Source organism: Canis lupus, chromosome 30, assembly GCF_011100685.1.
Source record: "Canis lupus familiaris isolate Mischka breed German Shepherd chromosome 30, alternate assembly UU_Cfam_GSD_1.0, whole genome shotgun sequence".
NCBI classification, from domain to species: domain Eukaryota; kingdom Metazoa; phylum Chordata; class Mammalia; order Carnivora; family Canidae; genus Canis; species Canis lupus.
This window is the reverse complement of record NC_049251.1, coordinates 1,008,980-2,016,536: the sequence shown is the minus strand read 5'-3', so window position 1 is coordinate 2,016,536 and position 1,007,557 is coordinate 1,008,980. Positions and strand designations below refer to the sequence as shown.

At 42.6% G+C, this 1,007,557-nt stretch overlaps 10 protein-coding genes, 5 long non-coding RNA genes and 2 pseudogenes across 26 annotated transcripts; 7 read left to right on the top strand and 10 right to left on the bottom strand.

Annotated features, from left to right (window-relative positions):
• Nucleotides 1-47,517: 47,517 nt before the first annotated feature.
• On the top strand, nt 47,518-565,522 carry RYR3 (ryanodine receptor 3). Of its 3 annotated transcripts, XM_038579910.1 has the most exons (104): nt 47,518-47,616; nt 208,628-208,747; nt 249,216-249,323; nt 276,907-276,981; nt 279,477-279,555; nt 282,940-283,052; nt 283,957-284,056; nt 286,749-286,842; nt 291,646-291,720; nt 294,558-294,714; nt 304,708-304,881; nt 308,656-308,777; nt 319,199-319,367; nt 320,713-320,848; nt 322,877-322,972; nt 324,723-324,841; nt 331,958-332,091; nt 333,881-334,122; nt 342,143-342,335; nt 353,279-353,495; nt 358,551-358,655; nt 360,174-360,277; nt 360,544-360,627; nt 362,496-362,655; nt 364,007-364,154; nt 365,005-365,210; nt 365,798-365,972; nt 373,475-373,683; nt 375,250-375,425; nt 376,431-376,467; nt 377,938-378,101; nt 380,714-380,879; nt 387,467-387,553; nt 387,968-388,194; nt 389,818-390,613; nt 393,057-393,257; nt 398,233-398,335; nt 399,663-399,800; nt 416,248-416,521; nt 418,095-418,209; nt 419,843-419,972; nt 421,102-421,205; nt 424,804-424,939; nt 432,491-432,671; nt 433,856-433,961; nt 436,443-436,563; nt 448,107-448,276; nt 450,644-450,864; nt 453,600-453,690; nt 455,375-455,515; nt 457,048-457,211; nt 459,411-459,489; nt 463,147-463,236; nt 464,243-464,389; nt 464,597-464,659; nt 466,058-466,133; nt 466,264-466,387; nt 469,027-469,142; nt 469,690-469,757; nt 470,699-470,820; nt 474,362-474,411; nt 474,818-474,878; nt 476,811-477,049; nt 478,471-478,552; nt 486,289-486,419; nt 491,838-492,158; nt 494,503-494,743; nt 507,997-508,084; nt 508,185-508,277; nt 513,255-513,269; nt 515,851-516,021; nt 516,274-516,333; nt 517,950-518,081; nt 518,606-518,718; nt 521,492-521,588; nt 523,220-523,326; nt 524,332-524,383; nt 525,329-525,385; nt 526,302-526,401; nt 526,561-526,640; nt 528,082-528,158; nt 530,737-530,810; nt 531,056-531,073; nt 531,509-531,589; nt 532,065-532,153; nt 533,116-533,244; nt 536,231-536,335; nt 538,009-538,090; nt 538,743-540,073; nt 542,492-542,550; nt 543,607-543,778; nt 544,824-544,910; nt 546,183-546,383; nt 549,740-549,870; nt 554,497-554,539; nt 555,001-555,128; nt 555,540-555,600; nt 555,908-556,054; nt 559,092-559,226; nt 560,075-560,231; nt 561,169-561,233; nt 561,506-561,606; nt 563,657-563,708; nt 564,572-565,522. In XM_038579910.1, exons 1-104 carry the CDS (start codon nt 47,566-47,568, stop codon nt 564,665-564,667), a joined length of 14,610 nt encoding a protein of 4,869 aa, XP_038435838.1. In that variant the 5' UTR covers nt 47,518-47,565; the 3' UTR covers nt 564,668-565,522. The 3 variants fall into 3 exon arrangements, with proteins under 3 accessions (XP_038435838.1, XP_038435839.1, XP_038435840.1); XM_038579911.1 differs by lacking the exon at nt 513,255-513,269; XM_038579912.1 differs by lacking the exons at nt 513,255-513,269; nt 531,056-531,073.
• A 118-nt stretch (nt 565,523-565,640) lies between these two features.
• Nucleotides 565,641-741,653, bottom strand: AVEN (apoptosis and caspase activation inhibitor). Its single transcript, XM_038579915.1, has 6 exons — nt 741,399-741,653; nt 699,516-699,693; nt 572,596-572,666; nt 569,930-570,025; nt 566,907-567,231; nt 565,641-566,105 (listed from the first exon to the last, which is right to left on the bottom strand). Exons 1-6 carry the CDS (start codon nt 741,651-741,653, stop codon nt 565,990-565,992), a joined length of 1,041 nt encoding a protein of 346 aa, XP_038435843.1. The 3' UTR covers nt 565,641-565,989.
• LOC111093275 lies at nt 580,630-639,437 on the top strand. The gene is made up of 3 exons (XR_005381407.1): nt 580,630-581,119; nt 636,047-636,150; nt 639,212-639,437. It is a non-coding gene; the product is annotated as an uncharacterized LOC111093275 (long non-coding RNA).
• Nucleotides 668,755-671,090, bottom strand: LOC111093348 (annotated as a pseudogene).
• On the top strand, nt 670,741-756,194 carry CHRM5 (cholinergic receptor muscarinic 5). 3 transcript variants are annotated; one of them, XM_038579914.1, is made up of 4 exons: nt 670,747-670,865; nt 673,068-673,117; nt 673,402-674,131; nt 753,400-756,194. In XM_038579914.1, exon 4 carries the CDS (start codon nt 753,468-753,470, stop codon nt 755,064-755,066), a length of 1,599 nt encoding a protein of 532 aa, XP_038435842.1. In that variant the 5' UTR covers nt 670,747-670,865; nt 673,068-673,117; nt 673,402-674,131; nt 753,400-753,467; the 3' UTR covers nt 755,067-756,194. The 3 variants fall into 3 exon arrangements, 2 of the variants coding, with proteins under 2 accessions (XP_038435841.1, XP_038435842.1); XM_038579913.1 differs by lacking the exon at nt 673,068-673,117 and having other exon boundaries at nt 670,741-670,865; XR_005381403.1 differs by lacking the exon at nt 753,400-756,194 and adding an exon at nt 710,969-711,075 and having other exon boundaries at nt 673,068-674,131.
• On the bottom strand, nt 743,116-763,587 carry LOC111093276. 2 transcript variants are annotated; one of them, XR_005381404.1, is made up of 7 exons: nt 760,856-763,587; nt 758,512-758,673; nt 753,024-756,151; nt 752,797-752,934; nt 747,887-748,124; nt 747,467-747,539; nt 743,116-744,291 (listed from the first exon to the last, which is right to left on the bottom strand). It is a non-coding gene; the product is annotated as an uncharacterized LOC111093276 (long non-coding RNA). The 2 variants fall into 2 exon arrangements; XR_005381406.1 differs by lacking the exon at nt 753,024-756,151.
• A 15,766-nt stretch (nt 763,588-779,353) lies between these two features.
• Nucleotides 779,354-792,945, bottom strand: EMC7 (ER membrane protein complex subunit 7). The gene is made up of 5 exons (XM_038579909.1): nt 792,619-792,945; nt 788,655-788,774; nt 783,567-783,705; nt 782,229-782,309; nt 779,354-779,826 (listed from the first exon to the last, which is right to left on the bottom strand). The coding sequence occupies exons 1-5, from the start codon at nt 792,849-792,851 to the stop codon at nt 779,674-779,676; spliced, it is 726 nt and encodes a 241-aa protein (XP_038435837.1). The 5' UTR covers nt 792,852-792,945; the 3' UTR covers nt 779,354-779,673.
• A 5,306-nt stretch (nt 792,946-798,251) lies between these two features.
• Nucleotides 798,252-805,763, bottom strand: LOC102151917. The gene is made up of 2 exons (XR_005381401.1): nt 803,888-805,763; nt 798,252-800,249 (listed from the first exon to the last, which is right to left on the bottom strand). It is a non-coding gene; the product is annotated as an uncharacterized LOC102151917 (long non-coding RNA).
• LOC119866856 lies at nt 803,643-805,003 on the top strand. The gene is made up of 2 exons (XR_005381402.1): nt 803,643-804,433; nt 804,692-805,003. It is a non-coding gene; the product is annotated as an uncharacterized LOC119866856 (long non-coding RNA).
• A 14,849-nt stretch (nt 805,764-820,612) lies between the features above and the next one.
• KATNBL1 (katanin regulatory subunit B1 like 1) lies at nt 820,613-880,252 on the bottom strand. Of its 2 annotated transcripts, none has more exons than XM_038579906.1 (10): nt 879,969-880,252; nt 834,748-834,878; nt 833,775-833,815; nt 831,764-832,043; nt 826,885-827,003; nt 825,480-825,530; nt 825,306-825,395; nt 824,864-824,953; nt 823,135-823,228; nt 820,613-821,629 (listed from the first exon to the last, which is right to left on the bottom strand). In XM_038579906.1, the coding sequence occupies exons 2-10, from the start codon at nt 834,862-834,864 to the stop codon at nt 821,597-821,599; spliced, it is 915 nt and encodes a 304-aa protein (XP_038435834.1). In that variant the 5' UTR covers nt 834,865-834,878; nt 879,969-880,252; the 3' UTR covers nt 820,613-821,596. The 2 variants fall into 2 exon arrangements, with proteins under 2 accessions (XP_038435834.1, XP_038435833.1); XM_038579905.1 differs by lacking the exon at nt 879,969-880,252 and adding an exon at nt 863,464-863,586.
• Nucleotides 880,253-880,305: 53 nt separating this feature from the next.
• On the top strand, nt 880,306-884,756 carry EMC4 (ER membrane protein complex subunit 4). 2 transcript variants are annotated; one of them, XM_038579907.1, is made up of 5 exons: nt 880,306-880,526; nt 880,844-880,958; nt 883,547-883,700; nt 883,991-884,151; nt 884,377-884,756. In XM_038579907.1, the coding sequence occupies exons 1-5, from the start codon at nt 880,441-880,443 to the stop codon at nt 884,410-884,412; spliced, it is 552 nt and encodes a 183-aa protein (XP_038435835.1). In that variant the 5' UTR covers nt 880,306-880,440; the 3' UTR covers nt 884,413-884,756. The 2 variants fall into 2 exon arrangements, with proteins under 2 accessions (XP_038435835.1, XP_038435836.1); XM_038579908.1 differs by lacking the exon at nt 880,306-880,526 and having other exon boundaries at nt 880,844-880,966; nt 884,377-884,742.
• Nucleotides 884,589-972,722, bottom strand: SLC12A6 (solute carrier family 12 member 6). Of its 4 annotated transcripts, XM_038579902.1 has the most exons (26): nt 971,968-972,722; nt 971,298-971,580; nt 930,545-930,589; nt 914,072-914,169; nt 912,032-912,163; nt 909,673-909,819; nt 908,312-908,366; nt 907,006-907,136; nt 905,862-906,103; nt 904,556-904,770; nt 903,616-903,774; nt 903,340-903,438; nt 903,075-903,132; nt 899,471-899,645; nt 899,034-899,152; nt 897,730-897,828; nt 895,702-895,821; nt 894,808-894,912; nt 894,240-894,408; nt 891,854-892,049; nt 891,088-891,257; nt 890,219-890,350; nt 889,543-889,650; nt 889,147-889,331; nt 888,623-888,756; nt 884,589-887,728 (listed from the first exon to the last, which is right to left on the bottom strand). In XM_038579902.1, exons 2-26 carry the CDS (start codon nt 971,566-971,568, stop codon nt 887,637-887,639), a joined length of 3,456 nt encoding a protein of 1,151 aa, XP_038435830.1. In that variant the 5' UTR covers nt 971,569-971,580; nt 971,968-972,722; the 3' UTR covers nt 884,589-887,636. The 4 variants fall into 4 exon arrangements, with proteins under 4 accessions (XP_038435830.1, XP_038435829.1, XP_038435832.1 ...); XM_038579901.1 differs by having other exon boundaries at nt 971,298-972,721; XM_038579904.1 differs by lacking the exons at nt 971,298-971,580; nt 971,968-972,722 and adding an exon at nt 956,336-956,597.
• LOC119866855 lies at nt 894,130-950,051 on the top strand. The gene is made up of 3 exons (XR_005381400.1): nt 894,130-894,961; nt 910,335-910,489; nt 948,721-950,051. It is a non-coding gene; the product is annotated as an uncharacterized LOC119866855 (long non-coding RNA).
• Nucleotides 972,723-977,916: 5,194 nt separating the features above from the next.
• NOP10 (NOP10 ribonucleoprotein) lies at nt 977,917-978,725 on the bottom strand. Its single transcript, XM_038579900.1, has 2 exons — nt 978,570-978,725; nt 977,917-978,292 (listed from the first exon to the last, which is right to left on the bottom strand). Exons 1-2 carry the CDS (start codon nt 978,621-978,623, stop codon nt 978,152-978,154), a joined length of 195 nt encoding a protein of 64 aa, XP_038435828.1. The 5' UTR covers nt 978,624-978,725; the 3' UTR covers nt 977,917-978,151.
• Nucleotides 978,726-979,080: 355 nt separating this feature from the next.
• On the top strand, nt 979,081-990,055 carry NUTM1 (NUT midline carcinoma family member 1). The gene is made up of 8 exons (XM_038581100.1): nt 979,081-979,277; nt 980,777-980,872; nt 982,502-983,192; nt 985,218-985,346; nt 986,392-986,531; nt 987,027-987,298; nt 987,568-987,684; nt 988,037-990,055. Exons 1-8 carry the CDS (start codon nt 979,190-979,192, stop codon nt 990,053-990,055), a joined length of 3,552 nt encoding a protein of 1,183 aa, XP_038437028.1. The 5' UTR covers nt 979,081-979,189.
• Nucleotides 990,056-991,088: 1,033 nt separating this feature from the next.
• Nucleotides 991,089-998,318, bottom strand: LPCAT4 (lysophosphatidylcholine acyltransferase 4). Its single transcript, XM_038579898.1, has 14 exons — nt 998,161-998,318; nt 996,905-997,047; nt 996,363-996,583; nt 995,891-996,003; nt 995,722-995,782; nt 995,383-995,441; nt 995,160-995,194; nt 994,521-994,575; nt 994,322-994,404; nt 993,936-994,061; nt 993,487-993,619; nt 992,262-992,360; nt 991,657-991,813; nt 991,089-991,422 (listed from the first exon to the last, which is right to left on the bottom strand). Exons 1-14 carry the CDS (start codon nt 998,263-998,265, stop codon nt 991,268-991,270), a joined length of 1,545 nt encoding a protein of 514 aa, XP_038435826.1. The 5' UTR covers nt 998,266-998,318; the 3' UTR covers nt 991,089-991,267.
• Nucleotides 998,319-1,000,617: 2,299 nt separating this feature from the next.
• LOC606904 lies at nt 1,000,618-1,002,050 on the bottom strand (annotated as a pseudogene). Its single transcript, XR_005381904.1, has one exon. The product of XR_005381904.1 is annotated as an elongation factor 1-gamma-like (transcript).
• Between the last annotated feature and the right edge of the window lie 5,507 nt (nt 1,002,051-1,007,557).

The following is a 1,007,557-nucleotide window of genomic DNA, read 5'->3' as shown; positions in this document are numbered from 1 at the left end:
CACTGGGAAGGAAAGGTCTGATGTTTTAAAGATGGAGCATATAGAAGTGCAACAGGAAGAAGGAAAGAGGAGTGGTAGGTCCAGAAACCTGATTCTACTGCCTTCTCCTTCAAAAGTCCTCCTATTCTGAGGCCTTAAGTTACTGGAGCACTAGATGGGACTTCATATGCCAGTGGCCCTCTGCTAAGCATTCTAGATTCTCTGAGAAGATGAGGCAGTATACAGACCTGGAGAGATACCAGTGAAGGTGTGTACTTGGAGCTCAGATCTGTCCATTGCTGTCCATTATATTCAATGCACTCTCCCAAGGGGTATATGTAGCCTTTCCCAGCAGAATTGTCCTAATCTCAAGTCCCTGGAAAGGTCTTACGGAACATGCCACTGTCTCTCCAAGAAAATATCTCTCCCACACAATAATATCTGTCATAATTGTATCCATCCTTCTTAGCTCAGTTCAAATACTGCTGCTTCTACACCTTCTCAGATAACATGCCTGCAATCCCAGGAGAATGAATCCCTCCAACCTCTGTTGTCCTTTTTTGGTATTTTATGTTGTTTTTTGGAATGTGCACACATTGGTTTTTACTCCACAATTGGGCTATTAACCCCTTGAGAGAGTGTGTTTTAATGGAAGCCATTTTGATTTCCTTCCCCAGTTCTGGCACCATTTACACAGAATTCAATGGGCATGGTGCCCCCTGGAATTGTTCAAGAAGGGGGTGGCTTTTGGGGTGGCCTGGGTGGCTCAGCGGTTTAGTGCTGCCTTCAGCCCAGGGCCTGATCCTGGAGACCCGGGATTGAGTCCCACATCAGGCTCCCTCTGCCTGTGTCTCTGCCTCTCTCTCTCTCTCTCTCTCTCTGTGTGTGTGTGTGTATGTCATTAATAAATAATTTTTTTTTTTTAAAGAAGGGGGTGGCTTTGAAAATGGAGAGTGGAAATAGGCTGCGTAGGGACAGATAGCATCTGAGTGTCCTTCCATCCTGGCACTTCATACTTGTTACCTTGGGCAAGTTACTTAATCTCTCCGAGCTCAGGTCTTCTGACCTATGAGATGATCATTATTCCTACTTCACAAAGTCATGGTAGAGATTTAATGAAATTATATATGCAAAGCTCTTAACATAGCTTGTAGTACACAGAAGCACTTAATTCTCATCCATTCTCAAACACAGTACATGCTCTACTCTTCTGTCTTATATTACCTTTTTTTTCCCCTTAAGGATTTTATTTATTTATTCATGAGAGACAGACAAAGAGAGAGAGAGAGAGAGAGGCAGAGACACAGGCAGAGGGAGAAGCAGGCTCCATGCAGGGAGCCCGATGTGGGACTTGATCCTGGATCTCCAGGATCAGGCCCTGGGCTGAAGGCAGTGCTAAACCACTGAGCCACCCAGGCTGCCCCTTATATTACCTTTTGCACTAGCATTATGCTGAATGTTTTTAGAATAAGTGAATGAATAAATGACTCTTTCCACTGCTTTTATCTAGAACTGGTATTATCCTCCCTTTCCTTCTTACACTTGAGAGGCTCTCACCCCGATTAGTACACTGTCAATAGCAGTACAGTGCACCATAGCAGAATTCTCAGCAGAGGGCCACGACCCCCACGGGGTTATCAGGGATGCAATCTGAAAGCTCCTGCCAAATGTCCCAGAGGAGGAGTTACCTCTGCTTGAGTATCACTGATGAAGAACGTATTCTCTATGCCAAGCTGCCTCTCTCTTTTCCTTAAAGACACTGCACAAATTCACCCTTTCCATGAACTCTTTCATGATGAACTCTCCTTAGCTTATTGCCCCAAGTAGACAATGTATACTTTGGAAATTACCATGTTTTCCTCTTTGCTTTGACACCAGGAAGCCAAGACACCACCACAAAACCCCAATTTTTGTGACTGTGCTGGACACTGTGGCCTCTGTATCTTTCCCTTAGTCCTATTTTCCTATTCATTTTTCATGTGGTTCTGATTTTTAACTTGTTTTCCACTATTCTATATTAAATATATAGCTCCATATGATTCAGACATAGGTAAATGTAAACATGGACATAGTTAGAGGTATAAATAATAGCAAATAGATAAAGACCTGGGAGGGGGGTAGTGTGTTTGGGTGTCATTGGGTAAAAACATTGGCTATAGAATCAGACCAAACTGACATTGAATAAGCTGCTCCACCACTTCTCAGATGTGAAGTCTTTGACAAGTTATTCTATCCCTTAGACTTAGACTCTAGGTTTCTAGTTAGTAAAGTGTATTTGGGTCATCGTATAGCATATAAGATACTTTGAAAGTGTGAGTTCCCATAGATAAAAACTTTTTTCTTCCTCACCCCTAAATACAAACTCTGAAGAGTATGAACCATGTGTTCTTTTTCCGTGGTTTATCTGCATACAATATATAACCTGTGGATGTGAAGCGCTCATGTGAATACATACTGAAATACTTTCTTTCTTAATACAGTTCCATTTATGTTATCCTAGCAGATAGGAAGAATAATATCATGTGTATTAAGGCAACAAAGGCTTTTTGACACCTCTGTTTTTAAAATAAGTCTAAACATAATAGCTAATTGGATTTCCTATGGCCCTCCTTACACCTAGCACTTACACTTGTGATGACTCACTTGGGAGCTCTAAACTTCAACAGCTTAGGAAAACAAAGATTTGATGGCTCCTATTTACTGTTTTGAGTTCTGATTTTTATTCTCAACAGCTTAGTTTTGTTGAGAACAGCTCCTGTTTTGTTCCAGTACATGAGACTATAGAGGAAGCCTGTGCTAATTTGCATGGCTACATAATTCAGTTTTAACCTTTTTGTTAGAAATCCCACAAGTCAGAAGGGTTTGTGTCATTATGCTATTTTAGTTCTCTACAAATATCACATCATGGCAAGACAGTTGTTGCACTGTCAGGAATTAACTCTGTTTTCTAATTAAGAAGAATTAGTTTTCAGTCAGTGGATTTTATACCCAGAAGAAGATCAAAAATTTGATTTAGTATGTGTTTTAAGACCTTATATTCCTTGCTTTCCATACAAATATGTAAAAAAATAATCTTTTGAGATTTAGAAGAGATCTACTTATTTTGCATTTTGTTTAACTTTTCATAACATTAAGTCTAAGTTGTCAATCAAAACTAATAGAATATGATGGGATGAGCACTGGGTGTTATTCTGTATGTTGGTAAATTGAACACCAATAAAAAATAAATTTATTATAAAAAAAACCTAATAGAATAAAATAAAAATTCCCTATATCATCAGAGGGAGTTGTTTAGAAGGTTAACAGTGGAATTGTACAGTTGTTAATCAAAGTTTGTAATACCAGGATGGAAATAATAATGAATGGGATCCTCACCAAAAAAGAAAAATATCCATCTAATCAATTCATCATGATAAAATAACTTTTCTCATGATATTCTTAATATCTAGGAGGGATCTACCTCCTAAGAATTCTGGATTATTTTTAGGACACTAGGTCATTCAAGATAAATATAATGACGACAACAGATTCCTGAAAACTCTAAAATCTGGTTTCTACTCTGTAATGCAACCTATAATAGAGTGTATTGAAAATTTTGCTGGTGTTATGCCTTTCATATTAGATTGATTCATTGAAAAAAAATTAAAAATTCAGTTAGATAATGCAGTAACAAGATTTTTTAACAACGAAATACTTTATGTATAAGCAATGATGTTATACGCTGGTAGTGGGATGTAAATTGGCATAATAACCATGGAAAGCAATTTAGAGAAAACATTCACTCTGGCTAAACCACTTTTGGAAAACTGTAAATGGCAAGGTAAAACATGCACCTATTCTACTAGCCAGCAATTTCACTATACGACATACTCTAAAAAAAAATTCTTGCACATAAACCCTGGGAGAGAATGTACAATAATTTTTACACAGCACTGTCAGTAATAGCAAAGCACAGAAAACAACCCAAATCTACCTGTACATCAACAGTAGAGAAATAAGTTGTGATATCTAGCAGAAGAAATAATTTACTATTATTCTCAGTAACATGGTTAGATCCCCTAAACATAATACTGACCAAAAGAGGCAGAATGTATGCATTCTAAGTTGAGATATAAAAAGTTCAAGGTAGATTAAATGGAACAATATATTTTAGAGTTTGTATGTAGGGAATTGATCTCTTAAGAGGAGCAAGGGAATAGTTTTCACAAAATTCCCGATAGAATATTTTGGAGGAGAAAGGGACAAGATCAGGAGAGGATACAGGAGACTTTTGTGGTTTTTGCTTTCTGGCCTGAGTACGTGAGTGTTGGTTAATTGTGATTCCTTAAATGCTCCACATGTGTTTTTACACTATGCTTCTGCTCTACTTGACAATCAAACATGCAGAGGAAAGGCAGCTGGGTTTGGGTTCTTGATGTCCAAGATTCCAATACCTCCGGAGGCTGTTCAGGATGTAGAATTCACAGTTGACAGCTGAAAGAAAGAGGAATAGCCCTTCCACAAAAGGCAATCCCCAAACAGACATTTTTCCCTTAGCCCAAATCTAATGCAGGCCTATTGACACAATCACTGGGTTTGACAAAGTGGGAGGGGAGTGGCAGGCATGGCTTTAAGTGGAAGGAGGAAGGGGCCCATTTCTAGTGTAGGGGACTTGGTTCTGAGGCTCAGAATCTGCAAACTGCCAGTGAGGGAGCTTATATGGGTCATGGACATGTTAGGTCAGACCCACAGGGGTTTATGATTTTTTAGTTGCCAGCAACCGTAAAACAGGAGATTTTCTGTGAAAATCTTGAATATCAGTTCCTCATAAAAGATCAAATGTGATAGCATTGGATCCATGTTTGGACCGAATTCACTCTCCAGCTCAGCACTGTGCCCATCAAGTCCTGTTGGCTTACAGTCAGGTTGCCCATTAAATCAACCCAGCTCTGGAGGTCATGGGACACCTGCCTGTGGGTTGTCACATGCCCTGCAGCCACAGTGAAGGCCTCTGGGGGCGAGGGGGGGGGGGACCTAGAAGGGAGGGGCTGGGCTCGCGAGGCCTGGCTGCCCCTCAGGCTCACAGCCATCTGGACCCTGAGGATGTCAGTAGGGTGAGGACCAACCGCTGACACTTCTCTCCCGCTTTCTCTGGATGACAGAAGCTCAGGATCCTGGTATAACATGGGGGAGCCTGGAGTGCGAGGGGAGAAAGCCACAGAAATCAGTTGATACTGGGCATCTCATTGCTCTTGAAAAGGTGAGCTCAGAAACAGATTTAACTTGATTAAGAAAAGGAAATGTCTTTTTTTTTGCGTTTTGATTCTAGTGAAAACATTCATTCCTGCCTTTTTTTCCTTTTTTTTTCTTTTTTTAAAATTTAAATTCAATTGCCAACATATAGTACATCATTAGTTTCAGATGTAGTTTTCAGTAATTCATCAGTGGCGTATAACACACAGTGTTCATCACATCTGTGCCCTCCTTAAGGCCTGTCACCCAGTTACCCCATCTCCTCACCTTTTATGTGGTGTTTCACAGCTATTGACTTCGATGGGAATGAAAAAAAATTATATAAATACGTCCAGCCTCTTTCTCTTCTCCCATTCAAAACAGTGACTCTTGCATTTGCTAATTCTTTTTCTCACTCTTCCTCACCTTTCCTTTCTTTCCCCATACTAGCCCCTGCGCTTGCAGGTTCCAGGGCAGAATCAGAAATGGGCCAAGAAACAGCTCAAAGGACAGGGCAGCGGGGCCGGCGGGGGTGGGAGTGGTATGAGAGAAAGTAAACCAAACTGAGCTTCTTAAAAAACATCTGGGAGAGAGGAGAAGAGGAAAAATGGCTGAGGGATTGGGAAGGAGGCCAGGAAGCATCAAACGGGTGAGTCAGTTCAGCCAGGGAGGGACCTGGGTAAGCCAGAACATTGTGGAGAAGAGAAAGGCCAAGGGTAACCAGTGGCAGGGGTTGCTTGTCATCGAATAAGTAGTATGCCTGTCATATTTAAAATTTTTAATATTTGTGACACGATGAGATTGGAGTTGCTATTGGGTAGTTATGGGGGCAGGGGGTACTGTTTGAAATCTTCTTTGAACCAGACGCTAGTCCTTAGAGGGAAAAGGACAACAAGGATCTAGGACTCTAGGTTACCCTGTAGTGGGAACTCTAGAGTGAAGGGGGAACTTCAGTTAGGAGGGAGAGGCTTGTCTAGGTTTAGACTTGGGCAGATGAAGGAGCAGATGGCAATGGAATTGACAAGACTTGGGCAAAAGTCTGAATCCAAAAGGGGTCTGCAAGGATGCTCATTTCTGTACTGTGGGTAGGAGTGAGAGGCTCTCCTGGTTGGGAAAGCACTCAGATGAATGCAAGGGAAATGGCTCACGGGGTTGCTGCCAAGATCACTGAAAAGTCCTCACTATTTTAGAGAGGTTATTTGATGAAATATTTTCCATTTATTTGCCTAACCTGATCATGCCTCACTGCTGATTGGTGGGGATTTATTTATTTGTGATAAAAACAAGTGTTGATTTTTATGATTGCCATAATGTTGATCAAGCCACTCTAAGTATTGGAATTCAAATATATTCAAATTAAACTCATTTAAATTCAATGCATATTTGCACAATGTCTATTGTTTCTATAGTAGTTGAATTTTGCCATTGTGCCAACATTGTTCTTTGTAGCATTTTTCCTGGATCCAGGATCTCATCCAGGATGGCACACTGCATTTAACTGTGATAGTCCTACATGAAACAATTTTGCCGTCTTTTGTCTTTTATGACATCAGCATTCTGAAAAGTATAAGCCAGTTGTTGCATAGAATGTTCCTCACAGTAGATAATATATACTCTACATATAATCTTAAAGCTAAGAAAGATACAGAGAGAGAATCTTAGTGCTCAAGGGACCTGTGAAATTATTCCCACAATGCTTAATTATAAAATAAACTAGTCTACAAGCTAACTTAAAATTAATGTTAAAAGAGTATTTCAGACATTACATTTTCATTAGGCAGTTGGTATGTACAGAATGGTTTGGTGGAGGACATCTGGGTGGCTCAGCGGTTTAGTGCCTGCCTTTGGCCCAGGGCATGATCCTGGAGTCCCTAGACCGAGTCCCACATCGGGCTGTCTACATGGAGCCTGCTTCTCCCTCTGCCTATGTCTCTCTCTCTCTCTGTCCCTCATGAATAAATAAATAAAATATTTTATATATAAAAAAAGAATGGTTTGGTGGGCGCTGAAGTATATTCAAAAGTTTCCATGAAAGAATCAGGAGCCTGAAGGCTGGTACAATGTGGATAGAGAGAACACAGGATGTCAAGTACCTTATGAACAGGATACCTCTCAGGGGAAAATTATATTTTCCAAAGATGACCATAATAGTAGCTCTTTCTGGGATCTGGCCACCCCTTTATCAAGTGAGGAGTCCAAGTGTCCTCTTCCTTGAATTTGGCTGAACTTGTTACTCTTTCTTTAAATGGAAGCAGTGAAGGTGACACTGAGTGGTTTCCTACACTAGGATAGGAAAAGCCACAAAGTTCTGCCTAGTTCCTTGGAATTCAGCCACCATGCTTTGAAGAAGCCCAAGCATCCCATGGAAAGAAATCAGTGTTGACTCAGGCCCCTATGCCTGACTGAGCTCCTTAGCAATAGCCATTACCAACTTTCTGGCTATATGAGCAAGAAATCTTGAAGGTAAGTCCTATCCCCAAATGGAACAACCCTAGTTAGCACTACAGAAAACAAAATAGCTTCTCCCACTGGGCCCAGCCCAAGTTGTAGGTTTGTGTGGAAAAAATACATGTATATATGTAACTGTTTGAAGCATCTAAGTTTGAGGCGTAGTTTGTAGTTATATAGCTGTTGATAATCGGAATACTGTCTATCAGTTGCCCCATGAGGAAGAAGCAAGAAACTAGGAGTGAGGGGCTCAGAATCCTTTTAGATAAAAAACCAAAACAGTGTTGAAGTTCATAGATACTACAACTGAAAGGACCCAATCAGAAGAAGCTAAATGGAAGTCTCTTTACATGTGCTGGATGAACTTCATAAGCCAGAAAGAACAGTCACACTTTCTAGCTTTAAAAAGGTTCTAGCATTAAAAAGTTCATTGTAGGCTCCAAGTATGACTCCAAAAATTGCTGGATCATCCCTCAACTTCCTGTACTCCATCCTAGTCCTTTCCAGGGAGGACCATATCCCATCTTTGTCCTGCTTCTCTGCTTTATAGTAATAGTCTTCCCAACTACTCCCTGCCTCACCCTGAGGGCTTAACTTGAGGCAATTGAAACAGGGACCTTTGAAAAGTGAAATGCTGCAGGAGCTTCAACAGTATTGACCCAAAGTCAACAAAGGCATTCATAGCCATTGTACTTAAGACCAACCCAACTCCACAAGAGCCACTGCACCAAGAAACTATATCCTGAGTCTATCTCAGGAAAATAAGAGCTACTATATGATAAAGACTTCCCAAACTCGGGTTAGGATTTTCTCCCATAGGTTGATAGCAGTCCCTTGACAGCCATAGAAAGAGCCTTCAATCTTGTCTAAAATTTGCTAGCAACTCTTTTCTCAAGTACATCTAGGGTGTAGTTGGAAGACTTAATTGCAACTGATAAACTGTAATTAGGGTTTTATGCTTTCCCTAGAGTTTAGGGCCAACAGCTACAGAATCTTATTAGAAATTTAATTAATGTATTTATATTACATTTTTATTCACTAGCGGGGAAACCAGAACAGTGATGAAAGGATTTTTATAGGAATGGAAAAAAGTTAGGTAAATTACCATTTTTTAAGCTTCATTACAATGGAAAAATACTTTTAACGCAATCTTGTTCAGTTGAATGAGTAAAAATTCTTCTCTGGGGCAGCCCAGGTGGCTCAGCGGATTAGCGCCGCCTTCAGCCCAGGGCCTGATCCTGGAGATCCAGGTTCGAGTCCCATGTCCGGCTCCTTGCATGGAGCCTGCTTCTCCCTCTGCCTGTGTCTCTGCCTCTCTCTCTCTCTCTCTCTCTCTCTCTCTGTGTGTGTGTGTGTGTGTGTGTGTGTGTCTCGTGAATAAATAAATAAAATCTTAAAAAAAATTATTCTCTGCATTTTTTTCTAAAATTGCCTTTCTTCTTCCTAGGTTTAAAACAAATTAAGACTCAAAAAAGATATCCCAGCTTCCAGTGAAATCAGTCATCATGGATTGGGAAAGATAATCTCGATTATAAAGGTCGAATGGAACAAGGATTATCATGGCCAAGAGACAACATTAATGTCTGGTTACTTAAAGGAGGAAAAAATATCTCACAAATTTTGTCCATTCTATTATAATAGACATTATTATACTAAAATCTATCTCCGTCAATCTACTAAAACAACTAAAATTCCACAAATAAAGATTTATTAGTTTTCAGTAAGCCTTTTTTGCATTTAGGATCAATCTGTTAAAATATTATTATTTCTGGAGAGAGTACTATATCACTTATGATCAGTTATTAAAGCTTTATCTTAGAGTTTTTGAAATAAAGAATTGTTGCCTTGGAAAGCTGTAACAAATGTCCTGGGTGAAGGATGATGGCAGCACAGATACATTTTGATGTGAAAAGGAGTTTAATCGTTTTTCAGGAAAGCTGGTATTTATGAGATGAAATAGATACATAGTTGAAGTTGAAGTGCAATCTTCCATTATTTTCCAGGGTAGACCTTCATCTTTGGTAATAGAAGCAGGGTAAACCAGATTATAATTTTGTAATAATTAGTGAGCTTAACATAATGAAACTTCACCCCTTCCACATCTTCCCGCTCTATCTGAAAGTCTGTCTATACTTCTTTTTCTGGCAAACATCTAGTCTTATCTCAAGGTTTAGCTTCTCTGTCAAGCTTTCTACAGAGTAATCAATTACCCCATCTTCAGTCTTATAGCATTTTGTATATACCGCCTTATAAATGTATAACCCCTAATAGTACATGAGCTCCTAGAATTTTTGACAGTGCCTAAACAGAAGAGTGTCTAAAGGTTAAGAGTAAAAGAATCATCGCAACTGTAATTTCTGTGCAATGGGAGAATTATTTTCCTATTCAAATGCAACCCATATGTTATTTTTCCTACAGGGGCTTCAGGAACATTCAGAATAGAGACAGATAGAAAGCATCAGCAATATGCAAATCGAGAAATTATTCCTAGTTAATGAGTATATGTTGGCAAGCATTTTTGCTAAACTTAACAAAGCAAATCTAAGAAATAAAATTGATGGGGACCCTGTTATATAACATCTGACCTATGCATTTGCAAATCAAAAGACAGAATCTCCGAAATTGGCAAACAAGTGCCTTGATACAAGGAAGTAGCTGGTTAAGCCGACTAGCATGGAGCAAGAATAGCTCTCAATAGAATCTGAGTGAGGAAAAAAAGAGTCCAGAGCTAAAGAGGAATAATTTACTAATTTGTAGTAAGGATAGATTGAAAATTAATCCCCAAACACCATGAAAAGCATTTTAACTTTATCTCTTTACTAATCAACTACTAAACCATACTTAAATGAATGGTAAACTATTGTTCTTGTTAATCAGTATAAGTTCAGGCAGTTTCAATCTTTATTTTTACAAAATTAATTTTTCATAAAATTAGAAATAGGGGTGCCCGGGTGACTCAGTAAGCATCCAACTCTTGATTTGGGTTCAGACCATAATCTCAGGGTTGTGAGATGGATCAAGCTCCCTGCTGGGTGTGGAGCCTGCTTAAGATTTTCTCTCCTTCCCTTCACCCCTATCCCTTCTCTAAAAAAAAAAATAATAATAATAACCTCTCAAGTATTATCATATGGTTTAATAGTTGAAAGAAAAAATCTGTAAGGAAAAATGTTTGCTTGGTGGACTTGTTCTGAACACCAGAATATTGATTATCTTTGCAATTTTAAATAGGTTGAATTGACTTAGATAGCAACCTGACCCAAAGGCAGATGCTCAACCACTGGAGCCACCCAGGTGCCCCTTTTTTTGCCTTTTCTTTTGCTTGTGTCTTTCCATCAGTATATGAACCAAACAATTGATGTGAGTGCTGTCTTTTTTTTTAATAGTGACTTTAAGAGAGATGGATCTAAATGGTGTGAGCTAAATTCTGAAATACTATTTCCTTACTTCCAATTTATGTTGAAATCCAGAAAATAGATGGTAATGAAGAGAAAGGACATGGATTTTCAGTTCATGCAAAGGAGCATTCTTCTGTGGAGGTACTTCAGGTCAAGTTGGCATACCTTATTTATAAAAATTAAAATTCTGTATATCTAGACCAAAGTGAGCCATAAAAAACCTTTTTCAAACCAAATTCAGATTGATTTGGGTCGACATCTCAAAACTAGAACCTAAATGGGGGCACTTAGTCTCAGATTTTAGTTAGACTGCTTTTAGCTGTGAAGTACTACTATCTTTCTTCATGTATCCTTCCCAAACCAGAAAAGCATATATTTCCTTTTCTGATAAAGACATATGCCAAAGTCATAAGTCCTACTTGAAAGGGGGAAGATGGTAGAAAAATTATTTTAATTAATGCTTGGCAGATATGCATGGTTACATGTGTTTTTTATTAAAGTATTTGGAACTAGACTGAGTGTTCACAATCAGTAGTTGTCACCATTTGTATTGACACATTAAGATAAGACTGTAACTTTGGGATCAAGGAAAAGTAATGAATAGAGACAAAAAAGAAAACACTTTTATTAATTGGTAAATTGAGTTGTACACAGAAACCTCCTCAAATTCGAGTCTGAGAGGTGGTTCATGCAAACCTGATCGCCAAAATGCTAAATACTTCAGTTCTCTTCGCCTTGATTAAAATAGCTTCTTTCATTTTTTTTCAAAAGGTACCAGTCTCTAATGTCCATATTTGTCATTTTTATGCAATGCTTTTGGGCAGTGATGCCAATTAATTAAACATCTCTTGAGGTAGAACCAGAAGTATTGCTACCATATGGGAAGGGCCCAGAATTGGCCCGTTAGGTGTAGATGGAAATCCTACCTCCTGCCACACCATCAGACCAGCAGAGAGAGGGTTGGGTCAGATTTTAATTATACCACTGTGTTACTTTAGACTCTTTTTATTACATGGAATGAAGCCTCCACTACTGAGTTAGGAAGACTAAGGCAAATCATAAGGATACACAGAAATCAACCCTTAAAGTTCTTTGGAATCTGAGAGGAGTCTCTCGGGACACGGCCCTTGCTTTTACTCAGCTGGTGAGGGCTACCTCTCTCCAGGTGTGGCATTACCCGGCATACCTATTTCATCAGACCATCCATTGTATGAGGGAGACTAGTTCTACCAGTCTGCATAGGGCTCTTGTGCGGATTAATGAATTAATGAAAGCACTTAGAGCAGGATTGCACTGCTTTAATCTATCCCTTCTTCCTCTCTCCTCAGTGTGTTTTCCTTTCTATAAACCTCCCACACTTCCTGCCATCCTCACTCTCAGCTGGGGACTGTGAATCCAAAAGCAATCAGGAGAGAATATCCATGCACTCCTACCACCACCTCAACTCAGTAGCCAGCATCTGTGCCGCCCTTCCTGGTACCGAGGACCTCTGTGTGTGCCTTCCCCTCTCTCCTACACAAGAGTACCACAGTGGGATCGTTCCTCATCCTTTCCTGGATCATTTCTCTAATGCATCACGCCCGTTGGCATACAAACTGTAATTCCTCCTACCATGAAAAAGTGAAAAGGCCCTCTCTTGACTCCACATCCCCCTCCTCCAGCTACTACTCCATTTATCTTTTTCCCTTTAGAGCAAGACTTGAGAAAGGATAGTCTATTGTGTTTTCAGTTCCTCTTCTCCCTTACTATCTTGAAACCATTCCCATTAAGCTTCTATCCCCCCCCAGCTCTCCACCCAAGCTGCTGTCAACAGTTGTCTCAGTGCCAAACCCTCTCCCATTGCCTAGGTGCAGGATTGGGCACAGTTGACCCCTCTCTCCTCCTTCACCTTGGCATCCCGCTGCTGGGCCTGCTTTGCCCCCATGGGTTCTCATGATCAGTTTCAAGAGCAGGCTTTCCTTCACTTCCCAGATCTCTAAGTAGTGAAGTGACTCAGGGGTGGAGTTTGGCCTTTTTCCTGCTCTCCCTCCTTTCTCCTTAGGTGAGCACCTTCCATCTTAGACACTGGCACTTCTCAAATGTATGCGGGCAGGCCTGTTCCCTCCATGTTTGTATCCAGTAGACAGCTCAGACTTCATATATCCAAACTGAACTCCCAATCTTCCTCCATTACCTGCCTCTCCCACAGTCTTCCTTGCCACAGGAAATGGTGACTTTATTCAGAATATGTCTCTCTTTTATTTCCCACCACCAGAGGCTTCCCATTTCACCAGAGAGTAAAAACTACAGTCATTAGAGTGGCCTATAAAAAAGGGCCCAGCACAACTGGCCCAACCCTCTACCCGCTATCCTCTGATGTCATCTCCTCCACCCTCCTTCTTACTCCAGCACACTGATCCAGCCATTGTGGCTGCTCAGGGCCTTGGCACTTGCTACTTGCTCTGCCCAGAATGGTCCCCTCCACAAAGATATCCAGAGAGCTCACTCCCTGACCTTCCTGTGGGACTTATTCAAATGACACCTTCAGCCAAGAGGACTTCCTGGCCATTGTATTTAAAATCCTACTCTCCTCTAGGCTGGCCCCCTTTCCTACCTTGATAATTTTCCATAGTACGTATCACCATTTAGAGACTAGTAATTTTACTTGTTTAAAAAAATTGTTTGTCTCCACATAAGAATGAAAGTGTCATAAGAGCAAGTATTTTGCTTGTTCACTTTTATGTCTCCAGTGTGTAGAAAAGTGCTCGGAGCAAATTAGGCATTCAAATATTCCAACAGTGATTGATATAGGTAAATGATCCATAAGTACCAGCAGCCATTATCACCTTGCTCTCAACTGACCAGCTCTGCTACCCTGAGCAGGGGGCAGCTCATGATGAAATTTCCCTTACAAGAGAACATGGGCTAATAAGCAAACTCACAGAGTGTTTGCCACTGTGATCTTGTAGAGCACACTTTGGGCTGCTCAAACTGCTGTTGTCCTATTTAGCATGTCTAAATTCCTTCCCAAGAAAGTGCTCAACCGTGTGCTCTGCTTTCCTTCTCCACCCTGTCCCCAGTTCCTTCCCTGGAGCGGGACCTATGCCTGGTTGAGGAGGGGAGGAGGGCCGATGAGCTCAGAAAAGATAAGAACAATTGATGAAGATGGGACAATCTAGAAGAATCCCCTGGATAGAAGTTTTAATTTTGTCTTTTGCTTGCATGAATTTTCTTTTTTTTTAATATTTTATTTATTTATTCATGAGAGACAGAGAGAGAGAGAGAGAGAGAGAGAGAGAGAGAGAGGCAGAGACATAGGCAGAGGGAGAAGCAGGCTCCATGTAGGGAGCCTGATGTGGGACTTGATCCCCGGTCTCCAGGATCACACCCTGGGCTGAAGACGGCACTAAACTGCGGAGCCACCCAGGCTGCCCTGCATGAATTTCCTATATGAAGCAAATAGAAGGAAAAAGGTTGAAATTCTTTTATATAAATGAGAAAGAAAAGTTAGATTCTTACATTAGCAGTGTGTCTCCAAAATGTGCAGTGTAGAAAGTGCCCTCTTCCCCCAGGAGTGGGACCTGCTGACCTTATCCCCAGAGAGGGGCTGAGATGAATCCATCAGCATCAGTGGGCATTAGGTTTACTTGATCAGTTCCACTTGCTCTAATGACATGATTACCAAGCAATATTCTGATGATAATTTCAGCACCCCAGGAAAACTGCCCATAGGGAGAGGGTCCATGAGCATCCATCTTCCTGATACTTACATTTTCTTCATTAAAAATTAATATATTAGCTTTCTGGATTTGGTTTTGAAGATGATGAAATTTTTTTCAGATCTTAGCAGAGAATGACCTACCCTTAAAGTCATCCCATTCAGAAATCCTATTTCAGACTGGCTACTGTGTTTGTCCTCATGTGTCCTTGGGTAGACACTGGTCCTGTGTCCCACCTGGTAGTGAGAACTGGATCTAAATTTCATTTAACAACTGAAACCAATTACTGGGGTTCCTGTAGAAAATCAAATATTTTGTTGAAAGTATGGCAGGAAATAGAAGGAAGTCTCCATTGAAAGAAGCCAGCATGCCTTGTAATAACAGTGAAGTAACTAAATCTCACTTCGGTGGATGGCTGCATGTTAAACATTTATTCCATGCCTGAAGCTGCAAATTTTAATCTTCTGCTGGGAGAGTGAATGATATGATTTATGCCTGGCAATGCCTCTACAACTGCATTTGCATAAAACCCTCCTGAGGAGCTTATTTAAATTGGAATCCCAGTTCTTACTCTGAGACTCTGTATTTTGAGTATCCACAGAGAAGGGTCCTAAGGGGACCTTGCTTGGTTCTCTGCCCTTCCCCTTGCTCTGCTCTCCTCAGTACATTTCTGTTCTTTTTACCATGTGATCTCTGGCCTGTTTGTCCTGCAGCTTCCCCCAAACTCCAAGAGGCTGTACCTGTTACATCTTCTTCAGGCTACCTACCTAAGATCAGGCTACCAACTTAGGCCCAGACTTACTCCTCAGAGCCCATGGTTTGTGCTCATCCCAGCTCTCCTCTGAGGCCCCTGCCAGAATGAGAATAATGGTTGGGAGCCGCTGAAAAAGGCACCCATATTTGCTTTCAGAGTCTAAGAAAGAAATAATGGCCTGAGAATCTGCATTTTAAGATAAGAACCCCAGGAGGTTATGATACAGTGTTTGAGGAGAGAGAGGGGAGGTCTTTGGATCATATTCTTAGGAACATTTTTAAAGGTAGTGTGAGCAGGGCTGCCTGAGTGGCTCAATCAGTTAAACATCTGACTCCTGATTTTGGCTCAGGTCATGATGGTGGTGGAATTGACCCCTGTGCCTATAGTGCTCATGCTCAGCGACAAGTCTCCTCAAGATCCTCTTCCTCTCCCTTTGTCCCTCCACCCATTGCTCATGTGTGTGCACATGCTCCCTCTCTCTCAAATAAATAAATAAATCTTAAAAAAATCAAATTTAAAAATTAAAGAAAGGATAGACTACAACAAAAAAGAATAGATCAGAGTACATCACAGGAAATTCAATGTTTTTCTTATTAAGGGTTGCAGTTAAAAAAATAAAAAGGTAAGACCCTGGTTTAAAACATAGACTCAGAGGGTCACCTGGGTGGCTCAGTGGTTGAGTGTCTGCCTTTGGCTCAGGGCATGATAAATAAATAAATAAAAGATAGACTCAGAAATCAGCATGGACATTCATCATCAAATTCTGATTTTTGCCTTCCAAACTTAAAAAGTAGATGGTCCTTCCCTTTCTTATCACCATACACTCTCTTGGATATCTCAAGTTCAGTGTGTGGCTATGCTGATTTTGATTTTGGGTCTCTCCCATTGCAATTCCCCAACAAACATGCCCTTCTTTATTTTCTAGGTTTAATTTGATATTTAATTAGACAAGGTTACAGACACACATACCCCATGCTCATTTATTTTTTTTTTAAATTTTATTTATTATTTATGATAGTCACACACAGAGAGAGAGAGAGAGAGAGAGAGAGGCAAAGACATAGGCAGAGGGAGAAGCAGGCTCCATGCACCGGGAGCCCGACGTGGGATTCGATCCCGGGTCTCCAGGATCGCGCCCTGGGCCAAAGGCAGGCGCCAAACCGCTGCGCCACCCAGGGATCCCCCCCATGCTCATTTAAATAATATTTATTCATAGGTTATCTTGTAGCATTTTCAATTTAATTCATTAATGTAACAGTGGAGAGAAATAAAAATCTGTGGGACTACCTTTAACTAACTGTTCATTAAATTCTTCAGGAAGGATTTATAGGTGATCAAAAGGCCTGGATAACCTGCATTTCTTATCTTGGCAATGGTGTGCAGAGGAGGAGAGAGAATGGGCAGTGTACTCTGTCTCACTAAGTAGCTAGTATGATGACCTCTCACCCCTGAGTGTCCCCATTCATTCCCTACTATTGAGTGTGGCAATTAAATGTATATATAAATTATATATTATATAATAATACTAATATACAATGACATAATTTTATCTAGACACATAGGTATAATTGACTTATTGTTTTTTGTTTTAAATCCAATACTTCTGGGCCTCCTGCCTTTAAGCAACCTTGAGGTTCATTGTACCACACAAGGAAAAGATTAATACTGCAAAAAATAATAAAATAAGCCATTTGAACTTCAAATCTGGGGTTTTTTGCTTAAGTAATTTAGTAAGTTTGAAAATATTAAAAGCAAAGGTTTATGGAGATAGAGAAGGGATCTCTAAGTTCCACAGTGCCCTTCTTTGACCGATCAATGGCTGGTGGTCTCCATCTTAGATGGGGAAGGCCTGTGAGATAAGACAGAGAAGTGACCAGCCTGAATGTTTCAACACCTTCTTCAGGTTTGGGAAAGGAAAAAAAAGGAATCAAGGTCAGAGGCATTTTCTTCTCCTCTGGAGCCCCAAACCTTGAGAAAGTGGGAGTGTGAGAACATTGTTCAGCACTGAGGCATCCTCAATCCTGTGGCTTAGGTTTGCTTCCCAGGGAGAAGCCTGGAAGAGGCTTCTGGCTTCTTGGGGAGCCGTGCCCCACTGCTTGGCTCTATACCCACCAGGCAGCAGAGCAGTGGGGCAGAGCAAGCTGAGTATAGTCAGGTAAGCATGAGACAGTGTCCAGGGCTCCCCACTGGCCCCACCATGCCTACAGAGGTGCCCACATGCCCTGCTGAAGGGAGGGGAGGTGATGGAAGGACCAGGGCACCAGCAGGATGAAGAGATCCCAGGTGAGGGGTCTTCATGAAAGGCCTAGGACCACAGACTCCAGGAATGGATGCCAGGACGTGACTTGAGAGGGCCGTATGGGATGGGCCATCCACAGTGACTATCAGGTAATGGTGCAGACCGACAAACCATGCCATAGGAGAAACTAGCAAGCCTCCAGAGGACATCTACTGCAGGAACCCGGTAAGATGCCTCACACACCTCTTAGGAAGGAGGAGAGGTGTAGAAAATCACCCTGGAAGGCTGAGAATTCACTGAGAGAGACTGGGTCATCTGAAATGCATGATCTATGCCAGCCATCACATCTTCTTTATCCTTTCATCTGTCAAAGGACACCAAGGTTCTTTCCATAGTTTGAGCCTTGGCATTTTCTACCCTGGTAAATATTTAACAGCGAAATCATTTCATCCTATCACCAACCAGCATCCGTCAAACTGGTAAGGAGAAATCAAAACTTGAAGCTAAATTGGGCCAGGCCAGTGGAAGTTAAGAGGAGACAGCTTTGTGATATGAATCCAGACAAGGAAGCAGACACTCTTTTGGCTCAATAAGCTTCAAAAGTTAAGTGGAAGAATAGCTCCCACACAGCGAGATGCCTTTTTCTTTATTTTTAAAAGACTATGATATTGAAAGAACCATAAGAAACATGTCAAGCAGCCTGGGGTCTGATCTCAGTGGAGTTCCTCCCCTGCCCTACCCTTAGAACCAAATGCTCCTCCCTCTCTCTACTTAGCACTAGAAGCTTCAGTGGGTCCAGTGGTATGATGCTAAGAGCTGGAAAGTTTCAGAAGAGGTTAAGGGAACCCTCCTCCAAGAATACATCCAAGATAACAAGGGATAGGAAGAAACTAATCATCCATTGCTGGAGCCAGAAAGAATGAGAGAGGGGTAGTGAGTATTTGCTGTTTATTCCAAAGCACAATTTTATTGGAGGTAGTTTATCTTTGTAATTCTGTCACCATTGCCAGCATTTGGCTAGTAGTAGCCTGGTGACCAAATTCTGGGAATGCAACTTGAGAGAGTCTGCTGGAGGCTTTTGGGAAAACACAGGAAGAAATTGTCTCACTTCCTCAGGACATTGTTATGTCTGCATGTCACTCTTGGGGCTGCCTCAGCCTTCTTTACCAGTCTGAGAATTAAGACAACACTAATGATAACAGACCAAAGAGACAGGATGAAACCAGGGCCCTAGTTGTTGAACCACTGAGACAAGACTGAAGCCTCTGGAATTCTAGTTGTTGAAGATGGTACATTTCCTTATTGTATCTTCCTAAGAAGTTAGGAAAGAAAAGAAGGTGCAGAAGAGTGATTCACTGAGGGGTGTTATTCTATTCGTAGAAACGATGAATACCCACCATTTGCTTCAACGTGGATAGAACTGGAGGGTATTATGCTGAGTGAAGTAAGTCAATCGGAGAAGGACAAACATCATATGGCTTCACTCATACAGGGAATATAAGAAACAGTGCAGAGGATCATAGGGGACAGGAGGGGAAACACAATGGAAAGTAATCAGAGATGGGGACAAACCATGACAGACTCTTAACTATGGGAAAGAACTGAGGGTCATGGGACAGAGGGTGGGTGGGAGGACGGGATAACTGGGTGACAGGCATTAAGGAGGGCCTGTGATATGATGAGCACTGGGTGCGATACATAACTGATGAATTATTGAACTCTACATCTGAAATTAACAGTGCACTATATGTTGACTAATTGAATTTAAATTAAAAAAAAAAAAAAAGCCAAGGCTTAAACAATGGGCAAGAAAGAAGTGGGGCTCTGTGCAAGTGAGGACTACAGAGCTTAGCTCAGCTCAGGAAAGAGGAGACCCTGCAATCAGTGCAATTCCTAAATGACAGGCTGGGGTGGGGGGCTTGCCGGAGTTCTCATTGGTGGTTGAACCCCAGGAATCTGGAATAGAATAGAATCTGGAAATGATTTGCATTTTATTTGCAAAGAGTACAGTTCACTTTATAGCCACAAATCTCCAATTTGGTCAGCAATGGTCAACTATCATTTTAATTCCAATGACACAGGTACAAAATATTAGCCCTATGAGAAGGTACATGTATTAATGTAATGACCAAAGAAATTTTTCACAAAGAATTGTCTTTTCCAGCTAATAATGTAAAACCTGTACTTTATTGAAAAAAATTGTAAAATACAAAAACACACCAAGAATAAAATAGCAGTAATGTCAGTGCCACCAGTGCTAATAATTCAATGTGTAAAATTTCCCTAAATACATACCTACTCCCCCACAAAACATATTTGTGTGTTATGTGCATTGAGAACACACTACATACTGTTTTATAAATAAATTGTTTTTCACTTAAAAGCATATCATGAGCTTTTCCCATTTCATTAAGTATTTCTCTAAACATGTACTTTTTTTACCTCAATAACTCTCAGATGAACACATTATGTTGGGGGAGAACTGCAGGGAGCACTGAAGGGACTATCGGAGACCCTCTTGGTCACCTCACTTGCTTACAGATGAGGACATGTGACCCTGGGCAGATTCTACGATGTGGGTTAAGTACACACAGCAATTAGTGAAAAAAAAAAACAGACTAGAGCCTAGACTCGTAGGCTTCTAGTTTCCATTCTAACAGACTGTTAGGCCCAACACCTCTCAGCTTCTCAAATTTTCTGAAATTTTATACAAAATTGGAACCACTTACCTGCAGTCAGCAATGGTTGTAGGCCATTTTGTTTGCCCAAAAAAATGTCCTGTGATTGGGGATCTGAAAGAGGATCTCTCTTCACAAGCTTTTCTTTGTAGGAGGCTTTTGGCCCAGTTTTGTTTCCTAGTCCCTCTGGGGGTCGCTGTGACTCCTGTGTGCATACAGGCCCCTTTTTGCCAGGCTGCATGCACTGTCTTTATCCCTCTTTCTCCCCCAGGCCTGTCCTGCCATCCACCAGCTAGATGGGAAGTACCACCACATATGCAAATCGCCCTCCTGTGACCGGGAACATGAGTGAGAAAGACACTGTCGGAGAGCCCAAGATGGAGTCTGCGGCCTGAAGCCTTGACCTCACCTTTAAGGGCTGCCAACCATCTGACTTAAGGTAGCTCATTGTTCTTCCTGTCAGAATAATACATGATATTTTCATTTGGTTATTGTGGTCATAATGCAGATTCCCTGCTACAGATAGCTACCTGATGGGAGCATTGGTCATGTAACAAATACATATGCCAGGCACAAAGAAACCAGTGGTGCACAAGACAGACATAGCACCTCCCTTCCTGGAGCTCGAGCCAGTGATTGAGGATGGCTGTGTCTAAATCGTCATAAAGGCCCTGCATGACAGAAATGGGTGGAGGCTGCTGTGACAGCATCGAGGCTTGGGGGGAGACGCTAAAACCAAACTGGGGAAGAGGAGGCAGTGAGGGAGAGCCGCCCAGAGGACAGTTTCTAGGCTGAGATTGGAAGGACTAGAAGGAGTTGGCCAAAGAAGAAAGCATAGGTTGGAGGTGTAGGGGAACTAGGACAGTGGAAAACACTACATGTACAAACTCATGAAAGTTGATAATAAGGGGCGCCCAGGGGGCTCAGGGGATGAGTGTCTGCCTTTGACTCAGGACGTGACCCCGGGGTCCTGGAAGCAAGTCCTGCATCCAGCTCCCTGCAGGGAGCCTGCTTCTCTCTCTGCCTGTATCTTTGCCTCTATCTCTGTGTCTCTCATGAATGAATACATAAATCTTAAAAAAAAAAAAGAAAGAAAGAGAAAGAAAGAAAGAAAGAAAGAAAGAAAGAAAGAAAGAAAGAAAGAAAGTTGATAATAAACCCAAGTTTCCTGTGCTTAATGAAACCACAGAGTACTGCTTTCATGTTTGCAGATGTTTACAGCAGCCCACTGCTGTCCCCACCCTCTTACACCCTGATGGGAAACATGGAGTTCTTGTCACGTAGCAGGCATTCAACTGAACAGAATTTCACTTTTGATATGTTTTGCTGATGACATTCCTAATAAGTTTGGCTGTACGTCAACAATTAGACACCACTAATTTGAGAGCTTTTTTAAATCGAGGTCTATTTGACAAGTTAGTTTCAGGTGTACAACGTACGGTTTCAATATTTGTACATATTATGAAATGATCATCACAATGCATCTAGTTAACATCCATCACCGCATAATTTTTTAATTAATTACTTTTAAGATCTTTTTAGCAACTTTCAAATATAAAACATAGTATTATTAACTATAGTCACCATGCTGAGCATTAAACCTCTATGACTTATTTTATAATTGGAAGTTTCTATCTTTTACTGTCTTCACCGATCTCTTCCACCCCACCACCCACCACAGGCAAGCATCAGTCTCTTCTCTGTGTCTGTGAGCTATGGTGTTTGTCTGTCTTTCTTTCTCTCTTTTCTTCTTTTAAGATTTTACTTATTTATTTTAGAGAGGGAGTGTGAGCAGGGGGTGGGGGAATGGGGTAGAGGGAAAGAATCTCAAGCAGACTTCCTGTTGAGCCCAGAGCCCAGTGCAGGGCTCAATCTCATGACCCTGAGATCATGACCTGAGCTGAAATCAAGAGTCAGATGCTTAACCCAATGAGCCACCCAGGTGCTGCTCTTTCTTTCTTTCTTTTTTTTTTTTTTTCTTAAAGATTTTAAGTAATCTCTACACCCAGTGTAGGGTCTGAACTCACAACCCCAAGATTAAGAGTCACAGGCTTGGGGCACCTGGGTGGCTCAGTCAGTTAATTGTCTGCCTTTGGCTCAGGTTGTGATCCCAGGGTCCTAGGATGGAATCCTGCATCTGGCTCCCTGCTCAGCAGGGAGGCTACTTTTCCCTCTTTCTCTGCCTGTCACACCCCCTGTGCTCTCTCCTTCTCTCTCTTTCTCTCTTTCTGTCAAATAAATAAATAAAATCTTAAAAAAAAAAAGTCCCAGGCTCCACCAAGATCTTGCTCCAGCAAGATGCCTCTGTTTTTGTTTCCTTTTAATTTCACATATAAGTGAAATCATATGATATTTCCCTTTCTCTTATTTTTTAGCATAATGCTCTTGAGGTCCAGCCATTTTGCTACAAGTGGCAATATTTCCTTTTTTATGACTGAATAATTCCATTATATATATATATATATATATATATATATATATATATATATATATATGCCACATTTTTATCCATTCATGCTTTGATGGACACGTAGGCTGTTCTTTTTCTTGGCTATTGTAAACAATGCTGCAATAACTATGGGGGTGCATCTATATTTTTAAGTAACTGCTATTGTTTTATTCATATAAATATCCAGAAGTGGCATTGTAGTTCTATTTTTAATTTTCTAAGGAACCTCCATACTATTTTCAATAGTGGCTGAACCAATTTACATCCTCACCAATAGTGCACAAGGGTTCTCTTTTCTCCTCATACTCATTAACACTTGTTATCTCTAATCTTTTTTATACTAGCCATTCTAATGGGGGTAAGGTGATATCTTGTGGTTTTGATCTGCATTTTCTGGGTGATTAGTGATGTTGAGCACCTCTTTGTTTATCTGTAGGAACCTTTTTTCATAAAACAATCCTATTCAGGAGGCACTGGGGTGGCTCAGTCAGTTAAGCATCCGGTCTTAGTTAAGCATTGGTCTCGGCTCAGGTCTTGATCTTGCAGTCATGGGATCGAGCCCCACACCAGGCTCTATGCTCAGCATGGAGTCAGCTTCAGATTCTCTTTCCCTCTCCCTCTTGCTCACTCTCTCTCATGAATAAATGAAATATTTTTAAGAAACCAATTATATTCAGATAGATAACTGCAGATTTAAAAGAAAATTCCAGCAATTACTTTGACCTACTATAATACTGAAATGTCCCATGCCTACAGGGATACCTGCCACCATGCTTTTTGTTTTTTCTTATATCTTCTTTAATAGGCTTTTGTCTCCTCTCTTCCCATCAACATGTCAGCTGTTCCTTCTCACTGTTGGTGTGTCTGCATTCAGCACTCCCTTTTGCCTCCCTCCAATCAGGCGTGTTCTTGCAAACTATATATCCATATTTATTGAAAGCACATGCAAAAAAACAAAAACAAAAAAAAAAAGAAAGCACATGCAATATAAAAGCATACAGTTTTTGAATGAGGAACTGTCTCCTGAATAATGGATTTCTACTCTTGGGCATGAACTATGGGAACATTTATGATTTTCACTATTCCACATCATATTTCATTCCTTTTCAGTTGTGTTATAAAGAAGACAGCTTTATAAATAACTGGGTTTTACATAGTAAGAAACTTTGTGTTCTGAATACAGCCCACCTTGTGTCTGTTTCTTACTCTGTGGGCCTATAAACACCAGTATGGATGCAAATACCAGGGTATAGCTACTATGGGTCAGAGTTATAGGTAGGGTGCCCAGGATCCATATGATCCATGGAGGAAAGGTAGTTTATAGGGGTAGGCCAGAGAGACCAGAAAAGCCAGAGTTCAGTTCAGAAGGAGGTTTCATAAGACACAACAGGTGAGTGAAAAGCTGCAAACCAAACAGACAAGAGCTTGGTGATTTGTCTCTTTTTGTTGTGGTTATGCTGTGTAACAAACAACCTCAAAACACAGTCATTATAACAATAAAGCTCTATTTCTCTATCATGTCTCTTGGGCCAACTGTGGCTCTGCTTGGTTTGGCTGGGCTTGGTTGGGTTTGTCTAGACTCAGGTCCAGGGTTTGTGTCCACATGGAACAAGCTGAAAGAGCAGCCATTATCTAAGACATGTGGTTCTGGCAGAGGACAAGAGGACAAGAGGACAAGAAGAGAAATAGACATGTGCGATGCCTCTGCTTAGAACTACACATGCCTTTTCCTCTGCATGGCCCTGTCCAGAGTCAGTGAGCGGGGAAGTCCACTTGGTAAACAAGTGTGGAAAGGACGAATTATAAACAAATAATACTTTCTACCATAATAGTTGATAAGAGAAGAAACTTCTTGGGAAAAGCAAAGGGGATGAATGCTTAAAATTTCAGGATATGAAAATATGGACAAGAGGGCACCAGGAAGCTCTGGTCACATGTGTGGCTGGATAATGACACAGAGCTGAACAGGACTCCAGGCTTAACGAGAAGCCCGGGAGTCAGAGTGGGTAAGGCAGCCCAGCCTGGAGCATGCACTCTTCCAAAAGCCAGTCTCACCACTATGGTGAGATTTTTAGCTTTGCTTGCTTTTTACCTTTTATCATTCAGCATTCTCTTGTCTTCGTTGGGGACCAATGCAATTCTTTTCTGGCTGGTTGCACAAATAAAAATTTACCAGCTGGGCCACAATTAAACTTAATTAGGTACTTCGATGACAACAAAAAATGTTCACCTGACCCATTATGTGTTCAACAATTCAAGTCTCAGTCCATGCTTCTCCATGTATGCTTTCTTCCTGAAATTATAGTCTTTCTTTTGAAATCTCATAGGTAATTCTCTACCATGATCATTAAGCAAACATTTCCAGCTGTGAACATGATCCCATTCTCTTTGGCACTTTGACTTGAAAACTCCAAATAGTCTGAGCTCCTATATCATACCTACTGAGTTGTCAAATATAGGAACCTTTACCTATAGAATGCCTCTCGCTTCCTTCTCCTGTCTATTCGTGTCCTCACCTGGCATTTATCACCTCTTACCTGTATAATTGCACTAGACCCTTGAGAGTCTCCTAAGCAATTATAACACTATATATACTCCATCACTACGTTATGAGTTTTATTTTTTCTTTTAACTTTTATTTTGACATAATTTTAGATCTATAGAAAAGTTGCAGGAAAAGTACAATAAATTTCAGAATAACTTTCCCCTGGATTCCCCAAATACTAACATCTAATCACATTTTCTGTTTCATTCTCTCTATATTAATAGGTTGGAACATACATACATACCTGCACACTATATGTATATGCAGTGGTATATACATTATGTACACGGACATGTACGCGTGTATATATCTATATCTCTGAAGCATTTGACAGTTCAGATATATTTCCTTTTACTTCTAGATGCTTCAGTGTTCATTTTCCCAGAAGAAGAACATTCTCAAACATAATCATGATACAATTAATTATCAAAAACTGGAATTACAGGGCAGCCCGGGTGGTTCAGCGGTTTAGCACCACCTTCAGCCCAGGGTGTGATCCTGGAGACCCAGGATCGAGTCGCTCGTCAGGCTCCCTGCATGGAGCCTGCCTCTCCCTCTGCCTGTGTCTCTGCCTCTCTCTCTCTCTCTCTCTCTCTCTGTGTGTGTCTCTCATGAATAAATAAATAAAATCTTTAAAAAAAAACTGGAATTACAGTGACACAATATTATCTTCTAATGTACGGATCTTATTCAGATTTTTGCTAATAATCCTAATATGCCCCTAGAGCCAAAAACAAAAAACAAAACCCCAAATCACCTGTTGCAGTCCGTTGTCATGTTTATTTAGTTTGCTTTGGAATAATTTCTCTGTTGATCTTTCATGGCAGTAATACTTTAAAGCATACAGGCCAAGTTATTTTATAGAGTACCCCTCACTAGAAGTTTGATGCTTTCTCACTATTAACATCACTCTTAAAAAAAAAAAAAAATCACTCTTTTTAGAGCTCCACTGTAGTCAGGAAAATACCTTTAGTTACTACCCATTACATCCCCAGCAATTTCATAGTATTTGGCTTCAAAGATCTGACTCTTTCTCTCTCCAATCTATCTTTTTATACCCCAGCCAGACTGGGCTACATAGTCCAACATCATCTCCCACTGTTCTTAAAATGTTCCTTCATACTGGATCATTCTCTCCATCCCTATCCCGCCAGCTGATAACGTACTCTTCATTTTTTTCAAGAATGAATGCATATGTCACCTGAAACTGTCTATATTTTCTCCCCAGTCATGGAGCCACTCTCTCCCTTTATTGGACTCCATTTGGCTCTGTTTGGAGTTTTATGTTATCCTCAGCAAAATTAGGATGGATTACGAAACACAAGTCTATGAGCACTTAGATGAAAAAAAATGGAAAGGAAGCAGCAGTCACTGGAAGTCAGCTTCCCACAATGAGGGCCAGCTATATCAGCATAATCTCATTCCTTTTTGTGATAAGGTTGTAAGACTGAAGACTCGAGGAAAAAATAGAGGCATTCCCAACTGAGCAAGGCATGTGACCAAATTTTATAGTGTGAACTAGGTGTAGAAATATGAGCTGCTTATTACTATCGACATGCAGATTCCTGGTCTCTGGAGCTCTCCTCTCCCTAAATATTGGGCCATTGATCCCCCAACAGCAGGTTCAGCTTTACTCAGAGGCTATCAGGGGATCTAGTCTGAATCATACTTGTGGCCTGTCCAGCTCTGTATCTGCTACATTTCTAGTCTGCTTTCTTCCTTCTGAAACCAAGTCCCCATGAAGCATCCATATTCTGGTTACTAGGTCCAGTTCTTACTGGCTTTCTATGCTCTTACTGGCTTTCTATGTTCTTTTCTATGCTCTTGTATTACATTCTTGTTCCTTTATTTAACCCTGGGACCATGTATTGATCTTACTGTATCTTTCCCTGGGAATTCAAGTCTTGCTCATGAGCACTAGCAGGTGGCGTTTCACCGGATCATAGATTATTTTCCTGCTGATAAATGTCCCCCTAGATTTCCAAATATCTGTCCTATTGCTCTGCCCCACTCATCTTTTGGAATAAGACCATTACATTATGTAATTCTCATTTTCTGCCATTCCCACTTGATTACTTGTTTATTATCTGTTGCCATAATTTCCAGATACTGGCTGCTACCTGTTGGACTGGGTCCCCACCAGCATTGACATGTGGATTTGATTTCTGATGCCAAGTCTTCCCTGTGGTGGGTGTGCTTTTATATCTGGATCCTTTCCAAGTTATCCTAACCTGCCATTCCCGCCTATAAATAGTCATCCTAGCTCTCATTACTGTAGAGTGTTAGCTAATTAAACAACCATATGTGTGGGCTTTTGATTGCTGGATCAATGTCAATTTGGCAAGAGACCTCAAGAGAATACTGAAGGGCTTTGGACTTGGTGTTACACTACCCAACCTTTTATTTTTTCTCAATCAAGGACTAGGAAGAAGGGAGAGAAAGAATGTTCATCAAATTTTCCAATGATCTGTAGCCTGGGGAAACACTGAATACAAACCTTTGATACTTTAAAAATATTCTAAGATTAAGAGGGCAAAACAGGGCAGCAGGTGGCTCAGCAGATTAGCACCGCCTTCAGCCCAGAGTATGATCCTGGAGACCCGGGATCGAGTCCCCCGTCGGGCTCCCTGCATGGAGCCTGCTTCTCCCTCTGCTTTGTGTCTCTGCCTCTCTTTCTCTCTGTGTCTCTCACGAATAAATAAATAAAATCTTTAAAAAAAAAAAAGAGGGCAAAACAAATAATAAAAATATTAAAAATTGATAAATGTAAAGACCTTAATTTAGGTACTAACCATAATTTCTGAAGTACAGGAAAGGAAAAATCTGACTTACAGTGATCTATATTTGACTGTCAGCAGCACAGAACTACAAGTAGCTCCTTTTTATATGAGCTTCTTCTCATCCTCTGTGCCTTCACTTGACTTTTCTCTTGCATCTTAGAAAGTCCTTCCCGGATCCCTGGGTGGCGCAGCGGTTTGGCGCCTGCCTTTGGCCCAGGGCGCGATCCTGGAGACCCGGGATCCAATCCCACGTCGGGCTCCTGGTGCATGGAGCCTGCTTCTCCCTCTGCCTGTGTCTCTGCCTCTCTCTCTCTCTGTGACTATCATAAATAAATAAAAATTAAAAAAAAAATAAATAGAAAGTCCTTCCCCATTCCTTCCATCTGCTCAACTCCTCTGCATCCTATGAGGCAAGTGCCTCTCCCAGAGCTCTTGCTCCTCTTCAGTGGCCTTATGTAGTCTCCATCATCATACTAACCACATTATGTAGGAGGTATATGGCCTATATCTATCTCCCAAAGAAGGCTGTGAGAACTCTGAGATATAGACATAGGTCTTCTTCATCTTTTGTAGCTAGCATGATGCATCATGAATGTTGAGTAAATGAAGATGCTAGAAAAGACTTTGTCCTTTTAACAATTTCCTTTTCTTTTGGGGGCTCACCCCTGGAAGAACTAAAATTGCTTTGAGTTATCTTTCTGGATTCCACCTCTGAAATCTGCTTTTTTTATCCTCTGTTCCTTATTGAAGCCATTTCACTATGGATGTTGATTTTTTTCTTAACTTCCTTCTTAGATGTTAAATTTCTAAATTCCCCTTGTGTTCTGGCCTGCCCTCATCCAGGAATCTCTTTTTGATTTTCTCCTCAAACCCAGAACAGGAGCCAACCCTGTTTACTCCTCTGTTCACATGCCCAGATTCCCTCTAAAGACTCTGCAAGTGCAAGAAATATTTCCCTAACTAGCCCTCCCATCTCCCTCTCTTCCCACCACCACAGACCGTACTTCCCCTGGTTAGGATGATGGCCAGAGCAGCAAGATCTAGAGCTTCAGTTGACTTCAAGTATAATGCAAGCCTTCAGTGTGCCATAGATGCCATAAAAGCACATACTTTTGTATAATTCATTAGAAGTATAACAAATATCATGAGATAAAGTGGCCTTCTTCCACTCCTGAGATCCAGTTTGGGCATTACATATAAGAACAATACAAATACAATCCAAAGAGGGCAAACCAGAATGCAGAGATTTTCAGTCCCTCTCTAGAAAAACCGACAACCTAGGGGAAGATGTTTGTAATATATTACAAACATCTTCCCCTAGGTTTCTTTCTATATATATAATGTAAATACACATTGTAAGGATCTTAATATTCTTTATATATTATAGTATATATATACCAAAGTAAATACAGTATAATATATATACTAAGTATTAAGAGAAAACTAAATATTCTATTGAGTATTTATATACTATGAGAGAAGTTGGGCTGCATAATTTTCAAGATCTCTTTACTTTCTGAAATTCTAATCCCATGAATTCCCAAAGCACCTATTTCAGCCTATTTTCTATATTTATAAATGTAGTTGTCTGATTGGCCCTACTATATTGCAAACTACTTGCATACAAGGATATTATATATCTTTTTTTTTTTAAGATTTTATTTATTTATTCATGAGAGACACAGGCAGAGGGAGAAGCAGGCTCCATGCAGGGAGCCAGACTTGGGACTCTATCCTGGGGCCTCCAGGATCACACCCTGGGCTGAAGGCGGAGGCAAACCGCTAAGCCACCTGGGCTGCCTCTATTATATATCTTATTCACCTTTGCTACCCTTATGCAGTACATACATAATGTACAGATTTGCTCAATAAATATCTGATGAATAAGTGAATCGATAGATGGATGGATGGATGAATTAATCAAAAACCATGATGACTCTTTAAGGACTTTTTCTGTAATCTTGAGAAATCCTTTGATTTTTTTTCCCACCTAATTAATAAAATGGACATTAACAATCCTACCAGTTTTCACTGCTAGAGGAAATAGCTAACGTATGAATTTTAAGACACTGGAAACACAAAAATGTTAGGCAAAAACACAGTAAGAGTACTCCATCAATAATCTTTGTGCCTGTCTCAAATCTTATTAAAATTTGACTTTTTCCTCCAAATTCTAGAGGTTTATAGTAGACATTTAAGGTTCAGATGCATTTTTGTCATAGAGATTAATTTTTTTCACTATGCTATATACTTTTTAAGAAATCTTTATAGGGCCATTAAACCTTTTTTGTGGCATGGGTCAGAATATATTAACTGAATAATATAGCTTTGGTTATATTACCTAAATTCAATGAGATAAATGAAAAATACATACTTCATTAATTATCAATGACAATAGAAACAGCATAAACATATACTTACTAAGGGTAAAAGCAAGAGATCGTTCGATTTTTTAAGATTGATATGAATTTGTGGCTGCCATGGACATCTGTTGAGTTATTTGCCCCTCCCCCATCCTATTCACCCTATTCACGGCTCCAATTATATAGACCTGTCCTGTGTGAGTCCTGACCGAAGCTGGATTCATCACAGCCTCTTCCTCCAATATTTGAGCTTGAAGATTAACTGTCAGGCTTTCTCCTCATCACTATGCCCATAACATGTCAACTTCAATGCTTACTTCTGCCATATTTTCCAGTGTCTTCTATACAACCAGAGGAAAATCTCCTTGTGCATGCACTATTTTTATAATTGTCTTTATAATGTATATGTATATATTATTGGGTCTGTGCTGGAGAGAATTAATATTGAGTTAATATTAATTTGGTTAATATTTGGGTTGCAGGTGATATTGGAAGTAGTTTAAGAAAAATAATAGGAAATTTGTTTTTAAGACTACTGGAGGAGGGCAGCCCCGGTGGCGCAGTGGTTTAGCGCTGCCTGCAGCCTGGGGTGTGATCCTGGAGACCTGGGATCGAATCCCACCTCGGGCTCTCTGCATGGAGCTTGCTTCTTCCTCTGCCTGTGTCTCTGCATCTCTCTCTCTCTGTGTCTCTCATGAATAAAAAAATAAAATTAAAAAAAAAAAAGACTACTGGAGGAAATCTAAAAACACACAGCTAGATAATGATAGTATCAAGATTAGAATCATGTTTGATGATTAATCTTGTTGCTTGGACAATTATTGAAATTCAGTTATTAATTTTTTTCTTATCTTTCAGATATTTTCAATGGTTGTTGGCCCTTTTTTTCCCTTTTTCAGTTTGAGTAGGTTTATGAAGGTTGTCATGGCTGAGAATGTATCTTTATAAATCAGAATGTGTTATTTGCCATCAACAGGGAAAGCTTATTTAGCAGATATTTGATTAAGCTCAGTAACCCAGCATCCCTACTAAAGACACCTCTTTTGATACAATAGAGCAACAAATAGTCCTTAAGTTCTTCAAGGTCCCAAATTGCTTTCTGAACTCTTCATAAGAAATTAAACAGGAACTATAATTAGGTGTTTGTGGGGTTTTTTGTTCTGTAAAAGTTGTGAGATTGTGCTTGCTCTCTATGTGAAAGTGCTGAATACCAGAGCACTAAACCCCATTCAAGAGGTAATGGAGGAGACATGTGCTGTATGAAAAGCTAGTTTAGCTCTGTGCCACCAGAGGACGCCCTAACCTAATTGTGTAGAGGTGTGAATTAGAATCTGGAGTGAGTTCCAAACTGTTGAGAGCATATACTTAGAAAAAGAACATATACTTAGAAAATTAAAACAAGCGTGCCCACAATCTACTACTTTTTCCTGTTCATAATTCCTTCTTTCTAAAAATCCTATTTCATTCATAATGAATGAACTTGTAAAGTTCATAATGAACTTTACAAATAAAGTTACAAACTTTCATTTGTAACTTGATGTTATTATTTCTCGCCTTGGTTATTCTTAATCTCTGCTCTTGCCTCACCGCTCTTTGAGGTAATAATGGAAGTGTTTCTTTAGGCCAAAAGATTATGGAGAAAATGACGCACTACAGTATTTGGCACTCTAGCTTGAAATTGAAAGGTGGCCCAGTGCCACTCCTAATACACAAGGGCCACTCATCTTTTAAAGACTTACTGAGGAAAACAAATAAATAAATAAAGACTTACTGAGATGCACGCCTGGCTGGTTCGGTCAGTAGTAAAGCATGCGACTCTTGATCTCAGGGTTGTGAGTTAAGCCCCATGTTGGGTACAGATCTTACTTAAAAAACAAAGATTCGCTGAGGCATGAGTTCCACTAGCTTCCCTGTTTTCCTCCCACGATTATTACAGCAAGAGTTGTCATGGTGTTACCCAAATTCCTAACAGGCAAGCAGAAATCCATTTCCTCCTTCTCTGTCTGCTAGTAACAGACATACCCTGTTAAACAAAAAAGTTCTGTTTTACTCTTTCCTTGGCCTTTCACTCTCCTGGTGAAATCATCTGCATTTTTTTTTTTTAATTCTTGCAGACCTTACATGGCATTGCCACTTTCAACTTTTCTACTTTTTTGGCACCATCTTCTAGAATAAGTGGATCGGTCCATGTCATTTTCAGCACCCTCTTGTCTCAACTGACTGCATTAGTTCAGCTCTTGTGGTGCCAAGCACATCACTGGTGAAGTGGCAGGTGTTTTCTTGTTTACCTTGGTTTTAATTCAAGCACATGCCAGAGCCAGCCATTCAGTCTAAATTCATACTGCTCTCTATTCCTCTGCGGCACATGAAAGCAGTCCCCGGGCCTTCTTCAGACAAACAGCCTATCACTGCCCGAAATAAGCCCCTTGATTCTCAGATGCAGCCACTGGACAAGTCACAGTCCTCTTCCTGCTGAAAGATCTTTTTGGGGCCTGCGGCTGACACAGCCCCCCTTGCGGGGGCCTGAGATGGGGGAGCCTTTAAAGTGAGGTGGCTCCTGTCCTCACTCAGTGCACATCGCTCACAGCATTCATTCCTAATAATATCTTATGAAGACAATCTTTCCTGGGAAGCAAATCAGGCGGCTGCTCCAAACCATGTGATGGGCTTCCGAGCCATGTGTCACACTGCAAATATGTACGCATTAAGGGCTATGTTTTCCTGGCTCAGCCCCGAAAACCAACTCTACCCCAAGACTTAGTCAGCAGCCTAAGGACCCGCGGCAAGCAGACATGCTGCCCGCTCAACCTCATGAGCTTCTATACACTAACTTCTTGCTCCAGCAAGAGAAGCCCTGCTCAAACACAGATAGGACTGGCTGGCGTGAAGGGGATTGTTGCAAACTCACACACAGCAGCTCCAAGTGGAAGCCCGTTTTCTTTAGTAAACGAGTGGTTGTCCTCCCCTTCCTCCTTTTCCTCCACCTTTGGGCTTTTGCTGAGAATGACAAAGAAGCAAGACAAGATCTGTTTTTTTCCTTTCCCATTCTCAGCAAGGACTGTGGGAAACAATAGGCCTCCTTAGCGCTTAGCATATTAAATATTAACTACCAAATAAAAACAGAAAGTCCATTTCCCAGCCCTGCTACTCTGCCTAACACAAAGAAATATTAGATGACAATAGTAGTACTTAACATTTTTTCCAGTCTTTCGCTGTGCCAGGCACTGATGCTAAGAACTTGCTGTACCTTACTTACATCATTTAATTTTCACTGCCATCATTTCAGGTCATATTACTATTATTCTCATTATACAGATAGGGAAATTGGGACTAATAGAGTATAAGAATTTTTTCTCCAGGTCTCACAGTCTGTAAGGTAAGCTTTGACTCAGCACTTGTAACCATACTCTAATCTGGACTTAAAAACTCTACTTGAATAGAGCATGTGTATCAGTCATATATCATGGGTTTTGTTTTTTTTTTTAGATTTTATTTATTTACTCATAAGAGACACATAGAGAGAGAGGAAGCAGGGGGAGAAACAGGCTCCTCACAGGGATCCCCAGACTCCAGGATCACGCCCTGAGCTGAAGTCAGACACTCAACCACTGAGCCACCCAGGTGTTGCTACATCATGGTTTCTATATCACCAGTCACTAACTGATCATTTATCTAAGATCCCATGCCATAAAATTGCTATCATGTCCTGCCTGTTTCTCTAACCAAAGGAAAGCATCAGAACCGCCTGGATGTGGTGACTCCATAGACAAGTAAGAAAAGGCTCCAGTCTCCAGGCTGAGGAAGGGGATCTCCCAAACTGGCTTGGATTTTAGCCCTTAAGATTGACATTATGCTTCTTGAGCTGTATGGCAGAGATCTCCTTATTCTAAATTAATACTTTTTGTATTAATTGAATTGAAGATTAATAAAAATCAGTCCTTGTATTTTATTTTATTTTATATTATTTATTTTTTTAGGACAAAATGTTTTCAGAGTTTATTGTAAATAAAGCATTTGCTTTTTTTTAATAAATTAATTTTTTATTGGTGTTCAATTTACCAACATACAGAATAACACCCAGTGCTCATCCCGTCAAGTGCCCCTCCCCCCCAGTGCCCGTCACCCATTCTCCCCCACCCCCGGCCCTCCTCCCCTTCCACCACCCCTAGTTCGTTTCCCAGAGTTAGGAGTCTTTATGTTCTGTCTCCCTTTCTGATATTTCCCAAACATTTCTTCTCCCTTCCCTTCTATTCCCTTTCACTATTATTTATATTCCCCAAATGAATGAGAACATATAATGTTTGTCCTCCGATTGACTTATTTCACTCAGCATAATACCCTCCAGTTCCATCCACGTTGAAGCAAATGGTGGGTATTTGTCATTTCTAATGGCTGAGGAATATTCCACTGTATACCTAAACCACATCTTCTTTATCCATTCATCTTTCGTTGGACACCGAGGCTCCTTCCACAGTTTGGCTATTGTGGCCATTGCTGCTATAATCATCGGGGTGCAGGTGTCCCGACGTTTCATTGCATCTGCATCTTTGGGGTAAATCCCCAGCAGTGCAATTGCTGGGTCGTAGGGCAGGTCTATTTTTAACTCTTTGAGGAACCTCCACACAGTTTTCCAGAGTGGCTGCACCAGTTCACATTCCCACCAACAGTGTAAGAGGGTTCCCTTTTCTCCGCATCCTCTCCAACATTTGTGGTTTCCTGCCTTGTTAATTTGCCCCATTCTCACTGGTGTGAGGTGGTATCTCATTGTGGTTTTGATTTGTATTTCCCTGATGGCCAGTGATGCAGAGCATTTTCTCATGTGCGTGTTGGCCATGTCTATGTCTTCCTCTGTGAGATTTCTCTTCATGTCTTTTGCCCATTTCAGGATTGGATTGTTTGTTTCTTTGGTGTTGAGTTTAATAAGTTCTTTATAGATCTTGGAAACTAGCCCTTTATCTGATAGGTCATTTGCAAATATCTTCTCCCATTCTGTAGGTTGTCTTTGAGTTTTGTTGACTGTATCCTTTGCTGTGCAAAAGCTTCTTATCTTGATGAAGTCCCAATAGTTCATTTTTGCTTTTGTTTCTTTTGCCTTCGTGGATGTATCTTGCAAGAAGTTACTGTGGCCGAGTTCTTATACTCTTTGTTGAGATAGATCTGGTCCTTCTGAATTTAACCAGGGGAAAAATGTGTGACCCTTCTTCTCTCTTGGTCAAGGCCTTGGGCTCTGTATCAGGCTGTGTGGGAGGCATCCTTTAAGATGGACCCCAAGGATCCTGCCCTCTGCATTCACAGCTTCTGTATTATGCACTCTTCAGTGTGGATTGGCTCAGTGAATCACTTCTAAAGAATAGAATATGGTAGTGATGGGGTTGTCCCTTCTGCAATTAGTGATTTCCATTTTGGCAGCATTTTTGATATCTTTCTCTCTTCATGTTTACTTGCTCTAATGAAGCAAGCTATCATGTTGTAAGCTTCCCTGTGAAGAAGCTCATGTGCAAGGAACTGGAGCAGCTTCTGTCCAATAGTCAGAGAGGAGCTGAAGCCTGTCTGACAACCCACAAAGAACTGAATCCTGTCAATAAACATGTGAGAGATGTTGGAAATAGATCCTTCCCTCGTATGAGCAGCCTTGCTTACATGTTGAATGCAGCCTGTGAGAGATCTGGAATTCAGAAGACCCAGCTAAGCCAACTTCAGATTCCTGATCTGAATCTGAACTGTGAGATAATACTGTTTTAAGTCACTAAGTTTTGGGGGTAATTTGTTACACAGTAGTAGATAACTAATATAGACTGCCTGAATTTAAATCCTACCATATATTTACTATGTGACCTTGGGCAAATAACTTGAATTTTATGCCTCAGCTAACTGATTTGTAAAATATAGACAATAATCTGCAGAGGACTACTCGAAGACTAAATGATTTAATCTTACGAGCACCTAATAGTGCCTAGCACACAGTGAATGCACAGGAAATGTTAGCCTGCTGCTGCTATTGCTACTCTTACTGTCATCATCATCATCATCATTAAAAGTTTAGGGAAGAAAAAAAAAGTTTTGTTTTGTTTTGTTTTTTTTTGAAAAAAAAAAAGTTTAGAGAAGGATCACTGTGTATATTCTTCTAGAGGAACGCGCAGTGTCACCAGCAGGCAATTAAGACTAATTGCTGTCCCTTGGTAGTTGGCCTTAAATTTTCAACGTTAACTTCCCAAGCTCCTGCTGGCTTCAAGCAGTTCTAAATTTGGAGTGGCAGGGGATCCCTGGGTGGCTCAGCGGTTTAGTACCCGCCCAGGGCATTAGTACCTGCCCAGGGCATTATCCTGGAGAGCCAGGATCAAGTCCCACATCCGGGCTCCCTGCATGGAGCCTGCTTCTCCCTCTGTCTGTATCTCTGCCCCCTCCCCCTCTGTGTGTGTGTGTCTCGTGAATAAATAAATAAAATCTTTAAAAAAATAAATTAATTAAATAAAATAAATTTGGAGTGGCATGTCCACAGACACAGGTGGTCCCAGAGAGCCTAGTGCCTCGCTGAGCCCAGAATATCCTAAAAGATTTCTGAAGTATTAGGGAAATATCTTCCACAACCTTCTTCTCATACTTGATTCCTTTCATCATGATGTGATTTTACCTAAGGATCTTCAGCACCTGGTCATGGAGTCACTGCTGAAAAATGGAAAACACCTGTGGCTTCAGGGATTGGTGAGCCATCACTTACAAAGAATCCTGAGCAAAGGCTGCATCTGCTGTGATCTACTCCAGAATCTTGAAGAACCTTTTGCTCTAGAGACACTGTGGGGATGGGAGGAGCGGGGAGTCTGCAAAAGGAAAGACCAAAATTAAAGGTCAGTATTGATCATCTCCCGTTTTTGATATGTAAATGAAAGATAACATTTTACCTTCTCTGCCTTTCTAAGCTGTCTTGTTGGGAATGAATGAACAAATGAGTGAGTGAGTGAATCTTTAACACATCTGGTATAGTGAAGGGAAGCTTCAAGTAATGAGTAGTTTTTTTTTTTTTTAAAGATTCATTTATTTATTTTATGATAGACATAGTGAGAGAGAGAGAGAGAGAGAGAGGCAGAGACACAGGAGGAGGGAGAAATAGGCTCCATGCCGGGAGCCCGACAGGGGACTCGATCCCGGGACTCCAGGATAGCGCCCTGGGCCAAAGGCAGGCGCCAAACCACTGAGCCACCCAGGGATCCCCGAGTAGTTTTGATTAAAAAACAACAGCAGCAACTGCCAAAAGGTAACAGATGGAATGATAAGTACTGAACAAGCCTTGCAATTTTGCAGAAGCAGGGTTGAACTCAGATCTCAAGGAATTCTTCCACTCTAGAGATCCAAGAATGCCACAAATGTACCATCTGTTGACCAAGGTAAGAAAGCTGACTCTCAAATGAATTTCAATCTCTTTCCTTTCGTCCCATCTCAGTTTGTTTCCCATAAGCTCGTAGCAGCTGCTGGGATAGATGTAGCCTTAGAAGGAGTCCCCATAGCTGTGTTGATGCTAAGGGAGACTAAACATCCTATAACTATAAGGGCTTTGGATCAATCTGCAAGATCTAATTTGATGATCCCAAATTTAAAGTAATTAAGAGATCTTTTTCTTTGCTTGCTTGAACTGTAGGCATCAAAGCATAGTGATTTGGTCTGGCTTTTGAAATCAGATACACTGAGGTGCCACCCCAAGTTTAGTGGTGGGACTTTAGGGAGATTCCTTAACCCTTACCTCTCAATCTCCTCCTCTATAAAATGGCAACCTAAATGCCTACCTCACAGAGTTGTTAATCACTATTATTATGGTATTGGAGACAATGTTTAAAATGGAAGGTAAAAATAAATAAATAAATAAAACGGAAGGTCAGTGGTGTAGTTGAGATAGAGATTGAAAGCTGTAAAAAAAAAAAAAAAAAAAAGGAAAGCTGTACCTGCCTGGGAGTGGTGGTTTGGGGACAAGGGCCTCACCACTAGCAAAAAGCACTTTGCAATTGCAAGATAATTGAGGGATTGTGTTAAGCAGTGATCCCAGTTCCCAGGCCTTCAATATTGACAGCCAGGATCTAGAGCAGGGGAACTCTTGGATTCAATCAATGTATTGCTACCTCCTGGAAATTTTACCATCACTGTGTTCTTCTCATTGAAAACTAATCATCCTATAGGATCCTATAGGCTTAGTTTAATCCTAATTAATCCAATCATTGGAGCCTATTCTGATTGCTCCAGCCAATTGCAATCTCACCTCTCCAGATAATTCTGCCCCAATTCACTGGACACTTGGTAAGTCCTAACTGTACAGCTTACCTTACTGTACTATGCTTATAGTTTGTCTCTAAAACAAAGTTGCAGTTCCTCGAGGATAGAAGGGGAGTTTTACCTTCTTTCAATCATTCCCAGTAGTAAGTAGGCCATGAGCGGTGACCCACAAACTACTCTGTGGATCTCTGAGATTCCATAGAGTTGATTTAGGTACATCACCTGGGATGAGGAAAATTGGGCTCCCAGTGCCAAATCCTGGGCCCCAACACCCCTCTCCCTCCCATCAGCTTTAGCCAGAAGAGCCCTGGGCTTTCATAGGTTTTGCCTTTGGACTTCAGTGATGATGATGATGATAGAATATTTACTGAGCATAGACAGTCCTCCCAAACTCCTTGGGCCCTACCATTGTAGGGTACTTGCCAGCCCAGTTTCCAACTGCCTGAGGGCTTTCTCTGGCAGCTGGAGCAAGTGGAAATAACCAGAGGAGTCACATGCCTGACAGTTTTCAACCACTGACTGACTAGAGATAGTATGTAAATTCCTGTGAATACCCCAGCTTCCTTAGCCTTCTGGGGGGTGACTCCGAGGTGGGTGTTCCTCACGGACTCCCAGAGTTCCCTGATGAGATTAGGCTCCACATTCTCACAGTGACTGGCTTGATGACTTAACCCTTGCTGACTTGCTTCCCCTTCCCTGTGTCACTTCAGCATTACAATTATTTTCTGGGATCATCTTCCAAATCCTTGTTTTAGGGTCTGCTTTTGGGGAAACCAGACAGTAGTAACTCAGCTTCTGTTCATTACCAATCATTATTCTAAAAGCTTTACAGATATTGACTATTTCAATTCTCCTGCTCCCAATTAACTTTTTTTCATTTTGTTTTCATCTTTCATATAAGGAAATTGAGGCAAAGAAAGGTTAATTGTATTAACTGAGCTTACAAAGTTAATATGTGTTGGGGGCAGGACTGGAAGCATAGATTTCCCTGATGAAGAAACTGAAATTTATTGATCCAAGTAGATATGTTGCCATTGGATAAGAATCACAGTTGCCTTCCTTGGCAAAGCTCATTTTCTCTCATTGACTCCTGAATCCTGCCTTTGCTTTTAAATGTTCTAAGTGTGGATAGCTTAGAGGTGAATAGTGGAGATATTACTTGTTGCTTACGTGCCAAACTCAGTTTGGAGGGAAAAGTGTGTGTCCTCATGTTTTGATAGAGTGGCACTCATTGTTTCTGCTAGTTCCCTTGCCAGTGTCTGGTTCTAGGGATTGTTCCTCCATGGATGTGTGGAAGCTGAGAAAATTAAGGCCATTCCACCTTAAGTTCAGCGTTAGCACAAGTACAGCCATCCCAGGCTCCTTGAATAATAGCTGAACTTTACCTTACTTCAGTTACAGGAAAAAAACAGCTTACAGCTTAATGCCCTAGAAAGCCCCATAATTAGAATGAGAACAGAGCTTAATGCCCTTGAAAGCCCCATATCAGAATGTAAACAGAACTTTAGAAATTCCTCCCCCCCCTTCTGGAGGTCCCCTAGACCAGCCCATAAAACTAAGCTGGAACCCACCTCGGGGTCCAAGTCCCTGCTCCGCTGTGTCAGGTATACTTGGACCCAAGCTCGAGCTTGTAAATAAACCTTGCATCGGTGTCGGCTTGCATCGGTGTCGGCTCCTTGGTGGTTTCTGGGATACGTAATCTTGGGCACAACAGGATGGTGGTACCCATAACAGAAAGAGAGAGAGAGACAGACAAACAGACAGACATTGGGAAGAAGAAGAAGCCAGTCAGTGTGGAGAAGTGGGCTTAGTAGAGAAGGTCCTCAACACACTGTTTAAATGTATAATAAATGTTTAGTTAGGAATCTTTATGAGTGACCTCAATTTTAACTTTCTGGGTTTGTTTGTTGTTATTAGTTTTAAAGACTAGTGATAATCCCTCAGGGAACAAGTAAGTTCTCCAGTTTATCACTAGAGAATCTCCTTACATGTATTGTTGTAAATAATTCGACCATAGCACTTAACATCACAACTTTATAAAAGACAGCATAATTGTATTTGATGATTAAGAAGACACTCCAGGATCTTGCTGTACCTCTGGGCCATTACCCTGAATTCCATTACGAAGAAAATAAATACTAGATGAGGAGCCAGGAGTTCTGGGCTCTGGTCCCAGCTTTCATTAATTTAGTTCACCTCAGAGAGCCTCAGTTTCCTCATCTTAAAGTGAGGAGGTTCACTTTATTGGTAATTCCCAAACCAGTGCTGATCTCTGATGATGTTTTCATTTCCTTTGCAGTGAAGGAAGGAGGGAGGGAGGGGAGAGAGAAAGACAGAGAGAGAGAGAAATGATGGAGTGACTTATTTAAAGTTGAATTTGTTTATTTTTAATTCTAAGACTTGTCCTTCTCAGGGGCTCCTGGGTGGCTCAGCAGTTAAGCGTCCAACCCTTGATTTCAGCTCATGTCACGATCTCAGTGTTGTGAGCCTGAGCCCCTTGTCACTGGGCTCTGCATTTGGGTGGCCTGTCTGCAGGAGACTCTCTCCCCCTCTTCCTCTGTATGCGCCACCTCCAAAAGACTTCTCCTTTTCTACTGTTATGTTAAAATGGCCTTTCTTTAATAAAACAATGGTCATAGGCATTAGCAGTTGGATTTTTAACATGCTTAAACAGCAACGTAAAAAACTGGCAACCTCCTGGTACTGCTGAAAATTTTCTCTAGGTTTTACTGGTCCAAGGACTCACTGGACTTGAATGCTTATGTCCTCTTTAAATTCTAGATTGAACGTGGTGTGTAGAATTTAAAACATCTGACTTTTATTTGGATCTCAGATGAAAGTAACAGATCACCCAGCAGCACTGCTCTTAATAGAGTTTGGGAGCGTCCAGTCATACTTGTCAGCCACTGTGATATGATGCATAGGTATTTCAAAAGTAGAACTCATGTGCCAGGACCCTGGAGCTCTGAATGCCAACAGAAAATTGTGCATCCTTGTCATGTCATGAGAAAGATGCTGTGCTTTAATTCCTTGAATCACTTTAAAGGACATTTCACCAGCTCAGAGATGCTGGAAATTAGATCTGCTCCAAAGAGCCTGTAGAGATAAACTGAACCCAGGGTTGGTCATAGAAACGTACTCTAGAACCAGAAGAAAGAGTATTCATCTACATTTTTACCTACTGCAATGTGGGTCTCACCCTGGCACCTGAAGTAAATGACACTCCATTCATTAATTAAGATTCAATAAATGAATCTCCATTCATTTCCTTCCCACTGTACACCCACCTATTTCGGCAGCAACTATTAAAACGGTAGTGGGTCAGAGCAAATTGTTGCTGGCAGCAGCTTCAATAAATCTGTGCCACTGAACTGCAGGAGAAATTAAAATGCAGAAATTAGAATCAAAGGCATTGAGTTTAGTGTGAGACTTATCTGATTAAGTATAGTTTCATAAAGCACTAGATCTCAATTTCATAATGCCCTAGGGAAAACCTGAGGCAGGTAGGCACCGACAACGATTTACCTTCCAGAAGAAGGCATGAATTTCAATATACCATAGCAACAGAATACATTTCTCATTAAAGAAGCAGACATGATACAGCTCAGAATAAAGCTCCCTGGGAAACAAACACCAAAAAGTGGTATTGGTGTTAATGGTGTTCCATTAACTTGCAATGAATGCATGAGACAGGCCTAGAATGTTTTGCTTATTGGGGCAGGAAATTGTTTCCTAAAATGAGAGGCACTGTGTCTTTTTTGACGGGTGGGGGAGGAAAGGCCTCAGGAAAAGTCAAATGAGCAAGGAACTTTTAGAGAAGCAGGAATTGTTGGCAGACCTGAGGAGCAGGCTTTGGAGACCAATACCCTGGAGGGGGAAGGAAGGGGACCCATCTTCAGGAGCTACCTCAGGATTTTATGCTGAGCACTTTTACAAGACACTCTGCTAAGCATTTTCTAATCACTAAATCATTCAATTCTTAAAATAACTTGGCGAAGTAGGTATTTTCACCCCCATTTTTCAGAAGATGAAATAGGTTCTGAGAGTTGAAATCACTTGCTCAGGGGCATATAATCCCTAAATTGTAGAGTCTTATCCAGGACCCAGATCCTCAGCTTATTTTATGTCAAAGTCTATGCGATACAATGGCCAGAGGACTAGCTGAAGTAACGTTAAACAGAGTTGACCTGGAGGTAAATGGAAATGAACTATTCCAGGAGAGGATCTGCCTCCCAAGCTTCTGCAGGTGTGCCCACCTTGCCTCCACCTCCACGACAACTCAGAAGCTGCCCCCTCTTTGGGCGGTTTTGTTTCAGGATGCTTTCACCAGCATGGCTTATTCACTTTGACCTTATTATGTAATCTTCCAATCTTTAGGTGCCAGGGGAAGAAAGGGACATTTCTGTGTGTCTGGCTGCAGGAAGCGTCCATAACTGTGGATCCTTGCTGTGTTAAGCAGATGAAATGTCTGTGACTTTTATAAAAGCTCAAACAGATAACTTCAGGAAAAGAAAAAACGTTTTCCTGCACCCGTGCCCTCCCTAATGAAGAAAGGATTTTGAGCCAAGGCTTTTTTGGTGTGGCTTCCATTTCTCTGGATCAGAGAAATACATCAATTTAGTAGTTTATTGCAAAGATCTTGGGAACTAATGACTAATCATTTCTTCACATTAAAAAAAAAAGACTTCTGTAAGTGGGTATGCCATCCTTCCTATTAGCACCAAATCAAAAGCAGGTGTCCTTTTAGGAATTATTTCTGTTCATGAGCTTAACTGGTGACAATACCTTTTCACTCTATCGCCAGTAACAGTTTTACAATGTAAACACTTGAAGGAAAGGTACAGAAAGGTGGGTTTTTACCTTTGCTCATGGAAAAATAAATGAATCTTCAGTCGCTATATGGATAGTACTTCTGGATACGGTAATGCGTAAAAAAAAAAAAAAAAAAAAAAAGATGGCAGCTAGTGGGATCACCTCCCTCACCTGGACAGTCATTCCATCTTTGCTTTTTATACTTCCCTTAAGTGGAGCCCAAGTCAATGCAGACCAAAGCCATGAAAGCAATTAGCTGAAGAAATGTATTTTCAGCAAATAGATGCCTGCTGTCCTCAGGAGGTAAGGCCAAAATGGATACTGAAGACAGATTCAATGTTGTGTACAGTTTAATATGTCTCCAACAATATGGGCGAAGGTTATCTCCACATCTGTGGTCTCTAAGCGTGGTAGATCTCAGTGAGTCCCCAGGCTTGGGCCTGCATTCTGTATGGCTAAACCCACCAAGATTTGAGGCTCTTGGCCAGAGTGAAGGGGCCAGGGTCTTGGGTTACCAAACAGAGTGAAGCTAACTAGCCCTCCTGGAATTGAATCCACAACCCTGGCCTCATTAACACCACATGGATGATTGGCCTCTGGGAGAAAGCAGAGCAAATGACATGCTGAATTAGGTGACCATGGACACATTAGTATTTTTAAGCTGTAACAGTCTTGCTGGTAAAGGACATATAAGAAGCCTTGTTATGTGAGAAAATCCTCAGGACCAAATACTCCATTTGAGAATCTGCCCGGGTGGGGGTGGGGGTGTGTGGAGATAGAATTTTATTTCAATAATCAGCCTTCAGATTTTGTTAAGCCTTTGACAAATTATATATGTAAAAGGTAAGGACATGCTGAAAAGATAAAAATGAAGAACTTCTAGTTTGGCCCCATAGGCATACGGTTGTTATTATGTGCTTCTAGCTATTGTTGATATTTGCTGCATAGCACCCCAACATTTAAATGCTGCTGGTCGGCAGGGCTGGCTTTGAACAACTCGAGCATCGTCTAAGTATGTTATTGCTCTGTGGGCACCTCACTGAAGGTGATGGTGGATGGCTACTAATGGCTGATGGCTTTCTCTATCAGAGAAAGGATTTAAAACCTGGGAGGCTTGTTTTGTTTTTCCTATTAGACTATAGTAGCTGCTATACCCTCTAAAACCTAGGTCCAAGTCCTTGGCCGTCTACAAAGAATACTGGGTTTAGGGAGAGACTTAATTTAAAATGCAGGACATGGAGGAGCAAACCCGATATGTGGAGGACGTAGATAGGGTGGTGGAGAGGGGCATATGAATCGGACCTGCTGTCCTAGAAGCAAGGTAATGTAGTGTAAAAAGTACTGAAATGCATTAGTCTTGGAGTCAGGCAATCCAGTTTGGGTTGCTAGCTCTCCCACTAACCAGATGTATAAATTTAGGCAAGTAATTCGATCTTAGTTTATTCTGTCCTAGATTTGTTGGGAGAACTAATAACAAAACAAACGTCAAAGCGTAGTGTCTAAAATCTACCTACCTACCTACCTACCTACCTTCCTACCTACTTGTCCTACTTTCCTTTCTTCCCACTTTTTCAGCTATCCCTGAGGTCAAGGACTTTGGCTGACATAGTCCATCTTCTATCTGTTGACCTGGACGAATTGAACTCTAAAGTGGTGAAATAATTTGAGCACCTAAATACAGCATCATTATTGATGAATTTTGGGGACATTTTAGAGAATGAAGGAGGATTTCACATAGAAGTGAATGTCTACATTTCTCCCTACTTTAAGGTGAAACCATAACTATAGGCTGAGCTGCAGAATAAAGCCTAGACTGGGTAATTAAAAAGCCCACGTTTGAGCACACTAAAGAGATGCAAGAATCACCAGGAACCCAAGTAGATCCAAGTATAATGGTGTTATATGCTCCTTTTCCACCTCCTTTTCATGGTGGAGTTATTTGACTGATAAAACAAATAGTATCCTACTTCGTGGACTTTGATTTCAGGAAAGTATGTGAAAAAGTCTTTTGTAGTCTCTTCAAGAACAAGAAATTTGGGCTGCAAAAGACTATACTTAGGAAGGTTCTTTACCTATTAAATAATCATAAACAAAAGTATAAAATTAACCCAAGAAGGGGCCCAGGGGTATGCCAAAGGTATGCCACATCATAGTTTAGTGATAACTAACACTTTGGATGGCATAATACAGATCCAAAAATATCTTATATTTTTAAAAGGTGGTCCTTAAGTACTTAGACATGACAAAAATGGCAAAGACTTGACTTTAGTGGTTCACGTTGGAGAGAAGAAAAAAAAAAAACAATCCTAGAAATTCTAGTTAAATGTAAAACTAATAGGTACCACTGCTTCAAAGCCAATCCATTCTTAGGCAGCATACACAGGACTGTCCAAAACCAGGGAGGACTGCACTGCAATTTAGGAGGAATAAGACAAACTGGAATGCTAATAACAAAGCCGTTACCTTTAGTGATATAGGCTCTGAAAACTATGCAACAGGTAATGGTGAGGGCAAGAGGATCTTTAACCAGAAGAAAGGAAGCATGTGTGGTGGTCACGTGAGTGTGGTGGGTGCCGTCTGATATACAAAGTCCACAGTGTGCAGATGAGGTTCAGAGGAGGCACTAGGGCCAAGGTGCAGCTCTAGAGAAAGCAGTTTGGGTACAATATAAGAAAAACATTATTTTTCTTAACATTTCTGACGTCTGGTAGAAAATGTGGGACTAGAACTCAAGAAAGGTCTGGTCTTTAAGGCAGAGCCAAGAGAGAGCCCATCCACACAGCAGCTATAAAATTGGTTAGGGTCTCAGGTGTCCTCTGTTACCTTCAGCTCAGAATTGTCACCCATACGTCTTCTGGATTCCTCTTCATCATGGGTCTACATCTCTTTCTAGTGCCCCGTTCTTTGAAGTTCTTTGAATCCTTCTCTTGCCCTGGAGCTTCCTGGCCAGCAGACAGAAGGTGGCACCCTGTACCCTCAGCTTTAGCAGGGACCAATCCTACAGCTCTGAACCCTGGAAAACCACCCGAGGCTGGGTGGGGTGTCAGCAGCCCAAGGACCTGGAAGGGGTCCCACTGTATCTACTTCTCTATCCCTTTTGGAGTCCGCGGGCCGCACCCTAAAGTTTCGATGATGGGTCGGCAGAAACGAAGCGTCCTGATGCCACCTGGCCTCTGCGTGTCGAATGGCACGGGGAGCCCCAGAAGGGGCTTGCGTACTCCGTCGGGCAACAGTGGACTATCGAGGGGGTTAGTAAATGCACTCATTAGATCTGAAGAGGGGAAGGGGCTCTTTTAAGGTGAGGAAAGGGCTCTCCAGGGAGTTGCGAACTTTGTTATGAACGGACAGTCACCGCCCACCTTCACTGCACCGATTCTCCGTCCGTCCGTCGCTTTAGAGCACAGGCTCGCCCTCTCCGGCTCCCTCGGGGTGGGTCGCGCCCAGCACTGCCCCGAAACCACCACGCGGCGGCCCCGAGGGGCTCCGCGCCCAGGCTCCGCACGCCGGAGCTCGGCACCTGGCCTTTGCTGGGGAGTCGGAGCAGGGTGGGGGCGCCCGGTCGCCGCCGCAGAGGCGCGGGGCTGGAGGCGCGGCGGGGCGCGGCGGGGCGCGGGGGAGGCCCCACTGCACCCTCCCGGCTGCGCCGCCCCCGCCCCCGCCCCCGCCCGCTCGGCGCCTGGCGCTGCGCTGTCGCCGGGCCCGGGCCGCCGCGCACTAGCCGGGGCGCGAGGCGAGCGGGTGGGCGGGCGGCGTGGCTGGCGCCGGCGCTCTGCAGTGCGGGGGAGGGTGGCCCAGCTCGCGGGCGGGCGGGCGGCCGGGGGCGGCTCGGCGCTGCTGAGGCTGAGCCGGGAGCCGGAGGAGCCGGAGGAGCCGGAGGAGCCGGGAGGCGGCGGCGGGAGCGCGCAGCGGCGGCCGGGGGCGCGGGGCGCGGGGCCCCGCCGACGCCTCGGAAGCCATGGCCGAAGGGGCAGAAGGAGGCGAGGACGAGATCCAGTTCCTGCGGACTGTGAGTCTCCGCGGCGCGGGAGGGGCGGCGGGCGGCGGGCGGCGGGCGGGGGGCGGGGGGCGCAGCGCCGAGCGGGGCGCGGGGCGGCGGGGCTGCGTGGGAAGGGGCACCTCCTCGTGCCTGGCCCTTCCCCCCAACGCCGCCCCCAGCCAGGCCCCCAGGCAACTTGCTACTCGGTCAGAAGCCTGCGGCGCCCAAACTTGCAGCCAGGGCTGGCTCGCGGTGGCCCGGACCCGCAGGATCACAGGTGGAGGCTCCCGCCGCGGAGTCGCGCGCTCCCACCCCGGCGCCCCGCCGCGCCCCGCCGCGCCCCGCCGCCTCCGAGGTGGCCCCTGCCCAGGGCCCTCCGGAAGGGACCCGCCGGCCGGGCGCGGGAGCGGAGCCCAGGGCGAGAAGCGGGCGCTGGCGCTCGACCCTGGCCCGGCCCGGGATGGCGCGGGAGACGGTCCGCCCGCGCCCCCCGCGCCGAGCCCCGAGCCCCGGGCCCCGAGCCCCGAGCCCCGAGCCCCGAGCCGCCGGCCGCCGCGGGAGCGGGAGCGGGAGCGGGAGCGGGGCCCCGAGCGCCTGCCCCGAGCCCGCAGGACGGGGAAACCCCGGTCGGCGGCTCCGCGTCACTCAGGTCCCCTTCCTGGCACCGGAGGGCGCTACTCCGCCCCAGACTCCAGGGGAAGTGGCGGGGGGCGGGGGCGGGGGCGGGGGCGGGGATGTGCCGGAGCCACATCAACTTTGCCCCCCAGCAGTTCCTGGGAAGGCGTCCTGGAGGCGTGGGGGACACCCGGGGGCGTCCCAGCTCCAGTTTCAGCCAGGTGACCTTGAGCAGTCGCCTGATCCGCCCTTCCTAGCCTCAGTTTCCTCTCTGTGAAATGGAGAAGCTCTAACCGACGTTTCAGGGTGATAAGGATTAAATGAGATAGTGGGTGTCACAGTGTTTTGTAAACTGTAAATTGCTCCGTAAGTGTTAGATCATTTTATATGCGCGGCCTAGCGCCCCGGAATTATAATGAGATTCTGGCCCTCTCTCCTTCGCTTTAGGTACCCGCTGTGCCCCGTCCCCTCCCCTTCTCCCAGACTCTTGACTTTCTCTTCCAGACGTGGTTCCGCTGTCAGGGCTGGGGCTTGGGTCTCATTTAGGAGGTACAGAGGATCCCAGTGCCCTTCTGATATACTCCTCTGATATTCCACAATTATCCGTGCCTTCACCCTGGACCCAGACACCCTCCTCATTTCTCACCCTGCACTCAGCGGTCCAGCTTCACACCTGCCACTCCTCATGCCCTCAGGTTGTAAAGCTGCCCATTCTCCCAAAGCCCTGTGGAATCCCTAAGCTTTCCTTCCAACAGGTGTCCTTGCCATTGGAAGGGTGGCACCTCAGGTGCTCTCTGCCTTGTGCCCTTCTCAATCAGTTGTCCCTTTTGCTTATAAGTAATGATCTTCCAAGCATCACCGACTGAAGAAATCAGTCAATTCTGAGAGGTTGGGTGGGTGTGAACTAGACGATTCAGAGGGTTGAGGTGAAAGCCTGGTGGTTTTCTTGAGAGCCACCACCCCTTGTGTTTCTCTTGGCTTCTGTGGTCACCTTCCCTGGCTCTTCCTCTTCCATCAGGCAGTGTAAGTGTTTTTGGTATCCTTGTAACCAAGGCTTAATGTACAGCAGTGGTTCTGAAATGCTTTATGTTATGGGTGTCCCGTCCCAGAGATTAGAGTAGTTGGGCTTTCCTTAAAAGCCCATCCATGGCCCCCTGCAGGGTTCAAGGACCCAGGCTAGGAACCTCTGTTGCAGAGGTACTGCATATCAGCTATGGCTTCCAGGGACTTGGGGGCAATTATTATTGCTCCTAGTAATCACCTGGAATGTTTTCTAGGCGGGTTCTTTAGTAACTTGGCAAACATCTTCATCTGTGGTTTTATTGGGGAGACAATAGGTGGTGAAACGGAGGCACAGGAAATCAAGTCACTTGGCTGTAGTTGCCCAGCAAGTTGCTGATGATTGTCATTACGTAATGTTGACTTAAATGCCCATGGTGACCCAGTGTGGAGCACTTTGCCACAGGCTGTGGTCCTCGGGATACACTGTCATGGGCACTGCTGCTTTCTGACCCATGACACTATCTCTCGATATCCAGGAATTAGGCACAATTATTTCTGCAAACCCAGTCACCATAAATTTTGATTTGCACAGAATTTTGACTTTATCTTGCTGCTTTTAGGGGAAGTTAGGAATCACAGGGCTGTGCTCAGAGTGGGGTTTTCTCACCTTTGAAAATGCCTGGATTTGAGAAGCTTTTGCACTTTGAACTCCCCCTCCCCCCCCCCCCCCCACACACACACGTTAGGGCCTCTTGCTTCTCCCAGAACAATATCTTTTAAAGCATTTTGGCCACATGTCAGTCATATAATGCCTCCTCGCCTTCACATTTGTCCTGGACTGGAAGGTGGTTGATATTTGATGATGGAAAAGAACTTTATCTTTGCAACTGAGAACTTTAACAGATTGCCATTCTAGACAATAGAGGCTTTTAAACCTACTTAAAAAAAAAAAAAAAAAAAAAAAAAAACTGACCAAAGAATAACATTGCATTGAGGATCCTTGTCAAGTTGTTGGTGGTTACAGTATCCTGTTTATTATGATAGTAACAAAAATAAAAGGAGCTGGAACTATCTGTGACACAAAATGGGCCAGGCTTGCTGCAGTAATCACAATAGGTGTGTGTCCCTGGGCTTCAGACACTTGCCGGGAGGTGGGTCATGTTGGGTGCGTCCTCCCATATGTTTGAAGCCCATTCTCTCCTCAGTGGGGGCCGTCCCCACCCAAGGGGTTCGGAAGTGCAGGTGCATCGTGTCGACCAAATGCCCTTGTACCCCAGACCTTCAAATGGCTGTGTAAGACTACATATCCTCTCTGGCCTTCTCCAATCACTGGCAGTCATTTAAGTCAATGAGAGAGAGAGAGAGTCAGCCAGAGAGCCTAAGAATTTTCTTTAAGCAGGAAAATCTTCCCTCCCACTGCTGCTGGCAGTGGCATCATCCTGCCTTCCGAGTGATCTTGCTGACGTCATCAGTGACACTGACGTGGCTCTGAAGCTGCTCAGAAGCAGATACACCTGCCAGCCACTCATCTGGAAGCAAGAAGTTACAGTGACAGGAGTGGTAGTGACCCCATTGCCAGGCGGTCGGAGCAGCTGGCACCCGTTAGGCTCTGAGAGGGCAGGGGAGTAGCTGTCTTCTCCGCTTCCCCACCCCGGACTTCTTTCTCCGGAGCTAGGGGGTCCATTGAAAAAGGAAAGGAAGGAAGAAAGACCTCCAAACCTCAGCTTATCATTTGACAAAAAAAATACCACAGCCTTATCCTTGCTAGCTCCCTCTCCACCATAAAGTTAACTGTGACAACTCAAAGTGAGGTAGAGGTTCGTTTCTATTAGTTTTAATTAAAGATTGCTCACAGATGCCTAATCCAGCCATCCATGTGGAGAGTTGTCCTCAGTCTAAATTTGGCACTCTGGAGGGACAAGAGGAGGTGCTTGGGCTTAGGATCAGGACTGCTCCCCTGGTCCCGGTTCCTCCCTACAGGGTGACCAGGACAGATCCCTGAAGTTGTGCTGTGGCCCTCCTGTGAGCCCACACGCCTCCAGAGCACGTTGTCCCAGGGTGAGAGGACAGTGAACCTGCACTTGGTGGTTCATAGATCCCCGCCGGCTTCTCCCCTCAGCAGACTCCATTCACATACTAACAGCCGCAGGAAGCCACTGGCTTGCTTTGCGTCGCCTTTTCTCCAGAAAGGAGGTAGACTGAGTGATTTAGGCCTTCAAGCAGAGCATCTCAGGAGGACAGGGGCAGTCCTGGGAGGGGGTGCGAGAATGCAGACCCGGATACCCAGGCCCCTGTCGGTGCTGAGCTGTGCTCTCCTGCTGAACTAGGGTCGATGTTTAAAATGATGGAAGTCAGAATGTGCCAGCACGATGGGCTGGCATCACTTGCCAACTTGTCAGTGTCCTTTCCCTTGGCTCTGGAGTACTGATCTCAGTAAGGAACTGTCACAGAAGAGCTGGACACTCAGCAGCCCTCCTTCCTGGGGAAATTCTGTGGGGGGCTGTGTAAAGGAAGCCAAGTGCTTCTCCCAAAGAAATGAACTTGGGTCAGAGGGGCCGCATCTGCGTGAGGGGCTGCCCCGGGCTCTTGAGGCCCTGACTGCCGCGGAGGGGGGGTGTCCTGAGGGAGTTGAGGCTACTGAGCTCCAGGATCACAAGGCGATAGTGACTGGAACTTAGAATACTTGGAACACGCTGTGGCCCCGTGTAAGGGGAGTGAGATCAAGAACAGGTGTGCAGGTGGAGAAGGTGTACGTCTGAGGTCTGTGCATATTTTGTCTTCAGCTGATTTGACCATTAAGCAGGATGAGGCCCCTTCCATGAGATACAGTTTTAAACAATTCTTCATGCCTTTCCCCGTATTGATTTAAAGGGAAAACAGATCTATATCCCAGGCTCCTTAGGATTGATGTGAGGAGAAGAATATTGAAAAAGGGTGGGAGGAGTTTATCTGGAAAGCAAAAGACTCCGGTAGTTACTTTCAAAGGATTTGTATTACAATAGATCTTATTATGTCTCTCTGTGTTTATTTGCCTCTTCTGCTTGCTTGGTGATCCTTTGTTTTGCTCCTTCCTGGGAAGGATTTTTTTATTTCATAATGTGGGTTTTCCTTTACTATATAAAGAATTTCCAGTGTAGAAGCCACTGACTCCATCATTTTCTAATTGGCTTGAAATCCTTTTGAATGATTCTTACCAATGTCAGGTATAGGCTGGGAAGGTCCCGTGAAACCAGTATGTAAGCTCATTTTCCACGATCCCTCATCCATATAAACCCTTCTATATTAGCTTGGTCTTTAAGCTACCCTTGATACAAGATTTATCCAGTAGGAGTGAAATGTAATAAAAAATTTTTTTTTAAAAATTCAACTCAGACGCAGGAATTCTTCATTTCAGCCCTGGCTCACTGTGACCTTGAATGAGTAACTTAAGAAAATTGAGGTTTCATTTCCCCCACTGTATGAAGGTGGAATCTGCTTTCATGGCTCCACAGAAGTGTAATGAAAGACAGCAGTAACTCCAGCAGTACCCCGAGTGGGAGACAAGGGTGTGTTTGGTAGGGTAGTATCACTGTTTCCCTTGTGTGGGATGTCTGCCTACTAGTGATCCAGCTCTTGTTGCTCCCTGCCCAAGGTTCTTACACTGTCTCTGGTGTCGGTCCAGTCCCAGTGTTGGGAAATTACTTGACTAAAGCGAACACCAACTCATCTCAAGTTACTCGACTAAAAAACTTGACTGAGAAGGCAAGTTGCTGGGTGTAGGAGCCTTCAAAGGGCCAGGCGGGACCCCAGGATTGCAGCCACCAAATAGAATAGAGACTTTTCATCTCCTCAGAAGATTAGCAGGGCTACTATATCCCATAGGACCCCCTTTACTTCCTGAATCCCATGTCTCTTGCTTTTCCAGCTACCCCCCTGTTTCTTCCCTCCCACTGCCTCTAGGAGCCCATTCTTCCTTTTCCTCCAGGGCATTGGGACCAGCTTTGCAATAAAGCCAGCTCTGCTTTTCCTCCCAGGGATTTTGCTACCTCGGTCTGCATCTGTCTGGAGACTCAGGGCTTTTGCAGAGTTCCTTTGAGTCGCACCTGGATGAAGCAGATGCTTTTGTGGTGGGAAGGCAGCCAATGCTGAGGCTGCAGGCACCGCTTCTCCCCAGAGGCTGCGTCGGGTCTTCTGGGCTTCGGGCTGGTGTCCCCGCAGCCATCCTCTTGTTCAGAAGCCACTGGGGTATTTTCGGGACAAAGACATTTCCAGCTACCGCAGTTTCCTTTGCTTTGGTGTGTTTTGCCGTCATAGCACCTCTTTCAGGTCAGAGAGAGGGAGGAAGAAGTGCCAGCACCCTGGTCCTGATCCTGCTACTGGGAGGAGCCTTGGGAGGTGCCAGGATTATTTTTCACCCTCCTTCTGTCCTTTCTGATTCCTGATTGTTAGAAAACAAAGTTCAGATGGGCTCTGAGCCTGATGATGCAGTATTCAAGAATAAAAGCTGTGCTGTCTCCTCACCCATGCTTCTTGCCCCATCTAGCCCAGAGCACGTTGCTGACCTACGGGAGCACAGCGGGCTGTTGTCCCTTTAGGTGGGACACAGCCCTGTGGGAAGGAGGTGGTGAGACACAAGCCCTCCCCGTTTCTTCCTTTCCCCTCTACCTCATTTGGGCAGTGAATGCCCTTATTGAGCTCAGGTCTCCCCCTGCCCCACACAGGCTTGCCTACTTGAGGAGGCTGAGACCTCCTTTACTGGATTTGACACCCAAGAAGAAGGAAAGCAAACATTTTATCTTAAAATCAGACTACAGAGAGCTTCAGAAATTTCACTCCACATGAACCATCCCCTCTGGGGTGACAGCTGCTTGCTGCTGCTTTACTTCAGGAGTGCAAAAGAGGCAGGACAGGATACAGAACTGCTGCTGCCTGTGCAGAATCTCGCAGGCCATCAACAGCTTTTCCACTGAGTTCAGTTTGTGTGTGGTTTTATGCTACAGGAGCCAACCAGTGTGAAGAGCGAGGTGGCACAGCTTTGAACCAAGTGTAAATTTTCACTCGAAAATCTGGGTTGGTTGTGGGTGTACAGAAAGCCATTTTTCTTATTCTGCCTTTGAAATAAGGCATAGACTTAAGAACTTCCCTCTATCAAAATGCGGAAATGCAACATTGTTAGCTCAGCGGGTACCCATTAATGATGATCTTCGGCTGAGCAGAGCCGGTTCCTGAAGGAATAGGAATTGGACTGGTGAAGGATGAGAGCATTTGGGAACATTGTGGGGAGCGCCAAGCCTGAGTGATCATGCCCAGGATCTTGGGAAACCCTGAGCAGCAGGGGGAGCATCGGGGCACAGAAGTTGAGTTCTCTCATCTCGGTCTACTTAAGACCTTTGATTAGAGGAGAGGAAGCCTTGAACTATGTGGGAGAAAGTGGCCAACCTCATTTCAAGCATTGGAAGGAGTACTGTTTGCAGCCAGGACTAGTGCTGATACATACTCTGTTTTACATGGTTCAGAATCAGGAGCAACAGTTAGAATAAGAAAGTCTCAGATTTTTATAACTTAGGGCAGGGTAACTCTGTGTCAAAGTAAGAGCTAAGATGCTGCCTTCCTGAAGTAGAAAAGTGTTCAAGTGACAAAAGTCCATTATTGGTTATCATGTTTATTGATAGGTTGCTCATCATTATCACAAGCAAATGCCCCAGCATTCCTGATACCAGCATAGAGCAATTTCTACTGAAACAAACAAAAAAAGGGCAGGGTGGGGAGAGAATGCCAGGGAGAGCTGCCTGTCTCTCACCAGAGCAAATAGGAGAGGCTCTTACTGGAAGGTACATGCTTCTCAGCAGACCAGTGGTGGGGCCTCGCATTTACTCTCTGATAATTTCACAGTTGAGTTCTCTAATGGGCCTGAGCAGAGAGAGCAAGTCAGTGGGACTACAGGAAGAAATGGAAAGTTCTCCATCAGTGGCACATAAATGTCCACGCTGTAAGAGGTATTGATTGGGACTGGCTGCGCTCTATGCCATGGACCAGATCCAGACTGTAAATCATCCTAGAGCAGTACAAGAGATCCAGGAGGCCACAACTCTACGTTAAACCAAATGCTGAATCCAAAAGGTCAAGTCAAAACAGGGCAGCCACTCCTGGATCAGTGTGGGCCCCTCATGAGCCCTTCCATCTGTCCATGATCATCATCGTCGGTCATCAGGACACATAGCTGTTGTTCTGAACTATAGCAGTGATCTACCCCCAAGTCAACCAACCCCTCTTCTATCTAGACTGGCCAGAAAAGGGGAGTCCAAGAGTGAACCATAGTGATGTCTTGAACAGATCTCATTTCTTTCCAAACAGGATTTTGAGATGAAAAAACGTAACAGAGAACATACGAGCCAAGTAGGTAAACTCAGAGCTAAAGCACTTGCTCTATTTGGTGGGATTTCTATCACCAGGTATCTTTAGGATTGTCTGCCCTTCCCTGGGCTTTAATTCCTGCATTTATAGAAACGTAGTAATAATGACGATATCTCAGGGATGCTTTGAAAATAGTAGTGAAGAGACTCCAGGTGTCCTCCAGGAGAATTAGGTTTGTATACATGGAGGCAGTAGCTTGGAATAAAAGTTGTTTTGTTGCCCAATTACATAAAGAGGTTCCTGTCAACCTAAAGCATGAGCCATAGATTCTAAACTCCAGAAATACAGGGGCTTTAAATTCAATCTTCTCTGAATCTCCAGGCACCACAGGGCTCACAAACTTGAACACTTTGGTGGCCAGGCAGGTAACTAGATGTGTGAATTGGGCTTTATCTGCAAAGAAAGGTGGGCCTGGTATACACATTCAAATAAAAAATCCTTAAACACTTCCAGCCAAGCAAAACACCTTTGCAGCAGGACAGTGAGCTGCCTGCCAGTTTCCAGCCATGGATGAACCCTCACATTTTAAGTGCATAAGCTGCTTAGAATGCATGAATATTTTTACGAGAAGGATTAGGCTCATAATATACATCAAGGTCCTTGGATGAAAATGTCAACATAAAAGACAGTGTATCATTTATCACAGTATATGAGAGACAGATTGGCAGGCAGACAAATTAACAGGCTTAATAAATGAGGGACTTGATCATAAAAATGAATCAGATTGTACTAGCCTTTAAAAACCCTTTCAAATTGTCATACAGATACAGATATCATTAAACTGAAATAAGCAGGGTGTCCATTCAGCATCTGTTGACCAACTACTCTATCACTGGCCCTGATCAAGTGACTGGCGGTTACACAGATGAATAAGACATTTTAACATTCAGTGCTTCCAAGGGCTGATGGTCAAGAGGGGGCTCAGTCTTGTTTTGAGGTGGCAAGGTTATCAGTCATGTCAGATGAATTTGTAACATTTAATTTGACTTTTCCATACCTCCATGGTACAAAAAGTAATTATTTGATTTATTTATGGATTGATTTGGGAGAGAAAGAGTGTATGAGTGGGCAGGTGGGTGGGGAGGGCCAGAGGGAGAGGGAGAAGCAGGCTCCCCAATGAACAGGGAGCCCAAGGTGGGGCTCCGTCCCAGGACTCCAGGATCATGATCCAAGCCAAGGGTAGACACCTAACTGACCGAGCCACCCAGGCGCCACAAAAAAAGTAGTTCTTATTGGGATACGTGACCTTGGGGCAGTTTCTTCACTTCTGTGCCTATTTCCTCATGTGTTAAATCTGAGTGTCTGCCTTAGATGGTTATAGTGAGGATTCAGCATCTGTGTCAGGTGCTTGGAAGAGTGCCCGACATATAGTAAGTCCTCAATAAATATTAGCTACTAATACAGTTTCAATAAATAGCATAAACATGGACGTTAGGCACACTGGGTACGCTAAATGTCATTGCATATTTATTTTCTCATTGAAAAGTACAAAAGGACAATGCCCTGTGATTATTCCATGTTCTTGATTCCTGGCATTCTTCTTAACTATGATGTGACCAGGCCTTGTGATTGGAAATGAACCTGGAATGGTCATGGCCGCGGGAGCACAGATAGATGGGTCAGTTCTTAAGCGTCTCCTTTGTAAAGCCTCTTGATTCAAATACTCACTGACTTTTCCCCTAGCAATTTTTGATTACCTGTGTCAATGGATGAGCAACGCAATTCGGAGAATCCTAAACACAGACAACGTGTCCTTGGTTTGGGGAGAGTTCTCTTTCAACCTATGTTTTAAATATAGAAATGTGCCTTTCTGGGAATGCACTGTGTTTTCAGCAACACAAGGTCATCCTACTGTAAGGATCTGGCTATGTACTCTCTTGATTCCTATTCGTGACTAAGGATGCAAGGCGTGCACCTAAAGTAAAGCTTGGTTCTTGTTACATGGTTTAGTGACCTTTCCTCTGGGGGTCCTGTTATGGGCAGTGGTTCAAGCCTCTGATTCTTACCCTACCTCTCAATCCAATGTTATTCCCATCTTTCTCCTCTCTTCTTTCCATGGAATTAAATTGGATACTGTTGGCCACGTAATCTGTATTGACAATTGTCCTGTCCCTGGATGAGAGTAGCTGTTTACTTAGTTAAAATACTGTGCTCCTTGACCAGTGACAGGTGTATAGGAAGTCTAGGCACATGGGCTAACTAATGGCGCCTTGGTTTTGATAGGTTATTATCACCCTAGTTTGGCTCTTTATTTTCACTCAGAAAGCAGGTCCTAACAACAGAAAGCTTAATTGGGCTAAGCAGTTGGGAAATTTAACTAAAAGAATTAAAGCAAGATTCCCCCAAATAATAGAGAATGGTTGGGCTTTTGATTTCCTTAAAGTAAGGAGGTGATTTCTCTTGGTGTTTAACTTGGTGTTTCAGTAGCAATACATTTCACTTTTTAAGTTGTGAATGGAAACTAAACTATATGAATGATCTATTTCATATACTCCAGCCTCAGTTTTTTAATCTGTAGCATGGTAAAAATCATAACAAATTCTCAGGGAGGGGTCAGGATGAAATGACCAGACTCCAAGATTCCCCAGAGCGAGGCCATATTCTATCACTATTAGCCGCCTCTTTTCCCTGACATCCGAAAATGTGTGGTTCTTGAGGATGTCTTCAGAAAGCATACTTTCTAAAGTATAAAATGCTGCAAGATGTACACATGCATATTAGAAGCTGGGCAACAGTGAAGTCTGATTACATATGCAGAGAGCTCATCATTATAATCAAATAAATTTAAGATCGAAGTTATTCTGACTTATTCTTGTACATAAATATTATTTTACTGGTTCCTAATTAGACGTAATTGTACAAATCACAGAAATGACTATAATTAGTATAAATTTTGCCTAGCCAAACCAATCTTTTTTTTAAAAAAAAAAGTGAAAAATTAAAAAACAATTGAATAGCATTGTTCTCTCTTCTTATTGGCCTTGAACTTGATGGTTTCTCTGGTACCATGTGCCATTTCCAGCTCACTGTTACTACCATTGCCATCAGCATCAACCCCATTACCACCTGGAGTGTCTGCTAAGAGAGTGGTTAAGAGCTCAGAATAAGACCATGGTGTGAATTCTAGATTTGTCATTTCTAAGCTATGAGACCCTGACAGTTTCTTCACCTCTAAAATAGAGGTATTAATAGCTTCTTACGTGGCTGTTGAAATAATTAATTATGGTGATGTTTGTAGAACTGTAGTAAGCACAATACCTACTTCATACTGTGTGCATTTTCTCTTCTGTGCAAAATTCTGTGATATGACGTAATACATATTTTAAGGTCAGTCTTACTGCCCAGTGGCCGGGGCCTCCCTCTGCTGGGGTCCTAGCATCCATGTTCAGCCTGTGCTTCTGCAAGCTACCTGGGGTCCTGCAGCAGCTGCTCTTTCATGATACGGGAACTGTTTTGGAGGTAGAAGATGTACTTAAAACTGTTTATTTACTACAATTTCTAACTCAATTAATTTGGGGGAAACATCTAAATAGCTCTTCCACTTGCTTTTTAGAAGCCTTAGCCAAATGAAAACCTGTGGGTGTGCATGTGTTTGCACTTGATTTTCTGAACACATGAAGGTTGCAGTCCCAAGTTGTGTTCTTAGCGAAAGGCAGGAGCCTGTGCCTGATTCCCAGCTGTTTGGTAGATGATGACAAATATGTTGACTGAGCCTCAGGGTTTGCTCTGGTCTCCGGCTGTGCTAAGTACACATCACTTATGTTCATGACGAGGGCTTTAGAATACACATAGGAAGGCACTCATCTCACAAAGCAAAGAGGCTCCCAGATCTAGTCTAAGCTCCTGAAATCAAATGAAAATTCAAAAGCAGGTTTATTTGGGTTTTGGAGTAAAAGAGATTTAGGATTAATGTCTCTCTAGCCCATAGGTTAAGTATAATATGTCACTGGGGAGAATATGATCCCTTTGTTCCAGACATCTCTCTCATGTGTGATAAGGTACATGGAACTCATGGCATCGAGGATACTGCTTTAGATTGACATTATCTCCAAGGCAGGGGGTGGGGAAGGGGATTTAGATGTTGCTACACCTGCTCCTGGATGATCAGATTATCAAGGAATAAAACCTTGATCTGGGAGTACAGCATTTGAGGTTGAAAGATAAGGAATGGTCACTAGGGCATTGTCAAGTTCAGTTCTACAACAGGTTACTTTGAATCCCCTAAAGAAATAGGGGAGAGAGGGAGGATACATTAAAAAAAAAAGAAGGCGGGGCAGCCTCGGTGGCGCAGCGGTTTAGTGCCGCCTGCAGCCCTGGATGTGATCCTGGAGACCCTGGATCAAGTCCCACGTCGGGCCCTCTGCGTGGAGCCTGCTTCTCCCTCTGCCTGTGTCTCTGCCTCTCTTTCTCTCTCTCTGTGTCTCTATGAATAAATAAATAAATATTAAAAAAAAAAAAGAAGGCGGTACATATGGGGTGCCTGGGTGGCTCAGTCGTTTAAGTGCTTGACTCTTGATTTTGGCCCAGGTCATGATCTCAGGGTTGAGATTGAGCCCACATCAGGCTTCTGTGCTGTGTGTGGAGTCTCTTGGGATTCTGTTTCTCCCTCTACCCCTCTTCCCACCCTCCACCTACCACTTGTGTTTTCTCTAAAAATAAAAGATAAAGATAAGGAGCAAAGAGACCAAGCATTACTAATTTCGTAAGTTTTACCCCAGTCTTATTTTGTAGATGCCAATATCTTAGATGGAACTCAATATTTTCCATTAGTAGAGGAGAGATTCTAATGATTGGTGACACTGACCCAACAACATCATGGAATCATCCAGGCTGGGGGTATGGGGACTGACGTCTCAGTTTCTGACTTCAGTCGCTTGTATGGAGTCAGCTTGTAAAAACCAAGAAGTGAGGATGGCTCTGCCTGACTCTCAGGACTAAACATACACATGGGACGTTCCCAGGTCCTTATGGAAAGAGAAAGCAGATATGGGACAATTTCATACCAGTGAAGCGCATGTGTGTTCTGTATGTCATTGATGCCAGTTTGAAGACTATTGATATTTTTGTGGTTTTTGTGTTTCTAGATGTTTATAAAGGGATGCTTACTTGAGAAACAAAAGGTTATTTTGATGTTGGTCTTAGAAAAGATTTTTGTGTGCTTTTAACAGTTTTAATCTGTACCGGATACAAGCTAATAACTACAAGCATGTGCCCCTTTATTTCCATGAGATTCTTGAGTGCTATCAACAGCACATACAAGCCTCTTCTACTGGCATGTGAATATGAAGATTTAGAACAAAACTGGGTCATTATTAATATCTACAGATGAAAGGAAGACATTTTATTACTAGCTCAAATTTCTGGATTATTCAAGATTGATTTTTGTTTTGCATTATACTTTACCACTTTCATGTTGCTCGGCTTGTTTTTACTTTTAGATTTTTCCTACTTCTTCGTAGCCCTAATTCCTCCTTTAGAACCTCCTTTTGGACCTTATTTGGAGATTTCCTTCTGTAGGTCCTGAATAGGACTGTAATGAAGTTCCTCTTTCTTTCTTGTATAAGTCTGTTGAGGATGATTTTTTGTGGTGTTTTTCAGTGTCTGAAACCTGAGCTAAATTAGAGCTAATGCCCTTCTAAAAGAATCATGGGATATTTATAGCTAGCTAAAGACCCATGACAATCATCTTTTAATTTTTGTGTTAGGAAACTGAGATCCTATGTGTTATCCATTCATTCCTTTATCCACTGGGCATTGTTGAGCACTTAACTGTGAAAGACACATGCTAGGGACCGAAGGACATTTAAAGGTGAGCAAAATACACAATTCTATTCTCAAGGATCTTCAAGCGTGGCAGGGGAATTTGACATCTAGAGAATTGACAGTGGAGTATGACAAAGAATGTGTTAAATAAAGGTAAAAGTTACACACTTTTGAAGGGATAGTTAATTTTGACTAGTCAAGGAAAATTTGAAAATGGGGAGCACTTGAACTGGATGGATTCTATAAGGTGTTGGTAGATGGAAAATGGAGTTAAAAGTGCATTTCAGATACAAGGATCATCATGAAGTAAATAAAACCCAGGGTGTGAGAATCTGAGATGTTCTCAAGGAACTATAAAGACTGGAGCATATGGGTTACATGGGACAGACTATTGGGAGCTGAGAGTGGAAAACTATCTTGGGAGCAAATCAGATGATCTGGCCTTTTTTTCTTTCAATAATAGAGAACTAGCTAACATAAATACAATTCATTCTAAAAATTTCCAAAGGCGATGCTTATGTTAATTTAGTACAACAAGGTTTTGGTAGAGTAGAATATATAGATACAGATTATGTAAGGGTGCTTTTTATATTGTTTTTTTCAATTCACAGTTATATATCTGATGCTGTAGAATCTTGTTGGCCCTTTAAGAGGACAAACATGATCACTTGAGCAACTACATTTGTCCAGACTGGACTCCAGACAGGGAACTGGCCTTGCTCCGGAATGGAAGTCAAGAAGGGTGTCATGTTGCACCTAAATGCTTCTTCATGGAGAAACACTCTGTAGCTACAAAAGGTGATTGACTTTGGCTCAGGACAAGGGGTTTTACGTGGCAGAAGAAGCAGTATAGGTACTTCCAGAACGTCTACAAAACAGAAACTAATAAGCACTGAAGGGTTGTAGCTGAATTAAAGGCTTTATGAAGCACTGGCTGTTAAGTCTCAGTGGTGTCCCTCCTACCTCAGACTGTTGAACTTTGGTCCCTGCAGCCCTGCCAGAGGCAGGGTGGGACACAGGAGCCCTGTCAAGGCCAGTGGTAGAGTAGATTCTACAGACCTTACTACCCTGGCTCTTGCCCTTTTATGACTGACCAGTTTGTCACATCTAATACTGAAGAAAAGTAGAAGATCAGAATTGAAATCAATACATTCAGATTATTTATTTAGAATTTTAGTGAGGAATAAAAGTTTAGTGAGGAATATGACTGCTGAATAATTGATAATTATTGTTGCCTGGACTAAATAATCAGGCACTTGATCATATTGTGCAAACTTTATGGTTTCTTAGGATTCTAATCAGTGCTCATTCATGAACACAGTGACTCAGTGATTTCTTGAGTGAGTGATTTTTTTTTTTATTGTTTCTGCAAGTCCTCATTACTTAGACTAGTTATTCAGCATACCCAAATGACATGTTCTTACCTAGTTACTTAGAACGAGGGACTTCACATTCACAAATTTTAAGTTCCATTCTGAATTAGACAGTTGAACATCTAATGGGACTGATTCTTTTTCCATAAAGTTTAAAAGGTGTAATATGATTAAGTCAGAGATTTGGGGATTTTGTTGCTGTTTCTGGTGTATGCCCAATGGGCAGCATAGCACAGCCCATATTCAGCATATTCAGCATGTGCTGAATAAACATTTATAGAACAACCTAATAAAGCAAAATGAATAAAATGGGAGGAAATATAAGTTTGTTTGAAATCTGATACCTCGTGTTTTAACTAAACTCTACTTCTAGTGTCCACCTCTATAGTATCATTGGATTCTTCTTTGTGGGGTATCATCAGAGCTCTGCCCATAAACACCCTTATCTTTCTAGAGTGCTTCATCTGTCTCTTTTTTTTTTTTTTAATTTTTATTTACTTATGATAGGCGCACAGTGAGAGAGAGAGAGGCAGAGACACAGGCAGAGGGAGAAGCAGGCTCCATGCACCAGGAGCCCGACGTGGGATTCGATCCTGGGTCTCCAGGATCGCGCCCTGGGCCAAAGGCAGGCGCTAAACCGCTGCGCCACCCAGGGATCCCCTTCATCTGTCTCTTTTTGAACTTACTATTGTTCACTTGTAAATCCGTTTAGTGAAGAGGGCCATCCATCATTTACTCTTTCTGCCACCTGGTCCTCAGTTATCCCTTCTTGGAAACCTTCCTTCAGGTCTCAGGTCCTATGCTTCACTTTCAGAGGAGCCCTCTCGCTCACTAATCTACATGGGGTCATTAAAGTGAATGCCCCAGGTAACACTTTCTTTGTTTCCATCGAGGGCTTTCTTATAGTTTTGGGGACATTGCATATATGCTGTGATGGGTACACATAGCATGTTTTAGTTAAAACTGAGCTTTCCTAGATGTTATAGAGGTGTGATTGCTGTCTTGTACTTTGGCTCATGGATCTATTGTTGCCATTCCAGTGTATGAATCACTTCACAGCTTTTTATTTTATTTTATTTTATTTTATTTTATTTTATTTTATTTTATTTTATTTTATTTTTTAAAGATTTATTTATTCATAAGAGACAGAGAGAGAGAGAGAGAGAGAGAGAGGCAGAGACACAGGCAGAGAGAAAAGCAGGCTCCATTCCGGGAGCCCGATGTGGGACTAGATCCCTGGACTCCAGGATCATGCCCTGAGCCAAAGGCAGGTGCTAAACCACTGAGCCACCCAGGCGTCCCTTCACAGCTTTTTAATAACCCCAAATCTGGCATCCATTCAATTACATGTAGGGGCGCCTGGGTGGCTTAGTCAGTTAAGTGTCTGCCTTTGGCTCAGGTCTGGTCTCAGGGTCCGGGATCGAGCCCCACATTGGATTGATTCCCTGCTCAGTGGGGAGCCTGCTTCTCTCTCTTCTCCCTACTTGTGTTCTTCTCTCTCCCTCTCTCCCCTCTCTCTCAAATAAATAAAATAAAAATCTTTAAAGAAAAAAAAACCTCTGAATACATCTAAGCCTGTTAGACTACTTTCTTTCCCTCTTCCTTCTCAGGCCTCCCTATTCTCTTTTCCTTCATCCCTTGCTCACTAATTTTACATTTTTTTCCTCTCTCTCTCCCTCATTTTCAGCTTCTCCCTCTCCTCATTTCTAGCATTCTCTTTTTCTGGTCTTTTCTCTGGAATTATCTGGAATAATCATGTAGGCCAGCAGGGCTCCAGTGAAAGGTAACACAAGTTTAGGGCCATAGAAATTGTTCCTTGCATTGGCTTTTTGTACTTGCCACCAAATCTGGTCAAGCAGTTCAGGGACTGTCTCCTGCTTCCACTTCTTCACCATACCCATTCCCTCTTCCTGACTTAGAGACTTCTGGAGGATGTGTCAAGCTCATAGGATGGTGAATTTTTTTTCTCTATGGGTAAGAGTGATTATGTAGATCTAGGCTAGATTTCCATGAGTGGGTCAGCATCAAATATTTAACTTCATCCTCTAAGAAACTAAAATTTTCATGTCCCCAGGGAAGTCACTTACTGAGGGACATGAGTGATGCTAATAAAAGTTCCAAGAGATTTATATAAAAACTAGAAAGTTAGGCTTCAAATTTACCAGGAGAATATACTTGGTTCAAACCATTATGTATGTAGGGTTTTAAAACCCATTAAGCTGCTTGATGAGTGAAGAATTGATGGTGACAGAAGGAAATTGATGTTTCTGAAAGGACATTTGCATCAGGCTCTTTTGTTTTAGTTTGTGGAGAAGTATTCCACTTTGGTGCATTTTGGTCAGAAGTGGAACTTGTATTGTGTATAAGAAGCTGGAGCCACACTAGTAAATGCTTAATCTCAATATTCTCAATATTCCTTAACATCAAAATTACATTACAACATGATCTGTTTTTTACAACTTGACAAATGGTAGTTTATTTTTTTTATACTGATCTTCTGCCCATTAGATCGGTTCTTTTTTTTTTTTTTTTGAGTTGTATGGATTCTTTACATATTTTAGATATTAGCCCTTTATCAGATATGTGATTTACAAATATTTTCTCTCCTTCTGTAGGTTGCCTTTCCATTTTGTTGATGAGTTCCTTTGCTGTGTGGGAGCATTTTAGTTTGATGTAATCCTGCTTGTTTACTTTTGCTTTTATTGTTTTTACTTTTGTGTCAGATTCAGAAAATCATTGCCAAGACTTATGTAAAGTAGCTTACTGTGTATGTTTTCTTCTATGAGATATATGGCTTAAGGTATTATGTTCAAGTTGTTAAGCCATTTTGAGTTAATTTTTTGTGTATAGTATAAGAAAGGGGTCCAATTTCATTCTTTTGCAGGTGGTTGTCCAGTTTTTCCAACACCATTTGTTGAAGGCTGCCCTTTCCCCATTATATATTCTTGGCTCCTTTGTCCTAAATTAACTGAATATCTATATCTATCTATATCTATATCTATATCTATATCTATCTACATATAGTACTATAATTTATATATTTATAGTACTATAGTTCAAAATATTTGTACATTATTCTTTGTACTATAGTTTGCAATCAGAAAGCATGATGCCTCCAGTTTTGTTCCTCTTTCTCAAGATTGCTTTGGCTGTTCAGGATCTTTTCTGGCACCATTGTGTTTTAATATGTCTCCTTGGGTTTTGGCTTTATTTTGGGTAGAGGAGGGTATGTTTGAGGATTTAATGCATTCAGATTTTCCAGTCCTCTGTAAATGAAGAGACCTCACCTCCTTTCTAGGTAGCTGTTCTCCCCGAGGTAGAGCACTTAAGTGACAGAGACTTTTGAACTTTTGTGAGAAGAGTTGAGATAACTTATTTTAAAGGTTGTTCAAGGTTTTCAGCCTCTTTATCCTACTGCATTTTTTTTTAATACATTGGAGTTAACTTTTTTTCCTAGCTAGATATACTTTGGAAACTTTGGAGGAATAATCTTTTAAGATTGATTCATTCTCTTTCAAATAGTAACTTTAAAATGTTCTTGAAACTAATGGAACATTATGTGTCAACTATACTCAATAAAATAAAATATTTACTGAAAACACATAAACATGTGAAATATTCTTTTTTTTTAAAAAAGATTTTATGTATTTATTCATGAGACACACACACACACACACACACACACACACACACACACACACACAGAAAGAGAGAGGCAGAGACACAGGCAGAGGGAGAAGCAGGCTCCATGCAGGAAGCCTGACGTGGGACTCCATCCTGGGTCTCCAGGATCAGGCCCTGGGCTGAAGGTGGCGCTAAACCGCCGAGCCACAGGGGCTGCCCCAAAATATTCTTGATACCTGGGATTTTCGGGTACATTCACAGTGTTAAGGCAAAATAACCTGTCCTTAAATTCATTCCACCTATTATCTTATAGCTGTTTCAGTTTGCTGATGTTCTTATAAAGTACATCACTAGCTAATTCCACAATTAGGAAGATGTACTGAAGCATAGTCTGGTTTAATTAAGTAATTTTTGGTAGCAAATTAGAAATAGATTCTTAACTAGAAAATAAAATAGACTCTTAATAGTTTAACTATTTGGTGGCAAATTAGAAAACAGACCCTTAGTTCCCTTGATTCACCTAGTGATAATACTTCTAGCAATTTTTTGGTATGACAAAAAATATATGCAGACAATATATATTTATACATGAAATATAATAATTATGTGATTTTAAAATAAATGCTTACTAAAATAATTCTGTTGTGACAAAAAATATATGCAGTATATATTTATATGTTAAGTGCTAAAAACAAGATATCCAGTGAAATGATCTTCCAGGAGTGAAGACTAAATAAAAACCTTTACAGACAAAACAAATCTAAGAAAGTTTGCCACCAATAGGACTTAACTAATGTATAGCCATACATTAAAAAGAATAAAAATTATTCCAGAAGGAGGGTCTGAGGAAAAGGAGGAAATGGTAAGAAAAACAAACTAAAACTAAAACTAAAATGGTAAACAACTCTCTATTAAAGAGTAACATTATGTTTTGGAGTTAAAAATTGATATATGACCAAAATTTTGAACAATAGTAGCATATAAATCAGGAAGGAGGTAATTGAGGATAAATAAATTATCCTTTTATTATCTTAGGATGGTAAAGGTATTCATTTTAGACTTTCAGTTAAATATGCAAGTTAAAATTTCTAATTTAGAAATTAGCCAGTAAATAAAGGAAAGAAAACCTCTGTAAAAGAAGAAGAAAATGTAGTGGGGGAAATCAGTCAATCTAAAAGAAGACAAAATCAGAAATATAAAATCAGATGCTCAAAGTAATCCAGATATAGTGATGATTACAATAGATTAAGTGGACTTACCATCCAGTTAAAGTCAAAGATTCTAAGTGGATACCTAAACAAAAACTCAAATATATACAGTTTACAAGATATGCAATTTGGACATAGAAAAAGTTTAAAAATATTATTGGAAATGAATAGGGACACAGCTATCTTCATATGAGACATTAGCTCACTTGGTAGTTATAAAAGGTTTAATTGGCATATATCTGAAAAGATAAAGCAAAAATGGTCAGTTTACAGGAGAAACTGATAAATCTACCCTTTAGTGGAAAACTTTAACATTATTCTCAATAATTCATTGATTAAGCAATTAGTAAGGATCTAAAAAATTTGAAAGATACAAGTAATGAGATACTACATCCAACAACTACAGAACACATAATATTTTCAGACACATTTAAAAATTTAAAAAGTGATCCTATAGCTAGGAAGAAAAATTTCTAAAAATTCTAGAAAATCAGTATCATACAAATCTACTCCCTTATCACAGAACAATTTAGATTGGAAATCAGTTGCCAAAAAACATGGTTTGAAGTTTAAGGAACACACATTGTAAATGATCCACGAATCAAGGAAATCATACCAGATATGAGAAAACACTAAGGTCAGAAGAGTTAGAAAAATATAATAGCAAGATTCATGTGATATAACTCAAGCAATACTTAGAGAAAAATTTCTAGCCTTAAAGTAGAGATTCACAAACTTTCTTTCTTTTTTTTTAATTGGAGTTCAGTTTGCCAACATATAGCATAACACCCAGTGCTCATCCCACCAAGTGTCCCCCTCAGCGCCCATCACCCAGTCACCCCAACCCCCCCGTCCAACCTCTCCTTCCACTACCCCTTGTTCGTTTCTCAGAGTTAGGTGTCTCTCATGACAAACTTTCTCTATAAAGGAACAGATAGTAAAATACCACTATTTACCATCACAACACTGGTGTAACGATTCAGCTTTGCTCTTGTAGCACAAAAGCAGCCATGGACAATATGAAAATGAATGGGTGCAACTGTGCCCTAATAAAACTTTATTTACAAAACCAGTCAGTGGGCCAGTTTTGGCTCACCACTCTTAGTTTGCTGACCTCTGCCTTAATGACCCATATTAGAAAAAGAGGATGGTTGGAATAAATGGCTAATCATCTAACTTAATAACTACAAAACAAAAAAGCAGAATAAACCTAGCAAAAGGAAGAGGAAGGAAATGGTAAAGACAAGAGCAGAAATAAATTAAAAGAAAGATTCCATAAAACAATGCCAAAATCTGTTTATTTTAAAGGACTGCTTTAGGGGCACCTGGGTGGCTCACTCTGTTAAGCATCTGCCTTTTGCTCAGGTCACGATCTCGGGGTCCTGGGATGGAGCCCCACATCGGGCTCCCTGCTCAGCAGGGAACCTGCTTCTCCCTCTCCCTCTGCCCCTCTCTCCCAGCCCGTGCTGTGCTTTCTCTCATATTCTCTCTCTCTCTCAAATAAATAAATCTTAAAAAAAAATAAAAGACTGCTTTAGTCCAGGTGCTCTGGAAAGCAGCACCTTAAGTAAAGACTAAGGTCTTTTTTACTTGGGAGGTACAAGCCCAGCACCATGAGAGTGAGATAAGAAGAGTAGCAAAGCCTCAGTGAACTGTCAGAGAGCACAGCGTGTTGCCTGTCAGCACATGCATTCAGCAGTCTTCCAAGTTTGACAGAGGAGGGATGATGCAGCGTAAGTGGGCCATGTGCCAGAGCCAGAGGGAGAACCTGGTCAAGAGAATTTAAGAATGCACATAAAGTGTGTCACACAGACTAATAAGGCTTCTCAAAATCTGGAAAGACTGTTGTAAAAAAGAAGAGAAGACGTGAGTAAACAATATGAAGAATATCACTGTTCAATCTGATGCAGTGGAGATTTAAAAGATAAGATCTTATCAACCACTTTGTGCAGATAATTTTGAAAACTCAGGTGGTAGGTCAAATTCTTAACAGTATAAATTATCAAAATTGATTCAAGAAAATTGGATTGCTTCTGTAAACTATTAAATGAAAGGAATTGGTATATTAAAAAATATTTTGGGGCACCTGGGTGGCTCAGTTGGGTAAGTGTCAACTCTTGGTTTTGGCTCAGATCATGACCTCATGGGTCTTGAGATGAGTCCCCTGTTGGGCTCCACATTTAGCAGGGAGTCTGCTGGAAGATTCTCTCCCTCTGCCCCTACCCCCAACTCGCATTTGCTCTCCCTCTCTTTCTAAAATAAATAAATCTTAAAAACATACGTTTCTTCCAAAAACCCAGGGTTTGGGTAATTTCTGTAGGCAAATTCTACAACTACAGAAAATCAAACAACTGAATATTCTAATCTTGCAAAGCCTTTAAAAAGAGCATAAAGAGAAGAAACACTCGCAAATTAATATATGAGGCCAGTGCAACCTTTCCCTCAGAATCAATCGAAGAGTATTTAAGAAAGGAAAGTGACCAGGTTCGCTTTTCGATATAGATGCACAACCTTAAAATATCAGGCTGAATTCATCAGTACACAAAAAAGTCAATACATCATGACTGTCCATCGGTACAGCCACTTTGGAGAACAAGCTGGGCATTGCCCGTTAGCATGGGGCAGCAGAATGTACACAGAGCCTGGGGGGCAGTACCTCCCCTAGGTACAGCCTCTAAACTCATGCATGAGACTTGGGGGTTCAAGCATGGTCCTAATAGTGAGCAACTGGAATCAACCCACTGACAATGGAATGGAAAAAGTGTGCTTACCCTGTAGATTCATGTACATTTATAGATAGCAGTGGAACAACTTAGCCAGTTACCTGCAACAGTGTGGGCAAATGCTGTGAACATAAGGTGAAAAAAAACAAGTCCTTGAAAACTACAACATTTGGTTTCTCTCAATAACAAGCAAAACTAAACAATATATTATCTATGGTCACACACTATAAAGGACAGCAAGGGATTGGAAATCCTGCGGGGTAAGGATGGCTGCTGCCCTGGGCAGATGGAGGAGGGCAGGTCGGGGGAGAGGGCTCCCTTCCTAAGATTAACAATATTCTGTTTCAGGGGCGCCTGGGTGGCTCTGTTGGTTCAGCGGCCAACACTTGCTTTCACTCAGGTCCTGATCTCGGGGTCCTGGGCTGGAGTCCCGCATCACCCTGCTGCATGCTCCGCAGGGGGTCGGCCTCACCCTTCTCTCTCTCCCTCTCCCTGCCCCTCCTCCCACTCTCTCGTGCTCTCTCTCTCATCAATACATCTTTTAAAAAATATTCATTTCTATATTGGTAGGGGGAAGGTGAGGGTTATCATCATCTTTAGTGACATTTCACACACACACAGATGAAAATAGGCATTTTCTAGAAGGCATTAGGATTTCTGCATGCTGGGATCCAGAGAGGGCAAGGAGCAGGCTAGTTCTCCAGAGGGGCGTGCTGCTGGTCAGTCTGTAGAGCTGCTGGGGTCTGGCCAATGGCCAGGCTGGAAGGGCAGGTAAACTGAGGAAGAGCCTCAGCTGACATTTATGTTTTGAAGGGGAGACTTATGACCATGCTTTGGAGTGGATATCTTGCGAGTCAGGCCAGTGACCAGAGGACCACTTGCCGGCCTGCAGGGTTAGTGCAGCTGAGAGACAATGACTTTGCCACGAAAGTACTGGCAGCAAGGTAGAGAAGAGACAGAGGACTTGAGGGTGACCTCGGGGGCACAAGGGACAAGACTGGCTTCTGCCTGATGGATATGGGAGATCAGGGAACAAGAGAAAGTCAAAAGGCACCTCCGGGATTTCAGGCCACATAATCCGAGAAATAAGAGTGTCATTACCTGAGCCACGAGCCCCAGAGGAGAGTTTTTGTGCCTCATGGAGAAGAGAGAAGAAGGTGACAAGTTGAGCCTGACATGTGTATAAGGCCCTTTTTTTTCTGGAGTTGGCCTGTCCAAAGGGTGTTTAGTCACTGCCCTTCCTAGACACCCACCCCAGTACCATCTCCTGCTTCTTCTGGAAGGACAAACAGCGCTTAACCCTGTGTTATTCTGTCTTCCTTAGCATCTGCCAATGTAGCGGCCCCTTTGAACCTTATCATGAAGGGCCACAGCTCCCACGTGACCACAGCAAAAATGTCACTCAGGTTGCAGCCCTGGAGAACTTACGTCCTGGGCAGTGTCCGTGCATGATGTCTAGGGCTCGAGCTGACGGGACGGCCATCCTAGAGATTCATTTGTTTCCTTAGGTATTGGAGGCTTGTTTCAGAATTCCAAAATCACTTAATTAAGATAAAATATTCCTGTCCTGAGAATCACAAGATGTGTATTGGTGTGCCAGAGCTGTGAAATACCCCGGGCTGGGTGGCTTAAAGAGCAGATATTTATTTCTCACGGTTCTGGAGACGAGAAGGCCAAGAGCAGGGTGTTACCTGCTTTGATTTCTGTGACGCCTCTCTCCTTGGTTTGCAGGTGGCCATCGTCTTGCTGTGTCCTCACATACCTCCCTTTTGTGTGCACACATTGCTGGTGTGTCTTCCTCTTCTTATAAGGATGCTAGTCCTGTTGGGTTAGGGTCCCACCCTTATGATCTTATTTAAACTTAATGATCTTTTTAAGGCTCTGTCTCCAAACACAGTCACGTTGGGAGTTTGGGCTTCAGCCTATGAATTTGAAGGGAGGAAATAACTTAGCCCATGACCCTGAGCTCTAATCATGGATGAGAGATATGAGTGTAGGTGAGTGGCTTTTCCAGCACTCCTGCCTGTAGTTGTTTACTGAAAATGAAGCTGTAAGGACAAGAACAACGGTCTGCAAAAACTCACCTCTGTGGGTTTTTGAAGCAGATGCTGAGTCCCATCCTCAGACTTTCTGATTCAGAGGACTGGGGTGAGTGAGACTTGGCATTCAGACAGGTTTCTAGGTGCTGCCACTGGTGTAGGGACCACACTTTGAGAACCATTGGAAAAGCATGATGTGTTCAGTCCTTTTAGCATTTACATTCCATGGTGGTTCTGTGATACCACCTTACAGCCTCCCTCTGTAGCCTCCAAGACTGGAGGTCCTTGTCTGAACCACACAGCCTGGAAATTGATGTGGGTGGCTGTTTACTCAACTCTAAGCATGATACATCAGTAGTACCAATGTAGATGCATAGGAGGGAATTCACTTAGCACATGGAGGGGATGTCTGTAGTCATTAAAGCTCACTTCTCTCATGAAACCCCTGTTGAAAAGACTGATATTCGAAGCCCAAGCATGCTGAAAGGACTCCAGTGATGAACTACACTTCCTCAATGTGGTATCCACAGTCCGTAGGGGGGCAAAAACCCTATCATACCTGCCACTGCTTTCTGTCCAAAAAGGATTTTAAAAAATCAAAACATTAGAACTCTTAAAAAAAAAAGATGAATTCTTTGAGAGAGAGCATATGTGCGAGCATGGGGAGGTGGGGAGGGCGGGGGTGGGTGAGTGGAGCAAAGGGAGAGAGGGAGAGAGTCCCAAGCTGAATGTGTGCTAAGCCCAGAGCCTGGCGAGGGGCTCCATCTCAAGATCTTGAGATCCACAACCTGAGCTGAAACCAAGACTCAGATACTTAACCAACTGAGCCACCCAGGCGCCCCTAGAGCTCTTAACTACAGGGAACAAACTGATGGTCACCAGGGAGGAGGTGGGAGGGAGGATGGGTGACATAGATGATGGGGATTAAGGAGGACACTGTGATGAGCACCGGGTCTTGTATGGAAGTGTTGGATTATCATATTCTACATCTGAAACTAATTACACTGTATGTTAACTACCTGAAGTTTAAAATCTAAAAAAAAAAAAAAAAAAAAAAAAAAAAGACTTTAGAGCTCAAAGAGATTGTAAGTCATTTCTAGAGCAGAGTCATACTTTTTCAGATGAGGAAACTGAGGTCCCAGGATGACCTATCCAAAGCCACACAACAAATTAGTGGCAGGGCTGGAAGCAGAATTTAGGTCTGATGACTCACCTGGCCAGTGCAGGTGCTCCATACCTGTTTAGCATGATAAACAATCGATTCAGCAGAAGAAGCCAGAGAATCAGCATGGGAGCCGAAGGGCAGGATTCTCGTTTGCCAGTGGAGCAGCAGGTCCTGCCCCGCGGCTGCTCGGGGTGGATTACTTCAGCAGTTAGGAAGGTCAGCATATGCTACATAAGTGGTCCTGCCGAGAGCTTTCCCCCATTTCAGGCCCTTGCTGCCTGCAAGTTTCTCTAGTTTGAGGTTTAGAAAATTAACAGTTTGTTGCACAACCTGAAAACTCCGTTTTTCTGAGTTGGGGGAAAAATACAAAATTATGAATGTTGCGCTTATAAAGGAAATTCTTTTGCCTGTTTTAAGTTGAGACACGTTCGTTCCTCCCAGCTGAATGGGGGCTTAGCATCCATTTCTTATACTAAGATCTCAGCCCTCAAGGCAACTCACCTTCACATATCTGATGAGTTGAGAGCCACTGACTAAAGATTGAAAACCTAACAGGTGGAATTTCCATAACCTGCAGTAGTTTAACAAGTCACTTCTAAGGAGAGCAGGTCTCTAGTTTCATGCACACCGTATCACCGGTGATCTTTTTTTTTTTTTCTATTTTTTTTTAATTTTTTAAATTTTTTATTGGTGTTCAATTTACTAACATACAGAATAACCCTCAGTGCCCGTCACCCATTCACTAAACTCAAAATGGATGAAAGATCTAAATGTGAGACAAGATTCCATCAAAATCCTAGAGGAGAACACAGGCAACACCCTTTTTGAACTCAGCCACAGTAACTTCTTGCAAGATACATCCACGAAGGCAAAAGAAACAAAAGCAAAAATGAACTATTGGGACTTCATCAAGATAAGAAGCTTTTGCACAGCAAAGGATACAGTCAACAAAACTCAAAGACAACCTACAGAATGGGAGAAGATATTTGCAAATGACGTATCAGATAAAGGGCTAGGTTCCAAGATCTATAAAGAACTTTTTAAACTCAACAGCAAAGAAACAAACAATCCAATCATGAAATGGGCAAAAGACATGAACAGAAATCTCACAGAGGAAGACATAGACATGGCCAACAAGCACATGAGAAAATGCTCCGCATCACATCAGGGAAATACAAATCAAAACCACGATGAGATCCCACCTCACACCAGTGAGAATGGGGCAAATTAACAAGGCAGGAAACCACAAATGCTGGAGAGGATGCGGAGAAAAGGGAACCGTCTTACCCTGTTGGTGGGAATGTGAACTGGTGCAGCCACTCTGGAAAACTGTGTGGAGGTTCCTCAAAGAGTTAAAAATTCACCGGTGATCTTATTTACTGGAGTTAAAGGCAATTTATATCAGTCGGTTTCCTCTTTCAGAGCATTCCTTTGCTGGAATTCAAAATCAGAAGCAAAGGTGCTTGTCTTCAGAATTGTATGATTTTTATTTTATTTTTTTTACATATTTGTTCCAGCCACCTGAGTTTATGCCTCAGATTCTGGTTCACCTTGCTATTGTAATCACACTGGAAATTTCACGACCATGTTCTGGGACTTAACCTCCAAATCATTTCTAAAGGAAACAGGCATTTCTTGTTGATATTAACTCACAGCCCAGAGGTTCTGTTCAAACTCTGTTTTCTAGGCCCCTCCTCGTAGGTAATATTGGAGGACAAATTGCTGTCTGTGACAGGATACCTAGATACAGTCTGTCATCTCATGGGATTCTGAAGGGGGAGAAGTAAATATAAGGCTTTGAACAAAACAGAGTGGATCGGTTTTAATGCCTGCAGTTAATTAAGATAGACATGAACATCTACAACAATGCTCTTTTTGATCATTGAAATGGGAATTGGAATCAGGGAGCTTGATTTTCTTATCTTCTCACCACCAAAAAGCAGCCACGAGCTAATCTATGGAGCTGTTTTTGCTAGGAGTACAGTAGGAGTACCTGCAGCATCCTCACGGTTTAGATAAAGAGGATCTGTTTCCACAGGCCCCCTGAGAGTTATGGGTTCCTTAAAAGCATGGGGGTGGCTCTTTGCACCCCCCCCAAGCTCCCAGCTTCCCTCACCTGCCCTTTGCTGTCAGATGCAAAACTGTCAGATGCAAAATAAAAAACCTTTATCCTTATTCATTTTCTCTTTTACAGCCTAACAAACGCCCCTGCTTTGTGTTTCTCTTTGTACCATCTCCTTTGTGGTACCTCCAGCTGAATCACACAGGAGGATTTATTTTGGGTGTTTTGTCACTATTTTGTGCTTCCCTCAACCCCTCATTTGACTTTCCAGATGCTCTGGCTTCACCATCTTTTGAATTTTCCAGTCCTTTCCATCTTCAGAGTGATTTGTGATCATGCTTGCCTATTTTTCACTGTCTCAGAGAAAGAGATTGTTCCTATCTAGGGGGAAAGCATTTCTTTTCCTGCAATACTATTTCCTATCTGCACATCTTGATATTTTTAAAATAGTTTGCCATACATTCTTATACTCAGAATTGTTTGATTCCATTTTTCAGATGCAGTAAGTTAAGAAGAAAGTGGGAGGTGATCCTTTCCAGGAATGGAAGCAGGCTTTTGCTTTAGTCTCTGATTCTGTGGCCCAGTTACAGACAGCTTGACTACTTAGTGATTTAGAAAGATGTCTTGGGCATTGGCAGTTTTCCTCTGTAGTAGTCATTTTTTTTTTTTTAAGATTTACTTATTTATTAGAGAGACAGACAGAGAGAGCAGAGAGAGAGAGCATGAGAGGCGGGACATAGGGAGAAGGAGAGAAGCAGACCACTGAATGTGGAGCCTGATGTGGGGCTCGATCCCATGACCCCGAGATCATGATCTGATTTGAAATCAAGAGTCGGATCCTCAACTGACTGAGCCACCCAGGTATCCCTGTGCTAGGAATTCTTGATCTCTCTAGCTTTGGAGCAGTGGTTAGTAGAATGGAGAAAGGTTAAGATCTCCAAAGATGGCAGCTTCTAGCAATCTTATTTGAAGATCCAGAAAATTCTCTCCCAGAGGAGAAGTCCTGAAATGCTGTTGCAAGCTTAAGTTCGAAAATGTACATTCACTTGCTGCAGTTTTTGTTTTTGCTGTTTGCCAAGCAGTATTATTACAGAGTAATGAGAAGCTACCTGTCTGTGTGAGTCAGGGAATGAAAACTCTTTGCTCTCACTGAAGATGAGGCTTCCATCCATCATGTAACCCTGCACTGAGAAAGGAAACTCCTCTGTTGACTTCACTGAACAGCTCGTACCTATGACCAAAATCTGCCTATTGGTTGGACAGATGTGTTTTGGTAACATTGACTTATGTAATTAAGAAATGACTTATGTCATTTCTTCCCAGAAAATATTTCTCAGTATTGACTACTTGACAGTTTAAGGCTAAAATTAGGAAAATAGACCCAACCATCATTGTATCCACACAGGCAAGTGTATCCCAATAAAGCTTTCAGTTCATTTGCTTGTTTTATGTATTCTTAGCAGACAAAATAGTTTTTTTTTTTTTTTCCAAAACAGGTTTTGGAATCAGCCAGTTCATACAGGAAAATAAATGTGTTTATTTTCTTAGGGAGGGTGTTTTTTCTTTTTTAGGTGGTTCTTAAGACTACTGCCTTCAAAGTGTTTCTTAAATATTTTCACTTGGCTCTAACTTTGAAGAGTGGTTCTGGGTGAAAAAACCCTCTTTTTTTTTTTTTTTTTTTTAAGATTTATTTATTTGAGAGAGAAAGAGCAAGCAGGGGAGGAGGGGCCGAGGGAGCAGGAGAGAGAGTCTCAAGCAGACACCTCACTGAGTGCAGAGCCCGCCAACGGGCTCTATTTCATGACCCTGAGATCATGACCTGAGCCTGAGCCGAAATCAAGACTTGGATGCTTAACTTGGACTGAGCCACCCAGGTGCCTCTGGGTGAAGAAAACTCTGGATGAATATAAAAATATAAACATTTTGAAGATGGTTTCTTTTGGGTTAAAAGATCTACTTTCAGTTCATTCTATTTTTAGTGGCATTATTAAATCTGTAGCCACTAGAAAGCTGAAGTGGGGTGGAAGAACATATGACTTGATATATAAAATAAGAGACCAAAATATCAGAGTCCTATTTACTAAGTATAATTGAAAAGCCCTGGGCTTAGGCACAAATACACATACTGGATGGGAGAAGTCTTGCTGCTGTAGCTGATTTTCAGAATTTTATTGCTGCAATCTACCATCCTGTTCCTCCCCACATTTTGCTGGTAGGAAAGAGGAGTTCGAAGATGTAAAAGGATTCTCCCAAATTTGCACAGCTAGTAAATATCCTAGCCAGAAACAGGACTCATGTTTCTTGGTTTTGAATCCATTGCTTTTTTAAAGGTCAGTATGAAGCAACTGTGTGATGTAATGGCCAAAATGTGTGATGCCAATTCAGGTAAAAGGAGAATAAAGCAGATTGTTGTAACCTACCTACTAGGGACGCCTGGGTGGCTCAGCAGTTGAGTGTCTGCCTCAGCTCAGGGCATGACCCCAGGGTCCTGGGATCAAGTCCCACATCCAGCTCCCTGCATGGAGCCTGCTTCTCCCTCTGTCTCTGCCTCTCTGTCAATGTCTTTCATGAGTAAATTAATGAAATCTTTAAAAAAACAAAATCAAAACCTACCTAATAACGAAAATCAATTCAATTCACACATTCAATGAATATCAATTGAGTAGCCACCATATGACATGCATTATTGTTAGGCACAGCATTAAAATGGCTACTTTGGAAATTCATTGAGTGGCTATATTTTTAAGTGACATTTAGAATTTCTTTTGGACATGTCAAAAAACTGAAGACTATGATGGTTGTCATGAGGTGGTGTGGTCTCTGTGTCCAATTAGGCCCTGCATCACCAGTGAGGGGTGGGGGGTTGGATTCAGAAGAGCATGAATGGAGGGTTGAGTGAGATGTCTCTAAGGTTCCTTATAGCTCAGAAGTCCTATGGTTCTTGGAAAAGTAAATGTTTTCATGACACTGTTAGATATGGATTGAGCACAGGGGAAGGTAGTGTGTAACCTAAGTCAATCATGGGGCTAAAGAGAGAGTCTCGGACTTCATTTTCTGTTGTGCATGGGCCCAGGCTGGGTCCTGGAAACACTTGAAGGGAGAGGGAACACAGCTCAGCCCTGTACTGTCAGCAACTCATTGCCTCAAGCTGCATGATATTCAAGAGGAAATATACAGACACTTTTTAATATCAAAATTTTTTTAAATTACAAAATTAATATACTCTGTTTATAAAAGTCTAAACATTATAAAAAATATCTACACAGGAGAGTAAAAATCCTTTATCACACCAGCCCTCTATAGAGCAATTTGGAGTGCATTTCTCCAGAGAGTTTCCTCTGAATATGTTTACATATGACATTTCTTAATAAAAATCAAATTATGCTATAGTTGCAACTTTTTAAACTTAGATATTTTTCTATGTTAGTATATTTATTTTAAAAAGGCTATATAAAAAAAAAAAGGCTATATATTGGGCAGCCCGGGTGGCTCAGCGGTTTAGCACTGCCTTCAGCCTGGGGTGTGATCCTGGAGACCCAGGATCGAGTCCCATGTCAGGCTCCCTGCATGGAACCTGCTTCTCCCTCTCCCTCTCCCTCTCTCTCTCTCTCTCCCTCTCTCTCTCATGAATAAATAAATAAAATCTTTTTTTAAAAAAAAGGCTATATAGCATTCTATTGAAAGAGTATATCATAATTTTAAACCATTACTTTTTTTTCTATTTCTAAAGCAATGCTATACCTATCCCTAAAAGATACTGACCTTTCTGTTAAGATGAAGGTGACAGGTGATTCTTGGAATATGAGATAAAAAACTGATGGTGTGTGCATATGTGTGTGTGTGTGTGTGTGTGTGTGTGTGTGTTAGGATGAGAGAGACGTCACTGATGGAGAATTGGTCATAAAACATATTGAAAAAAGAGAGATTAGGGGCATCTGCATGACTCAGTAGGTTGAACGTCCAACTCTTGATTTTGGCTGAGGTCACAATCTCAGGGTCCTGGGATCAAGCCCCATGTCGGGCTCCATCATGCTCAATGGGGAGTCAGCTCCAGATTCTCTCTCCCCCTCTCCCTCAACCAATGGGGTTGCTCCCCCAACCAATGCTTTTTTTCCTCCCACCAACGCTTACACATCTCTCTCTCAAATAAATAAACTCTTTTAAAAAAGGGAGAGTATAATTTCTCTTAAGACAACATTATGACATTCTATTGTTCATATGTATTGACTTCAGTGGTTTCAAAGCACTGCTAGTGAAATGAAGGACAAATATCCTCTTCTCATTATTTACCTGAATCTTCATATGAAACTTGCAGCAAAAGTGTGGCAGTAACCTATGGACCATAAGACCAAGAACCCCAGAACCATTTGCAGGGGAGTCCAGTGTTTTATACTTGGCTTCACCTCTCAATTTGAACAGCTTGTAACCAGGGAAATATTTCAAATATCTATAGCCACACATAAAAATCTACTTGCTTTTAACTGCTTTGAGGTCCAGAACTCTTCACAATGCCTTGTTTGGGGTCGCATATTGCTGTAATTAGAAATCCTGTAGACATCAGAAAAACTGGTAAGTGAGGTTCTCCTACTACCTTCTCTTTGTAGGACAGAAAGAGCAAGAGGCAGCCAACATAATTATGTTGCTTTGTTTGTAAAGGCGCTGAAAAATAACACATCAGAACATACATTAGTGTTGTTGCTTTTTTTATTAGTAAGCTTTATTTTTTTTTATTTTTTTATTTTTTATTTTTAGTAAGCTTTATTTTTTAGAAGAGTTTTAGAATTACAAAACAAATTGAGCATATAGTACAGGGCTCCCATGTTGACTCCCTCTCCTGGCCACAGTTTTCCCTTTTATTAACATCTTACATTAGTGGGGCCCATTTGTTACAGTTAATAAACTGATATTGGTACATTATTAACCAATGTCCATAGTTGATTCACATTTTCTTGGTTTTAAACTGATATCCTCTTTCTGTGCCAGGGTTCCTTCTAGGGTCCCACATTAAATGTGGTTGTTATGTTTCCTTAGGCTACACTAGGCTGTGACAGTTTCTCAGACTTACTTGTTTTTTTTATGACTTTGACAACTTTGAAGAGTACTCATCAGCTTTGCTATAGAATGTCCTTCTGTTGGAATTTGGCTGATGTTTTTCTCGTGATAAGGCTGGGGTTCTGGGTTCTGGGGAGGAAAATCCCAGAGGCAAAGTAACATTTTCATCACATTATATCCCAGGTAGATACTATCAGTGTGATTTATGACTCTTGGTACTGACCTTGATTAGCTGGCTGATGGAATGTTTACCAGGTTTTTCCACAATAAACTTGCTTTCTACCTACACCCCACCCCCACTTTACACACTGTCCTCTTTGGAGGGAAGCCACTACACACAGCCTACACTGTGTTGGGGGAGGAGGGCTTATGTCCTACCTCCTTGAAGGTCGAATAGCTACATAAACTATTTGGAAGTCTTCTGCATGAGAGACTTGTCTCTTCTCCCTACTTATTAATTTATTCATTTATTTAAGACAGTATGGAATCATGGATATTTATACTTTGGATTATAATCTAATATTGCCTCATTTTGTTGCTCATATTGTTCCAGCTTTGGCCACTGGGGGCTCTTTCAGTTGGCTCCTGTATCCCTTTGACATGTTTTTCTAGCACCTTCTTATTTCATGGCACTAGCAGGTACTCCAAACTCATCTTGTATATTCCTTGCCCTAGTCCTGAAATCAGCCATTTCTCCTTTTATTAGAGCATGGTCTTAGAAACCAAGATCTAGGTGGTGGTTTTTTGCTACTGGCATTTTGCTTATTTCAGGTCCTTTTTACTGACAGAGCAAAAAAAACATATGTGTGTATACTAACCTTTGAATGTTCATAAATCTATATTCCATATCTAGCAACCTATGTTTATATTAAGTTAAACATGAGTACTTATTGATGTCTCCAAATCCATTACCACTTGGATCTTTCTAGGGTCTCCCCCTTGCTTTTCTGTACATTTCACTCCCACAGTGAGAAACCACCACCCATGGACTTAATGGTTCAGTTCCAGGCTACGTCCAGGCTTCAGTCCACTATATTGTAGAATTGGAACTGTTAACTCATACCTTACGTAACTGAATCAACCTAATGTGGGCAACGATCAAGTGGAGTACAGTGCTATGTGCAGTTCATTTTGGTTTTAGTCTGACAGACTTCATTCATTTTCAAGTTATACAATTGAGCATCTTTTTCTCACTCCCTTCAGTGAGGTTGTTTCATACATTTTGTAGGACAGTTAGATTCTCTTGTCATTGTTGTCAGTCTTTCTTGAGTTTTCTGATCTCCTAAATGATTTTTTTTAAGGTGTGTGCACTAAGGTTCACTTTTGGGGTTGTGAATTTCGGTGGGTTTTGACAGATGCATAGTGTCATATGGCCGCCATAATAGTACCATACAGCATAGGTTCATCACACTAAAAATGTCCTGTGCTTTTTCCTCTTCTCCTCCCTCTGAACTGCTGCCAGTCACTGATCTTCTCACTATGTCTATAGTTTTTCCTTTTCCAGAATGTTATATGGTTAGAATCACAAGGTAGATAGCGTTTTCATACTGGCTTCTCTCACATAGTGGTATGCACCTAATATTCTTTGATTGCTTGTTTCTTTTTTCACTGAAGAATAGTCCATTGGATGGATAAATCAGTTTGTTTATCCACTCAGCTATTGAAGGACATCTTGGTTGCTTCCAGTTTTGGCACTTATGACTAACATTGCTCTAAGTAATATTCATGTGCAGGGTTTTGTGTAGACATAAAGTTTCGACTCTATTGGGTAAATACCTAAGAGTGTGAATACTGGATTATATGGTAAGACAATGTTTACTTTGTAGGAAGCTGCCAGACTGTCTTCCAAAGTGGCCATACCATTTTGCATTCCCAGCAGCAATGAATGAGAATTCCTGTGTCTTAGCATCCATGCCAGCATTTGGTGTCTCAGTTTTCTGGACTTAGCCATCCTGATAGGTGTATGGTGACATCTCATTATTGTTTTGATTTGAAATTCTTAAAGACAAATGATGTTGGGCATCTTTTCATATGCTTTTTGCCATCTGTATATCTTCTTTGGATGACTGTTCAGATTTTTAATCCATATTTAATAGGGCTGTTCTTTTATTATTGAGTTTTTAGAGTTCTTTTCATATTTTGGATATGGTCTTTTACCAGATGTGTATTTTGCAAATATTTTCTCCCATCCTGTGGCTTGTATTTTCATCTTAATGGTGTCTTTTATGTGTTGTTAATTTTATCACCATTTTCTTTACTCTCAATGAGTAACTTCAGGGTTGAAGCCTTCTGGTGGTAGACAAGATCAGTTGTTCTGATACAGCCAATAATTTTTTCCCCCTTCCTACTTTGATAACTGTTGGTCTAGATTCTCACTGCTGGGCACCACACTTTGGAGCCTCCCCTTGTTGACTTAACTAGATTGAAGCAGTGGGGAGGTAGGTGTATAAAATCCTTGGAGATTTGGGGCTTAGTTCTGGCTCTTCTTATTACCAGTGGTGTGGTTTTAAGAATGTAGTGCTACTGTGTTCCTCTGTGCCTCAGTTACTTTGGCTCTGATACTCTTTAATAATGCATGGAATATTATTCATAAGCAAAAGCTTTAGCTTCAAACTATTTGATTACTCTCACTGAGTTCAAAGTTGGCTACTATAATTAGCTTTTAAAGCGGAAGCCTTTTCCCAATTCTGTTCACTCATGGTGGTGATTTAGAGAGTCAATGGGAAAGCAGTAACTGGACTTTTTCTAGAAAAAATATATAAGCAATTCCAGATGTCTTAACATCAGGAATTTGTGGGCCTGTTTGCTATTCTCTTAGTATATTATATTTTCTGTACTTGAAATTGAAATTTGAAATCTTCCCTAGACCTAACATGAGCTCTTCTTTTGAAAGCGCTTTCCCCAAAATGGGGAATCTACTATACAAGGTCTTCTTCTGGTGTTTGTTATATCAAGTGGAAGGATTTAGAACAGCAAAATCCAGAGTTGTTTCACCTTCTTCACTCCCCTAAGCTATATGAATGTATTTTTTATTTAGTTTGAATTTCAGTGAGAACAGCCTAAGTTAGCTGTGGGGAAATAGTAATGTAGAACCAAGTCTGATTTTTGCCTTGGTAAGATATCTACGTTATTCTGTTTGCCAAGGGAAACAACAGAAAGATTTTAAGGATGATATTGATGTAATTTGATCCTTTTTTTTTGAAAAGATTATTCTCCATGGTGTGTACAGAAGAGATTTTAGGGGGAGAAGAGTGGAAACAGGGAAATGTTATTGGGGAGTTATTGATAGGCAATGCTAGAAAATAGCTTGAACAAGGTGATAGCAGTGGAGTTGGAGAGAAGGCATCAGATTTGAAGCATATTTGGGAGGTAGAGCTAAGTGAACATGCTGGTAGATTGAATCTGATTGGGAGGATAAGACAAGGAACCACACTGGTGTGCCCAAGACTGTCTCTATTTTAGAATGGGTCAGGCTGGCAGGAGATTTCCCACTCTTTAAAATCAGGGATTGGATCCACATATCATGAAGGTTCTTCTTAGCTCTAAAGTTCAATATTGCTGTGATTGTGTGCTGTGGAGCAATTTCCCCCCAATTAATGGAAGGTCTAATGGCAATCTTGGTGTTTTTTCTACCAGGACCAGAGCAGGCACCTCAGAAGAAGGCATCCTCTAAAAGAATAAGACATCTCCTTCTTATAATGTCTATGTGGAGATTTCTTTCCCAGTCGGGGAGATTTTTAGCGCCTATAAAATAAATAATTTTCTGACTATAGCCTTGGGAAATGGAAAACTGTAACTCCTCCTTTTTTTTTTTTTTTTTTTTTTTTTGTAACTCCTCCTTTTGAAAGGCCTTTGAAGAGTAGATTGAATACCCATTCATCGGCAGGCCTCCAGAGTCCAAGGAATCGTTAATATGACCTCCTGAGGTCACTTTTATGACTCTGGCAAATGGTTTGATTTCTATAACAAAAGGAGTTGGCAATTATAAAACTTAATGAGTGTTTATTATCATTACCCAAGATAAATATTTAAAATCCAGTTTTCTCAGATACAGGTGGCATCAAGAAGAATGTCTTTGAGATGCATTTGACCTTGCAGCTGTTAAATTCAGCCTCTCTGCAGCACCTGCCAAGCAAGCATGTGCAAAGGAACCATGTAGTAAGATGCCCATTTGTTAACATTACTATCCACTCAGTTCTAATTCTCTCTTTGGAATCAGGTCTGCCCCTCCCCACCTCTGGTAGAGCATTGCCTCCTATTTGCTTTTCTTTCTGCAAACGGCACACATTAAGTGCAAACATTTTGACTAATGCCACATATAAAGCCTTGAACCTACCCATGGGGAAATATCAAGAGTCTTTTCAAATCCTGTAAATGAGAGCATTTTTACAGAAAAGAAAACCTGCTAAGTGTCAAGTATCACTTCATAATTCAGCTCTTGACTTATTATTCAAGAATGCCAGGCCTTTCATCTGCTTTGCAAACCGCTCTGGAATTGATGCAATCAGCTTTCTGTGCATGGCAGGAAATTGTGATACAGAGGGGTGAGGAGGGGTGTAGGGAGTAGTTTCCCTCTAACTCTCACACATGCTCTATAAAATAAGGAAATCTTTCTTCTAGGGAGTTGTTTTATGAAGGCTTCTCTGGCAGCATACCCTTTCCTGTGGTCCCTAAGTTCCTTGACAACTCACAAGTATAGTAAGTAGGACTTCATTGTCCAGCCTATGCCAGAACCACTCCTCAACAGCATTCACCATGCACCCCGACAGCCACAATCGTGCGATTTGCTGCTTTGGGCAGGTTTGTTATCCTTATATCTTCCACATGAAGCATGACGTTGGGGAAGATTGTGTTTTCAATATTTAATTGTGAAAGTTACTAACTAGCAACCATTTAATGGCAAGAAGAATAAAGCTCATGCTTATAATAATAGCTAATATTTGTTTAACATCACACAGGATCTCCCTGAGCAGCTTCCTACCGGTTCTGGGAGGTATATATTATTATACCTATTGAATAGATGAGGAAACTGAGATTCAGAAACTTCAGGGTGTTTGTTCAGAACTTGAAGGTGAGCAGGCTCACATTGCTGATAAGCATTGCTACTGCAGTGGGTATCATAGGACAATTAAAGTAATGATGTTTATGTTCAGGCTTCTCTTCTGGCGTATTTCCTCATGGGATTGTAAGAACTAACCTTTAATGCAGTTAGGGAACATCCAGAGGCCTCTCAGGCTGGTTGTGCTCCCCCTGCAGCTGGCCCCAGGCAGACTCTTATCACCAGAGCTGTCGGGAGGAGGTGGCTGCCTCCCACCCCTGGTCTTCTGGTCTGAGCAGCGCTGACGCCAGTGATAGTCCTCTGAATGCGGAGGAGGAGAGCTTGCTATCTCCCAGCGCCTGCACTGTCCAGGTTCCTGCTACGTCACTTAGCTCAGCTATTGTACTTTCTCTCCATTTTTTTCTTTAAAATCCTCCATTTATTCAGAAATGGTTACTAAGTGTCTACTCCATGCAGGACCCTATTGTAGGTACCATGAAGAAAACAAAAGAGTAAGACCTTCAGGTAGGATATTTAGATGAAGATGCCCAGCAGGTGGATAACAGAGTTGTATTGGTATTGGGGAGATAGATAAGGACAAGTTTAGATTTCTGAGTTATGCATTTAATGAGTCTGATGAAGTTAAGTGAAGCAACACAGTTTATCAGAAAGAGCCTGGAGTTTGAAGGGAGAAGGCCTGTTTTAGATTCTCATTTCTGCCTCCTACATAAGATGCTTGGCCTCTGGCAATCGATAATAACCTCAGCTAAACCCAAGAAACTTTATCTCTTAAAGCAGAATAACTATCTTCCTACTTCACAGTATTGTCACGAGGATAGCAGTGAAGTATTCTGACATGCTTCTTAATGTGCTATCAAAATCTCAGTTGTTATTGCTTTTACCCTTCTAAACAAGGGAGAGAAACAAAAGTAGGTGGAGGTAGATCTGTGTGGAATTGACCCCCTGGTTACTGGCTGCCACTTTGGAGATAGGCTTAGAAGTTTGCATTGGAATTTGTGGATCTTTACTATGGACAAATGCAGTGACACAGATGCAAGAAACAAATGATAGTTCCAAACATCTCAAAATTGGGGCAACTGGGTGGCTCACTCAGTTAAATGTCTGATACTCGATTTCAGTTCAGGTAATGATCTTAGGGTGGTGGGATCCAGCCCTGCATTGGACTCAGCACTCAGTGGGGCGCCTGCTTGAGATTCTCTTTCTCTCCCTCTGCCCCTCTTCCCATCTCTCCCTCTCTCAAATAAATAAACAAATCTTTTTTTTTAAAGAACATATCAAAATAAGTAAAGTTATATATAAATAAAGGTTAAGTTGCTTATTCTGAATCGTGCCTTTTTCCTCAGTAAAATGGAAATGATCGTATACACATCATATTTTTATTCTGAGGATTAAATGAGATTTAAAAAATATACACCAAGCTCCTCACCATAGTTTTTGCCACAGAATAACATGTAAGAAGGTGGTCCAATGACTACTGAGAAACAGCCTAGTATGGCTACTCAAGTTTTCTACCCTCTTCCCTCTCTTCTGTAGGTAGATGGTTTATTCTAATAGTAGTAGGCACACAGCATCCAGTACATGGTAGGTGTTATTAACAGTAAGTTGTATAATGAGTTAGTGGTGGAGTTGAAGCCATAGAAGCTAAATATTTAGACAAATGAGACCAAGTGGGAATATTCTGTCTGCTTTTTTCCCCCATTAGTCAGGACCAGTTGTCTAGACTGATGAGATGTGAGGGCCTGCTTCTCAGTGTTCAGATATTCAGCAGAGCTGGAGACAAAAGCTAGAAAAGACACATGGACCTGGAATTGCCATAGCTGAACTATTTATAGGTAATTCTGAGAAGTGGAAGCAAAAATCCGGTGAATTTACTACCCCATCTTATGTGGGGAAAAGAAGATATCAATTTATTTCATTCACTTGAAAAAAATACAGACCTACCTTAGAGATATTATAGGTTCTGTTCCAGACAACCATGTAAAGCAAATATTGCCATAAAGTGCATATTGTAATAAAATGAGTCAAATAAATGTTTTGGTTTTCTGGTGCATATAAAAGTTATATTTATACTATAGTCTATTAAGTGTCCAATAGCATTATGTCTAAAATAATAATGTAAGTTAATTAAAAATAATTTATTGCTAAAAAATGCTAACCATCACTTGTGCTTTCAGTAGGTCATAATCTTTTTTGCTGGTGACAGGTCTTGCGTTGATGTTGACGGCTGTTGAGGGATCAGGGTGATGGTTGCTGAAGGTTGGGGTGGCTGTGGCAATTTCTTACAGTAAGAATAAAATTTGCCCCAGTGACTCTTCCTTTCATGAAGGATTTCTCTCTAGCATGCAGTGCTGTTTGGTAACATTTTACCCATAGTACAACTTCTTCCAAAATTGGATTCCACCCTCCCAAACCCTGCTGCTGCTTTATCATCTAAATCCTTTATTGTCATTTCAGTGATTTTCACAGCATCTTCACCAGGAGTAGATTCCATCTCAAGAAATCACCTCCTTTGCTCATCTATAAGAAGCACCTCTTTATCCATTCAAGTTCTATTATGAGATTGCAGCAATTCACTCACGTCTTAAGGCTCTACTTCTAATTACAGGTCTCTCGCTATTTCCACCTCATCTCCAGTTACTTCTTTCACTGAAATCTTAAACCCCTGAAAGTCCCCCATGAGGGTTGGAATCAACTTCTTCCAAACTGCTGTTAATCTTAGTATTTGATCTCTTCCCATGAATCACTATGTTCTTAATAGGATCTAGGATGGTGAACTTTCCAGAAGGTTTTCAACTTACTTTGCCCAGATGCATCAGAGGACTCTATGGCAGCTATAGACTTATGAAATGTATTTGTTAAATAACAACACTTGAAGTTGAAATTACATCCCGATCCAGGGCTGTAGAATGGATGTTGGTGTCAGCAGGCATGAAAACAACATTCATCTCATTGTACATCACCATCAGAGCTCTTGGGTTAGTAGATGCATTGTCAACGAGCAGTAACATTTTGAAAGGGGTTTTTGTTTCTGAGCAGTAGATATCAACTATGTGTTTAAAATATTCAGTAAACCATGCTGTAAACAGATGTGTTATCATCCAGGCTTTATTGTTCCATTTACAGAGCACAGGGAGAGTAGATTTAGCATAATTTTTAAGAGTCCTAGGATTTTCAGAATAGTCAATGAACATTGGCTTGAACTTGAAGTCACCAGCTGCATCAGCCCCTAACAAGAAAATCTGTCCTTTGAAGCTTTGAAGCCAGGCACTGACTTCTCCTCTCTAGTTATGAGAGTCCTCAATAGCATCTTCTTTTTGTTGTTTGGTGTAGACATCCTCACAATTTTAGCTGGCTCTTCTGGATAACTTGCAGCAGCTTCTCCATCAGCACTTGCTGTTCCATCTTGCACTTTTGCGTTATGGAGATGGTTTCTTTCCTGAAACCTCATGAGCCAATCTCTGCTGGCTTCAAGATTTTCTTCTGTAGTTTCCTCACCGCCCCCCCTCAACCTTCACAGAATTGAGGAGAGTGAGGGCCTTTCTCTGGATTAGGCTTTGGCTGAAGGGAATGGCTTGATCTGCTATCCAGACCACTAAAACTCTCCTCATATCAGTGGTGTTTTGCCTTCTTGTCATTTCTGAGTTCACCGGAGGAGCACTTATAATTTCCTTTAAGAACTTTTCCTTTGCTTTCACAGCTTGGCTAACTGTTTGGCACAAGAGGCCTCACTTTTTGTCTGTCTTGGCTTTTGACATGCCTTCCTCACCAAGATTAATCATTTCTAGCTTTAGATTTAAAGTGAGAGAGATGTGACTTTCTTTTCACTTGACTATTTAGAGGCCATTGTAGGGTTATTAGTTGTCTGAATTTCAGTATTGTTGTCTCAGGAAGTAGGGAGGCCCAAAGAGAGGACGAGAGGTAAAGGAAGGCCAGTCGATGGAGAGTTAGGTTTGTAGTCTTATGTGGGCATGGTTTGTGGTGTCCAGAACAATTATAGTAGTAACATCAAAGATCATTGATCACAGATCGCCTTAATAAATGTAATAATAATGACAAAATTTAGAATACTATGAGAATCACCAAAATGTGACAGAGACACAAAGTGAGCAAATGCTGTTGGAAAAGTGGTATTGATAGACTTGCTTGACACAGAGTTGACACAAACCTTCAATTTGGGGGAAAAAAAATCCCACAATATCTGCAAAATTCAGTAAAGTGAAGCATAAGAAAACAAGGTATGCCTGCATAACCAAAATTAATATTGAATTTACAGGCTCATAGATTCATTTACTTGAATGAGCATCATAGTTAGGTTGTCAAACAACCAAAGCTGTTAACTCCAAAACAATAATTAGAATGATAGATTGTTAGAAGTCACAGTTCATCAAAAATAATTTATAAAAGCTGTTGTTGTAAGTTTATATCACGAGTCTTGTGTTGTCATTATAAAAGAAGCACTAGGATCTTTCAGGGGAGCTTACTATTAAACAAATCTGAGAATTTTTTTTTGTTAAATCTGGTAATCGATGATTTCTGAAATTTAAATGTATCCAATAGGCTGCTGGACTTAAACGGAATAAATGATTACAAACTCAGTAATCTGTAAACCTAATCTGCTTTTGTTTTTGTTTTGACAGGGAGAGGAGGGGTGGGAGGAATCTAGCTCTACCTAACCCATCCAGATTTCTAAACTTGCTGCATTTTTGCCTTTTATGTTATTTTATAATGTCTCCTTAAAACGAGCACTAATCTTATAAGTATGCCAGAAAATTTAGAATTCATTTATGAGTATTTTAACAAGTAATCTCTCCTTTCACTATCTTTTCATTACTATTTTAAAACAAACGTGTAGTGTTCTCCACATCCCCACTCCCACCTGTCACCAGTGAACCAGATCATGTTTTGGGTCACTGAGATGAGAAGTATCCACACAAATGGCAAACTTGTGTGGGACCAGAGGGGACACTTCCCTAGAGAGAGGGCCGTGTCCACGCCCTTTCAATGCCAGTGCAGCCAGTGCCTGATATTTGAGACTGCCAGGGGCAAAAGCCTGCGTGGCTGCCATCTCCCTTAGCAACAGCATCAGGAGACTCTTTGCGTCTGAATACTTCCTTTTTTGCTGGCAGATTAAAGTAATGGAAAGAGGATGGAGTCCAGTTGGGTCTAGATCCTGGCTGAATGACTATCAGCGATTTAGGAAGCTGCCCTGAGCTCTGCTTTCTTCCTTGGTACAATGCAGGTGATAATGCCAAGCACATGGACATGTCCAGGTTAACCACAGTGGGTGGAGCTAGCGGCCCCCGGAAGGTGCGGAGTGGGGTGCAGGGCCCTCCAGGGGCTGTGGTGCTGCTCCCCACCCGTGATCTCCGTCTCTGGCAGCGGCAGGAGGACAGGCCCCGAGTTTCTCCCAGGGCCAACTCTCTCTGCCTCTATGTGGTTTCTTTAAAATTTGACAGTGTGTGTAGCTGAGCCGTGAAGCTAGGGCTTCAGACAAGGTTGGGGCGCAGCAAAGTCGGTCCCCGTGCTAAGGGGAAGAGAGGCTCCACAGCAGGCGGCTGGGCTCCCTCCAGCCTGGAATGGAGCCGCGGTCTCCGTGCCGCCCCGAGGAAGGAATCTGCACGTGACATTTTACTTCGTCTCTGTCGTGACTGCTGAAGGGCAGGGGCACGTGGGGAGGAAAGAGTTGTTGTGACTTTGATACGTTTTGCGTCTGTCACAGCCCCCAGCCCCTTAGCAGTGATTAAACTCGTGAAGAGGAGACGCACTTCCATCCCTTTGGTCGGGAAAGGGAGCGCTTGCTCCTCCCGGGGGAGGGGGGGGGGGCCTGCCGCAGCCCCCAGCACGTCCCCATCGCCTTAGCGTGCTCTAAGTACTGCTTATGCTAAGCATGACGATTCCCGATGTTTAGGACACTCGCCGTGTTTTCAGGTACTTACAGTGTACAAGGGACTCGTCAGTGTTTCCTCAGAGCCGCGCTGTGCAGTCGATGCTCTTTTCTCCCCAGATCGCGTGGTCGCCTTCTTCTGCCCGCACCAGCAGCACCACCACGTCCCTGCCGCTTCCATAGGGCAGTGCCCGAGCTCCCGGTGAGCTCCTGCGTGGGACGCTCGTCATGTCCCGGCTCTTCTGCACACAGCAACCAGCTTGACGCTTTTATTTATTTGACTTATTTTATTTATTTATTTGACTTTCTGTTTATTTATTTATTTATTTTTAAGATGTTATTCATTTATCCACGAGAGACACACACAGAGAGGCAGAGACACAGGCAGAGGGAGAAGCAGGCTCCCTGCAGGGATCCCGATGCAGGACTCGATCCCAGGACCCCGGGATCATGGGATCACGCCCTGAGCCGAAAGGCAGATGCTCAACCACTGAGCCACCCAGGTGTCCCTACTTAACTTTTTAAAAGATTCATTTATTTATTTCAGTAAGAGAGCACACACAAGCCAGTGAGCAAGCACACACGGGGCTGGGGCAAAGGGAGAGGGGGAGAGAGAGAAACCCAGGAAGACTCCCCGCTGAGCATGGAGCTGGACGCAGGGCTTCATCCCAAGACCCCGAGGTCAGACCTGAGCGGAAACCAAGAGTCGTACACTTGTCGGACTGCCACCCAGGTGCCCCCAGCTTGGTGCTTTTAAAACATAAATCAGATCATATCAAATTATTTTCCTTTCAAAGAAGATGAAATAACAACAGCAAACAAAAGCATCCACTCACTCTCCAGCACACCTTACTCTGAATTCCTGGCACAGTCTCCAAAGCCCCTATGGGAGCAGGTCTTCAGTCTTCCCCTCTCAACCTTGCTCACCTGGCTTCAGCCAAAGAACCTCCCCAGACACAGCTCTCAACCATCTCAACACAGCTCTGCCTCAGGGCCTTTGCACTTCTCCTGTTCAGGTACTTGGGATGCTCTTCCCCAGATGTCCCTCCGCCCCCACTCCCTTTTTTCCTCTTCCTCCTCCTCCTCTCCTTCTCTGTCTCTATCTCATGTCACTGAAGTCTCTGCTCAAATGTCTCTTCAGAGAGACTTTCTCTGACCCTATATCTAGAATAGCATCTCTGTCCCTCTCTATCCCTTTACCCGCCTTTATTTTGCTCATGATGTACATGACAGTGAAGGGAATCTATTTTTATTGAGTAAGTGTCTTCTCTCTTTGGAAAGTGAGCTCAGTGAGGGCAGAGACTTTGTTTTGTTCTTTATTGTATCTCAGCCCCTACAACGAGGTCTGGCACATGGCAGTGCTAGAGGTGAATGAGTTCCACCGAGAGGTTAGTCAAATACAATAAAGAGTACCCGCTTAGGGTCACCTGGGTGGCTCAGTGGGTTAAGCATCTGCCTGCGGCTCAGGTCATGATCTCAGGGTCGGGGGTCGAGCCCCAAGTTGGGCTCCCTGCTCAGCAGGGAGCCTGCTTCTCCCTCTACCTCTGCCCCTGCTCATGCTCGTGCTCTCTCTCTCTCTGTGCCTCTCAGAGAAATAAATAAATAAATAAATATCTTTTTTAAAAAGTACCCATTTAAATGGACAGTTTGATGATGGATGTACGTGGGCTGTGGACAGTCATTGGCTCTGATGAATAAAGCTGTTTCGAACACTGACATACGAGTCTTCTTGAGGATATACATTTTCACTTCCCTCCTGTAAATATCTAGGAGTGGTTTCACATATATTTGAATGAATTTTACAAATGGGAATTGGAACCTTAGAGGAGACACATGACCTCCCTAAGAATGCACAGTCAGTAAGTGGTAAAGCTGGGGTTTGCACATGTTTGGTTCAACTCCTGAGTTATGAGTCTATCCTTGAAGGCTTCTATTGACCAAGGTAGCTAAGGAGTCTCATCTATGCCTCAGCGTGGCCAGCTCTCTGCTCTTGGAGACAGAACAGTAGAATAGATGGGGTCGAGCAGGGCTGGAACCCACTTTCCCCCTTGATTCCCTTCTCTCTTTCCTTCCTGCTTCTTTCCCCAGTTTCTCCTCTGAGTATAGGGCAATAGTAACTGTATTGAGGGAAAAGCTGCTGCAGAGCACCTGTTCTGATTGGAGGACATGACATGCTCCCTGTTGGTTGGAGGCTTCTTAGCCCACATTGCTCATGAACTTGGTTGCAGGTTGTCAGTTTGGGCTGGTGCAGCTTTGTTACTGTACCTTCCATGTATGTGGTGAGAAACAGACACTAGATCTGAGTTCTCCTATTGGTAAAGAAGCCTTTTTTTCCCTCACTGGGACTCTCCACCGAGTGCTTGCTAAACATGGAACATAGAAATACTAGAGAGGCTAGAATCTCTCAGCAAGCTACAGCCTAATTGGAAGGGGGATGAGCAAATACACACTAACAAAGTTTTTGCAAAAACATTGCAGGAATGAAACTACCTGCCCACACATGGCTCCCGCCATTCTGGTGGTGTGGGACTTACTTGGTGGTATCAATAGGCTAGACTTCAGAGAAGAGAGTGAGGAAGAATAAATATTAGGAATGTTCAGCATTACACCTTCTGAAGAAGAGTGGAGCCAGAATGGGGAAAGGTAACACCCCTCCCCCCCCAAAAAAACCCTGCAAAGATGCTGGTGCTCTGGCCTCAGGCAGCAGCATAAATGTAAAATGCCAGTAAATGTAAAATGTAACATGCAGCATGAAAGACTTGCTTCACTGTGAAGTCAGCATTTCTCTAGCCTTTGGGGAACTCTTTTGTTTTTGTTTTTCCCTTCTGGGGGAGGAGTGGGTTGGCCAATGGTCCCCAGTTCCTAATACATGAGCAATAATCATGTGGTATATTAAAAACACAGATTTCTAAAACATACCCCCAGTGATTTGGAGCTGGTCAGTCCGAGATGGGGCCCAGGAATCTGTGTTTTAGCATTTCCCAGATGATTGAAGCTTAGAAAGCATGAGGATGCTTAAGCCAGCATCCTCTTGTGAGCAGTGTTCAGTGGAAGCCATGGAGGAAACTAAGTGACTGGGAGCCAGCTGAGGCCCTTTGGTTCTCTGTGTGGAGCCACCTGGCCATTGGCTGTCTCTTCACAGCCAGGCCTGACCTTCTCTGGACCATCTTCATGGCACTCCAAGGGAGGTGAACCCAAGAGGTTAATGTTGTGTTACTTATAGCCAATTACTCCTGCCTTTTGAAGTGTGTCGCCTTTCATTTTTTGTACCGAATGCTCCAGAACTCTTAGAAATTTATAAGAAGTCCTTTTGGCTTGTGTTATAGGATTTATTCTTTGGTACTTTTGTCTCATGGTGTTCCAAAATGAACAGCTTGGTGTTTCCCTTCTCTTCTACATCGTAGGGTTGTTGGAGGGATTAAATGAGATAATGCCTATAAAGCATTGCAAACAGGGCCTGGCATACATAACTGCTTAAGAAACGTTAGTTGTCATCATCATTATTACTATCATCATCATTTTATCAGTGTAAGCCTGCACATTTGTATAAATGCATACATATGTCTCAATCCTGTGTTCAAATCCATATGGTTTCCAGTGTTCATCTTAATGGAGTCTAACTCTTAGCCTGGCAGCCAAGGCTGGCCTCAGCCTTCCCAGTCTATCTTAGTTCTCTCTTTCACCCATATAGTGTTTTAACTGAGTTGAATTTCTCAGCATTCCTCCCATGCTTCTCCATGTGTCTTCTTACACTGGACTTCCTGCCCTCCCTGAAACATCACACACCATGACCATCCTGTAGTGTCCAAGACCAGACACTAAAATCATCCCCTCCCCTTGAATTCCCCCAGCCTTTCTGGTCAGTATTAATATTTTCTTCCTGTGAAATATTAGGTTGTTACCTATATAGTTTATCTCACTTCCCTTGTGCCATCTACACTTTCTACCTTGTGACAGAATCAGAGGATGAAGGCCATGGCTTTAGGACAAGGCATTAATTGGCTACTTCTTTATGTCCTCACCCTGTCTTAATGGCCCCTCCCCAACACAATGATCCACATATGGTGGCCTCTCTGGGCACATTGGCTGAATGAATGAGTAAAAATATATTGAGCATTGCAAGGGTGCAGCGTTTATCATTCAGCCTGAGGCAGCAGGGAGAAACTGAGCAGCTAATAGAGCAACTTTTGTCCTTGTTCGCCTCTTCATCTGCTGCAGACAGGCTAGCTTAGCCAGGGTGGCCCCTGCTCCCAGATTTCTCTTATTCTCGCTCCCTTATTCCAATTAAAATGTCTGGGTTCTCTGTTAGATTGTTGGTTTGCTAACATTTGATAACTAATTACTGTGAGTGTGCTAAAGGTTGATAATAGCTCGAGACCGCTCTCTTGCATTTTAACCAGTACAGATTTCCAATGAAAATGTTTAAAGGAATTACTGAATATATCACTTTTTGTCAATTTGCATTTTCTAAATCATGAGATGTTAGCTTAAAAATTACTATTACATGTTGAGTCTAAGAAACTCTTGCTAAAAGAGGGGTTATTACACTTAAAAGCTCTGCACTGTGCTGTCCAGTTTGGTAGTTCAATAGCTGCATGTGGCTGTCTCAATTTAGGAATGAAAATTCCTAAATAACTAATTTAAATTTAAAACCTAATACTGGATCCAGTCATTGGGAAAAATTCTAAAGTGTGTTTGGAACAACTCAGATATAAGAATCTTACTTTTTCAACTGTAAATTTTGTGAAATCTAAATACACATCATGTATTTCTGATGAAAATGTAGCATCTGAATTGAAGTGTGTGGGAACTGTACACCAGATTTCAAATAACCAGTATAAAAATGTGTAATATCTCACAGTAACTTATCATATTGATTGTATGCTGAAATGATACTATTTTGGACATATTTGGTTAGATAAAATGCCATTGAAATTAATTTCACCTGTCTCTTTCTACCATTTTTATTATGGCTACTAGAAAATTTACATGTGTGGTTCCTGTTATGTTTTGGTTGGACACTGCAGGACTAAACCATGTCTCTCAGTGGTGAATTGATGCTACTCAGTATAAACCTGTTCCCTCTCCTTAATTCTCTGTATTTCATACAGCAAAGGGGATGTATGATTACCTGAAAACAGTGATTAAGCAAAATTAATGCCTTCTGTGCATAAGTCATAAGCACATCTTTGCAGGATCTCTGCTTTTCCCATCTGTATCGTTCCTCTAAGTCCTCATTTTAACCAGTCATAAGCATATCTTTGCAGGATCTCTGCTTTTCCCATCTGTATCGTTCTTCTAAATCCTCATTTTAACCAGATCCTGATTTTTGTTAGTGACTTCTGAAACCACAGGCATAAGACTAGGTAGGAGAAATAGCAAGATAGCATAGCCTTGGAAGGCTTCAAATATTTGGGCTTGTATAGACAGACTCATTCGTTTGAAAAACAGAGTGCCAAACAAAGTGTTGATGTACTTTGCCATAAAATTCATCTCTGAGATGAATTTTAGTCACGAGGTAGACAGAATTCTATCCAATAAGGAAGACCCAGATTGATGAGCTGGACAAGAATGCCTTCTAGAAGAAGGTGGTTCTATTCTTAAGAGTTCATTAGAACAAAATTAAAGAAGCCTACGCACAGGGACCCTAGACTTGAGCAAGGCAGGCTACAGAAAGGTCAGAAAAAGTCGGGGCACCTGGGTGGCTCACAGCTGGTTAGGCTATACTGCCTTTGGCTCAGGTCATGATCCAGGGGTCCTGGGATGGAGCCCCACATCAGGCCCCTTGCTTAGTGGGGAGCCTGATTCTCCTCCCTCTGCTCTTCTCTTTGCTCATACTTTCTCTCTCACTCATAAATAGATACAATTTTTAAAAAAGGAAGGTTGATTTGTGAAAATTAGAAAAAGTTATCAGTGATAATTAGGAGCCAGTTGATGTTTTCCCAAAATAAGTCATCTCAGAGAAATTGATTTTTCTTATTTTTTAAATATTTGGATAGTATTTTACATATATACCTACAGTTCTTGAGGCATTTACTAAGGTCACATATGAAAGTGTTGGCAAGAAGACTGGGAGATATACAGTGAATGATACCAGAATTGTGTTTATAGCTAATGCCCATAAATAAAGGATATGAGTCCAGTAGTGCAAACAATGAATGAATGAATTAGGAAAAGTTTGATCATTGAATTAGGTAAAGTTTTAAAAAGCACACCTTTCAACTTGTAGATGTCATGAAACTTTCAGGAGTAGCTAATATATTGGATGGCAAAACCAAAACAAACCAAAACAAACAAACAAAAAAACCTTGACAGCTGGAAGTAATGGTCCTCATCTGGGAAGACATATTTAAATAGGAACTAATGTGGGGTCTTGCACTTAGTTTCAACAGCCTTAAGAGAACCAGCAGCAGTAGGACATGTGAGCAAGACTTAGGGGTTTTAAGTTGACCGTGAGCTCAGTATGAGTCAACATCATGGTGTGTCTGAAGAAGAGCTAATGTGAACTTTGGCTCCACTGAGATAGACACAAAGGCAGGGGTTTCTAGGAAAATGACTGATGTTGAACAGCTTTGAATACTGTGAGCTATAAGAAACCATGGGACCCAGGGGAGCCTGGAGCCTCGTGACACATAGTAGATGGCGTGAAAGACTCAAATATGGGAGAAATTGGCTACATCAGAGAGTTGCTGTACATGGCCCAGATGGAGAACACTAGGACCAGCTGGTAGAAAAGGAGGGGATGGATTTGAGTCCCAAGAAAGGAAGCATTTTTCTCAAAGATTTTATTTGAGAGAGAGAGAGTACGTGTGCCCCCCAAGAGTGGGGTGGGTGGAGGGGCAGAGGGAAAGGAAGAAGCAGGCTGTCCACTGAGCAGGGGGCTCAGTGTGGGCCTAGATTAGGGATCCCAGGACAAAGACCTGAGCTGAGAAGGCAGATGCTTAACTGACTGAGCCACCCTGGTGCCCCAGGAAGCATTTTTCTAACAGCTAAGACGGAATATCATAGGAGGAAACAAGCCACCTATCTCTGGAGGGATGCGAGGGGTTCTGGATGACAATGGCTATTTCTGACATCAGAAAAGTCCTTCTAGCACTGGGATTGTAACATTTATTCTTTCATGCATTTAAATGCTACTGACAGCATTGCAGATGACTTCAGAGCTGTGAAAAATAAGTAACAAACATGATTGTTATTTTTGTAAGTAAATTATTTTCAGCACCCAGAGGCTATAATACCTCCTTGTGGTGATGATCGTCATCATATTGCAAAAACATGCAGTTTGTTACCAGATGTTAAATTCTGTCACATTGCATTTCTGAATAAAGTTCAGAAAGTATAAAGAAAATGAATAACCGTGAAAGAACCTTGTCTTTATCCGTCATGGAAACCTTGTCTTTATCCCCTTTGAATTCTCCCTTTTCTGATTGTCTTCCTTTTTTTCCCCTTTGTACCTCCCCATCCCTGCCCTTTTTTCCCCCTGGATAATTTTCTTTGGACTCTATTGTCACTTTCAGACCTTTTAGATACAGCTGATTTAATGTTTTAAATTTATTTATTTTGACCTCAAAGGTTACACTTTTTTTTTAAGTGTAAGGTGTGCAACATGAGTTTGATACACACGTATACTGCAAAACAACTACCACAATAAGGTCAATGAACACCTCCATTTCCTCACATAATTGCCATTTCTTTGTGTGTGTGGTGATAACATTTAAGATCCACTCTGGAGGCACCTGGGTGGCTCCATGGTTGAGCGTCTGCCTTTGGCTCAGGGCATGATCCCGGGGTCCTGGGATCAAGTCCCACATCAGGCTCGCTGCAGGGAGCTTGCTTCTCCTTCTGCTTGTGTCTCTGCCTCTCCTGGGTGTCTCTCATGAGTAAATAAATAAAACCTTTAAAAAAAGATCTACTATGTTAACAGCTTTTGAGTATATGATACAGTATTGTTAACCACAGTATGTGCTGCACATTAGATCCCCAGAACTTACTCATCTTACTTACAGCTAGCTGGAGGTTTATACTCTTTGGCTCAAATCTCCCCATTTTCCCCACCTCCTAGCCCTTGGTAGCCACTATTCTATCTATTTGTATAAGTTTTGCTTTTTTAGATTCCACATATTAGTGAAGTTCATATATATGTATATATACACCACATTTTGTTTTATCCATTCGTCCATTGGTTGACATTTAGGTTGTTACCATGTCTTGGCTGTAGTGAAAAATGCTGCAGTGAACATGGGGTTGCAGATATCTCTTTGAGATGGACACTTGGGCTGCTTCCATAGTTTGGCTATTGTAAATAATGCTGCTATAAACATAGGGATGCATATATCCCCTCAAATTAGTGTTTTTGTATTTTGGGGGTAAATACCCTGTAGTGCAAATACTGGATTATAGGGTGGTTCTATCTTTAACTTTTTAAATAAGATGTATTTATTTGAGAGAGAGAGAGAGAGAGAGAGAGCACATAAGCATGCACATTAATGGGGTTGGAGGGGCAGAGGGAAAGAGAATCTCAAGCAGACTCCTTGCTGAGCCTGGAGCCCAACATGGGGCTCCATCTCACAATCCTGAGATTATGACCTGGGATTATGACCTGATTGTGACCTGAGCCAAAACCAAGAGTTGGATACTCAACTGACCGAGCCACCCAGGCACCCCTATCTATAAGTTCTTGAGGAACCTCCATACTGTTTTCCACAGTGGCTGCACCAGTTTGCATTCTCATCATCAAGGCAAGAGGATTTCCCTTCTCCACATCCTCACCAATACTTGTTGTTTCTTGTCTTTTTGGTAATAGCCATTCTGACAGATGGGACGTGATATCTCATCGTGGTTTTGATTTGTATTTCCTTGCTGTTGAGTGATGTTAAGTACCTTTTCATGTTCCTGTTGGTTGTGTGTTTGTCTTTGGAAAAATGCCTATTCAAATTTTAAAAAATGTCCATTTTTAACCATATTATTCTTATTACTTTGCTATTGAATTGAATGAATTTCTTATATATTTTGGATATTAACTTATTAACAGGCAGACGACTTATGAATATTTTCTCCAGTCCATAGGTTTCCTTTTGTTGATTGTGTCATTTGCTGTACAGAAGCTTTTTAGTTTGATGTCATCCCATTTGTTGATTTTTACTTTTGTTGCTTGTGTTTTTGGTGTCATATCCAAAGATTATTGCCAAGATCAATATCAAGGAAACTTTTCCCTATGTTTTCCTCTAGTAGTTTTATAGTTTTGAGCCTTACATTTAAATCTTTTAATCCATTTCAAGTTAATTCTTATTAGTGGTATAAAATAGGGGCCCAATTACATTCTTTTGCCTGGTGCTGGGAAAACTGGATATTTAGTTTTGCATTCTTTTTCACACTTTTGTCCATGTATTGAAGAGACTATGCTTTCTCCTACTGAGTGCTTTCTCTCCTATAGGTCCTTTTCCAAATACTAGTTGATTGTATATACATGGTTTTTTCACCTGTGATCTTGATTATATTCCATTGGTCTATACGTCAGTTCTTATACCGGTGCTATACTATTTTGATTACTATAACTTTGTAGTATAATTTGAAATCAAGAATTGTGTTGCCTCCAGATCTGTTCTTCTTTCTCAGTATTGTTTTAGCTATTCAGGTCTTTTGTGGCTCTATAGGAATTTTGGGATTACTTTGATGTGAGAAATGCCATTAAAGTTTTGGTAGGGATTGCATTGAATCTATAGATGGCTTTTGGCTATGGATATTTTAACAATATTAATTCTTCTGATCCACAAACACAAATATCTTTTCATTTACCTGTGTCTTTGTGAATGCCTTTCATCATCGTCTTGTAATTTTCAGTGTACAGCTCTTTCACCTCCTTGGTTAAATTTATTCCTAGGAACTTTATTATTTTTGATGGTGTTGTGATGGGGCTGTTTTCTTTACCTCTTTTTCAGATAGCTCGTTGTTAGTGTATAGTAATGCACATGACTTTTGCATATTGATTTTGTATCCTACAACTCTACTGAATTCAATGATTAGTTCTAACAGTTTTTTGGTAGAGTCTTTATGATTTGGTTTATATAAAATTATATCATCTGCAGAGACAGTTTTACTTCTTCCTTTCCATCTCAAATGCCTTGCATTTCTTTTTCTTGTCTAATTGCTCTGGATAGGACTTCTAATACTATGTTGAATACAAGTGATGAAAACGGGCATTCTTGTCTTGTTCCTGATCTCAGCAGGAAAGCTTTCAGACTGTTACCAATTGAGTTTGATGTTAGCTGTGGATTTATGATATATGGCCTTTATTATGTTGGGGTACATTCTTTTATATCCAATTTTTGGAGACTTTTAATCATGAAAGGATGTTGAATTTTATCAAGTGCTTTTTTGGCATCTATTGAGATAATAATGTTTTTATTTTTTATTCCATTAATGTGGTATGTCACATTATGGATTTATGTATGTTGAATTTTCCTTGCATCCTAGGGATAAATACCACTTGATCATGGCATATGATCCTTTTAATGTATTATTAAATTTGAGTTTGTATTTTGCTGAAAATTTTTATATCTATATTCATCCAGGATATTGGCCTATAGTTTTCTTGCTCTTACCTGGCTTTAATATCAGTATAATGCTAGCCTTGTAAAATGAGTTTGGGACTGCTCTACCTCTTTAATTTTTTTAAGAGTTTGCTGGAGTCCTTGCGTAGGCAGGTCTGGTGTCTGGGCCAGGAGGTAGGGCCTGGTGCTTAGGTCCATGGGGTCAAGCCTGGAGACTGTGATCACTGGGGTGTGGCTGGCATTTGAGTTTGTGAGGATAAGCCTGGGACCTGAATCTGCATAGGCAGACCTGAATCCTGAGGGTCTAGAGTCTGGTTATATACTGGGCAGGCCAGGAGTCTGGTTTCCTAGGAGCTGCCCTGGAGGTTGGGTCTGTGGGACTAGTCTGGTACTAGAGCAGATGGGGAGACTGAGTCCATGGAATCTGCCTGGAGTCTATCTCTATGGGGGATATCTGGCAGTGGCCTTGGGCTATAGTGGTCAGTCTGGCACTGGGCCCATTTGGAAGCCCAGGTGCCCACTTGGAGCCTGGGTTTGCAGGAGCTGATTGGGAACCTGGAGCCTTAGGAGCCACCCATGAGATCAGGCCAGTGCTGGGATGTATGGGGGCCTAGGTTCAAGGAATATACTAGGAACCATTTTGGGTCTCAAGAGTCAGCTTGGCAGTGGGGTGGGCCAGGGCTGGGGTCTGCAGTGAAATCAGGAACCTATTTCACTCTTCCTCCACAGAGAAGGTGATCTTCTCAGAGGTGGGCTTCCCAGACGTGGAAGGAAGGATGTTGGGTGTAATGTGGCTATCTTTTCCTACCTTGCTCAGTGTATTCTTTCTTATTTCTATGCTTCATCCAAGTGCTGGAAGTCTTCACCTGGAATCCTTAGATCTTGTGAAGGTAATTTTGTGCTTGGATAATTGCTCAAATTAATGTTTCAGAGTTGGGAAAGACATTAGAAATGCCTATACCAACATTTTTTCTGATATTACCTTGGTTGATTTCATTTAAATGGTGGGCAAGGGATCCCTGGGTGGTGCAGCGGTTTAGCGCCTGCCTTTGGCCCAGGGCGTGATCCTGGAAACCCAGGATCGAATCCCACGTCGGGCTCCCGGTGCATGGAGCCTGCTTCTCCCTCTGCCTTTGTCTCTGCCTCTCTCTCATTCTCTCTCTCTCTCTGTGTGACTATCATAAATAAATAAAAAAATAATAAAAAAAAATAAATTCTTAAAAAAAAATGGTGGGCAAGTCTGAATTACTAAAAATTCTGAACAGGACATTCTATAGCAAACACAGGTCTTACAGTCATAAGAACATGTATGCAGAATAACCCTGTGGTGAGAAGAAAGAAAAAATGAGGCCTAGAATCCTACATAGGCTCTGGCTGCATGAGGACCATCTCTAATGAGCACAATTATTGGTTTGGTACTAAGGTTATCAGTAAAGGGATTTGCTCTTAACAAGTTAAACAATGCCTGCATACACTGTGATTTTATTTTATTTTATTTTATTTTATTTTATTTTATTTTATTTTATTTTATTTTATTTTATTTTATTTTATTTTATTTTATGATTTTATTTATTAATTTGAGAGGGGAGGAGCTAGCATAAGCAGGGGGAGGAGGAGAGGGAAGAGCAGAGGGAGAGGGAGACAAGCAGGTCTCTGTTGAGCAGAGAGCCTAACGTGAAGCTCCATCCCAGGACCCTGAGATCGTGACCAGAGCCAAAGTCAGATGCTTACCTGACTGAGCCACCTAGGAGCCCCACACTGTGATTTTAAAACAAAACAGCCCTTTTCTCGTATGTGAGTACAATATTATAAATCTCTGACTGCTTCTGTGTCTCTGACACTGTACCCAGTAATGCTGTTGGCGTATCCGAGGACAACATAGTCCTCTCAGGTCCTAGACTCTGTTATGTTGCAGAAGCCCAGGGATCACCAGTTCAGCCTCACCATTTTGCAGATGTGAAAGTCGAGGCTGCCAGATGCCTGGCTTACATAGCTGCATACTCCTCTGCAGTTAGTGATCTTCAGCATCAGAAGCTCTCCTTCACTTTGCTTATTTTCCATAATGGACGTGGACATATTGTTACATCATGCAATTTGTGCTGGTGTAGGTGGCAAAGGGGACGGATGCTTTGCTCTGTGCCAGATAAGACTTTATATGCACAAATTGCATGATGTCATTTAATCCTTAAACTGAGCTCTAGTTATATTCACATTTTGTGATTCCGCCAGTAAATTGCAGAAGAAACCCCTTGACCTTTGCTCACGCTGCCTAATCATCCCCTTTGGAGATTTGGCCTTGCTACCAATTCACAAAGGTAAATCACAAAAAGATGTGGGGACTCTGCATAAAGAACCAACTTCTACTGCATTTGAATCACCTCGGCTCATCCAAATATATAAGTCGGTCTAGATTCTGGGTCACAGGCTGGTTCTACAGCTTGAGAATGGGAACTCCTTGCTGCGAACTCTCCCTCCTGTCTTTTCTCCCAGGCTGCTCTGCACCTTCTAGCCCAGCGCCAGCACCTGTCCCCCATCGCCAGCACATGTCCCCCCAGTGCCAGCACCTGTCCTCCCCATGCCAGTGCCTCTGCTCCCAGTGCCAGCACCTGTGCTTCCAGCATCAGTGCCCTGTCCCCCCAGCGCCAGCACCTGCCCCCCTAGCACTAGCACCTGTCCCCTTCAGTGACAGCTCCTGTCCTCCCCACGCCAGCACCTGTTCCCCCCCAGTGCTAGCACCTCTGCTTCCAGCACCAGCACCTGTGCTTCCAGCATCAGTGGCCCCTGTCCTCCCAGCGCCAGCACCTGTCCCCCCAGCACCAGCACATGTCCTCCTGGCGCCAGCATCTGTCCCCTACAGCGCCAGCACCCGTGCTTCCAGCATCAGTGGCCCCTGTCCTCCCTGTGCCAGCACCTGTCCCCCCAGCGCCAGCAGCCCCTGTTCTCCCAGGGAGCAGCCCTGTGCCCTCGGTGGCCCCTACGGCTGCTCCGTGCAGCCCACATCTGCTGCCTGCTTGGCTTCTGGGGTTTTTCCAGGGCCATCTAGCTGGGACTATAGGAAGTGGGGACATGACTCCATGTGCCTCCTGAGCCCAGGTCAGGGCTGTCCAACTCAGAGATCGCATTCAATATTAAATGGCTGCACCATCCCAGAGGTACAGTGCTCCGGGGACACATGCTCCATTGTGGCCATGGTGATATCTCGGCCCCCACGTGGACAGCAGCCACGGGACGCCTCCATCTGGTGGTGGGTCTGGTGCCTGGAGACCTGACACACAGGCCTTATGGCCCAGACTCGCAGCAAGGTCCAGAAGCATGCAGTCTGACAGGGTGCGGGGTCCTGAAAGCCTCGCCTTCCTCGGCCCACCTGCTTCTAGTCATCTCGGGGACATTTCCCCACGGCTTTAGCTGGGGGCCAGACTGAGCTCTTGCTCTCCACCAGCGAGGTTGGAAGGGCCCTTCATGGGGCAGCCACTTTCTGTCAAGGCTTACCATGTGTTGCTCTGTGCCGATGGTACTTTACACATTGTGATGGTAAAATCATTTAATCTTTAAAATAATTCTGTAATCCCCAGCTTGCACAGAAGGAACTGGACCAGTGAAAACATTCAGCCACTTGTCAAAGGACGTGGCCAACCCAGGCAGGCTGGCTGCAGAACCAAGTCCTAACCCCTGTGCCTGCTGTCCCAGGATAGACTTTGTCACCTCCTCCTCCCCAGCATACCCCTGACATTCTAGGTGAACCCAGCTACTCTCGTCCATTAGTCCTCCTAGCACTCCTTTACCTGGGGCTGGCATTCAGTTCTTGCCCTTGGATACCCTTGATTCTCTCCCCGTTTGTTAAAATCTACTCACCATCCATGGCTGAGCTTACGTGCTGCCCCACCCTTCTTCCTCCAGCTGTAATACTCTTCCTACCTCTGTGCTCAGGAGCACTTTTCTCATAGAGTCCTACGTGTTACCTTCATGGCCAGCATCACTTCATGATCCCTTATCTGCCGGCTTGCCTGCCTGCCTATCATCTATCCATCTCTCCATTGATCATCTGTTGATTATCTTTCCACCTGTCGTTGTCGTCATCATCATCCTCATCCTCATCTCTCTGTGTTGCTTAGGTGTCTCTCTCTGGCCCAGTCTGTAAAGGTGAGGGGGAGGCATCCTGTTTCTTTTTCCTGTCACTGGATCCTCAACACCCATAAGACAGCTTGGACTCAAGTATTTTTTTTTAATAAACGAGTAAATCAATGAATAGATGTTTGTACCTTTCCCTTAGTAGCTGTCACATTCTGCCATTTGTGTTAGCTCTCTTTGTGAAGCGTGTCTCTGCCAGACTTGATCATAAACCCACTGGGGTCTAAGGCTTAGAGCATGGACAGTATCATCTTCATGCCGCACCCACCCCACACCTCATAGCGTGCCTCACACGTAGACAGTGGGTGTGAATGCAGGTTGGTTCCTTTGAGCTGAAGGGGCCCCCGGGCACTTTCAGCCGTCACGCTGCCATGTATTTGAATATTTCAAACAGTGCCTGAAAATGCATCTTTTTCCCCCTTGTCAGAACCTTGGTACCATGGCAACCAAATTGGTTTGACTTGGAGTGTGTCTTAGGAGCTGAAGGCTTTTCCTTCTACCTGCTGCTATAAAAACCACGCACTGAGACACTTTCCAAAAATGGCTATTGTTTCCATCTGAGCAGACTTCAGTGGGTAGACCCTTTCACTCTACACCCGCGACATGGCTTCCAACTGGTCTCTCCACCTCCATCTCTCTCATCTGAGGCCTGTAATTATGATGTCAGAAAACTGACAGTGATCACTCCCTCAGTGCTCTCATTGGCTCAGAATGCCGAAGTCCAGAACCGTCGTGGCAGGTGTGCCGGGAAAAGCAGCTGGCAAACCAGGCTGCTTGCAGATAGGACACAGCCAGCCGTCAAGAGTGGGCTCTGTTCTTGGCCGTGGTGCTCATCTGTCACTCAGGTGATCACCATTATGGCCTAGAGGCAAAATAAACTTATTGGAGTTGTTGTGGGTGCCCGGTTTTTCATTTTCCAGCGGGACATTTTATGGGACTTGCCGTACCAGGATGTTGGCAGCGTTGGCACAAGATAAGCAAGGCTGTGAGCCAGGAGGGAGAAAGTCAAGTAAAGTGAGTCAAATAAAGTGTCCAGAGGAGCCAGAGGGAAATCTGGAACCAGGGCAACTTTAGAAAGGCGGGGGAGGCTGACCACAGACCATGGAAATGGAGATAACTCATAACGAGATTAGGAGCTGGGAGAGAGAGTACTTTGCCACGCTGTCTACCAGCTGCATCCTCAGGAAAGGCCCCAGAATACAAGCGCTGAAAGGCAGGGGTTTGGTTTGGTTTTGTCTCCTATTTGGTCCCTAGCTCCAAGAACAGTTCCTGACATGTGGAAGGGCACTCAGTAAATATTTGACCAATGAACAAATGAATCCAGAACAGTTATCTTTTATTTATTTGTTTGTTTTTCTTTTATTTAATATTATTTTGTGACTTATTTTGGCCCAAATGATCACACATACTCTCCCATGTGTGACAGGACCCCGGGGACACATAGAGCTGGGCGCTAGCTAGTTGACATCTAGCAGGAGGACTCTTTTTTTTTTTTTCTGGGAACCAGTGACTGATTCAATCAGGGCAGCACAAAGCCAGAAACACAGCAAGTCCTGATGCCTCAGGGGCTGTGACCAGCGCCACCTGGACTCTAGATGGCCGCCAGTGAGTCTGCCACCTGCAGAGAGGTGGGGAGCTGGCAGGGGGCCAGTGAGTTGAGCCAGCACGATGGCTGGCTCTCTGCAGCCCTCCTGAGCAGCAGCAGCTTGATTATTGGGCATTTCTGCCAGGAAGCTGACACCCGGAGGGCTTTAGCGGAAGCTAGCTCACCCTAGCCAACCAGATGTCGGCCTTCTCAAATTTGCTCTGCCAAGGACAGCTGACACCTGTTGATGTACTCTGTGTGCCAGGCTCTGTGTTCACCGCTCCACTCAAGTGGGTCCACGCGGTCTTCACGGTGATGCAGTGAAGGGGCACTGTTGCCGTCCCCGGTCTGAAGACATCACTGCTCGCTCATGAAGCTTGGTTAGCTCTCTACTGCCCACAGTTGGAACAGCTCGAAGGTCCTCCCTTACCTTCCATGGTGGTGTCTGCTGCCGCTCCCTAGACCCTGGCAGATCCAGGAGGTACCTCAAATGCATCCTTTCATTCTCTTCATCACTAGGCCTACGCTAGCCTCCCCCCCCCCCCCCCCCCAGCAAGGCCCTCTCCTTTTGGTCTCTTCTCGTGATTTAAAGCTCTGCTGTTTCAACTCCTCACTGACCTTCTTGACCATTCCAGTCCATGTTAAATTGTGCCTTCTCCACGATCATAAGAATTTTAACTTAGCACCTTGGGGACCCGTGCATGAGTCACTGTCTCTGTGTTTATATTGCACGCAACCTGGATTATGCATCCTTTGCAGGAGGAACACTGTCTTGGTCTGCTTGGGCAGCCATAACAGAATGCCACAAATTGAGTGGCTTTAAAAATAGATGTTTCTTTCTCACAGTTCTGGAGTCTAAAAGTTGAGATCAGGGTGCCAGCACGGTTGGTTTCCAGTGAGAGCCCTCCTTCTGGCTTGCAGACAGCCATCTTATGGCTGTGTCCTCACATGATGGCAGAGGATGGGGAGACAAGGGAGAAAGAGACAGAGCTCTTGGTGTCTCTGCTCATAAGGGCTCACACCCCATCATGAGAGCCCCACCCTCACAACCACATCTAAACCTACTTGTCCCTCCAGAGTCCCACCTCTTAATACCATCACACAGGGCGTTTAGGACTTCAGCATGAATTTGGGGGGGTGCATCGCTGTCAAGAGCGGACCCTACCTCTCACTTCTCATGTGTCTCTCTGCCCTCACTCCCACCGGGGAGTGAACGATGCCCCATTCACAGCAGTCAGTTTCCCCACAGTGGTGGATTTGTGCTGATCAGGTAGGTCCTCTCCATCCTGGTCTCTCTTGACTTCACCAGTAAGCATCTGCAGGTGGCTGACCGAGGAGTCCTGTTCCCTCACTTCTGTCTTGGGACACATCTCTGTGTGGTGTCCTTTATCTCTGCTGGTTTCACTTCCTTTTTCTATAATCTCTGTGTAAAAGCCAGAGGAGATCCAGAGCACATGACATGTTTATTCCTGGTCCACTTACCAGATGATAGACTTTCAGCAAGTGATTGACCCTCTTTGAACTTCATTTCTGTGTCTGGAAAATGTACTTTGTGTCCATTTCGTAAGGTGCTGCAAAGGCCAACTGAAATGCAGCAAAGGTTCTGGTGTAGGAAATGACCCACCTTTTTTTTTTTTTTTAAGGAAAAATAACAGCATTGGTGGCACACCACTGAGCGGAGTCTCAATATTTGTTTCTAGGCATTTGTCAGATGCAGGTGCAACAGCTGCTCCATGTTTTGTTTTGTTTTGGACCAGGATGGGTTTCCAGGAGCCAACTCGCTTTTTATAGTCTTACGTGTTTTAAGTTACATGGAATCTTATTAAAAGGCATCACGATGCTCCGTTCTGCTGCAGACCCACGACAGTTAAATTGCATGCCCTTGAATAGGTGCAAAATGATTAAACGGAGGGCTGCCAGAGGCGGTGACGTGGGTTAGAGAAAGGCAGGGCACTGATTTTTCTCTTGGCTCTGTGAAGGGGTGGTTGGGCTTGGGATTGGCACAGAGATTGGGGGGGAAGGGAGCAGACTGTGTTCTCCCGGACAGCACAGCCCACCCCGGGAGCGTGGGGCGCTACCTCCACAGCAAAGGGCCCTCACTCAGAGCAGGGTGCGTCCTGATGGGCCCCAACAGCTTAATTTATAAGCATCTTAAATGGTTTGTGGGGCTGAAAACAAAATATCCTTTAAAAATAGCTAAGTGTTCTGACATAACCACCTTTAGGGTACAATACGCATCTCAGGGGGACTGAGCAAACAGCAAGGGATTTGGTGCTCCCTGCTTCTGACTCACAGCACCAATGGATTAAGACCTGACACGTGCCCCTTCCCCAACAGTTGCCAGTATTTATGGTATTTTGTAAAAGTCCAAGGCAGATCAAATAGAAGTTAAAAGCATTTTTAAAAATATGACGAGACAGGAAAAGACAGAAACTGTAAAACGTAATTAAAATTTACAGATAATTCAAGAAAAGAAATCTTCTTTTAAATTGATGGCTTAAACCACCTTCCTCACAATTCCTTGAATCAGAGATTTTGTCAGAAGACAAACTTGGCTGGTATGATCTGTTATCTTTATATTTTCTTTGTTAAGTCTCCAGTGGAGCGGCTGATCAATAGTGAAGTGTTGAAAAGAGAGGCAGCTAGAGGGAAAAAGATAAGAAAAAGAAAATAAAAGGGGCAAAAAAGAAAAAGGTTGATTTCAGATCCTGGATCCTCGGTATCTGAATAACTGGGTATCAGCCGTGGTTACCTGCGCAGCTGACGTGTAACTAGTTCTGAGCTCACCCCTCGCTCAGTGGCTTCCACGGCACCTCCCCGTCTCCATATATCGTGTGTGTATTATATCACACGCAGCCACATCCATCCTTTATCAGTCATGGTCAATGCCATCGGTCTTCTTTGCTTTGAGCAGCTCCTAATAAAGAGAAACGGGAAACGTGTACATGTAACGGCATCAAGGAAGATTTCTCAACACACCCAGATCAAACACGCCCCTTTGGGGTAGTTGGAAGATGTATCTGACGGCCTGAATTGAATTTTACTGGGATTAAAAAAAAAAAAAATCAACAGCAACTGTGTGCTCCGAATGGTAATGAAATGGAAATGGTATAATTGAGAGCACGTGAAGTATATTGCACTAAGCAGTCAATGAAGAGAAATGTAATTGTGATAGCATGTGTTTGGGGCATTTTGGAAGTCTCCCAGAGCCCTCCAGAACGTTCAGCAGCTGCAGTGTGTGTTCCATGAAAATGACCCGAGGTGGGCTTTACCCAGCCTCAATCCGAGCTTGCAATTTGGTGCCACTTGTTTCTAAATAAAACAAAAACAAAAACAAAAAACCAACCTTTTTATTTTTAAAAACTATCTTGAATATTTATTATAATTATCACATTAAAAGCACAGCTTTTTTTTTTTTTTTTTTTTTTTGGTTCAAGGAAGAATATTTGATTAAATATGTGTCAAAAGCAAATAGTGCCTTGTGGAGAGGATCCAGCCTTTGGAATTGGAGTTGGATTTAGCTCCTAGGTTTTTCGCTTATTGGCTCTATGAATACGGATGTTACAACATTTCTGTTTTCTTGTCTGTAACATGTGGATAATACGTACCTTTAAGGGATCGTTCTGCTGTTAAGTGAGATGATGTATATGCTATGGACTGAATCTTTGTGTTCACACAGGGTTCCTGTGCCCAAACTTCCAGTATGGGTGGTATTAGGAGGTGGAGCCTTTGGGAGGTGATTAGGTCAAATGGGATTGGTGCGCTTGTAAAAGATTGCAGGTCGCAGCGCCGCACGACCTCCCTGTTCCTTCCGTCCTGTGGGGTTACAGCGGGAAGAGGGCTGTCCGAACCGGGACGTGACCCTCCCGCCGGGCGCTGCACCTGTCGGCATCTTCATCTTGGACTTCCCAACCCCCAGAGCTGTGCGGGGTAGCTTCTAATTGTTTATTAGCCCCCCGGCTGATGTTACCCTGTTGTAGCATCCCGAACAGAGGCACTTAGCAAAGGGCAGTTATCGGCATCGCTGCCCTTGGTGCTATGATGTCCTCCTGGTCTGCGGGCGGGAGGGAGGTCGATTCCACAGTTGGCCAAATAGTGAGATGGGGAGTCTATGACGAAGTGAGCTCTCGAAGAACCTTGAACCTCCCTAAAGGAGGGAAATTCAGCCAGATAAAATGCAGGAGAGCATGGAGGGAGAGGAGCTGAGTTCCAGGGCAAGCCAGATAGGAAAGTTTCAAGGCTTGAAACTTGCACACCAGAGTTGTGTTAAGACCCACTCTCTAGGGCAGCCCGGGTGGCTCAGCTGTTTAGCGCTGCCTTTAGCCCAGGGTGTGATCCTGGAGGCGTGGGGTCGAGTCCCATGTCAGGCTCCCTGCATGGAGCCTGCTTCTCCCTCTGCCTGTGTCTCTGCCTCTCTCTCTCTCTCTCTCTCTCTCTCTCTCTGTCTCCCTCTCCTCTCTGTGTATTCTCATGAATAAATTAAAAAAAAATCTTAAAAAAAAAACACTCTCTAAATCCACTGCGGTGGGACTGGCCACGATGCAGAGTCCTGCACACGTGTTGGCATGAGAGAGCAAGCTCTGTCTCACATGCAAGACCAGTGTTCTTTTTCGTTGAAATAGTCTTCATAAAGTGAAACGCATGGAGCTTTGGTGTATAGTTTGATGCATTTTGATAATTGCACGTACCGGTGTAATGACCCAGTCCCAGTGGGCCATAAAACACTTCTATCAACCCAGAAAAGTCACTTTTGTCATTTTGGGGGAGATTTCCTCCTCCCCACCCCAGAGAGGACAACTTTCTAATTTCTAATACCAGTATTTTACCAGATCTGGTGTTTCATACAAATAAAATCCTACCACATGTACTTCTCCTTTGGCTCAACCTGATGTTTTTGAGATCATTTATGGCATTGGGTATATCAGTAATTTGTTGCTTTTAATTGCCGAGTAGTATTCTTTGTATGATTCCCAATTTGTTCATTCTCTGGCCGTCTGGGTTTCTGTTTTGGGGCTGTCACGAATACGTCTACTGCATTTGTGACTCAGTCTTTTTGGGAGCGTGTATTTCATTTCCCGTGGGATAACCCTTCAGAGGTGCCCCAAATGGAGGGAAAGGGGCCGGTCATCACTAGTCTCTGGGTAACAGCTGCCTCTGGGAGCAGAATGTAACTGTGAGGCCGATCTTTTTCACCGAGGGGAAACACCTGGGGAGAGACTCAGCTGTGAGCCATAATAGTCAGCATCTGTGGTTGGAGGAATGGAGGTCGTGGTCTAACGTAGGGAACCTGGGTGGCGTACCACAGCACTCACTGTCCCTATCAATTCTCTCCTACTCCAGTGTCCTGTTTTCTGCTAGAAGTTTTGTGGTTCTTTTATATTTATGTCTGATTCATCTCAGATTTATTTTTGTATATAGAGTGAGTTAGGACTTGAAGTTCTTTTCGTGCTCTCTTTTTTAAACATATAAGCAGTTCTAGCAGCATTTGTTGAAAAGACTTTCCCTACTGAATATCTTAGTGCCTTTGTTGAAAATCAATTGACCACATATGTGCAGGTCTATTTTTGGACTCTATTCTGCTTCATTGATCTATTTATCTTTACATGAGGCAGTGTTTTGAAAGAAATCTGGCAGAAACAGCATTACAGTTTTTGATCAAGAAGGTAATTTGGTTGCCTGGGGAAGCAAGGAAAGCAGCATGGCGCATGCAGGCTCATTTAGGCAGATGTTGACAATAAAGGGCCCTAGTAATTAAACCCTGATGTGAATTGCATGGTATGTGCTCAGAATTGGTGGGGCAATGCCATAGGTAAAAACCAATCTTGAAACCTTGGTAGCTTAATCCCATAAAAGTTTTTCTCCCTCATGTTACCACCTGGTGTGAATTGAGTAGGGCTTCTGAGCAGCTCTTCTCTAAGCAAAGACTGGGACACCTGAGTTGTTTCCGTCGTAACCACTATGCTGTCTGGAACTTACACCTTCCAAGGCTCCATGGACAGGGAAGAGAAAGCTGGGAGGATTGCACAGGGCGCTTAAGTGAGCCTAGATGTGCTCACATCATTTCCATGCCTAATGGTCCACACCTCATCACATGACCCAACCTAATTGCAAGGAAGGCTGAGAAATGTAGTGTTAGGTCCACATAGACCTTTTTCCCGCCCCAGGTGAACCTGGCCAGTGAAGACATGGGGCTGGTAGAGTTTGATAATTGTCATTGTGGGAGGCTTTGTAGCAGAGCTACATGCATGCGTGCTCTAGAGCTAGATTCCTCTAGGTTCCAGCCCATCCCTACCTCTTCCTACATGAGTGACCTTAAGCATGTCACATGCATTACTGGACACCTCAGGTTCTTTATCTGTAAAATGTGATGGACAATAATACTTAAGGGGTTGCCATGAGAATTTGAAGACTTAGTATACGCATAGCCTAGCATATCGTATGCATATAGCTTAGCATAGTGCTTGGTATAGCATAAGCATTTAATAAATTGTGGTTATTATCATGTACATTCCTAGAGGCCTGTAGGCATTACCTGGAAGGGTTTGGATCCGGAACCAGTCTAGCTCAGCTTCTTCACACTTCGTTCAGTACTTTGCTCCACTAATCCTAGGAACTCTTGGAAGGACCAGAATATCAGGACTGCAACAGCTCTGTGCCCCCTCTGCTGATCTCTGAGCCTCACACTGCTTTATACTCATAAGTGTTATTTCCTGAGGGAAATGTCAAGTAGTCAGAGGCCATACACAGAATTTTTAAAGGATTTCTAGTTTCAAGTCTTGTAGCTATTTTGAGATTTTCCTCCTCCTCTTTGACAGAGGCTAATGTGGTTGGTGATCGCTGGATTGCAGTGACAGCTGAGGAAACCCGTTGTGTAAATGAGAAGCAAATGAGGAGGGAAGACCTAATGTTTCTTCATGGAATAAACTAGAAAGGTGTTTTGTAACTATTTGTTTGGCTTGCCATCGGTTAGTATTAGAAAGTAGATTGAAAATATTTTAATTACATCTAATCCAAGTGAAAATCTTGTCCTGGTTGCTATAAAGGTTCTTTTTTCTTCCAAGTCACTGTGGATAAACTGCCTCCCCCCCTCCCCCCACCAGATGTCCATCTCTCCACACCTATGTAAGTTGGAGATGGTAAGAGACAGCAAATTCTAAGTCTTCTGGTCAGGAGAATAATGAGAACAAGCATTTCTGCTACTGCTTGGTAATCACATAAAACTAGAGAAATGCCTGCCCATGTCCTTGTAAAACATGATGGTTTTCAAGAATTTGAAAGATTGCTTCTATAATATTCTGAAATGAAAATGGAAGTGACACTTGACTGTACATGACTAGTCATGTGCCTATTCCTTATTACAGCCTGGAAGGAATGGAATTGAAGGGCCATGCTGGGGGTATTGGACAGAATGACACTAAAATCTGGTGTGATGTTTATTTAAAAAAAAGACTTGTTATTTGGATAGCAAAGTCCACTTGACTTTGACTTGAACTGTCCTACTGTCCTCGACTTCATCACTCTTCAGTTTGCTATTCACCCAATGGAATTTATAAATCAAGAAGACTGGGATTGAAGTGGCAGTCATTGAATTCTGCTCTGATTTACATATTGGTGACTTCTGCCCCTAAAAACCTTATGCAAGGGGCTCCCAGCACCCCAGGCAGTCTTGGTCAGAGTGTATGCTCTTGTAGGCAAGAGACAAAACTTGAGATGGGAGTACTTGAGTGCCTATCACTCGCTCCAGGGAAATCCTCATGGGATTCTATTTTTAAGGCATTTTCTGGCAGGGAACATTTAACTTTGACTTCTAAAGTTCTTTTAGTCATGGGAAGGCTGAGTTAGAGAAGGCTGAGGGATTAACTAGGGTAATAAGCACTCTAGAATTTTCTGGGGAGAGGGCTAAAAAATAGCAAATTCCACATGTTGTACATATTATCAGAATGCTGGGAGACAACTCTTGTTACTTGGCCTTCATTCATTTTACACGATGGGCCAGCCACATTCGTATGCATTGTCAAGCCATACCCTGTGTAGTGTTTCACAGCTGGTATGGGCTGCATGGTATTCCTCTGGCAAACATTCCTTTGGAGCCTCTGAAGTAGCACATGTATACTTAAGCCCAGTCTTAGAGAGTTCCAAAATTGTCTTTAGCCTAAAGCTCTCTCCAGTTCTGTTGATCTTAGCTTCAGGTCGATGAACTTTATAGCCAGCTACTCACTAGGGCCAGTATTTAGGAAGAAGTGGTTTATTCGTAGTTTATCAAATCTGTGCTTTCCCCATGATTTTGAATCTTAGGATTTATGTCTGAGCCTCCTCACTTTATAAGGATCAATTATCTCCTAAATTGTTCCCAGCCTTCAGTTTCTTTCTTCAGCCTTCAGTTTATCAGACCAACTTTCTAAAACCTTGTGAATCTTGGAAGTGTTTCCTGTACACGGATCAACCTAGGTTCTCTACTGCCCAGTTGGAGTCCAGCTTCCTCCGCTACCACGGGCAGTGAGTGGCTCTGCCAACATTTCCAATGCTTTCCTATTAATCTTAAATATTGGAGATACCAGTGATCTGAGAGATGCCCAAGGCCCATGTGTTATGGATCTAGGAGGCAGATGTATGGTAGTGATGTGATTTGGTCAGTGTTACACTGGCAATTAGCACCCAGAACCCCTGGAATAGAACCTCCATGAAGTCAGATTTTTGTTTACTATTTTGTCACCAGTGCCTAGGACAGCCTGAGATTCAATAAATATTGATTGAACTAGTTTATGAAGGAGCCAGGCCTAGACCACCAGTCACCATAATCTCTGTCCAGCCCTCCATACTTCTCCCTCTGCTCCTTTGCCAACCTCAGCCACCCCAGCCGAATTGTCCTCCAGATGTTTGCTGATAGCATTCTTTCTGCTCTGACTGTTCTTTTGGTGTCATTCCTTCTTCAAGGCTCAGTGCAGTCCTACCATTCCTCAAAATCCTTCTTGACAGCCCCAGACCTCAGCTTCTCTTGGCCAGTTGGCCTCCTGGAGTATCTGCAGTGTTCACAGATCACTTAACCCAGACTGCTGTGTGTTGATGTTTGTCTCCCATGAGCACATTCTACTGCTTGCACACTTTGGCACCCTCTGTCCTGCAGAAGCTCTTTTTATTGGCAAGCATGACCATGCCTGGGAATGTCCTTCTCCATGATTTTCATTCAGGCTCTTATATGGGCCTCCCCTCATTTTCTTTTCACAGCTCTATCATTTTGCTTTGTTATAGGCCTATCTTCATCCATCTCCTGTCTTGAGTGCTGGGGCAGTGGTAGGTATAATGATTATTTTCAGAATGCATGGAGAATGATATAGCACAGGAATCCAATGAGTTCAGAAGGAGAAGGAGGGGCATCAAAATTAAAGAATAAAATTTGAGTACCTTTAAAAGATTGGTGGGAGTTGGCCAGGCAAAGTAGGGCAGAGAGGACATTAAGGCAGATGTAACTTAGCAGGATAGTGTTTTTGTAAACTACAAGTAGCTTGGTATGGCCAGAAGGAAGACTGCATATGGGGAAGTGGAGAAGATGAAGCAAAGTATGTAGGCAGCAGCCAGTTTCCAAGGAACTTGTCTGCTGAAGTGTTTGAACTTGTTTTTGCATTCATTGCAATTTTGTTTGAGAGTAAAAGACTAAAACACAATATAGATCTTGCAGAAAGGTGCTAATTAAATTATGGTTTATACTTTCAACTGAATACCATGCAAAAGAAGTAGGTCTATATATGTTTACAGGATATAATCTTCAACATAAGTTGAAAACTGTAAAATTAGATGCGCGCGTGTGTGTGTATGTATATATACATACACACACAAAAGTTTTGTGATACATAAGAAACTATTAGGAAGTCTCAGGGTCTAGGATGAGTGAAAAACTAATACCTCATTGTATATTCTTTGGTAATATTTAAAAATTTAAGTTTGCATCTGTATCACCTTGACTTAAAAAAAAAAATCTTACTTAAAACATGAGCGGATTGTTAAACCTAGAACCACTTGCCACCCCTGAAAGGTTTTCAGTAAGGAGGTGATGTGATCACTTATCAAAAAAGATCATAGAACCATAGTGGGAAAAGGAGATGAAAAAAGTACCTGATGGGGGCAGAGGGATCAAATGGTGGTTGGAAAATACTGCAGCAATCTCGGGAGAAGTGATGCGGATGCAGCAATGGGGTCAAGATCAAGTGAGATGGAAAAGTGAAATATGAGCATGTCAGAGACTCTAGGACATGCATATGAAGAGCAGGGAGGAGGAGTATAGCTGGGCTGCCAGATTTGTATTGTAGAAACTGGCTGGCTGGTGTTGCTGTCACTCACGAGGGAACCTAGGAAGAGGACCAAAAAAAGGATGCAATTTTGAGATCTGTCTCAGTTTTGAGATATGTCACATTTGAAGTACTTCTGTTAGGCAACTAGGAGGACCTTGTCTTTGACTAGGAGGACCGATGGTCCTTTTGGAGTCTTCTAAAGATTGCCCTCTGGATTTCACACCCAATAACATGGGTTAACATGCAGCATTTTCATGGATCCGACCGTGTCTAAGTATTGCCTTTCAAACTCTGTGGATCTACCTAAGCCTCTAGTTGTGTGACCACATAGCAGGAAAACCAAAGCAGCTTTTGCGCGGTGCCCCTGTTTGGAGAAGTTTTAGCTCCTAGGTCTTGAAGCTGGGGTGCCCTTGACAATTTTGCCATTGTCCATGTGTGAGAGAGAGTTTTTGGACCCAGACTGAAGAATGATGGCTTGGCTGCTTATATTCTTTTTTAAACCTCAGAATGCTCATTAACCTTGATCATCTGCCCTTCTAGGGTAAAGCGAGGGAAGGGGCCATTAGTATACTAGATAATGCAGCCTGGGGAATCAGGGTGGGTTTTGTCTGAAATACGTGAATAAGTTCTTTGATCATTTGTATTTAAGTTTTGTGGACACAAATTAAGAACTTTGCTTTTGTCATTTTGACTAATGATTTTCTAAAGATTGGAGGAGTGTGTAATTTCCAGTAAGCATTTAAAGGATAAGGGGAACTATGGAAGAAATAGTAAAACATGACTGGAATACATTAGCCTTGATGTTTTCCTTCCACACTTAGATGATCCCCACAGAAAGGAGAAAGCTATACTGTTTCTTGAGAAATCTGATGTAAAAACTAGCTGCTCAGCTGTTTCCTTATTTCCCTTCCTTTTCCTCTGTGTTAAGGGTTTTTTATTTTCTGGATCTGTACAACACTTGCCATTTTACTCGCAGAAGTGAGCTACTACATGATTAGTTAATAAGTGTTTATTGATTACTTCTGGGCCTCTTGGCAGAATTGACTTAGAGCCAGGTGCTATCCCTTTGTGCTCAATGGTAATTTTTTTTGTTGTTGTTTCCTTGAAGATGGAGGAATATGTTCTCCTTGCTAACAACAGCGACAGTGGAAATATATATTTTTTATTCCTATAAATGCCAGCACACTTAGGCTTGGCTGCTTGTTTTTAGCTGAAGGATGTAGCTGCCTCTACTACTGCTTTTGCATATACAGGGCAGAGACCTTGATGTGAAAAAGTGCTGACCTGTTTTCCTACATCCAAAAACAAAACCACAGAGTGAGTTTAAAATTTGAATGGCAAAGCGAAATACTTCTGTCATCACTTATTTGGGGGTAGAAATGACTTGCCTTTGCATGAAGAATTTTCAGGAAATGTGGTGACAGGGCACCTGAGTGGCACAGTCAGTTAAGCATCCAACTCTTGCTTTCAGCTCAGATCTCTGATGGTGAGATTGAGCCCTACAATGGGGCTCTGTGCTGGGAGTGCAGCTAGCTTAAGCTTCTCTCCCTCTGCCCTTCCTCTTCTCTTAAAAAAAAAAAAAAGTGACACCAATGTTCTGTTTTCTTTAAAAATGTCTACTTTTGTAAAATAAAGCAATGCATTTCTTTAGGAAAAGAAAATTTATGGATTTAAGACTGAAACCCTTAGAAGAATCTTTTTACCTTCTGTTAATTTTTCTAAGTTAGTAGCATTTCATTTTATTCATATAGCCTAAAATTCTTTCCCTTGCTACACCACCCGACTTTGATGCTCTATATCTTTCTAGAAGGTATGAATGAAGAATCTGAATACGTAAGTTCTAAGCAGTTGCCGCGACTCCTTGGCTTTTCATTCCTTGATGTCTCCATTCTCTCATAATTACAAGCATTTCTGAATACAGAACGCCTTATAAGGTGTCAGAAACCCCATTCTCTTGGAGAGAATGTTTTTATGAATTCACAAGACTAATACTGTATGCCAAATTGATAATATTGTCAGGCACTGGTATACTCCAGTCTAATTGGAGCCCTACTAGCATGGGCTGAAATACTAGTTACTAGAAACATGATGGGCTGGGTGGATCCCCATGCTTCTGCTGCAGTTCCCTGTCAGGTTTTTGCTGTTGTTAATATCTCCTAATCATCTTAAATAGTACAGCCCAGTATTATTAGGTATATTCCTGGAGCTGTACAACCATATCCAGAAAGTTTTCATCATGCACAACTGAAACTCTACACCCATTAAACAAAAATCCTCATTTCTTCCTCCCCTCAGCCTCTGGCAATTAACATTCTACTTTGTTTCTATGAATTCAATTCTTCTATTTATATAAGTGGAATCCAATAGTATATGTCTTTGTGATTAGCTTATTTCGCTTGAGTAATGCATCAAGATTCATTCATGTTGTAGCATGTGTCAGAATCTTCCTTTAAGATCAAATAATCAGGCAGCCCAGGTGGCTCAGCGGTTTAGCGCCTGCCTTCAGCCCAGGGCCTGATCCTAGAGACCCAGGATTGAGTCCCACATTGGGCTCCCTGCATGGAGCCTGCTTCTCCCTCTGCCTGTGTCTCTGCCTCTCTCTCTCTCTCTCTCTGTGTCTCATTAATAAACAAAATCTTTCAAAAATAAATAATCGAATAATCTATTTTGTGTGTATATATGTATATGTTATATGTATTATATATATTGTTATTGTGAATACTGCTGCTATGAACATGAATGTACAGATAACTCTTCAAGACCCTCCTTTCGTTCTTTTGGGTATATATCCAGAAATAGAATGGTTGGACCACAAGATAACTAATTTTTGAGGAATCGCATACCGTTTTTCATGGCAGTTGCACCATTTTACATTCCTACCAGTAGTTCAGAAGCATTTCAGTTTCTCTGTATTTTTGCTCATACTTGCCATTTTCCTATTTGTTTGTTGATAGTAGCCATGCTGAAAGATATGAAGTAACTAAGCTTTTTGGGTTAATTCTTAAATGAGTAAACAAGGATAGCCAGATATTTGAAGAAAGTCTAAAGAAAAAAAGATGAATAGAGAGGAAAAATGGCTGCACAGAAAACAAAAATAAGTCCAAGAACAAGAGTAGGTGTTTGTTTTTTAAATGATTCTCAGAACCATGTCAATAGATGGTGCATCCATAAAACAAGATGCTTTAAAAAAGAAACTACAAAACATTTAAAATGATTTGAAACTAAGGAAAAAATACTTAAAGTGTTGAAAATAATGGTGAGGTGATTTCTTACAAAGTAGAACAAAGGAATACAAATGAATGTAATGAAAAATGAGAGAAGTCCTAGAGGATAAATCCAGAATAATCAGAAAGAACAGAGAGAAGAGAAAAAGACCAAATATTTTAAGAAAATTTCCTAAAATTGGAGGGCCGGATAAAAGGACTCACTAAAAGTCCAGCACAAATGAATAAAACATGATTACAGAGAAAATAACACTGTTTGAGAATTCTGAATACCTGGAATAGAGGGAAGTTTTTACGAGCCTCTTAAGGAAGAAAACAACAAAACATAAAAGCAGGCCACCCACAAAGGAACAAGAATCCTAGCAACAAGAGATGTTAATACTTTAATAGAGTAAAATTTCAAGGTTTTGAGTGAAAATTATTTTCAATTTAGATTTCTCTGTTCAACAAAACTATCAGGCAAGTGTAAATGTAGAATGCAGATCTTTTCAGATATATTTAAACAGGAAGAAAAAAAGTAGAATCTAGGAAATATCAACTTCAACCCAAGGGTGTAATAGACTCCTGGGATGGCACTTAGGTTGCTCCCACTGACTGGGAGCAATTAGTCCTTATTGGAGTAGGAGAAAATACTGCTTTAGGGAGGGAGGTATCTGAGTAGGGATAATTAGAGGAAAGATTCCACAGATATGACTTCTTTAGATTCTTTAGACAAAAAAAGTGTGATACAGGAAAACATTGTAAGAAAACAAAGACAACTAGAAAAAAGCCATACAGAAATATAATCACACTGTATCATTTCACTGAGAGTGAACAGAGTCCTCATTACATAATTTTTTTTAACTTTTAGAATTATAGACAAAGCATGGAGGACAGTAGTAGCTACAGAACCTCATGTGAAAGGTATCAATCTGACACAGAACAACAGAAGTTCAGAATCTGAAGTTGGGGAGGATAAAGGTACTAGAACTCTTCATTCTCAGAATAGGAATACTTAAAGTATCTTCTGTAGTAGATGCACAAGAGTGGAGAGACAAGTAAGGTGTCTAATTAAAAAGAGAAAAGAATAAAGAATCTAAAGTACTTGGGGCACCTGGGTGGCTCAGTGGGTTAAGAGTCTGCCTTTGGCTTAGGTCATGATTCCTGGGTCTTGGAATTGGCACAGGCGTCTGCTTCTTCCTCTCCCTCTGCCCCTTGCCCCTGTTTGTGCTCTCTCTCTGTCTCTCTCAAAAAGGTGAATAAAACCTTTTAAAGAAAATCCAAAAATACTTAATTACTTTATTAAGTATTTTAAGTATATTTTATCTATTGATAATATCTAAAATTAGAACCAATGTGTTATTTAGCGAAGTGGAGACAATCAGAAAAATTTAAAACAAACATTTAAATAAAAGTGGGTGCTATTGAGGAATAAAAACAGCTGGGATATGGTAAGGCAGAGGGCTGTATCATTTCATTATAACTCCTTGACTATTTGATTTTAAACAATGCATAGATGAGGTTTAAAATTAATAGTTTTTAATAGACCTATTAAAACTACCCTGATATAGCAAATAATTGAATGAAATAATGACATCTATAGGGAAACATGAAAAATATGTCATATGTTGAAAAACCTATGGAACAATAGGATTATAACTTGATAAAATATACATAGTCTAAACAGTGATATACAGGTAAAATATTTTGTGTGAAATTGTGAATGATTCTTTTTGTACAATTTTATTTACATTGATTTTTTTTCAAAGATATGGTTTGGTATTTATGGGTTATTATATGCAGCTGTTTTACTTTTCAGGAATATTTATAAAAATGTAATGTGACAGTGAATTATAGGAGAAAACAGCATCCTATAAATATGAGGCTAAGAAAGGTCACTTTCTCTATGAAAGAGTTACAATGAAGAGAGCCATTTATCTAGGATTTGCTGATCAGTTTCCAGTTTCTCTCATTTCGGATATGTAAATTATTGCTGAAAACAGTTTGTGGTAAATGGATTTTTATGTCACTGGATGAATTGGCTTCATTGCTGGAAATCTGTACTCCAAGCAGAGGCTGTTAGGAGACCAAAGAGATCTTAGTTTCTACTGTGCTTTTCCAATGAAAACCATCATTAAGTATAGCTGCTATGTATTGTCTGTTGGAGACTTAACAGAAGTTTTTTGGTGGGCCTGTCTTCCAGCTGGACTAGACTGGCTTCAGTTTGCAATTACGTCTCAAGTTTATCTGAGCTACCTAACACTGACTTTTCCAAACCATTCAAGGGATCAAGGGTCTACAGAAGAGAATTCCCATAAAACTTCCTACTAGGCTGCTTATCTTTGTTGATCTTATGATAGTGAAATAAAAGAGAATTTAGTCTGTTCATCTTCACAACTTCTCATATCCAGGGAGGTGGTAGGTGTTGAGAAAAGAATTAAATAGCAGACCCCAGGCCTTCTTTAGAAGGATCAGCTTGCAAGCCTGGCCTGTGGCTGGCACTTGGAATTGGCACTTGTCCCATTCTCTAAGAGGTAAGGGCGGTCCTAGACTGTTTGCAATAACAATGCAATTATACTGAGCACTTGCTTGCTTTGGGGAATGTACAGGTGTGGTATGTGCTAGGCAGTGGTGCCCATGTGACCCACCCCAGTAAAAACCTTAGGTACAGAATCTCTCTTGGGATCCCTGGGAAGCAACACTACACGTGTTGTGACTCTTAGTTACTGGAGAAAGGAGCACACTCACGTGTGTCCCCTCTGAAGAGGAAGAAGCATGAGGAGGCCCGGCATTGATTTCTCTGCATCTTTCTCCTTTATGATCCAACTGTGTATTCTTACTATGTGGCTGTAGTAAATCCTGGAGCAGAGTACAGCTCTATGCTGAGTCCCCTGAATCCTTCTAGTGCATCTCCCAGAATGGAGTGAGGGTGTGGGTGATCTTTCCAACCAGTGAATCAGTAGGAACTAGATTAATTACACCCCTCTTCTCTCATCTCTCCTTAACCACCTGTGTCTCTTCCCCACCACAAGATCGAAGATTTAAGAGTAGTTCTCAAACACAGAACTCTCCTAAGAAAGTACTAGAAGTCCAATCATTCTAAACTGGTATGTCTCCACTGAGGGTTCCCTTTTCATGCAGCAAATTAATTTGACTTTCAAATAATGTTAAGATTTCCTGTTTCTAGCTGCAGCTCAAAAGTAACCAAATTTTTGAGGGCTGGACCAAACAGATAGAATTGATAATTTGTTAGAGGAGTTAAATAAGAGTGTGGTGTTTTTTGTTTTTGTTTTTGTTTTTGTTTTTTTTAACTCCCAAATGAAATTAAATAGTTCTTTCAGTTTCCTGGAGCCCTTTGTCCAGTTGGTTTACAAGGGATTGGAAGAGGGAGCCAGGCTCCCTGACAGGGCTCCAGCCGTGTTTATTTTCTCTCTGTAGTGCTTTTTAAACCTCAAGGCTTTTATAAATGCTGTTGCTGCTGCCTGGGACATTGTTGCAACCACTCTTTACTTAGCTCACTCTTACCCTTTAGCCTTTGGCTAAAAGTTGCTCCCTAAGGAAACTCTTCTCCCAGACATAGATCTCATTCTAAACTCTGTGTTCTGTATGTTGTCTTCATAGCATCCATCAATTAAATTCTAACTTGTTTGATGTTCGTCTCCTCTGTTAGACTATAAATTCAATAAGGAAAGGGATGGTGTCTGCCTTGTTAACTGTTGCAGCTCTAGAACCTAGCACAGGGCCAGGCTCGGGGGGGGGGGGGGGGGGGAGGGGAAGAAAAAAAAACCCCAAACCCCAACGCCTCTCTGTTGAATAAAGAAATGAAGACACTCCATCTTGGCGCAACGGTGAACCTTTTTGGTCTCATTGCACCTGTCACTGTCTTAGGTTGGACTGCCCCATGAGTATATCTTGAGATAAGGTTGGGATGCAAGTCCTTTCTTTGGACAGTGATCTCAGGAAGTGTTGGCAGGGGGTGGGGAAACCAGAAATGGGAAGGAAGTTAACCCAGGGAGGGTGCATAGCAGGTCACCCCTGGGTAACTGGGACTCCATCCTGCATAGGGGCTTGCATACCACCTAGAACAGGACTTGGCATCACTGTTCTAAGAGGTGAGGAATTGGATATTTATCCACTAAATTCCCTTGTCTTGTTTGAGGGCTACTCTCTGACACTTCAGATCTTTTCCATTTAAGGCCCATGGGGTGGGGTGGGGTGTGGGTCCTGTAGCTAGAGAAGCTTCTTAGGCAAAGAACAGGAAATATTTGTAGCAGCAAGACCTTGGCCTCTACTGGAATGGTGTCGTGGGGACGTGAGTGGGCCGCCAGCAGCATCTGCTAGCATCAGAAACCTAACCGGATGAAATGCTGTAAATTGCATAGGTATGTAGCTGTGGCAGTAGGAAAACTTGTGTCTAGAGCAGGGAAACCGAAAACAGGTTCTTGGGAGGCCCCTGGGCGAGTGGCTGGGACCCCTTCACCTCTGTCACCGGGAACCAGCTCTGACTGAGGGGGGATGCTGAGGGCATTTGTCTGTGTGTTGTCTTGTAATTGCTTAAATGGCATCAGGTAAGGATTCTGCTGGGTGGATACTAGCAGGTGGAATCCAGTACCTTCCCTGACCTAAGCGAGGAACTGCCAACACTCTGGGAATGAAAGAAAACTGGAGTATTGCATCCTAATTGGTACTTGTTTTCAGAAGTTTAGCATCGATGTCAAGTGAAGTTTTTCCATACCCGCCAACCTTCCCCTCAGTGTGGGTTTTATTTCCGTGGCAGTGTTGTTCTAGAGACCACAGGAACCATGATGGGAACCTGCATAATGCACGTCCAAATGCAGCATTCTTTAAGCTATTTCTTGGCAGAAGGGAACACAAATTGAAAACGGGGAGTAAAGAGGAAGAGTCTGTTGCATATAGGGAGGAGAGCAGTCATGTATTCCGAGAACCTAGTCCTGTGTCCATTCAAACCCATTACGGTTGGGGGACAGGATGGGAAATTAACAGGGGGGTTGAGCGGTAGGACTCAGGATTAGGAATTCTCCATTATATTTTAGGGGTGGCACGTTCCCAGTTTGGCCATGCTCAGGGCCTCCGTTGGATGCTGCTGCTGGATGATAAGCTTGAATTCCAAACCAGGCAAACTCAGTCTTGGATCCTTGGACCTCACAGAGTGGCTTTTCCCGTTGGCTTTCCTGACCTATCCCAGGGAAGGAAAACGAGCAGCTGTAGGGCAAGGGTTGTGTGGCAGACATGATGTTAGGAGTTGAGCAGAGTACCTCCTAGATGATAGATGTTGCAATGCCCTTTGCAGGTGAGGAAACTGAGACCCAAAGAAATGAAGCACTTTTCTCGAATCCAGCTAGATACTGAGTGACAGGGTCAGACCCCTGTCTGGTTCTGAAATCTGTGTTGCGCTGCTTCCTATAGCACAGGTTACCTCTACTTTGCTGTGACCTTAGGAGATCAGCGGAGGTATTGTTACCCTCATTTTCTACCTTGGGGAATGTGGACAACCACACATTGACCACTGCATGGCAGCATCCACTTCCTGGAGCAAGGTAGCCCTCTGTGGGAGCAGGGTGCTGGCCCTGCGATGGGCTGAGGAGGTGGACAAGGAAGAAGGGCATTACAGGGTGCAGGCTCTTCTGTTATTGGGAGGTTGCTGGCCTGGGGTTGGCTTTTTTGAGGTCCCCAGTCTTGCCAGCCCAACATTCTGATCTTTTTGTTATAATTCAGATCTGGCTGCTTCCTGCTGATATAGGGGCATCATGGGGCATGTTGGAGGTGGGCAGGTGAACGTAGGGGTGTAAAAGGAGTTGATTGACTGACACCCGAGGCATTTCGCAAATTCGTTCCTGGATGAATCAGAGAATGCAAGGGGCTCCCATTAATAGTATGCCAATAATTAGGAGTGGGCTTAGAAAGGGGAGGAGCCATGTGGTTAGTGGGGTCTGCCACCATTGGGATGTAGTTGGGCCACCGGGGTGATACCGGTTTTGGAAGAGACTCACAAACTTTGGCGAGGGTGTGGAGATTGGTCTTGACTACACCTGTTTCATTGATGTGGTAGCAGCATTCTTCATTGAGGAACAAGCAAGTTTATCCTTTTTTGGCTGTAAGAAAGTCCAAAGCAGTTGGTTCTGAAGAGCCACCTGGGCCACCAAGGTTATTTGGCATTGTAGGGAGGCCAGACTCTGCCAAGGCCTCAATGGCCATTTGAAGCTTCTCAGATAGGTCCCTGGAGAAATCTATAGAATGGATTAAGGTCCCCCGTACCCAACCCTGTGGCCACCAGGGTTGAGGCCAGGGAGACTAGTGGGAGAAAGATTACCCTTTTTTGTTTATTCTGGAGGAGGGCCGGTAAGGAGGGCTAGTTCTGCCTGACTATAGATAGTTAATCGTGGAACTTGGGAGACAGGCAGACAAAGGAGGGAGGCAGAGGTATTAAGAGATTTAGATAGGGTGCCATTCCACCAAAAGAAACCGCCGATGAGGGGAGTGATGAGAGGTAACATTTGACAGGGTGGCGTTGCAGAGGGAAGAGTTAGGGGTGGAATAACAGGGAATTGGTGGTTGAGAGGGTGGGTGAATAAGGGAATGTCATGGAGAGAGGGAGAAGGTCCAGAGGTGTGGGTGTGAGGGTGGTGCAGTTAAATGGATTACAGAGGAGAACGGCCACCAGGAGGGCTTTGCCCAAGGCGGCACAGATAAAGCAGTGGGACAGATTGCCCATGCCAGAAAGGCTGGCGAGGCGAAGTGCTTTGTTGGATAAGTTTTATCCAGGAGAAGGGGTTTTGGTCGCGAGTTGGATTAGCCTGTAGTAGGTGGATTTGGAGAAGTTACTCCTGTGCATGTATGGTGTGAGTTTGGTTACTTAGGGTGGTTTGGAGAAGTTAAAAGGGGGGTTAAAGACCTAATAAAGGCAAAACCTAGAAACTGGTTTTTCTGGGCAGGCAAAGAGAAAACAACTCTATAGATTTTCTTATCAAGTGCAGACCAACAAATCTTAGAAGACTTTTGAACAGAAGGTAGACTTTCAGTCTTATACCCTTGTACTTTAAAATCCATTCACTTCGATCTTAGTCTGTCCTGACCAAACCTAAAATTCCTTTCCAAGGATTTCCCTTCACAAACCTTCTGCACCTTCCTTTGCATTCAGAATTTGTACCAAGCCATTTTTTCCCCAGTCTCATTTAGGGCAAAATTGCTTTCTTTTACCTTGAACAAAAATATATTCCCATTCCTTACATTTTTCTTCACATCTCCTGCTTTTCTGCATACAGAGTTGCTTCCTTTATTGCCATCAGTCTTAATTATATTTAGCAGACTTTTTCACTCTTAGAAACCTTAGTCTCCAGTGAAAACTGAGTAACCGATAAGTACAAAACATGTTCACCAATAGATTCGAATATTCTTAGTTCCTTTGCAATCAGAAGTCAAAAGCACAAACTGATGTCCATAAATCAATGTTTCAGCACTTTATCTTGTTTGGAAAAGACCTAGATGTCCAATGAATTTAATCCCATTTATCATCCAAGCATAACTTTAAGCTTTCAGGTTACCAAAGACTTTGAAAGGTATCTTCACAATTACCATAAAAACTTGGAAACAGACAATTATCATTTTAGCCATTTTTCTTAACAAATTGCAAAGAGATAACAGAGCTTTTATGACCTTCAGTAAACTTCAACAGAATAAAAGTTTCAGGCTTAGTAGTGATAATTTTCAAGACCTATCTTGTTAAACCAACAAATTTAGTTTAAGTACCTACTATGTCCCACCTGGATCCACTTAGTCAATCAATTTGTTCCCATTGTCAATTTTTACCCGAGACACTGGTGGGGGAATCTGGAGTGGGCAGTGTTAAGTAATTGGTGGTCTTCTTGCTCCTGGATGGTGAGGGGAGAAGGAGCCGCTGTGCCTGAGGCACCAGAGGATGGCCTAGAAGCCAGCTATGCAGGCCCTACTAGGGCGCAGCAGAAACAGGAGGAGGGGGAGGGAGAGGGGGAGGCGAAGAGGGGAGGTGCTGCCAGAAGGCAGAGAAAGGGTTCCTGGTTCTAGAGCTCATCAGCTCCAACAGAGGAGCAGACACCATGTTTTCCCGCCAACAAGGGGGGAAGAGAGGAGGGCAGAACAGAGTAGGTTGCCCCCGTGTCCAACAGGAAATTGATGGACTTCCCTGCTACCTGGAGCAGGACCCTGGGCTCGGCCTGGGTGAGGGGTGTCCAAGTCTGGGCCCCATCAGTCATCGTCCAATCTGAGTAGTTGGAAGGCTGGACTTGCCAGCTCAGGGTTTCCTCCGCGTGGAGGTGCTGAGGATCTTCCGAGACCTGGGCAGTTGGATTTCCAGTGGCCCATCATTCGACATTGAGGGCATGGCCATGTTGGCTCCTTGGCATTGGGACATTGATGGGCCCAGCGTCCCTCGGTTCCGCATTTGAAGCAAGCCCCAAGCAAGGTACAGTTGGTTCCTCCTTTCTGTGGGCTCCCAGAGTCTGCCGGCTGCAGGGCTGCCACCAAGGCTAGGGTTTGGAGTTGGACCTTCTGCTGGAGTCTAGCCTGCCTCTTAAGTTCAGCCGCTTCCTCTCGGGTGTTAAAGACCTTAAATGCCATTTTCACCAGGTTGAGAATGGGAGTTTGAGGACCCTCCTTGGCCTTATTTTTTACGGATATGGGGTGGCGGGGGTGGGGGGGGACTGAGAGATGAAATGGGTCACCAAGACAGTAGCCCTGGCGGGTGAGGCAGGCTCCAGGCAAGTGTACTGGATGACAGCCTCAGTGAGCCTATTAAGGAAAACTGCAGGTTTTCATCTGGGTTCTGCATTATTTCCCCGAGTTTGTCATAGTTGATGGCCCTGTGAGAGGCTGCCCACACGCCAACGATGAGACAGTGGCCATGCGGTCGCGGTGCTGGTGGCCCTCCTGGCCAGCCTGATCATCCCATCCGGGATCCACGGTGGGAACTGCCTGAGCACCAACCGCAGAGTGGCATCGGCCTTATGGACTCGGGCTGCAGCCTGAATATACTCCCTCTCCTCCAGTGTAAGGGTTGTGGTCTGGACAACATGCAAATCATGCCAAGTCAAGTCATATGCCTGGGCCAAATATTGGAATTCCTTGATATATTTTCCCAGGTTAGCAGAGTAAGAGCCCAGCCACTTTTTAATTTGGGAAAGGTCCTGGAGCGAGAAAGGAGCGTGGACCCGAACAACCCCTTCAGCTTCGGCCACCTCTTACAGGGGGCAGACCAGGTCAGGGGAGAGGAGACCTTGTGGGATCTGGTGCACATGGAGATTAGAGGGGAGGTAGGGGGTGAAGGTTGAAGAAATGGGTAAAGAGGTGTGTGGTTGGGAGGCAGGAGGAGAAGGAGAGGGGACAGGGAGTTCCAGATAGGGAGCAGGGAGGGCTGGCATCCCCAAGTAGGTGGACAGGCCAAGGTCTCAGGAGACTCCAAGGGAGGGGAAGGGAGAAAGGATTTGGGGGCTTTTGGAGCTGAAGGAATAGGTGGGAGGAGGGAGGGAGGGTGGGAGGGAGTGCCGCCCACGCCAAAAGGACCTGAGTGGTAGAGCAGTGGGAGCAGAGGTGTGGAGGCCAAGAAAAATTAAGGCCATCCCACCTAAAGTTTAGCATTAGCACAAGTACGGCCATCTTAGGCCCCTGTGAATAAGAGATGAACTTTACGGGAAAAACTGCAGAATGTCCTCCATGTCCTTGGCAGAGAATCCCATATCAGAAAGACAACAGAGCCCACCCAGTGGTAGAAAGTCCCATCTTAGAATGAGAACAGAGCTTGATATCCTTGAAAGCCCCATATCAGAATGTAAACAGAACTTGAGAAATTCCTCCACCCCTTCTGAAAATCCTCTAGACCAGCCCATAAAAAACCCAGCTGTAACCCACTTCGGGGTCCAAGTTCCTGCTCCACTGTGTGGGGTATACTTGGACCCAAGCTCGAGCTTGCTAATAAACCCTCGTGTGCTTGCATCGGTGTCGGCTCCTTGGTGGTTTCTCGGATTCGCAATCTTGGGCACAACATAGGGAGGTACGAGAGCAGAGGTCCAAGAAAGCCTGCACGTCTGGGACCTTGGTCCACTTGCCTTTGTGTCTAGAGATTGTCCGGGTCTGTGAGAATTTGGTAGTCAAAAGTACCATCAGGGGGCCATTGAGACTGATTGTCTAGGCAATATTGGGGCCAGGCCACCATACAGTAATGAAAGAGGCGGTGCCTTTTCAGGTCCTGGAAAGGCCCAGAGTTTTGAAATTGGCCAGTAGACAACCCAATGGAGTTTCAGGGTCCAATTTGGGTTGGGTAGTTCCCATGATTCCCGCCGGGTAACCCAGAGGCTGAAAACAGGCGTCCTGTTTGCAGCTCAGGGTCACAGACAGAAACGGAGGTCACTGTGAGGATGAGGGTGTCTCCCGATCCCCAAGGACCAGCGGAGCCACCCGGTGGCTCGGTGGAGGTGCCTGGCGCGGCTGCAGCTTCAGGCAGGACCGCCCGGATGGAGGCAGGGAATCAGGGGAACTTCCCCGGGGTTTCCAGGTACTGGGTTCAGTTGAGGTCCTGGTGATGAGAGGAGAGAAGCTCCCCACCAGCGTGGGGCCTCGATCTCCTGGGTTTCAGCACCAAATGTCAGGTTTATTTCAATTGGTAGTGAAACGGAATAGAGAGGCCAGGCAAAAGTTGGTCGAAACAGGCTTTTAATGGGACATGAGGTTCTGCGGCCTGCAGGGGAGGGAGAGGGGGAAGTCGGAGGCCGGGGAAGTCGCACCCAGGCAAACCGCAGGGGGGTCTATAAAGTTCTCAGCGGGGAAGATGGGGGCAGGGCGGCATTCTGATTAGGGCAAGGGTTACAGGTCTTGTAAACTAAGTTAGGGTAGGAGGGAAAGGTGTTAGTGGGAAGATGCGGGAGGGGCAGCAAGGTGGTGTTATTGGGTGGTTGCTGGCCTGGGATTGGCCGTTTTGAGGTCCCTAGGCTCGCCAGCCCAACACTTAGAAGAATCTGAGATTTCATCAAGCCTATCAATATTGAAAGACTCAGATATTCATTTCTTGTGTGTGTATGTATATATATTCATATACTAGGGATGTTAATATTTAATATTTATCAGGCATATATGTTTACTGGATAAGATCTGTTGACACAGAGTATTAATTCATCTCTGATTGCTCAGAACACCTGACATCCAACAATAGTAAAAATGTCAGCATTTCTCAGTATAGTCTTCAGAGTTAGCTTCATGGCTTTCAGCATCTGTCCTAGAGTTTAGATTTGCTTATTTTCACAAACTCAAATATTTTACTAATGTAAAGATACTGACTCTAAGTTTAAAAAACGAAAAAGCATCATCACAAAGTCATTCAATTGGCAGCCTACGCACAGTTTTATTTTTTATTTTATTTTTTAAAAGATTTTTTTTTTTTTTTATTCATGAGAGATAGAGGCAGAGATACAGGCAGAGGAAAAAGTAGGCTTCATGCAGGGAGCCCGACATGGGACTCCATCCGGGGTCTCCGGGATCATGCCCTGGGCTGAAGGTGGTGCTAAACCGCTGAGCCACCCGGGCTACCCCTACGCACAGTTTTAAAGTAAATACCAACATAAATAGTTAAGACATGCTAAAAAGCTCGTTCATTAGTTACTGGGTTTCAAACCTCTTTATAGAGTTCTGGTTCAGAGACCGTCTTTTAGATTCCTCATGTCCAAATCAGCCATCCTGGCCAGTCATTCATTTCTATACTGCTGCACAATTAAAGACATAATCAAAGATAAAGCACCAGAGTAAAAGGCCACTAAATAACTCTGTCTCTTGTCATTAATGGTGAACATGGTCACTCATGGCATGGATGCAGCTGAGGCCAGCACTGCCCACCCATATCCATCTGTGGTAGGCTCACTGACTGCCCGCATCTCTGCAGCTGACACCATGGTCAACCTAATTAGTCTCAGCCCTATCAGGCATATGATTTTATAACAACAAACAGCACCAAATCCTATCAAATTTGTGTTTTGTCATGTCTTGATATCTCATCAGTGAGTCTTCTGAGTAGTAATATGTACTTCTGTTTAACATATAAAGTTCAGGCTAGCATTAACAAAGACAACAGCCTATCTATATTTCAACATAAATCAGGCACTAAGGTAGACATCTGGATTAAGCTGGTGAATACAAGAGGTTTCCCCAAGGCAGACTGTAAAGCTACATGACAAGTATGATAAACACCATGCAGCTGGTTAACACTTTTCACGTATTTGATACAACTGGCTTGTGAAAGCCTCCCATGTACCTTCAATATTTTGGGAATGAAAATCAAATTAGGAACTAAATTCCATTTTCATTTACTAATCCTACCATTTCAGTGGTGCTATTCATTGCCCTTACTCATCTATAAAATACAAACTGAAATAGTCTCCTTGTTCTATTAGGATAACACTTGTGAATCAATCAACCACCAAGTATGAATTTATTAGTGTCTTATTATTTCTTTCCTGATATTCTGTACAGAAGTATCTATGATCAAGGAAATATTTTTGAAATTTGACATTTAAACTAATTTCTAATTTCTATTCCCCTTTTCTGAAACCAGTGTATCCTTAAATATCTTTAACTGTTTATGCAGGCTATTTTTATACATATTTTGCTCCTCCATCCATTTCTTTATAATAATCATGGGGAAGAACTTGTTCTTTCTCTATCAGGATATACTTGGGCCTTGCCTTATTTTAAAAGGGTATTGTTAAAGTTAATATTCTCTTAGAAAATTTGGAAAACACAAAGGACAGAAAAAATAAAATAGATCACTAGATGCCTCCACCCAGAGATAATCACGGTTAACATTCTGGTAGATAAACTTTAAATTATTTGGACAGATTTGAGAAAGGGGAAGAGAAATCACAATAATTAGCAACAAGGTGGTATCAAATATAATATTTGTCATCCATATAATAAATTGTCAGAGTGGGACACAAATTTTAAGATGTACCCTCATGTCAAAATGTTAAACAATAGAAAATAGATCTTAACCCTTTGGAGTTCTCAGCAACCACTGTTTGGAGCAGGGTAGCCTGTGTTACCTGCAGGTGGGTCACCTGTCCTCCAGTTTACAATGGTCCCCAGCAATCCCAGTCTCTTACACTGGCCTGTCTCACTCCTGCACCATCCTGACCTAGAGGAGAGGAGTTGAGGGCTTGGCTTGCAGAGGTTGTAACAATGTGCCACCACTTCAGAGAGCAGGTGAATTGACTCCCAGGTGGGCAGAGGCCAGAGGAAGGCCCTAGAGATGAAACCCCAACTGTCCCCGCTGAGCAGGGCTGGGCCATGCCACTCAGGGGGCCGGCCACAGAACATGAGGGGCTCCACCCCTCACCCACGTGGCTATTTTCTGACTTCCAATCTGGGGGAGTGCAGTCCCTGGAAGGCCCACGCAGGCCACTTTATGGGAGGTGTGCTGCTCTGGGCCAGAGTAAGTCTAGCTTCCAGAATTGTTCAAGGAGATCAGCAACAGAGTAGGAGAGGGCTTCAGACAACACCTGTGTCCCCTCAGGGGCCGTGAAAAGTCAAATCCTCAGCATCTGAGGCCCTGGCTGAAGACAGAGGCAGACCGAATCTCCGTTTCTGTCACTCAGGCCAGACATCCACAGGGGACAGGCCCAGCGGGGCAGCTACAAACTCTCCCCCCACCCCCACCCTGCCCCATACGCGCCAGGTCGCAGCGGGCAGCACCTTCTGGGTGGGCCACAGCCATGTGTGCTCCGCATGGGGCAGCCCAGGGGGACACCGAAGATCTCTGGCACACGCGGTGGCCCAGCGGCAGAGGTAGGGCTTAGCAGAGCACGGCCTGGGTCACGGGCCACCTGCCAGTCGCAGCGCCCACAGCCACCACCTCCGTCCCACGGCTGCTGCAAAAATAGCTTCCCTGCATTAGAAGCACCTCCCCACAGTCCGTCCACTGCTTGAGAAGGGGCTCCAGCCAGATCCTCGGGTTTGTGGCAAATATGGGAAGTCACACCTGAATATGGGCACAGCTATGAAAGTAAATGCTGGTTTCTCCCAATTGGAACTTGAAGCCATCTGCTTTGTGCATTTGAGCAAAATTTGTTTCCCCTCTAAGAAGTACCTTGATACCACAATCCTTGGAGAACACGCATCTTCTAGTCCAGTGGTTCTCAAACTCTGGGGAGTGTGTAAAATCCCGATGCCAAAGCACACCACATACTGTACCAGTGATACCAATATGGAGACCCAGACAATAGTAATTTTTTAGATACCTCCTGACTAGTGGCACACCACATACCAGTCTGGCTCAACTTCCCTTTCAAATTCCAAAATTATTTCCATTAATCTCCCTGTACTGGCTTTCAAAATCAATTTCTCTCCCTCTTGTTCTTGTCCTAACTGGTTGCTATGTTATTTGGAAATTAGCTTGACTTGGAAAAAACCATCTCAGAAGCACATCTCTGGTTGGTAGAAGCCCCAGAGATTCAAAGATGAGCTTCTCTATACAGCATCACTTCAGAATCAAATTAGTTTGTGGCATCAGCCAAGGATCTCATGCAATGAAGAAAAGAATTCTTCCAATAAAAATCACAGTTCTCTTCACAGGATAACACCCCAAAGAGACACTACAGAGAAAAATCAGCTCCACAGCCAAAGTGACAACCTGTGACTCAACACAATGGGGGGGGGGGGGGGACGACAAGGTATCTCCCATCCCCCATCCTGCCTGAGGCCTAACAACAAAGGCTCTATACCCTGGACCCGCCACATTGCACGGCAGGCAGGGTGAAAGGTAAAACGAGTTGTTTCTTACTGAGCATCAGACCCAGAGGACCATGTGTTCTGACGTTTGGATTCTCCTAGGTCTTTCCTGGAAAATATCTCCGGCAACGCCCCTCCCCCATCTTCCCACCAACGCCTTGCTGCCCTACCCTAACTTAGTTTACATGACCTGTAACCCTGGCCCTAATCGGAATGCCACCCTGCCCCCATCTTCCCGCCTGGGAACTCTATAGACCCCCCTGCGGTTTGCCTGGGCGCGACTTCCCCGGCCTGCTACTTCCCCCTCTCCCTCCCCTGCAGGCCGCAGAACCTCATGTCCCATTAAAAGCCTGTTTCGACCAACTTTTGCCTGGCCTCTCTAATCCATTTCACTACCGGATTAAACCTGACACTAGGTCAAATTGTAAATTTCACTGTAGAATAGTAATTCTGTGACAAAACTCTCGGTGAACACTGTATGATGTTTTGATCTAAATTAATGGTCTTTTAGAAAACAAAAATCCTTTTTCTTAATGAAGTAAATAGTTAAAATTTTGTATCCCATTAGCTTCAAAGCTAATAATTATATTCCAGTATTTCTGTGTATCCATGACATACACCTCTTAACTTAAATTGTTTAAGTGGAAACTATCTGTGCATAATCAAGTCCATTGTTTCTCTAATTTCTTCAAAATATCTTTACCTTTCATTGGATTTGGCTAAGTTTGTTCTTTAAATAAATTTTGGATGGTTTCCAAATTTAAAGCCAGGAGAGAGACTCTTAGGCAGCCATAATTTTAGAGGAGTTGTAAAAAATAAAAGCAATTGCCAAACAGCATATGGAATATCTTGTCAACTCAGAGATAAACAGTTGTTTTGATGGATCTTTCTCCCTTATTATAGCAGACCACATGATTCTATTTTTTTTTTTTTTTAACAAGTGTTTTTGCCTTTCCATTTCACGGGTGATGTGGTAGTAAAACAATGGTTAGCTTGCAACTGGAGTGGTGCCTTTTATTAGTAAAATTATGACAGAATGTAAAACCAGAATATTGCTTGCACTATTGCTCTTCGGATATTCCGTTGACTATAAATGATGAAACATTGGTGATCTTTAAAGGGAAAAATCTCACTGAACATTTCCGTGCTCATTTAGTCTTCACAACAATTCTAAATGGTAAATAGTTATCTTTTCTTAACCAACTAAAAAAAAAAAAATGGGCCTCAAGCTGCAAAGTAACTTGGCCAAGGTCACACAGATGGGGGTGGCTGTTATCTGAAACTATGTGTATCTGGTCTCAAAGCTCAGATTCCTTGGCTACACCCTTCTCTTCAACCAGCTGGTTATTCATGGCACAGCTATTGTCATTGAAATAGTTAATTAGCACAATCAACATACCAACAAAATGCAAACCTACTTATGATTTAAATGAAGAATGACTATTTCCTACTGTTACTTTTAAATGTCAGAAATAGAAAACATTAGGCTTCAGTCACTGTTAAAAGTCACAAGTCAAATTATCGGAAAAACAAAAGCATTAACTACTGTAACAGAAGTCTTAATGCAAATGGAAAATAATTAAAAGTTCATAATAAATCCATAACCGATGTATAAACGAGACTGAGACTAGTTTGATTTTTGAAAGCTGTAGACTTCTTTTTTCTAGATAGAGTATATATCTTTACATAAAATCTTTGTTTAAAACTTAGTTTTCTATGGGTTTGTTTTGGTTTTTTTTTTGGGTCTATAAGAGACATCAAGTATCCTAGGAGCTATCTCCTAGGAAAACTTGGAAACACAATGAAAGGAGCATGAATTTTTAAGTCAAGTGACCTGAGTTAAGTCCTGGGTCTGCCACCAGCTAGCTATGTGATCTTGGGCCAGTGGCAACCTTTCCACATGCCTGGTTGTCTCATTTGGAAGACCACAACAGGAATACTTCTAGGTTGCTTTGGAAGCCCCAATGAGATTGTTTTTATGGATATATTGTGAATATATAGTGTTCTCTGAATCAATCGTTTTCCTTTTGCATGTTTGACCAAAAAACAAACAAACACAAAAATCAAACCTTTTGGTTATATGGGTGGGTATTTTTAGGCTGGAAGGTAGCTCAGCAATCTGAGCAAGCAGCAATAGCTGGTTTTCATTCTTTAAGGCCATGGTCCTGGCATCGGAGACAGAGGCTCTAAACCATTCTCCTGATACATGAAGTATGTGCTTTGGTTTAACTGGGTAATATGTGACCTTATAAACTGTCTTGTCTCCACTCTCCAGGGATGTTCCCTAGGCCTTTTTGCTGAGTTATTTGGCTAAGATTGTAGACCAAAGAGAAGATTCTAGGACCATGTGAGGTTTATCTTGGTTTTCACCATAGAAATAGATAGGGTGGAGCAAATCTGGAGAAACATGCAATCTCTGCTGTGCAGGTATAATTTAGCATGTATAATATGTCAAATAGACAGTTTCTGTGGTAGAAAGTATAGTGGTCAGTTCATTCTATTGTGTAAGGCCTTTAAGTAGTAATGATGTATATTCATGATGTTCATTCAGTTGCAAGCACCAGAAATCCAACTCCTATAGGTTTGCGAAGAGGGAAACTTATTTGCTAAAGTAACTGAATAGTCCAGTTGACAGAATTCCCTTTAGTCCCAGTTGACCTGAGGATTTAGCTGATGTTATCAGGACTGTGCTTTCCTTGGTTGGCTGTGCTTTCCTCTACTGCATAGTTAGGTAGGCTTTTTCTTTGGGGGCAAAGAGGCCCACAAGTGACTCTCGGCCCGGCATCTTTACCACTTTACCACATAGCATCTTTACCACTGCATATCCTAGAGAAAAGAATGTGTCTCCCACTTCTCTAGTATTCATATTCTGAATACCAACTCTTTTGGCCTTGCTTAGGTCATGTGCCCACCCTTGAGCTAAGCAGTGTACGTAGAAGGATGTGTCAGTCTGGCAGTCCAGCCTAAGTTACTGGCTCACCTCTGTGACTGGAAAGGCGGTCCAATGATAGTAGGACATTGGGATGGAAAAAACATCAGTGACTCACCAGAGCACATTCTGTGTTTTGTCATGGATACATGGAAATAGTAATCCCATTGGATGCCAAAGAAATGCTTTCTTATTACTACCTTCTTTGACTGGATAGGTGATAGGGGAGGAATGAGTTTCAAAGAGTGGATCAGTTGGTGACAGGCCATCTCCCCTTGTCTAGACTATGGGACCTTGGGATGTTCCAGCTCCTTCTCAGGAATCCTGTTTTCCTCACCTCTGGCATCACCCGGCTTCCATAAAATCTCTGTGATCTGTTCATATCAGCCTGACCGTGAAAGTGTTGAGCAAATGCAATTTAATTGCCTCTCAAGAATATTGACACTGGAGATTTTTTTCAAAGATAGGCTTTTAAGAGTCAAGGAATAAAAAATTACCATGAAAATAATGGGCAGAGGTTTTCTCTATGGGGGTCGGGCAGCCCTGCTCTGGAAATCCTCAAAATAACACAGTGTAGGAAGCCACCTCATATGCTGCACACTATAGTCTCCAGCTCTGAGTTCGAAGGAATCAATTTAACACAGCTGAAAGAAAGCTCACTGTCAGATGAAGGCACTCCAGTTCGAATGGGCCAGTCCATTGATGACTTCAACAGATGTTTACTGACTTCGAACAATGTATCCAGTTCAAGTCTAGGTTCCGAGGTTACATCAATGGACAAAGCAAAGTTCTTGCCCTACTGAATATTCTAGGACAAGAGAGAGAGTGATAATAAATAAGCCAGTAAATAGGTCAGAAGAGAAGTGGAATAGAGAAATGTGAATGGGCTGCCTATGAGGTAAAGACAAGCCTCAGTGGACAAAGAGCTGCTAGAAGAGAGAGAGTGAGCCATAGAAATACCTACAGAGAGATTTCAAGGCAGAAGGAACAAGATGGACATGGTCCTGAGCTGGGTAGTGCTGGGTATGACAGGAACAGCAGATTTGGTAGTGGGCCTTAGAGGCCACCCTGGGGACCTTGGCTTGTATGTACTCTGTGGGAGATGGGAAGACCCTGGAGAGGTACATGCCGTTTCACCCGCTATGAAAACTTGAGTGCAGTAGCTTTGTGTCATTAGATGGAGTTGGGTAGGACTCACGTAGCTTCATGGTAGCTAGAGAAACCTTTATCCGTGGCAGTGGGAGAGAGTGAGTAAAATACAAATGCTGGAGTCCATCGAAAGCAGGAGCTTAACATCGGAAGAAAGACCTGTACTCCTCATGTGGCCACTGGACTTCAGACTAATTCTGCAGTTTACGTGATCCCCATCCGAGCAGTGCCTGCAGGGTGTGTATTCTTTCCCTTCTCCTTTCACTCACAAGAGTCAAATCTGGTAGCATTATTCTGTGTAGCGTTGCCTGGGAGTAGAATTGTCAGATTTAGGAAAGGGAAAAAAGAGGAGGGGAAATCAATCCTTTTGAATTTCAAATAGAAACCAAATAGTTTTTAAGTCTACCCCAGATGCTGTATACCGTCCTATATTCTATCTGGCAAGCCTGCTAAGCAGAACATAAACTTTAATCTTTCACATATGAACCTCAGTTGAAGCTTCTGTAGAATGAAGAATAGAATGAAGATAACAGAGTTATCTATGCCTGGAACAGTGCTCCTCGGAAGTTGAACAGAAATCCACTCCCTGCATGTATATCCAGATGGGGGGTTAAAAACAAAACAAAACAAAACCAACCAACCTGAACATCACTTTTTCATCATGCAACTGTGGTTCACTTTTTGGTGACTAACCAGTGGCCTTTCTGTCTGCCAGCACTGACAAGTGGAGAATTCCCAGTTATCCAGTTGACCTGGCCAGTGCCCCCAGGTACCTGCATTCTACTTAGAAATACAGGGCAGGCCTTCCTGGTCAGGACACACAGCAGCTTCCCCTCTGTGGGCAGCCCTCTCTTTTCTGGCACTCTGTTCTATGAACTGTCCCTCCATGGTCTTTCCAGGCTCCCTCTGTGTCTTTCCTGCCACTCCCCCACACACCACTGCTGCAGGCAGAAACCTGGGACAGCTGTGTGGCTCACCTTCCTTCATTAACAGTCATCCTTGGTCTTGAAAACCTTTGTTTCATACACAGTATTTTGTCTGTTGTTGTTGTTACTATTTCATATGGAAGGGTAAATCTGATTTTTTCTTTCATCCTGGCCAGAGGTGAGTGGACAAGAGACAGTATCCTAGGAGTTTCTTGCTCCTGGAATTTTAGCTATGGCTGAAAACTAGTTGAATTAAGAGCTGCTTCTGGGAGGGAGTCAAGAATTCATCTTGTAGACTGAAAAAGCTTAGATTGGAGGATTATAACCTCAGAGACTGCTGAAAGAAGCAGGGCCCAATGATCCTGGGATTCAGATCATGTCCCTGCTGCTTAGTCCAAAGTAGTTATAAACCCCCAAAATAAAGAGGTCAGGTTAAAAGAGATTCTCTTTCCTCTTTTTTTTTTTTTTCCTTGTTTGACTTTTTCATTTGACTCTGAACATGGAAAAATTGTACATCCCACTGCATAAACATGATATGGGGCTCTGTGTACAGTGGTAAATGACATGAGAGGGACTGGCTCCTATAATGCAGTCACCTGGAAAATGTGCATCATGGACCCGATTACTCAGATGTTTGGGCCTGACCTGCCAGGTCATCAGACTTGGTGGCATTATGGCTCCTCATGTAGTTTTAAATAACTGGATGTGATGCTTTGCTTCTTCAGAACACTTGAGAGGCTCAGTGCTTCCTGGTTTGGAATTATCTGAGATGAACTGAAATTAAATTATTCACCACATATCAAAATGTTGAAAATTATGTTACAAGTTTAGACAAACTTTTTGTCACTAAAGTTCATCCTCCTTATTCAAACACAAGACCAGCCATCCATAATGGGTTCAAGAGGGAAAGCTTGTCAGATGAAGAAAGCCAAGTACTCAGAAAGCAATGAGCAGTCTGTGTACTCGGCTGCCTTATTTTTCATCTAATTGTCGGAGCGAATTGAAATTGAGATGTAAACATCTCACAGAGAAGTTCTCCACTGTGAATTCTTCAACTTCAGAGTGAGGAGTGGGTATGGGCACTACACAGCATGGCAGTGGGTGGAGGCCCAGCGGGATACCATTGCCACTGTCTGTCCCTGGCTTACAAGCTGGTTCCCTGTGGGTGCCTCACTTCTCAACGCCCTGTGCCAGGTTTTTTCTTGCTTTGGCTGTTAGAAAGTCTGCTTCTCTGGGCTGAAATGGCCTAGCTGAGCCCCTGAGAAAAGTTTGGAGTTAAGAAAACTAAGCTTAATATACTGTCATTGTGCCTACATACTGCCTAGCCGTCACCTTAGCGTCTTTGAGGTATTAAGTGATGCAGGCAAATGTGCTTCCTGCCTTTAAGAATTTAAAGCAGATGTTTGTAATTACAAGTATCCAAGCATATCTAAGCAAACAAATCTGTACATTCTATTCAAATGTACATAGAGAAGTTGATGCGACCACATGGGGACATGAGCAGGAATAATAGAGAAAATATTGGTCTACGTAGGATGATATATGCAGGATCATTCCCTGGGCATGCTAGGTCTTCAAAATTATTATTTTCTAGTTATTTACCAATTGGGCAGACCTGCCAAAATCCAAATCACATCAACTGTACCTCAAGAGTTGGTTTGCCCCCACACACAGATCATGAGGGCATCAGTGGTCTTGTGCTTTCTGAGAGGCTGTGTCTTCATTAGAAAAGACCTGATTTTGTGTAGGTCTCTTCCCTTTGGTTATATGGCAAGGATTTTTCCATCGCCTTGGCAATAGGCATTGAGAAATAGGGAGAGAACTATCAGAGGCTTTGCAAATGTCTGATCTGTCCTATCTTTGGCCTGTTTTCTGTAGTAATCAGTTCCATGAAGACATTTTAGGGCCAAATTAAACCCTGAGAAAGAATTTGTCACAGTTGTCTGTCAAGAAATCTCATATTACTGTGAATGTTATATCAAATTTATGTTTCCTATGTGTCAGCTACACCTGCTGTTGCCATTCACTGGGCTCCTTAGTGGATAGTCTCTGAGTTACTTAGAATAGCCACTTAGGCAGATAGGTTATAAATATGATCATTGACATGAAATAGACTCCATTCCTTTTCAGACACAGTTATGGGCTGGTAGTAGCTTCTGTGAAGGAATAAAGTTTTTCCATTTACCAGCCCCTTTGGCTGAGGTTGGGAAAGCCATGGGTTATTCTGAGCACTGACTTGCTGATGACCTCTTCTAAGTGCCAAAGGTATATTCCCAAGTTGGATCTGGTCTTTGATGCTTCTCCTTCAAGGGGACTGAGCTGACAGCAGAACCCTTGGCTATTTTTAAGGCTTTGGGAGAGGCAGCAGGTGATGGTATGTGGATTTTCATCAAATTACTTTATTATTACCAGTAAGATCATTTGCAGCCACCCCAACCAGCTGTCCATGTTTGTTGGCAGAGGTTTCCCTGCCCTCCAGAGAAAGGAGAGGAAAGCCTTCAAGGCCTATCCCAAGAGGATAGGACTCATGGCTTTTCCTGCACTCCGGGGGTTGCATGGGTTTGGTAGTGTCTCTGAAAGCTGAGCAGTGTGGCTAAATCCAGCTCCTGCTCCACAGATGCATTTTCAGAACTGTCCTCCGGCTTGCCTGTTTCACACCCTCCCACTTTGGCAGCTTCCTGTTTGCAAACAGATTTGCTTGTTAAATGGAGAAAACCAAGTTTGTATGCATTTGTGTCAGGAAAAGGAGGAGGAAAGCCAGTCTTCCTGGAGGAAGGCAGCTGGGGTTGTCTTGATCAGGAGAACAGGATTCTGTTCAAGAAAAGAAGATTCCATAGGCTGGTTTCTCCATCTTTTAATCGCTGTGCTCTTTTGAGGATGGGAATGGTGTGCCCATCTCTGGGCCTGAAAGACAAATATACCAACGTGATAATTCTGATATTTCAATAGCAGAAAAATTTCACATTCAATTTTTCAATATATGTATATATATGTATGTAAGTGTGTGTGTGTGTGTGTGCGCGCGCATTTTGGAGGAAAAAGTGAGGCATTCTCACAACCTCTTGAATGCTGGCATTTGTACTTTAGGAGGGGTCTGGCTTTGTGCCCTTTAAGAAAAATAAGGTACCTTGCATTTCCCAGGAAACTTGGCTAAAACACATTTGGATTGTCTAATATCTCCTCTCACTGATTTAGATGATTCTCAAAAGATTTATGTCTTGGGCAAGAGTTCATCATGTTTTAGCAACCTTCCCCAAGGATGAACATTAGATACTATAGCAGGTGTGATTTCCAAAAGGACATGAAAGAACTTTGAAACCGGAGGAGAGAACTGTTAATTCTTGGTGGAGGAGCTACGCTATTTGATAGATGAGCTAGTCTTCTATTAAAAATAATTCTCACAATGCAGTATGTTAAGTGCTGTAATAGAGAAGCTTACAGATGCTTTAGGAGCACGAAAGATGCAAAGGCAGGGATGACTATTTAAGCCAGGGAGTGGAGAAGGCATTTGGACTGGACTTTGAAGGAAAAGTAGAGATAGAGCAGGTGGAGAAAATGGAAGGCCATATTCTAGTATTGAGAAAAGCATAAAGGAAGACCGCAAGACACAAAAGAGCTGGACAATGTGGGCTCTAGCTAGAGTTGAATGTGGCCAGAGGTGGGAGCAAGAACAGAAAGATGATTCTGGAAAGATAGTTGGGGGAATCTGGACTTCATCCTATAGGATATGGCCTATAGAATAAGCTAGCCTATAGGGGATACTTCATGGAAGAGTTTTGAACAGATGATGATGTCAGATTTCTGTTTTAAAACAACTGGCTTTGGAGGCAGTATAATTTGCCCGGAAATGGAAAGGCTAAAACTCCAGGAAAATCAGGATGAGGCTATTGTCAAAAGATATGAGAGCCTTAACTTCCAACACTGGGAGTTAGTGGTAAGACAAGGTGCCACATTCACCAAGTATCTAGATGGTATAGAAAACAGAATTGAAGTTGAGTTGCTTTGGGGAATTGGGGCAATCTGCTTGCATGGTGAGGGCAGAAGCCTGAATGCTATGAATTAGGGAGTGAATGAAAGTAAAGAAGAGGCAGCTGTAAGGATAGAGGGCTATTTATTTCCAGTGGCTTGAAAGCACAGGAAAAGACAGAAAGGTGAGTAGCCTTTCTGGTAGAGGAGGACATGGGGGTGGGGCACAGCCATCTGCTGTGTGTGTTTCATAGTGAGGAAGCTTAAGCTGATGGTGAGGAGGAGGGGAGGACCAAGTAGAAAGAGAGCAAGGAGAGAGAATAAGAGCAAGGAGGTAATTAGTAGGGGAGGGTTCCTGAGGAGCCTTGGGGGTGGGCTTGGGACGCCATAGCTGGGTGAAGAAAAGAAGTCAAATTTGAAAAAGCCACTGTGGAAAGATTGAGGTTGCCAATCTTCTTTTCTATCTCTTGGTAACAGAGGCACAGCAGACTTTAAATTCTTCGACTTGCAACACGCATGTTAGAATGTCTGTCATGTTTCCACTGGCCATCAACTTTCCTAGATTGGATGGTGAATCCATTTCAAGTAGGAAAGTTGATTTGGGCCATTGGAGGTGGGCTCTGTGCCACAGAGCAATCAGCTGGATGTTGGAATCTGCCATCTGTAATTATGAATATTGAGCTCCTATACTTCCCATTTTTAAAAAATCAATGTGCTTTCCTTTGGACTTTGGTTTGAAAATATTTAAGGAAATTAAAGTATTCTGATGGTGAAGCACTCTGTCAAACTTCATGGACATAGTACCTTTACCTAAGAGTGAATGGTACATAGTACTATTCAACAGGTAAAATGCACTGTCTGGCTTGATTTTCTTGATTTCTGAAAGTTAGGCATTAGAACTGGTTATTGCTAAGACTCCTTTTAATTTTAGAATTGTGGTGGTGTGATTCTAAGTTGAATTGGTGTCCACTTGATCAACAAGATGTGAGACAAGGAAAAAGTGAAACAGTGTGACCTCCTCGGTGAAGAAGCTGGTGTCGACAGACTACATACGTAGAAAGTCTCCGTGTCACTACTAGGCATCTGCAGCACAAGGACGTTTTGCCTGCATAAACAGTGATATTTTAGCTCAGAATATATGCCAAGCACACTTGAGAACTTTCGTATTTTGCAGCTGAAGTACAACACAGCTGGCCTCCTAAATGATTGAAAGTCTTCCTCTCCACCAGCAAAATCAAAACTAAAGGATTGTTATGGTGCCTCTAAGAGAACGGAGAAGCAACCTATAATTATGAATTTATCAGACAATAGGTGACTTTCCACAGCAATCCTTAATGTATTACCCTAATCACACTTTCTCCTTTGGAGAATCCAGCCCTATTTTCAGGAATTTGAGTAGCATGGAGGATGGAAGAGGAGAAATGGATGTGTTGCTCATCTGTGGAGGCTGAAGTAAAAAAAAATGTAATGGGTTTCCTCCTTACCTGCATCTGAGCAACCAAGAGATATTAGAATTAGAGAGAAGAAGATGGGTGTTCAGCAGGTGACCAGGGCATCTCAAGCTCAGGGCCATGTGCATATGTCCCCACAGAGCTTCATTCATTCCTCTGTGTAACGGTACTTATATTGGTGTTTAGGTTGGGTTCATACTTTTCTATTGACCTAGAATAGCAAGGCAGATCTGCTGGATTTATTGTGGGTCATTCTTTTCAGAGTCATGGTACCTTCACATCTCTTGTTATTGCAACATAATAAGGTGGGCCTATTGTTCTCCTATGGCTCATAAGGAAGTTAAAACACAAGTCCATTTCAGTAAAGGAAGTCAGGGTTGGGTTGAGTGCTAGGATCCAGGACTCTAAATGTACATACAGGATGTTCCTGTCCTTTAGGAAGAAAAAAGATTAAATTTAAAAAATCAAACTGATGTTTGAGCCATTTGCCTAGTTTTTTAACCTACCTTATAAGAAAGGAATCTGTTTGCTTCTGATAAGGCCCCATGATGAAGTATGCCCAGTGCTCACCATTGGCAAAATGGAATCCCACCATCTTAAGGCCTGTATGTTGCAAATGGTAAGCTGTCATTCTAGGGGCATTTTGAAGCACCTGTATTGTTCCAGCCGGAAGGCTGGAGATGGTTGATACCAGTTGAACAACATGGTGAATGACAGGTATGACCCCTGTCGTCACAGTTTGCTGTTGAGTGGGTGACAGGAGAAAGTAAAGGGAAGATTCAAATTATAAGAGAAATGTTATGATCACAGCTGTATGAGATGTCATGGAACAAAAGGGGAGCCACTAATTTCCTCTTGTGCGTAGGGCATAGGGCTTGGTTAGAATCGTCTTGAAAAGACACCTTGGGGTGCCTGGGTGGCTCCGTGGTTGACCATCTGCCTTTGGCACAGGCCGTAATCCTGGGGTTCTGGAATCGAGTCCCACGTCAGGGCCCCCCCACGGGGAGCCTGTTTCTCCCTCTGCCTGTGTCTCTGCCTCTCTCTTTGTGTGTCTCATGAATAAATAAATTAAATCTTAAGAAAAGATGGCCCTCAATGGGTTAGCCAGGGCAAAAAAGGCCAACGGGTTGGGGAGGTGGAGAGGGGGCCCCGCAGGTGCTGTTTGTTCTGTGCAGAACATAGGCCTGGCAGTAAGCAAGATCCTGGCGAACTGGAGGAGGAGACGTGTGAAAGCCGATGTTTGAGTGAGCATGGTTCCCGGGGAGGCCAGGGCAAGGCAGAGGCCAGGGAGGGCCAGGCCATGTCAGGCACGTGGAAGGGCTCATGCCTCTGGGGGTCTCTTTGAGCTGTTCTGCATCCATCACTGTGGGTCTAACAATAGGATGAAAGGAGTTGAAACAAGAGGCAGGGAGACCAACTTGGAGTTAGTTTGCATTCCAGACTAAAACTCAAGGCCTGGCCTCGGAGAATGGCAATAGGGGTGGAAGTAGTCTGGAAACCTGGATGTTTTTGGAAAGTGTTAGAGGAGCTTGGTCATGAGTGGGATGTGGAGAAGGAGGCAAAGAAAGGGAGGCTTCTAGGATGATGTCTGAGATTCTGTGCTGAGAGACAGGTAGGTAAGTATGAGAGGACACTAGAGAAGGCCGCTTTGAGAGGTGACAAGAGACGACACACTTCAAGTTCTCTGTAAGAAATTAACAGAGAGGCTGAGGGGCCAGGTGATGTGGGGATCAAAAGCCCGAGGTGCAGAAGATCTAGGCCGGAGATGAGGGTCAGAGCCCTCTGCTGAGGAAGCCAAGCCTTTGAATTGAGGGCTGAGGTTCCCTGGCCACACAGGGCAGTGGAGCCCGTGGAGGACCTAGGGGACGAGGAAGGCGAGAGGGGGCAGGGCACACAGGGGAAACTGACCAGGAGCTTCAGGACTGGTCACCTAGAACAATTGCATCAGATCCCACTCCTGTGAAATGGCCAGCGTAGGCCCAAGGACAGAAGACCAGGCAGTGGCTGCTGATGGCACGGCGTGTCCCTCATTTGATGAAGCTGTTGTGAAACTAGATGGTGGTAACTGTGGCAGTTTCTGTGAACATACTGAAGACTGCAGGGTTGTCTACTTCCCAAAGTGGCTGGTATGGCATGGGAATTACTGCTCAGTAAAGCTGCCCTGTCCTGTTAAAAGGAAAAAAAGAAGTCAATAAATGCAGCCCCGTAACTGCAGGAAGGCCAGGCCAGGCAGTGCCGTAGATGGGCATGGGCCCGAGAAACCCCTCGGTGGTTGGGCCCGTGTAGCCAGGGGCGGCCGGTGCCTGCAACTGTGTGCTGCCGATTCAGGATCTTAAAAACAGACTTATGCAAGAAGGACTTCTCATTTTGAAGCCAGGAGGCCGTGAAAAGTGTCTTCCTTGGTACAAGAAGCACAGCGGCCAAACTGTGGAAGAACTTAGAGGCCTGCGGAGGCTTTGAAGTCCCGTCACTTTTCATACTGAGCTTGAGAGAATCGTGTTACCTTTATTTTTTATTTAACTACAGAATAAACAAGAACCCATTCTGGCAAAAATGGCAATTTAAAACCTTTTAAGTCAAAAGACATTTGTTTGTTCTTTCCCATTGCTTCTGTGGGCTTGACCTCAGCCTGAAGGCTCTCTGGGACACCGCTAAGTCACACATGCATTTTTCTGTTTTGTTTTTGTTTTCCAAGTCACCAGAGCTCTCCAGGGAGCTAACAAGGATAAGTTAAAAATGGAAAGGACCCAGGAAAAATACAGTCCAGCCGGTAGTGAGAGCAGGTACCCAGGCAGCAGATTTGGGAGAACCAGGCTCATGAATCAATCTTAGTAAAGTATAAGCTTCTGGCCCTTATGTTTGTAAGGACTGGTTCTTAGTAGTACTTTTTTTTTTTTTTTTTTTGAGGGACCAACTTTGTAAATATAAAGGGTTTGTACACATGTATTACAACTGGGGACAGAGGCTCGGAGGAATGACGAGCAATCCCAGTCTCACTCATGGGAGTAAGGTGGGGAGCCCGAGTTGAAACCAAGGGCTTGAGACCTCCCGTAGGCCTCACCATCTTGTGTTTCTGAAGAGTCCAGCCTTCGGGTGTGAGTGATGGGCAGCATCTGAATGAGGACTTACAAGCTGGACTCACTGAGGGCATACAGGAACCTTACGACCAGCCAAGCCATGTCCTTCTGAAATGAGCATGTTAAAAGCCAACTTGGAGTTAGTTTGGTTGGATGAAATGTGGTGTGACCTTTATGTAAACTTCTCAGCGACGCCGCTGGGGACCTGGTCCTGGCAGAGCCCAGCTCGTTTCTTCTTGGAATGCCTCTGAAGACCAGCAAGGTGCCTGCTGTGTGTGGTGTCAGGTCATACCTTCGTGGGAGAAGACCGAGAATGCCAGTCCTTTCCACATGCTTGGCAGAGGCCTAGGCTGTCTTAATGAAGCCATAGCCTAGGCTCCACCTTGGCTTATTGATAATAAGATGCTCCAAGGTAGCAGAAGGGCGAGATATTGATATTCATGCCAAATTCTCCGTTCTTCAGTGGATCCAGCATTTCTGGGAAGCATAGTCTTGTTAACAGGACTAGAGTAGCACAGGGAAGTAGAAATTCACCAAATACATCTTGAGTAGTGATTCCTATCTAATCAGGTCAGGGGCTAGTAAGTAGACTCCAATGTACAAGTGGTCAAAAGTTTACTTTAAAGCTAGCTGCTAAGGATATGGAATGAGTTTTCCAAAAGAAATAATGATATAAATGGAAATCGTAGATAATAAAAATTGAATAGGTCTGGAATTGGCTAACTGATGAAAGGGGGAAATCTAGGGAATATACCAACCAGACAGCCTCTTGGAGGGGAGGAAGGAAGGAGGTGACTGGGAAGAGGTCTTACTTCATATAACCCCCATTCCAGCCATAAGGAGGTAAGTCTGGACAGTATCATTCCTAATGTTGGAATTCAGTCCTAAAGGGCCAAATGCTCCCTTTTAATTATGCTCATGTGGGGCTGATGAGGCCCTAATCATGCTGAACAAACTCCTGGGAGTTTATTAATCAGTATCAGTTTGCAAATTTTTTTTTTTTTTTTTAAAGAAACCTATCTTTCTTAGTGACAGGAAATACTCCATATTTATATCATATCCGTTGGTTAGGTAGAGCTTTAGAGTAACCCAATTATCACATCTATTTGGAAGCAGAACACAAAATGTAGTAGATTGAGCACCCGGTGGCTCAGTAGGTTGTGTCTGCCTTTGGCTCAGGTCATGATCCTGGGGTCAGTGGGGAGTCTGCTTCTCCCTCTGCCCCTACCCCTGATTGTGATCTCTCTCTCTCTCAAATAAAATCTTTAAAAAATTTTGTATTTTAAAGGAGTTATTTAGTCACATAAAATGTGGGAGGTCTTCTGCTTGGAAACAGGCATATTTAGTGACAAAAGTAATCAGATTACCCCCTTGGGGTTAGTAGTGTTAGATGGTTACTAACATTATTTTTCACTTTTAGATTTTGTTTCTCTTCATTGTAATGCAACTTTAGTGCATATTTATAATAAGACAATTCTATTTCACTGGAGCACATTTTCAATAAATTGATTTTCAGTTACTTTCTCAGAAAATTTCCCCAGGTTCCAAGTGGTGTGGATTTTTGATAGTCCCTCAGGTGTGGGTAGTCCTTTCCTGCCCTCCTGGCTTTGTTTTATGTTTTACATAATACATGATATTCATGCTGAAATTTGGTGTCCACTGAAGGACTCTGGAGAAGATCCAATGGGTGACTGCACCTTAGAGTTTGGGAGATCAGAGTCTTTACTCCCAAGCAAAGTGCTGAGCTGTCTTGCCCATTTATTAAGACACCACTTATGGAATACCAGTCTCTGTTGAGAACAACAAAACGGCATATTTCTGTCTTCAACAGAACAATCATCTAGAGTATAGACAAGCAAATAAGCAATTAGAATATTATAATTGCCATTGCATAGAGTTAGCTAAGTAATGAACCATGAGTAAAGGACCTCAGAAGTCTGGGGGCGGCTTCATGGAACTGAAATTTGTTGAGAGATTGATTAGACATTTGCTAGATGATGAAAGGTAGATTGGAGGAGTGAGCCCTTTCTAAGCACATGGAACAGCATGGGAAAACAGGAATGAGAATGTCTTGGGGCTGAAGAAGAAAGTTCTAGAAAGCATCAAGAATGTGGGAGATGAGCTTGACTTGGACAGATAAGTAGGAGCCAGATCAGGAAAGACCTTGTATCCTCTGTAAAATAATTTAAATACTAGCCTGTAGGTGGTAGGAAGCCACTGAATTATTTGGAATAGCACACTTCGGAGGCTTCTAGTTCTAGGTTCATTTGTATATATTGTCATTCTTACCTAGGATGGGAGTTAATTTTGACTTATCTATAGATAAGAAAGGTTGCATTTATTCCCTCTGGCAATAGTTAAGGCAGCACTGTACATTGGTGCCACCTTCACCCTATCCCCCACTTTTGGGGGTAAATTGTTTATTGTGGTTTTATATATGTGTGTATGTATATAAATCATAGAATTTACCATTTTAACTATTTTTAAGTATACAATTCTGTGGATTAAGTGCCTTTACAATGTTGTATAACCATTCCCACTTTCTATTTTCAAAATTCTTTTGCTATCTCAAATAGAAATTCTATAACCATTAAGCAAAAACTTTCCCCCTTCCCCATCCTCTAGTAAACCACTTCCTGTGTCTATGAATTTGCCTTTTATAGATATCTCACACCAGTGAAATTGAACAGTCTTTGTCCTATTGTGTATGGCTGATTTCTTTTTTCTTTTTTTTTTTTTTAAGATTTTATTTGTGAGAGCACGAGCTGGGTGGAGGGGCAGGGGTAGAGGGAGGAGCAGACTCCTTTCTGAGCAGGGAGCCAGATGGATGAATGGATGGATGGATGGATGGATGGATAGATGGATGTGGGACTCAATCCCAGGACTCTGGGGTCATGACCTGAGCTGAAGACAGACGCTTAACCTACTGAGCCCCCCAGGCAGCCCTGTGTGTGGCTAATTTCTCCTAGCAGAATTCGTCCAAGCTTGCTGAGAGCACGTATCAGTGTTGGGTGGTAGCATGTATCAGAACTTTATTCCTTTTTATAACTGAGTGATACTCTGTTGTGTTCCCTTCTGTGTCACATCCACCCATTTATCTGCTGAGATAGACACTTGGCCCGTGTCTACCTTTTGGCTATCGTGAATAGTGAAGTGAACACTGGCCTTATTTGTTTGAATCTCTGCTTTCAGTTCTTCTGATTATATACCTAGGAGTGGAATTATTGGGTCATGTGATAATCCTCTGTTTAACATTTTGAGGAACACAAACTCGTTTTATGAGGCCAACATCGCACCTTAATTCCAAAACCAGACAAAGACTCCACCAAAAAGGAGAATTATAGACCAATATCCCTGATGAACACAGATGCAAAAATTCTCAACAAGATACTAGCCAACAGGATCCAACAGTACATTAAGAAGATTATTCATCAAGACCAAGTGGGATTTATCCCCGGGATGCAAGGTTGGTTCAACACTCGTAAAGCAATCAACGTGATAGATCATATCAACAAGAGAAAAATCAAGAACCATATGATCCTCTCAATAGATGCAGAGAAAGCATTTGAGAAAATAGAGTATCCATTCCTGATCAAAACTCTTCAGAGTGTAGGGATAGAGGGAACATTCCTCAGCATCTTAAAAGCCATCTACGAAAAGCGCACAGCAAATATCATTCTCCATGGGGAAGCACTGGGAGCCTTTCTCCTAAGGTCAGGAACATGACAGGGATGTCCACTTCTATTCAACATAGTACTAGAAGTGCTATTCTCAGCAATCAGGCAACAAAAAGAAATAAAAGCCATTCAAATTGGCAAAGAAGAAGTCAAACTCTCCCTCTTTGCAGATGACATGATACTGTGCATAGAAAACCCAAAAGACTCCACCCCAAGATTGCTAGAACTCCTACAGGAACTCAGCAGTGTGGCAGGATACAAAATCAATGCCCGGAAATCAGTGGCATTTCTATACACAAACAAGAGACTGAAGAAAGAGAAATTAAGGAGTCCATCCCATTTACAATTGCACCTAAAAGCATAAGATACCTAGGAATAAACTTAACCAAAGAGGTAAAGGATCTATACCCTAAAACTACAGAACACTTCTGAAAGAAATTGAGGAAGACACAAAGAGATGGAAAGAAAAAAAAAAAAGAGATGGAAAGATATTCTATGCTCATGGATTGGAATAATTAGTATTGTGAAAATGTCTATGCTACTCAGGGCAATTTACACATTTAATGCAATCCCTATCAAAATACCATGGACTTTCTTCAGAGAGTTGGAACAAATCATCTTAAGATTTGTGTGGAACCAGAAAAGACCCCGAATAGCCAGGGGAATATTGAAAAAGAAAACCAGAGCCGGGGGCATCACAATGCCGGATTTCAGGTTGTACTACAAAGCTGTGATCATCAAGACAGTGTGGTACTGACACAAAAACAGACATATGTGTCTGTCAATGGAACAGAATAGATCAATGGAACAGAATAGAGAACCCAGAAATGGGCCCTCAACTCTATGGTCAACTAATAGTCAACAAAGCAGGAAAGACTATCCACTGGAAAAAGGACAGTCTCTTCAATAAATGGTGCTGGGAAAATTGGACAGCCATGTGCAGAAGAATGAAACTAGACCATTCTCTTACACCATACACAAAGATACACTCAAAATGAATAAAAGATCTAAATGTGAGACAAGAATACATCAAAATCCAAGAGGAGAACCCAGGCAACACCCTTTTTGAACTTGGCCACAGCAACTTCTTGCAAGATATATCTATGATGGCAAGATATATCACAAAAGCAAAAGTGAATTATTGGTACTTAATCCAGATAAAAAGCTTCTGCACAGCAAAAGAAAGTCAACAAAACTAAAAGACAACCTACAGAATGGGAGAGGATATTTGCAAATGACGTATCAGATAAAGGGCTAGTATCCAAGATCTATAAAGAACTTATTAAACTCAACACCCAGAAACAAACAATCCAATCCTGAAATGGACAAAAGACATGAAGAGAAATTTCACAGAGGAAGACAGACATGGCCAACATGCACATGAGAAAATGCTCTGCATCACTTGCCATCAGGGAAATACAATTCAAAGCCACAATGAGATCCTACCTCACACCAGTGGGAATGGTGAAAATTAAAAAGACAGGAAACAACAAATGTTGGAGAGGATGTGGAGAAAGGGGAATCCTCTTACACTATTGGTGGGAATGTGAACTGGTGCAGCCACTCTGGAAAACTGTGTGGAGGTTCCTCAAAGAGTTAAAAATAGGCCTGCCCTACGACCCAGCAATTGCACTGCTGGGGATTTACCCCAAAGATACAGATGTAGTGAAAGACTGAGACACCTGCACCCCAATGTTTATAGCAGCAGTGTCCACAATAGCATAACTGTGGAAGGAGCCTCGGTGTCCATTGACCGATGAATGAATAAAGAAGATGTGGTCTATGTATACAATGGAATATTCCTCAGCCATTAGAAATGACAAATACCCACCATTTGCTTCAACGTGGATAGAACTGGAGGGTATTATGCTGAGTGAAGTAAGTCAACCCGAGAAGGACAGACATTATATGGTCTCATTCATTTGGGGACTATAAAAAATAGTAAAAGGGAATAAAAGGGGAAAGGAGAGAAAATGAGTAGGAAATATCAGTGAGGGAGACAACATGAGAGACTCCTGATTCTGGGAAACACAAGGGGTAGTAGAAGGGGAGGTGGGTGGGGGGATGGGATGACTGGGTGACGGACACTGAGGGGGGCACTTGATGGGATGAGCACGGGTGTTATGCTATATGTTGGCAAATCGAACTCCAATTAAAAAATACAAAAAAAAAATACTTGTTCCCTAGTTTCTTCATGTTCTTGCTAACACTATTTTCCTTTTGTTGTTGTTGGTTTAGTATTCTGGCCATCCTTGTGGGTGTGAAGTAGAATCATATGGTGGTTTTATGCACACTACTTTTGGGATATGCAGAGGTGTTTTCTAGAGCATAATACGAAACATTGAAGACCCTTTTGCTCATGAAGCTGCTTGAAGAAAGAATTTGGTTTTGCCATAGAAAATGTTTGATTGTAGATTTGTATTTCCACATTGTCTTTTTTTTTTCTTTGTTCCACGTTGTCTTGTAGTTGGAGCATTCCTTCTAATTTTTTAAAGTAAGCAAATCCTTGGCTCTGCAATACTGTTTAATGCATTCAGAATCCGTTTACCGAAAGTACAGTTCCTATCTCATTGCAGCACGCTAGGCAAGTCCCGCTTTCCTTGCCCTGGTTCAGACCCTCCCTGTCTCCGGGGTAGGTGAGGACAGTTGCTGTGATCTCTTCTCCTTCCACTTCTCAGAGCACACACATTGAGATCAGACCCTGTTCTGAGTCCCAGCGTGCCACTGGGTGTAGCTGTGACATCTCAGACAAGTCATGTCATCTCACTAAACGCTGTGTCCATATCCATGAAATAGTGCATACCTGACTGGCTTGTTGTAAGATGATGTGTGTCGGGCCCTTAGTACATTGTGTGGTGCATAGAGCATACTCAGTGGTTGTTAGCTTGGGCTCCTATTACTCAGCCTACAGGCTTACCTTTCTTAAAACTGGATTATGGAAGTCTTCTGCTTGAACCACTTTGTATTTTTTAACTTTATCGAAACAAAGTTCAATGGTTTGGCAGTCCCTACAAAGCCCTGTACAGTGTAGGTTACTAGCTTTATCTGCTGCCTCACCCCTTTTCCTTGGCTTACCTGAGCCACCAGCCAGTATGGACCAGACACATTCACGTGAACGGCTTCATGCCTGCTCCTTCCCTCTGCCTGATTGAGCCTCATATAAGGACCTCGTCCATGACTTCTAAGCCTATAGGAAGATCCCTTTCCTATGAAGCCCTGCCTCGCATTCCCGGCTGGGTCATGGTCCCTCAACTCTGTTACAGTGATTGTCACAAGAGTGACAATCTGTTGGTCTCCTTCTTCTTATTTATCTCATTAGCACATCCTGTTTATATCATGCATGCTGTGGGGGCTCAATTAAGATGTGAACAGGGAATTTCTTTACCTACATAAGTCATCTACAGAAACCAGCCCTGCTTGACATGGTTGGTCAGGATCGTGAGTAGAATTTCTGCATCTTAAAACTTCCCTTTCTTTTCATGTGGTCATATAGTCTTCAAAAAAGACTCCTTAAAGGTGAATCACCCGTGATTCTTATTTGCTGCTATTGGTCTTGACAATGGTTTATTTATTCAACAACTCTATTGAATTTCCAGTTTCTGTAAGTCACTTAATAGTTCCTGCAAGGGAGATTGAGCATTGCCTAAGATGTTTCTGTTAATGAGGCTTCTCAAGATAAATATTCTTGCTTCTCCTGTGGCTTTGAGGAATGTAAACTCCAGGAGAAGGAATTGTGGTCTCTATCCTGGAAAGGCCTTGGGAATTGTGATTCTTCATAGCATCACTTTATTTCCAAAATAACTCCTCCTTGGTTGACAGATGGGGCCACTTGTAGTCCTGAGTCAGCTCCTGAATTTCTGGTGAAATCTGAAACTAGAGAGACAAGAGAAGTTCTGCTGCTTGCAAAGAAATCAAGAGGAAGACACAATAGGAAGCAGTTCAGAAGTAAACCCTCCACAAAATAACCCTTTGCTGTCTACAGTCTACAAAGAACTTTTGGACTCTGGTCTGAAGTTCTACTAAGTTGAGACATACAATGTTTTCATTTTTTTATCTTTAAAGAAAGCGTGTTGATATGTTCCTTCATTGTTTATAACCTGCCTCCCCATCTCTCTGATTATATAATGACAGCCACAAATTCAGTAGCATTCTTATGAAAGGGGGAAGAAGTGTGAGCCAGGAGAAAAGTTAAAGCCGAAAGCTTAGGCTAAGCATTCTTTTTAAAATTAGACATAAAACTTTGTTCTGAGCTTTGTGAGAGTTAAGGCCAAAGAAGATAATAAAGTAATGGGAACTGAATGAACAGTTGGGAATACTATGATTTCAAACCTTTGAAATTACTTGGTTGAAAATTTCTTTGTTTTTATGAAAATGTGGCAATTGCAGGCATCCACTGTAAAGCTTAAATGTTTCAGGTTTGCTTTGAGGTTAGAGATGATGTTGGATACAGCCTTGGAAGTAAGGATGAGCTTTTGTTCCTGAGTTTGAAAGCTAGCAGGCTCCAAGCACTATTTCATGTTTTTTAGTCATTAAAAATGTTGTCCCTGGAGGTGACACCTTGCCATCCTCTCAGTGTTAAGGGTGCAATTTTTGTGCTACATGCAGCTTTGTAGGTACAAAAACTACACAAGAGTTGCGGGGTTTATTAAATACTTTTACATGCACCTCATTGCATTCAACCCTCCCAATAAGCCTCTGCTGTCTCTTTATCATTCATGATAAACAAGGATAAAACTGAGACTCCTAGAAATTGAGTAAATTAGCAGCTGAGTGGTGGCAGAACCAGGATTGGAAACCAAGTCCTGGGATTCTCAAGTATCATTTTTTTTTTTTAACTCAGTCATGTTCAACAATTATTTGCTGGGTTCCATGGCTAGATAGTGCCTCTGATGGATGCAGGAGTCCAGAGGAGAATATGCAGCAAATTTCTGAACTGAGTGTGTTAAGTATATGATTATGAGTCAATAGGTATTCATTATAAGAGTACAGTAGTATCAAAACTTGATATTCTACTTTTTCTCAAATTTAGCCCAAATTTTATCTCATTTGATAGAGCTGATGTTGTGAAATATTTCTGATTAGAGATTTTAAAAGATTCAACTGTGATGATTAGTAGTTAGCAATAGAGAACTCTGCTCATGACTACAATCTTGTGTTTGAGTGTTTTCTTCTGTGTGTATTTATGACTCATATTCTTTCTTCCTTGAAAAATATATTTTGGGGCAATGACTTAAAAATGTTTATTTTCTGAAACTGGGTATTGCATGGCAGTGGGTCGCTGAAAGTTTATTCATGGCTCTCTGAAATGGATACTTAGCCATCTAATGCAGAGCTCCCTTCACAGCCCCAAATGGGACCAGCCAGCAATCTAGGGCATCACAATAAAAGCTAGAGGTGGGAAGGGAGCAGGTCCAGATTCACTAATCTAAAACATGAAGCTGGAGTCTGACATTAAAGAAATCTCATGGCTGCATATCCCTTCCCCTTGTTCTGCTTAGACAGTCATTCTGAGTAGGAACTCTGATCCAAGTAGGTCTCAAGTAGACGAGAACGCTGTCTTGGTGAAAACTTTCCGAAGTCCCCTGTCCTTCCAGCCAGATATCTCTTCCACACCTCCTCTGCCTTGTCTGCCTCAACCATCAGGCATAATAACTTGCCACCTATTGTCCATTAAATTTGTACAGCTAGCTCCTTGAGGGAAAGGTTCATGTCTTTGATTTGCGTAGTAGAAGGCCATCCTGATACTTGTGAATAACCTGGGATTTCTAGGTAAGCCTATTATTGTTCATCATACAGGTAGAATCATGGTATATTTCCTTCTTTCCCCATATCTATCTCCATCTCTTGGTGGCCTTAGAGTGAATAAGTTGATTGCATAACAGATGATATTTAGCCTGTGAGCCCTTGGGAGCTATCTCTGGTTGAACAAGCTCTGCTCCAAGAAAGATCTTACTTTCTTTCCCTTCGTTTCCTTTAGGAAAATTGTGTTTGTGTGTGTAGATATTTAGATATGTACTTTGAAGATTTTAATCATCCTTTCCTCAATATCTTGGATAAACAAAATCTTCTGTTGAATAAGCAACAAAAATGGAATATCTCAAATCTATGTGTCTAGTCTTCCTACATCCATTTTATGGCAAAATAGAATGCTCACATGGAAGCAAAATCTTTATCTAAATTTATGCAGGGGTTTTTCTTTCCCCTCTTTGAGAGAAAAATGAGCAGGAAAACTTCAGATCTGTTCCATTTCTAAGCTCATTGGGTTTCTTATTTTCTAGCATTCACCCAATCAGACCAAATTAAGTCAATTTTTTTCTGTGACTTGCTTTTTAAAAGCATGAGTGATAATGAGTTGTAGTTTAAAGGCAAAAGCCTAATAAAAATGTCAAGAGTTTAATTTGATTTTGTAGCATACCATGTTAGGTTTTTCACTGAAGTTTTTTTTTTTTAAATTGTAATATAATCAACATATATTACTTTCAGGTATAACATGAGTATGTGTATACTGTGTAAATCTAGTTAATATCCATTGCCACACATAGTTAGAAATTTTTTCTCTTATAACTTTTAAGAATTACTTCCAGCAACTTTCAATGAATACAGTACAGTATCATCTATAGTTAGAGTGCTGTACATCACATCCCATGACTTTTTTTAACTGTACTTTTGTACCTTTTGACCACCTTTACTCATTTTGCCCACACTCCTACAACATCAATCTGTTCTTTTTTATCTGAGTAGTTTCTTTTTAAAGGTGCCACATATAAGTGAGATCATACAATATTTTTCTCTCTGACTTATTTCAATTAGCATAATACTCTAAAAGTCTATGCATATTGTTGCAACTGGCAAGATTTCCTTTTTTTAAGGCTAAGTACTATTCCATGGTATATACAGCACCTTTTCTTTATTCATCCATTGATGCTTAGGTTGCTTCCATGTCTTGGCTGTTAAAAATAATACTGTAGTGAACTTGGGGGTGCAGATATATTCTCAAATTAGTGTATTTGTTGCCTTTGGATAAATATCCAGAATAAGGAATAGCTGGATCATATGGCGGTTCTAGTTTTAAGTTTTTGAGGAACATCCGTACTGCTTTCTATAGTGACTGCACCAATTTACATTCCCACCAACAGGGCACAGGGGTTCTCTTTTCTCAACATCCTCGCCAACACTTTTTATCTTTTGTCTTTTTGATAATAGCCATTTTAACAGGTGTGAGGCACTATCTCATTGTGGTTTTGATTTGCATTTCCTGGATGATGAATGATGTTGAGCACCTTTTCATGAACCAGTTGACTATATGTCATGTTTGGAAAAATGTCTATGTAGGTCCTCTGCCCATTTTATCACTTGGCTTATTTGGGGGTTTTGCTATTGAGTTGTCTGAGTTTTGTTTACATATTTTGTATATTGAACCCCTTCTTGAATATATGATTTGCAAATATTTTCTCCCATTCAGTAGTTGATCTTTTCATTTTGTTAATGTTGTCTTTGCTGTGCAGAAGTGTTTTAGGTTAATATAGTTCCTCTTACATGTGTTTTTTTTTTTTAATTCTGTTTTTGCTTTCGTTAGATACAAAAAATCACCAAGATAGATGACAAGAAGCTTAGCTCTTGGGGTACCTGGATGGCTCAGTTGGTTAAGCATCTGACTCTTCATTTTGGCTCAGGTTGTGATCTCAGGGTTGTGGCATTGAGCCTCATATCAGGCTCCACGCTCAGTGGGGAGTCTACTTGTCCCTTTCTCTCTGTTCCTCCCTGGCTTATGCGTTTGCTTGCTCTCTCTGTCAATTGAAATTTTTTTACTTTTTAATTATTTTTTAAAAAGATTTTATTTATTTATTCATGAGAAACACAGAGAGAGAGAGAGAGAGGCAGAGACACGGGCAGAGGGAGAAGTAGGCTCCATGGAGGGAGCCCGATGTGGGCCTTGATCTTTCTCCAGGATCATACCCTAGGCTGAAGACAGGCACTAAACTGCTGAGCCACCCAGGTCGCCCCACAAAAAAATTTTTTTTTAAAGAAACTTACCACCTATCTTTTCTTCTAGGAGTTTGATTTCATGTCTTACATGCAAGTCTTTAATTAATTTTAGGTTGGTTTTTGTGTATGGTATGAGATGTCTAATTTCATACATTTGCATATGGATGACCACTTTTCCTAGCACCATTTATTGAAGAGACTGTTCCTTCCCCCATTGTATATTCTTGGCTTTTTAGCCATAAATTAATTGAGCGTGTATGCATGAGTTTATTTCTGGACTATTCTTCTCCACTGATCTTTTTTTTAATGCCCATACCCTGCTGATTACTATAGCTTTGTAATGTAGTTTGAAGTCAGGGAACATGGTACCTCTGGTTTTGTTCTTCTTTCTCAGGATTGCTCTAGCTATTCAAGGTCTTTTGCACTTCTGTATAAATTTTAAGATTATTTCTGTGAAAATGCCATTGAAATTTTGAGCATTGCATTGAATCTGTAGATTGCCTTGATAGTATGGACATTTTAACAATATTCTTCTAATCGACTGAGTACCGTATATCTTTTATTTGTGTTGTCTTCAATATCTTAGACTTTTCAGTGTACAGATCTCTCACTTTCTTGGTGAAATTCATATGTGTTCTTTTTGATGTAATTGTAAAGGCATTTTAATTTGTTTCTCATAGTTCATTATCTGTATAGATATGTAACTGACTTTGTATATTTTATTTCCTGCAACTTTATTGAATACATTTGTTCTGATAGTTTTTTGGTGAAGTCTTGAGGCTGTCCTATGTATAATATCATGTCATCTGCAAGTAGTAATATTTCCACTTCTTTCCTTTCTCATCTGGATGTCTTTTATTTCTTTTTCTTGCATAATTTCTCTGGCTAAAACCTCCAGTACTGTGTTGAATAAAAGTGGAAAGAGTGGGCATCCTTGCCTAATTCCTGCTCTTAAAAGAGATTTCAGCTTTTGACTATTGAGTATGATGTTGGGTGTGGGTTTGTCATATATGCTTTTATTATGTTGAGAGACCTTTCCTCTGTACCCACGTTTTTGAGAGTTTTTATCATGAATGGTTGTTAAATCTTGTCAAATGCTTTTTCAGCATTAATGGAGATGATTGATTTTTATCCTTCATTTTGTTAATGCTGTGTATCACATTGATTAATTTGCAGATATTAAACCATCCTCACATTTTGGAATAAATCCCACTCCATCATGATCTTTTTAACATATGCAATTTGTTAATATTTTGTTGAGAATTTCTGCATCTGTGTTCATCAGGAATATTGGCCTGTAATTTTCTTGCAGTGCTTTGTTTGGTTTTGGTATTAGGGTAATGCTGGCTTTATATAATGAATTTGGAAATGTCTTTACTCTTCTATTTTTTTGGAAAAGATTGAGAAGAATTGGCATTAATTCTTTGAGTGGTAGAATTCACCAGGGAAGGGACGCCTGGGTGGCTCAGCGGTTGAGTGTCTGCCTTCAGCCCAGGGTATGATCCTGGGGACCCAGGATCGAGTCCCACATCGGGCTCCCTGCATGGAGCCTACTTCTTCCTCCCTCCCCTTTAAAAAAAAAAAAAGAAAAAAAGAAAGAAAAGAAAAAGAATTTACCAGGGAAGCCTTTTGGGCTAAAGTTTAAAAAAAAAAAAAACAAAAAAAAACCCTGAGGTCATGGGGTCTCCTACCTTTGTGTGATTTGAATGTCTGGTGATTTTTTTTTATCCTTTAAGCTAGACTAACCTTGACATTCTTTATTATTGAAGCCTGAGAATTTTAAGACCAGCACGTCTACAAGAATCTCAACACTTTGTTTAGGGATGGGACATTGAAGGAATTTCTCTTCTCCCACTCTGATCCTTGTTTTCTAACATTCCCCGAGATAATTGTTGAAATAGGTGATGTAGGAGGCCTACGAGGCTAATCTTTCAGTGTGTAAGTGTTTCTAAGAAATATCACCAGGGAACCCAGAGAAGTAATAATTTTATTTATGCTCAGTTATTATGGGTTGATGTGGAAATTTGCAAGGAAGCAAGAAAACATTTTTTTTTCCATCCCAGGGAGTATACCACCTTAGTGAAGTATAGGAAGTGCTAAGGGTTGTCATGTAGCTCAAAGAGATTTAAATTTTTTCTTATAAACTACCTTCCTTACAATAATAAATCTAGCCTCTTTGGGGAAATGTTTAAAAATCTGAGGTAATAAATCACAGGATGTGGTGCTACATGATTCCTCTTTCTTCCTCTTAGCTTCTGGGAGGCCAACCCAGATGATCAGATTTGAGTTTTTAATGGTGATGTCCAATTACTGGTTAAGCTGTGCCATTGATGTCACTAATGTTTTCATGCTTTAATGCTTTAATGAAGCTCTTGAAAGAAAAGAATTACTCCTCAGAACTGTGAATGCTTTCCCAACACTCTTCTGCATCCCCTTTCAAAACACTATTTTACGGGACTTCTTCCTTTGTGCATTTTGCTTAAATTGAAAACTTTTTTGAGGATGCATAACAAAATTTTAAAAAATCCAATGAATAATTTAGAAAGCTACTTATTGACTGGGTTGCTCTGACAGTTGGCTTTTGGAAGGGCAGAATTCTGTTAAATATTGCATGACATAAATAAGATGTTTTTGCAAAAGATGGTTCATTATTAGGATTTCTTTCAGGAAATAGAAATAGCAGCAATGAGATGAAGACATTTCTAGGTCTTTCTACAATACCTTCCACCAGTTCTTTGTAGCATACAGGGCTTCCTGGCTGGTGGAAAGCTGGTATGAGGTGAGAGGGGTATGTGGGCAAATAAGTGAGATTTCCTGCCAACATCAGGAAAAACAAAGAAGGAGAAGGTATAGATTTGTTTTGAGAGCTGCACCTGCTAGAAAGCTCATCGCTTGCTGGCAGCCTAAGAAGACAGCATAAACTACTTTCTTACCTCTTTATTTTCTTAAACCCATCTTCCCTATTCCTGCCTAGAAAAACGATTAAACTCAGAAACCAGAAAAGAGTAGGTCAGAGTGAACTGTCTTAAATAAAAATGTTGACAATGCCACAAGTTAGGTAGGAATGTGAATTAACTGGGCCTCTCACACATAGCTAGTAGGACTGAATTGCTACACTCTTTTGGAAGGTGAGTTGGAAGTTTCTATCCAACCAAGCATTTCTACTTGAGTGTAACTCATGGGAGGTAGGCAGCATAGGAGTGTTCATTACCAAATAACAGAAGTATTTTCATGCCATGGGGGGCTATGAAGCAGGGGAATGAGCTAGATCTGTTCCAGCTCAACACAGAAGAATCTCCAAGATGCACTTAGTCTTTGTGTATGGGGTAGGGGTGGGGGGGGGGGGAGTTGACATATATATGCCTTTTATGAGCTACTACTTAATTTGTTGCCGCATTTACACAGAATCACACATAGATATAAGTGTATGTATGTGTATAGGTGTATCTGAAAGGAAGCAAACCAATATATTTTTTTTAACTTCTTGGAAGAGCGAGCAGACAGGAATGGAGAAGGACTTAGCCTTTTTGGAAATGCCAAAGAGACTTAAATAAGTATGTGTTCACGTATTACTGACCTAATTTGAAGCTTAGAACAAAAAGCACTGCCCCTTTTGTGGTGGGACTGGGAAGTTGATGGGGCCAGGGCTGGGGAGGTTTCTGCAACATCAGGGGTATGTCAACATACTTTAGGGTAACAAACAACCTGCCTTATTGGGCATAGGAGTTCTTTGTACTGCTAAATCACTGAGTTACCCTCACTCATACTGCTTGCCCTTGCCTTCAGATCTGGCTTCTTGTAAAATGCTAATGTAACAGCTGGCTCTGGTTTAACTCCTAGATGCCTCACAAATATTAATTCCGCAGTTTCAGATGAGAAAAAGTTCATGTTCTCTTCATGGCTGAGTGAGTCTTTTAGAGAAAGCCAAGATGACTGTCACAAGGAGGTGCTTGTGAGGATCATAAAAATTGTAGGTGCTGATGTAAAAAGATGACTGGAACAGCAGGAAAAAAGCCCAGTGTTGCTCTTAAAGGAAGAACAGCTTGATATCTTGGGAGCACAAGATATTATTGAACTACATAAACGTAGTTTTCAAAACAATACACCTACATTGAACCTGCCGGCCCTCTTCCTGTAACTGTATCCTCTATTGGAGGAAAATGGCTGTTCCGAGCCTTTTTGTTCCCTCTGGAAAGCTCCCTGTCACTTAAGATTCTCAGTCCTGAGCTTTGCAGCAGTCCTTCAGTTAAGTCGGATTTTCAGGTGACTATGGAAGTAGTTTTGCGATAGTCAACTATCTCACCTGGCAATTTTTCACCATGCAAACCACTTATGTATTACTAGATGTGAAGCTCTTTGTAGTCCTGATAATTCTGCTTTGAATTCACTAGTTTTTCAGTGTCTAGCTTATATCAAGTGAGAATAGAAAAATCAATAGAATCCCAACTCTTTGGCCTAAATTAATCCGGTTTTATAACCTGGGAAATAATGCTCATTGTTTGCTGCATCAAATTAGTTTATTAATCAGCCTTTTCATTTGGTTTGTCCATTGCCCCAAACCCATATTGACGTTTTTCTTCATTAGTCTTGGACATATGCAAACATTGTGGAAGAAGAGGAACTGGGACCTTCTAAGTCCTTGCTATCTGCTGTATAGATAGGAGTTTCATGTTTTATATACTCAGGTATGTGTATTCTGTTAGTGTGTACTGAGCCTGGAACTATCCTCTGGGATTGGACCCAGGAGGCACCCCCTGCCCCCGCAACACACAGGGTGCTCAGCTTGCTGTTTTCCAGAGGACATCCATTATTATAGAAGAGCATCCTTATGCGTGTGTGTGTGTTTTTAAAGATATAAGTATCAAAGATCAAGCATGTCCTCTCAAACCCTTTATTCCATTATTAGTTAATGAGCATGCATTTGAAGCTATTTTTATCATTTATCATTTTACCTAATATATACAAGTATCTAAAGCTATTTTTATCATTTATCATTTTACCTAATATATACAAGTGCCCAAAACTTGTCAGGTACAGTGTGCTGGACATAAAAGATGTAAAAGAAGTGATGGTACTCTTAAAGAGTTTGAGGACATCAGGAAAGACTGGTATGCAGTGTTTTAAGTATATATAAGTATATTAAGTATAAGAAATATATGTAGTGGTTTAAGTATGAGCAGAGGTAAAAAAGATAAAAAGTTATCTTTATATATTCTGTAACATCTTTTGGAATAATTTTCAGATGATTATATAAAAATCCTCATATTTAAAAAATGAATATGTGTGAAAAGCAGCAAACTTCATTGCTGAGTACGTTTAAGGCTTTTGATGTATGTTGGTTTCCCCTTCTCTCAGGCTTTCAGATGTCTCATTCACACCCCTGGAGAAATTGATATATTTCATCACATTTCTTTTGAAATCTCATCCTCCAGAAGGGCAAACTCTTGTATTTTATTGTGGACAGAACCTCATCCCCTTAATCACTATACTTAATCTTTGTGAATCTTCTCCAGATGGATTATATTTAACTGCACATAATGTACTAAATGCAGAAGCACTCTTGTTGTCCAAAATCATTGAATAATACTTTGTGCCTTTTCTGATGACGGTTGACATCTTATTGGCCTTTTTTCTAGGCCATGGCATCCTGGGTCAGTGTCTTTAAAAACACCGTGTTGTCATCAAGTCCTCTTTTCTAAGCTGTGCTCGAGAAGCAGCTCATCAGACAGCTGGTAGAATATGAATCATTTCTTCAGTAGAAATATTGTCTTGTGCTTGCCAATGGTGATATTCACGCTTGTTTGTTGTCTGCCAGCCATAGCTTCAGAAGATTGTTCTGCAAATCACCTCCAGTGTATTGGTAGTTGTGGTGCTTATAGCTCATTGTAGCTGTAGGAGCTTGGTGTCATCTGCACATTTAAAGATGTCAAAGTATACCTCAAAAGGTGTTAGGACTCAGTTGAATCAACTTATTCCTCCCCATATTTCCATGTTTCTAAAACTCTATCTCCTCTGATAACAGAAGAGCATTGACCAATTTCATGGCAAGGTTTTTGAGGATAGAATTTGATGTGGAACCTTGGCAATTTTACAAAACATTTTATTCATATAAAAATACATAGTAGTATCCTGTAAGGTACAAAAATGAAACACAATAAACATATGTATTTACTCTTCACCCAAAGCAACAAGACATTATCAGTAACTGTGTGTCCCTCCCTAATTGTATTTCTCTCCCTTCTCCCTAGTGTTAACTTCTGACCAAAATACTATCCTTCTCTTGCTTCTCTTTAGAGTTCGCTACATATATCTCTAAATACTAAAAAGTATTTCTTTTTAAAAAGTTATATGTAAATGGTATCATATTGTATATATTCCTCTGGAATTTTTTTGTGTTAACATTCATTTATGTTGATATATATATATGTGTGTGTATATATATTCATGTGAGTTTCATTTATGTGTACATATGTGTGTATATACATATATGTCAGTTAATTTTTCAGCTGTTCTTTGGTATTCCAATGCATACTTTTATCACAATGCATTCTGTCAGTAGAGAGTTTTGGATTGTTCACTCATATTAAGCTGTACTACTATAAACATTCTTATACATGGGTGAGAATTTCTACAAGTTTTATACTTAGAAGTGAGATTGATGGGTCAGATGAGCTGTGTGCATCTTCATATCCTATAATGCCATTTGTATTTTAGAGTGGTGCTTATACCAGTTTACATCTGCAGCATCAGTGTCTAAATCTCCTTGTTCTATGTCCTTGCTATACTGATTTTTTTAGATATTTTCTGCAAATATGATATGGTAAAATTGTGTGGCATTGTGCCCTTACTGTTTATTACCATTGAAGTTGGGCATCTTTTTCATATATGTATATGTATGTGTGTATATATGTATATGTGTGTATATATATGTATACATATATGAAAAGGATGCCCAACTTCATACATATGTGTGTGTGTGTGTGTGTGTGTGTGTGTATATAATCAGACATCTGTGTTCCATTTTCTTGAGATGGAGATGCCTGCTCATGGATTTTTCCTATTTTTATACTGGGTTACTTTGTTTTTAATTTGTAAGATTTCTTAGAGTGTATTATCATTGTTAAGCTGTTAGTTATGTTACAAGGATCTCCCATTTTTTTTGGCTTACATTTTTATTTTATCTTTTAATGAAACTGTATTTTTAAAATTTTAATGTAATCTTATGTATTAACCTTTTAAGATGTATGATTTTTTGTTTTTTTATGTAAGTGATCCTTATCTACATGGTGGTATCTACATTAAGGGATTCCAGTTACAGAATGAATAAGTCACAGGAATAGAAGCACAGCATAAAGGATATACAGTCAATGGTATTGTAATAGCATTATATGATGACAAATGGAAGCTACAATTGGGATGTGCATAACATAACGTATAAACTTGTTGGATCACTGTGTTGTATACCTGAAACTAATAGAACATTGTGTGTCAACTATACTCAAAAATTGTTTTGAACTTTAAGAAAATATTTAATTCACTGGAATTGCTGTTGTTGAGTTGTGAAGTGAGGAATCTAGTTTTATTGTTTGTTCATGTGGTTTACCATGTGGCTTGGCATCACTGATGGATTGACTTTAATTATTTTTTTGAAGCTTGATTTGCCAACATATAGTATAACATCCAGTGCTCATCCCATCAAGTGCCCTTCTCAGTTCCCAGTTGATTAACTCACACATAAATACAATCTTGATATTGACAGAGGTCAAAGTTTTATCTGACTATAAGGCATAAACTATGTTACTACAGTGACTTGTTAAATGGGGTTTACTTATCTCATCTAGTAAGCAGTCTGGGGAAAGAGTTGCTCTGGCTGGCACCGCAGTTCAAAAGCATCATCAAGGGCATGGACTGCTTTTACATTACAACTCTGCCTTCCTTAACATTTTCCTTGTGTTTACAAGAGGGCTGCTGCACCTCCAGGCATTTATATCTATGTTCAAGTCAGGAAGAATAGGGGAAACTGTAAAGGGCACAGACATGATCTTTGCAATTCATTCCCTTTTAATTTTTAGGAAGAGAAATTTTCTCTGGTGACTTATGCCTAAATCTTACTGTATAAAACTGTTAACATATGCCACCCTTAGCTAAAAGGAGGTGAAGGCTTAGAGTGAGTAGCTTCCACTGCAGATGAAAGCTAGAGGGAACGGGGCTGAAATAAGCATTGAGTAAGCCAATTAACGGTATCTGCTGCAGTGATCTGTTCCTGAACGATCCTTTTCCATGGGTCTAGATGCTATTCTTGGACCCAGCACCACTTATTAGAACTTCAAGAATATTTTTCTGTGATAGGGCAAGTCTTCCTCCCTTAATTCCTATTATTCTTCTTTCAAATGTCTTAGCCATTTTTCTTTTATCTTCCAAAAGTAATTTTTTGAATTATCAAGTTAAACACATACATGCTTATTTTTATTGTATTGTGCTGGCCTTATAGATTAATTTGAGGATATTGACTTTTTTACAGTCTTTTTTTTTTTTAAATCTTTTTATTATGGTCCATTTATTAAGGTCATCTTTAATGTCTGTAAAGGTTAGGATTTTCTCCTGCAATTGATAGATTTAAAAACATAAAGAATGGAATCAATAGCACATTGCCCTTTATGTCAGAGAAATATACACCCATGCACATGAAACTGTAGCCTACATTTTACAAGGACTCCTACAACAAAAGGATAGAAATCAACCACATGAGAGGTTCTTTCTGTAGGTGCTGTAGAATTGAAGTTGGAATGCAAGTGAACAGGCCAAGTGTTGATTTATTATGGGTTGAGAGGTGAAACTCAAAGTTCAATACTTAAAAAAAAAAAAAAATCCCTTAATCGTTGGTTGTTATCTTTCCTTTTATGCCTCTACCACTTGCTATTCTATTTTCTTTTATTTATTTAAATATTATTTTTCAGACTTTCTTTTGTTATCCTGTATAGCTGGGTTATAGAAATGTTTTACTTTTTTGGATGTTGATCTTAGAACTAGCTACCTTGTGAAGCTCTTAGTATTTTTCTTGTTTTTGGATTCATGTATTTCTGTGCAAGGAGTTATATAGACTGCAAGTAATGACAATTTTTTTAGAGGTTTTAATTTAAATTCCAGTTAACATACAGCACAATACTAGTTTCAGGTGTATGATACAGTGATTCATCACTTATATACAACACCCGGTGCTCATCACAACAAGTGCCCTCCTTAATCCCCGTCAGCTATTTTACCCATCCCCACCTCCCACCTCCTCCCTGGTGACTATCAACTTGTTCTCTGTAGTTAAGAGTCTGTTTCTTGGCTTGCCTCTATCTCTTTCTCTCTCTTTTTTTCCACGAGCAACCAGACTTTTCACCAGCTTGTTCTTGTGGTGGTAACAATGATTTTTCAAGTCTCTTGCCCTTGTGTAGCAGTGGCAGCACAGCTGACTGGTTTCTGTCATTATCGAGCACTTTTTGCTCAGCCAGCCACATCTTCAGGGTCACTTCAGTGATGAGGATCTGCCATCATTCTAAGCAGGCTGTGAACAAAGCTGAGTGCTATGGATTAAATTTATAGCACTCTTCACCAAATTTATGTATTGCAATCCTGTTACAGTTAGGGTTAAAAATACGTAGACGAAATTGCACACCATTTTATTCTGTTTGCCATATTGTTCATTCCAGCTTCCTGACCATCCATTCCAGCAACATTAATGAATGTCATTTTGACCAAAAACCCATTTGTAGGGATCGTCTTTGTATAAAAGATAATATTTTAGCTGATATTTCTGTAGCACTTAAAAATTTCTAGGAATTATCCTGAATACTTTAAATATATCAGATGATTTAATCTGCACAACAACCTGATGAGTGGGTGCTATTACTTATCCACATTTCTTAAATTTTTTTTTTTTTTATTTTTTATTCATGATAGTCACACAGAGAGATAGAGAGAACGGGGCTGACATAAGCATTACCCAGCAGAGACATAGGCAGAGGGAGAAGCAGGCTCTGGTGAAGCATGCACCGGGAGCCTGACGTGGGATTCGATCCCGGGTCTCCAGGATCGCGCCCTGGGCCAAAGGCAGGCGCTAAACCGCTGCGCCACCCAGGGATCCCCTTATCCACATTTCTTAGGTGACTTAACTGAAGCAAAGGGAGATAAGCAATTATCCCATGTTCACATAGGTGAGTACAAAATGGAAACTCAAACTCACATGTTTCAGTTCCTGCGCCCATGTTCTCAACCAACTCTTGAGCAAATAAACTGATATATTCTCAAAACTCTGTAATTATAGAATTAAACTTATAAAATGCTCTTGCTATAGAAGTTCATTGTTTAAAGACTTCTGCTATTACACAACATATCCAAAGAAACAAGAGCCTTAAATATACACTGGACTAGATGAATTTCACAGATGTTTACAGAACTTTACATCCAAACGCAACTGAATACACATTCTCCTCAAGTGCACATGGAACTTTCTCCCGAATAGACCACATACTGGGTCACAAATCAGGTCTCAACCCATACCAAAAGATCGGTTGGGATTGTCCCCTGCATATTTTCAGACCATAATGCTTTAAAACTAGAACTAAATCACAAGAAGAAATTTGGAAGAAATTCAAACAGGCGGAGGTTAAAGATCATCCTGCTAAAAGATGAAAGGGTCAACCAGGAAATTAGAGAAGAATTAAAAAGATTCATGGAAACTAATGAAAATGAAGTTACAAATGAAGATAGAAAGAGATGGAATACTTCCATGTCTTTTGAAAGAGTTTGGAAGAGTTTGGAATGATGGAATACTTCCAAACTCATTCTATGAGGCCAGCATCACCTTAATTCTAAAACCAAAGACCCCACCAAAAAGGAGAATTATAGACCAATATCCGTGATGAACACAGATGCAAAAATTCTCATCAGGATACTAGCCGACAGGATCCAACAGTACATTAAGAAGATTATTCATCATGACCAAGTGGGATTTATCCCCGGGATGCAAGGTTGGTTCAACACTCGTAAAGCAATCAACGTGATAGATCATATCAACAAGAGAAAAATCAAGAACCATATGATCCTCTCAATAGATGCAGAGGAAGCATTTGACAAAATACAGCATCCATTCCTGATCAAAACTCTTCAGAGTGTAGGGATAGAGGGAACATTCCTCAGCATCTTAAAAGCCATCTACGAAAAGCGCACAGCAAATATCATTCTCCATGGGGAAGCACTGGGAGCCTTTCTCCTAAGGTCAGGAACATGACAGGGATGTCCACTTCTATTCAACATAGTACTAGAAGTGCTATTCTCAGCAATCAGGCAACAAAAAGAAATAAAAGCCATTCAAATTGGCAAAGAAGAAGTCAAACTCTCCCTCTTTGCAGATGACATGATACTGTGCATAGAAAACCCAAAAGACTCCACCCCAAGATTGCTAGAACTCCTACAGGAACTCAGCAGTGTGGCAGGATACAAAATCAATGCCCGGAAATCAGTGGCATTTCTATACACGAACAATGAGACTGAAGAAAGAGAAATTAAGGAGTCAATCCCATTTACAATTGCACCCAAAAGCATAAGATACCTAGGAATAAACTTAACCAAAGAGGTAAAGGATCTATACCCTAAAACTACAGAACACTTCTGAAAGAAATTGAGGAAGACACAAAGAGATGGAAAGATTCTATGCTCATGGATTGGAATAATTAATATTGTGAAAATGTCTATGCTACTCAGGGCAATTTACACATTTAATGCAATCCCTATCAAAATACCATGGACTTTCTTCAGAGAGTTGGAAAAAATCATCTTAAGATTTGTGTGGAACCAGAAAAGACCCCGAATAGCCAGGGGAATATTGAAAAAGAAAACCAGAGCCGGGGGCATCACAATGCCGGATTTCAGGTTGTACTACAAAGCTGTGGTCATCAAGACAGTGTGGTACTGACACAAAAACAGACATATGTGTCTGTCAATGGAACAGAATAGAGAACCCAGAAATGGGCCCTCAACTCTATGATCAACTAATATTCAACAAAGCAGGAAAGACTATCTACTGGAAAAAGGACAGTCTCTTCAATAAATGGTGCTGGGAAAATTGGACAGCCACGTCCAGAAGAATGAAACTAGACCACTCTCTTTCACCATACACAAAGATACACTCAAAATGAATGAAAGATCTAAATGTGAGACAAAAATACATCAAAATCCGAGAGGAGAACATAGGCAACACCCTTTTTGAACCTGGCCACAGCAACTTCTTGCAAGATACATCCACGAAGGCAAAAGAAACAAAAGCAAAAATGAACTATTGGGACTTTATCAAGATAAGAAGCTTTTGCACAGCAAAGGGTACAGTCAACAAAACTCAAAGACAACCTACAGAATGGGAGAAGATATTTGCAAATGACGTATCAGATAAAGGGCTAGTTTCCAAGATCTATAAAGAACTTATTAAACTCAACACCCAAGAAACAAACAATCCAGTCCTGAAATGAGCAAAAGACATGAACAGAAATTTCAAGAGGAAGACATAGACATGGCCAACAAGCACATGAGAAAATGCTCCGCATCACTTGCCGTCAGGGAAATACAAATCAAAGCCACAATGAGATCCTACCTCACACCAGTGGGAATGGTGAAAATTAAAAAGACAGGAAACAACAAATGTTGGAGAGGATGTGGAGAAAGGGGAACCCTCCTGCACTGTTGGTGGGAATGTGAACTGGTGCAGCCACTCTGGAAAACTGTGTGGAGGTTCCTCAAAGAGTTAAAAATAGACCTGCCCTACGACCCAGCAATTGCACTGCTGGGGATTTACCCCAAAGATACAGAGGCAATGAAACGCCGGGACACCTGCACCCCGATGTTTATAGCAACAATGTCCACAATAGCCAAACTGTGGAAGGAGCCTTGGTGTCCACTGACAGATGAATGGATAAAGAAGATGTGGTCTATGTATACAATGGAATATTCCTCAGCCATTAGAAACAACAAATACCCATCATTTGCTTCGATGTGGATGGAAATGCAGGGTATTATGCTGAGTGAAATAAGTCAGATAAAGACAAATATTATATGGTCTCATTTATTTGGAGAATATAAAAAATAGTGAAAGGGAATAAAGGGGAAAGAAGAGAAAATGAGGAAGAAATATCAGTGAAGGAGACAGAACATGAGAGACTCCTAACTCTGGAAACAAACAAGGGGTAGTGGAAAGGGAGTTGGGCAGGGGGATGGGGTGACTGGGTGATGGGCCCTGAGGAGGGCACTTGATGGGATGAGCAAGGGTGATATCCTGTTTGTTGGTAAATTGAACTCCAATTTAAAAAAAAAGACTTCTGCTTTTAATTGAGTGCTCTGCTTTTTACCTTTGGGTTTTTAATTCTGCTTTATTTCTGCAGGTATCCTTAGGACCTGAATGCTCTGAACATGCAATACCTATTCTAGATCCTTACATGGTCACCACACTTGATTACACAAGGCCTCTTGCTAGAGACTAAATTACCATTTCCTTGAGAGTTGGAGAGAACAGAAGAAAAGAGAAATTAATTATACAGGAATGAAGTAGTTTTCAGACCTATCACTGGAATATTCAAATTAATTTTTAGTTCACTTCTTGGATTATATATAGTAATTTCCAAATTTCATTGTTTTCTCCCACTCTGTTGGGTCTTAGGCTCCTGATAGTAGGATGGAACCAGAAAGAGGTTAAAGCCAGAAGCCAGGTTAGTGTTAGTGAAGCTTACTCAGTGTGTCCTAACCAGATGGAAAGTTTTAAGAATTTTCAACTTGGTATTTCATGTCCCTTATGTTTATACTTGGAAGTGGACCATAGAGTAAGCAATATAATAGGTTACCTTAGTTTTGTTTTTTTTTTTAATCAAAGAGAAGAAAATGTAGCTGAAAGAGGTTTGTTGAAAGCAATATTCAGCCAAGCAGTTGGTATTTTCCGCCATGAATTACATTGTTTCATGTCCTTTCAATTTTATTTTCTCTGGGACCGATTTAGCAGTTTTCATGCAACTCACCTTTGAACATTTGTGTTGAATTTTGGGAGTTTATTTTGCTTAAAATATTTAAATGTATTTAATACGTTCTTCTAAAACATTTTTTTTACATTTCAAAGAAGAATTAGATTTGAGGATTTCAGTGTGAAACGGTTTTCTGTGATGCTTCTGGCCGAACTAAATAGGGAAGTGAGTTTGCAAAGAAAATATATTTAGTAATAGCAATGCTGGTAAGAAAGACAATTAGCACCGTAGGTTACAACCACCTGGCTATATCAGCAGATTGCACATGGCTTGGAAATGTCATAATTTCTTTCTTTTCCTCAAGCAAGTAAATTTTAGACAGAAGTTTTAACATAGCAATACTCCATTTATCTGGAGGTCACATATCCAGTATCTGTGGATATTTAAAATACAACAGTTGATCATCTAATAATAAGCAAAGGCCTTTGAACAGCCAAAATAGAGGTCACAAAGCCAAAACACTAAGTTCGTATATTAATTCATTGAAAAAGCCATAATCAAAGTGTATTTGTTGTTTAGTCAAAATTGTCCTGATTCTTTTGGTAAGTAGACTTTCCGGACCACAGCACATTAGAAGGTGGGAGAGAGAAGAGAATTACAAACTGTGTAAATAAAAGCAAAATGTTGGGCAGCCTGGGTGGCCCAGTGGTTTAGCCCCGCCTTCGGCCCAGGGCCTGATCCTGGAGACCTGGGATTGAGTCCCATGTCAGCCTCCCTCCCTGGAGCCTGCTTCTCCCTCTGCCTCTGTGTCTTTCATGAATAAATAAATAAAATCTTTAAAACAAGTTTTTTTTTTAAGCAAAATATTTCCAGTGGATAGCTAAAAAATGAACCAAACCCTGGAAGTTAGAAAAATTCAAAGGGTGATGTCCCTGAGCTGTTAAGATTAAAATTAAAATGTGTTAATACCAGACACATTAAGGGCACAAGAAAATGATTTAACTTGATTACGATGAGCCTACGTTATTAACTGCCAAATTATGTTCAGTATAGGCTGCCTAATAAAGCAAAAGTTTATAATTCATTTAAAAAGATACCAACCCATTTTTTTCCGAGAAATTAAAGACCAGCTCCTGATGATGTGACAGTATCACATCAGCAGTGTGGCTTACCTACCATGGAAAGAAGGTGTTGGTGGTGTTTACAGGAGTCTGCTGTCAGGTCCGTTATTGTTTTTTTTTTTTTTTAATATTTTATTTATTCATGAGAGATAGAGACACAGGCAGAGAGAAGCAGGCCCCACTCAGGGAGCCCAACTTGGGACTCCAACCGGGGTCTCCAGGATCACGCCCTTGGCCGAAGGCGGTGCTAAATCGCTGAGCCCCCCGGGCCGCCCAGGTCCCTTATTGTTTAAGACCCCGGCTCTGGAATTGATGGAGCAGACACGAAACAAACGTGCCCAAGTCGCTCATTCGTTCAGGAACCCCCTGGACGTGCCTCATGCGTCTGCACCCAGCAGCGGGACGCTCTATGTTACATTTTCTTAAGATTTTTTTTTTTTTTTCTGCCTTCATACGGCTCCTGCGATCATCTGGTGATTCCAGCCGCTGTGTGGACGGTTCAGCTCGGGTTCCCTGTCCGACGCCTGAGGGTCTGTTCCCTCCTGACCCGGGGCGGTTACTGGCAGGGCAGGCGCAGGTGCCAGGGCAGGGGTCATTGCGAGAGGCCCCCGTGCCTGAAAGGAACCTCGAGGGGTTTGTGGTCACCAGTTTTTGAAACTGAGTTTTTAGCCTGGAGAACCAAGTTGAGACAATAATCAAATTATGGGGGGATTTTTGCTCTGTTTTGTGGGCTGTTACGGGGTCTGTGCTCAAAGCTGAGAGCAGGAGGCTGGTGCAGACTCGGGGGACGTTCGTGGCTGGGCCTGTGAGCCGGAAGCTTCCTTAGCGGACTCCGGATGACGCTGACCCGCAACTTCACTTGCTTTGTGAAAATCGGATTTTTAAGTTTATTTCGTGCATTGCCGTTTCAGAGCCCGCAGGAAAACGCCTCCTTGTGCGACGTTCAGTGTTAAGCCGCAGTCCTGGCTCAGCCCTGCCCGCGGAGCTCCCGTGGCCACGGGGCAGCCACACCGGAGGGCACGGCGAGGGGTACTGGCCCGGGGGCTCCGAACGCCTGGCCCGGCTGAGGGAGACCCAGGGCGAGGGCGTTGGCACCGCGGGGGGGGGGGGGGCTGCTGCGGGAGGGCGGGGTGGGGGGGGGGAACTGCGGGGGGGCGGCGCGGGGGGGGGGGGCTGCTGCGGGAGGGCGGGGTGGGGGGGGAACTGCGGAGGGGGGCTGCTGCGGGAGGGCGGGGGGGAACTGCGGGGGGGCGGCGCGGGGGGGCTGCTGCGGGAGGGCGGGGTGGGGGGGGGAACTGCGGAGGGGGGCTGCTGCGGGAGGGCGGGGGGGAACTGCGGGGGGGCGGCGCGGGGGGGGCTGCTGCGGGAGGGCGGGGTGGGGGGGGGAACTGCGGAGGGGGGCTGCTGCGGGAGGGCGGGGTGGGGGGGGAACTGCGGAGGGGGGCTGCTGCGGGAGGGCGGGGGGGAACTGCGGGGGTGCGGCGCGGGGGGGGCTGCTGCGGGAGGGCGGGGGGGGAACTGCGGGGGGGCGGCGCGGGGGGGGGCTGCTGCGGGAGGCGGGGGGGGAACTGCGGGGGTGCGGCGCGGGGGGGGCTGCTGCGGGAGGGCGGGGTGGGGGGGGGGAACTGCGGAGGGGGGCTGCTGCGGGAGGCGGGGGGGGAACTGCGGGGGGGCGGCGCGGCGGGGGGCTGCTGCGGGAGGGCGGGGTGGGGGGGGGGAACTGCGGATGGGGGGCTGCTGCGGGAGGGCGGGGGGGAACTGCGGGGGGGCGGCGCGGGGGGGGCTGCTGCGGAGGGCGGGGTGGGGGGGGGAACTGCGGAGGGGGCTGCTGCGGGAGGGGCGTGGGGGGAACTGCGGGGGGGGCGGCGCGGGGGGGGGCTGCTGCGGGAGGGGCGGGGTGGGGGGGGAACTGCGGAGGGGGGGGCTGCTGCGGGAGGGCGGGGGGAACGCGGGGGGGCGGCGCGGGGGGGGCTGCTGCGGGAGGGCGGGGTGGGGGGGGAACCTGCGGAGGGGGGCTGCTGCGGGAGGGGCGGGGGGGAACTGCGGGGGGGCGGCGGCGGGGGGGGCTGCTGCTGGAGGGCGGGGTGGGGGGGGGAACTGCGGAGGTGTGCTGTCTGCGGGAGGGCGGGGGGGGGAACTGCGGGGGGGCGGCGCGTGGGGGGCTGCTGCGGGAGGGCGGGGTGGGGGGGGAACTGCGGAGGGGGGGCTGCTGGGGGAGGCGGGGGGGAACTGCGGGGGGGCGCGCGGGGGGGGGCTGCGCGGCGAGGGCGGTGTGGGGGGGGGCGGAATGCGGCGGGGGTGCTGCGGGAGGGCGTGGGGGAACTGCGGGGGGCGGCGCGGGGGGGGTGCTGCGGGAGGGCGGGGTGGGGGGGGAACTCGGAGGGGCTGGCTGCTGGGTGAGGGCGGGGGGGAACTGCTGGGGGCGGCGCCGGGTGCGGCGCTGGGGGGGGGCTGCTGCGGGAGGGCGGTGGGGGTGGGGGGGAACTGGGAGTGGGATGTGCGGGAGGGCGGGGTGGGGGGGGAACTGCGGAGGGGGCTGCCTGCGGAGGGGGGGGGGAACTGCCGGGGCGTGCGGCGCGGGGGGGGCTTGCTTGCGGGGAGTGTGGCGGGGTGGGGGGGAACTGCGGGAGGGGGCTGCTGCGGGGAGGGGGACTGCGGGCGGGGGAGGAACTGCGGGGGGGCGGCGCGGGGGGGGCTGCTGCGGGAGGGCGGGGTGGGGGGGGGAACTGCGGAGGGGGGCTGCTGCGGGAGGGCGGGGGGGAACTGCTGGGGGGGCGGCGCGGGGGGGGCTGCTGCGGGAGGGCGGGGTGGGGGGGGAACTGCGGAGGGGGGCTGCTGCGGGAGGGCGGGGGGGGAACTGCGGGGGGGCGGCGCGGGGGGGGGCTGCTGCGGGAGGGCGGGGGGGGGAACTGCGGGGGGGGCGGCGCGGGGGGGGGCTGCTGCGGGAGGGCGGGGTGGGGGGGGGGAACTGCGGAGGGGGGCTGCTGCGGGAGGGCGGGGGGGGGAACTGCGGGGGGGGCGGCGCGGGGGGGGGGGCTGCTGCGGGAGGGCGGGGGTAGGGGCGCCGCAGGAGGGCCCGGGGAGCTGCGGGGTGGGGGTGGGGCTGCTGCGGGGGGGCGGCGAGGGGGGCTGCTGCGGGAGGGCGGGGTGGGGGGGGCTGACGTTTTCAATCATGAAAGTGGCCAAAGGCCAGTTCGAGCGGGTCACAAGGAGAGGCCGGCGGTCGGGTGGAGGTAGAGGTGATGGGCGCAGGGCGTTTGGTTCATGCCTGGATACCTGGCCGCTGAGAGGCGTCCAGCGGGGGCGGGGCTGGTCTGTCCGTGTTGAAGAGAGTCCGCTTGAGGGTCGGAGCGGTCAGCGGGGGCTGCAGAGCAGAAGGGGGGGCGCAGCGGACGGTGAGGCTGCGGGGCCGGTGCGGGGCCCGTGCGGTGCGGAAGTGGCCGTGACGGGAGGGCTGAGGGGAGGGGTGGAACCACGAATGAGTCTTGGGTAGGGGGATTAGGAGTCCACTGAGGATGAGCACCAAGTAACGTGGGGGAGGTGCGGAATGCTTAATTTTTCATTTTGTACTGGGACATTGGATTTGTACATTTTATAGCCAAAGAAAGTTGGTGTAATTTTTGTGCTTCACAAATAACAGGAGAAAGTGTTTTAAGTTCCGTAATGAGGATGAGCCTTGAGCTTCTGAAGGTTCTGGAACCCTGAGACACCTTACTTGGGAAGTGTTGTAGACTTCTCTTAAGCTGGTACATGGACTCTGAGGAGTGGCTTCAGTGTTGTCCAGAGTAGAGTTCTGAAGATGAGCCAATTTTTTAATAGTCCCATCCCTAATTATTTCCTGAGTGAGAACTTTCCAGAATGGGAACTAAGAATCTCTTTTTCCATGATCTGGAGGGAAAAAAAAATGCCTTTAATTTCTTTTGGCCTCACTTCTATTTTCCTGACTTTCTTGTTCAAATTAGTGTTCTAATGAGGACCAGGCAAAAGAGATTAGGGTTGAAGATTTTTTTAAGTTGAAGAAAACTCTGGCATTTCTCTCCCAGCTATGGAAGCTTTATGATAAACAACATCACTTGATATGGATGAAAATTGGTGTTTGTTACAGCAGCCTCAGCAAAACTAACACAAAGGACTCAGACCAAGTGGCTTAAAGTTACCTTCCCATGGTTTGGAGGCTGAGAGTCTGAGATCAAAATGTCAGTAGGGGTGGTTTCTTCTGCAGTCTCTCTCCTTGACTTGTAGATGATGGTCTTCATCTAGCGCTTATCTGCGCCCTAATCTCTTCTTCTGAGGACACCGTCATATTAGACTGGGGGCCAACCTAAGGATTGTATTCCACTGATCACTTTGAGGGTTCTATCTCAAAATACAGTCACATTCTACGGTACTGTGAGCCAGGACTTCAACACGTGAATTTGGGGGGACACAATTAAGCTCACACAATATTTCAATCTTATTAAAGTTCCTCCCCCCCTATAAAACTCATTCTAATGTAGAAGCTTCCAGCCTTTCTTTTATTACCTTAGTAGTGTTAACTATTGTTGACTCCCCTCTACCACCATGCCCTCCCCTCCCCTGCACGGGTGCACACATCTCCTGGTGCATCCCATGTCTTGCCCTCCCTCTAATCACCTCCCACACAGCATCAGAGGGATCTGACACCCAGAGATCAGTTATTTTCCTATTTGACATCCTTCCATGGTTTTCTGTTTTCTAGAAGATCAAATCTAAACTCCTTGGAATGGTCTTTTAGGTTCTAAACCCCCACTTACTTTTCCGTATTCCTCCCAGATTTGCCTCCTAAGTGTCAATCCTGAAGCATCAATCCTTCTCAAAGGCATCAGACTCTGCACATGCCTCTGCACCAGGAGCACTCTCCCTTCCCTCACACACTTTGAGAAAACAAGTTGTGCGGTGCCTTCACAGCTGGGCTTAGCTGTCTTTTCTTCTCTGTCTCTGACCAACTCAGTCCATTACAAATGCTTTAATGCACCTTATTGTACCTCCTACCTTGCACCACAGTTCTTTACTTCCATCCCTCATTTTGACTAGATTGAGGGAAATGAGGTCAAGAACTGGGTTTAACTTGATACCACAGTGTTTAGCCTAGCATGTGGTAAGTGCTTAACAAGATGAAATATGTATAGGTATTGATATTAGCTTGGAGACCGCTTACATTTCACATAGTGTCAATAAAGGTAATCTGTTCATTGCTTGGCACTTGGTATTCATTACTTTAAATTCCCATATTCTCATTAGCTTCACACAGAGAACCCCCGGGCTTCATCCAAGCAGTAGCCATTAGTGTGACTAGGTGATGATGATGGAAACAGGTACAAATGCAGAACAACTGGAACTGAACATCCTGCCGTAGGTCAGATGTACTCTGCCTATTTACAGAGGGCTTTCCTCTGAGCAATTTTGGGCTCTCAGACTCTTCAAGAGGTCAGAGTTATATTTTGCAGAGCTCCCTGGTCAGTGCAGACAATCTATATGTGTCCCTTCATGGATAAGATATTCTCGTAGGACACTAGGGTGGCTGAGCATCTGCTTTCGGCTCAGGCCATGATTCCGGGGTCCCAGGATCAAGTTCCACATCAGTCTCCCCCCAAGGAGCCTTCTGCTCCCTCTATGTCTCTGCTTCTCTCTGTGTCTCTCTCATGAATAAATAAATTAAAATCTTAAAAGATATTCTTATAAAGCTGCATTGTATAGTATGGTAGCTATTTAAATTTAAATTAACTAAAATAAAATTTAAAAATTGAATTCCTCAGGCTAAACACATTTCAAGTACTCAATAGCCACACGCAGCTAATGGTTACCATATTGAACAGCACAGATCCTAGAACACTATCATCATCAGAGAACGTTCCATTCTTCAGTATTGCTCTAAAGCTTAGATCACAACTTCCTGTTGGTTATTACTTCAGTAGATAACAATTATTAGAAGTCCCACTTAGTATGCTCTCACCATGAGGTATACTCTCTGTAAAATCCTCACTTTATGTGGAAGCAGAGGCTCAGTGAATTCAGTTATTTGCCCTAGATCCCCAAATTAGAAAGAATCAAAGGTGGGATAATAAATATATATATATATTTAGAAATGACTAATTTAATTTGTAGAAAATGCTCTGCACATAGTTTCAACTTGGGTATCTTCAATGGAAAAGCTAGTGCTGTGAGGAGGTGATATCGCCTACTCTGGTGGTTTCAGGCTGCTGCTGCCCATCTTCTCTTGGTTCCCAGTGCCTGGAGGTGGTGGAGTCTTCCACTGAGGGATTCCTTGACTCTGGGCAGCTCAGCTCCTCTCCCAGAAGCAGCTGCTAACCATGGGAGAATGTGGAGACTGTTTTCTATCCTGACATCTGTCTCAGAGGGAAAGATTTGAATTTCATGATTGCGTTTTGTTCTTCCTCCTTTTCCAGACTGAGTCGTGTTTAATGGGGACGAAGAACAGGTAAGACTCTGTAGCAGACCCTTCCCTCTGAGGTAACCTGATAGACTGTTGAAAATATGTGCTGGTTGGGCAAGAAAAGAACCTTGAAAGACTTAAGGCCAATTTTTAATTCATATTTTTATGTGACTTATAAAACATCCTGACCAGGGGAGGCTATCGTAGACTTTCTGGAGAAATAGATGAATATTTTTGAAGAAGGAAACAAAGAAAAAAGCATAGCAAGTGAGACTCGAAGGTGGCTGAACGCTAATGAAATAGGTATTTACATAAAATACCAGCCCTGGATAGTGTTTCCACAGACAATGACAAAGTAATGAGGGATCTCTTCCTGCTGGAGCAAAGGTGACGTTTACCCAGAGATCAATTTTTTTATTATTATTATTATTACTGTATTCAGTGTAGTTGGGCTGCTAAAGAAGAACAAAGAAGGGAAAGGAACCAAGGTCTTGGGAAGCTGATTCTAGGCTTCATTAGTTGATACAGGTGATAGAACTTTTCTCCTAGATCCAGAGCCTGACACCACATGGCTTTCTCCTGGTTGCCCATCCAGTTGATTGCCCGTGGCCGCCTGGAGTTTAGGGAGAGATTACAGTGAAGGATGAGCCAGACCTTCCAGAGGCCAAGTGAGTGAAGTGGTGGCGCAGATGTCAGGTAATTGTGACTCAAGGGCCTGATGAGAATGTGCTGAAGAGTGTTCTGGTGCTCAGCTCAGAACTCCTGATTCAGAGTAATGAGTTATCTGTGGATGTATAATAAAGTACCCCGAACTTCATGGTTTCAAACCTTTATGATCTTTCAGTTTCTGTGGGTCAAGAATCTGGATGCAGCTTAACTGAGTCCTCTGGTTTGGGGGTCTCTCACAGGCTGAATCAAGGGGTCACTAGGAGCTGTAGTCATTTCAGGGTTGGACTGGGGGAGGATCTACTTCCAAGCTGACTCACCTGGCTATCAGCTGCCTCTGGTCCTTGTTGGCTCTTGGCCACAGAGAGCTGTGCCTGCCTGCATGGATCTCCCTGTGGAGCAGCTGGCAGTCCCCCAAAAGAGCAAGAGAGGGTGCATAACATGGAAGCCCCAGGCTTTTTGTAACCTAGTCTTGGAAGTGACATCACACTGTTTTTTGCTGTATTCTTTTTTTTAAATTTTATTTTAGAGAGAGAGAGTGTGGAAGCACAAGTGGGGGTAGGGACCAAAGGAAAGGGAGAGCCCAACTGTGTGCTTGACCTGAGCTGAAAGCAAGTCAGACCCTTAACTGACTGAGCCACCCAGGTGCCCCTGTTTTTTTTATTGTAATCTTCTCATGAAAAGGAAGCCACCTGGCCTAGCCACTATCGGGAACAGGTGGGGGTCATACAAGGGTGTGGGTCACTAGAGGCCATTGAGGATGTGGTCTGTAGCATATTGTAGCATGGAGGAGGAAGGAAAGAAGGTTATTGAATGTGTTACAGAAGCGCATTTGTTTTCTTGGTAATATATTTTAAAATGTAGCAGTGCTATGTATAGTCCACATGTGTAAAAATAACTCCAATGCCGTAATGAAACCTGGAAGAACTCTGACAGTTCCTGATGTTTCATCAGATTGTGTTTTGTGGTAACGCTGAGAGCATCGAAGTTTTGACCATGTGTGTAGGAGTAGGTCCGTGACTTTGGAGCACAGATCTCTTTGCTCCAAAGACCAGGTGGCCGTGCTGGTGTGAAAGGTCAGCATTCAGCCAGAGGGAAGCGTAAAGTCCTGGGAGGAGAGAGACGAAAGGCAATTTCGGAGATGGAGCAGATTCTGAATGAGGCGGGAGACCATACAAAGGGAAGTTTAATCCTATTTTGAATTTTTGCTTTTGGGCAGCTCTGCCCACCCGTACTCAAGAGTAAACTATCCCCATTAGTGTTTTTCCTCCCCTCTGTCCACTTTGGTGCCCAAAACGTTGAGCCCCAGCAAGAGGATGAGGCTGCAGTGATGAGCCAGTTCTGTGGACCCCTTAGCAGGAACACTCTTCAAATAGAAGAATGCGGGGGGTGTCACTGGCCCTGCCTCCCGCCCAAGTAGAGGTTAGTGAATTCAGGTGTCTGATAAAGAATCTGAGAGTCTGAGGTGACCTCTGTATAAGGAACACATCCTGCTGAATTCGTTCTTAAGCCTTTTGGCCGTACTTGATTTGGAAAAACGAGAGCCTGATCGTGAGTTTATAATGCACGATTGATTCCTCAGGGTGGGTCAGGGGCACAGACTGGACGCCAATAAGCCCGAGCTGTGTTCGCTGTGGCTGTGCAGGCAACCAAGGCACTCTGCCTCCTGCTCTCATCTCAGGCTGCCCCATGTCACATGTTTGTGCCGAGCAGTGGACAGAGCCCAGAGTGCTGGGGACGAACCTTTTGGAGCAGAGGGACATTGTCTGTTACTAGACCTGCACTCGGGCTCCCTGGTCTTTGTTTGAACACAGTGTCCACTTATGAACTGTGTATGTAGCCTTTATACAGGCCGCTGAGCCTGCAGGATCCTTTTCTGCAGAAGCACGCAGTCGTGGCTCCCTGATTTTCCCATCAAGCAGGCTGTGGGCATGCCCAGTTTGCATGCATGTGTAGATGCCAGGAAGGAAAAGGACCCCAGAACACGTGGTCTGAACCCCAGGAAGCAACGGTGTTCTGTGTCTCCTCCAGTTGCTTCTTACCACTCCAAGGTAGGAAGCCTACTTAGTGACTTTCCAGATTGCAAGTTCCGGTGCCTAGTCCCATTCCCTCTGGGGTTTACAAGTGATCTTCAAAAGAAGCAGAAATAGGATGCCCTGTGGCCCTCACTGGAGACATATTGAGGCAACTGAAACAACCCAGCACTGGCAGAGGCAAAGTGAAGATAAGGTGACCCTTCCCTCAATCCATTCCAGCAGACCTGACTCCTCATTTTGTCTCTACCACTGCTGCATGGCTATGGGTAAACGACCTATGCTGTGAGCCTTATTACTTTCCCATCTGTGATATGCATAGGAGTTTATTGTCAGTATGGAATGAAGCGCCGAGCATACAACTGGTACATAATAGGTAATCAGTAAGTGGGAGTGTATTTTGCTTTCCCCAGCAGATAGTAATGGCTGGCAGTCAGTCCTGCACCCTATTCTCCTCTCTCTCCCTCCCCACTCCCATATACCTTTCAGAGTACTTCCCATTTGCCTAGTAGAGGCTCAAGTATATAAACTGAATGGAAGAGAGTGCCTACTGGCTGCATAGCTCTGTCACAAATTGTCAAGATGGAGGTGCCTATGTGGCTCAGTCAGTTAGGCATCTGACTCTTGATTTTGGCTCAGATCATGATCTTGGGGTCGTGGGATTGAGCCCCACATCAGGAACTGTGCTCAGTGTAGAGTCTGCTTAAGATTCTCTCCCCCCCGCCGCCCCTCCTGTACTCGCTTGCTCTCTCTAAATTAAAACCTTTAAAATAAAAAAAGTTGTTAGGAAAGAGGAACCCAAATTAAAAAATGAAAATACTAGAGAAAAATGCACTCACTGCACATTGGATTAGTTGAGGTGGACAAGTAGGTCACATTAACTCCAGGATTATTAATGTGTCCGTGGCATCTGCAGTGGCCTGCCAGAATTTGGCCAGTTGGAAGAGAGTCCAGAAGGTCTAGAAGCCAGAGGTCAAGTCTAGAGAGGATCTTGGCAGTGACACAGCAAGGCTGTTAGGGCTCCATGCAAATTGGGAGGCTAAGAAACAAAGGTTGAGTTTGGGGGTCATCAGTATTTGTTACGATCGTACTATTGCATGGTTTATAGAATGCATTGGCTTGCATGATTGTCACTTCTCACAGTAATTTTGAACTTGGACTTTGTTAACTTCATTGCGTAAATAAGGCTCATAAAAGTAAGGATTTTATGCAAAGCCATGCCACCAGCAAGGAATCTAATCGGTACTCAGACTGGGACTTTGGAATTTCATTTTGGTGCTGCTCCTGTGAAATTGTCATCACAGACTTCATCAAGTTGTCCAGGTCACTGGAGGTCAGAGTGATGGACAAGAAAGGGCCTCTTTATCCCAGCAACCAGCTAGAACTTGAGAGAGGGCAGGACTTTGTGGGCCAGTACCTGTTGATTCACCTATTTCCTGGTGGGTGTTAGAACTGGTTTCAAAGAATGGAAAAGATCCAGCCTTTATGTGGAGTAAGTAGGCAAGCTTGCTTGTGCGGTATGGGTTGGGGCAGAAGGTCAGTGGTACATGTTGTTTCCTGTGGTTTGGGCCAGTCTTCATGAGTACCCAGAGTGTTGACTGTTTCTTTGAAGGACAGAAACAAAAGACATTCTTCTTTTGACCAACACCTTCCAAAGTAGGACTGGTAGTGTGGGTTTGGGTTAGTAATCTATGGGGATTTTATATCGTTTGGGTTTAAAGTAGTGTCTTGTTTTGTCAAAAAAGCAACTGACACCTCCCTACTCCTCACCGAGTCAGCTCATCTTCTCTTTCTAAATCATGTTCTAACTTTGGAGACACCAGTGATAAATTTGTGAAGATCAAACTAATTCTATTGTGATAAGCAGACATAGGCAACTGAATGTTGATTATTCTTTTTTTTTAAGATTATATTTTAATTCAGTTTGCCAACATATAACACCCAGTGCTCATCTGATCATGTGCCCTCCTTAATGCCTGTCACCCAGCTACCTCATCCCCCCAACCCATCTCCCCTTCTGAAACCCTTTTGTTTCCCAGAGTTAGGAATGTTTCATGGTTTGTCTTCCTCTCTAATTCTTCCCCTCTTCATAAATGTTGTTGGGAAAATTGAACAGCCACATGCAGATTGAAACTGGACCATTCTCTTATACCATACATGAGGTTGATTATTCTCAAAGGGTTTCTTAAATAAAATAATGGTATTTTGTTAAGAATTATGGTTATCTAGTGAATGTAATTGCAAGTACTATTTCAGAGGTTTTATATTTACTAACTCATTTAACCTCAAGCAATGCATAAAGAAATTATTACTATTCCCATTTCACAAGCAAAAAAAAAAAATCGAGGCACAAAGTTAATAAAATTTGTCAAAGACCACATAGCTAGATTCATACACAAGATTCCAACCCAGCCCATCTGATTTTAGGGCTTTGGTACTCATTACCACTCTGCTGTAATGGATTTATATGAAAATTGAAAGAGCAGAATCAATCAATGCACAAGACAGACTTTAAAAAAGTCTTAATGCTTTAACCATAATTACATAAGAACCCACAGCAATAGGTTAGTGCCAATAGAGGTTTTATCTCTCCAGATGTGTAACTTGTCAGATAAAATGTCCATTGTAGCAAAGCCAATAGTACTCTCACTCTTTCCTCTTCCCCTTCTTCGAAGACTCCAGTGAGATTTGCTGCTATTGAGATTTTCTTCTTAGGGGCAGTGACTTGAATTGTGGGTTATAGTTTCAAACAGAATATAGTAAAGGAACAAGTTCTTTTTCTAAGCTCTAAATAGACTAAGACTTTTAATAAAACATCCATTCGTTGACTTGAACAGATTTGAGAAGGTTAAGTGTCCTCTTAAAGCAAGATTTGCAGAACAATAAGCCTTTAATTACTATCTAGAAGGCTTTTAGGCATTATTTTTTTAAAATTTTTTTTTAAAGATTTATTTATTTGTGATGGACATAGAGAGAGAGGCAGAGACAAAGGAGGAGGAAGAAGCAGGCTCCATGCCGGGAGCCTGACGTGGGACGTGGGACTTGATCCTGGGACTCCAGGATCGCGCCCTGGGCCAAAGGCAGGCGCCAAACCCTTGAGCCACCCAGGGATCCCCCGCTTTTAGGCATTCTTTATCCATTTAGCTCTGATCCTTGTCCAGATGTGGCTGATTCCATGAACTCTTTCCAGCTTTACTAGTTGTTACCTTAGCCATTTGGGGGCTTTTATACATTGCTCCTCTAGGCCAATCTCACCATGAGAAGTCTGACATTGCATGTGGTAGAAAGAAAGAACATCTGCTTCCATGATTACCTGAGTGAGAAAGATTTCTATAGCTATTGTCCATAAAGTGGGACATAGAACAACTCTGTAGGTTTTATGCAAAAAGGACCAACTAGTATAGTATAAAGTGTGGCAATTTAGCTTCCCTAAAAAATGTGTGTCTGTATGCAGATGTTTACTATGCCATTATGCCACAGACCCTGTTGTACTTGGAAAATGAGCAGGTGCCATTGCCTTGTCTTTGTATTTCTACAATAGTCAACACACAGGGTTTAGTTCATGACCTTTTTAATGGGAAGAAAAAGAAATGAAGATGTTGTTTCTGAAGGATGTATTAGCCTCAGAGGGGCAAACATGGTGAACTTATAAACAAAAGAACCCACATTGCCCAGTGAATGAGAAGAATCAGTTGGAGAAGAACAGTGAGTTCCTTTCCACTAGATCCCTTTTGAGGGAAGGGACCTAATTCATTTTGCATTAGGAGTTTCTGGGTTCTTGTCAGGCTGAGACCTGGGGTTGAATTTGTCAAATGCCCAAAATCTAAGCAGGCATAATGGGAATTTGACTTAAGGCCAGCCAGAGGACATCTCCCTGGTCTGTTCCTTCTTTCTGAGGTGTGGGGGGGAGGTCATTTGACAAAGTTCTATGAAGATTTTGGAGTACTGAAAAACATAGATTTGTATCAAGGAGCTTCCAGTAAAGAGAAGACTTGAACAATAAGAAACAAGAAGTTAGACTGTTGCTGAGAACCCTCAAATTATCCAGAGAAGGCAGTAGAGGCACTTGCTTATAAGAAATTAAGGGGTGCCTGGTGGCTCAGTTGGTTAAGCATCTGCCTTGGGCTCAGATCATGATCTCAGGGTCCTGGGATGGAGCCCCACTAAGGAGGGAGCTTGCTTCTCCCTCTCCTCTGTCCCCAATCATGTTCGTTCTCTCTCTCTCTCTCTCTCTCTCTCTCTCAAATCTTTAAAAAAAAAAAAAAAAAAAGCTTAAAAGACGTTAAGCCAGCCTGTTACTTCATTGTAAAGTTGGCCCCCCCTCTTTCCTCCTGCTTTCTCACCCATAGGCCTGACTTAACAAATAAAAGCTAGAAAACTGAGTACACTGCTGTTAACATGCTGAATTTAACTTAAGACCTTGTGCCAGCTGAGCTCAGCCATCCACTCGTGAGGCACTAACTGGGCCCCTCCTTTGTTTCAGGGCTTTGTTCTAGGCACACAGATGAATCAGACATAGTCATCATCCTTGGGAATCTTATAACCAGCTGGGGGAAGCAGACAAAACTACATTTAGGGTACAAGCTAATAAATGCAGTACTGGAAGTAGGCACGGAATACCCTGGAAGCACAGTGGGGCTGGGGGGAGTTTTGCAGATGACATGTATGATAAGTCTTAGAAAATGAGGAGCGTTATACAGACAGGCTCTGTAGGCCAAGTGAAGGTTCAGGGGTGAGCAGAAAGCACGGCCTCTCAGCAGGTAGCTCCAACGTTCCGGTGATGGTTTATGGGGAAAGAGGGACAGAGGCTGTGGAGAATAGGGCAGGAGCCAGATAAGGAGGGTGGGAAGACAGGACTTCAGTTGGGAGCCTGGTGCCTTAGAAGCTAAAAGAGATCATTTCCAGAAGAATGAAGAGATTTATAGTATCCATTGCCACACAGATTTAAAAAATCAAGGTCAGAAAATGTTCCTCAGATATGACAAGTAGGTGGTTTCTGGTGACCTAAAGTGAAAGCAGTTGGCTGCAGGAGCAGAGAAAATGTCACATGTCATCGATAAAACATAGGAGCCCTTGTCACACTGTCATAGGGACAGACCCCAAGAATCCTGGATATTGGTTCTAGAGAAAAGTAATAGGCAAAGCTATTTACCTTGGTAAGGAGCAGCAGAAATGCTTTACTGCTTCTTTATTTGCACATAATGCCATGCTAAACAGAGTAGAGGGAAAATTAAACACAGTTTATGCATTCATGGAGCTCAGCTCTTTAGTGCACAAGTATTGAGACTCTAACGTTGGGTAAATTGACCAAAAATAATCTTTTTTTAAATGGCTATTTCCATAGAGTGTGTTCTTACAGACTTCTAATCACAAGACACTTTCAACAGCCCAGAGAAGACGGTCCTGTATTGTTTGTAAAGAAGCTGTGCACCAATCTTGATAATTGATGGTTGTGGTTAACCCTCATGAGTTCTTTCTCCGAGTTCATGTCGGTCTCTTCTGCTGTATTTTTGGGCTAGCTAGTCTCATTCTGACCTCAGTGGCTAACAGATGGTTGACATCTTGCATTATCAGTCCTCCTATTCGCAGATGAATAATACATTTCCTTTCTGCTCGGAACTCCCCAGGCTCCACAAGTCCGATAAGGCCTAAAGAATTGACCATACAGAATATAATCCTCGTTAATGGACAGACTGTTGGTAGACAGAGCCGGCAAGCATGCGGCAGAGGAAATTTTTAATCAGAAATAGAAGTATGCAAAATAGTATTACATCTTTTAATTGGTTTTCATGGCTTTTTTTTTTTTTTTTTTTGGTGCTTTACATGTGAATTTCTACTTTGATAAGGATAGAGGCTTGAATGTCTGTCTTGATGTTTGTGTGGAAGAATTCCCAAGAGGTTTGGATTCAGTGACTCCTGAAGTGCTTTCTCTTTAAATTTCCTGGGATCCCATGTCGATCATTTTTCCTTCACTTATCTTGGTTTAGAGGTATATTTGCAAAGGAGAAGCTGAAATGGCAGTGCAGAAAGATTGAGATCATGAACACTTGATTAGAATTTTATTGGTAGAGATGGATGCTGCTTTTGGCTTTGGCTGGTATGATCTGCTCTGTATGGGTTTTTTTTTGGGGGGGGAGGGGTTTGTTTTTGTTATTTGTTTGGTTTAGAGAACATGTGCTTGAGTGGGGTGGGAGGGTGCAAGGGAGAGAATTCTAAGTAGACTGCACACCTAGCATGGAGCCCAGTGTGGGGCTTAATGTCATGACTCTGAAATCATGACCTGTGTAGAAATCAAGAGTCAGATGCTTAACCTGTTGAGCCGCCCATGCACCTCTGCTCTGTACTGTTTTAGCCAAGGCTGACTCAGCTCATCAGAGCCACAATTAGTTGCACCTGTAGAATAAAATGGAGGCCTTTCTGTACCCTTATCTGCTTTATATGAAAGGAATGGATATTGATGCTTCATTCTGACCTGACTCAGGGCTTACACTCTAAAGTGATAAAAGGAACACTCTCAATCCCTGAAATGATAAATGTTGCATGGTAACTCCGATTTTGCTTGTGTTCAACACATGGAGAGCTACATATGGGTGAGCTATGATTTCAGAATTTTATTTGGAATATATTTACTTGAAAGTCACGTGAATTATTTAACACTGTGGGACACCAGCCATATATATTCCCCCACATTTTGGAAAGAAGATTAAAATTGCTTTCCCTATTTGCAAGTAGAAAAAAAAATGTGCCGTAAGTAAAGTCAGGTGGACATATATTAACTTTGGGATGTGGTTTAGATATTCTGACTCCTGCTACTGAGATGGAAATGTGCTATTGTAGCGAGGGAGAGACTTGGATTTTCCACCAAGAGTTTCCACTCCACAACTACCAACAGTTCCCTTATACATTTTGAGACCTCTTATTCTTGGATGTAAAACACTTCAGTTTCCTTAGGGAATATGAAAAGTGTTACGCGTTTAAAATAGTTTTACATGCTTTCCTCTGAAGTTACCAGAAAGTCATTCACTCTTGTCATGAGAAGGGTTTGGGAGTGGGCTGGGGAAAGGAAAGGAAGGACCCACAAGTATTATAACGCAGTTACCAGGGTGCCTGGGTGGCTCAGTCCATTACTCAATGCCTTTAGCTCAGGTCTTGATCCTGGGGTCCTTGGATGGAGCCCCGCATTGTCGGGCTCCCTGCTCAGTGGGGAGTCTGCTTCTCCCTCTGCCCCTCTACCCTGCTTGTGCTCTTGCTCTCTCTCTCTTGCTCGCTCACTCTTAAATTCTTTAAAAAAAAAAAAAAGAAAAAAAAAAACGAAAAAAACACAAAACCAACATAGTGCCATGTACATTGAGAACATTCAATAACCACTTGCTAGTTGGTTGGCTAGTTTTCCAGTTTAAACTTTTCAAATTCCTTAGTTTGGAGAAGTGAGATATTAGTTTTTCTTGGTGATTCTTTTGTGGCTGACAGATTGTCATCTTAGTCCTGTACTCCAAGGAGGAAATCCCATGAGGCAGTACTACAATTGCCTAGTGAAAAAAGAAATCCTGACATGTTCTAGAGGAACACACCCACGGGGCGGGGTGGGGAGGGGGGCAAATGGTAGCCTTTGGTGATTGGAGGGTTTTGAACCGACAGTGAGCTAGCCTTTGGATCCTTGATTAAAAGAGAAAACCCCAACACCTGATCTTTCCCTCACTTACTTCCCTTCTGTCATTTCCCAAACTCATTTGTTTTTTTCTGTGAGTCCATGCCTGTGTCAGAGTATCTGGCAGCCTCCTGTGACACTCCCACGCTCTAGCCCCTCTACCTGGAGTCTGTGGAGGAGTCTTCCACCCTCAGCATGCATCAGTCACAAGGAGAGACCTTCAGTACTTGGACCCAGCGCCTGCCTTAGGCATTCCCAGCATTTGGAACAGGGTGGGACTCAGGCATCAGTAGCCCTTAAAAAGGGCTCCAGGTGATTCTCACATCGCTTGTGATTGAGCCCCACTGCTTTACAGCAGAGTCCAATTTGTTTTCCTGCAGACTCCTCAAAATGAGAGAAATCCAGGAAAAAACATGACATTAAAATGAGTTATTTCCTTCTTTTCTTTCTCACCAAGTGAAGCAGAACTTTGTGGCTTGGAGATCTGGGGCTTCCTTTTGCCCTGGGGTGATCTAAGACCAATTTCCCACAGTCTTGTGGATGTGGACATCTGGGTGGTCCTCGTGGTGGGGGATGGACTTGAGGCTTGGACAGGGCAAGGCCAAGAGACCAAACCTAGGAATGTCTCACTTTGGAGGCTGCAGAACAGGGCTTCATAGGTAGCAGAGACCTGCATCCCTGCCCATTTACTCCTACCCAGGAGACCGTAGGGTGATGAGGGCCAAGATACAAGACCTGAAACACCAAGACTTTGGGGATCACTATCTCTGTGGCTAAGGAGGGTAAAAAGTAGTGGCTACTTGCCATCAAATAGACCACACAGGCTTGGATAGTGAGTGTATTGGCAGCAGTCTTCATGGGCTGAAAACCAGCTGCTTTATTCCAGATTTTATGGTCAATATAAATCTCCTCTGATAATTATGCAGACCTGAGAAGGATAAAAGTTCTTTAAACAGGACCAAGATTGAAATTATTGAGAGTAGGGATTCAGAGCCAGACGTTACTGTATTTAGTGGAGGGAAAAAGCCAATATGGAATTTTTTTTTTTTCATCTGAGGGATATGGAGTAAATTCTAGTCTCTGTAACAGAAGGAATCAAGCAATTAGTCTCAAATAATTTGAGTTAACTCCATCTTGTATGCTTTTGATTTTATTGGGTTTTCATTAGATTTTGGTTTGGCCAAGAACTCTGAGGACTTTTGCTGCAGGACGACACTGCCTTTTTAAAACTGTTCACAGGATGACTTGTGAATTTTTATGGCTGGGCTTAGGAGCATCAAGCAGTGTGGTGGTGGTGGTTAGGGGTGGGTGGGGATGGGAGTTAAAGCAAGGTGGACAGAGAGAGTGGCCTTGGGACTTGACATTGTGTTTTGACTTGACGTGAGATCCAGAAAGAATTGGTTGTTTGTATTTTATTTAAGAAAGATGAACCTACCCCTCCAACTAAAGCCCTCCAGCTGCAATATCCAGCCCTGTTAAGGTGAGAAATTGAGAAAAGCAGCATCAGTCAGTGGGAGTGGTATCAATTATTATTATTTTTTTAAATTTTTTAACTTATTTATTCATGAGAGACACAGAGAGAGAGAGGCAGAGACACAGGCAGAGGGAGAAGCAAGCCCCATGCCGGGAGCCTGACGTGGGACTCGATCCTGGGTCTCCAGGATCAGGCCCTGGGCTGAAGGCAGCGCTAAACCGCTGAGCCACCCGGGCCGCCTAATATCAATTATTAAGCTACTGAAACGATTTCTTCACCAGAAGAGCCTTGGTACAGTGAGAAGGGCTTGGGTTTTGGAGACTTACAGAACTGGTTTTAAATGTCCACTTACTAGTTTGATGCCTTTTTGTATTCTAGGGCCTAGCAGTGCGTGGTGTGTGTAATAGGCCATAACAGTGAATACTTCATAAATGAATGAATAATGGATGAACAAGAGGAATAGCCACCCAACTCTGAGCAGTCTCTTAACGTACCTGAGCCTAGCCTCCGTGTCTTTACCCATAAAATGGGCATACTGATGACTAGAGATTTTTGAGGCTTGTATGAAATATGAAGTGCTGAAACCAGTGCCTCGTGGAGCCCCCTGATACTTGAGCTATGCCCTCTGGCACACGCATTCCCTGGGTGCTGTATTCTCACAAATTCAGAGTAGGATGAGCCTTGCCGAATTGAAATCCTCAAGTGTGGGAAATTGTTGCACATGATAACCGACTTTGAACCTCAACTAAATACTGAGTCCCAGGGAGAATTCCTGTTCAGAGACCTGGTTTTGCTTGGTTTTCACGGGTCCTCTGGCTCTTCGTGAGCTGTGTCTCAGGATCCCTAACAGTCTGGTTGTTGTTTTTTCTTTTAATTGAAGCATAATTAACATACAGTGTTATATGAGTTTCAGGTGTACCACATGATTCAACACTTCTATAATGCCCAGTGCTCCCCAGTATTACAGTATTATTGCCCATATTCTCTGTGCTGTACCTTTCATCCTCATGACTTCTAAGTGGGAGTTCATGCCTCTGGATCTCCTTTATTTCACCCAGAGCCTCCCGTCCCACCTGCCCTCGGACAAGCACCAATTTGTTCTCTGTATTTAAAAGTCTGGCTTTTTGTTCGTTTCACTGTTCACTTGCAGTTTTTTAGACTTTACATATAAGTAAAATGATTCAGGATTTGTCTTTCTCTGACTTATTTCACTTAATGTAATACCCTCTAGGTCAATCCATATTGTTTCACATGGCTGAATAATATTCTTTGTGTGTGTGTGTGTGTGTGTGTGTGTGTGTGTATCACATCTTTATTTCTCTGTCAGTGGGCACTTGGTGGCTTGAATATCTTGGCTACTATAAATAATGCTGTTTTTATAAAAAATATTATAAACCTAGGGGTACATATATTTTTCAAGTTAGTGTTTTTGATCTCCTTGGGTAAATACCCAGTAGTGGAGTAGCTGGATCACATGGTATTCTATTTTTAATTTTTTGAGGAGCCTCCATTCTGTTTTCCACAGTAGCTGCACCCATTTACATTCCCATCAACAATGCATGAGGATTCTTTTTTTTCCCACATTTTCACCAACACTTGTTATTTGTCTTTTTCATTCTAGCCATTCTGACAGGTCTAAGGTAATCTCTCATTGTGGTTTTGATTTGCATTTCCCTCATGATGAGTGATGTAGAGCACCTTTTCATGTTGGCCCTCTGGATGTCTTTGGAAAAACATCTGTTCAGGTTATCTGCCTATTTTTATTTTTATTTTTTTAAATAATAAATTTATTTTTTATTGGTGTTCAATATGCCAACATACAGAATAACACCCAGTGCTCATCCCGTCAAGTGCCCCCCTCAGTGCCCGTCACCCATTCACCCCCACCCCCCGCCCTCCTCCCCTTCCAACACCCCTAGTTCGTTTCCCAGAGTTAGGAGTCTTCATGTTCTGTCTCCCTTTCTGATTGCCTATTTTTAATTGGACTATTTGTGTTTTTGGTGTTGATTGTATAAGTTCTTAAGTATCTTGAATGTTAACCTTTTAACAGATATATTATTTGCAAATATCTTCTCCCACTCAGTAGGTTGCCTTTTTATTTTGTTGATGGATTTCTTTGCTGTACCAAAGGTTTTTGTTTTGGGGTAGTCCCAATAGTTAATTTTTGCTATTGTTTCCCTTGCCTGAAGAGACATATCTAGAAAAATGTTGCTAAGGCTGATATTAAAGAAATTACTGCCTATGTTTTCTACCAGTTTTATGGTTTCAGATCTCACTTTTAAGCCTTTAATCCACTTTGCATTTATTTTTGTATATGACATAAGAAATGGTCTAGTTTCATTCTTTTTTAAAAAATTTTATTTATTCATGAGAGACAGAAAAAGAGAGGCAGAGACACAGGCAGAGGGAGAAGCAGGCTCCATGCGGGGAGCCCAACGTGGGACTCAATCCTGGGTCTCCGGGATCATGCACTGAACTGAAAGCGGCGCCAAACTGCTAGAGCCATCCAGGGGTCCCTCTAGTTTTCATTCTTTTGCACACAGCTATCCAGTTTTCCTAGAATCATTTATGGAAAAGACTGCCTTTCCCCGTTCTGTATTCTCTCCTTTTTTGACGTAGATTAATTGACCATATAAGTGTACCTATATTTCTGATGGTGTCTGGTTTTGATTCCTGACCATCAGGTACTCCTTGGTCTACAGTTTTTTTTTTTTTTTTAAGATTTTATTTACTTATTTGAGAGAGAGTGAGAGCACACACGTGCATGTCTGTGGGTGCACGAACTGGGGGAAGGGCAAAGGGAGAGGAGATCCCAGACAGACTCTGTGCTAAGTGCAGAACCAGATGCCTGGCTCAATCCAACCACCCTGAGGTCATGACCCCAGCCAAAACCAAGACGCAGACACCCAACCAGCTTTTTACTCAGATTTGACACAACATTTTGATCCACTATTTGTCCTAACCATTATTTTCATTCAACAAATTTGTGACATGTATGCTCCATATGGTAGGTATTAGGGATATAACACAAACAAGAGGAGATGAGCAGGATGAAATTCTTGCCTTCTAAACAGAAAAGTTCTGGTAAGAGGGGATTTAGATAAATCCAGGAGTTACAATGCAAAAAAGTAAAGTTGTTTTTTTTTTTAATTTTAATTTTAATTAAAAAAAATTTTTTTAAAGTAAAGTTTCTGATTGAAACATACATAGGAGCTAATCCTAGGACTGATGAAGTGTCAGGGAGGAAAGAGAAGTAACCCAAACATCCCTGGGTTCCTGACTCTGTCTCCCTCAGATTCTTCTGGTCCTAGATTACATCCCATCTAAACTGTCACCCCAAACCCATTTGAGTCAATGTATACATACTACAGGATAGTCATCCACTTGGAATTCCAGTAGGGCAGATGTGTGGCCTGTCTTGTTTATCAGTGTACCACAGGCCATGAAAGAGTCTGGCACATCAGTGGGCACACGAATAATTCTTGAATGAATGTATGACTTAATTCTGCATAGAGCTAGAAGAAATTGAGGGGTGTGTCCTTCCTTTCTCTCTCTGTTTCTTCTTTCTTTTTCTTCCTTTTTTAAAGCTAATCCTGGATAGTTCATTGGGCATAATGCACCATTAGATTTTGAAAGCCCTTATTTTGCTTTTAAGTGACCTATTTTCAAAGACTTATCTATCTAAATATCAGCCCATAAATTTCATTACAAGCTATTAACTTCATCAAGCATACTTTCTGAAAAAGACAGTGTTCCCTAGCTATTAGATTTTGTATGGAAATTGCTAGATGCTTTGTTGTTGCTTTTGGATTTTACAACATCTGTCAGTAAATTGGATTATTTATGCACACACTCGAGTATTTGGTTGTATCCTTCATGTTGGATCTTAGAGGTTTGTTTACTTTCTCTACAAATCTTAAAGGGGAAGATTCCAGAAAGTACTCTGTCTGAGGTACCGTGTTATGCCAGTAGAAAGGATCTCAATACTTAGTTTATTCCCATGATACAAAAACAGATGGTACTGTGGCCCACTCTCCTCATTGGCGGTCCTATACAAGATCTGCCTACAAGTGGATGGGCTGTCATGGGTAAATTGCAAGGCCCGGGGAAGGTGTTATACCTCAGTTTAGAAACCAAAGGTCCAAGAATCAATGATAAAAGCAAAGGAAATTGACTTGAAAACAAAGAATGGATCTAATAGCATAAAAGTATGGCCATCATTGCACAATTCGTCATGGTCTCAGTTGTGGTGAGGTAGAATCTGAATTGGATGCTCTTTGTCCAGTTCTCAGGTCATGGTGCTTAGACTGCATCAAGATGGAGACACAGAGCAAACCCATCAGCATTTATAAGGTGAACATGGGACGTTGAAGTGTCCTGGTCAGATCCCCCTTTTAAAATCAGGTTCAGATCCGTGTTTGGATCCAGAGACCTAAATTTTCCTGCCATAGCTGTATTATTGACCCCTGCTATCCCTCTAGGTTAGACATTGAACACCACAATTTGCTTTAGTTTTCCAGCTTTTTCCCATTTGTCCTTCACCCTGGCTGATGTGCCTAAAGAAGGAAAGAAACCAAGAGAGTACATGTATGCACCAGGGTATGGTCCCTCACCTGGTACGTTCTCATTGGGTGAGAGAGTATTTGAAATACCAACACTACAAAATAAGATTTTATAGAAGACCTTCATGTGGAGCTAGAAATTCCCTTGGTAGAAACTAGGTCATTATTTTTCTATCCTATGAGAATAGGAAGAATTAATTGACATTATTTCTGGAAGAACATGTCACAGGTCACTGCATTCTTCCATGTCTAAGAGCAGCAGGATCTGAGAAGGAATTAAATGCATGTGTAAAGCTTGTCCCTCTAACCAGTGTAGGGAAAGGCTTTCCACCATGCCCTCTTCTCTGCAAGTTCCAAATGGACCAAACCATGGCTGACGCTGAATAGTTTTTATATTCTGAAGAGGATAGCAGAATATACACCTTCCAGTTGATGGAGCAGCAGGAGCCCCGGAGGCTACAGGGACTTCTCTTGCTGGTCAGTCACCAATAAACAGCTGAGCCGGAGGACTGTTTTGTCACTTCCCATAAAGCAATAGAAGAGTGTAATGAATTCATAAGTTTTTGTGGGCACTGTACCTAATAGGAAATAACATGACTAGTCATTCAGTGACCTACCATGTGCCAGGTGCTGTTTCAGGCATTGGAGGTGCAGCATTGAGAAAACCCGTATCCAGGAGAGTTATGTTGTAACAAAGGAAGAGACACCTAAGAAATATATATTCTTAGGTGACAAGTGCTAATTGGAAAAGAAAGCCGGTTAAGCAAGGTGGGAATGAAGTGGTGGTCATATATTGGGTAACAGGGAAAGGTCCCTCCACTGTGGGACACAGAGCTGATGGTAGGGAGCTGTCAGGCATTTGGAAGAAGAACATTCTAGGCAAAGGGAACAGCAAACACAAGGGGTGGAAGGGAGGGTCACACTTGAAAATTGGTACTCACAGAGAGGAGGCCAGCACAGCTGAAATGGGGCAAGCAAAAGGGTGATAGAAGAGAGGTTGTTGGGAGGTGGGGGCAAGTTTAGGACCTTACAGGCCACAGAATTCTACCTCTTTCCTGGGGCAAGAGAGCCACTGGGGCATTTTGAAGAGTGGGATGACCTATCTCAGGTCTTAAAACCCTTTGGGGAGAGAGAAGAGGTATGAGTGGGAAACAGAAGTGGTGACTGTTGTCATCATACCAGGAGATGATGCCTGAGCCTGGCAGCAACAGTGATGAGGGTGCATGGTAGGCCAGCTGGTTGCATTCTGAAAGGGCAGGATGGGTAGGATGTGTTGCTGGTGTGGATGTGAGGTGAGAGAAAGAAAGGAATCAATAAGACTGCAGTATTTATTTTATTTTATTATTTATATTTTTTATATTTTTGTCTAAGATCCTAAAGAGTTTGCCATGTCTTGAGACAGAGAAGACTCTGTGCAGATTCTCAGGGGAGGCAATTAAGAGTTGGATTTTGGAGATACTAAGGAACTGGAGATAACAGCTGGGGTTCAGAAGAGAAGCCTAAGCCGGTGATACAAACATGGGAGTCATTCATGTACATGTGGTTTTTATTTTTCTTTTATTTTTACTCTTTTTTTTTAAAGATTTTATTTGAGAGACCACCCACGAGGACGTGCACATGCGAATGCATGAGTAGGGGAAGGGGCAAGGAGAGAGGGAGCGGCAGACCACCACCATCCACCACATGTGGTTTTTAGAGCCACGAAAGCAGATAATATAAGGAAAGGAGTACTGGTAAAGAAAACTCAAAGGGACAGTCTGGGAGCGTTATAAGGGAGCAGCAGAGAGGAGAAGAGGATGGTATGCCTGCCAAGGATACTGAGAAGGAAGGATCTGCCAGTAAATAGAGGGGAAAACTAAAAGAAAGTCTACCCTATGAGCCAAACAATGAAAGTTTTTAAAGAAGGGAGGAATGATAAACTATCATTTCCCTATATCAACCTTCTGTCTCAGGATCCTGAAATTTCCATTTTACTGCATTTTGCAACCATCCATAGTAAGGAATGAGAGACAAGAACCATCCCCAATTTTTGAGAGATTGGAAAAACAGTGAGGAGTTCCTAAGGTGTAATGTTACTACATCAAAAACACAACAGCAAGAGGAAAAATCCTAGAAAACTGGTCTCTAGGGACACAGTATAACATCAGCTTCTGCAAATTGGACATTGAACTAGCTAGCCTCCTCCCTCAGTCCATAATCTTTAACTTCCAAAATTTTTAAATGGGATTAAAAACTTTGGTACGTCTCATGGAGCTATTGTGGAAGCAGGGTATCATAGTTCCTTCTATACAATACCCACCATTTCTATGTTGGCATTCCAGACCCTACAAGTAAGAAAATGCAGAAGATTTTTACACGCAATTTTTATGCATAAGCGTTTTTGTTAATGTTATCAGTTGTTTTCAAAGTATATGATTTGTTCACTAAACTCCCAAATATTTGTGCTTTTCTGTGCCAGGCACAATGCAGAACACTGAGGTTTCATAAGGAGGTGAGAGGCTCTTGCCTCCAAGGAGCTTAGAATCTAAGAAGAGCAGGTAGTCAGAATGATTGCTATTTGCAGACACCGCCAGCACCATTAATTCTTGTGAAATAATTGAGAGATGGTCTTGTCTTCTGAAGAGCTCACTTATTTTTCATTTAGAAGATGCTTTGGGGTAAAGTCGGACAATGAGCTGTCACCCAGGTCTGCACGTATTAAGCAAAGAGCTCTAACTGTATCTGTTTCCTAACATAGTTATGTCTGATGTTCACGATGAGTGGCTGGACACATCTTCCTCTTGAAAGCGATAAATGGTTGTGGATTTCCCTCTGCAATAATTCATGCACTTAAATGTGGACCATGAGATCCGCTGGACTGCACTCTGTCCCACACGCTCCCTGCTCACGAGCTTCTTGGTATCTGTGATGTGCAGATCTAACTATAGAGCTGTCATCAGATTCCCAGTGATCTACCTTAAATAGGACTGTCGGACATTTTGTTTTTGTCCCAAAGAGTCTTTTGCAAATGACCCAGGGAGAAGAGGGAGAGCCAGGGTGCCCCCAGCCATCACCACAGAATTCCAAACTTGGTTGTTATCACACGGGTCTGAAGCCAGGGTAAGAGACAGAAGCACTAGGGTTAGAATGGGCAAGCTCCATTCATTTTCAAGTTCAAGGTTCTTCAGCTGGAGGAGTCTAGAAAAAACTTTGTCAGAGATGACCTGTGATGACTTAAATCTAAGCAGAGAGAGCCAAAGGCTGTCCTTGCTCAGAGACAATCACTCAACACCACCACAAGCTGAATCTTTGACAGGAATAGCTGGTCCTTTTGAACCGCATAGCTTGGACGGATGCTGACATACAATATACCTTGGATTTTAATCCTTTCTCCCCCTCTGTTACAAGTTTGTGGATGATGTACATACCTTCCAGTGTTACAGTCATTGAGCACAGAAAAAAATTGTTTTATTTCATTTTCACTCCTCTGGTTGTTCTCTCTGGCATTTTGTTGTTGATTTGGTCACTTTCCGGTATTGTATGGCCATGTGAGGGGGCTGGGAGTTATCTATTTTTATTAGCACTATCACCACAGGTCTTAAAGTCAGGGAGATGTGAGTTCAGACCTCTTACTAAAGTCAGTCTCTTGGGGGAGACTATTGGGTGTCATGGTGAATAGGACACGCTCCTGATTCAGATAGTTCTAAGGTTCAAGGTCAGAATCTATTATTTACATGCTGTGTGGTGCTAGGCAAATTAATTAACCTCTGCACTTCAACCTCTATATCTACAGATAGAAAGGATGTTAGTATCTACCTTATAGGACGGTCGTGAGACCAGAACTGAGATGCTGTGACATGGTGGCACATAATAACTGTTCATTAAATACTTCTTTATTAAAACTGTCTGATTCCTCTGCTGGCTTCATTCTTAAAATGATTGTGTTGTTAACGTTAAACAACCTAGGGGGAAATCTCATAGTGTGTCTGGTATGGAATGAATAGTTGGTATCAATAATAATGAAGTAACAACAAAAACTTCTGAAATGGACGTCAAAGCCTCATTATTATTGCTCATTCTCCACTTTTTTATGTCAACATCTGTTCTGAGATTATTCAGTTCTGACTCATCAGTGAAAAGTGACCTTTTCTGCAGTAATTAATGTCACATGGGTGAGAGTAGACAAATCTCTTCTTAAAATCTGATTCCGTCGCCATCAGTCAGCATGCTCTTACCAAACACATTCTGTTCCCAGCTTGGATGGGGAAGCAGTTTTCTGCACTGAGTTTATAATTAACTAGGAATTGTAAGGTAAAAAAACACATGCATTCAATAAATTTTAACTGTATATTTTGTATATTGTATATGGTGTATATTGTGCACAAGGCACGATGCTAATGAATATCCTGATAGGTATAAACATGAACCAGATGTGGATCCTGCCTTCAAGGGCTGCAAAACAAGCTGAAAGGGCTGGGAGAGAATGTGGACACAGACAGCCTCACCACCATGAGACTGTAGGCAAGTTAATGAACTGCGCTGTGCGGGAGCTCCTCACTTGTCAAGTGCAGGTGACAATAGTACCTATACTGTCATGTTGGGGTGAAGCTTAGCAGGGTTATTATAAGGCACAGTGCTCGTCATGAGATCAGTAAATGTTAGCCATTTCAAAATATATAGTTGGGATAAGGCATGCATGTAAATAAACATAATGCCAAAGTGTGGTGATATTGCTATGGAAATTTGGATAGAGGAGAGATTACGTAGAATTCATAAAGGAATGTGGTATTTGAGCTAAGCTTGGAAGGATAATACATGCACACAGAAAAAGAGGGAAAATCAGGGCGGCTTTAGAATCAGTATGAGTAGGAGTGTGAAGGTAGACAAGACGAAGGAGTTATTACAGGGAAGTTAGAGTTACAGGGAAGAAGTTAAGGTAAAAGGTCAGAGAGTGAAGGTCTTCGTATGCTGGTTCAAGGACTTTGTCCATGTGGACAGTGGAGAGAGGCCATTATGGGTTTTCAACAGAAAAATGGTAAGGTCAGAGGTGTGCTCTGGTAATAGACCACAGGAAGAATGTTCTGAGTATCATAATAGTTTGTCTTGGTCTCTAGACCTCCAGTCTGTCCTTTTTCTGGTCTGCCATAGGACGGGTGGGAGAGAAGACTCAGAGACAGGATATGTTGATGTCTGGGCCTGGGCTGCCAAGAGGTTGGATGTGTCATTAACACACATGGAACATAAAAGGATAAGTAGACTGAAAAGTGCCTTTGGGTACACTGGGACACGCTGGTCTGTGGTACGTATGGATAAAGTCAAGAATAAGTTGGGGTTGGGAACCTTACAGTGCTACCAGGTTGGAGGTACAGATGGTCCAACAACTCCTCTGAATAAAACTAGAAACCTGAAGAATGGATGAGATTGCTAAAGGGAGATGACAAAGGACCACTTTTGGGTGACCTCTTAGATGCAGGGAGAGCAGGAGAAATTGAACATGGAAAGGATCCATTGGAAAGGCAGAGAACAAGGAGAACAGAGAGTTGAATAAAGGGACAGAAGAGTTGGGATCCCTGGGTGGCGCAGCGGTTTGGCGCCTGCCTTTGGCCCAGGGCATGATCCTGGAGACCCGGGATCGAATCCCATGTCGGGCTCCCTGCATGGAGCCTGCTTCTCCCTCTGTCTGTGTCTCTGCCTCTCCGTCTCTCTCTGTGTGACTATCATGAATAAATAAATAAAGTCTTTTAAAAAAAAAAAAGGACAGAAGAGTTTCAAGAAGGAGTGTTTTAGGGAGGCTGGACGAAAGACTTATCTGGGAGATGGGAAGGCAATAGGAATGGAGGAGAAGTGAGGCTGGAGGCAGAGGGAAGAACTCGCTTCCAGAGGAATGGGCAGAGACCTTTTGACGTATTTCTGTAGAAATCAGGAAATGTTTACGTGATCTTTGGTATTATTTCCTGGGAACCTAAGACCTGTGTACCCTTCATCCTTAAGGGCAGAGACTAGGTCTAAAAAGTCTTTCCATTACTGATTATGATGCTCTCTGACCTAGCACTTTGTCTTTTGTCTTATAGCTGGGGGGAGGTGGTGATTTGATGTTGACTGAGTCAGATCTGCTGAGTCCTACAAAAAAGGGGAAAGTTCCTATGGTCTTATTCCAGTGAAAGCAGAGTTAAAACAAGCTGAAAATGTACTATTGAAAAAAAAATCCCATAAATTGATGGAACAAAACTCCAGAGTTGTGTTACTTTCTCTATGAAAAAATCCTTCCCTTCCAGGAAGAGGCGGCCAGCGCCCTCTGGGAACTGGAAGTCCTGGTGAAGGAGAGTGGGAACATGGAATGTAAGAAAGCAAGAAAGAGAAGATTGGGTTCACAGAGCAAGATAGTCTGGTTCCAGATTTATAACAGGAATTGTTCTAGGTTTTGACAAGGAATGTTCACCATCATGTGTTACTAAAACTGTGTAGTAATTAGGTCAAGGTGTTTGTTTTGAAGAGACTGTCCACATGAACCTTGAAGTTAGTTGAGATGAAGCTCAAGTGGCAGGAAGGAAGCCAGATCTTGGCTTACATGACCTGGTGTGCTCTGTGGTATCTGTCCTGGCAGGATGCTTTGTCATTGGATGGTAGTCAACAAATGTGTACTGGATTCGCACAAAAATGATCAGGCTTTCTGATTGTCATTAAGAGTCAGATAAATGGTGGGAGAACTAAGTAGGATGTGGGTACATTGCCCAGGAAGATGTGGAGATTGACAATCACGTACCTCAAGGTAGAGGAATTTGGTACATGAGCAGAAAAGTGATTATCCAAACTTGGCATTGAGGATTGGGGGAGAGTGCTGGAGCTCCTGGGGAGGAGGATTGCAAGATGTGGAAGAATTTGCAGCCTCCAATCCCAGGGAGCTCCTTAGAAATGGCACTCCCTGAAAATAGTCAGATTTGATTTAAAGCAAAGGGACAAAGAAGAGAGGTAATGGGAAGAGAACATGCATCAGTCAAGAAATGAGTGACCTAGGGAGGGCCAGTGACTGGAGGTGCTTGTGTTCTGGGTCAAACCAAGTGAGAGGCCTAAGGAGATGGTTGACTTGTGGTTCTGAACGGAACTTTGGTGCAAAGATTACAGTGTCACGTGCTCAAGGGCTCGAGATGTTGGTCTGTTGAAGATGTGCGGGGGGCGGTTGGTGCTGTCTAGAGTGAAGACAGGTCCAGGCTGCCACTCCAGATGTTGTCTGCAGCCAGGTCAGCACTGGGCATACGGTGCCAGACAGCACTGGAAAAAAGAGGAAAGCATTTGAAGAACAGGAAACTTGCCTCAGAGTCCTACACCCATTTGCGTGTCACCCAGAGAGTTTGTGCTGGGCTGCCCTTCGGCAGACAGCTGTTGGGCCACGGCAGGTTCCTTGATCGCGTTAGCTGTTGGGCAGCCTAGGTTATGAAGGTGCGAGTTACAGGACAAGGAGGCAGCCAGTGCAAGGTCAAGCCAAGGTGGTTTGGGTACCTTGGAGTGGAACGGGCATGGGAAATGGGATCATGGAGAGAGGTGTCTTCAACTCAAACTGAGGAGAAAATTTTGTCAACCTTCACCCACTCATGAAAAGTCTGGTCCATAACACACTCCTGTGATTTCCAAATACCTGTTTTTTTTTTTTTAATTTTTTTTTAAATTTTTATTTATTTATGATAGTCACAGAGAGAGAGAGAGAGAGAGGGAGGCAGAGACACAGGCAGAGGGAGAAGCAGGCTCCATGCACCGGGAGCCCGATGTGGGATTCGATCCCGGGTCACCAGGATCGCGCCCTGGGCCAAAGGCAGGCGCCAAACCGCTGCGCCACCCAGGGATCCCTTTTTTTTTTTTGCTGGTGAATCATGCATAGGTGGGGGGGATACCTAAGTATTTCTCAGTAGGGGGTCCTCTTGACAATTTGGACAGAAAAATTATGTTTCGAAGACTGTCTCTTTTGGCACAGAGCACTTAACTCCCATGACCCATTGCAATTCATGTAGTGCCCCTGAGTCATTTGCCCAACCTAAGAGTACTCCCTTGTTGCCTGTGCCCTCCAGGAGGATGTGGTCACCTCTGGGCACCAGAGAATCTGGGGCAGACGCCACCTGGGGGGAAGTTTCATTCTCTCCAGAGATTTCATGGAACCCACATTTTGAGACTAGGGCTATTCTGCAGTTTTATTCTGTCTCAACCCAAAGAAGACCATGAATTGGGACTTCACTATACGCAGAGGCTTTTGAATTTATTACCGACTTGATTTTAATAATGAATGGTGACATTTCAGTGCCAGTGAAAGTGTGGGGCTTTCCCCCCTCCTCAGTCATCTTTTCATGGGCCTGTGATTTGGAGTCTTCTCATGTTTTCCTATACCCTGACCAATCTCGGGGTACCAGCAGACATCCTTTTTAAGGCTCTCTTACTATTGAATCTTGTTTATCTTCCCATCACGGGGAGGATGTTATTTTTTCCATATGCCTAGACACATGGCAGCCCCCTTTCAGGAAAAAACATTTGTTTCATCTTCGGGTCCAATACCCTGGGATGCACAGTAGCCCCAGGAGACGTGGGGCGGAGACACGAGCAAGGGAACAGTTGCTCAGGAAGAAGCCCCACCTGGCTCTCCTCTCCTCACTCCTTTAACTCAGCCACACCTGTAGGTAGACCTGCTGGATGCCCGAAGCCCAAGGTGAAAGTTAACATGGTGAGGAGGGGGACGTAGACGGGGGAAGAGCGGTCTGGAGTGGAGGGCCTGCTAAGGGGAGTGCTGTCCTCTGAGCCTCAGGCAGGGGTGAGCAAGAGGTGAGCATTGGTGTCAGTAGTGGTTGGCCTCGTTTCTGGACCATTAATGAGAGGAATGCTGTTCAGCCAAGGTCTCTGAAATTTCCGGAGGGTTGCTTCTGATGACGCATAGGGGAGAGGATCCCCCTCCTGACGAGTTCAGGGCGGCTTCTCCTTCCGACCTGAGTCTTCCAGGCTCCTTCTCAGCCTGCCTTTCACATCTTTCCAGGACCCATTTCCCACACACTCCCCAGCTTCCTTCCGGAGCCCCTGGCAAACGGGTCACCCACTATATCCGCCCCCACCCCCACAACGTGGCTCTTGCCTCCCCCGGGCCTCACCCAAGGTGGACTCTCCCTCCAGGGGTCCCCGGTTGCCTGGTCTCTGCTGGCGTGTCTGTTGCTGCAGCTGCAGCTCACTGTTCCCCTCGTGTACCTGGACATCGCTTAGATTTACGTTCCCGTCTGCTCACCTCTTGAGACGCTCTGCCCACCCGGCTTGTGTGTGGTCCTGCACCTCCGAAACCAGGCCAGGCCCCCGCTGCCTGGGGCTGTGGCCCACAAGTGCCTCGCACCTCAGCCTGCCCCCTCCCCCGGGGTTCCCAGCTCCACCCAGGCTGCCCTCTCCTGTGCCAGGGTCAGACGGGTGTGCCCCTCGGGTGGCTGCTGATGCGGCAGCACGGTGCCCGGGGCCCTGGTTCCAAGGAGCCCCTGGCGCTCACGCATGTGTGTTCTGCCGGCAGGAAGATGAGGTGGTTCTCCAGTGCATCGCAAACGTCCACAAGGAGCAACGGAAGTTCTGCCTGGCGGCCGAGGGACTTGGGAACCGCCTGTGCTTCTTGGAACCCACGTCAGAAGCCAAGGTGAGCCCTGCCCGCCCTCAGCACTCGCCTCCCAAGCTGTCAGGGGCAGGAGGGGATGGGGAAGGTGAGGGCCAAGACGGACAGGTTTGCTTTTTGGAGTGGAAACTATGACTCTGCAGCCCGGGAGCCCGGGAGCCCCTGCAGCTGGGACCCAGATCCGTGGAGAACTGGCGGTGCCCGGTTGGCCTGTGTCACCAGGGATGCCTCCCAGTCACTGTCAGCCCTTCCAGGAGAGGTCTTTCTCCTGTTCCCAGAACACCTTTTTATGTTAATTCCTAGAGGTCTGAATGCACGTTCTTTACTCTCAGCCTCAGTGCAGGGTCCAGCAGGTGCTTGCCCCAGGCACACTGCCCTTCCCCTTCCTGCTCACTGTGACCCAGGGGCAGGAAGCAGCGGCTGCTCTGGCCCCCACCTGCCTGGCGACATCTAATGTCCTGTCTCTTCAGCTAAGCTTTCCAATCGTCTGTGCTTTTCATGATGCGTATGTCAAGGGGCTCCGTGTGCTTCACATGACCGCAGCACTTTGCAGTCCTGGCCAGACCTTTACATCAGTCAAGGTCCTGCAGAGAACAGAGCCAGTGGCATCTCTCTCTCTGTCTCAATACATGGATAGATGGGTTAGGGGGATAGATGGATATGGATTGAAGATACTTCTGCTGGCAAGGCTGGAGTCTGTACTCAGATCAACAGGGTAAAAACTCAGGCAGAGGTTAATGTTGTCTTGAGGCAGAATATTTTTTCTTCAGGAAACCTCAGTTTGTTTGTTTGTTTAAAGGCCTTCAACAGATGAGGTGAGGCCCACCCACATTACCGATGGTCACTTCTACTTAAAGTCAACTGATTATAGATGTTAATCACCTCTATCAAATACCTTCACATCAAAACCTGGATGGGATTCTGATTAAATAACAGAGGACTATAGTCTAGCAGTGTTGATGTAACACTGACCATCCCACCCTCCAAACTCAGTTGTCTCAGAGAACCCTTTTTTTATATATTAATACCCTTTATTATTTTCCTTTTAATAAAATAATTTTTATTGGTGTTCAATTTACCAACATACAGAATAACACCCAGTGCTCATCCCGTCAAGTGTCCCCCTCAGTGCCCGCCACCCACTCACCCCCACCCCCGCCCTCCTCCCCTTCCACCACCCCCAGTTCGTTTCCCAGAGTTAGGAGTCTTTACGTTCTGTCTCCCTTTCTGATATTTCCCACACATTTCTTCTCCCTTCCCTTCTATTCCCTTTCACTATTATTGATATTCCCCAAATGAATGAGACCATATAATGTTTGTCCTTCTCCGATTGACTTACTTCACTCAGCATAATACCCTCCAGTCCCATCCACGTTGAAGCAAATGGTGGGTATTTGTCGTTTCTAATGGCTGAGGAATATTCCATTGTATACATAAACCACATCTTCTTTATCCATTCATCTGTCGATGGACACCGAGGCTCCTTCCACAGTTTGGCTATTGTGGACACTGCTGCTATAATCATCGGGGTGCAGGTGTCCCGGCGTTTCACTGCATCTGAATCTTTGGGGTAAATCCCCAACAGTACAATTGCTGGGTCGTAGGGCAGGTCTGTTTTTAACTCTTTGAGGAACCTCCACACAGTTTTCCAGAGTGGCTGTACAAGCTCACATTCCCACCAACAGTGAAGAGGGTTCTCCTTTCTCCACATCCTCTCCAACATTTGTGGTTTCCTGCCTTGTTAATTTTCCCCATTCTCACTGGTGTGAGGTGGTATCTCATTGTGGTTTTGATTTGAATTTCCCTGATGGCAAGTGATGCAGAGCATTTTCTCATGTGCTTGTTGGCCATGTCTATGTCTTCCTCTGTGAGATTTCTCTTCATGTCTTTTGCCCATTTCATGATTGGATTGTTTGTTTCTTTGGTGTTGAGTTTAAGAAGTTCTTTATAGATCTTGGAAACTAGCCCTTTATCTGATACGTCATTTGCAAATATCTTCTCCCATTCTGTAGGTTGTCTTTGAGTTTTGTTGACTGTATCCTTTGCTGTGCAAAAGCTTCTTATCTTGATGGAGTCCCAATAGTTCATTTTTGCTTTTGTTTCTTTTGCCTTCGTGGATGTATCTTGCAAGAAGTTACTGTGGCCGAGTTCCAAAAGGGTGTTACCTGTGTTCTCCTCTAGGATTTTTATGGAATCTTGTCTCACATTTAGATCTTTCATCCATTTTGAGTTTATCTTTGTGTCTGGTGCAAGAGAGTGGTCTAGTTTCATCCTTCTGCATGTGGATGTCCAATTTTCCCAGCACCATTTATTGAAGAGACTGTCTTTCTTCCAGTGGATAGTCTTTCCTCCTTTATCGAATATTAGTTGGCCATAAAGTTGAGGGTCCACTTATGGGTTCTCTATTCTGTTCCATTGATCTATGTGTCTGTTTTTGTGCCAGTACCACACTGTCTTGATGACCACAGCTTTGTAGTACAACCTGAAATCTGGCATTGTGACGCCCCCAGCTATGGTTTTCTTTTTTTAAAATTCCCCTGGCTATTCGGGGTCTTTTCTGATTCCACACAAATGTTAAAATAATTTGTTCTAACTCTCTGAAGAAAGTCCATGGTATTTTGATAAGGATTGCATTAAACGTGTACATTGCCCTGGGTAACATTGACATGTTCACAATATTAATTCTTCCAATCCATGAGCATGGAATATTTTTCCATCTCTTTGTGTCTTCCTCCATTTCTTTCAGAAGTGTTCTATAGTTTTTAGGGTATAGATCCTTTAGCTCTTTGTTTAGGTTTATTCCTAGGTATCTTATGCTTTTGGGTGCAATTGTAAGTGGGATTGACTCCTTAATTTCTCTTTTTCAGTCTCATTGTTAGTGTAGAGAAATGCCCCTGATTTCCGGGCATTGATTTTGTATCCTGCCACGCTACCAAATTGCTGTATGAGTTCTAGCAATCTTGGGGTGGAGGCTTTTGGGTTTTCTATGTAGAGTATCATGTCATCGGCGAAGAGGGAGAGTTTGACTTCTTCTTTGCCAATTTGAATGCCTTTAATGTCTTTTTCTTGTCTGATTGCTGAGGCTAGGACTTCCAGTACTATGTTGAATAGCAGTGGTGAGAGTGGACATCCCTGTCTTGTTCCTGATCTTAGGGGAAAGGCTCCCAGTGCTTCCCCATTGAGAATGATATTTGCTGTGGGCTTTTCGTAGATGGCTTTTAAGATGTCGAGGAATGTTCCCTCTATCCCTACACTCTGAAGAGTTTTGATCAGCAATGGATGCTGTATTTTGTCAAATGCTTTCTCTGCATCTAAAGAGAGGATCATATGGTTCTTGGTTTTTCTCTTGCTGATATGATGAATCACATTGATTGTTTTACGAGTATTGAACCAGCCTTGTGTCCCGGGGACAAATCCTACTTGGTCGTGGTGAATAATTTTCTTAATGTGCTGTTGGATCCTATTGGCTAGTATCTTGTTGAGAATTTTTGCATCCATGTTCATCAGGGATATTGGTCTCTAATTCTCCTTTTTGGTGGGCTCTTTGTCTGGTTTTGGAATTAGGGTGATGCTGGCCTCATAGAATGAATTTGGAAGTACTCCATCTCTTTCTATCTTTCCAAACAGCTTTAGTAGAATAGGTATGATTACTTCTTTAAACGTTTGATAAAATTCCCCAGTGAAGCCATCTGGCCCTGGACTTTTGTGTCTTGGGAGGTTTTTGATGACTGCTTCAATTTCCTCCCTGGTTATTGGCCTGTTCATGTTTTCTATTTCTTCCTGTTCCAGTTTTGGTAGTTTGTGGCTTTCCAGGAATGCGTCCGTTTCTTCTAGATTGCCTAATTTACTGGCGTATAGCTGTTCATAATATGTTTCTAAAATCGTTTGTATTTCCTTGGTGTTGGTAGTGATCTCTCCTTTCTCATTCATGATTTTATTAATTTGAGTCTTCTCTCTCTTCTTTTTAATAAGGCTGGCTAATGGTTTATCTATCTTATTAATTCTTTCAAAGAACCAACTCCTGGTTCTGTTGATCTGTTCCACAGTTCTTCTGGTCTCGATTTCGTTGAGTTCTGCTCGAACCTTAATTAACTCTCTTCTTCTGCTGGGTGTAAAATCTGTCTGCTGTTTTTTCTCTAGCTCCTTTATGTGTAAGGTTAGCTTTTGTATTTGAGTTCTTTCCATTTTTTGAATGGATGCTTGTATTGCGATGTATTTCCCCCTCAGGACTGCTTTTGCTGCATCCCAAAGATTTTGAACGGGTGTATCTTCATTCTCATTAGTTTCCATGAATCTTTTTATTAATTTCCTGGTTGACCCTTTCATCTTTTAGCAGGATGGTCCTTAACCTCCACGTGTTTGAGGTCCTTCCAAACTTCTTGTTGTGATTTAGTTCTAATTTCAAGGCATTATGGTCTGAGAATATGCAGGGGACGATCCCAATCTTTTGGTATCGGTTCAGACCCGATTTGTGACCCAGTATGTGGTCTATTCTGGAGAAAGTTCCATGTGCACTTGAGAAGAATGTGTATTCAGTTGAGTTTGGATGTAAAGTTCTGTAGATATCTGTGAAATCCATTTGGTCCAGTGTATCATTTAAAGCTCTCGTTTCTTTGGAGATGTTGTGCTTAGAATAACTATCAAGTATACAATGGGCTAGATTGAAGTCACCAAGTATAAGATAATTATTATCTAAGTATTTCTTCACTTTGGTTATTAATTGGTTTAAATATTTGGCAGCACTCACATTTGGGGCATATATATTGAGGATTGTTAAGTCCTCTTGTTGGATAGATCCTTTAAGTGTGATGTGTCTCTCTTCATCTCTCATTACAGTCTTCGGGGTAAATTTTAGTTTATCTGATATAAGGATGGCTACCCCTGCTTTCTTTTGAGGACCATTTGAATGGTAAATGGTTCTCCAAACTTTTATTTTCAGGCTGTAGGTGTCCTTCTGTCTAAAATGTGTCTCCTGTAGACAGCAAATAGATGGGTCCTGCTTTTTAATCCAGTCTGAAACCCTGCGCCTTTTGATGGGGTCATTAAGCCCGTTCACGTTCAGAGTTACTATCGACAGATATGAGTTTAGTGTCATCATGATATCTATTCAGTCCTTGTTTTTGTCGATTGTTCCACTGAACTTCTTAAATGGGAATTTTAAGAGTCCCCCTTAAAATTTCTTGCAGAGCTGGTTTGGAGGTCACATATTCTTTCAGTTGCTGCCTGTCTTGGAAGCTCTTTATCTCTCCTTCCATTCTGAATGAGAGCCTCGCTGGATAAAGTATTCTTGGTTGCATGTTCTTCTCATTTAGGACCCTGAATATATCCTGCCAGCCCTTTCTGGCCTGCCAGGTGTCTGTGGAGAGGTCTGCTGTTACCGTAATATTCCTCCCCATAAAAGTCAGGGCTTTCTTGTCTCTTGCTGCTTTAAGGATTTTCTCTTTGTCTTTGGAATTTGCAAGCTTCACTATTAAATGTCAAGGTGTTGAATGGTTTTTATTGATTTTAGGGGGGGATCTCTCTATTTCCTGGATCTGAATGCCTGCTTCCCTTCCCAGATTAGGAAAGTTTTCAGCTAGGATTTGTTCAAGTACATATTCTGGCCCTCTGTCTCTTTCGGCGCCCTCGGGAACCCCAATTAAACGTAGGTTTCTCTTCCTCAGGCCGTCGTTTATTTCCCTTAATCTGTCTTCATGGTCTTTTAATTGTCTGTCTCATTTTTCCTCAGTTTCCCTCTTTGCCTTGAACTTGTCTTCTATGTCACTAACCCGTTCTTCCACCTCATTAACCCTGGTCGTTAGGACTTCTAGTTTGGATTGCATCTCATTCAATTGATTTTTAATTTCTGCCTGATTAGCTCTAAATTCTGCAGTCATGAAGTCTCTCGAGTCCTTTATGCTTTTTTCTAGAGCCACCAGTAGCTGTATAATAGTGCTTCTGAATCGGCTTTGTGACATTGAATTGTAATCCAGATTTTGTAACTCTGTGGGAGAGAGGACTGTTTCTGATTCTTTCTTTTGAGGTGAAGTTTTCCTTCTAGTCATTTTGCTCAGTGCAGAGTGGCCAAAAACAAGTTGTATTAGGAAAAGGAGAAAAAGAGAGAGAGAGTAGGAAAGAAAAGAGAAAAAGAAAAAAGAAAAAAGGAAAAAAAAAAAAGGAAAAATGAGAAGAAAAAGAGAAAGAAAAAGAAAGAAAGGGGAAAAAAAGGGTGGGGGAAGCAAACAGAAATCAAAAAGAAAAGAAAAAAGAAAAAACCACGGGGGAGTATCTCCTGATTCTGTGTACTTTAAGTCCCTTGACTTCCCCTGGAACTTGTCAGTCTAGCTGCTCTTCTGGGGGAGGGGCCTGTTGTGCTGATTCTCTGGTGTTAGCACTTGGGGGAGCTGCTCTGCCCCCTGCCTGGTGCAGGGCTCAGTGGGGGTTGTTCACCCCGTGAGGCCCCAGGAGGAACAACCGCAGTGGCGGGGCCAGCTCTGGAGCCCTGGAGTCAGCCCCCGCAGTCACCCCGGAGCTCTCCGTGTGCAGGGCCTGGAGGCTCCGGGCGGGGCCGCTGATCTGCTCAGCTCGGGGCAGGAGCGTCCTCGCTGTCCTGGGCCCTCCCGGCCTCTGCCTGTCCCGGGGGAGGCCGGATCCTGGGTGTGTCCCGGCGCCCTGTGCTCCGGGGCCTGAGCTGGTGGAGTCGCGCTCCCGCCCCGCAGCCCCTTCCGAGGAGCCGCCCCCGAGCCCCCCGAGCTGCTCCCGCCCCGCAGCCCCCTCCGCGGAGCCGCCCCGAGCCCCCCGAGCTGCTCCGGGTCCCGCCGCCCGCGCTGCAGCCCTTAGGGAGCTCGGCGCATCTCCCGGGCGCAGGTGTCTGTTAGTGTCCCCGGGAGCCCGAGGGCATCCCCGCCCTCCCGGGTCCTGCTCCACCTCCCCGCGAGCCCCTTTCCGCCCGGGAAGGTTGGTGCAGCTCCTGCGTCTCCGGGACGGGGCTCTCCTGTCCTGGGGACACTCGCCCCGGCCTCAGCCCGGCTCCTCGCCGAGCCCCTCCCCCTTGGAGGCCTTTTGTTTCTTTCTTTTTCCCCCGTCTGCCTCCCTTGATAGAAGCAGGAACTCTTCTCACTCTAGCATTCCAGCTGGTCTCTCTTTAAATCTCAGGCTGAATTTGTAGATTTTCAGGATGATTTGAAGGTTTTCTAGGTAGTTGGGTGGGGACAGGTGACTTGGGGACCCTACTCTTCCACCATCTTGCCCGTCCTCCCCAGAACCCTTTTTCTTTAAGGCAGAACACGGTCACTATGTTTTCTAGTAGGCCCCCCTTGGACGTGTAGTTTCTCCACAGGAACCTGCACAACACAGACACATGCGTATTATGACCAGATCCTAGAACACCACGTGTGCCCCATGATGGCCATATCCACCAGAAGCCCCTGTCCTCTCCATTTCTTTTTTGCCCTCCCATGAAAGTCACTGATTCCTGAGTACAAGTGTCCATCTGTGACACGTATGGCCAGTGCCAGTAGGACAAATCCCATTAAAATAAGTGACAAAGGGATCCCTGGGTGGCGCAGTGGTTTAGCGCCTGCATTTGGCCCAGGGCGCGATCCTGGAGACCTGGAATCGAGTCCCATGTCAGGCTCCCGGTGCGTGGGGCCTGCTTCTCCCTCTGCCTTTGTCTCTGCCTCTCTGTCTCTCTCTCTCTGTGACTATCATAAATAAATAAAAATTTAAAAAAAACATTAAATAAAATAAAATAAAATAAAATAAAATAAAATAAAATAAGTGACAAGGACAGTGGCACCCGGGTGGCTCAGTCGGTTAAGCATCCGACTCTTGATTTCAGCTCAGGTTATGATCGCAGGGTCCCGGAATCAAGCCGCACATTGGGCTGTGAGCTCAGCAGGGACTCCACTTGAGATATTCTTTCTCTCTCTCTCTCTCTCTCTCTCTCTCTCTCACTCTGCCCCCCTCTCTCTTTCTCATAATAAATAAATAGCCCTTAAAAAATAAATGGCAAAGAGAAAAGGAAGATTTTTTTTTTTCTCTTTTTAAAGGTCTTAGACTTGATTTCCCTGGGTTCTTTTTCATTTGCTGTTGCCCTAGCTAGCCATTTTTCTTTTCATTCCCAGCAGTCTGGGATGATAGGAAGATCACTAGGTTAAAAGTCAAGAAGTTAATTCTCAACCACAAGCTACTCATGTGACTATGAGCAAATCATTCAAACTTGTTTTTGGTTTTCTTATCTGCCAGATGAGGTATGGCCTCGTGCAGTGGAAAGAGCATTGACTTAAACTGGGAACCAGTGGTACCTTTTTCTGGTCCTCTACTGAGTGGGACATGGGGCAGTGGCTTAGGGCACCAACTCTGGAGCAGACTGTCAGAGTTGGAATCCTGTCTCTTACCACTCTCCAGCTAAGCCAGGATCTTGGCCAAGGTACTCCACTCTTCTCAGCTTAGTTTCCTCATCTGCTTAATGGGAATTTAATAGTAACTACCCGAAAAGGTTGTTATTAGGATTAAATGAGTTAATACTTATGTGAAGTGGCTCGCACATTGTAAATTCCGTATAACCATTGAGTACTATGATTTCATCTTATCTAAACCAGATGAAAAACAACTATATATCCTAACCTGAGAATACTTTGTATCAATATCCCATGAATAAAAATAACCCATACCACACTTAAATGCATCTGAGGATGAGAAAATATCCTTCCTAACACTCACTTGACTAAGTGTTCTTATTTTTTTAAGAGAGAGAAAGAAACAGATTGACAGAGTGAGCAGGGTGGGGGAAGGGGCAGAGGGAAAGAGAGAGAGAATCCTAAGCAGACTCCCCGCTGAGCACAGAGCCTGATGCAGGGCTCCATCTCACGACCCTGAGATCACAACCTGAGCCAAAATCAAGTTGAATGCTTAACCACCTGAGTCCCTCAGGCATCCCTAAGTGTTCTTACTTTAATTTTTCATTTTAAATTTACAACGAAGTAATAAGACTGAAAAAGGATGTAATAGATCAAATTTTATCATCTTGTCACAACTGTTTTCATTTCTTTTCAATTCAGTCTTTGCCCACATGCACCTATATGTTTTCAAAGTTGTACTCAGAGTGGATATATAGGCATTCTGCTGGGTTTTTTTCTTTGACATTTTAGCCTGTTCCATCATGCTATGTTGTCTTCATGGTTATTAAGAACAAACAAACAAAAAACCATGTGGTTTTGCTAGTTTACTTTTGCTTCTTAGAGTAAATGTCCAGGAGAAGAATGACTGGTATGAAGAGCATGATCAGTATTCAGCTGCTTTCCCCAAAGGATATACCAGTTGTCACAGTTGACACGCCCACTATCTGTGACATGAGCATGTGTCTCGTTTATATATAGTATGAGGAAATGGCACCATGAGTGTTTCTCAAAAATAAGTAAATAAATAAAAATTAAAAGAAAGAAAGAAACAGCTAAATTCATGGGAATGATAGAAAGTTCTCAAAACCTCCCATCACCATTCCAGGGACCCACCTGTTAGCCTCCATTTGCTGAGGCTTCAGTCTCTCATGCTGCCAGCTGCAACTATGCACACACTGATTCTGGCCTGTCCCCTCCCTTGCCACTGAATATTTCCCCTCATTCCCTGCCATCAAATTTCATAAGCACCTGTGCCATTCTTAGGTTCTTGGCGGCTAGCATAAGTCGTGCAATGAAATAAGACAGTGTGTTATTTCGTTAACTGGAGGCACACGCCTCCAACACCCCTCTTGGCACTGGCCGCAAAGCCACCCGTGATCTTGGTGTTCCTAGTCAAGGGTGTTTCAAGCTAATTGAGACTCAGAGATATAGAACTGAGATAAAGTCTAAGGAAAAGACTGAGAAAGAAGAGATGAGATGAGGTTCTCAAAAGATATTCCTACTGTACAGGCCCTCAGAAAGGGAGGTCACATGGAAGCAGGCAGTGAGAAGGTAGGAGAACGAGAAGCAAAGGTATGCCAACACTTGCTGTCGACACGGAGACTGTGTGATGCTCTGGAGGGCTCTCGTGACTTCCTGTGGGCCATGGCCCGCTCTCCTTTGAAGGTCTTCTGTAACTGCAGATGTCAGCAGATAGAAGCATTGTTTCTTAGCTTCCCTTTCAACAATGCACTGACCCCGAATTTTTTTTTAATGTACATTCTTTTTTTTTTTTTTTTTTTAAGATTTTATCTATTTATTCATGAGAGAGGGAGAGAGGCAGAGACACAGGCAGAGGGAGAAGCAGGATCCATGCGGGGAGCCTGAAGTGGGACTCGATCCAGGGTCTCCAGGATCACGCCCTGGGCTGAAGGTAGCGCTAAACCACTGAGCCACCTGGGCTGCCCCAGACCCAGAAATTAAAAAGTGTCTTGTTTTATAAGAAAGACTTCAGAACTACAACCAGAGACCAGGAAACATGGAAAGGAAATGCTGCTGCCTTATTTTATCAATAATAGCAAATACTTTTTTTTTTTTTTTTGGTCATTTTTCAGTGGAAATCTTGTTCCCAGGAATTTACTACTTTTCCTCTGGCCCATATTATCTCATCTACTTTGTATCTTTGTATTTACAGTACTAGCTGGGGAAGGGGATGCAGACGGTTCTTAACTTGGTTTAACATAATATAGAAACTCCCGAGACTCTCTTAGACTGCTTGGGACTAGGCTGCACAGCAGGACAGGAACCACTGCTTGCCCACTGGAAAGGGTCAGGTACACCTGTGGGAATCCTTGCTTCTGAGTCCCCCAACCCAGATGACAGACAGCTCAGATGCAAAGGGGAGAGGTCCACACTGGGTGGGTATGAAAGTTAACATGACTTATAAGCCTCATGTACCTCGGGAGCCAGAGTTTCTTGTAACAACCCCACAGGCATAGCTTTTTGGGGGCCCCCTAAGGGAAACCTCCCCCCAGCTCTAAGAGTCTTATACTTGGGCAATTACAGAGATATGGCTTCCAACATGAGGTATCTGTGTCTTCCCAGTGTAGACTCGGGGCCAGTCAGGGATTGTCTTCACTGTAAGCAGTGTTCCCTAGTAACGTGATTCACGTGTCAGTTTTACCAGGCTGTCCTAAGAACAAAACTAGACAGTTAATGGAAGGTCCCGTTCTTGTGCAGAAGGAGAAAAGGATTTCGTAAGCCTCGTCCCACAGAAATCATTGTTGATGGTAGTCATGTAACTACTGTGGCCTCATCTGATGTGTCTGGAACTAACCCCAGCACCTTTCCAAATCCTCACTTCCTCCATCCTTAATGATAGATCATCAGAAAGTAAGAAGAGGAGTCTGGATGGGAACTTCTTGAAGATCAGTTTTAACAGACCAAGGCTGGTTTGTTTCACTGATTTTAATGAGGAAAAAACAGAAATTGGTGAAGTGAAACGACTTTCCCTTGAGCCCTCTGAAAGCCAGCGGCATGTCTGAGATCTCCGTTCCCCTGTTGGGGAATGCTTACTGATTGTGATGTGTTCAAAAGGAAAAATTCAAATTCAAGTCCCATTTCCAAACTGAAAATCTCTAGGGGAAATTGTAGTCCTGTTGTCTTCCACCTCCTCTTTGGAAAATGACAGGTAGTCTACTGTGGTTTCTGAGAAGTTGGGTAGGCTCTAAAGTCCCAGGACTAAACATCTGTGATTGTGCAGATGACATTATGTAGATAGCATAAATCAAGAGAGAATTTTAGGCTAAAAATAACTTATTTTCTATTATTTTTATTATCGTTAGTTCAGAATAGATTTACTGTTTACTTCTAGGTTTTCTAAAAACCTAATAAGTCTGTGCAAATTTGCAGAGAAAAGAGGCTCAGCCTGAGGTCGGATGCTTTTCTTTGAACTTCTGATTGATATTTTAGAGTGTAGTATTCCCTATGAACTCACGATCTTAGGAAATGCCAACCTACTATAAAACTTATTTTAGGGGATCCCTGGGTGGCGCAGCGGTTTGGCGCCTGCCTTTGGCCTACGGCACGATCCTGGAGACCCGGGATCGAATCCCACATCGGGCTCCCAGTGCATGGAGCCTGCTTCTCCCTCTGCCTATGTCTCTGCTTCTCTCTCTCTTTCTCTCTCTGTGACTATCATAAATAAATAAAAAATAAAAATTAAAAAAAAATAAATAATAAAACATATTAAAAAAAAAAACTCCCTTGAAAGAGAGAATGATATGTGGAAAATGTGAGCCCTTTTGTATGCTTGTTTTAATTTATGAGGCATCCTGTGCTACATGGCATGTTCCAATGGTGGGTGCTTATATGCTCTCATCTAATTTTTATAGCCCTGTGGAGCAAATGTTGATCTCACTTGTGGGGAAGAGGATGCAAAAGTTTAGACGAAATTAAGTAAATTCCTGAAGATGATTCACTCCAAACGTGAATAATTCCATAGTACTCAATAATAAAGAGTATCATGGATCCAACTTAAGGATAAAGAAGCCATATTTCTCCATGTGTTTAGATTTTAAGATTACCTGGGCAGATCTCCATACCCCCTCCCACAACCTTCCTGCATCTGCCCTCTGAATGCCTGACATTCCAAAGTTAGAAATATGTATTTTGCTTACATCAAATAGAAACTATTAAAATGCAAATGTTCTGAGAGAGCACATGAAGCAATGTTCAATTTTTATAGCTAATTTTTTTTTTAGTATAAATGACATAATCAAACACTTTCTTGAAACTAAGTCTATACAGAGGAATAAGGCAGATTACTAAGTGCCTCTCTGTTGTATTAGGATATAAGGCATAGAGATTCTGTGAATGTGAGATCAAACATCTACTGCATTGTGTATTAGGATAGTTAACCTGTCTTGACACCTCCCCTCCACCAGTCTGTGAGCCCTGAAGTAAAAACGCGGTTGGGAAACATGGCAGTGGACCATGGGGCAAGACTGTGAGCTGGCAATTCAAGATCCATTGCCAAATAGCCGTCTGACCATGGTTCCAATGACTCTACCTCTTTCTGCCTCAGTTTCCTTGACTTGAAAACTGTATCCGTATTATGGATTATTTTGAAGATTCAGTTACATGGGTCCCTAATTGTAAAGTACTTATAACAGTACCTGACACACACCAAAGTGCTTTTTTTTTTTTTTTTTCCCAAAGTGCTTTTTAAGCAGTAGCTTTTATGATCCCAAGTATGGAGTTAGACGCACATTAGGTCCTCAGGAACCACTGCTTGATAAGTTACCCACGTGCTAAATTAGTGATATTAGTTAAAATTTTAATCAGTTAAATATTTTACTTTTAAAATTTTAATTCTAGTATAGTTAACACATAGTGTTGTATTAGTTTTAGGTGCACAATATAGTGAGTCAACAACTCCTTGCCCATCATGATAAGTCTACTCTTATTCCCCTCCACCTATTTCATGCATCCGCCACCTACCTCCCCTCTGGTGACCATCAATTTGTTCTCTAGAGTTAAGAGTCTGGCTTTTTGGTTTGTTTCTTTTCTTTTGTTTCTCACATCCCACATATGAGTGAAACCATATGGTATTGGTCTTTCTCTGACTTATTTTGCTTAGCATTATACTCTCTAGCTCTGTCCATGCCACTGTAAATGGTAAGATTTCATTCTTTCTTATGGCTGAGTAATATTCCTTTGTGGATATACACCACATTTTCCTTATCTGTTTATCTGTTGATGGATACTTGGATTGCTTCCATGATACAGTTATAGTAAATAATGCTGCAATAAATATAGGTTTGTATATATCTTTTCAAATTAGTGTTTTCAATTTTTTGAGGAGCCTCCATACTCCTCCCCAGTGGCTGCACCAATTTACATGCCTACCATCAGCAGTGCGTGTAAGTGTTCCTATTTCTCCACATCCTCACCAACACGTTTCTTTGTTTTTTATTTTAGTCACTCTGAGAGGTGTGATGTGATATCTCATTATGGTTTTGATTTACAGTTCCCTGATGATGGGTGATGTTGAGCATCCTTTCCTGTGTCTCTTGGCCATCTGGATGTTTTTGGAGGAATGTCTGTGTCTTCTACCCATTTTATTTTTTAGTAGGCTCCCATGCTCGGTGTGGAGACCAACACAGGACTTGAACCCATGACCCTGAGATCGAGTCAGGTTGCTTAACTGACTGAGCCATCCAGGTGCCCCTCTTCTGCCCATTTTTAAATTGGATTATTGGTTTTTTGTTTTTTTGTTTTTTGTTTTTTTTGGTGTTCAGTTGTGGAAGTTCTTTATTTTTAGATGCCAGCCTTTTATCAGATATGTCATTTGCAACTATCTTCTCCCATTCGGTAGTTGTCTTTTAAGTTTTGTTGATTATTTCCTTTGTGTGCAGAAGCTTTTTATTTTGATTTAGTTCCAATTGTTTGTTTTTGCTTTTGTTTCTCTTGCCACAGGAGGCATCTCTAGAAAAATGTTTCAATGGCCAATGTCAGAGAAGTTATTGCCTATGTTCTCTTTTAGGATTTTTATGGCTTCAGGTCTCCCATTTAGGTCTTTAATCCATTTTAAGTTTCTTTTTGTGTATAGTGTGAAAATATGTATTTTAAAGGCCTGGATTTGAGCATCAGCGGGACAGTTATGACCTTTAAAGTAAGATACTAACAAGAATCAGAGTAAGTTAGATGAAAAGGATTAAGAAATGAGTGAATAGTTTTTAAAAAAAATGAGTCAATCAGTGGGTTGTACCTCTTTATTATTATTGATTTCTAATTTAATTCTGATATAACCAAAACCGTGCTCTGTAGATTTCAATTCTTGGCAATTTATTGAGACTGTTTTATTGCCTAACATGCTATCTTGCTTAATATTCCATGTGTTCTACTTTTAAAAAGTGGGTCTTTTTAAGTTGTTGGATAGTGTTTTATGAATGTTAAGATGGTTGGTTGTGGTGTTCAAATCTTCTCTTCTTACTGAGTTGAATTTATATCAATTGTTGAGATAGTGATATTTTTTTAAAAAGATTTTATTTATTTATTCATGAGAGACATGGAGAGAGGCAGAGACACAGACAGAGGGAGAAGCAGGCTCCCTGTGGGGAACCCAATGCGGGACTTAATCCCGGGACCTCTGGGATCACGACCTGAGCCAAAGGCAGATGCTCAACCACTGAGCCTGCCTAGGTGCCTACCCCTTCTGGAAATAGAGGTATTAAAAACTTTAAGGATTTGTCTATATCTCCCTTTAGTACTCAGTTTTGTTTCATGTATTTTAAAGCTCTCTCTCTCTTTTTTTTAAAGATTTTATTTATTTATTTATTTATTTGAGAGATACAGAGATAGAGCACAAGTGGGAAGGAGAGGGAGAAGCAGGTTCCCCATGGAGCAGGGAACCTGATGCAGGGCTTAATCCTAGGACCCTGGGATCATAACCTGAGCTGAATGCAGATGCCCAACCGACTGAGCCACCCAGGCGCCCCTAAAGCTCTCTCCTTAGGTGTGTGTATGTTTATAGATATAGATGCTTTTATATATATATATCTATGTGTATCTATATATACATATGCTTTTTATTTTCTTGATGAATTAATCTTTTCTCATTACCGAATGCTCCTTGATCTTACTGTATACTTTGATATTAACACAGCCGTAAATTTTCTATGCTTACTATCTTGTGGTATATCTTTTCCTTTTTGTTGTCAACTTGTTTATCCTTATATCTTTATATTTAAGGCATGTCCTTCATGCCTCCTCCCGCTTTTTACAATGTCTGCTGTTTTATTGGAGTATTAAGTCTACTTAACTTTACTGTAATAGTTGGTACTGTTAGGTTTTAGTCTACCATCTTACTATTTGTTTTTTTGTTTATTTCCTATGGTTTTTATTCTCCCATTTATCCTTTTATGCCTTTTTTGGGCTAAATCAAGTATGTTTTAGTATTTTGTTTTGTCTCCTCTGTTGGCTTTTTATCTCTACTTCTGTGTATTGTTTCTTAGTCATTACTTTTAGTGATTACAGTATAAATACCTAATTTCTCAGTCTCTCTTGAGTAGTATGATACCACTTTCTTTTTATCCTTTGTGCTATTATTGTCACATTTTATTTTTACAAGTTACATAACATGCAATACTTTTTTTTTCTTTCAAAGAGTCAGTTGTCTCTTAAGGAAATTAAGAAAAAGAAAAAATCCTCTTTTATAATACTCATGTATTTACCATTTCCAGTGCTCTGTATTCTGTCCTCTAGATCCAAACTCCCGTCTGGTAGCATTTTCCTTAAGCCTGAAGAATGTCCTTCAGCATTTCTTGTAGTGCAGGTGTACTGATGACAAACACTCCAGCTTCTGTTTCACTGACCATGTCTTTATTTTTCCCTATTTTTGAAGGATATAAAATCCTTGTTTTTCCCCCTATATCATTTTAAATATGGTATTTTACCATCTTTTGGTCTCCTCTTTTTAAAATGAAAAGTGAGCTATCATTCTTATGATTCCTCTGTATGTAGTAAGTCTTTTTTTGCTGGCAGGTATTAAGAATTTTCTTTATCTTTGATTTTAAGCATGTTGAATTCATAAGTACTGTAAGACATCCAAGAAGAAATCTTGATAGACATCTGAATACATAAAACAGAAGTTCAGCAGAGAAGTTGGGATTAATCTCTTCAAAGATTCAGGACATTTTGTTTTTCAGTTTGAACGATGACATTTGAGGGTGGTTTTCTTTACATCTGTCTTGCCTTGGTTTTGCTGGGCTTCACGAATCTTTTGATGCTTGTTGTTTTATTTGTTTTTAACCAAGTTTGGAAACTTGAGAGCCATTACTTCTTAATATATTTTTTTCTGCCACATTTGCTCTTTCTGGAATTCCATTTACTTATATATTAAACTGTTTGATGTTGTTCCATAGGTCACTAAAATGGCTTACTTTTTTCTTTACTATTTTTCTCTCTGTGCTTCAATTTGAATAATTCCTGCTGGCTTGCTTTTATGTTAGCTGATACTTTATACTATTTTTTTATGGTGAAAAAATTTATATTTAGATTTATAGCCGGCTGGACTCAGTTTAGATGATCCCAATTTTGTTGGCAACATCCAAAGCATCATAGTCAGGAGCCAGTCGAACATATGCTTTCTTCTCTCCATCAGGCCTGATCAAGGTGTTGACCTTGGCCACATCAATGTCATAGAGCTTCTTCACAGCCTGTTTGATCTGGTGCTTGTTGGCCTTGACCTCCACAATGAACACAAGTGTGTTGTTGTCTTCTATTTTCTTCATGGCTCACTCAGTAGTTAGGGGGAACTTGATGATGGCATAGTGATCAAGCTTGTTTCTCCTGGGGGCCCTCTCTTGAGGATATCTGGGCTGCTTTGGGTCGTCGGAATGTAGGTGACGTGCAGATCTTTTTTTTTGTGACTGTGCAAGCCTTTCAGCACCGCTTCCTTAGCTTTCAAAGGCTTTGCTTCGGCATCGGCTTTGGGAGGGGCAGGGGCTTCTTTCTTTGCCTTTGGCGCCATCTTTGAGAAAGGGCAATACTTTTTACTTAATATAAATGTGCCATTAACTCCCTCCAGTGAATTTTTTCCAGTTATGTATTTTTAAATTCAGACATTTCCATTAGTTCATTTCTGAGGTTTTACATAGTAACCTTGAAGTCTCTTTTGACATTATTCCTATCTTTTTCTATAAATTTATTAACATAATTATAATAGTTCTTTTAAATATTTTACTGTTAATGCCAGTATCTGGATTGTCTGTGGGTTTACCACTAACTGAGCTTTCTCTTGATTTTGAGTCACATTTTCCTATTTCTTTTGATATCTAGTAATTGTATACTAAAGATCGTAAGTGGTATTTTGTAGTTCTCATTTATTATCTTCCCCTGAAGAGTTTTGCATTTGATTCTAGCAGGCAGTTAAATTATTGGTAGACCTTCTTGATTTTTATGGAAGCTTAGTCTATTTTGGTTTTGATTTTATTCCTAGACTATAGTCCTTGGTCTTCTGAGTTTTAATGAAAATCCTAAGTGTTTCCTTCTAATAGCAAGAGTTGAACACCAAATTCTGACACTCTAAAATTGGGTACCTGCTGAAATCTTCACTCATTTTTAGTGGTCTAGCTGTAGCCCTCCCTTAGATACTTGAAATAACTGCCCTGCACGGTTCAGTTGTCCAAAACATTTGAGGGACATTTGTGTATTGATTTTTGGGTTTTCATCTGTGGTGGTTCTGTTCTTCCCAGAGTGCTCCTTTTCAATTTCCTGATATTCTGACAGCCCAGAGTCAGGTCTCTGGTTTCTCCATCAGGCCTGATCAAAGTGTTGACCTTGGCCACATCAATGTCAGTATGTCAATAGTAGCTTTTTTCCTGAGGTTTATCCTCCATGAACCCCATGAACAGGGGAAGTATAATTGAATATAGATTCAAGGGAAAATTTAATTGAATATAGATATCACTTATTGGACTTCCCATCTTTCAAGAGTTCTGTTCCTTCCAGCTTTAGGTTGTTCTCCAGTGCCTGCAAACCGTTTTTTGTTTTTTGTTTTTTTTTAATTTTTGTTAAGAATTTATAATAGTTATTGTCAAGAGAATTATTCTGGTCTAAGCTTCTCCATTTTTACCCAAATCAGAACTTCATCAGTGAGTGTTTACTACTCTCTGAAGCAGTTGAATGTTAAAAGGAAGAAGGGGGCACCTGGGTGGTTCAGTCAGTTAAGCCTCCAACTCTTGATTTTGGCTCAGGTCATGGTCTCAGGGTTGTGAGATTGAGCCCTGTGTCAGGCTCTGCACTGGGTGTGGAGTCTGCTTACGATTCTCTCTCTCCCTCTCCCCCCCCCAAAAAAAAATAAGGAAGAAGAGAAAATAGTGTTTTTTTTTTAAATAAAAAATTAAAAATTTTTAATTTTTAAAAATAAAAAGATTTTACTTTTATTTATTCATGAGAGACACAGAGTGAGAGAGAGAGAGAGGCAGAGACACGGGCAGAGGGAGAAGCAGGCTCCACGCAGGGAGCCCGACATGGGACTTGATCCCGGGTTTCCAGGATCACGCCCTGGGCTGTAGGCGGCAGCGCTAAACCGCTGCGCCACTGGGGCTGCCCAAAAAATAGTGTTAAAGCAGAATCTAGGTTATAGTGCTGTGTCCACAGTGAGAAACACAAGAATGTTTCCAGGCAAAGAAGGAGGAGGCTCTAGAGAAGGAGAGATTGAGGTTGCAAAGAATGGAGAACTAAGAGATGGCACTATTATTGAGGGGACTAAACTGAGTGCAGCTTTGGCATATGCAAAAGAAAAGGGAGAAGATGAGGGGATTTTGAAGTAGCAAGGATAGGAGCTGAATGTGAACAGGGGTTTGTTGTCAGAGGAGAACATGAACTTGTGAAAGCTATATGGATTCCTCATATTAAAGGAGGAAGTGTAGATTGCAATTGAATTGAAATCAGGTATGGCTAACAATGCATAGGATGGCTAAAGAATGAAGGTAGGAGGGGATCCCTGGGTGGCTTAGTAGTTTAGTGCCTGCCTTCGGCCCAGGGCGTGATCCTGGAGTCTCGGGATGGAGTCCCATGTCAGGCTCCCTGCATGGAGCCTGCTTCTCTCTCTGCTTGTGTCTCTGCCTCTCTCTCTCTCTCTGTCTCTCTCTCTGTCTCTCATGAATAAATAAATAAAAATTTTAAAAAATACTTTCTTAAAAAAAAAAAAAGAATAAAGATAGGAATCATCAAGTGTGACTCCAGATGTATAGGCTTCTGCCCATAAAGGGCATTTTATCAGTGAAAGGAATTTATTTGGAAAGGAGTAAGTTAGGACAGAGGGTGGTGGTGGAGCTTATGCACTGAGGTTTTGACATGTGGAATTCAAAAGGCCAGTAAGAGACGCAAGAAAAAAATTGATAGGCATCTGGACATATGGATTAGGAGTTCAGAAGATAGGTTAAGAAATATTGGCTTATCAGCGGTTTAGCACTTGCCTTCAGCCCAGGGCATGATCCTGGAGACCTGGGATCGAGTCCCACTTCGGGCTCTCTGCATGGAGCCTGCTTCTCCCTCTGCCTGTGTCTCTGCCTCTCTCCCTCTGTGTCTCTCATGAATAAATAAAATCTTAAAAAAAAAAAATATTGGAAGGCTAGTAAACCCAGCTATGAGAGTGAGTGGCAAATAATGGGTTAAGATACGAGAAGGCCTGGAAACTTTCAATATTTTAAAATGAGTGGAGGAAGAGTAGCATCACAGAGAATGAGAAGGAGCATCCTGAGAGCTCAAGGAAACACAGGCATGTGTGGTGTCATAGAAAGCAAAGGCAGAGATCAAGAAAGGGGCATAATCAGTAAGGTAGAATGCCACTTGGAGGTAATAAAAGGTCAGGTAATAAAAGGTGTAATGTGTCCATGAGATGTACTGACTTGGAGGCCAGCAGCAATCTTGGTGAGAGTTCTTCTCAATGAGGGGATGGGGTAGAAGCCAATTTATTTATTTTTTCAGAAGCCAATTTAGAGGAAGTGAAGAGTAAGAAATAAATAAGGCAAAGGCAACCCATGCAGATCATCTCTAAAAGAGAGAGAGCGATGGCTGGAGAAGGTTTGGAGGATGGAGGGACTTCTGTACTGGGAAAGACATAAGCGTGTTTAAGAGCTTATGGGAAGGTGCTGGAGGAGGAGGACAAGGAGAAAAGAGGAGATGCAGGAGAGGGAATGGATGGGTTAGTGTGAAAATTGCTGGTATAATGGAAAGGGCTGGTGTTAAGAACAGACGAGGAACTGACTTTCAAGGAAAGGAGGAACTTCTATGCCCTTGAATAGGAAGGAGGATGGCAAGGATGAGAGTAGATGGGTAGGTTCTGTCCATTTGGAGAGAGAAGAGTATAAGATTGCTAAGCAGGGTGTGGGCCCAGCATTGAGGTCTACTTGAGGTTGGTGACCATGAATTTTTAGTGCTGTCAATTTTCTGACTGTGTCCCCTTCAGTCCCAGCACAGGCATGAAGACAGTAGATGGTTAATTCAGCCAGGGTCAAAACATTGCTGGTGAGTGTGATCAGTGACAGGGGGGCAAGAGAGTCTGGGACTCTGGCCAATGAAATCTTAGAATTTAAGTTGAATGATAGCAAAGAGAAATAAGTGATAAAAACAGCAATGAGAGCAGTTGAGTGTGTAAGCAAGCAAGCTGGAAGATGAGTGGATGGTGAGACGGTGGGCTGTGTCAGAGGTTTCAGAGTGCAGTGGTTTGGTTGAAGACATGATTTTAGCCTATGACCATGAGAGAGGGTGGCTGAGCTGGAGTACAGACGAGCATTGGTAAGGAAGAAGCAAAGTGCATGAGACGTTGTAATAGGTGATGGATATTCACAGAATGCATTGACTTCCTATGGCTGCTGTAGCAAACAACCACACAATAAGTGGCTTAAGATAATGGAGCTTATTCCCTTATAGTTCTGGAGGCTAGAATCTGAACTCAAGGTTTTGGCAGTGTTATGCTACCTTGGAAGCCCCTGTAGGGGGATCCCTCCTTGCCCATTCCAGTATCTGGTGGCCCCATGTGTCCTGTGGTTTATAACGGTGTAACCTTAATTTCTGCCTTCATCTTCACATGGTGTTTTCCTCTCATTATAAGGACATTAGTCACATTGGATTTGATGACATCTCCTAAGGTCCTATTTCCAAATATGGTCATATTCACAAGTGCTGGGTGTTAGGTCTTCATATATTCTGGGAGGGCACAATTCAACCTAAATAACATTGTGAATGTTGGAGTCCCCAGCAGTAGGAATAAAAAGGAGCTGGAGATTTCAGTGAAGGGCAGGTCCAGGAAATACACAAATAGTAATGAGGGAGGGAGTGGAGGATGATGTTACCAGGAGTAGGCAACTTAAAGAAGAGGAGCTAACTTGTAGAAGAGTAATGATCTGGAGATGATCCTGGTGGGACAAGGATATAGAACCCACCTCCTGAACTTCAGCAACATGAGGTGTGAGAGAATGAGCAGCCTATAGTTGGGAGGTCCCCTCGGGAAGCAAGGTCCTTGGGGAGGAGCTGGGTCTGCCCAGCTGGTCTTCAGTGAGAAGGCAGAGGGTGAATGATAGAACATGTTGATCATGGCATAGGTGTTCTAGAAGGGGCAAGAGGCCAAGTGAGGAGATGGGAAGGTGAGAGCATTAAGGAAAGGACCCTACAGAAGAGAAAAAATCATACGGCAGAGAATTTACACAGCAGCAGTTGTCCAAGAAAACATCTTCTAGAGGATGGTGGCCATGCGGTGGCACGAGGACACGAAGGCCAGTCATTCTGTTAGACAAGACATTCCTTTTCTATTCGCTGCCACAGCACCTGTTTGCATGTTGAGTGTTTGCTGCCCATGTGTGCAGACGAACAGAAATGGCTGGGAGTATTCTGGATAGGTGTGCCCGCATGGTGAGCTGGCCCTCTGGGGGCCCTGGGGCCAGGGCAGGCTGTCTGCATCGAGCAGGTGCTCTGTAGCAGGTCATCGTTCAGGTTGGGCTGGGCGCTGTTATCACTTTGTGCAGGGAGGAGAGGAAAGGTCCTATCGGCCTACATGTGAATTCACCAGCTCCGAGGGGTAGAGTACGATTCCAGCCATGCTTAGGTTCTGAAAAACACAGCTCCAGTTCTTTTCCATTAACAGCGAAACTATTTTCTTTCAAGAAGTTTTATTCTTATTTCTCCATCCACACTGAGCCTCACACTCTGCTGTTTCTGATTGCCGGGAGAGGAGAAGGTAAACAGGCAAATAGCATAAAGATCAAGTTTAACATATGTCAGGTTTGCTTTTTTTTTTTTTTTTTTAAGATTTTATTTGGGAGAGAAAGAGAGTATGAGTGGGGAGAGGGAAAGGCAGAGGGAGAGGGAGAAGCAGGCTCCCCACTGAGCAGGAAGCCCGATGTGGGGTTCGATCCCAGGACCTGGAGATCACAATCTGAGCTGAAGGCAGATACTCAACCGCTGAGCCACCCAGGTGCCCCTCCATATGTCAGGTTTTTTGATGCATTTGTCATTTGCTGGATCTAAGAACCTTGTTTGTTTGTTTGTTTTTATTCTTTAAAATATTTTATTTATTTATTCATGAGAGACACACAGAGAGAGAGAGGCAGAGACACAGGCAGAAGGTGAAGCAGGCTCCATGCAGGGAACCCAACGTGGGACTCGATCCTGGTTCTCCAGGATCACACCCTGGGCCAAAGGTGGTGCTAAACTGCTGAGCCACCAGGGCTGCCCAAGAACCCAGTTTAAAGAAAAAAAAAAAGGTTCAATCTTTTAACCCTGAGATCTTTCCTCATCTATATTGTCCGCCTTCCTACTTGAGTTATTAATACTTTAGTGATGACTTATCTGCTTGAGGCAATACTGGTCCCCTCTTTTTATTTAAAGACAGTCTGTACCTTAGTGGTGGGAATCTTCACAAAGAATTTATTTAGTGTGTAAAGTGGCACCATGGCTCTGCTGTTCATTTGTCATTTACTTGTTCACAGCAGACAAATGGCCCCAGGTGAATTATGAGTAGGTCGTATTCATACCCGGGCTCCTCTGCAGTATTTAGTACTTTGGTCTTCAGACCTAATAGCTGCTATTTTGGTTCCAATTAGCAGTATTTTTTTTCTTCCTCCATCAACTCCTGAACTTACTAATTGTATCACAAAGACTTGCCATTTTTTTACCCTGTGATTACCTTCTTTTTCATTTGTGGCTTTTAATGGGAGAAACATGACGGGTTGCATTTGCGTTAAAATTTGAATCTTGGGCAGCCCGGGTGGCTCAGTGGTTTAGCTCCACCTTCAGCCCAGAGTGTTATCCTGGAGTCCCGGGATCGAGTCCCATGTCGGGCTCCCTGCAAGGCACCTGCTTCTCCCTCTGCCTGTGTCTGTGCCTCTCTCTGTGTCTCATGAATAAATAAATAAAATCTTTAAAAAAAAATTGAATCCTAAGGAAACAAGCCATGTCCTATGCATCTTTTTTATTACTCATGGGTATTTTAAAAGGGGGGGATGAACTTAAGTCATGATTATGGCCTTCTGTATAATCTTTTGAGGTTGTGTGCATATTCATAATTCACAGATCAAACCATTTCTAAAGAACACAGGACAGTGACTTGAGAGAACTGGGTTTGTTCTCCCTCTGGCTTGTTGTAAAATGTTACACAAGATAACCCCTTGGGTCTGATGGTGACTGTCCTATGAGGAGAGTTTGGTAAAGGAACTGTTTCTAATGGTTTTAGAGGTTAAGATTTCCAGATGTTTAAGTAGACAACTTCTCCTTTTCAAGCAGTTCATTCAATAGTTTTATTCCTTAAAGTTTTTTGTTTTTTTGTTTTTTAAGATTTAGTTATTTGGGGCAGCCCAGGTGGCTCAGCGGTTTAGCACCACCTTCAGCCCAAGGCCTGATCCTGGAGACCCGGGATCGAGTCCCACGTCGGGCTCCCTGCATGCGGCCTGCTTCTCCCTCTGCCTGTGTCTCTGCCACACTCTCTCTCTCTTTCTCTTTGTCTCTCGTCTCTCATAAATAAATAAATAAATAAATAAATAAATAAATAAATAAATAAATAAATAAATAAAATAAAATCTTTTAAAAAAAGATTTAGTTATTTATTTGATGGGGGGGGGGGGTGGGGCAGGCATGCACGAGTGGCAGGAGGAGTACAGGGAGAGATTCTCCAAGCCTGGAGCCCAGTGTGGAGGGTCCATCTCACAACTCATGAGGTCATGACCTGAGCCAAAACCAAGAGTCAGAGGCTTAACCTATGGAGCCATCCAGGCGCCCCTAAAGTTTCATTCTTTTTTATAGTGACCTAAACAAACTACATGCACTCAAAAATTTAATGAATCCTTTGTAAACAGTATTTTCTTTTCCATTTCCTGACATGCAGCAAATAGGTGCTTTTAAATAATTCCAACACATTAGAGGATTAATTTGTTATTGTTCACAGACATTGTATTTCAGGGAACAAAGAGTTCCTAATGCTATCATCCCAGAATTTAGCTGCTTTCTCTCTCTTAGGACATTTGCAAATAATTTTCCTCCCATTTCACTTAAACTCAACTGAGCCTTATCCAAAGCCTTTAGAAGATGCAAACAGCTGGTGCAAGACTGTTTGTGTAAGCCTCTCTCAAACAGTTGTTTCTTAGCTGTGGAGTGGTTGACAGAATTAAAAACCCCTTCCCCTAATGATCCATGGCACTATTGGAGCACTTTCATCAAGGACTTTTGCCTGAAGTCCTTGAGCACTTCACTATATGTCCCAAGATATTTCTACTACAGAACAGAACAGATTGTCATCTTTTTGGGCATGGTTCAGGCACACTGCTGCCTCAGGGCACAGAGGGTGAAATAATTGATCTCCCATCCACCTCTTCCATCCCAGAAGCAGTCCCTTGAGACTTGAAATTTTAATTGTTACCATGATAAGCTTCGGTATCTGAGTTGAGACCATTTCACTTCTTTTACTTAAAGATGAGGAGAGTTTTTAGAAACTAAGGCATGCTCTGAGACCGAGTCAACAAAGAAGCCATAGTGTTCTCATTCAGCAGAAGCTCTAGTAAACAGCTAGAGAGAATACTCTTGGTGGAAAATGAAGCCAAGACAGAGGACTTTTGGGCATTCATGAGAAAGTTTCCAGAGCCTCCTCTGATCACCATTCAAGTTGAAACATAAATGCTGTGTTTTTGCTCATTACCTGGTTTCCCAAGTGAAGTGATGTTAAGAATGTTTTATCTTTAAAGATGGTAAGCCTGGGGGGCTGGGTCCGTTAAGCATCGGCCTGCCTTCGGCTCCAGTCATGATCCTGGGGTCCTGGGATGGAGCCCTGCAGCTATGCCTTGTTCTGCGGGGAGTCTCCTTCTCCCCTCTGCCTCTCCCTCTACTGGTGTGCTTGCACTAGTGCGCTCTACCCCCCTCTCTCCTTCTCTCTCAAATAAATAAATAAAATCTTAAAAAAAAAAAAAAGTCTGACTAACATGTAGGGGTTTTGGCACAGAGCTTGTCTGGAAGGGCAGTGCTTCTCAAACTCGAGCAAGCATATTCTTCCTTCCCGAGCCTTGTATTGGGTGGGGTCAGGAATCTTTTTTTTTTTTTTTTTTTTAACTTCTGTATGATTCTTGTGCAAGTGGTCCTCAGACCACGCTTTCAGAAATTGTTGCGGGGCTGAATTCGCAGTCATCAGCCCTCGACACCTGTTCCCTCGTTTGACTACGTGATGGTACAGTAGCTAGCCTGCTGAGGTACACAGACGTCCTCGTGAAATGGAGCAAAGCTACGCCCTTGACTTCGTTAGCATCCCATTCACACTTACCTGCAGCCTGCCACGGAGCATCCCAATTGCTAGAGTAACAAACCAACTTGCTGCTTTCACAAGATGTACAAGTTTAGTAGGACGCCAAACACGGCTTCCATCTCCCTCTTATTCACGGCGAGCATTGGGACAAATGCCCCTGGGGAGCAAGCGGGTAATTTGGAGCATTTGTCTCCGTAGGATCTTGGCAGGCTTTGCTTAGGTCACCGTGAGCAAGGACTCGGCTTTTTGGGGTGTGCCATCACGCCGCCAGTTTCCATCACTGTGCTCATCCGCTCGCTGGGGGGTGGGGCAGGCGGCTCAGGCAGGTAAGCATCTGGCTCTGCACTTCTGCTCAGGTCGTGAGATCCAATCCTGAGCCTGGCTCCACACTGGGCTGGAGCCTCCTTAAGGCTCTCTCTCTATCCCTTAACCTCTGCCCCTCCCTGCTCTAAAAAAACCCATTCCATCCTGGAGGTGACTCCTGGTTGTCCAGGAGGGGAGGGACAGGAAATGCCACAGTCTGTCCTGCAGCATCTGTCTGCCAGCCTCAGTAGCCGGGGTCGGCTTCCCCGCAGGGCTGAGACAAAGGGAACGCTAGTGGTGGCCCAGGACGTAGGTTTCCTGGCCAGCTTCAAGGATGCTGAGCGATGGGTTGGGTTCAGGTAGGAAGAGACTAAGTCTCCTCATGGTTTCCTTATGTTGATCGGGAGCTGGTTTATGCCCTGAATGAAAGGGATCCGTGATCTCAACGAAGGAAGCTTTGGAGAGAATGGAATATAACTGATCTTCGCAGATGACTGTCCAACTCCTTACTTAGAATGTTTCCTGGTGAGGAGACATTATTGAAGCTCTAACCTGAGGAGGTCATATGCCTCTCCGCTCCCACTCCAGGGAAGCAGTGATGATTATTATCCCTGTGACTTATTCCATAACTAGACGGCTGCATCTCCCACTCTCCTTTCTGTCTATCCCTCGACACCCACCCCCATCCCCTGCTCTGGAAACCGGTAGTTCATTCTCTGTATTTATGGGTCTAGTTTTTTGTTCATTTGGTTTTAGATTCAACGTATAAGTGAAATCATATGGTTTTTGTCTTTCTCTGCCTTATTTCTCTTAGTATAATACCTTTAGGTCCATCCATGCTGCAAATGGCAAGATCTCACTCTTTTTTTTATGGCTGAGTAATTGTGTGTGTGTGTGTGTGTGTGTGTGTATTACATCTTTATCCACTCATCTATAGATGGCACTTGGGTTGCTTGCATATCTTAACTATTGTAAATAAGCTACAACAAACATAGGCACCTGTATCTTTTCAAATTAGTGTATTTGTTTTCTTTGGGTAAATACCCAGTAGTGGAATTGCTAGATCATATGGTAGTTCTGTTTTTAATTTTTTCAGGAACCTCCATATTATTTTCCATGGTAGCTGCACCAGTTTATATTCCCACCCACAGTGTGTTAGAGTCCCTTGTTCTTCACATCCTCACCAACACTTGTCAGAAAAGCCAGATTCAAAAAGATAACACGTTTAAGGCGACACCTCATTGTGGTTTTCGATTTGGATTTCCCGTAATGTTGAACGTTGTTTCATGAGTCTTCTGGCCATCTGTCTGTCTTCTTTGGAAAAAATTTCTATTCACATTTTCTGCCAGTTTTTTAATCATATTTTTTTTTCTTTGATGTTGAGTTGTAAACTCTTTTTGTGTGTTTTGGATATTAACTTTTTACTGGATATATCATTTGCAAATATATTCTCCCATTCAATAGGTTCCCTTTGTGTTTTGTTGTTTCTTTGCTGTGCAAGAGCTTTTTATTTTGGTATAGTTCCCAGAGTTTTTTATTCTGTTTTTTCAAACAGTGCTTATTGTAAGCGATTTCAGCTCCTGCAGCTGCTGACTGATGATGCTGACTCCCTGATGTATGTACATGTTTTAAAAGATCCGTGGTGAGCACTACATGCCCCCTTGCAAATGGGGGCACATCATACTGATCCTTGCATATAGTACTAACCTTTGTAAATCTAAGCATCTAGTGGTAGTAGTTTAGCTCAGACACTATGAGACAGTTTGAATGGATGGGGTCTAGTTCTTTATAAAGGTATGAAAATGCTTTTTCCATATTGGCGAGGGATATTTATGACTGTTATTTACCATCACAAAGGCTTTTTTATAACTGCAAATCTTATGAACATTTGTCCATATAGTCCTGCCAAAATATTTTTTCAATCTAGAACTTAGTTTACAGTGATAGGCTTATTTCTATCAAAGCGAAAACTCCATGTGTGGGCAAAAATAAAAACTGCATTTCCACATTGGAATTTGGATTCAATCTGGGAGTGGGAAGGAGGCATTGGGGAACGAAAAATTCAAACCATTTGGAAGCCAAGCTGTTGTCTTCTTCGTCACCATGAGCTCTGCGCCCACCTGAGATCCTGAGCCCTCCAGCGTGGCAGAGCTGGTGCTGCAGTGAAGGCAGGACCCTGAAGACATGAGTGATGCTGATGAGCAGTGTACCATGGAGAACAGCACTGCCTCTGAGCACCCAACATCTCTCTCCTGTCTGTCAGCCTGCAGTGCCAGCCCAGCATTTGTTCTGCTCTCGGTGGTGCCTCATAAGGCTTTCTTCAACCATCCCCTTCCTGTGCTGTGATGAAATAGCCACAAGACACACATTCTGTCCTGCTGCTGCTGACTGCCTCTGCCTTGGTGACAGAGAGCAGCCTCCCCAGGGTTTCTAGATTCTTTAATGCCCAGATCACCACTCAAAAGGGAGGAGCGAACAAGTGAACTAGAAGGGATACATGGGCAGTCCGATGCTGGTCCATGTTCTTCCACCAACACTAAGGCAAATCAAGCTTGAGACTAACATGCACGTTAGGTTGAGACTAGACTGCTATCAGCCCCCTTGCTTCGGCTTTTACCTCATCCCTTGGTATTTCTTTTTTTTTTTAATTTTTAAAATTTTTAAAAAATTTATAGTCACAGAGAGAGAGGGAGAGAGAGAGAGAGAGAGAGGCAGAGACACAGGCAGAGGGAGAAGCGGGCTCCACGCACCGGGAGCCCGATGTGGGATTCGATCCCGGGTCTCCAGGATCGCGCCCTGGGCCAAAGGCAGGCGCCAAACCGCTGTGCCACCCAGGGATCCCATCCCTTGGTATTTCTGCCTCTTGCACCTTGTTCTACCTCTATCACCCTGTGCCCTGTGCCCCTCCTCTGGCTGACATCTGCGCCCCTGCCACCTCCATGGAACATGGGACATGCATCCTGCTTCCACCACCTTGCTCCCCTGCTGCCTGCCCTCTTTCCTGAGCGCTGCTGTCTTTCCAATCCACAAGCTCTTCAGAGTAATAGCTGCAGCTTTTTCTTGGTCACTCCCATTGGAAACTAGGGATTTTAGGATCTTGTTACTTACCTGCAGGATTTACTGTGTTATCTCTGCCACTCGTGAAGCTAGGGTTTAATTCATGGCCATCATTTTTAAGGACCATATAAAAGAGTCATTATTTTGGTTATCTCAGCCCTGAAATACCAGGTATATTTTGCTGCTCCACTACTCGGTGCGTTTTTGTTTGTTTGTTTGTTTGTTTGTATTTACAGATGCATGGGTTGCAAGTTTTCACCTTTTGGCATCTTTCTTACGTAACATGCTGACCATGCTGGGCAGAGGGGAAACTTGGCTCTATCAAGAATCAAACCAGCCATCCAGCCTGGCACTCATGCTTCCTCCCAGCAGGCAGTTTTACAAGCCAGCTGCCCAGCGTTTTGTCCCTTTTTCCTTATTTTAAAGAACACCAGTTTCACAGTACTCATTTTTGCCAAGCTCTTAGTAATACTCTTCCTCACTGTGCCAGAAACACTGATGCTAGGCAGAAAATAGGTGTCCAGGATGCCTGGATGTTACTTTTTGGTTTGGGCCATTTCGGGCAAGATTCTAAAAACAATAGTCCTATGGATTTCAAACTATTGGGTTACTCACCTGAAAGAGAATTTTATATTTTGATGAATTGAACTCTTTACGGAAGGATCTAGAATGAGAATTGGCTACTCACCAGGATCCTGCATTTACTTGTTTGGTCTGATTATTCTGCAATGTCTCTCAAATTAGGGTCAGACACCTCCTGCTTCAGAGTCACCTGGGATATTCTTTTAAAGGACCGACCTGGAGCCAGGGTCCCAGGAATCTGAAATGTCAGCAGGCTTACCCAGGGGATTCTTGGGCCCATCATATTTCTCCATTAATTCTTCCAGATGGAGCTTTTTTTGTGTTAGCTCTTGCGAGAAATCTGAGGATCATCAAAAAGATAATTGACATTATAGGTATTGCTCTCACTTGAATTAATAAGCTTTCTCCCTAGGAGAGGCTAGACTGTGATGGGTCTGCTGGTCAGTTAAACAGCCAATATCTGGGTATTTCACAGATGGGGAACAGTGATTTTGGGTGTTTTTAGTTCTTCCTCACTTTTAATATTTTATTTTATTTTTTTTAATTTCTTATTTATTTATGATAGTCACAGAGAGAGAGAGAGAGAGAGAGGCAGAGACACAGGCAGAGGGAGAAGCAGGCTCTATGCGCCAGGAGCCCGACATGGGATTCGATCCCGGGTCTCCAGGATCGTGCCCTGGGCCAAAGGCAGGCGCCAAACCACTGCGCCACCCAGGGATCCCTCTTCCTCACTTTTAATTGACATTTCTCAAGGAGACTTTTGTCAAAGGCAAGGACTTTTGTCTTGCAATTTAGATTTCCTGCTTCTAGGTGGCAGTGGCACCTTCCTTGCATAGAAAGTTTCATTGACACTGTTGATGATGACTTGGTCAGTTGAGCATCCAGCTCTTGGTTTCAGCTCAGATCATGATCTCAGGATCTGGGATCAAGCCTCACATTGGGCTTTGTGCTCAGCGGGGGTCCCTGGCTCACTCGTTCTTTCTTTGCCCCTCCCCCCACTTGTGCAGTCTCTCTCTCTCTCTCTCTAAAATAAAATTAATTAATCAAAAAAAAAAAAAAACAACCAAAAATGTTTTAGCAAGTGTTAAGTAAATATTTAGATTCCTAGAAGGTTCCTTTTTTTTTAAAATATCAATACCTTTTAATAACTTGATAAACTTCCTCCTTTTCCTTGAACGTGGTCAACTTATTCCATGCCTTTCCTTGCTCTTGTCTTATAGTAAACTGCAGACCAGCATAGCATCAGGTGCTGCCATTGCTTGCCCATGGCTGTGAATGCTTCTGCTTAGTAAGTCTCCTTGGGCTGCAGCAGTGACTTTCCACAGCTTTCAGTTCTTCCTGGGCAAATCCCTCATCCCTGCAGCAAAGATGCACCTAGGGACACCTGGGTGGCTCAGTCAGTTAAGCGTCCAAATCTTGATTTTGACTCAGGTCATGATCTCAGCGTCCTAAGATTGAGCTTCCCACTGGACATGGAACTGCTTGAAATTCTCCCTCTGCCCTCCACCCCTCCTCACACATATCTACAGACCGGTGGATGCTGAGAGTTGTCACATTCCTATAATTGACTCCTCAGGCATCTATCAGAAGGGACCTTCTTCACTTCTTTTCAGAGGTAACTACCTCTTCCTCCTCTTCATCCTAAAAAGAATGTTTTCCAGCCATATGTTTAGATTTTGTGAGGGGCACCAGGTTGGCTCAGTCAGAAGAGCATATGGCTCTTGATCTTGGGGTTGTAGGTCTGAGCCCCATGTTGGGTATAGAGATAACTTAAACAAAACTTTAAAATATGTGTGTACCTCACCACTTTCATATAATGGCTTTTGTTGGCAAAAATGTAAGCAAAAATTGGAACTCAACTATAATGAATAGTATCTGTATATATTTTCAGAAAGATTCTCCATCCTTTATCATAGCATAATATCAAAACATAAAAAATTAAGCAAGTTTTGGGGTGCCTGGTGGCTCAGTCAACTAAGCATCTGCCTTGGGCTCGGGTCATGATCCCAGAGTCCTGGGATCAAGTTATGCATCCCGCTCCCTCTTAGTGGGGGACTCTGCTTCGGCCTTTGCCACTCCCCTCCATTTGTGCTCTCTCTGACTCTCTGTCTCTCAGATAAAATCTTTGAAAACATCGTTGTTATACATTTTAAAATTTTGTTTCATGATAACTTCTCTTAAATACAGATAGGAAAAGTCTCTGTTCTCAAAATTTTTACAATCTGGGTATGTACATTCTTAAAATCTATACATGTATACCCTTGGTGGAAACCTGTCCCATCATGCCCAGAGTTGAATACTTTTTGGAAGAGAGCACTTATATGGTAAGTCAGTCTCAGATTTTAGGACTGCATATGATTTTGCCTGCCAGGAACATCTGGATTCTGATTATCTCACTAACTGAAGTTGTAGTCTTTGCATTCTCAGTGGCCGTTCCAAAATAGAGAACTTTCTCTGAGTCAAGAATCTAATATGAAGCCCTTAACTTTTTATTAAAGTGTAAGAGTTTAGAGGAGACAGCCTAGTGGTTAGAATTCTGCAAGCTTGGTATAGGGACAGGACCTTCTCTTCAGGAGTACTGACACATGAACAGTCAGAATATTAAGTTTGAAATTCAGGATCTAAGTGCCATTTCCAGTATGCGATCGTGGGAAAGCTTTTTCAGCCTTTGAGTCTGTTTTCTCATCTGTAAAATGGCTATCATATCTTTCCTAAGGGTTGGGGTTAAATGGGAGTATTTATAAATAATTCAGCACAATACCTGGTAAAATTATAGAGATAAGCAAATATATTTAAGATGTATTTAGGGGTTCTATTCTTGTTTCTCCACTTGCCTATGTAAGTTTTACCAAATTCCTTTGTATCTCAGTTGATTTGCCTTGGAAAGGGTTGTAGAATCATCTTCTATTTTTACAGAAATCTGGAAACTAGGCAACATCTTCAGATTTAAACATTCACTATATAATTTTATTCATTATAATCCATCAAAAACTTAGAGGTGACAAAGATAGGCTTAAAAAGTACTTAACTGTGTAAATACTTAAAACCTGGCTGGGACAAGAGGTGGGTATTAGTTTAGTTAATGACTTGTTCTGCCTTTGAAGTATAAACACAATGCAAATAATTATGTATTCTTAATAAGAGAAGAAATCCACAAATGAGCTAATGTTTACTGTAGATGGATGAGATCATATCTGTGGAGTGCTTAAATCACCTGAATTTCAAGCTACACATGCCATCTCTGGCCATCCTGATGCTCTCTCATGGAGGATTGGTCTTATCCAATTCTACTCAGATATGCCAACTGGAATATCTTATGGAGGAGAAATTAGGTTTCTGTGCCAGAAGACTTGGGAAGCCTTCTCATCTATGGTCTTTGAGTTAGGATTATATCAAGCCATCATAGGGTAATGGTTATCAATCTTTTTTTTTAGGTGGTGTGGTGAAATGGAACAAATGGTGCATTTAGAAGCCAGGCCACTGGGGACTAAGTCCATCTTTGCCTGTTAGCACATGGAGTGCTCCTGGAGAAATAGACTCTCATTGTGTACACAGTTTGAAATCTAGAGCCATGAGATTAAACACCAGCCATATTTATTCATGGACTGGACTATCTCAGGCAGCATAAATAGAGCATGAAGGGAGCAATTGAGATACTGTCCTCATTAATAAAATTCAGAAGGTTTGAGGCTTCTGAATAGAGATGTCCTATTGTCAAGGGGCTTGTCAAGGACCTCAACTTTGCCCCAAGTTTTGCTTCTGTCTTGTGGTTCTCCTGTTTGATTACCCTTATTACCATCCCACTGGCCATACTGAGGCACCTTGCTTTAATGTTTTGGCTCACTTGTAGACCAAAATTCTTTCCTGAAATTATGTAATGCAACCAAAAAAAAGGCCAGAGCTTCAAAAATATTTTTTGTTAGACACTAAGGGATAACACAAGAAAAATTAAAATGGAAGTTCAAATATATTCCAACATTCTAGCTTAAAGTTTTTGATTCTTGTGCAGTTAATGTGCTTACTCTTCCTGTCTCTATTTACACGGAAGCCCAGAAGAAAGAAACACCTGACCAAGTTCCTTATTTCTTACCTTCAGTTCTGTCATTGGTTGGATGCTTCTGGAACATCTGCCCAAGAACATCCCACTGGCTACGTTGGCTCTTAATAATGTAGATCAAAGAATGTGAGATTCACTTCTCCCAGCAACCTCAGCTCTGCCTACTTAGTTTTGGCCTCTGTTCTCACAGTCACTGCTGCTCCCCAGATGACTGACACTAGAAATGACCTCACCTTGCAGGTTAGGCTCTGCAGCCTACCCACTTCAGTAGGGCTGAGTCCATGTAAATCCATCAGCACATAAGTATGATACAGTGTCAATCACATGCATCCAGCTGCTCAGTCCTGGGACTGGAATGGGAAGTGTAGATAGAAAAATTAGTAAACGGGATTTGTTCTCTACTTTCTCCTTCCTTTGCTTACTCCCTTACTGATTGATGACACTTGCAAGCGCTTGACCTTTTTCTTTGGGGAGTTGGGTGAAAAAGCAAAGGAATGTCAGGACAGATGTTCTATTAAGCTCATAACTTAAAAATGCTGCTTCAACTAACGGAATTTTAAACAGAAGGGAAGAAGACACGATAAAATGGAAAGAAGAATTCCCCCCATCTTGTTCATTCATTAAACAAAAATTTGAGTTGTTTTTATGTGCCAGGAACTTCTTATTCACATAAATCTTTTTGAAGCCACCCTCCAACCTGGGCTGGGCTTTTTCCTAATCACAACATTGCTGAGAGGGCTCTGTGTCCTACAGGGCATGTAACTCAGACCCCTCAACTTAGCATTGAATATTCTATTTTGCACTGTTTTATAAAGTCTCCTGTACAGGAGATGTCTCTTCAGGTAGGTTAAAAATTCCTTAAAGGACAGAAACCATACCTTATTTTTCTTTTGTCCCCACACAGCAGCTAGTGCAGTACTGACTGTGTATTGCTGTGCTCTCTAAATCCTGGCTGACTTCTTAATGGACTTGGGAAAGGCAAGTGAGGTTAATTGGGCTAATTATGGAGACTGGGTCTCCAGGAATACTCCTATTATGGAGAAGAATATGTGTCATCTTCTCAGATTCCCACTCTTTTCTCAGTTAAGCCTCCCTCTGCTGACATCTGTGGGGATACCCATACAGTCACAGAGACCTCCACTCTCCCATCATTATTCTGTTGGCCCAAATGGGAGGCTCTAGTAAACAATTTGCCAAGCATAACTACAATCTCTATGGTCCTTCTGATATTTGGTATGACTATTCTTGTTGAACCCCAGCCTTTTGTACTCTTTCCCATCCTGTAGAAACACCAGCCATCTTCTCCTCCATCTACATCCAACTAATTGCCAGGTCTTAGCTCTCCTACCTTCTCAAGATTTTTCAAATCCATTCTCTTATCTCCATCTTTAGCACCATTTCTTTAATTCATGCTATTGTCACCTCATAACCAGTACATGGCAACAACCTGCTGTTTGTTTCTCTGCTTTGGTCTAACTTCCTTCAGAGTGGGCCTGCCATGATCTTTCAAAGATGCAAATTTTATTAGATTAATTCCTGCATAACTTCCTTTAGTGACATTCTATTGCTCTGAAGATAAAGTCAAAACTCCTTGACAAGGGGACTCAAGACTCTCTCCGTCTGATGCCTACTTTTTCCTCAGCCTTGCTTCTCAACTCCCTTTGCTTGCTTCCCTTCTGCTTTCTTCACCATCTCCCTCATCTGTCTCCCCTCCCCATCTTTCTGCCCAGCCAGGTTCAGTTCTGTGTGCTTCCTCACTTTCTTATTCACCCTGGGCCTTTTGAAATATATTTTGGAGGGGATCCCTGGGTGGCTCAGCAGTTTAGTGCCTGCCTTTGGCCCAGGGCACGATCCTGGAGTCCTGGGATCGAGTCCCGCATCGGGCTCCCGGCATGGAGCCTGTTTCTCCCTCCTCCTGTGTCTCTGCCTCTTTCTCTCTCTCTCTCTATCATAAATAAATAAATAAATAAATAAATAAATAAATAAATAAATAAATAAATATTAAAAAAAAGAAATATATTTTGGAAATTGTCTGTTTGCTTTCCTGACACTCTACTTAACCATCCAACCTTAAAGGGTGGGGGCAATTGCCTTATCCTTATGCACAGTAAGAATTTCAAAAATACTAGATCTATATAAATGAATATATAAGTGATTTATTGATGTTTTTATTCCACTGCTCTGTGATAATATCTGATATTTGTTTCTATGTATCAGACCCTATCTTAAGGTCTTTAAACATAAAAACTGTCTACTCTGAGAAATAGATGATATCGTATCTCTATTTTACAGATAAGGAAACTGAGATAGAGGACACTAAGTTACCTACTTATCCTCATTCAACTAATAACCCATTCAACTCATTCAACCTCATTGAACAGATATAGGACCTCAGGCAGTCCTATGCTAGAGTATTCACACTTAATATACCCTCTATTGCTTTTAATTCAAAGTTATTGATACACAGAGTCCTGGCTGTGTGAGAACCAGATAGATTAATGAAGTGGAAGGAGACCCATTGCAATGAAAGAAAAGGGGCCTTTTGAATCATAAGAGGTTTGAGGAAGGGCCCAGCCAGGCAGGTGAGTGCTCAGTACAATTTATTTGCATCCACAGTCACCATCACCACATACTCTCAGATATTCTAGAACACAGAGTCCACTCAGAAAGACTGGAGTACTTGCTGTTCTTTGTACTGGGGATACCAAAAGTAGAATGACACAGATTTTTCAAGATACCCACAATCTAGTGAGACAGACTGCACTGCATGAAGAATTAGATAACCAGAACAGAGTGTGGGAAACAGTGTAGTAGAAAGATGACAGCCCCCCCCCCCCCGCCCCCTGCTTTAAATGACTCCCGTTTTCTTCCTCCAAAAGCTTGGCTAATACAAGCTAGCACAGTGCTGAGTGCATATTGCAAGGTACTAGGTGGAAAAAATGCTATGTGAATGTGATAACAAGAGTAGCAGATTCCCACCATCTTGCTTTTGGTAAACCTCAAAAAAACTTTCAGTGCAGTGAGGAAAATGTTACATAGACTTACGAAACATGTAGAGTCCACAGGCCTTCCTTTCTACTACTTTCACCTAGTTCCGGGCTTTCTCAGGGCCCTGGAATCTCAAGGTTTTCTGTAGGACATTTGGGAATGTAGTGCTTCTCTAGGCAGAGGACAGAGCTGGGGAGAGAGATGAAGAGCTATTTCAGAACAGATGTCAACAGAGTCCTTCTCTCTGTGCTGAGAATCTGTAAACACATGTGGCATGCCTGCCAGGCAGAGTGACTGAGGCACAGGCTCCAGAGCCCAGAGACAATGAGCTGACCTCCTGGGGGACTCTCACACTGCAAGCAAATTAGCTTTGATGGACAAGTGGCCTTTGCTCATTCTTGAAGAACATGGAGGTGGGTGGGAGCTCAGGCTGGTGTGAAGGATGGCAGCTGGTGTAGCAGGTCAGGTGGCTCTGTGTGCGCTCTGTACTCCATTTATGTCACAAGTTACTACTTGCGTTTTGTTTCTTTCCAGATACTCCTGTTGCCCTGTCTTCTCCCTTGCCACTGCCTACATGTCCTTCTGTGTGCTGTTCGACTGGTGGACCTCACCCCTAAGCACAGGCTCTAGGCAGGGACTGCACTCTAGAAGTGGAAAAATTCAGCTGTAAGGAGACTGTGTAGAACAGTACAGGTCTAGTGCTCTCCTTTGTGATGCTTTCTCCCTGCGCCCACTATCTCCCACTCAAATGTGCCCATTTGCACCAGTAATTAAGTCATGACCACCATGGGACTTTTAGTATCTGGAGGGAAAAGAATAATATAATTGGAGCATATCTAGTGTCTGTATTATGGGTAGGTCCTACATCAGGATGGATGATGGCAGTGCTGGCAGAGGAGTGTTCCTGTCTCCTGTCCAAGTAAACCAAACATGGGGAAAAAAGAAAAGTGATGTAGAATCACACAGTCTCATGCCAGGACAGGATCTCTAGCACTTAGGCCTGTGAATACTTACATCTAAAGGAGAATGGACTAAGCAGGGATCTTATAAAAGTGGGTGTGGATGTTGAAATCACTCAGTTGATTAGCAAAAAGTATCCTTTAGAGTACCAACTCTAATTGTAGACATTCCTGAATAGAAAATCTCCAAATCACTTGTTTTAGTAAAGTGGAAGAGGAAGAAACACTCAAACCCTGACTCTTGCTTCCTATTCTGTTGACATGAGATCCAGGTAGACTAAAAAGTGGTGGGAAAGAACCTCTGTAAAAGTTTCTGCAATGGCATCGTTTTTGGGGAAACAGAGTTAGAAGACATATGTTTATGGCATAAGGCCTTTAGGGAAATGTATTATCATATTGTATGCTACTTATAATGATGCCATGTGTACTCTAGAAACATTTTCTGGATGTGACACTCTGCCCTGCATTAACATCTGTTTGCTCACTCACATCCCATATAAATGAGGTAATTACCTACAGCAAGAACAGACTTTGAAAACAAAGCAAGAAATATATAAAAAACTGTTGTCTCTTGATTATAGTTTCTCCTGTAGTCATTTTCATAAAAAGAACTGGGCAATTGTGTGTCATACTAGAATTCTAGGAAGACTTTTTTTGGGGATTTCGGACCATGGTCACCCTGAGTAGAAATATACGTAGTAGAAGAGTCCTCAAAATTGAAGTGGCCTATAGGCTTACCCATTCTTGGCTTGAGGATCTGAAAACTTTAATAAAGGGAAATAGTAGGTCCAGCAAGTAGAACATCATTTTATTTGAGGGCATTGAGGTTAGGGGAGAATGAAGAATGTAAAAAACACTTCAAAATTAAAGGAACTGAAAGATTACCAATTTATTATCTTAGCAATGAAAATGTTGAAGTCAGTGATTATCTGTGCCTTAGCAGGCTTGCTTTAGCTTTTATTTTTTTAAAAATATTTTATTTATTGAGAGGCAGAGAGATAGAGAGCACAAGTGGGGAGAGAAGCAGAGGGAAAGAGAGAAGTAGATTCCCTGCTAGGCAGGGAGGCCGATGCGGGGCTCAATCCCAGGACCCTGGGATCATGACCTGAGGTGAAGGGAGATGCTTAACTGAATAAGCCACCCCATATCCCTTTCTTTAGCTTTTTAAATTGGAGCTCTATGGAAACAGCTTTACCTGTCTCAGAGTATTAGACATAGCTGTTGGTGACTTCTGGACCTCGTTCCTCATTCCTGTTATTCTCCTGTATCTGTGTGCTCCAGTATCCTGTAGGAAACAGAGGCTTAGTATGCAAGGGAAACTATTCCCAAGGGAAATAGTGTGTCATGAAACTAGACTATAATGTCCTATGGAGCAATGATGTTGTGTGTCACTATCAAGCACTGTGTTTTATATAAATGTAATACTTAAATATTTGCAGGTTGAAAATATTCTAGTTGTGAAAATATCTTTATTATTTCCATCAGTGGCAGGAACAGTATAAGTTGAGTGGGACTTTGGAGACTGTCTGCCTGGATTTGAATCCAATTCTGACAAATAGAAGCCATGACCTTAGGCAGATGGCCTAACTTCTCTATGCCTTAGTTTTGCTGGCTGTAAACTGGAATGTTAATAATTCCTATCTTACAGGGTGGTCGTGAGGATTAAGGGAGTTAATATGGTCAAAGCACTTAGAACAGTGCTTGGCACAGAGAATGTACTCAGTGAGCAGTAGCTATTACTGGTCAGTATGGAGCAAAGGCTGTCTTTAACTGTTGTTGAGAAATGTGCCAGAACGACCATGAATATGATATCACCTGAGCACATAGTAGAGTGATTGTCCTAGGGGTCATCAATTCCTATAGTTTTGGATATTCCTTTGTTCAGACCTATCTTTGTGTAGCTCTAAATTCTCTCTGTCACCCCTTTTTATGCTGCAGTTTCCAGGTTTTTCTTAAGTAAATAGACTCCCTGTCATGGTCACTATTGTCCAGAGCTGCATTGTGGTCTGTCCGTTGCCCTCTTACAAATTATTGTGGATGAGGTCCCAGTGTCTTTCTTCCTTTGGTACTGCTTAGGCATTAGTGTGGATCAGTGTACCTTTCCCTTCTTCAACACGGCTGTGTGTGTGCACTTCTCCTCTACATACCACAAGCCACACTTAGGTTGCTCCTGACACCTTGGTCACTGTGTCCTTGCAAATTAGGGATTTTCTTCTTTGCATCCTTTAGAATCCAGCTTGAAACCCATCCTACCTTGAATAAGGAGAAATCTACATTCCTGCTCATTCATCCATCCACCTATCACTGATTCATAGGCTCTTTGCCCTTGAGGTTGTTCTTGTTTGGTCCCCAGCTGGTGTGAGCAGGTATCCTCATTCTGGTTTTATTTCCACAGTACGTTCCTCCAGATCTCTGTGTCTGCAATTTTGTGCTGGAACAGTCCCTCTCTGTGAGAGCCCTGCAGGAGATGCTTGCCAACACAGGTGAAAATGGTGGTGAAGGGGTAAGTACCTGATTCACATTCCTGGTGGGTATTGGGACGCAGCACAGCCTGGAAGTGCATGCTTCATTTCATTCCTCCAGTTCCAAACCAGGAAACCTTCAGATCCTTGAGCTGATCCACCTAGAGATACTAAATCTTTCTGTGTTTAACTCTTAATGTTGAGCAGCCTTAATTCTGAGTCCGTTGATTAATCAGCTTCCACCAGAAAATGGAAGAGATCACCATTGATGCTGCATGAGCAGGGCATAGGACATTGAATCTACTCCCCCTTCCCTAACCTGTAACTCACCAGGAAATGTGAGGAGGGTGTTGAGAGGGAGGATGCCAGTTAGGCAGTTATTTTTCTTGGAAAAAATTCATCGGAGATTTATGACTGCCCACAATGAAGTATAACTAGGTTATTAGCAGTTTGGTGAGGATTTCTGGTAGAATTCAGTCTTTGACTCCCAGGGCTCCATGATTTCACTCATGATGAGAAAATATAGAGTGGTCTTGAGTTTCTATTGTTAGTAGAATGGTCCTAAGTATTAAACTGAGGGGTTATGCTCCATACCTCTCATGTCAGAATGGCTTTAATCATAGACTTTGGACTTATTTTGACTCTTTCTTTCCCAAATGACCTACATCTATTTATATCCATGTATTATCAGCTATTTTAATTCTGTGACCTGAATATCTCAAATCCAAATCTCTGTCTCTATCTCCCCTAGATATTGCTCTAGATGGCTAGACTCTGTCTTCTATATTATAGCAGGAGCTTAACTGCTTTGATTTCTCCTATACTTATCCACCCTCACCACCATTTTTTTATTCTATTCTATTATTATGTTTTTTCCAAAATACAGATCTAATCATTATACTTACCTGTTTTAAAACCCTTTGTCTTCCCATTACCTTGAGAAAAATTCCAAATTCCTAAGCTAGACATAAAACCCTTCAGGATTTATGAGCCCAGTCACTCACCACTTTCCCCCAGGCACTCCGTGTCCCAGTCATTCCGAATTCTTTTGACCTCCTCAAATATGACAGTGCTCTCTTGCCTCTGATCATGTGTGTCAGCTCTTCCCTTCATTTAGAACAGCTTCCCTGTTCCCTCTCTTCCCCTGTGTAATGGGAACTTCCCTCTACTGCTCATTCAAGGAGCCAGTTTCAGTAGTGGATCCACTGAGAAGTCTTTGTTGAGCCCACAAGTCTGGGATAGGTGCCCCTGCAGAGCAACAGTCAGTAAATAGTTCTCCTCTTTCTGTACTGTAATTGCAAGTCTGATTTCCTGCATCTAATACTGGGGAGTAAACTGCATGTAGGTAGAACAATTTGTAGTACGTAGCACAATTTATTCTCACTTGACTCCAATGAACTCATAAATAATAAAGAAATGTTTCAGGGATCCCTGGATGGCTCAGCAGTTTAGCACCTGCCTTGGGCCCGGGGCATGATCCTGGAGTCCTGGGATCAAGTCCCGCATCGGGCTCCCTGTGTGTAGCCTACTTCTCCCTCTGCTTTTCTTTCTCTGTGTCTCTCATGAATAAATAAATAAAATAAAAAAAAAAAAGAAAAAAGAAAGAAATGTTTCATTTATGGTAGAAGAAATGATGACCAAGGACTCAAGGGAACCAGTACATGTAGGTCATCTTCCAGCTCGTAGTGTGATCTTACACAAGAATTATCTCTTGGGCCCATTGTATTCTCACCTATATAATTAGAATGTTTCATTAGTTTTCTAGGATCCTTAACACCAGTGTTTATAATTCTTTGCTCTTTTGGTTTAAAATAATATGCTTTTGTCAGCCACCTCAGAATAGCTTTGTTTTGTACTGGAGAGTGTTAACACAGTTGAGTCTTTGTTTTTTGCATGTTCACTGAAGTCTGTGTCACTTCCCTCTTGCATTGACCTTAGTACCAACGCTTTCCTCTATAGGCATATATCTTTCAGCTCAGTGGAACAAATCTATTTTTAATTCCTGATTCTTTTTCCAAAATCAGCAACTCCTCATGTATAGACCTCTTTGGTGAGGGGGAGCTGATTGATTTGGAATATTAGCACTTTAAGTTTCAAACAAGATCAGCTAGACTCTGCCAACTTATGGCCCAATGACAGAAATTGGGAAGATAGAGAGAAGCAATGTTAACTGGAGAATTATCCCTTAGGCAGTCTCTTATCCTGTTTTGTTCGAAAAGTGTATTTAAAAGGGCTTCTTTTTCATTAAGCTTGTGTGTTTCAAGAAGTTCTGTACATGACAAAGTAAATTCAGAAATTCTGGTTATAATTCTCGCTTTTCTTAATTGCCATGCACTTAAATGATAGTCTTAACTTGGTTTGTCTTAAAGAATAAATAGCAATTCATTTTCCAAAAATAATGTAGATATCAACTTGATAAGAATGAATACTTAATTTTGGAACATACAAATAAGACCTACCTTAAATACCAGCCCTGTTGTAGAATTTTACTCAATATAATTATGTATTTCAGGGGCCATCTTTAATTTGCCCTATTTAAAAACCAGTATGTTAAATCTTTCTGGGTGATTCATTCTTTTTAAAAACTTGAGTCCACAATAAAGGATCCATGACATTTTTATTAAATATTCATTGGATAACAATAATCACCAGGTTGGGTCAGACTCTGAAATTTCCCATATATGTTGTGTTGACTTTTTGTGCTATTTTACCAGACAAAGAGAATATAATAGTTCTCATCTTGACACATTTGCTATCATCATCATCATTATCATCACTGACCAGCCATCTTAGAGTTAGAAGGAAGGGACTTGGAAGGAGAGCTGGAATACTGATAGGAAAGGGAACTCTTTTGAAATTATTAAGACGTTATTTGTTGCTAGTTGTATGAACTAGTCACCTGGCTAACAGCATTCCAAGAGGCTATGTAACCCTCTTGGAATGCTCTCACAATTCCATCCGGGCTCTGGATCTTTATTATGAGAAATAATATTTTAATATAACCTCTTAAGTCTGATTGTTTTACTTTCTTGAAGTGATTTCTGTGCACATTTACCATTAGTACTTAATTTAATTTTAGACGATATTCAGCAGGGAAGAAAAAAGGGGGGTGGGAGGAAGTGAGTTAACATGACAGACTATAATGATTCTCTGGGAAGCCTGGGGATGTTTGAGTGGGATGATGTTTCCTTTCTTTGCCAGTCCATTCTGTTTGGAAATAGGCATTTACTGCTTTTAAATAGATATTACTTTCACTAATGATTATGACTGCCACCAAATGGGATGCTTTGAAGAGTGTAATTTTTCCTTCTAGCCATAAATTGTTCCTCGTGTGGTGTGTCTGTTCACTGCTGTGCAGCAACTGAACATGTTTAAAAATGACTTTGGTTGTTTGTTTATTCATTTGATCATGTGCAGAAGTATTTTTGCAAGGATTTACAATTCTACAGCACTTCCCCTTGCCAAAAAAGAAAACAAAGGTGTCCAGTTTTGTTTAACAACAAGAGTTTCTTATTGAATCATCCTCAGCTATAGCGAGTAGCCTTTCAGCTTTATGTTGAAAAGGAGAAAAAATGAGGCAGAGAACATGCGGTGCCCCCCACAGTCCACCCTAGCTGAATTCATCTTTGGGTCAACTTGACTCTGATTAAATCCTGTCTGATTTTATTCTGGAGAAAATCACCAAGAGAGAGATATTTGACATTGTGGCCAATTAAATGGCTGGAGTTGGAAGTAAAACCCCTGCATACAAATATTAAAATATTTTCACATTTTTGTTTGATCAGGCCTACAGTATGTGAAATACCCAGCCACTTTCAGCAGGACATGGCACTAAACGAGATGTCACCATTGACCTCTGAGCCCTCAGTCCCACCGTCCCTTACAAATGACTTTGATAGAGGGCAAGCAGCATTGGTAGTGAAAAGAGCTGTCTTTAGAGCCAGATGTGTTTTCCCTCCAGGCTATGTGTATCAAGTGACCTTTGGGGCAAATTATTTTTCCTTTCTGTACCCTACTTTCCAGATCTTAAAAATGCAACCTACCTCATAGTATTGGGTGAAAATTCAATGATTGCAATCTTTACAAGTGCAGAAAATATATACTGGTTCCTCTTCATCTCTGCCCTACTCCCTCCTTTCACATTCAGATACCTCACAGGAAGAAGGCCACACTACATGACCGGGTGCACAGAACTCCACAGAACAAGTGGGTTTTGACGTGAATGGACATCATGTTTCTAAAAGTGAAAGGCCTTGATTAACACAATTACCAGCTGCACTCCTCCTGATAAGGGCTCTGGTTTTCTCTAAAACTTGACTTAATCATTGTTAGACTTCTACCACTTAAAAAAAAAAAACCCACACACAAACATAAAATGCATTAATGTTATTGCCATATTAATGTTATACTTTAGATAAGACAAAACACATAACATCATGAATGCATAAAATCATGCTTTGCTTTAGGTGCTGTATTTAGTCTAGAATGCTCATACACAATTAGCCTTTTAACCTTGACTGGGAAGTGTGACCTGGAAAGATAATATTTCTAGAAGGACTTTTCTCACAGGTATCCTCACTGGGATGTAGTTCTTTAATTTCCCATAATGCTTATGTGATAGTCCTAGTAACCCTAAAAGGAGCATCAGGTTGCTTTCATTTGCCCTGTCTCTAGAGTGGGACTACTACATGCAACACAGCTGCTAGAGAAATGTACAAATGTGGTATACACGGTTGACATGTCTGAGTGATGAGCCTGTGCCTTCTGAGAATCTAGGGGTTGTTTCCTGGCACTGTGTGACCTTATAATGGGCAGTGACACTTAATCTTACATTACACTGTCTTTGTGTAAAGGTCGTTAAAGTACATTTATGAGATACTTAGCTTGTGGTCAAGTTTAGGACGTTCATCCATTTTATAAAGTCACAGAAAGATAATATCATTTAAAAAGAATCTGTGAAAGATAAACATCTACCCTGAGATTGTTAGGTAATGAACGAATCAAAACAGGTGCTGATGAGGAGAGTTAGAAGCCCCTCAACTAAAGTTTGAACTTTAACTGTGCCCAGACTTAGAGATCTTGTATGAATTCATCTAGAATGAAGAACACCAAGAGGATTCTTACCTCTTGGTAAGGAATCCTTGACCCTGGGTTCCCACCATTTCTATATTGTAGAAGGGATATCCCATCATCCAGATTTAGCCTCTCAATCTGAGGTTTTTGCCTTTCTTTAATAGTTGCCAGAAAAGAACCAGAATGAGAATTGATTTTGGTATCTGTATGGAAAGGGAACAAGACTGATGGAGGAACTATGTACACAGTTCTAAATAAACGTCATCCCGATTGACATTTTTTTAAAGACTACGTTTTTTTTAAAGATTTTATTTATTCATGAGAGGTAGAGACACAGGCAGAGGGAGAAGCAGGCTCCCTGCAGGGACCCCAATGCAGGACTCAATCTCAGATCCCGGGATCACACTCGGAGCCAAAGGCAGACGCCCAACTGCTGAGCCACTCAGGCATTCCAAAACTACATTTAAGAGAAATTATTTAATAAATAAAATCTAGCACTAAGCATTAATTACACCTTTAGAAGGGTGCATAAGATTTCCTTTGGAGAAAACTACAAAGTCCCTTCTGCAGGTATTATGATCTGAGTCCTAGGACCTGCCTGTATGTGCCCTAAAGCCAGAGCAGGCAGGATACATCAAAATGGCCCCATTAGGCATTCAAATCTGAACTTTCTTTGCACTAATCTGTAAAAGCCACTGTCTCAGGCTCCCTGAGCCCCTCTTCAGTGCCCACACCTGGGAGTCCACTGCCGCCACAGTTCCAGTGCCTGTGAGGTGGCTCATCTTGGGGAAGTTCCTCCCCCTGCCTACTGCCTAACTAGAGTAGGATGCCTTGGCACTAATTTCTACTTAACTTGCCCCTGCTTTTTCTTTTGAAGTGGAGAAAAATAACTTTCTGATTTGGGTTCTTCCCTTTCTATTATAACTTACAGCTGGTTGTCCATCCCTGCTACAAAAATAATATTTTTGTATTTAAAAAATAATTAAACCTATTTGATGAAATAGTTCTTACATGTGAAAAAGAGCTTGGGGAAGGTTATATGTCAAAAACTACTCTTTAAAAATTTGTCCTGTGTATGGAACTGGAGGGTATTATGCTGAGTGAAATAAGTCAATCAGAGAAGGACAAACATTATATGTTCTCATTCATTTGGGGAATATAAATAATAGTGAAAGGGAATATAAGGGAAGGGAGAAGAAATGTGTGGGAAATATCAGAAAGGGAGACAGAACGTAAAGACTGCTAACTCTGGGAAACGAACTAGGGGTGGTAGAAGGGGAGGAGGGTGAGGGTGAATGGGTGACGGGCACTGAGGGGGGCACTTGACGGGATGAGCACTGGGTGTTATTCTGTATGTTGGCAAATTGAACACCAATAAAAAATAAATTTATTATTAAAAAAAATAAAAAATAAAATAAAAATCTGTCCTGTGTTAGAGTTCACTCAGGGTGGAGGTAGCCTGTTGGAGGGATGAACCTGAGAGACAGGTGAACCACCTGTACAGTACTGGCGTTGCCAACTGGAAATTCGATTGTGCCAAATCTCCGAATTCCTCTGGGCTTTCGTCTCACCCTCTCTAAATACTGACAGCATTTAGATGCAAAAGAGCTTTCTCTCCTCTCTGAAGGTCCCCGTGCACCAAGTGAAAAAGGAAAAGGATTGCTTCCTTACTTCCTCTGGTGTGTCCCGTTGACTGTAGCCTATCACTGATTAGCTGTGGAAACAGTAGCCTGTTTGTGTTACCACTGTTCCCGAGACCCTGGCTCCCATAATTTTAGGTAGAGTCGAATCGATGTGTTATTCTCTTTCTACCTTGGTGTGGACCCAGAATTTTCCAAACTCTTAGATGGCAACCGTAAAGTATGAAGTGATGACTTTATAATTTTTTTGAGACCTGAATCCTCTACAAATTTTCCTGTGGAAGAATATGGGAGGTATTCTGTACCTTTGACAGAACTTCTTTCTTCGAAGAGCCAGACATCGTTTTTAGAAATTATTATTTAATTTTTTAATTAATTATAGTTAAAATTTAATAAATTTAAATTTAATAAAATTAAATTTTTTTAAAAAATTTAATTTTCAGAAATTAATAATTTCTGAAAGGCCTCCAAACTAAGGTTTTAATATATTTTTTTCACAGACCAAATTATCATTAAACATATATCCTCTTTCTTCCTCCCTTCTTTTCCCCTTTTTACAGTTCTCTCACATTATGCCATAATTTTAGGATTTTATGCTAATACAATGGATTTTTATGTTTCTCTGATAAGCTGATACTTATGAAAATGTATCCAAAATAACTCATAATTCATTTTTGAGCTGGCCATTTGATAACCTATCCAATTAAAATATGCAATCTGGAAGACCTTAGCTTATGGTAAGAAAGTACCTCTTTGGCTTAAAAAAATCAAAATGATTGTTTGTAATATTTCTAAGAAAAAGGAAATTCCAAATTTGCCTGACATGGGTACTGACCATTTTCTTTGGGTGGATTTTCTTATATAAATGTAATTATGAAAAAGTCCTGTGCACTTAGACTATAGCATGCTGCTTGCTGTTTCTTGATGACATCAGCACTATACTGGGGGAAAACAAGTAAAAGCAAACTTCTACATCTAATACCACTGCTAACATCCAGCTGAAATCACCACACACTCACCAGGTGGGAAATCAACCCCCCACCCGTTTATTCTCCTGGGTTGTGTTTTGGTTTGGTTTTGTTTTTTTCCCCCTATAGCAAGCATCCAAAGATTCCTCAAATTACTTGAAAGCTTTTGGCAAGACCTGCATCCACTAAAATATCCATTTACTGTCTTGTTTTTGATTTTGCTAGCTCAGTGACCTATCGGAATGGGTATGTTATTCACTTTTTTAATATACATGTACTGTGCATGGACAACTGACTTTAGCTTATTTGTAATGAACTGGGCTTCTCATGTGTGAGTGTTGAGGGCAACTTCCATCCTTTGTGCCTCCCCAATTAAAAACACAGCCCTGCACCACACACTTCAAATCTCATGGAATTAGACGTGGCTGCACACTTCAAATTTCATTGCCAGGCGGCTTGTTAAACTGCTGCTCTGCAATTAGAGAATGGCTTGCCTGTGGAGTAATTTTTCCCCCCTTTAAGATATTGAAAGTGGTCTTTTGAGTCTTTTTTTTTATTCTGCATGTTGTCTGGATGGCCTGTGGCCGTAGGTTTGAACTTGGTCAAATGACACAAGTGTGCAGCCTTGCCTTCATGCCAGCTCGCTGCTCAGTGCCTCCACCCTCTCCTAGTGCCATCATGCGATTCCAGCTCTCCTGTAGGGCTGGAATTCATCATACAAATGAAGAAAGCTAGTTAGCCTTCCTTCCTCATCCAACATCCCCAAAACAAACCAGCAGAAAAATGAAATGTTCCTTTCAACGATTGAGAATAACCCCCATTAAGGTTAACTAGCTTTTTACATTTCTGCATACCCCACTAGAAGCATTTTCCAGTGAAAGAACCCATAGGATGAATTTTTAAAGCTCCTGATGATCCAGTCCTCCTCCCCCTTCCTGAATACAGAGCTTCAGCTTTAGTGGAATTGCCTTTTCTTTGGAGGAACTTTTTTCATTCTGAGTTGAGGGGGGAGGGGTTCGTTTATAGTGGATATGGCTTTGTGATTCTGGTGTTTTACAAATGTGATAACATTTAGCCTTGCTAATGTTACACAAACCCTGGAGTTCTTTCCTTTCTCTTGCTCTCTCTTGACCTTTAGCACTCTGTTAGTCTAGTCTTGTCCTAATGACCTCCATCATTTTAGAAAGCTTGAGCTTCTTCCCTATGGCTGGGCTAAAAGCCGTTCCTTGTGCTGTGTTTTGTTTTTTACATTTTAATTGCAAAAAAAAACCCCAATCATTTTTGCTAAAGTTTCTTAGAGAAATGAGAGGGATTGGGGCATCTAAGCTTTCTCTTGCCCATGCTGTGTTCAGTAAATAGTTGCATTTTTAGGGGTGAGGGTGTATTGATGAGAGTTTTGCTGAATTTCTAAAAAGTAACTGTTTAGTTGGGGGGCACAGGGGCAGAGATGGGTTGTAAAAATGGATTTTGGCAGAATATTTGGGAATGTGTTGTAATTCTAAATTATAAGATATTTGAATTTAGTGGACTCTTTTGTGTTAAAAACTCTTGCTTACCTTTGAAAATGAAGCACATTTGGAATTCAAGAAATCCTGGGAGAATAGAAACCTTTCAGTTTATTTATTAGGATTTTCCTTTGATCACATAATTTACTACTTAACAGCTACCAGTGTTTAAATTATATATTTGTAGGGAGAACTGAATGACCTAGAAAAAAACTCCAACTTCTTTCCATCTCATGAAAGTACCTGTGTGGATATTCTGGTGAACAACAATTAACTTAGTACCAAGAAATCCTGATCTCAACTGGCATTTCAATCCTCCGTGGAGTAAAAACCCTGTGGCTAGCACCCCAACCCCATGATCACTACTGTTTGGTTTTAGAACGGAAGAACCTGGACTTTTGACCAAGTGGGAAAGAAAGTAAGAAAGAATAAGAACAAGAAGATTAAGGGGAGGGGCCCTTGGGGTAAGAGACCTCATGCTCTGCAAAGGGGACTGGAATAGCATAACGATTCTGTTTTTAACTGTACTCCCTGTGCCGGTCCTTAGGCTGGTGCTGAGTGGGAGAGAGGGAGGGGCGGGCGTGTTGTTCTGGTGGGAGGGGGTATAGCACCTGCTGGAGGCCATGCTGGGAGTTCCGACCTGTGTGCGCCACTCTGGCCCACGTTGTGTCCATCTGTCAGCAAAATGTGGCCTCTGACCTACATTAGCGGCTCTTAGACATCTTCAGACACTATCCTGGGACCCGCGTCTGCAGTAGGAATCAGGATTTGAGAGTAACCAGGAAATTAATTACAATGTAGGAATTGTTTCATTAAACTAACTTCATGAATGGAAAGATTTACCTTTTAATTTTTTTTCCTTAAAAGATTTATTTGAGAGAGCAAGTGCACCTGTGTGTACGTGAGCAGGGGCAGGGGCAGAGGCGGGGGGAGGGGGGGGCGGGGAGAATCCCAAGCAGACTCCCTGCTGAGCGCAGTCCTTGCGGGGCTCAGTCTCTCCACCGGTTGAGACTTGAGACTTGAGACCTGAACCGAAACCAAGAGTCAGACGCTCAGCCAACTGAACCCCCAGGTGCCTCTACCTTTTTAAAAATTTTCTATGTTTATATCTTTTTGATAGTTTTTATAGTGTAATGGTTATCCAGTTGGTTTATTTATTGGCTTATTTATTTATGGAAATTATAGTGATAGTGTAGGTGACAGCTTTCTTCTTTATATTTAAAAAAAAAAATGCCCTTACTGGGCAAAACATAAAATTAGCAACCATGTTGATTATCACTTGGCTCCTGGTGTCGCAACTGCAGCAGCTTTGGACTTTGCAGCCCGTAAAGCCAATTCTTACAGAACTCCCTGTTCTAAGAGTTCACCCAGCACTGGACATATGTTTTTACTTAAAAGCTGTTGCTTTACAGACGTTTGATTGTGATGAACCCCAGAGAGTTGGCACCCTCGTTGGTTGCCATTCCTCACCTCATCCTTGGTGGGTTACTCCAGGTCTTACCTGTGTCACTAGGGGGAGGCATTCAGTGTTTCTGGGCACCAACCATGCATCCTTTGTCGTCATCGAGAGAAAAGAGGAGGGGGCAGGTTAGTAGAAAGGTCCTGGTCCCGCGTCCTTAATGGCAGGCACTCAAGGCTGGGCTCTCTGCCCCCATTCCTCTGTTGCTCGTCTGCCTTTGTGAGGTGGAAGGTGGGAGGCAGGGGAGGGAGGTGGTGTCCTACACAGTGAACTAAAAGCTGTTCCCATGTCACTGTGGCCTGTGCCAGACATGTTTTTGCTGAAGAACAGCCTTCGGGGATGGGCTTGGGGAGGTGCCAACTCTTCCGTGTTCCCCCCAAGTCCTGCTCTCCGGGTAGGACCAGTGGGACCCGTGAGGGAAATTCATGGCAAAGATTATTCCTGAAAATACCTGTGCTCATGTCTTTGGTGAGATATGAGAAAGGTAAGTTGAATGTAATACTTAAAAAAAAAAACAAACCTGGAAAATAACTATTTTATCTACACATTAAGTTGACGGTTCTTACGGATTTCCAGAACTATTGCTGGAGTATGGAAGTCTTCAAATGTCTCCTCAGTGGGTGCAGGTAAGGGAACCACAATTGCTGAGGCACCTTGAGTCAGCCAAGCAGAGATTTGTGGCACTGACTCTCCCCAACCTGATGTGGCACTCCCTGTTTGCAGCTCAAGTACAGCTACAGAGGAGACAGGAACAGGCGTTTTGCCCCTGTTAGTCTACAGAACTGGCTCCCCATGAGAGGACCCTGGCTACTTTACATCCTGCCCTCATGGGGTTTTCCCATGCCAGTTGTTTGCAAAGCCATATCCAATTTTAGGATTTATGCACATTTTGGAAATAACGACCTGACGTGGTATAATATCTCAAACTCCTATTCTTTTCCTTCAGCCTTGAAGTGGATCCAATAGCATGTTTCTAGAGATTTCCAATAATGGGGACAAGGGAGGGTGAATTTAACAAGGTGCATTTCAGTATCTCTTGCTCTGCTCAGGGTTGTCAATTTTGTGGTGGTGTTGATGGCCTGTTCTACTCCCACACCCCACCCAGGCCTTCCCACCGCCCACCCCCCAGGGTGGTACAGAGGGCCTGGGGGCAAGTCTAAATAGCAGAAACCACAATTCTCTGACCTCAAGCAATTGAACTGGGTTACCAGGAGGATGAACAACTGCAGTTTCCCTGCCTCATATTCCTTCCTGGCAGCCACTTGGACGTGTGAAGCAATAGTGATATAAAAATCCATGATTTATTAGCTGTGCTGTCATTCAGTGAGAGAGACAGTAGGACGGCAGTATTCCCAAGGCCTCTCAGAATGTAGCCTCAGATTGACCTATTTATATGGAACTCAACTCTACTTCCTAGTCTTTTTTTTTTCTTATTTATTCATGAGAGACACACAGAGAGGCAGAGAACACAAGCAGAGGGGGAAGCAGGCTCCCTGCGGGGAGCCCAGTGCAGGACTCAATTCCAGGACCCCAGGATCACACACTGAGCCAAAGGCAGATGCTCAACCCCTCAGCCCCCAGGCGTCCCTCTGCTTTCTAGTCTTATAAACTCAGTCTTTACCTAGAGCACAGATCTCCCCCAAACTCCTTGTTGTATCTTTCCCCAGGTGGAGCTACCTAGGACATGGTTGCTTCACCTCTAACATTCTTTGCTTCATTTGCTGTTTTTTATTAGATTGAGCTGTTCCCACAGCAACCAGGAGCAGTTAAGTTCCTCTGTTGAATTCTGGTCCTGACAGGTCCAGTTCCAACTGATCTTGTTTCACCTCATTTTTGTGCTTACAGGAATGCAAAAAAACTCCTCAGATCTGCCAGTCCTTTTCCCCCATTTGTCCCTAAGCACTCGTTAACTTGTATATTTTTAATGGTATTTATTTATTAACTTCATTTTAATTTTGTTAATGGACCTTGGTATCTTTCTTTCTTGTGGATAACAGACATCATGTGACATTTACCCACTTTTGCATTTGTCTTTCCCACCGTATCCCTCGTATAAGAGGAATCTCTTTGTATCTTTCCTTTTTTATTTATTTTCCCCTATAGTAACCTACTAAAATATTCCAACAGAAGAAAAACAGTTTAATTTCTTGCATGAAACCATGTTAAGAAGCTCCAACCTCTTCTGAAGAGTGATGTCACAACTGCTTATCATGAGAAGTGTGCCAAAACAATCAGGACACTTCCATGTTTGACATTTACCTATGTTTTATCCAGTAATAGCTACTTTGATTTATCTTCAGGTTCTAGCACAGAACACGGGTATGTCTAGCCCCAAATGATGCTGTTTTTAAGAAACATGCCTGTGTTTAGCCCTCTAAACCAAAAGACTTTCGTATCTGTAAGATCTACTCTAAATGCACTCACTTGATCTGGGAAGGGAGTCTTGGGCTGAATCCACCTTTTCCTCTCACATCCCAGTGGGTTCCAGTGCAGGGGCAGGCTGAGACAACACCCTACTTGCAATGTCCCCCAACCTCCTCGAAGCTAGGGCCACCTGGCTTCAGAAAATCTAGCCCATGAGACCTTGCCCACCTTTCTGTCCCAGATGGAACCCCTACAGTGTTTTCAGACTGGATTTTTTTTTTTAAAGGTAATCCCCATGGTAGTTCATCAGTAAGGGATCAGTAAGGGATTTCTGTTAACAAATCAGTGGCAAGAGCCAAACACATAGCCAGAGTCCTCCCGCCTCCTAAACAGCCTCTATTCTGTGTCCTTGTTTTATAATCTAGTGATTGAGGAATGACCTCAATATAGGATGATCATCATTTGAACTGAGATGACTTGAAAATGATTGGAAACCTAACCTTTTGGTGACCTTTCCCACCCTGTGTCACCCCATTCCTTGCTTTAGCATTATCTTAGTAAACTCATGTCTCTGTCCACATACCCTGCGTATTCCAAAACACAGTCACCATTTTCTCTCTGATGCCCAGATGCCTCTCTGGGGCAAAGGGAGTGGTGATAGCCTTCTGAAAATCACTGCTGATGTCTTTGAGAGCATCCTTGCTTCAGTGTGGCAACAAGGCTGCTCAGACCCATCTTAAGTCTTCTGTCACAAATGTGAACTTGGACGACTCTGGTTCCATTTCATGGAGAATAAGTCAGAGACCAAACTCTCACATTAGGGATGCATATTCCATGCATATTGTGGAGGAGATATCAGCAAGATACCAAAGGCGGGATTACTTCAAACACTTTAGTGATACTTTATTTTTATGAAGAACATAAAGATAACAATGACTTACCTAATTCCAGTTTCAGTTTTTCAATTTTTCCTGCCTTATATGAGTCCTTATTAAACTTTTTTTTTCTCTTTGAGGTAACGGATTTCCCATGGTCTGTAGCTATATTGTATCATGCCATGCTTTTTCCATTTATTCAAAAAGCACTTTTGAAATACCTACTGTATGTCATTTCCATTTTCTGGTTACAGGCACCATTTTCTAGCATGTTAAGGAAGCTCTTCCTTGATTCTTCAAGTTGCATAAGCAGTTACAGATGAATATTGATTAGCAGGTAGTAGTAGGTTACCAGGAAAGTTTATAGCTGCCTTGGCTAAAGGCAGTCCATTTGTCCCTCTGACCTTCCCTCTTGCTTGGGATTGACTCTCTTAGATAACCTGTTGGCTTTTTCTGGCTTCTGAGGGGGTGGGGAATCATTAATCAGCAGCAGTCTTTCCCAAAGTAATAAGGAAAGCAGCTACGATGTGTGTGTGTGTGTGTGTGTGTGTGTGTGTGTGTGTGTTTAAGTTCTGTTGAGATAAATGGACATTGACTACAGCACTGTGTGAGTTTAAGGTACGCAGCATAATGACTTGATGTATATATACGGTATCATTACTACAGTGAGTTTAGTTAATATCTGCCATCTCATATAGTTACAAAAAATTTTTTGGCTTTGTGATGAGAACTTTTAGGATTTACTCTCTTAGATACTTTCAAGTGTACCATACAGCAGTGTTACCTAGAGTCATGATGCTGTATGTGACATCCTCAGATCTGATTTATCACGTAACTGAAAGTCTGTCCCTTTGCCCACCTTTACCTAATTACCACTTCTGATAACCACAGATCTGATCTGTTTTTCTATGAGTTTGCCTCTTTTTAGATTCTATATAAAGTGATACTATACAGTTTTGTCTTTGTCTAATTGCCCTCCCTCAAGGTCCACCTATGTTGTCACAAATGGCAGGATTTCCTTCTTTTTGTGACTGAATAGTAAACACCACAACTCCTTGATCCATTCATCTGTCAATGACACTTAGGTTGTTTTCATGTCTGGACTATTGTAAATAATGTTGTGGTGAACGTGCAGGTGCAGATATTTCTTCAACATAGTAATTTCATTTATTTTGGTTAGATACCTAGACGTGGCATTGCTGAATCATGCAATGGTTTTATTTTGAATTTTTTGAGGAGCTTCCACAGTGGGTGTACCAACTTACATTCCTACCCATAGTACACAAGTGTTTCCTTTTCTCCATACCCTCGCTAGCATTTGTTATTCCTTGGAGTTTGTTTGTGGGGTGTGTTTGGTGGGGGGAGGGGGGGGGAGGGGGATGATAGCCATTCTGACAGGTGTGAGGTGACATCTTATTGTGGTTTTAATTTGCATTTTCCTGATTATGATGTCAAACACCTTTTCATCTATCTGTTGGCCATTTTCATGTTGTCTTTGGAAACATGCCTAATTGGGTCCTTTGCTTATTTTTTAATTAGATTATTTAAGGTTTTTTTGCTATTGAGTTGTCTGAGTTCTTTATACGTTTTGGATATTAATTCCTTATCAGTTACATGATTTACTAATATTTTCTCCATTCTTTAGGTTACCTTTTCACTTTGTTGTTGATTGTGTCTTCTGCTGTGCAAATTTTTAGTTTGATGTAGTCCCGCTTATTTTTTATTTTGCTGCTTGGGCTTTAGGTGTCATATCAAAAAAAATCCACCGACAGGACCTATGGCAAAGAGTTTCCCTTATGTTTTCTTCTAGGAGTTTTTATGGTTTCAGGTTTTACATTTAAGTCTTTAATCCATTTTGAGTTTATTTTAGTGAGTGTTGTAAGACAGAGGTCCAGTTTTGTTCTTTTACATTTAAATATCTACTTTTTCCAACATCATTTATTGAACAGACTGTGTTTTCTCCATCAAGTATGCTTGGCTCCTTGACAAGTATTAGTTGACTGTGTATGTGTGAGTTTATTTCTGAGCTTTCAATTCTGTTCCTTTGGCCTATGTATATCTGTTTTTATGCCAGTACTGTACTGTTTTGATTACTTTGTCTTTATAATAAAGCTTAAAATCATGAAGTGTTGTGCCCACTGCTTTGTTCTCTAGCAGCATTGCTTTAGCTATATAGGGTCTTTGTGGTTCCATATAAATTTTAGGTGTTTTTTTCCTACTTCTGTGAATAATGCATTGGAATCTTGATAGGGATTGCATTGACTCTATAGATGACTTCAGGTTGTAGAGACATTTTCAACATATTCTTCCAGTCCATGAACACAGGATACCTTTACATCTGTCTGTATCATCTTTGGTTTCTTGTGTCAATGTCTTATACTTCTCAGTGTAAAGAACTTTCTACCTCCTTGGTTAAATTTATTCCTATTTTTATTATTTTTGGTACTATTGTACCAAAATGAGACCTTTTTCTTTATTTTTCAGACAATTCATTGTTTGTAATATTATTTTCAGCACCAAGTCACCACATTACATTGATGGTAACTACCAACCCCACTGGGAAATGATTGATTGGTTTTCCTCCAGCCATCAAAGGAGGCAAATGTCAGCCCAACTGAAGTTTAGTTTTATTTTTTTGGTTCAGATTGTGAACCGTATTCCATGTTTCTGAGCTGCTCCCCTTGTCCTCTCACAGATCACTGTTGCTAATTTTAATATCTCTCCTTTTCCCTTGCCCAACAAAGCTGCTCTTACAGCTCAAGGAAAGTTGGGTTTTTACTGCCATTCTTAGTAGGTTATCCTTCCAGTGTCAGTGTGATGAATTTACTCTCTGGACAATGGGGAGAAAAACAGATCTGATGGTTCTTGCTCTATCTGTTTCCTGGCTTCCATTCACAGATCAACAGAGAAGAATTCTTTTTAAAAAACAAACAAAAAAACACTTTTATTTTTCTCTTCGACAGAGAGCTAATTGATGACTAGGATACTTAGACCTAAGCTAGATCTCTGCAAGGTGGGCTTTTGAAAGCCATGTAGATATCACTGCTCGAGTGTTGAATGATTCAGAGCATCTCTCAGACACACCAACCTTGCAGACATGGAAAAGTAAAACATCACAAATTATAAAAATTTTAAATTGTAAAATCATAAATTGTGAACATTGTCAATAAGAATGCAAAATGTTGAAGTGCACCCTTTGGGTCAGGGGACCCATAAAGCACAGAAGCCAGAGTGAAAACAGAGCAGAGGTGACTGACTAGGGGGAAGAATGACCCAGCAGTAAGAGAAGAAAAGAAAAAGACCTTTCTACTCACCTGTTCTGTTCTTTGCCTTAAACTCTGTTTTTTCCCAGGCCTGGTGGAGTCCAGGCTAGTGGGGATGAAAGGCTAGAATATGGATGAGGAAGTTCAGGGAGAGTGGCACTGATTTTTGCAACATGGTGAAGAGAGGCGGTCTAGGGGTGGCAGTGGTGGGACTCACCACACATATGTTGCAGTGGGGGTTTTTGTCTTTCCACCTATCACAGAGTTGGCAGCAATACTCAGAGAAGCACAGAAAGTCAGTTTTTAGTTTGACCAAAGCTATCAAGGACAAGGGGGAGCAACCATATTTGTTCTTTGCTTTAGTGGGGTTCTGGAGAAATGCTAAAAAGAAAATCAGTCACAGACCCAGAAGGACAGTTCTGAGAACAGAGAAGTACTCACTGACTGTAAATATCCTATAAATTACTTGGATGAAGGCTCCACTGTGGCTGAGGAGTCCCAGAGGGGTGATTATCAAGACTGGCTGTACATCAAAGCCACCTGAGAGCACAGCCCCCTGCACTCATTCTCATTCTCAAATGAGAATCTTAAGGAATGGCCCAGTCTTTTTGTGCTTTTGGGGTTTTGTTTGTTTCACTTGCTATGTTTTCATTTTTAATGTTTTACTGGTGATTCTAATAGTTAGCTGGGTTGAAGATTATTTGTCTGGAATCAGTCCATAAGATTTTAAAAGGTTTGTGCTCTTGTTCTCAGAGCAGAACAAATTGAAGGTATTAGGGGCACCTGTCTTCCTATCCTTACACAGGCCATATACACACGGAACTCTTAGGAATCAGCTTCTCCACCCAAGACCACTTCATATACTTCAAGGAAAGTGTGTGTGTGTGTGTGTGTGTGTGTGTGTGTGTGTGTGTGTTTTGCTCAGATATATGGCCCTGGGCATATTGTATGGATATAGAGAGAACAGGATGAATTGGTCTCTGTCCAGCAAGACCATAATTGGGGCTGGTACAGGAAATGAAAAGACATTCACAAGAGAGAAAAAAATAGGTTAAGGAGTACAGGAGAAAGAAAGGAAGGAGGATCAAAGATCAAAATAGAATTGATTTCATTTTCAGCCTCTTAGCCCACATGGGTAAAAGTGTTTGCACACAGTAGGATTCAATGGCGGTTTTATGATACAAAAACTTACTCCTATTTTATTATCCATAAAATGAACAGGTTTTTTTTCTTAGAGAAATAGATTAGATATAGTGTTTGATTATTCATGTCAAGGTAATCTAACCTTTCAGATGTTAAACGCTTGGTAGAAAATATTCAGGGTACGTTAGCTGGGATGAAAGGCCATGATTGGGCAGAGAGCTTAGTCTTGACCCTGTGTGGCCATGGGTCCTCCGTTTCATCAGAGGTCAGAGGAGTGATGAGCATGGGTGGTTCAAATAAAAACCAGAGCAGGGACTGGAAAACAAATCTGACAGTTGGGGTTCTTTTATGTAAAGAATGAAGTTGATAATGTCAGATTCTTAGAAGTCTGTTAGTCTTCTATGGGACAAAGGGGGAAATATGAGTTCAAAGGAAAAAAGATAGTTGCTTCACCTCTTTCCAAAGTATACTTGCCATCAATCTAAATGTCATTACTACCCTGACAAATATCTCCTGTCAATTTGTTCTCTTAAAAGATACCATAAAAAGAAACATGTGTTAGAGCTGCCATTCTGGCTGTCAGGTTTCCCTGGGAAATCTATGTTCAAAGACAGATGTATCTAGAATGACCCTCTGCTGAATTTGGAGGCATCCCAACAGCCAGTTCTTTCCCCTCCATGGAAAATGCTTATCCTCCTGTTTCAGACACATGTGTTTGTGAAATGCTGGCCCTGGTGGGAACCTCACAAAGCAATTGGATTTTTTCCCCAAACTGCATGGATTGGAGAGAGGGGAGAGGAAATGATTGTACACGTCTACATAGATTCTCATGGATCAAAAACTTATTTTTAGAGACTTGAAAGGAGAGATTCCTCAGTTGTCTTCAGCTAGGTGTTCAGAGTTTAAGTCTGCACCAGGCAAGGACTCTTTTCTTTCATGGGTTTCAGTGCTCACAGGAAGAAGAAATTTTGGGTCACCACAGAAGCTTCTCTGCAATCCCCAGCTCACCTGAGCCATCTTTCGGATTTTATTTACTAAAACCCATGTGAGATTTGGGCCACATCAGTGTAGGAGGGGCTTTTTCCTGGAACAGCATACCTCCCTGCTGTGCAGCTTCTAGCTATAGATGATGCTCATGACCCAGAACTTAGTTTCTCAAATCAGGCTGCGGCCTTTCATCTTTTTGTACTGAAATACTTCCACGTGGCTGGGAAAGTTATGACCTGAACAAAAATGAGATTGCCAGAGGCTTCCCACCCAGGACAAATAATTTGAGGTGCTTTTAAGAGGGCAGGTTGGCTGAATGGAATGAATTCTAGACTGTGGGAATGGTAAATTCAGCATTGGTGGTAGGTGTTGGGGATGGAGTGTTGGTTTTGATTATCCTCCCTACTTAAAAAATGAAATAACGGAGAATAGCCTGTTTTTAGGCATAGCTCTTGGAGGGTTCTGTTCTTCAGGCCTGTGATGTGAGATGAAGAGAGGGGAAAACACTGAGAGTATGGGAGATGGGGTTCCCTAGAGTCCCACCTCCCTGCTTACCTTGCTGCAAGAGCACTTAGCAGAAGAGCAGTGACTGCCATAGGCTTTCAGCCAGCCGTTTCTCTTGGGGGTCCTGTTGCACCTCACAGCTTCTGACACGCGGGCCTGTTTTTTCAAAGGCAGCTGAGGAGACTGCCATGGTCACTGAACTTGGGAAAGTGGGGCTGTCAGATGGTACCCTCTTCCTCCTCTTTCCTAAACTTCATTAAACTTCTATTTCATTATTTCCATTTTTAACAATATCCCAAGAGGCCCCCAAACAATCCCAAGAATTTGGCTTCCTTTCAAGTACATTTAAGTTGAAGGATTGCACTGCCCTGGTTGAGTTGCCCCAGACTCACTTGAAGGATTTCTTACAGGGCAAACCCCTTCAAGGGATTCTGTCCTGAACATGTGGCTTTCTGTAGCCACTGGTCTGGGCTCCCTATGTATTTTAGATCCATATTAACCATCCCAATCCAAATGGAAAATCAATGTGTCAAATTAAAAGAAATGGTCCCTTGTGCTTCTGTAGTGTCTTTGTATGCCAAGAGGGAGAAGCCCAGGAAAAGCTAGATTTGGCAGTTACCCAGCAGAGAGTAGAGTATCTGATCCACAATAGGCGGTCAAGAAAAGTGTTTGGTGGCCTTCATGGGCTCTTCAGGATGTCACACATAGTAAGGGAATTTAGATGACTAGAAAAACCAAGTGTCTAGGAACAAGGATGGGATCTAAGGTGAAGGATCCTCAAAGTGCAGTTGGAAGAACCAGCATGTTGAGGATTCAAGCAGGAGTGAATTTCTATGGCAAGAGATTTTCTTCCTCTGGAGTCTGGAGCTAGGCCCGAGGGAACTAGGAGGGGGTTAGAGGGTCTTGGAAAAAGGTTGACTCCCTGGGTTTCCACTTAATACTTGCCATCAGGAAAGAGCTAGACCCTGGATCAATGCCAAAAGGAAGGCATGCTGCTGTGCTTTGCCATCAGCCCTTCAGGCAGGGAAAGGCATTTACTGAGGAATCTGGCAAGCCAATGATACCCTTAAGCAGTGCAGTTTTAACAAATATACAAAACACTTTTAGGGCACCCCACTTCTCCAAACACATGCAACAGCGGTTGCCCGCAACACACATGAATTTTTTTTATTTAAACTATGTGATGGTAGTGTTAAAATTTTGGAAAAGTCTCCAATGCTTCTGTAACCAACCAATGGCTATTTCATTTTTATACATTTCCTTACCGTTCTTGCATATACCTAACAGCTGAAGGCATCTTGCATTCTGGTCGCCTCGGTTGTCGTCTTTAATGGCTGCAGGATACAACATCCTGAGAAAGCCCATGATGTACTAGATAACAGTTTTCTGTTGGATATTTAGGCCCTTGCCAGATGTTTCATTTGCCTTCGTTCTAATGCTCTTATCACAACAGTGTGTGTACTTTTTTGCTTTTCTTGAACTAGTTCTGGAAGTGGAACGACTATAGCACAGGTCATGGACCTCTCTATGGCTTCTTTATACGTTACCACATTGCCATGTCAGGAGGCTGTACTCAGCGTCACCTTGGACAGGATCACACCAGCTAAATTGCAGCTCTGGCACCATTGTTTTTTTCCCTTTTTTTTTTTTCCGCAAATTTGGTCGATGTAAATGTTGTATAAGAATTGCCTTAGTTGTCATTCCTTTCATTACTAGAAGAGATAAAATCCCATCCATGTGTTTTAATCTTATTCCTGATAGGAATCATTTATTCATATCCTTTGCCTCTTTCTTTACTTGAGGCTTTAGTATTTTTTTTACATCTGGACAAGATGTTTACCCATGTGTCACAGTGACACAAAGTATTCTGCAAGTCATTAAATGTTGTTTCCAGGGTTCTGAAGTTTGGTGATCTTGGTACAATCTTATCTGTTTTTTGTGTCCTTTGAGTGCATCTGTTACTTCAAAGCATAGATAAGTAGTAGGTCTGTAAAAGAATGTGGACCATTCTATTACATATCAGTTGTTCTAGAATTTAATTTTAAAATGAAATATTTAATTCTGTTTTCCATCCAGAATCTTTTATATTTCCTGTGGATCTTCCTCAATGCTTTTATAGCAATTTTGTTAGCTTCCAAAATACCCTATTGGAATATTCATTTAAACTGTGTTAAATCTGTAAGTTAAATTTAGAATAATAGAATTTAAAAATATTGGTATTCTTATTCTGTAATGAAGTATACCTTTCTATTCCACCAAATCAAATTATATATTATAGAATAAAGGCTTGTGGTTTCATTCTGAGGGTTTGACTCATCTAAGTCAATTCCTAAAACTTGAATTTTTTTTTTAACAGTCATGAATAGAATCTTTGGGTATGCTTTCTAACTAAAAATATTGAGTTACCTGCTTTTGTTCATACTGTTAGGTGTTACTGGGTTTTGTTTGTTTGTTTGTTGCACTTACATGGCATCATTATTGGTTGTCACTTGTATTGAAGGAAATGCAGTTGTCCTAGGCAATATAAAGGGCCTCTCCCATGCTCAGGGAATATTGCTCTGTGACCTTCTAGAAAGGCTTTCTTTTTTTTCTTTGATAGCCTGAAAGAGTAGGACAGAAGTGTGGTAGGGAAGGAAAGGGAAATGAAAGTATGCACAGCCACATCCAATAAGTGATTTCATGCTCTTCACGCTCTCCCCAGAAGGGGGCCCCTGAAGCCTTTCGTGGGTTATGTTACCTCCACCAAAGAGCTCTCCCTGAGTCTGGGACCCCCAAAGAGGAACTGGGGTTCCAGGTTATAAAGGAAGGTAGCTTAGAGATCTCATAGTCTTGAAATTCCTACTTGTGTCTGGGGAAAAGCACCGTTACCCAGTGTTGGTTGCCATCTCAGGTTTACCTCCCTGGGAGGCACTGTCTTCTGGTAACTAACCATCACATGGAAAGTCCGTGGTGGAATTAACTTTAACGTTACAGGCAAGATGATCGAATTAAGAAGCTAGAGGAACATTTTTTCCTCTGGACATGGCATCAGGGTGCTTTTGCCAGCCTAGCTGTGCCTACCCTGTCCTGGGAGGTGGCACCAAACAAGGTCCTCCTGCTCCTGATGACAGTGGAGGTCACTTGCGGCAACACAGGACTGCCATCCCGAAGAGGCCGCGCCGTCCTGGGGCCTGGGGTCCCCTATCACCGGGACCGCGCAGTGCTCTGTATAGCAGATCACATCTTTCCCGGCATATTATTCCATTATTGAAGTCAAATTGCGGAAAGAGTTAGTAGAACGTGTAGTTTGACCCGGGCTCAAATCCAAGCTCACTGCCTACAAGCCGATGATGGGGAAGTTTCTCTTTTTTCCATCCGTAGAAGGGAAATAAAAGAACCACTTTGTGTGATTATTATTTATCCATTCGGGAAAGATGCGCACGGGTGCCTCCTCCTTGCCAGGCACCGATAAAGGTGGTGCTGACATGGCAGGGGACACCACAGACTCCTGAAGCTTACATCCTTGGGAGTGGCAGAGGATGGGTACGTATCAAAAATAACATGGATTCACATCAGCTAATAACAAATATCTCAAGAAATGATATAGCAGCAAACTGTGATGGAGCAAGGGTGGTTTTTCTTTTAGAAGGGGTGATCAGAGAATGCTCCTCTAGTGAGATTTGGGAGCTCGGAACTGAATGCTGGGCAGAGGTCTTGAGGATGCAGGAGGAAGAGCATTCTGGGTGGGGGGAGCCTGTGTGTCAAAGCCCTGTGGCAGGAGGGAGCCTTGCAGCCTGAATTAGAGGGAGGCCTGGGAGGCCGAACAGAGGTGGGGTGGGGGAGCGCACCGGTGGTAGGTGACACCTTCGGAGGGAAGGGCACCCACCCCAGGACAGTGGGGCCCAGCAGCCGGGTCCAGTGGCCATCTCCAGGTAGGGGCTTGCTCTAAGAAAGAACAGTTTTAAAGTCTTGAAAAAGCTGTCTGGAATTAAAAAAAAAAAAAAAAGACCATATGAAGGAGACCACGCGTATCCCAGAAACCCTAAAATACTGTCTGGCCTCTTGCAGAGAGAGATTGCCGGGTCCTGAAGCCGGGTCTCAGAGGCCACGGTGAGGGCCTCGCCAAGCCGGGTGACAGCGGGGCAAGCCCAACTAGAAAGCCCTTCCGTGTGGCTGGCCGCTGTGACAGGGTGGCTACAGCTGCCATGCGGGTCCCACCACAATAGGGCGTGGGGAGCGGGGATGCCACCGGTGGCAGGGGGCCACTGAACCCCTGGGGGCAGGATGTATTCCAGAGATGGCACAGAGGTGCTCCGGCTCGACTGTGGGGCATGGCGGAGGGAGAGGGAGGGAAGGACGACACCAAGGTTTGTGGTCCATCTTCCCATGTTGTCATGGAAACTGAAAGAACCATCAGTTCTGTGCCGAGGGTTTGACACCTCTAGCTCTTCCACATTGTGCACTCAGGGTCATCTGCCAAACGTATGTTAAAAGACACGCCTTTAAAAAAGAACCTGCTTTAGGGACCCTGGGGGGTTCTGTGGTTGAGTGTCTGCCTTCAGCTCAGGCGATGACCCCAGCCGGGATCCTGGGATCGAGTCCCGCATCAGGCTCCCTGCATGGAGCCTGCTTCTCCCCCTGCCTGTGTGTCTGCCTCTCTCTCTCTCTCTCTCTCATAAATAAATAAAATCTGAAAGAAAAGAACCTGCTTCAGTAAGAAAAATCAAACCGACCAAACCTACAGCAGGGTCCCGTTCACTGGGAGCAGCCCGTTGTGCCCCTTTGTAACCAGACTGCCCTGCGCTTGTGCCCTGACTTTTCCCCAGACGTTCCCTCCCATTTCATCCGCCCTCAGCGCCAGTTGTGAAAACTCAGTGGAAAAGAAAAGAAAAGAAAAGAAAAGAAAAGAAAAGAAAAGAAAAGAAAAGAAAACTCCGCGAGTCCCCATGTGCACTTCGTGCTCTCCAGCTCCAGGCCTTTGCTCCTGTGGGCTCCTCTCTCCTACCATCATTGGTCCTCAACCCTCCCACCTGTCAGGATAACAACCTTATCCATAAAGCCGTTCCTCAACACTTTCCTGGCCTATCCCAATGCTCTTTACCTCTTTTAACAGGAAGATGGTCTCCTATTTGTAGCAAGGTTGTTGTTGTTTTATACAGAAGTCTTTGTAGACCAGACTACCAGGAGGGAGACACAGCATATGGTTAGATCCCGACTGTGCACTTGGAGCCTGTGTGACTTTGTGCACATTATGTGACGTCTTTGAGCCTCCATGTGCATTGCTGTTAAACGGAGAGAACTACTGTAGATACGTCACAGCACTAACCACAAGTATAAGACGAGATCGTTCGCATAGAGCACTTTGCCTAGTTTGGTGCCTGCTGTATGCTCGGTGCTCACTGAATCTCAGCTGTAGCAATTCACCTTCCTCTAGGAGCAGAGGAGGTAGCTCCCTGTCCTGCTGCCCTGCTTACTTTGTACACTGGTTTTGTACACAGTAGGTGAATGAATACAATACAGAAACGAGAGAGAGATGAGCTCGGTTCTGGAGTTAACTGGAAGTCTGCTTCCTCTCCTCCCGCCCAACCTCCACATCCCTCTTTGAACTTCAAATTCCTCACATTATAAATGGAGGGAATCATTCCCACTTAGTAGAGCCATGAGGATGAGTTGTAAAGTCACCTAAAGCACCTCTGTGTGGTATGTGCCCAGAAGAGCTCCCCAGGATGGTGATCACCGAAGCTTCTGCAGAGAAAGCTCCTTACTCTTCCAGGCACTGATGTCGCATCATCCCTGAGGCAGTGGCTCCCGAGGTGTCATCACTGGGCCAGCAACATTGGAGTCCTGTGCCCTGGAGTTTGACAGAAATGCCAGTTCCCAGGCTCCTCCCGAGCCCAGTGAAGCAAGTGCTACAGAGCCAGGTCCAGGGCTTTTGCTCTAGCCCGCGGGTGTGCCACCAGCACAGAGGCACTGCCCTAGTGGAGGGAAGAGGCAGGATGTGAAGCCTCTCGGGTTCTGCAGGGTTCTGCACCCCGCTGTCCCATTCAGTCCCAGTGGGGCACCTGCACGTAGCCTCTCTACTTTTCTGTCGGCACCATGACAAAGGACATGAGAGCCAGGAGACGGTTGCAGCGGTGCCAGAGAAGAGGAGGGGCACGAGCTCTCCTGTGCCACCTTGTGTGGCCAGCAACGCTTGACTCCTTTTAAGATTACTCGCTGCGTTGATGGGCACAAAGGCGAGGGTGTGACCCATGTTTCACGCTGGGACAGATGAGATGCAGGCCTGGTCTGGGAGTACACACCCGCACCTAGGCTGTCGTGCGCTGCCAGTTAACTTAGGATATCGCAGATTTGCAGGGAAAATAATCAGACTGACGCTGTAAAAGTCACTCGGTCTGGCTAATTTTAACATAGCTGTTGACATGTTTGTAAATACAGCAGCTGAAGTCAGATCGAATGATTTCAAGAAATGCAGAAAGGGGACAAAGAACATTTAACTCCTGCATCCTATTGAAGTCTCAGGAGCTCTTGAATATCTCCATCGCTGGGAGGAAAGTACAGCCACATTGATAAACGGTTATCAGCTTTTTAAAAAACATGACACCAAGTCTATCACTTTTCCTTTCTTTAGGCTCCTGGTATGACGTGAAAAATGATCTCTTTGACAAGGCAATTTTTTAAATCTAAATAGAGTTGAAATAAAATTACCCTAGGCCTTGTTATTCAGACCTGTGCCTTCTCTCCACACCGGCTTTCCCCTTCGTCGCTCATTGTTCCGAGGGACAGAGGGCGGTGGGCAGGTGCAGGAGAGAAGCAGCAGCTCAGGCCAGCCCCTGGGGCCGCTGGTCTGCAGATTGAAATAAAATGAGGTACCTAACAGGTGCCCTTGGCGTATAGAGGGAATTGTTAGAATTTCTATGATTGATTTTTCTTCTCAGACTTTGGATGCTTTTTGTGCATATTTAGGGATGGAGGCTCCTGTGCTTAAATATTTTTTTTTTTTTTCCTAAGAGGGCTGTGCGATCAATACCGTGTGACCGTCTCTGAGGGAAGGGTAGCAGGATAGAAAGAGATTCAGGTAGAAATTGAAAAAGTCGATGCCAAAAAATGCTGTGATTTCTCGTAGATCTCAGTTTTCCCGTATTACTAACTGGGGGGCAGCTACAATAGGTAACAGCCTCCTACTGTGCGCTGTTCAGTTCCGATGGTGACAGTGTGCAGACTGAGGGAGAGAGGGACAGATACGGTGGCTTTCTGTCAGGCCGCCCCTCCTGGTTGGGCCTGCCACCCGGTGAACAGCCAGGGTGGGGCTGCCTGAGGAGGCAGAGAAGGGGCCGGGATGGGCCCCCAACACCGCTTAGGAGTCTGCAGGGGCCTCACCGGTTGCCCTTTGAGAGTCCTGGGTTCTGAGCTGGAAGGTGAAACCCGGGTAGGTGGGAGCCGTGTAAGTGATGGGGCAGGAGGCCGAGCATCTTGAGGGAACAGACCGCAGGGAACAGGCTGTGACCGTGGGCCCCCACCCCCGGGCTGCTTTCTGTCACTAGGCTAGAGTCCTGTCACATTTGTTTCTCTCTCTCACTCTGAACGCTTCTGAGAAGTTTCAAAGGAAGGTAAGCGGCACCTGCGGCATCTGGGGGTGTCCCAGACGCAGTGTGGCCCCACAGCCCGCTCCCGAGGATGCTGCATGGCTGTAGTCACGAGTCTCCCCACGCCCCTAGGCTGGCCACTCGCTTCTCGAATGAATTCTTTGGGAGCTTTGCAGTGGTCTTTCCCTTGTGGCCTGTCCTCCCTAGGGCCCGCCCTGCTTTGCTGTCAGAGGGGCCACGCGCGGCCCGGCTGACAGCGTGCCCGTCCCTCCCCGCAGGCGGCCCAAGGCGGGGGCCACCGGACGCTGCTGCACGGCCACGCGGTCCTCCTGCGGCACTCCTTCAGCGGCATGGTAAGCCCCTGGGCCCGCGCGGGCGGGGACGGGAGGCGGCGGGAAGCGGGAAGCGGGAAGCCAGCCAGTGGCCAGGTTACGGGAACAGCCGGGTCACTTGGAATGTGAACCATCAGAACACATGGGCTTCCCATTTCTTTCACACGATTGCACTCTTGTATTCGCTTAACGTCTGACCGTCTTCCTCTCCACCCCGTGTCTCTTGTTTTTAATTTAACTAAACCTGAGCCTACCAAGGACAGTGCCTTGACATCCTAGATGCTCAACAAATACTTGTTGAATTGATGAAGAAATAAACCATGAAATAGCTGATTTCCTGAGCCTACAAGGATAACCAGGATAGGGGAGAAAAAATCAAACAAGATTTTTGTGAAATGTCAACTCTTTTACTAGCTATAGGAAATGGGATGGTATCCACTGCTGCTAGGCCTGGGATATAACTAGAAGGTATCCTGTTAATCCAGAGGCAGTAGGAAGATAAGGAACCAGGGCAGTCACAGAAAGCTCATCAGGCTTAAGTAATTAGGGTTCTAGAACCAAAATGGGGATAACCCAATGCAAGTTGAGGAAAATTGTTCAAGTTTTAGGCCAGTACAATTTGTGAAAATACAGATGCTGTAGATCTTTGGCAGGATGTAGTAAGGAGAATATCGTGATCCCAATCAAGCCTAAGACGTGCCAGCTCTCATCATGTTTGCTCCTGTCCCTGCATCTGTCATCGTCACTTGCTCTCAGTGTGAGGAAGGCTTGTCGTCTTTGTCTGGCCCTAGTGGAAAATGTTACATTAATTCAAGACTTCATCTTCACACGTTTACACCTGCAGCATGCTGCAAAGTTCATCTCGAAGCTTGAACTGTCACATTTGCAACTGGAGCAGCAGCTTCCTCTTAAATAATTTATTTATTGCAGCTTTTTTTTTTCCTTAGAACTGGTAAGAAGTTGACCTTTTCAGCCTGAACATTCATCTGTTGTAGTCTTTCATGGCAAAGGACACAGAACAAATGTGACCAAATGGAAGGTTACTGGAGCGGGAGATAGGGGCGTTTAGAAAGTGGGAAACTTTGTATCCTGATGTCTAGAATTGAGAAGTGATTGTGTATTTTTCAGAACCCAGTGCTTATCCATGAAGTAAATCAACCCTTAATACTTCTTTTCTCCTATCTAAATAGACCTAAACGAAACTTCAAACGGCACACTTATGCATTTGAAAACTCAGGCTAACAGCATGGTAGAGAGCTGAAGGATTATGTTATTTAATATTAGATTTACTGTCCCCCGTCTCCCAAAAATCCAACTCATGCTTAACATAAACTCTATACTAGGTAGTTCTTTCTAGGAGCAGCTCTGAGACTGAATCTGGTGAAATATGACTTTGGACAATGCAATGATTTTCCATTTTCCTGTTGCAGAGAAGTAAAAGTAGAATTCAGAAAGTACATTCTAAGTGCTTATCTACCAGCCAGTCTAATTCCAAAACCAGCCACTGTGCCTGTCAGTAAAGGAGGCAAGGAACAGGCCATGGGTTTTTTCCTCCCCCCCATTATAAATTATTTTAAATATCATTGTTAAGTTTTACATGCACATGTATTTTTTTTTTATGCACATGTATTTTTATAATTAGGGGGCAAAAAAAAAAAAAAGCCTAGACACTGAGAAGTTCTGAAGCTCATAGGAAGTTTGGAAAACAAAATAAATATAAGTGAGAGAAGTCATCATGGTCCTTCCCACTGTCCAAAGACAACTTCAGTTATCAGTTTGGTGTAATTCCTTTTAGCCTAGTGGCCAGGCATTTAAATTTTGCATACCTATTACCTGTGCAGATGTGCTATGTTGTGTATGTTCCATGCTGTGACACACTCTTGATAAACTCTTAATGGCAACTTATTTCATAAAATGAAATGCCAACATTTATCAGCCTTTCCATTATTATTGGTTGTATATATTCCATTTATCTTGTCTCCAATTTAAAAGTCCCTTGGGGGATCCCTGGGTGGCGCAGGGGTTTGGCGCCTGCCTTTGGCCCAGGGCGCGATCCTGGAGACCCGGGATCGAATCCCACATCGGGCTCCCGGTGCATGGAGCCTGCTTCTCCCTCTGCCTGTGTCTCTGCCTCTCTCTTTCTCTCTGTGACTACCATAAATAAATAAACATTTAAAAAAAAAATAAAATAAAATAAATAAAAAAAATAAAAGTCCCTTGGTATCTTTGAACTAAAGCATATTATTAAATATGCCAAGATACTAATTTCAAACTTATTTTTGTAGCATATAGTCCTAGAAGTTAAATCCCTGGGTCATCAGATAAGAACATCTTTGAGATTTTAAATATACTATAAAGGTATATTTCAAAGGTGTCATATACCACTAAATACAATGAATAAGTCCTTTATTCAATAGCTCAGTGTCGCAATTGACAACTGGAAACCAACTAGTGAATGAGGTGCCAGGACCTGATGGAAGCATGTGACTTCACTAGCATCTGTTTTTGTTTCACAGTATCTAACTTGTTTGACCACATCAAGATCCCAGACAGATAAACTTGCCTTTGATGTAGGTCTACGGGAACATGCTACAGGTAAGTCCACATTCCCAGTTCTCCTGCTAACAGGGGGTCTCGGGCGAAGGGCTTAAGGATACTGAGTATGTTCTTCATTTGGGATTCCAAGCCAACCAACCAGTGAGGTCAAGAGAGAGGTCTAGTAAAATTTAGGAGAATAAGAAACAATGTGTGATAGAGACATAGGAACTATGAGTGAAGGAGAACATAATGCTTTCACTGCAGTCATATACTTCGGGAAATGTTGGCTTTATTGCAGTTTATTTTGAGTTCAGTCAAAAATATTGACAGTTAGGAGGTGGATCCTAAGAAAGATGGTGACCAGGATGATGCAGGTTCTCCCTGGAAACCAGAAACGAAGAACAGAGACCAATATAACTACATATACTTAAGTTATGATACCAAAGGAAGGTCTGACTTGCTGTGGTCACTGCATAGACCCATGGAGCAATGAATAGAAGTTGAAAGGAGGCATAGTTCCCCTCAATGAAGAAAACCACTTTGTAATATCTGCAGTTATCCAACAGAGTAACAGCTGGTCTTGGGGTGTTGGGTGCTCTCTGTGGCTGGGACTATTCATAGGTAATCTGACCATCCATCAAGAGCAATGTATATGGAATTTGTGCTCCATTTACAGGTTAAGCTACATGTCAATCAAGATTCTTGGTTGCAAATGGCAGAAACTAATTCAGGTTCACTCAAGCAGAATGAGAATTTACTGGGAGACCGTTGGGTAGAACCTGTTTAAAGTAGAAACCCAGGCAGCCCAGATGGCTCAGCGGTATAGCGCCGCCTTCAGCCCAGGGTGTGATCCTGGAGACCCGGGATTGAGTCCCACATGAGGCTCCTTGCGTGGAGCCAGCTTCTCCCTCTGCCTGTGTTTCTGCCTCTCCCTCTGTGTCTCTCATGAATAAATAAAATCTTTAAAAAAATAGTAAAGTAGAAACCCAAGGCTTGGAAAATGGACAGTAACAAATAGAGTCTAGAGAAGAGAAAACATCCTAGATCACACTACAGGAAGAGTCTAAATTGAGTACAGTCTTTAATATCATGACATTTCTCCCAAATAGGAGGGGAGATGCCATTGTTGGCTAGTCAAAGGACAAAAGTCCATGCCATTGTCACAAAACTGTGTCAGTTCATAAGGGAATGACCCAAATTGACTGATTTTCCAGATATCTAGAGGAAAAAAAAATGAAGAGTTTAAACCAGGTGCACCTGCCGTCTCGGTATTACACACAGGGGTGTCTGAGAATTCCCGAGGAAAACCTCTATCTCTCTACTTCTCATTTTTGTACAGAGTAGGAGAGTGGGCCTGCCTCTGCCCATTGTATTTTTTCCCTTAAAATAAGATTATATTTGCATTTGAAATGAGGTTGCTTTGCTTTTAGCTAAAGTGTTATTCTTAAAATATAATTTCCTTTAAGGTGTTGTCAACTTTTGCTAACAATTACAAAATGTGTGAAGAGGCACAGTCACTGATTATAAGTTGGCCTCTAAATATAAACCAGCTGTCAGTCTTAGAGCATATAACCAGAAAAGTCCTGTATGTCCATTCTTTTTACATTGATAAAATGACTTTAGACTTTTTGAGAAAAGGGAAAAAAAATTGTTTGCTTTATTTTCTAGAACTCCATCTTTGTTCCAAGTCTCCCGAGAATGGACCCTGGTGTGGGTCTGTCTTCACTGCGCTAGGGAATCTGTGGGCCTTTTCGATCTGAATGCTTGTCTTCCAGCTTTGGGAAAAGTTCAATACTATTTCTTTGCTAATTCCTGACTTTGTTTTCTTGGTTCATGCTTTCTGGAAATCCTCTAGATTGGTTTTCTAATTTTCTCTTCACTCCTATTTTTAATCCATTTCTATTCATTCTTTTGGGGAGACATTTTTTCAACTTGATCCTATAACCCTTTTGTTTCTTTCTCTCTCTTTCAGAATCAAAGAATTTTTCTCCCAAGGGATCATTCATGGAACTTTCATTGCTACTTTATGAATGTAATTTTTTCTTACCTCTCTGAGATTATTAAATATATGACTTTTAAAAAGTTTTCTTTGGCTCTCCATAATCTTTGCTCTCTCTCTTTCACCACTGTTTTGTTCTTTGGCTCTCCATAATCTTTGTTTTCTCTCTTTCCCCACTGTTTTGTTCTTTGGCTGTCCATAATCTTTGCAACTCTCTTTCCCCACTGTTATGTTCTTGCCATTCAAGTTAGTGACTTGGCTCAGATGTTGGGCAATCCTTGGTTGCCATTCATGTTTAGATCAAGGCAGTAGAAGCTGACCAGACACCCTGAGTGTGTGTGACTGTGGCTTGCCATCTGTTAAGCCTTACTTTTGGCTAATCTGGCATGGACTAGGCATCTCACTGGAGATGCCAACACAGCAGTAGGTTTTATCTTGGGTAGCTTGGCTTCTCTAAAGAGGAATCCTTAAATTTGAGGGGAGGGGAGATTTGGCAACCCAGCTAGTGTGTGAGGAATGGAGGCAGAGGGGAACGGAGCTGGGGTTTTACTAATCAGGGCATAGAACTCTAATGATTCTCTATTTTTAGCAATACTTTTCACTTTCTTGTTTGACAGCGCTTGGTATTACAAAACCAGAACTTTGATGGTTGGTCATTCCGTCGATTTAACTCCTAATCTTCTGGAGGGTAGTAGAGGAGGAGGACTCAGCTGGCTGTGCAGGGAACAGAAAAAGGATACCAGGAGATAAAAGTTCCTAAATAGCTTTTAGTCAATTCTATTTTCAACTCCATCTTCCACTGCTACCTTTATAAGTAACTTACCTCTAGTTCCAGAGACTTTCTGGGAAAGATGTAGAGGGATGGCTTTATTTCTTGCGATCAACTTTTCCTCCATTTTCTTACTTTTGTAAAGAATTGGGTTTTAGCTTTCTCTTCACTAAAAGCATCTATCTGCTTTCCTTTTTCCAAATTGTCCATTCTCTTCTTTGGTATCAACTTTTCACCTGCTGTCCTGGTCTTTGTAGATTTAGGCCTTTTGAAAATCTCTGATTTTTTAGTAGAATCACTCTTGATTTAGTAGAGTTTCATGGAAAGCATGGCAGAGATAAAAGTGTGTAAGTAGTCAGTAGACCAGTGAAGTCAATTCTTAAAGATTTCTAGTGCCTGTGAAGAATGCATGTTTCTATATGTATTAAAAATACTCAAAGGCTTCGATAGTTTCTGGCCTCCAATACTCTCTTCCAAACACTCTTTCTGTCACTCGAGAAAACAAAAGTGATAGACATAGTCAAGTGGCTATGGGGCTAGAGATTGAAGCCTGGAGCAGTATATGTGTGTGCAAATGCTCTTAATGGATTGTTACCAGAAGAAAGGAGAACAGGGACAGAATTAGGGGCTGGATTCCATGAAACAATGACTAATTCAAGGAGCATTTATGTAGGAGAAGCCTGTTGGTGGACCATACATCCCGCTTCCAAACAGAGATCCGAGGGAGAGAAAGTTCGAATTGGTGATGACCTCATCCTTGTCAGCGTGTCCTCTGAAAGATACCTTGTAAGTACCTCCTAACAGTCATCTTTTCATTTTCAGAATATTTTCTTTTAGGAACTAATGGCCAAAGTGAACTGAGCTACAATAGGTTGGGTGGGATAAGAATCCTTTGCACAGTATACTGGAGAGGTAGGTGGTTAGTTCTCTCCCCTGCCCATGTTATCATGGGGCTGGAACTTAACTGTTAGTTGTCCTTTCAGATTAAGGCATTGTGCTCAGCAACCCTGCTAAAGTGCCACAGGCACTTCCTAAGAAAATCAGTTATACGTTAGCTACCTTTAACCACAAATTTCTCACATGGCTTTCAGCTCTTATCCAGTAAAGAACAAGCCAAAAAGAACGGGATAGAGGAAAATAAGCTTATGTTGGAAAAATGGAGAATTTAAAATGTTTTGGTGAGTGGGATATCACAAGGGTTGAAAGGTGCAGGTGAGATTTTGCACCTGGGGATTGGGTGCTGGGTGTCACTGACATCAAGCCCTCAGGTGTCCAAATATCAGAGGAGCGTCAGAGATAAGATAAGCTTTCAATCTTCTCAGCACCAATCCTGTGGGCAGATTTCACTTTGCCTAGGCCAAAAGTTGGGAGTCATTTTTGCCATTTGTGAATTCCCTTCTCCTAACAAGAGGAGACATTTTGTGACTTCCTGTTGAATTAGGGATCCAGCTAAGGGGATGAAGTCAACACTTGTCTGCCACTTCTGTAGCTGAAACGTCCTCCTCCCTGAATAAAGTGTCCCACTTTGAAGCTGCTTCTAGATGGGGTAGAGCAGCCTCCCACAGGCTATGTGGAAAGAGTCTGAGGACAGTGAGACTCTTTAATTCAATCCTTGAGATTCTAGGTGAGCTGCTTCTGTCAGGACTGGCCTGGTGATTTAAAGCATGTCTCATTTCTGTTTCTGCTGCAGCATCTCTCAGTATCAAATGGGAACATACAAGTGGACGCCTCTTTTATGCAAACACTCTGGAATGTACACCCTACGTGCTCAGGAAGTAGCATTGAAGAAGGTGTGCTCTTTTACATGCATTCAGCCCTCAGCCTTCCAGTCTGTCTTGAGCTGTATATATTGACATTTTCTGCTGCTTCCCAGCTCCTGCCTAATGTCTTGCTACACAGCTAGCATTATTTTAGTTCACCAGAATGTCATTCTCTGATGTGGGGGTGGCTTATTTTCTGCCCTGATTTCTGATTATGTGGGGGTGTTCCTGACAATACCTTTTAATCCTTTAGAGCCCACCATTGCTTTAGTGCTATATGCATGCAGGATTTGGATAGACACTCCCTCTCCCACTGACTTTTCATTTTCATTTATGATTACTCATTATAAGTGTATAGGCCTCAGCAACTTCAGCCTTACAGGAGCTTATTTTTCAAGAGGTCGATGCTGTTGCTATTTCTCCCCAGTGCATCTCTCTGTACAGGTGGAAGAAGGACTCTCTCCATGTGTTTACCTGTATTTATGGAGGGCCATTTAATAATAAAATTTTCTCAGTATTTTATTTTTCCCATAGAAATAAGATCATCAAAGTTTGTTCAACATATCCTATTTCTTGAAGCCAGGCAGAGTCAACGCACCTTTCAAGTTATAGAACAAATATACTGGCCTTACCTTACTCATGGGTAAAGTCACAGCTGAGCAGAATAATCAAATGCCATTGACCAATAGGTTAACCATATTATATTCTAGCACTTTACAGCAAGATCAGAATTTTTAAAAATACGTATACTGGGGCTTTAACCAGATTTTTAATCCTGAGCCCACTCATTTCAAACTAGGAAAGACATTCTACAAGATGTTTGAAAATAGAGGGAAAACGAAAGGTGTCAAGGCACTGCCCCAGTTTCAGAAGGCATCAGAACAAAGCTGAATAGTCAAGACATGACAGATTTTTAACTCTTTCAGCAACTTGTGGAAGGCTTTTAAAAGGCAGGCTATGTTTAGCCCTCTTCTTTTACATGAAAACTAATCCACCACCTTGAGTCTGTTGTCATTCCCTTTCTATCAGGAATCAAGAAGCTCTGGGTTTCAATCTTCCCCAAGGAAGGTTTGAATGAATCTTCTCCGTGTTAAATTTTTTATTTTCACGGTAGGAATAAAATTATTTCTCAGTTTCAACAGATGACTTGTGGAGATTAATTTAGAAGTGTTTGCAAATCATGTCAAAAAGGTTCTTATCGAAGTGGTGAGTGCCTGGGTAGCTCATCACTGGAGTCATCTGGACGGGCAGAAACTGCCCTCTCAGCATCCTCTGGTGAGACGCCCACTTCAGCCATGAGAGCATAAGTGATCCTCATCATGACCCTTCTTTCCTGAATATTGCCCTGATAGAGTTCAATTAGGAAGAGCTGTGATATACCAGCACTTGGCGGTTTTCTCTGTGTGAATAGAATATTGATTGGAAGAGGCTGAGGACTGCAAACAGTGGATCCAAGTGGGGGCATGGCCTCATCAACCTGAGATGACAGAGTTTAATCAAGAGCATGATCATGGAAGGTTTTAATTTTTCTAAATAAATTGCCTGTTAAGAAATCCCCTACAGTATATCCTGAATTATTTTAAAGCAAAAAAAAAGGATACAACTGGAACTATTAGTAAGGTAGAGGAAAATTGGGAAAAGATTTCTGAATATTTGAGCGGAGTTTAAGAAGAACTTACCTCACTGGGTTTCAAAAAAAAAAAAAAGAACTCGGAATATCACACTGTCCTTGTACAAGATGCACTGATAAACAACCCTTTCTCCTCTGGCATGATTTCTCATTCTTACTGTTAATTCAACATCCAGAATAGTTTGGTAGCCCCTAAAGTGATCTAATTGTGTGATTTTTTTTTTAAAGTCCTGATGCAGGCATGAGCATCTTAAGTCCATATGTCTCCTGAGAACAGACTAGTCTAGAGAATTTTTTATTCAAAGTGATAACAAATTCCATTTGTTTGTATAAGGTAAATTTCAGACTGGTGTCCCTCTCCTAGTATGTTAAGGCTCAGAACTTATTTGAAGACAAAAGGGGTTTTCATGTCCTTGAAGCTCACTGTTTCCCATACACCTCGGAACTCCATGGCTGTTGAGATTCCTTATGCTGAAAGCTAAGTGCTTATTGATAGAGGCTCATTCACTGTGGGATTGTGGAATGACCTTTCGCCTCCCTTCAGTGCTGTGGGATGAGCATCCAGGTTTGATCTGTGTCTGTTACCTGCATTCAAAAGCTAACTTCTCCTAAGACAGCTCTTAACAGTTTGCTGTCCTTCCCAGTATCCTCTTTCTTTATTGTGACTGCAATTTGGTTGGGATTTTGTCACAAAATATATCCATCAAGACTGTAAGAACCTATCTAAGAATTTTATGCTGGATGTATTTTCATTCCCAAGCAACTGGAAAATCCTTATCTTCCTCACAGTAGCCATGTCATTTTCCTTTTAATAATAGGAGTTGATACTATTTTCACCCTACGTTTTGATTTTGATTTTGGATTTGTCATCTCTGAAATCCTATTTAGCTTTCTATGTTAGAATTGTTTTGACTTCTTCTCTTTTCTTCCTGAGGCCAGAATTGGTGGAATCTGTCATTTTCCAAATGCTTCTTTCTTGGTGTTTTCCATAACTGACTCAGACCTGCACGAATTTATTTACCCTTTTTAAACATGGTGTTCTCATCACTAAGCTTCCCATAAATTCATAGTAGAATATAATTCTCTCACTAGGATACCTACTTGGTGGGCACGTGGTACGTCTCTTCCATGGTCATGATGAGTGTTTGACGATACCATCTACAGACCAGAATGATTCCCAGCACAGGTAAGCCAATAGCTTCCTCCTCTTCCTAGACATCTTGGGTGACTCAGACTAAGAGTTTGCATTTGGCTGTGGCCACAGATAAATTCTGTAAACATAGGTCAATGGATGGACCGCCCTCCAGTCACAGGATCAGTTTGTCAAACATGAGTGGCAGCGCCCAGGAGCTTGCTGGCAGGAATACCTGAATAGCACGTTGCTTCTTGGGCAAGCAGTTCTGTAATGCTCGCTGGTACCTTTGTTTTCCTTGATTGCTCCTCTGTCTAAGGCATTTCTGGTAGCATTTACTGTAGATTGAAGCACCCATTCTGTGATAAAGATCAGGTTAGGCTCCTCATTCTAGTGAGTTTGTACACTTACACAAATTATTCACCAGACTCTTCAAAGGCAGATCTCTCTTCTTCCCCTCTTACATGATAAGTCATTTAGGTGGAGTTTGGTGATCTCGTTTTGTTTATTACTAGATAGGATTAGAGAAACCAAGTGTCAGTATCCAAGGAGCTGGGTTTAGCAGGGACAGTGCCAAGGGCAACATTTAGAGGATACTTCTGAGGGTCATGCTTTCTGTGGCCCTCTGCTTGACTCCTCAATGAGTGCTTTTCAAAAATTCAAAACCAGGAGATGGAAGATACTAATCCAGATCTTAAACTCATATTGAAGGGTCCCTTGGTAGTCTGTTTATCATCAAAGGAACAGAGCATAAAAAAGCTTGACCCCTGTGGCTAATAGAAATGTGACAAATAGTTTTTAAAAAATTGGATTCCAATTAGGCTGAATTTGTGACAGCGATGGGTGTGATCTCCTAGATGTAATACATTCTTTGTTTTTGTGTATTGCCTAGGGGAACCTTGTTAACTGCATGTCCTTAACTTCATTAGAAACATGGGATCACATCCTCACAACTAAGCATCAAGGTCAGGCTCCTGGCACAGGTCACCTGCTGGCTGCTTTCAGATGGCAGCCGAGGAGCCATGTGGCTGACTCTCCACTCAGGCAGGGCCTGGTCGTTATCTGATAAACTAAAAAGACCCTCAGGAGCAGAGCACTGTGCTTGAACGTGTTAATGTGCATCTTAGACACCAGGCATTGGTACTATGTATCCCTCTTGTTCTGAGTCTCTTCCTACTTGTTTTGTCCTCTGAATATCTCTCCATGGGAGCCAGATGTGACCTAGGGCAGCACAGATCTGTGGCAAGTGCCTGATTAATTAACTCAGTGCCTCTCTGGCACTGGTCCAGTTCACTGACAGCTAACTCTAAAGTAGGGCATTAGGCTGACTTGGTTTCCCTTGAATTAAGGATTCCCCACCCTAAATAATGTCAATTGTGATCCTATTCAATTGTGATTTTTCTTTTCCTTTTCTTTTAAACAGTAAAATTATGCAATAGGCCACATAATGTCTCTTTAATATCTTATTGTGCATTTAGGGGAAGATTTGCAGGTAGATAAAGACCTGAAGTTCTGTGAGCTTTGCACTGTGAGTAGCACTCTAAGATGGAATACATTTGAACACACCAGTTCTTTCTTCCCATTCCAGTTCTTCTTTAAAGGGCAGGAATTTGGGGAAAAAATGCAATGATAATCTTGTGTATGATCGCTGAACTGCCTGCTCCGCACATCCACCTCCTTCCCCCCCTCCCCCATGCACACCTGTCATTAAACTTAGAACCAAATTAGAAACATCCTGGGCAGAAACTCTGCTTGAAGAAGCTTGTCATTTGGTGGTCATTCCTGTTGAATACTCGAACAAGAGCCTGAGTAAGAGGAAAGACTTCACAAATATTTGAAAGGAGGTGCTAGAGAGAAACAGATGGAGAGGAATTCCCCAAATGAGCACCCTAAAGCGGGCATGCATGCCATCATTGAAATAAGACAAAGGTGACCTTCCCTTGGTGGAGGATTCTGCAGGATCTCATTTCTATTTTAGGGGAAAAAAATTCACAGATAAAAAGGCCTCATTCCTTTCCTTTATAAGGAAGCATAAAGGAGTTGAGACTTTGTAAGAAGCATGAAGGGGTGAGTAAGCAGCTATTCATTATACTGGAAGCTGAATTTTTGTTACATCAGCTGGTCTCTCAATCAAAAGAGGATGCTTTGGCATTGGCCATCTAGGTGAGCTGAGTGATAAGCCTCCTCATTGTCTTGGGTCATCAGGTAAATCCTCAGAACTGGCCAGTGTGGCCAGGAATACTGCAATCTGGGGGAACACAGAAGAATAGGAAAGCACACCCTAAAAGATGTTAGCAGCCCTTAAGACATGCAGGTGATACCATAGGGAGGGGGCTGACTTTCCAGAGGAAATCATTCCTTATTCCTTCTAAAGCCTAAAATCCAGGCTGAGTAGAGAGGTCAACAGTCCCAGCATGCAAACCTGAAAGCAGCAATCTAGCATCCTGAGCTCTGGCTTTGTCAAGCACCCTAGGGTACATCACTTAACCTCTCGGAGCCACGGCTAAGCTGTCAGCCCAGCTTTCAAAGCACCTCAGTTCACCACCCACTCTACTCCTCTCCTCGGATGATTGTTTTTAGAGAACGGGAACAGGTTGTTTCAACCTCTGTAACCCTATAGGATTTAATGGAGCAAACCGCCCACATTTCCCAGGTGGGAGGGACCAACCTGTGAGAATTCTCCAGATGTCAGAGGGAGAGAGTTCTGCAGTCCTGTGACCTAGGGTGAGCTGTTCACCCTCTTCACCTGAGAGGCCCTTCCGGTTCTCACTGAGTAAGAAGTGTGAGTGAAAACCTCAGCCAGGTTGAGTGACTAGGAGGTCAGCGCCATGTCATTACGGTTTGAGATCTGGCACAGAGACACCTGGGCACTTAGAGCTCTCAAGTCACACAGGGTTTCTTTCTCCACATGTATTGCTTATTTCCTGATCACACATACATTTGAGAAAGGTTTAGAATGTGTTCTATGATCCCCATCACCCAGAGGTGGCCACTATTAACGTAATGTTTCATTGTGTTTCTGTGCCAGGTGATATGTTTTTCTATGCATGATATAAACAACTGAATTTAAACACAATGTGGATAAATTCACACTACACGGTATTTTTTTTTTTTTTTTTTACATCTGCGAACATGTTTGTGCACATCAAAAAACACAGGAACTTCTCACAACCATTCTGTGACCTAAGTGCTGAAATTAGGCTAATTTTACAGATGACAAAGCCAAGTATAGAAATATGAAGGTTCTTGACAAGGTCACACAGCTAACAGACTCAGGTTCAGGTCTGCCTGACTCCCAAGCTGGTATTTTTAACCAACTCATGATTATGGTACTTCTTCAGATAAAAAATAAGGATTACATATTTTCTCCTCACCTCTATTGATTACCTATTGTCTCTACCTGAGGTAGAGAAGATCAAGCTTCCTCTGAGGCTAGAGTGACTCAGTTGTGGTAAACACTAGTCTTCTGTAGTAGGAGTCTAAGTGAGTGAAATCAGTGAAATTAAATGCAGTTGAGTAATCAGTCTTGCTCTAAGGTCACAAGATTCTCACAAAGAGTCTGGATTCCATATACCGGGTAACGTGGGACCTCTCTTCATGAGATATACTCTTCAAGAAGGATCATTCACATATATAGGTAGGTCACGGGGCACCTGGGTGGCTCAGTGGTTGAGTGTCTTCGGCTCAGGTTGTGATCCTGGGTTCCTGGGATTGAGTCCCACAACAGGCTCCTCACAGGGAGCCTGCTTTTCCCTCTGCCTGTGTCTCTGCCTCTCTCTGTGTGTCTCATGAATAAATAAGTAAAATCTTTTAAAAAATTATATATGTATATATATGTATATGCATGTATATAGCTAGACCAGTCCCTATCATATGGATTGAAAAAGAGTTTACTAAACATCAGATAAACATCAGGCAAACCTGAATCAAGGGACATATTACAGAATACTGACCACTACTCCTCAAAATTGTCAGTCATGGAAAACAAGGGAAGTCTAAGAACAGACCAGATCAAACCAGGGAAGCAGGACAGCCAAATGCATTGTGGTATTCCTGGATTGGATCCTGGAAGAAAAAGAAAAATACTAATGGAAAAATTGCTGAAATCCAAGTAAAGCCTTGAATTTAGCTGGCAGTGACATACCAGTGCTGGTTTCTTAGTTTTGATAAGTGTGTCATGTATGTCTTCTGTGTGGCATAAGAACATTAGGGGATACCAAGTGAAAGTATGTGGCTCTTTGTACTGTCTTTGACTCTTCTTTGTAAACCTAAAATTATTCCAAAATAAACATTTTATTTAAAAATACATGAAAAGTTTATCCTTCATGCGGGAACGGAGACAACAGTGATAGTTATGACTGTTATAGCAGCGGAGCACGAAGCTTTATTCCAAACTTCCTGGAGTATGGAAATGAACTCATACTGTACTGCATGCATGTTTTAAAAGTACAGATACTTTAAAAAAATACATAAACATTTTTAAGAGATGTAAAACTCCTTTAAGGAGCTTAACCTAACAGAATTGGAGCATCTGCTCTGATGGTAGGGGATTAGGCTGTTTTGATTCCCGGTGTGGAAATGGAAATCATCCTTTTTGTTCTACCTCTGATGGTCCATGAGTGCCCGTGATCTGTATGTGGTGAGCATTTCCCTCCCCATTAGTGCCTTTTCTTCCTCCTCAATATTGAGCCTGGGAGTGGGAGACTGCACATCTCTTTGATTCTTGCTCTCTGTTTTGCGGACTCCGTGAGGGTTTAGAAAAGCAGCAAGGGCCCAACAGCCTCTGTGGGGAGCTGTGCCTCCCTAGTGCTGATCAATGTGGTGCTCAGAGGAGTTAATCTCCAACTCTGCTTACAGGAGGATATTCTATGAAGCTGGGGGAGCTGGGACGCGAGCCAGATCTCTGTGGAGAGTGGAACCCCTTCGGATAAGGTAATGGAGGGCCAGGGTGCTGCTCCTTCTAAGATCATCTTATTATCCTATACTGTCCACTTCCTTAAATATTTCACTTATTCTACATCACCTGGCAAACTCTCAAAAGTTCCGTGGCAGAGGTAAGTGCTGGAATTTTCTTGACTTTCTTTTTAAACAACAGCAATGCACACAAGTGTGCACACGTGAGCATGCGCGCGCGCGCGCGCGCGCGCACACACACACACACACACACACACACACACACACACGGGTTGGGTGGGGTATCTTTAAGACTTCTCTTTTGATTCTGAAACTGGAAGGCTTTCTTGCCCTGAACCCAGCCCCCAGCTCCTGGCTCCTTTGTGGTGGCCAGTCTATAAGGGGCAAGCTTGGCCATGTCTGATGAAAGCCACCAAGCTGCTTCTCCCATTTGTGTTCTTAAACAGATTCTCTGAAACCAGCTAATGTCCCTTTTCTCAGTAGTTTTGTTGACTCCAGTGGAATGTTAGCTTTAAATGACAGACTAGTGGGTGTAATGACTCGAGATAGAGAATATTAAAGCCTCATTGGAAGGTAGCTATGAGGGAAACCTTATTTACTGGACTTGTCAGGAGTCATAGTGTATCCGGGTGGAGGAAACAGGAGGCTGAGCTGTGTGCGTGAGTGAAAACACGTGATCTCCAAACATCAGACTACAAGGGGGCATCCAGTAAGCTCTGGGTCATCATTTTTCTGAGAGGGATTGCACATCAGGCTAGAGCTAAACTAACCCCTTGGGATAACGGAGGAGGACCAGCTGTTCGCTTTTCCTTCTCTGCCCTTCCTGTCAGCTCTCGCCTCAGTCTCTCTCTCTGAACATATGTTCACAGTAAATGTCTCTGGTGAGGGTGTATGTATGCCCCCAAGGTGGTCCTCAAGATAGCCTATCATAGATCAGAAGAAAACGCTAGAACTTGCACACACACATAGATGCATTTACATTTTCTGCTGACAAACTCTTTGGAAATTACTGGTTTAAAGAATAGGGGTATTAAGGAGCACCTACTTGGTACCTGGGCTAGAGCATCTCTATTCTCTTTCCAGCCCTGTTAAAATGCTTGCCCTGTCATCCTCTTGTTCTCAGGATGTTAAGCCTTGCTTAATGGACTTTTTTAAAAAGTCAAATTGGTATGTATATATAATTCCAGTTATGGTTGCTTATTTCCCCAGAGACCTAGCCATGAGATTTTTTTCTAACTTAAAATACAATGAGTTACAAATTATTCAGTAGATAATTTCTCCCTTAACTCTTACTGTAACTTGTGTTGAATACCAACATTAAGATGTAGGACCATCAAAAGGTTGCCACTCAACATGAGGTCTCCATTATCTAAATCATCTTGCGTTGCTTTACATTCTTTCCACAGAATGTATCACACTCTAATACAAAAATACACAGACACACACACACGCACACAAGCTTCTTTATTATCTGCCTCTCCCTGCCATGTGTAAGTTGCATAAATATTTCTACCATTTCCCTTGAAGATAGGCTTCTTTGTGGTAGTAAAATGTTTGAGTTGAGATAGCACAGTAGGGATGGCTTTGCTTTTCCAGAAACGAGTTTCCCTTGGAAGGTATTCTTTTTGGGGTTTTGTTTTGTTTTGTTGTCTTTTAATTTCAAGAAACTTCAGTGGAGTGAAGGAAAAATTGGAAGCTTGGGATTCTGGTTACATTAAATCGCTGACTTATCCCAGGATCATCTTCCTTACTGGTGTTTGGTTTTTTTTTTTTTCCTTTTATTTTTATTGGAGTATAAATAACATACAGCGTTATATTAGCTTCAGGTGTATAATATGATTCAACAAGTCTATACGTTATTCAGTATTCATTAAGATAAGTGTACACTTAATCCCCTTTATTTTACCCATCCCCCATCCACCTCCTCTCCAACCAACCACCTGTTGTTCTCTGCATTTAAGAGTCTTTTTTTTTTCGTCTTTTTTGTTCATTTGTTTTGCTTCTTAAATTTCACATATGAGGGGCAGCCCGGGTGGCTCAGCAGTTTAACGCCACCTTCAGCCCAGGGCTTGATCCTGGAGACCCAGATCAAGTCTCACATCAGGTTCCCTGCATGGAGCCTGCTTCTCCCTCTGCCTGTCTCTGCCTCTCTCTCTCTCTTTCTCTGTGTCTCTCATTGATAAATAAATAAAATCTTAAAAAGATTTAAATTTCACATATGAAATCATAAGGTATTTGTTTTTCTCTGACTTATTTCATTTAACATTATACCCCCTAGATCCATCCATGGCAAGATCTCATTCTTTTTTGATAGCTAAATAGTAGCCTGGTGTGTGTGTGTGTGTGTGTGTGTGTGTGTGTAGATCAGAAGAACATACTAGAAATACCTACACCCATATCTTTTTAATCCATTCATCTGTGGTTGGATGCTTAGGTTGCTTTCATATCTTGGCTATTGTAGATAATGCAGTAAACTTAGAGGTGCATTTATCTCTTTGACTTGGTATTTTTATATTCTTTGGGTAAATGCCCAGTAGTAGTATTTACTGGATCATAGGATAGTTCTGTTTTTAGTTTTTTGTGGAACCTCCATACTGTTTTCCACAGTCGCTGCACCAGTTTGCATTCCCACCCACAGGGCATGAGGGTGCCTCCTTGTTGATGTTAAGAGAAGCCACAAGAGAAGTACCATGCTGAGTTGTCAGGAGACCTGAAATCCTAGAGCAAGCCCGGAGGCTAGTATCTTGTCCCTTAGGGAAAAACCACAGAGGGATTATCAGTCTGCTGGCATACAGTAGAAAGCCCAGGATAAACACTGAAGTAGACTGAGTTTCTTGTCTGTTTTCTCTGGACAGTTGGAGTGGCAGTAACATCAGATGGGGCCAGGCTTTCCGACTCCGGCATCTCACGACAGGCCACTACCTGGCCTTGACAGAGGACCAAGGCCTTATACTGCAGGACCGGGCAAAGTCGGACACCAAGTCCACAGCCTTCTCTTTCCGGGCTTCCAAGGTAAAGTGTGAGGAAGTGAACTTTGACCTCATTTAAAAAATGAAAGCTCTGAAACCGCCAGGCAAAACTGTGCCTCAGAGAAAGTGGGACTACAAGAGATGGAATTGGAAATTAGACACTGTTGTTCAGAGGTTAATAAAAGATGATGTTCTTGTTTAGTATATTCTAAGTTTTTTTTAACACTTGTAAGCATATGCTTCAGTCCTATAAGACAACAAAAACGTGGAGGCATGAGTTCAGTGCTACAATGTGTTTGAATCAAGGAAGCGGTTTCTTCCAGAAAAATGCAGAGAAGGCAAATTCTGAACATGACCTCATCTTGCAGTTATTTATATTATACAAAGTCACCGGTACCGTCCTCATCCATTCCCTAGGTTGTCTTTTCTCTCCACTTCTCTTAGCTCTCACCCGTTCATTCCCAGCCTTGGTTAAAAGCGGGCCATGCAGTAGTTTGGTTAAACCACAAACATGTAGCTTTGCTTTTTGATGTATATATAGACAACTGGTAGGGGTTTTGTTTTTGTTTTTTTAAGATTTTATTTATTTGACAGAAAACAAGAGCACAAGCAGGAGGAGTGGCAGGGAGAGGAGGAGAAGCCAACTCCTTGCTGAGCAGGGAACCCAGTACAAGACACAATCCCAGGACCCTGGGATCATGATCTGAGCCAAAGGCAAATGGTTATCAGGCTGAGCCACCCAGGCACCCTAGACAACTGTTGTTGTTGTTTTTTTTGTTTTTTTTGTTTTTTTTTTTTTAAGACTCCTATGTTTAATGTCCAGTCAGGCTTTAAAAACTCTGCATAACTCAGAGCACAAAAGGCCTATTGCTTATCTCCCCAAGTCCCCTCATTTCTACGCACATGGAGGCAAGCAGCTGATGGCTGAGAGTCATCGAGGTACCATGGTGACAGCCAGCATAGCAGAGCTGGTTGTAAAAGTCACCCATGAGTCACATTGTCCTATGCACTTGGCAATGTTGTTACATTTCATCGGAGTCACTATGTTAGAGGATTTAAATAACTCCCAGTGCAGCAGTATTCAGCCCAGCTCTGTTCATTTCAACATGGAAGGAACTGAAATTAAAATGACCTAGGCTCCACGGCAGGCCAAGATATGGCTGTGTTCACCCAGGAAATCAGGGCTTTCTTAGGATAATGGTGTGGGTGGAGCATCTGGCATCTTAGATTGCGAAGCTGCACAAATGTATGGAGAAAGTATGGAGCAAGAATGTATGGAAAATACATCACTCTGCCATATGTAATCCAAAGAGCTCTTGGGAAAAGAATGCTAGGAATGCCTTGATCACTCTGGGGCTCCAGGTATATATGTTTACCTTGCTGGTGCAGACTCTCCTCCTAAAGGGCACACCCCAGGGTGCTAGCCCTTACTGGGAAGCAGTGAGGTTTCCCAGCAGAAAGAGACTTTGGGCTCTATTTTTCCACAGTGTGTGGGTATTGAGTCATCTTGCTAGCTAGCTCTTGCCTATTACAGGTGTTACATGATGGAGCAGATGGCAGAGAGTCGCCTGAGATACCGTTTCAGGATCTGGGTGGTGGGTGGTGGCACAGGGATTGGGGGGACTCAGCAGGAAGGCTGAGGGAGGAGATCCTGTGTCCTTTGTGCCTTTGTTCCTAGGGTTAATGGGGGTGTTCACCTGATTCTCTCTGAATGTTGGAGCATCTAGAAAACAGAGAGACTTTCTGGTGAAGCACTTCTGGGGCTCATGTGATCAGGGAAGCACTGGGTTAGCTAGGCTGTGAGTCACTTGGCACCAATGGGCTTCCTGCTCTGTGTTCCTGTGTGGCTGCGTTAGTCTGGGACTGCATGGTCCTAAGTGTGGGGCCAAGCAGCTGCAGGTGCGTATTAATATCATTAGCAGGCTGCCCTTATGAGGAAGTGGCAGGTACCATGTAAATCTTATACACACAAACAGGGACAGGGGTGTGACGGAGCCTTCAGGGGAGGTGGGTGGCACTAATGCACTACAGTCATTGGTCTAGCCTGGCTCAGATGGAATCAAACCAAGTTCTTTAAGCAAGTATGTGAGGCATGTAGCTAGTAAGCAGAATTGTCTTGGTCGATCTTTATCCCTCTCCTTCAGCAGGGCAATCCAAGTCCAACTGGAGGTCTGGGATGTATAGTTGCCTCTGAACTACAGCATCACACCTTATTTCTTTAGTCTGAGGATGGCTTCTGGGTCACCTAAATCTGGCCTTGACTCCCATCTACTCTCTGTGAAACCTTGAATATAGTCCTTAATCTGGTTGCCCCTTATTTGAAATCTGTCATAAGAGGCAAAGATCTGACCTCTGCCTTTCTTTCCATCCTATCTATGTCACTTGGTCACAGTTGCCTTGAGCTCTGGCTTACTAAATATTTATCAGCCCTTGAACATGTTCTTTTTTTTTTTTTTCCTCATTGCTAAACCTATACCTAGAATACCTTTTACCCTTCCTATACATCCCCACTCATGAACTCCTTTTCGTCCCTCCAGACAATTGTCAGATGCCCTTTATAGGAGGAGGGCTCCTCCATGGTCCTCCAAGAGGCCCCTGTTCATGCTTCCGTAATAGCCATCACTCACTGGACTGGGAGCCCCTAGATAGCAAGGACCACACAGGCCCCCCCTTGTTGTACCCCAGCACCTGGCACAGTATGTAACATGTGATAAGTATGGAAATTGCTCAAGAGATACACGAATGTGGTCACACATTAAAATAACCTCAAATCCATTTCATTTTAACCCCCATCATTTTCAGAGAAGTATCCTGTCACCATTGCGTAATCATTTTGGATCCTAATACCCTCCCTATCAACATTCTAGGAGATGGATTCATTATTTTGAACATCTAAGTCAAATATATATGAACCTGATTTCGCATCATTTTCCCATTGTCTTGACACTGCAAGGCCATTCACCAAGAGTTGTCAGATAATGTGATTTAGTATTGCCATGCCAGAGTAAATATTATCTGTTTAGATGTCATGTCTCCACATCACTTCAGAGTGCTGAATTGCCTTCAGGGAAGAATGAATTAGTAATGTTATATCAAGCCTTAGCACATGTAGCCATTTATTTTATAGCTATTTTTAATGACTATACCATAAGTCTTCAATGGTTCAGATAGGATCTCAAAGTTTGCCTATTTTGCATAAGGATGTAGGGCTACCATTGTTCCCAATTAGAGGAAATTTTTCCTCGGTGTATAAAAACATGACATTCAATTGAGTCAGCAATTATCAAATATCTAGTATGTGCTAAGCACTGTGTTCTTGGCCAAACATGACTTCCCTGTCTTTTAAAAACTGTGCACTGCTCTCACTGCTGTGCACGGAAGGCATCTTTGTAGACTGGCCTCATGTGCCCTTTAACCTTAGCAGCTCCTGGCAGCTGGAATCAAGATGGCAGCAGGGCTCGTGGGACATCCCTTAGGAAAACATTGACTCTGTGCTTGCTTGCTCTGCTTCTTCACGGAGTTCTCAGCTGGGGATGGAGAAGGGTACAGAGGAAATAGGGAAAAGGGAAAGGAGAAAACATTTACCTTGAGATTCAAACATCTAGAGACAACAGTTGTATTTCATTTCAAATAAACTATATTTTTCATCGTTTTATCTTCCAAATTTTTATTTAAATTCTAGTTGGTTAATGTATAGTGTAATACTGGTTTCACAAGTAGAATTTAGTGATTCATCACTTACATATAACATCCGGTGCTCATCATAACAAATGCTTCCTTAATATCCATCAGCCATCTAATGCATCCCCCACCCACCCCCCTCCATCAACCCTGTTTGTTCTCTGTTGTTAAGAATCTGTGATTTGCCTCCCCCCTCTCCTTTTCTTTTTTTGCCCTTCCCACACATTCATCTGTTTTGTCCTAAATGCCACATGTGAGTGAAATTATATGGTATTTGTCTTTCTCTAACTTATTCCACTTGGCACAACACGCTCTAGCTCCACCCACATCACTGCAAATGGCAAGATTTCATTCTTTTTGCTGGCTGAGCAATAATCCACTGTATATTTATACCACCTCTTTTTTACCCATTCATCAGTCGATGGACACCTGGACTCTTGCTATGTTTGGCTATTGTTGATAATGCTGCTATAAACATTGGGGTGCAGGTGCCCCTTTGAGTCTGTATGTTTGTATCCTTTGTGTAAATACCTAGTAGTACAATTACTGGATCTTAGGGTAGTTCTATTTTTTAACTTTCTGAGGAACCTCTGTACTGTTTTCCGGAGTGGTTATACCAGTTTACATTCCCTCCAACAGTGTAAGAGGTTTCCCTTTATTCCACAGCCTCATCAACCCCTGTTATTTCCTGTGTTATTAATTTTAGCTATTCTGACCGTCTACACAGCATTTTAAAATTTTAAATCAATTATTCTTAAGTCTTTATTGTTCAAAGTGGACCAAATAGAGAAGTAGTCAAGGATAACCCTGGGCTTTGAAGTAGAAGAAACCTGAATGAGAACCCTGGCCCTGCTATTTACTTTAATGTCTCTTTTTTCTAAAAAATGGGAGTGAAGAAGTATGTGTTAAAGGGTTGTTGTGAGGATTCAGTGAGACCAGAGATGCCCTGAGAGTGTGTCTCCTTATCCATGAAATGGCAGTCGCGCTTCCTCTCTTAGACGGATGCTGTAGGAATTGAAGGAGAAAGATGGAGGAAAGAGCCCACTGGAGAAGCGTGCCTTCCCTAATGCAGATGAGTCTGGTCCCCCAGCACGAATGAGCAGCAGAAAGCTTTCGTGTCTCCCCACCCCACCAGGATCCTAGAAATGTCCTGCAGTGTGTGATTTCTTTAAGACCATTCTAAGACCTCATACTCTAGATTAGAAATTTAGAAAAGAACTATATTTGTGGAGAAGTGAACCCAGTGGTTATTTCTCAAGGGTTCTCCAGAGACACCTAAGAAGGGGCAGACAAACCAGGGCTTTCTTGATGGCTTATCAGCAGCCATGAATGGGTCTTACCTTCCCATGTCTAACTTTCCCCTGAAACATTTTTGGGTTCTTAAGTCTGTTGGAAGGGTACTTTGTTGTCCTCTGTGAACACGGGCAGTTTCAGTGTGTCAAATGACAAATTTCAGTCTAATTAATAAATGTTAATTAGGAGACCCTCCATTCCAGATATGCTAGATGCTGAAGTCATAGCTTAAAAATCACCTGCCTCTAGCCTTGCTTCTTCTCAATCTGTAATTCACAATGCTGCTGGAACAATTCTAAGATGCAACCCTATGTTATCCCTCTGCTTTTAATATTCTCAGTGGCTTGCCAACACTAGCTTTTCCCAAGAGGTGTTCCAAAAAATAATCTTATGAATTTTTTTTAAAGAAATTTGGCTGTACTCGCTGCATTATGCAGAGTTCAACAGGTTTTTTTTTTTCTGTTGTTTGCTTTTTATTGTAGGACTCCCAACAACCTATATTATATAAGCCCTAATGTTCCCTTTGACTCCAGAAGAAGATAAAGAACTTGTTCAAAGTCTTCTTGTCCCAGAGAAAGTATGTTAATATTGCAAATTTGAAAAACATATGTATAGTGCAAAGTCCAGATTCCTTGTTGTTCAAGTTCCTTCCCAGACCTGAACCTCTCTCCTTGCCACACTACACCCATCTTATTAGAATGCAGTCCTCTTTCTTCTTTCCCACTTCTGACTCCTAGCCAAGCTCACATCAAGTGTCAGTCTTATATAAAATCATCCCTAACTCTTAGGCACAATGAATTCTCTCTCCCCCAAACTCCTGTTGTACCTTGAATATAGACCCTGCTATCACTATTGCTTTGTATGTAGAACTTCTAAATTTTTTATGAGCCCAGAGCCATTTTTTTCATAGACTAATGACATATGTTTTCAATCTTTCAACCTCTTCTTCTAATAGCCTTTAAACAACTGAAACATTAGTACAATTAATGTTTAACTGTGCTAATGATGACCAATCAAAAAATTATGTTCAAATGACAGTCTTTGGAACTACCCTGAATTTGGATTCTGTTCCATTATTTAGTTACAGAACTTTGAGCAAATTACTCAAATCTGCAAGCCTCAGGTTTGTCATCTATAGAGTAAGAGAAATGAAAATAAACCATTAAAAGGTTTAGAGAAAATGTTCTTAAAGTGTCATGCATAATACATATCACTTTGTGGGTCCTTGGTAAATTCATTGATGGTGTTGCTATTATAGAGTACTTAGCAAAATACTTTGCTCTAAGTAGGCACTAGACAAACACTAGTTGTAGTTCCCTTCCTTGTCCTAGAAATCGTAAATCATTCTGGAGAGCAGCAACTTAATCATCTAAAACAGATATTTATTTGACACTTGTGATGTGGTCATGACCATCTCCTAAGTAAGTTTTCCATGGAGACAGGAGATGATGATGGTGATTACCCTTCAATACCAAGTATCGTATTCCTTTTTAGAATTGGCTCATCATCTAACATAGGAAGGGTTGATGGAAATAAACAAATTGATGCCCACAGACCAACAAAACAAAAGCAAATTATTTGCAACCTATTTTAAGCAAAGACAAGCAAATCCCAGTCTTACCCTTGGAGAATATTCAATCTAGTAGGGGACAAGAAGCATGCCAGCAAAGGAATCATATCACAAAGGATGGTAAAGAGCCTTGAGAGAGGAGAAGGAAAATGCCACAAGATCAGAGAAAATGCAGACCTGGGTCTGGGTAGGGTTTGATGGATGAAATGTAAAGATGCAGAGAAGAAATAGGGGATTTCCAAGTAGAATGTGTAATATCGGTAAAGGCCCGGAGGAAGGGAACCTTGATATAGCAAAGGAACATAGTCCAATTTGGTTAAAGCATATGGTATATATGAATTTTAGAAATGAAAAATGTGTCTTTTAGGAATTGGGGAGTTAATAGAAGGGAGTCATTGGATTAGCCCTGTCATTTAGGAAGAGTCCATTTCTAGTAGTGGAGTACGTGCATATGGTGCCATATACACTTGAACACAGGGAGGGAAGCGTTTATTCATGCTCAAGTCAGAAGCTTACCAACCTGCTATCAGCTGAATCAGGCTTCTCCATATGGTCCACTCTCATTTCCTTAGTAGATCCTTGGTGGTGTTTAAGTTTGGGTTGAGTTGGCTTTAGTGTCGGTTTGTCTCCATGTCTTAATTTCTCCTGGTGTTGCTCCTGTTTTTCTCTTTAATTAGAAGTGCCACTGCAGGGCAGCCCAGGTGGCTCAGCGGTTTAGCACCGCCTTCAGCCCAGGGCCTGATCCTGGAGACCCGGGATCAAGTAAGGCTCCTACATGGAGCCTGCTTCTCTCTCTGCCACTCTCTTGCTCGCTCTCTCAATCTCTCTCTCTGTCTCTCATTAATAAATAAATAAAGTCTTAAAAAAGAAAAAGTGCCACTGCAGTGACCAACATAGAACTTTGGGGGTGCCTGCTGTTTTGTAAAAGCAAAGACATCAAGAAACGCCCCATTCTATAAACAGTAATGATCTATTGATTTCAGGCACTAGAAAAATAGATCCTAGTATTTCTCTTGTTTTAGCAAAGTCATATTTAAATAAACAAAATTGAGAAAATGAAGTGAATATAGTCATTGACAATTTGGGAACATGCACTATTTTAACTGTGAGCTCTTGGCAATCAGTGTAATTATTCATATTTAACAGTTGTAATGTGTATTCTTATGCTGCATTGTTAGTGGTTTAGAGAACAGGCTGGAGAGGAGAACTTTGGCATATATTAAGTCCTGTTACCAGCTTAAGTGTCTTCAGAACTAAGGATATTTTTGAAATGAACACTTGTGAATTGTTTTGAGAAATGAATGCAGTCTTGACCACCTGCCTATAAAGAAGTCCCAATATATAAAATTCTATTTCCCATTGGCTTTTGTCTTAAAATCAAAGATAAGTTCCTTTAGAAATGTTCATTTTGAGAAATATCATATTTAAAAATCCAGTCAGTGTTTCAACACACATTTAAAATAAGAATTTTCGGATCCCTTGGTGGCTCAGCGGTTTAGTGCCTGCCTTTGGCCCAGGGCACGATCCTGGAGTCCCAGGATCGAGTCCCTCATCGGGCTCCCGGCATGGGGCCTGCTTCTCCCTCTGCCTGTGTCTCTGCCTCTCTCAATCTCTCCATGTCTATCATGAATATATAAATAAATAAATCTTTAAAAATAAATAAATAAATAAGAATTTTCTTGTAAAGTATTAACATTGCTCAAGATGATCCTGTAAATGTGCACAAAATAATTAACTTTGCTATTTTGAAGGTTTGGAGGAAAAGAAATCAGAACTGAAATGAAAAATATATTTGAGGGACGCCTGGGTGGCTCAGTGGTTGAGCATCTGCCTTTGGCTCAGGGCATGTTCCTGGAGTCCCAAGATTGAGTCCCACATCATGCTTCCCGCATGGAGCCTGCATCTCCCTCTGCTTGTGTCTCTGCTTCTTTCTGTGTCTTTCATAAATAAATAAATAAAATCTTATTTAAAAAAAGAAAAATAAAAAAAAAGAAAAGAAAAAAGAAAAATATATTTGAAAGAGAAAATTATATATATATATACATATGTACGTATGCACATATATGTGTATATATGTATATACATACATATGTTTATTACGTGATTGAAAGGCCCTGGATTCTCTGAATCAGGAAACCAAAAGTAATTGAAATCTGGCCATGCCCTTGATTCTTTTGTAGCATGGCAAAAGGAGAATGTCCTTAAATGAACACATTTATGGTCTGATGTGTTAAGTACTCAGTGAAGGAATGAGTGTGCTGGGGTAGTACAGCAGGAGAGATTACTCTGCCCTCACAGAGAAGGTGGCCTCTGAACTGGGTGTGGAAGGTTGAGTAGGAGTTTAGAGCAGTGTGGAAGAACATGGTCTCTAGAGCTGGACTTCCTGGTTAAAATCTTAGCTCTTTCACTAGTTCTTAAGCGACCTCAGGCAAATTTCTCATCTCTCTATATCTTCATTTTTTCTCTGAGAAACTGGGATAGTATTTCAGCTACACACAAAGCTGTTTTGAAAAGTTGACACATGTAAAGAACTTAGAACGCTGCCTTGCCCATGGTAAGAGTTCAGTACGTGTGCTGCTGTTGCTCTATCATCAGGAGAGTAAAATGGTCAAAAGCAGAGGAAACAGCATGCTACATTTTTTATTCTGTAAAAAATTCAAAATGCTGTCTAGCTAATAGCACTTACAAATGAGCAACTTAATGCAAGATGTAGAGAAGAAATGGAAGTGGAGTAAAAAAATTCAGAGGCCCTGATTAATGAGGAGGGGACAGGTTACTGTGCACCCCAGGTTGGCATCCTGACTCACTCTGTGCCAAGCACCTCAGCCTCTCCCCAAGTGGACACCCCACACGCAAAGTAACTCCTTTTTACATCCTGGAGGAAAGGTGTAGCAAAACAGTAGCCATTGAAGAATGAAAACCACTGATTTCAGCACACACCTGAGGAGGCCGTGAAAGAAAGGTACACTGATTACCCCATTACATCTGTGGGACAGTGACCCTTACCTGATCCATGGGTTGGCTTTTTCTGCCGATTCCTGTAAAAGGCATTTATATGATGTTAACAGACACATTTTTAGCCTTGAGTCAGAGAATTTGTATCAGATAAGCTTTAAAATTACAGAAGATACAACTTGAGAAATAAGGTAATTGCCCAGTAAAGTGTTGATTATTATTAAGGGGCCTAAGTGAGGATGAGGAAAATAGAAAATATAATGGATACATATCAGAATTAAAAAGAAATCCTACCAGCTGCCTCCCTTCCCCATGGATTTAAGCAATTATTAAAGTGGCTGAACCTTGGAATCCATTACTTTACAGTTAACAGCAGATAAGGGAAACAAGTCTTTCCGAAATCCTGGTTTGGACGGGCACGTCATGAAGATTTTGGTAATGGGCTCTGTGGCTTACAAATTCTGCATAAGTGATTTGTTGTGTATATTGCATTTCTATTTAATCAGACATGCCTGTGTTTCATTTTCTGTGAAATAGGAAATCAAGGAGAAATTGGATTCCAGTCACAAACGAGATATAGAAGGCATGGGTGTTCCAGAAATCAAGTATGGAGATTCCATCTGCTTTGTCCAGCATATGGCCAGTGGTCTGTGGGTGACCTACAAAGCACAAGATGCCAAGAACCCCCGCCTTGGACCTCTGAAGAGAAAGGTGGGAGTCAGGAAGTGTGCCCAGAACTGTTTTATACTGAACTAGAAGCAACTAGGCAAGAAAAGTGATTATGAGAACCAGGCGAACATGATGTAGATTTACTTCTTACTATTTTTGCTATTCTGTAGAATTACTCTGTGACAGATTGTACTGCCTAATTAGTTGTTTTGACCCAGTATTCAGTACAAAAAAAAAGTTAAATACATGGCAAATCTGTGAGGAGGGGGTAGCGTTCAACACACTTTAAAATGTGAAGTGGCATACCGTTGGATTATTCACACCATTGCCTCTTTATTTAAGTGGATAATCGAGTTACTGTGTGATTTTCATAATATAGAGACTAAATAGAATTGCTACGGAGAAAATGCAGATTGCATGACAAGCCCACAGGAACCAACATGCAGAAAGAGGAGATACCGTGCATTGATGCTGTATCTACAGAGAGTATACTCCGAGTTGAGGTCCGTCACTGCAGCGGAGGTGCAGTGAGAAACTGGCTTGGATACACACAATGTCTTTTCACCATAAAGTTGCTGTAATAGAGTTTCTTTTGGCAGGAATCAGAAAATAGATGCCAGGGGCATGGTTTTTCTTGGAAAAACTCTACCAGTACCAGTATGGTAGTCAAGGCAGCCTAGAATGGGGTTCTAGAAGCCATTGTACACTGTAGCTTGGTTTATCAGCCTACTATGAAAGTGATAGAAAGTACTAGCTATTAGTAAGAATGGATGTTGGGAGCAAACAATAAGGCAATGTCTTACTTTTGTATAAAGTAAAACATACCAGGAAAGTATCCAGAAATGGGAAACTAAAATTGTGAAGAGTAGAGAGAAAATAAATAACAAGCTACACTGACTAGATTAGATGAACCCAATCCTTTCCTCTATAGGCAATAATCAAAACTGGATAAAATACCAAACAAACAAAAAACGCATTGAAAACTTCGACAACCAGGGCATCATTGACAAGGTCATTTTAGTGTGTCTCCTCCCATCCAGAGTTAGAGCCAAGATCCACAAATTTCACCTCATTAAATGTCATTATTACCTTCAAAACTATGAAAAACTGTGACACTCTAGATGATATTATTGTACTCTACAGAGGATTTAATTTTCTTTTGATATGCCAGTAGGATAGATGGGTTTTGGGCATCTATCTTCAGGTTGCCCTTATTTCCAGGAGTAGTTCATACTCCTGGAGTAGAGCCCCTTTGGGATTTAATCCCATCTTTGGGATTTAACTGAAAGCCTATTAAATTTTCAAGGGCTGTTTCAACCTGAGGGACCTTAAACCCTAACCTTGGCCTCCCTAGGACTCTCATGCTCTTGACATTGCTGCATTGCTCTCCACCAGAGAAGCATTGTAGGCTTTCTGTTTGCTATCCTGGCTTCACAGCCCACTCGTGGTCAGCTTAAGGGGAAATTGCATAGAATTTCTGGTTCATGTTTCTACAGTTTCCTCTGCTCAAGAACCTAAGCCCCATTAGTCCCGGAAACGCTGGCTGACCTTATCTCTCATCTGTCTCTCCAGCCCAATGAAGCAAACACAAAACTTTATTCCTTGGTGCTGTAACTCAGTAAATATGCTCAGGGGCAAGTGGAGACCAAGTTGTGGCTCACGTAGTACACTCACATTCTAGCTGGGATCTTTACCATTCCTGTCCTGGGAGCCCTGGTTTTTTAAGCCTTCACATGCTTTTGGTTTTGGTGTGTTTGTTTTTTTGGTATTTTATCCAGTTTCGATCATTGTTTATAGATGAAGGGATTGGGTTTATCTAATGTAGTCAGTGTAGCTTGTTATTTATTTTCTCTCTACTCTTCATAATTGTAGTTTCCCATTTCCCTGCCTTTCTCTTCCAGGACCATAGTCTGTATATTCATTTAACAACTGCAATGTACATGTGAATTTGGTAGGTCCTTTTGGAAACCCTAAATGATGTCATGATGTCTGGCCCCTGACAGGGCTGCCCTGCTCTATTTTGTGAGGAGCAGGTTAAGTTTCTTTCTAAAAATAAAAAGGATTTTCAAATCTATATTAAGGATTTTATAAAACAAAACAGGAACCTAGAAAAACCAATGGAAAATAAACACCGTGAAAAACCTAATGGTAGCTCACTTTAAAGGAAGCATCTTCTTTCCCATTCCCATCTTGGGATTCTGCTGTTTTCTCTTAAATTATGGAAATCCTCCAAAAGAAAAAGAAGTGGGCTGCAGTGATCAATAGGGCACATAATAACAGTGTTCTAACAGCTGCATTCCCCCCATTTGTCATTACTTCGTGTTTGGCTGACCAGTTTGAATGTGTTATCTGAACAAGCAAAATCTAAGGATTTTGGTCTTTAGGGACCCAAACACTGGGACTGAGGCCAAAGTAAACCTAGTGGCAATGTTCAGTGCACCGTTGTTAAACAGTTGCTGAGAAGTTCTGACACAATGGTTCTGAAACAGCTGGTGAATCCAATACGAGGAGTGTCCTTGGCTAACACTTAAGCTACAACATGCAGATGGGGTACAAGGCCTTTTGTCAAAACTGAATATAAACTTTTGCAAGCCAGTATTCTACTTCCTTTATGAATTCATTATATTAGGACACAATTTCAGAAGAATAAGTAGTAAGAGATTTTTATGTGGAAAGGAAAAGAAGTTTCTTCGAGCTAAAATCCAGAAAGACCAGAAACCCTTTTTCTAAACATATTTGCTGGAGCTACATGTTTTATGTCATTGATTCCCACCCAACACCCCAGGACCTACAGATGGTCTCTCTTCACTTAACTCACCTCAAGAGAGAATCCTATCAGGAACTTGAATAGGGATTTAACTCTGACTTAAACTAGATTCAAGCCATCCCAGTTAATATCCACATGCACTTGACCCTTTCAAGGGGGAAAAAAAAAAAAAAAAAAAAAAAAACTGACCTCCGTATCCAAAGCAGCTAGCCCTACTGAAAAATTGTATCTTGATGTCACTTTGTGATCAGTATGCATTCTTAGCTTTTAAATGACTGATTTGAGATCAGTAATATACTACCCTTTAATAACACATTCACTGAGGAGCTCCTAGATTCTGGGAAACATGCTACGTAATTTATATGTAAATCATTTAATCCTCCAAACGACCCTACAATTCCATTTGATGGTGAAGGTGAAGCAAAGAGAAGTTAAGAAACTTGCTTGAGATCACACAGCTGGGAAGTCACAGAGTAGGACTAGAACTCACATCAACTACTACCGGTGCCTTCCAAGGCCCTCCTTAGCTTCCATAAGAAGTAAATTACTACACTGAGCTGCTTCCTCAGTTCTACGGTCGACAGTAGCTGTCCTTTAGGAGAGGAATCCAAGCCTGATCCCAGTGGAGGGTTTTTCTTTAACTTGCTTTTTTCCCTCAATTTATCTCTAGAGGTAAAAGGCTCTAAACAAAGTGACTTTTCCCATTTCCAAGGGTAAAGTTTTGCATTCATTTCAAAAGAAAAATCTGTTATATGTTTTTACCTTTTCAAATTGGCCGTCTAAGCCTAAGGAATTTACTGTAACTCATACCATGGAGGCACATAAAATTTTACCTTCATCAAAGCACTGTGTCTCAGGAATGATTCATATGTCAGTAGTAAGGAGTATGGGCGAAATAACTTTGTTAATGTCCCATTTTCAAGCAGACGCAGGGAAACACAGTTGGGGAGAAGGAATACGAGGGATGAGGGAAATACTGCAAGAAATGTTGATTGTCCAGCTATGGAGTAACGTGTAACTGGGCCTGGTGTCCTTTGCTCTGTGGGTAGGTCATTCTCCATCAGGAAGGCCACATGGATGATGGGTTAACACTGCAGAGATGCCAACGTGAGGAGTCCCAGGCTGCTCGGATCATCCGGAACACGACCGCCTTATTCAGCCAGTTTGTAAGGTACAGAGCCTCCTTCCCTTTATCTGTTAGTTTCTACTCTGCAGCCATCCAATACCACCTACCCGCCCCCTTTTAATACCGTAAGTTTTCAGGAAATTATGAAAAACCGGCAAAGAGTTTTACCACAGAGAAGCTTGAGACTGAATCTTATTTCTCAGTAAATGACCTCCTACCAGCTTCACCCTTTGCCCAACAAGTGCTGAAGCCCCATTGGGGCTCAGTTTGATGTCATCAAATACCCAAGATCTCCTCCCAAAAATTAAGTGAACAGTGCCTGAAGCACTTTAAGTCCCCTTTGTACTAGTATGTGAAGAGGGGAGAACTGGATCTATACCCTTTGTGCTATTTTGTGCTCTTTAGAAAAGCTTTCTACATCATTCAGAATGGTTGCTATGGTTTTGATCCAAGTGGATTTGTGTTAAAAGCCTTGGGTGACCCACCTATGGCTGGGACTTAAATGGGAAAAGTAACTGAACTGCCTGCTTGGATCATAATCCCCTCAATGCCTAAATAATGCTGCCAAAGCAGAACCCGGTGGATTGTGTTCACCAATTACCATGAGAGATGGATTCTGTTGTAAACAGTGCAGTGTTCCAAGCCATCCTTCTTTTGTAGGAAAATATCTCTAAAGCCAGGGGGCTTAAATTGTGTGTGTGAATTTGCATGAAATGAGAAACGTTTTTTAGACCTTTACTTTTCCTGTTGGAATACTGTGATCTAAGCAATGTGTTAGTTAGGGTATAGGCTAAGTTGCTGTTGCAGTTCCAGATACATTTATTTCTCTTCTTAGTAAAAGTATAGGGTAGGCAAGGTCAGGCTGCTGAGGCTCAGGTTCCTTCTATCTTGCTGCTCTGAGATCTACAGTTTCTTAAAGGGTGTCTGTGGGCCATCACAGCAGCATCACCTGGGAACCTGTTAAAAATGCACATCCTCAGGCTTCACCTCAGACCTAATCAGACATCTGGGAAGTAAGACTGCAGGAAATTGTGTTTTGATAGGTGCTCCAGTTGATACTGAAGCATGTGAAAATTGACAAACCATTGTCCTGGAATAGAGGTCTTACCTTGGGCCATATGTTAGACTCATATGGAGAGCTTTCAACACCCTGATGCCTAAATGGCATCTCATACCAATTGCATTAGAATTTCTGTGGTTGAGGAGGTGCCTGGGTGGCTCAGTTGGTTAAGCATCCACTCTTGATTTCAGCTCAGGTCATGATCCTCAGGGTTGTGAGACTGGAGCTCAATGTGGAGTCTGCTTGAGATTCTTTCCCTCTGCACTCCCACCCCTGCTGTCACTCATACGTGCTCTCTCTCTCTCTCTCTTTCAAATAAATAAACCTTAAAAAAAGCTTTAAAAGAGAGATCTCTAGAATCCCTGTGGTAGGATTCAAACATCAGGTTTTAATTAAACCTCCCCAGGGGATTCTAATATTCAACTCACTGACACCACTGTATGTTTTCTTCATCTATATAATCAAAAGTAGCTTGTACTAGCACCATTTCTCAGGTCTTTACTGGAGAAACAAACAAAAAAATGGTGGGTAGGGGGCTGGGTTGATACAGGGAAGAAATAGGAAGTGATAGAAGGTAAGCAATTTTTTTTTTAAAGATATGACCTAGAAGTAGGTCACATGTTCTTGTACTCTATTAGCTACAACCAATCACATGACTACACCTAGCTGCAGAGATTGAGAGCTATAACCTCTGATTGGTATGCTGTGTTCCCAGTACCACTGAGGGCGTCCCATTACCAAAACAGAGAAAAGAGAAAGGAAAGTAGACAATGAGGTGTTACTACCACAGAATGGAACCAAGGCCTGTGAGTCAGCCATTCCACTGGCTTCCTGTGATCCCTAAACAAAGTACTTCCTCCTTTCTATGTCACATGATGTCCAGACCTGCTCCCCTTCTTCAGAGAAAGGATATTAGAATAAATAGCTTCGTATATGAAGAAAAGATAGCTATGTGCAAACATGAATTTTTCATGAAGTCTGGACTATTGCCAGAACCATTACCCTAGAGGTTGGATAGCTTTATTTATTTGCCTCTCAGTTCTCTAAAACCTTGCCCATGTGTCTTACTTAAAAGTCAGTGGTCCCTGCTTCATACATATACAAAAATTAATTCAAAGTGGATCAAAGACCTCATTGTAAGGCCTAAAACTTTAAAAACCAGGAGAAGGAAACATAGGCTTATATTTTTATGATGTTGGCTTAGGCAATGGTCTCTTCAATATGACACCAAAAACAGAAGCAACAAAAAGCATATAAACTGGACTTGATCGGGCAGCCTGGGTGGCTCAGCATTTTAGCGCCACCTTCAGCCCAGAGCGTGATCTTGGAGACCCGGGATCAAGTGCCATGTCAGGCTCCCTGCATGGAGCCTGCTTCTACCTCTGCCTGTGTCTCTGCCTCTCTGTGTCTCTCATGAAAAAATAAATAAAATATTTTAATAAACAAACTGGTCTAGATAAAAATTAAAAACTTTTTTTTACCACAAAGGCACCATCAAGAAATTAAAAAAAAAAAAACTACATAATGGGAAAGAATATTTCAGGTCATATATCTGATAAGGGACTTGTATCTAGAATAAAGAGTTCTTACAACTCAACCTTAAAAAGACATATGGACCAATTTACAAAATGGGCAAAGATCTGAATAGACATTTCTCCAAATATACTCAAATAGCCAATAAGCATATGAAAAGATGGTCAATGCCATTAGCCATGAGGAAAATGCAAATCTAAACTACAGTGAGGGAACACTGTACTCCCACTAGGATGGCTATAATTAAAAAGACTTAAGAAGTGTGAGACAGGATGTGAAGAAATTGGAACCCTCATACACTGTTGGTGGGAATGTAAAATGTTGCGGCCATTTTGGAATACCACCTGGAAATTCCTCAAAAAGTCAAACATAGTGTTACCATATGACCCAACAGTTTCACTCCTAGGTTATATACCTAAAAGATATGAATCAGGTCTATTCAAAAACTTGTGTACAAATGTTCAAAATGGCATTCTTCATAATAGCCAAAATGTGGTAACAACCCGAATGACCAGCTGATGATTACTAAAATGTGCCATATTCATACAATGGAGTATTACTTGTCCATAAAAAGGAATGAAATACTGATATGTGCTGTTTATGGTATGATTCTACTTATATTAAATATCCAGAATAAGTTGTTCTATAGAGACAATATGTAGATCAGTGGTTGCCTAGAGCTACAGTGGTTGTAGTGGGCAGGGGGAGTGACTGCTAATGGGTATGCGATTTTGATGGAAGCTGATGAAAAAGTTCTAAAATTAATTGAGGCGATGGTTACAAAACTATGAATATACTCAAAACCATTAAGCCACTGAATCGTACCCTTTAAATAGATGATTGTGTAATATGTGAATTATATTTTAATAAAGCTATTACTTTAGAAAGTCAGTGGGAGTTACGTACCTGACAGTAGGAAAATCATTTTTAAACAGCTTTATTGGGTTATAATTTACATATTGTAGAATTCTTCCTTTTTAAGTGTGGAACTCAGTGAATTTTAATAAGTTTACCGAGCTGTGCAACCATCACCATAATTCACTTTTAAAACATTTCTATCACCCAAAAAGATTCCTTATGCCTATGGCAGTATATATTAGTTTCCACCCCCAGCCTTAGGCAACCAATCATCTGGCTTTGGTCCCAATTTAATACATTTATAAGTTAATTTATACAATATATTGCCTTTCGATCCTGTCCTTTTCCCTTTGCATAACATTTTTGAGGTTCATCCCCCATGTAATGGGGTTCTGTTCCTTTATATTGCAGAAGAGTGTGTGTATGAATATCTCATGTACACATACACAGATGTATATATATATAATTGTATATATGTGTGTGTGTGCACATGTGCTTATAGAGAGAGATCTGTCTAGAGAGAGAGATAAGTATAGATACAACTCACATTCTGTTTGTCAGTAGAGGAACCACGGGCTTTTTCTATTTTTGCTTTTTATCAGTATTGGTTCCATAATATTTGTGTAAAAATCTCTGGATATGTATTTTTCAATTTGTCTTGGATAAATACCAGGAAGTGGGATTGCAAAGTCATACGTAATTTGTTTAACATTTTTATATTTTTATGATAAAATATACAAAGCATAGCATTTACCATTTTAACCATTTTTAAGTGTACTATTTAATGATGTTAACTAAATTCAGATTTACCACTGCCCATCTCCAGAAATTTTACATCTTTTCAAACAGAAATTCCATACCCATTAACCAATAACTCCTCATTCTTCTCCACCTCCACCCCAGCCCCTGATAAATATTATTCAACCTTTCTATGAATTTGACTAATTTAACTGGAATCATATAAAATTTGTCTTTTTGCGCCTTGCTTAGTTCACTTAACAAGGTCTTCAAGGCTCACTTATATTGTAGCATGTGTCATAATTTCATTTCTTTCTAAGGTTGAGTAACCTTACAGTGTATATAAGTACCACATTTTGTTTATCCACTCATCCACCACTGGACATTTAGGTATGCTTAATTTTTTAAGAAACTGAAAACCTGCTTTCCAAAGAAGATATGCCATTTTGCATTCCACTCAGAAATACATAAAGTTCTAATTTCTCCACATCCCTATTGTCTGACTTTTGATTGTAGACACACTAGTGGTTATGAAGTGGTATGCTGTTATGGTTTGAATTTGCATTTCCAAAATGACTAATGATTTTGAACATCTTTTCATGTGCTTATTAGCTATTCATATATCTTCTTTAGTCAAATGTAATCAAGGCTTTTGCCTGGTTGGGTTTTTTTTGTTGTTGTTTTTTTTTAGTTGGATGGTTTGTCTTCACACTGAAGTTTAACAGTTCTTTGTATCTTCCGGTTGCAAGTTTTTTATTGATTTGCAGATATTTTCTCTAAGTTCATGGCTCTTCTCATTTCCTTAATGATGTATTTTGAAGCACAGAAGTTTTCATTTTGGTGAAGTCTAATTTAATATAACTTTTGTTTCTGGATTGTGCCTTCGAGTGTCCTAGGAACTCTTGCCCAACACAGAGTCACCCAGACTTTCTCCTGTGTTTCTTCTGAAAGTTGTAGAATTCAAACTCTTGCATTGGGTCTGTGATCCATGTTGAATCAATTTTTGGATATGGTCTAATAATTGAAATTTTTTTTAATGGATCATATAGATACCTCACTGTTCCAGCACGATTTGTGGGAAGGCTGTCCTTTTCCCCATCACATTGCCCTGACACCTCTGTCAAAAGTCAAGTGACCATAAATTTAAGGGTTTATTTCTGGACCCTCAATTCTATTCTACCAGCTTATCTACCTGTCATTATACCAAACAACACTGTCCTGATGAACATAACTTTGTAAGTATTGTTATCAGATAGAGTGAATCCTCTAGTTTTGTACTTTTTCTCAATTATTTTGGCTTTTCTAGGTCCTTTGAATTCCCATATAAATTTTAGGGTGAATTTGTCAATTTTTGCAAAACAGCCTGCCAGGATATTGATAGAGAATGCATGAACCTTTAGATCAATTTGGGGGGAGAACTTTTATCTTATTATACTGAAACTTCTAATTCATGAATATGTAATATCTCTGCATTTATTTACTCTTTTTGAATTCCTTTCAGCAAGATATTACAGTTTCAGGGTTTAAGTCTTAGGCTTCTTCTGTAAAATCGATTCCTAAGTATTTTTGATGCCACTACAAATGGAATTGTTTTCTTAATTTCTTTTCAGATTGTTCACTGCATACATAATGCTGAAGGAATAGAAATTGAGCTTTTTAAATATCAATCATTTATCCTGTGATTTAACCAAAAATTTTTATTCTAGTGGATTGTTGTTGTTATTGTTTTTTTTTGGTTTTTTTGTTTTTTTTTTTTTTTTTTGGTGTAGATTCTTTATGTACATACAGGATCATATCATCTGTGAATAAACAAAGTTTTTTTTTTTTTTACCTTTCCTATATGGATGCCCTTTCTTCTCTGCCCCCCTCAGTGATTTCAGTGGCTAGAACATCCACTATAATGAGAAATCAAAGTGGAAAGAACAGACACCCTTGTCTTGTTCCTGATCTTAGTGGGAAAATATTCCTTCTTGGGTTATAAAAATGATGTTCACTCTAGGGTTTTTATAGTTGCCCTTTATTGGGTTGAGTAAGAGGTTTCTTTTATCTTGAATGTGTTAGATTTTGGCAAATTCTTTTTCTTTGTCTTTTGAGATCATCATATGATTTTGCCCTTTATTGACATAGTTACATTAGAAGACATTACATTAACTGAGAAATAGGGTGTTTAATCTCTCACCATTCGGTTGAATTACCTGTTTCTTCTTCAGTTCTCTCAACTTTTGTTTCATTTATTTTTGGTGTCTGTTGTTGGGTGGCTATATGTTCCTAATAAATCTATCTTCCTGATAAACCGACTATTTTATAATTAGAAAATGTTTCCCTTTTTTCCCTATGAACATTTTTTTATCTTCAAGTCTATTTTGTAGAGCCACTCCAGAGGTCTCACATGGCAGATTATGGTTACTGTTGGCATGGTATAAGTTCTTCACTCCTTTTATTTACAACCTGTTTGTGTCCTTGGATCTATACACTGTTTCCTATAGAGAGCATACATTGAATCTTTTATTCTAAAGAAGATTCTGATAGTCTCCTCCTTTTATTGGTGCATGTAATCCATTTATGGATAATGTAATTATTGTTGGATTTATGTCTGCCATGTTGCTATCTGATTTTTATATATCTCATGTTCTTTTTGTTTCTTCCTCTTTTATTGCCTTGTTTCTTGTTAGATATTTTCTAGTCTACCATTTTAATTCCTTTGCTGAGATATTTGGTTGTTTTTTTTTTTTTCACTACTTTTTTGAGTTATATTCTTAGTGGTTGCTCTGGGAAACTCGGTATGTATTTAACTTGTGACTCTACCTCAAATTAATACTAACTTAACAAGTAAAGCAATTTTGCTCCGATATTCTATTCTCACCTTCCTCCTTCTGATAATATTGCCATGCATATTATATCCTCCTTTGTTAAAATCCCGGCAATACAGTTTTATAATTATTTTCTTTTTCCATTTGGGTTTTTAAAATATAATCACAAAAGAGAAATGAATATATTTATACCATATTTTATATTTACCTACATAATTACCAGTATTCTTCATTCCTACATGTGGATTCTGGTTATATCTGGCATCATTTTCTGTCAGCCCAAAGGACTTCCCTTAGTATTTCTTGTCAGGCATACCTGCTTGCCTTATAAGTATTTCTTACAAGTGTTTATCCTGGATTTTGCTTTCTGCTTGCACAAAACCTCACATTCAGCCAGAGATGAGTGGATAGTTAGGTTCCTCTCCAGTCCTTCCTGAACATGTGTGTGGCCTACCTTATGGTCTGCCCCACCTTATTAAAATTTCTTTGTTCTTTGTTCTAAAGCTGGAGGAAGGCATGAGAACAGCTTTATGCTGAAACACCATGGACTCCTACTGTTTTTACCAAGGCTCATTACAAAAAAATTTTTTGAAAAAAATTATTTCTCAGTTTATTGTATGCCTTTGGTCAGTTTCCAGAGTCCTAAAACAATTGTTCTTGATGGTTTTGCCCAATTCTATCATTATTTTGTGGGAGAGAGGGTTTCCTGAGCTCCTTACTCAGCTGTTCAGGATGTTCCCCCATCAGTGAGGGAGTTCTTGATTCTCCAAGCCACAAGATGTTTTAGAAGAAAGGAGGACTATTGAAAAATAAACCTGTGCAGCATGGATGTGGGCTGCAAAATCCATAGTAGAAGTTTACAAGAGCTGGGAAGTGAAGGCTAAAAGAAAAATAATTTATAAGTAGATTCTCATCTCCTATCTTTCTTGAGGAGCCACAGAACATGCTGTGTACAATGGAAACCAGAAGGAGGGGGTTGGCCTTCTGGGAAAGCAAATTAAAGTTAAATGAATAGGGAAGGAAAAAGAAAGAACAATGAAGAAGAAAGGTTAAAGTTTGCTTGTGCTGTCTCATTGTCCTCTGGTCAGTTGCTGGGAGCTGTCCAATAGGACACATGAATGATGTGGGAGGTGAGGGAGTCTGAGAAATCCTGCTGACGAGTAGATACTCTCCAGCTGTCTTGAGTTTAACCTTAGGACGGAAACAATGCATAAATAATTGTGTTATGGTAATAGTATGGTAAATATTCAGAATCCCCTGAGATCTTACTTGAACTAAATAAAAGAAGTCCTTGCAAAGATCTGAGAACATAGTGGGGCAGTGGCTGAAGGTAGGGAATGAGAAAAGGCTGAGATGAGCTGGGTACCATTGTAGTTAGTTTTGAATCGAGACGCCATCCTGTTCCTATCTTGGGTACATCTGGGTCTCTTCCTCAAGGTTTTAGGGAGACTGAGAGCATCATCAAGCCATTCAGAGGTCATGTCTATTTCTCCACTGTCCCCATTGCCAGGCCGGTGGGCAGAATGTGTTCTGTTTGAGGAAAGGAAGGATCTGCCTTAGTCCAGTGGAAAACTCTTATATTGAGGTGTCTTGAAGGAACAAGATGAAGCAATCTAACCCTGAGAACCCACAGAACAAAATGAGACCTAGAAGGGCCCTGGCCATAATATATTGTACCTTTCCTATTTCCTAGGTGGAAAATTAAGCACATGTGGCTTAGAGGTACTCCATTGCAGTTCATGGCAATGATTATAACTTGAATTTGCAACCTCCTGCGTGGTTGCCCTTTCAAACTACAAAAATGCTAACAAACCTCTTTTATCTTTTCATCTTTTTTTTTTTTTTTTAAATCACACAAACACTCTTAACTGGTGTCATTGTTTCTAAAAAACTCAAAATGTTAAAAGTTGAGGCAGAGGGGACTCTAATTAGATCAGACTTAGGGAAACTGTATTCATTTTTTTTTTTTTTTTCACTTGAATCTAGAATCAGGAAGTCATTCTTGCCTGGGTTTTGTATTTCCAAACCTTCCCCTCATGTTCTCACAGCATTCTCTTTCCCAGTCTTTGTATCCTATAATATCTTGGATAGTCATTGGTGAGCATTTCTGGAGCATGGACCAGAACATTTCCTCCGTAGGCCAGAGCACATACTGGTGGGAAGGAGCTCCTTGCCTGGAGTCCACTGGTGTTCTGTCCTCATTGCATGGACTTGGCATTCTTGCAGACAAAATTGGAATTGTCACTTCATAACATGAGTGTTCTTAAGGCTTGTTAAGCCTTTGCTTTAGGCCTAGATAAGTCTTTTCTTAGCATGTATCCAGGTTAATATATAACCAAATACACTATAAACACAGAGGAGAATTCCTTAGAAATTGACCCAAGGAAAAACCCTCACATTATTTATACATTCAACCAATTCTTAGCCCCCTGGGCCAGTGATGCAGATTCACAGGGGCTGGGTCCATTTACCCCTTTCCTCCTCTTAGTTTTTGCTCCCCAGAAGGCTCACCAGCATACTCATCAAGGGGATGGGAAAATGAAGGCTCGTTTTGCCATCTGTGGAGGTTTGTGATGTCTCTGTATTGATAGGATTTAATTACAAGACTTTTTGAAAAATTAGTCAGAGGAACAGAAACACACATTGAGGATAGAAGGACCACAACATAGAGAGCAAGAGAGATAGAGGGGGATATGAAAACAGAGAGGAAGAGAAATGGGGAAGATTGCTGAGACAGAGGAGGAAGGGCACACAGGAAGTCAGGAGGAGACATTCCTCTTCCCAGCGGAAGAGGGAGCTGGGGTGTACACGCACACACAGAAAACCTTTAAGAGAAAAACACATGCAAAGGCATGAAAAACATGGGAGATAAAGGAAGAGAGAAAATGGAAATACAGGGGGAGGGAGAGACCCTGGGCTAGAAACCCATCCAACCTTATGTTTAACCTGTTCCAAGAGGCACCTGTGAAAGTTTGAAAGAATATGAGTTAGTTAATTTTTTTTAAGATTTTATTTATTTATTCATGAGAGACACAGAGAAAGAGAGGCAGAGACACAGGCAGAGGGAGAAGCAGGCTCCCTGCGGGGAGCCCAATGTGGGACTTGATCCCAGGACCCCAGGGTCATGCCTTGAGCCGAAGGTAGATGCTCCCCCACTGAGCCACCCAAGTGTCTCATGTTAATAAGTTTATTATTTTAAAAAATGCTCTTATTTAAAAATGAAAAAGTACGGCAGACAGCCAGGGGTCATTTCTCTTTGTGAAATGTCTTTAAAATCGAATCCAACATTTCTTTCTGTGGCTCTGTTGGCTGGCAGACATCAGTGTATGGTCAGTCACTCAACGGGTGCTGAGGGAAGCAGTGACTGTGCCCGGTGGGGGGGCAGGTAGGAACCCGGATCTGGTGGGTGCTTGTCGGGGTCCCTGCCAAAGGCCCAGGTCTGATCCGTGTCTGTCTTGTGTTTTCAGTGGAAACAATCGCACAGCTGCCCCCATCGCTCTGCCCATAGAAGAGGTCCTGCAGACCTTACAGGACTTGATTGCCTACTTTCAGCCCCCAGAGGAGGAGATGCAGCATGAAGACAAGCAGAACAAGCTCCGCTCACTCAAGAACAGACAGAACCTTTTTAAGGAAGAAGTAAGTCTAAAATATCAAAAATTGAGATTCTCTCTGTGAGAGGATCAATAGATAAATTCCCAGAGCTAAAATATCCCTATGATTACAAATCAGCTTTGTCTCCTGCATGTGCATATTTACAAAAGAACAAGGAAGAAAGGAAGCTGGGAAGGAAAGGATTATTTGGAAGCTGACCATCCTTGTCCAGCACATGTGGTCACACTACCAGGATACACTGGCACTCGAACCAAACTGCATTTGAAAGCATCACTGCCACGGTGCACCTGTAGGTCCCAAATCTATTCTCAGTAAATCTCAACAATTAAAGCATGGCTTTGGCTGTGATTCCCAAATTTTACAAGATGTTAGAACTACCTAGGAAACCTGTTTGAAAAATATAAATGCTCAGGTTCTACCATATCAGAAATCACTAAAGACCTTAGTTTTGAAAGATAACAAATAAAGCCAGGTCTTGCTTAAAACCTGAGTGTCTGCGGCACTAGAGGTGAAATCTGAATGCAAGGAAGAACTAACCTGGGACTCTGGAGGCCTGGGCTTAAGTTCTGGCTCTATCTCTGGCTCGGTGTGATCTTAGAAACGTCACATGCCTTCTTTGAACTCAGACATGGTGATTTGGCAGTAACAGGCCATGGGCACAGTCCTGCAGTGTCCCCATTCCTGGGACAGGGCTTGTCCCATGGGCGTTTCCCAAGTTAGTGGCATGTAGACCTGTCCCTGCTCTGTCTCCTGACCATGCAGACTGACCCTGGGGACATTATGCCTGGAAGGCTACTGAAACTACATCCCCTTAAGAACAGCTAGACACAGATGTTTTCTCTGGGAGGCATAGTATTGTAATTTAGAAGAAAAGCAGTTAAGACCCACTTTGGTTTTATTGCCTTTAAATCCTACCCTTTTGACAGGGGAGAGGGAGGGCACAGGCATGGTTGTCTTGTGCATCCAAATGAAATGTCTTGAACTAACTTGAGATTTAACAGTAAAATAGGGACTGCATCAAGGGCAGTTTCTGGGTGAGTCAGAATCCTGTCACACCAGACACAGAGGAAGCTTTTGTGAGACTCATTCATGCTCCTTCTTCCGATAACGTCCTTCGAGTGAGTCAGACACATGGGGGCATACCCACTATCCCACCCCGCACTCAGTGGATGCTCCTTAATGTCTCTGGGGCATAAGAATGTATATTTGTTTTGAAGAAGAAAAGCAAAACCCAAACTGGCACTGGGAAGGTCTGTTTGCACATTAGCGTGATCAGCTTTAAAAAGTGACTGACGGAGAGGGGAAAGGATAAAAGGATCCTGCTTTCTTCTTCGGGAGCTCTCACTTTTTCCCCAACTCTCCTTCACAGGGAATGTTGGCCCTTGTGTTAAACTGCATCGATCGCTTGAATATCTATAACAGCGTAGCACACTTTGCGGGGATTGCAAGGGAGGAGAGTGGCACGGCTTGGAAAGAGATCCTGAACCTTCTGTACAAACTGCTGGGTAAGTACACACGCAGCCTCTCCCTAGGAAGATTTCCAAGGGGGTGGGGGTCTCAACAGGATGGCTGATGGTCATCCAGCCTCCCTCCTTGGAAGCCTTTTGTTGACCTTTTGGGTCTCACGCAGCCACTTATTCTGTTAGCCAGCAGCTCATTATGCTTTCCACACTTCAGGCAAGAAGGCAGTGGCGAGTGGACGCAGGTGGTGATCCATTTTGCTAAAACTACCCATAAAACCCTCAACAGTCACTTGCTCTCTCTGAGCCTTGTTCCCTCTTCTTTAAAACAAGGGCACAAGACTAGAATGTGTTTGCAGCGCCATCCATGTTTAGACTGGGACACCTGCCCGTGAAGGTGGTCACTGTTTTCAGCTCTGCAACTTTTACTGACCACTTATTGGGTGGTCGTGATTCCTACTGGAGTGGCCTGCTCATTATTTCATTTTGGTGGGGGGTGGGGAGATAAAGGCAGGGAGTCAGGAAGGTCCGGCACCCAGCCTTTCTTCTCACAATGCAGAGTGGGGGGTGATGTCTCAGGGCCTGCGGTAACCAGCACCACCACACTGGCCCCCACCACCAAGCTGTGGGAGGAAGGCCTCAGAAGGTGGTGTTGGCCTGTGTGAAAATGTGGCCACTGGTGGTTGCCCAGATGTGTTGATGAAACAGCGTTTTGAGGTTTTGCTCTGAAGTATATGTCCCATTAGAGCAACTCCATAGAAAGTTGAGTGGGCCAGACAGGAGCCAGGGATGGCATATTGGACCCATTCTCGATGTCAGGGGTCATGTGGATTGCACCATTCTGTATGACCTTGTAAAATCCCTTTCAATTCTAATACTTTTTAATGGTAGGACTCAAAGTCAGCAGGAATTTTTACAATAGTTGTCAATAGTTACTGAGCTTTTTGTGCCAAACAGTGGAAAATCTCCTTTTGATCCACAGAAGAACACTTTGAGGTATAGGTGCTGCTACCCATGTAGTCATAAATCAGAAGAAACTGATGCTCAGAAATGTCATAACCTACCTAAGGCCACACATGTAGTAAATGCTGGAACTGTAGTGTAAGGCCCATGGATCCCCTGCACCCTGTGCTTAACCTTTTTGCTGCAGCTGACCTGGAAATTGGATGGAATTCCACCTTCCTCTAAAGTCCTTTTCCTATCCAGATATCTTTCAAGCATCCATAAAACCTATCTTTGAAAACCAGCAGCATGACGAGAAGCTTGGGGCCACTTTACGTGGATTTGTTGCAGAGGCCGGGCCTGTGGAGGAAAGGTTGCTTGTTCGAGCTCGGTGAAAACCTGAGAGCATATTCCATCCCTCCCTTAGCAATGTCGTCTCCCAGTGGGTCTCAAGCAGGAGCAGGCATCAGATTCATCAGGAGGGCTGGTTAAAACAGCAATGCTGGGTCCCATCCCCACAGTTTCTGATTCTGGGACAAGGCCAGAGAATTTGCATTTCTAACAAGCTCTCAGGTGACACATTCCAGTCCTGGAACCACACTTTGGGAACCATTGTCATCTGCTGATATGTTTTAGGTATTTTAGAGGTTCACATTTCCCTATTATCTGCCTGTTACTTGAACCAAACTTTCCAGCTGTTTTCACTGGGATGCATCCCTTAAACCCTGAAAAATAGCAAATCTCTATGTAGGTTTGAGAAAAACAGTGTAAAGAATGGAATTCTTAAACCAGTAGCCAGAGATTTTTTTGCCTATCGCTATGTGAAATAGTTTTGAGTTTGTGTGCCTGTTGTCTCTTTCGCCTACTTCATAGAGGCAGGGCATCTGCTGCCCTGTTACCATCACATAGGCAGCTGTTTGGTACATGGTTTCTTTGGACTACTTGAGTGAATGGTAGATTTTTACTCTTCCAGATTTAGAAATGATGGTATCAAAGCGCTTGGAAGGGGAAGGTTGTTACACTCAGTTCCTTTTAGTTGCGAAACAGGCACAGTATGTGACAGCTTCCCAAGGTCTTATGCCCATCCTCATGTCCTGTAACCTACATGTTCAATCATGTCCTTCTTTGCAGCTGCTCTCATTCGTGGAAACAGAAACAACTGCGCCCAGTTCTCTAATAACCTTGATTGGCTCATCAGCAAATTGGACAGACTAGAATCTTCCTCAGGTAAGCATTGACCGGAAACAACTGCAGAAGGTAAAGGGTTTTTTTCTTTCTATTAAAGAAGGGAAGGAGGGAAGAAGGGAGGAAAGAAGTAGTTGAATCTTCGAATAATTCTGTTTTCCATGGAGTTGTAAACAACCCTCAAATAATGACCCCAACAAGAAGAGGTCCTGAATCTTCCTGGCACCGCTATGGCTTTTTTTTTAACAACGCTAACCCAGACTTCGACGATTTCCTTTTCTGTTTTACTTTTCACTTTTGTGTGTTCATCCCCATGCCCTGGGTCCTCTAATTACTTCCCCCCACCCCGGATCCTGGTCTCCTACCTGTTCTCTGTACTCTTTTTCTCTGGGTTTCTAAATTCTCTCTGGACATGCTTCTCCTGACTGTTTTGGTTAGAAGCAGAATGAAGGGTGACCATTGGATAGGAGGATGTGCTGGTCCTCCTGCCCCACCTCAATCACCCTTGACATCATATCTATAACCCTTCTTGATGACTCACAGGGAATTTGAGCCAGACAGTGATTATCACAGGTAAGTGGCTACAGGGAGGCTCAGCAGTTGTCTTCCTCAGAGATGAATGAGCATGACAGATGCGGGCTCCTCTCTGGGATGCTTGAAAGGTTTGATGCTTTTTTCATTGTGTAGAGATGGCTGGAGCTTGGACAGGTGGACCAAAGGAAGGCTCTCTGAAGGACCATCCACCTATACATGTGTCTTCCCAAGCCTCTACTTTCTTCAGGCCTGTGGGCCAGATTACAACTCATAGTAATATATAAAAGCCTCAAGAAACACAGAATCAAGGAGAATTTTCTTGATAAAACCAATAAAGATATTGGCCAACTGCTTCCCTTCTATTTGCATCATAGTATGTTATCCTTTAGGTGCCAGCTACAGGGGCACCAGCTAGTTTTTCTTAAGCCTTCACTTAATACAGAAAACCATGCAGCATGCTGAGAGAAGGGGCAAAGACAGTCTTTATTTAGTGAGTGTATAGTTTGCTTGATACACAAATGCATCTAAAATGGGAATAATTTCTGGGATGGTTCCTAGAAAAATTCTTATTCGAGGAACATTCCAAATATTTTCTAAATTTCTCAAAGGACCGTTAGAATTTGTAGTAAACTGGGCATCTACTTTTTCCTGTATTTTTAAATTAAGTATTGCTTGGCCTGACAAAATTAAGAATTCCATTTTATAGCTGCTTCTCTATACTTTTCTTTTTAATTGAAGTATAACTGACGTACAGTATTGTATTAGTTTCAGGTATACAACATAGCAAGTCAACAATTCCAGACATTCTTCTGTGCTCATCAAGAGAAGTGTACCTCCCCATCCCCTCAGCCCCCACCAACCTCCCCATCCGTATCCCCCCTCTTTTTTTCTTTGTTTTGTTTCTTCCATTCCACAGAGGAGTGAAATCATATGGTGTTTGTCTTTCTCTGAATTATTTCATTTGCTGTGTATCTATATTTTGACATCAAAAAATCCATGTCTGTCCAGGAAGGCAGGAGGTGTGGTCAGTGCTAATAAAACTCCCCTCTGTGTTACAGACGAGTTAGGCCCAGAGGCTCCTGAAGTCTACCAGAGATGGCTGCAGTCTCTCTTCTGGCCAGAAATATTTAATAGATTCAAAGAATTGATAATATTCTGTCCCGTCAGGATGGTCTTTTCACTCATAACTTAGATTTCTAAATTATGGTCAGTTCTGCAGGTTATTTCATAGCAGGTGATTTTTGTGACACTCATGCAGGTATTTTGGAAGTTTTGCACTGCATCTTGATTGAAAGCCCAGAAGCCTTAAATCTGATAGCAGAGGGCCACATCAAGTCCATCATCTCCCTGTTGGATAAGCATGGGCGGAATCACAAGGTGGGTGTCAGAAGAACCCAAACAGTCATGGGCTTGACCTGGCTTTTCCCTCCCCACTGCTTCATAACCAGTGTGTGTTGCTGAGACCATGTTGACTGGTTGCTTTCTTGGCTTTGATTTGAGAGGGTAGAAAAAATCTTTGGGAAACTGAGGCTCTGAAAGACCCTAAGCCAGACTGTCACACTGGGTCTTGTGTGTTTTCTATTTCCTCCAGCTTCCCAACCCAGCTCATTGTCTTCAGCCTTCAGCATGTAGCCGCCAGGAGGGGTCAAGGCCCAGGGAAATGACGGGGGAGTGTGGAGGGTAGTGGGCACTGGGCTGGGGTCTGGCCGAGGCCAATGGCAGAACTGGCCTCCACCCTCGTGTCCAGGAACTCAGTAGTGAACCACTAATATCAAGCAGTATAAAGAAGATACACAAATACCAGATAAAAATAGCATAGAAACCTTGGCAACTGGCCTGTAATTAAATGAAATCAGATTTACCCTGAGAGAAACCAAGTGAAATAAGTGACTCTGCATGAGCAAGCACAAGGCCTGACACTGCCAGTCCTTTTCTTTGACCCCAAACAGCTGTGTGATGTGGGGCCTCAGTTATATTGTCTGCACAATGGAGATCATGCCACTTCATTTACTAAGGCGGAAAGCGCTATCGATTTTTTGAGGCACCTTAGAGTTCTGCATCTCTAATTTTGTGGAATTCTGTGTCTAAGACAGAACAATCTGTGGGGAAAGTCTATTAAAGTACGGTTTTTCCTGACCCTTCAGCATGTGCCTGGCAGATGGGGGGCTACTGCACTGAATGATCAGTGAAAAGGGGGGTACTCTAAGGCTGAGGGGAGTGTGTTTCAAGAGCAGATGAAGTGAGGGGCAGCAGCTGTGCTTGCACAGAGTGGAGAAGAGACCACCTGGTCAATGGCCCTATCATTGGGGGGCACTGCTCATTTGAGACACATCTCGGTGGGTCCAGGAGAACAAGCCTCTGCAGTGTTGCTTAGGTGTGTCTTCCTTAGGAAGCAGAAAAGCCATAGTCCTTAGCATCTGTGAAGCTGCTTGGCAAGGAATGGAAAGAAATATATGCAGGGCCTGTGACTGCTTTCCCAAAGGTGGTGAATCAAAAGGCATGGGGCTCGGCGTCAGGCCAGCATGAGCACCAACATGTTCTCTCCTGTCTGCGAAGATCAATAAGAGTAACTGATAAGCACCCAAGTACCACGGGTCTGAGCCATGAGCTACATGCAGATGTCAGGAGGAGCTCTCTGACCATAGAAAAGCTACTCTTGTCTCATCTCCTGGGTCTGCTTTATGATCATACCACAGATCACGCTGGGTGGGTGACCAGCTTTGTCATGGCTTCTTTCAGCCAGAAGCTGCAAAGCATTTAATGGGTGTCACTCGGTGGCAAGCCGATTGCTGCTCTGCCTCTTCCAGAGCTGGGAAATCTGAGGCTGACTGAGCGAGGGACTTTGTGACAAATCAGTACCTGGTCTGACACGTTACCTGAGTGGACGAGCAGAGCAGTCTTTAGTCTTCTAGAGCCAGGCCCTGTCTGAGAGATTCTGGCAATGTTGTGAAAGTTCAGGAGAGATGTTCTCCATGCATAAATGCCTCCTCAAGGGATGCCTGGATGGCTCAGCAGTGGAGCGTCTGCCTTCAGCTCAGGTTGTGACCCCGGGATCCCGGAATCAAGTCCCGCATCAGGCTCCCTGCAGGAAGCCTGCTTCTCCCTCTGCCTGTGTTTCTGCCTTTCTCTCTGTGTCTTATGAATAAATATATAAAACCTTTAGAAAAATAAATTTAAAAATAAAAATAAGAGCCTCCTCAAGGATATATCCCTTTTTTGCCTTTTGATAGATTTTTGGATGAAGGTTGTCTTGCCATGAATTCAGGCCTTCCCTTAGAAGTTACCTGAGTGGGTAACTTTTCTTTTCAAAGAGAGATCCGTGTCACCTCATCACCAGGGGCTATTTGTGGTAGCTTTGTAAACAAGGTGAAGGCCAGGCTTCTGTTGTAACGTTTTCTCTTTACGTGGAAAATCCCAGCGTGGTGTTCTGCTATCCTGGCTGCTCCTTTTTGTCAGTCCTGGGTTTTTGAGTGTCTCTGATCTGTTCACTTAGCTTTCCATGAAGACGGTGCCTGAGAATATATAGAATTTTAGTCCCACCAGGCACCTCACGGCTCTTCATACAGGGGCAGCAATAATGATGACAATGACAATAGCTTACATTTATTTTGCATTTGATAGATGCCAGGTACCATCCTTCATGTTGACCTGCATGTTCCTTTGTTCTCTGTATGACCCCTTGAGGTAGCATTGTTACTTCCACCTGACAGGGGCAGAAGCAAATCTGGCACATGAGCCCTGTGACGTGAAGCCATTTGCCAGAGGCCACACAGCTAATTCATGACAGATTAGGACCAGACTTTGGTGGGTCTCCTACTCACCAAAGTTAAATGTTCTTTCCAGTGTTTCTCAGAACTGTGGTTGGTGAATATGTTCTTTGGGATCCACATGTTCTGTGAGAATATTTTTAATTGTGTGTTCTTATTCTTATAGTTCTCTAAATACAGAAGTGTGCCATGAAGAATTCATAATTAGAAGGCATTTTTATACAAGTCAGTGTTTCTGAGACTGGAGTGTGAAGGCCCCTATGGGCCCAATCCAGGGTCTTTGGGGTCGTGACATTTTTCTTCTCAAAAAGTTTGTACATCTCATGGGTTTGAGGAACCCCTTTCTGTATAATTCCAACTCCAATCACAGATTGGGAACAAGGAGTGTATACAGTAGTGGTCATTATTGTGCATTCTCTTCACTAAGATTTTTCCCTTGTTATACGTCTGTCCCTGCCACGGAAAGCACTGCCACTCATCTAAAGCATGATCAAATTAAGGTCAGAAAGGTTGAGGGAGGGACACCTGGGTGGCTTCATGGTTAAGAGTCTGCCTTTGGCTCAGGGCATGACCCCAGGGTCCTGGGATGGAGTTCCCACATCGGACTGCTTCTCCCTCTGTCTAGGTCTCTGCCTCTCTCTGCGTGTCTCTCATGAATAAATAAGTAAAATCTTTTTAAAAGGGAAAGAACACAACCTCTGGAGTGAAACGGACAGGAATGGGTACGCCGGCAACATGCCATCCCCTCAGTGTACTCTGCCCCTCAACCTCTTAATGACTTTGTCTTGCCCATTCCTCCCTATCTCCTCACTTCTTAGTTTTTGAGGACCCATCAAAATTCTGTCTGTCCTTCAATACTTTGTTCAAATGCCACTCCTTCCATTAGGCTTTTTCTGATTCCAGTTGAACATGGTCTCCTCATTGCAAATCTTACACACGTAGCACACCATTCCTCAGTGGTTCACATAGATCTCCCTCACAGATTCTGAGTTCCTTCAGGGCAAGGACCAACTCCTATCCCCCACAATGCCAAGCTCATATGTTACACATGGCAGGCATTTCATACAGGGTTGTGGAAGGTGTGATACATGAATAAAAGGAAGGAACCCAGAATCCGTTCCCATCTCACCTTGGCTGGAAGCTCACCCATGTGTACAGGCCTTGTCTTATCCAACAGATGGCTTATTGATGGCAAGAAACACACTATATTAGTAGCATTGATTTTTATTGTTTGGTAAAAAGAACGATTGTTGGACATTGTAAGTTACCTTCTAATTCTCCCACAGAGGAGGCATCTCATAATAAAAATGAAATATGCCCTTTTCACTTGCCCCCAAAACTCTCTTACTTCAGATCTCGTCAATGTTGTCACAGATAAACTTTTTTTATTCTTGTAAGGATTTGGAGCCACCTGTGAGAAAACTATATGGTAAAATAGTAACATCATTGGTCCTGAGAAAGTATAAATCAGAATTGAAGGTTTAGCCTGAGTTGGGGTGAGGATAGAACATAGGTAGGCAAACCATCAACCTCTTCACAATTGCTAAATCATCTCTGAGCTCCCAGGCAGCCAAGGCAATACAGAGGTGTTTCCAGCCACCCAGTGCACATTGACAGCAAGAAAAAAATCTGTTCCTCAGGGGCTCCAAAATCCTCATTTTTCAAAGATGGGACTTGATTCTTTAAAAATCACGAAGTACAGTTAGTGTTTTTACAGCATTTACATACAGTAAGTGAATTTTAGCAGGGAGCTGTTTTTATAGATAAAAAAGCTGAAGGACAAAATGCAATAGCCAGGTGATGTTTCCATGGATATACAATAGGTATTTATTTTTAAAGGAAAATTCCCACATAAGCCTGTGTTTGGGGTAGAGCCTAGCAGAGACGAAAAAAACTGAGAGGCTCTTGAATGAACTGTGGTGTCAGTAATGAAAATGATCACAACCAGAAGCAAGTGGCCTCCACAAGGTGAACCTAGGAAATCCTGAAGTTGAGCCAGTGTATAAATTAGAGAAGTCTGACTCCTAGACCAACAACCCCAAATTCTCATAGGGAGGATTTATTTTTGCTCACACCACAGCCCCAGACCCATCCGTGGGAGGGCTCCAGTCTACACGGTTGTTCAGGAGATATGGGTTCCTTCCGTGGAGTGGCTCTAGCATCCTCTAGAGCAGAGCTTAGGGGAAGGCAATGTGCTTGCCCACTGTGTTCAAGTGAAAGCCCTCAGCTGGTGAGTCTGGCAGGGGTGGGGTGCAGGGGGCACTCCTAGGTGATGCCAGGGCTTCGGATCACACCTGTAATAAGGAGACCCAGAGCTTTGTAATCTCTCCATGGGGCTCTACGTCCAGCTAGAAAGGGTGTGAGTACAAGAAAGACCAGGCTTAAAAGCTGGATAGGTCATGTCCCCTTACTTTCCAGTGCCCACAACTCAGTCACATGACCCCACATAGCTGCAAAGGAGGCTAGGAAATGTAGTCCCTGTGGGCTCAGGACTAGAAGGAAATGGCACTTGGCAGCTGCAAGCAGGACCTGCTGCAGCTGGCCCCCTGTCCCAGAGGTCGCTAAGGTTCCCCCCACTCCCAGCAGAGGTACAGATGATCTCTAGACTCAATGCTTGTGCATCCCCTGTGGTCGACTCGCCTTGTCTACACTTCCTCCATCTTTAGGGGAACCCATTTAAACTTTACTAGAAAAAGAAGTTTGACCCGATCCCCCCCTTTTACCCTAAGAAATGCCTTCCACAACGAAGCCTAAACAACGTCAGCCCTGTTGCTTTATGGCATCGTTTATTTATAGGTGAGACAGTGTTTGGCTGGTGCTTCTCACAGAGCCATTTTTCTCCTTGCTGTTCAGTGGTGTGGGGATGAAGCTTTGCTCTCCGCCCGGTGTGACAGCCAGGCTCCCACAGCCTTCACTCCAAGGCAGGATGGATGAAAATATGTGATAGGCTGGATGATAAGTATTTAATTTCCTGGCCATCTATGGCTCTTTTCTTAGAATGAGAAATTATCCTCCGGATTTCCAGTTCCATGGTCAATATGTTTTGCTGGGTGGCAGCGTGAGAGTTCTCTGTTAAACCGCCTTTGGGATTCTTTCCTAATTGTCCCACAAATGCGCTTTGTATATATCTGGAACAGAACTGACATCCAGGGAGTCAGGTAGAAAATTGGTTTGTAGTAATTACAGATACTAATGCCAACAACCTGAGGCCATCCAACCTCACTAAGCGCTGAGTCTTCGTGGCCACTTTGAAAGACTGGCATGCAACAGCCAAGACCGAGCCTGTCATGTTCCTCCCTGTAGTAGGAAGAGCGGTGCCCAGCCCAGCACAGTTTGCTCTGTCGGTACAGGAACACTGACTCGATGCAAGAGGATGCAGCACAAGGAGACAGGGTGGGCACAAGGCCAGGGGCTCTTCCCATTGCTGACATAGCTGGAAAACAGGCACAGAAGTGGCTTGGTAGCTGGTCTCTCACCCACAGGGGCCACTTGGGCTCTCACAGGGCTGTCCTCACTCTAGGAGGGAGAAGTGGAACAGGTGGAAGGCGACTGAATACCGGTTTGCTGGAATAGAAGGGTATCTTGGTGAATTTTAATGACAACACAGGAGGAGACCCTAGAACTGAAATTTGCCCTGCTAAGCTCTCTACTGATCCACGTGAGGTTCCCAAGCCTGCTACATGACCTCGGCCAAAGGGGAACCTGAGTGCTATTACAGAACAGACGTGCAACTGAGGAAATTTTAAAAGTCTAATTGACTTTATTAATTGATTCACAAATTGGGCAGCATCCCTTCTAGTAGTAGAGGGGAGGTCCCAGGGGCCACAGAAAAGGAAAGGTTTATAAAAGCAGAGAGGGAGTGGGTGGAAAAGGGTGATGGGCACTGAGGGGGCCACTTGACGGGATGAGCACTGGGTGTTATACTACATGTTGGCAAATCAAACTCCAATGGAAAAAAATGTATATATATAAAAGGAAAAGGGAATTATTAGCAAAGAATCCATTGTCTTAGGGAAGGTCCCCCCACTAAGGGAAACAGGAGGGCTCTGGCAGTGGATGTCCTGGTGCTGAGCAGACTTCCATGTTGACTAGTTAGAGCTACATTCATTAGGTTAGGTATTAAGTCTTGGCTTCTGACGGGACCTTAACCTAAGGGACGCCTTTGGATTCTGTGGTTTTCTTTTCAACAGTGCCTTTTGTCCTTTCATGAAAAGCCGTATGAGCACGCCAACTGGTCTTAGCGCAGAGGACTCCCAAGGCTGGGTGGAGTGCAGACTTAGGCTTGAAGCCAGTGAAGGACCTTCTAGCACTTGCCCCCACTGACGCACATCTCCAAGAGGCTGTCATGCCAGGATTTCATACAGATGCCTTGCCTCAGCCTAGTCCCTGGGATATACAGCCTGTCTTTGGAGCTCGTACTCCCACCTGTTTTAGCAGAACAAGGATCATAGATGACATGCGTAGTTTGGAGGAAAGGGGCTAAGATGAAGGCAGAGAGGCTGGAAGGAATCCAGCTTCATTTTTCTAAGGCCCGGCAGGCTTCAGCATGGCTCACGGGTGCCTGGTTGGGGAGGCACGGCAGCCTTCACTCAGAATGGGTTCTCCCACTTGTCCCCAGGTGCCCTACTTCCCAAGGCTTGCTTTCTCTATGTGCCTTGGCAGTCAGGTCCTGCCCACTGTGCCCTCCTGGTGGTCCTAAGGTTTGGTGGGCTGTATCCTGCTGCAGGTTCTGGATGTGCTGTGCTCCCTCTGTCTCTGCAATGGGGTCGCAGTCAGAGCCAACCAGAATCTGATTTGTGACAACTTGCTGCCCCGGAGAAACCTGCTCCTGCAGACACGGCTGATTAATGATGTGACAAGGTAAGGCCCCAACCATCATTCTGAAACGCCAATCTTCTTTCCAGACAGGAAAGGAAGAGGGCCAATCTGACCTCCAGTGCTGCCCATCCATCATGTCTGTGGTGAAGTCAGCACATGAGAGGAGACTGGACAAACATGTACTTTTTAAGGGCCTTGTACTCCAACCCCTTCCAAGTTTGAAAGATTTGACCTGAAGGGTCTGCCATGTTTCATGTTATACCTTAATATGGATCTTATACCTTCTTTATAACATAGTCATTTTATTTTAACATATCACCTATTTTTTTCTTAAAATCTTTTAATAGAATGGATTTCCCATGTTGATGGCATGATTTCTCAAATCCTCTGGCTTGTGGCCATTTTCCTGAGAGTTACCTGTGAAGGCCAGGCTGGAGAGCATGGGCTCACAGAGTCCTAGCCTGCTGGGAGTCATGTGAACTCACTGAACTCAAATCAGGCAGGCCTGAGGTTCTTTAGCAATTTCCTACCTGGGCCTGTTCCCTAATCTACAAGGTGAGGAAAGAACTTCTCTGAAGTGTAGGGTAGACCTGAGCCATCCACACGGACTTCCTTTTGGTACCAGTCTGGTTTTCCCTTGCCCACCCAAAAGGGGTCACAGCCTTCACAGTGGACATCTGAGAATAGCATTCCAACCAGAAAAACTCTAAATGGTTTGTCCCGAGCTTTTAACCCTTGTGCTCAATACATTAAATCCTCCAGCCCTTAACAAAGTTGGCAAAGGGGGACTTCTGTTCCCCTCTCCCTTTTTTTTGCCATCTTAAGTTGAATTTTATTTTTTTCAGCTCTATTTATTGAGGTATAATTGACAAAATTGTAGGATATTTAAAGTGTAAAATATGATGATTTAATATATATGTATATATTATAATACATATTCACAATATATATATATACATTGTGAAAGGATCTGCCCCATAAGTTCATTAACACATCCTTCACCTCACATACTTACCTTTTTTGTGTACATGAGAGCATTTAAGTTCTACTCTCTTGGCAAATTTCAATTATGCAATAGTGTTATCAACTATAGTTACCATGTTATACAGTTGGTCCTCGGACCTTATGCATCTTATAGCTGAAAGTCTGTACTTTCTTACTAACCTCTCTTTATTCCATCCCCTCCTCAACCTTCAACAACCACTTTACTACTCTCTGTTTCTGGGAGTTTGATTTTTTTTTTTTTAATTTCACATAAGTAGTTCCATGCAGCATTTGTCCTTCTCTGGTTCCTTCCTTCCTTCCTTCTGTCCTTCCTTTCTCTCTCTTTTTCCCTCTCTTCCTCCCTTTCTTTTTTGTCTCCCTTATTTCTAACAGTGATTTCTTAATGCTTTCAAGAGGTCATTCCTAGTAATGCTTAGGTGACAGAGTTGCTGGTGTGAGAATAGGGGTGCTTGGACCAACTCCCCAGAGATGAAACTTGAGTTATTTCTTCTACTTACAGAATGAAACAAGGGTCTGTAGTTACACAGCTCTGTGACATTTTCAGTGTCTTTTACCTATGCTTGACACTCAGCAAATGTTGGTTGCCTTGAATGGAATAAGGAGACATTCTTTATATTTTTAAATAGAATTAATGTCCTGACACCTCCCAGTGAGAACTTGATCAAGTGTTAGAGGCTCTAAGCTTTTTCTACTTTAGAATATAAAAACCATAAACTTTCTCTTGCCTTCAGCTGACAGTGCATCCTGTGATCCTGTTCAACTTGCTCTTGGGTTTTCTCAGTGCTTGGGAGTCTGTAGATGCCACCTGTGTCATGTTTAATTTCAGCATTCGGCCCAACATCTTCCTGGGAGTTGCTGAGGGCTCTGCACAGTACAAGAAGTGGTACTTCGAGCTAATCATCGACCAGGTGGACCCTTTCCTAACAGCTGAGCCCACACACCTGCGGGTGGGCTGGGCCTCTTCCTCAGGCTATGCTCCGTACCCTGGCGGAGGAGAAGGGTGGGGAGGCAATGGTGTTGGCGATGACCTGTACTCCTATGGCTTTGATGGACTTCACCTTTGGTCAGGTGAGTACCTTGCCAAGGCTTCAGCCCCTTTCCTCTTACTGAGGGTGATCAAGGTTCGATTGTTCAAGCTGCCATGTTCATTTTCTGTTGAAATGATACAGACGCAAGAGTCTCACCTAGTGAGATAGGTGGGAAGAACATCAGGCCTGAAAGGAGACTGTCCTGCTTTTAAACCATGACTCTGGTACTTCCAGCTGGGGGATCTAGTGTGGAGCATCTAACGGTTCTCAAGCTCAGTGTCTACAATCATTATTGCATGGATATTCAGGACTATATAGTCAAACAGGGAAAGAGACTCAACATTTATTTACTGGGCAGTGAGCTGCATACCTTTTGCACATTATTTTTCCTCATTTGTACGATGATCCCTTAATGTAGATAATACTGATCTCATATTACGTATGTGGAAACAGCATAAGATATTTAAGTGATGTATTCAACGTCACATTGAGAGGGATCTAGATCTGACTATACAAGTCCATCATGTCATTGCAGCATGTTGCTTCTTGATATGCTTTATAAAATGTCTGGACCTGTGCCCCACGTGTTGTAAATGCCACTTAAAAAAAATTCAAAGCTTCATTTTTAAAAATACACTAATGCTTTTTCCCCATGCATGTCCATGGCCTATGCCTGGCAGAATGGCTTAGCTTCTGCCTGGATGAAAATGGAGGGACTAAGTTGTAGGCTTTCACTCAGAACCAGAGCCCTACCTGTTCTGTTGTCCACAGAGTGTCATATCTGTATCTTTTGCAAAACTGCAGTTGGAGTCATCGTGTCCCTTATAGAAATCCCTTATGTAAGCATGCCTCTTACATAAGAAACCATGACATATATTCTTCCCCAAACCCAGTATGAGGAAAAAATTTGTCTCTACTACACAAACCTATATATTTTCTTTTGTAACTAAGAAGTAGATAACCCATCACATTTTCCTTCATCCCTCAGCTTTCAGGTGAAAACCATCACTTGGGTTCTGATTCTGTTTCTTGCAGTTGGTCTATATTTTCAGTTGCTACATATTGGTTATTCAGAAGGTTTTTTTGTGCTGTTGTACATTCAGTAAAAACATTTAAAAACTTCTGGGAATGGTATCAACTTATTTATTTATATATTTATTTATCCTGGATCATTTGCGGGAAGAAGAAAAAAAATCTCTGTCCATGTTTTGTATGTCCTGGGGGACAGCATGGTGCAGACAAAAGCAGATACAAAATGGTAGGATGATGGGTTAGAGTGAAGTAAAAGCTTTGTCTTGTTGATCTCTTATCCTCCCAACTTACCCTTTCTTGGTTCCATCTTTGTGGGGGAATGGAGCCTTTCTTGGTTCATGGAGTCACTGTGTCTGGCTGTATGGTAGTGGTAGTAGACTGTAGTGTAGGTTATCAGCAGATCTGTGAAGGTTCTCAGAGTCTTTGGGGAAGTGATTTGAAAAGAAAGAGTTCTGGGATGCCTGGGTGGCTCAGCGGTTGAGCATCTGCTTTCAGCTCAGGTCATGATCCTGGGGTCCTGGGATTGAGTCCCACATTGGGCTCCTTGTGAGGAGCCTCCTTCTCCCTCTTTGTCTCTGCTTCTCTCTGTGTCTTTCATGAATAAATAAATAAAATCTTAAAAAAAAAAAGAAAAGAGTTCTTAGGCTTGCACACATCTACATCTTCTGAGTTTGGTAGGGTCGAATCTGTGAGGGAGTGAATGGGATTGAGAAAAATCATTCCCCTGCTGCCTGCTGCTCATCTCCTGCCATCTTGTCACAATAACCCAAGCTACACTTGAAGAGAACTCTGCCTGGGGATTGGTTAAGGAAATATGAAGGACACCTAGACTATGGGATGGAGCAGATTGGACCTTGTTTTTTTTTTTTTTTTTTAAATTTTTATTTATTTATGATAGTCACAGAGAGAGAGAGAGAGAGAGAGGCAGAGACATAGGCAGAGGGAGAAGCAGGCTCCATGCACCGGGAGCCTGACGTGGGATTCGATCCGGGGTCTCCAGGATCGCGCCCTGGGCCAAAGGCAGGCGCCAAACCGCTGCGCCACCCAGGGATCCCAGATTGGACCTTGTTTTAAAGAGAAACCATTCTCAAAGGAAAAATTTTACTCAGTCCTTCCTAGATTTTGTAGCACTGCATGGGACACCTAGTGGATCCCTTCACGAAATTTTGCATAATGAATACATCAGTGAGTCAGAAGACAGAGAACCCAGTGCATCCAGAGAAGACTACTGTTTGCATTTAAGAATCTGAATATCCATCTAGTTGTGTATCATTCCAGGAGTGGGCAGCACTCCTATCATCCCTCTTGTCTCTCCAGAAGACCAGGAAGCCGGAGGTGCCGAGCCCATACCAGTCATCACAAGCAGTAGCCCTTCTAATTGGTGATAGGGGAAATGGGTTGGTGCTCAGTGCTTTAGATGCTGCTAGTGGCTCTCTGAACATTACCTGCACTTAGTAATATAATGCCGTATGAGTGCGTTCAAAGAACTTCAGCTCCTCTGTCCTCAGTGTCTGATGAGACGTGGAGAAACCATGTCTGCAAGACTTACACCTCTCATGATCATTAAAGCACAAAGCTTCCTTGGGTCCGGCATCATTCTGAATTCCCCAGCCCACCCATGGGGAACATCTATTTGGTAGAAGGCACTGCAGGTAAATATGCCAACATGTGCTTCAGCTGAAGAAATAAGGTCTCTGCTAATGACTCCCACCAGGACAGCATTGAATTTCAGACTATCTCATGAAAGGATAATTGTGGGATGAAGAAATGAAATGGTGCTTTGGTGTCCTGCAGGAGGGAGTGGAGAGTGACGAGGGAGATTTACTGGGAACTCATCATGACAGTTTCTCTCCGTTTCCTTAAGATGTAAATGCCTAGGGCCGCTGACTTTAAACTTATCTGTATGTGGAAATTAAACTACTGCCTTGAACCGATCTTTAACATACTTCTAAAAGTGCAATAGATATTGTCATCCTTGGAGGGAATTATAGTGCTACTATCACGTTGTCACTGGAAAGAGTCAAGAAGAAACAGCATGGCTTTGGAGCTGTGCCTGGGTTTGAACTCCCAGTTCTTCTGTTTCCTGACTTTTGACATTGAGCAAATTACTTAACCTCCAGAGACTTGGCTTCTTCAAATAAAATGAAGAGGCACTGGGGGTTATTCTGTATGTTAGTAAATTGAACACCAATAAAAAATAAATTTAAAAAAATAAATAAATAAAATGAAGAGGAGGGCAGCCCTGGTAATGCAGCAGTTTAGCGCCACCTGCAGCCTGGAGTGTGATCCTGGAGACCCGGGATCGAGTCCCACATCAGGCTCCCTGCATGGAGCCTGCTTCTCCCTCTGCCTGTGTCTCTGCCTCTCTCTCTCTCTCTCTCTCTGTCTCTATGAATAAATAAATAAAAAATCTTAAAATGAAGAGGATACAGGCTCTTATGAAATTTAAATGAGGTGGGACCCATGGGTGGCTCAGTCGGTTAAGAGTCCAACTCTCGATTTTGGCTCAGGTCACGATCTGAGGGTTGTGAGATGGAGCCCTGTATCAGGTTCGTGCAGAGCCTGTTTGAAACCCTCTCTCCCCTCTTCCTGTCCTCCTCCCCCCACTGGCACTCTCGTTCTCTGTCTCTAAAATAAAATAAATTTTAAAAATAAAGTATTTTCTTAAAAAATGTCTAAATAAATAAATGAAGGAAGGAACATGAAGTTCTAGGCATGTGTTAGATACCTAGTAAATATAAAGTCCCATCCCTTATTGTCTATGGACCCCCCTGTAATCATAAAAACAATAGCCAGAGTTGTGTGTCCCTCCCTGGAGACCATGAGAGCAGCCCCATCCTAAGGGAACACCGGAGGCCAATGCTGAATGGGAAATGAAGTTTCAAGCAACATCCTAGGATTATAAATGAGCTTTTCTCTGTGTAAGGAAAAGGCCATCTTAATAGGTCTTTAGCCACTGAAGCCCATGAAGTCACTTTCAAGCATCAGCTATAGAAATAACTCCCTTCTCAATCCTGCTAGCCCACCCTCCAGGCTCCTTAATCTGCTCGGCTGCTAGGAGGTTCCTTTCAGAGGACTGGCCCTTTCTTGTCCTGACATTACTTTCCCTCTCCTGACAGAGCCTTCAAGTAGCCTCTCAGGACTGCCAGTGGGATGAACTCAGCCCCTCAGCAGCATCTAGTATGTTCCTGGGTAGGGAGGGCAGTTTCACAGGAGGAAACTGAGAGCCACCTTTCCCTTTAATAATTCTCTTCCTTGCAGGATTGGAATAAGCAGAGGAATTTCCCATCCCAAGTGATAAGTGCTGCAGGAAATGAATGGAGTAAAATTGCATTTCTTGAATTATTATGACTTCTGACTTTTTAAACTTTTAGATCATTTAGCTCCACAGTCGAATTTGTTTGAGAGGGTCTTTGTCTCCCTGCTGAAACAAGTCCTGGGGTTCGTCTCTCAAGACACAGGCCACCATGACTCAGACCTTTCTAGCCCTGGTGCTATATGGCGAGGAGCCTGAGTGGCTGTGGAACACCAGCATTTTTCCGTGTTTGGTGTTTGGATCCTCCCTCCTTCCAAATGCCTAAGTGTTTGTGTTTTACATTAGAGTGCCAAACTCTGCAGTGCCTGAGGCAGTGGAAATGCTGACCATCAGTGTTTCCATTTGCCTACATTACTCATCAGAAGAGGCTAAATCCTGAAGTAATATATCCTTGGGTTAATTTGAAGATGTGCAGCATATGATAAAGTGGGTTTTTCCTTTATCTTCAAATGCTGGTATGGAATGGCCTTTCTGAGCTTCCTGGGACCTCTAGGTAGGCCCCGGCTTCTGAGTGAGGGGCAGGTTCTTCAGACAGGGAGAGGCCGCAGGACTCCCCAGCTGTTTCAGTGGGTGGTCACTAGGATTACGGAATTCTTCTGTCTTGAAAAGTAGTTGAGAAGGCTTACGCTCTACCACTACTTTGCGTCCCTTCCTCAGAAGGTCAGCCACATTAAACATATTGGAAAGTGATTATTTTGGAGCACTGTCTTCAATAAAGGGACTTACTGATTTTAATAACTCAGTACAGCGACTTTTTCTTATTTTTTTAAAAGATTTATTTATTTATTCATGAGGCCGGGGAGAGAGACAGAGACACAGGCAGAGGGAGAAGCAGGCTCCCTATGGGGAGCCCGATGTGGGACTCGATCCCAGAACCCTGGGATCACAACCTGAGCCGAAGGCAAACACTCACCCGCTGAACCACCCAGGGGCCCCCATGCATATGTTTTAAAAAAAGGCTCAAACCCTGATTTTGTTTTTTGTGTTGATCATTTTACTGTTGTAGCAGCATCTTCTACTTGGTCCCCATTCTCTTAGAATAAAGCAGTTTCGGAAAAGGCAGTGACGTTTACCACAAGGATATGAGTGTTTAGTTGTGGTGGTGGTTTTCCACCAAAAAAGGATACCAGACAGGAGAAATTCTCCTAGCTGCCATTCCTCGGGAAGGCACTTGGCAAAGATGGCATATTAAAGGCTAAATAAAGCTTGGAAGCCAGCTCCTGATGACATCAAAGCCCTGCTATAGATGAAGAGGATCCCTCCTGAAAGCTGCTCTGAACCTTTACTGGCCCAGGCTCAGGCCAGCACAGACGCCAACAGCACAGTCTGAGTGGGTGGGAAGGGAGGGCACTAGCATGGAAATTCAACGCTGTCACTTTGTCCCAGTTTATATGAGACTCAGAACAGTAATGGCCTCCTGATTTGTATTTTTATCCAGCAAAGATCTGAATACCTTTAACATTAGTTGACCAACTGAGCATTTCACTTACTTCGTGGTTTTCTCAAATTCGCAGAAATTCTTGGACGTTTTTCAAACGACTACAGTGATAACAAGCAAAAGTTAAACTAAAGGAAAAAGAAGCATTCAAAGCAGGAAAGATTGGTTTTTAATGGGAAAATAGGAAATACTGAGAATGAGGCCAATGTAGCAAGATTTGTTGAGTTTTATTTAGTGTCCTCCATTAAGGAAGAAAAGATGTGTGGGGGATACCTACACTCTGAAAAAGGAACCACAAGTACTCAGACTCCTCAAATAGAGAAGCTGGAAAGGTATCCAACCTATGTGCTCTTCAAGTTTGGCTTAGATTCCTTTGTTTTAAACTAACTTGTTCCTCATTCTCAGGAATGAAGCAAGATATGAAGTTACAAAAGCCAAGTCCAAGGCCGTCCCAGGCCAGCGTGCATTGCATACATCATTATGTGTCACTGCACCAGTGTGGTGCAAAGAGTCCAAGTTGTATGTTAGGTCCAGCTTTGTTTCCCCTACTGCATCTCCTCCTCAGGCCCCCACCAGTCCCTACCTTCCTACGGTATCAAACCCTGGCCGTTCGGTGGGTTATGTCATACATTCCCTTTGTATAAACCATTCCTTCCATCTGGAATACTGTTATTGATCTAGTGGACCTTTGATCCTTTCAATCTTGTCCCATGCTCCTAGGCCAACTTGGCAAACCTTCTATCTTAGAAAACATTATCTTGTGAACATCTTTGTTCCAAAAATTACATGGAATTGTAATTCTTTTTTTTTTTTTAATGTTTATTTCCCCCACTAGATTATGGATCTCTTGGGGACAGGAACTGGATCTTCTGTCTTTGATACCCAACCCCACACACAGTATCTGGCACCATGTAGAGTCTCATTAATGTTTGCTGAAAGGTGGGAAGAAATATGAGATGGTTTTGTCACTTGGCTACAACAACCAAAAAGGGATACCTAATATTTTTATTTAGGAGAGTATAGTAGTTTCACTAGTTTAATATCACCTCTTGTTTTAGAATGTACCACTAGAATAGCAGTAACCCCTGGAAACATTAAATGATTCTAAGCTGAGATTAGAGATATCATATAGCATAGTTATGTACACGAAATTTGTAAACAACTCACGTACCCATCATAAGAGGGTTTTTAATGACCTTATGGCATATTATGAAGCCATTAACATGCAGTTTTTAATTAATATTCCATTATATAATCAGATATATGTGATGGGATAAGTAGAAAAAACAGGTCATAAAACCCTGCAATATCCTAGTTTGGATGAAAAGTGTATATGTGTGTATGAAAGTAGAAGCATTTTTTTATTGAGTTACATTGTTTCCTTATTTATATTTTTAATTTTTCTATATGTATGATGAACATTTGTAATGGAGATGTATTAATTCTGTAGTTAAAAAAATAAGATTTTTATAAATTTTTTTTTGCCTAAAACTCCATTTTAATACCTCCCTTCTGCTTCTCCACTGCCCTCTTGCCAATAGAATCATAAACTTGGTAGAGGGATGTGTGAGGGACTTACAATTGTTTACTTTCAGAACTTCCAGAATGAGATGCTATGACACAGAAATACTGAGGGGTGATCTTCTCATGACTCTAAGGTCAGGAAGTGACAGATCATCTTATGAAAGAGATATGCAGTAACCAGCAACAAAACCCACCCACACAGTATAGTGGACCAAGATTTTCCCTGCTCGTATGAACTATTAGAATTCTTTAAAACAAGTAAGCAACCTATGCTGCACAGTTTAACGGCTGGATGACCTTGCTTTTACTCGCTTTGATGGCTCCTGCATCCAGTGTTAAAGTGGCCCTATCTCTAAGAGGAGATAGAAGACAGCATGGTCATAGACATGGTCGTAGACCGCGCACGCACACGCATACCCCAGGACCCACACCCAAGAAAGTGATTTGTCCATTATTTCAGACACCACCAGGCCAGATTCTGAGCACATGTTGAGGGGGTTGAATTCATGTTTGTTCTCATTGCTGGCAGCATTAGGGTGTCCTCTGAGACTCCTCTTGTCTCAGGCTGCCTACTCACAAGCTCCAGAAGTCATTTCTCGTTGCTCACCTCACGGGGAAAGCCAAGTTGTGTTTCCAACACAGTAGCATATGTAGACCTCCTGTGTGCCATGATACCTCCCCACCTCCCCTAGGGGGCCTACGAGCACCTTCTTCAGAGTCCCAAATGCCTTCTTGTTCTTTGCTCACCAGGCCGCATACCCAGAGCCGTAGCCTCCATCAACCAGCACCTCCTGAGATCAGACGACGTGGTGAGCTGTTGCCTTGACCTCGGAGTGCCCAGCATCTCTTTCCGCATCAACGGGCAACCTGTGCAGGGGATGTTTGAGAACTTCAACACAGATGGGCTCTTCTTCCCTGTGGTGAGCTTCTCTGCAGGTGTCAAGTAAGTGATGGCTGTGATTTCATGAAGAGTAGCTGTTAGCCCACCTCCCCACCTCTCCTGTGAGCAGGGAAGCATGGTACTGTCTCTCAGGACTTCCATGCCATGAGCAACTTCCCTGCATACCCCCCTCCCCAAATAATAGTGAAAGCAGGAGAGCAATCCAGCATCACTAACTCAGTAGATACTTGCTGAATACATACCTACTGCCAAGGGTTTTATCATGTACTCATATAGTAAGATAAGATCTATGTGGAACCTTGCTTTAATAATTATTTAAAAATTAAATGCTCAGTATTAAAAATTTGAAAGATACAGTTATAAATACGACAATATTATCCATGATCCCAACATTTAACTCTAATGTCTGCTGATACTTTGGTGTATTTTCAAGCCTTTTATTCTACACAAATATGGGGCTTTTTTAATGGACATCACACTGAATATGAAGTTTTATGTCTTGATTATTTTTCATTTAATGATACATTAATGAGCCTTTTCCTGAGTCATTAAGTATCCTCTTTAAACAATTTTTATAGCCATATAATATCCTTTTATCTGGATGTCCCATAATATAGACATTACTTTGTTGTTAGACTTTCATGCTGATTCCATTTTTATCTTTATGGACATCCTTGAGAATAACTCTGTCTGCATTTCTGTTAAGATCCTCCTAAAAGTAGGTCAAAAGTTATTAAAATCTAAACTTATAATTACATAGCCAAGTAGATTTTCAGGAAGATTGTATGGAACAGTTCAGAAATCATGATCAACAATTTTGAAATCTCAAAAGCTCTGAAACAGTAAGTTTCTTTATAAATCATTTCACTACAGACTCTGACCTGAATTCATTTTGTGGTAAAACTGTCATCAACAGAAATGTTGAGGCTGCTGCTAGTCTTCCATTTATTCCATTTCTTATGAATATTTACATATTTAATTGTAGAAATACTACTGTGTTCAATTACGGGATATAGCCCCTCACTTGGCTGGAGGTTCTATTTAATACATACTATGTATACTTTCTTTTTTAAAATCTAAAGAACTATGAAGTCTGAAACACAACTCCTAAATTTTCAGGTAAAGGATTTGTGCCTGTAATATAACTTAAAGCAATGAATGGGAATACCCAACCAATTGGATGTTCATTAACTTTTGTTATTGGTTATTTTTAATCTTTGCCAATTTGAGAAAATTATAACTTAAGTTTTAATTTTCTATTTATTTGATTACCAGTGTCATTAAGCATTTTTCATGCTTATTATTCTCACATATTATCTCAGCCCAATATTTTTATTTTGTGTTCTCTGCCTTTCTGGTATTAATTTTGGGGGCTTTTTTTATGTTAAGACTATTTAAGGTACTGCTTATTGGTTTCAAATATTTTTCCCAGTTTGTGATTTACACTTTCACACTTAGTTTTATTTTTCTCTTGTTTTTTTTGTCTTTCCCTTTTACAAAAATAATGCAAGTCAAGGAAACACCAAGAACCCAAAATTGTACCACCCAGAGATAACTGTATTACCTTTTAATTTATCCATATCAATATTTTTACATTAGATTGGATTTATACTATACAAGCTATTTTTCTCCATACTATTGCTAAATATTGTGTTCATTGCTCTGCCCCTTCCCTTGTACCAGTTAGATGCTACATTAATTATTTTCATCTGACTATATGTTTTAATGTCTATAAGACAAGACCCCATTATAAGTCTTCTTCTCCAAGATTTCCATAGTCATTTTCATTTCCTGTTAAAGTGATCCTAGTTAACTGAGTGGGAAATCAGAGTCAACACAGTTAGAATCACATTGCGTGGGTGACAAATCGCCTGGGTGGCTCAGTGGTTGAGCATCTGTCTACCTTTGGCTCAGGTCATGATCTCGGGGTCCTGGGTTCGAGACCTGCATGGGACTCCCAACAGGGAGCCTGCTTCTCTGCCCCTCTCTCTGTGTTTCTCATGAATAAATAAAATTTAAAAAGAAAATAAGAATCACACTAGTTTCTAGGGAAGCCATTGGAAAAGGCCGTGAGAGAAGGGGTGTAGAGAACAGATGCCTGGAGCTCGGGCCATAAAGAAACCATCTCAGAGCTCTGAGCATCTCAGGGATGGATTTCCCAAGTGACAGCACCATGATAGGCCTCAGCACATCAGGTAGATTGATAAACCAAGACATGTTCATCTATCTTCCAACAGAGGAATTATCCTTTGGAAATGATATTCAGCCTTTGGCATTTGACACAAATAGGCAAATATACATAGTATAAGCTAATGTGTATTTGCAAACATACAGAGTAACACAGTGTACAGATGCATGTACATATTTATAAACCTATTCATGTAGATGGATTCAATATATTTAAATTAAATATTACCATTGTTTGAGATTCTTGTAACAAAGGGAAGACCACCATAGCAAAACCTTACTAGGGCTGCAAATCTACTCATCACTGTTTCAAGCCAGAGAGTCTTGTATCAGCCCCAGGGACTGTATTCTAGATTGCAAGTTCTTTACCCGTGTTCCTCTCTGCTGAGGATATTCCCATTAGAATTTCATTCCAATTCTCCCATTTTAAGTGTTACATCCTTAAAAGGCATGTAGAAAACAAAGAGCATCATTGAAAGAGACTCTGTAAGTACAAAGAGGAGTGATTGAAACAGAGACCCTCTTATAGTTGGGGGGAACCAGCATATGCCCCATTGTGCCTCTTCTCCACTTGATTCCCGAGGAGGAAAGAGAATGAGTAGAAACTGAAATATGAGTCAATACGATGTAATAGCATTTGGGTCATCCACCTGTTGACTCAGTACCTTCTTTGGAGAAACAAGGTCACTCTGAGCAATCCATTCCCAGGACCCTGCTTCCCCGCTTAGCTAATGGCCTTAGTCACCCAGCATCACTGCCTTTCCCTTCTTTGTTGGTTTTGACCGTATCCCACTCACTGGGTCCCACGTCTTTTCAAAGCAGGTACACCTGCTTCTTAAGCATCTCATCTGAGAGAAGTGCTTGGCTAGAAGTCTTATCTCTGGAGAAAAGGATTTTTTTTATCCTGCTACCTAATGGACTTTTCTGAGTCCATACAACAATCTTGTATGTGGTATAATGATTTTTTAAGTCTGTGAATTTATTTTTTTGTGAGGACTTATTGAAATCTCTTGGCAAAGAACTGCAGTTAGCAGGTGAAGAAATAGGCAACTCAGATGCATCCATGTGCAGAAGATGCTTCTAGCATCTCTTGTCCAGGTCAGCAGAGCATGCAGCCTTCTCATTGCACAGGAAAAAGAGAAGCAAAGTTCCAAGATAAGAAAAAGTAGTTGTCTAACCCATTTATAAGGCACAAATGGTGGGAGAATTTAGAAACTGAAGAGTCCAGATGTGTTGACCTGGAAAGTTTATACCTTAGCTATGAGAGATTCTGGCTTAGAGCACCTGAACAAGTGGTAAGCTAAAAAAATGATGCCAGGAGGCTTGATGTCTCTCATTTTCAGGAAAATGTCACCTCTGGCATGTTCCTGTCTTTGCTTCTCAGAACATGGTATGATCTGAGGAGAGATGGAATTGATTGCACATTTGGGAAACACATTTATCCAAGTCCTTCACCTCGGTCATCCTCAGTGCTGGTCTCATGTTGGAGAGTAGCCAATTGATTTATTTTTATTTGTGAGCAAATGGGATCAATATTACCAATAATTACTCTTACATCAACTGGTACACTCTAATCTGGTGCTGAAACCCAGAAGTTTCCCTCTATACTACTTGAGTTCAGTTGTACAGAAAGCTAGAGAGAGAAACTAGGATATTAACTCCAAGTTAATTAAAGTATCTTATTGAAAATAAATGTTTAATAACACAGTTGATCAGGTGACCAAGTCCTCTGATCATTGGTCCTGTGCCAAGATCCACTGTGAGTGGTTAAGGTAAGGAAGGCAGAGCAGAAATGCTGAGGCGCTGAGCTCCCAGGTAGTTCAGTTGGTTAAGCATCCCTGCTCTTGATTTCCCCTCAGGTCACTATTTCAGGGTCATGAGATTGAGCTCCACATGGGGCTCCATGCTCAGCAGGGAGTCTGAGAGTCTCTCTCCCTCTACCCATCCCCCACCACTCATGCTGCTTGTAAGTGAGCGCTCTCTCTCTCTCTCTCTCTCTCTCTCTCTCAAAAAAAAAAAAAAGTGCTGAGGCCCTCTTAAAGCATTAAGCATCCTTAAATACATTAAGGATTACACTGTTCCCAAAAATGTAAATTTGAAAGCTAAAAGAACAAAACTTTATTTTTTCATATACAAAATAATAATACAATCAAAAATAAATTTTTGTTTTCACCCCATATAGTAGAATACCTGCCTAATTCTATAGCGTCTCTCCTAGCAAGATGCAAGGTTATGCCTGTGTAGGAAGAGAGTCTTCTCCCATCATACAAGCATTCAGCATTGTTTCTCATATTTATTTTCAACTTCCATGTGGCTTTTAAGCTACATTTCTCTTTTACAGCCCCATTTCCTCCTATTGAATGGTCTTTGCTGAGGTCACAGGCTTGAATTTGTGACCCCAAGATTATTTTTATCACCACAAACTATGTTGTTAATAATCCCCGATTAAGGTGTCCCTGCCAGGACTCATGGAAGAGCAAAAATCTTTTTCAATTAGATTTACCCACAGTGAAGTCCAAGGAAATGTGAGTAATTACTAACAAAATCCACAAATCAATATGTACTCTCTCTTCCATTATGAATGTGCCTCCTTAGTTTTCTTTTTAGTGTGGTTTGTTTGTGGATACTCTTCATGCAGTAGGCCCTCAATGTAACAACACTGGTTATAGAACGGAATTTGGGATGAGGCATGTCTGCTTTGGAGACCACCCAAAAGGTTGAGTTACTTAAATGCCAACAAGCCCTTATTAAAAGGTATTCTCACCCTGTGAGATGGCATCATGGCACGAACCACATGGAGACCATTACACAGAAGACAAAGTATATGGTGAATTTGGGGTGATCCTTTTCATTTTGCAGAAAATTGATGAGCTAATTGCTGTAGTAGAATATATTTTATAGCTATAGTTAAACTCCCCATGGATCTATTTAACTGTCCCACATAACTCTTTTACCAGCCCTTTCTAATTTATAAGAACAACAATATCCAATTTGTGGTTGCTGTTTGTTTTCTGTTGGTTTCCACCAGACTTGGCTAAAATTCAGGTAACCAGCGGCTTCGCTATTTCCAGCTTACTGTGGTCAATGCTGTGGAAATTATTGCTGAGATAAATATACCTCTGTGGAGAATATGGTGAGCACTGGCTGGATTGCCCTGGGCTTTCATCAAACACTGGCCAGGAAGAAATAGAATTGTGGGAATGCATCGCTCACTTGTTCTCCCATCTTAGCAATAGGGACTGAAGATGCAATTATGAATCATGACTTATGAGTTGAATTCAGGTCAGCCAAAACGTTTTCATTCTTTCTCCTCTCAACCACAGCCTGTACCCTCTTCTTCTCTGGAACACCTTGCCCACTCTCTGAGAGAGATTCACTAGCAGATGAGAGGAAAGGAGATGTCCAGTAAGACAGACTCAAGTCATGTCACACGTTTGCTAGCAAGCTATGGATAAGGAGACTGAGTCATCCTCCTTGAGCATGAAAAAGCCTTGTCTTGATTTTTACTATATTTTTATTTCAGGGGTCAGTCTTTCAAATCCAGGGACTTGCACTAGGAAGTCTCATCTCTTCTGCCATTGGCAAGCCACAATGCCTGAATCTCAAGGGACTAAAATGAAAATGCTAGCAGGGATTTTTCAGTACCATTTGCTCTGTTTTCAAAATCAGCCAAGAATATAAAAAATTCCTGCACATATCTCCAAACTTCACTACTCCCAGGAGACGATTACTGGAGCTATTGCTCATCTCTGAGGTGGAGGTATCTAAGGTCTAAGGACAGTCACTTACTGTAATCACTTTAAGAAAAAAAAAAAAAAAACCTTGGAGAGCTGATGGAATGTCTTGAGTTATAGGAAGAACTCCCAAAGATAGGTAACAGGTACTTCAGTGGAAGAGATTAAATTGATTAATGAAATTGATTTTATTTTATTTTTATTTTTTTGTATATTTTTATTGGAGTTCGATTTGCTAATATATAGCATAATACCCAGTGCTCATCCTGTCAAGTGCCACCTGAAATTGATTTTAAAATCCATTAATGTAGAGAAAAACGCAAGGCTCAAGAAGAACTAATTTTTAAAAATATATATATTTTATTTATTTATTCATGAGAGACACAGAGAGAGAGAAGCAGAGACACAGGCAGAGAGAGAAGCAGGCTCCATGCAGGGAGCCCGACGTGGGACTCAATCCCGGGTCTCCAGGATCCTGCCCTGGGCTGAAGGCGGCGCTAAACTGCTGGGCCATCAGGGCTGCCCAAGAAGAACTAATTTTAATGAACTCAATTCTTCAATTATCTTTTTATTTTAAGTTTAATATTTTCTGTAAGGCCGGGAGATTCTGTGGAACCTGAGGAACAGGAAAGAATGCACCTGGAGAAGAGAGATTTACATTCTAATTGAAATTTCTCACGAGTAGGGCAAAAGATTTAAATGATAAACATTAAGTGCCAAGTACCAGCTTTATGGCAAGGAGACTAGGTATCTGTAACTCTGTTGTTTTTCTTGCTACCCCTTCAAATTCACACTCCGGACAAGTCCTCAGGCCAGCTCTGTAGCCTTTATGACTCCTTGTAAGAATGACAACCATCTTGTTGGTAACGTAAAAGTGCCACTTATTTGGCTATAAAAAACTCAGATTTGTATGCAGTTGATGTAAGGCCTTCACATCAAGGTGTGAGGCCTTCCCCACTTTGGCCTGCAGTCCAAGGTCCCGCTCCTCCCTGGTCAGCCCGCTCCGCTCAGGCCCTCTGGGAGTCCGGGGAGCGGCCTGTGGGGCTGAGGGGCACAGCGCCTGTGCCCCTGGCGCAGCTGCCACTGGCAGCATGCCATTGTATCAGGACATGTGGCAGTTATACAGTTGCTGCCACCTTTCCCTTGTCATTTCCTCAGAGCCTTAGGCCGGGAGCATCTCACCGCTATTCTTTCTGCGCAGGCTTGGCCACTTGTGCTGGCTACCCCCATCTGGCTCACCTCAAGGCCTACTCTGTATTGCCCTGCCTTGCGCACGGGCCTCCCGCTCCCCCCAGTCCCTAGGTTTCTGATCTCTGCTCAGTCAGTTGCCTTTCTGGCCATAATTCCTTTCGAGATGGCTGACAGCTGCTTCATTTGTGGCATCTGTCTGGCCTTCCAGGAACAGAGTCCTTGACCCTGTCCTGAGCAGAAGGGCAGCTCTTTGTCTTGAGGTCCTTGTCCCTCCATCTCCTTCTCTGTTGCTATCACCAGGCAGACATGTCCCCCACTAAGTTCCAGGGGATGTTTGCAAGCTTCTGAGTAGTTCTTAAGCACTCATCGTTTGACTTCAGATAGGAGACTACTCCCTTCCCTTTCTCCCTGATAGTTCTCTCCAAATGCCGCCTTTTCCTTTCTTACTGAGGTGGAGGTATGTGATGGGCTACGGCCACGTTGGCATCATAATTTTTTGAGGGACCCTCAAGTAGATCCAGCATCTTCAGGATGTGCAAATATTGGCATCCTCTGGCTTATCTGCTTGTGAGACCTCTGCTAAAACTCTAAGACAGAGGTGGACTCCCAGTTTGTCATCTTCAAATAATTAAAATGAATTTCAGATGTTTCTTTTGATTATTCCCTTAAAGCCTATATTTTATCACTAGTTACTTCCTTTGACTTGGTCAGTCTGGATCTCCTGGAGAGAGTTGTTAGGAGGACCACCAATATTAGTGGTGGTTTGTTGGAGCCCTTCCCAGAAACTCTGGGCAGTGAAGGGAAGGAGTAACAGATGGTAGCTGTGCCTGGCACCAGCTCTTGTCCAGTTCTACCTGCTGGGGGACAGAGCTTCTGTCTGGCAGGTCTTTCTTCTGCTCACTGAGGCCTAGTGCAATGATATTTGGAGACCAATGCTTCAGTGAGCAGTAAACACTGATTTCTAGCTATGTAAATTTTTCATTTTACAGTTTTTGTGGCCATTGGAGGAGTTGAGATGAAGATTTATAACCAAATTATCATTCTCTCTTTAATAACTGAATATGAAAACAGAAATCATGGTTTTCCCTATGTGCTGTGTGGAATTCCAGCTTTCTTGATTTGCTCTCTATCCAGAAGATGACAGCAGATTTTAAAATGTAAGGGAAATTTTAAGACTAAACAGAACTGGCAAGACACCTCATGAATAATTAAGCCCAGCTAGAAGGCCTCATAAGAAATCATTTACCTGTTCTTGGAACCTGTACACTCGTGAGTAACAAAGAATACGCTTGCTGTACAAGCTCCTGGGCATTCAGCTCCTCACAGAATGGATGCTTAAGGAGAAGAGAGGAAAAACAAAAACAACCATCCCACACTCTTCTTTTGCTCAAAAAGCTCTAGTTCTGTCCCACGGTTACAACATGTCAGTAACACAATCTGCTGCGCTGCGGCTGAATCGGGAAGTTCTCAACCAATAATTTCAAGGCTTAGTCATTATTTCCTGAAGGTTCACTAAATTAGTAACATCGAAGGCTAATGACTCAACTTTGTTTTAATGTCATTGTTCATATTCTTAAAACACATAGACCATGCCCCCTTACATAACATTTGATGTGGGAACATTCACAAGGGACTCTTGAGGTTCTAATTCTATGTCATTGTTTAGTACTTTAGAATGGGAAGTGGGAGGTTCTTATGATTTCTATAATTTTAAAACAGCATTTGGTAGAATGCTGTTTGGATAAAAGATTTGTTTGTATTGAGAAGGAAAAAAAAAAGAACTTAATGTCTCCCACTTAGAGTTTTATTTTTCCAGTTTCATAATTAGGCTACTTCCACAATCAGTTATTCCGCCAACACGGTGATGCTCTTGTGAGGCTGCCCTAGCAGAACGTTCCAGTAGAAGGAAGTGAGGCTGGTGGAGGAGAGTGTTACTGTGAGAGCTTTGCCAGGTCCTACCCCTCCTCCCTGTGCCTCAGCCCCCTGTGTGTGCACATCCACCACCCTAGCCCACCCCACCCCATCAGCAGCTCCTAACTATCCTTGTGAAACTAAACTGGGATCCAGTGACTACTTCCCACCATGTCCATCCTCACATGGGTTCAACCTATCCCTACCTCCCACTGGGACTAGTTTGGTGTCCGGGACCTCCAAATACCTGCTCATTGGGCTGCCCCTCTGTCAACATGGACCAGCTAGAAGAGTCCTGTATCTCTTCTCCTTTAGATCTTTCAGAGGCTTCTGACCTGGAATACGATCTCATCATCTTGCCATGGCTCACAGACTCTGCCTGACCTAGCACTGCGCCCTCCTACTTCCTGTTCTGTCCCTCAGGCTCTCCACCCAAACTCTGTCCTGCCTCCGGGCCTTGGCACATGTTCCTCTCCCAGATTTTAAACTCCTTAGCTCTTCTCTATCCCGCAGGGTTAATGCCGGTCTCCTCAGAGAGGCCTTCCTGGACTCCAGTCAAGGAGCCACCCTCTTTCCTGAGTTAGTTCACATCACCACCTTTAGTCCTTCCTCGGTATCTCCCAATCAGTAATCATGACTGTTTCTCTGGTTGGATGCCTGCTGTGTGACACCAGGGACGCTGGAGGCCTTGTTGCTGAGTCTCCAGGGCAGAGAAGAGCACTAGCACGTCCTATGCCTTCAGTAACTCATTGCTAAGCAGAGGGAGGGGGAGGGCATGAGTGCTGAGCACATTTGCTCTGTGTACGTATTGATTTTTTCCTGTGTGAAATTAGTGTTGACCCTACAGGGCTACATATCTTTTCCTGTAAACTGTGGTCCTATTTCCTCATCAAATTAATGTGTTTGCAGTTGATTTGCAAAAGCTCTATTTCTTGTTACAAACCTAGGAGAATATGAAGTATCATTTGGAAGTGGTTCACTTTGGTTCTGTCCTCCTTGCAAGGGGAGGTTTGAGGCGTAACCATGACCCTAACCTAACCCACAGAGATGAGGCTAAAATTGAGCCAGGATGCTTAATTAACATATTGGAAGGCTTCAGTGTACTGGAAGGCAGTGGCTGCCATCACTATGCTCCCCTGAGTGCTTGCCCCCATCCTGGGAGGTCTCTCCAGACACTGCAGGAGGGGACCAGAGTGTCAGGCCTGGATGCCAGCAGGGGGTGGTGCCCCTGAGAAAGGCACTGGTACCACATTGAGCAAACGTGTGGTGCCCATTTTGCTTCCTAAGCTATTGCCATCTGCTGATGCTTCTCCAGAGTCACCCCCATAGGGCTGCCTCGGGGAACTGCAGCCTCTGCACTGTATAGCTTCAAATAATATCACCTGGCATGTATATCATTGGTGTTTAATATTCTGGTATTACTTCATCTTTTGCTTGCTTCTGAAAGTTAGGGATAGGAAGAATTTTTTCCTATTTCCCCCAAATAGTTATGCTATGTTTACTTTAATTGATGTATAAGTAATGTCCCTCGGGTAAAAAGACTTGAAATCCTCATGCTGTAATTTCAACATGATCTTTTCAGAGAATAATATCATTATCATCATCATCATCATTAGTTACTCTTTTCAGCACTCTAGTAATAATATCTGCAATGATGATTTGTCTACTAGAGTAAGGAAAAATATGATTTTTAAAGCCTAGTGATATTCATGTATAAATTTTTAAGAATTTAGCTGACATGGTTCAACTGAAGATCACACCCGGATAGTTCTTTCCACTGCTTTATTTCACACTTTTGAATATTTGCTGTACTGTATCTAAATTCAGATGGTGGGAATCTCACTTCCCACCAAAATAACGTGGGTGTGGGATGGGGGGCTTATCTTGAACGTTCACTTTCTTGAACTGGGATTTCTTTTTTTTTTTTAACCTCTCTCTTCCTGGTCTCTCCAAATGCCACAGAGTGCGTTTCCTGATGGGTGGACGTCATGGCGAATTTAAGTTCCTGCCTCCATCTGGCTACGCACCTTGCTATGAAGCCTTACTTCCGAAAGAAAAGATGAGACTGGAGCCTGTCAAAGAATATAAACGTGACGCTGAAGGAGTCAGAGATCTGCTGGGTACCACCCAGTCCCTCTCTCAAGCCTCTTTCATCCCGTGTCCCATAGACACCAGTCAGGTAGGTTCAAGCTGCCAACAGGTAAACCACATAGACGAAGCAATAGGGCTAAATCCTTCTCTCTGTGTGGTGTTGGAGCCATTCCTATCGTATACTGTGTATCATGTAGTTGTCATGTAGTGTGAATAACTGTGTTCCTTGTGTTTCCACCATGTACTTAGATTGAGGTCTTTAAGGATTTCTCAATCAGAGAACATGTTGATCACTTGCTATATGCAAGGTTCTATGAAGTGCAGGCACAAATATGCAATATTCTTTGTGAATTCACAACCAAGTTGAAGAGGTAAAAGCAAATGTATTATTTTTTTAAGTCTGAATGTAATATATGCAAAATGAACTGTAGCACAAATAAGTGCTAGAGGCGCCTGCTACACTAGAATAGTTCTAGAAGTCTAGTTAGAGAGGATAGAATCCAACCAGGGCTTTTAATAAGCTTAAATGGGGAGGGGCATCCAGGGTTAAGTAATAGGAATGGAGTCAGTAAGGATCTAGAAGTAGTGACAGGTGGATAACCACCCTGTGATCCAGCAATCTCACTACTAGGCATTTGCCCAAAGAATACAAAAATACTAATTCAAAGAGAGACATGTAGCATGTCTGTTTCTAACAGCATTATCTACAGTAGCTGAATTATGGAAACAGCCCAAGTGTCCATTGGTTGATGGATAAAAAAGAAGGGTGTGTGTGTGTGTGTGTGTGTGTGTGTGTATGTATGTATGTAATGGAATATTACTCAGCAATAAAAAGAATGAAACCTTGACATTTGCAACAACATAGATGGAGTATTATGCTAGAGTATTATGCTAAGCAAAATAAGAGAATGACAAATATCACATGATCTCATTCATATGTAGAATTTAAGAAACAAATGAGCAAAGGGGAAAAAAGAGAGGCAAACCAAGAAGCAGACTCTTAACTCTAGAGAACAAATGGATGGTCACCAAAGGGGAGGTGGATAGGGGGTGGGGGAGATAGGTAATGGGGATGAAGAGTACACCTGCCATGACCAGCACCATACATAAAATTGCTGAGTCCCTATATGTACACCTGGAATTAATATTACACTGTATGTTAACTATACTGGAATTTAAATAAAAACTTTTTAAAAAGTAGATATGATAATAAATACTCTGATGTGGCTAGATGCTTGGAGGAGGGAGAGCATGTAGGTGAAGAGATGGAAATAAAACTAAAAGAAACGGGATTGTATATAGGAGGAAAGTGCTGATAAATGGACATTTCTTTCCCTTCCCAGGGTCTCTGTTTTGAGAGCGATACCCTCACATGCTTATGACAAGGGGTGTAAATAGCAGCTTTCAGTATTTCCTCCACACCAGTGCTCCTCAAGTCACTATTCTAAATGTTAGAGAAAATCAGTGACTAAGGGCCTTGTCTCTGAGGCACGTCAAATTAATAGTTTGTAGGAATATAGCTCTTTTGACCTGTAGAAGGTCTCCAGCATGTTACTGCCCCGTGATAGTCATGTGACCCTATTGCATTCAGTTCCGCGAGCATATTGCTGAATTTGCTTCCTACCTCCTGCAGCTAATTATCGTGAATTCGCTTAGAATGGAAAAGCAGCATTGCCCTGCCTGCTTCACGGACCCTGGTGCAGCACCTTGAAAGAAGTTGGCATTAAGAAGGTTGATAGGAAACTGGGGAGGCATTGTTGAGCCAGAGACAATCCTGGGAATCAGATCCTCTGGTTCATGTATATCCTAGACAGGAAGCTCAAGGGCCAAAAAACTAAACCAGTTTCCACATGGACGCAAGGCCACAAAGTGCCCAAGTCGGGGGAAAGCATGAGCCTGATACCTACTCCTCTGTACCATCCCTCACTAATCAGAAACGAGGGTTAGGATAGGCCTTCTAGAAGTGGGCCTCAAGAAAATGAGGGGAACTTTTGATGAAGGAGGGAAGGCAGGCTTGACCAAAGAGTGGGAAGAGCACCTAAACCTGCAGAACTGAAGACTGGAAAATCCAAGATCGCAGAGAAATCAACAAGCCAGAAAAACCTTTGAGGTCTGGACCCAAAGTCGAATCTGTGGTGGACCCTGGAACTAGGGAGCTGTCCCCAGGGAATCGAATGATAGGGAAGTTCTTGTTGGAAAGGTGCAGTTTATTTTGGATGATGCCTTCTAATTTTTTAGTGTCTACCATTCTCTGAAATTATTGTCAGAGGAGAAGTTAAACATGTTAAACATGTCAATTCCATCCTCCCCCAAGCACAGTAACCAATTTGCAGATGAAGTATTGCTGGCTGGATCCAGCAATACGTAGGCACTTCCCATTCTCAGGGCTTGAAGGACCCCAGCCCCTAGCTACGCACTGGGAAGGAGGAGCCCAGCCCCAGATACCCCACAGCAGTTAGCAAGCCAGTGTACTCTGCCCTAGGCAGTCACTGATTGAGGTCACTGAAATTATGGTTAGGGGCTCTTCATGGAGGACTCTTTAGCATATTTTCTCCTTTTAGTGAAGCATGTGGTTCCTCCTACATGCAAATCCTCTAATTTGTGATCACTTAAGAAGCACTTAGTTTAAAAATTACCTTGGTTGGGGCACCTGGGTGGTTCGGTAAGTTAAGTGCTGCCTTCAGCTCAGGTCATGGTCACGGTCCTGCGATCGAGGACCCATCAGGCTCCCTGCTCAGCAGGGAGTGTGCTTCTTCCTCTGGCTCTCCCTGTCATGCTCACTTGCAGGCACACTGTCTCCCATGCTCTCGCTCTATCTCAAATCTTTAAAAAAATTATCTTTACCAATAACACCCAGATACAGTTATAATTTGTTTGCTAATAATTTTCCCATTTTGCTCTTTACTGAAACGTCATGCCACTTACTAACTTTGACTCTTAAGTGATTAGATTAAGTTGATTTTTTTTAATGTCCCTAATTGAAGGGCAGATAGTGATTATAACACATAGTTTAAATACATTGCTGTTTTTCTCCATGATCTCCTTATATACCTCACTGAACCTCACTGACTTGATATGCCTTTTTTTCTTTTATCTTTTTTGAAAAAAAAAGTCTCCGGGAGCTACCCCCTTCAAAAAAAAAAAAAAATCAGGATTTCTGTATTAGTGGAAGCACTAATAACCTTTGTAATAGAGTGAGAAATACAGGGACCAGGCAGGTGATGCAGAAATGAAGTAGGTCAAGTGCACAGGCCCTCCAGCTGAGAGTTGCTAGGCAAAAGTGTGGATCCGGTGTTAGTGATCTTCCAAGGAATCAAAACAAACTAGAAATCTAGATTTTCTATATAGAATCTCCCATTTCCTTAAAGTTGTCAATGAATAAACATAAGAATAATTATTATTGTTATTATTGCAGTAGCAGTAGTAGTAAATTTTTTTAAAATAGGATTAAGGAAAGGAGGAGCAACTTGAGCCCCCAGGGTGTGACCTCTATGGGAGAGATACCAGCAGAGTGCCCGGGAAACACAGAGAAACTGTCCCTGAAGGTAATTGGGGAAGATTTCTCTTAGGAAAGTTGAGCTAAATTTGAGCTGAATTTAGAAGGATGGATATTGAAAGTGTTTGGATTAAAACCAGAGCTGGACAGCAGTGAAAGCAGTAAGAGCAGATTTCACTTAGGAGCTAAGTAAACAGGGGAAGAAGAACTCCTGCATAGAACCGGGCTCAGTTCAGAAGACAACAAGAATAAGTAGGGATTTAGAGCCCAGGAGAGCAAGTTGGGGAGGTGAGGGGAGTCACTGAAAGGGAAATTATGAAGAGAAGTGTTTGGGGTTGGGATGGATTCTTGCTAAATTGACCTCACAGGATTCTATCTGAAGGCAGGACAGAGTGATCTGATATCACCTGGAGGATCATGGGGGTGGAGGAAATTTGATCAGACACAGAGGTAGGCAGAGGAGTGATCAGATATCAAGGGTGGTGGATTCTCACCAAACTGATTTAGCAGGATCCTTTCTACAACTGGGGTCTTGGGAACAAGGCCCAAGGATAGAACCTAGCTGAAAAAGGGCTCAGAAGTTCCCATCTAGAGCCTGGTCTAGGAGACCATCCTTGTCATCTGCTCTATGGTATAGAGGGGTGTTATGTGTGTGTGTGTGTGTGTATGTATTATGTGTATCGGGGGATTAGTAAGGGTGAAGTTGCAAGTGCAAAGACACAGAACTGTGACAAGTGTGATCTTTTGTGAGAATTTCAAGAAGGTTGGAAAGAATGTGTTTGGGAGGACCATGGTGGAAGAACTGAAGGAGGACACTATATACTTGGTTAACATCTAGTTTTGTGTCTTAGGAGTTCAAGAGACACTTGGAAACACCCAGGAGAGTGCTTTGATGTGATTTTGTTGTAGACGCATCACTCTGGGCACAGTGTGGAGAGTAGATTGGTAGGGAGTTGAGACCAACTGTGAGGCTCTTGCCATGATCCAAGGAGAAGATAATGAGGTTGAGTGATTAGTAGAGGAGGCCCTTCAGAAAGATGCTTCGAAAATCAACATGATCAATTCTGTGATTGATTTGATGGTAGTGGATGGTGGAAGGGCAAGTAATGCCAAGAAGGAAGATACCAGGTTGACTTCAGGCTTGAAGCAACGGTGGGCCGTTCAATAAAAAGTAAAAGTAAAAACAGGAAGAGAAAAGTTTCTGAAGGAAAGAAATGAATTCAGTTTTGAATAGCATGTTGGGTTTATTTTGGTGAGAAAATCCTGCAGGCAGTTGGAATTGTAGGTCTGAATATAAGTAGAGACCGTGGCTGGTGAGATCTCCCAAGGAAAGAGCATGGACGGAGGGTAGGTCCCGGGAAGCATTCACATGTGAAGAATACACAGCACAAGTATCTACAAAGGAGCCTGAGGAGAGATGGGCAAAGAGGAAACCCAGAGAGGAAGGAGTTTCTGGAAGCATCTGGGTCAAACTGGATGGATTGGCTATCAGCCCTTCCTCGAGAGAAGGCACCCCTGGAAGCAGCCCCTCCTGGGGGATGTGTAGTGAATTCAACTGTGGCACCTTATCCATATAGGTTTTTAGGATAGATTTCAATACAATAATTCTTATACTGCTGATTTCATACTTGTTCCTTTTCCTTTTAGGTGGTTTTGCCACCTCACCTAGAAAAGATCCGAGACAGACTGGCTGAAAACATCCACGAGCTTTGGGGAATGAATAAAATAGAGCTTGGCTGGACTTTTGGCAAGGTTTGTGTTCCAGTGGCCAGGCTGGGACAGAGGGATGAATGGGTTACCTGGGAGGGTTCTTGAAAGACTCCAGTGAGTGAGGGAACCACATGAGCCCAAACTCTCTCCTCCTTACTGCCTCCTGGATAGCTATTCCTCCAAGCCTTGCTCCGTGGTCTAAGTGTGGTCAAGGGTGCTGCGGAGGCACCTCCCCTCTCACTTGGAAATGGTTTCCTTTATTCGGGGAAGATAGAGCACAGTGGCTCCTCAGCACCTCCTTCAGACGCTCACTTCTCCTTTCCCCTTCAGGAAGAGCTGTCCTCTCCACATGAGAGGCAAAAAGGCTGATTCATTGTTTTGAATCAGAATTTGTTTGAAACAGTTTTCAGATGATCACTAAGATTAATAGACGCTCTGAGGAGGTTACAGAATCTCTCGCACTAGAAAGCATTTTTCAAAAAGGATGTAAATTGACTTTGTTCTGTGATTTGTATAAAGTCACATCTGAAAGCACAAGGATAGGCGAGTTGTAGAGCTTCCTGTGACCCTGACACCCTCAAATTATGCACATTCCAGCTTAGTTACTGAAAGAGGCCCTGCACTCTAACACTTTCTGTTTTGATAGAGCTACCGTAAAAGATTCGCCTTCTATGTGACCGCCTCTATGCCTTCATGATGCCATAGACCTCTCCTTTGGGGAACTACTCACAACTGCAATATAGCATTTATTATTATGATTATTTTATTACTGGTCTCTACCCCATTCTTTATGGGCCTGGGACTGTCCCAGCTCACCATTGAACTCCTCATGCCTGAATCAATAATGACCACAGAGCAGACACTTGACAAATGTTTGTTGAGTGAATGCATTAATTAATTAATGTCTGGATGTGTACGGTCCAATACAATAGTCATGAGCCACAAGAGACTACTGAGCACTAGAAATGTAACTAGTCTGAATTGAAATGTGCTGCAATTATACAATACACTGGATTTTGAAGACCTGCTATGCAAAACTAATATAGAATGTCTCAAATTATTTTATACTCATGGCTTGTTAAAATGAAAATATTTCATATATGGGTTAAATGAAATGCATTAAAATGAATTGCACCTGTTTATTTTTGTGCTTCTCATGTGGCTACTAGAAAATTTGAAATTACAAATGTGGTCTTTGGACACATTCCATAGTACCTTTATGTCCTGAAAGAATGCTACCCCACAGTAGCATTGTGGTTTCATGAATTTGGGACAGGCAGGCACATGGCCACCATGTGGAAAGTTCTCTGCGAGAGTATGTTCTGAATGCAGACACTTGAGTAGAAACAAATCCACAGAGCACAAATCACTGGCAACTTGGGGTCTGTGTGTATCTTTTACTAGAGGGGTGATCCTCAGTTTGCCTATCAGCAAATAACTGTCTTTGTTGTGCCTGATACAGATTGCCTGGGCCATGTTTCAAAATGTGTGCTTTCTGCTTTCCAGGGCAGTGCCAGTTGCCAAAACTTAAATTATATTTGTCCTTATGTTGTCACCTAGATACGGGATGACAATAAAAGACAACACCCCTGTCTTGTGGAGTTTTCAAAGCTGCCTGAAACTGAGAAGAATTATAACCTACAAATGTCAACTGAAACCTTAAAGTGAGTGTTTAATTGAAGTGAATGTGGAATAAACACTGAGTGGGTGATTTAATTCCTTAGAACTATACTGCAAAGGTATATCTCTTGCCTTGAAAACATGATGCATTCTGATAAATGAGCGGGGGTGGTGATTATTCATGCCACAGAAGGATTTAGCAGAGTAAGTAACACGTCCACCATTGTTACTTATCAACTCAGATGCAGGTTAGGGTCTTTGCTGTCCTGTATCAAGTTGACCTTTGTCCTCTCCCTCTGTCACATTGCAGAACCCTCCTGGCCCTTGGGTGCCACATCGCTCATATTAATCCAGCTGCTGAGGAGGACCTCAAGAAGGTCAAATTGCCCAAAAAGTAAGTGATTTTTTTTCAAGACTTATTTATTTAATCATGAGAAGAGAGAGAGAGAGAGAGAGAGAGAGAGGCAGAGATACAGGCAGAGGGAGAAGCAGGCTCCGTGCAGGGAGCCCAACGTGGGACTCGATCCTGGGTCTCCAGGATCACACCCTGGGCTGAAGGCGGCAGTAAACCACTGAGCCACCTGGGCTGCCCCAATTGATTTTTTTAATGATCGAAGATTTTCATGCTTCAGTCTGAGTTTTTTTTTTTTAACTGGGACGATAGGAGGCCCCTGCACAAAGGCAGGTGATGGTCCCAGATACTTGCTAGCCGCAGTCGAGGATGGTCCTTCCAGTTAAATCCCACACAGAGGTCTGCTGAAGTACAAGTGTCTCTAGGCTTTCCCTCTTTTTGCTCCTTCAGCTAGGGACCTGTGCTACTATTGTTAGCTCTAAGCCAGGAGATGTGGCACTCAGATGGGTACACAGCCTTTGGTCTATAAGAATAGCAGTTGCCATAGGAGCATGAAAAATGGTCAGTAGCCATAGCAAAGATTTACTCCTCCAGCGTTGGGCCAGCCTGGTAAGTCCTCGGTGGAAATGATTGTCTCAGCCCCTAAACCTGCCTGCACCCTATTCTCCCTGTCACCTGTACATTCGTGGAGAGGCACATGTTCTCACACACTCAGTTGCACATTCAACTGGCACATCAACTGGCTCGCTCACTTGCTGACCCCCCCACGCACCAACCTTGGGTACACGTGCATTCACATACAGGCATGGCAATTACTTACGAGCCAAGGCAGTGCCAGCTTTAATCAAATGCTTATCTTCCTCTTCTTCCCTGTTAAACTCCCAAGCTGCCAAGTGCCACTCTCAGAGGCAACTCCAGATGCTGAGAGCGGCATGTCCAAGAAGTAGCAGGTAGGAGGGCAAACTGCTGACCAGGCTGCTGGGGTCAGTGCTCAGCAGTCAACATATGTTGTTGCCCACGTGGGGGCTGTTGGGGATGCCCAAGATCCGACATCCCAAGAAGATGGATGATAGGCAGTGTTTAATGCCTGCAGCAGACCCTGCATCTTATGCTGCTTGGCAGTTCCTGTGTAGTGAGAGCCCTGGTCTGCAAGCCATCATGTTCAGGTTCTGGCTCTCATCTGGGCACTCCTTGGCCCTGGGTCCATGGGTGCCTCCAGGTACACATTCCCACATAGCTATGATCGGCTACTTGCCTGAGAGGCACTCCGCAGTGTGGTCATCTCCATTCATGCAGTGTATCTATCCGGGCTCATACTCAGCTTTGTCCCATCTTCACATTATCTGTCAAATTATCTACCCAATTACAGACATTTGAGGCTGTGGCTCCCGAGCTGAACAGGTGAAGGTCACCTCAAGCTCACAGATTCTCTGACGTGGTGGTGATTTTCTTTTTGCACCCAAAGTAAAGGTTTAACTTTCTGAGACTGAATGCTCATTCTCTACTGACTTATAAGAAACCATTTGGCTCAAGGTCCTGTCCTTGCCATGCTGCTGGTTGGAATCTTTTCTGTTCTTTGTTTTTGTTTTTTTCTTTTCTGTTTTTGAAGTGAGTTGGAGGAGCTGTACGTAATTCCACAGCACCTAAATGTGCCCCTCATTTGTCAGGCACACAAATAGTTTTCTTAGAAATAAAGCTGGACGGCACTGACCATCCACTTTGTCCAACAGTCAGGAGGTGGATTAGGGGTTTCATCTAAGGACTTGAAAGAGAGCTGAGCTATCCATTCTGCCAGGAAGTAGAACCTGAGATGGTAGCCTAATTTTTTATGGTATTCTTACCATGTGCTAAGATCTGGAATGTGAGAGTCGTAGAGATCTGTTCAAAAATATATATATTTTTACTTATAGCTATATGATGTCCAACGGCTATAAACCAGCCCCTTTGGACTTGTCTGATGTGAAGCTGTTACCGCCTCAAGAAATTTTAGTAGATAAGCTTGCAGAAAACGCACATAACGTTTGGGCCAAAGACAGAATAAAGCAAGGATGGACCTATGGCATCCAACAGGTAAGAAGTACTGGATCAAGTGTGCTGGAAAAGCTAGGAGATGTGGTAATCCATCAAAATTCCATTTTGCGTTTTGCTTTGGTGGGTATTTGATTGGAAGATGGAAGCTGCCCTTGCACCCCTTGCACTCTATCCCTCATGCTTCAGCGCACTCGTTATTTATAGAATCTGGGGATTGCATGGAATTTGTAATGGTCACATTGACATTAACTCTAGGCATAATTCCAATTTTGCAGAAGTGGATTGGCTTACCTTTCCTTTGTTAGTTGGTTCACTGGCAATCATGTTTCCTTGTGTGTGCCCACTGGCTGCATCTTTCCTTGTTCCTTGTCTTGCTGTTTGCATTCCAGAGAGCTAAGCTTTCATGCCACTCTCCAAGGCCAGGGGAAGTCTTCTACAAGTCAACATTATAGTTCAGCAGTGTTTCTGGGATGGTCCCAGGTACCTACCACTGAAGATGAAAATGAGAGGGACAAACCAGCCTTCCAGGAAGCCTGTACCCCTTACTTTAGCCCATTGGGCCAGGATTCCTGGGCAGTTCTTGGCTTGCACAGGAGACCGCCAAGACCAGGGCTCAGCAAGGAATTAGGTGGAGTTTAGAACCAACCCATCTCTCCTCAAAATATTTCCTCATCTCCTTAAGTGCCTGAGGAAGTTCAGGGATAGTTGTGTGTACCCATGTTTGTTCATGCCTGAGCCTCTAACTCTGCCCATGTCTGGAAACCAAGAAGACCACAACTATGGAAACCATGGTGGGAAGGGGGATTCAGAACAGCATGTCAGGCATATTCCTTGATGATGACTCACCACTGAGGTCATCACCATTGTTTTCTTACTCCTCCCCAGGGAACTGAGGAGGACTCTAATACAAGTGAGTGCCTACTACAATGAAATGGACTCACTGTGGCTCTGCCACCTTTTCTGATGTGAACACAGATGTTTCTCTACATTGTTTCTCTGTTAAAAGACTGTTGTGAGGTGACTGTAACAATTGAAATCATGGCATGATCTTCCACAGGGGAATAGTTACGTAAATCCTCATCTGCCTTGCCTCAGGAATAGAGGTTTCTAACCAATTTCATGACACTTCACTTTATTCACAGGCTGGCATTATTAAAATGTGTTTTTTAATGCTAGGTTTGAACATTAGCAAAAAATCTCCATTTGTATTCATTTAATCCTGAAGAGGACTTGTAAATGAGTATATTGCTAAATATCAAGACGCTGGGGGAAGAGCTGGTAGGCTGCTATGAGGAAGCCAGGATTGTAGCTGGGAATATTTAAGTGGGACAAGCCTTTTGTAAAGATGAAATGTATTTCCTCAGAACCTCTTTTCTCTGGTTTCACATAGGATTTGAAGAACAAAAGAAATCCCCGGCTGGTGCCATATGCATTACTGGATGAGCGTACCAAGAAGTCCAACAGGGACAGCCTTCGTGAAGCTGTTCGCACGTTTATTGGTTATGGCTATAACATTGAGCCATCTGACCAAGAACTAGGTAACGAGTTGAGATTGTTTATTCTGGTCCCAGTTGACTAAATCAGTCCTCTTCTGCAGAAATGCTGACTGAATAAATCTGACATGTACTATTAGAAATGATATTGGTACCAAAGACCACTAAAGTAAATGGTGTATTTTAACAAGTGAGGGGAGGAGGGAGGAAAACCATGTTTAAACTCTATAAGTTTCTGTGGTGAGCACTTCTGTGCCCCAGTCCCATGAAGAATAAGTGATCCTCTGACATAACTGAGCTTTTTGGGATATTTGGTCATAAATCCAAGTTACCTCTTCTTTATCAAACATGTGAATATCAGCTTACTTTGGGGCCAGGGTGTCTTATCTCTAAATTCAGTTCTAGCACTGATGAAAAAATCACCAGGCCATAATTGATGAACATGTCATTGTTATCCCATACCCAAGGAGAACTATAGGCAAATTAGGGCAGTATTACAAGTGATTAAGAGGATAGATTTGGCATAAGACAGACCCGGGTTCAAATCCCTACTCCAGTTTACTGGCTCTGTGACCTTGAACAAGTAAACCTTTCTGAGCCTTAATTTTTTCATCTGTAAAGACAGTATTACTGACCTCATAGGGTTGTTACTAGATATAGTAGTTTCTAAAGGATCTACTGCAAAGTAATCGCTCAGTGAATGTTCGCTTATATTCTGATTATGATATGGTGATAATGGTGATTCTTATATTATGAACAAAATACCATGTTGGGTAGTGGGAGGACTTTGTCAGTCTTTGTTGTGAAATTCTTTTGAGGAATGCTACCTAATTATTAAAGGCCTGTGTTCTCTATTTACCTCCTGCACCCTCTGCTCTTTTCCTTTTCACAACAGCTGACCCAGCTGTGGAGAAAGTCAGCATAGACAAGATTCGATTTTTCCGGGTAGAGCGGTCTTATGCAGTAAGATCTGGAAAGTGGTATTTTGAGTTTGAGGTGGTGACAGGAGGAGACATGCGCGTCGGCTGGGCCAGGCCAGGCTGTCGGCCTGACATTGAGCTGGGGGCCGATGACCAAGCCTTTGTGTTTGAAGGCAGCAGGGTAAGTCTGGATAGTGTCCACATGTCCTCAGTCCTCAGTCCATGTTTCCCTTCTCCAGACATTTCCCTGAAATTGGAAGTACTAAATGTCTGGATCGCTAGCTTCAAAGTGAGTTGCCACCACCATTGCTAATTTAGATCATTGAATGGTTATTGCTAGTGATTATTGTTTTGTTCTTTGCTCTGATAAAGGGAGGGCTATGTGTCCCCATCCTTTATATAAGCTCCATATCTACCCTGTACTTGAGCCCATTGCCTCCATTCCAGAGGAGGTTCACAGAACAGACTGTAGCCAGTTTGTAAGGAAATCTTACCACTTTGTTCCAGAGGGAGTTTGCTTGCTGTTATAGCTGACTAGGTGTTAGGAGACTCTGGCTACTTTTTCTGATGAGCCTCTGTAAGTTGGTTTCATTTATTTGTAAGATAGTTCATTCCTTCCTGTGAATTGTCCCTGCTAGAGAGATGAGTACCTTGTAGAAATCAGGTACCAGTACCAGTTAGGAGAAATTCCTCATGCAGTCATTTATTCAACTGCATGGGGCTTTTAGGACCTCTAGTTATCTAAGCTCTTGGGGCCTTGTTTCCTAGGGCCAGCGTTGGCATCAAGGCAGTGGGTATTTTGGACGTACATGGCAGCCAGGAGATGTGGTTGGATGTATGATTAACCTGGATGATGCTTCAATGATCTTCACACTGAATGGGGAGCTGCTGATCACCAACAAAGGCTCTGAACTTGCCTTCGCTGATTATGAGATTGAGAATGGTAAATCTGCCACCTTCCCCACCCTCATTCCAGCTCTATGAGTTGAGGGAAAACCCAAGGAGAGCTGGGTGAATTCATCTACCTCCTTATTTAGGATGAACCATCTTTTGCATATTTGAAGCCCTGATGGTGAAGACTAGCCCATGTACTATCATTTTTGAAAAGTCAAGACAAATAATGGTGATGGTTGGTACGTGCAGCATAAATATAAGTTCTGAACTTCCAGATAGATTAAGAAGCTCTCCTCTGATTCCCTTACGCTGTGCCTTGGTGTATTACAGTTTCCCAGTATTACAGAAGAAATGCTAATTGTATCCGGACTTACACCTCTGGGAGAATAGAAAAGTCAGTGAATTAAAGAATTATCCTTTTATTCTCATTTGAAATGTCAGTTTGCATGTTTGTGTAATTGAACTTGATGCTTTGATGAAAACCATTGAAACAAAAGTTCGACTTAGCTGTTCCTTGAATGAAATATAATTTATTTTGAAATTCAAACATGCTATGAAACCCAAGTACAGTTGTACTCATTAAAGGTCCTGAATAGACAGACGGCAGTCAAGGCAGTGCCTTCAGCTACACAAAGGAGCAGTCAGCGCTTCTCATTTCCTGTATGCGTAACTACGTTATGTCCAAACGTGGTTGGCCGCATATAGGAGAAGGAGCACTGGCCTGTGAGTCAGCTGACTCGCTCCTGATAAGCTTTGTGGCTCCTAGACAGCCTTGGCTTGACCTCTCTGGGCTTCACTTTCTTCATCTATACCAGAAAATTGGAAGACAGACCATATAAGTTCAATGGCAATGACTTAATACCCACTGTATGCACACCCCTATTTTGATGCTGTGCCATTCTCTTTTTAATTATAGATGATGATGAGGTGAAGTAGTTAAGAAGGCAAGAGGCTGCTCTGGGTCAGGTGACCTGGGCTTTCCCCTAGCTACTGCACTCTCCATCTGTGACATCTTGGGTTGACTTTATTTAACATCTTCTCCCCCTCTGTAAATGAGGAGGGCTCCTGTTAGCTCTAGATTTCTGAAACCCTATAAGATGAAACTACTTTCACCTATAAAGATAAAACTACATAGCAAGAGCAGCAGAAATATGTGTAACTGTGTGTATAATAACATGAATATTCTTTATTTAGAGAGTTTTTTACTTTATAATAATGACTTTCATGCTTTTTATGGACACCTATTATCTGTACCTGAACATACTTGAAGAGAACTTTAAAGGTTTTCAAAGACCCACACATATGGGGAAATAGAAAGGTTGCAAGTCACCATCTTTTCCTAGAAAGACAAGATGACTAAAGCCAGATGGGGTAATATTTGAATGCCTTCTGTAAAGGTTTAAAATCAAGGATTTAAAGAATTAATCCTTGTTGCAGACACCTGTGGGAAACATGTTGCCAGCAGAATGACTTCTATGCCGTCCAGAGGCAAAGCAGAGGAAATGTGTATGTAGGTAGGAGGATAGTGTAGCAAAGCCACCTAACACTGCTCTTAGGAAACTGTCATCTGCTGAGTACCCACCACATGCATTGTTCCTCTCTTGAGGCCAGGAGGAAAAGGAAGAACTAGAAGATTTAGGCTCATCCCCAAGGAAAGTAGCTCCCAAGGAAAGTAGGAAGATTTAGGCTCATCCCCAAGGAAAGAATCTTCTAGTTCTTCCTTTTCCTCCTGGCCTCAAGAGTAAGGTAAAAAGAGTCCAAAGATCGGGGACCTTCTCCTGGCTCTACCGTCTATGAACCAGGGGGGGTTACAGGAGGTTACTTATCTCTGAGGTAAGGAAGAGATAAGAATCTTGTCTGTTGTGCAGAATTATGAGAACTTGGTAAAGTCCAAAGCCTTGCTGCTCAAAGTGTGGTCCACTTGTGAGAAATGCAGGATCTCAGGCCCCCATGCTAGACCTAGTGAGCCCCAAACTGCTGACACCACTCCAGTGGTCTGCATGCACATTAAAGCATGAGAAGCAGTGGTTCGAAGTATATATTAATGCAAACAACAGCAGTGGTCAGGGGGTCATTTTCTTGTTTTAAAATACAAGAAATACATTTAAAATACAAGAAATACATTTTCTTCTTTTAAAATACATAACCCATAAATATGCAAAGATAACTCCTAACACAAAGGAGCAGGTTAGAAGTGACAAATGACGAATACAGAATGGAAATTCTATGAATATAGGCTTGGAACTGAATGTGAAAGAGAGAATCTGAGAGGTCCACCTCTAAGGAGCAAGGTATTCCCCTCTAGAGATCTAACTACAGTAATAATTATAGTATATGAGTAGTATGAGTAATAGTGTGGACTTGGGGAAATTCAGGAAAGGGCAGAAGAGTTTGGAAGACTTTTGTATGGAATTTATGGAAGACAAAGCTGTTAAGATTAGAGAAGGTGCAGGTGACAGCCTCGAATACCAGGACTCAGTCTTTTCATTCAAGAAATTTGTGTTGTCTAACTTGGGCCAAGCACCCTTGGACTTCACTCCCCAAGGCATGGGTTTGAGCAGAGGAACACTATCAAGAAGAGGGATGTTTTACAATAACCCTGCTTTTTGAGGATCATCTGTGTTGTAATGAAAGAAATGCCTCCTAGACCTTTTGTGTACAGGGATGCTGTCTGACCTTCAGAATAACAAAGTGTATTATTAGTGAGCTGTTTTATAATAGAATTGTGCCATAGTTCATTAAATATTATGCTGTAATATTGTGTTGCACTTTAATAATACAGAGACGAGATAGTGAGATAGTTGGAAGTCCCTTTCCATTCTCTGGTGGATCAGGAGTCTGTAGAAGGACACTTGAGAGGAAGTAGGCATGCCACTCTTTGATGACAACAGTCCTGTAGCATCTCTCTGCTCTCTGCTCTCTCATAGTGTCTCTCTGGTAGAAAGAGGAAGCAGTCCTTGCCTTGAGCTGTTATGAGAAAGCATCTGTTGAAAATAGAGCATTTTATACGTGGTAGCCCCCCAGAAAACAGAATCTCCTATGTGCGTTTCTTCTGGTTGCCAGCATGCCTTGATTTGGACCATTGCCCTAGTAGGAGTTGTGCTGATGGGAAGTTTCTAGTCCTTTGAGGGAAGGAGTGGGGACAGGCATTCCAACTCATGGCTGTTTTCTTCTGAGTTATTTATAAATTGTTATCTCTATCCTCTTCTTTTTTTTTTTTTAAAGATTTTATTTATTTATGCATGAGAGACACAGAGAGAGAGAGGCAGAGGGAGAAGCAGGCTCCATGCAGGGAGTCCGATGTGGGACTTGTTCCCGGGATTCCAGGATCACGCCCTGGGCCGAAGGCAGGCGTTAAAACCGCTGAGCCACCCAGGGATCCCATCTCTATCCTCTTCTGCATCGTAGTTGATAGACTCTTACCTGCCTCATCAGTAGTGTTCTAATCCTTGTTCCTTCCTCTGATCCCTGGCTGGGACCATTACAGCTCTCGATGTTGTCACCTAATAGCGTCTGGAAGCTCAGAGGCTTCCCTGGTGAAACGTTTGCTACTATTCTTCCCTTTCCTTCTACTTTATCAGAAGATAAAATTCTGAACATCCTGTTAGACTTCCTACGTGATGTCTGAGCAAGGCTTTCCTGCCTGTGTCCCGTGCCAGGTCTCTGCCAGGCACTCCTCTGAGACACACACTGCTCCACTGCAGCTTTGGGGTCTGCAGGGACGACCTCGCAGCTTGTCCCCTCAGTGGCTTGTCAGGATTGAACAGATCCCCAGCTCTGCTGGCAGCTCTTCTGTAGGTGGCAGGAGATCGTACCTGGGGGAGGTGTCACTGCCATCTGCGTGCAAACCACACTGCAGCCGCCCCGGGGTCCCCTGGCTCTCCCTCCAGGTGAGTGTGATGGTTCAGAAAGTGGCTAGAGCAGGGGAACGTAGTCCCTCATTTCCCATGTTTGCTGTAAGGCTTGGGACAACCTCCATGCTGTCCCTAAATTCTATCTCCCTGAGGCTTAGCGAGAAAGGAGAGCAAATGGGGAACACACGTGCTACTGGGGTGAGACTCTCAGAAATGCCTGGGAAATGTCCTGGCTGCTCATCTAAACACTGCTCTCCAAGACCTCAGTTTTTCCTTTACTGGTAGTGAGTTGCTCTCGTGTCTTTCCGCAGCTTGAAAGGGATTAACAAAAGGTCCATGGTTTAGATTTTCTTGGGAACCAAGTTGTTTTTTTTTCCCCCAAGCTCCCAAATTATTAAAGATGGCCCCCGGACTATCCCTCTTCCTAACCACAGAACTAGTAAGGGGGCCTTGTGATAGAAAAGTTAACAGAACCTGGAGTCTTCTGTAGGATTTAAATGCCTGTGTTCTTGTCAGTGCTCTCCTGAACAAGAACTCTGTGCACATCTTGGTTCAAGATAATGTCATCTGTAAATTTTCTTTTCACACCTCTTTGAAAATGTCAGCATATTGAGGCTCCTGGGTGGCGCTGTCAGTTGAGTATCCAACTCTTGGTTTTAGCTCAGGTTGTGATCTCAGGGTTGTGGGGTTGAGCCCCATGTCAAGCTCCATGCTCAGCATGGAGTCCACTGGGGATTCTCTCTCATTCTTCCTCTGCCCCTCCTACTTGTGTGCGTGCGCTCTCTCTCTCTCTCTTTCAAATCAATAAATGGATTTTTAAAAAAAAAAAAAAAAAAAAAAAAAGCACATTGCATCTTTTAGGCTGCATAGAGGGAGGGGCATTTCTTTCCCCTTTATTTTTTGGCCTCTTCTCCAGTGTCCTTTGAAGCTAGGGGCTAAGTTGTGTTATGAGAGCCACTACTCATGCTAATACCACATGGCCTTACCAAATGGGTCTTCTTATCCAGATTTACTTCAGGAGGGCATGTGGCCACTTAAGAGGTAGCCCTTTTCATCTGAGGGGCCTTCAGCACTTCAAGGTTGTGGGTCTCCAGCTGCTTTATCTGGAGGCAACTGGTCAATGACATAACACTTAGGAAAAGTGAAGAAAAAGTCACAAAGCAAGTCATTGTAGATAAGGCTTAGTTCCCATTGCTTGCTCTGGACCCCCTCCCTGGCAGTGTTCTGCATGCACTGGCTCTGCATGCTTACCAGGTGACAGGCCTGGAGCCAGCTCTCCAGGCTGCTAAGGCTCCATTTCCTGTACTGTAAAATGGGCCTAGTGGGTAACTCTGCACAGCATGAAGCCCAGTGCCCAACACCTAGAAAGTACCCAATACCTATTAGCTGTTGTGGTTTCATCATCGGTGTCCCCCTTTCCCCATCAGGCAGAGTCAGAACATTACATGAGATGTTAATGCTGCAAGAAAGAAAGATCATCACGAGAGCCTCTCAGCCAGGTGATGGGAGCTGATTCGGTGTACCCAGGTACCAAGTGTTCTTCCCTGGGGGAAAGCACTGGCACCTCATGAGGATTTATCTTTGCTCCTGGTGCTCTCCTGGTTCTCTCTTTTCTGATCCAGGCCTTTACAGAGGCTGTCCCAGATGTGCCCACTCGGTCCCAGGAGATGTCCCAAGTCTCTCCCCTGCTGCTGTCACGTCCACGACGACTGTGGCCACGCCTTCTCTCAGACTCTGTTCGGCTGCCCCAGTAGAGACAGCCACTGTCGTGCAGGGATGGCACAGGACCCGGTAACACATCCAGTCCCCTGCCCTGGGACATGACTGCTGTTTAAATTATCCGCTGGAACATTCAGCCCTTCTCTTGCACAATGACTGGCAGCTGGTCTACGAGTCACAGTGTGTAGGGTCTTGTCCCCTCTTGTTACGTGCCCTTCTCATGACTTTGGTCAGGTCCATTAGCTCCTCAGGTCTTTAGTTCTGTCTTCAGTAAAGTGCCGTCTCCTTTGCTGGTAGCTTAGGAATGAGGAGGATCTGAGGTCCCTCAGAAGAAAGGCTTCCCGCCAACATGACCTGCCTTCCTCTGCGTGTGCCTCAGAGCACTGCTGGGTCTGTGACCAGGAAGTCACTCATGTGACTCAAGTCATTCAGAGGTCCTCCCCTCAGTCTCTTCCCTCCCGGGCTTCCCTAGTGTGTGTGCACCCCACCTCCCCAGCCGATAGAGAAGAAGAGAGGGGGCACCAGCTTTCCTAAGACGGCCTTTCTCTGCTCACATCAGGGTGAGGCTGCTTTGTGATCATGGCCTCAAGGTAAGACTAGATGGTGGCAGTTCTCTGGGCTGTGTTAGCCCCGTTAGCAGAGACCAAACGTGGCCTCGGGAGCGGTGGTATTTCACAGCAGGGCTTTCACACCTCACCAACTCCCTGTTTGTAGAAGCTCCTCAGGATCAGGATGCTTTTCTTCCTTCACATCTTCCCCAGTGCAGGATGGAGCCCTTTGTCCCAAGGGGGACCCAAGAAATGTCGCTAAGAAGCAATGCTCATTCCACACACAACCAGACTTCCAGGGGTCCCTTAGGGATCTAACCTGTCCCACCTGCCTTCCTGACGGCCAGACTACCAGTGTGCAACCCGTCCTCTGCATCCCTGGGCGCAGACTCTGTATAAACATCACCCTCATTCTGCTAACATTGCATTAAAGCTCTTGCATTTGAAATGATCACAGATGGCATCAAGTAGTGTCCTGAGTGAGTGGGACTCGATCCCAGGACTCCAGGATCATACTCTGGGCTGAAGGTGGCGCTAAACCACAGAGCCACCGGGGCTGCCCCAACACCAGTTTTCTTTGTGGGGGCTCCTCAGCCCCTGGCCTCAGTGCTCCTGCACCCTCCTGTGATAATTAGTGCTCTCCTAGCCCTGCGGATTTGTGGGTCTATGATTATGATTTACAAATATCCCACAAACAAGAACAGCAAACAATTGGAACCTTGGCTCTGGAATATTCTGCGTGGCAGTTTTCTAATATGATAAGATGCAGGCAGAAGCTTGGAAAGAGATTGTAATGGTAGGAGGGGAGGTTAGAAACATCCCTGAAGCTCCTACAGGGAGACCTAGCCTCCTGCTTGGATGGGGAGCAAACAGCAGGCTCAGGGCACAGCCACTTGTAAACAGTATTTTGTAAACCAGCAGCATCAGTGTTAGCCTCTAAACCCTCCCAGAATCCCACTCAAAAGGGAGAGAACCACTCATTTCACTGGGGCAGATGCTGAGACATGAGGCTATTTTGTTTGTGCCAGGTCCTTCTTTAGGCTTCTTGGGTTGTTTTGTTCTTGGCAGTGTTTAAAATTTCCCAGGGCCAAATGTCAATTTTCACAAAAGCGTAGACAAGGACTTTTATTTATCCACTTACTGGTCTTTTCCAGCTGACATTTCTTTACACCTCTTATGAATAATCTTGGTTGGATGATCGTTTCTCTCCCAAATCATCTCCAACCAAATTCAGTTATGCTCCCTGTGCACCATGGCAGCCAGAGTCCCTTTGACCTCCTGTTGGGTCTGTGCACCAGGAGGAAAGATAAGGGCTGGTGTCCTGCCTTTCCTCCTAGACTCAGAGCCGTTGGGAAGCAAAGGCCTGACTTCCTCACAGCTCCCAGGGATGGTCCTGTGGGCTGAGGCAGGCTCTTTTGCACACTCCTCAGGCTTTGTGCCCATCTGCTCCCTGGGACTGTCTCAGATCGGCCGCATGAATCTCGGGATGGATGCCAGCACCTTCAAGTTTTATACCATGTGTGGCCTTCAAGAGGGCTTTGAGCCTTTTGCTGTCAACATGAACCGCGATGTTGCAATGTGGTTCAGCAAGCGCCTCCCGACGTTTGTCAACGTGCCAAAGGATCATCCACATATAGAGGTAACATTACACGTCGTGAGTGGCCCTGGCAGAGCAGGTGACCAAGCCATTAAGCTCCTGCTAATGCTCCTGTCAACAGGCAGCTGCTTACCTAGCCAGGCCCTGCCTGCCTCCCCGCTGCCTCTTCGCTGGCCCTCAGGGCTGTAATCCTGGGGCAGCTCAGTGGCACCTTGCAGATAGCACTCACTTTGCAGACACATCCTTGCAGTTGGGTCCCCAAGCCTTTGAGCCACTCTTTCATCCAGGTGTCCCTGTATTGCTGTGGCCATATGAGTACAGTATCCAAAGGCCTTAAGCATTTTTCTGAGAAAGTTCAGTACCTATAGTCCAGATGATATGCCCCAGATGTAGTTCCATGCTCCTAACATGAAGTCTTTTAGGTCCTATTTATTTGTGCTGAGTTACTTCCAGCATTTTAAGGTGACATGTAGTAGTTATGGTACCCTCACCCTGTAGGAAGGGGCCAGGAGGGGCCAGAGATAACAGGAGCCTGATGTGGGTGCTGGCTCCATGTCTCCTGGCCCCCATGGAAACCCACCATGGCTTTATCATGCGGGGTACGGGGGGTGAGGGGATAATGGGAAGTCAAACCAGCTCCACTGAGGCATGAGATGCCGTGGTTGCTCCCACCTGACTATAACTTCCCTTCACTCCCCATCCACTGCAGATCCAGCAAGCATCACCTCCTAATCCTCCCCTTTTCCCTACAATCTTAAGTACTAGAGACTTTTATTTCTGTGACTCTTACCTGATCGGCACTTTGGAAAGCTGGCTCATAAACTTTTAGAGGTAATAAACCCCTCTGACAAACCAGTGGAATCTGGAGACCCTGTTGGAAAGATACACAAACCACACAAAAATACGCAAGCGTGCTTAGACATGCCGCGACAGGAGCTGCTCTCTAGTTGCGGGGCGGCGCTTAGACCCCAGGAAAGCTGTTATTGTTTTGAGTCTTAGTTTACTCCCTCTGCACCCTCTCCCCGCCCCCCCCCCCCCCCACGTACACACACATTTTGAAGACCCAGTTTTGCTCTCTCCTCCCCCAAGCCCGTCCCTTGCAGCGCTGTGCCCTGGCCCTGGGAACTTCCCACTGTCTCCAGGTGCCTCGGCACCTAGGCTGCGCTTGGGGTGCGGCTGGGAGATGCACCAGGTGGGAGGTGACCCCTCCCAGGGAACTGCGATGTTTCTCCTGCAGCTTTGGGCTTTCTACTGTCTTTCTCCTTACGTAGTCTCTGGCCCACCGACAAGGGAAATCTCTGGAAACGTTTTCTTCTTTAGCCCCTTGACCTGAAAGTCACCCTCGGCAGATGGCACCCTAACCCCCCACTCCCCACCCGTTACAGCGGTTCTCACACTTGATCTGACAGAAGAGCCACCGGGCACGTTCTTAAATCTGTAGTTTCCATAGCCAGAGGCGACTGTGCTATTGTAATGGTGAGAGTAATGGTTTGGTGAGCGCAGGTGACAAGGTTTGGGCTCACAGAAGCGCTGACAGAAGGACGTCACTGAGGGCAGGTGGGCCGGGTCGGCCCGCAGGCGAGTCGGTGAGGACGTGTGCTGTTCCAGGTGGTGAGGGTGGACGGCACCGTGGACAGCCCCCCCTGCCTCAAGGTGACCCACAGGACGTTCGGCGCGCAGAGCGGCGGCGCCAGCATGGTCTACTGCCGCCTGAGCATGCCCGTCGAGTGCCACTCCTCGTTCAGCCACGGCCCCTGTCCGGACGGCGACGCGGTCCACAAGAGGTGAGCGCCGGGCCTCCCGCGCCCCCAGCGGCTCGTGGCACGTGTGACGACTGCCCCCCGCCCGTCCGCCTCCATGTCTGGCTCCCCCAGACCACAGCCCGAGCTCACGGGGAGAACGTGCGTGTCTACACGCGTGCCCGCGCACGCTCGTGAGTGCTCGTGCAATGTGTACCCGGGGGCCCGTCACCCCACAGGGGGTCACGTCTAGTGGGAATGTTTCTGCTCTTCTCGAGCCCACTGGGTCCTCCACCTCCTTGCAGTCTCCAGGGCGTCTGTTCTGGAGCCCAAGGAAGACAAGTGCCTGAGAGGGCACAACCGTCGTTGCCTTTGTGGGAAACTAAAAGCCTCCAGGGGACACGCTGCCTCCCTGTGCGACTGTGGCCACGGTCCAGGTCGGCAGCTGCGCGACTGATGACTGCTGTGACCTCTTCCTGACACGGAACGTGTTCTTTGTGGTCGTCTTTCCTTTAACGTCTCCTTCTGATTGCCGGCGTGTGTCTGCCCATGGAGCTGTGTCGGCTGGGCCTCCCCCTGACCCTCGCACTCTGGGCAGTGTTAAACAGGCACGGCTGCAGGAAAGAATAGGACGGTGCTTTGGTTTCCTTTTTGTATGTTGGATTTACCAACATACAGTATGACACTCAGTGCTCAGCCCGTCCAGCGCCCCCCTCAGTGCCCGTCCCCCCACCACCCACCTCCCCTTCCCCCAGGAAAGGATGGTGCACTTAGAGCCATGTGGCTCAGCCTTCCCTACCACCCCCACCCCAAGCTCTGACCCAGTGTCTGGGCTGACAGAGTTGGAAGTCACAGCCTTGGCTTGTGGTAGCAGGTTACAGATGCCCAGGCCCCAGGACCAGCTGGGATCACTCATGTACGGGAAATAGTTTTGCAAGCTTGCTTTCATTATTAAAGGGAGAGCAATTGCCTGTCAGAGTTGTGAAATTCTCTATACAGTTGAGTAACTAAAAGGTGGATTCTCTTCCTCCCACCCCGCCCCCACTCCAGGAAACAGATGCAAGAAATACTCTCTCCTACAACAACGGTAAGTAAATGTGTTCAATTACTGTTTTAATTATTTGATTCTTTGTTGTGCCTGATAATACGCCCCTTACAGCAGAGATCTGTCTAGAGATCCCGTGTAATTGCCAATTACCCTATCCCTTAATATCCACCTTGATGCTTCCAGAATGCATCTCTGACATTTCTCAAATGGGAAAAGAAAGACAGTTACTTCGTACACAGCAGAGGCTCCACTTGAAGCTCCCGATTGGGCATCACTGTGCACTTGTGCCCCTTGGCCCCAGGGACCAGCACTGCCTTTCTGATTGAAATGAGCATGTTGGGGGGCAGGGGGCTCTTTCATTTCATCCTTTTGTTTGTTCTTTTATATAAACTTCTGAATCAACTCTCCCATCTCTCCAAGCTGCGCTAGGAATAATGTCGAAAGCAATCAAGTGAAAAGCAGGAGCAGAGAACAGTCCAGATGATGGAAGCTGATTTTGGTCCCCTTTCTAAAGTGATACAATAGTCAGAAAGCAACACTCACTAATGTCTGTCTTTGCACGTCCTGACCCCCCCCCCCAAAAAAATTTTTCTTTGGAAGAAATGCATGTCACCCCTTCTGTAAAGTTATCCTGCCATGACAGATTATCCATCATCAGGGATGAGACTGTGGCTGCAGCACGTCATGCGTGTACTACGTGCAGGGCACGGCGCTAGGAGCCTGGTGTCCCCTCGCCCACACCATCCCCACGGCCACCCCATGAGGCAGACAATACCATGCACTGTGAAGCACAGGACAAGTGAGGTGCCCCAGGACGCACAATTAATAGATGCCGGTGGCAAGATTCCAGCCCCAGTCTGGCCAGCTGACCCTTTTATCTGCTCATCAACAAGATACAACAGGCTAGCAGTAAGGGACTTCGTTACGAATAGATGTGCTCAGTTTCATAAGGAGGATGAGGAAGCTGCCCCTTAGCCCAGTGTCTCAGCTCTTGGCACAGGTAGTGGTGGCACAACCACCAAGGTTCTCAGCAGTGTCTGGCCTCCAGCCTGATGACCACACGAAGCACCTCTGGCCGCCATGGGGGCTTTTTCTTTCTCAGCATCTTTTTCAAGACTTTCAGAACAGCAGTGACAAGTACTTTGCACCGCCCTATAGAAGTGGGAGGTGTCGCAGGGTCATCAGCTATTCTGTCTCCCAGGGCTTGGGCTCGGGCTCTGTGCCAGCCGTTCTGGACGGCAGCCCCCTGATTTCATGGGCAACACCTCTGGGCCAAGGGTGGTAGATAAAGTGCTCAATTGTCTCAGTTCCAAAACACCAAGCAAAGGGAAACACAGGGAAGCCTGATGCTCTGGTCAGCCCCATCCTAAGTCTGGAGTGCAGTACAGTTCAGCTCTAGAGCAACATGTGCTTTTTAAGAAAAGAGGGCCCTGTGGGCCTTGCATTGGGGTCTGTCAGACCTGCCCCCCAACTGGGGGCCACTCACCCCACCCCATGCTCTCTCCCCAGCAGTGCTACTATGCAATCCGCATCTTTGCTGGACAGGACCCCTCCTGCGTCTGGGTCGGTTGGGTCACTCCAGACTATCACTTACACAGTGAGAAGTTTGACCTGAATAAGAACTGTACAGTGACTGTGACTCTAGGGGATGAGCGAGGCCGAGTCCATGAAAGGTAAGGGGGCTCCCGAGGGATGGGGCTGGCCATCAGACTCCTCTCTCCCACCACCCAGCTGTCATCTTTCCCCTTCTGCCCAACACCCTGAAAGAAGGAAACACCTCAATGTCTATGAGGAAGGAGATGGGAAGCACAGGCCTCAAATCCTCTGCCAAACAGGGAGTACTGTGGCAGATGTGGGATTAGTGAGGATAGAGGGCAGTTTCATCCCAAGTATACAACATGACGTGGGAATGGGAGCCACAGATGGACACTTAGGAGTGTGTGCTCCCTCACAGACTCCTCTCTGTGAGTGCTGTGTAAGCCCCAATCTCCACAACGTCTAAACAAGACAGAGAAAAACCCCTAGGTGCTTGAAAGAAGCCAATTCAGAAGACATAAAAAGATGCGCCACATCGTGTAGTAACCGATCAACTCAGAGCTCCTCATGCTAAGGATGTGAAGTGTCTGAAAGCATTAAGGAACATAAGATACAGCAAATGCCTGAATAAAGACCACAGATAGAGATTAGGGATCTTTGAGAAAGCACGTTTTAGGTACACGCATGCCTTCCCACTGTCCACTGAGTCTGGGAGTATCGGGGTTGGGGATTGCCACCAGACAAAGAGTCTCTGGCCAGCAGTGCCCCAGAGGTGACCAGGGACACCATGCCTTGAGTCCACCCAAGTGGGATTTTATTAATAGAGTCTTTCCTCAAATGGACATGTCTGGAGGTGTAGTAAACTGTTTCTCTAGCCGACCTTTAGCCCTACAAAGCCAGGAATGTTTTGTAGCCAGTGTTCTTTAGGTGCTACTAGCTCACCAGAGACTGGTGGCCAGAGAGGTCACATATAATCGCCATGTCTTGCAGGACCACTGTGGGGTAGGTGATTAACAGCCAACTCTGGAAGCAAACTGCCTGGGTTTTAGACTGGGTTCCAGAACTTAACAGAGGTGTCTTGACTTTGGACCACTTAGCCTTCCTGGGCTTCAGTTTACTCATCTATAAAATGAGGATGATAGTTCCATGCTCATAGAATGATATTAAGATTAAATGAGATAATACCTAGAAAAATGCCTACAACAATGCCTTGACCCCTTACTCTTATTACCACTACTGGATGTGGATCATGTTACAGAACCCAGAAGATATGCTGCAAACAATATCCAGTGTCTTTTTGGCTTGGGAAGGAAAGCATGTGAAAGTGGTCAAAAGACTGCTCTTCAGCCAGAAGAACAGAAGGCAGACATGTCCATCCCAGCTTGGTTTATTGCTCGAGTTTGCTGGCTGTGCCACGCCAGACAGATTACTTGATTTACCTGCGCCTCAGTGACCACATTTATTTTGAAAGCTGACATGTTAGCACTAGAACAAGACCCAGTAGACAGTAGGCACTCAGTAATTCTTAGTTCCTATCTTGCATAATAAGGAATAAGTATGGAATCAATTTTCAGATGTTTTGAGGCATTTCAAATTTGGGCCCTTTAAAATATGACCAAAGTGTGACATGTCACATTCCCACAGCTTCAATACATTAGTAGTTGAATCCTACAGTAGGCATCAATGTACTTAGCAGTCTCATCACTGAAAGGCAGTAATAGCATGGCTACTGTTGAGCCTTTATGGAAATCCTGCCCTGGCTATCACTCTTTGGGGGCCAGTTGGCACGGGCCTGGCCCAAGGGGCATTCACACTGAGAAACCAGCCAACTGGTGCCCCAAAGGGGAAGGTAGGAGAGGAAGGGAACAAATGCTTATAAAGGAAATTTTTGGTCTCAAGGGGGAAATTATATACTTCTAGAGCTTGAAAGAACCTTGGAGAATTCTAATCAAACCTTTAACTTTCCAAGGTCATCCTGACCTCAGGATGTTGAAAGGAGCTGCATTAAAGCATCAGCTATAGAGTCACTGTCTTGTGTAGCCTGAGAAAAAGCACATTGATGGTACTCCAGAAAACTGGTTCCTCAAGCAGTGTGCACCAGGACTGAGCTTAAGAGGAGACCAGATTGTCCGTCTCTCGCCCACAGTCATGGTGACGGGCTCTGAGAATCACGTCTGCCACTGTACCACCTCTCCAAAGCCCACCCAGGATTTTAAATCTTTCATTTGAGGAGACAGGCTTTCAAGCCTTCATGGCTTTTTGGCTATTAGTCTTGGCTTTCAAATATAGATGCCTGTGAATGTGCCATCCCAAGGAATGTGGGCCTGGGTTTTCAAGTATGTTACACCTTCTTCCTTCACACCGCAGATTTTTGTTTCTGCCGTCTACACCAAATCCCTATATAAATCTGCCTCTGGTGGCCACCCTCTCTATTCCCGTCTCTGAGATGGGAGTCCCACCATCCCCATGATCTCTTTCAAAAAGGTGCATTGACATTGATCCAGGAAACCATTACCAAAACAGTATGTTCTTTGGACCAAAGTATCCTGATAGATTGCCACATCTCTGAATTGAGTGATCATGCCTGAGAAAATTGGGTTGAAGCTGAATGAATTTATTTAAGGAAAAAAGTTATTGGGGGCCGACTGGAAGGCTTCCTTGGAAGATTTCTGGGGCATTTCATTCCTGGCCCTTCATGGCACACTGTCCCAGTCCAGATTTTGTGCCTCTTCCTCTCTTTGGCTTCTAGTGTAAAGCGCAGCAACTGCTACATGGTCTGGTGTGGGGATATTGTGGCCACTTCCCAAAGATCAAGTCGGAGCAACGTGGACCTGGAGATCGGCTGCCTTGTGGATCTGGCGATGGGCATGTTGTCTTTCTCCGCCAATGGGAGGGAACTTGGCACCTGCTACCAGGTAAGGGGGGGCTCTGGGTCTCAGACAGCAACATCCCCAGCTTGCGTGTCTATGGCTCTGCTCCTCCTCCTCTGCATTCAGCATCCTTACCATAGCGTGTGGGGTTGATGAGCCACAGCGTTTGCAAGCAATCCGGGAAGAGAAATAAGAACAAAATGACTTCATTTTTTACAGAGGGAAAAATAGGAGAAACTATCATTATTTATTGGTTGACTAGATACCCTGGTCATCTTTCCAGAAGATAAGAAGGCTTTTCTTTGGTGATGGTCTCTGAAAGGTTCTCCATTTATTCAATGAACATTTCTCATGTGTCTTTTATGTTACCTGCGCTATACAAGATGCAAAGTCTAAAACGTAAGCAGAGATACTCCTTGCTTTAAGAAACTTAGAAGCTCAAAGCATAGACTCGTAAAAAATGACTAATTTACCAGGCTGTATTCCTTTTGCAAAAAGGTGATTCTCTTATGCATTCCTTGCAGGATCCTTTAAAAACACATTCATATAAATGATGTGTTTCTCTACTTTATTGACTATGAACTCTGATAAAACTACTCAGGAAATCTATCAACTGCACACCTGTATGTTTACCCATCATTAACCACAAGCAGCTTTATCTCTTTTAAGTAGGATTTTCATCCTTGATGGCTAGGTAAACTTGGGAAATGTTATTTATTATATCCTCTTTCACATTGGCAATAAACATTAGTACAGGGCAACTTTAAAAAATACTTTAGAAAGAAACCCAAACATTTCTAACCAAGCATTTCTCATATTGCTTAGCCAAGGTAAGTTTTTTTGTTCGTTTGTTTTTTGTTTTTAACAATAGTAGTTTTCAGTAAGTCTGGAGTTGGACAAAGCATATCTGGAAAAGGCTGAAATAAGGAATTGAATTTCTTTTTTAAAAATTGTATGTATTATTCATGAGAGATACAGAGAGAGGCAGAGACGCAGGTGGAGGGAGAAGCAGGCTCCCTGCGAGGGAGCCTGATGTAGGACTTGATCCCAGAACCCTGAGGTCATGCCCTGAGCCAAAGGCATCACTCAATCACTGAGCCACCCAGGTGTCCCAGGAATTAAATTTGTAGATTAAACTTTCTTGATACTCCATGGGTAGAATAGAGGGTATGGAGAGTGTCATCTGGGTTCAGAGAAGGAGCTTACCTCCATCAAGCTCGGTCAGGGAAATGGTCCTTACAGAGACACCTTGATTTAGAAGCAAAACAGGAATTCCTCCATCTGAGCAAGGAAGGGAGTATACTAAAGTTGAAGGGGTGGTATGGGAGACATCCTCATGGCGACAGGGAAGCATCGGGTATATTTGCCCATGGTGGGCAGCCTAATAGGGGCCTCATCAGTTAGTGGTGAGAAATTCATGCGGAAAGATAAGGAGATAGTGATGGGAATTGAAGAGCTCTTGAAGGTTTCTGACCAGGACAGTGACATGCATCGTTTAAGGAAGCCCAGCTAACTACAGCAGATAAAGAAACATCCCACTACTGTGGAAATGGATTAAAAAAAAAAAAAAAAAAAAAAAGATCCTACACTCAGCCCCCCATTGCAGCCTCTTGGTAGCTGTTTGGCCTGTGGTTGGAGAGGTGGCATCTAGAAGGGGGAGGTAAAGCAGCTGCTCCAAATCTGAATTGTTCAGTGCCTGAGAACAGACGGAGCAGACCCCTCCTGGGGCCCGGGGTCATTGTGGTGGCATGCAGGCAGCCGCCACCTCTCCAGCACCTCCCATAGAACATACCAGTCTGTGTGCCTCCCCATTGTCTCAAGGGGACAGTGGGAGCATCGCTGACACCCCCCAGCAGACTGGCCCAGCAGCTAGGGCCCAACTGGCTGTTCTCAGGAAGAGGCCTTTGCAAAACCAGGCTTTGGGGCAGAAAGTCAAGTATTATTCTTCTGGTGCTTTCTCATGATTCCACCACCACCCCCTGCACCCCAAGCCCCTGAGGGGGGAAAAAAAAAAAAAAAAATATATATATATATATATATATATATATATATATATATATATATATATATATTCCTGCCGTCCTTCAGAATCCATTAGCTTTTTCCCATTAACTCCTGGAATGAGTTTGACTGGAGGGCTCTCCCAGAGCTGCACAGAGCTACAAAGCACCTAATAACTCTGAAGGCTGGCTGGCGTCGGAGGTCCCCATGAAAACAAATAAATAAGCCAGGCTTGGCCTTGGCAGCTGCAGAGACTTGCCTGCACCAGGGAAGAGCTTGTGCCATTGAGGAGACAGGCCCCCTGCTCCAGCCTGTGCCTCCTGAGAGACATCCCCCCGCCCCGCTCTAGCCTGTACTTCCAGAGGCCCCCCTGCTCTGGCCTGTGCCTCCTGAGAGGCCCCCCGTGCTCCGGCCTCTGCGCTCTGAGAGACCTCCCTCCTCTGGCCTGCATGTCCTGCCATCTCTGTCGGTGGCCCCAGGCCCTGCACCCCCCAACCGGGATGCCTGGTGGAGAATGGGATGGTGCCAGGTCCCTACAGGGATCCTTGGGAGGCCCACTCCGCCCCCACAGCCGGCAGCGCTTCCAGTGCCCTGGCAGCAGGATGATTGTCATTCTGCAGCTGTGGCCATTTTCATTTTTTAATTATCTCCAGAGGAGTCAGGGCAGCAATACTTCCACACTGGCTTGCTGCTCAGGAAGGACCAGGAACCAAAATAATGAGAGGAGGACTGGCTCAGACAGCGTTCCTAGACAACATTCCCCCCCACCCGCCCCCACTGTGAAAGGCCACCCTGCAATTGGAAAGCCTTTTCCTGTCGCAATGTCATCATGGGAGAAATGAGAAAGAAAATGTGTGTTCAAGAGCCGCTCCTCGGTAACTGCCACCCCAACCACACTGCTCCGAGAACAGAGCCAGCTACAATACTCAGATTTCCCAGGGGTTGAGCCTGCGATTCAGGCCAGTCCCAATGCCCTGACCTTCACACATGACCAGAAATAGAACGTCCATTGTTGCAGGAACCAAAGAGCTCAGCCAGTGAGAAGAGGTATGTCACATAGGAAAGGAAAAGAGCCCAGGTGCTGCCTGGCGCCTCAGACCCAGGCTTGCTGCTCACAGCAGACTGGGGCTCCGTACTCTGAACGGCTGCTCCTTGAGCGCAGAGGAGGCTGGGTCTCTTGTCTGTCGCTATTGCTGGTCCTGGACCGGGACCCGGCACCCAGGAGGTGCTCACTACCTTTTTGTTGTCCAACTGACCAACATGGCTGGGAACCTGCTCTTTTAGTTTTTTGCTTCTTAACATGGTGCCCATAAAATTAGCAGCTAAAAACCAAGACATTTGGGGCACCTGAGTGGCTCAGTGGTTGACTGTCTGCCTGTGGCTCAGGGTGTGATCCCCAGGTCCTGGGATCAAGTCCTGCATCAGGCTCCCCTTAGGGACTCAGGCACACTCTGCCTGTGTCTCTCATGAATAAATACATAAAATCTTTTTTAAAAAAATGAAAACATAAAACCCAAAACATTATTTCCCAGTCCTGTAGGTTTGGGTTCTCTGCTCACGTGCTCACAAAACCAGAATCAAGGCGTCAGCTGGGCCCAGTCGCCTGTCTCTGGAGGCTCTGGGGGGAATGTGCTCCAGGCTCCTTCAGGTTGCTGTCAGGACCCAGTGTGGTGGTAGGCTGAGGTTTGAGGTCTGTTCTTCCTTGCCAGTCTTTTTCCTTTCCTTTCCTTACCTCTCTGCTCCCCAAGGTGCCCACATTCCTTCTCAGGGCCCCTTCCATCTTCAAAGCCAACAAGAGCATGTCCTATTCTTCTCATGCTTCAGTCTCTCCCACTTTGCCTTCTGGCCCTAAGAAGAGAAAACCTTGCTTTTTAAGGGTTCATGTGATTAGATTAGGGCCTCAAGGATAATCTCTCTGTTTTAAGATCAGAGAGGTCCTATCTCTGTTTTGAGGTCACCTTACTTACATCTGCAGAATCCCTTTGCCATGTAATGTACACAGTCACAAGAGTAACCCCATGGGTGAGGAAGGCCACCTAGGATTCTGCTCTCCCAGTTGCCATTTTTATCCCCATATACACCCATCTTCTTCACAAGAAGAAAACTTGTGTTTTCTTCTTTCTTGAGTGGTTGAAGATAAATCTCCATTATTCATCATGATGGGAGCATACTCTCCACGGTAGACATGAACCTATCCCAGGCATCCGGAATGCTTTGAAAGCTCCTCCTCTTTGAAGTGGAGTTTGAGGAAGGCCCTGGCATTTGGCTGAGTGGTTTATGAAGTTTGCAGGGACCATTCCCGAAAGATCTGAAAACATAACCACGTTCTTCAGCCTATAGGTCCCAGTGTGACTCCGTTCAGCATAGAAAACCTTTGGGCCTCATGCATTTATCTGTCCCTGCGGGCTCAGATTCATGGGCTTCTTGCTGGTCCACATGAAGTCTCTCAGCCACCAGACCTCTCTTCACTGAAGGTCAAAGTGATTTGAGTGTGGCAAGTTGTTCTAGATTGTTCTAGATGTCACACGTCAGATATCTGAGAAATCTGAGGGCCAGCCCAGGGATGTATCTGATCAAAATTTCCCATTTGTGTCTTTCTGTGCTGCAAACTCAGGACCTGGCACAAAGCAGATATATAATAGGTAGTAAATATTTGTTAAATGTCCTTTACAAAGCTTATTTCAGACATCGCCAGGTAGTTCTAGCAGTTCCATCCCCACATTTTGGCTTTACGGGCATTTATCCCTTCACATGGTCCATGGATACCTGAAGCATTAGGCATAAACCACATGTTTACACTTAGTTTGTGAGCCCCTGCAGTGTACCAGGACGGATCCCTGGGTACTGGGTGCAAGTCCAGTCTAACCAGTCTGACCTGTTTCATCATGGGCAAGTGATAGTACAGACCATGTAGTCTTGTAAGTCACTTACAGCCATAAAGATGGGTGTTTTTATAAATCTTATGTCTAAATACATTGAAGAAATTCATTATTAAAAGGAAGCCTGTAACCAAATGTTATGACAAAAAGAAAACCTCTGTATTCATTTTCTATTACTGTATAATGAATTGCTATAGATGTAGTGACTCAAAACAGCATACATTCTTTTCTAGAGCTCAAGGCTGCATTCTTTTCCAGAGCTCAAGGTCCTTTTTCTGAGCTCATGTCGTCACTGGCAGAATTCAGTTGCTTACATTTGTAGGTTGGAGGCTCCATTTCTTGATGGCTGCAACCAGGGGCATTCTTAGTCCCATGAGATCCCCTGAAATTTCCCTCTCATGGCCTTTCACAGGCTGTTACAACAGGTCACTTCCTTCTCCAAAGCAAAGCAGAGAACTTTCTCTGTTGCATCTCGACTGAGATGCAATCTTAAGTAATGTAGCCAAACCAAGGGAGTAACAATCCTACCCCTTTGCCATATTCTATTTGCTAGAAACAAGACACAGGCTCTAGGGGAGGGAACTGTACAAGAGAATGATTCACTGAGAGCCGACTTAGGGTATATCCATGATGCTCACCATCCCCCAACTCCAAGAGAATTGCAAGAACTTCCTAATGTCCAAATTTACTTAAAGGCAAAGGACTTTGGTAAAATTAAAATCCCTTTTCTTCTTACACGGTCTTTCTAATCTGATTAAAAACCCTGTATCAAAGTGGGCAAGTGGTAAGTGGAGTCCCTGCTGTCATTAATAAATCCACACTTCATCTAAGTGGCAGCTAGAAGACAGACAGTGAATCCCACACTGTTTAATGTAAGAACTGGAATCAGAAAGAGTGAGAAGGGGGTGGTGAGAAGTCCAGAGGAACCAAGTGAAAAGAGGTTTTAAGAAAAGGAGACAGACACTGGAAGTAGCCTCTTTATGTTATTCCAGGGAAGCACCTGCTGATCAGTTCTCAACTGGGGGTGTTTTTCTATGGGCATTTGGCAATCTTCAGAGACTTTTCTAGTTGTCATGACTATGGTGGGGGTAGAGAGTACTACTGACATCTTCTGGGGAGAGGCCAGGGATGCTGCTAGATATCCTACAATACACAGGACAGCCCCTACAAAAAAAGAGTTACACAACCATAAATGTCAGTAATGGTAAGGTTGAGAAGGCCTGCTGTAATATGCCCATTGGGCTTGCCTGGTCAACATCCCTGTGCCTTCAGAAATAATATTGAAGCCCTTGCACCACCCTCAGTGATCACCTTCTGTGGGCAGGAGTAATGAATGATGGCGTTCCCTCTGAACCAGGTGTCTCCACACTCTATGAAGAGCCAGGCCATCACGTTGTTCCCTGACCAATAGCGGCCACCACCTTTGGTGGCACATTAGTAGGTCCCCGTGTGTGACAAACACCCTGAGTGCTGGAGGAAATTGTTAGCTGCAGTTAACAGAGAAAATGAAAGAACATGAGATTATTCAAGCCCAAGTAGGAGGAGAGAGAGAGTGAATGAGGCAGAGGGCAGTGACAGTCACTACCAAGAGGCACCAAATCTCAGAATTTCTGAGCAGTGGAAAGGATGCGCCAGCTAGGTGTTCTCTCTCAGCTAAGGTTAGAATGAGGGTGTTGATTCAAACAACCAACGACTTAGCCATCTGTGGTTTTATAATTCTGAGCAAACCTCTCCATTTGTCTTGGTTTCCAGGTGGAGCCCAATACCAAAGTGTTTCCAGCAGTCTTCCTGCAGCCCACGAGCACCTCCTTGTTTCAGTTTGAACTTGGGAAGCTGAAGGTATTGATCTGCCCCCTTGTCCAATGGTTATGATAAAAGAAGGCAACATTGACCACTAGGGGAAAAACACGAGGCCTCAGAAAACAAGGGACACCCTCCCCATACACTGCCCACTGATCTCCCCCCCACCACCACCCCAGCTCCCAAACTTACCTATGAAATTCATATGACAGAAGGTAGGTTCTCATTTTCCTTTCTCCCACTTCTACTGGGTGCTGAAGGAAGTAATCACTGCTAATAGAACCCACTATGCAAGGTCTTAGGCCAGTAAAGCTTCAAAGGCTCAGGATTCATTTGTCTCCTTAGTTTATACTAACCTTACTGGTCATCATGGGCCAAGTTGCATTACCTAGCAACCGAGCACCTCCTGAGAGCACATGTGTTTCCTTCTCGATGCCTTTCCACCTGCTCCAGAACGCGATGCCCCTGTCGGCGGCCATATTTAAGAGTGAAGAGAAGAACCCAGTTCCACAGTGTCCCCCTCGGCTGGACGTCCAAACCATCCAGCCCGTGCTCTGGAGCCGCATGCCCAGCAGCTTCCTGAAGGTGGAGACAGAGCGGGTGAGCGAGCGCCATGGCTGGGTGGTGCAGTGCCTGGAGCCCCTGCAGATGATGGCGCTCCACATCCCAGAGGAGAACAGGTAGTGGAGGGGGGCCCACAGTGGAGGGGGCAGGCCTGGCAGGAGCAAGGAAAGGGAAAGAGCAGCATCCTCATTGGCCGAAGGCCCTGCTCAGTCCACTGACTTTTCAAAACCTCAGTGTCTCTTTCTTTTCTTCAACTTCCATTATTCACTGAGAAATCACAGGATAGGGACGCCTGATGGCTCAGTGGTTGAGGGTCTGCCTTCGGCTCAGGTCGTGATCCCAGGGTCCTGGCAGGTCCTCAAGGGGAGTCTGCTTCTCCCTCTGCCTGTATCTCTGCCCCTCTGTGTGTGTCTCTCATGAATAAATAAATAAAATCTTAAAAAAGAAAGAAATCGCAGGATATTCTCCCCAATATGCCTGCCCCAGGGCCTTCCCTGTAGCTCCAAGTGCCTGCAGTCAAGATCATTTCCATCCCTTTAATTAAAAACTCCAGTGTGATCCTGAAACATATGTTCTTATTGACAAGAATGGGGAAAATGAAACAGGCCTAGCTTGCTTAGAGGACAAGAATGGGCTCCTGAGCAGCTCCTGTTAAGAGGTACTCTTGGATTGTAGCCTAGGTTCGATCTCAGCACTCTCTTTCTGACCTTGTGGTCTTGGGTAAATTGCTCATGTAACTTACTTCGACTTCCTTCTGATATAAATAAAATAACCACCCAAAGGATTGCATGGAGAAACAAATGACATTGTGTTGGTAGAATCTAGTAGAGTTTCCGTATGTAGTAAGAATTAAATAATTTTATTGTTAACATATTATCACCCCTCGATCTGTTGGAATAAAAACAAAGTAATGGGCTATGACACCTCTCCAGCTCCCCTTTAGGTATTCAACTGGGTCACGGACAGTGGTGGGACAAAGTAGTGGGGGGGTGGGGAGCGGGGCAGGAGCCAGAAAAAATAGGAGTCCAGCCAAGTAAGCCAATTGCAGAGGATCCTCAGATCCATGATGAAGAGCAAGGCAAAACAGAAAACCTAAGCAGGAAGCAGAGTGTGCCCTGGGCCCCCACAGATGAGGGAGGAACACGCAGACTTCTCATAGGCTAGTGAAGTGAGGAAGGAGCAAGTGAATTGATTATGCTACCTGAATTCAGGGTGGAAAGTGTTGTTTGCTCTGGGCAAGAGTGCAGGCGTGTTTGTTTTCAGGGGAGGGAAAGCCTGGATGAAGGTAGATTGGAAATGATGCAGATTGACAAGGGGCTTTGGCTTCCTCTTCTGACCTACATCTCTTACCTCAGAAAGCAGGAGACCTCCTAACACCGACAGATGAGAGGACCAAGTCACTTCTCTGACATACCTCAGTGTTTTCCAGTCCCCTTCCAGTTGGGAGGTTTTCCTTAATAGGGAGGACTTTCATATTTGGGAAACCATGTCTTCAAGTCTTTGACACTTTTGAGATTCTAGCAGGTAGAGCAGGAAGATTATCAGGAACTGCGATATGGACCAGGAATGAGAGAGGAATCACCTGTGAGGGCAAGCTGGGATAGAGACCCTTCCATCTCTCTATCCCATGTGCCCTCACAGAGACGGGTACCATCCCAGGGGATTCAGGGAAAAGCACTGCGCCGAACCCTGCCGTGCTCCCCTTCCCGTGCAGTGGTTGACTGCTTGTGTGCCCACAGGTGTGTGGATGTTCTAGAGCTCTGCGAGCAGGAGGACCTGATGTACTTCCATTACCACACGCTGCGCCTCTACAGTGCCGTGTGCGCCCTGGGAAACAGCCGAGTGGCCTACGCCCTGTGTGGCCACGTGGACCTGTCCCAGCTCTTCTATGCCATAGACAACAAGTACCTCCCTGGCCTCCTCCGCTCCGGTTTCTATGACCTGCTCATCAGCATCCACCTGGCCCATGCTAAGGAGAGGAAGCTAATGATGAAGAATGAGTACATCATTCCCATCACTAGCACCACTAGGAAAATCCGCCTGTACCCAGATGAGTCCAAGAGGCACGGGCTACCCGGAGTGGGCCTCAGAACATGCCTCAGGCCAGGATTCAGGTTCTCCACCCCTTGCTTTGTTGTGACTGGCGAGGAGCACCAGAAGCAGAGCCCTGAGATCCCCTTGGAGATTCTCAAGACAAAGGCACTGAGCATGCTGACGGAGGCAGTGCAGCACAGCGGGGCTCATATCCGGGACCCCGTCGGCGGGTCTGTAGAGTTCCAATTTGTGCCTGTGCTGAAACTCATCGGGACCCTGCTGGTCATGGGGGTGTTTGATGATGATGACGTCCGGCAGATCCTCCTCCTGATTGATTCCTCTGTGTTTGGGGAGCATGGTGCAGAGACAGAGGATGGCACAGAGAAGGAAGAGGTGACCCAGGTGGAGGAGAAGGCAGTGGAGGCTGGGGAAAAGGCCAGCAAGGAGGCTCCGGTCAAGGGCTTGTTGCAGACCCGACTGCCAGAGTCCGTCAAGCTTCAGGTAACTCAGGGCAGCAAAGTTCCTGCCCTTGAGAAGACTTGGGGAGGGTTACAGTGCAGCCTGCAGGTAAGACTAGGATTCAGCGCACAATCTAAATCTGGACTAGAGCAGAGACTCGGAGAGACAGTGTTTGCTGGTCGTGCGAATTTCTGACATGCATTGTACTCCCCAGGTCAAACAAAAAATACCCTTACTAATAAGGCATGTGCTTTATTTTATTTTTTTTTAAGATTTATGTATTTGAGAGAGAGTAAGCTAGCATTGGGGGGGAAGGGTAAAGGGAAAGGGAGTAAGAAACCCAAGTAGACTCCATGTTGAGTGTGGAGCCTGACTCAGGGTCAGTCCCAGGACTCTGAGATCACAACCTGAACCAAAACCAAGAGTCAGACGTTCAACTGACTGTGCCACCCATGTGTCCCAAGGCATGTACTTTAGAAATGTTTGTATGGAACTAGTGATGGATTGGCCCTGATCTTATGTCTTTCCCTTTGGGACTGAATGGCTCCTTTGTGAGACTCCATCTGGAGAGGAGGGAGGAGCCGTTGGCTCTGGAACAGACCAGAGGAACTGGCTCATAGGGTGGCCACACTCCTCACCTGCTCTCATTCGTTGCCAGGTTCTCATTACCAAGCCTTTGTAGACCTGTTGCACTGGCATTCAAATCAATGGCCCTCTGAGCTGAGGAGAAGACTCATGCTAACTTAGAGCTGCCCCCTTGCCATCACCTAGGAGACCTCAGCATTTCCTAAGCGTGGTCTTATCAGATGTAAGCTAGCATCAGTGATGCATAGAAGATGATAACTTTTGTCTTCTGGGCACTGAGAAAAGAGAAATGAAAGTGAACAGAGCAGAACTGTCTGTTCCACAGAGTCAGCCTGGCTCAGGCATCCCTCAGCCACTTACTAGCTGTATAAGCTTGCCAAGTCAATAACTTACCAAGGCCTTAGCTTTACAGTTTATAAAATCTGGATGATAGTATAATACAACATAGTACTCAAATTTATCATCACAAAATGGAATATGAAATGTATTTTATCATAAAATAAAATGTATTATAATAAAATAATCTTCAAATGAAGCTCTCCTAGCCAATGTGATGGGATTGGTAGGCAGCCAGTTAATCAAAATGTTGCATGTAGAGGAGAAACAACACATTTTACATATATACCTTCAACAGTTTTATTAACATGTGCTCTTCTGATGTGGACCCAAGACCTCTTGTTTAATGTGAGTCCCTGACCAGCATGTAGATGCCTCTCTTTTGTGTAAATGATACTTGTCATGCACAGTTTGATGTGCATGATGGCCAGTTTGGGGACCCAAGTTTGGACTGTGGATTTAGAGGTTATTGGAAAGCAACCTGAGCATAGAATACTTCTATATTTTAATGATTTCCTCCCAAAATTTTGTAGTTGTCTTACACCCAACTTTTAGTATTTTTTGTAAAAATGATGCCTTGGGGTGCCTGGGTGACACTAGGTAATCAGTTAAGCATCACACTTTTGGTTTCAGCTCAGGTCATGACCTCAGGGTCGTGAGATTGAGCCCCACATTGGGTACCATATTCAGCATGGAGTCTGCTTGAGATTCTCTCTCCCTCTGCCTCTGCTCCTCCCCCCATACACTCTCTGTCTCTTTATCTAAAATAAATAAATAAATATTTTTTTAAAAATTTGCCTTTTACAGATGTTTCCTAGTCATTCAGCTTGGTTTTCCTATTTCATGGCACACGTTACTTGTAATTAAATGTTATAACTAGAATCACAAGCATGATGGGCATATGCTCTGGGTCCTGGTTCACCTGGCAGAGTGGAGATGGGTTAATAGAACTTCTGCTTTAATAAAAATATCAGGAACACAGAGGATTAAAGAAGAAAGTATGGCAAGTGCCTGGTACAGAGTCTGGCAAATAGTCCACACTAAGTTATGGCTGTTGTCTTTCCTTATCAGTAGAAGTTCGAATAGTGTTAAGATTAGTAATAGTAGATAGTCTAAAAGAACGAATGACAGAAAGTGCCAACAAAGAAAAAGAAAGAAAGATGGAGAGGGGAACAGAAGTCTTTAGTTCCCTTCATCCAGAGCCAGAAGATGTCTGGAAGGACCCAGAGCTCACCTGTGCAATTCAGTTGTGGTTTCTACCTGGAGGGTAGAGCCATTGAAGAACTCTCTTAGAAATTCTGCTCTCCCTCTCTACAGGCAGGTTTAGTCTGTCTTTGGGGAGCTCATTTTCCTGTTGTCCTCCTGACCTGCAGATAAAGAGTTGGTGTCTGGATTCAGGCAGACTTGGATTCAAGTAATGGCTCTATGGTTACTGTGGACACTGGGCAAGTCGCTTAGAATGCCTGAATCTCAGTGCTACCCTCTGTAAAATGGGGATGCTAGCTGCTTCACCAGTGTGTACAAAGTATTGTCAAATTAACATAAACACACGCTTCTGTCGCAGATGTGCGAGCTCCTCAGCTACCTCTGCGACTGTGAGCTACAGCATCGAGTGGAAGCCATTGTGGCGTTCGGCGACATTTACGTCTCCAAACTCCAGGCAAATCAGAAGTTCCGCTACAATGAGCTCATGCAGGCCTTGAACATGTCTGCAGCCCTGACTGCCCGGAAGACCAGGGAGTTCCGCTCACCTCCACAGGAGCAGGTAAGAAGCTCTTCTTGAGCCTCCTTACCATTCCTCTGGAAGAACCTGAACCTCACAGAGTAGGGCACATGCAACCTCCATATGCCTGCAGGGGCTGTGAGAGCTGTGGGTGATTAAATGACCCAGCACAAGGCCAGGAGACAGGCCTAATCTTATGCTAGTGGCAACAGGAGCATCTACTAGTTATCTTAGATGGGGATAAAAATCCATCCAAAAGTTCACATGGGCATTGCTTCCTCCCCTCCCTTCCTCACTTTTACCTGTTCCCTAAAACTGAGCCAGAGACCAACTCACTGTCAGGATCCAGCGTTCACACCAACGAGGAGCTACCATTAGAAGAATGTCTGTCCAGTCTTTGCAGAGCTCACTACTTTCTAACAGAGATCCACAGAGCACGGTCAACATTTCCCAATTTCTGAGAATAGATGAACAGTCTCTCTCATCTGAGTGTTCTACACTCCTTGCCCCAGGATCAAGACCCTCATAAAGCTGCCCAGCCCCCAGAAGCTAGGAGAACAGGCCTGGGCAAGTGAAGTCCCTTCTGTGAGGTCTTGTCATTCCTTGCAGAACCCCACCCTGCAGTCAGCCTTGCCTAGATGGGAAGGCCACTTGGAGAAGACTGAGAATCCTGGTGAGTGACTTGCAGATGAGAGCAGGAGTAGTTTGTGTTTGCCCTACTGCTCAGCTGTTCACGTATATTCTGTGGGCTGTGTGGCACCAGCTCCCTAAATATTCAAAACAGAAGAGCTTTCAGTGAAGAAATACGTTTTCAGCATCTGAAACCAGATCTTTGGATCTTATCTATATTTAATAAGCAGCCTATCCAAAAATTGTTATCAGTATAATTACCACCATTTGATATTAATGATACAACTTGGTCCAATTACTTTCCTAAGCTGTTTTGTAGAACATAGATATTTATATTGGCGTAAAAATGAACTGCATATTTTGGCTTTTAAAAAATTCACTTGAATGATCCTGGCCTTGAAAAGAGTAGGCAAAGCTTATCATCTCTTTGCTGGAGGCAAAATGCGAAAACCCTTTCAAGTCAAGGGAGGAGGTAATTCGCACCAAGATGAGGGAAGTGCAGTGAGCCTGAATTTCTCTGCAAGGTTTACAAATGTCAGGCTGCTTTTAGACTGGCAACAGGTGTGAACATTTCCCATTTCGTTGGGCAAATGCTGACTCATTTTTGTGAATAACAGGATAGGAGACTGATGTGGTGCCTGGCTCCTGCTCTGGCTCCCCCATCACTTGCTATGTGGTCTTGGGCAACTGCCTTTCTGCGTCTCAGTGTTTCCAGCTGCAGCATGAGGATGTCTTCATCTCCTTGTCTCCCTTCTTGTGAGGATCCCATGAGATAATGCATTTAGGTTGCTCAGCAGGATACCTGACATATAGTAAACATTCTGTATGTGCTATGATCAGCTTCAGCGTTAGAGGTATTTGCATTTGCCTCTTGCCATGTTCTTTGACCTTTTGCCAGCAACTCACTTCTTCCAGTGGGTAGTTTATGTATGTCTCCCAAAGTATCTGCTTAACCCCCCAGCTAGGACTGCATTGTCCATCTAACACTGTCCTCACAGACACAGTTTATAATCCTGGCTCCTGGAAGGGCCACACTGGCTCCCACCTCTCTTTTTCCCCACTACCTCTTTGCCTTCTCTTCTGCTGTCCCCAGGGCCTTCCATCACTTCCTCCTTTAGTCTTCCCAGTAACCTAGTGGGCAATCATTTCAGACTTGTGTCAGACGTCTGTAATTTGAAAGATTCTTCACTCACTGTGTAAAACCAGGGATTCTTGAGCAGACCTCAGAATTACCAGAAAGGCTTAATAAAACAGATTTCTGACTCCCCTGCTCTGGGGCTTCTAATTCAGTAGCTCTAGTGAGAGGCCCAAGAATTTACATTTTTAGCAAGTTTCTAGGTGATATTGATGCTGCTGGTCTAGGAATGAAATGAAAGAAGGTACACTCATTGCTATCAAATTCAGCTGTCCCACCCACCACCCCTCTCAGTATTCATTTCTAGAAGAAACCTACCAGTCGAGCTTTCTAAATAATTCAGAATTGAATGTCAACAAAGGAGAATTTAGATCAACTTCAGGAGATCCAGTGCAAAATCACTTGGAAGATTGGATTGGTAAGAATTAGAATTTCAAAATAGTAATATGATTCTCTCATCCTTCTGTAATCTTTGAGGAAAAAAATAAAGGTTTTCAGCCTATATCTATGTAGCATAGAGAGATGAAAAAGACATATCTTGGGAGATGTTACCAAGTACAAAAGTAGGCAAAATTAAGATCAGTCCAGTGGTTGTTGGCAAATCAGCCAGGCATAGTCAGTAAACCTTTGACTTTAAAAAGGTCCTCATTAATGGGTATGCCCTGTGCAGCAGAAAATTCAGCTCACTCCCCGTTTGGTTTTCTGCCCTACAGGCTGGTGGGTCACTGCTTCCTAAGTGTTCCAAGGAAAAAGATCTTTCAGCAGAGAAATTAATTTTCTGACCCTGAAGTTAGATCCTCAGATCTCGTTTTAATTTAATAAACAACCTATCAATATATGTTGATATAGTTACCATATTTTAACAACCACAAAAAGTACTTCTCTAAACTGTTTTATGAATATTATTTTATTAACAACCATACTTCTCCCTACTGCCAAAAAACTGTTTGTGGTAGAAGCTTTAAAGAAGGAATAAAGGATCCTTTATTCCTTATTAGGAAAGGATCTTCCTAATAACATTAAATATTGTTTTTTGTGGCAAAGAAAAGAGATTGTAAAGTTTTTAACCTAGAAGTCCTAAACAAAAGGAGGAAACGCCTTTGCCTAGTGTTTGGGTTACCCTACATGAGGCAGCAAAATGGACAACATCACATCTAGCTATCGTGTCAATCTCTCTAGATAGTCACTGACGTGGGGTTGTGGGTCTTTGGGAAGAATTGAGACATCCCTGAATCTGAACAGGAAGTGAATGACTTCATTTGTACCAACTTGTCATTGATCTCTGATAGCATTTCTTTAATTATTGATTTAGGCAGCAAAGCAAATACCTGACTTTTCCAGCAACAGAAATTGCCTGTTTTGTTTTTTTTTTTTTAATATCGGTTGAAAAACCAATATAGTGGTTGTCCTACATTGAAATATCAATTTGCATTCATCACTACTTCCAGATGACAGTGGATATGAGACCTGCTAATAGATCTTTTTCTCTAATGAGTTAATAAGCAAGTACATTTGTTACTGTGTCACGGGTTTCTTTTTTATGGTCTTGATAACTAGATTTCAGTATAATTGTTTCTCTAAGTAATATGCTGTATTTTATGATACATATTCAAAATACAAATCTGAGAAGTAATTAAGGTGTTTCAATAGACTGTCAGAGTCATCCAAGGCATCAAACAGTTAGGAATCCCTAAGATGGTTTAACTACATGTTAAAACCTATATGTCAATTTAAAAAATCCTGTAAATAAAGTTAAAAGTTCACTAAAATCCAGGAAATATATTTGGAGTATATGCTACCAAGAGTGAATAGTCTAAGGATGTGCAAAATACCTGTGAATTTTTAAGAAGAAAATTACTCAACAGAAAAATGGAGGAAGAACATGAATAGGAAATTTATAAAATAAGATTGCCTGGGTGGCTCTGTTGGTTAAGTGTCAAGTGTCTCACTCTTGATCTCAGCACAGGTCATGATTTCACAGTTGTGACTTCAAGCTCCATGTTGGGCTCCATATTGGGCGTGGAGCCTTCCTAAAATAAAAAATAAATAAAAAAATAAAGAAAGAAGGATAAGAAAGAAAAATGGCCCTTAAGTGTGGAAAAACAAAATTCAACCTCACCAATTAAATGCAAATTAAAGCAACAGGGATATGACATTTTTCATCCATTAAATTGGAAAATATTTGAAAATGTGTTAACTTTCATTACTGTAATGAAAGTTGTATAAAGTTGGTAATGCAGATTGTTGTAAGCTTTCTGGAGCTTACAGTGATTTGGCAAGTCATTTCAAAAGCCATTAAAATGTGCAAACCTTTTGATCTAGTCATTTCTGTTCTAGGAGTTTATCCTTAAAAAATGATAAGAGATGTGAAAAAAAATTATGCAAAAGGAAATTCAGACAAACTTTATAAGGACAAAAAATGGAAACAATTGGAATATATCTTAACAGATCATTAATTTTACATCCGCTTTTTCATTAGTTGCTATTGATCCGTATGATAAAATGGACTGTACCTATTAAAAACCAGTAAAATAAGAAAATGCTCAAGATAAATTGTTAAGTGGAAAAACAGAAATGTTTAGAGTATGCTCTCCATCTGCATACATAAAGACAGGGAGATATTATATTAGATAAATATAGTTATCTTTGTGTGGTGGGATCAAAGTAAATTTTCTTTGGGTATTTCCAAATTTTGTACAATTAATAAATTACCATTATAATCAGAAAAAGGAGGAAAGCTGCTTTTAAATGTTGGCCATCTTTTTTTTTTTTTTTTTTAAGATTTTATTTACTCTTGAGAGACAAGAGAGAGGCCGAGACACAGGCAGAAGGAGAAGCCTGATGCAGGGCTCAATCCCAAGACCCCGGGATCACGGCCCAAGCCAAAGGCAGACACTCAACCACTGAGCCACCCAGGCGTCCCAAATGTTGGCCTTTATAAAAGAATTTGAGTTGAATAAAATTTGCAAAGAATGTTAAGTGTCTAAGCAGGATCTGAGTTTTTTTTTTTAAGACTTTATTTATTTGAGAGAGAGACATAGACTGCATGAGCCAGAGGAAGGGGTAGAGGGGAGGGGCAGAGGGAGAGGGACAAGCAGGCTCCCCACTGAGCAGGGAGCCCAACTAGGGTTTCGATCCCAGACCCCTGATCTGAAGGCAGACACAACCAACTGAGCCATCCAGGCATGCCGGATCGGAGTTCTTTTCACCAACACTGAGAACCAACTACCTATTCTTCTTTGTCCCTCAAAGATCAACATGCTTCTTAACTTTCAACTGGGAGAGAATTGCCCCTGCCCAGAGGAGATCCGGGAGGAGCTATATGACTTCCATGAGGACCTTCTCATTCACTGTGGTGAGCTTCTGTGATGAGAGCTTTATCAAAGACAAGTCTGTTCCTGATTCCCTCATTAGCAGCTAGTGGGGGTTGGGAAGAAAGTTTTCTATTTAAAAGTGCAGTTGACCTTTGAACAACATGGGTTTGAGCTACAGGGGTCCACTTAGGATGTGGAATTCTGTTTCCATAGATAGAGTATAGCACCATACATTTTTTTTTCTCCTCCTTATGATTTCCTTAATAACATTTTCTTTTCTCCAGCTTGCTTGATTATAAGAATACTGTACATATAAAATACATATAATTTTTTAAAAGATTTTACTTATTTGAGAGCTAGAGAGAGGGAGAGAGAGAAACCATGAGCAGGGGTGGGGAGGGGCAGAAGGAAAGGGAGCAGCAGACGCCCCACTGAGCAGAGAGCCCAATGAATACATATGACATTTAAAAATATGTGTTAGTTGACTATTAATTGTCACCAGTAAGGCTTCCCATCAAGAGCATGATATTTATAGTTAAGTTTTGGAGGGTCAGGGTTATATGTGAATTTTCCACTGTGCAAGTGGGTAGCACCCCAACCTTTGCATCGTTCAAGGGTTAACTGTACAATACTAATTGCTCAAGAAATGATTTCTGCCCAAACTACTTGGATCAGAGAAGCTGTAGGAAATAATTCTAGTGTAATCATATAATGGAAACTTTCTCCGAAAAAAAGATAAAAATAAATAAAAATAAAAAAAGAAACTTCCTCCAAGAAGAAATTTTGTGAGATAGAAGAAAGTGAACGAGTTTTCTATAGAAGGAAAATAACAAATGCTTCTGTAAACCTCACCCACTTTGCTTAGACAGGTGGACTCTGCTCCCAGCTGAACCAAGATTCTGATCCCCTTTGCTTCATAGATTGTACAGTGATATAAATCTAGTAACTTATGCCCTGAAGAATTCTAAGCCAGCAGTCCTTACTCTGATGCATAGCTGCTGATTTTAAATGGTTCTCAGCATTTGTGTTGCTTGTGCAAGGATGGATTGACTAATATATAAATAATAGATGGTCTTTTCACTTGAAATGATTCAATATTAAGTCTTTCTTCCTAGGTACTCTAGAGCCCTTTTGAGACATGGGTTAGAAAAAGTTAAGTGTGGAGTTTGAAATTACTCCATGTCCTTGAATACCAGAAATCATCTTTAAAAAAAAAAACAAAACTAGTAGATATATAATTATGGGGAGCTGCCTGTAGTATCTTTAGAAGGTTCCAGAAGGGTGGGAAGCATAGACTTTATGTTCTTTCAATCATATGGTGGTGTCATGTACTGTTTGAGGTTTTTGCTCTGTTCTGTGACTTGCTAGGAGTTCCACTGGAGGAGGAGGAAGAAGAGGAGGAGGACACCTCCTGGACTGGGAAACTCCGTGCCTTGGTGTATAAAATCAAAGGCCCTCCCAAGCCTGAGAAGAAACAGCCGATAGAAGAGGAGGAGAGATACCCTAGTAAGTGGCCATGCCTTTCAATCACAGTGCTCTTCTATGACCTGATGAAGGGAACTGGCTCTTTGACAGATACTTGGAAATGGACTCTCTAAGCTTCCAAGGAGGCATCTGGGTGTTCTTTCAGAATTGATGGTAGTGGTTGTGTATTTGGGGCTATGCTTCTCTGATTTAAGGAACCTACTTTCAGAGTCTTCTGAAACCTGAGGGATCTATTACCTTGGGTCTGCTCTTGTCCGTCTTGCTAAAAATGCCTATAAACATATTTCTGTTCTTTAAGATTTCCATTGTCTTCTTCCTTTAGCCATTGTCATTTCTGTCACCTCTGCTTGTGGTTCCTTAGCGTTTCAAATTGCCTCAGTGAGAAAATAAAATGATGACACAGGGGAGTAAAGGAAATAGGACATGGGTTTTGAAGGGTCATTTTTGGGATTGGCTATGATTTTCATAACAGCATCCTAGAGGACTTAGACCTTCAATTTTTCAACAACACCAAACCTTGTCCAAATTCATTTCTCTAAGCCTTATAATAGACATGACTCCTCTCATTGTTAAAAAATATCATAATTTGTTCTGTAGGGCAGTTTACTGCCTACAAACTATTAACATTTCAAGACAAGTGTGTGGGTATTATATATAATCAGTAGGCTCTTTAGTACCAAATTTTGCAAATATTTCATTTGTCTAAAGAAGGAACTTCCGAGGTTTAACACAGATGCCTTTTATCTTGTTTCCTATTCCTATCCATTTTAGAACATGCTTTCAAATCATAGAATAGAGCAATAGACTGTCAAGCTATGATTGGTTTGTCTGAAAACACTACTTTGGGGTTCATACATCTTACTGCCCTTTATATTGACCTTCCTTCCATCTTTGTCAGAATATCTCTGAAGGGAAAGAATCCTCACGATTTCTCAGCACAAGTTATGAGGTCTCTGGAAAAGGGTGGTGTGGGTACGTGGCAGCAGTTGCACTGGCAACTCTTGATCAGGCTATCCATCACCACAGAAAGGGTAGGTCTTTGATGAGAACATGCCAGCAGGATTCTGAGGGCAAAAAAGTGAGTTTAGATTCCCTTTGTGGTCATTGCCAAAGCAGAACTAAAAATAGCCTGAGCTGACCCGTATTACCTGCTGAGAGTCTATTTTGAAAGTGGATGCTTCTTCCTAACATAATATGTTATGTTACGGTCCCACAAGGTGACCCTTTCATGGTAGGTAAATGGAGTCAGGTGAAATCACTTGGCTGTGTGAAGTCTCTGTAACTCTAAGAATGGCATCCAGGCTCCAAAGATTGCAGTCTTCAGCACTACCACTTCAGGCCTCAGGAAGAAAGACCATGTTCTGTTCTGATAGAATGTACAAACAAGGCCGCTTAAGTATGAGACTCTGTGTCTCCACCTCATGCCGCTTCTCTCCCAGAAGGAGAATTATGAGACGTTCAAGCTTTGTGTTATTAGTGTCCTATCTGGATTTCCAGAAACAGAAATGAAGGTGGTAAAGTATGTCTGGTTGTCAGCAAATGGATTCAGACACATAAAGCCCCTCACTCAGGGCTGACAAATGAAGAGAAACTCTTGGGAATGGTTTCACTCCATACTCCCCAAATTGCTTTTAACCAATGGGATGGAAGCCATGTTTCTGAATACTTAGCCAGTTGCAATATAAGGCTAAAATATTTTAAAATATTAGTAGCTTTGTCCATGTGATTACTTATCTAATTTTTCTTCCCTTATGTGAGGTAAAATATTAAAAGTGCAGATAATAACATGGGATATTGAATTGACAGCTCCCCAAATACTTCACATGCATCAGTTTGCTACTGGTGGGTTTTTTTCACTCCTCTACTATATAGTTGATGAAAATAGGACTCTGAAGAATTAAGGGATACTTGCTCATTTATTCTTTCTACCACTGCCTGGTTCCAGAAGAATTTCTGGGTGACTGAATGTCACTAGCCCAAGGTAACCAGGATGATTAAGGCTGTGGCTTGTTGCACATTTTCTGACTCTGGTTCCATGTTCTTTCCATTGTCCAGGAAAGCCCCTGACCTAGCTATTACACACAGAATGGCTTTTTAAAAGCATCATCTTTTTAATCAGTCTTAGTCCACCTGTGAGGTAGCTCACAACTGTGACTCACTGTTACATGTAGGAAATCTAAATGCAACAGAAGTCAAAGTTCTAACCTGCCAGAGTCGACCAAGCCAGAGATCTGCACTCAGAGTTTTCAGGGTAGGTGGGACAGTTGGTGTTGACCAGATGATCTGCAGGAAAATGTCAGCTTTTCTAGGTAAAAGGAATCCACCAGTGTCCCAAACCTCACGAGAATCCTGTTAGCTGGCCCAGGGTTACTGGGATCTGCCTAAACTAACGCTAAGCCATACTGTCAAAAACTGTTACAATCCTATCAAAACATCGTATGGTAATGAAGAGGTAAAGAAGATCCAGCAGTAGCAGCCCGCCATACTACGTCACGTTTCTTTGGCATATCCCGATCCAGAAAATTCCTAAGAAAGCCTATTGCCTGTTAGTTCTAAGCCAAGGCTTCTCATACACTGCAGTTTAAGCACGGTTTCTAAAAAAAATAATAATTTTTAAAAAAAGCACGGTTTCTGTGAACGTAAATCTGTGGCCACTAAGTTATTCCCCCAGAAGAGACGAACCAGCTATTTCCGCTAAATTCTGAAATTAACCAAATGAAGATCACCTGTCACTTCACAGATCAAAGTTGGTGCGTTCCTGACCCCTGTCACTCAGCGAACACTCTCCCCACGGAGGTTTTTCCATCATCCTCTCCCTGCAAAGAAAGCTGCCACTTGTGTCTGCTCTTGTCCCATCACCAAAAATCTCTCCCACCTAAATGCTGCAGCTTGTTGAGTGCTAAGGAGGGGAAAGGCCTACTGGTCACCAGAGAAATAAGTCTAGAGCCCAACACAAATACTTACACGCAAAATGAGGCAACTTGGTGGTAGGTCCACCTCTGGCACTCAGGCAATATTTGTAAGCCTCTTCAGATTCTCTCCAAACAGCCTCTCCCCATGATGCACATGCACAGACACCTCCTCCACGAAGCCTTCCTTTCAACCTCTTCCTCTGTCTTTCTACCCCTGCCATTTCATGGCATTTCTAAAGGGCACGTATGACCTTACATGGAGTATCTGTGTCCCTGTTTTCTTTGCTAGGTCTTTGTGCTTGGACCATATCTTCCCTGCTTCCATATCTAACTCATTGCCACAAATCTTTCCGACCTCCAGTGTAGGTTAGTCTCGAGAGGCTCATAAAGCTGAAGAAAATGAGGATCTTCTAAACAATGGAGGAAACAGGTGTGAACAGGTAACTAATATAATCATGAGTTTGGATATGCTGTAATAAAGGTACAGGTAAAATACAGTAGGCAGCCAGATGAGGAGTTGGGCAGGTGTCCATAAAGAAAGTAGATAAGCAGGTAAAATAAGAAGAGAAAGACATTTTTGATGAGAAGAGCTGCTTTGACAAAGCACCCCCAATCAGAAAAGTTTAGGTCATATGCCAGGAGTGGCAACCAGATGACATGGGTTGGGGAAGAATCGAGGGGTAGGGTCGTGGTAGGATAGAGTGGCTTGGAAATCCAGTCATTAAATATATTCAGTCTTAGAGGGACATGCCAGTTGCCACCATGTATTTTATACTACTTGGCCTTACAGTTGCAGGGTGGGAGGGGTTAACATTTACCTGGTACCCTGTGGGTCCTGAGCACTTCTGTATTACCTCAGGTAATCCTCGCAATATGCAGTACATAAAGTACTTGATTTTATTCCTCTTTTATAGTTGAAGAAACTGAAGTAAAGACAGATTAACTTTATAGGGTCACATAGTAGTGGCATAAGCAGTCAGACCTTTGTCCTCCTGAGTCTAGTCACCATCCCTATTAGTTATATAGTATCTTGGCTCACCCGCCTGCCAGCCAGTGGCTGTGAAAGGTTCTTGAGGACTGAATCATTCATTCACTCAATACTAGTGAGGTAGTTATGAGCATAGGGCTCTAGACTTAGGCCACTTGGTCTTAAATTCTTTCTCTGCCACCTATTATCTGTGAGATTGAGCATGTGACAACTTCTCTGTACCGCAGTTTTCTCATCTGTAAAACAGGCATAGCGCTAATACCTCACTTGGTTGACATGAGGATTAAATTAGTTAAAAATTTGAAGTGCTTCTAAGTGTGCCTGGCACAGAGTATGCAGTTTTTTTGGCTTTTAGAATGTTTGCTAATCACCTGATGTATCTCAGGCACTGTATAAGGCACCAGTCAGATCTGCCTTAGCCAGACAGCAATCCAGAGGATTGCCATGCAAGAGTGGGGATGTGGAGGCCCACTGGGATGTCACTGCAACACTCCAGATGAGCACTTCCAAGGCCTCAAATAAGTCTGGGGTAGAGGCAGGATCGTGGCCCCAAGGGTGTGCACGTCCTAATCCCAGGAAACTATGAATAGGTTAAGTGGCAAAGGAAAATTCAAGGTGCAGGTGCGATTAAGGTTGTTCATGAGCTGGCCTTCGAATAGGGAGGTGTGGATTACTGGCCTAGAGGTGAACTGCGCACCACGCACTGTGCCAGGTGCTTAAGGTCACTTCCTCTGATTCTGTCCTCCCTGCCGGCGACTAGGCCCAGCGCCAGCCAGGTTCCCACTTTGCCGCCAGCAGCCGAGAAAGCAGCAAAATGGTTTGGATGCGGTTCCGTAGGAAGCTGGGAGGAGGCCCAGCCCAGGGTCGTGTTCCGCAGGCGGGGCCAGGTTCCCTCAGGGCGCCCAGAGGCCAGGGCCTGGGGTGGGGGCCGGTGGGAGGGGCAGACACCGCCCGCATGCAGGCCTGGTTCGCTTGTGTCCGGTGTGTTCTCGTAGGGCGGGCGCACATGGGGCACACGTAGGGGCCGAAACGAAGTCCCTTCCCAGCTGGATGAAGCCCGGCCCACGTGTGCCCCCTCGGCCCTCCCTGCCTCGAGGCGCGGGCGGGGCGCGGGCGGGGCGCGGGGGCTCGGCGGGGCGCGGGCGGGGCGCGGGGGCTCGGCGGGGACGCCGCCTCGGGGGACGTCAGGGCGGAGAAGCGCGTTGGCCCCGGCCCCGGCCCCGGCCCCGGCCCCGCCTTCCCGGAGACCCGCTGCGGCTGGCGCGGAGGCGGCTGGCGGCGGCGCCCTGCGGGCTCCCGGGCTCCGGCGGCTGCGGAGCGCCTGCCCCGACGAGGCACCGGCCCGGGCGGCAGCGGGCTGGGCCGGGCCCTCCTTACCCCGCGGCGCCGTGTGCGCGGGGCGGACGCGGGCAGCTCCTGGCGCACAGCGGCCGCCGCAGTCGCGGTGGGCAGGAGGAGGGCCTGGAGGGGCACCAGGGTACGCGTCCAAAGCCAACTGTGGAGCTGGGACAGTAGGCGCGGGGCGCGGCGGTGGTCCCGGGAGCGCAGGACGGGCCTGTACCACGGCCCCCCCCGCCCCCCATGGGGCCCTAGGACAGCGGTAAACAGCAGCCTCAAGAGCAGTGCTCCAGAGAGCCTGGTGATCTGGGCCTTCAGGACCCCAGTGACATCCTCGTTCCTCTAAAAGGAAGAACAAGTGGTGCCTCCTGCACCCTGCGGCCTGGCACCAGGAAAGCAAAAAGAAATTAGCCTGAGGAACTTTCCAAATCTCCTGAGTCAGTGGGTTTACCTTCCTCCCTGACCTCCACTGATCAAGAGCAGGCATCATGGCCACTTGGTGGAGCCCACCATACTGTTGGCCCAGAGGATGCTCAAAGACCCGGTGCAGAGAGTGGAAGACCTTCCTGTTAACTCTCACCACCAAATCAAGAAGCAGCTATTGTGCCATCTGACCCCAACAGGGGAAGGGTCCCTTATCTGTCAGCAATCAGGACAGTCATCAAAAAAGCCATCAAGTCACCCCTGCCCATCTCTCCCACGTGAATGTTGAGTGGCGCGGGGTGATATCTTGACAGTGGTCCCTCACTGTGGTCAGCGACCACTAGATTTTAAGATTTTGTTTCAAAAATCTGATTTTTCAAGATTTTCTTTGATCTCCAGTTTTACTATTAGTAAAAGCAACCTGGGTAGTAGCAATCTGGGTGGATAGGGCTAGTGGGCATTACAAGGTGGGGGGGGGGATTCATGGAGCTCACTACTTTAACCTGGTGAAGCATAGATGTTCATTTGCTAACTGAATAAATTGGTACAACCCTTTCCAGAGCTCCACAGGTCGGGTAGATACGGAATTCTAGAGTGTTAGGCCATCGCATCTTGGTAGAAGATGATAGAGACCCGGAGAGGGAAAGCAACTTGGCCAAGGTCACACAACGGAAACAAAGCAGTCAGCACTCTTGTCACCCCATTGTCCTTATGTTCATCTCCTTCAACATGAATTTTATTTTGCTAACTTGATTTTATTAGTGGAAAAAAATCAAGACTCTGGAAATGTAGAATTATTTTCCTAGCTCAGGGCCAGCTAGAAAAAGAGCCAAAGCTTCGTGATTTTCAGGGTTTATTTCTGAATCTGCTTTATTGTTTAAGACAGCATCCACACAGGATAATATAAATTTAAAGCATTAATAAAGATAACTTTTTCAGGATTTTGTGAAGTGGAAGAAAGTAAGCAAGTCTCAGCTGGAAAAGTAGATGAGTTTAGATTCCAGCAGATAAGGTTTGAGTCCCAACTCTACCATTTACTAATTATGATGTTAGGCCAGTTTCTTAACCTCCACATGTTTCAGTTTCCTGATCTATAAAAGGGGATAATGATATTCCTACCCATGGGGGCAGGGAGTCTAAGGATTCAATAAAATAGTGCTCAGTTTAATATTCCAGTACCTAGAAGTTTGTATACCTTCCAGCTTCTAAAATAAATATACAAAGTATAGGTCAGAAGAACTTTATCTCCACCTTTATCATTTCAGATGCTTTCAGAAAAAAAGAACAGAAAATCCAACTCAGATAGAGTGAGCCAATAAAAGACTTCACTGACGGGCATACCTGGCATTAGAGATGGAGCCAGCCACTGGGTTGAGCTGATCCCACAGCTGTGCTCAGTCTCCCCAGTCATCCACATTCTAGCTTTGCCTTCAGGCTGATGGCAGGATGGTGGCTGCAGTTCTAGGCCTCACATCTACATGCTACAGTTTCCAAGGGAAAAGTTCTCCTGCCCTGGTATTCAAGACAAGGATCCTGAGATCACCTTTGATTGAAGAACTTGGTCATAGGCCAACTCGTGAATTGTTGAAGATGACCTAGAAAATAAACTGTGCTGGTTGACTTATATCAGCAGAGCCGACCTGCGAAGTGGGGTTGGGTCGGTTTTCATGGGCCATAAGACACAGGCAGATATCGATACAAAATCAGTTCTGTTAGGAAGGAAGAAACAGCCAATGGATTTTTTTTTTAAGCCAATGGATTCTTGATATGCAGTTAGGAATGTTCCTCATGCCCTGATGGCTATCATCTTTAGCTCCTATTACTCGATGGTTACTGTTAAAATGCCAGCAGTTCTAGCTCTCTATGTCCAGAGGGAAGTACAGGCCAAAAAGCTGTGTTATGGGAACTAGCAAACAGGCTCTCTGCACTCTGGGTACACTATCCAAGGGGCCACAGCAGTTGTGCATTTGGTGCTTCCCGCATTTAATATTGTTCTGGTTTTGACACAAGCTCTGGGCCAGATCCTACCAGACATCAGAGTGTCAGCAGCCCTGTCACTCCAGTTGCCTCAACAAAAACTTAGAACTGGACGTCTTGGAGGATCTGTGAACTCTCCCATAGCAGCTTGCTAGCAGGGCCTCTCCAGTTTCACCCGCAGCCTCGAGTATCCTAAACTGGGGCTCTTCTACCTGTGATAGCATATTAGTTTTCTGTCGATGCTGCAACAAATTACCATAAACTTAGTGCCTTCAAACAATACAAATCGATTATCCCCCAGCTCTGGAGGTCACAAGTCTAAAACGGGTTTAGTAGTCTTGCCTTCCTTCTGGAGGCTCTAGGGGAGAACCAGTTTCTTGCATTTGCCAGGTTCCAAAGGCCTCCTGCATTCTGTGACCATTCTTCCAGGAATGGTACCGGTCCCACCTCTGCTTCTGTCAACACATCTCCTTCTCAGACTCTGACCTTCCTACTTCCCTCTTAGAAGAAGCCTTAGGATTATCTTGAGCTCATCTGGATAATTCAGGATAATCTTCCCATCTCAAGATCCTTAATTTAATCATAAAGGCAGAGTGCCTTTTGCTATATAAGGTAACATGTTCACAGGTTCTAAAAATTGGGAGGAGGAGAAGGGGGGTCATTATTCAGCCCACCACAGGGAGGAAGAAAGCAGAGGTCAAAACAACCGATTATTTATACTTGGAAATGATCAACCATTTGTTAATGCCTCCAGAGCATTGATAGCCTACGACAAGCTGACTTTTTAATCACCTAGAATTTAAAAATAAGTGTACATAATTTAGATGCACATAATTATTTTTCTTTTCCCATTGTAAATCTGAGCATTATAAATTGCTTTCTAAGTTTAACCTAAGTACAGTGCAGTTTTGTTTGCTCTGCTTGTCAGTGTAATTGAAAGACTTTTTCTTCCAAAACTAACCCAAATATAGGAGCACACTCACAGAACTTTAACACCAGCATTGGTTGGGAATCTGTAAGCTTCAGGGACTTGGTTTGCCAGTGGCCAACATTTGCTCTTTGGTATTAACTTGTATTTTGGTGCACGATGGCCACTTGGACTGTAATCTAAATGTAGGGATGAAAAGGAAAAATTCTTTCCAGACCCCAGCAGCCTAAAACTGTAAACCCGCACCATGAGAAGAGATGGCTTTTTTCTTATTTCGGTCACCATTGCAAAGCTGGTAATTTGACCATTTGGAAAAGAGTTTTACCAAGTATAGGGGGTCACTTTGGAGAACTTTCTTGTAAGAGTCACAGAACGTAGGCTTGGGGTCTGAGGATCAGTAGCAGGTTACAAAATGACAAGTGGAAGGAAGTAAATAACTCAATAATGAACAATACCTGAGCCCACAAACCCATGTACTAAGGCTAACTGTAAGGACACTTCTAGCGCTCTCTTCTCATCTGTGATGTCTGGCTACTCCAGAAATCAAATAGTGAAGTAGCTATTTTTCTTTTACAGTAGCTTTCAGGGATCATGTTTCCTTACACAAGACAGTACCTTAAAAATACTTTCTTTCTGAGTTAGCCTAAACAATTACTTAAAACGCAGTTTCTAGATCATGCGTTTGATATATTGCCTAAATGTGACTATCCCTAATTACACTAATTGCAAAAGTGCAGCAAGTTCAAACGTTAATAATAATTTCTTAAATGAAGCCATTTGTAATTATCAAGGGAACCACGTGTACGTGACTGGCTTCACTAAGACATTGTGTTCTTTGATTCCTTTTTCATCAGAAAACAAATGCTTGATCACACATCTTTTTGCTTTTTGAAACAAAACACTATAGTGTGGGTGCCTTGGGTGGCTCAGTTATTGAGTGTCTACTTTCGACTCAGGGCGTGACCCTGGGGTCTTGGGATGGAGTCCCACATCAGGCTCCCTACAGAGAGCCTGCTTCTCCCTCTGCCTGTGTCTCTGCCTCTCTCTGTGTGTCTCTCATGAATAAATAAATAAAATCTTAAAAAAACACAAACCAACACTACAGCTTTTTAAAAACCTCACAAGCTACACCATCTAGTGCACTTGACAGGATCTTCTTGAAACAGGCAAATCAGTGGATGGAAATCCTAGAACTGTGGCAAGGACTGAAAACAAGTTTATCATGTGTGGTGGGGGATATGAGTGGGGTTATGAGACACGTGTGCATGTATGTGGGGCGGGGGGTCACAGGGAGTAAAACAAGGCCATATATTACAGCCAACTATAGAGTTAACCTCTCCACCCCACCCTGCCTTTCTCCTGGAGTCTTTCTCCCTCCAGAGTCATGTTTCTTATGCACAGTAAAGTGTCTTTTTGGTCATTAAAGGGCAGCATTTCCAAAGAGGAACTTAGAAAAGCAGCAGAACTGAAATCAGTATTTAGCTGTAACTGCTCTTAATCTATGGTTATGAAAGAGGTTCAAATGTATCTCAAGAATTGACTCCCTTTGCTGTTTGAAAATCCTACCAAATTTGTCAGCATTCCACCAGTGATACCAGAGAAACGTAAAAGTATTTACTACTACAGGGACTGCCTGTGTGAATCAGCTCTTGAAAGAATATGGCCTTCCAAGTAGCCAGAAACAAAGAAAGGTGTCTTTCCCATCAGGCCATTTCATCCATCCCCAGGAGGGCCCCTCTTAACTTCATGAGACAGCTGCTTTTTCCCTGCTTCTTTCGTCTCTGTACAATATGGACCTCTTCAAGAAATATCAAGAGCTTTAGATGGAGGACCCATTGGGAAAATATGTAAGGCTAGAAGATCTGATCATTTCTCTAATTTCTTTTGAATTTCTGTATTACTAGAGAAGTTGTACCTTCTTGTGAATTATTTCCTAAATGTCTTGGATAGCACGGTTTTACCAGTTATCTTATATTTGCTTTCTCATTAAATGCCTCACGGGTGTGTATTTCGTTTCCCCAGCTAAGCTACGACAGATAATCATTGTGTCTTGAAATAGCTTCACAACGACTACTGACCTCAGCGCTAACCATTCAATTAGTTAGCTCAGTTCAGGGTAGACAGAACTGGAGCTAACTCAGCTACTCAGATGAGGATAGTAGGAACTTATGAATGACATTTGTCCAGGGGCCTGGATACATGGTGACTGCAAAACAAAGCCTCCTGTAGGCAACAGCCCTGGTTTCCAGCATTAATAGCATCACTGCTGAAGGATCAGCTACTGTGGGACAGAATTGAGTGCCTCCCTCTCTGTGCCCACTTCTCTGTGTGCCCAATTTCACTGGCTGCAAGCAGGCCCAACAAAGCCATTCAGCCTAGGGGTGAAAGCCACCTGCCCCCCTCTTTGCTCTGAAGGTGACTGAGCTTGTATCCAAATTGATATAAAGAGGAAAGCACCTAGAGCCCTCTAGTGTGGCAGGGAGTCCCCCTGGGTGATGAGGGAACAGTGGCTGGGGTCCTTCCTGGCAGCCAGGATCCATTTTCAAAATAATGCTTCTTTAATCCTCATTTTATTTCTCAGTGTAAGATGTCTTACTCATCTTACACTCTCGCTTTTAGTCTACCTTCCATTCAGAAACACACACAGACAGGTTCCTAAGCTGTAGCCTTCCAAGTTCAGATGTCCGCGACCTGATTGGAATCACACAGCCCCATGGAACAGGGTTCCATCTTAGGGGGAGGGAAAGCTTTGCTTCCTGGTCATGGCCATCACCTCAGCCTTTATACCCTTTTGTATAAATCAGCGCTTCTCAGACCTTTTGGTCTCAAGACCCCTTTTGCCCTCTTAAAAATAATCAAAGACCTCCAAAAACTTTAGCTTATGTGGAATATATCAATATTACTGAATTAGAATTTAAAACTGAGAAATTTTTAAAATATTGAATTCATTTAAAAATAACAAACCGGGATCCCTGGGTGGCGCAGTGGTTTGGCGCCTGCCTTTGGCCCAGGGTGCGATCCTGGAGACCCGGGATCGAATCCCACGTCAGGCTCCCGGTGCATGGAGCCTGCTTCTCCCTCTGCCTGTGTCTCTGCCTCTCTCTCTCTCACTGTTGCCTATCATAAATAAATAAGAAACTTAAAAATATATATATAAAAATAACAAACCCCATTATGTTATATGAATGATATACTTCTACTTCTGTGAGAAGTGACTAAATTTTTCAAAACAAAGCAAAAATAATGAGATGAGTGACATTGTTTTGCATTTTTATGAATTTCAAATGCCTGACTTAATAGAAAGTAGCTGGGTTCTTCTAAAAAATAGGAAGGAAACTGGTCTCAAAGAGATACATAGTTGGAAAGGGGGAGAGTGTTTTTATAACCTCTTCAGGTAATTATGCTTTTTCTTCTTTGATACTATATCAAAACTCAACCAGTAGTAGGTTTTCAAAAGTTCATTGCCAGGTAGCATCTGAAACCACATTAAGGAAGTTTTGTACCTGGTTATATAAAAACTCATTGGTCTGTCTTCCATTTGAATGGGTCTTTTTAAAAATTTTTTATTGGAGTTTGATTTGCCAGCATACAGTATAACACCCAGTGCTCATCCCGTCAAGTCCCCCCCTCAGTGCCCATCACCCAGTTACCCCAATCCCTCACCCACCTCCCCTGCCACTACCCTTGTTTGTTTCCCAGAGTCAGGAGTCTCTCATGGTTTGTCTGCCTCTCTGATTTTTCCCACTCAGTTCCCCTCCTTTCCCTTATAATCCCTTTCACTATTTTATTCCCCATATGAGCGAAACCATGTGATGATTGTCCTTCAACTGACTTACTTCATTCACTCAGCATAATACCCTCCAGTTCCATACACGTCGAACCAAATGGTGGGTATAGTCATTTCTAATGGCTGAGTAATATTCCATTGTATGTATAGACCACATCTTCTTTATCCATTCATCTGTCGATGGACACCGAGGCTCCTTCCACAGTTTGGCTATTGTGGACATTGCTGCTATGAACATTGGGGTACAGGTGTCCCAGCGTTTCACTGCATCTGTATCTTTAGGGTAAATCCCCAGCCATGCCTCCCTCTCTGTGCCCAGCAATTGCTGGGTCGTAGGGTAGCTCTATTTTTAACTCTTTGAGGAACCTCCACACAGTTTTCCAGAGTGGCTGCACCAGTTCCCATTCCCACCAACAGTACAACAGTGTTCCCCTTTCTTGAATGTTCTCGTAACATAAGGCTTTGGTCATTGGGAAAGTGTTGGCTCACCAATTAATGCAGCACTTCCAAATGTTGACATATTTCATTGTAAAATATTTTAGAAATCGCACTTGTTAACATCAACAATTTAATCAGAAAGTCTTTAAGTACTGGGAAGCTGTCAAACTCACTGTGGCCGATAAACATTTTCTAAAATTCTAATTTTTCACTTGAAAGCTCAAGTTATATTATTGGCAACAGATACTATCCGTTGTTTTCCTTGAAGTGAAGAGCTTGCTTCTTTCATTTATAAGAACATGTCTGTCATTCACCCAAGTCTGATGAAGCAGCCTGGCTTGTCTGTGTTCTTTTAACTAAAAATAGCATCCATGAAATGAGCAGCCAGTGTAGCACACGACTCCAGCCAGCATTTCTCACAAAATCCTCTGTCCTCCCATTTGCAGCAGAAGTGTTGTAGGCATACTTCCCTCTTTATCCCATATAAGATTAGAAAGAGGCATACTCAAGAGTTTATTACTAATAAAATTAATTATTTTTATATTTCATGTGGGACATTCTTATGTGAAACTGGGCACCTTGGGGATACAGTGGTACACTTGGTGTTTTGTTCTACTACCTAATTCACTCTGAGGCACCGCCAGTTTCACCCACATGTGTCTACACCATCAGGCCAGCTGTTGACACAGTGAAAAAGGCAAAGAACAATTTAGGATTATTATGGAGACATGTTTGGCCTCACAAACCACCTAAAGGACCTGGGATCCCTAAGGGTCTGGGAACCACACTTTTACAACTCCTGGTATAGACAGTAGAATAGTTAACCTTTTTAAGCTCATAATATGTGCCAGACGTGGTTATATGCATTAATTATTTTAATCCTCAGCTGTACAGGTATATGGAGAGCCTACCACATTCCAGAAAACATATTATTTTTTAAACCTCTGGACCCTGGTAAATTTATGCCACCCTGCTGCTGTTTCGTGGGGGCTAATTAAAATTTGAGGAATTTTCAAAAGCATTGCTGCCACGGGTGTGAAGCACCGTTTTCTCAGTCTCAGGGGTGTTCAGAGCATTAGAAATTCATTGATTCAGCCTAGGTTTGCTGGGTGGGTGCTAGGTCTAAGTGTATGTCAGGCCACAAAATACACTGTGCTTTCAGAGCTCTTGGGAATATTTCCTCCCCTGCCATCTCTCCCCAGTCTTCTTTCTTTTCACAGTTATTCTCTCTCTCAGTTTCTGGACCTCCATCTCGAATTTTGAGACCCTGTCCTATGAGAAAGGCCTCAAATGCCATCCCTTCCACAGAATGACATCTGTCCATCTATAACACCACCCTGACTCTTGCTTTTTTTGTCAGGGTCTTAGGGCCATGTTTTCTTTTTACCTGAGCTTCCACTTGATGACCCACACACAATTGTTTCTCCCATTCCCTCACACTTACTGGAAGGCTGGCCTGGACAGAGAACTCTGGTGCTTCCTGCTCCCCTTTCTCAGGGAAAGGAAGGGCTGTCTCCTTTCACATGTGCCTTCTCAAGACGTGTTTTGCTGTGAGTGTTCCCTTCTCTATAAATGCTGATTTGGATTATGACATCAGTGTGTGGCTAAGAGCTCACCCAAATCCTGAACTAATCTGAAAGCCAGGTCAAGGGAAAACTAATATTTAGGTGGTTTCCTTATGTCTCTGTAAACTCCCTGTTGGTGAGAGGATGGTCCTTGAGCTGGCTGACAGTTCTGGTTGTTTCTTTTCATCTGTTGCAGGAACTGTGATGTGTTATTATCTTGGCAGAGAACTTGGTTGTTAGTGGAGAAAACCATTGTTCTTTCAGGTCATGACATAGGCCTCGGGGGATTGTACGTATAGGACTAGAAAACTTAACAGTGGGTCTGGGAGTGTCTGTTGTATGGTTTTGTCATGCTTTCATTCCTCACCATGCCTGTGAACTGGGAGAAATAGGAGCTCTTACACTTTGTCAGTGAGGAAACAGGTTCCTGACAGGAGCCCAGCCTGGCCCAACAATAACAGATTTTGCCCCAAAGGATGGAGACACTACGTAACCTAACAGTCAGCAATCTCTGCTTGGCGAGGTCTCTTAGGAACATCTTCTGACATTGCCTCTCCCTTCTCTGGGGACTCTTTTGTAAGTTTTGCAGCCTCCTCCCCCACCAATCTGAACCTATGGCACCCACAGGATTGATAGACCCAGCAGTAAGTCACATTCATCTTTTCCTTCCAGATCTCCTTGAAGCTTTGGTAACCAAGTTCTATTTTCATATCCTTGTGATGAGCCAAGAGTGTATGTAGAGCAGAAATCTGCCACATATGAAATGGAGCTAGAGAACTAGACTACTGGGGTTGGCACCGGCTACCAGACGCATCCATCTGTGCCTAGTCCCCATCTCTTCACTGATGCCCTGAGTGACCGTCATTGTCCTCTAAGCTTGGCCTTTATCTCCAGGTCTGGATTAAGGATCTTGGGTCTACCATACCTTGTGGGAGTGTGATAGGCAGAGGCCAGACTTGGAGGCAGTTGTGATTTACAAGCAGCATTCCTCACGCCTACAGTGGCATTTTATGGAAGTGTGTGTTTAAGAGACATGGGGAGGGGTGAGCAGCACCCTCCCAGCCATTCTAGTGAGCCCGCTTTTACCCTGTCCTCCACCTGAGACCTGCCTCCCCTCCTGACCGTCCTCCCACACCAATGCCAGTCGGCACTTTACAGAAGCCACTTGGTCCAAACTCCGAAGGCCCCGTAGCTGATTGCATCCCACTTCGGTGACCTCTCCTCTACAGTGTGGCCAGTAGTATTTCTGTGCACCCAGCATAAGCCCCAATAACGTCTGCATTCAAAACCATCCTGGCTTTTCTGCTGATGCTTGTGAAAGTGGTCATGATGCAGTGTTAGCTGACCCCTGCCAAAGATCAAGGCAACACAGTCAGTTCAGTGGGGATGATGTCCAGCAGTCCCAGTGCAGAGTCTGCAGAGTCTGCAGACCTAATAGAACGTTCTCCATCCACGTCACTCTGTCTCCTAACATAGTTTTATGTGTATGTCATCCAAAATATCTCCTAGAATTCCTGAGTCAGTGGCATGGCTTATCCAGTTCATGGTACGTGATATATATAAAGTACTTGGAGAACAGTATCCATGGTAGAGAAAATCCAGTGCTTACTATCACTTGACTCTAGAGGGCCAGTGACCAGTGCCACCTTCTCATGCCTTTGCCCCCACCCTGACCCCAAATAATTACTACCTACTCTGTCCCGTGGCGCTTGCACATTTTAGTATTGATTATACCGTGTCATCAAATATAGACAAAATTGTTTTATAAAATCAAGTGAAAATGTAAAGAACTGGTTTGTGAGCAGCCTGAAGACAAGGACAGGTGTCTTACTTGGTCTTCTATCTCCAGTATCGGTTCAAATGTCATTTAGTCAAAATAAACTATTTTGTACCCTCAGTTCAAAACTGTGATATTCTTTCCTTGTAGTGTGGCCCACATCTATGTGCTGTGATGATGTTTCACTTCTCTGCATGCCATATTCCACCCTCAGGAAAAGAATGCTTTACCCCTGACCACTGATGTTGTGTCATTTTCAAGTGGGGTGGCTGAGGCACACAGCTCTTCCTGAGCCATGCCAGCCACAGTACTGGTCCTCCCTCTTGTCCTTCCAGCAACCTTGAAGGAGCTCATCTCACAGACCATGATCCGCTGGGCCCAAGAGGACCAGATCCAGGATGCGGAGTTGGTCCGGATGATGTTCACCCTCCTGCAGAGGCAGTACGACAGCATTGGGGAGCTGCTGCAAGCCCTGCGGAAGACCTATACCATCAGTCAGGCCTCCGTGAGCGATACCATCAATCTGCTGGCTGCCCTGGGCCAGATCCGCTGCCTCCTCAGTGTCAGGATGGGCAAGGAAGAGGAGCTGCTCATGATCAATGGGCTGGGGTAGGTCATTCTCAGTTCCTTGCAAGTCCCTCAGAAGAGCTTCAGGCAGGAAAACTGGTTTACCTTGTTATGTAGATGTTCCAGAATCCAATCATATGAAATCCCTGTGTGCTGCCAGCCTGATTTCACTCCTCAGGGGGTAAGTTCTTGGTGGATCAGTCACCTTTGATAACCTGTGAGACCAGACTGCAGGCTACGGGGCTGAAGGGACATTGCCAGAAGTAGTAGAAAGGAGTCTTAGGGAAAAGCAGTTATTTGGTTCATATCTGAAGAAAATAGCCCCAGGAAGGCAATGAAAAAAAATTCAGAGGAAGGGACCATGTGTTCAACTCAACAAGAAGAGAAATGTTTTGAGCTTTTGACTGGAATTCTTCTGAGACTTCCCTCTGAGAAACTGTCAGCTGATCCCTCCCTTTGCTCCGGACTCACCCAGAGAGTCATTTTTGTCAGTTCTGAAAGACACCTTTCCCTATTACAACAGTGCACAGCTCTCCCTGAGAAGCTGTGCTGTCAAAAAGATAGCATCCTAGACATCAGAAAGATTCCCTTTAATTAGATGGTGTATTCCATTTTGTGGATGAGAAAACCAAAGCCCAAAGACGTGAGCTGACCACCCCACAGTGTTACCTGATTACAGGCGAGAACTGGGACTGTGACCTTGCTGCTCCATGTTCCATCCCACCACCCTGGAGCACCACCTGAGCAAGGCCCAGAAGAGGGACTTTGAGGAGCCTTGGGCTGGGGCGGGGGGGATGCACCCATTCCTCAAATTCATTTCCAAGGAAGAATCATGTACTGGAAATGAAGAGACTTTTATGGGAAAAGAAAACTGCAGAATTAGCTTCTCCCCCAGCCTTTGCAGTAGACACAGCAGCAATAAAATCTTGTGGTATCTCCTCTTAACAGTTGCCACCACCCAGGGAAGAGGGTACAGGCAGAGTAACCACCCTGTGAGGGCTTACACAGCCACATCACATGCTGCTTTTGCATTTGAATTTGCCTGCAGCTTTATTATGTGTGAATTTATGTTGAATGATTTCAGAATATAATTTTTTATATTTCATTGTTAATTGCACTGGTTTTTGAGGACTGCTGTCCCAAAATATCTCAGGTACCTAATATACAATTGCCTTTAAGAAAAGGATACAGCCCTATCATTAGGAAAAATGAAGTAGAGAATTAGCTATAAGAACTAGAAATGGGCAAAAAAAAAAAAAAAAAAAAATAGAAGACCCTGAATACATAGAGGAAGAGAAGTCCAGTAATTCGGGCTGTCTCAAAACTATTATAAACACAAAGATAAAGGGACAACTGTGTAATGTGTCATTAGAAGGAAATGTCTCGAAGAAAGAAAGAACGTCATAGAAATAAAAGAGCATAAAATACTCCTATTGTCTGTAAAAAGGCACTCCGCATATATCCCGAATGCCTAGTGCCTTCTTAGAACCTTTCAGTCTGTCACGTTTGCATTCCTTAACCCTGATGTGTCTGTGCATTTGTGTGTCCTCACCCCTGAAGTTTCACAGCACTCATCTAAGCAAGCACTAAAGTCTGTGTCTGATCCTTACCGTAGAGACATTATGAACAATAAGGTGTTTTACCAGCACCCCAACCTCATGAGAGTCCTTGGCATGCACGAGACGGTGATGGAGGTGATGGTGAACGTGTTGGGTGCAGAGAAGTCCCAGGTAATGCTCCAAGGAGAACCTAGCCCTCAGGAACCAGGAACTTGGCCCCTGGGCAGGGGCATGTGAGGGCTTGCTGACAGCCACATGGCTGGCCTCTGTTGCCTCAGTTCTCCTTCCCAGGGAGAGGGAGGGATGCCCATAAAGCCAGGAAACAGCCAAGGGACGGGACAGTGCTGCTGAATGGAATCCAGCCAGCATAAGAGCTCTGGTTCCTGAAGCTTAGAGCTTTTCCCACTCGTTCCACCAGGGCTGTTCACCTGCTAGGTTTACTTCCCATACCCTTCAGCCCTGCGCCTTCCAAGATGGAATTCCTCCGGGTTGCACTGAACAGCCTGGTATATTTTGTGCTGGGTCAGGAAAACACTGCTCTAAGGGGGAGCAGGATCTTAATAATGATGCTGGCAGCTCAGGCGTCCGTGTGTTTCCTCTGCACGCACCAAGCTCCCAAGGATATTGGCTTTCCTTGCCAGGCCCCCGTAACAAGCCCACTATCAGGGGATCTCCCTGGGCACTTATCCTAACTTGTGTGAGGTCCTCCTCAGAGTTAGGGCCTGAGGCAGGAGATAAGAAGATGTTTTCCAGTTTTGGAAAGTCCAGAGTACCAGTGTCCTAGGAATGAAGGATTTGCAAAGTGGTTCCACCAGTATTGACAGGTGGATGGAACAGAAGCCAAGCTCACATTCCTTCTCACTTGCTTCCTTCATGTCCCTGGAGACAGTGGTCTCCCTGCAGAAGAGCCCTGAGCAAATGTCCGTGTGCCTCAGCAAGCAGGTAGTGTGTGACTTTCAGAGCCTTACTTTCGAGAGCACCACAGCCCCATAATTCTAAAGGGGAAATCAAGGGCTTTCTAGGATCCAGAGCAAGGTTAACACAGACACCATTTATTGAGCATCATTGGATCAAAATTAAGACGTGGCCAGGCTCTAGAGATGCTGATTACTTTGTTAAGGAGAGAAGCCAAGTGCAATCAGCAGTAACGTAAGATGGCATCTCAGTGCTAAATATTATGAATCGGGTTACAAGTGCTACAGGAGCCCACTGGAGAGCAGTCATCAAGAACGGAGGTAATCAGGGGAGAAAACACAAGTCACTGGGGGAAGGCTCGACCATGTGAGAGGGCAGTGCGCAGCAGGCTCCCACAGCTCTAGGGGCCTGCCTTTACCCAGAGGGCTCCGGTTTGATATGAGACTGGGCATTATTTGTCTCGACCACTCATCTCCCTTTCTGAACTTTCTCATCAGAGTTTACCACTCTGATGAGTGTCCACTCCCTTCCCAGATGAAAGCAGTGTTCTGATGGAGGGTCATGCAATTTCACGTGACATCAGAGGCTGTCTGGGACTCTTGTTTGACCTCTTTTTTGTTTGGAAGAGAGATCTTCCAGGAACTATAATTAGCTCTCAATATTTTTGGAAGCCTCTTCTCAGGTGTCCACTCTCTGTCTTGGAATAAGTGAATAAGTCTTAGAAAACACTGGAAGTAAGGAGAAAGTTCATTTTCCAAACTCTTCAGAGCTTACACCAGTATGGACAGGTAGAAGTCAATTGACTGTACACCCTAAGACTTTAAAGTCAGACTTTTCAGAAAGGATTTGATAGATTCTTTTCCTTGACACTTCCTCCTTCTTCCTACAGATTGCTTTTCCAAAAATGGTTGCTAGCTGCTGCCGCTTCCTTTGCTATTTCTGTCGAATCAGCCGGCAAAATCAGAAGGCCATGTTTGAGCATCTAAGTTACCTGCTGGAGAATAGCAGTGTTGGCTTAGGTATGTCATGTTATCCCTTCCACAGTTGGGCTTGGAGATGACGCTCCCTCTGCTGACCACTTAGGAGGTAAAGGTAAAGAAACTACGTACCTGCTAAGGTATTTTTAAATATAAGAAGAAATTTGCCTGATCTAAAAATAAATGAAATAACCATGTGATGTCTCTGCCGTCCAGCCTAAATGGTGATATTGCTACCAACCAGAACTGGTGACAGATTTGTGTTGGCATAGTCACCAGCTTTACCTTGTCTTCCTTGGAACCAGTGGCTCATGGCTTAGAATATCCTGCCTGAGATTGTCGATGTAGTCAGGGGACACAGCTTCCCCCACCCCAGCCCACTCTGCTGACTGGCGAGCTAATGAGGCCGAGGTTGGAGATCCAACCCCCTTCTTGGCAGGCTAGCTTGTGGGCTGCACACGTGTCCCATCAGCTGACCAGCCAGTGCTCTCCTAGGCTGCAAGATGGATTGGCCAAGAGCAACTGTGGACAAACAGTGTAAATCCATCAGCACCACCAGAAAAGCAACACAGTGCATATGCCTTACTCACTGTCCTGGATGAAAACCAAATAAGTTTGTGAAATTCACTCAAACACACATACACACACATGAAATCTGAAATCTCAGGGTGTTCTGATGCATCCTCAGACTCCCAACCTCTTGGAAAGAAGTTTTTCTGAATTCTAGACTAAGAACTAAACAAAGGGAAATCAAAGACAACATTGGTGACCTGATGTAGCTATATGAGCTACTGATGTCTGAGGCTATCTTTAAATTCTAGGTGGTGACCCTAGAAATGGCCAAGTCATTTGAGCTTAGTTGGCTAAGTGACATCACTACCTTTTCAGCGATCACTGAAGTGGGGCCCCCAAGAAGCACCATGTTACAAAAGTACTTGAAAATACATGATCCCGGCTAATTCTGTCAACTGACATTGTAACTTAGTCCATATTCACAATCAGTAATGAGTGTGGGGAAAAGCATAACAGAGCCTGTCTTAAGCTGGGCTGGTGGTCCCCTCAGAACAGTGATGGGACCCAGGCTTACTGTTTGCTGCCCTCTGTGGGCTGTGAGTGGGCACTGCAACCCCAGCGCGGCACTAAACGTGTGCCCCCATCCTTCCTTCCTCAGCATCCCCTTCAATGAGAGGATCTACCCCACTGGATGTGGCAGCTTCCTCTGTGATGGACAACAACGAGTTAGCGCTGGGCTTGGAGGAACCAGATCTTGAGAAGGTAACTGGCCCTGGGGAGGCACTGCACTTACTCTGTCTTACCTGTAGCACAGCCAAGCCAAGGAAAGGCAGACTAGAGACTGGGTCTCCACCAGAACTTCTTCAATGCTCCATGAAAATGTGGTAACAAGTGAGCAAATGGCAACAGTAGGATACTTAGGATCAGAGCATCTCCTATGGGCAGGGGGAGCCAACTTCATAGTCATGGATATCTGGATATCTGTGTTGCTTATACATGGAGGCCCAGCCTCCCTGGTCTACAGAGTACACTACCAGAGACCTGTGGATCCTAACAAAGTTCTATGTCATCAAATTTTTAAGTTCAGATACTAAAGAAAGAAACACAACAGAAAACCGTGTAATCAGTACATGGGTGAAGAAGGCCCACACATCCAGTGCGTGTACAAATAAGGCAGAACTGAGCCACCACCTGGAGATTTTGAAACATGCTCCCATTGGTGGTGATGATTGGAGGCTGATCCACCTGCATCTTTCCCCATTCATTTTGGGGCTGCGTTCTTGGCTGGGTGGCTGCCAGAATTGACCATGCACTCCCTCAGTATGAAGAAGACTGAGGTGGTAAAGGCTAGGGGGAGAGTTAAGGGGTCACCCACGGAACAGTGGGCCTGGAGGTGCATGCGAGAGGAGCCACTCACCCTGACCAGGGGACCAGGAAGGTCACCCAGTAGAGTGATGAACTGAGGGAAGAGTAGAAGCCAAGCAGCCACAGCACTGAGAAGAGTGTGCCAGGAACATTTGAGCTTCAATGAGGAGAGCATGGTGTGCTTGAGAAGTGGGAAAGTGGCTGTGATGGATCATGGGGTACTTGAGTGGGGAGCACCTGGGGAGTGAGGAGGGATGGTAGGGAATTGGGCTTGATGCTTGATGTTACCATACTTAATATACCATCCAATGATAGAAGTTCATACTCCTACATGATCGGTGTGGGCCCAGTTGCACTGTGAATTCACTCATGTGACCATGACCCTCAGAACATGCCTTTTTTGTTACTGCTCCCTGTTATAGGAGGGGAAACTGAGGCACAGAAAGGTTAGCTGATGTGCTCAGTGCCATGGGGTTGGTAAGCATCAGAGCCAGGATCCAACAGAGTCTGGCTCCAGAGGCCATGCTCTTACCTGTTCTATTTTAGGACCTCTCTGTAGAGCCAAGAGCAATGGAAACCGTCAGAGGGTTTTAAGCAGAAAAGCAAAACAACATGACTTGTATTTTAGAAAATACATCCTGCTTTCAACAAGAAGAACTGGTTGGATCAGAAACAAGACCCACCCCCTCCCAATCACACCCAGACTCATATGTCCTGCCACCCAGCAGTACACTGTGTGATAGCTTTCCCACAAATGCTGTGGACACTCTCAGTCTGCTTCTAGTGAGATGGACTTCAGCCAAACTCTGCTCCGCATACATTGAACTGCAATTAGGGAGTCTGTATTTGGGAGCGCCTGGGTGGCTCAGTCACATAAATGTCTGACTCTTGATTTCAGCTCAGGTCGTGATCCTCAGGGTCATGAGATCCAGCCCTGTATCAGGCCCTGCGTTGAGTGTGGAGCCTGCTTAAGATTCTCTCTCCCTCCCTCCACCCCCACCCCCTGCCACTCACACACACATGCCCTCTCTCAAACAAACAACTCAGTGTTTAGTTGGTGAGATACCTGATGCCTGCATTTTTAAAAAGTGGCTAATAGTTCTCTTATAACAAGATAGTGCCACCTGGTTCAGCACCCAGTGCCCATCCTCAGCTGCAGTTCAGCTTTTGAAATAACCATGTTTGACAAAGACTCTAAGCCTCCTTTGGAAGATGCAAGATAGGATCATGAGAGGCAGGGAGGCTGGATAAAGGGGAGAAATGGGGACTTAGGGAGATCTGTAAAGGGGCAGGATGAGGTCTGCAGCCCCATTCTCAGGTGGTTCCAGTGGCTCAGCATAGTGTTATAGACTTTTTTCAGCCCTGTGTCAGGAAATCACCCACATGTGGTTCCTATGAGAGAAGGGAACGACAGGTAAATGTTGCAGTTCTTCCTTTCCATTGATCACAACAGAAATTAGGCCCCTTATGATTGAACAACCACCACCCTCCACGCACACATACAGGCGGGTGCTTATTTCAGTGGCCAGTGCAATGTCCTGCACCTGTAAGCTTGAAAACACTGCCTAATTCCTGCCTTTATTGCTGTTTTCTTAACATTTTAAAGGCTAAATCAAGTCTGAGCTCCAAGCAGAATAGTATCCTTCCTGGTTTAGGAAGGAAAAGGTGCAATCATTGTTTTTCATGAGTTATGACTTAGAGTCATTATTCTCACAAAATGGCTTCAGGTATTTGACATCAGCAAATACATGATGCACTTGAAAACCATTTTTTCACCATCTGCTATGTGCCAGGCTCTGGGATTCAAAAATGAAAGATACTGTTCCAGACTTTGAGGATTCTGCAGCACAGTGGACTCTTCCCTTCTTGTACACATAAAATATCAAAGGCTAACTCAGAATAACAACTGCATTTCAAGCCAGGATCTCATTTCCAGGTTTTTTTTAGCTGACACCTTCTAAAAAGTAGGCAAGTTCTAAACTATTCTACAAGATCACAGGGCTGAGATTTGGTGACCTGGAAACAAACAGAACACTACCAATCCCATCCCCTTGACTGGCTATGGCCTCTCACTCACTATCCCAACCTTAACATCTTGGCTTTTGACTTGAAACAATGATTGTTAATATAGAACTTAGGTAGCAATCCCTGATTTGTCAAATGCCCACTTGAGTCAACTAGCGACTGAATATTTTGGTCTTGAAATACCATGGCCAAATAAACATGGCCCACCTGGACCATTATCTCCCCAGATGCCTGTGTTTATATATTTTTTTAAAGATTTATTCATTAACTTTTAGAGAGCATGCAGGTGAGTATGCACATGAGTTGGGGGAAGGGCAGAGGGAAGGAGAGAATCCCAAGCAGACTCCCCACTGAGCAAGGAGCCCAATACGGGGCTCGATCTCATGATCCTGAGATCATGACCTGAGCTGAAATCAAGAGTCGGACGCTTAACTTACTGAGCCACTGAGGTGCCCCATTGAGGCAGTGTTTATTTTTATTTTTTTTTAAAGAGTTTTATTTATCCATTCATGAGAGGCACAGAGAGAGAGAGAGAAGCAGAGACACAGGCAGAGGGAGAAGCAGGCTCCATGCAGGGAGCCCAACCTGGAACTGGATCCTGGGTCTCCACGATCACGCCCTGAGCTGAAGGCGGCGCTAAACCGCTAAACCGCTGGGCCACTGGGGCTGCCCTGAGGCTGTGTTTAAAAGGCAGTTCCCTCTTGCCAGAACTGGAAAAACCAAGGAACTTATTTCTCATGGAGTATTCCTGCATATCAGTAATAATCAGTCCTGTTGGTTACTTCGAAACAATAAACTGAAAGTTCTGGTTTCAGACCTGCTGAATTATTAACTTCAAAGTTTGGTGCTCTTTCTGGCTTCTAGGAGAATGAAAGCCCTTCTGTTCCCAAATTTTTATAAGCCTTGCAGCTATCTTGTTAAAAAAAAAAAAAAAAAACATAGACACTTACTTTTGTACTGTTGTTGGCAGGTGGTAACCTACTTGGCAGGCTGTGGCCTGCAGAGCTGCCCCATGCTTCTAGCCAAAGGATACCCTGATGTCGGCTGGAACCCCATTGAAGGGGAACGTTACCTGTCCTTCTTGAGGTTTGCCGTCTTTGTGAACAGTGAGTCCCAAATTTTTCATGCTTTTCAGATCTAAGATAGCATACACCTGGGTACATGTGAGGAAAGAGAGGGCCTTTGCATTTCTTCCTGTCTATAGGTGGCAGCTGGCAAAACAGTCTCAGGGAGAATCAGGCCAGAGAAGGATCAAGAATAGCATCCAATGGACAGAGTACTGAGCTCTAGTTCCAGATCCAGCAAGAAAATCAAGGCAGAGCCTGGGGCTTTTCACTACTTTGTACCTCTTATCTCAGTAAAAGAAGGGATTATTGATATCTTCATCTCACCTATTTCACAAATTTAAATTCAGATGTGCCTTCAGATCTTTAGAGTCTTGGATGGATGGATACATGCATGCGTAAAATTAAGAATAACTAGATAACTAGACAAGGTAACTAAACTCCCAGGAGAGAAGTATTTCTGTGACAACTCTAAATACTATTTTTCTTAACACAAATTACTTCCCATTTGTAATGGATTCCAAGTCTACAAAAATTCTTTAGTTGCCCAAGTATAATACATAGAATATTGTGTAAAATTAAGTGGTCTGCTTTCTTGGAAATGTATCCTGTGTCTCAAGATTTTGTTCCCATGCTCATTCACTTATATTCACATGAGCATTATGATCCTTCTCCCTTCTCCCAGATTGGAGTTCCAGGCAGAGTAATCCAGCTTGGCTACTTAAATGATTGCAAAAAGATATGCAACTCATGAGCAGTCATGCCAAATGTTCCAAGTGTAAGAGTTTATCTCAAAGTATGTTGCCACAATGTAGTCATTGTATTCCAGTGTACTCTTCTTGTCTGACTTCATCCCTGTCCCACCTGCTTAGTTTCCTCTACTGTAATATACTCTACTCTTAATATTGGAATGATTTCCATCATCCTGGTTTTCCTCCTTTTCTTCCTGGGTCTTATCCCGCCTGGTCTTATCCTTGATTACCTATCTCCTGCAGCACTCACTGTGTACCCTTCAGTGTCCCTATTTGTCTGTCACCAAGCATTGCTGAATTCCATTTTCTTTGAGGCCAGTGTCAGCATACCCTCTAAAAATCTGCTCCACATTCTATCCAAATGACTGCATGTCCAGAATTAATTGAGAGTCATTGTGGTAATAGGGAAATTTCTAAATGGTTTTTGAGGATTCATAAATCTCCCCTAAATTATCTAAGTAGACTATATGACACAAACCAAATCAAGCCAGGACTAACTTCTTCATTCATCTTGGCCACCTCCATAAGATCAAGAGCTTTATGAGTCATTTCAGTGGGGCTGTCTATATAGGTTATGAAGGCTAAGGAATCCACTAACTATGCCCCCATCGAAATTGCCCAAATTCCAATACTTGCTTATGCTGGTTACATATGACCATACTGAACTGAACTCTAGACCAAAATGTGTAGTCTGATCCCTTTGCTTTTAGGTTGTTTTGTGCCTTTTTCACATACTCTCTATCGTGCAATTTCATAAAGCAACAAACTAGCAAATTAGCCCATCAGTAGGAAAATATGTACATTTTAATGTTTTTAAAGATTTGTAAGAGAGAGAGCATGACTGAGGCGGGGGGGGGGGGGGCGCAGAGGGAAAGAGAATCTCAAGTGGACCGTGTGCTAAACAAAGAGCCTGATGCAGGGCTCAGAGATTCCAGGACCCTGAGATCATGACCTGAACCAAAGCCAAGAGTTGGATGCTCAACCAGCTGCATCACCCAAGCACCCCAGTATACATTAAAATGTATATTGTGTCTCTGTAATACAAAGGCCACATTTGGTTTTGGCAAAAGACAAATAGCTTCTGCTTCCCCAAAACTTATCATCTAGTAAGGGCAGTAGACATGAACAGACATCACTATAATAAGTAGAGTAAGGACGGGACAGAATGTTGTAGGATTCCTGAGGGGAAACTAATATCCCATTGAGAATTTCAGAATAGCCCTCATGGGGGAGGTGATATTAGAAATGACCTGCAAATGGTCACATTTTCAGGTGCATAGATGCTGGAAAGGTGATCCAGCTGGAGAGCCCCTTGAGCAGTCGCCTCAAGACTAAATCATGCTGTGCTCAGGAAATAGAGTGATCTGTTGGTCTGGAGGATAGACAGATGGATAACAGTGGCAAGAGATGAAGTTTAAAGGGTAGGTAGGCAACTATACCAGAGAGAACCTAAATGCTAGGCTGAAAAGTTTTCATGTCTAAAAGATGATTAAAAGGGACTTCCCAGCTAATCTTGGGGCCTCTACTCAGCAGTGAAAGATAAAGGTGTTCTAGGTGATCATGGTAGGTGGTCAGAGTGGTCATGATGGGTAATGGTAGGTGGTGGCAGGTGGCAATAATGGATGATGGTGGGGTGGTGATAGTGGGTAGTGGTTAGTGGTGATATCGATGAGGGGATAGGATGATTGAGTAGTGGTCATAGCAGGTTTAGGGGTGACTGAGGGTAGGTAGTGGTTAGTGGTGAGAGATGCAGTGGTAGTTGTGGGTAGTGATGAGTGATGATGGGGTGGTCATAGTGGGTGATGATGAGATGTGATGGGTGGTGGATTGTCATAGTGGGATGTAGAGTGACTATGGTGGGTGGTAGTGAGTAAGGATGGTGGTGGTGATGATAGCAACTAACACATATTGAGCACTTACTATGTGCCAGGCACTATTCAAAGCACCTTTAGACATATTAACTCACATAATATAAAAATCCAATGAGATAGGTCAGTTATCCTCCTCAATTTACAGAGAAAGACCCAGTTGCATAGAGGGATTAAGTACCTTTCCCAGAATCACACAGCTAGTAGGATGTAAAGCCAGGATTTGAACTGGAGTAGTTTGGCCCCACAGGCCAAACATTACTCACACCATTATGCAGTATTGTCTTGGTAGTAGTCTTTCTAATGAATGAACGAAAAGAAACAGCATTTTCCTTTTAGCTGTTCAAAAATTGCAGGATTATTTAATTACTATCTGATGTGAATGTTTTTTTTTTAATTTAAAGCCAAATCAAAAGCTCTTGCTAAAAAATAATAGAATAGGAAAATTCTTTCTAACATTATTTTACTAATCTCTCTTAATGTTTGTATTAAATCTTTTTAAACAAGATTTGTCTTTAAAAGAACTTCTTAAAGTATATAATTTTCTCCACTTTTTTTTAGCTTGCTCAGAAGCCTTGGGTTGTTTTACTCTGGGAGTAATGAAGCTGAGAAGCTTCTATTTACCCAGCAGTTGTAAACTTTATAACCAGTCTAACACAGATGTGTCTGGATGTCTGATTAATCCCTTCCTAATATAGATTCCAAGAAGGAAGATTTCTTACCAATTCACAAGAAAAAGGAAAAAGTTATTCCCTGCTTCCTTTGAGTCCTCGGAGTATTTTAGTGATATCTTCCCCAGGCTATAAACTTAATTGTGAGGAACACAATATTCCTAGCTTTGCTGAATCTGTTTTCCTAGGCAGATGTGCCATCAGTGGCCATAACTTGGGTATCCATTATGTGACATGCAAAGTGTATATGACAGACTGTGGGATGCGATAAGAGACATGCTCTAAAAGCCCTGAAGTCATAAATCAAAGCAGGAAACAGGAAACCTAAGTAGAATTATGAAACACATACATGTAATTACTAAAAACTCTATAACCTACCACACCTATCTACATGGTGACACACATGACTACTGGCATGCCAAAAATGACAGTGCTTATCAGAACCCAGTGAGTGAACCTAAGTATACCTCCGGAAAAAGGTAAATGTTGAATAATGTCTTGAAGAAACTAATGGACACAGTTGAACAGAGTAGTGTGGTAAAAACATACTGATTGGCCCTTGATCTAGGGGACATGAATCTTTTTAGGATATATTAATTTGATCTCAGTAAAGCAAGAAAAAAATTCTAGGGTCAAAAGCACAAAGTAGCACAGTACCTTTTAAGGGCACAGAGGTATAGATGCTTACAAGAATCAGAAAAGAGTCAAAGGCTGTAATAGCCACTCTTAAGTGTGATATTAGTACTGAAGACTAAGGATGGTTAGGATTAAAATGAGACATTGTTCTTATTCTCTAATTTATAATATAGCTACAAAGATCCAGCAAACTTTTGAAAAATTGACCAACAGTAAAAGATTTAAATAAGTTTAAGACAGTTATAAACAACATCACAATGTTGTACTCAGGAGACACTTCAGGCAGTCTTGGTGAGAGAAGATGGAATATGAAGTATAATTGAATTATGGTTAGTGGGGCTTAAGTACCTAATGTCTGAGCTACACCTTCTCACCAATTATAAGGCTTGGGAAATATCTTCTACCCCATCTTTCTCATTCTTCCAGTGGACCTTCTTAAATCTCTATGCCTAAGAAGGAGAAGGGAATTGGTCATTGGGGTCAGGATGGGCTTATAATGACAAAGACAAGGAAATGTGACTCCATCCGTAAAAACTCAAACTAAAACTATAAAAGCCCAGAGATGGTCAAAACAACACAAGTAATAGAAAACAGATGATTCAAATAAAGAAGCCAATGGTGAATGAATGCTCAAAGCACCAAAGTGAAGAAGTCTGACTGGGCTGAAAAGCTATGTGACCCTGTTATTTTCATGCCAATTAAACTCTTCAGCATTTCTCCTCCACCAATGCCTGTGGGATCTCAGCAGTGGTCATGGTTGAGCATTTTGGCATGGAGCCCAAATGTGCTGAATCCATACATACGTGGATTCTTTATCAATCATTTTAATGATAACAATGGTAAATGAAGCTTGGTACTACATACTCTTGTGGATTTTAACTGAAATAAGAAAGCAGGGCAAAAGCTGTTTCATCATTATTCCCACAAGGTGACAGTATTATATAAGGTCCTGATACTCATCACAAATTGATTTTCATCAACTCAGTAAGAAGTCTCCTATTTACGAGGTGGTTTCTATTCTATCAGAGCATACCTCAAATCTGACTTCAGCTGGTGAAGATCATGGCTGACCTACAAGTGTTTCCATCCTGAGAACTGAAAGAATCACAGTATGATATTTAAATAAGCTTGAATATTAAGATTGGAGGGTTTTGTCCATTTTTGACACTTAAAATTTCCAAGTTTTAGCTTCAAGCTTTAAGTCTTAGAGGCCAACAACACTTGAAAGTAGTGAACTGTGAATTATATCTGTGGCTAAGATTATTTGCTCTCAAACATGGTGATTCTCTTGGTGCTTTTTAAATCAAGTGTAAATGCTAGGTTTGACTAGTGGTTGACTAATAGGACAGCATGGCCCTAGGGCTTAGCATCATCATTTTATCTTCTACAGATTGCATAACATTACTCAACCTCTCTTCGGTGTCTCTCCTTCATTGATTCTTTCCACCATATCATCACTGTGATCATTTTACCCTTTTAGCATCTCCTGAGAATTTTCTTCATGTGGATTCTGGTTTAATAAAAACAAATTCTGTTCTATATATTAGATGAAACTTGGAGAAGAGCTTCTTTATAAAAATTTTAAAGGATTGAGCAAAGAGTGAATGCAAGCCAATGGGCTGTTTGAATTCAGTGGAATGAAAACTTTTCTGAATCTAGTTACACAGTTCTAAAACTTACATGATGTATATTTATAATCTTGAATTTTATCTGCAATGCAGGCATTTGGGTGATAAAAAAGATATCAGCAGGCCAAGCTCTAGGCCAGCTACAGCAATGATGTAGGGCAGGCTCTCCAGAGCTGTGAGTCACATCAAGTGTGTTCAGGGGTGAGTTCATGTAAGAGCTGAGTACAAGCTAATTTCAAGCACTGGAACAGCAGGCCCAGCCCCTCTGATTCTCTGGACATGAAGTTTCTCTCTTCTGCATATGGGAGTAGACTAATAGCCTCACTCTAAAAAACTACAAGATGCCTGAGTATCTCAATAGGGCAAGCAAGACCCAGTGAGATTAAGCAGCATGCATGATTACGTAGTGATTTCCTAAAAAGCTAGAGAAGCCAGGGTTTCTGGGTTTCCATTCCATGCTCTAATCACAGCACGTTGAAGTTTATTCATAAAAGTTTTCATTAAACAGAGCTTAACTCCTGTGATAGTATTAAAACATCTTTTTAAAAATATCTATTAAAAGAATATAAATTCTTTTGTGCATCTCCCTCCAAACGATGGAGGCTGACTTGTCTTCCTTTGAGCGTGAGCTGGACTCAGTGAGTCACTTCTAATGACTAGGATATAGCAGAAGTGAAAGTGTGCAACAAGGTTGTAAAAGGCATTGTAGCTTCCACCTGATTCTCTCGGATCATTTGCTCTGTGGGAAGCCAGCTGGCATGTGGTGAGGATACTCCAGCAGCCCCATGGAGAGGTCACATGGTGAGGAACAGAAGCCTCCTGCCAACAGCTTGTGTGTGTGCACGCGCGTGCACGCACGCACAGATGCACATGGCCATGCCCAGTCAAGCCTCCACAGGACTGCAGTGCTGGCCAACATTTTGACTGTATCTTCATGGGAGGTCCCTGGCCACAGAACACCTCGCCTAGTCACTCCCAAATTCCTGGTCTACAGAAACTACAAGATAACAAATAGCTATTGTTTTAGCCTACTAATATATTAAATCATTTTATGTAAGAATAACAAATTAATGCAACAATGTATCAAGATGCAGCCTCTGTTATAGAGCTCAATCCTCCAAGAATATCTGATCTTGTAGAAAAAAAAAATTTTATCGACTTTTACCCAGTACACAAGATCAAAAAAGTCTTTTCTCAGAGTCTTAGCCCAGGGATAAATTCTCAACACAAAATAAGATTTCATCTGAGACAGAAAATGTTTCATGAAGTTGTTTGAACAAGCTTTAAAACCGCTTTCAGTGACAAGTGTTCTCCGAGAGGTACTGGCTACCGCTCCCTAACGGTTCCAGTTCCACTGCTTAATCACAGCTTTAGGAAATGAGCCATGTCTTCATGGTCCATGTTCTTCCAAAGAGAAGTACCAGCAGAATACTATTCTCCAACCTTCAGCTTTCCAGAGAGATACTTCAGAATAACCAAGTAGATTATCTGGATAATTTCAGAAATGCCCTGATGTACATCCACACAAACTTGGTTGTTCTGAGGTACCCTTAAGACTCTGAGAATGCCATTCAGGGGCTAACATGTCATTTCCTCGGGTGTTAATTGAGGCACATCAGCTTGAGTTACCATTTTACCCATTGTCAGGGAAGGAAGAAGATATGCTTTAGCAGCCCCTCATGGAGTTAATAAAGATGTCAAGTTCTTTGTCCCCTAAGTCACTTGTGACTGAATCAGTAATCTGTGGAAGACTCAGTAGCGAATTTCTTGCTTTCTGAGGATCTAAATGTAGTGAAATAATCACAGCACAAAATCCTAAACTTCAAAGTAGGATTCTGTCCTAATAATGGTTCATCTTATACTTCAAAAAAGCAGATCTGGACCTAATTTATCTAAGCTTATCTTTCTCTCTACCAGTATCACCTCCTAATTTTATGAATGACTGATAAGCTCAACCCAATACTCTTTCCCCAACCTCATCAGCTAGAAATAAACTGTTGTCTTTTCCAATGAAGGGAAATAATGCCCTTTTCCTTAGGTGAAAGTGTGGAAGAAAATGCTAGTGTCGTGGTCAAGCTGCTCATCAGACGCCCAGAGTGCTTCGGGCCAGCCCTGCGAGGTGAAGGAGGAAACGGCCTATTGGCAGCTATGCAGGGCGCCATTAAGATCTCTGAGAACCCGGCTCTCGACCTCCCCTCTCAGGGATACAAGAGAGAAGTGTAAGTCTTGTGGCATTAATATAGTTGGTGAGCTCACAAAGAGTGTCAGTACCTGGATTGTGAAGGAGGTGTCAACAACATCCCCCACCCATCCATCCCCCTGTGGGGAAAATACAGGTTCTTTATAGTTAACACATTTTAAATCACTTGGTTAAGCACATTGCCATCTTGACTCTCTCAATAAACCCAGTGATCAGGATCACCTTCACCCCCTTGTATTTCTCCTATTTCCCTCCTGTTCCAAAAGGCAGATCAAGACATCTGCAAGGTTTTCAGCTGCCACCCCACCTCCCTTACAGCATCACTATGGGAGGCTGGACCAACCAAGGTTACAGCCATGGTCTCACTCCAGCCCATTCCTATTAGGATTTAAACCTCAGTGCCTCATCTCTTACCTCACTTTTAAAAAGAGGTAGTGCCTTCCACTTTCCCTTCTGAAAGTGTTTTGATTTGATTCCTTAGGTTAAAAAGAAAGAGCTGCAGAGTAATGTGAAAAATCACAGCATCAACTACCCCAGTATTGAAAGGCTCAGGATATACTTGGTGAATTGGTAGATTGTCTTGTCCTTGTACAATGTGACCAGCTCCCTTTCCTTTATCATGGCCTCTAGATTAGACCCCAGAATCTAGAGAATGGGAACAACCCAACAGGGGTAATTCCCTAGCCAGTTGGGGTTATTTTGTCTATTTGTTCTGGAAGGTGATCTGGTAAAACTAGAAAGAACCCAAAACACAAGCTGCCCTACCTTCCTCATGTAGCATGAGGAAAAACCAAGGCTGGGGTCCTAAAGCTTGTTCACAATGGAACCAAGCATGGACTGACCCTCTTTGAGTCCTCATCCAATATGCTTTCCATGGACATTCGAGAAGGAGAATAGAATGAGTGGTTGGTAGGAGCTTCGGGGATCACTGTGCCATTCTATAGGTATGTATGGTCCACAGGATCAGCTCATGTCAGTACTTGGTCCTTATAATTCAGGGCAACCTATGAATTCCACAAATACTTGGGTCCTTTGAACTTACTGAGTAAAACCACCTTGTTGGTAGAGAAGGCGCCCAGGGTGAAGGTTGCGTGATGCTCAGGATGAGCAGAGGGTTTCTGTGTCAAGCAGCTCGTGTCTACTAACGTGGCCACACCTGCCATGCTTCCTCACACCTCCCCCATGTTGGTTCTCTCTCCACAGCATGGAGGACAGTGAGGATGAAGAGATCGTGCACATGGGCAACGCAATTATGTCCTTTTATTCAGCTCTTATAGATCTCCTGGGTCGTTGTGCTCCTGAAATGCATGTGAGTTCCCAGAGGGCAGGTTCGAGGGGCTTGAGTGAGGAGCCCTGTAGACCTCCTGAATGGAATTTCTTCTTCAGTCTCTGGCATTGGTTCACACACCTCCCTCTCAGGTCCTTTCCACTAACCTCAAAAGTCATTTCCATTTCTCGTAGTTGATTCTGCCACCTTCTAAAGGAAAGACTCCCGGGCAAGTACCTGTGTTGTGGGGTTCCTCAGTGGTGCTATTTGGGCACATCACCCACATAGTATGTTTCAGAAACCTCTAAAAACTAGGTTTCTGTATCCCTCGATAGGGTTAGAATGAACAGCTTGATTCTTGACTCTGGTCAGTGGGCTACTCCACATGGAAAATCCTCTTTTCTCAGTGCCCTTGGCGTGAGGCACCAGAAAGGTGGTCTCTTCTGTGGTTTACGTTTGATTATTTCCCGGAGAGAAACTTTGCGGGCATCTGGAAAAAGAGGTCTCTGTTTTTATGGGACACCTTCTCAAGCTTCCAGGTTTGACCTCAAAAGTTGTGTTTTTCCTCTTCCTTTTTTCACCTCTGCTCAAGACAGGGAGAGAGTGACCTTATTGCACGGAAGGACTCACATCATAAGTGAGGGAGGACGTGTTTTTTTTTTTTATGCCAAAATAGAAAAGATTAAAACATTTTTCATGTAAAAATGTACTTGATCATTCTGTAAAAGAGTTGTTTGGTTTGCACACTTGAGGCTCTGCTGCCTGCCTGCCTTCTCCCCTCTGCTCTTCTCACTGCATCTGCACTAGTCCAGGGTCTCCCCCAAAAGTGCTTGCAGCATAGATCGGGTTGATATAAGCAGTGGTACCTGGTGTTGATGAGACTGTGCATTTGGTCATGGACAAGTTCATGGTGGGTATGTCGTATTTTTAAAAATACTAACAAAAGATAGAACCTGCTAAAATAGTAGCTTTCAAACTTTTTGATCAAAAATTATTTTATCTATAATAAAAGCTATTTTATTATAGAATAAGTTCCAGTGAAACCTAATATACGTATATTCCCAAAGCAAAATTTATCCTAACTACAGACACTGCACTCTAATACCTGCTATTCCATACTAATCTACTTCATGCTTTTTAATGCAAATCACAACCCACTAATTTGATTTTACACCCACTAATCAGTCACAACCTGTGGGATAGGATACTGTGCTAAAGCATCCACTCTTATCTTTCTTCCAGTATGTCATGGGCTTGCCTAAAACACCATCTAGCCCATTTGCAAATCCATGTCCAAGTGTTTAAGGAGACTATTCCAACATGGAAGAATCTAGGTTAAAAAGTACTGTGGACTAAATCTTGATAAGGGAGCCTGACCAGAATTTTTAACTGAAGACTCTGGTTCCTAGTATGTGATAAACCAGCCTTATCCACATAGGCCCACCCCTCCATTTCTATGCCTTTAAATAAATAAAGGAAGCCTGAAAGAGAGTGAGAGAAATACTAGGGTGTTCTGCAGTCTTGGGGCAGAATGGGGCAGGTGGCAGCTCCCCGTCCACCTGTCGTTACTTCAGAAGCAAGCTACACAGTTGGCTTGTTCTCAGGAAGACACCAACCATCATGGGAGAGCTAAGCCCTCAGAGCCCCATCTAAGAAGGAGTTCCTGTCTGCCTGCCCCTCTGCTTTAACACTTTCTCAAGCACCCGTCCTTTGGGCCCCTACTCTGTAAGTGGTGGTGGGAGGGTAGACGCCACCATCACTGACGGCCTCCCCTTTAACCACAGGAATGAGAGGTGACACACGGGATGAGCGCACAGGCATTTTCCCCTGCAGCCTCTGAGAGCCATATCCCAGCATACCATCCAGCTGACCAGGGCACATTCTATCCTGAATCCATGACGGTTCAGTTCTCGGCCGAGAGCCCATGTCCAGAAGCATGCACACCACCCCCCACTTTCAGGAGGATGTAACCTATACACACCAGTTGGCCTATTCATGTGTACCTCAGGTTATCCATCTTAGGATAACTCCACTGAGATGCTCACATCCTCTATGACATTCTCTAAATTCCTCTTGTCCGTCCACAGCCCCAACATTAATCAGACTTTTAGGAAACAAAATTCATCAGCCATTTCTATATTTCACTGAATTTCAAAGTCTAGACGTCACAGCATCAACACTTCTGCTATGGCTACTGAGGGCTCCTATATCCCAGTGATGCTCACAGTCCCCAGCAGCCCCCACATGTACCACAGAGACTTGCACCATCACCACATGGCTGTTGTGATTACACAAAGGAATCAAGTGACCTCCTTGGTCAGTTATTCCTTCAGTAGCACCTCTTCTAGAAAATCAAGAAAACGCTCCCTTCTCTCCCCCATGCCCACAAGTGTTGGTGGCAGTTAGGGAAGTATAGAAGCATACCTACACCTTAAGGACGCTTTCCCTGCCAGACATTTGGAGGTGGGGTGGGGAGGGGGTGTGGGAACTTCCTTAATCTCATTCTCCAACCCTGCATTGCAGCTTATCCAGACGGGAAAGGGGGAAGCCATCCGGATCAGGTCAATCCTGCGCTCCCTGGTCCCCACCGAGGACCTGGTTGGGATCATCAGCATCCCCTTAAAGCTGCCCTCTCTGAACAAAGGTAAGAGAAGCAGCTGAAGTCTGAGTCCTGCCGGTCTCCCAGGGGGCCACTTGTTCAGGGTCAGGATTGTCTACCACTGCGGTAGGTGGTCTGTCCTTCCCGGCTCCTACTTTCAGGGCACTGGGGAGGGTCTGGCTCTTTTTCTGGCAGTGAAGAGTTCTCCTGGCTCCAGCTGGCTGCTCTCTCCTCTGCTCCCCTGTATCCGAGACTCCTGTACCCTCCACCAGGCAGATACAGCCATTCTAAAGCTCACACTCCTCTGAGCACCCTAACTTTCTGGAATGAGGCTGCTGGAATGGGGCAAATGAAAGTTCTCATCTCAATCCTCCTCCTCCTTTGCTTCAGTGTCCCCAGATTATGCAGCCAGGTGTGGCAGCAGATGGACAAGGTCTGCTTAGGATGGACAAGGCCTGCTTAAGTTCCCTTCTGCCAGAGTCCCATGGACCTCATGGCCATGGATATGAAGAGTTTTCTCCCTGTGCCAGTTGGATGATTGATTTGGCATCATTCAGTGTTAGCTTTGCAAAATGTATACTTTCCCAAAAGCATTCAGTTTCTCCAGTTCCCTCCACTGCGCTATCCAGGTAGTTTCTTCCTGGAAGATGGAGGAATTAAAAAGATAACATGACTCAGACTATTTTAGTGTTTCCCAAACTGGCATTCGAAGGAAATTTTTGTAGAAAATACTAATTGATGTGTATGTGTTAAGAAATTTGGAGTCAAATAAGTTTAAGGTGCACAGTGATGATTTCATGCATATATACATACTACAAATGTTTACTGCAATAAATTTAATTAACACATCCTTGGCCTTATGTAATTACCTTTTTTGTTGTTATATTGAGAACATATAAGTTCTACTTTCACAGCAACTTTTCAAGGATACAATTCAGTATTCTTAACTGTGGTCACCATGTGTATGTTAGGTCCCCGGACTTAATTATTTTATAATTAAAAGTTTGTACCCTTTCACCAGCATCTGCCCATTGCCCCCATGTCCCCCAACCCCTGATAACCAGCAGTCTACTCTATGCTTCTATAATTTCAGTGTTTTTAAAGTATACATATGAGTGAGACCATACAGTATTTGTCTTCCTCTGACTTATGTCACTTAGCATAATGTTCTCAAGGTCCATCCATATAATTGCAAATGGCAAGATTACCTTCCCTCTTATGGCTGAATAATATTCCTCTGTGTGTGAGAATGTGTGTGTGTGTTCATTCACATTGTTTATCCATTCATCCATCAGCAGACAATCAGATTGTGTCCATGTCTTAGCTATTGTGAACAATGCCACAGTGAACATATGAATGTGGGTATCTCTTTGAGATGGTGATCTCATTTCCTTGGGGGTATATACCCAGAAGAATTGCTGGATCATATGGCAGTTCTAGTTCTTATTTTTGGGGGGCGTCTTCATACTGTTTTCCCTAGCACCTGCACCAATTTATGTTCCCACCAGCAGTGGATTCCCTTTTCTCTACATCTTTGCCAGTATCTGCTATTCCTTGTCTTTTTGATAGTAGCCATTCTGACAGGTGTGAGGTGGTGTGTCATTGTAGTTTTGATTTGCATCTCCCTGATGATGAGTGGTGTTGAGCATCTTTTCATGTGTCTGTTGGCTGTCTGGTTGTCTTCTTTGGAGAAACATCTGGATGTCTTCTGCTAATTTTTAATTGGATTATTTGGGGTCTTTTGAGTTGTATGAGTTCCTTATATATTTTGGATTTAGCTCCTTGGCATATACATGGTTTGCAGATATTTTTTCCCATTCTATAGGTTTTGGGATGACCTGTTAGCTTCATGAACTTAAATGTCAGAGATTTCTTTGGTTTTGAAAAGTTCTTAACAATAGTTTAAAAAGCTTTCTACTTCTTCTCCCTCTCTTCTCCTTGTGGGACTCCAGTGATATGTGGATTGTTTCTCTTAATGGTGTACCATTAATTCCGTAGGCTTTCTTCATCCATTTTCATTCTTTTTTTTCTTTTTGTTCCTCTTGCCTGGATAATGTCAAATGATCTTTCTTTAAGCTCAATGATCCTTCTGCTCAGTCCAGTGGTGTTGACGTGCTCTAAACAATGAATTCTTTCATTCAGTCATTGTATTCTTCAGCTGCAAAATTTGTGTTTGTTTTTTATGTTTCCTACCTCATTTTCTTGTATTTTCCTGATTTCGTTTCATTGTTTTCCTGTGTTTTCTTGTAGCTCCCTGAGCATCTGGAGAATAATTATTTTGAATTCTTTGTCAGGTAATTCGTGTATCTCCATTTCTTTGGCATCAATTACTAGGTTACTGTGTACCTTTTGTGGTATCTTGTTTCCCTTCTCTTTTGTATACCTATAGCCTCACAGAGATACACACTGGAAGAAGCAGTCACATCTTCCATACTTAATGGACTGATTTTGGTAAGGAAAGACCTTCACCTGCAGGTGAGGGCATGTTGGAGTGTGCTGTGACCCCAGGTCTAGTGGGACAGGACACTAAGTACAGGGGTGTGTGTGTTGGCTTTGGGTCTGGGGGTGAGGGGACATGATGTCTTGGCAGCTCAGGCCACTGGGGTCCACCACTTTGATAATTATGTGGTCCTTGGCAAGTACTACTGGGAATCACCAGTAGCAAGGACTGTTGGGGTCCTCAGTTGTAAGTCCACATTCTAGCCACTAGGAATGAGGTCAACCAGTGCTGGTAGCTTGAGCTTGTGGTGTATACATACTCCACTGGAGGGACCAGCTGCAGGTGCCTGTAGTGGCATAGGCCCATTACAGACACAAATAGAGTAGCCAGAGCCAGGATCAGCAGCAAGTATCAGGGTGAACTGTATGGGCACACTAGCACTTACACAGACCCTGGCTATTGATGTGTATACCCGTGGCTGCAGGGTCTCACCATAAGTGTCCAGCATTGGAAGCCAGTGACAAGATTCAGGCCAATGGGATGCAAGTTCATAGTTGTAGGTACTAGCTGCAAATGAGCCCAGCAGTGCAGGCCACTGACTGGAGGCAAGGCCAGAGTTGGGCCTACAAGCAGCGGGGTCCCACATGTCGGCATGCACCCCCATAGCTTGCAGGATGTCACTACGGGAGTGCACATGGCAATAGAGGCCAGTGATGGAAGTCTTCCCAAGGGCACACACATTGGTGGGCATCAGCTGTAAGGGTCTAGGCTGGCATCCTACACTCACACAGCTGCAGAGCCCAGGACTGCCTGCCAGTGCAGATCCTGGGTTCTGGCAAGGAGGGAATGGGGAGTGGAAAGTGACCCAGGTGGCTGGGCATTTGCAAACACAAAACCTGGGAAGGCTGCCAGGGTTTCACAGTGGATATGCTGGATGTTAGTGTCTTACATGGCGAGAGCTGCTGGGGTCCCCTGCTGGGTAGGTCACTAAGAACCAGGGGGTTCCCACTGCATGGTTGATACTGGTAGCTCTTGCCCTTCTTTCTTGTTCTGAGACATCTCCACTTCACTCGTTCCTAGGTGGGGTGAGACTGAAGGATGTCCTGTATGTAGTGCCCCAAAAGGCTGGAGGAGGTGACTATTCAGTCATTCCCCTTTCCTTGTGAAGAGAACTCTTTCTAGCTGAGGAGCTCCTGCTTGGCACTGAACAGTGCCAGTCTGGGATGATGCCAGCAAAATGTGTCCTTATATTCTAATGCAGCTCTTCTGAGTTTTTTCTCTACTGTGTTGTTCAAGTTTTTCATGTAGACTCCTGACCGCTCCCAGTGGTGTTTTTGTTCCTGGATAGCTGTCTAATTGTTGATCTTTGTGGCAGGCAAAGACTGGGGTCTCTTGCTCCTTGATCTTGGTGACATCCGTCTCGAAGAACTTTTATTATGAAGAACATTAAGATTATGGAGTCTTTGAAAAAACATGATTTTTTAAAGATTTTATTTATATATTTGAGAAAGAGAGCACAAGCAGGGGGAGTAGCAGAGGGAGAAGCAGGCTCCCCACTGAGCAGGGAGCCCCTACATGGGGCTCCATCCCAGGATCCTGGGATCATGATCTGAGCCAAAGGCAGATGCTCAACTGACTGAGCCACCCAGGCGCCTCCAAAAACATGATAAAATAAATGTTGTACTTAGTATTTCCCAAACTTTTTGAACACAAAACACTAGTATCCTATAAAAATAATGTTCCTCAGGGCGGGGTGCCTAGGTGGCTTAGTTGGTTGCATGTCAGACTCTTGATTTCAGCCCAGGTCTTGATTTCAGGTTTGTGAGTTCAAGCTCTGAAGTAGGACCTACTTAAGTGAATGAATGAGTGAATAAAATTAAAAAGGTTTTTTTTTTTAAAGTAACGTTCCTCAGAACACAAGAGTGTGGATGAGAGATTAATTCAGTCTCCGCCATTCAGATCTACCTTCCCCTGGTGCCCAGTAAAGGAGAGGCGGGCAGCATCTTGGGAGGGTCCCTTCCCTCCTGGTGCTGCCAGCGCCCTGCACTGAACCCCGGGCTGAACAAGGTTCTCAGCTGGATGGCACTAAACTTTTGCGGCTCTCACGGTAACTTATGAAGTTCAGTATGTAAATGTGCCCTGACTTAGCTTGATCACGTAGGGGCTCTTTTTCCTAGTTTTTGATGTGAACAAAACATTAGGAAGAAGACTGTTTTTCTTTTGTATCCTCTTTTAAACTCCTGTCCTTATTCTCCAAGTCAAGGAGTTTTTATTTTCTTCATGGTGTTCCTCACTTAATCTTTGAACTTTTTTATCAAAATAAGATTAGAATTGCTGGATGATCTGTTCTCAATTTCACCTAATCAAATAATAGTTTCCAAATACTAAGAGGACATTTCATCAGTTTTGTGCTATTTACGATGTCATGGCTACAGAAAAGACACATTCTCATATTTAATCTACCTTACATTTTCTCCCTTCCTTTCTTTTTTTTTATTTTTTTAATTTATTTTTTATTGGTGTTCAATTTACTAACATACAGAATAACCCCCAGTGCTGTCACCCATTCACTCCCACCCCCCGCCCTCCTCCCCTTCTACCACCCCTAGTTCATTTCCCAGAGTTAGCAGTCTTTACGTTCTGTCTCCCTTTCTGATATTTCCCACACATTTCTTCTCCCAACCCTTATATTCCCTTTCACTATTATCTATATTCCCCAAATGAATGAGAACATATAATGTTTGTCCTTCTCCGACTGACTTACTTCACTCAGCATAATACCCTCCAGTTCCATCCACGTTGAAGCAAATGGTGGGTATTTGTCATTTCTAATAGCTGAGTAATATTCCATTGTATACATAAACCACATCTTCTTTATCCACTCATCTTTCGTTGGACACCGAGGCTCCTTCCACAGTTTGGCTATCGTGGCCATTGCTGCTAGAAACATCGGGGTGCAGGTGTCCCGGTGTTTCATTGCATCTGTATCTTTGGGGTAAATCCCCAACAGTGCAATTGCTGGGTCGTAGGGCAGGTCTATTTTTAACTCTTTGAGGAACCTCCACACAGTTTTCCAGAGTGGCTGCACCAGTTCACATTCCCACCAACAGTGTAAGAGGGTTCCCTTTTCTCCGCATCCTCTCCAACATTTGTGGTTTCCTGCCTTGTTAATTTTCCCCATTCTCACTGGTGTGAGGTGGTATCTCATTGTGGTTTTGATTTGTATTTCCCTGATGGCAAGTGATGCAGAGCATTTTCTCATGTGCATGTTGGCCATGTCTATGTCTTCCTCTGTGAGATTTCTCTTCATGTCTTTTGCCCATTTCATGATTGGATTGTTTGTTTCTTTGGTGTTGAGTTTAAGAAGTTCTTTATAGATCTTGGAAACTAGCCCTTTATCTGATATGTCATTTGCAAATATCTTCTCCCATTCTGTAGGTTGTCTTTGAGTTTTGTTGACTGTATCCTTTGCTGTGCAAAAGCTTCTTATCTTGATGAAGTCCCAATAGTTCATTTTTGCTTTTGTTTCTTTTGCCTTCGTGGATGTATCTTGCAAGAAGTTACTGTGGCCGGGTTCAAAAAGGGTGTTGCCTGTGTTCTTCTCTAGGATTTTGATGGAATCTTGTCTCACATTTAGATCTTTCATCCATTTTGAGTTTATCTTTGTGTATGGTGCAAGAGAGTGGTCTAGTTTCATTCTTCTGCATGTGGATGTCCAATTTTCCCAGCACCATGTATTGAAGAGACTGTCTTTCTTCCAATGGATAGTCTTTCCTCCTTTATCGAATATTAGTTGACCATAAAGTTCAGGGTCCACTTCTGGATTCTCTATTCTGTTCCACTGATCTATGTGTCTGTTTTTGTGCCAGTACCACACTGTCTTGATGACCACAGCTTTGTAGTACAACCTGAAATCTGGCATTGTGATGCCCCCATATATGGTTTTCTTTTTTAAAATTCCCCTGGCTATTCGTGGTCTTTTCTGATTCCACACAAATCTTAAAATAATTTGTTCTAACTCTCTGAAGAAAGTCCATGGTATTTTGATAGGGATTGCATTAAACGTGTACATTGCCCTGGGTAACATTGACATTTTCACAATATTAATTCTGCCAATCCATGAGCATGGAATATTTTTCCATCTCTTTGTGTCTTCCTCAATTTCTTTCAGAAGTGTTCTATAGTTTTGAGGGTATAGATCCTTTACATCTTTGGTGAGGTTTATTCCTAGGTATCTTATGCTTTTGGGTGCAATTGTAAATGGGATTGACTCCTTAATTTCTCGTTCTTCAGTCTCATTGTTAGTGTATAGAAATGCCACTGATTTCCGGGCATTGATTTTGTATCCTGCCACGCTACCGAATTGCTGTATGAGTTCTAGCAATCTTGGGGTGGAGACTTTTGGGTTTTCTATGTAGAGTATCATGTCATCGGCGAAGAGGGAGAGTTTGACTTCTTCTTTGCCAATTTGAATGTCTTTAATGTCTTTTGTTGTCTGATTGCTGAGGCTAGGACTTCCAGTACTATGTTGAACAGCAGTGGTGAGAGTGGACATCCCTGTCTTGTTCCTGATCTTAGGGGAAAGGCTCCCAGTGCTTCCCCATTGAGAATGATATTTGCTGTGGGCTTTTCATAGATGGCTTTTAAGATGTCGAGGAATGCTCCCTCTATCCCTACACTCTGAAGAGTTTTGATCAGAAATGGATGCTGTATTTTGTCAAATGCTTTCTCTGCATCTAATGAGAGGATCATATGGTTCTTGGTTTTTCTCTTGCTGATATGATGAATCACATTGATTGTTTTACGGGTGTTGAACCAGCCTTGTGTCCCAGGGATAAATCCTACTTGGTCATGGTGAATAATTTTCTTAATGTACTGTTGGATCCTATTGGCCAGTATCTTGTTGAGAATTTTTGCATCCATGTTCGTCAGGGATATTGGTCTGTAATTCTCCTTTTTGGTGGGGTCTTTGTCTGGTTTTGGAATTAAGGTGATGCTGGCCTCATAGAACGAATTTGGAAGTACTCCATCTCTTTCTATCTTTCCAAACAGCTTTAGGAGAATAGGTATGGTTTCTTCTTTAAACGTTTGATAGAATTCCCCTGAGAAGCCATCTGGCCCTGGCTCTTGTGTCTTGGGAGGTTTTTGATGACTGCTTCAATTTCCTCCCTGGTTATTGGCCTGTTCAGGTTTTCTATTTCCTACTGTTCCAGTTTTGGTAGTTTGTGGCTTTCCAGGAATGCATCCATTTCTCCTAGATTGCCTAATTTATTGGCGTATAGCTGTTCATAATATGTTTTTAAAATCGTTTGTATTTCCTTGGTATTGGTAGTGATCTCTCCTTTCTCATTCATGATTTTATTAATTTGAGTCTTCTCTCTCTTCTTTTTAATAAGGCTGGCTAATGGTTTATCTATCTTATTAATTCTTTCAAAGAACCAACTCCTGGTTCTGTTGATCTGTTCCACAGTTCTTCTGGTCTCGATTTCGTTGAGTTCTGCTCGAATCTTTATTAACTCCCTTCTTCTCTTGGGTGTAGGATCTATCTGCTGTTTTTTCCCTAGCTCCTTTATGTGTAAGGTTAGCTTTTGTATTTGAGTTCTTTCCAGTTTTTGAATGGATGCTTGTATTGCGATGTATTTCCCCCTTAGGACTGCTTTTGCTGCATCCCAAAGATTTTGGATGGTTATCTTCATTCTCATTAGTTTCCATGAATCTTTTTAATTCTTCCTTAATTTGCTGGTTGACCCTTTCATCTTTTAGCAGGATGGTCCTTAACCTCCACGTGTTTGAGGTCCTTCCAAACTTCTTGTTGTGATTTAGTTCTAATTTCAAGGCATTATGGTCTGAGAATATGCAGGGGACGATCCCAATCTTTTGGTATCGGTTCAGACCCAATTTGTGACCCAATATGTGGTCTATTCTGGAGAAAGTTCCATGTGCACTTGAGAAGAATGTGTATTCAGTTGAGTTTGGATGTAAAGTTCTGTAGATATCTGTGAAATCCATCCGGTCCAGTGTATCATTTAAAGCTCTCATTTCTTTGGAGATGTTGTGCTTAGAAGACCTATCGAGTATAGAAAGAGCTAGATTGAAGTCACCAAGTATAAGTGTATTATTATCTAAGTATTTCTTCACTTTGGTTAATAATTGATTTATATATTTGGCAGCTCCCACATTGGGGGCATATATATTGAGGATTGTTAAGTCCTCTTGTTGAATAGATCCTTTAAGTATGATATAGTGTCCCTCTTCATCTCTCACTACAGTCTTTGGGGTAAATTTTAGTTTATCTGATATAAGGATGGCTACCCCTGCTTTCTTTTGAGGACCATTCGAATGGTAAATGGTTCTCCAACCTTTTATTTTCAGGCTGTAGGTGTCCTTCTGTCTAAGATGAGTCTCTTGTAGACAGCAAATAGATGGGTCCTGCTTTTTAATCCAGTCTGAAACCCTGCGCCTTTTGATGGGGTCATTAAGCCTGTTCACATTCAGAGTTACTATTGAGAGATATGAGTTTAGTGTCATCATGATAACTATTCAGTCCTTGTTTTTGTGGAATGTTCCACTGAACTTCTTCTTAAAGGGGAATTTTAAGAGTCCCCCTTAAAATTTCTTGCAGAGCTGGTTTGGAGGTCACATATTCTTTTAGTTGCTGCCTGTCTTGGAAGCTCTTTATCTCTCCTTCCATTTTGAATGAGAGCCTTGCTGGATAAAGTATTCTTGGTTGCATGTTCTTCTCATTTAGGACCCTGAATATATCCTGCCAGCCCTTTCTGGCCTGCCAGGTCTCTGTGGAGAGGTCTGCTGTTACCCTAATACTCCTCCCCATAAAAGTCAGGGATTTCTTGTCTCTTGCTGCTTTAAGGATCTTCTCTTTATCTTTGGAATTTGCAAGCTTCACTATTAAATGTCGAGATGTTGAACGGTTTTTATTGATTTTTGGGGGGGATCTCTCTATTTCCTGGATCTGAATGCCTGTTTCCCTTCCCAGATTAGGAAAGTTTTCAGCTAGGATTTGTTCAAATACATATTCTGGCCCTCTGTCCCTTTCGGCACCCTCGGGAACACCAATTAAACGTAGGTTTTTCTTCCTCAGGCTGTTGTTTATTTCCCTTAATCTATCTTCATGGTCTTTTAATTGTTTGTCTCTTTTTTCCTCAGTTTCCCTCTTTGCCATCAACTTGTCTTCTATGTCACTCACTCGTTCTTCCACCTCGTTAACCCTCGTCGTTAGGACTTCTAGTTTGGTTTGCATGTCATTCAATTGATTTTTAATTTCTGCCTGATTAGCTCTAAATTCTGCAGTCATGAAGTCTCTTGAGTCCTTTATGCTTTTTTCTAGAGCCACCAGTAGCTGTATAATAGTGCTTCTGAATTGGCTTTGTGACATTGAATTGTAATCCAGATTTTGTAACTCTGTGGGAGAGAGGACTGTTTCTGATTCTTTCTTTTGAGATGAGGTTTTCCTTCTCGTCATTTTGCTCAGTGCAGAGTGGCCAAAAGCAAGTTGTATTGGGAAAAGGAGAAAAAGAGAGGAGAGAAAGAAGGAAAGAAAAGAGAAAGAGAAAAAAAAAAGGAAGAAAAAAAAAGAAAATAAAAGAAGAAGAAAAAGAGAAAGAAAAAGAAAGAAAGGAGAAAAAAGGGGGGGTGGGGGAAGGAAACAAATCAAAAAGCAAAGCAAAACAAAACAAAACAAAAAAAGAACCACGGGGGAGTATCTTCTGATTCTGTGTACTTTAAGTCCCTTGGCTTCCCCTGGAAGTTGTCAGTCAGTCTAGTTGGTCTTCTGGGGGAGGGGCCTGTTGTGCTGATTTTCAGGTGTTAGCACTTGGGGGAGCTGCTCTGCCCCTGCCTGGTGCAGGGCTCAGTGGGGGTTGTTCACCCCCTGAGGCCCCAGGAGGAACAACCGCAGTGGCGGGGCCAGCTCTGGAGCCCTGGAGTCAGCTCCCGCAGGAACTCCGGAGCTCTCGGTCTGCAGGGCCTGGAGTCTCCGGGCGGGGCCGCTGATCTGCTCAGCTCGGGGCAGGAGCGTCCTTGCTGTCCTGGGCCCTCCCGGCCTCTGCCTGTCCCGGGGGAGGCCGGATCCTGGGTGTGTCCTGGCGCCCTGTGCTCCGGAGCCTGCGCTGTTGGATTCGCGCTCCCGCCCCCGAGCCCCCCCGAGCTGCTCCGGGTCCCGCCGTGCGCGCTGCAGCCCTTAGGGAGCTCCGCGCATCTCCCGGGGCGCAGGTGTCTGTTAGTGTCCCCGGGAGCCCTAGGGCATCCCCGCCCTCCTGGGTCCTGCTCCACCTCCCTGCGAGCCCCTTTCCGCCCGGGAAGGTTGGTGCAGCTCCTGCTCCTCCGGGACGGGGCTCTCCTGTCCTGGGGACACTCGCCCCGGCCTCAGCCCGGCTCCTCGCGGGCCCCTCCCCCTTGGAGGCCTTTTGTGTCTTTATTTCTTTTTCCCCGTCTTCCTACCTTGATAGAAGCGCGAACTCTTCTCACTGTAGCATTCCAGCTGGTCTCTCTTTAATTCTCAGGTCGAATTCATAGATTTTCAGGATAATTTGAAGGTTTTCTAGGTAATTTGGTGGAGACAGGTGATTTGGGGACCCTACTCTTCCGCCGTCTTGCCCCTCCCATCTCTCCCTTCCTTTCTTGTGTCTTCAATCAACAAAGCAAAAAACTCAAGCCTCAATTCCTGGCATTTGCCCATTTCTGTGGTGCAAGTCCTCTCAAGGACTTCTGGTCCTGTGGTCCATTTCAAGATATCAATATGTGTCACTAAGACGTGGGTTTGGAAAAAGAACACACATAGCACACCATCATATTGTATTTCCAACATGCAAGTAAAATAGATGTGAATAACTTTGAGTATAGTTTATAGTAATATCATTAGGAGGTGATTAGTTTTGAATACTTGTCACCTTTCTATGTATAATTTAATTGTAAATTTTAGTTCTTACAAAACTATTGTATATCTAATAACTGACTCAAAAAAATTCCTGAAATGTAAACAACCAGCTTTTCCAAGCCAGTATCAGCTGGCTCCAGCACAATGTTGTATTCCTATTGCTTATCGGGAGAACAAGGCATAGACATGCTCCATGTTGCCTTTGAGTCTGCGGAGATAGAAGAGGGGATGTGACGTTCTCTGTGTGTCTTTCAGATGGGTCCATCAGCGAGCCAGATATGGCAGCCAACTTCTGCCCTGACCACAAGGCTCCCATGGTGCTGTTCTTGGATCGTGTTTATGGCATTAAGGATCAGACTTTTCTGCTCCACTTGCTAGAGGTTGGATTTTTACCCGACTTAAGAGCTTCTGCCTCTCTAGATACAGTAAGTGGCTAAAATAGAAAAAACAGTTTTCCCATCATGGTACAATAGTAACATTGGATTTCAAAGTGAATATTTCCTATCTACTTACTGATTACATGTTAGCAGGCTGTTTTAAAGGGTGAAAGAACAGAAACATCAGGAAATGGAAGATCTTAATTTGTGCTGGAGACTTAAATGTAGGTAAACTTTACTTCAAATATTCAATCCAGGTTCCACTGTTGCAAGTTTCTCAACCTTGGTACCATCTCTTGTGGGGGTGTATCCTGTGCATTTAAGATATTTAGCACCATCCTTGGCCTTTACCCATCAGATACCAGTAGAATCACCTATGAAACCAATTCTAGATATTACCAAATGTCCTCTAGGGGACAAAATCTTCCTCAGTTGAGAACCAGGGCTTATTGCTTATGAAAAGGCTAGTTGGAAGCCTTATAGGCTGGAAATACTCTCCCCACTCTCCTTCCTTAAAGGTTCTTGCACTGGCTATCAGGAAAGATAGCATCAAGTCAAGCAATTTTGGTGTATTGGGCATGACAAGGTCAAGACCAGAGACCAATGGCAAACCCAAGTTCGAAAGTCAAGGGTGAAGTAGAGTAATATGGCATCAATAGACATCGAGACAGGAGGCCTCAGGAGTTATAAAGTATAGGTATATGATGTCCCAAGTTAGGAACAGTGCACCAGGAGTCCTGGGTTCAAGGAGAAAAGAACAATTCGATTAGCCTAAGTCTAAAGACATCTTGCCAGTGTAGGGCTGCTTTCAGCCAGGTGAAGCAGGTCTTCTTGATCAATCTCAAAGTCTCTCAAAGGCTCCACCTAGTGTCCAACAGAGATAGAAGTCTGAGCTCTGGGACAGGTGGTCAGCTAGCCAGCACCCTTAACCAGGATGAGTTCTATTTGAATGAGTTACTCACAAATGTATGGGATCACCCAGCAATGGGAAACAGTGCAACCCCCAATCTGAATGGGAGCCCTGTTCCTATCTGTGGCATGGTGATAAGAAATGGCGTATCTATGAAAGTGTTAGGAACATATGGTCCTTTTGGATAATTAAAATAATGTTTCCACAGCTACTTTTGCTTTGAATTTTTCTATAAATTCCTTGATTTAAAAAATTGTAATTATTTTTAACTTGTGGGACACTCCCAAGGTTCCTGATCAGAGCTTTTTTTTATATGTAGATCAAATAAACAGCAAATGCTATTCTACCATTTGGTGTTCAAATTGCATGCTTCCCTAAGCACCATCTGCAGCAAAAGAAGTTAAACATTCATTCCTCAGTCTATGCATTTTCATGCATGCTCTTTTGAAAACTTTTAAACCACTGGAATGAAAGCTCTGTCCTTCCCACGTTGTAACAACTTTGTCAAAATGATAAATGTGAAAGATTTGCTCTTTGTTTGATTGCTGAATCTTCTCGAAGACAAACTTTTGATAATTCATAGGAATACCCAGAAATGTGTACGGTTCAAGACAGTTTATCACATCGTATGTTACAGAAAATGTGTTACAGATCTAACGGCTGTGATAATCATAGGGTGTAATGAGATTTCATCTTTGTGGATCTCAAGGTTTCTTTTGAAGTTCTTCGCTTTTCCAAGATGGTAGCTAAGAATACTTTGATTATGTGTCACTGAAGGGGCCTTGCTTATATCTCGCCTGGCTAAATGAATGAGAAAGAACACTGTGAGTGACAATTACAGCAGAGTTTTAGAGCAGGTCCTAAGTTTCTATCACGTACCCTTTTCCCATGCAAAGTTAGTTTCCCTTTAGTGACTTCCACCCTCATGCTATCTATCAGACCGTGAATGGTTCACATTGCTCATAAATTAAGTGATGGGGTCAGAACTCCACTTTCTATCTGTAAACCTATCACAAAACCTGTGGTTGGATGGCTTGCTTAGCCAATAAGCACTTCCTAATCTCAAAATCACAAGAGGACAACTTGTGAGTCTCCCCAAGGTGAGAAAAGAGAGCTCAAACAGAATAATAATACAGTGGCTTTGGCAGCTGGGCTTTGCAAACATGAAGAATGTGGGGTTGGATGGGTCATCAGCTGGTTTCAGTAGGTTTTAGGATCCCTCTTTGAGGCAGATGGCTATGCATCATTTGGAAGGAGTTGGGGCCAGCCCGCCTTTGCTTTCTTTCTGTTTTTTTTTTTTCTTTTAACCAGACTTTTTATTTTCTCATTTAAAATGCACAAGAGAAGTAGGTCCACTGACAAGGTAGAAAGTTGTTCACTCAGTTGCCTTGAAACCCTGTCGTGTGTGAGCTTTCCTACCTGCTAGATGGGAGCTCCGTACCCAGGGTAAGCTCTGCTCTGTCTTTCCCAGGGGGGTTAACTGGTGTTTCGACCCCCTTTCGTAGGTTTCCCTAAGCACCACGGAGGCTGCGCTTGCACTCAATAGGTATTTGTGTTCTGCTGTGCTCCCGCTCCTCACAAGATGCGCCCCGCTCTTTGCCGGAACAGAACACTACACTTCTTTGATCGATTCTACACTACAGACAATATATAGGCTTTCCAAGGGACGGTCCCTCACCAAAGCTCAGAGGGACACCATAGAAGAATGTTTGCTTGCTATTTGCAAGTGAGTACTCCCCACCCATGTTTTTCACCTCCATGTATGCTTCCCTGTCAGCTGCATTTAATTGTGTGATTGAAACTGGTAAATCCGGTCTGAGGAAGCTTCCAGGCCTTAGCCATACAGCAGCCCTTTCTCAGTCATCTCCTTTTAGGATATGCTGGGTCCCCCTCCTCCCATTGCCACAAGCTTTCTGATCACCTCCTCCTTGAGTTCATCTCTCACTTATGGAGAAATGGGGGACACACAGCTCAGGCTCTTGCCCTGAGGGTTCGTGGAACAAAAGATGAGACTGTCTTTCAGGCAAGTAGTCAGTGTTCAGATTAAGAACTAATGTTTTGATTCCCAAGTTAGAGCCAGAAGCAAGCTCTTCCTCTACTAAATAAGTGGATCTTTACACAGAGACCAGCTCTGAGAGTATGAATCAAAGCAGCCCACCCCTAAGCCTCAAAGACCTGGGACAAAGGTAAGAAGGAATCTCCAGTCCCAGTGGGGAGTTAAGGGCAGTAGTTCTCACCACTGTGGAGAGGTATCAGAGCAACCCAGGACAAAGTCATCCCAAGAAACTTGGATGTCATCCTAAGAAACATCCCTTAGGAAACTACGTTAAGTCTGACAGGGTCAAAGGAAGAAGGGCTCTTCCCATAGTATATCTCAGCAGCATGGTCCAGACCCTGATCTGCTGTCCAAAGAGTGTTTTCCATCAGAATCCCATAAGGAGCTACAAAATAAATACCCCAGTGTCCTGGCCATCCCTCAAGGGCCCAAAATCAAACCTTTAGTGAGGAGACCCAGGCCTCTCACTTGAAGCTCTGCAGGTGCCTCTTTAATGCAGCCAAGGTTGAGCACCACTGCCCTAGAATGTTCTGGAGATAGGACCAGCAGGCATCCCCTGTAGCAGCCAGCTGGATGTGGTCCTGATTCTTGTTGAATGAGTTGTCTCCTAATCACATGAGAGAGGGCTATGTATTGGAGGGCTAGGGCTACCTGGAAAAAAAAGCAAGCAATAATTATAATTAATAATTGATTTTATGTTATAATTACAAGATTGAGAGACAAGGCCATTTACTTGCTATATGTTTCACTTTTTACTCCCAAGGCTTTTTATCACAAGACTGGCTCTTGGAAAAGTTGTCAGATGAGTTCTGTTGTCCATCTCCATTCACATCTGTCCTCCTCATAGGCACCTCCAAGGCTTTCTTTCCTAGCATTCCAGCATTTAATATCAGAGCCATTAACCTGGCCTCCACGGCCCCTTACCCATGTGTGGATGGATTTCGGGGGTTTTGCTAACTATGTGTATATGTACAGGTACTCTTCTGGGCAGAGAATTTGGAGGTGCCACTGGGTGTTTAAAAGGCCTGACAATGCACAACTAAAAACAATGTTGCTTATCTCTCCTTTCTCTCTCTCAGAATTTACTTGCATCAACTACCAAGGCTGTGACCTCTTTGATAATTTGATAAATTGTTCTCCAATTAGTTACTGCATTTGCCAGTTAAAGGAGTTTTTTTGAGGAGAGAACCTTAACCTAAAGAAATGATTTCAATAGTGAGGATTTTGGAATAGTAACTCAGAGGGCCTTAAATTCCCTTCCAATCACACCAGTAGGTGGCCTCAGATTCCACCTATGTACTGGTCAACTCCAGCCTCATCCTTTGCAAAGTTCAAGGGACAGTTAGCCCTTAGAGACAGTTGTAAAATCAACTGTCCCTTCTTTCTATTATACTCTTTGCACCTAATCATTGACTGTATTTTGAGTGTGCATAGGCCCTATAACACCTTGTCATTTGGTAATGAGGCTTTACCTTAGGTATCTCAATTCGTTAGCCACACATTCCTCTTTCTATATTTTAACTTATACAGTCGACCCTTGAATAACACAGGTTTGAAATGTGCGGGTCCATTTGTACATGAATTTTTTTCAATAATTACAGTACTATAAATGTATTTTCTTTATGATTTTTGTTAACATTTTCTTGAGCTTCTTTTATTGTAAGAACACAGTATATAGTAACACAAAATATATGTTAATCAGTTGTTTATGTTATTGGTAAGGCTTCCAGTCAATAGTGGGCTATTAGTAAAGTCTTGAAAGGAGTCAAGAGTCATGTGCATTTTTTTTTTTTAAGTTTTGTTTATTTGAGAGCAAGAGTGTGGAGGGAAGGGCATAGGAAGAGAGGGAATCTCAAGCAAATTCCCACTGAGTTCGGAGTCCAAAAGGGGGCTCGATCTCACAACCCTGAGATCATGACCTGAGCCAGAATCAAGAGTCGGACGCTTAGCCAACTGAGCCACCTAGGTGCCCCTAAAAGTTATACATGGATTTTGACTGGGTAGGAGAGGGATCAGCACCCCTAACTGCCCTGTTGTTCAAGAGTCAACTGTACTCACTTTTTTTTTTTTTTTTAAGATTTTATTCATTTATTTGACCGAGCACAAGCAGGGGTATGTCAGGCAGAGGGAGAAGCAGGCTCCCCACTGAGCAGAGAGCCTGACACAGGGCTCGATCCCAGGACCCTGGGATCATGACCGAGTCAAAGGCAGACACTCAACCAACTGAGGCACCCAGGGGCCCCTATACTCACTGTGATTACCCAAGATCTTATTTTAGGAGCTAAGCGTTTGGTGGCTTAGCTCCAGTATATGGTTATGGATGAGTGTTTCTTTTTTCATTCTTTCTTCCTTCAGTATTTTCTTTCTTACTGTTTAACTCTCTGTGTTTTTATTTCACACTGCAGTCACTTGAGGCCTTCCATGTTACAGCAACTCTTGCGACGTCTGGTTTTTGATGTGCCGCAGCTCAACGAATACTGCAAAATGCCTCTTAAGGTGAACCTCCTTGCTGTTACAGAAATACTGTCCCCAGCACAGAAACTTGCCTGGCAAAATGTGAGGTCTTCACAACTGGGGGAATAAAATACACATTAAATGGGCTTTACTTTTGTAAGCTGAGGGCTAACAAGATACAACCCACCATATCAAACCCCTTTTTGAGTCTAGGTTGCAGAGAGTAGATCATTAACTCCTCCAATTTTCTTTGTGATCATGGTATCTCCCCTGCCAGGTAAGTATCCTCCAATTTTCTTTAATTGCTTTCCACTGACTACATGTTATTTAGCAGAAGTTAATGAGGGGGACTTGAATTTTGCACTTTCATGCCTTAATTGGGTTTTCAGAATGTTTTCAATCTCAAAACACTGTCTTTGATTATTCATTTGATTATTCATTCAAATACAGAACCTAAATTGTCCTTTTTCTATTCTGTACTGTTTTGTGCCTTCTTTTTCTATCACAGACCCTCTGTTTTGTTTTTTTACTCTTGTCTCTATTGTCCTTTATCAATGGAAAGTACAGCCACAGAGCTATTTGCAGTCTCCTTCATGATTTTCTCATAAATTACAAAAGTTTTATCACTAGCAAAGGGAGCATCTGGGCCTGGGTGGGAGGGCACACAGTCAACTGCTCCCCACCCCACCCAGGAACAATGATTTTTATCTTTTACCTGTAAGGTACCTGTCATATTTGCATATTCATTGTGTCGGAAATGGCCAGCCACACCTGAAAATTCTGTGTGGTGATGTAACAGAACTTTTCCTTCTTTTCAGAAATAGTCTAAGAAGGATGCCAAGATGCACTTTACTGGAATAAATAGAATTCCCAGAATCCTTTAGTTCAGTCCTCCATCTCCATGCCCTGGAGAAAACAGCTGGCATGTTGTCAGAGACTCCACTTCCCTCCAAGGGTTTGTTCTCTCTAATCTTAATCCCAATAAGTATTCTAGCTGAAAACCATGATTTTCACAGTTCAGCTTGGCATGCTTCTTCAGCAGGCCTGTACGGTCAGCTGGATTCTGGGTCCTGAGGAAAAAGCATCAATAGTACTCAGTAAACTCACTTTTAGGTCTTAGGCTCTTAGGATTTTTCTTAGAGCGGATCCCAACTGCTGGGATGGGATCGTGGGCGTGGTACGTCTGCCCTCTACTGGCCGCATGCCAAACGGTTGTAATGTGGCTGGGCTATCAGAAGGCTGGAGAGAAAAGCAGGGAAAGCCATGAGCAGTAATCACTGTAGAGAAAACCTTCAGACCCACAACATGCTCCCCATCACTCCCACATCAGCATCACTCAGCATCTTCTAGATTTATAAACAAATAGCTCAGAAGAAGTTCTTCCCACCTTCGAGTGCCCAGAATGTTACACAGCAAGGATTTTCAGAGGGTAGTATTTTCTCAGTTGAGATAGAAGCAGTTCTTCTCCATTTCCCGACTGCTGGGAGCACATTACAAGGCCCTGGAATTAACCAGGTGGATTCAGCTCAGGCTAAAACATTTTAGGCAGGCGAGCAGGCCATTCCCAGTGGTGCCCAGGGGCCTCTCCATAGATCACCCAGCTGTTCTAGCTGCTGGTTTCACTCTCATATGGGCTGTCTGCTGTTCTGCTCTCCCCTACGTGTTGTGGATGCCTGTGGATCTTCTCTACCCCACTCACTGGTGCAATCTGGCTCCAACCTCCCAGCTTCTGATGAATCACTATGAACAGTGCTGGAAGTACTACTGCCTGCCTTCAGGATGGGGGAGCTATGGTCTAGCTGTGGAAGAAGAACTGCACCTGACCGAGAAGCTCTTCTGGGGGATTTTTGACTCTCTCTCCCATAAGGTAATGACAGTACCTCCTGAACAAGGAGGGAAGACCTTAATAACCAGTGAATGAATAATCAATGCCTATGAATAATAACAGCTATTAGCCTTTGACACGTGCTAGGGAAGTGCCAGTTACTTCACAAGCATATTACACCAACCATAGCCCCAAGGCTCTAAAATAGGAACGATGCTAACTGTCATTTCACAGGTGAGGAAAAGCCTCAACAGCTGGATAACCTGCCAGATTCACAAAGCTAACACATGGGAAAAAAACTTAGTAAATTATAAAAATATTTCTGAATTTCGGTCTCGATGGCTTATCTGTACCCCCAATCCTTTCCTCCTGACCCTGTGTGGCCCCTGTTAGCCAGCCTTTACCAAGTTGAGATGTAGAGGAGAAACTCCCAACTGCTGCTCTGATGTTGAGATGGGGGGTTTTCGGAAGACCACTTGCCATTCTGAGGAAGGTTCTTAGCAGCCACTCACTTGAGGAGGTTGGTAAAAGCTGAAGGCCTCTGAACCATAAGCCTCTATCCAGGCTGACTCAAGTACAGTTCAAACCTCTACACTTGCCTCCACTCCCCTTAACACAGTTTATTCAGATTTCTGAGGTCGTCAATTTTAAAGGTAGGAAATGAATAGATCTGGTCTTACTGAAGTCTGAAGCCTGTGTAGAGCTCCAGTTGGTGTTCACCTGCACTTAAACCGTCTTGATTCAAGTGCTCCTTTGTTCTGGTGTGAGTAGATCAAAAGCTGTTCCTAACCCCATGTTATTTAACTGAAATCTCTTCTGGGCCCCATTCAAGAAAGAACGGATATGATATTGAGCCGTCTGCTGATGGTAAGACCAGACCAGCTAGTGAGGGGGCTGGCAGGGCCGCTCCTGCCCAATCCACTGACATGGTGGGTCAGTTTCTATAACCATCTATGGCGGACAAGTTTAGAGACCACTGTAACCCTCAGATGGTCTTGCAATGTGATGGGATGAGCACTGGGTGTTACACTATATGTTGGCAAATTGAACTTCAATAAAAACAAAAACAAGAAAGTCTTGCAATGAACTATTTGGAAGAGGATGATCTAAACTTTGATTTAAAGTTTTTGAATTGAGGGGTAGCCTGAGTGGCTCCATCGTTTAGCACTACCTTCAGCCCAGGGTGTGATCCTGGGGACCCAGGATCAAGTCCCATGTCAGGCTCCCTGCATGGAGCCTGCTTCTCCCTCTGCCTGTGTCTCTGCCTCTCTCTCTCTCTCTCTCTCTCTGTTTCTCATGAATAAATAAATAAAATCTTAAAAAAAAATAAAAGAGAGACAGAGATTTTTCAACTCAGAGCAAATGGTGACTTGAGGGCTTTACAGGTTGTCATTTCATCCTCTAAGGATCGCTCAGTTTCCACCAGAAAGTATAAGGATTTACATGTTCCACATTTGAGTTAACTTAGACAAATGCAAGCATGTGATTTTTTCTGCCTAATCAGATGAATGTTTCTGCATGGGTAGCCCTGGTTCTGACCTCTGTACTAACATGGCCTTTGTCTTTCCTCACAGAAGTATGACCCAGACCTTTTCCGAATGGCCCTTCCTTGTCTCAGTGCTATCGCTGGGGCCCTGCCACCGGATTACTTAGATACCAGAATCTCGGCCATGTTGGAGAAACAGATCTCAGTGGATGCAGATGGCAACTTTGACCCCAAACCCATCAACACCACGAAGTGAGTCCAGAATCATCTCTAAGCTGGTCCTGTGTTTTGCCCAGTGGCCAGTGTTTCTCTTTCAGAAGGTGGCAAGAAATGTACACTTGCCTTCCTTTCCTCCTTCCAACACTGCTGATTGTTTCCCTTGACACTACAAGTCACGCCAGACTGCATTTTGTCCTCAACTTCTGAAAGTTTAGTTCATCTATATCTGATTATATACTGTATTATTAAATTCTGTGCTTTTTTTTGGGGAGGGGGGAGTTGGTTTATTTATTACAAGAGATAAATGCTCTCCACAAGTAAATGTTGCCTGAGGCATTGCAAGAACTGCCCTGATAAATGATGCAATTAATTTATTAATGAGTTTTTTGACAAAATCTTCATTCTTTGTGAATTAGACCTCTATAGTTCTAATAGCATCATACATCAGAACAACTCTATAAATAACACTCAGCTGAACTCCAGTAAGACCACAGGGTGTGATGACACAATGGTATGGGGTCCTTCTCTGAAAGACTGGACCCACTCTTTGCCATGCTGGAATTTTGCTGGAATTTTGGAATATCCTTATAATAGTGTCTGTTACTTCCTCTTCCTGGTTCTCCAACATTCCACCCTGGTGATGATTAGGCTCCAGATAAAATATTGAGCAACATAGGCTCAATTTTGTCTTGTGGTGGTTCTTACCTAGTTATGATGATGTGTTGTGGGTCATATAGCCTTCATCTCTAGGTACATTTTAAATGAAGAACTCTAAAATGCTGTAGACTGGGCAGCCCCGGTGGCACAGCGGTTTAACGCCGCCTGCAGCCCAGGGCATGGTCCTAGAGACCCTGGATCGATCCCACGTCAGGCTCTCTGCATGGAGCCTGCTTCTCCCTCTGCCTGTGTCTCTGCCTCTCTCTCTGTGTGTGTGTCTCTATGAATAAATAAATAAAATCGTTTTTAAAAAAATAAATAAATAAAATAAAATGCTGTAGACTGAGCAGTGCAAGCAAGGCCTCATGTAGGAGCCCCCTCGGACTTGAGTTTTGTGGCAGTAGTTCTTATAGGAGACGCATAGCTTGAGCCATTCCTAGGGGCTGTCAGCTTTGATAATGTATAAAATTTATCTTTGGGGAAATTAAGTACACGTTCCATTAGATGGAGCCTTGAGCTGAGTGGATAATAGGAAACAGAATAGAACCAACTGTAAAGAAGAGGTAAGGGGCATGGTAAACCACCAAGCCAGGGCCTGAGAGAAGGCAGGTATGGACTTTGGAGAACCTCACCCTGTGAAAATGTAAATGTGCTGAAGGTCGACAGAAGTTGCCTTCATCAACGCTCTGAGACTCTATATACTAGTCATTGCTTGCTGTTGATGGGTACGGCTCCATGCTGTTTTGAGAATCCTGATTTCTTTACTTATACCTCTGGCATCAGTCTGGTTCCTCGCGTAATATGAGTTACGAGAGCTATGAGCAGAAAAGTACCTTATTGCAAGGATACAGGCTTATTATCAAAACCTAGTGTGAAGCTGACAACCCAGTCCTCAGGAAGGACAGGAAGCAAGGCCGAGTGACCAAATGAATAGCCCTCGGGTAGTATCCGCATGGGATGAGTCCATTCACTACCTTAGTCCCAAACAACCCAAGACTCCAATTCCACGGAGAGTGAGTGTGATTGACCTGGTCAGATGCCCATTCTTGGTGCTTGTTCCCATAAGACTATGGCATGTGAGACTTGTTCCTCAAAGTAAAATGGAAGCACTTTGGCTACCTGAGGGGACAGAGGCTGCCAGGCTAACAGAAACAGTGTCTGCCCTCCTAACCACATCTGTTATTTAAGCATGAGTCCCTGCATCCAGAAAGGTAAATGACCACCACTCTTTGGTAACGTGTGGTCCTCTCTCTACCCATTTCCAGCATTTGCAGATTGGAGCGGTAAGGGGACAGGCAGTGTCCTTGCATAAAGGAATTCTCACTGTGTCACCCAAACAGGTCTGGCCCAGGAGCCAGGGGCACCTGGAGCAGCAGAGGCTCTTGCAGTGACATTCTCTGATTGGACAGGGCATGTGTCTATGAGCCAGCATGGACACGCCGCACCTCTGTGCAGGAAGGTCACTGTCAGGCATCTGACTCCTGACTACTGATTGCTAGTTCTGGCCATCTCTGCAGGACATCCAGCTCAAGCACTCGGGGAGGTTGTAATGTTTCTTTTTTTCTCATTTCACAGTTTCTCCTTGCCTGAAAAATGGGAATACATCGTCACCAAGTATGCTGAGCATTCACATGATAAATGGGCCTGTGACAAGGTAGGGATTATCATCCAACTGACAATTGTCAGGGTGGGGGAAAAACCAACCCAACAGCATTAAAGGGTCCAATCCTAGAAATCTGCCTGATTTGTCTAAGTGACAGACCAGCTGTGCCAAGAGCATTCATTATTTCTGAGCAGCAATTTCCCAGGGTTGGTGGAGGTCAGAGAGATAGGCGGCAGCAATGGTTGGTGCTGCTTTTTGTATTTCTCAAGAAGATGATTGATTCTGGGAGTGTTAACTCCTTTCTAAACATTGCATTTTCTGGAGTTTGCATGAAGCACATGCTTGCGTGGTTTTGACGTAAAGAGATAATGCGGGGCAGGAGGCTTTCATTTAATTCTTTCTTTGAATGTAGCCTTGGAAAGGGGGAAATAAAACTAAAAGCCTTGCCCTTGCATTTTGCCAGCAAACTGAATTTTATCCCAGCGAGGGTACACGTCTTCCTATGGCAGGCAGCAGAACTTCCAGACACTCCCTTATTAATAAGCCTGTCCATCTGGTGTTTAAAATTCCTCACCACATGAGGTCAGACTGCTTAATGAGTTTAATTGCTCTGTCAGCCCTTTAATGCTGGCAGGCAAAGTAGGAGGAATGTGCCAGAGACATACAGGATTCCTGTGGGCAGCTGGTTAAGGATGGGGCCCATTGCTCAGCTGCAGCCTACACCATGTAGCAGTGAACCCCCCACCCCCACCCTGCAAAGCCACAGAAAACCACCTCCAAGCCACAGGCCCTGGAGAGGGGACACCTTGACCACTGGCTCAGCCTCTGTATTGATCTGGGATCTGCTTTTATTTTTTGATCAGTGTCTCTTTGGGACTGCTGATAACCACAATCCTCATAACTGTAGAGTGGGCTCATACCTAGAGCAAGGGTTGGCAGACTTTTTCTGTAAAGGGACAGATAGTAAACACTTTTGGCCTTGTGGGCTAGGCAGTCTCTATTGCAACCACTTGTCTCTGCTGTTGCAACACAAAAGTAGCCAGAGGTGACACATAAATGTAAGAGTGTGCCAGTGTTCTGATAAAACTGTATTTATAAAGCACGGTTGGATGGACTCATTAAAGGGCTCCAGTTTGCTGACCCTTGCTCTAGAAGAAACAATATGCCCATTTGGCCAGCCTCTGACTTAGGGGAAGGGGACACATCCATGAATGGAGCAAGATCCAGTCTCTCACTAAGCCCTATGGATTTTACCTCCTTAGTCCATCTTGAATTGGTGTAGGTCTCTCTGTCTATGTCATGGCTTCAGTCCCAGCTACAGTCATCCCTCACCCAGATGATGGTGATAACATCCTGACTGGTCTGCCCATGTGCATTTTGTCTGTTCTGTTCTTTACGCTGCTGGCAAGTGCTGGTTTCAGTAAGCAGAATGAGTCACATTCTACCACTGTTTGCCAGACCAGCCCTTCTCCTTGTTACAATGCTTTCATAGCTTCTAACCATTTTTAATACAAAGGCCAAAATCCTAAACATGGCCCGACAGCAGATACTACCTCATCTGGCCTCTGCTGCTGTCTCCAACCTCATCTCTCCCTCTGCCTCTGCCCTCCAGCCATAACCCCTTCTTTTAGTGTCTCTGTCTCTCTGTCTCTCTCTTTCTCTTTGTCTCTGTCACTCACACACATACACACACACACTCTACATGAGCCTGAAACCTTTCTTACTCTGAGTCAGGTCCCCATCTGCATCTACACACATGCAAACACCAGTCACCAATTAATTCATCCTTTAAATATCCATCCCAGTGTGAATTCCTAGGACACCTCTTTCCCAGAAGTCTTAGATACTTAGCGCCAATGGTGGCCTGAACTAAAACCCTGGCAGGAAAGCTAGGGAGAGGTAAACAAATGAGCAGGTCTTCTTAGTGTTTTATAGCAGTTTTATATATTTATAATAATTACATGATGATACTAGTTATCAACTATACCTTTCCTCGTGTGGTATTTGGTTAATCTCTCTCTCCTCCACTAGACTTTAAGCTTCACATTTGTAAGAAAACATGCTTGCTCACCATTGCCTAGTGGGCATTGATTATCTAACAAAGGAAAGCCTATTTTCCCCTGCCCACAAAAAGTTCACAGTCTTGTGGGGTGAACAAAATAAGCCTGCCATTATACAGGCTGTTCAATGCTGCAGTGGGTTAGAGTACACAACCCATGAGATAAGTCCTTGCATCAATAGTACGGGTTCAGGAATGCTTGCTTGAGTTGGTGCCATCTATACTATGTGATAAGGGATGGGTAGTTGTTCAGGTCCAGGTCTATGGGAGCAGCAGATGTGAGCAGAGAAGTAAAGAGAGAGTCTGATGGCTCTGGAGAACCATAGTTCAATATGGTGGGATCACAGAGTGGAGCAGAGGAAGAAGGGTGAGAAATGAGTCTAGAAAATTCCAGCAAGATCCCACTCTAGCTTTAGAGGCCACAAAGAGTTTGGGTTTTACCATGATGACAGCTGGGAGTCAGAAAATCTCAAAGCTGTAGAGTACCCTGATCTGGTTGATTTTATAAATATCACCTGACAGTGGTATAGAAAATGAAGTCCATGGAGAGATGGTATGACTCGATGCAGGGAGACCCCATGGGAGCATTTGCAGTAATCTAGGTGAGAGCCGATGGTGGCCTGAACTAAAACCCTGGCAGGAAAGCTAGGGAGAGGTAGACAAATGAGCAGGTCTGGGAAGCTGAACACAGGTGAGAGGGTGCAGAGAAGGGGCTGTCAAGGAAGACTCCCACACATCTGGCATGGAAAGTGAGCATGAGCCAATACTGCTGGCTGAAATGCAGGGAACCCAGGAAGAGGGACCCCTTAGAGGAGTAAAATGCTAGGCTCTGCTTCAGGCATGTGAGGACATACCTGTGGACACCCAAATAGAGCCTAAATAAATTTGGAAATTAGGAAAGAGATCTGGGCTGGAATATGGACTTGAGTTCAGTCTACCTATGGACTGTGGGCCTGGGTTACATATACCAGGGAGGATGTGCCCTAAAAGGTACAGAAGCTTGAGAAACAGACACATTAACAAGTGGGCAGAGGCAGAGATTGAGAAAGATCAGCCCGGAGTCTTTGGGCTGTGAGGTTATGGCAATCAGGCTCATACATACTTCTGTATCTACAGTGCCTGGGACAGAGAGATGCCTACCATAGTAGGCATTCAATTGATGTTTGCTGAATGAATTTTGAAATTCTTAAGCTTCCATGACTGTAGGAGATGTGCACTGCTACAATTCTGCTCTAGGGTTGGTGGGCACACAGTGCAAATCAAGTCAGCCCACTCCAGGCAGTGGGAAGCAAGACCAGTCCTCATGTGCCTTTGGCCTTAACTTCTGTCCCTGCCTGTGGACATGACACACTGGCCTGAGAAGCATTGTTCTCAGGTCTTTTGAAACCTCCTTCTGTCTGAAACACAAGCGAGTAAGCAGCGAGGACAGCAGCTGGAACAAGAAGAAATAAGGGAGCAGAGTTCAAAATTCAGAGGGCAAAGAGCTTGATGGCCTGAAAGGATCAATTAGACATTTTGTAGGGGGTAGTTTTCAAACTCTGCCACATCTCATTATTCCATTTGTTCAGTGACAACAGAAGCTGGGATTTGGGTCATAGAGTGGGGCTCTTTGGATGCCAAGGATATTTGAACTGAGAACATTTCTACAGAGTCAGAATGGATGGAAGTACGGAATTTCCCTGGATGAAAACGTGAAGACCCATCCACTCATAAGGCCTTTTAAGACATTAACAGAAAAGGTAAGAAACTTGCCTCTGGTAGCACTGAGTGGCCATGCTGATTTTCCTTCCTTAGGAATTATATCAGATGGTCATGGGAGCTCAGGGCTCAGCTCATCCTCAGGTTTAAGTAAACTCTTCAGGAGCGCACCAGGGGGCAAGAGCCCCAGGACCAGTTTCCAAGAGCCTAGCTTCATGTTCTGTCTCTTTGGCTCTGAGAACCCACTGGATGGAAAAGCAATGTTCAGCATTTGGATGCTGAGCCAAAATACATTCATAGTTCACTTGCAACAGGACCAGGAAGGGGTTTTGCTGGACTGTTGACAGGGGGAACCTGGGGTTGGGGAATTTCCTAGAGAAAATTCAGATAGAAATGGCTTCCAGTCTCAACAAAGGGAATAGAGAGGAGGGTGCCTAGGGAAATACGGACAGGTCTTTTGGAGTTGTTGCTGCTGCTGCTGCTGTTGTTGTTGTTGTTATTATTATTATTATTATTATTATTATGAAATTTGGTTCAGCTTAACTCCAAATTCCTATTTTGGAATCAATAAGAGTTCTTTTAAGCTGTGGCTTTGGAATATGTGTCATATGTAAAGGACAGCATGCATATCACTGGATGTATGTTGGCCATCTGTAAAGTTGTGTGTAGCTCAAGAGAATTTTAAACCTAAGAAGTTGTACTTTCAAAGCTGAGAGGAGAATTTTGTGCCAATCATTTATACAAGTCCCATCTTAGCTAATAGAACGTGAGGGGTCATTCTCCTATTCTTTCTCCTCTTTATCCACAAACTGGATAATGTCTGGTACATTCCCTCCAAAGGCAGGAGACTGTGGGGTCTTGTACTTGAAAACATCAAAAAGACTGACCTGTTTCAGGTGAGATGATGCAGAGGGCATCTTGACCTTGTGAGAGGAAGCTGGAGTCAGTTGCACCCCTGTGCTCTGTGAGGGCCAACTCCACAGGGAGTCAGGCCGTTGGAGTAGGGGGCATGCTCTGCACATGTCTTCTGCTCGGATTTTCTTCCAGGAGAAGGAGATTTACCGCTGGCCTGCCAGAGAGTCTCTGAAAACCATGCTGGCTGTGGGCTGGTCTGTGGAGAGGACCAAAGAGGGAGAGGCCCTGGCTCAACAGCGGGAAAATGAGAAACTTCGGAGCGTGTCCCAGGCTAGCCAGGTATGACCACATGCCTGAGGCCAATACTGGGCCAGTAAGAGTCCCCAGAGAACCTAGGAAAACTCTCCCTGGGGCGTCAGGGGTGAGGACCACCAACAGTGAACCCTGAGGACCTGTCAAGAGTACACCTCTGGCCACCAAAGTCAGGACACCCATAAAAGCAAGGAAGATCGTGGCAAACCCACTGACTCTGTCTTGCTTTCCTAGGGCAACAGCTACAGCCCTGCCCCCCTGGATCTCTCCAACGTGGTGCTTTCCAGAGAGCTCCAGGTAAGTGTTGGTATTTCCACAACAGCATATCTTGCTTCCTTAACTCCCCTAAGTGCAGGGGCCTATTATCCTCCAAAGAGGTTTGGTTTGGTTTTGTTTTTTAAAGAGGTTGAGGAACGGGGAGAAGAATGCCTAAAACATATCACCACTGAAAGATCAGAATTGAAGAAAGTCGGGATCCCTGGGTGGCGCAGCGGTTTGGCGCCTGCCTTTGGCCCAGGGCGCGATCCTGGAGACCCAGGATCGAATCCCACGTCGGGCTCCCGGTGCATGGAGCCTGCTTCTCCCTCTGCCTGTGTCTCTGCCTCTCTCTCTCTCTCTCTCTCTCTCTCTCTCTCTGTGTGTGACTATCATAAATAAATAAAAATTAAAAAAAAAAAAGAATTGAAGAAAGTCACACTAGGCAGGGGCCCCAGGGCAAGTCTCAGAAGAATAAACCAGTTTTTTAAGAAGGCCAGGCTTTCCACATGTTCCAGGGATGTCATAACAGGTGACGCCTCAATAAAAGGAGGAGAAAACAGCAAATGACTCTGTCAACACACAGAATGAACAACTAGGAGAAAACTAATAAGGGCTAGGAGGAAACCTGAGGCGAGGTCTCTGGGTAGGGTGGGGGTACTTCCCTTATCCCAGGCATGTAGTGCCAGCCAGCACATAAGGATGCTTGTGGGGCCCACCGTGGGTTCACTCGGGTGCCCCATGATGGTGCAGAATTTAGGGGCACAGAACCCAGAGGATGAAGTGTGAAGCTAGAGGCTACTTCCTACCACCCCCAACCCCCACCCCCAAGCCCCTCCCATCACCCAGGCCCGTCCCATGCTCATCCATGGCCAGTTACTCCTCTGTCCATCAGACCAACCCTTTGGACCTTAGAGAAGGTTTCTTTCCAACACCCACCTTTCATTCCAGGTCGCTGCTTTATGCCCTTATAAAAGATTAATTCTAATTGAGGAATCTTATTTGCAGTCATTTTCTCCAAAGTGTGATTATTCTTTAGTTTACTCAGCTAGAGGCCTTTGGGGCTCCTAGATCTTTGCTGGACTCCCACTTCCATCCCCCTGTCTCAGGCCAGGGATAAAATACTGAACTCCTTTGACAAACTAAGTGCCACCAGAACGTGGTTTCAAATGGAAATGCGTGTTTATCATAAATGCCTCAAACTACCAGGATCATATGTTACAAGGGAAGGACAGAATTTGAAATTGTTTTCTGTGTGCATGGGACACTATAAAACTAACAAGGTGCATAAGCACAGACTAATCAATGACGGGAGATGCTCAACGATGTGCCCTTCGCATCGGGTGGTGCCTGGTTCCCGAGGCTGCCTGAAATAGCCAGCAGAGGGGAACCACTCTTCTTTGCTTGTTGTCTGACTGTTGTCTCCTTGGTGGGACCCAGGGGATGGTGGAAGTCGTGGCTGAAAACTATCACAACATCTGGGCCAAGAAGAAGAAGCTGGAACTGGAGAGCAAAGGTGAGCCAGGTTCATGTACCCCCTGCAGAAGGAGAGCGGGGAGGGGGGGGTGGGGGGGGGCAGGTATGTTTTCCAGAGGTGCCAAGGAAGGGCCAGATGTGCTGTCCCTCTGTCCCTCTGCTGACCCCAGGTGGCGGCAGTCACCCTCTGTTGGTGCCATATGACACCTTGACAGCCAAGGAGAAGTTCAGGGACCGGGAGAAGGCACAGGACCTGTTTAAATTCCTCCAAGTGAACGGCATCTTGGTTTCTAGGTAAGTCTTCTTCCCGGCGATGTTAGAGGACAGGGGAGGGTTTATGGGCAGGACCTCTCCCTCTCCAGGTGTGTATCCACCTGCCTGCAAAATGGAGGAGAAGGAGGATAGTGGTTAGGATTTTGAAATAAGAAGACTTTTATTTGGGAGCATGACACTGTCTTTTTCGACCCAAACAGGACCAGTCAATATCAGTTTTTAAAAACCAGTAAAGAGTCATGGCAGATTATACACACACACCTTAAATATTTAGTTTTAAATTGAAACATATAAACACGCATTCATTCACAAATCTTGGGCTGTAAGCCCTAAGACATTGTCTTCATATGTTGTTTTAGCGACTGCAGTTGTAGACCATATCCATAGAGCGGCCTCAAAGCCTGGGGGCTCGGGCTTCTTTACAGCACATACAGAGCCATGGGGTGCAGGATTCTTCTAGATGTTTTCCCAGCTTCCTCTCCTGTCTTTTACGTACCTCGTACCTGATTGAGAAGCTTCGTATTTGGAAACGCAAGCTCAGGCCTCTGTAACACATGCAACTGAGCTCCTCTTCTCACTTTAATGGTTGTTTTATAGGATATGTAATCCAATTACATAGTAGCAATAGTACACGTAACTGACATGAATAGTTTTTGAAGAAAGAACTGATATTTTTGAAGGCACAATTCCACCGAGGAGATGCAATACGTCAAGATTTCCTGAGACTTTTTTTTTTTTATCTCAAACTTTTTGGTCAGAATTATCTAAATGAGTGTTGCTGCATTGTCTTAGCTGCTTACGTCTTACAGGTAGAACCTGTTTTCTCACTGGTATAAGGTAGGTGGTGGGCTGTGCTCCGTGGTTCATGCTCGAAGAGTGAAAAACAAGCAGTGTTCTTATTCTGAGATAGCCGTTCCTCCTAAAAGAAATGTTTGCTGAGCCAGCTGCTGTTTCTTCTTTTAGTTTCCTACAGAATTTTGCCATTGAATTGGCAATAAATAAATAAATAAATAATAAAAACCTATACAAATATTTCTATTGTAGCTCATATGAAAAAATAACAAAACTTATTTGCCATATTGTCGAGCAGGAAAGGTCAGACAGCAGGAGACCGCCTCTGGGGAAGCATTTGAGAAATATTCCCTCCGTCGCTTTAATCCTGTCCTTGGCACCCAGAGGAACGTGTACTGTGATTTGCTGATAAATAACTTACTCCCAGAAATGAAAATTCTTCTTTACCATGACTAAAAAGGAAATCAAAGAAATAAGGGGAGACAGGGAAAAGATTGTTGAGTTCAGCAAACATATCCTGTGACACGTTTGCCGTGTGCCAGGCCCAGTGGAGGGCACTTGGGCATGCAGACGGGGGTGGGGGGTGAGAGTCCCATCAGCAAGGACACCTTGTACCAGCCCACTGCCCAGGCCTCCCACCTGCTCTACCCTCCGCCCCCATCTCCCTGGTGCTGGAGCCAGAATCCTTGATCCTCTTTTTCCCCCAACCCACATCTGACAGTCCTTCAGGAAGTCCTGGTGGCTCTACCTTTAAAAGATACTCAGAATCTGGCCGCTCTTACCCATTCCATGCCATCACCATCATTCCTGAGCCAGCCTCTGAGCCGGCTTCCCTGCTTCAACCCCACCCCCACCCCCTCACCATGGTCAGTTTGAGACCTAGACCTTTATAATGTAAGTCATCTCCCTGTTCAGAACTTCCAAGAGCTTCCCATCTCAGAGCAAAAGCAGAATTCCAAGGATGGCCCATGGGGCCCTCGTGCTTTTCTGACTGCCCATTCACTTCCATCCCTACCATGCCAGCATCTGCCATATCCCTTCAACTCAGCATGCATGCTCCTGCCTCAGGACCTTTGCACCCCACTCCATGTGCCTGAAAAATCCTTTCCCCAGATGTCCATGTGGCTCACCTCCTCACCTCCTTCAGGCCTTTACTCCAATGTTCCCTCCCAGCAAAACCAGCACAGATTGCTTGCCCCCGCTCCTTTAGGCACTCTTAGGCCTTTTCATACTGCTTTGATTTTTTTCTTTTTTTCACAAAGCTAAGTAGCTGCTAGCATTCCACATAATTTATGCTTTGTTTTATGTATTATCTGTGTCTATTTACAGCTAGTATATATGTTCCATAGACGCAGAGATTTTGTTTGCCTCTCTGATTTATCTCCAGCTTGAAATTGTTTGAACGAATTGTTTGAGATAAAGATATTTTGAGGGATCCCTGGGTGGCGCAGCGGTTTGGCGCCTGCCTTTGGCCCAGGGGCCATCCTGGAGACCCGGGATCGAATCCCACGTCGGGCTCCCGGTGCATGGAGCCTGCTTCTCCCTCTGCCTGTGTCTCTGCCTCTCTCTCTCTCTCTCTCTCTCTCTCTCTCTCTCTCTCTGTGTGTGTGTGACTATCATAAATAAATAAAAAAATTTTTAAAAAAGATATTTTGAAAAATCCTTTCAGACATTATTCTAGCACAGGTGTTATGTGCTCACAAAGGCAGGTTCCATGTGTGAGGGGATATCAGTCAGATGACAAACCAGGTCACTAAACCCGAAAAACCATTAACATTTGGAAAGTAAAATCAACACAGAATTGCTGATGCTCCAACGTCACATAGTCACCTCTGTTTCTTCCTGGGATTTACCCATTTCCAACCTAGAGGTATGAAGGATATGGAGCTGGATGCCTCCTCCATGGAAAAGAGGTTTGCCTATAAATTTTTGAAGAAGATCCTGAAATATGTTGATTCTGCCCAAGAGTTTATTGCCCATTTGGGTAAGTATCACTGTGACATATCCCCCCAAATGTGTGCTTCCCTTAACATTCCGTATTCTCAGAAAGAATGTGGTATTTCTCTATCAGGGGATGATGCTTTCCTACTCTCGCTGTTAGTGATTCATTTAGATGTCATATGGTTTCTGGGGGGGAAGTGGTGGCTGTGATTTTGTCCCCCTCTTTAAAAAAATCTGTTTCATCCTTGGTTTCAGGGTTTATTTGAGCCGTTTGTCATTTTTCATCCAACTCATCCTATGTTAACTTTTCCATTGTTTTGCTTTGTGGCTGTGGGCATATGACTCAACCTCTGAAGCTGCTTTCTCATCAGTAAAATGGAGGAAAGGACAGTGAAATAGCTGAGAGAATTGACAGGAAAAATAACTAGCACAGTTACGAAGTCCTTTGTAAAAATAGAAGATACTCTATAAAAATCAAATGGCCTTTCCATGGCCCTTGGGAGAGTCACTCTGTTTCTAAAATGCTGGGACTGTTTTTGTTTTTGTTTCCTTTAACTGTGGCCAACTCTGTGTTACTTTTATCTTGGTAGAAGCCATTATCAGCAGTGGGAAAACTGAAAAGTCTCCCCATGACCAGGAGATCAAATTCTTTGCCAAAGTAAGTGATTCCCTGCATTTAAACAAGTTATTTTCTTCCTAGAATCTGTACAGTTTAGGGTCCAGGTTAAGCTCATCTCACGAAGATATCCAAAGCTCCAGTGGCTTCGATGAGGTGGGCATGTGTCTCTCTGTTTTGAGGCAGTCCAGAGGCAGGTAGGTGGACTGAGGAGGCAGGCAGGCCGTTTGCTCCACACCATCCCCCAGGGACTCAGGTATTTGTTCTCCTGGCACTTCACCATCTCCTGAAGCGTGATGCGTGTCGGTGCAGTCCAGATGGGCTCACCTGTACCACACCAATGGGAAAGGGGAGAAGAGGAAAGGAGGACAAAACTCTTCTCTCTTAAAATTCTATGCCAGTGGCTAAAACTCCATCATTTGGCTCTATGTCACTGCCAGGCAGTCTGGGTAATGTGTTCTCTTGCTGGGCAACTCCCTGCCCAGCTAAAAGTACGGGTTTCTACTGCTAAGAGAAAGAAGGAAGGAATCTGAGTACCTGAGCGGGCTCTGCCATAGAACCCTGCTCACAGGACTGAATGCATGTGAGGCCTTGGGGTAATTGTGCCTGAGAAGCAGGACAGAATGCTCAAATCTGGTAGTGCTAGGCCAGGCCCAGGTGTTCCTGCTGGGGGCCGTGCCCAAAAGGCCGTGCCTGAGTACAGGTGTACCACCGACTCTCCTGAGGATGCTGACTCAGCCGTACACATACTTCTCGGGCCTCTCTGTCAGGAGCCTCTCCAGTTCCATATCCCCAAGACCTCTGGTTTGAGATGTACAAGAGGAAAATGTGTTGGAAACTTGCAATTCACCAGGTAGAATTTCCTAAAAATCTCAGGACCTATATTCAGGGACGTTTTGCTCCCTGAAAATGAACTTTTTCAAAAGAATCAAAGGAGGGGCTTTGGTTAGCTTCCTAGAAGTTAATTTATGGTGGATTTCCAGGTTCTCCTACCGCTCGTTGACCAGTACTTCACCAATCACCGCCTCTACTTCCTGTCATCCCCTCTGAAGCCCCTTAGCAGCAGCGGCTATGCCTCTCATAAGGAGAAAGAAATGGTGGCCAGGTGAGTCAACACAAGAGAAGGTCAGGGTGGCAATGTGCTTTATATAAAACCCCAGGATCCTGGAAACTGGATGGTGAGTCTTCCGGAGAAATGAACTGTGGCCTGATGGCTGGTCACACAGAGGTCGTGGCTGTCAAAGTAATTATATTCATACTCATCTGCGTATTATTTTGGCAACCAAGAGAAGCGCACTGTTTGGAGGGATCACTAGGGCTTGGAAAAAACTTGTATACTTGGATCAACTTTTATCCTGAAATAACATTTAGAAAAAGGCAAAGTCAATCCCAAAGGTTGGACAGGCAAACACACAACATTGAGAAGAAGCAGATTAATGCTGTTTTCAATCCCATTCTTATCAGGCTTTTTTAAGTTTAAATTTGTTTTAAAGAATCTGATCTTACAAGTCCTATTGTGGATGATCTGATAGTCGATATCCAGAGCAACACAATTCAATTTAAACTCCTAATAGGAAGAAAAGTGTTGGTCAGAAGCACCAACCTGTGTTCTCATCACAGTGGGTATAGCATGTGGACACCTCAAGAGAGAGGAAAGCAAGGATGCTTTCCTCATATGCTTTATGATCAGGCTAGAAGATGGAGTTCACTATGCCTCCAGTCTTGTCTGTATTTGATTTACAATAACAGGGAAAGTTAGACTCTTTTTTGTTTGTTTGTTTGTTTGTTTGTTTGTTTGTTTTGAGTTAGGCTTGTAAATAACAAAGAGTTAAGAACTATAGTGGAAGCAATCCGCTCTTCCTCTAGCAGCCATTGGTGGCGGACGGCATACGGTGCACTTTGTAAAGGCCCACCCGCTGAGTATCACCATCCTTGTGAGGATAGTCAGCCTTAACACTTAACTAATGTTTCTTAAGCACAAAGCTAAGCAGTGAGCTGCTTTTCCTCCTAACACAAGTGCACAAGAACCTTACACATCGTTGCTAAACACCACCGTGCTCTAGGGACTGCCTGTGTATTCTCTCCATTTTGCAGATGAGAACACTGAGGTTCATGCCAGTGCCTAACGTGACCCAGGTAGTACATTAGGGCGAGAGCGAAAGTCCTCTCTATCCACATGGAGTGCCATTTTTTTCTGCGGTCATAACTTAATCTCGTTAAGAGAAGGGAGGAGGAACGTATGCTATCAAAATGAGATACAATTAGCATCAATCACCAAAGATTTCCTAGACGTTTTTTCAGGATGCGCTGGTCTGTAAGAAGTTTGGGAAATGAGGGGCAAAGTGAGATATTCAGATAATCCGAAGGAGGGCAAGTGTGTCTGTCTTCTTCATCTATTTTTGTTAGCTTGTTAATTCATGGAAATGTAACATTTGTTCAGCCAGGCGCCGTTTGTCAGGGCAGGGATACAACCTGGATCTCATCAGCCTTGCAGATTAGCCTTCAGATCCGTTGGGGTGCTCACTGCCCTCCCAAAGAGGCAGTAGTGTCGGCACCAAATGTGTTCACACTTCCAGACCCTCTCACCTGCATCCTTCCCCCTCTGCCCTGCCTCTTCTGCATCTGGGGCCATTCACCAGCGCCACCACACTCTCCCCCCCTGTGGTCCCTTTAATGTCTCACTTGCAGATTCCGAGACAGGGAAACACCTGGAAACTCTGGCCTCTCTCAATGCTGGGCTGAGGACAGTGTTTCTACTTAAATTATGGGCCCCATGGGGGACAAGAAAGGGCCTTTTAAAACTTCAGGTGCCGGCCTTGGCCCACCTGTGTAATTGCTTCTGACAGTGAGCAGAGCCAGTTAGTATTAGTATCCAATAACTCAAGCCATCTGCTTTGGTCAGGAAAACGTTGCTTTGTATTTATCCAGAGCAGGTGTCCACTTGGAAGCATTTCACTAGAAATATCTGCATTGATCAGCCCCTAATTCTAAAAACTAAGGTTCTTGTGATTACTGTCTACTTAGAGATGAGAGATGAGAAAACCAACACCAAGAGCAGCTAAGTGGCTTCACCACAATAGCCCAGCTCGTCACAGCAGAGCCAGGGGCTCACGTCCCTCTAGGCTGTCTCTCTCCCCCAAGTCCATGATTTTTTTTTTTAAATCAAATACATAAGGTCTTTAAAAAGTGGACACAATGGGAAGAACAAAGAAGCAATCCCTATTTCATTTCACACTAGCTGGCTGTCAAATCTCTGTTAAACTTATTCCAAGTTCTCTGAAGCTCTAGGCCAAGGTTTCCAGCTTATTCCCACTGCAGAAATAAACTACTACCCACAGGGGACTTTAGCTACAGGATTGTCCAGTAGACAGCTCAGACTTGGGGCGTTAATTGAAAACCACATTAAGGTGAGCAAGTTTAGTGTTGTTTTTTTTTTTTTTAAGTTTTTACTTAGATTACAGTCAGTTAATGTACTGCAGTATTATATGAATTTTAGGTGACAGTATCGTGATTCAAAACTTCAGTACATAATGGTGAGCAAGTTTTCATCTCTACCAACACTCAGGGTATATTTTTTCTCCATTTGTGATGTTGCCGAAAAGACTTCTGCCCCATGGGGGTCAGGAAGCCCATGACAGGCTACAAGTGAGGGCTTGGGAGGGACTTCAGCTCAGTCTCACCTTGGGAAGCCCTTGCCCCATAGCAAGTGTTTCTAGTGTAGCGCCCCCTTGGTGTTCTCCCAGGAAGGACTGTTTCCGGAAGGGGTTGCAAAGTTCTTGCCTACCTAGGCCTGTGTCAAATAGTGTCAGGGTTCTGAGCAGCCTCCTCCAAAGAGCCAATGGCAGGACAGGTCAAGTTGCAGCCGTAGTGAGTAAGGGTCCATCAGTGGCATGTTCCAGAACATTTTTTATAAACTGCATAAGGCTCTCTACTGGACACCATGAAAGCAGAATGTTAAGATACAGCTGGACCTCCAAGGGGCTCCAGGGTGGACAAGATGGGTGAAAGCTTGGGGTAGAGTCAAAAAGCACAAAAGCATGGTAGATGGGCTTCCCTAGCTTCCAGGGAGGGGCATAGCCAAGACAGCAACTCAGGCCCACAGACTGGTAGGAAATGACAGAGAAAAGCAGTTTCCCAAAATGTTTTTGTTCCACACAGTGTCCCCTATCCCTGTTAATTTTCTTCTGTTCCCACCTGCCTGCCCGTCCCCCACCTAAAGCCTCACACCCCCAGGGAAGGCTGCAAAGGGGTTTGCAGTCCATTCCAACAGTGGAAAAGAGCATTCCTGTCCAAGTCCTCATTGATTCCCAAATGTCATATGGCAGGATGTTTCTGCACATCGTACTCTATAGCAGGCGATGGGTTGTGATAACCTGGTCACTGCAAAGTACCATAGTTGCAAAAGGATTCTTTTCTGTGAGGACGGGGCTGCCTCCAAGGTACCCTCATGATTCTCCAACAAGACAGTGGGAAGCACACGTTATCATAGTGTGGTCCAGAGGAGTCTTTGAGAGGAACACAGTACATTTTCCTAAAGGTCCATTCTGTGCTCTCTGTTTTAAAGCAGGGGTGGGCAGGGGGCAGGAGGGGACAAATCAGCCCTCAGATTTCTGAGCCCTTCCTACTCCCTTTCTTTTCTGGTGCAGCCTCTTCTGCAAACTCGCTGCTCTTGTTCGACACAGGATTTCCCTCTTTGGTGAGTGAAGAGAGGTATTGCTGAAAGCCTCACTCCTCCCTGTTACTCTCCTTTACTTGCATTTTGCCTTTATGTCTGGTGCCTGCAGCCAACCTGAGCCTTAGGATGGAGGTGTCACCTAAATTTGCCATAGAAAATTGGTCTGAAAGTATGATAAATGACCTCTCTACCCCCTTAACAACTCAAATTTTCCACACCGATGAATGCTTGAAGCTCTGCCTCTAACATCCATCAAATGGCAGATGTGTCAGGCCAGAGATAAATGCATTGTCCTGGCACATAGGTCTGGCACCTTGTATGTTGGTGGTTAATTATACCAGGCTGCAGTTTGTGCATATTGAGAAGATTGCATTTAAAAGATAGACTGAATGGTCTGAGGAGTCACCAGTGGTATTTTTGGTTCTAGGGAGCGATTCTACAACAATGGTGAGCTGTCTTCACATCTTAGCTCAGACACTTGACACAAGGTAAGTCCCGTTTTTTTCCAGTAGCTTCTCGAGACTCCCTTTCTGGCCCTCTGTTCTCACTTACCGTACAGAAAAGATGTGTCACTGCTCTGTAGTAGCTGGGGAAGGAGGGGAGGCAAGGAGGAGATGAATCTTAGCCTGATATTAGCACTCTCCATCTCTCAGTTCACATGATGGAGGGCCACTCTCATGGCATGTACTGCACACTAAAAGCTGAGCATTTGATCAATTCTTGTCTTCTCTTCCTAAGAAATTCATCTTTTGCAAGATAAAATATGTAATATAGCAAAGTACCCCTTTGTACCTTATTGCCCACAAAAAAAGGAAGAGCTGCCCGATGGGTGGCAAGGCCATGAGCATCCTGGGAGAGGGGAACCGTAACCCTCTGAATCCAAAGCAGCCAAGGATGGGAGATGCAGGGACATGTGATAAAAAGATCAGAGACAAAGACACATTTGAACCCACAGCCTGAGGGTCTTGCAGGAAAGACAGCTGAAAGGGAAAGAAGTCTTAACAGATGCATGTGTAAGTTCTGGAAATACAAACATAAATGATCTCATGAGAAAGAGCGGTAGTGGCAAGGACAGACAGGGAGCTTTCTTTAACACACTCATCAAGTAGAGCCCCTCGTAAAAGCTGGGAGGAGGACACACTTCCCAAAATGGTATGCAGGAGACGGAGACCAACTAGAGTGGCCACAAGATGGAAATCTACTACAAACTAAGAATGGTCACCAAAAAAAATGTGGATAATTAAAGGGAACTGTAGGGGTCTAAACCCCTAGAACAAGAACCAAATACAGTGAATATTAGGACAGCACAAATCCGTAGGATCAGGCCACAGGACCCCAGGAGCCTCAAATCCCTTGTAGCTGGGATAAGGAATCTTTATTCCCAGAAGCACATGAGCTGCCTTGGGAGAGAGTTCCTTGTGGGTTTTTTTTGTTTTTTTGTTTTTTTGTTTTTTTTTGTTTGTTTTTTGTTTTTTAATGCAGTTCAGTGTGTTTGATCGTTGTTCCTGATGAAACCCAAGACTAGAAAGTTACAAAGATAGCTCATGACTCCTTACAGGCTAGGAGCAAGCCTCACTGACTTCATGTCTTTGTTTTTATTTTTCTGGTTGGTTGGATAATTATCCTGAAAATGCTGTAGATAAAAAGCATCTGTCCTCGAAGCAAGCCTGTCATGATCTTGTGATTAAGATGTCGAAATATGGATAGTTGACTTTGTAAGCTTTGTTCCAAATCTAAGTTTTAGAAACTAGTTTTGAGGGAAGGCCTCAGACACCCAGAGCCAATCTCCATTCCCACAGGCCCATTTCTAGAGGTCTTAGTTCCTCTCCCCGCCCCCACCCTCCCACCCCCTGCAGTGGTTCTAATGAAGCTGTTTTTAAGGGGACTTTCTGTCTCTCCTCCCTTCCCTTCTCCAAGCTAGGGTATGCCTGCAAGCCAATAGAAATCTAAGCCTCAGTTAACTTCTTTGCTCTAAGAGGTCCTGTGTCATGGGAGAGCTAATATTTCTAGCTACTCCTGATGAAAGTAGCTCATCCCATAGTGAACTCTAAGGAAAGCACCTCTCCTTCATTTTAATTAGGTGTTTAAGAGGAAGGTGGCCCCTGTGTTGAGGGACACTGTATTGAGAACAGATGACTCAAGCCAGGCTTCATTCTAAACCGTCCTTTACATTTCCTGAATAACCGAGCACCATTTCCCTCCAGCAGAGAACACCATCCTGTTGTTAGCCCCTTTGGGACCATGAGATCTGGGTGGCTCCTTGGCTGCTAACTGTTCTCTCCCCCTCTCCTGACCCCATGTCATCAGTTGAACGGAGTGTCAAATGTCTGCCGAGGTTAAACAGCAAGTCACCAGTTTCAAGCAGGGGTTGGCCAGAGGTTTGGATTATGCTTCTGGTTTTAAACATGGTTTGCTTACAGGACTGTCATGAAGTCAGGCTCAGAGCTGGTGAAGGCTGGGTTACGAGCATTCTTTGAAAATGCTGCAGAAGACTTAGAGAAGACTTCAGAAAATCTGAAGCTCGGGAAGTTTACCCATTCCAGAACACAGATTAAAGGCGTGTCTCAAAATATTAACTATACCACGGTGGCTCTGCTCCCCATCCTGACATCCATCTTTGAGCATGTTGCTCAGCATCAGTTCGGGGTGGATTTACTCTGTGAGTCCTATTACTGTCTATCTTGGATTTATGTGTGCCTGGCCCCAGATAAGAGGTGTGTGACTCATTCATTTGAGCTGACCTTGAAAGTAGAACAGAGAGATAATTATTCCATACTACTTTCTCCTTAGGTTTGAAGTAATGAATGAAGTAATAAATATGTAGAGGAGCAGAAATCCTCCAATTTGAGTATATAATATTTCATCTTTTCCCACTACTATTCAGGACTAGAATTTTCCACCCACTGGCTTAGCTGTCAGCCATTGTGTTTCCACTTAATTTGAGAAGGTTATCTGACTAATCCAGCAGGGGATATAGGTTTGCTCCCAGGGTTTTTCAATACCAATTTTCCTGTTAAGAAGCCCTAATTTATTCATTGGATACCAGGAGGAAAGGGAAGCTGCTAACATTTCATTATCTGAGCCTTCAGAAAAAGACCATAGTCAGTTGGTTTTATTTCGGTTTGGTTTAGTACCACATATAGCCCCTAATGCAAATATTCCACCACCAAGCTCGGTTTCACACTTTAAATGTTGGCGTGATTTGATTCAATTTAACCAATTGTCGATAGCTGAGGCATGACTTCTATATCCCTGAACAATTGAAAATCAGTTATTTCCACAGAGGAGGGCAGAGGGATGGGGGAACATCCAAACTCATTATTTCATGTCATGGAAAGAATGCCCTTCCCTCGTTGAAAAAGTAAAGATTAAATTAGTTCTCATTGTGTGAAATTAGTCCCTGCCTTACTATGAGTCCCAGATATTGAAGGGCCATGTAGCCTATGGATTAAATTCTGTGATTTCCTAAGTGGAACATGCCCTTCCTTCAGGAAACGTGGCAAAATCATGATACAATTGAATTGTGTTTTGAAAAACGTCCATCAGAGCACTTGGGACAGGTGGACCTGAGAAATTTTGGTCTATCTCTAAAGAGGTAGGAACATTCTACATACCTTCCTAGAAATTCACAAAAGACTCATTCAAATTTCAGATTACTTACATTCTTCCTTTTAAAGGAAGGAAATATTACTATTACTATGCAAAAAATTGAACTACAATGTCTCCCTCTTTAGGAAAAAAAAAATCCCATATGGATCTCATAGGTCAAATGATTTCTTTCCCTGAGAAGCAATGCGATTCACATCAACAACCTGCAGAGGCACGAGATGGCTCCATGGAGGGTGTTCTCCTGGCAGTGGGTTCTCCCCCAGTTGGGTGACTAGCATCTGCATAGAAAGGAACTGTATGGTGTGTTGGGGGCAGGGGCCAGGGCGGAGTGCACATGCATGCACTGCCTCTAGCTCTTGGATGATGGATGATGCCAGCATGTTCTTTCTGTTGGTAGACCCTTGCCTTGTGCCAGAGGTGAAGAGTTGGGATTGAAGCATGGTAATAACTGCTCTGTTTTGTTCTTTTCAGTAGGTGATGTGCAAATTTCATGCTACCACATACTGTGCAGCCTCTACTCCCTTGGGACTGGAAAGAATATCTATGTTGAAAGGTAATTAGTGAACAAAAGAGGTTTACACATTCAAGACTTGGAAAAATATTACTTACAATCTTTTTTTCTTTTAAGTTTTTATTTATTTATTCATGAGAGATACAAAGAGAGAGAGGCAGAGACACAGGCAGAGGGAGAAGCAGGCTCCAGGCAGGAAGCCCAACGTGGGACTCAATCCGGGTCTCCAGGATAACGCCCTGGGCTGAAGGCAGTGCTAAACTGCTGAGCCACCTGGGCTGCCCACAGTCTTTAAATACTTAACAATATCTTTTCAATACAGCAAAATCAAAATGCTCACTGAAATGTGATGGTGATTTTTGAGTCTCTGTCATTAAATATTTATGGCAAATCAAGAAATGTAGTGAAGCTGTTGAGATTTATGGGTTTCTATGGAGATATGTAAAAATAAAAAAAAAAAATAGCACAGGCCCAGATTGGTGATACTTGGCTCAGGCCAAGTCACCAAAATGGGGCTTAATACCTAACCTAATTGCAGTTTTGTTTTAGATTTTATCTATTTATTTGAGAGAGAGAGACAGAGACAGAGAAAGAGTCCATAAGATGTTGCCAGATTCATAAATCTTCCATGAGATCTTAGAAGGAGACAATGAGATCTTCAGGCTTACTCAATTGAATTTTGTTTTTTAACAGATAGCTGGTAAATGTATGTGACTGGAGAAACAATACCACATAGCCAAGCTAAATCATGTGCTAGTGACCAAAAACCACCGAAGAAATGTCTGTTTCTTCATAGTCACAGCTTTCAGAGTTCCTGTGGTTAAAGCTTGCAGAAAAGCTCAGGGGACATGAGGCTGTTACTTGAGTGTTTAATGAGTTTCTATGTGATACAAACCTGGACATTTACCCTTCTCAATTGTCAGATTAGCTATAGTTTTAAACAAGTGCACATTTTGGTAGCAGAAATCCTGTTCAGAAATCTTAAATCTGAACAAGCTGATCCAGTTCCTAAGGGAAACGACTGTTAACTATTTGGAGTATGTCATTCCAGATGTTTTTTCTGCACCTCTACGTCCATACACATGTGAGAGCATAATATCCATATTGCTTTGCAACTTTGTCCTGTTGGGTGAAGCTAAAAACGGAATTTATCATTCAACTCCCATTTTTAAATTTATTATTTAGTTAAAATAATAATTTTCTTTCTACCTTAAAAAGGAAAGCAAATTTGGTGCACTTCTATTCCTAGCTACTTCCTATCCTTTCTACCTTTCCTTTTCTGCTATGTAATTTCTTTTTTTTTTTTTTTAAGATTTTATTTATTCATGAGAGACAGAGAGAGAGAGAGGCAGAGACACAGGCAGAGGGAGAAGCAGGCTCCATGCAGGGGGCATGACATGGGACTCGATCCTGGATCCCCAGGATCAGGCCCTGGGCCGAAGGCAGTGCTAAACCGCTGAGCCACCAGGGCTGCCCTGCTATGTAATTTCTTATAACAGGGGCACCTGGGTGGCTCAGTCAGTTAAGCATCCAACTCTTGATTTCGACTCAGGTTGTGATCTCAGGGTGGTAAGACTGAGTCCTGCATTGGGCTCTGCACTGGGTGTGGAGCCTGCTAAAGATTCTCTCTCCCTCTCCCTCTGCCCTTCCTTCCAGCTCCCCCTACTCCCACTCACTCATACTCATGCATGTGTGCACATGTGCACACACTTTTCCTCTAAAAAAATAATAGTAATAATAATTTCTTATAACATTTATATTCTATTCTAGGACAAATATTCCCAAGTTGTTTACCTTAGTTTATATTTTAATAACTCATCAAATAGCCAATCCTTTTGTTTGTTTGTTTGTTTGTTTTAAGATGTTATTTATTTATTCATGAGAGACAGAGAAGGAGAGGCAGAGACACAGGCAGAGGGAGAAGCAGGCTCCCTGCAGGGAGCCCAACGTGGGACTCGATCCCGGGTCTCCAGGGCCACGCCCTGGGCCAAAGGCGGCACTAAACTGCTGAGCCACCTGGGCTGCCCCTAGCCAATCCTTTTGAACCATGACTTTCCCATTCCTAATTTTTTGTTTCAATTTGTCTCTTGGCTGGCCAGACTTATCATTAAATACTTGTTTCTTTACCTCTTGACTCTATGAACAATTTCTTTAAGTATTTAAAGACTGTGGGCAGCCCACAGTATAAACTCCTTGGGTCATATTTTTCCCGCCTCAGAAGCATATACTCTTTGCTTCTTTGTGTCCTGACAATGTGCCCTGGGCCAGGTGATTTACTGACTTACACATGACTTTGCAGTGGGAGGGGAGAAGCTGGCTGTTCATTGGATTCTTTCTTTGGTCTTGAAGCTCATTAAGTTCCTATAATATGTTCCAAGATGTGCTTATTCTATGTCAGTCCCCTCGGCTTCTCAGAACTTAGTATGTCCCCTCACAGTTCAGAATTGAGTCTCCCATTATTTACAATCTTTCACCGTATTATGTGATTGTTGGGGTTTTTTCCCTAGCTGTTATTCAGGGAGAGATTGTATTTGCTGGCTTTTCCTTAATCTTCCACACTTCTCATTTTCTCCCAAGTAACTTTTAGCTAGGTGCTCTCTCCTGTTTGGTGTTTGTAAGGGATTTCTCGAACTCTCTCCATGTTCTTGACTCTTTTTATTTTCTGTGAATGTATAGAAAAGAATTTTTCTGTATTTTTTCTGGATAATTCTTCCTCTGTACCATGTTTCCCAACTGTTTCTAGGTCATTAGCTACATTGCTAGTTCTCAAGAATGGAAAGGAGCATCTGTGCATGTGTGTGTGTATGTGTGTGTGTTTGTGTGTGTGTGTGTGTGTGTTGAAGGAGTGTATGGGGAAGGAACATCATCCAGCTTCAAATCTGACAAACTGGCTCAGGACCTTCTCTACCCACAGTGCCTTTAGCTCTAGGGTACATCTACCTCTAGCCTTTTGTACCTCCCCCCAAAAAAGAAAGCAAGTGGCCCAGGTGAGAGATGACAGGTAAAATTTTTAGTGCATCCCAAAGACCTATACAAAGGCTTTTGTATAGTCATTTAAAGTAGGTTTATTCCATCTGGTAGAAGACGGGTCAGCAGCTACAGGACAGGTTTCCTCTCACTTTCCCTCTCTTCCAGTGGCTTCTCCAGGCTTGGAGTCCAGGTCACAGGAATGGCAGGTGGCATGTATACTTCTTCCCTACTCTGTCCTGCCTGTCTCTCTGCAAGGTGAACCTGATCCTTCATCCCCAGCAGGTCCCTCAGGGCCTGCTTCCCACGCTTCATCCTCATTGTTTCAAACCGAAGTTCATATTCTGGGCTCCTCATAGTCCCCATGTTTACTTCCAGAGATTTCTACACTCTGCTGTTAGTCCAGAAAGTATGTTTTGGTTTCAGCGTTCCCACTTGTGATCCATACTTTGTGGCTTGACATTACCACACATTTTCCAATTTCAGCACAGATCCAAATGTCTTCCCAATTTTTTTTTCCCCACTTCTTGTGCACTTTACAGAAGAAACTTCAGTCAAACACACCATTTGTCTACCACCAAAGTTTCCTTGGCTAATGAATGCCTGCAGTGTTGCAAGGGAACCACTAAATATTTGGTTTCCAGCTACAGCTTGAGTGTGCATTGTGGATGAGTGAGGTTCCAGACACCTCAATGAGAGTGTTGACTGTAAGGAGATGAAAGGGGCATTGAAACAGAATAGAGACATTTCTTTTAGAATATGTTGAATTGAGACAACACTGAGGTTACTGACAAGTAGAGTTTTCAACAAATTCTCAGCAAAGGGTCAAGGCTCTTATACATTTAATCATAGAGACTACTTGCCTTCTTTTATGTAGAGATACTTTAATCACAGAGCGTGTGAGAGGGGTTAACGGTCAAGAAACGAAACCTGGAAATTGATTTAAGCATCAAACCTTCATTTTATTTCAAATGAAAACTGTGGTTTTTCCCTTTTACACCTTTGAGATATTTATTCCTTCCTGTCCTGCCTCCTTTGACCAGTTGTTTCTGACTAAACACTGCATACATACCTTCCCTAAACCTCTGAAATGAGTCTTGCTGCTCTAGAGCCATGGCGTACCTTTCTGCCCCCTTGGGGCATATTATTTCCTCTCCTCAGCATCCTTTGGAATATACACGAAGGAACTCTCAAGATTGCAAAGCACCAGAGATGTGCAAGGCATGATTCTTATTACTGTAATGACTTTCACTCTGCCTGGATCCCTAACAGTAGACATTTGAGAAGCTAGGTCTCGATCCATGGAAATAAAATCAAGAGATGGACAATCTCTGCAACTTACCAAGTTAGAAAATAACAAAAATTGAAACACAAATTGCTCTCTCTTCAATCTGTCACCATTGACCAAGTTTTACTATGTGAGAACTACTCTACTAGGCAGTGAGAACTGAAGGGGAGAGAGAAAGAGAGCGCCACATCCAGTGAACAAACTCTTCCAGTAGATCTTTGGTTGCTCAGGAGCTGTTTCAGTAGTCCTCGTTCTGCTTGGTCCATACCTGCACTGCCACCTTGGGGAGCGCTAAGGTCCAGAGAGGCATTCTAACAGCAGGCCTTTGCTCAGTCCCTCTTGGGGCAGGGGGTGGGGGGCCAAGGTCATGAGCAGACTTCTGGGCTTTACTTTTACAGAACTTTTCACAGCTAAGCCAGGAGAACTGATTGATGTTTATCCCTATTGGCTACATGACTAATTAGCATTGCTGTGAGCCCTAGACTAGAAAATGCCCTGTTGGGAGCTTGTTGAGACTCAGAGTTGCCAGTAATTAACATCAGAGAGCACAGGGAATGCATATCCCCAAGGCAACACAACACTGGAAAACTGTCTTTTGCCCCGCGGGTTGTTGCTTTTGTATCAGAGTAATTTTCTAGAAATCCACTTTTGTGAGATCAGGACTTTAATTGATGAGAGAAAGAAAAGAGAAGTCTGGGTCCAGTTATCAGCCAGACAACTCAGAACCAGCTGTTTCCAAGATTCATCTTGCTGGGCCAAGTAGAGTTTGCACTCAGATTCAACATTCCCCCCTTGTCATCCTGGTTTTCACCCAGATTTTCTTTCATCCATGTTCTCCCTGTGGTATTTCTTTCACCTTCATGGCTTATCTCCTTCCCTTTTCCTCCTGGAAAGGCAAGACTGAGGAAATAGAGTATTTCTCCCCAGGGCCACTGTGCTTGGTAGAAAAAGTGAGGCTTGCTCAGAAGTGAAGCCATGTTGCAGAAGGTCCCCAAAGAGAAGCCCAGGTCTCACTCCCTTGCCTTCTGACAGAGATACAGCCTGCGGCTGGGGCGGGGCAACATGACGACACAGGACACAGAGGACCTGTTCTGTCTGAGGGCTGCAGCCCTGCCTCCAAAGCAGACCTGGATGGGGGGCTCTCACAGTCACACCTCCAGCAAAAGGATAAAGCTGTGTCATCACCCGAGAAGTGATTGCCTGACTGAGGACTTTCTTGCTTACTGGGGGCAGATTTTAAAGTTATCTGCTCACACACTTCACAGCAAGGCGAGCTGTCAGCTAGTCCCGTAAAAGCTGAGCTCAGAAGATAGAAGATAAGGATTAAAACCACATGTATTCATTTTCCTTTAAATTAATCAAAAAGTGACTTTTTTCATAAGTCTGGTAACATGATGGAAGATGGGATGGAGGGAGCAGATTCCAAGACAGCTTTCTACTCACCCGTCCTGTGAGGCCTCCACCCTCCTCCCTCTGTCCAGCAGATTCCTCTTGCCTCTCAGCCATTCTTAGACCCTCAGGCCTGCCCCTTGCAGGTTCTGCTGCTACCCAGCCAGCCAGCCATGACAAGTTATCTTTTTCAGGGCCAACTAAGATCACATTTTTAAGCCAATTCAAGTGTGCCTCTTTCTCTGCTATAATGAAGTTGCAAGTTGATCCTAATCCTTATAATTAGACCATAAATATATATTATTTTATCACATTGCTAAAGGGTTCTAAGGAGGAAGGATTTTTGCTATCTAGAAGAAGAAGGCTAATGTTCAGACAATGTGGCTTACTCCTAGGTGGGCAGTGGCTCTCCTAGCCACCCTCCACCCCATAGTAAACGCTTGTCATACACATCCAGAGGCCCTACACTTTTGGCATTCTGGCTTCTTAGAGCTGTTGGAGTTGTTGGCTGTTATCACAGTGAAGGGCAACTAACACAGCCTTCAGTTCAGGTATTGGTGGGAGTTGAAGGGAACCCTGAGGGCTAATTGCCTCTCTATTCCCACAGAGCTACGGTAGGGCTATAAGAATTTGCTCCGGACTCCAAGTGCATCCTCTCTCTAGCTGGCAGTTTGCCCAATGATGGATCTATAACATCCCCCACAATGTAGCCTGACACCCTCAGTTCCCAGGGATTCTGCAATGGGCTTCACAGACACAGCATCAGCACTTATTCTGATTGGCCAGACACAAGGGAAAACTAACGAGATATGTTTGAACACTTTGAGCCCCATCCACTTCTTACTTATAGACCTATCATCTGCACTAATTACATTTGTACCACAGTCTAACAGAGGACTCATAGTACTCAGTTAAAGAAATTTTGGGAACTGACCTCACGTGTGTGACTCACAAACTAGGTATGTGGTCTGACGGTGACTGAATGCCAGGAATTGACCAAAAAAGAAATATCTATGATGGAAAAACAGATGGCTCTGGTATCTTGTTTATCAGAAAGCAACAGATGTCAGCACCCATATAGGACCCTTCAAGCCAGTGCTGTCACTAGCAGAAAGGGTCTGCTGAGCTAACCAGTACAAGTCCAAGACTAAGCCCAGGTCCAGGAGGGGGAGGACTATCTCTGTATCAGCTCTGCTTTGACCAACCAGTGACTCGTTCCCATTACTTACGTTTGCTGACTTGGTTGGCAGGCAAGAAAGTACAAGGTCTTTCAGTTGGAAAACTAGAAAACCAAACAAGGAATCCTAAACATTTTGTTCTTGCTTGGTTGCTCATTTCACAAAAAGACTTGAGACTCAGCTTTATACATGATGGACACTCAAATATTTGTGTAGAATATTTGGGAGAAGTAACAGGTCTTTCTTCTAAATTGAGCAATGTGAAGCCTGTTGTTTCTTTTGCAAGGCAGGTCTTTTATTTTGTGTCTTATTGGTACTTTTGGCCCATTATCTACCATTCCCACTGGCAGACAACAGCTCCATCCAAAGCAGGGAATACACACAGATTATACAGATTTCAAAACATTTTGAGAACAGAGAGAGGATCAAATTCAATTTGGATGACAGCAAAATATGCTTTCAGAAATGCTGGAAGAGAAGAACAAAGCTACATAGTGTATTACTGTATTGCCATAACCAGTTAAGAACCAGGATCCAGGGACACCTGGGTGGCTCAGCAGTTAAGCCACTGCCTTTGGCTCAGGGCATGATCCTGGAGGCCTGGGATTGAGTTCCACATGGGGCTCCCTGCATGGAGCCTGCTTCTCCCTCTGCCTGTGTCTCTGCCTCTCTGGGTCTCTCATGAATTTAAATAAATAAAATCTTAAAAAAAAAAAAGAAAAAAAGAACCAGGATCCAGGTGGTAAGACCATTGAACGAACACCTTTCATCAGTGTCCAGAGAAAGATGGGGGAGAGAGAAGTGCTTGTAATCTTGCTGAGCCCAGGATCCAGGGATGTCCAGTGGAGTAATCTGAGGGGAGATGGCCTGAGACATCTTGGGGAAGCGCTTCTGGCTTCCATCCATGGGGCCAGGCTGTGGTAGCACCACTTCTAAATGGACTTCTTTGTTTCCAGGCAACGTCCTGCCCTTGGAGAATGTCTGGCCTCACTGGCAGCTGCCATACCAGTAGCATTCCTGGAACCCACCCTTAACCGCTACAATCCACTCTCAGTCTTCAACACCAGAACCCCCAGGGAGAGGTCTAGTAAGTATCTTCCCTCAGAGGTCTTCAACCCGTGTGTTGAGAAGAGAGCAGCCAGGAAGGAAAGACACCCAGGCAGGGAACAGCAGCCTTGAAGGACTTTTGGTTTATGTAGTCTCAGAGGGGCCAGGAGATCAAAGCTAGGATCCATGTTGCATGTCTCCATTTTACTGGAAAAAGGGACATGGGCAGGTACCTTGTTATCACCGGACTTTGGCTTCCTCTTCTGTACAGTGATACAGTATGGTTGACTTCTAAATCCCTTCCCTCCTAAAGCCTTAGGCTCTCTAGTCTGCCCTGGATCTCAAGCCCCCTTCTGTGCCTGGCCCACAAAGATAGGAGACTCAAAATGCAGCCCACGGATTGAGGCTCATAGACAGACCATTTAAAGCTAAGGAAAGGAATAGGGGTCTGGGGATTCAAAAGGAGAAGGCAATTCACAGACAGGTGAGAAGCAGAAACACTTGGTAAACGCTTGCCCTGCCCTGCGGATGAATCTCTCAGATGAAAAAGTCATCTCCCGTAAATAGCTCACTTCTTGGTGCAGGCCCCCTTTCTAATGTAAATTTCCTTTATAAAATTTAGACTTCTCTTCGACAAGGGTAACTTATTTGTTTTCAGAGCTTCTCCTATGTTTGTAGGTTCTTAAAAATAATCAGCCCAAAATAATCCTTATGCCAAAGAGGCATATCTTTAACTGGCACATTCTGCTTCAACTCAACTGCAGGGGCAGAGTTGATTCATGGTAGCAAAGACCATCTGGCCTGCAGTGTCTATTTACTATCTGGCCCTTTATAGAAAAAAGTTTTCTAGAGTACTCTAGAACTGGAATCCAAGGCAGGTTATACATCTGCTCCAAGGGAAATGGAAGGGAGAGTCCTCCTTTAGGGAGGAATTGTGACTCTACTGGAAGTCAATGGAATATAGAGCAGAGGAATTTGAATAAAGCTTGGACTCCAGTTAGAAAAAATTACTGTGACTTGATGGAACATCAAAAAACTACCACACTATCAGCCTAATCAATATTAAAGAAGAAAAAACCATAATAAACTATTTCAAATCAGGACCTATCTTATTCAGAACCAATGCTTTCTGAAAATAACAATGGACCGTCACAGTAGATGACTAGACTGTGTGGCAGTTCCATTTAGTTCAAGCCCCCTTTTCAAACTGCTGTGAGATCCTGAGAGAGTTCTAAGAGCTAGAACTCTATTCATATCACGTTCTTTTGTCATCCTCTTCTTTTCAGGTAAGAATGCAGAGTGCTAAGCCACAGCTTTATTCCCACTTGCTTCTCGTTGCTTCAGATAAAGAAGTGCATCACGCCCAGAAATGATGACCAGAACAATTTAGACAAGGACACTTAGCAAAGTTCTGGTCCTGAGCTAGGATAAATACAGTGGAGACTAGTGTCAGAGTTAGTCAAGAGAGAGACATTGCCCAGATGCTTCAGCCTGCCAAAGTCTCATGTGATTTCTCTAGATTAATGTTCCACCCCGTCAGCCTCACATCACCCTTTCTTCCCTTTCTTGGACTAGCAGAAATATGTCTCTAACCTTGTTTGTCTCCACCCTTTCCTGATACTGAATGAGTCATATCTTGCAGCTAACATGGGAGCTGAGCAACTGAGCAGGCTCTGGTTTAGAAAGGGCTGTGACATCTGTAGCCATATGCCAGCCCAGATGTTGCTCCGCAGCTCCAAAGGGACATGGACTCAGTCATGACAGTGCTAGATATTTATCCATTTGTTCTGCTCCAACTGTGATTCAGGAAACCCTGTATCTCTGACCATTATGTAGAGCTTGGGTAAGTGGGCCTCCTCTGCCCTTGAGTTCATAGACATATGGAAGCAGGCAAAATGAGAACTTGACAAAGATGAGGGAAATCATGGATAAGTTTTGAGAAGGAAGGGAATTACTCTGTCCTATTGTTCTTCTCAAGGGCTATTGGAAATATGTTCCTTCTTATTTTATATATATTACCTTTATTTAACAAGACATACCGATAAATGAAAAATAAATATCAACCATTGCATATTCCACAGGGAAGAAAAGAGAGAAAGATGTGATTTAGAGATGACAGTTTTTCATCCATCAGTGGCACACTGATGATGATGAGCCCACATTTGTCATTATTCAGTTAATCAGCAGAGGGAATGCTGACCATGTGTGTGGCTCTTGAAAAGTAGAGTGTACATGAATATATGTTCTGAGATAATCGGGTTTGCCTGGAGTTAGAGAATGATGGATGGCTTAATGGACTCTAAGAAGGGTAGACTTCATTCATTATACAAAGTGAGTGACCTCAGGGACCAAGGTGGGGGAGGGATGTATAGGGTGACAAATGATGTGAGCCTTCAATTTAGAAGAATAATATGAGCTGATATATCAAGGCTTCAGGCAATTGGACATCTCTATTAATTGACAGTTCATGTTTTGCCAGCAGTTACCCATATTAATGACTCTTCTGTACTGTAAGACCCTGGAGCATTTTCTGATTCATCCAGAAACTAAGATATGCCTAGAAAAGGCTTAATACAGGTATCTTCCAGGTATTCAAAATTAGATAAACCTTTGGTTATGTGTGTCAGTGGTCTGTTAATCAGATTATTAAACAAGATACCCTGGTCACCAGCCAGGCTGGTCCAGAGAAAGCAGGAGGTCCACTTCCCATGTCAGTGGCCTGCCTACACAAAGAGGTAGTACTCCCTGATGCTGCCTTCTTGGGGAAGGGCAGCTTGGTGAAGAAAATCTGACTTTAGAATCTTACTTGGTGGTTCTCAAACTCTAGCGTACATCAGCATCATGTGGAAGGCTTATCAAGACAGATTGCTGAGTCTACCCCTAGAGTTTCTAACTCAGTAGACCTGGGTTCAGAAGGTCTGAACAAGTTTCCAGGTGATGTTGCCACTGTTGGTGGGAGAACCCCACGTTGGGAACCACTAATGTAGAAGATGAAAAGACTGTGTATTCTAATGATAACTCCAACAGCCTTGGGTCTGATTCTAACAGGACCTAGCCGAGGCTATGTTTCATGTACTTTTCATTCTGTGGATTTATTATGTGGTATTTGAAGTATGAAACACCATCTGAATCACAAATGTTTCTTTCACTCAAAGACCAATTACATATAAATAACTTTTAAAGGTCATCATAATGATTCCAGTGCAGCACCCTCAAGCAGCTCTTTTCTTAGGGGGAATAAATGTCCTTGGTGATGTATTGTCTGTATGACATTTAAACACACACACACACACACCTGAGTGCTTTATTGAGAATTTTACAGCAAACAGTTGTAAACTTAAGTTGTATCTATGGCAGTTGCCACTGTTCTATGTGCAGTTTCAAGATAGAAGGCTTGACTTATCTATCTTTAACTTCTTGTATGTATAAAATGGTTTTGTTTGGAAGGGTCCTGCAGACCCCCATGTTGATGTCACCCCTGATGGTTGCTCTGCTGCAGGATCCAGGCCAGACATTCTCTGCACATAACCAACATTGGCAATAAACCATGTCGATGTGTAATTCCCTTCCCATGTAAATCACAAGAGTTTCACATTCTTTAGCTTTCATGCTACTAACCCTTTTGAATTGTCTGGATTTTTTTTTTTTAAGATTTATTTCTTTATTTAGGAGAGAGAACATGAGCACAGGTGCGGGGAGAGGCAGAGGGAGGGAAAGAGGGAGATTCTCAAGCACACTGCCACTGAACACAGAGCCTGATGTGGAGCCTGATTCCGGGACCCTGAGATCATGACCTGAGCCAAAATCAAGAGTCAAAGGCTTAATGGACTGAGCCATCCAGGCACCCCTTAAATTGTCTGGATTCTAAAGGATATTGGCCCCCTTGTGACTTTCAAGGAAGAGAGCTCTTTAGCCACAGTGATAGCAGCAGAAAGTCATCGTTAGGCAAAGAGTGTTCGGCCGCATGGGGCCTGCTCCGTAGCAGGGAGGCCCCTACATATCCATTGCATGCTGCTTGTTTCAGCTGCACGTTCGTTGTCTCCAAGACAGCCAGCATTGCCCTGCATCTCTGCTCCAGGAAGTACAATAAAAGAAGAAATCAGAACGGTTCCTTTCAACTGACCGATATTCCTACAGGCTGCAGAACTGGCTGTGACCTCTCTTAGTCATTAAGCCTTCCATTCCTATGTACCTAAAATCTAGAGAAGGGAGACTTCCAGCCAGCAGTAATCCCAATGGCAAAGGGCCTGCAGGTATAGCTTCATTCACAGAAGATATAATTTTATTTGAAGGCCTCTTTGTCCTTTGAAATTTGTGAGAACTTGGCATTTTTCTCCAAATATCAAAAATAAATCTCAAGTCATCTAGTGGAACTGATGTTCCAGAAAAGCGTTCCACCTTATCCTGTGGCTTCTCAGATTCCCTAGGCCCCTGTGGTGCTTGCTGCCTTGGCCCTGGTGTGGGAGGTTTAGCCTGCAGGTGGAATCCACATGTGATCCATGTCCCAGGATCCATGTCCCAGGACCAGGTGGACCCGACCCAGGCAGGTGGGTTGGTGGTTAGAGGAGACAGAGCTTTGGGCTGGTACCTCTTTCAGAGCCTTGTTATCTTCTTACCTACCAGGCCCCTCAGGCTGCTTCTAGTGTCTTCTGTCTTGTCTTGTCCTTCCACTTCACTAGAACAGGACGGCTAGCCACTGATGTTGCCGTTTGTGATGCTGATATCCGACAGCCTTCCCTGGTTTCATGTTGACCTCTGTCTGTTGCTGCATCGTCCTGTCTGTCTGTATTCAGTGAAGTGACCACAGTCTTCAGTGCGAGGAAGAGAAGGGGCTTACTCTTCTTCACAAACAAAGAGGTTTATGTGAGTGACAGGAGGCCTTGGCACAGGTCACCTCATTAGGAACTTCGGTTGTAAATGCAGAAATTAACACAAATACAGGCGTTCCACCCCCCCAACCCCGCCAAATTTCAACCAGATGGAAAGGCATGTTGTCTCTGGTCCAGCTGAAGGAATATTTGCTGAGAGGGGTTCCTTTTCTTTTCTAAACAGTACTGAGATCCAGGTAGCTGAACTAACCACAGATTAGTTGCTTTTCTCCATGTAGTGTTGCCTTTTCTGCCAAGCATCCAGTAAGGCAGAGAGGGGGAAGCCAGAGACTGGCTTCACCTAAGAGAAGTCCCTCAGCTGTCTCTGTTATGCTCCTTTGACCTTATGTTGAAGTATTTTTAACCTGAGTATGGCTTCAGGAAGCCAACCCAACCTTTGGAAGCTGTCATCTTTACACAAACACCTGGATGACAGAAGCTGCCCCACATTGAGTGCTCTCTCATCTAAGGCTCGAGGATGGTTACTTAAGGTTGGAAGAGCACAGGAAGGTGGGAACAGACAGAGAAGGTTCCATTATTTGTGCCTGTGAATTACTGTCCCTGTATTCTTTCTGCACCCTCTTGGTCAGTTCTGGGGATGCCGGACACAGTGGAAGAGATGTGCCCCGACCTCCCTCAGCTGGAAGGCCTGATGAAGGAAATCAGCGACCTGGCCGAGTCAGGGGCCCGATACACGGAGATGCCCCACGTCATCGAGGTGATCTTACCCATGCTCTGCAACTACCTGTCCTACTGGTGGGAGCGGGGGCCTGAGCACCTGCCCCCCAGCACAGGCCCCTGGTGCACCAGGGTCACCTCTGAACACCTCAGTGTCATCCTGGGAAACATTCTAAAAATCATCAACAACAATCTGGGCATCGATGAGGCATCCTGGATGAAGCGCATTGCAGGTACCACAAATGCCTCTTCTCCCCGGCCCCCCAACCCCAGGACCAGGATACCTGCATTCTATTAACTAGTCTCCCTTCCCCTTTCTGGTAGTTCCCAGTAAAAAGCTATTCCCCTGGAGAGCTTCCTGGAGTAAATGCTCCTGTGGCTCCCCAAATAATCCAGGTACCTCAAATCTCCAGAAGCCCTTCTCCATACACTCTGCCTGACTTGGATCTTCATGGCTTTATTTGCTTTTGGCACTTAAGAATCCCATTTGATTAAAAAAAAAAATCTCATTTGCTCTTACAGTGATGACTGTATTTTCCCAGTAAGTGCTCCTGTGTGTTTGGTTCATATATAAATCTCACTCCCATGTGGGCTGTACTGGAAGTTGCTAGCGTTTGTATTTCATGTTATGCTTTCTAAGACACTCCCAAATTTAGGTTCACAACAGCATCACTTTGGGTTTTGGGGATTTTGTTTCTATATTCCTCTAGAACTCCTTGCATGCAGTTGGCTCTTAATGAATTTTGTTACCCTATTTTCTATTCCTGAAGCAACCTCAAAAAAAGGGAAAGGCTTGGAAAATGAATAACCAGATTTCCCACAGTCGGGAACCCGTGAATATTTAGTGTCTTCTGTGTCAAAGCAGAGTTTGAGGAGACAGAAGCCAAGGCAAAGTCCTTGCTTTTGACCAACCAGCAGCGTGGCGGCTCCACAGTAGCAGTTTCACCCACGTCACTTCCTGGACCAGAAAACACAGTGGCTGGGCCAAAGGGAGCTATTAGCCCAACCCTAGATATTTATCTTCCTAGATAAATGAGGAGGTATCCCTTGGCAAGACCAGGGAAGAAAAGTTTCTGCCCTCTTCCCGTCTCTGAAATGAACTGAGATCAGAATTATAAATATTCTAGGTGCTCATAGCTACTCAATAGTGAAGACCTCATGAGCATACGAGTAAATAAAGTTGATGTTCCCTTTTTACCTATTTAGCCCAAGAATATTGCCAACCCCAAGGCCATTTGTTGAGAAGCTCAACTTGTAATTCATAAGGGATTCTAGGAAGGAAGAAGGTGGAAGGATGGGCTCCCTCAGCTCTCTGGAGAGATGCAGAGAGGACAACTGCCAGGAAAACTGGCAAGCCAACTCACTCTGTTACTCCCCAGGGGTCTCCAGATCTCGGGGACCACTTCATTGCCAGTGCCAAAACAAGTTGATTTTAAGTTGTAAGCCCAACTCACCCACACCTGGAATAGCCATTCTTATTCTGAGTCCAGAGCAGAGGTACAACTGGGGGCAGGGTGGGTGGGAGTGGTGAACTCTCCTAGCCTGAGTTGTGGCTTCTGGGTTCATGCATCTCAGCAGGAGGCTGCCTTCACTTCCTCCCTTTACAACAGTCTTTGCTGTGAAAGTGAAAAAAATAAGGCAGTGGGATTTAAAAGAAAAAGTGCCAGAATATAGGCTATTTCCAACTGGAATGCCCCAAGCTAAAAAGACTTTGAAATGCACAAAACATACATGGCATGTATTGGCAGTGGTTAATGGCTCTTGCTAATTTTATTTAACTTAATTGTTTTATAATTACTCTGATTCTGATATTTATTATCAAGCAGACCAAGAGGATATTCCATTAAAGAACAGAGTGAGATGTGTAGGTTTTACCTTTCTCTTTAGGAGGGCCAGAATCACAGCCCCAGATTCCACCGATGGCTTGTGTCTGCTCTTTGACTTCTGGTGACCTCCTCAGCCTCTGTCTCAGCTCATGATAGCCAGTGACAGTTTATCTGTCTTCCACAGGGCCCCAGGCAGTGAGTTAGCAGTTCTCAAGTACTGGGGACTGAGAACTGTGGTTGGGTTCATGTATTATTTTTATTTTTTTTTGGGGGGGGGGGGTCATGTATTTTTAACAACAGATTTTTCTATAAAATAACCAGAAAGCATAGTACTGAGTGCCTATTCTTGGCTCAGCATAGTGCTGGTTATTAGGCAGGGAAAGGCTCTATCCCAGGAATTTATAATCTAGCTGGTGAGCCCACACTAGGATGAACATACTAAAACTGTGTGGTGAGGAGCTAAGAGTGTGGCCAATGCCAGGCATGTATGAGGAGTTCTAGGGTGACAGGGGCTCCCTATGGCCTGGACCAGCAGAATGGGAGTAGAGACCTTACCTTCTCCGTGGCTCCCTGCCCTCACTGTGTCTTTGTGAGGGGGAAGCGCCTAGTGGACCGTGAAAGAAGGGAATAGGGCGATGGCTGTCCTGAGTCAGTGGGTTGTTGCAGCCTCACCTTTCAGGATTACTTCTTTCCTTTGATCAATTATCCTAGTGTGTGAAATGAGGTGGAGGCTTTTTGTTTGCAAACGCAGTGTACGCCCAGCCAATCATCAGCAAAGCACGGCCAGACCTGCTGAAGAGCCACTTCATCCCAACTCTGGAGAAGCTGAAGAAAAAGGCTGTCAAGACTGTGCAGGAGGAGGAGCAGCTGAAAGCCGACACCAAAGGAGACACCCAAGAGGCGGAGCTCCTCATCTTGGACGAGTTTGCAGTCCTCTGCAGAGACCTCTATGCCTTCTACCCCATGCTGATTCGCTACGTGGACAACAACAGGTATGGGGGGGGGGGGGAGGGGGGGGCAGCCTTCCACAGGATGAAAAGTTGGTGTTGGGTTGTGTTATAGGCGAGAGTGTGAGGTCACAGCTGCCACCACAAGCCACTCCTGCCCATCCAAAAAAGAATCCCCCACGTAGCACCTCCGGAAAGCGCTTTCCTTGGACAGTGATTCTATTTGGCCCATGATGTGGCCGCTCCATCCATCAACACATGCTACCGGAGGTCAGAGGGAGTGGGTCAGGCAGGGGCAGCAGTGACCTACTTCTTCCCCTCTCCACAGAGTTCTGTCACATATTCATTCAGCAGCTATTACTGTGTGTCAGGCACTGTTCCAGGCATTGGGGGGGAGGGAGGGAGGCATGAACAAAATAAAGATGTCTGGTCTAAAAATCTTGTTGTGGCAGGGAAGTGGGGCACATGGACAGTAAACCAAATAAGAACTTAAATACCTACTGCTCTACTTTCCTGATATAAGTCAATTATGCAAAGCAGGGTGAAGAGAATGAGGAATGCCAGGGTGGGGTAGGGTCGCAGCTTTAAACAGAATGTTAGCTAAGAAGGCAGTAGTTGAGCAAAGACCTGAAATAGGTGAAGTGGGGAATCATGCAGGTCTGGGAAGAGGTTTATTCCCAGGAAGAAGGACCGTGTGGAGTCAGCCCTGAGGAAGGAGTGGGTTGGGGTGCTTAGGGGATTATAAGAAGGCCGGTGTGGCTAAAGAAGAATGAGGAGGCAGCAGAATGGTGGGAGATGTCAAGAAAGCAACATGGGGCCGAGTGAGCCATGTGAAGACTCTGGCTTTTATTCCGAGTGAGATGAGAAGTTAGTGGAGGCTTTGAGCTACTCTGTGATGTGATCCAGGTTGCTTTTTGAATGCTGTGGTGAGGCATGGAGGCAAATAAGGGGTGAGGAGACCAGTTGGAGGGTTCACAATGATCCCATCAAGAGCTGATGGGGATCCCTAGAGACAGAGCCAACGGGAGATTTCCAGGGTCTAGGGGGAGGAGGGATGAGGAAGCACCTGCTAAATGGGCCTGGGGTTTCCTTTTGGAGTCATAAACATATTTGGAAACTAGACAGTGATAGCGACTGCCTGGCCTGGTGAATGGACTAAATGTCACTAACAGCAAATTTTATATGTGTTTTATCACAATAAAAAAAAAAAGAGTTTGATGGCTGAGGCCAGGGTGGTAGCAAAGAAGAGAAGATGCCAGGTGCTGGGTCTGTTTTTAAGGTAGAGCCTTTAGGACTTCCTGATTGGGAATGAGAGAAGAGAAAAGGGTCCAGGGTGATTCTGAGTAAATGGAAGGATGAAGTCTCCAGCAACTGAGTTGGGGGAAGATTGTGGGTGCACATGTTTTTTAGGGGAAGATCTGGAAATCTCTTTTGGACATGTTAAGCTTGGGTTGCCTATTCAATATAAAAATGAAAATGTTGAGTGGGTAGTTGAATATGTGAGTCCAGAGTTCGGGAGAAGGTTCTGGTGTAGACATGGGAGTTTGGAGTCAGGAGCATGCTGGAGAACCATGAGACTGGATGAGAGAAAGGATTGAGAAGAGAGAGGAGTCCAAGAACAAAAAACCAAGCCCTTGTGCTCACCAGCATCAAGAGGTCAGACAGAAGACGAGGAACCAGGGGATGAGGCTGAGCGGGAACGAGCAGTGAGACAGGAGGGAAAGTGACAGAATGTTGTGTCCTGGGTGCCCACTTCACAAGGCATAGCCAGGAAGAAAGATTGATGAAAAGGTTATCAGTGATCTCGAGGAGAACAGTTTCAATGTAACAATGAGAAAAGGCAGCCTCTTTGCAATGAGTTGGAAGAGAAAGGGTGAAAAAGGCCTGGATACAGCATGCAGACCACATGTTCAAGGAGTTTTACCACAAAGGGGAACAGAGAAATAGGATGCTAACCAGAGGCAGAAGTAGTGTCAAGAGAAGAGTCTTTAGGATGGGAGACATGTCGGCTTGTTTCTTTGTTAATGGGAATGACCTAGTTAGAGAAGAGGAGATTTACCATGTAGGAGTGAGGGAGATAATTTCTAAAGCAATGTTCTCTGAGCAGGCAACAGGTCAGCACTGGATAGTTTATCCCCAACAACAAGGAGGAGGAAAGGGAGTCTGGGTCCTAAAGCTGGTAGACACTCACATACTCACACACACACACACACACACACACACACACTATGTCCAGGGATCTGGGGGAGTCCTTTTCTGGTTGCTTCCATTTTCTCACTGATGTAGGAAGCAAGATAATCAGCTGAGAAAAAGGATGGGGAGAAGGTGCTTGGAGGTTTGAGGAGTAAAGAGAAGCTATGGGGCAGTAGCCAGGGGGAGGGGGAAAGGAGGTGGGCTGAGTGGTGACCGGGCAGCATTAGGGGCTGCCCTTGAGATCCATGGTCATGGATCCAAAGTGAAACTCATCACCAAGTTGTCTTCTTCTCTAGCCAGTTCACCCCCAAGTCCATGCTCAAAGTAGAGAAAGAGTTGGATTAAACCAAAGTTGGGGTTTTGTAAAGTGAGTATGACAAAGAAAAATAGGTGAGGAAGTTGAGGGCGTGTGTAAGAGGATAATTGTAAAGACTGACCATAGAATTTAAGCTGGTTGTTGAGGAAGGTGAGGACATGGGGGGCTAACATCTATGAATAGGCAGGGGAACAGGATTATTGGTCCTAGTGGGGAGCAAGGACCAAATAGGTATTTTTATTATACCATACCCTCTTCAACTTTAAAGGCCTAATGTATAAAGTGGAAAAAGTTTAAAATAGTAGACCTAAGGATCCAGGAATATTTGGGGCAGTATTGCTAACTTTTGAGTAGTAGGCCATTCTGTCATGGACAGGAAATAGGTCTGGATACTCCCATTTTTGCGTTTATTTTGTAAGGCAAATTGTGCTTACTATTTAAAATAATCAACTACTTTCATTATAAATAATGAAAATAAATTTATTTGAAAGTAAATACTTTATAGTAGATAATATCTCTTTCCTATCTAGGAGACTTGACCCTCTCAAAAGAAACCCTGCTGTAAGGATCATTGTTTGCGTCATTTCCAATAACGTAATTATATTAGCAGTTAGAGAGGGGATTTGTCAGGGTTTGAGGTGAAAACAAAAATGAAAGCAGAGTAAGGTTGCTCCTAGAATAGCTCTTTTTTTTTTTTTTTTTTTTTTTTTTTTTTTTTTTTATTGGTGTTCAATTTTCTAACATACAGAATAACACCCAGTGCCCGTCACCCGTTCACTCCCACCCCCCGCCCTCCTCCCCTTCTACCACCCCTAGTTCGTTTCCCAGAGTTAGCAGTCTTTATGTTCTGTCTCCCTTTCTGATATTTCCCACCCATTTCTTCTCCCTTCCCTTATTTTCCCTTTCACTATTATTTATATTCCCCAAATGAATGAGAACATATAATGTTTGTCCTTCTCCGACTGACTTACTTCACTCAGCATAATACCCTCCAGTTCCATCCACGTTGAAGCAAATGGTGGGTATTTGTCATTTCTAATAGCTGAGTAATATTCCATTGTATACATAAACCACATCTTCTTTATCCATTCATCTTTCGTTGGACACCGAGGCTCCTTCCACAGTTTGGCTATCGTGGCCATTGCTGCTAGAAACATCGGGGTGCAGGTGTCCCAGCGTTTCATTGCATTTGTATCTTTGGGGTAAATCCCCAACAGTGCAATTGCTGGGTCGTAGGGCAGGTATATTTTTAACTGTTTGAGGAACCTCCACACAGTTTTCCACAGTGGCTGCACCAGTTCACATTCCCACCAACAGTGTAAGAGGGTTCCCTTTTCTCCACATCCTCTCCAACATTTGTGGTTTCCTGCCTTGTTAATTTTTCCCATTCTCACTGGTGTGAGGTGGTATCTCATTGTGGTTTTGATTTGTATTTCCCTGATGGCAAGTGATGCAGAGCATTTTCTCATGTGCATGTTGGCCATGTCTATGTCTTCTTCTGTGAGATTTCTGTTCATGTCTTTTGCCCATTTCATGATTGGATTGTTTGTTTCTTTGGTGTTGAGTTTAATAAGTTCTTTATAGATCTTGGAAACTAGCCCTTTATCTGATATGTCATTTGCAAATATCTTCTCCCATTCTGTAGGTTGTCTTTGAGTTTTGTTGACTGTATCCTTTGCTGTGCAAAAGCTTCTTATCTTGATGAAGTCCCAATAGTTCATTTTTGCTTTTGTTTCTTTTGCCTTCGTGGATGTATCTTGCAAGAAGTTACTATGGCCGAGTTCAAAAAGGGTGTTGCCTGTGTTCTTCTCTAGGATTTTGATGGAATCTTGTCTCACATTTAGATCTTTCATCCATTTTGAGTTTATCTTTGTGTATGGTGAAAGAGAGTGGTCTAGTTTCATTCTTCTGCATGTGGATGTCCAATTTTCCCAGCACCATTTATTGAAGAGACTGTCTTTCTTCCTAATGGATAGTCTTTCCTCCTTTATCGAATATTAGTTGCCCATAAAGTTCAGGGTCCACTTCTGGATTCTCTATTCTGTTCCACTGATCTATGTGTCTGTTTTTGTGCCAGTACCACACTGTCTTGATGACCACAGCTTTGTAGTACAACCTGAAATCTGGCATTGTGATGCCCCCAGATATGGTTTTCTTTTTTAAAATTCCCCTGGCTATTCGGGGTCTTTTCTGATTCCACACAAATCTTAAAATAATTTGTTCTAACTCTCTGAAGAAAGTCCATGGTATTTTGATAGGGATTGCATTAAACGTGTATATTGCCCTGGGTAACATTGACATTTTCACAATATTAATTCTGCCAATCCATGAGCATGGAATATTTTTCCATCTCTTTGTGTCTTCCTCAATTTCTTTCAGAAGTGTTCTATAGTTTTGAGGGTATAGATCCTTTACATCTTTGGTGAGGTTTATTCCTAGGTATCTTATGCTTTTGGGTGCAATTGTAAATGGGATTGACTCCTTAATTTCTCTTTCTTCAGTCTCATTGTTAGTGTATAGAAATGCCACTGACTTCTGGGCATTGATTTTGTATCCTGCCACGCTACCGAATTGCTGTATGAGTTCTAGCAATCTTGGGGTGGAGACTTTTGGGTTTTCTATGTAGAGTATCATGTCATCGGCGAAGAGGGAGAGTTTGACTTCTTCTTTGCCAATTTGAATGCCTTTAATGTCTTTTTGTTGTCTGATTGCTGAGGCTAGGACTTCCAGTACTATGTTGAATAGCAGTGGTGAGAGTGGACATCCCTGTCTTGTTCCTGATCTTAGGGGAAAGGCTCCCAGTGCTTCCCCATTGAGAATGATATTTGCTGTGGGCTTTTCATAGATGGCTTTTAAGATGTCGAGGAATGTTCCCTCTATCCCTACACTCTGAAGAGTTTTGATCAGGAATGGATGCTGTATTTTGTCAAATGCTTTCTCTGCATCCAATGAGAGGATCATATGGTTCTTGGTTTTTCTCTTGCTGATATGATGAATCACATTGATTGTTTTACGGGTGTTGAACCAGCCTTGTGTCCCAGGGATAAATCCTACTTGGTCATGGTGAATAATTTTCTTAATGTACTGTTGAATCCTATTGGCCAGTATCTTGTTGAGAATTTTTGCATCCATGTTCATCAGGGATATTGGTCTGTAATTCTCCTTTTTGGCGGGGTCTTTGTCTGGCTTTGGAATTAAGGTGATGCTGGCTTCATAGAACGAATTTGGAAGTACTCCATCTCTTTCTATCTTTCCAAACAGCTTTAGGAGAATAGGTATGATTTCTTCTTTAAACGTTTGATAAAATTCTCCTGGGAAGCCATCTGGCCCTGGACTCTTGTGTCTTGGGAGGTTTTTGATGACTGCTTCAATTTCCTCCCTGGTTATTGGCCTGTTCAGGTTTTCTATTTCTTCCTGTTCCAGTTTTGGTAGTTTGTGGCTTTCCAGGAATGCGTCCATTTCTTCTAGATTGCCTAATTTATTGGCGTATAGCTGTTCATAATATGTTTTTAAAATCGTTTGTATTTCCTTGGTGTTGGTAGTGATCTCTCCTTTCTCATTCATGATTTTATTAATTTGAGTCTTCTCTCTCTTCTTTTTAATAAGGCTGGCTAATGGTTTATCTATCTTATTAATTCTTTCAAAGAACCAACTCCTGGTTCTGTTGATCTGTTCCACAGTTCTTCTGGTCTCGATTTCGTTGAGTTCTGCTCGAATCTTTATTAGCTCCCTTCTTCTCTTGGGTGTAGGATCTATTTGCTGTTTTTTCTCTAGCTCCTTTATGTGTAAGGTTAGCTTTTGTATTTGAGTTCTTTCCAGTTTTTGAATGGATGCTTGTATTGCGATGTATTTCCCCCTTAGGACTGCTTTTGCTGCATCCCAAAGATTTTGAACGGTTGTATCTTCATTCTCATTAGTTTCCATGAATCTTTTTAATTCTTCCTTAATTTCCTGGTTGACCCTTTTATCTTTTAGCAGGATGGTCCTTAACCTCCATGTGTTTGAGGTCCTTCCAAACTTCTTGTTGTGATTTAGTTCTAATTTCAAGGCATTATGGTCCGAGAATATGCAGGGGACAATCCCAATCTTTTGGTATCGGTTCAGACCCGATTTGTGACCCAATATGTGGTCTATTCTGGAGAAAGTTCCATGTGCGCTTGAGAAGAATGTGTATTCAGTTGAGTTTGGATGTAAAGTTCTGTAGATATCTGTGAAATCCATCTGGTCCAGTGTATCATTTAAAGCTCTCGTTTCTTTGGAGATGTTTTGCTTAGAAGACCGATCGAGTATAGAAAGAGCTAGATTGAAGTCACCAAGTATAAGTGTATTATTATCTAAGTATTTCCTCACTTTGGTTAATAATTGATTTATATATTTGGCAGCTCCCACATTCGGAGCATATATATTGAGGATTGTTAAGTCCTCTTGTTGAATAGATCCTTTAAGTATGATATAGTGTCCCTCTTCATCTCTCACTACAGTCTTTGGGGTAAATTTTAGTTTATCTGATATAAGGATGGCTACCCCTGCTTTCTTTTGAGGACCATTCGAATGGTAAATGGTTCTCCAACCTTTTATTTTCAGGCTGTAGGTGTCCTTCTGTCTAAAATGAGTCTCTTGTAGACAGCAAATAGATGGGTCCTGCTTTTTTATCCAGTCTGAAACCCTGCGCCTTTTGATGGGGTCATTAAGCCCGTTCACATTCAGAGTTACTATTGAGAGATATGAGTTTAGTGTCATCATGATATCTATTCAGTCTTTGTTTTTGTGGACTGTTCCACTGAACTTCTTCTTAAAGGGGAATTTTAAGAGGCCCCCTTAAAATTTCTTGCAGAGCTGGTTTGGAGGTCACATATTCTTTTAGTTGCTGCCTGTCTTGGAAGCTCTTTATCTCTCCTTCCATTTTGAATGAGAGCCTTGCTGGATAAAGTATTCTTGGTTGCATGTTCTTCTCATTTAGGACCCTGAATATATCCTGCCAGCCCTTTCTGGCCTGCCAGGTCTCTGTGGAGAGGTCTGCTGTTACCCTAATACTCCTCCCCATAAAAGTCAGGGATTTCTTGTCTCTTGCTGCTTTAAGGATCTTCTCCTTATCTTTGGAATTTGCAAGCTTCACAATTAAATGTCGAGGTGTTGAACGGTTTTTATTGATTTTAGGGGGGGATCTCTCTATTTCCTGGATCTGAATGCTTGTTTCCCTTCCCAGATTAGGAAAGTTTTCAGCTAGAATTTGTTCAAATACATATTCTGGCCCTCTGTCCCTTTCGGCGCCCTCGGGAACCCCAATTAAACGTAGGTTTTTCTTCCTCAGGCTGTCGTTTATTTCCCTTAATCTATCTTCATGGTCTTTTAATTGTTTGTCTCTTTTTTCCTCAGTTTCCCTCTTTGCTGTCAACTTGTCTTCTAGGTCACTCACTCGTTCTTCCACCTCGTTAACCCTCGTCGTTAGGACTTCTAGTTTGGATTGCATCTCATTCAATTGGTTTTTAATTTCTGCCTGATTAGCTCTAAATTCTGCAGTCATGAAGTCTCTTGAGTTCTTTATACTTTTTTCTAGAGCCACCAGTAGCTGTATAATAGTGCTTCTGAATTGGCTTTCTGACATTGAATTGTAATCCAGATTTTGTAACTCTGTGGGAGAGAGGACTGTTTCTGATTCTTTCTTTTGAGGTGAGGTTTTCCTTCTAGTCATTTTGCTCAGTGCAGAGTGGCCAAAAGCAAGTTGTATTGGGAAAAAGAGAAAAAGAGAGGAGAGAAAGAAGGAAAGAAAAGAGAAAGAGGAAAAAAAAGGGGAAGAAAAAGAAAAAAAAAAAACGAAAAAAAAAAAAAAAGAAGAAAAAGAGAAAGAAAAAGAAAGGAGAAAAAAAGGGGGTGGGGGAAGGAAACAAATCAAAAAGCAAAACAAAACAAAAACAAAAACAAAAACAAAAACAAACAAACAAAAAAAGAACCACCGGGGAGTATCTTCTGATTCTGTGTTCTTTAAGTCCCTTGGCTTCTCCTGGAAGTTGTCAGTCTAGCTGGTGTTCTGGGGGAGGGGCCTGTTGTGCTGATTTTCAGGTGTTAGCAGTTGGGGGAGCTGCTGTGCCCCTGCCTGGTGCAGGGCTCAGTGGGGGTTGTTTACCCCGTGAGGCCGCAGGAGGAACAGCCCCAGTGGCGGGGCAGCTCTGGAAACCTGGATTCAGCTCCGGCAGGAACTCCGTCTGCAGGGCCTGGAGGCTCCGGGCGGGGCCGCTGCTCTGCTCAGCTGGGGCAGGAGCGTCCTCGCTGTCCTGGGCCCTCCCGGCCTCTGCCTGTCCCGGGGGAGGCGGGATCCTGGGCTGTGTCCCGGCGCCCTGTGCTCCGGAGCCTGCGCTGGTGGATTCGCGCTCCCGGGCCGCGCAGCCCCCTCCGCGGAGCCGCCGCCCGAGCCCCTCCGAGCTGCTCCTGGAACCGCGCAGCCCCCTCCGCACGGAGCCTCTTCCTCTGCCCGAGCCCCTCCAGCTGCTCCGGGTCCGCCGGGTCCCGCCGTGCGCGCTGCAGCCCTTAGGGAGCTCGGCGCACTCTCCTGGGCGCGGAGTTGCTGTTACTGTCCCCGGGAGCCCGAGGGCATCCCCGCCCTCCTGGGTCCTGCTCCAACTCCCCGCGAGCCCCTTTCCGCCCGGGAAGGTCGGTGCAGCTCCTGCTCCTCCGGGACGGGGCTCTCCTGTCCTGGGGACACTCGCCCCGGCCTCAGCCCGGCTCCTCGCGGGGCCCCTCCCCCTTGGAGGCCTTTGTTCCTTTATTTCTTTTTCCCCGTCTTCCTACCTTGATAGATGCGCGAACTCTTCTCACTGTAGCATTCCAGCTGGTCTCTCTTTGAATCTCAGGCCGAATTCATAGATTTTCAGGATAATTTGAAGGTTTTCTAGGTAGTTTGGTGGAGACAGGTGATTTGGAGACCCTACTCTTCCGCCATCTTGCTCCTCTATATCTAGAATAGCTCTTTAATTGCATTTGTCACTATTGACGATCAAGACTCAAGATAGAATGTGTTCTACTAATACAGTGCTTGACAGTTGCTAAAAATGGCAATGTCAGAGAGTCTTTGAGATCATCATTAATTCATTCATCCCCTTTTCAACCTGCTCTTCCTTGAACACCAGAGAATGTCATGGCCACCCAAGCCCAACCTAGTAATACTTCCATCTTATGTGTATGCCTTTACCTTCTTGGGTACTTTCTTCACCAAAAGAATTGCTGGCTTGGAACTATGGGACTGTAAAGTTGGCAAGAAAATTAGTGGTCACTTTACTTACCTGTAACCGGATGAGCAAACACCTCTTCCTTGCTCCTGGCAGTGCATTTCTGCCTCTTGTTATCCACCACGCTTGCCAACAGCAGCGGCAGACTTGCCATGAGTGCCTCCCATTCTAGTTTCAGACAGTCCTAACAGTCCTGAGCTCGGATGGGTGGCTTCTGTCCATCAGCTCTGACTTTGCTCTTTAGATCCTCACAAAACTATTCCAATCTCTCCTGTGGCAGCTCTTTAATTATTGAAGAGAGCCATCTTGTCCTGTCCTCCTCCCTGTTCTTCCACGTCCTGTTAACCCTTTGTACCCCCTTCAGCCCAGTCATGGCACTGTTTCAGGTTCCTTTGCCCTCTGGAACACTGTTCTGAACAGAAGCTTCTATTGGTCCATTTTCAGCCCAGCATTGACCCAGAATGAGCAAGAAATCCAGGGGTAGTGTGGTCAGAGCTGAGCAGGTCAGCTCTCCATCTTCTCATGTTAAATGGATCTCTCCGCATGAGACAACAGCTTTTCAGCCTCCTTCCTGACAGCCAGGAACACTCAGATCACAGAAATGAACAGCTTTAAATGGTATGGTCTGGGGTGCAAACCCATCTCTCGGGCTGCTGAAGGGAATCGGAGCACATGCTCTGCAGTGACTGCCGCGGGCTGTGTCCTCTGCGAGAAGCTTGGAACCGGTTGAGATAAGCTCTTAACTCTAACTCAGACAACCTGACCATTAAGGTAGGAATCTGGCTTTCCTTTCTTTCAAAGCCTGATAACTGGCTTTCCTTTCTTTGAAAACCTGATAACTTGTCATTTCAAAAATGAAATCTAACTCTCTACTCTTGCAGTCATCCAGGATTTTATTTGTGCATTTCTTGTTTTCTGCTAATATGCTCAGTGATTGCATCCACTAACGTTGCTTCAGCCATCCACCTCCCTGCAGATCATTATCTCTACACCCAATCTTCTTGCTCACCTACAGCCTTGCCTTTTCCGACTGTCTTTTGGCATCATACAGTCTTGGTGATAAAAGAGACCCAAATATCCTCCCAAAGGATCAAGTGGCTGGATACTGAGAGAGATCTGGGTTCTGGGAGTCGGAGAACAGGCAGGAGACGAGCCCGGCTGCATCGTGGGGGCAGAAAAGATATGGGCAAATAGGAGAGGTGAGGTCAGGATCTTCTGTTCACCTGCAAATATCAGAGAGGTGTGAGTTTGTGTGCCTGGGGAAATATGGGGTGAGGTATCCTTCATTCATACCTACCACTCTGAACCTGAAGAAAGAACCTCACTAGAAATAAGAGGCAAAAATACGCCTCCTAGAAGAAAAAGGGTATTGAAAACAAAATTCATTCACTGAACTCTGCGTTCCTGTGGAAGGCAAAGGGATCAGAATCTCCTTCCATCTTCTGTGAGGAAATGTTCACTTCACTTGTTGTTTTCAGAGCTCCTGCTGCTCACACACCCTGTGCTGTACTTTTCCTTGGCTGGAGAGGTGACCCCTCACCTCTTCCCACTCAGGGCACAGTGCAAACTTACAAAGCTCACTTAAACCAAAATACTGAGGAATGAATAGCTGGCAGTTCTGACAAAACTTGATACTTGATCCTGAAAAATCAACATGAATGGAATAAGAAAGCATTGCCAATCTCAAGCCTCAAGTTTGGATTGCATTTGGCTGCTGATAATGGATACCTGATTGTAGTGGCTTAAAGAAACTAGAAGATAAATCTCACAAAGTCCAGAGATACTCAATCCAGAGCCAGTGCGATTGCTCCTCATTAAAGAGCCTCATTCCTCTGTCTTTCCATTCTAAACACTGGCTTCTGTCCTTGAAGTTACCTAATGGTACAGTGTGCCAATTATAGTCTGAGCCAGGGGATCCCTGGGTGGCGCAGCAGTTTGGTGCCTGTCTTTGGCCCAGGGCGCGATCCTGGAGACCCGGGATCGAGTCCCACGTCGGGCTCCCGGTGCATGGAGCCTGCTTCTCCCTCTGCCTGTGTCTCTGCCTCTCTCTCTCTGTGACTATCATAAATAAATAAAAAATTAAAAAAAAATAAGAAATATAGTCTGAGCCATCATATTTTCATTCTGGGCAGGAGGTATGAAAGCAACAGGGGGAAGGCAAAGGGCATCTTCTGCTATCTGATCCCCTTTTAGAGAGCCTTTCCAGAAGGTCCATCCAACAACTTCACTTCCATCTCATTGATCAGAACTTAGTTACATGGCTATCCCTCAAGGGAGGCTGGGTCATGTGGTCTGCAGCAGACATAATGCATCCTGGATAAAATGGACTTTTGTTCCTAAGGAAGAAGAGGAGGATAAGTATGGGGTAGACAACCTGCAGCATCTGCCATGTAAAGGAGAGGCTAGTTGAGGTAGAACACAAGAAACATAAGCATGTCCTTGAGGCTAGAACTCAAGGCAATAAGGAATGGAGGAGACAAGAGAGGGGTCCAAAGGTGGCCTTGGCCTCATGAGTCTTCCCCTTTCCTCCTTAGCCCGGTGCTCTCCACGAATGAGCAGAAGGTGCAGGTTGCCCAGGACAATTCAGTGTGGTGTCCCAAGGCTTATGGAACTGGCTTTTGATAGCTGTTACCCTGCATGCACCAAGGGACGATGGATTTTTCAGACCATTCATGAGAACTAAAGTTTTCTTTAACCTAAGAATGAAAGATGATTTAACTTCTACTGTGTTACTTTACACAGATATTTGAAAATGGCACCTCACCTAGCCCTTTCAAAATACAGTTTGATCCAATATGTAAGATACTTAGAGGCAAGACTACTTTTAGGAAATGACTGAATTCTACTGCAATTCAGCCTCCTTGCTGCCACTGTGAAATTCTTAACCTGGTCTGGATTTTAATTTAAAAAAAAGAAAGAAAAGTGAGTCATGCTATTTATAGGGAATTTCTAAACCATTTCAGAGGGCATAAGAAATGTTTGGTCTCTGCCCATATACTTAGAACAATGGTGAAAAATGTATTGTCTTCCAAATTTCATTCATAAAACTGGCTTTGAGAGGAAAAGATGTGAGGCCTGAACTGTTTTTAGAGTGCTCCATATTTCAGAAGCTACAATGACAACTGTCTTGACAAGTGTCAGTGACAAGATTAGATGTCATACTAACGGAGGCTTTTCTAGTCTTGCTAACCTCATGGCTTAGAGAAGGCCTGTCCCAAAACAGAATGTATAACCACAATCACCTCATCTGTTTAAAAAAGAAAAAAACAAAAACAACCTTTGACAAATTTGAAATGTTGTTTGCTAAAATCTATTGCAAAGATAATCCTTGAACCCTCTGGTAAAATGGAAAATGAGTATTGTAGGCCCTTCAAAAATATCTACAATTACACACCTACAAGCACATAAGGAGTACACAGATATCTATTCTATCTGAATATTACCTTCGTGTGAGAATGTAGTTTTATCTGGATAAGTGTGCATACCCAATGTTGGTTTAATTTTTAGTGTGACTATTTTAATCATTACTGAATTTTATATGCATATTTATTTACTTTTAACCTTAGATCTAACTGGCTCAAAAGTCCCAATGCTGATTCTGACCAGCTCTTCCGCATGGTGGCTGAGGTCTTCATCCTGTGGTGCAAATCTCACGTAAGGAATATGTGGGCCCTGGATTTAGAGATGGCTGTGAAAGGTACAGACCTCCAAAAACATTCTTGTAATGTTAGCTTTTTTATATCCCCCGACTTAGAACTTCAAGAGGGAAGAGCAAAATTTTGTGATTCAGAATGAAATTAATAATTTGGCATTTTTAACTGGAGACAGCAAAAGCAAGATGTCAAAAGTAAGTCCATTGAAATCATTTCCACAGACTCTTCGATCTTGACCTAAATTATGTATCTTGGATGGATGAAGGGATTAGCTCCATACTGCATTTAGGTCAAACCACGAAAACCAACAGTCTCTACTATTGTTTCTTTGAGAATGAGCCAGAAGAAACTGCTCTCAAATAAGCATGGTCATCACATTTTCTGAATAAATAGCTGTTTGTATGTCAAAAAGTTTAAGTTTCAAGACTTGCCTAAGGCATTCGAGAGGTTCCCCAAACCAAAACTGCTGTTAGTTTGAAAATAAAACTACTTCTGGTACAGTGAAGCTGCAAAACTACACACACCTAGAGCCACCTTTTGCTTAGCTATGAGGAAATTACCTTGCTTTGAAGACTTCACTAGCACATGTTCTTAAAGTAAGCTTGTTTTCCTCCTATCTGGACCATCCAGTAGCTATTTGATTTCAGTTGTGCTGACCTCTTAATGCCTTGTTTATTTTCCATGTGGGTTGCATTCAGAAACTCAAACGTCTGTCATTCCCGCAGGAAATGTTTAAAAGAGGACATAGGGGATCCCTGGGTGGCGCAGCGGTTTAGCGCCTGCCTTTGGCCCAGGGCACGATCCTGGAGTCCCGGGATCAAGTCCCACGTCAGGCTCCCAGCATGGAGCCTGCTTCTCCCTCTGCCTCTCTCTCTCTCTCTCTCTATCTCTCTCTGTCTATCATGAATAAATAAATCTTTAAATAAATAAATCTTTAAATAAATAAATAAATAAATCAATAAATAAATAAATAAGGACATAACAGATACCTGTCTGAGAAGAAGAGTAACTTACAGGGAGGGGCGTAGCAGGAATACAGGAGGGGGCCCTGGCCTCCCAGCTCCTCTTGAGTCAGCTCTGCACAGGGCAGCTTTGGAGTGTAAAGAGGTCTCAGATACACTTCAGCAGGTGCCCATAAATACATACAAGACTGACTTAAATGTGATGTTTTATTACCAGCTGTTATGGCTTACTCTTGACTGTTTTCGTGAGAGGTGTGCCTCAGTGAGGGTTGACTCCATATGTTGTCAAGTATAAGTGATATAATGCCTGAGATGTGCGTCTCTCTCATTGCTGGCACAGTGCTGCCTTTGAGGAACATGAAGGTGGAGTGTGCATGGGGACCCCTCAGGAGTGAAAGTCAGTTCTGGAAAGATGATAGTCAATGGTTGGTAGCAAAACCTTTAGAGCATCTTTCCAAATAACCGTTTGAGATGAAGACCTATGTACGTGAAACTGCAGACAAGGAGCTGGTATAACAACCAAAAATGAAAACTTCACCACATGTGCGTAGCTCTAGTTAGCTGCCACCACCCTGAACTTTCCACCCCTTCTGTCTTTTAGCTATGTTCACACTAACCCTTCTTCCAGCATCCAAAAGTTGACTCTTAGTTGAGAATCTTATATACACTGCTTAATAAAGTTTGACATATAAAATTGTGCACATACAAAGAAAAGCGATCAGAAGTATATATTCGTATTCAAGAGTAGTCTTTGCTGCAGAGGAACCTAACTTAAAGTGGATCCCTTTGTGCTTTAGGTAATTTTATTTTATTTTCCAAAATTTATTTTGCATTTAACTTCTGGCAAACAATCTGCTGCTCACGTGAGATATACAAAGATAAGATCTTGCAAAAAAAAAAAAAAAAAAAAAGATCTTTCAGACTCCAGATCCTTGGGTATTTATCTTAAGTATCCCTCCGAAGGGTCGTCTTCTTACAGCCATTGTTGGCTCTTCTTTGGCTCCATCCACCTACAGAAATTCAATAAATCCCAGAGAGATTTCCTGCTGCCTTCACCTTGGGGTGGAGCCCCTGGCTCTGGGCTGAACCAGCTAGTATCCATTGTTACTGTCAGCGGATGGCAGCAAAGCAATGGAAATGACTCTGACATAAGCATGATGAGCAGAAATGGCAAAGACATCTCAGTGCCCTGGTGATGAGTGGCTACTTAGGGTCCTTAGGTTTACACTTGGAAAGAGATGAGGTGACGGAGGATGACATTTCAAAACTAACCTACTAACAAACTAACTGGAAATTCTGTTCATTCGCATTGCTGAGTGAGGAAAAGGGTATGTTTGTCCGAGGATGGTCATATTCAGAATCTGTGCATCTTCCCTGTTGGTAAGGTTTGTCTGCAGGAGAAAACACTTTTGTTTCATTCCCAGTGACCTTGTGTCCTAGTTTTTCCTAAGTTACATGGAAAAGCGTCAATCCTACAGTCTTGAGAATGTGAGGATGGGCCCCAGATGTTAAATGATATTTGCCTTGCTCCTCAGAGAAACAGGTATTCATTCCTATTGATCCTGTGGCCTCAGTTGAGATACAAAGTATAGTAGCAAATAGGACTAGAGACTGAAAGGAAGCTATATCCTACCCTTGGCCCAGCCATTGAGTGAAGATATAGCCATCCATCATTCATTTAACTCCTCCGGGCCCCAATTTACCAATCTGTAGAATGGGCTTGAGCTTACTACCTGACTCCTCCCAGTTCTACTCGGATGCTATGTTTAAAAGTCAGTTTTGAGGGACACCTGGGCAGCTCAGCAGTTGAGCATCTGCCTTTGGCCCAGGGCGTGATCCTTGGGATCTGGGATCGAGTTCCACATCAGGCTCCTTGCAAGGGAGTCTGCTTCTCCCTCAGCCTGTGTCACTGCCTCTCTTTCTCTCTCTGTCTCTCATGAATAAATAAATAAAATCTTTTTCAAAATAATAATAAATAAATGAATAAATAAATTAATTAATTAATTAAAAAGTCAGTTTCGAACTACATCTCTAGGATAGAGATAAATGCAGCACATTCTTTCAGATGGAGGCCCCTTTACCCTGCCTCCAGTACGTAGCAACTCATAGCCCTCTCTGGTATGTTATAGAGGTAGAGCTACATATGAGACAATGGAGAGGAGGTATTCTTACCCTCAGTTGAGTCCTCATCACCTTTTCCTCCCTAAAATTAGATGCTCTCTCTACTGCCTAATCAGAATGGTCACTTGTGCTTGCTTTTATCTCCACTCTTACCTGGACTCTGGTGTTGTATAAATGAAGTTGGCCTCAGTGCATATGGCAGTAGCTGCAGAGACCTGTGTACTGGAATGCTGCATGCCTATACACACTGCACACGCCATTGCAGATGGAGAGGGAGGCAGAAACAAAATAATACAGTGGGCCACGCTATTTATACTTTGATGAACTGAAGACCAGTTCACAGATGTGTTATTTTTCTGGCAATGAAAGCAGGTATTTTTGGAGAGTTCATTGTATATTTTCTTTATATAACACCGGTTTGCAAATATATGTCAAGCTAAATGTAACTAAGCTGAGCAAGTGTTTTTTATTTTCTTTTGTTTTTAAACTTGTTTTGTTTTCTGGAAAAAATGTCAGCAGCTTCCTCGGAAGGTAATGGTAAGTTAGAACGTGTTTAGCCCAAGAAATGCCAGTCTCTTAACCAAGATTATGAGTAAAAATAGAGTTGTAAGGCAGGAGGTATCAGAGCTCCTTGTTGTTGAAAGCCTCTCCACCCTGTGAGTGTGATTTCAGTGTATTGAAAAAGGAGAAGGAAGATTTTCGAGGCTGATATTTTCAAGGGTACTCAGACCTACATGTGGGAGTTCGCTTCTTACACCCATCTCCCCAGTTGCTCACTCTCCTCTCTCTCATCCCCTCTACCACCCATCTTTGTCACTCTGTTTATATTCCTCTTGCTCTGACAATTGTGCAGCTCCCATACTCTCCCCTCCTCCCTACCTTTCCCCTTCTCCATCTCTCTCCATGTCTCTATCTCCCTCTCTCCCCCTTCCCCTCCCACTCTTCCCTTCTCTATCCTTCCCTCCTGCACCCTTCCCTCCTTTGCTTTCTCTCTTTCTGTTGCTTTCTCATTCTCAGACTGGCTTCTGGAAATTCACGTTTCTCACTAATCTAATGTTGGGTTTACTTGTCTTCACCTCACTTACCCTTTTAGTGGGGATAAGAACTTCAATGGTGCAGGCTTGCCTGCTTTTAGAAGCCTCTCCCTGTGCTGTCTCAGTGCAACACACCATCCACCATGTGTCCTTAAATTTCCTTTCCCACAAGAGTCTATGTTTTGTCCTTACATTCACACATAAAATCATCTGTTTGATCATAAACTACTGTTGATAATGTGTAGGGAAATGGAAAGATTTTGATGGTCTAGGAATTAATAAATTTCTCTTTGGAAAGTATAAAATTTTAAAGTAAAAAGAAAATATTTCCAGCATTGTGAGTATTAGAGAAATCCAAGGAGTTAACCCATCTTAGCAATATGTGAAGAAAAGAAAAGAATGGAACCTCTAGCATGAAAGAGGCTGTGACCTAAGATTTATTTAAAGATCACAGCACCAGAGGGAAAGATGCTCCATGCTTTGGGCAGTGGGCCAATCCTGAATTACCCTGGATATTCCTAGGGTACTTTTTTTTAGCAAACCTCTTTTTAGTGGAAGCGCACATTGCCCCTTAGCTCTGTTCTTCCTTCTCTTTTCACAACCACAGATCTGCTGGAGGTGATAATGTGGTGGGTGGAAGGAGGAAAGAAAGTTTTGGGGTTTTTGGTTACGTGACAGATTGTCTACAGCCCACCCAGGTGAAAAGAGGGAGGTGGGAGGGGAAAGGCTCTAGATGTAAAGGGTTGGTGTGTGCAGCCAAACCTGAAGCCCACCTGGGTCTGAGCAGCACATTCTCAGGGAGGCCAGTCTTGCCTTGGGGGTGGAGGTATATTGTTTGGTTTGGGTGTAAGTCCTTTTGGCCAAATTAACTTCCATCCTAACCTCTCACTCACTCTTCATGCCATGCTCAACTGGCTTCCAGAACTGTTGAATTTCTGTTGTGGTGGCTGAGAAATGGGATCTAAGAAGCTATGACTAACATGTGCTACTTTGTGCCTTGGACCTCTGCTTTTACTGACTCTTCTTGTTTCTTTTCTTTTGTCTTCCCACACAGGCCATGCAAGTAAAGGTACAGGTCAAATGCATGACGTGTCTTTTCTGTCCTAGTATTAGAGGTGCCAGGCTCTGGCCACCCTCTGCACTGTGCTCACCATGGGGGTGGTACAGAACGGATCTTCCCACCTGGAGGTCCCCCTCAGGCCTGCTCCAGGGAAGACACCTGCCCGTCAAAGAGTGAATGTAGGCCTACCCACCCTTGGAATGGGGAAGCCAGGAAAGCCAGTCAAGCCTCACCCTAACTGAGGTCTCCTTGCTATCTCTGCTCTCTTCCCCAGCTGTCCACTCTGCAGCCAGCACACTGACAGAGATAGGGATGCCGACAGGGCCTGAGAGCCCAGGAGGCTCACTTCTTCCTCTGCTGTACCACATAGGGTCAGGATCCTATGTGGGTCCATGGTCCCAGTCCTTTTACACTGTATCTCTGCCTCTTGTGCAAGATTCCCATGATTCAAAGAGTTTTCCAAGGATTAACCTTCAGAATTTGAAATCAGGTGACCATGTGTTTTTGCAAAAAAATAAAAACCATGCATATGGTGGAATAAACCCTAGGACAGCTTTCTAGTGACCCATACAGATTATAAGTTGGAAGTATTTCTCTCAATTCATTAATGTGGTGTGCTACCCTAAGTTATGTGGCAGAGAAAGGGAGATGTGCAGGAACCAGATCACATGCAGCTCTCAGTTAGAAGAGGGAAATGAAGCCATGGCCATGTCAGCTTGGATCTGGATGTTGACTGACCCAGATGCTTACCTGCTGTGTGACCTTGGGAAAATCACCTATCTTCCCTGAGCATCATGTTCTCACTTATATAACAGCCTTAGTTTTGTATCAAGAGTTAACTGGGAGGATTAGAAGTGCTTTATTTAAGTGGTAGGTACATCAGAGTCACATTACATATGCAGCATTTATAATAAGAACATGAGATTGGCCAAATAAAATAGAATGAGCAAGAAATTATTTGAATTCTGTATCAAATCTACAGAGTTACATTTTACTATTTACTTGATACCATTCACCTTTTACATTTATATGTACAGGGCACATCAGAGCTTATGTATGCAAAATGGGGTTCTAGCCTTTATGGATGATTTTCAAGGGTAATGTGGACCAAAAAGGAGTTTTACTTTAGGCACAACCTTTTTAATTTTATGCCTGATGGTGGAATATGTAAGGAACCTCGCAAGCAACTCAGTAAATGAGAGAATTCTCCAGGGTGTTCAAGGGAAGCAGCTTCCACTTTCCACTGTGTTCTAGAACACAGGAAGCCGCCTTCTGTAAGCCTCATTTCCTAACCCCTGCACATGTTCCTCACAGCCCCTCCCACCACTGGCCTGGCCTGGCCTGCTATTTTGGAGCACTGGGCACAAGGTTCCCCACAACCAGCCTGGGGTTTACCAGCCTGGAGCTCCACTGCGGTGGCTGTGATGTCACCCCCTGAAGGCACAGTTGCCACAAGCTGGGTGAAAGAAATCACATCCATTTTAAGAGTGTCCATTAATGATTCCGAACCTCTTTCACACTTTAAAAGTCAAGTCATTTAAAGAGAGAGGTCCCAAGGCGGTGTTAATTCCCGCCCTCCTCTCCTCCCAGAAAACCAGGGCCTCAGAAGAGGAGTTCTGTCCCTGGTCTTACACGACCACTCCAGTAGTGGCATCTGGCCTCCTTCACTCCCAGGGCCCAGTGTCCTTGTCCCCATAAACCAACCACAGCACCACCCCCTTGTTCCTGCAGACACTCCTCAAGCAGCTCACAGAGCAGAGCTCCGTGGAGCCCCATTTCTCTCCCTCACAGTCCCCACCTTGGTTCCGTGCTCCTGGCATCTAGCTGGGGCCCCGGGAGGGCAGCGTGCTCCTCAGAGCTGACTCCACACCAACCCAGCCAACCCAGGGCCTGTCCCTGAGGGCCCACCCACGTGGCTGTGGCCGGGACACTGAGAGTTCTCGGTTGGGTGGCTCAGTCCAGTGCCTCGAAGCCCCTCAGAAGCCTGCTCCACCGGAGGGCCTCACTGTGAGGGTGGGGGTTCCGCGGGGGGCAGGCATGCCCTCACAGACTTGGAGAGTTCTGCTTTCCGCAGCGTTCCCACAACTTTCTCCAACCAGGTACCAACGTGGACCCCTTCTGGGTCTTCCCTTTCCCTGTAGGGTGTTTGCTGCCTGGAGGTGGAGGTTGGGGGGCTGTGGTGCTCCAAAACCCCGGCTTCCACCCTGACCCCAGAGCCGTGGTCCTGCCCTACATGCTCCTGCACCTGTTCGCTGACACCTCGGCATCAGGATTCCCCAGTCTTTCCTGGGGCCATTTTACCAGTTATCACATCATTCTTTTTGTAAAACAACAGCACCACCAGTTTATCTGTTCATTTGGCCCAAAACAAGGCAGCCAAGACTGTAGGTGTTGGTACTGTGGGTGCTTGCACAGTCCTGTGGGTGTGCGCACAAGGGCAGGGTGTGGTCCAGCAGGTCCGTGGGGCGGCCCCGGGGTCCCTCACACAGTGGGTGCACTGTGCTGGGAGATGTGGCAGGCCGCCTGCAAGGGGACGCTGGTCCCGTCGGAATCTCTGAGCCCCTCTGTTTGCCCCTGCCTGCTCCCCCAGTCTGGAGGCCAGGACCAGGAACGGAGGAAGACCAAGCGGAGGGGAGACTTGTATTCCATCCAGACCTCTCTCATCGTGGCCGCGCTCAAGAAGATGCTGCCCATTGGTTTGAATATGTGCACGCCGGGCGATCAGGAGCTGATCTCCCTTGCCAAGGCCCGCTACGGCGCTGTGAGTCCCAGGTCCTATGGCAGTGGTGGGGTGCTCCAGCCGCAGGGTCAACCGGGGGAAGCACAGCCTCCTCTCCTCATCTCTAGAGCTGCCTGGAGAGCATGTGCCCCTTGTACATATGTGTAATTTTTCTTTTGTTCTTATAATGAAGATCCCAGTGAAACTGCCAAGCACTGTCCACCCTTTCCCCGGCCCTGCAGTACATTTCCCCCAGGGACCTCTAGGAATAATATTTAGCATCTCTTTCCATAGAGGGACACGGATGAAGAGGTGAAGGAACATCTGCGGAACAACTTGCACCTGCAGGAAAAGGTGAGGTGGTGGGAGGAGAGCTCAAGAAGGCGTCCCTTGGGCTGTAGGGTGCCACCCCTCTGATTAGTTTACTGATGCTCTCTTTAATGTGTTCTAAAAACTGGCTCCAAATACAGGTGTTTAGTTGGTAGGATTAGTTCTCTGCCTTTAATCTTCGCTTTTGTTTGGGGGGCATGGGTGGAGGGGGGGAGAGTTTTTGCCCTTAATTTTTTTTCTTTCCTTTACTGTGACAAAGAGGGTGCAAACGCATTTAATGAGGTATTGTCTTCCTACCTACCACTGTGTGAACATCCAGCTCCTGCAGGGGGTTACATTAGGTCTCAAATTGACTTACTGTGAACCTTGTTAAATAAGGAAATGGACACCTGGGGGAATTTTAGCACATCCTGACAAAGTAGCTCTGTGGAGTTGGTATAAACCAAAAACAAACAAACTTTGATTTTAAAGGCTATTTGAGATTCTTTTTTCCAGGCCTGTGAATCTGAACAACCCTTTTCCTCAAATATATTATGCCCTAGATGGAAGATTAAGCTGACACAAACCACCACTTCTTTCCATCCCAAACATATGGAGATAGCAGAGAAAATATACTACAAAAAAGGCAGTAAAAATAAATCCCAAGTGCCAGAATAAAGAAGACACTCTAAATCACAGGAATGAGAAGAAGTTGACACAATTGGGAAAACTTGTTGAGCTTTCTAAACCAGATATGTTTCTTAGAGGCTGAGGTTTTTAATAACCTTAAAGGAAAAGGAGTGTGGGACCTAACTATCCATGCTCTGCACAGATGTAAAGCAAAAAACTAATATAAAATTAGCCTTAAACCAATAAAACCTATAAATCCCCTGCAGAGACAACCATAAAACTACTTGGAGACTCTCTACCTCTTAGAATATGGACTGACATGCCAATAAATAAAACTCTTGAAGCCAAAGTCATGCTTACAAAAAAAAAAAAAAAACCTGAAAGAAAATCTACCACCATTAGAGAGTCGGAAAATGCAACAAAGGGAAGAATTTAAGCCTAAGAAACTGCAGAAGGAAATTAAAAAATAAGTGTGATTGAAATACTTAAAGAGCTAAGCATAGCAATAGTATCCATAAAGCAAGACTTGGACTTTTTTTTTAAGTGTTCTCTGTTCCCAATGTGGGGCTCAAACTTACAACCCCAAGATCAAGAGTTGCATACTCCACCAACTGAGCCCAGCAGGTGCCTCTGGATAGTGTTTTTTAAAAAGAGAATGAATATGGAATTGATCAAGAGCCATATAGTGATTACAAAAATTAAAAGAATTAATCAAAATTAAAAATCAATTTGTAGACTAAAAAAATAAGCTAGGTGCAGCTGAAAAGAGAATCTATGAATTGGAAGATCACTTTCAGGAAGTTAGAATGAGGTACAGAGAGAAAGGGATGGACATATGACAAGAGTTAAGAGATGCGGACTAGAATGAGAATTTTCTATATAGATCTATAATGTTTCACTGAAGTTAATAGAGAAAACAAGAAAGAAGCAGTGAAACAAGAGTCTCAATTCCTCTGAAACCACATGAGCAAAAGCTTTTTAAGTTAAAGGAGAACAGGGATTGCTCACCTTGTGTGTGCTTTATTTTTCAGTCTGATGACCCAGCAGTAAAGTGGCAGCTGAACCTCTACAAAGATGTTTTAAAGAGTGAAGAACCGTTCAATCCAGAAAAGACTGTAGAACGTGTACAGAGAATTTCAGCAGCTGTCTTCCACCTGGAGCAGGTAAGGAGCATCTACCCTGAGGACCGAGGAAACAAACCATGCTGGCAAATATAAAGTCTCTCTCCACACTCAGCTCTTAGTTAGGAGTGTTCTCATAAGACCCCCAAAAAAAGGGGAAAAAAAAAAAAAACAAAAAAGGAAGAACAATCATCCGAGCTCACTCCCAGATGTCATCTTCATGCCTCATATAGCAGACTCCTCAATTCTTTCCCCTTCGAGGTTTTTTGTTCTGTTTTGTTTTGATTTCTTTTTTGGTTACAAATTTTTGCTTTTAGATCAAATGACCCCATTCAAATCCCCTACCAGTTGTAAAACTGCTCTTAAGTAATAAACATCCAAAAGCAGTTGGGAGGAGGAAGAAAACCTCAGACCTCCACAGGCCAAATCATTTGCTGCTGGGACATTTTGCTGACTATAGTTGAGAAATCGAAATTCTTCCAGGGTTGAGATGTCTGGCCTGCAGGCGACTACCTCCTGCCACCCAGTTAGCCTAGTGTGCACCTACCTGTGTGATTTCTGTTCAGGTGGAACAGCCTTTGAGATCCAAGAAGGCGGTCTGGCACAAACTGTTGTCAAAGCAGCGGAAACGGGCAGTGGTGGCCTGTTTCAGGATGGCCCCTCTCTATAACCTGCCCAGGCAAGTATTCTGTCCTTTTCTTCTGGCATGGGAGCCAGTGATGGGAATTGAGGTATCCTCCCAGAGCTGTGCTAGCATGGACACTCATGATCTGAGGGGTAGAAACCAGAGTCCTCCATACATGGTGCCATCACAGTCTGCATATAGTATAATGGCCTGCTAAGGCAGTCCAGGTAAGCAAAAAACTAAAAATGGCTATGATTCCCTAGTGACCCCTGCCTGCTTTAGCTCATTATCTTACACCCTCAAGTAGGCTCAGTAAGCATATGGAAGCTCTTAGTTTTACAGAGGTGGGGTCCTTTGTGAGGATGTAGAGGAACCCTGGAGAAAGAGCTCTTTCTAAAAAGCTTTACCCCAAATGGTATTTCTATGATGAGATACTTGAATGGCCCCCAAATAACTAGGTGTCCTCAGCAGGTCAGGAAGTATAACTCGAGAATCCTTGAGCACAGTGTATTTACATTCAAGATGAAGAAAGGGCCCTGGCTAGAGATGTCCTAAGAGGCCAGTGATGGGCACATTGCCTTATCTGCATGGTTAGTCTACACTCTGCAGTCAGAAATATGTGAAGGCTTTTCTGGAATGTGCTGTATTAAAATAGGGCAGAGTATCCATGCAGATTGGGCAAATGTTGACCACTGAGACTTGCCTCAGTGTCACTGGTGATGTGGCAGCTCTCCTGTCCTCAGGTTGATTGCAGGGTCTGCAAGATTGGACCTGAGATCAGTAAACAGAACTGCAAATTGAGTATCAGTCTCTGCTTTCTCAACTTGCAAATTAGCATGAACCATCCTCACCTGGTCAGGAAAATTAAACTGAGTCGGAAAAGTATCTTGAGAATCCTACGTAAAGAAATGTTTCCTTGGAATACCAGATAAAAGACTTGCCTCTGCGTGACACTGGCTTCATCAGATTGTGCTTCGTGGCCACCGTTTGTCCAGAGTGCCTTTCACCCTGTGCTGGGCCAGCTGGCCAATGGAGCTTTCCCCATAGGGTCTTTGAGGAGAGTGGAGAGTCATGGCCTGGGAGACACATACCTGCTTCTACAGGCCTCTTGAGAAAACAGGAGAGTGTCTTTGGAAGAGGATGAGGTACCATAAAATCAAGTGAATTCAAGAATAAAAAGCCAAAAAATGAAGACAAATAGTCATCATGGCTATGGAGACCACTGACATCCTGGCAACCAATTAGAGTTCACAACCCCGTAGAGAAAGCAGAAGTACACAGGATTTTTATCTGTTTCCTGGAGTGGTGACACTCCAAAAAGAATTTCCTTTCTTTTCGGGTAGAGATTCAGGCCTGATGTGCTAATCGAAACTCCAGAAGGGCTCAGCCCTAAGCACATCTCCAGGGCCAACAGGGCAAAAATTACATCTCGCCAAAGAAGCTTTTTTTTTTTTTTTTTTCCTAAATTTGTTCAAAACACTAGGACCACCCTCTCCTATTTTGGTTACTCCTTTAGCAGTTCTGCCCCTGGATGGGCAACAGTAAGCTGAGGGATTCATCATGTGTTTGATGAAGTGCGGCCTGCCCCATCCCTAGGTTTCCCCCTAGTATGGAGGAGCACAGGTAGAGTTTCTAACAACAATAATAAAAGCTAAGAAGCTGATGGTAAAAATCACTCCTTTCTCCATCTTGTCATAATTGAAACTGCATGGAGTTGTCCATATTAAAGGGCTAGAGGGGTTTATTTGATTATGTGGGAACTATTTCTCTGATGTTAGTTTTTAAAAGACAACCTGTGTGCTTTTCTCCAGACACAAAATTAATAATTTCTTCCTGAGCACCTTTCAACGGGTTTGGCTGGAAAAGGTTAATGAAAAAACTCAGTATAACAGGCTAATACCCATTTTAATGGTAATGTAACCTGTGGAGAGACCTGCTCATTTTCTGCACACTCCTCCCTCCTTGACCATGATTTAACATTACCATAAAAACACAAATTTGTACAATTTTTAAAAAGTACTCTGATTGGTCAGAATTGGAAGAAGGATGGCAATGGTTGGGCTCTACCAGAAACCATAGCCAGGTCTGGATAACTCTGGTGTTGACCTGCATCATCCTTTTTTCTCTTTCCTGCCTCACCACGATCCTCATATTTGGTAATAAATTAATTGCTACTCAGTGTCATCCTCCCAGGAGTTAGTCCTGGCTTATCGAGACTGAGTGGCTCTTGGCAGTTAATCAGTGTTCCCAGGTATGGGGGCCACAACCAGAATCCATGAGGCTCACAGGAGTTATGGGGCAGCACACCTGAGTCTCACCTCCCTAAGGAAGAGCCGGGTACCTTGGAGATAGAGTTCCTTGGAGACCCTCTACAGGACCCACGGTCTGCTGCTTTTAGCAGGGCTGAGACTAAACCACTCACTGTCAGCACGACTTAGGTGGGATTACCTGGACAGAAGGGATAACCACACTGCCATAGTAAGCAAATACTTCGGGACTGTTTCTTGGCCCAATAAATTATTTCTAGTTAGAGGAGAAAGGTAGGAGAGACCCCTTGTGAGCAGAATAGGATTACAATTACTATCGGGTCTCCTACTAAGCATCATTATTTCACTCCAAAGGTGTTCTAGACATTCACCAACTGGCAAGTTAGAGGGTTCTGGTTTCCTTGAAACAAATGTCTCTGGTGTACTGCTGGCTCCTCTGACCAATGAGAGGACAAGAATTGTACAAAAGTCTGTCCTGCTTACTAACTGTTAACCACCCAGACTAAAGCAAGGTGTCCCCACGGATCCCTGTTGACCTCACTCTCAACCCTTCCGCTCAGGCACCGCTCCATTAACCTCTTCCTCCATGGCTATCAGAGATTTTGGATAGAAACAGAGGAGTATTCCTTTGAAGAGAAACTAGTACAGGATTTGGCTGTAAGTACTGACTCAGCTGGAAGCAGACGTGGGTGTGAGTGAAACTGACTTTTGTATTCGTGCGTGTGTGTGTGTGTGTTGCAACAGTTAAACATTCACAAAGAACTGGGCACATCAATTTGGAAAGAACTAACTGTAGAAATTACCAGAGGAGGCCCTGATAATAGTCGTAAGAGGTAGAGGATGACTTTCCCCTGGAGGTGCTAGTACTGTTATCATCCTCCTCCTCATCACTAACAACTAATATTTCTTGGGATGCGCAGCCATGCAATGGAAGTTCATGCTAAGTTAAGTTTTGAGCACCGTCGGTTGCAGGAGGCACCCCCTCCCCCACCCCAGCCGTAACCAAGACTCTGCATTTCCAGTCAGTAGCTCTGCTTTAGGGAAGGCGTGTCTGAGTCCCCTTCCCGTACCCCACGTTTCTGGGTCTGGCCCTTCAGAAAATTCATCATGCCCTGTCTCTAACAGACTTCATGCTTTGAAACTACTTAAGACGACACGCAAGGGAGAAAAGCTTGTTGCAGAAGCACTGCAGAGCCTCATTGTGGTGCAGACAGAAAATAAGCCCTCTTCTCCTTTGGCCAAGCCACGGTTTTGTTTCTTGTTTTGTTTCTTTAATCCTACTTATCTCTCCCATTTATTTTTTCTCTTATCCCTTACTCTCTCTGATACTCTTGCTCTGTGTTTCTCAGTCTTTCTCCTGTTTCTCTTTCCATCTCCCTCTGTTTCTTTTCCTTCTCCCCTCTTTTTTGCTTTTGACCCTTTATTCCTTACATTTGTCTTTGTTCTTTTCCTACACTCCCATCAGTGAGAGTGACAGTTCCTTGATTTTACCAGTTTCTTGATTAGTGTGAAGTTGACAGCATCCTTTTGGCCTCCACTTCTGAACCATTCACGCAGCCTATGTAGTTCTCACCAATTTCCTAAGTATGGTACACCCTGCAGGCTCTGCCGCTGCTAGAGACTCACATTTACCTCTTGCATCAGGTGCTATTTCCTTTTCTATAAAAGGAGATTGGGAAAAGACTTAATAATAAGAGGAGACACTGCAAGGCTTGCCGCTCCAGGATGGCATCTCTCAGGAACAATAAGGTTTCTAGAATCAACAGTGAAGTTAAGAAAGAAATGTCTAGATGGGTTGAGTCTAGAATAGCGTCAGGTCTCAAATGGCCCCAGTGCTCTATCACCCTCCCCTCCCCACCCCACCGTCCACCCCATATTTCCAGCCCAGCTCTCCAAGAGAAATTTCAGGTGTGGCTAAGAGATCCAGCCTCTCGGGGGGCTCTCCAGGGCTTCCCTCCTGAACTCAGGTGCCCAGGACTTGCATGAGAGTTCTGCTGACGGGGGTCTGCAGCTCCTCCCCTGTGGCCAGGCTATTGCTTTTCCTTTCATCTCATTTGAACCTGAAATGGCAATGTTTCTCTGATTGGCTGAGAACAATATATATTTATGTCCCAAACCTTGCATCCTTGGGGCTTCTTGTCCTGAAATAAACACATGACATAGTGGTTTCTCTTTGTGCTTTTATCTGATGCACTCTGTACCTTGCGCTTTACCTTCTTTGTTCGCATGCGTTTTTGTGGCATGTGCTGCAATCCATGCCTAAAACCTGTCTGCCTTAATTTGTGTAGAAATCCCCCAAGGAGGAAGAGGAGGAGGAGGAGGAGACAGAAAAGCAACCAGACCCACTTCATCAGATTATTCTCCATTTTAGCCGCAATGCTCTCACGGAGAGGAGGTCAGCACCACCGGAGCTCCCTGCTTCTGCTCTGCACCAGGCACAGCTCTGCCAGCCCCACACCACCGTCTCACAGATGGCAGTGCCCAGAAAGGGGATGCAAGATTTGAGCAGCCCTCCTTGCTGTCCTATCATTGGCCATCAAGAAACATCTAGGGAAAATATATAAGCCACAGTCCCCTCATCATCATGCCAGACACGGAGGCTGAAGATGATTAGCCTGAAACTGTAGCCTTCGGCTCTGAATTCTGTCAGCCAGTACTGAGCCACATTTTTGGGGCCGTTTCTAAGAATCAGCGCAGGAGAAGGGTTTTAGTTTTGTTTTGTTTTAGGATTTTATTTATTTATGAGAGACACAGAAAGAGAGGCAGAGACAGTGAGAAACAGGCTCCCTGCAGGAGCCTGACATGGAACTCAATTCTGGGACCCAGGATCACGCCCTGAGCTGAAGGCAGGCGCTCAACCACTGAACCACCCTGGCATCCCTGGGAGAAGGGGTTTTCTTTCTTTCTTTCTTTCTTTCTTTCTTTCTTTCTTTCTTTCTTTCTTTCTTTCTTTCTTTCTTTCTTCTTTCTTTCTTTCTTTCTTTCTTTCTTCTTTCTTTCTTTCTTTCTTTCTTTCTTTCTTTCTTTCTTTCTTCTTTCTTTCTTTCTTTCTTTCTTTCTTTCTTTCTTTCTTTTTTTTGTATATATTTTTTATTGGAGTTCGATATGCCAACATATAGCATAACACCCAGTGCTCAGCCCGTCAAGTGCCCCCCTCAGTGCCCGTCACCCAGTCACCCCATCCCCCCCACCTCCCTTTCCACCACCCCTTGTTTGTTTCCCAGAGTCAGGAGTCTCTCATGTTCTGTCACCCTCACTGATATTTCCCACTCATTTTTCTCTTGAGAAAGGGTTTTCTAATGAATTCATTAGTGCATATAACTTAAGATCTCTATGGCTCTTAGTCTTTTCTGCTGGGTCCAAAAAGTAGCCTGCTAAATATGTACTCCATTCTTTCCAGCAAATTGGAAGACGACCCCTTGTACACATCCTATTCCAGCATGATGGCCAAGGTACACCTGAGTTTCTGCCTGTTGTCTCAGTATTCCTGCCTTCACCTTTACCTCTGCAGACACATGGAAATGGTTGTTTTGAACAGCAGCCCACAAGACTCGGTCAGAACATGGGCTCCAGGCACTGCACAGTTCGCGTGCCACGGGGGTGACATTAGCAAGCCATTCTACCATCCTCGTAAGGAAACCTTAAAGCTTTGCAGGAACAGTGGGTCCAGTGGCTTGTTCACATGGGAGTTCCAGGCCAACCACATGGAGTCCAGGCATACACATTATCCTTGCATTTTCAGCCCACACTGAGAGTGCCTCCAAAAGTTCAAACGTATCTGCAGGTAAAGGAAGTTCATCACATTTGGAAACAGGCTTTAGCAACTGGAATGAGATTCAGTGCTCTAGTAGAGGCAGAGGCCATTCTTCCTACATGACAGGGAAGGACGGCCACCTCTGGAATGCCGAGTGGTAGGGACACTGCTCCTTCTCGAATGGGAACCCTTCATGGAAGGCAGAGAAGGAAAATGTTGGGGTACAGGAGCACCTGTTCCTTTACATGCGGTACCTAGAGTCACATCCTAGGTATCTCCAGTCTTCTTGCCAAATGCCTGGTTTTTGCTTAGAAAGGAACAGCTCCCTGTACTCCTAGCTCCATTTATACCAGAACTCTACTAGGTTAGAAGAGTTCAGGTCTGTGGTTAAACCAGATAGGTTCCTGTTGACTGTGTGAGCTCGGTGCTCCCATCTCTCATCTCTGAACACCTTAGTAACTGCAAAGAAAACGTTTTGAGTAGAATGTTGCCCTGCAGTGGTCACAGTGTTCTTAGTTTCACCAAGGACTGAAGTCCCAACATGCCTGTCAGTTACATGCTGTCCCCTGCCTTTGCACAGCAGGACAGCCTTGTCTATTAGACTCACATTCATTTGTCTCTTTTCCCTGCTCCATGGATCTAGAGTTGTCAGAGCGGGGAGGATGAAGAAGAGGAGGAAGACAAGGAAAAAACATTTGAAGTAAGTTTTTACTAAGATTGAAGATAGGGCCATGCTCCAAAGCCAAAGACAACCAGCATGCCTTCAGAAGTGGGTGCTGACATTGACCATGTGGCTCACCTGCCACATGTATGTGGTGGCAAATACACAGGGCCGCATGCACGAAGCACACCCATTAGATGTGGTTCTACTGCCTGTTTTCCAGCCTAATGAAAGGTATCAGGAAGCCATTCAGTCAGCAAACCCCCCTTATGGGTTTGGGCTTCTGGGAAATTTTGCTCTCTTACCCAATGTAGTAACAGAGACCAGAGAAGGACAAATTCAAACATCCAGAGATGAAAACTCAAAGCAATGGAGACACCAGGATGGTTTTTGCACTACTATTCTGTAAATGTCAGGGACACTGAATCTCCCAAGATAAAGCCATATGAGTTTACTTTTACGCTCTTTATGGACAAAGTATACAACAATAAAAGTAAATTAACATAATTACAGTTCTGGAAGGCCTTAACTTTCTAGTATTCCATATATTGTAGAGTCTCTGTTAATGGTGATCTGAGCATTCTAAATAAGTGGTTGTTTCCTACGTTCAGGCAGATAGGCTTTAGTTGACTCCCAGCAAGCGGAATGACAGAACATTGAAAACAAACACTTAAACCTAGGATCACTTCCTATAATTATGATATTACCGGGGAATGAGCTATGTTTCCTACCAGTGCACAAAAGTGGAAACTTCAACATCAAAACATGAGTGAATTGTGGATGGACAATTTTGGAAAGCAGAGGTAGTGTCTGGAAATAAACTTCAGAAGTCTTCTTTATCCAAAATTACATGTGTTGCCTTCCTTAGACAAGTAAAGATTCTCTCAGCTTACCTTAGCAGGGTAAATTACCTGAGAAGAAACTAATCTTTCCCTACTTGATTTTTTTTTTCCAGGAGAAAGAAATGGAAAAGCAGAAAACTCTCTATCAACAAGCACGGCTGCATGAGCGTGGAGCTGCAGAGATGGTCCTTCAGATGATAAGTGCCAGCAAAGGTGATTCCAAGATTTTGTGGATAGGCCCCTAGGCCCCTGTTGCTGCCACAGATAGCATGCTGTGACACGAAGTCATTATTAAAGAGTCCTGATAAAGCCCCGTAGACGCGATTTACCCTCTGTTTCCTTGGTGACTCAATCGACTCTTCACCGTGGCAGGTGAGATGAGCCCCATGGTGGTTGAGACTCTGAAGCTGGGGATCGCCATTCTGAATGGTGGCAACGCTGGTGTACAACAGGTACTGGGGACTCGTAGTGGGTGGTGCAGACTTCTCAGGGTATTGCCATTTCGACAGCCCTCATGTTTTGGGGAAGAGGTGTCAGCTCTGCTACAGAGAGGGCCACTCAGCATCACCTTTGCTGGTGTTTGTCCTCTGTGGCCAGTTATATCAGAATAGCTGGGAACATAGATAAAACCAGAGCTAAGAGCTGACAGATAAATGTGTGCTTGGTAAAGAGGGTTTACCCAGGGTTCAAAGCAAAAAAACACTTAAGTTTTTCATCATCAGAGATTTTTTGGACAGTTTCTAAGCCTTAGATTTGTATTTTAATCATTTTACATGTTAGCTGCCTCGCCATGAGCAAGGAGCCCCGTTGGTTAATGGAGTGCCTAACCCCACACATCTGTTGTTTGTTCATTCATTTGCTTATTCGTTCGGTCATAGTTTTATGATTGCTGACTATCCACTAAGTCAGGCTCTGTTCTGGGATGGAGGGTGTAGCAGTAAATTCTGTAGCTCAAAACCCCTGCCACTATGCATGCAGTGAGACAACACACAGCAGCATAGTGTGGGGCTCCGGGAACATGGAATCCATTCAGCAGTCTGAATCTAAACCGGCTGCAAGATGCAGGAATATTCTAGTGTTTCCAGGGCACTCCAGGCTCTGGCTGAAAACATCTGTGTGTACAGGAAAGTGACATTTCAAAGATTCTTGGCATTTGTGAGGATTATATCACAGAGCCTGTGAGAATCTCCAAATTTATAACTATCATTATCACATATCATTTGTCCCAGCCTTTAATTCATCCCAAACAAATTTCTCACAAAAGAACTACCATTTTCTGAGACACCTTTTACTTTCTGTTCCCTACCATGACCACCAGGTCCTTGTAGGACCTTTTTTTTTTTTTTTAACATTTTTATGATGTCAGACAAAGTCCCTGCCTTCTCAGTAACAAAAGAACAGAGAAAACAAAGTCTGATTATGAAAGATACTCTCTGCTAAGCTTGTGACTGGCTGAGCTCCTTGTTCCAGTGCACCAAAGTCAGCACCAGTTCTTCAGACTGGACTTCAGCACCATTTTACTAGATCTGTGTCCTGGTGCTTGGTTCCAAATGGGAGAAACTTCAAACAGTAAATCTATGAATGTCAATGATCTACTGTACTACCCTAGAAGAAATACCAGTGGACCTCTATAAAATAAAATATTCCAAAAAATACATAAATAAAATAGAATATCCACCTGAGGAGATTCTGGTTCCAGAAGAGGGTGGGGCTCAGGCACACGGAAGGTTTAAATCCACAGGTGATTCTAATGCATATCCAAGTTTACAGACCACCACCCTGGATATGAATCCATGTGACTAGGACTTGACATGTCTCCATTAAAATTGGGAGGGTCAGTGCTTGTGGCATAATTTACATTGATTTTCCTTTTAAAATGTGTCTCCCTTATAGAAAATGCTAGATTACCTAAAGGAGAAAAAGGATGCTGGATTCTTTCAAAGCCTGTCTGGTCTTATGCAGTCTTGCAGGTAAATATGGGAAAACCACCTATAGGATTTTTTTTCCTCTTTAGAAGAAAGTGGAATGGGGTGGAAGGGGGGAACTACAAAATAAGCTTATCATTCATGGAATTGTTGAGGAAGGACTTACCTGCTTTAGAAAGCTAAGAGGATGGGTATGATGGTATTACCTCCTTTTTTTGGCATGTTGTTTTCCTCAGAGCTGAGCTCCTAAAATATATGCTCATAAAAGTCAAACCAGAAAAGAATGGAAAGAAGAAGACTACCTCATTATGACTCGAGGCCATGTTTTCATTAGACCCGTTAGACACTTTGTTAATTGTTATCCTTAACAGTTCTTTGGGCCAAAATAAGTATTTGGTTGGTACAGATTTTGACACATCCATTTCAACAGAAGTGCATCCTAACATGGGAACATTTTCTCATAGCCTAAAAAACAAAACATTAAACTTTCCACTTTTATTATCATGTGTGCAAGCCTCCCCTCATGGCTGACCCCCTGACAGATGAACAGTCCATAACCAGAAGTTGTAAGGTTACCATGCTCACTCATTTTGGAAACAAGCCAGCAATCTAAGTGTCAGCTTATTCTCTAAGATTCATATGTATTTTGAATAGTCGGTAACTTGTTCTGAAAGAAATCGGTTATAATTATCTAGCTAATTTGCCTCTAATATTCTTAAAAATAGGGCATTAGGTTTTCCACTTAAAAATTTGCAGGATAGACATACTTTGTTTTGATGGACTTCATAATTTTGCTAACCTTATTTGATGGAGTAATATTGTATGTACCCCAAGGTTACCAGGAGCGTATTTGAGCTGCAATAGAATCCCTTACTCTGGGCTCCATTCTCCCCGCACCAACAATTTGTTTATTACCTCTCTCAGGAAAAGAAAATGTAATATTGCTAGGCCTGACTCACAGAGGGTAAAATAGTCCATTTGGACTCAGAATGGCAAAACTCAAGTCAGTTCACTTCCATATTGCCCATGAAATTCTCAATTAAATTTCTGAGTGTTCCCTTAATCTGTAATACTTCATATTACTAAACTCATTTATAATGATGGCTTAGAGGGACGGGTGACATACCTTTAGAGGCCAAGTGAGAACTAACAAGTTTTAAGATATTTTAAGGATTTTTGTTGATTATGAAAATAATACAGATTAGAAAACTATTGAAACATTAGAGAAATAAAAACATCTGAAATGAGTGCTTTGGGAGGGAGTAAGGGTCAGAAATGTCTGTTCCACAGATAGTCTCCTGAATCAGAACTGCTGCTTTGAAGCAGCTCTGTCCAAATGTCCTGTACCTCTGCTATCTTCCCTTGACAGCAAAGCTAAAATAGAAGAATGGTTTTGGGTTATTGAGAGAACCTTTTTACAGCAGGATCTGGGGAAAACCAACAGTATGGCAATAGGAGTTTTCACTGTTTTCTCTTTAAACTTTTTTTAAGACTTTCTTTATTCATGAAAGACAGAGAGAGAGGCAGAGACATAGGCAGAGGGAGAAGCAGACCCCTCACAGGGAGCCCAATGGTGGGACTCGATCCCAGGACCCCAGGATCACGACATGACCCAAAGGCAGACGCTCAACCGCTGAGCCCCCCAGGCGTCCCTCTCTTTAGAATTTAAGTTGCAGAAAATATGTGGCTCCCTAATAGGAAAAAGAAATGCTGTTTTTTTTCCATAACGTCTTTCCAATCCAATGATCATTCCCTTTGCCCAGTGGTAAAGGGAATACAGAGTTTCACGGAATCTTAATGGATTCAGCCATAAGCTGCCCTAACAGCTGCATTTTTGTGAGACTTTATGTCATGTTCTATGAAGCCTTTGAGATTGGAGAAAGTGAGTCTGTTAGAGAAATGGAATGAGCCCCAACCTGAAATAATAGGCTTATCCATTTTCCTCATTATCAAGATCTCTGGTTGTACCAGGGGCTCCTGGCTAAGTAGGATTTGGTGGTGGCCGTGACTGGAAAATTTGGAGGAAGTGGGGACCAAAAAAAGAAGGCTAACTTGTTACAGATTCAGAAATACCTAGGGACACCATTGCCTCCAGAAGGCTTAATCATAGCTCTTGTGGGCTTCTGAGTGACACAGGAATTCTAAAAGGATGTGGCCCTTTGAAATCTGAAATTTGTAGCCCTTTCATCAGTATTCATGTAAACAGTAAAAACTATAATTCCTTCTAAGTCGCAGAGAAAATAGGTTTAAAAAAAGGTGGGAGGTGAAAATTAGTGCAGTTTAAACTTTCTTTTGGGAAATCTTCAAAACAGATTATTCCTTCTTTATTTGGGACATCTTTCTAAATCACCGTGCAGAAGAAAGGACTCAAGTTCGACAAACAAGGACAGTCTTAAGTTTTTCTGAGCCCTCCGCATGCATGCCTGTGAGCTCTAGCAGCCTTGGACAGCACTCCTGACACAAATGCAGGGAACTACTAGACTTTCAACCGCCCTGTATAGTGTTAGCACCTTTATTATAACACAAGGACAAGATATTCTCAGTCAATAGGTATAGTGACATTAGAAATCCATTTTCTTGGCATGCATAGGCCTGAACCTTGTTTTCTCTGGTCTCTTGCAAGTGTCCTTGATTTGAATGCCTTTGAGAGGCAGAATAAAGCTGAAGGCCTGGGGATGGTTACTGAGGAAGGAACACGTAAGTCACTAACACATGTGAAGGCTGTTCTCTTCCTGATTACCATAATTAACTCTTCCTGGTTAGAGCCCCTGCTCGGTGCCTCTTAATTTGCAAGGACTTGCTCAATTTCAGCAAAATAGTCCCATTAGTAGCTTTGATAAAGGCTGGATGTGTTCACCATGTCAGCCTTGACTAAAAACAGTTTATTGTGGTTTTTATGGGTTTTCTTACTTTGCATTCTTCTGTTTTTCTCTTATCACCAGTCATTGTTCGAGAGCGTGGTAAGTTTGAGTTTCTGACCAGAGTTGTCTACTATGTGTGTGTGAGTGAGTCCTAAGGGACTTATTTAATTGCCGCAGCACAGGCACATTTTTTAGGTTTGGTAGTTGCATGTGAAGCTTAACTCAGCAGTTTGATGCCTAATTAAAGAAATGCCTTCTCTCTGTAAAGCATGGATTATGGACCATGAGCCACTACTGCCATTAGCCAAGCTGTTTTCCTTACAAATGCATCCGGAGGCTCGATATTTTAGCTTTGTTGGTCATTATGTTCTGTAGCCTCAGTTTCAGGCCAATCAGCTTTTTCCTCACTCACTGAAAGTTCCCTTTCCGAACAGTTCTGACAATAAGCCCTTTGTCATTTTTACAGTCGTTTGCCTTGGAAAGTGTTCTGGGTTGAGAAGCCAAACAAATGCTCACCAATATTCTGTTTTCAAGGTGAAAAAGTACTCCAGAATGATGAGTTTACACGAGACCTCTTTAGATTCCTGCAGTTACTTTGTGAAGGACATAACAGTGGTAAGTGGAACAGATTGATTTTTCAAAGGAAAACAACATTCAGGTGCCAAATTATGATTCAGCTCAGGATGCCACATTTAATTCAACCAGCTGCTAACTCAAAGACAACAGTTAATCTATTCCTCAATAAAAAAAAAAAATTTTTTTTAACTCTATGGAAAAAGAACTTGAACTTCAGGGCTGATGTTATTTAGTGCCACCCAGGCTAAGTTGCTGCAAGAATCTTCAGATGGTGAATGTAAATACCCACCCCTTTCTGTCAAGTCCCTCGGGGCTCATTAAGTCCACTTTCTGGCATCACCAGGATGAGCGGGCTCAGGGCAGAGCTCTGTCCTACAGGACCTGCCAGGACCCGAACAGGGTGCTCTTGTAAGGCTTTTCATATAGTAGATCTCTCCTGAGTTTAGCCAAGAGGGCTTGCTCAGCTCCCTAGGCATGATAAGAACAGGCTTTGACTCAGCCCTGGTGTTCTTAGACTTTCAGAACTTCCTACGGACTCAGATGGGCAATACCACCACTGTAAACGTCATCATCAGTACCGTGGACTACCTCCTACGTCTACAGGTCAGTGGGTCTCAGACGATGGCATGGCTTACATACATTTCCAGAAGCTATAGACAGTTGCAAGGGATCAAGGGAGGCCCAAAATACAGTCGAGCCCCAATAAGAAAGGTGTTATAATCTATGTCCACATACTTATGGGAAGTCAAATGCCTAAAGATGTGTATTTGAAGACTGAAATGGGGGAGTGGTTAAATATCAAATCATCTAGTATAAAATGCTGGTTTACCTCAGTTTTGCCAATGAAAACCTCCCATCAGTGCCCAAGAGCTATGTTACATGAATGAAAACAGATTTTTCACCAGGAAAAAGAAGTCCAGAAGGTGGTAGGAGCAAAATGAGTCTACAAGTTCTTAGTACTTGAGAAGCCTCTCAGTTTAACTGTTGGAAGGAAAATCCAAATGATACCAGGAAAATCTACATAAAACATAAAAAAAAGATACTCTCTTCTCTCTGCTAACTGTTCATCCGGGTTCTGCCACTTACCAGTTATAACCTGGACCAAATCTATTTAACCTCCCTGTGTTCTGATTCCCTCATCTGTCGAATGGATAGCGCCTCATAGGGTGGTAGTAAAGATGCAGAGATTTAACATATGCAATGAGTAAGAACGCCACCTGGCCTTTGACAGTGTGAGGTAGCTGTTGTGTTGCTACTCTTATGCCAATTATTTGGATGAGTAGCATTATTACCTTTAATATATATTTTTCATTGTGAATAAGTTGTCCTGCATCATAGTCACCCATGTCCAGCTGAACACCATCCTCTCTCCTGTCGTTCCTTCTTAAAGAAGCATATCCACTTAAAGATGGTAAGGATTAGATATCTCTGTGCTTTATCCTATGTTTCTGTCATAACAAAGAGGTCATAGACGTGTAGGATTCTCTTGTACTCTTCCTGAACATTGGGTTTAGCTTCACTGACTGAAGTTTAAGAAATACTAAACTCTACTTGTTTGTTCTTAGGAGTCAATCAGTGATTTCTACTGGTATTATTCAGGGAAGGACATCATTGATGAATCTGGACAGCACAATTTTTCCAAAGCTCTGGCAGTCACGAAGCAGATTTTCAATTCTCTTACAGAATACATCCAGGTATGTGCTACAGAGTAGATGCTTGAAAACAGAACATTTTTAACATTCCCATATTATATATCACCCTAGAATATTTGGACACATAAATATGAATTGTACATCCAGCCCTAGCACTAACAATATTTATCTACAAATAGGAACCAAGCATATTAAGAGTACTTACTACACACTATGAGAAGCTGTAGTTTATGGTCCTGTAACCAATTCATAGCATTGTCACACTCTGTTTGCATTTATCTAGTTACATTTTCCTTTCCCTTCTAGATTGAAAATTTTTTGTGGGCAGAATTTCAGTCTAAAATTCTTCCATTTCTAGCACTTGCAATATATCATAGGTATTCAGTATGCATGGGGAGTAGAGTGGAGAAATAATTGATAGAATGAAGGAATAAAGGGATAAATGATGTTATCTTGAGTCTCAAGATTAGGAATTTATAAGATCCTATAATTTGTCAGAAATTAACTCTATGGAAAAGGTAACTGGAGCAGCACATAAACTATTTCCAGTTGAATATTTAGATCTTGCGGCATTCTTTCTCAGTTTACAATAGTCTCTGGTCATTGCCTAAGGTGCTCTAATGATTGTGAAAAGGAATAGAGCATGTACTCAGGCATAATTTGCTATGAAATCAGTAGCCCTATCACAGTCCTCTGGGGTATAGTATGAGATTTTTAAAAACCATCTAATGAGCCAACTGGCACACTCCAATCATATTTACTTATTAAACACAAAACTAAGACTATCAACTTGAAGGGAGAGAACAATCCTTGTTTTACTGGATCCTAAGAACGTAGAGAGAGAACCATAGAAACAGGTGACTAATCTGAAGTGTCACAGAATGTGAAATACCTGTGAAGGTCATTGAACAGATTTGACAAGCATTTGATTTGCGCCCTGTGGAAGCCATCCTAATCTTCAGAATTTCCCTTGGAGCACTTAACCCAAAAGTAAAAAAGCAGCTTATTTTTGGTAAATGTGAGTTTCTTGCAACAACTGGCTTTGTTCTAAAAAGGATCTAGAGGATTCCAGGGATCAGACACCAAATGTACATGAACAGTGATTTTTTTAAAAAATATTTATTTATTTGAGAAAGAGCACAAGCAGGGGTGGGGGCAGAGGCAGAGGGAGAAGCAGACTCCCTGCTGAGCAGGGAGCCCCAACATGTGGCTCAATCCTGGGACCCTGAGATCATGACCTGAGCCGAAGGCAGATGCTAACTGACTGAGCCACCCAGGCACCCCTCAAACAGTGATTTTTTTAAACAAGCATACATGGTTTAGGGAGGCAGGTAATACTTCTCATGATGCTCGCTTCCCTGGGAATTTTGCCAAGCCTTTTCTAGAACTTGAGATGGTATCCATGTTCTTTTGGAAATTTCGTATTGAAGAGTGATTTGGAGATGAGTTAAAGGGTAGAAACAAATAAAAGGAAGAGCTAAGAACAGAATGTGACAGGAATCTAACGGTATAAAAAATATACAAAACAGTCTCACCTAAGGGGTGGGGAATAAAGTGCTGACCTCAGAAATCTTGGGAATGAATATAGATGGTAAGACCAAAGGCAAAAGGAACTGTGCATAAGCACTTCAATTGCTAAAGTTTTTCCCATGGGGATACATGTTACTGAGTCTGCAACTGTTCTACACATATAATGGACATGAGCAGTTACTAATGGCAGGAGCCAGGTTTCTCACTGTTGAATGGTTACAGACAAGCAAGAGGTAGCTAGATAGTCCAGGTAGAAATGCATTAGAAACACATTAGAATTAGGATAAGAATTAGGACGCTAAACTCATGTTTGACTTGATATTGATGCAGATACTCACATATGGAAACATTTCTAGATATATTGTATACACATGGGTCAGTATAACACACACATATCCACTGCTGTGTCAGCTGAGAGTGCCTAAAAGTAATGATATCACAGTAGCAACAAGCACAGCTAGTACCAGATCTTGGTTTCTAATACCATTCCAATGAGAGAACAAGGCTTCTTAGAGAAAGGACTGGTCCTAGTGCTGGGGCAGGAAATACATAAGGATGATCCTGGAGAATCCTATAGTGCAAGGAAATGCAGGCAGAGGGGAGGAGCGTGCAGGGAGGGAAAGATAATGGGCATATGTCCAAGGGACACAGGGGCCAACTGAAAGAGCCCCCTGGGGGCCAAAACTGGAAAAAATTGAGTGACAAAATAGAGTAGTGATGGATTATAACCCAAAGCATAAAATGAATATATGGATTCCATATTAATGTAAATAAATGATTAAACATACAAGAAAGAATAGACAAATCTCCCATGTAGAAGAATTCCAAATGATTTCTTTTTTTTTAAATGTTGATTCAATGTGTAAAAATAGGAAAAGTTATTAACATGGAAAATGAAAATTGGTAATGAAGTCATCCCTCTATGTTTGGCTTTCTGAAAAGATATAGATGATATTAAACATAAAGTTGAGGTTAATGATAAGAAAATCGCAAGGTAGTTGAACATTAGGAATATTCACTTTTTTTGCTTGATTAGATAGCCATGGGATCATAGCATTTCATGTGTAGTTTCACCTGAAAACACTAGGGCCTGCTTTTCATACTGTGGAAGCCTAGAGTTCCTTGGAACCCTTCTTAGACCAAGGTGGAGGTGAGAGTGGGCAGGAGTGCCCTTCTGTCCTGCTGAACCAGAGCATTTGACTCTCAAAGAATGTTCTTCATTGTGGTATTTTATTTAAAGAATGTATTCTGAAGCTAAAAGAATCGATCTCTGAAAAATCACTGCACTGCCAAATTCTGGTGGTCCTTCCTAGTTAAAGTTTCCTACGATGGGGGGGCAAGAAGTAATACCCTGGGAAAATAGTGAGCCACAAAATAATAGGTGACTTTCGGAAGGAGCTATCTGCTAATATAAGCAAGTGTCCTGTATGCTTACAAGGGCAAGATTCAGAGCAGCTTATGATGTTTCAGTAAAATAAGGATGCCCTCCTCTCCATAGGGCCCTTGCATTGGGAACCAACAAAGCCTGGCTCACAGCAGGCTGTGGGACGCGGTGGTCGGCTTCCTCCATGTATTTGCTAACATGCAGATGAAACTCTCTCAGGTACTGTGGCCCTTCCCTGCTGTGTCATCGGTGTGAACTGCTAAATCACTGCCCCCCCCCTTGGTACTCCCCCCGTGTAGATGTGGCTGCTTGATCAAATGGCTGGAAAAGCAATGCAGATTAGGTCTCACTTTTAAACCTGGAGGCCTCAAGGGGCGATAGAAATGAATACCTGCAGGGGTGTCCCAGACAGGCTTTTGCATGGATGCAGCTTCCTTCCTTGTGTCCCACCAACCTCCCCTTTACATAATTGCCTTAGCATTTGCTTTTTATGATGCTAGATCCTTTTTGCTTCCTTGTCACTGTTTTGTCAATTTATGACAATCTATCAGCCCCTTCTGGGTCTGTCACATGTCTGCATGTCTCTGTAACTCATATATCCCTCCTCTCTCACCTTGGCTTCCCTTCCCTCCCTATCTCTGCCTTTCCTTCTCACTCCCCATCTCTCTGGCAAGATGAATCAGAATCACTCAGAACATTTATTATGAACACATAAATGGAGGGGATGTAGTTGTCGATTGCCTCTCTCCATGGCAACACATGAGGGAGAACTTTCAGGATGTGTTTCAGGCTGATTAGAGTAACATTTACAGCATTAATTTAAGTGATGTGTATCTAAAATGTTCAAGGCTGTCACATCTGCCTCCTCTCTTCTGGAATGTGCTATTTAACCCTTTCATTTTTCCCCTTTTGACTCTGGCCTTATGGGAGGAGAGAGTTCTTGGGAGCACTGCTAATCTGGCAGTAATACATCCAGTCCTATGTCAGCCCAGCCTAGGGCAGTGTAGTGTAGAGAGGCTCTGGAGACAGGAGCCTGGCTCTGCTGCCTCTCCGCTGGTGACTTTCAGGGAGTCACTTCCCCTTCCTGGTTTTTGGTTCCACTGTCTGTGAACTATGGGGAATTAGAGTAAATGATCTGAGGTCTCTTCTAGCTCTTCTATCCTACACTTCTGTGATGTTGTTTATATAGCTAGGACCCACACCAAAGGGGGGCGATCCCTCTGAAAGTTGAGAGACTCGACAAAGAACCGTATTTTTGAGAGGGAAACTGTACAAGAAGTGTGACCCAGAATGCATTTTGTAATCTCACTCTCACATTGCCCACCTCAGATCTTCCAAGGATTGTTTTCCTTCTGTAGAGTTGAAAACAGAGAGCTAATTTGGCAATGCTGAAATGAAAATCATCCAGAGGAGTAGCCTCAATTATGTCATTTTAAGGGACCAGTGGCACCCAGATCACCACCAACTAGAATCAGGAGACTAAATTAACCCAAAAAGAAAGGAGAACCCACTTCGAGATTGCAGCCTTGACATCTTAATTGGGTTGCAGCACTATTCCCCAAAAGCTCACCTAGTAATTCTCCAGTATAAAAAACAACATGAACTAAGAGAAATACCTAACGGCTCTTTGGTGGATTGGGTCGTTCAGTAGTTTTGGACAACAAGTGATACATCTGCCACATTGTACTAATAGAAGAGAAACTAAAGGAGCTCTGTTAGATGAGCCCTGCTGCAGTGAGCCCCCCTGATGCTACCAACAGCAGATAAGACATCCACATTCACAATGCACATAGCCTTCACCTCATCTTTCCAGAGCAGGCTCTTCTTGCTCACTGCCCTATACTTTGCTGAGGGATCAGATAGCTCAGGGGTATCTCCTGTTTCTGTTCTAGGATTCCAGTCAGATCGAGCTGCTGAAGGAACTCTTGGATCTCCTTCAGGACATGGTGGTGATGCTTCTGTCCCTCCTGGAAGGTTGGGCTGTTTGGTATAACTAGGCATTCACACAACTGTAATTGGTCTGAGCACTAACCATACTAATCATGCAGATTATCCTTCTGGCAGGTTGTTGATGCCATATGACATTGGTTAGAAAGCCAAATTTTCAGAAGCAAAAAATGAGTGAGGGGCACATGGTCTGATGGACAAAGCCTGAAACCAACTCATTTTATATTAATAGGAAAGCCAGAATGAACTGGGGAAAACCTCCAAGCTTTGCTCTTCCCTATCCTCTCCCTCTCCCCACTGCTTTTCAGTACATCTGGCTGCCAGTGTGTATGCCAGCCATCTAGTTGGGCACCCTCCTAGGTCTAAGGGGATAAGAGGGGCACCACTTATCCCTATGTGCCCCCAATAATCTGATAATAAAACCAATTCCCAGGCCCCAGTCCAGATAAGAGGCACTGGTGTGGCCATCTCCTCCTTCTCTTTGTTCCTTTCCCCCTTGGCTCCTAGTGGTGTAGTCTTTATGGCTTGCTGTTCCCTCCTACCCATTTCCAAACCATCACGGTCAGGAAAGAGCCGACTGATTGGGCACACAAGTTTTCTAAAAATAGCTACCTGACCAGTTACATGATGAATTGGGTTTATTTATATATTTGTATGTCTTTTTTAACCTGCCTCACAGGGAATGTGGTAAATGGAACTATTGGCAAGCAGATGGTTGACACACTGGTAGAATCATCTACCAATGTAGAAATGATCTTGAAATTCTTTGACATGTTCTTGAAACTTAAAGACCTCACCAGCTCAGACACCTTCAAAGAATATGACCCAGATGGTAAAGGGATTATCTCCAAAAAAGAGTTCCAGAAGGCCATGGAAGGGCAAAAACAGTACACACAGTCAGAGATTGACTTTCTCCTTTCATGTGCAGAAGCTGATGAGAATGATATGTTTAATTACATTGATTTTGTAGACCGGTTCCATGAGCCGGCCAAGGACATAGGGTTTAATGTGGCAGTGTTACTGACGAATCTCTCCGAACATATGCCAAATGATTCTCGCCTGAAGTGTCTGTTGGACCCAGCAGAAAGTGTACTAAATTACTTTGAACCCTACCTGGGACGTATTGAGATCATGGGAGGGGCCAAGAAAATTGAGCGCGTTTATTTTGAAATCAGTGAATCCAGTCGAACTCAATGGGAGAAGCCCCAAGTGAAGGAATCTAAGCGGCAGTTCATCTTTGATGTGGTCAATGAAGGTGGAGAGCAAGAAAAGATGGAACTGTTTGTGAACTTCTGTGAGGATACCATTTTTGAAATGCAGTTAGCATCTCAGATCTCTGAATCTGACTCAGCTGACAGACCCGAAGAAGAGGAGGAAGAAGATGAAGATTCATCTTATATGTTAGAAATTGAGGGTGAGGAGGAGGACAGCAAGTCTCTCGAGTCTGCCTCTGCATTTGCCATGGCCTGTGCCTCAGTGAAGAGAAATGTTGCCAACTTTCTGAAGAAGGCAACCCTGAAGAACCTCAGGAAGCAGTACAGGAAGGTGAAAAAGATGACTGTGAAGGAGCTGGTGAAGGTGTTTTTCTCTTTCTTCTGGATGTTGTTTCTGGAGCTGTTCCGGTTGTTCTTCGCCATATTGGGAGGAATCTTTCAGATCCTCTGGAACACAGTGTTTGGAGGGGGCCTAGTGGAAGGGGCAAAGAACATCAGAGTGACCAAGATCCTGGGTGATATGCCTGACCCAACCCAATTTGGTATCCATGATGATGCCATGGATTCTGAGAGGGCAGAGGTGACTGAGCCAGGTATTACACCTGAATTGATTCACTTCGTGAAGGCTGAAAAGGGAGACACAGATATCATGTCAGATCTCTTTGGATTCCACCCAAAGAAAGAAGGTGGCTTAAAGCATGGGCCTGAAGTGGGTTTGGGTGACCTCTCTGAGATTATTGGCAAGGATGAGCCACCTACACTAGAGAGTACTGTACAGAAGAAAAGAAAAGCACAGGTAAGCATGAGTTGTTTCTGTCCTCTTTCCTTTATGCCCAGAAATAGATCTGTAGTCGTTTCTGACCCCAGTTCCCTAGGAGCCAGCATCCTGTTAGGTACCAGCTCTTCTATATTCTGATCTTAGGATTCCAGCTTTGCTGTGTCTGGGAAGAGTGACACTCAGATGGTTGTCTCAAGGTCTAATTGTTGAGTGGTCTTCACTTTACATTGTAGAGGTCAAACCTGATGGTCTTCCACAGCCTCAGTAGAAGGTTGGTTCTCATGGGATGCAGGTTCATCCAGTGAATGGAAAGCATCAAAAACCAAGCAGAGGTTTCCTACACCATCCAAATTAGAGTGTTCCTATAAAACCTTTTGTAAGCTGAAATGTCATAAAGCAAAGAAGTAAAAATCCTTTTCGGATGCCTTTCAGGTAGCACAAACAGGTACTGATGAAGGTCTCTCATAAAAGTCAAGTGGCATAAAACAAACTTTCAGATAGTGGGAGACCTTTCTTTTGAGATGATACTTCTGCAGTGTCCCAAATGGTCCAGATGATATCATAGGATTTAGCACAGCCTCATGCTTGGAACATTTTCATTCTTAAGATACACCCACTCTCCAACTGGACTTTGAGTCAGTTGACTAGATTAAGGGAATAATAGTAATTCAGAACCCCTTGGTCATGGAAAGTTCTGGGTGTTCCCCTCCATTGCAGCATCCAACTCACAGCATCATCCTAGGATTAAAAAGAATGTGGAAAGGGATCCCTGGGTGGCGCAGTGGTTTGGCACCTGCCTTTGGCCCAGGGCGCGATCCTGGAGACCCGGGATCGAATCCCACATCAGGCTCCCCGTGCATGGAGCCTGCTTCTCCCTCTGCCTGTGTCTCTGCCTCTCTCTCTCTCTGTGTGACTATCATAAATAAAAAAAATAAAAAGAGGGATCCCTGGGTGGCGCAGCGGTTTGGCGCCTGCCTTTGGCCCAGGGCGCAATCCTGGAGACCCGGGATCGAATCCCACATCGGGCTCCCAGTGCATGGAGCCTGCTTCTCCCTCTGCCTATGTCTCTGCCTCTCTCTCTCTCTCTCTCTCTCTGTGACTATCATAAAACTAAAAAAAAAAAAAAAAAAGAAATAAAAAATTAAAAAAAAATTAAAAGGATGTGGAGAGAAGTGTGAAGACTTCAGAGCCCAAAGACTAATTTTATTCATTTCATTAATATTTATTGAAGATTATTAATACATGCTTCCCACTGTTTGGGACTCTGAGAAGACAGTGGTGAGAAGTGCATTGTCCCTGTAATTTAGTGGGGAAAAAAATACATATTGCAGAAGTCAGTGCAAGCATGAAGAATGTTAGGAAGGAAGAATGCCAGGTAAAGAAAATATATAGGAGAGAACTCTCACCTAATTTTGGAGAGTCAGGGATGGAAGCATCAGAACTATAGGACTCCTTGCAATATGAATTTATTTACTCTGTTTTGCTCCCTGATGTAGCCCCAGGTCTTAGACAGAGTTTGATACATGATAGGGACTCATTCAAGGCCTTTTACATATCAGGCTGTGCTCTATCTATGGGAATACACTGGTTAACAAGAGAGAAAACATTTTTGCTTTAATAGATCTTAACTTCTAGTGGAAGAAGACAACAAATCAATAAGATAATTACCATCTGTGACCCATGCTGAAAGAAATGAACAAGGTCATGTGTTACAAAGAGAATACAGGCCCTACTATGGGATAGGATGGTTAGGAGACCTCTGAAAAGGTGTCATCTGACCCAAGTCCTAAAGGATGGCAGGCACAGGAAAGACCAGGGCAGTCATATTCCAGAGAGAGGAGTGGCTTGTGCAAAGATCTTGGTGCAGGGAAGGATTTGGAATGTGCTAGAAAAGAAAATGAGGTCTGGGAATTTGGGTATAGGAGGTAATGAGATGAGGATGGAGAGAAAGGCCATGATCACCTAGACCTTATAGACCTCGCTGAGGAACTTGAATTTTATTCTAAGTGCAATGATCATCCATCAGAGGGATGCGGGGTAGTGCTTAAGAGTATTGAAGACAAGGCAGGAATTCTGTGTGATGAAAGCAGATTCTAGATTGGACCTAGTGTATCTGTGTCCCATCTCTCTCTGACCCAGTGGGGCAGTAGGACCAGTGCCGTGGGGTCCTAGCACAAGTCTTCTCTTGGAGTTGAATATTAGCAGGGAAACTGAGTTTTTAAGTTTGAAACCTTTGTGCTGGCATTTCTCCAGAGTAGCTTGATCTGTTGTGGGATACTTACATCCCATGATCCTGAGGAAAGCAGAGGCATCCTGAAGGGAGAAAGCCATGGGGACATGTGACCAAGGACATGAAAATGGCCAATGCTATATGTGGCTCATGACCATGATCTCTTTAACTTGAGGAAAACTTAACTGATTGTTATTTTTGTCCAGGCAGCAGAGATGAAAGCAGCACATGATGCAGAAGGAAAAGTGGAACCCGAGAAAATGGAGTAAGTTCTTGGTAGCTTCAACTCCCTGCAGTGCTACGGCAGATAGTTCTTAATAGCATCTACTATTCTATTGCTGTGGTAAATAGAAATTTTGGTTTCTGTTAACACAAACAGATATTATGCAAGTCCCAGAAATACTTCTTTCTGCCCCAGCTATACAGTAAACACATTCTATTAATCACAGTAACTTTGTCATTGCACTAGTAGATCAGAATATCACTGTCTGGCCAAACGAATTTTTTTTTAAGATTTTATTTATTTATTCATGAGAGACACAGAGTGAGAGAGGCAGAGACATAGGCCCCGGGATCACGCCCTGAGCCAAAGGCAGATGCTCAACCACTGAGCCACCCAGGAGCCCCTGGCCAAACGAATTCTTGAACACAGTTGGCAGCTTCATACAATGGTAGTGGTAGTGATATCTAATGTATTGAATACATATGACATGTCAGGGTCTGTGCTAAGGTCTTTTTTTTTCCCCTCGAGAAAGTGTGTGCAAGTGGAGGGGGAGGGGAAGTAGGAGAGGGAGAGGAAAAGAATCTCAAGCAGACTCCCCACTGAGCTTGGAGCATGACATGGGGCTCCATCATATGACCTTGAGATCATGACCTGAGCTGAAATCAAGAGTTGGATGCTTAACCGACTGAGCCACTCAGGAGGCCTAGTGTGCCAGGATCTTTTATATAGTATCCCACTTGATTCCTAGCACAAGCTTAGAAGAATAGGTACTACTACTAATTCCAACAGTCTTAAAAAGTAAAGGACAAAAAAAAAAGTAAAGGACAACTTTTCCAAAGGGAAAAAAGTTGCTCAGCTACATATCAGAAGAGGATTACAAACTTATTTACAACTGACACCTCCCTGTGACTGTGGCTCATCAAAGTGGCATCATCGCTCATTAAATCCCAAGGTGACATCGAGGCACTGTGGGGAAATGCAGACTTGAAGTTCCCACCCTCGAGGAATAATTACAAGATTTCTTTTTAATCTAGTCTCCTTATCGGGGCCAGGCCTCCAGCTGCCCTTCTACACTGAATGGGTTTCTCATTCCTACAGCCTAGAAGATGGGGAGAAGGAGGATATGGCCAAAGAGGAAGAACAGGCCGAGGCCCCGTGGGCAGAAGTGACAAAGAAGAAGAAGCCACGGCGGGGCCAGAAAGTCGAGAAGCCTGAAGCCTTCATGGCTAATTTCTTCAAAGGGCTGGAAATCTATCAGACCAAGTTACTGGTAAGCACTCCAGCCTTGGCCCCACTCCTGGCATAGACCTCAGACCATGGCCACATTCTGTTTCATTGTTGATCCTCTTTCTCTCCTCTTCTCCTTCACCTGTCTGTTCCTTTCGTGTTGGAGGAAAAGGAAAAGAGGGTAACCTGGGGAAGGCCAAGCACTCCTACCCTGCTACCCAGCCCTGCATGTGCTCTCTGCAGGGCAGGAGGGTGCAGATAACCCATTCTATCTGGTCCTTTATGTGTGTCATGTGCATACTTGGCCAATCATAGTCCAAAGGTCAGAAGTAATTGGATCATTTGGGATACAAAAAGAATATGCTTGTGTTAGGTTCTCTTATTACTCCTCAGAAGTTTTTTTATCCCACATGCATCCTACCAGAGCTTGTGATGTCCTTCCTCTGACATACTGCCCACTGAGAACAGTTGCTTATGGCCAGGAGGACACCTTCCCCAACACCATTGGTGAGAGCCCCCTCCACAGACAGCTTGAGAGTTTTCCCCAAGCAGCTACCATTTCAGTCCTCAAGGGCTGGTTTATCTGGAGAAGGTGGCAGTGGGAATGCTCTCCCCTGAGAGGGCAGAGGCAGAGGCTCCGTGACTTACAAGGGACAAGACTCTAAGCCAAAGACTGGCCACCTCCAGTGTGGGAGCTACAGGGCTTTTCTGGGGGCCTCAAGTACTCATAATTTCCAAATAGACTACATTCTATGTGGAACACACACACACACACACACACACACACACACACACACACGAGCACCTTCACAACAGCATTTGAATCCTCTGCTGGGGACATGTTTAGGCATTTTGTTCCCTGAGGGGTAACTCAGAGCAAGGTTCCTTTGAGCATCATTCTCAGCAATTCTTTTTTAAATCAACATCTCACATCTCAGTTCCACCCGAAATAAGTCCAGATTCTCTTAGAAGAATGGTTACCAAGAGTAGGGATACATTTCTAACTAGAAAAGTTCTTTGGTTTGAGGAAAGGAAGGTCTCTTTCCCTTCCAAAACTATTCTACTTGTGCCTGTCCTTTCCTTTTCAGCATTACCTGGCCAGGAATTTCTACAACCTGAGGTTCCTCGCTCTGTTTGTCGCCTTCGCTATCAACTTCATTCTGCTCTTTTACAAGGTGATACCACATTCAGGAGCTATTTGCTAAATATCTATATACTTTTTAAAAAAAATCATAATAGAAATTATGCTGTTAACTAGAGCAAAAACTCTAATATCTAAGGAAGTTTCTAATACATTGGCTTCTATAAGGATACGGTCTTTAGCGGCATGAAGAATGGAGACACTGCTGGCCAGGGAAGCCAGTAAGGGCACTATTTCCATAGTTCAGGCTTTCTCATGATTACTGCATAAACTCTCCAAATATGTGTTGGGTGCTTACTATATGGGCACTATATTGGGCACTCTGGTATATTTCAAAATGAATAATAAGTGTAGTTCTTTCCTTAAAGGATAAGTCAACAGAAAGTCATTGTCATTGGCCTAGATGTTAGAGCCATTATGAAGGAAGAATTAATAGTAGCTAGGTTTTGGAAGTGAGACAAGAGGGACTAATCAGGATAATTAAAGACTTTGAACATTGGTAAGTGAGTCTCATAGATTGTGGGCACCAAATAAATGTTAGTGGAATGAATTAATGAATGATAGGTCCTGGATTCTCGACATAGTCTTTAACTGGCTATTCTAACTTTTGCCTCTTTCCCTTTCTATCTAAAACCACCAATCTAAAAAATAAAAAAATAATAAATAAAACCACCAATCTAGTTTTTATAAAACATGCTTTTACCTACACCCACCTGCCACTGGGTTGAACTAGTAATGGCTTTCTGTTGTCTGTAGACGAAAAATGGAAGTCTATAGAGGGGTATGGCAAAGCTTGATTTTTAGCTTATGGTTGACGTGGCTGCAGACAGTCATAGAGGTGAAGAGAGCCAGCAGGAATGGGGCTGCAGGAGGAAAGCCTCACAGGTGTAGATTTGGAGGCCATCTGTGTAAGAATGGCAGTTCAAAGGTGTCTAAAAGGGAATGGAAAATGACAAGTGTGTGTGTGCATGTGCACATGTGCATGTTTGTGTCCCGGCCTCCTCCCAGGGCACAGCGTTTCAGAAATCACCTCCTGTGGCATAGGGATTACAGTATATGTAGTACAGCTTTCCTAACTTTGACATTTTTTGCTTTGTTTCAAGAGGCCATCTCTGTGTCTTAAAAATTTTGTTTGTAGTTATTAGAGATACTGCAGATTCCTAGTAATAAGTTATATAAACCTCACTCACTCAGCACGTACTGCTGCATCACTACTATGGGTGCAACATATGCTAGAAATCTAAAAAATAGGAGAGAGCCCAGTGGCAGAGACTCCTTTTAAAAGACAGTGTGTGTCTTGGGCCAGGTTACTGAAGAACCTCTAGAAGAAGAGACAGAGGACATTGCAAATCTGTGGAATTCCTTTAATGATGAAGAAGAAGAAGAAGCGATGGTGTTCTTTGTTCTGCAGGAGAGCACTGGGTATATGGCACCGACGTTGCGGGCTTTGGCCATTATCCACACCATCATCTCTTTGGTCTGTGTGGTGGGCTATTACTGCCTGAAGGTGAGTTGCGGGCCACTCTGAATCTAGTATCACTCCTCAGGGAATTTTGAGCCCAGCCAGGCCATTGTTCTCCGGAACTTTTTGCCCACAGACTGAAGTCATGGAATGGTGGCATTGCCATCACCAGGGAGCAGGTTAGAACTGCAGAATCTTGCCACATCCTGAGTCTTTTAAACCAAAATCTACAACTCTGCATGCCTCCCAGGTGATCTGTATTCACAGTAGTTTGAGAAGCCTTGCTCTGGGAGTCCCTTTTCAGGCACTTCCTGTTGAGGTTCATAGGATTAATAATCGCCAGGCTAAGTCACACATAGAGCTAGTAATGAGAACTGCTTCTGATCTTTGAACTTAGGTTGGAATTATTATTAAAATGCTTTTCTGGCAGCCTGGGTGGCTCAGCAGCTTAGCGACACCTTCAGCCCAGGGCGTGATCCTGGAGACCTGGGATGGAATCTCACATCAGACTCCCTGCATGCAGCCTGCTTCTCCCTCTGCCTGTGTCTCTACCTCTCTCTGTGTGTCTCTCATGAATAAATAAAATCTTTTTTAAAAAATGCTTTTCACCTTCCAAAATTTATTAGGTTTCAACTATTCAGGATATTAGAAGAAAACTTGCTGGTGGATTACTGTTTCAGTTATCTCGTGCTATATAACAAACTGCCCCTAAAACTTAGTGGCTTACAATAAGAGTCATTTTGACTCTCTGATCCCATGGGTTGACTGGGCACATTTGAGCAGTTCCTCTGCTCCATGTGAAGGCAGCTGTGTCAGCAATTGTCTGCTCGCTGGGCTGGCTTATCCACGATGGCACACCCTCATGCCTGGCACATTGACAAGGGAAGAGCTGGAAGGCTGGGCTCAGCTGGGGCATCTGGGCCTCTTTCTCCAAGGGGCAGGGCATCCCTCTTTCCACGGGCCTCTCCATGTGTTCTCACCAGCAAGGGAGCTGGACTTCTTGTATATGATGGTGGCCTGGGGTCTCCAAGAGGAGGACAGAAGTGGAAGCTGCTGGCCCTTCTTAAGGCTTAGGCCTAGAACTGGCACAGTGTCATTTTTACTGCCTTTTATTGGTGGCAGAAAGTTACAGGGTCAGCTCAGATTCATTGCACAGGAGGTGAGGGGGAGCCACACAGGGAATGAATACCAGCAGACATGGTTCACTGGGGCCATCTTCAGACACTACTATGGTTATATGAATCTTTGTTTATTCCTGTGAGTCGTTCTATTCTATTTTTTGGTGTTCTAAGTCCAGTTCTGTTGCTGCTATACCACATCTTTTTCCTCATTACATTTTTTTTCTTAAGTGGGAAGTCTCCTTGGCCATAGATCAAACGATCTTCTCCCTGGGAAGAGTCCAAAACATATATTCCTATCCTTCTAGTCCTCACTACCCCCAGTGAACTATAATATCATGCAGGAAATCCAGCTATCCCCCTGGGGAGACCGTGTGCCCTAACCCACACCAAAGACTCCTTTGTCATAATGAAAGCACAGATTCTGGAGCCAGGCTGCCTGGGTGGGACTCAGTTTTACCACTAACCTCACCATTCCTCTGATTCCTCATCTGTAAAAATGAGCATTATAATAATACTACCAACTCCTAAAAGTGTCTGAGGCTGTTAAATTAACAGGTATAAAAGGACTCAGAACACCAAACATAGTAACCGTGAGAGCATGTTACTGGTTTACTGTATGGTTTAGCATCCCAGGGCTCAGCTTATTAGATTTGATGCACATATACTAGGGACCTAGAGAAAACAAAAGGTAAACACTACCTAGGGAATAAAGATGTGCCGATCCTACTTACAAGGGTTTGCAAACCCTTAGAAGACTGAAGGGGGCGTGCTTCAAGTTCCAGAGATGAGTACTGCCCTAAACCTTGGTATTATTATTATTATTCAGAGTCCTCTGAGAAGACAGCAGATGTTAGTCAGTGTAGCTTTACCTTTGCCTTCCCTCCCACATCATCCATCATCTAGCAGCCATCATTGATTCTTCACAGTGTGCAAATGCCTATTAATAGCCTTTGCCACCTTCCTGTCCTTAGTCTTTTATCTCCTTGGTGGTGTTTTGTCACTTTAAAGAAGAAAAAGGGCACTGGGTGTTACATGCAACTGATTAATTATTGAACACTACACCTGAAACTAATGATGTACTGTATGTTGGCTAATTGAATTCGAATTAAAAAAAAGGACAAGAAGTAACTCTTTACAAATCGTGATCTAAATTTTGTCTCTCTTTTCTTGGAAATAAAGAAATAGTGTGGGGCTTATGGATATCAAAAGCTTTGAGAAAGAGTTATTGGAAGAAATCATCTGGAGACCAAGGCCTGAGGGATGTTGCCAAGTAACCAGTAGCTTTCCAGCCGAATGACAGGCTCCAGCTCTGTCCGTATTAGGCTTTCCTGGCTAGAGGAGCCTTGGCTACTATTCATTTCCAGGGATTTCGGTAGTCTCCTTTGACCTCACTGACTCTGTCCCTTACTTGAAGTATATGTGATGATGGTTGGAGCAAGTAGATACTTACCCCTCCTTTTCTGTGTACTTTTTTGGTGGTAGGTCATCATAGCCATGACACCATCTCTAGCCTAGAATGACAGTTAAAACTGTAAGAGAATGGGGAGTGATAGTCGGGAACCAGTAAGTGGTCATTCTCAAGAAGAAAAGTTCAATACCAGAAGACTATACAGAGCCTAGTGAACCCTCTCCTCCTAGCAAGCAAACCACGTTTCACCAACCAAGCATCAATACCATGAGATGGAGATGACTGTAGCCACTGAAGGGGGCTGGAACATGCCATGGTATTCGTGTGGCTGACCAATCCATTCCAGAATAATTCATTTTCTTTCTAAGTCTTGGATCAACTCTAGCCTAAGAGTCCTAGGGGACCTAACTCATTTGGCCTAGGTACTGGTCTAAATATGGCCTTCTTTCCAGGATGGGTCAAGGAGTCCAGTTTGTATTATATCAGCTATTTAATCCAAGGCTTGAAGGTGGCCCAAATGAAACCAGATTTTTGGAGGGAGGCGAATTAGCCAAAGGAGTAAGAAGAGATTTGACTTTAGATCCACAACTAGGAACCCTAAGAATCCTACTACAAAGAGATTACTGCCCCAGGGGCACTTGGCTGGCTCAGTCGGAGGAGATGTGACTCTTGATCTCCGCGTCTTCAGTTCAAGCTCTGGGTTAGGTATAGAGATTATTTTTTTTAAATAATTAAGTATATGATATAATAAAAACATAAAAAGAGAGAGATTACTGCCCTGAAGTTGGAAATGCTAATTGGTGGGAATGCTTGGGAGAGGGTGCTATAATCAGAAAACCTTCTCTGAGCAACTAGTGTCTTCCCACTCCTAGGTCCCTCTGGTGGTATTCAAAAGGGAAAAAGAAATTGCCAGGAAGCTGGAGTTCGATGGCCTGTACATCACTGAACAGCCATCTGAAGATGACATCAAGGGGCAGTGGGACCGCCTGGTAATCAACACACCGTAAGTGTCCCCTCACCTCCATCCCAAAAAGGAAAAAGAAGAGTCTATACCATAAATAGAATGACATGTTCTTAACCAGCCTTGCAGGCTGATTAGTATAAACCTTTTTTTGGTTTCTAGGACTTATTTTCTCTGCTGCCTTCCTAGTGAAATAGCCTGTTGCCCCTCAAACACTTGTGTGTATCTCTGTGCATATAATGGGGGATCAAGGATATTGTCAGGGAGTGTTGAGCATATGGAATTAAGACCAGATGGCCCAGTACAGTATGACTTCGTTTTCCATGTTCGAGTCATACACAATTGTTTCCCTTGCCCGGGGGTTCTGAGATTATCTGATCATCTTCTCTAGAGCTCCCATACGGCACAGCAGTTTGATGACCTCTGAAGTCTTCTCCAACAAGTACCCTGGTTGGTAATAGACTCCTTCCACTGTCACTTGGTAGGCAGTTCAAATAGGACCATCTGGGTGTGGGTGCTACCACCTGTGGTGCTAAGCCTACTTTGTTGGTAGCATGTGTATGATCAGGACCATGGTGGGAAAGAGCACTGATGCAATGGCCAGAGGTGGGACAGCAGGTCAGCTCCATTGCTTAGTTGTCTGTGAAAGGGGCAAGGTAATGCAGCCCTTTGAGCCTCGATTTCCTCTTCATTAATAGATGCATGAGAATACTGTCAGGTAGTGAAATGGAATAGAGAGGCCAAGCAAAAGTTGGTCAAAACAGGCTTTTAATGGGACGCACTCCCGGGCAAGGTTCCACAGCCCACAGGGGAGGGAGAGAGTGGGGAAGTCACCAGCTGTCACGCCCCGGGAAACCGTGGGGGGGTTTAAAAAGAATTTTTGGCGGGAAGATGGGGGTAGGGCGGCATTCCAATTAGGGTAAGGGTCTGTAACTAAGGGCAAGGTCTTGTAAGCTAAGTTAGGGTAGGGTGGCAAGGTGGCATGGCGGGAAGATGGGGGTGGGGTGGCAAGGCGGCATTATTGGGAGGTTGCTGGCCTGCGGTCGGCCGTTTTGAGGTTCCCAGTCTCTCCAGCCCAACAAATACCACCTCCCAAAGTCTGGGAGATCAATGAGTGTGTGCAGTGCCTGGCACAGGGTAGACATCAAGCAGTTCGTCATTCCCTTTCTCTACTTGTTCACAAAATGGCCATCACCATTAGCGAAGGCAATGTCAGTGTGTTCACAACTGGGAAAATGAGAGTTTTGAGATAAATTAATATGCTGAAAGAGGAGAGATACAGGGCTGGATATGTAAACAGAGATGACTGTGTTGAAACTCTTAGTTGTGCCAATCAAAATGTGCACATCTGCAAATAACAATCCTGACTCCTGGGGGAAGAAAATTTCTTTTATTTTTTTAAGATGTTTATTTATTTATTCATAACAGACACAGAGAGAGAGGCAGAGACACAGGCAGAGGGAGAAGCAGGCTCCATGCAGGGAGCCCGATGTGGGACTCGATCCCGGGACTCCAGGATCACACCCTGGGCTGAAGGCGGTGCTAAACCGCTGAGTGACTGGGGCTGCCCAAGAAAATTGCTCTTTATTCAAAGACAGGCAGACTGAGGGAGGCAGCTCTATAAAGGCACAACTGGGGTCTTTAAAATAGTTTCTAGAAAGGGAAGACTCTTCTCTTAGGGGAAAAAAGAAAAAAGGGAGTATGCAAATCAAAAGCCTGTCCCTCTGCAGGTCCTTGCCAATCCACACAAATAAGGAAAACTAAAGTCGTTTCTGACCCTATGTCATCACATCACAGAAATTTTGGATACTATTAAATAATGCAATTCTTTGGCTAGCTTTCTACAATTATCAGTAATACTCATGTCTGTGAAAGAGGATATATGCCCTCCTTCCCAGTAAAAAGGCGGTTTAGTTGCTAAAAATCTAAGTATCTAAGGAATTAATGAGAAGTACACTAAAACATTCCAATGAGGATAGTTGCTATTTTTTTTTGAAGTGGCTTAAATGTCCATGAACTCCATGAACACAGAAGTACATAAATAGCTGTTTTAAAATTATTACATGGGTGAATCTTTTTTTTCCCACAATCATGGCATCATAGTACATGGAGTGCTTTGCAGTAACCTACTTTTTACAGTTAACTATCAAAGAGAGCTATCTTTTTTATTTTATTTTTATATTGTTAAACACACATGTTAAGGAAATATAAAATGTGTATTTTAAAGTAGTTCATAATAATGAACTACACAATTTTACAAATGGAATAGTTACTCATAGCTTTCAAGTCCTGGACATCCTCCCTGATCATGATGTTCCCAAGCCCCACTTAACTATTCTCCTGGCTTTAGCAATATTCAACCTTTCCTTAGTATAGTTTAACACTCAGGCATGTTCCCCAGAAGCATTCTTTCATGTTGACTGTTTTTGAACTTTATGTAAATGGAATTATGCTATATGCGTTAATTATACAGTCATACTTTTGTTCAACACTGCATCTGGAACCTGCCCATGTTGATGTGTATGGCCATAGTTGGATCATCCTCAAAACTGCAGCATATTTTCCATTATATAAGTATTTATCATGTACATATCATGTTGTTATCCATTTTCCTGACAATGGATATTTCAACTGTTTCTAGTTTCTGGCTCTTTCAAACAGTGGGACAATGAACACTTTTATACCTGATGTTCCAATAAGAGAGTTTCTCTAGAGTAGAGACCAGGGAAGGAATTTGCTGAATAGTAGGATACGCAAATGTTTGTCTTGATTTACATTCCAACCATCACTGTATGAGAGTTCCTGCTTCCCTGCCTCTTGGTCAAACTTGTTAAGATACTGAGATAATTTTGCTAATTCCGTAGATGTGTAGTAGCATCTCACCGTGCACCTCCTTCATTTCTAAAGAGGTTGAGCATCTTGTATTATTTTTTGACCACATACACAGGTAATGTTTATGCATTTCCCTTCTGGAGGTTCTGTTGTCTACCTCATGGTCTAAGGAATATTACCAAGTAAAATTATGTTTTCTACCTTCAAGGAGCTCCCATCCCTAGTCAGGGGACAAGGTTAAGATCGTCTGTGAAATGGTCTTGCTTGCAGCCTTCAGTCAGTGGCCCTGAGGCATCACTTACAGAATTTTCTACTTAGGACAAAGTGTGATCAAGGCTGAGCTGTATGTTATGGACCATTTGTATAAAGGATTGAAGAGAAAGGAGATTTTAATGTGGATAGAAGAAGCCAGGATTGTTTTTTTTTTTTTTTTTTTTTTCTAATTTACTTTGTTTGGGTTCTGAAACTAATACATGTAGAAAAATGTACAAAGAAGAAATTCAAAATAATCCTTTCTATGCCTCCAGATAAAATCTATTACCAGTTTACTCTGTAAACTCAGCATTTGTTTTTGCTTTTAAGTGGCATTTGGATGATTGAAACAAAGAAATTGCTTTAGCTTCCCCCCCTACACTGTCCCCACAGGAAAAAAAGAAAAGCTTGTCTGTTGGGGGAGAGGTGGCATTTGCTGGGGGTTATTCTTCAGAGAGGTCCATGAGTAGAGGGAGGTCCTCCCTTCCTTATCCCCAGCGTGGGTGGTCTTTGTAGAATAGGAGACTGTTGTGTACCAGAGCCGAGAATGGACACAAGGTAAACAGAACTGAGAATGCGCACACCAAGGGCCAGTCTAGACAATCTAGACTCACAAGGAACTCTCCCAGGAAAGGTCAATCACTGTGAAATGGAGAGAGAGAGAGAGCAAGTACGCAAGGTAGGGAGGGACAGAGGGGAGAAAGAATCTCAAGCAGGCCCCACACCTAGCACAGAGCCCACTTGGTGCTCCATCTCATGACCCTGAGGACATGACCTGAGCCAAAATCAAAAGTCATATGCTGAACTGACTGAGCCACCAGGTGCCCCAGGAGAAAAACATCGTAAATGATTTTTGCCAAGCTACCTGGAAGTGACAGTTCCTCCCTGGGCCTTAACAATCACAAACTATTTGCAGTGGAGCTGATGGAAGTTACCAGGCTAAGGAAAGAAATTCCCCTGAAGGACTGGGGACAGGATGGTAAAGGGAGCCACCTCCAGAAGATGGAAGGATCTAATTCCCTGAGAAGAGCAGACCCCACAGGAGCTACTTAGGGATGGAGAATAGAGGGGAAGAGCACTCTGGTTTTTCTGGAGAAAAACTCCACAGACACGAACCAAAGGTGATTCCCATTCCAGAAACATCATCAAGTGAGGGACCTTGTCTACACTTCCCACCACTATATCACTATCACCTACCCCAGGTACTCAGTGAACCAAGAGCTGTGTACTCAGTGAACGAAGCTTGAATGCATGTGTTTTCCCACAGGGTTTTGTTCTAGTTATACTGGGATCAAGAAACATGTATGCACCTGTTTCTGTCTAGCCTGCCCTCACAGTTCCTGGCTCTTTACCATAATCTTGAGGTCGAAGATGCAGGGTGGCTCTCCAGGTGTTTCAGAAGTCACCAGAGAGAGGCAGAATCACAGATGAGTTAGATGTGTGGTGCCTCTGAGCTTCAATCAGTCTGAATTCTGAATGAGCAGGACAAAGCCCAAAGCGATCCTGGATTCAGACACAGATCGCACAGCTTCTTGATGTGTCAGCCTTGATGTTAAGGACTCCCCTTTTCATTTTCCTTTTCAGATCTTTCCCTAATAACTACTGGGACAAGTTTGTCAAGAGAAAGGTATGCCTTGTCAGTGGAAGGCAGGGGGTGTTTTCCATGGCCACCAAAGAAATGTCGTGTGTTTTTTTTTTAAGTTCTACATATACAAACACAAATATGTTTGCTGTTGCTTTTATGATGGTATCTTGAAAAGAGTAAGTCACAGAAGGGCTTCTGTATGAACGTATGTAGGTTTTGGCTCCTTCTTGTACTCATCTGCCCTAAACAGCTTAACACAATCACTGCTTTGTACGTACTGGTTTTCTTCTCCCCTCCAAAAGATACCAGCTTGAGATGTGGTTTTCACTTTGTCTTTTCCACTTCTGTTTTCTCCCAGGGCTTATTTTTTTTTCCTCTTTATTTTCCTGTTGCATTTTGAATCATGTGTTCATCAACCCCTTGAAAAGGCCAGAGCATTAACAAAGCTCTGGAGACCATGCTGTGGTGCGTGGCCCGAGCTCACCCTGTCATCCTCTCTCCAGGTGATCAACAAGTATGGAGATCTCTACGGAGCAGAACGCATTGCGGAACTCCTAGGTTTGGACAAAAATGCCCTTGATTTCAGCCCAGTCGAAGAGAACAAAGCAGAGGCGGCCTCTCTTGTGTCATGGTACAGAGCTTAGGAGTTCAAACCCAAAGTCTGCCCAAGCAGATCCTTTGCTTTTCCAGCCCTCTTCAGTGTGCCAGAGCGGAGAACTACAGCACGCCTGTGCACTCTCAGGCCCTGGTGTGGCTCCGGTGTTTTTCTAGGTTCTAACATATTGGGAGAACACCACCTCAAAGCAATGTAAAGACCTACCAGCTTTCAGGCCTGTTAGAGCAGAAAGACAAAGACTTATTAAAATTTCAGGGTGTGTGATTCTACCATTCTCGGTCCCACGGGGAACACATACAACTTGATAAAGCTCAGAGCTGTGTTCAGCTTATTAAACCTGAAAGAAAACACTTAACTTTTCCCCTTATTAAACACTTACCTAAAGTCTGACATTTATAAGCTTTAAAATTATTTGCTCCCCTTTAGGCTGAGCTCCATTGACATGAAGTACCATATCTGGAAACTGGGAGTTGTTTTCACCGACAACGTGAGTATGGCTTCGGGAGATACAAGGTTCTGTGCCACGGGGTCGGGGAGGTCATCGGCCGCCATAGGGCAACAATGTAGGGAGGGTGTCAAGAGGACTCCATGCTCACTTATCAGAGACGGGAGGCCTTCGTGGCGCGGAGGGGGATCAGTTAGTGTACTGTGGATGGGCTCTCACATGGCAACCCTTAGACCAGTCATGGTACCTTAGCACGTCCGTATCCAGACCACAGCTGGTTTCATGGGCCCATCACAAGGCACAAAGGCCTGAAAGGTTGTTCAACTGCCTCTGCTTCCTTTCTCCACAGTCGTTTCTCTACCTTGCCTGGTACACAACCATGTCAGTCCTGGGCCACTACAACAACTTCTTTTTTGCTGCTCATCTGCTGGACATCGCAATGGGCTTCAAGACGCTGAGGACTATTCTGTCATCTGTAACTCACAATGGCAAACAGGTACTGGGGTTTCCACTGGGCAGAAGAGGAGAGGCCTAGATGTGGATAGGAGGAAAAAGCCAACAACGGGGAGGACCCTAGTATGTGACGGGAAGGTGTACGTCATGGCGTATAGTACACCTTTCTTGGCCAAATGTGAAAATATTGACTGTCATTGCAAAATTGCAGCCCTCACTTAAGAGATGTAGGACCTTGTTTTGGAAACACTGAACATTTAGATCAATCAGGAGAAAGGGGAAGGGAAGGAGGTGATGGACATAACAGGGTCACCCTGGAGACCTTTTCAGGTTTACCCTTCCCTCCATGAATCTGATCTGTTCCCTGGAGGCTGGGTAACTAGGCTCCCCAAGGACTTCTGATACATGCTTCTACGTGACGTAGACATATATATACACACATACTCACCTACACACGTACGTGTCTGTGTCTGTCAATATAGATATGGCTATTTCCAGCCTCCTCAATATCCAGTCTGTTTTCTACATTGTTGTCAGGGTCAATCCCTTGATTAAAAATCCTCAAATGGCTCCTTTTGTCAACAAATTCAAACTCCTTAGCATTTCATTCCGCATTACATGCAACTTTATAAATGAGACAGTGGGAACCACTCCTAGAACCAGAGAGTAGCATGATGGTTACCAGGTGATGGGGCCCAGGGGTCGTGTTAGAGTACAAACGTTCAGTTATAAGACAAATAAATTCTGAGTATCTAATGTAAAGCATGGTGCTTATAAAAGTACTGTATCATATACTTGAAGTTTGCTAAGACAGTAGATCTGAAGTGTTTCCACACACGCACCCTACACACGGTAGTTGTAACTGTGTGAGGTGACAGATATGTTAATTAACATTAGCATATTGTGGTACCCTTTATATATAGCGGGTGGTATTGTCATAGTATTGTATGGTGACAGACGGTAGCCACACATCTGTGGAGCACGGCACAATGTACAGAGAGGCCACATCACTGTGCTGTACACCTGAAACTGGCATAAGATTGTCAAGTATACTCACAAAAATTTCTAAAAGATCAAAGGTGCTAGATCATCAGGTATGAGGATCATGAGGATCATCTCTTTCTTCTAGGTTTTTGGTAATGGCAACAGTCAATGTTTCTTGTTTGGTTGGTGATAAAAAGAATGGAGAAAAGCTAGAGATAAAGCTTGGCTGCCACACACAAGTTGCTGAAGTTTGGGGAGGCAGTAACAGAATCTGTGATCTAGATGTTTGCCTCGAGTGTTGAATGCTTCCCTTTAGGTTCCTTATAGGTTCCTGGGAGAAAGGCCATTGTGTGTTTTTACATGTGCACTGTGGGAAGTTTGACCCTATAAAAGCAACATTTCCCCCAGGGTGATCTGTGCAACACCAGGGCTACCACACGTTCTCGTAGAATTATTTCCTTCCCCTTTACTCAGATGTTGAAACGGGTTTTTATTGATGTGGCTTGATGGCGTCACACAAAACTGTACCTGAAATGGAAACTTTAGACCATGAATTTCCTATATGGGCTTGCTGAAAATCTAGAAAAAATACATGCCCAGCTCATGCCAGGTACTGTGACGGGCTCACAACTACCTCATAAGGTAGCTGTGATGCTCCCTTGACAGGTAAGAGAACTGAAGCTCAGAGAGGCCAAGTGTCTCACCCAAGACACACAGCCACTAAGTGGAAGGACTAGCCCATTTCTTCTTTGGTGCAAAGCCCAGGTTCTTTCTGTTTCTAAAACCAACTGCATTCTGTGCGGTCTGCTGTCTGAGGTTTGGGAAGTTGCTATTCATCATTCAGAGAAGCCTTTTTTTTTTTTTTTAAGATTTTATTTATTTATTCATGAGAGGCAGAGAGAGAGAGACAGAGACAGAGAGGCAGAGACACAGGCAGAGGGCAAAGCAGGCTCCATGCAGGGAGCCCGACGTGGGACTCAATCCCGGGTCTCCAGGATCACGCTCTGGGCCGAAGGCAGCACTAAACCGCTGCACCACCCGGGCTGCCCCAGAGAAGCCTTTGAATACGTTTCTGGTGGTATTTATCTTCATCCTCATGCCTCTGCCCCTTTTGTGTGGCACCTTGACAGTGGAGAGCAAAAGGTCTCTTCATTCTGACTGTGATCTCGGAAGCCCCGGCTCACCCCCAGTCCCTCCTATGGATCAGATAAGTAGGTCCCACAGGGTCCTCATTCATAGTACTTCCTAGAACCGGGAAACGAGCATGCCCTGTGACCCTGCAAAGGTTCTAGGCAGGCTTCTTAATCATGAAAAATGTCGCTTTGCTAAACCATCTTAGATGATTCCTACAGCAACTTCAAAGCTGTGACAATTATCCACTCGTGGTTCTTTATGAAAACATGTAAGGGGCCTCCTCCGTCCAAAGAAGCTTTGAACTCTTTAGAAGCAGCATTAGAGTAGAAGCCATATCGTGAAGCTTCCACTCACTGCTGTCCCTGCCAAAAAAGCAAGAGACCCTTCCTCTTCCCAGCACTGTCACTGTGCAGTCCTTAAATCCCTCCTTAGGTTGCTGAGGCCCAATCCCCAATCCCAGCACATGTCTGCTAGGGCCACCACCCAGAATGGCAGGCTGCTAGCTTTGTTTCCTCTCGGTTCTGCAGGCCAGGGGTCTAGGATCAAGGTGGGGGTAGACTTCGTTTCCTAGGAAGCCCCCTCTTGCTTTTTCACTTGCTCTCCCCTCAGTGCCTGTGGCTCCTGGTGTCTGTGTCTGTCCCAATCCCTCTCAGAAGGACTCCACCTAGGCTGGAGAGGGGGCAGTTCTGTCATTGCAGTTTACCTCTTTAAAGGCCTGATTTCCAGATTCGCTCACATTCTGGGATGCTGGAGGCTATGAATGTGGGGGGATAGAGAATTTAGCCCACCCCCCATCCCTGTCTTATCCCCCTAGCCCCGTGATGTCCACCTGCAGTAGGACAGCCTTTGCTGCCACCCCTTCCTCTGTCCCCTTCCCACCACACCTTTCTTGTTCACTTGGGGTCTCCCGAGAAGCTCTCGGGGTGGACCCACCTCCTCCCCCTTCTCCCTCCTGCTGCCAGCTGGTCCTGACCGTGGGTCTCCTGGCTGTGGTGGTCTACCTCTACACCGTGGTGGCCTTCAACTTCTTTCGCAAGTTCTACAACAAGAGTGAAGATGATGATGAGCCGGACATGAAGTGTGACGACATGATGACGGTGAGAGCCCACCGCCAGCGCGGACCAGACATTAGAGTGGAAGTGCCCAGGCAGACGGACAGATAGATGGACGAGAGGAGGAGCGGGGGGCTGTAGGTGTCCTGGGCCTAGCAGGTCTTGGCCACCTCCACAGGTGTCCAGGATGCTGCTACCTTGGCCTGGATGTCAATGGACCTGCACCGAAGTTGCTTGGGAGTCCAGCTTCAGTTCTGTGTCTCGGAGAGCTGGGCCGGGTCCCAGGGATCAGGGGCTCCATGTGTTCCAACCAGCCCCGGGGCGGTTCTCGCAAAAAGACCACTATGGTCGGGGAGGGGGGGACCAGCCGCTAGAAGGGGGGCACCCACACCTCAAGATGTTCATGGTGACGGGCTGCAGGGACACCGCGTGCCAGGCGCCCTGGTCCATGGTCAGCTCTCCAGGCAGTAAGAACAGGTGGAGGCGGTCCTGCTGCCCTCCCGTCAGGCGCCCCCGCAGGCCCCACATGCGTCGCCTTGCTGCCCCAGCCTCCCACGTCACTGCCTGTGCCCGCTGTAGGGCCAGCACCCCCCTAGGTTCCCCCCCCCACCCCAGCCAGGCCCTCAACCTCCTGGGAGGCACCAGCGGCCTCGGGGCAGTTGGACTTCTGCACCCCCCAGGCATCCCCCTGCGGGCCTCAAATCGTTCACCCCTTTCCTCTCCCTTTAATGAGGGAAGAATATCTGCTATAGGCCGAGTGTGACAAGGCTTTCACCTGCGATGGGGGGCGTGGGGGACGGCAGGAGCCGCGGGGCTGAAAGGTCCGCTGACTGGCAGGCTAAAAACAACACCCTGCGACTTTCCCCAAAACTGCCATTCTTGCCGTTCCCCAGTGTTACCTGTTCCACATGTACGTGGGAGTGCGAGCCGGGGGCGGCATCGGTGACGAAATTGAAGACCCCGCCGGTGACCCCTACGAAATGTACCGCATTGTCTTCGACATCACGTTCTTCTTCTTTGTCATCGTCATCCTGCTGGCCATCATTCAAGGTGGGCTGCCGCTCGTGGGAGGTACGAGCAGGGCGTACGCCTGGTTCCCTACCCTCTGGGCCTGGGCCTGTGAGTGGAGGTTCACACTCGTCGGACTCGCTTATTCAGCAGAAACCTACTGAGCATCTGCCGTGCGAGCGTGAGCCACACGCAGCCGTACCCAGGAACTCACACCAGGAACCTGTGAATCCAAGTGGGGGTCCAGCCCAGCTCCTGTCCCCCCGCCCCGAGGTGCTGGTGTGCTCCTCCCTCAGCTCCCCGGTGCCTCCCGTGGCGGGTCTTGTCCTGCAGCCTCGGCTCCTGCCTCTCATTTTCTCCCAGACCCTGTGGTGATGAAGGAGCGGAGAGGGGAGTCCTGAGAGCGAGCCAGCGTTCCCTGGGGGGAGGGGTGCTGATATTCTAGTCACTAGGTTGTCAGGAATGAAGAACGGTGATGACTTTAGTTTGCGTCGTGCCACTAACTGTGCTCGGTCCTTCAGAGCCAAGTCGGGGGAGCAATGGGATGGAAACAAGAGAGCAAGGACACGTAGACACGAGTACAGCAGCAGACCAAGGGAAGGTGCACACCCAGGACCTGCCGGTGCTGCGGTGGCCCTCGGAGATAGGGGCGGAGGAGAGACTAACCGCATAGGCATCCCGGTACCCATCAGTGCCTATGGCGCTGCCAGGAAGACTGAGCCACAGGCTGCGTGGGGGCGACCAGGTGGTCAGGGCGGGCGGGCCAGTGTAGACCGCCGCACAAAGGTGGGGTGAGGGGGAGCACAGACGCGGGCCAGCATGTGCCACTCGAGAACTTGCTTTGTCTGACTGTGCTTTACAGGTTGAGCCCGATGGTCACTTTCTTGCAAACACCGTGGCCTCTGCTGCTGAGCCTCTGCCCCGAGCCAGCCTGCAGCTCCCTGAGGTGCTTTACCTGTCTCTGTATTTAAAATACCAGGTCTCATCATCGACGCCTTTGGAGAGCTGAGAGACCAGCAGGAACAAGTGCGCGAGGACATGGAGGTAACGCTGGACTGGCCCCAGCTGTGTGTGCCTTGCGGCCATGGGTCTAGAATCCTTGGGCCTGCTCCCACCTGGTGCTGCTCCGCTGCACCCTCCCCGCACCCCCCCCCCACTCCGCTCGGCTGGCAGCGGCTCCGTGGCACCGGGGGGATGACTAACGCCAGAGCACTGGAGACCGAGTCTGCACGGTCCCCCGTCGGGAGACTGCGGCCCCTCCCCTCCCGCCAGGTAGCACGTGCTGACGCTCCTGCTGCCTCTCTCCTTCGCCGTAGACTAAGTGCTTCATCTGCGGGATTGGCAACGACTACTTTGACACGACTCCTCATGGCTTCGAGACACACACCTTACAGGAGCACAACTTGGCCAACTATCTGTGAGTGCCCTCGCTCCACAGGGGCCGGGGCGGGGACAGAATGAACTAAAGGGCGATGCCCCCTGCGCACCTCCAGGCCCCATTTCCGCCTCTTTCCCCAAGTAGAGTTGAGTGGGGACACCTCGAGGACGTCCCCCCCCACCCGGCCCACGTTCTGACGGATGTGTGCGGGGGGCTTTCCAGGCTCCTAGCAAAGGACAGCCTCCGCCGGGGACGGGACCCCAAGCCTCCGTCTCTCCTTCTCTACTGAACTTTCCCCATCACCGCTCGAGTGTTGGTTTTTAACCCTAACCCAAGAACAAAGCCTACAGCCCCACTTTTACTTCCAGCTACTGCCCCGCTACTTTCTGCCCTTCCAGTGAAGCTCAGAGTGTCTGGGCTCACAGTCCTCCATCTTTCTCTTCCTGGTCCCCTCTGAACCCATTCCAGACGGGCCCTCCCCCGCCTCCCACCCCCACCACATTTGCTCCTGTCACAGTGGTCAGTGACCTGCATGGTGCTGGATCCTGTGGTTCACCTGCAGGCCTCACCCTGCCTGTCCTCTCCGGGGAACATGCAAGTGCCAGGAGGGCTGGGTAGTGGGGATGTGGGTATTTCATGCTGCTCTATCCTAGCACTTGGCATAGTGGTTGGCCCCCAGAAGGTACTAATAAGTATTTCACTTGTTCTGAATAAAGCTTTCCCTCAGGAATAAGATTTTCAGAGCCTATTATGTGCCATGGACTGCGTATGAAGCTCGTAACTGAAATAGAGACTACCTGGCAATTCAGATTCTCTACGTGATCATTTTCAAGAAAAGAAAAGCTCCCCTCTGGGTCTGCATTTTACTGTTTAGGAAAAACTGATCTTTAGGATGGAACAGGCTTAGCCTTTGGGAAAGGTGTTGTTATCAAAGGGAAGGAGCAAAGACCTAGCTCTTTGCTAGAATAGGAGTTTAAGGAAAAAAAAAAAAAAAACCTTTACCCTTTCTCAAGTCAGGAGGATTCATCATTGTTAATTCTCATGAAGAGAATTTTCATGTTCATGGAGGTGATCAGGATGGATGTCCTTCTATAAATGGTGAGCACTTGGCCATTCATCAGGACCTTGGAGCAGAGAAACGTGAAAGGGTGCTGTAATGCTGTCCCCCTTCTACATCCTCCCATCGCACTAGATATTATAGTAGTCTTCCTCTGGCTCTGTGTACCTCTCGCAGCCTGCTTGAGGAGAGAGGACCCATCTCATTCATGTCTGAAACCCCCTAAAAATGGTGCTTTGTCAAATAAATATGCTAGGAGATAATGTCCTCCATGCCTGAGTCTCAAGGGAAAAAGGAGGACGGAACCAAATCTGTTTACGGCCTCTGAAGCTATACATCTAAGGGGACTCTGAGAGAATCTGAAATCTGGGGCTCAGGTTCTCTCCACCCTCAGTCTCACAGTCCAATCTTTGAGAGGATCTCTGAGGTCATGCAGTGTGAGCTGATAGACCAGCCCAGGCCCCAAGGAACCTGGGTATACCAGATGGACAGACTCAAACCTTAGCTCCACCATGGTCAGAATGTGTGAACTGCACTGGCATTTCTCAGATGGCCATAATACAAACCAAACTCTATTTCTGAAGAGAACTTAATGAGGTTAAATACTTTTTACCTTTTTTCATGATATATCTTTGAGACACACAATTTCAGTTCTACATTTACCTATTATTAATCATACAGTAAGAGTTTTGGTGACCATTTTAGTGTTTAAAAAAAAATCCTAGAGAAAGAACATGCAAGCTGGGGTGGGGGTGGGGAGAGGGAATGTTAAGCAGTGCAGAGCCCCACACGGGGCTCGATCCCGTAACCCTGAGTTCATGACTGGAGCCCAAATTGAGTCAGACACTCAACTGACTGAGCCATCCAGGTGCCCCTGTTAAGGATTTTTTAGAAAGGTAGCCAAAACGCTTCCTCCAAAGGGCTCTCAGCTCAAGGTTTAGGAATGGTAAAAAGAACTTCTCCTCACAAAAAGACTAACCAAAGTAAAATTGTCTTTGTCTCACTTATTGTACCTTTTTCCCCTTGTTTCAGGTTCTTCCTGATGTATCTGATTAATAAAGATGAAACGGAACACACGGGTCAGGTGAGGAACCAAGTGGCTTAAGAATCATACCCTGCATTAAGAGTTTCCCTTTCAGAAGTCTTGAGACTCAACAGAGCATAGGGTGTCTGTGGTAGACACATGACTTCGTTAGTCTCCAACGTACATTTTCCCCTACATTATTCCACCATCTCTTTGTGACTTACTTAAGAAGCCAATGTCCTAAGGCAACTCCAATCTGTTCCTAAAGACTTTCTGGTTATCCTTCCCAACTAACACTGACATTTTCTAAACCCCTGTGGTTACTGCTTCAGAGTAGAATAGCTGGAGGTGGGGAGAACATTACAGAGAAAAAGGACAAGGAGAAGCTGAGAGGGTGGCTCTAACAGAGAGTAAGATGGTGTGAGGACAGCCTGAGAAAGAGAACCACCGCACACAGTGACCCAGACTGTGGCAGTGTGGGTAATGAGTGAAAGTATATGTCAAGAGGGATTCTATGACTGAGAACCAAGGGAAGAAAAGGTAGGTTATCAAATATTCAAACATCCTCAGATTTGTAGGAAAACTTCACAGCTCGGACACTGGAGAGGCAACTGGTTCTAGATTTCCCTTCAGTTCTCCAGGCATCTGGCCAAGCTAGCACTCACTGTCCCCTTCTTGTGCCACCTTCTGCCTTCTAACAATTACAGATGACATAGACTCAGCCCATTGCTGGATCATTGCATTGTGTTCAGTGTTTTGAGTTTTGGTGGGGCGGGGGAGGGAGAGGGGAGAGGAACAGAGCCAGCAAGAGGTGCAAATTGGGCCCCATCACCATTCTCCTGGGAGACCTTGCAGAGGAAAACCACCTGGGTTTGAGCTGACTGTGGTCCAAAAAGAAATGCCCTTTGTTCCCATTATTTCAGGAATCTTATGTCTGGAAGATGTACCAAGAAAGGTGTTGGGATTTCTTCCCAGCTGGTGACTGCTTTCGGAAACAGTATGAAGATCAGCTTGGATAAATTGGAATGAAAGAACTCTACAATTCTGGACAGTCAGCTTCCAGTGAAATAAATCTTTTATAGTTGTGCAAAATATTTGAAATGTGAAATATCCTAAATGCCTCCCTTACAAGAAAGTGTTTGTTACAAATATGTGCTATTTTGGAATTGATTTGGCTTTTTGTGCCTAATGGACCTAGCCCTGGGGGAGGTGACCTCTCAAACTGTTAAAAGATGGCAAAGAATCAAGGAAACTGTGGTTGAGAATACCTTCAAGTTTTTCAGTTGTAATGGCACTAGTTTGTTGCCACGGTGTCCTTGAGGAAAGGGCCACAAGGATGAAATCTTCAACGCACAATACCTGAAATTTTACACACTTGAACGTCACCTGACAGAATCACTAGTGACTCATGGTCTGAACTACAACTAATCATTTTAACTGCAGTCAATTATTTCCCAAGGTACGTGCTAGTGAATGTATTCAGAATCAGCTTGAAAAACTTTAAGCAGTTAAAGAACTAGAAAAACCAACCAACCCTTTGTTGACACTGAAATATCAAGTGCCTTAAAATCTCTTTAGATCTAGCTATGCAAATTTTTTATGTTTATGTTCCAGACGGACAGTTCCATTCATTAGTTGTGTTGAACTTCCGTCTTTATGAAACTGCACTTGAAGGTCATTCATATATTGTTTTTCAGTAACAGCTTGTCAACTGCTGTTATTAGAAGTACTGTACTGAAAAATCAGAAAAATTTCAATCTTATGCCAACCTGAGTACTGCTTTATGGTCCCCTTGTAAGTAGTGGAGCTGCTGTGTTTAGGTGAACTCCTTACATCAAAGGAAGTGCCCACTGCAATAAAGTAATACACACCAATCCATAGCGTCGGCCTCTTGTAATGTGACCCTTTTCCCAGCAATTCCAGGATGGCTATAGAATCATCCAGAGGAGGTACAAGACCAAGAGCCTAAACCTCCAAGAAAGAAAGCAATTCTGTAGACCAGCGTTGGTTTATTTGGGCCAAATGCATGCCTTGTTTCTTGTTTCTAGTCTAGCAGCGGCACTGCTCAGCTGTAAACACTGCAAGGAAGGAGGCTGCCCTCAAGCAATCTAGCAGATCACTAAGCCAGAGAACAAATGCCACAAGTCTCTTAAATGTATAGTTTTGGATGTTGTGGAATGTAGAGGCAGGCCTTCACTGCGGCAAAGGTGGTGGGACACATGGGCTTGGAGCATGCTCAGAACCAGCTATTCTGGAAGGACAGCCTTGGGCCCACCCTGACTGGACAAGGCAACCAAAATCTGCTTCAGGCACTTTTTTTTTCCCATTTTTCTTTTTTACGTTATGAAATCATACTGTCCAACCAGTCTTCAAGCTCTTCCTCAGTAACGGGTTTTGATGTACTTGGTTGCTCAGATTGCACATTCTTTTCGTCTGTCACAGATGGTTCTGCGGGACCTGGGGAAATGGAAGCCAAGTTAACAATTTCATGTCAGTCCCTTACTGGGGGCCCAGGCTGCCCTGGGGGGAGGGGGTGTTCCCGGACAGAATGCAGCTCTAGTTAGTGCTTTGCTTACAATAAGGGGGAACGTTCTAGCATTGCTCCTACTCCTTTAGCAGGTAGGATAATATCTGAACAGATTAATAAATGGGGTAGAGACCTGCTCTTCTGTTCATGCTCAAGGTGACTTTCATAGTTCACTGGTCTTCTAAAAAGACCCAACAGCTCAGTTTTCTGTTTACTCTTGTAGCAATCCTGGGAAGTCTTTAAAGGCTCTCACAAATGCAGTATGCGGGTGGAGCAGGCACCCTCGGCCTCCCCTTGGAGGGGCCACTTTCTCACAGAACACACACAAAGGAGGAAGTGCTCTTTTGTACAAAAATAAGATGGAAATAGCAAGTCTGGAGAGTTGGGTAACTGTCCTGTTGAGACAGTTGATTGAAAGGTCTGCTGCTGCACAGCCGAAGGCTACCAGGGTCTTAATGCCTTTTTAGGCACACATTCCAGCTGCAGCCTGGGTTTACTATTGCAGTCAGGCAGGTGGAGGCTCTGGAAGCCTGGCAGACGTAGCGAGAGTAATGGTGTCAGAAAGGTCGGCTCAGAGGAAGTGGGGATGTGAGCGTAGAAACAGATGTCCGTGGACACCACCAGATCCGTGTCAGACACTGATGCAGACGTGTGTGGGCACAATGCAGGTGGGGCTGTTTGCACAAAAACAAGAAGATGGATGGGAGGGGCAGGTAAACCAGAAGCCATACCTTGTCCTTCCTGGGCCATGTCTCTGTCTTTCTCAGATTCTAACCCAGGCGTCAGGTCCGGTAGGATGCTCTCCCCGTCTCTTACAGGTGCGTCTAGACTAAGCAGCAGATCTAATTCTTCCTCCAAGTGGTCTGCTGCCGACGGCAGTGGGGCAGTGGGTTTCTGGGGACCCCCCGAGGGGGCAGGGCAGCAGGCGGCAGGTTTCAGCTCAGAGACGGACCCCTTTCCGCCAGGACCCAAGGGCCCTTTTAACTGCATCCCCAGTCCCTTGGCTTCATCGTTCCTCTTTGGTTTCATCTGAGGAAGCTCTAAAGGAAGGGCGGTCTGAAAGAGAACCATGATAATGGAGTTAAGAACCTGAGTCTCACCATGGGGATTCCTGGGGGGGCTCAGTGGTTTAGCACCTGCCTTGGGCTCAGGTCGTGACCCCGGGGTCCTGGAGCTGAGTCCCACATCAGGCTCCCCGCAGGAAGCCTGCTTCTCCCTCTGGCTGTGTCTCTGCCCCTCTCTGTGTCTCTCGTGAATAAATAAAATCTTTAAAAAACAAAAAACAAAAAAACCAGAGTCTCGCCATAGCTGCTTAGGCAGAAACAGAAGCGAAGGAAGCCATACATTGTGGGATAAGACATTCAACTCAAACAGGAAGTTCACAAAGGGCCCCCCCAGCTCAGCCCTGCCCACGCGGGGGAGGTGGGGACCCCAGGGGCCGCAGCAGTGCCGGGGGGTCAGAGTTCCCGCCCTAACCCTGTGGAGTGGCAGCAGCAGGGTCTCCTCAGATGTCTGCAGATGCCCAGTGTGCGAGGAGTCACACCTGTTAAGAGGCCCCAAGGCGCAGCAGCAAACCCCATCTGTTCACCGTCCAGAAACGTACGAGTGGTGATGGTGAAGGACGGGTTGGTCAACAATGACTCTAGGTAACATTTGAATCAAAAACGCCAGACACACACACACACACAATTTGATTAGTTTTGCCTGGTTTGGGACTTTGTATAGCTGTAACCTTCACTAGGAGGGGTCTGGATGCTGGTCTCCGGGGGAGGGACAGGGCGGCTTCTGGAGTGCGGCCGGTATTCTGAGCCTCCAGCTGGAGGCTGAGTCCATGGTCACAATTCTGCATGCACTTTCCTGTCATGGTTTAACAAAAGCTGCCCCCCAGGTGACTGCAGCGTCTGGCTGAGGCTGAGCAGGTCGGCTGTGGAGGGAGGCCTGGGGTGACCAGCACGGGGGGAGCCCAGCCACCCCGCTGGAGGGCACTGTCCACTGACACATCCTGAGCACATCCAGTGTGCTGACGACTTTTAGAACAGGATGGCTTCGCACATCAGTTTTCATCCATCGCTGCCCATGTGCAACACGAAGCTGGCATGTGCCAAGGACCACATCCTATTCCTGGAGTCATTCTGTTGTCCCGGACCTAGGGTCTGGCATTGTTTTTAACTCCCAGGTGATGCTAACATGCAAACACCATTTGGAATAACGGCTCTATATCATGGGGGGAAGCAGGAGGTTCAAAACTATTTAAGCCAGGTTTCCAAAGTTACTGAAATTAATTGACACCGCTATCTTGAGGCCTGCCCCGGACAGGAGCCCCTCGCAGTCACAGGCTCACAGTACTTCCTTTGCTCCCCGAGAGAGGCCCCTCCTCTTGGTGTTTCCTGGTGTCTTATGCTAACACTTCCCCATTCCGCGGGCCCCCCTGCACCTGGCAGGACCTGGAATCTCAACCACTAAGAAACACCCTCTCCCCCAAGCCCCCCAGACATCCCTAAAGCTCTGTGGCGATTCCATCAGAGGCAAATGCCACCCCGTCTACTTCTGTGCCTTCCCTTAACTGTCCCCCAGTGCTGAATTCCACTTGCTCCCCTAAACTGGGGGCCAGTTAGTGCCATGGACATGACAGGTTGGGGGGCAACCAATTCATGCATCTGCTCAACTTTCACACCACATTCAGCTGCAGAATGAAGGCAACCGTTGGAGTCACTGGGACTCAGTTTACACGCAAGACTGCTCAGGGTTTCACTTTTTAAAAAACAACGTAGTTGAGCCACAGTTACATTTTGGAGTCCCTGTAGTACAACCCACTGTGCCTCTTCCTCTCTCAGCTCACCAATCAGTTGCTATCTTACACCAGCATCTTCCAAATTTATGCTTCCAGCCATTAATTCTGAACCTATAGCCAACTACTGTTTCCCACTGATACCTCAGAGGCACACACCCAATAATGTGCAGGCCTCGCCCTTCCTGACACGACCCCGTCGCTGAGCTGCACAGGCTGGAAAGCCGAGGACAAGTCTCACTTGCTCGCTCCCCATTCCTAGCACTTACCAAGCCTCACAGACTTCCCTTCTGAAGCACCTCCCAGCAAAGGCCAGTCCTCTGCCCTCTCCACCCTCCTTGCCCGCGGCCCCCTATGCCCCGGGCCTCCGCAGCCTCCTGCTTTCCCTCCCTGCCCTCACCCTGCGATGCAGATCATCACTCACCGCAGTGTCAGGACACTGGGCCGGGGCACTCCAAATCCCACCCCCATGTGTTTACCCTCGGGATCTCAGACAACCTCCCCCTTGGTCCGGAATGCCCTTCCTAGCCACCAGCTTCCTAGCCCCGCCTCGTCGTCATATGTGCTGGCGGCACACGACACTGGTCCTTCATGGGACTGAGCATGGCTGGATGACCTCATCAGTATAGTTCCCAACAGATGAAGCCCCATGGGATCGAGACCCATGCCTGTGGGATCCATGCTGGATGTAAGCCTGGCACATAAATTTTTGAGTAAAATACCAGCCAGACTTTATAGTTTTCATTCAATTCCATTACATTTGATCCTTCAAAATGTTTCAAATGTAAAAACAAAAGAACGGAAAACTCTAAAAATTATTTCATTCTCCCTTAAAACTTTGAAAATGCGACCTTGACACAAGAGCCTCAGCCTTATGAAAGGAGAAGCTGACTATGAGACGTCCTGCAGGGTGACGTCCTTCACTCCTGTGTCCCTGCAGCTGGCAGACACTGTCGGGGTTTTTACCTGGACCAACTCGGCAGCAACATTGAGCCGGAGAGAGAGAGGCAGTTCTTGAAGGGCTCGGACCAGTGACTCGCAGTCCACATAAAACGCTGAATTCTATTGATGAAAAATCATATAAATATATCAGGTGATGATTACAAAGGGCCTGTTGGGGATAAAAGAGCAGATGACGACAGCAGTGAACACAGCATCCCCTGAAAGTGAGTCACAGATCACACGTGACAGGGCTGCCATTTCTATCATCCCTGCATCAGGATCAGCAAATCCCAAGCCACGTTCTGGAGCCAGAGGTCACACTGAGAGCAGGAACAGGGCAGTCCTCACCCCACACCAACATTGCACAGCAGCCTAGAAACTAAGGATGCTTCTGGAATGACTGGCAGATTGAGAGAAAAAGAAGCATTTCATGGAATCTACGTGATTCCAGAGCGATCACTCCAGAGGGCGGCCTTGGAGTGGAGGGGAGAGCCGGGGACGCAGTGTGGCGGGGCTCTGGGCACAGCCGCCAGGCTGGGACTACACCTCTACCCGCCCCAGACAGCACAGCACACCCCGCCCATGGGCTGCTGGCTTCCCTGGATCCCTCTCCTTGTTCGTGGAAGTCGAGGCCTGCCCCCGCGATGACCTCCCAAGTTGACAGTATCTGAGGGAACGTTCCAGGTTACTTCGAGGCTTAAGGACAGTCCAGTGGCTGCCTTCCAGCGCGCCGGCCACCCAAGAGAAAGAACAAGCCAAGAGTTGCTTATAATGGCCTCACATTAGAGGGAAGCACCGCTGAGCACCCGTCTACACAGGCCCCACAGGCCCCACTAGAAACACAGCTTATTGTAAATCACTGGCTTCGAGTACGAAGGAAAGCTGGGGGTCACCTGCTCGGGTCTGGGTTCTGCCACAGGAACATTGGGATCATCTCGGGGAGACCGGCCTGCAATGAGTGCAGGCAGTGACCCAGAGGAGGGAACCCACGGTCCGCCCCCCACCCCAGCAGGGCAGGAGGGTAGAGGGAAGCAGTGTGGCTTCCAGCAGCCCTTCCGAAATGCTCCCCAGTGTGGCCAGATGCAGTGTGGACAGCACCTGAGGGGGCCCCGGCCCTGGAACAAAGGAACTCACTTCTCAAAAAGCGCAGTGTACTCAAGGAGCGGGGCAGAGGGCGGCAGAGCCCTGCAGGGAGCGAGACGTTCAGCACACATGGCCTCTCTTACCAGCACGCTGCGTCTTGGGGCTGTGACCAGACCCGCGTGGCCGTGTCTGCATTTTCAAGTTTGTAGAAACTCTCAACCTGATAGAAGGGGTGATCCTGAATGCTTAACCTATGGGTGTGTCACCACTTGACATCCTGAATCATGCCTCCCCACCGCCTGGGTAACCACGCACACACGGTGAGGACCTGGTCTCTGCCTTGCCTGCGCACCATTCACCTGCACCCCCCCCCCCCAGCTCCCCAGACAGAAGGACCCTGGGGCGTGCTGGGGTCTGGCTGCAAGTGTCCAACTTCCTCTGCCCTCTTTTGCATCATGTGCAAGGTACATGCTCCACAACTAAAGGAGGCAGGTGTATGCACAAGGATACAGGGAACAGCCAGCCTGTGCCTCTGAGCCATGTCCTGAATGATGGACATCTGGCTGTATCTGCTTCTGGAATGTGTGTTGTCGTCGTCCCCCCCCCACCCCGGTCTCTAACTCCTGCCCATCATCCAAGGCCCAGCAGACACTGTGTGGCCTCCAGGCTGCCATCAAGTTTCGTCAAACCACCAGGTGGAGTTGCCGGGGTCCTGGAGCCTAGAACCTGACATCAAATGCCACTTTGGAAGAAGACTCCTTCGCTCAGGACCAGTCTTTCCCCTAAACGGCTAAAGCAGAAAGTCTAACATATAAAATGCGCTGAGGAGAAAAGCTTCTAATAGTCAAGTGTGAATTTTAAAGTAGGCTTAATTGGAATAATAACAATTCACTTTTTGGCTAGGTCATAAAATAACTGGGAGGTTCCTTTTTGCCTGGAGAGTCTCGTCCCCATATGTACCTGGCCAACCCTGGTGGTCTCTCACAACTGGAGCATGCAGCCTCACTGTACTGATGCCTTCTCTCCTACATGCTCTGAGGCCAGCAGCAGAAGCCAGCCTTGGTGGTTAGAACAAAGCCCCACCACCCTAGTCTTGAGGTCAATGTGCACAGAACCTTGGTCAATGTGCACAGAACCTAGTCTGGGTACTGAAAATCTGTCCCCTCTGTCCAGGAACCTTATTACTTCCTAGATTCTAAGTCTCAGTGTCCATGTAAAGGCACACTAATTGGTGAGAAAAGAACCTGCTAGCAAGCCCACTTTGCAGCTAAAGAAAAAAATAGCCTTCGATCAGATCATTATACTTTCCAAAATTCTTGTCATCTTTTTCTTTCTCAAGTAAGCAAAAACAGAACCTTGTGAGGAGGTAAGTGGGTCATGAACCAGTTTTGATGGGGAATTGATGAATTTAGTTTGGGATGTGTCCTGCCCACACATCAACTTAAAATATTCAAAGTCAACTTGCCTTCTCTCTGCCCCATTAATGGCCTTGCCAACTCACCGGGCCACCAAGCTAGGAAGCTTAGCACCACTGCACACCTTTCTTCTACCATAAAGGTCTTCAGCCTTGAGAAGAGCCAATCCACATTCAAGACAAACCATCTTACCTGTTTTGGACCTGACACTTCACCATCCCACTCTTTCTCTTCAACAAACCGGAACTGTGAGAATGAGTCCCCTAGGGATATAAAAAAATAATATTTTATGCTGAAGCCAAAGGAAAACACTCTGTTCTCTAAATTTTCCCTTTGGAATAAAAGTGCCATTTCTGAAGAGCTAACTGTCCTGAATTCGGGGATAGCATTCAATAGAGGTTCCTGGCTTCCCCTGCCATACACAGCAATCTGGGCATGATGGGCACCTGAAAATACTGTTGGAACCTGAATTCACAGTTTCACACCATTCTCAGTAAGCCACCATCTACGTGCTTCTGGGGAGAGAACTAAACCAGCCTGCAGACATGGCCATCGACTCATATTTAGCACATTTTCATCTCATCTGCTTAATGTATGCAAGGAAAAGGATATTTATGATTTGGGGAGTGGGCACAGCTGAAAAGGCAGAAGAGAACTGAAGGAAAGCAGTTCTAGGCTGACCCACAATATGACAGACTGAAACTATCTCTCTCTTTTAAAAGATTTATTTCTTCATGAGAGACACACAGAGAAAGGCAGAGACACAGGCAGAGGGAGAAACAGGCTCCCTGTGGGTAACTCGATGTGGGACCAATCCTGGGACTCCAGGATCATGCCCTGAGCTGAAGGCAGATGCTCAACCCCTGAGCCACCAAGGGGCCCCTTAAACTATCTCTTTGAGGTAAGATTATCAACCTTATCGATCACCCCAAAAGTCACCTGGTTAGAATGTCAAATGACAAATAAAACTCCAAGAATGGGCATGAGATTAGTTCATGTGAATCGTGGTGCACTCAGCTCTTGGAATAAAGGAAAACCAAAAAACAAGATCAGCATAAACAAAGCATGAAGGATGATTCTGGATAGCAAGCTTTGACACAGACTTATTTTGTAAATGCATACTTATTTGGTTATTTGTCTAAAGAACACCTAAATTTATAAGTGAAGGATTATTTCTCATTTCCCTGCCTAGCTTCAGGATCACCAAAATGTGGTCCCAATAACCCATTTACTTCCTACTTCTTCAGACTTTCTGCTTGAGTCAGCCTATCACATTCCAGAAATACTTCCTATTCCATCCTAGCCTCTTTCTGTTTTAATCCTTCCCTTTTGACTGGAAGACCCACACACAGCTACCCATTCATATTGTATTTAGACTCCAAGATTCAGGTTCAGGGCCACTTCCTCCTTTGTGATACCTCTCAGGTGGTTTAACCATAGAATCCATTCTTCTAAATTAAAAGAGGGAAAAAGAAGTGAAGAATTCACAATTAAAGAGACAAAGATAAAATAAGAATCTATACCACCCCCTTGTTTCCAAAACACAGGGATCACAATATGAACATTTAACAAGATCAAATTCAAGGCAAAAAGAACCAAGAACACTATCAGGAGAAGAGGTAAAGTTAATACTTAGTCATTGGCGAATAAATATGATCCCTCAAAAATTATGACATAAAGGATCTGAATAATATAATTAACAAGGTCTTATGTGTGACTACAGATATATAAGTATAAACATGCGTGTGTTTATTGTGATTATACCTGTGTATTTTCTTTATAAATATCTGTGCAACATTAGTTTTTAAAAAGAGCTAAAAAAAAAAAAAAACTATAAAAGGCCACAAAAAACTCAGTAAATCCTAAAATGTAGCAGTCCTACAAACCATATTTGCTGGTGATAAACATTCATAGCACATAAAAGCAAAGGATTAATTGCTCTTACATACAAAAAGCTTCTACAAATCAACAATGAAAATAAAACCACCAATAAGAAGAGGAAAAGGGATCCCTGGGTGGCGCAGCGGTTTGGCGCCTGCCTTTGGCCCAGGGCGCGATCCTGGAGACCCGGGATCGAATCCCACGTCAGGCTCCCGGTGCATGGAGCCTGCTTCTCCCTCTGCCTATGTCTCTGCCTCTCTCTCTCTCTCTATGTGACTATCATAAATAAATAAAAAATTAAAAAAAAAAAAAAAAAAAAAAAAAAGAAGAGGAAAAGGAGTGAAAATAAGAAATACCATTCTCATATGTATATACATATGAAATAAATAATATGAGTAAATTAAAAATCAATCTGGTAGATTTTTAAAACTTGGCCAAATACCTGAATGCCTTATTCAGTGTTATTTTTGGCATTCCTGAATTTTTTTTAAGTAGGCTCCATGCCCAGTGTTGAGCCCAACATGGGGCTTGAACTCACAACACTGAAAACAAGACCTGAGTTGAGATCAGGAGTTGGACGTTTAACCTACTGAGCCACCTAGGCACCCCTATGGCATTCCTGAACGTATACATTACAAAGGATGCTATGACTGCAGAGATTACTATAATATATAATCAGCACATAACAGTAACACAAACAAGGCATGCTACATGTACTGATGTTTAATATTTGAATATTCACTTTCAAATACAGATTAGATTCCAACAATGGCTAAATAGCTTGTTGCAAACCAATCCTCTTGCTGAGAACAACTTATGAACACTAGGCAAGAAGAGCTACCAAAGGAGAACATGAGTGAGAAAAGTCCCAGAAAGAAGCTAAGGAGGTAATAAATCTAACATTTAGATTTGCTTTTCTCTTTGAGACACTTGTTCATTCCCAAAGGTAGCATCAAGAAACTGAAGATCTGAGCATACAGTAACCACCTACAAGGCTGTGAAGATACTGAGAGCTTTCGCTAGCTTTATGGCTAGGGTGGACAAAAGTCACTGTTCAGGGCCCATGGATGAGGATGAGTTTTGGAAAGTCAAGGCTCTCAGATGGGATCCCTCATGACTACATCTTAGAGGTGGGGACAAGGAACAAGCCAGTCCTCACACTGAGGCAGAGCTATAAGTCCCAACCTCTGATTCTGTCTACGAGAAGCCAAAGTAAATCCTTTTTGGAGGAAAATAACATTATTTATAGCCTAAAGTTATCTCTACTATTTTTTATAACCGGTGTCCAAAATTCATTAAAAATCATCAGGCTTGGGCAGTCCGGGTGGGTTAGTGGTTTAGCGCCGCCTTCAGCCCAGGGTATGATTCTGGAGACCCGGGATTGAGTCTCACGTCAGGCTCCGTGCATGGAGCCTGCTTCTCCCTCTGCCTGTGTCTCTGCTTCTCTTTCTGTGTCTCTCATGAATAAATAAAATCTTAAAAAAAAATCATCAGGCTTATCAGGAGAAGAGACCAAAGTAACAGAAAACTATGAGAGAGGGGAGCTAGGGGAAAGCCTAGAAAAAGACCCACAGAGATTAAGATTTTAGAGTTACCAGATATGGCTTTTGTAATTGAGCAATGTAAAAATTTCAATAATAGGAAAATCTCTAAAATCACAATGACATCCACAAAGTCATCTTTGATTCAGACAAAATACACACATAAAACATACAAAGCAGAAAACGGTTGCAAAAAAATGGTATACCAAAAACATGCTTTGCTTAAAATTGAACTTCAAAACACATTTTTAAAATTCTAATAAATAAATCATATAGAGGCCAACTTTGAAAACTAAGCTTGTTAACATTTTAGACTACTAAAGAATGCCAACATCTCTAATCCTGTCACTGAAGAAGAAGAGCATTCACAGTTGTCCAAATGATGAAGCCTAGCATCAAGAGTGCTTCTGGAAAACGTTACCAAAGTTCTTCTTTCCAAAATAACATGCACAATAACAACGGTGCTCCTCCTCTATCCTGTGCATCACACACTTGAACACCCAGACCTCCTTTAAATACAACAGCACAGTCCATTAGCAATGCATTCAACCCTGCTCCTGCTTTATTCTCTTGCTGAAAGAGTTCCTCGTTTCTCACAGTAGCATGGTGCATCCACAAGAAGTATAGAATGGAAACCAGAGACCAGTGACAGCTAACTGTGGCTGACAATGGACCAAACATGGTGAAGGATGTCTTAGGGGTCACAAGCTTTTAAAGATTAGGTCACATTCACCTGCTGTGTTCAGAAAGTAATTATGGCACAGTGGATAGAACAGAACTAGAAAGTATAAAAGGAGTACTGTACTTTCTTCCTTCTTCTTCTGCCAAAGACTAATTTCATGAGTTACAAGAGGTTGTGGAACTGCCTTGTATATTTACACAATAACTGCCAACAAGACGGAGGAAGAGTCCGTTCCTGTTACACAGGCTGTGTGGAAAACAGCAGCCACCAAAATCCCGTAATATTCTACTTTGCAGGGCAGCCCTGGTGGCGCAGAGGTTTAGCGCCGCCTGCAGCCCGGGGTGTGATCCTGGAGGCCCGGGATCGAGTCCCACATCGGGCTTTCTGCATGGAGCCTGCTTCTCCCTCTGCCTGTGTCTCTGCCTCTCTCTTGCGCTCTCTCTGAATGAATAAATAAATAAACCTAAAAAAAAAAATTAAAAAAAAATTCTACTTTGCAGATAAGAATACCAAAATAGCAGGCCTGCTAAATCCAATGACTGCTATTAAGAATGTAATTATTCACTGGAATTTGCTAAATAAGGGGAGAGGGGCAAATTTAAACAAAACTGCTATATTTTGAGAGTTCACGTTTTTCTTACATATAAAGTCTCATATCATTCTATTCCAGAAACAACGCTGAAGTTGGTGTGTGTGAATGATGAAAGTCATGATACAAGTGATACTGAAACATTCTGTTACATCTTAAAAGTCGACATTATTGCCACAATTTTAGAGTCAAAATTAAAGATAGAATTTTTTTCAATCCTCTAATTGTGTGAAGCAGCAAAAACATTAAAAGTTAGATATATGTGTTGGCAGCAATCTTAAGTATGCTTCTGAAAATATTTAGAAAGTATGTTTCAAGCAGTGCACAATGCTTCAATTTCTCGGTTTCCTTCAATGAAATTCATGATCATCACACAAATCTCCAAGGCCAGTGGTTAATGAGGAGAGAAATCTTCACCTAGTCTATAACCTAGTTATTATTGGAAAGGACAAGGTAAATTGCCAAGGGACAACATTACTATCAGCAGTACTGTACTCTGTGTAGTATAATATAGCAACTGCAGGATCAATCTAACAGCAGTCAGTGGGGTAAAAGGAGAATCTATATATTGTCAAAATTAAATCTACTACAGATTTTTATTAAAAAATTTCGTTTTGTTGAAATTTCACAGTTTTTTGGTATTCCAGACATCCATTCTATGAACTGATACTTAGCTTTAGTTTCAAGCTACATATGACTTAAGACATGACCATTTGGCCAAAATGTGTATTTGGCATGCCTCCAATATTCAATTAGTGACATTCTAGAAGGAATTTTAAAAATAAGGTAGCTTATGTAAATACAGCATGGTGACTGTAGTAAATAATACTGTATTGCATAATTGAAAGTTGCTAAGCGTAGCTCTTCTATCATAACAGATGTTAAGTATATGTGTGGTGATCATTTTACAATATATACAAATATTGGATCATTATGTCATACACCTGAAACTAATATAGTGTTATAGTCAATTATACCTCAATTAAAAAAAATAAGGTAGCTTTATTATCTATACTGACATGGAAAAGATTATCTCAACCGTTATGTGTTGAAAAAATCAAGTTTTAGTGCAAATAAGATATATATATGTATATATGTGCATACACATATATACACTTACTATATACACATATATGTGTGTATATATCACACACATATACTGTATATATAGTATAGTATAGTTTATAGTATATATATATAGCATAGTATATATAGTATAGTATATAGTATATATACTATATACACACACATATATGTGTGTATATATCACAAGGATACTAATATATGCAAAGATATAAACTGAGACAATTATATACCTATTTTAAGAATTTCTCAGAGGGTGGGATTGAAGGAGACTTCCTTTCTGCATAATACATTTTCTAGTTGAATTTTCCTTTATAAACAAGTGCATATTACTTTTGGAGCCTAGCCAGAAAGAAGTAAGGAAAGCTAGGAAAAAAGCTGAAATTTCCTGAAGGCAAGGACCTTCTCATAGTGAATTTAAGGCAAAACATGCACAGATCTCATAGGCTGGAACCATAGATATCATTCATTCTAACCCTCACTTGATAGAACAGTAGAGAACCTCAGGTCTAGAGAGGCTCAGTGACCTGACCAAGGCCATGTGGCCAGTTAATGGCTAGTCACCAAGACCTCTTGACACCTACCATTTATTATTATACCTATAACTAATAAAGTTATTTCCACTAGGCTTCTTGGCTATCTCGTTCCCTTGAACAAAATATTTATGACATCTGATATACTAATATTTGGCACACTGACATATTTGAAAATAGGGAAACCCAAACTCAAAAATAAAGAATTCTTCATTTTAGGAATTAATTCAGGGGTTCCTTTAAATAACTACAATATGGCTTCTAAAAATAAAACTATGTTTTGTAGAACTCTAAGTACTCTGTTAATGATGGTGTTGGAGAAATAAAGGTGATATATCAAGTCCATCACTGTATTTATAATACCCAGGATTCTCACTCCGCCTAACTTCTCAAATTGGTCTAACGCAGGTCTTAGAATCAATGATGAAGTGGACACTACACTTGCTAGAATTCTACAGCACCAATATGCTTTCAAAAAACTTACCATCTAGTCCTTGATAACAAAGCTTTGAATTATCAGCTTACCCTTTCAGCCCACCAGCAAAAAAAAAAAAAAAAAGAAAAGAAAAAGAAAGTACTTAATATAATCATAAAGCTCTCCAATGGAAGTTTCAGGTGGAATTACAAGGAACAACCGTTATATGGGCAAAGAGAACCTGCTAAGACTTCCAGTTTCGACAATACACATCAGGTGTACATGAAGAGCGAGTGTGAAAGATAGAAGATGTGCCCAAGCCTAATAACACCCCTTGAAGTAATTCTGTAGTGGCAATTCCCTTAAATGACATCTGTCCTAGGTATCTGGAGCTTTTTCTCATAAAATTGGCCCAGACATCTGTGGTGCATCCTTTCAGAAACTAACTCTAGAAAGCAAGAGGAATGGATCGCTAGTTCTGGATGAATACTTCATCTTGAGCTCCATTTTCCTGGCTCTCCTTTATTTGCCCCACAGCCTTTACAATATGCCCTCAAACCAGGATACATGTCTCTGCAAACCACAGATGAACTTCACAGGCTGACAAGTTCACAAATCTTCACAGAAAGAGAATATTTCTCAATAGTCACCATGATGGCTGCTATAAAAAATGAAATGTACCTTTTTTCTCTCTGAGTTTCTCTATTCTCATCTATGAGAGAGGACATATTTGGAAGTTAAGGTGGATCCTAGGTCCACTGAGTGACTCAGCTCAAACCAAAGATGACCTATATAGTTCAGCTCTATATAGGACATAAAAAAATCTTTGCAGGATCCCTGGGTGGCGCAGCAGTTTGGCGCCTGCCTTTGGCCCAGGGTGCGATCCTGGAGACCCCGGATCGAATCCCATGTCGGGCTCCCGGTGCATGGAGCCTGCTTCTCCCTCTGCCTATGTCTCTGCCTCTCTCTCTCTCTCTGTGTGTGTGACTATCATAAAATAAATAAAAATTTTAAAAAAATTTTAAAAATTTAAAAAAAATCTTTGCTACCCAATTTCTAGCTCCCATGGATGAACATTTCTACATGTAGACATCAAGCACTTCGACATTTACCCTAAGACAAAGCAACGGCTAACACTTTGTCTTTGTCAGGAAGATTATCCAAACCACTAAAGTGATTAATAAAAAATTAGGTTGAGCCAAAAGAATGAGAAGAAAAATCTCTCCTGCTCAACAGTGACCTATAATTAGCTTTCTCACCAGATGTGGGGCCCCAAAAGCCCCTGAGCATCAAATATCCACATTGAGCACTACATAATAAGATGTGCCTATCTTTCCAATGCCCCTAAAAAGTGGCTTCCCCAACTGCATGGGTTATGTTGAAGGAAAAGCCAAATACACTCGAGTACCATAAGAGGGTTCTAAGCTTTATGAGAGAAGGATGATGCTGACATTCTGGAATTTAGAATATAGCTGTTCCCCCCCACCCCAAAATAGGTGAGTATTCTGTGTTAACCCTGTACTATTGTGGACAATCTAGTAAAACTTCTCAGATCAATTATTTTCTGAATCAAGGCCAACAGCAAATCCTGGCACAGAATTCCAAGATGAGAGTAAATGATTACATGTGGCAGAATAAAGAAGAGAAGGACCAATCCTCAAATGGTCAATGGAATCATGAGATGTTAGAACTGACCTGTAGTAAAATAGCGTATCCATTACAATTAGGTCTGGCTGTAACAAAGACCTGAGAATTTATGTCTTAAGCAATATTAGAAGTTATATTTTGTCAACTAAATGAAGTCGAGACTTAGGCAATCAAAGGCTGGTATGGTGGCCCAGGCTCCTTCCAGGTCATTGCTCTGCAATTCCTATCAAGGCCCTTCTTGTCATGCTCCAAGATGATGACCAGAGCTCCTGCGATCCCATCAAAATTCCAGACAGCAAAATGGAAGAAGACTTGAAGGGGCAAAAAGCATGCATCATCTGTCTGGTATGTTTTCCCAGAAACTACCATAGGACTTTTCCATTTATTTCTCTTTGGGTCATAAGAGTATCTTATTATCAAGCTACAAGGAATGCAGGATAATTAATTTCTTCCCAGGTGGCCATGTGCCCAGTTAAGAATCAGGGGTTTGAAAGGAAATAGAATAAATGAATGAGGTGGGGAAGCAAATATTGATGCTTGAATAACATGGTTTTGAACTGCGCAGATTCACTCATATGCAAATTTTTTTGATAAATACAACACCATAAACGTATTTTCTCTTATGATTTTCTTAACATTTTTTCTCTAGTTTACTGTATAGTAAGTAATGTATATTATACATTTAACACACTAAATATGTATTAATCAATGGTTTATGTCATCAGTAAGGTTTCTAGTCAACAGTAGCCTATTAGTAGTTAAGTTTGGGAGGAAATCAAAAGTTACACAGGAATCTTCAACTGCATGGGGGGCTGGCACCCCTAACCCTGTGTTGTCCCAAGAGTCAACTATACTCTCTCTGAGAAATTACCAGAAGGTCCTACTCAAGGGTAGTTAGTAAGGGCAAGTTTCTAATGTAGTGTTTGTGCTCACTTTAATGTGAGTTGTCTCCAATCGTTTTTAATGAAATACATGTACCTCCAAACTTCTCAAATTATAGTTAAAATTAACTTTAGAAAATTAAAAAAAAAAAAAAGAAAATACATGCCTTTTCAACTTTTCCTCCAATTCTGAGAGGAGGTGTTAGATAAATTTCTAGTTTCCAGCATAATACAAGAACTTTTCACCAAAATAAATACAAGACATGCATACTGTTTACTACCTTTCTCAGGGAAAATGGGAATATGTGAAGTTAAACAACAATAACTTTAGGAGTAACCATTAATTTAGTAATTTTTTTCATTGTTTCATATATTTTTCAGCCCAATTATGTGCCAAACACTATTGGGTGCTAATAATATAAATAGATAAGACACACTCGCTGCTGTCCTTGCTCTTGAATTCTGAGCTAAACAAATCAAGAGGGGACTACAAGATAGAGAAAAACATAAAATTTAAAGTAAATGTATTTTTTTAAGATATTATTTATTTATTCATGAAAGACACAGAGAGAGGCAGAGACAGAGGCAGAGACAGAGGCAGAGAGAAGCAGGCTCCATGCAGGGAGCCCCATGTGGGACTCGATCCTGGGTCTCCAAGATCATGCCCTGGGCCAAAGGCAGGCGCCAAACAGCTGAGCCACCCACGTGTCCCATAAAGGAAATTTAAATTCCTTCCCCAAATCTTTAGAAGAGTTTGCACTCTCCCTTTCTTGTTTTACACATATAAACACATAATGTTATGCTCATGGTGTTGATTTACTTAAAAAAGATTCAGTACTTATCTGTACTTTATTTACAGCCTGACACCCAAAAGTTGGTGCAAACCATCACACAAAGTTTCCAGGTCAATTGCCTGAAGTAGACTGTCCTCTAAGACATCAACAATCTTACAATGACACACAATTCACTTCCCAGATGAGGAAGGAAAGCTAGACCAATGCCAAACTATCATTATCTACAAAAATAGCCTCACATCTGTAGAATGATGCTCAGATTCAACACACATACACACACACACACACACGCACACATACACCCCAGTATAGCAATACAGAAAAATGCACAATCCCACTAGTACAGTGATACTTTCCCTTCCAAAGATCACTTTGAAACTTGGTGATGTAGTCTCACAACAGAGTTAAACTTTGCTTAATTTCATGGTCTTCCACTGTTCTTTATTATTTCATTTTCTTGTCTACACTAAGTACTTTTTTGAACGTCAATCTACTCTAATTATTACTTATGTCTCTCAAACAGTATTTTCTACCTTAATCTGCTCAATTTTTCTTTTTGCAATTAAAAGTTCTCCACAAGGTTAATGTTAAATAACTAAGTCTCCAAACACTGTAATCCCCTGATGAAACAGATGGTTCAAAGCATACCTTCCAGAGGATACTGTGGGGGTTGTTGGGGAAAATGTCTGAACAACTTTCTATCAAGAATACGAAATTGCTTTCAATTTTTTTTTTTACCTGCTGAATGTATGCCAGAGTCTCATAAATTAAGAAGTCTTACCTGTTGCTTTATCTTTGACTTGTCTGATTACCTTACTGTACTGTGTTCATTGAAACCATTTCTCTGATACTAATTGGTATCTTTTATAAAATCCAGACTCACACCTTTAACTGCTGACAGCAATTTTTCCAGCTTCTACTCTCGTTTGTAAGATTCTATATGGCCTCTTTTTAAAATCACATAAGGATTTTCCTAATAGAATTCATTTCTCATAAACACAATAGTCTCTATAAAAATCTCCAACTGAGCAGCTCTTAGGAACCACTAGTAATACCCAGGCTAAAGAGAAGAAATCTTGAGCCAACTACTTTGAGGTCAACTCAGAACCTGTGAAAGTTAGTTTTAGCTTCTCCTTCCTCTTGGTTTTCTTTTTTAAATTTTCTTAATTCTGGTTTTGAGGAATCCCTGGACTGAGTTTGGTAGGGCAGCATGAGAAGCAACACGAGCAGAAGCCTCCAGATAGAAGGAAGTTTGGCCATTCAAGGAGCAGAAGGAATGCCAGTATGGTTGACGTGTAGTAAACAGTAAAGAGGGAAGATGTGACCAAAGAAAAGTTGGGTCACATTCTTCACGTGACAACATTTTCAACCAGTTTCACTGCTCAACACTGTATTCCACAATAATAACCAGGCTTAGCAAAACTCAGTCCTACTCATCTGTTAAATACATTTTGCATGAGTATACAAACACGTACTAACTCTCAAGTAACAGATATCCTTAAACTTTTTACAGATTAAATGAGACAACACAAAACAGTAAAACAAAATTTTTTTAAATAGCAGGGCCAAATTGTCACCTTCAAAACACAGAATGGAAGATACAAAAGTTCTCTTTGTCTGCATAGGGTAACAGCTCATTTTAGTTAACACTGCCATGGCTATATGCCATCTCTCTAAGCCACGCTTGAGGACCTAGAACCCAAACGTGAAATTAAGGAATTTGGGAAGCCATCTTGACTGGTAATAAGCTCAGGAGAAAATTTTGTAGGAACTCTACGAAATGGATGGGCATGGACAAATCTCCATTCCTACAAACGTGCCACTTCTAATTAATATCAGGAGTTGCTAATCTGAAGAGTGACAGAACTCCAAATAGTCAGTGACAGGAGAAGAATTATGGTGAAACAGAATAAAACTGAGGAGAAGTACACACGTCACCTAATAACATGGTAGATCCCTGTCACCCGTTCCAGGTTAGCAGGGAGGGTGCTCAGCCCTTGGCTCCCTGTTCTGACTCAGTTGCCCATAGATTCTGACCCTGGCATCTGGCATAGGCTACTGAACCCTGTCTCCTAGACTTTAGCTATTTAAGACCACAGTTATTTTGAACAGAACCTTTCTGGAAGCAGTCCCTAAATATGAACCTTGGCCTAGGTTTTGATCACATTTATTCCCAACATTCCCAGGCCAGCCATTTTATTTTGGTATCCATTTCACAGTTATTTTTTCACATAGATGTTAGCATTTATTTTTTTAAAGATTTACTTGAGAGAGAGAGAAAGAGAGAGAATGTACATGAGCAGGGGAGAGGGGCAGAAAGAGACGGAGAGAATCTCAAGCAGACTCCACACTGAATGCAGAGTCCAATTGCAGGGCTTAATCCCAGGACCCTGAGAGTCAGATGCCTAACTGACTTAGGGACCCAGGTGCCCCCGTTAGTATTTATTTTGAAGATAGTTTAGGAGTATTCAACACTTAAATGCTGCATAGTGAAGCAGAAATATGCAAACAGCATGTTCAGAAGGCTTAGTATTTGCTATTACTGAACACATTTTGATGGGCACTTTTTGGATCCTAGAATTATTTATATAAATGATAAATAGGCTTTTATTGGAAAGTCACAAGTTGCCTTGTATTTGGTAGATCTGTTTAAGGCTGTCAGTAGTGAGGATGTTGATTCTCATTATTTACAGCTATCTTACAGTATACTTGGCTTTCTTAAAATTTCTATTCTACATCTAGAAGACAGAGTGCTGAGTTAAAAATATATATATATCTGGGGGCGCCTGGGTGGCTCAGTTGGTTAAACGTCTGCCTTTGGCTCAGGTCACTATCCAGGGGTCCTGGGATCGAGTCCCAAGTCAGGCTTCCTGCTCAGTGGGGAGTCTACTCTCTCTTCCTCTCCCTCTGCTCCCCACTGGTCCCCTGCTGTTGCCCTTTCTCTCACACTCTCTCAAATAAATAAAATCTTTTTTAAAAATCTGATATACAAAAACTTCAAAATTTTAAGACAAAGTAACTTAATAAATTGAATAACTTATGGATAATACCAAAGGATTCATGAGTTCAAATACAGGTATTCCTCACTTTCCAAAGTTCATACTATGCCACTTCACATTTTCAAAAGACCTAGGCTAGTATGGTAATAGTTTTTTTTTTCCCCCTGCAAAGGCAAAAATCCTCTTCTGATTTCTTTCAGTTAGTAAAAACAGGTACTAATACAGGTCATTCAGAAAAGTGAAATGGCGAAAGAAAGAAAGAAAAAGAAAGAAAGAAAGAAAGAAAGAAAGAAAGAAAGAAAGAAAGAAAGAAAGAAAGAAAGAAAAGAAAAAAAGAAGACAAGAAGAAAAAAGACAAGAAAGAGAGAAAGAAAGAAAGACAAGAAAAAGAAAGAAAAAGAAGAAAGACAGCCGATAACCCATACATACACAGAAAAAGAAGAAATAAATGAAAGACAATAACTACAGACAAACAGAAGAAACAAGAAGAAAAACAAACGAAAGAAAGAAAGAAAGAAAGAAAGAAAAAGAAAGAAAGAGAGAGAGAGAGGAAGGAAGGAAGGTGAAATGGCATAAAGCAAAACTTTAAGTACTTCAAGCCATTTTGGCTTATGAGAGCTTTCATTGGAACACTACACTTTCGGATAGCAGGGGAAACCTGTACTGGAATCCCTTGACATACTTAAAATGTGATTGAATTTCCAAAAGCTTTACTTAAGACTTTTCAGAATCTATTGTTAAATGGTAGGAACATCAATCAATTATCTATAAAGAAACACCTGTTGTTTGGATGCTCTCAAATATTTTCAGTTTGATGATAATTTGTGTTGTATAGTCCAAACAGTTTGCTTTTCATGTGTATTTTCAAAAGTAGCAACAGTTTTTTAATGTTTCAAAGCTCAAAGTAGAATTTGTATAAGTGAACTATCAGAGGAATGTCTCTAAATCACTGGTATCTCTCTCATGTTTTAGAAGGAGAATAAGGGTAATAAACATTGGGTTTGTTTTTGCTTTCTTAAAGGAAGAATTAATCATCTTCTACATCTTCTTACTACAACTGTATGAGAAACTTTGGCTAAGCAGGGTAACAGTGGAATCTGCTTACCAAATTCCATTTGACAAGTTTTAGCAATCATTTTGACATAATTAATCAGCTTTGCTCCATTTCATGTTTACTGTGTTTCCAGAAGATGCCATCGGGCAGAATTCAAGAAGTTAAGGGCCTAATTTATTTTAAGCACTCATCTGGTCTGGAGCTTTCCTGGTATTAGCCAGACAACATGCCTTGTTTTTATTTATTTATTTATTTTTGTATCTACCTCTAAAGTATAAGGTCTCTTGTTAACAATAACAACAACATTACCAAATGTCAAATGGCAGTAGTTAAATAATAAATTAATACTATGGGGGATCCCTGGGTGGCGCAGCAGTTTGGCGCCTGCCTTTGGCCCAGGGTGCGATCCTGGAGTCCCAAGATCAAGTCCCACGTCGGGCTCCCGGCATGGAGCCTGCTTCTCCCTCTTCCTGTGTCTCTGCCTTTCTCTCTCTCTGTGTCTATCATAAATAAATAAATAAATCTTTAAAAAAAATAAATTAATACTATCAAATATGCAGATATTTAAATACCTCCATAAAATGGTTGGGTTTCTCTAGTGGCATGGGGTGAGAAAGCAGCAAGGAAATTGGTTTTATAGGTGGTGTATTCAAATCATGATCCAAATAAATTCCCCACAATGTCTCTTAAATATCTTTGGCATTTATAATTTATTTGTTGAGGAAACCAGATCATTTGACCTGTCAGGGTTTTGGGGGGTTCTTTTGTTTTGTTTTTGTTTTACTTCTTGGAGTTTACTGATTTGTACACTCATGTTATCTAATCTGTTCTTTTATTCCTAATATTTCCTATAACTGGTAGTTAGAACTAGAGGCTTGATCAGATTGAAATTCAGGTTTTTGGAAGGATGCTTTTAACATCAGAAAAATAATTACAATTTATCTTTTTAATTTCTTTAAGATCTTATTTATTTATTTGAGAGAGAGCAGAATGATGGGGGAGAGGGGGCAGAGGGAGAAGCAGAATCCCCATTAAGCAGGGGGCCTGATGTGGGGCTTGATTCCAGGACTCAGGATCATGCCAAAGGCAGATGCTTAACTGACTGAGCCACCCAGATGCCCCAGGAAATTAATTGAAATTTAAAAGGACAGAATCCAATTTTGGATAAAGGTATAATGTCAGCTTTTCAGGTTAGCTGAACAGGAGGAAGTATCCCAGACCTATTTTTGCCTGAAATTTTTAGGAAATTAGATTCTAAAATTGCTCATCAATAACATCACTTAGTAGTGAAATTAAACAAGTCATAACAGAGGAAAGTTTTTAAAAAGTTATTGATAATGCACAACTGTATTGTCAATGACATCATATAAAATCCAAGATGTTAATCGGCAAATTTTATTCAGATGAGAACAGGTTAGACCATAATCAACCAAGGAAATGCTCGTATACTTGTATCCAGTTTTTTTATTTGGGTTTTTTTTTTTTTTTTTTTTTTTTTTTTTTTTACAGATTTTATTTATTTGAGAGAGAGAGAACGTGAGCACAAGCAGAGAGAGGGGCAGGAGAGGGAGAACCAGATTCCCCGATGAACAGGGAGCCTGATGCAGGACTCTGATCCCAGGACCCCAGGATCATCACCTGAGCCAAAGGCAGACACTTAACCAACTGAGCCACCCAGCTGCCCCTACTTGTATCCAGTTTTGAACCCATTTTGTTTTCTGAGGAAAAAAGGCAGCAAGTAAAAGAAGAGAGTCACTCTCCCTGCCACTTTGCCATCTCTGTGATTCTGAGATGGAATACAAAGAGAAGCAGATTATGCCCAAGATTAACCCAGAACTCTGTTCTAGGAAAATTCAAAAAGTAGTGCAAAATTAGAGATTTCTGAAGGGAGAATTATAACACTCTGGGCTGGATGCTTTGCAGGGCTTTATGGAATGACTCTCGTCCCTGCAGAGTTCACACACTGAAGGAAAAGAAAGGGTTCATGCATCTACCACAGTCGATCTCCCACCCCAATACATACACCACCCCAAAGTCTATAGGTTTGGTCCTTTCATTAATTTTCTTTGCTGATTATGGCAAATGGACAGGCTTCTTTTGTCTCATTAGTGCAGGGCTTCCAGCACTAAGGGAAGGGAATCTAACCCCTTTCTGTTGCCCCACAGGCCTATCTATGTCCAATGAACTATACTTATGTTCTCAAGTTAAATTTTAGTAAATGATACATATTAGGCTATGTATATATCTATAACTATCATTGTGAGGATATAATATTGCTAAAATGGTCTTTATGTCAGAATTGTAATTGAATTGTAAAGTCCTATTTTGTTATAAAATTTCAATTTGTATCACCCCTTTTCAGAGATGTTAAGATTTTCTCTTTTCCAGTGGTGAATGAGAAAAAAAAATAGCTATTTGAAATGTCAATGTTTCCAAGCCCATTCTATACTTAAAGCTGCTCAGATGTAATAAATGCTGGCACTGTTTTCCTTTGGTTTCTTTTGGGAGAGGTCCATCCTGCCGCCAAATGAGAAGTAGATTTTTTTTTTTAACAGTTATATGTGACATTTAAAAGCTGATAATCCTATTTATAGATGGTAGTTTTTCAAGGTCTCTAGAGAAATCTTGGATTATACAGTTTACATATTTTTTGAAACTTTAAAATTTTTTTCATAACTTGTTTAATACATGATTAACTTTTCCCATTCCTTGGTTTGGTTGCTGGGCCTGTGACCTCCTAATGGCATTACAGATCATAAAAGACTGGCTTCACAGTGCAACACACTTCAGCAGTGAATGAATAATCATAAACTACATCAAATTATATACTAGCCACCTACATAAAGAAAAAAAAAATCACACTGGAATGGACACCAGAATAAAATGGCAGAGACAGCATCGTGCAGAGAGTCATTAATGTAAGGGAGAGATCTTACATTTAGACTTCCTAAAGTTCTCAGAGCAGCTCCACTAATCAAGGACTATGAACCACAATGTGTGTGTGGCATGAAAGGCCAGAGGACTTTAAACAAGTAAGATCCAAGATGACTTCTTGGCTCTGACCCAAAGCCCAGAGCTCACTCTCCACTGGTCCTGCCACCCAGTGCCCAGGTGGGACTCCACAGAGGTCAGAGTAGACGGACAGCCTGGGAAAGGGCTGTCATCAACACTGCTAGACCAAGTGACTGGTTATATTTTTTTAAAAAATTTATCTGGGTCAAGAATGTTAGATTCAATTATCATATAACCCTGGTGACAAAGGGTGCCAACCCTGGTGACAAAGGGTATACAGGTAACTAGACATCATGGCTATAAAAGGAAATTCATCAACCATACTTTTGAGACTTCCTCATAGAACGAATTTGGAAGTACTCCATCTCTTTCTATCTTTCCGAACAGCTTTAGGAGAATAGGTATGGTTTCTTCTTTAAACGTTTGATAAAATTCCCCTGGGAAGCCATCTGAGACTTCAAGATACATTTCTTATTTTATAAAGTTCTAATGAAACAGCAAAGGATTACCTGACAGATTTCAAGGACACTATTCTGTGTCAGTGAATACTCAATGGCACTTTCAAAAGTGAACAAATATGATTGAGGGTGCCAGGGAAAAATTGAGATGAGCCTGAAGGATGCCAGGTCAGATCCTCAGACCTAACTTTCAAAGAGAGAGAGAGAGAGAGAGAGAGAGGAAGAGAGAGGAAAGAAGTGGCCACTGCAACAAAACTGGGGGTTTTAATTCAGGAGATTTATTTTGGATAAATCAAAGTATAACACACTGTGCTTGTATAGCCTGATTAAATGATCAGGCTTTGATGTCAGACTGAGTTTGAATCCTGGTCCCACTATTTAGTGGCTGTTGGTCTTTAAGAAAGTGGCTTGAACTCTCTAGGCCTCCACTTTCTTTCTGTCAAATGGGGAGAATAAGAGTTACTTGCTTCTCAGGGTTATGAGAGGTAAACAAGCTGTGCACATGAATTGCTATAACATAGCCACTGGCAAGTAGCAAATGCTTAGTGATAGTTATTGTAAATCTAATCACCGAACAGTAAGTAGAAACTATGATGCTACTCCATCCTAAGATGTTCTGTGCCCCAAAAGACAAGTCATGCCAAGGCTCTCCCAAAAATGTCACTTAATTCATCTAGAACTCAAACTAAGCTCCTGTACCAATTTTGGAAAATATCATAGCAAGGAAAAAAAAAAAAAAAAACTTGTGCCATAGGACCACAAGAATTAAATGAAACTGAAAGGGTGACTGCTAAATAATTGTGATTGTTTGAAAGCTCACATTTGCTTTCTACTGTAATACATTTTTACTGTGATCTTGAATGACTGAACAAAAAGGTTAAGGTTAGAAATCCTACCTGATTAATTAATTGCTTTTAAAAACCAATCATCTATTGCCAATCATCAAGTGTTGAGCCTAAATTAGAGGGACTATGAAAAGAACTGACATTATTCTAAATGCCTTCAAAGTGCAGAGTTTGATAGTAAACAAAAACAACCTCATTATAAATTGTTCTTTTACCATGATAAAAACAAATACTAAATATTAAATTTATTTATTAAAAATAATTCTATACCACATATCCCTACATAATTTATCATCATCACAAAAAATTATTTGGATTAAGAAGGAAAATACTAATTTCAAAATTCACCTATCAATGTATCAGATTGGTTCCAATGACCAAATCAACCTCATGGTCACCTTGTTCATCTGCATAAGTCACTAATATTAATATAACCAAATATGCTTCACAATTGTGTGTTTTTTTTTTTAACGGTGCCTAATCATTTGGCTCAGATTTACAGGAGGGAAAATCCACATAGTATAAGGTAACTAAATCTGAATCTAGTTTCCTTCTTACTTAGATAATAATTGAATTGATACATAAGAAAACTAAAATATGGGCACCTAGGTGGTTCAGTGGTTGAGCGTCTGCCTTCGGCTCAGGGTGTGATCCCAGGGTCTGGGATGGAGTCCCACATGGGGCTCCCTGCAGGGAGCCTACTTCTCCCTGTGCCTGTGTCTCTACCTCTCCCTCTCTGTGTCCCTCATGAATAAATAAATAAAAATTTTTTTTTAAATAAGAAAACTAAAATATCTTCTGAAATAACATCTAATCTTCCTTTAATAGGAAAGCATTTTTTAAAAGGTGAGAATATTTTAATTATCTCTGTTCATTTCCAAGCTACCACTTTCTAAATTATAATATCAAGAAATTTAAATCAGCTAAGGGAATCTACCTGAAAAACTATAGAAATTCAGTAGAAGATTGATTTACAAGATAAATGGGAGAAAAGATTAATAACGTTTCCCACATACTATCAATAAACAACTAGCTAATGGTGGGGCAAAAGTAAAAGAACACCTACAAATGTCAAGACCTATATGAAGAAAATTCTAAAGCTGTAAAGAAGGATTCTTGTTTATCCATTTAACAAAAACATACTAAGAACTAGACTGTATTAAGTGTCTAAAGTATAACAGAGGATAGTGGTGCCCTCGAGTTCACAGTTACATAAATAAGCAATTATAGAACATACATTTATGGACATAATGTCTTAAGGGAACATGGTGTATATGTGTTTGAGGGGTCAGGGATTATTAATTTAGGCTGGACACTGTCAGGTGAAGGTTCCTAGACAAGGTGATGCCTCACCAGAAAGATGACAAAGAGTTGGCCAGGCAAAAAGCCAGGAGATTGTAATTCAAGGCAGAGCCAAAATCAAAAAGTGAGAAAATGCTGGAATTATGGGTACCTGCATGCAGTTTCATGTTACTAGAGCATACAATTTGAGGGTGGAGTCATGAAAGAAAGAAAAGGTATAAATGGAAAAATAACAGTCCTGGATGAAATCTTACAACTATAGAGAAGTCAATTCTCTTTTAAATATTTATATTCAAAGCAATTCTAATCAAAATCCCAATTGTGGGTAAAGGGAGAATTTGTTAACTATTCTCTTATTTCATCTGCAAGAATAAATGCTTAAGAACAAGACTTTGCTGAAATTTTTTAAATAGAAAGAAAGAATGAATCTTACGAACCAAATCAAAATACTAGACTCTGAGGTTACAGTCATTAAACAGTACAGTCCTGACAGAGGAATAGGAAAATAGAGTACAACGATTTGTTGTTCTCATCATAAATGTCAGCTCCATTGCATACAAAGTTATATTAATGGAAATGTACACTGGAAAAGTCTTTTTAAAAAAATAGGGCAGTACCTATCAAAACTGACTAAAGTAAATCTACTTTTAGAAATCAATGAATGTATGTGAGCATTACTTATAAAAATGAAAAACCAGAATCATCCTAAATATCCATTAGAATAGCGGAATAACTCACAGCATATTCCTAACATAGCACTGCACAGCCATTAAAAAGAATGAGACAGGCCTGCATAACTAACACAGAAGAACGTTTGTGATGCATTGATGAGCCAAAAGAGCAAGTTAGGCAACACCGTTGCACCAGGGGTCCCCAAGACAACTTTCAGATTCAGTAATTTGCAAGAAGGACCTCATAGGAGGTGGCTACGATTTATTACAGCAAAAGAGCATGAATCAAAATGACTAGGGAAAAGGTAGCAGCAAGTCCAGAAGTACAAGTTCCCGAGGGTCCTCTCCCAATGGAGTCCCACAAGATATGCTTAATTCCTCCAGCGATGAGATATGACAATGCATGTAAAATACTGCCTACCAGGGAAGGTTCATTAAAGACTAGGAACCAGGGGATCCCTGGGTGGCTCAGCGGTTTGGCGCCTGCCTTGGCCCAGGGCACTCTTCTGGAGTCCCGGGATAGAGTCCCAGGTCGGGCTCCCGGCATGGAGCCCGCTTCTCCCTCCTCCTGTGTCTCTGCCTCTCTCTCTCTGTCTATCATAAATAAATAAATAAATCTTTAAAAAAAAAAAAAAGAAAAAGAAAAAAGACTGGGAACCAGAGTTCTTACCAGGGACTGATCACATAAGTACTCTACCTAGCCTGTTCCAAAATTCCAGATACACAAAAGCAGGGCAGGTGTCCAACATAAACTATATTGTCCATAAAACAATCTAGATATGGTGAGTCACTCCAACCAGCTCTGGGAATGATGAGAATCCTCCCAAGAATCCTCTGAGTTCCCAGACACCAGCCAAGAACCAACCTTGCAAGCAGGCCTTTCTTTGGATAAACGGTCTCAAGCCTGCTGTGACCATGAAGGGTAAAAACAAGCCATATAATGGGAAGATCTATTTAGAGTTGGGACAACTAGGTTCTAGTTTCATCTTAGACAACTCCAATTTCTCAGCTGTCAAACTCATTCTTTCTCTCATACACTGGCTCAACATTCATTGATCACCTCATAGAATCCCAGATGTGAGTTATACATACAGTGGTGAATAAAGCAAAATCCCTGCTCTCTTGGAGCTTGCATTTTATACACACAAGATAAATACGTAATGTGTCACGTGGCGGTAAGTGCTGTGAAGAACAAAGCATGATGAGAAGAGCTGGGTCTGGGAAGGAAGGGGAGGCATGATTGGCATTTATTATAGAGTTGTCAGGGAGGCCTCTCTGATGGGTGACATTCTGCATGGGCCAGAAAGGAACAAAGGAGGGAGCTTGCAGATTCCCAGAGGAAAAGCATCCCAAAAGGAGGGGAAAACATACGAAGGCCATGAGAGGATACTTCTTCACACACCTGAGCAACAGCAGAGTAGCTAAAACCATGGAGATTTACCTTTTTTCACAGGATTGTTTGAGGACCTAAAATCAATGTGTAAATGTACTTTAAAAGCCACTCTGGCATTTTTATTAAATACCATCTCAGGGAATTTATTATCTATAGAAAATACTTTTGGAGTTCTTTTTTCCTATTCTGGTAACTCAAGTAAGATGTACTTTTTTTTTTTTTTTTTAATTTATTGAGAGAAAGAGAGCATGGTGGGGGAGGGGCAGAGGGAGAGAAAAACTCAAGCAGGCTCCACACTGAGCCTGGAGCCAGACACAGGGCTCGATCCCATGACCATGGCCCTGAGATCACCGCCTGAGCCAAAACCAACAGTAAGACACTCAACTGCCTGTGCCACCCAGGCACCCCAAGACACACTCTTACAGATATTCAAGAGATCCTTTTATATATACTTGAAAATACACCTTTTGGCAAATAATTAGTGACTGTTTTATATTTCAAACATTTTCCAGATTTCTAAATAAAAATATCAAGAGTATATTTTATGAACAAAACTATAAAAATGGGCATCTTTTGACTGTTGCCCTACAAAGACTTCAGATAATATTAAGCTCCCGCTATCCAAATAATGATAGCCTTTTAATCTAAGTATAATGAAACCATTTGTAACTAATACCAAGATCATTTCTGTTAGTATCCAGATTTCTGACGTGTATAGCCCTCTCCATTTTTAGCTTATGAAGTCTGTTTTGTTGTTTTTATACACATTGTGAAATGAGCTGAAAACTCTAAAGTAGTATTAGGCTCACTAAGAAGGTCATGTTGTCCCTCAGATTTGCTCTCTCACATACCGATCAATGTAAATGTTAAATCATCTATCTCTACCTGTTCCTCATCCCATTCAACCCAAAGGGTATGAATGAATTTCTGCATGGAAAAAAAAAAAATCAGCATCCAGCATGTTTTCTGATCCCATTACATTTTCTTTACTTTTATTTTCAAAAAACACTAAAGTATTATTCTACAGAGCTATGATTTAAATGGACAAATGATATGCAGAGTAATTTGAATTTTACAAGTTTTCTATTTTGCTTTCCTGTCAAAGTTAAAGCAAATATGTGCACACTGTGGTTTTAATCTTTGGGTCATGTCCTTTGAGGCTGACAAAGCAGCTGTGGTTCCTTTTCTCCCCACACACGTGTATAGAGAATGTGGCATACAATTTGGCCAGGGGTGGCGGGGCGGGGGAGGGCTGGTCACAAAGCCTGGTTTTGAAAGTGGTGCACAAATGTGTTCTCCTCATAGTGTGGCGGCATGGCAAGGTGGCTACTGACTCAGTGTTTGGCGCAGAAAACCACTCTGCCACAAGGTATCAGCCCAAGTTCCCTTCGCAGTGCGCCACACTGATCCTACTCTGGTGCTGGTAAGGCATCACTGACAGCACCTAGGTTCTTGTTCCTTGATACTGCAAGTTTTTCCTACTTCTTGAGAGGGGAAGAAAGGGGGTAATAGAAATTATTTGTTCAGCAGTTTTCCTGAGGCACACAGTAATCTGACCTTTGTGGGGGATCCATGCCACCTTGCTCCACAGAAAGCCAAAATCATTTCTGAATTTCACAGACAACTTCACTAAAGTAATTATCTCAAGTGTACATGTCGGAGCCAGTTCTTTTCACCATCACATACTTCTGGGACGAGTGCAGTGTCTGGCACACAGTAGGCAGGAAATTTGTATTTGCTGTATGGATAATGCGTAAGTCTATGCATTCAAGAATAAATAAGCAAATGAGCAAATACATAAATCAGAGAATAAACCAGCAAACAAATGTAAGTGGTCTAGGGCACACAGAGGGGGTAGAAGATAGATAAAAGCATTAAACGTGTTATTTTCATGAAGCTTGCCAAGAACATAGGGAAGAAACAAAATTCAGAAAGGCATGTGCCCTCAGAACTTCATAGTCAATCACAGACCTTAACTAAGAACAGGTGAGAAGGAGAAGACACAGAGACCACAAATTGGACTTTCTCTTACACTGCCCTCAAAACTGGAGAAAAATTAAAAGAAACTTTCTCGGGGGGTGGGAGTGAATGGGTGACGGGCACTGGGGGTTATTCTGTATGTTAGTAAATTGAACACCAATAAAAAAAAATATATATATATATATATAAAAAAAAAAAAAGAAACTTTCTCAAACAGATCTCAAAATGGAGAGATCTCAAAATGACAATATTCTAACAATTAGCACCATCCAAGGCAAGTACATGGTGCAAGCTTATGAGGTGATGAGCTACAAACATGATTACTGAAAGGGAAAAAAACTCCTACAGCAACTACTTTTTGACAAGAGCACCAAGAACACACAATGGAGAAAGGATAGTCCCTTCGGAAAATGATGTTGGGAAAATTGGGCAACTAGGTGCAAAAAAAACAAAAAACAAAACAAAACAAAACAAAAAAAAGGGGGGGGGAAGGAAGGAAAAGAGAAACTGGAACCTTATCTTATACCACTCACAAAAATTAACTTGAAAATGAGTCAAAGACTTAAATGTAAGACCAGAAACCATACAACTGCTAGAAGAAAACAAAGGAGAGGGGACACCACGGTGGCTCAGAGGTTGAGCATCTGCCTTGGGCTCAGGTTGTGATCCCAGGGTCCTGGGATCAAATCCCACATCAAGCTCCCCACAGGGAGTCTGCTTCCCCCTCTGCCTAGGTCCCTGTCTCTCACATGAATAAATAAATAAAATCTTTTAAAAAATAAAAAAGAAAGAAAAGAAAACAAGGGGTTAATATCTAAAACTTATTTTTTAAAAATCCATACAACTCAATAGCTAAAAAGTAAATAATTCCATTTAAAATGCGCAAAGAACATGCGCATATGCATCTTTCCAAAGAAGATAGGCAAATAGCCATCAGGCATACAAAAATGTTCAACATAGCTCATCATCAGGGAAACGTAAATCAAAATCACTGTGAGATAGCACCTCACACCCATCAGCATGACTACTAGCACAAGAGATAACACTGATGGTGAGAAAGTAAAGAGAAGGCTTATCCACTGTTGGTAAGAGTATAAAGTGGTTCGGCCCACTATGGAAAACAGTATGGTGGTTCCTCAGAAAATTAAAAATAGAACTACCATTTGACCTAGCAATCCCATCCCCAGATATGTAGCCAAATGAAATGAAATCAGGATTTTCAAAGACACATCTGCATACCCACGTGCACTACATACAGCTTTATTCACAAGTCAAGATCCAGAAACAACCCAAAGGTCCTTAAATGGATGAATGTATAAGGATGTGGTATGCGATGGAATAGTCAGCCATACAAAAGAAGGAAATCCTGCTATTTGCAACTATATGGATGAAACGGGAAGGGCATTATGCTAAGTGAAGTAAGCAAGAAATACAAATACTTTGCAATCTCATTTACATGTAGAGTCTAAAACAGGAACCTCACAGAAGCAGAAAGTAGAATGGGTTCAGGGTCTGGGGAAAGGGAGAAATGAGGAGATGAAGGTTAAAAGATACAAACTCTCAATATACAAATGTACAGCATACAGCTATAGTGAACAACACGGCACTGTACCTAGAAGGCAGGCATTATGTGAGGTGAGGGAAATTGGCACTGTCACGTGGTTGTTCACTGGAGATACTAGAGTTCATCTCAGTTTCCAGACATGGGCACTTAGCTCCTCATTGTGCTCATTGAACAATGCTGAGAACACGGGAAATGAGTGCATATTTAGATAAAACAAAATATTCCCACAGACTACCAATAAGATAAAACTTTGAGGCCATTAGAAAAAATTGTAAGACAATTGTGAGAAGTTGAGCTTTGGCTAAATATTTCATATCAAGAAATTACTGTTACTATTTTTGTTTAGGTGTGATAATGGTGTTGTGTTTATTTTCTTTTAATGGGGGAGGCTTGCGTTCTGAATATGGTTCCCCACCTCCAACATCCATATGTTGAAACCCTACCTTCCTTCCACGAGACTATATTTGGAAAGAGGACCCTTTAGGGAGATAATTATGATTAAATGAGGTCATAAGGGGTGGGGTCCTAATAAGACTGGTGAGCCTATGAGAAGAGGAGGGGACGGCCCCCCTGGCTGGCCCGGTCCGTGGAGCAGGTGACTCCTGATCGCACCCCATGGTGGGGGCAGAGGAAGAGGAAGAGACACCAGGGGAGCAAGAAAGGAAAGGCTGGGTGAGGACACAGTGAGAAGGCCGGCAGCTACCTGCAAGTCCCAAAGATCTCACCAGAAACCAACCTTACCAGCATCTTGACCTTGGACTTTGAGCTTCCAGAACTATGAGAAAATAAATTTTTTTGTATACTTGAAAGTTGCCAGGAACAGATCTAGTGTTCTCACAACAAACCAATCATCCCACAATGCATAGGCGTATCAAATCCTTGCATTGTATACTTTAAATCTATACATTGGTCAATTATTTCTCCATCACCTTGGAAAAAATAATACAGAATGAAAAGGGAAGGAGTCCTAAAAGGTTTACTAGAAAATAGAGCTTTAAAATACTTGTCTTGTTATGAGTAAGCAAGTTTTAGAAATCAAGCCCTGGGGGAAATTTAATATACTGGGAGAGATTCATACAAGATAGCCTTGCCTGTATTAGAAAGCAGTATTTCCCTGAAAATTTTCTGCATTTTAACTATTTTTTTCAACACATAAGGACTTAATAGAAACTCTTTAGAAACTTACTTCTGTTCTTTTGTTGCTTTATCTTTCCTGAATAAAAACTGTGGTCATTGCTACCAGGAAAACCAAAGTGGCCTGAGAGGTGTCAGAATAGCAGGAAGCAGGGAGCACCCCCCTTTCCTTCCTCTGCTCAAGCAGCACCTCTGAGCAGTCCCTTCTGGCTCACCCAACTGTGCGATCCATCAATGAAGCAGTTGGAAGAGGGCATGATCACAGTGTTCCATCAGTGATAGTGAGTTCCCTTCTCAAGGTTTGTCAAACAGAAAAGAGTGGGAAGAAGGAACAACCCTGATGCCAAGAATTTTAAATAGCTCCTTGCCAGCTCCTAAAAATGGGGAGCTGGGAAGGAGCAGCTGATCCCATCAGAGCTCCAGAAGGAGCCCACTCTGGAGGGTGTGCTCAGAGAACATTCAGGCTCTGACAGGCCTTCCTCAAGATCTCACTTCTCTTTTGTGGTAGGAGTTTCTACTCAGGAAAGACTGCAGGCAAGCAACCAAACTGTTTTGCTTCCATGGAAAACCTAACTCGAAGTGAAAGGACACAAACAGTAGGAGGGATGAGGTTTATCTCCCATAAGAAAGAAAGAGGGGTCTGTCAAACACATATTCCGTCCCACCGCTAATTCTTCAAGGTTCACACTTCAGCACAATGCTAAGGTTTTGGCATTTTTAATTCTTGACATATATGGTTGGAAGCTGGAATTACTGGGCCTGAGGACAAAATATACTTTGATACAATTTCTATATGTTGCTCTACTGATCTGCAAAATGCAATCTGAAGTCCACTTACAGTGTGTTCAGTGCCTACTATTATGCTAGACTAGAAGCTGCAGATACAGAGGGTTAAGCACAGTCCTTGCTCTCTTGGTATTTATAGTCTACTGCTTATGTCTACTCAAGGGGAAAACATTTTTTTTTAAGATTTTACTTATTTATTCATGAGAGACACAGAAAGAGAGAGAGGCAGAGACACAGGCAGAGGGAGAAGCAGGCTCCATGCAGGGAGCCCGACGTGGGACTCGATCCCGGGTCTCCAGGATCACACCCTGGACCGAAGGTGGCACTAAACCTCTGAGCCACCTGGGCTGCCCTCAAGGGGAAAACATTTAAATTAATGCATTTATTTCCCAAAAGCTCTATCAGCAACTGTTGTACCTACATTCACAATTACAAGGAGTATATATGGTTTCTTATTAAGCATATCTATTCAGTATACGAGGTATAAGTTTTCTTGCTTATTAAAACAGCATAATGGTGTTTAATTTATTATGTTCAATTGATTTTAAAACTATCCATTTTTCCACATAATTTTTCCTGATATTTCCTTAGATGCTAGTTGCTATGTCCAAGCTATGTGATTACAACGTGGTATCTGGGAACTAAACTCCAGGCCATATTTTGGATCCCCAGCTCTATAGCATAGAAAGACCTAAGAATGTTCTTGTCTTGAAAGCATTTTTACTTCTAACTTTCCTCAAGGGCTGAGTGTCACTGCTCTTCACATCCACACTCAGGCTTTTGGATTCAACCTCCGGTGGGCATCCTCTCTGAATTCATACTTTCTCTGCGTTGGTTGTGTGGCAATACCTTTTATCTTATTAATCAGACATGGGTTTTAATAGATTTGTTGTCTTTGAACCTTAACCTATTGGCTTTCCATGGTTATTGTTCCTCTCTGGATCATATTTTCTACCTCACAGTCATCTCTTACACATATACATTGTTGTCAATCCATATCGTGATTCCCTGGCATAGGACACCACTATCTCTTAACTGAATTACTGGAGTGCCGCTGTGGCGGTAGTACCGCTGGTTTACTTAACTCCAAAAATTGTTTTCTCAGGTCCCCAGCAACTCCACCAGGCAAGGAGAACAGTCTGTTTTTATGTTATATTTTAATTAATTAAAAATACAAATTTGATCCTGTCAGCTCTCATCTAAACTTCTCCTCATTCGCCCTACACTTACATTAGATGAAGTTTAACACTGATTTCCAGCCAAGATGGAGTAGCAGGAAGCCAACTGCTCCTCCCCCTGGAGCAACCAAAATATCTGGTAGCAGGTTGGGGGAGGAACTAGGCAGTCTGGCAGACTCCCTGAAATGGAACAAGGAACTCGGAATCCAGGGAAATAAGGGAAATAAAGTCTTCAGGAGAGAATTCCAGGGAGGAGGGCGCTTCAGAGAGAGAGAACTCTGAAGTTCTTGAGAGGGTCCCTCTCAAGAGTTCAGCACAATGTGATCACCGCAAAATTGTGAAGAACTGCTCAAGGCCAAGAAAAGAATGAGCCAAAGGAATTACAGAAAACCAGTCAGCACCTAGCTGACTCAAACAGGGCCAAGGAATAGCACTTGTTTAATAATTCATGGGGCACCTGGTAGAGAATTTAAAGGGTCTTGGCTCCATCAGGAGGAATAATTAATTCCACAAGAAACAGTGCTTCTGGTCCCATGTAAAGAATCTTAAATGCATGAGCAAAATGACCAAACCGTTTCCAAGTAAAACTTATCTTCTGCATCCCAGAACAAAACTACCTAAGATAGATAGGAAAACAAAATTACAAAATACCCAACAAGGTAAAACTTGCAGTTTCTGACACGCAACCAAAAACTACCTAGCATGCAAGAAGTAGGACAATAATTCTCTCTGGTGAGGAGAATAATCAATTGAAACCAAGTCAGAACTGACACAGATATTAAATAAAGAAAATGACATCATGGCTTGTTGACATGGCTTACATCCCCCAATACAGTCTGGAACTGGAACCGACTAATTTTCCAGCCCTCAGATCTCCCATCAACAGTCTACACTTAAATTCTACTGAATTTATTTCAGTTCTTGAGAAACACCACCCTCTTTCTTACTTTCACTGTTAACTATCTGCCCTGGCTGCAATGCTTGTCCATCCAGCGTAGTGTGCACGGAAACGGTCTAAAGAAAAAATTACTCCCAATTTGATGTGTTTAGCAATATCAGTGGTGTAAATACTCCCACCATGACCAATTTCAAGTTATCAATGGTTCAACAATCAGCTTGCAAAGTTCCTGAATTTTTAACAACTCTCAAGAGCTCGTACAAGCCTGCATTCATCCCTCCCATCACATGCTTGCAGCCTGATCATTCATCCTCAGCTCTCAGGTTCAGCATCAGTTCCCCTGGGAAGCTTCCATGATCCTTCAAACATAAGTTAAATATTCCTCCTCTGTGCCCCCATGATACACTGCACTTTCACCATTAAAGCACAGAAGATATTCTTTTTTTTGTACTTGTCTGATCCATAAACCCCAAAAGGGTAGCTACCGTGCCTACCTTATTCATTACCATATCTACAGAGCATAAGCACAATAGCTAGTGCAGAACACTCAGTAAAAATTAGCTGAATGTGCAGTAAAAAGGAGCACACTGATACACATGCAAGAGCATAGATGAATCTCAAATGCATTACGCACCATGAAAGACACAGAAGGCTACGTGCTGTAAGCTTCCATTTGTGTGACTTTCTGAAAATGACAAAACCCACAAATCAGTGGTGTCCGTGGGTTGGGAGGAAAAAGAAGGGACTGCAGTGGGATACGAGGAAACTCTCTGGGTTGATGGAAATGTTCTGTGTCTTGATGTTGTGGGTGGCCTCTGACTGAATACATTTGAAAAAAACTATGACTAAAAATACTGAATCTCACTGTACATAAATTGCATCTCAAAAACAGGAATTTAGTTTTTAAAAACATAGCTGAATGAACCTGTCAGTGCTGAGGAGCTCATGATGAGCAAATTACATCCCCAACTTTTAACCAATTTACAGCATGATGGGCCGGGTAGGGAGCTGGGCAGAGCAGTAGAGGCCAAACATACTGTACCCGTTCCCAAGAGCTGCCTTAAACAAAGTACCACACTCTGGGTGTTTTAAAACAATAGCAGCTTATTCTCTCACAGTTCTGGAGACTGAATGTTCAACATGAAGATGCTGCTGGACCCTACTGTCACTGGAGGCTCCAGGAGAGGATCTTCCTGGACTCTTCCTAGCCTCACTGGCAATCCTCAGTGTTCTTTACCTGATAGCTACATCACTCCAAACTCTGCCCTGTCACATGGACTCCTTCCTCTTCTGTCTCCTCTGTGTCTCTATCCAAATCTCCCTCTTCTTTAAAGGACACCACTGGGGATCCCTGGGTGGCGCAGCGGTTTGGCGCCTACATTTGGCCCAGGGCGCAATCCTGGAGACCCGGGATCGAGTCCCACGTCGGGCTCCGGGTGCATGGAGCCTGTTTCTCCCTCTGCCTATGTCTCTGCCTGTCTTTCTCTCTCTCTTTGTGTGACTATCATAAAAAAAAAAAAATTAAAAAAAATAAAGGACACCACTCATGGGGATTAGGACCACCCCCCAATCCAGTAGAATTTCATCTTATTTTGATTATATTTGCAAAGTGCTCATTTAAGAATAAAGTCATATTCACAAGTACTGGGGGTTAAGACTTGAACATATCTTTCAAGAGGATGTAATTCAATCAGTAACACACACAAAGAGCTATGAAACAAGGCAAAAATATGCCAGCACAAAGAGAAGTAGAAAATGCTATGGTTCTGAAGCTCTGGGGGACTTGAGAGAGGGCCTTCATGCAATTTAAAAAAATAGTATTTGAAATGGTCCTGGATGGAAAGGTATGATTTAGGCCAGGAAGCATGGAAGAGAAGGGGAGGGCATCCTACGCAAAGGGAAGAAATGCTACAGTGTCATAAGACAGAGGCAGGAAAGGATGACAATCGAGAAGGAGTCCAATTTGATGAAAGCATCAGTTCTCTGTGTGATACATTGGAAACGCAGATGGGAACCAGGGAGCAGGCGGTCGAACGCCTGCATAAGGAGCTTGTACTTCAGTCATGTATTAGTTTTAGGGCCACTGAGGAGGGAACAGTGGTAAAGACAGCCCTCTTTTCTCAGCTCTGCTGCTTAGACAACACAGTGAAGAGGTTCACATGATACAGTGGGGGACTTTTCTTTTTCTTTTTTTTTAAAGATTTATTTTAGGGCAGGGGGGTGGAGTAGAGAATCTCAAGCAGACTCCCCACTGAGCATGGAGCCTCACTTAAGGGCTCAATCTCACAACCCTGAGATCATGACCTGAACCACTTAACAGACTGAGCCACCTTGGTGCCCCAACAGGGAACTTTTCAAATATAATTCTTTGGATAGTTCACACCACCCAGGTAGCAATTACTGATGCCCAAGCTGACTTTTCCCTACTGATCTGGAAGACATACAATATCAAAACTAGAAACAGCTGGAGGCGCCCAAACATCTTGCTACTGTGTTTGATCTATTTCATTACTGTGTTGAAGTACAGTTCCCTTTGGAAAAATGCAAAACGAATTCAATGTGTTTATACTTATTTGCTTCAGTAAAAGCCTTTTCTACTATTAATTTGCAAGCTAGCTTATAAAATTTAGTAAGATTCCTAATTTATAGAGAAGCCATTCTCTCAGGTAATTCCTCTTTGGAAAAAAAAAAAAAAAAGTATACCCAGAGTACAAACCAACTCATTTCTTTTGGGTTACGATGTTCAAGATCCTCCAACTACACTTAGATTATTTTTCACACCAAGAAGAAAGTCATGTGCAAACAAGTACACAGAATAGCAAATGTAATTGGCAGCAACTGCTGAAATTCATAGCGAGAATGCCAAGGTCACAATTATTGCATGTATTCTCGCCTACCATCTCCATCTGTATTTAAGAATCTTTTCCCTCCACCTCCCATCCCCCTTTCTTCTAAGCCCTTTTCTAGGACTATGTAATTTTAATTGCTCTATGGAAATGAGTCCTTGAAACCCTCTGCGATCCAGAAGGTCACCTCTCCCACAAAGCAACATTGTGTCTAAATGTTCTCAATTGTCTGAAATTATAGCAACTCTACTGTGGAAAGGGGATAGAGTTTCTGAAAAACAACCTTTTTTTCTTGAATTTTAAATACAAAAAAACCCTGACTGCATAGCCAGATGAGTCAATTAAAATATCACGTTGGTGTCACATTTCTTTCAATCATAGTATAATTTCCATAAGGTCTAAAATTTGACATTCAGCTATAGTTCACAAGTGTAAATCAAATTCTAACTCCTAATTGTTCCATTTCATAAATGGCAATACTAGCTAACAATTACCAGTGACAAGCCTACCGTTTCCTCATCAGCAGCAACCATGAGGCATCTCTCCCTCCGTTCCCCACAGATAGCCTAGGGTTAGGGCTAGGAGGAGTCTGAGTTCTGTCCCTCACTGTATTTCAAAAGTAAATAGAGATCATATAAGCCATGATTTATATTTTTGGTGCCTTTCTTGCCATCAACTGAGAGGCTGGTTCCCTAAATTTTCCTGTTTCACTATATTTCTTTAATGACAGATTTATTGGGATATAATTCATAGGCTATACAATTCACTCACTTAAACTGGGCATTTCGATGGTTTTTAGTATATTCACATAGTTGTGCCACCCATCACCATGACCGATTCAGAACACTTCACCATCCCAGAAGGAAACCTGTACTCATCAGCAGTCTATTCCCAAGCCCTAGGCAACCACTAATCTTTTTTTTGTTCCTGTGGATTTACCTAGTTTGGAGATTTCCTATAAATAAAAATCATACAACATATAGTCTTTGATGACTGGCTTCTTTCACGTAGCATGTTTTCAAGGTTCATCCACGTTGTAATATGTATCAGTACTTCTTTTTAATGTCAGATATTCCATTATATGGATATAATTTATAACATTTTATTTGTCCATTCATCAATTAATTGCATTTTATTTTTAAGATTTGAGAGAGAGAGAGAATGCATGCACACACAAGTGGGGCAAGGAGCAAAGGGAGAGAATCCCAAGCAGACTCCCCACTGAGCAGAGCCCAACTCCAGGGCCCTATAATCCTGACCTGAGCTCAGATCAAGAGTTGGTAGCTTAACCAACTGAGCCACCTGGGCATCCCCAATTTACTTTCTTTAAAGCCAAATTGTGCTTGTTTTTTTTTTTAATATTTATTTATTTATTTATGATAGACAGAGAGAGAGAGGCAGAGACACAGGAGGAGGGAGAAGCAGGCTCCATGCAGGGAGCCCGACGTGGGACTCGATCCCGGGACTCCAGGATCGCGCCCTGGGCCAAAGGCAGGCGCTAAACCGCTGAGCCACCCAGGGAATCCCCTGTGCTTGTTTTTATACTTAAGGTAAAATAACTTCTGCCTTAGTCTTACATGTTTATTCTTTAGTATTCTCTCAGAGTTTGATGATCACTTCCCCCCCACACACACAAGCTCCCAGAATTGCTGATGTAACTGTCACCTACTGGAGTCATTTATCATTCTCTTGGCCACCAGATCTGAATCCCCCATCTTATGAAATAAAGTCTTCTTCCTACTATCAAAGAGAAAAAGCCAGATATTCCCTTTTCAATTCTCTTGCTCTGGGACATGCATACAAAAAAGGAAAAAAAAAAAGGCTATATTGATCATGAATACTAATCACTGTGTTTGAGTCAAAAATTAATGACAAAAAAATTTAATGACAAGGTATATGGGGGAATGGGGATACTGGGTGATGGGCATTAAGGAGGGTGCATGAGATGAGATGAGTACGGGGTGTTATACTATATGTTGGCAGATTTAAACAACAACAGCAACAACTAATGATAAGATAAGGGAGCATACAGATTCCATTATTAGAATTGGATGCAGCTTCTAAGAAGACAGGAGCAGTGTCCAGGGCTGGTAACACTACCACTGGTGTGGATGGTAGTGCTCTGAGCACAAGCAGCAAGCCCTCCCTCGGTCAGCTCTGCAATGTAACTGAAGGCCTCTCCTGGCCCTCCAGCCTGAATCTGGTTCTCAAGCACTCCCAGAGAGGCTGGGAGCCACCCAGTACATTTCTCATACATTCCTTTTCTGAGAAAATTAGCCTAAATCAGTTTCTGGTGCTTATAACTAAGACCTTGATTGATAAAGTATCTGGATCCACTTAACTTCACATAATTTTGGTATTATGTAATCTCATTAAATATAAATTTCCTCTGGGGCACCTGGATGGCTTAGTCAGTAAAACATCTGTCTTCAGCTCAGGTCATGGTCCAGGGTCCTGGGATCAAGCCCCACATTGGGCTCCCTGCTCAGCAAGAAATCTGCTTCTTCCTCTCTCTCTGCCTCTCCCCTCACTGGTGCTCTTCTCTCTCTCTCTCTCTCTATTAAATAAATCTTTAAAAATATATACTATGTAAAATAATTATATATTTTATATATATAATATATATATATTATATATATAAAAATTTCCTCAAAGCAAATGGGATCCTATATAAGAAGACACATTTGAGAACTATAATATTAAGACTGTATATTTTGAGGGCATCTGGGTGGCTCAGTCGGGGAAGCATCTGCCTTCAGTTCAGGTCATGATCCTGGGGTCCAGCCCTCTGTTGGGCTCCCTGCTCATTAGAATCTACTTCTCCCTCTTCCTCTCCCTCATGTTCTCTCTCTTGTTCATTCTCTCTCATAAATGAATGAATGAATGAATGAATGATCAATCAATCTTTTTAAAAAGACTATATTTTCAGGGGCACCTGAGTGGCTCAGTGGTTGAGCGTCTGCCTTTCGCTCAGATCATGATCCTGGGGTCCTGGGATGGAGCTCCACATCAGGTTTCCCACGAGAAGTCTGCTTCTCCATCTGCCTATATCTCTGTCTCTCATGAATAAATAAAAACTTAAAAAAAAGACTATTTTCAGTGATTCTAAAAAAATGAAAAAGACAGCCAACATACATAAAAAAACAAGGGCTTTGAAGTCAGAAAGCACTGCTTTTCATTGCTTATTTGCTGTGAAAACTTGGGAAAGTTACTTAAACTCTCTGAGCTTCAATTTTTTCATTGGGAAAATACTAATACTCATTCCATAGGACTATTTCCAGAATGAGATAATATGTAAGACACCTAGCCCAGTATCTGACATGTATTCAATGCTACATTTCTGTAGTCCCACCCTCCCAACCTGCCCATCACTCAGTGTTAAATGTCAAACTAATCTCCAAGAATTCTTTTTTCCAAAGTAGGGGAAAAAAGCAAAATTCACTCCTGGACTCAATCCAACCAATGCACTAACCCTAGTGAAACAACATTCTGCTTTATGTTTAGTGTACCAGTTAACAGATTATCTTCCCTTTATTTCTAGTATACAGTCTTATATGTATGTCAAGATTCCCAGCACTTCTTATATATAAATTATTTTCCATAGATCCATGAGGGCACGTATTAAGTTGTTAAACTTAGTTTTATTAACACAACTGCCCTAACAAAAAGAAAATGAGTAAGGGCAAATGTGGAGCCACTGAGTTCCCTAAGGATAGGTCCACGTTTCCCTGGACCACTCAGTCAGTGCTGGAGTCATTGGCACGTGCGTGACTGCTCTCCCGTGTGTGGGTGCACCGGGGCAGGGCAGAGGACATGGAAGGTGTACCCAAGGAGGTGGAAGCCCTCCGCACCAGCGCATCACACAGGATACTAGATATATCTGAGAGGCTTTAGAGTATCTGATTCAATTGCCCCATTTAATAGACACAAGAAATCAGGCCCAAATTTGCGGAGTGACTTTCCAACATCCAACTACTGAGTGGTACAGCAGGGATTAGGGCCCAGTTCTAGGCCATGGTCCACAGCCTTTTCCACCAAACTACAAATGAAAAGAGAAATGATTATGGACTTGGGATGTCTTCCCATTTCAGCATCTGGACCACTTAGGGTCTAGAATCACAGTATTGCAGGCACCACCAGGACATACCCCCGCCCCCCACCCCCCCATTCAGCCCTAGTTCTTTGCTTACAACCTGCGAGGCACTAAGTTCATCTGGCCTCTCCTCAGACCTTAGACTTCAAATGATGGAAAATGAACTCATGGGCTTTCCTCCCACTCAGACATACTATGTCACAAGGGCAGCCACCTCAGGCTGGCAACATGCTCTGGGAATAGCTCAGAAGCAAGCCTGAGGTACCAAGGTCAGTTTTGCTTCCAAATTTGATCAGGCCTTATTTTTTAAAGTATGTACATATGTATTTGAGAGAGAGGGAGAACGCGCGAGAGAGAGCATGCGCATGAGCAGAGGGAGAGGGAGAGGGAAAGAATCTCAAGCAGACTGTGCAATGAGTGTGGAGCCCAAATGAGGGCTCAATCTCAAGACCCTGAGAACATGACCTGAGCTGAAACCAGGAGTCAGATGCTTAACTGACTGAGCCACGAAGGAGCCCCATGGATTAGTCTGTTGTTTTTTTTTTAAAAGATGTTGTTTAAGAGACTTTGTCAACCCTTTCTCTGTTTCATGTTTTTCACATTAAGGGGGAAAAATGCTAAGTCTGCTTAAGGAAGGAAAGGTGCCCTTGAGTTAGACCAGCATGTTGTAAAAGTCCTCATAATTCAGGATGCCTGGGTGGTTCAGCAGTTGAGCATCTGCCTTTGGCTCAGGCAAAGGGTCCTGGGATCAAGTCCCACAGTGGGCTCCATGTAGGGAGGCTGCTTCTCCCTCTGCCTGTGTCTCTGCCTCTTTCTGTCTCTCTCATGAATAAATAAAATATTTAAAAAAAGGTCCTCATAATTCCTCAAATAGCACAGATTTCCTGTCTTTCAAGCCCCTCACTTCTCCAATCCAACAGCGGTCCACAAGTTAAAATTCAGCAGTTCATAAGACTCAGAGCAAAGGTTGCTTTCCTGAAGTCCTAATAATCCTTGAAAATAATAACACCCTGGTAATATCCCTGCTGCATTGTTTTAAACCACAAAATTCCTAACACCAAAATAAACTCTCTATGGAGCAAAGATTTAAACATAAAAAATAAAAAGGTGAAGGCGCTAGAAGAAAACATCTTGTATTTTATAACCTTGGAGGTAACAAATAACTTTATAAAGTTCTACAAACACATGACTCCATCATGTAAAGTGGAGTGTAAATGTAAAGTGTAAAATGTAAAGTGTCTGTCAAGTCAAAAACTGTGGAGTCAAAAGACAAATGACAGTAGGAGACATACTGGCAACACAACAGAGAAAAGATTTCACCTACTACACGTATACTTTACAAATGAATTTTAAAATTTTCTGTGGTAAAATATACATGAAATATACCTTTTTAATCATTTTTAAGCGTACAGTTCAATGGTATCAAGTATATTCACATTGTTATGCATCCATCTCCACAATGTTTCACCTTCCCACACCAACACCCTGAGCCCATTAAACAGTAACCCCCGTCCTACTTTCTGCTTTCTGGGATTTGACTACTCTGTGGACCTCATATTCAAGGAATTATATGATATTTGTCTTTTTTTTGTGACTGGCTTACTTCTCTTACCATGTCTTTCAAGGTTCACTCATGTTGTAGCACAGGTCAAGACTGTCTTCCTTCTTCAGGCTGAATAATATTCCATGGTATGTCCATACTGCATGTTGTTTATGCATTTATCCACAGGGGAATAGTTTTTAGGTGGTTTCCATCTTTTGGCTATTGCATACAAATATTTATTTTTCCATTTATAGACAAATGGTCTAGTTAGTGGACACATGCAGGAGGGCCACGTCATGGTTCCCACAGAGGGCTGCTGGCAGGGAGGAGAGCAGCTGACATAGACTACCGTGGTCTGTGGGTCTGGGGTGACAGCACAGAGATCTGAGGCAGGAGCAGCTTCCCTCAAATCATGCATGCTGAATTCTGCACCTGCTTCAGAGCCCAAGGAATGCTGTACCTCATACCCCGGCAGTCCCCTCCTGCTCCCCTAGTGCCTGCCTGGGCCACCCCTCAGATGATTCCTCTAAGTCCCAGTTATTGTCCTGGTGCCTGAGTTTGGGTGTGATCTGGGTGCAACGTCGCAGAGGCTCACACCCCCATGCCTCCTCTGTACTTTTATTTTTTTTAAAGATTCTATTTATGTATTTATTCATAGAGACACACAGAGAGAGAGAGAGAGAGGCAGAGACACAGGCAGAGGGAGAAGCAGGTTCCACACAGGGAGCCCGATGCGGAACTCGATCCAGGGTCTCCAGGATCATACCCCGGGCTGCAGGCGGCACCAAACTGCTGTGCCACCGGGACTGCCCCTCCCCTGTACTTTTAGAGTGGGATTCTGCAGAACCCCAGGTTCCTGATGAAGCCATACAGCAGGAACATCTGTACCTCCACACCCAAGAAGAAAGGACATGTTTTGTGCCTACTGCCATCGAGAGGGGAAGAGAGCCGGGTCACGGGCTGGCGATCCAGGGAGGAGGACAGAAGTAAAGCCCAATGCGATGCCCTCACGTGCCCTTGCCTGCTTGCAGCCACAGAGCGTCCCCACACTCCTTCCGCTGTTCCTGCACTAGCAGCGACAGGGGTAAATGTGGCTGCATTACGAGTTCGAGGTCTGCACAAAAAAGCAGGAATCCTTTCTTCTCATTAACAATAACGCTCTTTGTAAGACACAAAATTGTCATATACAAAGGTGGGAGCTTTTTAATCGTGAGCACCAACGGCGTACTGTTCCTTAGGATTCGCAGTTAATTTAGCTTTACAAGTAAAATAAGTCTGATGAGATGATGAAAGTGTCAGCTGTATTCCTGCCCCCATCGAGCCACCAGTTAAAAAATCATCTAGGTATTGCGTCTTTCAACTGAAAACAATTTTAGAACCACTAAGATCACTGTAATCTTACCAGGCATGCAAAATCACAAGCACCACATTTATCTAGGACTAAGAAAAAAACACCATTAGGAACATCTGCTATTAACATGAGTCTCTTTTGGGGGCCCCCGTGGCATCTAGGGAAGGTATGCTTTCCTTTCTACGAGACCCGTCAGCAAGGAGGGGAGTTGTTAACACAGACAAGGCGGAAGCTGTGAGGTGGCCCCGAAGGTCACCGTCGCTGCAAAACTACTGAAGTGTCTATTTAGACAAGACGGGGGACAAAACAAGAGGGCGATGGAAGTAGCACACAGTAAGTGCTACCTACACACACCCCCACCTGCCAGGAGGCATCCCGGGCCGCAGGAACACTAGCCGTGGAGGCAAAAGGTGGCCATGGGGAGTGAGGGCTGCCCAGCACCGGTGATGCTCGGCGGCCCACGGCTGGTGGAACCGGTGATGCTCAGTGACCCAGGGCTGGCGGGCTGCCGGGTCCCCACTCCAGCTGCAGCTCAGTGACGTGCTGGCTCGCTCCCGGGAGCCTCCCCGGTACGAGATCATTCTGTGGGGCCACGGCCTTTACCCCTCCAGAGACAGGCCAGAGAAGGTCTAGTCTGACCGCGACCACAGCGGCCAGCAGGCGGGAGGGGCCCACAGGGGGCGCCAGGCCGGGAGCGGGCCTTCGCTGGAGACACCGGGTGAGCCCTTGGGGCCACAAGCAGTTCCAGACCAGTGAGTCATGGAGAAAGTGACGGGAGCGCGGCTGCCAGCTCCCAGCGCTGCCTGCTCGAGCCGCTTCCCGGCAATCTTCCCGCAAAGGCCACCGTGGACACGAGGCAGAGGCTCCTGGTCCCTGCGCTGGGCCTGGGCGGCTGCACACTCTGCCGACCTCGCAGCACAGAGGCCAGGGCGATGCCCCTGACCGCGACGGGCACGGCCTCCCCTACTACCGCCCAACCTCACCCCCAGCTGTTTCCATCAGTGCCTGTGGGTTTCCCTTGGGTGAGATGCACTCAGGTGGGAAACCATCCTGCACAGCCTCTCACACGGCGCATGACACCTGCCACCGGGAATCCCGCCGCGCCTCCCAATCACACACATTCCGCTCAGGACAGCGAGACCACTGGCACCGTGACTCTCTGTTAAAAGACAAGTTACGTTTGAAATCTAAGGCACTCTTGGGGCAGGAGTTTTAAAAGAAGAATTTCTGAGCCATCAATTGAGACAGTTCAAGAGCTGAACACAATGGTTAATAACACAGAGCTCAGAAAATAAAGGCATATATTATTTAAACACTGAAAAGTCATTGTGTATTCATCTCATTAGCATCATGAAAAGATGGAAATCTAATCTGTCATGAATTAACACAGAACATTGGAAGAGCAATTAAGAATCCTCTTAGCAAGCTTGTCCCTACTTAAAGGCTGATGACCAGCTAGTGACTTAAATAATTCCTTTGCTGCTTCTCAGTTATATATCGAGACAGACACAAAAGAAAGACGAAAGATGAAATGTGAGTCAGGTCTCTATTTTTATGTTGGATCTTCCAATAACTGGATTTGATGAGGGGAAAGGGAAGGAACTCTAGGCCTCAAGAAAGGTTTCTGCTGCCCAAACGTTCCCTGTAGTGTGTGAACTGCCTGTGGAGCTTTGGAAGAAGTGTGGGTAATGGAAATCAATGTAGTTGATTGTACATTGTAGTTTGAGTGGTTTCAAACTCAGCCCCGCAGTTAGGCGCTGTGACTTTAGTAAAATTAATTAACCTCTCTTACTCTCTTAACTTCCTCGTTCGTAAAACAAGATTTCACACTACCTACTTCACAGGCCTGTTGTTAGGTTTGAGTGAAGAACACCTGTAAGTCTTTTAGAAGAGACAATAAATGCCCGTGCTCCTCTACACGCACACCCTGTTCACCCCTTACAAAGGTAAGTGGCCATAGTCGTTTTATATTAAAAAATGATCAGTTATGGAACACTAATCATTAAAACTAGATTTGTAAAACATTTAAAAATTGGAGAAATGGGGATCCCCGGGTGGCGCAGCGGTTTAGCGCCTGCCTTTGGCCCAGGGCGCGATCCTGGAGACCCAGGATCGAATCCCACGTCGGGCTCCCTGAGTGGAGCCTGCTTCTCCCTCTCCTATGTCTCTGCCTCTCTCTCTCTCTCTCTTTCTGTGTGTGTGTGTGTGTGTGTGTGTGTGACTATCATAAATAAAAAAATAAAAAATTTTTAAAGAATTTTAAAAAATTGGAGAAATGTAAAATAGTCACAGAACAAGTTAAGTATGGGCATCTCAATGAGATTCTTCACAAAATTATTAATGTTACCCTTCTGCAACATCAAGGGCAATTCTTGCTAAAAGGGCAAAAGTACAATACAAAACTTTATCAAGCACGTATTTCCATCAACACATAACCTAATCTCTCTCCAAGAAGGCACTTTTTGAAGTTCTGCCCATTTGAAATGCTAAGCTGTTCTAATCTTAGCTCCCTCACGTTCTCCTTCAAGGGATAAGCTTGTCTTTCACTACTAATTTAACAAATCAATCCTCATGAGCAGACTGGCAACACATGACACTCATGTGTACCACACTCCCACAGACGGCAAGAGGAAAAACAGAGTCCCTTTGGGCAGTGACTAAAGTCCACAGTTGGTGAGAACTTTCTACAATTCAGTAGTAAAAATTAACCTAGCACCTCTTTATAACCTGACTGGGTATACTGATCAGAGGTTATCATATAGACTTAAGAGAAAAAAAATAAAGAGGCTTTAGCTTAAACACAGCAGCCATGCCTACATTTAAAGGCTGAAGCCAAATGTTAAACTTTTAAACAGATTGGTTTTAGAGAGAGTAGAAATATACATACAAGTCCCAAATAATACTAACTCTCAAGGAGTCAACACTACAATTTTCTATTAATAAGATAATAGAGACAACCAAAACATTAATCTGGGACTGAACAGCACATTACAGAACATAAGGGACTTTGGGCAGATTTACATTCCTAATTATGTTTTTCTTAATCTAATATTAAAATTATCTTGCAGTAGCTCCTAAGCCCCATGGCAGGGTGACTAGCAATATGCTAAGTGGCAAGCATGGTGATCTTGGGATGAGACCTAGTTCTGTAACTCCCTCATATACAAATTACCTTAAGTCATTAACACTTACACACTTCTCGTAAAGCTGAAAATCAGCCCAGTGAGTCAACAGAAAATGATCACAAATATAAGCAGTCTCATTGTCTTGAGTGCTTTCCCAATATCAGAAACAAGGCAAGAACGTCCTCTCCCACCACTTCTAGAACACAAAAGCAGACTTGAAGAAATGAAGATAGCCCCGCTTTTGGTAAGGACATGTCAAAACCATCAAAGAGTACCAGATGGAAAGTCAGATTTACAGAAATCAGTGAAGAGCACTGGAAATGGTGAATACATGAGTAGATACAAAAGACCATTTGTCTTCTTCTCTTCTTTCCTGACAACTGATATTTAAGGCAAAAATAATAACATCATAAGGTAGGGTGCATAATGTACGTAGAAATAAACACCAGCACAGAGAGTGGGAAAGAGGAGAACAGAATTACACTTACATTTGAGGAGAAGAGGAAAATGCTTATTCTCCTGAAGTTATACTTGATAAAATCCCCCCAAGATAGGATTGAGCTCCTTTATAACAGTTGTAGAGCCGTTCCTTCTAAGGTTTGATTGTAAAAATAAACACAAAAGAAGAGCTAAGATCACACTAAAAAGAGCCATGAGAAGTAATAAAGCAAATTTAAGTCTCTGATTAAAACAGCACATATTGGATCCCTGGGTGGCTCAGCGGTTTAGCCCCTGCCTTGGGCCCAGGGCGTGATCCTGGAGTCCCGGGATCGAGTCCCACATCGGGCTCCCTGCATGGAGCCTGCTTCTCCCTCTGCCTGTGTCTCTGACTCTCTCTCTCTCCCTGTGTCTCTCATGAATGAATAAATAAAATCTTTTAAAAAATAAAATAAAACAGCATATAGGCACATGCATACAGAGATGCCTGTGGACTACAGAGTCCAGAATCTAGCAGATGATAAGGCTATACCTCAAACCACTGAAGCAAAGACAGCCTTTTTATTAAACAGGATTGGTACAACTGTGTATTCATCTCATTAGCATCATGGAATGGAATGGAAAAAGATTAGATCCATTCCTCAAATTATATAGGAGAATGAATTCCAAAGCATCAAACATCTAAATTATAAAATATGAAACAAGTGGTGCAGCCACTCTGGAAAACTGTGTGGAGGTTCCTCAAACAGTTAAAAATATACCTGCCCTACGACCCAGCAATTGCACTGTTGGGGATTTACCCCAAAGATACAAATGCAATGAAATGCCGGGACACCTGCACCCCGATGTTTCTAGCAGCAATGGCCACGATAGCCAAACTGTGGAAGGAGCCTCGGTGTCCAACGAAAGATGAATGGATAAAGAAGATGTGGTTTATGTATACAATGGAATATTACTCAGCCATTAGAAACGACAAATACCCACCATTTGCTTCAACGTGGATGGAACTGGAGGGTATTATGCTGAGTGAAGTAAGTCAGTCGGAGAAGGACAAACATTATATGTTCTCATTCATTTGGGGAATATAAATAATAGTGAAAGGGAATATAAGGGAAGGGAGAAGAAATGTGTGGGAAATATCAGAAAGGGAGACAGAACGTAAAGACTGCTAACTCTGGGAAACGAACTAGGGGTGGTAGAAGGGGAGGAGGGCGGGGGGTGGGAGTGAATGGGTGACGGGCACTGGGTGTTATTCTGTATGTTAGTAAATTGAACACCAATAAAAAAAAAATATGAAACAAGTAATAGAAGAAAATGTACGTGAATTCCTCTTTAGCAGGAATACAGAGAAAGGCTTTCTAGTTATGATTTAAAATCCGATACCAAAAAAAAAAAAGATTGATAACCTGGCTACATAAAAATAAAAAACTTCTTTTGTAAATATTTTTCTATATATGTCTCCTAAGGCAAGGGAAACAACAGCAAAATTAAACTATTGGGACCACACCAAAATAAGCTTTTGCACAGTGAAGGAAATCATCATTAACACAACCTAAAGGCAATCTACTGAATGGGGGAAGGTATTGACAAATGATACATCTGGTAAGAGGTTAATATCCAAAATATATAAAGAACTTATATAACTCAACCCCCCAAAATCCCCAAATAATCTGATTTTAAAAAATGGACAACTTGAATAGACATTTTTTTCCCAAAGAAGACATACACACAGCCAAGAGACATGACAAGATGCTCAGCATCACTCTTCATCAGGAAAATATAAATCAAAAGCACAATGAGTTATCACCTCAACCTGTCAGAATGGCTAAAATCAAAAACGCAAGAAATAAGAAGTGTTGGTGAGGTCATGGAGAACAAGGAACCACCTGCACTGTTGGTGGGAATGCAAACTGGTGCAGCCACTGTGGTTCAGGAGGTTCCTCAAAAAATTAAAAACAGAAACACCATATGATATAGTAATTACCATACTGGGTATTTACCCAAAGAAAATGAAAATACTAATTCAAAAAGATACATGCACCCCTATGTTTACCACAGCATTACTTACAAGAGCCAACATAGGGAAGAAGCCCACATGTCCATCAATAGATGAATAGACAAAGAAGATGTGGTGTATCTAGACAATGTATTATTCAGCCACTAAAGGAGATCTTCCCATTTGCAACAACATGGATGGACAGAGAGGGTATAATAAGTGAAGGAAGTCAGAGAAAAACAAATACCGTATGATTTTCCTCATATGTGGAAATTAAACAGAAGAACAAAGAAAAAAAGAGACAAAAACACAGATTCTTAAATACAGAGAATGAACTGATGGTTGTCAGAGAGGAGAAGGGTAGGAGGACAGGTGAAGTAAATAAAGGGGATTTAGATAGATAGATAGATGATAGATAAAATTAAAACTTCTATATATGCAAAGTCAAAAAATTGGGAGAAAATATTTGCAACATACAACAGAAATAAAGGGTTAAACCTCTTAAATGCAAAGAGCTTTTTCAAAATGAAGGAAGAATCCAACTTCTACAGAAAAATAGGCAAAAAAAAAAAATGAAAAGACAATTCACAGAAAGATATAAAAGTGGCCCTTAAAAAATGAAAATATATTCAATTTGACCTATAAGAGAAATGCAAATTTGAACCATAATGAAATACTAGCCATCATCTGGCCAATTCATACCCACCATATTGGCAAAACTTGAAAAGCTTGATAATCAACTCTGTTGGCAAGGTTATGGGGAGACACATTCATTCACCGCTGGTGAGAATGCGAAAGCAAACAGGCTCAGTGAGAACTGGCATTATCTAGCCAGTTACCTACATGTGCATTTTCCCCTTGATCCCACTTCTAGGGGTGTGCTCTGAATATGTGTATATGGTTTTTCATTGCAGTACCATTTAATTGAAAAAGATCAAAAGCCACCTAAATGGCCAACAAGAGGAGAATAGCTAAATAAACTACCTTATGAACAGAGTACTAAGTAGCTGTTAAAAAGAGAAACATCTCTATGAACTGATATGAGGGGATTCCCAGGAGATACAGTTGAGGGTACAATAAACAAAGCACAACAACAGTACATATAACAGGCTACCTTTAAAAAAAAATAACATCTTTATTGAGATATAATTCACATGCCATACATACCTATTTAAAGTTCACAATTCAACGGCTTTTAGTACCTTAGAGTTGTGCAACCATGACCACAATTTTAGATCACTTTCATCATCCCAGAAAGAAACCCTGTATTCATCAGCAGCCAATCCCCATTTGCCCCAATCAACTACATATGTACTTTCTGTCTGTGGATTTCCCTATTCTGGATATAGTCTGTGAGAAGGAAGGGAAAATAAGAAAGCACATATATGCCATTCGTGACAACATATAATGTATGAAGGATAAGCTAGGAAACCGTTACCTACACGGGATGGGCGAAGCAGGGCGGAAGAAATCTAGGAGGCAGGGACACTTCTCCAGGTGCCTCTTGCATAGTCTTAACATCTGGGAGACAATGTTATATACAGAATTAAATCAGTAAAGGTGGGTAGGGGCTAAAACTGAAAACAAATAGATTCCTTTGTATTTCAAGTGAAGCCAATAGCAACATTAAAAGTGGGTGGGAGGAAGAACTAATTCAAGAAATGTAGAAACACCATATGTGACTGTATACTCTGAATTGGGGGGGGAGGGGGAAACAGTAAACAACCCTCAGCTCTTTCTAGGAGGTTTGTTTTTTTGCAGTGGTAAATAGGAGAAGCAGTCTGGAACTCACACTAGATGAATTATACTACTGAGCTCCAGAGTTCTCACTGCAAAAGAGGGAACAAACAAGTATGTATGGAAGAGGGGAAAGGAGATAGACTGGAATTAGAAGCATTGGTGTGAAGGCATGACAACTATATATTTTTAAAAAGGTATGTAGAAGTAGATACATGCACAGTATGTGTGCTTATATTGTACATATACATATATGCTCCCTAGCTTTACCCCCTTGCAATGCACCCCAGGGGCAAGGTACAGACCTAGCACCCATATCTTAGTTTGTACAACCACTCACTTTAAAGATTTTATTTATTTATTGGAGAGACAGCAAGAGAAGGAAAGAGAGTGCAGAGGGAGAGGGAGAATCAGACTCCCCACTGATCAGGGAGTCCAATGTGAGACTCGATCCCAGGACCCCGGGATCATGACCTGAACCGGAGGCAGATGCTTAACCAACTGGGCTACCCAGGTGCCCCAAATCACCCACTTTAAAGGGACCAGGACTAGGTGCCTGGGTGGCTCAGTGGTTGAGCATCTGCCTTCAGCTCCAGTCATGATCCTGGGGTCCCGGGACTGAGCCCCATTTCGGGCTTCCTGCTCAGCAGGGGATGTGTTTCTCCCTCTGCCATTCCCCCCACCTCATGCTTATTTTCTCTCTCGCTCTCTTTCTCCCTCAAATATAAATAAATAAAATCTGTTTAATAAATAATATATAAATAAAAGACACCAGGGTTCCAGAGAGAAATGGCTCATTCCAAGGTCGGGACAGGGCAGATACAAGATGAGTTTGGAAGATCCTGAATGTTAGAAAGTAAGAAGTATACAAAAAAATGATGGCCTGTGCCACAGGTATACAGCAGCCAACTAAACAGAGCTTCCAACTAGCTGAATCCAGCAGACTTTGGGATGTGCTGTAAGTATAAGATACATACCAGTGGGCAGCCTGGGTGGCTCAGCGGTTTAGTGCTGCCTTCAGCCTGGGTTGTGATCCTGGAGAGCCAGGATCGAGTCCCACATCAGGCTCCCTATGGGGAGCCTGCTTCTCCCTCTGCCTGTGTCTCTGCCTCTCTCTGTCTCTCATGAATAAATAAATAAATAATATTTTTTTAAAAAAGATACATACCAGGTTTCAAACACTTAGTACTCCTCCCCAAAAAACAAAATGTGAAATATCTCAACAATTTTTATATTGATTACATATTGAAAGGATAACATTTTGGATATATTTAGTTAAATAAATCATATTAGCATTAATAGTACTTGTTTCAGCATTTTATAAATAATTACTGGAAAGTCTGGAATTACATATGTAGCTCCCATTACTGAATACTACGGCCATAGATTAAAAGATTTTAAAAAGAGATCAACTTTTCTTTTTTTTAATGAGCTAACCTATAGTGTCTAGAGCTACATTTATATGATAAAATTATTTTTTTAAAACACCGGAAGTAATTACTATAAACTCAGGACAGTGGTTAACAGGGATGATAAGAAGGACCTGAGGATCTATTGTCTTATTTCTTGACCCAGGTGGTGATTTCAGGGGTATCTGCTTTATTTAAACTAAAAGTTTTTGCATGTGTGTTTTCTGTAATTGTATTTTATTTTACAATAAAAGCATGCAACAAAAAAAGATTTTCATTTTAAGCTTTCTGACATAAAAGCAGATTCTTACACATAATCTAAGAAAATTAATGCAAATGCTATTGGCAAGCCTGAAAAACATTAATTTTTAAAAGCTCCTTGAAATTTCTTTCAAATGACCATAAAATTTAAACTTATTTGGTTCCTAACCCTGTACTTTCTTTTTTAATTTTTATTTATTTATGATAGTCACACAGAGAGAGAGAGAGAGAGAGAGAGGCAGAGACACAGGCAGAGGGAGAAGCAGGCTCCTTGCACCGGGAGCCTGACGTGGGACTCGATCCCGGATCTCCAGGATCGCGCCCCGGGCCAAAGGCAGGTGCTAAACCGCTGCGCCACCCAGGGATCCCAAACTCTGTACTTTTTAAATCAAAATGATGATATAAATCTAGCAACCTTTTACTACATCTTGTTTATTAAATAATTAAGAGAGCACAAGCTGAACACTGCAATAATTTATGTCAAAGAAAAACAGAGCATTTTACAAAATTTAATGAAGCATTAAAATTTTGCAGTCTTTTAAATTACAGCATCCTTTTTGTAATTAAACTTTTTCTTATAAATTATATGGTTTCTAATAACTAAGAATTTCCTCAACGTGGAGAAAATTAATCTACCTTTTTAATGGGAAGTTAATGCTGTTGAATAGCACATACCTCTGGCTTTTGTTTGTGTTTTTAAGAAAAAGATTTATATTAGTATTCTGCTGACATAAATTTTATTAGCAAAAGAGGAAAATAAATTCCAGACTCTAGCCTCTACTCCAAACTTTAATAATGTCTAGCAACATTGGGTAATGGTAATATTACAAAGCAGAGGAAGATACAGCTAGGCAATTCTAACCTTAGAAAGACAAAACTGGTATTTCTCAAGTAGTAGTTGTGCAACTTTGGTGTGCATTAGAATCACCCTGGGAGCTTGCTTAAGATAGAAATGCCTAAGTCCTACCCAAAAGCAATTAATTCAGTCAGAATCTACAGGTGCAGTCAACATCTATTAATATTTTTCCTAAATCTCAGTGGAATACTAGTTCCCCTTAGACAGAAAACAAGGGATAGGAATGGACCGCATGAATTCTGAGCCTACTTGGCAGCCACCTCAGCAATCTGTGGCTCAGAGTAAGACCACAGAAGGAAAAGATGGGCAAGCAAAAAGCATTTTCAATGTGTGGGAGGCAACTTCCAAATATGTGAGACACAATATACACACATTCTTCAACTGATAAGAATGTTACTGAGCAGTTAGGTATTTACTCTCATTCCCTCCACTGTCACAAAGTAGAACTAAGAATAATTCTGAGCAGCCTCTAAAGAGCTTCCTTCCTAACAGGAGAACTGGATTTACAGTGAATGTAGCTAAGTATCACTTCCCAGAACACATTTAAACTTTCGTTTCCCATTCTCTGATTGTAATCTCCTTCTCTTCAGCATCTTCCCAACATACCTGCTCTTTGAGAGCCCTGATAACCTCTTCACCTCCCCTGTCCACCCTCTACCCCAGAACTAGCTGACCCTGTGAGTTCCTCTTACAAGCACACACCACCACCTTCTACTCTGCCCACCAAAATCCTAACCCTGGACTCATGGTCTACTTCTGCTTCTACATGCAACAGGGTTCCAGAGATAACAGTACAATGCAGATCTGTCCTACATTTTTTAAATTTATAGTAAAATACACATAAGTTTACCACCTTTAATAGGGAAAGAGAGAGAGTGTGGGGAGGAGCAAAGGGAGGGCGAGAGAGAGAATCTTAAGCAAGCTCCATGCCTGAGTGGAGCCCATTGCAGGGCTCTATCTCACTGCCCTGCAACCATGCCCTGTGCTGCAATAAGGAGCCAGATGCTTGACCGACGGAGCCATCCAGGTTCCCCCCACCTTAACCTTGTTTAACTGTACAGTGCAGAAGTGTTAGGTATATTCCTATTATTGCATAACCAGAACTTTTCCATCTTGGAAAGCTGAAAGTTCATTTGCCTTAAACAACTCCCCACTTTCCCAGCCCCGGGCCCTGGGCAGTGCTCCTCCAGCGGTCTGAGACTGATGATTACTCTACACACCCTATGTGCATGCCATCAGGCAGCACCACTCTCTTTGTCATGGCCTTACGTCCCTTGGTCCTATTATTTTTTATCAATACTTTATGGTATTCCTTTGTATAGCAGTCTCATCCCTAAACCTGACTTATCTTAACCCCGGCATGCTTTTTTATCCTATTGTTCTTAAAAGCACATGCTCCTTTTCTGATGATAAAAGTAATCCATGTTCAAAGCAAAATACTTAAAAAACAAGGAGGAAAAAAGGCATTGGTTCCTGAATTCCTACTACCTATAAAGAATCACTGTTAACATTAGTGATGTTAGTCTTCACAAGGTCCTGACAATCATTATGTTCTATGTGTCTGGCTGTACAGTAAAAAAAAAAAAAAAAAAAAAAAATGTTAAACATGTTAACATGTTATTAAAACATACTGGCTTTCCTTTCCTACTCTTACAAGTCCTCCTGTTAGTCACTGTCATTTTCTCTGTCCTGTTCCCCTCATGTATTAGAGCAATTCCTGCAACAACCATGAACTGGTTGCTCCTCCTACCTATAAGCCATATGCGATGTATCCCAGCAGTGTCTTCCTGACTTGCAAACGCCATTGTGGCTCTCTGCTCACAGCCCCTGAATGGCCATTGGGTAGAAAACAAAGTCTAAAATCCTTAAGACAGCGCAGAAGGCGTGCTATGTGTTCCCTGCCTACCTCATTGGCCTGACCCCGCCACTCCTCCTCTGCCTCGATGCTCCAGTAGCTGGCATTCCCTCATTCCCCTCTACTGAGATGGTTATTTCCTTTGTGCCTTGGCTCTTGCTCTTTCTTCTCTCTGGAATAATCATCCTCTATTCTCCTTTATCTAGCTCATGCCTACAGATTTAAAGTTAGCAACCTCAGGGGCACCTGCCTGGCTCAGTTCTTGATTTTAGGGTTGTGAGTTCAAGCCCCACATTGAGGGTAGAGTTTACTTTTAAAAAACAGTTTTTAGGGGATCCCTGGGTGGCTCAGCAGTTTAGTGCCTGTCTTTGGCCCAGGGCATGATCCTGGAGTCCCGGAATCGAGTCCCACATCAGGCTTCCTGCATGGAGCTTGCTTCTCCCTCTGCCTGTGTTTCTGCCTCTCTCTCTCCCTCTCTCTCTCTCTCTCTCTCTCTCTCTCTCTGTCTGTCTGTCTTTCATGAATAAATAAATATTTTTTAAAAAATAAAATAAAAAAACAGTTTTTAGAAGCCCCTGGGTGGCTCAGTTGGTTAAGCATCTGCCTTCAGCTCAGGTCATGAGATGGGGCCCTGCATCAGGCTCCTTGCTCCTTGCTCAGCAGGGAGCCTGCTTCTCCCTCCCCCTCTCCCTGCTGCTCCCCCTGCTTGTGTTCTGTATCAAATAAATAAAATCTTTTTAAAAAATTAATAATAAAGCAAAATTAACAATCATCTCTTCATTACCCCCTTCCAGGTAAGAATTCCTTTTGCCTATTCTAGCCTCAATTAGTGTCCTCCTTCTGATCACCATAATGGCCTGGACATTCCTCTGCTACTGGGCTTACCACATAGTCTCCTAATGATGCACTTGTGTGTATGTCTCTCTTACCACCAGGCTGAGGACAAGGGCCACATCGATCTCATCTCTGGATCTCTAGCAAAGTGGCAGGCACATTAAAGACATTTAATACATGTTTGATGATTCATTTTCCTTTTTTTAAAAGATTTTATTTATTTATTCATGAAAGACACACACACACACACACACACACACACACAGAGAGAGAGACAGAGACAGAGACACAGGCAGAGGGAGAAGCAGGCTCCATACAGGGAGCCTGACATGGGACTCGATCCCAGGTCTCCAGGACCACGCCCTGGGCTAAAGGCAGAGCTAAACCGCTGAGCCACCTGGGCTGCCCAATGATTCATTTTCTAAATACACTTCCTCATTTTAAAATTTTCAACAGCTAAATTCGTGTTTGCCCTTGATAATTTTTAATACCTTTCTACAGAATCTAGCTCCAATCATTTATTGTGACCATAATTTCTCCCACTGAATTTTAGTTTAAAAAAAAAAAGTGACACTCTCTACATTACAATTCTTATTCTGTTTTGGCTGCTGACAGAGAGAGGCAAAGTAATTAGGTCCAACCTCCCTAGAGATTAGTTCCAAGTCAAGGAACACTTAGAGAACACCTACCTCACGGCCAGGCTAGACTTAGTGCTGGCATTGCCTTGGTTAGATTACATTGGCATTGGGCCATTAGATGGCCCTGTGATGGGAGGTGGCTCAGGTGACAGGAGAAAAGAGTTGTTCATTTTCTAATAACCTTTTTTTCTACTTATAAAAGTAAAACAATTTTGGGGAACCCGGGTGGCTCAGTTGGTTAAGCATCTGCCTTCAGCTCAGGTCATGATCTCAGGGTCCTGGGATCCAGTCCTGCATTGAAGTCCCTGCTCAGCAGGGGAGTCTGCTTCTCCCTCTCCTTCTACCTCTGCCCCTGCTCACTCTCTCACTCTCTCTCTCAAAATAAATAAAACCTTTCCCCAAAAAAACAAGTTTTTTTTTAAATCCTGATATATATATATATATATATATACATATATGTATACAGACACCTAAAATTACCCCCATTATTCAACCATATTAAGGTAACCCCCCCTCATTGTACTTTCACCCAGTCATGGTCTGTGCTATGACTTTATATGATTTATATATACATCCTAAGTATACCATTTAAAAATCAACATTAAATCACCGATGCGTCCAAACTTACCATATATACTTTGACAATCCAAACTTAATAGCTGTATAATATTCCCTTTTATGGTCATCATACAATTTAATTATTCTAATACTGGTGGAAATTTAGATGATTTCCCATTTTTCATTATAAATCAGGACTCAATTGACTTTCTTATGCATAAATCTTTATCTGATCCTCTATTTTTAAAAAATTTTATTAAGTTTTTTAAATTATAACTCCAGTATAGTTAACATACTGTGTTATACTAATTTCAGGTGTACAATATAGTGATTCAACACTGTACATTGCTCAGTGCTCATCCTGGTAAGTGCCTTCCTTAATCCCCATCACCTATCTCACCCATCCCCCTACCCACCTCCCCTCTGGTGACCATCAGTTTGTCCTCTAGAGTTAAAAGTCTCTTTATTGGTTTGTCTTTTTTTCTTTTGCTTGTTTTGTTTCTTAAGTTCCATATATGAGTGATATCATATGGTATTTTTCTTCTCTTATTTTGCTTAGGATTATACTCTCTAGCTCCATTCATGCTGTTGCAAATGACAAGATTTCATTCTTTTTTTATGTCTGGATAATATTTCCATTATTTACAATTATAATAATTATAAATTGTATTATAATAATAATTGTAAATAATGCTGCAATAAACAGAGGGGTTTATATAGTCTTTTGAATTAGTGTTTTTATTCTTTGGGTAAATATCCAGTTCTACTTTTAATTTTTTGAGGAAACTCTGTAGTTTCCCATGGTGGCTGGACCAGTCTGGATTCCCACCAACAGTGCACAAGTGTTCCTTTTCTCTACATCCTCACCAACACTTATAGTTTCTTGTGTTTTTTAAAAGCCATTCTGACTGGTGTGATGATTCTCTATTTCTTGGTAGATTCAGAAATTGAATAGATTTGTTGGTAGATTTCTAAATTTATTAGAAAGGAGAACAACTTTTTTTATTCCTAGAAACATATTGCTATAATGCTTTCAACTAAAGGTTCTATCAATTTACTTTGCCATTAACCATATCATCAGATTGCCTCTCACACTATACCTCCTTCAATACTGAACATTATCTTCTCATCTCTATTTGTTGATTTGATAGGAAAACAGTATTTTACTTGTAATCATTTTAATCTGTGCTCCTTGGATTAGTACACGAAAATAATGTCCAATCTCACCACTAAATAGGCATTTCTATTCCTAACAATCACAGTTTCAAAATCTGGCTCATAAAAGACTAATCAGAAAAATCTCCCTGAATTAATTGACCTGGTAGCACCTATCTTTATCTCTCATCCTCCTTACTATGTTCTGCACTTATGAAGTGGTTGACATTGAATTCTTACAAGTTCACAGAAAGATAAGTACATTTTGTAAGCTCTGAGACAGTCCTCCTCACTGATTCTCCTTACCTAAGTAAAGATGGATCCATTAGCCACATGCCTCTTTCCTTCCTCTGTTTATCACTCTCTACACCAGGCCTTTTTTCAGATTAAAAAAGAAGAAAAAAAGCCCAAAGCATCTTACTTTGTACTTCTCTTTTGAAGTTGTTTGTTATTATTTCAAGAGCTATGCTAGCATCAGCGATTTCCCTCATTACCACCTCTGGGCTGATAGCTTAATAGGAAGGAAAACTTGTGCTGGTCAAACAGGACTCCATTATAGAAAATGTGACTAATTTGGAAGTCAGTGTACCCAGAGATTTCCTATATTTAGGAGCACGAAGTCCTCTGACATCAGAATCCATCCTCAAAGAGTCAACATCTCTTGAGGACATAGCTGGTTTCCCCTAGCAATTAACAACCTCTCTCAGAGTGGCTTTTACTTTATGACATTTAAAGAAAAACTGTTGGCTTTTACTTTTCATACCTCAACAACGACAATAATAGCACAGAGCAGCAGCAGCTCTACTATGTGCCAGACACTGTTCTATATACTTCACACATCGGTTAAGTTTCACAACAACTACATGCAGTAAACAGGATTATCATCCCACTTTATTGGTGAGGACACTGAGGAACAGATTATATGACTTGCTGAAGGTCAGATACTTGTGATCTTGGTGCCCACAGAGGGTCTATACTGGCCACAGAGACCTCACCCTTACCCACTATGCTGCTAAGTGCTACCATCACACAAGATTGATAGGTCTGATTTTAAAAACAAAACTAAATACAGAAAACAAGTACTTCATCAACTTGAAAAATATGGCCCTGCCATTATTATTATTGTTATCATTATTATTATTATTATTTGAGTACTCTTTCACCACAGGGATCAACTCCTAGCAGATTCAGACTCAATTGGCAGTACTCTACTAGGACAGTGCCTGTCCTTTAGGAGCTCACCATCTAACTGGAGAGAAAGACAAGTTCTAGGTGACAAACACAAAGAGTAACTACAAGTATTTCAGAAAAGAGCCTACCAGGCTTCTAGTTATGGCATAAGTCACAGGGATGAAAGGCACAGCATAGAGAATGTAGTCAGCGATTTTGTAGTAGCACTGTATGGTGACAGGTGGTAGCTATACTTGTGGCAAGCACAGCATTAACAAAATTGTTGAATCACTATGCTGTACACCTGAAACTAACAGAACATTGTATGTTGATTATATACAAAAAAGACTTTTAAAGGAACCTGCTACATATGGATAATCAGAAATAGTTTGGCTGAACAAGTAAGATTTCATTTGGAGTTGAGAGAGCAGTTGCATTCAGGTCCGCTGGGTGAGACGAGCAAGAAGGAAGTCACCAAAAGATAAAGGAATGAGAGACATGTTGAAGGCAGAGGTGGTTCTACCCAGTGGGCAAGGAGCATTCTTTAGGAAAATGGAAATCAAGGGAGTTGGAAAGATAAGTTGGGACGAGACTGTGCATTGGCCTTGAAATGGAAGTACAAGGTATTTAAACTACATCCCATAGAATGATAACAGGAATACTGACAAAGCAAGGCCATAATGAAGACTGAAAGTCTGAAAGATTCACTTGGACACTTCTCTTCCTATTCTGAAAATATAGGTACAAGACTCACACTCAATGTAAGCACATCCACAAATCTCAGTGAACGCCAGGAAAAAACAACAAAAGAAAAACTCAGGGCATACGCTGACTAGACATGTTGGTATTGTCTGCCCCTCTCTCTCCCAATCTCTCTCTCTCTCTCCCTCTCCCTCTCTTTCTCAGGTCTTTTATCCCTTCCACTGAATAAGAGTTTATATGTGGGGGTGGGAGATGAGCTGTGGGGACCAGGATAAGGCTAGGGAGAGAGACTGGAAGAAGTGGTTAGCGGCAAGCCTACAATTCGTTTTCTTCCTTTGAAAGTGGAAGGGACTGGGGTATGGAAATGCTCCTAGGAAAGAAAAGGGTCAGTTCAGCTGGTCTATACTCCAAGTAAACAACGAGTGTCAGGTCTCTTGACAAAAAAAATATGTGGAGGTATTTACTAGCAGGAGAGTCCTTATCTATGGAATCATTTTAGCATAATGTACCTAATTTGTCTAGAGTTACTTATGGTTAACAAATATGGAATCTTTGACTTTATGGAGTATAGTCCCTTCGAAAATAGGTCAGCCATCAGAATAAAAAATGGAAGTTCTTCCTAATGGAAAGAAACAGTATCCTAATGTACCACAGGCATTGCCTAGAGACCTTGTACCCTACCCTGGCATCTTAACACAGCCAGAGAAGACCTGGGGAGTGGGCTCACAGTCCTGTTCTCACCATGTTTTGTGGTGTCTCAGGACCACTGTGTCCTTGAACATTACTGTAAAGGCTGATGTGGCCTAAGACAGGATTCTTGTGAATCTGATTTAACAGTCTTACCCTCTGTGTTATCTCAGAGACCGCTTCTGAACAGCTTATTTTATGAAAAGCATGTTCTGTTTTACTTCTGATACTTTAATTTATTGTTCTTGTTATTCTGTGACCACATCCTTAAGATACAATTCTTTGTAAAAAGCTCAATCAAGGTTTTGTTAGGAATGAATGAATATTGAATTCATGTCTGTATTCCAGGTATGCTAGTCAGTATTAGTATAAATATTAATGTAAATAAATCTGATGCTTTCAGAGTTAACCTAAGAACATATATTTTAAGGATGTGAATTTTATACTATAATTAGAACGTTTGTGCAAGATTGAGGCCAATACATTAAAAAGAGAGAAGCTAGAAAGAAGGGAATATAAGCTTGATAATTTCCATTCTTTGTTCCATTTCAATGAAACAACCTTATTAGGCAGAAAAAGGAATTAGTAATGTAAGATTTAGTCAAACATTGTTTTACCCATTGAAGGAATGAGTACTTGGAAATTTATTCTATCCCTGAAACATGTATTTAACTTCCATAATGTTAATGATAATTATAGGTAACCTTAACAATAATAGTCAAACAGATGCATTAATGAAGAGTAATCACAGTTACTTCACCTAGGCATATTAATTGATTTTTTTCTCCGACTTCCAAATTCTAGGACATGCAATTGTGCGAGCCTGCAATGTCACAAATGTAGAGCAGAGACAGGCAAGGCTTTTCTGGTAAAGGGCTGATCGGTAAATACTGTAGGCTTTGCGGGTCACCTGGTCTCTGCTGCAACTTCTCAACTCACTATTATAGTGCAAAAAGCACTCAAAGGCAATAAGTAAATAAATGGGTGTGGCTGTGTTCCAATAAAATTTTATTTACAAAAGCAGGCAATGGGCCGGATTTAGCCCTCAAGTGTAACTGGTCCACCTCTGATGCAGACCATCTCTGTGTCCACTAACAACTTACTGAACACCTGAAGTGTATTCAGAGAACCAGAGATCAGTCAGGCCCACATTCTCCAAAAAGTAACAAAAAGCTGCTCAATAACATAAAGCAACATGTACTGAGCATAAAGAAGTTGAAATGAGGTACAATTTAGACAGGCAGAAATAGGGTTCACAGGGCAGTGCTTCCAAGGAGAGGAAAATAGCTGAGTAAAGATACAGAGAAGTTTTAAAATGATCATGGAACTGGGACGCCAGGTTTGAGAGAAACACAAGACCAGTGTAGGAATTCGGGTTGGACAGCCAGCTCTACGTGAAGTAGGGGACAGGGTAGTTTTCAAACCCTACAGGCCTGTATGTGATTATGAGGTAGTCAACAGAAGGCTGTTAGATCTAACATAACTTTTTTTTTTAAAAGATTTATTTATTTATTTATTTATTTATTCATTCATTCATTCATTCATTCATGATAGATAGAGAGAGAGAGAGAGGCAGAGACACAGGAGGAGGGAGAAGCAGGTTCCATGCTTGGAGCCCGACGCGAGACTCCATCCTGGGACTCCAGGATCGTGCCCTGGGCCAAAGGCAGGCGCTAAACCGCTGAGCCACCCAGGGATCCCCCAGATCTAACATAACTTTTAAGAGCAGGGCAGTCCTGTGGAACTTTCTGCATGTGGGAAACACCTCATATTTCACTGTCTAGTGTTGTCTGTAGACTTTAGTGGATTCTTTGAGAGTCTTTCAATAACCAAAAAAAGGTATTTGTACATGCCACTTACATAACATATAAACATATCTCAAATTATGCTTTTCATGACACATTTTAAAGGCTTTCCTATGACGGTCTTGTCTGCTCATAGAATTTTTCAAACCATTCTGAAACATCAAAGTTAAATAGGTGTAAAGCATTCAGAAAGAACATACTCCTGCTTCTCTTGTAGAATATTCCATTGTTACAGATCCATGATTATTGGCAGTATTTGAAGAAGGAAGTAGGTAACAAACAATTGAAAAACTTTGGTTCCTATTCTGAATTAAACAGAAAAGGCCTGCAATTCTATTTGTCAAACTAGTTGTATTTGCAACATACATTATGTAGCTGATTGTAGTTAAGTGTATCTTTGCCTTATCTACAAATATCCTTAGTTGTAAAAACTTTGTTTTAAAAGAATTATTCATGTCAAAATTAGAATTGAAACCCATTCTTCATTAAACTCTGTATCAACTATGTTGATTTTTACATATCTTCTCATTTATAGAATAACTTAATGATGACACAAGCCTCTTGGGCCTTCCTCCTGGTGATCCCCTAAACCAACTACCAGAAAAAGTACCACTCTATCTCATTCTAGCAATATCATTTCTGCAAAGCCTCAGGACAAATGATTAATCAGTGCTGGCAGTGGAAGGAGAGAAATCTGCCACAAATAGCCCATCTGATATCTTCCTTTCTTTAAAGACAAGCCCACAGCTGCTCACCTGATTCCAACACAATTAAGTCTTTGAAGCCCATTTAGGACACTGGCTGAAGAAATGGGTAAAAGAAGAATGGGACTGTTCATGGTCACTGACTTCCCCAGTGCTCCAGTCACTGCAGCGACAATGCTGCGCCAGTCCTGGGGCCATCAGATCAGAAGGCATAGCTTCTAACACAGATGTGGAGTTAACGGGCATTTACTGCACAAGACACTTAAAAGTAGTATCTGTGTACATGCACTGGGCGAGGGCTGCATAGCATAAACTAGTGAAACTACAGTAAATGAGATATGTAATTCAGGAGATTTTTATCTAAGAAGGTACTATAGCAAAGTTCATTTATAATGCTGAGTCTTTCTGAAGTGAAAGGAAGAATTCCAAACCATGGCTAGAATTCAACTCCTAACTCATTTGAAATGAAAAGCTCTTAATTATATTTTATACAGCTTCAGAGACTGGAATTCTATACCTCCTTTGGTGCACTGTTCTAATATTATCATTAAGAAAGCATTCTTTAGGGCAGCCCCGGTGGCACAGCAGTTTAGCGCCACCTGCAGCCTGGGGTGTGATCCTGGAGACTTAGGATTGAGTCCCACGTCAGGCTTCCTGAATGGAGCCTGCTCCTTCCTCTGCCTGTCTCTGCCTCTCTCTCTCTCTCTCTCTCTGAATAAATAAATAAATAAATAAATAAATAAATAAATAAATAAATAAATAAATATTTAAAAAAAAGAAAGCATTGTTTAGGTCTCAAAATCCTCTGTATTATTTAACTCGTTTTCCTCTTAGTTATTCCTTTTTTTTTTTTTTTTTTTAAGCAAATGAAGATAGTGGACAATAGTCTTTCTGTAGCAACACTTTATGTGTAAGATATCATTTTCATCTCAATCATCAATTTTTGTAAGATTCATTCATTTATTTAGAGTGCTCGCCTGCACATGACCAGGAGAGGGACAGGGAAGAGGGCAGAGAGGGAATTTTCAGCAGAATCCTTGCTAAGTACAATGCCTGATGCAGGCACTCAAGCCCCTGACCCTGAGGTCATGACCTGAGCTGAAATCAAGAGCTGGATACTCAACTGACTGAGCCACCCAGGTGCCTGCTATCAACAGTTTTAAAATAACTTCTCGGGCAGCCCAGGTGGCTCAGCAGTTTAGTTCCACCTTCAGCCCAGGGCCTGATCCTGGAAACCCAGGATCGAGTCCCGTGTCAGGCTCCCTGCATGGAACCTGCTTCGCCTTCTGCCTGTGTCTCTGCCAATCTCTCTCTCTCTCTCATGAATTAATAAATAAAATCTTTAAAAAAATAAAATAAAATAACTTCTCAGATGGGAGGAAAAGGAAAACACTGCAACACTGCCTATATACATTTGCGAGGCACATATTGACCAAAAATGTTTAAAATGTGAAAAGAAGTACTTCCTGGAATCTAGAAAACCCAGTAAAATTAAGTAGTTTTCTATTCCTGTCCTTTCCCTGGCTAACCAGTCTGAACTCTTGTGTTTTCTTAGGAACCCTACTTATCACCCCTTTCATTTTAGCTTCTCTTCTATGAATTCTTTTCACACCTTTCCTACAATAGGAAAAACAACATCCGCACTGAGTATACCGGGAAGGCCCTTCCAGGCACTGCTCCTAACCTATTCAGATAGAACACAGAGATCTTTTTCTACCATGGAAGGTAAGAAATAACGAGAGAGTTTACGAAGTGAGTGACACTCACACTCAGGTCTCCTCTCGCACAAGCTTCTTCCAAGGCCCTGGGGAGCCCAGTGATCAAGTCACATAGTCACATGATTTTGTAGAACTTGCAAAAGATATTTTAACTGCAATCTGTTAAGACATTCTTTCCACTTGGCCCTTACCCTTTTCCTTGTAAGAGGTAGCTCTGGTGGGCCCCGAGCCTTGGAGATCTACGTAAAGGGAATTTGTATGGTCAGTTTGGGTTTATTAAGACATATGTTCATGGTTTGCAATCACTTCTGTCATGCCAGTCGTCATGGTACAGGAAGAACTTGCAGGAATTGTCCTGTTGGGCCACCGCACTCAGCTTAGGACACAGACAGGGCTGGCGCACTCACTATGTGTCCTGTCAGCCCTGGTGATGACGTTTGTAGGTAGTGCGGAAGAAACAAGGTCCGGAATGTATAGACTCAAAAGTGGATCCATGCAAAACTCTTCCAACCATCAAACAAGTAAAACTGCAGGCTCGAGATTCAGTTCTCTCCAACACATGGTCTAAATGAACATTCTCTGTGTTCATTAATAGCAGTCCCACTATTAAAGAACATTCCATAAAACTCAGGATAAGCCACTACCACTAAAACAAGAACAAACTGGTTACTGAGTGTTGTCAACTCAAAGATAACGCCTGGGAGGCCCAGCAGTGGAGCCTCTGCCTTTGGCTCAGGGTGTGACCCCGGGGTCCTGGGATCGAGTCCTGCATCGAGCTCCCTGCAAGGAGCCTGCTTCTCCCTCTGCCTCTCTGTGTGTCTCTCTGTGTCTCTCATGAATAAATAAATAAGTCTTTTAAAAACAAAAAACAAAGATGAGCCCTCTACACAAGGAATTTAGAAAGCTCTGAAATCTTACAACTCGTGTTATGAAAGACATTGGAAAAAAAAAAAAAAAGAAAGACATTGGAGAGATGTTCCTAAGTTTGACAAAAGAAACAAGGACAGCGGGGGTAAAGCGGGAGATGCAGCTGAGGAAGGCGAGGCCGCCCCTGAGAGCCAGAGCGCAGACCACGGCGCCAGCGCCAGCACACCGGGCTGCAGGGTGTCCGGTGTGGGAGGGGGAAGCCCAACAACAGGGACGGTGGAGCAGGCTGGGCACTCTCCAGGAAGCGCCGGCCAGGGAGACAGCTCTTGCTGCCGCTGGGGCTCTGAAGCCGGACGGCGGTGGGATGCCCGGCCTGACCACCTGGGATCAGCACATGATATGCGGGTCTCATCAGCTCAGCACCCAGGGTCCTACTCGTCCCTGACGCATTCTGCTTCCCACGCACCTTCTGTTCCCTCCCAGTCTCTGTGTGGACTGAGTCACCGAGCACAGGAAGGTTAATCCTGGTCGCCCGGAGAGTTGATTGTCACACTGTCAATGACTTTTTATCATGAGCGATGGCTTTGACTGAGTGACCAAACCTCAGAGCTACCGACCATCTCTCTACTGACAGGACTGAAGCCAACCCCGGGGTCAAAGGAAAAGTAGAAGAGCACCTGTGGGCCAGGAGCTGGGGCTGGCCTTGGGGGCCACCGATGACGGAAAGGAGGCTAGTTTTCAAGGCTGCTAAATTTACAGATGCTTTGAGGATTCATCAGATTTTTAATTGTTAAATAAACTATGAAACTAAAGAAATAATTCTCTACCACCATTACAAAATTAGAATCTGTTTTGGCAACCTAAATTTGCACACAAAATGAAAAAAAAAAAGCCATTACTGTGACTAATTACTCTTTACTACCCTTTTCAAAGATAGATCAAAACACCCTTTAACAAATGTCAATTCAATTTTACTGCTAAAGATTAGCAGCAGGTGATAAATGGGAAACACAGTGTCCCTAAATACACAGTGAAGCAGAGCAGTTTAATCTTCACATATCTAAGAAGGGAAATTTATTCAGAACAAATAGGAACATAAGGCATGAAACTACTAGGGAAGTGAATAAAAAGTATCTGATAACAGGCTGATGAATACAAATATGCTCCGTTATAACTGGCGGAACTGCTGCTAAAAACAACCATCCAGCCAGTCCTTTCTCCCCAAGTGCTGCAGATCAATTGTCTGCTTGAGACCTACCAAAGGAGTCCTATAAATGCACCAGCATCTTGAACAGATTAGAAAAAAGAGTCCTAATAGGACAGGAAGTCCTCAAGACAATAGAAGAAAATTAACAAATGCCTTCCATCATTTTACAAATAAGCTGCTATCTCTCTCCGTCCCTCTATCTGTGCTTTCCTCATCTTTTCGGAACAAGCAGAATCGTGTTCCAAAGTCAAGAAGACCTTATTAGGGGAATAAAGATTCGATTCGGGATAGCACCTTGATACACAGCCACTCGAGACACGGAAGTACAGTATGACACTAGTACTATTTGGGTCCATCCAACAAAGAACCACTTTGGTAATTCTTAAAGACAGCTGATTAACTAAAAACTAATTTTAAGTCCAGTTTAATTAAGCCAAGTAATTCGGGTCCTAGACATAAAGAGTTTCTACAAAAGAATGTTAGCATGAATAAAATATACATAAATTACAATCCATGAATCTTTACTCAAAGACTTTTTGAATAAAATATTCCCTCTTCCTTTCACATGAAACAGCCTACAGATATTTTCTTGCTAACTGTAACATGCTATAGGAATAGTCACTATGGACCCAAAATCAAGATTATCACATTAAATATGAAATTCTGAATGAAAAGTAGTGTGTTATAATTTAAGAAATACTGAGGACTGCATGATAATCATGATGACCATGGTTTCATGATTTTTAAATATTCTTTTTTCTTCTCTAGGCAAATCCTGTAGTTTAGGTGCATACACCACCTACTCCTTAGGAATAAAAAGAAGCTACAATTTTCCATTGGTGCTTTTCTCTCAGAATGACTACCACTGACAGGTACGGCACAAACAATAAGCACATTATTTATAGTCTGAATCATAAACCTTTATCCCTCTTCACTTAAAGAGAGGCAGCTTTCTAAAACTTTCAAAAATTTAAATATTTAATTCCATATATAGGATCATCTGTGTGGGTTTATTTTGCAGTTATTTCACTCAGCACATAATCATCAAATTAAAAGACCTTTTAAAAGGTCCCTTTGGGGATCCCTGGGTGGCGCAGCGGTTTGGCGCCTGCCTTTGGCCCAGGGCACGATCCTGGAGACCCGGGATCGAATCCCATGTCAGGCTCCCGGTGCATGGAGCCTGCTTCTCCCTCTGCCTGTGTCTCTGCCTCTCTCTCTCTCTCTGTGACTATCATAAATAAATTAATTAATTAAAAAAATAAAAGGTCCCTTTCATTTATTTATTTGCAAAAATAAACTATGCTAAATATTTTCACTAAATTCATTAAATAGTATTACAGCAAAACTAAATATTTCATTTCAAGTATTTTCAATTTCATCTTCCTTTTCTTAATAAAGAGCTTGACTGGGGCACCTAGGTGGCTCAGTCTGTTAAGTATCCAACTCGGTTTCAGCTCAAGTCATGATTTCAGGGTCGTGAGATAGAGCCCTGCTTTGGGCTCTGCATTCAATGAGGAGTCTGCTTCTCTCCCTCTCCCCCTTCACCACCTCCCAGGTTGTCCACTCACTCGCTCTCGCTCTCTCTCTCTCTCTCTAAAATAAATAAATCTTAAAAACAAAAGAGTTTGATTACTGGAATTCATGTAGTAAGCAGAATACAAAATCCAATTGGTTAGAAGTTCCCCTTCTCACAATCAGAAGTATAGCTAACTTGCAACAGAGAAAATAGCTCATCATAAACAAAATAATCCCTCTAACCCAAGAGAATCTTCACACTCACTTGGATGAGATTGATCCTGAGATGGCACTGATCTCCAGAAAAATAAATCACAATGAGAAGCATTATCCAGCATCCTATAAAGTTAAACATAGTCCCAGCATGTAAAAAGACTAGAAAATCGCCCAGTTGATGAAGAACATCTTATCAGGTGAAGATGCAGACCACTAAGAGTAGCACTAGATGTTATAGACAAGCTACACCTACTGATGCAAATGAGCAGAAATATGAGAAATAAAAACAAGTTTTGAGGACTTTTGGTCCACTTGGTAATATACACTACTTAGTAAGATACAGTTAAAAACTGCCAAATTGGTTGTATTTCCAAATCAACAAACTAGTTTGGAGTCTCCATTTCTACCAGTGGATACACATATTGAAAAGTCATAGAGCAATCCTGTCAGTTACATGGGCAGGCACTGAAGACAAACATAGTTCCCAAGACAACTTGACACACATTGATATTGCAAAGCATATGTTTCTAGAAGATTACTTCTATGAGGAGGTTAAACTGCAAAAGGAATGATATAAAACATGAGGAAAAATGATAGTCCTCTTAATTCAGAACTATTTTTAAATTGCAGCTCTCAACACATTCGTGGTTTGTTGAATCAATTTAATGGGTATCAGTGTTTTCAAATGAAATAAATAATAAAATATATCAAAGACACTGCATATAGTGAATGAAAGATTTATTTCATGAATATTTTATTTCTGGTGTGTGTGGGGAAGGGTAGCTAAATAAACTATTTTTTACTTTGCTCCTGTTCAAAAAGTTTGAAAGCCACTGCCTCAAACATTGCCTTTACAAGACAGAACATGAGTAATCAGGGCTTGAGATGAAGGAAAATGTGGAAGGATCGTGGTCCTTCTCATACCCTGGCAGCTCCAGAATCACAAAGGTTACTCTAAGCAAATCCCAACCTATTATTCTGACATCCAGTTTTAATATGTGGGGTTTTTTTCTCACAGCCCAAGCAATTTTCTGACACCAGTTGTGTGTCCTACAGTTCAATCCACCTCTGACACTATCTACCTAGAGATATCATCAGATTCCATAGGTTAAGGACTCAGTCCCAAAGACATTCAAATGTCAATCACAAGCATAAAGTTATTACTTATGCTTCTGACCAACTGGTTAATAAATTCGAGGTCCCAGGACACCCTCCCATACCCACCACACAGGTTAGATTAATTCACTAAAACAGCTCACAGAACTCAGTAAACCATTTTTCTCTCTAAATCATTAGTTTGTTACAAAGCATATAACAACAGAACGGCAAGATAAGAGAGATGCATAGGGCAAGGTATGGAAAGAGCACAGAACTTTTGTGCTCTCTGAACATGCCTCTCTCCCCAAATCTCCACAAGTTCACCAACCAGAAAGCTCTCCAAACCCTGTCCTTTCGGGTTTTTATGGAGGTTTCACTATACAGGCATGACTGATTAAATCCTTGTCCATTACCAATGAATTCAACCCCCCAGGCCTTCTCCCCTCCCAACCCTCTCATCACAAAGTTGGTTCTCCTGGTGACCAGCTCCTATCCTTAAGTGTGCTCCAAAAGTCATTTATCTCATTAACATAATAAAAGATACTTTTAGAGTTCTTAGCACTTGGGAAATATTAAGGCACTCTATACCAGAAATGGGGACAAAGATCAAATACATACATTTCTTATTATGAATCACAATATCACACAAACACACTGTGTCCCTAGAGAGGAGTGGAATATATTCCCAAGAGAGCCCTTTTCTCTCTCTGTTCTACACATTGCTGGAGTATAATCGTCTTTTGGAAGTAGCAACAAGGCTGTAAAGCTCTAAGATAACATGGCTGGAACTAAGCAATCTGTCCAGCTTTGTGCGGAGCTGCAGAGAAAACTTAGGCGATCACAGGACAACCATACAGTGGCCAAGAACAGCATTCCATACTTCAATAATCATGACAAGATGGAGAGCTGCAGAGAGGAAGCCAGTTATCACTATGACACAATGAACATCCTGCCCATATCTCTATCAAATGGCTGTAAACCTGGCAAGCCTAGAATGCAGAAGAAAAAAAAAAATCTTTCTTCTCAACTATAACATTCAATCTGTTAAAATGACTGCTTCCCCCCCACACACACAGATTCAACCCATTGTCATTATCTTTACAGAACTGATGAGATGTTGCCTGCAATACAGTCACTTTGTAGCATGACTACAACATACATCGACACACTGGCTGCGATGAAGGTCTCCAAAAGAAACCATCCTTTTTGGGGATCCCTGGGTGGCTCAGCGGTTTAGCGCCGCCTTCTGCCCAGGGTGTGATCCTGGAGACCTGGGATCGAGTCCCGCATTGGGCTCCCTGCATGGAACCTGCTTTTCCCTCTGCCTATGTCTCTGCCTCTCTCTCTCTGTCTCTCATGAACAAATAAATAAATAAAATCTTAAAAAAAAACTGTCCTTTTTTAAAAGCTACAAGAAATCAAAAAGCAGTTCTACTACAACTAAATTATATAGTCAGAACACTATCTCCTCTTTTAGAGTTAAGGCAACTAAGAAAGGGAAAATCTTTACTCTCGAGGAACCAAATGGCTCCATCTCCAAAATAACCTCAAGGATCCAAACTTGCCAAGATACTTACGAGGTGATCTCTCTTTTCTAAAAAGATAAAATAAAAATAAAACATAGAACAAATACATTAAATGTGCGATCCTGTTAAATGTATATAGCCAACACACATTCATGGCCATACATAACTTTAAACCTTTTAACTTTAAATTCCCTCATAAAGACAGAAAGGATTCTAAAAGTATTCAGAAGAGAAAGCAGTGAAGCCTCATTCAAAATCCTATTTCATAAAAAAAAAAAAAAAGAAAAAGAAAGACACAGAATCACTAATAAGCGATTTCCACTTTGAAGACTTGGATCACAAGTTATTAAGACAGATCAACCAGCTTAGATCCCAGTTATCAAACATGTTTAAAATTAAAAATCAGTTTCAGCAAAAGGAGAGGGCAAATCCATAATGATAAAAGATAGGTTTAAGAAAAGGAATTTTCATTACTAAAGAAATCCCTTTTTTTTCTCATGGCTAAGGCTCAATCTACTACTTAGCAAAAACACCTAGTGAAATTAAAATAACACGTTTAAAAAGATCTTTAGGAGTTGTATTTCACGCAATTCTTTTAGAAACCCAAAGGAATGGAAAAGAGCTTGCAGGGGGCAGAGGGTGTCACTATCTACATGTTCATCTGGTTTTGTTGTTTGGATTGATTGATCTCAAAATAACCTTGAACAGCCGTTCAGAGCAATACCAAGCATCAAGCTGGTCCCCTTTACTGCAACCTCTTTGTTAAGTAGACTCTCAGCAGCATATTAACGTCCACACTAACAAGGAAGACTAACTGGTAAATTATGGATATATTTAACTTTTTGCATTGTAAAATCAATACACCACAGAAACAAATACTACGCATTCACCTAGCATCTTGGTTACACAGTAGCTCAGAAAGGAAGTAACTCAGTGAAAAGAACATGGGCTCTAGTATCAGAAAGATTAGGTCCGAACTCCAGCTCTACCACCTTCTGATTATGTAACTGGAAGCTACCCATCTAAACCCTAAATCTCAGTTTCCTTAGCTGTAAAGGGTAAATGAGAAGATCTACTTAATAGGGTTGGGTAAGAATTAAATAAAATTACGTATGGAATTAAATAAAATCACGTATGGAATGCAGATAGTACACTGCCTGACACATTATAGGTCTCAAATATTATTTACCTTGAAAATAATCATGCCCATCTCAAACCCCAGAAAGTATTTCTGATTTTCAATTCATTTACCTAGGAAGAGACGGAACTGAAGCATAGGTCACTAAGGTCCCTTTCAGAAGTGATGTGACCCACTGAAGTGCTAGGATTCCATGGTAATAATGTACAACAGACATGATTATTGTACTGTGATGGCTACACTCTCCTATTTTGAACCACAAATTTACAAACTGAAAGTTCTGAAACTCTTAAAGTGAAGAAAGCACTTTGTCGTAAGTTGCCATAAAATAATTTTCGAGAGGAGCACCTGGCTGGCTCAGTCAGTTGAGCATTTGACTCTTGAATGCAGCTCAGGTCAAGATCTCAGGGTTGTGGGCAGCCCGGGTGGCTCAGCGGTTTAGCGCCTGCCTTGGGCTCAGGGCATGATCCTGGAGACCCGGGATTGAGTCCCACCTCGGGCTCCCAACGTGGGATTCGATCCCGGGTCCCCAGGATCGCGTCCTGGGCCAAAAGCAGGCGCTAAACCGCTGCGCCACCCAGGGATCCCACACATTTAGTGTTGTAATACTACAGGCTAGAAATGTGCTAAAGAGTAACTTTAATTTTCTGGAAGCAGAATCATAAAATGAAGCACCTGTACAATTTAAAATATAGGAATAGGACTTTCATTAAATGAGTACATTATCAAAAATCTACAGTAAACATTATACATAATGGAGAAACTTTAGAATCATTCCCACTAAAGTAAAAAACAAAGATGTCCTCCATCCCTGCCTCTATTCAACATCATGCAAAACCCAGTGTGGTAAGAAAAAGAAGTCAATGGTTCAAGAAGTAGATAGCAAAAAAACAAGACCAGTCCTGTCCACAGACAGCACGGTTGACTACATGGAAAATGCAAAAGTATCTACAAATTATAAGAATTCATGAGAGTTCACTGAGGTTCCTGAATCCAATGTGTTCCACTGATAACTAGAAAATATAATTAACCAAAAAAAAAAAAATTCTATGCACCATATCAACACAACTATAAATCACCTAAGAATAAATACACTAAGATATGTCAAAGCTTCTTGTGGAAAAAAAGTTGTAACATCTCATTCAAGGATATAAAAAAAAAAAACTAAATAAATGGAATACTGTGCCATCAATGTGGCTAGGAAAACTTAATGTCATAAACAAGTCGGGTCTTCTCCCATTACTTATAAATGCAAATCCAAATGAAATCCTTAAGTTTGGGGTTATTTTTTAGTGTGTGTGTATTATTTAACAACCTATTCCTAAAATTCACATGGATGAAGAACAGTTAAGAAGAGCCAAGACAGTTTTAAAGAATAACAAATTGGGAGTCTTGCTTTCTCATATATTAAGACTTATTATATAACTATAATAATTAAAGAGTGTGGTATTAGTGCAATTAAAGATAATGCAGTGATTTAAAAAAAAAAGAGAGAGAGACTCCAGAAACAGACCCTTATGTTTTGATTAAATCCATGGGGAAAGGATAGCTAATTCAATTAATGATGCTGGGGCAACCGATTAGCCATTTGGAAGAAAGGAAAATAAAATCCTGCTTTGGGCTGAATCATATCCTTCTAAAATTTGTATGTTGAAGTCCTAGCCCTCAGTGTGGTAGTGTGTGGAGATGGGGCCTTTGGGAGGTGATTAGATTTAGGTAAGTCATAGGGTGCCCATGACGGGGTTATTAGTACCCTCACAAGGAGAGACACCAGGGAGCTACCCATGTTCTCTCCCCCATTCCCCACCATGTTAGGACACAGAGAGAAGCTGACCACCTGCAGTCCAAGGAGAGCTCTCACCAGAAACCTACGATGCTGGCTGGCACCTTGATCTTGGACCTCTAGTCACAAGGACTGTGAGAAATTAAGTTTGTGGTTTAAACCACCCAGTCTGTGCTATTCTGTTATGGCAGCCCGAACTAATACACAGGTCTACTTTATAAAAATGTAAAAAAAAAAAAAAAAGAAAGAAAGAAAAAAAATCAAGCTAATTAAATAACTACATATGAAAAAAATCAGGAAATTTAAAGAAAAGAAAGTAAACATATTCATACGATCTTGGTAGAAAAGAAGGATTTCTTAAAGCAATATATCAGAAACAACAAAGGAAAAGCTGGTAAATTTGGTTGCTCTAAAATTTACAAGTTGTGTTCAACAAAAGACACCATGGCCCAAGAAAAATATAAGCCATTCTCTTTTTGCCATGTGAGGGGACAATGAGAAGTCAGGGGAGCCTCGGAGAGGACCCTCAGAAGAACTGACCATGCCAGTGTGCCAATTGTGCACGGGCCAGCCTCCAGAACTGTGAGGAATGAAATTCTGTTGTTCTAAGCTGCCCAGTCTGTGGTGCTTTGTCATAGCAGCCTGACTGGACTAGGGCAGATGAGAACAGATTTTTTCTTTTTTTCTTTTATCGTTTGTCCATTTTGAGTCCTATCTGTAAAACACTTATCCACTTCAGGATCTCAAAGATTTTCTCTGGTTTCTACCCAGAAGTTGTAGCCTCGGTTAGAAATCCATGATCCATTTTGCTTTATTTTATTAAGTGTGCAAGGTTAAAAAAAAAATTAATATGTCATTTTAAGGGAGAAAATATTTTCTCAAAAAGCATTAACAGGTCATTTTAGGGGAGAAAATATTTTCTCATGTTACCAATAAAAAAAATAATATCTTAGTTGTGGGGGTGCCTAGCTGGCTCAGTCAGTGCAGCATAAAACTCTTGATCTCAAGGCTATGAGTTCAAGCCCCACATCAGACACAGAGCTTACATTAAGAAAAAAATGAAAAAAGTAAAAAAAAAAAAATTAACATCCAGTTCTAGAATATACAAAGAACTCCTACAAATCAAAAGTGCTTGCATTTATCCAGAACCTCTTTGCAGCACTTTATTAATCAACACGCCATACTGCGTTCAGTCTCCTACAATCGAGAATGTGTAAATCGCATGATCAGAATAAACAATACAGTTGCAACTTCAAACAAGCTCTGATGTCTAACCACAGAATCACATTTCCCGCCAAACCCACAGCACCAGATACGGCTGCTGCTTGTAACCCCACTGTCACTAAATCCTCGAGCCTTCCAGCAGCCTTCCACTCTTCCCTCTTCTTCACTATAGTTATCACTGGATTGTGGTCACCAGAATTTTGATCTGATTTTAATCACCAACTATAATTCATGTATTGCCAGAGGTTAAAATGACATCACGTTAGGACTAGAAATCAATATTAGTTGTCATCTATGGAGTAACATGTACAACTGAATAAATTATGCTAAGGACAAAGTCCCTTAGAGAGGTAAACTCTAAAGCCACAATAGAGAAGAGAGAAAGAGACCCATAGAGATCACTGCCACACTGGAAAGGTACAAAATGTATTGGAAAGGATTTTAAACTAGGAATCAGGGAAACTAAATTCCAATCTAAACCCTGTAATGTAGCTATTCATTACATAATGTAATATCCCTAATCTTCAGCTTTCTCATCCTTTAAAATAGGATGAAATGATTGTTAAAAGTTCTGGAAATTCTAGGGGCGCCTGGGGGGCTCAGTCAGTTAACCATCTGCCTTCAGCTCAGGTCATGATCCTGGCATCCTGGGATGGGGCCCCACATAGCAGGGAGCCCTTCTCTCCCTGCCCCTCTGCCTGCTGCTCCCCCTGCTTGTGCTCTGTCAAGTGAATAAATAAAATCTTTTAAAATAAAGTTCTGGAAGCTCTAAGATTCAATGTATAACCCCTTTTCTACAGTTAGAGAAACTGTGGTAATAACTGGAAATAACTCGGACTACACAAATCAGCATCTCTGTTTCCTTTTAACAAGCTCAAAAAACCATTAAGGCACTTGCAACCTCTTCAAAATCAAGTAATACTGAGTATTTCGACAGAACAACTTCATCTTATTTTTCCTCTTCTCAACCAACCTTTCGGTCCCTCCGTATGTTCTGACTTGCAAATACAGTGCTATGAGTTACTGACTGGTGGGACAGCTCATCCCCAGGGTGTCCCCACGGTCAACTCAGACCCCAGGGACGCACCGGGAGCATTGAGGGAGGAAGGGGACACCCACCTACCCAGCCAGGTCAGCCAACCAACCCTGGCCATCAACAGGGTGACAGGTGTCACAGATGGCCCTTACATCCTTTCTACAATTTGTTCTACAGAACATTAGCCCTGCAAGATGTTCTAAGAAAAAAGAATACCACAAATGTTTCAGAAATGCTTCCTGTTGTACCTCATTTCTGAGTAATTCACAATGAACATGCAAATATTAAAGGCTCTGAGAAGCCCTAAAGAAATCTGATTTATAGTGTTGAATCTAGGGTTTCTCAACTCAAGTAATCACAAAACTCTTTTTCCACAGAATTTCTATTAACACTCTATAAAACTCATGCTCCAAGGAAGCCACTTTGGAACATGCTTGCTTAAGCATAATATTTAATTCAAACACTTCTAAACTGAAACTGATTTTTGTTGCTTTGTTTTTTGCTTCTGACATTCTGTATCACTCAGAGAATCATTTACTAAGTAATAAGTTCTAAATTGTCCAACATCCAACTGTTCAAAATTAAACAAACATGTTGTAAGGCTTGCCCTCTGACACACACACCTGAAACCTATCAATCAAAGAATATGGTCATGTGGGACAGAAACCACCAGCTCTCTGGTCCAAGTACATAAATCACAATTACCCTGTCAGAGAATATCTTACATCTATTCTCGCCTGGTTGTTTTAGTTTTAGTTTTGGTCACTGCACAGTTTACATTTAAACAACAAAACTTTCAAGCAAAAAGGTAATTGAAACACAAAGTGAGAATAATTTAAATCACCAGAAAGGAGATTTAAAAACTGAAAATGGACAAGTCTTAAGATACTCTGTATAAAAGAAGAAAACCCCAACCCATTCAACAAACAACAACAGCATAAAACTTAACTTGGCATTCTTTTTTCTTTAATATTTTATTTATTTATTCATGAGAAACAGAGAGAGAGAGGAGAGGCAGAGACACATGCAGAGGGAGAAGCAGGCTCCACAGAGGGAGCCCCATGTGGGACTCAATCCCAGGTCTCCAAGATCACGCCCTGGACTGAAGGTGGTGCTAAACTGCCGAGCCACCCAGACTGCCCTTAACTTGGTATTCTTATTGAAAATGTAAATCACCATGTGAATATTGACTTAGATTCCAGCAAGATGGGGACAACGCTAGCAAAAAGTAGAAGGCTTTGTTAGCCATCTATACACTTCAGTTTTTCATCATTTGCTTTCTTGACAGTAAGAACTCCTAACTGTGTCAAAAAAGAACAAAGAAACAGCCTATCCTAAAATACCATTATCAAAAACACTTGGTCCTAAGAGACTAGCTAACAAAATGGTGTTTTTATCAAGTAGTCTTCCAAATCCATTCTAGGAATCATGGAACACAAACCATCAGGGCATTTGAAGAGTTACCGTCAAATCTTGAGAAAAAAAAAAAAAATCACAATAAAGATACCAAATCTGTCCGCAAACTCAGTTACTACATCCACTTACAGCTATCACTAGATATGAAGGAGTTAGGGGGAAGACACTCTTTATTAGCTCCCAAAATCAAGTCCTATGATTATTTAATTATGAAATCACATTTTTTACATTAATCCATATTCTTCTTGCTATCAAATTCACATTCACCATCCTCCTTTAAGTTCCCATTCAAAATGTAGCTCATTCAGGAAGACTTCAACACCCCTACTAAATGCCTATGGTACTGTTTAAAAGTTTTTTTATTTTATTTTTATTAATGAGAGACACACAGAGAGAGAGAGAGAGAGAGAGAGGCAGAGACACAGGCAGAGGGAGAAGCAGGCTCCATGCAGGGAGCCCCACGTGGGACTCGATTTCGGGTCTCCGGGATCAGGTCGCTGAGCCACCTAGGCTGCCATATGGTACTGTTTAAAGATCAAGTTGTTGACGGGATGAGCACTGGGTGTTATTCTGTATGTTGGTAAATTGAACACCAATAAAAAATTAATTTGTTTAAAAAAAATAAAATAAAAAATAAAAATAAAGATCAAGTTGTACTTTGTAACGCGCTGCTTTGGGAAGATGTTCATCTTCATGTGTGTGCATGAATTCTTCTAAAAGGCATCATCCTGAGGACTCCTTCTGTAATTCAGGGTTTCTTGGGTGCTTTCACAAAGTACTCCTTTCATCAGAGGAGCTACCACACAACCAAAATTTACTTGAAGTCTTCTGTTTTCCCTTTAAAATGTATTCAAAATGTAAGATTCAACACCATAGTGCATTTATTTTAACATAAAAATGTTTAGTGTTAGTGAGGATGGGGAGACATTGGAACCCCTGTGCTCTGTTGGTGGGACTGTAAAATGTTGTGACAGCTATGGAAAATGGTATAGAAGTTCCTCAAAAAATTAAAAATATAACTACCATATAATCCAGCAATCCCACTTCTGGGTGCATATCCAAAAGAATTGAAAGTAGAATTTTGAAGAAAAATATGCATGCCCATGTTCATGAGAGATAAATGGATATATATGAAATGTAATATATACACATCATGGAATATTATTCCTTAAGAAGCAAGGAAATTTGTCACAGGCTGTATGGATGAACCATGAGGGCATTAAGTGAAATAAGTCACCAAAAGACAACTACTGCGTGACCCTTCTGATAGGAGGTATCACAGTAGTCAAGATTACAGAACAGAAGGAAGAATTGTGGTTACCAGGGGGCTGGAGAATGGGAGAAAAGGAAAATGTTTTTTAGAAAGTATAAAGTTTCAGATTTGCAAGAGAAAAAGTCCTAGAGATCTGTTTCATCACAATATGAATATACTTAACGCTACTCAACTATAAACTTAAAAATGATAGTAAGAAGGTAACTTCTGTGTTATGTGTTTTTACCACAATTTTGTAAAATGTTTTTAATCACTTGATTTGTCCCAAATCTGCTCTGCAAGTAAAAACTGGTGTTACCGTACTTACTCAACACACACACACACACACACACACAAGCACACGCACACACGCACACACGCACACATGCTTAATGAAGTAGCCTCAAAATCCCCCGCAGCTCTGAATGTGGCTCCCAGAACCAAACCTACTCTTCTCACATCCTCTGCGCAATTCAACAGTTATCAAGCGACTACACTGTGGTGACCTCAAGGGAATATCAAAATTAACTGAGCCATGATCCCTGCCCCTGAGCAGATCAGAGAAACCGCCTGCGCTCGGTTCAGCTCCATCTCCTCGGTGAACTGACCACATCTGCAGTTCTCCTCAGTGACCTGCTAAATTGTAGGGGAAACGGGGTGAATTCTTCAGACTGCTGTTTCTCTGGATAAAGTCCCAGAAGAGTAAACACAAAGAACAAGACCCACACAAGGGATGAAAGTCAGCGTAAATTTAAAAACATTCAATTAACCCAAAGTTCTTTGTTAAAAGAGAAAAAGCTTCAAGTAAAAATGGGGGACGCGCCCTTCCAATAAAACAAACACACAGATAAGTCTTAAGATGCGTTAGCACAGCAGGAATGGATGCTCCCTAGCAACGAGAGCCAGCGAAGCTGTCCAGTGAAATAAAAATATGCAACTCACTCAAATGGAAGATTCATGGCCGAGGGAACTGTAAAGAAATTTATTAGTGCAAATTACACTTTATCCACCAGGCCAGTCAGGGTCTGCTCTGGGCAAGGTCTCATGAGGGGCGCACAGAGTTGCCCCCCAACAGTAATCATTCGTGTTACTTCCCGGTAGGTTTTTATGTCTACTGCAGTGTCGATTGTGACACGAATCCTAGCACAGCACCTCTGGGTACAACCACAGAGACAGTCTGTAAGAACAAGCTTACTTTCCTTATTAAAGGCATGTGGGCGGTTTATGTCACCACAGAAACAGCTTTACCTCCCAGGGAAACTGATAACGGGGGAATTATGGGAAAAGCTGCTTTTCCCCGACCCTCAGTACCTCCACTTAGGCCTTCATCATTTCTGGCTTACTGCAAAGACTCCGGCCCACCTCACACCCGGCCATCCTAGTCGGCATCAGGTAAGCTCTCCAAACTCCGGAACTGTCCATGGCTCTCCCCTGCTCAAAATCTCCAGCGGTCCACGGAGCCTTCAGGGTCTCTGACATGACATAGGAGGCTATTTGCCATTTAGTCCCTGTAGGACGCATTTTTCTCAAAGATCTTTATTTTTAAATAATTTCATATTTAGAAATGTTACAACTCCTTACCCTTTTCATCCAAATTCAGCACTTTCTAAACCTAGGACATAACCTCAGTGACAGCAGGAACTATGTATTTTACTCACATGTGCCTGGCACTGAGGTGATATTCAATAAATTTGTGGAAGAAATCAATCAGTAAGTGAATAGAGTAGGAATTAATGAAGGGCCCACTTTCTGGTTAAACAGAGTGGGTTGAATGCAAATGTTACCTCTGCTCCCCTCCTGAACTTTCACTAAGATAACAGATAAAGACACTTTTTTAAGCATAAATCTGTACAAACAAAGATAAGGGCTGACAGTAGCCAAGGCGGGGGGGGGGGGGGCATGGTGGGGGTAAATGACCCAGGAGTCCTAAGAATATGAACCCTAGAAGGCAGCCCAGAAGAAAGGCACAGGCATGAGGCACAGGTATCTCTGAAGAAGGGGTGCAGGGAGGGCTGCAAGAAGAAAGGACGCTGAGCAAATCTATTAGACTCCAAAGATCTGCTGCCCAAAAGGACACCCTCATGTAATGGACCCTCCCTCCAACAGCAGCAAAAAAAACTTCTCCAGGAAAATTAATTCAACTGTTAGCAAGCAGCTTCTCTGTGCCAAGCTCAGCCCTAGAGTCCCAAAAATCTAAGGAAACAAAGTTAGGGCCTGCCCCAAGGAACTTCCATTCTAGTGGGGGGAAATGAGCAAGTGCATCAGCGACAGACCAGATGTGAGGAACCAGTGGGGAGCAAGGGCAGAGCACAGGAATGCAGTGTGGTTCTTGCTACAGAGCAGAAATTGGAAGGAAGGGAGGGAGGGAGGGAGAAAGGAAGGAAGTTAGGAGAGAAAGGAAGAAAATAAGACATGCAGACATCCAGGGAAAGAACATTCCAGACTGATGGAGTTGGGTGCACAGGCCGCAAGGTAGAAGCAAACTCCAAGCGTGAACAGCACGGCAACTGACCTAGTGGGGCAGGTGAAGGGAGTGGGGTGTCGGAGATGTAATGAGGAGCCAGATTGACAGAAGGAACCATCAAAGCAACAATTCCCCTATCTACTGGCCACACACTAATTCCTTGGAGAGCTTTAAAAAATTTCCATGAGGGCAGCCTGGGTGACGCAGCGGTTTAGTGCTGCCTTCAGCCCAGGGCCTGATTCTGGAGACCCAGGATGGAGTCCCACGTCAGGCTCCCTGCGTGAGCCTACTTCTCCCTCTGCCTGTGTCTCTGCCTCTGTATGTGTGTGTGTCTCATGAATAAATAAATAAAATCTTTTAAAAAAATAAAAATAAAAAAGTTCCATGAGTCTCACTCGAGTTTCTGATCTGAATTTTCATTGGTATGGGGTGTGGCTGGTTGTGAGTAGTTTTGAAATCTCCAAAGGTCTGTAAATGAGTTTCAAGCCATGGAATTGGAAGAACTCTGGGCTCAGGGATGCTAAGCACAGCTGGGGAAGGCAGTGGAGGGACTCCACTGAAAACAGGAAGATTAAGTAAAAGGTGACAAACTCAAAATCTAAGCTCCTAACCCCTCCAGCCTCTTTTCCCATCTATCACCAAGAAATCCTAGACAGAAAATACTGGCAGCCAGATGTACAGAGACTGACATGGGCAAAAAGCGAACAACAAATGATCCCAGTGTGAGGCAGGGGAAACCCTGGCAGCTGGGGTGCTCCAAGTGCTTTAAGTTCTGGAAAACTGAGAGGTATATGCCAACTAACAGATGGGAAAAGTAAAAAACCATCATGAAAGGTTAAGAGAAAAAGACAAGGAAAACAAATATCTGGAATGTATAGATACACTTGGGGACTGTGAAATTAAGTAAGTAATTTAACATTAAGTATAATCACTTAGAGTCCCTTGAAAATAATCAGAATAAAAATGATAGCTATGTTAGGTCTATGATGGATGGCAAATGTGGCAATAATGAGTTTCTATGGGGCAGAAAATCCATGAGCAATTCCACTCATTTTAAAAGGTTTTTCATTTTCAAGAATGACAAAACAATTAGATATTAGCATAAGAGACCACATGCTATTTCTAAACATATCTAAAATTCTTATGAGGATATCAAATAATGTCTCTTAATTGCATATATGAGCTGTCTTGGTTGTTCTGCAAACTGATATAAAGAATCAAGCACTAAACTAATAATTTATTTTGTGAATTATTATAAAGAAAGTAACAATACTTTTAAGTAATACTTTCCCAACTCTTAACAAATATCTAAAGATATTAAAAATATAAGGGGGGAAAAAAACCATCCCAAGACTCACAGATACAATGGTAGGAGTTTGAGACCCCCAAAACTGCATCTAAAATGAAGTACAGCTTTTGAAGATTGTTTAAATATGACCATTCAACTCAATTCATTTCAACAGATATTTTTAATGCCCTACTATATGTCAAGTCTCCCCTAGGTGCTGGGCCTCAAAGATGAAAGGCTCTGCTTCTGCCCTCAAGGAGCTCAAAAGTTGTAAGGGAGACAAACACCCAAACAAGCCATCACAACCATTCTGAGAACTTGGGCCCTGGGTAGAGAGACAGCTCAAAGGAAGGACTGCCTACTAGGGCATCTGAGGAAGTTTCAGAAAGAAAATGACGATTAGTGAGTTTTTAAGGTAAGAGGAGAAGTTGGTTAGGGGAATAATCAGATAAACAACTGGTAAAAATTGGTATGGTGAGTTCTGAAAACTATCATTAAAAGCAGGGTGAACTTGGGACAGAGGAAGCAAGAGACTTTGGCCAAGGCCAGATCTAGAGAAGTCCGTGTGGCATTCCTGTCTTCAGCCCCAAACCTTTGTGAAGGCCTCCAGGCGGAAGGGAGACAAATACCATTTAGCCTCCCAGATTCCACTTGCTTCACAGCCTTCCAAAAACAACTTAACAATTAATACTTGGACCATGTCCATATAATACTCTACAGCCATTATTCTCTGAACCAAAAATTAAATAAAGACTAAGCAAGCCTTTTCAAGCCCCTTCCCCTTTTCCTCCTCAAAGGGTCTCTCAGCCTACTATTCACAAACCTGCCCTCTTCCATTCTAGCACACCTGGCTCCTGAAGGCAGTGGCCATGTTGCCCAGACGGATCCACAAAACAGGAAACCAATTTCCTTCTCCATCTACCCGAATAAACACAAATTTTCAAATGGAAACTCTGCATCCATTTCTTCGGCATGTTTTCGTCTCTACGTAACCTCCGTAATTCATAACCTCCATGCACAGTGTCTAACCCACTCTGAATGGAACAGTTATTGAGAACCACACAACTGATTTTATGTCTCCAGTTTGTGGTGAGCATAACATTGCTTTCTAGGGTTCCAGAAGAACAAAGAGTGGAGATGCAAACAAAACAAAATGACCTACAGTGCTATTAATATTCTATATCCTCTCCCACTTCCTCTCAGACTCAGACCTACAGACTATTACCCCTTTTTTCTTTTATTTCAATCTCATCTTTTATAATTCTTTCTCAACCCACCAAACTCAAATCTCCTCCACTTTAAGTTTTAGATATCCTACAATCCATGCACACCCTTTCCATGGACTTGCCCCTCCCTCAAACTCTGCTTCTTCTCAAACAAACTGTCTTTTAAAGATTTTATTTATTTGAGAAAGACAAAGAAAGGGAAAGAGTTGGGGGAGGAGCAGAGGGAGAGGGTGTGCTGAGCATGGAGCTCAACATAGGGCTCGATCCCACAACCCCAAGATCATGAGCTGAGCTGAAACCAAGAGTCAGATGCTCAACTAATTCAGCCATCCAGGTGGCATTCTCCAATAAACTTCTTAAAATCAGTTGCCCTATGCTTCCTCCATTTTCTTCTTGCTCATTCTTCAAAACTCCTTCCTCCACTCTGGATTCTGCACTCCTCACTCCAATGCAACTGCCCTTACCATGATGACTCCTATGTCAAAATTATCAGCACTTCACAATCTTCTTCCTACCCATTGATCACTTCCTCCTTTAAACCTTTGCCTTTTTCCTTTCCACCACAAACTCTGTTCTAGTCTCCATCCTTCCCTCCCCAACAACCCCTCTGCACATACTGGCACTCCTAGGAGTGCCTCTCTGTACAGGTTTCCCCGAGTAGAATACTTACTACTCCTTTTGTTCTCCTCCACTGTCTAGATACCTCTATCAGGTGTTGTCACATAAGTGCATATCCATCCACTCTGCTAGCCTGAAAGCTCCTCAAAGGCAAGAACCAAGTCTTCTTCCTCTCTCTGTCCCCTGACCAACCTCCCCTCACTCTTTGCACGGTGCCCCAACACATAGTGTTGTCCAACAGATGTTTCTAGAATGAACAATTGGTAACCAAATGTTATTACAAATTATCTGTATTACAAATACATACACATGTGGGCAGCCCGGGTGGCTCAGCAGTTTAGTGCCGCCTTCGGCCCAGGGTGTGATCCTGGAGACCTGGGATCGAGTCTCACGTCGGGCTCCTTGCATGGAGCCTGCTTCTCCCTCTGCCTGTGTCTATGTCTCTCTCTTTCTCTGTGTGTCTCTCATGAATAAATAAATAAAATCCTTAATAAAAAAATACATATACATGTAATATTAAGATAATTCTGTGTATATTTCCTGCAAATGAAATTTAGCTTACATATTAACCAAATAATAATCATTGTTTTTACAGTTTATTATAGTTACCCTTATACATCCAGTTCATCCAGTCTGAAAAGCTATAAAAAAAAATTACAAGGTGCTCCTTTAGCTAAAGGAGCCAGGGCCTCAAAACCTAAGTCTACTTCATGTCATAGAACAAACATCTCTAGCCTCCATAATAAGAATAAAGAAAATTTTATTATTTGGCTACTCCCAGATAAGAGAGAAAAGGTACCTACCTACCCAGCTACAGTCACCCAAAACAATAAATAAATAATAAGGTAGAAAAAAATTAAGATGATGATTACTTCCTGACTCTGAGGACCATGTCTATTAGTAAAACATTATATACACAATGAATAGAAGATCATTATGAGAAGAATTGTTAAGAAATGATCATGGTAGTGCAAGAGAACAGTTTGATAGTTAGACATCAAAGGAAGAAAAATGCATCTTAAAAAAAGTTAACTTCATGGAGAAGGATGCCTCTATCTTTCAGAGAAGTCACTCTCAACTCCATCTATAACTTGGATAAAAAGACCCATTCCTAAACACATGCCACACACAATTCACTACTCTTCATTCAGGTAAGCACAACTCTGGAGCTCAGAAACCCATTCAATTTCAACTGCAAGATCTCCAGGTCACCCAGTGTTTACGTGTCTGGAGTAACAGAAGATGTCTGTGAGGACCAAATTCTCTCCATCTCACCCAGCTTTTGAAGTAAGAGTCTGTATCAAGGTGGCCACGGAGGGGGATCCCTGGGTGGCGTAGCGGTTTGGCGCCTGCCTTTGGCCCACGTCGGGCTCCCGGTGCATGGAGCCTGCTTCTCCCTCTGCCTGTGTCTCTGCCTCTCTCTCTCTCTCTCTCTCTCTCTCTCTCTCTCTGTGTGTGTGTGTGTGTGTGTGTGTGACTATCATAAATAAATAAAAATTTAAAAAAAAAAAAAAAAGGTGGCCACGGAGGTAACAGCAGCTCACAAGCAAGGGGGCAGAAAGATCAATATTATTTTTGTTGAGAAAAATAAGCCAGCTTTTTCCACGTCAAAAGAACAAAAAGTTCTCATGCCTGGGTGGCTTGTTGAGTTAAGCTTCCAACGCTGATTCCGGCTCAGGTCGTGATCTCAGGGTCTTGGGATGGAGCCCAATATTGGGCTCTGGGATCAGATCAGCAGTGCTGGGCTTGGGGTGCTTTCCCTCCCCTTCCGCTTGCAGCGCCACTGTGCATACCTGGGCCTTCTCACGCTCTCTCTTGGATGGATGGATGGATGGATGGATTGATGGATGGATGGATGGATGGATGGATGGATGGATGGATGGATGGACGGACGGATAGATAATAAATTTTTTTTTTGGCTGGGTACAGTATACTTTATTGATGGTACATGACAAGGTAGGGCTCCCCAAGCCCCTCCCCTTCCTCGGGGTCTAGGATATAAATTGGAGGTCAGAAGATTCTCAGTGTGTTGGGGGATTAAGTTGGGGCAGGGACTCCCCAACTTCCCCAAGAGGAAGGGCCTCTCTTCCTCTTGTTCTTGCTGGGGCTGGTGGTCCAGGAGGCTCTTACTCCTTGGAGGCAATGTGGACCATGAGGTCCACCACCCGGTTGCTGTAGCCAAATTAATGGTCATACCAGGAAATGAGCTTGATGAAGTGGTCACTGAGGGCAATGCCAGCCCTGGTGTCGAAGGTGAAAGAGTGGGTGTCATTGTTGAAGTCACAGGAGACAACCTGGTCTTCAGTGTAGCCCAGGATGCCCTTGAGGGGGCCCTCTGATGCCTGCTTCACCACCTTCTTGATGTCGTCATATTTGGCAGCTTTCTCCAGGCGGCAGGTCAGATCCACAACTGACACATTGGGGATGGGGACATGGAAGGCCATGCCAGTGAGCTTCCTGTTCAGCTCAGGGATGACCTTGCCCATAGCCTTGGTGGCGCCAGTGGAAGCAGGGATGATGTTCTGGGCAGCCCCTCGACCGTCATGCCACAGCTTCCCAGAGGGGCCGTCCAGTCTTCTGGGTGGCAGTGATGGCATGGACGGTGGTCATGAGGCCCTCCACGATGCCGAAGTGGTCATGGATGACTTTGGCCAGAGAAGCCAAGCAGTTGGTGGTGCAGGAGGCATTGCTGGCAATCTTGAGGGAGTTGTCATACTTCTCGTGGTTCACGCCCATCACAAATATGGGGGCACCAGCAGAAGGAGCAGAGAGTATGACCCTCTTGGCCCTGCCCTTCAAGTGAGCCCCAGTCTTCTCCATGGTGGTGAAGACCCCAGTGGACTCCACAACATACTCAGCACCAGCATCACCCCACTTGATGTTGGCGGGATCTCGCTCCTGGAAGATGGAGATGGCCTTCCCATTGATGACAAGTTTCCCGTTCTCAGCCTTGACCGTGTGGTGGAATTTGCCATGGGTAGAGTCATACTGGAACATGTACACCATGTAGTTGAGGTCAATGAAGGGGTCATTGATGGCGACAATATCCACTTTGCCAGAGTTAAAAGCAGCCCTGTTGACCAGGCACCCAATACGGCCAAATCCGTTCACTCTGACCTTCACCATCGCCTCCGGGACGCAGCAGGCACTGTACCAGAAGATGTGGCTGTCTGTCGAAAGGGGAGGAGCAGAGAGCCTAAATAAAATCTTTTTTTTTTTTTTAATAAAATCTTTTAAAAAAAAAAAAAAAGTTTACTGTAGGTTTCTAGGAGTACAGGGAACTGGAAAGTGACAAAGCACCAAGAAAACATGATATACCTTGCAACCGAGTCCCTGAGCTACCAGAGGAGGACTCCTAGGTGTGTCCTATGTCCCCTCTCTAGAGTCGCTTATCTGTCATTGGTAGCACCTGTAACATTTGCTGGTTAGAGAGAAATTAAGTCTCATTCACTGCAACTTCAGCGTTCTCCAAACCAGACATCAATGCATTCAGTGGCAAAAAATTACAATGAATCTCCAAAGAAATAGGAGGTTGTATAAACGATGAAATAGTATTAGCTCTTCTTTTCAAAAAAACAAAAAAAAACCAAAAAAAAGGCTCCAAAGCAGCATAAATGAAAAGAGAGATTAAACAGATGTTAGGGTTTTGTGTAACAGTTCAACCAGACCTCATTCTCTGAGATGGCTGAACTAGAGGTGGGAACGACACGGCCCCACCAAGGAAAACACCACAGACCAAAGTCTGCCAACCACCCAATAACTACATCTGAGTGCCTAACATGGCACTTCAGGAAGAAAGCCACACACACAGGGACACCGAATTTGACATGATCCTCGACCACGGGGCTAAAAGAGGAGATGAAGCAAAACAAAAACACAACACAGACTCCCAGTTTATTCCCATTTATTCGCCATTTACTCCTAATCTCACACACTCAACTCTTGACATGAATGACACCCGGTTTATCGGTATCAGCACTTCTTGGTCATTACCTATCCAAGAATCCAATACAAAGTGATGCCCTCAATTTTCAGATACCATAAAAGATACTTATTTATCACAGTATTTTTTTTAAGATTTCACTTATTTATCTGTGAGCAAGTGAGCACAAGTGGGGGTGAGGGGGGCAGAGGGAAAAGCAGACTCCACGCTGAGCAGGGAGCCTGAGTCGGACTTGATGCCGGGACCCAAGATGAGGACTGAAGCCAAAGGCAGATGCACTCAACCACACTCCACTGACCACGCCACCCAGGCACCCCAACATTTTTTTTAAACAGCACCTGCAGTCTTGCCTGTTGGAAAATACTACAGGATCTATGCTGATCGGCATTAGAAGGACTCAGTTTATCATTTTGTTTTGTTAGTTTGCCGTAGTGACTGAAAGGGACTATTGAAATACACTTGGGCACAGGATTAGTTGGGTTGTTTTTTTAAATCCTAGATAGCAATCAAATTGTGAGGAGGAAAATATAAACGAAGGTAACTTTTTGGTTTGAGCATATAATTACATTCTTTGTTAAGAATGTAAGCAGACAAGAATCTCATTAAATATTTGGTGCTCTATTTGCCCCTAAAACTTATCAAATCTGAAGGCATAATCCACAATGTACAATCCTAACACTGCAAAGCACTGCAGAGAATGATAACATTCCAGACCAAAAGGTATCTCAACTAGTTATCTGAGCTAACCCCTGCCTCCAATGCTGAAGCAGTCACGGAAATTGACAGCAGCATCATTTTAAGGAATATCGTGAATTCTAGTTTTCCAAGAGCCAAATGAGCAGTGAAGCAGGAGTGACAGGAAGTGGATAAGAAATATGAGGACACGGAAGGGAATGGGAATTAAAAATAAAAGCACCATTTTGTTCAATTATACATATTACTTACTTGTTCAAAATCAAGCACTAGTAGTTCATCTACCTCCCAATCAGTAACTATGTTAGCTATTCCTGGGAACCAAAGAGAGGGGTCACCAGACACCACTGTCCTAAACATTCAGGGACGTAACGAGACTCACCGTGGAAGATTCTAAGAATGGCAAGAAGCAGCTGAAATAGTAAGAGATGTACTTCATTCATTCAGCATCTTCAAATACAAAGTATTCTCTAAAAATTTAATATGAGGGGCACCTGGGTGGTTTAGTCAGTTAAGTGTCTCACTTGAGCTCAGGTCATGATTTTGGGCTCCCTGCTTAGCAGGGAGTCTGCTTCTCCCTCTCCCCCTGCCTCTGCCCCTTCTATTCCACTCATGTCCCCTCTCTCTCTTATCTTTAAAACAAAAATAAATAAAAATTAAAAATTTAATTTGAGATAACTGGATAATAACCTATCTTTAAATTATCATTTGTTGACTATGCTGGATTTATTTATTTTTTTATTGGAGTTCAATTTGCCAACATTTAGCATGACGCCCAGTGCTCATCCCAAGTGCCCCCCTCAGTGCCCATCACCCAGTCACCTCAACCCCCTGCCCACCTCCCTTTCCACTACCCCTTGTTCATTTCCCAGAGTTAGGTGTCTCTCATGTTTTGTCACCCTCTCTGATATTTTCACTCATTTTCTCTCCTCTCCCTTTCTTCCCTCTCACTAATTTTTATATTCCCCAAATGAATGAGACTATATAATGAGACTATATATTAGAGAAGACTTTGTCCTTCTCCAATTGACTTGAATACTTCACTCAGCATAATACCCTCCAGATCCATCCATGTTGAAGCAAATGGTGGGGATTTGTCATTTCTAATGGCTGAGGAATATTCCATTGTATACATAAACCACATCTTCTCTGTCCATTCATCTTTCGATGGACACCGAGGCTCCTTCCGCAATTTGGCTATTTGTGGACATTGCTGCTATAAACATCGGGGTGCAGGTGTCCTGGCATTTCACTGCATCTTATCTTGAGTATGCTAGATTTAATGTAAAATTCTATTTTAATGCTGGCCACCAAGTAACCTTTTGTGGCAATCCTGATCATTCATTATAAAGCAGCAGCAGCCTGGGGGACTGATACTGCAGGACTGTTTGCCTCACAGTAATGAACACTTCCAGTTATTGCTTTGATGTGTCTACTTTCCCGCTGTCACTCCCCGCCACCCTCACCAGGCTTGCTTGCCCCTACTTTTCCCTGCCCTCCTCAAATTTGCTAACCCCACTTCTTAGGCTCCATCTCCGGCTCCTGCTATTCCCTCGACGACTCACAGCATCACCTTTGCCAACATGGTTATCTCACCAAACTCTCTGATCTGTCAGTCTGGTAGCTGAAAACACATCTTTCGGTTTATTTTAATTTGCATTTTCTTACCATGAGTGGGTTGAGCGTCTTCTCACAAGTTTAGGAGCCATTTGCATTTCTTTTTCTGTGAACAGTCTGCTCCTAGCCTTGGCCCATTTTCAATAAGGTTGTTAAAACTCATTACATATATTGGCAATTTGTTCTCTGTAATAGGAGTTAAAATCCTCTCCACCAACCCCCACCCCATGTGCCCAGTTATTTGTCTTTGGTTATGCTGTTTGCCAGGCAAAAATTCTTAATTTTTATGTAATCACATTTAATAGTCTTTTCTTTTATTGGGTTTTACAAAATATTTAGAAAGATCTTCCCCCTTTTGATGTTAGAAAACAATGTAGTGGTGTTTTGTTCTAATACTTTGATAGGGTTTTTAATTTTACACTAAAATTTTGACTCACATGGACTTTAACCTGTTACACAGTATGAGGCTTGAATCCCACTTTTTCCCCCAGATACTGACTCTACTTGTGCTAACATTACTGATGAACAAATCCATCTTTCTCCCAATGACTTGAAATGCTTTAGAGTTTTTTGCTTATGTCATGATCCCCTGGTGCTTAGGATTTCTGGTATAATAACATTGATATAAAGTAGAGTTAAGAGTAGTTGAGACAGGGATCCCTGGGTGGCACAGTGGTTTGGCGCCTGCCTTTGGCCCAGGGCGCGATCCTGGAGACCCGGGATCGAATCCCACGTCGGGCTCCCGGTGCATGGAGCCTGCTTCTCCCTCTGCCTGTGTCTCTGCCTCTCTCTCTCTCTCTCTCTGTGACTATCATAAATAAATAAAGAAAAAAAATATTTAAAGAGTAGTTGAGACTTAAGGCATTGCTTTGCAGCTTCTGAAAGGATCAAAATTTACTTTCTCTATAAGGTCCTTGGGACCGGTATGGGGGACCCGTGTTCCTTTATGTAACTAGCAAGCAATAAGTGCTTAATGAATGTTCTTTTTTTTTAAGATTGTATTTATTTATTCATAAGAGACACAGAGATAGAGGCAGAGACACAGGCAGAGGGAGAAGCAGACTCCACGCAGGGAGCCTGATGTGGGACTCGATCCCAGATCCTGGGGTCACGCCCTAAGCCAAAGGCACAGGCTCAACCTCTGATCCACCCAGGTGTCTCAATGAATGTTCTTTGAATGAATACTAATCTATATTTTTAAGGACCATGCATAGATTGAAGTTCTCTTAGGGTTTAGAAAAGAGGTGCATCACTGTTGATTAACAATGTATGTCTTCAACCAAAGTCCTTCAGTCTAGTCAGTATCTAGTAACATCACTAGAGTCGATGAACATTTAATCACAATTCAACTAGTTACATTACAACCAGTATGGAATATGATTCAGCAGTTTCTTAGAAAACAGAACATAAATCTACCCTAGGACCCCCCATTTCAAATCACTCCAAGGTATTTACCCAAGAGAAACGAAAACGTATGGCCACAAGGAGACTTGTACATAAGCGTTCATAGTTTTATTTATAATAGCCCAAAATGGGAACTATACAAGTATCTGTGGACTGGAGAAGTCATGAACAAATTGTGCTATATTTGTTTGATTAAAAATCAGTCAGCAATAAAAAAGGAATACGTTATATGCAACAATGTGTGTAAATCTCAGAATCATCACATTGTGTGGGAAAAGATATGAGGATACATACCACATAATCCTAATTGTAGGCCTTTCAAGAACAGGCAAACTAATCATGGTGACAGAAATCAAACCATGGGTCCTTGGGGAGGGGAAAGAGAGGAGAAAAGCCCTTTCTGGAGTGATGGTAATGTTTTAGAGCAGCTATCTTCAAGGTCCTGTCCCTGAACCTGCAGCATCTGAACTGCTACAAATGGAAGTTCTCAAGTTTCTGCCCCAGACCTACAGAATCTGAAATTCTGGGGGTGGGCGCAGCAGCCTCTGCTTAGCAAGCCATCCTGGTACTTCTGAAGCATGCTTGAGGCTGAGCACCTCCACTCGGTTTGTGGCACATTTACACAGGTGTGTAAATGTTAAAGCTCACCAAAGAGTTCACTTAGGATCTGAGCTTTAAGATTTGAGAGAGAGAGCGAGTGTGTGCACACACATGCATGAGAGTGTGATGTGGCACAGAAGGACAGAGAGAATCCTCAAACAAGCTCCCTGGTGAGCACAGAGCCAACTCGGGCCCAATCCCAGGACCCTGAGATCATGACCAGAGCTGAAATCAAGAGTTGGCTGGCTGGCCACTTAGCTGACTGAGTCACCCAAGCACCCTAGGATCTGAGCATTTTATAAGTAAACTATACCTCAATTTTTAAAATTTAGATATAATTCTTTAAATATCTTTAACCCCCCCAAAAAAATAAAAATATAATCAAATAAATAAATAAATATCCTTCACCCAAATGTGTCTCCTCCTCCTGTTTTCCTGACCTTGATAAGTGGCAAAATAATCCACCTAGGAGCCTGAATAACCCACCTAGGAACTTGAATCCCTTTTTTACTCCGTACCCTCCTGTCCTCCACACAGTCAACCCCCTCCTCGTCCAGTGCAGTCTCTACAATGCCAGAGCTGTTGCCCTTCCTGCTGCTTTTTAAAAGACCATGGCTCCCTTCTATCTATCTCAAGCATGAAGTCTACACTCCCTGGCAGGGCACCAAAACCCTCCAGCAACCTGGTCCCGGCCCAACACATCTAATCTGACGTCAGGCCACTGCCCCCTCGGGCTTCACCTCAGCATGGTCAGGGTACTGCTAACCTGCTGAGCATGTTCTGGCCTCCCAGCCTTTGTTCAGGCTGCCCACATCTCCCCCATGCCACCTCTCCCACTCCCCTGCTCCGTCAGTGCTAGCTACCCATTAAAACCCAGTGGCAATATCACCTCTTCTGTAAAAGTTCCCTATCCTCACAACCCAGGCAGAAATCACTGCTCCCTGCTCCATGCTTACACTTTTCCTTCTTTGGAGAATATAGATCAACCTGCGTCTCTCTTTTTTTCACGCACATTTCGTTCTTAAAGGCTCTTCACTTTTAGGCAATCTCTTCCTATCGTTCCCTACTTATGGCCTTTCAGTAGGTCCTGATTGCCTACCAGGTGAAATTCAAATTTCTCAGCAGGAAGTTCAGGACAAGCCTATTGTCATGCCCCTGGCAGCTCTAACATCTCTCCCACCTCCCCCTGCCGTTTAGTCAAAGCCGACAGCCCTCAAAGGACCAGGCTCTCCATGTGCTTCTCCTCCTGCCTAGAACTTCCTCCCCCCTGACCACTTCCTCTTTCTTCATCTCCTCCTCCTGTGATTTCCTGTGAAATCGAGTCCCAGCGTCAGACTACAACAGCGAGTAACTGGTCATTAGGTTGGAGAAGTAGGAACAGACAACACAGAAGATCAGAAGCCAGGTAAGCTGGCATCAGAGCAAGAAGGAAGAGGAGGCGGAGCTGGGCCTTCTCTGCAGGTGCCGGAGAAATCACAGTGAGTACAGTGCAGCATCCCCCCACCCCCAGCAGCTCAGTTTAGTGGAGATTGGACAGACACACAAACAAGTCTCTACAACTCAGTGTGTGACCAAAGGATGCTACTAGACAAAGACACACAAGACAGGACACACATCAAATACATAAAGCCACAGATTTACGGGAGTTGTGAGATGTAAGCAAAGCTCAGAAGTCACAAAGAATAAGATGCTGTTGACTCCAGCACCATCAGAGCTATAGAGTATCAACTACTAAATTCCTGTTGAATTATGCGCCCTTAGAAAAGTCATTTAACTCTTCAGAGCCTCAATTTCCCAATTCCAAAAGAAAAGAACCTGGTCAGATACGGAGGTTTCCTTTAGCACTAAAATATTCACAAACCAAAGCAGAATCCTAGACACTGAACAAATACATGGACTTTTTCACAGGAGTAGAAAGGAGAGTGACTTTTGAATATTCAATTATAAGGGTAACCAAAAGCAATCAATAGATGGAATTTTATGTCATGTCAGTGAATAGGACATTGAATTTTCAAATCCTGAAAATGGCAGCTCAAAATGGAACTGCTGACACAACCTCCACCATAGTAGCAAATGCACGACCATCATCAGGTTGTTATGGCAACTAGAATACTTGGGTTAAAGAGAGGAAGAGAGTCTGTGTGTGCGTGGCAGATTCTCTTGCCATTCCCATCAGAATTATTTTTAATGTTTTACATATAATCTCAAACTATATTCTTCACTTAGCACATAACAAGCCTCCTGTTAATGTTTTGGAATAAACAAGAAAAATGGGCTTCATAAAATTGGCCGGGGGGGGGGGCTAGGGGAAGGTCAAGGAGTACCTAGCCAACGTCTACTCCCAATTCAGCTTAATATACCCCCTAAGAAAGCTCCCCTTACCTCTCCTAGTGAAATTAGCTATTTCCTCCCACATGGAAGACCCACTTTACCTCTCCTTCTCTAACAGCTTTAATACCTGACCCACTAAAGGGCAACATTGTTCATTTATATGCTTGTCTCCCTCAGTCCATGTCAGCTGCTTGGAAACAGAGTTTATCCTTAGTTACCTTTATACATCCAGTGCCTAGAACAAGGCAGTTATTGTAGGTGTTAAAATGTTCAACTCAGAACTGAAGAATCAACCCTATCAAATTATAAATATGAAATCTCTCTACAGGAACAATATAATTTTTTTACCTTATCAAATGTATTTCTTGTAAAACATATTTCATTTTTCTTATTATTCATAAGAATTTCTCCTAGGAGAGAAATCGAGAATTTTTTTAAAAGATTTTATTTATTCATGAGAGACACAGAGAGAGAAGCAGAGACAAAGGCAGAGGGAGAAGCAGGCTTCTCACAGGGAGCCCGATGCAGAACTCGGTCCCAGGACCCCAGGGTCACGACCTGAGCCAAAAGCAGACGTTCAACCACTGAGCCACCCAGGCGTCTCAGAAATGGAGAATTCAGTGGTATGGAGAATTCATGGAAAGAACCATAGGCTGGGATTCTGATTCCAGGGATTCTACTGTTCAACATACTTCCTATTAATCAGTCATAAGATCTGCCTCCTTGGGTAAATGCCAACCTCCCTGATGCTCAGCATTCTCACCTAGAAAATGAGGTGTCTGTGCCATCTAAGAGCCCCTCCTGTATAAGAACCTGTGTAACCAATACATGTTTTTAAAGCATTAAAGAAATATGAACATGTTGGAATGCCTGGGTGGCTCACAATTGGTTAAGCATGTGCCATCGACTCAGGTAATGATCCTGGGGTCCTGGGATTCTGCTTCTCCCTCTCGCTCTGCCCCTCCCTCTGCTGTTCCTCCTCTTGTGCGTTCTCTCTCTCTCTCTCTCTCTCTCTCTCTCTGATAAATAAATATAATCTTAAAAAAGAAAAATTTGAACATGTCAAAAACCATTCATGGAAGGTTTTAAGAAAATGATTCTCAAGCACATTTCATATTTAGAGAAGAAGTGGAAGCATACATGATATTCATTCCTAGAGTGGCTTTTTCCAACCACACCACATACAGGGAGATAATATTTATCAGTTTCTTTCCTACCTCCCTGGAATACCTGCAAGGAGAGAAGTTACAATGAGTACATGTTGCATGTAAATAGCAGAGACAAAAATAATAATAATAATAAACAAAGTGAGGTGAAAAACCATCATGTGAAACACAGAAAAAGATTTCTTTACAAAGGTAACACTTCAGAGTATATGGATTCCCACATACAGAGCCTGTATTCTTTCACATGCCTCAAGTTTTTGAGAAGGTAAGAATTCTCAGATCCAGTCATCCTAGTCAATATTCTCTCTCTTGATCTTCCCCTTCCCAAAGCTGCTCCTTCTCCAGCTTCCCCCCATTTCAGCAAATGGCATCTCCAACCTCTTACTCAAACCAGACTTGAGAGAGTCATTTTCAACCCTTTACTCTCCATCATACCCCGACACCCAATTCATCAGCGATTTCTCTTACACCTCCAAAACACTCTTCTAATCTGTCCACTTCTCTCCTTTTGCATTGCTACTACCTTAGCATAAGGTCAGGGACTAAATGTTTGCTGCCAAAATTCTTACAGTGAATCCCTAACCCCCAGTATGATGATATTAGGAGGGAAGGCCTGGGGTGGGAGGCAGCATTGGGTTCAGATGAGGTCACAGCAGTGGAGCCCCCAGAGGAAACTCCAGCATCCTCTCTGTGAGGACAGAGCAAGAAAGCAGCTGTCTGCAAGCCAGAAAGCGAACCCTCACCAGAACCTGGTCATGCTGGCACCTGATCTCAGACTTCTCAGGCACCAGGACTATGAGGAACAAATGTGTGTTAAGTCACACAGTCTCTGGTATTTTAGTATAGCAGCCCAAGTTAAGATAGGAACCGTCATATTTTGCCCAGATCATTACAATAATCTCCCTACTGCTCTACCAATTTCTTAATTTCTTACCATACCCACACAGGACTCAAGAGAGATCTTTTAAAAACATAGCAAATCACGACATACCCCTGCCTAAAACCTTTAACTTTGGGCAGCCCTGGTGGTGCAGCAGTTTAGTGCCACCTGCAGGCCGGGGTGTGATCCTGGAGACCCGGGATCGAGTCCCACATCGGGCTCCCTGCATGGGACCTGCTTCTCCCTCTGCCTGTGTCTCTGCCTCTCTCTCTCGCTGTGTCTCTCATGAATAAATAAAAAATAAAATCTTAAAAAAAAAAAAACTTTAACTCCCCCCCTTATCTGTCTACGTGTCATTACACAGTTATGATTATTTGCACTTATTCATGCTCACACTAAAAATGCACCTACTATTTCTCACTCATAGAACTCTACCCTAGAATTTATCCCAAGCAGCTTATACTACCCAATCCTGGGGCCCTTCTTTTACTCTGTCTTTCAAATAATTTACAAAAACATTAAATGCAAACTGTCTCAACTCCTGGAATATGCCCAAAGTTCTTCCATTCTAAGAACTGATGTCTCTTCCTATACTTTTCTTGCTGGCTCAAATGACCTATTCACATAAAGGCCCCAAGATTATTTATATAGTTAGCTATTTATTAAGGTTTTTAAAACAGAATTTAAGGTATAAACTTAGTCATAATATATTTTTTTAAATCTAAAATACAACCTCCACTTGTTTCTAGTCACCAGTATATTTATTTCTAAAACCAAGCTACCTTTTCATCAGTAATTGTTCACCTAAGTATCCAAGTATTCTACACTTTTAAAAAATAGAAGGTCTCTAATCTTTAATGATCAGATTTCCCTCTAGAACTTTCCTTACAGATAAAAGACTAACAAATTGCCATGCTTCTCCAATTTCAGCCTTAACTTCTTTTAAAACTCACAAATGCTATTAGTTCAAAATATCCACATAAAAATGCTTGTGAAATGTGTAACCATTAAACTGATAACTACTGAATCAAAATTTGGGTCTTCCTAATAATGGAACAGACACCACTAAAGAGACAACCACTCCAAACAGTTACACTGTTTTGTATGAAAAGGAAAAATTGCACTAAAACATATTGTGTAACATGGATGGTTGGACATTACCCTGAAGTCCCTTCCAGCACTAAAATTAAATTAAATTCCATAATAATAATGACAACTGCCAACATTTATTGGGCACTTGCCCTCAATGTCCCACGCACTATGTGAGGAGCTTTTCATGGATCATTCACAGTATGTCTAGAAGCACATTACCATGAGACACTTCCCCATTTAAACTCCCCTAACATACAAGGGATTCAAACAGGACACAGATCCTTTCTAAAAAATTTCTCTGGTATAAAGGAAAAATTGATACAGAAGGCCCTAAGTTATGGGGCTTGCTTTGTTCCCTGGGATTGGGAGAAGCTGACTGCTGTAAGAAGTTGTTACCTAGAGATCGGATGCCTAGAGCTGCTGAGAAGGGCACCAGGAAACAAAAACCAGAGTCCAGCCAAATAGCCCTGCTGCCCCAGGGAATGGCTCCTTGCCAGACTGATGAAGACACAGCACCAGGGCGCATCACGAAAGTGATCTGAGTATAGATGAAGAATGACAAGAAAGTTCAAGAGCATTAGTGTCACTGATAAATCTGGAAATCTGAAGGGCCCTGGTAATAGGGATCTAGAAGTATGTTGGACGTGGCCATGCCCAACATACAGTTTTGTGGCCGTGTGGTTATACTTCAGTGTCTCGACTATACTGAAGAGTTCTCAGGGGCAGGGACCTTACCATTTTTTGAATCTACCCCCAGGACATAGCACAGCCTAGGACCCAGAACATAAAAAGCACTTAATAAATATATAAGGGGAAATATCAGTAACTAATCTCCATTAGTTATGGGGCACATATTTATTCCACTTACTGGGGTGTACCTATAAAATCAGAGCTTTCTAAAGTGAGGTCTGGAGACCTCTAGTGGTTACCTACAGTTCACTGGAAGTCAAAACCTGAAGGGCAAAATGTAAAGGGCCAAACGCCAGGACACAGGTTAAGGCCCAAGGTGAGTGAGACAAGGGAATGCTATCATAGAGTAACGAACTAAAGAAGTTTTTAAAATGAGACATTTTTAAAAGTCAAAATAAGATAAAAATGGAGTCAGCTTACCTGGATGAGATACATCTGAAGAAAGCAATGGTTTCCTAATAATCAATTTTATCATAAAACGCCAATAAATCTGGTTTGTATTCCCTCAGCATCACATGAAGTTTTTAATTCTTTTAGCTAAATATAAAGGACTCGTATGCTAAAGCATATTGCTATTTGAGAGACTATAAGAGAAAAAATGAACAATTTTGTAGAAAAAAAGATCACCCCTTTATAAATTTTGAGCACGAAGGAAGCATTCATTTTATATTACACTCAGTATCTTTTTCTCAAATATAGTCAACTCTTGGCATCATCCACCAGTGTTCTGGTGTCTCTGAAACTGCAGACCTCATTTTGGTAGAAAGCTGGTGAGCCCAGAGAGCCACCACTCTTTCAAAATTCTCCGAGTCTCACACTTAAAGAGAAAATCTCCATTGTGTTTTTTTCTCAGTAAAGAATCTCTCTGGATTCTGGGCTCTGGAACCACCTTCCCTGGATTCATATCACAGATCAATGTTTTATTAATTAAGTCAAGTTACTTAAGCTCTTCACATCTGTTTCCTCCTTTATAAAACAAAAATAACAGTCTGCATCAAGGCTGTGAAAGTAGATGTACTGTATGTTCCAAGAACCTAGTAGTGTTGTGCACCTATAAGGAATCAGGAAGTATTTAGTAGTTATTTCAATTAAATGGCTAAAATGATCTAGAATGACCCAAGTAAGCCAACAAAGATTTGATGTCTTTAACAAAGGCAACAAGAAAAATATATTTTAGAAAGAGATTGCAAGATTCTACAATACTCTCTTATAGTGCAACTTTTTCTTGGTTTATTAACTAAAATAATCACATTCAGTTGAGATTACAAATATTTAAACTGTCCTAAAGATAAGTAGTAGCTACAGAAGAAACCTTTAACCACAAATCCTACTCACTTAAGAACTAGAGAACATAAAGAGGGGACTTTTCTTTTCTTTATAAAAGCTGTTAGAATTTTGCAAATACTCAAAAACACCTGTAAGCATACTTCTTAGGTATGGACCAAATGTTCATACAAGGATGAATTCTGAGGGTGAAAATAATCCATCTTATTATACAGAAAGGACTTTTTTTTTTTTTTTTTTTTTTTCAGAAAGGACTTTAAAATCCTATGAAGCCTATGAAACTTCTAAGTTGTTTGGTCAAATTTATGACGGAAACAGGAGTTTAGATCAAATATGATGGTTGCAAAAATGGGAGATGGGAATTGAGACATGTGAAAAGAAAACTGCTTTATTATATGCATCAGAGAGAATATAAAGTCCATTTCCCTGAGACACTCACTCCTTTCCCTCATATGGGAGGGGAAGACAGGAAGGGATAAGCCATCTGCCCAACCAGCAACTTGACCAATCAGACATCTGAATAATATTTACAGGGATGACTCAATGCTTTTGGAGAAAAATGATTCACACAATGGCTGAAGTACACCTGCTTTTTTTGGTTTGGAACTCTCCAGGGTCACTGCTTGAGCCACTGCTTGAGTTTTTCTATTCAGTTTATAGTTAGTGCTGGGAGATAAATGATTTGAAATCAAGTCAGGGCTTATACCCAAAATACACTCATAATCTATTAGTCTAGTTTCCTCTACAGCCACTCTGTCACCAACTATACAATGTCCTATAGTAGAAACTGCAGATTTACAAAATGACCACTTAATGTTGATATTGCATTACACATGATCAAGGGCGAAAATTACAGAGATAACTTAGAAAGGAAAAAAGAAGCCTTTTTCCATTCAATTTATCTATATGTAATGGTCACAGTCAGTAATTCTTTATCAAACTTTCAATAAAGCATTTATGTAGGTAATAAAGCACATATATTCCTTGCTCGGCAAGATTTAAGAGAGGACAGGCTTTTAATTTTGGGGCGGGGAGGTGGACTGGCAGTGCCATCAGAGGCTTTATTTGGGAAAAGACACTTGAATTGGCTTTTGGTTGGGGGCATGGACAAGAGGGGGTACCCAGGGCAGTAGACTCCCCCTAAGGGTAGGCTGAGGACTGGGGCTGGACCTTAGGTGGGTCTCTAAGGCAAGGCTCCCCTGCACAGCTCCTTCCCCCAAAGGCTTTATGGGGGCCACAAGAGCAAGGAGGCTAGGAGGGCCCACAGTGGCTTATTCACTTGGGCAGGATGTCAGACTCAGACACCAGCTTCCCATCTCGATCTTCTTCACAACCATGGCTTTGGAGATGCTGCCGCGGCTGAAGGAATTGCCAGGGCCAAAGCTGGACTGGACGGAGCTCTGGCCATAGTTGAGGCCAGGGCTTGTGAGGCCCCCATAAGCCAAGTTCAGGCCACCTGAGTAGCCGCCGGTGGTCTTCGTATGAACACATGTTCATATGTTACGAACTCATGTTCTGCATCCCAGACTCCAGCTGGCTCTCCTCACCCTCCAGCAGCTTGCAGTAGGTGGCAATCTTGATGTCCAGGGCCAGCCTGACCATTCGTGAGCTCCTGGTACTCGCGCAGCTGCCGGGTCATGTCCTGCTTGGCTCGCTGCAGGGCGGCCTCCAGCTCAGCCACCTTGGCATTGGCATCCTTAACGGTCAGCTCCCTGCGCTGCTCGGCATCGGTGACGGCAGCCTCCAGGGCAGCCTTCTAGTTTTTGAGGGCTTTGATCTCAGCCTGGGGGCAGCTGATGCTCCAGTTCATCTCAGAAATGTCCGTCTTCGTGCGACATAAGTCATCCCCATACTTTCCAGCTAATGTCTGCAGCTCCTTGCACTTGATCTGGTACATGGTCTCAGCCTTGGCCTGGCTGCAGTTGGCGATGTCCTCATAATGGGCTTTGACCTCAGCTGTGAAGCCATCCAGGTCCAGGGAGCGGCTGTTGTCCATGGACAGCACCACGGACGTGTCCGAGATCTGGAACTGCGGCTCACAGATCTCCTCTTCATACAGGCTTTTAAAGGGATCATTTGAGTACACAGTAAGTGCTACACAGAACTACCAAACAATTGTGTGCTAACAGGACAGAGAGCAGGGGCCGGAGTCAGGGATGTGCCTCCTTCCAAAAACCTTTGGAGAGCAGTATTCTGAAGCCCTCCATAAAACTGGGAGCATGCTCCCTAGCAATACCTTTGAACCTGGCTATAATCCCCATCCACACTTTTTCAATGGCTCCCCATATTCTGCCTTCCTCATTCTCCTTCATCTAGCTAACCTAAAAGATGGCAAGAGAGAAAGGAGTGGGGGCCCGTGAGGGGCTCACGGGATGAGTGTCTGCCTTTGGCTCAGGGCATGACCCCAGGGTCCCAGGATCCAGGCCCACATTGGGCTCCCCACAGGGAGTCTGCTTCTCCCTCTGCCTGTGTATCTAGCCCTCTCTCTGTATCTCTCATGAATAAATAAAATCTATTTTTAAAAAAATTAAAATAGCTTCTTCATAAAAAAAAGAAAAGAAAAAAAGAAGTGGGATCAAAGAGAAACAAAATCTGAATGAGAATCAATTTCAGTGGGAGACAGCGCAGCACACAGTAATTTCAGGATCCTATACTACTACATTCCTGAAAAAGTTGAGTAGATGGCCAAATGGCTCTACTTTTTCAGAAAGGAACTGAGAGTGCCAGAAAAATAAAAATTCATAGGAAAGGAAAAATCTGATATTAATGTTAAATTATAAAATAATTTCTATGATTATGTGTAATTATATAATATCATAGTCATTGGCCCCATTTGGTTTTTACTTCTCTTTCAGTCTTCACAGAAGTTGAAGTCACATTCATGCTGAAACATGGCTCAGTAATCAATAGTTTGAAACTTGGGCTATTTATTATAACAATGCTCTATTGTGTTTGATAAGGTGAATAAGCAAGATGGTTTTTGTTAGCAATAAAGTAGAATTGACCCTGGGATGTATTTCATCAAATTTGCCCAGCCCAAAAGGTAGTAGCCTCAATAGCTTGGGGACAGAATTTTGAACTACATACCCCAGGACAAATCATGAAAAGCTTGCAAAAAGCAATGGACCTCACCAATAGTCAATCATAGCCACATAAACTCACATTCCTTTTCACTTATTATCTTGCATAATGTTAATGGGGAAAAGGTTCAAGAAAATATCTTAGAGATATGTCCTCTTATGTAGAGATTCATATTGTAAGCATATATGGAAGACTACTCTAAAACTAAATTTTATTTCTTTATCACATGTGATCATCTAAGTTAGTGTCTGAAATTCTAATGCCTAACAACTATAAGTAATACACGGACTTTGTATAGAATCTAATTTTTAAAAAACCTAGGTCAAGAGACAGTTCCTGAGGCATGAAAAACCTGAAGCAGGCTGGACACCATCTGACCCAAAGAATTATTAACAATTAACTCCCAACTTAACTACTGCTCATTATAATTGTTGTTAGGTGCAATAATGGCACAGTGGTCAAAGGGAGAAGGTGTCCATGTGTGCTAACATGCAGAGGGGAATGAGATTTGCTCTAAAACCTCTCATCTAAGAAAAAAAAAAGTTACATGAAGCAAATATGGCAAGAATCTTGGTAATTACTAAATCTGGGTAATGGGTTTATGAAAGTTCATACATTATTTTTTCTTAGTTTTTTTTTTTTTTTTTAAGATTTTATTTATTTATTCATGAGAGACACAGAAGCAGAGGGAGAAGAAGCAGGCTCCATGCAGGGAGCCTGATGTGGGACTCAGTCCGGGAACTCCAGGATCACACCCTGAGTTGAAGGAAGATGCTCAACCACTGGGCCACCTAGGCGTCCCTTTTTCTTAGTCTTGTGTAAGTTTGAAGTTGTTTGTGATTTTAAAAAACATTTTAAAAGCATTTATTGTCTAGAAATACCCCTAAAAGGACTCTATGAAAGGATAGGAAAAGGAAAAAAATCTTGCATTACATAAAAAATGAATTACAAACATCATAAAATTGACAGTTTTAGATCTAGTCTTTTACACAGCTACTCAGAATTCCATCTAATATTTTTAAATAAAGATGCTGCTAAAATTTTATACTAAATGATGATTCATAATGTTCTATTCCAAAGCAACAAAAGGCATGTGCCCAAAAGACACATAAAAACAGGTGTGCCTCTCACAAAAAGCAGCCTTTTCCCTGCTACAAATTTGTAAAAGCTCGCAATATATTTTTCTTTTTAAAATTGTCCTTCTTTAGAGAAAACGATGAAAAACCAGCTCAGCAGAATGTCTGCAAATAATGCAAAGGTAAAATACAGAGTCCTTTCTTCCAGCCAAAAGGACGAACAGGGGGGAGAATAAATGAACATTTTCAAGAGCTTTTTGGAACCTTATTCCAACTTCCCCTCTGCTCAGCTCTCGTCTTCTTGTGCAAGATCGTCACTTAACTGTCTGTCAAAACAAATCTTGCCTATTCTACCTGGACCACATTCCAACCTGCAGCTCTTCTGAATTCCCTTCACAACAAGCTGCTCAGAGAACACCTATCAGACTGAATGCGCTCATCTGCTCCCTTCCTTGTTTCCTTTCAGGGCACATTGCTGTCCATCAGGAGAAGTAATTAATGGGTTTATTATGTATGGAAGCGTCATCCCTTCAGTTTGCTGTCTGGTCTGAATAGCTCCTATCAGCTCTTCATTCATGCCAAGGATGCTCACTGTCCGGAGAGATGATACCTCCTTCGGGTTTTTCCCTCCCTCCTCACAAGCCAGCGTACCAGAACTATGTGTTGCAGAGGTGCAAGGAAGGCAGAAGAAACCCCCTCGTCCTCTACAAAAATGAAGCCAAAGGACTGAAAAGTTGGTAGAGGAAAGCCAGAGAGTGCCAGAGAAGATCTGGGCTTCAGGTCAGCATAATTTTTTAAAGCAACTTGATCTGGGGGCATGTGTAATTCTGAACGATGGACAGCAGAACTTTTCCAGAAGGTAAAGACATCTACACAAAGGGCCCAGATTTCTCAATGAATTTTTAATAAGTTCTGAACACTCAAGTTGTCTGTGGTCAGATCAACTGCTGGTATTGGATAAGGAAAGGCAAAAGTCACCCTCTATCTCTATGATCCTGTCCACATGGAACCTTCATCTATCGCGTGCTGTCTTAACTGATGCTCCAGGATTACCAAGAATACAGCTCGAGAGACATTGCAAGAAACCACAGTGGTGAACGAAAACACGCAGGCAAAGTAGAAAAGGATTTCAGGCACCGAAGCTTACTATTTCCAGCCAGAATTAGATTACTGAGCTTCAAACACACCACTGCCAGGTAAGATTTAATTTTATAATGTTACTTTATATCCTGACAACTGAAACTAACGTGCTGATGCTGTGAATGAGCCAGCAGATCTGAATTTCATGTGATCCTCCCTTTTAGCTTTATGCAGATCTGAGCCTTCTGAGGTAAACACTTGCTTTTACTTATGCTGCATAAACTACTCATTCGTCACTAGATTAAAACAGCCCCAAAAATCGCATTCATTTTTCACTAGATAGGTCCCATCTTTATCTTCATTTTTTAAATCCCAATTTTGTTTTATTTAAGAGCTTGAAAAAAAATGCATGAAGAGAGCCCTGAATGGGGCACAAGAGCCATTCACAGATGCTATATACCAAACATATTCAAATGAAATTGGTTTCCCAGGGCATTTGGTAAAACAAAGAAATATTAATGCATTTTTAATATTTCTATTAATGCAAGAGAATAAAGCTCAGTAACTGATTTTTATCATTACAAAACAAGAAAAGCTGTGATATCACTCTCATTCACACCAGAGAAAAACAATCTCTAGCAAACTATGGTATAGCACTGCAGTGAATGGGATTAATTTACCCTAATAGTACCGGGCAGATTGTTGTAACAGACTAAATAAGGACATTTTTCTGATTTAACAACAGAACAAAAAGATGTCGGGTATTTTAATACCTCAAAAGCTTTAACTCAGATCAATGGTCCAAGGAGCAAAATATAAAAATCTACTGGAGCCATCAAAGAATTTTAAAGGGTATAAGTGCCTTTTAGAAATTCCCTACAAATTACTCTGTAATGAGACTTCCAGAGACTGTCTTTTATATATATATAATATATATTTAAAAAAAAACAGAAAAGATAGTCAGATTTTTAATTCTCTACATAGATATTGGGCAAAATCCAAGTATATTAGTTTGCATATAGATTCAACAGGAAAAGTTCAAATCTTAATCTTTTTACAAAGAAGCCCTAAAATAAATAATACATTTCTATTACCTTAGAAAACAAGAGATAAAAGAAACAATAGAAGCATATCACACCTAACAATAGATATGATCTGATACTACAAGGAAAGTTATCAGAAGTAATTCAGTGCCTGTCTAAAAAAAAAAAAAAAAAGTCAAGTTTGAAATTTTTCTCTTCCATTTCACAAAAGTCTTACTTTTTTTAAAGCCTAATTAATAGAGTGAATTACATGATCTCTTCACTCTTCAGAACTATCCATAAAGAACCTTAAGTAGCCTCTTTTGCATCTGAATTCATTACAGAATTTACTTATCATTTTCCAGTACCAAGGAAAGCAGCAATTTACATACAGTGATGGGATAATGTGCCAGTTTGTTTCAGAGAAAAATCTTCATTTCAAAATACTTCCTTTGTATACCAGCCCTAATTTAAAAATATTGGTTTTTACCTACATCCAGACTTACCTGAACCCTTAAGGATTCTTTTCATCTTTTTTATCCTTATTATGATATCATACTTGGTAACTGACATGCTTAGAAAATAGGCCTATGTTTTATAAGTGAAAAATATCACTGTTTCACCTCAATAATTAAGGAGTCCTTTTTTTTTTTTTAATTAAGTTGGGCAAAAAAAAGGAGATTCACAACATTATGCTCAAACCATTTGCTTCCAGTAAACAGAACTGAAAGGGGCATAAAATTACACTCATGAAGTCTAATGGATTTTATTTACTCACTGGAAAGTACACCAGTTTGGGGACTCTGCTTCTATGACTTCTGATGACAATGATGGACAAACAGATACTATCCTCAGCTTCAGTCCCAATTTATTTTTGTTTTCCTTCCTATCTAAATCAAGGGCTTTTTTCTCTGTAATAATGCATTCTGAATAATAATTACTGAGGTTTAAATAACAGCTTTCAAAAAAAAAAAAAACATTCTACAGTAATTTGGGATAATCTACATTTTCCTCTTCATTTTAGTGAAAAAAGTGAAGGCAGCACATTTACTACTTTTAAACACATTATTTGTTAATGATGTGCTGAAATATTGAAAATTGCTTCAAAGCCAGCATCTCACGAGTACAAATAGATAAGGAATTTTATGCTTTTAGATACTAGATTAAGATTAAGATTTGGATTATTTATGGGAGTTTTTCCCTTTTGTTAATAGATTTAATAATTAAAGAGATTTTGAATATTCTTAGGAAGTATTTGGTGATTGCCTAATTGTTTCTATAATTTAGAATGTATTTAATGCTCACATATTATGTAAAAGTATTATATTATAAAAGTAACATGATTGTGTTATGTTGGATTCTTTCATAGAAATGAAGCAAATATTAGCAACCATATCTTTACAATTATATCTATTAGTATATTCATAGATTCTGCTCACTTCAAATCATTCAAAAGCTATAAACTTTTGGCTTACACCATGAGAACATAAAAGTCATACAGGTCAAAATAAAGTATATCCATTTAGTGTCTCTGTTGACTTTTTTTTTTTAGACTGGTATGTCATCTTTGTCTGAAATAACAAGCAACATAATTTTGCATGTGAAATTAGGAATATACCTAAAATTTATTCTTAAGTGAAAACATTTAACTTAACGGGACTGGCACTACACAATATTTTTAACTCAATTAAAAAAAAAAAAAAGCATTTACTGATACCTGCATTATTTTAATTCTCAAATTTTGACTTAGAATTTCTGAATGAATTTTTCTCATTCCAGTGCAATGGTAAAGTTTTTCAAGCTTAAGTCAAAAGGGTATCTCAACTAGCCAATGTATTTGTTCCTCCTCATGGTTAACTTTCTTTATGAATAGATCGAATTTGAATAAGGATGATGGTTCATCATGGAGATTTATCTCCTCTTGGGTTTCTTCCTGCTGAGAGAGAATAATCTTTGGTTTTATGACATCACAAGTCTATAGCTGGGGAAGTGGCTGTGATATCAAACAGATGATTATATCCTTTCAGTGTGAACAAGCTGCAAAGAGACAAGAGCACTGTCTTTTCAAGTCATGTCACAGAGACACTAAAGAGACACATGACAGAAACCGAATTAGAGAAGGATGCTTTCATTGCATTTGTCACTTTTACAGCATCAACTACTCAAGATGAAAGTGCCATTTCATAGCTTACTTCATTAATAATTGAAAAGAGGAAGTAAACATTGTGTTAATAAAACTCACAGATGATAAAATGGAAGTAAGGAAAGTAGCAGTAAGCAACTGTACAATGATGGAAAAGGAATGTAGAGAATCAGGGAGAACTGGTGCAAAATTTCACCCTGGTCCCCAGAGAAATACTGACACTACTCTCGAAATGGTAATGAATTTCTCCAAATGAGCAAGGGACTCCTAAGTTGTACAGTGATCTCATGACATAAATTAATTAGTTCGTGGCACAAAAAATAGTATGATAACATGCAGGCAGGGAGGGGTTGGTGATCCTTTTAAGAAAACTTAGTTCATAAAATAAAAGGAATAGCTCTTTAATAAGCAGAATTGCTGTGTTCTATCAGTCAGCAAAAATTTGCAAAAATAAAAGTACATTGGGACTTAGGGCTCAACAAAGCAGACATCATGAGAGCTCCTCTTACAAACACACGTACATAGATGGACCATCTCTCCTCTACCTCTTAGGCAGCTCTAGCTGCAAAGGACAAATCAAAACCACCAATTCTTCTACGTTGAACACATGTGTAATTTAACCCTGATGAGGTGCAATAGCCTCGATGCAAAATACCCATCATTTGTGTCTTAGCCTCCTAGGTTCACAGCCTATATATAGATTTTAAAAATGGTAACTCCATGAATAACTACAAGCCAAACTGACATTTGTCACCTACAGTTACAGTTTGCTTGAAACAATGGTGTATTAGAGAATTATTAAAGCATTTATACAGTCTTATGTACTGGATAATAACTACCAGTTTATTGTCAACAGTTGTTTGAAGATCCTGCTATCCTCCATGTTGCACATGGTATTGGAGGCATTAGTAAAATAATTCAAGAATCCAGATCAATCAGAAAACATTACCACTTTCACAGACCATAGCTTGAGGTTACTCTGTTGGTATCAGAATACATACACCTTCCTATTTACTGCTTATTACTATATACATGCTGCATGGAATAATGTGCCCTTTGGGTGGCAAAAGTCAGTTTCCAGTTCAATTATCCCAGTAAGAATGAAGCTGTCCAAAAGGATCTAAATTGGCCTGTTAAAAAGTGATTACAGAAGATTTTGAATAAGAATTTTGCAAGAGAAATTGAAAAGATACTAACTACAGTCAGCTTTCTGATTCATTCAAAGAGTAGGGGAAGTGACATACTTAAATATTTTACATTTATTCTGTGTTCTCTCTGTGTGAAAAATGAAAAGAATAAATCTATGCAAGTACATAGCCAAATTTCCCTTGAGCTTAAAAGCCATGGTATCATCAGATTAATCTGTTATATCTATGTCAACAATGATGATCTCTTTCAAACCAGGAATAAAGGCTAAAGCCTATGCTGCACAGCATCCTCATGATAGAATCCAAAGTAAGAAAGTGTCCAACGAGGCCAGCATTGCTCTAGAATTCATCCACGTGTGCTGGGATGCAGCCAAGATGCAGCCAGCTACTGTCTCTAGAAGTACCGAGGGCATGTGGACAAATGGCTTTATTGAGTCTGGTTTAATCTTAAGATTTTTTTTGAGCTTTGGCATCCTCTTTTCTTTTCGTTTCCTTTTTTGTTTTGTTTTTTAAGCAGTGATACATTGTTTCAAACAAGATCTTAGATAAAACCTCAAGACATAAAACACATAAAAGACACAGAGCACATAAACTTGGTTGGGTCCAGATAGAAAGCACAGAGCCCTGCTGGCTAGAAAACTCCTTTTCACCCCATCTCTCCTAATGCTCTTTCCTCTCTATGCTTCTTGGAACAATCCTAAGGTAGATTTGTTGTAATTGTTCTGCCATCTAGAGGAGCTACAAAGGTATTCTTTGCTATTTTAACACATGCATTCGATTCCATACAGACATTGCCAAATAGTCTGACTCCTGGCTTGAGTTATGTCAAGCAGTAGCTTTTTCTAACCCAAGTGGGCACAGGCAGGCTGCAAAACACTGCTGCTTAGACGTGCACAATGCCACTCCATTATTCTGTTGTCTCAACAATGATCAAGAAACCAAGATCTAAGTTTGAAATTAATTACAAGTAGATAAACAAGGATTAAACATCTATAATTTGGAATGCCTGGCTGGCTCAGTCAGAGTCAGGAGTTTCAGTGTCCCCACTGGGTATAGAGTTTATTTTTAAAAAATAATAATAAAACGATTAAAATAAATTCATTCTCCTATTCTTTAAAAAAAAAGAAAGATTAAACATCTATAATTTTGGTTAGAATATCCCAGAAGCAACTAAAATTAACAGCTCAGAAAATTATACGCAGTCAAGAAGGCATGGAAATGAAACAAGAATTTGTCATAATAGGAGGAGTGTCTACTGCTATGACTCAAACACTGCGCTGTCTATGAACGTCTGGAAAAGAGACTTATCTGAGTGATTCGCCTCCAAGTATCTAGAGCTTTAGGTTAAAACCCAACCTATAGAAGCCTCAGTTTTCCCAACTAAGAAGTGAAAGATTTGGACCAAATGCTTCCTAAAGTGGTCTTCAGAGTGAGCATTCTATGCTGCCTTTTGAAGAATGAGGAAAAAAGACACCAAAGATGCAGAACACACCAGCTTCACTCAACTGAAAGCAGCTAATCTGGCACGCTAGGGAATCATAAAGGGCAGTGCAGAGAGGCAAGGGGCAACTTAAGTAATCAAGAAAAAAGCAGCTCACATGGAGCTGTATTATTTTTCCTTATGAACGCTGGTCAGTAGGATAGCAGGAGCAACACAGGAGATTTTAAACTGGAATTAGAAGAAACTATTGAAGGGAACACTAACTTGTTCTAGGTAGGACTTTGTTATGTAATGACAAACTATTCTCTGGGTTTCAAAACAAGAAACTCCTTTTTTGCTATAATTTTGAGTGTTAAAAAAAAAAAGCTTAAAGATAACAGGGAAGAAAATTTAAGATATTCTGGCTGAATTAGTGTTTGTTTGTTTTTCCAATGACACTATAGTAAACAAGTATGGCTCATCACAACCAGGCAGAGAGGAGAGGAAGTACTAGGATATCAAACATGCAGAGCTGAAGATACAGGATTTTAAAGTTACATCGGGAGCAGCAAATTCTTATTTAGAAATTATACTGCATAGCTGACAGACATTCACACTCCTACACAGTAGGTATTTAATAATGTCTTTTTTGTTAGCAGCATACCCTTCAAGTACCAGTGCACTGGGAATGGTACAACTTGACAAGATCTTACTGAGCAGCCTGTTCTTAAATGATTTCACTTTACCTATTGCTTTACTTCTAGAAAGGTGCCCTGGTATAGTCCTACACATGGACACTCCAGTAGACTGCCTCCCAAGCAACGTTCCCTCCAATTTCTCCATCTGTGGCCTGATGGCCAGATACAATGTGAGCACAAGATAGGAATCTTAAATGTTCACATATAGGTTTCCTGGGAGCGGTACCAGGAGGGCAGACAATACATACATGAGTAGAACATAAAAGCCTCGGGCATTACAATAGCTCATCAAGAACTTAAATGGGAAAGAAAAGGGAAAAAAGAGGCAGAGGTCTAAAGATAAGACTTGCCCCACACCCAGCCCATTTCTCATCATCTCTGTGCACTGAGAGCCCAAAACTACCTCCTGCTCTAAGTCAAGGTATGGGCAATTTCCTTAGCTAGTTCCAAAATCCCATTCATACCATATGCAAAGCAGATCATCAAGGAAAGTTACTAACTTGCAATACCATTGACATTATATATCACATATAGTTAAATCTACTCAACCCTAAAAAATGTTATCACTAGAGCCTCCAGTCAAAACTCAAAAAAGACTAACCTGGGGTTCAGAAACACTTTGCAAATAAGTACTCTCTACCCTAAAATCAGAATCCTCAAATTGAAAAAACACTCCATGGGCTACTGAGGTTACCCTGGGTTTATGCATGTCTACACAATCACAAATTCTAAGGCTCCTCCAAGTTCTGGCAGCAATCCCTCTTGGTTTTTTCCCCAGGAGTATGGGGAGAAGATATCTAAATAAGAATCCAATAGGTAATGTGAAAAATATTAAGGACAGTGCTGCCTTGTCACGTTTCCTAATATAAAGCAGATGAATTTCATGTATACATACACAGCATATACAGCTTAACACAAAGTAATTTCTTTGCTTGAGATAATAATTACCAGCCGTCAAGGAAAACTAATTTCTATCTTAGAGCTCCTGAGTACTTCTGTCATAATACAAGTCAGATCAAATGAGTCCGTATTCTCTCTTCCAGGGTTTTCAGTTTTACACGACACAAGTAGCTAGTAATAAGGGTAATGTTTCCACTCTCATCACAAGATCAAAAGGTGCCAAACTATCCAAAAAGGTTATTGTGTTTTAAAGTAGCCAAAAGGTGTATGTCTGTGTGTGTGTTGTTATTTTACTACAAAGTGGGGCAGCGGGAAATAACTATTCTCAAACAGTGAAACAACTCATTTTTTACACAATCTACCAACAGAGCCTAGTGCTGCACAGCCAGTGGTGTGTAGAAAGCAACAGTTCAGTGTAAAGAATAATAATGGACAAATGACAGATGGACAAATATTCATACTATGGTTCCATCCTATACTCTTTATGTGACATTAGGCAAAATATCTAACTTCCTTAAATTTAATCTGCCTCATCTGGAAACTTGTCTAATGCTGTTCTTACAAGGTTACTTGGAAATTAAAATGTTCTACGTGAAGTACCAAATACCCAGCCAGATGCTCCATAAATAAAAACAACTGTAACCCATCTGTTTATGCCTGTATCTCATCTACCCCCAGCCCGGCAAAGTAAGATGGTTACAGTTATTCCCTTATTCGCCTAACCCAGAAGTTGGCCCTAATAGATTTCACGACAATGTTGCATTCTCCATTGCCAACTGCTACAAGATAACTCCCTCTGCACTCAGGCCCTATCCCCTCCCCACATAAACCCTACTCTGAGGACCCCAACAACTAGTAACACTGTACTCTGGGGAGGGGAGTAGGAAATAAAGTGAAAATATTTCTGAGAATAGCTCATTGCTAAAATCTGTTCTGGAGCAAAGAAATAACATATAGTCCAAAAGCCAAATCTCAGTCACAATGATCAAATGCAATTGGACTACAAACCACTAACAAATCTCAATCATATTTTTTAAGGATTTTACAAAATGTTTTAAATGCTATAAATCCTTAAGCATATCTAGCACTGCACCAAATACTACTACTCCAGACTTTCTATTACCAAACTCCAATATCTAAACAAAGATATGCTTAGATAACAGGGCTTCTGAAGCACCTGGGTGGCTCAGTGGTTGAGTGCCTCCTTTTGGCTCAGGTCGTGACCCGGGGGGCCTGGGATCAAGTCCCACATCAGGCTCCCTGCTCCTGCTTCTCCCTCTGCCTGTGTCTCTGCCTCTCTCTATCATGAATAAATAAATTCTTACAAAAAAAAAAAAAAAGATTATGGGGTTTCTAAGAACAATAAGGAATAAATGTCATGATGTTTCTCCCCTTATGAATCATAAAAACACATCTCTCTGGACCAGCCTGTTTGGACAACACTCCCTCCCTAATGGCTACCCTAGAATTATCCCAACTTCCGAGGGAGATAAGCCAAATAAATAGTTGGTATGTGCGGAGATGGGTACAGGCTCACTGAAACATGCCTCCTTCTCCTCTAGCAACTCCTGCAGGGGTCTTTTGGAAAGCTGTACCTTCTGATTGCAGGGGACACTGTGATATTGCATAAAAGACACAACTTTAAATGAATCTTTTCTGACCAGTGGATATTAGACATGTGCATACAAGTCACTTGGAATGCAGCTTATCATTCACATAGATGCACCCACACATGTACCTTCTTACTTGGTAGCCAACAAATACCAGGAAATAAAATTAGCATTTTGTAACTGATTAATGACAAATAAATCAAAAGTCAGTTACTGCTGTTTTACCTCGTTTCACAAATGTACCTTCATTAACCCTATCTGTTTAATACAAATACAACTACTCCTCAAAAAAAATGGACACAAGGGTCAGTGACACAGAAATAGTGTCATTTAAAATTTACATTTATATAAACATGTATAGCTCTGCAAGAAACCATAAATGAAAAAGGTCAAGTATACGGTCATTACAGCTTCACCTCTTATCTCAAGCAATTCTTGGCCTCATTCTTAGAGAACCAGTTCCCCCAAACCCTTAAGGAGAAAAAAAGATAACTGCAGGGCCTCAAAATATTTCCCTTAAAATATTTTTAATTTATTGCCATTGCTTTAACTTGCACACAAAATTCCTGGATATTCCCCTCTCTAGCAGGTAAAGCTTAATTCCCACCCCCTTGAGTATGAGTAGGAGCTAGTCCCTTGCTTCTAGTGAAGAGAATGGTAAGTAACCTTATACTGGAAAAACTTAGCAGATATCATCTTAATCAAGTGATCAAAGTTAATGTTGTTAATAATAAGCCAAAAGTTGGGATATCACGTGTCCACTAATATGACACAAGAAAGGTACACGTCGGGATCCCTGGGTGGCGCAGTGGTTTGGCGCCTGCCTTTGGCCCAGGGCTCGATCCTGGAGACCCGGGATCGAATCCCACATCGGGCTCCCGGTGCATGGAGCCTGCTTCTCCCTCTCCCTCTGCCTGTGTCTCTGCCTCTCTCTCTCTCTCTCTCTCTCTCTCTCTCTCTCTGTGACTATCATAAATAAATAAAAATTAAAAAAAAAAAAAAAGAAAGGTACACATCCTCATCCCCCAAATTTATAACTACCATCTAACCATGAGAAAACATGGTTGGAACCCAAATTGATGACATTCTACAGAATACCTAACCACTATTCTTCAAAGTGTCAAGTCCAGAAAAGATGGAAAAATTAACAGAAAGTAAGCAGTTAAATAAATGCAGTTTGGTATCCTAAGTTGGAATAGAAAAAGAACACCAGTGGAGGCAGGGAGGGCGGGGTACGGGGGAAAGTCTGTAATATAACAATGTTAATTTCTTATTTTTGATAATGGTACTATGGTCATGTAAGGTGGTAATGCTAAGAGAAGCTAGATGAAGGGTATATGGAAATACTGTGTACTATCTTTGCAACTCTCCTGAAAAATCTAAGCAGTATTAGAAAATAATAAAAAGCCCCCCAAAATAAGTGGTCCTTCATGTCACTTAGTAGTAAATGAGTTCACATACAAGACATTCTACAACTCAACCGCTTTCCTCATTTGCTGAAATAGATTCCTGTCAGGCTACAAAGTGAGGTGCATGTCACTGAAGCTTATCTTCTTAGGACTTCAGGTCTTACAAAGGAGACAACTCTAATTAATAGCAGACACATGGACCTTCTGATGCACTACATCACACTCAGTAACCATAAGCAACGGCTTAGTCATCCATCCTGCAGGCTTCAGACTTGTGAACCCTGTGCTGGGTGGTACGCCATATGCTAAAGATGAAAAGAGCTACCCTCAACAGACATACAGTCTAGTATGATCAGTTTAAGAGCCATGCGCTCAGGAAAGCCTCCCTCACCTTTCCAAGCTGAACTGGGTGCTCTCCCTGGCCTGGCCTGCAGTACTCCGTGCCTCTTAAGTCAAACTGATTGTTCATCCCTCATCTCTGTCACCTCACAAGTGGCATTTGCCAAGAACTACTCAGGAGCTGAGAGCTTATCTTGTCTGAAAGATAGAAAGTTAGCCTATCACTGCCTCACGGATGCTGGTAGAAGACAGGAGACTCCTGGATCACACACCAAGGCTTTGGTTGTTCTTGGCAAAAGTAGTAGCCTAAGCTCCATGCTCATCTGCACTGGTTCCCTTCACCTCTCCATCCCAGAGGGCGATTTCAAAGTCACATCGTGCAAGCACCATAACACAAGCTACAGACTGCGTTACAAGAAAGGAACTAAGCTTAGGAGAGTCACTGCTCTTACAGTGATTGGAAGCAAGCCTGAGCATTGTCTGGGGGACACGTTACCCCAATTTGCATGGCCGCTGCTGCCCAAGGCAGAGAGTGCTCAGGGCCCTGCTTTCTTGACACAACCATCAAGAATACACAGGATTGCTCAGGACCTATGGTGGACTCCCAACAATATCCTTTATGGCAAGGAGTATGTTTTAGACATTTCTGTGCTCTCAGCACCTGGAATGATATCCAACATGCTGCAGGGGGTGCTGAACGAGGGCCCGGACGCTGAATCTGAGGCCAGAGACAACTCTTCCATACTGTGACCATATACCGAGTAACTTAACCTTTAAGTTCCATCCTCAGTTTGTAGGAAATGTTCAATAATAGAAGCTCAAGGAATGTTAAGTGAAAGAATGATCACCAAGAATTATTCTATCTCTAAAGCTGGAAGTTTCTACAATTCTCTAAACAGTAGAATGCCAGAAAGCCCAGTTGCCTGATTGTCTCTGACAGATGTGCCTCATGTAGTACTCCCATTGCAGAGATAGAAATCCATGATAACAAACTTAGCATTCTGTTAATTCTACTTAAAGTTACTCATGATAACCTCAAATTGCACTATAAATTTTTATGAAGATTTAACTCTATATAAACAGAAGACACAGGAGCACCTGGGTGGCTCAGTCAGTTAAGCGTCTACCTTTGGTCAGGTAATCCCAGGGTCCTGGGATCAAACACCACATTGGGTTCCCCACTCAGCAGGGAGTCTGCTTGCCCCTCTGTCCCTCTCTCTACTCATGCTCTCTCTCAAATAAATCATTTTTTTTAAATAAACAGAAGGCACAAACCTCTATGACCACAGATTTCGAAAAGTATATACTAAAACCACATAAATTATCTACTTAGCTAGCAAGCAGTGGATGAAGAGATGAAGAAAACAAATTTTCTAAAACTTCAGGATTTTAAAAGACCGGGGTGGGCAGCCCCAGTGGCTCAGCGGTTTAGCGCCGCCTTCAGCCCAGGGCATGATCCCAGAGACCCGGGATCAAGTCCCACGTCAGGCTCCCTGCATGGAGCCTGCTTCTCCCTCTACCTGTGTTTTCTGCCTCTCTCTCTCAATCTCTCTCTCTCTCTCTTTCTGTGTCTCTAATAAATAAATGAAATCTTTTTAATTTTTTAAAAAATAAATAAAAGACCGGGGTACCATTATAAAAATGGAATGTTCCCTTCCGTGTACAATATGCAGGAGGCAACATTTAAGGGGTAGTGAGGACCGAGAGGCTCTCTACCAAGTTCCTTTTGCAAGTGCCAAGTAGACACCTAAGAGGCAGATTTAATTTTTTTTATTTTTTTTAAAGGTATCTTTATTTATTTTTTTTATATATATTTTTTAAATTTTATTTATTTATGAGAATGCACAGAGAGGAGAGAGAGAGAGACAGAGATGCAGGCAGAGGGAGAAGCAGGCTCCATGCACGGGGAGCCCGATGTGGGATTCGATCCCGGGTCTCCAGGATCGCGCCCTGGGCCAAAGGCAGGCGCCAAACCGCTGCGCCACCCAGGGATCCCTAATTTACACAAGGAATGCACACCACAAATTATGGGAAGCAGTATGCTGACATCCTTAGTATTCTTTCTGAAATATGTAGCACAGTCAGTAAATTAGCAGTACATATTGATATTTCATTTACAGCAGTTCCATTCTCAGCTGAAAATTCTGAAATCAATATAGTATCCTCATAACAAATCATGTGAAGGTACTCTTTCCATCCCATTTGAGGTATGACAACATACTAGGAACACATGACACGGTTTCCTATAGGTGTTTTAATCTTTTTTTAAATGATTTTATTTATTTAAGAGAGAAACAGAGTGAAAAGAGCAGCAGAGAGAGAAAGAGAGAGAGAGAGAGACAAGCAGACGCCCCACTGAGCACAGAGCCCAATACTGGGCCCATCCCAGGACCCTGAGACATGACACAAGCTGAAATCAAGAGTTGATCCCTTAACACACTGAGCCACCCACGCATCCATTGATCTTTTGAGTATACCACCTTTCAATTAGAAAAGGGACATTTAAAGCGGGGTTTTTTTCCATTTAAAATATCAAATTAGTTTATGATATTGGCTTTTCTCTTGCTGCAACAATGTTGAGGACCGTCAGCTTTTCTCCCTTGGCATGCTTACATAGCATATTCTACTGACAGCTTGCTTCTTTGCCTATAAAATAATGACTTGTGTATGGCACTTTATAATTTTTCAGATAATTCTCCATGATCCTCACAACCACCCTGTACTAAAGCAAGGCAGGTATTATTTCTCATACACAGCTTTTAAAAAAAAATTTTTTTTAAAGATTCCAAGAGTTTCAGTCCTTCAAGAACATGTACTAAGTGACAAACAGAACCAAGACCCAGATCAGCTGACATCCATCAGTTAAGAGCTCCTTCCATTCTACTACCTGAATACACTTACTATGTTTATTACACTTCAGTTACTAGAATAGATGACTTTACTAACACAGTCTTAAGGATTATTAACCTTAATTCATAGCCTCTGAATTCATGTGTCTCACACTTTTTATAATAAAAGAGATTCTACACTGACCTTCATTAAAGACTTTGCCAAAATAACTTTTATTCTTTTATTAGTATTATTAAAGATTTATTTATTTTAGAGAGTGCACGCATGCAAGTGTGGATGGTGGCAGAAGGACAGAAGCTCAAGCAGACTCCCCACGCACACAGAGCCTGATGCAGGGCTCGATCCCAGTACCCATAAGATCATGACCTGGGCCAAAACCAAGAGTCACACACTTAACCGACTGAGACACCCAGGTGCCCCTCTTTTTTTATTATTACTACAGTAGCCTTTATTATAAAACTTGGACTTTCCCCATTCTACTTTTGAATACTTTACACAAATCATTCTATTAATAATCAGCCTTAATCATATTGACATGATGAAACCTTACATACCAGTTTTATATCAAAATTTCACCATCAAGTAATCTAAATATATTACTGTAGTATCAATTATAGTTAGGAGGAGGAGGGTAATTCTCTCTAGAGCAAGTAAAGAGAATTTACCAACTTCCACTTAATAGAACATTGATCATGAGCCTTTATTTGCTCTGCTTCCCCAAACCTCCTTTAAACGATTTTTTTTAATGAAGTATGGGTCCATAAGAATAAACAGAGACAGCAGCAGTTGAGAGGAATATGCAAGACACTATTAGAATGTAGCACGCAGATTTAAGGATGCAGCTAGTTAGACATTTAGCAACAGAACAGTATCAGGAATACCAAGTCAAATTCAAAAAGATTCACTAATATTCTCTCATTAAGATATTTCTAGTAAGAATAATCTAGGTTGTCTAATAATCCAATGGCCCCACTCAGTGGGATGAGGACCAGAAAGGCAGCCACAGTAGCCGAAAGTGGTGTCTGTGACAAAATGGCTACTCTGGAATCAAAATCTGTCATCAAATCAAGTATTATTTTAGTGACTTTAATTTGCCACAAAACAAGGTTTTAAAAGGGACAGATCACACTGGATGGAGGCAGATTCCCCTGGAGATGCTAAAATCCAACAGGTGGAGGTGCCTAACAAGAGATTTTAATATAATGGAAGCACTAAGCAAATCAAAGACAAAACTTACAGAATCAAAGTAAAGCTAACATTAGAAGCTCTCCACACAAACCTCTGATGAGTATAAAATGTCTCTCCAATGACTGAGGAGTATTAAAAATGATGTAAAAACAGATCCATGTATATGAAAGGATTTCCAGCTGATGCAATCCTTGGTGACATAAAGGATTAGAAGATAAAGGTCAAGCACAAAATATTCAAACAAAAACAACATTACACAAAGCATGAAGGGATCAATATTTGCAGGGTCTGACAGTACTGAATTGGTTAAGAAGTTTATAGAGACACCGGCCAAAAGCATAAAGACCTACAACTTTTCAAGGAAGATACTGTGGGGAAAAAAAAAAAGAACAAAGAAAAATGATAAGGTGTAAGCTAAATTAAGAAACGAACAAGAAGAAAAACCAAAGTGCTATAGACACTAAAATGAAATGTCTAGAAAACTGAATGGTGAAATTTTGGGATGACTTCAATGATCAGACCTGGTTGAAAAGATCCACACATCCTCTTCTCAAATCGTGGAGAAAGAAAAAGGATAGACATTAATCAGAGGAGTCAAAAGGGGAGTAATTCTATTTAAAGAAAAAGCTAAGCAGCACTAGATAAAGCTGAAGAAGTCAATAGTGGTAACTTACACTTAAGTAGCAAAGAAGTGAGCTGCAAGGCAGTGGGAGCAGCAGGGGGGAAAAAACAGCACCAGGAGAAATCACAGAGGATCAACAGGAATCCCTAAACAAATGGAACTCAAAAGGTCACAGATCTAAAGGCAGAGAGAGAGGAATTAATGCCGCCAGGGGAAGTACAGTTTCCTGGCAAGAAAGGGAACATGGATGGGGGCACGAGGCTCAGGAGAAAAAGGCTGCAGCCGGACCAGCAAAAGCAGACAGAGGAGAACCTGCAGGGGAACAAGCCAAAACACCCAGCAGTGCAGACACCAGGAGGTGAGCAGACATGTTTCAAGGCATTCAGCTGCTTTTGTCTTTGGAGGTTGGAAGAAAGATAAGCAAAATTAGGCTACTACACCGTCTGGCTAGAAGAAAGGAAAGTTTTTTGGGTTTTTGTGTGTGTGTGTGTGTCTGTGTGTGGTTTTTACCTCTTTTTATTATGGTTGTGACCCAAAAGAAGATTATTTTTTTAATGCATACGTAGTTCTGTTTCTGTTATTTCAAATGATTTGAATATCAAAGGGAAGGTTCTTCCACTCAAGTGTCTTTGTAATAAAAATATATTAGTAAAAACTGATGAAACACATATGATAGAAAAAGGAAAAAAAAAAAAAAACAAACAAAACAAACAGAGTCCCTGGTGATAAATATAGCTGTCCTGTGGCTTCTCGTGAGCGGCTAGAGCAATAGGCTTTCTTATCCCTTTCAATCTAATTGGATGGGGGTGGGGAAATCAAATACCATTATAATCAAAATCGCCCCCCCCAAATTAACTTTTCATATAATTACATTGTCAAAAATATATAATCGCTTTAAATGAACATATGCATGGACAACTATGCTGACCAAATAAATTGGAGGCTAATCATTTCATTTGTATTTGTTTCACTGAAAATAAACAGAGCTTACAGACTTGCACAGAAAAAAAATTTTTTTTCACGTTTATCTTCAACATTGCTCCAGTGCATTCTGCTCCCACTGTAAACATCTTTCTAATTCAGGTTATCTGTGACTTCTTGAAAGGAATAGAGCATATGGTATGAATTCAATGACTCACTACTTGAAAAAAGAAATTGGGGGGGGTAGGAAATTGCTGAAAGATCTAATGTCTTATGCCTGAATAGAAGGGAGAGTACCATATCATTCTCACAGCCTGAGGAAACAACTTAGAACCTACAAGAATGTTGTTCAAAAAGAAAAGCTGTAGGCACAACTGTCTGTTTCAGAGGTTTACAGGAAGAGTCCTAAAAAGAGGTCTGAAGACTCCCAATCCCACTAGCAAAAGTGTGACTTTATAGACTGAGATGATGCAGGCAGCATCAGGGTGCCAAGAAGGAATGCTTTTCCCGAGGTGTTCTCCATGGCATATGGGGGTACCTGAAATCCTATCCTTAGAAATCCATTTTCAGACTTCCCCTGCATGGAGAGACACATACAAGAATAGGTAAGATACAATTTAAAGAATAATTATTCAATAAACATGAGTAACCATCATCCAGGGCAAGGAATATATCACTGTCAACATCACAGAAGCCCCCCCAGTCGGACACCTGCTACCCGCCCCTACCCAATCATCGCTCCTCACCTCTCCACTGGAGGAGACCACAATCCTGATTTTTACCATCATTATATCCTTGGTTTCCATGTTAATATGCTCCCTAAACAGCGCAGCTTGCATTTTTCTTGTGAGTGAACTTCAAGTAGAATCATACTGAGGTATTTCAGGCCTACAACTTGACCTTACAGTATTTTTGAGAAACTCATCCACTTATTTATGTGTTCATTCCACTATGACTTAACAGCTGAGCTGTTTTCCCCCGTGGCTCTTCTGACCAGCATCACTATGAATGTGCACACGTGTCTTGGTGCATGTGTGCTAGGGCTTCTTGAGAGCACCTTCCAAGGGACAAGTGCCAGATTTTCAACTTCACTGGAAATAGACACACTACCTTTCTAAGTGAATACATACACATACGTACATACGCACCAACCTACATACACATCAACTGTGCATCCAGTAGAAAAATCATTCTTTGAATTAGTTACTGGTCCTTGAAGATTCAGTTATGATGTAAATCCTACTTAGAGAGTAATAACACATTAAGCTAGATGTACTCTTGGCAAAAGGTCCATCTTCAAACTGGCATTTGAGAATCAGACCAGAGGTGTAACGCACCGCATGGCTACTGTAGAATAAAAAATAATGTGTAAAGAACATTCAAAGCCCGGAGAAACCAACTCTGAGAGACCAAGTCTGTCCTCTGTTGTAATGACAACAGGGCCATCCTTCAAGGCACACAGCAGACACAGAAATGGGGGAGGAAAACAAATGAACTACAGGGGGGAAACTGGGGGAAGCTGGAAAAAATTTATTTTCAAACTTACCCTAAAATCACCAACTTTCAAATGTTCAGAAGCTCAGACCACCCCACCACAGGTTGTTTAATTAACAGACTCTATAATCTATCATAAATCATATCATATAATTTATTATAGGTTTTTACAATCAAAAACTTAATTTCTCAGAAAAATGAAGATCTATAAAATTCTCTTGGCAACTACTGCCATTAGGTCTGACGTTCAAGGGAAAAAAAAATTAGACCTTGACTTTAATATAGTTAATAAAGCTTCTATCAACAAAAAATTCCAGATAAACACTAAATCGAGGGCACATGGTTACTCACTGAGCCAAACTAAAAATCAGTGGTAAATTTGGGCTAAGATGCTGACATAATCAAATTAGGCACTGCTACATCTAACTCTTCTTGCATTTCTTACTGGGAGAAATGGTATTGCCTAACATTGGATGGAACCTTAACAGACTAGGCTTCAAATCCAGAGCTGGTCAATTTAGGGGCCTTGTGTTCCTTATATTAAACCACAATGACAAAGGAAAGACTAATGTTAGAAGCGGAACCTAAATGTCCACTATTAAGATAAATGTTCAATGCTGATAAGTTATTTCTAATTTTGGCAGTTAGTAAATAAATTATATGCTTAAAAAAATACAAACTGGAATCAAAAAGGTTATATACTCTTTAGAAGACTGAAATGCAAGGTATGGTAATTATGCCCTGTCACTCTACTAATGTACAATGGCTATGAAAGTTTCAGTTATGGAAGTTATGGAAGCCTAGTATATAATATAGCATCCACAGCTAATAGCATTGTATACTTGAAATTTGCTAAAAGGTAAATGTTATGGTAAATGGTCTTTCCACACACCCAAAAAAGATTATAATAAACAGGATGATAAACTGAACTTATAGACAGAGAACAGACAGGTAAGGGTGGGTAAAATGGGGAAGGGAATCAAAAGATAAAAACTTCCAGTTATAAGATAAGCGAGCCATAGGATATAATGGACAACACAGTGACTATAGGTAAGTAATACAACATTGCATATTTGAAAGCTGCGAAGAGTAGATCTTAAAAGTGTCCACCATAAGAAAGAAAAAAAAATTAAGTATGGGGGTGACAGATGTTAACTAGGCTTATTACTGTGACCATGTCATAGTACATCCTAACATCACACCATTACAGTGTGTTCCTGAAACTAAAACAATGTCAATGACACTCCAACTTAAAAATAATAAAGGGCATGAGAGGAAACTGGACGGTAAAGGGTAGGTCTGCAGCCTTTATGGTGGCAACAGTTCCCCAGGTATGTACTTATTCCAAAATTCATCAAGTTGTATACACTAAGTATAGCTGTTTACATGCCAGTCATTCCTCAAAAAAAAAAAAAAGGAGGGGGTTAAAAAAAACGTTGTCAAAGAAGGTAGCAACTGATTAAATTTAACACACTATAGAAAACAAAATAAAATGTGAGTCTTTAGGAGAAAATGTAGAAGAGATCTTTGTGATCTTGAGGGAAAGACGTATTTCTCAAATGAGGCACAGAATGGCATAGGCTGGAAGACCAAAAATGAACAAATTCGAGTACAGTGAAATTTTAAACTCTGCACCAAAAGACATGAATACAAAAGTAGGTCTCCATCTTAAAAGATACTCGCAAATATAAACACCAAAAAATAAGTATTAAGAATCTATTTTAAATATCTGTAAGCCGATAAGAAACAAACAAGCCAAATGTTCAAAGAATGTGTGCAGGCAAGTCACAGGGAAGCAAGCAAGCACAACAAATAGAGGTGCTCAATCTCAACAGTTAACAGAGGAAAAGCAACTTAAGATCTCCAGGACCAGTGACTAGCTCAGAGCCAGTCACTCTCTTGTTTTTTTTAAGATTTTATTTATTTATTCATGAGAGATGGGGGGGGGGGGGGGAGAGAGAGAGGCAGAGACACAGGCAGAGGGAGAAGCAGGCTCCATGCAGGGAGCCTGACATTTGACTCGATCCCGGATCTCCAGGATCACACCCTGGGCTGAAGGTGGTGCTAAACCGCTAAGCCACCTGGGCTGCCCCACTCTCGTGTTTTTACACAACTTACAGCCATGGACTTACACAACTCCTGCCACCATCCTGCAACATGGAGCATCCTACTCTGTGGTCACACTTCCTGCCTTTCCAACTCACAGCCCTTGGAGAAGGGCAACAACCTTCATGTACAGAGGAAGCTACAGGTATTGACCCCAGCACTAGCCAGTGCTCCTGCACCTCCTCAGCTCTCATGCTTGCAACAGCTTAAATTCAAGGCCTGCCAATCCAATCACCCTCCCCTCTGCCTCTCCTTCCCGCGATTAAATCCTCCTGTTCACCCCACACAAACAGCACAATGAATAAGGGAACAACACCCCTCTTCTTACCTCACATTCACAAACACCAGCGCCAGTGGACCTCTGTTACCGCCCAGCAACCAGACCACATTTTCCTATTTCATTCACTCTCCCATTCTGCGGACAGCTATTTCCTACCTCCTACTCTCGCAACTTCTAGTACCTCCTCCGTGACCCTCACTCACAGCATTCCTACTTCACTAAGAAAACAGAAGCAAAAAAAAAAAAAGAAAAGAAAACAGAAGCAGTCAGAAGGGAACTCCCCATGCCCCCATCGCATCAACCCCCTGCCCATGTCCACGTCCCCTATGTCCTGGCCTTTCCTCTGATTACAGCTCAACAACTGTCTGAGTTGGCACTCCCACCACCTGGACCATAGATTCCACCACTGCATGCAGTTCTCACCTCTTCCACATTATTTTTTCCATCTTTTCTGGATTCCATCTTTTCTTTAGTTTTTTTTTTTTTCCTTTTTTTTTCTTTAGTTTTTTATCAAAACTAAACATGCAGGGGCAGCCCGGGTGGCTCAGTGGTTTGGCGCCGCCTTCAGCTCAGGGTGTGATTCTGGGGACCTGGGATCGAGTCCCACATCGGGCTCCCTGTATGGGGCCTGCTTCTCCCTCTGCCTGTGTCTCTGCCTCTCTCTCTGTGTCTCTCATGAATAAATAAATAAAATCTTTAAAAAAAAAAAAAAAAAAAACTAAACATGCAGATGGGAGTTTAAAGTCTCCCATCTTTAAAAAACATGTCTTGACCCACTTCCCCCACCAGTCCATCCTTCTCCTTCTGACTGTAATAAAACTCCTTAAAATTTAGAGGTGTTTATACTTGCTGTCTCAAATCTCTCTCCTCCCATACTCTTTCTAAATCCAGGAATGAATGTATCCTACCACTGCAACAAAACTACTCCAAAAAAAAAAAAAAAAAAAAAACTACTCCTGCCAAGATCACTAGAAACCTCCTGTTGTTAAAGTGTCAATTCTTGTAAGTCATCAGCTGCATTTGACACAGATCCCTCCTTCCTGAAAGCCCTTACTGGTTTTTCCTTCTACCACTCCCACTCAGTCTCCTGTCCTGGTTCCTTCCCATCTCTGTAACCTCTAGACACAGTGCTGTCCAGTGCTCAGTTCTTTTTCATTAATAACTCCCTTGGTCATCTCATGCAGTTTCATGACTTTAAATATTATCACCTACAGGCTGTCATCTCCTAAATGTTGATCTCCAGTCCAGACCTGGATCCTGTATCCCAGATGCCTTCATCCAACAACCTGCTTAATACTTCCTACTGGATGCTGTGCTCTTCTATTTACCACTCCAGATTTACCCTTTCTTCTTCCCTGTTCTGCCCTAGAAGGCTAACCTATATGGATGATAGCAACAGGCTTCCTTTGTCTTCTGGCTTCTAGTAGGTTAGGATTATGATGGGAAGCCCTGGCAGGAGAATAAAGGAGAAACAGAGTATAAGACCAGAGTATTTATTCACCTGCCTCCCTCGCTGTGGAGTCAACTTCATTGACTAGGTCTCTTGAGCAAAGGTGATTCATCCTCTCAAGGTCAACTGCCCTACACAAATCTCTCTCCTAGAGTTTCAGTAACTAGAGATAGTAACATCTCTGCTATTTCCTGCCCTTCCAATACTATCCTATCAACATGCTCTCCCTACATTCTACCCATACTTTTGTAAGTGATTCCTTTGTTAAAACTTCCTTCTAATTATGTGGAATGTGCCATCTATTTCCTACAGGAACTCTGACTAATACAGATGTCTAACTGGCACCTTAATTTTAACACATGCAAACCTGAGCACCTCCCATAGTTTTACCTATCTGAATTAATAACAACTCCCTTCTTTTAGCTATTTACACCAAGAAGCTGGCATCGTCCTTATACATCTTTTTATCTTATACCGCATATCCACAGGTCCTATATGCTCTTCCCTCAAAACAGATCCAAAACCCAACTATGTTTCACTACCTCCATTGCTACCACCCTCGCCACAGCCACCATCACAGCTTGTTTCGATTGTTGCAATAGTCTCCCAACTGGTCTACCAACACAGCAGCTGGAATGATCCTATTAAATATAAGCTAGCTATATCACTCTTCTCTTCAAAACCCTCTGGTGGCTGCTCATCTCACCCAGAGTGAAAGCTAACATCTTTACAATGGTCTACAAGCCTCCCCTTGATCTGGCCACATATGCCTCTCTGACCTCATTGCCTACTTGCTCACTTTGCTCCAGCCATGCTGGCCTCCCTTGCTAGTCTCTATACTCCTATTTCAAAGCCTTTGAACTTGTTATTCCCTTTGCCTGCAAAACTCCTCTCACAGATATCTTCAATGCTTACTCGCTCACTTTCCTCAGGCCTTTATGCAAATATCATCATCTCAATAAGGCCTCCTCTGGCCATTCTTTCTAAAATGTTAATAGCCTCTCTCCACTTTATTTCTATCCCAAGCAATTATCACCTTTTAGTATCTTATGTACTTTCTTTTCTTTACTATGTCTCCACCCTGTAGGATGTCTACTCCAGGAGGCGGGTGTTTTTGTCTGCCCTGTTCTTTGCCATATGCTCAGCATCTAAAATAGTACCTAGAAGTAGAGGATACTCAAATAATTGTTCAGTGAATCACAACTAGGTATCATTCAGTCAACTGGCCACAGTTAAAAAGTCTAACAGTGGGGATCCCTGGGTGGCTCAGCGGTTTGGCGCCTGCCTTTGGCCCAGGGCACGATCCTGGAGTCCCGGGATCGAGTCCCGCGTTGGGCTCCCAGCATGGAGCCTGCTTCTCCCTCTGCCTGTGTCTCTGCCTCTCTCTCTCTTTCTCTCTCTCTCTCTCTCTCTCTCTCTCTCTGTGTCTATCATAAATAGATAAATAAATCTTTAAAAAAAAGTCTAACAGTACTATGTATAGGCAAAGACAGTGAATACTAGAAATCCTAGCTCATCTCCACTTTGGAGAGCAATTTGTCTTTATCTAGAAAAGTTTATGATGTGCACATCTAACAAACTGGCAATAGTTTTTCTGGGCTGTGTATTTATCTATACAAGTGAGTATGGTATACTAAAAGTCTGACTCCAAGGAATATAGTCAACGTATCTGGGGGATATTAATATTTTATGATCACAGAATGAAGTCCATCTTTCAAAAGCAAACTACTATAGACCTAAAGCATGGCAGTTCTTCTCAGGCATATGACAAGGTGAAAAAAGGATAAATCAGCAGCAGAGTGTCACATACCCAAAGATGTGACAGTTGTGATTGCCCCAAGAAACTGATCATAGATAAACAAGTCACTTGGGAAGAAATCAGTAATTAAAGATAGACTACAAGAAAAATACATGAGACCCAAATCATGTCAGGTTTTAAGTTACAAGCAAAATGCTAACGTAAATAACCAAAATCATAAGCCACTGGGCATGACTGCTGGGTCAGACTAGAATCTTGAATCGCCTTCAAACATTCATGTGTTATTTTTTTTTTTTTTTTTTTGCCAGATGCTGTCCTAGTAATGGACTACAGATTTGATTCAATTAAAACCAGATAGTCCACATGTTAACCTTATCACACTACTTCAATTTTTCCCTACATCCTTTAGCAGAACAGCTAATAGACATTGAAATTAGGCAGTCTGCCTTTTACCATTTTCCCACCTTGGAGAAAAGTGCCTATAAACCTATAATTGGCCAAAGTGCAGGTCACAAGAGAGAAGTACTCATGTGACTGGCAAGAAGACAAGTCAACAGCTTCTAACAGGGTGCTGGACACCATCAGCGAACCTCTAAAAGGGTTACAGTGTGTGTGGTGCAAAACACAATGACTACAGCCTGAATCTTGCTCTTCTGACTCACACTCCCCCTCTCTGCTTACAATTCTCTTGCTACTCAAAGGAATTAGTTAGGTCGGAAGAGAACTCTTCACTTTATGATTCTTAGTCTGGTACAGGTAGAAGAGAAAAAAGGTTGAACTCAACAGCAACATAAATGTTGGGAAGGGGAGACAGAATTCAACGAAAATTGTCTGAAAATATTCTTTTCATTTTATTTCTCTGATTCTCACCTCGTCATCCTTTATTTAAATTGTCTTTAACCCAGCAATATTTTGTTGTTGAGGTCATCATAGACTCATATAACAATATTAAGAAACAATACAAAGAGATCTCCCATATACCTGACCCAGGTTCCCCCCAACAATAACATTTCACAAAACTACGATATAATATCACAACCAGAATATTGAATACTGATGTTGATATAACCTACAATGTTGTTCAGACTTCCCCAGTTTTATTTGTATTCACTTGTGTCTTAGGTTCTAAACAATTTTATAATTTGTGTAGGTTTTATATCTACCACTGTAATCGAGATAATGATCAGTAGCAGTACTACAAGGATACTTCCTGTTACATTTTTATAGCAGCATCCACCTCCCCCATCCCTAACCCTATCCTCCATTCATCCTTCCAATCCTCATTCCACCCCCTAATGGAGAGTAACCATCTATACAATCAGCTCTGCCTCATTACTTCCTATAACTACTCGCCAGCCTCACACTGCTGCTGCATTATCACTTAAAAAACAGCTGGACAGGGGATCCTGGGGTGGCTCAGTGGTTTAGCGCCTGCCTTTGGCCCAGGGCATGATCCTGGAGTCCCAAGATCGAGTCCCACATCAGGCTCCCGGCATGGAGCCTGCTTCTCCCTCTGCCTGTGTCTCTGCCTGCCTTTCTCTCGGTCTTTCATGAATGAATAATAATAATAAAAAATCTTAAAAAAAGAAAACAAACAGCCGGACATAGAAGGAATAAGTGTTACATCTTATTGGCAGAGAAAGCTGTCCAAAAGCAAAACAGTAAAGTTTTCACATTCAGGTGCACAGGTCTCTAATACGTGCATCTCCAACTAATATGCATATTCTTGGCTATAAAATGGGAAAGAACACCTAGTCTAGAAGCTTGGTAAAGCTTTGTATAAGCAGAAGTATTAATTCCTCTGAAATAAAAACAAAACAAAACAAAAAAACCCTCAGTTTTCAGACTACCCACTTTAGAGGGTCAGAGTTCAGCATTTTTCATTTCTGTAAAGCCTTCTATCCATTTCAACCAGGACTTAAGTCCTTCTCCATCAGTACACAGAATCCCTAGCTTCCACTTAAAGAAACATTTTTTCCTTGCAAACCATTAGATACACTGTCCTTTACCTGCATTTACAATCCAAAGGACAAAAGAACAAATTGCTAGGTATTAAAATGCAGTTTTAAATGGAACATAAATAAAAGGTCTATGCAACTTTCAGAGTACTCAACCCATATGCATGCAACTGGAATTCATACCTGCAGAGCTGAGGAGAACACTGAAGTCCGTTCCCCTCTGTGATTCTCCACTTTCGTTATTGACCTCTTTTTCAATATCTTGGTATCGATCCCAGTTAGAGACTATCTTTCTTTTAGAATAATTTCCCTGCTCCTCGTTCTCTTCTCCATTGGTCTCTGCATCACTGTCATCTTCAACCTGCAATCATTAGAGACAAATCAATATGCAGGCAGTGGAAATTCCTACCTTAGCAGCCTTAGCAGAAAGTAAAACAAAACAAAAAGGTACTACACCAATATCACAACAAAGGGCACATTTATGGACCAAGCTCTCTGAGGATACTAAATAATATTTCAAAAGGACCCTATTATACCAGAATGTACTTTCACGATAAGCTTTTCATTTAGCTTTGCAAAGGAAATCTGGCAAGTTCCTTCCTAAAAGTTTGGATAACCCACACAGTTAACGTCTACCCTAGTGTATCCTTTTTCGATAGCTGTTTCAGCTTATTCAAACAATCAAGGCTATCCAAGTCTTAAACTTTGAGGACTTCAGGACAGAAATCAACCATTTCAACTTACAGATATTCACAAACACGATAAGTTTTATAAGTTTTAAATGGAACTCCATTCAGATGCATTCAAGAGAACAGTTTCCAGTCTTGGATATTAAAAAGAGGATGAATGAATAAATAAATAAATAAATAAATAAATAAATAAATAAATAAATAAATATGCAGAAAAAAGCAGAAAGTGAGAAACTGTTAAAGATAAAGGGCCTAGTTTCTTCAACAAATCATCTGCAAGGGAAAAAGTGCTGGAGGAGGAGAGAGAAACCTATAGATTGTAAGAGCTTCATGGACACATAACCATTTGTAATGTCAGGAACTTATCTGAAGTTGGATTCAAACAATATTAACTATAGATAAAAAATCACTTATGAGATGACCAGAGAAATGTGAACTGGATATTTGATTATTTTGAAGAAATACTATTATTTCATGTATTTATTGTTTGGTGTGATACCATATTATGATTTCTTAATTTTTTTTTAGGAATAAATATTGAACTATTGATAAATGAAAAGATAGGACGTGTAGGATTTCCTTCAAAATAATGGGTGGAGTGCAATAATGCGCACAGAGGAAATAAACTAGGCATGATTGATAATTATATTATCCTATCTATTTTTGTATGTATTTGAAATTTTCCATAATAAAAAACTAAACCTTAAAAAAGATGCATATAAAATCTAAAGACATCATTTAAAGAAGGATCCCAAAGGCTATAAAATCTTTATCAAAAGAAAAACTCATGAAATATATTAAAACAACCCATCTGTACAAGACGGGTTAGTCCAGACTTTTAAAAAAGTAGTAAGTTTCTATTATTAACACAAAAATGGGATGTGTGCACTGCAGAAAACTAAGAGGAAAGGACACGCAAAGACATAAATGAAACCCCACGTTCCATCCCTTAAGAGTAGGAGTACCACCATGAACACCTTAGATAGAGATATGGAAGTATATGCACTATTTACATATACTTTTTTTGTAACAAGAATTTCTGTTACAAAATTCTGCATCTCTCCATCTCAGTTAATGTCATTTCATATAATATCGAGACTATTTCCAAATTTGCTGACCCCAAAAATTTCCTTTATGGCTGATTTTGTCCACACCAGTATCCTCTTCAAGACCATGTCCTATATCTCACTCTTAAGTCCCTTTGAACCTAGCACAGTCTTTATCTTTATGCCATTGATTTGTTGAGGAGACCAGTACAGGTAGAGTGCAGAAGGACCCACCTTCTGTATGGCTGCTTCATGGTGGTCCTTGTTTATAGGAAGTAATGAAGTTTTAAAAATCTAAAAATCTGAATGCCTAATGGAGTCAAGTTAAATATCTTTTGGTTAAGATACATCATAGATGTTGCTCTGAACCTTATGTTACATCACATCAAATGACAGATGATAAACGGCTGACCAAACATAAATAGTGCTAAGATTAACCAAGAAGGTTGGGTGAAGTCTGACCTACCCACTGAACAGATAGGTCTTCCCCTCTACCTCTATTATTTTGGTCCACTACAGATTTCTAATTCCCCAAATTGCTTTAACACTAGTCAGTAATTCTCATCTGAATCAAGTTTAGTAAGTTTGTGTGAAAGCATAGATAACTGACCTTCAAGATCACTCTCAGCCCTCAAATATCATAAGGCTCTTTGGTGGCACAGAAAGATTGCAATCTAGATTATGATGTAGATTGCCAAAACTGCCTGAAACTTAGAGGTTTCCTGCCATTCCTGAGTTTCTCAGAACTAAAAAATGGTAGTAGATTAAAAGGTATGTGACTACACACATGATCTGTTTACATAACAAATACCAGGAACATTCTAAAGAAAATAGCTTCATAAATGACGTGGAACTACAGGGACAGATCTAGAGCTGAAAATACTTGCAGGGTTTTATCTGGGAAAATCCAAAATTCCTTTGTTGGCCCATTGGGTAAACACAGCTCACAAAGACTTCTCCAACAAAACTTCTGAACATTGCTATAACACATTGCAAAACATGTAAGCCTGGGCAGAGTAATTAGCTTGATGTGAAAAAGACAATAGTCTGAAACACCTGAGGAGCTAGAAACAGTAAAACAAGCACTGGAATGGAAGGCAGAGGACCCAGAAGAATGAATGGCCCTGCCTTCACCATCATTTAATATTTACAAAGTGTTTATGAAAGGTTGGGCCTCACACTGCTGAATGACTCACTAATCCCCAGTTTAAGAAGAATCACTGAACAATGATCTCATTACTCCCACCCAACTGCAAAGATGAGAAGAGCTGCCATTAGCCTCCATCACAAAGTGGTAGTAAAAAGTAATAAAGCTTAGAAGGCACTTGATGTAACTTAGAGAAAGGTAGCTCTTAAAAACTCCTAGAGATGTTATGTTTGGGATAACATATCTGGGACAAAATATGCAAAATCCTGAGATAAAAAGAAAGAACAGAACAAATGAGGAAAATACTGATGAAAGCAATGTGAAGGGACACCTGGGTGGCTCAGCGGTTGAGCACCTGCCTTTGGCTCAGGGTGTGATCCTGCAGTCTCAGGATCGAGTCCCACATCAGGCTTCCTGCCTAGAGCCTGCTTCTCCCTCTGCCTACATCTCTGCATCTCTCTTCTGTGTCTCTCATGAATAAATAAATAAAATCTTTAAAAAAAATAAAAAATAAATTTAAAAAAAAGAAAGCAATGTGAAAACTATAAAGGCATCATTACTATGTTAACATCATTACATTATTAGTATGCTAATTCTGTATATTGAAAAATATAAGATACTGATGGAAAAGAATTAAAAACAAATGAAAATACCGTTTGTGTTCACAGATTAAAAGAATATTCTTAAACTATTTATAAGTAGGGGTGCCTTGGTGGCTCAGTCGATTAACCATCTGCCAGGGTCCTGGGATCAAGCCCCTCATCAGGCTCCCTGCTCAGAGGGTCCTCTGCTTTTCCCTCTTCCTCTGCCCCTCCCCCTGTTCATCTTCTCTTTCTCAAATAAATAAAATACTTAAAAATATATCAATAACAACTCAAAGCAATCTACAGATTCAATGCAATCCCTATCAAAATTTTAATGGCATTTTTCACAGGAAAAAAAGATCTAAAAATTTGTATGAAATCACAAAAGACCCTGAATAGCCAAAGCAATCCTTAAAAAGAACAAAGCTAGAGGCATCATGCTTCCTGATATCAAACTATATTACAAGCTATAGTAATCAAAACATTATGGATGGCAATGGCATAAAAACAGACACATAGAACAATGGAACAGAATAGAGTCCTGAAATAAACCCACACATATACGGCCCATTTATGACAAAGGGTACATCATGAGGAAAGGAACCATCTCTTCAATAAATGCTTCTGGGAAAACTGGACACCCATATGCAAAAGAATGAAACTGGACCACTATCTTATACCATACCCAAAAGTTAACTCAAAATGTGTTAAATTCTTGGGTACAAGACCAGAAACCATAAAACTTATAGAAGAAAAACATAGCTGGTAAGCTTTTTAACATCGGAATTGGCAATTTTTTGGATTTGACATCAAAGCGAAGGCAATAAAACAAAAATAAACCAGTGAGAACACATCAGACTAAAAAGCCTCTGTAAAGGAAACCATCAACAAAATGAAAAGGTATCAACTGTCACTCATCATCAGGGAAATGCAAATCAAAACCACAATGAAACATCACCTCAGAATGGCCACCAGAATGACTAAAATCAAAAACAACAAGAAGCAACAACTTTGGTGAAACTGTGGAGAAAATGAGGCCCTCATGTACGACTGGTAGGAATGCAAACTGGTACAGCTACTTCAGAAAACAGTACAGAGATTCCTCAAAAAGTCAAAAATAGGGCAGCCCGGGTGGCTCAGCGGTTTAGCGCCACCTTCAGCCCAGGGCGTGATCCTGGAGACCCGGGATTGAATCCCATGTCAGGCTCCCTGCTTCTCCCTCTGCCAGCTTCTCTCTCTCTCTCTCTCTCTCTCTCTCTCTCTCTCTCTCATATGAATAAATAAATAAAATCTTTTTTAAAAAAAAAGTTAAAAATAGAGCTACTCTATAATCCAGCAATTACACTACTGGGTATTTCCCCAAAGAAGAAAAAAATTAATTCAAAGGGATACAGGCATCCCTATGTTTATTGCAGTGTAGTTTACAATAGCCAAGATAGGGAAGCAGCCCAAGTGTCCATCAATAGATGAGAAGATGTGAGAAAGACATATTATATAATGGAATATTATTCAGCCATTAAAAAGAATGAAATCTTGCCATTTGTGACAACAGAGATAGAGCTAGAGAGTATTATGCTAAGTAAAATAAGTCAGTAAAAGACAAATCCCATATGATTTCACTCATGTGGAATTTAAGAAATAAAACAAGCAAAGGGGAAAACAGAAAAGAGGTAAACCAAGAAACAGACTCTTAACTATAGAGGACACACTGTTGGTTACCAGGAGGAAAGTGGGGGGCAGTGAGATAGGTAATGGGGAATAACTATATACTACTCTTGATGAGCACTAATACATGGAACTGTTGAATCACCATTTGCACGTCACAAACTAATGTAACGCTATATGTTACCTATACTGGAATTAAAAACATTTTCTTAAATGAAAGGCAACCTATATGATACAATATCTGGAAATCATATCTGATACAGCCTCTCCTCCCATAATGGATTTTAAAAGCAATTTAAAACAACATGTGCATAATTATATTTCCATATGTTACGGGCCCAACAATACATCTGCCAGTAACAGCACAAAGGAAGTAGGTGGGAACAAAACAGTATTGCACTAAGGAAAGGACTTCATGCGGGAACTCAAACATATAGAAGCAAATGAACAAAACTAGGAATAGGAAATAAGAAGGCTAATAGAACAAAAGCAATAAATATAGCTTATTCTTCTTTCTTCTCTCATTCTTTAAAAAATAAAATTATACAAGGTAATAATGGTAACAATGTATTGTCGGTTTTATAACCTGCAGATGTAATATGTGTAACAGTAATACCACAAAGGGGGAGAAGGGAAACAGAGCTTTCTAGGAGTAATACCAAGCTAGTATAAACCTGAAGCAGATTCTGATAAGTTAAAATGTATATAGTAGACCCTAGAGAAAACACTAAGGAAAGAATTTTTTAAAAAATTAAAGGAATTTAAACGTTGCATTAAAAATATTTACTTTATGCAAAAGAACTTGCAAAAGAGGAATAGAGGAGTGAAACACATATGAAATGTATGAGAAACACAAAGTAAAGTGGCAGACATAAATATCCAACTATATCAATGGCAACATTAAATGTGAATAGATTGAACAATTCCATCAAAAGGCAGGGACTAGCAAAATGGATGTTTCTAGACCCATCTATATGCTGTCTACAGGAGACACACTCAAAGACAAACATCATAATAAAGTATGGAATAGTAAAAGATACTGTATGCAAACAGTACGTAAAAAAGAGCAGAGTGCCTACGCAATTATCAGACAAAATAAACTTTAAGGTAAAAATTATTATGAGAAGAAGGAAACCAAACAATGATAAAAGGGACAATTTAGCAAAAAGATGTGACAACTATGACCTATGTTCCTCATAATTGAGCCCCACAATATATGCAGCAAACACGGACTGAATTGAAAGGGGAAATCGTTCAACAATAGTAGATGGAGGCCCCATTTTCAATGATGGATAGACCCACATGAAAGCTACCACATGCACCACAGAACCAATGAAAAGATTTACTCACCACAGCTGAACTGCTATTTAATTTACAACAACTTACATTAAGCAAACTATAACTTAATGTAACTGGCCAGTCCATGAAAAGTACGTCTGGGCAACACTGTTTTTTACTTTTTTTTAACACTGTTTTTTAAATCTCCTCTTACCTTTTCTTGCAAAAGAGCAACCATCTGCCAAGAGAATATTTAAAGATTATCTTTATCATGAAGAGCCCTCAGATAAGCCAGTAAAACTTGGGAAGTTATTAGTAGCACATAACAACCAAACCAAGCCTATGTAAAGCCTTTCATATTCAGGAATCTGACTTTGGAAGGTCCTGTTCACTTTCTGCCAGAGTAAAAAGCACGTAAAAATAGTTTTCCTGGGGAAGCCCTGGTGGCTCAGCGATTTAGCGCCGCCTTCAGCCCAGGGTGTGATCCTGGAGACCCGGGATCGAGTCCCACGTCGGGCTCCCTGTAGGGAGCCTGCTTCTCCCTCTGCCTGTGTCTCTGCCTCTCTCTCTCTCTCTCTCTCTCTGCATTTCTCATGAGTAAATAAATAAAATAAAAAAGAAATTGTTTTCCTGTTTTGAACATCATAAGGAGGTTAGAAAAGTCAATCACACTTTCAACGGCCTCCTGTGTTCCTGACAAAGTGTAATTACACCATAAATGGAAACAGGTGGGATAGACAGGTGAAAGAACACATTTAAGGAAAACCAAGAAAAAGTCACCAGGAACTAATTTCAATAATTAGGTAATAATGTCAGATATATCCAACCAAAAATGTTACAAGGTTTAAAATTGGAAAACTATATTAACTCACCTTACCTTTAAAATTTTTAAACATTACCAAGCTTTAAATTGATCATTACTTAAGAGTCTAATTGCCAACTTCTATATCTGTAACCCTAGTCAGGTCATTTTTTAATCAGCAGCTGATAAAAAAAATTAAAGTAGTGAATTAAGATTTTACTTATTCATGAGAGACAGAGAAAGGCAGAGACACAGGCAGAAGGAGAAGCTGGCTCTCCATAGGGAGCCTGATATGGGACTCAATCCTGGGACCCTGGGATCACACCCTCAGCTGAAGGCAGATGCTCAACCACTGAGCCACCCAGGCATCTCATGAGCCAGCCACCCAGGCGTCCCGATAATTCACTACTTTAAAAAATTATTCTTTTGAAACGATAGAAAAATTTACAAACCATCATAATTATGAGTTCAATAACAGCATTTGGTATTACAAAAGTGCTAGCAAAAAGAATTTTTATGTCGTATTTCAAGAAGCTAGATTTCAGTTAAAAATTGAATAAAAATATGCATATATATACTATGTACCTAATATGCAGATAAACTAACAAAGTTTCTAATTTGTCATTGTGTATTAAATATACACAAGAACATGATCATGTTTGAAATGCAATGTATGGCATACATATCTACATTATCCACTGAGCCCAGAACAATGTATGCAGAATTTGAGCTCCAAAATACTCTAGCCAGGAAGAATGGAGAAAAAGTGATCCAAACCATCCTCAAATTCAGAAATTTCTCTAGCAAGAGAATTATCTACAGCTTCTTTTCTTGTCCTTCCTTGTAATCGGTATACGGAAAAAAGGGTGGGGGGGGGCAGAGGAATCTGAGAACAGAGAAAATGATACCCCAATCCTGAAACTTCTGCTGGGCCTCTTCACTCATCCCCAGTCCTTATCTTTCTTTCCTTTTAATACTGCACATCCCATTTGACAGATTCTGCCAAAAAGCACTTACACAGTTACTTTTAGCTCTACTATTCACTTTTTATTGTTAAAAATCCTTTAATCACAACTTTTGCAAAGAATGAGGCATCAATATTTCAGTCACTTCTAAGCAATCTGCACTTCCAGAAGGTGTACTTCCAGGACACTGTGATGCTAACACTTTTTTTAATCTACAGGCCCTAAATGGAGCTAGGAGAATCATCTGCTTCTTGGTCTGGTTCTGATTCAGAAAAAAAGTTAGCACTTGCTTTGTCAACCTACTGGCACACACAATAGAGACATACACAATAACCAGAGATACTACTGCCAGGACTTTGAGCAAAAACTTTTGTTAAATCATTTAATTAAAAGATCTTACATACACAAAAAGGTCAACCTCGGTAGGAAGGCTGCACGTGGACTCTGAGCATTCCCCGGCAAGGTTAGTGTACAAACCTCACTCACCCCACCATGGCCACTGACAGTTCACTCTCCTAAGGGAACAAGTGGTGGGTCAGGGGCACATGCCGGGATGTCAGTGCCTGGCCCTAATGCTGGAAAATGACCAGCTTTTCTTTTGAGGGTCTCAAGTTAAATTTTTACTCCTCTTACCCAGCAGCACAGGACTGGATTCCTTGGTTACCAGGAAGGTTTTAGCATCATCACCATCCACTTTGTAGAAAACTCAGAGACCATTAAATAGCTTTATCTGGCCACCTCTAAGACACTCTCCCAAACTCTCAACTCACCAGAGAACTTAATTAACAAGGAAACAATTACTGGCCTAGAAGGAACGTGAAGAGCCCAAGTGCACCCTCTGCCCTCAAGAGAGATCATGCAGAAATCACACTGGGTGGGTGGACCTGAGGCCCGAGCCTGCGATAACAGCTGTCTTCCACCCAAGTTAACCATATTGCTTCCTTCATGAGCACAAACTTCCAAAACTTCCAATTCCTTACACATTTTTTGTTCTACAGTTCTTAAGTGTACACGACGCTGCTGCCAACCTTTCTCCAATGACGGTTTCTTGACCAGTTTCGCAGTGCCAGTCACCAGCTCAGATGCTGGGGGCACACAGTCTCGCCTAAGACCCCAGGGTCCTCGGAAGAGATGAGACAAGCAGACATACACTTCAGGAAGCTGCCATGCGGGCTGTGGCCTCCTAAGATGTTCTGGGAGCACTGGGAAAGCTGCAGCAGCAGGGGAGATGGGAGGACAGCGTCGGGGCCAGTCTGGGGAGCTGGGGAGGAAGGCGTCCAGGCTCAGGGACCACGTACTCGGGCTCGGCCGAGGGAAAGAGCAAGGGACACGCGTGTAACCAAGGGGCGACAGCTTCAGCTTCAGAACAAGCCCAGGAGCTCGGTGGGAGGGTGGCAGCAGGACAGCACAGTCTACTGGTCTCCCCAAAGCCCTCAGATTAAATTTTTTTGTAAAGATTTTATTTATTTATTCATGAGAGATACACAGGGCGGGGGGCAGAGGGAGAAGCAGGCTCCATGCAGGGAGCCCGACATGGGACTCGATCCCGGGTCTCCAGGATCAGGCCCTGGGCTGTAGGCTGCGCTAAACCGCTGAGCCACCGGGGCTGCCCAAGCCCTCAGATTAAATTAAAAAGAAAAGTCACACACAGCAACTCAGATGCAGGGCAAGAAGGCCACAGAACGTGCCCCCAAAGCCTTGGTGGCAAGCTCCCTCCGCGGGCAGGTGGGGGCCAGTCAGCACCCCAGTCCCAAAGGGGACCCGCCTGTGGAGGGGAAGCTCAGGGCTCGGGGGATCCAGGCGGCCCCAAACTGGCCAGGGGACAGGAGCACAGTGGCCGGGAACGCCGGGCCCCGGGCGCGGGGAGCTGGGGGTACAGGGCTCATGGAAAGTCTGAGGGGACCAAGTCAGAACTTGGCAGTAACTATGCAAAGCTCCTTGCAGGACCTAACTCCACTCTGAAGAGAAATTGCCGGGGGTAGGATCCCAACCTAGCAGAAGAGACACGGTAAAGAAAAGGGGAGAAAAAGGGTCTGACTAGGGAAGGGACTTGCAGCATGGGAGAAGGTCTCTATTTTCTCCATCCAAAATGACAGAAAAGGGGTCTGAGGAGCCATGAACCCTGAAAACTATCCTTGAGAGGGTCTCCCTTTTAAAAGTCTGGGAAAACAGATTTCTCAGGAAGATCACAACAACAAAGCACTGTGGTCATGTCCTGTATGAAGTTGTCATTACAAAGACAAAGATACTAAAGATAAAAGCATTTATAATAGGTAGATATATAAAAACCAAGCATCCAAAATTCTTTATTGTAATACAATTTCACTGTTTTAAGTATGTAACTAGAAATCCCAACCTAGGTCTTCAGGGGCAAAGGGTTAAAAAAAAGAACAGTTGTCCATCTCAATCTTGCTCAGAAACATCAACACATGAAGGGGAAAAAAAACAAGTGCGGTGGAGAGAACCCGAGTACAGAGGAAAAACATACACCAACCCACAAAGCAGTTATTCAATAACAACCCACTGGGCTCCTTGCTTCATCCTTTTTCTTCTCCAGGTTTTTTTTAAGATTTTATTTATTCATGAGAGACACATAGATACAGGCAGAGGGAGAAGCAGGCTCCCCATAAGGAGCCCAATGCAGAACTCGAACCCAGGACCCCAGGATCACAACCTGAGCCCAAGGCAGATGCTCAACTGCTAAGCCCCCCGGGTGTCCCTCCTTCTCCAGGTTCTTATCTCATCCTTGTCAGTATTGTTTCAGAAAGTTTGATAAAAACAAGAGGCATGAAAAAGCCATTCCCATTTGTTTGCAGTCTCAAGAATCTGGGCCAGAACAACTCTTCTCTCCAACCCCAGCTCCTCAGATGCCCTTCACTCTCCTTCAAACAATACCCCTCACATCCAAACAGTAACCTTGATGTGGACACAGAACTGGGAAAAATTTCCCATTTCCTAGCTTTTTATCAGAATGAAGTTCACAGCACTTCGACACAACAGACTTTAACTGATGTAATAAACTCAACAGAATAAAGACAGGCACCAGGATGGGGGCCCTGATGGGCATCTGTCCACCTCGTATGCTCCCTTCTCTCCTCATTAACTTGGCACTTTGCTTGTGGCAGTCCCTTTACTTGCATAGGTTCCCCTCTTTTCTTTTATGATACTTGGGTCAAAAGTATTTCAGCCAGGGGTACCTGGTGGCTCAGTTGGTTAAGCACCTGAATCTTGGTTTGAGCTCAGGTAGGTCATGATCTCAGGGTCATGGGATCGAGCCCCACTTTGGGCTCCATGTTCAGCATGGAGTTTGCTTGGAAGATTCTCTGCCTCTGCCCCTCCTCCCACTCATGCTCAAATCTTTTAAAAAAAAAAAAAAAAAGTATTTATCTCCTGAGCTGCAAAATGCAACCAAATCTTCTATAAAATATTTCTAACAAAAACATTTATACATTTCTAACAGGGGTTTTTGATTCAATCAAGACACTTTGTCATACCTGTGAACCCACTATTAGCTAAACATGAGTGTCTCCATGTGCTGGTGATTCTACAGAGCCTGTAAGAATAAACAACGGAAATTCTTAAAGAATTGCATCCTCTTGTGAGCTGCTCCATTTTTAAAACACCATGGGTTATTTATTTCCTTTACACCAAGTTCTAAACCACTGACTTCTAAATCTCTGGGCTTATCAAGATCATATGATGTGCCAAGTGTCTTTTCACCTATAGTGTGCCCATCCATCCCAAATTCACTCCCTCGGTCCACTTGTTAACAATTCATAAAAAAAGCAGCTCTCCCTATAAATGAGATAAAGTGTCCACCACCACGTGCCATCTTCAACAGCATGGACACCTCACTCTCCTGTCAACAAAATTAAACCGTTTCCTTAAAGAAGTCCCTTCTCAGGAGCTATTTTGGAACATTTATCCCCTAAGATTTTTCATGCAATGTTCTTCTTATCATGTAGCTACCAATTTTAATAAGATGTCAATTATCAAAAAAAAACTTTTTTTTAAATAAGATGTCAATTATCAAAATAAGTGATTTCAGTAAGCCTTATTCAGAAGCTCTAAAGGGACTGAAAACCCTACAACTTGACCACTATTCATTCTAGCAACACTTACAAGGATTGCATTGTCATACACAATTCTTCTGTTTGCTATTGTGCCTTAATCCAATGCATACAACAGGGTCAATAGATTTTTTAAGAAATTCATTTTTTTAAAGTTTCATTTTGTTTTCACTAGTAATCTCTAGACCCATGTGGGGCTCCAGCTAATGACTCGAGGTCAAAAATCGCATGTTCTTTGCACCGAGTCAGCAAGCGCCCCCAGTGTCAATAGACGGATTTTTTAAATGAAATCATCCAGTCTTCTCCATGCCTCAAAATAGAGGTTTTACTATTAGACAATGTCCTTTTCTACCTATAGAATAGAATTTCTTACTGATACTTTTGCAAGCTTGCTCTACGATACCAATCCATGGAGGCAAATCGAAAATTTGGTTGAAACAGTACCATCTCTCTTAAAGCATCCACATAGATCATCTGGTTTAAGCCCTGAGGCTTTAGAGAGGAAATAAAGTTCAGAAAAGGACTTGCACAAGGTCTCACTTAACAGCAGAAGCAGAATGACAATCTGCCTAGAATGCAACCTAGTGCTTTTGCAAATATGACTCTTGACTAAACAAAATCTTAGTAAAATCAATCACTCCCTCTATTGTGTTAGGTCTCTTCATTTCTAAAGCCTTATGAAGGTTCTATTCAAAATCCCTACCAGTTGGGGCACCTGGATGGCTCAGTGGTTGAGCATCTGCCTTCAGCTCAGGTAGTGATCCTAGAGTCCCAGGACCAAGTCCTGCATCAAGCTCCCCACGAGTAACCTCTGCTGCTGTCTCTGCCTCTCTCTGTGTGGTGTCCCTCATGAATAAATAAAATCTAAAAAAAAAAAAAAAAACCTCTTATCAGTAGAAAAAAATGACACCATTTAAATGGCAAAACAAGTATAGCAAGCCAGAGATTGAGGATTCAAAAATCATCCTCTGATGTGTGAAGTCACCTTCCTTCCATCAATGACACTATCTTGACCTCCCAAAACTCATTCTAGTTCAATTATCTTATTTAATTTCAAATCAGTCCTGGAAGATAGATTAAGATCTTACACATAATTATCTATATATACAGATGAAATACAATTGGAACAGGTCACATACCCACTCCAAACACTTAACATCCATATAAGAGAGCAAATCTCTGACATAAAAGCTCATTCAACTTCAAACCATTCCTAATAGTCATTTAAAACAGCAAGGTTCACAGTGTGGGGAAATGGCCTAGTAGTAAGAAGTCACTTACACTTACAAGCAATAAATATGACCAGAGATTGGGAGGGGAGGGCCACACATAATAACAATAAAGAAAAGATACATAATTTGAAAAGAGATGACGAGCATTTCCAGAAATTATGGAAAGTACTTCAGAGCAAAACGAAACAGAAGATGATGTCAACTGGTGACAAACTGGTAAAATGTAAAAAATAAAAAGAAACTGTACAAAACAGGTATGATCTAAATCTATGCTTAGTTAAAAGATTAATGCCACCATCTGGGAGAAAGCCCTTCTCCCACCACCTCAGAGGCCAGTCACCGTCCTCACTCAGCCTTCATTAGTGATGGATCTAAATTACAGACGTGCAGCTCAAAATTTGCCTGCCTTCATGAAAGGTCCACACACTATGTCACTCACATCCCCGGACTGCATTACGATCTCTCTCCTTGAGATGAAAAGCTCAAAGGTTAACTAACCAGATCAAACTTAAGATATAAGACCTGATCTCCACATAACTTTCTCATTGTCCTGTCTTCAGACAGGGGCCAAACTCAAGCCCTAATGGGTAAAGCTGTTTGATCTGCCAATCCACATAGAGAACAATGGGCCTACCAGAATTCTCTCCCTCCTGAGCACCCACCTCATGTGGGAGAGCCCATGCACACGGACCAAACACAAGGAGGAATGACCCCACTACACCAACCACCTGTCAGGTCTTTGCGTGTGAGGTTTACCTGACACCCATTCTGAAGCCCCTCTTTTGAATTTATCCTCCTTTTCATTCCTCCTTGATGAGTAGAGTTATATAAAACACATAACATTTCCCTTCTGTGGGCTGGATTCTTCTGTGTGTTGAAATCTTTTATCTTCAAGGGCAGCTGCACACGACAATGTTAACATGAAAGGAAGACAAGCCTCACAGCCCTCCTGTGAGCAGCTCCCCTACGGTAGGAGCCAACAGAAATCCAAGGACAGCTACCGCAAAAATCGCATTTGGAGACTTCAGGGGCAAATACTGTGTAGACAGAATAAGACGGCGTTGTTTGCAATGAAGGCAAGTGCACATATTAAACTTAATACTGACTTTTGCCATACGATGTATGGCATTTGAAAGGCACTCGGCTGGCACACTCTTCATTTCTGGCTAAACTGCAATCCTCTCCTTCCTCGGTCATCGACTGAATGACACAGTGGCTACATACTAGCAAAAACTCCTTCCTTCCAATCCACGTCATTTTAGCCAAAATTGAGAAAAAGAAAATGCACTTTTCAGAGGCAAAACAGATTTGACAGTTTCCCCCATGAAAGGACACAATACTGCAATCCTCATTTCCCTTCTGCAGCTGTTTTCAAGTGTGACCTTTAGAAAGCTCGCCCAACATCGGGGAGTCAAAAACTTTAATTAAAAGGAAGGGCAGCAAAGACACCTGAGGAAGGGGGAAAGCTTCGTACGTTGCATTAGAGAAAGGTGGATTTTCTCAAAGCTGCCATCATGAGGACAAAATGCAAATCCCAGGATGAGGATTACACGGAGCGCACAGGCCAACGCCCGCCCGGGAAGCTGGGCCACAGCATGGTGTGCCTAAGCAGCTGCACGGAGGTAGGATCCCTCGGAGCTGCAGTGCTAAAAGCACCTGCGCCCTAGCTCTTTTCTAAGGATGAGACCATTTACCACCCTTTATAGAAATATAAAGCGACACTCCATCCCACCTTCTCAACAACAACGTCCAGATATTCCTTTGTGGGAGCACAAATTAAACTCTTGTATGGCTTTCCTGTAACAAGGAGGCTTGGTGGATTTAAAAGTATAATCAAAACCCTTGAGAGGAATAAACTTGTAAAAGCTAAAGTCTATTAGGGCCTGAGCTCCAGCTGTGGCAGGTTGGAAACGCTGGATGTTCCCGTAACATGCTCTGCACAAAAAGAATCATCTGCCCCCAAATAGGACTCCCGGTGGGGTTTCTGTAGAGGCAACACTGACTAGACTGAAGTCATCTGAAATTCAGGGCACTTCCCTGAGAGTAAGACACTGTCATTATCACAATTTTGACAAGGAGCGAAGAAAAGAAGCTGTCTAGGGGGTGAGGTATCGTTAAGAGAGTTTGACTGGGCTGGGCCTCCGAGATAGCCCCAGAGGAGGAAAGGGACAGGAAGAAGGCCCCAGGAAGCAGAGGGTCTGCCCCACAGAAACATCAGTCACCGGCAAGACAGACCTCGCCTCCTGCTACACAACCCAAGGCCAGACTTCGGGCTTTACGCACAAACAATTCAGGGCATTCAGGGGGAAAAAAAGAGAAAGGGAAACTCCTTTGATTCTTCCATCTAATGGTCCCGAAACCACTCACAAAGCAGCAGGAGCAGATTCTAGAAGAGCAGCTTCCGGATCCGGAGGGGTAGATTCCATTAGCTCAAGCGCACAACCCACTTGAAAAAAACCAATCACAGATTCACAACTCAGCTGAACGGACAAGCTCTTCTCCACCACCTAGGAGGGCTGAGGACCTACGAACTCACCAACAGAGTACTTCAGGTACTAAATGGCAGTTCCCTCAGTCTGGACGACGTAACCTTTTTAGGATCGGATGAAAATTATAGTTAGATGGCTTTCCAATAATTATCCCCGTTTGACCACTTGCACAAGGTAAAATACAAAGTTCTGGGAGTTTAGACAAATGTAGTCATGTAACCACTACCACGATCAAGACACAGGACAGTCCCATCACCCCGAGAGATGCCATCATGCCTCGTCTCCAGGGCTCCTTTCACGTGAAGGACACTTAGGTCCATCCTTGCTGCGGGTGAGTGGCAGCGGGTTGTGCCTTTCTGCTGCAAATTGCGTGCCCCATGTGCACGTACCATCCACCTGCCACTTACAGAATTTCACCTGTTGCTTTTGGCAATGATGATAAAAGCTACTGTAAGCATTCACAAACATGACTTTTCATTTCATGAGAGATAATACTCTCAGGTATTATCTACTTTCCACCTCACATGGCAAGCATACATTTAACTTGGTAAGAAGCTGCTGGGATTTGGTGCTGTCATTTTCCTAAGCTATTCTGCTAGTCAGACAGCAATTTCCTCTCATGGTTTCAGTTGCATTTCCCTAAAAACAAAGGTTGTTGAGCATCTTGGTGCTATTTGCCAGCATACGACACCGGTTGGGTGAATTGTCTGTTTAAATCTTTTCCCCATTTTTTTAATGGATTGTTTCTTATTGGATTTTGAAAGTGCTACCTGTTTTCTGGATACAAGTCCTTTGTTGGATATGTGACTTACAATATTTCTCCCAGTCTGTTATTTCTATTTAGTAGAATGTATTCCTTAGTTTGAGGTTCATAGCAAACTGAGTGGAAGGTCCCAGAGATCACCCACATGTCCTCGGTGTGGCTTAGCTCTTCATGAAAAGTCCAGCATATCGAGGTATTTTTCTTTTGCAGATCATGCTTTTGGTGCTACATCTAAGAAATTTTTGTCTAACCCAAGATCACAAAACACTTTCTTCCATGTTGTCTCCTAAAAGAACAGCTATCCTTCCATTCATTTCAAAACAATTTAACTCATGGTGCAGTTACTGTAACTGATTTTTTTTAATATTTTATTCACTTATTCATGAGACACACACAGAGAGAGGCAGAGACACAGGCAGAGGGAGAAGGAGGCTCCCTCCAGGAGCCCGATGTGGGACTCAATCCCAGGACCCCAGCCAGGATCATGCCCTGAGCCTAAGGCAGACACTCAGCCGCTGAGCCCCCCAGGTGCCCTATAATTGCTATAAAGTCTCTGAGGATCTCAGAATCTGGATCATCCTGGAGTTGGCATTTGTTGACTGTGTTTTGTCTCAAGAATTGGTCACATTTTTCTGTAATATTGTGAAATTTTAAATGTAGAATAACATCCTGAATATGAATTTGTGTGGACTCTGGGTCCTATTACAAATCCTCTGGAGAGCATTAGGATTTTGCTTGTTCCTTTTTATCAGGCAACTGATCCGGATGGGGTCAGGCCCAAGCTGTCCCTCCTGTTCTGTGGGCCATGGTTCAGTCATCCCAGTTCTTCAGGCTTCTGTTCCACAGCTTTTGGGTCCTTGCTGCCCCTGTGCAGCTCAGGGTGGGTCCTTGCCTCCAGCCAGTCCACACACACAGAGGACCCTGTGTGTCCTCTGTAGGATGCTCCCAATCTGTGGAGTTCTAACTGTCGGCCTTGCCCCTCATGGGCAGGATTTGGAAAGGCACCTGGGCTGCCAGCACCGCAGCCACCCCAGTTCTCCAGGGGTCCACCTCGGTGATTCAAGGAGAGGCACAGGCACCTACACACTTTCCAGGCTGCATTTTTCCTACCCTTGCAGCCAGAGAGGTGGGATAGTTTGTGGCTCTTGAGCTCCCCGAGCACGGCTGCTGCAGCTCTGAGAGCCTGCCCTTGGCGCACGGCCAGAGAGAAAAGAAAAACAAGGAGGACCTCACCCCCAGAGCCCACAGGCAATTTCTCCAGACTTTCACCGCCTTCCCAACTGCCACCTTCGTTTTCCTTCTCGTAGTCCTCAGTACACCCAATCACCCATCTGTCCGCAGTCTGTCGCAGCGATCCATGAAACAGCAAGCCTCCCGGGACTAGCTGAGACTGGTAGCCCTCTTCCCACTCCGAGTTCCAGCACCTTCCACCACTGAGCGGAGGCCCTAGCCCAGCTCTCATCTTGCGCTTGGGGTCCTGGGCAGCAGAGGGAACCCCCTGGGATCCTGGAGGGTCACGGTGATGAGCGCAGACTCCGGAGCCATCTCGCTGCCACTGTGTTTTGTAGCCCTCCAGAAAGGCCCAGGGAGAGACAGGACCTGACCTCCAGCCCACCATCTGCCGCTGGTCCCTGCGCCTTCCCCCCATCATCCTGGGGTGACCGGGCCAGGTGGGTGGGCAAGTGTCCCTGCCGGCGGCCGCCCACAAGACACATGAATGGTGACAGAGACCAACTAAGCAGGTGTCTTGAGCTGCCAAGGGCATCAGACAAAGGAAGCATGTGTTAGAGGTCACTTTCCTGAGCAGACACTTAGACCCATTCTGGCTCTTTTCACTGAGGACAAAATAGAGGATGGCATGCAGGGAGGAGCCGGAGAGTGCACTTAGTTTCAGGTGTACAGCCAAACCCACCTTCCCTGTCTACTCTGAGTGGCAACAGGAAAAGCATAAAATGAATGTGGATGCTTCTAGAATACTGGAAATAATGCCATGCTGAAACACAAAATGCATTGTCGGGTCCCCTAACAGATCTATGAGGAGCCTGTATACACTGCCAGACACCATTGCATGTGTGTGGAATCCATGAGTAAGCAAGAGAGATCCCCTGCCCTCGTGGACTTGTCAAACAACAACCAAATAAATACATGTATACTGATGTATAAACACATGAAAACACAGTGTTGTAGGTTGTGACAAATACCATAAAACAAAGTAAGCTAAGGAGCTGGAGAACGATGAGGGCACAATATGATATAGAATCGTCAGAAAAATCTCATCAGAGAGAACACTTAAGCAGATAACCTGAAAGGATAAGGGAGTAAACCATGAAAGGACTGGGGGACAGAAAGGCAGCAGGTGTCTTGGGAGAGAAGACTCCTGCTACATTCAAGGGTCAGAAACAGAGCCAGCATCATTACACTGGCTACACTGGATTGAACTTGAAGGAAAGAGGGCACTAATGAGGCCTAGAAGTACGCAGGCATCAGGTCATGAAGGGCTCTACGCGGCATGGTACGCAATTTGGATCTTATCCTAAATGTGATGGGAAAGCAGACATGAAGGATACAAGGTTTTATCTAACTATCTTTCTCTCAATCTCAACCGCAAAAATTACTTTCAGATTCAGAGCTCAACCTAATGTTCCAATCCACTTCATACTCAGCCTAAACAGTTCATGAAGTCAATACAGAGTCAAATCCATGACTTTAAAGGTGAATGAAATATTCATTCATTAATCATTCATTTATTCATTAATCTACCGCCAAAACAATACTTATATATCACAAATACCCTCAAATGCTAAATTATGCCTTTTCTACTAGGGGAGAGAAAAAAAACAAAGACTACATTTAGCTTTTGAAATTTTTTTAAGATTTTATTATTTATGAGAGAGACACAGAGAGAGGCAGAGGCACAGGCAGAGGGAGAAGCAGGCTCCCTGCGGGGAGCTGAAGTGGGACTCAATCCCAGGACCCCGGGACCATGACCTGAGCCAAAGGAAGACGCCCAGCCACCGAGCCACCCAAGCGTCCCTTGAGCTTGTATTTTTGTTATAAAAATCTTCCAACACAGTACACTAAATCCCTAGTACCCAGAACCCAGTTTCAACAATTATGAATAATTTCCTAGTCTTGTTTTTATCTATATCATCCCCTGCTTCTTCAAACACACATACACCCCACGAAAGTGCACACACACTTTTTTTGGTATATTGTTTTCTGGAATATTTTTAAACAGATCTCACACATCTTATCATGTCACTGATATTCCATTATGTATCTCATATTAACTTTAGATATAAACACAATGCCTTTGCCATAGCTAACAGAACAACAATCCCTCAACATGACCTGGTCCATGCTCAAATTTCCTCCAAATAGCTCATCTTTCCTTTTGTATTTGGTTTGTGAGAATGAGGATCCAAACAAGGCCAACGTACTGCACATGGCTAGTATGCCTCTGTAAGTCTCCTTTGGCCTATATTTGTCCTGCAGAATTTCCCACATTTTGGATTTCAGATTTGACTGCAGCTTCTGTATGTTGTCCTTTAACTTGTTCTTCCATCCCACTTATTTCCACAAACTAGCAACTGTATCTAGTGACCTGATTATAGTCCAGTTTAACACCCATTAGTTTAGATTTATTAGTTCACTAGGAACTGAAAAGTGGCAATTTTCTAATTCTGTCATTTCTTGAACATTAGATGCAATGTATATTTTTTTGGGGGGGGACTTTCATCATCAACTATTTGATTATCCTAAAATATATAGTTTATTCAGGAAAGGATAATTGCTAAATCTTTTCCCTCACTTTATCAATGTTAAGAATTGTGCATTGTTACCTAGCAGCCTCCAAAAATAAACAATGAGGTGGAGGGTTTTTTAGCATCATTAAAAACTCACATTTGTGGCCTTTCAACCTACTGCATTTCTTATTTTTCTTGATGCTCAAATAGCCCCATCCAATGGAAGCTCCAGGAAACTTTGAGAGGATTCTTGCTTTCTGCCCACACCTGGAATCAGCCTTTTCTCAAATATGCTTGTTGTTGTTGTTGTTGTTGTTTTTAAGTGGGAAATGCCATTTAGAAACTATAATCTGAATGCTCACTGTAACTGGGTTGTCTTTGTTTCTATGCTTTTTCAGTAGAAAACACATACCTATAAAGATAAAAGTCTAAGCTCATACAGATACTTCAAGTTTAAGATTACAGGGTTTTTACTTAATTGCTGCAATTTTTAGATTAGTTTTTCTTTATCTCTGAAAATCTTAATTACTAACAACATAAATATAACTACTTATTCCCTTTACCCTGCAGTGTATATTTAATATTTTCAACATAATGATACCAATATCACTACCAAGAATATTTGAATGTGGTTTAAAAGTTCTCAGTGCATTTGTTCTTAGGATTTATCCAAGTAGGGATACACAGCCAAAATATCATTTTATAGTCACTTGAAATAGTTCTTCTCTCTTTGAGTAAGCCATACCTGATAGATTCATGTGAGGGCTTGCTGTTATGTTGTCTTCAACTATTTTATCATTCAGCTTTAAAATGAGGATTTGCACACATGCTCACAATGACTATGTGTAAGCAACAGTTCAATGCTTTTTTTCCATATTTGCAATTATAGACACAATGAACCAGTCAAACTGATCACAGTTCACAAGATTGATCATCAAGACACAGGATCCAGTATAAAATATAGCCCTGTATCCTTAGAAAAATGGCAGATTCCAGGACTGGGGCAGAAAATACATACACTAAACATGGAGCGTCTAGTAAGTAGTAGTACCAGAAAGTAAAGGTACCAAACACACACACGTGCACACACACATACCCCTGATTAGGGTAGGTCACAGGACCAAAGGAGCCAACTGAAAGACCTCCTAATGGCCAAAGCTGAATAATAATTTGAGCGACAAAATAAGTAATACTGGATTATAGCCCATAGTATAAAATAAATATCCATGAGTCCACACTAGCATAAGTAAATGAGTACATAAATGGGGTAGACATATCTCCCATACAGAAGAATTTACACATTTTCCATCTTCAAAGGCTGTACAGAAGGACTTCCTTCCAGAAAATACAGTATAGAAGATGGATGGGAATAATTTTACAGGAAAGAAACCTGACAACTACTGCCTGGGGTAGGTGGTCAAGGCCAGCATCAATAATAGTGATAGTATGTACACCTGATGTTAACATAATGGTACTTTACCTCCCAAAACTCAAGACCTCAGTCTAATCATGAACAAAACATCAGACAAATTCCAAAGAGAGAGCAGCCCTCTATTGGAATAGATACTTAATAATGTATCAATATTAGTCCATTGACTTACACGTGCATGTAATAATGGGAAAGGTTACTCATAGGAGAAACTAAGTATAGACTACATGGAAACTCTCCACACTATTCTTTCAATTTCTCTGTAAATCTAAACTGTTCTAAAATATATACAAAGTCGATACACATATATATCTCCCCAGATATATCCCTGCAGGATACATGCTCTGAGACCATATACCAGCAAAAACAAGCACCTTGTCCTATTGCTTTGACTTATTTCAGTCAGTATGAGATTGAAAACTAACTTCTATTCAACTAAGCAGTTGAGACTGTAAGTCTTTTACTTTTTCTAAACAAGTACTATCCACACTCCATCTACTGCTTAAGTATATAGACATGTTTAGGAAATATTTGTTAGACCTCTTTAAATGAGTTCACAATAGCAGGATGAAATAATTATTACTACGTGGGAAGTGAAGCTGGTGATAAGAATAAGGCAAACACTATACAGATTTTAAGTCTGAACAAAAATATGAGCACTATATCCCAGAGCCTAAAATAATCCAGAAGTCTGAAACAATGGCCCAGATGTAGGCTAAGTATAGCTGTGATAAACCACATTTAGCTCTCAGGACAGACTGGAGGTAGGGGAGACAACAGTTTGGTTATGTGACTATCTTAGCAGGGAAAAAAACTAATGCTTATTATTGGCCATAGAATACACAAAACTGTTTATCTACAGCTACAGAGCTCGGTATCTGCATTAGGCACCTCAGGCCACCACCACCAAATACCAAGACAGGAGGCCTAAACAACAGAAACGTACTGCTCACAATTCCGGAGGCAGAAAGTCCAGGATCAAAGTACCGGCAGAGTGGGTGTGTGGTGAGGATGGCCTCTGGCTTGCACACAGCCACATCCCCTCCTGCAGGAGGGAAAGCACCCCTCACACACCTGAGGAGGGTGCTCACACCCTGAGAGGGTGCTGGGCTCGCTTCCTCTTCTTCTAAGGGCACCAACTCTTCCAGCTGAGGGCCCAGCCTCATGACCTCATTAACCTTCACCAGCTCCCCACAAGCCTAACTCCAAATACTGGCACCTGGGGGTAAGGGCTTCAACAGGTGGATTCGTGGACAGGGGGTACAAACATTCAGTCCCTAACACTGTGAGTAATCATTATTTAGGGCAAAAAAAAAAAAAGGAAGGTTATTTTTCCCAGAGAATATCCATTAAATAAAACTATCAAGTTATATAAATTATCATAAACAAAAAGGAAAATCTGGGAATATAAAGAGCTTCCAAAGAGCATATTAATATACAACTTATATGATCATTAACATATTAGTATATACATACATGCAGATAGAGGGGCACGGGCCAACTGTCTGTGTTTGTACAGTGTATTTAGTCAGCTCTTGCACTAGAAAAAGAAAGACACCCTTCAATTTGTTCTTTTAAAATGAATGTATTTAAAGATGTAGTGGCTTTGGAAGCGGAGATGTATAGACGGCTATGGCACCAACACGTCTCTACAGACATAAATTGCAACTATAAATTCACTTGCTACAATCCAAAAAAAATAATAGTATAAACAAAAGTCAATAAATCAACAGAGGCTAATAACCCAAAAGAAAAGAACTCCCAAAGTTTTCTATTCATTCCACAAAAGTTATTCTGTAGATACAGTTCTCCCTCGGCTCTATGCCATTAACACTCAGTAATAAATGAAACTACTTTGAAATCTCACCAATATGACAACACAAAATCACATCTGGAGTTTACACAAGTCAGCTTCAGTCGACAGCTTCATCTAGAAATACCTGTATCAGGGACAAAATACTGAACAGCATATTCAACTCACAGGTTTGCTAATGAACCTCGCGTGAACGGCACCTGACCATAACATAGACCCTGAGCATCAGTCAGAGGTCTCACCACCCCCCAGGAGAGAAGCAGCCCCGTCATCCAAAGCTTTCCTCCTGTAACTTGTTTCTCTGATTCCCACTGCTTTTCCATCTACGGGAAGCCTGGCTATTCTAACAGAACAAGGGCAGGAGAGGCACAGAAGAGGAGATGAGTGTTTCTCAGATTTCCCAGGCTGGCTTGAAACAGTATCAACAATCTCAGCTGTCAAAATAGGCGTAAAGAATTATAACCACCTCCACCATTTGGCCGCTGTCGCCATGGTTTTGATCTGCTCGGCAAAGGTCTTAACAGGGTCGTCAGGGGAAGGACCAAAGGAAGGGAATGAATGTTACTCCCACTGAAAGGTCATTGGACTGCTTTCCCCACCTGCTGTTTGCTGATAAAACTGTGATCTGGTGACAGGCTTGGCTGCGCCTGCGAGCAGACCATTCCTGGAAGTGGCCTGAAATTTTCCCATTGTTTGGGAATTGGACAGGGCCTTAGAATTAATACATCCAGTTCAACCTCATTTGACAGATTCCGCCAAAAAGCACTGACAGTTACTTTTAGCTCTACTATTCACTTTTTATTGTTAAAAATCCTTTAATCACAACTTTTGCAAAGAATGAGGCATCAACATTTCAGTCACTTCTAAGCAATCTGCACTTCCAGAAGGTGTACTTACAGGACACTGTGATGCTAACTAACACTTTTTTTAATCTACAGGATGATTTAATCAATTATACACTGTAATGATGGCACTCTAAAATCGAGTGTTCTCTTAAAGACTTGTCATATTTGTTTCATAAGTGAGAGAGGGAATGAGAATGAATTAATATTTGTTTGCCATAGATGTCCCAAACTCAGAAAAAAAGAAACTGAAAGGCAAATGGATGCAAAGCTTTCCCAATCTTTTTAACACCACATATCACAGCAGCCCACTAGGAACCTCTCATGTTTAAGGAACTAGAATTTGGGAATAAGAAAACAGTATTAACAGTTTGGGGAGTACAGTGTGGTGAGGCCATACACTTAGACTTTAGGATACTGCAGAAACCTCAATCTCTCTTTTTTTTTAATTGAAGTATAGTTGACATGCAGTGTTACATTAATTTCAGGCGTACAGCATAGCGCTTCAATGAGTCTGTATGTTAGGCTGCTCACAACTGTATCTACTGTCTGTCACCATCCAATGCTATTACAATATCATTGAATATATTCCCTATTCATCTCCTTGACTTACTCATTTCATAACTGGAAATCCATACCTCCCACCCCTTTTCCCCATTTCGCCCATTCTCCCCCCTTCTCCTCTCAGGCATCCACCGATTTATTCTCAGTGAGAAATCTCCATTTCTAAGTCATTTGGTGGAAAACTTAAATTTCCATCTTCATATTTTACTATACCATCTTTTGCTATCTCAAAGATTAATGAGATATATATTGAATAAACTAGAAAGGCTTAAGTCAGTAGATCAAAAGGATGAACTACAATTCGATATAGCCTAACCATTTGCTATATCAAAAAGGAAGATATTTATGTTTGATGGGAAAACATGAAAAGTACTTAATTTTTCTAAGGGGGGGGGAAAATCACAATCCATTGTTTTGATCACTCACAATGAAATATTAAATCTCCTAGAAGTCAGAAACCTCTAGTTCAAGTATCAATCCCACCACCAACTATTTGGCTGTCTCCTTAAAAAGGCCTAACTCTACCCAATTTCTTCTTCACCTGTAAAACTACATTTAATACTGCCTACCTCTTCTGTGGGCAGATACTGATAATCATTTTAATGTATGGATTTCTTTTAGGGCCTACTCAGAAGAAGCAGTTTTGGTTCACTTAAAACTTCTTTTTAAGATTTTTTTTTTTTTAATGTATTTATTTGACACAGAGAAAGAGAGCACAAGCCAGGAGGCCGGGCGGGGGCAGTGGGTAGCAGACAGTGAGGGAGAAGCACACTCCCCGCTGAGCAGGGAGCCTGATGCAGGACTCAATCCCAGGACCCTGGGACCATGACCTGAACTGAAGGCAGACATTTAATCCAACTGAGCCACCCAGACACCCCTGGTTCATTTAAATTTTATTTTTTTTATTTTTATTTTTTTTTACTTCCTTACTCCTATGAGTAATGCATGCTCATTGTAACCAAATAAAAATTAAAACAGAACAGGACGATATGAAAAGAAAAGGAAAAGTTCCTCATCCTCCTCATCTCCTAGTCTCATTCCCCAAAGGTAACCACTACATATGTTTCCCATATAGCCTTCCAGAAATATTCTCTGCATATGGATAAATATCTTTTTTACACAAATGGAAAGACTTTCCTTAAGTAACTGACTTTCCTTAAGTAACTTCTCCCCTCATTACAAAACATTTTACATATCTACCCCAGTCTTTAACAACCACCTGGCATTCCTTCACAGACATACCTAATTTATTTAACCAGTGCTTCTTAATAGAGATTTGGAAATTGTTGCCAGCTTTTCCTTAATTTAAACAATGTTGCAATGAATAATCATCTACTTATATTTGCTAACTTATTCAGACATACCTGCAAAATCAACTGCTAAATACAGAACTTCGGGGCCACAGGCTATAAATTTTGATGTCAAATTGCCTCATTACAGGTTATATCAACTTCCACCAAAAGAAGAGTATCAGCATATTCCATCAAAAGAATATGATCAACACTTTTTTTTAAATGCAGTTTTTGGGGTTCTTGGGTGGTGCCTTCAATTAAGCATCCAGCTCTTGATTTTGGCTCAGGTCATGATCTCAGGGTTGTGAGATCCAGCCCCAAGTCAGGCTCCTCACTCAGCAGGGAATCTGCTTGAGATTCTCTCCTCTCCCTCTCCCTCTGCCATTCCCCCTGCTCGCTCGCTCTCTCTCTCCCTCCCTCCCTCTTTCTCAAATAAATAAATCTTAAAAAAAACCAACAACAACAAAAGCCCACATAATTTTTTTTTAAGCCCACATAATTTTAAAGGCTCTTTCTGTAATGTGGAAATTTATCCCCAAGGAAATGAACATGGATTTTTAAATATCTGTAAGATAGATAAATAAATAAATAAACAAACAAACAAATAAATAAATAAACATCTGTAAGCAATCTAATTTATGTTTCTACCATTTCTTTAAAGCAAATAAAAATCCCCCAATGTATGGGGCGCCTGGGTGGCTCAGTGGCTGAGCATCTGCCTTTGGCTCAGGTCGTGATCCCGGACTCCCAGGATCAAGTCCCCACAGGAAGCCTGCTTCTCCTCTTACTGCCTGTGTCTCTGCCTCTCTGTGTCTCTCATGAATAAATAAATAAAATCTTTTTTAAAAATCACAACTTTCATTTATCAAAAGAAACAAAATTAATACTAAAAATTTTTAAATTCAAGCACAAAATATTCTAGAAAAGAGAGTACTGGTTGCCACAAACTGAATACAGTTAGCCATCATCAAAATGAAGGGCCTTTGTATCATTACTGTTATTATCCTAAAATTTTACCATTATGCTAAAACATAAATGTCTCTATATATTAGATATTTGTCTATGTTCCCAATGGTTTTAAGAGTGTTGCTATGATGCTAGTATCTTTTACCTAGAATGATGTGTGTGACAATTTAAAAATTATGCATAAGAAAACAAAAAAATTGAGCCACAAGAATGCTCAGGCCTGGATTAGGTCCTGACCTAACTTTGTAGCATAAAGGAATGCTAACAAAACGCTGGTGTGCCTTCATTCTTCCTTGCAAGGTTAAAAAAAAAGATTTCTCTAATCCCATTATTTTCTACATAAAATAAGCACAGCACAATTTTTTAATAAATTCAAGTTTAAATTTAACAAATATGTGCTCTTTCCAACTCATCACTAACAGTTTAAGAAACAGTTAAGGAAAAAAATTTCTTATGGAATCTGACATTTCTTTTTTTTTTTTTTTAATTTTTATTTATTTACTTATGATAGTCACAGAGAGAGAGAGAGGCAGAGACACAGGCAGAGGGAGAAGCAGGCTCCATGCATCGGGAGCCTGATATGGGATTCAATCCCGGGTCTCCAGGATCGCGCCCTGGGCCAAAGGCAGGCGCCAAACCGCTGCGCCACCCTGGGATCCCGGAATCTGACATTTCAAATCTCACAATAAAAAATACAGAATTATACAATCAACTTTTTAAAAATCCTTTTATTTAAGAATTGACAAAAAAAAAAAAAAAAAAAAACACGACTAAGGTAAAAGAGGCAAGGAATCCAAAGTATAGACAAGGTAAGAATAAATCTCGATTAACATGCGTAACAAATTGAGTTTAAACAGATAAAAAGAGAACAAAATAGTGAAAAGGGGTTATCTGGATAAAAGCTCTTTAGAGGTGCCTGGCTGGCTCAGTCATAGAGCATGTAATTCTTGAACCCAACGTCATGAGTTCAAGCCCCGCATTGGGTATAGAGATTAAAGAAAAATATCTGGCTACTATAATTCCTGTTTAGTTTCACAGTTTAAAATATCTGTTGTTTGAATTATAAATTGAATTATAAAGTTTAGTAAACTTAGAACTAGGAGAATATAAAATCCAATGTGAATTAACATTCATGTATAAATCTGGCCCTTGGGAGACCAATCTCTTTTTAGCTACTGAGCTTTCAACCACCAAAAGAAGAGTACTTCAAATAGTGTAACAAACACAAATGAAACATAAAGGGTTCTCCTGACCTGAACTCCCAAAATGACACAGCCTAAAAACACTCTCTCTAGCTTGTGCCATTTATCTTCTAAATTACCTTCTCAATGCTATTAGTCATTCAACAAACATGTGGGGAACTCTGAAAATCACAGTACAGGCCTTCAGATAGCTTATAATTAATAAAACAGACATACGAGAAGTAAATAATTCACTGTAATAAAATGGAGAATGGAAGTAAGTACTAGGGGCGCCTGGGTGGCTCAGTGGTTGAGCATCTCTGCCTTTGGCTCAGGGTGTGATTCTGGAGACCCAGGATCGAGTCCCACATCGGGCTCCCTGCATGGAGCCTGCTTCTCCCTCTGCCTGTGTCTCTGCCGCTCTCTCTCTCTGTGTCTCTCATGAATAAATAAATAAAATCTTAAAAAAAAAAAATACTATGTTTCTGAAGTACAACACTGCTGAGGAAAACCAGAAGCTTCACAGAGAAAGGTGGCATTTGAACTGAGCGTTCAGTAGAGGAGGAATAGGATTTTGAAAAACAGAAAGTGTGAAAAATATAACAGTAGAATGTGGGTTACAAACTATAGAATTCTGGCTAATTTAGGTAGAAAAGGAATTTACTAGGAGAATTTCCTAATTCTAAAGTAGCTCCTAAAATTGATGAGAAATCTAGAGGCTGAAGGAAAAAAAAAGTCAGGAAACAGGCTCTTGAAAACTCAGATAATAGTAACAGAAACAGACTAGCTAGTAACTACCATAGTGAATAATCTTTCATTGTCCCACACCTATATGTCTTTGCCTCAATTTTCAAAGCCTGATAAGGGACATTAATAAGACAATTGGCAATATCTCCATAAGGCTGGATAATAGTATTCTATCAATGTTAATTTCCTGACTTCAATCATTGTGCTATGGTTGTATGAAATTTCCTTGCTTTCAGGAAATATGCTCTGAAGAGTTTAAGGGTAAAAGGGCATTATGTCTATCATATACTCTTAAAGACTAAAAAAAATGGTTCAGTGAGTTAAGCATCTGGCACTTCATCTCAGCTCAGATCCTGAGCTCTGGGTCATGAGTTCAAGCCCCATGCTGAATAGTGTATGTGTATGTAGAGAGAGAGAAATGGAAGGAGAGACAGGTACCAAGCCTGTCCAAGCTAAAGTGATCATCTTTCCCCACGAAACCTGATTGTACTTACCACAGTGCTTGACACCACATAATCCTATCACCTTATTATTTATATATGCATCATATGTAATAATCCCTATTATTTTTATATACATCATCTGCCTGCTTGTCTCATCTTATTTTATAGTCAAAGTATATTTGTAGAATCTTCTTTTCAAAGTAGAATATGCTTATGTTTCTGATAACACACAACACTTAAAATTTTGAACTAAAAAAAGATAAAGTTCTATATAATCCCTATATTTTCCCATTCCAAACATAGTTAATAATTTGATATGTATTTATATCCTTTTAGGATCCAAATACATGCATATAGCTTATAGTTTTTACATTAGCACAATATTATTTTTTCCCTTAAAAGTCTTATCATGACATCTTTTCAGTTTTATATGGAAAGAAATTTACATCAAAATGTTAACAGTGATTATTTCTGGATAGTAATATTATAGATAATTTGTATTTTCTTCTTGGTATTTTTCTGACATTTAACATTAGAATAGGTTAAATATAAAACGTTTATAGGGATCCCTGGGTGGCTCAGCAGTTTGGCGCCTGCCTTTGGCCCAGGGCACGATCCTGGAATCCCGGGATCGAGTCCCACATCGGGCTCCTGGCATGGAGCCTGCTTCTCCCTACTCCTGTGTCTCTGCCTCTCTCTGTCTCTCTCTATGTCTATCATAAGTAAATAAATAAATATTTTTTTAAAAAAACTTTTATATTTAGGAGATATTTGTATCGCTGATATAAAGGGAAGGAAAGGAAACACTAATTTTTTTTTTAGGGGTGGGGGCAGAGAGAGAATCCCAAGCAGGCTCCAGACCCAGTGTATGAGCCCAACTTGGGGCTCAATCCCACAACCCTGAGATCATGACCTGAGCCAAAATCAAGAGTCTGATGCTTAACCCACTGACCAACTGAGCCACCCAGGTGCCCCAACAGATTAATTTTTTTTAAGATTTTATTTATTTATTTATTCATTCAGAGAGAGAGAGAGAAAGAGAGAGAGAGAGGCAGAGACACAGGAGGAGGGAGAAGCAGGCGCCATGCCGGGAGCCCGACGTGGGACTCGATCCCGGGCCTCCAGGATCACGCTCTGGGCCGAAGGCAGCGCTAAACCGCTGCACCACCGGGGCTGCCCCCAGATTAATTATTATAATAAAGGAAGTCATGTTATAAGAGGTCATACTTGAGATAAATTTGGAATTGATGAAATTACATAATGGAGATTATGGCACAATATGTATCAATCACACATAAGTGGATGTCACCCAGAATGTAATAAAAAATATAAAGTATAAATTAGGTGCCAAAATCTTCAGAGGAATGATAAAACAGTCCTGCAAAATGATGAAATATCACATTTGACTAAATAATTAAGCCACTAGTTTTTGCCTTCCTAATATACTCTTACTATATGTGATCAATCCCAAATTGATGGTTTCAGAAAACAACAAAAAAGTCTCTTATATTAAACATTTAAAAGTCCCCCAGGACCCTTTTTAGTCTTAAGATAATTCTATGTGTTTTGGCTCAATCAAAAACTCCAGAACAAAACTCTGGCCTACACATAATAGAGTGAAGGGGAGACACGATTTGTCCCAAAAGAAGAAGCTTCTAACAATCAGAAACAGCAGCAATGGCTGCTTCAAAATACAGACAGAAATACTCCTGGAATGGCAAAGTAAGGATCCCTGAAAATCTACTCCATTGCAAAAGCAACAAGAACAATGACAAAAATAGTCAAAACAAAAACTCTGGAAATTAACCAAAGATTTAACAATAATCCAGAGTGTTTAAGAAAAACAGCTAAATCTCTGTAAGAACTCCAAGTTGTCCCATTCCAATCCCACTCTGCCCAACTCTGCTGTAGCTTTGAAAACCAACAGGCTAACAACCTATGGTGACTATGAAAAACAAAAGCCTTATTACCACTAAAGAGGGAAGAAAAGCTTGCTGAAAGTCCCCTCCACAGGGAGCTGTCACTATTTGACCTCTCTGGCAGCTCTCTGAAAGCACCATTCTCAGGTCTTGTCCATATTCAACCAGATTCAGAGCTCACTCTGTGTGAACAGTCCTATCTATCAGCAGGGAACTTGTGAAAAACAATCAGCAGCAAAAGTTTAAAACCACAGCTGCCTGAGGCAGTGATAACAGGTGAGCCTCAAAAGAGACCGACAAAAAAACTTACAAGGTAAAACTGGGGAATGAGATGTTCAAGAGGGCTCTGTAAGGCTCTGGCACATTCCTGGGAATCTAGAAGGCCATGCACATGTGCAGCTCGGTGGCATGTCCAGCAAAGATCTGAGAAGGCCCTAATCTCTTACCTCTGGCAGACCTTGAATGTCTACACAAGCAAGAAGTAAGGGACAAGACAGAGTTACAAATTTCCTGCCAGAGCATTGAAAACATTCTCCGACATATACACAGCAAGCCCCTTAGTAAAGGCTGAAAGACTTAATTCATCAAGGCTTTTAAGGAAATTTTAAATGACAAAAGATATTCAATAAGTAATATATATTAAATAAGTAACATAAATTCTAAATATTCTATATATGCATGTGTTCATGTGTCGTGTGAATGAATTTACAGTTTTGCATTTGACCTGCACACTCTGAGAAGACCCTGAATGAAGGAGGACAGCAGAGTGGCAGAGTGACTATAAATATAAAAACTACCTTTTACTGTGTCATCTAATTGAATCTTTACAACTGTGTAAGGTAAATACTCTTAATCACCTTTACAGGTGAATAAACTGAGGTTTCAGGAAGCTTACACAACTTTTCAGATACTTTCTAACTAGTAACTAGGGAGTTGGAAGGGAGGATTCTAACCAGTTTCTATTAGACTCCAAACACCCGTTAGACCACAGTAAGACTTCTCCCCCTGAAAGAAAGATTAAACAACAACAACACTGGTAGGGAGAAAAGGTAAGGAGAGAAAAAAGGGAAAACAGAGGTAAAAAAGCAGGATACTTAACAGGCTTTGAGGAGGCCTACCCTACTTATCCATTTGTCTGTAAATTTATACTAATACCTTGAAATGGTAATTACTATCTGTCTGTAATTCTTCAACTCTAATACTTAAGCTTTCAGAGGTCCTATTTCGCATGAAATCACTGTGGTGCCATCCACCAGAGGTGACATTGATCCTCAAGCTTCAACAGTACTTTCCTCTCCTCTCTCTGCCTGCCACTAAGTCAACTGGGAAACGGATGAGGCACAAACCTGAGCCCCCTCCCTGCCAGCTCTGCCTGAAAACTATCTCTTTTAGGTCTACTTCCATCTTGTAAAATGAAATATCAACTTGTCTGCTTAACTTCTCCTTCCAGTAAATGTAAAATAAGTGCTCTTAAAATAACATTTTCTGGTCACCTCTTAATTCAATGATTCTCTTGACTATAAAGAGGAAAAAAATATTTTTTAAACTAAATAGGAATTGTTCTACAAATTCCTACTGGCATAATAAAGCAGCCAACCAAAACACAATTTGGAAATGACGTGAAGATTAGTAAGGGAAGATAAGGCAAGCTTTGTCTTTCAAAAAATACTCACTTGTCATCAAACCTTGCTCCCAGAAAACTCATTAATTTCTTTGTAAGGACTTGCGGTTTATATATCAGTACCAGGGATTAATAAGCTTTTTTCAGTGAAACCAGGCCTTAACTAGCCCAAATATCAAATGAAGACTTGTTATTTTATTGTCAGGCTTTTAGTAAAAGGAAAAAGGAGGGCGAATATCTCAGTCCTCAGTATCATGAAGCCAGCTCCAGGGATATGACCTGTTGATTAACAATAGAACTGCAGATGCCAAATCTACTATTTAAATGAAACCCACATTGCATTAGAATTTGAGAATGAATGCTCACTAAATACTTTAAATTTTCCCAAGATGTAGTTGTTAAGGATCTTTTCAAGCCAAAGATTATAAAAACCTAAATAGGGTGTATTTCACAGAATACACATGTATTAACAAAACCTCTCAACATTAGTAACTTCCTGCAGCTAAATACAGAAATGGAGAAATCAAAGAACTGATAACCCAAGAATATATAGGACTTTTTGGTAACAGTCCTGTCATCTCAATTTTGCTTTGTGTAGGCTAATGTTAAAATGTGTCTGCTGTCCCTCAATACAAATATGACTTGGTACTAAAGTATTGAGGGGTGCCTGGGCAGCTCAATTGGCTCAAGCATCTGCCTTCGGCTCAGGTGGGGCTCCCTGATCAGCAAGGAGTCTGCTCCTCTGCCCTCCCCCACTCGTGCTCTCTCACTCTCTCTCAAATAAATAAATAAATAAAATCTTAAAAAAAAAATAAGAACTATTGATCAGACATATTTGTATCAGTCCTCAATAGCAAGAGGACACAAAGGGAGGATTAAGTATATACAACAGAGAATTCATTCTATCAATCTCCTAATTTTTTAATTTTCGTGCTGTTTGCACATATCAATGATATGACACGTATGGTATATCCCTGGGAGTGCTGTTTTTACAGAAATTGTCTTTTAAACAATTTAAGGCTGACGGACAAATTGGTCAAAGTTTAAAATACCATCTTAGCAACAACAGGATAAAATTAAGCACATCGATTCATATTTTTTGTCAACATCCTTTGACACCCATTCAAAAGCAAAATGTTATCTATATCAATTACCCATGCACTGCTCCATGACAGAAAATCTTCAGACCAACAAAATTTTTGATTATTTCCTTTCAAAAGGAAAAAAATAATAGTACCATTTGCTCTTGGTATCTCAAAGCACGTGCCCGTGCACAGGCATGCACACACACTCATTGGCTTCTAATGAAAGAAAATGAAATTTCATAAAGAATGAATTCAATGCCCCAATAAGTTCATTAGTAGTGTCTATAAATCGAAATAATTATGTGTCAGTATGGTCTTTATTTCTCCCTTTGATATTTCAAAGTGCATCAGGAAATAGTGACATATGAATTGAAAACACCTTTGAGACACTTTCTTTTTTTCTAAAAGTCTATAGGGGGGGCCTGGGTGGTTCAGTCAGTTAAAAGTTTAACCCTTGATGTCGGCTCGGGTCTTGACATCAGCTGAGGTCTTGATCTCACAGTCATGAGTTTGAGCCCAACACTGGGGCCTACTTCACAAATAAGTCTAGAGGGGCCCCGGGCTGGCTTGGTCAGTAGAGCATGTGGCTCTTGATCTTGGGGTCAGGAGTTTAAGCCACATGTTGTAGGTAGAATTTTTTTTTTTTTTAAGATTTTATTTATTTATTCATGAGAGACACAAAGAGAGAAAAAGAGGCAGAGACATAGGCAGAGGGAGAAGCAGGCTCCATACAGGGAGCCTGATGTGGGACTCGATCCCGGGACTCCAAGATCACGCCCTGGGCTGAAGGCAGGCACTGAATCGCTGAGCCACCCAGGCATCCCAATTTACTTTAAAAAAAAGAAAGTAAAAAGAAAAACATCTAGAAAGTTGCAGTGTAAGTAGGACCAAATGACCTATATGGCCTCTCTAAAGCTCACTTGCCCAGTACTGTGAAAAATAATCACTACTTTTTCTGGAGAAAAAAGAAGCCCAATGGCTTAGTACCTAATTTCCAATTCCCCAGGAAACAGACCTGGTGGTCTTGAATTATGGACTTGTTATTTCCCATCCCAGCATCAGTTAAAACAAAGACAGTAACACTGTTAAGAATGACAACTAGGAACCACATTCTACAAGTGGTGCATAGCCCCCACACCAAAAAATAAATAAATATATAAAACAAAACAACACTGGGTAAATACATGTAATAAACTATCTTCCTTTTTAAAAAAAAATTAAGTTATGTGATCTTAGAACACTCCCAAAATGAAATATACATACACCTGGGGATTCATGAAGATCTCTCAAAAAATATATGAGCAGAGCAAGGATTTTTAAGTTTCAGATACCCAATGTCCATATTTTTTCCTAAAAGCCGTCCTAGAAAGCACTTGAGAACCAGAATGCCTCCCTAGCCACTCTTACTCTGACTGTGGTGCATTCCTTGAGCCCCCAAGCAAAGGGATAATTTTAAAAATAGGTATAGATGTTGAGAAAGTATAACTCTAAAGACCGAGTAAGAAGTCCTTTTGCAAATCAGGAAGTTTCCAATTCTTTGCTTTTGACAAAATTGAAGGAGAGCCTAATCCAATTGTGAGATGATATCATTTAAAAAAATTTTATAATAATGATTTTGTTATAGAATTAGAAAGATATTCAAAGATGTGAGTGACACCTATGACAAAACTCCAACCATTACCATCTACTAATGTTCTCTGTCCTTATATCTATAAAAATAAAAATTAGGAAGAGAATTGTTTCTGAATCCTATCTCATTCAGGAATAAGCAGTATTCATCCACGGATACCTACATAAACTCATTAGGGAAAATGAGATCCAATTACAATAAAATTTTACCTTTACGTGCAACAATTGCTAATCAAAATAAATTGCATATTAACCAATGTAATCTTAATTTACCTAAAAGAAAAAAATTTTACACCCAAGCCCTAAGGTTATGAGACTTTTTTAAAAACCATCAAAATTTGTTACAGGAAGGCAGAAGTCATGGCTAAAAAGTTTTCAGGTTTGAAAATATATTACATCGGACAAAATTCTACCAAAGATGTGGAATTAAAATGTGAAATAAAAAGAAGAAATAATGTAAATCTCCTCACTGTTGAAGAGCTTATTAATGTGATTCTTAAATGGATGATGGTGAATATCAAATCACTACAGTATTTAGACTCCTCCAAGTATAAGAATGATGTGACAGTTCGATTTAAAATGTCAAATAGGGGATCCCCGGGTGGCTCAGCAGTTTTGCGCCTGCCTTCGGCCCAGAGCGTGATCTTGGAGTCCTGGGGTCGAGTCCCACGTCGGGCTCCCTGCATGGAGCCTGTTTCTCCCTCTGCCTGTGTCTCTGCCTCTCTCTCTCTGTGTCTCTCATGAATAAATAAATAGAATCTTAAAAAAAAAAGTCAGATATAGGGCATTTGGGTGGCTCAGTCAGTTAAGCACCAGCCTTTGGCTCAGGTCATGATCCCAGGGTTCTGGGCTAGAGTCCAGCATCAGGCTCTCTGCCCCGCAGGGGGTCTGCTTCTCCCTCGGCCCCACCCCCACTCATTTTCTCCCTTGCTTGCTCTCTCCCAAGTAAATAAAATCTTAAAAAAAAATGTCAAATATACACTTAATTAATAATTAAAATGTCAAATATAAAATATGCTGGAAATTTTATGATTCTGAAACTTTCTGAACCATTGATCAAAAATATTAGCTGTAAATATTAAAGTACAATGTCATACATAATTTATCAAAAAATTTAAGCAGAATACTAGCAAAAAGTGTCAAAAATAGAAAAACATAAGTCATATAATGGTCAGTAAGACAAGCAGCACTCAAAACAGTACACGTTAGCAAGGATAAGGATGCCGAAATAGTGTTTGAGGAGCAGCCCGCAGCAGCAGGGTAAAGGGCCAATTCCATGGTTTACAAGGACTAATCTTTTTTTTTAGAAGATTTTATTTTTAAGTAATCTCTACACTCAACATGGGACTCAAATTTTCAACCCCAAGATCCAGAGTTGCATGCTCTACCGACTGAGCCAGGCACCCCTTACCAAGAGCTAATCTTAAAGCAATCTTCTTTTAGGACACTTAGGCACGTTCTATTTCTAACCACATTTACTTCAGGCTTTATGAACTGGGGAAACAGCCTCAAGGGGGTCAAGTGTGAGCTTTAATAGTCTCTGGATCCCCGTCTGACTGACACAATGAGGGTGACTCCTTTCAGCAAGCATGAAGGAGCAACCTGCCAGCAACTTTGATCTGACATCTTTTCTTCTTCCAGATTCACAGTAAACTTGACCATCAAAGTCAGAGATTTTCCTTTTACTGAAATGGTACCAATGAAAATGTCAAGGGCATCCAGAACTCATTATTCAGGCAAAAGATTTATATTACCGTTTGCAAAGCACAAGTTTGGAAGGAAAAAAAATACCTCCAAGTTCTTACTCTCCTTAATGCAGCTATGACAGCTGCCTATCTTTTACTGAACAAATAATTTAGAAATGATTAAAAGCAGCTCCTGGGGCACCTGGGTGGCTCAGGGGTTGATCTGCCTTTGGCTCAGGTCGTGATCTCAGGGTCTGGGGATTGAGTCCCGCATTGGGCTCCCCACAGGGAGCCTGCTTCTCCCTCGGTGTCTCTGCCTCTCTCTGTGTCTCTTATGAATAAATAAATAAAATCTTTTAAAAATATAAAAATTATTAAAAAATAAAAGCAGTTGCCATATAAACAAAGCAAAAATCTGCTGCCATCTACAGTAACTTAAGATGACCTCAGTATTACTTTAAATCTTAATCACCATTTTGGAACATCAGGAAAACAAAAGTGTGTGAAAGGATCATACAACAGTCTGCCCCACATCCCTTTTCAAATCCAAATCGCTCCAGAGGCAGTTTAGGAAAGAAGCTTAAAACAACAGTTCTGGAATCAAAAATACCTGGGTTGAATCCAATCTCTGGTTTTGTGCTAATGGCTAAGTTTTTTAACCTCTCCTAACTGTGAGTTATCTGATTGTGCCTCAGTTTTCTCATCTCATGCTAAAGGCTCAACAAATGTGAAGTACTAGGATTACTACCAGAAGGAAAAGAGAGGAAAAAAAAAAAAAACAAAAAACCCAAGGACTACCAATAGGCCTTCACTCTCTCTCTCTCTGCTAGTAGTTAATCAAAAAGAAAAGTTGAATACCAAAAAATCCTAGTATTTTTTTCTCAGTTAAAGACTACACCCAGTGCAATACCTGGCTTCCAGCAGATTTTCAGTGAGGATAATCAGTCTTGTGATATGCTTCCCCAAAGTCTGTGAACATAGGGTTCATACCATCTACAGAGGGAATGACCTAAGCGCAAGAGACTAGCAGACACGACCTGCTTGGCGAAGTCCCCTTGGAGCATCACTTGCCTAGAAGTTGTTTAGTTTTATTTTGTCTCGGATTCCGGTTACAAGACACGTGAATGGAGTGGTCCAAAGTAGAAAGCAAAAGGTGTAAACGGTATTAAATTCTGGAGTTAGGTAACTAACTGGTCCTCACATGGCTAAACCTCTACTATGAATTTTTTTCTTTCTGATCATTTCAATTCCTCTCCATCTGGGGCACAAACGCAACACAGAACATGACAAGGGGGCCTCAGGCAGGGCAATCAGTCTTGTCCCACTTAATCTTTAGGCACCAAGGACAGTATTCTTAGCAAGCCTAAAGACAAATGGTACTTCCAAATCTATAAAGTGGAAGGAATTCAGAGGTCACGAACCAAACCAGAATGAAGGAGTGATTACTCCTCCCACCATGTCTTTGTCCAGCCTTGACTGAGAACATGAGGACGGTGGTAAGAGAGGTGGAAGCGGTGGTGGCTGCAGCTCTGTGATGGCCCAAGCACCACACCACACACACACCCACTGACACACCAAATCACATTCAACTGTGCAATGAAAAAAAAAGCCCCCCAAAAAATACAAGACAGGACTTTTTAAGATTCTCCCAAAAAGGGATAAAAGCCTAAATGTTAATAGAACTGGTCACAGGGATCCCTGGGTGGCGCAGCGGCTTGGCGCCTGCCTTTGGCCCAGGGCATGGTCCTGGAGACCCAGGATCGAATCCCACGTCGGGCTCCCGGTGCATGGAGCCTGCTTCTCCCTCTGCCTGTGTCTCTGCCTCTCTCTCTCTCTCTCTCTCTCTCTCTGTGACTATCATAAATAAATAACAAATTAAAAAAAAAAAAAGAACTGGTCACAATCTTAGCATAAATCAAAAAACATTATTATTTATTCTCTAAATGATATACCATCATTGTAGTCAATTCAGTTCCACAGAGATGAGTAAGAGAGAAGCAGCTTCATTCACTCAAGGGGTTAAAGACACTGGTTATTAAAGGCCTATGTGCCATACACTTTAACTCACTGTTAAAACATGATCCCTGAGGCGCCTGGCGGGCTCAGCCAGTTAAGCGTCTGCTGTCAGCTCAGGTCATGATCCCAAGGTCCTGGGATGGAGCCCTGCATTGGGCTCCCTGCTCAGTGAGGGGTCTGCTTCTCCCTCTGCCTCTGCCCCTCCTCCCTGCTTGTGCTCTGCGCCTCAAAAAAAAAAAAAAAAAAAAACTTTTTTTTTCTTAAAAACAAAAAAAACACATGATCCCTGCTGCCAGTGTCTATCTTGTTCTCAGTAAAGTGGTGAGTAGCCCACAAAAATATAAAACAGTTGAGTCAAAAGCAGCGTAGTATAAATCTCAGCTCTGCCACTAGCTATAAAAGCTATAAAATCAATCAACCTGTAAAAATGAAGATTTTATATGTACAATAGATATAAAATGAAGTTGTTATAAAGTCTAAACAACTAGGCTGTTCAAGAAATAAAGTTGTAATCAGGTTATATACACGTATATATGTACATATATGTCTATGTATGTGTGTGTATATATGTGACTTCTGATTCCCTAATGACTCCTATGGACTGGAAGTGCTGCCAGTAACATAAACAGTGCATTAAGGCAGATTTTGTATGCTGTAGTATTAAATGCTGTATTCTTAGAATAAAGCTAGAGGAGGGGAAATGTTAAGAAAACCATGAAGAGAAAACACATTAACAGCATCCCAAAATAATCCCCATGTGAGTGGACTTGCAGACCCAGGTCGCTCGGGGGTCAACTGCATGAAGTCGTCGCAAGGACAGAAGGTGTCCCTAGAGCGCGCTGGGCTGAGTTTCCGTCCTTCCTGCCAAACTGAACCTAAGAATCTCTTCATGCCGCAACCAAATTTTGCTTATTACCTACCGTGATCTTAATCAGGTTAAAGGTGCTACACTTAATTCGAAGTTTCCTACTTTTTTTCAAGCTCTGTGTTCCTGGATACAATCACTGTCTTCGGGGACACCCCGCCTGTGGCGCGCCTAAGAGACTCCCGACGCTTCAGGGACAGGAGGTCTCGGCTCAGCCCACAGCTGCGCGCCACGCGGCCGCGGGGAACCCGGGAGCGCTCGCCGGAGCCCCCGGCCCTCCCCGCCCCTCCCCGCCCCTCCCCGGCTCTCCCCGGCTCTCCCCGCCCCTCCCCGCCCCTCCCCGCCCCTCCCCGGCTCTCCCCGCCCCTCCCCGCCTCTCCCCGCCCCTCCCCGCCCCTCCCCGGCTCTCCCCGCCCCTCCCCGCCCCTCCCCGGCTCTCCCCACCCTTCCCCGGCTCTCCCCGCCCCTCCCCGCCCCTCCCCACCCTTCCCCGCCCCTCCCCGCCCCTCCCCGGCTCTCCCCGCCCCTCCCCGCCCCTCCCCGGCTCTCCCCGCCCTTCCCCGGCTCTCCCCGCCCCTCCCCGCCCCTCCCGGCTCTCCCCGCCCTCCCCGCCCCTCCCCGCCTCTCCCCGCCCCTCCCCGCCCCTCCCCGCCTCTCCCCGCCCCTCCCCGCCCCTCCCCGCCCGGCCCTCCCCGGCTCTCCCCGGCCCTCCCCGCCCCTCCCCGGCCCTCCCCGGCCCTCCCCGGCCCTCCCCGCCCCTCCCCGGCCCTCCCCGGCCCTCCCCGGCCCTCCCCGCCCTCCCCGGCCCTCCCCGGCTCTCCCCGCCCCTCCCCGCCCCTCCCCGGCTCTCCCCGCCCCTCCCCGGCTGCCAGCTGCGCGGAGAGGCCCCCAGGACGTGCGGCCCCGCCGGGCGCGCCGCTGTCAAAACTCAGCCCGCGCTGCCGCAGTATTTCCAGATTCCAAACGTGTAAGAACGCGGGCAGTGACCCCTGATCCTACGCGTACGTGATGAAAGAGACCCGCACCGCTAAGCGGGGGAGCACGCAGCCCGCCCCGCCCCGCCCCGCCCCGCCACACTAGGGGCCCCGCGCCTCGGGGGCCGTCCCTGCTCCCGTAGACCCCGCCCATCCTCCCGCTCGCTGGGCCTCCCGCGGCGAACGTGCACCGCGGGGGCCCCCTTCCGTCCCAGGGCCCCGAACCCGCGTCCGAGGCTCGGCACACCTGCCCCGGCACCGCGCCCCGGAAGGCCGGCCGCACGGCCACCACCCGAACGCCGCGCCGCCCCCGCCCCCGCCCTCGCCTTTGCCCTCCGCCCTCCGCCCTCCGCCAGCCCCGCGCAGGCGCAGCCGCAGCCGCAGGCGCAGGCGCAGGCGCAGCCGCCGACGCCCCCACCTCGTGCGCGCCGCGAGCGGCTGGCGGCTCCTGCCACGCGCCGGCCCCGTCCGCCCCGGTCCCCGCGGCCACGCCCCGACCCCGCGGCCCGCGCCTCTTACCGGCGCCCGGGCCCCCGCGCCCCGGCCTCCTGGCTCCCGACGGCCGCCTCGCAGGGCGCCTCCTCCTCGGCCGCCGCGGCCTCCTCGGAAGCCCCGGCCGCGCCCCCGGCGGCCGCCACTGTCTCCGCCGCCTCTTGCCGCCGCGGCGCCCGCCCGGTCACGGTCGCGGTCACGGTCGCGCTCGCGGTCGCCGCCGGGCCGGGCGCGTCCTGGCCGGCGGCCGCGGCCTCCGCTCGCCCCTCGGTCCGCCTGCATCTGGCCGCCGCGGAGACGCCCCGGCCCCACCGGAGACGGGTCGCTCGGAGCCGCTGCGAGCGACGGGCCCCGGGGCGGCGAGCGCGCGGGGCGGGGCGGGGCGGGGCGGGACTCGCGGGGGTCGGGCTCGCCGCGGCCGCGGGAAGGGCGTGCGGACGGCGGGCCCGGGAGGGAGCCCGGCCGGGGCGGGTTAGCGAGTGAGCGCGAGGGTGACGCGGCTGCTCGGCGGCGGCTGGGCTCCGTGGAAGGAAGAAAAGTCCGGACGGGAAGGCTTGCGCTACGGGGGGGCGGGGGGCGACGGCGCGGACACTCCCAGCGAGTCCATTTTTCCTTTCTCTCCCCACTTAACCCCTGATCTTCAAGAAGGAGTATCTGTGAATCACCAACACTGCTGAGAATTCAGGGTTCAGGAGGAGACCGGGAGGACAGGGCAGGTGGGCCTCGGGGGAGAGGCGCGGGCTGCAGCAGGCGGGCGGCCGCGCGGGCGTGGTCCTGGAGCCCCGGGGTCGAGGCCCGCGTCGGGCTCCCTGCGTGGAGCCTGCGCCTGCCCCTCCCTCGCCTGGGTCTCTGCCCCTCTCCCTCTCCTCTCTCTCTCTCTGACTATCGTAAATTAAAAAATAATACTAAAAAATTTTTAAAAAAGAGAGAGCGGTGCGGAACTGGTGGTGGCTGGAAGGGCTCCCAAGTCTGCTTCAGCTTACACTCAGCATGTGAGTGAGTGATTCCCTTATCAGCCCTGTTAGGCAGGTTCCAGCATCATCCTTGTTTTGGAGACGAGAAGCAGCCCTGGAAGTTAAAAGACTTCTTTATGTGGTAGAAATTGGCATTTTAACTCAGGGAGGCTCACTCCAGTGTGTTCTTGTGTGTCACTTATGTAATAGAAAGTTCTGAGACTCATTAATAATTTTACTATTTTTTAAAATCTTATTTATTTATTCATGAGAGACACAGAGAAGCAGAGACACAGGCAGAGGGAGAAGCGGGCTCCATGCAGGGAGCCCGATGTGGGACTCGATCCCTCGGACAACAGGATCACGACCAGGGCCAAAGGCAAATGCTCAACCACTGAGCCACCCAGGTGTCCCAGTAATTCCTTTTTCTTACTAAGTAGTCTTTAAAAAAAAAAAAAAAAAAAAGAATAGACTGGGATCCCTGGGTGGCGCAGCGGTTTGGCACCTGCCTTTGGCCCAGGGTGTGATCCTGGAGACCCAGGATCGAGGCCCACATCGGGCTCCCGGTGCATGGAGCCTGCTTCTCCCTCTGCCTGTGTCTCTGCCTCTCTCTCTCTCTCTCTCTCTCTCTCTCTCTCTGTGACTATCATAAATAAATAAAAATTAAAAAAAAAAAAGCATAGACTGAATAAAAAGTTAGGATTTATTTTTAATTTAGATATTCATGATAGAGCAGAGGGGGCAGGGGGCGGCAGAGACACAGGCAGAGGGAGAAGCAGGCTCCATGCAAGGAGCCCAATGTGGGACTCAATCCCGGGTCTCCAGGATCATGCCCTGGACCAAAGGCAGGCGCTAAACCGCTGAGCCACCCAAGGATCCCCCTTATCCAGTCTATTCTTTTAATCAGGGGAAAAAGAGCAATTGGTTATATGGATACATGAAAGCCATTTTTAACTTTGTATTACAGAAACCACATAAAATTTTAAAAAGCAAGAGCTAAAACTTCCATCATTCCATCAGCATAGCAAGACAAGTGGCTTTCCTTCCCCACCCTTCCCAGTTCTTTCCGATATCCATATATACTTAACACTGTTCATTGCTTCTAATTGCCTGTTTTGTGCCAGGCACATGGCTTGGGCCTGGAGATTAAAAAAAAAAAAAAAAAAGTCATGGTCCCTGCCTTCAGGCAGGTCAGTTTCCACTTTCTTTTTCTTTTTTTTTTTTTTTTTTTTTTAGTTTCCACTTTTCCTAGGATAACCCTGTAAATAGAGGATTCTCCTGGTGTGCTGAGTGCAGAGAAGGGTTCAAAGTGGAGGCCCAAAGGAAGACAAATACTCCCAAATAAGTAGCCCAAGGCCTTGTGAAAAACAGACCCTTTAGCCAAGAGCTAATGGTTAAGCAGAAGTTTGCCTGGTTGATAATTGGGACACGGGAGCGTTCTAGACAGAGGCAACCTCTGAAGGATTAAAACTGCTGAGAAACAACCTTAAACACAGTGACAGAGCAGGCTCTTAGTACTGCCTACATAACACTTCATCTAAACCTCCCAGCAGCCTTATGGAGTTGTACTAGTGTCAGCCCTGTTTTACAGATAAAAAAGGATCTGATACAGACAAGTAACTTCCACCGTCACAGCTTGTAAGTAATTGGATTGGAACCTTGGGCAGCCCAGCTTCAGAGCCTATGCTGTTAACCGCTATGCTCAGAAGATTGTTCTATAAAGGAGAATTCAAATTCTCGGCAGAGCCATTAGGAAAGTACTGGAATAGTCCCAGCCACAAATGATTAGGGCCTAAATAAAGTTGAGCGCCAAGGAGGCGGGTAATGGGAGAACTGATAGGACCTCATGACCGGTTAGTTGTAAGCGGGGCAGGCGGTAAGGTCATGCCCGGGTTCCTGCTTGGTGGTAGTTAATGATGCCACTGGTCGAGAGGCGATACGGTGTTGGAGAGATGTCCCAGGGAAGGCTGTCAGCATAACAGTATTTTTTAACGTTGTATTCTGTATTTTTCTGTGTTACTTCATTGTCTTAACAGTGAACATTCTTGTCAGACACTTCTCGCATAGTACATCAGCTTTTCTCTTTTCCCTCTCCACTAATATCCCACCTTTCCCTTTTTTTTCTTGAATTTCTCCGCACCCCATTTTCCTCATTTTTTTCCATGTCTCTACTTCCAAAATTAAGACTGTCAGTCATACCCAGGGTTCAGTTACTCATCCCCATGTTCAACTCTCAGATTCAATAATCCCACGTCTAGATAAACACTAAACAGGAAGATAAGAGTAACAACAACTATATCCTCTTCCCTGTGCACCATGAAGGAGCTAAGAGGAGATACACACAGATAGAAAAGGCATTTTTTAAGAATGTATTAGACAGGGTCGCCCGGGTGGCTCACAGTTGAGCATTTGCCTTGGGTTCAGGGCGTGACCCCAGGGTCCTGGGATCGAGTCCCACATCAGGCTCCCCACAGGGAGCCTGCTTCTCCTGCTTGTCTCTCTCTCTCTCTCTCTGATAAATAAATTTTTTTTTAAGATTTTATTTATTCATGAGAGACACAGAGAGAGAGAGGCACAGACACAGGCAGAGGGAGAAGCAGGCTCCAGGCAGGGAGCCCGACGCGGGACCCGATCCCGGGTCTCCAGGATCAGGCCCTGGGTGAAGGCGGCACTAAACCTCTGAGCCACCTGGGCTGCCCTGATAAATAAAGTTTTAAAAATCTTAAAAAAAAAAAAAAATTGGACAACCTGGACCCCCCCACACTGGGTGGCCAGGAACTAGGATGCTGTGGTAAATTATCTCTTCCTGATTCTACATTCAGTGACATAAAGTTGGTACTTGAAATGGGTCACGGTAGGAATTTTTACACCACAGAAATTAGCAAATTTTTGCAAGTCAGGGCTTTGTTGCAGTGCGGCTTGTCTCGTGCATTATAGAATGTTTAACTTCATCGCATCCCTGTCCTCTCCCCACTCATTGGTACCCTCAAGCAACACCTCCTCCCCTCAGTCATGACAACCAAAAATGTCTCCAGTTTTTGCCAAATTCCCCTGATGGGCAGAATCATCCTGGATGAGAATCACTAGCAAAAGTTGATTTCACTCTATAACTATCCCACCAAAAGGCTCCAAAATTATGATTGAAAAGATGGACTTCTTTGTGGAGTGTGGAGTGAGAGCTCACATTTATTTAACATTTACTTTGTGCCTGGCACTATTCCAGGTCCTTTATATGCACTAACTTTCAATCTTCATAATAGTCCCTCTAAGATAAATACTATTATTATTCCTGTTCTACAGATAAGAGAACTGAGTCACAAAGGAGTTAAATAATTTGACAGAACTGGGGTTCATACCCGTTCAGTCTGGTTTCAGAATCTGTGTTCTTAAGTCTATGCTGCAGATACCACCAGATTTCCAGAGACTATTACTCTCCCCTTCGCTGTCTGTTAAAGGTTTTTTACAACTCAGCCAGGAGTATTTAGATATGGAGAATTCTGAGGCCCCCTTGCTAACACTTCCTAATTGGAAGGACACCTGTAGCTGAAGTTCTTTCAACCAAGATGTTGAGTGAGTATGCTTTCCTCCTTGATCCTGATCCACATGGAAAAGAGATCTCTCATCAAGGAAAAATGGCACACAAGTACTGCTTGCATTGCAAACTAGAGGCCTTTTGATTTTATAAATAACAAAGGGAAGGAAGATTTTCTACTATTGTGTTAACTTTTGATAGTCTTGATTTTAAAAATATGCCATTGCATGAATAAAAAATTCAGTTTTCCCTTAGGTAGTATTCATGAGACATCAAAAAGAAAGTGCTGAATTACATAGGTAGCTCCTCAAGAAAATAAAGGGTACTTTTTGCATATTTTTAAATATATGTGGCTTGATCATTAAAAAAAAAAAAAAAAAAGAGGCAGCTAATTCCTTAAGGCAATAGTTCTCAAAGTGTGCACCAGCAACATAGCATCACCTGGGAACTTATTAGAAATGCAAATTCTCAGGCCTCACCCTGAACCAGAAACTGGGGATGAGGCTCAGCCATCAGTGGCTTAACACCCATGGCACAGCAGGTGGTTCAGATGCATGCTCAAATTTGAGAACCACTGAATCAAGGTGGTATTTGAGCCTTCAAACATCGTAATCCCAGGAAAGCTCGTAATTTCTAGCCTGACGCCATAGAGCTTATAAACTCTCACTGCTTGATGAAAGTGGATGTTGTGATAGGATGTAAAAATTAAAAAAATAATTTAAAAATAGTTAAAAAGCATTGGCTCTTTGCTAATGAATTTTCATGGAACAAATGCATCTTCCTGATTCTTCTCTTCTTAGCCAGATTTTCTACAGTCTTGGTGATTTCTGATGCATAGCATATAAACTGCAAACTGGAAAGTATCACTAAGGTCTCAGAAGAGGTCTTGGTATTCAGTAGTTTTTGAACAGCCGCCCTCTGGGCTGCAGGGAGGCTGTCCTGTCAGGCCTGAACCCGCTGGGAACCTGACGAGGGTGGGAGCTAGTGAACTGCCTGCCGATGGCAAAGGTGCCCCAGGCCACAGAGCTGGACCCAGGGAACTGCCTGAGATGATAGGCGACTCCCAAATTGGAGAATCCATGACTTGACCCTCCTCACCCTCCAGCCCACTCCTGCTTCCATGTCACAGAGAAGGGGAAGCAATAAGAAAAGAGTGTCCACCTCCCTGTGTCAGAGCCCAGATGCCCTGCCAAGTCCTCTCCTGTTGCTACAAGAAGGTCTCTGCGTCCGCATGGCCTGTGCCCCTGTGGTTGCCCGATGTCCTACTCCACTCCCCTCCCCTCCAGGACATCTCTCCAGCACCTGCTCCCACTCTCTCCTACACACCAGTTTGTACTTCCTAACGGATCGCTCACATTAGCACACGAACATGGTGTGCTTCTGCCTCTCCTAACAACAGCAATTCTTGGCCCCACATCCTAATCCTGCTCCTGCCCCCGTTTCCCTATTCTGTCTCTTGCAGCGCCCCAGGACTCTCCACTCACTCCATAAGCCTCCCCTCAAGGTCTTTCCCGCCACCACCTCTCCAAAGGACCTCCCAAGGTCTCTGTGATCTCCATGCAACCCAGCCCCATAGGCAGGCCCCAGGCTGTCTTTCTTGTTGCACCCACCTCATTTGGTACAGTTCATCCTCCTCCTCCTTGGCTCAGTGTCTTTCTGCTGCTCCCAGAACAATGCACGATCCTCAGAATTCAAAAATAAATACATACATCATGGGGCCCCTGGGGGGCTCAGTCAGCCAAGGGTCGGCCTTCAGCTCAGGCCATGATCCTGGGGTCCCGGGATCGAGCCCCCCCTCGAGCCCCACTCCCACAGCAGAGAGTCTGCTTCTCCCTCTCTCTCTCCTCCCCACCCCCCACCTCGTGTTCTCTCTCTCACCCGTTCTCTCTCTCTCACAGATAAATAAATACATAAAATCTTTAAAAAATAAATACACGCACTTTAAGGCCTTTAAGTCCGCTAGAAGACTTGGACAACACAGTTCGAGCTCCTGGAGCTACAGATTCTCCCGTAAACCTACTCTGCCGTACCTGGCAGCCTTGCTCGTGTCGCAGCACATGGGAGACAGGATGTCTGTCCAGCACTCTGGGGCAGCAAGACAAGGCCGACCCTAGCTGGGGGAAACCCGGCCGGCAGCTCCAAGGCTCGATGGGGCACAGGGCAGCATCCATGGCTGTGGCTTAGGCCTCCATGTAACACAGCCCCACTCTCTTTCCTGTCCACGGAGAAAATACAGTCTTTTCGTGTCCTGCGTGATAGGCCTCTGTCCTAAATGCGAAACAGAGGCTCAACTTAATTCTTCTATCCTCTCTTCTTACAACTATGAAAGTCTGACTGCTTCCCTTCAAGGACTATTGTATATCTCTTTTATCCGCCCCAGGAAATCCAGCACAGTGGTGAACACAGAATGCTTTTAAACACTTGTGTTATCAGTAACATTGTAAGGACTCCATATGGTGACAAATGGGAACTATGCTTATCAGGGTGTGCATTTCAGAAAGTACAGAACAAGACAGATCACTCTCTTGTACACCTGGAACCAATATTGCATGTCACTTCAATTAAAAATAATAAATACATGTCAGAAGTTTTAAAAGCGCATATATCACCTTAAAACTCTGACCCAGGGATCCCTGGGTGGCGCAGTGGTTTGGCGCCTGCCTTTGGCCCAGAGCACGATCCTGGAGTCCCCGGATCGAGTCCCGTGTCAGGGTCCTGGCATGGAGCCTGCATCTCTCTCTGCCTGTTTCTCTGTCTCTCTCTCTCTCTCTCTCTCTCTGTCATATCATTAATAAATAAATAAAATCCCTATTTAAAAAAAACAAAACAAAACTCTGACCCAGATATTACTGTTTCAGTGACATCAGGAAGTCATTTCTCACTGAGGAGGGCACTCGATGGGATGAGCACTGGGTGTTATACTCTGTGTCAGCAAACTGAATTCAAATTTAAAAAAGAAAGAAAAAAATTTTAAAAAGAAGCCATTTCTTAATCACCACATCTTTGACCATATCTTTGGACAGTGTTCTATCAATTAAAAGAGGTTACACAAACCAACTTTAAATACAAACGCGGGAGGCCCCAGTGGTGCAGCGGTTTAGCGCCACCTGCAGCCTGGGGTATGATCCTGGAGACCTGGGATCAAGTCCCATGTGGGGCTCCCTGCGTGGAGACTGCTTCTCCCTCTGCGTCTCAATAAATAAATAAAATCTTTAAAAAAATTTTTTTAAATAAATAAAATAAAATACAAACGAAAAGGCAAATTCAGAGCCTCTTTTATGCACATATTTTGTCACTGCAAGTTCTTCATGATGTCCAACCCAATGCCACCATGTATTTAAGCTAACTTTCTCTTGATGTATCCTTGAAAAAGGAGAGGGCAGGAGGAGAGCAGGTTATGATGATGTCCTGATATCACTGGATTGTAGATTCTATTAAAGTTTTCCATCATGGTTGCTATAGAAACAGTGAAGCAAGGCTCAGGCATAGAGCTCAGAGAAGAGGTATTTCAGAAAAGCAAGGCCTAAGCTCATCTCATGCAAAACCTCAGAAGTCATCAAGGCCACTCCACAAGGAAGAGAGTTCAGGTGATACAGTGTTACCTTTCTTCGCTTTTGTGTTGGTTTGCTTCCTTTGTAAGTTATTGACAACAAAGCAGCAAGATGCAATAGACCCAGAGTTGGGAACAAGGACAATTTCATCATTCTGGGATTTTTGGTCTCCTGTTTGGTGGTAGAAAAATAACCAGGGGTGACTGTTTGCTCTCTGCCAATACTGGCACCCTAGACATAAACTAGGGTAACTTTCCATAAAAGTAGTGGAAATTGGGAACTTTTATTTACTTTTAAAGGTTTTATTTACTTATTTGAGAGAGAGAGAGAGCGCACAAGTGGTGAGGAAGAGCAGAGGCAGAGGGAGAAGCAGACTCCCTGCTGAATAGGGGGCCCGATGCAGGACTTGATCCCAGGACCCCGGGATCATGACCTGAGCCAGAGGCAGACGCTCAACCACTGAGTCACCCAGGCAGGTGTCCTGGAAAATGGGAACTTCTACAGTTTGAGTAACCAAATAAGACCTCAGATGAGTTCTCACCCCCCAGATAACCAATTATATATATTTTATTTGCCTTCACAACCCAAAAAGCAGTAAGAGTTACTGGAAGGGGCACCTGGGTGGCTCAGTCAGTTGAGTGTCTGACTCTTGATTTCAATTCAGGCCGTTATCTTGGGGTCATGGGATTGAGCCCACATTGGGCTCCAAACTCAGAAGAGCTTGTTGAGCTTCTCCCTCCCTCTGCCTCTCCCCCACTTCTCTCTCTCTCTCTCTCTCTCTCTCTCTCTCTCTCTAATAAATAAAGGGCTCCCTGGGTGGCTCAGTCAGTTAAGCATCTGCCTTCAGCTCAGATGATCTCAGGGTCCTGGGATTGAGCCCCACGTTGGACTTGCTGCTGAGCAGGGAGCCTGTTTCTCCCTCTGCCCCTGCCCCTGCTGTGTTCTCTCTTGCTCTCTCTCAAATAATAAAATAAAAATTAAAAAATTGTGGGACCCAGGAAATTTAACAAAAATCCCCTACCCCTGGCCAAGCAGAGCAGGACTGACTCCATTTTGTGCTGTACCCGTCTTGTGCCGACCTGCTTAGGGCACTGCCCCACCCTAGTCAAGTCCAGGGCACACCCTAACCGGAAATCCAGCTCAGTGATAGGCCAGTTCAAATGGATACTTTAGGGTAAAATACAACTCAGTCGGCCACCTGCGAGTGGACCAGCAGGACTGTGCAACTTTCTGCGTATCCCATGGGCCACTGGCCCCTATAAAGTTGCTACGCCTCTTAGTCTCAGGGTCCAAGTCCCTGCTCCGCTGTGTCGGGTGCACTTGGACTCAAGCTCCAGCTTGTAAAGAAACCCTAGTGTGTTTGCGTCGGTGTCGGCTCCTCGGTGGTTTCTTGGATTCGCAATCTTGGACACAACAAAATCATTTTAAAAAATACCTTCACAGCAACATCTAGACTCAGGTGTTTGACCAAACAATTGGCAACTGTAGCATAGCCAACATGACACAAAAAAAATCCACCATCGCACTATTTAATATACAAAATCATTAAAATGTAGGGGTCTTGCGTCATCCCATAGTCTGATTTCCTTATTTTTATAAATGAGGAAACAGGTCAGAGAGGAAAACCCCTGAGTATACACATGTGGTCACAGGAGAATGTGCACATCCAAATTCCCAGGACCCTTTATAAATTGCTTACTACCTTCTAATAAAATTAAATAGGAAAGATTAAATCCTTCCAACACACAATTTATTTCTGTTTTGAAGACTTGAGAAAAAATCATCATGTCTCCTCCACGTCTCAGGCTTTCCAACTTGATGCCTCGGGTTTTGGGTTTGTTTTGTTGTTGTTGTTGTTGTTGTTGTTGTTGTTTTTATTCCAATTCCAGTTAGCTAACATAGAGTGGTATATTAGTTTCAAGTGCACAGGGACTCAACAACTCTGTACATCACCTGGCACCCATCACAGAAAGTGCCCCCCCATAATCCCCATCCCCCTCTTACCTCCCCTCTGGTGACCATCAGTTTGTTCTCCATAGTTAAGAGCCTATTTCTTGGTTTGCCCCTTTCTCTTTTTTTTCCCTTTGCTTATTTGTTTCGTTTCTTAAATTCCACAAGAGTGAAGTCATATGTTTGTCTTTCTCCAACTGACTTATTTCACTTAGCTTTTTACTCTAGCTCTATCCAGGTCATTGCAAGTGGCAAGATTTCATTCTTTTTTTTTTTTTTTTTTTAAGATTTTATTTATTCATGATAGACATAGAGAGAGAGAGAGGCAGAGACACAGGTAGAGGGAGAAGCAGGCGGAGCCCAACACGGGACTGGATCCCGGGAGTCCGGGATCACGCCCTGGGCCAAAGACAGGCGCTAAACCCCTGAGCCACCTAGGGATTCCCCCCCCCCTTTTGTTTAAAGATTTTCAAGATTTCTTTGGAAATCTTTTCTTTTTATAGCTGAGTAATATTCCATTTTATAGGGGCACCTGGGTGGCTCAGCGGTTGAACGTCAGTCTTCAGCTCAGCACATGATCCTAATGTCCTGGGATCTAGTCTCACACTGGGCTCCCTGCAGGGAGTCTGCTTCTCCCTCTGTCTATGTCTCTACCTCTCTCTGTGTGTCTTTCATGAGCAAATAAATAAAATCTTTAAAAAAAAAAAGAAAAGGAAAATTGACTTTTATTTTTAAAAGTTTGAATTTGTCAGTGGATGTTGATTAAATTACATCCATTAAATGGGATAACGTGCAGTCATTAAAATGAAAAAAAAGAGCTCTAATCAAAAGACATGCTGATACAAAAGATGTGCATTGGGACGCCTGACTGGCTCAGTTGGAGGAGCATGCAACTCTTGATCTTGGGATCACAAGTTTGAGTCCCACGTTGAACATAGAGATTACTTCAACAAAATAAATCTTATAAGAAAGAACGGTATCCATGATGATTTGTTAAGTAAAAAACAAAATTTTGAGTGTAGACATTAAAAAGTCACCTCTTTAAAAATAATTGTATTTAAATATTTGTTAGCATATGCATAGGTAGGGGAGAGCATTGATTACCTCTGCAAGATTCGGTTAAAGGAGGCTTGTTTTCTTTTCTTTTCTTTTTTTTTTTAAGATTTTATTTATTTATTTGAGAGAGAGAGAAAAAAAAAATAAAAGCAGCAGGGAGGGCAGAGGGAGAGGGAGAAGCAGACTCCTGCTGACGGAGAGCCCAATGTGGGGCCCCATCGCAGGACCCGGAGATCATGACCTGAGCCAAAGGCAGATGCTTGACCGACTGAGCCACCGAGGGCCCCTGTTTCCTAAGCTATACATTTTGACATTTTTTGAGCTTTTACAAGAAAATCTTACTTTATAATCAGAAAATAAAATAATTTAAACATTTCTATTACCTGGCAAATAGCTCAAGAGCGGGGGTAGGTGAGCAGCAGCAGCTGGTGCTCATGGGAAGCCAGCACAAACGTCAGGGGGGAGTGTTGTGCTGCGGTCCTGCCTCACAACATGGCCTCAGTAATGGTTAATAGCTGAACCTAGAATCAAACTCAATCATAGCTGGTAAAGGGACGATAGAGTCCATACGACATCTCTTCCCCCAGAGCATGACACACTGGGTACTTACCACTGCGAGCTTAGGAAACAGAGCGTTTGCCCCTAACGTCGTCGCAACCCAGAGTGACTTCAACTTCCCTGCTTGCTTCTCTTCTTTGCTCCCCACGTACCCGGTTCCCTTTCCTTCCCCCTCTTCTTTAAATTGCCTATTGGAAACACAAGAGGGCAGCAGCCCCAGGTGCAAGAAAGGCTCCCAGGCTCTGGTAACTTCCAGAAAGCAAAGGGATGGCGCTGCTGCAAGACTGTCACCAAGGCTTTCAGAGATTTCCACATCCTGCTCTGAATGTGTGTGGCCATGCTTAATATTCTATTGCACATGATAAGCAATGAGTGGGGCAGAGATCCATTGCTGGTGAGTGGGGTTAACACAGTTACCTCTCTTCCAGGTGCTGACCAAGAGGAGGTGAGAGAGGAAAGAGATGGTCTAGAAACCAAGACTTAACCCTATTTAAGGATGGAAGAGGAACCTTATCACAACACCAGCACTGTCAATGGCACCCCAGTAAGTCACCAGCCTCTGGAACACCATGGGTTGTGGGAGATCATCACCATTGCAGCCGTGACTGCTGTGGTCAGCCTGGTCACCATTGTGGGCAACATCTTAGTCATGATCTCCTTCAAAGTCAACAGTCAGCTGAAGTCAGTTAACAACTATTACCTGCTCAGCTTGGCCTGTGCCGATCTCATCATTGGGATTTTCTCCATGAACCTCTACACCACCTACATCCTCATGGGACGCTGGGTGCTCGGGAGTCTGGCTTGTGACCTCTGGCTTGCACTGGACTATGTGGCCAGCAATGCTTCTGTCATGAACCTTCTGGTGATCAGTTTTGACCGTTACTTTTCTATCACAAGACCTCTGACCTATCGGGCCAAGCGTACCCCAAGAAGAGCTGGCATCATGATTGGCCTGGCCTGGCTAATCTCCTTCATCCTTTGGGCACCGGCGATCCTCTGCTGGCAGTACCTGGTTGGGGAGCGGACAGTGCCACCAGATGAGTGCCAAATCCAATTCCTCTCCGAGCCCACCATCACTTTTGGCACTGCCATCGCTGCCTTCTACATCCCTGTTTCTGTCATGACCATCCTCTACTGCCGAATCTACCGGGAAACAGAGAAGCGAACCAAGGACCTGGCCGACCTCCAGGGCTCTGACTCCATGGCCGAAGCTGAGCCAAGAAAGCCAGCTCAAAAGGCTCTGCTGACATCCTGCTTTAGCTGCCCTCGGCCCACGCTGGCCCAGAGGGAGAGGAATGAAGCCTCCTGGTCATCCTCCCACAGGAGCACCTCCACCACTGGGAAGCCATCCCAAGCCATGGGCCCAAGCACCGAGTGGGCCAAAGCTGAGCAGCTCACTACCTGTAGCAGCTGCCCTTCCTCAGAGGATGAGGACAAGTCCACTGCTGACCCTGTCTTCCAAGTAGTCTACAAGAGTCAGACCAAGGAAAGCCCAAGGGAAGAATTCAGTGCCGAGGAGACCAAGGAAACTTTTGTGGAAGCTCAAGCTGAAAAAAATGACTATGACACCCAAAAATACTTCTTGTCCCCAGGTGCTGCTCATAGATCCAAGAGTCAGAAATGTGTGGCCTATAAGTTCCAATTGGTGGTAAAAGCTGATGGGACCCAGGAGGCCAACAACAGCTGTCACAAGGTTAAAATCATGCCCTGCTCCTTCCCAGTGTCCAAGGATCCTTCCACAAAAGGCCTGGATCCCAACCTCAGCCATCAAATGACCAAACGAAAAAGAATGGTCCTTGTCAAGGAGAGGAAAGCAGCGCAGACTTTGAGTGCCATTCTCCTGGCGTTCATCATCACCTGGACCCCTTATAACATAATGGTCCTGGTTTCCACCTTCTGTGACAAATGTGTCCCAGTCACCCTGTGGCACTTGGGCTACTGGTTGTGCTATGTCAACAGTACCGTCAACCCCATTTGCTATGCCCTCTGCAACAGAACCTTCAGGAAGACCTTTAAGATGCTGCTACTCTGCCGATGGAAAAAGAAAAAAGTAGAAGAGAAGTTGTACTGGCAGGCGAACAGCAAGCTCCCCTGAAAAGTCAACAACGCCTCTCAGAAGAGTCACCATGGTCAATTCCCTTTGAGGATGGGTGAGTTGATCCTGGTTTAATTCTTTCAAAAGAACATCTGTCATTTTGGACACCTGAGGACTTTGTGGAGCTTGAGATCCATAACCAAAGGAAGGAGTCACAGCTGCCACAAGTGCTGCCATATTCAATGATTCTTGTCTATAACCAAGGTCACCTCATGCTACTGGGGTTTGCTGTTAAAGTGAAGAGACAGACTTGTGTCCTTTCACAGGATGAGGAATGCTGAATCACAGTGAACAGTGACTTAGGGAATTTCTGTTCCCTGACCTTTTGGGGAGCAGCAGGGACTGGGTGGAAACCTTCCCTGCAGAAACCTGTGTTGAGGTTTTGTGCAATATATTTGTGTCTATTAAGTTGTCTCCTATCAGAACTGGGAGACTGTGTCACCTGTTCAGCTGGCTTCTAAGACTCTACTTCTTTATAAACTAGTCAGTATTATGCAGCTACTACATGTTCTGTACTGTGGTACGTTTTTTTGTCCCTACATCTGAGTGAAGCTCTCCCCTTTCCTTTTACAACCGATCCCAACTCCTGGTACCCATGGAAACCATGCTGGTCTCCACATTACCATCCTTTCTTCTCAGAATCCTGGGTCTGGAAGGACACCGAAACCCGATCCCATCCAATCCTACACAGGGGCCTCTACTCTGCTGGTAAAGGCCGTCAAATCTCCACAGTTATTTTCGTTTTTACCAGTGAGAATTTTTTTCCTTTTATCTAAACAGATATTGTGTATTGTGTTCTGTGCCTACGTGGGCCTAACCATCCATGCTCTGTTCTAAGGAAAACTACATGATTGCATAAAGATCTTCTCTGGGCTATTTAATTATGATTCCTTTCATTGTTTCCAGAGGCCTTATTTTCCAATCTCCACCAGGCAAACCTGAGGCAAATGTGGAAAACAAATTTGGTTTCACCCCACTTTTTTGAAATTCTTCCATAACTCTTTTGCCAGCGTCCAATTTCTCTCATCCAGATGCAATTCACAGCCAGGCACAAGCAGGTCATGGTGCTGCTTCAGTCAGAAGTGCTATTTGGAGGGACAGAAGGGGAAAGGCTTTCTTTCTTTCTTTTTTTAATAGGTACTTCAAATCATGGCTCAGAAATGACTTATTCATTCCTCTCCAAATTCACCAGCAAGATGAGAAGCTCAGAAAAGTATGGTTGAGGTCCAGTGACACTGGTGATAGTTATTAAAAATGAAAGCCTCATCTTGAAAAACAAAATGTAGATCACAGTAATATATAAAAATAAAATTTATCAATATAGCATACATTAGAGCATCAAAATGATCAAAAACTAAATTCAATTGAAATTTCTCTGTATATGAACAGACTGAATCTAAGGTGGGTTGTTTTTGTTTTTTTTTAATTTATGATAGTCACACAGAGAGAGAGGCAGAGACACAGGCAGAGGGAGAAGCAGGCTCCATGCACCGGGAGCCCAACGTGGGATTCGATCCCGGGTCTCCAGGATCACGCCCTGGGCCAAAGGCAGGCGCTAAACCGCTGTGCCACCCAGGGATCCTGGGTTGTTCTTTTTTTTAATTCTGAGAATAAAGCAATGTGCAAGATACAAACTATAAAACAGCATGTGATGAATAAAAGACCCACAAAGAAAGCAGCAGGGCAGTACACAGTGAGGATTTTAAAGACGAAGCACTCCAGTTGGACAGCACCTTGGCTGATTATACCTGCGAATGTGTTTTAACATCTCCAGGCTTCATTTCCCTTAATGTAGACCATTTGTTTACAACCCTATTTGCTGAGGGAATGGAAAATAGCTGCTTTAGTGGCCCCAGGAATTGTGAATGTGCTTGAGTGTAGGAAAGTTTCCACCTCCCCCCTGAAAAGGGAGTCAGCCTGTTACACCAAGTCCCAAGAAGGTTTCAGGGCAGGACAAAGCAGGTACACGCGGGCCTCTCCCCAGGCCTTGTGGGAACTTGGTGAAGTTGAGATGAAGCATCTCAGAAGCAATACAGCTGCTGAGCCTTCATCAAGGGCAGGTTGAAGCCTGCCAAGAATTTCACGGAGAAAATTAATTAACTGGCTCAGTTCTCAGGAGATGCTCCCAGGCCGACATGAGGCCAATGGGGCTGTGACTTCATAAGCAAACCTGCTCCAACAGCTCTAGGTAAACAGTTGGTTCTTTTAGTTTAAGGCTTTGATTTGTGACAAAAATGAAAATCCCACTTGGAGCCTACATTGGCCATTCACTGTCCACAGTAGAAACATGGTCTAATTCAAACAAAAGAATGCAGAACCGGGGAGGGGGAGGGGGCGCCTTGGGTGGCTCAGTGGTTGAGCATCTGCCTTGGGCTCAAGGTGTGATCCTGCATCGGGCTCCCCACAGGGAGCCTCCTTCTCCCTCTGCCTGTGTCTCTGCCTGTCTCTCTTGAATGAATAAATACAATCTTTAAAAAAGAAAAGAATGCAGAACCAGTGGGGAGGGATGGAGGGACGGACACTAGGGCACATTTTTCATACTCAATTGCCTAGGACTTGCCCTTTTGTGTGTATCTTTTGTGAAGTTAATTGAAAGGCCTACACTTCCTTTTCTTTTTATATCACCGGCTCTCGGAGGCAGCCAGTTCTACATACTACTATGCCCCTTGACATTTACAGTGGACAACTTGATATTCCAGTCCAGAGATTAGGTACAGATTTCACAATTACAAAGAGGCAGACCTCAGCTTCGCCCTTAAAGGACATTCCCCTAAAAGAGCACAGCAGTGGCCAGGAATATTTAACAAAAATTGTACTGAAAACAGATCCCTTGACAAGCCATCAAATTCACAGTCAAGGGGAAACAAACCACAACGTCAGCAACATAGCAGCATCCAGCAGGTAACGAGTCAAAGCTTACATGGTCTACCACACACAGAGCTGGGGAGACTGAGGGTGTAAAAGGCTAAGATCTGCAGTCAGCTCATGCCCACCCACCCGCCGGGTCCCTGTAGTTTACAGTTGGATTCATTCATTCTGAGGACCTCACCACAGGCCCTGTTTTAAAGAAGTTTCGTTTCCCCTAGGTGTTTCTTTCTTTCTTTTTTTTTTTTTTTTTTTTATGTCAAGGTGTATGTCTGGTACAACAAGATGCTCCGGGCTCATCTTTCCTATTCATACGTCAGCCCAGGAGTCAGCCATTTTTCAGGGAGTGCTGGTTCTAGGGGCACCTGGCTGGCTCAATTGATGGAATACGTGACTCTTGACCTCAATGTCGTAAGTTCAAGACCCATGTTGGGTGTAGAACATATTTAAAATGTAAAAAAAAAAAGGAATGCTGGTTTTATCAAGTAAAGAATGATACCTGGCTCCAATATAGACTTAGGATATATTTGTTGCTATTGAGCCCTTTCAGGAATTAGAAATATGTACAATGTATACTTACCAAAAATGAGTTCATATTGGCATCTGCAATTCCAATCATCATAGGGTTCTTCCCGCTCCATATTTATATCTGTATCTCTTGTCTCCAACAGTGAGAATCATCATTTATTCATGTGCTCAATTTGCTCCATCCTTTGATAATAGTTTCAAAATTGCAAAACCCCTATCATTGTGAAAAACCAACCTTTTAGTAAAGTTCCAATATTTGTTTGCGGTTCTTCCATCTGAAGGTTGAAGGTGCATAGTCAAGTTACTAATTATTTGTGTTCATCTTATTTCTTTCACTTGAAATCTGTTAGATTTGTTTCTGTTGGTATTCAATTTAAGAACTTTGCATTCTTATTTTTTTTTAACAAGTAAAATGTTAACATGGTTGTAAAAGTCAATTCTATACAAAATGATGTACTTAGCTCCATTCCCCACCCCTTTCATCCCATTCCCACCTCCTCATACAAGAGAATGCAACAGATTTTCTTCATTCTCTTATGGAGGCCGAGAAAAATTAAGGCCATTCCACCTCAAGTTTAGCATTAGCACAAGTACAGCCATCTTAGGCCTCTGGGAATAAGAGCTGAACTTTACAGGAAAAACTGCAGAATGTCCTAGGCAGGGAATCCCACATCGGAAAGACAATAAAGCTCAGAATGCCCTCAGCAGAGAATCCTGTATCAGATCTTAAGAAACTCCCCACCCTTTTCCCCATATTAGAATGGAAAAAATTCCTCCACCCCTTCTGAAGATCCCCTAGACCAGCCCATAAAAAACCCAGCTGTAACCCACTTCGGGTCCAAGTCCCTGCTCCGCTGTGTGGGGTATACTTGGACCCAAACTCGAGCTTGTAAATAAACCCTCGTGTGTTTGCATCGGTGTCGGCTCCTTGGTGGTTTCTCGGATTCGCGATCTTGGGCACAACATTTGGGGGCTCGTCCGGGATCCGAGAGACCCCCAGGACCCTATCCGGAGGGTCCCACGCGTGGAGAGTGCACTCAACCTTTTCCACCTTTTGCGCGCATATTTTCTGAGAGCTCTAAACTGTACTTTTACCTGTAGGAATTCCAATCTGTATTGGGTCGACATTGGCTTAGGCGGACGTGCTGGCGGGCCACGACCGGGGGATCTTGAGGAGACGTCCTTTGCCCCTGCCTGGAGGACAGGGTCCTCATCTGTAAGGAGGGCCGCTGCCAGCCCTTCGAGTTACTGTTTTATCTCCGCGGCTGCACTGGGACGTTTGTCTGTTACTGTGTTCTTGTTAACTGTTTTGCACGCCGGTCTGTGTTACTGTGTTCTTGCGTTTGACTGTGTTATTTGTTAACTGTCACAACTGTCTGTGCCTTGGTGTGGACGAGGGACATAATGGGGCAGACACAAACCACTCCCCCCCCCATCCCTTATGGTCTCCCACTTCTCAGATGTTAAGGAAAGAGCTCACAATCTGAGCACAAACATACGGAAAGGGAAATTTTGAACTTACTGCATGTCAGAATGGCCAACCTTTGACGTGGGATGGCCCCGAGAAGGAACTTTCCACCTACCTATTATCTTACAGGTTAAGGTCGCGATCTTCAGGGATAAACCAGACAGCCACCCTGACCAGATGCCCTACATCCTGGTCTGGTAGGACATGATTGAGAATCCCCCTCCTTGGCTAAAACTATTTTTACCCCCCAAAGCAGGACCTACCAAGATTCTAGCCTTGCGGAAAGGCAGAGAAGGAGACCAACTCTAAGACAAAAGAGCCTCTTTATCCAGTTTTACAGGATTCCTCACTGGAGGACCTGATCCTCCCACCGCCCTACTGGGCACCCCCTCGCCCTTCCACCTCCCCCACCACCAGAGGTACGGGGGGCTGCAGAAGGGGCGCCCCCCTCCCAGATGAGGGAATTCCTGTGCCAGCAGCGGGGATGTGCGGTGGGACCCAATGGGTGGTCCCACCCCCTAACAGGGGCCTGCAGACTCCACCGCCCTTCCCCTCTATGCCATGGGGCCCCCCGACGAGACTGGCGGACAGCTAATGTTGTACTGGCCATTCTCCACCAGTGATTTATATAATTGGAAAACCCAAAATGCAAAGTTCTCTGATAATCAGAGATCTTTTTTTTTTTTTTAAGTTTCAGTTTATTTTATTTATGATAGTCACACAGAGAGAGCAAGAGAGAGAGAGAGAGAGAGAGAGAGAGGCAGAGAGAGAAGCAGGCTCCATGCACCGGGAGCCCGATGTAGGATTCGATCCGGGGTCTCCAGGATCACGCCCTGGGCCAAAGGCAGGCGCCAAGCCGCTGCGCCACCCAGGGATCCCCAATCTGAGAGATCTAATCGGGCTTTTAGATACTGTTCTCTTTACTCACCAGCCTACTTGGGACTGCCAACAGCTCTTGCAGGTTCTCTTCACCACCGAGGAGAGAGAACGAATCAGGTGGAAGCCCGGAAGTCTGTCCTGGGAGAGGACAGACAGCCGACTCAAAACCCAGACCTCAGAAATGCTGCCTTCCCCTTATCCCGCCCCACCTGGGACCACAACTCGGCTGAAGGTAAGGAGAGACTCCGGGTCCACCGCCAGACTCTAATGGCAGGCCTCCAGGCTGCCACGTGCAAACCTACCAATCTGGCCAAGGTATATGGTGTGAGACAGGGCAAGGATGAGAGTCCAGCAGCCTTCTTAGAGAGAGTCATAGAGGCTTTTAGGCAGTACACCCCTATGAACCCAGAAGCCCCAGAAACAAAGGCTGCAATTATCACGGCTTTTGTTAACCAGGCGGCTCCCAACATTAAAAAGAAATTGCAAAGAGTAGAGAGACTGGGAGAGAAAAGCTTGCAGGACTTAGTAATAGTAGCAGAAAGAGTCTGTAATAATAGAGAAAGTCCAGAAGAGCAACAAACCAAACCAAGCGACCAGTAGACCTGAAACCTGGTCAAGATCCTGCTGGCCACAACCATGGATGACCCACGGGAAAGACAGAGGCACCTCAAGAAGCTTGGATGGCTTCTTGGTCCCCATCGGGAGCGCCCTAAACTGAACAAATGTGCCCATTGCAAGGAAAAGGGCCACTGGGTGAAAGACTGTCTTAACAAAAGGCCCCTGCCAAGATCTTGGAGATGGAGGACCTGGACGATTAGGGGAGTCAGGGTTCGGCACCCCTCCCCGAGCCCAGGGTAACTCTCGGAGTAGAGGGGCAACCTGTTGAATTCCTAGTGGACACTGAGGCACAACACTCAGTTTTATTACAACCCCAAGGGAAATTGGCAAGCAAGACTTCATAGGTGCAAGGGGCCACGGGCATCAAACAGTACTCGTGGACTACCCAAAGAATTGTGGATCTCGGCATGGGCCAGGTATCCCACTCCTTCATGGTCATCCCTGAGTGTCCTACCCGTTGTTAGGTCAGGATTTGCTCACCAAGATGGGGGCACAAATTCGCTTCCACCCCGAAGGAGCAAAAATCCTAAACAAGGAGGGGCACCCAATTCAGGTGCTTGTCCTGAGTTTAGAAGACGAATAACAAGAAGACCATCAATTACTTAACACTGCCCCCTCCAGATTCCCCCACCAGTGTCTCAGATAAAAACTGATGATGGGGAGCAAATTGATTGACTTTAAGTGGATCCAGATGGGACATAGCAAATAGGTCTTGAAAATTATCACTACTAAGCCTGAAACTTTTATGCTATTGAGGCTTACTGAAGGTCACATAAGTTGTTATCATTTTGCAATTTGTTAGTAAAAAATTGGCTAAACTGATGGCTAATTGTCTGTTTCCAAGTTTTCATAAGTAATTGTTAAGATACCTTTCAAAGTCCTTGGTAACCTGAAACCTTAGTTACACTTTGATGATAAATGGAATTAAATTCATCGGACATCTAGGTCTTTTCCAAACAGGAAAAAGTGCTGAAACGTTGATTTGAATCTGTTGGTGAACATGCTTTGTACTTAACTGTTTCATAAATTAGCCGTCTAAAGAGTTCTGGTGTTCAAAATTCGGTTACTCCTTAGTTTTCATTGGACACTAAGGTTCCTAAGAATGGAAAAACTCTGCTAAAGTAAGACTGATGACTGATAAAGAAAGCAACTCTGTATGTAGAAAAGGAGATATGTAAGAAAAATGTAAGGAATGGGAATATATTTTTGTTCAAGGTAAAAGAAAGTAATTTTGTCCCAAATGAGACTGACTGGAAAGAAATGGCTTGGGACAAATTCTGAATGCAGAGGAAGGTGTAAAAGGGTTGTGAAAGGAAATCCTTGGAAAGGAATTTTAGATGTGGTCAGGACAGACTAAGATCAAAGTAAATGGATTTTAAAGTACAAGAGTATAAGATTAAAAGTCTACTTTCTGTGCAAAAGTTTCCTTGATTTGTTGGTCTGCTCTTGATAAGAGCAGCAGTTTTGTCCGAGAAGGAGTCAGATCCGCGGGGGCAGCCGCGACCTCGGAGACGGAGACCGTCTGGGCGGAGCCACTGGCAGCGGAGCGTCGGCTCAACGGGCAGAACTGACCGCACTGGCCAAGGCGCTGACCGTGGGGGAAGGTGAACGAATCAACATCTACCCCGACAGCGGGTCCGCCCTCGCCGCCGCTCACGTCCACGGAGCCCTTTACAGGGACAGAGGGCTTCTGACAGCAGAGGGAAAAAAACTACTAAAAACAAAACAGAGATCCTTGAACTCCTGAGGGCCCTCTGGCTGCCCAAGGCACCATCATCCACTGTCCAGGACACCAGAGGGCAGACACACCAGTAGCGGGGGAAACCTGCTGGCCGACTCAGAAGCTAAGGAGGCGGCCCTTCTGGTGACCCAGGTTTTAACAACCACGCGACCTGATCCGGGGGCCCGACCCTGCCCGACACCCCCAACTATACTGACACTGACTTACACTGGATCAAGTGCTTGCGTGGCTGGTGGAGGGCCGCAGACTCCAGCATCATCCTGCCAGAGGAACTGGGACGGCGAGTCCTATCCAAAATGCATCGGAGTACTCGGGAACAAGGAAGATGGAAGACCTCCTACGACATGCAAAGATCACTATTAAAAACTCTCGAGGTAAAACCTGGAAAATATGGGTACAAGTATTTACTAGTGTTTGTAGATACTTTTTCAGGATGCACAGAGGCATTTCCCACCAAACATGAAACGGCACAGACCGTGACCAAGAAACTGCTGGAAGACATCTTACCGAGGTATGGTTTTCCTGTTAAGATTGGGTCAGACAACGGCCCAGGATTCGTCTCTAAGGTAACACAGGGAGTGGCACTAGTACTTGGGGCAGATTGGAAATTACATTGTGTATATAGGCCCTAAATCTCAGGACAGGTAGAGAGGATGAACAGAACGTTAAAGGAGACCTTAACTAAACTAAGCGACTAAATTAGCCCTGGAGACTGGCGGGGACTGGGCGACTCTCCTCCCCTTCGCCCTATATAGGGTGAGGAACTCCCCATATAAGATGGGACTGACTCCCTATGAGATCATGGTCCGTCTTCCTCCACCTATTATCCCCAATTTAAAACCTGAGGTGCTTGCTGAATTTGATGATCACCAACTCCTTTTCTCCCTCCAAATGTTACAACGAACCCATGAGCAGGTGTGGCCTAAGCTGAGGGCCCTCTACGAGACTGGGCCACCCCCGGGCCCCCATCAATATCGGCCAGGTGACTAGGTGTACGTGCGGAGATACCAACACCAGACACTTCGACCTTGCTGGAAGGGACCCTACCTCGTGATCCTGACCACTCCCACCGCTCTCAAGGTCGACAGGATTACTCCCTGGGTCTGCTACATCCATGTCCGGCCAGCTGATCCAGAGGCCTTCTCAAGGACTTTGTTCCAGAATGGAAAGGCCAACCAGACAAGGACAATCCCCTAAAGCTAAGACTGCGCCGTTCTCACTTACCCCACTAATGTTGCTTATGCTCTGTCCCTTCGTGCCAGAACCAATCCCCATCAGCCGTTTAAAAATGTGCACCCAATTCAGCCTTGCTTTTAAAGTCTTTTAAGGTTTAAAAAGATAGGAGCATCTTAACTGTAGAGAGGCTTTTGCAAGGGGGGGGGGTTATGTGCTGCCCCAAATGAGGAGTGTTGCTTCTTTACTGACCACTCAGGAATAGTCCGGGAATCTATGGCAAAAGTCAGAAAAGGTTTGGCTAGTCGTAAACGGGAGCAAGAACAGCAACAAGGTTGGTTTGAATCATGGTTTAATCATTCCCACTGGCTCACTCTGAGACCAGCCTGCACCCATGATTGGGTCCTTCCTTAGGTCCTCTGAGAGGGGAAAATGTGGAGGTGGAGAAAAATTAAGGCCATTCCACCTCAAGTTTAGCATTAGCACAAGTACAGCCATCTTAGGCCCCTGGGAATAAGAGCTGAACTTTACAGGAAAAACTGCAGAATGTCCTAGGCAGGGAATCCCACATCGGAAAGACAATAAAGCTCAGAATGCCCTCAGCAGAGAATCCTGTATCAGATCTTAAGAAACTCCCCACCCTTTCCCCCATATTAGAATGGAAAAAATTCCTCCACCCCTTCTGAAGATCCCCTAGACCAGCCCATAAAAAACCCAGCTATAACCCACTTCGGGTCCAAGTCCCTGCTCCGCTGTGTCGGGTGCACTTGGACCCAAGTTCGAGCTTGTAAATAAACCCTCGCGTGTTTGCATCGGTGTCGGCTCCTTGGTGGTTTCTCGGATTCGCAATCTTCGGCACAACACTCTGAATTATTAGTGTTATTTTTTTTTAATTGGAAGATTTTTTTTAAGATTTTATTTATTTATTCATGAGAGAGAGAGAGAGAGAGAGAGAGAGAGAGAGGCAGAGACATAGGCAGAGAGAAGCAGGCTCCATGCACCGGGAGCCTGATGTGGGATTTGATCCCGGGTCTCCAGGATCGCGCCCTGGGCCAAAGGCAGGTGCCAAACCACTGTGCCACCCAGGGATCCCCCCAACAGACACATTAAAAAATGCTCTATATCACTCGGCATCAGGGAAATACAAATCAAAACTACAATGAGATATCACTTCACATGGGTCAGAATGGCTAAAATTAACAAGACAGGAAACCACAGGTGTTGGCAAGAAAGGGGAACCCTCTTGCACTGTTGGTGGGAATGAAAATTGATGCAGCCACTCTGGAAAACAGGATGGAGGTTCCTCAAAAAACTAAAAATAGAACTATTCTATGACCCAGCAATTATACTAGTAGGTACTTACTGGAGGACACAAACATAGTGATTCAAAGGAGCACTGCATCCCAATGTTTATAGCAGCAATGTCCACAATATGGAGGGAAAAATAAAATAAGATGAAGACTGAGAGGGAGGCAAACCATAAGAGATGCTGAACTCTTGGAAAGAAACTGAGAGTTGCTGGGGAGGAAATGGGTGGAGGGGACAGGATAATTGGATGACGAGCATTAAGGAAGGCACTTGAACCCAATGAACACTGGGTGTTATATGCAACTGATGAATCACTAAATTCTATCTCTGAAACTAATTAAAAAGAAGAAGAAAATAGTGTACCAAATTATACATATAAATAAATTTTCCCAGGTGTTTATAATAAACCTGAATGTCTTCTATAATGAAAAAAAGGAAGTATCTACAGACTTCCTACCATGAAAAATTAAGATCAGACTCTTACACAGTGCTGGCTAATTGCCAAACACCAATCCCTCCAGTGTTCAATTTATAAAGCTGTGCATATATGGGTACCTTGAGGAAGTAATTGCTGTTTGGGTACTGACTGGGTAATAGCACTCTATCAAGCTAAGGACATGGATTCTAGAGAAGAATACACATCCTATGCCTTGTTTGAGTATATGCCAATACTGAGAGCTGGGGAGACCAAGTAGAGCAAGTTCAACAACCTGAAGACATGAAGTAATGATAGGCAAAAGACTGACACTTAAATATTCATATTAAAATCAAAGAGAATGGGACACCTGGGTGGCTCAGTGGTTGAGCGTCTGCCTTTGGCTCAGGGCGTGATCCTGGGGTCCTCGGATCAAGTTCCACATTGGGTTCCCATGGGAAGCCTGCTTCTCCCTCTGCCTGTGTCTCTCATGAATAAATAAAATCTTAAAAATAAATATCAAAAAGAGCACATCCACAGGGTAAATTATCCTCCCAATGAACTGTATTGTCCCCGATCTCCTTTGATGAATTACTGAGGGGGAGGATGAGTTACAACCTGAAGTTTATTGTGATTAGGCAAAGAAAGCCAAGTCCTGACTCTGCTCACTGAGCTTGACCATCATCCAGACTTGTCTACACAAGTATGCCTTATGGCAATCTATTTCTCCAAAAAGTTCTCATCTTCTTATTTTATATGGCCCTTGAACAAGCCTCATACCACCAGATGCCTCCAGGATGCCCTTGTGCTCCTGTTAAGAGCAGTTCTCCAAAGTTTTATTCCCAGCAACGATTTTCTAGAGAGTTATCTTGCATAAATGCATCTGCAGTGGCATTCTAGTAAAGCAATGGGCACGGTTACTTACCTTCAACAAAGAGCAACTCATACTCAACCCACTTATTCCCAATATCAGTAACTGGGAGCTGGTGCTTAATTTTAGTCATCCAGCTGCTTTCAACCAAAATCCATGAAGCTCCTGCCCATGACATGCTAACTACAGCCAAGTCCTCCCAGTGTGCAGTGGAAAACACCAGCAGCAAAGAAATGGAAATACAGATTAAACCTGGGAAGTGGAGGACCACTCTTGTCCCTAAAAAACTAGATTGCCATGGTTGAACATCTTTTGACAGGTCCTTTATATCCAGAAGTAGGGCCTATGCAGGAGAATCTGAAACAAAAAAAAATTATACTAGGTTTGGTTTTATAGTCACTATATTAATATAATGATTAATATAATATTAATTAATATTAATATAATTATAATTATATATTATAATAATTATATATTATATTATAATTATATTTATAATTAATAAATATTAATTAATATAATGATTAATAAAATAATACATACTTGCTTGGGAAATAAATCAGCAAATCATAAAAAATTACAGTAATTCTATAACCTCTGATAAATACCTCAGCATGCATCCTTACAGCCTTTTTTACTATGAACAGACATACACTTTTTAAAACTCACAGAACTGCTATGTATAGTTCAGCAACTTATATGGTCATATCTTGCAGGAAATATCTAGCTGCTCAAGCTCTTCCAAAGCAGAAACTCTTAAGGCTTCAATTAACACGGGGAGCTCCCATCCATAACTAGGTTAGAAAGGTTATTTCTGTCCTCTTTCATCTGTTAGAGACTCACAATCCTTGGCTTAGCCCTCTATAGTTCTGAACTTTGAGAAGAACCAATTATTATCTGGAGAGAGGTTTTTTGTTTTATTTATAAAGTCTAATTTTTTAAAATGACTGTATTTGTTTCTTAGGACTGCAGTACTGGGTGCATGGCAAACTGGGTGGCTTAAAACAATAGAAACGTATTCTCACAGTCTGGAGGCCAGAAGTCCAACGGATACCCAGGTATCAGCAGGGCCATGCTGCTAGGGAAGGAGCAGGGGAAGTCTTCGTTCTGGGCTTGGTAGCCTCAGGCCTTCCCTAGCTCTGCAGTGTCATCTTCCCTGGTGTCTGTCTCTGTGTCCAAATTTCTCCTTTTATAAGGACACCGGTTATACTAGATTAGGTCACATTAAAGATCTCATTTTAAATTGATTACTTCTATGAAGACCTCATTTCCAAATAAGGTTACATTCTGAGGTACTAGGGTTTACAGCTCCAATATTTTGGTGGGACACAATTCAACCCATAACAATAACCAAGCAAGAAAAATACATTCCTATTTAATAGGTGAGCAAACTGTAGACCAATGCTGAGTAGTACCAAATGGGAAGGATTTCAGGTCCTACTGAGCAAATAAGGTGTGCCCTCAACTGCCTTATGGAGGCCTGGCAGGTCAAGGTAGTCTTAACTGGAATTAGACAGTTACCTATAATACCTATTTTTAAAATTTATTTATTTATGATTTTTTAAAAAAGATTTATTCATGAGACACACAGAGAGGTACAGGCAGAGGGAGAAGCAGGCTCCCTGCAGGGAGCCCGATGTGGGACTCTATCCCAGGACCCCGGGGTCACGCCCTGAGCTGAAGGCAGATGCTCAGCCACGGAGCCACCCAGGCATCCCTTATTTATGATTCTATATTTATTTTTTCCCCCAGAGGTATTTTTTTCTTATTTTTAAAACTTTCTATTTCTTTTTTAAGTTTTTAATTCCAGTTAACATACAGTGTAATTATTAGTTTCAGGTGTACAATATAGTGACTCAACACTTCCATACATCATCACCTGGTGTTCATCAGGACGCGTGCCCTCCTTAATTTCCATTATCTATTCTCCCAGTCCCCCACCCACCTCTCCTCACCATCAGTTTGTTCTACAGTTAAGAGTGTTCTTGGTTTGTCTCTCACTCCCTTTTTTTCCCTTTGCTCATTTGTTTCTTAAATTCCACATGAGTAAAATTATATGGTATTTGTCTTTCTCCAACTGGCTTATTTCACACCTAGTATTTTATATCTATATTTTTTAAGATTTATTTTTATTTGAGAGAGAGCACATGAGTAGGGAGAGGGCAGAGGGAGAGACAGACTCCCCGCTGAGCACAGAGCCCAACCAGGGGTTCCACCTCACAACCCTGAGATCATGAGCTAAACCAAAACCCAAACTCAAGATGCTTAACCGACTGAGCCACTCAGGCATCCCAACACTGAGTGAGTATTTTTAAAATATGTTTGCCTCTGCTCTCCCAGCCTGAAAAAACTGCATGAAACTAAAGAAATGAAACTAGATTTTTGAAGCTCCTTTTCTGTGTGCAAGGAACATCTCTGGAGGCTTTAGGGCCTCACATCTTGAACCTAGCTACAGGTATGCTCTCTGAAACTCCAACTCAGAAATTCTTTAAAGTAAAGTTTCCTTCCTAAGTTCCCAGCATCACCTCTGGTCTCTTTGGGAGACCAGAGAGCTTAAATCTCAGAATAGGACAAAATAAAAACCTTGGGCTACTTATTACCTATAATCAGGACAAATGCCATTAAGTCAATCCTGACCAATTTCTTAGAAGTGTTCATGAAAGCACTCAGGGATTTATCTCTACAGTGAACAGGTTCTATTCAAAATTAGGAACCCTTGTTTCATTTTTACTTGTCATTTTTTTCTCTACTTTTCACTGTAGCCACCTTCTCCAGATGTCCAAAACCTATGTACCCTCTTTCCTTCACCATCTTCTTAGATCCAAGAACCACAAGTAGGTAACTTGACTTCTCCTTTGATTATTCATTTGTTCAGCAAATAACTACTGACCTATGTGGGAATCTTGGGATACAGAGGAGAGTAAGATACTGTCCTGCTCCCCAAGAACACAGACTAACAGACTATGAGGCACAGAACAACTATAGTACAGAGAATCAGTCCAGTGATAGCTGAAGGCTCTTCTTCCCAAGCACAAAAGTTTCCCTTCTCCAGGCTTCTTTGTTTCTACTCTATGGCTCAAATGGGGAAACTAGCACCTGAACGGCACAGGGTAGACCTTTATATGACTGAAAGGAGAAGGTAAGTGAAGAATGACAAGATGGATGTAGATTACACCCAACATCCCACTTAGAAGCTCTCAGGAGCACAGTCCTTCTGGTCTTTTTTTCCATCTTGGTTCCCAGTTCCTGGGCTATATGCCGAGATTATATGCCTTCTAGAAAGGAGTCTTTCCCTGCCTGGAAATAACCTAATCCTCCTTTTCCACACTCCAACCCCTTCTCAACCGTAGAGGTCAGGTAGGAATGAAGAAATTCAGTAGGATCCTATAAGGACACTTTCAAAATCAAATGCATATCATCAGGTATATATTTACATAGTGAAGCCAGAGAAAAGCCTCAAGGCCTAGGTGGGGGCAGCCAGTTCAAAGAAGGAGGGATAAGAACTTATCAGAGGCTAAGAGCCCTCTAAGAGACCTTGAAAAGAGCAAGAACCTCCTTCCTAACCAACCCCTACCAGCTCCAAAAACAATGGAGGGAAGGAGAAGCCATCTTTATGCCAGAGACCTCAGCTGGATCACATCATTTAAAGATTTGAAGTAGGGCCAAAGGTGGGTGGGGAGCAAGGCAGGAAGACAGGCAAGTTTGGTTTTCTTCCAATTAACATTATCTCAGTAGTTTGGGGGACCCAGGCATTTTTACTAAGGATTCTGGCTTTGGGGCGAGGATTTTCATATGCCACAGTTTGCTCAGACTGATTATAAGTAGTAAGTCACAGCAGAGTGAAGGGCTCTCCCTTATGGTTTGTCCTGGGGAGCAAATGTATCCATGGGAAAATAAGGCAAATTCAGGCCCTCGATGCCTCGTGGTGATTTCCTCTCTTCTGGAAGTGCTTCCCTACACTGTTCCTTCAGCCCCTTCAGGGGCTGACTTCTCCTACCTCAGCTCAGGCTGGGAAGCTCCTTTCTCATCCCACTTCTCAGCCTCAGCCTTGGTAATTCCCATAGTCTTTCATCTTGCCTCCCAAGGAAGTGGCCTGACCTTTGCCCTCCACTCTCCCATCCAGGTGCCCATGATGTAAGCTATTATAGCACCTTGGATTTTCCTAGGAGCACTTATCAAGGTTCTCATTACACATGTGTATGTGTTTTGATTGACGTCTGATTTCCTTATATTCTCCCGCGGAACTCTAAGTTCTGAAACACTGTTTCAGTGCGATTTTGCTCATGATTGAGCTAACCCCCTCCCCTCATGAAATAATAGAGATGCTTCACATGAGTTCTTTACTAGATAAGTATGTGCCTACCCTAACATCGGAAGCAGTGGCAAGGCAAGGTTCCTGGGTTTTGTGGGGAGTTTTTTCTGGCATGACTAGTATCTTTGTGGTTCCTGAGAAATAGCTTAATTCACCATGGGTCTCTGGTCTTTGTCTAATGATTTGAGTTGGGATCCCAGCAGTACATGCTGAAGCTCTATATGGCAGCCACTCTAGAACTACTATAGAAGATCCCTTCTACCCTTCCTTGAGGACAGGACTATTATATTACTAACACTTTACATCCAAGAACTTAGGGTCTTGAGATGGAATTCAGAGAAGTAAAAATCCAATAAAATAAAGTGCTTACCTAGCTCTGAGGGCATCTGGAAGGTTTCTTTTCTTTTTTTTTTTTTTTGTAGTGTTTTACATGTCTTTTTTTTTTTTATAAAATATTTATTATTGAAGTAAGGTTGACATACAAGTTTATGCAAGTTTCAAGTATACAATACAGTGGTTCAACAATTCTATACATTACTCAGGGCCCACCATGATAAGTGTAGTCACCACTTGTCACCATTATCACAATAATATCGACTATATTCCCTATGCTGAATTTTTCCTCTCTGTGATTTATTTTATCACTGGAAGTTTGTGCCTCTTAATCCCCTGTCTGGAAGGTTTCTGTCAAAGGTGATTTCCACACCAAGTCCTGAAGAAGGTGTAAGAGGTAGATAAGGGAAAGGGATAGAGGTGGGGCAAAGCTGAGAGGAAGAAATAATTGAAAGACCTAGGGGTGCTTGGTTGGCCAATTGGTAGAGCATGTGACTCTTGAACTCAGGGTCGAGTTTGAGGCCTACGCTGGGCATGGAGCCTACTGGAAAAAAAAAAAAGAAAAGAAAGAAAAAGAAAAAAGAAAAGGTCCAGACAGAGGTAAGAATGTGTATAAAGCATCCAGAGAACGGCAGAAAAACTTAAGATCTATGTAGGGAGGAAAGTGCAAGAGGTGAGTCCGGTGGGAATGCGGTTAGGGGGTTTACCTGAAGTCTATCATGTTTTAACAGAGAAGTGACCCCCAAGATTTGCCTTCTAGAAAGATTTTTATGTTTACAGTGTCTGAAGCTCTGGACACCAGAAACTAGGACTAGGACTGCTTTCTCTTGGAAGTCCATTTCTCTAGACTATACCACCATTCCAAGCAGTGTTTCAAGAAGAAAGGTAAGTCCCTAGATCATGCCATAGAAACACACAGAAGATGGCAAGTTGGAACAGACGTATGCCTCTGCATTAAGCATATAATGTTTAGTATAAAAATGTTTAGTTTTTTTTCAGTTTCACCTGTGAGAGAAGCACTAGAGGAAATAGTTAGGATTCACTCCAAGTTACCAGCTGGTGATCCTAGGAAAATTTTAACTTGTTTCCTCATCTGAAATGTAAAAATATTAATAATTACAAACTTTTTTTTAAAGAGGGGAAAGGCAGAGAGCGGGAGAGAAGCTCAAGCAGGCTCCATGCCCAGTGCAGAGCCCAATGCAGGGCTCAATCTCACAACCTTGAGATCATGACCTGGGCCTAAATCAAGAGTCAGATGCTCAACCGAGCCACTCAGGCATTCCCAACAATTACAAGCTTTTATTGAGGACTTATGCATAGGGTTAATGTGAATATTAAATGAGATAATACGTGTAAAGTGTTCTGAAAAGTTCTACTCATGAATTAGTTATTTCCCCCATTTTACAGTTGAAGCTTTTGATCCATTTTATACATGATAAAACTGAGGTTCAGAAAAATTAACTCTCAAGGTCATATAATTAGTAATTAAACCCATTCATTCAAGATGGATGTGGAGGCAACACAGCCAATTTTGTATTGAATAAGGAAAAAGGAGGAGCTTTCAGCAAGTTGGAGCTCATTTTGGTCAGTTCTGGAAAAGTGTGTAAATTAGGTGCAACTTTTTTTTTTTAAGAGTGAGGCCATGTGCAAGCAGTTGGTGGGGGTAGGGGGAAGTGACTAGGGAGAGGGAGGGCAGAGAGAGGGAGAATCTCAAGCAGGCTCCACACCCAGCACAGAGCCCAATGCAGGGTTCCATCCCACCACCCCAAGATCATGACCTGAGCCAAAATCAAGAGTTGGACACTTAACTGAGCCACCCAGGTGCCCCAAAATTATGTAAATGAGGACACATGGAGTCAGGTGACAGAGACCCTTTGGAACTAGCTTCAGTAAAACACACAAACCCTACGTTATAAGACACAGCACTGTTCCATGGAACCCAAGGGCAGGAATGCAGGCATCTCAGTAAAGAGTTTGAACAAAGGAAAAAAAAATTTTTTGAACAAAGGCACAGTTCTCAGAATTCATCTTCCATTGCAGCTCCTGTGTATCTGCTCCTTTCTATATGTTCTCTTTGGAATTTTTTTCTCTTTTTTTGTGGTTTGCATGATAGAATATATAGCCATGAACATCCTGCAAGTTTTTGTGTTGCCATTTCTCCTCTACTCCCTCAGTTTTAATTTCTAATTCCCAAGGAACAGCCATCAGCCTAACCTGGGTAAGATGCCCTTCCCAAAAATCAGCCATGCCCAAAAAGCAGGGCCACCTGCCATGAACTCAACCACTGGGACACACTCTTGTGGGGTACACCCACTCCACAGGGGAGAGCCAGTTACAAGGTGCAAACTGGATGACAACTCAACAGATAGATGTACATTTAAGGAAAAAAATCATTTACTGTCAGAGTTTACTTTTCCCTCTCCCCTCTCCACAGCCCAATTTTATTGCTATGTCTCATTTCCTCCTCCATAAGATATTGATCTTATCATTCTTCACATTCTAGGAATAAAATAATTCATTTTTTTGGGAAAGGAGACTATCAGGTAGGTGTAGATATTATAAGCCATCCTCAGAGGTGAATTTTGTCCAGTTTTTTAAGAACTCCAAGAAAAGTCAATCTTATAGTTACTAGCATTTCACAATTTGGTTTACTATGCCAAGAAATTCTGCACAACAAATTCCTTCTGCTACAATTTAAGTCCATCTCCTTTCTCAGACTTCATGGAGCATTAGGAAGCTGATAAAATTGGCTTTAAAGGGACTATCAAGCATTTGAAAACTCCTCAGCATTCTATTTACCAAACTGCAAAAATTACAGACCCTTCGATCCTTCCTTAATTAGTTCTAATTAATATAGTCATGAGGTGAGTAGAACCATTTGTATAGACAAACATGAATATTACTCACTGGCAACTTACTGGTCTCTCGACCTTCTCTGAGTGTCCTAATCTAGAGGATAAAACTGGATGCAGGACTCACCTAGTCAGGATAGATGATAAGGGGTTAGGGTGGGGAAAGTGAGGGAAGGGATTCAAGAAGGCTTCATGGAATCCACTGCAAGAAGGGCAAGTGAACCTCTGTGGACCTGAAAGATTATCCAGCAATTACTCTCTCCATCACTCTCTGGGGTCACCATGGTCTCCAAGCTGGATATTTGCTATATTCTTTGCAGGCCAGATGCCTTAGCTTTGTAAATTCCGTGGTTGATTCTGCTTCCCTGTAGCTTAGAGTCAACATGATGCCTTCTCTGATCCAATACCACCTCACTGACTGACTCAAGTCCCTCCCTTGGTCCAACTAGCTGTTGGTGGGGAGGTCCACACAGTCCTGTGGAAAGACGAGTGTAAAATGGTATTTCTCTTTTTAATTAATTTAAAGTAGGCTCCACAACCATTGTAGAACTCAAACTCACAAACCCAAGATCGAGTTGAATGCTCCACTGACTGAGCCAGCCTAGGTACCCTGGTATTTCTTTCTTGTGTATAATGCACAAGATTCCATGATAACAGTTATTACAAGGGAGCTTTCCTTATACATCTTCTCATGGTCCTTTATGATTCATCTCATAACACTTCTAGATGATTCTATTTTATTTATTTACTTGAGAGAGGGCAGGAGGGGAGGGGCAGAGGGAGAAGGGGAGAGAGAATCTCAAGCAGACTCCTCACTGAGAGCAGAGCCCAACACAGGGCTCAATCTCACAATCCCAAGATTATGATCTGAACTGAAACCAAGAGTCAGACGCTTACTAGACCAAGCCACCCAGGCGCCCCTGGATGATTCTATTTCTTACTTTGCATGGCAAATTTTCATAAATTCTAAATATTTTCTAATTTTTAAAAATATAGTTATTTAGAAATATGTTTTTAAATACTCAATTATAGGGGTGTCTGGGTGACTCAGTTAAGTGGTACTCTTGATTTCAGCTCAGGTCATGATCTCAGGGTGTTGGGATTGAGCCCTACATCGGGCTCTGCACTCAGCTGGGAGTCTGCTTAGGGAGAATATTCTCCCTCCTTCTTCCTCTGCCCCAGTTTGCTCGCTCACTATCTCTCATAAATAAATCTTTAAAAAAATACTCAAATATATATAGGAGTTCATTATAAGTGAGTGGAATAAATTACCTACATTCATATGGGAAATCTGAGATCTAAGGAGGTACACATGTGAATCTTGAATTACTAGTTTATTAAATTTTAGTGGAATTAAATGCCCTGTCAAATGTTTTCTATTGGAAATGCCGTGCACAGTTAGTTTTTTTTGGCTCTACCTATTCGTCTTGTTTACTACTTGACCCTCTTAATTCACTTGCTTGCCTGGCTGGCTCAATCCCACCAGAATGTAGCTGTAATGAACACCTTCAGTTCCCCTATGCTCCCATAATAAAGTCATGTTACAAAGGGAAAAGAGATGTTAGTATTTGGTGATATTGGAGGGGGGACTTTTTTTTTTCTCTAAAATAACTCTTTTAATAGTTCATCTTTGTTTCAAGAACATTAAGACAATGTTCATAATTTATAGTCAACATCTGAATTTTGTAAAATCCATCCTCAAGTTCTCCTGAATAATACACTTTTACCAACTGAATATTTTCACATACCTTACAAATTAAAAAATAATTAACTCCAAATGACAATAATCACACCTAAAATGCTACAAGAAGAGTACAATACAACTAGGTCCTGTCTCAACATAGTCCTTGAACAGAACTGAAGGACTCAGCCACTAGTTTCTATTATATTCCCTGAGATTAGTACTTAGCAGAATTTTTGTTGAGTTTAAACAAAATGGCACATGAATAATTGTAAACATGGAAAAATAGGTCTATTTGTAACCTAGAAGGCAATAAACAAAAATGAAAATAATTGGTTTAATTTTTTCTTTAAGATATTTAATAAAAATATTTTCAATAGATATTTTTTTAATTTGAGCACTTCCTGAAAGCTTGAGTGACTACTTAAATAAAAAAGCTCTCCTGTATCATTATTGACATTCCTCATTGGGACCTTGAAACCCTTCTAATTACTGAAAAGTATGTTAGTTGGTTGTTTCTTCCCTCCTGTCAGAGGAAACATAAGAGAAAAATAAGATACTTTACTATTCTGGGCAGGCTAGGTAAAATCTTAAATCTTTTCAAAATGATAGCCAGACTCAGGATGAGTCCTGAGGTTTTCACTTCCAAAAAACTGCTTAAAAACTTGGGAACTATGGATCCTCCCTGGGAAGTCATTCTGGGCACTCAGGACTTCCTGGCAAGAATGGGCAACAAAGGGAGGCCCGGGTGGCTCAGCAGTTGAGCATCTGCTTCGGCTCCGGTCATGATCCTGGGGTCCTGGGATCGAGTCCCACATCGGGCTCCCTGCAAGGAGCCTCCTTCTCCCTCTGCCTGTGTCTCTGCCTCTCTCATGAATAAATAAATTAAAAAAAAAAAAAAAAAAAAAGAATGGGCAACGAAAATTTGTTTTGCAAAATCACCACTCAGGTTTAAATTAGAAGTGAAAAATTTTAAAACACAAACTTATATTAAGGAGATATGTGTACACTGAATCTAAGGCCCTAAAGAGCAAAATAATACTTTGCTCTGTTCCAAATGGGGAACAGCAGAAAGAATCTGAGGAAGTGGAAAAGAAAAACTTGGCACTGATTTATGGTTCTTGCAGGTAGGAAGTAGTAGGACCAGCTTAGAATTGTAGCGGAGTAATTTTAGATCTGAAAAGGAATTTACAGGTCTAATCTAAATCTCTCAATTTACAGAGGAGGAAACTTGAGGCCCATTTATTTATTCATTTAACAAACATTTATTGTGTGCCCACACGCTCAATGCTGGAAATACAACAATGAACAAGACAAGACAGGGCTCAAAGAGGGAAAGTGACTTGCCCAAAGTCACAAAGCAAGTTAGCAGCTAAATGGGTTCTTTGTACTGAACCCAATACTGCCTAATAAAATACAATCATCTCTGTACTTGTAAGCACACTAAGCATTTGATGAGGGTTCTATGCAAAGATAAGAGTTTCATATATAATTGATGTAATAACATTCTGTACCGTAAGGGATGTATTTTATATTCAGATGGCTTTATAATTTATGTAAAATAACCACAAAGTTTCTTAATTAGCTCATGAAATGATAATTTCCTTGGAAGTGCTTTCCTAATTTTTTGGTCATTAGGTAGTCTGTGTGCAAATTTTGACAATTCAAATTTTGAAAATTTTCAGGATAATTTCTAGCCATACAATTGTGACTCTCACTATATTCTGTCTCCTTTAAATTGCAACTTCCGGGCAGCCCGGTGGCTCAGCAGTTTAGCACCACCTTCAGTCCAGGGCATGATCCTGGAGACCCAGGATCAAGTCCCACATTGGGCTCCCTGCATGGAGCCTATTTCTCCCTCTGCCTGTGTCTCTGCCTCTCTCTCTGTGTGTGTCTCTCGTGAATAAATAAATATTTTTATAAATAAATAAATAAATAAATTGCAGCTTCCATTCAAATAGTATTCTAGTATTTTAATTATTTTCAATAAATGACTATTTTCAAAGACCTACCTGGTTCTACCATTAACCAGTCTATCCACCTTAATCATTCATAGCTTAATCAGCTTGGTAACTGTAGTATATAATTTAAAAATAGATATAGTTAATAAAATGTTCTGTATCAGAACTTACATCTTTATAAGAAAACTTACGAACCTCATTTCAAAACGAACAATGGTACCTACACAAAAGGGAAAATAAGACTTTGGAATCAATCTTTTGTTGTTATTGTTATTTTTGGCTGATTTAACAACCTTAAGAAAATAGGGGGGTTCTTTAACATAGAAAAGGATAGGAGACCTTTATTAGAGTATAGTTTTGGAATTCACATTTAATTAAAATAAAGCAAAAGAAAAGGTCTGAAATTTTTATGACTTTTTGAAATAAAAAAAAGCTTTTGAGATAATCCTGAATGGAAAGTAAGGTAATCTATATTCCAACAAGTCTGAGAGTGATAGAAGAGATGACAGGATTTACTTACTTACTTACTTACTTACTTATTTATTTATGATAGTCAGAGAGAGAGAGAGAGAGAGAGAGGGGCAGAGACATAGGCAGAGGGAGAAGCAGGCTCCATGCACCAGGAGCCCGACGTGAGATTCGATCCCGGGTCTCCAGGATCGCGCCCTGAGCCAAAGGCAGGCGCCAAACCGCTGCGCCACCCAGGGATCCCCAGATGACAGGATTTAAAAGCTACCTGTGCTATACTACCAACATTACACCAGGAGCTCGAAGGTTGATTTTCCACCCTTAGTTTCCAGGAGGCTCTGCCACCACTGCACTTCCTTCCCCTGACCATTCATAACCTGTTATTATTTGTGTTTCCTCCCTACATAACAAGCTCTATGGTGGACTGGCACTAGACATCATCCATCTCTGACTCCCACCTTGAAGCACAGTCTATTACTGAGAGTCAATAATGAATCCCATAGACGGTAACCAAAATTTAAGAACTAGTAACATGTACTCTCATCCATACTCTGAAACTAACTATAATAACATAAGTTAAAACTACATCAGGAACATATGGTTCCACCCCAAACATTCCCTGATGTTTAAATGCAGGGCAGGGCTAATAATTTTGTAAGGTCTGGCTACACAAAAAAACCATGGCACATGCAGCTCCAAAAATATAAGCCACTTCTTTTTAAATAGGAAATGTCAATTTTAAGCCTCATATAATGAAAGAAGAAAACTGTTTGGAATAAAAGAAACACTAAGTGAAAGAGAAGTAACAAGATCATTTCATCTCTGGATTAAGACATTTTAATATACATAATGTATAGTACGTCATATAATTTATTAACGTCATTTTCTATAGGACACTGTAATTAATTCAGTGACATCAATATTGACCTCATACAGATAAAAGATGAAAGCTGGGTTTTCTTGTGTACCAAGTACAAAACACGTGCTGAAGAGTTACCACACACAACAGTTATAAGAGATCAACTTTAAGGATGACTCAAATTTACAGTAGTTGCTTCACACGGTTTCCCCTCAAGACTTGGATGTCACCCAGTGTTGCTGTGTTTGTGCAAATGCTATCTCCACATGGTCCAACTACCTTCTTTTGCCAGCCCCACTTTTGCCTGTTTTACTGCTGCCGCTGCTAGACTTGCCAGACGATTTTGAAGAGAAGAGTCTTGTCATGAACTCAGAAACATCAGGCAATTCATGGTTGGAATTCAACATGTTCATTGACTGTTCCATCTCCTGCAAGAGGACAAAGCACAATAACTGGAAAGGCACTGAGATCTTTCAAGTCAGTTAACAACTATCACTTCCATTAAAGGAGAGGAATACAAGTAGAAGCTACTGGTTCTCAGCAATGTTATACCCACCAGCCCTTCAGAAACCATGTTTCATACCTCCTTTTTACTACTAAGTATTGTGATCCTTAATTAATCCCCAATAAATCTTGCATAGGGTTTGATTCAGCTTATGTTTTCATAACGGGTATTTTCTAAGATTATATGTGATCATATTCTTGCCATCTTATTTTATGTTTTCTGATAAAAATGCTTTTTTACTGTTTTACCAAGTGTTTTTTTTTAACTCATGCTTTCTTTAAATGCATATAAAAAAGAGTATCAATCTTTAATTATATACCAAGGTTATCAGAAATGTTTGAAAAGTAACTACAGTATTTCCAATATTCCATTCCTAAGGCCCTTAGTGGTAAATCTATACAGCCCGAGTAACCTCATCACAGCATCTAAAGCAAGCAACATAAATGTTACAAACAAATCACTGGCAGGACCTCATGTGGATTTGGTATCTTCATTTTACAGTTTTGTCCTCTACTGAGCCAACAATCTATAAAGTACTGTTCTACCTTTAAAAATACTAATGTAATACATGCTACATTTAAATTTTACATTACATTCCAAAAGTGAACTTAAAATTGTATTAGTTCACACATGAAAAACGAATAGCAAATACTGTATTATCTATCATTTAAAGTTGAACAACACTACTTGGATATTAGCTTAGGCTTTCTTCCCAAAGGTAGAATTTATACACAGGTTCTCAGGGAGAAAGTGCTTTTACATATATGGCTAGGAAAAGAAATGTTATAAGCATAAATAAAAAATGTTAACATGCTCTAATAATCAGGAATTAAATGTATATGGCAAGAGATCTTGAGACCCTGCATAAAACATCAATTCTATTTTTTAATCTCTCCAATTCTGAAGCTCTTTTTTTTTTTTTTTTTTTTAAGATTTTATTTATTTATTCATGAGAGACACAGAGAGAGGCAGAGAGGCAGAGACACAGGCAGAGGGAGAAGCAGGCTCCACGCAGGGAGCCTGATGTGGGACTTGATCCCAGACTCCAGGACCACACCCTGGGCCGAAGGCAGGCACCAAACCACTGAGCCATCCAGGGATCCCCCAATACTGAAGCTCTTGATTAAAGAATTTTTATACTGCTTATTATGTGCAAAGCACTTTGCAAGGAATGAATTTTTGATCCAATGTGACCACTAGTGTTTCCTTCTACTAATGCCACAGAGTTAACTGGCTTAATAGATACAAGGATTACAAGGATGTACACTTTCTGACCAATGCTGAAACTAAGATGTCAAATTTGGGAATAAGATATTCTGAAATATCATAAAGCTTTCTTTAAACATGAGGTTTTTTCTGCTATTCCAGTTTGGAATAAATGCCTTGCCTTCTACAGAACTTGATCACCTACTACCTCAGCAAACATTTGTATTTATTTTATGTGTATCTTATTTTCGCATTTAAAACACACACACACTCACACATACACCTACATTCCTGATAGCAAGATGAGTGTTCATAAATCCATTATATTTCCTTCATTTAACTGACTCTGAGCTTGTTGACCACAGAGATGATATACAATTTATTTTTGTATCCCAAGTGTCCATACCTAGCTATCAATCAATAAATGTTAATTCAGCAATGAATAAGGTGTCAATATATCAATATATTATATAAAATGGAAAAACCTGGAACTCAGGAGATATTTGTTGATGGTTTCCAGGTAGAAGAAAAGTAATGGTTAAAAAAATTCTGAAGATTTTATGGAAGCCAAAATTTTAAAAAGACAAAGCAGTGGCACCCAAATTTGAAGGATCTTACTTGGCAACTCCGCACCCATTGACAAATCAGTATGATTTTGTGGTGAAGTCTGGAAGCCACTATTCTAGTTTTCTCCCTTGGTGATCAGAATTTGTGTGTGTATGTATCTGAACATATAAACTAAATGTGTATTCTGAAGGGTTTTGTAAAGTAAAAATAAATTGTAAGAAGCTATCATTTTGCAAACTATTTGGACTGGGATACCAGGATTATTATGCATTTCAACTATTTAACAAATGAGGCACAAACACAGTACTAGGCAGAGTTTTTTAGCTATACGAAGAGATCCAGGCTTTTATGAGGCAGAACCAACAATTTATCTGGTCCAATGGAAACAACTAATTAAATGGCTGGAACACGATACCGTGTTAACACAACCTCTGAATGAATTTGGCTTGGGAATTAGGATAAAGCCAAAAAAACCCCAAGCCGGTCAGCCACAACAGCTGGTTCAGGCATCAGAATACCATTCAAAAATCCACAGTGGGGGAATAATCTTACCCGTCTCATGTCAGGATCACTTGTGTTGACCACTTTGGGCAGAAGCACAAATATTAATAATGGTAGAACCATCATCATAACCTGTGGAAAGAAAAAAAAATCCAAAGAATGTTTGAAATGATGATAAAATTAAAGACTCAAATGTTATATACACAATAAAACTAGCGGCAGCACCTCAATTCTACTGACCCAGTCCTGTTGATATAAGGTGCTCCTCAATGTTTAACTCCTATAAAGTATAAGAGCCTTACCTACGTAGGTTTGGACTTTATAGTCACCTCACTTCCTATCTACACCACTTACCATTTTGCAGAGTTTACAATTTAACACAGTTTGCTAACATAACTATTCACTTTCTTTAATCTGCAGTCTGGCATTAAGAATGATGATCCTGATGGCCAGCTAGGCTCTTTCCAGATAACTTTGTGGTTCTTGCAGAAAATATTATATGCCCCTCTAATTAATACACATCCTCTCCAGCCTGCAATATAGGCTACTAGGTGACTACTATAACAGATGAGTTTTAAAAAATGCATTAGAAGCTTCTAGTAGTAGGTATGTTTCCATGGAATTTCAGAAATGAAAACATGGAAGATATTTCTTAATAAGCTTTGGAGTCTCATTGCTGATTTCCCCTATCCACTCTACTCTCCTGCTTCTTTATGCCTGATAGCAGATTTTAGGTACTATTTATTCCTTTCAAAAAATGTACAGTCCCCAAATATTCTGTGACTTAAATAAGCTATCAGAAAGGAATATGATCACCACTTACACAATTGCAAGATAATAATTCAATTTCCAGAAGCAGAAAAACAAAGTCCATTTGTTTCTAAAGAATGCATTCTATTAGTGTTTTATTATCAGTGGATATCATAACATTAGTTTCATACCTTGTATTTAAATTACCACAGAATAATTTTTCTGTTTACTACACATAGGCAAAAAGGAGAAAAACCCTTACTCAAGCCACCAATAGTGGCTGATCAATAAATGATGGCACATTCATCAGTGGACTGATATGCAGGTAGTATGAAGGATGAGACAGCTAACTCCATGTGACTTGCCACATATTCTTATTCCATTTGCATTTTAAAACATTTCATCATATTTATCACATTGCTGTTGCACATTTCAATGTCAAATCTACCATGCAATTCTCACTATATTCTTTTCATTAATATTCCCAAAGATACTATTTTCCTGAAATCAATAAAACTATTCACAATTATCCTTTCATCTTAATAATTTGACTTTTCCTCCTCACCAGGGTTAGAACTTTTCAACTACCTGGAATCAAATTAGAGATTAGTAAAGATACTTAATTGTACAGATACATACCATCGGATTCATTAGAAAGTCTGTCCAGCCCCATGATTCCCTTTTAATAAAGTAAGAAGGTGGACCTGAAGACTTCATTTGAAGAGGATAAGGCAGTCTGACCACTTCTGATGTTTTGATATAATTCACATATCTTGCTCTGATAAAGCAACATGAAAAAAGCTTCAGTAATTTCATCAAAAACACTACTAATTAAAAAAACTACTCATAATACATTAGCAGTGCCTTATAATTACCTTTAGCTTTTTCTAAAATGCTCTGGCATCTAAATTTTTTATCTTAAAAATCTGATCAAAGTAGCTTTATCTGTATTTCTAAAATATTTAGCAAACTGTAGAGGAAGAACACTAGACTTGGAATCAAGAGACCTAATTTCTAGCTATAGTTCTGTTATTACCTAGGCCTGTGGGATTAAACAAATTCTTCTCTGGTTATATCAAAAGTTCTTTGAGAATTCTTCTAGCTGTAAAGCTCTTTGATTATATTTAATAATAAATTGTTACAAATATATAAAAATGCTAGATTTTACTTCTTTGATTGCTTGAGATATGCATTAATAAACACACTCAATTTTCATGTTTATTTTGCAGGAAAAATTTATCATTTAAGAAAGTCCTGCAACAGTGCCATAGGTAATACTACATTTTCACCAGAGATGCCACTAATTTTAATTAACACTCTCACCCATGTTCATACATGTTCCGGTTTACTTCTTGAAAACTGCCTCCCCACCATTCGCTCATTTCCTTATGGAATTTCTACTTGACACTTGTTCCACTTTTTTATTCTGTACTTGGCATCTTATTAAATTCTTTCACCATGTCCATTCCTTTAGGTGTACTGCATTCTGGGTAAATTTCTTCTGATCCATCTTCCAGTTCATCAAATCCCTGTTCAATTGTTTAATACACGCATTGAATTTTGTATTCCAAAACCTGTATTTATTGTAGAAGTTCTATTTTGTCCTTTTTTCCAATATATATGGTCTATTTTTATAGTATTTTACTCTTACGGCAATAAATCTTTTATTTGTATAAGCATTTTAAACATACTTTAAACTATTTCATAGTTCATATCCAAAAATTCTATTATCTGAGGTTCTAAGACATCTAATTCATCTACTGACTCCATGTACATTGTTTTTTGGGGAGTATTTGATAAATTATATACTTTATTTATGTGTGGACCTGGACAGAGTATTTCCCTGCAGAGAGGTTATGCATTTGTCTCTGCCAGGAGTCCAAGATTATGAAAACGGATGATCTTGTTAATTGCACAGCTTCAAAGTTTCTGGATTATGCAAGAAGTAATAAATTCACACCCCAAATTTCAGTGAAGGTAGGACTGTGACTATTAAATTTCAGGACAGATTTTTCAGATTGGGAGCCTGGTCTTTTGGATTTTAGTGCCAAGGGTCAAAGGGGGAATCAAGTCTTAGATCTAATTCTGGCTCAAAACAATCTTAAGGCTCTTACCTACATACTGCTAATAAAATCTAAGCTTTTTTTATCCCCCCAGTCTCCACAAGCTGAGACCTGAGCTAAGATCAAGAGTCAGATGCTTAACTGAATGAGCCACCCAGGTGCCCCAAATCTAAGCATTTTGGTTAGAGTATCAAAACCCCCAGGTGGGAAAATGGTTTATAGTTTGTCCTCCCAGGATTTCCCTTACTCATTTGGGTGCTATATATTTAAAAGGAAATGTCTTTCATATTACCATGCATGTTTACAAAATGTTGGTCACGAATATTAGGATCTTATATGAATCCCACTCTGTTCTCTATTCTGTCCCACTTCCAATTATTAAAATAATAAGGGCCATGATTTTTACCTAGTTTCAGGCATCCAATCATCAGGAAGGAAACCGAGAACATGAATCCCACTGCTGCAACTAGTCCTTAAATGCTAAAGCAAGAAGTACTCTTTACCCACAGCAAAAAGCAAAAAAAAAAAAAACCTTCATATACAGAAAAATATTTCCATCTTCTTAGACTACTTTATTCAAAATTTAGAGCAAAAGTAAATAAAAATGTAGTTTCTAACAGACAAGTATCCCTTTTAACAATCCTCATTTCCTCCAGGATTTGGTATTTTTGATATTAAAAAAAAAAAACACTTAAATGTGTATATAATAGAAAGTGTAATCTACATACCCACCCAACTCTAAGCTTACAATTCTAAAATTTGTAAAAAGTCATGATAAGTCCTTTAAAGTTTAAATTTAACATACTAGGATTTTACCTATTTAATTAAAAATCTTTATGTCTCTAAAAAGACGAGAAATTTGATACCTAATGAGGTTCATCTACTTTGAAATTCAAAGTCCATTTATTCTATCAAAGAATATTTATAAACATATTTATAAGATATTACCTTCAATTCAAGCTTCACCCTTGCTCTAAATAGACAACAGCAAGAAATATGATTAGAATTTGGACAAACTAGACTATTCTAAGACAATAATTTAACTTCAAAAATAGAGGGGAAAATTTCTAAATAATTTATTTTTAGTGCATCATTATATTAGTTTCATGATAGTATCAAGAATTTAGGGATCCCTGGGTGGCTCAGTGGTTTGGCGCCTGCCTTTGGCCCAGGGTGTGATCTTGGAGTCCCCGGATCAAGTCCCACATCAGGCTCCCTGCATGGAGCCTGCTTTTCTCCCTCCGCCTGTGTCTCTGCCTCTCTTTCTCTCTCTCTCATGAATAAATAAATAAAATCTTTTCCAAGATCTATAAAGAACTTATTAAACTCAACACCAAAGAAACAATCCAATAATGAAATGGGCAAAAGACATGAACAGAAATCTCACAGAGGAAGACATAGACATGGCCAACAAGCACATGAGAAAATGCTCTGCATCACTTGCCATCAGGGAAATACATTTCAAAACCACAATGAGATACCACCTCACACCAGTGAGAATGGGGAAAATTAACAAGGCAGGAAACCACAAATATTGGAGAGGATGTGGAGAAAAGGGAACCCTCTTACACTGTTGGTGTGAATGTGAACTGGTGCAGCCACTCTGGAAAACTGTGTGGAGGTTCCTCAAAGAGTTAAAAATAGACCTGCCCTAGACCCAGCAATTGCACTGCTGGGGACTTACCCCAAAGATACAGATGCAATGAAACGCCGGGACACCTGCACTAGCAGCAATGTTTCTAGCAGCAATGTCCACAATAGCCAAACTGTGGAAGGAGCCTCGGTGTCGATCGAAAGATGAATGGATAAAGAAGATGTGGTTTATGTATACAATGGAATATTACTCAGCCATTAGAAACGACAAATAACCCACCATTTGCTTCGACGTGGATGGAACTGGAGGGTATTATGCTGAGTGAAATAAGTCAATCGGAGAAGAACAAACATTATATGGTCTCATTCATTTGGGGAATATAAAAAATAATGAAAGGGAATAAAGGGGAAAGGAGAAAAAATAAGTGGGAAATATCAGAAAGGGAGACAGAACATGAAAGACTCCTAAAAAAAAAAAAAAAAAAGAAAGAAAGAAAGAAAGACTCCTAACTCTGGGAAACGAACTAGGGGTGGTGGAAGGGGAGGTGGGCGGGGGGTGGGGGTGACTGGGTGGCAGGCACTGAGGTGGGCACTTGTCGGATGAGCACTGGGTGTTATTCTGTATGTTGAAAAATTGAACACCAATAAAAATAAATTTATTAAAAAAAAATCTTAAAAAAAAAGAATTTAAATTGCCACCAAATAATCATCTCTGTTCACTCACATTTAAAATGGGGAGGAGGGGACCCCTGTCTGTCCATAACAGGCAGTGGCATAAATGGACTAATAAGCAGCTGATATAAAGGATGAGACAGCTCTATGTGTGACTCATTCATTATATGTGAATCATAGCATATTTATACATTATACTTTTATAACTTTCAATGTCCAAAAACAAAAGGCAAAGAAAGAAGAAAAACATTTTAGGCATAAACTCAAATGTAAATATTATGGTACCAACTGAACATTATTTCTATCGTGTCAGCTGAATTTGGGGTCTCTACAAATCAATCTAAATATTCTTTGCACATACCAAAAAGATCAGTAATAAAACAGAGCTCCTCGAACCCCAAATCTATTTTTACCTTTGCAAGACCTATGCTTTATTACTATAACATGGAATTATTTTGCGATAGCTCAAAGAAGAGGCATTACACCACTCAAAATTCTTTCATATTGGTCACCATACCTCAATAAAGCTAGAAAAAATAAACAAGTACATAAAATAAATAAAATCGTTTCATATACTTCCTGGTCAGATTAGACCAAAGAGAATATTACTGGTATGGGACAATAAAAAAAAATAACTGGGGTTATAACAGAAAGAATAATTGTGGACATCTACACAAGGGATTCCAACTTCAAACGGATTTGTGATATTCCATACTCACAACCTGAATTAGTCCAGCATTCTTTTCACCTAAACTTCAAAGCATATGTTCATCTACTTAGAAATTTTGAAATTTTTCCTAGTCTGCCAACCTCTAATACTGTGCTTTTTTTCTTATCACGATCCTTACTTTGAGATAAACTAAACAATGTAATCTACCATTTGCCTAAAAAATACTAAATTTCCAATGTACTCTAAATATTTCAGAAAGGAAGAACTGTAGAAATTTCTAGATCAATACAACTATTAAATAGGTATTAAGAGGTATTATCAAGATACTCCAATGAAAAACAGGTAGTAATATTTCTAATTTAGAAAAGTTAAATTATTTCCCACTTCAATAATCATATTGCAATTATAACCCTCAGAGTTTTTGCTCTCATGATAGGTAATCTTGCCTCTTCTCTATTATAATCATATTAGGAGCTTTAAAATAAATTTTAAATCAGAGCAGGAGGAAGTTCAACTTTGCAATATTACCAATACTCAGATTAAAATAATATAAGGATATTTTAGGTGGCAGAGGGGAAAAACTTAATATTAAAGATAATGTAAGGATGTTTCATGGAATATCTGTAGTTTACATGAGAAACTTTTCAACCCTAACTATAAATTCTAAAAGCAATATAGGAGGTATTTGGTATCCTCGCCTTTTGTAAAAACTAAATCAGATGCTCTTACCTCATTTTTCCTTTTGAAGTGATATCGACTCGGACAGGATCAAATCTGTAAGCTGGAGATATAACTTCCACTACATAAGATCCAGAAGGTATATCATGAACCACAAAACTCCCATCTGTCCTGGAAAAATGAAAATCATTATTTGGATACTGCTGATCAACAGCTTGCTTTCTTCTTATGTTTTAAATCATCTGTTAACTCCTAAATCAAGCTCCTCCAAATGACACAGAAGTTAGAAAAAACAAAACAAGAAACAAAAAAAACACCCAAACTGGCAAGAATTGTCCCCATGCTTCAGCTTCCACAATCACACTGAAAGGATTCTGACAACTCTGAGCACTCCACAGGAGCAGAGAATCCTGACATAGAAAGCACTTCTAATTCCTTCTGTGGGACAGCTGATAAAGAGGGTACTGTTTCAATTCTGAAGCCATGTCTTCATTCAAGGGAAATTATCAATAGGCATTATTACTACAATATTAAGGTTTCAATTTTGCCAACCTCCTGCAACAATTCCTTAATTAAAATGTAATGGCTTTTTCCTAGTTTTTGTTTGCATTTTGTTGTCTTTCTAAGAAAAAGGTCATCAAACACCATTTGTTCCACATATTACATATAGTTCCCATCTACTTTGGTTACTTTTGTTTGGATATATAGAAGTTTAATAGATTTATGTGGTTAAAACCATTTGCCTTTTCTTCCCGATTTCCTCTATTACCTTCTAGACTTAGAAAACCATCCCACGAAGAGTTGATAATCTCAGGTTTACAATCAAAATTAATTTGTTTTGATAATGAGAAACTGACCTTCTGAAGAAAAAGAAGTATCTGTTTCAGGAAAACAAATGATCCTAAAAAGATCTGCTTTAGGGACACCTGGGTGGCTCAGTGGTTGAGCATCTGCCTTCAGCTCAGGGCGTGATCCCGGGGTCCTGGAATCAAGTCCCACATGGAGCCTGCTTCTCCCTCTGCCTGTGTCTCTGCCTCTCTCTGTGCGTCTCTCATGAATACTAAAATCTTTTTTAAAAAAATCTGTTTTATCAAAGAAGTCCTAGTATAATACATTGAATAATGCTTCTTAAATCATTAGGCTCTTTCATAGCTAAAGAAAAAACTGATTCTGCCACATTCACAATACTTACAAAGAAGCAGGAGGAAAAGATACTCCTTGCTACTTCAAAGTACACACTAAACTAAAACAGAATTGAAATGTAAACATCAAACTAACTTATTCCTGGGCTGGAGGTCTTCACTGGCCCTTCAGACCCACTCTCCACCCTTTTCCTCCCTCTTTGCAGACCGGAAGGAAAGAAAATGAGCTTAGCATATTTTTCCTCAGCTCTCTCCCTGAGAGGCCATCTCTGACTTGCTCCATCACAGGGCAGAGCTCCTCTTGCGGCAGTCCTTTCCTGCCCCAGTAACCTTTACTTCCCCTACTTCCTTCAGGCTTAGAGGTGACAGTGGCTTTGAGGTTGTAAACTCCAGAGTACTGCACAACCTGGCTGTTTCCCTAACACCATGACTACACTGTTTAATCCTTTCATTAGACTTCCCTTGAATTATTTATTCTGGAGTGTAAATTATGCTTTATATACACAGTGATGAGAGCAAGAAGTGGCATGAAGCATCCTCAGTCAAAACCCTCACCTCCATTAGCCAAGACCCAAGCCACCCTCAACAAGCAGAACTATAAGTCAAAATGGCATTGTAGTTATGCATAACAGGTATAAGACAAATTACTATCCCTCTTCCAACAAGAGTCCCACCATAAGCTCTTCATATTCTTTTTTTTTAATTCTTAACATTTCTATATACAAATGCCAGAACATGAAAGGATGTCATAAACTGCTCACAAGATATTAAGTGGAAAAAAAAAAAAAGGCTACAGAGTACTATATATTGTATTTTACTATTAAAAACAGGTCATATGATTACAAAAAGGCTGGAAAGGATACGATAAAATGTTGTCTTATCCCTTACCTCTTGTTTATGTTTTCTTCAACAAACATATAACTTATACCTTATTTTAAAACAAAAATTATAAATGCTTCTTAAAAGAATTATATACCACAGAAAAGAGAAGCCAAGTGGTCAGTTTAGGCTAATTTCCCAAGGTTTTCTTTATGTTTTTTTTTTTTTTTAAAGATTTATTTATTCATGAGAGACACAGAGAGGCAGAGACACAGGCAGAGGGAGAAGCAGGCTCCATGCAGGAAGCCGGATGTGGGACTTGATCCCGAGTCTCCAGGGTCACACCCTGGGCTGAAGGCAGGCGCTAAACTGCTGAGCCACCCAGGGATCCCCAATTCCCAAGGTTTGAGTTTCTTCATTAAAACATCATTAGAGGCAAACCCTAAAGAACGCCCTAACGCCAGATTTGTAAAAACAAATAGCATTAAGACTAGCTTCTCGGGCAGCACAGATGGCTCAGCGGCTTAGCGCTGACTTCCCCCAGGGAGTGATCCTGGAGACTTAGGATCAAGTCCCACCTGCGGCTCCCTGCGTGGAGCCTGCTTCTCCCTCTGCCTGTGTCTCTGCCTCTCTCTGTGTGTGTATGGCTCTCATGAATAAGTAAATAAAATCTTAAAAAAAAAAAAAAGACTAGCTTCTCATCATTATTAATCTGAGATTCAAATTCTAATTCAACAGCACCCGGGTGATCTGAATATTTGCAAATCAGATTTAGAAATAAACGTCCAAAAAAGAAAGAAAGAAAGAAAGAAAGAAAGAAAGAAAGAAAGAAAGAAAGAAAGAAAGATCCATATTTACGATGTCTGGTTTTCAAATACCACTTGCTGGTATACAAACCAGTCAGGAAAACACTTTTTCCTAAATATTTTTATTTTTTTTAAGATTTTATTTATTTATTCATGCGAGACACACAGAGAGAGGCAGAGACACAGCAGAGGGAGAAGCAGGCTCCCTGCAGGGAGCCCGATGTGGGACTCGATCCCACGACTCCAGGATCACGCCCTGGGCTGAAGGCAGACGCTCAACCGCTGAGCCACCCAGGCATCCCCCTAAATATTTTTAAATTATTTATTTATTCACGACAGACACACACACACACACACACAGAGGCCGAGACACAGGCAGAGGGAGAAGCAGGCTCCATGCAGGGAGCCCGACGTGGGACTCGATCCCGGGTCTCCAGGATCACCCCCCGGGGCCATCGGAGCTGCCCTAAATATTTTCTTTCAGTTCAGTTTCACACCCCAAGCAGCGAATGAAAGACTTAAAACATCACAGTTGTGTCTAAACATCTGAAAAGCAGGTTACTGCAAAACTGGAGTGCTAATAAATTCACCACGTTCTTTAATAGAAGTTGAAATCCCATTTTTACAATGAGCTAGAAAAGACTGAACCATGTTAGCAAATATGGAGAAACCCCAGTCTCACACAAATGCCCCAAATGTAATGTTGCAAATCCCTCGATGAATTCAACTGTAAAAAAAGAATAATCCCACCTCCAGGCAAAAAAAAAAAAAGGTGCTTTGATTAGGGACTTCAGGGCCCATTATTTTCAGAAGCAGCAACATTAGCCTCCCAGTCTATGCCATCATAGAAATCCTTTGGGCTTTGAGAATTCCCACTCGCTCAGCATATTTCTACACAACATCAAGCTGCCAAAAGACAGAAATGAATGCAAAAGTGGCCAGATTCGGGGACCCCTGGGTGGCTCAGCGGTTGGAGTGGTCGACCCCGTAACAAGGCAAAAACGGAGTTGAAGAAAACTGACCCCCCCTGCTCCGCCCTGGGACAAGCACCTGCCACCCTCGCTTCCGAGGTACGGGGAAACGGGGTGATGGGGAGGAAAGGGGAAGCGCGGGGCTGCCCCCCAAGGTCTCCCCGCACAGACCGCTACCGGCGCCCACCCCTTCGCCCTCCGATACTTGGCTCGCGTAGGGGCAATTCCTCTCTAGCGTCCACGCCAACCGCTTTCCCGCTGCCCACAGGAGGCTCACTTAAGAAATCCGACATGCTCTTCTCCGTCTACCAGCACTCGCGCCGCCGAGATCCAGTCCTGGGGCTTCACCCCTGGAACAACCGCACGTCCCTCAATCTTGAAGCGGTCTCCTGTGCCGACCCCAATCCCGCCTGACCCATCGGCAGCAGCCCCAGGCAGCTCCGAGCTCTGGGCATCCCCTGAGAGCAACAACAGGAGGAGGGAAACGAAGCCCCACTGCACGGCCGCCATGACAGCAGCTCGCACCAGCCAGGCCTGCAGCCCAGGAAGCCCTAACCGTCCCCCAGTCTTCGCCGCCGCCGCCGGCCGATGTCGTCATCACTGCGCGCAAGAGGCGGGGGCCGGCTCGAGCTGTGGGCTCCAAGCCAAGGGAAGGAGGCTTGCGCCAATCGCTTGCGAGGCGGAAATGGGGCAAAGTACTTCCGGCGCGCGGGGCCGGAAGGCGGTCTGAGGCGAGGGTCGGTGCGTCCCGTCGTCGCTCCACCCACCGAGCGGCAGTGCGGCCCTGTGCGCGGCGGCGGCGGCGGCGGCGGCGGCGGCGGGACCGCGCCGGAATGGGAGGCTGTGAGGCCGAGAGCGACGACCCTCTGAACCGGTGTCTGCAGATGAGGCCCCGGCTTCAGGAGACGCGGGTCCGGAAGAGAGCGCTTAAAAAGTTGTAGGGATGCTCCGAGACGTGCGAGATGCAAAGGCTCCCGCTTGTGTGCGAAGGGGATGACGTCTGTGCCTAGAAGAGTGGGGCAGGTACACAGACTGTTCACTGAGGGTCGCCTCCGGTGAAAAGGGAGAGGGTTGAAGGCCGCTTACCCGCACGACACCGATCCCGGTTTTCAGGGCTTTACCGTAAACAACGGCGGGGGTCGGGGGAACCAAGCTAAGATGGCAGAGAGCATCTCCAGTATTTTCACCTTCTTGATGACAGAAAGAGAAAAGGCTTCTGCCTAAGATTTCTGTTGGTTATAAACGTTGTGCTCTCGATGACACATTTCTGTTGAAGATTATCGAGCGAAATGCGTGTTTCTGTTCTGTGAACTCTTAGACTTAGCTTCCCGAAGAAAAGTAACAAAAATTGGGAAAAGGGATGGAAGAGCCAAATACTCTTGAGCCCCTGGCAAGGGTTAGAGACGCGGTATCCGCGGCCACCCGTGCTCTGTCCTCGGGAGCGCCCGCAATTGTCGGGCGGAGGTACTTCCCCCTTTCTTCACAGTTGATCCTTGGAAGAAGCAGAGCTACTGTAGAAAGGTTATCATGTGTTATGGCCCTACCCTCGACCACCTCCTGTCAAAACTGTACTAAACCATGAAATAAAATTTCACTTTTCAAGAACGATACAAAATTTACAAACATGCCAAAATAAAAATAGCTTCATCCCTAAATGTTCACATATTTTTGGTGATCTGCTTTGCTGGTGTCTCAGACATGTTAATTTGATTAATAGGTAATCAGTGGGGATCCCTGGGTGGCGCAGCGGTTTGGCGCCTGCCTTTGGCCCAGGGCGCGATCCTGGAGACCTGGGATCGAATCCCACATCGGGCTCCCGGTGCATGGAGCCTGCTTCTCCCTCTGCCTGTGTCTCTGCCTCTCTCTCTCTCTGTGACTATCATAAATAAACAAAAATTTAAAAAAAATTTAAAAAAATAGGTAATCAGTGTTGGTCTTTTTTTTTTTAATGATTTTATTTATTCATGAGAGACACAGACGCAGAGACACAGGCAGAGGGAGAAGCAGGCTCCATGCAGGGAGCCCGACTAGGACTGGATTCTGGGACTCTGGGGTCATGCCCTGGGCGGAAGGCAGACGCTCAGCCACTGAGCCCATGGTGCCCCCAGTGTGGGTCTTAATACCATATAGGAGCGGTGGAGTTTACTTTTTTGAGGGGCAATGTGGAAGAGGACCAGCAGCAAACAGCAACTGAGCTCTCAATTTCTTTCTCCTTGTTCCCCTATCTTATTGTCACTCTAATGCCAAAGGATCTAATGATCTGAGCCCCTCGAATGCCAGGCTTCTACCTCCATGGGCACAGCTGGAATAGAGAAGACTAAGGAATGTTTTCTGGTAGTGTGAAATTCTATGACCGCTGGTGTTTGCCAAGCAAACCGTAGGAACTGCATAGGTTTCTAACTCTAAATTATACAAGAGTAATTCCATAATGTATCCCTTGAACTCATGCCTTATAAAAGAAAGTATAATTATAATGAAATATTTTAGAAAAACTATGTCCTGGACCTACTCTGTTTGTCCAGCCAGATGCACTCTACCCCTCACTCTACTTTGTGCCTTAGAAGGCAGGATCTTGAAGGATTGCAAAAACTTGGTTCCTTGACTTCTGGAGGAGGTATATGGAGGACACTTCAGTTTCCTTTACTTCTGCCCATACTTGGAAGAAGTTCAACGAAGGAATAATTTACAATAAGTCCTTCAAGTCTTCCATCTATTATTTCCTGTCAAGATCTTGACCCATATAGATTTCGAACAGACTTACTTACCTTGATTATGGAAAATACTGTTAAAGTGAGAGGTGATCCGTTTATTATCCAGGCCCTTTGGTTTTCTCTTTCTCCTCTCTTTTTTCTGCCTAGCTCTTGGCTTCTTCATATCATGGCCACAAGGGGGTGAACAAGGATAGGAACAGAGAGACAACCCTCAAAAAAACCACACTAGGGCAGACCGGGTGGCTCAGCAGTTTAGTCCGGCCTTCTGCCCAGGATGTGATTCTGGAGACCTGGGATGGGTCCAGCGTCGGGCTCCCTGTGTGGAGCCTACTCCTCCCTCTGCCTGTGTCTCTGCCTCTCTCTCTCTCTGGGTCTCTCATGAATAAATAAATCTTAAAAAAAAAAACAACAAGGCACTTAAAATGTTGGATTGTACCAGCAGAGGTTGAGCCTGGGTTTTACAGGTAGTATTTATTTCCTTTTTTAAAAGGGTGTTATGGGGATCCCTGGGTGGCGCAGCGGTTTAGCGCCTGCCTTTGGCCCAGGGCGCGATCCTGGAGACCCGGGATCGAATCCCACGTCAGGCTCCCGGTGCATGGAGCCTGCTTCTCCCTCTGCCTGTGTCTCTGCCTCTCTCTCTCTCTCTCTGTGTGACTATCATAAATAAATAAAAAAAATAAAATTTAAAAAAATAAAAATAAAAAAAAAATAAAAGGGTGTTATGTTTCTGATTTTTTGCAATATTTTTATAACAAATGTTTTATCAATGTAAATTACAAAAATAGAAAACCTTTTTTAAATAGAGACACTAACATATATATATATAATAGAATTTACTTTGAATTCTTATGGTTTGAATAAGCCAAAAAATGGTTGCCATCCTTATCTGGACTTTTCATGACCACTTAAAGTGCCATCTTTTATGATAGTCTTTTCCTCCCTGTCAATAATTTGCTTGTCAGCATCCTCCAGAGTGAAGGTGCTTTTTAAACAATTCTTGGTGCATTGGCTATTATGGAAGAAGGTAGTAGGTTAATGAGGTGTGACTACAAAGTAACGAGGATCATGTCCTTCACTACTTCTATTTAAATCAGGGGGCTTTAGGTTTTTTTTTTTTTTTAAGATTTTATTTATTTATTCACGAGAGACACACAAAGAGAGAGAGAGAGAGATGCAGAGGGAGAAGCAGGCTCCATGCAAGGAGCCCCACGTGGGACTTGATTCTGGGTCTCCAGGATCACGCCCTGGGCTGAAGGTGGCGGCGCTAAACCACTGAGCCACCCGGGCTGCCCGGGTTTTAGTTTTTAAGAATAGAATAATATTAGCAGAATGCTTGGGAAACCTCACATGTGCTGATCCCCAAACAGCCTGCTATTTACTTTAAGTGGTTTTTGCCCTCTGAGTTCTCAAACCTCATTTACTTCAAGTAGATTAGCTAATCTTTTTCACTCAAGCTGGAGCCAATTTCCTTAATATTTTAAAATGCCCATCATCCACTAGGACTCAAGTTTGACTTTCTGAAGTTCCCTGTGGAGTCCTCTGAAATGGGATGTCATCCACTGTTCTCAGAGGGGGTTGAAGAGATATCTAACTTGCCTTAACGTCCTGCAAAGATAAATTCAGTGGAAAGATTTCACTTTTCATTTTACTCATAAGTTCTCATCCCTTCCACCAGATTCTGTGAAAATCCTAAGTAAAATAAATTGGGGTAGTGTGAAGACACGCTAAACAACTTATAAACATGAGGAGGAAACCTTTAATATTAAGAAGAAAGGCAAAATTCTCAACATCCAGAGAAATTCTAGAGAAAGTGCTTTGTAAAGACGAAAATATAAACATTGTTACTGTGGTTGGACACTAGTGTATAGAGAACTAACATGTTAAAAGGAAGGAGTGATGTAACTACCATCTGTGCATTTGGGCCCTTTTGGCCTGACGGACCCAGCTTCTTGCTGGCCTGTGGCTGCAGGATACCAATGTTCAATGCACCACAGGGACAGAGGCTGAAGGATCTGCTCCAAAGCCAGTCGCGAAAGTGGAGAAGTACAGTAGCTGAACTCATTTCACACAAGGCGTCTCTAAGCCCTCTTTGAAACATCTGTTTTGTCCACCCTGTCTGCCAGCCTTCACAAAGTGTCCGCCCTCTGTTTACATCTGTGCGTAAGTGTAAGTGTAAAAACTAAATCTTCTTGATTTATGCCTTATCATCTTTTTTGAAAATTGTGGTAAAATATACATAACATGAAACATACTATCTTAACCATTTAAAAAAAAAGATTTTATTTTTTTTATTCATGAGACACACACGCACACACAGAGAGAGAGAGAGAGAGACAGAAACATAGGCAGAGGGAGAAGCAGGTGTGACGTGGGACTCGATCCCCGGTCTCTAGGATCACACCCTGGGCTGAAGGTGGCACTAAACTGCTGAGCCACCTGGGCTGCCCCATCTTAACCATTTTTAAGTGCACAGTTAAGTAGTGTTAAGTATATTTACACTATTGTACAGCCAATCTCCAGAACTTTTTCATCCTGTAAAACAATACTCTATTACTTAAAGGAATCCCCATTTCCCTCTGCCCCAGCCCCTGTGGACCACCATTCTACCTCACTGATAGCTCATGTAAGTGGAATTGTATGGTATATACCTTCTTGTAAGTAGCTTATTTTACTTAGTATAATGTCCTCAAGGTTCACAATGTCACAGTTTTCTCCTTAAGACTGAATAATATCCCATCGTATGTTTATACTACTTTTTTAAACCATTCATCCACTGGTGGACATTTGGGTTGTTTCTAAGTTTTAGTTATTCTGAATGGTACTGCTAATAGTGCATGGGTGTACAGATACCTGTTCGAATCCTTGTTTTTACTTCTTTTGAGTATGTTCCCATAAGTGAGATTGCCAGATCATATGGTATTTCTTTCTTTCTTTTTTTTTTTTTTTTTAAGATTTTATTTATTCATGGCAGAGAGAGAGAGAGAGAAGCAGGCGCCATGCAGGGAGCCGGAGGTGGGACTCGATCCCGGGTCTCCAGGATCACACCCCAGGCTGAAGGTGGCGCCAAACCGCTGAGCCACCGGGGCTGCCCCATATGGTATTTCTATGTTTAATTCTTTGAGCAGTCTCCATACTGTTTTCCACTGCAGCTGCACCATTTTACATTCCCACCAGCAATGCATAAGGGTTTCAGTTTCTCTACGTCCTCACGACACTTGTTAGTTTTTTTTTTTTTATAATAGCCATCCTAATAGATGAGAAGCAGTATCTCATTGTGGTTTTGTTTTCACTTCTCTAATAACTAGTGCTATGGTCAAATATTTGCGTCCCTTCAAAATTCATAGGTTGAAATCCTAACTCTTAAAGGTGGTTGTATTAAGACGTGGGGCATTTGGGAGGTGATTAGGTCATGAAGGAAGGGCCATCATGAATGGGATTAGTATACTTGTAAAAGGGACCCCACAGAGATCTCTAGTGCCTTCCACTATTCAAGGACACGACCAGGAGATGGCCATCTATGAACCAGAAAGCAAGCCTGCACCAGAATGAGATCATGCTAGTGCCTTGACCTTGGACTTCCTAGTCCCCAGAATTGTGAGAAATTTCTGTTGAATATAGGCAATCCAGTCTGTGGTGTTGATGTTGCTGCTGAGCATTTTTTCATGTGCTTATTAGCCATTTGGATTTCTTCTTTGGAGAAACGTCTATTCAAGTCCTTTGCCCATTTTTAAAGATAGTTACTTTGTTGTTGTTGAGTTATAGGACTTTTCATATGTTCTGAATATTAACTCCCGTTTAGATATATGATTTACAAATATTTTCTCCCACTGTGTAGGTTGTCTTTTTCACTCAGTTCATAGTGTCCTTTGATGTACAGAAGGTTTTTTAAAATTTTCATGTATTACAGACATATATATCAATGGAATAGCTGTAATCATTAAAAATGGTCCTCCATTTATGGGTAGGCTATGAGTATCCTCCAGTCCAGATGCCAGAATTGAAGTTCTTTCTTATGATCACATGACAAGCAGTTCTGTAGGGTTTCATGTAACACTAAATGCTATATTTTTAAGTTATTAAGACCCACTAAGATTTGGAATCCGTGGATTACATTAGCAGAGTATTAACAGTTTACCATAGGGCCTTCTGATTTGGGGAGGTCCTAGGCACTTTTGCTTTTGTTGACCTATTCTTCCATAAAAAAGATTAAAATTTTATTTTATAACTGCACTGGTATAAAGACAAATATAATTCAGGCAGATCCTTATTGTTTTGCTTATTTTCTTCTTATTTTAAAAGAAATTAAGATATTTATGTGGGCTCCCTAAAAGTATCCTGGGCCCTAGGCATTATGCTTACTGTGCTCAATACATCAGTTGGCGTTGGTTTGCCAAAGCTAAAACAGAATTCCATGAGGAGTGCTGGCGGTCATACAATACTTGGCAGGCTGCTGAGCTCCCACAATTAATGAGCAGTCAGATAGTTAGAATTCCTACAATTTTCAGACAGGATGCTGTCTGAAACACTGCATCAGCACTGTTGTGAATTGGTCATAATTTTCAGTTGCTGCTCTTCGTGCTTTTCAATTATAAATCACTGCTAGTGTACTTTATCTGTTAGTTTGTGTGAGTCAATCCAAGGAAGTCTAGTGACATAAACCAATGTATTTTTCCAAAAACCAGACTGTAAGACGTACATGTATTATTGTAGTTCTAAATGCCATTCAGTCCCTTTTGCTAAAGCAGATATATAGTTTCCCATGGTGTAATTTTCAGTTGTCAGAGCATGTTTACATATTCATATTGTTCTCCTATAAGTACAAATGATTCATAAATGGGTTTTTGTTACTGTTGTTCTTTGTTTTACATCTGAAGAATCAATTTGAGGGTTGCTTGGGTGGCTTCGTCAGTTAAACGTCCAACTCTTGATTTCAGCTCAGGTCATGATCTCAGAGTCATGAGATTGAGCCCTGTGTTGGGCTCCTGCTTGAGATTCTCTCTCTTTCTTTCTCTCTTTATTCCCCTCTGTCTTACCTCCCCTCTCCCTTTAAAAACATAATTTTTAAATGTTTTTCTTTATTATTTTTTAAAATAATTTTTAAAAAATAAAGAATCAACTCAGCTGTTGAAGAGGTCATCAATGATGGTAGGAGTCCAGATGCTGAAGAGGTGGTGGCAAAATATCTTGGATAGGTTGTCTAAGAGCAACAAAGAGAGATCAGAGTCATTTCAGGAAAAGATCCACAATACAAAGACAACAGGCTGGAAGTATCAGGGGAGCTAGGGGGGGAACGGTGGCCTCTCATTCTGACCCCAGGAAAAAGATATTGGAAAAGGGACCATCTCGCATTCTGGTCTGTAGAAAGGATGGTGAAAAGGAAATGTACACCTGAAAGAAGACATGTTAGAATCGAAGTTCTTGGGCTGTGAAGACATACATGTTCTTTTGTCTTTCCAGCTCCACAGGAGCAAATCAATCACAGGAAGCTGATGTGCATTATATTTCTCATTTAGAAGAGACCTATTAACAACCACCAGGTTTTTAGAAGGTTCTGAACATCTCACAGTGAAAGTAAACATCTTGAATCTTAAGTATGTTTGCTACATCTAACCTAGCAGGCTAATGATATTAATCTAAGATGGAACACTTAAAATGCTTTGAGAAAATGTAAGTTCATGTTTCTTTTTCTGTCATTTGGACCTCTATATTTAAGTACCCCAGATATCATCTGTTTATAAAGAATTGCTAAAATTTACTTCTTAAAAAAACAATATGAATCACAAATATAGTCGAAGTCCTATAATTCTAAGTTCTTGTGTCAGAAAATAGCCTGACAGATGCCCTGGTGGTGGGACAAACAGCTTACATCAAATAGTAAAGCATCCCGTGAACTTCCCAGAAAACAGCAAGGGAGTTACTTTCTTAAGCCAAGGTTCTGGCTGATTTGGGTAAGACATTCTGATAGAGGAGAGAATTAGGACCAATATATGAAAGCTCTAGAGAAATGGATTTCACCTTATTAAAGGGAAGCATCTGTAAGTCAGATGGAATAGACTATTCCCAGGAAGTGCCAGCCATGTAGCAGGAATAGGCCACTCCGCCCCTTGGCAGAGATGCTGTAAAGGAGAATCAAGTAACATATGGCTGCACGTGACGACTGTAATCTTGGGATTTTGTGATTCTTTATTTGGAGTCTGAACAGTTGTTTTAAACTGCCTAAGAGTTTATTAATACTAGTTACAGGAAATACAAATACCATTGCTCACATGCCAGGTAAGAAAGCCTTGAACACACACAAAGCAGAGTGCTAGTTGTTGTCATTAACAAACAACCTTTCAACAGGAAAAAGGAAACATGAGGTGACAATCAGCCCCATGATGAGGGATCATACCATCAGTGTTGCCAACTGATAGTCACTCTGTTAATTTAGGATTATGGTTTGAAATTTTTGCATTACAATTTAGCCTTTCCCAGGCTTCCTGTGAGGCCCTCATTAAATCTGCAAACCTGAGCATTATCATTTCTGAAAAGAGCCCTCCTACCATTCACAGACCTCAGTGATCCTCAGCCTTCTGTTGTGTCAGAATCACCCGGGAAACTTATTAAACATCAGATGCCCTGTCTCCACCCACAGAGATTCTGACTCAGTGGGTCTGGGATGGGGCCCTGGGCATTTCCAGGTTTATAAGCTCTAAGAGTCATTCTGATACACCCGAAATTTGAAAGCTGCTGACCTAGCTCAGCGGAAAGCATTTGCATTAAACAAGTAGCCTTGTAAAACTCTTTGAAAACAAAGTAGAACATAAATGTCGACCTTTATTTTTAGGCAGAATGCTTGCTGTGTGGCTACTAATTGTCAGCAAATTCTCAGAAGCAGAAATCATCACGTCCGTATATCAGTTTACTAATGAATTTCTCTTTAGCTCCAACCCAACACTTGAAAGTATAGGGGTTGATGGGATCCCTGGGTGGCTCAGCAGTTTGGCGCCTGCCTTCCGCCCAGGGCGGGATCCTGGAGTTCCGGGATCAAGTCCCACATCAGGCTCCTTGCATGGAGCCTGCCTCTCCCTCTGCCTGTGTCTCTGCGTCTCTCTGTGTGTCTCTCATGAATAAATAAATAAAATCTTAAAAAAAAATAAGTATAGGAGTTGAGAACACACAAACAGGCTGTGGGGTTATACCAGCGTTTGGGTCTTGGCCGTGTCAGTCACTAACTGGGAGACCTTGGCTAAGTGGCTTCACGTTGCCACACCTCAATTTCAGGTGGAAAAAAACAGGAATTAGAGAACTTCTTTCACAGGATTGTTATGGGAATTAAATGAGCGACTATGAATGGGGCATCTAGCACAGCTGCGGGTGCGTGGGAAACACCCAATAAATGGAAGCACTGTCATCATGACTAGTCACCCCATGATTTCAGTGCGACGTGGCTGTGATTGATGCAGGATTAGAAATAGAAATAGAATCAGTTTAATGAGATTTCTGTGACCATATATTTGTTCCAGGGGGAGGATGAGATAGATATGTGTCTCCATTAGAAACTGAAATCAGGAGCAGCCCCGGTGGCGCAGCAGTTTAGCGCTGCCTGCAGCCTAGGGTGTGAGCCTGGAGACCCAGGATCGAGCCCCACATGGCTGCATGGAGCCTGTTTCTCCCTCTGCCTAGTAAGTAAATAAAATCTTTAAAAAAAAGAAAAGAAAAAAAGAAACTAAAGTCAATGTTTTGTTTTAAAGCATGTCATTTTTAAATGACATGGAGCCTGTTTCTCTCTCTGCCTAGTAAGTAAATAAAATCTTAAAAAAAAAATAAAAAAGAAACCAAAGTCAATGTTTTGTTTTAAAGCATGTCATTTTTACCTAGTACTTTCCATTCTTCATTTGTTTCTGTCACTTAGAAGTAAACGGGCTATCCCAGGGCTATGATTTCACAGAAAAAATTAATGCCCTGAATGGGCTGCCCGTGTCATACTGCAGACCATACAGCAGACAGAAGCCATGGAAATCTGAGATTTGGGAGGCTGATTTCATACCTCAGAGCAAAGCTCTCCCTCCAAACCAGAATGCTTCTCTGAAACAAAAATGAGTATTTCAGTGGTGACAAGCATGTGTCCTAACAGCAGAAGGAGAGCGGTAGCAGTGCTCGGCAAACGGTAGCCCTTTGCTCTCGTTGGAGCGCTCTGACCCTTTCCATTGACATGAATGTGAACACTTTTCAGAATGAACAATCTTCAGCAACCGCATTTCCAAGAGAGAAGCTTAACCCGCTTGCCCCAGATTGCCCAGCTCGGGTTCTCGGAGATCTCTGGTCTTCTCCTGGAAGAATGACTCTTCCTTTCCCAGATACTATGAGTTTGTAGGGGTGGAGGCGGGTGAGGTGGGGGCAGAAAGGCCTCAGGAGCTAACCGGCAAGTCCCAGAGGCCACAGGCCGCCCCGACCCGCGGCCGACGCAGAAGCGCGCGGTCCCCGCGGCGGCGGCTCAGGGGAGCAGCGGGGCGCGGTGAGCCGGAGCCTTCCCGCCGGGTCCCAGGTTCGCCACTCGCCCCCGGCCGTCGCTCAGGGCACTGGAACCGCCCGGGGGCGGCGTCGGGCACGCTGCGGGGCAGACACCCGACACGGAATCCCGCCGGGCCGGGGGCCTCGGCCTCCGGATCCCCGGGGAAGGCGGCAGGGGCCGAGGCTGTTACGGGACTCGGTGACCCGGGCAGCCGCCCCCGGTAGAAACACAGGTGCCGGCGGCGGGCTCCGCGGAGCCGAAGCCCCGGTGAGCGCGCACCCGGCCCTCAGCGGAACCGCCCGGCGACCACGGCCAGCGGCCGCGCGTTCCTGCTTACTCACCTACTGCGCACCTTCGCACCCAGCATTCTCGCTCAGGGCGTGCAAGGCCGGGGTGGGGGCCCAGGGCGCCTTAGGCAGGCCGCCCCGCCCCAGAAGCTGCCGGCCGGCCACCGGGTGACCGCGCAGCCCCCGCCAAACGCGCGTCCCACGCGAGGCAGGAGCGCGCCGCGACCCGAATCCCGAGGGGACGATAAGCCGAGTCGCTTTAAGAGGAGGTGGGAGGGGAGGGCGGAGAGGGAGAGAAGCGAGTCCTTGGCAGAGGGCACAGGAACCAGGAAAGCTTGGAACTGAAATCGCAGGCTGTGCGGGGCCCCTGGCTGCAGGGTGAGGTGCGGCCCTGTGACGTCAGGATGCCACGAGGCCGGAGAGGAAGACCGGGGAGCGCCGAGGAAGCCAAGGCCTCCTCCGGGACCACGGACGACCGCTGGGGAATCTCACGTCAGGAATGAATGGCCCTGGAGAGCCCCCCCGCCCCCCGCCCTTGCAAAAGAGAAGAGAGAAGACTCAGTCGCTCTCTCCACGCCTGCCTCGAAGACAACCTGCCAAGTAGGTTCACCAAGTTTTACACCCCAAATGGTAGCCTGTGGTATTTCCTAAATTTACAAAAGCCGTTGGAAGTCTGGGGGAAAGAAGGCCTGATGGGGTCACCGGCCGCAGGGAGGCCAAGCGATCGACTCCAGGCTCTAAGCCAAACTTTAGAGGGCTCGGCTTTGTTTGTTTCTATGGTAGGTGTTGATGCCTTCACCCCGTATCTCCCGAAGCCTGTCTGATCCCAATTAACCATAAAATTACTTTGGTTTGTAGCAGTAATGAAAGTATCCTGATTGGAAGACAAAGGTGAAGACATTCTATCTACCATGAGCTTATAAAGGTATTTGAACAAATTGGGCGTGTGATATCTACTGCCTGAAATTGCTAATTTAGGTGCAGAGAGCAAGTTTTCTAGATTCCCTCAGGCTAACCTAATTGACCTCTATCCAATCACATCCACCAAAAAGAAAACTAAAAACAAGAGCACACACAACCCCGCTGCTCCCTCTACATGTGTGACGCCACTTATTTCCATTTTTCTGCTGCGTATTACCTTATAAAGCCTATAAAACCTTGTACAAAGCAGGTGCCTCTAGCAGGGTCTTTTTTCCGTGGAGATGCTCTTTTCAATCTGTGTGTTCACATGTATAACAGTCTGTTGGTCACCACACACCAGGAGACTCTCCCGAACTGTGGTGCTGAATCCGACAGGAGAAGTCAAGTCATAGGGACTTCAAAAGAGATCAACCCAGAAGGTTTCGTTCCTAACACGGACAAGAGGGTTGCCAAAGGGACCCTACCCGTGCTGATTTCATACATACCCCCCGTTGCAAAAACTTCACGTTTAAAATATTTGAAATTATAACTGCTGTCCTCGAAGGGTAAAGGCCAGATTCCTGGGTGTTTCTTGGTGCTCCGTGGGATTCCTGGCCTCTACTTTTCTGACGTGGAGGATTGACACGGACTGGCTGGCTGGGCCCACGGGTGGGTCCTGGCTTCACACAGGGCAGAGATCACACACGAGTGTGAGGTGAGGAAGTGAGAGCAGAGTTGATTGAAGCAGGGAGGGAGCGCAGATCCAGACGGGGCATCCGGGGGGCTTGGGGGGTGGGGGGCACTGAGCCTCCTCATTCTCAGGATCCAGGGTTTTTCTTAAGGCTCGTGGCCTGGCGCACATGTCTCCACAGACCTCAGGAACCGGTGAATACGAAGAAGGCAGGGTTTAGGTGTCCTCCGCCAGTTGCAGTATGTCCTGCGCCGGGGCCTTGGTGAGGCGGGCCCTGGGGCCCTGGGGCTCTGGGGCTCTGGGGCGCGCGCGAGGCGAGGCTTGCAGCTGGGGAGCGCGGCGGGCCCTGCCGGGAGGGCGGCCCTCGCCTCCTGAGCGGGACAGAGGGGATGCGCCTCGTCTGAACGGCCGACCGGCGCGTGGAGGGCGCGTGGAGGGCGGGCGCGGGGGCAGGCGAGACCAGACCGAGACGAGACCGCGACCAGACCGCGACCGCGGGCGCCAGGCAGGCAGTGGGCGGGCCCGGGTCTCCGTCCCCGCGGCGCCCGGGGCGGGGCGAGGAGGCTCCTCAGTGTGCGGGGGCGGGGGGGGGGGCCTGGTCTCGACCTGTCTCTGCCGTCTTAGGCGGACGCGCCTGTTCGCGGCCCATCCCTCACGTTACAGTCGCAGTCGAGACACACAAACCCCAAAGCACAGAATGGTCTCTGCCTTCTCCAAGAAAGGCCTCCGGTGGCCGGGCCTCCGCGGCGTGCTGCGACCCCAAGTCACTCCGTGCCGTCGCACACGCGTATTTCTGCCGCGGCCAGCGACAGCCGCCTCCGCGCCGCCGGGGCAGGGCCGGGCCCTGGGGCAGGGGGTCGCCCGTGGGGCCTGTGACCAAGATCCCGCGGCGCGGAGGAAGGGCTGCTCCCGCCTTGCCCGAACTCCTGACTCCCCACATCCTGAGCGTAGTAGAATAGTTGTTTAATGCCACCAAGGTTTCCTTTTTCTGTTCTTTTCTTTTTTCTCTTTTTGCCACCAAGGTTTTCTTTCTTAAATCGTTACTGAAATACAACCCACATGCCGTGTGATTCACCCCTTTCAAGTGTACAGGTTAGTGGCTGTCCCTCTGCTCGCACGGTTCTATGTCCATTGCCATCATTGGTGTCAGGACAGTCGCACTACTGCCACCCCTCCAGTCTCACCTCCCTCGGCTGTCGCCGCCCCGTCCTCCCGGCCCACCTCCCAGCCCGCGGCAGTCGGTGGCCTGTTCTGGGCATTCACATAAATGGGATCGCGCAGCACCGTCTTCCGTGAGTAGCTTCACTCACTTGGCCTGCTGGTTCCCAGGCTTGTGCTGTAGCCCGCAGTACTCTGGTCCCCTGGGGCCACCTGGGGCTCCGCGGTTGAGTGTCTGCCTCCGGCTCAGGGCCTGACCCCAGGGTCCTGGGATCGAGTCCCGCATCGGGCTCCCTGCAGGGACCCTGCTTTGTCTCTCATGGATAAATCTTTAAAAATAAATACCCCTGGGCGGCCCCGGTGGCTCAGCGGTTTAGCCCCGCCTTCAGCCCAGGGTGTGATCCTGGAGTCCCAGGATCAAGTCCCGCATCGGGGTCCCTCCATGGAGCCTGCTTCTCCCTCTGCCCGTGTCTCTGCCTCTCTCTCTCTGTCTCTCATGAATAAATAAATAAGATTTTTTTTAAAGAAATACCTCACTCCTATTATGAAGCAATATTCCATTTTATGTCTACATCACATTTTATTTATCCTATTATCACTTGATGGGATTTGTTTAGTCTTTGTCTTAGTTCAGGCTGCCATAATAAAAATGGCATAGACTGGGTTGTTTCAACAATAAACACTGATTTTGTGCAGCTCTGGAGGCTGGGAAGGCCAAGGCCAAGGCCCTGGCAGATTTGGTGGCTGGTTCGTGGGTGGCTATCTTCTCCGCCTCTCCTCGCATGGCAGGAAGGGCCACAGAGCTCCCTGCGGCCCGTTTTCTAAGGGCACGGATCCCATTCACAAGGGCGCCCCCCCCATGCTCCAGTCACCTCCCAGGGGCCCCACTTCTGACACCACCACACAAACATTCTGTCCATGACACACTTTGGTTGTTGTGAATCATACTGCGATGAACTCTCACGTACAGGATTTTCACAGATGGACATTTTCATTCTCTTGCATGTACGACTAGGAGGAGAGCTGCTGTGTCTTACAGTACCTCAGCTTCCCTACCTGAACAACGACCACAGTGTGTTCCAAAGTGGCTGTGTCACTTTACATCCCCACCAGCAAAGCACAGAGGCTTCAATTTCCCTGTAACGTCACCAACACTTTGTGTTATGCATGTTTCTCGCTGTGGTACGTTCCCTTTGTGGCTAATGATTTGAGCAGTTTTCCTTATGCCTGTATGTCTTCTTTGGAGAACTAACTGTTCAGAACCTTTGCCCATGTTTTAATCGGGTAGTCTTTTTATTGTTGAGCTGTAATAGCTGTTGATACATTTTAGATAGGAGTTCCTTATCAGACATCTGACTCACAAAAATTTTCTCTGATTTGGTGGGTTCATCAAAACCCAAGTTTTGGTTTGGATGAAGTCCAATTTATCTGATTTTTTTTCTTTTGTTGCTTGTGCTTTTGGTGTCTCACCTAAGAAACTACTTACTAATCCAAGGCTGATGACTTATATCTATGTTTTCTTCCAAGAGTTTTATAGTTTTTGCTCTGATATTTAGATCTTTGATCCACATTATGTTAATTTTTGTGAGTGATGTGAAGGGTCCACATACATTCCTAGGCATATAATATTTGGTTGTCCCAGTGATGATCATCAAAAAGATTATTCCTTCTGCATTTGCTTTAGCGCCCTTGTGAAAAATCAGTTGACCATGCATGTGAGGGTCTTTTCCCCTATTCTCCATTCCACTTCATTGATTTATATACCTCTTCTTCTGCCAGCACCACCTGTCTTGATTACCGCAGCTTTGTAGTAGGTCTTGAAATCCTAAAGTGTGAGTCTTCCAATTTTATCCTGCTTTTTGCAAGACTGTTTTAGCTCTTCTAGTTCCCTTGCAATTCTATATGCATTTTAGGATCAGCTTATCAATTTCTGTGAAGTCAGCTGGGATTCTGATTGTGACTGCATTAGATCTGCAGATCAACGTCAGGAGTATGGCTATCTTAATAATGATACCTATTCTGAACCATTACCATGGGACATCCTTCTATTTCTCTAGGTCGTGTTTCGTCTCTTTCCACAATGTTTCATGGTTTTCAGAGTAGAACATTTCCTTCTTTTTTTTTTAGAGTAGAACATTTCTCAGTTTCCATTTATTTCTAAGTATTTTGTTCTTCTTGTGCTACTGTAAATGGAAGCGTTTTCTTAATTTCATTTTCTTTTCTGAATGTTTTAGTTATTTGGGGGGAGGGGCAGAGGGAGAGGGAGGGAATCGGAGTGCACTCCCCACTGAGCCAGGAGCCCTAGGTGGGTTTCCATGGGCTCTATCCCAGGACCCTGAGATCATGAGCTGAGCCAAGTCGGAAGTCAGACGCTCAGGCGACTGAGCCACCCAGGTGCGCCCTTAATTTCATTTTCAACCGTTTCATTGGTGCTCTACAGAAATATGATCATTTTCTCTACGTGGACCTTGTCCTCTGCAGCCTTGTATTTCAGGGCAACGGATAAATGGCGCAGCAGTCCCTTCCTTACTCGGACGGCAACGTCCCTGCTGACTGACCCCTTCCCGCGGTGTTCTTCGCGCACGAGCTGAGCTGCGGCTCCGCACAGGGCCTCCTGCCTCCGCACAGCCCCTGCGGCCGCCGCCTGCAGCCTCGGCTCCGGCTCCGGGGTTGTCTGAGGCTCCACCTCGCCTGCGCTTACCTGCTTTGAGCCCCCTGCGCCCGCGCACACGGCCTTCCCCAGCGCCCGCCCCGGGCCGCGCCCTGCGTCTGGGCTGAGCTCCTCGCGCCGCGCGGGCGGGGACGGGACACGTGACGTCGCAGCTCCCGCCCGGCGGCTCTGACGTCACGGTTCCGTCTCCAGACCCGCGGCGGGTTGCGCGACCGCGGGAGGCTTGGAGGGAGCGAGGCTCCCCGCGGACTCGGGGCTGGGGACGCCGGGGAGCTGCGGCGGGGCTCCCCTCCCTGCGCGAGCACCTGCCTCGGGCCGCGCCGGGACCCCGGCTTCCGGGGATCCAGTCCCGCTCCCGGCTCCCCGGGGGCAGGCGGCTGCTCCTCGGCCGGCCCGCGGCTCTGCCTCTCGTGAATAAATACAATCTTCAAAGCAAACGTTTTTCCGGTTCGTTTAATGGAGGCTTCACCCCAGCTCCCAAAGGCATCACCTGCTAAAGCCGCCGTCGTTCACTGCAGGTGCCAGGTTGCGCAGCAGGCGCTCTCCTGTGTCCGTGCAGCTTTGCATCCTTTGAGCAAGTCCCCTCCCCGGCAGCCACCATTCCATTACCTGCTCCTACAAATTCAGTTCAGGCACCTCACGCAAGTGGAATCCCGCAGTACCTGTCCTGTGATTGATCCCACTCAGACGGCTCCCAAGTCTGTCCAGGCTGTCACAGACGGGGACAGTTCTTCCTCCTGCCCAAGGCCGAATAATAGTTTATGTATATGACATTAAAAAAATCCACTCACCTGTCAGTGAACATTTGGGTTGCTTTCTCATCTTGGTTACGGTGAATGATGCCATACTAAGCTAAAATTTTGATGAGCACAGATCTCATGTTAAGTGTTCTTAGCACATACACAACAAAGGACACAAGGAGACTGGAGGTGATGGATCTGTTTACTGCTTGGATTGTGGTCATGGTGTCTCAGGTAAGCATCTGTGTGCACAGATCTAAACGCATCAAATTGTGTGTATTAAAGATGTGCAGTTTCTGTATATCATTTATACCTCCATAAGGCTGTAAGAAAAATTAAAGCAAGCTTAAGGTGACGTGGAATTGGTGTAATCAGAATTCCTCTGGGTCAATTCTTGTAAGAAAAACCTCCCAGCAGCTCCCCATTACACAAGTAATAGTATGTAGGGAAAGGTGGAAAGATAAAATGTCCTTGAAAGTTGTAACAACCCACTGATGCCACTATTCTCAAATGACATACTGGTGGATAAATAATAAGCTAAAAGTATGAATCTCATGTGTCGAATTTAAAAATAAACGGTATACAAAACTCCCTATTAAACTTATTACTTGAGTTTTAATTATAAAGTTCAGAAGAACTTATCAACACCAGGGCAAATAGCTTCCTTCTTCTGTAGCCAGGCATCTAGTAAATACACTGCATAAGGAAAAGACTTCAGTACATTTAGTGTTTTTGAACAACTCTCTGAGGACAGGGGTTGTACCTAACCTTTGTGCTTAAGATCAATAAACAAAGAGCAAGTATAACCTATTGATTATGGACAGCTTCACTATCTCACCCAGCTGACATCTTACTATCCACTGGGTGTCTGGTAGCTTAATGCCTATGTTTGTTTGTTTGTTTGTTTGTTTATTTATTTATTTATTTATTTATTTATATTTTTATTTATTTATTCATAGAGACAGAGAGAAGCGGAGACACAGGCAGAGGGAGAAGTAGGCTCCATGCAGGGAGCCCGACATGGGACTCGATCCCAGGTCTCTGGGATCAGGCCCTGGGCTGAAGGTGGTGCAAAACCGCTGAGCCACCAGGGCTGCCCTTAATGCCTATGTTTAGCAGTAAATGAGACATGCAGTAAATAGAGAACTTTAGATAGAGCCTCAATCATACCTTAGTATTCATCAGACTTAAACCATGTCCTTACTTTTCCAATAAAAGTTTTGGGAAACTTAACTTGAAGTATGACTTTTAGAGAGCTGTATAATCAAACCAACAGGAGAAATTTCTATTAGTCTAACATGAAAAAGGAAAAAAAAAATCCATAGATTTAACTTGAATTTTGAGGCTGTTTTTTTTTTTTTTTTAGGCTGTTTTTAAAATAAAGCTTGTTAATGACTTCTTACATGATGAACCTAATTTTTTGGGTATTTATAAACATTTGGCTGTACACATATATTTCTAAACTATCAGTGTTAGAATTTACTCAGATCACTGGTAATACATATTACTAGGATGTTCTTGAAGTTTTTCCTTCTGTGTAGTCAGCTGTCACTTTTTTTCTAAAAAGACTGATCAAAAGATAAAAGTAACAGACATGAAACTCACACCATATGACAAATGGGAGTGTACCAGCTGCTGCAAGCTGCTCATGGAGGCAGTGTATATTTTATAAATATCCTGAAGTATTTCATTTCAAGGATATAATGCAGTTCCTCAAATATCACACTAGTCAATAGCTGAATTAGCATTTAAAAGCACTAAGTTCTATGTCACTTAAACACAAAACAGGTAACTGAGTCCTCCCGTAACAACTTATGTTTCTAAAGAATTATTAGGTCCCACTGCCTAATAAAGATAACAGAAAAAGAAAGTCACATTATTTTCATTTAGTTCAAATTACAAAAGTATATCAAGAAAACTTTGTCCAAGAAAACTAAGAAACAATGTAATATAATTCTAAAACATTAGCTACCCTTTTGAATACTACACTAAATACACATCAATTATCACGGCCACTAGAGCTTTCATTATTTAATTCCAAACTTATGTCGATATTTAAATAATTTAATAATTTAAATAATTACTTCAGTCCCACTACTCCTCTCTTGTGCCTTGCAGTCTGTTCTCAACAGCAGCAGCCACAGGGATTCAATTATTTTAAAGTATAGTTTCTCATCATCACCAAAGCCTTTTATTTTTTATTTTATTTTTTAAGATTTTATTCATGAGAGAAGGCAGAGACACAGGCAGAGACACAGGCAGAGGGAGAGGCAGGCTCCATGCAGGGAGCCCGATGTAGGACTCAATCCCGGGTCTCCAGGATCATGTCCTGGGCCGAAGGCAGACGCCCAACCGCTGAGCCACCCAGGTTCCCCACCAAAGCCTTTTAAAGCAAACTTTTGCCATTTCATGTTTTGAAGATTTGTAGAATGAAGTCATTATATACATTAGCTATGTAAATTCTGACAAAGCAAGAAGTGATTAAATTATTAAACTAAGGCAATAATAACATGGCCCTGGATCAATACTATCATTCTTTTTTTTTTAATTAAGATTTTTAATTTACTTATTCATGAGAGACACATACACAGAGAGGCAGAGACACAGGCAGAGGGAGAAGCAGGCTCCCTGCAGGGAGCCTGACACGCTAGATCCCAGGTCTCCAGGTTCATGGCCCGAGCCGAAGGCAGATGCTCAACCACTGAGCCACCCAGGCGTCCTTATCAAACATTCTTAAAAACCTAAAATGTTGGGATCCCTGGGTGGCGCAGCGGTTTGGCGCCTGCCTTTGGCCCAGGGCGCGATCCTGGAGACCCGGGATCGAATCCCACGTCGGGCTCCCAGTGCATGGAGCCTGCTTCTCCCTCTGCCTGTGTCTCTGCCTCTCTCTCTCTCTCTCTCTCTCTGTGTGACTATCATAAATAATAAATAGAAAAATTAAAAAAAAAACCTAAAATGTTAGGTTTACTTTGTTTCAATTGCTACACAGTTACCTTTGATTAATATATCTTTAAAGTTATTGAATAAAAAAATCAAAATATTTGAATATTTTAAAATTATTAGAAGGGTACTAACAATTTTCTGACCTATTTTGCTGTTGTCTTAATAAGTTCAAAGAAAACAAAACTATACCTGGCTAAATCACCAATAACTTTACAAATAATATGGAGAGTAAAGTTTTATTGCTATTCTTTAAAACAAACATTTTTTTTTTATTTTATATTTTTTATTTATTTATTTATGATAGTCACACAGAGAGAGAGAGAGAGAGAGAGACACAGGCAGAGGGAGAAGCAGGCTCCATGCACCGGGAGCCTGACGTGGGATTCGATCCCGGGTCTCCAGGATCGCGCCCTGGGCCAAAGGCAGGCGCCAAACCGCTGCGCCACCCAGGGATCCCTAAAACAAACATTTAAATGGATATGAAAGTAAACCAATGTAGCGGGACCCTAGAGTTGACAAAGACTAAGTTGTTTTACCTAGTTAGTATGAAAACATTCATATGCTATAGAAGAATTCAGTAAAAGACATTAGTGCCTCCATTTGTAAGAAAACCTCCCTCCCTGCGGTGCCTGGGTGGCTCAGTGGGTTGAGCTGTCCCACTCTCGGGCTCAGCCCAGGTCATTATCTCATGGAGATGGAGTCAGCAGGGAGTCTGCTTGAGATTTTCTATATCCCTCTGTCCCTTCCCTCGTTCAAGTGGTCACAAGCTCTTTCTCAAATAAATCTTGAAAAAAAGAGAAAATCCTCCTTCTTTATTCTATATAAAAATATAACAATCTTTATGGTTTATTAGCATAGAATAGTAGGTTGATGCTAGGCATAGAATATTCATACTTTTCATACATATATGAGTGTGTATATTTATAATTGTTAGCTTTACCTATCTCTGTTCCTATTATTCACCATTAGTTTTTCTCCATTTCTAGCATTACATGACTTCAGGATAGAATGCAAAGATTTTTTTTTTTTCGTTATTGAGAGAGAGAATGCATGTGGGGAGGGGCAGAGGGAGAAGCAGACACCCCCCACCTCCCCAGGGGAGCAGGGAGTCTGTCATGGGGCTGGATTCCAGGACCCTGAGATCATGACCTGGGCCCAAGACAGACTGATCCAGTGACCTCAGTGCCCCAGATTCTGTATTCTTAATTAAAAAGTAATCATGGCAGGGCATCTGGGTGGCTCAGTGGGTAAGCATCTGCCTGGGGCTCTCAGGTCAGGATCCTGGAGTCCTGGGATCAAGTCCTGGGGTCTTGGGATGGAGCTGGGTCAGGCTCTACGCTCAGCGGGGAGTTTGCTTGTCCCTATTCCTCTGCCCCTTCCTCCCCCCACTGTTCTCTCTCCCTTTCAAATAAAATCTTAAAAAAAAAAAAAAAAGAATACAGAATCTAAGGAAAATTATTTAGGCAGAAAAGAAAATTATCCAGCTAGAAGCACTTCATTAGATAGACCTTCTGTAAAAAATACATTGAGAGTCAAGTTATTAGGAATTGATTTATTCAGATAGAGCTGAATCTTAAAAATAAAATCTTAGTTCTATACTGACTTGATATTCATAGTATTGCTTAACATTATGAGTTTCAGAAATAAAGGGCAATCTAATTTAGAAAATTATGCTTGATGGCTAGAATACATCAGAATATAAATTGAAATTTTGTTCCTAATTAATTAAGATCATTTAAACACACTTATATGTTTCTTTTTCAAAATAGAGAAACTGTTTTTCCTTATAAGCACTCTTGCTAGCATTTTTTAAAAATTAGGTAATAATTAGCAATGGTCAAAGAAAACAGAATCCTATATTAAGAATGCTCCAAAAGTAATTCTCTAATTTTTTTTGGCTACTTCCAATTTCTCCACAGAAGTTAATAACTGCTCACAACATATAGCTTTAATAGGCAAAAAAGTTTTTCAGTTACCTTCAAGCTTTTCCAGTGTATGAAAGTAGGAAACAATATACCAAGTATCACTATGTAGAGTTTGAATTCATTTGCAATAAAAATATACATACACAAAAAAGAAAATCTGGAAGGAGACCCATTGGTTCCTCTGGGTGGATGAGATTATGGATGATTTTCTTTTTATTAGTCTATTTTACAGGGGAAAAAAAGCCACTGTACCTCACATGATTCTAATTATTTTAAGACAAAAACAAGAGAAACACAAAACACTGTGAAGAGATACCCTAAATTTCAAGCAAATGTATGTTTTACATATTACATGAAAATACCTTCACTTTGCACTATATAGATAGTCCTCTCTTACATGGATCCCATGTGAAGAGTAGACACTACACAATAGAAAAACAATTGCAACAACCTTTAAGAATCAAACACATTTTATTTTTTTTTAAAGATTTTATTTATTCATTCATAGAGACACAGAGACAGCGGCAGAGACACAGGCAGAGGGAGAAGCAGGCTCCATGCAGAAAGCCTGACCCGGGACTTGATCCAGGGTCTCCCGGATCACACCTGGGCCACAGGCGGCGCTAAACCGCTGAGCCACCGGGGATGCCCTCAAACACATTTTAGCTAAGGTTTTAACCTGTTGTAGCATGAACATTTACAAACCAATTTCCTAAATCAAAAAAGTGAGAGAAGAAAACTGGATATTCTTATTCTAAAATTATTCATTTTTAGCTGCTGTCACAAACAGCTTTGGATTATTCAATAACTTCCTCAAACAATGTATGCCCAAAGATGCCAATCCTTGCATTATTCTGTAAGAATCAATGCCTACTGTTTGCCCGGCTTTGTGCTCAGTACAGGACACGTGACGGAGAACAGTCTCGGCCTCAGGACGTTACCAATCTAGCTGGGACAACAGATGAACAGTTAGAAAACACTGACATAACAGTAGTGTTAGGACGACAGGGTTAAGATGAGAGTGTGTAGCAGATACCCCAAATGGTTTTAGGAGGTGTTTAAACTCCGTTTCCGTTGAGACCTGAAGGAAATGATAAATGGGTGCACTTGGGGAAGATTGTTCAGGCACACAAAACATTTGTGAAGAATGTTTTCAGCTTTGCAGTTTTCCCAGAAATGGAAATAAGTTCATTCTAGTTGAAGCACTGGAGGAGAGGAGGAGGAGGAGTCAACAGACTGTAAATCATACTGTTTATTCTAAGAGGCCTTAGGAAGTAAAATTTGTGCTTTATTGACTATGCGAGGGCAGCTTGTGTGGAGGCTAGCATAGAGAGATGCAAGAACAATGCCAGAGACCAGCAGGGGGCTGCTGGAATAATGTAGACCAAGGTCATAGCGGGAGAGGTGGAGAGACGTAAGATGAGAGAAACTGAGGGACGTGCACCAACAGGATCTGATGACTAATTTGGAGATGATTCAAAGCTCCGTGGCTTGATCATTGCTGACATTAGGGCTATTCTGTGAGAATGGAAACCCAGGACCAGGATACTTTCTGTCCCTGGGGGTGGGGGAGGGGGGGAGTGAGGGGTGAGTAGGGTTGGTGGAGGTGGAGAATGAGGTCAGTTCTGGATATAACGAATTTAACGGGTCTACAAGATGTCCCAATGGACGTTCTCAGTAGGCAACTGCAGATATAATTTATGAGCTAAGAGATTTAAGGCAAGATATTTCAGAATGATAAACATGTTCAATGTTTTCACGACCTTTAAAAAAAAATCCATGTCCATTTGATCCATCAAAAAACAGCGTCTCGTCCACCCCCAAAATGAGAACAATGAATGTAGACAGTACAGGAAACTATGGGAATAAACAATGTTTTTCAGGGAACTGGTAGAGTGAGAAGAGACCTTGAAACAGAACTTTGCTGACATCTAAGGGATAGGCAGAGAAGTCTTCAAAAGAAGGGACTGAGAAGTGAATTGGTTGTCCCCTCTACCAATTTCTGATCTAAGGAGAGGAAAAAGAATCTGGAAAGCTAAGGGCGAAAGATAGGTCCCTCCTAAACTTTCTGAGCTTTAGAATCTGCGTAAAAGTATCAGCCTTCGTTTTTCCTGCCATTGTTGAGGCTAAACTACAGTTGTACAGAAGAGGACTGGTGAGTATAGTAAAGGCAAGTCAGGGGTGAATTAGGTCCTCGTTCATCTAGTCAACTAATTGTACACAAAGGGCTAATGAAGTTTTTTTTCCTCTCTCTCTCTTTTTAAAATCAAAGTAAAAAAGTAAATGGACACTAAACCTCTCCTCCTGACTTCTGGAAGATGAGGTCCAATTCTAACTCAAGCTCCATGTTGCAGGTTTGGTTGATAAATAGTTAATTCTAGAAGCAAGTAATTCTGGCAATTCATGGTGTCATAACAGTCTTGGCTAGGTTCAGGAATATATATATATATTATATACACACACACACACACACACACATATATATATATAAAATCCTGGTCTAAATCTGAATGAAAGTACAGGACACTGTAAAGGATAAAAATCAATACTTGTTCAAGTATTGTGTATTTGGGGGCTGAATCCTCATCTAGACTCCTGGCATCTCTTATTTGAAAACTTTGTAATTCAGATAATGGTAATGCTGTTTATCAAAGCAATAATATATAACAAGCTTTGCTCTGAAAAACACTGGCAGCTCTGGGGCTGCCTTTTTTATAGAAGTCACTGTCTTTTGTGTTTTATGATTAATCACAGTCTATAAGAGAAAATACGGTGGTATATACTATGTTTCATTTGTACTTGATTTTTACTGACATTTGATTTTAGTAGATGCTGTTAAGTCAATGATCTTACCCAGAGAACGTTACAATGACTACAATATTTTATTTATTTACTTATTTATTAAAGATTTTATTTATTTATTCATGAGAGACAGAGAGAGAGGGGCAGAGACACAGGCCGAGGGAGAAGCAGGCTCCATGCAGGGAGCCCGACGTGGGACTCCATCCGGGGTCTCCAGGATCACAGGGGCTACCCAATGGCTACAATATTTTAAATATTAAGTACAGCATTGGAAAATATACTCATTATACTGGGTATATAATACATAGTATTTTTTATTTTTATACCTATTGTCATAGCTACTGAATCAATCAAGCTATCTTGCAACTTAGAGGCATACAGTGTTTAGGGATGAATTTTTTAATTCTATATTCTTGTTACAGAATAAAAAAGTAGGAGTAGTTGGTCACAAAGTTTTATGTCAATTTTCATATTTAGAGTTAGAAATTAAGGGAGAATGAATACCAGCCAATGTCCAGCAATACTATTTCCATTTGAAGTAATCCAGAAAATAAAAATTTGAAATATAAGTAGTGCATCCACATGGATCACTCCAGTTAAGTCAGTTGCTTGTGATTCTTTTTTTCTTCTTTAAATCAACAAAGGCAATTGACATTACCGTCTTGCTCTTAAATAGGAAGATAACTGGGAGTGACTGCTAAAATATTAACTTAAATTTTGCTTTTCAAGCTCCTTGACTGATTTAAGTAGCTAAATATTTAAATATAATTCCTACTATCTGCATTTAATAGCTAATAATCATTTCTCAAGTTATCCATTCATGTTAATTATACCAACAACTTGCCAAATACAGAAGTGTTCTAAGTTTGTGAAAACTATTACTATTTCAAAAGCCAGAAATGTAGCCCTGAGTCCATATGACCATTTTTAAGATTAGGATATAACATGTATCAAGAATGTTTAAGGGCATAAAGATTTCATTCCTCAGTAGCCCTTAGAGTTTAGTGCTGATATTAATGATTTCCCCAAGTAGATACAGTATTTATATCCAAATCCTCATATCTCAGGATTCAAGTAAATAATCTGTCAAATTACTTTTGAAATTACTGCCAAATGATTAATTTTAAAAACCATCTGATAATGCTTGCTTCCTAATTTTTAACCCTTATCTGATCATGACCACTTACTACAAAATTCATTCACCTTATCTCTAGTAGAAGCAAATTACTTGATTACAACCCTCTATCATCTCCATAAACTTCCTGTTCCTAGACCTGCAAAGTTAGCAAAGTCAAGTACAGAATACCTAAGAAGGTAGAAGAGGTAGAAAGGCATAGAGATGTTGGGTAGTCCCTCAGTTCTGTATACTGCTCAGCAGCACAATAACAAATGAGTGATGACAGACAGTAATTGTTCTAATGTAGGTCAATATAGCAGCCAAAATACTTTGGAAACACTTTCTTTGGCTCTTTCTGAAGATCAGATCAACACTGTTCTGATTAAATAGCATAAGAGGAGCTTAATAGCAACCAAAGTGTTCAACAGTATTTACTTACCTAACATCTTTTATCCAAAAATCTAAAAGTAGCACTAAAAATAATACTAATAATCATAACTCAGTAACTGAGAAACGTAGGTACTAACAGAAACTGCAATGGGGCCAAGAACAGAAATTAGGAGTTGTGTGGTACCGAATAGTATTAGTGAGCTAAAGACTCTACTGCCTCATATACCTCCGAGTATACTTTCCTTTAACAAACTCAAACTTAGACACAAGAACTCAGTGTTAATAGGATTTCACCTTTTCTTACTATGTTTTATTTGTATCTGATTTTTACTGAAATTTAACTTGTTGAAATTTGATTTTTAAAAGATACTATTTAGAAAATGATCTTACTCAGAGAAAATTACAGTGACACAATATTGTAGATATTACATTAATACTATGTTTAAATATTAGATTAAAAGTCTATACTATCACAAATACCAATTATTTGAGTTGTTTATCCATTTGAGATGAATGTTTTATGCTAAGCTATACACATTACCTTCCTTGTGACTAAGCTGAATTTGTAAGATATGTACCTAAGAGAAGTTGTAATCTGTAGCCATGAATAGTTCTGTTTATGTGTATAAAGCTAATCAACCTATAAAAGGATTGAACTCCTGTCCTTAGCCTTATTAGCACCTGCTCCAACTGAGTTAACTGGTTCAAACTGTTAGATAAGACAGTGATAATTAAAGGAATAGGAACAAAGAAAGGTTATATTTCATCATCTTAAGGTTTCACAGAGATGACGCAGGTTGACAATTCAAATTCCCACCTTCTGAAAAACAACTTCTAAATAACTCAACTCTCAAATCACCGAAATGCCGTACTCTTAAATTATTCTAAAGACTTAAGAAAATAGCCAATTATTAAAATTGATGTTCACTGTGAGGAATACATAGCTATGTGAAATATAGGTACACAAAAAGTAAAGCTCAGTGACAAATAACATTTTTAAGGGAAAAAAGTTGGGATTCACATCAGTACTGGCTAACTGGATACATGCTAAAGATTTACATTCAAGTGCTTTTAGAATTATTGCAGAGAAATTACTAAAAATCTTTGCTCAGATACCTCTCAGGCTTATAAAGAGATGATGCACAAACTACCAATAGTGGTATTTAAATCCCAATCACTTTCAAGATAAGATATACAGCTGTTAAGACATTCCAGAAGTGGGTGCACTGACACTCAAAATGGTATAAAAAAAAAGGACCTCATATGGTCTGCTGGCATTTTATACCAACCACTGGAGGAGGTAGTAACGTAAAGGGTTGGAATTTAAAACAAGGTCAGCACTAACTGTAAACGTTTCTAAAGAACTGTATGTAATTCTTTAAAACATGAGTAGTGAAAAAGAATTGGAACTGATATAAAAGTAGAATTAAATGAAGCAAAAATTAGAAATATTTAGTGAATTTACTCAAATGAGGAAAGCTTAAATGATACAGAACTGAAAATATTAGAAATCTATATACAATAAAAAGTGAATATAAATTAGCCAATTCCATGGACATTTCCAGTTAGCATTCACACAAATACATATTCACTTTTTTCTTTTTATATAGGAATAACACATACATACATGACAATGATTCTGACAAAAAAAATCAAAGATACTAAAAATATTCTCAAGTTTTAAAAATGGTATGGAATAAGTTTTAACAACAATGTTCTACATGAATGGAAACCCTTGATTTGATTCCATGATTTTATCATGCCAGAAGCATGGCTGGTTTTAATTTTTTTAAACAGATACTGGTACACATTGGCTTATTAATAATTAAGGCTTTTTGTATACACAGTGTCTCAGTGTGGACAAATTTTTAGTATTGATTATTTGCTATGACATTTAAACTTGCAAAGTCTTTTCAAAATAAGAAAATAGCTGCACACATTTAAGTGTTTTCTTATAAAACACAATCTTCAAAAAGTCATTATGATAGGTCTTTGTGATTTCTAGTAATAAGTCCTGTCTTCTTTTTTTTTTTAAGTCCTGTCTTCTTTTTGACACAGTATAAATTATATTCTTAAACAAGATTGCATTAAGACCCAGTAGTTCTTTTTTTTTTTTTTTAAGACCCAGTAGTTCTTAAACAATGTTACCAAATAATCATATAAATCCCAAATGCAGCAAAGGTGAACCATCCTCATAGTGCACTTTCACCTCACTGAAGTTGAAGCTGCTCCTTTTGGATATTTTCCCACTTCAATGTGAAGTAGATTGTTAGGTTTTCATTAGTGGTTTCATATGCGGCTTTTTAAAGAAAAAAAAAAGTTTTTATTTCTTCCACAGTTCACAGTTCTCAGATGAAAATTCTTTTTGGAAAGCTCAGTCTAGGGATGTTTTGAATAATCAAATGCTCTTTAATAGACGGATTCTCTCAATGCAACTGTAATAAATAAGCGTCTACATCCTTAGAAAACAAAACAAAAACATTTCATTAGCTGGTACGGCAAATACACAGATGCACACCCCATTTTCCTCTCCCTTTTTGTCACTTGACTTGCTTTTGCTTTCTTTTGTGACCTTCTGAGGGTAAAAAATGTGTCTTACTGAATTAAGCTGTATTTTGTTTAGCCAGGGTCTGGCTAAAAGCATACAGCACATTCTCAATAAATGTTTAAGTGTTGAGTGAATGCTTTGGTTCCTGTGATCAAACAACTCTGCTTTTATAGTGAAGCAAGATCATGAAATCACTTCCAGCAATTCCTGCAGTGTTATATAAACTCTAGGCCAGCTTGATGACACAGCCTTTCTGATTTCTACCCTGGAAAAATTAACAATTGAGGGTTTAATACTGTAAAAGAGGTTTTTATCCCAGTTAAAGGAACTTCACAGAACTTGTAATCATTCACTATTCTATTCAATAATAAATATAGTATCTTAAGGTCATAGTCACAATAAAGCTTCTCTGGATAAAAAATTGCAATTGAAAACAAATTTCTAAGGAAACAATATTTTTTCAGTACTAACAAGAATGCAAGGTGCCTCCAGAATGAGGTGATATATGATGCATGCTCTATATCCATTTTCTATCAAATTTTACTTTCTTTTCCCTCCCATTATTGAAAGAACAAATTAAAACAACAAAGCACTGGGAAATTGATTTTATGACATTTTCATTAAGAATTCTACAAAGTAAAATTACACACACTTATAACACACTTGATACATCATTTTGCTTCTTTTCTTGAAGGTATACAAGTAGAATATCGCAACTAAGCCCATAACATAATTATCTCTTACTTAGAATACTGTGTTTTTAAACTAAAGAATGCTTGTATATTTGTAATTAATGCCCATTTATGCCCAGTAAACAGGTGCAAATATTTCTTAACAGTGATTTTTTTCCCCCTGAAATTATATTTCAACTACCAATGTTTTCTGGAGTTTAAATATTAAAATCCAAATTAGCAATGTGCATTTTCCTTTAAGAGATAAAAAAATAAAGACTAATGTCAAATTTGTACTGTGATTTGAACATTTACTTTCCCAAAAGCATGACATTAGCAAAAGCCAAGTAAGAATTAATACCCTGAAACCACTTGATCAGGTTCCTCATCCCCTTGCTTCCTGAGTGTCCCTATCTTTTCAAATGTCTTCCTAACCTGGGTTCTTAACCTTTTCTCTAATGGAACTAGTTCATTAAATTCCCTCTAGCACATCATTTCCACAGCTATATCTGAAACATATTCAATGGCTAATTCCTGTGTTTCTTGCAAAAGTCATATTCATACCCAGAGGACCTTAAGCATTTGTAAATATGAAACTGACTTTAGGCCTTATTAGAATAATACTATATTGGATATTTGAAAGACTTCCTTTATGGATGCATAATACCAACATATTATTTCTAATATTTAATTAAGCTTAAATAGAGATTTTAAGCTTAACTTTTTAAGCTTAAATATAGATTACCTTGGCTATATTACCAGTGTATCCTGGAACCAAAGTAAGATGGTTTTCCTGTTCCCATAATCCACTTAATTGTTGTTTTAAAATCTGAATATTTCTATGAGAAAATAAGAAAAAAATGCAAATATAAGAATATGAACATAGTAAATACACTTAATGAACAGTTTTTAAAATTTCAAGTATTTATCAGGAGAATTGTACCACTTGAAATCAAGGAGCTATTTATTTATTTATTTATTTATTTTCAAGGAGCTCTTTAAAATAATATTTGCAAATCATGGAAATGATTTAAATGATTTACTTATTTTTTTTTTTTTTAATTTATTTGTGATAGTCACAGAGAGAGAGAGAGAATGAGGCAGAGACACAGGCAGAGGGAGAAGCAGGCTCCATGCACCGGGAGCCCGACCTGGGATTCGATCCCGGGTCTCCAGGATCGCGCCCTGGGCCAAAGGCAGGCGCCAAACCGCTGCGCCACCCAGGGATCCCTTACTTATTTGTTAAAGCAGGAAAGAAAACCAGGCATTTGGAGCATTTGGGCAACCTGGTCTTGGGTTGAAGTGGGAAATTTTTGAGAGCCTAGAGAGAAAATCTTTAAGAAGATTGTTGGGAGGGACACCTGGGAGGTTCAGTGGTTGAGCGTCTGCCTTCAACCCAGGGCATGAACCCCAGGGTCCTGTGATTGAGTCCTACATCAGGCTCCCAGCAGGAAGCCTGCTTTTCCCTCTGCCTGTGTCTCTGCATCTCTCATGAATAAATAAATAAAATCTTTAAAAAAAAAAAAAAAAAGAAGATTGTTGGGAGATAATTTTTTGCAGCTTCATGAATCTGGCTCATTTGGTAGAATGCCCATACATTTTTACATCAAGGCGATACTCAAATTATGATGATTATAATACAGTTTTTAGAATTACAATCATCCACATTTGATTCTCAGGTTAATGTCTAGGTAGTCAAAAGACTTATAGGTTGCAGGATGCTTCTATCCCTGTGCCTCAATACTTAGTCCACCAGAAGCCATCTCTTTTTTTCTCCTTTACTCATTGTAACAGATATGAGGGTTAAACAACTACTGTGCTTTTTCCCTCCTAAAATGAAGTGTAAGGTTCTGTCAGAAAAAGAGAGGGGATTACTGGGCTTTGGAATTCAACTTCCATGTATAATTTTCACATGTGAACACTATTCCAATTTAATATTTCTCTGAAGATAAAGAAAATCAGTTATTATTTAATGATGATAATGGAATAGAATTATTACCTAGTTTATTTTTATTTTTTAAAGATTTTATTTACTTATTCATGATAGACAGAGAGAGAGAGGCAGAGACACAGGCAGAGGGAGAAGCAAGCTCCATGCCGGGAGCCCGACGTGGGACTCGATCCCGGGACTCCAGGATAGAGCCCTGGGCCAAAGGCAGGGGCTAAACCGCTGAGCCACCCAGGGATCCACTTATTACCTAGTTTAATCAAATGGCTTTTCTTTTTTTTTTTCAAAGATTTTATTTATTTATTCATGAGAGACACAGAGAGAGAGAGGGAGGGAGAGAGAGAGATGCAGAGAGAGAGGCAGAGGCACAGGCAGAGGGAGAAGCAGGCTCCACGCAGGGAGCCTGACATGGGACTTGATCCCAGGCTGAAGGTGGCGCTAAACCACTGACCTACCCGGGCTGCCCTCAAATGGCTTTCTGAAAAAAATTTTATTAGATTGAGTTTCTCTTTAAAGATATACTCACCCATCATTTATAATTTCTGTTTTGGATGATAGTTCTGACCACCACCTTTTTATGACTGCTTGAAGCCAGTTTAAGCCAACTATTATATATCTGAAATGACATTAGGTTACAAAATTCAAGTGTTTTCATACAAGAAGACTTTACAAAAAAGGATACAAACTCTGCCCCCACTTCAAAAAGCAGACACACTGATCTTTCCCCTTAAAAAAGAATTTTATTTTTACTACTTTCAAAAGCTGTAATTTATGTAAGTTGTTTACAGATGCTTTTGTAATTATTCTTTACTCATTTCATATTCTTTTCTTAATTGGACTATAAATAAGCTCCTTGAAAACAGAAACCATGCATATCTCATGGAGCTCAATCTACTGCTATACACTCACAAGAAACAAAATCAAGGATGTTGAAAGAGAAAAATCAACTGAGTCACATTAGCACTTACTCTTCAAATCTGCTCTTAAGTAGGGACTTTACTAGAGGCAACAAATCTACACAGCAGCCAAGTGAGATGTATTGTTTTTCTTCCTGTAAACTAAAACAAATACTAAGTTGTAAAAATATGAACAAGGCATTTGTCCTCCTTTAAACTTACTTTTTCCTGAAAAATATTTTTTACCTATTGGTGAGCACAGGAAGGCAATCCACAACAACTCCAAGGTCTTCTATCCTGTTGGGTACAAAACTGCTTAGAGAGCTGATTTCCTTATTTATAACCTGCACATTACTTTTGAGAAATCTACTCATTGAACAAATAATCTGAGTCTCTATGATGAGCCAGGTGTTGGGGATACAGCAGTAAACAAAGAGAGCGTTTGTATTTCAGAGCGTGTGTGGGGATGGTGTGTGGAAGAAGGCAGAGACAGATAACAAGTAAAATATATAGAGCATGTGGATGGTAGTAAGTGCTACGGAAAAAAAAAAAAAAAGGAGAGACAGAGAGTGAATAAATATGTATTTTGAAATAAGGTCAGGGAAGGCCTCATTAAGATAATGCTTGAGAAACGGGGCATCTGGGTGGCTCAGGAGGGTAAGCATGACTCTTGCTTTTGGTTCAGGTCATCATCATCTCAGGAACATGAGATCTGGTCCCTGTGGGCTCTGTGCTCTGAGCACGGAGACTGCTTAAGAATCTTTCTCTCCCTCTCTCTCTCTCTGCCTGCCACCGCTTCCTCCACTCCCCATGTGCCCACATATTCCTCGCCCTCTATCTCTCTAGGGAAAAAAAAATGTTTGAGAAGAGACTAGAATATACTGAGGAAGGCCATGCTTAAAATTTTCACTCAAAGGGGATTTTTATTTATTTATTTATTTATTTATTTATTTATTTATTTATTTATTTATTTTATTTTATTTTATTTTATTTATTTATGATAGGCACACAGTGAGAGAGAGAGAGGCAGAGACACAGGCAGAGGGAGAAGCAGGCTCCATGCACCGGGAGCCCGATGTGGGATTTGATCCCGGGTCTCCAGGATCACGCCCTGGGCCAAAGGCAGGTGCCAAACCGCTGCGCCACCCAGGGATCCCTCAAAGGGGATTTTTAAAAGGTTACTTTCCCCAACCTGATATTTCTTAGTTTTATTTATTTTTTTAAATTTTTTTATTTATTTATGATAGTCACAGAGAGAGAGAGAGAGAGAGGCAGAGACACAGGCAGAGGGAGAAGCAGGCTCCATGCACCAGAAGCCCGACGTGGGATTCGATCCCGGGTCTCCAGGATCGCGCCCTGGGCCAAAGGCAGGCGCTAAACCGCTGCACCACCCAGGGATCCCTATTTCTTAGTTTTATATATAAGAATCTTAGAAAAGGTAATAGCTTTGTTCAATATGATGAAACAGATGCTTTCCTGTATTTTGGTTACTCATAGACTAGTGATAAATATAATTTAAGCTATACTGTTGTAACTGAAGCCAAATATAGGAAATTTAAAATACCAGTATAACATAAAAAAGAAGAGGCACTTCAACATAAAACACTGGAAATTACTTTATTAATTTATCAAGCTTGGAGGTCACACTTACCTCACCAAATAAGCTACAAGTTCACTTATACTTCTCTTTCTCCAGAATGTTAAAGCTACATTCAATCTCAAATTCCTGCTGAACAAAACCTGTGCCATTGTTTCATGATCCTGAGAAACCTGAAAGGCAGTAATCTAATTTGTTAAAAAGCACACTGAAAGCATGAAATCATTTTTTTCCAATTAAATTATTCTGGTAGACATATTTTATAATTATGCAGAGGTGACTCCTTTTACTGACCCCAAAAACAGAACGTTGCAGTTGAACATGGTAAACAAATGACCTGAATAAATTTAGGATGTTTATTTTTTTATCAATACTTTTAATTTGCTACCATTTTTTAAAATCTCAATAATTTGCAAAGCAAATTATTTTTAGTTCACCTATAAACCTAGGATTTAATTTATTATATGGATTAAAGGAAAAGGTAAATATATACAGGATAGTCATTATCAACCGAGTAACATGGGAAGGAAACAGTAAAAATTCAGTTCTGCAACCAGCATTTATATTTATTCACTTGGGACACCTAGGTGGCTCAGCGGTTGAGCAGATGAGCATCTGCCTTTGGCTCAGGTCATCATCCTCGAGTCCTAGGATTGAGTCCCATATCGGGCGCCTTGCGGGGAGCCTGCTTCTCCCTCTGCCTGTGTCTCTGCCTCTCTCTCTGTGCCTCTCATGAATAAATAAAATCTTTAATAAATAAATACACTCAGTTTTTCTATATAATAAAGTAATATATTTCTATTGTAAAAAGTTCAAATAGGGGCAGCCCGGGTGGCTCGGAGGTTTAGCGCCACCTTTACCCCAGGGCCAGGTCCTGGAGACCCGGGATCGAGACTTTGGGCTCCCTGCATGAAGCCTGCTTCTCCCTCTGTCTGTGTCTCTGCCTCTCTCTCCCCGTCTCTGTATGTCTGTCATGAATAAATAAATAAAATCTTAAAAAAAAAAAGTTCAAATAGCATGGAAATGAATCAAAGAAAAAGTGAATAATCTCTATGTGTCCAGATAAAATCTAGTATCACTTCCCAGAAGTAATCACAGTTAATAGACTGGTATGTATCTTTCCAAAGCATTTTCCAGATAGACAAATTAGGTAGATATAAAATTAAAATACTATAATATCTGTATTTTTGAAAACTTTGTTTTTCACTTTTATTTTATAAAGATTTTAATGTCAAAACATAGATCCTCATTTTTAAAAAACAATTATAGTCTCCAGTTGTTATATACCATAATTTATTAAAATTGGCTGTTTTTTTCCTATTAAAACTACACATCAAGAAACATCCTTCTGTATGTAAATATGTGCACTTGTACAAATATTTCTGTAAGATTCATTTTAGAACTGAAACTAGATCCATTTTTAAAAAATAACAATTAAAATATAATTCACATACGATAAAACAACCATTTAAAATGTACAATTTGGGGGATCCCTGGATGGCTCAGTGGTTTAGTGCCTGCCATTGGCCCAGGGCGTGGTCCTGGAGAGCCGGATCGAGTCCCGCATCGGGCTCCCTGCATGGAGCCTGCTTCTCCCTCTGCCTGTGTCTCTGCCTCTTTCTCTGTGTCTCTCATAAATAAATAAAATCTTTAAAAAAAATGTACAATTTTTAGATGTGATTATGATGACACAGCAAAGGTCTGTGGTCCTAGGTCTACAAATGTGTGGTGAGGAATTAGGACAAACTGGAGACAGGCTGTTTGACACATGGACTGCCTAGTTGGAAAATATTTTGACTCCAAACCTTAAAATACACACGTGGTGTCTGTGCTCACTTCATTCACACAGAGCTCCCTGGACAATGAACCTCTAAAAAAAAAAAAAGTCTCCCCTGGAGCAGGAGCATCAGGGTTTGCTTGGGCCAAGGCAGAGCTAAACTGCTGGGTCACAGGGGCTGTCCTACAATTTGGTAGTTTTTAGTACATTTGTGGAGTTGTACAATCCCCACAATCAATTTTAAAATCAACATTTTCATCATCCCCAAGAGAAACCCTGAACTCCATTCTCCCTTCTTTCTAGTCCCTGGCAACCATTAATCTACTTGTTGTCTCTATGACTTCACCTATCTAGACAGTTCATATAAATTAAATTATACAATATGTGGCCTCTTTTGATGTGGCTTCTCTCCCACAGCACAATATTTTCAAGGTTTATACATAGTGTAGCATATATTGCTCCTTTACTTCTTTATAATAATCAGATAATATTCCACTGCATGAATATTTTGTTTATCCATACATCAGGTGAAGGACATTGGAATAGGCTACTATGAATATTATGAACATCTCTTTATAACTGTCTGTGTAGACATGTATTTTGGATTCTCTTGGTTATATACCCAGGCATATAGAACGGCCGAGTCAAATGGTTATGTGTATTTGAACTTTGACAAAATAATGTCACTACTTTTAGATTTAGGTTTTTAGAGCAGGCACTAGTGAGTCAGGAAAAAAAGGTATGGAAAAAGATCAGGGGCTTCTGGGTGGCAGAGTCAGGTAAGTGACTGATTTGGTTTTGGCTTAGGTTGTGATCAGGTTGTAAGATCAAGCCTGGCACTGGGCTCATTGCTCAGTACAGAGTCTGCTTAACACCGTCTCTGCTTCTGCCTCCCACCCCCCGCCCCAGCTTTCTCTCTCTCTCTAAAAATAAATAAATCTTTTAAAAAAAAGAAGAGAAAGAAATAATAAAATCAATCAACTTATTAGTTGTCAGGCTAAGGAAGGTTTGTGCAAAGTACTCAAAATGAGAGCAAAGTAAAAGGAGGTCCTTGAAAAAATGACTCACCATGGCACTAATTCAAATGTACAACTGAAACTTTATTTTATTTTATTTATTTTAAAGATTTTATTTATTCATGAGAGACATAGAGAGAGACGCAGAGACACAGGCAGAGGGAGAAGCAGGCTCCCTGCAGGGAGCCTGATGTGGGACTTGATCCCGGGACTCCAGGATCACGCCCTGAGCTGAAGGCAGACACTCAACCGCTGAGCCACCCAGGCGTCTTTTTTTTTTTTTTTTTTTAAAGATTTATTTATTCATGAGAGACACAGAGAGAGGCAGGGACACAGGCAGAGGGAGAAGCAAGCTCCTTGAGGAGAGTGCGATTTGGACTCGATCCCAGGATCCCGGGGATCCCGACCTTGGCCAAAGGCAGATGCTCAACCACTCAGTCACCCAGGTGTCCCCATGGTAGTTCACTATTAAATCAAACTTCCCTGCTTCCTTTTTTTTTTTTTTTTTTTTTTAAGATTGATTTATTTTTGGAGAGAGAGAGAGAGCTAAAGAGAGTGAGCTCACACACAGGAAGGGGCAGAAGGGGAGAAAGAGGAAAAGGGAAAGAATCCCAAGCAGACTCTGCACTGAGCACAGTGTTCTACAGGGACTCAACCTCATGACCCCAAGATCAGGATCTGAGTGGAAATAGAGTCAAAAACTTAAATGACTAAGCCATCCAGGCACCCCCCTGCTTCTTCCCTTCTCACAAATACTGTATGTACTTCCTTCACTTCTCCTGGAATTATTTCCTATTACTTCAGGATTTTATTTTTACAAGTAAAAACATATTCAAATGCAATCTCTTTTTTTGCATCAATTCATTATGGTTTTACTCAATAATATTTAAATTTCCATCCTCCTTTCATCTTATTTACTTGTAATTATTATCCTAAATGTGATGTTCATTTTCACTCATGACCATTTTAATTAATTTTTTTTTCTGGGGTGCCTGAGTGGCTCAGTTGATTGAGCGTCAGACTCTTGGTTTCTGCTCAGGTCTTTATGTCAGGATCATGACATGGAGCCTGTGTGGGGCTCTGCACTCAGAGGGAAGGCTGCTTGAGATTCTCTCTCCTTCTTCCTTTTGCCCCTCCCCCTACTTGTGCATATGCAATCGCTCTCTAATTAATAAATAGATCTTTAAAAAGAAAATTTTTTGTTTGCATGCCACAGAATATGTTTTTCAAGCTATCATGCCAGAGAGAAATAATACTAAGTTTACCAAATCATAGCAAAAGAAATTAATGTTATGTACCCATTAAAAAATTGTGGAAGCATTTAATTATATGGAAAAAAATCCAAATTTGTTAAACATAAAAATCAAGTAAGCAAACATGTACAATATGATAAAAATAGATACATTAAAAATTTAATACTGTTATTTCTAAATGTTGAGATTATGACTAATATTTTCCTTGGGGTTTAGTTTCTATAACATATACAATAAACATGTAATAATTATTATAAATTCACATTTATAAACTTAACTATTCCTTCAAATGACCATTTTTTTAAAAAACCTGTTTTTGAGGTGTTGTATCATCCCTCCCATTGAAAGTATGTAATACAATTTTTAATAAATTTACAGAATTATACAACCATCATTACAATCCAGTTTTAGGGTATTTCTTATTACCCACACCCACCCCGCCCCTCAATTCCCCCGAGCCTGTTCAAACAATTACTTTCACCCAAGTTAAAAGAGCAGCAAACCTCAGCAGGTTTGTTTGCCTGAACGAAGCTTCCAGTGGCAATTCTGAGAGCCAAGCAAAACGTTCCTGGGTAACTAGCTTTGGTGGTCTACGTTTTAGGCAAGATTTCTTCTTTTCCTTTCCTTTAAATTCTCTGCTGCCTAACTTGCCATTCTGAATATTTAATGCAGCTTATCAACCATTTCATTCCATTTCAGATATCGCTAACTTAGGGAAATGGAGTAACTACTGATTCAAATTTGGTTAATCTAGAAAACTGTCTCAGGGAGTTATAATCACTCAGTCTGAATTCAACAGGCAATGGATGACTCTGCTAGCAGAATATGACAAATAAAAATACGAATAGTGCAATAGGAACAAAGTTAAGCTCATTTAAATAACTTACCTCAGAAAAAAAACCACTATATTTTGATGATGGGCTTTCTGTCTGTGAAGAACCAGCATCACTGGAGTTAACCAAATATGTTCGACTATCGTGGCGTAATTTTTCAGGCAGGTGGCCTGCACAAGCTAGTTCATTTTCTTTATTTGCCATGTCACAGCCCCCACTTCTAGGGGACTGTTTTTTTCTGTAACAAGGATTTGGAAAAGGATGATGCACTTTCTTTCTGCGATAGATCACCTTGCGTAGTTTATCTGGGCTTTTCACAGCTTGTCCAACTGTTCTGTAAGAAGGATTGACTTGTTTAAATGAAAAAGAACATGAAAACTGTTACAACTTTTTAAGCAGAAAGATTTAATAGGCCACATTTTGTGATCACAATTCACTAAAATTAGAAGAGAATTTTTTTTAAGATTTTATTTATTTATTCATGACACACACACACACAGAGGCAGAGACACAGGCAGAAGGATAAGCAGGCTTCCTGTGGGGACCCTGATGGCGGGACTCGATCCCAGGACCCCGGGGTCACAACCTGAGCCGAAGGCAGACGCTCAACCGCTGAGCCCCCAGGCGTCCCAGAAGTAAAGAGAATTTAAAAACTCTTAACTCTTAGATCAAAGTGGAAAGTAAAAGGGAAAAAATTACAAACCATTTGGAAAGCAATGAAAAGAATACTTTATACCAAATGAAACTAGAGGCATAATAACTAGATGCTTTAAAAAAGAAATAGGGCGGGGATCCCTGGGTGGCTCAGCGGTTTAGCACCTGTCTTTGGTCCAGGGCGTGATCCTGGATTCCCGGGATCGAGTCCCACGTCACGCTCTGGCTCCTTTGCCTGTGTCTCTGCGTCCTCTCTCTCTCTCTGTCTCTTGTGAATAAATAAATAAATCTTAAAAAAAAAAAAAAAGAAAAAAGGAAATAGAAGTTTGAATTGTGAAAATCTGAATATATATATAAAGATTTTTTATTTATTCATTTGAGAGAGACAGAGAGAGGGAGGGAGAACATGAGCAGAGGGAAGGGTTAGAGGGAGAGGGAGAAGCAGACTACCCATTGAGTAGTTTGCTTGACTTGGGGCTGGATCCCAGACTCGGGGATCATGACTTGAGCCAAAAGTAGATGCTTAAGTAACTGAGCCACCCAGGGGCCCCCAAAATACTTATTTTGATTAAAATTAAGTATATTTAATTTAAGTATGATAAAACACAACAGAGCAAATCTTTCATATGGTGATTCTCAAATATTCTGGCCTCAAAATGCCTTGCAACTCTTAAAAATTATTGAGTTTTCAAAAGAATTCTTTTATGTGGGAAATATCTACTGATATTTACTATATCAGACACTGAAACTGAGGAAACTTATTGATTCACTTAAGAAATAATAAGCTCATTACATATTAACACAGAATATTTTACCAAAAAACCTGTCTTCCAAAACAAAATATAGCGAGAAGAATGGCACTGTTTTTTACATTTGTGCAAAATCTTTAATATCTAGTTTAACAGAAGACATCTGGATTCTCAGAATTGCTTTTGAATTTAATGTACTATGGTATCAAATATCATGTAGCCCCTGGAAAACTCTACTGTATTTGTAAGAGTGAAAATGAAGGTGAGTTAATGTTATTGTTATGAATATAGTCTTGACCTCATAAACTACCAGGACCCCTACTGTCCTCAGGTCCATTTTGAGCACCAGCAGTTCAGTAGAAAGTGCCTTTAGAGTTCAGAAGATCTGAGAATGAATGCCATTTTTAACATTTTCTGGCTGTATGACCCTGAACAAATCACACATCTTTAGTTTTTCTCAACTATTAGGGTCCACAATAGCTTTCTAGTTGGGTTATTGCAAGGATTTGGAGATAATACTGATGTGTTTTCCACAGTGACGGGCACGAAGGAGCTATTTGACAATAAATTGCTTATTAATAAAAGAGAAAACTTCTCTTTTCCCCTCTTTTCATTCTCACCTTTTATTATTTGTTTCCTACAAACTTTAAAGAAGCTCTTACCTATTTTTGTAAGCAGCCAACTGTTTTGGAGATTTCTTAATCTGAAAAATAAAAGTAGATAATTAACAGCATATTTAAGTTCTTTTGTGAAGCTACATAAACTTTGTGACTGATATCAACAAATATGAAATTCCATAGGTAAGTTTTTCAGATTAAAGCTGCAGTCTCAGTCTATAGTTATAACATTGTGTGTAGGTATACTTGACAAAGCAACATACCTAACTCCCTATTTTCCATGCCACTAGTCATATATTTTACTTACATGGTACTTAGTAAGTATGTTGACTTTTAATATCATTTAAAAGAAATATCAGCATGAATGAGCATTGCAACGGTGGAAAAAAAAAAAGCACCTCCGCGTTTCCTCTTTAGAATTAAACTATAATACTCAAATGATATACCAAAACACCATACTGTCCATAAACTGTTTAGATCTCTTGGAATATAAACAGTTTTCAATATTTCATTAATTCCACTTGATTTTGGGAGATTAAGCAAATCATCACCCTTTTGTTGTTTAAATAATTTAACTAAAACTATCCATAGACTTAATGGTTTAAACTTTCTGTGATGTACTAAATGACTGTGTCTCCCCAAAATTCATGTTGAAATCCTAATGCCCCAAATGAAGGATATGAGGAGGTGGGGCCTCTGGGAGGTGATTAGGTCATGAGGGGGGCACCCTCAAGAATGGGATCAGTACCCTTATAAAAGAGACGGTGGGTTGCTCTCTTGCCCCTCCTGCCATGTGAGGAGGAGACAGCAGAGAAGACAGCCACCTATGAACCAGGAAACAGGCTCTAATCAGATACCATATTGGCCAGGGCCTTTATCTTGGACTTCTTCCCAGCCTCCAGAACTGTGAAAAATACATTTCCATTGTTTATAAGTCCCCCGGTCTATGGTATTCTATAGCACCATGAACAGATGAAGATATACTGTCTTACCCATTACCTAGAAACTATGCACTTACCTCCTTCATGTTCTTATTAGTAAAATTAGAGATCCTTTTTCTAGGAAGATCAGTGGAGTGATCCTCAATATTATTACAAAAGGTTCGTTTTTTAACATTGTGGGCTTCAGATGCCATAATCTCTTAAATACCTAAACAACAAAACAAAAATAATATATGGAAAATACAAAAAGCAAAAGAGCCTGATTATACCCTTAACAGATATATACAAAAATACAATACTATGTAAAAGAGGTTTATGAGTAAAGCAGAGGACATAGTTCTAATTTATATACTTTAAAAAATCTTAGAGGAAATACAAGACAGGAAATTGGGCCCTTTCTGTTCTCATTCCTTAGTTGTAGCCAGTTAATGATATTATGACAGATTTTTGCCAATGCAATATGTCAATCTTTCCATTTTCTCTCTCTCTCTCTCTCGATATATATATGTATATATTAAATTAAAATTAAATTTAAATTTACAGGTTATGAAATAATGTCTATATAGTAATATCAATGATATCCATATGTCTTGAAGCCTAGTTTTAGAATCAAATCACTAGGAGCACCTGGATGGCTCAGTCAGCTAAGCATCTGACTACTTCAGCTCAGGTCTTGATCTCAGGGTCCTGGGATGGAGCCCCATGTCAAGCTCCGTGCCCAGCAGAGAGTCTGCTTCTGCCTCTCTCTCTTTCCTTCTGCCCCTGCCCCTGCTTGTGCTCTCTCTCTCTCTTTCTCAAATAAATAAATAAATAAATAAATAAATAAATAAATAAATAAATAAAATCTTAAAAAAAAAAAAAGAAGAATCAAATCACTGGGTCAAATACAACTACAAGCAGGCAGAGGAACAAAGCTATATATATCTGACTTGTTTTATGCCCAATCCTTAAATTTTTTTCATTCTTTCTGTTAGCTCTTCAGAGCTTTCCTCTACCTTTGTTTTTTTTTTTTAAGATTTTATTTATTTATTTATGATAGACATGGGGGGGGGGGAGAGGCAGAGACACAGGCAGAGGGAGAAGCAGGCTCCATGCCAGGAGCCCTATGCGGGACTCGATCCCGGGACTCCAGGATCGTGCCCTGGGCCAAAGGCAGGCGCTAAACCGCTAAGCCACCCAGGGATCCCCTTTCCTCTACCTTTGAAAAAACAATCACAATTTTCTATTCCTTCAATTATATCCAAAGAGGGGGAAAATACACTATTACTTCCTTTACATCAAAGAATAAATTAGTGATTCCCCCACTTGCACTCAAGTTTCCCACAGGAAATTTATTTCAAGCCATGACCTGAACACAAGTTCCTCCCTCATTCATTTTTTAAATGTTTACTGAGCATCCACTATATGCCAGGCACTGGAATTAATGTAGATGATGGATCAGAGATGCTCTTCTAAACAATCACTTGGGAAGCTTTTAGAAAATACGATCTTTCTGGGCCCTAACTTCAGACTAGAACTCAGCAGGTCTCTGGAGTGAAGCCCAAAGCAATTATATTTTTAAAAAGCTCTGCAGCATTTCTGATGCACACTCTTAGAAGAAAATCTGCCTTAGAGAATTTTCCAAAAATATGCACAAACACATGAAAATTTGGAAATAATCTCAGGGTACTCTAAGATTTCTTGCCATTGATCCATGGACATCCCTTCCAGCTGCAACTCCAGGTTTAAAGACCTTTCAGATGAGACTTTTTAAAAAATAAATAATTGCAGTAATACAATAAACACTCTGACAGAGGGGCAGTCACGTGAGTCAGGAAAGCTTTACTGAGGAGAGACTTAAAGGACAAATAACACATTGAAAAAACAGCATGTGCAGAACTGAAGGGCATGAAGCAACATAGTTTGTCTGGCAATCTCTTAAGATGCATGTGACTGGAGCTTAGGCTGGAAGTGGGTTGTAGCAGAGTGAAAAATGAGGCTGGAGAGATAGAAGCTGGATCCCATAAAGGATCGTTTGTACAGGTAAGCGTTTCTTTTTTAAAGAAAGGGGAGCTTGGGGCAGCCCAGGTGGCTCAGCGGTTTAGTGCCGCCTTCAGCCCAGAGCCTGATCCTGGAGACGGTGATTGAGTCCCACGTCCCACATCAGGCTCCCTGCATGGAGCCTGCTTCTCCCTCTGCCTGTCTCTGCCCCTCTCTGTGTATGTGTGTGTCTCTCTCATGAATAAATAAATAAAATCTTAAAAAAAAAAAGGGGAACTTTTATTAAAGATAATGGACTAAACATATGTAATTTCTTCTACCCTTCCCTGAAACCCCATTACAATGATAGTAAAGGGTTTTTAAAGGCATAAAACGCATAAGGACAAAGAGAAATAATGAGTTGATGACAATAACATTTGAAAACTGAAAAGCAGAAATGATAAATGACAGCAGATTTGAGAAAGCCAAATCCTAAATCAGCAGTGAGGAATGGTAAAAAGCAGAATCCCCAAAAGGTTCAGGAATTGGCAATATTGAGGACATCAAGAAGTAGGGATAAATGTGGGTTTAGAATACGGAGAATGACTGAATATCCATTTAAGACACAATTAGCCCCTAGATTCCTTTCCCTATTCCTTTTTTTTTTTTTTAAGATTTTATTTATTTATTCATGAGAGGCACAGAGGGAGAGAGGCAGAGACACAGGCAGAGAGAGAAGCAGGCTCCATGGCAGGGAGCGCGATGTGGGACCCGATCCTGGGCCTCCAGGATCACGCCCCGGGCTGAAGGCAGGCACTAAACCACTGAGCCATCCATCCAGGGATCCCCATGAGCCATCCAGGGATCCCCCCTTTCCCTATTCCAATAAAAGTTTTATTGTATGGAATATTTAAAACAAGAGCCCTTGGTTTAGGAAACACCAGGCATGAATGAAGGAGCGGAGTATAGTCTAACAGGGGATCAAATGAAAATTTACATACTAAATGTTGAGATCTAACCTTTCTACCATTTGCCTCATGGATGCTTGCAGCCAGCTTTATATACTCCAGGAAGAGTACAGAAGATCCTTCTTTGGGAACTCTGATAAGTCCCAGGGGAAAACACACACACACACACACACACACACACACACACACACACACACATTCTCTCTCTCCTCTCTCTCTCTCTCTCCTAAAAATAGTGACATCAGTGATGGTCAAAGTCCTCAAAGTACTGTTTTCCATCTTGATTATGGTGATAGTTACCTGTCAAAACTAATAGAACTATGCACTAAAACAGGTGAATTTTTATCATACATAAACTATATCACAATAAACCTGACTTGCAGAAATCCTCGAGAGACAAGAACAAATTGTATACATGAACCACAAATGAGACAAGAAACAAAGCAACAAAGATTTGGAAAATAAAAATAGGATATAATAAGACAGAGAAAAATCAATAGAAAGCTTGAAGAGAAACTTGAGGCTATCTCCTGAAATACAGAAAAAAAAAGGTAACATTGGCTTAAAGGAACCAATATCCAAATAAATGGAATTTCAGAAAGAATACAGAGAAGACAAAGAAGAAATCAAGGAAATAACTGAAAAATGTACAGGATTGAAGGACATGAATTTCCACATTGAAAGAGCACAATGAGGTCAGCATTGGGGATGAAAATACACCTACAAGGCACATAATTGTAAAATTTCAGAGCACTAATGAATCTGAAAATATATGGAGCAAATAAACAATATCCCCTCCCAATGACTGATGGAACAAATAGACAAATTCAACAAGGCTATAAGACAATACTATCAACCAACAGGATAAAATCAACATCGATCAAAAACTCCAACCAACAACAGCAGAACAAGGACATGCCATGATGATGATGCAAGTTAAAACCACAATGACGCACTATTTCACAACCACCAGAATGGCTATAATAAAAATGACACAAAATAGCAAATGCTGAGAAGGATGTGGAGAAACTGGAACCATCACACATTACTGTAGGAACGTAAAATGGCACAGTGACTCGGGGAAAGAGGTTGGCAGTTTCTTGAAATGTTAAATATGGATTTACCATATGACCCAGCAATTCTACTCCTACATATTTACTCACAAGAAATGAAAGTTTATGTCAACACAAAGACTTGTATGCAAATGTTGATAAAAACATTATTCAGAATAGCCAAAAAAGTGGAAACAACTCAAATGTCTATCAGTTGGTGAATGGAAAAACAAAACATGATATATTTGTTGGGAATACTACTCAACAAGAAAAATGAACAAAATATTAATACATGTAACACTATGTATGAAACATCATACTAAGTGAAAGAAGCCAAACACAGAAGACAAGATATTATGTGATTTCATTTATATGAAATGTCCATAGAAGTAGAGAGGATACAGGGGCACTTGGGTGGCTCAGTTGGTTAAGCATCTGACTTCAGCTTGGGTCATGATTTCAGGATCCTGGGATGGAGCCCCAAGAAAGGTTCTCCACTCCGGGAGTCGGTTTGTCTCTCTCCTTCTGCCCCTCTCTCTGCTCGTGCTCTCTCTCAAATAAATGAAATCTTAAAAAGAAAAAAAGTAAAGAGCACAGAGACAGAAAGTGGATTAATGGTTGCCTACAGCTGAGGTGGGAGTGAGAGTAACTGGAAATGGACACAATGCTTCTCTGGGGGTGATGGCAGTGATGGAATGTTCTAAAATTAGATTGTGGTTGAGGATTATACAATTCTGTATATACTTGTACTAAGTGAGCTATAATTTAAAACGGGTGTATTTTACAGTATGTAAATTATACTTCAATAAAGCTTTAAAAAAGTAAATTATCAAAATTGTAATTGGCAATGTCTCATTACAAAGGATTTTTTACACTATAAATTCCATTTTGTTTTATATCTTATGCATTTGGTGCCACCCTTCTTGGGCAGTAAGATTATCCTTTCCCCTCCAGAGCATTTGACAGTGCTATTAAAATAGTTTAAAGCAACTGCTGAGGCTCCTAGGTGTTTCCACAGTGCTGTTTGATAATATTCAAAAAGAGAATAATCTGAAACAGGATTAAAAGTGGATGAAGGGATCCCTGGGTGGCGCAGTGGTTTAGCGCCTGCCTTTGGCCCAGGGCGCGATCCTGGAGACCCGGGATCGAATCCCACGTCAGGCTCCCGGTGCGTGGAGCCTGCTTCTCCCTCTGCCTGTGTCTCTGCCTCTCTCTCTCTCTCTCTCTGTGACTATAAATAAATAAAAAATTAAAAAAAAATTAAAAAAAAAAAGTGGATGAAGACAATGATTATAGAAACTAGAAAAGATAATCTTTTAATGAAAAAAGAATAAAAGGAAGCACCTAAAGAGAATAAAAGGACTAGGAGATACTGAGAAGAATCCAAAATACTAACTTTACCTAACTTTACGTTCTGAACATTGAATATAACACATTATTTTTTATTTTTATTTATTTTTTATTTATTTTTTTCACATTTTTAAAAATAAAGATAAGAAAGTGATTACTATGGATATTTTCTTTAGAAAGTAGGAAAGACTCAGCATGTAGAAGGAGCTGAAGGGTTGAATCCCCCTTACACAGTAGATATCTCTTATCAGAAAGATGAAAAGGGATTCATGGCTGTCAAATCAAGACATTAAACAGCTCTAAGTGTTTGCATACTCCCTACCTACTCACAGCAATGGAAAAAACTCATCATAAAGGAATGAAACATGTCTGGACTTTTGTCCCTAATAACTTATTATATAGTTCAAGATCAAGTTAATTTAAGCTTTCATTTTATATTAATATACTAGCAATATATCAACCATTTACATTGTATTTAACTCTGCAATCTCACTAGGCAACTTCATTTCTCTTCTTAAAAAGCAAAGCATGTTTGTGCACAGAGAATTATAATCATTAATATTCTTGGTATCAAATATTCTCCTCCAATTACCACCACAGACTCTCACAAAAGGCTTGAATGGTATTCCCTAAGAGTCCAGAGGCTGAAAACTGTATATAACCATTACTGTGTAATTTTAAAATACATAAATAAAGTGGTTTTAGAATTTAAAACTTGAGCCTAACACTGCAGTCCAGGAGATAACTAGGCTGGTCAAGGGCAGAGTGGAGGGCACAGAATCCACGCTACGCTACTGCATCTTTGTCTCCGTGAAGTGACTGCACCTCATCCCCATCCCTAACCACAGGACCATTAACACTTGCCAGCCAGGACAGCTAAGATGAGGGTACTAATTCTTCTAGGAGATGTCAAGAGACAAATGAATATCAACTACATGGGAGTCCTACCTCTTATTCTTCCCTTACCCTATAAGGGGAAACTCTTCTCTCTTCTAAGTCCAACAGTCGATGTGTAAGGCTAAGAAACGGACAAATCACAGGTTTCCCCAGAAGGCAGCTGCCACACAAAAAAATAAATGGGAAGGATGAACACAGACTTTTTTCTTCAAGAATTTCAATGAAGGTGAGAGGAACAGAAGGTTAAAGATGAGATTTTTCTGGTACAATCTTTAGAGCCTGAGGCTATGGATTCCCTCCACCTAAATTCAGCTACCAGACACTTAATAACTGCTTTGGTATCTGCAGCACTTATTGAAATATCTAACAATGAAGTTTGCATCAGGTTAAAAAACAAGGTGATAAAAAAAGGAAATTGAGAATGCTAAGGTTCATACAGATGGGATCAGTGCTTACAATGAAATATTAAAAACACCATTTTCAAAGAATGTTTTGTGAGCGGAAGGTTCAAAAAATAATCGCCTTATAAAGAGGTTAAAAAATGGTCATTCAAAAGCTATCTAAGCTATATACATATAAGTATGTGTGTGTGTATATATAAATGATCAATGCATTCAAAAGAGCTCTATCAAAACTAATAAAAATTATTTATTGCTAGTGGAATTACAGGTGACTTGTTCCCTTCCTTTATAGGTTTCTCGGGCAGCTCAGGTGGCTCAGTGGTTTAGCACTGCCTTTGGCCCAGGGTGTGATCCTGGAGATCTGGGATCGAGTCCCACATCGGGCTCCCTGCGTGGAGCCTGCTTCTCCCTCTGCCTGTGTCTGTGCTTTTCTCTCTCCGTGTCTCAGGAATAAATAAATAAAATCTTTAAAATATATATATATATATATATTTACAGGTTTCTCTATTTTCTACAATGAACATGAATTATTTTCATAATCTGAATAAATAACATAACGAGGTCACGGTCTTATAAGAAACGGTTTAATTATACAACTCCCTTATAGTAAAAAAAAAAGTGAAAAAGGTGTAAATGCCAACATGCAGAGGTAACATTTCATAGGAAGGCTCTATTTTACCTTTTCCAAAATTAGGACAGCTCTATCTAGAGCTGAGAAAATTATCTCAGTTCGTGCCTTCTCACCTCATTTGGGACTTAGCTCCCCCACCTCCCTTCTATATCTTCAGTTTCTCTGTTTGAACTGATTCCTCCCCTTTTGCTTTCAAACATTCTCAGGTTTCCTCTACCAACTCCTATACTCTTTCTCTAATTCTCTTTCCTGCCAAACTTCTACAATGAGTGCTTTTCAGTTTCCATTTTCTCTTTAACCCTTTACAACCTTGATTTTATTTTGTCCTCCCATTTGAAAAACAACTGCATCTTCAAGGTGACTTGAAGCTGTAAGGGAGTCTTTTATAACACTGATGCTGCTCATAGCAGGGTCAGCTAAGCCAACCCTAAAGATTGCTCATTCTTCATCACCATTTAGCTTTTTCATCACTTCACTACACCCCCAACACACACACACACACATGCGTGCAAACTTATTCACAGACCATAGCACTACAGTATCTTGACTCTCCTTGTTCCCTTACTCCCTTTTTGGTTCCTTTTCTTTCAACAACTCTCATTTCTACACTAAAATTGAAAAAGCATGCTCTCAAGGCTTCAGCTACTTCTCTAGACCCAATCTCTCCTCCTGATCTGGCATTGGTAGGTCCAAGTCAACACACCTAAAATAAACCTCTTCAATCTCTTCCAACGTCAAACCAACTAACAGCCCTTCCTACCTACCACATTTTAAATTGCTGGCATCAAACTTCTCTCAACTAAAAACCCAGGAGTTATTCTGACTTCTCTCTCCTTCCCTCCAACTGATCACTAAGTCTTCTTGAATCTTTCTTTAAAATGTTGCATGGATCCGTTCTGACCTTTTAATCCTCCCACTGTCAAAACGCTAGCCCTACTAGCAGTCAGGATGGCCAAGCGGTTCAAGGTGCTGCATTTGGAACTCTAGCCCCATCACTTCAAGCCCAAATTATTGTAAGAATTATTTGATTTTCCTGTCACCAGTCTTTCCTGGTCTCTAGGAATCATTCTTTAACCTACAGTGTTCATGACAAAATCCCCAAATCTCTAATAGTTACCTACCTTTTACTACAGGATTTCCTGAATTATGTTCGAAGTATTCACATAGATTAATAGATGTTTTACTCTATTCACAAAAATTTGGATATGCTGCATATTAAGTTACTTCTTGGAAATTAATTAAATACATTAGTAAGGCTCTGAGAGGCCTAATTTTATTTTGCTCTGCTTCCCAAACTTGGCCACTATCCTACTTTTTAAAATTTTGACAGATACATATAAAATTTGAAAGATGCAGATGTTTCTAGGAACATAGTTTGTGGAACTGATTTACTATACCAAAGACTACACTATCTAAATGTTGAAGGCCTTCATAATTGGATACTATATTATTAAAGATTAATATAATTTTTTTAATTAGAAGGAGACAAGAGCAAAATGTACACCAACTATTATTTTTGATGGGGGGTAAGTTTTTGTTGATGGAGAGAAGTTCCACTGCAATGCTGTTAATGAAATAACGATATCATGAAAAATTAATAGGTAGCCTTTAGCAAAAGCTTACCATATGCTAGCCATGGGCATTTAGACACCCCATCATGCCCTTTTAATAGATGGTGAAGCAGAGGCACCCAAAGATGACATAATTTGCCCAAAGTCAAACAGCAAAAAAGTGGTAAGAGTCAGGCGTGGGACGCAGGCCTTCTGCTGCCACTGCCTCTGCTCTTACCCAACACATTGCACCCCAAGTAATATGAGATTAAGGGTGAATGTGCATATAGATGATGTAGGTTTTATCACTTTCTAGTTCATGATTTTTGGTAGGTCATTTATTCTGTTTTTTTTTTTAATCTGTTTTTTCAAGTACAAAATGGGGATGCTATGAAGATCAAAATAAGCTTATCTGTAAGTTATTACTGCTATTATCACTCACAGTATTTATATAAAATATATATACATACAATTTTGGTATTTTGGAAAACAAATCTGACAACACTGCAGAGCAAGTGCATATATATAAATAAAATTAATCATCCAAATCAGGATTGAGAATGAAAGGAAGCAGTATTAAAAACTGTGCTGCGGGCAGCCTGGGTGGCTCAGCACTTTAGCGCCGCCTTCAGCCCAGGGTGTGATCCTGGTGTCCTGGGATCGAGTCCCATGTCAGGCTCCCTGCATGGAGCTTCCTTCTCCCTCTCCCTGTGTCTCTGCGCCTCTCTCTCTCTCTCTGTGTTTCTCATGAATAAATAAAATATTTTTTAAAAAATTGTGCTGGGTGAACAGGCATAAACCAGTTTTATACCAAGCAAATTGGGATATGTGGTCACCCCACCTCAGTTAAAAAGTTTACTTTCTATAAAAATTACCAACTACTCAGCAATAAAAAGGAGTTATTAATACATATGACAACAAATATGTCTCAATCTCATTATGCTAATGAGAAGTAAGACTCCAAATGCTATATACTATATAACTTCATTTTTATGATATTCTAGAAAAGGTAAATTTATAGGGAAAGAAAAACAGCAATGGTTGCCAGAGTCCCTAGGAAGGAAAAGTAGATGTAAAGGGCTATGAGGGAACTTTTTGTAGTGAAGCATATGTTTTATTTCTTGAATGTGGTAGTGACTATACATACAACTCTGTGTATGTCAAAACTCATGTCAGTAAGACCTCAACAACCTGACTTTAAAAAACTGGGGTGCAGGGGATCCCTGGGTGCCTCAGCAGTTTAGTGCCTGCCTTCAGCCCAGGGCGTGATCCTGGAGTCCTGGGATCGAGTCCCACGTTGGGCTTCCTGCATGGAGCCTGCTTCTCCCTCTGCCTGTGTCGCTTATGAATAAATAAATAAAATCTAAAAAAAATAAAAATAAAAATAAAAAACTGGGGTGCATAGCACATGTCATTCATGGCTTTTCATTAGGCCTACTCCATTCTTTTTCTCCAAGAATTGGTCCAGATTTCAGTGTTGGAGGTTCTAGAAACATTCCTCAAAGCATCTGAAATATCTACCTGTACAAGGCCTGCCCTCTGGCTCTATGTTCAACTCATCTATGTGGGCTCTTGCCCTGAGCACGGAGATGCCCTCGGTGCCCTCTGTGTGCAATGAGTGCTCTCATTTGGAGGCCAGTGGCAGTTAAAAGCTTAACCTGAAAAGGTGTGCAGTCTCCTCCTGCTTCTCCCAGCTCTCTGGAAAGCTTTCTGCTCACTGTGCAGTAGGTATCAAAACTCACTACTTGGGTGAAAAATTAAAGACTCACCCAGCTTAAAGTCTAGTGTAGCTAAAAGATTAGGTCAAATAGTCCCATGTTCAAATCCCCAGCTTTCCTACTTAACTAGCTATGTGACCTTGGAAACAGCTGAGCCTCATTTTTCTTGTCTATAACAGTGAAGATGGGGGATCCCTGGGTGGCTCAGCGGTTTCGCGCCTGCCTTTGGCCCAGGGCGTGATCCTGGGGTCCCGGGATCGAGTCCCGCGTCGGGCTCCCGGCATGGAGCCTGCTTCTCCCTCTGCCTGTGTCTCTGCCTCTCTCTCTCTCTCTCTCTATCATAAATAAATAAAAATAAATCTTTAAAAAACAAAACAAAACAGTGAAGATGTTTTTGTATTTACGTGGCCTCCAAAAGTAAAAGAAAACCTGTAGATAATAAAACAGAGGGTTTTGTTTTTGTTTTTAATAAAGGAAGTACTGGGACAAAGAGAATGGGGAATAAGTTAATTTCCTGTCAAAACTTAAGAGAATAAACTGACTAAAGAGATTTCAAAGCAGCAGGCAAACTCTGGGGAGAGAAAGAGCAGTAACACTGGAACTTCACAGACGGGTCAAGGGCATCAGTGTAAGAGAAGATGGCATAAATTTAATAGACTAATAACCACATTAATGCTTTCACAAAATGAAACAGGGGAAAGTGTAGGGACTCCCAACCTCAACTGTAAGCATCTTCAAACAGAGGAAAGCATACTTTATAACAGTAAGTCTCATCTGTTTTGCTATTAATACTTCCTGCCTCTCCCAAAGTTTCATTTTCATGGAAATGAAATGTTTTTTTTTTAATTTTTATTTATTTATGATAGTCACACACACACACAGAGAGAGAGAGAGAGAGAGAGAGAGAGGCAGAGACACAGGCAGAGGGAGAAGCAGGCTCCATGCACCGGGAGCCCGACGTGGGATTCGATCCCGGGTCTCCAGGATCGCGCCCTGGGCCAAAGGCAGGCGCCAAACTGCTGCGCCACCCAGGGATCCCGAAATGTTTCTTCTTTTATGGAAACAGAAATGTCCCTTTCCACTCCATCACAGCCTCTCTGACCATGACTGAGTTCAACTCTTCCTCTGAATCATTTCTTGATTCCTACCCTTCATTGATCTCTTCCTTCAGCACCTTCTTATGGTCCTTAAATGAATACCACATAGTTTAGAACTTTAACAATTAACAAATAACTGACGGCCTAAAGGAAGACATGACTGAGCACTAATTGATCCAGGTGTGTCTCCTCTTGCCAACTAGACTGCAAAACTTCTCATAAGCAGGAGCTGCATTTCACACCTTTAGATACACAATCTAAAAGGTAATTCAACAATTCTTAGTTAATTTAGATATATACAAAGACACAAAAATAGGTGTGTGTGTGTGTATATATATATATGTATATTGTCCAGTGAGCAAATGAATATCACAAAGGACTAGTGTTTTAGTTTAGTTTTTAAGGATTATTTATTTATTTATTTATTTATTTATTTATTCATGAGAGACAGAGAGAGAGGCAGAGACACAGAGGGAGAAGCAGGCTCCCTCTGCAGGGAGCCTGATGTGGGACTCGATCCCAGGACTCCAGGATCATGCCCTCGGCCGAAGGCAGGCACTAAACCGCAGAGCCAACCAGGGATCCCAAAGGATCCCAAAGGACTAGTATTTTAAAGTTCATTTTTTAAATGATTAAAGGAAAGAAAGCACATGTAGTCAATTCAACATGCATTTACTGAGCACCTACTATGTATCAAGGGATGAATAAGTAGTACATGTCTTATTTCTCAAGAAGCTCATGGCCTAGGGGAGGGAGGGGGATGACAAGAAAGTAAGAAAGTGAATAAATATAAAACAGTACGTGCTATAAAAGAGGAACAGATTTGTACTAAGAGGAACAGATAGTACAGGTTGCTAAAAAAGCAGCAGCAGTGAATCTAATTTGAGGGGCAGTGAAATATCTGGAAATACATCTTGTGTCATACCAGAGCTGAGTCCTGAAGACAGAGTTACTATAAAAAAGAAAAGCACGCTCTCTATTTAAGCAACCACAGTAACAACTCTTAGGCACCTGAAAATCAGAATCTGGAGCATTCTTTATTTATGTATTTTCAGTTCTTCTCCAGAAATGGTTGTTCAGTTTGAGCATGAATACAAAACCAAAACAGATACAGAAGCTGAGGGGGGAACTGTTATCATGGACACATCAGGCTGCCAGCACCCAAACCCCTTCCCAACGTTAGCATCACAAATGAGATTCTGATGCTATACGCCTTCCGATGTGATACAACAGGAAAGACTCCACAACACTATTACATATCCTTGCCAAAAAATCTAGCCTGAACATCAGCAAACTTCAACTGCCTGTTACCAACTACCAGTCTACACAACTGATGAATTACTGAACATTACATCTGAAACTAAGGATGTACTATACGTTGGCTAATGGAAATTTAAATTTTAAAAAATTTAACACAAAATAGAAGTCAGAGAGGAACCTATTAAGCACTACCATGGAGCTGTAATCAGAAAAATCAAGAAAACAAGTTCTTTGGGACACAAAACTCAGTTTCCTCAACAAACACTTTGCAAGAAAGAAAAATAAAGAGGAAGCTACATACTAAAAGACACTGCATTAACTGAATACGATGTGTGGACATTGCTTAATATCCTATATTTTAAAAACTGTTAAAATGTATAATAATTAGGGTCTCCTGGGGGGCTCAGTCACTTAAGCAACTGCCTTCAACTTGGGTCAAGATCCCAGGGTCGTGGGATGGAGCCCCACATAGCAGGGCGCCCACTTCTGCCTCTGCCTCGGCCTTTCCCCACTGCTTGTATTCTCTTACTGTCAAATAAATACAACTTTTTTTTAAGTATAATAATTAGGGAAATTTGAATATTGACTGGATAAATGATATTAAGGAACTCTTTACAACCTTAAAGTAAAACTAACAAAAAATAAACTGTACATAAAGTGTATTTAGGCATACACACCCATTAAACCATTATCATAGTCCATATATCCCTCATCTTCAAAAATTTCCAGTGTCACTTTATAATTCCTTCCCAACCAGTTGATCTGCTGTCACTATAGATTAGGTTGCATTTTCTACTATTTCATATAAATAGAATCATATACTATATACTCTTTTTCTGGAGGGAGGGTATGGTTTCTTTTACTCAACATAACTAATTTGGGAATCAACCATGTTGTTACATGTATCAAGCCCATTTTTTTTTTTAATTGCAGAGCAGTATTCTATTGTGTGAGTATACCAAAATTTGCTTATCCATTCATCTGCTGATGGACATTTGGGTTGTTTCCAGTTGTAGCTATTACTAATAAAGCTGCTATGAATAGTCCTGTATGAGTCTTAGCATGAACAGGTACTTTCATTCCTCTTCGGTAAATACCTAGGAGTGGGATGGTGATAGGTATATGTTTACCTTTTTAAGAAAACTGCCAAATTTTGATAAGTTGTACTATTTTACATTTCCATCAGCAGTGTATGAGAGTAAGGAATTATTATTAATCACTGTTAATTATTTCTAGTTGAATGGTATTATTACGATATTTTTGTTTTCTTTTAAAGAGTCTTTTACAGATACATATACATATATAATACAGATGAAAACAGATTATTTTTGGGATTTGCACCAAGTAGGGGAAAAATCAATGAAACAAGAAATGCTGATAATGACTGAAGCTGAGTAATTGAGATGTTCAATATACCATCCTCTGTTTTTCCATGATTTTTTTTAAAGATTTTGTTTATTTATTCATGAGACACGCACAGGGAGAGGCAGAGACACAGGCAGAGGGAGAAGCAGGCTTCCTACAGGGAGCCTGATTAGGGACTCGATCCCGGGACGTGGGATCATCATTTGAGCTTAAGGCAGACGCTCAACTGCTGAGCCACCCAGGTGACCCTGTTTTTCCACATGATTAAAAATTTCCATAAGTTTGGGCACCTGGATGGCTCAGTTAGTTGGGTGTCTGCCTTCAGCTTGGGTCACGGTTCAGGGGTCCTGAGATGGAGCCAGACATCCATTAGGCAGCTTGCGTCCCCTCTCTCTCTGCCTCACTTATGCTCTCTCTCTCTCAAAATGAATCAATAAAATCCTTAAAAATAAATTAAAATTTCCAGAAGTTAAAAAGACAGATCAGATACTAGATTACTTCAGTGAGCAAAGCTTATTTGTGGGCTATATAAAAATATATATACCAATGTCCTGCAATGATATAGTTTAAATGGCATGTCCTTGCTCCTTGGGCTGGAGGTAGTATTCCCCTCAAGGACTGTAGATGCAGTCAGCAAGAGTCATGTGAAAGTTAGGGAGGGAGAAAGAGAGAGAATCGGATGTGGGCACAGGAAATCTATGTCCTGTTCCTTCCTCTCTAACTCCACATCCCTGGATTTGGGGGCAGAAGGAAGCATGTTGCAAAAAAAAAAAAAAAAAAAAAAAAAAGGAAAAAAATCGGAAATAAACATGGTTAAAAACTCTCTCTCATGTTAGAGTGTCCTAACACACACTGAATGCTTCCACAGCGGTGAACCACACAGCTGGGGAATAGAAAAAAATTTTTAACTTTATGCTCCTTTTATACAAAAAATTGCCTTTTTTTAAAAAAAATTCATTTATTCATGAGAGACAGAGAGAGGCAGAGATGCAGTCAGAGGGAGAAGCAGGCTCCCTGCAGGGAGCCCGATGTGGGACTCGATCCCAGGACCCCGGATCATGACCTGAGCCAAAGGCAGACGCTCACCCACTGAGCCCCCCAGATGCCCCCAAATTTTGCCATTCATACTAATATTACTTAAAAGTAATTTATATTATTTTCATACTTAAAAGTAAGTCATATTAAAACAAAAAGTCACTAGAAATTCAACCACCCATACAATTCAGTGCTTCTCCTCTCATGCAGTTTAGTTTTATAGGCTGTGTTTTATCATTAACATTATGTTTTCCTACATATTAAAACATCTTGGGTGCCTGAGTGGCTCAGGGCTTGATCCCAGGGTCCTGGGACCAAGCCCGCATCAGGTTCCCTGCTCAGCATGGAGTCTCCCTCTCCCTCTGCCCCTCCCCACTGCTCATACTCTGTCTCTGGCTTTGTCTCCTATAAAATCTTTTAAAAAGTATATTAAAAAGTATTTTTGAAAATTATTTAAATGAATATATACTATTGTATATGAATGTTTTTATTTTTGCTATGTCAGAAAATACTTTGATGGACATACATATTTGTAAAAAATTGATTATTTCCTCTAGATAAGCACACGACTGGGTCAAAGAATATGATCATAGAGCTCTTCAAATATATGATAGAAGCCCTTTCATAATGTGACTGAGAATGGTGACTTTTTTGTCAAAAAATCATTTAAAATGAGGATTCATTTAAAACAGAGATGTACACATGTACCTTAAAATAATGCATATCCATCATTTATGATTTCTACTTTGGGTTTCTTTCAAGTGGCCCAAGAACTAATGACAGTCACCAAGCAGTATCAGTACAAAACTCTAAACCGTTATGGTTTCACTTCACTTATCTTTAGCTTTGTAACCTCCATCCAAGTTGGTATGAAGCATTTGAGTCATTTGCCTTCATCTGGTCTATCTAAAGTATTCCGATTAGTTTTCATAAAAACAATGCTTTCAACTCCTATTTGAAACTGCTGCCTCCACTGCACTGGGAAACAACAAAAGGCTGGCAAGGGGCAGAGGGACAGCCGCCGTCCAATCCAAGCTCTGCCGACAGAAATGGACTATGAGCACTACTGGCACCCCTGATGACAGAAGGCTCTGTGGTATGAGTTTGCACCTCTGGAAACTTGACAATGAACAAGACCATGTTTTAGTCTGCACCTGAAAGTAGTAATATAAGTTGTACTTTTCTTAGGTGATTCAACTGAAAGGATGAGGCTCTATGTTGTAACAGGGCAACAACACAAGTCCTAGAGTCAGACTCCCTGGTTTGAGTCCTGCTTTAACCGCTTAATAGTTAGGTGACCACAGGCAAATTACTTAACCTCCTGTTTTCAGAATAGTTTTGTGAGAATTAAATAAAATAATCCATTTGCTACAGTGTCTGGCAAATGGTTAATCACTGTAAATGTTAGCTATTGTTAAGCTATATGTAAACTTCACTGATGAAGCAAGGTGCCTTTGGTGCAAAAAAAAATAGGTAGTTTTGTGGTGTCAGCAAATTTTAATACCAGTTTCCTACATGTGTTATATATTTCCGTGTATGTGTACACGTAGCACAGGAAAAAATTTTAAAGAGACTGAAAGGACAAAAGTTCTTTCTAGAGTGGTATCACAGTTGAATCCCTTTTTCCTGTTTATTTTTCTACAGTTAAATCATCATCTTCAGTTTATTTTTCTGTGTCACTTTGCTACAGTAAAAAAAATTACATTTATTTATTTATTTTTTAATTTATTTTTTTTAAAAAGATTTTATTTACTTATTTATGAGAGACAGAGAGAGAGAGAGAGAGAGAGAGAGAGAGAGAGGGAGAGAGGCAGAGATACAGGCAGAGGGAGAAGCAGGCCCCATGCAGGGAGACTGACGCAGGACTCGATCCCAGGCCTCCAGGATCAGGCCCTGGGCTGAAGGTGGCGCTAAACTGCTGAGCCACCTGGGCTGCCCCAAATTTACATTTTAAATAAAAGAATTTTCTTTTTAGCATAAGATAATACATAACAGGAAATGATAAAGTTTCTTATGCCTCAAAACACATAAATTCTTAAGTTATGTAGAGAAACACAAAAGAATTATAAAATTATAAAATATAGTGACCTAAATCACTTCAGTGTAGAATTCTGGTGTCATATACAGCTACATCATGGCAACTAGTAGTTTCCTGCCTCATTTCTGCTCATACCCTTAAATCTCCCAACTTTTCCATTGTAAAATTACTCATTTATAGTGGGAGAAACACAAAAGAAGCCATTGGAATACAATACGTTAAGTGTGGCAATATCTCCAATGATTTATCAGATAGTTTAGGGGGGAAAATTGCTCCTTGAGTTAAATAATGACATAGAAGAAAGTGGCTTAACAAAGATATTTAAAGAGTCATTTAGGGATCCCTGGGTGGCGCAGCGGTTTAGCGCCTGCCTTTGGCCCAGGGTGTGATCCTGGAGACCCGGGATCAAATCCCACATCGGGCTCCCATTGCATGGAGCCTGCTTCTCCCGCTGCCTGTGTCTCTGCCTCTCTCTCTCTCTGTGAGACTATCATAAATAAATAAAAATTTAAAAAAAAAAAAGTCATTTAAAAAAATAAAATAAATAAAGTCATTTTACAGAGTAACAACAGCTTCTAGTCCAGTAGGACTCACCCAGTGTTCTCAATGAAGGTTTCACTAAATTTTAATCAATGTGTTAAATTTATTTTTATAATTATTACAATGATGATCAAAACAAATGTTGGGCTGAGCAGATCACGTAACCTAGTGTAGAGCAGTTACAACTTATCACAAGGACTAAAAAAAACATATTTTAGAGACACCTGGGTGGCTCAGTGGTTGAACATCTATCTGCCTTTGGCTCAGGTCATGATCCCAGGGCCCTAGGATTGAGTCCCGCATCGGGCTCCCTGTAGGGAGCCTGTTTCTCCCTCGGTCTGTGTCTCTACCTCTCTCTGTTTCTCATGAATAAATAAATTCTTTAAAAAAATACTTTACTATCAAGCCAGATTTAAAAAATGATTCCATTATTTCCTAAAGGTGACACTCCTTTCTTAGGTATATTTGGACAAAGGGGAGGCAGTTTACAAAGACTGCAAACACTTGTACTCAAAAAGTGACAAAGTGAATGGCCTGTTAATGTGCTGTTTAGAAACAATATGAAATGCTAGTATATTGGCAGAAAAATGATACATTCTTTTGAGTTGTTTGGAGCCTTTTAATCCTTTCTAGATTCAAATCTGATTAAGGATTAACATTTTGAAAGAATGTCTCAGTTACATGGGGCATGGATTGATTGGCAGGAGATGAATAACAATAGAGAAGAAGAAAATGAAGGAACAAATATAAGCAGTGCTTATTCATGCACCCTCCAGGGAACTGGTGTCCCATCAAGTTACCTGGATGTCTACTGCACTTGCTAGGTTTACTCCTGAAGAAATGGATTTACCAAGAACCTGATAATATTACTCAAATCATAAAACTAAGTACCCTTACTCTGATTCCATGTTCAGAACGACTCAAAGCCCCTAGTACCTGGAATAAACCACAAGAGCTTTTTATTTGCTGATGATTCATCACATCATCTTCTATTTATTCAGTCCACCATGTATGGAAAGCTGGTTTGAGAAATAATGTCAAATTCAGGAAAGCAGATCAAGCATGAAAATACAGATTTTTGGAGATTTAATGGGTATAAGATAAGACATCATTTCAATCAATTAGACCAAACTGAATTCTTTTTTTTTTTTTTTTTAAGATTTTATTTATCTATTCATAGAGACACAGAGAGAGAGGCAGAGACACAGGCAGAGGGAGAAGCAGACTCCACGCACCACGCAGGGAGCCCAGCGCAGAACTCGATCCCGGGTCCCAGGATCACACCCTGGGCTGCAGGCGGCGCTAAACTGCTGCACCACTGGGGCTGCCTGACCAAACTGAATTCTAACTCTCTTATGGCTAAGTTACCCTGAAATGATAATTTAAAAATTGGTGTTATATGGGAATTACCATTCCCACCATCTCTTCCTTATTTTTAATAGTTAAGTCCCCAGAGTATACTACATTACGGAACTGGTATTAATGAGAAAAAGAAGTTAGCTAAATTCTGAGAACTAGGTGGCTGCTTATCATCACTTTACCAGTAATTGTGGACCTACAGACTTAATTTTTTTAACACCTTACACTAGAAAGTGTGCAGGGCTTGCCTGAATATTCACTGAATATCTCTGAAAGGTTAAACAAGAAACTGGAGACAAAAGTCACTTCTAGAGAGAGGATATGTGGTATGGCTGGGAGATGAGGTGAGAGGGAGACTTTTCCCTTTTGGACTTTCTGAATTTTGTATCAAATGCATGTATTATTTTTTAACTAAATTAAAATGCATTGGTAGTGGGTGCCTGGCTGGCTCAGTTGGTAGAGTGTGTGACTCTTGAGCTTAGGGTTGTGAGTTTGAGCCCCAAGTTGAAGACAGACATTACTTAAAAATAAAATCTTTATTTTCCTCCCATGACAGACTCTTAACTATAGAGAACAAGCTGAGGGTTGTTGGAAGGGAGATGAACAGGGGAGGGGGAGGGCTGGATGGGGGGGTTAAATGGGTGATGGGTATCAAAGAGGGCACTGGGTGCTGTATGTCAGTGATGAATCACTAAATTTTACACTTGTAACTAATATTAAATTGTATGTTAACTGAAATTTAAATAAAAACATGACAAAATATTTTTTAAAAAAATAATAAAATGTATTGACAGTATTAATATATGTTTCTTCTTAAATAGCTACATAAACACTTGTTTTTTTTTAATTTTTATTTATTTATGATAGTCACACACAGAGAGAGAGAGAGAGAGGCAGAGACACAGGCAGAGGGAGAAGCAGGCTCCATGCACCGGGAGCCCGACGTGGAATTCGATCCCGGGTCTCCCGGATCATGCCCTGGGCCGAAGGCAGGCGCCAAACCCGCTGCACCACCCAGGGATCCCAAACACTTGAATGTTTAGGAAGACTTAGGGTTTCTAAAGCCAAGTGATGATTATCTTATCATGTTTTGGTGTCTATCTCTTATTCTCCCTGTTAGAATATTCCAGCATTTTTCTGGAAATATTCATAAGGAGGAAAAATAATCCTTTCTTATTGTCTTCTTAAACTCAGAAATGTATATAAACATATACATATATAAAACATCACCTTAAAGATCCTTTCTGACCCCTTGTTTAGCTACTAAAAGTATTTGTTTTGTTTTGTTTTTTAAGATTTTATTTATTAATTCTGAGAGACACAGAGAGAGGCAGAGACACAGGCAGAGGGAGAAGTCGGCTCCCCATGGGGAGCCTGATGTGGGGCTCCATCCTGGGACCACAGGATCATGCCCTGAGCAGAAGGCAGATGCTCAATCGCTGAGCCATTCAGGCATCCCTACTAAAGGTATTTCTGATGCATTCCATATAGAAAGACTTTATGTATAAAAGGATATTCCAATAAGATATACAGCTCAAAAAAAAAGAAAAGGTAAGCTAATATAAACTAATCTTAATGTTCTATCTTCATGATCTGGACTAAGGTTACCAATCTATAACACTTGTGCCTAACTTTGAAGTCAACAGGATGAAGTATATACCCTAACAACTTCAAAGTAAAAAGGGTAGATTGCCCTTTGAGAATTAAACAAATCAGCAAAAAATGAATTTTATCTTTTTATCTAGCATCCTTTTATAACAATGGTTCTTTTTTTTTTTTTCTTAAGATTTTATTTATTTATTCATGAGCGACACAGAGAGAGAGGCAGACACATAGGCAGAGGGAGAAGCAGGCTCCCTGCGGGGAGCCCAACATGGGACTTGATCCCGGGACTCCAGGATCATGCCCTGAGTCCAAAGGCAGATGCTCCACTGCTGAGCCACCTAAGCATCCCAATAACAATGGTTCCTAATCCTTCCTATACTCTCCTACACGCCAACATCTGCAAGGATCATCGCATATCCCCATCCATTTCAGTGGTTTGTTATCACTATGTCCCCTGAGCTGAAATCAGAATGTATGCTGACATTTCAAAATGTCCCCTTCTCTTAGGGAACATCCTTCTCCAGCACAGGAATCACATCATATCTCCAACTGCCTGTGAGTAGCTCCATGTGGATGTCAGTTCCAGTCAACAATTCTTAAACTTCACATATTGAAAACAGAACCCTTAATATCCACCCTCTCAAATCTGATCCTCACAATTGTTCCTAGTTGAGTAAATAGAAACATTATCCTCCCAGTTGCTGAAAGCCCCAAAGGATGCATTCTTAGTTTCTCTTTTCATAAATTCCGTCTCCAACCCATTGACTATGCGGTTTCAACATATTTCCAAACTATTCATTTCTCTTAATTTTTGTTACCACCATCCTAGACCCAACTACCATCATTTCTCTCTTGGATTATATCAGTTTCCTCCTAATTCCTCTAGCCACACTGGTCTTCTGTCCTTAAACATGGCAGGTTCATTTCCATCTTGTAACCAAACCATTCCTTTTGCTTAAAATATTCCTCCCATATACTCTCAGGGCTACTACCTCTCAGCTCAAATGTTACTCACCCAAGAGGATTTCCCTGACCACCCCATCAAGAATGACCCCAACCTTACCTTCATTCTCTATACCAGTACCTTGTATTTTTCCCCCACCACGGCAATTATCACTATCTGAAATTAGCTTGTTTGCTCATTGTTCATGTCCTCCCACTAGACTGTGAGCTCCATGACAGCAGGAATCATGCTCATTGTATCTAGAATAGTGCTTGGCACATAGTGAGTACTTAATAAACAGCTGATGATCAAAGGAACCGATCTAAAGAAAGACTATGTCAATCATGAAAGATAATGGTTAGCTGGGAGTGAGGAGTCACAAAATATTCAAAATTGTCAGTGGGAGAGTGCCTTAACTGTGGTAAACATTAAAACTGTGCCATGATATTCCAATTCTCCTTTCAGACACATGATAGAGTTATGCTTGTCCATCATCTTGAAGTTAGGTATGGTCAGTGACTTGCTCTTGCCAATGAAATATAAACAGAGGCCTTTGAGAGCCACTTTGTGTGATTCACTCCTATTACCATCCCTCTATTGTGGCAACTAGCAACAAGACAGAGATTAAGGTTCCATCTGCCCACATTCCTCAGCAAGAATAACACTGAGCAGAGCCCCCAGATAACTCACATGTAGGACGAATCAAGGAGAAATAGACCTTTGTTATTTGAAGCCGCTGAGACTTGGGGGTTGTTACTATAAAATAACATAGGCCGTCCAGACTGATAAAGCAACCAAACAATGTTGTGGGCACATAATAATGTAGTAGGGCTCACTAAGTAGTCAAACGATGCCATTAAGTACACATAAGTAATTTCCTTCTGATCATTACTTCGTTTCCAAACAGGTCTGCCAACAAGAAGAGAAAAAATTGTTTATGTGGAGTTCATGAACTCTTGTCCCTGATGCTATTTTTCAGTAAATATTCCCCAAATAATGAATGCCGCCCTATGCAAGCATACCTACTGGCCTTTCCTTACCTGGAAACAGGTAAGAAAAACTGTGCCTTTTATTATCTACACCAACTACTCAATAATTAAATAGTTACTAAGTTCAGGTCATTATGGAGGAAATAGACTAGGAAAAGTAGACTGGATAAAATGCAGAAGTCCTGGATACCAGGTCAGGAACCTGGACTTTAATTTTATAGACAAAATACAGTTACTGAGAAGGTTTGTATAGGAATCATGAGATTCAAAACTATTCTTGGGGCGCCTGGCTGGCTCAGTCAGTAAAGGACTGACTCGGGACCTTGATCTCAGGGTCCTGAGTTCGAGCCTTACACTGGGTGTAGAGATAACTTAAGTAAACTTAAAAAAAATTTGTTTTTAAACTATTCTTGGGCAGCCCGGGTGGCTCAGCGGTTTAGCGCCGCCTTCAGCCCAGGGTGTGATCCTGGGATCAATTCCCACGTCAGGCTCCCTGCATGGAGCCTGCTTCTCCCTCTGCCTGTGTGTGTGTGTGTGTGTGTGTGTCTCTCTCATGAATAAATAAATAAAATCTTAAAAAAAAAAAAACTATTCTTGAAGATTATTTTACATGGTAGTTGTAGAAATAGGATAACCAGAAAAGGAATGCCAGGAGTACTAGTTTCCCACAGCTGTGCCGCGAACCCTCCATAGATAAAAGGCCAAATTTTAATCAATCTATGTGATTTACTTTGGCTACAACAGCAAATACACTGTTAATGATGGTATTAAGTGGCATAGGAAATAAACAGAGTTTTGCAAATAAGAGTAAAAGGCACACTCAAAAGTCAAGGTGGCACTAAAGTAAGATCTGATAATGGACAAATCTGTACTCTCAGTATGAGGGGCAATCAGGGCAGTAATTACTAAAGAGTTTTGAAAGGCAACCAAGTGAACAACAGATGCTTTACTATCACTTGGAGGTATTTTTATATTCTAGGAATGACTGGGTTGTAATCGAGTTGGTTTGTATTCTGAGTTCTTTCCAGATACTCAGAGCATCTGTGCAGTACTCCAACAAGCTGGTCTTTCCTTAACAACAAACCATTCCTTTCATTCAACAAATATTAATAACATGTTACAGGCTAATTACCATTCTTGGCAGTGAGAAAACATGAGTGAACAACACAACCATCCCTGCCCTCCTGGAGTTTATATGCTAGTGGCACTTAAATTCCATTCTAAAATTTCTCCCCCAATTACATGGGAGTAGCTTTTACAAATGCCTTTGGAAGACAGCACATGATTAATGCACTCTAAGAGGTGAAAAACTAATAGTCTCACCAGAGGTAATTACCCTTGAAAAGCAAAAACGTCACAGATTCACAGACTTTTAGAGCTGGAAAGGACCTTGGGGATAATTTCGATTTACAAAATGAGATTAAACACTCAGTCACCAGGAGGAGAAGAAAGCCTAAAACTGTGACACCCAGTGTTAGTGCCTTTCCATGTAACACCAGGCTGCCTGTTTTAAGATTATACTAGGGAGAAGAAGAGATGTTAGGGCATTCATGATTCATACATAGGTAAGCAGTTCCTGGATGACTGTTCAAGGTAAAAAGAGTTTCACACACCATTCAAACAGTGTGTAAAACTGAAAGAGAGGTGGTTATAGGAGAAGCAAACCGGGGTATCTTTCAGAAGACTCCTTCTCCCACCTCTACCCTCATCATGTCCCAAGAACAAAGACAGGAAATAAAAAACTTCTCCACAATTAATGCATATTAGAGAAGGTACTTGGACATGAGCATGAAGTAGTTAACACAGCATTTGAATCCAGCAAAGTCAAACTGTATCTTATCTAAGTTGAAAGTGTATGTTCCACTAAAGGTACCATTTGTAAAAGGTTTATGGTTATTTTTTTTTAAATTACTTTCCTAAATACATTTTCCAGAAAGCACCAAATTAACTGATATAGGTCATGAGTATGATGATTGATAATGCAATATTGTGATGTTATATTGTAATGTTATATTGTGATGTCATATAATATTGTAATGTTACAAGGCACCAGGCAAGCATTATTAAAGATAATTCTTCTTCCTACAGAAAAGTTATAATCATCTCTTGCTTATAAACTGTACCAATCTATACATTCGAAAAACCCAAACTAGTCTTTTAATCTTTCAGATACATGAACAACCACCAGAGCCTTATTTAGTATTCTAATAGAAACTGTATTTTCAAGAAGAGGAAAAAGGGGGACACCTGGGTGGCTCAGTGGTTGAGTGTCTGCCCTCCACTCATGGTGTGACCTCTGGGCCAGGGATGGAGTTCCACATCAGGCTCCCTGAGAGGAGCCTGCTTCTCTCTCTGCCTGTGTCTCTGCCTCTCTCTCTCTCATGAATAAATAAATAAATCTTTAAAAAAAAAAAAAAAAAAAAAGAGGAGGAGGAAAAAGGAAGAACTGCTAAGAACTGAAAAATAAGCTTTGCACAAAAGAAAAAAATAAAAGAAAACCAAAAAAAGATTAATTTTAGAGTTTTAGGAAGAATGTAAGCTGACAGGTAGCAAGGGTCCTCATTAAAATCTCACTATAGGTCTCTGTGAGGGCACAGAGATGAAAATTATTATGAGAAACCCCCCCCTCAAAAAAATTATTGAGACTTCCAATTTATTTCAGTAGCTCTACCATTCTTTCAGCTTCCAAGGTTTAAAACCTTGAAGATACCACAGACTTTCACCCCTATTGTTTTCTATAGTTATTCAGTCATCATATTCTATTCTTCCTTCAAAATGTCTCATTTGAATATAAGCGAAATTCCCAATTACAAAAGAACACACAAAACAAAGACTGTGATCGTAAAAAGAGCATTTTTCAAGAAATGGGAAATACTCATAACATGCTGAGTCTAAAAAAAAAAGGCAAAATAATAAAAACCCACAGGGAGAAAAATGTGTAATCCTAGTTTTATAGAAAGGAAAATTATTATCAGCATAAAAAAAAGATTTGAAAAAAAACCACCATATGAAAATGTTAACACTGTTCTTTCTGCTTGGGGGTGAGGGTGGGGGCTATAAGTTCTTTTAATTTTTTTTCCCCACAATCTCTGTATTTCCAAAATTTCCTACAGTGAACATGAATTATTTTCAGTGAAGATAACATTTTCAAACTCAGAAAAAAATGTTATTTAAAAAAAATGTTATTTAAATAATCATCTCATTTTACTACTACTTGTCATTCTCATTACCCTCGTCCTATTTCCCCACAGCCTCCCCGCTCCCAGGACTCTAACAACAGCCTCCTTCTTGAGGCCTCGGAGTCAGCTTCTCCCAGCTGTATTGCTGCTTACCATTCGTCACTCCTAACATTCGTCGTTCACACTTACATACAGCACATGGTAGTAGAGGCTGGCCACATAAGCAATCAACTCCCAACATGGTTTCTCAAACTCAGCACCACCGACATATGGGGTCTAACTATTTCTTACAGAGGGGTGGTCCTATTGCAAGACGTTCAGCAGCAGCATTCCCGGCTTCTACTCACTAGATACTAGTAGCTCCTCTCCCGATCCCAGTTATGACACTGCCTAAGGTCCCCTGAGGGACTAAAATTGTCCCCAGATGACAGTCACTGACTTAAAAGTTTTAAAACTTCCAAAATCATCTGTGTATATACATATATGTCAAACCTAAACTTCTTTGCTATATGTGTCTTACACAATTCTCCTTATTCTCGGTCCTGCCCACATAATCTCATTTTCCTCAAAAGGAACTTTCCAAATAGATCAGTTTCACTGTTCCCTAGAAAAGTCCTTTCATTCTCACTTCCAAGTTCTCGAACACAGTTTCCTCACTAAAATTCCTCATTCACGCTTCTCTTCAATGCCCTGCATCTATCCTTTAGTTGTTGACTCTTTGCAGAAGCATCAACCCTCAGCCCAGTTCAGTTCATCATACACCCTCTGCACTAAACAGATTTTACATTGCTGTTGTTAGGCTCACATCCCAAATTGAGGTTCGTCGCCCTGGCATATTTCTTTTGTATAAATCTGCACCTAACCCTGCTGGGCATAGAGACAAGCAGAAGCTTGATAACTGATGAATGAAATTTAAATGCTCTGCTATAGGGACGCCTGTGTGGCTCAGCGGTTTGGTGCCTGCCTTTTGGCCCAGGGCACGATCCTGGAGTCCTGGGATTTCCGGATTTCCGGAGCATCGGGCTCCCTGCAGGGGGCCTGCTTTTCCCTCTGCCTGTGTCTCTGCCTCTGCCTCTCTCTCTGTATGTCTCTCATGAATAAATAAAATCTTTAAAAAATAAAAAATAAATAAATGCTCGGCTATAAATCACTGTAAACTGCTGACTTCTTATGAAATGGTTCTGCTCTGAACCTTTATTTCTTCTCATGCAGCTGTAAGTACAATCATTCCAAGTACAGAATGACGGCTCAATATGGTTTCAGAATAAAAACAATATAGAATGGTATATTTTAAGGAATATATAGGCTTCAAAGTGTTCTGTATACTTTCGGGAAATGATGCAAAGGAATCAAAACTACAAATTACAACACAAACAGGAACTTGAAGTCCATTTATCTTAAAATACCCAACAGAATTTCTGCTCAGTGCACAAAACTAAAGTATGGTCAACAAGAGCAGAAAACTTGATGGAATAGTATGTGAATGTATATATACACGCACTTCACACAGATCTCATCCGCGGTTGAGAGAAGTAAATGAAAGGGCTTTGTAGACTAGAGTCACACATAAGGGAGGCAGTTAAAGAAGCATAGTTAAAAGCATGAAGCCAGCCTGCTTGCATCCCAAATATATCAGCTGTGTGTCTTTGTACAAGTGACTCAGCTTCTCTGCGTGTTGCTTCTCTCCTCCTCAAGGAGGGGGTAAGAGGGACACCGGGTGGCTCAGCGGGCCAGCGTCTGCCGGTCCCGGGGTCCCGGGGTCCCGGGGTCCAGTCTCACATCCGGTTCCCCGCAGGGCGCCTGCTTCTCCCTCTGCCTGTGTCTCTGTGTCTCTCACGAAAAAGATAAACAAAATCTTCTTTAGAAAAGGGGGAAGGGGGGGATAAGGGTAGCATCCATCCTAAAGCAAAGCTCTCAAACAGCGCTTGGCGTATCGAAGGTCCAAAATAAGTGTTCGCCGTGGCTGTTATTTCAGTGCTAGCTGTTGGCCAAGCACAAGCTTCGATGCATAAAGTTCTGAGTCAAGTCTGAAGCAGGTTCAAAGAAACAAACAAGAAGCCAGAATAAACTACACAAATCTAAGCTACGAGGTGGTCTAGTTTCTCGGAATTTTTGCGAGTCCTAAACTATTACCACACAACTAATTTCTGTTACTTTTTTCTTTTCATCTGTAAACAAACTGACACAGACACTTCTGTTTTCAAGGAACTTTACGAGCTACAAGGAAACAAGTGAACTCTTTGTTGTCTCCACCTTCAAGCCAATTTAAGAATCTGGTAAAAGCCTAGGTAGGAACTGTTACAAACAACTTCTCAGAAAATACAACGCGGTGTTTAAAGCAGCAACCGGCAATCCGTGCGCAGTTATGTCAAGTTTTCGTCCTGCCAAACAAAAGCTGATGTGTCAGGAACCAAGGACCCGTCAGAAAACAAGGAAACACCGTGGCCCGGCCTAGGCGGCTCGGGAAGACCGGCCTCGGCCTCGGAGCAGATCGCCGCGGAGGCGCCCCCGCGTCCCCCCGCGTCCCCCCGCCGCGCCCCGCCCGCCCCGCCGGCCCCGCCCGCAGGCAACCGAGTGACAGCCGGTCGCGGCCGCGCCTCTCGCCCGCCCCCGCACGCCCGGACGACCGATAGACGACAGACCGGCCGCCCCGCCCCGCCCCCGCCGCCCGGCTGCCCCCCGGCACCCCCCGGCACCCCCGGCACGCCCCGCCCCCGCCGCCCCGCCCCCGCCGCCCGGCTGCCCCGTTCCGCCGAGCGGAGGCCGCCGCGGGGCCTGCAGGCGGGCCCAGGGCGCGTCCCGGCCTCGGCGGGGCAGCTGCGGGCACCGGGCTCGCAGGGGCCCGGCCCTGGCTTACCGCGCCTCATGGTACCGCGGCGCCCCCGGCCCGGCAGCCCCGACCGCGCGGCAGCCCGGAGCGTCCCTCGGGGCCCGGGCCGAGCTCCAGCCCGAGCCATTCAAACGCCGCCGCGCGCGCAGCCCGCCGGGAAAGCTCTCCGGGCCGGGCGGGGCGGGGCGGGGCTCCGGCCGGCCCCGCCCAGCGCCGGCCCCTCCCCCTCCCCTCCCCCTCCCGCGCCCTGGCCCCGGGGGAGGGGCGAGGCCTGTGGCCACAGTGCCCCCTGCCGGCCGCGGGCGCGCACGGTAGTCCTGCACCGGGGCGGGACCGAAGGTGGAGACCGTGACTCAGTGATGTCCCGGGCGGGCGGGAAGGGTCTGCTGCAAACGGATGCTGAAGGCAGACATTTGTTCACTCCCTCCCGTCTACGTGCACTAAGGCAAGTGTTTAAAAGCATGGCCCCTGGATCTGTGCGACCTTGGGCAAGTCACATACATTCCTGGTGCTTCGGGTCGCCCATCTGTGAAGGGCTTCTGCCTCGTAGGTATGAGGATTAAATGAACTCACACATATAAACTGCCCAGAGGACTGCGTCGGCCTACGGTCAGCACAGTATCACTGTTAACTACTCTGTTTCAGTTCCTATTATGTGTCAGGCTCTGTGTTAGACTCTGAAGAACACAAGAAATATGTATGATGCAACCCCTAGCCCCAGGAAGCAAGCTGAGGCTCTTTGGTATGGGACACACTAGAAGGTGAGGTCGGGGTTGGGTCTGTCCCTTACCTCCTTTTCATCACTGAGGAAAATTCTCTTCATCGTAGTAGGAACAGAGTGTACCCATCTTCAAAGGTAAGCCACTGGTCAAGGTTAACAAAATTGTGGCAGGAGCAAGGCTGTCTTTGCTGGGCCTCTCACCCCTTGCAAAAGCCAATCAAGTGGTGCATTTGATGAGATATGTCCTCACTGCAAGTACCGCGTTCCTTGACTCACATTTTTAGGCTCTTGTTTCCTGAAACTCCTCAGGGCTTGCCTAAGGAATGTTTATGTTTGGTTCAAGAATATTTTTGAGGGCCTACCATGTGCCAGACTGACGTCATACCAGCTGCTCCAGAGAGCCCAGAGGACAAACAGGAAAAGAGATGGTTCCAATACACATGGTGGGAGCAATGACAAAAGGTATATCCCAAATGCTGTGGGATTTCAGAGCAATGGGGGGCCTGCTAGACAAACCAATCAGAACTAAGGTGTCATTAGATGATTTAAACAACAACAATGTATTTTTCTTCCCTAGTAACTAGGTCCTTACCCACTTAGTGCAAAAAATTAAGAAATGATAAAAATTTGGGCCATGGCTTTAGGTTGATAGGAGAAATCCTTGAAGGTATATTTTGTATAAACGATGTCTTTGCGAGTCAAGCACAAGCAGGCACATGCCTACATTTGGGGCCACACCTGCAGCAGGTGAGGCTGTCAACAGACTCCAGCAGGGTGAGTGAGGGAAGGGAACAGGAACCCTGGGTTCTAGGGGTGTGCAACACAGAACATGCCTTGAGCATGACTTCTACTAATAGGTGTGCTATTTTAAAGAAAATAAAAATTCAATGAACATGGGTGAAGTCACTTTCTCTCAAGCTATTTCTTCATCACTCTCATCATAAACAGGAATTTCCTGATGACCCACAAAAGGCATCGTGTGGGGCCTGCTTCAGAAGAGGACAGAAAGAGTGTAAGACATAGTACTTTATCTCAAGGGAGGCTGGTTGATGAGAGAAGACAAGTAACAGAGTCCTAGGACTCATAGGAATCTGCTGTTAGCATAGGAAGATCTCAGCTGAAACAAGGCCTCAGATTGTCCGAGGCCAGAGGAGAATCCCGATATTCTCATTTCTAGAGCTTCCGAGGGCCCAGCCTCTCAGGCAGTTTGTCCCCAGACTCAGGTTCTGAGGTTGTGCCAATGATGAGCACCCCTGGCTCATAGACCTCATGGGGCTGCCGAGTATCAACATAATTTAAGGTGAAACTAGGGATCCCTGGGTGGTGCAGCGGTTTGGCGCCTGCCTTTGGCCCAGGGCGCGATCCTGGAGACCTGGGATCGAATCCCACGTCAGGCTCCCGGTGCATGGAGCCTGCTTCTCCCTCTGCCTGTGTCTCTGCCTCTCTCTCTCTCTCTCCCTGTGTGACTATCATAAATAAATAAAAATTTAAAGAAAGAAAATAAAGAAATTTGCCTTCCTATTGCTATGTTTGAAATATATACCATTTTAGTGATGAGACTGCAGGCCAGTTTTCTTCATCAATACTTTTTAGTCAGCCAAAGTTGATTTTTAAATCTTTCCCTTGATTTTTAAATCTTTCCCTTGGAGCTCAATCAACTTTTTTCTTTTATAGATAGCAAATAAAAATAAAAAAAAGAGGGGTGGCTGGCTGGCTCAATTGGTGGAGCACGCAACTCTTGATTTCGGGTTTGTGGGTTCAAGTCCCACGCTGGGTGTAGAGATTACTTTAAAAAATAAATTTAAAAAAATGGCAGCCCATACATATTTTTGTTATCCCTGCACCAGTCCTTCGACATGGAAAGGTGTTCACTGCGAGCCCTCACTGTGAGCGGTCTCCAAGGGAATTTATTCCTCTGGTCATTCCCTCATTCCTTCTTTCTGAATACCTATTAGTCCTTGCATGTGAATGAACAGGCAGCTAAGTTAGCCCTCCTGCCCCGACCCCATCTGCCTTACTTAGGGTGTGGATGTCGTTCAGGGATGGCGCATAGAGCAATCCTGAGCATAAATGCCCCTATGAGAGAAGAACAGCCATGCAAAGTCTTCTGTGTTCTTCTAGCTGGAGCGCCGGGGGGTCGGGGTGGGGGTGGGTCATGGTGAAGATCTGAACCAGGCACGAGCAGGGCAGGAGCAGAGAGAGAAGCAGGCTCCCCGCTGAGCAGGGAGCCTGACGTGGGACTCGATCCCAGGACCCTGAGACCATGACCTGGGCTGAAGGCAGACGCTTCACCAGCTGAGCCAACCAGGTGCCCCTGTAATTGCTTTTTTTTATAACTTATTACCTAAGTCAGTCCATGACAATTAATATAAATGCACATAATAAAAATGGCAGTTAAAAAAAGGCACAGGCATTGAAGAGGAAGTGATGAAGTTAAGTCAGTACTTTAAAAGGATCACTCTGGGAGGATTGGTGGCAAGAACACTAAGTATGCAGGTGTTGTGGTTTGGACCAGAGGTTCGAGGAACCGTAGCTTTTACTGTGGTGTGTGTCCTTCTCATCAGTGTGGACTGATGCCAGGCCTGATGAAGGACAATGCTTGAAAAGACCTAAATAAAAGGCCTATTCCTTATCCACTGCTCAGCCTCAGGGCCTTTGGGAAATTCCAGGCACTTGACTCTGGCAGTCCAAGTGGGAAGTCCATCCTTTCTTTTCTGCTCCTCCCTTCCCCACCTTCCTGATGTAGACTATAGAAGGAAAGAATGGCATTGGGGAATATTTCAGATAAGGCAGTAGTGCTGGAAATGAACAAATCTCATTTGTAGTTTACCAGATTCATGGTTATTTCAATCACCACCATGGTACTGAGGCAGAAGCAGCAGGGATGGGTTTCTTTTTTTTGGGGGGGGGGGAGGCTGAGTGGTGGGGAGTGTTGATTGGCAGGGGATCCTCCTATTAAGACAGTTTCTGATGCACTGTTACACCCCAACAGAGAGTAGGTGACCATATTCATTATGTATAGATTTTCGAATCTGAATTCCGAGACACTATTTCCCTGCTTCTCCAAGTGGTTTCCTGCAATTAGGGTACGCTGCTGTCAAGTAGAAGGTGGTAGGAGCAGGATGTTGGAGTGGAAAGAGCACTAGCTCATCTGTCAGGAGCCTGGGTTGCTGCTTCCAGGCCTTTCTACTCCATTTTTACCTTAACTGCACAGTGGAAATAAGAGGGGATCTTCTCTCAGGGGATGTTGGGAAATAGGGTAACTATGTAAAACTACCTAGTGCAATGATTATGGCTCTCTCTGCAAAATATCCCTCCCTCCTAACTTCACTGATTCAGTGATTTTTCTGAGAGAACACAGTATGTATGGTTGAGTGCTGCCTTTGGAAAGCAGAGTGCTGGAATTACACCACTGGCGGAGGGCCAGTGGTGGAAGACAGACTCACTGATGGACTGGTACTCACTCCATGGCATCTGAGACCTAGGGCCATGTGCAACACTAACCTAACTGTGCATTTGCTTACAGGGTACACTAAGGGGACTCATAACAAACAGGCCTCGTGGAGAGGAGGCCAAGGGCAGGGTGGCAGGCAGGAAGGCAATGAAATGGGCAGGACAGCAATTATGAGAAGCAGGATAATGTCCATGGAAAGGAGACTTGAAAGAGCAAAGGAGATCTCCAGCCTCAAGAAATCACAGGACTGAAATGCACTTGTCAGAGCTGGACACAAAGGTGAAACCACTCTTGCAGTGACAAAAGTGACTGAACCTGAACTGGTTCAAGGTCCTACCCCTGATTTGGGGTATGTTCTTCCCAATATCAGTTCTATATTAGTAGATTGAAAAAAGAAAGAAAAAGGAAAAAAAAAAGGCTTCCTTACATTTGGTAATCCTTCACATTTGGTAACTTTGGATCAAACAAATATTAAGCAAATATTTATTTACTGTAGTACAGTCTTTAAATACTAACATTAATCATAAATTAATTAAAAGAAAGATGTACAGAGGGGCCTCTGGGTGGCTCAGGCAGTTAAGCGTCTGGTTTGGGCTCAGGTCATGATCTTGAGGTCTCAGGCTTGAGCTCCAGGGCTCTGTGTTTGTGGGGAGTCTGCTTGAGATTCTCTCCCTCTGCCCCTCCCTCCACTCATGCTTGCTGTCTCTCTCAAATAAATAAATAAATAATTTTTAAACAAAAACCATAGTCTTTTCATGAAACAGCATGCTATAAAACAGTATGCTAAGTAAGTCTAAATATAAATAAAAAAAGTCTGGAAAAGTCTAAATCAAAATACCCATGGGGAAAAATATTTTTTTGTATGGTATGATTTGTTATCTTTTTTTTTTACTTAACTGAATTTTCCATATTATATGATGAATGTCCTTCTTTTGTAATTAATTTGTAAAAATCACTTTATTAAGAAAACCAATCATAAGCAATTAGGAAATGAAATAAAACTTTTGGTGCAAGTTTGGAATTTAATTTGCAGCTTTGGTGATACTATTTTTTTTAAGATTTTATTTATTTATTCATAGAGACACAGAGAGAGAGGCAGAGACACAGGCAGAGGGAGAAGCAGGCATCATACAGAGAGCCCGACATGGGACTCGATCCAGGGTCTCCAGGATCACGCCCTGGGCTGCAGGCAGCGCTAAACCGCTGTGCCACCCGGGCTGCCCTGGTGATACTATTTTATTACTTGTTATTTTTTTTCCACTTAAGCTAACCCTGGTTAGCTCAATTCAGTTGAATGGACCTCTCTTAAAAAGAAATTTGTATCCTTTTCCCAAGGTTGCTATGATGCAGTATCAGAATCTGCATGGCTTACATAAAAAAGAAGAAAGAAAGAAAGAAAGAAAGAAAGAAAGAAAGAAAGAAAGAAAGAAAGAAAGAAAGAAAGAAAGAAAGAAAGAAAGAAAGAGAAAGAAGAAAAAAAAGAAAAGAAAAAAGAAAAGAAAAGAAAAGAAAAAAAAGGAAAGAAATCTTGCCATGTGCAACAATGTGGATGGAACCAGTGGTATTATGCTAAGCAAAATAAATCAGAGAGACAATTATCATATGAGTTGAGAAAAAGAGGAGCATAGAGAAAGGGAGGGAACAACAAAACAAAACAAAATCAGAGAGGAAGACAAACCATAGGACTCTTAACCATAGGAAACAAACTGGTCACTGGAGGGGGCTGCAGTAACTGGGTGATGGGCACTAAGGAGGGCACATGATGGGATGAGCACTGGGTGTGATTTAAGATTGATGAATCACTGACCTCTGTCTCTGAAACTAGTAATACACTATATGTTAAGTATTTAAATTTAAATTTAAAAAATTAAATTTATAACAAGAATCTGGGTGGCTTAAAACAACAGAAATATAGTCCCTCAGTTCTAGGGGCTAGAAGGACCAAAATCAAGGCATTGCAGGCTCATGCTCTGTCTGCAGGTTCCAGGAAGGAACCTTCCTGGCCTCTTCCTAGCTGCTATTGGCTCTGGCAGTTGTTGGCTTATAACGGCATCATTCCCAACTCTGTCTCCATCAGCATATGGACTTCTTCCCTGTGTTTTCCTCTTTCCTTAGGACACCAGTCATTGGATTTAGGGCCCACCAACCATCCAACATGACCTCGTCTTAACTAACTACATCTGCAAAGACCCTATTTCCAAATAAAGTCACATTCTGAGTTTCTATCTGGATAGATGTGACTTTTGGGGGGACATTCTTCAATTTGCTATAGAAATAACTTAGTCCACAAACCCTTCAAAATATAAATTAGCACATTTTGGAGAGCCTCTTTGAACTTATCAATATTTTAACTGTACCATCTCTGTGGTAAGCAATCCTAAGTATTTATGACTCTCCTATAGAACTGTGTCAACAAGCTCCCTAGGGATTTTCACAGCAACATTTTTTGTAATAGTGACAAATGGCAACAACCTACATGTCCATTATCATACACCCACGTCACGTATATGCTATAGCCTTTAAGACTAAGGTAAAACTGAGTGACAGACATGAAAAGCATCCAAAATAAAGTGAAAAAAAGTCAGTGCACAGTGTTTAGTATGTTTCCATTTATAAAATAAGCTCTTATAAATTTAACAACCGTACACTTATGTTTATGTTTTAAGGGATGACTTTGTCTTTCAAGTACCAAAAGGTACTTATTGTTCTCCTTCAATCTTTCTGAATCCTACTTCATCCTACTTGTTATGTTTTGCCATAACAAAATACCATAGATTGAGTGGTTTAGACAACAGAAATTTATTTTCTCAGTTTTGGAGGCTGTGGAATCTGAGATCAAGGTACTTGCTGATGCAGTTACCGATGACAGCTCTATTCCAAGCTTGTGGACAGCCGCCTTCTCACTGTGCTCACATGGTGGAACAAGACAGTGATAACCTTATCATGCGAGCCCCACCTTCATGACCTCATCTAACTCTAATTACCTCCCAAAGACCCCAACTCCAAACACTATCACATTGGGGGTTAGGGCTTCAGCATATGAATCTTGGGGGAACACAAACAGTCCACAACAATCTTTTTTCCAAAGAATTCAGGCTATAAAGAAATGTTTATAACTGAACCAATTGCTTTTAAAAATTAGCTCATAGGGAGGAACCTAGGTAGCTCAGTTGGTTGGGTGTCTGACTACTGGTTTCGGCTCAGGTCATGATCTCAGGGTCTTGGGACTGAGCCCCACATCAGGCTCAGCATTGAGTGTGGAGTCTGCTTACCCCTCTCCCTCTGCTCCTCACCCCATTCCCCTACTCTCTCTCTTTCTCTTTTTCTGGAATAAACAAATAAAACCTTTGGGGTGCATGGGTGGTTCAGTCGGGCGTCTGCCTTCAGCTCAAGTTATGATGCCAGAGTCCTGGGATTGATCCCACATCGGGCTCCCTGCTCAGCAGGGAGTCTGCTTCTCCCTCTGCATCTCCCCTGACTCATGCTTATGCTTTCTCTCCCTTTTCTTTCTCTCTCATATAATAAATAATCTTAAAAAAAATCTTTTACAAAGAATTAGCATATAGGAAAAACTGCCATAAAAGACCTGAATTGCTCATTCAGACACTTGATGTAGAGACCATTTAACTCACTTTCTAGATTGCTGAAATTAATCATCAGATTGAATCCAAAGTAACCGAGCTTGAAGAAACATGCTAGGCCATCAGTGATGTATCATTATGACTCATGCTATGGTTGTCATTCTTATCCTTTAATAAGATCTGTGAGAATGGCAATCCTCCCAGTTTCCTAATCAAGTTCTGGAGGGAAGTGCTATAATGGGAACTTGTTAAAATGGGAGTTGCACAACAGCTCTCCTGAAATAAAAAAAGAGGTGGTTGCTAGGAAGTGCATTACTTACTAACCAACATTTTCTCCCAGGACTGTCTAGTTCATGTCACTGCTGACAAGGGTATTTCATGACACTGCAGAGCCGTAAACCAGAAATTAAAAAAAACAAAAACAAAAAAAAGTGATCCACATAGGAATGATGCAGAAACCCAGTAACAACTAGGAAGGTAGTATCTTACCAAACAAAACAAAACAAAACAAAACACCAAACTTGTTTTTTCACTGAAGGGTTTTGAAATTTCAGTCAAAATGGAGGGGGAAAATTTCCTCTCATTAAGACTCTTACTGCCACAAAATTAGTTGCATCTTAAGTAAAATAGCATAAGATGGTCCTTTTCAGAAGGCAGTGATAATAGTAGAGTCAAATAACACAAATAACCAGGATTTGAGGGACTCCTGGGTGGCTCAGTGGTTGAGCATTTGCCTTTGGCTCAGCACGTGATTCCAGAGTCCTGGGATTGAGTTCCACATTGGGTTCCCTGCAGGGAGCCTACTTCTCCCTCTGCCTATGTCTCTGCCTGTCTCTCATAGAGAATAAATAAATAAAATCTTAAAAAAATAACTGGAATTTGCAATGAAAACCCATTTTACGGAAGCTACCAAAAGTCTTAGGACCTTTTAGAGCATACTAGAGGAACTGGTTGGATCATGGAGGAGAGCAGAACAGAAGTATTATAGAGACATTGTTAAATGGGCTTAGACCAATATAAGACATTATCTACAAAAGCTTTTTTTTCCTTTAGAGAGATCCATTCTTGCAAATCTGGTTGTTTGATAGAAAATTTACTTTTTCAGGGCATCTGGCTGGCTCAGTCAGTAGAGCACAGTGTTTAGTATGTTTCCATTTATACAATAAGTGACTCTTATTGTGACTCTTGATCTCCAGGTGGTGAGTTCAAGCCCCACTTTAGGTGTGGAGCCTATTTAAAATTTTTTTGAAAAGTAAATTAATGGAAAGAAAATTTCCTTTTTCAAGTTTTTTTTTTTTTTTTTTAAGATTTTATTTGTTTATTCATGAGAGACAGAGAGAGGAAGAGACCCAGGTGGAGGGAGAAGCAGGCTCCCCGCAGGGAGCCCGATGGATGTGGGACTCGATCCTGGAACTTCGGGGTCACGCCCTGAGCCAAAGGCAGACGCTCAACCCCTGAGCCACCCAGGCGTCCCTAGTTTAGACTTTTGAACAATCATATTCTCCCTAATAATAGGATGGACCAGAAGTAAGTTAGTTATTTTTTCCATTTAAAAAACATTACTGGGATCCCTGGGTGGTGCAGCGGTTTGGCGCCTGCCTTTGGCTCAGGGCACGATCCTGGAGACCCGGGATCGAATCCCACATCAGGCTCCCGGTGCATGGAGCCTGCTTCTCCCTCTGCCTGTGTCTCTGCCTCTCTCTCTCTCTCTGTGACTATCATAAATAAATGAAAGTTAAAAAAAAAAAAAAAAAGATTCTTAAAAAATAAAAAAATAAAAAATAAAAAAAAATAAAAAACATTACTAGGGCAGCCCAGGTGGCTCAGCGGTTTAGCGCCGCCTTCAGCCCGGGTTGTGATCCTGGAGACCCTGGATCAAGTCCCGCGTCTGGCTCCCTGCATGGAGCCTGCTTCTCCCTCTGTCTGTGTCTCTGCCTCTCTCTCTCCTGCTCTGTGTCTCTCACAAATAAATAAATAAAATCTTAAAAAAAAAAAAAGCATTACTAAACTTTCAAGATTGTCAAGGCTAAGTACTGCTTCCAGACTCTAAACATCGACTGAGGCCTCAGAAAAGTCATGCAAATAAGTCTGTCTCTTGAAGTATGGAGATGGTTCTGCTCAATCTGGTGACAACGAGGAGCTTTCCTTTGTCCTTGTCTACACTGGTATCATGAGCAAGATTCTTTCGCTTTACTTCTGATTAACTTGCCAAGTATAAGTTCTCCCTAAAAAAGAAAGTTTTCGGGGATCCCTGGGCGGCTCAGAGGTTTGGCGCCTGCCTTTGGCCCAGGGTACGATCCTGGAGTCCTGGGATCGAGTCCGTGTTGGGCTCCCGGCATGGGGCCTGCTTCTCCCTCTGCCTGTGTCTCTGCCTCTCTCTCTCTCTCTCTCTCATAAATAAATAAATAATTTTTTTTTTAAGTTTTCTTTTTTTTTTTTTGATGTGGGACTCGATCCTGGGACTCCAGGATCACACCCTGAACCAAAGGCAGACATTCAACGGCTGAGCCACCTAGGCATCCCTGTTTTCATTCTCATTCTTATTATAAATGATAAAACCAAACCTGTTGCTTAGAGAAATGTATAATTACATTTCAAAAATTTTACTGGGTTTCATTTTAGAATACTTTGAAGCCCTAAAAACTAAAAATGCTAAAGAAACAGTCTAAGATGATGGTAAAAACAAATAAAAAGCACAGGATTGGAAATCAAGAGACCTTGCTTATTGTACTGATTTAATCTGTGCCTTTAGGATAGAAAATCCTATCCTCTTTCTACACCATCATTCCCTTCATCTTTCCACCAAGAGAGTGGAGTAAGAGTAACATGAACTGTTACCTCCAAAATGGCTTGAGTAAATAATAGCAAAGCAAGGACAAGGGTCATCAGTAGTCACCATTAAAATATTTAAAAAGATGGAAATAAAAGAAACGAAGAGGGACGCCTGGGTGGCTCAGCGGTTGAGCATCTGCCTTCAGCTCATGGCGTGATCCTGGGGTCCCGGGATCGAGTCCCACATTGGGTTCCCTGCATGGAGCCTGCTTCTCCCTCTGCCTGTGTCTCTGCCTCTCTCTCTCTCCCTCTGTGTGTGTGTCTCTAATGAATAAATAAATAAAATCTTAAAAAAAAAAAAAAAAGAAAGAAAGAAATGAAGAAAAAAAAAAAAAAACCCTGAGAAAATTCTTAAGAGAAAGCAAATCCTCAGATTGAATTTCTAGTATTATGAGTCAGGGCATCGCGGCAATTGAGGAAGGAAGAAGACCATGCTCACACTCGCCCTGGTCAGTTAAGAAGGAAGATTGAATAGTCATTTTGTGAAGAGCCCTGTTCTTGATTTGTTTGGTAGGCTACAAAGAAGGAAAGGCAGAGGGAACCCATGTGGTCAACCAGCAGGTCTCTTGAGAGTAAAAATGTCAAAGGATAATTAGATTGCACTGGGTTAATTTTAACTTTTTGGACTCTTTAAGGGATACAGTCTTATGCAGAGTTTGGAAAAAGGCGGGGAACATAATAAGGAGGGGTGATAGGCTGAAAGTTTCAGGGTGAAGCAGTTCCACATTAAGGTTCTCTTTTTCAGACTATAAAGCATCTCATGGAGGCAGAGAAGGTGAAGGGCTTCTGCCAGCTGGTGGTGGCGGCCAAGCTGAGGGAGGGCATTTCCCACCTCATCCAGTCCTGTGGCCTTGGAGGCATGAAGCACAACACGGTGGTGATGGGGTGGCCCAATGGCTGGCGCCAGAGTGAAGATGCTCGAGCGTGGAAGACTTTCATTGGTACCAGATGCTCTGCATTTTTTTTTTTTTTAAAGATTTTATTTATTTATTCATGATAGTCACACAGAGAGAGAGAGAGGCAGAGACATAGGCAGAGGGAGAAGCAGGCTCCATGCAGGGAGCCCGATGTGGGATTCGATCCCGGGTCTCCAGGATCGCGCCCTGGGCCAAAGGCAGGCGCCAAACCGCTGCGCCACCCAGGGATCCCAGATGCTCTGCATTTTATCCTGAGGGCCCAAATCAGGGCTACCGTTAAATCGTTAAATCTCCGTTACCTTAACTTCACCCAGTAGCCTCTAAGGTAGAAGCCCGTGACATTGCTGCACCACAGTGCCATGAGGGCACTTAAGTAACTGCTAACATTAATATCCTTATTCTCCTCACCCCCTCCAGCCTTGTATGATGTTCATAAGGTATCTCTGTCAAGTATCATGCTAGGCATTATCTCTGAAAATTGCCGTCTTTTCATCTGTGATCTGCCACATTGACGTTCTCATGAGAATTGGAAGGAGTGTCTTCCATCACAATCTACAGAATTCACATATCCCCTCAGAATACAGTGGTCAGAATATATCTAGTAAATCATGGTTCTGAATCTAATGCTGTTAGTCGGACCATGTAGAAAACAGCATGAAATATTAGAAACAGCTTCTTAGACTCCTAAAAGTGGTGGGGGGTGAGATTCAAAACCAAATACAAAAACTGTGGAGATGGCCCAAATATAAAGTCAAACAAGACAACTCACATGACCTATGCAATTATGATATGCTTTCTCAGTTTAATTAAAGTCATATTTGCTCAAAGACACAAAGGGAAGCTTAACATATATTTTTACAAGTTAAGTATTTCCATTAGTCTAAGTCAAGTTTAGTCCAGTAGGAGGCAAGCACGGAGGCTGCCCAAAGCTGATTGTTTGCTTAGATTACTTTGTGTAAGTTCAAATCTTTTAGGCAGCAAATTGCTCTGGGTCCGTGGTTCTTAGTTCTTGCTATACAGTAGATGCCCATGATCAACCCTAAGCGAATAAATTAGAATCTCTGGAGTGTGACCCAGGTGTCAATAGTATTCTTTAAGTGCTTCCAAGGTGATTCTTTGGTGAATCTAGGACAGAGGACCATCATGCTTTGAGGTGTGGAAACACACGTTATATTACTGACATTTTTTCTAAATCCAAAAGTAGTAACTGCACAATGCAGAACTAGGAAAAGCATAGGAAAGCAGAATTTTAAAAAGATTATGTGAAATCCCATTAGTCCTTTGTGTTTATTATTTTTCTATGAATATATATATGAAAGAGTAATATACAAAATTTTTGAAAAAAATATATTTTAGAATTAGAAGGTATCCTTAGAAGTCATCTAGTAGAAGTGTCTTTTTTACAGATGAAGAAATTAAGGCCGAGTTCCTAACTCAAAGCAACACAGGTCGGGATTAGAATCTAGATTTCCCTTGATTATTCTTGAAAAATATAATTTGTAAAACAAAACAAAACAAAACAAAACAAAAACCCAACTTGAATCCTCAATTGAATTTCAACTTGAAAACTCCATTTTTATAAAGGATCTATTATTTCTTATGATATTCTAATAATCTTGAAAAACAAGGCAGAGCTTTTCAGGGAGTACCTTCATCTTTTTCCTGAAAAACTCTAGCATGCTTAAGGAAAGTTGTCTCACTGTATTCTATGGATCACTGACTGCATAGGAAGTTAATAGGTGTGATAAGGGGAAAAAAGGGGGGAGCTTCTCATTTAGGTGGAAGGGAAACAATTAAAGGAGATTCTACTGAATCATATCTCATTATTTTTTAAAAAGATTTTATTTATTTATTAATGAGAGAGAGAGAGAGAGAGGCGCAGAGACACAGAGGGAGAAGCAGGCTCCACGCAGGGAGCCCGACGTGGGACTCGATCCCGGGACTCCAGGATCATGCCCTGGGCTGAAGGCAGGTGCTAAACCACTGAGCCACCCAGAGATCCCCAGTTTTAATGTTCTACCAATTCCACTGGAAATCTCTAGGGTGTGTGTGCAGAATAGCATCTGAAGTTTTTCTCAAATGTGTTTGACTCTGGAATCCTTCCTCAATTCCGTTCCAGTGATCACCTGTCTTCATGTTCTCTGCAACACGTTTTAGCAAATAACACTATAAGGATTCCTAGGATAAAGGAATAAATGACCTGGACTAACATGAGGCCAAACCACCTTGATTGGGGTTACAGGTGAAAACATTTTTATAGCAAGTGGGGGAGTACTTTCAAAGGGAAGGAATATATGATTCGAATGACAATGTTTTCAAAAGTGTTGCTTTACAATTTTTTAAAGATTAATTTTTTAAAATTTTTATTTATTTATGATAGTCACAGAGAGAGAGAGAGGCAGAGACACAGGCAGAGGGAGAAGCAGGCTCCATGCACCGGGAGGCCGACGTGGGATTCGATCCCGGGTCTCCAGGATTGTGCCCTGGGCCAAAGGCAGGCGCTAAACTGCTGCGCCACCCAGGGATCCCGCTTTACAATTTATTTAAGAAGCAGGACAATAGTTTGATCAAAAAAAATTTCATGGAAACCATTGATTGAATATATAACACCCTAACATGTATTCTCTTTGAGTTTTTACATTTTTTCACATAAATGTAATTATAGTATATTTACTTTCTATTAACTTGCTCATATTCACTAAACATTTATTCAATACATTATGTTCTAGGCAGTGGAATCCAAAATAATTGACATGTAGTTCCTAACTTAAAGGAATTTAGGGCATAGTGCAGCAAGAAGGGTAGATACGTGCTCAAGGGACGTCAACAAACACAAGTGCAATTTGGTAAGTGCTATTACATAGACTGTTCTGGGACAAAGAAGATTGCCCAATAGGGCCAAGACCCTTGTACAGTCTGACATCAGTCTCAAAGGTTCATTAGAGATAACAGATAAAGCCAGAAAAGTAGAAAGAAGCAGGAAAGCAATCCACAGGTCTGGTCTTCCTATGATCATATAAATACACATTTTAGAATGAACTGGAAGGGGAAAAGCCTTTTCCACCTTATTCAAACAGTCTGCCATGAACACAAAATATCTTTAAAAGGAGAAGACAAAATGGGGATGGAAATCTTGTGTCCCTAGATCACCATCATCTTCAAGGGTCCAAACTCTCTAATTGGCCCTTTTCAACCTCACCTCCCAACCAGACTCTCATAGCACTCTTCTTCCCTCACCCCAACCCTGACCATATCAGATAACTTGGAGTCAAAGGAATAAAAGTCTGAAAATACAGAACCATTTTCAAACCAATTTAAAAATAATATAAGGCTGGTGGAATGCAAATGGGTGCAAATGGATACTGCTAGAAGACATTTAAAATGAAAATTCCTTAAAAATTTGCAATCTTTGGGGATTCCTGGGTGGCTCGGCGGTTTAGACCTTGCCTTCGGCCCAGGGTGTGATCCTGGAGTCCTGGGATGGAGCCTGCTTCTCCCTCTGCCTGTGTCTCTGCCCCCTCTTTGTCTCTGTGGCTCTTGTGAAGAAATGAATAAAATCTTAAAAAAAAAAAACGTGCAATCTTTGATCCAGCAACTGCATTCTTAGGAATTTTAGTAAGAAAAGACATAGGGTTAATAAACACTGTTTGTTTATAAAAGGGGAAAAAAAAACGGGAAACAAGTATCCATAACAGGTTATATTATTATATAGGTATAGAACTCAATACAAAAATCCAATAGCTAGTGTGCTTTTTTTTTTTTTTTAAGATTTTATTTGAAAGAGAGTAAGAGCTAGAGAGCATGGGTGGGGGAGTGGGCAGAGGTAGAGGGAGAAGGGATAAGCTGTGTCCCCACTGAGCAGGGAGCCCGATGCAGGGCTCCAATCCAGGACCCCGGGATCATGATGGGAGCTGAAGGCGGATCCTAACCAAATGTGCCACCCAGGCGCTTCTTTAGAGTACTTTTTTAATCAAAAAAAAAAAAAAAAAAAAAGCATTCGTGGCAGGCACTCCTTTTACCCTCATAAGCCTTGCAAGTAGGTAATTTTTTTTAAAAAAAGATTTATTTATTCATGGGAGACACCGAGAGAGGCAGAGACACAGGCAGTAAGAGGAGAAGCAGGCTCCCTGCAGGGCGCACGATGCGGGCGGGCGGGCGGGCCTCATCCCGGGACCCCGGGGTCACGCCCCGAGCGGAAGGGAGGCGTTCGACCGCCGAGCCCCCCAGGCGTCCTAAAGCAGGTGGATTATCCAACTCCTACCTACGAAGAGGCTGAAGCCCTAAATATCTAACGTGTCCAGAGTCACACAAGTAAGTAAAGAGCCAGGATCCGAGGGAGGCCATCTGAATGTCAAGCCCATAAGCTGCCCACGTCCGCACTGCTCCCAGCTCTGGGGCAGCAAGGTCACAGAAGGATTCGCCTTGCGCGACGAGGGCACACAAGGCTGAGGACGGAGCTCAGCGGACACGCCGCCGACGAGGCCCGCCCGCCCCAGGGGATGTGGCCTCCTGAGGCGCTCCTGCCGGCCCTGACGCGAAGGGAAAGGAAGAGCAGCTAACCGAGGGGCTACAGTTCTACGGCACAAGTGTCCCTCGGGGTCTTTGTGATTCACAAGAAAAACGCATGCGTATCAGCAGCCTAACGTCCAGAAGGAGACGCCCAACCGTCCGAACGTTAACGCTTTACTAGAGGAAGAACCGCCTTAACTGGCCGCCGGCAAGGCCGCCAGTGGCCCGAGGCCCGAGGCCCGCGTCAGCCTACAGACATTCGTTTGAAAGCCTCCCTTGCCCTCAAGCCCCCAGCCCCCAGGTGTAGCGTCAGCCACCCCCGGGAACCCAAGGGGGCTGCAGCCCTTCCTGCCCCCAGGTCCCGTCCCGGGCTTTAATGAAAGCACCATTTTGCACCAAAGACGTCTCCAGACTTCCTCCTCGGTCGTGGGCTGCGGACCGGACCCCACCCCACCCCACCCCCCACCCCGATTCCAAAACTTCATCAGCAGGATTGATGTGACTTGAATAACACAGACCCAACTCCCGGGACCTGGCAGGCGCTCGTTCGCCTCGGGAAGCCAGTCAAGAACCCGCTCCCGGTCGGAGGACCCCACGCGGATCCGGGCGTGAAGCCGAGGCCTGCGCCTCGTGTTTCCGGGGCGCGCAGGAACTCGAGAAGGCGAGCTCGGCTTTCACCCCTAGCGCAGGGGCAGGGCGCACCGCAGCCCGCCTCCCGCTCGCTCGCTCGCGTGCACGTCGGGGCTCCCGGGATACACCCCCAGGGCCGCGCGACCTGGGGAGCCGCGGCCGGCCGTCCTCCGCGGCGGGGCCCCCCGCCCCCGCGGAGGCCCCGCCCACTTCCAGACCGGAAGTGACGTCTATGCTAAGCGCCGGAAGCGGGCCGCGGGGAGACCCAGACGTAGCGGCGTCCGGGGCCGGGGCCGGGGCCAGGGCCTGGACCCCGCCGGGGAGTGACGAGGTTCGCTGCTCCGGTAGGAGGCGGGTGCCATGACGGCCCAGGGGAGCCTGGTGGCCAACCGAGGCCGGCGTTTCAAGTGGGCCATTGAGCTGAGCGGGCCTGGAGGAGGCAGCAGGTGAGGAGCCGGGGCGGAGCTCGGTAACCCGAGCCTTCAACCAGAACGGTCGCCCGGGAACGGGACCTGACCCCAGGTCCAACCCTCCGAGAATGACGGGTGGCACAAAGACGGGCCCCGGGGAGCTTTCTAATCCTCCGAGGATCCTGATTTCACTCACTCGATAGGCAGACGTCTGACGAACCCACGAGACGGCGTGTTCTAATCTGGGCGGGTGTATTTTAGGGTCTTTGGAAAATTCCATGGTTAGTGGAGCGGGAACGTGGAATGTGAAGGGTGGGAGGCTGCAGCCTTAGTTTCTTGGTTTGGTTCCTTAGGAGCCGAAGTGACCGGGGCGGTGGCCAGGGAGACTCGCTGTACCCCGTCGGTTATTTGGACAAGCAAGTGCCGGATACCAGCGTGCAAGAGGCGGACCGCATTCTGGTGGAGAAGGTACAGAGGTACAGCTGTCACAGCCGTGCTCAGCCCGGCTCTGCCCTGCACGGCCCCCTCCCGTCCCAGGCAGCATATGAATAGCCAACTGTAGGAGGCTTATCCCTAATATGGGTAGATAAACTGCTTGAGATTAACTTACAGTAGTACAAGCGCTTAATAATTGGAAAAATAAGATGTTTGAACGTATAACTAGGTTGAAAATTATTAGTGCCAGCGCGTAAGAGTTACTCTAGTTCCCTTACAACCACACAGCCAGTGTGTCAGGATATTCTTTTTGCTTTATGTTGAGACAGATGAAAAATTTGCTGTTTTTCACTGCTTCCTGTTTTAACTGTCATTCTGAGTGATTTCATCTCTTACCACTTTCCCGTTTGTTCTTCATTCCACTCTAGTCAGAATGGCCTCCTTGCTGCTCCTTGAAAATAGCGGGCAGGCTTCCATCTCTCTCGGACTGCTTGTACATGTTCTTTCCCTCTTCCTGGAACACTCTTCCCCCAGATACCTTTAGGACTTGCTCTGGCGTCTCCTTTAGATCGCTCGCATGTTACCTTCACAGTGAAACCCCATGGCACTACCTATCCTGCTTATCCTTTCCTCGTATTAGTTTATATGTTATACTTACTACCATGTAAGTGGTAAGGTCCATGAGAGTAGGTTTTGTCTCCCAAGCACCTAGAACAGGTGGCACTCTTTCCTCTTATCCTTAATATTGTTCAGTACTAAATGATCTTCATTTCATTAAATGCAGTGATTTTTTAGATGAAAATGACAGCTTTTCAGTGCTTTTCTCGATAAGTATATCATTTTTCATCTTGGTACATCAAATTGTAATATGAATTTTGATCTTTAAATTCCCAGATAAATGATCTTTTATGTAAGTGACACACCAGGGAACTGCTTAACTATGGCCATCTATTAACATAAGCTGAAAGGGATAGTAATATATTCTTCTGTTGCTAGATTTAATATTTTGCTTAGTAAGATTTTTTGCATTTAGGTTCAGGAGTGATGACGATCTATGAACTATTTTAATAATGTCTGTATCAGGTTTTAGTATTTGTAGGGCTCAATGTAATGAGTTATGTAGAATGTTTTTTATTTTCTTTAAGAGTTTATATAAGATTGGCTTTATTTTTTCCCTAAATGTTTAGAATTTGCCAAGATAAACCATCTGGGCTTAATTACAATCAGTTTCTTAAACAATTTTCAATTTACTATGCCATGTATTTCTTCTAGGAATTTATCCATTTCCCCAGATTTGTAATATGGTCACTTTAGTACACTGCAAGAACTATATAGATGTCCCTCTTTTATTCTCACTGTTGAATCTCTCTTCTTCTTCCTTCACTGGCTCACTAGTATTTTTATTAATCTTAAAAAAAAAAGCCCTTGTTGATTTACAGAACAATTCATTAATTCCTTTTTTCATTTTTATTTCATTTCCTTGGGTTTAATCTATTCCTTTTTATAATTTCTTGAAATAAATGCTGGCAGTGTCATGGATGGACCTAGAGAGTAGCATATGATTTTCGTTCATAAATGAAATTTAAATAACAAATGAGCAAAGGGGGAAAAAAAGGAAGAGAAGGGCAAACCAAGAACACGACTCTTAATGATAGGGAATGGATGGTCACCAGAGGGGAGGTGGGAAGGGGGATGGGTGAAACAGATGGTGGGGATTAAGGAGGGCACTTGTGATGAGCACCAGGTGATGTAAGGAAATGTTGAATCACTATATTGTACACCTGAAACTAATATTACACCGTGTGTTAGCTGGAATTTAAAGAAAAACTTTTAAAAAACTGCAAAATAGATGCTTATTTGTAGTCTTACAATTTTTCAGTGCCTTGTGTCCCCCAGGTGTTAATATGTGGCATTTTTGTTACCGTTAACAATATTTGTTTTCCTTTTAATTTCTTCTTTGATTTGTGGTTTAGACGTTACTTCCAAGGTGTAAGGAATTTTCAGTTTCCTTTTTGTTGCCGATTTCTAGCTTAATTGCATCATAAGCAAAGAACTTGCTTTGTACTGTTTGGGTTGAGAGTCGACATGTTCAAGGCTCAGCAAGCAGTCAGCTTTTGTAAATGTCCCATGTGTGTTTGAAAAGAATGCGAATTCTCTAAATGTTGGGTGCAATGTCCTGTATATATCAGGTTAAGTTTGTTCATAATATTGTTCAGGTCTTCTGAATCTTGTCAGTTTGTTCTTTCACTGATTGAGGTATGCTAATCTCCCACTCTATGGATTTACCTCATTCTTCAGTAGTAGGTGGGGCAATGAGAGATGCAGAAGTACAAGAACAAAAGTAGGCAAGTCTGGTGTTTTTTAGCCAGATCATGGGGAAAAATGCCACCTGGAAAGAAAACCAGTGGGGAAAAACATAACGAATGGTGAGGATGCCTTAGCTTTAGTAGAAGAGCAAGTTTCCTATGGCAACATGGAGAAGGGCAGACAGAGGTGCTAGAATGGAGGAGTCTGCTTAGTCAGAAGTACAGAATTACTTACTGCGTTCATTTGAATGCTGGTGATCCGACAAAATGGGGGACTGAGGATAGAATCATAGGTTAACACTGTGTTTGTTTTAGCGCTGCTGGGATATCGCCTTGGGGCCCCTCAAACAGATTCCCATGAACCTCTTCATCATGTACATGGCAGGCAATACTATCTCCATCTTCCCTACTATGATGGTGTGTATGATGGCTTGGCGGCCCATTCAGGCACTTATGGCCATTTCAGCCAGTAAGTATTCTTGATACAGCAACCATTCCGTTAGTTTTAAGAATTAAAGACAAATTCTCAGTGAAACCATGAAAGTCTCTTAGCTGGTTGCCAGGGGGAGGGTGTGCAGGGTGGTGATGGTAGAGGTGGGGGCCTGGAGGAGGGAAATGGAGCTTATGTTTTTTTGTTCACTTTTAGTGGTCCTATTTGCTTAGTTTTGGGTTGCTCCATGTTATTTTAAAATACGGCCTGATGCATGTGGGGAAAAAAAAAGTCATTTTGGTTTTGACACTTTTTTATTACCTCAATAGCTTTCAAGATGCTAGAAAGTTCAAGCCAGAAGTTTCTTCAGGGTTTGGTGTATCTCATTGGAAACCTCATGGGTTTGGCATTGGCTGTTTATAAGTGCCAGTCAATGGGACTGCTGCCTACACATGCATCAGACTGGTTAGCCTTCATTGAGCCCCCTGAGGTAAGGCAAAAGAAAAGTTAAATTTTGGGGAGTTGTAAATAGCTAATCCATTGGATGGTGAGGGATTTGAGGTATCGGAGCTTATTTCTTTATAAAGATCCCTTGGGAATTTGGAAGTTGTTATTTTAAGGATAAAGCGAAATACAGCCCGTGATTAGATAAAGTATGTGATGAGTTAGTTCAACACCCATTCACCAATCACCTACTTACCTTTTCTTGTTTCAGAGGATGGAGTTCAGTGGTGGAGGACTGCTTCTGTGAACCTGAGAAAGAAGCACCTGCTGCCTATGTAGGCTCTTTCCCAGCACACTAACTCTCAGTGTTAGCACTTATGCTGAAGAGAACCCAAAGCTCTCTTTACTCCTTGGTGAGGAGACCAATCCCAGAAAGACAACATATGTTATCACTGCAAACACAAAGAAACTATATCACAGCCCTTGACTGAAAATAATGTAGAAAACTTTATTTATGTTTCCAGTACAGAGCAAAACAACAAATAAAACTGTAACTCTATGTAAACAAAAGAATGGTTGCTGCTAAATCAAGAACCACAGCATCTCCTTTCAATAAATTAAATGGTCGAGAACAATGCTTAAAGAAAAGTTGCACAAGTTTCCCTTAAATCTATTTTCCTTATTTCACCTCTATATTATTTCACCTCTATTTAACACAACCTGGGAACATAAAAATTCTGTTGGAGACACTTGTGGAAGATGTGAGAAACTAATGTTGGATTCAGATTATACATGATGAAAAAAACCAGACAAAAAGAGCACATAAATATGCTTACAGTATAATTGCTACTTTAATATCCACAATAATGGATTTTTAACACATTTAGGGGGAGTGAGGATTGGTGCGCTAGTTGGGGCCACAGGAATCTGAGGCAAAGGAAGATACACAGGAGTGATCTTTCCCCTGCCAAGAGGAACTGGGCACCTGTCAAGCAGATGCTGCAATTCACACTTCAGCTTTTAAGATAGCTTTAGAAGGCAGAGGGCCAGCAACTGGAGAATGTACATTGTTATAACCTGCCCTGGTAAATCATACTAAGACTTAAAAGCTGGCTTTTAGTCAAGAGGCAGGAAGAGGTCTTTCCTTTCTCTTCCTTCTTGAAACACAAAAGCCCCTTCCCCTAAGGTGCATTCTCTCTTATCAAGTTTTCAGTATTGCTTTATTTGCAGTGATTAGAAGAGACAAGACACTTCACAAACAACATAAGCAACACAGGGACATGAAATGCTCTAGACAGAGATGAGTTTAAATCTGGCCTAATAACCATTTTCCCAAGTAATGGTGATTTTATGTTTTAGAGGCTAAAGCAGTGGCTATATTAATAGCTCTATCCCTTTAAAAGGGATATTAACAACTCCCTTATCCCTTTAAAAAGATTCTTATAGAGCTCCAACCACAAAAAGCTCTTTTAAAACTAACATTGTTCTGCCCATATTTTTTCTATATGGAAAAAAATACATATGCATCAACCACTTTGGTGAGAGGAAGTATATAAATGTAGAGGAATTCCTGGGCAGGCTGACCTTTAAAACACGAGGGCTTCAATATCTTGGGTCCTAGGGTACCTGTCCCACTACCGTGGACTCAACTAAACAATAGAGTATTACAGTGGAAGCTGTAAACAATGCCTCTACCCTCTACAGTGAGGAGCAAGAAAAACTTGTGTCTGCTTTGCTACCTTGACTAGGTCTTGAGGTTGGAAAAAAAAGAACAAAGGAAACAAAATACTCAATTTCTAAGCCATACTGAAGGGTTTTCTCCTCTGTCCATAAGGTTCAAATGAATAATCTGCTGATACCTAGGTTTGCTTATTCCATATCCAATAGGATATGGAAAAAAGAGTGGCACTATTTATCATTAATAAAGTGATAAAAGTGATCATGAATACAGGCAAAATAGTTTCTCTAAATACTTGTCCTATAAAAGAAATGAACATTTCACATATTTTCAGTTACCAATCGAAGCAGTTTCCCTATGCTTGAAAGCCTGGTGTGTTATGACCAGTAAATGAAGACAACCAGTGAATGTTTTACGACCAGCAAATAAAAAGCTAAGCTTGCACAAGTATTTCCTTGACACGCTGAGAGCTTTCTGAAAGCAAATGGAATAGCAGAGGACTGCTGGCTTGGATAATCTTAGTTCAGAGCCAAGTTCCTGCAGTCCCAATGAAGAATAAAATTGAAAAAAGAAAAATGCTCAGACTCTGGGTATTTAGGTGAGCTGAGGGCCTTATGTCTTTGCTATGGCTTTGGAAATGAGTCCACAGTTTCTTAGTGAAAAAGAAGTTTCTTGACAGGCCAGTGCCAATCCTGTGCCACTTCAGGGAGGCAGGCAGGGAGAGTAGCAGCAGCTCAATCTTTGGCACTGTGGAAGGAGTATGGCTCTAGAACTTCAAATTCCATTGCTAGATTCCCCCTTTAAAACACAGTCCCACGCTTTCAGGGATTTCAGTGAGTCTTCTAGCTAGTCTTTATTCCTAGGATTCTGGACCTGTCTACTAACCCAGAGGGCAAAAAAGAAAGGAGAGGAGAAACTACTGGTCAAGGTGCATCGTCACCTAGATGTCCTAGGTAACAGCTTGTATGTACTGCCCACGATGCACAGGCAACCAAAGACTTTCAGTAGATCTTAATAGCTACCTTTTGGAGTTAACTTTAATTTGGCCATTTGAAAACCTGAAAGATATCCTTTTTACTCCACCTTTAAAAGACAATTTCCAGGATAACAATGCTTGTATTACAATGTTAACCATGGAATGGATTTTGAGAACCAGCTGACATGTAGACCAACACAATCTGTCCTTGAAACTGGTATTTTGGGGGAATCTTGTTTTGAAGGAAGAATTAGAGGCTGCAGCCATGTTTCAGTGTTTGTATATTAGTACTCTAATATAAAACAGAGTCCTTGAGAGGAGTGGATACATCAAAGAAAATGAGCTAAAAAAGGTTTTCATCTTGGTTTGCCACAGGATATCCCACAACGATGTTAGGTCCCCACATACTTAGCCATGTAGTCTGTATTACGATGAGTTGTGTCTCTTTTACCCTCATGGTGTCATCACTGAATTGTGACTTTGGAGATGCCCCTTTAATATAGGACATGTACTTGCTTTTTGTCTTCAGCTGAATTTCTAGCATCCCTTTTGCCAATTCATTTTAATAGTTTAGCTTGTTAATTCTAATTTGTCTTCAGCTAGGCCAGACATGGCTTTCAGGACTTGACCAGTGTTCTGAAGTTGAGGAAATACCTGCTGTTCCTGTCAGGACTGGAGATTGTATGGTAGCAAAGAGCAGAACGACGTGTACTTTTCTGCACAAGTACTTGAGGCTCAGCCTGTCAAGAAATTCAATGTGCTGTGTACAGAACCCCAGCTTCTACTGGATGGAAGTGGTAGTAAGGAGCTGGCTTCCTATGCAGAAACCTTTTATAAAGGGGAGGCCTTTTAGAAAGGCAGAGTCTTCAGGAGTAGATTAGGAATAAATGGTGATCACTTCACTGCCACCACCTCGGACGAGGAGGACTCGCTCTAGTCCCTCGGTGAGCACTTCTAGGAACTCCATGTCTTCAGAATTTGTCAAGGAGAAGAGCACACTTTACAGCCTGACGTCATGAGAATCGGGGTTTGTCTGACTACAACGCTGCAAAGTTAACATGCTTGTCTTAATTATTACCTGCTCAGAATGGGAGAAGTCTGAACTCTGGATTCGGTTAACCCCTATGAACTAATCCAGGGATCTAGTTCTTTTGCGTATATAATACAAGACCTTCATTTGTTAGATTTTTGTTCTAAATGTTATTTTACAAATGAGGGAACTCACAAGTAATGTGTGTGTACAACACAGTAAAATAAGCCAAAAGAGAAAAGCCACACAGGGCAGCTCCTAAGACTGCTAGAGAACCCAAGTAATTTCTAAGGGAGCTGCTCAAATCAGTTTTCTCTGCCAGTTCTTTTTCTTCCTTAATCTCTTTTCCTTAATGGTACTGATGGGAGAGGGCTAGTCTACACCACTGCATTTCTGAAGGGGGCCCATAAAAAAAATGAGGTGTGATGAGGGTATGAGGAAAAACCCTTATCTTTTTCCCCTCTGAGAAGATTTCACTTAAACTGCTTCTCCCCTAACTACATCCACAAGAAAGGCTTTGCGAAGTGGGTGAAGCCTGAAAAGGAAAAAGGATGTGGGTCTTGTGTCTCTAGGACTGTTTCAGAAAGGGTTCTGTACTGTGAGTGTTAGCAATCATGTTGCAGAGTTACCACCTCAAGAGTCTATGGACACCCAACTCCCCCAGAGGGGCTCAATCTCATTGCTGTGTAAGAATCCTTGCCTAAGGCTTTCAACAGCCTTCCCTTCTCAAGAACGAATGTGGGCACAGACAGTGATGTTAAGGCTACTCAGTGGTCGCATCTCAGAACCACTAACGACTTCCCTACTGGTAGCTCCACTCTTGGAAAGGATACAGTTTTCATCACCCTCAGGGTTTCGGGGTGGCCCTGGCATATTCAACAAAACCAGCTTTGCTTCATGGGACTTGTTAACTATGACCTCATTGAGTTTCACTGCTGTATGCATCCGCCTCACGTTGGATTGGTCCCTGGATGGGTAGAAGGGAGAAACAGAGGTGGTTAAGGCAAAGTGAAAGCTAGACACACAGTCAACTTTAAACACCATGAAATACAGAGCTTTTTTACTTTGGTTATGAATAATGTAATGAACAAATGTTTTCCTTATGCTAATATCCTGGATTTTCTCATTCTACATTTGCTTCTTTTATGCCAGGAACACAGTATGGTGAGAAAGAAGGCTGGTTAGCTTATGTACAAGACTAACTGGTAGCTGACAGGCACAGGCAAATAACAAAGAGGCTGGATCTGGGGTGATGTGAAGAACGGACTTCATCCTGTGTATCCAGGCAGAGTTACATATGTGCCACTCTGACTAGGATACCACGTTATGTGATAAGCTTGTGAGCTGCAAAACTTACGGACGCATGTTAAGCAGGTCCTGGAATCCTTCCATTGACTTAGCCTTTTGTCCCCGGGATGCCATGTACTTGTCTTTTGTCCAAGTCATGTGCACCTTCTCCTGATAGGTTTCTGTCTCTTCATCCTCATCAGAGCCAATGCTGGTCAATCGCAGCATTGAGTTCCGGTCTTTCACCAACTGTGCCTGAGGAGAGCCCAACACAGCTATGAGAGCTATAGATACCCAATTTCCTCTCATGCTTCAGCTTCAGTTATTTTCAAATAATGTGGTTATAGTAGAAGAACTGATAAAGTGAGAAGGGAAGAATGTGCCATTCTAGGAAAACAATATAGTATCATCCCTTTCAGTGAAGACTTCACAGGGCCAAGATTCCATGAAAACAGGAGGCTCTCACCTCTCTGTCCCGCTCTGTTTTGGATAGTCGCATGTGCCGGAGCATCTGGGACCTTTGCTCCATCATCAGAGTGCGCTCGTAAGTATAAGCTGATATGTCACTGTCATGCTGCCATAGATAACACCAAGAATGGGCAATAAGCACAAAGAAGAAAGAAGGACGAACCATACACTTCCATTTCCACTCATTAAATTAAGCCAGAGAAAGTATCACAATATCAAGCTAAGTTCACCCCTCACTTTGTTCAGTCACTGAGCTATAAGATATTATGGACTGTAGATTAAATCTAGAAGCCCCGAGAGTCTTTTCCAAAATCTACCAATTGGATATATGCTTCCTTGAAATGAAACACATATATATTTTTTAATACTGCCAGTTTATTAAAAAAGCTACGTTACTTTAACATGCACATATGAATTAAAACTTAATAAAACTATATTTAAGCAGACATGATTCTGAGAGAAATATAAAGGCTGTGTAACAAGAAAGCAAAAATAAAAATACACCACACATACATATTCTACTTATCTACTCAATATATTCGGGTTTTGTTGGAAATAAGGGATTAATTCACATTTGCAGGTGAATATTTCCCCAATCCAGAACAAGTTCTAGGAAGACAGGGTAGGAAATGAAGTAAGGATGGTTTGTTTGATCTCAAACTCAGCTTTCTCACCATCTCCACCACCTCCACCTCGGCCTCAATGCGAAGGTGGTAGAGGAAGGTAGCCAGGTCCTTCTTCATCTGAATACTGTTATCTTCTAGCTGTGCTACTGTGAAGATCCGTATGCTGCATTTTCGCCACACCTGAGACAGTACCATACATACGTGGAAAGTTAGAGGCAAGAAGGCAAAACAAGACTTGTTCCTAAAACATAAGTCATCTTTTGCCTTGGAAACCTTGCTATAGTATCAGGATATTTGTTCTTAGCTTCTTACCTGCTGCTGTATTGTACAAGGGCAAACACTTGACTAAGAAACACATTAAAAAGAGCTTTAAGAAGCTCTTAATTTCCTAACAAGAAGAAAATTGGCAAAAGATATGAGATACATTAAGAGGGTGCTGTATTTAGAGAGCATGTTGATGGCCCCACGCAGACTCTAATAGTCACTATTTTAAATTTCAGTTTAGTCTTACCAAAGGATGAGTGTATGTGTGTATGTGTGTGTGTGTGTGTGTGTGTATATATATATCATATATATATGATACACACCAGAACCTAGGATTCTAGTATTTGAAGGCTTTGGTCATTTTTGGTTTTTTTTTTTTTTTTTTTTTTTTTAATGGACGTGTTCACTTTGTTAATGTTTTTCCAAGAGCTCCTATGAAACTTTATTAATTTGTTGAATCTCACTTGGAGATAGGTAGGTAACCACTAGAAAGAAAACTTCTAAGATTGGAACTAGGATCATGGGGAACTTAGAAAAATCCCCAATTCTTCTATGCCCCAACACTGTAGAATCAAAGAGGAAGGAGGATCTGTCTAGTGAACCAGGACAAATATTAAAGGAGAAAGACTTTTTTCAAAAGGTGTCTGAAATACCTTATGCTGTTTCAGTAGGAACGGTAATAACATGAGCATGCCCCCATCATGCACGATCCACCACACATCAATGTTGCCCTCAGAAAACTGCTCCACATTGCTGGGAAAGAAGGAGATGTTTTTAGCCACCAGCAGGGCCAGGTGGGCAGCAGTCGTCACTCGAACTGTGCCTGGGGAGAACAGAGATCGGGACAGACAGGGAAGACTCCTTAGGCTTGCCTTGCTCCTCACCACATCAGGAAAGCAAGATAACACCCCCCACCCCCTTTTTAACATCTCTGTAAGAAGGTATTCTGTTTACACAGTGGGTTTATATGCCTTATCAGGTGGCAGCCATCATTAAGAAGAATCCGACTAACAGCAACAGCATTAGATTCAGAACCATGATTTACTAGATATATTCTGACCACTGTATTCTGAGGGGATATGTGAATTCTGTAGATTGTGATGGAAGACAATCCTTCCAATTCTCATGAGAACGTCAATGTGGCAGATCACAGATGAAAAGACGGCAATTTTCAGAGATAATGCCTAGCATGATACTTGACAGAGATACCTTATGAACATCATACAAGGCTGGAGGGGGTGAGGAGAATAAGGATATTAATGTTAGCAGTTACTTAAGTGCCCTCATGGCACTGTGGTGCAGCAATGTCACGGGCTTCTACCTTAGAGGCTACTGGGTGAAGTTAAGGTAACGGAGATTTAACGATTTAACGGTAGCCCTGATTTGGGCCCTCAGGATAAAATGCAGAGCATCTGGTACCAATGAAAGTCTTCCACGCTCGAGCATCTTCACTCTGGCGCCAGCCATTGGGCCACCCCATCACCACCGTGTTGTGCTTCATGCCTCCAAGGCCACAGGACTGGATGAGGTGGGAAATGCCCTCCCTCAGCTTGGCCGCCACCACCAGCTGGCAGAAGCCCTTCACCTTCTCTGCCTCCATGAGATGCTTTATAGTCTGAAAAAGAGAACCTTAATGTGGAACTGCTTCACCCTGAAACTTTCAGCCTATCACCCCTCCTTATTATGTTCCCCGCCTTTTTCCAAACTCTGCATAAGACTGTATCCCTTAAAGAGTCCAAAAAGTTAAAATTAACCCAGTGCAATCTAATTATCCTTTGACATTTTTACTCTCAAGAGACCTGCTGGTTGACCACATGGGTTCCCTCTGCCTTTCCTTCTTTGTAGCCTACCAAACAAATCAAGAACAGGGCTCTTCACAAAATGACTATTCAATCTTCCTTCTTAACTGACCAGGGCGAGTGTGAGCATGGTCTTCTTCCTTCCTCAATTGCCGCGATGCCCTGACTCATAATACTAGAAATTCAATCTGAGGATTTGCTTTCTCTTAAGAATTTTCTCAGGGTTTTTTTTTTTTTTTCTTCATTTCTTTCTTTCTTTTTTTTTTTTTTTTTTAAGATTTTATTTATTTATTCATTAGAGACACACACACAGAGGGAGAGAGAGAGAGGCAGAGACACAGGCAGAGGGAGAAGCAGGCTCCATGCAGGGAACCCAATGTGGGACTCGATCCCGGGGCCCCAGGATCACGCCATGAGCTGAAGGCAGATGCTCAACCGCTGAGCCACCCAGGCGTCCCTCTTCGTTTCTTTTATTTCCATCTTTTTAAATATTTTAATGGTGACTACTGATGACCCTTGTCCTTGCTTTGCTATTATTTACTCAAGCCATTTTGGAGGTAACAGTTCATGTTACTCTTACTCCACTCTCTTGGTGAAAAGATGAAGGGAATGATGGTGTAGAAAGAGGATAGGATTTTCTATCCTAAAGGCACAGATTAAATCAGTACAATAAGCAAGGTCTCTTGATTTCCAATCCTGTGCTTTTTATTTGTTTTTACCATCATCTTAGACTGTTTCTTTAGCATTTTTAGTTTTTAGGGCTTCAAAGTATTCTAAAATGAAACCCAGTAAAATTTTTGAAATGTAATTATACATTTCTCTAAGCAACAGGTTTGGTTTTATCATTTATAATAAGAATGAGAATGAAAACAGGGATGCCTAGGTGGCTCAGCCGTTGAATGTCTGCCTTTGGTTCAGGGTGTGATCCTGGAGTCCCGGGATCGAGTCCCACATCAAAAAAAAAAAAAGAAAACTTAAAAAAAAAAAATTATTTATTTATTTATGAGAGAGAGAGAGAGAGGCAGAGACACAGGCAGAGGGAGAAGCAGGCCCCATGCCAGGAGCCCAACACGGGACTCGATCCCAGGACTCCAGGATCGCACCCTGGGCCAAAGGCAGGCGCCAAACCTCTGAGCCGCCCAGGGATCCCCGAAAACTTTCTTTTTTAGGGAGAACTTATACTTGGCAAGTTAATCAGAAGTAAAGCGAAAGAATCTTGCTCATGATACCAGTGTAGACAAGGACAAAGGAAAGCTCCTCGTTGTCACCAGATTGAGCAGAACCATCTCCATACTTCAAGAGACAGACTTATTTGCATGACTTTTCTGAGGCCTCAGTCGATGTTTAGAGTCTGGAAGCAGTACTTAGCCTTGACAATCTTGAAAGTTTAGTAATGCTTTTTTTTTTTTTTTTAAGATTTTATTTATTTATTCGTGAGAGACACAGAGCAGGAGAGAGAGAGGCAGAGACACAGACAGAGGGAGAAGCAGGCTCCATGCAGGGAGCCAGACGCGGGACTTGATCCAGGGTCTCCAGGATCACAACCCGGGCTGAAGGCGGCGCTAAACCGCTGAGCCACCTGGGCTGCCCTAGTAATGTTTTTTAAATGGAAAAAATAACTAACTTACTTCTGGTCCATCCTATTATTAGGGAGAATATGATTGTTCAAAAGTCTAAACTAGGGATGCCTGGGTGGCTCAGGGGTTGAGCGTCTGCCTTTGGCTCAGGGCGTGACCCCAAAGTTCTAGGATCGAGTCCCACATCAGGCTCCCCACCTGTGGGAGCCTGCTTCTCCCTCTGCCTGTGTCTCTGCCTCTCTGTGTGTGTCTCTCATGAGTAAATAAGATCTTAAAGAAAAAAAAAAAAAGCGTGAACTAATAAGCTCTACAAAGGTAACCTCCTAGATCACTAAGGAAAGGGATTAACTGAGAAACACCGCATCTTACAACTTAACATCACAAAGCCATATGCTAAATTCCACTAAGTCAATAAGCCTTGGCTCTTACCTGCTCAGCAGCTAATGCTTCCCCGTAGTTCTCCAGAAAGTTCCCCACAATGACAGAACCCACAATAGTGAGACCCTTTCCAGCTTTAAGCTGTGAGGCAAAGGTGAGGAGGCGAGGATGCTTGACGTGTAAATCTTCATCTAGTTTCAGCAACACAAGTAACTGAGGCCTGTAAAGATGTTGGCAGGAGGGTGGAAGAGAGAAAACACTTTGGGTTTGGGGAAGAGAATGTCAATTCTACCTTTTAATTCAGGAGATCTGTATAAAACATGTAATTGGGCAGGAGGAAGAGATTAAAGGGAACGACAGGATGAGGGTGTATGTTTACTTGAATCCTCACAGTATTACCACAAATTGATCATTTTGCAAGGAACAATAAAAATGGTAGAAGTCTAGATCAAATATCCCATGAAGAAAGTATGAAGGATTTGGAATCATTCAAAACAGGTGCATTATACCAATTCCTCAAGCTGCTTGAATTCCTTATCCTGTAATCATTGAAACACACCATTCTGTGTGTTAACCATGTGCCAAGCACCACACCACTAAGCTCTCTTGATTTCTTTACCTCCAGTTTTTAGTGTGTGGAGGGCCTTCTTCGAGCCGAAGCAAAGCAAACCGGGCTGCACTGAGGGATAGTCCACGGATTCCATCCCCCCATTCTTTCTCTGCTCTGGGAGAAAAAAAGAGAAAACAGCAGGGACAGATTTAAACCACAGCAGGTACAATTTCAAAACACAAAGTTTATTTTTTTTTTATTTCTCTAAAACTAACATATACACAAGGTAGAAAATTAAAGCTCAGGTTAATTGTTCATATAATGCTCTTTATTAACATCATAAACCCAGAGGAAGTAGACCCACACTGCCCTTCATCAATGGACTACACTGCACACTAAACAATTCAGATAAGGACTGGAAGCATCACTCATTTGGCCTATGTAACTATTTAAAGGCAGTAATGTAAAATAGCAATCTGGAGAAGGAAATTATACAGACTCAAAGTTTAATTTAAATTTTGAGAATAATGAGGAGAAAGCAAAACTCAATGTAATCTTCTGAATCAGTGCTATTTATTCCTAATTTTTGCAAGTTGTTACTGAAGTCTTAGTTGTTACAAAGTTATTCAGGATTAATTTCTTTTTCATTTCAGAGATAATACCTAGACTGAAGACAAAAGCAAGAATACTTGTATTTGTGCTTTAATACTCATCATTTTTTGACATGTTCTTTTAGTTATTTGTTTCACTGATCTGTTCACACTTTCTCAGTAGGTTCCCCCTTTTGATTCTGTATGCTTGTGTCTGTCAGATGGCTAAAGAATTGGAGATATAAAATTTAGTTATATTATCTATATATGAGGTTACCTGGATCCTTCATGCAATTTTCTCTGGGCCGACTCTACCCAAACTAGTCAGTTTTGATACCTTTAGCAGTAATCACGGTCGAAGCCACAGACTCACCCTTGGTACTCAATGTACTTGTAGATCATACCAGCTATTACCATGGCTACAATGGCATAATACCAGGAAGAAATGAACATCAGGGCCAGACAGATACTCATTCCCATGAAAGAGAGGGCCCTAAAAAATTAAAAACAAAAACACAAACAAGTGTTTTTCTAAGCAGCTAAAAAGGAAACCTGGGCTGGAGGTGCTTCTTAAACTGATGAGGGGTTGTTATTATATTTTAAATTCCAATATATTACAGACTATAAAATTTATATTGTAAATGCAATAAAGATGAATTATTAGAAAAATTACTATTTGCCTGGATACTGTGACAATGGTCAGGTTGCTGTAAGTTTTTAAATGCTTTTTCTCAATTTTTATAGTTGTCTTATCATGGACTGCAACAGTCAGTAGATCTGCACTGAGGCCCAAACCAAACCATCCTTTGTCCTGATGTTTCCCATTGCTGGAAAAACATAAATGAGTAGGATATAACGAAAAGTTATCTACAGTTGTGAATGAATTAATAACTACTTGGCAAAGCAGGGACGGGGCATGTAGTTAGAATTATTAACACGATCTTTTAAAAAAAAGTATTTCATGTAAATATTGCTAAAAACCTTATGAATGTTCATTAGCATACACATGCAGAACCCACTGAAGAAAATCTGCCATTAGTTTCTCTACTTTACATAAAAGAAACCTGGCAGAGAGGCACCTGGTGGCTCAGTGGGTAAGCATCTGACTCTTGATTTTGGCTCAGGTCATGATCTCAGGGTCCTGGAATCGAGCCCTGCTTTGGGCTCAGTGCTAAGTGTGGAGTCTGCTTAAGAGCCTTTCCCTCTCCCTTTGCCCCCTCCCCTTGGCTCATCTTCTCCCCCCTGTCTCCCTCTAAAAAAAAAAAAAAAAAAAAAAAAAAAAGAAAGAAACTTGGCAGAGAATCATGAAATGCTTGTTTTGATGATCAAATAGGTTAGGTAGACAATCATGCTTACTGAAGATCTTCTGTGTACAGAATGAACTTCTTAGCTCTATGATGAATTTCAAAGAGTGAACAGGAGAGTTGTTAATATGGAGAAAATTAGGATCTAATAAAAACATAGGAGAAGGAGAAAGGGAAAAGGTAATAAAAGCAAAATAGTAACACAACAAAGTTCACAGTGGATGTTTAATTAAGGTTAAAATTAGAAAGAGGATTAGAGGTGATAAAATCAGTGAGGATCCAAATTTTTGCCACTTTATAAAGCTCACACTACTGCTCATCATTGGAAAGTGAAGCCAGGAAAGGGTCAAGGAGAAAGTTAGCAAAGAGGAATGTAGCAACAGGACATACTAAGGAACCTTTAGCTATGATAGAAAAGAAATGAGGAGATAGGATGGCAGCTAAAAGCTTGATGACCCCCTTAGGACTGGGGAGACTTGAAAGCAGCAGCAGCAAATGCAGCAAAGTTTCACTGAGAGCTTTACTACGTCCCTGGCACTGTGCTGAGCACTTCAGATCATCTCAAAGAAATCCCATGAGACAGGTAATACTATCAGTCCATTTTACAAATGAATAAAATTAGATTTTATGTGGTTATGTGCTTTGTTAAAAGTTACAAAGCTAGGAAATAGTAGAGCAGACACTGAGCTAAGGTCATCTGACCCCATAGCTCACACTCTTACCTGCTAAATGAAACTTAAGAAGACAGTTTGAGAATGAAAACTGATGAGGATAAAGACAGAAAATTGATGAAATTCAGTGCTTAGCTAAGAGAGAAATGGGAAAATAGATATGCAAAGGGTAGGTTGGTTTAACCTGGAAAAATGCAGCAGGCTGGAAATATTTATTTCATAGTTTTGATCTTTATTCTAAGTGGGTGTTATAAATTATAAAGTGACCTATGAAAAAACACATAAGATGGTGGAAATTCAGGGAATCACTGGATGTTGAAATAGGCAGTATGGAATGGCTGGCCAAGAAAAACTGTGTTGACCACCCAGACTCTCCTCGTTTTCTAGTTAAAACGTGGGGAAGAAGAAGAAAAAGGGCAGACTTACCAGTGGTAGTAGCGGAACCGAGGTCTCCAGTTGGGTGTTCGAAGTAATGTTTGCAGAGCACATGCCAAGTTCACAAAGAGGTAACACATGAGGAAAAACCTGGTGGAATCAAAGAAGTTAAGAGGCACTGTAAAATGACTCTCCCAAGGGCTATTTTAAATAGACCTTGTTGTATTTAAGCCTCTGGTGCAGCCCACTAGCCTTTGATTCAGACTAGGATGCAGAGAAACTTAACTTCTCCCCACACCTTGCTCCTTCTCCTATGTTCTCTCTCAGCGAAAAACACAACTACTCTTTATCTAGTTGTTCTTGGGATAATCCCAGTTTCCTCTTTGTTACTCATCCTTGTTCCAAATTGACTTATCAAGTCCTATGGATTCTACCCATTCACAAATTTTTAAACTTTTCCCCTCCTTTCCATCTCTATTACTATATTACCTTACTTCAGGATCTCATTTTTTCCTTGCTGGATTAAATAAGCTTCCAGTTGGCATTCCCAGCTCAATTTTAGCCTCCTTCTCACTTACCTTTTATACCAGATTACTCTAAAACATAAATATGATCATTCCATTCTCAAAGGATCACTCGCTACCACCAGGTAAAAGTTCTAGGTCTTTTGTGACCTGGTTCTACCTAAGTCTCTGCCTGGCTACCCCCGAACAGGCACCCTCCCATCAAAGCCAAACTACTTTCAATTCTCAGATGTGCTGCATCGTTTCATTCCTCAATTCCTTTACCCACATTCAGTGTCTGGGACTTCTCACTCTTTTGTTGATTGGTAAATAATGTCCTCCTTCAAGATGCAAGTGTCTCTTTATCCAGAGAACCTTTCCCGAGTCTCAGTCCACTTAGGTGCCTCCCCTTAGAGCTTTCACGGTAGCATTCACCTTTACCACAGTTCTCATCACACTGCACAAGGACCACTAATCTCTTTATCATCGGTTCCTTAGGGTTGTGTTATTCATCTTTATATTCCTAACATGCTGCCCAGTGCCAGGTAGATATTAAGTCATCACTATGTCAGTTGAAGGATCAAAGCTAACAGCAGCGGTGAAAGCTATAACCAATTGATAATGAATCAGAAATGAAGGCAAAGAACTTCTGAAGCTATACAGGTAGGAAGAAACCATAAAATTATAAAAGTCAGCCTTACTTGAAACTTCTTTGGAATATGTATTATTTAGGTGAAGTTACACCTGTACTTGGCTTACTCTGTTATCACTACTATTATATGCCTGAGGGAAATTAACGTGTAGTACATATCACAAAAGCAAGAAACAGTGAAGAGAAGAACTGGCTCTTACATAGAAAGAATTGGGGCCACAAGGTCCAGGGAGGCGATAAGAATCCCCAGCTCTGCAATGGCAGCAGTTAGAAGTAAAGCCCAGGTAGGTTCCCCATTGGCTTTGCTGTGACCAAAAACCTGTACAGAGAAGGGATATATTAGTCACAGGTGTGTGGGGAGTGTCTGAGTCAATGCTCCCCTCGCTGCTACAGTTTCAGACACAGCACAGGATACAACTGTGCTGTTAAATACCTCTACCCCGCTTACATATAAACTCTTCCCTCATAGGGAAGGTCTTGTACTAAAAATCCACCTGTCTTCACATTATATGATCTGGTAATTCCTTTTTTTTTTTTTTTTTTTTCCTGATCTGGTAATTCCTAAGCCTATGAAGACCACACTGTTTCTCCTAAAATCTGAGAAAAAGGCAATAAGGTATGGGAGAGGGTCACTCACCCTCAGGAAGGGTATGATGTTATCCTTTGCTATAGCCTGTAGCAGCCTTGGTGCACCCGTGAGGCTCTGAAGTCCAGCCCCACATGTGGAGAAGAAGGAGCCAATAACGATCACCCATGGTGATGGCCAAGATAAGGTACCCACCACCAGATTACCTTTCACAGCATCCCCAAACCTGGGAAAGGAATGAGAGTGGGGAAATTTAACTACAGATTAAGAAAACTAGAGAAACATTCACCTAATTTTTTCTATTTATAATTTTTAGAGAATTAAAATTAAGACAGACATGAATAGTAACATAAAGGTAAGCAGATTTGATCAAAAGACATTGTTAATCTATATTAAGAAAAAATAACTTGTAGGACCAAGAGAATAAAGCCAAGCTTCAATTAAGGCTTTTGCCCTCAAAATATCGTGTTCTTTACAGAAAAATTGGAAAAAAAATATATAAAAAGGAGGGAGGAAATCCATATAGTAGCTGGCAGCATTTAGCATGCTTTGCACATTTTAGTCTATTTACTATGTTTTTTTAAAACCTAGATGAGATCACACTACCCCTATAATTCCATATTCTTTTTAACTTAGAAGCATTTTTCTGTCATGAAAAATTCTTCATGAATAAAAAATTTAATGGCTTTAGTAACATTGCATCATTTATATAATCCATTCTTCTAGCGTCGATTTTGTACTGTGAAAAATACTGTGATTAACATCTTTTTTTTTTTTTTTAATTCTATTTAAGAGAAAGTGTGTATGAGTGAGGTGGGGGGTTGAAAGGAGAAGCAGACTCCCTGCTGAGCGGGGAGCCTGACTTGGGGCTCCATCACAGGAGCCTGACATCATGACCTGAGCTGAAGGCAGACGTCTGAATGACCCACGCAGGAGCAGTGCTCCTGTGATCAGCATCCTTAACACACATATCTATATTCATACTTCAGATTTTTTTCTTTATGGCATATTCCTAAGAGGCAATAGCTGCAATAAAAATCATCTATATATATATATAGATATATATTTTTTTAAGATTTACTTACTTGACAGAGAGAGAGAGAGAGAGAGAGAGCGTGCGCGCAAGCGAGCGCACAAGCAAGGGGAGCAGCAGGCAGGGGAGAGGCAGGGCGAGAAACAGGCTCCCAGCTGAGCAGGGAGCCCAAAGTGGGGCTCACTCCCAGAACCCTGGGATCACAACCTGAGCTGAAGGCAGACGTTTAACCAACTAAGCCACCTAGGTGCCCAAAAGGATCCATGTCTTAAAATATTTCAAAATCACTACCAAACTGCTTTCCATAAAGGTCATAATAAATTTTATTTTCACTGGAAGTATATGAAGGTTTAAGTCTTAGAGCACATATATATTTCACACCAGCTTCGAGTATTAAAAACTTAAAAGTCAATGCTAATTTGATGAGTAAAACATGGCATCTCATTAATTATTTATGGTTTTAACCATTTTTATTATCACGCACAAAAACCCCACGTATATTCCAATAAATTTTCACAAAACATCCACACAGCTACTCTCTAGTCAAGAAATAGAACACTTCCATCACCCAAAAGTCTTATATACCCACTTGCTATCACTAGTCCTTTTGTACCCCCATCTTTTTAATGCTATGTAGTTTTACCTATTTCTAAACTTTTTTTTTTTTTTAAGATTGTATTTAAGACAGAGAAAGAGAGCGAGCAAGCCTGTGTGAGGTGGGAGAGGGGCAGAAGCAGGCTCCTTGCTGAGCAGGTAGCCTGATGTGGGTGGGGCTCCATCCCAGGACCTGAGCCCAAGCCAGCTGCTTAACTGACTGAGCCACCCAGGCACCCTTTGTTTTTAAACTTTAAATAAATGAAACACAGTATATGTGTTTTGTGTTTGGTTTCTTTCACTCAACAATGTGAAATTCATCCTTTTTCTTTTTATAGCTGTGGTTCGTTTATTTTCATTGCTCTATGGCTTTTCAATGCATGAATACATAATTTATCCATTCCACTACTGATGAACATTTGGACTATATCCATATTTGACTATTAATAATACCACTGCTGTGAGAATTGTTGTGTATTATTCTTAATGCACACGTGCATGCATTTCTGTTGGATCTACCTAGCACTGGAACTGCTAGGTCATGAGGTACGTGAATGCTCAACTTTAGAAGATAATTACCAACAGTCTTCCAAAGGGCTATTGTAGCTTACACTGTGAATACTTTTTATATAAGGGTGTAATTTACCAAAGCTCTATACACCCATGTATTTTCAGCGACAATAGTATAGTCATAGTAAGCCATGCTACTTATTCTTTTTTTGTCAACAGTATGTATATATAGCATCTACTGGGGATTCCGTCCTAAAAAAATTAAATCTAGTCAGGGAGAGTGATACGAAAAGCTACAATGTAGTAAGTGCAATACTGTACTGGCTGAACGAGGGGGGATGTGTGTGGTTATCTCTGCTGGGTGAGTGTAGGAAAGCTCACAGGACAGAAGATCCTTAGAGGGTCTTAGAGGCTCAGTGTGTCTGCTGGGTGGGAGTTACCCACTCTGAACAAAGCAAACTGCACAAACAGATGCATGTCTGCCTATTTAACTTCTAGTTATGGCTGGAGCAGAGGGAGTTTATGAGGGAATGAATGATGGGAGAGGACATGAGAAAAAGGTACACAGGGCCAGACCAAAGTGATGGGTTTCAAGGGGCTTTGGCAGGCTGTGAAGCAGGAAGGTTTGTATGATCTAATTCTGTGTTGTACAGAAATCACTCTGGGGGCAGCATGAAAGAAGGACTGGAAGGTGGTAAAACTGAAAGGGAGATAATTACAATAATCTTGGCCAAAGATCCCCAAGGCCTGTGCAAATGGATAGGTATAAAGAATAGTGGAAAGACGAAAAAGGATGAACTTCACAGTGTTGAATGAAAGAAACCAAACACAAAACACATACACTTTCATCATTAAAATGAACGGTGGAAATTCCAGGACTTAGGGACCAACTAGATGAGGGAACTGGTGGAGAAAGTCTAGGATGGCACCCATGTTTCTGTTTTGAGAAAGGGTAAATGGTGAGGCTAGTAACTCCCCCAGATGGGGAAAATGGGAACAAATCTGGCAAGTTTAGGGGAAAGATTTTTCTAGGAATCTCTTAGAAAAACATATTTTTTGCTCATAGGTGAAAGGAAAGGATAAATACCCAGCAGCCTTCATGAATGAAATGAAGAAAGTTCAAGATTTTATTTAGGATGCTAGATAGATACATACTTCCCTGTCTCATAGAGGAGAAGCTAGAGACACCTGAAAGTTTTTGTTTTTTTAACCCTCTCTCTTTCACTTTTCGTCTTAGTTTCCAAACAGCTCTTAATGTACGGAAGCCTTTGTTATGCAGACAGATTCACTACTTTACTGAATGCTATACTCATTGCATCTCACCTATTTAGAATAATACAACTGGCATTTATTATTCACTAAACATTTTGGGAACCATATACATATATTTCCTAATTGTTAGTCATGACATATACCTCAGTTGGGTTTTGAATTTGTGTCTTGGGGCAATGTGGAATGATCAGATACAACGGAAGGCACACCACACACATAAATGTTACAAAGAAATCAACTACTTACTTGTCTCTAAGAACAACACCTTCAATACAGGCACCAAAAAGGACAACATTGCTTAAATCTACCATACTGAGAGTCAAGGAACTGGCCTCTAACCCTCTGAGATACAAAGCTGTCAGTAAAATGAGTTGCTAAACTCTTTTCTGAATTTTAGAGATGAGGTGAGTAGATTTTCTGGTGAAAAGTGAGCTGGTAAAGCAGGTATTTTTACCACCAGGATAAAAATACTGATCACCCTCATTCCACAGATGTGCCATGAAAAGGATACAGACAAAGGAGGTGGTCAGGATAGCAAGTATAGTGCCAATGGGAATAGACTTCTGAGCATCCTTCAGATCTCCAGATCTATTTGATCCAGCCATGATACCTTTAGAGAAGGAAAAAAGAAGGTAATAACTTCTTAGTTCTGGATACTTTGATATTCATACTGATACCAAAGACTCGAAGCAAGTCTGAAAAGCCTGAGAATATAATTTTGTCTCCTAAGAAAAATCACTCCCTGGGTTTCATAATTTCTAAAATAGACAACAGCCCTTCTGCTTACCTGTGACAGAGGGAAAGAAGATCCCCACAAGAAGGGTAAAAGAGGTGGTGATGTCAACAAGGACATACTCGTGGTTTAAGTTGCCCAAGACATCAGAAGATCTGGCTGAGGACTTTTCAATTATTTCTCCCTTTGGTAGGTAATTACTCCAAAGATTCTCTGCAGTGGGAAGAAAAAAGCATATAAGCAACAGAAGTTTGTAAAGAAGATAATTAGGTAATTTTCTGTCTAAACAATATTCTAAATCATATTCCTCATTTATATACTTTTTAAAGGTATGTTTGTTCCTGCACGAGCACATACGTATCACACGATAAAGAACACATAAATAAAAACCAAATGCTCTTTCTCATCTGATTCAAATGTAATATGACAAAATGATTTGGTACATACAAATGCAGTTAAATTTATTAATGCAAATTAGTATAATTTAAGCAGATTAAAGATGAATGCCCTGCAAAGCCTATTTTTTAAAATTTCTAACATGTTAGTGTAAACTTGCTTACATGCAAAGACATCTGTGGACCAAACATTTAAGACAGAAATCGCTTAAGCAAAGAGTTTCAGAAATTGGGCTGAGTGAGGAAAACACACATGTGGATGTGGTGACACTGAAAGTGCCATTCTGGCTGTCACGGTGGGGAGAACACTGGCAGTTCTACAGGATAGTTTATCATTTTATCCTACTTCAAAAAGTTATTTGCTTAACTCTGCTTCAAAAGGAGGGAAATTTTAGCAGAAAGCACTGCAAGGGAGTCCTGAAAAAGTGTAAGTTCACTAACAGAAAAGCAGAAGATGCTGAATCAAGAGCTGTGTGGTGAGCTTAGGGAGGGAAGTGATACTGTGGCAGTGAGATGTCATGGATAATAGGAGAGTCTAAGGTTGAAAAGCCTGTTTTCCTGAGAAAATTAAAAACTTGTTCAAAAGCTTCCTAACTCACCTGTAATGACACCACTAGCCAATCCAGGAATGCCCTGGATTGAAGTGACATTATTGTGAACAAAATATTCGTCACAGGTAGCATTGAAAAACTGACTGGAGTTACAGAAGAAGCCCCATAATTTTGAAGGTACTGTCATGTTGTTAATTTCCTTGGTTTTGGAGCAAGTATCAATGTGTCTTGATGAAAGGGTGCGGTTACCCAGCATGCAGACCCTAAGTGAAAGCAAATCAAAGAAAAACAAAGAAAAATGAAGCAAGAAGAAAACATTTTAAAAAGAAGATAGGTTAGAATTAGGTTAATAATGGAAAAACAAAACAAAACCACCTCATCTCTAAGAGGATGCAAAAGGAACTAATATTTATTGACTCATTCTGTAAATGGAGGCTTATTTACATTTTCTGCAGTTTAATCCTGATAGTCACCTCAGAAAATACGCATTAGTATTTCTATGTTGTGGGTGGAGGAACTGAGGTTTAGGGAGACTAAGTAGTCTGCCCGAGTCATACCAGAAGTAGGTGGTAATGACAGAATTCAAACTGAAGAATTTGATTGTATTTATGGGATCCCTGGGTGGCTCAGTGGTTGAGCATCTCTGCCTTTGGCTCAGGGTGGGATCCTGGAGTTACAGGATCAAGTCCCACATTGGGCTCCCTGCATAGAGCCTGCTTCTCCCTCGGCTTGTGTCTCTGCCCCTCTCTCTCTGTGTCTCTCATGAATAAATAGGTAAAATCTTTAAAAAAACAAAACAAAAAACTTCAATGTACCACACACGTATGATATATAATCTAATGTCTACATAGAGGTATACATGCCAACAGTGTGACATTTAGTTCTCTTTATGACTAGAAAGTATACTATGGTATTAACAACAGATTAAAAAGTTTAATTAATTACAAATATTTAGGTAGGAGTTCAGGTGTCTTTGACTCTCCTCATATTCTATTAATAACAGGAAGCCAACATTTAAGTACTTTACAAGGCTTGCTGGTAATAACTATACTACCTGTAAAGCTCTTCATGAATAATAGTTCAAATAAGCACAATCATTCATTATAAGGAAGTTTTGAGAAAAACCTAGTATCTATACCCAAATGATGGTTACAGCTGCCAGTTCTATGCTTGGGACATAAGAATGAGGATCAACACTCTCCCAGGAAGCTGGGAGGCTTCCTTCCTCAATGCTAACTGAGCTTATCCATGAGTGAAATCTCAGGGAGAGTGTGAAATTGTACCTGAAGTGATTGTATCACCAGATACTATTGATGACTACCCAATAATAATGGCCAGGCAGTGAGATACGTACGGGAAGTGTGGAGGTGCAAAAGAAGACTTGATGGCTCCAGCATAGATGGCCAAGATGGATACAATGACACAGGCCAGGAAAAGTGAGGCAAACTTGTTCACATAGCGTACACCGATGAACACCACCAATACCATGAGAACCAAGAAGGCTGTGCCATAGATGCGCATGTTATTTAGCATGGCTGCTGACTCCTTGAGTGCATCTTCACTACGAAAGATGGCAGCTCGGGGGACAATATATACCTGTTAAGCAAAAGAAGTAGAAAATGAGATCACTTCAAAGTCATCAAGTAAAAGGGCTGTTGTGGTTTGCATCTGTTTTCCAAAGGAAAGCAAAGACAGAAAATGAGTGGAGACTTAACCTAATTTCTACAGAAATTGGGTATCATTTCTTTTTTTTAAAGTCTATATGCTATTCTGAATACCTACATTTCCAAATGGAAATAGCAAAAAAAGCATTAATAATTTATTCAAAGTGTCATATAAAATAATTACAATGATTATCTTGAGTCCTACACCTCATTATTCCTACTTACATAGGACTATTTTAAATTCAGTAAAAAAAAAAAAAGACATTCTAGTGAATAAAGAAATGAAAAGCATTTTATTTCATTGAGTTGAAGATATCAAAAAAGATTTTTAAGAAAAACCTTTTACTTTTTCCCTATTAGTACAAATCTTGCCTCAATACTAACTTCTTGGGGTTGCCTGCTTGGCTCAGTTAAGTGTCTACCTTCAGCTCAGATTATGATCTCAGGGTCCTGGGAGTGAGCCCTGCATTGGGTTCCATACTCAGTGGGAGCCTGCTTCTCCCTCTCCCTCTCCCCCTCCCCCTGCTTGAGTTCACTCTCTGTCATAAAATAAAAAAAAATAAAATAAATAAAATAAAATAAAATAAGTGGTAGGATGAAGTGGTAGGATGAAGTGGTAGGGTGTTGGTGAATGGGTGTAAGGGAAGCAGCAGGCAGGTAAAGGATACTCACTATCTTTCTGACTTATATTCACAATAGGATGTCAGTTAACAGGTTAACAATCACATGACTGATTCTGTAGTGGATCTCTCAGAAGTTTTGCTATCAAACAACAAAAGATATCCAAATCTCTATCTTCTCTACACCATTGACCACACTTAAGCTATTACTCACCAGAAAAATTTCAATGGCACCCAGGATATACATGGCTGCTGCAAATGTGGTACCGAGATAAAAGCAGAGGCCAACAGCCCCACCAAACTCTGGGCCCAGTGCCCGGGAAATCATAAAGTATGAGCCTCCAGCTAAAAGACAAAATAGAATGTAAGCAGGAAAAAGAAAGTACATCAGTAAGAAGAATGTAAACAAGTCATAAATAAGAAGGATAAATGTTTCAAGTTTTTCAAAACTCTGAATGTGATAAAAAGTAGATTTGTTAACGGGAAGTGAAAGATAAAACCTTTACGGTGGAAGATCTTACTAACTCAATAAAATATATTCTAACTAAAAGAAGCTAGGAATGTGATACAAATTAAGGATTCCAGTTTAGAACATAAGAGTTTTTCCTATTTGAATTGACGTATAGTTGACATAATAAAGGTTGTATTAGTTCAAGTGTACAACATAGTGATTTGACGATTCTGTATACTACGCACAGCACAGGAAGCGCAATTACCGTCTTTACCACACACAATTACAATATTACCGAATGTCTTCCCTACGCTGTACTTTTCATCCCCATGACTTATTTATGAATAGAGGTTTGTACCTCTTATTCCTTCTCACCTATTTTAACCATTCCCCAATTCCTCTCCTCTCTGGCAACCATCAGTTTGTTTTCGACATTTATGAGTCTGTTTTCCTGTTTGTTTATTTATTTATTTTTTGGATTTCATGTATAAGTAAAATCATATAGTATCTTTCTCTGACAGTTCACTTGCATAAAGTGGATCTCTAGGTCCACCTGTATCATCACAAATGGCAAGATTTTGTTCTCTTTTATGATTAAGTAATATTCTGATGAGTGTGTGTGTGCGTGTCCTTCCCCATCTTCTGTATTTATTTATCTACTGATGGCACTTAGGGTTTCTTCTATAACTTTGTTATTGTAAATAATGCAGCAAAAAAACAGAGGGGCTCATATAAGGTTTTGAACTACTGTTTTCATTTTCTTTAGGAAAATACTCAGCAGTGAAATTACTAGATTGTATAGATTTCTATTTTTAATTTTTTGAAGTACTTCCATACTGTTTTCCAAAGTGGCTGCACCAGTTCATATTACCATCAACAGTGAAGAGGGTTCTCCTAGTTTAGAACATAGATTTTTAAAGAAAGTATTTATTCTCAAGTTACATAGTATGAACAGCAGACCAACAGATTAAATAGTATTCTATTCCTGGGAAGTTTGCACCTCTGACTTTATAGCATACATACACAATAGTCACTGACAATCCCTGAAATCCAATCTTAGCCTACTGACCTGGCACCACTCCATTAGTGGCAATGGCACTCATGGAGATAGCAGTCAACAGTGTCTGTAAAGGAAGTGAGAGGAGAAGACTGTTACTGTATTCTGTACTATTTAAAGTGCCTCACAGCACTTTTTGAAAAATTAGCTCTTCTTATTTTTATGGAGTTGGCCACCATACCTAAGAGTGTGGAAATGAAATGATGGTGGTTCAACTCACTGTACTAGTCACATTACTGCGATCTTGAGTGTTCTGTTAAAATGCTTCTATAACATAATCAGTAGGTTAGGTGCTAGTAGGAACCACTGATCTCACCCTGGTCTCCTAGTTAGCTTGGAAAACAGACTGGAAACTAAGGACTAGTTACAATTAGAAGAACAATATTAAGGAAGGAGGGGAGTCACTGAAGACTTCTGAACAAATAAAAACTGTATTTTGACAACACTGCCTGGTAGTAGCAGAGTACAGAATGGACTGCAGACAGGGAGCAGGTGAAGGCAGAGTGACTTGTTACTAGGTTATTATAGTTCAGTGAAAAGTAAGGGCTATAGGGCAAGTATAGGAATATTAAGAAGGGTTGTATATAAAAGAGGTCAGAGGGAGACTTGATTGACCTTGGTAGCTGAATAGATGTGAGGTTATCAAGGAGCCAAACATGGCCCTGAAGTTTTAAGACTAAGAAACAGGTAGTACTGTTAATTTTAAGTTATTAATGATACAACTATGTTTGGTTACTCTGCTTTATAAAGCACTCAGCTGGGCATAATGCACAAGGAGGGTATAATAATGATAGTAATAAAAGAGGTCAGCAGTTGAATAAAAAATAATTTTTATTAACTTATAAAAAAATTGATAGATGTGGCTGGGATATGTGGGTAAGAGGAGTTTAAACTCCAGTAAGATCAGAATGTTCTCAGTACAGTGGGGAGAAGACCTGGAAACTACATCTGAATTTCTAGGGAAGGGGTAACAGATCTGGCTTCAAAACAAAACAAATACCCCTCACCCCAAAAAAATAATCAGTTTTGTTCCTCAATACCATACTGGTGTAGTACATCATTTTCTAACTTTGGTGCTATCAAACTCAAATGATTTGGATTCTGAATTCTGTGAATCAAGGACTATACTTCCACTTCCTTTAAAAGTCTTCCTTTTTAATATCTAGTATATATTATGCATATACATAAGAAGCGAAGAACAGACACTAAATAACTGAAAATCCTTCAGATGTTAATATCAAAATAATCTCTCCTGTTGAGATCATGAGTCTTTCCCTACTACTCTTTGTTTTATTCTCAAACAGGTTCATTGCAAATAATCTTGAGCTCTTGCAATGTTCCAGGTGACCTCTAGGAGCCAAATAGGGACTTACACAGCAACAGCAGATAAGGACAATTGCAAAGGCCTGAAGAACTCCAGCCGTGCCCACAACCCACGTAAGGCGCAGAAACAAGATCACTCCAAAAATATTTTGTAGGCATGGGAGGTAGACACCCATGAAAGTTCCCATTTGAGGGGTCTGAAAAGAAATATGTTGACAAAAGAAAAATTATATAGTCATCTAGAAGAGATGATTTTATCCCTTCACTTGTATATAAAAACTTGTTCCCTAATTACCATATTATTTACAAAAGAGGTAATTAGTATAACCAATATCTTAAAAGAGGCACATATAAAATCTCCATCTTATAAACATTGATCACCATACTTTTTAATGTTCATAGAGCTCTACATTTTCACTTTACGTAGGTCCCCATATTTTTTTTCCCCATATCATTATTTTTAATGTTCAACGTTTATGAGGGCCAGGGCTTTCTCCCCAACTCAAGTTTATAAATTTTCAATTGGTTTGTGAGGCCAATAGGGATACTTCTTGTCTAATTTGGTTTCTGGGAAGATTTCATTCAGGTCAATGGTCATCTGATCAAATGGAATTATGTTCTTCATTTTCTCTAGCTTTTTCATATTCTTCAATCCTGGCCTTTGAGAGAGACAAAAACTCAGCACAGCTTTTCACATCTTCTTTTTCCTCAGCATCCACCTGGACAGTGTATTTATCCTCTAGCACAGGAACCTTCAGGGCATTAAATTTCTCAAAGTCATCTACCAAGCCAGCCTTTGCCACAATGGCCTTGTAATAAGCCCAGTCGACAGCAGGTGGTTTCTCACGAAGAGTAGCCAACCTGGAGGTAAGCATCTCATTCCAGGATTTCAGGGAGTTGGCAATGGCCTTTTGGTTTCGAGGTATGATCTCCCAAAAGCTACCCAGTCAGTGGTTTTTAGAGCAAGTTTTCGCCCAGCCATCTTGAGATACTTCACCGACCCCAGTGGCCCACAGTCCACAGCGGTCCCCATATGTTTTTACATGGGCATTTTACCACAAACTTTTAAGTGTACCCGCAACAATTAAAATGTTCTTGTTTGGGACGCCTGGGTGGCTCAGTGGTTGGGCATCTGCCTTGGCTCAGTACATGATCCCGGGGTCCTGGGATCGAGTCCCACGTCGAGCTCCCTGCACAGGGTCTGCTTCTCCCTTTGCCTGTGTCTCTGCCTATGTGTTTTTCATGAATGAAAAAACAAATCTTTAAAAAATAGTAATAATAAATAAATAAAATGTTCTGTTCTTGAAGCTATTAGCTTTCCCTTCTCTTGAAGATTTTATTTTTGGGCAGCCCCAGTGGCTTAGCAGTTTAGCGCTGCCTTCAGCCCAGGGCGTGATCCTGGAGACCCGGGATCGAGTCCCACGTCAGGCTCCTTACACGGAGCCTGCTTCTCCCTCTGGCTGTCTCTGCCTCTCTCTCCTGTGTCTCTCATGAATAAATAAATAAAATCTTAAAAAAAAAAGATTTTATTTTTAAATAATCTCTCTAATGAGGGGCTCAAACTCACAATAGTACATGAGTACAAGAGTCGCATGCTCCACCAACAGAGTCAGCCATGGGCCCCTAGCTTTCCCTTTTCATTTAAAAATTGAATAATGATTTGATAGAATTCCTTCAGAATTTGGCATAATCCTTCATGGTAGCTGGTAAATGCATTTGGCAAAATGAAGATCTGAGGGTCACTTTATTCCTGAAGAACCAGAAAGCTAACTTGTAATAGTGTTCCATATTTTGAGAAAAACTGAAATTTAGTATTTGAAAAACCCAATCACTTCACAACAGAGACGGCACCAGTGGACAGGTGTGGACACTCTTCTTCCGAAATGCCACTCCATCTGCCTGGAATGCTCTTCTCCTAACTGGGTGGCCCATGTCTCTCACTGGTTAGGTCTCTGCTTAAATATGGCCCTGTCAGCGAGGGCTTCCCTGACCAATCTCTCGACCCCTCCTCTGCTCTGGCTCTCTTGCTGGCCAGTTTCAGTGTCTTTACCCTGCCTTTTGAAGTTAACACACAATGTTACATTAGTTCCTGGTGTACAACAAAATGATTCCATGTCAAGTCTTTGCATATGTTATGCCATGTTCATCACCTATCCCTGCTTATATTTTTTGTTAGAGTGCTGTCAACACGTAATATTCAGTTTAACAACGATCTCCTCATACTAGACTTCAGACTGCATGAGAGCAGCACACTACATGTGTTTCTGCTATGACCCCCACTGCCCAGAACAGCGCCTGGCATGTATCAAGCATTCAACAGTTACTGAGCATAGAGTGATACCCTGGATACTTCCTCCTTTCTTATATATGGGACTCTTTTTATTTATCCTTGTTATTTGAAAGCCTCACCTTGGTGGGCTTCTTTTTCCCTTCAGTAATGTTTTCTGCCTCCTCATGCTCTTTTGCTCCTTGTGTCAGATTAGTATAATTGGCCATACGGTTGAGGAGAGAAGATACCTTTGGTCTGGTGTCCATTTCTTCCTAAAAAACCAGAAACATGGAAGAAATGAGTAATAAAGAACACTGGAAATAAGCATCAAAGTGACCTCTGTACCAGAAAATTACAAATCAAATGAGAAAATACTTCACAGGTAAATATTTTAAGAAAATTTATAAATGAGGTTTTATTCTCCTCCCACATTAAAATGTACACTTAATCAGGGCTACATAAATCCTTATAAAATTCTCAAGTGAAAAGCTTTATCATTCTAATGGCTTAACTTTACATTAAAAGCAAAATCACACTGGCCCCTTTAGACAGCTGTATCCTTGTAAAAAACATTGATAATATTACCTTTAACTACAGTGCCTCTTTCTTTAGGCCACTAACATTCTTAAGACCTGAGCTAAGATCAAGAGTCAAATGCTTGAACCAAATGAACCACCCAAGTGCCCTTAAGCTACTAACATTCTAATAACATCTATGGCTATTATTTATTACACCAAGCACAGGAAGCTCAATAAAAAACTTCTGTGACTGAACTAAATATTCACCTCTGATATTTTCTTGAAGAAAGCTGAAAGAAGATATCATTTAAAAAGTAGATGCACTGAGGTGTGCCTGGGTGGTTCGAGTCATGATCCCAGGGTTCTGGGCTCAAGTCCCCGAGTCCAGCTCCCTGCTTGGTGGGGAGCCTGCTTCTCCCTCTCCATCTGCCACTGTCCCTGCTTGTGCATGCTCTCTCTCTCAAATAATTAAATCTTTTTTTTTTTTTTTAAGATTTTATTTATTTGACAGAGAGAGAGAGAGAGAGAGAGAGAAAGAACACAAACAGGAAGAACAGCAGAGGGAGATGGGAAAGCAGGCTCCCTAATGAGCAGGGAGCCCAATGCAGGGCTCTGTCCCCAGGATCCTGGGATCATGACCTGAGTTGAAGGCAGAGGCTCAACCAACTGAGCCACCAAATAAAATCTTTAAAAAATAAAAATAAAATAAAAAATAGATACACTGAGAGAACTGGCACTCACATGCATCAATGTCCAAAGCCAGACACAAAGTAGTCTTGGACTAAAGCAGGCTCCTTTCAACAACCTGACTATAGACCCCATCAGAGTCCCTATGGTCTCAGTTAAGACATATAGGCTCTCAGGGTGCCTGGTGGCTCAGTAGGTTAAGCACGTGCCTTTGGCTCAGGTCATGATCCTGGGGTCATGGGATCAAGTCCTGCATTGGACTCTGTTCAGTGGGAAGCCTGTTTGTCCCTCTCCCTCTATCTCCCTGCCCTTTTGTGCTCTCTCTCAAATAAATAAATAATTAAAAAAAAAAAAAACATAGGCCCTCTTAATCTGGCAGCCGACTTCCTACACTGATTTTCGATTAGTAGTTATAAGATAAATGATAGTCTTCCCAAGCACAGAGTTGAAAAATACTCTATTTTATACTTCATAGATAATTCCAATTCAAATATTTAAATCCTAGCTAAATTCAGCAGCAAGGTTCTCCATATGCCTGTGATGTCAACATTCATCCTCAATCATAGAAATCTGATTTAGGGCAGCCCAGGTGGCTCAGTGGTTTAGTGCTGCCTTCTGCCCAGGGCATGGTCCTGGGGACCTGGGATCCAGTCCCGCGTCGGGCTCCCTGCATGGAGCCTGCTTCTCCCTCTGGCCTGTGTCTCTGCCTCTCTTTCTCTGTGTCTCTCATGAATAAATAAATAAAATCTTAAAAAAAAAAAAAAAAGAAATCTGATTTAATGGCTACTTATTCGTGATAATTAAGTTATACAGAATAAATCAACTACAATGACAAATTATAGTAAGTATTATATTTTAACAAATAGTTCTTAAAATTATCCAGCCTGTACTGCTTTAAAACTAAATGGGATAGAAAACAGTTATCTTGAAATCTCTGTTCCTGAAATCTCCATCCTAGTTTTCTCCTATTTTTACCTCAAAGAGTGCCAAGTTTCTATCAAAATATTCATCTCCTTCTTCATAATTGGAATTATTGAGATAAGCATTTCGAGCTTTCTTATTATGCCCATCATCTGGAAAAAAAATAAATCAAATTAGTTTCTCATTGGTATTAAAATATCAGCACAAAATAACTTCATGTTGCCTCTGTATTAACAGAATCCATTTTCATATTCATATTTTAATCTTAAAGTGGGAGAACTCAATGAGCCATGCTTAGAGAATGTGGCTCACTCTAGAACAGGAACAAAAATAAATCTCTAACAGGTAAATAATATGAAGGCTTAACAGCATGAAGACCTCTGGAAACACTATTTTTTTTTTTTAGGATTCTAGCCTATAAAGACCCTACTCTTAAAGTCACCCAAATCTAGAATAAAATTTTTAAGAAGTACTTATTGAGCTCTTAGTGTGTTGCTTTAGACTTTATATACTACTGCTATTGATAATGGCAGTAAGACCCTCTACCTCCATCCAGGTATGTCCAACTGTTTATGTGACATTGGGTAAAAAAAAAGAAAAATGACATCAGGTCATGTAACCAAACACTATTTTTGTACAAACCCTTGCCACTTTTTTTTTTTTTAATGTTAAAAGAGATACCCTACAAGAATTTGGTGAACCTAGCTATGAAGAAAAAAAAAAAAAAAGAAAAAGAAAAAGAGACTGGGTTCCCTCAGGCAGTAGAGTCTGTGTGAATACTTCCTTATTAGCTCTGGTTCTTTGCTGTGCCTAAGAATTATATATAATTATAATTGCCTTGCAGGAGAGAAAGAAAATAAAAAATTATTCAAATGTCATTAAGAACACCTCAAGTATTCAAGAAATAGATACTAATATATAAAAGCTACAGAAACTAGGGATCCCTGGGTGGCGCAGTGGTTTGGCGCCTGCCTTTGGCCCAGGGCGTGATCCTGAAGACTCGGGATCGAATCCCACGTAGGGCTCCTGGTGCATGGAGCCTGCTTCTCCCTCTGCCTGTGTCTCTGCCTCTCTCTCTCTGTGTGTGACTATCATTAAAAAAAAAAAAAAAAAGCTACAGAAACTAATTCAAAGTCTTATAACCTTAAATACAAGTTTGGGAAATAGCCAACAAGCTATCAAAATAACTAGATCTTGTCAAAGGACAGAAGAGCCAACCTGATGGTCTTCATTAGCTAAAAAATGGGTAGATGTGAACACTAAAAATAGCTATTGCATTGAACTGAAATGTAACTATGTGAAATATCCAGTATATTTTGAAAAAACAGTCATCTTTACAGACTAAGGAAATAGCATATCTGAAAAACAATAAAGAGAAAGAATAAGCAATTATCTTGCCTTTCCTGTACCAACCATATTTCAGGATAACTAAAATGTCAAATAAAATTTCTTTATAGAAAAATTCTAGCTAATAAATGTGGAATTTAAGAAATAAAACAAACAAGCATAGGGAAAAAAGGGAGATAAACCAAGAAACAGACTCTTATTTCAAGTTTTTATTTAAATTCTAGTTAGTTAACATACAGCATAATACTAGTTTCAGGAGAAGTTAGGGATTCATCACTTACATATAACACCCGTGCTCACTGCAACAAGTGCCCTCCTTAGTGCCCACCACTGGTGTACCCCATCCTCCACCCACCTCCCTCTATCAACCCTCAGTTTTGTTCTCTATAGTTCAAAATCTATTTTATGGTTTGCTTCTTCTTTCTTTCCCCTATATTCATCTGCTTTTGCTTCTTAAATTCCACATGTGAATGAAATCATATGGCATTTGTCTTTGACTGGCTTATTTTGCTTAGCATAATACATTTGAGCTCTAGCCACATCATAGCAAATAGTGAAGTGTCATTCTTTTATATGTTGAGTAATATTTAATTGTGTGTATCATCAGTCAGTGGACATTTGGGCTCTTCCTATATAATTTGGCTATGTTGACTATGCTGCTATAAACATTCAGGTGCAAGTGCTCCTTCACATCAGTATTTTTGCATCCTTTGAGTAAATACCTAGTATTGCAACTGCTGGGTCATAGGGTAGCTCTATTTTTAACTTTTTGAGGAACCTCCACACAGTTTTCCAGAGTGGATGTACCACTTTGCATGCCCACCAACAATGTAAGAGGATTCCCCTGTCTCTGCATCCTCACCAACATTGTTTCCTGTGTTGTTAAATTTAAACATTCTGACAGGTGTGATATCACACTGTAGTTTTGATTTGTATTTCCCTGATGATGAATGATGTTGAGAATCTTTTCATGTGTCCGTTAGCCATTTTTATCTCTCTCTTTTTTTAAGCTTTTATTTACTGACGAGAGACACACAGGCAGAGGGAGAAGCAGGCTCCCTGTGGGGAGCCTGATATGGGACTCGATCCCAGGACCCTGAGATCACTCCATGAGCCAAAGGCAGATGCTCACCCATTGAGCCACCCCGGTTGCCCCCATTTATATGTCTCTTAACTATAGAGAACAAATTGATGGTTACCAGAGGGGAGGTGGTTGGCGTGGAATGGGTGAAACAGGTGAAGAGTACACTGTCATGATGAACACTGAGTAATATATAGAATTGTTGAATCACTACACTGTACATCTGAAACTAATGTAACAGTGTAATGTTAACTGGAATTTAAACAGAAAATTTTTAATGCATATGGCATAATATAATTAGGAAAAAAATCACCAATTTTCAATTCCTAATGAAATAATGGATCTAGGCAATCAGCGTCAATATTTGCTAAAACCATTAGATGAAAGGCTGAGACATAACTTTATAATGGATGGATCAGGGTGATCGGGAACTCAATGATCAATTTCAACATCGCTAAAAGTGGACAACACAATCTTCTAATACAATGAAAAAAATACACTGTGCAACCTGGGATGTATTCCTACTAAAAGAATGGAAGCTGAATCTAATCAAGCCTCTAAATCTACCTACCATTTCCCAAAACACAGAGGAGGAAGATGTTAAACATCACCACAATGATGCTGCAATAATCAAATTCAAAATGTGAGAAATTCTACATGACAAATAATCTCACTCAACAAGTAAATGGCATAAACTAAAAAAAGGTGATTTCATAAATTAATACTTGAAATGATGCCTCAACCAAATGTAAGGTGTGAACCTTGTTAGAATCCTGACTCAAATCAAATATAAAAAGACAATTCTGAAACAGAGAAATTTAAACTTTTTCTTAAAAAAAGGTACATAAAATCATGTGATATCAAGAATTTTCTTTAAGATATTCCAGGAAAAAATCAGGTGGAACTTGAAAACAGATTCTTAACATTGTTTAAACTGAGTGATAGGGACGCCTGGGTGGCTCAGCAGTTGAGCATCTGCCTTCAGCCCAGGGTGTGATCCTGGGGTCCTGGGATCAAGTCCCACGTCAGGCTCCCTGCATGGAGCCTGCTTCTCCCTCTGTCTATGTCTGCCTCTCATGAATAAATAAATAAAATCTTTAAAAAAAATAAACTGAGTGATAGTTTCATGGGGGTTCACTATGCTATTCTGCTTTTCTGTACCTTTGGAAATTTCCACAATTTTTTAAAAAAGGAAAATGTAATTATTTTCCTCTAATGATTCCAGAAAATTCTAAAGAGAATGACATAGGTTAAAATTACCACTTTTTTTTTAAAAGATTTTATTTATTCATTCATTCATTCAGAGAGAGCGAGAGACACAGGCGGAGGGAGAAGCAGGCTCCATGCAGGAAGCCTGATATGGGACTCGATCCCAGGTCTCCAGGATCACACCCCAGGATGCAGGCGGCGCTAAACCGCTGCGCCACCGGGGCTGCCCTTATCACCACTTTTGAGTAATTCATTTATTCAATTAATTCACCAAGCACTTATTAAGTTCTTATGATGTGCTGGGCACTCTAGGTCCCAGGGATATAGCAGTAGACAAAGCAGTTAAAGTCTTTGTAGACTGTGTGTAGACTGAAGTCACAGAAGACAGAGTTAAATATACACACACACACGTGACTTATGATGTTAGCTAATTTCCACGGTGTAAATACACACACCAATTTTAAACTATTAATGTGAAGTCATTAACATGGTTTTGGAGAGATGCATACACTTGGCTCTCATGAGTTAGTGTAAGCTGGCTGTAGCATACCCTTGGCATAGAAGGGTCAGGAAAAGCCAGCATTTCAAGCTGAGAGAGTAGTAATTTTAAGAGATCCTAAAGCAGAAACAATCTTAATAGATTCATAAAACAGAGTGAGTAACACAGCTGAAACAGAGGAAAGGAGAGAGTATTTAGAAAGATAGAAGAAGCCAGATCAGGTAGTTATTAGCAAATAGTTCTCCAAATCCATTTACTGAGCGGTCCTTGTCCCACTGACCTACACTAGATAATAACAACATAATGGGGTTTGGGGCTGTAGAGAGAGGGATGTGAATGTGCTAATGTTATTTTCTTTATTTGGAAGATATAGACAGCATTTTTAGATTGTATCAATAATACCAATACTTATAATAATGTAAATAAACTTCATTTGTTAAAACATAGGATTAAACAAAACAATGCAGGTATATACTGTTTTAAGAGACATATATGACATGTAAAGGCTGAAAGTAAAAGAAAGAGATCAGGCAAATACTAACCAAAAGAAATCTGATATGGTTTTATTATCACTAGATAAATTTTTTTTTTATCACTAGATAAATTTTTCTTTAAAAGGAAAGCCTTATTATGGATGAAAGGGTAACCACATAACAAAGTTGAATTTACCAAGAAAGTATTTTATTTTGTAATTATTATTACTATTTTTTTTGAGAGAGAGAGAGAAAGACAGAGAAGAGTGAGTGCATGAGGTAGGGAGAGGGGCAGAGGGAAAGGAAGAGGGAGAAATCTTAAGCAGGGCTCCATCTCACGAGCCTGAGATCATGACCTGAGCTGAAATCAAGAGTTAGATGCTTAACCAGCTGAGCACCCTGGCCTCTCAAGAAAGTATTTTAAACATATATCTATGGTTTATAGTTATCTTTCTGCATAGTAAATTACTCTCACATTTAGTAGCTTAAACACACTTTTCATCTTACAGTTTGTATGGCCAGCAATATAGGCATGACTTTGAGCACTCTGCTTCAGTCCTTATGAAGTTCCAATCAAACCTCTGCCGAGACTGTGTGGTCTCATTTGAAGGCCTGGGGAAGATCTACTTCCAAGTTCACTTACATAGTTGTTGGCAAGATTCACTGTCTTTTAGGTTGTTGGTCAGGGGCCCATCTTGGTTCCCTGCTACACGGGCCTTTCCATAGTACAGTTTACAGCATGGCAGCTGGATTCCCTCAAAGCAAGTCATCAAAGAGAACCAGAGAGAGAGTACGAGACAGATGTCATGGTCTTTTTGTAATCTCATTTTGAAAGTAACATTGCTTTGCCATTTTCTGTTAATTAGAAGGAGTCCTTAAGTCCAGCCCTCAAAGGGCAGAGGATTACACAAGAGCATGAATACCAGGAAGAAAGGATCACTTGGAACCAATCTAAGAGGCTGCCTACCACATGCATTTATCCATTTATTCACTTACCCATCCATCCATGACTCAAAAGCTGAGGCAAAAATGGACAAAACTATAGTAAGAAATGATAAATCTACGGTCATACAGGGAAATGTTTAACATATATTTCTCAATAATTATAGATGAAGCAAACAAAATAAGGGTGAAGAGACCCGAATAACACAATGAATAACCTTCACCTAATGGACATAAAGTTCTGCAAACAAAATTAGACAATATACAAAATAGACATACATGGAAAATTCATAAAATTTATCATGTGCTAGATCTTAAAGTCAACAAATTTCAAACAGAGGGAATATAGGCTGTGACTTTGATCTATAGCAAAAGTTGTTAGAATTATGAAAAGATACATTTTTAAATCCTTCCAAGTTTAGAAATTAAATATGCTGTAGAACAACACAAGAATTGAAGTTTAAAATACTTTTAAAAATTAAATGACAATAAAGACATTACCTACTGCAACTTGTAGGATCCACCAAAGTAGCACTTCAAAGAAAAGTTATCGTCTTAAAATTTTACATTAGCAGACTAAAAAGAATAAAAATTATTTGAGCTAAGTACCTATCTTAGCAAGATAGAGCAGAATAAACTCTAAGTAGAAAAGATGACAACTATACAACTGTCCTTTGGTTCAACTGTTTCACTGTCCATTTTCCTGGGTCCTTATGTTTTGGGTAGATCTCCTGTAAACAGTAGATAATGGTATTTTAAAAAAATCTGACAATCTGTCTTTTTAACTGTCAAGTTTAGTCCATCAACTTTAGCAATTTATATGTTTTTATTGGATTCTATCATTTTAAAATTTCTATTTGGTATTTTTTATGATTCATTCTCCTTTTCGCTACTGGGTTTTTTGGCTTATTTTTCCCTTATTCCATTTGTTCTCTCCTTTTGGAGTTTCTACATTCTATATCTATTCTTTCAGTAAATACCTTTGAAATTTTACCACATATTTTACTTAAACTGTTAAGCGAGTTTAAACAACAGTCTGTCATCCTCCCAAACAATAAAAAACTTGAACACTTCAGTTCTCTTTCCTCTGATTCATGTACTACTGTTCTGTCCAATATCTCTAGCAGTTTCTTTTTTAAGATTTTTAAAAGATTTTATTTATTTATTCATGAGAGACACAGAGAGAGGCAGAGACCTAGTCGGAGGGAGAAGCAGGGAGCCTGATTAGGGACTCGATCCTGGGATTCTAGGATCACGCCCTGAGCCAAAGGCAGATGCTCAACTGCTGAGCCACCCAGGTGTCCCTATGATAGCTTTAAAAAAAAAAAAAATATTTGAGACAGAGAGCAGGCACACGAGAGAGCGAGAGTGAGAGAGAGAGGGAGAGAGCGTGAGCACAAGCAGCGGGGAGGAGCAGAGGCAGAGGGAGGAGCAGGCTCCCCACTGAACATAGAGCCCAATATGGGGCTTGATCTCAGGACCCGGAATCAGGACCTGCACTGAAGGCAGATTCTTAACCTACTGAGCCATCCAGGCTCCCCTCTAGTAGCTTATTTTACTACACAAATAAGATACTAAAACTATTTCATAAAGACAACACTGACTTGGGTGAAGTGAAGGCCCATGTTTACCATTTGGGTGAAGTGAAGGTCCATGTTTACCATTTGAGTTGTTCAGTATTTTTGTTACATTTCAGAGTACTAGTCTTCTGCGATCATTTTGCTTTTACTTGAGGTACCTTCTTTAGAATTCCTTTTTAAAGGAGTGTTTCTCAAACTCAGCACATAATAATTTGCTGTGGCAGATGTCCAATGCACTGTAGGCTGTTTAAGAGCATCCCTAGCCATGAGTCACTAGATGCCAGTAGCATCTCCAGCAGCGACAATCAAAATAAACTCCTCAGACATTTCCAAATATCCTCTGGGGGACAAAATTGTCCTCAGTTATAAACCACTAGCTTAAAGCAAGTCTCAAGGTGAAAAATTTTCTTGTCTTTTATTTAGCAACAATTGTATTTTGTCCTTATTACTGAATTTCTTGCTAATAAGCATAACTCTACTCTAGAAAGTGCTTTGTAAACACTTTAAGGCATCATTTGTTATCTGTTTTGTTACTGAGAATTCTGTTGTTCTGCTATTCCCTTGATGATCTGTACTTTCTCTCTGGCTGATTTAAAGATCTTTTCTTAGGTGTTCTGCAGCTTCAGTAAGATGTGTCTAGATGTGGTTTTCCTTTTGTTCTGTTCATAAACCCCTTTTACCTGTTTCTAATCTGTTACCTTTAGTTTCTATATCAACAACTATTTTATTTCTCTTCTACAAGTTCTATTTGTTCTCTCTAAACAGTCTTTCATTCCTTAGTATGTTTACCTAACTGCACCCTTTATTGATTTAAACTTTTAATAGTCTTGTATCTCAGACTCAGGACCATTTCATCCCTCTTGAGGGTTATAGAAGTAGGAGTCCCAGATCCAACATACTACTCTGCTGCTTTACTAGCCTTACAATACTGTTGCTATTAAAGTCTGGCTTCACAACAATCCTGCCCCATGCTGCTGCCTGCTGGTCCAAGCCTTGTCCCAACAGCTCTGGTTCCCCTTCTGCGACCAGGGCACCTCTACATGTGGGGCCTCTGCAGTCTCAAGTTTCAAGTGCAACCATCTTAACTTCCTGACACTTTAGTCCTGGATGTTTCTGGCCCAACTTTTCTTGCTTGGTTTTTTGGGGGGTAGAAGAATATCCCTGGAGACTTTGCCTACATTCATGAGACCAATGATGCCTCCAAGATAGTCTTATCAAGGTCTATGTGTGGTAGTGGAATGTGAGGGTCCCATAGAGCTCCTGGTCAATCATCAAAGATCAAGGCTTTCTAGGCAAAAAAAAAACTCTCAGCAAGAAAAAGCTCTCAGCAGGAGTGGTTAATTGAAAGGCATGGATCAATTCTTGATCTCAGTTTCTTGGCAAGAAATCATGCTGCTTCATAAGGACAGCCTTTAAAAGGGGGGGGGCACCTGGGTGGCTCAGTGGTTTAGCGCCTGCCTCCGGCTCAGGTTGTGACCCCAGGGTCCCAGGATTGAATCCCACACATCAGGCTCCCTGCAGGGAGCCTGCTTCTCCCTCTGCCTGTGTCTCTGCCTCTGTGTGTCTCTCATGAATAAATAAAATCTTAAAAAAAAAAAATAAAAGTACAGCCTTCATTCTTTCTTAAAAATGAAACAAAAAAAAAAAAAAAAAAGGAGGGGCACCTGGGTGACTTAAATTGGTTAAGAATTAGACACTTAATTTCAGCTTAGGTCATGACCTCAGGTCATGAGATGGAGCCCCGCATTGGGCTCTGTGCTGGGCATGGAGCCTGTTTAAGATCCTCCCTCTCTCCCTCTGCTCCTCTACTAATATTCTTGCTCAATCAATAGTGCAGCCTTTCATAAATCTAGGTCACTACTGTGACCTCAGAACATCTCAAATGGAATGGAAGTTCTAGAGTTTCTGAATAGTAAGTAAGTTTTACTCAGCAGGAACTAAGAACCAAATCCATATCCTAGGGCTGTGTTAGGATTATCCAGAATCCTAAGAGAATTCCTTTGGAGGCATCCACTGAGACTGGCTTCAGTAATGCTAAGAATTAAATAGCCCATCAGATCATTAAGTTGTTTTATTCCCCTCATTTTACTATCCAGATAAAGCTAACATGACTGGGAACTTACTCAACTCAAAACAGATATAAGTGCCATTGATTCTACTACAGATTTCAGATTTCCATTTTTTATGGCATATATATTTTTTTGTAAACAGGAATATGGTTTATCAAATGTTTTGCTCTTTATAAAAACTTTATTGTTGTGGTGCTCTTATCTCTATATTGCTGCTTCTGTAATTTGCCACTTATATTGCAATTTGGAGCTAAGATAAATAAATCTGATTCTTCCCTTAGTCTCCTGATCCTGTCAAATGTCAAATGTCAAATGATCACATGTCTTTGCTGGTCTGAGACAGGCAGAACAAGAGCAGTAAATTTACTTAATTTCCCTTAGCACAGGTTTGAGTCTTAACTATGTGACTGTGTGAACACGAAAGGCTGTCTCAAATGTTATAAATTGTTTTTGATTTTTACAATTTGAGTATTCAATAAGAGGCATACATTATGTTGATTTCTATATCTCTTAAGTCAACAGCTCTTCTTTTCTTTACAATTTATTTGAAGAAACTATGTCATATGTTCAGTAGAGTTTCTGATGTTTTTAAGATTTACTTATTTGAGAGAAACAGAGAGAGCGCGAGCACACAAGCAGAGGTAGGGACAGAGGGAGAGGGAGAAGCAGACTCTCCACTGAGCAAGGGGCATGATGCAGGGCTCCATCCTAGGACCCTGGGATCATGACCTGAGCTGACAGCAGACGCCTAACTGACTGAGCCCCCCAGGAGCCACTAGTTTCTGATATTGATGACAACATCCAATGTGATGCTGCTTAAATGTTGTTCTGCTTTATTTATTTCCTATATATTGCTAATGAGGTCCAGAGGCTGATCCACCTTGAGGATTTTTAGGGGAGAGGTAGGAAAACTTCACAGTAGTATTTTGATCTTCTGTTAGGGGGTATATGTCATCTGATTTGCTTTCTTTTTGAGATACTAACCAACTGTTGGTGATTAATGACTGGATCCAGTAATTTATGAGGGATTACAAAGTGGTGATACTCTTCTATTATTCTTCCTTAATTTACTAGGTGAAATACTTTGATAAAGAAGCATTCCCTCTATAAATAATAGTGAAAGGGAATAGAAGGGAAGGGAGAAGAAATGGGTAAGAAATATCAGAAAGGGAGACAGAACATAAAGACTCCTAACTCTGGGAAATGAACTAAGGGTGGGGGAAGGGGAGGAGGACGGGGGGTGGGGGTGAGTGGGTGATGGGGCACTTGACGGGATGAACACTGGGTGTTATTCTGTATGTTGGTAAATTGAACACCAATAAAAAATTAATTTATTAAAAAAAAGAAACATTCCCTCTAATACACTATTTGGTTACCCATTAGTATAGTAAAGGCAAGATACTTCATTCTTTCTATTAAGCAATTCTCAGAGTAATGAGTTAGTTCACTAAAATACACTAATGGTGATCAATTAGTTTATTTTTATTTATCTTTAATTTTTAAAAAAAGGTTTTTATTTATTCATGAGAGAGAGGAGAGAGAGAGAGAGAGAGAGGCAGAGACACAGGCAGAGGGAGAAGCAAGCTCCCTGCAGGGAGCCCATTGTGGGACTCGATCCCAGTACCCTGGGATCACATGCTGAGCTGAAGGCAGATGCTCAAACACTGAGCCACGCAGGGGTCCCATCAATTACTTTTTTAAAGTGTCAATATGACCTCATAAATTTAAATATTGGATATATTTCAAATGAAATTATTTTCCTGCATCAGTTAAGAGGATTCATTCTTTAATCTCCTTTTTTTTCGGGGTGGGGGGGGGCAGGGGAGGAGAGAGAATCTAAAGCAGGATCTGTCCAGTGCAAACCTGATTGGGGCAAGATCTTACAACCCTGAAACCATGACCCGAACAAAAATCAAGAGTCAGACGCCTAACTGACTGAGCCACCCAGGTACTCCTCATCTCCTTTTGTTAACACAATGAATCATATACATTGATTTTTAATGGTAAATCAACCATGTATTTCTGGCAGAAACCCAAACTGGTCACAGGGGTAATTAAAAAAAAATACATTGCTTGATTCAGATTGCAAATATTTCGTTTAGGACATCTGTATTCATAAATAAAACTGGCCTATACTTGTCTCATATTATCATTGCTAAGTTTTGGTATGAGAATTATGCAATCCTCAAACTGAGTCGGGAGTGTTTGTTTTCCTATTCCTTGAGAGCAACTGTAGAAGAGGAATTATTTTTCCTTGAATGTTTGGTAAAAATTATTGTAAAAATGCTAGGGCCCAAATGCAGCTCATTTGCTTACTTGCTTACTAAACTGTTTCAAATTAAAAATTATACACACACAAAGTTCATAAATCATAAATATATTCATTCCTCCATACAGCTTCTCCGCCTGACCCTGAGATTTATGAGAGATCTGATGAGTCAGTGGGAACAATAGATACATTAAAGTAACTGTGCCCTACTAACAGGAAGAACATTTAGAAGTCTGAAAGATGCTATTATAAATTCTATTCAGCAGGCAAGACAATTGAAGCAGTTTTTAACCTACCACGCCAAATTATGCTAGGCAAGATTTTCTTTTTTTAAGATTTTATTTTATTTATTTTAAAGATTTTATTCATTTATTCATGAGAGACACAGAGAGAGAGGCAGAGACACAGGCATAGGGAGAAGGAGGTTCCTTGCGGGGAGCCGGATGCGGTACTTGATCCCAGGACCCCGGGGTCACAACCTGAGCCAAAGGCAGACACTAAACCACTAAGCCACGCAGGTGCCCTTAAGATTTTATTTTTAAGTAACCTCTATATCTAAGGTGGGGGTCAAACTGCAACCCTATGGGATCCCTGGGTGGCGCAGCGGTTTGGCGCCTGCCTTTGGCCCAGGGCGCGATCCTGGAGACCCGGGATCGAATCCCACGTCGGGCTCCCGGTACATGGAGCCTGCTTCTCCCTCTGCCTATGTCTCTGCCTCTCTCTCTCTCTCTCTCTGTGTGTGACTATCATAAATTAAAAAAAAAATTAAAAAAAAAAAAAAAACAAACTGCAACCCTAGATCAAGAGTCACATGCTCCACTGACTGAGCCAGCAACTTGCTCCTAAGCAAGATTTTTATAGACAGCTGGCAAGATTTTAATTCAAGTTGCGAATGCAACTGGAATTAAGGAACTGTAAGATGGCTGGAAAATATAATCCAAAAAATCATCTTTCTGCCTTGTGCAAACCTCTCCTCCTTTCTTCCTTCTTTCCTCCTCTTCCTCCTCCTCCTCCCCTTCTCCTTCCTCCTCCTTCCTCTCCTCCTTCTCCCCCTCCCTCTCCCCCTCCCCCTCTCTTCTTCTTCTTCTTCTTCCTCCTTCTTCTTTCTTCTTCTTTCTTCCTTCTTCTTCTTCTTCTTCTTAAAATAAGCCAGCCTTTTATGGATTTTGAGACTGTAGCTTAAACAAAGATACTCAGAAGGGTGCCTGGCCAGCTCAATCAGTAGAGCATGCAACTCTCAGGTTGGGAGTTCAAGCCCATGCTGGGTGTAGAGTTTACTTGAAAAAGAAAAAGAAAAAGAAAAAAAAGAAAAAGAAAAAGGAAAGAAAAGAAAGAAACTCAGGATGCGGCACAGAAGATGGTAGTTATTAAGAGCATTAGAAAAAAAGGAGAATTTCATCTTATCTAACGAACCTCAGAGGGAGCACCCAGGGTAGCAAGATGAACTTACCCGAGAATCTAGCCAGACAACTCTGGATAAATTCCCAGGTTTGTTCAAAATTGAATGCAAATGTAGGTTGCCAAATGAGATTCATGTCTAGAGTAGTCTCTCTGCAAATATTAGGGTTGTTAGCGAATACTAAGAGAAGTCTTCTTCACAATCGCATACCATTTCTTTTTGCCCACAATTCATTTACTATCTTTTACTACAAGTACTTCATTGGAAACAAAACCCAGCTTACACTGGAATGGTACCAACTCCCCTGATCATCCATTTCATTAGCTAAGTCCTTTCCTACCTCCATGACACACATGTTCCTGGCCAGATGATAAACCACTCTCAAATTCCTCTACTTGTTGGTGTACCAGAGACGGATGCAATTTAATAGTTTACGGGTGAAATGTACTTTCTGTGGTCTGCCTAAATCTTTCAATGAAACCTTAGTCATTCCTGGTCCAAATGTGAAATTTTTATATAGAGAATAATAATTTTGAACAGTCGAAATAAGCTATCCAATATAAAAGTCTAAATATTCACAATTTTTATCTGTGGTATTATATGCACAATGGAATATTCACAAAGAGAACAGTGCCAACCCCAATATCACAAGGCCATGACTCTTGAGAGCAGACTTCTAGTTATATGTTTATGTCAAACCATTTAACTAACAAATATTTATTGAGGCTTAGGGTGTCAGCTACTATTCCAGCACATAAACTTTCTCAAAGAAATGAGAATTAAGATCAGAAACTTATGTCCTTATCATAGAAAGAGCAGAAAAGGAGTATCCCAGTTTCTTTAACTAAGACCCTGAACCTGTAATAAGCAAACAAGTACTTTCCTTACTTTGGACTTAATAGCTTACACTTTATACAGCTGCTCTGCACACATTCAAACAGCTAAAAGTTCAGCAATGTACAAATCAAAATAGTCTCAAATCAACCATCATGCACCCCTGGTGTAAATGTAAATTGGACCAACCACTGTGAAAAAGTGTGGAGGTTCCTCAAAAAATTAAAAATAGAATTGCCATATGATCAAACAATTCTATTACTAGGTATTTACCCAAAGAAAATTAAGTTTGAAAAGACATATGTACCTCTATGTTTATTGCGACAGTATTTGCAATAGCCAAATACAGAAGCAACCCAAGTGTCCATCATTGAATGAATAGATAAAGCTTTACTTTGGGACGTATACTATTTTTATCCCCCTACCCTCTTTTTTAAAGATTTTATTTATTTATCCATGAGACACACACAGAGAGAGGCAGAGACACAAGCAGAGGGAGAAGCAGGCTCCTTGCAGGGAGCTCGATGTGGGACTTGATCCCAGATGCTCAACCACTAAGCCACCCAGATGCCCCTAAAGATGTGGTATTATATGCACAGTGAAATATTCAGTCATAAAAAAAATGAGATCTTGCCATGTGGAACAACATGAGTGGACCTAGAGGACGCTAGGCTAAGTGAAGTCTGGCAAAGAAAGACAAATACCACATGATTTCACTTACATGTTGTATATAAGAAGAAAACATAGGCAGCTGGGTGGCTCAGTTGGTTAAGTGTCCAACTCTTGATTTCGGCTCAAGTCATGACCTCAAGGTTGTGAGATTGAACCCTATGTCCCAGTATGGAGCCTGTTTAGGATTATCTCCCTCCCTCTGCCCACCTCCCACAAAAAAAGAAAAAAAAAAAAGTAAAGAAAAACAACCCTTAAGTACAAAGAACAAACTGGAGGTTTGCAGAGAGGAGGTGGGTGCATAGGGTGGGTAAAATACAGGGGATTAACAGCATAATTTATAAAGAAGTTGAACACTATGTTGTACACTTGAAACTAATGTAACATTGCATATGAACTATATTCAAATAAATTTTTTAATAGAAAAAAGTAACTTCCAGTTATAAAATAAGTCATGGAAATGAAAAGTACAGCATAGGGAATTATAGTCAGTAATACTGTAATAATGCTATATGGTGACAGATGGTGACTATATTTATCGTGGTGAGTACTGAGCAATGTATAAAATTGTCCAATCAATATAGCGTACACCTGAAACTAATATAACACTGTACATTAATTATACTTCAATGAAAACAAAGCAAAAACAAAAAACTCAACAAAAAATAAGCCTCAAATCAAAAGACACACACACACATACACACACAAAATGGCTGTTAATATATTTAAAAGCATTTAACCTCACTTATGATTAAAGAAGTACAAATAAAAACTAGAGATGCCATCCTCATCTGTTAAGAAAAGAAAAAGTTTTTTTTTTAAAGATGTATTTATTTATTTATTCATGATAGAGAGAGAGAGAGAGAGAGAGAGAGAGAGAGAGAGAGAGAGAGAGGCAGAGACACAGGAGGAGGAAGAAGCAGGCTCCATGCCAGGAGCCCGATGCGGTACTCGATCCCGGGACTCCAGGATCACACCCTGGGCCAAAGGCAGGCGCCAAACCACTGAGCCACCCAGGGATCCCCAGTAAAGAAAAAGTTTTAAGATTGATATTTGCTGCTTATGATAGAGATGTATCTTCTTTAAGGTATGTATACCCTTTGACCAAGGAGTTCTACTGTTAGGAATTTTTCCTTCAAATATACTGGCAATGAGAATGCAAGAATATATGTACAAGATGTTCACTGTAACAATTTTTAATGGTAAAACATCTGGAAATAAGTGGTCAAGAATAGGAAACTGGCTGTATAAAATTAGAACATGGAATATTATTCTATAACAAACAAGGAATAAGGCAAATCTTTATATACTGAAATGATACATCCAAGACAAAATGTTAAGTGAAACAAAATAAGTTACAGTCTGTAGAGTATAACTCCATGGATAGAAACAGGAAAGAAGATGGTCATATATTGTAAGAAAATGTGTAATTAAAAAGTCCTAAAAGAATTCCCAAGAAAGTGTCAATAATAAATATCTTGGGGGATAGAGGTGGGGTGGTGGGGAGAAGAGATACTTTAAAGGGTTTTATCTTACTTTTTTTCACATATACATTTTGTATTATCTGAATTCCTCATCAGAGTATGTATTATTTCTGTATTTTAAATTTTTATCAGTTCTGAGATGTGAAGTTCCTGTTAAATAACAAGCTTACTGAAATTTAAATATATGATCCCTAGAAGAAATAAATTTATTTATATAACTTATTTAACAGATAAAGAACTGAAACATCCTCTACATCTTGCTTATTAAGTTCAAGCTGTTTATGAAGTACTTTCAGTAATCAAAAAAGAGGGTGATAAAAGACCACGAAAAATAATAAAAAGGGCAAAGTAACAGCAAATTCTAAGATATGATAGAGTATTATAGTATCTTTTTGATAAAATTATCTTGGAAAAAAGAAGCTCTAATTCTTACAGACTTTTCTTTTTAAAACATAGATAATGTAATTGACTTTCAAATGGAACTACATTAGGTTTTAGTCAATTGTAGAAGTAGTTTCCTGAAACTTACCAAGTTGGGAATAGATACAGCAGGAAAAAGGTTGAGGAGTGAAAAGTAGAAGAGGAGGGGATAGAAAATAAGAGTAACCTCTGTTAGTACAGGCAAGAAAAGGGTGATTTTAGAGAAGGTCAATCCCCACAGTAATACTATACCTAACAGTTGGCTGTGTTCCCCTGTGATGGAGTTCTGACTCGGGTCTGAAAAACAAACAATTGAAAAGAAAAGAAAAAATGAATGACCAAAACAAATAATTTCTTAAAAATCAGCAACAAAAGTCAACCAAGGAAATAAGCAGAAAAGCCAAAGCAAAAGCTTTTTTAATGCTCAAAAAAACATTAATAAAAGAATGAAAAGAAACTATTATAAAAAATAATCACAACTTTTTTGAAAAGTTAAGCAACAAAATTATCATGTGACCCACTAATTCCACTCTTAGGCATATACTCAAAAGAACTGAAAACAGGGACTTGACAATATATATAGCAGCATTACTCACAATAACCAAAAGGTGGAAACAACCCACGTGTCCTTCAACAGATATATGGATAAACAATAATGTGGCATACATATAAAATGGGATATTATTCAGCCATAAAAAAGAAAACAAAGTCCAGATAAACACTACAACATGGATGAACCTTGAAAATCCTTGAAAATATGCTAAGGGCAAGAAGCCAGAAGCAGAAGGACAAATATTGTATAATTCCATTTAAAATAAATATTGAGAAAAAAGTATATTCAAAAGATAACCACAAATTTGACCAAGCAGTAGTAGTTCCATAAAGTAGTACGATTTGGGGCTTACCACATGGGTTACATTTTCTCTTTTTTATTTTTTTATTTTTTTACTTTTTTTTTTTTTTTTTTTTTTTACATTTTCTCTTTAATGACAAAGGAACATATGGTCATATAGCTCAAAGTCAAGACATAAGTATAACACTCATTACTACTAGCAGTAATATTCTGATTTGACTTCATGATGAAACGACTAAACTGACTTCTAGAAATATCTAGTTCTTCTAATCTATAATAAAATTAGTGGCAATAAGCCAAGTTCCTAAAGCAAGAGATTTTTTTTTATAATAAACTTATTTTTTATTGTTCAATTTGCCAACATACAGAATAACACCCAGTGCTCATCCCGTCAAGTGCCCCCCTCAGTGCCCGTCACCCCTTCACCCCCACCCCCCGTCCTCCTCCCCTTCCACCACCCCTAGTTCGTTTCCCAGAGTTAGGAGTCTTTATGTTCTGTCTCCCTTTCTGATATCTCTTACCCATTTCTTCTCCCTTCCCTTCTATTCCCTTTCACTATTATTTATATTCCCCAAATGAATGAGAACATATAATGTTTGTCCTTCTCCAATTGACTTATTTCACTCAGCGTAATACCCTCCAGTTCCATCCACGTTGAAGCAAATGGTGGGTATTTGTCGTTTCTAATAGCTGAGTAATATTCCATTGTATACATAGACCACATCTTCTTTATCCATCATCTTTCGATGCACACCGAGGCTCCTTCCACAGTTTGGCTATTGTGGACATTGCTGCCAGAAACATCAGGGTGCAGGTGTCCCGGCGTTTCATTGCATCTGTATCTTTGGGGAAAATCCCCAGTAGTGCAATTGCTGGGTCATAGGGCAGGTCTATTTTTAACTCTTTGAGGAACCTCCACACAGTTTTCCAGAGTGGCTGCACCAGTTCACATTCCCACCAACAGTGTAAGAGGGTTCCCCTTTCTCCGCATCCTCTCCAACATTTGTGGTTTCCTGCCTTGTTAAGTTTCCCCATTCTCACTGGTGTGAGGTGGTATCTCATTGTGGTTTTGATTTGTATTTCCCTGACGGCAAGTGATGCAGAGCATTTTCTCATGTGCATGTTGGCCATGTCTATGTCTTCCTCTGTGAGATTTCTCTTCATGTCTTTTGCCCATTTCATGATTGGATTGTTTGTTTCTTTGCTGTTGAGTTTAATAGGTTCTTTATAGATCTTGGAAACTAGCCCTTTATCTGATACGTCATTTGCATATATCTTCTCCCATTCTGTAGGTTGTCTTTGAGTTTTGTTAACTGTATCCTTTGCTGCTAATGCAAGAGATATTGACAATCATCATTTAACAACTAAGCACTTGCTTATTTTAAAGGCTTGAAAAGCATTAAGGGCTAAATATGGAAAAGACTTTGAGCTCCAGTTTTCTCAAAGATTAAGTCTCTTGAGATACTGAGGATTACTTCTGGCTTCCCTAAATGTCTCTGAGGAACAAAAATAATTATAGACCAGGGGAGTCTATGAACAAATGGGTAAAAGGTTACATCTTTATTTTCACTAACCTATAATTGGAGTTTAGTATTTTCTCCAAGTATGATGTCACCAACAAACTACCTAAAAGTACCTATGCTTTGTCAACATTAAACATCTGATTTTTCATATCACATTACAATTGTTCTACATAACTCATAATGGCTTTTAGGTACAATGCTACTTTGAAATTATGGTAGTTATTAAAAGGCTGCTAGGTCTTCTTCAATGCATTGATAAAAAAAAATCCCACTTATATTATTAGATCACAAACTTAATATTTTGATAACTGTATTTTAATATAAGAGGGTTCTTTTTAATCCTATATATGTATATGTATTTATATGCATGTGCAATACTTTACACATTTAAAAACATTTCTGAAAAGGAATTTGTAGACTTGAGACTGCTAAAGAAGTCTCAGATACAAAAAAGATTTAGAATTACAGTTTTAAACAAAATTCAAGTAATATTTTTGATAGTGTTTATAATAAATGCTTTCATATATAATCTAATTAAATCTAACACTTTAAGCACCCCACACAGAAAGAAACAATCAGAATACTAAACAAATTCTGGTTTCTGATGTACACAGTACATACTATAGTATACTTTACATAGTCAAATTAAGGAGGAAATAAGGTAGAAACCTGGTTGATACAACTAAAGTTTTAAATGCTATGTGAATGTTTTTTTTTAGATTTTAGATTAGGAATCCCTAATTTGGTTTTTAAAAATATATTCTAGGGCAGCCCTGGTGGCTCAGGGGTTTAGCGCCGCCTGTAGCCCAGGGCATGATCCTGGAAACCCTGGATGGAGTCCCATGTCAGGCTCTCCACATGGTGCCTGCTTCTCCCTCTGCCTGTGTCTCTGCCTCTCTCTCAATCTCTCTCTCTGTGTCTCTATCAATAAATTAAATAAATAAATAAATAAATAAATAAATAAATAAATAAATAAGATATTCTAAGTTTTTATTTATTTATTTATTTATTTTTTTTATTTATGATAGTGAGAAAGAGAGAGAGAGAGAGGCAGAGACATAGGCAGAGGGAGAAGCAGGCTCCATGCACCGGGAGCCCGACGTGGGATTCGATCCAGAGTCTCCAGGATCGAGCCCTGGGCCAAAGGCAGGCGCTAAACCGCTGCGCCACCCAGGGATCCCAATATTCTAAGTTTTTATAGTTTCAGATATTTTTCTCAACATACCACCAAATAGATTCTGGTTTTTAAATTTAAACTCATCTTATTTCCTATAGAAATAAACAGCATGGGTTTGTGCATAACACCAAGTAGGAATAACAGTTCTATAATATATTAGTCTATTAGATTCATATCTCTCTTATACATACACACACACACACACACACACACACAGGATAAACTGGGCCCTATCATCATAGAAAAGCAGGTGTCTAGGCAGCATGGAAGAAGGAGTAGAGAAAGAATCAGATTTTTAGAACCAGAAGAACTATGGTCATCATCTAGCTCTACTCTAGTGACTCCAAAGGAAAAGTTGGAAGAATTATCAGCACCATCTGTGTTTTTTTTTTCCCTAAAACTATACCAATAACCCTTCTCCAGATTCTGATTCCCAGATACTGTCATTAATGGGAATGCCTTTTATGTATGTATGTTGGTATGCGACAAAGTTGAGAACCTCTTAATATTTATAATAGGGGCACCTGCGTGGCTCAGTCAGTTAGGTGTCTGCCGTCAGCTCAGGTCATGGTCCCAGGGTCCTGGGATGGAGCAAACCACATCAGGCTCCCTGTTTGGCGGGGAGTCTGCTTCCCCTTCTCCTTCTGCCCCTCCCCACCTGCTTGTGCTCTCACTGGCTCTCTCTCTAATGAATACATAAAAAGTCTTTTAAAAATATTTATGGTTGAGAAGATGAATGCTGTTAATACGTGACCAAAGACATGGCAAACCATTGTCAAAGAGAAAGCCTAGAGAGATAGTCTGAATCTTTTGAGGACCTATCTTCATGTTTCTGGATACTCTAACTTTTTTGTCCTAAAATTAAGAATAGTCTAAAACAAGTTATTTAGAATTGCTGGAGAATCTATGAATAAAAACAGAAAAACATCTCAGATAATTCAGGCAGAATAGGTATGATTTTAGATGGGAAAATACCAATGATTTTTTTCTTACAAATTACCTCCTTCTATACTATATATACTTCCTTGCCTTCTAAGCTGTGCACATGCCATAAGTGCACTTTCTAGTCAAGCCAGGACTCTTTGAACACCCTCCTATCAGAGATGAGTAGAAAGAAGTCTTTCGTGTAGTTCCCTACAAGTTCAACTTAGATTTTTGCTTTTCATGTTTTATAAATGAAAGAAGGCAGGGCAACTTTTACTTGATACTTATTTTGTAATTTGAAGATTAACCTCCAAGAACCTGCAAATACTTCACTGATACACATAAAACTCAAAACAAGGGCAAATCTAGGAGTAAACAGGTTCATGAACCCACTAGAATGAAATTAGCCTTGCCTATAAAAATCACAATTGGTAAGCTACTTTAAATTGAGGGGTGTTTCTGGGTATGCAATCCAAATGACCTAATCCAAATGCTAACACTGCTCTGAGATATGTCTGGCATCTTTCTATTGTCTTGTCTCAACTCTCCCATTTAACATTTTTCCTGCTTAAGTCACCGGTGAGGACACACCCAAGTTTGCTGAAGACTGGGAGTTGTTCTAAACATTACTCAAAATGACATTTATTTTAACCAAATTACTTCCTGTAATAAAAACAACTTGCCAATAATGTAACTATTTTTTACCTTTGATGGCCTTCATAAACTAAGCTATGCATGGTATGTTATAATTCAGAAGGTTATACGAGGTGATACTTAAAAGCCTGTGATTCTTTACCAGTCAAAATGGTAGTTCCAACAGAAACATGTACCTTTGCACATGTAAATACAATCAGAAAAATGACCTGAAAGTATTTCCTTGTAACAATAATGATACAGCTTTACAAATGTGCACTTTATCTTGGGTAAATGGTAGAATGGAGATTTTATTTAGTTTCTTGCCATGTGCCTTGGAGGATAGAGAGAAAAATGATTGTGGGATATACTCACTTGCAAACCTGACCCTGTAAATAGTTTTTCTGAAGAGCTTTATTATCTCCCTTAGTTTGCTCATAGCAATAGCCTTTTACTGATTTGCTTTGCTAATCACTTCATCTACCTTTCTGGGTAGAGAACTGGAAACAAATAAAGGCTAGCTTGTACCTTGTGTCCAAAACTCAGCATAGGTTTTAGTCTAAAGTCGGTATCAGCCATGTCATTAAACAGCACAATCAAAAGTGGAAATTGTTAGGCCTGATTATCTAGAAAAAGAAGTAGGTATGACCAAATCCATATACATGAGGACAATCAGCTCATTATGCTACTGTCTATATTATCTAGACATACCTCGAAAACCTATTTCAGGATACAAAATACCTAAAATCACCAGTCTTAACACATTCCTAATTTTCTGCACTCCAACTTTTTTTTTTTTTGCCCTACCCCTGCACTCCAACTTTTAAAAAATCAAAGTAGTAGTATTGTAAGAAACCATTTTGACTCAGAATTAGGCAAAATGTATTAAAAATTACTCAAAGACAATTACTCTAACATTTACATTAATTAGATTCTGTCTCTCTGAAGGGGTACTTATTGTGCTGAGAAACCCAACAAGGAAGACAAGGTAAATTACCTTGTTCATTACATTGTAATAAAGTAAAAAAAAAAAAAAAGCCTATCTTCTTTATATACATTTTGAACTTATTACAATAAGACCAGAAAGACCTAGAAAATTTACATGTGATTAATTGGATTTAAATAAATAACTGGGTGAAAAACATAAGGCAATTGTAGGCAAAATAATTTAGCTATGAGATGTAAATGTAAAGCAACACATAGAGAAGTTAATAAATCACTATTAGTTCTTCATGTTTCTAGCCTACCCAACAAAGGAGAGTCAAAAGATCCTTACCTGAATTTTTATTATAATAAGAACATAATTTTTAAAATATTTAGAATATACATCTGTCAAAAAACATGATTTCTGCTAGGACATAGTCTAATCCAAACCATCAGTCATGCAAGTGATTTGTGCAGACAGCTAACAATGGAGAATGAGCTATTGCAGCAATGAACCAAGGACTGTACTTCCTATACCATGCATATTTCTTAGTTTATTAAGAGAGATTTGCTGAGAAAATGATTTGGGCTAGGGGTGGCAAATAAACTTGGCAAATATATGTAGCAGTCAAATTCCTATAATGTTTAATTTCTCAGACCCTTCAATATGCTAATAATTACCTAACTAATCTCCAAAAGAAGAATATTTATCATTCTTAAATATATCTCAGAAGAGATAACTCACTTATCACCAAACATCCTATATAATTAGTAATCTATTATATATACTCTGAGAAGTGTTCAACTCATTCATTTCAATATACTAAGGTTAAAAGATAACTTCCTGAATCATCATTCCCATTTACTCACTCATTTCACTTAGTATCACCATTAAACCAGTATTCTCCAAATTTGCCCAGTCAAAAGAATCATCTCGAGTTATTTGTTATACAACAAATGCCTGGATCACATGACCATAATGACTTGATCTCATGGGCAAAGCCTGAGATTCTGCTGTTTTATGAAGGATCCAGATGATTACTACATATCTTCATTCACCAATTCAATTAGTGAATGATTAAGAAGTCCCAGGCATTAGGGATAGAGCAAAAAATAATAAGACAAATTCCTGCTCTCATAAGAGAAATAAAGAATAAAAGAAAATAAGATTATTTTCTAGCATTTATCATAAACCAAAATTAAGCACAATGAGTAAGAAAGTGGCTTTAAAAAGTCCTCAAACTAGGTAGCAGATGCATGCTGTAGTATTGTAAACCATGGTAAAGAGTATAAATTTTATTCTAAAAGTGAGGTGAAACAATTGGAAGGTTTTAAATAGCAAGAGAGGTCTCATTAGCTTTTTAAAAGATGCAGGCTGCAGGGTGAAGAATGGACTGTGGAGGGAGCAAGAGCAGAAATGAGGAAAGCAATTAGGAGTCTACTCCAGGAATCTTAGGAAGACATGGTAATGGCCATGGTAAAGACTGGTGAAATCCATGGTGGAGAGTGTGATAATATCTTCCAGAAGGAGTACTCTTGAGCTAGTCTTCATAGGTAATGTCCATGTTACTCTAAATTTTTAGTTCTTTCATTCATATACCCAACAAAATTTTTTGAGCACCGTCTACAAGCAAAACACTATTCTAATTACTACAAATGTAGCAAAATCCTTGCCATCCAAGAGCTCACATGATCAAAGAGCAACATGTATGTCAAGAGTGATGAGTTCTGGGCATCTGGGTGGCTCAGTGGTTGAGCGTCTGCCTTTGGCGCAGGTCGTGATCCTGGGTCCTGGGATAGAGCCCTGCATCAGGTGCCCTGCAGGGGGCCTGCTTCTCCCTCTGCCTGTGTCTCTGCCTCTCTGTGTGTCTCTAATGAATAAATTAAATCTTTAAAAAAAAAAAAAAAAAAAGGTGTGATGAATTCTAAAACCAACCAAAAAGCAGAGTAAGAGAATGCAGAAGATTTGTGGGGGAATGGTTTGTGTGCTAGTTTAGATACTGAATCTAAAAAAAAGTCTCTCAGATAATGTGATATTTAACCAGAAACTTGAAGTGAGGTATCTGGTCATACAAATATCTGTAGGAAGAACATTCTAAACAGAGGGAATGGTTAGTGTAAAGACCCTGAAACAGGTGCATGTTGGCATGTTCAATGAACAGCAAGGAGGCCTGTTACTAAAGGGAACTGGGTAAAAGTGACAGAACATGGGATAAGACATGGATATGTGTGAGGGAAAGACAACACAGATCATGTGGGGCCTTGTAGGGCACAGTAAGGACTTTGGGTTTTACTTTGAGTGAGCTAGAAAGTCATCGGAAGGTTTTGATTTATGCTTTAATATGATCACTCTGGCTGCTGTCTAAAGAATAGATAGGAAGGAAGGAAGGAAGCAAGCAAGCAAGCAAGCAAGCAAGAGGGGCATATAGAAGGCTTTTACAATGGTCCAAGAAAAGGTAAGGGTAGTTTGGATCATATCAGAAGTACCAGAGCTTGGTAAGTGGTCAGAGGCTCGGTATGCTTTAAAGGAAGGATTCACCAGGTTAGCATACTAACCTTGACTGGAGACGGTGGGGTAGGGTAGGAAGAAAACGAATCAAAGTTTTTTCCAAGAGCAACTGGACATACAGAGATGCCGTTTCCCGAGTTGTGGGAGACTGAGAGGAGGCACTGTGACAGCTGTGCAGCTGTCCTGGAGTAAATTTGAGGCACCAAGAAAAAAGAACACAAGATCTCAAAGCAGATTAAGTTCAGGTGAGATCCTAGCTCTATATATGCTATTCATGTAACTCTGCAAAAATGCTTCAATATTTCTTAGTCTTAATTTACTATCTATGCAACAGGAATCATACTACATCACAGAAAGTTATTGTGAGGATTGGAGATGGTAGATACTCATTCATTTTTTTTAAAGATTTTATTTATTTATTCAGAGAGAGGGAGAGACACGCAGAGACACAGACAGAGAGAGAAGCAGGCTCCATGCTGGGGGCCTGACGTGGGACTCGATCCTGGGTCTCCAGGATCACACCCCGGGGCTGCAGGCGGCGCTAAACCGCTGAGCCACTGGGGCTGCCCTAGATACTCATTTAATGGTAACTATTCCAAAAATTGAGATGAGCCATGAAATGACCCTTAAGAAAAATAATAAAATCTGTAGGGCTGCAAATAATTGTGACTAAATTAGAATTTATTTATTTATTTATTTATTTATTTTTTTTTCTAAATTAGAATTTAGATAGCTGGAGTTCTTTTTTAGAACTTTAAACATTTTGTAGTACAACGGTACTTAGAGTAATATGGGTGAATCCTTGGATTGATATACCCATTGACTTAAAATTGTACAGTTAAATGATGCTTATATTAAGTCACACTTGTCTTATTTTGAAATTTGATACATTGATAGTTTAGACTAAATATGCATTAACATATGATTTGGGATTTTTTTGATAATTACAATAGTAATTGTCCAAGAGTATCTGGATTACATTCCCATACAAGTTTATTAATGACTCCTATTAAAAAAAACAATAACAATTCAATAAGTTTTAAATATACCTAAAACTGTGTTGGGTACTATAGGAAATAAAAGAATGAGCGTAAGGTACTTCCTGACATTAAGAAGCTCACAATCTAGTTAAAGAGTCACATTCAACTTAAGAAACTAAAAAAGAATGGCAGTAATAATAGTATTTTATATTTAATAACATTTTACAGTTTTTAAAATATTTTCACATATTTCATTTGATTCCCATGATAACTCTGTCACATAGATAGGAAACATATAAAGAAGCTAAAGCTAAGTTAGGGTCAATGGTTTGGCCAGAGTATACGCAGAGTAAATTTCCTGGATTCTGATTCTCTACATTATGCTGGTCATAAAACATAGGTAACAAGAATGAATATTAGTAATATAGGTAACTCTTCATTATCCAGTAAAATATATTAGGAAATTACAACAAGGCATTTATGAAATAATTAAATTACAAATCAGCAAAATATATACATATTTTGCATAGCACAAACAGTGGTCATTAAAAACACTACTTATCCCAATAAGATGCACCGCTTCCCCTTGATTGCTTTTTTTTTTTTTTTAACAGGCTAAGAGTCTCTGCTTGGCAACAGTATCTAGCAAGATTAATACCATTTATATTAAATCTATCTTTAGTTTATTCTCTATTTATAGAGTGGCAAGCAGCTGGTATTTCATTTAGTAATAAAGGTCCTCTCAGTGATTTAAGATAAAATATTAAATGCAAAGACATGAAAATGGAAAGATTATAAAGGCAGTCTTTAAATGACTCAATTTAGGGAACTTTCCTATTATCATACCAAATCCACACAGCAGGCCTGTGAGGAAGAATTATTCCCATGTTTCAGAAGAAACTAGCTCAGAGAAAGCTGGAATGATTTGCCCAAGGCAATAGAGCCCATAATCTGTGCTGAGGAGAGGAGCAACATAGGCAGTATGAGTTCTAAGTAGAACTTTTAAAAACCTTAAAAATCATGGAGACCTCAAGATCATAGGAGCAGAATTAACATGGCACGTGTCTGAGATGGTCTGGTTAGAAGGGTTGGGTTGTATTAGCAAAAGTCTTAAGTCTAAAGCAGATGGAAAACAATTGAAATCCTCTATATAGAAGTCTCAAAACAAATCCAGTGTTTTAGGCAAGGAAACAAGTGCAATATGCAAAACAAAATGAATGCCAGAGTTATTAGAGGTGGCAGGCATAACATCAGACCACTGTAATGTATCCATGTGCTAATGCCCATCTCTAACATGGTCTCTAGGATCACTAATATTAATTCAACTGATACTCTGAATGCCTACCATAGGTCAGGTACTGTGCTAGGTACTACAGATACAAAGAAAGTTACCCAGGGATGCCTGGATGGCTCTGTAGTTGAGTGTCTGCCTTCGGCTCAGGGAGTGATCCCAGAGTCCTGGGATCGAGTCCCACATTGGGCTCCCCATAGGGAGCCTGCTTCTCCCTCTGCCTGTGTCTCTTCCTCTCTCTGTGTGTCTCCTCATGAATAAGTAAATAAAATTTTTTAAAAATTTAAAAATTAAAAAAAAAACGAAGAGAGTTACCCTTTCTTCTACAGAAAGGGTAGAGAGGAATTCCTTTAGAGAGGAATTATACAGGTATGAAACAATAAAAATAACTGTTACAGTAGGTACAAATATTGTGGGAATCAAAAAAGAAAGAAAACAAAATAAAGCAGTCAGGGATGGTATCAAGGAAATAACAGAGGTAAATCTTGAAGGATGGATAGTTTATCAAAAAGCAGAAAGGTGAGAGAAATGGAGAAGGGGAGACTTTTTTTTTTTAAGGATTTTATTTATTCATGAGACACACACACACACACACACACACACACACACACATACACACAGAGGCAGAGGGAGAAACAGGTTCCTTGCGGGGAGCCCAGTGTGGGACTGGATCCCAGGATCCAAGGATCACACCCTGAGCCGAAGGCACTCAACCACTGAGCCACCCAGGCGTCCTGAACAGGGGAGACATTCTAAACAGGATTAACAGTCAGGACATAGATAATGGAGAAATTCTAGAAACATATAGGAACTATTATGCCTAATAATATACCTTTAGATAATATCAGGTATATACTACAACCAATAAACAATGATATATAATGTAATATTATGTATTAGCCTATAGTATCATGCATATAAATATATTGTACCTCATATACAACACTTAAGTTGACAGAAATGAAGAATGCTGTCATTGACCCAAAATAAGTGGGTAATAAGAACCAGTCAGCATACATGTTTCCAACTTCCCTGCCCTCATTTACCAAATCTAGTCAACTTCTATATCCATCTCTTCTTTTCTCCTGCACTGCCATAATTTTAATTTAGATTCTTGTCCTTTCCAGCCTGAACCATGAAATAGCTCAATTACTTTCCCTGCCAATTCTCCCATTTTCAAACAATCTTGCATTTTCCTTCATGCTAATAATCCTAAAATCCTGCCTTTATTAAGTTCCTTCATTGCTTAAAAAACCAAACACTTTCAAAGGTCTCCTAATAACAGTGCCAGGAGTCGCCAACAATTTTGTGAAGAAATGATCATTCGCATTTATTTATTTATTTATTTATTTATTTTTTTTTTTTTTTAATTTTTATTTATTTATGATAGTCACAGAGAGAGAGAGAGAGAGAGGCAGAGACATAGGCAGAGGGAGAAGCAGGCTCCATGCACCGGGAGCCTGATGTGGGATTCGATCCCGGGTCTCCAGGATCGCGCCCTGGGCCAAAGGCAGGCGCCAAACCGCTGCGCCACCCAGGGATCCCCATTCTCATTTATTTATATCCAGACATCGTGTGTGCGTACCAGTTCAAGTCCCTCCAAGGAAAGGAAAGGACTGCCTTTGTAGGTTCTGCCTCCATTCGTACTATGATTTCTCAGGCTGGGTGGGCATGGGGGTGCTGGTGGTAGCCGAGGCTAATGGATTCAACACCTATAAATACACACTGGTTTATTTTTTTGGATCCCTTGGCTTACAAGATGAACTCCAAAAACCTCATCCTAGCTTTCAGGTCCTTTAATAATCTTGCACTAGCTTTCTTTTCTCTAACCTTATCATTTGCTGGGGTTTGAACTCATGATGACCTCGAGACCTGAGCTGAGATGAAGAGTTGAATGCTTAACCAACTGAGCCACCCAGGCATGACATAGATCCTTTTATCGTTCATTACATCAGTTTTTCCATTGAAAGTGTCCTTTTCTTTCTTTTCCACTTACCTGAATCCTATGTCCTTTAAAGGGCCTAATCAAGTGCTTCTTTGTTTAGAACTATCCTGAGGTTTAATTTTCTGTTAGCTTTAACCTTCCTCTCAATTGTTGGGCATATACTACCTTATTATATTTTCATTAATCAACCTACTAATTCAAAGAATATTTACTAAGCACCTGCAAGTGTCAATACTATATGCCAGGCACTTGGGGATACACAACAGAACACAGTCGCTACCCTTTGGGATTTACAGCACATATGGGTAAAACAATTAACATTATGGTGATTAAAGCACTATAGAGTAGAGGTATATAGATAAAGAGATATGGGAGTGTGTAAAATACATTACATTCCCTGAAGAATATAATGGAGAGGCCATCAAGGAAGAAGTTTGAAGTTTGAACTCAGTCTTAAGGGGATTGTTAAGTTGGAATGCTCTAGATCATGAAGGCACATGTATGACTTGGTAAGCAGAAGAGACTTGATTCTGCAGGCAATGGGGAGACAATACAGTGTTTTAAATGGGAGAGTAAAAGGATGAGATTTATATTTGAGAAAAATTCCTCTGGTACATACTATAAGGATGGCTTTAGGAGGCTAGACAAGAAATGACAATGAACTATCCTGAGTATAGCAGCAGTGAGGATGAAGAGAAGGGGAGAGATCTGAGAAATATTTGGGAGACTAAAGGGTCAACAATTGGCAAAAAAGAGGGAAATAGAGAGGGAGAGGGAAGAGACAGACTATTTTAATACACTGAGGGGAAAGGGTCAATATATATATTTTTAAAGATTTTATTTATTTTATTCATAGACACACAGAGAGAGGCAGAGACACAGACAGAGGGAGAAGCAGGCTCCATGCAGGGAGCCCGATGTGGGACTCAATCCCGGGTCTCCAGGATCACATCCCAGGCTGCAGGCTGCGCCAAACCGCTGCGCCACCAGGGCTGCCCAGAAAGGGTCAATATAGAAAACACAGGATAGAGAGGGGGCAAGCAAAGTTCTAGACCAAAGGTGTATGGATGAGTATTAAATAAGAATGAAGAATGTAAAGGATAGATGTCAATATGGATGTTGGGAAGAGGCGTTTTGGAATTACAGTGTACTCTAACAAGTACAAGTTCAGTCATTTTCTGAATATAAGAGAATAGAGGATTGGGGGCTTAACAAGCATTTTAAGTTTTGTGAAGAATTTAAGAAAAAAAAGAATTTAAGAGAAAGGAGACTGACTAGGATTATTTATAACAATTTCTAAATAGTGTTAACAGTACAGTTGGAGTTGGAAATTGTGAATTTTTGGTGGCACCAATTTTCATAGCTGTGAGATAACGCACCCTCGTGTCCCCACCCCAGCAACACAGCTGCCAAGATTAACAAGAAGAAGAAAAAGTAAATGAAAAAAAATTTTGTTAAAGAAAAGATAAAAAGAGCAAAGGCCCAATAAATCAATCTAAGGTTGGGGGCTGGGAGGTGGGCAGGGTCAGGGTCCTTCTGCCCATTTAAAGTACTTGAGGGCAAGAAATTTAGTGTTGTTGTGACAATTATAGTTCTTTGTAACATAGTGCTATCTTGCATTCTATAAAACACTCAATGTTTGTTAATTGACTGATGATGAACTGATTTCAAAGAAAAATGTCCAGAGATAGAAATTCAAGACTAATTTCAATAAAAAGTTAGTGATAGAAATAAAAGCTGCAATAGACCTAGAACCAGGACCAGTCAGGAGTCTTATCTAAGCCACCCAGCCTGACTCTTGCAGCAGGGGCCCTTGGTCGTTCAGGGAGGGGGACATATACTGATGTTGGCAGAGGTGAAACTGATGGCACTGGGGACAACGGGCTCTGGGTAGAAGTGGAAGGAAACACTAGGTTATACAGGCAGAGCTGCCACTATTGCTGGGCGCTCATCAAAAATACCCTTCAAGTTCTCGTGCATATGCCAAGTATAAGCACTAGATTAATAGAGACCCCTGAGGAAACCAGTGCTGTCTAGAAGTGTGTTCCAAGCAAGAGAAATGTTCTTAGAAAGCCCCTTTTATTATTTGGGCTTCTGATTTGTAAAATGATGATGACATCTAGAACATATAAATTATGTTTTAAACTCATCTGAATAACTCAGTTGTGCTGAAACTCTTCATTTAGGAGTAAATCCACCAGGAGTTGAACTCATCTATGAAGAAGAGAGTTGTGATTTTAACACATAATCAGTAAAACGTGGGAGACATAGCAACTGTAATAGCAGAAAGCAGCTTTAATAAAAGCCCACAGTATAATATAATGGTTTCTTGGGCCAAATCCACATAGAAGAGGGCAGAACTTACATAGTTAATATAACAGAAAAATCTCCAAGAAGTAATCCTTATTTAGGATTTGAGGATTGTTGCAAACATTCAAGAAGGCTGTTGATACCTTACATCCTTCTTTGACAATGTGGATGACTTAAATGATTTTTCATGCACTATAGAAAAATATATTTCATGTTTCCTTCAATTTATATATTTCCTTCCTTCCTAGAGTTGGATGCTCACGCAACTGAGCCACTCAGGTGCCCTTCACGTTTCTTTCACTTTAAAAGATAGTTTTGGAAGAACAGGCCCAACTACTCCTTAACAAGGAGGGTAGGAAATGGACTTGAATTTTAAGGAGCTAAAGCTTTGTATTATGTGGACTAAGAGCATACAATAAACATTCCTGATGTTTTAAGAGAATATATTGATTTCATGTCACAGTCAAATGTTAATTGCTTAAATTTAACATTTTCTAAAGTTTTAAACATAAAGAGAAGCTAAAATGGCAACAACTGCTATACATGTTGTATAGTGAAATTTTTAAAAACATTTTTAGTGTGTGTGAATATACACATGCACACAAACAGGTTTTGATTATTAATAAACGTGTCATGATCTTTTATAATTTAAAAATGCATAAATGTAATCTCATAGTCTCTTTTGAGACTGGCTTCTTTCATTCAGCATAAGGCCTTGGAGATTCATACAAGTTTTGCATGTATTGGTACTTAGTCTATTCATTCATTCATTCATTCATTCATTTTCAGTCCCTTTATTTAAATCTTTTATTAAGATATGATTTATATACCATGTAATTACCCATTAAGTGTTCAATTCGATGTTTAATATATTCTCATTACTGTGCAACTGTCATCACAACATTTAACATTTGGTTCCCATACCATAAGCTGTCAATCTCTATCTCACTTCCCCACCTTACCCAATCCAAAGCAACCACTAACCTACCTTCCGTTTCCTAAACTGGTCTACTCTGGACATCTCATATAAATGGAATTATACAATATGTGGTCTTTTGTGACTGGTTTTTCATTTCACATAACGTTTTCAAAGCCCATTCATATTGTAGGATGTATCAGTCCTTCATCTGATTTTTATTGCAAGAAATATTCCTATTATGTGGATAGATCACATTTTATTTATATATTGATCACATTTGGGTTACTTCTCTTTTTGGCTATTGTGAATAATGCTGCTATGAACATTCCCATGCAAGTTTTTGCATGGACATATACTCTCATTTCTTTTGGGTATTAGGAATAAAATCACTGGGCCATATGGAAACTATTTTTAACTTTTTAAGGAATTGTTGATCTGTTTTCCAAGTGGTTACACCATTTTATGTTCCCACCATAAGCATATGAGTGCTTCAATTTTTCCATATCCTTGTTAACTAACACTTGCTATCGTCCATCTTTTTATTAGAGCCATCCTTGTGGATGTGAAGTGGTATCTCATTGTGGTTTTGATGTGTATTTCCCTCATGGCTAATGATGTTGAACAGCTTTACGTGTGCTTATTAGCACTTTTTCCTCTCCTTACTTTCCTTTGGAAAGCTTCTGCCTCTTTTTCCTCCCATAATGAGGTTTTCTTCTGACTCATTTAATACTTCGTCATAATTATTGAATTGCTCCCTGAAGTATGTCCCTTTGTTTAGCATTTATACAACACATTCCCAGAGAGTCTGTCATTTCCTATTTATTTTTTAAAGATTTTATTTATCTATTTATGAGAGAGACAGAAAGCAGAGACACAGGCAGGGGAGAAGCAGGCTCTCTGCAGGGAGTCCAATGTGGGACTTGATCCCAGGATCACGCCCTGAGCCTAAGGCAGACGTTCAACCACTGAGCGACCCAGGCATCTCTACTATTTCTATTCCTTTCCCCAGTGATCTCTGTTCCACTTCATTTATTTGGTGGAAAACCTTTCTTACATATTCTCAGAATATTTAAGGGGTTAAGCGGTAACACATTTTCTAAATTTTTGCATATTAGGTAACACGTGTCCCCTTTTTTAGTGGAGATATCGTCACTGGAAATAAGGATTTAACAGTCTTTTTTCTCTTGGTAATCTGGATATTCTTCCACTGTCTCCCAATTTCCAGTGCTATGGGTTAGAATTATGATGCCAGTCTGACACTTTATAGATATATCAGGTTTTATCTGGAAGCCTCCAAGATGAATCCTTGCAGTTCAAAAAATTTACCAGGATAACCCTAGCTAGGTTTGTGTTTTTTATCACTGATCTTCCCTGGAACTTCTTTCTGCATGTTGAAGCCTTTAGCTCAGGAAATTTTTTCTATTTGTTTAATTATTGCTTTTCCTCCATTTGTTTCTTTTTCTGGAACTTCTATTTTTTTTAATTTTTATTTATTTATGATAGTCACACAGAGAGAGAGGCAGAGACACAGGCAGAGGGAGAAGCAGGCTCCATGCACCGGGAGCCCTACGTGGGATTCGATCCCGGGTCTCCAGGATCGCGTGCTGGGCCAAAGGCAGGCGCCAAACCGCTGCGCCACCCAGGGATCCCTGGAACTTCTATTAGCTAGGTTAGGTGCCCTGAATCTATGCTCCAAATCTTATCTTTTTTTCCAATCTCTTTGTAATTTTGGCTCTATGCTTTTGAAATATTTCTTCCACTTGATCTGCCAGGCCAATAAATGATCACATTCATTCATTCCTTTATTCAATAACTATGCATTCACTGCATGCTTCTATGTGCCAAGTGTTCTAGGCATTGGGGGTTGACAACAGACTAGCAGTGTACATAAGAGAAAAAAGTTCCTGCCCTCACAGTGCTGACACTTTAGTGGACATAGTATATAAAAAAAAGTGTTTATACAGGGATTGAGAGTCAGATGGTAGTAAGTATTTAGCTGGTAAATCATATTTTTTGCTCTATAAAGTCTTTCTTTGTACTTCACTTGAACTTCCTTAAAAGCTATTGTTTATTATTTTCATATTCAAGTTACTGTGTCCTCCAGTATTTCTATTTAGCTAATCTATCACATTGTTAATATATTTTTTTTCATTGTTAATATTCTAAGTGATTTTTCTCTTTCTGGTTGCTTGGCTTCCCTACATGGGTTTTTTTCTTTCTTGTCTCAGAAACACTTAGGTTTCATTGTTGGAGGACCACAAGTGAGAGGAATGGATAAAGCAGGCAAGATGCCTGTAGGTGGGCAGTCCAGTAGGCAAGCTGACAGCCTTGTGGAAGCCCATGGGGAAGCCTCCCAGTGTTCAGGTGTCCTTATACCTCCCAGCCTTAGAAACAAAGAGAGACCAGTTCCCTAACTTTTTCTCTTTCTTCTTTCCTCCAGGAGTCCATGGATCCTTATCAAGCCTAGCTCTTTCCTAAATCTGCTATTGTTACCCTCATCCCAAGGCTCTTGTCTAGCCCTTGAGGAACAAACAAGCCCTGTGCCATCCCTCACTGACAGAGCTCCCACAGAACCCAGGCAACACGTGCACCTGGATCCAGGGGCCACTCGGCTCAAATAAGGCAGATGATGGCTGGAATCAGGAACAGAGAGATAGTGAAATCTAACCTTCCCAGAACCTGCTCTGAAAAGTTCTGTTTACAGACTAATACTAAAAACATTTAAAACCTGGCAAATAGGTCAAAAATTTTAAAAGCCTGTTAAGTGCAAATATCTGTGAGTTATATCATTTTCAACTACTGCCCTAATGATAAGCTCTGGAAATAAAAAAGATCTTAATGTTACTTGGACTTCAAGGATATGACTAGATGAATGAATAGTAAAATAACTATGTTAAATAAAAGAAGTCAGACAAAAGACAGCACATTCTCTAGGATTCCATTCATATAGAATTCTAGGAAATGGTAAACAAATGTACAGTGACAAAAAAGCAGATCAACGGTTGCCTGGAGACCAGGGAATTAGGTGAGTGGGTTACAAAAGGGTACAAGGAAACATTTTGAGGCGATGGAAATGTTCATTATGATAGTCATTTCCGGGGCATATACAGATGTCAAAACTCATCAAAATGTACACTTCAAACATGTGCAATCTATTTCACATCAATTATACCTCAATAAAACTTTAAAAGAAATACTGGTTGGGAAAAATATTTGTAATTTATATCATAAAGAGCTGATATCCCTAAATATAAAGAACATCTAAAGATAAAAACACCAACAGGTAAGAGGTATGAACAGAAAGTTTGAAATTTTCCATAATAAAAATATATAATTTCTAAAAAATATTAGGACACTATTCTTAGCCCTCATATAATTCACAATATGGTTGAAGAGATATGGATATAATTATGAAGTCATTGCAAGTTCAGGCCATACTGCAAAGTATATGTGCTGATAGATATGGATAGATACAATGATCAAAGTTGGGGTAGAGGATCAGGCAAGTTCATCTTGGAGGGTCTTGAGATGATGGAGTCTGTACAATTTTTTTGTGGTAGACAGGAAGTAGGAAGAAGAGAAGAGGGTTCAGATGAAAAACATGAACAAAGGCAATGTGATTGGGGAGGGGGTGGAGATAAAGACAGCTTTTGAAAAGGACTCTTGCTGAGTGAAGTAAGTCAGTCCGAGAAGGACAAACATTATATGTTCTCATTCATTTGGGGAATATAAATAATAGTGAAAGGGAAAATAAGGGAAGGGGGAAGAAATGTGTGGGAAATATCAGAAAGGGAGACAGAACGTAAAGACTGCTAACTCTGGGAAACGAACTAGGGGTGGTAGAAGGGGAGGAGGGCGGGGGGTGGGAGTGAATGGGTGACGGGCACTGGGTGTTATTCTGTATGTTAGTAAATTGAACACCAATAAAAAAATAAATTAAAAAAAAAAAAAAAGAAAAGGACTCTTAACTCACCATTCTTAACACAACCATTGAAATCTTTTCTCACCAAAAGGCTAGGTGTTGCAGTGGAAGGAACCCAAAGGAAAGGAAACCTAACTCACTTTGTGAGGGGTTTGGAATGGATCAGAATCATTTACACTACTTATGCAACCATATTCAATCTTTCCCATGTCTATGTTCTACCTGTAGTAGTATTTTTCTCTAAACAGACTTGTGTTTTTATCTAGCTTCATTCTAAGAATAAGATCCATGAAAAGAAACATAATTTTTTCTAATACACTAAAATAAAATAATGCACTCATATGTGCATTCTTAAAAGTTATATTAAAATTCTTTCACTTAGGGATGCCTGGGTGGCTCAGCAATTGAGCCTTCCGCCCAGGGCACAATCCTGGAGTCCTGGGATCTAGTCCCACATCAGGCTCCTGCATGGAACTTGCTTCGCTCTCTGCCTGTGTCTTTGCCCGCCCCCCCCCTTTCATGAATAAATAAATAAAATCTTAAAAAAATATATTTTACTTACTCCATATGCCCATCATTTACCCTTAAGCCTTTAATGAAACCTCTTTTCCCATCTCACTGATAAGTGTACATCTCTCTAGAAATCTCAGGAGCAGAGGGCTAGTGAACAATTATCAGAGTATATCAGGATCCTTGCTTGTTCAGATTTCTCAAATTTCAGCATCATCTGAAAGAGTATTCTATTTGTGGAAATACTCTACATCAAATTAAAAAAAAAAATCCAACATGTGAAAAGGTAGAAGCAACAATTTTCTTTTCTTTTTTTTTTTTAATTTTTATTTATTTATGATAGTCACACACAGAGAGAGAGAGAGAGAGAGAGAGAGAGGCAGAGACACAGGCAGAGAGAGAAGCAGGCTCCATGCACCGGGAGCCTGATGTGGGATTCGATCCTGGGTCTTCAGGATCGCGCCCTGGGCCAAAGGCAGGCGCCAAACCGCTGCGCCACCCAGGGATCCCAGAAGCAACAATTTTCAATTAATTTTGAGAAATACACAAAGACAAAAGAAACAATGTAAGAAGAATTGGTAACTACTGAGACAACAGAGCAATAAATAATTATGCGTCTATTTAAAGTAGAGGGAAAACCTGGTGTGGGGAAAAGAAGAGGCTTTAGTCACAGAGACCCTTATCTAAATTCCCAATCTATCACTTAAACAGGGTAATTTCTTAGCACCTAACTTTCCTCATCTCTATAATAGGGATAATGGTTACCTGTCCTGGTTGTTGTGAGGATTAAATAAGCCAATATCGGTAGCACACCTGCACACTCCAGGTACTCAACAATTACTACTATAATGTTGATGACATTTTGTAATGTAAAGTCATTTCCTTTTTAACCTGGCAAAACCGAGACATGCTGAAGTTTTTAAAGTCTATCAGCTTACAATCTATTTTGTAACCTATGCCAAATGTATAAATTCAGTCTGAAATGTGAAAATGGAGTATTTTACAATATGCTACAACTACACTTAATATTTTATAACCCTAAACTAAATGTTGTTTTGAGTATAGAATATAATATTAAGCAATATACATGCATATATATTTTTGAGAAATTTTATCTTTATAGCATTAAACGAGTTCCAATCTGGTGTGACCCTTTGGGGCAAAGTAGTAGACGGTACACAGAGGGTTGAACACCAAGCAAGGAAAATTGGGGAAAGATTTAAAAAAAAAAATTGTAAATAAGAGTATTGAAATTTGGGGAGGTGTTCTTTCTGACAATAATGGAATAGTAGGGGCTGGGAAGGTAGGCAGAAAAACATGAGCAATGTTTAAGGAAAACTTTTGACCTTCATATTTTAAAACAGCGTATCTAAATTTTTGTTAATTAGGGATGCGTGGGTGGCTCAACAGTTGAGTGGCTGCCTTCAGCTCAAGGCGTAATCCCAGTCCCTCCGGCAATTGAGTCCTGCACTGGGCTCCCTGCATGGAGCCTGCTTCTCCCTCTGCCTGTGTCTCTGCCTCTCTCTCTCTCTGTCTCTCTCTCTGTCTCTCATGAATAAACAAATAAAATATTTTTTAAAAATTAAAAAAATAAAAGGGCACATAACAGAACTTTTACATCTTAACTATTTCAATGTTAGTCAGTAAAAAGAAAGCAGTCATATCACCTTCTTTAAGACATCGGCTTTCATGGGTAACAGCAGTCTAATGGCTTGCGGATTTCTAATAAAATTTAAACTAACACAGAATCTCTCTCACGTAGGATGTTCTCATTCCGTTTGGATCACTTGACAGCTAATGTCTAGAGATACTGTTCAATACCAATACAGGTATCTTTCTTTCCTGTTACAGGTCTGTTTCTGAAAATTTCCTTAGAATCCTATTTCAAAGGAAGGGGAAATCCTCCAGTCTGCTACCTGTATCAAGTGAAGGTAAATCCAGCAGCTGAAATCTGCCTAACCCACAGACAGTGTAAGATCTGATGAATAAGGCATCCCTGGGTGGCGCAGGGGTTTGGCGCCTGCCTTTGGCCCAGGGCGCGATCCTGGAGACCCGGGATCGAATCCCACATCGGGCTTCTGGTGCATGGAGCCTGCTTCTCCCTCTGCCTGTGTCTCTGCCTCTCTCTCTTTCTCTCTCTGTGACTATCATAAATAAATAAACATTAAAAAAAAAAAAGATCTGATGAATAAGGGAGAAGATGTGGAATAATCATTTCAGAGAAATACTTTAACAAACTCAATATTTAAATGAATGAAATATTTATACCTGATTAAGTAAATGCAATAAACAGTTGCACTGTCCTATAAAAGCCATCACAGATGTGAGAACTACTCATATCAAATCCTCTGGACACATGGCACATTAAGATATAATGTAACTTACTTTTAAAAAACTAGGACTTGGCATCCTGGTGTGATGTTTTAACACTGGCTCTGCTACTACTCACCATGTAATTCTAGGCAAGCACTTATGGTCTTAATACCCACTATTCCCACAGAGTGAGATGAAATTGATAATCCTTCATTAAGTAGCCTCATTTCTTAGCTCTCTTTACCACATGTTCAATATGCTAACAATTTTTTTTTTTTTAAGATTTATTTACTCATGAGAGACACACGGGGTGGGGAGGCAGAGATACAGGCAGAGGGAGAAACAGGCTCCATGCAGGGAGTCCAACGTGGGACTTGATCCTGGGTCCCCAGGATCACGCCCTGGACCGAAGGTGGCACTAAACCGCTAAGCCACCTGGGCTGCCCCTGTGCTAACAATCTTAAACTTTTGTTTCCCACATGCCCTGTACCTTCCTCTCCTACCTTATATTGTGCTTTTACTTGTCATCTTCTCTAGACATCCCTTCAAGAACCAGTTACGTCCTATCCTTCGAAATACCTGTCTAGGGTCTCTTCTAGGCAATATTATTATTCTTTCCATCACCTGTTACCCAAAGCTGTTTTTGTTCTTATTAAACCACTAATTACAATAAGTAAAAGGTAGGTCTTATTTTTGAACACTGTGTCACACGTGTTAAGTGCTTTATATTCATTTTCCCATGTAGTTCACAACCACCATGTAAAGTAGGTACTGCTATTCCTTTTATCAAAGAGTAAAGTAGGCTAGAGAAGTAACTTGCCCAAAGTCACTCAAGTAATAATTAATACAAATTATCACTACTTTTATTTAGTAATAAATAATTAATTACTGGGATTCAAAGCCAGGTCCCTGGCTCCAAAGCCATTCTGCTGTCTTTGGTGGGGAACTTATACTTTCTATGCCTTTATAGCCTTAAGATAAAAGTACAACACATGGCATGATACTTGCACTGAACATGTGTCTAGTTAAAGAATTTAAAAGGCAGAGAAAAAGTCTATTCACTGAATAGCCTCTCAGGTGTAATTCGACTGAATTTGTAGATACACAAATGATCTGATAATGTCTCTATCCTCCAGGATATCTACTTTGTCTGCTGGGGGAAGAGAGACAACTGTAACAGGTGATTGCAATACAGATGTGTTTCATACAATTTCTATGCACAGGCTGCTGGGAAAACAGGATGGGGCACCTAACCTAGACAGGGAAGGAGGAAAATAGTCAAGAAAGATGTTAATAAGTCTGAGTTTCTGCTTTTCCCTTCAAAACTAATTAAGCAGGGTTGCAGTAACTAACATAGCAGGGATTAATGTACTTCTTAAAATTACCTATTATGTCTATATTCATATTTCTATTTTATCTCAAATTACCTGTCTAGTTCAAATACATCTGTTTTAAAAAACATACTTTAAAGAATGATTTACTTTCTAAATATGTTCTATTTATATTACTGTACACATTTTTCTCTCTTTACAAATACAGAGAAACATGAAAAAAAGCAACTGGTTAGAAAAACAGCTAACGTTAGAAGTGCTTCTAACATCCTCAAAAATGTTATAATCCTAAAATCAAAACCAAAAAAAACCCCGAAAACCCAGAAAACTTAATTAAAAGTTTTCTCCATATGTTTCCCTCCTTCTCCTCTAATTTAATCCTATAGTAAACAAAATACAATTTAGGTAATATATTCCCGTCAGTTGTTCACTTACCAAACAACAGTTCATTCAAGTGGATGCTTTCCGGCTGTCATGGAAAACGCCAAAATAAAACGCCTTATTAAGTTCAAGTTAGATTGTATCTGTCACTTCTTCTTTGCCCAAAGCAATAACTATGGAAGAACATAAATTAAGCCTAGCATGTCACTTATTACAAAGTTGGCTATCAAAAAAATTTTTTACAGCTTTTCTAGGTTAGATGACTTCAACAGTGTTGTAATCTGAGTAAAGCAGATTTCACCAGACATGATGGGACGAGTAAAGATGAAATAATAAAAGGAGTGAAGGAAATAAAAACCAATGAAAAGTGGAATGAGGTACAGATAATTTCACTTGTTTGCATTTTGTGAAATTAAGACAATAGCAAAGCTAAAAACCTAAAAGGAGTAAAATATAAGGGCAGCAAACAAGCAGCTAAGAAAGTTTGAACTTCAAACACACAATCAGGAAAAGAAAACCTTAACTTCTTTGAGTTAAAGTTGTGGAGAACCAGGTTCAAGTTCAAAGTAGGCTAAACATTTCAATTTATCACTCAACTATTCAGCAAAACAAAAATAATCTGGCAGACAGATTTTTCCATAAAATCCTATTTCCCCCTGGTAAATTCTCTCACTAGAAGGAAAAAAATAAGCAAAGGGAAATTTTTTTAGTCCTTGTCTGTAAGGTAGAGATTCTTAAAAATTCACAAAGATGACTTGTAAGACAAGAGACAGTAAATAGTTTACAGAAAGGAATTATGATGTGTTACTTGCCATAAAAAGAAGTTAGACTCATGGAATTAAAGGGAATTTTGAGACATTCTCTTAGCCTTTATTCACATACTAGATAAATTCTTGGATAATTCATGAAATTTAGAGACTTAAAAAATAAAGGGCTTCAAACCACACCTATATTTAATGCAATATTAACATTTTAATTACATTTCAAAATTCAAAACCACAATTCCCCCAGCAAGTGTAACTGTTATCATTTAGAGAAAATAGAGATAATCTCATTCAAACTTAACCCAATGCTGTGCTAGTCACCATAACGATCTACTGTACTTCTTTCATTAAAGAATTCTTAAACCATTCCGCTACTGAATTAATGATTAACTGGTAAACTGAGGCAAAATACTGAATAACCTGAGAAGTCACAAGTGCAGAGTCCACTGTACAAAACTACTGAACCATACTCTTCCCTTTTATGTACTTTCCCAGATATAATTTAAACTGTCTGAGCAAAGGGTGCAATTTAAATTCCACGTAAATTGACTTTTACTGTGCCTTTCTTTTTTGCTTGAAAACTCTTTTCACACATTGCCACTGATTGAATTTCACCTGTAGGTAATGAACACAGAACTCATTGTGGGGAAAACAAACCAGAATGTGAAAAGAGAGAAGTTATCAGATATACAAGGGAGTGATACAGTTGACTGAATAGGACTTCAACCACAATACTTTCTCTCCATCCTTCAGGGGTTACGTTTAATATTTTAGTTACCATTTCTTTCTGGAAAGACCCCGTAAGTTCTGAAAGCTCCCAAGCTGAGGACTCACCTGGTTCATCCAAATGCTGAATCAGGGCTCTTCTTTCTGCTAAGCTGGGCTCCCCCTCTTTGGAGAGCGACGCTGCTGCCCCCTCTTCTGGGTCCTCTACCTTAGTCACGGTGAAGTGTGGCATAGCTACAGTTAGGACTCCTGTGCTCCCGCTGGATTTACACTCTCCTTCAGCCTATCTTCCCTTGCCTGCCTCCTCCTCAGTGCCCCTTTCAGACTCAAATCACTGCCTACGGGAGACTGAGGCTGGAACAGGGAAGTACTTTCTGCTCACGTGACCTGCAGCCCCAAGGGAGGGGAGCCAGGGAAGACACGCCTTGAGCCTTGCTCGGTGTTTATCACTCACTCTAAGGATTAAGTACTCCACCCCTGCTCACGGTAGTTAAGCTCAAGGATCCCAAGAACTGTGTGGGCAGCTTTCCCAGAGCTGCCAAAACTGAGAGTGGGCACAATTCATGAACTGCCGCCCACTGTGTGCTCACCCACGTTTCCTTCAGTTATTTCCACCCCTATGTGCACATCATCACATCAACCTCTGCCCTCATATTTCACACCAGAAAGATTAGGGAACAAGTTCATTGTATAAACATTCCTTTTAAAGAAAAACTGGCACACTACATCAGTTTAGAAAATGAAACTATTTGTAAGCTTCTGTTGTTGCTTTATTTTAAAGCATATGAAAAATAGTAATTTCTTATTGTTCATTTTTTAAAATGTTTATTCATGACAGACACAGAGAGAGAGAGAGGCAGAGGGAGAAGCAGGCTCCATGCAGGGAGCCTGACGTGGGACTTGATCCTGGGTCTCCAGGATCAGGCCCTGGGCTGAAGGCGGCGCTAAACCGCTGGGCCACCCGGGCTGCCCCTTAATAGTTGTTTTAGACCTACTTTGTACTCTGCACTAGAAACTCCCCCCCCCCTTTTTTTTTTTTTAAAGATTTTATTTATTTACTTAGAGCACAAGCAGTGGGGTGGGATAGAGGGAGAAGCAGACTCCCCACTAAGCAGGGAGCCTGACGTGGGGCTTGATGCCAGGACAGTGGGATCATGACTTGAGCTGAAGGCAGATGCCCAACCAACCGAGCCACCCAGGCATCTTTAGGAACTTTTCATTATGATCTCATTTAATCAGCACAGAAATATTAGGCTAAGGAACTTGCCCAAAGCCACAGTTTATAAATAGTGAAGCTGAACCAAAATCCTGTAATACTCTTGTTAGTAGGTAGCATAGAAGTTTCAAAAAAAGACAACTCATATACACTCTTCTAAAGTTTATTTCATGGGTTCCTGTTTAGCACTGATTTGTGATCTTGGCTACATGCTGGAATCATGTGGAGAGTTTTTTTTTTTTTTTAAGATTTTATTTATTTATTCATGAGAGACACAGAGAGAAGTGGGGGGTGGGCAGAGACAAGCACAGGGAGAAGCAGGCTTCCCGCAAGGAGCCTGATGCAGGACTCATCCCTGATCCCAGGATCACACCCTGAGCTGAAGACAGATGCTCAACTGCTGAGCCACCCAGGTGTCCCATGTGGGGAAATTTTAAAACTACTGATGTCTAGGTCCTGTCCCAGATATTCTGATTTAATAGATCTGGAGTAGAGCTTGGGCAGTAAGACTTTTAAAAGCTCCTCTACGTCCCAGATGATTCTAACAAGCAGCCAAGCTTGCAAATTACTAAGCTATAGGAAAGAGAAAAGTTGATCACATAAGACGTCTTTGTCACTATTTTTATCTTTGTAATTATTTTATCTTTGAAAGGTGTAGTAGTGCCCTTAGTGATTTTTCCACACTTAGAACTCAGGTAGTTCCTCTACTAATTTATTCAAAGGAACTTAACTACCAAATTATCAAAGATTTCAGTATCATATTCTGGGTTCCAAATTCTTTAATATTTTAGTGCCAATGGATATTTCCAATAGGATCTTGGCCTTTCATAATTAATGAAAAGAGTAGAACTCTGGCTAATCATCTACAGTTGATGGACATGAACGATGACTTATGCTATAAATCTGGGTACAGCTTGTGCATATAAGCCTATGTACAAATATTATCCTGTCACTTCTCCCCTCTAAAAAATATCCTCAAACTAAACAAGCAGGAAGGTAACATATTCCTGTTAACCTATGATAGAAGTATTTCTTTACCAACTTGATCCTTTGATACCACAGTCTCAGCAATTTTAAAATAGTTCTACAATGGATTGTAGATAAAAGTGCAAGGGCATAAAAAATAGAAGGCAAAGTTAAAGTAATACAGGAAAAGTCTGGGGGAGGACTGGTAAAGCTGAGGTGAATGATGTGTGGGGAGTGATTAGATAGAGAAGGTAGGATGTAAGAAACAGTATTTTGGGCACCTAGGTGGTATAGTCCGTTAAGCGTCCAACTCTTGGCTTCAGCTCAGGACTGATCTCAGGGTGGTGAGATCAAGTCCCTCTTTGGACTCCATAGTCAGTGTGGACTCTGCTTGGGTTACTCTCTCCCCCCTTCTCCCTCAACTTCCCCTCCTTCCCTCTCTCTATATGTGCATGCTCTTCCTCTCTAGAAAATAAATACTTTTAAAAATTTTTTTGCACGCATGCTCTTTCTAAAATAAATAAATCTTTTAAAAAAATTACAAATAGCTATTTAAGTACAATAAACTACTATAATGGGGGCACCTGCCTGGCTCAGTTGGTAGAGCATGCAATTCTTGATGTTCGGGCTATAAGTTGGAGCCCCACATTTGGTGTAGAGATTACTTAAAAAAAAAAAACAAAAAACAGGGATCCCTGGGTGGCGCAGGGATCCCTGGGTGGCGCAGTGGTTTGGCGCCTGCCTTTGGCCCAGGGCGCGATCCTGGAGACCCGGGATCGAATCCCATGTCGGGCTCCCGGTGCATGGAGCCTGCTTCTCCCTCTGCCTGTGTCTCTGCCTCTCTCTCTCTCTCTGTGTGACTATCATAAATAAATAAAAAACAAACAAAAAACAACAACAACAAAAAAACAACTACCACCATAAGGTACCACTGCATATCACTATGATGGCTAAAATTAGTAAGACTGAGAACACCAAATCTGGTGAGAAGGTGAAGCAAAGTGTACTTTTATACATTGTTACTAGGTGTAAAGTGATTCACCCACTTTGGAAAAAGGTCTATCTAGTATTCTCCCCTATAACCCAGCAATTGTACTCCCAGGTATTTATCCCCCCAAAATGAAAACATATTCCCACCAAAAGACTTGTTTAAGATTATTCATAGCAGTTTATGAACAGTAACCCAAAACTGGAAACTCAGATGTATATCCATAGGAGAATGGATAAACAAACTATGATATATTCACACAAAAGATTACTATTTAGCTATAAAAAGGAATGACTCAGTGATACATGCAACTATATGGGTGAATTTCAAAAAGATTATGCTAAGTGAAAGAAGCCTTAAGAGAGTACACAGTATATGAATCCACTATATTCAGGTTTTAGAACAGGCAAAATTAATCTATGGTACAAGAAAACAGGACAACGACTGCCTCTCGGGGGATGGGAGCATGAGAAAACTTCCCAGAATGACAGTAATGTTCTGCATCTTGTTGGAGAGTTTAAAATTCCATGGGTGTATGCATTCATCAAAATTTAGTTGATGTTCATTTAAAATTAGTGTAATTTATTATATGAAAACTTTATCTTAAAAAAAGCTGCAAACCCTCAATTATAATTAATAATATGTATTTTGAAGTATCTGGGGGGAGGTGAAATGATATCTTCAATTTACCTTGAAATGCAAATAATAAGATGGATAGATAGATACACATTAGGAAATGTTAATGATACACTCTGACTGGAGGTGTTCACTACAGAAGTCTTTCAACTTTCCCGATGTTTGAAATTTTTCATAATAAAATGTTGGAGAAGGGATCCCTGGGTGGCTCGTGGTTTAGTGCCTGCCTTTGGCCCAGGGTGCGATCCTGGAGTCCCAGGATCAAGTCCCGCATCGGGCTCCCGGCATGGAGCCTGCTTCTCCCTCTGCCTGTGTCTCTGCCTCTCTCTCTGTCTCTGTCATGAATGAATAAATAAAATCTTAAAAAAAAAAATAAAGAAAATGAATATACAAGTCAGAGACTGGGAGAAAATACTCCTAAAATAGACACTCAACAAAGGACTTGTATCTTGCATATATAAAAATCCTCTACAACTCAATAATAAAAAGACAAAAACTATACAAAATAGAAAAAAGATTTAAATAGGCAATTCACAAAGGAATTTATATAAATGGCTAAAAGCTCTTGAAAAAGTGCTCAACATCATTGGCTTTCAGGGAAATACAAATTAAAATCACTATTAAAACTGTTAGGAAGGGCCCCTGGGTGGCTTAGTTGGTTAAGTGTCTGCCCTTTGGCTCCAGTCATGATCCCAAAGTCCTGGGACTGAGTCCCTCATCAGACTCCCTGCTCCTTCCTCGGCCCCACTCCTCTGTTTGTGGTCTCTCTCAAATAAATAAATAAATAAAGTCTTAAAAAAAAAAGCCATTAGCAAGGATGAATAGTAAATGTAGGTGGGAATATAAAATAATACAACCACTTTGGAAAAAGGTCTGGCAGCTTTTGTTTGTTTTTAAAGATTTATTTATTTGAAAGAGAGTGAGCAAGTGTGCACATGTGCAGAGGGGAGAGGCAGAGGGAGAAGGAGAGAGAATTCCAAACTGACTCCATACCGAGTGTACAACCCAAGATGGGGCTAGATCCCAGGACCCCAAAATCATGACTCAAGCCAAAACAAAAGTTAGATGCTTAACAAACAGCCATCCAGGTGTCCTGGTCCGGCAGGTTTTTAACATAAATTTTGAACAAGTATGTTTATAGTAGTTCAATTCCTAACAGCCCAAATAGGAAACAGACCTGTTATCCATCAATAAGATAAAGAACCTGCAGTATATTCATATAATAGAACCAAGAATGATATATTCAACAACGTGGATGAGTCTCAAAAACATTTTAAGTTACATATTGCATACTAATCATATGCATATAGAAGAAAGCATTTAAATTGAAGTATAAATGATGCCTGCAACTTGCTTTGAAATGCTTCAAAAATAGGTCCAATGGAAGGAATAAATATGTAGCAAAAACAAATACAGCAAAATGCTAATTGTAGCACTGGGAAGATAAAGATAGGGGTGTTCTTTCAATTTTTCTGTACACGTGAGAATTTTCATAATAAAATGTTGGAAAAAATACAATGAACCGAAGTTCACTGAAATCTTTATAAAGATCTTCAGATCTGAGTATAAAACAAATCACTTATGGGTCAAATTCCATTTCACATAAAATTTAGGCAGTTACATAAATGCTAGTTCTGTACTTCTACTTTATAGTGTAGAATGCTGTTTGAAATGAGAGTCATCATACAAATTTGAAATATTTAGTTTCACATTAAAAAAACTACAGTATTTTTAAGTAGTAAGACATAGAGTAGGCTAGGGCAAAAAAGGCATTGATAATTACTCCCATAGTGCTTTGTACATTAGGCCAAATATTCAGTTTCAGTAAAACTTTATTTGTGACTACATTCCATTTTTTATAAAGGCATGCCTGCCCGTTCTATAAAAGAATGGATCTACTATGGGTAATATTTTGAAGGTATGTTTTGCCATGCTACACTAACCAATTGCTTCTTTTTAATCATAGCTAAACAACTCATGACAACTAGCATTGTGTCTTATTCAACCCATTCATTAAAAAAACAAAGACAAATTTGATGTAGTAAAAGATTTAAACAGGGAAAGTCAGTGGGAAATTATTTTCAACACAGGATTCTCTTTCAGGTTGTACTATACTATATGGTTATAGTACATTTGTTCTAAAACTCAGTTTTAGAGCAAGCCATATATGTAGTTCCTCTTCGTTCTCAGAACCTGAGAACTGTATTGTACAAAAGCCATACACAAATAATCTAGAACCACACTCTGTCCTGCTGAAGTGATTGTTAAGAATCTACTAATTCATGTTAAAAATGGATCCAGGATGCAAGAAGACCGCCATAGTAAGTGAGCAGTAAGCAAATCCCTGTTTCACATACATTTTGAACACATGAGTTTTACCAAATGCTATTCTGTTCATTCCTGAGAGCATCCTGTAGATATGATGCTAAGGTTTTAGTAACATTAAATACTATTCTTTAAAAAAAAATAAAAAATGCAACTAGAGCTTGATCAAAGGTACCAGCATGCTATTAAAGTTGGAAAAGTATAAAATAGAACAGACTAGCTTCCAACACACACAATGTAGACTTAACTCATCTGTCTACACCTTTTCATAGAATTCTGTCTCTCATACTCTCATACACACACACACACACACACAATTTAGTGGGAGTGGTGTGCAAAGAACAATGGATTCTGATTTGGAAACAGATTCAAACCTTTGGACTCTCTTCTAAACTCTTGAGTTTGAAGATACTATTCAGAGTACTTTATCTACTATTATGATCCAGCCACACTTAAGAGAACTTTTAAAATTCTGACCAATTAATAGTTTTGTGATTATAGTATTTGGTTCACTACAAATGGTATTTTTATAAATAACAGAAAAGAGTATAATCTACATCCAAGCAGTTGCTTTTTCTGTTTTTTCCTCAAGTGTTGTTTCTAATGTAGTAACTTATTACTTCAAATATTTAGGATAGACATTCTCACTGAATCATTGTAACCACCAGCCAGCAACTAAATAGAAGTAGAAAATATTATGCTTTCATTTTCTTGATCAAGGTATATTTATGATAAAGTTTGAGCAACAAAGGTTTAATTATGTTTTATCATCAGTTATAAACCCCATACTCTTAATTCTATAAATCTAACAATAAATCTGTAATAATTCATCTTGAGATGTTGTTTGACAAGAAAAAGATGTGAATCACAGAATTTCTTCAAAATACCTGAATTATAGAACTTCTAAAAAAGTACAGAACTAAAAATGTTTAACTTAAAATTAAAAAAAATTATTTATTTGACAGAGAGAGAAAAAGAGAGAGACAGAGGGCGTGCAAAAGCAAGGGAAGTGGCAGGCAGTGGGAGAGGGTGAAGCAGGGGCAGAGAGCCTGATTGGGGCTGGATCCCAGGACCTTGGGAGCATGACCTGAACTAAAGGCAGACATTTAACCGAACAAACCACTCAGGCGCCCCTTTATCTTCAAATATTAGGAGAATAAAGAGATCATGTGTTAGAGCAGGGATTCTTAAGGAAAATATCAGACCTGCCTGAAGGACTAACCCACTCTACAACCCCAATTCAGTTACTCAGGCTTCAAGGGGCCACTGTTAGGGAAATACTAACTCATGTGGTATCATTCAGAAGTTTAGGCAAACATTCAAAAGAACAGTGCTTTGCAAATTATCTCTGGTAAAAGACTATTTTTTCTTTATATTCAACAATTCATTGTGGGCTACAAATTTTATCAAAAAATAATAAAAATGAAATACTAGAAAATGGAAAATATACAAAACACAAATTCTAATTTTTACTACTAGATTTGACATAAAATTGCTCTATCAAACTGCTATACAAGTTTTTAAAAAATTTCAATTTCTGAACTTATCTTCTCACTGACATGTTAAGTAAACAGCTCATGGAGCCCCAAGTGGGGAGTCTGCTGCTTCCTCTCCCTCTGCCACTTCCCCTACTTGTGCTCTTTCACTCTCTCTCAAATAAATACAATCTTATAAAAAACTAAAATCTCAAACTTATCACAAATCCTAAATTATGCCTTATTATGTGCATGATTATAGAGGGAATTTAATGAGTTAATCAATTACTTTGATGAAGACCAACTATCATGGGTAAAAAGAACTGAAAACTCCTAAAGCTCAGAATTACATAAAATTGTCTATGAAAATGGATTCTTATAAAATGGCATCAATGATGATAACATATTTGGGAACTAACAACTGAAGGACAGTAAATACATAAAAGACCTATTGTCTGATGGATTAATATTGTACTGCAAGGAAAACAAAGACTTCTCTAAATCAAAACATCAGGAAAATCTCACGCTTTATAGAAGCTGAAGAAATCATGCATTATTCAATACATAGAGGAGTGCCCACTATGTGTGAAGAAATAGGAATACAATGGAGAACAAGCCATGTCGCTGCCCTTGAGGAGCTCACAATCATGTTATCTAATTCACTATGTAATAAAAGGCATTAAACCAGGACTGTAAATACAAGAGTGTGAACAGAGAACCTTGAGAGTACAACATACTACTACCTTGCCTAGTTATTTTTTCAGAGACCTGAAGCTGTGAGTCTTCCGTAAAGGAAAGGATGCCTGGAGCAGGATAGTTGATAGCTAGCTAATTTGATAGCTGTTACCCATTTTGGCTGCTGACCAAAATATTAGAGAAGGCATTGTCAAAAGCTTCTGTGTACTCAAAGTCCTCAGCTTTTAGTCTTTACTTTTCCACAGTATTACACCTCCCTATATAAGGCTCTCTCTTTCATTAGTCTAATGTCATTACAGTGTAGATACTGTAGGACCCAAGAATCACCAACCAAAAACACAGCACCGGCGCCATGAACACGGACTATTCACAATAACTCGAGTACTCAGAATTTCATTTCTGACATATGACATTTCATTCTTTATTATGAAATACTTGCTAGATAGGCTTCTAGTCAACACTACAAACTGTGTAGAAAATGAAACCGCAATATATTGTCAAAACTTCATATTTCTAAAAATGTAAAGAAAGGAAAATGAAAACACAATTCAAAACAAAATTTTGTTAATTTCACCTCAGAAAACAAGTGTTTTGTTGTTGTTTTAAATAAGTTATTGCGGGATCCCTGGGTGGCGCAGCGATTTGGCGCCTGCCTTTGGCCCAGGGCACGATCCTGGAGACCTGGGATCGAATCCCACGTCGGGCTCCCAGTGCATGGAGCCTGCTTCTCCCTCTGCCTGTTTCTCTGCCTCTGCCTCTCTCTCTCTCTCTCTCTCTGTGACTATCATAAATAAATAAAAAAAATTAAAAAAATAAATAAGTAAGTTATTGCTTCCTTCCTCCTTTGTAACAAAACTTCATTTTAAAAGCCAGGCACTGTGGGGTGCCTGGCTGGCTCAGTTGGTATAACATGCAATTCTTGATTTGGGAGTTGTGAGTTCCAGCCCTACACTGGAGGTAGAGATTACTAAAAAACAAAACAAAACAAAAAAAAACAAACAAAACAGATCTACTGAAACTTGGGTCAAAATAGGAATATTCATTAACTTTAGGAAAGATGAATGGACGTGCCTAAATCAATAACTATGTAATTCAGCATTACTAAACTACCCTGGGTATTTGCAGACCATTTATTTAAAAGACACTGAAATAGGGGCACCTGACTGGCTCAACTGGCAGAGCACAAAACTCTTAATCTCAAGGGTGTGGGGGGATGCCTGAATGGCTCCGTAGGTTAAGCATCTGCCTTCAGCCCAGATCATGATCCCAGGATCCTGGGATCAAGCCCCATGTTGGGCTTCCTGCTCTTCCCTCTCCCTCAGCCCCTCCTACTCATGCCTGGTGCCCTTCCTCTCTGAAATAAATAAAATCTTTAAAATAAAAAATAAAAACTTAAGGTTGAATGTTAAATTCAAATACTCTCAAATAATGACAAATTTCAATTGGATTCAACTTCTCATAGCTCCTCAAAGTGAAAATGTACATGTTTATACAAGAGTTTTCATTTTATTTTTTAAAGATTTTATTTATTTATTCATGAGCAACAGAGAGAGAGGCAGAGACACAGGCAGAGGGAGAAGCAGGCTCCATGCAGGGTGCCCGACGCGGGACTCGATCCGGATCTCCAGGATCAGGCCCTGGGCTGAAGGCGGTGCTAAATCGCTGAGCCACCTGGGCTGCCCAAAAGATTTATTTTAAAAATGTTTTATTTATTTATGTGAGAGAGGGAGGAGAAAGAGAGCATGTGCAAGCAAGTAAGCATAAGCAAGGGAGAGGAAGAAGCCGACTTCTCACTGAGCAGGGAGGCCAAAGCAGGGCTCAATCCCAGGACCCTGAGATCCTAACCTGAGCTGAAGGCAGATGCTTAACTGACTGAGCCACCCAGGTCAGGTGCCCCTTTCATGATTTTCTTAATAACATTTTTTTTTCTATAGCTTATTTTATTGTAAGAATACAATATTGACTTTATATTATTGATAAGGCTTCCAGTCAATAGTAGGCTATTAGCAGTTAAGGTTTGGGGGAATCAAAAATTATATTCAAATATTCTATTGCATGAGGGCTGCCCCCCCTAACCCCTGCACTGCTAAAGGGCCAATTATAATATGAAAGATATATTTAAAAGAGTTATAGTCACCTTTGATTGGCAAAACAATGTAATTCACTTATTTTGATTTTGGGGAAAAATTAGAAGATTCTTGGAAAAGTCTAGAAAAGTACTTGGTACTCTGAAACATATTCTTAAAAAAAAAAAACAGAAAACAAAATTAGATTGCTTTCCAATCATTTTTTCTGATTTAATCTTAGCATAGAGACATTTATAAGACCTCCAATAACACACAGAATTGGTAGATGAGCCAAAAAAGGCTAAACACACATGTGTAATGTAATGGCTCCAAGGCCAGATAAATATTTAAGACCTACTGACATTTAAGGAAAAGCCTACTGTGCCTATCCACTCAGTGAAACCCCAATCAGGTGGGAAAGGTCCTTCCACTTGTACGGCATTTATCACTCTTTCCTTTTAATCTGTGGTTGTCAATGCTGGCTTTATGTTAGAATCAGCTGAAAAGCTTTTAAAAACTGATGCAATTAAATCAGAATCCCCAGATAAGGGGCAGAAGTTTTGTTTTGCAGAAGTATTTTCGAAAAAGATCTTTAGATCATTCTGATATGCAACCAGATGAAGCATCGCTACTTTAAGTATGTACATTTCATTTGCCTTTATATTTTAAATTTTTGTTTATATTTCTATGTCTTTTTTTAGTCTAGAAAATCTTCAACTCATTATGTATTTTATTGAGTGCAAATTATATCTGTCATCACAGTAGATGATGCTGATGATACAAATCAACTTTGCATCCCTGTCCACGAGAACCTTATTGCCTAACTGAGAAATATAACATATAATGAAAATCAACAAAATTAAGTGAAATAGGTGCTATAGTAATAGTCTGTATAAGGGATATAGGAATGTAAACAACTGATCGATTTTATCTGGGTGTGGGGTTGAATCAGAGAAAGTTTTAGAGAGATGGTGATTCTCTGAAAGAGGGGCTTAGCTCTAAGTTATTTTTGCACCTCTACCAACTAACACCTCCAAATAAAAACCTGATAAACAGCCACCCTCGAGGATGGTATATTTAGAGCTCTTTGAATTAAATGGCTTTTACTTTTACTCCACTTCAAAAACCTACTCCCAAGGCTGCACACTAGATCATGTTAACACAGGACTGCCCCACTCCGAAGCCATTAACTCCAACATTTAAGTGTCTGACCACAATCTTTAATCCTTCTACATCTTTCACTACCACTTTACCCCACCAAGTCCTCCAGTCTTTAAGTGTCTCCATTTTTACCTCAGTTCATTTTCCTTTGCCGTATTTTTCTATTACATTATTCTACAATGTGCTGTATTTTTATTCTTGTGTTTATCATGCAGCATTATAATATATATGAGCGTTCCTTTCTTTTCTCTAGTAGATCATAACTTTCCTTAGAACAGTCATCGAATGATTTTTCTTGGTCTGCATCCTTAATACCTAGAACAGGGCGTGGACCTCTAATAAGTTCAGTAAATGTTGAAAGAATGGATAAAATGTTCTTGTCATCTTCACCACTAGACCACAAGCTCTCCAAAGGCAGAAGCCATTTAATCTACATATTTCCTATAATTCCTACTGGAGGGCCTCACATATATCAGAGCTTCAGGAAGCATGCATTAAATTGTAAAAGGATAAAATGTATTAGAGCCTGCGTGAGACACATAAAAATACGTTCCCTGCTCTTTTTTGGGAATTATTATTTTAACAATCATTTAAAATAACCAGATGGTTATGAGGCAAATGTAAAAAATGTTCATCATGGCAGAAGCAAAATGAGATAATGGAAAGCATTGGATATAAGTCAGGAGGCCTGTGCTTCAGTCTTGGCTTTCCCACTCCATGATCTACAAATAACCATCTCTGTGAGCCTTAGTTTCTTCATTTATAAGATGAAGTTTAACCAGAATTTTTGTTTTTCTTTCAGAATTCAACTCTTGATCATCTGAGGTTCATAAGAGTCATACACCCTCAATATAAAATACTGTACATGCCCTTCTGAATTTTTTTTTTTTAAGATTTTACTTATTTATTCCTGAGAGAGACAGAGATAGAGGCAGAGACATAGGCAGAGGGAAAGCAGGCTCCATGCAGGGAGCTGAATGTGGGACTCAATCCCAGGACCCTGGGATCACGACTAGAGCCAAAGGCAGATGCTCAACCACTGAGCCACCCAGGCGTCCCGTTTCTGAATTGCTTAGGTAAAGAAAAGTTCCCATTCTCCACTCTATTTTCATAACTCTCCAGAGGTATCCATTCTCAACAATTCGTAGTACCTTTAAGGCACTGTTCATGTACAAGCAAGTTCAGTCTAAGATTCTTTTTTTTAGTTAAAATCTAAGGGAAACTTGACAAAATGAAAGGACATTTAGAAATACTTTGGTAGCAGAAAGACAATTATCTACTCAAAAGGCCAACAGTAGAAAAAATTAAAACAGATAGAAATAAGTATTTAACACTTCCTGTTTCACCACCCTCAGTTGTGCAGCGTGTTGGGAGTAAAAAGTGTATGACAAGAAAAGAAATTTAAAGTGGGAAGCTTAAATGTGATAGAAATGTGGGAGGCATGGGCATTGTGGAGAAAGGAGAGAGAATCATACCACTGTCACAACCACAGAAGGATGTATAGAAGGCCAAAAAATTATGAATTCTAAATATTAAAATAGGAAACACAATTCTGAAATGCACTATGAGCTTTAGAATCAACCGCAGAATGCGGTGTTGTTTTCCTATACTAATTTCAGCCCAGAGACAAATATTAGATTAATATATCCTTAATTTTCTTGACAACCACATCCTGTGAAGATCTATATCAAATTCTAACAAAGGCATCCACATATTATGAAGCCAAAGATGAAATAATTGTATTTTGACCAACCCTTCTGGAAGTGGGCAAAATGTATAAGATTATAGTTGTCTTAAGATTTTTTTTTTTAGTGGAAAGAAAAACGATAGGTCATTAGTAAAATAGGAAACTAGTTTCCTGAGAATATAGTGAAAATTGCAATCTAATGGCTGGACCGCTGATTTTTCTTTTGGTATTAGAGTATTTAAACATTAAGGAATGTGTTAGAGAGCCAAGCTTTAACTTCTATACCAACCTAGACAACATAGGTTTCACCTAGACATGTCTCCAGCATTATCCCTATCATGTAAAATGATACTACTCTCTATACTGTAAAGAATGCTTGTAAATAAGATAAGGACAGCAGGCTGGATAAGGATCCTGTTTTACAAGGCTAATGCATTACTCAGTAAGTTCACTTTTTAAACAGAATAAAATTACAGTTCCATAACATGTAAGTCACAAGTCTAACAACATTTAGCTATAAATTGCCTGATGACAATTACAGCAATAAAATAATTGATACTGTTATAGTCTTTATCTGGTATTTTTACAACCTAAATATAGTATGATGGATATAAACTAAAACTACAATTTAGAATTAATCTGGAGAAAGAGAAAATGCTAAGTTATTTTTATTCCATACTGTAATTTTAATACCATAGTATATGGTATAAAGTTTGTCAAGAAGTTGAAAATAGTTAAGTCCATAACTCCATAAAATTAGTCAAGGATAAGTGAATTCTAGGACTACAAACTTTACCATATCTACCTTGTTTCCAGACATTCAGAAACACAAACAGAAATAAGGAACTAAAATCATTCTGGTTTCCTGCACTCTTTAGATTAAGAGGAACAATATCTCCTGACCCCAGAAAATGTCAAGTCAGAAGCTACGGTTTTCAAATTTGGGTAGAATACCATTTTAAGAGCCTTTAAGATTCTTAAGAGAAATTTTCATCACTTGACACATGTCAGAATTTAGCACAAAACTAAACATAAAGCAGTACAGTAATTCTCAAACTTCGCTACCTCACAGTCTGAAAAACGTTTTGACCTTTCCATTTTATCTCATTTCGTTCTTCTATCACCTTTTCCTATTAAATCCAGCAAAAACTTCCAAACCAGCTAACATAAATTAGTTTAGGCAGCTAAAGGTCTGTAGTGGTCAACTGAGTCAGACGTGGCTTGTATACTACTACTTACTGACCACAGAGACACAATACACTTCATCTAAAATTCAAAGTGAAAAACTTAAACAAAAGTCAGGTCCTAAAAGCCTCTTTATATTTCTCCATTCCACAGGGTAGCACAACAGACCCACCAGCCTCACCCTGAGTGAGCTTAGCTTCTTGAACCACTGTCTCTAAAATTTAAATTTTTAAAAAGAATTTTGTGATACAATATCTGAAGTCTTTGTGGGAAAGCCAATAACTAAGATACGGTCAATAACTACTGCTGGTTACTAGCCTTAAAAGCAGACTGTGATAATTAGAGCCCCAAAGCTAACTCTCCAGTAAATTTCACAATTTAGGATCCTCTGTGCTGAAAACGGATTAAATTCTTTGATATTCATCCTTAACCGAAACACGCATTTCAATGTGAAGGAGGCAAAAATGCAGAAGTCAAAATATAAATCTACTTTCCTTCCCGCATGGCAAAGTATTGGGGCAGGCAGTCACTGTGCTGACCATTATTCCAAAGGAAGGTTCCTAGGCGTCTCAAAAAGAAGGACCTTGGTTCCTGATAATTACTGCATAATGGAAAAGTGATTTCCCAGGGCGGTAATGAAAGTATCCTATCCTCCGTCTTTCTACTCACCCTCGGTAACGTCCTGGGGGTTAGAATTCCGATCACTGGCTGGATCCAGGGCAACAGTGGCTAGAGAAGTGGTGGCTCCAGACATCTCACTCATAGGCTCACTGCGGCTTGTTTCAGGCACACTTTCCCGTGAGCTAAATCTTACTCGGGAACTGGATCGGGAGCTGAGGTCCGGGCTGGTATCTGACAAACCTGGAATGTCATCAATCTTCGTTGGTGTCACCATGAACCGCACTGAAGCCATCTTGGTGGTGGTTTCTGGAGGATGCATTATTCTGTTTTCCTTTAGAAGAACAAAGAAAAAAGGAAAACCCCGCAAAATCCTTCCTCCTACGCGAGCTACTTTTGGTTGCAAAAATAGAAAAACTTAAAAAAAAAAAACCCTCAATAATCTTGATTTACACCACACAAAAAGTCCCAAATAAGAATCCTACGACTCAGAATTCAGATTATCTTAGAAAGTGCACTACTAGTAAATATTTAAGAAAAAAAAAAAAAAAAGGACAAAACGTTGCCAATCTCGTGTAACTTCGTTCCTTCAGAAAGAAGAGTTATCTAGCTGTCTCCCCTGGTCCAGGGCTGCAGGCTCAGTGCCATGGTGTCAGAGAAGCAGGTGAAGCCCTTCTTCCCTCGACCCCCAGATTTCCGCCGAGGTAGTTAAGTCTTTTACCTGGAAAATGTCCCCCGGTTCTCGTTGAGCAAAGTGCGCGCAGGCCCACTCTTATTAGGCGAATATAGCACAGATCAGATTGCAAAACGGTGTACACCCGGCCACCTGTTGTGTATCAGGTGAATACCCCACAGGTCTGGCTGGGAGGTGTGCGCAGAGCCACCCGGTGTTTTTGAGGCCAGTAATCCGCTTGGGTCTGGTGGGAGAGATGCGCATGCATAACGGGGAAAATACCCCACACTCTGGATACAAGAGAATAAAAAGGGCGAGCAGAGGATGCCTCCTAGGGGTCTCGTCTTCCAAGTGGCCGGCCCGCTCTTCTGGCAGGCTGGCCCTCGGGATCCGGGAGGCGGCGGCTAGAGGGCGGATCGGGAGCCCTCGGACCGCAGCTCCGGGTCGCGGCGGGTCGTTGCTAATCCACCGAGCGCACGTCGGCTCGCCGGGCTTCCCCGTGCGTGTGCCAGGACAGGCCACCCCTTCGCTTCCTCCCCCACAGGGCCGCGGCGGGGTCTGCCCGTCGCCGTCCTTCCTTCAGGTCCCAGCGAGGGAGAAGCTGGCCTGGCAGGCCGGCCCGGGCTGAGCGCAGCGGGCGGCGGGGCGAGGGGAGGAGGAGGTCGCAGGTGCGGGACACCAGCGCCAGCTGAGGCGGGTGCGCGCGCAGCTGTTGTTTACCAGCCGGTAACTGTTTCGCAGCCGCGGCGCGCGCCGGAGGGCTCGGGCTGCCGGGGAGGCCGCCCCTCCGCGGGCCGACGCCAGGGCAGCCGTTACGTGACCTCGCCGCCCCCAGCCCCGGGCCCGGCGGGCTGTAAGAGCGCCGCCGCAGCCCCTCCCTTCCCTCCCCACTCGTTCCTCATTCGAGGTTAACGGTCCGAAGAGAAGCCGGGGGAGCGGCCGGAGGGCGGTACCGTCCCGCGAGCGCCCAGGAGCCCCGCCCAGCCTCTGCAGTCTGCGAGCGGACGGAGAAGCCTACGCGCATGCGCCGCGGGGTCGCGGCGGGCCTGAGGAGCCAGCGTGCGAGGCCCGGAGGACGATGGGAGTTGTAGTCTGAGCGTTGGGGCCTGAGCTGTGTGCATCTGAGAAAACCTTTTTCCTCTGGAGGACTACTGCTGCGTTGCACAACCTCGCTCCGGAGGCGTTGGGAGGGCTGACGGTGCCTCTTGCCCTCAGAACCTCAAAAACCATATTTTCAATAAAAGCGCTTAAGATACCGTTCGTGATTTCTTGAAAAATCACAATCCAGCTATACCATATGTCTAGGTATGACCCCTATTGAAATTTTTAAGACGTCTGTTTCTAAAGCACCGTATTCTCAAATTTATATATTTTGTGCTAAATTTCTTTTTCTTGTCCTTAAAATGTCTTTTTACCGTAGGTGCATATATCAGCTCATCATGTGGTGCACCTTAAATATATACAATTTGGCCAATTATACCTCAATGAAGCTGGGGAAATAAATGCTATTTTCACTTTTTAGTTAGATTGAAAGTTCAACTAAAGAAAATGTCTGCAATTTTAGGCCTGAAGAAAACAATCAGAATCTTTTTTACTCTGTTGCCAGTGTTTTCCCTACTACTGCCACCAGAATATTTTTTCTTAGCATGTTCAATACATGAATAAAAGTGTTCCATAAATTTTGATTCATCAATGTTTTGTTTGAAAGTTATTTCCTATAGCTTATCTGTGCCCTGAGTTTGCCTGGGTCCTGACACCTTACAAATGTAAGTGTTTAAGCATCATCCTTAGCAATGAATCAGAACTGTACTGAAAATCTGAGCCAGGAAATTTTTTTTTCTTTTTTAAATATTTTATTTATTTATTTATTTATTCATGAGAGACACAGAGAAAGAGGCAAAGACACAGGCAGAGGGAGAAGCAGGCTCCATGCAGTGAGCCTGATGTGGGACTCGATTCCAGGACCCTGGGATCTTTACCTGAGCCAAGGCAGGCACCCCCAGGAAATTTTCTTTTATCAAATGACACAGAAAATTATGGGGATCCCTGGGTGGCGCAGCGGTTTGGCGCCTGCCTTTGGCCCAGGGCGCGATCCTGGAGACCCAGGATCGAATCCCGCATCGGGCTCCCGGTGCATGGAGCCTGCTTCTCCCTCTGCCTGTGTCTCTGCCTCTCTCTCTCTCTCTGTGTGACTATCATAAATAAATTAAAAAAAAAAAAAAAAAAAAAAAAAAGAAAATTAAAAGTCTGGTTAAAGGTAGCCCTGGTGGCCCAGTGGTTTGGCGCCGCCTGCTGCCGGGGGTGTGATCCTGGAGACCTGGGACTGAGTCCCACATCCGGCTCCCTGCACAGAGCCTGCTTCTCCCTCTGCCTGCCTGTCTCTCTCTCTCTCTCTCTCTCTCTGTCATAAATAAATAAATAAATAAATAAATAAATAAATAAATAAATAAATAAATAAATAAATAAATAAATAAATAAAATCTTTTAAAAATTAAAAAAAAAAGTCTGGTTAAAAAGATCCAGTAATCAAAATGTAAGAACAACTTTTTTGAGATATACAGTTCGTAAATACTGAAATGTTTAGAAAACAGAAACAAAGCAAAAATCCAAAAAAGATCCAGGTAACAACATGAGAAATAAATTTTCATTTAAAATGTAAACCTCCTTGTGTGCCTAGGTGGCTCAGTCAGTTAAGCATCTGCCTTCAGCTTAGGTCAGGATCCTGGGGTCCTTGGATTGAGTCTTCCATCTGGCTCCCTGCTTCTTGGGGAGCCTGCTTCTCCCTCTACCTCTGCCCGCTACTCCTTCTGCTTGTGCTCTGTCAAATAAACAAAATCTTAAAAAATAATAAAAATAAATAGTAAGGGCAGCCCGGTGGCTCAGTGGTTTAGCGCCGCCTTCAGCCTAGGGCCAGATCCTGGAGATCCAGGATCCAGTCCCGTGTCAGGCTCCCTGCATGGAGCCTGCTTCTCTCTCTGCCTGTGCCTGTTCCTCTCTCCCTCTCTGTCTGTGGATCTATCATGATTAAATAAATAAAATCTTTAAAAAAATAAATAAAATGTAAACCTCCTTAAAGTTTAATTCTCTTTGAAGCCTGTGATTAATAACTCAGGCTCACAGCTTTCCTGTGAATTCTTCCTTCCTGAGGTATTAATGTTTTCTCAGCCTGTCCCACTACTCATTCAAATCTGACTTTCTCTCTTTTTTAAATGAGGTATGCCTGTAATTTATTATTCAGATTCCTCTGCAAGATTGAAGTCTTTTTCACATAGTATTACCATGCTCCCTGTTCTTGGTCCTCTTTTCCAAGTACTCATTCAAGCATTTTCTTACCTCCCAATTGAGGTCATTACAATGACCAAAAAAATCTCAGAATGCTGAGGTGTTTATGAGATTCCTTAAGCAAGTTTATCAAGACATTGCATTCTTCAGTGTGCAAGTGTGGAGATAAGCCAGGATGCATCTTTAGGAGATGATGAAGTAGAGCAGAACCACCTTACTAGAGGCCACACAGGGGCCAGGCCAGCTCCGGGTGGCAGCGAAGGCTCCTGCACTCTCCACAGCTAACCCTGCTGGGCTGTTGCTCTCCTAGACTTTCTCATATTTAAAAAGAAATGATAAGTTTCTGCAACATCCAATTTTGCTTCATACCACAGTGTATTTTCATTCACTTACATACACTAATACTAACATACTATACCACTTAAAACTTCCGTTTCTGAGCAGATCTCAGAAGATGTTAATATCCAGAGAACCTCAAGGAAAAACTCATCGATATATTTAAACCAGTCTGCCTTTTCTCCTCTATTACAATTAGGAATATTTCCAGATCAAAGTCTTTTCATTTCAATTTACACAGCAGGTAGCACAGAACAATAATAATCCTTTTTTTGGGGAGCAGGGGCAGGTAGTGGGTTACTAATAAAGACAAAATTACAGTCAACATTACAAAACATTGGTAGCAGAGTTCATTTACTGGCTTTAGTGCTTAAAAAGCTTCCACGCAGATCCTTTTTCTAGTTATTTGCAGAATTAACATTTCTTACATCATTATCCCCTTAATAGGACAGGGTAACACTTTAAAATTCTTCAGATTCAGTGCTAAGAACCCTGGAAATGAACAGGCTAAGATTTAAAATTGCTTGACAGGAAATAATTTTTTTTTTTCTCAGTAGGTCAACAACTATCCTCAACTTCTCTGTTGAGATAGATTATCACAGTCTAACAGAAACATATCTATCACTTTCCAGGAGCAGTCTTGATAAATCAAATTTATGCTGACTTAAGTTACAGCTGCTTCTAGAGTCAAGAATCTTGATGCAGTAGAAAAAGACTGTTATCATTAGAACACAATCTCCATAAATCAACTGTTAAATCGGCAGCACTAAGCAAATACTCAAATCCACAATGTCGAAAGCCACAAATGGGAAGATTGGAAAATAATGAGTTAATTTGGCAGAGAGGAAGATGCAAGCTAGCATTTCTTCAAAGCTTATACATTTTGCCTCATTGTCCCTCTACTATGAATTGTCCTAAGTCTTACGAAATCTCCCAGGGTTTGTTTTTTAAATTAACCCCAACAGTAACTTAAAAAACACCAAAATCCTGCTTGAATCTTTCATACCTCACCTCTGAAATTAAGATCCATGTAGAGTTCCACAAAGCAGCTGGCTGCCAAGGAGGATATCGAGTTATCTCTGAAGGGGCACCTGGGGGGCTCAGTCAGTTCAGCATCTTCCTTCAGTTCAGGTCATGATCTCAGGGTCCTGGGATGGAGCCCGGTATCTGGCTCCCTGCTCAGTGAGGAGTCTGCTTCTCCCTCTGCCTCCACACCCGCCGCCCTCCCCCACCCCCCAGCCACTTGTGCCCACACACTCTCTCTTGTGCTCTGTAAAGAAAATAAATTTTTTTTTTTTAAGATTTTATTTATTTATTCATGAGAGACACAGAGGGAGAGAGGCAGAGGGAGAAGCAGGCTCCCTCCCAGGAGCCCAATATGAGACTGGATCCCGGTAATCCGGGATCAGGCTCTGAGCCAAAGCAGATGCTCAACTGCTGAGCCACCCAGGTGCCCCAGTAAATAAAATCTTAAAAAAAAAAAAGGAAAAAGGAAAAAGGAAAAAGGAAAAAGGAAAAAGGAAAGGAAAGGAAAGGAAGGGAAAGGGAAAGGGAAAGGGAAAGGAAAGAAAAAAGCTAGGTGTATGTGAGGAGACAGTTCCTTGATGGAGGGAACTAAAAGCCTGGGAATATTTTCAGAGTCAGTAAACAAGTATAAGGGCCTTTGTATTCACAACAGTTCTACTCGTAACTCAGCATACATACACGGATATCCACCACTAATCCCTATCAGATTTCAAGCTGGAAGAGGGCTTAGAAACGAGAAAAATGAGACCAAACTGGGTAAACGGGGATCCCTGGGTGGCGCAGCGGTTTGGCGCCTGCCTTTGGCCCAGGGCGCGATCCTGGAGACCCGGGATCGAATCCCACGTCGGGCTCCCGGTGCATGGAGCCTGCTTCTCCCTCTGCCTGTGTCTCTGCCTCTCTCTCTCTCTATGTGACTATCATAAATAAAAAAAAAAAAAAAAAAAAAAAAAAAAAAAAAAAAAAAAAAACTGGGTAAACGACTTTCTTAAAATTATGCAAAGGGGAAAATGCTGGTCTCCTGACTTCACTGCATTCCCTCTACAGTATAGCTGCTATTATTTTTCAAGCAACTCCTCCAGTTGAGTCAAATGTCATTTCAAGGGGCAAGAAATTACTTAAGTGACACAGGGATATTTTTCAGGGAATGCTTACACTTGCAGGAGTCTCAACCATCCATCCCATTCCCAACACCCTGTTGCACACAGCACTACTGCTACAGCAGCGACTCGAGTTTTTCTCCCAAGTGGTCTTCTTGTACCCCTTGGGTCCTCTTCCCTCTCATCTTCTTTTTTTTGTTTGTTTGTTTTTGTTTTTAAGCCCCTACCTTTCCCCCCACAACATACAAAACAAAAACTCGTTCAAATCATTTTAATAACCTCGATCTGATCCAAGATGTGAAACGATTCTGATTAGTTCCCTTAAGAGGGATGCTACCATGATTGCTTCACAGGAGCGGGCTCGAAGGCAACGAGGACACCGGATTCCCAAGCGCAAGGGTGCCGAGGAGCCTTCACGGCTCACAGTTTGAAGAGGCTGGTTTCGGAAAGTCCCTGAGGAGTAGCAGGAGGGACACGAGAGCTAAGGGGCCTCAGAGCACGGGGCGCGGCTGCTGGGTCATCAGCACCTTGAAGCGTTTCTTGACGGTGATTCGGTGACGGGAGTACTTGTCATCTGGGGAGAAGCGAGCGGGATGCGCTGAACAGGTCTGCTGTCCCATAGGGTCAAGCTTCTGCCCGAAGAAAAAAGAAAATTTCAGTACAGGAATGGCGGGAAAACCCGCCCGAGAGCGTCGACAGGGAGGCGGAGGTAGGGGACGGGAGGAAGCTGCGCAGAGACGGGTGAACCAGAGGCAGGGGCCGGGCGCCCACACCGACAGCCGCACCCTCCTTCCAGCGCTCGAGGTTTCGGGCTTCCCAGGCCCCTCACCCCCGGCAACCGGGGGCGTCTCGCCGCTCCTCCAGCCTGCTGGTCCACAGGACTATTTACCACCTGCTTTCTCGTCTCACCTTAAGCGTATAGACCCGGTCTCCCTGCTCGTTGAGGTAATACTGGAGAAACATGACCACGCGGCACACGCGACTCCCAACGCCGTCCGGCTCCCGCGGAGAGGGTGTCACGTGTTCGTCAAAGTCCTTCCGGTAAGGCCGGTAGTCTCTCTCGAGGCATGCCGGGAAGTGTAGTCCATTCCGGCCTTTCTCCCGCTGACCAGGAGGGGGCGAAGGAGTGCGGGATTTGGCCCAGTTGCAACCCAGTTGCAACCTTGCAGGCGTCGGCTTCCAGTTGCAATTTTGCGGGCGCTCTGAGACACGTGGAGTGTGCCCACTGTGTGCAAGACGCTGCTAGGAGCTAGAGGGGGGTAGGAATGAATATGGCTTGAACATCGATGCACAGAGTCCTGCCTCTACTCGCGATGCGCACCCATTTCACAGGCAGTGGGTTTCTGGGGCCTGTAGAAACAAAGGCTCCGGGATTCCGAGCCCCTTTATCTTAGGGTAGAAAGAAGAAAGTTTTCTTCCCTCCCCTCTTTTCCATCCGGTTCCCCCGTCCTATTTTAAAGTATTGGCGGTAAAGAGTGCATGATGGGTATTCAATATTAGGCACAGCGAAGAGGGCGTGAAGTTATTTTATGAAACTGGTGAAGTATATTTCAGTGGTCGAACCGAGATTTAAACTCAGGTCTCTTTGCCACAAATCCAGCGCTCTTTCTTATAGTGGTGAGTAACAATAATAGCATAATACGATGCACCTCCTAGGGTTATTTCGAATTTTTAAAAGAACGTAGAAATTCTCTTTATAGGACTCTGATTTCTTTAGGACAATGGGAGCCCAGTTATCATTACAAAGATTGTTGTTGCAGTGTTATTTACAATGGTAAAAGCATTGGAACATTTGTTAATTTTAATTTTGTTAATTTTGATTTTCTCGATTAATTTTATAACCGAGAAAAGCCTGAAAGGGTTTTTCTTTTCTTTCTTTCTTCCTTCCTTCCTTCCTTCCTTCTTTTCTTTTCTTTTCTTTTCTTTTTCTTTTTTTAGAATATAGTCTGTATTTATTTGTAGTTGCATAAAATATCTCTGTAAGGATTCACAGGAAACATATTATTGGTTTTCTCTGGAATAAAGAACTTGGTTCCAAAAAGAAAGAGGGAGGGAGAGAGAGAAGGAGAGAGAGAGATAGAGAGAAATCAGTTCCAGAGGAAAGAAGTGGGAAGGACACTTGCTGTATATTCCATTTTGCATAGTTTGACTTTAGAACCATGCTGATTTATTTCCCATTTCAAAAACTAAAATCATTTAACAGAACTTTTAAACAACAAAATAATTTAACAAAAAAAGACTTTTTGGTTTTGGAATTTCAGGCTGAATGGCAGTTTTGGATAGAGTGGTGCTTTTCAGCCAAGGGTAAGCTGAACCTTCTGTGGACTGCAGGGCTGATGGTCGTGGACTGTCAGGGACTGCAGGACAGCTTTGTAAGGACATGTGCCACAGCCAGATGCCCAGGGTTTCTTTTTTTTCTTTTTTTAATTCTTATTTATTTATGAGAGTCACACAGAGAGAGAGAGAGAGAGAGAGAGAGGCAGAGACACAGGCAGAGGGAGATGCAGGCTCCATGCACCGGAAGCCCAACGTGGGATTCGATCCCGGGTCTCCAGGATCACGCCCTGGGCCAAAGGCAGGCGCCAAACCACTGCACCACCCAGGGATCCCTGCCCAGGGTTTCTGAGATAATCCTAGTTTCAAACATTCCATTTATTTGATCCTTAGATACACAGACGATATGCTCTGAATTTGGTTTAGAAAATATAGGCAAAAAAAAAAAAAGAAAGAAAATATAGGCAATGTTGAATTTAGTTAAGGGTCTGCCACAACCTATTCATAGGAAGTCGGGTACAGAACTGGGTAGGATTGAAAGGCACAAAACTGTATATATTGGTGAAGAAACGTATAGGTAATCCAGATGTAAAGCTGTATTGTTGGGAATCAAAAAGAATTTATAAATTGCCCAAAAAAAACACAATGAACAATCAAGTTGCTCTAGTCTGGCTTGGGGGGCACTCCTGGTTACCACCTGCGTCCCAGAGCCCTTTGGAACCTCTCTACCTGTGCCCCCCTCCCCTCCCCCACTGCAGAATGCCTTGAGTCCTAGATTCTAATTCCATTCTGATCTGGTCTTTATCTTCCCTTCCTTGGATCCCTGTATCTACTGGGGTCAGGTTGCCCTCTGGGTCCTGGACCCGACTGTCTCATTCTGGAGGCTTCCGGACAGCCACAGTTAGTGTCCACACCTGAGAGGATGGCTTCGGATGGAGGTAAGTCTGCCAGCAGTGGGGAAGGTCCTGACGATCTGCTCATGTCCTTGGGGATTCAGATTTGACACTTTACCCAGGGACCAGCTTTTGGGGCTGACCTCGAGGGATGTAAGAGCGCTAGAGCCCTGCAAAGCCCTCTGTCTTGGGGAGGCTGGGGAAGGAGACTGTGCCATTACCATGGAGATTAGGGGATGAAGAGGGCCTCCCTGGAGGCAGATCGAAGCCCCTCAGAGGAAGGTGCTAGAGTGTAGGAAAGGAATGGCAGTTAGAAACTTGTTTCTTGGAAGAGGAATCTCTCCAACGTGTGTTTGTGTGGCAGGGGCAGGGCCGTGTGCGGCACAAGTACTGCAGGGAGGGTTCAAGGGGAAGGTCCAAATCCCCATTTCTTTGGGCAACTGGAGCCTGCTCTAGAATGATGCCCTGAGAGCACTGGGCTGGAGCCAGTCTCGATCTTGTCGAGTGGGGTGGGTGGAGATGTTAGCTGCAAAACTGTTCCCCGGGTCATCTGTTGCCTCATCTGTAGAGCAATGTCCTCCCAAAAGTGAGACTGGAAGGTACCAGATGGGCCTCTGCTCAGAGTCTCGTGGCTCCTTTTCACCCTGGTGATGGCTCTCTTGCAGTTGTGGGGCAGCTTCCCTTGCCCTCCCAGGCCTGGAGACCTAGATATCTCCAACCACAGTGAGAGCTGGGGCTTCCCTGAGATGCTCTTGGCTTTTCAGGCCTTTAGTCCTGTTTTGCATTGTGGAGAACTCCCAGGCTTCTGCTCTGTGATCAGGGTGATGAGTTGTCCCCTTCATGGTCAGGGAGTGGATGCTCAGTGTGGTTAGTTTGTCCGGGGAATGTTCTTTAGTAGAGGGGCAGAACACTTGTATGAAATTGGGCAAATCACTTGTAACATGGTGAAAAATCTCAAGATTCATGTCCTGAGGAATCACGTACACATCTTATGTATGTGCCCTTGGGTTCTTAGGCCAGAGTCCACGTGGGTCCCCAGCACACACTGTGGTTAGGACTTCACTGTCCCTCCTTCACAGTGGACCCTAAATTTCTGCTCTTAGGCGTCCGAGCAGAAGGACTGCAGACAGCCTGCATCACCAGACTGTAACATGTCCTGCAGCTGCTTAGAGCTCTGGAAACCTCCCTTCCTAGACCGCCCTCACAGCGCTTGTTTCCTGGTCCTTATCTCTAGTCATTCCTGGCTGTTGTGTGACAAAATTTCTGGAAACCAAACTTCTAATCCACCCACTCTGTCCAGGAAACAGTGCCTGTGTGAGCCGTGGCGGGGACCTCAGAGCCGTCAGGCGCGGGGCTAAGGTGGTTTGAACGTGTTTGGAGTGGGCGGGACGGGTCCCAGCACTTGTGTGCTGGGTGCCGTGTGTAGGGAGTGTGAGCCCAAGCGCCCAAGGGTCGCACAACTTCTCTAGGGCAAGCACTCTCACCCAGGAGTAAGGGACGTCAACATCCCTTTCAGAGGACTGTTGCCAGCGCTGCAGGGTCCCCCAGCACACCCTTCCCTCACCTGTTGGGGGCGGGCGCTCTGAGTGCAGGGACTAAGTGGGATTCCAACGACCCACCCTCTGGCATCCTCTGCTCCTCCTCCATTCCCTCTTTTTCTTCTCATCTCAACAGCACCTCCACTGCCGGGACAGGATGTGACCCTGAAACCCGGTGCTGCCCTGTGTTCTTTCAGTGCACTCCCCTTCCCCCAGTCTGCTCCTGGCCCACCAGACCAGTCCCCCTGGGAGCCGCCTCCACAGCCCCCCCTGCCTCCAGCATTCTCTGCAGGGAACCCTCTGGTGCTCTCTGCTCTCCCTAGCCCATTGTTGGTGACAGGGGATGGGGGCCCTGGGCCCACTGGGGCTGGAGTCGTTGTCAAAGTCAAGACGGAAGGGGGGCCGGTGGAGCCCTCTCAAACTCAGAGTTTCATCCTCACTCAGCCAGCCCTCAGTTGGATCGCTGAGATGGCCCCCCCTGAGGGTCCTTCCTGTCAATTCGTGACAGCCCCTAACGTGAAGACCCTTCTGCCCACCAAAACCATTGGGGTGAGCCCGGAGGGCCTCCCAGGCCTTCCTGCTCAGGCTCCAACACCAGCTGCCCAACTGGCCTCCGTCGTGCGCCCAGAACAGGCTTGGCCAGGACCACACGGGGCAACCAGAGAAGGAGGTCCTTCGGCCGCCCAAGCCAAGCCGTCACTGGGTGACCTCTCCTATACCTCCAAAGGTGTTTATGAGAACTTCCGTCGCTGGCAGCGCTACAAAGCCTTGGTGCGGAGGCACCTATCTCACAGACCTGATGCAGAAGCCCTTTCCTGCTTTCTTATGTAAGTGGGGAGATTTGAGGTTAATTGTGCTAGCACTCCCAACAAGGAGTGCTTTGGGGTGGAGCAGGGATTGTGTGATTTAGGGGTCCTTGAGGGCAGGTCAGGAGGGTGCTAGAGATACTCTGTGAGCAGGAAAGCATAAAGGTGCTGCTGCTGCTGCTGCTGCTGCGCCTGTTTACCCACTTCCCAGGCTATATAAGCTTGCAGGTGTCTTCTCTCCAGTGAGCCTCACAGCCCTGAGTTCAGGCGGGCAAGCGTTTTAACATAATCCTCATTTGTAGAGGAGAAAACTGGAGCTCAGAGGTTTCCTATCTTTAAGCTGAGGAACCGTAAGTGGAGCTCAGGTCTCTGGCACCTCATCTGGGGGCCTTCCCATCTATTTTATTACTGTCTGACCTCACACTGAGCCATCCAAACCAGCAGGATGGGTGTTGGGCCCTGACCCTTCCTGGAGAGTGGAGGCTGCTGTGGGGCTGGGCACAGGGCGTGCTGCCCCTGGCCCCCACTGTCCCCCTAGCTTATTCAGAATTCCAGTTGGTATTCCAGGCAGGTGGTAGAGGAGCCTAGGGACCCTGGCCTAGCCTCCGCTGCTTGTGGGACTGCTGATCCTGAGCGCCCCACACTGAGGCCTGAGCCCAGTTTTCTCATATGGAAAGGGGCTGGTTGTACCTACCTCAGAGGGTTGCTGAGATGATGGAATGAGTCAGTATCTGTGACACTTGTAGCAGCGCGCCTGGCACAGACAGGGCCTCGTGGAGTGGCAGCTACTATCATCAGTACTGTTGTTATAAACGGGCAATGTAGACAAGGGGAAGAATTCCCAAATGGCAGGGCTGCCTGTGAGTGGATGCCTAGCAAGGGACCTCGGGGTCAGGGGCTGCCTGTGTTGTTCATAAGGCCGAGTAACTAGCCAGCTGTCTGGGGAAGCTTCTCTTCTTCCCACCCAGACCTGCTGCCTCCCCCACCTGCACGGTGCTCCCGGCATCCTATGTCGACCACTGTGTAACACATACCAGGTTTTACTGGGCTGGAGAGACAGGTGTACTGTTCCTCAGCCTCTGGGCTCCTAGAGGAGTCTCCCCCTCCCCCAACTCTGCAGTGAATACCTCTAAAGGCTCCCCCAGAGTCTTGGGTGTAGACCACCTTCCACTCCCTGCTTTCTCCAGATGGGTTCTGGGTTCTCGTGGAGCCCGGCAGGCTGCATTTCTCCCTCCTGGCCTCTCCATGCCCTCCGTACTCAGGGGCCCCAGGTAGGGTCTCCTCCAGAGTACGATCCAGATTCTTGGCAACAGTCGCCTGGGAAGCTGGTTGAATTCGCCGTGCAGAGATCCTGGGGCCCTGGAATTCCTAATTAAAACATGCTCCAGCAGGTGATTCCAGGCATGTGCTTGAGGATGCAGGCAGGTCAGAAGGGCAAAGATGAATCACGAAGAGCTTGAGGAGTATTGACAGTGGACTGTGTGTGAAGGGCATCCCAGAGGCAAGAAGACACTTAAACACCAATAAATAAAAACACCACACAGCCTTTCATCCTTTCATTAGACATTCATTTGGGTCAGGGAGTGCCTTTTTTTTTTTTTTTTTTTTTGAAAGTAAGAGCCTTTGGGCAGGGTTAAGCCTACTTTACCGTGAATCCACTGCTTTAATAAGTGCTTTAACGCTTATTATATTATTATATTATATTATTATAATAAGTGCTTTAACAAGTGCATTCTTCCTAATGTTTAGTCAAGAGTGGCACTGTGAGGACTGGGGTGCTTGATTTCAAACTTTGGGGGTGGCGTGGGCAGACTCAGTCATCTGATCTTGAGTGAGATTTGAAGATTTCAGCAGGAAGAAAGTCCAGTGTGGTCGATGGATGGATGGGAGGTTGGGGGTCTGGAGGTCCAACAAGCCGTGGAGCGTGACAAGGATCGGGAGGCAACTTAGATCTACTGAGGGACAGTGGGGTATGTTGAGGTGTTTGTGAGGACGGGTGGATTGGGGGTCCACTGTGGAACGTGACTGACCTGATGGGGGTTTTAGCCCTGTGCTTCGCTCCCTGGCCCGGCTGAAGCCTTCTATGACCCTGGAGGAGGGACTGCCAAGGGCTGTGCAGGAGTGGGAGCACACCAGCAACTTTGACCGGATGATCTTTTATGAGATGGCAGAAAAGTGAGTCTGAGCAACCCCCATTCTCCTGAGGGGTGCTGGGAGGCTGAGGGACAGGGGCATGGGTGATTATTAAAAGGGGTGCCAGGAGGACTGGTGTAGACTAAGGTGGGGCCTCCTGGATTTTCACGGCTTCCACCACCTTGACCCTCGGGTTTTCCTGTCCTCCCTTGGGAGCTCCCCCTCCTTCAGATCCTGAATCATACAGGTCCTTGATACTGAAGCTCCAAGAATGGGGTTGGGGTCTAATTGGTGTAAAAATGCCTTGCCAAAGGGACCTACCCATGGGGAGGTGAGCCCTCCGAGGCAGGTTCTCTCCTGTCTCACTGACCAGCTAGCTAGTGGCTGCTGATGCAGACCTTGAGACCACTCCTCCTCTGGAAAAACTGCCACAGAAATCCCCATTATCCCAGGGAGAGCCTGGTGCGTGTAGAGCTTGGTCAGGCCAAGGTCCTGGATGCCCGCAGTGGTCTTCTGGTTCTCCATGATGGTCTCCTTGGTTAAAGAAGCAATTCTGAGGAAAGTTAACCCTTTCTTCTGAAGCTTGGTTTCCATTTCTTCCCTTGTAGACCTCTTAGAATTAGTGTTCCTGGCCCCCAGGCCCGGCCTCAGGACTTGGGTCTCAGCACTGCCTCCTGGTGGGAAATGCCTTGAATTGCAGCCCCCCGGGCATTGCTTTAGGATTTCAGGCATCCTTTGTGGCTGTAGGTGGAGGCAAACGGAGCCTAGCCGCCTAGCCGGGCTGGCAGTAGGGACCCTGTTGGGCCTTGGCCGGAGGCTATATTAAGGCTGTATTAATTGCCGCTGGATACACTCCATGATGCTGGGTGAGATCAGGGATGACATAGAAGTGAAAGCCGTGGCTGTGTCCTGGAGAAGCTTGACAAGCTCTAGACCGTTCATTTATCTCAACAAGTTTCCTAAGTGGTGGCTGCTGGTCAGGGATGTTGTGAGGTTTGCCCAGAATGGTTATTGGGGTCTCTGTGAGCAGCACCCTCCCGGTGTCTGGCCTCCTCGGCACTGTCCAGGCCTTCCTCACCCTCTGCAGGTTCCTGGAGTTTGAGGCTGAGGAGGAGATGCAGATTCAGAACACGCAGCTGACAAGTGGGCCCCAGGGCCTGCCTCCTGCAGCCCCTCTGAAACTCGACCCTCCGGGGCTTGTGGCCCCTGAGCTTAGCCAGCAGCCAGGTGAGGCTCCCCACCTCCAACAAGGGCCATGGACCAAAGGCTCAGAGTGGGGTGTGCACAGAGCAGGCGTGCATTAGGGGAGGCGGCGCCCTTCTGCTCTGAGGTTCCACACAGGACACACGTGCACAGCAGGCTGGGTCTCTGGGTCCCTTCGTCCCAAACTTTTTTTTTTTTTCTTTTCCTTCGTCCCAAACTTTGACCTTGGCCCAGTGAACCCATGGCTCTCTAAGTGAGACGTACATGACTGCATAATAGCTCATCTGCCTGGGAAGTGGGGGCTGGGTCAGAGGACGTCTTGGAATCTCAGGGCTTTCCAGATGCCTCAAACAGTGCTTCTCTGAGAGCCTCTGGTCCTCTCCCGGGCCGGTCCTGCTTCAGGCCGGGCCTAGCCCATGACCATCACGGCGAACCCGGATGGCTGCCCCAACTGACCCAGGGTGGGAGGCAGAGGCCATGGCCCCTCTGCCTCTCCCCATCCCTCTCCCACCCCTCTAGTGTACATTCCCAAAAAGGTGGCTCCCAGGGCACGCGCCCCCCGCCGGCGGCAGCGCAAACCCCAGAGGCCTGTGGTCCCTGAGGCGCCCAAGGAGGTCCCGCTGGAGGCTGTGAGGGAGTACACTGACATCGTGGAAGGGCTGCTGGGGGCGTCAGACTGGAAACAGGACGACGAAGAAGAGCAGCAGCAGGACGAGGAAAGGATGTGTCCCGACCCAGGCCTTCTCAGCTACATCGACGAGCTTTGTTCTCAGGAGGTCTTTGTCTCCAAGGTGAACTGAGTCTGCAGTCTGGTTTCTGGTGGAGCCTGGGGTGGAAACCAGGGAGCTGAAGACCCCGGGTTTGGCCTGAGGCAGTGAGGAACTAGGCAGTCTTCCTGCTGAGAGGTGGCCGTGACCGTGTGCCACTGGCAGTGGTCAGGGTTAATGACAGCCCTGGGTGGGGTGGTGGTGGGGTCAGGGACACGTGGCTCCTCTTGAGCCTCTCGCTTCGCAGGTTGCTTCCCATCAGGACTCCCATTATTTTTCCTGTGTTTCCCCAGGTGGAGGCCGTCATTCATCCTCGATTCCTGGCCGACCTGCTGTCCCCAGAGCAGCAGAGGGACCCGTTGGCCTTAATGGAGGAGCTGGAGCAGGAAGAAGGACTCAGCCTTGCCCAGGTACACCTGGGAGGTAGAAGTGTCACAGTAGGAAGCTTGTGTGACTATGTCTAGCCCTACTCTGTCCTGGATGGTGGAACTCCTGGAGATGGACGGCCCCGGGGTTGGGGTTCAGGTTCAGGCCAAGCAGGCAAGACATTGTAGACACTCAGGGATGGGGAGCAGGTGTGCAGGATCAGAGCATGGGGATGCAGCCCATAGGCGCAACAGGAGCGGTGGCATCTGGTTTTAGTGCTGGGACCTGTACCACTTGCTGGCATCCCTGCCCCACACAGTACTGTCTCCTCACTGCCCCTAAGAGAGCCCTTCTCCCGGCCGCCTGGGGGACCATGTCTCCCTGATCTCCTTCTAGCTGGTCCAGAAGAGGCTCCTGGCCTTGGAGGAGGAGGATGCGGAGGCCCCTCCTAGTTGCAGTGGAGCTCCGTCGGACTCTAGTCACTCTGGTTCGGACGAGGATGAAGATGGGGGTGGGCGGCTTCGGCCCTCCCCTGGGCCTCGGGTTGCTGGGGGTGCTGTTCACTTGGGAAAGGCTGCTTCTCCAGGGGAGCGGGCTGTCGATGGCCTACAGGAGGTGCAGAGAGATGGGAATGCCGTGCCACCCCCCAGCAGCTGGGACCTGCAGCTGGACCTTCCAGCTCCACAGGGGCCTCGAGGGTCCAGAAACATGGAGAAGAGAGGGGCCAGGAAGGTGACAAATCAGATGTCCCCACATGGGGTTGACCCTCTAGGAGGTGTCATGTCACTGGGGCAGCCCCTGGTGGTTGACAGAATTGCCGAGACTCTGCCCCTTTGTTGGCAGGGAAGCCCCCCACCTGACCTGGGTTCCGGTTTGGGCGTGCGACTTGTAGAGCTGGCTCCTCTGCAAGGACAAGGGTCAGAAGAGCAGGTCCTGGGGCTGCAGACAGGACAGGGGCTAGGGGGGCCTGCAGTGCTTCCTCAAGAGATGGAGCCGTGTGCAGTGCCCCAGAAAGGCTCTTCAGGAGCCATGTGGGGGGATGACAGAGGTCCTCCGGGGGTTTCCAGTTACAATGAGAACCCCTCCCCCAGAGCGGCTGGTGACAGGGATGGGGATGTAGTCTCCCTCAGTCGGGGACTTTGGCTGAGCAGTGAGCTGGCCGCCGTGGGCTTGGAGTTGCCCTTACAAATGGAGGAGGTCATAGAGAACTTCCACAGCAGGGAGAGTGTCACCGAGCATCAGGGAGGCTGCCGGGCAGGGGGCTCCAGCAGCAGCAGTTCCCAGGGTCCTGGAGAAACCGTGGCACCTGGAGACGAGGGGGGCAGTGCAGTTTCCTGCGGAGGCACAACTGGCACGTCTGCCCTGCAGAAGAGAAACGACTGCAGCCTGCCGGGCCCCCTGGGGGCCAGCAGCCCATCCTTGAGGCCTAACGTAAACTCAGAACAGGGCCCTGAGGCTGCCGGGGATCCCAGTGGTCTGTGGGTGGAAGGGTGCCCCCCTTTGCCGGAAGGTAGGCTCAGTGCCCCCACCCTGGGACCTCCCAGAGAAACCCTGCAGCCCGCGTGTCCCGGCAACGTCCTGGTGCTGGGGGCCCAGGGTGTCCCCTCCTTTCCCCAGGCCGCCCTGGGGGCGGGGAGCGGAGGCCGGTCCCGGTCTCCTGTGTTGGAAACCACAGAACAACACGTCCACCTACTGGGTATTGGAGATGTCTGCGGCCTCCAGCTCGGGGGCCCTGGAGGCCGTGAGGACACCAGCCCCCCGAAGTTTACTTCCTCTGCCGCCCGGGGCCGGGTTGGGGAGGGCGCTGGCCTCCGGCAGCCTCAGGGCTTGGAGTCCTTCCCCGGGAATCGGGAGGCTCAGGCACGGGGGCCGCCCGCAGCCGCGTACCCCTGCCGGGGCCTGGGGCGCCCGTGCGCTCGCTGGGGCGCCAGGGCCGCCCTGGTTGTGACCGGGGCCTCCCCTCTCCGTGAAACCCGCAGCTCCGCAGCCGGGGCCAGAGGGAAGGAGGGGGGCGAGGGGGAGGACGAGGGGGAGGACGAGGGGGAGGACGCGGGGGAGGACGAGGGGCTCTCCGGCTTCGCCCACCTCCTGGCGTCCAAGCTCAGCCTGTCGCCGCGGGACCCTGCCTTGGGCCCTCAGCCGGCCCCGGGCGCGGCCTCGATGGGGGGGCCTCGGGGGCCCCACGGAGCGCGCCCCTGCCGGCCCCCGGAGGTGGGCGGCCTCGCCCGGTCCCCGCGCGCCGCTGCCACGCCTGGGGGGGGGACGGCGGGCGCGGGAGGCCCGGCCCGGGCTGCGGCTGCGGGGGGGCGCGGCGTCTGCGGGGACAAGCCCCCCGCGCGGGCCCCACAGCCCCGCAAGCGGCGGCGGGACACTTTTGTCAGCGGCCGAAGGAAGAAGCGCCGCCGTAGTCAGTAGGACGCGGCCCCGGACCCGCCCGCTCGCCCCGGCTGGTTCGCGCCCAGGCCCTGGGGGTCAGCCGGCTCCTCTGCTGCTGCGCGGCGGGACTCACGGGCTGGGCGCCCCGGCTCCGAGGAGGGAGGGAGGCTACCCTCTGCCCTCGGAGGGAGTCGTGTGGGGAAGAAAAATAAAGACTGTTCTGGTTGTTGGAAAACGCCTGCCCCGTGCGCTTCCGCGGTCGGGTCTCGGCGGTCGGACTGGGAGGAGCGGAAGGAGCTGCGGGTGGTCCCAGGCCCCAGCCGTAGGCGCCTCTCCAGCCTCCAGGCCAGCTCACTCCCTGGCAAGCTCCGGCCCTGGGACGTCCCCAGGGACCACCGTGGCTCTCCCCCTCCACACCCAAGAGCCTAGACTGGACGCGGGGCACGGCCTCCATGACAGGCCACTGCTGTTGGGCTCCCTTGAAAAGTCTGTAGGATGGAAAGACGCCTTTTTTTAAAAAAACCTATCAGAACTCTGGGTTAGAGATCTAATTTCCTAAATCGAATTAATTTTCCATGACTCTATCTAGATAGCACCTTTCTTTGGGGGAAGTCTTGTTTTCTTCCCCCTTCCTTGAATAGGCTGGACGGAAGGGGCTTAAATGTCTCAACGCACCCATACCCTGGGCAAACACGGTCCTGAAGCTGCTCTGAGCTGCAGGGCGGATCCCGTAGCTCCGGACATTGCTCTCTGCTCCCGAGGGGGCGGGGGAAGACGGCTGCATTCTCAGTAGGATTATTAAATATAAAATGGTAGCTATTTTTTTAATCTCTAACAAGGACAGAACAAGAGGGAATAGGCCGAAAAGAGGTTCCTGAGGAAGTCTGTTAAAACGTGCATGTATATATATAACACAGCAGGCACACGTAGGACGACAACAGAAGGGGGGCTCCAAGAGCAGAATGACCTCTGCAGGGAGGACTGCCCTGGGGAACCTCAGGCTCTTCCCACCGGAGCAGGCAATTATTAATCCCTTTTGTTCCCAGCTGGTACTATCAATGTAACAGCCTCATTTTTTCTTAAATAGATATAGATATATATTATATTATATATAAAATAGTTTCTTACAAAAAAAAAAAAAAAAACAAACAGAAAAAATCAACTTAAACAACAATAACGAAAAAATCAAGCAGGAGCAGAAGTGGGCTTGAGGCCCAGAGCAGGCCAAGGTGAGCTGGGAGGCGGAGGTGCTCAGTCACCCTTTGGCTTGGGCACTGGCACAGTCCCATTGGCCAGAGCAGCGGGGCTGCTGGGAAAAGAGGCATGTGGCTTCCAGGACGGGCGCAGGTAGGTGTGGAGGAGTGTCCCGTGGAGTGGGTCATGGAGGGAGAAGTCCTGGAACTGACCTGGACACATCAGTGAGATAAGGAGAAAAGTAAAACGATCCAGGAAGGTGGGGGAGAAGGCAGCCTTAGTCTTTGGGAGTCGGGGTGCCCTGTCCTTCTCAACCTCTGCTTCACTTCTCAAGTCCAAGCTTCCGTCCTCCACCTCCCGATGGGGAACGCCCCCTCAGGCCACGGGCTCTAGTGTTTCCCCACCCCTCCCAGGGGCTGGTGGTGGCAGAGAAGGCTGTGACTCACAGAGAGAAAGGCCTTGGCGGGGTCCCGCCTGGCACAGCTCGGCATGCAAAGTCGCAGCGGCGGGGCGGGGTGACCCCAGCAGCAGGTGCAGGATGGTGCTGAAGCCGTCTTTGTACAGCAGCCGGCCCGCCTCCTCCACTTGCTCCTCGGCAAAGAGCTGGCACACAAGGGACCAAGTCAAGCCGGGTCCTCATGCCCCAGCCTCAGCCCCACAGCGCCCCGCAGGTTGGCCTCACAGGCTCCTCCCCTACTTGAGAGGGCAGAAGAAGGGCCCCCTGTCTCCCCTGCCCCTTCTGCCCTGGGCCTCACAGGCTCCTCCCCTACTTGAGAGGGCAGAAGAAGGGCCCCCTGTCTCCCCTGCCCCTTCTGCCCTGGGCCCTTTGTGCAGAACTAGAAACTGCAGAGCTGATGCTCTTGCCCTGTTCTCAGCCAGGCCTCAACGACGACTGGAGTTATGTAGCCTAGACAGGGTGGCACTCGGGTGGATGCTGAGTGCTCGGTATCCAGAAGCTACTGGGAACAGTACCCCACATAGGCCTCTTGGGTGGATCGGCAGGGCCACCGCATGTCTCCCACCCCAATCCCTCCCCTGACCCTCCTGAGACCTCAAAGGCCAGGCGCATCAGCTCCTCCAGGCTCCTGCCCCCATCCAGAGCTGCCAGTGCCAAAGCCACGTCTCGAAAGTCCACCAAACCCTCGGCATCCTGGAGGGAGAAACCCGGGCAGCATGAGGACCAACCCTGTGTTCTCCCTCTTGCCCTGGATTTTGGCTCCTCCCTCTTCTCCTCAGCAAGCACGGAGATGACCTGGTGCCTGCTTCCCCCCAGATCTGTGAGCTCTAAACTCTCCAGGATTCCTCATGGGTTCACTCATCCCCACGCCACCTGGTGACAAAGCTTTCCAGAGGGATCTCCCGTAAATGTGAGGGAATCCCTCAGGAGTGAAGTTGTTAGCATCAAGTGTCTGACGTACCTGGCACTGGAAAAACTGGTTCTCCGCTGACTCAGCCTACCCGCTGGAGAACTGGTCTAGCAGACTAAAAGGGGGCCACTGGTGTAATTCCCTACCAAAAAACCCAAGGACACCTGCCATGGTGAAACCACGCCACTCCAGTTTTGGCTCCGCTCTCTATAGGCTAGGTGGAGAAGCTCTCCCTGACAGTCTGCCCTGAGCCAAGGAATCAGCGCCCCTGGCTCACTCTGAGGATGCTGAGAACCATGGTGTGCATCTCGAACCAAAGGGAGCTCTCAGAGGCCAGTGGTAGTCATTGGCAAATGTTAAGAATCTCCTAGGATTATTATAATGCAACAGGAACATATGGTTAAGTCCCAGGAAATCTATGGAGTGCCCACATTCTTGGGATAGCTCAGGAATCCCTCTGAGAAGCTGTGGGTTACTTTTAACAAGCATCGTAAAGACTGGAGTCTCACACCCATCGCCGTCTAACTGTCCCATGTTTTCCCCTCCAGAGGTTACCTTCCCAGCCAACTCCTCCCTGCGACCCGGAGGTGCCCACAACGTTGTACGGTCCCCCGTCTCTGCCAATCTCTAAAGTGGTTTCAGAAACTTAGGGTCCTCACTGACCAATTATTTCTCCATTGTTCCTGCCACAGCGATTAAGACATTGCTCGTCAATGCACCAGGTTACTCCATAAAAAACGAGTCTCCCGGTGGAGCTCAGGGGAGGAGCCCCCAACAGCTGCTGTGAGAACACCCCGTGCAGCTTCCAAGCTGGCCACCTCTGCGGCCAGTTGGACAGCGTCCTTCCAGCCTGCAAGTGTCAGCCGCAGGGCAGGGCCTGGGCTCTGGCCCATGTCCCAGCTCCTTTACCTGCTGGAAGTAGCTGAAGGCCCCAGCCGCTGTCTGCGGGTCAGAGAGCTGGAGCTGCTTGGCAAACTCCTCCCGGTTGATTCTCCGGCTGCGGCCTGGCTCTGCCCCGGCATCCACACGGCCAGGGGACAGCCTGCAATGGAGCAGTGTACTCAGCAGCTTCCTGAACACGCTGCCCGGGTCCGCAGCCACCCAGCACGGTGTACCTGTGTTCTCCTGATAAGGACTCTGACTCCCGGCCTCTGAGAGCCAGGCCTCCTTCCTCACTGCGCTTATTCCATAGCTTTCACTCTCTTTTCACCTCCTTCCTGTATTCTGTTATCCTTGAGACAAATTCCTCTACCTTCCCACTTGCTTTTTTACAACTTGCCTTCCTTCTTCCCATTTCTCTCTTCTTTCTTTTCTCCCTCCAGATGACTGTGCCGAACCCTCCGTTCAAGGTCACTTACCCGGCCTTCCGAAGCACCTTTCCCAGTTCCCAGAGCTGTGGCTCCAGTGCCACCTTCAGCCGGCCCACCACAATCACGGGCAAGCTGCCTACAAACTCACACTCGGTGGCTGGAATGCCCAGGGCCCTATGCGGTGGAGGGCAATGGAACGGGGGTGGGGTAGGGGTGGGGGTGGGGGTGGGAAGGGGAACAAGGTACGAGAGACATTACTGGGTCTGGGCTGCTGAACACGGAGGAGACCAGGCCTCTGAACCACCCTGAGCTCAGCTGTTCAGAGCCCATCCCCCAGCCCACGCCCCCACCCTGCTTGGAACCTCAGTCCTTCACCTGCCCTGGCCTTCCGATGCCACATCCGTGCTATAGGAAATAGTCCATGGGATACTCACTGTGCCATCACCCTCTGGACGTTGTTGGCATACAGGGTGGGGTTCCCGCTCTCCTCTGGGCTGGGGTGGTATACAGGCAGGAACTGAAACACGCATGGCTCTCTCTCATCATGACCTCAAAGCTGTGGGGGACCACCCCCCCTCTTCTCCCTCCAGGGGTTCAGCCTGGCAGTATGGGAAATGTGGGGAGGTATCCTACCTCCACGTCCACTATGCTGCAGGGCTGAGAGGCTGTGAGCCACAAGACCTTCAGTCTAAGAGAAGAGAGACCTCAGATGCTCAGCAGTCTCTAATCAGGGGGCCTCCCACCCTAAGGAGGGGGGTGGGAAAGTTCCACCCACTCATGTAAAGTGGCCCCCTAACCATCTGGTGGGCTGGGCAGGTGTGTAGCCGGGACACACAGGGCAGGGGCCCCTAACCACCCGGTGGGCTGGGCAGGTGTGCAGCCAGGACACAGAAGGCGGGAGGGCAAGAGAGAGGCTGGCAGGGACGGGCTGGGGATGACCTGCCAGGGACAAGGTGTGAGCAACAGCAGAAGAGGTGAGGCAGGCCTGCTGGTTCCCAAGCAGGGCCGCAGCGGGGAGACCACTTAGAACATGGCCGGGGAGTCAGAGGAGCTCGAACACGGCAGAAGAGTTGCAGGGGGGTGGCTGCAGGCACTTCAGGATCGTTTGGAGGTGAGAACAAACCGGGAAGCAGGCACCCCCTCCTCTAGAGTAGAGGTCTCTCAATGTGACAGTGACGAAGGTCTGTCTGCCTCGTCTGGAGACTGGAAGACGGGCCAGGACTTCTCTGGGGGCCCTGCTCCCACCCTCACCCCAGGGACCCTGAGACTCACACTCCAGGGCCCCTCCATGCCCAGCTGGTGGTATCCTGAGGAGAAGCAGAGGCCAGGGGACACATGTGTCACTTTTCATCCCGGCTGAGCCTCCTCGGGGAAAGCTCCCCCCTCCCCAGGTTCCCGTTCCCACCTCGCAAACCCATCCCACCGCCACAGGCAACGCTGCCACTGATTAAGGGCGGATGCGTGTTCCCGCATCCTCCCTTGGACTCAGACTCACCAGACTGTTGGGGTATTGGATGAGGACGGGCTGTACAGGAACCCCGGCGATGAAGGCTCCTGAATCCCAGTCCCACCCCCCAGCCCCAGACAGAGGTTAGTTCATGGAGGCAGCTAGAAAGCAAGAGTGTCAGGTTCTGGGATGGTTCTGAAATGACGTCTGGTCTGGCTCCACTTCATTATAGTTTTCTTTCTGACTCCCAGAGACGTCTCAGGGTTGGCCAGGAAGTTCTCTCTCTTCCTTACTGTCGCTGTGCCACTTCCTGGGCCATTCCAGAGTGCCCTCCAAATCTGGGGCTCCTTTTTCCCACAGCCCACCCACCCCCATCATTTTATTCACCTGGCTTGAACTTGAGCAAAGCCTTCTTGTTGGAACAGGTACCCTCAGGAAAGAATAGTACCTGGGGGGAGAAAACCCCTGGAGTGAGCTGGGATGGCCTGAACGGGAGAGAGGGGAGAAAAGCCTGTCTGGGAGCACATACAGGGGAGACTTTGACAGGCTTACCCACCTGGGGCCACTTGCCTCCGGAGGTAGCCCGTCTTCGGACCTCCTCCACCACTCTGCGCCGAGACGCCGGGTCATGCCGGGACACGAGGATGGCTTGGTTGAAGCGAAGAAGGGCTGGGGTCCAGAGAGAAGACGAGTCACTGGATTCCTACCCAGGGGCATTCAAATCCGCAATCTCTCCGCTCCACAGTAGGAGGCACTCGCTTCTCAGTGACCTCTTTGCCCTGGAGACCCTCCTTTCACCGTGCATTTCCTTGAGGCAAGTAATCTGAGGACCTCCCAACACCTGTGTGCACCAGCCCTTGGGTACTAAGGGGTATCCATTTGCATCTTACTCGCCAGCCACAGGCGATTTCCCTCCTGACCTCTCCCTTCCCTGGAGGCCCATTCTTCTCTCCAGAGCATCTCGGATTCCTGCCCTTTCTGGCTCAGAGTTGTCATCTCTTCCCTCCACCCCTCTAGTGCTCTCTCACCTCCAATTACAGGCACGGAAAGGTTCTCGGCTCGGGACACAACCTTGGGCAGGTCACAGGGCAGCAGAACGATGGGGTCAAAGAAAGTGGAGTGGGGAGCAGCAACAAGGACAGGGGCCTGAAGGCGAGAGGCCCGCTGGCCCCGGACACGAATTCGAAGGAAGCCCAGCAGGAAAAAGAGCAGGCGGCTGAGGCCCAGCACCCCATTGTGGCACACAGTCCTGCAGGGCAAGGCCAGGCATCAGCAGAGACGTGGTCCTGTCCCTCATCACGTCCAGGCTTAGGCACCCCAAAACACAGGTGCCCTTGCCTAGTCCTCCATTCCCCTGCCAAGGGGCTGGAGCCGGCCTACTTGGGACAGTCAGGGTGCACCACTGAGAGCTGAGGCCCTGGGTACTGGGTCTGAGCTGGGCTGACCCATGCTACCTGTCCAGGCTGAGGAGCAGCACCTCAGAACCCTTCCTCCCTTTCTTCTCCCTCCTTGAGAAGAAAGGGTAACAGAAGCAGAGAAGTAGGGTCTCTGGGGGCTGAGCCCCACTTACTTCCTCCATCCAGTAATTGGCTCCTGCAGCTGCTCCTCCGTAAGACCAGCTACTTGCAGCCAGGCGAAGGGCCAGAGGAGAAAGAGGACAATAAAGGCCAGGAGCACTCGGATGGGGGCCAATAGTGCCCCCAGGAGGCAGAACTGCGGAGGGTGGGAGAAAACGCCCCTTCAGGACTGGAAGACCCTGTCTCCACTGCTTCCTTCTCCGCCAGCAATGGGGCAGAGGGCCAACCCCCTGTAGATCGGGAGCCAGTGGCGGTGGTGTGGGCACCGGCGGGGACCCAAGGTGAGATGGAGACACCAATAACGGCGACAGGATAAAGGATTCATGGGATCCGACAGAATTTTTTTAATCATAGGACGCCTCCAGCCCTGGGTGAGGCTGTTCAGAGCATTTCATGATCCGTGCGGAGGCGCCCGGCGCGGGGCTTGACAGGGAGGGGCCTGGAGACAGGTGCCCTCCCCACGGCGCATTCCGCAAATAGCTCCCACGTCCAACAGCAGCCAGGTGCGCGGTTCTGCTACCTCGGCCCTGGGAGGTGGCGGAGGCTTGGAACACACAGGGGTCCACTGTCCTGGCCCAGGCCGACCTAGTTCCACTCCACGGCACTCCCCGGGGACCGGGGGAGGGGGGAGACGAGCTCCTGGCTCCGCAGCGCAGAGTCAGGGTTGCCAGGAGCCGGAGTGGCTCCGGGGCCGCCCCGGGGAGAGTGCGGGTAAACACTCCGAGCCCCAGGAGCCCGCCTCGGGCGGTGAGGGAGCAGACCTTGGACACTCCCTTCCCACGCCCGTCCCCACTTCCTGCAGCCGGGCCCCCGCTCGGCCGCCCCGCCCCCCACCAGGAGGTGCTGCAGTGCGGGGAGCGGGAGCCGGAGCGGGAGCCGGAGCCGGAGCGGGAGCGGGAGGAGGGGGTGTCTCGGGCTCCGGGGCTGCAAACCTCTTCCCTCTAATTAGGGCCCCGGAGACGCCCTCGGCAGGCCCGCGCCCCCACCCCCGGCTCCCCGTAGCCTCCACCTCGGTCCAGCTCGTCGGCCTCCGCAGCCCGGGAAGCGCAGTCCCCACGTCCTCCGTCCTCCCACGCCCTCGAGCTGCCCGTCGCCCACCCCCGCCCCTCCCACGTGCGCTGCTCCGGGCTCCCGCCCCGCAGGCCTCTCGCCCATCTTCTCCCGATTCGCGTCCCCGTCGCCGCCTGCGCCCTACACGGCCCCTGTGCCGGCCCGCGCGTCCCCCCGGCGCCCCCCGCTCACACGTTACCTTCACCCTCTGGAGACGGGAGAGACGGAGCTCATGCACGAAGGGGTTGGGGGGGGCCGCGGGCTCGCGGGGGGCGTCGCGGGCCCCCGGGCTTCCCTGGCTCATAGCGGCGCGACGAGGTGGCGGGGAGGGCGCCCCAGCCCCGACCCCGGGCCCCGCTCTGCAGAGCAGCGGCGGCGGCTGCAGCGCTCCGGCCGGGGCCCCGCCTGGTGCCGGGCGCCGGGGGGCGGGGAGCAGGCGGCGCGGCCCGGCCCGCGTTGCCAGGGCGCCGCCGAGGGGCGGGGCTTCCAGCGCCCGGGCGCCCCGGCCCCTCCGCGCCCGCCGCCGCCTCTCCGGCCATTGTTCGGCGGCGGCCGGCCTCCGAGGCGCGCTCGCCCCGGCCCGCGTCCCCGGGCGGTGCCCTCGGGAAGGGGGCGCGAGGCGGGCGCGGAGCTGGGAGCGTCCCTCGACCCCGCCCGGGCGTCGAGGTCGCCGCGGAGTGCGGGGCGCGGGCCGGGGCTGGCGCCGCGCCGGGGCTCGGCTGGGGGGCGGGCGGGGCCCGCTGTCCCGGTTCCGCCCGCTGCCCTCGCTCCACCCCCGCCGCCCCCCGCGGGCTCCGGCCACCCCTCCCCGCGGCCCGCCACCTCCACCGGTCGCGGCGTCGCCGTGGCGGGAGGCCTCGGGGCGCTCGTGCCCTCTGGCGGCCGCGGGGGCTCACCTCGGCCCCAACCCCCGCCCTCCCCGCCCCCGCCGGGGGCTTCCCCGAACCCGCGACGCCTGGCAGCCCGCGACGGGGCCGTGGGGCCGGGAGGCTGCGTGACCCGGAGGCGGCTTCTTTCCAGCCTAGTGTCTTCTCGGCGGGCGCCCTTGGATGTCTCCGGCCTCCTCCTCCGGCTCCAGCTCCGAACCGTGTCGGGACACTCGTGAAGCGCCAGCGCCGGGCGCCAGGCGGTGCGGGGATCCGAGAAGCCGGAGCGGGGAGCCCAGTCCCGAAGATGACGCCGCGCCCGGCCGCACGAGAAGGCCGCGGCGGGTGGAGGAAGCCCGGGGTTCGCCCGCTGCTCTCGGGCTCCCCGGCGGGGGGCGGCGGGGGCGGGGGCGGGGGCGGGCCTCGGGGGCGGGGGCGGGGGCGGGGGCGCTCGCGCGGCGGCACAGCAGCAGCCTCCCGGCCGAGGCTGGTCTCCTTCGGCTGCCCCAGGTCCCCTCCCTCCCGGCCTCCTCGTGCGCGCGCTGCGTTCCGACCCGTGTTCCTGACAGCATCCGCATTCTCAGGGAAAGAGCGGGATATCCTAGTCAGAATTTATGTATTTCTTAAACTCTTAGAAAAGATTCAGGGGCTCACTTACCTATTAAAAAACTTAAAAATCGGGATCCCTGGGTGGCGCAGCGGTTTGGCGCCTGCCTTTGGCCCAGGGCGCGATCCTGGAGACCCGGGATCGAATCCCACGTCGGGCTCCCGGTGCATGGAGCCTGCTTCTCCCTCTGCCTGTGTCTCTGCCTCTCTCTCTCTCTCTCTGTGACTATCATAAATAAATAAAAATTAAAAAAAAACTTAAAAATCATTTCCAGCTTTATTGAGAAATTACTGACATTACGTGTAAGTTGAAGGTGTCCAATATGATGATTAGGTACGTGTATACCTTCTATCTCCTTTCTAAGGGAGAGCAGGTTTCTATACATCTTGGGTTTCCCCAGGTAGTTAAAATATTTTTATGATTTTTTTCTTCAATTAAGGCAAGTCGTTAAATGCAGGGTTACACATGATTTGCTTTTTATGCATTTAATATTTTATTTATTTACTTTTTTAAAATTTTTATTTATTTATGATAGTCACAGAGAGAGGGAGAGAGAGGCAGAGACACAGGCAGAGGGAGAAGCAGGCTCCACGCACTGGGAGCCTGACGTGGGATTCGATCCCGGGTCTCCAGGATCGTGCCCTGGGCCAAAGGCAGGCGCTAAACCGCTGCGCCACCCAGGGATCCCCTGCATTTAATATTTTAACATGAATTATCTATAACCGTACCAGGAAGAGTTATTAAGCATAGGACTCAAACCCATAGAGTAATAATAATTATATGTAAATTGCTATGTAATTAAATGAAGCATGACCACATATGATCAATGATGTACAAAGAAAGTTCTGATACTAATTTCTGATTCTATGGCATTGATGAAAATCCTTAGGCAATGCATCTGGTGCAGGTATCTGCTCTTTTATCATTGTCTTCTTCACCTTCTATGTCTTTTGCAATGTTCTTGCTCCTTGACACTTTCTGATGTGATGTCACTTCCTTGTTTCAGGTTTCTTGTCACTGGTTGCAGACCCAACTCAGTGTCTGTGACAGTTTTTAACACTTTAAATAAACCTTCATTAACTTTTTGCAAACATGTCCTGCAAATGTGCATGCTATTAGCTGCTCATTGCCTGGGTAGTTTCTTTGTCTTTGCACCTCTGCTCTCCATCTTTTTCTTTTTTTCTTTTTTTTTTTTTTTTTTCAATGTTCAGTTTCCTTTAATGACCCCCATCTCCCTGAAGGGCAGGTACAGGCAGCTAGGCGATGATGACAAGAGATGTTTACTTGAAGATCTTGCCCTGATTGAAGGTTTTGCCCACATGCTGGAAGGCCCCCTCCCAGGAAAAGTACTCTCGAACCAGCGTCTGGTTCTCCTCACTGCCAGGATCCAGTTTCCGCCACGTATAGGACTCGTAGTCCACCTGCCAATCTGGACTCAGCGGAAAGGCAAGCTCCTGGCCTCGGAAGACCCAGACTCCAGAAATGGAGCTGCTGTTGTTGGTTCCAAAGAGGATGACACTGGCAAAGGCATTCTTCCTCAGCTTGTCCAACTGTTGGAACATTCCAGTGATGAGGTTACAACTCATAAAGGTCTGAGTGAGCTCCTCAGGGAAGCAGTACTCAGCATACCACAGGGACCAGCCATCCTTATCGAAGTGCTCCCAGAAATACGGCAGTGCCACAGTGAGAGTGTCCTCATTGGAGTACTTGCGCTTAAATTCGTCCAACACAAAGGTACTCTTGGGCGGGTGAGCAAAGGGGTCTTTGGCCTTTGGCTCAGCAGCCAGTGCCTGCTCACATGCATCCATTTCCTCCTCAGGAGCAGGGGCAGCAGCCTTCTTCTCCTCTTTCCGCTCAGCCTGGGGCTTCTGCTTCTCTTCCCGAGAACCCTTCTCTTTCCGTGTCTTTTTTAGGTTGGCTCTCTGCAAACTTTTTAGCATCAAACTGGACCATCTTCTCACAGAGTTTCACCTCCCCCAAGACAGCCCAGAACTGGGGCTGGTTAATGCAGGTAAGGAACCAGCGGTTGGTATTGGGGAAGGCCTGGCGGAAAGAAGGCTCCAGGACCTGTTTATAGAGCCACAACAGGGTGCAGACAACTGTGATGTCAGCCAGTGTCACACGTTCGCCCACCAGAAAAGTCCTCGTCTTCAAATGAGTATCCAGGAGCCCCAGAATTCGCCTCACTTCCTCCTTTGCATTCTCTGTGGCCTGCTTGTTGTGGTGCATGATGCCCAAGGTAGGAAGCACCCAGGTACTGGCTGGGGGCACTATGTCGCTATCAGCAAAGCTCACCCACTGCACCACCTGGGCTGCTGCCTCTGGAGTATTTCCCCGCAGCTCCTCATTGCTCACATAGTAGGCAATGGCATTGCTCTCAAACACACAGAATCCATCGTCACCCTCAAATGCTGGAACCTTGCCAGCAGGAAATTTACGGAGAAATTCAGGGGTGCGGTTGGTTTGGCCAAAGTGGAAGTGGGGTGGTGCGGAGAGCACGCGGACCTGAGCCCCGCTGTACTGAGCAGCAATGAGAGCCTTGAAGGCCCTCCAGTTTTCAGGATATGTGTACAGGGGCCCGGCCGCCGTGGTGATTCCGCAGAGAAAGCTCTCCATCTTTTTCTAACTTGGATGTGCTGGTACTGCCAGTGCTGGACTGATGGGATAGAGGTTCATTCATACTTTGTCTTTTTTATAAACTCTTTGGGATTTGTATTTTTTTTTTTTAGGTTTTATTTATTTATTCATAGACACACACACACACAGAGGCAGAGACACAGGCAGAGGGAGAAGCAGGCTCCATGCAGGGAGCCCAATGTGGGACTCGATCCCGGGTCCCCAGGATCACACCCCAGGCTGCAGGCAGCACCAAACCACTGCACCACCGGGGCTGCCCACTCTGGGATTTGTAGTGGACAAGTTGGTCCTTTCTCCCTGTTTCTCCTTAACAGAACCCTGATTCAGTTCAAGTACCTAGCTGCCTCACATGCCTGTTGAACTCAGGGGCAGTCAGTTTGGGTGAAATCTATCTGAGGTCATCCTTTTCTCTTGGTCAGTGGTTGGTTTGGAAAGGGTGTGCGACTCTGGACAGTGAGACATGAATGAATATCTGAGGAGCTTCTGGGAAGTTTCCATACTTTTCCTGAAAAATGCCTTACAAATTAACACTCTCTTTTTATCCTCTGGATATTTCTAGATGTGACACCTTTGACTATTGGAGCTATCTTGGAACTATCTGAAGATCAAGCATCACATTGGATTCGCAGAGTGGTGAGAGGCAAAGAATCCGAATCCTTGATGACAGAATTGAGCCTCTGAGCAAACCTAATTGAAGTCTGAAGTACTTCTGGACAAAATAAATTTCTTTGTTCATTAGCCTAATTTAAGTCAGAGGTTCTGCTACATGCAAAAAAACCACTTTGGTTTTCTGTTGCCGTATAACACTTGCCTTAAAATTAGCAGCTTACGGGGCCTGGGTGGCTCAGCTGGTTAAGGGTCTGCCTTCAGCTTAGGTCGTGATACCCGGGTCCTGGGATTGAGCCCCACTTCAGGCTCCCTGCTTAGCGGAGAGTCTGCTTCTCCCTCTGCCTGTCTCTGCTCAGGTTCTTTCTCTCTCACTCATTCTCTTTCTCAAGTAAATAAATAAAATTTGAAAAAATACTAGCAGCTTATAACAGCCTCTATTTATTATCACTGTTTCTCCAGGTCAGAGGTCCAGCTTAGCTAGGTCCTCTGCTTGGGGTCTCACAAGGCTGAAGTTAAGGAGTTGCCAGGGCCATATTTTCTCTTTTGGAGGCTTGACTAGGGAAGGATCTGTTTCCAAGCCTCTTCGTTGTTGTCGGCAGAGTTCATTTCCTTGAGGCTGGAGAATTTATGATAGCTTGATTTTACTGCCAGCACCAGAGAGTCTAAACTCCAGCCTCTCTTAAAGGGCTCACCTGATTAGGTCAGACCCACCCAGGATATCACGTTTGATTAACTCAAAGTCAACTAATTAGGGACTACTACTACTAATACGGCTACATATATAATGTGAATTCTATCATTTATCCAGCTTGCAGATAATATTTGGCATTTATATTGATTTCTAGGCCCCTTGGAATTGCTCCATGCAGTAGTATACTTAGCATATTTGACCCTGAGGTGGGGACCTCATGCCAAAGAGCTTGTGTTCTCTCTCTGAAATATCGGGGCACGTGCGAAGGCTGACATCTGCAAGCCAGGAAGAAAGCCCTTACTATAAACAGACTGTGATCTCAGACTTCCAACCTCCAAAGCTGTGAGAAAATAAATTTCTGTTTCTCCAGCCACCCATGGTATTTTGTCAGCTGAGACACTATCACTACGCCATCATTGTTTATGTCAAAGCTGTTTTAAATGTAGGAATACGGAGTTCTACGGAGGCTGGAGACACAAAGGATTCCCGAAGTAGTCTGGAATGATTCTGGACCTTTGCAAACTTTCTAAATGAATGGGAATTGCTCCTGAATCTCCTTGTGTCTGGGGGCAGTTGCACAAGTGAGAGGCCTTTGAGTTAAATTCCATGCAGATTGCAATGTTTATTAAAGTACAAGCAATAAAAGTGTTGAACTTGAAGCTTAGACAAATATTAAAACTCAAAACTAACCACAGCAATTGTTTAAAACTTGGATTCATAGGATATTTTTTTTTGGAGGAGTATTTGATCATTGACATTGTTCAGAATTGCTGATGCATAGTGATAATAAAATGCTGATTTCTAGCCCATTTAATTATTGCTTTTATGTTTTCTATGGACAACACACACTTTTATTGCCTTGCACCTGGGGCTGACCTCTTCATCAACCTGGCCGTGGGACCCTGCTGACTCCATGATCTCTTAGGTTCTTGTTTCATAGGTTGGAAACCACTGGTCTAGCTTGGGAGGCTGGGAAGATTTTGGGCTGACGTGTTTTACACACATTCATTGGGAGGCACCGGCCAGATCCAGGTCATTCATTGTCTAGTAGGCCTTTCAGAATGTGGATCTGGGGACACCTGGGTGGCTCAGGGGTTGAGCACCTGCCTTTGGCCCAGGGCGTGATCCCAGAGTTCTGGGATCGAGTCTTGCATCAGGCTTCCCCGCAAGGAGCCTGCTTCTCCCTCTGCCTGTGTCTCTGCTTCTCTCTCTGCATCTCTTATGAATAAATAAATAAAATCTTAAAAAAAAAAAAAAGAATGTGGATCTGGAGCTTGACGATGGAGATAAATATTTTGGAGAAGTCTGTGCATGTGGTAGGGAAATCAAAATTAGGAGTGTATTTCCCACATGCTTTTGAGATCAAATGCATTTGTTTGTTTCAGAGGTATCTTAAAGCAGGAGGGAATTCATGAATCTTGTCTGTTTCCAGTTTAATGAAATGATGTTTATTGAGCAACCCCTATGTACCAGACACCACACTAAGTGCTGGGAATATGTGCATATGCAAGGTGAGTTGGACACAGTCTCTGTTGTGGTCCTGGAACTTGAATTTCAGCTTCTTCATTCCATCTTATTCTTGAGCCAGGATTTATGTTGGACCATTTTACAAAATCTCAATCAGCAAGAAGCTCATTCTATACTAAGCCAGATTCTTGTTTTGGGAGCTAAGAAACTGGACTTCTCCTTGGTAGGGATAGCATAGTTTTTATGCCTTTATTCTAGATTCACCAAGGATGTCCTTGGGGGAATTAGAGATAAGGGGGTAAAAAAATCACAGTTAAACTTCAATATATTCAAAAATATTCAAGATAGATTTGAGATTGAAAAAAAAGGTTTTAAAAGGGGAGTTTACTGCTTAAGGGGACACATGAGCAAGGAAAGAGAAACAATTCCATCTCTGTGTCCCTGAGTGTACTATAGTGCTGAGTGCAACGTTTTCTGACATTTGAGTCTCGGATTTACAAAAAACACAAAAAACGAAAACTGAAACAACAGCACCACCACAATAGAGGATGTGAATCTCAGATGTCCCCTGTTCCTCTGCGAGGTCCTCAAGTCCAGGGACCTGGAATAAGGGCTCTTCATCACTGTACCCTGAGTCACTGCTCCAAGGTCTGCGTTCCCTGTGGTCTTTATAGAATACTAGGCTCCTAAGCAAAAGAATGTCCTCGGTATTTATGAAGATACCACTATTGTCTGAGTTATTTCTTCCAGCGTTGGCATTAGATTTGCACTACTCTTTCCTGGGAATAATGGTATGAATTTGAGTTGTCAGATTGAGGTCAGTACAGAATAAAGTAAACAGCCTTGAACTCGCACAGCAACAGAGTTCATGGGACTTTGTTTGGGGCCCACAGCCACCCACCATGCCCACTTACCCCCTCTAATGTTGGCTATTCCACAGCCGTTCCTTCCAAAGGGTTCTGCTTCCTTCCTTTTTCCTTTCCCCTTAGAAATATCATTTAAGGTTTGATGAAAGATCCAAGAACAAGCCATGAAGTGTGGGAGAGAGCTAGGTCAGGGATTGCGTGAAGGTGGGGAGGAGTGGGTGGGGTGTGCAGAAAGGCCATGCAGAGCAGAGCTGGGGATCAGTGTGTTCCTGGGGCCCAGCACAGGGCCTGCCCGAAAGTAAGTGCCTTATCCTTGTTGGCTAAGTGCAAGTGACCTATAGTGCTTTTTCATGCCGTGTTTCACAAATTCTCTTGTTGGGTTCAGAATCAGAACACACAAGATGGTATAAACAAGACCAAAGAATTAAGATCAGGGAAAAGATACGTGAGAATAAACAAGATACTATATTCATTTCCTCTCGTTAGTTTTAAAATGGACTTTATCGAGGTCTATTTTACACTAATTTTTTCTCACCTTTTTTTTTTTTTTTTTTTAAGATTTTATGTATTTATTCATGAGAAACAGAGACAGAGAGAGAGACAGGCAGAGGGAGAAGCAGGTTCCATGCAGGGAGCCCAATGTGGGACTCCATCCCTGGTCTCCAGGATCATGCCTTGGGCCAAAAGTGGCGCTAAACCGCTGAGCTACCCAGGCTGCCCTCTCACCTTTTTTTAAAATTTTTTTTTTAGAGATTTTATTCATTTATCACAGAGAGAGAGCGAGAGTGAGCAACCACACCAGCAGAGAGAGAGAGAGAGAGAGAGTGAACGAGCACACCAGCAGGGGGAACAGCAGACAGGGAGAGGGAGCAGCAGGCCCCCACTGAGCAGGGAGCCCCATGCGGGGCTCGACCCCAGGACCCCGGGATCACAGCCCCAGCCAAAGGCAGATGCTCAACCGCTGAATGCACAGGTTTTGGTGCAAAAGTCAATTTTCATTTCTCTGGGATCAATGCTTAGGAATTTGATGGTAATTGCACATTCAGCCCTATAAGAAACTGCCAGACTGCTGCATCCCCTTCCTATGGTCCCAGTGGCCTGCCAGAGATCCAGATGCCCACGTTCTCAATAGCATTTGGTGCTGTTACTACTTTAAAAAATTTTAGCCGTTTTAATAGGTGTGTGATTGTATCTCATGTTGGTCTTAATTTGCATTCCTATTATGGCTGGTGATGCTGAACATCTTTTTTTGGTCATAGGTTTTTAATCCTTCTTCACATACTTCTCCCTCTTAACCATGATACCGACTGAGACCACACATTAGCGTCCAGCCTTGAGTCCTAATTAATATCCTTTCTCCCCTTACTCTCTGTGGGAGGGTACTTACCTTTTGTAAAATCTCTGTGTGCGCCTGTGCGCTAGCATTGCCTGGGGTGAACACTAATAAGCCTGTTTATGACAAAGTATTTTTTGAATAGAAACCCGGTGTTTAGAGACATTGCCTACAGGTGACAAAAATGTTACAGTAAAGTTGTTAATTCACATTATGAATACCTCATCTCTAGAAATTTTTTACTCTAGTTGGATTTATTTATTTAAAGATTTTATTATGGGGCACCTGAGTAGCTCAGTTGGTTGAGCGTCTGCCTTTGGCTCAGGTCGTGATCCTGGGGTCCTGGGATTGAGCCCCATGTCTGGCTCCCTGCTCAGCAGAGAGTCTGCTTCTCCCTCTCCCTCTGCCTCTCCCCATGCTTGTGCTCTCTCTCAATAAATAAATAAAATCTTTTAAAAAAATAAAAAAATTTTATTATGATTATTATTTTTAAAGATTTTATTTATTTGAGAGAGACAGA

Coding starts and splice junctions, on each gene's coding strand:
- RYR3 (XM_038579910.1), top strand. CDS start 47,566: ATGGCCGAAGGGGCAGAAGGAGGCGAGGACGAGATCCAGTTCCTGCGG. Junction 208,748..249,215: donor AACCCACGTCAGAAGCCAAG/GTGAGCCCTGCC, acceptor TTATTTCCACAG/TACGTTCCTCCAGATCTCTG. Junction 521,589..523,219: donor AACTAGTACAGGATTTGGCT/GTAAGTACTGAC, acceptor TAATTTGTGTAG/AAATCCCCCAAGGAGGAAGA.
- AVEN (XM_038579915.1), bottom strand. CDS start 741,653: ATGCAGGCGGACCGAGGGGCGAGCGGAGGCCGCGGCCGCCGGCCAGGA. Junction 699,694..741,398: donor GCGCGGGGGCCCGGGCGCCG/GTAAGAGGCGCG, acceptor TAATGATTGCAG/GTTGAAGATGACAGTGATGC. Junction 572,667..699,515: donor TGTTCTCCTCAGCTCTGCAG/GTATGAATTCCA, acceptor TTATATCCCTAG/GGGACTCATTCTCACAGTTC.
- CHRM5 (XM_038579913.1), top strand. CDS start 753,468: ATGGAAGAGGAACCTTATCACAACACCAGCACTGTCAATGGCACCCCA.
- EMC7 (XM_038579909.1), bottom strand. CDS start 792,851: ATGGCGGCCGTGCAGTGGGGCTTCGTTTCCCTCCTCCTGTTGTTGCTC. Junction 788,775..792,618: donor GAGCATGTCGGATTTCTTAA/GTGAGCCTCCTG, acceptor TCATTTTTCCAG/GACAGATGGGAGTTTTGTGG. Junction 783,706..788,654: donor ACTTCAAAAGGAAAAATGAG/GTAAGAGCATCT, acceptor TTGCTTTATCAG/AGCAAGATATGTGAATTATA.
- KATNBL1 (XM_038579906.1), bottom strand. CDS start 834,864: ATGGCATCTGAAGCCCACAATGTTAAAAAACGAACCTTTTGTAATAAT. Junction 832,044..833,774: donor TTGGCTGCTTACAAAAATAG/GTAAGAGCTTCT, acceptor TCCTTCTTACAG/AACAGTTGGACAAGCTGTGA. Junction 821,630..823,134: donor ACACTGGTAATATAGCCAAG/GTAATCTATATT, acceptor TTGTTTTCTAAG/GATGTAGACGCTTATTTATT.
- EMC4 (XM_038579907.1), top strand. CDS start 880,441: ATGACGGCCCAGGGGAGCCTGGTGGCCAACCGAGGCCGGCGTTTCAAG. Junction 880,527..880,843: donor GGGCCTGGAGGAGGCAGCAG/GTGAGGAGCCGG, acceptor TTGGTTCCTTAG/GAGCCGAAGTGACCGGGGCG. Junction 884,152..884,376: donor CCTTCATTGAGCCCCCTGAG/GTAAGGCAAAAG, acceptor TTCTTGTTTCAG/AGGATGGAGTTCAGTGGTGG.
- SLC12A6 (XM_038579902.1), bottom strand. CDS start 971,568: ATGCATCCTCCAGAAACCACCACCAAGATGGCTTCAGTGCGGTTCATG. Junction 909,820..912,031: donor GGAAAAAGAAGCCCACCAAG/GTGAGGCTTTCA, acceptor ATTTCTTTTCAG/ACCCCTCAAATGGGAACTTT. Junction 889,651..890,218: donor AGGTGGAGGTGGTGGAGATG/GTGAGAAAGCTG, acceptor TATCTATGGCAG/CATGACAGTGACATATCAGC.
- NOP10 (XM_038579900.1), bottom strand. CDS start 978,623: ATGTTTCTCCAGTATTACCTCAACGAGCAGGGAGACCGGGTCTATACG. Junction 978,293..978,569: donor ACCGGGTCTATACGCTTAAG/GTGAGACGAGAA, acceptor TTCTTCGGGCAG/AAGCTTGACCCTATGGGACA.
- NUTM1 (XM_038581100.1), top strand. CDS start 979,190: ATGAAACTGGTGAAGTATATTTCAGTGGTCGAACCGAGATTTAAACTC. Junction 980,873..982,501: donor GAGGATGGCTTCGGATGGAG/GTAAGTCTGCCA, acceptor TCATCTCAACAG/CACCTCCACTGCCGGGACAG. Junction 987,685..988,036: donor AAGGACTCAGCCTTGCCCAG/GTACACCTGGGA, acceptor ATCTCCTTCTAG/CTGGTCCAGAAGAGGCTCCT.
- LPCAT4 (XM_038579898.1), bottom strand. CDS start 998,265: ATGAGCCAGGGAAGCCCGGGGGCCCGCGACGCCCCCCGCGAGCCCGCG. Junction 994,405..994,520: donor GCAGCATAGTGGACGTGGAG/GTAGGATACCTC, acceptor TGCGTGTTTCAG/TTCCTGCCTGTATACCACCC. Junction 991,423..991,656: donor CCGCCAAGGCCTTTCTCTCT/GTGAGTCACAGC, acceptor TGATGTGTCCAG/GTCAGTTCCAGGACTTCTCC.